We start from the raw sequence: 830,000 nt of genomic DNA on the forward strand, positions 1-830,000 counted from the left end.
GCGCTGAGTGCTGTTATGGGAGCTGCAGGACATACTCAGGAGCTTCAGCTATGCTAATGACAAAATCAGGATGCCTTTAACTCGGTTTTGACAATTCCCTGTTTCTAATTTCCCATCTTTAAGAAATTGATCAAAATGTCACTAAAATAACTACAGCAATCAACATGGTAAATGGACTTGCTCTTATATACTGCTTTCTGCTTAAAGACCTTCATACAACATGTCATTCATCCACTCACACACATTCATACAGGCACTTTTTTGACATCTAAATGCTTCCTCACATTCATTCCTTATCGAGTCGTGGTCAATCAACAGTATGTTGCACTCTTGTGTAATACTCACTCTGTGCCACAAGATGGTGTTGTGACCAAAGTTATTATAGTTAACTAAACCTGAACTAAAAATAGGAATTAAAAGCGTTTGAGTTAAGTAAAATAAAACTGTAAAATTTATTTTTTAACAATGTAAAGTGAACTTAAAATATTTTTGAACTTGGAGCACTGAAATCAAAAATTCTGGGGGGAAATAGCCTTAGTTTTAGCATCTGTTGGTTTGGTAGAAAATTGTACCACAAGTTGTCTGATCAGGGTGTAGATGTGGAGTCTTGCAATAAAAATCCAATCTGGAAATGAACTTAAAGCAAATTGAAAAAAGTCAAAACAAAGTAAAAGTAAATGCTAAAACATAACTCTGGGACTGAGCTGATGTAAGCTTTATTTAACCAGGCGAGTCATTAGGAGCAAACACTGATTTAGCACTGTCATCTTGCAAGAGGTAAAACCTGTATAAGGAAATGGGGGGTAGGACAATAAAAAGTAAAAAACATAAAAGAAAACATTTCAACACACCCACTAGTAAAATTAAAGCTTAGTTACAATGTTACATCCATTAAAAAAAAAAAAGCTTATTAAACGTACACCCTGGACAGATGCCAGGGTAACAGAGGGTAGCTACATTTTGCAGAAAGTGATTAAAGAAAGTAGCTTTTTGTTCACCGACTCCTAAAATCTTCCTGTCAGTACTTTAAATCTCCAAACAAAGCGTCCGATGCTGTTTTAAACAGCCAAGCTGTCGACTGTCGGCACTAAGTGAGAGTCCGTCATGCTATGGATGAGACGAGCGAGAAAATGAGCTGATCCCAGCTTGAGTCACATCTCCACAGTGTCCACAGGGAGCCCGCTTGTCAACAGGCTGCCTGGAGAGCAGGGCAGCAGGGACACCTGGGTGTGAGGGGTCCCGCTGTGGCTGATGGAGCTGTGGCGCTGGCTGCGTCTGGTGGGCAGGTGCTGAGTCAGCCTCCATCTCCTCCACCGCCTTAGAAATTCATGCTGCACCTGAATACACACATGCACGTTGGTCCGCACGTTCCAAACTTTCCTCTGAATCTGTTTATTGTAAAAGCGGAAGACCTCTCACCTCTCCGTTCACAAAGCAGTAGAGGACAGCGACCACAAAGCCCTTCAAGAGACAAAAGTCAGCTGATCATGTGGTTACATTTGTCATTGAATTGAGTGAAATAGTCAGGGTATCACCTGGTTTACCTGAGTGGATGACAGAGCCAGCTCTACAAAGGTCCAGATCTTAAACATAGAGCTGCTGACTTCAACGGGCAAGAACACGAACAAGATGTAATGCACGCCGAACAGAGCAACCAGAAAAAACGTGGATTTGATCAGCCTCCTGGGTGAGGAGAAATCAGCATTTTTGTTTAAGTGACAGTAAAAACAACCTATTAAAACTATTAAAAACTAACTTTTTAATAGTCAAAATATGTACTACATGCTATAGGTTTCCCTGGATACAGTCACCCATCTGTGTTTGGACTGCACAAGTGTCTGGATCTGTTCTTGTGGGATTGAGTTCAGTGTCCGGCTGGTCATTGGTTGTGGCTGCCTCTGGGACATTGACCCAGCCTGTCCCAGGCTCATGTTCAGTAGCAAACATACCAGGACTAATTGCTAGCTAAGGAAGTGTCTGGATGTGCTCTGAGTCCTGATCCAGAAAGGCCTACTTTGCTCTGGCAGCGTGGAGATGGGCGTTGTTGTGCTGAAACACGAGAACAAGGAGGGGAAGGGGTAGTGCTGCATCTCTACTCCACAGTTTGTCTGTGTCCTCTCTTCCTCCCCTCAACCCCAGATGATGGCAGATGGCTGCTTCTCCCTGTGCCTAGTTCTGCTGGCAGTTTCTTCCTGTTAAAAGGTAGTTTTTCTTCCCAATTTCGCCAAGCACTTGCTCATAGAGCACTGTGTGATTAGCCTTAAAGGTACTTTTTGTAACGACCCTCCACAAACTGGAACACTCAAAATGTTTAACAGGGGGCAGCAGTTTCATTGTTAAGTCTATGGAAATGTTTTTGGATGTGCATTGCTGTGTAACTTTTTTCTTTTTAGCCCTACCACTATTCCTCAGGAGGAATCACATTTAAGAGTCTCTTAGATGTATGAAACATAAGGCCCAGGAGGCTAAAATTGACCAAGCAAAGACTCCAGTCCTGACCACAGCTATATATATATATATATATATATAAAACACCCAGCACGCCCCTGCGGGCGGTTTATCCTTCAAGCTCGGGTCCTCTACCAGAGGCCTGGGAGCTTGAGGGTCCTGCGCAGTATCCCAGGACTGCGCTCTTCTGGACAGAGATCTCCGATGTTGTTCCCGGGATCTGCTGGAGCCACTCGCCTAGCTTGGGAGTCACCGCACCTAGTGCTCCGATTAACACGGGGACCACCGTTACCTTCACCCTCCACATCCTCTCGAGCTCTTCTCTGAGCCCTTGGTATTTCTCCAGCTTCTCGTGTTCCTTCTTCCTGATATTGCTGTCATTCGGAACCGCTACATCGATCACTACGGCCGTCTTCTTCTGTTTGTCTACCACCACTATGTCCGGTTGGTTAGCCACCACCATTTTGTCCGTCTGTATCTGGAAGTCCCACAGGATCTTAGCTCGGTCATTCTCCACCTTGGGGGCATCTCCCATTTTGACCTCGGGACTTCCAGGTTGTACTCGGCACAGATGTTCCTGTACACTATGCCGGCCACTTGGTTATGGCGTTCCATGTATGCCTTGCCTGCTAGCATCTTGCACCCTGCTGTTATGTGCTGGATTGTCTCTGGGGCATCTTTACACAGCCTGCACCTGGGGTCTTGCCTGGTGTGATAGACCCCAGCCTCTATGGATCTTGTACTCAGAGCTTGTTCTTGTGCTGCCATGATTAGTGCCTCTGTGCTGTCTTTCAGTCCAGCTTTGTCCAGCCACTGGTAGGATTTCTGGATATCAGCCACCTCCTCTATCTGCCGGTGGTACATACCGTGCAGGGGCCTGTCCTTCCATGATGGTTCCTCGTTTCCCTCCTCTTTCTTGGGTTTCTGCTGCCTGAGGTATTCACTGAGCACTCGGTCAGTTGGGGCCATCTTCCCAATGTATTCTTGGATGTTCGTTGTCTCATCCTGGACTGTGGTGCTGACACTCACCAGTCCCCGGCCCCCTTCCTTCCGCTTAGCGTACAGCCTCAGGGTGCTGGACTTGGGGTGAAACCCTCCATGCATGGTAAGGAGCTTTCTTGTCTTGATGTCAGTGGCTTCTATCTCCTCCTTTGGCCAGCCTATTACCCCAGCAGGGTACCTGATCACGGGCAGGGCGTACGTGTTGATGGCCCGGATCTTGTTCTTACCATTCAGCTGACTCCTCAGGACTTGCCTGATCCTCTGCAGGTACTTGGTGGTTGCAGCTTTTCTAGCGGCCTCTTCATGGTTCCCATTTGCCTGCGGGATCCCCAAGTACTTGTAATTGTCCTCTATGTCTGCAATGTTGCATTGCATGGCACATCCAACATACTGTTTTACTTTAGTCCATGACTCGCTTACCTTCAGGGTCATACGTCACATGAAAACCAAAATAATTCCAAACGCCAGATCTGAATGAGGTTCAATTTGCCTGTTGCAAGTAGAGCTTAACTTCTGTCTCGCTAGCTTGCCCTGCGCTCTTCCTTCTGACTATGCTGTCTGTGTTGAGCGCTCAGTGGATCTGCGCTCGACAGTGCAGCCTAGGCGGAGTAGTCGAACACAGATTCACTGAGCGCTCAACACAGACAGCATCGTCAGAAGGAAAATTGATAAAAGAAATTACAAATGTTGTATTGTTCGATACATATGCGTACCGAACCGAAAGCACTGTATCGAACGGTTCAATATCGATACGAATATCGTTGCACCCCTAATATATATATATATGGCCCCAACTGACCGAGTGCTCAGTGAATACCTCAGGCAGCAGAAACCCAAGAAAGAGGAGGGAGACGAGGAACCATCATGGAAGGACAGGCCCCTGCACGGAGATCTCTGTCCAGAAGAGCGCAGTCCTGGGAACAGCTAGGATACTGCGCAGGACCCTCAAGCTCCCAGGCCTCTGGTAGAGGACCCGAGCTTGAAGCATAAACCGCCCGCAGGGGCGTGCTGGGTGTTAAAAAAAAACACCCAGCACGCCCCTGCATATGTATATATATATATATATATATATATATTTTTTTTTTTTTTTACTGTTGATGTATATTCAGAATGATATGTTTTTTAAACCCCAGACACCTTAGGGGGACTTATTATGCTGAATATGTTAATCTACATCAAGGGTGTCAAACATAAGGCCTGGGGCCAGAAACAGCCTGGCAAAGGCTCCAATCAGGCCTGCTGGACAGCTTTGAAAAATATGATTGAAGGCATACAATTTTAGACTTTTAACTGTATTTTTTGATGATGACTGATAAAGACCTCCCCCATCGTCATCCGTTATACACCAACATGATTACGTAACAGACATAACATGTTTTTTTACAATGGGTCCACCGTTTAAAAAAAGCATTTTCTGTGAATTAACAAAAACTTCCACTTTTATACTTACAGGGCAGTCTTTGTGGCCAATGAGCTGCCAGAAAATTTTCTGTAATTTTACATATTTATTCCTTACATTTTAAGCCCAAAGAACCGTGCTGACAGATTTCTTTTGTTTGCAAAGCATGCAGAGCATGCAGACACACTTCTTTTTCTTATATTGAAATATTTCAGGATTTAAACGTGTAGGTAAAGTTCTTTGCACTTACAGAACAGGGAGTTTCACAGGTTAAACCATGCAAAATGAGTTTGACATCCCTGACTTGCCTGGCTGAATAGAGTTTGCATTGACTTGCCGCATGTTATGTCACAGAGCAGTGTGACTGAGCTCTAGTTAAACTTCAGTTGATAACTCTTCAACACAATGAAACTGTTGTTTTATCACATTCTATTGACAGCTATATATTTTAGGGTTTTAAACTCTTTTTGAACTTGTGAATTTACAAATTTACCTTTAGGTGAACATATTAGTATAAGTATAGGTCCATCAGTATGAATATATCATAGAAGTATAACAGCAAACATTACCCTGTATGCACTACTCACTTATACTGGCTTAATTCGTTTCTCTGTGCATCTGGCATTCTGAGTTTGCTCACCAGTATCCTCAAAATCCCCATGAAAAAGATGAGGTTCATCTGAAATGATAAAAGCAGTGCAAATGATTGTTTCTCCTTCTGTGCTTCTAGTCCCTTCTCAGGTAGACATTGCGTCAGAGTTGTCCGCCATATTGGACATGATACAATCAATGATTTCTAGAAAAAAATGCGTATTTTCCTGGGTGGCAGTGGTTCATGGAGGTTGTGGGTTCTCGCTGGGTGAAATTGGATTCTAAGAAGGTGCTACTAAAAAAAACACTCCCAGTAATTGCTTTTGTTGCCACCAGTGTTGGGGAGTAATGGAATACATGTACCGCCGTTATGTATTTAAAATAGAAAATATGAGTAACTGTATTCCATTACAGTTACTGTTTAAAAAGGTGGTATTCAGAATACATTTACTTTGTTGAAATAAATAATAATGGCAGACATTTTCACTTCATGTGGTTAGCTAAGTTGTTAGCTAAGTTAACTTGCTGTTAGCTTCAGATTTAGCTTACACATGATACGTACATCTGTCAATCTAAAAAGTATGTTCAAAATGTAGAATGTTTAAAAATAATCTTTCAAATAAGAATGAAATGTAAGTACAACAGAAAACCAAAGTTTTACAGATATAGTTAGAAGAACTGGCACTCGAAGTATCCACCAAATCCATTCATGCCTCCTGGTTTCCCAACATCTTTGAAAAGAGAATGAGAAAAAACTGTCAAATAATAATACATGACATGATAATATCATAACTGCAAGGCTGAGAGAAACAGACCTTACCCTTCATCTTCATAAAAATATTTTGCACACCCCCAGGAGATGATCACAATCAGTGGCAAACCTGTGTGATGAAATAAATCAGTGTCTATAGATCTGAGGTTGAGTTTTAGGAAAGGAGACACCACAAGGTGAAGACAGTTCTTCCCACCCCAGCTGAGGACGATGTACCAGGCCAGATGTTTCTTCAGGGAGAAGAAGGAGCGGTTAACAAGGGTGTATAGGAAGTGGCCCTCCACCAGCAGCCAGCTGTAGTTTGCAAGGATGGAGTAGTTGGAAAACATCAGCACGACCTTACACGGCGCCTGCCCCACCACAATTACACAAAAGAACTTGAGTTAGGCTTATTGTTATTCCAAGTTATCAAAAATAGTTTTAGTTCTAGAACAAAACGACTCCGCTAAAATGATGCCTATGCTAGATTTCAGTGAGTCCATGCAGTTTACATCACAACCTCAGTACCAAAATAACGCCTGAAGATTTCTACTCGCTGCCAAAAGAGCATATTACTACATTCTTTCTTTTGCCTTTACTGCCAACATTTATGCTAAGCTAAGATAAGCCAAGAACTTCTTGGATCAGTTTAACTGAGAAGAAATGACAAAACAGTAACACATTTTTAATCCTATTAAGCCTCAGAACTTGGGTTTCATCAAACAATCGCTGGTCCATCGCTACCGGATAGTAGTCACAGTGATAAATCTCTTCATCTGTAAAGAGCAGAGCATCTCGGATGAAGATGAAGATGGCTCTCAGGCTGAAGGAAATGAACAGTTGAATGTGAATGTAGTTCCTGGTACAATGAAGTTTCCTGAAGGAATATAAACACGGACAATTCGAGGTTAGGAACTATTCATCATCTTTAAGCACAGGGTTGACAGTTATTCAGGCCAAGATGTTGCTCACCTAAACACACAGAATATGGTGATGGCAATGATGAGAGAGATGAGGGAAATTGTGTATCCAACTGTGTACATTGTCTTCACATAGGAGAAATACAAGTGGCTGTCTGAGGACTGAATCAAGAATAGACGATATTCAATTATTTTCCTAAGCAGCAGGATATGAGAATGCAGTATGATATAATATAATGACGGAAACTAAGAATACACTGATAATTTGTCTTATTTAACTGCATGTATTCTGTGCAAAGGTTCATGTCTTTATATTTGGCTAGTTAAATGGAAATAACCACAGTGATTTATTGAAATGTACTACAATGCACGGAAATGCAGTATGCAAGGCAAAAACGAATTATACGATTCTAGCGAGCTTGAAAGTCAAAATTTGATATGACCGCCATTATTCTTCAAAAGAGCCTGAACTCTCTTAGGCAAGCTTTCTTGTAATTTCTTTAAGTGGTCAGATACTGTTCATCTACTGTAGGTACTTTTGTTTGTCTGATACGCCAGTCTTTTTTTTATAGATTTAACACTCGAAGTGGGAATAAATGATGTGCTTCTGTGACAGACGGTAACAAAGTGTCTAAAGATACAATTTTAAATGGGTTCTTTGCTAAATTATTAGTTATGTGTAGACACAAAACTAGTTTATCCCTTGAGTTAGGTGGCTTTTTTATGTTTGAATAATTAATAAATCAGCGTTCAGTGGTTTAAAATACAAAAACAAAAAGACATAATATCAAGGAGTCCATGAAAAGGCAGATTTACATGTTTGAGCAGAATTAGAAGTTAGCGGTAAATTAGCTAGCTAGAATGTACTGTAGCTAGCATTTCTAAATAAACCAAAAATGTACAGCAATGCTCTGACTTTGAACATAAGCAAAATGGAAAAGTAAAACTAAGTACTGTTTTAAGGGTCAGTTCATTTGGGCTAGTTGGCATTGGCAATGGCCTGCTATCATGAGCTAGCTTTAGACTATATCAGCATATTACCACAGGAGCAGCTGGGTTAGGTTCAGCGGTTAGCAAAGACAAACACCATCATATATCAGGAAGAAGACACTAAATATGGGTATCACCTTAGTTATGAGAATACCTGCATAACTCCATCCACAACACGAGCTTAGTCGTTAATGTTTGTGCATGGTCTCTATTAAAGTTGTGGCCCTCATGCTCATAAAAGTGTCGAAAATGACAATGAAGGAGCCTCATCCAAAGCAGTAAATGCGTGGGTCTGGAAGCAGAGCTGTTTATATCATCACTTAGCAAGTGAGATAAGCATTGGCTTTTAGAAGAGTTCCCATGAGGCACTGTTTTTTCCCTTCAGACTTGAGCCTATCTATCTATCTATCTATCTATCTATCTATCTATCTATCTATCTATCTATCTATCTATCTATCTATCTATCTATCTATCTATCTATCTATCTATCTATCTATCTATCTATCTATCTATCTATCTAAACACCAACCTCTCCAAGAAATAAGAGACTTTCATTGAAAGAGTAGCCACAAGCATCTTCGTGTGGAATCAGCAGGTCTGTCCAGCCATTGTTTGTGCAGTTGCGATGCACTTTACCTGTAAAAAGCAATAAAATAACACTTGACTTTTTGTCTTGGTGTGCAAACTGCACTGCTATGTACACACACACACACACACACACACACACACACACACACACACACACTATATATATATATATATATATATATATATATATATATATATATATATATATATATATATATATATATATATATATATATATATATATATACGGCCGTAGTGATCGATGTAGCGGTTCCGAATGACACCAATATCAGGAAGAGGGAACACGAGAAGTTGGAGAAATACCAAGGGCTCAGAGAAGAGCTCGAGAGGATGTGGAGGGTGAAGGTAACGGTGGTCCCCGTGGTAATCGGAGCACTAGGTGTGGTGACTCCCAAGCTAGGCGAGTGGCTCCAGCAGATCCCGGGAACAACATCGGAGATCTCTGTCCAGAAAAGCGCAGTCCCGGGAACAGCTAAGATACTGTGCAGGACCCTCAAGCTCCCAGGCCTCTGGTAGAGGACCCGAGCTTGAAGGACAAACCGCCCGCAGGGGCGTGCTGGGTGTTTTTTTTTATATATATATATATGTATGCTACTTTGGGAACCTGTGTGTACAAAGAAAGAAAAAAAAGAACCTGACATCTGTGTTTATTGTATAATGGTAAATAATCTACCAAAAGAAATGCAGAACTTTTTATTTCCCTCTTCAGGCACTTCAGAATTTATCAAAGTTATCTCCCAGAGTAAACCTACCACTAAAATGTTACCCGGTGTCTTATGTACACATGTATTTTATGGCGTAGTGTTTGGATAGAGACCCTGAGAGGGAGTAGGTGTTTAATTTCCTTATGAAAACAAATTAGGTTACTGGCAAATATTTAACAGGTGCAATGTAGTATAAATAATAGGTGCAAGTGAGTGCTGGTGTGTGTGTGTTTGCATAGTACCTCCTGAATTAAAAAACTCTGGACAAGGTTGTGAAACAGTTTCCCCAAGAAAAGCCGGTGGCCAGCAGTTCAAGTCGTCCCACATTCCCTTGCAGTGCATGCTGTTATTTTCTTAGTAGATCAAAAACAAATATATATTTCAATTTTATAGTAGGTTTTGTTTCCATACAAACAATGGAGCCACATTTTAAAATGTGAAAAGCAATCCACTTCAGGATTAATATTTGTTGCAGTATGTTATGTAACCAGCAGGTGTCGATAAAATACCGTTAAGTTAAAAAAAAGTTTAAAAATGTCATTAATTTCAGATATGACTAGTATTCCCTCTTGGCACTTTCCACCAAGCAGCGGTCCTTGACATGTCACGACAGAGCGGAAAGAGACAATTTAGAAACCGTATTGACTTACCAGCTGTTTTGTGTGATGTTGAAAGTAGCAAATCTTTCATGCACTTTTCTTCCTCTCTCATAAGGCGAACATTAGGATGACAGACTGGTGACGATTTTGCCTGTTTTTAAGGAAAGATTACATCGGGCTCTGCTGATTTTTCATAGATTAAAAAAAAAAACTAAACAAGCATGCCTCTTTTTTCTCACCTGTGGGAAAAGTAAAACCCAAATAAGTCCGAGTTTTATCATTAGGTCAAAAACTGTGATTTTCTCCATTAAAATGTGTACTTGCGTCCAAATCCCAGGGTGTTTAAATGATTAGAATGAAAAATTAGCATGGCTGCTATACAGCAAATGCGTGAAGTCGGAAAATCAAACATGCGCCTCTTTGGCTTGATAATCACGCAGGGTATGCCTCAGGACAGTGTGATAGGGGTTTTTATCAAGGTCGCGCTAATACAATGAAAACGTCCTTTACGACTTTCAAAGTGTTTATTTATTTACTGTTAAACGTAGTGATAGGACATCTGCGAATATATTTAGCAACATATCCATAGAAAATCTAAGTTTTAATTAATTTATATATATTGATTTACTGTGTAGTAAACGTATTCAAACAAATAACAACACGTAAGCTTGAAGCTTGACTTTTATTTTGAAAGTAAAATGTTTAGCTTCCCGCCTAACATCGGATTGTTTACGTGTGTAACAACACAGGCAGCCGACGAATCAGGATATTTGTCCCACCCCTTCAGAGTTTGGTGGTCACCACGGTAACGGCCGCGTTTGACAACAGCAGTAAAAGGTGTTGAAGCGAAAATACACGAAACACGACTGCTGTATTTGAATAAATAAACGCACCGCCTGTCTGTTACATAAGTAAGTCCTGTTTTTTAAGAGGCTTTAATAAAACTATTTATATGAAGCTTTTAAAGTTATTTCGAATTATTCATATTAATAGTCAACAGTACATGGGTCATTTGCAATTTTTAGCATTCCTAGCGTCGCACATGAGTTTGTAATTTCTCACTTTTATAGTGAATGCGTCAATGAGTCTAACAGAAAGTGACTTTATTAAATTAACTCTATTTTCCTTACATAAAAAAAGAAAAGAGAAAATAATCGCCGTGTTTCTTTCATAACCCTTCCTCTGATGATGCCTTCAGATGTCGCAGTGACTGTCCTCCGACCGTCTGTCGTCCCTCTCGTGAGGAGCAAGGGCTCATCTTTTGCCAGGATGGAGGTGGCTCTGTCTGGGCCACAGACGCTCTCAGAGCCCCTGAGGAGGAGGGCATCTCTACCTCTGAGCCAGCTGGTGGAGGCGACCCAGAGCAGAGGCAACATCCCCAATCATCTGCTGGAGTCAAGTACATATTAACCATGACCTCTGAAATCCTCGATAGAATTCATAATTGTAGTTTTCTGGAAGCAGTGATACTAAGTACTTGATTTTACAATGACAACTTAGGTTGAGATTTCTGTTTATTTATTTATGTATTTCTTGTAGAAATCTATGCTAACCTGAAAAGCAACAGCCTGATCCAAGCAGAGCCCTCTGAGCTTCACTTCAGTGGCTTTGAGCTCGGCAAGGATTATGTAAAAATCCTGGTGAGGAAAGTCCTGCTGTTTTCCTTTACTACTTTCCAAAAAGCAAATGATGTAGCTAAATCACAGGGCAGGTGTTATGTGGTTTTTGTCTCTTTATTTTGGAGTTATTGTAATAGGAATGTACTTGATAAATGTGACATGTGACACCTCATTTGAGCAGGTAGCTTAATATTAATGGTTGTGAAGACACTATATAGATATGATTGAGAAGATAGTGCTCAGATCTCCTCTGTGGATAATTACCACAGCTGTGTCAGGCAGACAATAGAGATGGTGTTGGGTCAAGGCCTCTGGTTGTTTTTGTTGAATTTTGCAGTCAGCACTAACCAGACCTCAGTTTTGGCACCCACCAGAGATGTGGAGTTGCTTTGTGTCTTATTATGCAGTCAAACACAAATGTTTTACTGTAGCTAAAATAAGACTGTTATTATAATGTGAATCATGAGTGGGGACCTACAATGAAATATATGAAGTATATGAGATTTATCATTACCAGTTTCAGTAATAGCAAGCATGTTGCGTCCAAATGAATGCAGACTGTATTTGTTTGACAGTCTGTTATATTTAAATAGGCCAAAATACGTCTAGCAGCTAAAGGATGACAAATACTCTATTTGAAACACTAGTTCAAAAAAGGCATTCTGGCTATTACTGAAGTAGCGATTAAGTGTAAATATGCCTGCAGTGCTTTTCTGTTTTCACCAACCCCCGTTTGTATTTTCCATCAAATTTCTCCCACTTATTGGATGTCACCAAGCTGCCAGCTCAGGGACAAATACAAGTTTGTGATTCATCAATAAAACTTTTTGATTTAAACGCAAACAAAGATTTCAAAGACATTTTTTGGATTTGCAAAGAAAATTTGCAAATCCAAATTTGATTTCAAAGGAAAATGTTTGAATTAATTGGATCCACAAGCAAAAACAAAACTTTAGACTACAAAAAAAATTCTGGGGTTTCTAGTTAAGCTTTTGGATTCACACACAAACATTTATGGCAAACAGAACCTTTGGATTTGTAAACAACAGATTTGCATTAATTAACTTTTTTTTTAATTCAGAGACAACAATGTTTTATTTGAAAACAAAAACTTGGAAGGTTTGGTTTCTTATAAAACCAACTCATTCAAAAACATTTTGAAACATTTTGTTTGCTAATAAAGTTTTTATTTCAAAGGAAAACTTGCAAACAAAACTTTTTTGGATTCACAGACAAATATTTTTGGTTTGAAAACAAAAACATTAGATTTGATTTTGATTACGAAACAAAATATATAGCATCTAATTAAATCTTTGGATTTGAATCAACTTTTTTTCTACAAATAAAACATTTTTAAAACATCGTCAGTACTTTTGCTCTAAAGTTTCTTTTTGATTACAGACATTTTGTGCTTGATTGCATTTTAAAGAAACAGTAACTTCAAACTCAAACAGATTCAATTTGTATTTTCTTTACAAAACATTAAAATAATTTTAAGAATCCTATCGCATCATCAAGTCCTCTCATTTGGTTTCCATTAGGGTAATTTAAAGTGAATGGGGGACTGATTTTACACACTGTGAGCATGGTTGAGCACTGTAAGCACCAGGAATATGGAAATGGCTTTCTCAAGTGCACATTTTAAGTGGAATGAATGATTTTTTTCCTCTCCTCTTCCTCTCCATCAGAAATTAATCAACATCTCATCTGAAGTTATGAATATTCATGTAATTCCCACCCAAACCAAGTACTTCCAAACAACTTATACCAAAAAGGTATTTTTTTTTCATCGTTCCAACTTGCTGACCTGAATATAAGATTATAACTCCACTTGGCCATGAGTGCAATCAGTGTTGTTTCTGATGATTCAGTCTTGTTCCATCTGTTTTCCTTCCAGTATCGACTCATCCCAGGCCTCGCCTACACGCTGAAGGTCGGATTCTGTCCTGATGAGTGGCGTTACTTCTATGACTGCATTCGAGTTCACTGTAAGGTTAGGTTCCAACAGTTTCTGTGCCATTGTGGGCACTCTGTTACTGTTTGGCAGGGAGTCAGCTGCAGTGTGCTAATGCTGTTTGTTTTGTGCTTAAATCGTTCCACCAAAGGCATTAAAGACAAGTTGATTTTTGCAGAATTTACACTGTGACTCCCTGCAGGAGCTAGCTGGTGTAACATGCATCTTATCTTACTTATGGAGTTTAGCAAACATTTAAACAAGCAGGATTTACTCTCTGCTTTAACTTATCTACCTTGATCTTTACTCTGAGAACTGTTTTCATTTTTCTCTGTGCTTCTTTCACACTTCATATCCTCTCTCTTATGTTTTCTCTTGATTTTGTTCATTCAACCTGCCTACACCCTTTCTCAGGGGGAAGATAACCTGTTAATTCCAGTTCATGCTTACCCTGTCATCGATGACCTGCACATCCCTACTCATATCGACCTACCAGCTGTAGCACTCAGACAAAGGTGTGTGTGTGTGTGTGCTTCATGTTAGTCTCTATGATGGACTGGTTTATTTTGACCTCACGTCTGCCTGAGGTCTTGCCTGTCTCCTTGTATTCTTCCATGCAGCCAGCCATGATTTCATTCACCCATTGATGTCAAGTCATAAAAAAATAATATCATCTCTGTCTTTCTTTCCTTGTCGCTAGTGTTTGCCATGCTATTCCTCTGAGATGTAGCTGTCCCATTGGCTTTGAGTTTCAAGTGCATATTATTCAACCCCATGAGTCCTTCTCCATCCACCCCCTCACAGGTAACCATTCACTGAATGTTTTCTGTTGTTGACTGGGTTTTTTAACAATACAAAAATCTGAATGTTCAGATTAGAACATATAAGCAGTCTAATCTATTGAACAATTACTAATGGGCTGTAAAGCACCACATCTTGGGCACAGAAGGAGCAAGTCTGCGGGACTGGCTCTCAGTGACGCAAGCTCTTGCAGGTTCTGAAAATTCTGTGTTTAGACAGTCATGCTGACTTCAGATAAAATGTTTCCCAACTTTAAAGCTCTGGCTAAGGAGTTGCAGGTAATTCAGCCTTCTGAGCCTTCAGAAGAAAATCAAGCCAGACTTGTGAAGTTATCAGTCCCAGTTTGGTCTCTCCAATGTAGAGGTCTGGGCATTCCTTGTTGCACTGTACAGCATACACCACGTTGTTAAGTTTGTGTTTTGGAGTTTTGTCTTTCGGGTGAACCAGATTCTGTCTGAGTGTGTTGCTGGGTCTGAAATGAACCGGGATGTCGTGCTTAGAGAAAACTCTCCTGAGTTTTTCTGATACACCGGCTACATAGGGGATGACAATGTTGTTGCGTCTGTCTTTCTTATCCTCCCTCGCTGGTGTCTGATCTCCTTTTCTGTGCCTCTTTGCTGACTTTATAAACGCCCAATTAGGATAACCACATGTTTTAAGTGCTTCCTTTACATGTGTGTGTTCCTTCTTTTTCCCTTCAGGCTTAGAGGGAACATGTTCTGCCCGGTGGTGTAGGGTCCTAATTACTCCAAGTTTGTGTTCCAGAGGGTGATGGGAGTCAAAGAGGAGGTACTGGTCCGTGTGTGTGGGCTTCCGGTAAACTGTTGAGGTTGCCATTCTCTTCAATGTGCACAGCGCAGTCCAGGAAAGGCAAACAGTCGTCCTTTGTGTCTTCCCTGGTGAACTTGATGTTTTTATCCACAGCGTTAATGTGAGCAGTGAAGGATTCCACTTCTTGTGTTTTGATTTTGACCCAGGTGTCGTCTACATATCTGTACCAGTGGCTGGGTACTCTTCCTTTGAAAGAGCCAAGAGCCTTTCTTTCCACTTCCATCCATCCCATCCCATCCCGTCCTTTTCAAGGTCTTGAAGGCAACCTATAACTTTCTTTTTGTAGCTGCTTGTGGGGTCTCGCTTTAGGGCTTTGTAGGTATCATTGTCACTGAGGAGGGCGGTGATCTTTGTGTGGTAATCCGTTGTGTTTAGGACCACGGTGCACCTTCCCTTATCAGCTGGTAATATAGTGATGTTGTGGTCCTTGCTCAGGGAAGCGACGGCCTTCTTTTCTTGTATTGTGAGGTTAGACGGAGGGACTTTGGCACTGGAGAGGGTGGTTGAGACTTTCATCCTGATTTGCTCTGCTTCTGTCTGTCATAATTTATTAATCCGTATGGCGGTTTCTGTGGCTGTGATGAGGTTTTTTTACATTTATGAAAACAAATGTAAACAATAATGATAAAAACAATCAAAAATGAACACGGTTAAAGGTACTAATAAAAGTTACGGGTAACAGTATGATTATAAATCACATTAGCTAGGCTAACACTTGCAGCTTGTGTCTCAAACAAACATTGAAGATTCAAAGTTCCATAATTCTGTATCCTAGATGAGTTCAACTAGGCGTCAGATATTCACCATTTTGATAATAATGGTAGACTTTTCAAAGAGACGTTCATACTGAAATAAATGTACAACTAGGCTGGCTTTTGTTTAATTTTTCTCCTCTTGTGGATGCAACCCATAATGTGGGTTTCTTCTGGATAATTTATCAAACATGGTTTTGTGTAAATAACATGAGAATGAACTATGTAAATATTTCTTTTGTTAGATTTTTTCTACATTGCCCTGTGAAAAGTGTCCCTAATTAATGAACAGCGGTAAATGTCTGAGTTTTACCGGGAAATAAAAGTGTAGGGAATTACAGTATCATATTTAGGCTAATAGATTAAGGATAAGCCTCAGCAGAAAAAAGCAAGTGTCCTGCACTTCCTCAAAACCTCAGCCCAACGTTGTGCATGCAGTAAGTCACTGCAGGACTTGAAAGATTTCTTCTGCTTCCACACGCTCAGAATGATCAGCATTCATGGTCTGGGAAGCTTCATAACGCAGGGTGAAAAAGCACTTGGATCTCAATCGCAGCTGAGAGAAACAAATGAGTTTCTCATTTTGGAAATACTTTTGTGTATTTTCTCCTTTACGTTTACGCAAGAAACAGGTCCACTTCTCAACAGAGCTCAGCATTTGTAGTATAACACAACAGCATCTTTTTGGTCATTTGTTATTCTTTTATAGTAAAGTCATTACCGAAGCCTTCTTTGATCAGCCCAGTAGTCAGTCAGACACATTCATTATGTTTCAGAATGTTCATTTGAACTGATGGTAGCATGGATGGTAATGCACTGCAATCACTGTGACATTAAATAGTAGGTCAGCGCAGGTGTTACCAGTGACACAAATGAAAGTTGATTAAGTGATGTGACTGGAACTGTAGTTAGCTTACAGTATTGATTGTTTATTGAGAACTTTTAAAGTAATTTATTGTTTTCACTGCTAATTAACAACAATAATAATACATAATACAATAACCTTAATTCATAATTTCTTCCCTTATGATGGATTGTTTATTCATAAATTTTTAACTCTCAATCCTAAAAAACTACTGGACTATTATTATTATCAGTTTATTGTAAAAGCTCCCTGAAAAGCAGAGAAGACCATGTTTGTCACTATATTTGTCACCAACGAGACAATATTTGTCCTGTGTTGGCTTCATTTTATTGCATCCTTGTTGGAATCCTGCTCCTCACATTCACACACACTCTTGTATCTTTTAAGATTAGACTCAAAACGTTATTTTTTTGATAAAGCTGATAGTTAGGGCTGGATCAGGGTAACTGGAACCAATCCTTAGATGTACTGCTATGGACTCGCACTGCCTGTGGGACTTCGTGTGATGAACTGAGCATTTATTTTCCACTCACCTCCTTTGACATCCCACGTGTTTATATACCACTGCAGCACGTCACTAAATTTTAGCCATCACTCTCCCTTAGTCTGTGTTTTGTCCTGTCTCCCTATGCTCTTTTTTTCCCCCTCACCCCCCACCAGAATGCTGCCCCTCCGTGAGCCTGATTCTGCTAGAGGTTTCTTCCTGTTAAAAGGGTTATTTTCCTTCCCACTCTCATCAAGTGCTTGCTCATAGGGAGTCTTTGATTGTCGGGGTTTTGCCTTGTCATATTGAAGTAACTAATATTGTGATTTGGAGCTATATAAAGAAATCTCGCACCTGTCCTTTTGTCCAATAGAAAAGTAATGCCCATATCCACGCTGGAGACGACGTCATTATTTTCCTCCTCCGGCACACGAACTGAAATCAGCTGATTGTAGTGCAAGTGCGTAGGAAGAGAAAATGCATGTTTGTTTGATTGTTTTTTTTTTCTTTCTATCCATCTGGTGGGCAGATAACTGAAGAACCTTTGTAACACATTACACCCTATTTGGGCTCAAGGTGGGATTAAATCAGGGATCAGCTCTGAGCTCCTTCTTGTTTGCAGTAGTGATGGACAGATTGACAGATGAGGTCAGGCAGGAGTCTTCATGAACTAAGATGTTTGCAGACAACATTCTGATCTTTAGTGAGAGAAGGGAGCAGGTGGAAGAGAACCTGGAGAGATCGAGGTATGCTCTGGAGAGAAGAGGAATGAAAGTCATTAGAAGCGAGACAGTCTAGATGTGTGGGAATGAGATGGAGACAGGTGTAACAGTGAACCTGCAGAGATCAGAGGTATAGTGAATGTAGACGAGTTTAAATATCTGGGGTCAGTCATCCAAGCAAGCGCACAAGAGAGATAAAGAAGAGAGTGCAGGCTTGGTGGAGTGGGTGGAGACAGATATTGGGGGTTATTAACAGCAAGAGTAAAAGGAGAGATTTACAAGTTGGTTGTGAGACCTGCTGTGATGTATGATTTAGAGAAGGTAGCACTGAGAAAAAGGCAAGAGGGTGAACTGGAGGTGGCAGAGTTAAAGATGTTTCATGAAAGATTTTCACTGGGAGTGACCAGACTGGACAGGAAAAGAAATGAGAGCATGAGAGGGACAGCTAAGGTTGAGCGTTTTTTGGAGACACAGTTGGAGAGGCAAGGCTCAGATGGTTTGGACATGTGCGGATAGTGGACAAAAGATACTGAACATGGAACAACAAAGCAGGAGGAAAAGAGGAAGACCACAGAGAAGATCATGGACGTAGCGAAGAAGAACGCGAGGACAGGGTGAGATGGAGGCAGATGATCTGCTATGGCGAGCCCTGAGAAGAAGCTGAAAGAAGAAGATTCAAATTTTAACTATTTATTCAGAAGCTATGGAAACACTTAAAAAAAAATAATTTAACTGTCCAGTGCTCTTAGCTAAAAAATCAACAAGTGCAAGTGTTAAGTTCACTTATTTTGTTTGTAAGACCTGTCTAATGTTATGTAGCTGGCTTTCTGCAGTAGAAAGCCTTAATGCAGTCACCTGTGGTTGTAAATCACTGACCTAGGTTAGCCAAACACATAGCTCCATTATTAATATTTGTTTTCTCCCTCTTCCAGGTGTGATACCAGCCAAAGGTGAGGCAAAGATAACTGTGACCTTTTGTCCACTCCAGTTTGAGACTTCTCAAATCACCTTTCAGCTGGTCATTTCACAGTTCAACACCAAGCCTTACCTGTGTACCATCACTGGGAGCTGTGCACCGCACATAGCTCTCAGGTAAAATTTCACAACTGAGTAGAAATACAGTGTTGTGTTAGAATGTTTTTACAGATGAACAGTTTGACTAATCAAAATGTCAGTTTTACTTAGCTGTTGGTGTTTTGTTCCTTTCACAGTCATGTTTTACTCTATTACTCTCAGTTGCTGTCTTACTGTCCTATCATGTGCTTTTGCTCATAACAGCTGTGATCCTCAGCCTAAGTACAACCTCAAATTCAAAAACACCGGGATCTCATTTATGCTATCAATGTACACTATGTAACAAATTGAAGTCTTTCCACCAGTGCTTTATTGTTTTCACGAGCATCCGGCATCCTGAATGATAGCTTGGTGAAGTTTGCTGTTTTATGGTAAAAAACAGTTCTCAGCTTGTGGGAGTAAGTTTACCGCTGAACCACATGGGAGTGAAAACATCCCCCAAAATATCTGGGGACAATAACTAACTGGGTTCAGAGAAAATGGGCACATGTGCAGATCAGAGGTTTTTCAGCTGATATTAATTTGGTTCCCATGAGAAAGAGGGTGCTATCCATCACACAGCAGTAGCTCCTGACTCCATCCCCTGCACTGTCTGGTGTTATCTTGGCCAAAAGTTAATAATTCATGAAAATAGCTTGGTAGCTGCTGCAGTGATATAAGGATGGATACAGCTCCCAATGGATGTTTAGCATATAAAACACTCTCCCTCTGTTTGTTGTTCCTCACGGTGGAACCAAATAAAAGATGATAGATATGCAATGGAAAGATTAAGGAATATATGCTAGAGCCAATGTTTATCCAGCTCGAACCAATGTCTGACATGTGCTTGTTACTGTGTTCTCTGCCTGACTTCTCTGACATAGAGGCTGCTCATAATACAAACAGTGACTTGAGTGATTTTGCTTCTGTGTTGCAGAACGTCATCAGTCTGATGTGATGCTTGGTAATAAATCTAGTGCTTCTTTGTGACCGAATGTTCAACTCTTGTTAACTCCTTTTTAGCCGAAGGTTGCAGAGTCAACTCAACTGTGATTTAAAGCTGTAGTTGGCTAGTTCTCTGTCTTGGACTGCATTGCTAAATTAATAGCCATTTTGAATGAACTGTTTTTAATTGTAATTATTAGGCCCTGACTCCCAGCTACCCTGACACCGTGTATTCTCTCTCTGTTCATATATCATTTGATAAATACTCAGAGTCTAGAGCCATTCCTACTCTTCTGAAATAACTATTTCTGGAACATTCGTAAAGGGATACCTTGACAGCTAGCTTCTTCTGATTGAAACCCATCTGTTTAGAAATGATCCAAACAACAACTTCAATGTTTCATCCACTACTTGGGGGCTAGGTTTGCAAAGTTTGCTTTTCTATCCACTAATTAGCCATTTTAGCAGTTCATAGATTGCTTTTAGCTAACCATTTATCCACTGTTTTAAACAGTTTCAGTTTTAGTCAATTCGTTACTATTTCAACACTTTCCCATGTTTTTTGTTTTGTTAATTATTTCAAAAAATGATATGAAATTTTTTCACTATTTCAGCTAATTATTTCAACAATAACACCATTACTGTGTTAAACACAGCTCATTTTCTGCTTAATTTGAAATCGTTCTCTTTTACTAGGGGTGACCTTTTAGTGTGAGATTATTACAAAAATGTAAGTTGTGCTTACTTTAGCAGTGAGCTAATTAGCAAGTATTGAATCAGTTTTGGTATACTAATATATATACATTTTTTCACTTTTTTCCCTTCCATCTTTCTGTTAGTGAACTGGAAAAAAAGTTCAGTTATGAAAGTGCAGTGACTGTGAAACACAAAGGAGCCTCACCTTCTACCCTAGTGCTTCCTCGAAGTAAATCCAAATACAGGGCAAATAAGGAGGCTGACAAGTCAAAGGTATGGCCAACCGATGGTCTGACTGATTAACTCACTAAACTTTCATAATCCTGTTTAGTTATATTTCGACAGGTTAATTTCCCTGACTCAAAAGCAATGAAATATTTTAATAGTTTTTTTTTTACATAAAAATTATCTTTTCTGTAAAACTGTATCTGCAGTACCTCTGTTTTGGGAACTCTGCTGGGAAAACAGTAGCAAGTAGTAGCAAGACCCTAGCATAGACACACCAGGCATCAATAAGAGCAAATATGATAAGACAGACAGAGCTTGAATAGGAAACACATGGGTTGGAGGTGGGTTGCAAAGTGGTTTGCAGAGTTAGGATGTTTAGAAGGGCATCAGATGGGATTAAGATCAGCTGATTTTCTGGGATGGCATCTTGACTTTATGACTTTTCTTAACTAATGCTACTCTTTTTCCTGTCCTATAGGCAATCAGGGATCCAACTAATGTGAAGTTTAAATTGCCAGTAGATGTCTGTACTCCTGCAGGGGTGGCAAAGATGCTGATCAAAGACTCTAATAAACTCAGCTCTAAAGACTTGAAGCAAGGTAGATGCAACCGAGTGTTTTTACTCTTGACGCTGATATGCATGTCAACATTGTTGGCATATCAAATCAATCACCTCTGTTCAGTTTTTGTTGAATTACATGCATGCATGTCTCTTTTCTGTTTGTGCAACCTTCACTTCAGCCATGTCCTCTGGCAGCATGATAGCACGGCAAAATAAGCAGATAAAAGAAGCCCTGTTCATGAAAAAGGTTCAACAAGACATGAAGGAGGAGCAAACAAATCACCTCAAATGGTAGGTTTGATTAAATATTAAAACTCAACCAAAGTTACTGAATGTTTAATAGATGTGTTTACTTTATGCACCCCCTTTGACTCAGGCAAGTCCATCTGGGTATGGACCCCATGTCAGAGCATGCAACAAGACAGATACTGGAGGAGAGAGAGATTGCTCAGCATGAATATATGGTAAGTTATTTCAGCTCGTGTGGATGTAAAGAAACACTGTGCTCATTGATACTCATTGAAACCAGAGGGCTTGGCTAATACACATTTTCCACCAACACAGTGGAAATAACCTCTAAAAAGTTCTAAAAAGGTATCAGGGTACAGCGGCACCAGGTGTAAAGCCATCAACACTGTGTTGATGGACAAGAGGTCAAAGTCTGACACTTACATGTCCCTTTGCTAGACTAAACTGTCACATTTGGGGGGCCCCACAACAATGTGTGGGTACTATACTTTGTTATTCTGAGACATGAGAAATTTGTGGGGGGAGAAATGTAAACAAAGAGTGTTGTATTAGGCTGTTGCGTAATGTTTCCTGAGAATTATGGACATCTTGACCAACCATAAACAAAAAGTGAATCAGAAAAATGTTGAACAGAAGAAGACATAAAAGTGTAGGCCCTGAGTTGTTTGAGTTCTTTTCCTGTGTTTTCTGAGAGGTGTTGGAGATGGTGACAGTTTGCTGTGTCTGCATTCGAAAGGGAAGATTAAAAAAAAAACTTTATAAAGAATTCAGAAAGTGTATTTAATCATTCCTTATCTGACCATCTTTGATTTCTTAACTTTATATACACCGTGTAAACTGGAAAGTTCTTTATATCTACAGCCCTTACTGATAAAAGTTTGACCTTCCATTAAATGGAGTTTTAATGCATGAAAAATATTTCTTGCTGAAATAACTGATGGGAGCCCAACTCACAGGATCATAGAAGCTACTGAGTCTTTGCCCCATGGGCTTGATGATGGCGGTACATAATTCATGGGAGGCTGTAAAGCGGTGAACTACATAGTGGTGCGTATAGATTTTCAGATATCCCCATAATAAAGCCAAACTCTTTTCATCACACCAACACACCAGCATGTACATGTAATTCCTATCATACATAGTGAATATAATAACATATTGAAAGAAAAAAATACGCAGGACACAGGAGGACACAGACCTTGGGAGGATGGAAATGAGTCCTAGTTGGACAGTACTATCTTGCAGGGTAATTTTGATTCACCAAGTCCTCTCTTCTTGGTCAAGGTATTGGTTTTAGTAGAACACATTTTTTCTGTTTTCATGTAAGACCTTGGAGACATACTCAAATGTGCTGATAGCTCATCAGTGCGTTCCATATTCATACCGTTCACAGTACCTTATTCAGATGTAGAATTATTGGATCCACAGTGGGGTTTTGACCCTTTACATAAAAACCCTCTTGACTGTATGATTGATTTTTATTAAGTCGCCATGGAAATAGTGCAGAGTCAGCCAAACTAATGTCAGTTTTGAAATATGAGTCTCTCTATGTCCTCAGAAAGGTTGTTTGAATAGTTATCAGATCTCTCACAGACACTTAACAGCACTTCCTCCCCATCTCCTTTCCACCTGCACACTTTATAATGCAAATACACACATGCACACAAACACACAAAGTGTCCTCTGCCATACTCTTTCTGTTTTACAGCCTTGTATCACCACACTTTGTGATTTTATGGGAACTCTGTTGTTTTTATTATACTGCCACCTGTCATCATCTAATGTTGGCCCTCTGTGGAGTCTTGACTGGAGGCCAAAGAAATCTGTTTGTCTATTTGCTTCAGAGTTATGTAGTTTTATAGCTTTGCAACATTAATTTTTGCAACGTTATTTTTTCCTCAGCCAGGCTGTGATGGTTAAGTTTACGATTCTGAGAATTAAGCCATCAACCTTTTTTTCCTCTTTAGCCAAAGAGGTTCCAAGTTTTCCTTACAGAGGATATAGATGTTGGAATGTTTGTTTTCCAGTGGCCCTGCAACAGCTATCACTGCCACAGCTTTCCAAAAATAGATAAAATATATTTTTATTCCTTTTTATTCCAGTCAAATTGCAAATCATTTAAAGCCTTATTCACAGCTGTTCACTGAGCATCTCAGAGAGGCCAGATCTTTCACCACTGTAACAGAGTGGGTGTGATCAAATAGTGCAAAAATTAGGAATAATGTCTCAGTGCAAAGTTGTACTGAGATTGCATAGATTTTTTTTTTAATTTTGTCATCTACGCTACATAATATCATTAACCAGTATTAAATGGCTTTAATCTACACGCCTTGAGGCAGCATTATAAATAGACATGATTCTGAAGAGGAGCACCTCTGAAGAGCACTGACAGTGAACACAGTTCACAAATACAAACTCAAACTCTGCCAACTTCACTGGACTTCCCACCTCATTTAGGATGGACACAGCAGTTCTTTTGAAATTTGTTTTTCACATGCGCCAAGTTAGCTGGGTTAAGAGGACCATGCAGCATTAACCTATGCTGCCATCCACGTCGTGTCGTAGTGAATTAAGCCCCTGCTTGTTTCAGAAAAACCAAGCCAAATTTTCCACATCCGAGTTCAAAATTGGCCCGATTGCTGTCCAGAGCTTCCACTAAACATTTGGAGTTTTATGAAATACTCCAAAGAGCACAAAGGAAGTTTCCAAAACTGGACCAGTTTTTCTTTTATTTTCCAAACCACTTAAAGTGTTGCTGTGAACACAAAAGAAAACAAAAGAATTTGTGAATGATTTGCAAATGATTGCATTATGTATTTTATTTATATTTGAAATGGCATCAAATTGTTTTGGGAGGGGGGTGGATTCATACGATCTTTTACTGTACAGTAATTGACTGTTTTATAGGTGAAAAGGGGAGCTGTAGGGCAAGAAGAAACCTTTGCTGCTGGACCACCTAAAATGTTTTCAAGACGAGTGCTTTGTGAAGTAGGACAGGTATGTCGTTAACTTAGTTTTTTTCAATTCAATTCAATTCAATTCAATTTTATTTATATAGCGCCAAATCACAACAAAAGTCGCCTCAAGGCGCTTCATAGATACAGAGAAAAACCCAACAATCATATGACCCCCTATGAGCAAGCACTTTTTTTTGCTAAGATCCCCACAAGGAGCTCACCTCAATGGGAAAAGGCGCCGGCATGGTTTTTCCTTATGGTAAATGGTAAATGGACTGGTTCTTTTATAGCGCTTTTTACTCTGAGCACTCAAACCACTTTACACAACTAATTCATTCACCCAATCACACCCATTCACTCAAGCACTTTTTCTAAACTGTTTAGTGCTTACTGTCTAACATTCACACTCACACTCCGATGAACATATCGTAGAGCAACATGGGGTTAGTATCTTGGCCAAGGATATTTAGCATGGAGACTGGTGGAGCCTGGGATCGAACCACCAACCTTCCGGTTAGTAGCTGACCTGCTCTACCTTATGTGGGTGAACTTCTGGAACTTTTTCAACACGACTCAGTAAAGTCTCAGGCAGCACAATGTGCCTCCACAGAAAATTCTGAAGCTTAAGTCGCTGAATTGAAAAACTGCTGCATGATGATCTTTAATTAATACTAAGTATATTCTGTCTTAGTGAATGTGTGGATATGCTTCTACCAAGTACCAGAAGATCTTTTATTCTTTGTACAAGAGCAGTTTCACGCACAAAAGAAAAAAAAGAATCAGTTGCTCATAGCTCATTTCCAGTTTAATCCAATCTAATATTGACTTATTAGTATTCCACTTTCTTTTGTCATTTAAATACTCCTAGCAGAGGCCTAATAAAATTAAACTTTATGCTTTTTTCATGTACACTAAATGTGCAGTTAACTGTCGAACACGAGCAAGTGAGATTTAACAATGAATGTGTTTCTAACCTGTTCCAGGCCCCTGAGGGAGTCCCGGCTTTCCAGTTTTACACCACTTTTCAGTGGGAACTGAGACGAAGAGTTCTCAGACTGTTCCAGCAGGCAGCTCACAAGGTACAGTCATCCATATACTGCAAAGTCTCTGAGGTACATGAGCAAGTACACACATCCATGAGCATTTGCTCAATGCATCGTTCACATACACATCCCTCAGGGGAGGGCTGTTACACCAGCGCCTGTCCCTTTTGTTTAGCTATGTGTAGCTCAAATGTATCTTCTTTACAGTATAGTCAGTTTTCCTGTGTGAGGTGCGTCACAGTAAAAGTAAAGAAATGTAGTATTGTCCACTCTATGACCTTGATGTTCTTCTTTAGCTACTGCTATGCTGACTTGGTGGTATGTTTTGGGTCGTCATGCTGGAAGAACAATCCAAGGGCCATCGTTCAGTTTCTGGGCCAAATCCTGACTGATGGCAACCCATTCTTTCATAATCAGTGCTTGGAGTTTGTCACAATTAGAGGGTTTTTGTTTGTCCACCTGCCTCTTGAGGATTGACCACAAGTTCTCAATCTGATTAAGGCCTGGGGAGTTTCCTGGCCCTGGACCCAACATTTCAATGTTTTGTTCCCCAAGTCTTCACTTTGACCTTATGGCATGGTGCTCCGTCATGCTGTTCTTCAACAAAATGTTCTTGGATGGTTGAAAGAAGCTGCTGTTGGAGGATGTTTTGGTGCCATTCTTTATTCATGGCTGTGTTCTTTGGCAAAATTGTGATTGAGTCCACTCTTTTGGATTAGCAGCAGCACCCCACATGAATGGTCTCAGGATGCTGTTGGCATGAGACAGGACTGATGGTAGCGCTCACCTTTTCTTCTCCGGACAATCCTTTTTCCAAATGCCCCAAACAATCGGAAAGGGGCTTCATCAGAGAAAATGACTTTACCCCGGTCCTTAGCAGTCCACTCACTGTACCTTTTGCACAATATCAGTCTGTCCCTAATATTTTTTTGGGAAAGAAGTGGCTTCTTTGCTGCCCTTCTTGAACCCTGGTCATCTTCCAAAAGTCTTCACCTCACTGTGTTTGCAGATGCACTCAAACCTGCATGCTGCCATTCTTGAGCAAGCTTCGATCCCACAACTGAATCATCTTTAGGAGACCGTTCTGGCCCTTTCTGGACTCTCTTGAGCACCCTGATGCCTTCTTCACAGCAATTGAACCTCTATCTTGATGATCCGATAAATGGTTGATGTAGCTGAAATCTTAGTAGCAACAACATCCTTGCCTGTGAAGCCCTTTTTATGCAGCGCAATGATGGCTGCACGTGTTTTCTTGCAGGTAACCATGGTTAACAGGAAGAACAATGATTTCAAGCATCACCTTCATTTTAACGATTCCAGTCTGCTATTCTAACTCAATCACCACGACATAATAATCTCCAGCCTTGTTCTCGCCAACATTTTCACCTGTGTTAACGAGAAGATTATTGAAATGATCTCAGCAGGTCCTTTTATGGCAGCGATGAAATGCAGTGGAAATGGGTTTTATGGGATTAAGTTCCTTTTCATGGCAGGGAAGGACTTTGCAATTCATCTGATCACTCTTCATAACATTCTGGAGTATATGCAAATTGCCATCATAAAAACTGAAGCAGGAAACTTTCTCAAAACCAATATTTGTGTCATTCTGAAAACCTTTGGCCACGACTGTAGGGGCTCAAATACTTATTTCACTCATTGACATTTAATTCAATTTCTGACTTTTAATGTGTTTTTTCTGGACTTTTGTTGATATTCTGTCACTCCCCATTAAAATGAAACTACCAAAATCAGGTTCATTCGTTGGAAGTGTTGATACTTACAAATTCAGCAGGGAGTCAAATAATTATCTCCTCCAATGTACCCACTGCTCCTTCTTTGTCCTCTTCCCAATGCTCCCCCTCCAGGGCTCATTATTGAATAAGAGAAAAACCAAAGGGCTTAAATGTCAAAAAATAATTAGAATTGGAGTGAACCTGAAATCTCTGTCTGACATGTCTCCTGAAATCACAAGTGTGAGTGAGAAGCTTTAGCAAAGCAGTAGCACCCTGCACCACCCTCGTCTCTCCCTTCCAGGTTGTGATTCGACGTCGCATGAACCGGAGACTGGCTTCTTTGAAGAAACTGGCAGACAGTATGAAGAACCTGCCCTTGGCACAGAAAGGTTTTCATTATCCTATGATCTCCTCATTCAGAAATAATCTCATTATCCGATGGCAGTAAGGCACGCTTTATTGAATTTATTCCTTGAGGAAAAAATGAAATGATTATGAGGCTCATAACACATATGCAAGTGTCTGGAACAGAGTTCTGAATGTGAACACTGAAAATTGCAACAAGTCTGGAGAAATTAACTTTTATTTATTCTTTTTTTACATGTCACCTCCTCACGTTTGCTTTAGCTGATAAAGAGAAGACATGCGACCTAAAAGTGTCTGCAGACAAAGTCTTTCCATCTTCATCCCCCTTTTTCTCTAATGAAGATGACCCCCTGGTGAGTACCGTGCACAACTGGTAGTGGAAAATAAAGACTTAACACAGATTTTGAACTGTTCTTGTCCAGTGTTGTGTAAATTAATGTAATCATTAGCAAAAAGTGTGTGGTAATTTATTTCGAATCAGTTTACCTTTCAACCTAACTGGGAGATGACACCCAAAAGACAAGAAACCACTGACAAGTGGGCACTAGCTAGTGTCCTGCACTCGAAACAATTTTCATCCATTATTTCCTGTGAAAGACGTCCTTGATCAAACCGTGGAAATCAATGAGGACGCTCACTTTCCCGTACTTTGATTAAATCTTTCATTTCCTACATGCCCCACAGAGAGAGAGAGAGAGATGGGGTAGCCTCTGTGTTCACTGGAACAAATAATGCCATTTGGTCTCCTTCATATTTCTAGGCTAACATTAATTTGCCTGAACTACCGGTGGATACTCTTGATGTGACTGTGACATCGCACATTCCTTTCTTCAAGCTACAGGTAGTTATTTACATCATACACAGCACTTTCAGATCAACAAATTTCACCCAGCAGCAGTGTTGATAAGGAGTAACATAACCATAAACCAGTATAGACCGTATATATAGATTAAACTGGAGCTCTTTCTAACCTTTCTAGCTTTTGAACAAATGTGTTTGGTGACCCTGTGGAGGGCTCAGACACCTAATTTTCACCTTCACCACCGTCAGCGATGCCAAATGCCTCATACAAAGTGTCAAATTACTATTAGTCAAGTCAAGTCAAGTCAACTTTATTTGTCAATTCTGCCACATGTACAGGACATACAGAGAATAGAAATTTCGTTACTCTCAAACCTCTCTATTAATACTGTCATGTATGAGAGCATTTGCCTGTAAAACAGTGCTTTACTTTTCAAACTGGGATATATTTTTCTGAATACTCCTAGAATTATGAATGTAAAATTTTGACCTATAATTATTTTTATTGTTGTTGTACTATTTTATAGTGAAGCGAACATGTAAAGTGCATAAAGTGCAAAAGTCTTATTTGTTCGCTAGAAAGATGGGAAATAAGTGCAACAATTTATTGAAACACGCAAACATAAATTAAAATGTAAATACATGTAATATGAACACCTGTTGTCTTCAGCAAAGTCTGAGCTTTCTAAGGAAATTTCTTCAAGTGTTAACAAGCAAACCAAAAACATTGCTCTGAAAATGGTCGGGTACAGGGACTGTACTGAAAACAAGTGAAAAAGCAGCCAGTTTCCAAAGAAAAATTCAGAAAGAGCTTCAAAAAGCCCAAAGAACTATTGATCAAGACCACTTAATAAAAGACAAGTGCTCACCTAGAGTAGCTTGTACCACGCTTCAAAATAATGCACTTCCTCTGACACAGGTGACGAGTACTGTTAACACAAAATGTGACAGTGTAAAAAACTACATTTTATGTTATCTGGGTCATATTCTGCTTACCTTATAAAAAATCTCATCCTTTGAGTGTTTGACTTTTGAAGCTAGAGTGGATTAACAACCACTGTAGCATCATAAAAATTAAAATTAATCGACCTAGGTAGTGATAGAAGTATGATTTCCAGCGGAAACCATATTTTGGAGCAAATTTTACAACTGTTTTGTCTCAATAACCGCTGAGATTAGAGTTCATTGACAAAATGCTTCATTAACTAGGATGGCTATAGAGAGACAGCGCCTCTAAATGGATTGTGATGGTAATAATGGGGTCATAGGGACTCCTTGTCCTTGTTGATGTTATGTTGTAACCATGCTTTCTGTTGATATTATGCAGGTCCCTCTGCACTATAAGCTTATGGGCTACCAGGCTGTGTCAGCTTGGGAGGCATTTAACTCTTATATTCCCATGACTTTGGCTAGGCCACTGCGTACTGGAGCTCCGGTAACTAAGCACCACATGTTTATTTATAATATATCAGCTATGTATTTATCCACTTATTTGCTTTAAAAATTCTCCTTTTTTTAGGACAAGCTGGAACCCAACAGAGCTCATTTTCCCATGACAGAGGACACCACAGCAGGAGAGCAGCATGATGAACAAGACAAAGATGCAGAAACAAAGGATGATTCCAGTCTCTCTTTCTGCGCCCCTGAAAATCTGCTCAGACCTTTTCCAGCAAACCCACTGAGAATCTTTGTAAGGCAGTATTAATCAGGTGCAAAATAGAGGTGCTTTTCTATTTATGATGAATGTTATTATTATTATGTTTCAGAACCCAGCTCCGGGACTTCAGACCTTTAAAACACCCCCTAAATATTTGGAGAGTGATTTGGAGTTTCATCTCTGCCCTCTGCCCAGGTAAGTTATTCTCACCTTTATGATCAATTTGTTTCTACGAAACGTCAAACAGCTCATTCTGCTTTCAGGTATATGGTCCCTGAGAGCACATTGTGTGGCATAAGGACCCAAACGCCACACACTCAGAAGAAGTTTCTCAAATGCAAGGTAATTTCCCCCTCATTGTGCAGTTCACGAGTTTCTTTCAGATAATTTTTGTGTCCCATATAGAACATGTCTTCGGAGATTTTTGGTAAAGCATGTTAAATAAACTTGTTCTTACATATTGAGCTTTATACACCATGTCTCATTCACAAACCACTATTTTCTATGTCTAAGTAGAAAAGTATCTTGCCCAAAGATATGTTTGCATGCAGAATGGAGCAGCTAGGGCTCAAACCACCAACCTTCCAATTAGTAGATGCACTGCTTTCCCTACTGAGCCATAGCCATCCCACAAAACATAGAAAGTGCTTTTCACTTGTAGTTGATCTATCAAAAACGGCTCCCGTTTTCTGTCTGAAAATTGACATGTCCAGTGTAGCTCAGTGTGATCCCACCAAATCAGCTGATGACTCAGCTCTTACCCTTCCTTCTACTCATCCAAGTGGAGGATTTTACGTAGGCAACACTGTTTAAGCTGCTGTAGCCATGAGCAACAGTTGCTGTAAATCTGCAAGCCACTTTGCAACCCATCTACATCGCAGCTCCTACTGTCACGCTGGATCTGACCTAATCAATATCATATCTGCTGTCAGTGATGCCTGATCTGCTGTGTACTGGGCCTGGCTCCTGCTCTCTCCACCTCTGGCTTTACACATATGCACACTGAAGGGCGGACAGGTCCCAGCACAGAGCCATGCCACCAAAAATAAATTACTGCAAATGGGAAAATCAATCATCTTCTGACTATAGTGGTCCTGACCGAAATGTTTCTTTTTTTCATGATTTATAACAGGAAGTGATCCCTGGGGTTATGAAGTGGAAAAATTTGGATTCTATCACCTTGAAAAGTCTTTCAAACCAGGCCGCACTCACCAGTGACTGTGCTCCACGCAGGTTGGTCAGAAATATTTTGTCCTCTTTGCTTTACAACGTGAGCTGTGTGTTGAGAAGAGTTCAATCTGGCCGCTGACACGAGTGAATCAAAACCTGCAGATGAACTTTTCCACTACATCACTGTTTATGAGATGTGTCGGGTCACATTTTTCTTCTTATCTGCTAAACTAGGCGGCAAAAAATGACTTCATACCAAGAGCAGATACCCAAAAGTTAAAGAGAAGGTTCTCATGTTCTCAATAAGAGTGTCCAACTAGAACAGTGTCGGTTCATAAGTTTGTTTATGGTACTTGTTTACAGAGGAGAAAGTGGCTCTTGTCCATTTCCTATGTGAAAGAATTTGAACTTTTGACCCACTCGCTGCCAGACCACTTGAAAGACAGCGTTTTCACAAACTACATCAATATATTTTTAAAAAAGACAAGTTACATAAGCCACAGACTCATATTGGTAGTTAATAGTTACCTACTCGGATATAATCCTCTTTCTGCAGTTTGGGATTCACTCTATCATCTCAGTATTCCAGAAACACGACTTCTCACTATCTTCCAAAATAAATATGTCATGTCACATCCACACTGCTTCCAGCTCCTGCCAGGATGCAGGATGTCAAACTCTCCACTTGTAATCGAGATAGCGGAGTTCCTTTTACACGCAAAGAGTTGGAGAAGATGGTTGTACAGTATGTAGGTATTGAAGCACTTATGATTTTGGAGTTAAAATGCTGGGCGCCATTTCCAGCTTTATAAAACAAAGTGCTGTTATTTTAAAACTGTCCATTTAACCAGATAGTTGAGAATAGTGTTTTGATCAAATCAGAGGTTCTAAACGCTGGTGGGGAGAAAAGCCCCACTCAAATCTTCTTTTTCACTTAGCTCTAGTGTAAATAGCCAGATTTAGGGGTTTTTACAGCTGCGGTTATCCATTATTTTTACTTATTTTGAGGTAAAATCTGAGTGTCTATCTGTAAAGATAGAAAGCTTCTTCTGATTCTAAATGTTTTCTCCTTTGCTATGTATATCTGTGTGCGCATGGAATCTAGGTCATACAGTATGGAGGCTTCCCTCACGCTGCAAAATAATGATTTATTCAATCCTCAGTCTAAATGGGCAGTGAATAAATGATGATATTTTTCATGTAGTGTATTAGTGAACACAGCATTGGGCTGTCCTGTTCTATTTGTGGTGGGCTGTGTGCTTCTGTCTGCGCCCTGTCATAACTGATACCAATCAGGTGTGCAAAACACTCTGTGTGTCTGACCTTTCTCAAGCCTATACCGCCATGTGCATTGTAATTTGTCTAGCATGAGAGAGTTTCTTGTTTAAAACCAATTTAAGTACCAAAGTGAACATTGGAAAGCTAATGAAGCAGCACTCCTCAAGAGATCCGAAGTCATCTCAAGTCTTTGTTTGACAAGATGCCTGCATAATCTGGGCAACCACAGTTCACGTGGTGCATTTGGGAATGTGTGGGTTTGAATCTCTGCTGCAACTCTGTCTTTTTACCTTTCTGCCTGCTATCCTTTTTTTCCCTCACATGCCTTGTGCTGCGCAATTAGAGCCAAAGGAAAATATTCACTTCATACTTGTCAGTACCTACCTACCTGAAAAGTGTAGATATATAATTGTCTGTGAAGGTTCTCAGTCATCCAGGTCATCGTAGTCAAAGGAGCTTGCAAAGAAAAGCGTCTGGACTTCTTTAAGTTGCTTGAAGACGTTTCACCTCTCATCCGAGAAGCTTCTTCAGTTCTAAGGTCAAATGGTGGAGAGTCCCAGATATAAACCTAGTGGGAGTATCCCCCCACAGAGGGACAAAAGGACCCCCTGATGATCCTCTAATCGCCTGAGCCAAGGTATGAAACTGGGCATGGGTCCCAATCAGCCAGAGTTTCGGGTGAGCTCATTGTGAAACCTGGCCCCACCTTATCATGCGAATTCCTGAGGTCAGATGGCCCAGGATGTGAGTGGGCGTTAAGGCGTCTGGGAAGGGATCTCAAAACTGGATTATAGATGGCAGAGAGTTGGTGTTGTAAACCCCCGCCTCTGTTCAAAGATGGTCGCTCACAGTGGACATAGATGGCTTCTTTCACTCCTCTTTCAAACCATCTGTCCTTTCTGTCCAAAATGTGAACATTGGCATCCTCGAAAGAGTGTCCTTTATCCTTAAGATGCAGATGGACTGCTGAGTCTTGTCCTGTGGAGGTGGCTCTTCTGTGTTGTGCCATGCGCTTGTGAAGTGGCTGTTTGGTCTCTCCAATGTAGAGGTCTGGGCATTCCTCGCTGCACTGTACAGCATACACCACATTGTTAAGTCTGTGTTTTGGCGTTTTGTCTTTCGGGTGAACCAGTTTCAATAATGCATGAGAGTAACTACCTCTTACAAAGTGTAGTATTAAGTATTTATACAGAGTAAGTGCCAGGTTAACACACATTACAGTTAGCTAATTATCCTACGCTCGATAATGTTAACATATGTAACATGAACAGTAATAGGAACACAAAAAATGCAGATACAGTCCACAACTACTGGGTGTAAATATGTAGTACTAATCATATATTTATATGCATTCAGTACTAGATGTAACACATTTTACATCTAGCTAAAAAGGCTATCTAACTAGCCTTGGCTTGCTAATCTTTAACCAAAATCTTATTTCACAAAAACATAAATGCAACCCAGGCCAGGTCACAGAGTCTTTATTTGTACATCCTTTGCCCCATCATTACAAAGTTGCTCTTTAATATTTTTAAGGAATCCCTTGTTATTCTGTGGTATCACTAACATTTGGCTTATCAGTGTTCTTTTTTTTTGCCCCTAAGTGGTTTCAGCTTTCACTAAGGAGCACCTTTATCAAACATGTTTGAACTGAGATATGAAACCACCTTAAGCACTCCTTTCATCTCAGTGAGACTGAGGAGCTATCTGAAAATTATCTCAATTCATCTGATGCACGGTGGTCCAGCTCTTCAGGGGAAAAAGCGCTGTATGTGTGTGTTTCCTGTATAGATCTGTCAACTACAACACAGAGATACTTCCACTCACCGCAGCTTCTCCTCTCGCCAACCTCCCTGATGATGATGTGGCCCCGCTAATGGACACACTGTAAGTAGATGAGGAACTATATTGATCTTTGTGCTGGGAGCTTCTTTTTTTATGGGTCTCATGGGAAAGTGCTCCTTTGATTATTTCACTGTGTGTGTGTAACCTCATGCAGGTGTGAAGGCTCAGGAGTCCAACTGACACCCGAGATGATCAGAGCAGAATTCTTGTGTGGAGAAGTTCTCGTCTCCATTAGCAACCTCGACGCAGGAAAGACAACCGTGTAAGTGTAGGGATCGTGAGCGTGCAGCAAAGCTAAAAGATTACTCATACATACAGTCTGGAAGAGATTCAAGAGATAGTTTATGGCATGATGAATGGATGTTTACATGAAGGAAGCCCTTCACAAGCAATAAAAGGGATGAATGCTCCTTTGCACACACATAGATATTTTGGAAAAGACAAAACACATGTTTAGTTTGAAGAGGGGAAGTTGTCAGGATATACCAACCATTAAGTTAATAGATTGAATCAGTTCGTGTACCTAAAGTTTGTTCCAGCAAAAGCTTCCTGGGAGCTGGGAGTTTTTTTTAAGTGTTGTCATAGCAACGAAACTGATCTTTAATCTATTCAGCTTATAATCACATTAGATGTAATATATTGTAGCAAATATGTTCTTATATCACTGGTCTATGCTGATAGCGCCATTTCTCAAAATTTAATTTAGAGGCCAAAAAATATTTGTTTAGGTTTTCAGGATTTTATGAAAAACATAAACACATTAAATAAAATAAAATATATATATATTTTAAATAGTGATGATTAATGAGGTAATAATGATACTGTTAATACTACTGAGTAGGGCCCAACTAATATAGGAATAGGATTAGCCCAGTAGCGATACTGATATTTGATTATATGAGAATAGCAAATATAAACAAAAGCCAACCTACTAGTGAACAGCTTTTTTTTTTTTTAATCATACAATTAAAATGAATGGTAATGCTTGAGTTGTTTAAACATTACAATATTAAACATTTTAACACCTGTAGATTTTGGAAACTTATTAGCATATGCTAGAAATCATATGGGTTTTCTTTTTTGGGTTTCACCAGTTGTAAAAGAAATTTAACAATTTGCTCAGTACCATTTGCCTCAGTCTTATAATGGATTTATTCGTGCTATCTCTCCTTTTGTTAATCTTTTTACAGATTTACTCAGTGCAAAATTGATGTGACATAATTGATAACTATTCACATTTTAAAAAGGCAGCTGATATGTTTTTGTTTTTTAAGCTTTAATTTAGTTTTTATCATTTCTCATCATTTTTAAGGTTTTTTCTAAATTGTCGTTGAGAAATTAGGAACGATACGTGTTGTACTCGCTACTACAGCTGCTCTTCTTCCATCTGTAAAGTTAAATTGTTCTGTCCCAGGCACCAGAGGCAGCATCACATTGAGGCGACCTACAGGTCTGAGTTTAACCAGATGGGAAAAAGAGTGATGACTAGACTGAAGCAACTTGGAGTCACTGACAGAACTTCTCATTTACCTGAAGAAGACCGTGAAAAGCCGAAGCCTGTGCACACACATCCTATACACTCACATGAGTAAACACCACTGCAAGACTACAGATAAGCATTATACCCATCCTACTCACTCATACAACACTCTCCTTTGTTGGCCCTGACATGTCTTTGAAATAAAACCTGGTTACTTTCCCACCCACTCATAAGCCTCCTTTCTACCCACTCAAAATTACCAGTGAGCTCCCCTACTGTGCTTTTACAAAGCCTGAAAATTTGTTATCCCTCCACCTACTCAGATTCATATATAAGCATGGCTGCATTTTACACACCATTACCTACATTAAATGAAATATGATCGTTCTGCATTTTATATTTGAATTCTTTTGTAAAAGTTTATTACAATTAAATCTTATTATGTTATCCACCAACATATAATGCTTGATGTTTGACCACTGACTCTGACTCTGTGTATTTTCCATGTTCCTGCTGTAACATGACATTTAGATTGAGCCTGCACTGATTAGAGTCAGCTATTTGTCTGATGTGTAGCTACCTGAAGAAGAGATATTATTTCTGTATTTATTAGGAACATCAGTTCAACATTTATATTTTTGTGGCTCTTAAAGAATAGATGCTTAGGTCAGTAATTAGTTACCAAAACAGCTGACTGGCTGTGAACTCACTGGGTTGGAGTCCAGTTCATACGTGTTCTCCGACCCCTAGAGGGAGCTCCAACTCTATGAGTGTTATAAGGGTCTCCACATTTATTTGTCCTTCAGTGAGTATGCTCGCTTGTAATGACTCTGCTGTAGAGAAATACAGTAGAAGTGCAGTATATGAACTTGTTTTACAGACATGCAAAAAAAGGGTCAGATTTTTTTGACATGGGGTTAGGTGCAGTGTACTAAAGCCCTTAGCCATGATCCTTCACTGTCAGAATGCATTGAGGTGACAGTGAAGCGTGGTCCTGATTTCGCCTCAGCTTAAAAAGGAGAATTCGACTCAGAGATTAAGTGAATTATTATCACTCGTGTTATTATAGTCCTATTTCACTCTATAGCTTAAACCGAGATATGAGCCGTCTGCCTCAAAAGAAGCCTATAGCCACAGATTAAATGCATGTCTGTCTCAAATGAAATATGTAATAGACAGCATAATAATAGTAACAGGCATCATGATGTGTGTGTCTGCGAGTAGGAAATAAGGAGTTGCAGTACACCCACATATTACAGTTTGTATCAATTTTTCACCCAGCAGTCTGCATCTACCAATTCCACAGAAAACACATCTACCACAGTGCCTTTTATGGCTCACGTTACACTAAAGCTTTCACCCCGTGAATACAGGTGCTTTTATTCGTGTCTCCATTCCAATTGAAAAATGGGACAAAACACTCAAAGACTCAACAGTGAAAATGGGAACTCTAGCTTCAGCAAGCTCAATTTGTGCAGCACCCCGTCGTAAGAAAACAGCTTCACCCCATTGACACGCTGGTCACGATGACCCGATCATCCCCTACAATCTCCCAAAGAGGACAGAATCAAAGCAAGAGGTCCTTTCGGGGGTAGAATCTCCCTCTCTCTGTAACTCCATCAATCACAGTTTACAACCTGCAGCAACAGCCTTGTTCTCTGGTTTCTAGAACATTCCCCTTCATTTGTGCATACTTGTAGCTGCTCTTCTTGTGGAGGCGTTTCACCTGACATGTTTCACTGAGTAATTTGCCAACACTTAGGTGAGAAATTGTGCTGGGTTTTTGCCTCAGAGTAGTGGCTCCTCAGAGGTACAACATTCTCCCTCAAATTCTTTGACAGGGCAACCGCAGCAGCTTCTGTGAAAAGCTGAACAGTCCTTGTCTGTTGCTTGGAATGGCTTCGAGGACCTGAGCTGTGCAATATTTATTTTACCTCATACTGTAGTGTGCAAAAGAATCTCGAGTCACACCTCATTTCTTTGTATTTTTCTTGGAAAAGACAACATGGGTCGTTTATTGAAATGTGTGCAAAGTCACGGAAGTAGTGTTCTTCTTTCAGCTGCTCTCACAGCAGGTCATGCGCCTCCATCTTCCTCCTTAACTACATCCATGAACCTCCACCAAGAGCCTCCTCTTTCCCTCCTGCCTGGAAGCTCCATATTCAACATCCTTTTTTCAGTGTATTCACTATCCCACATGCCCAAGCAATCTCAGCCTTGCCTCCCTAACTTTGTTTTAACCACCCAACATGAACTGTCCCTAATATATCATTTCTAATCTAGTCCAACCTGGTCAAATCTCCACACACGCAAAAATAGTTTGTACAAGTCTGGTATGACCACCTTTATTCTATTTGTTATTATTTATTCTAACACAGCCTAAACTCAGATAGGCAAGCTTTCTTGGAATTTCTTTAAGTAGCTGAAAGGCATTCAAAGCTTTTCTTTGGATGTTTCTGCTTTTTGTTCTGTTCTCTGTCATGATGATCACACACTGCTTCAACAGTGTTGATGTTGGGGTCTGGGGAGGCCAGTCCATGACTCATTGTGTGTTTTTCTATCCAGCTATGCTTTTACTGCACTGGCAATGTATTTGGCATCATTATCATGCTGAAACATGACATCATTACTATCAAGCACCTTCCAGATGGTATTGTATGCTGGGTCCTTTGTTGCAATCATAATTCCATCAGTTTTGCCAAGAGCATCATTGGCTGAAACGCAGCCCCAAACCACGATAGAGCCTCCACTGTGTTTTTGCAGCACTCACTGTTGTACTGCTTACATGAACACTCATACATACTAATGATGACCTGAACCAAACATTTGGCATTTTTGTCTGTGAAGGTTCTCAGTCATCCAGGTCATCGTAGTCAAAGGAGCTTGCAAAGAAAAGCGTCTGGACTTCTTTAAGCTGCTTGAAGACGTTTCACCTCTCATCCGAGAAGCTTCTTCAGTTCTAAGGTCAAATGGTGGAGAGTCCCAGATATAAACCTAGTGGGAGTAACCCCCCACAGAGGGACAAAAGGACCCCCTGATGATCCTCTAATCGCCTGAGCCAAGGTGTGAAACTGGGTGTGGGTCCCAATCAGCCAGAGTTTCGGGTGTGTTCATTGTGAAACCTGGCCCCACCTTATCATGCGAATTCCTGAGATCAGATGGCCCAGGATGTGAGTGGGCGTTAAGGCGTCTGGGAAGGGATCTCAAAACTGGATTATAGATGGTAGAGAGTTGGTGTCGTAAACCACCGCCTCTGTTCAAAGATGGTCGCTCACAGTGGACATAGATGGCTTCTTTCACTCCTCTTTCAAACCATCTGTCCTCTCTGTCCAAAATGTGAACATTGGCATCCTCGAAAGAGTGTCCTTTATCCTTAAGATGCAGATGGACTGCTGAGTCTTGTCCTGTGGAGGTGGCTCTTCTGTGTTGTGCCATGCGCTTGTGAAGTGGCTGTTTGGTCTCTCCAATGTAGAGGTCTGGGCATTCCTCGCTGCACTGTACAGCATGCATCACATTGTTAAGTATGTGTTTTGGCGTTTTGTCTTTCGGGTGAACCAGTTTTTGCCTGAGCGTGTTGCTGGGTCTGAAATACACTGGGTTGTCGTGCTTGGAGAAAACTCTCCTGAGTTTCTCTGATACACCGGCTACATAGAGGATGACAATGTTGTTGCGTCTGTCTTTCTTATCCTCCCTCGCTGGTGTCTGATCTTCTTTTCTGTGCCTCTTTGCTGACTTTAAGAACGCCCATTTAGGATAGCCGCACGTTTTGAGTGCTTCCTTTACATGTGTGTGTTCCTTCTTTTTTCCTTCAGGCTTAGAGGGAACATGTTCTGCCCGGTGGTGTAGGGTCCTAATTACTCCAAGTTTGTGTTCCAGAGGATGATGGGAGTCGAACAGTCTCCACGGCCTCCGTGATGGGTATGTAAGTGAAGAGAGAGACTACATCAAAGGACACCATGGTTTCATCTCGCTTTAAGGCTTCGTAGGTATTGTACCCCTGTTACGTCTGTTATTGTACCCCTGTTATTGTACCCCTGTTACGTCTGTTAGGAGGGGATAACACAACAACTCCGGAAACTCAGTACAGGTGTTATGAAAAAAATGTTTAATGGCAGCGCTCTCCCAAAATAAACAACCCAGACTCAAACAACAAATGTGGGGGGAAAAGGGACAGTTAGGTTGTGCCAAAAAAAAAAAAAACACCAAAAAGACAAAACCAAAGCTTAGCTGAGCTGAACTACTATCCTAGAAAAGCAACAAACAGGAGAGAAAGATCCTAAACCTCAACTTAAAACAAGCTCAAAATTACATGGGTGGCACCAACCTACTTACCTAGTGTTTCTAACACAAAGACTCTACGTGAGTAAGTGTATGGGGTCCCCAAACTTACCTAGTCCACTTTACTCCCACCACAATCATCAAACAAAAGAAAGACAGCAGGAAAACGTCACACATGTGTCAAACAATTCAAGGAGGGAAGAGAGCCGCCCCCAGCCACAGGTGAGTCTCCTTATCAAGGGTTTCACTCCTGGTTTGTCCAATCAGGGCCTCCCTCCTCTAATTAGTTGGACGTCCCCAGATTGACATCAGCCTGCAGTCTGCGACCTAAGGGAATGGCAAACAAAAGGGGAGGGAAAGAAAACATGCAGCCTGCAGACACGTAACAACCCCCCACAAGCAGCTACAAAAAGAAAGTTATAGCTTGCCTTCAAGACTTTGAAAAGGACAAAATTATTGACCGCCTTACATATCACTGCCTTTACCCAGGGGATGCCATACCCTGCATTTACGGACTTCCTAAAATCCACAAGGAAGCTGTCCCACTCAGACCCATAGTCAGTAGCATAAACTCAGCCACTTATAACATTGCTAAACACCTTGCTACCATCCTTGCTCCTCTCGTGGGAAACACCCCACACCACATCAAGAACTCCACCGACTTCACCGACAAGGTCCAGAAACGTACCCTGGATCCAGATGAAACCATGGTGTCCTTTGATGTAGTCTCTCTCTTCACTTGCATACCCACCACGGAGGCCGTGGAGACTGTCAGAAAACGACTACAAGAAGACAGCTCCTTGGAGGACAGGACCAACTTCACAACCCGATCAGATTTGCACACTGTTAGACCTCTGCCTCACCACTACATATTTCAAGTACAACGAAGGCTTTTACAGACAAAAACGTGGCTGTGCCATGGGCTCCCCCGTGTCACCTATTGTAGCCAACCTTTACATGGAGGAAGTGGAAAGGAAGGCTCTTGGCTCTTTCAAAGGAAGAGTACCCAGCCACTGGTACAGATATGTAGACGACACCTGGGTCAAAATCAAGACACAAGAAGTGGAATCCTTCACTGCGCACATTAACTCTGTGGATAAAAACATCAAGTTCACCAGGGAAGACACAAAGGACAACTGTTTGCCTTTCCTGGACTGCGCTGTGCACATTGAAGAGAACGGCAACCTCAACATCGAAGTTTACCGGAAGCCCACACACACGGACCAGTACCTCCTGTTCGACTCCCATCACCCTCTGGAACACAAACTTGGAGTAATTAGGACCCTACACCACCGGGCAGAACATGTTCCCTCTAAGCCTGAAGGGAAAAAGAAGGAACACACACATGTAAAGGAAGCACTCAAAACGTGTGGCTATCCTAAATGGGCGTTCTTAAAGTCAGCAAAGAGGCACAGAAAAGAAGATCAGACACCAGCGAGGGAGGATAAGAAAGACAGACGCAACAACATTGTCATCCTCTATGTAGCCGGTGTATCAGAGAAACTCAGGAGAGTTTTCTCCAAGCACGACAACCCAGTGTATTTCAGACCCAGCAACACGCTCAGGCAAAAACTGGTTCACCCGAAAGACAAAACGCCAAAACACATACTTAACAATGTGGTGTATGCTGTACAGTGCAGCGAGGAATGCCCAGACCTCTACATTGGAGAGACCAAACAGCCACTTCACAAGCGCATGGCACAACACAGAAGAGCCACCTCCACAGGACAAGACTCAGCAGTCCATCTGCATCTTAAGGATAAAGGACACTCTTTCGAACATTTTGCCAATGTTCACATTTTGGACAGAGAGGACAGATGGTTTGAAAGAGGAGTGAAAGAAACCATCTATGTCCACTGTGAGCGACCATCTTTGAACAGAGGCGGGGGTTTACGACACCAACTCTCTGCCCTCTATAATCCAGTTTTGAGATCCCTTCCCAGACGCCTTAACGCCCACTCACATCCTGGGCTATCTGATCTCAGGAATTCGCATGATAAGGTGGGGTCAGGTTTCACAATGAACACACCCGAAACTCTGGCTGATTGGGACCCACACCCAGTTTCACACCTTGGCTCAGGCGATTAGAGGATCATCAGGGGGTCCTTTTGTCCCTCTGTGGGGGGTTACTCCCACTAGGTTTATATCTGGGACTCTCCACCATTTGACCTTAGAACTGAAGAAGCTTCTCGGATGAGAGGTGAAACGTCTTCAAGCAGCTTAAAGAAGTCCAGACGCTTTTCTTTGCAAGCTCCTTTGATTTGGCATTTTTCTTATATTTAGTTAAATCTCTCCCTTAATATTGGATTCTTGACAGCCACCCTTCCGCTGAGACTACTTCTGAGGAGACTTCAGTGAGTAGTGCATCTCTCGTGTCCTATGTCAGGTCCACCATTTGTCCAAAATCCAAAAACACCATGCTGAGATATGGTAAGTTTTTAGTCAATACTTCTTTGAGGGTACTTTTTTATGCCTGTCAAACTGAGTTACCTTTGTACTTTTTTCAGATTAAAAAGAAAGGGAACAAATTTTGTGTTTGGCTAGCAAGTGCCAAAAATATCATGTACAAATGCTTCTTTGCTTAGTTATCTGTTATATGTAGCCAGGAAAGTGGCTTAATAAACAAAAAAAACATTTGAAAGTCGCCAGGTACAAACGAATGAATGACAAATGAAAAGGCGTTCGGAAACCCTGAAGAACTACTGCTCAAGACCACTTTAAAAATAAATTACAAGGAAGTCCGTCTCCTTGGAAGTACAATAGAAAGGAATGAGGGGTGACTCAAGACTTTTACACAGTGCTGTATATAAAGCCCTAACTGAAGTCTGTTTGAGACTAAAGCTTATTTTATAATTGTTTCTGACTTTGAATGGAAATGACTTCATTCATGTCCGTGTCTTCAACTAGAGAGAACAGGAGGCAGAAGGCAGTGCTAAAAATGTGGAGGATGGTCAGGTCACTTTGTCTGACAGACTGTGAGCCAGAGATAACAAATTAGAAAAAGTTTTTGCTAATGCTATGTCAGCTGTTTTTCTGACATAAACAACTTGCTGCGACATCTTCACCAACTATTTCTGAACATAAACTCAGGCTCCTGCTAATATCACTTAATGTCTTGTCCTTGATGACAGAGAGCTTTAATGGCAGTGGCAGTGGCAAGATGCCCTGAACAATTTGCTGAGTGAAGTCACTGAAAGGTCTGTCTAAATTAAGGGATGTTGTACTTCTACCTCTGTCAAAATTGAGTGCATTTAAGTGGGAGGAACAGCCAAGCTGGCAAAACACGGCATGTCTCTGAGTCGCCCTCTGAAGCGGGCTTCCAATGGAAAAACTAACAACAGGTAATTTGTGGTCATACAGTTATTGCTGCTTTTACATCAGAGCAAAACTAGAGTTCCATTTACCTTTAGTGGTACATAGAGAGCCTGACATTTTATCATATTTGCACTTTTGTTTTTTCCAAATGACAATTCATTCTTTCTACCGGCTCAATGTTGTTTGATGCTGTTTTTTTAAAAAAGACATAAAAAAAAACATGGTTACCAAATGGTTCATCTTTTGGTTCAGTGATTTCATATTTGAATACCAAAAACAAACAATAGACATACATGTAGCAAAAGAGATGCTGAATTCTGTCAAAGTTCTTTAGTAACAAAGATAAAGTTTGATTTTTCAAACAAAATGGATAAAAAACTGAAAGAATGCAGTTTATTCCAAAAGAATATCCAACCACAGATCAAAGCCATTGCTTATTGTGAATATTGTACATTTTATAGCCAATATTTAGGGCCTGAAATAACCACGATGATCTTAGTTTTTTAGACTAACATTGCCACATGAGTAAAAGATGCTATCTATTTTCCCAAAAAGCCAGCTTCATGACTTTTGACTAGAAAATGGAGCCAGATTTGGATGACTCCTTTAAAATTGATGGGTTAAGGAATTATTTGCTGCTATTGCTGGGTAGATGTATAGAGAAATGGAAGATCAAGGAAAGCCAAAGTGGAACCTTAAACTGTGATTTAACAACTTCTACTTTTGTTAAAATTGGTTCTATGGCATCTGAAAAAGAAAAAAGTGCTACAGATTGGGTGCTTTCATTGTATCGATTGGTTGCTCAATTTAAATTGCTGCTCACATTTTCCAGTCTCCAAACCTGGGGTGATTTTTGTCATGCCTGGGAAATTAACTGTAGTTAATTTAATTTAATTTAATGTAAATATGTAACAAAAAATTGTGTATGTTTCTGTTCTGTGTCCTGTGTACTGTTTGTTTGGCTGACAACCAAATTTCCCCTTGTGGGACAATTAAAGGACTATTCTATTGTATTCTTATTCTAAAAAGCTAGAATCTCAGGATTGTAACTTTGAGCCAGAGTGCTGTGTGATTTTTAAAATTGGAGTCTTCCTCGCTTGCACACTTATCATTGTGGTGCGAAAAGCATTTTATTTATTTATTTTTTTAAATGCCAGACTTGTCATCTCTCTATAGCCAGCAGCTTTTATTCATATTCTTGCGAAAATTATGAATCATCTCTTAAGTGAGCTATACGGAGCATCAGTGTTTTCCACGTTTGACGCACTTAATCTCAAATTATTATTTATTGAATGAAATGACAGAAATGTGAATGCCATTCTGCTGTCTCATAAGTGGGCATAATTACCTTTCCTTTAAATGTCATTTATGTACTTTTTGTCGAATGTACGGAAGCTTTATGAGCCTTTTTGTCTTACTCAACAATATCAGAACTTCCACTGCAAAATAAATTACTTCTTTCTTCTGCAGTGGCTCAGTTTTGATTAATGCACATTCTCTACCTTAACAAGAGAGAATTTTCTCTAAATAACCTTTATCACTGACTCACTTGTGTTGGCAGTGTTAATATGTTGTGTTTTGAAATGTCACTGGTCTGCAACCCCTGACACAGCCTCAAGCAATGCAAAGTTGCTGCTGGATTCTCTGAGTCATCTCTGAGTGGTGTGGTTGCACTGTTTCTGCTGCTATCAGTCTCTGCAGTTTGTTAAACAATTACTTCTCACTTTTCAAAGCGGCTACACATAACTTTTAAAGTTACTGCAACCGGATAAGAGATAGTTTTTTCAACTTTTAGTTGCATCATTGAAGTGGCTGCCAGTTAGATGCAGACAAGCAAACTGATGCCTCCATGGACGTCCCTGAAGATGCCTGGTCTCTAGGGTACAATCAGGGCTCCGATTGTCTGGTAACCCTTTCCAGGTAAAACCAGTTTTATTTACATTATACATGCTTCCCTTAGGCAGATCATAAATCTTCATTGCAGTTGAGGCCCAGCTCTATCTATGGCACACACCAATTAGTTAAACTGAAGGAATGATCTCTAATTTCCTGCTTCCGTGTGTGGTGGGGCGTGGTCTGCTGTGCCATGCAGGGAATCTGGGTTTGGGGACAGTCGAAAAATATTGTTTTGCCCTGTGTTTTAACATGGCGGGCATGATTGAGGATGCTGTGCAAGTGCGTCTGCCTTCCCTGCATGTCACTGCAGACCACGCCTGTCCCCACCGTGTTTGCAATGTTTGCAGCAGTATTTGTAAAACCAACTGTGGTTTAAACAGTTCGCTGCTTACTAATTTGCATTTTCACACACACACACACCGTCTAAAAATAGCAAGCAGTCAGTGCATTGCTGACTCGACACACAGCCTCCTCTCACACCAAACTCTTATTTTATATTACAAAGACGTCTTATATTTACAACCACTGTCAGATCTGTCAGCTTTAGCGCCTAACCAATTTCGACAAATTTAAGTTAACGGTCCAACCGATAAAGTCCAACTTTTTTGTGATCAATTAACCAGTATCAGACTCTAACTGTTTCTGGCCTCATCTCTAAAATCCCTAAGTTAATTTAAAAGCGTCAACCAACCCAAACTTTGCCTGAAGCTCTATTTTTTGGCGTTTCACAGCCAAGGCTTACCCCGAAGTTTTAAGTTAAAGTTACGCACCCGAAGTCCAACTTCTGCTTGCCAAAAAAGCGCAGACTACCGTTCCAAACGGTAAGGAGACTCTAACTCCTAGTTATTCTGGAGTGCCCCAAGCTCCACAGTGACCAACTGACTATCCCTCTTCGAGGACAATGCCTAACCGTCCTTGGCATTGGCAAGCGTTACCTCTGAGCACTGCGCTTCCTAGCAAATCAAATTCAAATTCTAATTCTAATTTTATTTGTCACGTACACAGTCATACACAGTACGATATGTAGTGAAATGCTTGGACAACTGCTCGTGACCTAAAGAAAACAAAAAAGGAAAAGGCTATGAATAAGATAGGAAATAAATATGAAAAATTAAAAAGGGTAAATTTAACTAGGAAGGAATAAAATATAAATTAAGGTTAAAAATGAAATAACTGTACAACACAAATTAGAATGAAGGGTAAATTTAACTGGGAAAGAATAAGATAAAATATATAAATTAAAGTTGAAAATAAAATAACTGTACAACAAAATACACAATATAGAACTATTTAAGAATGTATGAAGAAATATAAATAAATATATACACAATAACAGCAGCTGTACAAGTATTAACTGGAAATGAAGAATGTAGTGACCAGTGTTGTGCAATCCACATTATGTCTTGTGCAGTGCAAATATGCTTACAGTGATTTAAGTGATTTAGCAGACTCTAACTGCCGTCCTATAATAATTTATAACACTTTAAAACAACAGTTAACCCCCCAAAACAAGGGTCTGACTGAGGCAGGTGAAACCTAGTGGTCAATGGAGACTCAAACTCACAAAATGACCACTCAGGTCCACTCTTATTACCAATTTGGACTCTAACCAACAAAATGACCAATTTCCTACCAAACTACTTGAGACTCTAACTCAATTTCTTTGGGACTTCAACCCAGTATTTAAACTTTTCTTAGCAGACTCTAACTGCTTTAGCAGACTCTAACTGCTCTAACTCATGAGATTTTCATCAAAATCAAAACAGACATCCACCAGTAATTTCAGTGAGTAGACTTAAATTTTATCATGTCCAATTTGGCACACTTTGGAAATAATTCAACAGGTAGTGCCTTACCTTTGGATAAGCCGGCTTATGCCCACTCACTTCGACCACTGGCACTCATGTCTGCCCGTCCGACCACCTTAGACCACCGAATTTCTCCGTCTACACCTCCAACTCTCTCCCTCCTCAACCACCGGACGAGCCCCCAAATGTTAAGGTTCACATATTGAGGAAGGAGAGTACAAACAACCATTGGTCCAGAAGATCTTGGTCAAACAATTGATTTTTAATGAATACACGCGTGGGAAGACCACTCTGTACGCAGACAGGGATTGATCTTCGACTTAATCAAAGCATGCACAGATTTTTATAGCATCAGGGTTTGAATTAATGACGCCCCTTCATACGTCACAGACAGAATATATACATACGTCAAATCAAAACCACAATGACTTTTAACACGGTTTAAAAGAACATTGTCTTCTATCTCGTCTGGAACACGAGCCCCACATCCTGCCAGACGCTGTTCCTCTTTCCAGGTGTGTGTGCGTGTGTATATGTCAGCCTCAAATGCTCTCTCAATTCACCCGTTGCACTTCTGACCTTTCACCAGAACAGAGGCTCATCCTTATGTGTAATAACCGAACTGAAACTGTATGTACTATGTTGAATAAATGTTTTAATCAAGAACCTCTACTAAAAGTTTAATAAAAGAATATAAAAGTATAATAGACAATTTGAATAACCTAGTAATTCAAATAGCCTCGTCTAACCTGCTCCTCAGAATAACCTGTGCTTAGATTCTGCTTTCGGTTTCAGTTCTGCAAAGCCTGCAACTTCCTGTCAGCCTGCAACTTAGTCTTTCTGAAAGACACACACACTGTTTAAACCTCTGAATGCAATATCAATACTGTAAATTATATTATTAATGCAATAGTAATGTTGATGATTATTAACAATAAATTAACATTAAATAATAAATAAATAATTAACAGTAAAATAATTTCCCTGATCTCCACACTATACTTGGCCCTAAAAATCTTAGAAACATGGTATCTAACCATATACTGTACTTGCTTTGGATGGCATTACCTTGGCCTAGAGTAACACGGTGAGGAATCTTGGAGTCATTTATGACCAGGAAATGTGATTTTATGTGCATATTAAACAAACATGTAGCACTGCTTTCTTGTATTTGCACAATATCTCTAAAATTAGAAACACCCTATATCACCCTAACCTGTGGTGATATTCAATTCAATCTTATTTAAACAGCGCCAAATCACAACAGCAGTTACCTCAAAGCGCTTTATATTGTAAGGTAGACCCCAGAATAATACTTACAGAGAAAAACCCAACAATCATATGACCCCTTATGAGCAAACACTTTGGCGACAGTAGGAAGGAAAAACTCCCTTTTAACAGGAAGAAACCTCCAGCAGAACCAAGCTGAGGGAGGGGCGGGGCCATCTGCTGCGACCGGTTGGGGTGAGAGAAGGAAAACAGGATAAAGACATGCTGTGGAGATATCAGAGTTCTTTCCTGTTATGATGTTTGGAGATGACATTGTGATCTATGGAGAGAGTACGGATCAGAGCCTAGAGAGATGGAGGTATGCTCTAGAGAGAAGCAGAATGAAAGTTATTAGATACAAGACGAAGTACAACAGGTGGAAAGATGAAGATGCAAAGAGTAGAGGTGGTGAAGATAGATGAGCTTAAATGCCTTGGGTCAACTATCCAAAGCAACAGAAAGCGCACAAGAGAGGTGAAAAAGAGACTACAGACAGGGTGGAGACGAGTATCGGGGTGATATGTGATAGAAACATAGCACCAAGAGTGAAAGAAAAGGTTTACAAGACAAAAGTGAGATCTGCTATGATGTGTGGTTTGAAAATGATGCCACTGACAAAAAGACAGGAGACCAAGCTGGAGGTGACAGAGCTGAGGATGCAAACATTTTCAGTGGGAGTGACCAGAATGAAGAGGATTGAAAATGAGTATATCGGAGGACAGCTCAGGTTGAGATGATTTGGACATGTGCAGAAGAGGAAGAGCAAATATCCTGGACCTCTGATCCTCTGTGGCGACCCCTGAAGGGAGAGGATGAAAAAAGAAGATGCTGATACTGTATTTTTTTTTTTTCTTTTTTTTTTTCTTTTTGTTGCCTGTCCCGTTTGGCTCTTTTGCCATCAGAATTGTTGTCTAAAGGCAAAGAAAGATGCCCAACGGATTTACTTTACCAAATTGACCATCCCAGCCTTGCCGTAATGGTCCATTTGATTCACCTTTTATTGTTCATTTTATTTTCACTTACTGAATACGGGACAGACTTGACTGGGGGAAAGAAGGGGAGAAAGAAAGAGGGAAAGAGAAACAGCTGAGAAGAGGGACGGGGGAGAAGGGCAAAAGACAAAAACCAACAGAATGAGCAGAAAAAAAAAGAAGAAAAAAAAATGCATATATCAATCACCTGGGTGACCTGCTGAGAAAGAAAAAAGAAAACAAGCAGAAGAGAACAAGAGTAATAGAATAAACAACATCACAATGATATATGGGAATATGACAGTAAATACTAAATATTAAACATTATTGTGCAGCACATAAGATCAACAGAACACAGTGTGCTTTGAGGTAGGAGCCAAAAAGGGTGTAGTTTGTGGGTGTGATCACCCGTGTGTACACCTGTGAGCATGGACGTGCTTGTTTTTTTTTTTTTTAAAAGGTTCCTTCATGTAATGATCTGCTAGAGGGTGTGTGTGTGTGTGGGGGGGGGGGGGGGGGGCACAGCCCCGTCCTCCAGGGCATGAAGCAGGTATGGAGGAGATCAAAACTCCAGACATCCAGAGGCCCTCAGAACACAAGAGACCAAGAAAGACCAACAGAGGGGCAGCTGCGCCACTGTCCCAGAAAGAGCTGAGGAGAGTCCCAGATGAGGGCTCACTCAGCAGCCGCGGAGCAGAAGCCAGGGGGAGTTGCAGTGACGCGCCCGTGAGCTCCGCCGGCAGCCAGCCGTGCCTGAGTGACCGAGCCCCAGGCCGAGAGGCCGGGGGCACCCCACCTCCGAAGTGGCCCGAGCAAGCCCCAGGCTCCAGGCCCCGATAAGCGGCCGCCAAGGAGTGAGCCGGTGTGTACCTGGACGCCCATCCCCGGACACAAAGAACCACCAACGCACCGATGTCTGAGGGAGTCCGCCACTGGCAGGGGAAGTGGTGGTAGGGGCCTCCAAACCTTGGAGGGCCTGAGATGTCCCCAGAGAGGTGGCGCCTGACACCCAACCTGACATATAGACACAGACATACAGGCACACACATATACAAACATCCATTCCCACCCTCATGCTCTCATATGCACTTACTCCACACTCAACCAACGTGGAGACAGACATAAAGAGACGCTGTACACATGATCACACTCCCCAAGCGTACTCTACAAACCGGGTCTAGGTACCCTTGCCCCTGGAGGGGGTAACTGCACCCAGACCCAGGTGGTGTTACCCTTTTCCCTGCGGTGGGGGGAGGCAGACCGCCCCGACTCCGCAGCAGCAGGGAGGCCCCACACTCCAGACCGCAGTCGGACGGCCAACTCCTCCTCCTAGCTGATACTGTATTTCCATGTATGTTTACACATTTCAATACATCGCTACAAACATTTATCCAGTTTCCTTTAAAATATAAAGAATTAAGGGAGGCTCAAGACTTTTACACAATACTATACTTTTAAGGTGGAATGTTTTTTTTTTTACATGAGTAGACACTGTGGCTCTCCTTTAATATCATTATATCAATACAGCAGTACACGGCCATTTTCTCCTCTGCTAAAGAAAATCTTAAGCCTCTTAAAATACCTCTAACCCACTCCTAACATTTCTTTACCTTAGAAACTCTAAGATGCTTTATCATTCGTATCTCTAATGGGAGATTCTTAGAAAATTCGAAGGAATTTTTTAGAGTTTCGTCACTAGGATCAGGACTTAGTATTGTGAAGCTTTGTGAATATGGGCCCAGAGCTTTAGCTGGCTGAATTTGAGCTGAAACAGGTCAGTGCCGGTAAGTTCCATATCCACAATGGATTTGTCACATTAGCAAATCTTCATCCTCTGATAGGGGAATATTTTCCTCTGCTTGCACATTAAAATGCTGCTCGTATCCCAGAGAGAGAGATGGAATAGATCTTCTGGTTATACTTCTAGATGTCCATCCAATGTTTAATTCAGGTCCCTGAAAAAATGGACTCAATCAATTCAAGCAAGCTTGGGTGGGTCGACCAGTGCAGCTTTAATAAAAGCATTATTTAGGAAGCTGATGGATGGAGTTCATTCTGAGAACCTGAAATTCCGATTTTGAGGGGGAGTTCTTTAGGCTTTGCAAGAAGAAGGCATTTGAAGGAAGATATGATCAAATGGTAGGTGTCCAAATAGGAAGAGCAAAAAGCAGATATCACACAGGGATTATCTCTCCGGATTCTCAGAAAAAAAGACTAAACGTAATCTGGGTATATGATTTTTAACAAGCTCGTGTCAGTTTTGTTTTTTGGTCAGTGTACTTGTGCATGAACTACTTGTGCCTCGTCCACATATAGGAAAAATGACGCTGCTGTAGTTTTACAGGGGGGACTTTCAACTGCTCCCTTATTTCCCATGGGCTCGCGGTGTGTCACGAAGGGCATCCAGCAAAATCATGTGGATAGGGAAGCAGCTGAAAGTAGCTTTGGTGTAATCAGGGTACAGCAGCTTCTGATTCAGTGTCTCCTCTCAGTCTTGGTCCAGGGCTCTGTAAGCATTCAGAGCATATTTGTCATGCTTACATGTATCAGATAGTCAAACAATGTTTAATACTGGACAAAGAGCCTGAGTAAATACAAAATGCTTTAAATGATTATTTCATTAATGAAATAATCATTTAATAATTTAAGGGAAAAGAGCTGTCCAAGGTTACCTGGTTTTGTGTGAAAAAGCCTGTCCTTGTGAAATTATGAAGTTGCTGTGATTAATCACAATTTTTGGAAAGCTGAGTTAAGTTTCACACCGAGGCTTGATTACTTCCAGGCCTGCTGAATCAAGAAGTCACTTAAATACACTCGTCTCAACACATCATCCCAGGATCTAAAGAAAGAGCTGAGAAACAAAGTCACTGACATTTATCAGCCTCGAAAGATCAACAAAGCCATTTCTAAGGACTCCAGTGAACTGCAGTGAGAGCCATTATTCACAAATGGAGAAAACAGTTTGTGGCAGGCCTACCGAAATTACTCCAAGAGTGCATCACCGACTCATCCAGGAGGTGACATGAGAACCCAGAATAACATCTAAAGAACTGCAGACCTCACTTGCATAAGCCTGGTTCTTTTATACATATCTACATATACACTCAAAGCATTTTATACAACTAGATGCTTTCAATCCAACATTCACATACATAGACACACCTATGGGTGCATCAGAAAGCATTTTGGTATTAGTATGTTGCCCAAGGATATTTGGCATGCAGGCTGGAGCAACCAGGGATCAAATCTCCAACCACCTGAGCTACAGTCAGTTCATTATTCAACAATAAAAAACACTCTGGGTAAAAATGTAATCCATGGGAGAGTTCCAATATTAAAACCATTGCTAGCCAAAAAGAAACAAAGTCTCACCTCATGTTTGCCAACTTCTTGCTGATCAAGAAGACTTTACGAAAAATAACTGTCTATAGAGTATGGAAGCCCGTTTCCACCACTAAAAAAAAAAAGTATCCATGACTCGAAATTTCGACTTATCAACTCAAAATTTCGTGTTACTTTTCTCAAACTTTCGAGTTAGCACTGCCAATCTGCGTGAATTACATCATTTCCTTGTTACCTGGAAGCTGAAGCCCTCAGCTACAAATGCTACAGCTAAGCTACCACTATTACAGCCAGTCATGAATACACAAATTGCTGAGTATTTTCAGCATGGCTTCACAAATGATGAAATCCTTCTGTCATTAGCTGAATCACATGGCATTACTATCAATAAACGCTCTCTCGAAAGCGCCAATTTGTTGCGATCCGGTTTTGAGTGTGCTTTCCTCTGCACTATAGCTTTCCAGGTAACAAGAAAATGACATCCTTCACGTAGATTACTGATTGGCAGAGCTAACTCAAATTTCAAATTACTTTTCTCAAAATTTCAAGTTAATAAGTTGAAATTCTGAGAAAAGTAATTCCACCTCTGAATGATGGAAAAATGAAACAAAAAGAAGGGTCGTGACTGGCCTTGTCAAAGTCCAGAATTAAACCAGATGGAGATGCTTTGCCATGACCTTAAACGGACTGTTCATGCTTGAAAACCTTCCAGTGTTGCTGGATTAAAACAATTCTTTCACGATGTGAAAGACTCATCGCAGTTGCTTGATTTAAGTTGTTGCTGCCAAGGGTGGCACAACCAGTTACTAGATTTAGGGCACAATCTTACCTCTTACTGGAGAACTTTACAGTTGTGCTTGAAAATACTAACATGATGAAGGTGTAATTGCAGACAGTCATGTCCACTGTGTGGCGCTGCTGCGCCCCAGAACTACTTCTGTCACACAGGTGAGGCCCGCATCCCCACTTCTTGAAACATTTATATCACTTTATCTATTCTTCTTCTTTAGTGGGTCTAATTCAGTGTGTGAAATTAACATCTTACCCATATCTGGGAGTGCATTTAAAAAGTTGGTCAATCCAAGAATTTAAACTTGGTATATTTGTCAGTTTGATAGGCACTTAATATGACCGGCTACATAAAGAGACACGCTTTCATTTCACATACTGAGGGGTGTGCACTGTAGCATTAAATAGGCCACCAACACAAAACGGGGACCTCATAAATCCCCCTGACATTTCGGCGAAGGGAAACATAAATGTTTCTTTTTGATGTTTGGGAAAAAACAAGCTGGAAAACAACCAATTTTTGAGGAGGAACGTGCAGGCCTCACCTCGCGCTGGAAAAGAAAAAATGTCAAGAACGAACAGAGGTCACTGCAAGTCCAACAGTGTTCAAGGAAGTAGAATTTGTGGTTCATTTTATTCAGTTCATTTAATATTTCTGAACATTTAACAGTCTGCCTCTCATCCTTGATCCCCGTTGTGAATATTTATCAAAAATAATTTAACGAAGACATAATTTCGAGAAATTTTTAGCTGAATGTACTCTTCAAGCTGGAGCTGTACAACATGTCGAGGTCAAGACCCAAATCCCCGTTGCTTGTGGGCTGTGGAGCGGCGCCTTGTTTGTTCTCTGTGCATCATACAGTATGTATCTGCACTCCTGCAAAATTGCCGGTTTTTGTAAATATAGCTGGCTGTTATGCCCCTGAGACCGTTAACTGCTTTCACTTGGCAAATACAGCCATTCAAAAACTGAGAATACCACAGTTCTAGCATGAACTACTTCAGTAAGAAACTCTGTTTATGCAGTACTTTTGAAAGCAAAGTTTACAAAGTGCTTTTTACCAGATGGTTAAAGTTGACTTAAAATGTCTTGGTTATCTCCAGTTTGCAAGTGGACACTTTGCAGAGCTTTCAAAGCACCGTGGTGTCAGCAGAAACTTCTCTGTTCAGACTTCAGTACACAGCCAGTCAAAAGAAAACGGGATCTGCTGTGCAGCTTGTCTAAGATGTCAGTATGAAAGCCTGCAGGGTATTTTCTTTTCTTTAAAAAAATCCAGCTGACCAGTATGAGGATCGGGATTCATTATCCCCGTGTATTATAATGTGTTGATCCTGAAAACTTGGAGCTGTTCTGATACAATCTATCAAAAGAAATAAAACAAACATGTAAATTCACATGGGAAAAAATGAAGTGTGCAAAGAATCAGACAAAGTCAATAAAGCAGAAAAAATGGAAAAGATTACACAAGAATCAAATGAAATGAACTGAAATGTGTGTTGACTTTGAATCATTAGAGAGCACAAGGTGCAAATGCTTGTAAACCTTAATGGAGGAATCGGGGATTAAATGGTAAATGGCCTGTATTTGTATAGCGCTTTACTAGTCCCTAAGGACTCCAAAACGCTTTACATATCCAGTCATCCACCCATTCACACACTGGTGATGGCAGCTACATTGTAGCCACAGCCACCCTGGGGCGCACTGACAGATTAAAGCAGTTGGTTATCAGTTTAACTCATCAATGGGGCTAATGGGGTCCAGGTCGCTCTGTCACAGGTTCAGTCCCTGTTTCCACAGATTTGTGCAACATTGAACATTTCCAGGGTCAGTGTAGATGGCACCACAGTAATGGATGTGGCAGGACATGCCTAGGTGTTAGAGTCTGAGGATTTCCCCTTGGATGAGCAGAGCCTCGTGACTGGCCTTGTCAAAGTCCACAATTTGACAAGGCTGGTCAAATTCATGAGTGCATCTCATCCAGGTCAGATATGAGTCAAGAAGAAGCTGTTTTTCGCTTCTTACGTCTCTGGCACAGCAAACTTAGCTCCTTGGGGTCTGAAAAATAGCAAAACCTGAGCTTGGTATGAAAAAATACGTGCCACTGATTCCATGATTGGTATTTGCACGAGTTTTATGCGTCCGGTGTTGAAAGGCTTTTATTCACAGTGGGGTCACCACATAGTTGATTTAGCTGGTGTTTACACCAGATGGTCTTCCGGTACAACCCTCTTGGGCTATGTCTCCTTCCAAGCTCAAACCTGGAATCTTTTACTTATTAGTCAAACATGTAAACCACTACCCTAATGGGAAAAATAAAAACAAAACCCAAAACAACTAATATTTGATTATTTAGTCTCTGTTAGAAAATTGAATATATCCAGATATCTGTGACTTCTTGAGTTCTTTTGCAGTATATCAATGGAAACTAGTTTAAATTCTATTTTACTGAGGTTTTGGATCAATGGCTCTCAGCCTCATATTTCTGTATTAAAACATATGTTGGCATCTTCACCTTGTGATAGCTGGGACAGGCTCCAGCCCCTCCCAGCAACCCTGAATCACACACATGGTTAACGATGGATGGTGCCCTGTATCACTTACTGTTTAGTTTTAGCTTTAGGAAAAGATGACAGATTGGGTTAAAATACAACAAATTCAGAGTGAGATGTTACTGCTATAAGATGTGCATCACAGGACCAGCTCTGACAGACAGCGTAAGCTCATCATCATCAGAGTCCTTGCAAGTGTTGATGTGTGCCAACAATGACATCACTGCCGCCGTGGAGTAGTGCTCTTCACTTCAGCTCCTGATTTTTGTAACCTGGCTCTGCAACACAGGCTGGACGGGAGGCACGGCTGTGGGAGTGTGTCTTCTCCACAGGCATTTTAATGACGGATCACTGTGGGAGCATACTGCTGGCTTTGACTAAACAGCAGTAGCTGATTTCTGGGAATAAGAATGGCCTCGCTGATCTGCCGTAAAGTCTTTATAACAAAAATCCAACATTTGGTACTTCTTACAAAAACATATTATTTAGTATATAAAATGTTACCTGCTTCCTTTTTGATAAAGCATATAATTAGAGCCGATAAGGTGACCCTGAACCCTCCCTTAGGAGGAGACCTAGGCTGCTGGGGGTTTCCCATGATGCAGCATTTCTTCTTCACTCACCTCTTTTTACTCTGTATTAGTTATTAATAATGACTACAGCATGTGGTTTTGTCTTGTCTCCATTACCCCCATCGCAGTAGAGATGGGGGTAATGGAGAACCAGGGTTCCTGTTAAAAGGGAGTTCTTCCTTCCCACTGTCACCAAGTTCTTGCTCATAGGCGGTTATATGAGTGTTGGAACTTTCTCTGTATTATTGTGGGATCTCTTTACCTTACAATATAAAGTGCCTTGAGATGACTGTTGGTGGGATTTGGCGCTAAACTGAATTGAACTGATGTAACTGTTTTAGTCTCATATTAGCTGTGAGACAATACCATATCATTCAAGTGCCAGATATCACACAATTAATGGTTAATAGAATGTAAAGAATATCAATTCATTTAACAGTAACATTAAAGTTTATTAGTGACAGTTATCATTAAATGTTACCAGAAGTTAAACAAAAACAATATTAATTATAACAGAAATAATCACAGTTTCAGACAGCTTTTCTGAAGGCATGAGGACTAATTAGTTCCAGGACATTCCTCAATGGAGCAATTTCACTGTCATGTTTCTGTAACATCCTTGATAACTATTTTTAATCGGCTTAATTGGAGACACGAACCTGCCATTCTCGGGACAAACCCTGCACCACTGGATGGTTTAATCCTTTCAATAGACCAGGAGGCTGGAAAAAAAGGGAACACCGCTCTCTCATCACACTGGCGTGAAAACTCTGCTTTCAGTGCCATTGTGGTGTAAGATAATTAGAAACCCTAAGTGGTCCTAACATTGCTGAAGCTCATAGAATTAAAAGCCAACAACAGTAAAAGAAGTTGTCTGTGTACTATGTCCCACCATATAACTCGTATACTCAGACATGCTCAGAATGATGCACAAGAGAATAACGTCACTTAAGTACTCAGATTGCCCTGTTGAAGAGCCTCGGGAGGAGCGCCGCTTTCAACAGCAGTTACCAATGCATGAGCGCTGTAATGGAAGCTGTTGTTTATGTAAGACACAGACCAACATGAGAGAATCAGAAAGGTGGTTACCAGCTGCTTGTTTACCGCTAATTAGCTTAGTAACCACAGCACAAACACAGTGAAGTAAGCTTTACGGGCTCCGAGCTATCTATCCAATTACTGAGCTAGAAAAGCCCATTGCAGCCAGTGCAGTCCCCAGCGAGTGTTTGTTTGAAGCAGTACAACACTTGCTGGGAGAACTTCACTTTTCGTTTTTTTTTCTGAGAAACCTTTTTCTTCTCTTTGGTGAGGTCATTCTGTTGAGTCTAGGCTTGCTTTCAGGGAGACCTGGTCAAAACAAAAAGATGAGAGAAAACAGAGGAGTCGGTCGTTTAAGCTCGGCTCTTTTCAAGCTGATTCTGAGCTTTGAGAGAAAAATAGTAATTGTACTTACTTTGTGATAGCCCTCCAATTAGAGAACACGAAGCATCTGTCTCGGTCTTTTTGTCCTGGTAGGTCACAACTCATAACTACTTTGTACTTAAATAGCACTGCCTGGGGGATACCACATAGAATCCTTTTAATTAACTAAGTGTAACATTCACTCACCTCCGTATTTCACCTCTGTTTGTGTTTCAGACATATGAACAGCATTTGCATGAGACCACCCGCATTTTAGTCTCTCCTTTCAGGACTCAGTTAATCATCTGTGTCGTCCTGTTGTTTGCTATTTTGTCCTGTTCTCTTGTTGCACTACTGGGCAGAGAACAATGCTGCTTCCAAGTACTTACATATGTAGAAGCGCTGCATGTAGCGGTGGTATAACAGTGCAAATGTATGCTGTTGCTGCCAGATGTTGCTGCTCCTAGCAGCTGCTGAGAGAGTCCATGTTGACAAGATTGATTACGTTTCTCGACATAAGCAGATGACTCTCATCAAATTTTCAACCAAAGTAAAATAAAGAGAGACATTTCATCCCACTAATAAGTCATGAAATCTGCGTGTCAGCCCATCTGTTGTTTGAGGCTATTTGACTGAGCTGTTCTCAATTTTTTCCCTTTTTTTGCCTAAAAGTTGTTCTCTGTTTCTAAAAGTGTGTCGCGAAACTGCATATTTTGGTATCGAAGTAAATACCAAAGTGCCGATACCGATACCAAAGCCAACATTTTAACCTATAAAGGCAGCTTATGCAGGGGAGAGCAGTGTGTCATGATTTATGAGCTAAATCATCATCAGTTTGTAAATTCTGAACACATTTTAATGACCAGTAAATCATTGTGATTTTTACTTTCTAGAATCATTAATTATACAACAAAAACAATCAAAACAACAAAATGCACCTCAGGTTTCCATTGCAGTGACTGCTGCCTGCTCCACTCTCTGTGTAATGAAGCACGAGTACTGTACATACACACAGTGATGTTTGGGAATCTTTCTAAGGCTACTGATTTATTCCCAAGTGCTAACCTGTAAAAAAAAAACAAAAGTTGTTATTGCTAAACCAATGGACTAATGGACTTGTGCTCTGGTGGACTAATTCACAAGAGAAAAAGAAATCATGATAACAGCAATGTAGTTATGACACTGTTAAAAAGACCAAGTTTACAGAGCTTTGGCAAACAAGCACAGGGAAATAAAGTGCTGTGCAAAAGTATCAAGCCTTCCCTTTCATTGTATTTTGCTAAGGGAATGCAAAATAGGTGGTGCCATTTATTTGAAATGTGCAAACATACAGGGAAACACAGTATTTTTTGCACAATTCTAGTGAGCTTGAAAGTCAATATTTTATTCTTCAACACAAAACGAGATCTCTTGTAATTCCTTTAAGTAGAAATAGATTTCCAGGCTTCTTGGAAGTCACACAAACAATAATGTGTAGGTCTGGGCTTTAGGGGGGCCATGACTGATAGTGTTCAGCTGTGTGTTTGTGATGATTGTCATGCTGTAAATCATGTTATTTCCAGACACTTTCCAGATTGCATTCCCTGTTGGATCAAAATCTGATGGTACTATTCTGTGTTCAGAATTTCATTAATCTTTTCAAGCTCCTCAACACAACCGCCTGAAATACAGTCTTAAACCATGACAGAGCCTTCAGTGTGTTTTACAGACAGCTGTAGACACTGTTGCACTGACCTGACTTTAAACAAAAAATTTCAATTTTGGATTCATCATTCCATAAGACCTGCTGCCACTCATTTTCATTTTACATAGTCGATAATGGCTTCTTGACCACCATCCTTCTTCTGGGTCCAGACTCAATAGAAGTTAAACTTCAGGTCCAGATCCATCTTGCAGATCCTGTGCCAGGTCTTTGCTATTTTTTTTCCTAATTCTTCAAGTCATAACAGATCTGATGTTGTTCATCTGACGTAGACAGATTCTTTTGGGCTGCACAAAGTGAGCAAAGTGGAGACAGCTGGAGAACACAGCTGAACAGAATCCAACTAATGAACCAAGGGAAGCAAAACTGGTGAAAAAAAATGGGGCGAGAGACTATGAAAGTAAGACAGGAAACATAATCACAAAGATAGAAAGGCTCAAGACATACACACTTGACGCATGTAAACAAACACAAAGACTTGACTGACAGAGGAGACAAGACTGACTTGACACAATTAATAGAGAGACAGAAAACCACAGAGACAGAGCCCTAAACCACTAAGAAACAGACGTGGACCACAAATGATGATAATTAAATTATGCAAAACCCAAAAGACCAAAAAATAAACTACAAAAGGAGATAATAAATGCTCTAGGAAATCCACTCATCGCATTAATATAAGGAGCCAGAGAAACACAAGAGACCCTTTAAACTAACATGAATCACAAAAAACTCTAGAAGAACACAAAGCCCCGAGTCCACGACCCAGAGACCCCGACAAAATTAGCATTTCATTTTCTCTGTTTTCTCTGTGTTGTGGTTAAATTAATCTCCCACTGCTAATATAACTTATGTGGTCCACTAAAGCACACATGTACAATGTGAGAAATGCACAGAATGTCAATGAAGATTACACAGCGTAGCATACATTCATTAAGATATTGTAATGGCAGTATGTTCCACCAACCTGTTGAAAACAGGCAGCTATTAATGTCATGTACCATTCGCTGATGATCATCGCGAATACACGAGGTCAGTCACCTGCAGTGAGTATTGTCACTGCGACCAGTGAACCTTAAAATCACGTGAAAGATAAACCTTTGTCAGCTCAGGCATCTTGATTGCGTGCCTGCTGTTAAAATGATTATTTCAGGGATTTTTTTTTCTGTTTGGCTCCATTCCTCTCTTTTCTATTTTTCGAGTATTTAGTTTAACCACTGCCAAATATCTGGATCCTGCTATGCACCAGGCATCCTGCCGTAATCAGAGATCACAGTGCGTTCAGAGAACCTCGGGGCTTTTTTGTAACTACATTCTACCTGCGAGAGAACAGCTTCAGGGTTTTGATTTTAATCAGGCAGAAACTGGTTGGGAAGTCATTAGAGACTCATGCTCTCTGGTGTCAAATAATCAGCGTGACCTCCAGAATACTTTTTTTTAATAATTATCCTAAACTCACATTTACTAAATCTATTTTTTCGTACGCAAACCAATTTAATTAATGTACCTCAGTAATGAAAAAACATTAAAACTGCCACAAATCAGAGTTAATGAGAACACAAATTGTTGGTAATGTCCATCTGTGTAATTGTTTGGCTGTCTGCTTTCACAAAATGGAAGGTGTGCGAGCTGTGTGGGTCCAGAGGAGGGCGCATAGTCAGAATTTGAGGTTTAATGTTTTATTTGTACAGAAGTGTTAGTCTCGTATGGCTGTGCTCCCACACAACATCACTAAAAATTTACTTACTTGGAAATCTAAAACTGAAAGCAGCAAATGAGACTCTGGCACATAACTGTGCTGCCATATGTCACGTACTGAATTATTCAACAGAATTTCATTTTTTACTACATTTTTTAAAGTAATTGTTCGCCTACAACCCTAACTCCAGTAAAGTTGGGAGACTTTATATAAATATAAAAACAAAATACAGTGAATACAGTGAGTACAGTAAACCCACGGTATTCACAAAAGGTCTCAAATGTTTGACACAAGAAAATGTATCACTGTGAGAAAAATATTAGCTCATTTCATGGCAGCGACATGTTTCAGAAAAGTTAGGACAGGGGCAACAAAAGGCTAGAAAAGTAAGTGATACTAAAAGAAACATATGGAGGAACAGTTTGGAACTAATGAAGTTAATTGGCAGCAGGTCAGTAATATGAATAAAATAAAATAAAAAAAATGAATAAAATAAAAATATCTTTGAGAGGCCACCTGAGAGAAGTAAAGCTATGCAGAGGTTCATGCACTGTCAAATAAAACAAACAAATATTGGGAAAAAATGTTCCTCAGTGTAAAATTGTAAGACTTTTATGGTCTATTGTGAAAATGTGGATTTATGAGATTTACTAAAAATCCAGCTTTTGGGGATTGGGTTTCTAAAAAGTGCCATAAAACACTCTGTATTAGACCCTTTCTTAGAATAAGCAAGGCAACATTTTGATTATATCTCAAATTTGACATTAATGTGAGGGGGAAAAAAACTGTGCCTCTGAGGTATCCTCTGTGAAAGACAAATAATAGTTTCACCACTGATTTCATCACCAAGGCCAATTATGCCTGTGAGTTGTCATGTTAAGATACCATCAGGCCATCAGGTCTAGCTAGCAGCCTCCCTCTCCTGGGCTGCAGGATTTAACTTACAGTATGCTGTCACATCACAGCCTTTCTGGCTCAGTGTCCATTACATCTTTGCAGAAATATCTGCTTCCATGATCAGTAATAATCAAGAAATCTTTATAAAACAATTTTAAAAATATTTAATAATTGAGAACGATAATGAGCTGACGGGATGAAGGACAAAGCAATATAATAACTCAAAGTTTTTAGCAATTATTCTTCAATTCAGAGAGCTGAGAAGAAACCAAAGACATTAGCCAGAGAGAATGAAATAAGTGCAGATCCAATCATATGAAGGTCAGTATGAATAAACTAAATTAAAATGGATAATATAGAATGTTGATGTTCTGCCAGCCTAGAAAAGGTCTTATAACAATTCAAGACAGTTATAAAATGTGCAATATCTATGCAAATGATATAGTTTAATTACCTAAAGATAGCCTATAGCATCCAACAACAATAATTCGGCTTGTTGTTGCCTTTTTTTGTGTATCTGTAAGACACAAAAACAGTTGACTTAGTTGTTTGACTTAGATTGACTGATGAGTACAGCTGGGTGTCATCAACATACGGGATAAGTGACAATATACAAACTAGCTAATTCACTCCAAGCAGAGCACATATGGGAGATTTTTATTTTAGTTTTTTTTTTTTTCAAATCATGCGGTTTTCCTATTAGTCTATATCACTGTTTCCCAACCACTGTGCCGTGAGAAACGATCAGGTGTGCTGTGATTATCTGGTTGCACCTGATTGGTACTCTAAGCGATCGGCGTGAGTAACGGGCAGAATAATTGCATTCTCTTCCACCATCCACTTGGTGGTGGGTGGGCCGTGTGGTTTTTCAAATGTGAAAAATGTGCCGTGGCTCCAAAAGGTTGGGAAACGCTGGTCTACAGGATTATTCCATAACTTACAAATGCTTAATTTTATCAATTTTGGGGGCACTTAATGGTTTAGGCTTTACGGGCTAATATATTTGTTCCTTCAAATGGCAACCGTTTTTTCAAGCAAGAGCTTGAGATTCAGATAAACAGTGTATGTGTAAAATTATGTAAATTACGGTGGCATGATGGTGACACACAATGTGATGGTAAACAGCCAGTTATCATTTACCATATCAGAAGAAGACAAAAATATATTTTTAATGCACATTTATACACTGAATGTCAGAATGAGCCTTCATTCACTACAATATTTTCAATATTCTGTCCACTCAGACGAAAAGTTTCCACAGCCATGGCTGCTGTTTGCTTTGTTTTGTTAACTGACACAAGACCAGAAGCCATTTCTGAAAAATGAGTCGACCACCTCCCTACAACTAGGAAAACACTTTGCATGTGGAAACCATTTGCAAGTAGTTTTGATGACCATCTGGTCACCCAGAGGTTGAGGGAATCAACTCCCTCAACCCGTCTTCAAATAATCACGGTCTGACTCAGAGTGAATGCAATCACTCTCAGACAGCTTGGCAAAGGTTCGCAGACAAAGGCCATCTAATTTAATTTAAATACACACAGATAACAAGACGCTGCAATCCATCTAAGGCTGTTATCACACCTGTGTGTAAATTAAACCCTGGTTCATTTCCCCCCTTGGTGCACTTCGTTTGTGCAGGTGTAAACACAGTAAATGCACTCCAGTGTGCACCAAACTAATCGCACCGAGCCCCTTTTTGGAGGAGGTGGTTTTGTTACGGTTCTAAACAAACTACTTTGTAGTGAAGCATTTTGGTTCACTTGGGTTTACTTGGATTTTTCTGCGTGTGAAAACAAACCAAATGATGGGGAAAAGCTTTACAAACTCAGAGCAACCAGAGTAAAGAAACTATAGATGTGAAAATGCCATGAGTCAGTCTGCACCAGTGGGTGCAACTCATCTAAAATGCATTTCTTTGCAGTAGGAGACTAGACTCAGCTGCCACTCAAATGGATGTATTCTATTTATATTTCTATATAAAACCAAAGTTACTAAGCATTTATGTCACTTTGCAGTTAAATGCCATCCTATAGCAACAACGTCACTTTATGTGGAAGAATTTCAGTGTCAACTCTTTGAGGTTCTGCCTGGACTCTGGATGTAATTAATGTCAATTTCTATGTATGTAGATGGCAACAAATTTGCAATTGTCAATGCTTTATCCCAGATATGATCACAAACAGATTATATGTAGCTGCCAACTTGACCCAAGCTGACTTACTACATACAGGTATGTAGTAAATCATGCAGCATGTTGAGTTTAAGTCTTTTGCAAGCAATATTTACAACATCTCTGTTTACACTCTGTGGGATCAACTGACAGCAAGAATGCACTAAACCCCAAGTCACTTGTGTCCTGTGATAGTTCAAAGTTTAAAACTAGGTGAAATTACTTACAGTATAATTTGTGTCCTTACCTCTAAAATACCTAGAAATTAGGTAAGGTTAATATGGTCCATATCCCAAAAAGTACAGTGTACTTATGATGTAAGATTGGGAAATATTGTTTGTTTTTTTTCACTAAATTACCAAGAAATTACACAGTACTTACAGTATAGTTATTTCTTTGTTTCCTCTAAAGACCTGATTTGTTATCCCCTCTTCTAGTACTACATTTATGTATTTTTATGTAATTTTAATTGGGGTTTTTTCTCTATTATTGTAGGGTCTTTACAGTATAGTGTCAGAAGTAAAAAGGCAAATTACTCCTTTTTTCAGTAAGAATCAATAACATAACGGAGATGGACAGTATTCATAAAAACTGGCAACTCAGTGTTTTTGCAGTGCCCCTATAAGACATATGCAGCTTTAAACGAAATCACAATAACTGGATAGACTGCCATTACGCTTTGTTCAGCCATTGCAGTTAGACATTAAAAATACAACAGCTTTGGGTCTGTTCTTACTGAGAGTATACTGTATCAGAGCGAATAAAGAATCACACTCAGCTTGACACACTCAGATATTTCATTTGTTTTTTCAAAAGTAAGCTTGAGAAAATCTTTCCCCGTTGTGCCAAAAGCGATGAGAAGGTATAACACCTGAATGACTGTACCCTAGACACAAAACTGCAGCTGAGTGTGGTGAGAATGAATTCTGAAGATATGTGATAAAAATCCACACCGTTAACGAGACTGACAAGAGTATAATTGGCTAACAGGAAAAGGAGAACAGTGGGTGAGGTATTCACTGTAACACCGATGGTTTTGGTAAGTAAAAGTCAGCGGTATTTGGTAACCTCACCCCTAATAATGATTTACAGCCCATCAGAAGGTACTGGCTGCAATCATTCAGATGCAAACAGATTTTTTAAACTACTTTGACAAAGTCAATCATGGTTATATGTAACTAACGGTGATTTTTTCACCACTTTACAATAGAAATTAGGATTTTTGCATAAAATGATACAAATATTTTTGCAATTATGCTTTTATATCCAGGTTGTAACCACACATTTATTCCCCGTCCGCTTTGTTTTAAATCCCATTCTGCACTCAGGGCTCTTCTGATTTATTTCATGATACAGTGGGTGTTACTCAAGAGCTCCATCTCCCTGGCCCGAGGCGGACGTCACTCAGCTATAAACGAGCCAAGCCCTGCCTACAACTTGATTAGACACTGGCACTCAATTTCACTATTGTCTAATCTGTGGAGTCAGGTGATGATGGGGAGTTCAATCTTGTGAAGCAACACACTTAATGGTGCATTTCACTGGAGGCCCACGTGCTAAAGGTGCAGCAAGAGAAGTCGTGAAAAGGTCAAGAAAGACAACATGTTGAAGGGAATAAAGAATAGAACCAAAAAGAATAGAATAGATCTTTATTCTCATTGCACATTTACAACAAATTGTGGGGATAAAATATAAATAGTAGACACCAAGAATAAATACAAAACAACAGCAATGTATACAAAAATAAGAGAAAGGCACAAATTAGAGAACAAAATGCTTGGAAGTAGTGCAAAGAGACTTGGTCTGAATAGAGTCTGAGTCTGAGTGATGGACTTACTCAAACCATGGCTCAGATTAGTGAAGTGGGTGGTAAGGGCTAGGTTGTTGGGGGTTAGCGTTCATTGCTTGGGAGTCTGGAGGTATGGGACCTGATTGACCTGAGGCGCCGACCAGAGGGCAGCGGGTCAAACAGGTGTAAGGGGTCACCTGTGATGGCCAAAAGGCAACCAGTGATTTTTTTTTTGGGCAGTGTTAGGAGACTAGAAGGCCAGCAGCAGCTTCTGGTTTGGGAGGAAGTGCAGCCGCTGTTGGGCCTACTTTACCAGGGTGATGGTGTTGTGGGTCCAGGTGATATTGGTGGAGATTTGGGTGCCCAGTAGCCTGAACGTGGAGACAGATTCCACCTGTTCTCCATTTATAAAGAAAGGGGAGTGGACCTGTCTGTGCCTCCTGAAGTTCATCATGAGTTCTTTTGTTTTAATGACGTTAAGCTTCAGGTTATTTTCTGAAAACCAGCGGGACAATTTCTCTACCTCCGCCCTGCATGCTGTCTCATCTCCATCAGAGATGAGCCCAACCAGGGGTGGTCTCAAACTGAGCAAAATAGGTGTTGAACTCCTCTGCGAGTTTGAGGCTCCTGTCAGGCGTTGGGGTCTCCGGCCTTTCTAGCTGGTGAGGGCTTGGACGCCTCTCTACACCTGACGGAGGTTGTTGTCAGTGAGGAAGCCCTCTGTCCTCCTCCTGTAGGCCTCCTTAGCTTGTTTGATGCCCCTCCTCAGGTTGTCTCTGGCAGTGCTGTACAGAGAACTGTCGCACAGGTTCTGATGAACACAGCACTTAATGTAGAAAAGGACAGACTGAGTGAAGTTCTCCATGTCCTGTTGTTCAAAGATGGAAAAAAGGGCAGAGAAACAAGATTTTAGAGTGAATTTTGTCCTGCATGCAGGCTGTAGTGGAAAGTAAAGAGATAAATATGCAAAATGTAACTGAGCATGCTCACCGTTGTACCAGTATGCTAAATATGGCTGCCAGTTGTGTTTTTACTCAGCTTGGACTCCTGATTGCAGATAAAAGCTCCGCTGACTGTGGCTGCAGGATGACAGCCACCTTTTAAATAAGTGGAATGCTTTCAATTAAAGCATGCTTTCAAGCTGCGTACAGGAAGTGTGATTTATGCTGCCGGGCTTCATCAGCGTGGATGTGTGCGCTCCAGGAAGGATTAAGGCCCATTGCACAGTTTTAATCTTAGACACAGATTACTTCTTGGCTTTCTACGAAAGGCTTCGCTGTCAGATACAGTATCAGTGCTTCTGTTTGTTTAACTTCAATATATTCTCGGTTCTTTTAACATGTAAAAAAATCAAAGTAAATCATTTCAGATTTCTTGGAAAATCTTCCAAGTTTTCTGTCACCAAACACCTGTATGTGAAAAACACAGGAGAAGCGTGGAAGTAACAGAGAAGAGACATCATCAGCATCTCATCAACACGTTGTTGTTGATGTGCTCTTTAGTACTTCAGGCAGGATTTTCACACTTTCACACAATCATAACTGGAAGCTGTGCTCAATTACTAACCACTTGCCTGCAAAAGCTGGAAATGTTGGAACAACTTTCTGTCTCTTCTGTGTTCTCATGCCGTAGACATGCAGTGTAATTGTATATTATTCAGTTAGAACTACGTTTCATCAGTGTTTTGCCTTTTTCACAGACTTTTCACTGGACGTTGTTAAAGCTGCACAGACAGTTATGCCTTTACTCCACCTGCCCAGCCTTTCTTTTCCAACCCAGGGCTTGAGGCAAGCAGTTATCAAGTCACAAGTTCTCCCAAGCCATGCTCTATTGCGGGACTGCTTATAAAGCTTTACTGGTTGTCGCGTGGTTCATCGTAATTTTCATATATACATTACATGTTATTAGTGTGTTATCACTTTATAGAGTTGTTCTGTGGAACACTGGCTGTGTAATTTTTTTATCATTTATTTTCTGCTTCTTGTGTTAAAGTTGCTGAAATTTTTGAAGCGATGATTCAAAATTGATGATGGCAAAATTTACTGTAGATTCAGCCTGGTCAGCGTAATAAACCTTACTGATATTTACATGTGTCTGCCACTTAGGTCAGGATGTGAATATCTCAATAACTATTGAATGGACTACCTCAAAATCAAAAGGTTTTTTTCAGTGGGTGTAGGGGTGTACTCCACCTCTCACCTTATGGCAGCTGGGATAAGATTTTGACTCTGAACTGGGTAAGTGGAAGAAACTGGATGGATGCCATTTGGTCGAGACATTCATGCTTTTGGGTTAGAAACTGGAATTACATGCAGTAGTACTTTTCTTCTCCCACCATCACATCGTATTCATGACATTTCTGTCTGTACAAAGGCTGCATGCTAACTAAGATGGCACATATAGCAAACAATGCACCTGCAGACGTGATGGTAGGTGTTGTTATTGTGAAAACTCCAGCAGTGTGTTTGTTTAGTGTTAAGGTCGAAATTCGTAGGGGCACAAAACTGAAGCTGACAGAGAGATAGTAAAAATAAAGAAAGTGTAATTCAGATTTAGGTCTAAACAAAGTGCGTTGCACATACAATGCAGAGAAATCCAGCAAACAACAAAAGCAGTAGATACAGGGAACAAGAAAAGTTGGAATAAACACACAGGCACCAAATTTGAAGTAACCTTTAAGAAGTAAGTTTATAGTATTTATCATTTCAGAGTGCTGACACGGTTTAACTAACCTGTCCCTTAAATGTCTTTCCCTGTTGAAAGTTATCATAGGCCAGTCTCTGAATGTCTCCTGTAAAGATGGGTCACTTTGTAGAACCTACAAGTGTTTTAGGTCAACTTCATTTGCTGCAAACACAAGCCAATCTGAATTCAGCAAACATTTCTATTTTGCTTTCATTCTGTACTCCTGGATCTTCACATATTCTTTTTAATCTAGTAAGCATGCTTTTCTTAAGCAGGATATCACGGAAACTTTAAGCAAAAGTTGTGGGCTTAGTATAAAGGGAGGAAGAACAGACACCAACTTTTTTTCTTGTTTTAATATCAAGAAAATTCACAGCTAAAATCAAGTGCAGTCCTGCAAAATTACGGCACAAAAATGTTACGAACTCAAATAAGGTACAAACTGATCCTCTCCGAAGAAAAAACATCATCTGTGTAACATTTCAAGAGACTATGGTCAAGTAAAAAGCTGTTCTTCTGAAACATTTAACAAGGCTGAAACTACAAACATTTTAATTAAATATTTGTCCAAAAGGGAAAAAATACTGAACTAGAATTTTGCAAGTTAGGTTGTATTTCAAAGAGTTATTTAAAATATAAATACATGAGCTGTATGCATGTAAATGCATGTAGACCAAGTGTGAATGTGCTTGCAGCAGAGATCTGAACACACTGGGCTCAGCGAGAATGAGTTTTAACCCTCCCCGGCAGTCTGAGGCAACTCTCCATATCTGGAACGTAAATGCATGCAGAGGGTTCCTTTCACCTGTATGCACATGCTATAAAAGCATAAACAGCTTGTAGTAATATATGATCATTACTGTCAGTTATGCTGCTGCCTTTGTGTGTGATCCCAGCACATGTGCACACACACACACGCACAGAGACAAGGGATGAAGGATACAGCTGCTAATCGGAGAAGACTTGAGGTTAACTAGCACCATCCATCCATCCATCCATTTGCTTCCGCTTATCCTTTTCAGGGTCGTGGGGGGCGCTGGAGCCTATCCCAGCTGTCATAGGGCGAGAGGCGTGGTACACCCTGGACAGGTCGCCTGTCTGTCGCAGGGCCAACACACAGGGACAGACAACCATTTGCACTCACATTCACTCGCACATTCACACCTAGTAACAATTTGGATTATCCAATTAACCTATCCCCACAAGCTGCATGTCTTTGGACGGTGGGAGGAAGCCGGAGTACCCGGAGGGAACCCACGCAAACACGGGGAGAACATGCAAACTCCACACAGAAAGAGTGGAGTTTGCATGTGGAATTGAACTCAGGACCTTCTTGCTGTGCGGCAACAGTGCTAACCACTGTGCCTAACTAGCACCATACTATTATTAATTGTGGTTGTGTATTTTCTCCATATCTCTCAGAGGAAAGGAAAGAACAGATTGTTTTGATGATCCTCCTTTTTCGCTCTTCTGTGTGTGAGAAACTCCTTGACCTGTTAGCGTTATGCGCACTGTTCCAGCACATCTCTAACAATCCATCATGATATTTACTGCACGGACCTTCAGATAAACACCTGATAAGATGAAATATTGATTTTCCCTGCTTTTTTCCTCTCTCACACACACACACACGTGCACACACGTGCACGCCTTCTTCCACATAATAAAAATCTAACCTCACAGCCTATGTTGCCACCTCTGTATGCTTAAGAGTCATGGAGGGGTCAGTTAAAATGATATGTGTGCAGTTGCTGCTGTGATATATCACCAGTTGATTTTTGTTTTCCATCTCTCTCGTAGAGCAAACAGGAAGCGATCCTCTGCCAGATACATTTTACTTGATCAGTGCCGTACTGGGAGAACAACAAAAAGAAAACAGTTGGAGGTAATTCTTTTTTATATTTGCCTTATACCTTCATAGATTCTGTCCTGCTGAATGAAAGGACTCACTGAGTTGTTGCTATGTCTACATGTGCTTTTGTGTATCTGGAAAAGGTTTTGACAGTACAGCCTGACACATCCTGTGGGAGTATAGACTGCCAGCATTGCTGGTGGAAGCCATTTGGTCCCTCTATGCTCCAAGTGAGCATTGTGTCCTTGGCGTGCAGGCAAGAGCAGTCAACAGAGTCACTTTGTGTGTGTGTGTGTGGGGGGGGGGGTTGTGTTTTCTTTTTGCAGCATTTGATTCTGAGGTGCTGGTAGGATGTGGAGTGGGTTCAAATCTGTGACATACAGGTGACATCTGCTCTTTGCCGATGACACCATCCTTCTTGCTTCAGTGAACCGTATTTTGCTGATGTGGGCTGGAGCACTTTGCTGGCTGAAAGCGATGTGGATCAACACCTCTAAGTCGGCAGTAGTTCAGCTGTCTTCGGGTCCAACTCATATTGGGGAGCAGCTGCAACAGTGTAGATGCTGCACTGCACTGGACTGGACCTCCCTTTGCTCTCTGCACACTGATCTTGGACCTGCTGCTCGATCTTCCAGATGGCCTTTTGGCATCTGCGACCACCCCCTCCTCTCTAGGAGAAGCTGGAGTAAATTTCTGGGGAAAATCTGTCCTACTAACCTTTTGTTGTATCAGCATAGTTTTCTAGTTAAATGGACTGACATATAATTTCTTTCCCAGACAGTTATTACCCAAAGAGAATGCAACCTAATTTTGGCAATCCCTCACTTTGCCTGCAAAGCTACCACACGAATGAAGGCGATTTTTGTGAAATAGTTCCTCGACAATTTGGCGAATTAGTCCAAAATCTGGCACAATTAGGTTGACAATGTTCGGGTTGGTATTGGAGCAGTTTGCAGGCCTGAACTAAGAGACTTGCTAACTTTCTTTTGCAAGGATACTGTATATGTGTATGTGTTAACAATGTGACACAACAGAAAAAAAAATGGCTGTAGTGCAACCTACCCATTTATTTCTATTTTGCTTTGTTGACAGGTGAAATATGAGAGTGCTGTCTAAGTCCCACCCTCTCTCAGACCTGCTGCTTGGGACACTTTTCCCATTTTCCCTAAAAACATACTGAAATAAACTGGACCACATAGCAGAGGAATACATTAGATTTCTAAGTGAACCCACCACAAATATAAAAACCTACTCTATCAAATCATCACAGTCTCCAAAGGACAACATCATCTACTGCACATCTGATGGGTGCCCAGGAGAGCCAGACAATAATATCTGAATATACACAATATAATATTTTTTAAGTAATGCTTTTAGCATAGTAGCATTAGGTTCACTGCATAGTAGGCCTAAATGCCCACTGTGCACATTAGCCTGCTGTTATTCGGTGATAAAGTACCGGTGCTTTGTCCATGAATATTAAGTGGTCAGTGGTCAGTGGTCAGTGTTGATGTTCTTATCATCAGCCTATTTATTTTATAAATCTTATTTAAATAACAGCAAGTGCATAGCTGCTGGTGTAGATTGTGTTTGTGTTTTGTGTATGCTTGCTATCAGATGAACAAGTGGGTGTTATGGTACAGAGGAAAGCCCCTGCAGGTACAGTCTTTATGTGTCAGCTTTACCAGTAAATAACAGCAGAGGTGGGATAAATCTGCCTTTCTTCTGAGCCACTTCCCAGCTACAGTATTTGTTATTCTGCTTTATAAAAATATTATATTTTAATGAGATATTTAACATCTTTAAATTGACAAATTATGTAGGAAAACATGCATAACCAATCTATTGTACATTTATATATACCCCCACAGCACCCCCTAGATGTTGCTATAGCTCTGGAGGCAAGATCTAGTCAATGGCTACAACTGCCTTCATTCAGTTGAAGCTGCCACAAGGTTGAATCGTATTGGAAAGGTTAAAAAATGAACTCACCACATAATTGTTCTGTGTGGTGGGTGCAGCCTATCCCCAGAGGCCCAAATCACTTTTTTGGTCTCAGCGTATAAAGATGACTTTAACCCTCTGTACCACACAACAGCCACAGCTGGCCAATGTGCTTCTACTAAAGTGTTTTTCAGGAATAAAAAAAAAAAAAAAAAATATATATATATATATATATATATATATATATATATACACACACACACGCACACACACATATGTTTTCACCCCCAAGGAAATCCCAGTCCATGGTTATTTACTCTGAAAGAGCCTGTAAAACTTAGTGTAAGACATCCGATGCCGATCGATGAGTCAGTTCACGACTACTTATGTTGGATGACAGCGATAATTACTGTCGGTAAGCACTGATGTTTTTTCCGCTGCTGTTAGCCTTTGTTAGCTGGAGTTAGACAAACTTTTTCTGAAGTGGGTCTAACATTGTCAGACCCTTAGTGAATTAAACTCTCATCCAACGTGAGAATGTAATCAAAGTGTTTATTAGAGGGAAAGTGTGAATCTTCAGACATTCAAGGCTAACATTACCTGACATAATGTTAGCTTAAAACCTGCACACACTTGCTGTGCACACACTAGCTAACTTGTGTAATGTGTTCTGTTGGTTGGTACATCCGCTAAGTTTATCCCTCAGTTTTTCTGCGTCTAGTATAGTCATATAGTTTAGAGTGTATGAATATGATGTTATTACCAAACTTGCTAGCCTTAGTTGTTAGCTGCTAGCTTCAAAATCTAGAGTCGAAAAGCAATCGATGACTACGAAGAAATGTTTCAATATACAGCCTATGAGTCATACACATAGATACACACAGTACACACTGACACCATATAAAATGCATGGCTTAGATCGAGCCAACATCGACAGCAAAAATACACATTGCCTACCACACGCTGCTCATATGATACCTCTCACCCCCGTATCTCATGCTCTATCCGCAGATCACAGCATGTTGTTAATGTTAAAATGACTCATTCAACTGTATTCTAACTACATTCATTCACAACTCTGCGCACGTTAAACAAACGGGAGACTGCACAAACCCAGTGCACCTTTATGGTGCCAGTGCTTGTCATGCTTTTCAGAGACCCACTGAGACCTTAGAGACTGTGGGTGTATGTCACATGCTGGCTGCAAAATTAATTGCCATAAACTCAATGTTCTCGGTTTGACTTGAAAAAATAACAGAAAAAAAATACTGGCAAAAGATTCATGTATACAAATATTAAATTGAGCAGCTGCAGGGATTTTTCAAATCCATATAAATATGGTTTTTTAGGTAGAAGTTCCCTAATAAAAGCAATTTTGCCATTTAACATGGAATCAGTGTATAACAGACATACAGCAGACCACAGACCATTATTTACCATCTGCTCATAAAGGTATCAAATATGAACTATTTACATTAATATCAAAATCAAAAGAAAGCGTCACACACAGCCAGCTGTGGGCATAAACACACCAGCAACATGTAACTGACATCACGCGAGCTTCAGACACTGAGATCAGCCTGAGCCACATTAATGACTGCATTTTGACAGACCTTACAAATGTTATGTAATAGATGGGATATGAGAGAGAAATAGCCTGAAAATAGAAAAATACTTAAAAGTTGATTTTTGATGTCGGAGAGCTCTGCGTGAGCACACACCTCTGCTTTTGAACTCGCTGCAAATTTCATTATGGACCAGTCTCAGTGGAGAGAAACAAAGAAAATAACCCTGAAATGCTGGAAACCCCTCCACTTATGGACAAAAATACACTGAGGATGATAGGTTGTGTTTAACAAATTGGAAAATCTGAGATCTGAGCATTTGTGGAAAGACATGAAAGTAGGCAATATTTAACACATTTTCTTCTTTCCATGGGGGTGGGAGGTGGGGGGTGGGGGTGGTCTTGCCTCATTATATGGGTGGGGCAGAATACCGGGGTGCTGGTGATGGAGATTCCTACTTATACCCTGACTGTTGCTGCTTTCATCTGACCATTTTAAGATTTCTTTTTCTTTTTTGTTTGCTCAATCACTTAACATTGACCTATGCAGCATTCAGTGATACAAAAGAGTATCTAACTCAAGGGATGAACCAAAGTTGTGTCTGTACACAGACAAATTGGCAAACAACCAATAATTAATTGCAGCTTTAGGCGCTTTTTTTTTTAGTCTATTAAAACAGTATGGGATTTGAACAGTGCTATCACCTGAAAACAGTGTGACCTTAAAAAAAAGTATGGAAAATGGACAAGCGGAAGACAAAAGAAGAAGCAGATGAAAAGCATCTAAGAGCTGTGCCATTAAGAAATAGGAAAAAGTCTAGCAAAGAGTTAACACATGACCTAAGAAATACATGTAGCCCTTTAGTTTCATTAAATTCATCTACAGGTATGCTTTTACTGCCAATACAGTAAAAGCATACCTGGACAGAAAAACACACAGTTGAACACTATCAGTCATGATTGGGCCCCAACCCTGAAGCAGTGTGGGATCACCTTGACAGAGATCAGTACATAAGGCAGCAAACATCCAAAGAAGAGCCTGTCCAAAGACAGATCAGACTGTGTTGGAGAACCAAATCTTGACTTTCAAGTCATTTCTCAAGTTAGAGTTGTAAAAACTCTGCATTTGCCTTCATATTGTATTTCTATGTGTGTTTGCAAATTTCAGTTAATTGCTATGCCTACACCGATCAGGCATAACATTATGATCACCTGCCCAATATTATCTTGGTCCTCCTTTTGCTGCAGAGTCTTAGACTCCACTAGGCTCCTAAAGGTATGCGGTGGTATCTGCACCAGGATCTTACCAACAGGTCCTTTAAGTCCTGTAAGTTGTGAGGTGGGGCCTCCATGGATTGGACTTCTTATAGATGCTTGAATGGATTGAGAGGAATTGAAGGTCATGTCAACACCTCAGAATTGTTCTGCAACATCCACATAGATGTCAAGACTCAAGGTTTCCCAGTGGAGCATTTCCCAAAGTATTACACTGCCCCCAGTGGCTTGATATCTTCCAATAGTGCATCCTGGTGTCAGGTGTTCCCCAGATAATGGAACACCTGACCCCCATCCAACGGTGGATGGGGGTCAGCATGGGCCTTGTGGCTGGCCTGCAGATAGGGAGCCACATACGCAACAAATTATAATGCTCTGTGTATTCTAGCCTGTTTGCTTGATTGGAATACACAGGCCAGCCTTTGGTCCCCACATCGATCAGTGACCCTTGGCCATCCATGACCCTGTCACTGGTTCACCAGTTTTCCTTCCTTGGAAAATGCGCACATCCTTGCTCACCAGGAACACCCCACAGCAGCTGCAGTTTTGAAGATGCTCTGATGCTCAGTCATCTAGCCATCAAAATGCTGTCTTAGTCCTTACATTTGCCCATGTTTCCTGCTTCTAAAATGTTGGCTTTGAGAACAAAATGCTCACTTGCTCCTTAATGCATCCCATCCACTAACAGGTGCCATGATGAAGAGATAATCAGTGTTATTCACTTCACCTGTCAGTGGTCAGAATGTTATGCCTGATTGGCAAATTTCCCATTTTCCAAGCAAAATACAAAGAAATGAGGGGAGCTCGACACTTTTGCCCAGTACTGTAACTCACTAGTTAATAACACTTACATAATTGAGCTGAACCCTGAACTCTGGTGCAGCTAGTTAGAAGCGAGCAGCCATAATTGGTTTTCCTCCTCTGAATACAAACATAAATACTGAACGCACAAGTGCTGCCTTTTATCTGATGAATCCATTGAAACGGCTCTACCACCATCACGGAGTGAGCGACCCTCGGTTTTATCTCAACAACCGTGTCCATGAAAACTGTGATCACGGTTGTCGAGGTCACCGGCATTCTGCCGAATTTCTGTTGCAACAGAAAAGTAACTACCAAACTTTTCTGGATAAATATAACATTGAAATGAATGCATGTACTCGGAGAGGAGGATGGTATTTTGGTGTGAGCTCTCCCAAGGTGTTGCTTTGTGACACCAATAAGGCAGACTGTAGCTCTGTAATGAGCTGAGAAATGGCATCCCACTCCTTGGCTCTCTGGTGGCCGGAGTGAAACAGGCCTCATGCTATTTTTTGACAAGAACTGACAATACGTGTCCATCGTTCTCGGGGAGCGAGAAAGAAAAAGAAAAAGCAGAGCGACTGGACTTTGTGCACTGGCACCATGTCATCGCCGGGGTTAGTGTTTTCTCACACAGCACTGTCTGCGAACACTGTATTTATTTCCACACAGATGTTCTGGAGATGACAAATCGAGTCCCCCGCTGTTTACTGCGTTGTATTTTCAATAACACATTATTGTTTAGAGCATTCAGTGGCACCTACTCACTTATCTTTAAGTGGACTTAAAAGCAAGCCTTTGTGTTTATAGCATGCTTGGCACTTTATATGTACCCCATTACTTTTGTTGCCCAAGAAGAGAACATTTATTGTGATTGTAAATGTCGTCCATGTCCATTCAATTGCTCTTCAATAGAGTGGTTTATTTGGGAAGATTATTTCCTGGTTGCCAACAAGGAGGTTTATTTACTCTCCTTTTGGACATCTGTGCTTTTTTTATACTTTGGCACACTTTCAGGGTTGCACAGTCCAGTGCTGTCTGCGCAGCGTCAACTTTAGAGGGATTCGTTTCTGGAGAAGCAAGGCTCTGTGCGTAAGTGATGGCTGCAATCTGTCTTTTCAGTGTTGTTCTCCGGCTACAGATCAGCAGCTCGTGGCGGCTGGCGGAATTTGGTGGGCGAGTGGAATGCAACAGCTGATGTTTTTCATGATGCAATCCTAGCATGAAGCGGGCAAGCACATCATCGGCAGCTCGGCAGCCTCTTTTATTCAGCCGTTATTTACTCAGCACTTCAGCCCGCGGGCACATGACTCCACAGATGGTTAAGGTGGGGAAACACGATCGTTGTAGGGCCATTGTTGGAGCTCAGACCTTTGTAAAATAGTATACAAACATGGAGAAATGAATGCAAAGAGGTAAAAGATAAAAATTCATGTGAACCTGAAACAAATGGCCACTTTTTGTCTATTGATGTTGCCCTTCCATTTAATTCTCTTCTTTATTTATTTCTGAAAACCTGTAAATGTACAATGCATCACTTCCTGTAAACTCGAGTGCCATCCTAGTGGGGGAAACAAAACAACAAAAACCAACCAGTCCAGTTGCAGAGAGCTTTTAACACTCACCGCAGAAGCTTTTATGAACTAGATATAGCCTCTGTCATTATTGTTTTATATCAGTGTGTAGAGATAGACGTCAGTGAAATGAAAAGCTTTTATTGCAAACGTTAAAGCTGCACATTAGTGGGGGTTTTATTAACAGTGGTTCAAATCAAAATAAGTGATATGAAAGCAATCTTTGTTATTACATCACGTTTTCTCTCATCCTTTTAATGTTTTTACCTTCTCACTGCCTCCTGTGCTCCCTCTGGTTTTACCTAACTCTTAGTTATGGTGCCAGGAATCAGTCTGTACATGCTGTTAGCTTAGCATTGTGCAGTATCATAAAAGCTGGTGACTTCTATGTTTTATTCTCAGGTATGTGAGTTAATTGGGATATGAGTCTGGATGATGCAACAGCAGCTCCTATACATGCACATACTGCTGTCTGATTATGATCCTTCCCTTCCTTCTGAATATTCCCTCAGTCTTTGTCAGACTGTGAAGTAATCCAACAGAAAATTCAGAAAATGTTGGGATGCTGTGGAAAATAAATAAAAGCAGACTGCGATGACTTGCAGATGTTATAAACTCATGTTTTCTTCACAACAGAGAACAAATCAAACATATCACACGTTTATACTGAGACTTTTTACCATTTTATTTTCATGAAATAGCAAAATGAAATCCTTCAGTGTGCAAAAGAGAAATTTCAGAGGTCTTTCCTTCCAGCTGCTGTCAGACTCTACATTATACAACAGCAGTGAATGTACCCATGTGAAAAACACCACACATGCACAAACTGGGGTCTGTACAGCTCTCCATGTGCAATACTCAATACCTAAATCCAACCACGCCACTATGAAGCATTGAGCTTTGCTGCTGCCAATCTACTAATGATACCAAGGTGCTACCTGCAAAATAAAACCCAACAACAAAACAAAAAAGGTGGCTATAAATTATGGAACAATTTTGGAATAATGTTCCTCAACATGAAAGTCTGAATATTTTTGTCATCTGCAGTATAAGAATCAAATCAAAATATTAATAAATGTGAAGGAATCTCTGTGCGCAATGGACAAGGGCAAACTTCCCGCCCTCCGGTGGCACTGTGTTAAAAACAGGCATGCAACCAGTTTGCCATGCCATCCGCAAAAAGTGGTTAAACTTCAGTCACGCAAAACAGAAGCTATACATGAACATAAAACTCAAAACTTTTAAACATGGACTGAGGCAAAGTGCAAAGCTGGAATTGGCAGCTTTCACATGTTAAAAGGGACTATTAGTGCTAAAAGGTTTACACAGGTTTTAGAGCAACATACGCTCCAGATGATCTTTTTCAGAGAAGGTCTTACATATTTAAGCAAGACCATTCTAAACACTGCATATATTACAACAGCATGGCCTCGTAGAGATTTGTAAATCACTGCATTCTGTCTTTATTCACAGTTACACACTGTCCCGACTTATTTATTTGAACGTATTTGAAGTTTTGACACTGGCTCATTGAATCTTGTATATTTTGCCTCTGCAGCCTCTGCCTCATGCGTTGTATGGTACTAAGAACATGGCCATGCAACACAACAGCTGCTAAATTTATATTAAATATTGGAAACAGTTTCACCAGAAACATTAACCCTTAAATGTCAGTGTTCTGTTACTACTTGACAAGATTCGTATCTTAAGCATTTTTAGCTAAAAATGAGTAAATAAGAAACAGAACTCAGACTATATTCTCGGTCAGTTCTGGAAAAATACAAAGACAGGCTAAGCCAAGCGGATGCACACTGCAAACTAAATTAATTGGCCTTTACTTTTCCCCACGCACCAAAGCAGCATATGACAAAAACATGGAGTCCACCCAGTCATAGCACCACATTCCAAAGGTTTCCAAATGGCTTTTTGTTTGGATTTGCATGTTTGCTCCTGCCAAAAAGAATGAGCAATTAAAGCATGTTGCACTCAAGTAAGACAGGCGGTGCTTGGCAAAAATCACACTCTTCGGCTCAACCCTTCAGAAAATAAGCAATTAACACCTGCTCTTCTAACCTCACTCACTCCTGATGACACTCACAATCACACTGCCTCATTAAATCCAAAAATACATCCACATGTATGTGCATGTATACGGCTGCTGTCCTAACTTTACTTCTTTTTTTTTTTTTTCCTTTTGCCTGTCCCATTTGGTTCTTTAGCCGTCAGAATTGTTGTCTGAAGACCAACAAGGATACCCAATGGATTTATTTTGCCAAATGGATCATCATGGCATTGCCGTATTGGTCCATTTGATTGACCTTTGTTTTTATTATTTATTTTATTTTATTTTCAATTGTTACAAACGGGACAGACATGAGTGAGGGATAGGAAAGGGAGAAAGAAAGGGAAAGGAAAAGAAAAACAGAAGGGGAGAGGGACAGTGAGAAAGGGAAAAAAAAGAATAAAAAAATCTCCTGGATCACCTGTTGAGAGAAGAAGAATAGAAAACAAGCAAAAAAAACCAAAGCAACATACTAAACACAACACCATCGCATTAATCTAGCTAAGTGTAAACAGCAGTAAATACTAAATATTGAATGTTGTGTGCAGCACGCAGGACAGACAGCGCACAATGTGCTTTGAAGTAGCAGCCAAGAAAGGTGTGATTTAAGTCTACGAACAGTGAACATCCATGTGCACACCTGTGTGGATCAGCGCGCTTGTATTCAAATGGTTTCCCCATGTAATGGTCCGCAAGAGGATGTAGAGAGCCATAGCCCTGTCCCCCAGGGCATGAAGCAGGCATGGAGGAGATCCAGGCCCCAGACATCCAGAGGCCCCAGAGTGCGAGAGCTCAAGGAGGGCCACCGGAGGGGCATCCATGCCACCCTCACGGGAAGGGCTGAGGATCCCCAGACGAGGGGTCACCCAGTAGCCACTGAGCAGAAGCTAGAGGGGCCTGCACCGGCGCGCCCGCCGGCTCCGCTGGCAGCCAGCTGTGCCAGAGTGGACCGAGCCGCAGGCCCAGAGGCATACCTGAGCGCCCAGCCCCGGACACCAAGAACCACCAATGCACTGACCCCTGAGGGCATCAGTCACTGGCAGGGAGTGTGGTGAGGGGAGATAGGCCTCCACACTTTGGAGGGCCTGGGAGTTCCCAGAGAGGTGGAGTCTAAGACCCGACCTGACATATAGACACAGACAAACAGGCACACACAGACACAAACATGCATTCCCACCCTCATGGACACATATAAAAAAACTCAGCACTCACCCAACGTAAGGATTGACATAAATGGACATGTACACACAATCACACTCCCCAAACATACTCTATACCCAGGTCCAGGTACCCTCGCCCCCAGAGGGGGAAACGGCACCCAGACCTAAGAGATGTTACCCTTCCCCCCGGGGTGGAGGCAAGCAGACTGTCCCAGGCTCCGCAGCAGCAGGGAGGCCAATCGGAAAGCGAACATCTCCTCCCAGCCCCCCCGCCCCGATGGCTAGTAGAGAACGGGGGTGTGTGAAGACCCCATACCTCCCTCCTCCCGCTCATGTGTAGTGTTGCTGCGTGTTGCTCTAAAGTGCATCTAAAACAAGGGAGAGCATGGTGCTGCTGCCAGAGAGCAGCAGGTATTAGCACGGCCCCTCCCGAGAACCCTCAATGTCTACATGGATTTAAAATTGAGAGGTGGGCACCGGCGCCAGAGGTAGGTTTGAATACAAAGACCGTCCACTGGACGCCGTTAATGAACCCACCCTCAAGGCCCTATATGTATGTGTTATGAGAGTGTAAGTAATGTGGATGTCTAAGTTGTGAGATAAAATTGAGGCACAGGTGGCCAGAAGAGGACAGAAGGGGGGGGGGGGGGGGGGATGTCTCCCCTGCACCCTGGTGACACATCCGCACCCCAAGGCCCTACCTGTGTGGGTGGGTGTGGTGGAGCGGGAAGAGGGAGGTAGCCAGGGATGGGGAGGAAAAGAAGGGAGGGGAGGATGCCCCTCCCTAGGGCCAGCTCCCCCGCTGACCCCAGTAGGCTAACTTTACTTCTTAATCGCAAACACACAACAAAGGGAAGAATTTTTTCTGCTCGTGTTCTGGCAGTTTCAGCACTATTGATAGTCCCCTATTTCATTTATTCTTTTTATAGTCTTGGACACATATATACACACACACATTTATGTGTACAATGACAGAGTATAGTAAGGTCTCTTTGCTATTCCTCAAGATCAGGAACATAGTGTACTTGCTGATACACTACACATTGTACCCGACATTCTTTCAAGACGGTTGATAGAGACACAAAATTGGAGTCCACAGCAAGAACAGCCTAGATTGGTGCTCTGTGTGTGTGAAGACGGGGCACCGGACATTACAAACCCTAATGACCCATCAGCTCCCTGAATATAATCTACTGTACTCCGCCATTGCTTCCTAAAATGAGCCTCTTTTATGCACTTCCTGACTTTCTGTAATAACACATGGGATAAATTGTAGTCAGGGTTACTGTTAAAACCTGCCCATACTAGATGGCAATATCTACATGACAATGAAACCTCTGTCTATTAGTCAAAAGTTATTATCATTTTAAGTTATATAATTTGTTCTGACACACTCCTGTTACGTTCCCCTGAGGGGTCTAGGCGGGGAGGGGGAAGTAACAAAAGTGACCGGGTCAGAAAAAGGAGTCAGGGAGGCAAAACAGTTAAATAAAACAGTTTTATTGAAGTAATTCAACTAAAGGAGACGGACAAGCCGTTATCACCATAAAACACCAACAAACAAAACTCAGGCGTCGGTCAGTAAGGCAAAAAGTCAAAAGGAAAGCGCAGCTCACTAGCTGGGAACCACAATACACAGCTCACTAGCTGGGAACCACAATACACAGCTCACTAGCTGGGAACCACAATACACAGCTCACTAGCTGGGAACCACAATACACAGCTCACTAGCTGGGAACCACAATACACAGCTCACTAGCTGGGAACCACAATACACAGCTCACTAGCTGGGAACCACAATACACAGCTCACTAGCTGGGAACACCACAAGACACTCAGCTCACTAGCTGGGCCCACACAAAATGGCACTCTGGCCCAGAGCTCACCCTGCTCTGGGCTTAAATACCCTTAATTGCTGATGGGAGTCAGCTGTACAGGAGGGAAAGGTGGCACCTCAGGCAGGAGGTAGTGGGACACGCCCACACAGGCACCCTCAGGAGAGAGAGAGGCCCTGCTAGGGCCGTAACAACTCCTAACATTGTTTCAGTCTTCTACTTGGTTGTCAGGCCTTATTTTGAAGCTTCTCTGTTGGGTCTTTGAGTGCCAGAGGTTACCATTTGAATGGGAAGATGAGGTTGTTACAAGGTTGGATCTAAAGGGGGCTTGTGGAGGCCCTGGCCACCACCAAAATTTGGTCAATTTTGTGTTAAAAACAATGTTCTCAATGCATCATTTTAAATATATTTATATATTTTAAATATTAAACAATACTAGCAAACCCCACACCACCCACAAGTCTTTGTTTTGGTTAATAAAAAAATAATTTATCGTGAAAATACAACTTCCTTTTTCTTTATTGTGATTACATAACACATTTACGGATTTTCATTATGTTTATATATTCATACAAGCAGGTCTTACATTAACTGTCATCACCTAATCCTGTTGAACAACATCAGCACAGACATACATAGCACTAAGCACGTGGTTTAATATTTTAATGAAGGAAGGTCTATACAGCATAGTGGTAAATTTACCAGATCAGTACTGTTACAAATTTACGACAAATTTGTTAGATGTGATATTTTGAATGACATAAATATGTCAAATGAAGTATATCTTAAAACAATATATTATATGTATTGTAACATTAATGATGAATTATAGATTTTACATTTATAGATTTTGTAGACTTTAAGAGCTTTTATAGTGGCATATTTCAATAACTTGATTAATAATCAGCAGCACTGATTAGATGAAAAACCCCACAGGGAGCCCCTCATTCATTACAGTTATGTCAGGCAGAGTTGGCTTCACTTGATGAAATAGAATTGACTTATTGACCAACCAGGTGGGACTATAACCCATACCACTACCACACTGCCATTATCCACAAGTGGAAGCCACTTACTATTTGGCTTCACACCTATTAATGTAGAGCACTATTAGCAATTAAAGTAGGACATGTGCACTTTCAGAGTTTCTAGTAAGTAATTATTTTACTAAACTAAAAGCAACCCAGAAGACATCCTGGAATATTCATTACGTCTGTAGTTTTGGAAGACTAAGTAGGAAAGCCCAAATTAGTTCTGGCCATTCAGCTGCTATCCAATTGTTCAGTCTGACGTCACTAGCCGTGTCTGGACCTAAACTCCGCTGCAGGTCCATATATCAAACGATCACTATGGCATTACTGAGAGTTGATAAACTGTCTAAAGTCTTTCATCTTTAATAAAATGATCAGCGTTCTGCTCTACCAGGTGTAACAATTGAGTTTAACATCCAGGCATCCATGAAAACGGAATTTATGACATTTAACGGAGTTAAAAGGTAGCAGGGAGTTAGCTTGCTAGCTTCTATCTAAATACAATATAGCATGTCCTGACTGCGGAGTTTTGGAAACAAATTAAAACGTACAGCTCTGTTATCACTTCCAGCATAAATGAAGACAGAAAACTAAACAGCAGTGACGTTTGTAGGGTTACTGAAGTTGGCCTAGCTGGTATATATTGATGTGCTACGTGACCGCTAGCGACACAGCTATGTTAGCATAATATAAACAAGCTAACTTTTTTTCAACTCGATAAAAGTTTACGTGAGTGTTCTCGGTGGTCAGGAACAAATGTAATCGCATGGCAGGATGCTGTAAAAGGACCAAACTTCAGCCAGGAGAACAACTGAGATAATCCATCCACAATAGGAGGTTAGTCATTCATATACTGCTGCATTAGCTGGGCTGTAGTTACATCCTAAGGTTTTAAAAACTGATCTTAAATCACACTCTCATTACACATACATATAGGATCTTGGGGGTGGGCACGATACACGGAATCCAAATTACCATCAGGGTGTACACCTCACCCCTGGCGTCGTTGCCCACCTCTCAATTTTAAATACATGTAGACATTGAGGGCTAGCAGGAGGGACCATGCGCTTACCTGCTGCTCTCTGGCAGGTAGCTCCATGCCCTCCTGGGTTTTAAATGCACCTTAGAACACACATGCATCAACACTACAATGAGCGGGTGGAGGGAGGTTTGGAGTCTTCTCTCACCCCCATTATCTGCGGCCTGCTGGAGCAGGGGGGCTAGGAGGAGGAGTTGGCCGTCCGACTGCGGTCTGGAGTGTGGGGCCTCCCTGCTGCTGCGGAGTCGGGGCGGTCTGCCTCTCCCCACCGCAGGGAAAGGGGTAACACCACCTGGGTCTGGGTGCAGTTCCCCCCTCCAGGGGCAAGGGTACCTAGACCCGGTTCGTAGAGTACGCTTGGGGAGTGTGATCGTGTGTACAGCGTCTCTTTATGTCTGTCTCCACGTTGGTTGAGTGTGGAGTAAGTGCATATGAGAGCATGAGGGTGGGAATGGATGTTTGTGTCTGTGTGTGCCTGTATGTCTGTGTCTATATGTCAGGTTGGGTGTCAGACGCCACCTCTCTGGGGACATCTCAGGCCCTCCAAGGTTTGGAGGCCTATCTCCCCCTACCACCACTTCCCCTGCCAGTGGCGGGGGAAGTGGTGACATCGGTGCGTTGGTGGTTCTTTGTGTCCGGGGATGGGCGTCCAGGTACACACCGGCTCACTCCTTGGCGGCCGCTTATCGGGGCCTGGAGCCTGGGGCTCGCTCGGGCCACTTCGGAGGTGGGGTGCCCCCGGCCTCTCGGCCTGGGGCTCGGTCACTCAGGCACGGCTGGCTGCCGGCGGAGCTCACGGGCGCGTCACTGCAACTCCCCCTGGCTTCTGCTCCGCAGCTGCTGGGACTCTCCTCAGCTCTTTCTGGGACAGTGGCGCGGTCTCTTGTGTTCTGGGGGCCTCTGGATGTCTGGAGTTTTGATCTCCTCCATACCTGCTTCATGCCCTGGAGGACGGGGCTGTGGCCCCCCCACACCCTCTAGCAGATCATTACATGAAGGAACCTTTTAAAAAAAACAAGCTCGTCCATGCTCACAGGTGTACACACGGGTACACACCCACAAACTACACCCTTTTTGGCTCCTACCTCAAAGCACATTGTGTTCTGTTGATCTTATGTGCTGCACAATAATGTTTAATATTTAGTATTTACTGTCATATTCCCATATATCATTGTGATGTTGTTTATTCTATTACTCTTGTTCTCTTCTGCTTGTTTTCTTTTTTCTTTCTCAACAGGTGATCCAGGTGATTGATATATGCATTTTTTTTTCTGGCCGTTCTGTTGGTTTTTGTCTTTTGCGTTTCTCCCCCGTCCCTCTTCTCAGCTGTTTCTTTTTCCCTCTTTCTTTCTCCCCTTCTTTCCCCCAGTCAAGTCTGTCCCGTATTCAGTAAGTGAAAGTACAATAAACAATAAAAGGTGAATCAAATGGACCATTACGGCAAGGCTGGGAAGGTCAATTTGGTAAAGTAAATCCGTTGGGCATCTTTCTTTGCCTTTAGACAACAATTCTGATGGCAAAAGAGCCAAACGGGACAGGCCAAAAAAACCAAAAAAAACCAAAAAAACAAAAACAAAACCCTGATCTTAAATAAATGATTACCGGTAATAAAAGCCGAGGGAGGTCAACAGTGATCACTGACTGTTTTAGGAGCTTTTTGAGATTAAATAGAAGAAAATACATAACATTAAACATGTTAACAACACAAAAGCCATATTAAACGCAGACTACTTTAGGCCCAAAAGTAGGATTCGTCACGTCATCACTGAACAATCGGATTGACTACATTTGGGAACCTCTTTAGATGGACATTTCCAAATATAGGCCTTAAGTTGTCAAAGTTTTCAGTTCTGTTAGGATAGGTACACAGGTAATTCTTGGTAATTCTGGACAGAGGCAGCCTGTGTTTTCTACCCGGCTTCTTTAGGGTCTGTAAACACATTAGGAATGTCACCAGAACTGATATTTACAACACCTTTTGATAGCAAAAATGTGCTGCTTCTGCAAAATCTCAACCCCCTCTGATTGATAGGAAAGGCAGTAAGAGTCGGGCACAGGAGTATCAGTATGAAAAAATCCAATATGCAAACAATGCTATCATTCTTTTCAGACAGAGGGAAGGAGTTCTTCTTATTTAGCGAGGCATCTAAAAGTCTGGGATGTACATGTGTTAAAATAATTTAAGGTCACTCAGCTTTACTTTGATATCTATGGTATGTTTGTTAACACAGTCACCTTGTACACTAAAGATCCTTAGTTTGAGACCAGGAGGAGACACAAACCCAGCCTCAGGAGACCGAAACTAGTGTCAGTTCCAAGCCCGTGTGGCGAGACGAGGATGGGGTATAAAGTAAATACTCTTTGCAGTTTTAAAAAGACAACGCCACCCTGGGAATTTCACCCAGAGAATACTGAAAGTAACACTAAATCACCAGAAAGGCACTTAGGTTCGCTATACTCAGTCCAGAGACGAGGTTCAATGATCAACAAATTCACAATTTATTAATAATTATTTAAAACACCATATAAAAGCACAATCATAAATATTCAAGTACAAATATGCTTAAAAAGGTATTCAGAGCTGAGGCTTACCAGTGGAGGGGCAGGGATGCCACACACAAACTAAAGAAAGAAAACACACCCAAAACACAAGTGCAACACACTATCACACACACTCACACTAATAAACTAAACAAGGCAGGTGTGTACACTCAAGGGATCCCACCACCAAGGCACCCTAGTCTCCTCCACGTCGGCACTCCGCATCTGAATAAAAAAAAACAAAGAAAATTTTAATATATTACAACAAACTAATGTGTAGCACCGGGGGATAACCCAACTGCAGGACCACACTGGTGATCCACAGCTAGAAAAAGGGCCTCCCACCAGTGGTGTAACAGAGAATCCAAACTACAAATCAAAAAGCAATAAAACAACATACAATCTGGATAAAACTCTAAAATCTGGAGCAAACGGAATCGCCGTACTGCTCCAACTTGCCGTCCACACGACGATAAGTTAACAGTCAATCAATATGCACGCCAGCTGACTCCGATAACCGGCATGCATATGGCCGTTGTCCACGCCGACGTCCACTGTAAAAGCTGACAGCAGCAGGGAAAGAATTCTCACAACGGGAACAGACGGTAAAAGCACAGCAAGGCAAAACAGCAGCACTTCAGTTCACGTAGCTTGGCGCAAAACTAAGGCCCATACTTCCTGCGAAACATAATAAATAATTACTATAAAAGAACAATAGAAGGCAGAGAGCGTAACAAAAGTTGATTACGTACCAAGTAAGCCGGGTCACAGAACGTAAGCAGAATAGCTCAGAGGAGGCTTCTATAGCTACGACCAGCCGTGACGGAGACTTTAGAGGAGTAACCCACAAACGATCTCTACCACACCGAGGAAGTCAGGTGACCAAAAAGGAGATCACAGGCAAGCGATGCAGAGACACTCAAATGGCCACTATTTATACCAGCGCCCCCTAATGGGCCAGGCTGAAAGTGGGTTGGACCGAGGGATAACATTCATCCTGCCACACCCGGATAAACAGAACATTTGGTACACGTGTACCACAACTGTACCAAATGTGGTGAACCCACCTGTTATAAAGGAGCAATGTTATGTTTAAATTTATGGAACAACCATTTTTTCTTACAAATTATTCACAGCAGTCAATTCAATTCATATTAAATTATAAAGTATCACATCACTACAGCAGTTGCCACAAGGCTCTTCATATAGTACAATAAAGACTCTACGATAATCCAGTAAACAATAATTAGTCACCTTCTACCACCACAGCACACATGGAAGATTCTGTTGTTTAACTCTGCTTCTAACATACAGTTATTGTTTGGTAATGAGCGGCATCAGGGGAGAGCGTTCAGTCGTAATAGTTAACTGATTATTCAGCATGCATTAGCATCTAATGCTAACTATGATTTTAGGTTTTCTTATTTTTTCATTTAACAAGACTTGATATTTATTTTATTATCGTTACTGGAATTGCAAAACAGGGCGAGAGGCAGGGTACACCCTGGACAGGTCACCAGTCTGTCACACATAGACAGACAACCATTCACGCTCTCATTCATACCTATGGACAACTTGGATTATCCAATCAACCTATCCCCACAAGTTGCATGTCTTTGGACGGTGGGAGGAAGCCGGAGTACCCGGAGGGAACCCACGCAAACACAGGGAGAACATGCAAACTCCACACAGAAAGACCCTGGCCTGATGGAGGAATTGAACTCAGGACCTTCGTGCTGTGCAGCAACAGTGCTAACCACTGTGCCACCGTGCTGCTATTTGTAAGATAAATAAATAAATTTGCACCTCTTTAGCTTTCTGACACTCTGGATTGCCCTCTGCTGCACCCCTGGCTGTATTGCACCCAGTTTGCATGCAGCTGGAATAACAGGAGGTGGAACACCTCTCCTTAGTTGGCTCTATCCACAGTTTCTCTGCTAGCATCATTCACAGCGTGAATATCATAAATCCCGCCTTGCTGTTATTTTGATTGGTTTATCCAAAAGCTGAACCATTTTGAAATGACAGTGCTGTATAGCGAAAAAAATAAAGAGTCTGTGCTGAGGGTGCTGTTTTGAGCTATGGACTTTGAGAGAGCTGTCAGAGCTGAGATTCATAAATGCTCAGCTAAGCTAAGCTAACCACCTGCTGGCTTTAGCTTTTTTTATTGAACAACAGACTGCTGTCCTCATCTCATCTAACTGCTGCCAAGAAAAAAAGCTAATTTGCGTGTTTCCCAAAATGTCAAACTGTTCTTTTAACTTGTACTCCGCCGCTGTAAACCTTTTACAGAGTTCCAGTTATAGACACGCAACTTAGGCAATCATTTGTGGATCTGTGGTCTGAAAGCTGCCATGTTTTAACTAGTTCTACAACATCTTTTAACACAGCAGACTTGAGTGTCTGTTATGAAACTTTCAAAAGCAACATAAAAACTGTCCTCTAGTCAGCCTCGGCTAATAAGCTGCCTTTGACTTTATTTCACAGGCCACTCTATCAGCTTGGTTTCTGTGATGTTTTGGGCAGCTTGTTTGCTGGTGCTCTGCTGAAGGATTACCTTCTCTTTTTTTTCTTTCCCTCCGCTGGGAGAGTAAACAGAGATGGGCAAAAGAGACAGAAAAGTAAGGAGGGGGCGGAGGAATTATCCCATACTTTTGTCTCTGCTGTGAGGCATTGAACAGCAATAATGACTTGATGTGGAGGCAGATAAATGCATTTGATAGATCCATATATCGGGAGAAAGACAGACAGACGGGGCAAGAAAGAGAATTAGAAAGCCTTCTTTTCTGGGCCCAGCTGAAGCCTGGGAAATAGCTCAGAGCCTTTCAGAAGGGACATGATTTATTTAAACTAGTTTACATGAGGGAGCAACATCACGCAGCTCACCACTCTTCTAATTCGGCCTTAAAAAAAGAAAAAAAAGGGGGAAGATGGGCAGTAGGGAAACCTTTTTTTCTCAATTGCTCAAAATAAAGATGTACAATCCCCACTTTTTAAGTCTGCAGCTCCAGCGTCACGTCGTTCTCCCCCAAAATGATTTCCTTTACACTTGTCAAGCATGATCGAATTAAGCCGGACTACCAGGAGAATACAATGAAAACAACAAGAATGCAGAGATTACAGAAGGAACTGCTAAAACATGACAGGCTAACAGATACGAGAGGAGTGAAGGAAACGTGAATGAAAAAACGGTTTGAAACTGCCTGAGGTTTTGGTGTGAGTGGCTGCTAAAGTAAAATCTCATCATCCAGTATAGATTTAGCTTCTTGCAAATTCCAAAACAAACATATATAGTAGCAGATGCCAGCCATAAATGTGGCAAATGTGCATCCATCTGTTAATAGATTACTTTTTCACATTCTGATTGCTCTCCAGCATCAATTTTTATACAGATTTAAGAAAAGATCCACCCTTAAAACACTATATGGAGGATTTTCTGTCATAGTGGTGGATATGCATATTAGGCTTCGAATAGTGTGGTTCGTGTATGTATAGGTAATGCTTATACTGCCTCTTTGATGCCTTGTGTACAAGTCTAGTACTATGAAGCCAGTTATCAGCTCACAAAGTTAATCCAAGGTTTCTGATGTAGGTATAGTTGAGTCATCAAAGGGGTGGAGCTGAAAACACCTCACCAATCACAAAGATCAGTGTAGCTGATTTAGAAAAATATGAAAGGATTACACACATCTGATGGATCTGATGGATTTTAAGTGAGTATTCTAATCAATTATTTTTAAAAGTAAAGTAAGTTAAATATAAAAACTGATTTAAAACTAGTCACCATGTAAATTGGATGTAAAGTCCATAAGTACAAGTAGGTGCTCTATTTTTAAGATCATATATTAATCTTATGAAAGAGTAAAACTGCTGTGAACGTTTTGCAGCCAACAGGAAAAAAAATTATAAGGTTGCCTCTAAAAATATCTTATTGATCATCAGGGAAATGTGAATATGCTAGATGCTGTTGGCAAACTCTGTTCTGAAGGATCTTTCTGGAAAGGTGATGCTAATTTTCAGAAATGTGATTGGTCGGTAGGCAACAGTTTTATAGCTTGCCTTCAAGACCTTGAAAAGGACAAAATCATTGACCGCCTTACATATCACCGCCTTTACCCAGGGGATGCCATACCCTGCATTTACAGACTTCCTAAGATCCACAAAGAAGGTGTCCCACTCAGACCCATTGTCAGTAGCATAAACTCAACAACTTACAACATCATCAATACCTTGCTACCATCCTAGCACCTCTTGTGGGGAACACCCCACATCACATCAAGAACTCCACCGGCTTCATCGACAAGGTCCAGAAACTTACCCTGGATCCAGATGAAACCATGGTGTCCTTTGATGTAGTCTCTCTCTTCACTTGCATACCCACCACGGAGGCCATGGAGACTGTCAGAAAACGACTACAAGAAGACAGCTCCTTGGAGGACAGGACCAACTTCACACCCGATCAGATCTGCACACTGTTAGACCTCTGCCTCACCACTACATATTTCAAATACAACGAAGGCTTTTACAGACAAAAACATGGCTGTCCCATGGGCTCCCCCGTGTCATCTATTGTAGCCAACCTTTACATGGAGGAAGTGGAAAGGAAGGCTCTTGGCTCTTTCAAAGGAAGAGTACCCAGCCACTGGTACAGATATGTAGACGACACCTGGGTCAAAATCAAGACACAAGAAGTGGAATCCTTCACTGCTCACATTAACGCTGTGGATAAAAACATCAAGTTCACCAGGGAAGACACAAAGGACGACTGTTTGCCTTTCCTGGACTGCGCTGTGCACATTGAAGAGAATGGCAACCTCAACACTGAAGTTTACCGGAAGCCCACACACACAGACCAGTACCTCCTCTTTGACTCCCATCACCCCCTGGAACACAAACTTGGAGTAATTAGGACCCTACACCACTGGGCAGAACATGTTCCCTCTAAGCCTGAAGGGAAAAAGAAGGACACACGCATGTAAAGGAAGCACTTAAAACATGCGGCTATCCTAATTGGGCGTTTATAAAGTCAGCAAAGAGGCACAGAAAAGGAGATGAGACATCAGCGAGGGAGGATAAGAAAGACAGGCGCAACAACATTGTCATCCCCTATGTAGCCGGTGTATCAGAGAAACTCAGGAGGGTTTTCTCCAAGCACGACATCCCAGTGCATTACAGACCCAGCAACACACTCAGACAGAATCTGGTTCACCCGAAAGACAAAACGCCAAAACACAGACTTAACAATGTGGTGTATGCTGTACAGTGCAGCGAGGAATGCCCAGACCTCTACATTGGAGAGACCAAACAGCCACTTCACAAGTGCATGGCACAACATAGAAGAGCCACCTCCACGGGAGAAGACTCAGCAGTCCATCTGCATCTTAAGGATAAAGGACACTCTTTCGAGGATGCCAATGTTCACATTTTGGACAGAGAGGACAGATGGTTTGAAAGAGGAGTGAAAGAAGCCATCTATGTGCACTGTGAGCGAACGTCTTTGAACAGAGGCGGTGGTTTACGACACCAACTCTCTGCCATCTATAATCCAGTTTGGAGATCCCTTCCCAGACGCCTTAACACCCACTCACACCTTGGGCCATCTGACCTCAGGAAATCACATGATAGGGTGGGGCCAGGTTTCACAATGAGCTCACCCGAAAACCTGGCTGATTGTGATCCACACCCGTTTTCACACCTTGGCTCATGTGATTAGGTAGAGGATCATCAGGGGGTCCTTTGTCCCTCTTTGGGGGGAAACTCCTACTGGGTTTAAATCTGGGACTTTCCACCAATTGACCCTTAGAACTGAAGAAGCTTCTCGGATGAGAGGTGAAACGTCTTCAAGCAACTTAAAGAAGTCCAGACGCTTTTCTTTCCAAGCACCTTAGACCATACCTCTGGATCTCTAATCCGGAACCTAACATGCTGTGGGGTGGGTTAGTCTGACAGCATAAGTTACTATAGCGATGTACACTTGGTCAACCCAACGTTATCTGAACAAGTTGAAATCCTGCTTTGTAGTGCATGCCTCTGGGCGCTGCAGCAAGCCCAAGAATAGTTAATTAGGGATTATTATTAGCTGTGAGTCAGGTTAAAAGTCCAAGAATAAATCTATGGAGATGGAAAGAAGAATATTAGGTTTCCTTTAAACTACCACAAGATGAGAGATTATGGCCATAAAATAGTTTTATATATATTTTAAGGGGTTTAAGAGAACATGAAAAGAACATAGGATTAGGATTACTGGTTAAATTAGTATACTCTCTGTATTGATTGCATTTTGGGAACATTTGAGCCAAAAGATTCCAAAATAGAAACAAAAACTTAATTTTTTTAAATTTTGCAATATAACAACAGTCATGCCCATTGTTATTATACATCATAGCCAATTTACAATGGTACCTCTCTCAGAGGTAAGAAAGAAAGAAAGAACTGGAGCGGCAGACGGGTAACTCAGATTAATCCAGATTTGTGGTTGTAGATATCCCCGTCACACAATTTTTAAAAAATTTACATAACTGTAAGTTTACATGTCATTCACAGTATTATCCAACCCAATAACTGTGTAATGTTTCTGTTGCTCTGTAGTTTTCAAAGTTTAAAGTCTGAACAAAATATCTCCTGTATTATAAAGCTCCAAGAGCTTTTCCCCAGCCACAGCCAGTGCCCCAGTGAGCTGGAAGCCATACACATTTTCTCTAGGTTTTTCATCTTTGTAGGATCTTATGTAACCTTGAAACACTGATAATATAATATAAACTTAGGTAGTGCATTGCCTCATGGGAATCGCATTATCCTTGATTTGTGAATAATTATGGCAGTCTTAGCCTTTGCTGTATCTCAATGGGAGCATGGTTTTTAATTGCTGGAATAGCCCTTTAATGATTTTAAGGGCACTGTTTGGTGCTTGTGAGCTCCTGTTGTTTTCTAGTTCATTTTGTTCCTGCGTGGTGTTAAGTTATTTCTCACACAGGTAGAAACATCTGCAGTAAAAGTGTCAGCTTTCGGCGTCAGTCCTCGGAGCAGGCAGGGGTTCCAATTTCTCAAACGTCAGTTTCAATTCACCAGATTGCACAGCACAGAGCTGCACAGCCACAATACATGTACCTGTTTCCTGTCGGGGCTTGACTCGTGCTTTTTTCCCCCACTAATCCAGCTGCTGTTGTAATCCGTCTCTCCATCCAAATGTAAAATGCGTGATTTGTGAAACTGCAGATGGATGCAGAGGCGATTCCACTCAAAGGGAAGATAACCGAACAGGCAGACAATGCTTGCAAAGGAATAATGACACACTGGTGATATGGTGTGCTGTGCTGTTGACACCACTGTCTTTCACTCCGACAAGCCCACAACCAGCAGACAGACACATGTGTAAACACACACAACAGGCTTTCCCACTAATTATCCTCTTTTTTGTATCAGTGCGACTAAGCCTGATTGCACCTCTGCATGATAAATGCTCCTGTCTAAACTGCTCTTCTCTTAACTCGAGTCTTAACTGGGTACTTCTGTCAGCTGGTTTAATTAGTGGACTGGGTGTTTGCTTGTGGATACAACTACAAAGAGAGTCCTCACTAAGACGGGAGGTGATTTGGGATGACCACGGTGAGGACATCGACAGCCTTACTACATGCATTACTGACTATATAAACTTCTGTGTGGATAACACTGTACCTACCAGGACTGTACGGTGTTTCTCCAACAACAAACCTTGGATTACCCCAGAAATTAAAACCGTCCTCAAGCAGAAGAGGAGGGCCTTCAAATCCAGAGACAAAGAGGAGTTGAAAAGGGTGCAGAGAGAGCTGAGGGGACTGATAAGGAATGGGAAGAAGAGCTACAGGCAGAAGATGGAGAACCAGCTTCAACAAAACAACGTTGGTGAAGTCTGGAAAGGCCTCAGAACCATCTCGGGCCACAAACAGCAGAACTCTCTGCCTGGGAGGGATGTGAGATGGGCAAATGAACTGAATCATTTCTTCAACAGATTTGACTCAGCCATGAGGCAGTCTGCAACATCGGCTGCAGACTCACCCACCCCCACTGCTGCTGTTCCACCTCAGACACTTCACACCTCCTCTATTCACCCTGCTCACTCCCCCCCACCCCCAACAACAGCATCCAATACACACTCAACACAAGGCTCCAGCCTGTCTCTCTCAACCACCCAGGTTAGGAGGGAACTGAGGAGGATTAATGGCAAGAAGGCAGCGGGTCCAGATGGCATCAGCTCGAGGGTCGTCAGGTCCTGTGCGGACCAACTGTGTGGGGTGATGGAGCACCTCTTCAACCTGAGCCTGAGGTTGGGAAGAGTCCCACAGCTCTGGAAAACCTCCTGTGTTGTACCAGTGCCAAAGACTTCACGCCCCAAGGACCTCAACAGCTACAGGCCGGTGGCTCTGACATCCCACCTGATGAAGACCCTGGAGCGGTTGGTCCTGGCTCAGCTTCGGCGCCTAATAAGCTCATCACTGGACCCACTTCAGTTTGCCTACCAGCCTGGCATTGGAGCGGATGATGCCGTCATTCACCTCCTACATCCAGTGGCGGCTCCTGAAAAAAATCTCAGGGGGGGCAATTTTTATGATATCGACTAAAATGACCCATTTAATGAGTACATCAAACAACACAATTTTAATTTAAATTTAAAATGAACAACCATATTCTGGCCATTTGTATAGATTTGTAAAAATGAACAACCATATTCTGGCCATTTGTATAGATTTGTAAAAATGAACATGAACAGATTTTTTTTTTTTTTTTGAATGAATGAAAAATAACTATTGAAAACAACAACTGTAAACTGATTGGGGGGGTGGGCTAAAGAGTGAAAGAGAGAGGGATGGAGAAAGAGAGTAAATATGGTTAAGGGTTCTTATTTGTACAAGAACTTTGCTCGTCTGTCTTTCTGAGTGGCAAATTTCTCGATGACCCTGGTGTTGAAATCAGGAAGTTCTTGTGTGAGTTTTTTCTCTATGGACAGCATAGCCAGAGCGTTGAGCCGATCCTGAGCCATATTGTTTCTCAGGAAAGTTTTTATCCTCTTTAAAGTAGAGAAACACCTCTCCGATTCTGATGTTGTCATTGGTGTGGTGATGAGGATGTTAAGAAGACTTACAGTTTCGGTGAATGTGTCTTGAAGGTTGTTTTCCATCAGAACCTGATAGAGCGCCAGCGCACCACTACAACTCTGAAACTCCTCGTTGTCGTAGATCAGGGACAGTTCTGTTTTAAGTCTGGCTTTGTCCAATGAGGGATAGGCTTCCACTGTGGTTTGTAGTGCTGCATCTGGAAAATTTTTGCTGTGTTGTTGGAACAAGTCTCCTTGCAACAGAGTGGCGCTGACAAGGTGCTTGGTGAAAGAAAACCTCTCCTTGGCATGGCTCATAATGGTGTCGCACACCTATCCAATAATATATAATTGGTAAGAGTTAGATTCAGTGGTAAGACTTTGGCACATGTCTCATGTTAATCATTATTCTGAAAAAAAAAATCTGTCCATAACAAAACAAAACAGTCATGACCACTATATCAAATGACATCTGACAGCATCGTCATTAGATTTTATCTGATGATCCGATTTAAATCAGACCAAGCAGCTAGTGCTTACCTCCAGTGCCAAATGGTGTTGCCTGTCTTCCCCCAATGTTCTCCGTCTCTTTGTGGGTGGGTCTTGAACAGGTCCCCTGTACTCCTCATCCACAACCAGATTAGGAAGTGCCTCCCTGATCCAATACATAAGTTTCATTAATGGCTTCTGAAAACTGAATAGGGATATATTAACCAAACACAAACCAAACAAAGGTTGTGTTCTAATTACCGGGAATTACCGGATTTAATTAATAACCGGACCTGGTTTAATGGCTGGGGGAAAACCAGTGCAAGTAAATAAAGGCCCTGGCCATAATTTCAGGAAATAGCCTATGGTATAGGCTACATCAAATCATTACTGGGAATATACTTCATCAAATATACTTAATCAAATATTTTTCATAAAATTACTTCAAAGGCTGATATAAATCAAAATTATCTGAATTCCATTAAACATTTAAGTCACAGAACACAGAATATATGCAGAGAATTTGATAGAATCTATGCATAGATAATTAACATTTATTCTAGGTTACATATTTATGCTTTTATGCCCACTGATAGCCTGCATGCGGCTGATGAATGTCTGGGTGATCCCTGCGATGGTGACAGAATCGATGTTTCTCTTCTGTAGGTGGTTATACAGCATGTCTACATGTGGCATTATCTTGTGAAACAAGGCCAGGAAAAAACAGAAAGCTTCGTCTTCCAGCATTCTCACGAAACCACCGGCATCTCTCTTTGTAGGGGCATCAAATCCTTCACTGTTACGGATGGTCTGAAAACACCTCACCAGATCGTCTTTATGTTCATACACTGTATTCACAGCACGACTGTTGAAGTTCCAACGGGTTGCCGATGCACTTGGAAGTCGGTGCGCCACCACCTCGTCAAGCACTGCAGTCCTCTTGCTCGATTTAGTAAAAAAAGAAGCGAATCCTGCTATGTCGGAAAAAAAGTGACTGATTTGAGGGATGTGGGAGGTTGCTTGTTGCATTACCAGGTTTAACTGATGGGCATAACAATGTACGTAGTGAGCGTTAGCATAAATGTCCTGTATCTTACGCTGCACTCCTCCAGTGGTACCCCTCATTACAGCGGCCCCATCGTAGGCCTGGGCGATCAACTTTCTCTCTTGTCCCTGGGGGAGGATGAAGCGCAGCCTCTCCGATAAGGCACTGGCTATTGCATCTGCACAAGCATTGGGTAGCTTGATGAATTCAAAAAAACGCTCTTGAATACGGTTTCGTTGGTCAATGTATCTTAGCACCATGACTAACTGACAGTGTGTAGAAATGTCAGTGGTTTCATCAGCTTGAATGGCTAAAAACTTCGCTGCCTTTACTTCTTCCACGATCCTTTCTCTCAGAACTGCCAACATGCAATCCAGGATCTCGTTCTGGACTGTTTTCGAGGTGCCTTTAAATACAGTAGCATTTTCAAGGTGTTGCCTCAAGTCGTGATCAATTGATGCCATCAAGTCGACTAAACCTCTAAAAATCCCTGGATTGTCTGAGGAATCACTTTCATCATGTCCCCGCATTGCTAGCTCAAAAGCACCACAAAACTTAATACAATCGATGATTTTAGATAAAATATGACGGTTTTTATCTACCTCTTCGTTGTGCCTTCTTAAAGCAATCCGATGTCCATCATCTAGCTGCGCCGCTATGCTAGTTTTCCCTAGCACAGCTAGCTTTACACTGTTGTCCATATGAACTCGTGAGCTTTCATGTTTCTTGATTCGTTCGGAGAGGTGCTTTAAGTCGGTTTGTCCAGATTGTGTCCACGTCAAATCACACTTGTCACTTTTGAACAGTATGCACGGGAAACAAAAAAGTGCATTAGCTGTTCCACAGCCTGTCAGCCACGACTTGCGCTGGAACCAACTCCGACAAAAAGTCCTATTGTATGCTTTTGACTTCTCCTTCGTTGCCTGGGTTAGTTGAATTTCGGGCTTGTCAGGTCCCAACTCTTTAACTTGCAGTTTTTCTGCCATTGTCCTTCTGGAAAAAGGGTAGGTTAGAAGCGATCTAACCGAATTTGGGGGAGGCTGTGCCTCAACCGTTAACAATACCGCTGCCATCGTCTCTCTCTGACCTTATAGCTCACTTAGGCTACTGACTGAGGTAAAATTCTAGAACAGCAAATCTTCGCGCGTTTTCTGCAGGGGCGCAATTTTAAGCGCCCCCAAACCATTTAATTCAGCGACGCTGATAGGTCAAATATTTATTATTTTCCCCTGGCAACCATTTAATGATAGGCTATTTCGCTGCATATCAAGGGCGCTTTGACGAGCGCCCCAGAAGAAGAAAAACACCGTTTGTTGGTTGAACTTTAATGAGTCAGCTGGTGAAAATGTTAAAATACGCCTGGCTGTATATGGGCACACACATAGTAAAACTATCATTGATGAATTTTTTAAAAATATATATTTTTACTCCTCCACATTTGGGGGGGCGGAGCCCGAGCGCCCCCTATGGGCCAGCCGCCACTGCCTACATCGTTCCCTCGCTCACCTGGAGACCGCTGGAAGCACTGTGAGAATCATGTTCTTTGATTTCTCCAGTGCCTTCAACACCATTCTTCCCTCGGTTCTAAAGGACAAGCTGGTGAACTCTGGAGTGGACCATCACCTCACTACCTGGATCCTGGACTACCTCACCGACCGACCACAGTATGTGAGGACTCAGGGCTGTGTGTCGGACAGGGTCGTCTGCAGTACGGGGGCCCCACAGGGAACGGTTCTGGCTCCGTTCCTCTTCACCATCTACACTGCAGACTTCTCCCACAATTCCACCCAGTGCTTCCTGCAGAAGTTCTCTGATGACTCTGCAATAGTCGGCCTCATCACTGATGGGGACGACAAGGAGTACAGAGGTCTGACCCAAGACTTTGTGGACTGGTGCCAGCTGAACTACCTCCAGATCAACGCCAGTAAAACCAAGGAACTGGTGGTAGACTTCCGCAGGCACAAGCATTCTCCACTGCAACCACTGAACATCCAAGGTATGGACATTGAGGCTGTGGACAGCTACTGGTACCTTGGTGTTCATCTGAACAATAGACTGGACTGGACTCATAACTCAGACGTCCTCTACAGGAAAGGGCAGAGCAGGCTGTACCTGCTGCGGAGACTCAGGTCGTTTGGAGTGGAGGGCCCACTCCTGAAGACCTTCTATGACTCTGTTGTGGCTTCTGCTATCTTTTATGGCGTGGTCTGCTGGGGCGGCAGCATCTCTGCTGGGGACAGGAAGAGACTGAACAGGGTGATCCGAAGGGCCAGCTCTGTTCTAGGATGCCCTCTGGACCCAGTGGAGGTGGTGAGTGACAGGAGAACGGCGGCTAAGCTGTCATCCCTGTTGGACAACGTCTCCCACCCCATGCAGCAGACTGTGACAGCACTGAGCAGCTCCTTCAGTGGGAGACTGCGGCACCCACGGTGTGGGACGGAGAGATTTCGCAGGTCTTTCCTCCCCACTGCTGTCAGACTCCATAATAAAGACTTTAACTGATCAAGCACACACATCCATACATATGCAATAATACTAAGTGCAATAATCCTTTCTGTCATCGTTGTATTTTTACTCAGTTGTATATAGTATTTGTATTCTATTTTTATCTTATTGTATATTTATTTTATTTTATTCTACTGTATATAGTATTTTATTTTATTCTATTCTGTACAGTTGTGTACTGTATTTATTCTTATTGTATTCTAATTTTTGCCTCATAACTTTTGCACTGTCCACTTCCTGCTGTGACAAAACAAATTTCCCACGTGTGGGACTAATAAAGGTTATCTTATCTTATCTTATCTTATCTTATCTTATCTTATCTTATCTTAAGACGGATCTGACCAGTCTTAAAGCTGCCATAACTGGCAGTTTTGGAATGATAGAGATTGACATGACTGTGAAATGCGTAGGTGTTGCCACAGCTTGATGGGTTATTTATTTTAGAAATAAATTTACTTACTAAATTTACTTTTCTGGTTAAATATTATGGCGCTATTAATAGTGCAGTAATAGTGAGCCATATCTTAATGATCTTTTGGGCTTCATAGTTGAGTTCGCGGATGACACCACAGTGGTTGGACTCATCTCAAGGGGGGATGAGTCGGACTACAGAGATGAGGTCAACAGACTGACTGAGTGGTGTTCAGTTAACAACCTCCAACTGAACACCACGGAAACTAAAGAACTTATCTTGGACTTCAGGAAGGGCAGAGCAGACCCGGCCCCACTTTACATTCATGGGAACTGTGTGGAGAGGGTACACTCCATGAGGTTTCTGGGCGTGCAGATCTCTGATGACCTCTCCTGGACTGCAAATACTAGAGCGGTGGTTAAAAAGGCCCAGCAGCGTCTCCACTTTCTGAGAGTGCTCAGGAGGAACAACCTGGAGGAGAGGCTGCTGGTGACATTTTACAGAGCCACCATAGAGAGCATCCTAACGTACGGCATAACAACATGGTATGCAGGGTGCTCAGCTGCGGACAGGAAAGTACTGCAGAGGGTCATCAACACAGCCCAGAAGATCACTGGCTGCTCTTTGCCCAGCCTGGAGGTCACTGCAAACTCTCGGTACCTCAGCAGAGCTGGCAATATCATCAAGGACCACTCTCACCCCAGCAATCAACTGTTTGAACTATTACCGTCAGGCCGACGGTACAGGTCACATAAAACCAGGACAAACAGATTCAGGGATAGCTTCTTTCCCAGAGCTACCACCGTAGTAAATGAGCACAAAAACAATTGAACCTATTCCATACTGTCACTGTCATTATATTAATGCTGCTATCCTGTATATATTGTACATACTATTGTTTGAGTACTTACGATTGTTTTTTTGTACTTTTTATATTTTACATTTATATTTATTATTGAAACTTCCACCAAGGGAGTGGCACTCCAATTTCGTTGTACTCTGTACAATGACAATAAAGGCTATTCTATTCATAAAGGCTATTCTATTGAGAGGACAACAGAAAACAGTGGGATGGTCTGCCGTTTGGTACAATGTTTGCCCGCCGAAACAGGTAAGCTATAGCAGTGCCTCACTAGCCCACACTTTCATGCCTTGATCTTTTCAGTGGGTGCTTCACACAGAGCCTGCACTATGATGACCAGTGACCTCCTGACCCAGTATGAACCTTCCAGATCCCTCAGGTCATCTGGATCTGGTCTTTTATCAGTTCCCAGAGTCAGAACCAGACACGGAGAAGCTGCATTCAGCTTTTATGCTCCTTATATCTGGAACAAACTCCCAGAAAGCCTAAGATCAGCTGAAACACTCAGTTTATTTAAATCCAGGTTGAAGACTCACCTGTTCTCAGCTGCATTTGAATAAAGCACCAAATCCGCACTTTTAAGCTTAAATTTCAAAACTAGCATTTTAACTACTGATTTTATCTACTGTTCTGATTTTATCTGTTTTGATTTTATATACTGTTTTGTTTGTTTGTTTGTTAATTAGTTAGTTTTTTTGTTTGCTTGTTTTAATCAATTTTAAATCATGCTTTTCATTTGTTTTTGTTTCTAATGTCTCTGTAAAGCACTTTGAATCACCTTGTTGTTGAATTGTGCTATACAAATAAACCTGCCTTGCCTTGCCTTGCCTATATCTTGTTGTTGTGATAATACCAATATAACTTTTACATGATATAAAAGTGTACTCATTGATATAGCCATGCTTTATTATTCCCTAGCACACACAACCCCATAAGCCCAGACAGACAGTTTTTATTTTTCTATTTCCCTAACCTTTGTTGTGGGAAGTTATTTATTAATTTTTTTCATGCTCTACCCCACTCTGCTTGGATCAGCAGGGAAGTGTCTCCTGGAGGACGAGCTATGAAGGGTGTTTCTCTTGTCCGCCCCCCTGACTAGATGAAGATTTTTAAAGGTTTAAAATTTTGTGCCTCTTTTCTAATTTTTAAAAAAATATTTTCTATTAAAGATTTAAAAAACATAAGAACAGAGACGTATTAACACGGTGTATTGAAATTAGTGAACCCAGTCACTGGAGGGCTACAAGTTAGTGTACAAGTCAGTCCACTCCTAGTTGCTGTCCCAAGCCTGGATAAATGGAGAAGGTTGATTGATTAGATAGGCAAAGGTTGAAATGGAAAGGATGTGCAGCAGCTTAGGGTGATTAAGGTTAGAGAGCCATGAGAGTGTTGATGGAGAAGTACAGAGAAGGTTAGAATGAGTTTAACTGTGTTTTGTGGATCTAGAGAACGCACATGATACTGTCCAAAGGAAGAAACTGTTGTACTGCATTAGGAAGTGGCAGTGAGGGCTGTGCAGGAGTGACAGATGGGTTCAAGGAGCCTGGAGAGGTGGAGGTATACTCTGTGGGGAAGAGGAATGAAAATCTGTAGAAGCAAGACAGAATAGATGTCTGTGAATAAGAGGGAGACAGATGTAATGGTGATGCTACAAGGAGTAGATGTAGAAGTAGTACAGTTTAAATACCTGGGGTCAACCATCCAAAGCAATGGACAATAGAGAAGAGAGGTGAAGAGGAGAGTGCAAGAGAGTGCAAGCAGGGTGGAGATGAGTATCGGGGGTGATTTAAGACTGAATGATAGCAGCAAGAGTGAAAGGGAAGATTTACAAGATGGTAGTGAGACTTGCTGTGATGTATGGTTCAGAGATGGTGGCACTGACAAGAAGACACGAGTCAGATATGGAAGTGGATAGTTGAAGATATTAAGATTTTCACTGGCAGTGACCAGGATAGACAAGATTAGAAATAACGACATCAGCTCAGGTTCTGCTGATGCAGGTTGGAGACAAAGTTGGTAAGGAACGGCTGAGAAGGTTTGGACATGTGCAGTAGAGGGATAGTGGATATAGAGGATAGTGGATATAAAGGGAGTTTTTCCTTCCCACTGTCACTTACTCATAGGGGGTCATATGATTGTTGAGTTTTCATCTTTATGTATTATTGTAGGGTTGTAGGGTACCTTGTGGTGACTGTTGTTGTGATTTGGCACTGTGTAAATAAAATTGCCCTCCAGGCAGGAGGGTCGGTGTGACGGAGAAGAATGCTAAGGATAGGATGAGATGGAGGCAAAAGAACCACTGTGGTGCCCCCTAAAGGGGGAAACTAGAAGAAGAAGAAGTGTAAAGTTGAAATTAGCTCTTTGTTTCTTTAAATGTTCAAGCTACCCTAAAAAGTATAGAAAACTTTTATGCTTGTTCCACGAGTTCACCAATCAGTCCCACACCAGAAAACAGTAAAAAGATCAAGACACAGTAGAGCTCTACCTTTGCAGGTCCCACAGGCAATGAGTCAAATTGAATTTAAAAAGCAATTATAAGACATCTAAGGGAAAAGCACCTCTTTTCCTTCTGAGTGCTTCGACCCTCTGATCTTATTTATTCCCTATTGTTTTTCTCTAATTCTGATTTTTCACATTTTTCCACCCCAGTAAAGCGCAAGATTTGATTATTTTCCATTAATTATCAAGGCTCTTTTGTATGTTTTTTTTTTTTGTTTTTTTTTTAAATTCTTGAAATATCTTCTTCTGTTCGCTTTTTGTCCTTTTAGTTTAGGCTACTTTATGCGCAAATTCCCAATAATTACAAGCACAGAAACCTTTTTCATGTCAGGTCTTCACAAATGGGTTCCCGCTGGGTTAAAGAGGTAATCAAGATGGCTCGAGTGCATTAATCTGTCAACTTCTGTGACAAACAGCTACAAGGATAGTATATTTTATCTTTCAGTGACTGGATTTGAAATTGCATGAAGTGGGGGAAAAAGCCGTGCCTGAAAGTCTTTCATTGATTGCTGAATGTATTTTGAAAAAATAAACTGTCACTTTTTTGTACCCCCATTTTTTTCTCTCCCATTGCTACCTTTTGAAGGATAGATGAGGTTTTTTGGAAATAATTCCCCCAAGCAGGGGAGCTGCTGTGTTTAGACATCCTTTTCCCCAAGCTATCCACATCAGCCCCTGTTAACTGCCAGTCCTTATCTCTCATTCTGTCCTGCCTTCTCTCTCCATCTCTCACCCACCCTGCCTCCCTCCCACTCTGCCTCCTCCTCCCTTATCTCCCGCTTGGACCATTCTTTCCACTCTCATCCGCTCTATTTCTGTTTCCTTGCTCGTCTAGCTCCCTCCGGTTTGCCCGGCTTCTCGCTTTAACCCCAATCTCGATGCACCTATGCATTTAACCCCCACTTTTCTCTCTGCATCCCACCCACAATATAGGTATCTCTGGGGAAACTCTTCACACATGAACCCTGAAAAGCATTTGGAGAATGTAGTTGAGACATTGTCTGTAGCTGTCCGGTTGAACCTGTAGCACAGGCATCAAACTGACTTCATGCTATGGAGCTGACAGGTTAAAGACTTTTTAACATTCTGGCATACGTGACTCAAATATCAGGGTTGCAGTGCATGGGTGAAAAACGAGCCAGTCATTGCTATCACAGCAGGAAATATTCCATCCGTCTCTTCATTATTCACTGCAAAACCTTCTGATATTCAGATATCAGTGATGGAGTAGGAATCCTCCAATTTTTGAGATATAATGGAAGATTTTCATTGTCTATGAAAATAACTCTCTACTATCAGTAATCAATCAATCAAACGGAAAACAGATTTACTTCTTAGTCTTTTGGAGTTTGAAGAAGAAAATTAATAATACTGGAAATCACTGATAGCTTTGTAGAGTTGAGATTTACTTTTTATTAAAGGAAAGGACTGAACAGAAGGCAACAGAGGGAACGTAAAAGATCGATCCATTCATTCTCTTCCACTTATCAGACTGTGGAGCGTACCCCAGTTACTGTAGGGGATGAGGCAACAGTGATTTTAGTTCAGCAAAGAAAAATATCTAAGATGACAAAGGTAAGAGTTCCCACACCATTTACACAACGTTATTGGCACTAATAACATTCCTCCTCCCTTCAGTCCCAACCAGTCATGGCAGATGGCTGCCCCTTCCTCTGGTTCTGTCAGGAATTTTTCCTTCCCACTGTCACCAAATGCTTTCTGATTGACTGGGTTTTTTCTGTATTACGGTAGGGTCTTTACCTTACAGTATAAAGTGCCTTGAGGTGACTGTTGTTGTGATTTGGCGCTATATAAATAAATCTGAAGAAAAATGTTAGATCATTTAAAAGAACGTCATAAACTGTCAAGTGTGACATAGGTTGCTATGGTTGCAACAAGTTGGTCAAGTTTCACTATGTAAAGTTACAGAAAGGTTCAAACCTCATCTGGCATTAAAATCAGCACAACAACTGTATTCTGGGGGCTTCACAGCATGAGCAGTTCCTGTAGGTAGCCCACTACTTTTGTCCTTATTGCAGATTTAGGTGAAGCAGATAAACGCTGTGGCTTTTTGATGAAAGAAAGTAAGTAGGACATACACAACCCTCTCAGACTCTAGTTGTGGAGCAGATGGAGACTCGAGACTTGAGCAGCTCAGGTGAGATAGGGAGGATGGATGATATATGAAAGGCAGATTGACAGAAGAGCTAAGAGTTTTTAAGCACAGGGAACAGAGACCGTTAGGCCTGGAAAAGATTGGCAGGAAGGCTATCGGATCAGAGTGAGTGGAGAATGGAATGGAAATTTTATTTATGTTGCACTTTCCATTACCCATAAACTCAATGTGCCTTAAATAATGGTGTCAATCTATTTTCTTAAATGCTTATCCAGCCAAGAGGGTCTGAAGCCAGCCCTAACTGATACTGTGCTAGAGGGCCACTAGGTCACCAGAGCATCACACGGGCAAGCAGAGAGGCACACAACCATTCACGCGTTCACATCCACACCTAAGACCAGTTTAGAATCACTAATTGTATACCTGTCTGTGGATGTTAGGAGTGAAAACAAACACAGACATGCACAGACAGTATTTAACCACTGACCTAGGGGGATATGAAGATTAAAAGTTTGTTTCTGATTATAGAAACAGTTGTGATTGAACTCAAGTCAGCAGGAAACTTGTTCCAGAGAGTAGAATCATTGTAGCTCAGAGAAATCTCAACAGATTTGGATCTAATTCTGGGTACGGCTGAAAGACTTTTGCTTGAAGAGCTGAGAGGCCTAATCGTGATTTATAGACCATTAAAAAGATTTTAAAGGAAATTTTTCGAGCTGTCCTACTGATTTATTTATTAGACAATCCTTAAAAGAAGAAGTTGCAGTGGTCTAACTCTTTGTGGAGATGATTCATATACATTTTTACATTAGTAAAAGGCTCTGATGATGTGATTTTGCAAAATAATATCAAAGTTCCTGAGTTGCAAACTTTTATTTTAATAGAATAATACTAATTTATATCTAGGTTCTTAAACCAATTAGAAGAAAATCTCAGTCTTGTCTCCTTTAAGCTCTCAAAAAGCTCATCCCTACAGTAAACAGTTTGTTTACTGAGATTATCAGAAGCATAAAGAATAAAAATGGGAAGAAATGGCTAGACTCAATGCAATATATCTCTGCCAACCATCATATATTGTGTTTTTGCAAATTTGACAATAGAGCCAACAATAATGCCTTCAAATAGTGCTTTAGCTTAGCATAAAGACAGTAAATGGGTTGAATTTTATTTATGTATCTCCAAAAACAGTTGCCTCAATGCACTTCATATTGTAAGGTAAAGCTCCTACAAGAATTGTAGGGAAAACTACATCAGATGACACAACCCCCCCCCCCCCCCCCACCACCACCACCACCACCACCACCACCACCACCACCAAGAATGTGGCGACAGTGGGAATGAAAAACTCCTATTTAAAGGAAAGAAACCAGGCTTAGGGAGGATTCAGCCAAATGCAATGACAAGTTGTGGGTGAGAGGAGGAAGACAGGACAAACACCACTGTGTGGAACAGAAACAAATATTAATTATAACTAATGATGTAATGCTGAGTGGCGTGTAAATACATAGTGAGTGAAAAAGATGAGCGAAAAAGAAAAACTCATCATGGAAAGTCCATCCTTTCGATGATAGTCGCAGGGGGCGCTGGAGCCTATCCCAGCTGTCATAGGGCGAGAGGTGGGGTACACCGTGGACAGGTCACCAGTCTGTTCTGTCGCAGGGCTAACACATAGAGACATAGGCTGTATCCTAATTCAGGGTCTGCAGCCTTAAAGTATGCAGCCTTAACGGTCCACAAGGGCCGCGTACTCAAAGACAACTAAGGCCGGAAGTGTGAGGCTTGTGAAATGGGACGGTCTAGTCTCCGTCGCGCTGCCCAGGTTGCCTAGCAACCATGATACTAACAGCTGGAAACGTTTCATACAGCATTATTTGACAGAAATGAAGGAGAAAATCTTTTGTTCATTTGTTTGTTTGTTTCTACATGAGCTTCGATTTGATAAGTATCTGAGGCTGAGACCACAGGACTGAAATCATGATTATTGGGCTTCATTTCTGTACTGAACTATCATTTTAAGATTAGCTAGTAAATAACAAATAGCTAATGTTGTTCATGAGACTAAAGTCATCTCACTTTGGTAATGTAAATATAATATGGCCAATATTAAAGTTATTATTTCAATCATTATTAGTTATTACAGCAGTGAATGACTCTGTTTCAATTACTGAGCTTCAGTAAGGATTCAAGCTGCATTTATTTATATTTCCTGTCACCTTAAATCTTCACTCAAAGACATGTTCCTTCGACACTGTATATATAAATGTATTATATATAAGAGACAAATATTGTTCTTTTAATATGTTGGCATTACTAAATTTCTCTCAGTGCTTACTTTAAATATCCATGAAATCATCACATTCTCTGTAAGATTAAGGTCAACTATTGAACGGCGTATATTTTAAAGTAAAGGCTTTAAAACCAAGTTAGTACTAACATCACTAATGTCACATAACTTTGCCGACATGTGGCCAACAGTAATGTTTTAATGTTCTTCGTTATTAAACATTTGCACATAAATAAGTGACATAATATTCAGTACTTACTTTTAAAAGTTTACTCTTTGGGCGCCCCTCTTCCGCCTTTTTTTTTTTGGCAAAATTATCCACACCCACTGCCGGGCTATGCATTCTGGGATATGTTGGGCCACGAAGTATCTACCACCACATCCTTAAAATTTAGGGAAATGAAGGATACATTTGAGGGCTGCATTTCGAGCGGCCTTTGAATTGGGACAGCCTTCGCCGCGTCGCTGTGACGTAATCGGCCTTAAAATGCGGCCTTTAAGGCTGCAGACCCTGAATTGGGATACAGCCATAGACAACCATTCGCACTCACATTCACTCACAGATTCACACCTATGGGCAATTTAGATTAATCTATCCCCACTAACTGCATGTCTTTGGACTGTGGGAGGAAGCTGGAGTACCCGGGGAAAACCCATGCAAACACGGGGAGAACATGCAAACTCCACACAGAAAGACCCCGCCTGATGGTGGAATTGAACTCAGGACCTTCTGGCTGTGCAGCAACAGTGCTAACCACCATGCTGCCCTCCTCCCCCCCCCCCAGCAGAATTCAACTTCTTGTCTAAGAATATATACTTATTGGCTGCTTCGTTAGTTACAAGTTGCTAGTGTACAGTTGCACCACTTTCTCCTTAATTCTTCATGGTATTGATTCAACAAGGGCTGGAAACATTTCTCTGCTATTTTTGTCTGTATTGACACGATAGCATCTTGCAGTTGCTGTAGATATGTCAGCTGCACATCCGTGGTAAGAATCTCTGTTTCCAAAACATCCCAAAAATGTTTCATTGGAACTGGTTTGACATGATGTGAGCTATGTGACATGGAGTGTCCTGCTAGAAGCAGACATCAGAAGATGGATACACTGTGGTCAAAAATGGATGGACAGCAACAATTCTCAGGTTGTGACTCAAGCACTAAGGGGCCCAAAGAGTGCCAAGAAAATAACCTCCACACCATTAGGCCACCAGCAGGCTGAACCATTGATACCAGATGGGATGGATGCTTGTTGCTTATCCCACATTTTTATCCCACCATCCAAATGTTGCAGCAGAATTTCATCAAACTTATCAGATCAGGCAACAATTTTTTAATCTTCTGTTTTCCAGTTTTGGTGAATTGTAGTCTCGGTTTCAGCACCAGGTGTGGTCTTCTACTGCTACACAGCCTTCTGCTTCAATTTTGGTCATGTTAAACATTCAGACAAAGTCTTCTGCACACTCTGGTTGTAGTGAGTAGTTACTTAAGTTATTGTGGCATTCCCATTAGCTTGAAGCAGTCTGGCCATTCTCACCTAGAGAACTCTGAGAAATACAGCTCGTTGGATATTTACTCCTTTTCTGACAATTCCCTTTAAGCTCGAGAAACGGTTGGGTAGGAAAATCCCAGTACATCAGCAGTTTCTGAAATACAGAGCAGCCCAATTGGTAAGAAACAACCAATATTACATTTAAAGCCTTCAATCACTTTTCTTCCCCATTAATGCTTGGTTTGAGCTCAAGAAGGTCGCCTTGACCCACATGCCTGAATGCACTCAGTTCAACATGTGATTTGCATATCAGATATTTATGTTAAAGAGTACTTGAACATGTGTACCTAATAAAGTGGTTCTTGGGTGTATATCTAAACAAGTTATCAAACTATCTGCTATTTATGGGGGTTAAACACATTCATACAAACATATTTGTACTCTTGCTGCTGAAAGCAGTAGCAAAACAGTTCTTCAGCGGCTGGATTCCTGACGATAGTTACCTGTCAGGTATAGCTATGCCAAGTGTAGATGTAGCCTTATTTGGCAAGAAAGCAAAGCTTAGACTACAACTGTGAACAAATTCCTATGTCTGGGAATCCTTGAAAGAATGTGTCGCAATACCATGACTACAATCAAAACTCATGTCAAAAGCCAGCTATGGGGATACAGGGGCTCATTTTCAGTAAATCTCTCTGTGAAGACTCATTTAACTGCAGTTGTTCCCATATGGCAGAGAATCTCTCTAAAACTGACTACTTATTCGTCTCCACACAGCTGAACAATCATTGTGAGAAATGTGTATAGGTCAGGTTGTGAATTTTAGAAAGTTATTGAAAATCTTCAGAACCTATTCAACCCTCTGACAAGCAGGTTGTAGCATAGTGACACCTTGCACTCGAGAACTCGATGTCTTGCTTGTCGGCCTTGGGGAAGTTTGTTTGCAACTGACATACTGTAAGGGTACCACTCATACATCTTCCAATCTTTATTTTCAAGTGAATTTCAGAAACATGGCTGTCTTTGCACAAGACATGCCTCTGCAGCAGTTTTTCCCAATCAAGGACACTCTGCATTGCAAGTTAGTACATCCAAATGCGTGCATAGTCCTGTTTCAGACTAAATAGAGTAAGTTTGAGAATCAAAAAACCTTTTCTTGAGTTAAACCCTTCACACCTTTTCATGTTTGTCACTAAAAGTCACATCTACAGCGTCCAACAGCGTCCATCTATCTTACCTTTTCTGTAAAAACAGGTGTCCTCTCGGAGGTTGGGGAAAATCACATAAGTTCTTAGACAAAATGGTAGCTATTAACTAAAAGAGTGAGGGAACATTCTGATTGCTTGCTTTAGGGATGGTGGCTCATGTTATCATATACTTGCTTCATTTTGAAGCCAACCTTGAATCCAGCAAACTGTTTTACCAAGGTGATCCCGGCTAACCATAAAGAAACTTCTTCACTAAAAGGCCGCTTTTTTTGTTTTCACAGCTGGTAGTCAGTCTAATCAACCAAGAAAAATGAGACGACAGTGAAGAGAAGACATTACAGATTAAACTGCAGGTCCTGTGAGGGTAATCAATCTTTAGAAGGGATACATTTTTAGAGCTACATTGTTAAAAGTTAGCTCCTGAGGCCTTGACGCAAAAGAAAACTTGGATATAGGGTCTACATTTAGCCTGAATATTGTATACAGATAATCAATAAGCATCAGTGTCCAAAAGGTGGGTCGAGCCTTTTGATGTAATCCCCTTATTAAATGACTGTTGGACTATCATTAGTTCCAGCAGTGAGTATCTCTTGTGTTTTACAAAATGACACTAATTAGCCAGTGGTAAGTGAAGCTTTTCCTGCCAACAAAATAATGGTTTCACTATGGATTTTTTTTAGCTGCATGCATCAGGGCTGATGGCGAATTATTGATCTGTAGTTTGAGAAAAACCAACCAACACCTACTTAAATAACCAATAAATTGCTTAATTACATTTTAAATTTCCAGCTGCTCCAGTATGACGATTGACTTTTTTCTATGTTAAATTAATGATATACCAAAGATCTTTATGTGTTGAACTGCAAAGCAGACAGAACAAACTATTTAAAAACAGCAGTTGGAGATTGCAGCATAAATAAAATTTTTGTAAATGTGTGCAATGAATGTTTTTTCCTTTGCGATTGGTTGCAGACCAGATCCCTGGCTTTAACGCAACCATTTCAGTAAATTGCCATCTTCAAATCAACTTTGGAGAATAAAGATGTGGATAAAACAGCAATAAGAAAAACGACAATCAAAAAGTGGTTGGACAACACCCTTAACCTCTAGGTTACCAGTGGATCGTCACAACTACAAGATAATCCATGGAATCACCAGGCAATTCTAATGAGAATTTTAATCTTTTGAAACACGCCTACCTGACATTTCAGAGCATTTCAGAAGACAGTCCATGTATCGTCAAAGTATTCAACGTCTTCAAGACAAGCGGGTAGGCAGCGACTGGAGTTTACAAATTATATGAATTATGCATAGAAGAGTCTGATGGAAACAAGGATGTGTGTTGTTCTTTGCTTGCCAATAGTTCTGTCAGGGTGTGCAGAGGTGAATTACTCACAGCAGGAGGCCTACATAAATCCTGCGTACTGCTTTAGAAAATGATTGTTCCTATATTGGCTCTTTGTGGCTTTCATGTTTAATAACAGGAGTTTCCAAGAAAAGGTTTTAGTCACAGCATTTAATTTTGACATAACATTTGCTTTTTGTTGTACTTTACTGCAAAAAATAGCTGATGCACAGCGGTTAACAAAAAGCGGCAATTGAAGGGATAAAGGTAAATGCTTAACATAGTAGATGCACTTTGGTTTTAGCAAAAATATAGCATATCATAATATTTAAGTGAAGTGAATAACATTCATGGCACTGCACAAAATACTTTTATTTTGGCATTTAGCTTAACTGGAATATACTATAATTATTAAATAAGAGAATATAATGCAAATCCTTTAACATTTACCTAAATTTACTTAAAATGTTACATTTAGATAGCGGCATAGGAGAGAGTTAAGTATATTAATAATATATTAAAAATAGAAGCTACTATGAAACTTTCCGTTGGTTTCTGAACTCCTTGCTCAACAGTTTTCACCATTGGTGTCTTGGTTTCAAAAACCCGGATATTATGAGAGTTAAAAGGTTTAACTATAAAATGGTTAGCTATGAATGAATATGCCATGGAAAATCTCTTCTTTTGAAGAATAGTAGTAGTAGTAAGACTTTAGCTTTTATTCAATATCAAACAATATCAAACAAATTGAAAGAGTGAACTCATAAACTCTTCAGGAAGGTTTTTACAGAGGATAAGTCAGAAAGCCGTTTTTCTCAAAGGCCAGAAGTATCACGTTCACTCAACTTTTGCGACCATAGCTATTGTCATCTTCTGGTCTTCAGACAGAATCCAGGTTTTAAGCATTTTTGTACTGGCTTCATTTTTGTGACCTGGAAACCATGTCCATCTTTTACACAGTCTATGGTTGGATTATAGCATTAACGCTAACTTACTGTGTAAAACGTTTTCAAATGGAGGAAAAGTCTACAAACTTTGAAAGTGTTCATCAGATCTAACTGGTGATTCTGAGCATGCAGTTATTATATTCTGGTGAACAGTAAACATGAACTTAATGCTCCAAATATTCTGCCCGGATTTTTCACGATGGCTGCCGAGCGATATGGCTTTGAGTTAACTAAAATGTACATACCAAAACACAGGGATACGTAAACATTCATTGACTTAAGTAAAATACTACCATTCACATAACAAACAAAACTATTATATATTACAATCACCAAAGTCATGAAGACAGCAAATTGAGTTAGCTAGTATATAGCTAAAATAGGCTCCCAGGGCTTTTGTCCAACATTGCTTTTAGTTTTTGTAAAACAAAGTAGTGATAATGTGTAACCTTTGATAAAAGAATGATCTGTTCAGTTATTTAAATTAATATGAATACAGTAGTTCAATTAACTGAAAAATAAAAATAAAAACCCTTGCAGCAGTGTTTGCAATGCTATATGAGCATTTCTAATGGAATTTGCTGTAATCGTGACCGTTGTGGGCCGTTAAGCACTGATTGAATGGAAACTGCTGTTCCTGACCCAGCAGAAATTTTTGACCTTTGCCATTACCATTTCCTTTCAGCTCCCACCTTGTTGAGCACCATCAAACATGCAATGACTATTAAAATATTCATTCATTCAAGTGCCTTCGAGAAATCATTCTATTGGTTTTGAATACAAAGTAGGTAGGGTAAGAGATCTCCTACCAGTGTTTTTAATTTTTAATTTTCATAATTGATTTTCTTTTCCAATCACTGCTACAGTTTTATAGATTGGCCCTCATACAGTACAACCTATTTCAGATGGTGCTTGGTTTTCCTGCATGTTGTTCTCTCAATATTCCTGTCTCATTCAATTTTAATTGTAGCTCTTAGGATTTATACCAGGCTCCATCTCTCAGATCGGCTGTTTACAGCCGTGTTTACAGCTACGTTTATGTTGAAGACAATGCAAGGCCCAAATGGCATTTTGGCATGTAATTTGAAAGATTTAATGGTACAAAATGAGAACTCGCTCTCGTATACAACAAGGTGTGTCCAAGATTAATCGTGTTAATCGTGAGCACAGATGCACAAGTACAACATCCCATTTTGCATGCAATGTTCCAGCACATTCTCCACAGGGTTATCTACATAATATGAAATGTATAAATCAGTGTGTGATTGATGCAGAGTTTGTATATGCAGGAACTAAAGTGCATGATTGATATACCGGGCCAAAGAGGGAACAGCAGGGTGTTGATGAGGTGTGTCAACAACACTGAATTTTGTTGTCATTAAATAGAATAGATGGTTTTCCATCTTAGGCAGGAGTGCCTGAACTTCTTTTTTCCTTTAGTTTAGATCCTCGAGAGAAACTGACTGAAATTAGAAACTCTTCTGACACCACATGCCATTTTTCGTCCCTGCCATTCTTCACACCCTTTACAGCTGTGTTAACATGTAATCATAAGGCCATTAGGCACTGCTGATGACGCTGGTCAGCTGTGATGCATGGCTCACATACCCATTTTTCTCCCCGTCTCTTACATACATTTGCTTTCTCTCCGTACTCCTGCTATCAATCTATCGAGCTGGGGTGCGGCAGGTTCTGAGGAGAGGTGATCCACTTTCTGAGCTATTTGTAATTTTCCAATGAGCACAGCTCTTGAGTGGAGAAGGCTGTATCTCATGACGCAGGTGCACACTTGACGGGCAGCAGCCGCAGCCAGCTCTTGTTACTGGTGGGCAACTAAAGTAAAAACTCATTTGCAAGGTACTTACAATTCCCTATTTCGAAATGTGTCTCGGCTAAAATAATTTATTTCTGCACCTAACAGATAAATCTTTTTAAAAAACCAAATTTACAACTTCTGAACACTTAAATTCCCATGATAGATAAGATAAGATAAGATAACTCTTTATTGTCATTGCACAGTCATACATAGTACAGTAGTACAATGAAATTGGAATAGGCGACTGGTTTGAAATCGCTAATAACCCGAAGTCTGGCGAGCAGCTGTTTTTTACTTGCTTAGCAGATTAATCATTGCACTTTTAAATCTGATCTATTCTGCTTATTTTCTACTCCAAATCCTAAACTCTACTAAAGTAGCTCTGTATAGGTCAACATAATCTTTATTGTGTTTGAAGTGGGGCTATTAATATCAGAATTTCACTACAGGTTGATAGAATTCATGACAATAATAATTTTGTGAGACACAAAAACAAATTCTGTAAACCAAAGTCTTTCCTAACTTTATTAATTGGTGTATTTCGTGAATCAACACAAATACAATATAGTAATACGTGACATTCTTGTTAATTGCTTTCATTCTTTCCTTTTATCCAGTAGCTTGAGTTTTAGGAAATGATGGCAGTAAACCATAACCCACGTCTTTAAAATCTGGAGCACGGATTCTTATTATTCAGCACAATAATATAAAGAAAAGTTGGCAATAGTGGGAAGGAAAAACTCCCTTTTAACAGGAAAAAGAACCCTTCAGCAGTACCAGGGAAGGGCAGCCATCTGCTGTGACCAGTAAAAATCTGTTTGTATTCCACTACTGCATTTAAACTAACGTTTGTTATTATGTCCATGACATTGGCTCTGCTGCAGGTTACTTCCTGATAAAAGGGAGTTCTTCATCCTCACTGCTGTTAAATGCCTGCTCATCAGATTGTTGGGTTTTCTCTCTCATAATGTAGGGTTTTATTGTAGCTTACAGCTACTTGAGACAACTATTTTTGTGACGTGGAGTCATATAATTAAGCCATTTACTATTGGAAGGTCTCTGAAAACTTGTTACTTGTCCTTATATAATGATGCTTTGCTGGAGCAACCGTTTTTTATTTTTGTACACTGGCAATATTCATCATTTATGCATTGGGTACTCTATTTCCTGAGTCACTCATCTGTCTTTTTACATAAAGCACTTTCTTTCTTTTCTTTCTGTTCTTGCCTTCCAGTTAGTGTCATTTAGTTTTGTCAATTTAATACAAAACACCAATGTACTGTATATACATATATCCTTGGGACACATCCACCCACATCTGAGGATGAAAGCCACCGAGACACGACTGTGTCACCAGCCAATTTTCACGAATGCAGCAACACAAACAAAATCTGAGAATATTCCTAGCCCCTCCGTCCTCATGCGCTCGTTTCCACTTCTCAGATCCGCAGCAGCTTAGGAATATGACTTGTCATTCCTGGCAAGATTTCACCACAGGTTGTGATTCTAACATCACTGATCACACAGACACACCCGCTTGTTCCAGTCACCTAGGACTGACAAAATAAATGGCAACATGGCAGCACAGCTCCCCGGGAAATGACATGCAACTAACAAGATTTCACCTCAAAGTCTGCGTTCTGGAGTTATAACATTTTGACCTGACAACTGTGATTACTTGCTGGAAGAGCTGTAGAAAGGAATACAGACAGCTTTGTCATGTATGCACAGCTGTGCGTAAGTGAGAAGTTAGTTCTTGTATAAGCTATATTGATTTAATTAAAATTCCTTTAAGGGGCAGGGAAGTTCACATGCTAGGTTAGTGGGGTTGTCACACGGATACATATGTTGAATTAGATGCTTTAATATTCACATAGAAGCAAGGGCAGAAACAGTGGAAAGAGAAGAAAAGGCTGAATACCCATCTGATTGGGTTATAAATACTCTCAATGGGGCCTCTGCCTCGTAAAGATTATCAGTAACACACAGAGCACAGAGGCAAACAGTGCATGTTTGTAGCATTGGAGGGGGCGGTGAGTGCATGTGGATGTGTGTGCGTGTGTGACAGAGATACAGAGAGACACAGAGAGAGAGAGAGACAGAAAAGCAGAGCGTGCATTCAGAAAATTCCATCCGGAGTGGCTTCTGCTTGCAGGGATGAAGCTTGAATATTTTATTTGACTTGAGCAAGCTCAAAAGGAGACACGGAAAGAAAAAATAGAAAAGAAAAAAAGAGGCTCCAGCTTCTAAAAGAGTCGGTGTGTCTTAAAGGTTCTCCACTTCACATGATTGCACCCTTCACACGTCTCATATATGGGGTTTTTGTGGCATCAGTCCAATTATGCAATCATGTGCCTGGAATGAAGGCTTTTAAAGGGCACTCCAATCAATATGGTGGGACATTTCAACCCAAATTCCAATGTGGGAGTTGTGTGTCTCTAAGATCGCTTACAGAAAAGTTGGCTTACACAAATATACACAGTACAGTGCAGCATACAAACCACTGCATTGGACACATCCATAACATTCTGGTTTCCTGTTGATGTAGATGTTTCTAGTGCATGAAACTGTTACCTTTGACTAGGTTGCTGGCAGGGTAGAGTCTGGGTTATGTTAACATCCAGCCTTTTATAAAGAATTTTCTCCTCCTCTTTTAACTTCTAGTTTCTGGAGATGTGCCTGTTGACCGTGTGGGGAAAACAACAAACCCAAAAGAGGCATCCACACAGAAGAAGGTTAAAGTAACACTTTTTAATCAGTTGTTTCAGTAATCAGCAGTTCTTGGAGGATGAAAGAAGAAGAAATTCAAAATAGAAACTATAATAATTTTGAAAACTGTTTTGGTCCATGTATATGAATTTATTTTACTTGTATTAATCACATTATTTTATTGTATAATGCCTTGGTGCCACTGAATTTTAACAAGTCTCACACTCATACATTAAGACAAATGGTGGGGGTTCTAGTAAGGAAGTTAGGGGAAGCAGACAACTCCACAGGAAGAATCTTTTGTCTATTTGAGGACTCTGGGAGGTAGCAAGGGAGTGCAGGGCTCGCAAAATTTCAAAATCCCTGGTAGCCCTTCGGGCAGGGACTCTTCAGTTTTTGGTAGCCCAAAATAAATTTAAGTAGCCCGAATAAAAAAAGAGAGCAATTTTTTGATTGATGTTTTGTTTCCTGTTTTGTTTCCTTTACAATATTATACATTAAAGTATAATATTGTAACGGAAACAAAACATTAATCAAAGAATTGTTGAAACACAAATTACAACATTGTATAAAAATTACAATCATCAACTCAAATACTTGGTTCTAATTGAACAGAAATTTCTATGAACTTGTAAGAACTGTGTAGAACATGAATCAGTCTGTGTCAGATCCTGAATTTGAAAGTGGAACCAAGATCTAGGCCATTTGCCTTTTGAAGTTTGCAAAGACTGCTAAATTTTGCCACTCTTTGCAACATAGTACCTGTTCTAAACTGATTTTCAGGTTTATTTTTAGTATGTTATTTGCAATTGGTGTTTGTTCTGGGAAAGATATTGCAGACTGAGCAATAATGCATTTCTTGCATTTCTCATGGGTTCTAATGGGGGCCTTTCTTAAAATGACTGGTCCCAGTAACAAAGGCGCTTGTCGACTCAGAAATCGAGGGAAAACCAACAACACACCCGGCAGAACATTATGTTGCATACGGGTGCACATAAGTGGTCCGCATGTGCTCATTTGCTGTCAAAATAAAAGACGCGCACCAGATAAGAAGTTGCAACGCGCGTTTGCGTCCATATAAAAAGCACTGTTTTTGTCCGCTAGAGTGGGATTTTCACGGCACATTCCGCACCACATCTCTGTGCGTTCATCATTTGTTTGAAGCCAGCTCACCTCCTGCAACCACTTTTCCGAGAATACGCGCTTCTTTTGTGGTTCGGACTCCTTCTGACATTTCTTTGGAGGTGGAGGAACACCAAAGTAATTGCTTAAAGGAGCTTCTTCGACATCTTTAAGAGTTCTAAACAAATGTCTGTCCTCCTCCAGAAAATCTTATGTACGCAAACATGCGTTGCAACTTCTTATCTTGTGCGCGTTTTTTATTTTGACAGCAAATGCGCACCTGCGGACCACTTATGTGCAGCCCTGGTTATATAGCTCGTCATATTGCAGCCACAGAAATTATTTTGTCCATGAAACCATAAAGCTGCACTTTCTTTTTGCCTTATAGTCTGATTTGTCATAACTTCTCCGTTTTGTGGTAAGCTTTTCTTTGGCTGTCACTTCTTCACCCTGACCTGTCTTATTTGGCTCAGCAGAACTGAAATATATATCCTGCTGCTTTTACACACGGACTCACATAACGCTCAGCGATTCTCTGCGCGATCAACCTCTCACATGTTTAAGCTTGCTGCGGGAGATTTCACTTGTCATGTTTGCATAGTAAGCTAACGATTAATAAGACGATGTCAGAGGAATTGGTGCACAAATTATCATCACTCACCAATCAGTGCTGTCGCTCTCTATACACAGGTTGCGCGATTGCAAAGTGTAAGCAAAAAACAAGCACAAATTCAAACGCGATTTCAATATGTCACATATTGACAGTGGCTCACCGATGCCAATGACATAATTACCCAGCTACATTTCTGAAAGAATGCAAAAGCATTGACATATATTTTTCCTTCCTATGACAGCCCGACGTCCCGGGGCTAGCGATTTTTCCAGTCGGGCTACTAAAATCTATCTCAGCCCTGCCCGTCGGGCTAGCAATTTTGCGAGCCCTGGAGTGTGAACCTTAAGGTGTGAAACAGTGCTGTCACTGTGTACTGCCTTTTGTTCCTGAAGAAGGTATTTAACTGAGAGCCATGTTAGACTCAGAGAGACTCTGCTGACCGTCTGCCCCGCGGTCATGTAGGCTCTCCTCAAGCTTGGTTGTCTGTTCTTTGTGTGTTTTGATTAAAGAATGTTAGCTACCGCTCACCGCTCGTCTGCAGGCTTTATTTAAACGGAAAACTTCCACAACAGTCCACAAGGGATATTCTTTGTCGGTAATTTGCAATAATTAGTTCTGCAAACAACCAATTGGAAAAATTTGGCTGAAGTATTTAGCATTTGACCTGTAGCTGAGCTTAAAAGAAAAAAAAAATAGCTCAGGTCACACAAGCCAGTCACTTTGAAGAAGTTGTTAGACACTATTCTTAAACTTTGTCGGACAATTCCACCTTAATGCAGGCAGATAAATCCTGATATTTCAGCCTACAAACTTTAAACGATTAATAAGCTTCAATTTGCCACCATACTCAACAAGTGCTCCAAGGGGAAAAGGGGCGTAGAAGAAGTTCAGCTGTCCGATCATGGGTGTAATGACCCTGCACATGTCCAAAGGTATGGATTTAGTCCTCTGTAGGTGGTAACATGAATGAAAGTCTGTGTCTGGCATGTACCCTTCCACTGGTCCACTTTCTTATTTGTTGGTTTTGCCCTTAAGCATTATTTTCAAGTGTGTCCTGCTGAGAATGTGATATAAGTTCAGAATGCGTGCTTTGCCCCATATACACCTCATCTTTGGCTGGCTGAGGTTTTCCACTGGGTGCTAGGTAATGTATTCAGGCCCCCTAACAGCCCTGCAAATGATAAAGTGTAAAGGTATTGCTGTGGTTCTCTAGAGGTGTCAACTTGTGAGTTCCACAATATCAAGTCTCTCTATGTCAAATCCAAAACTGTGACCATATTTTAAAGCATCAGCAGATCTTTTTTCTATCAAAATTATTTAAATATACTGCTAGGATATGAAAAACTTATAGAGGATAGAAGCTTCCTAATATCAAGTTTAAAGGGGTAATTTTCTAGTTGCTGCTCTGCTGAAGGTTTCACACCTGTGAAGTGTTTTGCTTAATATGACATCCAGTATTGTCCTGAATCTAGAGAGAGCAATTAGCAAAGTAGTAACTGGCATAAGGCTGGAGTTGATTCTACCTCAGGTTTATTAATTTGTGCTATATTGACTTGAAGACATTGGCGTTCCACGCGGTTAGGCATGTGTAACTTTTAATAGAGACCAGGCACCACTAAGACACCCACTGTACCAACTTGTCTGATTTAGATAAAAGCAAAACAACATTTAAAATCCTTTGATTCCAGTTGCATAAAGAAATATATATGTGAATAGAATACAGGGTAAGATAAAGTAGGACAGTTTTTTTTCTCTTTTTGGCTGAGCTGCTTTTAAATCCGCCTGAATGGCCAATTGGAACGTCCCCCCTTCAAATTCCGACTTTGTGAAAGCCTATAAGCTTGTATTTTTTATTATTCTACAAGACAGTAGCAATCCTGCCAGTATGGAGCCTTTTTAAACTTGGAGCCAGATGCATCAATATTTGAAAGTAAATTAGAAACCATCCAAGTAGATAATACAATGCTTAAAATACAAAGTGTTCATGTGACACAGTAAAAATATCCCGATCGGAAACCTCAGGGGAGTTTGTGCCCGCTGGTGACAGCTGGTGTTCGTGATGACTTTGACTCAGGTTCCCCCTCATAGGATCCAAAAAGGCTAACAGAGCTGTCACAGATGTTTGGAGGACGCCTGCTCATTTCTCTTAATCACTCCCCTGTAATGAGTGGGATGGTCAGTGGATTTCCCCTGAGCGCTGGCTTTTGTGCACAACAATGAGCAGGAGATCAAACTGAGGAAATACCAACTTAATACAGAGTATCTGGGAAATGGGAGATCATCATTTGTCCAGGAAGCTTCCAATGATTTATAGCTGCATTCGGGAAAGTGGAAGCACTTGTAGCGCTGTTTACATGATAACATTGTAACACTGACTTTTATATTTTGCATCTTTTTGTATCTCACAGAGATGCCTGTGGGTGCGTATCGATGAGGAAAGATTAGTGTAACTATGATAACATTATGTGTGCCTTGTAAGGCAGCTGGGTTCTTGTAAGACTCACAATCAGTTATTTTCCAAGGCTGCTTTGAAACTGAAAGCACTGGGTCAACGACCCAGGAACCCTGACAATCAGTCAGGATCTAGTGCACGTTGTGCAGCAATTTGCAGCTAGTATTAGAATTTCCCCTCAGGAGCTGGTAAGACCAAACTGGAGATAAACAGAGAATAAATGTTTAGGTGATCATGACTATGAATCTTGTTTTGTATCTCCTGGAACTGTTGCTAGCAGTAAAAAAATGACCAATACATCCAAGAACTAAAATTTAACCGCACTGTTGTTGTACCATGAAATGTTTGTTTTACTCAAAGAATTATGTTGAAGAAATTGATTGCAATAAATGTTTGTGGTCTTTATCAGCAGTGGGTTAACAGATGATCTCAACAGATTAATGTTTTGATCAGAAACTGAGATATACAGTAACTTTATGCAACAACAACTGGAGCTATTTCGGTGAGACATCCCCATGTTCAGATTCGTAACTGCGAGAAGCCAGACAAAAACAGGGTGCATTAAGGTAGCCATCGGTACTCTGCTTTATAAGCTGAAGCCCAAAACTCCTAACCCTTCCTCAATCTCCCACCCTCTTCTTTCTCCACCGCTGAGTTATAAACACTTCTGAAAGTCAGACAAACCTAGCCAAAAAACTGATTTCCCTCGAGTTTCCATTAATGAAAACCCTCAGATGAGGCCCAAATGTTTTGCAGGTTTCCAGAGATACATTTGTTTGTGCACTGCATGCTTTTATCCCACTATCCAATTTGCAAGTGCAGTGAGACCATGCTTAGTCTCAATTTTTAATACCAGACAGCTTTATTTGAGGAAACAAGATTTTTTAATCTCAAAATCACAAACATGAGACCTGCCCAGAGTGATGATTGAACTGCCACTTGTTTGCAAGGGGTTAATAGCCTTGATCAAACCAAAATTAATGGTGATGGTGTAAAGTGTTGCCTTTCACTTTGACTTTCACATACCCTCTATTAATGATTAAATATTCTGTGACAAGTTCAAACTAGTCTGAGTCTTTGAAGCAACAATTTTCTGTCTGTAGCCTTTAGGCAGTTGCCACCCAACCATCCAGCTTTAATTGTTTTTTACAACAATTTTTTGCTGCATAAATGATTCACAATAAGTTGGCCAGGTGCCTTTGCCGATGCAGAGAAGTCAGTTTAATAAGTGACCACATCCCCACATAATGATTAGAGATGGACCGATCCGGTATCGGTCCGATACTGACCTAAATTACTGGATCGGATATCGGAGAAAAATAAAAAATGTAATCCGATCCATTAAATATCACGAAAGCACCTCACAAAACTTGCAACATGCTGTAACTCACCTCAGAACGTTAGCACGTCGGAGCAGTATGCATCACGTGATAGAGCGGCTGTGGCATGCGGGACCTGTCGGTGGTCTGGATAGCATTTGGAGCTTCGCTAGCAACCATAGCTGGACTGGCTATCGGGCGTACCGGGCATTTGCCCGGTGGGCCGCTGGCGATTTTTTGTTTTTATGGGCCGATCGATTTTTTTTTTTTTAGGAAGGGTATATATAATGAAAGGTGTTGGATTGGCCAATTGGTCATGATCGACTCTGGGCTGGACCAATTACAGCCGAGGAGGCTGGATGCACCCTCCCCCTTGTTTAGCAATCACGTGATTTTCGCGCATTGCATGCCGGGAACTCATGGCAAAACAATCCAAGTACCACATCAAATGCAAGCATTTGCAGCACCGCAAAACGTTCATTCTCCAGTTCCAATACCTTCTTATTTTTTCTTTGCAGCACAAAAAAGGTATGTACAAAACAAAAGGAGAACAATGCCGGTCCGTACAAAGACAGACTCGACGAAAAGACAAAGAAAAATACGAGGAAAAAATCAAAGGAGTGAAAGGGTCAGACCCTTACGAGTGGACAAAAGACGTCAGCGTGCTGCCCAACTTTCACCACGCTCAGATTTATAATTATACGGTTCTTGGAGTGAGTGCATACACTCATGAAGTTTAGTAACTTCAGGTCACTGCAACAAGCCCAGGTACAGTTTACTGACGGATGGGTACAGGACCTTGAAATGCACCGTGTAGAACGAAAGACCATCGTACGAACAAAGGTAAGTTTACCAGTCTCACAAATCGTCGTCATAAATACACATTTGTTAACCGTTTATTAATATAACCTTTGAGCTCAACGGTAATAAATTAGTAGTGGAAATAATTTCTGGTTCATTACAGAAATGTAGCAGTGACAATAATATTGTATGTTGTAATCGCACTGGACAATTAGTGATACAAAACAACTGTTTTATCCTGTGAATAAAAGTATATGTTTTTGTCAATGTACCATAATAACAGAAGCGAAACGCAATGCACAATAAATAAAGGAGCATAGCATGACAATTTCTGTTCAGCACCAGACTTGCTTGTAACCTATATCACCAATTATGTTAAGAAAAATGACGTATTAACTACTACAAAACTCTGACCTTTGTGGGAATGTTTGGAGCAGACTAACATGTGAGCTGGAGTGTTCTGAGACGTTATATTTGGTATATCCAGACCATGCGTCGGCTTACTTCGGAAACATGGCTTAAAAAATTTCTCTTCAACGACGTAATCCGATTAAAAAAAAAAAGATCTCTTTACCCGTCGGCTTCCCGTGGCTGTCATGCGACCAGCTATTGCAGTTAATAATACAACAGCTTCTTGCCATTTTTTGGGTTTCTTTTTATTGCTGTGTAACTGAGTTCAATTGAACGCCTGCGTGCGCTAGTACCCCTTGCCACAAGTTCCCAGAATCCTTTGCGGTTTTACCCCTGAATGACGTCACATTTTCAATCTTTATCCTGGTGGGCCGGTCTCTAGTCAAAATGCCCGGGCCGATTTTTTGTCCCAGTCCAGCCCTGCTAGCAACCCGGCATTTCATCTCCGACAAAGTTATCCCCGAGAGAAGTACAGCAAGTGTGTAAGTCCATCTCTGAATGTTTGTAAAGCATTCCTGCGTTAAGCTTAACAAACGATATATGGAGCGACCGCCTCTTCTCTCTCCCTCCCTCTCTTGCTGCTACTTCAATCATGAAACTGCTTTTCTGTCGCGAGTCCGTCTCTCTTGTTTGTTTTTGGCCCACTTTGCACCAGAAAGAGGAAACCAGTGGCTGAACAACAGCAGCACGTTTAAGCTTGATAAGCTGTTGTTAGAATTTATTTAATATTACTTTCTACACCAGGATCTTTTTCTACGTAGCTGACAGCTGGTAACTGTGCAGGGGCGGATCTAGCAAAGTTTAGCCAGGGGGGCCGATAGGGCATTAACAGGGAAAAGGGGGCACAAAGACATACTTTTCTTTCTTATTCTCATTTAAAATGTCGAGCTTTTAATAAATAATTATCTGACACCCAAAGTTTTAATTTGATGTAAAAGGAATAGAAGTCAATTACTGTATATAGTAACTATTAAGTCTAATATATATACCCTAGTAAGCTATAGTACTTTTTCCTTTGGGAAGGTACCATCTGTGCAGTCTGCAATTTTGTTGAAGAAAGATCCATCCATCCATCCATCCATCCATGAAAAATAATTGATTTCTGTGCATTTTTTTTCACACTGCATCAAATTAAGGTTGATTACGTCGATTAAGCATCATGAGGTGGAGCGTGAGGGGTGGTTCCCTATTTTTTATTTATTTATTTTTGTTGTTGCTGGGAGTTGGAACCCTATTAGTTAGGTTGCTTAATATTTACACTAAGTACTCTTTAAAATACCAGAATAGGGAGGATGGTGTAGGTTTAAGTTTATTAGATTGATCAGTATTGTTGAACTATGAAATATTTTTTTTGCATACAGGTATAACAGAATAGCTTTAGTGTAGTTGTTGTTTTAAACTTGAGTATGAACTTATACAAAATGCAGCAAGATATTTAAAAAAACAGTTTTGTTGATTAAAAAACACTATATCGGATTCATATCGGTATAGGCAGATATCGAAATGTATGATATCGGTATCGGTATCGGACATAAAAAAGTGGTATCGTGCCATCTCTAATAATGATATGAACTCAACCATCCGGTGATTCAGGAAACAGATCCCATGTTGAAATACTTTCGTCGCGAAGCCACATATTATTTTTAAAAAAAGGTAAAGAGTCCATTAACTCTTTACTTTCAAAATAACTAGTTACTAGTGAAAGTAACTTTGGTTTTTCTCAGAATTCTCTTGTTCTCTTGTACTTCCGGCGCCCCCCGTGTGCGGCAGCCTGTTACAGCAGCTCTGCTCATTCTAAGTTTCTTTCTTTCTTATCTTTTTTCTCGTAATTTTTTTATAACTAACGTATTAGTAATTAGACTCTGCAACCATGTTCTACCGTTTTGTGCTAGTCCTGGTCGTTTTTCTCAGTTTATTTCTACTTTTTTCACCCGTGTCTGGGGACCCAGAGCAGAGATCCTTTGTTTACAGTAAGGATCAGCTGTTAGCGCTGAGTCCTGCAGCGGTACTGCCGGCGGACAGACCCGATATTCCCAGCGAGCTGAGGAGGAAAAGACGGGGGTGTCGTGCTGGGAAGGAGCGCCGTCGCCCGAGAAGGAGACGTTATCGACCATCTCTTCCTTCTGTAATTATTGGAAACGTAAGATCTTTGCCCAATAAGATGGATGAGCTCATGTCGCTAACCTGGTCACAGAGGGAGTACCGGCAATGTAGCATCATGATGCTAACGGAGTCGTGGCTAACATCGCTAACTCCGGACACAAGCGTGACACTACCGGGATTCCAGCTGCTGCGAGCGGACAGGACCAGAGACAGCGGTAAGAGGAAAGGAGGGGGACTGGCAGTTTTTGTGAACGACAGATGGTGTAACCCTGGGCACATCACTGTAAAAGAGCAACTCTGCAGCAGAGACATTGAGCTGTTAGCCGTTAGCATGCGTCCGTACTACCTGCCCCGGGAGTTCTCGCATGTTATCGCGATAACAGCGTATGTCCCCCCCTCGGCCAACGCGGATGCAGCCTGTGACTCTCTCCACTCTGTGGTCAGCAGACTGCAAACACAATCACCGAGAGCCCTTCTCATAATATCAGGGGACTTCAATCATGCCTCACTGGACTCCACACTGCCCACCTTCACCCAGTATGTGACCTGCCCAACCAGAGTCAATAAAACACTGGACTTACTGTATGCCAATGCAGAAGAGGCATACAGTTCATCACCTCTCCCTCCCCTGGGCAGATCTGATCACAACCTGGTGCACCTTGTCCCTGTGTATGAGCCCTTAGTGCGCAGGGAGCCACCAGCCACCCGCACAGTACAGAGATGGTCAGAGGAGAGCGAGGAGGCTCTTAAGGATTGTTTTGAGTCGACTGTGTGGGAGGTGATTTGTGATGACCACGGTGAGGACATCGACAGCCTTACTACATGCATTACTGACTATATAAACTTCTGTGTGGATAACACTGTACCTACCAGGACTGTACGGTGTTTCTCCAACAACAAACCTTGGATTACCCCAGAAATTAAAACCGTCCTCAAGCAGAAGAGGAGGGCCTTCAAATCCAGAGACAAAGAGGAGTTGAAAAGGGTGCAGAGAGAGCTGAGGGGACTGATAAGGAATGGGAAGGAGAGCTACAGGCAGAAGATGGAGAACCAGCTTCAACAAAACAACGTTGGTGAAGTCTGGAGAGGCCTCAGAACCATCTCGGGCCACAAACAGCAGAACTCTCTGCCTGGGAGGGATGTGAGATGGGCAAATGAACTGAATCATTTCTTCAACAGATTTGATTCAGCCATGAGGCAGTCTGCAACATCGGCTGCAGACTCACCCACCCCCACTGCTGCTGTTCCACCTCAGACACTTCACACCTCCTCTATTCACCCTGCTCACTCCCCCCCACCCCCAACAACAGCATCCAATACACACTTAACACAAGGCTCCAGCCTGTCTCTCTCAACCACCCAGGTTAGGAGGGAACTGAGGAGGATTAATGGCAAGAAGGCAGCGGGTCCAGATGGCATCAGCTCGAGGGTCGTGTGGGGTGATGGAGCACCTCTTCAACCTGAGCCTGAGGTTGGGAAGAGTCCCACAGCTCTGGAAAACCTCCTGTGTTGTACCAGTGCCAAAGACTTCACGCCCCAAGGACCTCAACAGCTACAGGCCGGTGGCTCTGACATCCCACCTGATGAAGACCCTGGAGCGGTTGGTCCTGGCTCAGCTTCGGCGCCTAATAAGCTCATCACTGGACCCACTTCAGTTTGCCTACCAGCCTGGCATTGGAGCGGATGATGCCGTCATTCACCTCCTACATCGTTCCCTCGCTCACCTGGAGACCGCTGGAAGCACTGTGAGAATCATGTTCTTTGATTTCTCCAGTACCTTCAACACCATTCTTCCCTCGGTTCTAAAGGACAAGCTGGTGAACTCTGGAGTGGACCATCACCTCACTACCTGGATCCTGGACTACCTCACCGACCGACCACAGTATGTGAGGACTCAGGGCTGTGTGTCGGACAGGGTCGTCTGCAGTACGGGGGCCCCACAGGGAACGGTTCTGGCTCCGTTCCTCTTCACCATCTACACTGCAGACTTCTCCCACAATTCCACCCAGTGCTTCCTGCAGAAGTTCTCTGATGACTCTGCAATAGTCGGCCTCATCACTGATGGGGACGACAAGGAGTACAGAGGTCTGACCCAAGACTTTGTGGACTGGTGCCAGCTGAACTACCTCCAGATCAACGCCAGTAAAACCAAGGAACTGGTGGTAGACTTCCGCAGGCACAAGCATTCTCCACTGCAACCACTGAACATCCAAGGTATGGACATTGAGGCTGTGGACAGCTACAGGTACCTTGGTGTTCATCTGAACAATAGACTGGACTGGACTCATAACTCAGACGCCCTCTACAGGAAAGGGCAGAGCAGGCTGTACCTGCTGCGGAGACTCAGGTCGTTTGGAGTGGAGGGCCCACTCCTGAAGACCTTCTATGACTCTGTTGTGGCTTCTGCTATCTTTTATGGCGTGGTCTGCTGGGGCGGCAGCATCTCTGCTGGGGACAGGAAGAGACTGAACAGGGTGATCCGAAGGGCCAGCTCTGTTCTAGGATGCCCTCTGGACCCAGTGGAGGTGATGAGTGACAGGAGAACGGCGGCTAAGCTGTCATCCCTGATGGACAACATCTCCCACCCCATGCAGCAGACTGTGACAGCACTGAGCAGCTCCTTCAGTGGGAGACTGTGGCACCCACGGTGCAGGTCTTTCCTCCCCACTGCTGTCAGACTCCATAATAAAGACTTTAACTGATCAAGCACACACATCCATACATATGCAATAATACTAAGTGCAATAATCCTTTCTGTCATCGTTGTATTTTTACTCAGTTGTATATAGTATTTGTATTTGTATTCTATTTTTATCTTATTGTATATTTATTTTATTTTATTCTACTGTATATAGTATTTTATTTTATTCTATTATGTACAGTTGTGTACTGTATTTATTCTTATTGTATTCTAATTTTTGCCTCATAACTTTTGCACTGTCCACTTCCTGCTGTGACAAAACAAATTTCCCACGTGTGGGACTAATAAAGGTTATCTTATCTTATCTTATCTTATCTTATCTTATCTTATCTTATCTTATCTTATCTTATCTTATCTTATCTTAATGTGTTGCTTCCGTAGCTGGATACCCAGCAAGATTGACATTCTAGCTTGCTTACTTGCCCCAAGTGCACTGTGCCACCTACCAATAGAAAGAAAAAAATAATGTGCATATTTCCACGAGAGAAATCCCACGCCTGGACCGTCGTTGACCACCGCCATGATTCTAGCCTACGTCACAGCGTCATGTGCGCTTTTTACATCCAACACAAAAACTGTAGTCGTGGTGCTTTCGATTGTACTCAGAACTCGGAAATTCTGCCTTCCGAATAGGAAGATGTAGGCAACACCAGACTGAAGATGAGCTGCTTACAGGGCTGGACTGGGACAGAAAATTGGCCCGGGCATTTTGACTAGAGACCAGCCCACCATTATAGGAAAAATCATAAAGCCTTTGAATGCAAACAAACGCTGTTGTGACAGTGATGTACACTGTTCTGATGGTATATATGTATCAATCTATCAATCGTTTGTTGTAAGATTCAGATAATAATTTTTTAAAAGCTAGACATTTTAAATGAGAATAAGAAAGAAAAGTATTTCCTTGTGCCCTCCTTTCCCTGTTAATGCCCTACCCGGCCCCCTGGCAAAACTTTGCTAGATCCGCCCCTGCACAGTTACCAGCTGTCAGCTACATAGAAAAAGGATCCTGGTATTATTTGTCTCTCAGAAACAGTTCATAACTTCCCTTCAACTCATTCATGTCACCTAAAAGGTAAACCTGTTTCTCCATCACCTGTTCAGCTCTGATGATTCAGTAAGGACATCTCCTGGTTTCATCTTCATGTTTCCCTCTCATCACATATTCAAACCGATATCATGACCAGCAGCTTTACAGCTGTGGCTCCAGCAAACATCAGCTGATACTAGAAATTAATATTAAATAAATTCTAACAACAGCTGATCAAGCTTAAACGTAGTGCTGTTGTTTAGCGCGACATCCGCTGGTTTCCTCTTTCTGGGGCAAAGTGGGCGATAAACAAACAAAGGAGAAAAGCCGATCAGCTGATCATTGATTAGTTTCATGATTGAAGTAGAAACAGGAGAGGGAGGGGGAGAGAAGAAGAGGCAGCTGTGCAGCTCCAGCTTTATGTTTTTTTCCATTCTAGCGGAACTCCTATAAAGTCCGGGACAAACTGCTTCCTTTTCACCTCAATACGAAACACGTAATATTTTCTCTGAATACGAGACGATTCAGTTTTTTATGGGACGGTTGGCAACTCTACTAACCTTATGAACAAAATAAAGTTCAACATCATAGCATCCACCCAGCTTTATAGAAACTCCATCATGCTAGCTAGTACGCAGTACGGAAAAAGTCAACATAACGAAAATAAACTCCATCTAAACTTGGTTTATATCTGACCCAGATAGACTGCAGGTCATAACTTCTTACCTGAAGTTCAGTTCACCTGACACTCGGACCAGAGGCCGCCTCGGGTCTCTCCTCCTCCTGCCTCCCCTTTCCCTCATCCACTTGCTGGTCTCCACCACTTGCTAATGTTACTGAATCTGTGGAAGCTCCGCGATAGCCACCATACAAAGTAACGAGTAATGACCCTATCTAAATCCCAGTAACGAGTAACGCGTTTCTGATTTTGGCATAATAACTAGTTACCGTGCTCGTTACCACAATAATAACGTAGTTACTGTAACGTGTTACTTAATAACGCGTTAGTCCCAACACTGATTGCAACAATAAAAAAAAATTAAAGCTGAGGATGGGTACACTGTTAAGTTAGAAGACTAACTCAAGACTGAATTAGTTTTTTGACGTACATTAAACATAATACTATACATGATGTATAAAGGGAAGTACATATGACTTTATGACTTGTGTTTCCTTCAGTTTCAAGGCAGGTTTATATATAGTCAGAAAACAAGGAATCTGTCTCCCAGAAGAAAGACACATGAGGTGACGCTTAAGTCTGAAAACACTGCATGGTTCATTCACTGACTAGTTTGACTCTCTGATTGCGGACGATCAGAGAGTCAAATAATACGAAGATCATGGTGGAAAATCTATAAATGAAAAAAAAAAAACAACAACAAAGAGACTTAGCTAGCAAAGTCCTCCTATCAGCACCTTGAAAGTACACAAATTAATGCACTTTTCAAAAATGACATTTTTCAGGGAGCTGCATGGCAATAAGTCTAGCAATAACTTAGCTAGCTCTGCTAGCTACTCTTTGACCTTAAGTTCCTGTCATCATGGTTAAAACAAGGATGCCATGATGCCACAGCATCAAGACGGCTAAGCTAACGAAACCTACATCTACATCTAAACCTGCTTCTTGACGGTATGGCCCTATAACTCTAAGCAAGAACTGGGGAAGACTAAACGAGGATTACTGGGGCGGTGCCAGCAAATGTTGTAGCTGTTACCAAACTGCATTTTGCTAGCTACATTACACTGGACCTAAATGTTGTGCTTTAGAACAGCAGCCATTTTTTTTACAGGGCAGCGAATTTTCCTAATACATGTTGATAGAATCAGGAGGACTGTCTAACATTACATCTTCCAGTTTCAATCATTCATTGATTGATTTTTCTTATGGAACTCCTTAACTGTGTCTTGGTTCCCTGCATGCCATCCCATTAAAGAAAAATCCAGGAAAAGCAAGAACCATTAGCAAGAAATAACATAACCCATGTAAATGGTGAACTTCTCCTGATGTGCTCTCTTGCAAACACGGAATAATTTACAAATAATGCTCATTCATACTTGATATTCTACTTGTACCACTTTCACATACATATTACAGGTTGCTCTGCTCTCCAAAGTGCGACTGAAGCCTTGTTCTTTTTCTGTTCTGCTAAGCAGCTCTTATTGCAGCCCGTAGTACAGCCTTTTCCATGCTGCAGCTGATGAATGAATATCTTGTTGAATTCATTTGATACTGTCACTGATCAGGACTCAATCAAAATTTAGTGTTGCATGACTGTAATGATGAATTCCCTCTAGACACTGACAAAGGAGATTGCTGACACAGATTTGTGATTCCCTTTGCTTTGATCATAAGTCATCTTCAGCATGAAAAACACAGATTTGATTCATCACAGATTCATCATCAAAAATGAGCAGCAGCAGCAGCCTTATTACTGACCATAAGAATTTCACATGCTGCTCCCTAAAATCAGCTAATGGCATCGCTGTTATTACCCCACAGAAATATGTTATCCACCCCATCTGGCTTATCCTGCATTTCCTGCTGCTGGGGCAGTAAAATCAGATGGTTAAGGCAGAATGAAAATTGATAATCTTCCATGTCCAGATTTTTCCATTATCACTAGAAAGGATCACCCCATCATAAATTTGCAGCAGTGCTATTCCAACCAGCTGTCACTGTAATCAATTTTTCCACTTTCCTCTTTTCTTAACTGAAAATAAAACTTTAAAGTACCACCAAGAAGGGGATGCAAAGGCTGTAACAATAATACTTTAAGCATAATAAATATGACTTTGACCTGAGACAGAAAATTGGAGCTGTCTGTCCGTGTCGTGATGAAGAGTACTTATTGGTGGAGTTTTGCTCTGTAAATTCTTTTGAACTCTAAGAAAGGTAATGTCTAACAAGGTAAAGGATAAAAGAGTGAAGACAGGTCACAGGCAGTCTGCTAGCAGATGTGGTTAAGTAATAGTTTAAGTTATCTTAAAAAAAACTTTACAGTCTTGAAACATAAACAGCAGATATCCAGCAAAACCTGTGACAGAAAAACAGAAAAAAGGAAGTCAAGACACAAGTAATGAACTTTCAAGTTTATAGAAGGTGAACTAAAAGAATTTAGTTTGGATTGCATAAAATTTTAGTCAAACTTGATAAACTTGCCAGTCTTCTGCAATTTGAGCTACAGTAGCTTGTCTAATGGATCACACCGCACAGCCATCCTCCGCTCCTCACGTGCATCAATAAGCCATGATCCCATTCGTAGTGCCGTACATCCATTTTTAATTCAGAAAAATCGCTGTTCCTCCCAGAGTATTGGCCAGATTTTACTGAAATTTACACACAACAATCACCTTCACCCAAATTCTGCTCAAGGTCAGGGAGACATTTATTGTGTTATGGGCAACAACTTGAAATAACATAATCTTTGTGTCTTTGAGTACAGCTGGGTACAGTTGCAGTTTTTGGTTCAAGATCAGAGGGATCTTAAACTAGAAGCACGCCTTTAATTGAATGCAAATTTTACTGTGTATTTACTGTATACCTTTTTAGAAGAGTGATTATGTTTCAGCATCCTGTCTGAAATATGATTATTGGAGCTATAGTGGTTCTAATAGAAGGATCCCTGGTTGAAAGGAGACACAAATCGCTGGAAAGGTTACGTCAGGAAGGACATCTTTTGTCATAATGTCTACCATCTGATATGGCAACCCCCTGTGAATAAGGGAGCAGCCAAAAGAAACTTTATATGTGCCTTGCACAGCTGAATCAGAGACATGCAGCAAACCATAATGTTATAGACCCGTTTTTGTAGCCACAAGGTAAGCATTTAGCCTAAAGTTGTGTTTATAGTTTGCAGTGTAGCTAAACTCATTCACAGTGAAGACAGGTCGAGACTATGTGACAAAAACAATAGTCCCTGATTGACTTTTGTATGTTTGACTCAACAGGTCTCTTATCTTGAATATTCGTATGTTTTCTTTTACGACAGCTGTTGGGTTTGCAAGACAATCATAATAATCATATTTATTGGCTAGCATTTGATAAACAATCAGTTTATTTTTGCAGAGTTTTCCAGACTTCACAAGCCTCAGTCATAACACTCCTTAAAACCTTTCAGCTAACCAAACCAGCCATTTTTTGTGGCTTTAATAGTAAACGCTTTAACATAATTCAAATTCACGTTGGGTCCTAATGCTTGTAAATAATGACATTAAACCAAAAAATACTCCACACTCGTTGGAGATGAAGATTTGGAAAAGCAGTCGGCTTTTAATAGACCTTGTTTTCGAGATGTGGCACTGTCAGTCCATCTGTCAGTCCGTCACGTTGCCTGAAACAGGCACTGGAAATGCTACAAGATGCATCCAAGAATTCCCACAAGTGTGTGCTTCCAGCAACTGATGTTTTTTACCAGGCAACAAAATTATTAATCTTCATTTAATATGACATTGTTATATTGGTAGAAATTGACCAGGCAGTCCAGGCTGCCAAGTCACTTGCAGATACTCCCTTTTCATGGACCATGAGAGCAATATGTGTGAAGGCTCCACACACACACACACACACACACACACACACACACACACGGAGTATTTATTCATACCGGTATATCTGTCAGCCCTGCTCAGATCTGCTCAAGATAGAGTCATTGCTATGATCCCAAGTTATTATAGCCATCTACTCTACATACCGGTACCATACCAGTGCCATCGTAAAATGGGATACCTGAAAAACATGCTCTGTATCTGTTTAATATGATGTTGTAGAAGGGTTAGCGGGAGGGGGTGGGTTTGACTTGGCGCACTACCCTCAGGATCGTTGATCGCTCCCTCCGTGAACCACCTCACGGCATGTGAAAACTGTAGTAAAAGTGGGACCTAGGCAATGTTTCTGTGTGTGTGATGGAGAGAGATCAAAAGTTTAATTGGTTTAAATTATTTGCAGACTGCACTACCCTGAGCTTTACCTCTCAGGCAACATCCGGGCTGCCCTGTGCACACAGTTGATGTTGTTAGTGGTTCATACAGCCTGGGGGAAAGATCTGAAAACATCGCTCAGAGCTGAATAATACTAAAAGCTCCTCTTTATTTTCAAGTCATGGTTTAAGGAGTCATGTGGTGTGGCTTGTCTTTATGAGTCGGCTCAGTGCTAGTTAGCCTGTGAAAACTGACTGCTGATAGTGCAGTTTCCTACATTCAGAGTTAAATAATATTCCCAGGTCTTAAAGCAAGGTGATTTCTCAGATTTTGTCTTGATATTATGGCACAGATCAAATGTCCATTGTAGTTATTAAATTTCATTGTTAATAATTTGCTAAATGTGTCTGTGTCGTTATCCTGGTTATGGTAGTCTGTGAAAAAAGGCAGAAGAAAAGAGGAGTAAAGGAAGCCATCTAGACATCAAGACATCATAAGCCACGCCCTCTGTTCAACGATGGTCGGTCACAGTGGACATAGGCTGTGTCCCAATTCCTAAGCCGCATCCTTCGGAGGCCGCATTGAAGGCTGATTACGTCACAGCCAGGCAACGAAGGCTGTCCCAATTCAAGGGCTGCTCCAAATGCATCCTTCGCTTCCCCCGATGGGTTGGGTCTATCTTTCGTGGCCATATCCCAGTATTCATAGTGCATTGCCCCAGCCAATTCCAGTTTCCAGCAATAGTGGCAGCTACTATTTTTAATATTATTAGTTTTAATATTACTCTTATTGCTCTTTCTGGGTCACAAAATAAGCAGATATTTGAAGTTTACACAGGTTGAAAATATCTTAAAAGTTTGATTTATCAAGATAGCACATATTTGCAAAAGTACGCTGACGTGTCTGATGTGAAGTGTCTGTTACCCACCAGCTCGATAGCTGACTGGGAGGTCGAGGCTCACTAGAGCCAGTGAGAACAGCAAACTCCCGACACATCGTTTTCAGACCTCCCGTGGTCTTTCACTGCTCAGGTTAAACGTGATATAAAAGTCACTTGAATAAGCAAAGGACCCGGTCTTTGCAGTCTACATGGGCGGCCTAGGATGTGGCCGAGGAACTGGGACACAGCTTATGTCCACTGTGACCGACCATTGTTGAACAGAGGGCGTGGCTTATGACAACCAACTATGATCCCTTACCAGGGATTATCGCATCTTGTGTCGGGTGACCCCAATAGGTCACATGATAGGATGAGGCAAGGTCTCAAGATGGTTTTAATCAAAACCTCTGCTGATAATGGCCCATGCCTTTTTTCAAACTTTGGCTCATGCCAAGAGGCACACGATTAGTTGTGGGTCAAAGACCCTCTTAAAGGACAACCCCCACTAGGGTTTAAATACCTACAATTTGGTTTTAGAACTGAGGAAGCCTCTTGGATGAGAGGTGAAATGTCCTCATGAAACTTGAAGACTTTCCTTCCAATCTTAGCACCAGTTATCAGATGCTCTGCAGTAAAGGACATGTGCAATGCTCCCACTGCACAGTCTGTCTTTACAGACTTTTTAAAGACTTAAAGAGGCTAAAATCTATTTTTGCTTTGTTCTCCAGCTCTTTCAATTCAGAGTACTTTGTTTTGGGTTTTACTTGTTTGAAAAGGGCTTTTAAAAAAAGATTGATGTGTGTGATAAACCAAGAAACAAAAGAAAAACATCTACAGCGCTTGTTTTAGAAATTCTTTTAGCAAATTGTGGAAATATTTTAGCTTCACCACATTATTCTTCATGCTAGAAATGACAACAAAAAAAAATAAGAAAGGTAGCAATTTCCCCCCTCTGCAGATATGCTGAGGGTTATTAGCATTCTCATTTGAGCAATGGTAAGAAAGGTGTGATGCGCATTCAACCTGTTGTCATGCAAACTGGTTGGGTGTGCTCAGGAAAATAAAGACTGGGGGTTGAATTACACTTTAATGTAGCATAAAATATTTCTGATTGGTCGTTGTGGACATCTGCTCTGCCAGCTGATTGCAGCGCTCAGCCCTCTCCTCGCAGAGCACTATGAGCAGGTGGGTGGGATGGTCTGTATACAAGACTAGGGAAAAAATCAAACACAGAGGGGGACGACATCATACCTTAACTTGTTGTTTTCGAACACCCTCTCCTCCACAATGTGAGCACAAGAAAATAATTATTATAATATGATGTGTTAAATTTGTTTAGATCAGAGGAATAAGGAAGGATTTGTCTGTGTTTCAGTTTGGCTTAGCTGTAGGCCTGAGTGTGTGTGTAATTGTTTAGAGGGAAAGGAATTTATTGACACTGGGGGTCTGCTGTCATAAAAGGAGACAGGAAGCTACAGTTGGGGGATACTGATGCTTTAACTTGAATCTAATAAACGGCCATAATTGTTATAACTTAGAAGTAGGTTTGCAGGAGACTCTCCGCCAAGAGACCAATGGCCTAGTGGATGCAGAGGTGGGGTCTCAGTGTTTGTAATATGTTAACTGTTTTTTGTATGTTGTCTAAACGAATTTGGTGTAGCTTGGGTGAGGAGATTACTTTTATGGCCGGCAGGAAGTCACATACACAGAGACATACACACACAGTGCTTTGACTGTTACGACGCACCCACACCTACATGCACACTCACTCACATGCACTCACACATGCACACAGGTACGCGCATACAGTCACTCACGTGCACTCACATAGACATACGGGTACGCGCACATACAGGCACTCACGTGCTCGTGCATATACACACACAAACACAGAGTTTGCAGCACACCATGGGGGTTTTATGATGGGGTCACTTCTGACTGTAACAAACAAAGAAGTGGAAGATCTGCAGAGGGACACCGGCCTTGCACGTCTTCCCTTCTAGAAGATGCAGGCTTAAATAAAGACGAATAAAGGTTTTGTGAAATGACTACTGGGTCCGGTGCCGTCTCTGGATGCCCGAGGAATAAAAAGAACGGGGTGAAACTGATTTCGTAACAATAAAGTCATTTATAAAATGCTCAACAAACCCTAACATTATGGCGAACTGCTGTGTTTAGTGTAGCCAACCAACAATGATCCGCCACTTAGTGGAAGGAGTGAAATTTGAATAGCTTGCTATAAAAACTGTAACTTAAAACACTTAATTTTTTAAATGTAGCTCCACAGACATGGTGACACTGTCTCTGTGACTTAACTGATTAATAATAACACACAAAGAGCCAAGTTGACAGTATTGTATTAATAACCAAATAGTTTGTATAGTGTTATTTTCCTTTGTCCTTACCTACTTGCTGTACAATCCTTACTCCTCAGATTACTCCCTGTCACATGAGATTGGTTCCTCATGTGGATTTGTTTTTTGCCCCCCCCCCCCCCCCATTACGTTTCTGTGACAAAAATGGTAACTTGCATCAGCGTGTTTGGTGATTTGTACTGCTATCAGATGGATGTACTGGGATCATGTCCATCCCTTGCTACACAGGATTCATATTCTGAAAAAATGCTTAATATTTTAAAAAACCTTTTTAAAACCCTTTTCATTTTATTTTTTAAACAATGCTAAAATAATTACACAGAACTTTGGTAAACGTATTTAGCTAGCGTTAGCAGTGCCAAAAGTTCCTTCTGTTTCCGAGTCCTGCATTGTGTTTACTTTAGGTTCCTCTGGTTATCTTCAAGATTTGGTTAAGTTTACCTACCTCCTCTTTATGGCACTTTCTGTTTCTGTGGCAGACCCAGTTTTTTATCCGTGTTTTGTTGTTGTTCCTTTAGCATAACCTGACCAGTCACATTGAGCATTCAGTTAGCATTAGCCATTCGAGTTAGCTTGTGTTATTAGCAAACCAACATGAGTAATAGGGGTGGGCAAAAAAATCGATACTGTGTAGTATCGTGATATTTTGTTTGCTAATAATGTATCGATACAGGGACAGCAGAAATTGATATTTTGTTACAAAAAAGGTTTTTGTGGACTGGAACTCTGACTTCAGAGCATGTTGATCCTTTTTCTGAGCAAGAATCCTGACATTCCTTCACTGTCCAAATGTGTTTAACTTGTTTTTTGGCAGCAATAAATATGACAGTTTACCTATTTTAATTTAAGACATGTTTTTTTTTAATTAAGTTTAAAACTTTTTTTATTTAATGTAAAATTATATTTTGTTTTAATTTACTTTCAAATTCTTCAGTTGCTGAATGGGCTGCATAGTTTTCAGAAATTGCATAGTTCAGAATAGCTATAATTGTACCAGATGGTTGCATTCAGTTAAGTTGGACTAGACTGTAATACAAACCGTTCAGTTTGTCAACAATAAAACTGACTGAAATGAGAGAAAGACTGAGTGTGAGACTTTGATATTAGATATGAATATTGATAAAGTTTACCTTTATGTACAGAATCTGAATATCGCAAAATATTTTTAAAAATTGCAATAATATCGTATCGTGCGTTAAGTATTGTGATAATATCGTATCGTGGGATGTATGGTGATTCCCACCTCTAATGAGTAACCTAAATTTGTAGGATCTAGTAGGAAATCTAACTAGATAATATATTATATTATACAAACTAATAAAGAAAATGTTTTTAATGTTTACCATTTTTTCCAGAAGAGAATTTTATACAAATAAAAGCATTTCTTTTTTTTCTTTACACATTACAAAGCTAAACATCACAACAATGTGATTGGTCAGACGCAATGTTGACAAACATAATTACGATGATGTAGGAAAAACACCCACAGCCACGAATCCTACATCTGTGCACCACAAATACTGGTTTATTTTCCTGTGACGAACACACTCTCATATCATATCACAGACACACACACACAAATACACAAACACAGTAGTGACATTAATGCACACACGCTAAACTGCTAAAAGGACTCCCTCCTCACTTAGGCAGCCATGTGGTCACGCATGAACATTTTACCTTATGAAAGTAAAAGTACAGTATGCGAACATGCACATATTCCCTACAGTAGGTTTTCTCACAGGCATGTCAGCTCCTCTTTCAAGCAAAGCTGTCATTTCACAGGCATGAACAAATTCATGAGTTAAATTCACACACACGTTCTCTGACAGCTCAGTTTTACACTGTGCTGGGGTTTTCTTTCTCCGCTTTCACTGCAGCGCAAGCATGCCATCCTGCTTTTTGCACCGCGTAGGTGGCAGGAGCTTCTTCCAGTTTTTGCGGTGGTGGAGCTACGCTGGAACAGCCACCCTTTGACTCCACTTATTTGTCTGTCTCTCGCTTGTACTCTGTTCATGCCGCTTGCTTCAAACTAGGTCACCAAACCCGGGGTAAAGCAATGACATGCTCATGCATCTGTCACTGGATATCAGTGGTATCATTGTTATTAGGCAAGCAGACTGCCTCAGGACAGTTGTAAATCATTCTTTGTACGGAGATGTCCTAATTTGTGAATTTACCAATCAGAACATTGGATTAAAAGTCTATAAAACCAATAAATGTGCACTAGCCAAATACATTTTCTGTAAATTTGGAACTTAGTAGTCATTTCAAGGTTAAAGATAATACCACCAAGAGCTTAATCAAATGAAACCTTCTTGGGTCACTTAGGTGAATCTTCTCTTTAATCATATTTGTGGATAAGAAATTTCTTCATCAGAGGACTCAAAGGATTTATTATTAAGAATTCTTCGTATTGTTTCCTGCTTTTAACACATCAACTCTGAGGACAAAATGTTCACTTGCTCCCTATCCCACCCAATAACAGGTGTGATGGTGACGAGCAGAGATGGGCAGTAACGCGTTACTTGTAACGCGTTACTGTAATCTGATTACTTTTTTCAAGTAACGAGTAAAGTAAGGGATTACTATTGCAAAATCGGTAATTAGATTACCGTTACTTTCCCGTAGGAACGCTGCGTTACTGCGTTACTAAAACCGTGATTTTTTTTGCGAGAATGTCTCATGACAGTGACGTAAGCAAGTGCGACGTTGGTGACAGCAGCTGTGTGCAGATCAACAATGGATAATATATCGAGTGCGGGAGAGAGTATGAGCGTGCAGCGTTTAAAGTGTGGAAGTACTGACCTTACTTTGAGTTTGATTCCATAAAAAGTGACAAAAACATTAGCGTCCATCGTGCGTGGGAAGAAAACTTCTTTTTACAGCGAAAAAAACCCCTAAACTTCCGAGCAAGCACCGAGTAGCTACGACGTGATGGGAAACTCACAGAGACACTCGCGCGGATTCTTCAACTGACCGCAGCACACCTGCACCAGGGTAACCCTCCGCCTACCCTGCTCCTGCTTTACAGGTGAAAATAGAGCAAAAGGACCGCTGAGTCTTTGACTTTATTTATTTTCTGCTGTGTTTTACTTCCATCTGTTTGAAAGAGTGAGTGAAAACACAAAAAATATTTTATTTTATGTGCTGGAATGTGTAGAAAATAGATTTAAATGTTAAACTAATTTATTCAAGTCAGAGAATGTTGCATATAATTAAATGTTTTGCTTGATGCATAAAGTTAAAAGATTAAAAATGATAAAACAAGTTTTAAAAAGAGACTTTTCCATTTGATTACATTTTGTATGATGGATTATGTAGAAAAAGTAGAATTGGGCTGAAAGATCTATCACTTTATCACCTCTTCAGGTTGTAAATCGTGTTTTTTAAAAGTAACTAAGTAACTAAGTAACTAAGTAATTAATTACTTTTGAAAATAAGTAATCAGTAAAGTAACGGGATTACTTTTTGGGGGGAGTAATCAGTAATTAGTTACTGATTACTTTTTTCAAGTAACTTGACCAACACTGGTGACGAGATAATCAGTTGTATTCATTGTCACTGTCAGTGGTCATAATGTTAAGTCTGATTGCTATATTTTACCCCTTTAGAAAGGAACTCATAGAAATACATATGCAGCAGGATCAGTCACAAAACTCTCTGAGTTCTTAGCTCTTACTTGTCACTGTGTGCACGCAGAACATGTAATTAAATCAGGTCCTTTGTCTTGATTGAGCCTACAGACTGCAGCCTCAGAAAACAACGAGTCTAATGATTTGCTGCTGTCTTCAACAGTTTTGGTAGACTTGTGTCCACTGCAGCCTCAACCTTGATGTTCTAGACTGACAGGACTGGAACCTAACATGGTCTTTCCCCCTTAGGGTTGGAGGAGCCATAAAGACTTGGTTGTCAGTCCGCAGGGCAAATGATTTATCCTTTTTGTCAAAACCGCTGGCATCTCACAGGTGTCTTTTGGCGTGGGTGGCATGATGTGCCAGGTCATGACAATAGTATGATCTGAGCCTCAATATGAGAGCTTTTAAAGGACCACTTGAAATGCCCTTAGTGAGTGTCATGTTACATGTTGAAGGTTAGTGTAGTGAATGGGTGCATTTTAACCCAGAGCACAGTCTTTTCCTAAACCAAAGTGTTTTTGGAGCCTAAACTCAGCCAGTGATTGAAACTGAAAGTAAAGAGCCAGTGCTGGTGACACCAATTAAAGAGTTAAAACAAGGTGTTAGTGAGACACAGTCATGTCTTCTGGTTGACAAACCTCTTCCTCCAACGCCAACTTTGCAAGCCTCACATATGAACCATTGTCCCTAAAGTACTTTCTTTCAATATTGCTATTAAAATACTATTGCTATTATAACACAATTTTACAGTAACTTTCCAGTTAGCTTGGAGCGGCTGCACATTCTCCTCCTAACCTTTTTATCGACAAGTTATTTCCATTTGCAAATTGTTATCACCAGCAGATTTTTTGCACCTTTCTGCATAAACTCTAGAGGTTGTATATGACACTCTAGGAAGGTCAGGAGTGTTGAAATCACTCAGACCAGCCTGTCTGACACTAGCAGTCATGCCTCGGTCAAAGTCACCGAGGTTGTGATCACGGGGTGAGGCTTATTTGGAGCTCTACAAATAAAGCAAATTTGAACTGACATTTTTTGGCAAATTCGGGTCAAAAGAGTTATGCATCTGTAGCTTTTATGACCTCAATCTTAGTGTATTGTGGCATTATGGTCCTCTACAGTCTCTGAATTGGCTTTGACACATGGTCAAACATTTGATAATGGTATCAATAATCCATCTTCTTCAGACCTTTGGGAACTGGGAGCAAAGTGACATGGCATTGAAATCCAGTGAAAGGATAGTAGGAAGCATATAGAGTAGATCCCCTTTTGCGTACAAAAGTAAACCCCCAGTGATGGAAATTCACCTAGGAAAAATTGCAGTTGTTGTCTTTTTACAGTTCCAAACCCTCTCAACTGTTTTGCTTGACACCTTCCAGCAAAGCAGTTGAAGCACTTTACCAGAGGCTTGCTGTAACACACAACTTTTTTTCCTGACTAACCACTAAGCAACACTCTTAAAGACTTTCACACAAAAAGACATCACAGTAGCACTTGACCAAAACGTTATTTATTAATATAAGCAATGTACCACGCACTAGAAAAAAGATATCTATTTCACTCCAGAGTCAGTTTTCATAAAATATTTCCCCTTGGAGTGCTGATCCAAGAGCAGAGTGGCTTTTTAGAAAATCCTACAGCCCCGCCCCACTCCTCAGAGATCTCACTGACAATCACAACAAACTTGGTGAGCAGGGCAAAAAGGGAAGTGATTTCTTTGACACCTTTTCTGTGCCAATGACTCTCCACTTTTCACACGAGCTGGGAAATTTTAATGGGGGTGATGAGGTCTCTGGGAGAGGCTCATGAGCGACTTTATTATGCTCGCCAGTGCTGATCCTGGGTTAGTACTCTGATTGCAAAGAGGCTTTATAAACACAGGTCCCAGTCAACTGAAACACACAGGTGGTTTTTGTTAAGACGTAGAAAATAGTGATATTTGATTTTATTGAAGTATCTACATGGACTAAGACACTTATAAAGTGTAGTAGAAATATCAGAGGTGAGGAGAGTTTACTGCGGTGTTGCCCCAACTCTGGTCAATTCAGTCAGTTCTTACACAGTTAGTTACATAAATTGTTGTCTGTGAAGGTTCTCAGTCATGCAGGTCATCGTAGTCAAAGGAGCTTCTAAGGTTAAATGGTGGGAAATCCCAGATTTAAGCCCAGTGGGAGTGTCCACCCAAGAGGGTCCATGTGCCTCTTGGGGGGACACTCCCATTGGGCTTAAATCTGGGATTTTCCACCACCATTTGACTTTAGAACTGAAGAAGTTTCTCGGATGAGAGGTGAAACGACTTCAAGCTACTTAAAGAAGTCCAGACGCTTTTCTTTCCAAGCTCCTCAGACTACATAGATCCATCAACTACTAATGCTGTGTCACCATTTCTTTTGAGCTAATGTATTAACCACTTAATACTGACCTGGTTACCTGTGAGCCTTAGGGGTAGGGATAATGTCCACCCCCTTGTATGCTCTAGTTCTGAAAAATGTACCTATTTAGTGTGCTGCTACAGGAAAATGTAACTATAACCCTAACCCTAGACCATTTGATGGTAAATGGTAGTTCCAATAGGAAAAAATTCTATGGAAATTATCCCATGAGATTTAATTTGAAAGATGGTAGAGGTTAAGGGTTTAACTATCGCAAGGTCACTGGCGTTCCTTCTAGGGTTAGGGTTACAGTTCCTTTTTGTAGAAAGTTGAACTGTTTGAAAATCCAAATGATAAATCTTTTATAAGGAAAAGTGTAATGCCTCTATATATGAGACGTCATTTGAAATATAACATCTCCTAGTTTTTGAAAATGTCCATACATTTTTTTCATGGGCTAAAATCAAAATTCCAAAGCCTCGATGGGTTGCCAATGACCTGGTGGACATTAAAGAAGTTAAATAAACAGAATAAGATGTGGCCCACAACTAATTGGGTGTTCTGTTTTTTTGTCCAGCAACCTTGAGGCTATTTGATTTTTACCTAAAAACCTCTGGACAGGAAACAAATGGCTCTTGGAGGCCTCATAAATAAAATATGTGGGATCCTTAAATATAAACTCATCTAAGCTGCTCGAACTGACTGAACTGAAACCAGATTGACTCTGGCCTTGCTACTGGCCTAACATACATTCCATATATACCTGTATGAAAATAGAAACATTAATTAGATACAACTTACATAAAAGCTTTTCTCTGAACATACAAATACTAGGGAAAAAGTGTGTGTGTTGGGAAGGAGAGAGGAAAAGGGCTGATTGTTCTACAAAGCCAAACAACTGCAAAAAACACCTTACAGTAAACAAAAGCATGTCTGAAATGCCACTGGCCCAGTCCAGCGTGTGTGTCTGCACGCCTCCACATATGGCATCAATTTTAAATGTTTGAGGAGGGCATGTGGGACTCCATTTAGAGTCCATGAAAAAGAATCTTGTATCATCCATTTTTCAACACTGTCCAATGTAGCATCTGTGTGTGTGTTTTGTGTGTGTGCATTTGTGTATGTGATATCACAATATGTAGAACCTATTTTACAGTACCTGGGATCATTTCCACCTGGGCACAGGACGATGTGCCTTAAGGGCCTGGCAGGACATCAGAGATTACTTTCATTTTTCGACTGAAAATAAAAAGTAAGCAAAACTGAAGCTTTCATCAGGGCTTCAATTTAATACACTCAAGCTATACTTCTGAAACTGAATGGGCCAGGTGCAGCATTTATGCATTTCTTCAGGGTTTAAGTGGCTTGTGGCCAAATCGAAAATGTACCCGTTTAACTATTTTCATTTTGGCACAACAATTTGTCTTTACTCAGGCCTATATCATTTGTAGCTTATAATTCTTCGGGGGGAGAACTGTGTTCAACATTGAACTTGAACCAATCATAGTGGCCCTTGGCTAGCTTTTATATACAGTGTATATTCTCATTTCGGTATGCCAAATGTTAAACTGTATTTAACAACTGTCAACTCAGAAAAAAACAAAAAGACTAAAGTTTGTTTAATAGCTCTATGTAAAACTCGCTAACTAGTTACTGTTTAACCTAAAGAGTAAAAGTGCTAACTTATGTCTTTAGTTGCCGAAGAATTTACAAGTCCAAAAACTGTAAGTTTTACAGGTCCTGGCAGATATCCCTTTAGGCAGATCTGGATGCTTCTCCCAAGTTTCAGTGTTTGCATCAGGCTTGCTAGCTACTGGCTGCTAATTTCACATTCAGACATTAATTAGTCTCCTCAATGAACTCTTGGCAAAGAAAGTCATGCTATTCATTCTCTAAAGTAAGTGTTCCTGAAAGAAGCACAAGTAAATTGTTGGATCATAAAAAATAAGGAGGGATAATGTCATTCAGGGAAAAAGGCCAGTTAATATTTTGTTACTCTATTTCAGTTATAAATTATATACATAGAACCAATATAGACAAAAGGTAAATGCATTAAATTCATTTTGCTTTTACTAGAATAACGATACATTTGGAATTGAAACTTCTCTCTAAAATAAACCTACAAGCCCCAAAAGTCTTCTACCAGTAAACTAAATAAAGAGCTAAATAAAGACCATTATTTGAGAATATAAAGTACAATTTTGGAAATATCCAATTTTTCCTTTAAGCCTAAGTAATGCATAAATTATATTAAAAACTCAAAGTCTATTTAAGTAAGAAAAAAAAAACCTTTTTTTAAACTGGTGTGTTCTTGGAAAAAAGCAGCAGTACTCCAACCCCAATCTGTTTACTGCAACATACAAAATATGCCCAGGTAGTTTTAGATCAGTCTGCAGACATTATGCAGTTTTTATATAGTTGTTGTGTGCGAATATAGCCCAGCATTCATTAAAAACTCCCAAATCTTCTTGGCATGTACTGTAAACGGCATGTTCAAACAAAATAGTCATGTTCAACAAAACAGTCACTGACTCAATAAATAAGATTTTACCATACAACCACTGCCCCTGGCTGGAACCCATATTTAACAAGTAACAGCTGATGTGACCTGCTGTGAAAGAACAACTAGTTCCAATAAGAAGAAGAACAAGAAAACAACTATTCTCAAAAAGGGAACTAATTCTAGGGTACAACTAAAACTAATGTGCTACGAAATGAATGGTGAGCGTTGGTTTTTAAACATCTCCAGTGGTGAGAACTGTGTTCTGGGTTTGTTTCATCAAAGACTAAACAGCTCAGCATGCGGCGGTGTGATGGATGAGGTAATAAAGATAATGAAGGGAACTCTGAAGCTGCTTCTCTCGGTGCCGCACCCTTTCTAAAGAAGGCACTATGGGTGCTTCGCCATCTCCACGACCAAGAGTCAGCTCTGCAACCCCTGTTCCCAAATGTCTCTGAAGTCACAGCTGTCTGTTGTTTGGTTTCTGAGAGAGTCATAAGTGGGACTCATCCATTCAAGTTAATGCTGGCGGCTTGTTATTCTACTGCTGAGCGATTTATTCACGGTGGAGTGGCACTGCTCAAAGTATCATGGCCTTTACACTGTGCACCCGAGCACACGTGTATTTTTGAATACGTCATATCACTCCAGAGGCAGCATGTCCCTCACAAGTCCCACACAGCAGATCCACCTCATTTCTTCCCCTATGTTTAGCACTGACCTCAAATCACAAGCCGTGGTGCAAAGTGCCGCGGGCTGTTTCAGCAGTGCCCACACATCACGGCTTGAGACAGACTAGAGGTAGAGGTAGCTGACCCAGTACACAATGTTAAAGAGCAAGAACGAGGTGGGGAAGAAAACCCGGGAGTAGGCATCCAGCTCACGGATGTTGACGTGGATCCGTCCTTTCCTCCAGCCGCCTTCTTTACACTCCTCATAGCAGCAGAAGAAGCTCTTGCAGTCCTTTCCATCCAGGCACTCGTGCAGACAACTGTCATCATAGTCATGCCAGAACAAGGAGTTGCCCATGGGCATCATAGGCCGAGGGGTGGGACCCATGTTGAAAGACGAGTAGGCCTAGGATAAAAACGGAGAGAGAGAATAGGTGAATTAATTAAGACTTACGTAATCTATTCCCGAAGCAATGACTGTCACATCAAAATTACAAGCCACAGCTAGGCATAGAAAGTCCAGATCGTCAATGCGGCTAGCAATCTTAGGCTTTAGTTAGTCAACAAGTGTACCTGATGTTTGGCTTCTAATCTCAGTGCTAGTCCAGGTCCAACATCAACAGCCAATTTGTGATCTAGCTAACATCATTTTTGGGGGGCGGGGTCACACAACTCCATAATTCAGAGACATTTTAGAGGTACTTGAAGACATTTTTTGACACTAATATAAAAGTAGGATGGCAGTGTCCTTGCAATAAGCAAAACTGATGGTTACCTAGTGATTACAATTTTTCACATTCAGTGACCAACTGCAAGTAGTTGCGGCAGCCAAATTTTAATCGAAATGCAATTGCACAGGTTGCCTGGTGGGAGACAACCTGTCTCTACACAATCACAGTCAGACTAAGACTGACAGAATGGCAAAAGTTTGCATATAATTGACTACTAATGTATAAACATATACAGATTGTCAACATGCTGCAATCAGTTGGTCAGTCTGTGCTGATGAATGTTAACTGCATTAATAGACTGTGGTTAGCCCAGTCCATGGGCAAACTCTTTGCTATGTCAAAATGCAAGGTTGCCAAGCCCCTGTGTTATTTTTCTGTTAAAATTGTGTCCAGTAGCAACTATGTCACTATATGTGGAGAGATTTCTGAATGTCTTTTTCAAATCTATGAGGTTCAGGCTGGACTCTGAAGAAGTAGTAAATGTGACTTTCTGTTTAATGTTGATTTCTGAGAATACAGACAGCAACAAATTTGTGATAAACATATACTTTCTTGTAACTGCCAACTTGACCTTATTGCCATTTTATCATTGTCTTGAGGCACCAAACATACTTAGAAGACAATAGCTAACTGCAAGTATTTGCAAACCTTGTCACCCAAGATTATAAGTTCATTGCATACAGTTACAATAATTGTGGTTGGGCTGTGGGCTCCAACCACCTATAACTGTAGCATTACACATATCCTGGCTATGTTGCAAGCCTTTCTTTTTCTTTTAGGTGGTTAGTGAATGTTAGTAATTTTATGTCTTTATGCTAAAAATTGCAAAAACAAATGCTAAAATTACATTCTTCTTTCCACTTAAATACTTTAGGTTCAAAACTATTTCACATTTTGCCACGAGCCTGGGCTACTTCTTTGTAGGTCACCAACTATAGTAAAACGATGCAGATACTGACGTATATTATCATCATTAGCCTAATAAGCTAGTTGCACGACATAACAAGAAGTCTCGAGCACTGCCACTTCATAAAAAGCTCCATTGTTCAGATGATTGCTAATATTTTCAAGCAGTGCCCTTTTTGTTGTATTGCACTATATTTCATTAAAGTATTAAAGGAGAAATTGTGCCTTCAGTAAATTACCACACTCTGTATGATTTATCATTTCTCCAAAATAGAGAGATTATAAAGACACAAAGCCATGGCATATATTTATTGATGTATTTGAGTGCTTAAAAACTCCAACTTTCAGCACACAATTGATAAGCTGAATAGATTTTTGAGCGATGTGCCATTCTCATAGTTCTGCTGTTATTAGTTATAACAAAAAAAACAAAAAAACAGTACCAACAATAACATTTTGTGTAATCAATTTCTAACAGCACAAGGATTTCTGTGATGTTGAAATTAATGACAGTGTTCAATCATATTGTAAACCAAACAAGCTGATTTACAAAAGTACAAATGGCTAAGGAATATGTTTTGTTATTTTTTCTTTCACATAATGCAGCTTTAGAAAGAATTTTTGAGACCCCATTGCCAAATAAGTACCTCCTGAGAAAATTTGTTACATGACTCCCTCCCTGATGTTTATGAAATCATGCGAGGCCAACTAATTGGGTTAAAATCTTTTTTAAAAGGTTTCCCGTCCTCCACTACTCTGTTGAAGGAAGGGTGGTAGGCGAGAGAGAGGAATCGTTAGATGTGTCGTGTGGAGTAAGAGATTTGACGGAGTGGGCAGTACAAGGGAACGACACGAATGGTGGTGATTTGGGAGGGGGGGGGCTTCCCCACAGACAGAGCGGGCCAGAATACAGTGAAGAGTCAGAGATGCAGAGGAGGGGACTGTATGTAACACAACTTAATTATTCAGCCTGAGCTGGCAGTCTGTTTTAGCCCTGAGACACATTCAGCAGAACTCCTCTACACTGGGAGAAAATAATGAATAGGGAGGGGATCTGGAGAGAGGGAAATGACAGCAACAGTGGCTGACTCAGTCTTAGTAGATGTGCGCCGACGCCATTAAAGCATTCGCGGCAGGTGCAGCCTTGAGAACGCCCACACAGAGTGGTAGGCTCTCATACAGGAGTGGCGGGTTGAAAAGAAATGCATTCAGCTGCACACATGTGCTAATACAGACATGTCAAACTCCTGGGTAGATATTGTGTATTTCCCATATATATATATATATATATATATATATATATATATATATATATATATATATATATATATATATATATATAGGCACCCTATGGATCAAATCAATATCAGTTTTTGAAGGTTGGTGTGATTACAGCGAAGACAGTGAAAGAAAGTATTCAGTCGCGTTCTTTCCTCTTCAGACACCTTAACCACTTTACACCCACCGGGTCATCAGCAACCTGCTAGGGTTTCGTGTTTCATGCATGAATTTGGCATTACAGTTTTGTTTTTCAAAGCTTTTCCATTCGGGTGTTCCAAATAGGCAACAACTTTGTAAAAGGGCTAGACCGTAATCTGTCATTCCTAAACAGGTAACTGGAAATGTGGTTACAATGAAAACACAGATCTAAAAGGGAAACAAACTGATAAAAATATAGTCTGGTCACCTTTTTTCTACTTATGACAAGATGGAAACTGTGGAGATGTGCAGGAGTCCTAACAACAGAGTGAGGAAGAGGTGGAGAAAGGTGACAAGTAGAAGTAGAAGAAGAAGGCTGTAAGAAAATATATGGAGGGACATAATTAGGAAGGGAGAGATTCAATGATTCAGGTAAAGTAAATAGCTACTTTGACATTGAGCCACTGCAATAGCTAAACTTCAGCTTTTAATTATCACATGCTGTAGTGCAAACCAACTATTCTAACTCAACAACGACTGTACCAACCTGATTAAAACCTGTTTTAATACCAATAATCAAACAAAATGAAATATATACATAATGTGTATGTAAGAGCGATCATGGTGGGCTGTCTGGACTTAAACTGCCAGGGCTGAATTTATTGTTGCAGTCCAGCTCTGGTCCGTAGTCTGTCTTTATTTGTTTGTGGGTTTCTGTTCTTCTCGGCATCCCTTCTTCTCTTGCTATTGTTCATATGAAGGCTGGACCTAGCCTCTTTGGCTTCAGGTACCATTTTATAGTCTTAAGCAGTGTTTCCCAACCCTGTGGAACCACGGCACATAATTCACATTAGAAAAATGACACGGCACACCACCAAAAAAAAATGTCACAAAAAGCTTATTGATATTTTTTCCCCGCGCACCAGGTATAGTGGAATTGGCTCGGTTTGTCCCCAGTATACCTTGTTGCTTTCTTCTGACCGCTACTCATGCTAGGGCCTTCATCTGGGTTGGAGTTTTCTCCAGGACCCAGATCAGATTGACTACTTTTTTCTTTTCAAATATTTAGTTATTGCTATTGCGCACTGTGTCGTTTCACAGCATGACTATTATGTCATTTCTTCTTCATCTTCGTCTGTTTTAATGGCAATTGGCTACCCAGTCCTTGTAGGAAGTGTAGTTCAACTGCCCTCTAGTGGAAGAGAATGTAATTGTTCTGCCGGTTGCTTAGACCAGCGGTCCCCAACCTTTTTTTGCGCCACGGACCGGTTTATGTCCGAAAATATTTTCACGGACCGGCCTTTAAGGTGTTGCGGGTAAAAACAACAAAATAAAACCAGTGCCAGTACCATAAAAAATAAGATTTATTCATAACACAGGAAAAGACCCAGGGAAACCAAGTTAACGATAAAAAAGATGAAAAAAAAAATCACAATAAAAAACTATAAAAACCCTAAAAACAACAAATTTCACATCCACCTCAACTCTCATGGCCCGGTACCAAACGACTCACGGACCGGTACTGGTCCGTGGTCCGGGGGTTGGGGATCGCTTGTTTAGAGTACTAATCAGGTGGAACCAGGTAATCTTCCACGGCACACATGATCATTTCTTCGGCAAATACAGTGGTTGGGAAACAGTGGTCTTAAATTTGGGATTTTGGCTGCTACCACACAAAGAGCACTGCATTCTCATACAGTAGTATATATTTTGTTACCCTGTATTTATACATGTGCAATGACAATACAGTTAAATCCTAATCCTAATCCTAGTGACAAGCAGTGTTGGTCAAGTTACTTGAAAAAAGTAATCAGTAACTAATTACTGATTACTTCCCCAAAAAAGTAATCCCGTTACTTTACTGATTACTTATTTTCAAAAGTAATTAATTACTTAGTTACTTAGTTACTTTTTAAAAACACGATTTACAACCTGAATAGGTGATAAAGCGATAGCTCTTTCAGCCCAATTCTACTTTTTCAACATAATCCATCATACAAAATGTAATCAAATGGAAAAGTCTCTTTTTAAAACTTGTTTTGTTAGTTTTAATCTTTTAATTTTATGTATCAAGCAAAAATTTAATTATATGCAACATTCACTGACTTGAATAAATTAGTTTAACGTTTAAACCCATTTTCTGCACATTCCAGCACATAATTTTTTTTTGTGTGTTTACACTCACTCTTTCAAATAGATGCACGTAAAACACAGCAGAAAATAAATAAAGTCAAAGACTAGCAGTCCTGTTGCTCTATTTTCACCTGTAAAGCAGGAGTAGGGCAGGCGGAGGTTTACCCTGGTGCAGGTGTGCGCGGCGGTCAGTGGAAGAATCCGCGAGTTTCTCTGTGAATTTCCCATTACGTCGTCGCGCACTCGGAGCTTGCTCGGAAGTTTAGGGGGTTTTTTCGCTGTAAAAAGAAGTTTTCTTCCCACGCACAACGGACGCTAATGTTTTTGTCACTTTTTATGGAATCTAACTCAAAGTAAGGTCAGTACTTCCACGCTTTAAACGCTGCACGCTCACACTCTCTCCCACAATCGATATATTATCCGTTGTTGATCTGCACACAGCTGTTGCCACGAACGGCGCACTCGCTTACGTCACTGTCATGAGACATTCTCGCAAAAAATCACGGTTTTAGTAACGCAGTAACGCAGCGTTCCTACGGGAAAGTAACGGTAATCTAATTACCATTTTTGCAATAGTAATCCCTTACTTTAGTCGTTACTTGAAAAAAGTAATCAGATTACAGTAACGCGTTACCACCCATCTCTGGTGACAAGTCCATCACAATATAGCTGTCCCCTAACATACCCTGGTTTATTGTCTGTTTTACTCTAAATGGGACCATAATTTACAAAATGAACCTCAGGTTGGATTGAATAAGACTTCAAGCGAGTGATTGAGACCATAAACCTACTGAAAAACTGCTTACAGAGCTCATAAATCAAGTGAAACATAGGCCTGTTTTCTCATAGCCTTCTATATAATCACACTCCTTTTTGCAAACAATAAGTCTGGTGGTTGTTAGAAAGAATGCAAGTTTGATGCACGCGGTCCTCCTTTTTGCTACTCATTACTCATACACTCACCACAGGCTTACCATTCTCTTCTTTGGGGGAGGTCTGCGTATACTGTAGGAGTAGTAGTTGAGCATGGCGTACTCAATCATGGCAGCGAAGACAAACATGAAGCAGACGGTGACAAACAGGTCCATGGCGGTTACGTAGGACACTCTAGGAATAGAGTTTCTGGCCACTGTGCTCAGCGTGGTCATGGTCAGCACTGTGGTGATTCCTGCAAAAGTAACAGAAGCATGAGGATAGGAAGGAGAGTCACTTCACAAAGCATGCACGATGAATTGCTGGTCAGCAGTAGGATGACCCATGTGGATGTCAGTGATTATGTAACATGTGAGCAGCACTTTATTAATCGCTATTAATAATGCACATGGGGTATTCTGGGTAGATGTCCCCAGTCTTGCATCAATCCTTTCTATTAAACACCCACAGCGGGATACGTTTTGAGGGTGGTGCAGCAGAGTGGTCGTAATTATCAAATGATTCAATGTAATTTTTCTTTTTATTCTCTCTCGTTCCACTTACGATCAAAATGATGTTTCAAAAAGAGATCTGTGGGTTAAGCACTTCTATTACACAGAGGCTTATGAGGCGGATCCTGAGTTGTCTCTGGAGTGGTGCAAGTAGTGCAGCCACAACTCAGCAAGCACATTCCTGTTTTTGTTATTTCTGTATATCTGCAAAGGAATGTGATTTGGGACCAATCGGATAAATAGTTGTTAAGATGGCCAAAAAAGAGTGACACACATGGAGATTCCTTGCAAATACCTTGTTTGCATGGGGAATACAGTATATTTAAGAAAACAACTACGAAAAATAAAAAGAATCCTGTTTTTTTAGTAAAAAAAACAAAAAAAAACAGCAAAAAGTACAGTTTATTTAAATTCTACATTTTTTTAAACATTTCTTTCTATCCTGTTTACCTTTTGTACCAAAATGACTCATCACTATTCTGATATTTTATTTTTATGCTTTTTTATTGGTCATATCCAATAATTCACTCATTCAGCCAAAGTTGAACTGTCCTGATGTAGTCCTGTCTCTTTATAAACAACCAAATATCAGTTTTCGGCTTCAACAGCAAACACCGAATATGCTCTCAAATACATTATCATTGATTATATCAGTGATGTGTTCACTGACAATGTTTTCCCATCAAAAACTCTGCACTTTTCACAGTTGTGTTCAGACACTGGAAACACTTTACTTCAGGTCAGGAAAAAAAAAACAGCTTCTCCGACCTAAACCTAAACCTGAAGTTGCATCTGAACTTAATCCAGAGCGTAAACCCAAGTCTAAAAAGCTTTGTAGTTGCATATAATCATCATTTTGATGACTGTGTTGAGGTCAGTGAAGTGAATGATTTAATTAGCCATGGTTGCTACTTCCTTTTGGACTTTTCTCTCTGACATGATCTTAGTTCGGGCCTCGTGTTCAGCCAGTGATGATGGTGATAATGGTTTTGTTCTCTTGCTTTCATTGCAGGGTCTCCTGCAGATGCAAAGTCTTCTTTGCCTCTTCTTTTGAAAGCTCATCCGCGATGTTGCTGCTTTCCTGTTTTTGCTCCTCCATGACTTTATGTAAACCAAAGCCTCATGCTTAAAAGTATGAGGCTTTGGTTCTTGGTCCAAATTCAGTGGCGTTTAATTTTTTTTTTTCAAAGAAGGGTCTCATTGGTGCAGAGCTTAACTTTTAAGCTCAGTAACTTCACAGCTGGACCTCTGCTGCTCTTTCAGGTGTCGCTGTTCCTTCCCTGGATGAGCAGATCAGCCTGTCTGTGTGTGAAGTCTCAGTGGTTTAGGTTGAAGACTGCACACACAGCTCTGCAGCACTTCTTTCTTCCTGCAGGTCTTGGATAATCTTGTCTGGTTTAGCAGTTGTATGATTATTATCTGTGTTAGCTGTGTTGTTCTCTTCAGTACCCACATTTGAGGTTCTCCACTGTTTTAGACTTGGACTTATGACTGAAAGCCTCTTCCAGCTGCTCCTGGCTGCATGTAAAGCCAATCCAGCTGAGTCTTGGAGTCTGAAGTTCTGCTGTTTGCAGATACCAGTCTGGTATAACTGGTATCTGCGGATGTCCTACATTAGGTATCTGAGAGCACTGACCTCTCTTGTATCATATGGGACTCTGTCCTGATTGGGTCTCAAAGTGGGATTGGCCTGGTGATACCAAGTCCCCGTATTAAGCACAGGGTTACCTCTTATTGTCACGGCGAGTGAGAGGAGCCGTGCGGAGGAGGAAAAGGAGGATCCACACGCAGGCAGTCGTGAAGGTGTAAAGGGTGATTTATCGAACACAAAAGGAGAGGCAAACGGCAACACGGAGAACTAAACTATACTGGGAAACAACTAAAACTACAAAGCACAAACCTGAATGAGAACGAGCAGAGGAGAATGACGATGGACAGCAGGGAGAGCACACGGATGTGACATGGTAGATACACAAATGACGCAGGGTGGAATACACAGACGGACCAGCAACAACAATGACGGAAGACATGACTTAAATACACAGAGAACCACAGGGGAATTACACACAGGTGGTGGACACAGCTGGGAATAATCAACAAGACTAGACAAAGGTAAAACTGAACACACTCACATGAGACGCAGACCTTCACAATAAAACAGGAAACAAAACACACTTTACTAAGACACAGACTAGACAGAGACAGACTTGAAATGACATATGAAACTAAACCCACATCTTAAACCCAGATAAACAGAACATGGAACTCTAATAATAGACAAACATTACCATAACACGACAAGAGAACAAGAACACAATCCCTGATGCAAACTTAAATCAAAACACAATAAACTCAAAATACTGGGTCCAACGGACCCAGAACCGTGACACTTATGACCCCTGCATTTTCCTCCATATGCGTTTGCACTTTGGCTATTGTAGCATCTCCGTATATTATGTTTTTTGGAAGAATTGCATTTTTCTTTTAAAACAAAAGACCAACTAAAAATAAAGTCTTTTATTTTGAAGTATATGCTAAATTAGCGATATGAGGGCCAACTCTGTCAGATAACAGCAGTAAACACTATATAAAAACAGCTCATTAAATATTTAAAATTTAAGGTTTATTAAAACAATAACAACCTTCTTCTGGAAATGTAATTATTCATTTATTTTTGGCCAATTTGTTAATGCAGTTAAAATAGAAAAATCTGTCCCCCCACAACCTTACCTACTTTGGGAATTTGAACCCATATCTAGGGAGACTAAGATTAGCCCTTTTTCTGTATACATCAATGCTAACACAATAAGGCACAAGGGGACATAGGCTATGACTAACATGGTGTAGTTGCTTCATATTTTTATGACTGGACAATTTGAAAACTCACTTTTATCCATCCATCCATCTTCTGCTTACTGTATCTGCTAGTGTATCTAGAGGCAGGGCACACCCTGGACAGGTCGCCAGCCTGTCACATGTGTCATGGTCCTGGGTCGTGCGACCCAGTGTTTTGTGTTTAGTCTATTTTGATGTTTATTGTTTGTTTAGGTTCATTAAGTTATTCCAGCTCATTTGTAATTATATTACCCTTGTATTAAGCCTCCCCTGCCCTTCATGTGTTTATGTCTGTGTGTCTTGTGTTGTCAAGTTCATGCTGTCACTTCTGTCATCTTCCCCTGTACTCCGTCTACCTGCTTCGTGCGTCTACCTGTCAAAAGTCATGTTTGCATGGTTATGTTTAGTTCATGTCATGTCTAATCTTCATGTTTCCTGTTTTACTTTGAAAGTCTGTATTCAATGTCAGTGTATTTAGTTTCACCTCTCCTGTCCTGTCGTTAGGTTCATGTGTGTCAGCTGTGCTCCCATGTGTGGCCACTTCCCTTGATCATCCCTCATGTGTATTTAGTCTCTGTGTTTCATGTAGTCTGTGTCGCGTCGTCTGTGTTCCCACCCTCCGTGTTTCCATGCCCAGTCTTTTGTATTCCAAGCCATAGCCTTACCATAGTTATGTTTCTGTTTAGTTACATCTCTTGTGCTGCCCTCATTCTTGTTTGTTTCTTTTGTGTTCATCAGCCACAATAAAAGGCTCGCTTTTGTTTAAAGTTCACTCCCGTATCCTCACTTGTGTCTGCACCTGAGTCCTCCTCACACTCTCCACACGGTCTGCCACTGCGGACCGTGACAACATGGCTGTAAATGTTGTGTAAATGTTAAAAATAATAGCTGCTCTTCGTTTCCAAATTCCTCAAATTAACAAGAAACTACTAGAGATGGGGAAAGTAGTGGGACCTGAACATTCACAAAGAGAAGTTTTGGAAATATGGAATAAGATTTTTAAAAAGCTTTCTTTGATTTTGTTGTGATAAATATACGATAGGTTTTAGGCCATACAACCTTGGGGGTTCTATAAAGTGTTAACTATTGACTGGTAAAAAATTTTTTTATAAACCTGTCAAAAGCAGGCATTTTTTTCAACAGTCTGTTATACTGTTTTCCCCCTGAAATTCAAATTCGTTTTTGAGCTATTGACCCACTCAACCACAAAATATAAAAATAGCTGCCACTTTCAGTTATATAACAGCAGCAGTGGCAGAGAACATAATGCTGCTGTTGAGTGAAAACATCGGCATAGTTGTGCAATGCTGAGCATAATGAGTGCCTGTCTTTGTGTAGCCTGACCAGAGCGTGCTAATCTTTGCTAGCACAGGTCCACAGTGGCACCACGTGTCTCATGCAGGTCTGAAATGTAAACTGTAATTCTACAAATTCTAATAATAATATACTGTTGTGTGGTCACTACAGCCATAACACATTAATAATGCCTGAGATCAGATTACCAGAGATCAGAGAACTGACAGACACTCTCTGTTATGTAAAGACATCAAAGACACACCTGCGCAGATATACAGCAACATGGATAATGAATCATAAATGGACATAAATAATTAGGCTCTCTTCTATATTATATAAAAACATGGTTACAACCGGGATATTACTTAACAGCCACAGTGTCTGTCAAATAAATAAATAGGTTACTGAACAAAAATAATGACTATTCACAAGATACTTATGCGTTAATAATTAAGTAGTAGCAAAACGTGATGGCATTGATCTCAATCAATATTACTGCTGCAATGTTGACATCAGTCAGTGTCTAAGGAGATAAGACCTATGAGTCAAAATAATTATGAAGAAGTCAAAATTTAAACACAAAGTCTGTATGGTTAAATAAAAAAGTTAATTTGGAGAAAACAAAGTAGTGAAAAAACCTCAGTCTTTAGATTGGGGACATTTTAGACTCTGGTTTCTGGATTTAATCAAATGTAGTAATACAAAAACTATGACCTCCTTTTTCTAAACCAAATTAAAACAGACAATAGTTAATAACATGCTACTTTAAAATTCAATTAGGAGATAAAGATTTCCTCTTTAAATTTTAACATGCCATCTACTACTTTAGCCTTCTATCATGTCACATGTCTAGTTAACTGTGTCTAACAATTAATTTTTCTTTAGAAGAAATTGGACTCTGTGATTATGTAATAGCGAAATGTTAAAGCGGCATTCTCCACTGCGATTTATTCCTGACTGTTATAGTGAGAGGCCGCGTCATGCTGACAGTTAACATCCTGACTGATGTACAGGATGTGGTCATTAGTCGGCCTCTGGAGAGGCAGAGCTCTCATCAGTCCACTTTTCTTTTAATGACAGTGATGAGTGATGGAAATGAGGCTAGAACGCTTGCATTAGCTTGACCCCTACAGCAAAAAAAACCTCACACTGAATTGAAGATGTGTAATAGCCATGCTTGTGCATAATCACCGTAACTGGAGAGCACGTTACTTTGGGAGGTAACCAAGCTCTTAAAAAATAGTAATAACAGCCATGTTCAGAATTGTATAATGGTTGTATTTAACTAATTGTGTTGATTTATTTTACGTAATAATATTCCTCACAGTAAAAATGTCAAAAAGTCCATCCAATTAAAAAAATGGGCAATTAGAGCAATCATTAAAAAAAAAAAAAAACTACAGCAAAACAAAAAGCCTATTCTATCTGACCTTCCAAGAGATTAACATCCACCATGGAATTCCAAAAACCTTCCTAACACCCTTTATTTGTCTTTCAGTCCTGTTAGCTATTTGCTATTTAAAAGACTACGAGGCCAACGTAATGTCTGTTCATTTCTATTACATTTGAGTTCTTCTGTCTACAAAGTAGATCTCAGTAAAATGCTGTGATTGTTGTCATTTTCGCAGTTACTGAAATACTCAGACAAGTCTCCAACCAACAATCTATTGGGATCTTCCCATACAACCATCTTTAGGGTTTTGCAGAAAATATCCAATGAGCTGCAGGCTTATTCATTCTCTGGCATCAGCATGTTTGTTGCTCAAACAGCTTTGAGCTGCATACAAAGCAGAAGTAACTAAAATAGTAAATGGACTAGTGCTTTTATAGCTCTTTTCTACTCTGAGCTGTCAGAACGGTTTTTACTTTATTCACCCAATCATGCTGATGCGAGTAACTCATCAAAACTCCACAGTGGGTGAAACCCACTGATGAGTGAAACCCACTGATCAAAGTCCACTGATCAATTATGTGGCACTGAATGCACATGTGCTGTATCAAGCATGCACCGGGACGAAGGAAAGACGGGTGGACTTCCTGGTGGAGCTTGCAAGACTGGGGAGAAAACACTGACTGGTCTGATGATTCTTTATTTCTGTTGTGACATTTTAAAGTAGGGTCCTAACATGAAGCATGGTTTCATCTGGAGTGTTGTTGCCAATCACGTCAATTCCTTCTCATATGTGCATTTTCTATTGGCTGCTTGCAACCTCACTAAAAATAATTTTCTCTCAGATTGGCTTCTGGAACATGACAATGAGTTCATCATACACAAATTACCACCACAGTTACCAGGTCTTAATCCCAAACAGCCGTTTTGAGATGTGGCGGAACCAAAGATTTGTGCCGGATCTGACAAACTGCAAACCCATCATGTCATATGGGTATAAATCTGCTTTGTAAGTCTATGCCATGAAGACTTAAGGCATTTAAGATGGCAAAAAGGGTTCTAGCAAGGTGTACCTAATAACAAAAAGAGCTCTGAGTATATTTTCATTACAACAATTTAACTTTGCAGGAGTTACGTTTGCATTGATCAGTTACAGTGTTTCCAGTTCTCTGCTGAGATTTCCAGATCTTCATTCTTGTTGTGAAGGCTGATGAGCAGGATGCAAGAAGATTCTGAAATTCTGATAGGATGCCCTTTGTCATCATTATTTCCACAGCTGTTTGTGTGGATCTGTCTGGAGGTAACTTTTAACTGTGTGTTATTGTGTCATTAATGGCACCGTGGAGTAATTACTCCCCATGGTGTCTTAAGGGAGACCGCTGTGTTCGCTTGGCGACATGAAATCAATTCTTTTTAAGAGAGATGAGCCCAGTGACAGTAATGCCCACCGGGGGCATCGATATCGACTGCTGTGACACATACACATCATTGTCATGGGCTCGCCATTTTTCCCTCTCCCTCCCCTCTTTTCTTTCCACACCGCACCTCACCCTTCCTCTCCCCTCTCTCTTCTCGGTCTCTTTCATCCTCTTCTCTCCTACATGTCTTTTGTGGTGGTGGTGGTGGTGGTGGTGTGTGTGTGTGTGTGTGTGTGTGTGTGTGTGCCACTGTTTTTGCCTGTGGTTTCCATAGAGACGAGTTGCTCCCATCTATTTCCAGCTACCTCCTCTGGTCTAGTGCTCGTCTAGACTTTCCCTTCATCGCTGCTCATTAGATTTAAGTGCTCAACTAGGTAAATGAAAAACTCTTCTCCTCATACCTTAGATCCCACTATCTGATCAGATGCTGAAAACAGTACGATCTCAATAAAACGGCACGCGCTCTGGCAGTGCCTTTCCTCCCTTTCTTTTTTATTTGGCTGCTATTTCAAATCAAGGTCGCGGGTTGTCTTTGCATAGATTAATTCATTCTGGGGAAATTGGCGCTACATGATGCCATAGCAACTGGGTGATTCCTGAACCACACGGTGTCTCGCATCTACAAACGGAAAACAAAGTGCCACCGCAAAGAAGTGAGAAAGCTCCAGTGCATATGCCTGTAGAAAGCAAATATGCCACTGACACATCAATGCGAGTGCAAAATAATCTCGGCGGTGTGATCACAGCAGCAAGAAAGAACAGATTTTCTGGTTTTGTTCATGAGGTTTCAAACACATGACAGCTGGTATAAAACTGTCATACATGTCTGGTTGGTACTGGCTGTTGCCACAATATGTTAACAAATACCAGACACTGACCTTTGTTTTGTGTCCAGGGGTAAGCCAGGTGGAACAGACCACAGCTTGGTGTGTCTATAAATAGTACAGAGAAGTACCAGTGGAGGATCAGTGGCCGGGTCACAGGACTGCATGAGTTTTCACTGTGACTGAGACTATAGAGCTTTCTCTCTTTGAACTGAAAAACTAAAAGATACTGAATTTTATTTGTTTTCTGGAAATAAACCTCAGCATTGTATTTATGAATCTTTCTTGATCAAAAGTTGTAAATGAAAGATGGATGTAGCCTCTCCTATTGGAATGCACACTTTGTCAGCGTTATGATTGCAGCCATGTGGTTTTTGTTGTTATTGGTTCTTGTTTCTTTGCTTACATTTAGTGCAACTGCATGATAGAATGGAGTGCAAATTTATCAGGTAATGCTAGGTTGGTTAGTGAGCTGAATTCATATAGTGTGCAATGCACTGCAAAAACTCAAAATCTTACCAAGTATATTTGTCTTATTTCTAGTCATAAATATCTCATTGCACTTAAAATGCGCAAAGAACCACTTGGCGATAATTGAGGCAGTAGAAGAAATTACTGATACACTGGATAAAAATAAATATGCAGTTGGTATTTTTGTTGATCTCAAAAAGGCCTTCGACACAATCAATCACTCAATATTATTGGATAAATTGGAAAGATATGGTATTCGAGGGAAAGCTGGTAACTGGTTAAAAAGTTACCTAACGGGTCGGGAACAATATGTTAGCATAGGGCATTACCACTCAGAGAAACTTGGTATTACATGTGGTGTTCCCCAAGGGTCAGTGTTGGGACCAAAACTTTTCAATGTATACATAAATGATATTTTTGATGTTTCTCAAGTACTTAAACTCATACTGTTCGCAGATGACACCAACATATTTTTCAGTAGCGATGATTATACTGATCTTGTAATGACCGTAAACAGGGAGCTAAAATTAATTAAAAAATGGATGGACATAAATAAATTATCATTAAATATAAATAAAACTAAAGCAATGTTTTTTGGTAATTTAAAATATAATGTAGAATTACCAATTATCATTGAAGGTGTACCAATTGATAATGTGAGTGAAAACAAATTTTTGGGAGTCGTAATTGATAACAAAATTTCATGGAAACCCCACGTCAGACACATAAAAACCAAAATTTCCAGAAGCCTCGCAGTTTTGAACAAAGTGAAACAATTCCTTGATAAAGATGCACTTCGTACTCTGTACTGTACTCTGGTTCTTCCATATCTTACATATTGTGTGGAAGTGTGGGGAAACACATATAAAAATACAACTAATCCATTAGTCACAGTACAGAAACGAGCACTGCGTATTATTCACAAGGCTGGTTATCTAGATCATACTCACAAATTCTTTCTTCAGGCAAAGTTACTTAAATTTCAGGATCTGGTTAATTACAATACATCCATAATTTTGTATAAAGCTTTTACTAAACTTTTACCGGCAAATTTACAAACTAGATTTGAAATTCGAGAAAAGGTTTATAATGTGAGAGGCTTTGGAGAATTCAAATTACCCAGAACTCGAACAACCCGTAAAGGCTTTTGTGTGTCTGTATGTGGTGTGAAAATCTGGAACAGTCTGAGTTTACAATTGAAACAATGCAAAAATATTCATAGATTTAAATTTCTCTACAAACAGTTGGTCTGGTCACAGTATACTCAATGATGCTTTTAGTGTGCTCTGTAATGTCTGTCCTCTTACCATTGCTGGTATGGATTCCAAAAAAAAAAAAAAAAGTGTGCGTATATATGTACATATATGTACATGTGTGTGTAGATATATATGTATGTATATGTATGTGTGTTTGTTACTTGTAGTTATTACTACCAGTTACCTGTGGTAATGCAATTTATAATTTATATATTCTGTATTCAGTTATGAAGGCTCTAATTGTTGTTTGCGAGCTGCCGTTTAGATGCTTGTATGTGCCCGGGGCTGTTGATGGGTCTGTATGCAATGATGGGCGTAGCTGCGGGAAGTTTGTTTTTTTTGTTGATGAGTGAGTATAGGGGTGGGATTTAATAAGTTTTCTTCGTCCCACTCCTTTTTCAGGCAATTTTTGTTTTTTGTTTTGTGCATTTTATGTTCAATATAGGTATTTGTTGTGCCTGAAAATGAACAAATAAATGAAATGAAAATAAGACACAATCAGCTAAAGAGTAATATTTCATTAAGATATATGAACTTGTTTTAAGACAGTGAATCTTGAAAGTAGAAAGTTTTCACTTGTTCCATTGTCAGATTTTTCACTTATTTCAAGCAAAAATATCTTGTATTTAGAGAAAAAATCTGCCAACGGAACAAGTGAAAATTTTCTAGGTTCAAGATTAAAAGATTGATAAAAGATTTTGAGTTTTTGCAGTGTGCTAGTGTTAAATAAATGACTTGCACTGACCAAACTGAACCTATGCATACAGGTCCAGTTCAAAGACTCAAATTAACCAACGTGATGGCTAGCAGCCAGCTATGGGCTACAGCTGCCTGTCTTATCACACCTAATCTTAAGGCTAAACAAACTCCAAATGGATCAGTTGCAAAAATGTATATATGCTGAGGCTGTAAGCTTGATATTTATCTGACTGAAGCACTTAAGGCCCCCGATCAGCCTCTATGCCTCTGTGACTGAGACCTAAGCTTGTGAATTTATTGATCGAATCACTTTTGGAGCCAGCCTCAATTGTCCATCAGGGCTACTGCAGAGTCTCGACAGTTCTACCTTGGCTCAGTCTTTCAGCCCTTGAGGCTGTAGCTTGTATAACAGGCAATTTTGTTTTCCAGGATGATGGTGTTGTTGTTACTGAAGTCTTGAACTTGGCTTTTTCGTGATTGCCATCTCGTTGCTCTTCAACTGATAATCAAATTTGTGAAACAAATGATAACTCTTTCTGATATTTTTGCCTCAAAACCAGATTTGCATCCCATCATAAAGGCTGTTTGTATTCTATCGGTATATTTTCTTTTAAATAGCCAGAAATGCTACAAAAAGATTAGAGATCAAAGCCACCCCCCAAAAAACATATATGTGTTCTGACAAGTGAAATTGAAATTATGCAGTTGAAATAGTTGAAACGGATTAAAAGTTGGTATTGTTTACAAAATTCAGGGTGTTCATGATTTGAGCTATGCAGCACTCTGGCAGGCTTTCCACCGCATCAACACAAAGTACAATACAGTATATATAAGAGCTGACAGTCTGCTCGGTGAGAGCCTTGTTTGTTTATGGTAATTATGCTGATGTGTTCAAATTAATGTGCTGGTGATTGAGGTTAAAATGCTACACGCAGCAACTTCAATCTAATGTGATTAAAGGTGTTTCCCGCAGACTGAAGAGGCCTGACTTAAAGCCCCGACCCAGACGTGTAATCAGTCAAATGGCCCTACATGCCCTCTGACCAAGGAGACACTTGGGAGTAAATAGCCTGATGGGAGTCTACTCTCTACAATATATTTACTCAGCTGCGTATCTTCTGATGGTCAGATGACATTTAAGCAACTTTGGACACAAATAACTTCTTTAAATTTGTGTTACAATTACAATATAAGAATTAGCACAATCGTTATCTTATGGCTAACATTTTGGCACTGTTGAAAAGGGAGCGTTTAAGAGTGCTTTTCAAAATTGAATATTGGAGATAAAGTAACTCAGAGTTTTAGAATATTTCCATTTGGATTTGAGTAAATTACTATTTGAACATTATACATCATGTGTACTAACCAAACACTTTGTTGTTTGGGTTTGAAGAGCATTTCTTGGGAAGAAAATGACAAGTGTCCAGAGTGGAGCTGTGGGTGCTAGAGACTGTCAAACTGAGAAAAACAATCAGTATCAGCTGGTTTAGCAAATGCCCCCAAATGACAAATGCTCCTCTTCAAGTGATAAGTTCTCTAGTGGCGTTATAAATTAAAAATCTTTTCTTTTGGAAGCAAAGGAGAAGTGACAGTCCTCAGATGGAGGAGATTGAGGTGGATGGATGATCCAACAAAACATTGGCAACACAAGAAATGTGCAATTCCAGTTTTTGATTCACAGACAGCACTTGAAAAATTTGGTAGTTTTTGTGTTTAAATGGGCCCTACCATAGTCACTGGGTCATCAGATCAGAAAACAGATTTACTTCAGTTACTGGATGACGAGCCTGTATTATATGCTCTACAGGGAGTGCTTAGCTGTACCCTTGTGGTTTGTGCCTTAAAGTGATCAGTACTGAACTTCTGTTACCGGAATGGACCTTAATGGACTGATTAGGATCTGGGGGAGTTAAAAATGACACGTTCTAGCTTTAAATTCAGAGGACTTATTGGGATAATGGTCACAACAGCCTTTATAAAAGCCACAGTTGAATTCCTAGAGAGTCTAACCCCCTCTGACAAAAGGGAAGCAATCACAATATTGCTTTTCTTTCTCATTAAAAAGCTACGAAAGTCTTGAATCAATGAATAAATGCCACTGTACCACCAGCTAGTGGTTGCATCTTCATCAATTTCCCAGCACCATCTAGTTTTTCTTCCATTTGAAGAGTCTTATTCAGACCACACTTGAACAATTCAATACAAAGTCTCTCATTGGCGTTTAGGCATGAACATGTGGGGATTGCAAAATGGTCCAAAAACCCTTGCAAGTAATGTGAGGCTTCATGGCTTTATTTACACTGAACAAAAATATAAACGCAACACTTTTGTTTTTGCTCCCATTCCCCATGGGATGGACGTAGAGACCTAAAATTCATTCCAGATACACAATATAACCATCCCTCCCAAACAGTGGTCACAAATCAGTCCAAATGTGTGGTAGTGGGCACATCTGCTATATTGAAATAATCCATCCCACCTCACAGGTGTGCCACATCAGGATGCTGATCTGACATCATGAGTAGTGCACAGGTGTACCTCAGACTGCCCACAACAAAAGGCCACCCTGGAATGTGCAGTTTTGTCTCACAGCAAAATGCCACAGATGCCACAAGCAATGAGGGAGCGTGCAACTGGCATGCTGACAGCAGGAATGTCAACCAGATCTGTCGCCCGTGCATTGAATGTTCATTTCTCAACCATAAGCCGTCTCCACAGGCGTTTCAGAGAATATGGCAGCACATCCAACCGGCCTCACAACCGCAGACCTCGTGTAACCACACCAGCCCAGGACCTCCACATCCAGCAGGTTCACCTCCAAGATCGTCTGAGACCAGCCACCCAGACAGCTGCTGGAACAATTGGTTTGCACAACCAAACAATTTCTGCACAAACTGTCAGAAACCGTCTCAGGGACGCTCAACTGCATGCCCGTCGTCCTCATCGGGGTCTTGACCTGACTCCAGCTCGTCGCTGTAACAAACTTGTGTGGGCAAATGCTCACATTCGATGGCGTCTGGCACGTTGGAGAGGTGTGCGCTTCACGGATGAATCATGGTTCACATTGTTCAGGGCAGATGGCAGCTGAGAATGTCCCAGTTCTTGCATGGCCAGCATACTCACCGGACATGTCACCCATTGAGCATGTTCGGGATGTGCTTGACCGGCGTATACGACAGCGTGTACCAGTTCCCACGAATATCCAACAACCTCGCACAGCCATTGAAGTGGAGTGGACCAACATTCCACAGGCCACAATTGACAATCTGATAGACTCCATGCGACGATGTGTTGCACTGCATGAGGCAAATGGTGGTCACACCAGATACTGACCGGTTCTGGGTCCCCAGACCCCCAATAGCGCAAAAAACTGCACATTCCAGGGTGGCCTTTTGTTGTGGGCAGTCTGAGGTACACCTGTGCACTACTCATGATGTCAGATCAGCATCCTGATGTGGCACACCTGTGAGGTGGGATGGATTATCTCAATATAGCAGACGTGCCCACTACCACACATTTGGACTGATTTGTGACCACTGTTTGGGAGGGATGGTTATATTGTGTATCTGGAATGAATTTTAGGTCTCTACGTCCATCCCATGGGGAATGGGAGCAAAAACAAAAGTGTTGCGTTTATATTTTTGTTCAGTGTAAAAAGCAGTAAAGCAATTTATAGCATGGCATTCATCCAAAACCATCATACTGTTAGCTTAAAAAATGAGTAAAATGCATTCAGGAGAAACAAAGAAACATAGTTTCTTCACCAAGTTAAAGTGTTCTTGCTAACAGGTCAGAGATTCAGCTCTGTTATGCTTGTAGTAGCTAATATAGCCTCGAGCAGAGATGAGGAGGCTACAGGAGGGCTGGTAGCTCACTTCTTTCTTATCCCCTCCAGACTGTTTTCATTCTCAGTTTTGTTGTCTCCAGTCACAACTGATGCTTAAGGCAATTTATTAGGTTTTGCACAGTTTCCTCTGGAGACACGGGTCTTGTGTGTTCTACAAAAATGTTGCAAATCCTTTCTGAGACTTGGTGGTGAAGCGTCTCTTCAAAAGTACCTTACAATTCGGGCTATTATTTCTTTTGCTTTTAAATACTTATTTTCACTGAGCTGCCCCCTATGGGTTAATGGCAGAAATCTTAAAACCTACGTACATACAATTAAAAGCAAAAATGGTAGAGTTTGGGGAAGACTCTGTTCTCTGTGGATCTCCTTGAAGTAAATTGGTGACACTAAGTGATACTCTGTATTTCTCTGGATAATGCTATGAAGCATGATGATGGATGTTACCAGTAGATTCAATTAATTCCAGCACCATGGTTCTTCTTCACACCCCCAAAGCTCTACAGTCTCAGCTTCTGCCTTGGGGTGGTTTTATTTCCCATCACCAACCCCCTGTATCTATGTCAAGATCCATTTGCGCTACAAAGATTGAGGTCTAATGGGAATCAGCCTGAGCTCAGCTCACTTACTTTTAGCTCGCTGGTGTCCACATATCCTGCTGAAGCAGTAATGTATGACTGAGAGCTCTTTGGAAAATCCACCTGGAACATGTTAACGGTTTGTCGAGGCACTTTCCCTTTAGCGGTTGGGTGGAGGGTCAGCAGGGGCAGTGGCATCCTCTGTATTTTTCTTGGACTCGAGTTTCTCTTCAATCCGACTTGATCCCACTCCGTCCAGCTGACATTTCTCCCTGCCTTTAAGTACCAAAGGCCATCACTTTGCTTTACACTTTTTTTCTGTTCCTCCCTTGTGTCCAGCTTTTCCTGCGCTTATCTCTCCTCTCCCCTTTCAGCTTTGGGATCAGGTCTCAGGCTGACTCTAAAACGGGGGCGTTGTACTAGAGGAGGAAGGCTAAATGACTTTCTGTTGTTGACCCGAAACTGGATGTTTATCAGGACTGGGGCTGCCTGCTTTTTCGCGCTACCTGTTGTGAGAGGGAGATCACAAGTCTGTCACTGCCTTTGGTCATGTAATACACTGCCACCCACACACTGTAAGCATTAAGTGACTTAGTTATGTCCTATGCAGGCTTAAAAAGGCAGGCTGACACAGGAGTGGAGAGTCAGACTGGCACACATACACTGTGAGGTGTGTGATTCACATTACAAAGCAGCTGTCATTGCAAAGTAGAAAAACCATAGTAGCTTTAGTCTTTATATGCTGGTTAAAAAAGGGGGAGGAATTAGTATAGAATAAAACCTGTCTAATATATCTCAGTTTAATAGATCTGAGGCTTATGGAAGATAAGAGAATTTGCTTTTGGAAGGAGCAACTCCTTTAGTGCTATAAACAAACTCAAAATAAACCTTCGAGTTGTTGTGTCTCTCTTGATCTCTTCACACTGTTTTGATGTTAAACTGTCATCGTGTCAACTTGCATCAGCCTACGAGCAAGAAGCAAGCTGGGCCGAACACATACTCTTGTCATCATCTGCTTTCATTAACAGCACAAGAAAAGAGCTTTAATTTGGCCCAGTGAAGCCAAAGCAATGATATTATATTATTGGTGGCGGCCTCATTGTTCAGAGAATTGTTTTCTTTGAGCTTGATAATGAATAGGGCGGGACAAAACTCCAGTAAAACTTTGATATTAACGCAGAGACCATCCAGATGACCTTCTGTAATATTGGCAGGCTGATGAAGGGCAGGAGGGACTGAGAGGAATTAAAGAACTTCAGAGTGGCGTGGATTGTCTCAACCCAAGTGACAGCTGGGGTGAAGGTGGCTAGAGGTTGGAGAAATAATCTTAAGTGTAGTTCTTGGGTCAAGCGAGAACATTTGTGTGAAAGAGGTTAATTAGAGTCTAGCTACCATCAAGTGTCACCAAAGTGCCATAAAGCAAGGCATTTGAAGCCAGCTGCTGCAGTGGAGATAACAGTATGATTTAGATATTTGGGGGTCTTACCTGGGGAAATTTGGGATAATTTGAGTGACCAACCAAAGTAAATCACGTAACAAAAGGCTTTATTTTCAACAGATGTCAACTAGATTGGAAGTGAATTGTTCCCCATGAATACCAGGATGACTTTCATGTAACCTTATAATAATGACGTTTTTTTTCTTTTTTAAATAAAACTGAATCTCATGACATTTCCATTATCCCTTTTTGAAAGACTATATTATCATTGGCATCAAGATTTAAGGGCTAATGAGGAAAGTGCTAAGGACATGTTGCACTGAAGCTATGTGCTAAACAAATAAAGTAGCAGAAACTAGAAGATGTTACCTTTTATAATTCCATTTATGTATTGCTTATGCATTTGGATTTCTGTTAAAAGATTTCCTTTAAGGTCATAGGTAAAAATTCTATACAACAGGATAAATGTGACCCTAGCTCAGGGGTCGGCAACCCGCGGCTCTGGAGCCGCATGGCTCTTTAGTCTTTATTTTGCGGCTCCGGGTGGTTTGGGAAAATAAATTAGAAGTATTTAGCTGAAGTGCATTTTATTTGTGTTTAGTTCTTTTTTTTTTTAACTTGCAGTTCTAAATTGGAAGATTATTGTGATTTTGAAATATAAAAATAAAATTATATCTTATTATTTTTTCATCGCTCAAAATAAGCATCACACTCGCGGAAGCCGGTGTACCCGCCGAAACGCCGTGTATTTATCGAGACTTTCAACCCCAGTTAGGCCAATTATGGATCTTCGGATCCACATTACTGTATGTCAGCAGCTGTTCTCCACCGTGAACTATGTTACAAACAAACACCGCTCACGCCTCACAGATGACAGTTTACAGTCTTGCATAAAGATGAAAGCCCCGATTTACAGACGCTGTGCGCAGAGGTTCGGGACCAGAAGTCTCATTGTAAACATATCACGGCAGACCCGACGATGTTTAGATGAAAATGCTTTTCAGCATCTCTTTATTGACCACTTTTCATAAATGGTTGCTGTACGCATACAGCCGGCTGTAGCTTTTCAGCTCACAGCCCGACACACACCAACACAACAGCAGAGAGAGCACAGACTTTAAGGCAGCGAGGCGTGATTGTGGGTGCCGCTCAGGTGCATCCGACTCCCATGCTTCGGCACTGCAGACCACGCCCCGCCACACACATTAACCAGGTAAAATACATATTTAGGCAGAATTTTGTAAATATCTATTTTTCCTTTTTCAGCAGAATAGTGCAATTTTTTCCAATTACTTTTTAAAAGCCAGGCCAAGGCTCCAAAAGCCCAAAGGTGATATAAGGGTGGCGGCTCACAACAGTTTTTGTTTGCTACATGGATCATTTTAGTTCAGCTGGGTGTCTTTCCTTTTGTTATACTTCTTTAAGAGTTCAAAATGTGTTAATTACATAAATAAAATGTAATTTTCTCTGTAGCACTTCATGGATTTCATAAGCAACACACCTTAGTTGCTCTGTGGATTCTTTTAAAAAGCAGTTAAAAACGTTTCTGTTCAAACAAGCCTTTTGTTGATCTACGTATTTTATATTCTTTACATTATTTACATTTGATCTTTTACATTGTGTATAATTCTATTGATTGTATGGTTTATTTTAATATTTGTGTACAGCGCTTTGTGACTGCCTGTCTGTGAAAAGCGCTTAATAAATAAACTTTACTTACTTACTTTAGTTGTTCACACAAAGCACAAAGGTAAAAAAAACAATATATACAGCGTTATCTTCATTTTAGATGTCAAAAAGTATTTGCGGCTCCCAGTGTTTTTTTTTGCGTGGAAACTGTGTCCAAGTGGCTCTTTGGGTGTTAAAGGTTGCTGACCCCTGCCCTAGCTCCTCAACCCTATGCCTAAACCCCCGAGGACTAAATCACCATAGATAATAATTCCTAACCCTGATGCCATATTAAGGCAAAGTGTTTGATGTGTGTCAGTGGAATCATTATTTACTATATTCCATGCCAAAACCAATGCCAGAACTTGTGGGGAAACAAGTTAATTACAATTTTTACTAAGTGACATATTCTAACTTAGGGTTAGAGGGTCAACTGCAAAGATGAGTTGGACTTCAAAGTGTTAACCAGTTAATTTGGTACCGGGGGCACTGGCGCTTAATTGGATTTTCAGTGAGAAAATATAATACATGTAATGTATTTGTTTGTTGCTGGTGTCTGCTTTAACCAGTTATCTCTGTATGCTTATCTGTGTGCCATATATCATCTAGTATGCACCTAATATCAAATTGTTCCCTACTCTACATCAACATTTTAGGTGTTTATACTGTGATCAGCATTCAGACGCCACAATCATTATTTTTAAGCCAGTACGAGATGTCACGGACAGTTTAAATACATTTCTATGTCCCCAAAATTCAGCTTTTGCTATCTCTTTAAAAAGTCAGGACCTCAAAGAGAATTTAATCAAAGCTCAGTGAATATGAACATTGTTTGTCCGCGCAGCATGAGCTTGTAATGAGGCACCCACAGGGGGGAAATAGAAGTCCTAACTAAATAAAATTATGAAGCTATGACTGGATGGGGTGGTCATGAACTCATCAAACACTTACCTCGAGTTCCATCTTAAATCAGCAGCACCTTGCACAACATCATCATCCACAGGAAAGCAAATGAACTAATGATAGGCATGCAGCAGAGAGGAAAATAATTCAAAACAGTTGTCAAGTCATGCAAGGAGAAAGAATAACACTACAACAAAGTACAAAACGGAAACAAGCAAGCTGATGGGACATGAATTTTCATGATGGTTTAATGCACCTCTAAATTCCCACTGTCACGTACATATTCATTTGCAAATGACTAATATATTATGCCCATGCACACGTACTCAACAGTTTTGACTCCAAACGAATGCTAGGTGAATATATTCCGGTAATTTGAAAGATTTTACAGGTAACAACTGCAGTGACATAGATGAAGTGGCAATGGAGTTGGTATTTCATTCAAAAATAGATCCTTGGTATTGCTACCTAACTCAGATTGCAGAGAAATTGTGTAGCTTACCTAAAGCCGTCCTTGCAGGCGTGGCATCACTCTTGATCCAGAAGGAGACCCAGGAGAGAACCACAGTCAGGATGCAGGGGATGTAGGTCTGGATGGTGAAGTAGCCCATCCTCCTGCTGAGGTCGAAGTAAACGGTCATTAACACGTAGTCACCTGTTGAGGAAGGGAAAATGGAATGTGGAAACAACTGGCAAAAAAGTACAAATAATATAAGAAAGTCAGAAAAGATACTATCATGAAGTAATAATGCTGTCAAATCGAATAACACACAATAAATTTAAACTTTGCGTGTCAATACTTATGCAGAAAAATGATGTATATTGTGAGAAAATGTCAACAAATTCTTTTGGAAACCACAGAATAAAGATCCATCTACAACTTCAGAATGTGGCTGAAAACTTCTACATTTTAAACGTTACTGTGATGTCAAAGAAAATTTATATTATAACCAGAAACTTCTAAAAGCTTGCTCTTTCTGCTTATTACTGCTTCCCAAAGTGTAGAAATGCAAAAAAGACTAAACAAGCTGCACAATAACTAAATCCATGACATTCTTTTGGGGATTTAACTTACTGTTAAATGAACAACATTGTGGAAATTGTGGTTAAATTGATAATACCAGTCAATAGAGACCGACACACAATGTAAGTACTTGTGGAAACTATTGCAAAGATAATAAAAGGGAAGCTTTGGAAGCTAGCCTGCACTGTGTGGCATGATTGCTGTAGAGTATTTTCATTGCTCTCAAAAGAAAGAAACCTTTGCTCATTTTTGCAGTTCTAAAATCCTCTTCAAGTTTTATAATACTGTAAGGTGACCCTGCTATTTTTTAGTTACACTTATATCCACTCACAAACTACCGATCTTCATCCCTGAGGATCCCGAGCAGCACACTGGCTCATATGTAATTAAAAAAGTCTGATGTCTAGCTGGAGGCTACATCATGCTGAGCTCTTAACTTCATCTCTGTCATCAAAACAAAGGATGGAAAAAGAATCTGAACATTAGACGGTATACTTTTTTCTGAACTTCATCAGAGCAGCAGTGACACTCACTAGATATTAAACAAAAGCAGAATTGTGCATGATGTGACAGAATGTAGGTGAAGCACTAACAAAAACAGCTACGGGTCAGTGAATGAAAACACCTCCCCAAAAAAGAGGAAAAAGAGATCTAAAGCATCTAAGGCTGTAAAGACCTACCACATATCTACAGACATAGGGATTGGGGCTCAGGATACAGATATATCCAGCCTGTATGTTGAAGTGTCTTTGGACAACATATTAAACCCCAGGTTGTCCTTAATCTATTCATTGAAATATGAATGTATGGTAAAGCACTTTGGCACAGAATAATGTGTTTGACTTGGCAAATGAGACTTGTACTGAAAGTCCTATATAGGTACCGTTCCACTTATCATTGTCTCTGGGCCAAATCTGGTTGGTCAGTCGTAACCTTTTTAGCCTAAAACCCTATACCCTTAATGATGAGTTATGACACACAATCTAATATCTCCATGTTTTTGTTGTTTCTACATTGTCAAAATCATGTTGGTCAAGGATCAGCATGGCAACTAACCAATGATGTTGTCTGAGGATTCAGTTATCATTAACCATGAAGATCAGTTAATGCTACTAAAAACTGTTGCTAGCAACCCGATATGAGTAACCTATGTTTGACTAACAGCAAAGCTAACTTGACAATGCATTTATTATATGCTATAAATTAATAAAGAAGACACTTGAAATGCTTACCAGTAAAGAGTTTTATATATAAAAAGGGCATATTTAAATTTTTCCTGCCACATTGCAAAGCTATGACATTCGATGATTGGTCGGTTGCAATGTTAATCCTGGACCAACATTATGATGATGATGCACGTACAACACCAACACGAGGATATCACATACACCCGTTTGGACACCTCAGTATGAATCAGTAAAGATGTAGTTTGATGTTTTTCCATGGTTCTAATGGTTTTTCCAAGGGTACAGGTAGGGATCGCCCTCACAGACCTTTAATGCACATCTGTTTTGTTTTGTCATTTTGTTCTGGAAGCATGCCAAAATATGTTAGACACTGCTTAGATCAGAAAAGACAAACAAAGGTTACCTGCAGGAGGGTAAAGAGTTAACACGTTTTTTGCTCGCTGGAAATATCTTCAGTATGTTTAATTAAGACCATTTTTGTGCATCAAAGTGAAGTAAAACTTCACTGAAATTCATCAAAATTGGAATTTTTGAAGACATCGTTTAGGACATAAAAAAAATCCTTTTTAATTGGTTATAAAATTGCTCTCCACAAATTAATTCAGCACCTTTTTCCAGCTTTCTCCTGTCCTTGTCTTTTTTTTCCCACCCCGCTCTGTCTGTCCTTCATATTTAATCCAGCAAAGGACTCAAAGAGAGGAGCATAGAGAAGCTTAATGGAGCCCAGAAAATAGTAGGAAAAACTTCTCTCTCACGAACAAGTGTATAATGGCACTGTCATCGTGAAAAGAAGATAAATGAGAAGAGTGGCAGAATTTACTCCGCTACCTTTCTAATGGTCCCACTACTGTAGGATGCTTGTTTAGCAGCCAATAATTGACAGGAGTGGGGAGATATTGAGCTACAACTCTTGCTGAACAAAAGCCATTGTTCGGAAACTTTGACAAAGGTCTACATATCACCCGAGTATTATTTTGAATATTTCTGAAGACTGCCTTTTGATAATAGGAGCTATTCAGATGATGTCATTTTGAATAAAACATCTGAATAAGGCAACCTTTTGTCCTCTAACAGCTGAATTCATGCTTTAGATTCAACTGAAATGATCACTTTTACTGGGTGTTCAGTGAAGTAGGAGTGCGGTGATGCTGGTGGTACTGAGTAGGGGGGGATCGCTTACGTGATTACGAATGTGCTCAGGGGCAGAGAGATTGGCACAGCCGTGGCAAGGTTTTGCATTTTGTGATTTTTTTTTTAAGGCATACCAAATATGACCCCGAGGACCCCTCAGACATTGGAATACACCATTTACTGTCCAAGTGATATTTGTTGAAGCTAGGAATCTAAAATGCCCTTGAAAAGTGTTCAGTACTGGCACCACATTACTTATGCTGCATTCATTTTCTGGGGTCAGAAATTTACAAGTGGAAACTCCAGAGCTTGAAAAATAAAAAAATCCAAAACTCAGCAGCAATATGTGTTTCCATAAGTCATGACCTTAAAAATTACATCGCACTGTCTGATGTAGATACGGTTGCCTCTTGCAGTTCATCTTATATTCAAGATAACACAGACATCCATACGACCTTTATTTCAGGTCTTATTACATGACACTGACATCAGAATGTCAGTAAGAGATTTTTCAGTTTTCAGTCAGACACACTCCTCTGATATGCTGAGACACCCTGTGGAATTTTATTTCCCACTGTATCTCTTATAAGTCTGAAATTCCCAAATTCAGACATCCAAATGATGTTCTTTAGAAACACCCCATGTCAGAGTGATCTAGCCGTCCTAAAAGTTCCCTGGAAGGCCTTCAGTTGATTGAATATGCTGCAGCAAGAGTTCTGATGAGGACTAAAAAAAGAAAGGAAAATCCAAAGTCAAATTTAAAAGGTTTCACCTCTCATACAAGATCTTGTCTGATCAGGCCCATGTTATCTTAAAGACTTCATCGTTCCTTGTTATCCTAACAGAGCTCTTTACTTTAGACTGCAGGCTCACAGTGCTACTGGTTACTAGAGTTGGGAGGCAAAGCCTTCAGCTCTGGTGTTCCGTTGAACCAGCTCCCAGTTTGCATTCAGAAAACAGGACACTCTCCTATAAGATTAGGCTTAAAACTTTCCCTTTTGATAAATCTTATAGTTAGTGCTGGATCAAGAGTACCTGAACCCTTTCTTAGTTGTGTTGCAACAGGCCTAGGCTGCTGGGGGCTTCCCATGATGCTCTGAGTGTTTCTTCTTCATTCCCCTCTTTACACTCTCTAAGTATTGATGCACCACTCTGTATTTAATCTTTAGTTATTATTAATCTGGATCTCTTCCACAGTGTCACAACAGATGGCAGCCTGCTTCTGTAGGGGGTTTCTTCCTGTTGAGTTGAAGTTTCTCCTTTCCATTGTTGCCAAGTGCTTGCTCATAGGGGATTGTTTGATTGGTGGGATTTTTTATGTATTGCTGTAGGGTCTTTACCTTACAATATAATGCACCTTTAAGTGACTTCTGTTGTGATTTGGCACTATAAAAAAATTAATTGAATTTTTATATAATATATAGTTGAAGTAGATATCAATTGTTCTGCTCATTGACAGCCTTGGATATGTTTCACCTATTTCAAGTGAACATGCCTTCCCATCCAAAGTGTCCCTGACTGACATTAAAGAACAATTCACCACTCTACATGTAGGTCTTTTAAACATTGTGAATAAACCTCTGGTCTTTGATGAGAGAATGACGGGGGACAAGCACGTGAGGAACGCCATTGCTGGCTCTGCTCTCAGTGCCTTGAGATCAGTTACCATTTGCGTTTTGTGGGAAACCTAGCTAGCATTAGCACGTAAACAAGAACTCTCATTTATCATCTGCGCATGAGTTTTATCTCGCTAATCACCCCGAACCACATTTGCTAAAGACAAAACTTTTAATAACTCGTTTAACACTTCAGTAATGAAAGCTTTGATGACTGAGACCTAATGCAAATCATTTTGTGTTTTCAGTATTTTATTGCTACTTTTCCTAAAGCACCAGTTGTAAAAATAAATAAATAATTAAAAAATCCTTCCCTACTTGTCATTGTCAGCTAATAGTTAATAGATAACTATGCTAGTATAGCTGCACTTAGTCAGACAAGAGCGCAGAGAGGTAAAGACATCCAGGAAGATCGTAGCAAGAGGCACAGCGGTATGTTTCAGTCTGGTCCAATTTGTCTTTTTAAAGACTAAAAGAAGTTTATATAAAACTTGTCAACTTTGTTAAGGAAAAAATCATGGTGCAACAAAGGAGTCAGAAAAGGCTCTCTTGGGGAAGCAGAAGGAAAGGTATCAAGCACATACTCAGCCTTATTGTTAAAATAGATACCTACTCCTACACCAGTTTCTGCTCAACTATTGTCATTGTCAAAGAGTAATGACATCTATGTGACCACTCAGCTGCCAAGTGAGCCGTTTTTCTTCAAGCTTACACTTAGAAAATCAATGTGAAAATTTCAAGAAGGGGCAGGAACCCTCCTTTTTTATGCGGGCGGTACCGATCGTCACTTGACTGGATCAAACACTTCTGTTGACAAGTTATTAATACAAGCTGGTGGCAGCACACAATGTGGATGACGCTGGATATGAAGTGCTTGTACAGCAGCGGAAGAGGTGACAGCACTCATCCAGAATCTTTCCATCATTTGTTCAGTGCTCCGTACACACACGTGTGACAAATTTCCTCAAATTAATCATTTTGCCAACGTGCTGAAAGACTTTAAAATATCATCTCCTGCTTTACTCATCAAAAGTAACCTGTATGCATGTGTATAGTAATGTGTGGTGGTTGTGCCGGGCAGTGTGTAATTTTTGAGTAGACCGACTGATACCTCTAGCCACGGGCTTGATTCATCATGCTGATTCTAGTAGAAATAGGAAAGTGTTATACTTTGTAGTAGCTGTGGATTGAGGTGCAAATGAAACTGTATTTTAGAGTAAAATCACTGAATTCTTTATTATAATTATACATGCTGTTTATAAGTCCCTGTGGCCACGTAAGTGACACTAAATAGGCTTGCTCCCTATTCCTTTAGTCAGGAACTTCAAAATAACCAGTCAAATGACTTCCAGGAGGAGTCGCCCGAACATTTCAAACTCCAATTAACATGAATGTCTAATAGGATAAAATCAAGACATGTTCTCATGGATAGATGTTGATGAAAACTGCAACTTTGGTAGAACCACAAAGCCCTGACCGAGTAATTCTAATGTTTAAAAGACAGACATATTTTCCTTAAACATGTCTTCTTTTTTATGGCCACTAGATGACTACAACTGTCTCAAAAAAACAAGCTTTTGCACAAAAATAAGGCTCCCCAATATGTTTGAACTGTTCACTTTTGAAATGGAAGGCAAATTATGATTGTTAAAGGGCACTATAGAAACGACCACCTTTGTCTGAACATATGACCCAAGTCAAATGTCATAGAGTTTAGAGACGCTCTGTTCCTAATCAGCATTTAGTTATTAAAGTTGTTCAGATCTCAGTGAGATTTTAAAAGAGGTTTGTTTTCTTTCCATCTTTAATTGAGCTCTCCAGTTAGGACTAGTTATTTTTTAAAACTGCCAAATACTGCTTACTTTGTGACTGCATGGATCATGCGTGATCCAGATCACTGATATGTTGCATTTAACATTTAACATGATCGTAAAGTGTAGAAAGCCAGTTAATCAGTTCTGAAACATTGTAAAAATTAAGCTTAATCTAGTGTAAAGGTTCATTAGTGAGGCTAATCAAGAATATTTTTTGTTAGGTATTAGCTTTAAATCATGATAGCTGTGATAAGAATGCCCCACTTTAATCATTTAAAATAAATTAAAAAAAAACTAAAAAGCTAAGAGGTTGTATGAGTGCAGACTGCAGAAGCAATAAATATAGATAATGCCGTTTCAGTTTCACGTTGAAGGTTAGAGCAGACTTTTGGGAGAGGAATGTTGTCCCATTTTTGTCTGATACAGGACTCTCAATGGTCCCGGATCTTCTTTGTAGTATTGCACCAGATGATCTGGACTACAGGTTCATCCCCCAGACTCTTGATGTCACTTTTCCAGATGTGCAAACTGCCAATTCCATAAGCACTAATACATTTCGATCATTGCCACAATCAGAGATGGTGGTGACAAACTGGATGTCTTTAGTCCAGATTTAAAAAAAAAAGAAGAAAAAAGACATTTGGCCTTTTCCCTTGCATACAGAGATTTCTCCACATTCCCAGATTCTTTTCATGATATTATGTTTTATAGATGATGCAATATTCATGGTTTTTATAATTTAATGTTTAATGTTAATTTAATGGGACATTATTCTAAAATTGTTACACAATTTATAGATTTTTTTTTTCTTTTTAGAGTTTAGTGAAACTCATCAGATAGTTGTTCAGGCTCACATTGACAAGAGTTGGCATAATAGAGACAAAATGTGCAGTGTATCTACCATAAATCCCAGACTACAGAGCGCACCTGATTAAAAGCCGCATGCTCTAATTGTAGAAAGAAAACCAATTTTGTACTTGTACAGGCCGCACCGTATTTTAAGCCGTATGCGTTTCACCTGTAATATGAGATATTTACAGAGAAATACTACACGTGAGGATTTTTAACGTTTAATTTAATCCGTAAGGTAACATAAATGTTATGGTAACATACAAAAATACATTCTGCAAATGCTTTTTTTTCCTCGAACAGCGTCTGTAACACGGCTACCTTTAAGTATACGTACGTATCGGTAACACACAAATTACGTTGCTTATGGGTTTTTTACGGAGCAGTGCACAAACAACATTACAACGTCTCTTAACAACCGATAAAAATATATACCGTATATATACACTACTTATCATTTTGATTGGTCTACTGTTACCAGGCAAAATGTTTTTGGCCGCATGGAAAAAAAAATGCATTAACCGCACGTCAGTATAAGCCACAGTGTTCACAGTGTGGGGAAAAGGTAGCAGCTTATGACCCGAAAACTACGGTAATTAGTTTTTTATGAGTATAACTCCTTGTACCTTCGTTTTTGGAGTCTGCCAAGCCCTGCTGGCTGTCAATATAAAAATGTCATATTAAAAAGGGATTCTTGCAATCAGATTGTGTAATAAAGGGAATCTGATTCTTTTTCTCTGCAGCGACAATCTTAATCACAGCACAGTCAGTCCAACATAAAACTACTTGGTTTTTCTTCCATTTCACCTTATAAAACTATTTCATTATACTTAATGTTCCCATTAATGTCTAGGATGATATATGTTGTACTACTAAAGCAGATTAAAGGCCTATTAGAAGTGGAACAACAGGAGTAAATAAAACAACTGTTTATTGTAGCTTGAATTGTTCTCCGTATTTGCACTCCACAAGTTATTGTTGCAAATACCATAATGCCATCTACCTTATGTAATATTAATGCATACTATAATATGAATGAATATGTGGAGGCTGGAGCATTGTACCTTCCCAGATAGACGGCCACCAGGTGCAGCATGGTGACTTTTGGGCTCTAAATGTGTATCGTAACAAGCAAACCCTGTGTTTACATTTTGCTTGGACAGTAATAACCCCTCTGTTTATACTCTTCTGCAGAATAATTATTAGCCTGAGTGGGCTGTCCTACAGTTGTCTACAGACTCTGCATGCCATACTACTTTCCGTTTGGGAAGCTGCAAGGAAAATTCATGGGAAAGCTGTTTTATTAATGAGCTCAGCACAAGTCAGCTTGCCCCTGCTTTCAACATGTATCAGAGTCTTCCTGTCCTAAGTTTTAAAAGTTTTCTACACTTTTGTAAATATAATTTGAGTAAACTATGCCATCACAGTGCAAAAACTATTAATAATTTATTGAAGGGCTGCTTTGAAACTACTCATTGGGCTATCCACCCGCTCACAATGAACTATTTTCTGGTGTTTGCCATGTAAAATGCTAGTTTAAGCAACATTTGGGATGCTTTAAGTTATTTTTCGATAGCTGAACCACTGCCTAAGGATTGGTAACAAACTAATTGTTGGGATGAGATTCTGCTGATGCAATTTGTTCATTTTGTAAAGAAAACGCCTCTAAATGTTACTTTTCTTACTCATTTTTTAATTTGTTGGCTATCCTGCAGGAGGACGGAGGACTCACTTTTGGAGAAGCCTGCATATATGTCGACACCAGCGACATGCCAGTGATGGTAAATTAGAGACCAACTCCAGTTATTTGAAGAGCCAAGTGATTCGTATGGTTTTGGTTAGTCAGTAGCATCGCTTGGCTAGTGATGAGTGGCCTGGTCTGGTTTTTAACTGCCTGGAGATAAGTCCATAGCTAAATCACTTACTCACTCAAACACAGAAATAAGCTTCTCTGACCTCACAGCAATATTATTTTTGGGGGGGATTAAGGGACCTTGAGTAGGTCTTAATGAGTGAACTGAAGGTTTCCCCAGCCAGGTTTATCCTGACCTATGGGCTCTCTGATCCTCAGGCTGCATAACGATAATGAGAATGTTCTCTGAAAAGTTCCAAGACTGAACTATAATATTTAATTTTAACATGTGTGCAGCAAATTGTCTGATTTAATTGTCTGATTTGCTGATTTAGAAGAAGAGCTGAAATGAAACCACATGGGTTTTAATGGTAGAAACCATCATTTTTATTCACAGGTATTAGTAACTGTAGTTATCAAACTAAGTTAGCTCTAAACATTATTTGTTTAGCTCAAGGAAACCTGTAAAGGATAAATCTAAAAGATAAGTCAAACCTTATCTGTAAAAGATAAGACAAATGTTCCGGCGCCCCCCGCGTGTGGCAGCCTGTTACAGCAGCTCTGCTCATTCTGAGCTTCTTTCTTATCTTCTCTTTATTTTCTCGCAATCTTTTGTAACTAAAGTTTTAGCAATTTTTTAAAAACAAATTTCCCACGAGTGGGACTAATAAAGGTTATCTTATCTAAACTATAGACCATACATAAAAGGTGGACATCATAGGTTTGTAGAGGTACTAAGTAACTATAAAGATAATAGAAAATGTAACACACCAGATTGATGTGCTTGGAGAAAAGCTTCCTAGGCTGCGTTTGGTAGAGTGTAAACCTTCCCAAATCCACTTAAGACCGGAGCAGAGCTGTTAAGTTGATATGATCCAGGTCCAGCTTTCACACAGTAGTAAAATCCTAAAAAATGAATGTGTCAGTCTTCAAAATACTATTTTCAGCATAACCTGTAAGCCCACAGACTAATGTAAACCTGTTAACAACAGCACCTTAAATTGGAGTGTTAAGCTTTAATCCATTTGTTACAGTTTTGCTCTTGTGTTATTGCTTTAATAAACATCACTGCTTCTGCTTCAACTAAATCGACTCATCTGCTGTTAAGCGGATTGTTAAGCTACGAGTGGGCAATCACTGTTCAAGGGAAGGGAAAGGATCAGAGACCGCACAATTAAATTTTGTAATGTCTGTTTGCCTGCTGGTAGTGGTCATGTCCGGGTTAATGGCCAATATTGAATGACTATGAGAAGGAACATCATATGGAAAATGCGAATCGTGAGGAGAGTGAGGGCTTGGGATTTTCACCTTTCTCTCAACAGAAGAAGTCTTTGTAAAAAGATCTTTGAAATTTTTCTGCATAAAAGGGCATCATAAATGCTTTTGGAGAACTTGAAGTGGGATGGTTAAATAAAAAGCTGAAGTGTTTGGGATTCCACATCGGGGCCTTTTGAAGAGGACACTGCTGAATTGATAACGATGGTGGATTTGCAGCGGGGTGTCCCCAGTGGCGCTGTGGCCAGGGATCTGTCCACTCCGTCCTCATTAAAACAGCCCCATACCCATGTGTTTATGAGGGATGAAGGGTAAAGCACAAAGAGGGAGACAGAGGGAGAGGAAAAGAAGGATAAGAAGAAGCGAAACGCAGCACTTTCGAGGTTTGTCATGATGTAAATTAATGATAGGTATTTTTAGCTGGGGATCTAATCATCATGTGTGTGGAGACAGCACTCCAGCAAAGTGAAACAGGAAAAAGAAACGAGGTAATAAATGAGAAAATGGCTAATTTTCTTGAACAGCATGAGGTAGATGTGTAGGTTTGCCATTGCTTTTGAGCAGCTCAGCAGAAAATTAGCTTGGATGTGTTTTGACGATACAGCAGGAGTCCAGGAAAACGTATAATCTATAAGGCCGTCACTGTTGGAATGAGAGTGTTCATCAGTCACTTTGATTTTTCATTTTGTATTGTGATCAGAAACACAAAGATGAAACACTATTTTTTTCTTATATATAAACAGGGGATTTCATCAGTATTCACAGTGGGTAATCAATCAATCAAAAAACCACAAGGTATAAACCTTTAAAAAAAATATTATAATTATATATATATATTCCAGATACAGACGGACAAAATGGTGGTGGCTAACCAACCGGACATAGTGGTGGTAGACAAACAGAAGAAGACGGCCGTAGTGATCGATGTAGCGGTTCCGAATGACAGCAATATCAGGAAGAAGGAACACGAGAAGCTGGAGAAATACCAAGGGCTCAGAGAAGAGCTCGAGAGGATGTGGAGGGTGAAGGTAACGGTGGTCCCCGTGGTAATCGGAGCACTAGGTGCGGTGACTCCCAAGCTAGGCGAGTGGCTCCAGCAGATCCCGGGAACAACATCGGAGATCTCTGTCCAGAAGAGCGCAGTCCTGGGAACAGCTAAGATACTGCGCAGGACCCTCAAGCTCCCAGGCCTCTGGTAGAGGACCCGAGCTTGAAGGACAAACCGCCTGCAGGGGCGTGCTGGGTGTTTTTTATATATATATATATATTAAATAAGAAAAAAATAGTGTTTCTGATCACAATACAAAATGAAAAATCAAAGTGACTGATGAACACTATATATATATATATATAAAAAAAAACCACCCAGCACGCCCCTGTGGGCAGTTTATCCTTCAAGCTCGGGTCCTCTACCAGAGGCCTGGGAGCTTGAGGGTCCTACGCAGTATCTTAGCTGTTCCCAGGACTGCGCTCTTCTGGACAGAGATCTCCGATGTTATTCCCGGGATCTGCTGGAGCCACTCGCCTAGCTTGGGAGTCACCGCACCTAGTGCTCCGATTACCACGGGGACCACTGTTACCTTCACCCTCCACATCCTCTCGAGCTCTTCTCTGAGCCCTTGGTACTTCTCCAGCTTCTCGTGTTCCTTCTTCCTTCGACTGTTGGAACACTGAGCTACTAGTTGTTTCGACGTCATTGTGGATGTTGGGTATCGAAGAATCCATAGGTCCCTCATCCTATTCATGTAGCCCCTTCCGCCGGGGTTACTTGCGTAGTAGCATTCCAACAACGCCCTGTTTTCGTCTCTTGCCCACCGAAGCCTTCTTGTTCCAGTAGCCCACTTTTCGTCAGGGTGCCCTGGTTCCTCAACACCTGACACGGACCTTGTTGATCCGGGCGACGTCCGAGCCGGCATGCCTTCATATTTATCTGTCTCGCTCATGTCTGCGGTAGGCTTGCTTAGCATAGGCTTGCTTAGCATATATATATATATACCTGAGGCCTTGGAAACTGCCAAGCAAAGACTCACAGCCTTGGCCAGCCGCTTGAGGAGGTACACCAGAGAGATAGAAGGCAGGAGAATAAACCAGCTGTTCTCCACAGAACCAGCAAAGGTGTACTCTCAGTGGCAAGGGAACAATAATAATAAGAGAACAGCACCACCAAGGCTGGAGACGGAGCAATACTGGAAGAGCATATGGGAGAAGGACGCAACCCATAACGGCAATGCTCAGTGGCTAGTGGATCTGAGGGCAGACCAAAGTTACCTCCCTGAACAGGGTCCAGTAACCATCACAGTGGCAGATATCCAAGAAAGGGTCTCCAGTATGAAGAGTTGGACAGCACCAGGGCCCGACATGGTTCACGCCTACTGGCTAAAGAAGCTGACTGCACTCCACGAGCGTCTGGCAGCACAAATGAACCAGCTGCTAGTTAACGAGAGACACCCGGAATGGCTAACCGAAGGTCGGACGGTCCCAAGGACCCCAAGAAGGGACCGGTCCCCTCCAACTACCGACCAATAACCTGCCTCAGTACTACATGGAAGCTCCTGTCAGGCATCATATCGGCTAAGATGAACAGGCACATGGGTCAATACATGAGCGGGACACAGAAAGGAATTGGCAAGAATACCAGAGGCGCAAAACACCAGCTACTGGTAGACAGAACAGTCAGTCGAGACTGCAAGACCAGACTGACCAACCTGTGCACTGCCTGGATTGATTACAAGAAGGCCTATGACTCAATGCCCCACAGCTGGATACTGGAATGCCTAGAATTGTACAAGATCAATGGGACCCTAAGAGCCTTCATCAGGAACTCAATGGGGATGTGGCGTACAAAACTAGAGGCCAACTCCAAGCCCATAGCACAAGTCACCATCAAGTGCGGGATCTACCAAGGAGATGCTCTGTCCCCACTGCTGTTCTGCATAGGCCTGAACCCCCTCAGTGAGATCATTAACAAGACTGGCTACGGATACCGACTACAGAACGGAGCAGTTGTCAGCCACCTCCTGTACATGGATGACATCAAGCTGTATGCCAAGAGTGAACGAGACATCGATTCACTGATCCACACTACCAGGCTATACAGCAATGACATTGGAATGTTGTTCGGACTGGAGAAGTGTAGTCGGATGGTAACAAAGAGAGGGAAGGTAGTCAGAACTGAGGGGATTGAACTACCAGAAGGCAACATTGCAGACATAGAGGACAGTTACAAGTACCTGGGGATCCCGCAGGCGAATGGGAACCATGAAGAGGCCGCTAGAAAGGCTGCAACCACCAAGTACCTGCAGAAGGTCAGGCAAGTCCTGAGGAGTCAGCTGAATGGTAAGAACAAGATCCGGGCCATCAACACATACGCCCTGCCCGTGATCAGGTACCCTGCTGGGGTAATAGGCTGGCCAAAGGAGGAGATAGAAGCCACTGACATAAAGACAAGAAAGCTCCTTACCATGCAAGGAGGGTTTCACCCCAAGTCCAGCACCCTGAGGCTGTACGCTAAGCGGAAGGAAGGGGGCCGGGGACTGGTGAGTGTCAGCACCACAGTCCAGGATGAGACAACGAACATCCAAGAATACATTGGGAAGATGGCCCCAACTGACCGAGTGCTCAGTGAATACCTCAGGCAGCAGAAACCCAAGAAAGAGGAGGGAGACAAGGAACCATCATGGAAGGACAGGCCCCTGCACGGTATGTACCACCGGCAGATAGAGGAGGTGGCTGATATCCAGAAATCCTACCAGTGGCTGGACAAAGCTGGACTGAAAGACAGCACAGAGGCACTAATCATGGCAGCACAAGAACAAGCTCTGAGTACAAGATCCATAGAGGCTGGGGTCTATCACACCAGGCAAGACCCCAGGTGCAGGCTGTGTAAAGATGCCCCAGAGACAATCCAGCACATAACAGCAGGGTGCAAGATGCTAGCAGGGAAGGCATACATGGAACGCCATAACCAAGTGGCCGGCATAGTGTACAGGAACATCTGTGCCGAGTATAACCTGGAAGTCCCGAGGTCAAAATGGGAGATGCCCCCAGGGGTGGTGGAGAATGACCGAGCTAAGATCCTGTGGGACTTCCAGATACAGACGGACAAAATGGTGGTGGCTAACCAACCGGACATAGTGGTGGTAGACAAACAGAAGAAGATGGCCGTAGTGATCGATGTAGCGGTTCCGAATGACAGCAATATCAGGAAGAAGGAACACGAGAAGCTGGAGAAATACCAAGGGCTCAGAGAAGAGCTCGAGAGGATGTGGAGGGTGAAGGTAACAGTGGTCCCCGTGGTAATCGGAGCACTAGGTGCGGTGACTCCCAAGCTAGGCGAGTGGCTCCAGCAGATCCCGGGAATAACATCAGAGATCTCTGTCCAGAAGAGCGCAGTCCTGGGAACAGCTAAGATACTGCGCAGGACCCTCAAGCTCCCAGGCCTCTGGTAGAGGACCCGAGCTTGAAGGATAAACCGCCCACAGGGGCGTGCTGGGTGTTTTTTTTTTTTTTTATATATATATATATACATATACATATATATACACATATACATAAATGGATTCCCAAGGTATATGGTCTGACACAGTTACCTCGTACCTAATAGTCATGTTTGCTAAAGCTGCATGTCCATCAGCTGTACAGATACAGTGGTCCAGCCATGATGTACTATGCCAGGCTTCACTTATGTATGTATAGCTATCTGCAGGCAGTAACACTTTGGTAGACAAAAATTATATTAGATATTATATTAGAATTATCCTAATATAATATCTAATATAATTTTAATATAGTTCAACAAATAAAGTTCCAAACAAAATCTAGGTAAATTCATACTTTTATTTATTTATTTTTTACCATACTGATAAAGTTTATAGTTAAGGTTGGACCAGGTGTCCCCAAATCCTCCCTTAGTTATGCTGCAGTAGGCCTAGGCTGCTGGTGAAGTTTTCCATGATCTTTGTGTTTCTTTGCGCCACTTTATATTTAATCATTAGTTATTATTAGGCTTTTGTGAAGGACTGTGGTTGTCCCCTCCCTAAGCCTGGTTCTGATTTCTTCCTGTTAAAAGGGAGTTTTTCCTCCCCACAGTTGTAGAGTGCTTTCTCACAGGAGGTCATTTGATTGCTGGGGTTTTCATTGTATTAATAGAGCTGACTGTTTTATGATTTGGTGCTATATGAAGAAAAAAATAATTATTTAACTGTTTGAACTATCATTTTAAGAAAAAAAACAGTAGCTCATTTTAAATTTAATGGCAGCAACATGCCAACTGCTTTGCAACTAGGTTTGTTAAAGCATGTATCCCATCCGTGTATGCCAATCAAGCAGTAGTGTAGAAAAGGTCACAATAGCAAGTCTTTTCCAAAAGGTGTGAAACATCCACAAATTGTATGGGTACAATGCACAGACACACATATCTACTAATTACTGATAAGTAACAATCTGAAAAAAAAAACACTAGGAATTCACAAACCAAAACTGAATCACAAACTTCTTGCATGGCTGGAAATTACCGAGGTTATGTTCAATTACTCCAGTTAGTGGAAATGAGATCTAACAGACCCTGAAGCTATAAAAACCTGTATCAGAGCAGTCAAAGCAAAAATGACCTAAAAGAAAATTAACTACCATACAGATGTTATAAAGGGGGAAACTATACATAGAAGTTAAAAGTTGGGCCTCTATCTTTAAGAGTCTGTAGGGACTGACTTGATTATGAAATCAGCTTCCCAGTTGGCTTCATTTGGTTTTTTAAATATATCATTGTACTTGATGAACTCTCACCTTTGTTCTTTGCTGAGGCAAAGCTTTGGTTGCACTTTCAGAACATAATATAGCAAAATTTCATTTTTTTTTAATTGTACATCAGCCCTCCCCACTAAAAAGCATAAAAATAGATCTGAAACAAATAAACTAAACCAGCACCAGCAAAGAAATTTCTGTTAGGTCGAATATTTCTTTGTTGTAACAATGATTCTTGGCAATAAATCTTATGCTGTTGGAAAGCCTGTTTATTTCCCCTTAGATGATACAACATTAAACCCTTGACATTTCTCTGTCAATGCCAAACAGTTTATTTTGCCATTGACTGCTGTTTGGTGTGATTTACTGGATTGGGTGATTGAAGTCTGAAGAAACAAATCAAATTATCCAAATCAGTCAAGGGTAGTATGTTTACAGCAGACACCAACTGAACACTATAGCAAGGTCCATGTTCACAGATGCCGCTATTTGTAGGTACACACCTGATTTCACCTGAAGTTCAAAACAAGAATCAGTAGCACAATAAGCTGTTTGGCACTCACAGAGACAATTTGGTTGGTTTTTCAAGGGCACAACCCACATACTCAACTCTGCATTGTATTTTTCTTACAAATGTGGCAAAATTTAATGGGAAATAAATATGCTTATCAAACTATATAAGATTTATTGCCAAGAAGCATTGTTCCAACAAAGAAATAACCGGCCAAACATACGCTTCCTTACTTTTTATACAGTTTATACGCTGTATTTAAGCACTGGAAAGAAAATGACTACAAAAAGGGACAATGCTTCTACATTTTGCAAAACAAGAATAAAGCAGTACAACTTATTATCACCTTAATTTGATGCCACTCCCTGTTATCACTCTCCTAATCATACTCTACTTCCTCAAATATTAATGAATGAAGGTTCAGCTCTTAGAAAGCTGAATCCGGTCACATTATGCAGATCTGAGCACGTCTCTCCGAAGACAAAAGAGCACATGGCTGAAACCACGGGGAACATGCAACTCATAAACAAGGTTAAAAGGGGTTAACAATTGGTGTGAAGTGTTCTTCGAGATAGATCCGTCGTTCATTATGCCTCATTTTTAAGCCAGTCAGTATCAGTTTTTATCTCCAAGGGTCATGTGGAAGAATGAATATACATTAAGAGCTTGTCCCAAATGTGCATGTAGTTATAGGAACTTGTTGGGGCAACAGTACTTTTTTCTTTCCTAAACTTACATTAAATTGTCAAAGTATACAAGGTCTAACAGCATGGGAAGGGAGATGGAAAGAAGTGAATAATTAAACTTCCTTTTTAATGTTTAATCTTGGTGATTAATGTCAGTGGAAAAACCTATTTGGCCTTACACCCGAGGGGAATACTTATGAGCTTTGAACTTGTAGTTATATGATTACATTTATGGGCATGGTGCTAATCTTAACGTGTGCGAAGCTTGAGGCGCCAAGGTAGTGAAGCAGCACGAGAGGCTGAACAGTTCTTCAGCTTAACTGTGAACCCCTGACAACTCCAGTTGCCCTGTGACCTCCACTATTGCCTATTTTCTTTAGTTTCTTACTATTATTTGTCAAAAATGAATGAAATGCTATAGTTCAGCACGTTCTCTCTCACTGAAGTGAAGAGTTCTCAACCTTTCCTTGAACTTTTCTCAGCACTTTACTTACCAGCCGTAGTCGTGAGGACATCCGTAGTGTTTCTGAGCCCCATGAAGTCAAACTGGTAAAGCCTCCAGTATTTCTGATCAGATGTCTCCACTGAGTTTCGCTTCCATTTGTACACAATCTCATCTCGTGGGTAGCCGTCTAGAAACCACATGGAGAATTTGGTGTAAATGAAAGAATATGAAAGGGAGAGAAAGGTAGAAATAAAAGTTGAAATAAAGAATACAGAAAAGATTGTTGCAACAATGCAGTTTTTATTTTATGCCTAAATTATATATGTTATATACAGCCAGTTTTTGTTAGTAGTTGAGTGGACTGCAGACCAACTGAACAACTTGTTTCCTTGAAATCTATTATGTACAACCATAGTGAACAAATTCTCTTGAATTATTTACTGTAGTTTTCATCTTAACCTCTTAAAGTAACATACATCCGATGGCAGTGTTGGGAAGGTTACTTTTAAAATGTATTCCACTACAGATTACAGAATACATGCCCCAAAATGTATTTTGTAACGTATTCCGTTAGTAACGTATTCTGAATACTTTGGATTACCTATTATATTATCATGCTTTTTACAACTACATGAATGTGAATTATTACTTTTACTGAAGGTTACTCGCCATACCAATACCGACTAGATTTTTAAATCTTAATATAAAATGAGTAACAGTAGGGTGGACATTAGGTAAGGCTGCATTTTTTGCAGCGATCTCATATAGAAAACTGTTTCATGCGTATATAAAACAGGTCTGCGGCTCCGAACCGTAGTAAAGGGACCTCTGGCTAATACGTCGGGTTCTGTGTTGGGCTCGTAGCTGAAAACTAGCTTTAATTTGTTATCTGGGTCAGCTTTGCTAGCGAGAGACAGAGAGAGGCGTTGAAAGGCTGTTTCAACAGAACTTATTGTTTCGGAGAAAAACACGAAAAAACTGTACAGTCGAGTCTTAATAGCTTACTTACAACTGGGCTCGTCAGGCACTCTTTTTGGCTGCAGTGGTTATTATTATATTTACATGCTTCCAGCTCCCGTTTCTGCTCGGTGACAGCTCGTACTTTTCCACTCTCCTTTTTCTCCCTCCCTCGCTCACAGACACATAACGGGTAAGGCAGTCCATTCTCCCTGCAGCACGGACTACACTGCCCATGAGGCTACATTCTTAGGGCGATGCCTATAACACTCTGCCTATTGCCTTCATATTAAATCATTTTTGTGAATAATTTTTTAAAAATATTTCTTCACGTCATTATGCAGCCGCAAGTATATGGCGTTATTTTTGTGAATATTACAAAAATACATTTTTTTGCATGCAGCAATGAGTTTTGTTCACTCAAATTTAGCTTTTCTTCGCTCAAAATAAATTTCTCCTCATAACGCACCTGCAAATCTGTTTTTACGTGTGCTCAAATTTTTTTTTACGTGCGCTCAGAATAGTGGCACAAAAATAACGCCATACAAGTAGGGGTGACATGGCCGCGAGATTGAGATACAGGCATTAGAGCCTCTTAATGCGCGTTTTGTTTGGGGCATGGAAACCAAAAATAGAGAGGGCATAGCCGAACATATGAAACAGGAAAAAACCACCATGTAATCCCTTTATTTCAGCAAAGTAACTGTTTTCTGAATACCACCTTTTTAAATGGTAACTGTAATGGAATACAGTTACGCATATTTTGTATTTTAAATACGTAACGGTGTTCTGACAAACCATCCTACTTTGGCAAAACGTCCTACCATAAGTAGTTTATGCACATTTCTGCTGTCACAGAGTAACTCCAGCACCAATTTAAGTAGGTATGACGGTTTGCCACTTAACTTTGCCCATTAAAGTATGCTTGTAGGTAACATTCACAAAGATAGCATGGTTTGGCACTTAATCTTACCCGTCAGAGTATGTTTCTAGCTCTTATTAAGAAAGGCAGGATGATTTGCCACTTAATTTTAGCTGTTAAAGTATGCTTCTAGCTCAGATTAACAAAAGTAGGACGATTTGCCACTTAATTTTAGCTGTTTAAGTATGCTTGTAGGTGACATTCACAAAGGTAGGATGGTTTGGCAGTTAATTTAACCCATCAGAGTATTTTTCTAGCTAATATTCACAAAGGTAGGACGGTTCGCCACTTAATTTCGTGTTGTGCGCATGCGCAGAAACAACAGGTAGGATGGTTTGCCAGGTAGGATGGATTCCCAGAACAACAGCGGTACATGTAATCCGTTACTCCCCAACACTGTCTGATGGCCAGTAAACGGTTTACTGGTAGGGCTAGGGTGTTGTTGAGTCTCATGGTAAACAACACAGTTCCAGAAAACAGAAGTCATCTATCAAATCATCTCTCTAAGATGCAATTTGGGCATTATAAGATAGTCATTTGGGAATACCAAATAGGTAAAAATTACATATTATGGGTAGAAATGAACCTAGCCCAAGCCTAACTTTACATGGGTCACAGGCAACCTAGCAGATGATGAGGTTAGCGCATGCTTTGAGTCACGAACCCGGTATTTTTTAGGGTACCAAACAAATTCCATTGTTATTATAATAGCGAGAAATTGATTCAAATTAAATAAGTTGCTGCCAAACTTTGCTATTGGAGCATATTTGGGTTGAGCTGCTGTTGCCTAAAGAGTAGTGCTGTTACGTTACAAGAAAAGAAAATTTGGTTACATTAGAAAACTTACTACTGTTGCAGCTCTTGTTTTGTTACAGCTGTTCGCGCACCTATCATGGCGTTGGCAGTATGGCTGTGTTTCTACAATAATTTCAATGATACATCCATACAGTGGCTCAGAGGTATAGCGGTTCAGAGTTTGGTTTTTTTTTTTTTTTTTCAAACTATTGAAAACATGTGACTTTCTGAAGAAAACTTTAAAAAGAAGGTTTTTTATTTCCTGTTTAAATTCTACTGCTTATACCGGCACTGATGTGGAGGTTTTGAATTTGTGGGGACACTAGTCGTTCAAGAGAATGCTAAAGTGAGTCTGCCTCTCAGAAAGTGTTTTTTGGGGGAAGTGTTTTCCAAAATGCAAACTGTCCAAGTGAATACATTTTATAATCTAAGGGAAACACCTTGTCCAAAGAAAAATGTTTTATATTGTGAGTTGTTTAAAATAATTAAGAAGTGTGGCATTATTTTGTTAGAGACCATTATAAATTCTGTTCTATGCCCTCACCAATAGGTGGCCAGCAGTCTGGATCTGGACCCAGACACCATTCTTTATGTAGCCACACATCTTACTAGATTTTGACTGACTGTTTCTATCTATTAGTTTCTTTCAAAACTCAAAAGAGGCAACTGGGGACCTGGTACATGTTAAAGGGTAATGGTAAAAAGACAGCCTCTAGGCTACTTTTAAAGAAAAAGATAATAGAAGTGGCTTGCCTTTTTCTTAATAAAAATCGATTTTTCTTTTAATGTAGCGTGTTGTCAGATATGTGTTTCTGTTACAAGCCCATTGTTCCACTTCAGTGACATGTAAAAGTGCTTTTTCCATGGAGTGCTTACAAGGAGAATGGCCTGCTCAAAAGGCTTTAAAGCTGGAGCAACTATGTTCTGTACTAATTCTGGAGATGTTCAACCTTAAAATGGCACAGTTTCACATGCAGGGTATTGCTCGGGGGTAGACATTAGACACAAGCACTAGCAAGCACATTGGGAATTGAATTTTCTTGAAAGCTAATACATCAACAACACTGGTGTCTCCTTGTAAGTAAAAGAAAAAAAGCTGAGCTCAATTGACAAGTTGAACCAGTTTGACATGCAAAAATGAGTGACAGCAGTAATGAGCAAGTGGCAAGGCTTGTCGTGCCCTGTACTGGCAACCAGACTAATTATGTAAATGGTCTAATTTAGAGGATAGCCATCTATAACCAAGAGGAGCAATCACCATGATGCAAGAGGGATGTAGTTGGCAAATATTATTGCCATCATATTTCTCTTGGTGTGTGTTTTACAGTTATCTTTTCTGCAGACAGGCATTGTGTTGCCAGTGTATCTCCATAGCTACAAGAGCCTTCATGCTTTTAAAAGCCCCCTGAAGCCACATGTTCTTTCACAATCTTATAAATTACAGCTGTCTCTGGCCTTGATTCTAATATTCTCCCTTCCAACTCTCCAAACAAAGAAGACAAGAGAGGCCTTCTTCTGCCACATCCCTCTAAACAAAGCCAGTTAATTAAATTTGATTTCTTCTAGCTTTTTTATATAATGCAAGCTAATAGAAGACATTATTCCTCTTTTTCAACAAGCCCGTGGTCCTGAATCACAACCACTTAAAGGATTAAGAAGTTCAGTATACACATATATACATATAAATAGACTAAGTTATTTTAAGAAGAAAGGACTTTCTGTCCAAAAGTAAGAGTTTACTGTGCTTAGTAACGATTAGCTGACTGAAAAAGCGAAGGAAAAGAAAAGAAAGAGCCTGCAAGCACATTGTACAGAAGGTCAGTCGAGGTTCATTTCCAGCGTCAGCTGCTTTGGGAATATGCTTAAACTCTAAGCACTGGATTGCATCCCTTGTTCGTCACAGTGACACCCAAAGGTTTGACATTTTAGATGAGCTTTTCAAAATGAAAACAAGAACACAAAACCTGAGCGACATGAATGCTCAGCCACGACTGAACATGAACCTTTGTGGGGGTTTCAAGTACTGTAAAAACCCCTGTGGCAGCCATGATGGAGGTCTTGTGCTTTCTTTTTTTGAGCATGATGGAGTGAGGACTGCTGATTGCATCTTTTAATGCATGACTAGTCTGTTTCAACAGCACTGAGATACACTGATGTTTCTTGATTGTTACACACTAGCAGGACAGCTTTAGGGATGGCAATGTCAGTTTGTTGGTCAGTGAAGGTCCTACAACCCTTGTCAGGACTGAAATATCTCGAAAAAACTGGAACCCAGAGGATAAATGCTTTGGAATTTGGAAAGTTTCTTGACTTTATATGTAACACCACTGTCAGATTGACACTTTTTGGCTTTTACCAAAATATCTGAACAATTAGTGGATGAAATACTCGAGCCAAGAGGAATTCACAGCTCTTCTGCCATGCCAATGTAAGTTCAACATTTTATGGAATCAAAGGGTTCTGTTAGAAGTGAAGCATGCAATCATTGTCCACAGAATCAAAATGATTTGAAGCTTTACTCTTTTTTCTCTTCCACTATGCAGCTGACCTTTGTGTTTTTGAACAAAATGCCCTCAAAAATACTGGATTTCATACAGCTTATTACAGACAGTCATGTTCTCCTCAATTCACAATAACAATCATCTCAACGTTCTTCTTATTGTAAGGTAAAGACCCCACGATAATGGAGACAAAAACCAACAATCAGCCCAAGCAAGTACTTGGTGACAGTGACAGTGGGAAGGAAAAAACTCCCTTTTAGCAGGAAAGAACCTCTCAGGCAGAACCAGGCTCCGCCGGTCAATGGCAATAGCAATAAATGGTAGTAACTTCAGTGACTGGCCTCTTAAATATGTTAAAGTTGTGCCACGACAAATGCCCGCAAACTAATTAAATCCCCATCATTTCTTTGAAGTGCTGATTGTCAAATGTTACAGCGATAACACAGCTATAGAAAATGCATTACCATTTAGCCTGAAGCACTATGTGGCCTCTCACAGGAGGTCTTGTTTTAATTTACAGTGCAGACTTTGTAAGGTTACTTAAACCTGGCACTGAATATGTAACATGTTTTTTCTGACTCTTATTCATGGCCAGCATTTTGTGACACATATTCCATTTCTCATATTTAATGATGCATGCTTTTGAAATGTAAATATCCTCCATATGTTGCACCACACTAGGTATTTTTAAAGAAAATGATTGAAGCACAGCTCTGATGTGGAGAGCTGCATGAGTGCAAAGTGCCTGTAATGATGGCTTGTTAGTTTTATCGTTTGCTACCTTTTATACTGAGATCGCCATTTAACAGAAATCACTACCATAAAGAGACTAGAGTAACAAAGAAAGATAGAGCAGCTTAAAAGCATCTTTGAAACAAGGTGAAGCCACTAATTCAAAACATGTTTTCACGGTGTCGGATTGCTTGCATAATGCCTGTCAGGAATACAGCTGCTATCGAAAAATACTCTGAATTAATAAGTGAAATTAGTGAGGCCATGAACGCATCCATCAAGAATATTATGTTCCATCTCAATATATGAAACTGATTGCAGCCGTAATGGGGAGGTTTCTAATTTGCTTCATGATGAAGAGAGAACATTTTAAAAGCCTTGAACATTAGACTTTGACGGTATTATAACACATCAGCCTTGAGTGGTAACACAGAAATGTAGTTGGATGTTACTGCACACTAGAAGGCTGCACGTGATTGGACAGAGCTGAAAAATGAGGGACAATTATGGCTTCATTTTCAGATGTCATTCTAGTGTTCAATGACTGGTTCTGGCCCTCTCTCTCTCTGTCTATCCTCCTGCTCCCCTACAGCAGCGCTTCATATCGTGGACCATCTGCCGTGGAATATGCCACTTATAGGCTGGCAACTCATCTATGCGTAACAGAAGGAGACGACCTGAGAGAAACACTTGCTGCTCAGTTGTACTGCACCGTTAAGACTGATGGAAATTGGCTTTTTTGGAGCCTTGAAATGGATAAACAGGTTATCAAAAACACATGTGCAGAGATGGATGCTGTCTCCAGAATAGGGGACATTCAAATAAATAAATATAAAATGAGAATTTCTTGAAATTCATTCTATGACAGATACAAATGTAGTTTCTGTTGCTCCATAAAGGGAACCTATCGTGCTAATTCCCAGCCACAAATTTTTATTCTAGAGGTGAGTCACAGATAAACTGTAAGAAATGAACAGGAGATTCATAGTTCAAAATAACCTTTATCTTACACTATTCTATTCCCCCTCCCTTTAAGCCAATGTTCCATTTGTTTACACAGGGGTTGTGCAGGGGTAATTCAGCTTCAGTGGCTAAATTAAAACTGTTTTTCCTTCCCACCTTTGCCAAATTGCCTGGTCATAGAGGGTTGTCTCATTGTACGTTTTTCTCTGTATTGTTGTATTATTGTCTTTACCTTACAATATTAAGCACCTGACTGTTGTTGTAAATTGGTCCTATATACACTACCAGTCAAAGGTTTGGGCACACTTTCTCATTTCATGTTTTTTCATTGTTATTACTACTTTCTATATTGTAGTTACATACTGAAGGCATCAAATATATGAAACAAGATACATGGAATTATGTAGCAAAGAAAGAAATGATAAATAACTCTGAATGTGTCTTATATTTTAGATTCCTCAAAGTAGCCACCCTTTGCTTTGTTGACAGGGCTGCAAACCCTTGGCCTTCTCTCATTGAGTTTCATGATGCAGTCACCTGAAATGGTTTTCACTTCACAGGTGTGTCTTGTCAGGGTTTATTTGTGGAGTTTCCTGCCGTCTTAATGGGGTTGGGACCATCAGTTGTGTTGTGCAGAAGTCAGGTTGGTACACAGCTGACAGCCCTATTTGAAAACTGTTAGAATTCATATTATGGCAAGAACCAATCTGCTAAGTATAGAGAAACAACAGTCCATCGATACTTTAAGAGCTGAAGGTCAGTCAGTCAGTTCTGAAAATTACTAAAACTTTGACTGTGTCCTCAAGTGCAGACCCCAAAACCATAAAGCATTGTGACAAAACTGGCTCACATGAGGACCGCCCCAGGAAAGGAAGACCAAGAGTCACCTCTGCTGCTGAAACATCTCTACATCAACTGTTTTGAGAAGACTGCGCGAATCAGGCCTTTATGGTCAAATAGCTGCTAAGAAATCACGACCAAGGAAAAGCAACAAGCAGAAGAGTGTTTGGGCCAAGGACATTAGACCAGTGGAAATCTGTGCTTTGGTCTGATGAGTCCAGATTTTAGATTGTTGGTCTTCCACTCGCCGTGTCTTTTTGAGACACAGAAAAGGTGAACGGATGGTCTCTCTACATGCATGGTTCCCACCGTGAAGCATGGCGGAGGAGGTGTGATGGTGTGGGGGTGCTTTGCTGGTGACACTGTTGGGGACACTACCACAGCATCCTTTAGTCGAGGTTTACCTGTTCACCAAATTTCCTGAAATTCAACTCAGATGGGTTTGCCTGATGTTGCTGACAGATGTCGTTCTCTTTGATGGAGGATAAATGTCCAACCACATGGACCTTGGAAAAAAGGGTTATTTACTGTGAAACCTTTCACTAAGAGAAGAGACATAATGGAAGCCAATTTACGGTCAATAGCTCTTTCAGTAACTGCAGTACTGTTTCATCACACACTGAACAAATTCTATATATGTTGGAAAATGGAATTGGATTATCTGAACTCAATGCTGGGTGGAGGTTTAATAATGGGCGCTGACAAATACTGCCATTTGTAGCTGCACTGGGTAATGATTATTATGTAAAATAAATCAGAGAAAGATTTCTGGGCCAACAGAATGACCTGTCAAACATAATCGAATGTGATTTTTATCTTTTCGATGATGGGCTTGCTAATGAGATGCAGGGGAGACTAATTTCATGGCAGCAAAAGAGCTTCTTGCATTGCTTTTATTGACTTGATTTTCTTTTATGATATTTGGGGAGTTTCTGACTATGTAAAGGAACAGTCAAAAAATCTGGAAAAAGTGTTCCTTCGCTCGATTGAGATAAAAAAAAAAGATTTAGTATTTTTACCTAATTAATTCTAAATCTTGTTTCAAAGGTTTCCTTCCAAAATAATGACTTTTGTGATTCAAAATAACAAACACCTGCATGGACTGCATGGAGATATTGTGCCAGAAAATTACATAACTATGATGTTTTTGAGCTGATGTTAATGCCACAGGATGGCAGAACTCTGCAATTACTGAGTCAGCAGAGTGTTGGCAACTTTTACGTTACTTTCATGGCTGTGTCTTTGTGGTTTGCTTTGCAGTAATACAATGCTTCCACTTTGTAATAGGCGAATAATTTTGTCCATATGGAATACGTAGAGCTCTGGTCAATATCCACTTCAAGGTCTCCTGCACATCTCGACTGCTTCCAACATCCTGAGTAGTTTTTGATTTTGTACTGGTCTAGTCCGGGAGCTGTGTTTCACTGCCCCACCGATTAATTTAAGTCAACAGCTGTACTTATACTGCTACACTATCATCATTGCATTCATTTCATCCAATTACTAATTGGTACGTTATTTTTATGTGTATATATCTATACACGTGTATAGATATATACACGTGTATAGACATACATAGACATACACAGACATACACACACAGACAGACAGACAGACAGACAGACAGACAGATAGAGCGATAGATAGAGCGATAGATAGAGCGATAGAGCTTATGGCAATATTCTGGGATTTTAAACAGCTTTATAACATTACTGAAGACTCTTGTTTTACTTTGAATTATGGTTCAAATTGTATATAATTTAAAAAAATACTTTTAAAAATAACATACTCTAGAAATAATGCAACCCTGGAAGACTGTAACTCGAGCAGCAGAGCAGCTTCACTGCAAACAGACCACTGAATTAAAAAAGAGGATATTTGCTGAGGATTAGCAGCCCCCCTTTTTCAGCCACTAAACAATAAAACTGGGTTTGTCCTTGTTTACTAAGGGACTGCATGGAGATATTGTGCCAGAAAATCTGCACCTCCTCCCTTGCATTTGCATTTTCAGGTGTTTAGTGCTTTTCAGCTTGGCGGGTGGGCAGGGTGGTAGGGACACGAGGTGCTTTTGTCTGTGAGGGGTATTGTGAGAGAAACGCAAATAAAAAATTGTTTTACATGTTACAACTGTGGACCACTGGATACTACTATCACATTTTCTTTTCTTTTATCTGGTTTCTGATGGTCAGTTGTATATTTCCAGATTTTAAATGGCGTACAGCAGGTCCAGTGCCATGTGGCTGAAGCTGCCAACAATGATAATTTTTTTCATGACGTTGTAAGACACTTTGAAACCCTGAAAAGCAACCTTGAACATATGATTTGTACAAGCCTGTGCTCAATAATCCATTTCAGACATGTTTTCCCTTATTTGATACCACTGAAAACCGATATCCCTAATATGATCATCTCATGAAAACATCCACTACACTGTAAAAAGTAATCACTCACTGTCCAAATCAATGAATTCAGGTGTTCCAGTCACTTGCACAGGTGTATAAAATAAAGCACCTAGGCATGCAAACTACTTCTACAAACATCTGTTAAAGAATGGGTCACTCTCAGGCATTTAGTGTTTTCCAGCGTGGTACCGTGATAGGATGCCATTTATCCAACAAATCCAGTATTGTAATTTCCTTGCTACTAAATATTCAGCAATCAACTGCTATTTGTATTCTAACAATGTGGAAGCAACAGCTCACTTTCAAATACTGGACCACATCAAGATTTGAGCTGGCTGGCCAACAAGTTTTCATCGTGATGGGTAAAAAAAATGCTGTTTTTTTTGCCAGATGCATCTTTTGTCTCCATATTACACACAAGGTGTTCTTTGGCAACGTCGCTCTGACACACCAGATGCAGTAATATCGACTGCTGAGAGATAACAGTTTCCAAGGCAGGATATCCTCTTTGCATCTTGCAGACACCACTGTATTTTGTCACTTTCTAACAATTTTACACTTTCTAACAATTTTCTCATTTGTCTTCTACTTTCACTTGCTGTTAAGCTTAGTTATTAAAAACTACTTGGTTGGGTTTAGACACAAGGATATTTTGAGGGTCAGGACTTTAACGTTTTACATTCTATCATCCACTTTGTACTTTTCCTGCATCAGTTTATGGTGGAGATACAAATAATGCATGAAGTTCTTAGGTGTCAACTTTAATTTAATATTATCCCTGTTGAATCAACATACAGACACTCAGGATCTACTCTGCTGTTCTTTTGGTTACTTGATTCCAGATAAGATTCAGTCTAACAACCTAACACCTTTAGTTTGTTTGGGGCGGCTATGGCTCAGGTGATAGTGCGGGTCATCTACCAGTTGGAAGGTTGGTGGAGCGACCCCCAGTGCTTCTTGTCCTTGTGTGAAAGTATCCTTGAATAAGATATTTAAACCTGAATTGCTGATACATTGATTTGAGTGTGAAAGTTAGATATAAAAGTGCTTAGATAAAAGCACTGCATGTGTGTGACTGGGTGAATGAGACTCTCTTTGAGCTTTTTGAGTGCTCAAAATTGAGTAGAAAGATACTTTGGGTGTACCCATCCATTTGCTGAAGTAACTTGCTTAAGTGTGGATGTAGGACTTCTAAATCCATTTATGTATTTTATAACTCCTAGACTTCAGTAACTAAGGTGACTTTCACTATGATTTGACTGTGGAAACTTTTTGCACATTCAAACAATGTTGTACATGGTTTCATAGTGTGGTGGTTTACACATTCACCTAACAAGCAAAAAATCCCTGGTTTGATCCTGGAAAGAGACACAAAACCCTTTAGGGTTGTGTAAGGGGATCTGCCAAATCAAACACATGGAACTACCCACTGTGAATCAATTCAATTTTATTTATACAGTCGCCTCAAGGCCCTTTATATTGCAAGGTAAAGGCTCTACAATAACACAGAAAAAACTCCAACAATCCCTCATGACAGGGGTGTCCAACTCCAGGCCTGGTAATGAACTAATCATTTGATTCAGGTGTGTTGACCAAGGGTCATATCGAAATCTTGCAGGTCACCAGCCCTTGAGGCCTGGAGTTGGACACTCCTGCCTTATGAGCAAACACTTAGCAACAGTGGGAAGGAAAAACTCCTCTTTAACAGTAAGAAACCTCTTTATAATAAAGTGGGGCCTCGTTACTTAAGACCTTGTATGTGAAGTGTAACCCAGTGTTAAAAACGGGATTAAAAGTATAAATAAATATTGATAAAAACAAAGTTAATTATAATAAATACTGATAAAAAGCATGTAAACATAAGTTTAATTAATATGTACATATGTATATGTAATGTATAAATGGTGTGGGGGCAGGACTTAGTCCTTTAGAGTGTGTTTGTCAGATCCACTGAGTGACCAATCATTGGCCGGTCTGACCCTCCCCCAGTCTGTGCGCTGCTCAGACACCTGTGTGTGCCTTCATGTGCCAGTCAGATACGCCAGAGACACAGACGGTGAAAGATCAGTTTACCCGTGTGGCGAAGAAGCTAGCTGGATAGAGAAAGTCCTTTTTTCGGCAAGAATAATAAGAGTGATACTGTATTCCAGAGGCCGTGAGCCAACGTGAGCACTGTGAAGCCCCGTGTAGCATTTGTTGCTTCGCATGGTCAGGTTTTTTCCTTTGCTTATTTGGATTGGATTGGTTTTGAGGACCTGAGAAGAATCGAGGATCCCTTTTCCAGTACTGGATGGCGAGCCCAGCCCAAAGAGCCGGATGAACTGGTAGATTGTAACCCGACTGGTTACAAACACACTGAGTGACTATTGAACATTGAAAGACTGAAATTGACTTTAGAAAAGACACAAAAGACAATATATCCTTGGGTCAACCATTTGTGGGGTTTATTTTATTTTATTTTGTTTTCAAGAAGAGCGCTCTACTTTTGTTAAATGTGCACAACTTTAATAATTGCTAATAAATGCAATTGTGTTTTCTACACCTACTGTGTACAAGTCTTCTGTTGTCATACACCCTTGGCTCCTACGAATCTAGAACCTGTCTGATCTGGTCCATATTTCCCTTCTGTCCTCGTACTGTGGTTAAAGGTAACTATACTGCCTGCACTACATGCAAAGAAGGCAAGAAGTGGCACTAACAGGTCTAGTATTGCACCACCAGTGTTACAGAGGGTAATGATTTTAAATTAGATTCTGGATTTAACAATGTAAAGAAGCCATATGCGGTGACACTCATAAATAAGGGGGTAGCTGAAAGTAGTTGCTTTCACCCAAAAAGTTTATTTTGTTCATCTGGAAGTAGCGTTTTCAGTGGGACATACGTTTCACTCATCCAAGTGACTTCTTAGGTCTCAGCTGACTGCAGGTCTCCCCAACCTTATAAACAGTACATTTGCACAATGACTGAAACTAGCGTCACTGAATGAACAATGGGCTGTTAGGTAGAGGTGGGAATTACCATACAACTCACGATACGATATTATCACAATACTTAACGCACGATACGATATTATTGCAATTTTTTAAAATATTTTGCAATATTCAAATTCTGTACATAAAGGTAAACTTTATCAATATTCATTTTATCTAATATCAAAGTCTCACACTCAGTCTTTCTCTCATTTCAGTCAGTTTTATTGTTGACAAACTGAACGGTTTGTATTACAGTCTAGTCCAACTTACGTAACTGGAATGTTAAGTTCAGTGTGTGAATGGGTGAATGACTGAATGTAGTGTGAAGCGCTTTGGGGTCCTTAGGGACTAGAAAAGCGCTATACAAATGCAGGCCATTTACCATTTACCATTTTAACTGAATACAACCATCCAGTCCACGAAAAAATTGTTTGTAACAAAATATCGATTTCTGCTGTCCCTGTATCGATACATTATTAGCAAACAAAATATCACGATACTACACAGTATTGATTTTTTCTCCCACCCCTACTGTAAGGTCAGTTCCTTGATGATTAATATGCAAAGTGTATTGTCCAAAAAGCTGCTTTCTCTTTTCTCACTTCTTAGTTATTGTGTGTGGGGGATTATCATTACATGAACTCAAATTCATAGTTTGGGAGGGAAAAAAAGACCCAGCCCTGACACTCATCACTGAATGATGCTCAAATGCTCCAGTGATTTTAATACCTAAATAAGTCCTTAATATGTTTCTTTACTGTTTTCATACTTTCAGTCATCTGTAAGGCACTTTGAACTGCACTAGCCCACACAAAAAGATGCTATACAAATAAAGTTTGATTGACTGATAGCACTTTTTCACTTAGCCTTTAGTTCACTTTCTATTTGGTTTCCATTTTTTCTCCAGGACGTTTCCCGCCTGCTTTCAAAGTCTTGCCCTAGAGGTGTATAGGCACGAGTATCTGCATATTTATGTGTGTTTTCCGTGTCTGTGTGCATGCTAATCCCAATACTCACAGCTAGAGAAGACGAGAGGACAGGAGTGTTCATCCATTGGGAAATTATGGAGCTGCAGCTGGCACTCTGCGTTGATGGTCATCCTGAAGAGTAAGACAAGTGCAGAGGGACAGAAGCACTTAGACAAAGATATTCAAGGCAGTAAACTGCTTTGGATGCTTCATTTCTCGGCCCATGAAGCACATGGTCTGAGTGCACTGGATTCATCACTGCTTATATCACATTATGCACTACAGCATAAGAGCACTGGCTTCCACCCAGATAGTACAGGTTCACACTTGGTTGCTTGGTTGATGTGTAAAATTTCTGAAAATGGCACAAATGTTTCATCATCAGTATCAGGTCTGGTTTTTCACACATGTCAGGACTCCAAGGCATGTCAGCTTCTAAAAACAGCAGTTCTCAGCTAAGATCACTGGACAAGTCAATACACAGGCTGTTAAGGAAAAGCAGCAGTGATTAAAAAGACACATCATACAAGTAAGGTAAAAACTTAAATCCAATTCAAGTTATATGCTCTACGTGTCACTTTAATAAATCAAAATGATAAGGGCTGTAAAAATGACAGTCATGAAAATGGGCTTTTTCTTTGACTTGTGTTGTTGTGTCTTTGTCGCTGCTACAATTCCTCATTAAACGCCTGACGTGGAGCACAAAAGAGGAGCCTTTGTCAAAGCAGGAAGGGGGCTGCCTCGCTCGTCTTGTTCCGAGGTGAACAAAGTGCAGATGATGTACAGTTTCAATTTGCATTTTTGCTTCCATCCTTGTCGGGAGTCGGAAAAGCCAAATTGTGAGAGTGGAGCTGAGGTGAAAAAGAACAAGCAGCAACGAACACGGCGGAGATGAGAGAGATGTGTCAGTCAAGGCGAATATGGCCTAAATATATGTCTCTTTGACACTTAATAACCTGCTAACGAAGCAAGACTTTTCAAATTCATCACAGAAAGAAATGCTAGAAATAATAAAATGAGCTCTTAAAAGCAAAAACTTTTAGGCCAAGTGTGTTTGTGTGAATGAGGCATGTTGTATAAAGCGCTATGAGTGCTCAAGAAAAATAGAAAAGCCCTACATTACAACTGACCAATTTACCACAAGCCCCACCCACCTGCTTTTCAAACCTGTTTTGGAGATGCAGCCAATCAGAAAATTTTAGTTCAGTTCCCTCTTCTACTGAAGACAGCTTTCTTCTGTTTTAAGATCCAGTATCAGATTACAAAATGATTTTTTGAACTCCCCTTTAACTGCTACTGAAATACTTTGTAGAGTTGATGGAAACAGCCACATCGGCTGCTAATTCCTGTGGGTGTGTCACCACAAGTGACCTCTTTCACATTAGAGATAATCATTAAGTCTTTTGTTGATATTAAAATATTGATTAGTGCAGGTATAAACTTGGTGTTTCACAGCAGTGCATTTTAATCTTGAACCCCTGTTGATAACAGGCATATTTATGGCTCAATTTAGAAGTTCATGATCACACTGTTATTAACCTCTACAACATCCAAAATCATCCTGCTACAATTATTCCTCCCATAAATTAAAAATGGAAGTGGGCTGTCTGAAAAGTGGCTCCCTTCTGAGTATTTGCACAAGCAGACATCACAGCATACCCAGGGAACTAACCGAAATTTGCCAGTCAAGACAAAGGAATGAAATGCCAGAGTCTTACACCCTAGTCATTTTGGGAAATGCTGTTTATTGAATTTATTTGCCTCCATGACGGGACCTGAACTGTCCTGAAATAGCAGCAGCTGTGCATCAGCTCCACAAAATGTCTGAAAACAAACACTCAAGGTGGTTCCTTGCCATTAGGCCAGCTCTAGCTCGAAATACTAGATGCACAGGTGAAATTTGATCTTCAAGACAGAAAAAAAGCTCATGTCAGAGCTTGAGGACTCATAAACCCAGATGCCACTCCAATTTAAAAGGAACCCGTCCACTTGAATCCTGAGTGTTTTCTGTTGTAGGTGCAGTCACACAGTTGGGTGGGTGGGGGTGGGGGGGTTGTCATAAGGCCATCACCTTCACCTGTGTGTCATTACTCAGCCACTGAAAGGCTGTCAGAGCGAAAGCAACAAAATGAAAAGAAACACAAGGGTTTTATCTTACTGCACCAAAGGTAAAGAATGCTATGTGGTACAGAAACTCATGTAAAGGGTGAAAGATGCAGTTAGAATTTAAAAAGATACAAATCAAAATCGCATTGCTGTGTGTTCTGTATGTTTGGGAGGTGCTGCTTTCTACAACAACCAATATCAGATTATTTGCTGTTACTAAAATGATTTATACAACTGTAATGTTCCTGAGATTTTATTTTACTCTTTATTGTTCTGGATCTGCCTTCTGTTTTTCTCTGTCTGTGTCTTCCTGTTTGTCTATGTGACTCACCAACTGCAGTCAAATAGTGAATTTTATTCCTGAAGGTGTTTTTGCATGGCAGCTAGAGCAGGGCGATATGGCCAAAAATATATATCACGATATATATTTGAAAATTTGCGATAACGATATAACTGACGATATAATTTCTGCGAGACAAAATACAACTCCACAACTTCACTAGCGCAAAAAAAAAAAAAAAAAACACCATCCATTTATTTCACTTAAACAAGCAGCTGTTTTTTTATGTGCATTAAAGCTATATAAACATTTAACAGTGCAAATGCAAATTCCTTGCTGAAAGTTTAACCAAAAGGCATTTCCAGTAGAAATGGGCTGACATATCCTGAGCATAACCATGTATAATATCCACTGAAGTTAAAAAGAGGTGCTTTGCTACATTTAACTGCAGTGTGCCAAATAAAAAAGTCAAATATGTATTTTTCGGACCACAAGGTGCACGGGATTATTAGGCACATTAAGCGAAACAAAGCAGTCAGATAAATCAAACTTTATTCAACTCATTCTTCTTGCTTCCTCCACTTCTGTACCATTGATTCGTTAATGCTGTATTCTATCACAGCTGCTCTATTCCCATGTTGTTGCAGTATATTAATGACTAACCTCATATTGTGGATGGATTATCTCAGTTGTTCTCCTGACTGAAGTTTGGCCTGTTTACAGCATCCTAGCATTCGATTGCATTTCGTTAGCTTCATAGCATAAGTGCCTAAGTCATTGGACTAAGTCAATGACTTAGGCACTTATGCTATGAAGCTAACGATTTGTCTCTAACCATCAGGAACCTTCACGTTAACTTTTATCGAGTGGAAAAGTGTTAGCGTTCATCCTCCAGCTTTTCTGTTTATGTTATGCTAACATAGCTATGTCGCTAGCAGTCACGTAGCACATCATTATATACCAGCTAGCCCTACTTCAGTAACCCTACAAACGTCACTGCTGTGTAGCTTCCTGTCTTCATTTATGTTGGAAGTGATAGCAGAGCTGTACGTTAGATTTTTTCAGAAATCTCTCAGTCAGAACATGCTATATCATGCTTAGGTAACTAGCGAAACTAGCGAGCTAACTTCCGCTAACTTCTAACTCTGTTAAATGTAATGAATTCTGTTTTCATGGATGCCTGGGTGTTAAACATCATAGTTACACCTGGTAAAGCAGCAACGCTGATCGTTTTATTAAAGATGGAAGAATTTAGACAGTTTCTGATGTTCGTTTGACTTCGGGACCTTAAAGGACGGAGTCTAGGACCCAGATTACTCCCAGATTTACGAGCACCTTAGTCCGACAAATAGGCCTACGGCAATAACGACGGCCGCTTGCATGTTCTACAAAAAAATGTGCTTTGTTGTGTATCTGACGGACAAACACCAAACCAGTTAAGTTGCACCATTTTTACAGTCTAATTCTGGTTCATCCGTTTCACTCAACAATCTGCTTTCCCCATTCTCATTCTCCGTTACGCCGTGCTTTTTCATCAATGCGCATGCGCGTTCTACCCATATTCTATCGCGATAATTCATTTTCTTATCATTGCCTAGCACTGTACCGGTATTACCGTGAGCGGTATAATATGGCGCAGCTATAATAATGGCTGGTCTTTGAATGCTAAAGGAAAGCACCCTGTTGTTCCTTTTGTTACCTCCTCAAACATAGCATACACTGGCCCGTTCTGCATGAATGGAAAGGAAGATAACGCCATCTAACAAACAATAATATATATTAAACAGTTTCATTTATATGCCGCTTATTCACAAGGTCAAGACCCTAAAGTATTCCAAAGAAACCCCCAAAATCGCATGAGCCCCTATAAGCAAGCACTTAGTGACAGTGGGAAGGAAAAACTCCCTTTTAACAGGAAGAAACCTCTGGCAGAACCAGCCTGAAGGAGGGGTAGCCTTACGCAGTGATCAGTTGACTGTTCATAGTTCTATCAATGCAGTCTATTGGTATTAATTATTAGACTTCAGTCACAGAACACCTTAAGAAAGGCAAGTCTCATCTCTTTAACAGAAAGACAAGATACAAATGGATAGCAATCTGCATGTTCAGGTTGATTCTACTTTCAAAGATTTACTTTTGGCAGCCGACAGCCAATGCTCCAGTTTTAGCTCTTTCCTGCTAAGGACAAAGTATCAGAGAAATTAGGGTTTGGATTTTCAAATGTGATGATTTCTTTCTTTTTTATTTCTTTGTGAATATAAACAATTGATTTTAGACAAAGCTACAAAATGAAACTTTTTTTTCCTTTAACAAAAACATATATTTATTGTAAAAGACCCACTTGCAATACCTTCACATCCCACCAGGGGGCAACAAGAAACATTTAAAGAGTTATAACACTAAATTACAGACGGAGCTACAGTGACATCACCCATAGCTTCAAATGTTTTCTTTTGTTGCCATCTTGGTCTTTCGAAATCAAACATGATAACGAGGGGCACATTTGACTGTGAGATTGCAGCCTGATTGGCTAATGACTTGTCAGTCACAAGTTGTTGGCCAATAATATCACAGGTAAATCCTGTTTTCTGGTACTGTTTTTGGACTTAATTTAAAATGTATGAAAAAACAGTGAATCTGCCAGTAAAGCCAACAGAAGTCTTTCCTCATTGACTTCTTTCTTCTTTTGTCTTTTTTGCAGCCACAAATCTGGATTGCTATGGTCCCATACAGATAGGTTCATCCATCTGGCTCTTTAGACAGACTAAAGTCCAAATGTCTTTTATTGTCTGTACTCAATGTCAACACTGGTGGCAGAATTTTGTTTAGCCACAATATACAGTTGGCATTAAGAATCAGAATAGAGGGAGTATTTCTCATGAAAAGATTTTTTTTACCAGCAGTCATTGGCTGTGATATGTCTGCTCTCGATTTTTGTTCTTTTATCTTCCTGTTCTGTGTGTTTCCATGTGTTTTGAAGGGTTTTACCTCAGAGTATAAAGTATTTTCCCATTGTTCCAGATCCGGAGCAGCTGATTGGGCGTCGTTATCCAGTGAGAATCGGCGTTCTTGGAATTTCTAAAGATGGTGTCGGGCAGCCAGATCAGACCGACCATATTGCTGGTTGAAAAAGAGGGAAATTGATACAGAGAGAGAGAGAGGAAAGGAGGTAAGACTGATTCCCTCAGATTTCTTTGAAATGCACGAGGCTGCACTCATTCCCAATAAGAGCATAATAAAATACTCGGGCAACTAGGGGAAAACAAAGCACATCAATCAATTTGTTCCATTAATTACAGACCTCTTCCAAAGAGAGAGAGACAGAGGGAGTGAAGAATATTGCTTTATCATATGAAAATGTTCAAATAGTAGATGCTAAAGTGGTGAAAAATAGCCACAGCAGTAGTTCATTTTAAAAAAGAGATCTAGTATAATTATCACTACATTGGTATTGATTCACCCACAAAGCTGATATATTTAGGAGTTTTTTTAATAAACGTTCCTGTATATTTGCAGTATGTCTTTGCTAAACTTTATAGTATGTCTTTACTTAATCTAATATACCTGTTGAGGGTTAGAATCCGCATGCTGCTGCTGTTATACCTCAGACGGGTGTCCACCCAAGTCTGGGCGAAGATAATATCGATCTGGTACTCCTGGGAAGAGAAAAGTAGAGTCAATATAAAGATCTGACAACCCGTGTTAGAGAAGAATAAAGGCAGAAAGAGACGTGCAGCCAGAAGTCTGTGTGCTAAGCAGCCAGTCGAATCCTTCGAGAAGAGCCAAGAATGTGTTTGTCTGAACACAAATGTGTCCACATCAAAGAAAAATACAAAAGCATTGCAGCCCTCGCTGCAAACATTCAATACATATTATGCTTTTGATATGGAAATTAAATTACACCATCTCACAAACTGTTTGCTTCAGCACATTTCCTTCACCTCAGCCCAACCCTGCGTCTAATTGTGAGGTTTTTAAAAAAATACTGAATCCAATGTTGTGTTTTTGGCAACCCGTTCTCACTCCCAAAGCGTAACATTTTACGCTAGGTGACAAATCGTCACCATATTACGTTTTCGGCTACCCACCACGTTCCTAAATGACGACCTAGGAAAAAGAGGAAATATGAGAACCGTCTGGACTGAACCTACACATGTTCGCTCTTTTTCTTCAAATCGCTTAGAAACACGCTATTTAACATCATTAAAGTCCTGGTTAAGGTCAGGAATAAGGTTATGGTCAGGGCTAGGGATAAGGTTAGGTTTAGGGCTGGAATACAGGTCTGGAACGTCTACTACCACGGGAGCGTCATTGCACTGGATTCCAGCCATAACCCGCCGCGTACCATAAGAACGCCGAAGGTCTCCTTTCGCGTTCCTCAGGAACGCCGCGGGACGTGACAAAACGTCCACATGTTACGCCTCGGGAGTGAGAACGCTCTGGTTTTTGGGAATGTTAATATTATCTCTGTCTTAGAAGAGTGGATTTGAATCCACCTTTTCTTTGCTGCTTTTTTCCCACAGGTATGTTTATAATCCACCAACCTCGACCCATAACACACTTCAAGTATTTGGAATTTGTAAAACAGCAGAATTAGCTCTCGGAGATTTTAGCACACACATGAAACTTCGATTGAAGCCTGTAGATTCCTCCCGAGAACTTGCATCAAAATAACGGCTAAATATAACCAGGCAAATTAGAGCTGACAAAGAATGTCAGTCATTGATCTTCACTCTCCTTCGGGCAGCAATTAAAAGCATTTATCTTGCAGATACATGTGGGTTCTGCAAGACAGTTGGCTACACACTCTTCATAGTTTACACATCTTAATGGCTGCTATTATTGCTTTATTAATACAGTGAAACACCTGCTTTGTGTGCAGTTTTGGCTGTGATCAAATTTACAGATACTCTAGAAGATAGTTTAGGCAGTCAATTTAACTGTTCTCACATAGTGCATCCTGCTACTGAAACTCGTTTGCACTTATATCATTAGTGCTTTGCTCACTTATTTTCTAAATTTGCTTGTTTCCCACTAAAATCTATGCTTGCTGCTGTTCATGCATCACTTCTTTGGCACCACCTCCACCCCCACATCTGAGTATAGCCTCTGAGTATACATTCCTCTTCAAAGAAGAGTTGTTATTGTCACTCCCCACTCACTGTCTTCATGTACATTTGGAGGATGGCAGACTAGGAGAATAAGTGTGGGCCAGGCACTGTCATTTGTACATGGAAGTAACAACAGTGTGTGGGCAAGGATGGTGGTAAAACTCCAATGTCAGAGCCTAAATTCATCCCTCACTCTTTCACTTCCCATAGAGACATTATGATGGCGCACTCTGACATCTTAATCTTTTACTCCCCACTTGGAAGTGAAATCAGGAAGTCACGATTGCTTAAGATTTGCTCCTTAATGTTTTACTCACATCCCAAAACGAAGTAAGCACAGGAAATAATCATGTTAAACTACACGATCGACTGGCGACTATAAACTACAATGTCATATACATATATATATATATATATATATATATATATATATTTATTTATTTTTTATTTATTTTTTAACAATGCGAAATCATTTTGAATTAAGCAGAAAAAGCCAAGAGTTCAAGTGCATCGTTGTATTATTAAGTCAGATGGTTGAGAACTACTGATACCACTGGCAGGAGATGAGGACCTCCAATTTGGCTAGCAGAAGGTCAGTACAGCAGCTGGAAGGAGTTGCTGTACTGATAAGACGTAAACTATGCCAGTACCGCAGAGATTCAATTTTATTTATACAGCGCCAGATCACAACAACAGTCGCCTCAAGGCGCTCTGTATGTATTATTGTAGGGTCTACCTTGCAATATAGAGAAAAACACAGCAAACACTTTGGTGATAGTGGGAAGGAAAAACTCCCTTTTAACAGGAAGAAACCTCCAGCACAAACAGGCTCAGGGAGGGGCAGCCAGTTGGAGTGAGAGAAGGAAGACAGGATGAAGGACATGCTGTGGAAGAGAGCCAGAGATTAATAACAAGTATGATTCAGTGCAGAGAGGTCTGTTAACACACAGTGAGTGAAAAATACTCAGGGCTGGATCAGGTGACGCTGTAGGCTGCTGGGGGATTCCCATGATGCACTATCTGTATGCTTTAGCAAAAAGGAAAGTTTTAAGCGTTATCTTAAAAGTAGAGATAGTGTCTGTCTCCCAAATCCAAACTGGAATCTGTTTCTGCAGAAGAGGGGCCTGAAAACTGAAGGCTCTCCCTCCCATTCTACTTTTAAATAGAATGGGAGGGAGAGAAATCTTCCATACTGGACAGTTTTGTCTTTACCCAAATGGTGACTCAACAGATAACCTCACAAAGGCTGTTTTTAGGGCACAGTACTGTACACAAGAACACAATTTCACATTCTAAATGTTTTTTACCTTTTACTAAAACAGACAAGCCAGACTTGACCTGCCTAAAACAGCTGTTACAAAATCTATTACTGCTGCCCTACTGTTGATCATTTGGAGATGATGATGGGGAGAGCCCACACTGACTATGGCATGCAATAATTCAGTCAAGTGAAGCGCCGAGTGTTACGTGCTCTACGCGGTGCAGGTGAACTCACAGCAATGCTCAAATGGGATTTTCTGCTAAAACTAGGTTGTATTTGGGACTGTACCTCCAAGATGGGTCCATTATTCATGGACATTATGCAAAACACTGAAGCCACACTGAGTGTCGGGAGATATGACTGAAACTAACAACGGAGGCTTTCATTATTTCTCCTGGGATCCATTTCAAAGTCAGAAAACAAAGGCATGAAGGGAGTCTGTTACTTATAGCCATTGTGAAGAAGCAAATGAATGATGCAAAGACCTAGGCGAGCTGAACAAAGGTGTCTTGTTTTGTATATTCTCTAATGTAAAGTCAGAGAATAGAGGTTGTAAGTTCATTATTTAGAGCATAAATGTTTCATTTTAGGCTTTAAAATATTCAGAATGTGACACACTATTTCTCTCCTGTCCCCGACTATGTTTTTTAGACAGCAGACAGCAGGCACATGAAGTGCTAGGAAACCCTCACATGATTAAAAATGCATTACTCCTTATGTGAGTTGGAGTTGGACCCACAATCATGAAACCAAAAGGTGTAGGTGGAGATGACAGTTGTTCATGAGAAACCTCTGCTTATGAAATCCTGTATAGTGATACCTACATTTTGCGATATAAAATGAAAGCGCGCTCTCACAATGTCATTTACTTTGCACACACAAACACAATATTATTGGCAAATGAAGGATGGTAGGAAAAATCAACAAATACGTCCCCACTCTTTCAGAATGCAAATACCAGTCAGAATCAGATAATATGAAATCCATTAATAAAGCCAAAGGATGTTGACAGCAAAGCACGTCTGACTGAAATTAATTAGCCTGACTTTAGTGGCATCAGAACAAATAGCTTCCTCCTTATCCGGCCTCATCTTTTTTGCATGGAGGCAGCTTCGCTCCTCGCCCCTTACAGATGTCTTTCATCCACATTTTCCACATTCAGGTACCAAAACATGTTTGCTGAGAGAGCCGATATCCTATCTTTATGGCTGTGTGTTCAGTCAAAGCTTCACTGAGAACTCCCAGAGCCAGAAATGTTTAAAAAAAAATAAAGTGTCTAGATTGGCAGTGACAGGGCTCTAAGGATTAACAGTTTTTTCATGCCTGTAATTACAACGAGTTTTCCATTGTTTTTCTGCCATGTGGAGGGCCTCATCGGAGGTGTCTGTCAGCGGGATTACACAAAAACTACTGAGCCAGATTTCATGAAACTTGATAAAGAGGTGAAGCACGAGCAAAGAAAGAACCCACTAGGTTTTGGTGTGGATTTTGATTGCTTCCTTTAAACTCAGTAGATTGTGCCTTTCTATTGTAACACTTCTTCCTTCAATCAATCATGATGTCAATTTACAGTGAGAATGACAAAAAGTAGAAAAAAATATTTCATTTACAAAAAATCATTTCATTAATGAATATGACTTTTGCCCCTTTAGTAATTCAGATTTTCCAGGTCCAGAAACCCCAACTATGGTATAGCATTAACAGAAATATGCTGCTCATTCAGGTGATAGTTTCACTTTACTTCAATTTATTCAAAACAACAGAGGCTGTCGTTGTCACTTGTGATATGTAGAAAATATTTATTGAAGTTTTTCAAGCTAAGCCCATTCAGTATAGTAGAACAACGTGCATCCCAGAGTTCTCTGTGGATAAATAAGGCAAACAAAGGCCTTTCACCCAGGAGACTGTGGTATTCTCACTTAGATCAAATTTGACCTTAAAACTTTAAATTACTGGATTTAGACTTATTTTTTCTGTTGACATTTGATCTCATTTCAGAAGCAATGTTTGTTGTTGTATTGTTTTATATATATATATATATATATATATATATATATATATATATATATATATATATATATATATATATATATGTATGTGTGTGTATATATATATATATATATATATATATATATATATATATATATATATATATATATATAAAACTGCATATCTATAATATTCCAAAGTAATGTAAAGCACCCTGACATGATTGCTGGCGTTATATAAATCTAATCGATCTTGTTAGCTTTATGAAAAAGTTTTAGATCATCGCAACATTGTGATTGATGATTTGCATTGATGATCCTGGAGAAACATTAATTATGTTATCTAGTATGAACAACAGGTTGCCCGTGACTTGCTGGAAGACATCCCTTTTTTTATGAGTTAACAGTGGAAGCAGCATGGTGACTTCACCAAAATACATGCAGGAGGTAGGTAGGTGACTGATGACTCTGAATTGCCCATAGGTGTAAATTACTGTGTTAGGCCCTGCAACAGACTGGTAACCTATCCAGGGTGTACCCCACATCTTTGTCTATGGTAGCTGTGATGGGCTCCAGCTATCCCCCCATGACCCTGAATTGAATAAGTGGATGAAAATGGAAAGATGGATGCTGTGACAAGGAAGGCTTATAAGCTATATAATTTTCCTTTTGTACTTATTTAACCATTTAAGCGAATATGAACTCTAAGTAAAACTACTGATTACCCTTATTTACCTCCAGCCTTTACATGATCCCAGCCACCTCCAGTCAAATCTTACTGTCCTGCTCTTAAAAAGAATTCCACCAAGCAATCTCTGCTTGGCACTTGCAGTAAGTGCACAGTATTAACTGAAGCCATCAATATTATATTAACCGGTTGGAAGAGATTGATTTCAAAGCAAAATGTAATTGTTTCACTGGTGTGACCTTCAAGCTGACGTCAGTGCAACTCACCGCTTCCTGCTTAGAAGCGGTGAGAATATTACGAGCCTTCCAGCAGCTCGGTGGCAACTCTGTCCCCGATTGAATCACCGATATTGGATTCTGCCAAAATTCTGATTATGTTAAGTTTGTCTTCATTTTATCACTTTGCACAATATTTGTGCATGCTAACCAAACTCTGGTTGAATGCTGCTTACAAATGAATGCATCGATAATAATTACCCAGCACTAAAATGCACACTAACTCCTTTTTAATTTTCACAATTTGGTATGTCTAATTTTCCTTAAATAAGGCTCTGAGCGCTTACAGCAATGATTATATGCTTGTTTCTCTTAGACTGGTTTTCCTACCGGTCATCCCTCAAACTGGGACCTAAGTACAGATACATATATCCTTTTTTCCTGACTACTTCAAACACCTTGCACTATTAAAACAGCACTTAAAAAAAGGAAGAATATAATTTTTTACAAACATCTTGCTATCCCTGAGAATTCAATTCTCTGAGTTAAAATTTGTGTTCTGTGTTCTGACTTTAAATACCACCCATCAGGGAAAGGGTCATGATTGTGTTAAACATCATTGTCCAGTATTTAAAAAACGAATTCTGAGTTCTGCTGATGTTATTATCTCTCTTTATTTTTAAGCAGTGTCTTGGTTTGATGTTCTTTGACCGTTCCATTAATGCCAGTAATCTTTTATCTGTTAAAAAAAGGGACCTTTCACTGGGTATCATCAGAGTAAACTTTCATTTTTTAAACCTGTCCCATGAAGTGTGTGACCTGATTATTAAACAAAATTACAGTTATTTAGCCATTATTATCCAGTATATTAATCATGCTCATATCATTTATAATGTTTTGTTCATGCATGCATGAGAGCACAATCTGATATTGCTGTGTTTGTTAAATAACTACAACAATGTGATAATTGATCCAAAGTGAATGTGTCATGTAGCGCTGTGATTCAAGGCATGGTAGGGAGGTGCATGTTAGTCAGTTTCAGCTGCTTTGCACAGGTGGAGCAGGTGCAATAGAGGGGCAACAACGAGGAAACCCTCCAAAAACAGGAAATGAAATCTTTTCTGTCTATTTTTTTCCATCCCATCGGGAGGACCGATACCTGCTCCATTGTGCAAGGAAGAACAGGATGAGCAGTGCCAGAGTCCTCCAGCAGGCCACTGGTATAAATGTCTCTCATTAAACAATCATAAACAGACTTAGGGCTCAACATCCTGTAGTGTGCCCTGTGCTCACTCTTCATCACCGTGGAGCCCGATTGCCAATGGCCATCGAATATCAGAACTGGCAGATCCACCACTGGCCCTGTGCTTTTGACAGATGAGAGCAGGTTCACCTTCAGCACATGTGACTGATGTGACAGGGTCTGGAGACACCGTGAAGAACATTATGCTGTCTGTAATGTCGTTCAGCATAAACGTGGTGGGTCAGTGATGGCTGGAGAGGCATATCCATGGGGGTACTCACAGAACTCTACAGTTACGACACCCTGACTTTCATTAGGTATAAGGATGAAAATCTTGGACCCAGTGTCAGACTTTACACTGGTATAGTGGATCCTGGGTTCCTTCTGGTACTTGACAATGCATCCTCTCATGTGGAGAGAGTATGCAGGTAAGTGTTCCTTTATCTTTATTTTTATTTTTTTTAGCTGTATAAAAGGCATCACATATATTATATATTATAGCAGCCATCCAAATTATGATGAATGCACTACATTTTTTGTTTTTTAGCATTTACATAAACATGAGTTCCAACGCTGCAATAATCATTCAGTTCGAAATTTATGTTTAATTAACATAACATCAGTTTACACATAATATAATTGATTTCAGCAAATCTAGCACTGATAATGGGTTACACATTTATAGCAATCTAATTATGTTTGCACTGGTGCAGAATGCAGGATAACTGGCCTGAAGCACTGAAGCAGAGGTGGACCAGCATAGAGTATGGACAATACCTGGCATCCCTTCTCTAGAACAAGCATACAGGTAGAAGGAAATGACGGAGAACTCCATCACTTTTTAAACCAAAAATTTAAAACCCTGGTGTTAGTTCTTGAAAGTCTTCCTTACTGTAGTTTGTTCTTGGGGTCTGCAGGAAGCTCACTCAGTAGCAGCAGTTCTTGTTAAGTTTGTTGGTGTTATCAGGGTTAATTACGAGCAAGTCAACAAAAGAAAATCAATTCAGGCTTCCGTGAATATGCCACCATTACAGCCTGCACATAATGAACTCTACTTCATTACTGCTTCTACTTCATTGCTGATCAAGTAGAATCCTGCGAGCTCTGAAATATTGTCTTGCACTTTATTATAATGCTTTGCCAAAAAAAACAAATCTCAAACTTAAACACATATCACTGACTAATGTACTTCCTCAGGCAAAACCAATGCATCATAATTGTTATAAATATTTATAAGTGAAATATTTATATCTCTCAGACTCTGGAAATTGGTCGCTGGGCTACATCTTCAATCCTTCAAGAAGAAAAATGATTGTTTTTTTTTTAAATCTCCAAGTAATGTGTCCACTTCTGGAGTGGTTCTAATGCTACTTCATTACCACAAATGATGTTTAGTTATTTCCTTTTCACTCTAAAAAGTAATTCAAAGACTTAGTAAATATCACTATAAGTTAGATGAGTCTGATAAAATCTATGAATATCCTTTTAGTAATTATTTGAGTTTGATAAATTGCAATAGATGTCTGAAATTTTAACTTATGTGTTTGTGTTAAATTAAGGTATTTATTTACATTTATCTCAGACAAAAAAAATCAGTATGTGGTTCACAGAATACCTTCTTTGCATGTACTTAATATTTTTGTTTAAAATTGAATCAAAATATTTGAGAAACGGGTATCTATACTCATCAGTATCTTGCACTAAAATCATTAGTTATTCAAATCAATATTATTTATTGTCAGCAACTACAACTGAAAAGTGTAAGTAAAGCAGGATAACATAGAGTAATTGAGTATTAGCGAGTGGCAAGAACACATAGCCTCACAGGAAATTTTCCATCATCACAATGGCAGTCAACAGACACAAACTCACGGGAGAGCCACCTGGAAAATTTGCCGGTTATGTGGCCTGGGTGCAAACTGTTAATGTAACGTTAAGGCTGTTTTACTGTAAACCTTCTCAAATGGGGCGATTGTGGCTCAAGAGTTGGCAGTTTGTCTTGTAATCGGAAGGTTGCCGGTTTGAGCCCCAGCTCCGACACTCTTGGTCGTTATGTCCTTGGGCAAGACACTTTACCCGTTGCCTACTGTTGGTGGTCAGAGGGCCCAGTGGCGCCAGTGTCTGGTAGTCTCGCCTCTGTCAGCTGTGGCTACAATGTAACTTGCCATCACTATTGTGTGAATGGGTGGATGACTGAATGTAGTGTAAAGCGCTTTGGGGTCCACAGGGACTAAATACAGGCCCTTTACCATATTTAATTTTAGGTACAATTTTGATTAAGTTCAGTTTACAAAATTAAGTAAATGGAACAAAATTTTGGATTAACTGACCATCTATATTTCAGTTACATTGACCAAGCATGTCAGTGTTATTGACTCAATTTTTTTGTGTGGTTTTCACTTAACCTTACATTTGTTTTTAACTCATGATATCTGTTATATTTACATAATTTTTCATGTTTGTGTAACAATTACGATTACTCATTTCAACTTGATTTGTTTAAGCTTTACTTATTCAATTGATCAAGTATATTGAACAGATTTGACTGGTTTCCAATCTACTCAATATTTTTCAGTGCCTTAAAAATTTTAAGTAAATGTCAGTTTTAGTTTTTAGAGTGATACTCTCCTCATCTGCACTACTGCTCCCCACCCCAACCCACCTTGTCCCCAAATAAACACAATGACCCAGAATGCAATGGTGTAGCATTATCCTGCCAGCAGCCCTCGCGGTGATGCTCCTTGTGTGTGTGACGGGCTGAAAAAAACGGTAAACACGATCATTCATCCGCTGCTTAGGGGTGATGATGAACTTCTGTCATACGTGTAATAAACAAAACTGTCCTGTACCTGAGGATATGAGTGGTATTTTGAAGATTGCTTTTGTGTATGTGTGCGTGTGTGTGTGTATGGAGCTAATATCATGAACATGCTTTTGTATTGTTCATTCCTAGGAATCAAATAGAAGGACCTTTTGAAAGAAACAAAAGAAATCCATTTGCATACCTGGCTGTTTACTCGAACACAATTTGTGAGGGTGTAGGAGGCAAAAATGAAAAATGACGCAGACTGCCGGCTGTGCTTCGCTGAACATCTATCCTAAGGTCCAATCAGCACCTGTGATTCTTTGTCTAAGATAAATGATGTACTTGTTGTTTGGCCTGTTTAATATTGATACCAGTAGTAGGGTATGCTGGCAGCAGCAGCAGAAACAGCTGTAGCGCTCATTTATCTGCCACCAGTAGACCCTGTATGTTAGACATCATGTTTCAGAAATGTATTTACTCATCACTTTTTTCAGCTGGAGCTGAGTCAGTGAATGTGAAGTCATATATTGATAAATACCCAGGAACATAATGTGGAACAAATAGGGATAAATGTGAAGATCTGCCATCCATCAATCCATTTTCTAGCATTGTCCCCAAGCAAGCAAAGAGACAGAGATAGTTTGCACTCCAGAGTCTCCTTCAGAGTGGACATGCACAAAGACACCTCACCTTGGAGGAACTCAGGAGGCATCCTAATGTCCAAACCATCTCAAGTCATTCTTTTTGTTGTGGAGGAGCAGTAGCTCTACTTGGAGTCCCTTCTGAATAACTGACATCCTCATTCTATCTCTAAAGCTGTGTCAACATATAAAGCAATTAGCACATCACTTCATGGCTCAGTCTAACCTGATTGTGACTAGGAAAAATCCATGTTTTGGTGTTTCTTGTATTAGGCAACTGATTGCAACTAGTCCCCCCAAGGTTGAGCGTTTATGACCTTCAATCTATGGGTAACCAACAGATTAAGCTTTTGACCAGGTGGGAGTCAACCTATTTCTAAACAATCACAGTCTGATTTGGACAGAGTGCAATCAGACAGTTTGCATGTATATAGTGTTCTCCCTGCCTCTGCATCGGTTCTCTCCGGGTATTCCAGCTTCCTCCCACAGTGCAGAGACATGCAGTTCGTCGGGTTAGGTTAACTGTTGATTGAAAATTGGCTGTATGTGTGAATGTGAGTGTGAATCATTGTCTGTCTCTCTGTTTTAGCCCTGCCACAGACTGGCAGCCTGTCCAGGGTGTACCCTGCCTTCTCGCTCCATGGCAGCTGGGATGGATGGATGGATGGATGGGTAATTTATAAACACAGACAGATTATTATGAACATGTTGTAACAAATCGTAGTCATTCTGTGCCGATGAGCATAACTTGGCTGCGACACACCTCTTTGCAATAGGAGACTTGACTCAGCTGCTTGTCGACTGCTTGTATTCTGGTTATATTCCTTTATAAAAGCAAGCAGGACACACAACGACATCACTCTTTCTCGAAGAATTTCAGATTTATTTTTTCAACTAGTTCCCGTCGCGAGTCTGAATGTAAGTGGTTAATGTGGATTTCTGTTTCATGTCACTTCCTGTGTATGTAGATGGCAGTTTGCCTCCATATTATTATAAATAAACCCTACTTTAAAAAGCTGGGGTTTATTGCTAAGTCCATCTTTTTTTGCCTAGAGTAAGTGGTGATATTTATGTCACACAATCGTTGCTACATTTCCACTTGTTCTTTTTTATTGATTTCTTACACTTATTAAACCATATTGTTTAGACAGCTGGATACAATCATTCAGTGGTCCAATTGCTTTACCTTTGACAATGAGCCAGGCATGACTCTGCACACTTCAACCTATGGTTGTTTTTATTGATCATTGCTCATTGTTTCACTTTGAGCAGATCATTTTTACATTAGGTTCTGCATAAAAACAAAGAGACAGCCAGCATAAAGCGAATGGTTCCAAACTCATCTCTTCAGGGGTATTCAACCCACATACTGAACATATACTGTACAAGAATGACTCACCATACATTCCTTTGCCACCATAACACTTACGTTTCTTCAAAGTAAGTCAAAACAAATTCGTGAACATCCAGTATCAGCAGCTGGATCATTTTAAGTTCTTTGCTTTAAAGTGCAAAATGATCTTTCTCTTGTTTATTTATCTCAAACAGCCAGCATGTATAGAACAATGTTGATACCTCGAGGCTTTTCACAGTCTGCTTGAGAAGGTAGTCCTTTTTTAGCCAGCTTTAGGAATAGGCCTTCAAACACAAACAGCTCATAATTAATGTATATACCGATTAAAGAGTTTTGCTTCAAATTCTAGATTTCTGTATACAATGATTCCTAGGGGAAAACAAGCAGAGGGAATGAAGAAAACAGAAGAGGAATTAAATTAGAGAGGAAACAGCAGAAGGTAATGAAATCTAATAGGGGTCAGGGAAGCGATGAGGGGAAATGACATGAATGGAAAGTCTTAAATTGAAAGAAAGATATGATGGAGAAGAAGGGGGTTACAGGGGATGATTTAAGGGTCCTGGAGCTATTACCATGTCAGCTAATCAATATGTGCTGACCCTCAAAAATTATATCCAAGCCAGTCCCTGCAGTCCTGTTTAATCAAGATACTGAGAAAGTCTTTAGTTTTCATGCTCGCATAATGCAGCAGCTGCTTGTACATGTCATGCTACAGGCTTTGATGACTGCTGTCTACCTCCTCAAACACAGAGCTCCTCCTGTTCTGCTTATTATTACCATACTTGGCGAGGCTTGCTGCATCTTGTGTATCTCTTCTTTAAAAACCCCTTTTTTTGTGCTTTCACAGCTCCCCGTTGTTTGAATCCATTAGATGCATCCTCAAAAGTACACATATTCCTCCACTATACTGTCACATAGGAGCTCCTTTATTCGGCAGTTGTGCACAACTCTGACTGTGAGCAATCATTTAAGCCCTAAAAACATCATATTTGGAAATAAAGCGTATTTAAGCGTGTCTATCACGGTCTGGAGTGTGTTCACACTAGGAATTCATTGCTAGGTTTCGGCTCCACTGACCTGTATTCACCACACTAAGAGAACAGGTTTGCATGAGATGGTGGAGAGGTGTTGAGCTACCTCTGCATGTGCAGTGTAAAGCATCTGCCCCTCCTCCTTTTTAGGAACACGAAACTGCTGCTGTTAGTTGTTTCAGCAGTGCCTCAAAATGCTGCAGTTTTAAGTCCCAGATTATATGTAAAATAGGGTGAAGTGTGGACTTACAACATAAAAACAGTAGCTACTTGTAACATACACAGATCAGGCATAAGATTATGACCAATGGCATTGATATCAGTGAGCAAGTGAATATTTTGTCCTCAAAGACAAATCTGCAGTAAAAATTAGTTTGACAAAGGCCCAATAGTGACAGCTAGATGACTGGATCAGAGCTTCTCATAAACTGGAGCTCTTGTGGGGTATTCCCAGTCCACAGTGGTCGGTATCTATTAAAAGTGGTCCGAGGAAGGAACTGTGGTGAACCAGTGGCAGGGTCAAGGCTCGTTAATACGTTAATGGGTGTGAAGGCTGGCTCATGCGGTCAGATCCATCAGACGAGCTACTGTAGCTCAAATTGTTGAAAAAGTTCATTCTGGTTCTGATAGAAAAGTGTTGGAATACACAGAGCATCACCGTTTTTTACATATGGTTCTGGATAGCTGCAGCTCGGTCAGGGTGGCCCTGCTCACCCTTGCCCACCACCAAAAGCCCCAACAATGGGCACTTGAACTGAACCACGAAGTAAGGGAAGAAGGTGTGCAGGACAAATAATCTGATCCATGGAGCCCCACCTCACAGCTTACAGGACATAAAGCAGGAGTGTCCAACTCCAGGCCTCAAGTGCCGGTGTCCTGCAGGTTTTAGATATCACCCTGGGTCAACACACCTGAATCAAATGATTAGTTCATTACCAGGCCTCTGGAGAACTTCAAGACATGTTGAGGAGGTAATTTAGGCATTTAAATAAGCTATGTTGGATCAAGGACACATCTAAAACCTGCAGTACACCGGCCCTTGAAGCCTGGAGTTGGACACCCCTGACTTAAAGGTGCTGTTGCTAACCACAGCACGCCTTCAGGGCTCTGTTGGAGTCCATGCCTCCATGGATCAGGGCCACTTCGGCAGCAAAAGCGGGACCAACAGAAAAGAGTTTTCATATAAATTTTAGGAATCCTTACATGGTTCATTTTGAATGAGAGGGACAACCACCTGATATGATATCACCAACTTTGACATTGATATCCAGGCAGAGGAGCCCCACCTTCTGCTTAAGTCTTTCGGTTAAGAGGGGCAGCCAATCAGAAAACAGTTACCTTGCTTCGGCTAGTTATCTACCACTACCAAGGTGCAGTATAAGACAAATAAGTTTGTCTTTTTTAAACTGTGGAAAATGCAAAACATTTTGATTTTAGAAGTGGTGAAACTAATGTTCTCCCTTCACATAAAAGTAAATTTGATGTTTTTTATAACGAGATAAAAAATAGATGTAAATCAAAAGTTTCCATACTTGAAAGGTGGATGTAGAGTGCAAATGCCAAATGTTTACCTTGCGTGTCCTCTGGAATCAACAGGTGCCACCCATTTAAAAAGGTCACAAATGACAGTTATGTAAGACAGAAAGGATTTTATTACTAATGTCGCCAGGAAACGGCGGATTCTCAACTATGAGAGACTGCAATTAAGGACAGTGAATGCCATTTACTTTCCTGAATTAACTCATGAAGCTGTTTTGGCGTAAAAGGAGAAGAACGGTGACCTTCTGCGCTGCAATCAGATAACCTTTTTCTTATGACTTTTTTCTTGCTTCACTCTCTGGGTACCCAAAATGAGTCACATCATTGAAGGTCAAACGCGGAACATTTACAAAAAAGCACGAACCGACGTGCACAAGATTGCACTCATGCTCCCACGCGCAGAGACTACATTAAAAGGCTCTTTAAAGTAACGTTTGACATCTGAAAAAAAAAAAAAGAAGAAGTAAAGATTCCCTGTCACACGCGAGAACAAAGAATTTTCTGCCTGAGCAGTTATTTTCTCTAAATCATGAGTGCTTAACACTGCTCACACTCTTGTCAACTTCTGCCCTCTGAAATCTAGTCATACAGAAAGACGGGAGCAAAAGGCACCTTTTCTGTGAGGTCTGGAGGAAATGAAAGCAATGTCTTGTTGCCCAACATTGTGAATTAAAGTCTAGATCATGCGAATGAGATTAGCTCCATAAACAATGGCGGGGACGGCTTTAGAAACACTGAAATCAAGAAAATTGAGGATCTCACAAATGAGCCTTGAGTGTGTCCTATTTTAGTTTTCACTTGTGTTGTGTGTCGTCAACAAATACAGAGGCCTCGTGCTGATTTTTTTTTAAACTCGTCGTCATTGTGTGCAGAATTGATTTACATTCTCTGTGATGTTAAAATGATTGCAGCGCCAGGGATCTTGAGGTGTACTGATGAGAGTTCAGAGCAGGTTGTTCTGACTTTATTTTTTGACAACTTGTTGCAGTGCTTGCCACCGGTAAATTTTAAGGTGACAGTCCTTCAGCACTCTGAAGGACTGTCACGGTGTGTCAGTCCAGGTTTATTTTTATCATTTAATTAGCTGGCTCCTGTCAGGTTCATTGGACTTTCTTCCTCCTCCTTCTCACCTTTATCTCATCCTTTTAGTTAGCCAGCCCATGCTTGCCATATCAACCAACTTTTGTCAGACTGTCTTACAGTTCTTGTCCGTGATGCATTTTTTTCTTACCATTTGGTGTGCTGTTTTTGCTGGCTACACTGACTGATCATTTAAGTTGGTACACCTCTGCAGCTTCTGGCTAGTGCAAATGTCTAATCAGCCAGTCAAATGGCAGCAACTCAATGGACTTAGTCATGTGGACATAGTCAATAAGACCTGCTGAAGTTTAAACTGAGCATCAGAATGGGAACCAAAAGGGCACCAAAGGTGATTTAAGTGACTTTGAACTGTTGTTGGTGCCAGACAGGCTGCTGATGTACTGGGATTCTCCCACAAAACCAGAGAATGGTCTGAAAATAAGTTCCAGTGAGTGGCACTTGCCTGAACAGAAAATGCCTAGTTGATGACAGAAATCAGTTTGGCAGATTGTGTTGAGCTGGTAGGAAGACAACAGAAACTGAAATGAACACTCGTTACAACCAACGTAAACATATGGAGAAGAGCATCTCTGATTGCACATGTCAAACTTTGACGCAGACTGGCTACATCAGCAGAAGACTGCACCGAATGGCGCTCCTGTCAGCTCCGAACTTAGGTTACAGTTCTCACATTCTCACCAAATTTGAACAATTGCACAAATCAAATCTCAAACTTTTTTCTTGAACATGACAATGAGTTGAGTGTATTCGAATGCCCTCCACAGTCACTAGATCTCAATCTGGTGAGATCTTTTGTGGTGGAATTCACTGATGGACAGCCAACAAATCTGCAGCACTGTGGTGTTGTCATGTCAGTAAAGACCAACATTTCTAAGGAAGGTATTCAGCACTTTGCTGAATCTGGGCCATGAGGAAATCAAGGCAGGTCTGAAGGCCCAAAGGGGGGCCAGCAATGTGCCCGTTTTGCCATTTAGGCTTTATTTCTCAAAGCTCATGGTAGACCTTTAATATTTGATTGACCAATGGTCTAACTTTGTAAGTCAGACATACTCAAACTCAAATATATCTCACTGCATCAGTAAGGTTCTTTAGTTTTGATGTGCCCAATAAATACACATAAATATGCATGACATCAAGTGAAATACTTCTTAACTATGCGACTGAAAACCACCATATGATCACAAAGTTTGTTTTTGCTTTTCACTCCAATATTTGTGTGATTTTCTTTGAGGCACTTGAATGACTTAAATTAAGAAGAGTATACTCAATTTTGAATGCTAGATATTTATTTTACACGGCCAGCTCACCGAGAAGCTAAATCGTGGTTAAATCCAGTGAAATAACATTGCTGCAGCTGTAAATGCATCTCCACTCTAGAATCAAACTTTTTAACATGGAGATATTGCCAAGTAACCCGTAACAGATTTACAAACATTCTCAACAGTGCATAAAGCAAAAATGAGCAGTGGATATTTAACAGAAATGAAATGAGAAGCAGAGGGAGGGAAACACAATGTTCCCTTTTTGAGTCTAAGAGTCTCTTCTGAAGAGGGTTGGAGCCTTTGATGTTTTTTCCCTGCATGTGTGTATTAATCATGGACAGATGAATAGCTAGATATGTATGTGTGTGCATCCGTGTTAGTGAATCTCTGTGTGTGCTTGTTTGTGTTCCTCGTAAGTAAGTGGCCCTGCCACAAAAATAGGTGTTTCTGTCTGTTTGGAGTGGGGCTTCAGGAAGTCCTTCAATCTCTGTGGACTCAATTATTCAGTGAGTCCGTCCCCGGCTGCCGTTGCGCTGAGGGTGTACACTTTCTTTCCATTCTGACGATGTTTAAGTGCATGCATGGGGTTGTTGGAAAACCAAAGTCACGGAGGATGAATAAAACAGGAATAAACATGAGAATCCCCGAGTCCAGTGTGGACTCCTAATCCCTGCTGATATTCACAGCCATGATTCAAAAGGGAAAATCAAGCTTTTCGGACGATTTACGGTTAACTTGCACAAAGAAAGCTTTTATACAAAAGCATACCTGTTTTTGTCAGCCTTGATCACATAAGTGGAGCTGCTATGGATACGGAATATCCCATCACCACTAATTGAGGTGTCGGGAATTTAAAAAAATAGAAATAGAAATAGATAGAAATAGGAAAGTCTTATTTTGAAGAAGAGGTGAACTTTAAAGGGGCTATATTGTGCTTTTCCTCATTTGTAAAATATATTCTATTATAATGGTGGATGCTCCTGTTGAACATGGCCTTATGTACAAAGAGACTACTACCTACCGTCTATCTGACAGGGCCATAGAAGATCCCTAGCCCATGAGCAACACAGGTATCTGCTGCTTTGTGCAAGCAGGAGCAGTATAAGCACTGCCAGCACTCTACAAAATGACCTCCAGCAGGTCACTGCTGTGAATGTCTCTGATCAAATAATCAGAAATAGACTTCATGAGGTGGCCTGTGAGCCCGACGTCCTGTAGTGGTCCCTGTGCTCACTCCCCGGCACAGTGAAGCCGACTTGCATTTGCCATAGAATACCAGATCTCGCAGGTCCATCACCGGTGCCCTTTTCACAGATGAAAGCACAGCCTGAGGGGAAACCCTATCATGTGATTTCCTGAGGTCAAAAGGCCCAGGACATGAGTAGGGGTTAAGGCGTCTGGGAAGGGATCTCAAAACTGGATTATAGATGGCAGACAGTTGGTGTCATAAACCACCGCCTCTGTTCAAAGATGGTCGCTCACAGTGGACGTAGATTGCTTCTTTCACTATTCTTTCAAACCATCTTCTCTGTCCAAAATGTGAACATTGGTGTCCTCAAAGGAGTGACCTTGCCACTTCATAAACGCATGGCACAACATAGAAGAGCCACCTTGACGGGACAAGACTCGGTGGTCCATCTGCATCTAAAGGACAAAGGTCAATCCATAGGGCTTAAATCTGGGACTCTCCACCATTTGAGTAAGTATCAAGTAACTTCTGGTCTGGGGAGGCATATTAATGGAGGGACGTACAGACCTCTACAGGCTAGGCAACAACAGGATAAAATCCTTGGATCCTCGGGTTCCTCCTGGTGGGATCATGTGGCAAAAGTAGGCAGGCATTTCCTGGAGGATGAACAAAATGATATTTGATTTGATGGAAGATGTATTATCTACAATGTGGCCTTACTGTCCTTGTATTTCCATTTGTGTATGCTATATAAAAAATAAAAAGAGAGAGAGAAATCAGTATAGAGGTTTAAATATGCACCTAACTGCCAGTAACTTGAGGTTTCATTCTGTCAGAGCTTCTCATGACTGTTGATAAATCACATATTTCTATACCTCATCTTACCTTATAATACTATTCAAGTTAAAATATTCACTTCTTTATCCTTATAATCTCATTCTAATTCATGATGTATTTGGCTGACTCATCCACTCATCCAGCCGTGTGCTTATTTCAATTTCTGGGAGCAAGGGGGAAAAAAATAAAAAAGATTGCTGCGTTACATTAAGGAAAATAAATAAAATTTAAAACCTTAAAACTAAATAAAAAGCATCGTTTTTCCATTATCTCCTATAATCCCCAACTCAGGCACACACTAGACTATCAAAATAATTACAGTGCTGATTGCCGGCTCCCTGTTTGCAGAAAACTGTGAACAAAATCAAATGAATTGACAGCACCCAATCAAAACAAATTAAAAGCACGGCTGCGTTGTATTGCCGTGACCTGTTTTGTGTTTTGGGTCAGTAATAGCATCTTGGAAATGCACATACTGACTAATAGATGCAGCATCTCTGTGCCAAGAAGACTGAGGGCTGTGCTAGATTGATAGCGTGCCAGTGAGAATAATAATCGGTCCTCTTCATCTGAATCACTGTCCCTCTCTTTGTCTCTTTTTTTCCCTTTAAATTAAGAAATGATAAATGTGTTCACTGTCTATATCTCTGGGACTCAAGTATCAGCTAATTTGCTTAGCTCAACTTTGCAAAGGACGACCGTGATCTCAAACCTGGATGAGAAAGGATTTGTGAAAAGAGGCGAAAAAATGAAAATAACCTCTGAAGCCTCTACCAATGAAAGAAGAACAGAAAGTGAAAGGACTCAATAAGCAGAAGTGATCAAAGCAAAGGGAAAAGAAGCAGAAAAAGTCTGGATTCACTCACACTGAACTTGTTCTTCAGTGGGTTTATCAGTCCAAATAATAAAAAAGCACAAAGAAAAGATGTTCACACTCACACTGTCTGGGAGACAACATACACACTGCTTTTCCCCCTTTGTCTTAGAGACTGTGTACACACACATACACATAGCAGCTTTGAAAAATGGCATCTTTCAAACGGGGACATTTTTTCTCGGCTCTGAACGACATGTCTTCAAAGATTAGTCATGTAAGCAGATTTATTGGCGCTAATATAAATGGCCGTCTGTAGTGGGAGTATCAATCCCTCTCCACTCACTACAGATGTGTTTGAAATGGCATGTGACAAGAGAGACAAGAGTTACAAAAACTTAAAGAATCAAAATAGAAAATGTTAATTGTCGTCTTTGTAGTGGACGTTTGATTTTAATGTGCTATCAGTTAAAGGAGCTGTGTTTAACAGTTGATATTAATGACACATTCTGCAGCTCACATTGGATATTTTAACAGCTGTATATATTGTATGCAGTGTATGTTACGATGACAATAAAGCTGACTTGGACATAAAAGAACAACCAATGCAAGATATATGTTCCATCGCTAAGTCACAGGTAGCTGACTAGCCATTCCCTGGTTAATTATTAGTGTAGACAGCAGATGTAAAACGTCTTTGCTTTGTGTTTTGATAGGAGTTACTAATAGCTAAAAACAATGCCATTTGATACTGTATATAACTTTGGAGGAGGCCACCCACAATGCCTCGATAGTTCTCCTCTATTTATTTTAGATCTTTTGAAAACTCTAACATTGGCTTTATTAGTTAAATGATTTTGATGGTCTTTTTGACATATCTGTCTGCTGTCTTTGTGCCATTTTCCAACAATGCGTTTCCTATACTTCCACAACTGGAGCCTTTCACCTTCACATTACTCTGCCATTAATCCTTTTCATTCACTATTGAAGTGAAACACTGCATAAGGCGCTGGCATAGGTAACGTAGTATGATCATGACTAATTAAGCACTGAATAATTTGCAGTATCAGTATAGAGATACAGTATGTTTCTTTTTCAGTGACTGTGATTAAAAAGCCGAGCTGTGACACAAACCGTTGCATGGCCCCAAATAGCAGCCTATCACTTCCACACAGGTGAAAATTATCTGCTTTGACACTGAGTGGTGAAGAGCTTTCACTGGCGGTTAAAGGATTCGTGTTTGGATGAAAGTAACAATTGATATTCAGCAACTGCAGATGTTACAGTACAACATTGTCTCGTAATAGCTGTGAAATTGCAAAAATGCATAATGTCAAGAGGAAACTTTTATGTTGAACACAGAATCTATTTTTTAGAGGGTTTTTGCATTTTATTTCTTGCCTAGAGAACTGTTCTGAAAAACCTGGTTATAAAATTGCACCAAATATAGATAAAAGCCTAAGTATGTACAGTTAACTTGTTAATCTAATGAATATCACTATGTTTTAAACATTTAAAAGTATCTTTTTTTCACTGTTTTAGAGCACACTTCACACATTATATACTTTTTAAAGTTAATTAGTAATCAGTGCAGGTTGTCATCATCTTTAGTAATCCCTAAAAAGCAAACAGGCAGACTCAAGTAAAATCCCCAGTAGAAAATTGTTAGTAAAGGCTGTAGCTTTGTAACACATGCTGTAAAATTGTGCATATACAACCCAAACTGTGTAACCTAAGTAACCTAAGTAACTATGTGGGGTACCTGAGTAGCCAAATTTTGATACCTAAACCTAACCAAATGTCTAACTGACCAAGTATATTTTTCATTTGTTCTTTAAAATGATATTATCTAATCAGCAAATCACAAGGCAGTAAATCAGTGCATTTAGGCATGTACACATGCTGAAATTCAAACTCAACTCAATCCCCCCAAAACCCAAAATGTTATAACTAAAGTAAGCAGAAGAGCATCTCTGAACCTTGAAGCAGATGGACAACAGCAGCAGAAGACCACACCAGGTGACATAACAAAACATTGCCTGCCCTGATAAGATTTCTGCTGTGACATTTGGATGGTCGGAAGGTATGGATCCATTCCTGCCTCACATCAAAGGTTCGGCTGATGGTGTAATTTAGGAGAAATTTGTCTGGCAGATGTTGGGCCCCTTTGCACCAGCTGAGCATCATTTAAGTTTCTCAGTTTCTTTCTTGAGTATTGTGTCATGGTCCTGGGTCGTGTGACCCAGTGTGTTATGCTTAGTCTATTTTGATGTTTATTATTTGTTTAGGTTCTCTAAGCTAGTCCAGCCATTTGTATATATCACCCCTGCATTACGTCTCCCTTGCCCTTCGTGTGTTTATGTCTGTGTGTCTTGTACTGTCAAGTTCATGCTGTCAGTTATGTCACCTCCCCCTGTACTACGTCTCCCCGGTTCATGTCTCATGTTTCCTGTTTTACTTTGAAGGCCTGCATTCACTGTCAGTGTATTCAGTTTTACTCCTCCTGTCCTGTCGTTAAGTTCATGTGTGTCAGCTGCGTTCCCATGTGTGGTCACTTCCCCTGATCATCCCTCATGTGTATTTAGTCTCTGTGTTTCATACAGTCTGCGTCGCGTCGTCTGTGTTCCCACCCTCCGTGTTTCCATGCCTGGTCTGTTGTCTTCCAAGCCATAGCCTCACCATCGTTTGTTCCCAGTTTAGGTTTCTGTTTAGCCACGTTATCCCTGCTGTATTTGTACACCTTGTTTTCAGCCATATTAAAGGCTCGCCTTCTGTTATAGCTCACTCCCGTCTGCTCACTCGTGTACGCACCTGGGTCCATTACACGCATTCTCCACTCGGTCCGTCACAGCGGACCGTGACAGTACGACGCGACCATGCCGGACCCAGCGACGCATGAGAGGGAGATCATCCAGACGGTGGAGTCGCTCTGTGGTAAATGGCTGCGGTGCTCCGAAGAGGAGGAACGGGAGGAGTTAGCCCGCCAAGTGGGAGTATGCATGTCTGTGTTTCCCTGGCTATGGGAGGCACTACACCCGCTGATCACTGACCTTCTCGTCACCGCTCTCAGACTCCGTCCGCAGCCACGGCTGCCTAGTGTGCGGGCTGTGCCGCCAGAGCCCTGCTGTTGTCCCGTTTCCCCGCTGCTTCGCGAGCCGGAAGCAGTTAGAATAGAATAGAATAGAATAGCCTTTATTGTCATTGTACAGAGTACAACGAAATTGGAGTGCCACTCCCTTGGTGCAAGTTTCAATAATAAATATAAATGTAAAATATAAAAAGTACAAAAAAAACAATCGTAAGTACTCAAACAATAGTATGTACAATATATACAGGATAGCAGCATTAATATAATGACAGTATGAATAGCAGCATAATATAATGACAGTGACGGTATGGAATAGGTTCAATTGTTTTTGTGCTTATTTACTACGGTGATAGCTCTGGGAAAGAAGCTATCCCTGAATCTGTTTGTCCTGGTTTTATGTGACCTGTACCGTCGGCCTGACGGTAATAGTTCAAACAGTTGGTTGCTGGGGTGAGAGTGGTCCTTGATGATATTGCCAGCTCTGCTGAGGTACCGAGAGTTTGCAGTGACCTCCAGGCTGGGCAGAGAGCAGCCAGTGATCTTCTGGGCTGTGTTGATGACCCTCTGCAGTACTTTCCTGTCTGCAGCTGAGCACCCTGCATACCATGTTGTTATGCCGTACGTTAGGATGCTCTCTATGGTGGCTCTGTAAAATGTCACCAGCAGCCTCTCCTCCAGGTTGTTCCTCCTGAGCACTCTCAGAAAGTGGAGACGCTGCTGGGCCTTTTTAACCACCGCTGTAGTATTTGCAGTCCAGGAGAGGTCATCAGATATCTGCACGCCCAGAAACCTCATGGAGTGTACCCTCTCCACACAGCTCCCGTGAATGTAAAGTGGGGCCGGGTCTGCTCTGCCCTTCCTGAAGTCCAAGATAAGTTCTTTAGTTTTCGTGGTGTTCAGTTGGAGGTTGTTAACTGAACACCACTCAGTCAGTCTGTTGACCTCATCTCTGTAGTCCGACTCATCCCCCCTTGAGATGAGTCCAACCACTGTGGTGTCATCCGCGAACTTTATGATGGTGTTTGAGAGATGGGTAGGGGAGCAGTCGGATGTGTAGAGCGTAAACAGGAGGGGACTCAAAACACATCCTTGTGGAGACCCGGTGCTGAGTGTGATGGTGCTGGACCGGTGGGGGCCGAGTCTGACAGACTGTGGTCTATTTGTCAGGAAGTCCTTGATCCAGAGGCAGATGGGGGTGGAGAGTCCCAGGTGAGACAGTTTCTGGACCAGGATCTCCGGGATGATATGATTGAATGCTGAGCTGAAGTCCAGAAAGAGCATTCTCACATAGCTTCCTCGGTGCTCCAGGTGACTCAGCGCAGTGTGGAGCGCTATGGTGATAGCGTCCTCGGTGGAACGATTTGTCCTGTAGGCAAATTGGTGGGGGTCCAGAGTGGGAGGCAGACCGGCCCTGATGTGCTGACAGACCAGTCTCTCAAAGCACTTCATCACTACAGGCGTAAGTGCAACAGGCCTGTAGTCATTTGGGCTGGCCACAGCTGTCTTCTTGGCGATGGGGATGATGGTGGAGGTTTTGAGGCAGGGCGGGACGGTGTTTGATGACAAGGAAAGGTTGAAGATTTTAGTGAAGACTCCGGTCAGTTCGTCAGCACATGCTCTGAGAACCTTTCCATGTATTCCATCAGGACCTGCCGCCTTCCTGGGATTCACTGACCTTAGAACACACCTCACTTGGTGCTCCCTAAGTGTTAGTGTGCCAGTGCTGGGGGTGGGTGGAAGTGGTGTGGCAGCTGAGGGCTTGGTCGTCTCAAAGCGGGCGAAGAAACGGTTTAGATCCTCAGCCAGTGAGGCATCAGTCCTAGATGTTGCCTGGTTGTTGCTTCTGTAGTTGGTAATGTGATTGATCCCCTGCCACATTTTTCTGGGGTCGTTGTCAGCAAAGTGATTTTCAATCCTCCTCCTATAGGCAGCCTTAGCTTTCCTGATGCCTCTACTCAGGTCTGCCCTGGCCGCCCTATACGCAGCCCTGTCCCCTGACTTGAAGGCAGTGTTGCGGCTTTTTAGGAGGGATTGCACTTCGCTATTCATCCAGGGTTTTTGATTTGGAAACACCCTGACCCTTTTGTTGACGGTGACATTGTCAACACAGTTCCTGATGTACGAGAGTACAGTGTCCGTGTACTCCTGGAGGTTGTGGCTGGAGAATAAATCACATACAGTTGTTGAGAAGCAGTCCTGCAGTTGAGAAAGGGCTCCTTCAGGCCAGGTTTTTATTGTCTTTGTCTGGGGCTTTGTTTTTCTCAGCAGGGGGGTGTAGGTGGGGGAGAGGGACATGCAGAGGTGGTCAGATCCAGCCAGGTGGGGGAGGGGTGTCGCTCTGAAAGCATGCCTGATGTTTGAATAGACATGGTCCAAAGTGTGTTCTCCTCTCGTAGCAAAGTCCACGAACTGGACAAATTTAGGAAGCACAGTCTTTAGGCACGCTTTGTTAAAGTCGCCGGCGACAATAAAAACCCCATCGGGGTGGGCAAGCTGTTGTTTGTTTATGGTGTTGAGCAAGAGGCTGAGAGCCGTGCTAACGTTAGCATCCGGTGGTATATAAACAGCTATCACAATAACTACTGTAAACTCCCTCGGGATGTAAAAAGGTCTGCACGAGACTGCCAGAACCTCCAAATCAGGAGAACAGTGTGTGTGAATGATCCTGCTGTTACAACACCACTCGTTATGCACGTAAACACATAGCCACCCTCCTCTGCTTTTACCTGAGTTGCTGTTTCTGTCATGCCGGTGTAGCGTGCGGCCTGCTAACTCGACTGCAGCGTCGGGAATCAGCGGGTGAAGCCACGTCTCCGTAATAAGAATAATGCTGCAGTTACGTGCAAAGCTTGTGTTGGCTATCTGTAGCTCCAATTCGTCAAGTTTGTGGGTGATGGATCTGGCGTTCAATAGGAAAAGGCTCGGAAGTGCTGGCCGGTGTGGATGTTTGCGTAGCCTAGCGTCTGAGCCCAACCGGCATCCCCTCTTCTGCTTTCTTTCCCTCCGTCGCCTTCTACGCTTGCTGGGCGGGCAGACCATCCACGGTGACCCTGGCGGTCTCGCTATCTCCACCAGGATGTTGTGTGTTCGCTGATAGTCGCCAGAAACAGACAAACTATATTTAAAACCTAGATCAATTAGGTTCTGGCGACTGTAAGAGATGGCGGCGTTGCAAACATTCAAAAATATCCACATTAAAAGTAAAAACGAGCACCAAACTGGAGAGCTAAGAGCCGCTGCACCCGTGCGCGCCGCCATCTTGTTGCAGTCGGAACGGTGAGGCTCGACACCGACACACCTTCCGCTCGCGCCCCGTCGGCGTCCGCGTCTTCACCATGGTCTGGCCGCACGGCGTGGCGCACGGAGACGACGGAGGCCATAGCAGGTGTTACGGGCTTATCGGGGTTCACGAGACAGCGAAAGGGGACCACACGTCGGCTGTACAGGCTGCTTCTCAGCCTGCTAGGAATGGCGTGAGCTTTCTCTCCGCCTCAGACTGCCTTCTGCTTCAGCCGTCTCTTCCAGCTGGAGGGCCCGAGGAGCCCGTTCAGCCTCATGCCTCGTCAGCTGGAGGGCCCGAGGAGCCCGTTCAGCTTCCTTCCACGTCAGCTGTACAGGCTGCTTCTCAGCCTGCTAGGAATGGCGTGAGCTTTCTCTCCGCCTCAGACTGCCTTCTGCTTCAGCCGTCTCTTCCAGCTGGAGGGCCCGAGGAGCCCGTTCAGCCTCATGCCTCGTCAGCTGGAGGGCCCGAGGAGCCCGTTCAGCTTCCTTCCACGTCAGCTGTACAGGCTGCTTCTCAGCCTGCTAGGAATGGCGTGAGCTTTCTCTCTGCCTCAGACTGCCTTCTGCTTCAGCCGTCTCTTCCAGCCGGAGGGTCCGAGGAGCCTGTACAGCCTCAAGCCATGTCAGCTGGAGGGCCCGAGGAGCCCGTTCAGCCTCAAGCCATGTCAGCTGGAGGGCCCGAGGAGCCCATCCGGCCTCACGCCACGTCGGCTGGAGGGCCCGAGGAGCCCATCCGGCCTCAAGCCACGTCGGCTGGAGGGCCCGAGGAGCCCATCCGGCCTCAAGCCACGTCAGCTGGAGGGCCCGAGGAGCCCATCCGGCCGCCTGTCTCCGCTGGAGGGTCCGAGGGGCCCGTCCGGCTGCCTGTCTCCGCTGGAGGGTCCGAGGGGCCCGTTCAGCAACCTTCCATGTCAGCTGGTGGTTCAGGAGAACCACACCAGCCTCATGCCTCGTCAGCTGGAGGGTCCGAGGGGCCCGTCCGGCCGCCTGTCTCTGCTGGAGGGTCCGAGGGGCCCGTCCAGCAGCCTTCCTCGTCAGCTGGTGGTTCAGGAGAACCACACCAGCCTCATGCCTCGTCAGCTGGAGGGCCCGAGGAGCCCGTCCAGCCTCATGCCACGTCAGCTGGAGGGCCCGAGGAGCCCGTCCAGCCTCATGCCACGTCAGCTGGAGGGCCCGAGGAGCCCGTCCAGCCTCAAGCCATGTCAGCTGGAGGGCCCGAGGAGCCCATTCAGCCTCAAGCCACGTCGGCTGGAGGGCCCGAGGAGCCCATCCGGCCGCCTGTCTCCGCTGGAGGGTCCGAGGGGCCCGTCCGGCCGCCTGTCTCTGCTGGAGGGTCCGAGGGGCCCGTTCAGCAACCTTCCATGTCAGCTGGAGAGCCCGAGGAGCCCGTCCGGCCTCACGCCTCGTCAGCTGGAGGGCCCGAGGAACCCGTCCAGCAGCCTTCCTCGTCAGCTGGTAGTTCAGGAGAACCACACCAGCCTCATGCCTCGTCAGCTAGAGGGCCCGAGGAGCCCGTCCAGCCTCATGCCACGTCTGCCGGGGGGCCCGAGCCGCCCGTCCAGCACTATGCCACGTCTGCTGGGGGGCCCGAGCCGCCCATCCAGCCATCTTCTGCTTCTGCTATGCCTGGTCCGGCCTCTGCTTCTGCCTCTGATGAACCTGGTCCAGCTTCATCAGAGTCTTCATCCTCGCCTAGTCCAGCTTCTGCCTGTGCTTCGCCTGGTCCTGCCTCGCCTGGTCCTGCCTCGCCATCGCCTGGTCCGGCCCCGCCATCGCCTGGTCCGGCCCCGCCATCGCCTGGTCCAGCCTCAGCGCCTGCTTCGCCGTCGCCTGGTCCAGCCTCGGCTTCTGCTTCGCCTGATCCGGCTTCGGCTTCTTCTTCTGCTTCGCCTGATCCGGCTTCGGCTTCTGCTTCTGCTTCGCCTGGTCCGGCTTCGGCTTCTGCTCCTGCTTCGCCTGGTCCGGCTTCGGCTCCTGCTTCGCCTGCTTCGCCTGGCCCAGCCTCGGCTCCTGCTTCGCCTGGCCCAGCCTCAGCGCCTGCTTCGCCGTCGCCTGATCCAACCTCTGCGTCAGCTCCTGCTTCGCCATCGCCTGGTCCAACCTCTGCGTCAGCTCCTGCTTCGCCGTCGCCTGGTCCGGCTCCGTTGCCTGTGGCTGCCACGCCACCGCCTGGTCCGGCTCCGTCGCCTGTGGGTGGCACGCCGCCGTCTGGTCCTGCCTCGACTGGTCCTGTGCCCACCGGGCCTCGGCCAGTGCGCCTGACACTGGAGAGCCACCGCTGCCTTCCGCGCGGTCGGCCCCCTGAGCTGCTTCGCCGTCCCCTTCGCCGCCGCCGTTGCCTTCCGCACGGCTGGCCTCCTGACCGGCTCTGTCACCTGTGGCGCCCGCCTGGTCGCCCCCCCGACCGTGTGACCCTTGAACTCTTGTGCCTGTGGGCTCCGGGTCGGCCTCCTGAACTGCACCGCCACTGCCTCCCGCATGGACGGCCTCCTGATGGGAGATGGCGTGGCCTGTTGGGTTGCCAACCCCCGGGTCGGCCGCCTGAACTCATAAACTGTGGGCTGGTGTGTTGCCGCCCTCCGGGCCGGCCCCCTGAGCTATGTTTGGACTGTTGTCACGTGCTCCAGTGTTTTTTGTTGGCTGTTTTTTCTTTCTTGTTCTGGTCCCTCCGTCCTGGTCCCCCGCCGCCCGCCCGGGCTTGGTGGTCTGTTTCTTTTGGTTTAGGGCTGTCTGGAGCCAGCCCTTTGCGGGGGGGGGTGGTGTCATGGTCCTGGGTCGTGTGACCCAGTGTGTTATGCTTAGCCTATTTTGATGTTTATTATTTGTTTAGGTTCTCTAAGCTAGTCCAGCCATTTGTATATATCACCCCTGCATTACGTCTCCCTTGCCCTTCGTGTGTTTATGTCTGTGTGTCTTGTACTGTCAAGTTCATGCTGTCAGTTATGTCACCTCCCCCTGTACTACGTCTCCCCGGTTCATGTCTCATGTTTCCTGTTTTACTTTGAAGGCCTGCATTCACTGTCAGTGTATTCAGTTTTACTCCTCCTGTCCTGTCGTTAAGTTCATGTGTGTCAGCTGCGTTCCCATGTGTGGTCACTTCCCCTGATCATCCCTCATGTGTATTTAGTCTCTGTGTTTCATACAGTCTGCGTCGCGTCGTCTGTGTTCCCACCCTCCGTGTTTCCATGCCTGGTCTGTTGTCTTCCAAGCCATAGCCTCACCATCGTTTGTTCCCAGTTTAGGTTTCTGTTTAGCCACGTTATCCCTGCTGTATTTGTACACCTTGTTTTCAGCCATATTAAAGGCTCGCCTTCTGTTAAAGCTCACTCCCGTCTGCTCACTCGTGTACGCACCTGGGTCCATTACACGCATTCTCCACTCGGTCCGTCACAGCGGACCGTGACATATTGTCTCTTGTCCAGCCCTTTATGACCACAGTGTGCCCATCTTTTGTGTCATGTGAAGCTATGTGGCAGGCAGGATTGGACCCAAAATGCAGGACTCAAACAGGGATATATAACTTACAACGGCAGCTTTTTTTCTGGGAAAACTTCTCCATAAACGTAAACTCACATGAAATAAACAAGCCAAAAACCTTGAGAAGAACTAAGAAAAGAACACTAGAAACTTGGAACTGGAATTAACACCAAAACCAGAAACACAGGGAGACTTAAAACACATGAGGAGGTATGACGCAACAAAGGGCAAAGGAAAGCACAGGGCTTAACCCTTTAAGACCTACCATAGAACCAAGTCCACCAGAGCTTATATTATTTTTTTACATGTTGTAGTGCCATTTTTGGGAGCATTTCAAGTTGCTATACATCAATGCAACCATTACAGCCCAAATTTTAATAATATCTCTGCATTAAGTGCATAGTAATTACATAAATTGCAAAAAAATGCAATAAACTGCAAAAATATTGAAAATCGTTTTTGTTTTTTAAACATATATTTCTAGTTAGAGACATTTAAGAGGCTTATCCCTCAAAACTGTAAATACAAAAAGGTTGCACAAAATAGTTTCCCACCACAGGAAATTTATTTTGAGTGTTTTCATAGTTTTATTTTTGAAATACACCAATTTTTATATACTGCAGGAAAAACGAAAATAAATATTTTAGTGCAAATTTGCAAAAAAGCAGCATATGCATCAAAATAAAATATTTCCAGCAGTGCAATATGAGTTCTAAGTATCCCAGAAACGACACAGAAAGTCATAAAGTCAAAGATAACTTTTAAAAACACCATAATAGGCTCATGAGGCCCTGATGGTTAAAAAAAACTACATTTCCGTGAAAATGACGTCACTTCCGGTTTCGGGCAGGTAATGGCAAACATGGGAAAGTTCACGCTGACGTCTATTCCAACATAGGATGTGTTATGAACAGCTGATCGAATTGGCAAAGCGAGTTTCTGGAATATTATGTTTTTGTTGCTGCAAGCGCTTTTTATGCAGTTTTTGCAAAGCTATATGTGGAAGGAAACTGTGACCGAGGGCAAGCTGATGGCATAAGATGTAAGTACAACTTCTCCGGTTTCATATGCAAAAAAAATTATTGTGTTAGCTTACGTGGTTGCAGTTCTACCGGGATTTAAAAATAGTAACGCAAAACAGAGCGTGCCCGCTCCAACCGGTTTTAAAGGGTTAAATATACAGAGGAGTAATGAGGGAATGGAAACAGGAGGGAGACAGCGGGTGTTAATTAGACATAACGAGACAAGGGGAAGCAAAACTAGACTCACTGCACGCAGGACTGGGACTATCAAAATAAAACGGGAAACAAGAGACAATGCAAAAAGAGGCAGACTTGACACTGAAAGACAGACTAAAAGAATATGACACATGGAACACAAGGAAGACAGAACAACAAATAACATCAAGAGAACAAAACCATGAATAACCAATAATCAAGAAGTAGAACTTAAACACAAAACACTGGGTAACACCCAGCACCATAACATTTTGATGCCTGTTATCAGTATGGTACTATAGCTTACACTTGGTTTTAGTATGTTTCAATGACAGAACAGATGGTCCTAATAAATTCGACTGCAAACTTATACATACTGGTGTTGTGCAAATGCAGAGGAACAAATTCAAAATGCTACCCACTCACTGGCAAGCATAGACATCGACAGCATCGTGTAGATGTCAGTGTCCATCTTTGTCAGTTAATTTACGGGCTCTGTTATCTGCCTCTCCCAGCACCAGCTATAAAAGCCCCACACTTTCAGTTGACTTTAATGCCCCTAATGCCGTTTAATCACTCAACTATTCATCACAGTATGTCCTAAATTACTATCAGCTTCATTTGGCGTTGCATCATCCCGGCCTGTGCCCATTACCGCGAGTGCAAAATGAGGAGAGATAATATGTTTTGTTCAAAGGCAGATGAGAAGCATCCTTGAGTTGGTTGCTGAATATGTTGTCATTTTGCTTCTGTGTGATCAATACGATTACGAGTTGATGGCACACTGAGGATTTGACCTGTTTTTTGGTTTTTTTGTTTTTCACACATATACACACACAGGACACATGATGGATTGAACTCAAGAAACACGACGAGTGCAGTGGAAATGTGGAGCTTTGACAAAAAAGCCAAGCCAAGCTGAAGAAATTAGTTGTTTTCCCTCTCTCTCTGTTTAGCTTTGTGATATTTTCAGAGAAGTGGATGAAAAAAAGGGGGAGAGGTGAAGATGCAGAGGTGGACAGGGAGAGATAAAAGAGTTGTGACTTGGCACTAATTCCAGTCCAGAGAACTCCGGAGGCGGCTGGGGATTCACATTTCACTGACCAGCATCCATCGGCCCTGACGGGGTGAAGCCAATCAGCGCTTACGCAGAGGAAAATCACTGGACGGTCGCAGCGGGATCCTGTTCTCCGCTGAGACGAAGTTTGGACTCCCACAGCGAGCTGAGCTCAGCCATGCCCCAGTGACCCACTACAGGCTGCTGAGTTTTTAATTCACAACAACTCTATTACTCTCAAGTGTGTGTGCACATGTGTGCGTGTGTTGTTGCTCTTTTTTGAAGAGGCTGTTCTGTCTTCCTGTCAGTTAAAATTGAGGAAAAAAGAAGGAATTCACACATTTGAATGGCTACTTGATTTTTATCAGTTTATTGTTGAAAGAATGTGAAAAAAACATAAAACCATAAAGGATATACATGTATATTTCTTGTTTGTAAATGCTTTAAGAACACATGTCAAATTCATCATATCACTTTATGTCTTCCATAAATTATGACCTGCTGTGGTAGCTGTGGTGCGTGCTGATCCGACCACAAAGGTAAACCTTAACAACATACCCAAGATGGAAAAGTTGATGCAAAAATTGGGGAATTTCAACCCTGAGTGGGTGACTGAGTCGTCTATGTTTTTACCGAGCGTAAAGGGAGGCCTGTTTATCCATTTTTCCATGACATGATTTCTGTCTTCAAAGAACATAATTTGTGCTGTCATTTTGATGTTTGAATTCGCACAGAGAGAGATGGGGGGAGCAGAGGCTTCAGAAAGTTGCTGAACTGAAAAGAGGCATAAAACTCAAGTAAAATGTGGTTCTCTGGCTCCAAAGTGATGGAGCTGTAAAGGCAGTTTTCATTCTAGAGGCAGCTGTGTGATACAGGTACAGCAAACTGCGTGATCAAAGATATTTAACTTTTCCAAATTTTGGTGAAATTGGATTGTGAAACAAGCAAAGTAAGACTTTTTCATTTATTTACAAGGACAAAATGAAACATTCACTACTTTGTCTTTTATACAAGACATATTCTAATGTCCCATACTATCAGTATCTGACATAATTTAAGCTGTCAAACAATGAGTTTGCCATATGGTAGCGATCTATCCAATCTATCGGATAGATCCATCTATCATAATGTGAGAGATGGGCTATGGCGTGTACAGGTCACCAGTCTATCACAGGGCTAAGCTGTTTTTGACCTTGAAGAAGTCCGAGGTCCAAAGTTACGTAACATTTCAACACTTTCTCATCCCAACGCATAACATACCGACGACTGTGACAAATCGTTGGTATGTTACGCGTTGGGAGGCATGAGAGTCTATACACATGAATCTACACGTGTTTTACGTCTGACATGAAAATCAACCTAACAAAGCATTATGTACATTAAATCTGTTCACTTTCAGATACTGACTCACTTTGGAAAACAGTATGTGATAGAGATAAGTTTATGGTTAAGGTTAGGGTTATATGGGCTCAAATTGTGGTCATAAATATCTTGTAAATCAGGATTTGTATATGTAAAAAGAATTTGTGTGTGCGTAAAAAAGATTTGTGTGTGGATTTAGCCAAAAAATACATGTGAAACAAAGTTACAAGTACGAATTTTGACCTTATTTTTCTTCCTTTCATCTGATTGGTCAATGTCATGTCAATCACAAATTTAACTATCCAATCAGAGAACAGATGGGTTTGGCTGTCGGAGGGGCACTTTTTTAAACTGCAGGTCCTTGAAGGGTAATACAGTTTGAAGCTGGAGGATCTCTATATAAATATCCGATAGAAGCTAGGTCACGTAACTTTCAGCAGTTGTTGAAAGGATAAAGTTGTGTTATATCAGTGGTTAGAAATACCATTATTACTTTAGGATTAGTTTAACACAAAGTCAGGGCTGACCTGGGACCATGGCTGTGAGTCACAGTGGGCAGCATAAAGGTCCTTTCACATCGGACGCAGGATGTGCTGCTAATGCTAACTAAAAGCAAAGGATCCAGAATTTGTTGCGCTGGCTGCTGAGCTCTGTGGGTTTTTGCAGCATAGGCAGCAGTCCACACACAAATCTTTTTTACACACACACAAATTATTTTTACACATACAAATCTTTTTTACACACACACAAATTATTGTAGTACAAATCAGTACAAAACTGATTTACAGGTACAAAATATTTATGACCACAATTAGGGTTAGGGCTGGAATAGACGGCTGGAGCCTCTGCTCTAATTGTGTCCTGACGCCACTAGGCTTTCTGTTGGATTCAACTGACAACCCAAAGCATTTCATAAGGACCTGGAAGGGTACCTTTCGCTTTACTATTAGAGATGGCACAATACCACTTTTTTATGTCCAGTACCGATACCGAATCATAAATTTGGATATCTGCCAATACCGTGCATCCCGTATAATGTATAATAGATTTTTTTTATATCTTGCTGCATTTTGTAGGAGTTGATACTCAAGTTTTAAAAAACAAAATACTAAAGCTATTCTGTTATACCTGTATGCAAAAAATACACTGCACCCAAAATATTTCATTTCATATTTCTTCAACGGAATTACACACTGCACAGATGGTACCTTCCCAAAGGAAAAACTACTATAGCTTACTAGTTTATATATTAGACTTAATAGTTAGTATATACAGTAATGGACTTATATGCATTTTACATCAGATGAAAACTTTGGTTGTAATAATCAGATAATTATTTATTAAAAGCTAGACATGAGAATAAGAAAGAAAAGTATTTCTTTGTGCCCCCCTTTCTCCTGTTAATTTCTCTGTTTGCACTGTTCATATATTTATATTATTTACTGTATGTATTGGTTAAAAAAGACTTTGTTGTAAAAAAAAAACTTCATCTAGAAATTAGAATTGTTGTGCCTTAATTTGTTTTTACATACATTCTATTTGAAATAACTAAAATTTGTATATTTATTTATTTTTGTTTGTCTGATAGCATTCATTTAAAAAAATAAATCGGACATTACAACCAGTTACTCACTACTTGAGTAGTTTTTTCACAAACTACTTTTTTACTCTTACTTGAGTAACTTTTTGGCCGACTACTTTTCACTTTTACTTGAGTAATAATATTTTAAAGTAATGCTACTCTCACTTGAGTACAATTTTTGGATACTCAACCCATCTCTGCTTGATTGCTTGTGGTCATAGCAACATAACAAGGACTGATTTATTTCCACTAGCTTTCTGGTGAAGCATTCCTGTTATCTGGGCTAACTGAAAACTTCCTTTTTTTCTTCTGGCCACTGCTTCCTGTCTAGGAGAGTGCAAGATCTATTCAGGTTACTACATTTTAAATCAACATCAGTGGAAGTTCAGGGTACTTGGATGGTGACCCTTAAGCAACATGCCATTTGGAGCTCGTACCATTCGAATTACCTCCAGCATATTCTCACTCTTGTCTTGTCATATTGTCATATTTGAATCAAAGCAGCACCTCCTCAGTATTGTTTTCTCAGGCACAGGTGTAACTCTTTAGCTTTAACTAGGACAAAGCACAGGTAACAGGCAGTACAGTCACAGTAGTTTTAGGAGAAAAATGATAGATTCTGTTCAAATGCACCCTTCATCAAAATAAACTTTAAAAAATATGTTATATGCTAGATTTCTTCTGTCTCTCTGATTACCATAATTAAGCATCATTAATGAGTTTTCTCATTGGGCCTATTTCAGAAATGAATTACTCCTTTGGATGTTGGATTGCCTACATGCTTAAAATGATACTAAATGCAAATCGAGTCCATTACAATGTGAAGCTGATCGCTGGGAGAGCTGTCATTTAGAGCTTCCATAAAAAGGTTCCAAAAATGAGTGAGACTACCATGCACAACTGGTTACGCCCAAAAAGTAATATATTACACATTACTTTTTTTTTTTTTAAGTAATGCAGTATCTCATTGAATTACTTGACGAAGAAATCCCTTCGGTACTCATTGACAGTGTTGGCTGTAACACGTTGCAAAGTAAAGCGTTTACACAGTTTCAATAAGAGTAATTTACCGTATTACTGTACATTAAATTCAGTAATAAGATTACAGTTACAATTATATAGTTTCTTGCATTACAAATGTGCTTACTGGATTATTCACACAGTAATGTTATTTCAATAACACGTTACTTTGTTACCATTACAAAGTATAACTGTGTTTACAGCCTGATACAAAAAGAGTTTTGAGGCCACTGGATATTTGGATATTTTACCCCTTTAAAACAAATGTACAATAAGATTTTCTTTTAATATTTCACATATTTTTGTTAAGTCATAAAGTTAGGGCTATGAAAATCTTCACCCTATTCTGACACATGGAGTTTTAGACGACTGCTATATGCTAGGACTTGCCTCTGCAAATTAGCATCACTAGACTTTCTGAGTAAGCAATAATTAACATAATTAATTAGTAATGCACAATCTGTGGCTGGTAAGCGAGCTTACTACCAAGTTAGAACTTAACCCTTTTGTTGTAATATAGCCCCTAAAAAGAAACATGGCAATGGCTAAAATGTTAATATTAAGATTTCAAAAAGTGAAGTTCAAAGTAAAACCAATGGCTCTATGTAGCCTATGCTTACATCCAGATTTATTTTTTTTACTTTTTAACTCATTCACTGCCATTGACGTCTAGCCGTCAATGGCAGTGAATGAGTCAATGGGTTTAACTCATTCACTGCCAATGGCTGGCAGTGAATGAGTTAAATAAACTTTTAAAAAAAATGATTAAGGACGAATACCATGATGCTGACATTTAAAATAAACAAGTGGCTGTTTTGCAACTGCAGGCCAAGAGAAAGGTACTACATTTTTCAGGTTAGGGTTACTTTTTCTTTTTTAAGTGAGAGCTGTTTTAGAAATGCTGATTACTGTGTGCCCTGTTATTGTGCTGATATTTTTCAATATTTTGTAAAAGAAGTCTTTCAAGGATACAGCCACATAATACCAGCAAAGACCCGAGAATGCACTCGTGTTCAGAGCAAAAGCCTATTAAGAAGATCTCAGGATAAAGCCCTCTCTGAGGACAACTTTGGCTCAAAGGGTGTTCTGGCTTTCGTGTTGTATCAGGGATATTTCTTTTATACAACACACAGGATGCAAGGGAAATTAAAAGCATTACACAGGCAGCTTCTCTGCAGTGGCTAGCTGTTAAATACAAGGTCCATTTATTTCTCTGTATAGGTATGCTTCGTTTAGCACTCGAGTACATTGCAGAACATGTATACTCCTGCTCTTCCTCTTAACGACTGCTTTTACACATTCCATGATTAAAGCTAACCACTGCAGATCCATAGCTTTACAACACCCCTCCTCTGACTATCAAATTGAGAAAATTTCAAGATCCACAAATTATTTATTAATGCATACTTGATCCTACTGCTTTTTCTGTTTAATTTATTTATTTCATGTTGTTGTTGTTTTTTTATCATGTAATGTGCTATTTTTTTTTTACAATATAAGGTTTTTATATTCTTGTATTTATTTCATCTCTTTATTATTACACATTTTTATATTGAGCTACTGATTTATGTATTTATCTTTTATGTTACATGTTCTATTTATGGACAGATTTTTTAAATTAAGTATGCTAAAAACTCACTGGCACATTGCTAGTAACAAGTTTGACCCAATGGACATGTTGACCATTCAGAAATGCTCTTCTGCATACCTTGGTTGTAACACGTGAATATTTGAGGTACTGTTGTCTTCATATCTGCTTGAAAGCAGTCTCTCCATTCTCCTCAAACACTAACAAGGCACTTTCACCGAGAGAACTGTGTCTCACTAACTATCTACTCTGTTGTCAGACGACCATTCTCTGTAAACCCTAGAGATGGTTGTGTGGGAAAACTCCAATAGATCAGTCGTTTATGAAACACTTCGATCAATCAGTCTGGCACCAATGACCGCATTATATTCAAAGACACTTAAATCAACCTGTTCTGATGCTTGGACCTGAACTTCAACATGCCTACACACCACTGTTCATGTGCCATGTGACAGGCTGCTTAGATGTTTGCTAGAACAAGCAGTTGAACAGGTGTCCCCAAACAAGTGACCAGTGGGTGGATAATTAAATTCTGTTTTTTCCTGTCTTCATCCACTCACCACCAACCGGTCGCAGCATATGGCCAGCCCTCTCTGAGGTTGGATCTGCTGGAGGTTTCTTCCTTTTAAAAGGGAGTTTTTCCTTCCCACTGCTGCCAAAACTCTTGCTCATAGGGGTCATATGGTTACTGAGGTTTTCTCTGTTTTCAATGTATTATTGTAGGGTCATTACCGTACAATCTAAAGCACTTTGAGGCAACTGTTGTTGTGATTTGGTGCTGTATAAATACAATTTTTTTTTAAAAAGTATCTGATGTGTTCGGGCTTAGCAACCAGTTAACAAATTATACCGCAATTAGGGACATCAAATTCATTTTCTCATACAGCTTATTTCCTCTTTCTAGCAGTATAAAGAATTTTAACTACACATTTCATTTTAACATAAGAAAAAGAACAAAAAACAAAAACAAAAACTGGGATGTATTTAACAGTATACTAAAAATATTGGGGTGACACACCAAAACAGAATTTCTAGTTTTATTATGCTCTTGTTAGATTTAGGTTACTAGAAGAAAAAAAAGAATTATATGCGCCATTAATTTCAAATTAAAATTGATATCATGTAAAATAGGCACATATGAAAAACAAATAATATTTATAATTTTGAAATCCATAATAATCTGTTTTTTAAAAAAAAACATTGCTTTACTGATTCTTATGATTATTACATTATTACCAACTTACAACAATCTTGTCAGAGGGGGCCACTAGGGGGCTGCAAACTTGGGGGCGTGGCCAGTGCCACAATTTTTTTTTTCCAGACTTTACATTTAGGGTGTCTCATCTCTTCTTTCACCACAGAGATTTTTCTCACTCCTTTTTCTTCCTACTTTGGTTTAATTTAGTTTGTAACAAAAGCATTTTTTAGTTTTTTTTGTTGACTTGTTTTAAGTAGTGTCACTTGATTGATGCATTTTGTACTCATGTCGCCCCTTCAGTGTTATCAAGAATCTCTGATTTAACTGCTGAATCACCCTGAAGGGGCTTCTGTTAGAATAATGATCAGTTTGCCATACATTAGCTTCTATTATGCTAATTACAACATGTAGGTGGGTGGATACTTGTAAAGGAACAGCGCTGTACAGTCCAGAACAGGATTCTCATGAGATGTTTAACACAAAGTTACAATTATTAAGATTTCACTTTATGTTTTTTGTTTCCTCTGATATACATTAGATGCATTCAGTGCATTTAAAACTCTTGTTCTATTGCATTTTTAAGTGCCAGTCTCATGCTTGATTATAATTACTTACAAGAAATTATTTATAACATCCATCTCAATAGAGTGATCGCTTTTCACAGAGTGAAAAGTAGAGCTGTCAGAGCGGACTTCCTCAGTTACCTCACGCTGCTCTGGCCCTTCATCAATGAAACCTATGGTATCAAAAGACGTCAGGTTTGACTGCTAAAAGATGTTCTCCAAAGTCCTGGTAACTAGGGTATGGTAGGCCCGAGACCCAAAATCACAACACAAAGAAAAAACAACAACAACAATTCAGAAGCCATTCTAGGATGTTTCTGTGGATTGTAGTGTCTAAAGTCTGTGTGCCCCCACTTAGGATCAATATGAATTTGTTTTTCATTGTTGGCTTCAATCAATTGTATTGTTATGCGCGTCTGAATACAGTGAAACAATCCAAAGACTGAGCACCCAAGTAAGCCTGCTTGCCGCTGTGAACTTACTTCTCTTCTTTGCTTCCTCTTAGCTTGTTGAACACCACCGGGGCTGCAGCTGAAAGAATAAGGCTCAGATTGCTCATGCACATCTAATCAATGTAGCCAGTTCATTTATTGGAATACACAATTGTAATTATAAGTCAGGACTTCACACATCTTAATGATAGAGCTGTGATACTGATTAGTTTATTAACTGACACAGTCAGTGTTTTGGTCAGCTTTCCTTATATTTTATTTATAATTTATTTTTATTCTCTAATACTGTAGTTTTGTCTTTCAATAAAAATATACTAATGCTACTAGTCCTGTCAGCATTTGCAAACACTTCCTCATTCATATAAATACACTCATAGATAGGGAAATGGTTGTTTTCCTCCAACTCAATCCATTCAAAACTGTGTGCTCCGGACAGATTAGTATCCCAGATAGTGAAAGCCCTTGGTCCTCTTTCTGTTTATGTTAAATCCTCTATCAGGAATTTAGGTGTCACTTTTGACTCAACTCTCACATTGGATGGGCATGTGAAACCTCTGGTTCGCTCTTGTTTTTATCATTTAAGAAATGTGGCTAAGTTAAGCCCTATTTTATCTCACCCTGAACTGGAGATTGCTATACATGCATTTATTTCCTCATGCTTGGACTATTGTAACTCTTTGTTTATGTGTCTAAGCAAAGGTCCTCTGGATCATCTGCAGGTTGTGCAAAACGCTGCAGCTAGGCTGTTGACAAAATCCTCCAAGTATTCACATGTGACACCATTGCTATTTCAGCTACACTGGCTTCCTGTTGAATTTAGAGTACATTTTAAGATCCTGGTCTTGACATTTAGAGCCTTGCATGGACTGACACCTCCCTACATCTCCGATCTGCTACAGCCCTTTGTCCCTAGCAGGTCCCTGAGGTCATCTGATCAGGGCTTACTTGCTATAAAACAGACTAAGATGAGAACTAAGGGTGACAGAGCTTTTGCCACTGTGGCCCCGAGACCGTGGAACTCTCTCCCTCATACATTAAGAGCTGTGGACTCGGTAGTTATTTTTAAAAAACAACTCAAAACTCACCTTTTTAAAACTGTTTTTGGTTAAATTTCTGCCTGTTTTATATTGTCTGATAGCCACCATCAACATCAGCCTGACTGGTGATAATATGTAAGGTTAGAGAAGCAGGGTAAGGAAAAGATATCTGGGGTATGTTGAAGTCCTTTTGTAGCACAGGTCCCAGAATACAAGCCATCCATAAACGTTGGGTTACCGGGGCGCTGGAGCGTTGGGGCGCATCTTTACTGTTATAGGGTGTGAGCGAGGCAGGGTACACCCTCGCCAGGTGTTATTTCATTACAGAAACACAGGGATACAGCCAACCACCACACAGTCTCACATCCATACATACAACCAATTTAGAATCAACAACTGACCTGATATGAATGTCTTTGGATTGTGAAAAGATGCCAGAGGAAATCCATGGAATTAGGACACAGCAACATTGAAAGCACAACATATACAAGGAAGAATTGTAAATGCTGGCCTTGCATTTCATGGGTGGAGTTTGCATGTTGTTTATTTGGGTTATTCTGAATGGCTGTCTGCCTCTCTGTGGTAGCACAGCAACAGACTGGATAAGCTCCACCCCCAATCCCAATTGGATAAGTGGAAGAAAATGGATAAATGGACAACATTTAGAAACTTGGAGACTTGGATTCTACTAAAGTCAAAAGCCAAAAATGTCGTCTCTTAGTTTTAGTCAATTAAAATCTGCTGCACAAATAAATAGTCTGACACACATCAAAACGTACTTAATGGTCCTTCTCTCCAAACACTAATACCTGATTTAGACTTCTGCAAGAAATCTACAGCATAACCAGAAACTCATTTTAACCTTCCATGCCATTCACTCATTGCAGGCTTGGTCGACCCAACATGTAGTTAGATTTTTCAGTTACTGGCCATCATCTGGGGTTGGAAATTACCAATAGCTATAAACTCTACAGGCAGCCCATCAGTTTAACGCTCTATATTGGAGCTATATTTAACTGAATTGTGCCTTTTAAAAAGGGAACTTCAGAGGGTTATATATTAAAAGAGTTCATCTGCTGAAATACAGGTTGGCTTTTACTGTGAAGAAGGCAGAGGAAAATAACATAGCTATGGATTATACAATGACAAAAAAGGCTTACTGTAGACTAACCTCTTTGTCAAAACAGTGGGCATGTGTTTGGCTGAGCCGTAATATGTTGCATTAGGTGCTTCTCTGTACTGTTCGTGACAAATTAGGCGCTCTTGTTTCCTCCCCATTTCAGTTGCATTAACACACCAAGCAGAAGTGTTAGCAAATCAACCGGGACAAGAAGTGTCAAACACTGGCCCTAGCTGGCATTTGGTTTAGTCACAGTTTGGTAACCTTAGTAATAGTTCCAAAGACTATCTTTCAAAATGACTGTGCGAGTCCTGCCGGCTCCTTGGAGTACAAAGTAGAAAATCAACTTAATGAACTGTGAGTTCAGCAACACCATTTTGCATCCCAAATTGAATTTATCCGCTTTCACTTTCAGAGAAAACCTAAACATCCTCTGCTGTGGGAGTCCACAGTGAAAGTGTAATAGGTAGACTTAAAACAACTTTGTACAGTGCAGTCTTTTAAAATGTAGTCCATTGGGCTTGAATACAAAAAGGCTGCATCTGTTTTATAATTGGGAATATTTTACACCGCCAGTCAACTGCTCCAGGTAAGCATATTGTGACTGAGCAGGTTCAGATGAAGTACTTTCATCATTTAGTCTGTTTGTAAACCAATACATTTTTTATATTGGAAGACAGAAATTAAAGGAGAAAAATATGCATATCTGACTCTATTGACAGCGGCAGAACAGACCCTTTGGATTCAAAATAATAGGAGGTTGCTTCCATTTAGTCTGCTGCACTCCACTGAAGGCCAAATAACAGACTGCTTATGCGTTTAGTTGTCTGAAAAGTAGCTATTTTCTCATTACTGCTCATCAACCTTTCAGCTTCAGCTCTTCATATGTTTTATTGAATCTGATCAGACCCTCCATTATGAAAAAGCCATTGATCCATGTCCTGGTCTTTCTCCAAACCCATTTTTCCCCCTCACAGTTGAACTTTGTTCTTGTGATTTTCATGCCAGTCAAAAAGATGCAGTAACTAAATGAAGAAAACTGGAATAAAATGAGGCTCATCTCTACTGAGACCCAAACTGCTGTCTAATTGAATAGCAGAATACTTTCATAGCAGCAATTTTAAACTCACCAACTTGATGAATTCAAGCTTATTCATAGGACATAGGGAAACAAAAAGAGTGTCCACACCTGTCTTTCTTGGCTTCTGCCGCAACACAAACAGCTGTGATGGGCCACGTGGCCTCCAAATACAGCATGAGGAATGACAGCTTTCGTGTCTGATGATGCTAATATCGGGCAGTGGACAAATGTGTTTGTGTGCAGATGGGGCAGACGATGGAGATAAAGCCATAACTCACCATATCAATGGATGACACAGGGCCGATGCTGTTGATATAGATGCCCACATCTATGACTGTTGGTTTCTCTGCAAAAGCCAGAAGGAATAAAAGTGAGCACATATTGTAGATGAATGTAACATTTGTCAAGTTTTTTCATCCTGAAGTGTAAACCTGCAACATAGTCAGACCCCAGAATCAAATATATAGTCAAGTTGCAAACAACAGTCGTCATCATTCACTTCATCGTTCACCTAGAAGAGAAAGACTAACACCCTTAAAGTCAGAACAGCTCCACAGTGTTTCCTGGAGCAGCTCTGGTTACCATGGCAATTAATAGCATTTCCAGGTGGTACATAGGATCTTGGGTTATTTTGCTTGGCAACAACATTTGAAACGATTGCACAAAGCAAAAACTGGTTGCGTGTGTGTTTGGTGGTTGTAGAAATGGTTTATATGAGGTTTAGGTGAGATTCAGAGGTTTCTATGGATACGACTTCAAGTTACAGCCTATTACGGAATCTCGCCCCTTGTGCCCCCTCCCCTCCCGATACCGGGGTTGCTGGGGCTCAAATCTCCAAAACAGTTGGCAGTCAAGGCGCTTTACATTCTATGGTAAACGCTACAATAATAGAGGAAAAATCCCAACAATGAGGAAGTGCTTGGCAACAGTGAGAAGGAAAAGCTCCCTTTTAACCTCAAGAAACATCTGGCAGAACCAGGCTCAGGGAGGGGCAGCCATCTGCCGTGACCGGTTGGAGTGATGGGGGTAAGACAGGACAAAAGATGCATTGTAGAATGATTAAAAAAAACCAAAAAAACAGAAGACAATCTCTGATTGTTTGACAGCAGAGCCATTGCGATGACTAATGGTAGACCAGGACTGCCTCATCTGACCCAGAAGTGTCTTGAGGATACTCCAAGAGAAACTGTAAAGGATTGCTGGGGAATAGGATGTTTCTTCAACCAGGATGCAACTTTGAATAAGCAGAAGTAAAATACATGGATGGATGGTTCATGTTAGTGAACAAATGTTAAATTAAAAATTAATCTTGTGTTTCATTCAATATTCTCTATGGATTTTCGTCTTAACTCCATACGTGGTGACCTGGTTTCAACATAAAGTGAATTTTAAAAAAAATTTATTTTCCATGGGGCTTCCACTGCTATCCGCTTTTTCTAACTTGATATAACTGGGAATTTATGGGCCCAAATGCTGCTTCTATTCTCATGAACAAAGAAGGACCAAAGCACCAGTGGGAGCTAAAAGTAGTCCACATTCTTTCAGCTCCAATGAAGTGATCAGTGTTGTTTTCTCAGCTTTGCAGCATTCAGGAATCCATTAAACAGGCCATTTATGACGTTGAGACAAGCTGAAATTTTGAAGGAAAATAACACTATGATATGTGTTCAAAACAAAAATAAAGCATTCATATAACTTTGGATGTGAAATTATTTTAGGGTTAACATTTACTGATTTGCCAGTTAGCTAAGTTGTATAGTCTGACGTATAGTCTGACAAAGTGACCCAATGTTTTAGTTTAGACTAGTTATCAGAGATGTGGACTCGAGTCACATGACTTGGACTCGAGTCAGACTTGAGTCATTAATTTTATGACTTTAGACTTGACTTGAAAAAATGTTCTAAGACTTGTGACTTGACTTGGACTTTTACACCAATGACCTGGGACTTGAATTGGACTTGAACCGGTTTACTTGAAAAGACTTGATATTTCACCCCAAATATAAAATTTAACATACATATTATATAGAAAGTGTGCACCATTAATTCAATTCATTGATTCATTTATTCAAACCACACTCCGTACGTATGTGTGCGTGAGCTGTAGCACAGTCAATCAAATTAACCAGATTTTTAAAAAAAAAACGCTCAAAAATGCTGCAAGGAGTTATTTTTTTCAGGTACATAAACTATGAAGTAGTCAACAAAAAACTGAAATGCAATATGCAAAAGATGCAAGAAGAGAATCACAGACAGAGATGGAACAACTTCCAACTTTCTCCGACAGTTGAAGTTGCATAAAGAACGGTAGGTGGTGCTTCTCTCTTGCTACGATGAGATCATGACTTCATCTAACAAGCAAATCTTGTCCAGGCTACGTTGGTGATACAGTTTTTTTTTAATGTGTATGATATTTTTGTCATGCGATTTTAAAGCTGGCCCTACAAGCGCATCCAAGAATACCATGCAGCTTATCTCAGAACTGTCGGTGAAAATTATTCTTGGAGCTAAGTTTAATTGAGCTGCATTTTATAGAGGTGCAATTTCACAATTTGCGTATATTTTCTAAGTTCACTATTTCGTCATGTGTTGAGAAAAAACACAGATTTAAAAATGACATGGTCTAATATTTACATTTAGCATATAACTGCAACATTCTTCGTTTTTTTTTTTTTTTTTTTTAAAGACTCGAAAGGACTTGAAATTCAAAGTTTCAGACTTGTGACTTTACTCGGACTCGGATTTTTTGTCTAAAAAATATTTACTTCCCCTTGTTTTTCCTGGTCCTTCCAGGATACAATGCAGCACCTCAGCTAATGGCCAACAAGAATTAAACAGCATTAATCTCGTTGAAATGACAGCAAACTAACAATCTGTCTCTCTGTGTCAGCCCTGTGTTAGATTCGCGACCATACCAGGTTGTACCCCACCTTTTGCCCTATGGAAGCTAGGTTAGGGTCCAGCACACCCGTGACCCTTCTAAAGATAAGCAGAAGGGAATGGATGGATGACACTAACAATGAGATAAAGTCTGTCCAATACAGTGAGATCATAAAAAAGAGTATTAAGAGTATTAGAAGTACCAGCTCTCAATGAAAACTGAGTAGTATTTTTTGCCTGTAATGCACAATGATAATAGAAGTGGCTCCTGCAGTATAAATGTGAAAATTTCTCTCTGGGTGCTCGGGCTTCCTCCCACAGTCTAAAGATATGCTTGTTAGGTTAAGTGGTAATTCTAAATTGGCCAAAGGTGTGAATGATTTTCTTTATCTCTTTTTTAGGCCTGTGACCACTGGCAGCCTGTCGAGAGTGTACCCTGCCTGTTGACCATTGTCCCCTGAGATAGACTCCAGCCCCCACTGACCCTGAAGTGGATAAGTGTTTAAAGACATTAAGAGACATTAATGAATGGATGGACGTCTCATGTGGTACTTAGACTCTGAGTGAGTAGAATCATTTTTTAAGTAAAGTATCTCAGCTGTTACATGGCTCGCTGATTTGCTTCAGATTTTAAGATCCTACTCCGGACAAACTATGCTACTTTGGCAAACCTCTACCTTGTCACTTATTGGCATCAACAGCTCAAATCTTCAGTTTGTACAATACTTTGATTTCCCATGTGTGCTTTGAAAAATGCCCGAATGCTAATTAGCAAAATCTTGAGTAACCCTAGAGCATTATTAAGGGTTTCATTCAATTATGAGTGAGGTTGAAATGCTGAGTTAATTAAAAAGTTTTATTAAGTAAAATTATTTTGGTGAGATATAATCTATATACTTCACAAACCTGATGATCTGTGAAATATATAAAGTGGGAGCCCCAAGAGAGAAACGTGTTTGCCTTCTTTTGTTGGATTTTGCTGAGGAAGCTAAGGAAACAAACTTTCAGGCAACCGTTGTTTAGTTGGAGGAGAGTTTTCTAACTGCTGGGACTCTTCTGGGTGAGTTAACTTCTCAACATTCTTGTTCAGAAACAAGCTAAGCCATCAACAATGATGTGCTAATGGCTATAGCAGCTATTGCTGTTGCTAGTATGTATGAAGAAAAGATAAGAAAGAACGTATGTATGAATGTCTAAACAGCAGATTCTTTTTTTAATGTTACTCTAACAAGTTTTGAACATTTTTTTGATGAATGACTCATTGCTGACCCGGTCCAAAGATGGCAAGCCACCCCTCCAGGATTCGTTAACATGTATGATCTCAAAATAAATTGAAATTCTTTGGATGGACTTTGAAATGTACAAATTCTACTTAAGTGGTTGGAGAGAACTGCATTTCATTGTTCCTCTGCACATCCTGCAAGGAGAGACTTTACTGCTGGACTCACTCAAATAAGAGGTGTCAGCTGACACTAGAGACACTGAGTCAAATCCCCCGGAGGTATGTTTTGTTTATTGTTTTCCATTATTTGGGCCCATTTTTCCTTTTATGTAATGCTATTGTTTTTTATTGTATATGTAAGTTATTATTCATATTATCCAAATGAATAAAAGTTCCTCAAACTCATTCATCCACTTTGCTCCAGTAGTCGAACCTTAGCAATTGGTACTCATGTAATTATTAAAATCTGTATCCCAACTATTGAAAAGGGTGTTACACTTGGCTTGCTAATGTGCTTCAACAGTGAGTAGAAATTAGCACGTTAGCATTCCAGCATGAACCTTTAGCTTTCGAATCGGTAGAATCTTAGTCTAGTTTTGGCAAAATACTCATCAATGCCAAATAAAAGTTTACTTAAATGATCCCTTGACCAAATGACTGACGATAATTAAATTGCTAAATACTGGTTTGAACCAGAATTGATTTTTTAATTTTTGAAGTACTGTGATGATTGCATTCATCACATTCAGCTCTTTGCCAATAGAGCCTCTTCTGCTAATGCTGGCTATAAAGAGATCACTTCTGTTATTTCTGTTTAAGGGACAGGAAACAAAATCTATTCATTTCACTCGTCGTTATCTGAAATGTTTTTTTCTTTAAGACAGACTTGTAAAAATGTCAGCACACCCTTTAATGTGTCTAAAAATAAAAACAGATTAATCTCTTTCATGGCTTAATTCAATCCACTCAAAGAAGCTTGTACATGTTTCCCATGCTTCTCTCTGCCAAACTGTAGCAATTCACTTGTGTGCTGGCGTATAGACGGGACACACAAACTTCACACTTCACTGCATCGCACAAAAAAATAATGTTCTACCTTTTGAGGGCCACTGAATGCAACAACTGCACAGCCTCTTTTAGACAATAGTGTGAGTGCCGTTTGAGCTGTTTTGGTTACAGCACATATTGCAAGGTTAAGCACAGAGCACGTGTGAGAGCTCTTGTACCTCTAGCCATGTGAGATGGTGTAATAGTGGGTTTGAGTTTGTTTTTTTTTGCAGGATTGTGACCAACATGTTATAAGGATTTGGAACCTTTTTATTGTATTTTGAGATATTAACAAAGATAGATAGATAGATAGATAGATAGATAGATAGATGTAGGCACCAGTGTTGGTCAAGTTACTTGAAAAAAGTAATCAGTAACTAATTACCGATTACTTCCCCAAAAAAGTAATCCCGTTACTTTACTAATTACTTATTTTCAAAAGTAATTAACTCATTCACTGCCATTGACGTCTATAGCCATCAATTGCAGTGCATGAGTCAATGGGTTTAACTCATTCACTGCCAATGGCTGGCAGTGAATGAGTTAATTACTTAGTTACTTTTTAAAAACATGATTTACAACCTGAATAGGTGATAAAGCGATAGATCTTTCAGCCCAATTCTACTTTTTCTGCATAATCCATCATACAAAATGTAATCAAATGGAAAAGTCTCTTTTTAAAACTTGTTTTATTAGTTTTAACCTTTTAACTTTATGCACCAAGCAAAAATGTAATTATATGCAACATTCTCTGACTGGAAGAAATTTGTTTAACATTTAAACCTATTTTCTGCACATTCCAGCACATAAAATATTTGGGTTTTTTTGTGTTTACACTCACTCTTTCAAATAGATGCAAGTAAAACACAGCAGAAAATAAATAACATCAAAGACTAGCGGTCCTGTTGGTCTATTTTCACCTGTAAAGCAGGAGTAAGGTAGGCGGAGGTTTACCCTGGTGCTGATGTGCCGCAGCAGTCAGTTGAAGAATCCGCGAGTTTCTCTGTGAGTTTCCCATTACGTCATAGCGCACTCGGTGCTTGCTTGGAAGTTTAAGGGGGTTTTTTCGCTGTAAAAATACGTTTTCTTCCCACACACAACGTACACTAATGTTTTTGTCACTTTTTATGGAATCAAAGTCGAAGTAAGGTTAGTACTTCCACGCTTTAAACGCTGCACGCTCATACTCTCTCCCTCATTGATATATGATCCATTGTTGATCTGCACACAGCTGTTGTCACTAACGGCGCACTCGCTTACGTCACTGTCATGAGACACTGACATGTCATCACAGTTTTAGTAACGCAGCGTTCCTACGGGAAAGTAACGGTAATCGAATTACCATTTTTGCAATAGTAATCCCTTACTTTACTCATTACCTGAAAAAAGTAATCAGATTACAGTAACGCGTTACTGCCCATCTCTGGTAGGCACGGTGGTTAGCACTGTTGCCGCACAGCAAGAAGGTCCTGAGTTCAATTTCACCATCAGGCCAGGGTCTTTCTGTGTGGAGTTTGCATGTTCTCCCCGTGTTTGCATGGGTTCTCCCCGGGTACTCCGGCTTCCTCCCGCAGTCCAAAGACATGCAGTTAGTGGGGATAGGTTAATTGGTCAATATAAATTGCCCATAGGTGTGAATTTGGGAGTGAATGTGAGTGCGAATGGTTGTCTGTCTCTATTTCTTAGCCCTGAGACAGACTGGTGACCTGTCCACGGTGTACCCCGCTTCTTGCCCTATGACAGCTGGGATAGGCTCCAGCCCCTGAAAAGGATAAGCAGAAGCGAATCGATGGATGGATGGAGATATATATATATATATATATATATATATATATATATATATATATATATATATATATATATATATATATATATATATATATATATATATATATATCTCCATAGGTCCCTCATCCTATTCATGTAACCCACCAGGGTTTGATCTGTGGAGGATTCATATTGTACATACTGTCTGTATATATAGAAGAGCTCACTGGATATTTTCTCCTTTGTTGGTCCATTAACTGTAAATCCTAGAGAGGCTATTCAGGAAAGTACCAATCAGCTCTCTGAACCATGCCACATAAGTCACTTAAATCATATTACTTCCTCAGTCTGATACTCGATTTGAACTTGAGCAGATGAACGTGCCTACATGCCTAAATGTGCTGAGTTGCTGCCACGTAATTGGCTGAGAAATACCAAGGGCTCAGAGACGAGCTCGAGAAAATGTGGAGGGTGAAGGTAACAGTGGTCCAAGTGGTACTTGGAGCACTAGGTGCGGTGACTCCCAAACTGGGCGAGTGGCTTCAGCAGATCCCAGAAACAACATTGGAGATCTCTGTCCAGAAGAGCGCAGTCCTAGGAACAGCTAAGACACCGCAGCTGGACCCTCAAGCTCCCAGGCCTCTGGTAGAGGACCCGAGCTTGAAGAATAGACCGCCCACAGGGGCGAGTGGGGAATTTATATATATATACAGTGGGGCAAAAAGTATTTAGTCAGCCACCGATTGTGCAAGTTCCCCCACTTAAAATGATGACAGAGGTCAGTAATTTGCACCAGAGGTACACTTCAACTGTGAGAGACAGAATGTGAAAAAAAAATCCATGAATCCACATGGTAGGATTTGTAAAGAATTTATTCGTAAATCAGGGTGGAAAATAAGTATTTGGTCAATAACAAAAATACAACTCAATACTTTGTAACATAACCTTTGTTGGCAATAACAGAGGTCAAACGTTTACTATAGGTCTTTACCAGGTTTGCACACACAGTAGCTGGTATTTTGGCCCATTCCTCCATGCAGACCTTCTCGAGAGCAGTGATGTTTTGGGGCTGTCGCAGAGCAACACGGACTTTCAACTCCCGCCACAGATTTTCTATGGGGTTGAGGTCTGGAGACTGGCTAGGCCACTCCAGGACTTTCAAATGCTTCTTACGGAGCCTCTCCTTTGTTGCCCGGGCGGTGTGTTTTGGACCATTGTCACGTTGGAAGACCCAGCCTCGTTTCATCTTCAAAGTTCTCAATGATGGAAGGAGGTTTTGGCTCAAAATCTCACGATACATGGCCCCATTCATTCTGTCCTTAACACGGATCAGTCGTCCTGTCCCCTTGAAAGAAAAACAGCCCTATAGCATGATGTTTCCACCCCCATGCTTCACAGTAGGTATGGTGTTCTTGGGATGCAACTCAGTATTCTTCGTCCTCCAAACACGACGAGTTGAGTTTATACCAAAAAGTTCTACTTTGGTTTCATCTGACCACATGACATTCTCCCAATCCTCTGCTGTATCATCCATGTGCTCTCTGGCAAACTTCAGACGGGCCTGGACATGCACTGTCTTCAGCAGCGGAACACGTCTGGCACTGCGGGATTTGATTCCTTGCCGTTGTAGTGTGTTACTGATGGTGACCTTTGTTACTTTGGTCCCAGCTCTCTGCAGGTCATTCACCAGGTCCCCCCGTGTGGTTCTGGGATCTTTGCTCACCGTTCTCATGATCATTTTGACCCCACGGGATGAGATCTTGCGTGGAGCCCCAGATCGAGGGAGATTATCAGTGGTCTTGTATGTCTTCCATTTTCTGATGATTGCTCCCACAGTTGATTTTTTCACACCAAGCTGCTTGCCTATTGTAGATTCACTCTTCCCAGTCTGGTGCAGGTCTACAATACTTTTCCTGGTGTCCTTCGAAAGCTCTTTGGTCTTGGCCATGGCGGAGTTTGGAGTCTGACTGTTTGAGGCTGTGGACAGGTGTCTTTTATACAGATGATGAGTTCAAACAGGTTCCATTCATACAGGTAACGAGTGGGGGACAGAAAAGCTTCTTACAGAAGACGTTACAGGTCTGTGAGAGCCAGAGATTTTCCTTGTTTGAGGTGACCAAATACTTATTTTCCACCCTAATTTACGAATAAATTCTTTACAAATCCTACCATGTGAATTCATGGATTTTTTTTTCACATTCTGTCTCTCACAGTTGAAGTGTACCTCTGGTGCAAATTACTGACCTCTGTCATCATTTTAAGTGGGGGAACTTGCACAATCGGTGGCTGACTAAATACTTTTTTGCCCCACTGTATATATATATATATATATATATATATATATATATATATATATAAAAAACACCCAGCACGCCCCTGCGGGCGGTTTATCCTTCAAGCTCGGGTCCTCTACCAGAGGCCTGGGAGCTTGAGGGTCCTGCGCAGTATCTTAGCTGTTCCCAGGACTGCGCTCTTCTGGACAGAGATCTCCGATGTTGTTCCCGGGATCTGCTGGAGCCACTCGCCTAGCTTGGGAGTCACCGCACCTAGTGCTCCGATTACCACGGGGACCACCGTTACCTTCACCCTCCACATCCTCTCGAGCTCTTCTCTGAGCCCTTGGTATTTCTCCAGCTTCTCGTGTTCCTTCTTCCTGATATTGCTGTCATTCGGAACCGCTACATCGATCACTACGGCCGTCTTCTTCTGTTTGTCTACCACCACTATGTCCGGTTGGTTAGCCACCACCATTTTGTCCGTCTGTATCTGGAAGTCCCACAGGATCTTAGCTCGGTCATTCTCCACCACCCTTGGGGGCATCTCCCATTTTGACCTCGGGACTTCCAGGTTATACTCCGCACAGATGTTCCTGTACACTATGCCGGCCACTTGGTTATGGCGTTCCATGTATGCCTTGCCTGCTAGCATCTTGCACCCTGCTGTTATGTGCTGGATTGTCTCTGGGGCATCTTTACACAGCCTGCACCTGGGGTCTTGCCTGGTGTGATAGACCCCAGCCTCTATGGATCTTGTGCTCAGAGCTTGTTCTTGTGCTGCCATGATTAGTGCCTCTGTGCTGTCTTTCAGTCCAGCTTTGTCCAGCCACTGGTAGGATTTCTGGATATCAGCCACCTCCTCTATCTGCCGGTGGTACATACCGTGCAGGGGCCTGTCCTTCCATGATGGTTCCTCGTCTCCCTCCTCTTTCTTGGGTTTCTGCTGCCTGAGGTATTCACTGAGCACTCGGTCAGTTGGGGCCATCTTCCCAATGTATTCTTGGATGTTCCTTGTCTCATCCTGGACTGTGGTGCTGACACTCACCAGTCCCCGGCCCCCTTCCTTCCGCTTAGCGTACAGCCTCAGGGTGCTGGACTTGGGGTGAAACCCTCCATGCATGGTAAGGAGCTTTCTTGTCTTTATGTCAGTGGCTTCTATCTCCTCCTTTGGCCAGCCTATTACCCCAGCAGGGTACCTGATCACGGGCAGGGCGTACGTGTTGATGGCCCGGATCTTGTTCTTACCATTCAGCTGACTCCTCAGGACTTGCCTGACCCTCTGCAGGTACTTGGTGGTTGCAGCTTTTCTAGCGGCCTCTTCATGGTTCCCATTCGCCTGCGGGATCCCCAAGTACTTGTAACTGTCCTCTATGTCTGCAATGTTGCCTTCTGGTAGTTCAATCCCCTCAGTTCTGACTACCTTCCCTCTCTTTGTTACCATCCGACTACACTTCTCCAGTCCGAACGACATTCCAATGTCATTGCTGTATAGCCTGGTAGTGTGGATCAGTGAATCGATGTCTCGTTCACTCTTGGCATACAGCTTGATGTCATCCATGTACAGGAGGTGGCTGACAACTGCTCCGTTCCGTAGTCGGTATCCGTAGCCAGTCTTGTTAATGATCTCACTGAGGGGGTTCAGGCCTATGCAGAACAGCAGTGGGGACAGAGCATCTCCTTGGTAGATCCCGCACTTGATGGTGACTTGTGCTATGGGCTTGGAGTTGGCCTCTAGTGTTGTACGCCACATCCCCATTGAGTTCCTGATGAAGGCTCTTAGGGTCCCATTGATCTTGTACAATTCTAGGCATTCCAGTATCCAGCTGTGGGGCATTGAGTCATAGGCCTTCTTGTAATCAATCCAGGCAGTGCACAGGTTGGTCAGTCTGGTCTTGCAGTCTCGGCTGATTGTTCTGTCTACCAGTAGCTGGTGTTTTGCGCCTCTGGTATTCTTGCCAATTCCTTTCTGTGTCCCGCTCATGTATTGACCCATGTGCCTGTTCATCTTAGCCGATATGATGCCTGACAGGAGCTTCCATGTAGTACTGAGGCAGGTTATTGGTCGGTAGTTGGAGGGGACCGGTCCCTTCTTGGGGTCCTTGGGGATCAGGACCGTCCGGCCTTCAGTTAGCCATTCCGGGTGTCTCTCGTTAACTAGCAGCCCCTAATATATATATATATATATATATATATATATATTAGGGGTGCAACGATACTCGTATCGATATTGAACCGTTCGATACAGTGCTTTCGGTTCGGTACGCATATGTATCGAACAATACAAAATTTTTAATTTATTTTATCAACTTTCCTTCTGACGATGCTGTCTGTGTTGAGCACTCAGTGGATCTGCGCTCGACAGTGCAGCCTAGGCGGAGTAGTCGAACGCAGATTCACTGAGCGCATGGCAAGTTAGCGAGACAGAAGTTAAGCTCTCCTTGCAACATGGCAAATTGAACCTCCCCCACCCTCATTCAGATGTGGCGTTTGGAACTATTTTGGTTTTCATGTGACGTATGACCCTGAAGGTAAGCGCGTCATGGACTAAAGTAAAACAGTATGTTGGATGTGCCACACAATGCTCAGTTACATTGGTGCGAACTAGTGTGTTAGCGCAGTTAGCTCGTTAACGTGTTGGCCATCCAGCCCCACGCACGGGGCGATCCGCGGTAGCTCGATAACGGAGATTTCTCCGTGTTGTGGCGTTAACGTCATTTCAACGAGATTAACGCTGACAGCACTAGTGGGAACACAACGAATATGACTGCACATTTACTCCGACATCATCCTAGTGCAAAGACAAGTGGAAGCAGACAAAAACAACAAGTACGCATGCTACAAACTTTACCCGAGTCATTTAGACAGCCGTTAGCACATGATTCTCCTTATGGGGACCTGATATGTTTAATATGCTACTGAGAATATAGCCCAGAAGAAGCGTATAGTATAGCTTTTATTTTGGAAAGAGCCATTTCTCTGTAATAAACTCTCTTTTCCAAAGATGAGTGATTTCTCAATCAGATAGATTTATTATTTTATCCCTTTGTTGTTTCAGCAACATTAAATTTAAAAACTGTACTTTTGAGTTAAAATATATATTTCTAATTGTAATAAATGACAAATTAAAAAGGGATGAACATTTTTTTTTGTATCGAAAAAATATCGAACCGTGACACCAAAGTATCGAACCAAATCGTGAATTTTGTGTACCGTTGCACCCCTAATTAATATATTAATATATATATTAGAGGTGGGAATCACCATACATCCCACAATACGATATTATCACAATACTTAACGCACGATATGATATTATTGCAATTTTTTAAAATATTTTGCGATATTCAGATTCTGTACATAAAGGTAAACTTTATCAGTATTCGTTTTATCTAATATCAAAGTCTCGCACTCAGTCTCTCATTTCAGTCAGTTTTATTGTTGACAAACTGAATGGTTTGTATTACAGTCTAGTCCAACTTAACTGAATGCAACCATCTGGTACAATTATAGCTATTCTGAACTATAACATATATAAAAACTATGCAGCCCATTCAGCAACTGAAGAATTTGAAAGTAAATTAAAACAAAATATAATTTTACATTAAATAAAAAAGTTTTAAACTTAATTAAAATAAAACATGTCTTAAAGTAAACTGTCATGTTTATTGCTACCAAAAAAAAGTTAAACACATTTGGACAGTGAAGGAATGTCAGGGTTCTTGCTCAGAAAAAGGATCAACATTGTCAGGGTCCTGGGACTGGGCGACCCAGGATCCCTGAGCAGTCATGTATTATATTATTATTATTATTATTGTTGTGTATTTTGGTGTTGCTCCCCCTTCCCTGTGCTTGTGTATATGTGTGTGTGGGTGGCTGAGCACTTGTTTATAGGCGGCGTCAGGCCTGGAGGGTGTGGCCCTGCAAGGGGACTGGCCACACCCGAAGCCACACACCTGCTGCTGATCAGGCCTCGTCGGGGGAGCTACTTAAGAGAGTCTTGGAGCTCCCACCGACGCGGGATCATTGCTTGGGACTCCACGTTAGTTACCCAGTTTAGGTTTTGGTCGTGTAGTGTATGCCTGCCATTGTTCAGTGTCCTGACTGCTGCCGTTATTGTTTCCCGCAGGAGGAGCGTGGAAGGCTTAAGGAGCAGCGAGCACCGGGAGTGCAGACACGGGAGCAGAGAGCACTTGGAGGACACGACACGGGAGTCTGGGGAGAAACACGGGGATTTATTGTTGTTTGATATCACCCTCTGTAAATAAACACTGTCTATACGTAGAGCACTGCGCCTGGGTCCTCCTTCCCCACTCCTTCCACGGTGTGCCATGCCGCACCGTGACAGAATGATCCCGCCACGTATGGACCCAGCGGTCTCTGAGGAGAGGCTCAGGAGGGAGGTTATGGACAGGGTTTACAGACTCTGTGAGTTATGGTGGGAGAAGCCCGCGGAAGGCTTGCGTCGCGCCGTGGAGAGGCGGCTGCAGGAGACGCTTTTTAAATTTCCCTGGCTGGTTGACGACCTTAATCCTGTCGTCTTGGACTTCTTACTTTCCACCCTCCACCCCTACTCTCCTCCTCAGGCTGCTCACCGGCCCGGACAGCTGGTGGATTCACAGCCTGAGACGCCAGCCCCGACGTCTACACGAAAACGACGTTCGCGCCGCCGGCGTTCCTCACCGCAGCCACATCCATGGACATCTCAAGAGCCGGCTGTGGTGAGTAGTACGGACAATTTTCCATTTCCCTCACCATCTGTGTTTGTGTCTGCAGTGGACGAGCTAACGACACAGGTAACGTCACCTTGGTCTGAGGTCGCTACACCACCCGCTGCTTCACCATCTGCAGCTGTACCTCCACCACCGTTTCATCTGCCTGCAGCCACCATCCTGATTTCTTTTTCACTGCCAGCTGCGGAGCCCTGCGAGCCGGAGCAGGAGCTCGGAGAGCCGGAGGAGCTCAGCGAGCTGGAGGAGCCCGCACCGCCAGCTGAGGAGCTCAGCGAGCTGGAGGAGCCCGCACCGCCAGCTGAGGAGCTCAGCGAGCTGGTGGAGCTCAGTGAGCCGGAGGGGCTCAGCGAGCCGGAGGAGCCCGCACCACCAGCTGAGGGGCTCAGCGAGCCGGAGCGGGAGCAGTTCGGCGTGCCGGAGGAGCTCGGCGAGCCTGTGGAGCCCGCGCTGCCACCGGAGGAGCTCGGAGGTCCGGAGAGACCCGCTCAGCCTGAACTGGAGGTCAGCAAGTCAGACGGATCATCGCGTCTAGCGCGCCCTCCACGCCAGCTACGCCCAGCGCGTCTGCGTCAGCGACCGGCGCGTCAGCGACCGGCGTGTCATCGGCCTTGTACCATACCTCGCCGTTGTTCACCGGAGCTGCGCCGCCGCCACTGGATTCGGGGTAGGCCGCCTGGGGAGCAGCGCCGCCGTCGTCGGACCCGGGACAGGCCGCCGGAGGGGCAGCAGCGCCGCCACCGCCACTGGATCCCGGGCAGGCCGCCTGGGGAGCAGCGCCGCCGCCGTTGGACCCGGGGCAGGCCGCCGGAGGAGCAGCAGCGCCGCCACCGCCACTGGATCCCGGGCAGGCCGCCTGGGGAGCAGCGCCGCCGTTACTGGACCCGGGACTCGCCACCGGAGGGGCAGCAGTGCCGCCGCCACTGGAGCTGTGGCAGGCCCCCGGAACTGTTTTGCTGCTGCTGCCGGACCCGTGGCCGTCCGCCGGAGCGGCAATGTCGCCGCCTTTGGACTCGAGGTAGGCCCCCTGAACTCTTTTGTTATGTTGATGGGCCGCCTGAGACTGTTTTGTGGCGTTTTTTTCTTTTTGTTGCTCCGCTGCTGGATGCGCGGTCGGTCTCTGGGACTGTGACCTTGGGGGGGTTGTTTCCTTTGGTTGTTTTTGCTTGTTTTGATTCTGGCCCTCCGTCCTGGTTCCCCCCCGCCGCCCGCCCTGGGTTGGTTGTGCTGTTTTTTTTGTTTTGGTTTTGGGGTCGTCGGGAGCCGACCTTTAGAGGGGGGGTACTGTCAGGGTCCTGGGACTGGGCGACCCAGGATCCCTGAGCAGTCATGTGTTATATTATTATTATTATTATTGTTGTGTATTTTGGTGTTGCTCCCCCTTCCCTGTGCTTGTGTATATGTGTGTGTCGGTGGCTGAGCACTTGTTTATAGGCGGCGTCAGGCCTGGAGGGTGTGGCCCTGCAAGGGGACTGGCCACACCCGAAGCCACACACCTGCTGCTGATCAGGCCTCGTCGGGGGAGCTACTTAAGAGAGTCTTGGAGCTCCCACCGACGCGGGATCATTGCTTGGGACTCCACGTTAGTTACCCAGTTTAGGTTTTGGTCGTGTAGTGTATGCCTGCCATTGTTCAGTGTCCTGACTGCTGCCGCTATTGTTTCCCGCAGGAGGAGCGTGGAAGGCTTAAGGAGCAGCGAGCACCGGGAGTGCAGACACGGGAGCAGAGAGCACTTGGAGGACACGACACGGGAGTCTGGGGAGAAACACGGGGATTGATCAGGAAAGTGAGACGTTGATCAGGAAAGTGAGACGTTGATCAGGAAAGTGAGACGTCGAAAGAGAGGTAAGCGAGCCGGCGTACTCGTGCGTTTGAGGAAACGCGGACTGAGAACGGCCCTTCCTGGGATCTTCCTTTCTAATGTACGCTCACTCTGGAATAAGATAAACGAACTGGCCCTGATGAGAAGCATGAACAAAGACTTTGCCTCCTCCTGTGTCTTATGTTTTACGGAGTCGTGGCTCAGTGAGGACATCCCGGACTGCGCGCTCAAGCTGGAGGGCTTTCATCTGCTGCGCGCGGACCGGCAGGCCGCTCTCTCCGGTAAAACCAAAGGTGGAGGTGTCTGCTTCTACATCAATAGTGGCTGGTGCACAGATGTAACAGTGATTGCTCAGCACTGCTCTCCCTCTCTGGAATATCTTTTTATTCACTGCAAACCGTTTTATTCTCCGCGGGAGTTTGCTTCATTCATCCTGGCCGCTGTTTACATCCCGCCAGACGCGGATGCGCAGGCAGCTCAGTGCGCACTCGCGGAGCAGATTCTCCACACAGAGCGGACATTCCCGGACTCTCTCATCATTGCTCTTGGGGACTTTAACAAAGCCAATCTGAGCCATGAGCTTCCAAAATATAAGCAGCATATTAAATGCCCGACCAGAGAGGAGAGAACATTAGACCACTGTTACAGTACGATCAGCGGGGCCTATCGCGCGGTGCCCCGCGCTTCACTCGGACTTTCTGACCACGTCATGATCCACCTAATCCCCGCGTACAGACAGAGGCTGAAGCTCTCCAAACCTGTCGTGAGGACTAAAAAACTGTGGAGCAACGAGGCTGTGGAGGAGCTTCGCACGTGTTGGGAGTCTACAGACTGGGACACAATGAAGGCTGCTTCTAACAGCTTGGACGAGTTTACGGACACTGTCACCTCCTATATCCACTTCTGTGAGGACAGCATTGTGCCATCACGCACCAGGGTGAGTTATAACAATGACAAACCCTGGTTTACTCCTAAACTCAAAAAGCTGTGGCTGGAAAAGAGTAAGGCGTTCAGAAGCGGAGACAGGGACTGCTACAGAGAGGCCAAGTACAGGTTCACTAAAGAAGTGGACATTGCCAAACATCAGCACTCTGAGAAGATGCAGCAGCAGATCTCAGAGAATGACTCGGCCTCTGTGTGGAAAGGTTTTAGGAATATAACAAACTACAAGCCTAAAACCCCCCACTCCACTGATGACTTGCTCTTAGCCAACACCCTTAACAACTTCTACTGCCGTTTTGACGAGCCATCAGGCAGCCTTCACACCTTCAACGACCCCAACAATAGAGGCACTTTGGACACTCATTCCCCCACCTCTCCCCCCTCCATAGAGCCATCACCACCTTCAAACTGTTCACCTGCAACACCCGCCCCCTCACCCCACACAAAAGAGGATTTCACACCACCTCCTCCGACCACAACTCTTCATATTCATGAAGAAGGTGTGAGGAAGCAGTTTAGGAGTCTGAATGCTCGGAAAGCTCCCGGCCCAGACGGTGTGTCTCCTGCCACCCTCAGACACTGTGCAAACGAGCTGGCCCCAGTGTTTTCTGGCATCTTCAACTCCTCACTGCAGGCATGCCATGTGCCTGCCTGCTTCAAGTCCTCTACCATAATCCCTGTCCCCAAGAAACCTAGGATCACTGGACTAAATGACTACAGACCCGTGGCTCTGACATCTGTGGTCATGAAGTCATTTGAGCGCCTAGTTCTCTCCCATCTCAAGACCCTCACGGCCCCCCTCCTGGACCCCCTGCAGTTTGCATATAGAGCCAACAGGTCTGTAGACGACGCCATCAACATGGCCCTACAGTTCATCCTGCAGCATCTGGACTCCCCAGGAACCTACGCCAGGATCCTGTTTGTGGACTTCAGCTCTGCCTTCAACACCATGCTTCCAGACCATCTCCGAGGCAAGCTTTCCCAGATGAATGTGCCTGATCCCATCTGCCGGTGGATCACTGACTTCCTGACGGACAGGAAGCAGCACGTGAGGCTGGGAAAGAATGTCTCGGACTCCCGGACCATCAGCACCGGCTCCCCTCAGGGCTGTGTTCTTTCTCCTCTGCTCTTCTCCCTGTACACCAACTGCTGCACCTCCACCCACCAGTCTGTCAAGCTAATCAAGTTCGCAGACGACACCACCGTCATTGGGCTCATCTCGGACGGGGACGAGTCTGCCTACAGGAGGGAGGTTGAACGTCTGGTGTCCTGGTGCAGCCACAACAACCTGGTGCTGAATGCCCAGAAGACAGTGGAGATTATTGTGGACTTCAGGAAGCACACAGCCCCACTCCCCCCCATCATCCTGACTGACACCCCCATCACCTCTGTGGACTCATTCCGCTTCCTGGGTACCACCATCACCCAGGACCTGAAGTGGGAGCCCACCATCACCTCCGTCATCAAGAAAGCCCAGCAGAGGATGTACTTCCTGAGGCAGCTGAAGAAATTCAACCTGCCAACACGGACGATGATGCAATTCTACACTGCAATCATCGAGTCCATCCTCACCTCCTCCATCACCGTGTGGTACGCTGGAGCCACTATCACGGACAAACAGAGACTGCAGCGTGTTGTGCGCTCTGCTGAGAAGGTGATTGGCTGCAGACTCCCATCTCTGCAGGACCTGTACACCTCCAGGACACTGCGGCGTGCAGCCCGGATCTCAGCTGACCCTTCTCACCCTGGACACAGTCTGTTTGACCTGCTCCCCTCAGGCAGGAGGCTCCGGTCCATTCGCACCAGAACCTCTCGCCATAAGAACAGTTTCTTCCCCTCTGCTGTTGGACACATGAACAATAACCACATGATTGTCCCCGCCACTAACACATGACCCTACGCTGTGTCACTGCATCATTTCATGTTTGGCACTGATCACCACCTGCACTCATGTATATATCTTTCTACGTAGCACTCATAATTCTTATTCTCATGTATATATCTCATGTATATCTCATGCACATATCTTTCTTTCTACATAGCACTTTAATTCTTATTGTCTGCACTGAAGCACCGCAGCAATTTCCTAATGTTGTAAACCTCAACATCTGGCAATAAACCCATTCTGATTCTGATTCTGATTCTGATTTATTGTTGTTTGATATCACCCTCTGTAAATAAACACTGTCTATACGTAGAGCACCGCGCCTGGGTCCTCCTTCCCCACTCCTTCCACGGTGTGCCATGCCGCACCGTGACAAACATGCTCTGAAGTCAGAGCACAAAAACTTTTTTTGTAACAAAATATCGATTTCTGCTGTCCCTGTATTGATACATTATTAGCAAACAAAATATCACGATACTACACAGTATCGATTTTTCCCCCACCCCTAATATATATATATATATATATATATATATATATATATATATATATATATATATATATATATATATATGTGTGTGTGTGTGTGTGTGTGTGTGTGTGTGTGTGTGTGTGTGTGTGTGTGTGTGTGTGTGTGTGTATTGTGAATATTTTAAATTAGCTTCTTCTCATTTCATCTACCCTTCCTCCAGATCTATATTTTTGTTTTTTTAAGGGGTGGGAAGAGGGATATTTAATCCCTTAACAGGGTTGCTTACCCACTATAGTGGGACCTGGAACTGTCCACCATTTGGTCTTGGAACTGAAAAAGCTTCTCAGATGAGAGCAGAAATGCCTTAAAGAAGTCCGGTCACTTTCTTTCCAAGCTCCTTAGATTAAAGGTTTGATCTGTGGAGGATTCATATTGTACATCCGGACCTACATGCCTAAATGCGCTGAGTTGCTGCCATTTAATTGGCTGATTTATTTGCACTAATAAGCAGTTGAATAGGTGCACCTAAAGAGGGCCCAGTGAATGCAGTTAAAGTACTCTATTGTATATATTTCATTATTAAAGTCTAATTAGTAATTTATTAATGTATATATAACTTTTAATGTTGCAGATAAGGATGACTAAGTTACCTTTTTACTGCTAGGTAGCTTTGCCCATAATAATACAGAATCATTATATATTAGTTGATTTATATTTTAAAATCAGAAAATAAAGTTTTTTTTAATAGTGTTATATTACAAAAATACAATATTCACATCAATTAGAAAGCAGTATAACATAGAAATGTTTAAATAATGAAAAAGTACATTAAAACTGTACTTTAGGTGCTTGAGTAAATTAGGTTCCATCACTGGTCCTATCCATTCTTACTGGGTATTATAAGATTATCAGTGCTGTAGCCCAGTAACATTAAGTGTGGCAGTCATACGAAAGAGGGGCAGAGGGTGGGAAAATCATTTTGAAAGTCTTTTTATGCATATTTCACTCACACCAAAAGTAAAAAGGTTTGCATACCACAATTTAGTAAATCATAAACCCAACCGTGCGCGACATTTGCACTGCTGAATAAACACACAAACTGTGAGGAATCCTTCATCTCTTTTGTCTTTTCTGTTTGGAAGATCATGATCATGATTTATCTTTAAGAATGTATCAGTGCTTTTTAATTAAAACATTATTGAAATGTTCCAGGGAATTTAACATATGAAATCGTCACTATCATGGAGGTCGGAGAAGCTAGCAAAAAAAAACATAATGAGTTATCAAAATTGTTCACAAATGATTATCAGTTGATTAATGGACCAACAAATCATCATTTGACATGTGCAGTAGTGGGTTTCTTGCCATTTGACAAAAAAAGGAAACGTGTTTAGTGTTGTGAGGTATCCAATAGTAGCTTCATATTTTGGAATCACTGGCAGATTAATCTGGCTCTGGCATATACTGATTTACAGCCTATAAAACAGCTGTTAATGGCCACAAATCAGGGGTTTGTGAGTGTTCACAAGGCAGTGTAGAGAGGGGAGTTATTAGCTGGGAACAAAAAAGCAAGCAGAGCAATGATTCATGTGTCGATACATTAAGGAGCTATTATTGTAAAGATGAGCAGTGCTTGTGGTTTCAGTATGAAAAAGGTAGTAAAAAGGTTAGCCTTCACATCGTCACTGATATAATGCACTTTAATGCTGTAAACATATTAAGCGAACCAAAGGAAATCAGTTCATAATAAGCATGTATCAGGTGCTTAATGCTCACAGCTGTGACTTGTACTTTCACCTGTGGCCCAAACAATATAGTAGCTGCAAAGTGCTCATTCAGCTCAATGTTTGGCTTTGAGTATTTTACACTGAATGCATGAGCAGGATATCTGAAAGGTATCGTAACACAGTCCAGCATCAATCACTGGTACGGTTTATCACTGTTAATTAATGCCTTATACATATTTGTACTCCTTTTACTCACATTTATTATTTATATCCATTTTGCGCTCGGTCTGCTGGCACTGTGTTATCTTACAGCAGCCATTTCCCTGGTGAGAGTAGAATAATGGCTAAAGTTGCAGTGTTTCACATTATCAGACCGCAGCATTGAAGTGCAGCGAGAGAACAAGGGAAAGCTGTTCTGAGGTCAGTACATTAGAGAACTGAACTGACAGAGCAAAGTGTGCCTGTTCTATTAAAGCTGACGTTTAATTGTCCATATGCACAGATTGTGGCTTCAAGCAGATAATCACGCAATGTTGGACACCAGTTTAGTACACTGGTTGAACCATATGGCTATATGCCTAAAACAGAGCTTACCCTCAGCCCTTTGCTGCTGTCTTCCAGTGCTCTTTCGTCGCTTTCCTGTATAATCTTCACTAATCCACTATCCAATAACGAAAAAGAAAAAAAACCATCATGCAATTCCTTTAGTAGGTCTTAAGGAAACTAACATTTCCTTGAATAGTCCATCTCGACTCCCAACTAGTCACAGCAGATGGCTGCCCCTCCCTGAGCCTGGCTCTAAAGCAGGTTTCTTCCTGCAACAAAGGAGTTTTTCCTTCCCACTTGACAGTGGGAAGGAAAAACTCCTTTGTTGTGATTTGGCACTATATAAATAAAACTGAATTGAACTGTAAACTTAAAAAATGTCAGACAAACTCTTTCAGCCATATTTAGTATCCTGTACCTGAACCTATAAATGGGTATCACGTTGTTTTTATGATGAATCGTGTGGTTGTCAGAATCTCAGTCGTGCATCTGTTGAAACGTGGGACAGTTTGAAATGCGTCTGTACTCTTACTTTAGACGCTTCTTGAATTCTATGTTTGGCACAGATGTTGTCCTCATCATATTCTCACATAGTTCAAACATTTCTGAATATAAAGAATATAAAATATGAAACAATCAAAACATGCTTTTAATGCCTACTACTTCATTTTCAGCAGTACACAAACTAATCTCTTAATATCCACAGTTGGGTACCTAAATATTTGAATAAATGCACAATTTTAAAAAAAAAATCTATTTATTTTAAACACCATAACAGTGGAGATTTTCAGCTTTAAATACAGTGGGTTTAAATAAATTATTGCATTCACCATTTAGGAATTACTGTAGTTTTTATACACCGCCTCCCAATTTTTAGAGGCTCAACCATAATTTGAGAAGCAGTTTCATGTTTTACTCATATTTTTTTAAAAGTTTGTTTTCCTTTTGTTCGGGAATTCTCTCTGTTAAATAATTCACACATTTGCCTCAATCTATTGTGCAATTTAACATCTTGTCATCACTGCCATATTTGGTACACAAGAAAGGTCACCCCCTTTATATAGCTGTGGTAAACATCCATGCCCAGGACTGCAGTGCTTTCAGCTGCTCTCTTATTTCCCACAGGGTCACCGCTGTGGATGGATCCGCATATTTGATTTGGCACAGATGGATAATGAAGTCAGTGTTTACTACTGTAGAAACTGACTTTGAATTTAAATCAGGAAAGTTAAAATATATATATATTTGAAACTTTATAAGAAATAAATATTTTTGACTTTATTCTAAATACCAGACTTTAGTAACTGTAAAACATAAAAGTGCTGACAGCTGTTATGGATTCAAGTCATTTTGGGTTTGCTGGAGCTAAGCTCATGGAAACTGCAACTTTGACATGAGTCAAAGCATCTGCTTGTTTAGTTTTTGGTTATGTAAACAGCATGCTTCATAAATATATTTGAAGCATTTGACATTAACTATAAGCAAGAAAAAACATTATATTGCAACCCATATTTTCACTGTGGTACACAGGTATTGAACGTTTCCAGTGTTACACTGAACCACTGCTGCTGTGAATATTAGAAGTCAGGTTCAGTGTGTTGTTGACTGTAAAAGTCCAAAAATGATATTTGATCTTTCCACATTTATACCAGTTCTTTCCATAAGAAAAAGTGCCTTTAAGCACACTGCTTAACCCCCATCCCTGATTAGCTATACTGCTCACTATCCAAGAATATCTTTTTTTTTTTCAGTGAGCAGCTTCAAGGTGTGATTGTCTGAGACAGAAAGAAAATGAAGCAGGCTGATGCTGACAAAGAAAATATATTTCAGGCTAAATCTCCCCAGCTGATTAAAAAGACAAGTGAGGAGAAAGTCTTAAGTTAAAGCAGTGGGCAGTAATTGGAAGCTTTTCTTTTCACTCTTTTTTATATATCCACAGACAGCCACACTATCAATTAAGAGCACTAAGCGGATGACAGTTTGCATGTAATCTAATAATGTAAGTTGTCACATGTTGCAGAACGAACCACTTAATGAACCCGCGGCCTACATTACTTTCAGCTCTTTTCTCCATTATGGTTCATTGATGCTTAAGACTTTCTCTGTTGTTAAATCATCAGCCTCTTCACAGTCATATGGTTTTGGTGTGCTCCGTGATGCTGATATGAGTAGCAGAGATTCAAGTACATGTGGGTGTGTAAATATGTGCACATCTGTGTGTTTTGTCCCCGGGGGACCTGCTGCACCGTCCCGCTGACGCAAACAGTTTGAGCCGGCGAAGGTCTGCCGAGAGGCGTTGATTCAAGTCCAAGAGCATGTTCTGCTCCACCAACTGGACAATGCGGGACAACAAGCCAGTTGCACTTTTTGAAATTAGCAAGATTTCGGTGAGGTCTGCAATTCAGCTTACTACACCAAGGAAAATGTTTTCTGCGATTATATCTTGACTCTATTTATCTACAGGAGTGCTCAGTTTCACCACTGTATTATAGTGCTGAAGCGTTTGATATATATACAAATTTTATACAGATGATGCATCAACTCATCTTTTGTTATACCCTTGTTTTGTATCTAGTAGGATTTCAAACTGTTCATTTGCAGAGGAAATACCTCACCACCTATTAGATAGATTGGCAGTTTTTTAATGGAGGCATTCATGGTTTCCAGTGGGTACACCTAAATGAATCTGATTTCCTGACCTTCAGCATAACTAACCATGTTAACGAATGTCTGCGACAACTGTCACCTGCTGTCCTCAACAATTAAGTAAGATTTTGTTTCAGAGGTTTTATGTTCTTCATTTATTGCCCCTACTTTCATTTTGTGTGAGCTTTAACCAAGGACATTCCAATAGGTCTCAGCTAGAGTGCATCTTTACTGCTGCTTTTCAGATAAGCAGATGGTGATAGTATCTCACGCTAAGCCAAGATGATGAGCGTGATTAACATTTGCTCTGCTGAATTTTAAGGGCGTCATTATGAGCACGTTAGGCCTAAGTCACAAAGGGCTAAAGACCAGTCCAAGATCTGCTGGCACCCTCTTGTTGCCAAAATGTGTATTTTTTGTGTAAAAACATGTGTTCTCTAATCAGTTGGCAAGTGGGTGCTTTTAATTGCTAGGTGACAAAGAGAGGGAGCTGCACCAAACATCTCATTGTGATTGCTTTGGTCACTGGCAGCTTGTTGCCACAGTCACCCATAGTTTGGATGAAAGTCACCAATGTGTCTGCAAATACTTGTCATTTACTCTCTGAATGTCATGATCCTGGGCTGGTCAAGGGTTCCTCTGTTTTCTTTCCCTCTGTAATGTTTTTGTTTTCAGCTGCGGATGGGCAGGTTCTGCCATGGGCTCCACCTGCTGGTGGAAAGTTCTGCTTTCCGGTCCTTTAGCCAATGCATCTGATTATAATCAGAAATTTGGTGACCATTTAGCGATTAGTTCAAGCTCCACTTTCCACCAGACTGTTTGCAGTTATCCGGTTTTCATTTGAGTCCTGTGTTTCTTTGTGATTTGCCGGTTTCTCTGTCTCTGAAAAGCATTCCTTCAATGGACCACTGACCATTGATCAGTGGTCACTGAAAGGTTGACCTCACTCCTCACTGTTCATCAGTGGTGCTAGTTTCAGTCATTACACAAGTGTACTGTTCATAAGATCAGGGAAATTTGCATTCAGCTGAGACTGAAAAAGTCACTTGGAAGAGTGATGAAACATTTCTCCCACTGTAAATGCTACTTCCAGATGAACGAAATCAACTTTTTGGGACCAGGAACACCTGTTACCTCCTAGCTGGTCCACGTCCACTGAAAAAACACCTTTCCACCCCTTTTGTTCTAGAAAATCTAATGGACCCATTAAGGCTTCTATTCCTCAAACCACACAGAGTAATTCCCCTCTCTTTTCTGATAGACAGTGGCCCCTGAGTCATGACCCTTGGGGAGGCTGTAGGTCAGGAGGTAGAGCAGGTCATCTATTGGACGGTTAGTGGTTCGATCCCTGGTCCCCCAGCTCCCCCAGTCTAGGCAAGATACTAACCCCAAGTTGCTGTCCAATGCATCCATTCAAGTATGAATGTGTGTGAATGTTAGCTTGAGAAGCACTGAAAAACCATAGAAGAAAGTGGTTGTGTGAATGTGACATGTTGTATAAAGTGCTTTGAGTGTTCCAGGAGAGGAGAATAGTGCTATATAAGAATCAGTCCGTTTGCCTATTTACATGACCCCCGAATCCCTGTTGGTAAGGCTCTAGGTATACCTTGAGTTTCCTGTTAATAGATCCTTTAAGCTGCGTACTGTCAGTTCTTGGTCTTACTTTAGAGAGCTCTCCATTACTGCCTTACTTGGCTATGACAGAACAATCTGGCCATATGGACTTTGCACAGCTCTGTCTGAACAAGGCACGCTGCATGGCCAACATGATCAGGCTCTGCTTTCTGTGTGAGCAGCAGGAGTGTTACCAATCAGTGCCTTAAGCAAATGTTTAACATGATTCACTCTATCCATGCTACGTTGATTTCTGCTCCCTCATCTGAAACTTCCACACCTGCTCTTGCATCTGCTCCAAAAAACACCACCTACCACATCTCCGGTGTTTCAGGATCTGACCTCTCCAACCCGGCAGCCTTTTGGGAGGGAGTTGGATCACTGTGGGGGATTTCTGTTCCAGTGCTCCATGGTATGCGGCCATAATATTTTTTCCAAAACATCCTGTTTGGTAGTATTTCTCCATAGTAATTCAGTAGAAACCTACAGATTTGATCATTTCACTGATGAGCTTATGAAAACTTTGATCACCCACTCCAAGTGTCAGATCCTGAGCACTTGTTGAATTTAAAACAACTTGTTAAGTGCTGGAGAAGGGGGAAAAATGGAAGAAAGAAAGTGCCAAGGTTATTTTCTCTAATATTATTTTCTCTAATATTTTTTCATAGCACCATGACCTCAGCCACCACTGGTACCCTTTAACCTCCGAAAACAATGATTTTCCAGATTTAGTTGTTTTGTTTTTTTTACCTGTTTTTTGTTTCTGAGAAAAATTAGATTGACATATGAGGACGTGTTTAAAATTTCGATAGAACAGTGGCAGTATGATGTCCTCGTAAGTATATATCAGGACCTTGTAGAACAGAATTTATTATTTTGGTCTAGACATCCCAAAATGTGATATCCACATATGTGGACGCCAGGTCATAGGAGGTTAAAATTTCATTCAGTGACATCATCACTCAGCTTCGTCCATTTATGCTCGCTGCTACGGTGCAGGTACCCATTGCAGCTCTGAGCTTCATTACTGATATATCATTAAAATGGTGGTAAGAACTATTAATTTTGTTATCCCCCCCAGTTATAATCAGGCTGCTGTTGTTGCCATTTAAATTAAAAAACAGTTGTCTCTAAAACCAGAGCTTCATCATGAGTTTTTTCCTACCATCTAGCGTTGTTTACAGCCAATGTAAACATCTTAAAAGGGCCAAAGGACTGCTTGGAGGCAAACCTACTCAAGCCCACCCACCTTTTGTTTGACTTTTTAAATCCTTTTTTTTTTTTATATACTGTTACTGAAAACGTGTAATGTTCATGATAAATATTTCGAACCCTAGCATGAAAGGGATTCTCTTAAGATATATCTCCTGTGTACTGCATCTTTGATATATTTGCTCAGTTCAAAGGAAAAATTCAAATACCCCTTTAGCCAAAAGGAGTCCAGAAGTTGAAGATGTCCAGGAAAATCGCAGTAAGACACAGGAGCCTTTCACCACACAAAATCATGAAATGACATGTTTTTTGCCTGGTCCATGTGCCTCTTTCCTGTTAACAAAGAGCTGATTTGCTCATTAAGATGCTTAGTCGGGCTCTCTTTTCTGTAAAACTCACAGCATGCTCTGTACACAATAAGTCAATAAGGTACCATCCCTCAGTGGCTTACCACACACATTTACAGCTGCTGGGTTCAATAGAAAGTAACTGGAAGCGGTGCTAGATGGCATTATCTCTTTGGTGGAAGACAATATTTTGGCCACATAGATACGTGTGCTTCGAGGAGAAGTATTTATGTTAATCTTTTGCTTTTAATCATTTTCAAGTCCCCAGAGGGCTTCTTTTGAATTTTTTTTTTTTGGCACCTTTACTGGGCATCGAGCCCAAGTTCAGGCTTAGAATCAAATCTTTATTGTCCATTTGGAGGAAGCTGGCACTGAAGGTGTACAAGACAATACATAACCACAATGTATTCATTGTTAATTCAGAGTAACAAGAGAGTACTCCAGCATATAGTGGGAAAGCCCTTCAGGAGATGCTGCCAGTGTGCCACCAGCAGACAAAAACAGAAATAAAAACGTTTAAACCTCTGGGCCATGTACTGTACCCTGCAGCCGGAGTGATCTGCATGTCTTTGGACTGTGAGGGAGAAACACCTGGAGGTAATCAAGGTGTTGGTGAGCATCACTGTCCCTCCTGTGAGATCCATTTACAGAGGAAACGGGGGAAGGGGAGCACTGGGTGGGAAGCTGATCTATTACAACTAAGCAAGTGTGACAACCTCACGGGAATTGTCCTTAATTTACACCACAGTGGCTGATCATGGCAGACAGCAACACTGAGACTCTCCATAAGATATGCTTGACATAGACAAGTAAAGTATTCTTTATCACTGGAAAAAGGAAAGAGCTACATTACAGTGCTTCCAGCCCCCCCCCCCCCCCCCCCCTTCAATCATTTATTTTTCCTCCCTTTGAAAGTGAGAGTGAGCCTTCGAACAAGCACAGCCTCGCAAAACATGAGCTGACCTGACGTATGACCAAATAACGCACGGCAGATTTATGTGCGATGGTGCATTTATAATCATGACGCTGTTCTTTTTTCTATAGTCAGAGCTTCTTTGCCCTCTTTAATCCCCCCACAGAGAAAAATGAAGTTCAGAAGAACCATGTTCTTATTAATATGGAAAGAAAGTACAACAGCTACCTATCTATTCGAATCTACCAACCCAGTTTTCTCCTCTTAATCGAGAAACGTGATCCACACAGGCCAGATGATTTCTTCTTCCACTTCATGTTGCTCATCCTCCTCCTTGTGTTGCTTTTTAGAAGAGCATGACAGGCCCCATCTGTATTACCCAGTTACCCTGTGGGGCTCGATTAAGAAGAAAGGGCTTTTATGCCTGCTTGGCCTGGCTGGCATGACAAATGCATCGCGGATTGTCAACCACAGCAAACACTCTTGTGTGTACATGCAAGCGTGCATATCCCAGCTGACCATTCAACTCCCATATGTTCAGTATCCAAGGAGCACTGCAATGGAAATATGACAGGCCTCCGTGGGCTGTCAAATGCATTTCCAAGGAGCCTCATCATCATCTGACCTTGAAAATGTGCTTTTAAATAACTGAGTGTGTCCTTTCTCCTAAAAGTGATCCACAATATTTTCTAGCTATTCGCTTGAGGTAACATTTGATGATTTAATTGTCACAGTGCCCTCTGGTGGCTGGAGCAACAACTACAGGAGAAACAAAGCATATGTAGGGAGGTGGTCAGGGTGGATCGGAAGGTCAGCAAAACTTGAAATGTTTCTTATTTTAAGCCAGTGTGTGTGTTATTTTAAATTATTACAATTATTGTCATTATCATTTCCTTTTAAGTATAAGCTGCAAGAAAAGCTTGCATTGATAATCATTTTAAATGAGGTTTAAAATTTCAAAGTAGTCCAGAAACCACGTAAGACCAACAGTTAATTAATCAGTTATAGGTCACCCAGTAAATGCCAATTACAGAGTAGTATGCACACACTGTAATCCATCACTCAATACTCGATGCTGCACTGGAACAGCCCGTGTCATCCATGCCGATCACAGATCATTTCATGCATGACCTCTGTTTCACCATTACTGTGTGAAGCTTTACTGCTAACATTACCTTTAGCTTGGGTTCAAATGGGCAATTTATGTCAGTGAAACAACAAAAAAATAAACTGAATATATTTCCAGCAAAGTTTTTACTTTTTACTGCATACCGTGAAGATAGTTTTCTAAAACTTAACTAGTTTTAATAAATAGAATCTCAATTATTAGTTGTTCAAATTTGAAAGGCTTCAGCTAATTATCTAGTCCAGATGTAATATGGAAATCATTAATGCTCTTATTTAGAGTAAAGATTAGTAACTGTCAAATCAACCTGTCTTGCATTTTCTACTCTGTGCCCCTATCATTTTTAAAACTACACATGAGTGTTCTTTAAAAAAAACAAAAAACTAATACGTGTAATTTGAATATAAAAATAAATCGCTGTTTGTACATTTCTGCTTTGACGTTTGTAATGATCTTTTATTGTTAGTGTAATATATAGCCACACTCGTCATAATGGAACTCATGTAAATAAGAGGTGACAAGAGGAGTATTTGTGTCAGCCCTGTGGTGTCAGCTCCTTTGTGGTAATCATAACTAGGCCACGTAGTCCTTGTTGGTAGAATCTCAAAACACCCTTTTGGCATTACAGATTGACTGAAGCGTGTCAACACAAGGGCAGACCTTGCAGAGGTTACCTTTTGCTTTTTCTTTCTCCACTTTGGAGCAAAGCATGTTGATTAGAAAACAAAGTGTAATCAGCAGAAAAGAACACTTTACCTTTTGAGGTACATCTTGGAAGATTAACAAGCTTACACGAGAATCTATCCTGTAAGTATACGCTGTAGCGAAACAGTAGTTCTAGTGAAACAAAACCCTGTTAAGAACAGTGGCCAAGGTGGTTGTTTTTACATGTGACATTAGAGGAATGGAATCTAATCAATTCTAATCAGTTTAGTTCATATTTATTTATATAGCACTAAATCACAAAAACAATATAAAGTTGCCTTGGTTTGCCCTGAATGCTTGCTAACTTTTACAGTACTTCAGCCTGCAAATTTTAGAGCCATGTTTAATAACTACTTGTTATAAAAAAAATAATGGTCACTTAATTCAGATGGGGTGGCTACAGTGTAAATAACCCCACTGGAAACTTGGAAGCCAAGGTTAATGTTAAGTTTAACTTTTTAACTATTTATGTTTATGTTCACTGTACTTTTACTGTGGTTAGTTGTTTGGCTAGGTTCAGGCACAAAACTACTTTGTTAGGTCTGGGAAACGATAGCAGATTGGGTTAAAATACAACAGCAGTGAGGCTGTTCTCAGAATTGCTGTAACACATTAGTGATGGGATTTCCGGCTCTTTTTAGAGAACTGGCTCTTTCGACTCCCAACTGGCTCTTCAGGTTGATTTGTTGCTTTAATTAACTTATTATTAACAATAATATACAATTATGCACAAAAGGAATTACTAATGTAGAAAAAAACCAAACCTGTGGTTTTATTTATATATGTTTATATATAAATATATATGGTGGCCCCTAGAGACAAAGCACTACAAACTCCAAAATGCACATTTCTAGCATTAACTGAACTTCCAAAACAGCTACCTAGATCACTTAAATTACATAATTGAAAGCATATGTGTATTGTTTGTGTATTTATACACAGGCACTCATATATATTCAAATAATTTAAACAAATGTTAATTTACCTGTTACTACCTCACACCAAATCCGGTCATTGGTACTTCCTGGCTTGTGTAGCCACTAGGTAACAAAAGCCTAACACTGCCCCTAGCATCCTGGAGCACTTCTGTTGTGTTTTGTACGTTCTATGGAGTTTTTAATTGTTTTGGAGTTTGTACGTCCTTTGTCTCTACGGGCCACCGTCAATATACTTTTATTTATTCACTCCACATAAAATGTAATAAATAAATCATATAATACAAAAACCAACTATTTACATTTTAACTTTTAACTATTTAAATTTTCAGCTTTTTCCTTACAAATTTAAAGTGAAACAACACAAAACACTGCAAATCACAACACAATTAAATATAAATATGAAAAAATATGAAAACAAAAAGAAGATGCACATTCTCTGTCATATGGGCCTGCATGAATAAATCCTTTATCATCCGCAACTGAAAATAGTTGTGGATGATTACTATACTTTTCTAATGTGACGTTGAGTCCCTGGCTCTCTTTCTCTCTCTCTCCCTCCCGCTCTGGTCCTGTGCTACTGCAAGTGTAACTACCGCCCCTCCCCCCTCTTCCCAGCGTAAAGCACAAGGCTCGCGTGCGGAGTGAAGCGGAAAAATAGTGCGAGAGAGGGTGAGAGAAAGAAAACAAAAACAAAAGCTCACGGCTCGCGTTGTTCACTTCAAAGATCCGGCTCTACGAGTCGTTTCGTTCGTGACCGACACATCACTATAACACATGTATTACCAATACTAATCAAACCCTTGTGGGTATCTTTCAGATCCCAGCAGCTTTGAAACAACAAACTGGGATTGAGGACTGGCTCTGAGAACAATCAAAAAATACAAACTAAAATATAATAAAAAATAAAACCATATAAATGTCATCAAAATGAAACCTTATCTATTGTTGTTAGAATTAAAAAAATGACACAAACTGTTAGTGTTCTTCCCACTGCTTTTTATTAGTAAACTATTTAGTAAAGTTTAGTCCTCAGTTTTCAGTTTATTAGTGTATGAGTAATGGTTATTACAAAGGGTTACAGACAGATGGTTCATCTGATCATGTGTGGTGTGTTTTTTTGAAACCGTATGCCCTTTTTACAAACAGTTTCCAAGGACATCTTTCCAGATGGTACTGGACTGAACCATCTGGGAAGATGATGCTGTCAGAGGAGGACTGAAGTAACAATTTTTGGAGTTTGACTCCCAGTATGTGTTGATTATGGCTATCACGACATCATATTTTGTGTTTACTGTAACAAAAAGAATTCTCTTAAATGCTAATGAATGTCTGATAACATTTTTTAATGCACTAATGTTGTCAGTCAGCTCTTTTCGGCAAATTAACTCTAAATGGAGTGAAGGGAGGTAGAGAGTCTATATTCATAATTTTACAAAAACTATAACATAAACAAATTTAAAGGGCACACAAGTTAATAGGCATAGCTTTTAAAAAAAAGATTTTACAGTTAATAGACTCTAAGTTTGGTTTGGACATTTCTCAGCAGGAACCCACAATTAAATAACATGTAATGTGCATGTAGTATTAAATCTCAAACTCTCACAGCACCACCTAATATTTGTGTATATAACAGCTGCAGCTCCGATGGAGAAAAAACTTCTTTGGTCTGTCTTTTCCAGCGCTTCTCAGCACCCACACAGCACCGCACCACTCACTGCAAAACAGCAAATCTCCATAACACATACAAAAGCACGCAAAAAAATCTCGATGACCAAAAAATGTCAAACAGGAGCATCAGAAAACAAAAACAGAGCTAAAGGAATTAAGTCATATCGATTTTTTTTTTTTTAAAAAAGCTCTCTAAACCGAGTCTTAATGAAATGAGTCGAGTCAATTTGTTAGATAATGGATTTATTTACTTAGCACTTGAGCCAAATGTCAGGGCCAACCCCAGCTCTCTCCATTTCAAGTTTTCCTCTGTCTGGATGAGAACAGTTGCGTAACTTGAGAACTAGGAAAAACACACGCGTGCACACCTGTAGGTCTTATTTTTTCAAAAATTATTTGAAATGAAGATTTGCAGTTTTGCTTTTAATTACATCAAGACACATATGCCCAATGACAAACCCAGGTATAGCTTTCCTAACAAGTCAAGTGTCTTAAAAAATATTGTTGACGTAAGTGTGTGGTACCTCTTCTTTTGCATATAGAACAAAGCCCTTCGTCATCAGCCTTTATTCTGAAGCTATATGTCTAGCAACAATCCTAAAGCCAATCCTTGGAGCTCAGCTTAAATAAAGGTGTTTTTAGAGAGGCAGAACATGAAGTTGGAGTCCAGAGGAAAATAAGATTGTCATGATTTTGTTTTAACCCTAACCTCCGATGCTTAGTTTCTCATTTACTGCCAAGTGACGTATTCAACAAAGGTGCCAGGCGTTGAAATGTGCTCACTGGGTGAAAGTAACACCTGTGAGCAGTGGTCAAGATTTTGTGAAGAAATGTGACTAAAGGTGACAATGCCTCAGGGTTTTCATCCTATAACCTATTTATTTACATTTTGGCAAATTTTTAACATGATGCCTCCTCTTACTGGCTGTTCCTGCTGTAACCATGGAAACAGACAGCAGAAACACCTGGATTAAGGTTACAGAGAAGGAAGAGTTTGATTTTTCCCAGCCGGTTAAAATGGCCTGTAAATGGCCTGTATTTGTATAGCGCTTTACTTAGTCCCTAAGGACCCCAAAGCGCTTTACACTACATTCAGTCATTCACCCATTCACACACACATTCACACACTGGTGATGGCAGGCTACATTGTAGCCACAGCTGCCCTGGGGCACAGTGATTGGCTAGTAAAATGAGCACTGAATGGTTGACTCTTTTAATTTATATCAACACAGACGCGTTGGCCACACCCTGAAACCACTCACCACAGTTTTTAGCTTTGAAATCTGAAAACAGATATCATCAAACTGGTTGTTCCTGATGGGGTTTAAACTCCACCAGTGAGACCATTTTTTGCCTTAAAGAAATTTTTAAATGACTAAAGCGGCTTGCTGCACATGATGAACAGCAGCCATCTGGTTCTTGCAAGCAGGAAGAAGTAGAGTCTAAAAATGATTGCCAAATGCTATTTGACCCACATCTGTAACATTTCAGCAGCTCCCCACTCCAAGGACAAGCTGCAGCGAGCCATCTGCACTGCTGAGAGGGACAGCAGCTGCAATCACCCGACTACTGGGAAACGGTTGTCCTTCATGCACAGGCTTTGTTTATGTTTATGGCTAAATTCTACCATTCAAATAAAAAAAGAAGGGGAAAAAAGCATCAGTTGACAGTTTCACCTCTGGCAGATACTGTAAGTTCAGAGCAGCTGAGTTATCAAAGATGATGTATAGGATGTGAGTCCTGCCTAATTTGACAGATTTGATGCTCCTTAGAAAGAAGTCTTGTGGGAGATCTGGTTTCTGTGTGTAAATCTGCAAGATACAGATTTAAGCACAGCACTTTTATTGAGTTGGAACCATGTTTTATATGAAAACCTGTCAACACACATAGTTTGACAAATCATTGCAATACCCTATTGAAATAACTTTAATAAAAAAAATTAAGTTCAGTATATTCCACCTCCTACCTTCCTTTATCTTCACTAAAAAGAAAAAGCTGTACTGATTCGTAGAATTTTAAGAGGAAAAAAAACCCTTGCCCAAAAAAACCAAACAAGCTAACAAACCAAAACTGATGTATCGCACTTAGCTAGTCCTGAAAAATAGCTTCAAAAACTCACTAATGTATTGGACTGTTAGGGTCAGATATGCTATGCGGGGTAAAACAGAGTGTAAACATAATCCTCAAATAGCACTCATATGTGTGGTTAGTTTTACAGGTTATTACACAAGTTGCTGTTTTCTAAACACAGCTGCAGTCAGTTCATTTTAATATCGAGCCCAAACAATAAGACCTGCTTTTCTTCTATGCGCAATTAGCAGTAAATTGCATGTCGCAAACATTAGTTAATCAGTTTGCATGCTTGATTTAAATATTCTCCTCCCTGCATTTTGTATCATGAGAAAAAAAACCCTTTAAGCACTTATTGAACATGGCAAGTTCAATAACCTCTTACATGCAATCTTGTCACAAAGAGTGATTCAGTACTTTTTTAATGCCAAAGCCAGTTTGTGTTACTGTAAATTTGACCATTTGTTGGCTATCTGAACTTCCTAGGCAAAAAGCAAGCACTGGACCAAAGAAGAAAGCATTACATAAATCTGTTATGTGTTGTTTTATGTTTTACATGGACTACATAAGTGAGTCATGATTTAAACGTTGGAAGTGCTGAATTTTGTTAAACCTATGCTGTTTTAATCGTTTTTTACTCAACGGCCATAAAAGTGGAATGGGATATTGTTGTAACCCTGCTAGGCAACATGGACAGCCACTTTCGTGAATGAGATAACAGGACTTCGATATTGATACCTTCGGTGTATCTACTGAAAATCTCGGGTAAGTCCAAATCTCAGTGACCTAAACCTCAAGGTCAGAGGTCAAGTTTTCCGAAAATCTTGTGAATGCAATAGCTTGCGAACAAGGCAGTGTAGAATTTTCAAATTGATACCATGTGTCTACTAGAAAGCTGAGTGGTACCATTGGTGCCCTGGGCTAAGCTAAGCTACTTATAACTAGTGGTGGAATCTTCATTTTCTGCATTTGGAGATAAAAGTGTTATCAATCTCCTTAGTTCGAGGTGAAATGTGTACTTCCAAAATACGTTTACCTTAAATAAGCAAGAATTATATATAATGGCTAGAAATATAACAAATACAGCGTATAGCCAGTATCGAAATAAGCAGTAGGAGCCAGTATTAAAACATAATGCTTTTTTGCGAATCAGCACAAAAAATAAAAAATAAAAATATAAAGCCGCAGGCATTGTATTCAAGCCAGCTACCAGACTCGGAGTAAGACCTTGATGTACAAGTAAAGAGAGAGAAGAAAGTCAAAAGACCATTAGAGTTTAAGCAGGCAGAGAATTGATAAAGTGTCCACATGCAAATAACGCTTAGATTTTCTCACTGAATCTGTTTCATAAACTCAGAAACAACTACCTTTAACAAAAAGTGCAAAACCATGCGGCAGACCATTAAACAATGCCTAAATGAGCTATTGTCTTCATATTGTACTGTACTACATTTCTGTGTTTTTCTTTTTGTAAATATGTGACAGAACACAGAAACACAGCCAAAGATGCAACAAAAGTAGGCAAACAATGATGCAATCAAGAACAACCAGAGTTTCCAATATTTCTAGCATTTATCTTACCTTCATTGTCTGCACTATCTCTCAAGACTAAGCCCAGAGAAAGGTAGTTTGAATGTATTTCTGATGTATAACCAGCAATTTAACAACCAACACTCTGTTCTGCCCCAAAATTGTCAAGTAAACCTTCTCAGCAAGCCTCTCTCATCGCAGCCACAACCCTCAGGGGGTGAAGCCTGGCCGGTCAACCTGCGAAATTTGCCCCCATGGAGATGCTGGCAACTTTTCCAACTTTTCCAACTTTTCTTTAGCCTGTGATGGTAATGCTGTGTGAATTGTGACTGATTCACCTGTGTTTTTATTTGAAAGCTCATGTTATTTATGAACATGCTACTTTTTTTTATCTGTTTGCATTGTTATTAAACATAACATTTAAAGAAGAAGTCTGATATTTTTAAGTTAAAAATTCACAGAAAATAAAGGTAGAGAAATGAAATCTGTTAATCTAGAAGGTCTAAAATTTTAGGAAACATAAACAAGTTAAAAAAAAGTTAAACTTCGCATGCCTCATGCTGTTAAATAAAAGCAAAGCTCCTACACCTCCTTTCTCTTGTCTGATCTCCTATTTACCTTTGTCATCCAGCAGAACTGGAGCTGCACTGGACTCCTAGCTATAAGTACACATTAATGGGGTGATTGTGGCTCAAGAGTTGGGAGTTCGCCTTGTAATCGGAAGGTTGCTGGTTCGAGCGCCGGCTTGGACAGTCTTGGCTGTTGTGTCCTTAGGCAAGACACTTCACCCGTTGCCTACTGGTGGTGGCCAGAGGGCCCGGTGGCGCCAGTGTCCGGCAGCCTCGCCTCTGTCAGTGCGCCCCAGGGTGGCTGTGGCTACAATGTAGCTTGCCATCACCAGTGTGTGAATGTGTGTGTGAATGGGTGGATGACTGGATATGTAAAGTGCTTTGGGGTCCTTAGGGACTAGTAAAGCGCTATATAAATACAGGCCATTTACCATTTAATGAATTTAAAGCAGGGTATTGCTGACACAAATCTTCCAAATATAATTTAAATTGAAGTGTGCAGCTTCATCGACTGACCCTTGGAGAGGCTTGGCTAGCAAACGTCTTACATAAACTCGTTCATTTCAGCAGACAGAGATAAAAGATGACATCAGGTGTTTTGTGGATTGGTAAAAACTCATATATTCCCTTTATGAATGCATAAATAAGGGGTGGGAAAAAAACCTCATTTACTCCCTAATAAAAAGACTTTCCCCTTAGACAGATATCGCCCAGCTTTGTAGGTGTGTGTGCAAGTCCAGTGTAATTGTGTGTGGGTGTATGGGAGACTGAGCGAGCACACACTGTACTGTGGAGATTGTACTCAGCTCCCTGAACCAAATATTATAGATCTTGGAAGGAAGTGCGGGTGGGGGAAGGGTTCTTCTTTCAGCTTCCTTCAGTTTAATGAGAACCAAGCAAAGGGTAAGATTTTACTGTTTATGAATCGCCACCAGGCAATAGAAAGAAGCATCATACAAAGAAGCGGGTGTTTCGTGAATTAACCCCCAAATTACATTTCTACGAATACCTAAATAATAAAATTCATCTCCTGTTGCTTGTAAATGAGTAGTCTATCATTCATCTATTGCCTTAATTATTTAGTGAATTGAGGTGACTCATAAGCTAGAGTCATTATGACTTTGTTCACACAATTTGAAGATTATGGTGCAAATAGATGCAAATGGAGGGCTTTGTGTCCCCACTCAGGTTAATCCCACGACACACAGAATAAATTTAGAATTATGCTAATAGGCCTTGGACGACAGCCAAAACAGTCTAATGCTATAATCTCCCCTCTTTTTTTTGGGGGGGGGGGGGGGGGGGGTAAGAACACTGGAATATCAGATGTAGTCACAAGTGTACACGCTGTCTTGCTAAACTGACATGAGATCGGTCAAAGAGTTCAGTTCTCAGTAAGCGCCAGCGCAACTTTCCCACGACCAACTTTGTTACTTTAACACGAAGAAGCAAAAACCAGAGATGCTCGTCACAGCTGGAGACACTGTACTGATTTAATTAGACTTTGTGTCCATCAGGTAAACAATGAATTATGCATTACTCGGCTCCCCGCGTGAAAGCACAACAATGGAACATACCGGGAACCAAACAAAAGGAGTGTATGGGATGTGTTTAGCACTTTCAGACTTCCAGAAAAGACAGCGCATGTGTCTCTGGTGAGGTTAAGTGTTTAAAAACATCCAGCTTATTCCTTTAGCTTTACTGAAATCTCATGGAAGATTTAAAATGCCTATATTAAACTGTATCTGTTATATTAACTTACTGTCATAATTAAATGATCATTGTTTAAGTCTTTTGCCTTTCATGATTAAATGCATAACAAATGCAGGTTTTGTGAGGTGGTGCAAACAGCCCTTAACTTTTAGAGGAGACACATTGTGAATTTAGAGAGTTTGAGGTCCCTGTGGTGAGGATGGTTAATGTTATTGATGGCAGCCATGCCGGGCAGCCTTTCACATTAAAACTTTACTGTGCAGCTGTTTTCAGGGAAATTATACGTAACATGGTTGCTTCAAAATAATGAAAGTCTATCACTGAGTCTCAACTTTCCAGATGGCTAGGTTTTGCTGGGTATTTTGATATTTATAGCCTTTTCCTCTATGTTGTCATGGGAATCTATCCTCGTAAAATCTCGATAAAAGGACTAAATAACTATTAAGCTGTAAACTTTACAAACAAGGCCCCACATCTCTCAAGTGAAGAGGACATGTCCACAGTGCTGTTAGATCACATTGTGATGTATAATTTAGAAATGCCCTATATAGACGAAAGTATTGGACCACATAACTTAATTATTTCCCCCTTTGACGTCTGTTAGTTGTTGTCAAATTTAGGTGAGTTTGAATTCAGGTGTTTTCAGTTTCAGTGTCACTGGTGTTTAAATCAAGTACCTAACCATGCATCATTCTAAAGACCTCACTGAATTCGAGCGTAGCACTGTAACAAGTCAGTTTGTAAAATCTCATCTCTTCTAGATATTCCATGATCACTTGGAAGTTGTACACCTTAACCCTAAGTGGAAGTATTTAGCAATCACAGGAACTCAGCCACAAAGTGGCAGATCGAGTAAAGTTACAGAGTGGAATCATTGAGTGTTCAGGCGCATAGTGCATAAAAGTCTCCACCACTCTGCTGACTCAGTCATTACAGAGATCCAAACCACCTCTGGTATTAAGATCGACATTAAAACTGTGCACCAGAAGCTTCGTAGCACAGATTTACTTTCCGAGCAGCTCCTGTAAGGGGGACTGCGTAAGCGTATCAGTACTCGTGTCCATATAGCGTATGATATACAAGAAAAAACATGCAACCCCCCTACATCGGAGACTCTCATTGATGGATGGATTCATTATATAGGCTACCTGATGTTGGATGTAAGTAATGAACTCAGAAGAAAGACTTCTGAAAAGCCAGCCATGTGTTTAAACTTTAGTATAAGCTTCTATTTTGATTACTGTGAAAAATACAGCCATTCTGTGTCATTATTCTCTATTATTATTATAATTTTTTTTCTTTCTTTGTTACATATAGGCATTTTAAGGCTTTTATGGGTATTTGATTGAACTGCTGTGGAGAACAAATGACAAATAATTTTGTAAAAATTTGAACAGTGGAAATAAAAGTTAGTATATAACCTGTTCTATTATTTTAAAGTTGCATTTTAAATACTCCATAAACTCTTTTAAAACTAACAAAGGCATTTGACCAGAGTAAATTTAAAAAGGCTACTTTTGGCTTGTCTCTTGCCACAAAGAGTTACTCTGCATGTTTGACTTTACAACGTTTTATACTAAATCCCCTTCAGGATGCAACCCCAAAGGGGATTACTGCTAGTAGCTGGAATCAGACCAGCAACCTTTTGCTTCGCATGGAAAAGTGCTAACCACAATAATATTGGAGGCCCTAGAAAGGCTTTAGAAACAAAGTACTTTTATTTTTTCAGTGGTCAACCTTACAGGTATTTCAATAAAGAGAGCTCATTAGAAGGAATAACCGGTCGCGTCAGACGGTTGTCCCTCCCTGAACCTGATTCTGCTGGAGGTTTCTTCCCGTTAAAAGGGACTTTTTCCTTCCCACTGTTGCCAAAACGATTGCAAAACGGGTCATATGATTGTTGGGGTTTTCTCTGCTTTCTTTGTATTATTGGAGGGTTTTTACTTTACAGTATGAAGCACCCTGAGGCAATTGTTGTTGAATTGAACTGAATTTAAAGGAACTGAACAAGATTTATTGATATACAAAATTGAATTAAGCTGTTTTGCTTAATTCTATCTTCTCATAACAGCAAAACAGAATTCCAGTGGTGATAGGAATCAGGGCAGGACCCTGTGGAGTCTAGATGCTGATGGTGGAGATGAAGATGGAGGCTTGGATTGAGCCTGAGTAACATAGGAGAGGTGAAGATGGGGAGGAGTGGGTTGCACAAAGACATCTGCATGGGAAAATGACAGATGAGCAGTGAGTTTTAAGTGAAGAAGGCAGACAAAAAGATGATTGGACTAGACCTGTGATGTCAGCAAAAGGCTTGATAGTGCGGGAAAGTGAAAGTGTTTGCCAAACACCTGGGAAGCAGACAGATGTGAGACTATAGATCTTCCTTATTGAACTTATGCATAAGCTTCATTACAGTTGTGTTTTTCCTGATTGATTCATTTTTTTGAAGATTTATTTTCATCACAGTTCAGAGTGGGATCATTCATTTTAGATTAGTCATTAGTTTTAGTGTCAGTTTTCTAACAGGGATGTTGGAATAAGGAAATAAAAACAACAACAACATAGTTTTTCAGGGACAAAATGTAAGAACATCAGAATGGGGATTACAATATGAACACTTCATGAAGACATCCTCATGTCTCTATAAAATAATGTACCAAAGCCCAATTAGACAGGTTAGATCATCAAATGTGACCAGATACATAAATATGAAAACTTTATATTTATTTTTAATTTTTGTGAGTACACAATATTGTTACTTGATACTTCCATTCTTTTTTCCACCAAAGTCTAGTTTTTATTTTTATTTCTGTGAATTAAAATGTTTTGTTTTTCCTCACCTAGTTTAAGTTATACCAATACTTTGCATACATAGCAGTTCTGCTAAATAAACTGGCCTTAACTGGAAGTACAGACCGCACAGGTTCAAGCTCCCCCTCTTGTCTCTTTCTATGTTTTAAAAGTCTGTCCACACCTCCCAAATCCCTGGCTAACCGGCGGAGCTTTGGCTGGAGTGGAGTGGACATGGGAGACTCAGATGGAAATCGATTTAATGGTTGGAGCTCACAGGGATGGGAAATGTGTCAGCCATGATCCAAGCCTAGCTTGGTCTTATTACCACCTAATGCACTTCACTTTGGTATCAGTCCAGCGCTTTAAAGCTCTACATGATTGCTTGGCCATTCCTTTGTGGTTTCTCATTAACTCTGGAACGCTGAAGGAATGAAAGGCAAGGTTTCACCAAGTTCCACTACCTTTCTTTGCACAAGAATTAAATATTTTAAGTTAAATTCCTGGTCAAGGTCTTATGCTTTCCACCTCGGACAGTGTGTGTTTACCAAACAAAAGAAAAAAAAGCACAAGTAACTGCATTAATTTGCAAATATTTCTGTCAGTGCACTTGTGTTCGCTTGGAAAGTAGCTCTGTATTTTGATCCATTAAAGACGTACAGATTTTGAAACAAATATATTAATTTGTTCATTTAATCTTTAAAATGCAACAAAATCGAAGAGATCATTTTATCTGTAAGTAGAACTTATAATGATCACAATGCCTGTCAACACACTGGTAGACATCACCATGGCGACACAATGTCCCACTCACAATATTCCACGGCAGATGACAATACATGTCATGATATGGATATCAATATTAATAAAATATGCTCAGCATTTAATTAGCAGCTCAGTCAAAAAGAGCAAAAATGGAGCACAGCAATAGATTTCATTGGATGAGAGTGGATATTGTTGATGCATCCACCCTGGATGCTCATTGCACATCTTTTTGAAGCTGATAGCTGGTCGCTTGGCTTGCAGACTCTGTGTTCCTGAGCAGCCTTCTGATGTATTTACTACCAGGTCATCACCATGTCACTCAAAGAAATTCTTCACTGCCATTGGTAGTTGCTTCAGTTGTTCACTTTGAAATTCAGCATACCTAGACAGTACCTAGACAGAACCTTGGGTCAATTTTCAAAGAGAAAACGACCAATTTAGGGCGTTTCTGACTAAACTGACCCAAATGTCCTTTGGTTTGTAACTTTGCTGCCAAAATATTAACACTCCAGCAGCTACTGTGAGGCTTTAAATGGTGAAACCAAAGTCAGTGGGTGACATCATGACAGCTAGGTCCTTTTTTAATACACATGGAGCTCATCTGCTTGAAGCTATTTTAAATATAAAATCGAAAAAAAAATTCAGAATTGGAAAATACAACAACCGTCCTCCGACAGCTTTCGTCCCTTCCAGTCTAAGCCCTTCCAACCAATCACGAGACAGGATGGAGATTTAGCATAGACTGGATATAAAATACTTGACTACTGTGATATCATTGAGTCCGGTAATGAAGCCTTCAGCTTGTCCTAATGTTTGGAAACCAAGGTGTGATGATGAAAGGTGGTAGGGGGTTGTGAATCATAAGCTAGGTCCACCCTAATGCAAACTCTGCATCTTCTATTTTGACTTAATAGGTACAATAAGTTATGAAACAAACAGCACCTTCTATTCAGTAGAAATTAAACGTAGAAGAGAGATCATGAATTCATAGTTTCCTCATAAAACTTTTCTTTGTAACCAGAGAGGTCGCCCCCTACTGATCATTAGAAAGAATGCAGGTTTAAACTTTTGGCTTCACTTTTCAGACCCAGAAGTCCATCTTTGGCATATGCATATGCTTATTGCGTGCTGATTTTTTGGTGTTATGTGGGATTCTTAAGCCACTGCGCCAGCACATCATAATCCCCCCAAAACAGATGAGGGAGTCTGTTTCTGGATATTTACCACATGACTGGGGCAATGATGAAAAGATTTGTCTTTTTGGTGAGCAGGTGTTACAGACCTTTCACCCAAGTGTACCTCAAAGATTCAGCTTGAGAACCACCTTCCTTGTCCCAAAGAATAACAAGTCGAGTACTCTTTAAAAAGACACTGCAAACAAACTGGAGTGCAAAACTCAAGAAAAGAATGATTTATACTCAGATATTAAGCCTCCCAAACACACACACACACAGGGCAAGAGACATTTGCATTACAGAGCCCATAAAAGGTTACATCCACCAGCTTGTGTGTGAGTCTGCAAGTGTGTACACATTCGCATCTGCCATTTCCACACGTGTGCGACTCGGGCTCACACTGGCATGTCTGTGAAACTGGCGTACCACCCTCCCATAGATTACTGTCGGTTCGACTAGCCTGGCTACCTGAGATGTGAGGAGAAGCATTTGCCAGGACTCTAAACTCCTCTTCATCTAATGAAATGTCACTGGACTTGAAATAGCCCATCGAGGAGGCTTGTGTGAGAATTGTCCTTTCAGCTGGTGAGGTGTTACCGCTGTGCCAAATGTCAGCTCTGTGAAGATCAAGCAGAAGAGGCCTGCAAGGGCCAAGTTGGCCTCAAAGCCAACAAAGATCTGAGCCAGGGGTGCAAAGAGTAACTATTAGAAACGCTGCAATTTTGTGCGGGAATTCAATAAAGCAGCTGTTAAAATGTTACATACGATTAAGCCACTGACAAAGCAGGGCTACAGTTATCACCCTGTTTTCCCAAAGGCCCTCTGGATAGCACAACCCTTCTAGCATTCAAAGATTAAAAGTGTTACACAACCCTTTGTCTCCTGCTGGTGACAGCTCACATTGCTGTTTTTTTGTTTTGTTTTTTGTTTTGCCTCCCTTGCATGCTTTATAAAACTGGATTTTAAGGATACTGCAGTTCTAAACTTATTTGCATCGGCTGTTTGCCAAGGCACGCTAGCAGCTGTGACGCCGCGGGTACAGCTGTGCTTTGAGATTAATCCTAACATCAGCATACCAATATGCTCACAATCATAACTCTGGCATGGTACAACACAACACTAACTTCATCACTACGACATCTGATTTGCTGGTGACAAGGTTAGGGGAAATGTCAACTTCGTCCTGATGGCTTTGCAATATGAAGGCAGTAAATTGTGATATCACCCACTGGTTGTTATGGTAGCCCCAGAAATTCCTAGAGTTCATGCATATCGTGGGCTCCACCTTTTCCAAGGCCTTCCCCTTGCTGTCTCCCTCATTTCATTCCACAGCAAGAAGCACTCAAAGAGCACCAACCTCAAACCAAGGCAGCTCACTCTCCAGGCAGTATTTACTTTTACTTTTAAGGGAATACTATTTTGTATATGAACAGTATGTCAGAGTAGACGATGGATAATCGATATTGACTTAATAACCAGCCTGGTACCAAATGACTCACGGACCGGTACCATGGCCCAGGGGTTGGGGACTGCTGTTTTAATACAATTAATGGTAGCAAAACAGTTTTAAATAGCTCTATATGACAGTATTATCACTTTGATCTTCAGATCAATCCACTGACCTGTAAGGAGAGATCAGGGGTCAGATGTGAAATGATATTTAAAATCTTTATACAGTACCTTATAAATGTTAACAATACACACCACACTTGTAAGAATAAGAGTTTCTAAAAGGTTTTTGTCAATTTTCGACCAATAAATCATCAGACCATGGTGAATGTAAGCCAAAATATAATGTTAAAATGACCCCACTCTACAACACTACAAAGGTTTTATGAGTACTTGTGCTACCAAAAACATTATCTCTATGGCAGGGTGAAACAAACTGAAGTGATTAACTTGTGCTTAGACATGCCAGCAATCCAAAAATCAGATATTGTTATGTAATAATGGAAGAGTACACCACTCGCTATCACGCCACCACTCATTACACCAGTGCAAAACAACCCAATGATCATAACAAAGTGAAAAAGTCATGATCTATGGAGGTCCCACCTTATAAGACATCCATCTGCAAATCATAACAGAAAACCCCCAGAAGTTCTCCATCCATGTCCCATGTCAGGACTTTTTAGTTAACACCATGAGGTACAGTGGGGCAAAAAAGTATTTAGTCAGCCACCGATTGTGCAAGTTCCCCCACTTAAAATGATGACAGAGGTCAGTGATTTGCACCAGAGGTACACTGCAACAGTGAGAGACAGAATGTGAAAAAAAAAAATCCATGAATTCACATGGTAGGATTTGTAAAGAATTTATTCGTAAATTAGGGTGGAAAATAAGTATTTGGTCACCTCAAACAAGGAAAATCTCTGGCTCTCACTGACCTGTAACGTCTTCTGTAAGAAGCTTTTCTGTCCCCCACTCGTTACCTGTATGAATGGCACCTGTTTGAACTCATCATCTGTATAAAAGACACCTGTCCACAGCCTCAAACAGTCAGACTCCAAACGCCGCCATGGCCAAGACCAAAGAGCTTTCGAAGGACACCAGGAAAAGTATTGTAGACCTGCACCAGATGGGGAAGAGTGAATCTACAATAGGCAATGGCGCCTGTGTTTGGCTTTGCCGCTGCTGCTACAGCTCGTTGGAGGCGACAGTGTAGTTTTTCACTGCCGTCACTTGTCGTTTGCAATATACTTTTTGCTCTTTTGTATTCTGACGTTTCTTCTGCTGCTTTAATTTATGATCGGGATACACTGTTAAACATCAAAGACTCAATGGAGATCTACTGTGACAGCTGGGACAGCTACAGAAAAACTTTTCCTCCTCCTCTGGAGTGTTCCGCACCTGACTGCGTGCTACTGTGCACAACCCGCGGCATTTCCACCCTCAAGAGACGAAAAAGGGGAACGAGGGCCGGCGTCCAGGTGAAACGGAGAAGGTACCGGAGGCTAGCTGCTTTGCTGTGGGGTGACTCTCGGTGTCTGCGACCAGTTCCTCTCCTGTCGTTTGCTGGGGATGTTACGCTGCCGCCTGGGACCCGAGCCCCATGGCTCGAAAGCAGTTTGCTCACTCTGTGTCCGTCATCCATTTCCCGTTTTGTTGGTGACAGCTACGTCTGCTCATCGATCAAGGTTTTTTCCAACTCTGGAGTCGCTGCCCTGTCCGGCAGGTCCACAGGTTTGCACAGGTGTTTAATTCAAGTACCGCTGCAGTCAGCTGTAGATTCCGCAGATAAACCGTCATCAATTCGGTTCGCCCTGCTTAACGTTCGCTCTATAACGAACAAATCATTTATTTTAAATGATCTTTTTATCAAAGAGTCTCTAGGTTTTATGTGTCTGACTGAGACGTGGCAGCAAAATAAGGATTATGTCCACCTGAATGAAATCTGCCCGTCTGGCTGTTCTGTCATTGGAACTCCGCGTCTTTTAGGACGTGGTGGAGGACTTGCTGCTGTTTACCAGGACAGACTCATATGCAAACTGGTGACTTCGGACTTCTTCTCTTCATTTGAGTCACAGATGATGAAGGTCGGTTCTCTGAAAACCTTTTATTGTATTTTAATCTATCGACCTCCTGGACCTGCTGGGGTCTTTCTAACTGAATTTAACGACCTTCTGACATCGATCATTAAACTGGAGAAGGTTGTAATATTGGGAGACTTAAACCTTCATATTGATGACGCTTCCTGTAACACTGCTGCTGAGCTCATCACTATCACTGAGTCTTTTAACTTTAAGCAGCATGTTTCTGGCCCCACACATACGAAGGGCCACACTCTTGATCTTGTTTTCTCCCTGGGTTTAAATATATATGATGTATGTGTGGAAGATGTCCATGTGAGTGACCATAGTTGTATATTCTTTAATTTGTCATTTTACGTGGATCCTTCACCTCCTAAATTGATGATCCAAAGGCGGATTATAAACCAGGATGCTGCTAGAAGGTTTTCTGCCATGTTTGTCCCTCGCATGGCTCAAAATGATATGGATTCACTTATTTTGTCTTTTAACAATCAATGTAAATCTATTTTAGATACGGTGGCACCTCTGAAACTAAATGTTGTCCATTCTTCAAATTTCTGTCCTTGGATAAATGAAAGTATTCGAAATTTTAGGAGATATTGTCGCAAATTAGAACGTTTATGGAAGGCTTCCAAGCTTGAGGTCCATAGGGTACATCTCGAGGAATCAATTTTCTCACTTAACAACATGATAAAAAATGCCAGAACGGAATATTTTGCTAATTTAATAGCTTCAAAAAAGAAAAATCCCAGAGTATTGTTTGATACAATTAAAAACATTGTCTCTCCTGATATTCCTCATGTACCAGTCTATACTAAATCTGACTGTAATGACTTTTTAAACTATTTTGTTAATAAGGTCGCTGCTGTCAGGTCTAATATTTCTCCATCATCCTCTCAGTATCACATTGACACGTTGCTTACCTCTGATACCTGGTCCTCTTTTACTCCTGTTACCTTACAGGACATCAGTGCTCTGCTTGGTCGAATGAAACTGACTTCAAGCCACCTTGATGTACTTCCTCCATCATTTTTCATTAGTGTGTTTGATTCTATTGGCCCCTGTATTCTGGAAATAATTAATACTTCTCTTTATACTGGCTCAGTTCCCAGCTATTTTAAACAAGCTATTGTTGAACCAATATTAAAGAAACCAAATTTGGACCCATCTCTTCTAAGCAGTTACAGGCCAATATCAAAACTTCCATTGGTGTCAAAGATTTTGGAAAAAACAGTTGCAGAACAACTTATAAACTTTTTGGAAAAGAACAATGTTCTGGACATTTTCCAGTCTGGTTTCCGCAAATTGCACTCCACTGAAACCGCTTTGCTTAAAGTGTCTAGTGACATTCTGATGGCAGCAGACTCTGGAGAGTACACTGTTCTGGTTATGTTGGATCTCAGCTCTGCTTTTGATACTGTTGATCACAGCATCATGATAAATAGGCTGAAGGACTTGTTTGGGATTACTGGCGTTGTTTTAAAATGGTTTATGTCATATCTATCTGAGAGATCCTTTACTGTCTGTATAAATCATGTGCTGTCGGAAACATCAGTTCTGTCTTCTGGGGTACCTCAAGGATCTGTTTTAGGTCCTATTCTCTTTTTGCTGTATATCCTCCCTCTAGGCCACATTATAAGACGGTACAATAATATTTCTTATCATCTCTATGCTGATGACATTCAGTTGTACTGTTCTTTCAAAGCTTCTGAGTTGTATAAATTGTCTTGTTTAAATAATTGTCTGTCAGAAATCAAACAATGGTTAAATGACAATTTCCTTCAGTTAAATGCAGATAAAACAGAAACTTTGATTATTGCACCTGATCACATGCTCTCAGAAATTAGGCAGCATATCAGTTTTTTAGACCCTTCATTTCAGTCGAGTCTCAGAAACTTAGGTGTTATATTTGACAGTTCAATGTCTCTTGAGAAACACTCTAAACGACTTGTCCGGAACTGTTTTTATCATCTAAGAAACATTTCTAAACTCAGGCTACTGGTGTCAAAGGCAGAACTTGAGATGATTATTCATGCTTTTATCTCTTCTCGTTTGGATTATTGTAACGGTCTTTTTACGTGTCTTAACAAATCAGCTCTGGATCGCCTTCAGTCTGTACAGAATGCAGCGGCAAGACTTTTAACTGGTACAAACAAGAGGTCACACATTACTCCAGTTTTGGCTTCTCTTCATTGGTTGCCTGTACATTTTAGGGTTCATTTTAAAATTTTAGTTGTAACTTTTAGAGCTCTGCATGGTGAAGCTCCCCAGTATATCTCTGACCTGTTGAAACCTCATGCTTCATCCCGAGCACTTAGGTCTTCAGGTCAGAGGCTACTGGTGGTCCCACGTACTAGATTTAAAACACGTGGGGATCGGGCTTTTCAGGCACTGGCACCTAGGCTGTGGAACTCTCTGCCGTTGTCTTTACGCTGTCTAGACTCTACTGACTCCTTTAAAAAGCAGCTGTATGTCTGATCTTACTGTAAAGCACTTTGTGATTTTTATCTGTGAAATGTGCTATATAAATAAATTTTACTTACTGACTTACTTACAAGCAGCTTGGTGTGAAAAAATCAACTGTGGGAGCAATCATCAGAAAATGGAAGACATACAAGACCACTGATAATCTCCCTCGATCTGGGGCTCCACGCAAGATCTCATCCCGTGGGGTCAAAATGATCATGAGAACGGTGAGCAAAGATCCCAGAACCACACGGGGGGACCTGGTGAATGACCTGCAGAGAGCTGGGACCAAAGTAACAAAGGTCACCATCAGTAACACACTACAACGGCAGGGAATCAAATCCCGCAGTGCCAGACGTGTTCCGCTGCTGAAGCCAGTGCATGTCCAGGCCCGTCTGAAGTTTGCCAGAGAGCACATGGATGATACAGCAGAGGATTGGGAGAATGTCATGTGGTCAGATGAAACCAAAGTAGAACTTTTTGGTATAAACTCAACTCGTCGTGTTTGGAGGAAGAAGAATACTGAGTTGCATCCCAAGAACACCATACCTACTGTGAAGCATGGGGGTGGAAACATCATGCTATGGGGCTGTTTTTCTGCCAAGGGGATAGGACGACTGATCCGTGTTAAGGACAGAATGAATGGGGCCATGTATCGTGAGATTTCGAGCCAAAACCTCCTTCCATCAGTGAGAACTTTGAAGATGAAACGAGGCTGGGTCTTCCAACATGACAATGATCCAAAATACACCGCCCGGGCAACAAAGGAGTGGCTCCGTAAGAAGCATTTGAAAGTCCTGGAGTGGCCTAGCCAGTCTCCAGACCTCAACCCCATAGAAAATCTGTGGCGGGAGTTGAAAGTCCGTGGTGCAAATTACTGACCTCTGTCATCATTTTAGGTGGGGGAACTTGCACAATCGGTGGCTGACTAAATACTTTTTTGCCCCATTGTAAGTAATGTAAGGCAAGTTTATTTATATAGCACAATTCAACAACAAGGTGATTCAAAGTGCTTTACAGAGACATTAAAAAAACAAATAAAAAGCATGATTTAAAATTGATTAAAAAACAGTAGATAAAATCAGTAGTTAAAATGTAAGTTTTGAAATTTAAGCATAAAAGTGTGGATTTGGTGTTTTATTCAAATGCAGCTGAGAACAGGTGAGTCTTCAACCTGGATTTAAATAAACTGAGTGTTTCAGCTGATCTGAGACTTTCTGGGAGTTTCTGGGAGATATGTGGAGCATAAAAGCTGAATGCAGCTTCTCCGTGTCTGGTTCTGACTCTGGGAACTGATAAAAAAACGGATCCAGATGACCTGAGGGATCTGGAAGGTTCATACTGGGTCAGGAGGTCACTGATGTATTTTGGTCCTAAACAATTCAGAGCACGGTGGCACGGTGGTTAGCACTGTTGCCGCACAGCAAGAAGGTCCTGAGTTCAATTCCAACATCAGGCCGGGGTCTTTCTGTGTGGAGTTTGCATGTTCTTCCCGTGTTTGCGTGGGTTCCCTCCGGGTACTCCGGCTTCCTCCCACCGTCCAAAGACATGCAGCTTGTGGGATAGGTTAATTGGATAACCCAAATTGTCACTAGGTGTGAATGTGCAAATGAATGTGAGTGCGAATGGTTGTTTGTCCCTGTGTGTTAGCCTTGCGACAGACTGGCGACCTGTCCAGGGTGTACCCCGCCTCTTGCCCTATGACAGCTGGGATAGGCTCCAGCACCCCCCGCGACCCTGAAAAGGATAAGCGGAAGTGAATGGATGGATGGATGGACAATTCAGAGCTTTATAGACCAGCATCAGAACTTTAAAGTCTACCCTCTGATGGACAGGCAGCCAGTGTAAAGACCTCAGAGCTGGACTGATGTGGTCCACTTTTTTGGTCTCACTACTATTAACTTTGGTAGTGAAGTATTATTGCTAACGTAATTTATTGCTTTCTACCCTGATGTTGCCTTCTACAGCAAACCCAAGAGTTATGTTGTAGACTTTTTACTACAAGTCATGTTCCGCTGTCGACAGGTGGAGTGGGGATCAAACCACCAACCTCTAACTGGTAGACGACCCACTCTTACTCCTGAGCCCCACTGATGCAAGGTTAAACTGGTGCTCCTGCTGTTTAACCTCTTAACCTTAAGCAGCTCACTGGTAAGACTGAAGATTATTAGGGTTAGGATCTATTTGTGTTTCATGCAACAAGCATACTTTCAGAAACTACACTGAGAAAGATGTTATCTTTCAAATCAATTCTCTTGCAATTTGACCTTACAGTATGCTTGGTGTATGATTTACCCTCGAGTATGTTAAATAAGTAAAAATTCATTACAAATGTATTGATGTGAACTGAACCTTGCGCCCCTGCTAAATCTATCCATGTAACTGCTGACCTGGTGGATGTTGAGGTTCAAGCAGCAGTTTCATTTAATTGTAATTGGTAAACCTATTAGTACATTTTCCATTTCTCTCCATATTTTCCAGATTAGTTTGTTCCAACAGAGTAGCTACAGTGATGAAAATTATAGCCTGTTAGGAAAATATTAAGCAAATTCATCAACTGTATCTAATGATTTGAATGTAATGATGTTAAAAAGCATTTCAATAGGAAAATTGGCAATTACCAAATAGGACCACATAGAGTTTTTCAGAACATTATGTCACTGTTTCCAAGATCTGAAACAGTCAGTCACAAAAACACTTCGAGTGCTGAGACTCATATAATGTCAAACTGACACAAAGCTAAAAAAAAAATAAAATAAAAAAACATTTAAAGGGATGTAATAAGTCGTGTATATGCTGTTATAGAGAGTCTATGTAAAGGGTCAGAGCTTGTTGGTGGATTGTTGCCATGGTCTGCTCATATATGTTTAGATCAGGCTGTTCAGATATATTTGAGATGTTAATGTTTTGGACAAAAATTGAGAAACTTGTGAATTTCCAATATTTTTGAATATATATTTTAGCCATAATAAACAAAAGCACATCCTCTTTTGGTTCTCACGGTTTCCCATATCAGGTCATGATAAAAGTCATCTTGTCGCTAGCAGGCACTAAAATATTTTGAACCTGAGATATTACAGCATGTCATTTTTATTAAACTAAGCCAAAATGTAGAAACTGTGTTTGAAAAACTAAGTACACCCCGTGATTCAGTAGCTTGTAGAACCACCTTTAAAAGCCATAACTTAGAGTAACTTCTTTCTGTTCGACTTTATCAGTCTCTCATATTCTTGTGGAGGAATCATAAATGACATTTCTTCAGGTCATGTACACACAGCTCTCATAAGCCCTCCCACAGTGTTTTAGTCAGTTGAAGTCTAAACTTTGGCTGGGTCTTTGAGTCTTTTCATGTTCAGCCATTCTGTCGTAGATTTCCTGCTGAACTTGGGATCATTGTCTTGTTCTGGGACCCAATGACAGCCAAGTGTTAGCTATGGGACAGATAGCCTCACATTTGACTCTAGAACACTTTAATATACAAAGAAATTCATGGTCAACTCAATGACTGCAATGTGCCCAGGTCCTGTTACTGCAAAACAAGTCCAAGCATCTTCTTTCCACCACTGCTCTTCATAGTTGGTATGAAGTGTTTGTGCTGATATACAGTGTTTGGTTTTCATCAAACATGGTGATGTCCATTATGGCCAAACATCTCCAATTTTGTTTTCTCTGTCCAGTAGTCTTACTGTTTAGATGCAACTTTGCAAACCAAAGCTGTACTGACATGTTCTTTTTAGAGAGAAGATTCCTTCTTTTGGCAGCCCTTTGGTCTTTTCGTAATTGTACTGTTATAAACTTTAGCATTTACCATGCTAACGGGCTAACTGAATCCTGTAGCATCTGAGATGCATAAAGATGCATTTTTTTTGCAGTTTCTCTCAGCATTGCATGACCTTTAGCTTCCTACTTTAAAGGTTCACTCGTTCATTCCTCCTACTGCAACCGACAAGTATACATGTTTTAGTGCCTGAAAGATTGATGTTGTCCTAGTTAGAATGAAGAGTAACCAAAAATCAATAGGTCATAATGTCCACAAGGATTGTAGTGAAGAAACAGGGCTTTGGTTTGTCTACCGGAGAGCTCAAGTCAGCGTCAATACATTAAAAAAAAAAAAGATTTTTCTTTCATTCATTTTTTTAGCGTTTAAGTGAAACAGGGACAGTGCTCATTTATCCTCTATGTAATTGGATAGATATAATTTATAGGTGTAATATAGTGCTTTGTCGATCATTATTGACTTTCTTTCTTCTACTGCCACTGTCGCTTCACTCAAAGTCACTTCTAAATAGTGCCAGCTGAAGGTGTTAGCATATATGATGTTTACCATGATCTTAGTCTAGTACTCATGTCAGAAAAAGGCCTGTAGACCAGGTAAGATCTTTACCAAGTATAAAGTAGCTTTGTATTCATTGGTCATTTGACCATTTCTGCTTTACGTCGCACAACAGAAAAGATGTGAAGTTCTAACTAAGGAACAGAGAGTCTATAAACTGAAAATAGATTAACGAGCAACAATATTCTGTATTCTGTCATATTCAAATAGTTCAATGATCATCCCATGTTGTTCAGTTCAGTTGCTCAGGTTGTTTTCGTTTCATCATTACTTACTTATGGTTGTTATTGTTAATGATTATCACTGTTTTATCGCCAATAGTACAGATTGCAGCTCGACTCACTGTAAAAGAAGAAAGCTGTCATCTTGCTGATGCTGACTAAGAGCGTAGTCACTTGCCATTAGTTATGCAAGAGAAAAGTAATGAGTAATGACATTGTTTAAAGATGCTAATTACAATATTCACCTTGAGATTGTATAGTAACAGTACTCACTGCTACCTAACGTAACGCAATTACACTGACTGATAGGTGGCTGTCATATTACTGGAAACATTTGAGTTGTCTTATAAAAACACACAAAAAAGGCTAAATCTTATAAAGGCTTTTTAAAACCTATATATGGAAGAAGTTGTACAAGAAAAGGTGGTTTAGGATGAACTAAATTAAAGCACTTCAATAAACTACATGTGTCTGGCCCCTGGTGTGATTCACAGTTTTGCATGAGAATCACAATAAGTGTGGCCTTAGTGCTACAGCCACACAGGGGTGACACAGGAGAAAACGGCGGAGGGAGATTATGACACGAATTATTGTGAATGTATGCAATTAACTTGTTGCCTGAAATCGTGGCTTTAAAGACAGGGACCAGGTCTGTGAACATTTGCAGTCAGTTATTGTCTTCAAAGCAACAAGATGGTGATAAAACGGCAACAAGATGAAATCAGTGCTGTCAATTTGCTTTCAGTTTGCAGATGAGGTAAAACTGGCAAATACACACAATCAGTTTGTGACAATATGCTGATTATTGTCACAAAGTCGTCAAAAGTCACAAATCAATTGCAAATCTGCGTACACAGAAATTAGTCCAGCCAGAATAGTTTCAGCAGGAAGGCCATTTAAGTGCAAAATGAGAAAGTTATTAAAACATTATTTTTATTTAGGAATATAACCAGGATTCATCCATTTGGCAGTCAGCTGAGTTGTGTGTTCTATTGCAAAGAGATGCATCACAGTAAAGTTTGACTCATCATCACAGACTAACCAGACCGATTGCAACTTGAGGGCATCTGTCTGTCTTTATAAATTATAAGGGGTGTCTTTATAAATTAGGGTGATTGAGGTCAGTCTGAGTTGGACTTTGACTGTTTGGAGACAGGTTTCCTCCTACCTACCTGGGGACCTGTGCAGTCACCTTGCAATTGCTGCAACTATATGCAATTGCTCAAAGTAATGCTTGGGCAATGATCAATTTTTGTAGTTAATGCTAGCATCCTAACATGCCGGCCCAGTTTCACTAATAACATCAGACTAAGGCTGTACCAATGGATGCACTCAGTTATTATCGTTAATATTATTATTCTCAGTACATAACCAAGCCATGCCAAACAGATGCACATACAGTTTCATGCCAACTTTTCTGCCCTATGTTTCAGTCTGCTGGTTTGATTTTAAATTAGAGCTTAATGCCACTGTGTGTTTGCAAAGACATTAGTTTATTTCCTCAACTTTTTGTTTCAGGCGCATATGTTAGGGATGGGCACAGTGAAGACTGGAGGAGAGACAGATGAGCTGTGTTATGCATATAAAAACACATTGAACAATTTAGTAGAAGTACACAGCCTGAGGGGAAAAGTAAAAATGAGTCAGGCAACTGTAATGACTAAATAACTGTGCAGATGATATACATCCACTAATGGCCACTAATTACAGTCGGCTCAACCATTTATCATTTGATATCAAAGAGTCTCTAGCCTACGTTCTTCCTTGCAATACTGGAAGTGGCAAAGAAAAGGAGGCAGCTCGCTCTGTGTTTGGGCCACACACTATATATTATAGAGTTTCAATGGCACTACCTTAATGAGTGCACTCCTGCTGAGACATTTCAGTCCCAACAGAAAGTGGACGGGTCGATTCATCTTCTCAACATTTAGCTCTTTTCTTACTTGAGCACCTGGATTACTTGTGAAGTAGTGCTAGCACATCCCTTTGTATCCTTTCTGAGCCAGAAAGCGCCCCTTTCATCACAGATAGTTAACAACACTTTCTTTCTACTCACTTTTTCCCCCCTCAGTTAAAGCTGCACATCAATGTGAAATCACAGCGCTTGGGAACAAAACAAACACCTCCTTGCTATTTTGGGCCCAGTGGTACAGAAAAGAATATATAAACACAGTCTGAACTTCCTTTGCAAATAATGTTAAGTTTTCTCAAATTTGATTTCCACTCGTTTCATGCTTTAATAACGGAAACTGGATACACCTAAATCATTCATCAAACAAGGCAAAAATGCAGGCCTGCTTGCGTATAATGCACAAGAATATGAGTAGAATTGAGCAAATGTCGCAGCGCCTACATCCCATCCTCTGCTCTGCATGCTTTGCCCTGAAGTGATTGAAATGGGTCTATGACATTTTTAATACACATGTAAAGCAGGTTAAACTTTTGCCTGAATTTTGACAACTCTGAAATTTTGAGCGTCATTATTGATACACATAGGTAGCAGTGGAAAAAGGAGTGTGTGTGTGTGTGGTGGTGATGGTGGTGGGGGGGGGGGGGGGGGGCTGAATGAAGACGAAGAAAAACAGATGGAAATAGAAGTAAAAGAGACAGGAAACAGCTGCAAACCAACAATATCTGAGCAGCTTCAGTTTCTATTTCTGACACACCTGCCTTTTATCTGAATCCTTCTGAAGTGTCTCTCTCTGTAGACTTCAGAAGAACGTGCACAAACACAGACACATACATGTTTAGCTCATGTGCATAATATTTCTGTGTAGGGAAAGCCATATCAGTGGCCACAAATGAGTGTAGATGAATAAAACTACACACACATGCACAGCACCTTCCCATTCATATGCACAGGCAGTCTTTCACTTTCCACCGCCACCCACTGACTTAATTGTAAGCACCAAACATATTCGGGGAGGCAATAATGGCAGATATGATTGCAGCGACCTGGTCAGTCAGTGTAGATCAATAGCTTGTTAGCTATAGACAATTACAGCCTTCAGTCACAGTTACTGCCTGCGATCACACACAAGCTGAAACTGAATTAGCTACCTGGCAATATTCAGCTGCATCCAGGCTGAAACTGAACTGTACATTTTATGTAAGCGAGACAAACAGCATGATAGCATGAGGTTATTTTATTGTTTCTGAAAAGAAAAAAAAATCAAGGAACTTGCAGAAACTGTCTTCATTTTGTGCTGATCAAATCAGACATTTTGTGTTTGTATGATTTGGAGGACAGCACAATCAATGGTTGCTCGAACACCCGTTCATGATGTTGACTTTTGATTGAAAAATGGTTCCAATTTGTTTGATGCCCAGTGTGAATTTACGCTGGACATCGTTACTGGACTTGCTAATACCATGTTCAGACTACATCAATATCAACCCCGTTGACAACGGGTTATTGGTCTTCTCGGGGACTGTTTTATCTCGTCATAACACAAGAGACATTTCAGTGTTGAACACCTGGCTTAATGTCTGTCTTTGGTTGAAAAATTGTTACAAAATGAAATGTGCCGACATCGAAGACATTTCATAAGTCTGCACATCACCCCCAACACCCAACCTGTCACAACATACGCGTCCACCCACCCCATCGCCCATCTTCAGTTTGTTTCCATGACCTTTTGCTTAAAAGTGCCACTGCTGGTTCAGACAAGCAATTGCACAATGCAACACATGACACAGAAATTGTAAGAAACAGTCTGATTGGCCCAAATCAGACTGCCATATCAAAAACTGTCTATAGTGCAGTTTGTGGTATCATATTGCACCCAGGTTTGACCGGGGAGACAGTGCTGCTGTTCGTTGGGAATAGGTGAAAAAAGATGCTTCACCTCTGACATGTCTTGTCAGTCCAACAGAAAGACTGATTTATGGGGGTCTTTCATGATGACCATTCGACCCATCTGTTATTGCAGGTGAACGAGTAGGAGAACGCAGCACTGTTTTTTACCAGCTCCCTATCAGCTGTGTGAAAATGGTAAAGAGAAAGAGGATAATTTCCATCCATCCATCTATCCATCCATCTTCTTCCCCTTATTCGGGGCTGAGTTATGGGTGGCAGCAACCTAAACAGGGAAGTCTATACTTCCCTGTCCAGCTTTTCTGTGGCGAAACTAAGAGGTTTTCAAGCCAACCAAGAGATGCAATCTCTCCAACGTGTCCTGGGTCTGCCCTGGAGCCTCCTCCCATAGCGACCAGGAGGGATCCTAGTTAGATGGATAGGAAAGAAGATAATGTGGTCGGTCTAATTAGTTGGAACTGTGAAAGGACAACAGGCAACCAGTATCATACATACTGCTTCTTGCATTCTTCACCAGGCAGTTGCTAGCTAGTGCCTCCAAATGACATAATATATGTTGCCAAAGACAGCAAGCCTGACTAGTTAGAACAGTAGTTTTGTAGGCAAGAAAAGGCAAGATTTTCTAACTCTGTAATGTTATGAAGGAAAAAAATTATATATAGTCAAAGTGTGGCATAAGAGGAGTCTTTTCTTAATAATAACTTTTATACCTCAGTCAAGTTGAATTGCAAAAACCACCAAGCACGGTACATTTTCTTACTCTTAAATCCCCTAAATTATTGTCTAAAATATACAGAACACTTTCTAAAATAGATGAATCAATATCCCTTCCTATTGCAAAGTGGGAAGCAGATTTGTCAGTCAGCTTAGACCAAAACCTCTGGTCTCAGATATGCTTAAAAACCTTTAAATTGATTAGAAATCCAAGTCTGCAATTAATACAATACAAAATACTACACAGAGTGCACTATACAGGTCATCGGATGTTCCAGATGGGCTTTACATCTTCCAACAACTGCTCACACTGTCAAGGCAATACACCAGATAATTACATCGACGCTCTTTGGTTCTGTCCACCAGTGCAGAAGCCTTGGTGCGGGATATGTGAAGACTTATCAAAGTGTCTCAAATGTAAAATTCCATTTAACAACATTTAATTTGTTGGGCAAATTGGATGATGTCACTACAGAAACTAATACAGTCCACATGGTTTTACTGCCCTATGCATTGCCAAGAAAACGGTCCTCAGCCCTGGCGCAGGGGGCCTCTGGCGCATCGGCCTAACTAGGGGGCTCTTCAACTGACAGGGAGTTTGTTCCATCCTTGCAGAAGTCCACTCTGCAGGTGGGGGAGAGTCATAGGAGAGGTGGAGAATAAACTTAACCTGGGTGTCTACTGTCTTGTGCAGTCTGGGAGATAATGGAATGTTAGGGTGGGTACAGTTTCAATTCAATTCAATTCAATTTTATTTATATAGCGCCAAATTACAACAAAAGTCGCCTCTGCGGTGGGGTCGGGTGGGCTGCCCCGGGTCCTGTGGGGCTGGGTGGTTCTGCTGCCATAGGCCCCGGTCTGGATGGGCCTGGGCTCCCTTGCCTTGGTGGGTGCCGAAGGACCGGGGTGCCTACTGGGGTCAGCGGGGGAGCTGGCCCCAGGGAGGGGCATCTTGCTCCTCCCTTCTTTTCAGCGGAAAAAGCAGGCAGCGGGAAAAGCAGGGGTGGGGGACTCATTGTCTACGTTAACAACAGATACTGCAACCCCGGACACTTCTCCGTTAAAGATTCGGTATGCCGTCCGGAACTGGAGCTGCTAGCTTTTAGCTTGCGAGATGCATACAGAGCCACCCCCCTCCCCCCACTAGGGAAGTCAGACCACAACCTGGTTTACCTACAGCCACAGTACACACCCCTCATCCAAAGGCAGCCTGTCACAACACGCTCCATCAGGAGATGGACCCCAGAAAACTGAACAGGACGGAGGTGGACCCCTGCCTGGTCGCTTGGATCTCCGACTACCTCACCGACAGGCCACAGTACGTCAGGCTGAAGGACATCACGTCTGACACTGTGGTCAGCAGCACAAGAGCACCACAGGGAACTGTGCTGTCCCCTCTTCTCTTCACCCGGTACACCTCTGACTTCTGCTACAACTCTGAATTATGCCACATTCAGAGGTTTGCAGACGACACAGACATCATGGGGTGTATCTGGGATGATCAGGAAGAGGAGTACAGAAGTCTGGTGAGGAACTTTGTCGCATGGAGTCACACAAACCACCTGCAACTCAACACCTCAAAGACTAAGGAACTGGTTGTGGACTTTGGGAGGTCCAGAGCAGGTCCACTGCCGGTTCAGATAGAGGGGGAGGAGGTGGAGGTGGTCAACAAGTACAAGTACCTCGGGCTGTGGGTGGACAACCACTGGACTGGTCATGCAACACAGAGCGCCTGTATAAAAAAGCCCAAAGCCGACTGTACTTCCTCAGGAGGCTGAGGTCTTTTAACATCTGCAGGAAGCTCCTGAGGATGTTTTACCAGTCAGTGGTTGCTGGAGTACTTTTCTATGCTGTGGTGTGCTGGGGGAGCAGCACAGCAAAGAAGGACTCATCCAGGCTGGAAAAACTGATCAGGAAGGCTAGCTCTGTGGTCGGCATGAAGCTGGACACTCTGGTGACAGTGGCAGAGAAAAGGACACTAAAGAAACTGCTGGACATTATGGACAATGCTGGGCATCCTCTGCACACGGCCATAAACAACCAGAAGAGTCTGTTCAGTGACAGGTTGCGTCTCCCAAAGACAAGAACCAACAGACTTAAAAACTCCTTTGTCCCACACGCCATCAGACTGTTTAACTCCTCTCTGGAGGGGAGAGGGAGGGGAGACAGGAGGACAAAGGAGGGGGGAACAACTAAGCCGTAGTGCCTCTTCACTTCACCGTGCAATTACCTTTTCGTGCAATACTTTTTGTTAATAGTCAACGGTGCAATAGACTCCATACTTGAAATGTGCAATTCACTTGTATTTTTATTTTATTCCTATTTATTCTATTTATCCCCTTTGTATATTTTATCTATATATGTCCTTGTATTTATATGTGTGTGTGTGTGTGTGTGTGTGTGTGTGTGTGTGTGTGTGTGTATATATATATATATATATATATATATATATATATATATATATATATATATATATATATATATATATATATACATACACATACACACAGTGTTGGGAAGGTTACTTTTAAAATGTATTCCAATACAGAATACATGCCCCAAAATGTATTCTGTAACGTATTCCGTTACGTTACTCAATGACAGTAACGTATTCTGAATACTTTGGATTACTTAATATATTATCATGCTGTTTACAACAACGTGAATGTACTATTGCTGTGTGATTTATTACTATTACTGAAGGTCCGCGACTCCGAACTGTAGTAAAGGGACCTCTGACTAATACGGCGGGGTCCCTGTCGGCTCGTAGCCGAAAAATAGCTTTACTTTGTTGTGTGGGTCAACTTTTCTTGCGAGAGACAGAGAGAGGCGTTGAAAGACTGCTCCTTCCATCCATCCATCCATTTTCATCCGCTTTGTCCGGGGCCGGGTCGCGGGGGCAGCAGCCTAAGCAAAGAGGCCCAGACCTCCCTCTCCCCAGCCACCTCCTCCAGCTTATCCGGGGGAATACCAAGGCGTTCCCAGGCCAGCCAAGAGATATAATCTCTCCAGCGTGTCCTGGGTCTGCCCCGGGGCCTCCTCCCGGTGGGACATGCCTGGAACACCTCACCCAGGAGGCGCCCAGGGGGCATCCTTGTCAGATGCCCGAACCACCTCAGCTGGCTCCTTTCGATGTGGAGCAGCAGCTGCTCTACTCTGAGCCCCTCCCGGATGGCCGAACTTCTCACCCTATCTCTAAGGGAGAGGCCAGCCACCCTTCGGAGGAAGCTCATTTCTGCTGCTTGTATCCGCGATCTCGTTCTTTCGGTCACTACCCACAGCTCGTGGCCATAGGTGAGGGTAGGGACGTAGATCGACCGGTAAATTGAGAGCTTCGCTTTTACACTCAGCTCCCTCTTCACCACGACGGACCGGTGCAGCGTCCGCATTACTGCAGCTGCAGCCCCAATCCGTCTGTCGATCTCCGGCTCCCTTCTCCCATCACTCGCGAACAAGACCCCGAGATACTTGAACTCCTCCACTTGGGGCAGGAACTCATCCCCGACCCGAAGTGGGCACTCCACCCTTTTCCGGCTGAGAACCATGGCCTCAGATTTGGAGGTGCTGATCCTCATTCCCGCTGCTTCACACTCGGCTGCGAACCGCTCCAGTGCGAGCTGGAGGCCCTCACCCGATGAAGCCAACAGAACCACATCATCTGCAAAAATCAGAGATGAGATTCTGAGGCCACCAAAGCGAAAGCCCTCCGCCACTTGGCTGCGCCTAGAAATCCTGTCCATAAAAATTATGAACAGAACCGGAGACAAAGGGCAGCCCTGGCGGAGCCCATCACCCACCGGGAACGAGTCCGACTTATTGCCGGCAATGCGAACCAAGCTCTTGCAACGGTTGTATAGGGATCGAATGGCCCGTAGCAATGGGCCAGACACCCCATACTCCCGCAACACCTCCCACAGGACACCCCGAGGGACACGGTCGAATGCCTTCTCCAAGTCCACAAAACACATGTAGACTGGTTGGGCAAACTCCCATGCACCCTCAAGTATCCTGGAGAGGATAAAGAGCTGGTCCAGTGTTCCGCGACCAGGACGAAAACCGCATTGTTCCTCCTGTATCCGAGGTTCGACTAACGGACAAACTCTCCTTTCCAGCACCCTGGCATAGACTTTCCCAGGGAGGCTGAGGAGTGTGATCCCCCTGTAGTTGGAACACACCCTCCGGTCCCCTTTCTTGAAGATGGGGACCACCACCCCGGTCTGCCAGTCCACAGGTACTGCCCCTGATCTCCACGCAACATTGCAGAGGCGTGTCAACCAGGACAGCCCTACAACGTCCAGAGCCTTCAGGAACTCGGGGCGGACCTCATCAACACCAGGGGCTCTGCCACCAAGGAGTTGTTTAACTGCCTCAGTGACCTCGCCCCCGGAAATTGGCGGGTCATTCCCCTCATCCCCAGACTCTGCTTCCTCCTCGGAAGACATGTCAGTGGGATTAAGGAGGTCCTCGAAGTATTCCTTCCACCGCCTGACAATTTTCTCAGTCGACGTCAGTAGCGCTCCGCCAGCACTATACACAGTGCAGGTAGAGCACCGCTTTCCCCTCCTGAGACGTCTGACGGTTTGCCAGAATCTCTTCGAGGCAGCCCGAAAGTCTTTTTCCATGGCCTCTCCGAACTCCTCCCACACCCGAGTTTTTGCTTCAGCCACTGCCCGAGCCGCATTCCGCTTGGCCTGTCGATACCTGTCGGCTGCCTCCGGAGTCCCACAGGCTAACCAAGCCCGATAGGACTCCTTCTTCAGCCTGGTGGCTCCCTTCACCTCTGGTGTCCACCATTTGGTTCGGGGATTACCACCACGGCAGGCACCAACCACAATGCAGCAGCTTCGGCAATGGAGACGCTGAACATGGTCCATTCGGACTCAATGTCCCCAGTCTCCCTCGGAATGCTGTTGAAGCTCTGCCGGAGGTGTGCTTTGAAGATCTCGCGGACTGGGGCCTCTGCTAGACGTTCCCAGCACACCCTCACTACGCGTTTAGGTGCACCAGGTCTGTCCAGCGTCTTCCCCCGCCACCTGATCCAACTCACCACCAGGTGGTGATCAGTTGACAGCTCAGCCCCTCTCTTTACCCGAGTGTCCAGAACTCCTTATTAAACTTATTGTTTTCGGAGGAAAACACGAACACGGTGTACAGTCGAGTCTTAATAGCTTACTTACAACTGGGCTCGTCAGGCACTCTTCTTGGCTGAAGTGGTTATTATTATATTTACATGTTTCCAGCTCCCATTTTTCCTCGATGACAACTCGTACCTTTCCACTCCCCTTTTTCTCCCTCCTCGCTCACAGACACATAACGTGTATGGCAGTCCATTCTCCCTGCAGCACGGACTACACTGCCCATGATGCTACATTCTTTAGAGCTATGCTTGTAGCATTCTGCCTGTTAGCTTAGCACAACAACAACAACAACAAAAAGGCGCTCTCTCACCCAGGAAACACACAGTCGCAGAGAGAGAGAGAGAGCGTCGCCCTGTAACCATGGCAACCGTAACGCTGCCGCCTGGAACAACAGAACGTAGCTGTCAAACAAAACCCAAACAGTCCTGACCCGCGACAATATGAAACAGGAAAGTACCTTAGTGTAATCCATTTATTTCAACAAAGTAACTGTATTCTGAATACCACCTTTAAACGGTAACTGTAACGGAATACAGTTACTCATATTTTGTATTTTAAATACGTAACGGCGGTACATGTATTCCGTTACTCCCCAACACTGTGTGTGTATGTATGTATGTATGTATATATATATATATATATATATATATATATATATATATATATATATATATATATATATATATATATATATATATATATATATGCGAGAGGAACTGACCTGAAAAATAGGATCATGGCCAAGCTTGAAACCTGGATCCCCCGTAGCCGGTTACCAAGATTACGTGAAGTACCCTCAGAAGGTCTGCTAGATGATGTTAATGCAGCACTACGGGCAATACCTACAACCACGATTACCGACACTAACAAGCTGATCTACAATACGGCAGCAGTGATCAGTGAGATGCTTGGCTACAAGTTGAACAGCCACAAGGGGCAGTACCCTCCATGGAGAAGGAGGCTAGAGGGCAAGATCAAAGTAGCACGGAGGGAGGTTAGCCAACTAACGGAGTTGCAGAAAGGTGCGACAAAGAAGGTGCCTAAGAAATACAGCAAGTTGTCCATACCTGAGGCCTTGGAAACTGCCAAGCAAAGACTCACAGCCTTGGCCAGCCGCTTGAGGAGGTACACCAGAGAGATAGAAGGCAGGAGAATAAACCAGCTGTTCTCCACAGAACCAGCAAAGGTGTACTCTCAGTGGCAAGGGAACAATAAGAGAACAGCACCACCAAGGTTGGAGACGGAGCAATACTGGAAGAGCATATGGGAGAAGGATGCAACCCATAACGGCAATGCTCAGTGGCTAGAGGATCTGAGGGCAGACCACAGCGACCTCCCTGAACAGGGTCCAGTAACCATCACAGTGGCAGATATCCAAGAAAGGGTCTCCAGTATGAAGAGTTGGACAGCACCAGGGCCCGACATGGTTCACGCCTACTGGCTGAAGAAGCTGACTGCACTCCACGAGCGTCTGGCAGCACAAATGAACCAGCTGCTAGTTAACGAAAGACACCCGGAATGGCTAACTGAAGGCCGGACGGTCCTGATCCCCAAGGACCCCAAGAAGGGACCGGTCCCCTCCAACTACCGACCAATAACCTGCCTCAGTACTACATGGAAGCTCCTGTCAGGCATCATATCGGCTAAGATGAACAGGCACATGGGTCAATACATGAGCGGGACACAGAAAGGAATTGGCAAGAATACCAGAGGTGCAAAACACCAGCTACTGGTAGACAGAACAATCAGCCGAGACTGCAAGACCAGACTGACCAACCTGTGCACTGCCTGGATTGATTACAAGAAGGCCTATGACTCAATGCCCCACAGCTGGATACTGGAATGCCTAGAATTGTACAAGATCAATGGGACCCTAAGAGCCTTCATCAGGAACTCAATGGGGATGTGGCGTACAACACTAGAGGCCAACTCCAAGCCCATAGCACAAGTTACCATCAAGTGCGGGATCTACCAAGGAGATGCTCTGTCCCCACTGCTGTTCTGCATAGGCCTGAACCCCCTCAGTGAGATCATTAACAAGACTGGCTACGGATACCGACTACGGAACGGAGCAGTTGTTAGCCACCTCCTGTACATGGATGACATCAAGCTGTATGCCAAGAGTGAACGAGACATCGATTCACTGATCCACACTACCAGGCTATACAGCAATGACATTGGAATGTCGTTCGGACTGGAGAAGTGTAGTCGGATGGTAACAAAGAGAGGGAAGGTAGTCAGAACTGAGGGGATTGAACTACCAGAAGGCAACATTGCAGACATAGAGGACAGTTACAAGTACCTGGGGATCCCGCAGGCAAATGGGAACCATGAAGAGGCCGCTAGAAAGGCGGCAACCACCAAGTACCTGCAGAGGGTCAGGCAAGTCCTGAGGAGTCAGCTGAATGGTAAGAACAAGATCCGGGCCATCAACACATACGCCCTGCCCGTGATCAGGTACCCTGCTGGGGTAATAGGCTGGCCAAAGGAGGAGATAGAAGCCACTGACATAAAGACAAGAAAGCTCCTTACCATGCAAGGAGGGTTTCACCCCAAGTCCAGCACCCTGAGGCTGTACGCTAAGCGGAAGGAAGGGGGCCGGGGACTGGTGAGTGTCAGCACCACAGTCCAGGATGAGACAACGAACATCCAAGAATACATTGGGAAGATGGCCCCAACTGACCGAGTGCTCAGTGAATACCTCAGGCAGCAGAAACCCAAGAAAGAGGAGGGAGACGAGGAACCATCATGGAAGGACAGGCCCCTGCACGGTATGTACCACCGGCAGATAGAGGAGGTGGCTGATATCCAGAAATCCTACCAGTGGCTGGACAAAGCTGGACTGAAAGACAGCACAGAGGCACTAATCATGGCAGCACAAGAACAAGCTCTGAGTACAAGATCCATAGAGGCTGGGGTCTATCACACCAGGCAAGACCCCAGGTGCAGGCTGTGTAAAGATGCCCCAGAGACTATCCAGCACATAACAGCAGGGTGCAAGATGCTAGCAGGCAAGGCATACATGGAACGCCATAACCAAGTGGCCGGCATAGTGTACAGGAACATCTGTGCCGAGTATAACCTAGAAGTCCCGAGGTCAAAATGGGAGATGCCCCCAAGGGTGGTGGAGAATGACCGAGCTAAGATCCTGTGGGACTTCCAGATACAGACGGACAAAATGGTGGTGGCTAACCAACCGGACATAGTGGTGGTAGACAAACAGAAGAAGACGGCCGTAGTGATCGATGTAGCGGTTCCGAATGACAGCAATATCAGGAAGAAGGAACACGAGAAGCTGGAGAAATACCAAGGGCTCAGAGAAGAGCTCGAGAGGATGTGGAGGGTGAAGGTAACGGTGGTCCCCGTGGTAATCGGAGCACTAGGTGCGGTGACTCCCAAGCTAGGCGAGTGGCTCCAGCAGATCCCGGGAAAAACATCGGAGATCTCTGTCCAGAAGAGCGCAGTCCTGGGAACAGCTAAGATACTGCGCAGGACCCTCAAGCTCCCAGGCCTCTGGTAGAGGACCCGAGCTTGAAGGATAAACCGCCCGCAGGGGCGTGCTGGGTGTTTGTTTTTTATATATATATATATATATATACATACATACATATATATATATATATATATATATATATATATATATATATATATATATATATATATATATATACATACATATATATATATATATGTATGTATGTATAATATTCTGTAACTCGTAACTTCTGTCGGTGCTGTGCTTTTTTGGAAACCGAATTTCCCAGAGGAACCCACCCGAGGGATTAATAAAGTTTTATCTTATCTTATCTTATCTTATCTTTTCCTCCCCATCCCCGGCTGCCTCCCTCTTCCCGCTCCAACACACCCACCCACACGAGTAGGGCCTAGGGGTGCGGGTGTGTCACCAGGGTGCAGGGGAGGCATTCCCCCCCTCTGTCCCCTTCTGGCCACCTGTGCCTCAATTTTATTCCACAACTTAGACATCCACATTACTCACACTCTCATAACACATACATATAGGGTCTTGAGGGTGGGCATGTTAACGGCGTCCAGTGGACGGTCTGTGTATTTAACCCCACCTCTGGCGCTGGTGCCCACCTCTCAATTTTAAATCCATGTAGACATTGAGGGTTCTGGGGAGGGGCCGTGCTAACACCCGCTGCTCTCTGGCAGCAGCACCATGCTCTCCCGTGTTTTAAATGCACCTTAGAACAACACGCAGCAACACTACACATTCATTCATTCATTCATTCATTTCATTCATTTATTTGTTCATTTTCGGGCACAACAAATACCTATATTGAACATAAAATGCACAAAACAAAAAACAAAAATTGCCTGAAAAAGGAGTGGGACGAAGAAAACTTATTAAATCCCACCCCATATACTCACTCATCAACAAAAAAAACAATAAACTTCCCGCAGCTACGCCCATCATTGCATACCCATCAACACATGAGCGAGAGGAGGGAGGTTTGGGGTCCTCACACACCCCTGTTCTCTGCTGGCCATCGGGGCGGGGGGGCTGGAAGGAGGTGTTGGCCGTCCAATTGGAATCTGGGATATGGGGCCTCCCTGCTGCTGCGGATCCTGGGGCGATCTGCTTGCCTCCACCCCAGGTGAAAGGGTAACATCTCCTGAGTCTAGGTGCAATTTCCCCCTCTAGGCGCGAGGGTACCTGGACCCGGGGTATAGAGTTTGTTTGGGGAGTGCGATTGTGTGTACAGTGTCCATGTATGTCTATCCCTACATTGGGTGAGTGCTGAGTGTTTGTATATGTGTGCATGAGGGTGGGAATGCTTGTTTGTGTCTGTGTGTGCCTGTTTGTCTGTGTCTATATGTCAGGTCGGGTCTAACACTCCACCTCTCTGGGAACTCCCAGGCCCTCCAAAGGCCTATCTCCCCTCACCACACTTCCTGCCGGTAACTGATGCCCTCAGGGGTCGGTACGTTGGTGGTTCTTGGTGTCCGGGGCTAGGCGCTCAGGTATGTACCAGCTCACTCCTGGTGATTACTTAGCAGGGCCTGGTGCCTGTTGCTCGGTCAGGCCTCTTCGGGGGCAAAGGGGGCCCTCGGGCCTACGGCCTCTGGGCCTGCGGCTCGGTTCACTGTGGCACAGCTGGCTGCTGGCAGAACTGGCGGGCACGCCACTGCAGCCCCCTCTGGCTTCTGCTCCATGGCTACCGGGTGACCCCTCATCTGGGTCTCTTCTCAGCTCTTCCCAGGAGGGTGGCACGGATGTCCCTCCGGTTGTCCTCCTTGGGCTCTCGCATTCTGGGGCCTCTGGATGTCTGGAGGCTGGATCTCCTCCATGCCTGCTTCATGCCCTGGGGGACAGGGCTATGGCTCTCTACATCCTCTAGCAGACCATTACATGGGGAAACCTTTTGAATACAAGCACGCTGATCCACACAGGTGTGCACACAGGTGTTTACTGTTCATAGACATAAACTACACCTCTATTGGCTGCTATTTCCAAGCACATTGTGCGCTGTCGGTCCTGCTTGCTACACAACAACATTGAATATTTAGTACTTACTGCTGTTTACACATAGCTAGATTAACGTGATTGTGTTGTGTTTAGTATGTTGCTCTGTGTTTTTTTTTTTTTGCTTGTTTTCTCTTCTTTTTCTCTCAGCAGGTGATCCAGGAGATTTTTTTTTTCTTCTTTCTCTTTTTAATTGCCCTTTCTCACTGTCCCTCTTCTATTCTGTTTTTCTTTTCCTTCATCTTTCTTTCTCCCTTTCCTATCCCTAAGTCATGTCTGTCCCGTCTGTAACAACTGAAAATAAAATAAAATAAATAATAACAACAAAGGTTGATCAAATGGACCAATATGGCAAGGCCATGATGATCCATTTGGCAAAGTAAATCCATTGGGTATCTTTGTTGGTCTTCAGACAACAGTTCTGACGGGTAAAGAACCAAATGGGACAGGCAAAATAAAAAAATAATAATAATAAAAAATAATAATAATAATAACTTTTATATATATTCTTAAAGCAAAATATTATATAGTAAAGCTTTCGGTTTAGTCAATTTACTTCCCTGCGCTCACCTACTGTCACGAACTCTGAGTAGTGACCGAAAGAATGAGATCGCAGATACAAGTGAGCTTTCTCCAAAGGGTGTCTCTTCCTTTGAGATGGGGTGAGGGGTTCAGCCATTCAGGAAAGGCTCAGAGCAGCTCCACTACTCAACCACATTGAAAGGAGACAGCTGAGGTGGTTCGGCCATCTAACGGGATGGCTCTTGAGTCCCTCCTGGGTGAAGGTGTTCTGGGCATATACCACCAGGAAGAGGCCCCAGGGTAGATCCAGGACACACTGGAGAAATCTCTCAGTGGGCCTGGTGTTCAAGTGGGTGAACTGGAGGAGGTGGTTGGTGAGAGGGAGGCATGGGCTTCTCTGCCTATGCAGAGAAGCAGAAAAAAGACTGCACAGAAGAAGAGAATGGATGAACATTAATATCATTAAAACAAAACAAAAGATATGCCCCCTTTCTTCTGTAGCTTGTTGGTGGTCGTTGTTGTTATTTGTGATTTCACTATGCATGTATCTCTCTTTTCTGTTTTTTTTCCTTTCACCCTGCAATAGATGTCTGTCCATCCATGAGCCTGTTTCTGCTGTGAGTTCTTTATCCCCACTGTCTCCGAGTGCTTACTAATAGAGATCATCAGATTACTGGGACTGTCTTTCTGTAGTGTATTTACTTTGCAATATATAGACTGTTGTGTTGAACTGGTGTCACATAAATCAAACTAATGCACTGTAGTTTTTAGGAGAAGGAAGTGATGCATCAGTTAAGAGGTATTTTCAGTCCCATTTGGTGATCTGCTGAGTATTAATGACAGCAGGGTGATATTTGTTGGAGTCAAAATAAAACTTGAATCTGTCTTAAATGAAGATTTTAATTTGTTGGCCCTTTGTATTTTTAGAATGCGCCTCAGACCCAAGTTTAATTGAGTTCCTTGAATCATCCTGGCTTCCAAACTTTAAATGTGAGTGGCTGAAGAGCCCTCGCAGCATACAAAGCCTTCCACTCCAGCCCTCTTTGTCCTCGATTCCACAGACGCAAACACTGACACATACACCAATGCATCTTTGCACAGTACATGAGGATCACCCAGATCTCACACAGTGATCACACTCTGAATCCAAAAGGAAAGTGACACAATAGGGACACAAAAGCATCTCATCTTCATCTAAGGGGAACTGCTTCTTATCGCTTAAGGTGAGGCTCAACACTTGCTCTGCTTGGAGGATATGTGGGTAGCTTTTCCCTTCTCAAGTGGACCAGTCACCCACTTTATATGAAGATTAGACTCGCTGCTCACTTCACAAGACTGGATGTGACAGGAGGAAAACAAACAGAGACACTAAGTTAACAACCCTGTTATACTGTAGTCTCTTGGATTTTTTGGATTTTCACTGTGTTGAAACCTTTTTATCCATTCTAAAGTAAAATATCTCAAAGGTCTTTGAATTTCAGAGAATTTATAGAAAATAGATTAGTTAAAATCTGAAGCATAAGGGACAAAAGCTTGATTAGTTAAAGCCTGACTGAAAGCACTGAGCATTTCACATAGTTTTAGGATTATAATACACACACACAAACACACATGTTGGGTATTCATATCTTATGGGGACCTCTAATTGAAGTAATCCTTTCCCTTGCCCCTAACCATGAAAAATGAATGCCTAACCCTTACCCTAAACCTAACCAAAACCTACACGAAAATCAAAGTTTGAGTCTCAAAATTGCCTTCAAACTTGTGGGGACCAGGATTTTGGTCCCCATAAGGGCTGTTGGTCCTTATGTATAGTAAATTTTAAATGTCTGGTCCCCACAAAGATATAAATACACACTCAACTACACACAGACATACAAACACACACACACACAAACTCCTGTCTGATGTGAATTTTGAGGCTATTTGTATTTATTTAATTCAACATAATAAAACTTAAGATCTAATTAGGGCAAAGGTATTGTTACATTTTTATGTTTCATTGTATTTGACTATTTTTTGTCATACCATATAATAATAAAATATTGTTCTACGTGCCTTTGTATGGTCTTTACTGTACCCATAGTGTATCAATTTAAAAAGCTGTTTTCTGTCAATGAAAAAAATAAACAGAATAACGTTATTAATAACTTTGTGCTGTGCTTCAATTGGCATACTGCTGTAAAAAGTAACCAGGTGGTGAATTTCTTTGCACTTCTCTCTGTCAGTGCTGATAATGCCAATGTTAGTTAGCTAATAGTAGCAGATTTTCTTTCAGGCGAGGAAAATTGTTGTCTTCACTGTCGAAGAATTTAGTATTATGCAGATTTTCTGTGCTGAAGAAGTGAACCTTGCTTTGAGACACAAATGTTCAACTTAGAAATTAGCAGCCAATTAATAGTAAAATTTCACATTTTCTTAAAACAACAGTATGTGCTCTGGTTCCACAGCCAGCGGCTTATAAACAAGCACAACTACAGACGAGAAGAGGCAAACAGAAATACAGTGTTTTTATATGTGTGTGTGTGTGTGTGTGTGTGTGTGTGTGTGTGTGTGTGTGTGTGTGTGTGTGTGTGTGTGTGAGGATGACTTTGATTTAGTCAAAATCAAGGTGTGTCTTAGAAATGAGCCTCACAGTGCTGACTTCAGTGGCTTCTATCCGTGTGAATTTACTTTCTTTGCTGTGTGTGTGTGTGTTTTCTCAGAGATTCATTGCAGCGGATCTCAACAGAACCCACTCTCTTTTACAATGACTTAAATGTCCCAGATCTGTCTTTGACTCAGCGTCATCTCCAAGTATGTTTGTAAGTGTGTTGTCTGTGCACGTTTTCCCATGCACACACACACACACACACGCACACACAAACACACACATGCACACGTGCTTCCACTGCTTCACATAATCCTGCTAAGAAATTAACATTTCATGGACGACACTGAGGTTTGTCAACTGGATCTCATCAAAATTTCATCCCTAATTATGGAAGCAGAGCCGTAGGGTGATCCCCCACATGCCCACCCCCTCTTCCCGCAAGGTGAACTACCAGGCTGAACCGATCCGAGCAAGCTGCTGGTGAACGCGCGAGAGAGGGAGGAAAATAATTGTTGATGATATCTGGGAATCATTTCAAGCATTCCGAGAAAGACAAATAAACATTATTAATGATTGGAAGATACAGTGTTTCCCACCAGAGCCTGAAAATTCATGAGCAAGGCTTTTTAGTATAAACCTGAGGGTGAAGAGTGTAGCATCTGACTGAGGCTTAATAAGATGAAGTTTTAAAAAAAATTCTCAGAATTATGATGTTTACTAAGAATTCACTCTTAAAGTCAGGACCAAATCCTGGCATAGGTAAGTGATTCACCAAGTATCTTAGCCCTTAAAAGAGCTCCTAAGGTGATAAAGTGTTCAGAGTGGGGAAGATGACATTTAGAGGATTAAGAGTTTTTTGAGCAGGGAAAAAATGGCAGAAAGACAAAGTTTAGAGGAACTGGAATACGGCAAAAAGGTGAAGGAAGCCGAATATATGAAATTCATATAATCTGGTTCATCTTTTGAAAGGTGCTTCTGTGATAACAAAAAATTGCAGATTTTCATGGAAATGCATCACTGTCTCTTACATTTTGATTAGAGTGAAGATTTAGGGGTTGGCTCCCTGGGGTTTTCTGGTTTTTGGGAATTTGGGAATTATTGCTCCAAAGTGTACCCTGCATTACTCTCCTTTTTATTTACAGTGTTTCTGTGATTTACTTAATCAGTGTTGAAAATATTAGTTAAGACCACAAACCCAACAGTAATGTGTTCACTGAAGTCATAAATGAAGCAAAACTTTCTCTTTGGCTGCAAAATAATTCAAATTGTATAGAAGTCTAAGGAGTCGCCCTCTGCTGGACATTGGACATAAAGCAGGGTTTATTTGATTTTAACATTGTCTTTGGTTTTTTATTGCATGGCTAGATCTATATTTTATTGCACAGTTTACGCATGAAATTTATGCAAAAATAACTGCCAGTAGCTGTCGAGTTGCAGTCAAATGGTGCAAACATCTTTCCGGATACTTCACAAGTTGGACTTCAGTTGTCGTACAGCACAAGTGTACCAATAAATGTAGCTCAACAGAGACACACTGACTATTTGTTCACTTTGAAATCACTACCATTTCAATAAGTAATCCATTCTTAGGTCTCATCCCAGCGAGACCTGCATTTGCACACCCCCCCTCCCGTGTTGACTGTGGATATGTCCTTGAGTTCTGCATAAGCAGGACTTTGTATGCAGCTTCTGAAAACTTTTTGAATGGCTGTTGGTACAAAATGTCTTTCATCCTAATGTAGGCTGAACTAATAGAAAAATACAGAATATTTCAGACAAAAATTACCTCTGTATAGGAAGCTTGTCAAAAATGCTTGCATTTTATTTCAACATTTAAGTGAAGTGGAAGTGGAAAATATCACAGTGAGCTGCGGGAAGCAAAACAAAATTAGAGTAGAGCAGCTCCCAAATGGCCTACACATATCAGATTGTATTGCTGATTGTAAATGCAAACTCTGAATCAAGGGAAAAGAAACACAAGGAGAATGTTACCAAATGTCGAGCGTAAATTGGAATATGAGAGAAATAAAAATAAGGTCACAGCAGAAACAGTTGGAGTAATGTCTGCCTTCACATTCAGAATAGTGCCACTAATATAGTAAAGGCAGTCAGTCTAATGACATTGAGCCACTGTGCTAAACCCCGGTGAAAATCGCCTCACTGGAAACCACCACACCTCTGACTCCTCTACCACATGTCCATAAAGACAGGCTGCCTTGATTTCTCCAAATGACTTCTAAAATGCTGCAGCAACAGAAGCCGGGATTGCACGTTCATCACAGAAAAGCCTTCCAGCCAGCAGCCCACCAATGAGAGGACTCCGGGGAACAAACCGGTAACCATTTGATTAGAGACCTCACTGAAGAGGAATGTTCTCCTCCAAGGAGCTCAGGGCTTTGATTGCACCACAGCAGCGAGAACATGGGTGCAATCAAGGGAGGATTTGGACTCGCGTTCCTGTCATCACCCTCGCTCTCTCACACACACACAGCACAAACTGGGCATGGCCTGCCAGCTGTGGGTAACTCATTCTATTACATGTGTGAAAGCGATAAATGTCTTTGTGGTTTGGGAGTGACAGCCAGATAAGCTAGCACGGTGTGCTCGTATTTACATTCTTAGTTTTTTGATTTATTTAATGACCTTTTGATTCAAACTGAAGTGGTTAAAGCCAACCGGTGCGCTACGTTTTGCTAAATGCTACTGTCACTGCTACTATGCTAACAATGCTAATGCCAACATGCTGGTGTTAAGCAAGATTTTTTTTGTTTGTTAAGCATAAAAAAGGCACCAAACTCAAAAGATCAATGGATGAGCCAGTGTTATGTCTACACATAGCAGACAATTTAGCAAAGGACCAATTTCTTACTTGCAGCCTGTCGCAAAAACACACTATTTGTTTCCATTGCTTTACTCGCATCTACAAACAAAAAAAACCCCAAACCCTCCAAAAAGACACTTAACTGAAAAACTGGCATATCTGGGCTTGGTGTACAATGTTTCCTTAAAAAAATGAGGAAGCTGGACAAGTAGGCTTAAAAACCTATCTACAGCATACATTTGAACAGTAGCTGAAAGTCACATTCTTAAAAAAAGCTAGAAAAACATTCAGCAAAGATCTGACACAGGACTTGAGAGCCAGTGATGTTGCCTTGTCAAAACTGATGGAATTACAAACATGAAAAGCACTGTAAGATTTTGATATACCAAGAAATATGATCTGGAAAGTATCTGGGTGGAAATATTTCACCATGACAATGATCCCAAACACACTGACAATGCAATAAAAGCATACCTGAATAGTAGAAACACAATGGAACAATAGTGATCATGGATTGGCCTCCCCAAAGCCCAGGCCTCAACAGTACTGATAGAGAGGGAAACAAAAGGCAAAACATCCAAAGAAGAGCTTTGAATGTCCTTCGAGAAGCCTGGAGAACTACTCCTGAAGAGAGTTCAGCCTGTATGATTCTAACAAGATTAAAAGTCAATATTTAGTTTGACTGCCATTATTGTTTAAACAAACTCTTTTTGCCTTTTATGTTGTGTTTCCATGCATGTTTGCCCACATTTCTCTGCAGCTATTTCCCATGCTCTTAACAAAATATAGAGAAATGACGGGTGGCTTAATAATTTTGCACAGCACTGTACGTCTTTGTAAATTTGGCTTATGTAGAGCCAACATAAGAACATGGTCCTATTTGCATTTTGAATTAAACTGCATTTAAGTGAATTAGCTTTGCAGATAATTTGCCAGAAACCCAAGAAGTGGACACATTTTATTTCCTCTCCATTTACTGTTAATTTATTGATAGAAACACAAATAACCATTAGTCATGTAAATGATGTAAATACTGAAAAATTCAGATGCCCCTGTAGTTTTTATCTCCCACTAGATAAATAAAGTTCTCAACACTTAAAAAGGACTTTATCCCTAATTCTTGCTGAGATCTCAGCAAACCCAAATCCACCAAATCTGTCCCAGCATAACTGAAGAAACCTAATTTTAAAATGATTGAGAGAGAGGGGAAGGGGATGTCATCTCCCCACCCTCACAGCAGCACTACTAGTTTCAGCACCATGGACAGCTCAGGCACAGAGCCATTCCCTGGACAACATCACCAAAGTTTCTCCTCCAACCAAAAAAGCCTCCAACTCCTCTCCACCACTTCTGATCCTTACCTCCGATGTCTGGGCGTAGAGTCTTGTCGTACTCCTTGAGCAAATTGTTCAGAATGAGCGTTGCGTCCTCCTGGTGCGACCTGGGCACCAGCATTTGATTGACAGTTGTGTCCTGATGATCCTCATCGTCGTCGCCATATTCCCGTAAATCAGAGCTGTTTGTGTGTGTGAGAAAGAGAAGGGGTGGAGGAGGGGGCGAGGAGAAAAGGAGAGGAGGGGAACGAGAGGTCTTAATCATGTTTAAAACAGAAACACATTGTCATGAAAACTTTGACGCAGAGAAAAAAGAGGAAAAAAAAGAACATGTTTGATTCATGGTGACTTGGAGCCTGCTGTAAATGACAGTGAGACCCCCAGACTGTGGATTTGGGCGCAGCAGTAAATGGTGCTGTCATTTATCCCCCCCCCCTTTTCTTTCTGTTGGAGTGCGTGTGTGTGAGGGAACCCCTTAGGAAAAAAAGAAAAGAAAAACGAACCATGCATTACCACACAGGCTCTTTCACACATGTATGGGATTTCATTCACAGCAGTCGAACTTTTGAAGCTTTAACGCTGCTCTCAGCTGTTGATCGTAGAGAGGGAGAGAGAGAGAGAAAAGGTGCAAATGACACTCACCGAGCACCTCCAGCGAACAAAAGTGTGAGGAGGGTGACCACAAACTTGATTGTCATTTTCCCACGCGCGGATCACCTCTGATCGCAGGAACCGGTGGACTGCTGCTGCTGCTGCCGCTGCTGCTGCTGCGTTGCTGCCGCGATCAAGTGCCAGCGCAGTGAAAAGGTGTGGAACCATCAATCCCAGCTCTCAACTTCCTCATCCGCCCACGCACTTTTTTCTCCTGCGCGTCATGTGCACCGAACAGCCACCACCACCTCCAACACCACCACCAACAACAACAGCACCAGCACTACCACAGCAGCGGATCGCGAGCTCTCTCCCGCCCCCCACCTCCCTCCACCACACTTCCTCCTGGTCCTCTTCGCTCCTTCGTGGGGAGGGTTTCCTCCGGGAAAGGCACCCGACGATAAATCAGTGAGATCCAGCCCAACACAAGCGGTGGTAGCCGAAACAAGAGGAGGATGGTGTGTGCGTGTGTGTGTGGGAGGGGAAGGGAGGCGGGGGTAAGGGGCGGATGGTGTGTGTGTGTGTGGGGGGGGGGGTGCTGGGAGTCTAGTTGACGGGATCCAGCGACGGTGCCTCCCTCCACCTTCTCCCTGTGTGGGCACCAGAGTGGCAGGGTGGCGCTTTCTGCTGCTGGTGGAGGTGGTGAACCTTAGGAGATGAGCATCTTGCGTGACTCATACACTACCTGGATCACAACTGCACACGGAAACACCCCCCTCTTTTGTTGCTCTGACTCTGGCATGATGATGATGATGATGGTGATTATTATTATCATTATTACCATCAGATGTTTTTATTATCATTATTATCAATATTATCTTGTTTTAGTTAATTAGTCTTAAAAGAAGAACCGGAACTTCTCAAAACTCAGTTACTTCCTTTCATTCAAAGAAAAAGTCTCAGAAATAAGCATCAATTCATAAGTAAACAGCATAATATGTAGTTTGACTCAGTGCGAACTGATATCTGCAGTTTGCCTGATGATGATGATCGCCCTTGGAAGTCATGTTCAGACTTTACACGTCCGTTTACGTGCCACAGAGTCACCGCGAGCTCTCCTCCTCACAGTATTTTTTTCTGAATAGGCCCACAGCTCAGCAGGGCAGCCCTGCGTTCAGCTTACAAACCTGCCAGACTTTTTTCCTTTCTGAACTAGTGAGTGCCACTCGAGAGGCTTCGCTGCCCCCTGGCGGCGAGAAAGAGAAAGTCTTTCCCGCAGTGTTGCAGCCGAAAAGAAATAACCTGCTGACCAAGCGTGGACCAGCAGGAGTGATTCATTAATAATTCTCATGAAATGAATTAAGAAGCATGTACATGTAGTTATTTTTGCCTATCCACACTAGTGACAGTATTAGGAGACCTGCAGGAATAATTGATTGATAATGATGACATAATTAATTGAAAATCGTGTTGCCATAGTTATTTTACCAACTCACAGAAGTAACAGTGTTGTCAGCAAAACACACTTTAAGAATAAAAAAAATAAATGTGCAAGTTCTGTCCTCTTTGTTACTTTGTGTGATAAGACTGTTTGCCCAATCTTAATTTGAAAAGTGAATGGACTGACATGGTTTCTCCTTTTATGAGTGATGAAATTACATGATGTTCTTGTCATAGCTTTGCAATCGTTTAGATATTCAGAAGAATTAGCAGCTTGTGATTATCTTTGTGGATAAAAGTATGATGTGTACAGTGAAAGTCCTAGGTTTTGTTCATCAAATATTAAATTGATTCAGTGTAAATGACCATTTATAAGGAACTGAATCATTCCTTAAGTAGTAAAGTGTGTGGTGAGTGCATTTTGTCAGTAGGCTCACTCCTCTACGTTCTAGCAGGCTCACAAAACAGTTGTCCATTATAATCAGTGATGAGCAGATTTGTCGACATCTATGTGTGACAAAGGTCATGTAATGTGTTTGCTAATATTGCAAGGCATGCTTTCAAATGTAACTTTGCAATAGAGATGGCACGATACCACTTTTTTATGTCCGATACCGATACCGATATCATGAATTTGGATATCTGCCGATACCGATATGAATCCGATATAGTGTGTTTTTTAATCAATAAAACTGTTTTTTAATATCTTGCTGCATTTTGTATAAGTTCATAGTCAAGTTTAAATAAACAACAGCACTAAAGCTATTCTGTTATACCTGTGTGTAAAAAGTACACTGCGCCCAAAATATTTCATAGTTCAGCAACACTGATCAATCTAATAAACTTAAACCTGCTCCATCCTTCCTATTCTGGTATTTTAAAGAGTACTTAGCAGAAATATTAAGCAACCTAACTAATAGGGTTGCAAACTACCAGCAAAAAAAAATAAAAAATAGGGAACCACCCTCCATCCTCCACCTCATGATGCTTAATCGATGTAATCAACTTTAATTTGATGCAGTGTGAAAAAAAAATGCACAGAAATAAATTATTTTTTCAAGAATAATTAAATAGATTCAACATCTTTCTTCAACAGAATTGCAGACTGCACAGATGGTACTTTCCCAAAGGAAAAAGTACTATAGCTTACTAGGGTATATTAGACTTAACAGTTACTATATACAGTAATGGACTTCTATACATTTTACATCAGATTAAAACTTTGGGTGTAAGATTCATATAATTATTTATTAAAAGCTAGACATTTTAAATGAGAATAAGAAAGAAAAGTATGTCTTTGTGCCCCCTTTTCCCTGTTAATGCCCTATCGGCCCCCTTGGCTAAACTTTGCTAGATCCGCCCCTGCACAGTTACCAGCCGTCAGCTGAGTAGAAAAAGATCCTGGTGTAGAAAGTAATATTAAATAAATTCTAACAACAGCTTATCAAGCTTAAACGTGCTGCTGTTGTTCAGCCGCTGGTTTCCTCTTTCTGGTGCAAAGTGGGCCAAAAACAAACAAGAGAGACAGAGTCGCGACAGAAAAGCCGATCAGCTGATCATTAAGCAGTTTCATGAAGTAGCGGCAGGAGAGAGAGAGAGAGAGAGAGAGGCACTTGCTCCATATATCAGTTGTTAAGCTTAACGTGGGAATGCTTTACAAACATTCAGAGAGGAACTTACACACTTGCTTTACTTCTCTCTGGGATAACTTCCTCGGAGATGAAATGCTGGTTTGGTAGCGAGACTACAAATACACGCAGCCGCTGTATCACGTGACCACACTGCTCCAACGTGCTACGGTTATGAGACGAGTTACGCCATGTCGCAAGTTTTGTGAGGTGCTTTTTTGATATTTAATGGATCGGATTACATTATTTATTTCTCGCCGATATCCGATCCAGTAATTTAGGTCAGTATCGGACCGATACCGATACGTAATATCGGATCGGTCCATCTCTACTTTGCAATGTGTGATGTATATTTGAAAAGTGTGCATTTTATCCCAAACCAGGACCTTTTTGTTTGTACACATACCAAAAGGACTTTTAGTTCCAACACTCAAAATATTTTATGCCCATATGCTGACTTATTTAACTACATGTACATGTATATTTTCGATGTAATTTTGAAATATCAGAAGAATATAAAATTCAGTGGAATCTGGTCAAATGAAATGTACTTGATCAGTTTATACAGAGCACAATCTTTTTTCTGGTGTAAACATAAAAAGGTTGTTTTTTTAAATGATGTAAGTTTTGTCCAAAAGGCAAATTTGCTTGACAGTTCCTCGTTATTACTTAAATTTAGACGGGCAAAACAGTCTCCACCTTGTAGGTGGATGACACCACCTGTTGTTGATATGTGCAGGACTGATAACAAGTGATAAAAGCTATTGCCTAGGCTGATAACTGTCTGTTGCAAAAGACCGACTGATCATTAGGAAAACCATTTCCCAAAGATTTTATCTCAGATGAAATATGTCATCATTACACACAGCAATCCATTTGGCTTACTGTGTGTAAGGCTGTATGGGAAAACAATGACGTGCGCCCTAATAAATGAAGGTTATTCAGTGCATGAAACTGAAAAGCTGAGGGGTTAACATAAAGGTGTGTACTGCTCCGCTAATAGAGCAGTACAAGCTGACTTTTGCTTAGCAGGTCCCATTTAATTAAGCTATAAAGAGTTTATTTGTCAAACTAAAACCTCTGACAGCTTCATTAACTGGGAAAATATAAACACATGTCATCATCTACCATATCATTATGAAAACAATACCACAGCATATCATATGCCACTGAAACACAGTGACAATGGGCCTCTGTATGCCCTCTTAGATACTAGGCAGATCAAACTAAAAAAAAATGGAAAAGAAAAAGTTTTCTGATGAATTTCACATTATATCAAATTAAAGCAAATTTGCATTACTTGTAAAAATAATGTTTCTAAGTGACCCAAATTGCATTAAGTAGTTCATCAAAGCATTTAATATCAATAGACAATCAAACATGATTCAGACATACCAGTGTCAGATTTCCTTTTATATGTGCAGCTTTAATCAGGATTCAACAAAGCAACATTTGAGCTACAGTAGTGTTTGCAATGTACTATATAGCATCTTTGCTAATCCTTTTTATTTGATCATTATCAGTATAATACACAAAACAAATACAGTACATAAAACAAAGAATGAGTGACACAAATACGTTTTTAAGCCCAGCTACAATGGCTTTGCTGCATTTTTGCAAAATTAAGCAAAAGTCTGTTTGATGGGTTCTTCGTAAATATTCTTGTAAAAAGTTCTTGAAAAAAAAAAAACATGAGCAACTTTATGCATTTTATTGGTCACCTTTAGCCTTACTTGAACAGGCAACTGTTGCTATCGTAGCTCCGCAAGTGTCCTTTAAACCAGCTGCTGGATGTGCAATAAATTCCCCAGCCAAGAGTTCAAAGCGTCAGTCAGCTTCACTGCCCATGAGCTAGCTTGGGATAAAGGGCATATAATCAACCCTAAGTTTGTTCCTAACATGCATCAGCCACAGCTGTCCAGACAACACACTGAGAAAAACAAGTGTTTGTCATGAGGGCTGGGCCAGTCAGGGCTTAAATTGGACAGAAGCCCTTTGCTGTAAGGGGCTTCCTTGAATGGGTGAAAGCAACTTAAGCAGAACTAAATCCCTTATTCTAACAGATGTATGGCAGATGAGTCTGTCACAGTGGCTGAAGGAAGGCGGGTGGGGTTGTTTCTTGGCCAGAAAGAGAGATAGTTAAATGGATGGGTGCATTGGTTTACGCCAAGAAAGATGTGCACAGACATGAGGAAGTCTACCAGGTTTCAGCACTATGGGGATCCTCTGACCTGACAGCTCACGTGAATGAGCTGATATACGTGAGTTACTTGTCTTCTTTCAGCCCCTAGCATATTAACATAATATTAGCTTTGCCGAATTTTTGGAAATGACAGAATTACAATGTGGGTAGTATTAAATATATGATGTCCTATAGTTAATATGATTGAGTTTTCTACAGCAGAAAAAATAAAATCCTATATTTGTCTGTTTGCCAAATATTGTCAACGTTCTATATGTAGCTAATATGTAGCTATCAAGTACAGTATGCTAACACCGACAGAGCTAAAAGGTTGATGCTAATAAGTGTAATATTAATAGGCAGATAAATCATGTTAGTTGTATTAATTTAGCTGGCTAGCATTAAAAACCTATTATGATATTAGCATTGTTTTATTCAGATGATTAATAATATGGTATAATATGCTTATACATAGATTTATTAATTCATTCTTCAATTCATTAATTTTTCAGAAGGTCACTGTTTGCTATTTGCCTATCACTGTTTTACATGCAGTAAAATGCTAATGCCAGCATGCTACTAATAGTAGAAATTGATAAAAAGATGACAAATATTATCAAACATAACACATAAATGCTGAGTATAACAAAGGCCACTTTACATATATGTTATTTTAGCTTGTTATCAGTCAGAAATATTTATTAAATTACTGAGAACATCAGAGGATTTATAATGTATTGAATTTAAGTGTTCATCCATCTGTCTGCCTACTATTATTCTACATGCAGCTAAATGCTAATATCCACATGCTAACAACGATGACGCCAATATGCTGGCATTTAGCAGCGGGTACAGATATTTATAATCTGGTATAACATCATGTAAGCTGTATTTGTTTAGCCTGTAAACAGTCAAAATAATTTCTTTTTGAAAATTTTTGAACTTTCATGTTATTTTTAGTTTATAGACTGGAGGATTATTTTTATTTTTTCCATATATTACCCACCAGCCACAGTAATTTTGATCTGATGACAGCACTAGAAAAAGTCAGAGGATCACCAAAGTTATTGTAAATTTTCCATGAATATTACCATATTAGCCAAATTTATGGACAAGCTAATAGTTGTAGAGATACACTATTTGCACAAACGTACTGGGCTACCTACAGGAGCTGCGCTGCATGGAAACCTATTGCACGAAGCTCCTGCTATACAGTTTTTTGTGCTGATGGTAATGTTGGAGGAGGTTCAGAACTCTGCACTTCAGCAGAGTGTTGATTACACTTATGCACTATATGCCCCAGCTCTTGGCAACCTCACTCTCTAACTTTACGTGGCCTGCCAGTTGGTGTCTCAGTTGCTGTGGTCCCTAAAAACTTCCACTTTTGCAAAAATGCCACTTACAGCTTACTGAGGAATTTCTGAAAGGTACAAAAAATTAGATGAAGGGACTTGCTGCAATGTCTCATTCTATTACAGTAGCACTCTTAAATTAGTGATCTCTTTAGAAAGACCCATTCTTTCCCAAATAAAAGCACAAAAGAGTACAGGCCTAGATTCTTTAGATTTTACACAGCTGAAGCAATGGGACTGAAAATACAAGCATTCAAAGAATAACAGGTGAGACCCAGTACCTTTGTCCATACAGTGAACTTCTGTCAGACTGAAGCTGCTGTCCACAGAAAAAATAATGAAGGCTATATGTGTTTGTCAGGGACATTATCAGTGACTTTTTACAGTAATAGTTCCTTTGGTTATATGTTAGAAAACAAGGCTTAAATAAAGCTCAATAAAAACAACTGTTTAGTTTAAAAAACACACTTGTTGAAGAACTCAACTACTGCAGACCTAATCAGAAATACACAGACAGAAAGTGTGTACTGTTACTTGATAATGTGTCAGATACAAACAGGAAGTCGAGGAACAGACAGATTACAGATTGGTGGGGGGGAGATGTCTCGTCTGTATCCTGTACTTGGCTGCCATTGCACTGAAACTGAAACATTGTCTGATCTGACAGAAAGCTGGATCTTAGATTTCCATAAATGACAGCTTCATCAGTTAAACAGCACGAAAATACCACAGCATATCCTGGCACACAAAGTCAAAATAAAATCACTTAAGTCCACCTTAAGTACACAATGCAAAGCAGATAGCAGCTTATGTCACCCTTATTTACATGGTTTCTTACCAAGCCAGTGTATAAATATCTGCTTAGCGGCCTAAAGTTTTTGAGGACAATGTTCCCAGCAGCAGGTGAGAGAGGTTGGTGTTCAAAATCCATATGATAGATATGAACAACTGATATTTCTGTTGGGAGCATGGGGTCCTCTTATTCCTGAGTTTGTCTCACCACAAACCAACACATGCTGTGCAACAGGTAGGCTTGAGCTGTAATGACAAAATGTGTGCTCGTCACTTTAATTAAGTCACTGTAGATATAAAATACAAATCAGTCCAAAGATCACGTTTGATCAGCTCTTCTACAAGCCACAAGAACGAAACAAACTCACACATGTACACAGAAGAAAAAAGATATTGAAGACAATAACATCATTAACATCAACATTGGGCTTTTTTTTTCTACTAAGGGCTTCAGAACACAAATGTGACAATCTGTCTTTTTGTTTACGTTGAAAACGAAAAAGGCTATTTACATGATTCTCTCATGACACTCGGCCTTATTTCCCCAAATTCTTTGCAGCTTAAAGGCCTCGTCGAACCAAGCTTTCAAAACAGAGAAACATTCTGAGAAAAAAAACCAATGCAGTCCAGTGACATTGGATTAGCTCGCGGAGGTGAAGTAAATTAATGCAAATCAGGGTGCAATTTTGATAAACTTGAGCCCATCGATTGAACCCAATAGTAAGTAATTCTGAGAGGACAGAGCTCTGCTGTGTTGCTCACTTTTGTGGACCGTTATGAGTCAGTTCATGGTACAATCAATCTTTGGTCACCTGTTAGCTGCTGAGCTGTTGAATTTCTGTCTCCTGTTGCTGATATATGCGTGAGGTTTTCTTTCTAGTATAGCTCTGCTGGAATCCAGAAACATGACACAATAATCATCTTTTCCCCCCCCAGCACTTCACTTTCACAAACACACTGTAGACTGGAGTTAACATTTTCCAACAGCCTCAGAAGATGCTTAAATGACCCAGAATACTTTGACTTTGTGCAAAGCATGAACTGAGCTCTGCAGGTTCTGCAGGTAATCTACTAAAAAGGTCAATGATTAGTCTTGCGTCAGAAACTGTCGTCTTAAAGGCTGACGCAGCCCAAGACTGCTTTATTACTTTACTACAACCAGCTCTGCCTTATAAACCTAAAATATTTGTTTAACAGCCCATGTGCAGGATGTGTCGCACAACACAAAACATTATTAACTGTCAAATCCCAACCGACTTGCAAACCCAGGACGGTACTGTGACCGTGCAATGTGTTGTTTTGCATAAGGGTCTGCAGGTATTTATTAAAGTCAAAAGAAAGAATCTGACTCACAGCCACCTGCACAATCCTGATATTTAGGAACACCTCCAACACCTTCGTCACAGTTAAAGTGACATTTTGACAAACATTACAGTTTTTCTTAAAATACTTTTGGGACAGAACTTAAAAAGTAGACAAAATGTATGAAGTCGATTTGTGATGTTACAGAGCTCAATGTGTATTTTTTGAGTTTGTTTATTTTTTGAGCTCTCTGCTATTTTCACTATGACCCGCTGCCTATTTGATGAAACACGATGAAAAAACCTACAAACAGCTCTGCACACTGCAAAAAAACTAACCTTGCTACCAGCTATACAGCCATGGCTTGTATACATCTTGTAATTCTCTCCTTGCCCCCGATGCTCTGCGGCATGTTCTGCTTTGTTATATCAAAATACACTAAATATGTGGGGCTTGGCTCGAACTGTTCAGCGTGAGCAGCTGACAGGGCAGATCCAAAGATTTGTCACAGCCATATACCCGAACCAATTACATGCTCATTCTGATAACGTCTCCCCTTGGCATTCCACATAAATTAATGCTCCTTGCGACAACTATCGCATCCAGGTGCAATATAAGGCATGCTCTTTTCGGTGTTAAATAACGGCACAGTGTGGAGCAAATTACCTGTCGCAAGCCTTAGAAAACCACATTCATATGATTACGTTACATACTTTCCTCCCCACATTTGGAAATGGAACACTTACAAATACATAGCAGCTGTGTCAGTGCCTTACAAAATTGTCACAGTACTCATTTAGTAAATTTCACCAGCAGTTTTTAAAAAAACCAAAACAGGGTTATGAACTGTACATGAGTCTGGTTTTCTCTGTGGACACATTAGCAGGGTGCGTGTCTGGACATCTCTGAACGACAGTCCCAAAACTGTCCACATCGCTGTCCTGATTTGTATGTGACTTGCTCTCCATTTGGTATCTCAACTGTGCATATTGGTTTCCCAACTGAGTGACCCAGGCTCAAAATTCTGTTAAATCACATATATCCAATCCTTAATTTGTGTTAACACATCTGCCACAGCCGTCCAGTCACCCTCGTGTAAGTAGGCCAGAAAAAAAACCCACTTTTTTCAAACATTCTTGCTGGCCCTAAATGATGACTTTTTAATTCAAAACTTCTTTTCCTCTCACATTTTACTTTGAGACTCTTACTGCCAGTGCTTTTGGGAAACCAGGCCTGCAGCAACAGTTCTTGAATCTTCAAGTAAAGATGTACAACAAGAGACACAAGCACCCTCTGCGTTAGGCAGAGGAAAAGAATTGGCAAGATTTTTTTTTTTTTTTTTAAAAAGGAGACATAAAACGACATTATTAATGCACTTGCAGCATCAATCTCGAGAGATGCGTCTTTCTCATAGCGCGGAATTAGGTACATTTTAAAATCATGTTTTAAAATTCAAATGCGAGTTAGATTGCAGAGTTTATGAGCCCAGTGCAGTAAGAACATGAAGCATTAAATTACTTTGTTAAATTCTACAGGTAGCAGTGACCAAGTGTGCTCCCATAGTTTAAGCAATGACTGACATATACATGGTCGGTGTTCAAGACAAAGAGGAGTCCATGTTCCCTTTTTGGGGGTGAGAATCATGCAAACTGCAGCAGAACAGATGAGAAAGAAGCAAAGCACCCTCTCTCCTGTTAATGCAGTCTTAAAATGCAGTTTTTTAGGCCATGAAAAATAGGAAAGGGAATCGTGAAGCCTTGCATCCATTCAAAGTGCTTGATCTAAATAGGTGAGTATAGTTTTTGTTCTTTGTTTTCACATTTGTTTAGTCTGGAGGGAGAGATGTAGCAATGGCTGCTTTCATTATGGATCACCCCTCTTCTATTAGGCTCAACCTTCCCTTCTCCCTGACACAAACTGCCCCCCCCTCCCCCCCCACGCCCCTGAAAAAAAGGAACAATAAGAAGAGCGATTACGTTGAGATGACAACTCCTTTCGACAACGGTTCTCTGTTGAGGTACGTGGCCCAGTAGACGAGGTTGAAGGTTCCGAAGAGGACAGGGAACACTATCCGCGACATCTTGTCGATCTTGCTGACACTGTTGTAGGTCTTCTTGGGGTCCATCGTCTTGGTCTCAGCAGAACGCAGGTGTACCGACGTCGTGTTGGAGATGGTGGAGATGGACGTGTCCTTGGTGAGGTTGGGGGTGTAGTTGACACCTGCCGAGCACACGTTGTTGGGCTTCTTGGACAGAACCATCGGGTCTCGTTTCTATGGCAGGACAGAGCACGTTGAGTAGAATGTTAGTTACAAGCCTCATTTTGCTCTACTGTTACAGTTTTTTTTTCTGGCTTGAGAAGAATCTGTGTTTTTCGTTCTGTCTGGAGTGATTAGTGACCTTACTGAGGTGAAATATTTCTGGCAGAACATTCTGGTAAAATGTGGGCTGCTGAGTTATTGAATTTCAATCAGTTAGCAGCATGATTTCCACTGGTGTTCTGTCAGTTTGAGTTTTATTTATGATGACTGCACTGTGCATATATGTTTTAGTGCAGCTGTTAACAGATGCCTGGCGGTTGTCCTAGACATCACTGGGATTACTAAACCAAGCAGAATTTATAGTAATCCATGCTGTGAAGTGACTTTCAACATCCTGATGACTCACAGTGCATTTATGTACTTAACTGTTTTTTTCAACACTTATACTGAAGTTCACTTGCTTCAGTGCCACGTAAATGCAACACTGCTCTAATATCTGTTTGCTAACTGTGTAGCTAAAGGCAGAAAATGATTAGTTTGGCATGAAGGCCTTGACACACCGGATGTGATTTTGCTGGACAAAACTGCGGCATTTATTTTTTTGAACCAAGCTTGCTTTTTCTGATCCAAAAGCAGAAATCTGACCAATCAGATTATGTTTGGCACACCAGTACGGTACATACAATCAGCTCTCTGTAATTATTTCTTTGCCTCCTCAGATGTGGTCTCAACTCTGCCAACAACAGCTCAAACTACTCCGCTGTCATCCCGAGATATGTATGAAAGTGGTCGTCATACAGCTTCAACTCCTGGATCAAACCATGAAATTCTTCCTGGTGTTGCCTGATGAGAATTAGAGGAACCCAGAATCTCAGTTTCTTCCTTTTCTTGTTCAGAAACATCAGGAACAGCTTATCATTGCTTTATAATGATTTAATTTTTTTCACAGTGCATGTGAAATGTGATCTGCCTGTTTATACAATACACAACGAGTTTGGATCCGAAGAACTGGGAATTTCACTTTGGTGTTTTTGCAGTGTGTTCGGTGTGTAATGACCTTAAGACTGTTTAAAACCCTATAGTACCACAGAGTAAGTAGTACTGTTTCTCAGATAAGCCTAGAGGCCTAGAGTAGAGTCACTGAATTTCTTCTGGATTTTTTTTATGGTATGATCTGACAAATAATCAAATAAATAACTGTGCTTCAGTTTTTTTGTCAGTGAAATTGTGTGGGCTCAAATTGTGGTCATAAATATTTTGTACTTGTAAATCAGTTTTGTACTTGTAAATTAGGATTCGTATGTGTAAAAAGAATGTGTGTGTGTGTGTGTGTGTGTGTGTGTGTGTGTGTGTGTGTGTGTGTGTGTGTGTGTGTGTGTGTGTGTGTGTGTGTGTGTGTGAAACAGATTTGTATGTGTAAAAAGAATTTGTGTGTGTGTGGACTTAGCCAAAAAATACGTGTGAAACTCTGCACTCAAGTTTTAAGTACAAGTACGATTCGATAGAAGCTAGGTCCCCTAACTTTCAGTAGCTGTTGAAAGGATAAAGTTTTGGTATATCAGTGGTTAGAAATACTTTAGGATTCGTTTAACACAAAGTCGGGGCTGACCCGGGATCATGGCTGTGAGTCACAGTGCGCAGCATAAAGGTACTTTCACATCGGACGCAGCATGTGCTGCTAATGCTAACTGCTAACTAAAAGCCAAGGATCCAGAATTTGTTGCGCTGGCTGCTGAGCTCTGTGGGTTTTTGCAGCAGCTCTACCTGTGCTAGATGCACCTGCTCCTTGTTGTTTCTATCTCTGACTTTATGTCCTCTACAAGAGATTCTGTTTTTTTTGCTGGTTCTTCAAATATTCAATAAAAAGATGTGTGCTCATTCATAATGAAGAAAGCTTTGTAACTATCCCCACTAGTGAAGACTGTCATTTCCACAATAAGGTTAGATAACCATTTGCACCAGTCAGATAACAAAACATAACACAACAATATTGTTATTTCACATAATCAATCATTTGCAACACTTCCTTTGTTTCTTGTGGAATATGATACAAACCGGATTCCAAAAAAGTTGGGACACTAAACAAATTGTGAATAAAAACTGAATGCAACGATGTGGAGATGGCAAATGTCAATATTTTATTCAGAATAGAACATAAATCACAGAACAAAAGTTGAAACTGAGAAAATTTATCATTTTAAGGTTAAAATATGTTGATTCAAAATGTCATGGTGTCAACAAATCCCAAAAAAGTTGGGACAAGGCCATTTTCACCACTGTGTGGCATCTCCCCTTCTTCTTACAACACTCAACAGATGTCTGGGGACTGAGGAGACCAGTTTCTCAAGTTTAGAAATAGGAATGCTCTCCCATTCTTGTCTAATACAGGCCTCTAACTGTTCAATCGTCTTGGGCCTTCTTTGTCGCACCTTCCTCTTTATGATGCGCCAAATGTTCTCTATAGGTGAAAGATCTGGACTGCAGACTGGCCATTTCAGTACCCGGATCCTTCTCCTACGCAGCCATGATGTTGTGATTGATGCAGAATGTAGTCTGGCATTATCTTGTTGAAAAATGCAGGGTCTCCCTGAAAGAGATGACGTCTGGATGGGAGCATATGTTGTTCTAGAACTTGAATATATTTTTCTGCATTGACGGTGCCTTTCCAGACATGCAAGCTGCCCATGCCACACGCACTCATGCAACCCCATACCATCAGAGATGCAGGCTTCTGAACTGAGCGTTGATAACAACTTGGGTTGTCCTAGACCTCTTTGGTCCGGATGACATGGCATCCCACATTTCCAAAAAGAACTTCGAATCGTGACTCGTCTGACAACAGAACAGTCTTCCATTTGCCACACTCCATTTTAAATTATCCCTGGCCCAGTGAAAACGCCTGAGCTTGTGGATCTTGCTTAGATATGGCTTCTTCTTTGCACTGTAGAGTTTCAGCTGGAAATGGCGGATGGCACGGTGGATTGTGTTCACTGACAATGGTTTCTGGAAGTATTCCTGAGCCCATTCTGTGATTTCCTTTACAGTAGCATTCTTGTTTGTGGTGCAGTGTCGTTTAAGGGCCCGGAGATCACGGGCATCCAGTATGGGTTTACGCCCTTGACCCTTACGCACAGAGATTGTTCCAGATTCTCTGAATCTTTGGATGATGTTATGCACAGTTGATGATGATAACTCCAAAGTCTTTGCAATTTTTTGGTGGGTAACACCTTTCTGATATTGCTCCACTATCTTTCTGCGCAACATTGTGGGAATTGGTGATCCTCTACCCATCTTGGCTTCTGAGAGACACTGCCACTCTGAGAAGCTCTTTTTATGCCCAATCATGTTGCCAATTAACCTAATTAGTGTTAATTGGTCTTCCAGCTCTTCGTTATGCTCAAATTTACTTTTTCCAGCCTCTTATTGCTACTTGTCCCAACTTTTTTGGGATTTGTTGACACCATGTAATTTTGAATCAACATATTTTTCCTTTGAAATGATACATTTTCTCGGATTAAACTTTTGATCTGTCATCTACGTTCTATTCTGAATAAAATATTGACATTTGCCATCTCCACATCATTGCATTCAATTTTTATTCACAATTTGTTTAGTGTCCCAACTTTTTTGCAATCTGGTTTGTAATAACTTAGCTGATGTCTCAAATACACTGCCGCACTTGTAGGCCCTGCAACCAACTGCTAATATTTCATAACCACAGGTCATAGCCAAGTTTGCGATTTTGGTATTTCTGGATGATCTGAGGATAAACTCTTAAATGTGTATCAAAGTACCCACAAATTGTACCTTAGGGTGTTGTGCTTCCATAGCCTTCTTGCCATCCCAAGCCCAGCTCCTCTTGGTGAAGTAGTTCACTGTTGCGAACTCAATGAGGGCAGAAAAGACAAAAGCATAGCAGACGGCAATGAACCAGTCCATGGCTGTAGCATAGGCCACTTTGGGGAGCGAGTTCCTCGCACTGATGCTAAGGGTGGTCATGGTCAGCACAGTGGTCACCCCTGGGTGCAAACAAAGTTAGACATGACGATTTTAAATTTAGTTTTTATGAGCCAGCTGGAAACAAATGACAGACTGGCCTCACTCAGTGAAGGTGGGCACTTTAATAACTCCTAACTGTCAGCTTGTGCAGTGCTGCTGCTCAGTGAGCGACTGTTATTATTCTCCCTGGTATGAATGCGCATGATGGAAATATTACCCAGTTAAATAAGAAGTTTTTTTACTTTTTTTTTTTTAAGGATTAGTACGTAAGCAGCTTCACTCACCAAAAACAGTTCTGGCAGGAACTGACTCTCTGTTCAGCCAAAATGACACCTGGGACAGGATTACAGTCATGAAACATGGCATATACGTCTGGATGACAAAATATCCAATCTTCCTCTTCAGGAAGAAATGGGCCATCATCACTGTATACTGTCCTGAGGGGAAAGAAGCAAATAAAAAGGATATAAGGTTAGATAAGGACAACAAACTACAGCGTCCTAATAACAGAAATATCTACTTAAAGATGCACTTTGAGAATAGAGGAATTATTAATGTGCGACTTGACCTCCTTACTGAACAAAAGATGTTTAGTCTACCGCATTGGGCATGTCTTTATTTTAGAACAAACTACCAGCTGTGTGATCAAAAAAACAAGTAAACTGGCTGCAATGGTGCTTAGTCACTGGATAAAAGGAATGAAAAGTGTCATTTGAGAAGCTCCCCTTCTTTCCACTATTCTACCATTAGACTAATGAAATAATCAGAGGTGTTGGAGACTGGTGAAAATGTGTAAAGAGAACATTTCAGTTAAACATAACAGCAAAATGAACCTGACTTCAGGTCTGTTATTAAAAGGAAAAATTAGCGTAAGTGGTGTTAATTACTGTGAGAACACGAGAATAGATTATTATGCAGTTAATGTCTGGGTTCAACAATGGGCCATGACAGTGGGAGGTAAAAAGTGTGTTGAGAGGTGGGAAGTGGGAGGACAGAATACTCTGCTAAACAACAGAAGATTGCATTTGAGGGTTTTAAATAAAAATCTCCATTGCCAGCAGCAGTTTGTGACTGCAGGTGCTGGTAAACTATGAAAAACCTAATGACTGTATTCCATACACTGGGGCACACGTACACAAGCCGCTCTCTCTCTCCCTCACAAACACACACACACACACACGCACGCACGCACGCACGCACGCACGCACGCACACACACACACACACACACACAAACAGAGTAATACATGAGGCTTTCTCCAGGCACAATCGGATTTTTGAACCTCCCTAATCCCTGGTTACAATCTGCATCCTGCCATCAGTGAGCGCAAAGAGAGGGAGTTAAAAAGCAGGGGGGGGGGGGGGGGGGGGTTGAGGGGGGTGCTGAGGCTTCCTGTCTTGGGATCCATTGCTGAGCTCCAAACCCCGCCCCTTTCCACCCTGCCAATCCAGGCTCTAACACACGTAGACACAGTCAAACACACATGAAGGATGATCTCTAGCTGTTGACACACACCTCAGCGCACGCTCTAAGCCACGGAGACGGACACTCATTGCTTCTAATCACTGGTGGGATGGAGGGGGGATAGCCGTGTAGATATATCTGCATACCTCTTTTTTTCTTTTTATGTTGTTTTTCTTTCTTTTTATTTTTCTGGTACCTCCAACGCTCTTCATGGAACTGACTGGCTTGGGGAGGACAGAAAAAGCAATTCAGAAAGCGCGCTGAACTCATCAGCTGACATCAGCTTAAAACCGGGGGAAATTTCTCTATTTTGCAGCTGCCCTGTGTTGAGGACGAACGGCCACTACGCACACTTATCAACGTCACTGTCACTGCCATGCCTCGATCTGGAGTTCCCCAGCATGCTTAGTTCTCTCTTCTACCTAATCGCTCGGGCCTTCTGATGCCTTCATGACTCCAGGCCACCTGGTTCACAACTACCCAGTCCACTTCTACACCTGCTGGAATCATCCAGACACATCCCTTGCAAAGGGTTACCTTTGCACTTGATGCATGGATCCTGAAAGGACCGGGGGCAAAGGAAAGAGGAAGACCATGCTCCTCTGGTGGATTTTACTTTTCTCCCAAGGATCTGTATTTCACAGTGTTTGTGGGGAACTCCCTTTTGTGTCAAGCAACAATGCAGCCATGCTGGTAAACTGGTGAGTTGGAGGGAAACTGTTTTGCCCTGTTTTGCCAAAGCTGTGTGCACAGCATTTAAAATGATTTATTATTCTCTGGAAAATGTCCTTCTAGATCATTTAACTTCTTAACACCCGGTAAGTCAGTGTCAATGCATCAAGTGTCAGGGTTAGACATAATGGGAGGGGTAGTGGTAGTGTTTTTATAGTACCTTAAAAGAAAAGTATTAAGATACAAACTAAAAAAAACTGTTCATTAGATATTTGCTAGACATTAAGGCTAACACCAAGCCCATTCCTAACCCTAAATGGGTTACTGGTGACCAGATGGGTCTTCAGAGGTTCACAGGATATGGCGTTTTGTCCCAACACTGACGTCGCAAAGGTTCCTGACAAGCCCTGAGGTCCCTGCAAACTGTAGACGTAACTGTTGCTAGAGTAAGCCTTATCTGCTTTTAGAGTCAGGGAGTTATTTAAGGAAAGTATCTGAGACGGAAGAAGCCGTGACCCTAAAGATGTCAGGTCTTTAAAGAAAAACTCCCTCACTTATCTCCACTTTCACATCCTCAAGGGGGAGTGCCTCAGATTAGTGTTGTAATTAAAGTCAAACACCATCCAGCATCTGACACACAAAATGTCATGAATACTGTTCATTAGCTACTTTTAGCTAGTCCCGTATTCACAAGGGGTCACAACATGTAGCGCCACACACTTGCTTTCGCAGATCTGTACACCAGATATCCTTCCTGACACAACCGAGAGACGTGTTTCCTCTCAGACTCAAACCAGGAATATCTGGCTTGCTAGGCAAATGTATAAGCCACTGTATTATGGAGCCACTCATTATCAATGTTCATTGTCAAGAAATAGCTAATATTACTAAATGTAACTGCTTAGCAACCACCAGGTGGTCCCATCTGGAGTTATGGTTAGAGATCAAATTTGTTAAAGTTTTTTCTTGTCTGGAAAGGCCCAGTTGAAAAGCTTTTCACTGAAAAACTGTAATGCCAAAGTGTATTCTTCTCTGAAAGTGTGTCCTTTTGCTTGTGGCTAAAAAACCCCCCAAACCGTAACCCTAGGTGGACATGGCAAACGAGGTTAATCTTAAATCTCAAACTGTATCCCTGCATACAGTTAGACATAAAGGTTTTGACAGATGCAATGTTACAGGTTAGGACTGCATCTATAAAATTATTTGTTAACAAGACTGAAATGTTTTCCTCCACTATTACTCTACATACTAACATGTTGGACTAAAGCCATTCAGTTGAGGCGATCAGATTTACTTGTATTACTGTGGTCTTCAAACTTTTAGGACCATGTAACAGAACAACTGCTATATATATTTAAGAAAAGAAAATTTCAGAAAGTAGAACCTCTAATTCCCATCTGTCACTGCACCCTCGGTAACACCTGTTCACTGCATTCAATATTTCATTTAACACAATAGGGAAAAGTGCAAGATCAAAAACCAGAGCTCAGATCTGGCACATCTTAGAGTGTCATATTTGGTCTGTCAAAGTTATTAGTGAGAGAGTCAAAGATATAAACAGTAAATTAACCTTCTGGGCTGAATGTGACCCCAGAGCTCAAGCTCATCAGCAATCTCCACCACTGATTTGGGCAGTTTCCAGACAGAAGCTTTGAGCTGCATGAATGATTTACCGCCTTTGGTCCTGGAGATAAATGGAATTCTCGGATAATGTTTAGCTTTTTGTGGTAGCAGGCACGACACCAGATGGTGGCTCGATGATTTGGGTAATATCATTAGTACTATCAAATACAACATATGAACATAAATACTGTATCATAGTTATTATACTTAGAGTATATATTGTTTATATCTGATCAGCCATATGAGAAGGAATCGGTTGGATTAATTTATCTCCAAAGGGTTGGATGATGCGACATTCTTACAACTTCATTTGACAAGAAATTTAGATACTGTGCTATTTTGGTTTGCTCTGACTTTTTGCACACCCATGTGCACAGCCACATGGTCTACATCCAGCCTCAGCCCTCTATATGTTAAGTTGGGGGCTGGGTGGCTATATTTTAGAACAATTTTTGTGCAAGTACAAGTGATTTGTTTATATTTGTTCAAAAACTCAAATCACTTACACCTGCTTTAGGGTTTTCTGGGTGGTGTTAGTGGCAGAAATATGCAACTAAGCAAACAAAAAATGATCCAAATGGAGATGCTTTAAACAAATTTTAATAGTTTGAAGTAGACCATTTACTAATTTTTGAAAATCACATAATTTAGCATGTGGCTAAACCTACACTAAACTCTAAGTCAAAAACAGGTTGCTAGCGACCTGGTGGATATTAACAGGTTAAGCACATAACTCAGTAATTGGCCCTAAATGTAAACACAGGTTTGTAAAGATCAGTGAAACAGCTTCCATGTACAGTGGATGAATTTCTCACCATTTTTTTCCTTTTACTGTAACTACATTACTGTGTCTTTAAACCAGGTTTCTAGAATCAACTACACCGTAAAAAAAAAAAAAATCCTAAAAAAAACAGTAATATTCTGGCAGCTGGGGCGCCAAAATAATAACAGAAAATAACAGAAAATAACTTTCTCATGAAAATACAGTTATTTTCAGTAATGACAATACAGTTTGTTGCCCTAATTTTACATGGGATTTTGCCTTTTTCAAGTGCTTTTAAACATTAAATTAGGTACATTTTAATGTGATCAACCAATGAAATTACCTATAAACAAGGTCAATGAATGCGGCAATATGAATAATAATACTTAAATGTACAGAAATATACAGTTAACAGTTGGTTTAAATAATAATAATGCATTGCATTCATATAGCGCTTTTTGAGACCCTCAAAGTGCTTTACAATTCCACTTTATAATTCCCCTCTGGCCATCACCAGTAGGTGGTAGGTGAAGTGTCTTGCCCAAGGACACAACGAGTGTCCGAGCCGGGGATCGAACCGGCAATCTTCTGATTACAAGGCGAACTGCCAACTCTTGAGCCACAATTGCCCTAAATAACAATAATAATTATTATTATTTGATGTAAAAAAAGTTAAGAATCATTTTATTTTTTCCATAGCATTACATTTGAATTAAACAGTTCAATCTTTCAAATAACGGACAAATATTTGTGAAATTATGATACATTTGTGAATGTATTTTAACAATCTAAATATGCATATGTACAGACAGATACATTTAAAAAACAAGAAAATTATGTTTTATTACATTTACAGTGATTTTACGTTGATTTACATTTGAAATGTAAAATCACAACCTATTTATGTGTATTTAATGATATTCTAGAAGAACAGTACAAAACTGTAAAATATACAGTAACATACTTTTATATTACATTTTTTTTACAGTGTAGTCAACTAAATGCTTTTCAGTGCAGCAGTTAGAAACTAGACTTATGTAACTCTTGGCTTCTTGCAAAAGTATTCACATTTGCAAGAAGCCACCATTTAACCTCTTCACATCCACCTGTCATAGGGTTAGAGCTGGGTTTGTTTTAACCAAATGCTAAGCTGTTGAAATTTTAAGATCTTACCTTTCAAATTAAGTGTCATCTACACTTTTGGGCTAAAATTGACCCTCAACCTAGTAGATCCTAGAAATAAACATGCAGTTACTCTGTGAGCTACTAGCTTCTACCATTAACTAGCACATTAATTAACATGTCAAACCATTCAGTGTTATAACCTACTAGCCAGGCAGTCATCAGTCCTTTAACCAACAAGAGCTTTAGCCTTTCACTTAAACCATTGAGTCACCAAGCAAATATTTAAAGAGCTGTGGTACGCAAATAAAAAAAGGAGGGGAAATCCACACTTTTAATAACGGTTCTACTAGATACTAGAGGAAAGTGTATTACAGTTTGGTTTTACATAAGAGTATTAAGCAGATGACTTTCAACACCCACACCACACCCTACCAGCCCCACGTGTCAAAGTGAGGCCGTCCAATCCCAGGCCACACACAAACACACACACTTTTTTTTTTACTCTAGCTTGGCAAAGACCTAAATTGTTATTATCATGATTATTTTTTCACTTAAATCGTTTCCTGTATAATCACCTTAAAGTAAAATGTCTCCTGTAAAAGCAACCCGGTTTAACGCTTCACCTTAAAGCCTAAAAACTTTAAAGTCCTAACCCCCACAATAAAGAAGTAACTTCTGGTCCTCCAGCTTATTGTCACAATGACCCTGCTGTGTGACTGTCACAGTGACGACATTTGATACAAAGATAAATATACAAATGCACACACCAGCAAACACACAGACACACCCAGCCAATCCCTCACTGAGCTGTGATGTCATCTTCTTATGCAAAAGCTGATGGGTGGTTGGATGGGGGATTAACCCTAGGACTCAGGTCTCTCTCGATTTGTGTATGTGTGCATGTGCGCGCATGCTTCTATGTGTGTGCGTGTGTGCAGGGATAAGTGTTGTTTGACAGGGCTGTCCGAGCCTGTAGACAGCTGGTTGTGAGAGGGATAGGCTACTCTGCACTAGCCTCCACTCATTGACTCTTAACTACTGATAATGTTTCCCACATTTCCTCTCCACCTCGCAGCACATCCATTTCTCCCTACAGTGTTTATCTTCCCTAATCTAGAATTAGTTACATCACCTTAACTAATTCGTACCGTGCAACATAATTCACCTCAGTGCTAATGAAAAATACACAATGCAATGCTTGCACTATGTTCTGATTGAGGTTTCTTTATTTAATGAAAATAATAAATAATTAACAATTTTTTAAAAATTTTATAACTTAAAAAAAGTTTTGAACAGTGGCACAGTTTTCATAATGTTTGTACACAACACAACATATTTGAAGTTGAACAATCAATGTTAAATTAACCCAAAGTTGAATTTAACCTCTTAAATCCAGATGTTAAGGGGTTAAGAAAAAATATAGATTTGACTAATGAACTAATTACATTCTTATGTACCGTCCCTTTTTTAGAGAATTAAATGTAGTGCAATAATTTAATATAATCGTAATAAAATCTTTTTTAAACTTTGTCAGTGATCCTTTGATGATGACTTCCTGAAGTCTGGAATCCGTGGCCAATCAGCAGAGAAAAGGTTTCCCGCCGAGGCTTTTACTGTAGCAGTGTTTAGTTGCTGCCTGCACAATAGTCCACCTTTTTTTTATATTTTTCAAAATCTCCTGGGTTACTTTTGTCAGCATGGTCTGGCTCATTGTTCATCTGTTCGCTGAGATGACATCCAGTTAACTTGACTGCAAGTCGCTCAGTGTGTACACACACTGCTCAGTACACTTTTGTGTTGTCAAATCACCAACAAACACCTGTGACCTAGTGTCATAGGAAGCTATGTGTACCCCTGCATCAAATTGTCTCTACTTTATTCAGATTATGAGTCATTTTAGATCTTTTTTCCTTTTGTTTCTTCCCAGCTCTGCTGTATTTTCATCTGTCCAGCAAGCTAGCGTGGCTAGCTAAACATAAATGTTTTGCATCTTGCAATCAATGCAGTGACTTCCAAACTTGGTGCATCCTGTGGGGGTTTTTTTGTCTTTCCCGTGGAAATGATCTTGCCAACATCCACCACTTTTGTCTTTTATGGATTTAAGGACCTGTTTCTGTTGACGAGCTCTCCAATGCTTTCTTTTTTTCTCAGCAAGAGCCGAACTGCTGATTTGACAAGTTTCTGCTCCCTTTCAGATATGTTTGTTTTCCAGTCTAAGGATAGAATATTCTCTTTGCCTTAAGAGGTCCTTCAACCTTTGCTTCAGTTCACAGAAACAACTTCCAAATGCAAATGCCACACTTGGAATCATCTCTGGACCTTTAACCTGCTTAACTTGTGAAAAAATACAGAAATAAGCCAGAGTCAACTCCCCAATAATATTTTAGCTCCAGAAAATAGGGCAGTTTGTATATAAATACAGCTGATGCAATATTTTTGTCCGAATCCTTAAATTAAAGCTAAACGTCGGCATTTCAGTTGCATCTGTCTCATTAAATCTGCTCTGATGGTAAACAAATATGCTGACAAAGGTCTCTACACCTGTAAAAAAGAGCTAACTCAGAATTATTACTTAAATAACAGATGGTACAAGTAGTTTATAACATCATATGGTTTTAATTGTTTTTGTACAGTAGTTGAGGTTTATGGACGAAGAGTGAATCCCGATAAATAAAAAACAACTAACACAAATAGAAACAGATGGGTCATCAATGAACTCATTTTAAATGGTATGTTTGGGCTCTTTGTAAAAAGATGCTTTTCAAACACAAAGTGTTTGAAAATGCCAAATGTTACATCACGTACACTCGTACACTCGTACACTGTGTTTTAAGGAAACTAGACAAGTGTAGGACAAAAGAAGATGAACAGGACATGAATACCATCTTAATGTCCTCACAGAATCAACATGGAAATTGGCCCATTTGCTGTTTGCCAGTGTCAAGGATAGCCTCAAGCCATTTTTGAGGAAAAGAAGGGCCAAACTTTACAAAAACTGGACCCAAAATTATTTCAACGTGTCTTATGCTGTGATGAATCCAAGCAAATTTAAAGGTTTCAGTTGAACTTGTCATTATTATGTGTAATCAACATAATAGTGTAAGTGTAAGTGCCTACAGTCATCGATAAAACACACCGGACAAAAAAGCCTGAACAAAAAGCAGCCACTTGCTCCAAAGCAAGCAAGTGATATTGGGGATCTTCTCAATGATAGAATGATGAGCGCAGCAAAGTATTGTCAGATTTTCATCGACCAAACAATACATTTAAAAAACATCTGATTGGCAACAGCTTTAATAAACACACAATGGAACATGATCGGTGATGGATTGGCCTCCCCAGAGCCCCTATCTTAACATTAAGCAGAGTGGCGTCATGACAGAGAACAAACCAAAAACAGCCAACATCCAAAGATAAGCTTTGAATGTTCTTCAAGAGACCTATTCCTGAAGACTACATAAAGAAAGCTAGCTTAAAATAGTTCAGGCTATGTTGAAGAATAAAGGCGCTCATACCAAATATTTGACATTTTCAACTTGTTGTTTTATGCATACTCTGTTTTTGCCTTATTCTGTATTTTCATTTATGTTTGCTAATATTTCAGTAAATCACTCTACTTATTTTTCCATTTTCCTGCCAAAAGATAAATTTTATAGGTTGTTCAAAACAACCTAGTTCATAGGTACAGTTTTGATGCCACTGAATATTTACAGTTTTGTTGTGATGCTAGCTGAAGCGATGAAGCTAACATTAGCTTGCCATTGTATCACCACAGTTATGATGAAGAAATAAAGTTCCCATATTAAATGTGGACATGTAGACAATGTTGTAATACTATGTTTGTATGAATACAATCTTCCACTAATAACCAGTACTCGAGTTAGAAACAGTAACTGCTAGCTTGTTGCGTAGCTAAACTGCATTAACACCAGCAACATATGTAAGTATCCTTACATGCCTACACAAATGGGCTAAACTAAGTTAAACTAAACTATTGGTTAAACTAAGCTTTACAAAACTCCTGTAATTTGTAGCATGATCAAGTAAGCAGTATTGGATTTGTTGTGTGTGTTAATAATTAGAAAATTATTGAATATTTCTATCCTTATTAATGAGTGGTGTAGTGTTTGTCCCATTGACAGCTTGTATTTGTGTTCAACGGTAATAGTTAAGTCATCCTATTTTTGTTTTTATTGTACTATGTATCCTATACAGTAACTGTCTACTGGGGCTCCAGTTCTTATATTGCTGTGTTACCTAATCTCTATTTTTTCCCCTAATATCACAAAATATTCCATCATTTAGGATTAAGTATATTACTTTTATCTCTGCCACAACTTATTTCACTAATCCATCCATTCTTAATACTTTGCTACTAGCAATAGAAGCACACTGCTGTTAATATTATTACTACAGAGTTATTAAAATAGCACATACCCCTGCTTGTGTGTATATCCTCTGTGTTAGCACTTTGTCCAACAAGATGATACTGATTGAGTCTGGAGCCATCCTCTGCCACCACCACAGATTCTTTAGCTCCCTCAGTCCAAGTGTAGACGACTTCTGACACAGGATAGGCATCTGAGAGACAGACAGGAAAGATTATTCTGATTTAAGTGTTTTGCTCTTAATATGATGACATTCAAAGTGGAAGTGAAACCCTGTTTGTTTACAGCAGAGTAGATTATTAACATATTAGAGTGAGTTACAACCCTGTCATCACTCATTATGTGTAGCTCCCCGTGTGTGGAGCTGATGCAGAGCCTCTCTAGCACTTTTTGATTAGACTGCAGGCTTGAGGCCAAGAGCAGAATTTGTCTAGTATGTCTGTAAAATGTGTGTGTGTGCGTGTGTGCTGGAGGGGGGGATTTTTTTAGTCTATTTTTGTTTAAACCACACTTCTGGGTCAGGGGTGAGCTTCCCTGTCAGCAGCCGGACCCAGACGGAGTCAGATTAACCAAAATGTGTTGCATCACACTTGTGATGAAAACAGAGAGAAAACCGTGTAACATCTCTGGCTATTACACTGATTCATGTTGAATACTGCAGCATAGCTGAACATTGATCTATCATGGCCCTCTTTTAACACCCCCCCCCCCCCCCCACCCCAAAAAAAAAAAAACCCCACAAAACAAAAAAAACTAACAACAACTTTGAGGAGGAGAAAATGGTGAAAGGAAAAGAGAGAAAACAAAAACTTAATCATGGTCATGTCAAGATTTGGAAAAGATTGGCGAATACTATGGAAAGCATTTGAGAAGCAGAAAGTTTAAGGTGGGAGACAAGGAGAGGAATTATCTGCAGAGAGGAAAAATAATGAGGGAGGAGGGCCCAATTACACTAGACACCTTCATTTTGCATTTATTCTTTACTTTTGATGCTTTCCAAAGGCTGCATATTTCATACTGGGGACAGAAAACAGTGATTAGTTCTTTGGCAGTGATAAACAACTTTTAAAGAGGCGTGCACGGTGAAATTGGTGCAGCCAAGTGTTGTTCCCTCATCAAGAGATTTCTGGAGGCATGAAAAAGACAATTATGCACATTAAATCTATTAATACAACACAAGAAGAGCTGAAATTCCATTAAAACAACTTATTATGCTGACTATCACAAACACAACTGAAAGCCTGGGTTGTTCTTGCGTAACAGTAGGCCGGCAGATCACATCTTGACCTGAGTATTTCCATTCTAGGTGTTCACTTGGCAGATGGGTAGTGCTCCAGACTGTATGTAGTGTTTAAAATTGGGCATGGTCAGGCCAAAGGCCGAGACCTTTAATTGGAGGGTAGTTAGATTGCGATAAGGGATTACTGGTGAATTTCATTAGGCAGAGGAAAAGCTAAACACTTTGGCAGGAAACACAGTGCACCTCTGCCAACTTCTAAACACTTTACGCTTAACGCTTTGCTGCTCTTTCCTTATGGGTGAAGCAAAAGCAGCTACAGCTCAGTCGGAGTCATAAATTACTGCAGTTCCACACACTCTAAGTGCAGCTGTCTGAATTATTAAAGAAAGTAAAAGCAGACAATTTCAAAAGGCAAAGTGTGTTTTCCCTTACAAGTTACTGACAAATCAATATTCAGTAGGGCATACACGTCAAATAAAAGCAATACTTGCCGCATACTGTAGTAACTGAGCATTTAAAGGTTGAGGAGCATGTTAATTCCATCAATTATGTTACTTAAGTTTATTTCTGGTGAAAACTAGTTGAAAATTCTCTGTAGCTGGATGCACAGGCTAGGCAGATATTAGCAGCTCAGGCGTGGTGAGTTATCATACATGTAGGCTTTCTGTCTCATAAAGAGCTCCTTTATGGTTGTTTTAAAAAGATACTTGAATTGTTATGGAGTTAGCTAGCTAGATGTTTAACCTATTGGTTCTCACTGTCAGCTAGCCCATTTGTGCTGTCGTTGACTGTTTCAGCTATCACCTGCAGTACATATAAGGTATATAAGCAATACTATGCAAGAGCCTTGAGCAACCCGTTGTTCTGCATATTTAGCTAAGGAAATGGGAAATAGGTGCAGCAATTTCTTGAAATGTACAGTATACAGCTTATAAGGTCTAAACAAGTTTGAAAGTCCACAGCTGACATCACCACCTTTATTCTTCAATATAGCCTAAAGTTCCTTAGACAAGATTTCTTGTAATTTCTTCAGGTAGTCTTCAGAAATAGTTCTCCAGGCTTCTCTGCTGCCTTTTCTTCTGTACTCTGTCATGACGATTTCTGGGGAGGCCAATCCATCCTGATAGTGTTGTATTGTGTGTTCATCTATCCAATTATGCTGTTACTGCATTGACAGTGTGTTTGCGATCATTGTCATGCTGAAAACTGAAGCTGCTGCCAAACAGAAGCTTTCCAGGTGGTATAGCATGGTGGATCAAAATCTGATGGAACTGTTCTGTTCGCAATTGCATCAATTTTGGAAACATCCCCAACACCACTGCCTGAAATACAGCTCCAAACCATGAAAGAGACTCCACCATGTTTTACAGATGATTGTAGACATGCACTGAGGTTAACTCTATCCTGTCAGAGTATAGCATCAAGTCAGTTAAACTTATGGGGATAAAGATCTGGTCAGTTAAGAGGGAGAGGGGGGGTGTTAATCAGTTTAAATTGCTTTGGTGTTAATGAAATGAACCACTGGTGCACCAAAGCGGCAACAATGACACAACCCCCAAACAGGAATGATTTTACAGCTCGAGGCTACTGGCATTTTTTCCCTCCTCCTTCTTTCTGACTGTTCACTAGTTTTTGATTTGACTAGGGTCACTTTCTCTATTGGTAGCATGAGATGATACCTGGACCCTACAGAGGTTGCACAGGTAGACAGGAAAGAACAATCCTAGTCATGAACGACCTTCACCATCAAACGACCACCCAATTACCTACTTTTTCTAAACATGAACGTTCCTCTCTGGCATTGTAGCCACCAAGCTGAGTAGGCACATGAGCCAACACATACAGTGGGGCAAAAAAGTATTTAGTCAGCCACCGATTGTGCAAGTTCCCCCACCTAAAATGATGACAGAGGTCAGTAATTTGCACCAGAGGTACACTTCAACTGTGAGAGACAGAATGTGAAAAAAAAATCCATGAATCCACATGGTAGGATTTGCAAAGAATTTATTCGTAAATCAGGGTGGAAAATAAGTATTTGGTCAATAACAAAAATACAACTCAATACTTTGTAACATAACCTTTGTTGGCAATAACAGAGGTCAAACGTTTACTATAGGTCTTTACCAGGTTTGCACACACAGTATCTGGTATTTTGGCCCATTCCTCCATGCAGATCTTCTCGAGAGCAGTGATGTTTTGGGGCTGTCGCCGAGCAACACGGACTCCCGCCACAGATTTTCTATGGGGTTGAGGTCTGGAGACTGGCTAGGCCACTCCAGGACTTTCAAATGCTTCTTACGGAGCCACTCCTTTGTTGCCCGGGCGGTGTGTTTTGGATCATTGTCATGTTGGAAGACCCAGCCTCGTTTCATCTTCAAAGTTCTCACTGATGGAAGGAGGTTTTGGCTCAAAATCTCACGATACATGGCCCCATTCATTCTGTCCTTAACACGGATCAGTCGTCCTGTCCCCTTGGCAGAAAAACAGCCCCATAGCATGATGTTTCCACCCCCATGCTTCACAGTAGGTATGGTGTTCTTGGGATGCAACTCAGTATTCTTCTTCCTCCAAACACGACGAGTTGAGTTTATACCAAAAAGTTCTACTTTGGTTTCATCTGACCACATGACATTCTCCCAATCCTCTGCTGTATCATCCATGTGCTCTCTGGCAAACTTCACACAGGCCTGGACATGCACTGGCTTCAGCAGCGGAACACGTCTGGCACTGCGGGATTTGATTCCCTGCCGTTGTAGTGTGTTACTGATGGTGACCTTTGTTACTTTGGTCCCAGCTCTCTGCAGGTCATTCACCAGGTCCCCCCGTGTGGTTCTGGGATCTTTGCTCACCGTTCTCATGATCATTTTGACCCCACGGGATGAGATCTTGCGTGGAGCCCCAGATCGAGGGAGATTATCAGTGGTCTTGTATGTCTTCCATTTTCTGATGATTGCTCCCACAGTTGATTTTTTCACACCAAGCTGCTTGCCTATTGTAGATTCACTCTTCCCAGTCTGGTGCAGGTCTACAAAACTTTTCCTGGTGTCCTTCGAAAGCTCTTTGGTCTTGGCCATGGCGGAGTTTGGAGTCTGACTGTTTGAGGCTGTGGACAGGTGTATTTTATACAGATGATGAGTTCAAACAGGTGCCATTCATACAGGTAACGAGTGGGGGACAGAAAAGCTTCTTACAGAAGACGTTACAGGTCTGTGAGAGCCAGAGATTTTCCTTGTTTGAGGTGACCAAATACTTATTTTCCACCCTAATTTACGAATAAATTCTTTACAAATCCTACCATGTGAATTCATGGATTTTTTTTTCACATTCTGTCTCTCACAGTTGAAGTGTACCTCTGGTGCAAATTACTGACCTCTGTCATCATTTTAAGTGGGGGAACTTGCACAATCGGTGGCTGACTAAATACTTTTTTGCCCCACTGTAAGCACAAGTCAGAAAGGCATTAGAAATACAAACAGAGGGCAAAAAGCACCAGCTCCTTGTTGATAGAGCAGTACAACTGGCCTCTAATATGAGGCAGACCAACTTGAGCATCAACTTGAATCTCATCTCTCCAGAATATTTTCATCTCGTTTATTTGCTGATGAAAGGGTCAGTACTTTTCATCATAGGTTTTTTTTCTCGTGCATTAGTTTTTAGTTAGTTATTGCCTTGTTTTGGTCTGAAAAAAGGTCCTTGATGAAAACTATACCGGAAATTATTGGTTAATAAGATTATCACTGCTCGTGTAAATCATCTCTCTTTGTATTTGTTGCAACAATAAAAAAAGACTTTGATTTGCCATTAGGACCTGGCTGATCCTATTTCCATGTCTAACATAATTGATTGAATAATGAATTAAGTCGCCAATGTGTAAATGCAGTTTGGCAGCACACCCATGGATCCTGAGATCTGCATGCTTTACTTTACTTTGAGTGCTCTGATTTACATTGCTGAAATGTGGAACAAGGCTGATATTTAGCCTAGTCGATTTTTCCAATTTGATGCCTCCCCTTATTTGGTGTGAGATTTATTTGCACCATATGGGCTTATGTGAGACCTGGCACCAACAAAAAGGAAGGAATTGTTTTACTGCCTATATCTAGACAAGTATAGCAACATGTAGTCAGAAACTGCCGTGACTACAAAATATTGCTTGCGAAGTGTAATTATAGGTGTTTGAGTAAATGACAAGTAACATCATATGAATGGTGGTGGCAGTCCAGAGGTCAGGGTCAAACTTTGGCTCAACAGGCTGTCATTACAGAGTAGGCGAAGTTGAGCTCTGATTGGTGGGATTACAGAAATAATTCAGAGATTCATATCTTAGAATATATAAAGGCTCAAAGAAGGAGAACAATCATAAAATGATTCACTGCCATTCAGTGGGATCATTGTGGGTTGAAGGGAAGGCAGGCTAAGTCGTTAGACCACGCTTGATTGTTTTTCCCACCGCTCTGGGGCTCAGGTTTTGTGCACCTCACATCATCATCTGCATTTTTATGCCCCGTTTCATGGAACGAGGAATTTCTAAACACCCGCCTATCCATAAACACCAGCTTTGCAAAGTTCCAAATGACTGGCCTTTTTTTCTATCACAGAGCCGTCAATTATGGTAATCACACAGCAATTTTGCAGAAAGTAGTTTTCTTTGGCAATTGTTCTTCTGTCTCTGTTGCCCTTGGTGCAGATGCTATATGACTGTCAGAACTGTCTTGTTTTTTTAGTCAGTTCATCATGTATCTTTTTATAGCTCTATTGTCTTTAATGGTCTCCAGTATATAATTCTGCAGACTTGTTTAAACTGTTTTGAAGTCATATAGTGCTGGTGAACTTAACTGAATTGAGAAGTACTACATAAAAAAATAGACTATAAGCCCACTGATTACTGATTAGTATTACTCCTCTTAGTGTATATCCTTAGTGTATACTTGAGAACTGTAGAGCTTAAGGCCGTACAGAAGCTAAATTAGTAGGTCAGAGTAAGGGATTAGTTACCCTTTACCCAGGACGACTTAGTGTACAGTAAACCTCCATGCTTTAATAGCATGACAAATCATTACAATGTTACAAAGGGAGAGGATATAGAGGCCTATCGAAAATAGGTTTAAGTCTTTCATGACTATGACCCAGGACTGTGCTTGTCATGCATTAATCCAATTGGAAAATAGTGATTGAAGTTGTTGCTATTTGCTTTACAAAGCAAAATACTTACAGGTTTTATCAGGTAAAAATGACTCAGTTGAAATCTAGACTTTTTACGACAAGCAAATGTAAAGCTTTAGGTTACTGAGATATCTAATATCCACCTACTGCACTCTGTTACAGATAAAACCAGACAGCAAGATGACAAGATCAAGTGAAAGCTAGTTTGCGAGCTGGTGATGGCTTTAACTAAAGCTTCTGGTAGCTGCAACTGAAAACAAACCGAGAGAACATTGGTTCGTTGATGATTAGCTCATTAAAATGAATGTGATGGTAAAAACAGGAAACATCAGAAACTTTCTTTTTTTAGATCTAGCAATGCATTGTGTAGTTATAATGACATGGAATGATGAAAGAGCACCTTTGCCTGTTGTTATTGCACACTGACACCGTTTACCTGTGGGGTAGTGCAGGGGGAGAGGTTAGATTTTGCCATGGGAAAGCCCAGCAGCTTCCATAATTGGATTGCAATCCGTTGTGCTTCTTTTACGTGGTGAATGTGGGCGGGCTGCATCTCACTGAAAATCCAGGAGTCTCATCCCTTTAGTACAACAGGCTCCTTAGGTGTGGCATTTGGCCAGCTCTGTCTTTAAATACCCACAGGGCCACTCAAGTTTCTATATGCGTCCTTGCTGGGAGGGCACACAGACAAGGCGTCAAGTTAAGAGGGCATTGGGGACAACCCTTCCAGTCATTAACCTAATTAAGCGTAGGAGGACTTCGGTAATCTCTTCCCTTCTGAAGTTTTTAATAGTCGATACAGAGCCATAAATATAGACTCAGAAAGCTAAAACATAAAGTTTAGGTACATCTTTAGTAGGTCTTCAGCTATGTAACTGATATGCTTGAGTCTTTTCACTGACTTTGAGTTTTCTTGATTTGATGTTCTAACAAACTGCTAAACAGCTGTAGTATAGCATTTAGCTTATTATAGCTAAATAATAATTACATATAGGCAGTGTTGGGTAAGTTACTTTAAAATAGTAACTTAGTTACATTACTAGTTACTTCTCTCAAAAGTAACTCAGTTACTTCAAGTTACTCGTTACTTTCAAAGTAACTAGTTACTAGGAAAAGTAACTTTGGTTTTACTCAGAATTCTCTTGTTAATGTGTTTCTTCCATAACTTTGCCAGTCTTCTAGCTTGCTTACTTGCCACAAGTGCACTGTGCCACCTACCAATAGAAAGGATATGATAACGTGCATATTTCCACGAGAGAAATCCCACGCCTGGACCGTCATTGACTGCTGCCATGATTCTAGCCTACGTCACAGAGTCATGTGCGCCTTTTACATCCAACACAAAAACTGCAGTCGTGGTGCTTTCGATTGTACTCAGAACTCAGAAATTCTGCCTTCTGAATAGGAAGATGTAGGTAACACCAGACTGCAGATGAGCTGCATACAGAGCTGGACTGGGAAAGAAAATTGGCCCGGGCATTTTGACTAGAAACTGGCCCACCATTATAGGAAAAATCATAAAGCCTTTGAATGAAAACAAACACAGTTGTGACAGTGATGTACACTGTTCTGATGGTATATATGCATCAATCTATCAATCGTTTGTTGTAAGATTCAGATAATTATTTTTTAAAAGCTAGATATTTTAAATGAGAATAAGAAAGAAAAGTATTTCTTTGTGCCCCCCATTCCCTGTTAATGCCCTACATGCCCCCTTGGCCACACTTTGCTAGATCCGCACCTGCACAGTTACCAGCTGTCAGCTACCTAAAAAAGGATCCTGGTGTTATTTGTCTCTCAGAAACAGTTCATAACTTCCCTTCAACTCATTCATGTCACCTAAAAGGTAAACCTGTTTCTCCATCACCTGTTCAGCTCTGATGATCCAGTAAGGACATCTCCTGGTTTCATCTTCATGTTTCCCTCTCACCAGATAACCAAACCATATCATGACCAGCAGCTTTACAGCTGTGGCTCCAGCAAACATCAGCTGATACTAGAAATTAATATTAAATAAATTCTAACAACAGCTGATCAAACGTGCTGCTGTTGTTTAGCGCGACATCCGCTGGTTTCCTCTTTCGGCGCAAAGTGGGCGATAAACAAACAAGAGAGCCGATCAGCTGATCATTGATCAGTTTCATGATTGAAGTAGAGGGAGGGGGGAGAATGAAAGAAGAAGAGGCAGCTGTGCAGCAAAGACACAGAATAACTCCAGCTTTGTGCCTTTTTCATTGTAGCTGAATTACGGGACAAACTGTTCCTTTTCACCTCAATAAGAAACGCGTAATATTTTCTCTGAATACCAGACGGGACGGTTGGCAACTCTAATAACTTATGAACAAAATAAGGTTCAACATCATTAACTTCATAGCACCCACCCAGCTGTATAGAAACTCCGTCATGCTAGCTAGCACGCAGTACGGAAAAAGTCAGAATAACGAAAATAAACTCCACCTAAACTTGGTTCATATCTGACCCAGAGAGACTGCAGGTCATAACTTCTTACCTGAAGTTCAGTTCACACTTGGACCGGCGGCCGCCTCGGGTCTCTTTTCCTTCTGCGTCCCTTTTCCTTCATCCACCTGCTGCCTCCACCACTTGCTAATGTTACTGAATCTGTGGAAACTCCGCGATGCCACCACACGAAGTAACGAGTAACGACCCTATCTAAATCCCAGTAACGAGTAACGCGTTCCTGATTTTGGCATAATAACTAGTTACTGTGCTCGTTACCACAATAATAACGTAGTTACTGTAACGCGTTACTTAATAACGCGTTAGTCCCAACACTGCATATAGGGTGCAGTGCAAATGTATGTCTAGAGCCATCCCTCATTTCTTTACACACACACACACACATATATATATATATATATATTAGGGGTGCAACGATACACAAAATTCACGGTTCGGTTCAGTTTGATACTTTGGTGTCACGGTTCGATATTTTTTCGATACAAAAATAAATGTTCATGCCTTTTTAATTTGTCATTTATTAAAATTATAAATATATATTTCAACTCAAAAGTACAGTTTTTAAATTTAATGTTGCTGAAACAACAAAGTAATTTTGTAATTTCATCTTTGGAAAAGAGAGTTTATTACAGAGAAATGGCTCTTTCCAAACTAAAAGCTATACTATCCGCTTCTTCTGGGCTATATTCTCAGCAGCACATTAAACATATCAGGTCCCCATAAGGAGAATCATGTGCTAACGGCTGTCTAAATGACTCGGGTAAAGTTTGTAGCATGCGTGTTTGTTGTTTTTGTCTGCTTCCACTTGTCTTTGCACTAGGATGCTGTCGGAGTAAATGTGCAGTCATATTCGTTGTGTTCCCACTAGTGCTGTCAGCGTTAATCTCGTTGAAATGACGTTAACGCCACAACACGGAGAAATCTCCGTTATCGAGCTACCGCGGATCGCCCCGTGCGTGGGGCTGGATGGCCAACACGTTAACGAGCTAACTGCGCTAACACACTAGTTCCCACCCATGTAATTGAGCATTGCGTGCCACATCCAACATAGTGTTTTACTTTTACCATGACGCGCTTACCTTCAGGGTCATACGTCACATGAAAACAAAAATAGCTCCAAACGCCAGATCTGAATGAGGGTGGGGGAGGTTCAATTTGCCATGTTGCAAGGAGAGCTTAACTTCTGGTCGTGTCCAAATTCATGGGCTGCATCCTCCTGAGGACCCGGTCCACGTACCGCAAAGGCCGGGTCCTCAGGGTAGGCCGGAAGTAAACAGCTGGGGAAAATGGACGGTCTAGCCTTCTGATTAGCGTCACCTTCTGATTAGCGTCACCGCTGTCTTGGTGGAGTTTAATAAACTGCTCCTTGCTATCTAAAATATAACAGGACACTGGCGTAAATTCTCGACTGTCTCATACTTCTGTTTAATCAGTTTTCTGTTTGACAATTATTCAGCTGTGTGAAAACCACCCGAGGGATTAATAAAGTTTTATTTTATCTAATCTAATCTAATAACTTTAATCTCAGCCAAACCGATTCACTCACGAACAAACAAAACACCGAAAAAGCCAAACAATAACATTTTTAGGTTGTCTAAGTGGTTTATATATTACGTTTAACCTGAGTAGCGAAAGTCTGCGGTGATCTGTAAATGATGTACCGGGAGTTGTGCCGTTCTCGGTGGCTTCAGTGACCCTCGAGCTCCCGACTAGCTATTGAGCTGGTGGGTAGCAGACGTCTCCGAAAACGTCGAAGCACTTTTGCAAATATGCGATATCTCGATAAACCGAGCACATATTTCATGTTTACACAGGTACTTTCTCACCTGAAAATATGTTAAAAGTTTATTTTGTGACCCAGAAAGATTAGTAAGAGTAATTTTACAACTTCTTAGTGGCCACCATTGTTGGAAACTGGAGTTTGGCTGGGCCGCGCTATGAATTCTGGGATATGGTAGGCCACAAAGGACACACCTGACCCATCCTTCAAATTCGGGGAAAAGGAGGAAGCATTTGTCGGCTGCATTCGAAGGAGTCTACGGCTGTTTCCCAATTCAGGGTCTGCACGCTTGAAGTACGCGCACTACGCGTACTACATACGGTGCGTACGAGAAGTGCGGAAGTGAGAGGCTTGTGAAAGGGAACGGTCTAGCCTTCGTCGCGCTGTTCAGGTTGCCTAGCAACCATGATACTAACTGCGAGAAACGTGACATACATGAAGGAGAAAGGAGATGTGACATAAATGAAGAAGAAAAATGTTTTGTTGGTCATTCATTTTTGTCATGACATCACTTTGATTAGTTGAGTATCTGAGGCTGAGACCACAGGACTGTAAAACATGATTGTTGGGCTTCATTTCTGTACTGAACAGTCATTTAAGATTAGTTAGTAAATAACAATTAGCTGATGTTATTCATGAGACTAAAATCATCTCACTGTGGTAATGTAAATATAATATGGCCAATATTATAGTATTGTCAGATTATTATTTTATATATATATATATTTTATATATATATATATATATATATATATATATATATATATATATATATATATATATATATATATATATATATATATATATATATATATATATATATATATATATATATATATACACATATATACGGCAGCGCGGTGGCACGGTGGTTAGCACTGTTGCCGCACAGCAAGAAGGTCCTGAGTTCAATTCAGACTGGCGACCTGTCCAGGGTGTACCCCGCCTTTCGCCCTATGACAGCTGGGATAGGCTCCCCGCGACCCTGAAAAGGATAAGCGGAAGCGAATGGATGGATGGATGGATATATATATATATATATATATATATATATATATATGTAGAGAGAGAGAGAGGGGGGGGCTTTAAAACAAAGTTAAGGCTGAAAGTACAAGCATCACTAATGTCACACAACTTTGCCGACATGTGGCCAACAGCAATGTTTTGCAATGTCTTCATTATTAAACATTCACACATAAATAAGTGACATCATATATAATTACTTTTGACAGTTCATTCTTCGGCCGCTCCCTTCTGCCGTATTTTTTTGCCGTGTTAATTATCCACACCCACCGCCGCGCTATGAATTGTGGGATATAAGGGACCACGAAGCGTGCACTGGACCACGCTTGATATTTGGGGGAATCGACGGCGCATTTGGGATATGCATTTGAAGTACACTTCGAATTGAGACAGCCGTCGTCACGTGGCGGTGACGTAACCGCACTTAAAATGCGGACTTCAAGCGTGCAGACCCTGAATTGGGACACAGCCTACGAATTTGGACAGCCTTCGGCGCGTCGCTGTGATGTAATCGGTCTACAAATGCGGCCTCAGGAGGATGCAGCCCATGAATTTGGTCTGTCTCGCTAGCTTGCCCTGCGCTCAGTGAATCTGCATTCGACTACTCTGCCAAGGCTGCACTGTCGAGCGCAGATCCACTGAGCGCTCAGCACAGACAGCATCGTCAGAAGAAAAGTTGATAAAATAAATTAAAAATTTTGTATTGTTCGATACATATGCGTACCGAACTGAAAGCACTGTATCGAACGGTTCAATATTGATACGAATAAATAGATATATATCAAAGTCAATATTTGGAGAGACCATTATTATTTTTAAACATATCCTGAGCTTTCTTAAGAACGTCTTCTTCTAATGTCTTTGAGGACATCCTTAAGAATAGCTCTCCAGGCTTCTTGAGGGACATTCAAAGCTCATCTTAAGATGTTAGTTGCCTTATGTTACATTTTCTGTCAATTGATCCTGCAATGCTTCCACAATGCTCAGGTGCGGACTCTGAGGAGGCCAATCAATGACTGCTAGTGTTCCACTGAGTGATTTTCTATCTCGGTACGCTTTTACTGCCTCACTGCAGCCCCAAACTATGACAGAGGCACCAGTATGTTTTACAGATGGCTGTAGACACTGACTATTGTAGCTTAATCCTGAACACCTCTGTACATACGGACAACAACTTGAAGCAAACATATTAAATTAGGGATTCGTGACTCTACAAAACTGTTTGTATGCTGCTGACTTTTCCTTCCAGTTTTTCTTGTTCCTCCATTTGTCCAGTTTCCTCAAATGTGTTAAGGACACATTGCACACCATGCTGAGATATACCACATTTTTGCTTTATAGTCTTTTAGGAATCACCTTATTGAATCAAAAATGGTCTTTTATACATCAAACTGTGTTACCTTTTGCATTTTCTATTGATTAAACTAAAGAAATGGAAACAAATTATTTATTAGGGCGCCTCTGTCAGTGTGCCCCAGGGCAGCTGTGGCTACAATGTAGCTTGTGTGTGTAGTGTGTGTGAATGGGTGAATGACTGAATGTAGTGTAAAGCGCTTTGGGGTCCTTAGGGACTAAGTAAAGCGCTATACAAATACAGGCCATTTACCATTCTCAAGAAAGTATAAAAAAGTCAAGATACAACTGGTTCTTTGCTAAGATGTCTAGTATGCCAAAACTTACTTTCCATGTACTGTGGAAGTTCAGCATTTAGCTCTACATTGCACCTAAAGATAATACTTAATACATCTAAAAGTTTTGCATTTAGTTTCTTTTTGCAGACAAAAAACTTTGCAGACAAAAGTGACAAGTATGGTATAATGGAAAATGCCAAAGTCTTGTGCTCAATAAAAGTCTTACAGTCTTGCTTTAAGAAAAGAAAATCGTGGATTGCAAACTCAGCAATCTTGATAATCTCGATAATGAGTGAATTAATTATCCCCAAAATAAACAGAGCCTCTTTTTGTTTTTTTAAATTGAGATTAAACTTTAGCATAAAACGCTGCATTGGACTGGAAAATCTCCACTGTGTATCATAGTAGCTGGGATTAGCAGACAGGAAAATAAATATAGGGATCGACATTCACAGGAGGGCTTTTTTGTTTTTGTTTTTTTACTCACAGCTGCCAAATTTGAGAGGGCAGGCGTGGGCATCCATGGGAAAATCCTCCAGCTGCATGGGGCATTCTGCTGATATGGTCAATCTAAGACAAAACATATATAACACAGTAAGTCACTTATAGTGTAACATGGGGTGCATCACATCTTTTACTCAGCTATCTATCATAAAGGGAGAGATACAGAATAGAAGGGACCTGAAAACACACATTGTTTGAGATATTTATTGTTTTTTAATCAGTGCTATCAGTAGGTGAAATTGCCAGGAAATTAATCACATAACAGTAAAATGGTGGTGTACTCTCATCACTTGCAAATCCAGCAACTCTCCCTTAGCACACAAGTGACAATACTGCCACCTGGTGGTCAGAGGGCTTGGTTGTTCCCCCACCAAAAGAAAAAAAAAACTGAGGTTGCTTCAGTTTTGTTTTCTTCTGAACTGACCTTAAGGCAAACACATTTTTATTATAAACAAATGAGAGCATTAGCATGATTTGATGATGTTCATCAGTCACCTTCCACTCATTTTAAATCCTCAATTAACATAACGACAGTTTTTTTTTTAATGTTTTATTTGTTATTGGGTATTCACAGTCATCCGAGACATGGCGTTATCACTTCAACCGCTGTGACGACACCTCTCTGTGCCCTGAAAGAGCAGCCAGATTAATTAAATCAGGCATAAAAACCAACAACACACAAAACATAATTATCTGTCCCAGATTAAATCAAATCCCTCTGGGTAGTTCCACTCTTTGCGTGATGACAAATAATAACAGCACAGCGGTGATGTGACTACAATGAGGTTAATGAGCTGAATGAAGGATAAACTAAGTGCACACAAACATACGTTTAGATGAAATGACTCGTTTTACTTGTTTTCTGCTTTAGCCGCTCATGCATACCTCAACATTAGTCACAGAGTAGCAGCTATTTTTCCTCTTAACTGAACTCTATTATAATCTTTCTGACAAATGTGTCACTGAGGATGGCGCGCAATCCACACGGGACGTGTTTTTGTTTTACGCTCCAGTACCCCCTGCCTGTACAGTATGCGGCGACTGCAGGAGGTTTCCCAATTATATCATTAAGGTGAACAAAGCAGAACAAAGTGGGACAGGAGGCCACTTCTGCACTTCTGGGCCTAGCGAAGGCGAATGTTTCGTGGCGGTGGGGGTGGGGGCTCGGTTTGCTTTCCACATCAGTGCAGTACCATCCAACTGTGTCGACACAGCTCGAGGGTTCTCTGCGCGGAAGAGGAAAGAGTGTCTTTGGGATAAATAAATGAGAACATGGCTGTCGGCTATTATACCATGTTCTAATTATTCATGTAGCCTCATTAGCCAGGATGGCTGTAAAGAGAACAGAGTCTAACTCGGTGCCTTTAAAAGTCAAAAGCCAGGCATCTCATTGCGGATCTAGTTTAAATAACGGATTAGACTGACTCCTGCATGCCTTAAAGGCAGGCATGGGGTTGAACTTAAAGCCACGCGTCGCACAGAAGCAGACCAACACATGGCCGCTCACACAGCGATGGGAAATCTAAAGTTTCTGGTACGCCTGAGCTTGCAGAAAAGTTGGAGAAGTCGGACAACAGAGCCAGAGAGTCCAGGAGCTTTATGCTGTATTAACCACCAAGGCACAATGCCACACCAACTGTCTTGTCACACTAAAAGGCACATTTTGAAAACTTCTTGTATATCCTACAAGGGGGGGTAACCCGAAGAACCTGCTAACTCTCCTGAAACCTCTCCAGCAACTGTCGGATGTTTGTGGGCTAGTCTGCTTTTGTACTGGGAACAGAAAAATCTTGTTCGGCTAAAAGTTTTTCTTGATAGAAGGAGTAAAAACTCAGAATTTGACACTGAAAGAGGCTATCTGAACTATTTTAACCATAGAAGCTAATGAAATACTTTAATATACGTTGTCCGACTTCTCCAACTTTTCTGCAAGCTCAGGCATACCAGAAACGTTCGATTTCCCATCGCCGTGTGAGCGGCCATGTGTTGGTCTGCTTCTGTGCGACGCGTGGCTTTAAGTGGCCATCGTACAATGCTGTGATTGCAGCCATTCCCCAACTGTCTCCGAACAGTACTCATGGCCATTAATCATTGGTCTGTGATCAGTGGGTTTTGGTCAGTGGTTGTTGATCAATGGTCATGAGAATTTGCAGAATTAAGATTAAGGAACTGACCTCCCAGCCCATTGTTCCTTCAGTGGGCTGGTTTCAGTCATTATGCAAATGTACTGTTTATAAGATTGGGGAAACCTGCAGTCAGCTGAGACTGAAGAAGTCACTTGGATGAGTGACAAAACGTTTCTCCCACAAAACGCTACGTCCAGATGAACAGAATCAACTTTTTGGAGATTTAATATAGTCCCTCACTCTAGTACCACAGTACTAGTTTATTTACTGGCAAAATTATGTAAGTCAGATTTATTTATACATAAACCACTGGGGAGGGTACCCTCTAAGGTACTGTCATCATACCCTTGGCAGGGGGTACTTATTGTGCCCTGTTTTATATATGACAGAGACCAGTTTTAAACAGCTGGTGACAATTTAGTAGAAACAATAAAATCATTACATTTTTAAACTATGCCCCTTCATAAACGTGTGACCTCAGCCATAACCCTAAGTGCCTCAGCACTCTGGTGGATGTTAAACGCCAGAGGAAATGGTAGAAATATTTCAATTTTACAGTTTGGGACCACATATTTACTTTCTGGCCATCAGAAAAGTACATATAGATACTTTGAGGTCCACTAATTAGCCCTGCGGGTAACATCAATGTGGACGGATGGACAGGGACTTTCACTGTACCCATAATTCTGAGAGTGTTTCATAGTTATATAATCAATATAAGGTGTGAAAAATAACAAAGGAAGAACAGTTGAAAGTGTTAAAACGTAAAAAATACAGTTTGATAAGAACCTGCCATTACAATTCATATAACATATTAGTGAGTGTGGTGTTATGTTCAAATGATTAGTCAGAGAGTCTATAGGCAATAGCAGCACATCAGCACAAATGATAATGGCAACTGAGCTGTACCTAATGACAATGGTGTGCAATGCACTCCCTGCGTGAGTAATACAGAGCTTCCATACAGCTGATGTAGCAGCCTATCTGGTATCTGGCTATAATGATAATAATGCATTAAGTTTGCGGTGTGCTGACAGACGTGGCATTTTAAGAATTATCCATGGAGACAAATGCATTGAAATTTGCTCTGTAAACCCGGCCGCTTCTCCGCTGAGTAATGCTTTTCAAATGATGCGGTGCGCAATTGCATTTAGAGGAGAAAACTGATGAGCTTCCATTGACACCCATGCATGTTGCTGAAGAAAAAATGCGGGGCGTGTGTAAATGTCTTATAATGTGCAGTTATGTGAACGGCAGTATGTCTGCACCTCTGTTTATTGAGTGTATTAATCTGCTGTATACATGGGGACTGACATGTTCAATACACTGAGAGTGCAAGAAGATGTGAATAACTCATAACTCCACATACTGTGTACAATATTCAATATTATTTATGTTATAATTGGCCTTGGTGCAGGCCATGACTTCAAAAGCAAACAGTCTGAAACTGAGTGCTATCTAATTATCTGAATCCTGAGCTACTTGTACACACTCTGACCTCCGTTTATATTTTGGGCATGTTTAGCAAGAGGATTTTCATGATTTTGTAATGTTCCAATAGAGACTAAAGCTCTTAAACAATTGACTAGTTTCTGTGACTATATATATATTTATTTTCCTTGTTGGCTCCAAGTGCTTGCTGATATGCAATGACAAAAGAGCCACAAGAAAATGAGGGCAATCTACTTATTGTAGAAGCTGTTTGTCAACCACCATCAAAAAACATATTTAAAGTTAATAGAGGCCAGAACAATCTATCTATCTAGATAGATAGAGAGCTAGATAGATAGGTGTCCAGCTAGCTAGCTATTGCAGTTAGCTGTTACCTTAAAGTACCCTGATCCTGATGTTTTCGTGTGTGTGTGTGTGTGTGTGTGTGTGTGTGTGTGTGTGTGTGTGTGTGTAATATGGAAACCTGCACATGGTTAAGCACTGCTGGTAACGACAACTGTTCAGTTACAATCACACGATTAAAAGCAGGCCTACTGCTGCTTCTTTTCTACTGTGACAGAGGATCTGATGCCATTTTTAGATTCAACAACACACTTGCACAGTTACATTTTTTTCCATTTGAACATAAATGTACGTGTCCATACATTTCCATCACTTCACACTTACAGAGATGAACCAGTCACACAACCCTTTACTTATTAAGCTCTGAGGTCAAAGGTTAGCATCATGTTAGATCTTACAACCTGCTTCACACCCGCAGTGTGTGTGTGCTCTTGAGTTGGTTCATGTGTGTTACGTGTGAATGTGTCCTCTTTTGGAAACGTATATATGTCACCGGCGGCTGCATACAGATAATCTGCCCTCCGTGCTGCGTTACTCCCCCTGCGGGTGTTGCTGCTATCAGATGAAGTGCTCTCATCCGTGATGGAGTCTCTGTTTAAGACCTGCAGCTGCAGTGACTTCTGAGAATGAGCACAGAATTATTTTAATGTACTGGTCGAAAGGTCACTCTGTGACCTGCTAACAGGAACATGATAATTTCTCTGTCGTAGGGGTGCTTTCACTACGCTTTCTTTCCTCATTTTTAAAGCTTAGACTACACTGGTGTTTATCCATATCTGCTAGTGGTTTAGCGCATAGCGATCACCCTTTTGGAGGTCTCTGTTGGCCTACTTTTCCTTCCTTTCTGGCTCCAACTTACCAGTAAATTACTGCCAAAAACGAGTTCACAACAAGGACGCTTTTTCATAATGAATGATTTCCCTGAAAAGAGATTTGGTCTGTGACTCTCAGCATTAGCAAAAGGGAAAAAAATTAAAGGAATAAAAGTGTTTAAATAGGCTTACTGCTGGTATGAACGATCTCTATGAGGAATCGTACCTCTCATTGTCCACTGGATGTCAGTATTCTCCTGCAGGCTGAGTCGCATATCAATTTTTCTACATTCAAAGCTTTATTGTGTAATATTGGCCTTGCTGCTGTTGTCTGGTCTAGTATTCAGTAAATGATGAAGGACAGATAACTATGAGGTTCACTTCAGAATCCCGAGAAACCTTGAGCCTCTGTACGGCTCTGTACGGTTTTTTGATCATTTGTTCTTAGTCACGGCTCGTTATACAGGGAATCCATCATACCTCATTGTGTAAAGCAAGGTGCCGTCATCCTTGAGCCTCAGCAGCTTGTTGGGCGTGGTCATGTTGTGAGCTATAGACTTCTTGCCGTTAAGAAAGAAAGTATCTGGGGTCCAGATGTTGCTGGCCAGCAGGTTGTTTAATGGCAGCATCTCCATGGGCCCTTTGAAGCACAGGCGCTCATCCTTCCAGCTCTGACGGAAGAACACGTCTATGGTGTACTCCTAAGGCGAACAGCAAAGGGGAAAAAGATCCTGGTTGGGTTTTAAGTGAAGAAGCGCCCAAACGAAACATGTAGAAAATATAAAATCAACCTTCTTAACCTCAAAACATCCACCAGCTACTAAACCACTTGTCTTGGGTTAGGTTAGTATCATGCATGTTTGACACTGCATGTGAAATCCGCCTGTTTGGTATGTGAGTCAAACGAAACCCAATCACAAGTGACCTGGTGGATGTCAACCTGAGATTAACGTCATCGTCGCCAATGACCTCAAACCTAGCTTGGAAGTCTAACCCTGGATTTTGTAGAAAAGCAAAAAGTCCTTTTTTGGAAATTTTTAAAAAAAATAGTTTCAGATGCATGTCTGTTAAAACGGTTACATTCTTTATCCCCTGATTACAAACCTGTGGGGAGCAATTTAAAAAAAGAAACATCACAGTGTTAACAGGTGCAGTTTGCATTATTAAACGGGATTAAAAAGGAAAAAAATATGAGAAGATATAGCCGTGCGCTGTGCTGTGAGTAATCACGTGCAACTGGCTTGTGTACTAGTGTGTCAGCTCAATGATTACTTTATCACTGAGGATGCTAAAGGGAACAGATCTTCCTCTGGCTGTGTGTTTTTAACCTCTCAAAGCAAAGTATCATATTTAATACACCCATTTTGTCAGTTTTTCAGATTCTACGTCATCAGTGTGATTTTTTTTTTCCCCTGCACAAAACCTAAATAAACTGAATAAAGATTTTTTTTCTCACGTTCAAAATGTGACATAAAGGACAAGCTAAAGGGAAAACAGATCCTCCTGTATGTCCTCATAAATCGATGAAGACTTTTCAGCGATTGTGATTAAACACGGCGGCGTTTAAATCCATCTTGAGTTTGCTCATGTGTGAAATATCAACTCGCTTTGAGCTCGGAAAACCAAACGAGCAAGACACTAAAACAACATGCCAGCCCGCTGAATGATAACGGCGTTATCGGGCTCACATATAAGCTTTTATGGACTGTAGAAACATTCAGGTCTCCTGCCGCAATTAATCAATCAATCATGCTCCTCTGACAAAGTAGCAAGTCTGATCACTGCTGTGTCAAAAGCGTGCCAGGGATGGAGCAGGGTGTAACGGGAGATTTAATGAAAGGGGAGATTTAATGCTTTCTACTATCCAGGTAGAGCCTTATAGTTCGTAGGATTAATAAAGAGATGATTCATTTCAGACAAGTTGGAATAAGTCTATGGACCGACAAGAGTGCCAAAAGGAAATAAAAGAATACATCATTAAAGAGCCTAAAACTTGGTATAGTTATAGCTGAGAATTGTAAAGAAATCATACTTAATCACTAACATTAGAAATGCAATAGGAATTTCTAACTAATAAGAAAAGACGTCCCCATCCTGCACATGGTACGGCTAATATCATCCATCTATCAGCTAGTTACACTGATTCTTATACATGTCTTTGGCATTATTTCTAAATGCCGATCTACCAATAAATCACAAGCATAAATAGAGTAATTTCTTGTAAATTACTTCTAAATATGATTTTGAACAGTGGTTAAAACTACACCTTTAAACAGCCACTAAAAGAGGAATGGGCACAACCTTAACCTTCACATTAATATTAATAATGGGGACTTTTAATAGTAAACATAGAAAGAAATGAAACACAGAAATGACTACAAAGGTAAAGCAGTACTTTATCTCAAAAGAACGGCCACACCGTTCTGTTCTGTTCACTGCGACTTGCGCCCTTTTATGCTGCTCATGGTTCTTTGCTTGTAAATGTCTCAAAAGATTCTCCAATCTCCACTGTGCGCTGTGACGTCTTTCACCCATATTAATGGTGCAGAATATTAAAGGCACGGCACATACAAAACTAAAAACATCCCAGTTCTTAAAAGTGAAACCCACTGGTGACCGTTAAAATGTTCGTCTGACGTGCTTTTGAACGTGCAAGCTTTCCATTCGATTTGGATGCATAAAAGTGAAGTCCATTCACGCCTCGATCACACAGTTTCTATATTTAAATACACAGAAAAAAATTGTAGTCTTTATTCGGAGTAAATAGTTTAATGACCTTTTCATCAAAACCGAAGCCAGATCAATCCCAGATAATGACTGATGCAATGGACTCGGAACAGCTAGGTATCCCAGAATCCATTTCGAATGAAAACAAAAGCAGCAGATGTTACAGTCTGCTGACAAGCTGCAGTAACAGTTTCAATTATTTGGTGACGCACTGCAGCACTACAGCCATGAAATAATTAAATATGTTTTTCTTTTTCTTAAATAAAGTGAATCAATATTTTGATTATTTATGTATTCAATAAATTATTTATGCAGTTAATAAATTATTGATTGATTGATTTCCCATTTGAATGAGTTAACGACACATTTCATTCATTATTTAATGATGTAGTTATTCACTTCATTTTGGCACTCTTTGTGCTCCATACAGGCCAGTCACGCTGCATTAAAAGTTTAAATCACCCACATGAATTTTGCCTTGTGTCCAAGTAGCCAAAAGGAGCCAATCTTCAAAGACACAACTAGGACATGAGCTCACTTCCAGAGAACAGCAGGAGCCAGAAAGCGGTAGTCGTCTCATAAAATGTAAATATATGTTTCCATCTAAAAATACCGACAGTTGCCTGGATGGGCTTTGGAGACGCTTGTATGTGTGTTTGTCCACCTTAGCCAATCTCTCTCTGTAGTGTTTGCTGTGGATGAACTCACCATCTCCGTGTCAGACACGGGGCCAAAGCTGGTGACAAAAATGTTTGTCTTGATCTCTGTGACATTCTCTGTTGAGAGAGAACAGATGGAAACAGGGTTTGGAGGTTAAAGAGAGACACTGAAGAGGCAGCTCTTCACTAAAAGGGACACAAGTGAACAACCCATCAGGAAGGACGTCATAATTAATGAGCTGCTCATTATTATTTCTTCATAACTCCTAATGCGGGACTTTCTAGCATTTATTAACTACTCAAACAAGACAGGAAGTCTATGGCATCACTGCTGATAACAATCTTTACAACAGCAAATTATCCATTAGTTAATATGATTTTCTTTTTCTGCTTGTTTATGACACGTGACTTTTTGCTTATTATTTATTTCTTATTGGCAGTTATCATATTATTTGCCAATAGGTTGATGCCTACCATTACCAGATGATATATTTCCCAGATTTGGCACACCCAAGTGAAAATCTTATAATAAATGCGTGTAATTTGATTGCACAGAATGTGGCTAAAGTGCAGCCTAACCCTAACCCTATATAGGTGGACTTGGTGGATGTTATGAGGTTAATCAATTACTGATCAAATCAGTTCTTCCTATTCTTGTGTAATTCAGCATATATACTATTTTGTCCAACCACTGTCCAGTTTCTATATCATAACGGACATAAATTCATTTAGATGCCCTGATTACAAAAATAATTTTCTATGGATATACAAATCACTAGTTTTACATCTTAAAGGTATAACATTGTGAAGCAAATAATGCTCAGATTTAATGTTAATATATGCAAATGGTTAGGATCAATTAAATCAATATTTAACAATAGTGTCAGCATTTGAACCCACCTCCCTATGCCCCTCTCAATGGCTTCAGTGTGGTCACTCAACACAAACCACACAAAGCAACCTGGATTCATGATTTCTCTGTCAGCGGATTCCTTCTAAAGATGTTGAGGAAAAACAGGCAACTTGTTTCTTTCATTTGTTCCAAAATCACAAAACTCTCTGAATACCAATGTGGACCAGGGGAAGCTGGGCTTGGTCACTCTGTGCAGAGTAGCTTGTTGAATGAAAGCCTGAATATATATTTATAGGCCCTCTTGTCAAAGGTAGCAACCGTTACCAGGATGTGAGAGAGGACGGGCTTTTGCAATGACACATCAGGCATGTGGCATGAAAACAAAAATACAAAAAAGCCCTTCTTTCCTTCTCACGTGGAACAAGTAGTGTATATACGTGACCAACAAGCCTAACCAGACCAGTGTCAGGAGCTTGCAGAAATTCAACGGGAAACAGCACGACTGCAGAAAGGAAAAATCAAAAGCTTTCATTTCAAGCATCTCCATCTCTGAATGGCAATTTGTTGCCTCTCAAGGTTATCTCCTGTTGCCAGGGTGAGAAGTGAATAAAAACACCTCAGCACACAGAATCGAGGCCGTGTTGAGGATGGCTTGATTGATTTGCTTGAAAAAGAGACAGCCATATGCATTCGCGGGGAACACAGGAAACAAAAGCACCTGACAACTGCATGCGTGCACCTTCACCTCGGCTGACACGGGAGCAAATTCCACATCTGCTCGCACAGTTTCAACCCCCGTGTACCTGCCAGTCTCCCAGCGTTCTCCAATGAATCAGAGCATGAAATCACAGCAGGAAACCAGGCTTCCCCTGGCCAAAGTAGGGTTAGAAGGTTAGCACAGTGGGAGGTTCAAATGTGGCACTATTGTACTAAGACTACTAAATGTTCCTTTCAAAAAGAAAAAAAAAGAAAAACACAAAATAGCTGGAAGCAAACCTCCGAGCCCTGGCCGAAGCCTGTTGTCGTAACCGTCCAGGAGCCCATCCAGGATTCTGGTGAAGACTGTGCTGTTGTCGTTGGTGCCCACCTCCTTCTCAGCTTCTGGGGATGACTGGCAGAGACTGAGAGAGGAAGGAAACAAAAGGAAGCAGACCTCAGAAACACAACACAACACAATTGTTGTGATTAATTGGCTTGCCGCATTAACGGCAGGCTTGTTGCGATTAATTATTGAACACAAGCGCTGCCTCAAATCTACCAGTAGAGGTAATTAAGGGTTTGACATGTGATCCAAATACAAACAAATGAGTTCTTCCTTTAAATACAGCGGGGGAGCGAGGCAGCATGGAGGATCTTTTTACAAAGAACGGCAAGCGGCGAAGAGAGGGAAACGCACAAAAGGTCATAAACGGGGTTTGATCGACTTGGATGACAGTGGACTGCTGACAGATCTTCCTGCTTAAGCGGCATTAGAGCACAGAACAGCTCGGATATGCAATCAGTCAAAGGGAGCGGGATCTAAAAATTCGAAGTTGCTTTGAGTCACCTGCAAATAGAGGCGTAAAAATCTGTCACAATGCTTTTGACCGCAAAGCTAAACTGAATTTAGCCTTTTAAAAAAGTTCAAAACCTTCCAAAATGAACACAATGTCGAAAAAATGTGAAGTAACAACTGCTATAGCGTTGTGTTCAAAATATGTATTTCGTTATAAAGAAAAAAAGTTGTACTTGGGTTTAATACCAACTTCTACCATACGATAGTGTAGTGAGTCACTTAGCATCAGATTCTGTTCTGATTCTGAATTCAATAGTTGTTTACTTGGTAAATACAGGGCCAGTATTGCCAAAGCCGATACCAATAGCAATACTTTTAGCATATAAAAGCAGCTTATGTAGGGGATACTAGTAAATCTTGATTTATGAGATAGATAATCAATTTGTAAATTCTAACACATTTTAATGACCACTAGAGCAGTGTGATTTTTACTTTCCAAAATAAAGAGTTAACACAGAAAAACACACTTTTCAGCTTTTCATGTATTTTAAAACCGGGTTTTTTGGAGACCGGGAACATAAATGTGCCTGTCCCTGATGCACTTTCAGTAAACTTCTGTTCTATAGATCATAAAAACTAGACATGACAGTCAATTCGCAATAAGAGATGGTTGAGGTATATTTTTCCATTTCCAAAAAGTAATTAATTTGACACAATTCAGTGGGTTAGATACTGAACTTAGAGAACAGAAGCAAAGTATCGATCCTATCCCACTACTATCGATCAGATACCAATACATGCGTTGGTATCATTCTATCGGTCTGCACATTGGTATTTACAAATGGCACAACCGGAAACATCTCAGCATGCTGGAAGGTGTTGAGTAATTAGAAAAAGTACCTTTAGTGTCATGAATCCATTTACTTTTTGGGAAAAAAAGCTATATATAACTGTTAAACTTTATTATTATTATTATTATTATTAAATCTCTTTACCTGTTTTGACATCTGCAAAGAAGCAGGAGAGAAACGAGGAGCCTTGCCGTCACTTTACTGTTGAGAGCTACCACACACACACCTAGAAGGAGACAAAGAACAGAATAAAAAGGGCATCACAGAATCAATAAATAACACAGAAACAACACTGAGGTCAAGGATTCCCCATAAGGCCAGACACGGGAAAAGTCTTCACCTCACTGCATACAGAGAGCATTACAGCAAACACTAAATCAAGCAGCGGGACAATCTCTGGTTCATTTGGCGGGGGGTGAGGGGGGTGCAAGGTGCAACTATTTAATATTAAACAAGAATAACTAATTAATTTTTTGGTAAAAATTCCAATAAGGAAAGAAAGAAAAAAACAACTCGGCATGCTCAAAAACACCACATAGGCTGGTAAATAAAAGAGGCTCAGAGAGGCATGTTTCCTGCAGTATCAGTCCCATTGTGTAAAAGCTTCCACTGCGTTCCAATCCAGCCTATTACAATAAACGGGCCACCCCCTATTATCCCATCCCTCTTCTCCACCTTTCCCTCACTCTCCCCATCACCGAAAAAAACCCATGAAACTCACACTTATTTGTCTCATCAGAAGGAAAAAACAGAGAGGTAACGGGAGGAAAAATAGGGGCTAACCTGCACGAGGATCCATGACCAGCAAGGTTTGGTTTTTGTTGCTTTCTTTCCAAACAGCGACAGGAGGCTTTGGGGTCTCCAGTCGGCGAAACTGGAAGATCGCGGGTCCAATCACTAAATTCCCGTGCTGGTCGGCTCTCTCTCCCCTCCTCCTTCTCTTTAGCTTCTTTCTGCTCTCTCTCTCTCTCTCTCTCTCTCTCTTTCAATCAGCGCTTCCCCATCAGCAGCTGTTGTAGTAGTCTGTCTGCTCTGCTCCTCCTATAGGCTTGACCGCCTCGCTTATTCTTTAGTGCCTGCTGCGCCGCGTTTCCCGCATCGCCTCCAGAGGTGTTGCAGCAGCAGCATCACACTGGGTGCCTCTTCGCTGGTGTCCACCGACCTCGGAGGAGACCGGATTCGCTCCACATTTTTCTTGTCTCTGTGACCTTTCCTGTACCGCCTACTGCCGGTGCGAGAGAATGAAGTGCCGCAACAGAGGCTAATAATTACCAAATAGGTGCTCCCCATTGGTGGGCTGGAAGGAGGATGCGCAGAATTCCACATCATCCATTAATGAGGATGTGAAAGAAGCATGCAATATATGGGAGCTCAAACTACTTCCACGGACTTTTGCACCTGAAACGTCACACAGTAGCAGCACACTAATGAAATCCTTTAACCAGGATTTTAATTTGGCCTCTTTAGCTTTTGCTATTTCTTATGAAGTAGTTTAGTCAATCTTTCTAAAATAGCCTATTTGTTTGAACTACTATATGTAGCCATTAGCTAACAGCTGATCCTTCTAGCTAATAGTAACAATTTTATACATGTATTTTTAGACTGCAATTTGGACTCTTAGCCTATTTTTGTTATGCTAGCTGTGTGTTATCAATACTTACAAATATTTCACTAAAACAGCTTAATTAATAACTTGTTACTATTGCAGAGATTGTTTTGGGGATTTTTATTATCTGTATTTAAAAAGAATTTGTTTGTTGGTTGGATTTGTGCTACCTCCACTGTCCACTCTTTTAACCCTTTCATTTCATCCACCTATATGACTATTTAACAGTTTAAGTTGTGCCTTATAGTTAGTTCTCTTGCTATCCCAACATATTTGTATTTATAGTTGCTGTAGCTATTCTGTTTATTATAGATAAAGCAAAAGAGACAAAGTTCTACTGGGTTTTGAAATAAAGTCAGGTTTTGAAAAATCAATAATTGGTTTATTAGGTTGGCCGGACAAGTAAAACAACATGATAAATGTGTATAATTACAGAAAGAGCTTTCATTGCTCATACTGTCCTGTAATTGTAAACTGTACAACTTTCATTACAGGGAGTGCAGAATTATTAGGCAAATGAGTATTTTGTCCACATCATCCTCTTCATGCATGTTGTCTTACTCCAAGCTATATAGGCTCGAAAGCCTACTACCAATTAAGCATATTAGGTGATGTGCATCTCTGTAATGAGAAGGGGTGTGGTCTAATGACATCAACACCCTATATCAGGTGTGCATAATTATTAGGCAACGTCCTTTCCTTTGGCAAAATGGGTCAAAAGAAGGACTTGACAGGCTCAGAAAAGTCAAAAATAGTGAGATATCTTGCAGAGGGATGCAGCAGTCTCAAAATTGCAAAGCTTCTGAAGCGTGATCATTGAACAATCAAGCGTTTCATTCAAAATAGTCAACAGGGTCGCAAGAAGCGTGTGGAAAAACCAAGGCGCAAAATAACTGCCCATGAACTGAGAAAAGTCAAGCGTGCAGCTGCTAAGATGCCACTTGCCACCAGTTTGGCCATATTTCAGAGCTGCAACATCACTGGAGTGCCCAAAAGCACAAGGTGTGCAATACTCAGAGACATGGACAAGGTAAGAAAGGCTGAAAGACGACCACCACTGAACAAGACACACAAGCTGAAACGTCAAGACTGGTTTTTCTAAGGTTTTATGGACTGATGAAATGAGAGTGAGTCTTGATGGGCCAGATGGATGGGCCCGTGGCTGGATTGGTAAAGGGCAGAGAGCTCCAGTCTGACTCAGACGGCAGCAAGGTGGAGGTGGAGTACTGGTTTGAGCTGGTATCATCAAAGATGAGCTTGTGGGGCCTTTTCGGGTTGAGGATGGAGTCAAGCTCAACTCCCAGTCCTACTGCCAGTTTCTGGAAGACACCTTCTTCAAGCAGTGGTACAGGAAGAAGTCTGCATCCTTCAAGAAAAACATGATTTTCATGCAGGACAATGCTCCATCACACGCGTCCAAGTACTCCACAGCGTGGCTGGCAAGAAAGGGTATAAAAGAAGTAAAACTAATGACATGGCCTCCTTGTTCACCTGATCTGAACCCCATTGAGAACCTGTGGTCCATCATCAAATGTGAGATTTACAGGAAGGAAAACAGTACACCTCTCTGAACAGTGTCTGGGAGGCTGTGGTTGCTGCTGCACGCAATGTTGATGGTGAACAGATCAAAACACTGACAGAATCCATGGATGGCAGGCTTTTGAGTGTCCTTGCAAAGAAAGGTGGCTATATTGGTCGCTGATTTGTTTTTGTTTTGTTTTTGAATGTCAGAAATGTATATTTGTGAATGTGGAGATGTTATATTGGTGTCACTGGTAAAAATAAATAATTGGAATGGGTATATATTTGTTTTTTGTTAAGTTGCCTAATAATTATGCACACAGATATCCCCCTAAAATAGCTAAAACTAAAAACAAACTAAAAATTACTTCCAAAAATATTCAGCTTTTATATTAATGAGTTTTTTGGGTTCATTGAGAACATGGTTGTTGTTCAATAATAAAATTATTCCTCAAAAATACAACTTGCCTAATAATGCTGCACTCCCTGTAGACACTTCTTCACATTTGAGCTGTCCAGTTGACCGGACTGGAGTCTTTGCCTGGCCGATTCTGGCCCCCTGGCCTTATGTTTGACACTGTTTCCACTGTTCACCCATTCCAAGTTATAAAATGTGTCATTATTCGTGACAGTAACTATGAGTAACGAAGTGAAATGACTTGTGTGTCCATATGTGTGAAGAGTCTGCGACCCGCATGACAACACAGACTGGGGGCAAATCACTGTGAGAGAAACAGCATTCGGTCGGCTTGTTTAACCCTGAGCCACTAAAACAAGCGCTCGCACGAAACACGTCAGAGTAGTTATCATCCTGACGATTGCCATAAGAGGGTAGCCGAGTTCCATGTTTCGTAGACGATAATTAGCTGGTAAACTTAACCTCCCTCTACTTTCTTGAATCCGTCTGGCGGTGCAGTCTGCGGACGGGAGCTGCAGCCAGAATACCCTCGGAGGGTGATTTCAGCACCGCGACTGGTGCGAACAAGCTCGCGGAGTGTTGACCGTTTGGACGAGTGTGAATGAAAGTGATGGCGAAAAAGCCCCCCCCAAACTCACCACCACCTCTCTCTGTGGTAGGAAGATAAGGGTTGGGGGAGGTGTTGTGAGATGTTTTTTATCCTGGAGGGGGCTCCAGGGGGAAATCGACTGGCTTTCAATATTTTGCCCTGCAGGCATCCCACTGTTTCAGACCTCTGCGTTACTGCAGGCAATACTGGGTGGAATACGAGGCTATGCAGAGCACAGTCACACAACACATCAGACAGGCTCAAACACGCATAAGACACCAGTGATGATAATAATAATAATGAATAATAAACTTATAACCACAGTTAAATTCGGGGAAACATGAAGCTGCAAACGGGAGGAAAGAAGTTCATTTTCAGTGTCTTCCTGTTATTTTCTAATTAATGATGTCATCAACTTTCTTCTTTCAGGAATGCTGTTAACGGAAACAAGAAGCTGATCGCCATCTATGACACCAGGTATGAACTATCACAGCACGCGCATTCCTCATCCAGGCTCCTCCACTGGGTCTTGTGCAAGCGCGTCCGCGTGTGCAGGCGGTCCTAATTAGCCTGTTCACGAATTTTTGACCCCGACTCTCTAAATAATTTATGGTGCAGTCCACACATTTTAAATCAGACACAAAAGGGCCATCAACAGATAACAGGCCAATAAATCAACAGCTTCGATTAATGGTTTGATAAATGCTGCCTGTCCCCACTCCATATTGTTCAGGTCCCGCCATTTTTACAGGAAACCCAAGGGAAGGATGAAGATGGTGTGGGGTGCACTGTAAAAAATGAGAATTTTAATAAGAGAGTTTGGCTTAGTGCTTTGTAATGTGGGTGTTTTTGAGAGTGGGAGAAGGGGTGGGGCAACGGCTTAATTAGTGTTCTAAAAATCAAGTCCACTGATTACTGAGGTAATCGAGGAAGTGAAGATAAGTAATCAGTGGAAACAAGCTTAACTAAACAACATGTGTATTTTTACTTCAGTTCAATGTCTTTCAAATAGCCCAAATCACAACAAAAGTCACCTCAGTGTCCTTTATATTGTAAAGTAAAGACCCTATGTAATAGAGAGAAACCCCGACAAACCCCTCTTTGAGCAAGCACTTGGGGACAGTGAGAAGAAAAACTCCTTTCTAACAGGAAGAAACCTGTTAAAAAGGCAGATCCATTTAAAGTAGGCACAGCCATGACAAAATGGAATCCCCACATTCTGTAGCAGAATCAACCATAATTTTTTTTTATCATTACTCAATGACTCTGAGTAAGTGCGACTGCCATATGGTTACAAGTCAGCCACTTTATTTATTGCTGAATGCATACATTAACATGTAAACATAAAGTTGAATTATAACTTGCTCAACTGCCCCCCTGGCCCCCAGTTTTCAAGCAACTTGATGTTTATTTGTTAAATTAAAAAAAATATATATCTTTACCGTCCTCAAAAAACAAACAAACAAAAATACAAACAAAAAAGAAACCGCAAATGCGCCCCTGCTGATAAATTCTAGGGCCAAAAATAGACACAAGGTTTATTAGCAGAAATAAGTGGACTTTAACAAAAGTCTGGTTTAAAATGATTCCCTAAAAAGAAAAGAAAAAGAGTTTAACAGCTCACCAAATATATAAGATGAAAAGCTTGAATTTGCAGATTCTACCTCAGCATTTTTTTTTACAGTGTTTTAAGTGTTGGGGCTTCGCTTCTAATTTGAACAAGCCGAGTGCCTTCACCACCAGCGCCGCCACCAGCAGCAGCAGCAGCAGCAGCATCGCCCCCCTGTATGTTCTCTCCTCATCAATATGCGCTTCAGCTCCTGAATGTAAGAGCCACTCGCACAGTCAGAGACGGCAAAAAGGAAAGCGAAGCCAATATTTATGACAGGGAGGCGATGTCAGCCCATATTTCACATCTGACTCCATCCACAGCGAGCTGCTGACTTTTCCGCGGCTCAGTCTACTTTCTTGCTTTTTGGGGGGGGGCAATCGATGGATTTACTCTGGATTTGAAGAGTGTCCGTCTCGGCTGTTGATTGCAGGGGGGTGAGCTCTCTGCTGTTGCTGCCTTCGTGCTTTACAATTACAAAAAGGAAAAGGGGGGATGTTTGCTTTGCACAAGCTTCGTCAATTTCGCGTCTTGTCCGCACTGGTTATCGGTTCGATTGTGTGTTGCGCAAAAAGGTCAGTGATCTTCTCATTATTTTCTTCTTCTTTCTTTTCTGAGAAGCCAAGGTTATTGCCTGGGCTGATTGATACGGGAGTCAAGGTGATGTTTTCTTTTCTTTGCTTCTGCTGTCATTTCAGCGTCAATGAACCGGGCAACATGTCTTTTGTGAAGGAGACGGTGGATAAACTACTTAAAGGATACGACATCCGACTGAGGCCGGACTTTGGAGGTATGCTCCGCATTTATCCCCCAGCTTTATTTTTGGCGCCATTTACAGTGTTGTGGTCAGACGTAGAGGTGGAGGTCTGTAATCATGACATAATTACTCTGTTCTAGGGCCCCCTGTCGCTGTTGGCATGAGCATAGACGTGGCCAGCATAGACATGGTGTCAGAAGTCAACATGGTGAGTGGAGTCGCACTTCATGAACCCTTAATCCACAGCAGTCCTGCCTCTGCCTCAGTGCCAGGGGCATATACAGAAGGGGGTCATGGGGTGGTACCTGTACCCCCCAAATGTTCCTGCCTCCCAACAAAGCTGCTGAGCGAGAGTACTGCTGTGTTGCATGTAATATAGTGCATTTTACCAAGTACTTTACTGTAAAACTTAACAGTTTTAATGTACTTTAAGTATTTCTCTTATGCTGCTTTGTTGTCCACTATATTTTGGATTCAAATATTGTACCTTTTACTCTATAGTATTTATTTCAATGCTTTTGTTAAAACAAAAAAACAACAAAAAAACCCAACCGTGTACTTTTTCTATGTATTTTTTCTGAATTTAGGGTGTGATTTTCAATGCATGTTTTTGCTTCTTGGTTCATATGGTAGAACAATGCAGTAACAACTGATCGTTTTAACAGACAAACCAAATTATACCACAAGTACTTCTTGTAAGAAGTATACAACGTGTTTGCACTTTTGTCTAAAATACCTTAACAGTAAATAAAGAATTGCATTGTAAGTTTGGGGAACCTGCATCATAAGACAGGCTGCACTATTTACTAAGTGTAACCCATAAATCTAAGAGCTTAAAAACTTATTTCACCATTCAGTATTTTATACACTCTATATAATGGCACAGGACTGCACATGATCATTTTGATCAAATATCCTTAGTTCCTGTAGCCCCCCCCCTTCAAGTCCATTATGCGATGGTCAGATGGATGGGTTGGATTTCCTGTAAGCACTAAAACAGCTTTATCTCACACACTGCCAGCACCCCACATACACAGAAGCCTGGGTGTGAAAAAAGAAAACCCTCCAACATAATACAGCTTCCTGCTCCTGTTTCCAACAATCCTCATCCTCAGACACTGACTCACTTAGAGGATGGATTAAAGCAGCAGCCATGAGTTTCCAGTCAATAGTCCAGATACTGTACAATCCAGGCACGGTAAAGGAAATACATTTTTCCATTGAAGCCCTCTTTTATCTGCAAAAAGAAACCCTTTCTCATTGTGCTTGTTAACCACAGAAGCCACAGTTAGCAGTGTCCTCCCATGAGGGCCCCTCTGAGCAGACAGCTATCACGAAACTCTGATTGGATTTGCTAATTCATGGGCTGATGCCATTTTTTTTGACACGTGCACATGCCGGGAAGTCACTTCAGGCTATTGTATCTTAAAATATCAGCCAACGCTGACCCAAATTGTACTGCAAAATGAGTGGCACCGTGTCACCCGGCTGCCGGCGACAGATTTTAAGGACTCCGGCATCGAACTGAATGGCGGACATTGTGTTTCCAGACCAACACCTCTCCTCAGCTGCATTTCACAGCCCACCGCATGTGCAGGTGCAACCATTAGGATCTTTATTAGAGCTGATGGCTCCTGAGCCCATGTGCTTTCTTTCTTTATAACAACACAGACAAGTGCAGCAGTCAGAGTCAGGTCAGGCAGGGACTGCTGTACATGTACAGCATCAACACAGATGTCATAATGACATAATGGTGATCTTGATTGAGTCTACTGAGAAGGACAAGAAAGTGTTTCATTTCACTGTATAGTATTAGAAAACTGTCACTATTTATCTGGAGAGAGGAGGGTGTATAAGTGTGAGCGGGTGCTGATCAATACCAGTGACTCAGTGATTACTTTGACAATTGACTTTTCTGCCACTAGACTGAGGCAAGAAAAGTGGTGTTTCTTTCCAGATGTTGCAAGAATCTCACAGATGAACTATTTCTGCTAGAAGCTATGTACAACAAATACATCATAGGATTATGGATTATGTTTAATTTTTGCTTGAGTTTATGCAACAAGAGGTAATTTCTCTTTTTTTGTTAAATGTCTGAGAGTACAAATCTCTTTGAGTAAAGCTAACTAAGCTATTTGTAATAACACGGTCAAACAAAAGAGGCTTAAGCAGAAATACTATTAAATGTTCATTGCATCAGCTGAAAATTATAAAATAATGTTCTTAAAACAGTCTATATTATTCAGAAGTGTGAATGCTCGAGTAATTTTGTTCTGTTGTTGCATCTTGAAGATCTTCCATATTCATATGACTCATAGCCAACTTCTACCAGTATTATTTGTCCAGGTTGGAAAATGATGTGTCTGGATGCAAATAACCTTCTAGCTTGTTGTCTGCTTAACGTGACTGAAAGGAAGTGCTGTTGGTGTTTGAATAAGGTTTTTTCCGAGTTATTGATCCCAGAAGTTCAAATACAACAATTCGTCTTCCAGTTAACCCCTGAAAGCAAAGTAAAATACATCACATTTTAGTTACCTTGGGAGTCAGATGTTGGAACAAGGGAGCAACTCCAGGGTTAATGTGTTCCGATAGGAAAGTCGGAAAAGTGTGTGTTTGGGTTTTTATATATTTTGAAAAATATCCTAGTCCAGCAAACATTGCAGTATTGGATAAGCATCAGCTGATGGTTTTTTCTTGACATCTAGTCAGTTCGAAGTATATCTTCAACGAGACCTAGAAGTCCGTCTTGAGAACATTTGTGTTCAAGATTTATTTTATATCTTTTTATTAATTAGAATAAAAAATAAACGAAATGTAAACAATTTCTCAATAGACAAAACAGGATGAAAAAAACATTCTAACTTGAGATTAACTCAAACCCTGCGACCTTTTGCTTCTAAATCCTGTGCTTATCCTACTGAGTTAATTCACAAAACTGTAAATAGCTTCATAGTATTAATTTGCTTATTTTTTAAAACAGTCTCCAGTAACACTAATTTGTTCATAATCATGTACCGGCAATATTAGTTGTCACCGTGTCAAAAAAAGCAGAACAAAGATAATTTCATTTAATTCATTCTTTGAAATAATCTGAGTTGTATTATTTGCTTCTTAAGAGACGGTCTGACTTCTAGTCTAGTGACATTGCCAGCACATGTCAGTTTCGACCAGGCAGATGACTTTTGGGCTTCAACCATATTTACCAGGAAGGTCACTACTCCATGTCCTTGGGAATAATTCTGGAGATGTTTTATTTTCATTGAGTGGTTGTTGCCAATATAGCCATTCTGAAATGGGGTTTGGGTTTGTGACAAGTTGTTTCTAGGGTTTGTAAAAGACTTCAAATGGAACTCAGATGGTCATAGTGGAGCGTCCAACTCTTAGAGGCCATCAAGGTTCAACTCATTGAGTTCTGTGTGTGTAAAGTTTGAAGGCAGAGACTTTCAGAGTAGAGCAGATGGTGGATGAATGCATGGAGGCCAAAGCTGACACAATGACATCAAGATAGGAGGGAAACAGTGCAATACAGTATCATTTCATATTGCATCAACTCAACTTAAAAGAAAGAATATTTTTCTGGTTGTGTCATTTTTTGATATGCAAGGTCACGAACTTGCATTAATGAAGAAGAAACTCACAGAAGAACAAGAAACAGGGGATAATGGCAAACAGCAGGAAAAAGCCAATCAGGGAGCTAATTAATTGAACTGACATGTTAAAAGTGCATAATAATGAAATGCCCACATACTGACACCCGATAATTCCCGATTTTTCTTCTTCAGTTACACAGATTGCAGATGATTGTCTTGAGCTATATATGCTTTGTATAAGCAATAGAACATCACTGTTGTTGTAAAAGTATCATACTGTGATTCCCATCCCTGTATATAACTGCTGCATTTGGCAGATGCTACTAAGATCCACAGGTTCTATTCCAGTTCACTGGTAGTGGAAAAAAGTCAGCACAAGAGGAACTACGCCCTGTAGTAATGGAGCACTTAAGAGATTTTCAAACAGAGAGGAAGAGAAGGTGGACTAGTAATCACAGCCTGGTGTAGTGAAGCCAGTCTTCTTCTGTGTTATTTATAACTTAGCTGGAATTCTGCTTTGTCAGCTTACACAGTTTAGTGTCACCAGAATCTCTTCGCACATTAATTGTAGCCTTTCGTCTACCTTACTACGGCTAGAGAGGGACATGGCATGTGTTTAAACAAAGTATTACTAAGTAGTAGGTACAGTGTGCTTGATGCTTCAGTGACAAAGGCTGGTCTGTTGGGCTGGCTCTCTCATCTCATTATTTCAAAATATCTGCATAAGATCATCAAACCACACACACCCCAAAATATCAAAAGCTAGCAATGAACTGTACATCGAGTGCATGCATGAAGTATTTTGTTTTCACTGAGAGTATTATATAGCACTTATATAGCACTTTTCTAATCTAACAGTGCACTCAAAGTGCTTTTCAATAGCACCATTTCTACTATACAGTGTATCAGCTGCTATAGGTGTTAACAAGGGAGAATGACTCTTCTGGTACTGATACTTTACAAGGTCATAAAAAAAACAATAAAAAAACCAAAACAAAAAACCAAAGCAATAATTGCTTGTTTACTGACTGAGTGTGGTCATGCAGAATATGGACTTATTGTGACTATATGCCTACTATGCAATCTTAATATTGATGAATATGTGCACCTTCATATTCAGTTTTTATGTATTTAAGTAGGCCATGACCTGGAGATGCTACAAATACATTAAACTTACTTCTAAATTTTCACATGATACGACCACTCCCACTGAATATTTTATAATACCACCACCTTTCTCTTTCACCTTTTCTAATCTCATGTTTACTCTGAGTACGTTTGAAATTACTTACTTTTAATTACTTGCTTAATCCAGTCCTGACTTTTTAAACCCTGACTAGCTGCTCTCACGACAGGGGCACCGTTTAATCTCAATGAGGAACTCTTAATAAACAGGGTTAGGGGATAGGGCTAGAACAATTAAAAAATAACAGATTAACCAATACATATTATAAAATAACTAGGGTTATAAAAGTTGCAAACCTAGTTTTCACTATTAGGTTTTAACTGAGACCATGAAATTGTACCAATCGTAACTACTTGCTATGATAGCTTACACAAAAATATAAAATATACAAAAAGGCTATTCTCTAAAACCCCAAATTAAAAAAAAACAGTGATGCAAAAGACTTGGATTAGTTGGGAGACAGCAGTTTAAAAATCAGGAATCATGCACAGACATAATGTGCAAAAAACCACCCTAAAATCTATCAAATTTGTTCCTACACATGTGAAAACATTTTGGTCTTGTCATTGATTTTCACAATAAAATGACAGACATCTACACTGTGACTGCTGATGTTTCCTTGTTTTTGTCTTATGATTTTTTTGTAACATTAAGACTAATATCTGTGTTTGCTAAATTATGACTATGAAACAAATGTTGTTATTTATGTACAAAACAGCTAGTAAACGAAAGCTGCATTTAAGTTGGGAGGAAATTGACTTTATGAACCTGTATTTAGATGTAAGATTAGCTAGAATTACAAAAAAAAAGCTTTTTTTTTGTAGACTGTTGTACAGTACAACGCAAACACACGACAAGTGCCTAAGGTTTGGAGAGATTGAGAGTAAGGCTGTTTTTGCAGCTTGAAGCTTTATTACCCATCACCAAATGCCTTTTTGCTGGAGGTTTCTTCCTGTTAAAAGGGAGTTCTTCTTCACTACTGCCTCCAAGTGTTTGCGCAGGGATTTTTGCTAATGTGATTGATGGGTTATTCTCTCCATTATTGTGGGATCTTTACCTTACAATAAGAAACACATTGAGATGATTGTTGTTGTGAATTGAGGGAAACATGAGTGTCTGTAACACGCTGTGCGAAATCCAGTATTTTTCAAGGTATTTCATTATGCAGAAGGATCTTTACCGTACAATATACAGCACTCTTAAAATGTGCACTCATATGATTAGGATGAAATTGTTGCTGTTTCTTATCATCTGTGATTTGGTGTCGAATAATTAAGTCTGTGTTTTTTAATAGAACTGTAAGAGTATTCTAAAAATAGTAAAAATTCACCTTTTGATGATAATGGCTGTTATAAAATTTTACCCTGAAGAGTGACTTCTTACCTTTAGTTTCTGAGGAATGCTGTCATGCAGGGGTACAAGGTGAAAAAGCTAAAAGCTTTCCTTCTTAACAGTTTAGTTGCTAACATTAGCTCGCTAACCTAGCAAACTATTCTCCACAGAGCAGAGGAAGAGTAGCTGAACAGCCAGGGAGTCAGACAGCTGAGATCATACTTAAACTGATAATTAATTTGCTCCATGTCTCATTGCCACCCATTCCCAAGGGACCGTGCATCTGCGCTCGTTAAATGGGCTGTTTGTGGCTGTTAGCCAGTGTTGAAGCCAAAACATTACTGGTGGAGCTGTTTATTACTTTCAGCGTTTGACATTTGGTGAATGATATTCATCCAATGCGGGGACCGTCTGTGGTTTTAGCACAGGGACGCGTGCTCTGCAGGGAAATAGATAATGAGCGCTTTTGTCCAGGCCATTGATCAACACTAAACAGCACAGCCCAGATAAATGTTGCTGTCTGTGTTGTGTGGAACAAAAAGACAATTTTCTATCCTGCATTCATTTCAATAACAATTCCCCTTCACCAGCCCACTGGAACAGCCCCGCAGGCATAATTGGGAAAATTTGTCTTAAAAGTTGAGGGTTTATTGAGACAAGCACTCCTTGCTACGCTGAAATGAGTCTTGGATCCTTCTCAGCTTGTTCTACAAGGAGCACAGATTTGAACATATTCCTGCCAGATTTCAGGCTTGTGACGTTCTTTCTCAAGTAAACACAAAAACAGACTGTTGTACAGTACAACGCAAACACACGACAAGTGCCTAAGGTTTGGAGAGATTGAGAGTAAAGCTGTTTTTGCAGCTTGAGTGCAGGTCAAAAATCCAAATAGAGATCCAAAATTTTCGCACTGTTATAGAAAACTAGGACAACCTAAAGCATCTAAAGGTCCCCGCTCAGAAAAGGGTGAAGTTTAGGCCAAAGGTCAAAAAGCAATAGTGGCAGAGAGATCAGGTGAAAAAGGGTTCAGGTCAGTCATGGAAGGTACAAGTTATAGTTTGAGGTGAAGGAGATGTCAAACGGTGTGAGCTAACAGAAAACTGGCATCAATGTTACAGGGTGACGGATGTGCAAATCTGGTTCAAAGAGAAGACTAATTGATCTTGTAACGGACTGGAAACTGACACATAGGCTATGTTCAAACTGCAGGCGAAAGTGCATCAAATCCGACTGTTTTGACCCTATGCGACCCATATCCGATCATGGTATGACAGTGTGAACAGCAGAAATCCAATATTTTCAAATCCGATCTGGGTCACTTTCGTATGTGGTACTGAATCCGATACATATCTGATGTTTTAGAAAGCGACTGCTGTGTGAACGGTCATGTCGCATTAAATCTGTCTTTTACGTCACTGACACAAGACAGACGCCAATTATCAGCGCCGGAGAAGACATCGTGAACGCTTCCTGGCCATCCAGTGAAACCGTTTGGAAGACAACGTTGGAGAAACGTGAACATTTAATTTGTACTGTATAATCTGCAGATTCTGACAGAAATCTGCAACTATCCTTTGAAGCACCGCTCCTCTCCTAAACAGCAATAAGGATAATTATTAGGCCATATGTAAATAACAAAATAACTTAAAGCAAAATTGGGAAACGTAAAGTCCAAAGTCTTTATATTAAGGGCCATCAGTCAAACAATATTGTTTGCTCTGGGTCTAAACAGAGCGCGTTGTGTGTGACGTCTTCTTTTGCGCACGCGGGCCGCTTTGAGGGTTCACACTAGAGCGCGTTTGCTGTAACATTTTATTTGTAGTGTGAACAAGCAGACAAAAAAATTGGAATTGAGCATTAAGACTTGCAGTGTGAACGTAGCGATAGACATCTTGAGATAATCGGACTCATTAATGTTATTCAACTATTTAGTTTGGGGAAATAATTTCAGCACTGTGAAAAAATACTTGGGAATTCACAACATTTCAATGAGTATCATTATTTTTTTTAACTTAACGGAATTAAGTAGGGAAAAAATATGCATATTAGATACTGGCAATTGCATAATTTTCTCCTACATTTAAATCTGGATTCTTTGACATTGTTGGTTATACTTAGTTTCAAAGTAGAATAATAGGGACAGTCCACAAATTACTTGTAGTTTAGAAATTGGAAATTGTGACTTTAAAAAAAACAACAACTACCTAGCAAACATTGTTGAACCCTTTCCTGGGTTGAACAATGGATGATTGCAGTTGACATGTTTCCATGTAGATTAGAGGTCGGGTCAAACCATCTTTCAGAACATGAGGAATACAGATCTGATTATTGCAAAGAAGGACTTAATTTAATTTGACTTAATTTTGACAAAACCCTTTTTTAAGAAACCTCTACATTTAAATGCAATTTTAGTCTTGCATGGTGAACTTAATGCATTGGACTCTCACAGTTAACCCTCCCTGTCCATGATGTCAGCATCCAAGTCAGTTTAGTAAGTGATGAATTTTAAAGCATGAGATTGCGTATTGCGGAAGTCTATTTCTTCTCCTTCTATCGGGGAATTTTTAAAAAATATGTTTGCTTTGTTTTATTCATGAACATAATCTTTTGCTTTCTAGAAAGTCTAAGACTTTGACGTTGAAGATGTACCTCAAACTGATGTCATAGAAACTAACTTTACTGAACTTTAACTTTATACTGAATTTGAAACTATTTTTCTACAATGACTATAAGTCAAGAAAAGACCACCAGTCTACAGATATTCGACATCGCAATGTTGAATGATGGGGTATTGTGTGTGGAATTTTGGAGTGAAAAACTAATTTAATCAATTTTGGAAAAAGGCTGTAACGTGACAGCATGTGGAACAAGTGAATTCTCTGAGTTCTTTCTGTTTCTGATTTCTAAATTTAATATTTTAAACTTGGAAAGCTTGCTTCTCTAACTTCTAATAATGGTGAAGCCATTTCATTCAAAGGATAATGCTTAAGATTTGACCCCCACAATCCAGGTAATGTACACAATCCTTTAGTCGTTTTGGTTCGCTTTGAGTTCACTTGGATTTTTCGCTGTGTTAAAACAAACATGGGCAAAAGCTACAAGTTTACAAAGTCATCAACTGATTCGGACCAGAGTAAACGAACTATAGGTGTGAAAAATGCTCTTAATAATGCTGGACACTTGGAAAGTGAACCTGCTGTTTGTTGTTTGTAGTTTGCTGTTTACCTCAGTGATTCACCTGGCTCCTATGCATATCGCAACACTGGTTCTATTTGATGTGGGGTGGGTTTTATATTTCATCAGCCTCTGCCAGAGTCCAAGATGGTCTGTGCAGGGCTTTTAGCCTTGGGAATCTTACTGGACACAGCACACGGGCAATCAGCGCATCAGGAGATCTGAGAAATAAAAGCAAGAGGAGAGCTGGAAGAGCTAAAGATTTATTGAGTGGCTGAGGGAAAGAGGAGAGCGGAGAAAGCAAAAGATCAAAGATGTGCGGAAAGCAGGGAGAGGAGGGGGTAGCTGTGGGAAATACCCCGCAAACTTGTGAGGCAGGAAATGTGAATATGGCATCTGGTTGGACCAGAAATCCACCTGGTGGGGCAGGTTGATTCTACCAGTAGCTGCCACTCAGTCGGCGCGAGCTGCTGCACTAGCAGATGCTGCAGAGTCTGAGAAAGGCGCACTAATTACCTCTGAGGTTTGTTTGCGGTGTGCCGAGGGCCTTCGGCTGATGAGAAAGGCATACTAGGACAAGATCAGAGCAAGGCAAAACAGATTATGTGTGTGCCAAGGCAGAGGAAACTAGTTGTACACTTAAGAAGGACTTACTTGAAAATGTGTCATTTATTTGGTTTGCTGTCACAGAGAGAGGACTTTTTACTTTTCAGATATACGCAGGACTGTCAGATTAATGTGAGGTTTGGAGGTTGAAATATAACGTAAACACTGTTATTAAGAAAGTTTATTTGCCAAATAAGAGTGCCATGTGTGGGAGTGTTTTTCATTTCCACGACCTTCTCTTGCAACAGTGGACCAACAGGCGCAAATCTCTGTTGCAGTAAGAGCTATCAAGGTCTTTATATCCAAACCCATTACGTGTACCTTATGAAAGTCATCACAGGAAATTAAATTACAGCTCAATGAAGGTGCAGGTCCCTGCACGCACAAATGGTCAGAGTCTGCACTGTGAATGTAGTTTCAGTAACAGGCTGAACAACCTAGTCATCCGTACACCCACGCTTGCGTGTGGGTGTCGAAAAGTAGAAAAAAACCCTGTCATTATGGAGAGGTGAAAAGATCTCCAGCTCCATTGCTGTTTCTCCAAATGTTCCTGCTGCCTGCTCGGTTTGTTTTTTTCATTTTTTTTTTTTAAACAGCAACAGCAACACAACGAGCCTTTTTGATTTGTTTGCCTTGACAAGTGCCTTCACATTTCACAGGTTTCTCTGGTTGTCAATTGTGGAGTTCCTGTTTGCTTAACATTAATTAAGTCACACAAACGGTCTAAGGTCTAATTGTTGTGCCAAGCACATCTGTCTTATTGCATAAAATACATCTTGGAGTCAGATGTTGCCAATGCATTAACTATGTCATCCTCATTATCTTATGTAGGTCTAGCTATGCAGCAACAGCGTATCTTTTCTCTGTGCTTCGAGTGTGGCTTAATATACCCCCATGTCTTTTATCCGGCATCCGGCTTCCTGCCTGATGGAATGTAATTGGCCTCGGGAGAGAGCGCACTGTAGGATGAAGTGATGATCACTAAGATTTAGAATAAGCAGAGTGGGCATTTCCTGGTCTTATGTGTGATTTCAGGGGTGGCTGTCCCTTCCGGAGAACATTGAGACTTGCATACACCTTTAAGACAGACACTTCAATGCACGGGCTTGGGGAATTCAAATCTGACAGGCGCCAGCTTCATTTCCTTTCTCTTTGCCAGTCAACCAGACATTATGTTGTAGCAAATGAGAAAGGGCAGGTAAACTATAAGCTGGATTTATGATGTTGATTATTGCAAAGGTCATCAGTCAAAAGCCTAAGTATGGTCACTGTAATTGACATAGCAAAGGCTATATAAGATTTAAAGCAGGCAGGATAGAGTTTTTGCTGATATCACTACACTTTGTTTTTTATTGAATTAAAAACTACAAACCAGACTGATGAAAAGTCACACTTGTCTTAAGCTCTGTTAGTCAAAACAATATATTCAACAGCATCATTTAATGTTAAGACCTTTATAGCCTATAAAGGTTCCTGCCCTCAGTCTAGCTCCAGTAAAACCCAGCATACCTTGCTTTCATCCAAAGAAATTAAAAGCCTCTGCTAACTCGCCTCTAGTAACAGTGGCAGTTGTGTTGATGATTAAGTTGTGAAAATATCTCTGAGTTGCTGTCTGGCAGCTACATGATTTGGCTAGCTGTCAGTGCCTCATGCTAATGCTAAACTTTTAATAGAAGACAAGCAGATAGCAAGAAGCAAGTATTTCATTTTCATTTCAGAGTCTTATTAATTCACTTGATTGAAAATGGACTATCAACCTCCACTCACTTGCCACTAGTAATGGTTGGCTGAGCAGATCAGTTGTTTGCCAGTAGCACGGTTTGGCTTACTATCTGAGCCCAATGCTATTGTAAACTGCTATTTTCATTAGTTATCACAGGAGATGATAGAATAGAGAGCTGCTGCATTGCATCAATGTATTTTCACTTAAACAAGCAGCTTTTTTAAGTTATATAAAAAATTAACAGTGCAAATGCAAATTCCTTGCTGACAGTTTAACCAAAGGGCATTTCCCGTGGAAATTGGCAGACATATCCTCAGCATAACCATGTATAATATCCACAAAACTTAAAAAGAGGTTATACACACACAATACGGTAATATTATGTTGAAGCACAGCACGTATCACTCCGCGAGGCTCCTGCCTAGGATAGCCGTAATGCTCCAATAATCCATCAAGCGGTGCGGCTTCGTAGCTTAGCAAAGTCGTACTGAAACATTTGACAAATTTTCGATTGCCATGTACCACATAAAATCATTTCAAGGTCAGTAAACACAAGCTGACTTCATACATAAGGCACACGGGATCATAAGGGGCACTGTCGATTTTCAGAAAAATCAAAGGATTGATTTTAAGTGTGCCGTATTTTCTAAAAAACACGGTAATAACGACAGCCTGTTAGCATGCTCTACCAAAAATATCTGACGGTTGTGTATCTGACGGATGAAAGCCAAACCAATTCCACACCACTGAAGTTGCAGCATTTTTACAAACCAATTCTGGTTCATCCGTTTCATTCAATGACCCGCTTTCGCTCTTCTCATTCTGCGTCGCCGCCATGTGCGTATGAAAACAAAGGCACTGCGCTTGCGCTTTTTACCCATATTCTATCGCGATATTTCATTTTCTTATCGTTGCCCAACATTACACCGGTATTACCGTGAACGGTACGATATAGCCCAGCCCTACTCATGCTAATGCTGTCTGAGCTCATCCAGTTATCAGTTGTCTACTTTGTTTTTTATTAGCTCACTATTGATTAACACAGTTTGCTATTTGTTAGCCAGAATTATTTACAATTTTATCTCTTTAGTTTTGTATGATTCGATTGCATGACTTGGAAAGTTGTGTTTTTAATAGCTCGTTTTTTTTCCAGCTTGTTAATGAAGGCATGAATAAAGCCTAATTTCTAAAATGCCATTCTAAAGGGTAGAAGTCCATTGTGGGACTCAGTGAAGGGGATGTGACAGTCAATCAGAAGCTTTATGGACAAATATAGTATGTGCGGGAGGTCAGTGAAGAAGAAGGTGTTCCCTTTGACTGGAGCCTAATGATTTATGGTTGGGCTGATCAATATAGTGGTCGGAAAATACTAGACTTTAACGGATACATGAGTGCTAGCATAATTGTCTTCCAATTAATGTTTTTAATAAAATAAAGTGTTACAAAAATAAAGAATAAAGTTTTATTTAATTCTTGGTTTTGATATATTAAAAATAATGCCAGTCCTGGTTGTGGTGCATGTAGCATTTTATTATTTAGAGATCTGCTGGTGCTCTAATTTTGAAAGTTCAGATACTGCCAGATGGGTAGCCTTGGCCCTGTCGTGTGTTGTGTCTCCCCTTCTAGTCATTGACGGCCCTCTGTGGTGTCCATCAATGATCTACTAGCTAATTTTTCAGAATCTTGTGGTTGGACAGTCCAAGTGCAAAATCGTGGACTGCAGCTTGCTGGATGTGCTCTGGAGATCGTCTGCGAGCTGATATCTGGTGGAAAACAGGTTCAGGTCCTACTACATATAGCCCAGGTGACTACACACACAGACAAAATGCAAAATACAAGAAAATGTAAAAGTTTGCACATTTGCAGCACTGTGATGCTTCTTAAGCTACAAAAAGAAGAAAGTTTCTTAATCATTCCTTCATGTGTCCTTTTTTCTTTCTTTTTATGCATAGATTATTTAGACTGAACCAGGAGATAACAAGCTAATGTTTATATCCTGTCTATTCAGGCCTAACATGTAATGCCTAATCTCTGGCAGATAATAACTGGTTTTGCCCTTGAGTGCTGCCTTCTTTAACCACATCTGTTATTTAAGCATACAGCAAACTTGTAGGACCCTGTTTAGTAAAACAAAAGGAAAAAGCTAAATTACGATGCTGGGAAGGGCAGAAATGGATCAAATAGTGTCTAAAGTAACAGATTCCATTGAATTGTTCATCAATTTAAGAGAAACAATTTGCTAGACCAATCTGTACGCAGGTACATTATGTGGCGCAGAGTCATAATGGCTGTTCATAAGGGAGAAAAATGTTTGTACATTATTTGTTCTCCATCGTTCTTCCCTTTGTCCTTCCCCTCTTTTTTTGTTATGAGGCAATGCATCATATGATATTAGACAGTGAGGAAATTATCCTATAAATTGCAGGGCAAAATTGTCATTTAGAGGATAAAGTCCAATTCAGTCACCTCCCTGTGTTTGAGCTAGAGACAGCGCTATTTTTACCATTCTATGGCAGTTGAAGGAGGAGGGGGATAGGAACTCGCTGAGGGATTCCCCCGCACTGCAGTGGTACGGTGCCTCAGGGCCGTCCCCCAGGGGAGCTCGAAAAAAATACATCAAATGGACTCAAATTGCTTTACCATACGGGGGTTCATATGGAGTACACAGTGATTACATATCATGCCAACGTTTTTCCTCTCGTGCACCGAAATGGGAAGTTAAGTCAGGGGGAAAACTTGAGTAATTTATTTTTCAATGGGGAAGTCTGACACTTTCGATAAGTGTCAGATGGAACAATGATCCGTCTTCTCTTTTTCAGTTTATTAGCATGTTTGTTTTTTCCTTTTGTTCTATTGTGGTGCACTCTGTGATGTGCTAATTGGAGCATATGCAAGTGACTGTAAGTAGGGCTGCTCAATTAATCGAATTTTAATCACGATTACGATCTGGGCTTTCAACGATCATTAAAAATGACTGAGCCGATTATTAGCCCCTCCCTCATGCTTTACTCTCGCGCTGCTCCATGTGGCAAATCAAGTGCACTGCTCTGCATTTCGAACACGCGTCACAACAATTAAGAGGACCCGAGGGAAGCTCGGAAAGCTAAGCAGAAGTTATTTGGAGAGGAGTGGACTGCCGTTGGTTGAAAAGAGAGGTAAAAAAAAAAAACTTAAGTGGTGTGGAAACATTATGGCTTCGCGGAGTCAGACGTGGATCAAGTAGACACAGTGTGTAAACTTTGCTATGGTGTCGTAGCTGCACCACAGAGCAGCACTGCAAAGTTCACATTTTTCATTTATTTCTTATATTGCAAACATTTGCACTGTTATCAGTATTTGCACACTATTTTATATTATTTTTTAAAGTCATTATTCAATACATTGTTATTGTTAAACCTTTAAAGCCGGTCAGAGCAGCATGCTCGTTTTGTGTAACTATTTTTAAATCCCTGTAGAACCTGAACGCTAAGCTAGCACAATAAATTTTTTTCCATATGAAACCAGAGGAGTTGTACTTACATCTTATGCCATCATTTGTCCTCGGTCACGGTTTCCTTCCACATATAGCTTTGCAAAAATTGCATAAAAAGAGCTTGCAGGAACAAAAACATAATATTCCAGAAACACGCTTTGCCGATCCGATCAGCTATTCTTAACACTTCCCACATTGAAAAAGACGTCAACGTGAACTATCGCAAGTGACGTCATTTTTGCGGAAAATGTAGTTTTTTACTTGTAGGCCTTAGAACTCGAATTGCACTGCTGGAAATAGTTTATTTTGATGCACATGCACATTCTTTGCAAATTTGCATCATAGGATTGTTTTTTTGTTTTTCCTGCAGTATATAAAAATTGCTGTATCTCCAAAAATAAAACTATGAAGACACTCAAAAAAAATTTCCTGTTGTTGTAAACTATTTTTTGCAACTTTTTTGTATTTAAAGTTTTGAGGGATAAACCTCTTAAATTTCTCCAAGTAGAAATATATGTAAAAACAAAAACGATTTTCAATTTTTTTGTAGTTTATTGCACTTTTTTGCAATTAATGTAGTTACTATGGACTTAATGCATACACATTTTTAAAATATGGGCTATAACAGTTGTATTGATGTATAGCAACTTGAAATGCTCCCACAAATGGCACTACAGCATGTAAAAAAAAATAATATAAGCTCTGGCGGACGAAATAAATATCGTCAAATAATCGTGATCTCAATTTCAGTGAAAATAATCGTGATTATCATTTTTGCCATAATCGAGCAGCCCTAACTGTAAGTGACATGTGACAAACAGCATATTTCCTAGATGCTATAAAAGTTCAGATGCTAGTGCTGTAGAGAGAGAGAGAGAGAGCAAGAAAGACAGATTACGCTGAATCTGGGTCATTTCACAGCCAAAATGTTGCTTATCTGAATTCTCACACAGCCTGAATTGGGAGTGATTATCCAGTCGAGCTAATTGAATAATTGAGGCTCGCTGGAAATCATTTCCACTGGTCACTGTCATTATCTCTGTGGAAAACATGCGCGAATAATCAAACAACAGTGGTAAAGCACGGCATTGTGGGAATTGAAGTGTCGTGAGACATGCCAATAATTCATAATCTGTAGTCCCAGTACAAAATAAAAAAAAATCACATTTAAAAAAAAAACTGAAAATATTGTTCCAGAGCAGGTAACGCAAAGCTGTAGTCATCCTCATATGATATTCATTTTGATTGTCTCCATGCAAGATTGATGAGGATCCCTTGGCCGCGTGTTTGCACAGGCTACACGATGGATGTGAATCATTCATGTCTTACGAGGTGCTCACTGGGCTGCCCACCTGCTGACACTCCGCCAGGAGATAGAAACCTCATGCATGATACTACTCCCAGGGAGGCGGGGAGGAGATAGGGCGTCATTTACTGGGAGTGATGGAGGCTAAAGTTACGGCGGTAATGGAGCAGACGGAGGGGGACCGTCTATGGTACTGATTCATACAGCAAATTTAATTTCCACCACCTGCTGGGATCAGGCTGTGTAGACTACTTTAATGGGACTTTGACTGATAACACTTATTGCCCTCTATGTCACAAGTTCCTAAAAAATGACAGGAATTTATTTTCCTGTCATTTAAAGAACTGAAAAAGGATTAAATGCAAATATAGCAGCATAGCACTGACAGCATATTTAACTGCCAGTGCTGTGTGCGTCTCTGGAATAAGAGAAAGTAGTCACAGATACCGACATCATATTTCTGAGACCCTGTTGTCACCTCCTCCTCGTGCCACCATCAGTTCCGAGAACAAAGGAGGAGCATTTTAGTGGTAGATCATCTAAATGGCTGTAACGGCATCAAATGGCAACTTCTGGAGGCCAAAGAAATCAAGCTAAAGTGAAAGTGTTTAAAACTGGAGAAAAATGCAGTTTTAGCTTCTATGTATAGTTCGCTCTTTTGTAAGAACTGGACCACTGGTGATTTGTTTTATATGATGTATTTGGGGACTGGTAAGGCTTAAAATTAGAGGCTTGGCTGCTTTGAAATGTCTCCTGGTATTCAGTGTAAAATGGCACAGCCCAGATTATACAGAGTATTTACTATAGTTTTTTTAAGGTTCTGTTCTTTAGTGTGTTCGATTTAACTGAGAAAAATACTACTAACCACTTATAGGCAGGGTCGTGGCTTTGTTCCAGTTTACAGACCTGCTATAATTTCAGGTATAATTTCAGAAATTATAAGACTTTAGAGTTCAGTTCCATTATGTGTTAACAGGTGAAGACTTTGTCATGCTTTTGAAATCTACAAATCTAAATTGCTTAGTGAAAGATGCCTTTTACACAGTTGTTTAGCAGTTCCAAAATTAGGGAGCTGATTTAAAGCAACTTATTTTTGCAGTCATTGCTTTTATATGACTGTTGCTTGATCTTCAATCTGGAATACAGACTTCAAGCAAACATAAAATGTGCTGCATTTTAAAAAGGCGTCTTTGTTCTCCTTACTCCTATTACACTGGTGGGCGTTGATGTTAAACAAGGAACTTGGGCTTCAGACTTTTCTAGGCTTTCAGTTTGCACTGGTTTCTTCTGCTCATGGCTGATACCAGTGAGAGACACTATGGTCATTTCAGGCACACAGCTCTGGCTGTGAGCACAGGTGCCCCATGCACCCACTGTTCTTATGTTTGAACCAATCAGGAGAAAGCTAGCTTAATGGAGAGGAAGGGGAAATAAAACAGCTTGCTTCAGGCAGAGGATAAACTGAAGGGCTTCACCACAGATCAGTATGAGATCAACAAGGATTATTTTGAACTGTGAAACAGCAAAGCTACACTAGTATAGTCCAATGATACAAATGTGAAATTGTGAATGAGCATACCAGAGCTCCCTCACAGACGCTAGAAAGAATGTGGTGGTAAACATACACAAAGATTAATCCTTTTTTAACAATATTTCTGCATGATAAATAAGTAAAGCAATTCTCAGATCTGTTCCAACTTTTGATACAGTTATATTTTAAAGATATAACTACCATACTTTAAACAGAATCACCGAATCCTGTGCTTGGCAATGGCTTGTTTTTAAGATGGTAATACCGCAAAAAGTCATTGCTACCTGATTATGCCGCATAATTTGTAAAAACCATCATATGGCAATATTGAGAGGAGAGACTACCAAAGAGGCCTTGGTTCCACCACTATACATTTATGGCTCAGAGCCATGAGCTTTCCTTGTCATGCTGTGGGCCCAATCTGTATCCTGTGCTGACTAAGCCCTTCACTTTTACATCTCTGTGTTCTAACCAAACCTGGAAACCATATTTACTGACTGTGAAGAGCAAGTGAAAAGAAAGCAATTATTTAACACAAAGTCAGTCGCCTCAATTTGCATAAATGTATGATCCCCCCTCGTCATGAAAATGCAAAACCTCGAGCATTTTGTATGCATTAGTAACACAGTGTTTCAGGCGCTTGCAAAGAGACAAACAACTACTTGGGTTATGTAACAGTTCTGTCACACATGAACATTTTGGAAAGCTGTGCTCATCACACTGGACGGTTATAATCGTGTTTTGCTTTTTTGTTTTTTGTTTTTTTGTTTTTTTTGGGGGGGGGGGGGGGGGGGTTCTTGTTGTTGCCATTCGGTAAACCTGAAAACTGCAGCACCACACGGACATGTGTGCCTCTACCAGTGCCAGATTGGTGCTGGCTGGTTTCATTACAACGTCACAGCAGGTAAAGAGGGAAGATCATGGCATTGCCCCGAGAAAGAGAGAGTGAGAGAGACCGAGAGAAAGGGGGGAGAGGTGCAGAAACACAGAAATAGAGGAGAGGGACTGTTAGCTTGGTTAAGTGGATTATGTGATGTGGAGGGAGGGAGGGGCTCTGTCCTCTATCGTTGCTGCTGCTTCTGCACTGGTCAAATACGGCTCGAATCAAAGCAAAACAAAAGTATTTACTTACACAACAGTATTTAAATGTTGGATTTTCGCAGGGCTATGAGTGTACCCATGGCTGGGCTTTAAGTACTTCTTGCCAGTAATTGTTTGACTTGTGTGCCAGATGGTGAGCTTTATACAGAAAGACACAAGAACTACTATTACATAAACACTTCAGTATATGCAAATGCTGCAAAACGTAGTCACAGAGTGAGATTTCGTTTGAGTTTGTGGCTTTTTTTTTTTTCAGAGAACAGAGAACTGTTTTTCGTTTGTTTTTTTTTAACATGATTGCTCATAAACTTGAGAAACAATGTGTATTTATTGAACATGCACTTAATGCTGATTTATATTATATGACATTTTCTTCTGACAATAATCATAGATTAATACTGACAGTGGTTAAAAAAATAATTTCCCAGTATTTATCCAGACAAAGACGTTTGTTATGTTAGCAACTTTTTTAAGGCTGTCCGTAGCTAGCCTACCTTGCACTTTAGGCTAATTAGCAAAAAACAGCAGCATGCTAGCACATTAATCTTGACAGTGCTATAAATGCTAATGCTGGATACTTGGTTCACCATATTGGTGTACTGGCATTAGAGCAGGGCGATTTGAACAAAAATATTTATCACGATATACATTTCAAAATTTGCAATAACGATAAAACTGACGATATAATTGACACTAGACAAAATACTTTACAACTCCACAACTTTATTAGTGCAAAAAAAACCAAAACCCATCAATGTATTTTCACTTAAACAAGCAGCTTTTTTAAGTGCATTAAAGTTATATAAAAAATTAACAGTGCAAATGCAAATTCCTTGCTGACAGTTTAACCAAAGGGCATTTCCAGTGGAAATTGGCAGACATATCCACAGCATAACCATGTATAATATCCACAAAATGTAAGAGGTTATACACACACAACACGGTAATATTATGTTGAAGCACAGTACGTATCACTCCGCGAGGCTCCTGCCTACGATAGCCGTAATGCTCCAACAATCCATCAAGCGGTGCGGCTTCGTAGCTTAGCAAAGTCGTACTGAAACATTTGACAGATTTTCGAGCGCCGTGTACGACATAAAATCGTTTCGAGGTCAGTAAACACAAGCTGACTTCATACATAAGGCACACGGGATCATAAGGGGCACTGTCGATTTTCAGAAAAATCAAAGGATTGATTTTAAGTGTGCCGTATTTTCCAAAAAACACGGTAATAACAACGGCCCGTTAGCACTATTTTTGGTAGAGCATCCAAAAATAGTGTTTTGTTGTGTATCTGACGGATGAAAGCCAAACCAATTCCACACCACTGAAGTTGCAGCATTTTTACAAACCAATTATGGTTCTTTCGTTTCATTTAATGATCCGCTTTCGCTCTTCTCATTCTGCATCGCCGCCTTGTGATTATGTAAACAAAGGCACTGCGCATGCGCGTTTTAACCATATTCTATTGCGATATTTCATTTTCCTATCGTTGCCCAACATTATTACCGTGAACGGTATGATATAGCCCAGCCCTAACTGGCATACTGACATTTTCTACTTAGCTTAAACTAGAGCTTATTCCAGTTGTTAAAACTAGCCTATAGTTATGAGTACAGTGTCTAGGGTTGCCAACCGTCCCTTAAAAAACGGAATCGTCCCGTATTTAGAAACAAAAGTTCACGTCCCGTATTGAGCTAATAAGGGATGCACTTTATCCCGTAATACAGTGAGAATCAAAAGTAGTCTATAACTTTTAATGGAATTAACACTTTGTTTGAAAACATAATTCCCAGCCTCTCTCCTGCTTTGTGACCAATGCGCTGACAGCACACTTATGACAATTCGAGTATGACAAGTCAGATTATCGCTTATCTCATTGGTCGAGGAAAGGTCGCTTACGAAGAAAATACCGGCCAACAGGGAAACAAACGCTGACACTGCGGTGCAAGTCTCGGACGGCACACTGTGCCTCCATAAAATGAAGGTTATAACAGAAAATCTGTCGCTCTCTCTCTCTGTCTGTCTTTCACTCACACAGACACGCACACCGCCACCATCAACTTTGCTAAATTGCTAATGAAAAACATTAATAAGGCAGCTGTGATTGAGCAACAGTGTAAATCCAACTATTTTCACGGTTGTTATGGTCGTGATAATTTTGTGATGCCACATCGAAAAGGCTCGGATGAGCTTTCCAAAGTTCTACAAGTTGTGCCTCCATCGCTTGTGTCCAGATCACACGCTGCACAGCCGTGCTGCTCCATCTTTTTCACCGACGTTTATGTGTTTGCGCGTGAGCAATGTGAGCGCCTGTGGTGACACCCTCACGAGCGATTGATGATCGGGAGCTGCTCGAGGTGTTAATCGCTTCTCGTTACCCCACGTATACTACACGATGCACGATGAAGGCCAAAATCGGGCCGATCACCAAATCGGTCGCACGACTCAAAAATCGGCTCAAAATGGGCCAAAAATCGCACAGTGTAAGCCCAGCATTAGAGCAGCAATGTTTGTTCGCTCAGAGAAAGAAAAAAAAAGGCTGCAAAAGTACAGGGAGGAATGGGAAAAGGAAAACACCTGGCTGGAAAAGTGCACTATAAAGCGCACTGCACTGTGTGCTGGCGCACTTTTTCCATAGGCATGCTTCTAATGGGCACATGAAGAACACGAGGGGCGTGAAAGCTCGGGGAACCCTTAACCAATTTCTTGTCCACCAGGCATGGCAGAAGCAGATATGGTATGTAAACACTGGTTTGTTTTTTTAAACCCTCTGGTTAAGGTTAATATGGGCATGTGCAGTGAATATCAGCGCTATGTGGCCAGAAGTGTGATAATATAACTTATTTTGTGTAATAAACAACTGCAAGGATAGATGATTACAACAAATAGATCACTAATACATAAAAGTAATACATAGATGAATAATGATGATGAGTTATGATGCGTAATCATGGGAACAAGCGGGTTTACAAACAGGAGCAGCTAATTAGCATTAGAAAAGCTGAAATAATACCTCAGCTGAAGCCAATTGTACTAAATGCACTATATGTGCACTGTTACAGGAATATTTTTGTTCTATTGCTTTCTATTAATTTATATAATTTTAAGTTAAGCAGGACAGAGTTCTTTTAAAGAAAGATTTACTTATATTCTCAAAAGTTAAGCATGACAGGCTTCTGTTTAAGAAAGAGACCTGTTTTACTGTGTTAATGTTGTCATTTTGAGCTAAAAATACATGGCTAAATGATCATTTGTTTCACATATAGTCATACCACAAAGAATATGCATCTGCTTAAATCAAGTTCAAGTCAAATGGTTAAAAAATAATTTCACACACAAAAAAAAGAGCTACCACACTGGGAAGGGTGAAGACAACTGGGTTGCCCAGCCCTGGCCACGAGGTGTCCCTTATTTATTTTTCAGGGAGTTGGCAACCCTAACAGTGTCTGATTTGGGCTAAACTCAAAATTGGACTAAAAGTAGATAAATCACAGAAAACAAAACTCAGAAAACAATAAGGGTTTACTAGTACTAATATAGGCCTAGCAAATGGACCTCCAGTTCAAATAAAATTAAGACTAAATTTACTCAACACCAATCATGCAGCAGGAAATGTTGACATACAGTGCACCTACAAAAGGAGGAGTAAAAGCTAGTGAAATATAATCACTGTACCACCAAAATCTAGTGATCATGCCAGACTGTGTATGCTGAAACAAACACAAACTTAGATTGTATTTGATTGAACAAGTATGCATTATAAATTCATCTTATTTGTAAGACAGAGTATGTGATATATTTTAACAGCAAACTTGATCTACTAATATAGTTAAAGAACTTCAAAAACTTTGCATACTGCAGTGCAATCCTAGAGATAAAGTTCTTTTTGATTGCATTTGGGTAATTGCAAAATGCCTGTTAGACTAACAAATAAGCACTGACCTTAGAGGATAGAACAATAAAGTGTTACTTAAAGCATGTGTTTCCATTTCCTTCGCCTATGGAGGATAACAGAAGAGCTGCATTCAACTACAGCACGTTGAGAGAAAACAGCCACTGGAACAGAGCTGACATTAATTCACTGTGTTTTAACAGCCTAAGTGTCACCCCATTGGAATTTAATGAAAAGGAACGTATGTTTAAAAAGCTTCTGGGCTGTTGTTATAGGTCAACTTGGAGGTTTTGTGAATCACTGTGCCTATATGAGGAATGCTCAACCACGGGAGAAAAATTAGTTGAAGATCAGGTGAAATTTTCTTAGATTTTTTTTCAATAAAGCTGCAGCTACATGAGTCAGCCTTCCCACACACTGTTGTACAATGGCACATTACTGTGTTGGTTACTGTACTGCAAAAGACAGGGCAAAGGCACTTGAGAGAATTTGGCTAGAGTGTGTGTGTGAACCAGTTGGCCCACACTCCTTCAAAAGCTGTTCATGTTGCTTTTTAATGTCTGCTGTTTCCTGTGAAAGAAAACCTGAAGTGATTGCCTGTATAACATGTAACAATAAGCTGTACCCACCTTTTATTGTGTTTTTTCTCTTTCTATCTGCAGGACTACACATTGACTATGTATTTCCAGCAGTATTGGAGGGACAAGCGCCTGGCCTATGTGGGAATCCCTCTCAACCTGACACTTGACAACAGGGTTGCTGACCAGCTCTGGGTCCCCGACACCTACTTTCTCAATGACAAGAAGTCTTTCGTCCATGGAGTCACAGTCAAAAACCGCATGATCCGCCTGCATCCAGATGGGACTGTCCTCTATGGACTCAGGTGTGTTCTGCTTGTCAGGTCTTCTTCTTAATGAGACAGTGGGACTTTTGACTGGGCTACATGTTAGCATTCTCAGGATTCCATGTTGTACATTATCTTATGACTCAGTCACACTAGAGTAAAAGTAGGACGCCAACCTCCTTGCAACTACAAAAAGAAATGGTGGTTCATTTTGCCAAAATTTCCTTGTTGCAACTCAAAAAGGTTCTCAGTAGTTTGTATGGACCCACATGCTTGTATGCATACCAGACAATGTTGGGCATGTTTCTAATAAGATGATGGATGATGTTCTGGGAGATCTCCAACCAGATCTGGACCAGGGCTCACTGAGTTCCTGGACAATCTGAGGTGCATTTTAGCAGTGTTGGATGGACTGAAACACAATGTCACAGAGTTGTTCCATTGAATTTAGGTTGTATGAACATGAGAGTCAGTGGTAATCTTGAGTCCCTGCCTACTCTCACCATTGTTGTGCACCTGGAGTAACCCAGGACCCACTGCACAGGCACATGGTCTAACAGTCAGTCCAAGGGTTTCATCCTGATACCTAATTGCAGTCAGGGTGTTGTGACATCAGCCTGGTGTTCAGGTTGAAACTGCTCTCATTGGTGACAATTGGCCAGAATCTGCCAATTATACTATTCTATGGCAAATGCCAATCTGGCACCACAGTGCTGGGCAGTGAGAATAAGGCCCACTAAAGGACGTTGGTCCCTCGGGCCACCTTCATGAAGTCTGTTTCTGATTGCTTAGTCAGCGATATTAACACCAGTGGCCTGCTGAAGGTCATTTTGTAGGGTTCTAGAACTGCTCATCCTGTCCATCTTTGCACAAAGAAGAAGATACCAGTCCGGGTGATGGGTTAAGGACCTTCTACAGCCATTATGAAATCTCCAGTCTCCTCCTGAGACTGTGCTTTGAGACATAGTAAGTCTTCTGAAAACGACAAGTAATGATGTGCCATCCTCCAGGAGTTGGACTACCTGTGCAAACTCTGTAGGGTCCAGGTATCATGCTACCAGCAGAGAGACTGACCCTAGCTAAATGCAAAACTAATGAAAAAACAGTCAGAAAAGATGAGGAGCGGAAAAATGTCAGTGGCTGTAAAACCATTCCGGTGTTCAGGGTTGTGTCATTGTTGCCCCTTTGGTGCACCTGTTGTTAATTTAATCAACGGCAGTACAGTTGTAACTAATTAACAACCCCCTCTGCTTCTTAACTGACCAGATCGATATTCCAGAAGTTTAACTGAGTTGATGTTATGAATAAAAAAGGGCTCCCTCTAGTTTTGTTAGCAGTGGATATTCCCCTTATGCACCCGCCTCAGTTTCTTGCTCTAACAACAATGTCATTTTCCTGTTGTTATCAAATCCACAGCTTATGCAAACTTGATCCCACTTGACTTGCTATATAGCTAAAGTTTCATATAGCTTAATCTTTGGTGCCATTAAGTGTCATTGAGACCCCAAACAATTAAAAACATATCAGAGAACCACGGTGTTGCACTGCATGACACCTGCCTTGATTACCATAGATGTGCACTGCAGTTTATTTTGAATCCCACATACATCATTATGCTGCAGTAAACACTCAGAAGAACACCAAGTGTGTATTAATCCTCCACTTAAAAATAGTCCCTTGCAAATACTACTATTTTAGAGTTTAAGGAGATTATTGAGGTTTTTGTATATATAATTTAAAAATTCTACTAATTTTTTGTGACACATACTTTCATCAAAAGTAGAGCTTAGAGTTTCAAAGACAAAGTTAAGCAGTCTAAAAGTAATACAATACACTCGAAAGCATTGTTGATTTTGGTCATTTTATTTCATAGAGGAAAATACAGAGTGACAGCAACCTCATCCTTCAAAATATTTTTTCTTAAAATGAGCCTCTATATTTAGATAAATGAAATGATGAAAAGTTCCTATGATTATATATAGTCAGAAAAATAATAACAAAAGAACTGCATAAGGCAGGTTTATTAAAAATCCCAAATCCAAAAATAGAGAAGACCTGAAAACAAGACTGAGAAGAGAGCACAACCTGACAAGCGGAGAAAAGGGTAATAAGGAACAGGTGAACGTAATCAGACCCTACCAAGGGAAAGAACAAATGATAGTGCAATCACAGAAAATCACATGGGTTCTAACCTTCAAAATAAAACAGGAAGTAAACTGAGTCAAAATCAAACTCACAAAGTCAACAGTAACCATGAAAGCTGTTCTGGACAATTCTGGGCCCTGCAAATAAGCAACACTTATCACGCAAAAAGCAACAAAAGGATGATCAGGGTCAAGAATATTCCCTAATGTTTTTCAGAGCCAAGTTAATTCTTTGTGTTCAAAGCCTTGTTTTGGCACAGTCCTGCAGCAGCTGAGAGGGTTTTGTGTCATGCTGAAGGGCATGTCAGAGTTAGCATTTTTATTATTTTATTTTTAAAGAGGGCTGCCGTTAGAGTTCATCTACGGCAAGAAGTGCAGACAGGTTAGACATGATCCACAATGCAAAGTTCAGCCTTCAGCTATTGTTTGATGTTTGTTTCATAAAGCCCTTGTTTTGAATTTCCATTGATCTTTTCGACAAGCAGGTTCAGAAGAGCTAGTGTGACCTATTATTATGGATGCAAGCTTTGAATTATTAGAGCAAAGCAAAAACATGTGTGTGTCTGTGTGTGTGTGTGCACTTGCACACTTGCATTTGCATGTGTCAGTGTTCATACTTTATAGTCAAGCAGCTATGCTTGATTATGCAAGTGGAGTTCATAGCATTTAGCCCTGTGGACTACTTATAGACCTCTCAGTGCTTTAAGAGATCAAAAGGAGAGGGAGACGTGTGACGTGGTGTTTGTGATATGAACTGTCACATAAATGAATGCCAGGTAGAGCTGAGTGATATGTTGAATGCAGATTTTTATCGTGGTTTCAAGGCAGCCACTCTGTATTTGTGTGTTTGCTGTTTATTAGGGAAAGCAGTAAAAAATACAATTTTAAGCTCTCAAAAGCAGTTTGTATTTACATTGTAAGTTGCATTTTGCCACAATGCTGTTTGTCATTTTTGCAAATATGGTCTATTAATTGCATTTTACAGAAACTGTCTGTAATTTAAAGAAAGATTAAATGAAAGGTAAAAAATGTGCAACTACCAGTCGTTTAAAACCAATCACACACTCAGCCCTCCTGATAGCAGCTTGTGGTGCCCCAAATGCAGAATACAGATTCGTATTGTACTACAGTCAAAACCTGGAACGGTTTTGGTAAAATGATAAAAACGGAACTGTACAATTTCGGGCTTTAGTTTCACAGGATCCCATTCACTCTGACACAAGATACAGTCAAAGAGTTATTCACTTTTCAGAAGATCTTTTCTACAAGTTAATGTTAGCTTCCTTACTAACGTCTTTGGGATACTGTAGTAGTAAGATAATAGGCTAGCAATTGAATTTGCATTGAATACAGACTACTCGAGGGCACAAGAGTACTGTTAGCCTAACATTATTTGTTACTCAAATAGATGGTATTAAGGATTGACCCAGTTATACCTTGAAGTTATAAACTGGTTTCTGAAGTATCATTTTGAAACCTTGAAATGAGGGTTCTGTTGTTGCTGTCTTGGTTTAAAAAATCCAGTGTGACAAGGAGGGGCAGGTCTGACCATGATACCGAACACTCAGAGTACCAGGGATAATCCTGCTGTTTGAAACACAGCGTGACTGAGATTTAAATACAGATTTAATGTTTTATTCTGTATGACCCAAAATGAGTGAATGAGCCCATAACTTCCTAATGAAAGTGTTTACATAGGTCAGCAGTGATCTGGTAAAGTTCTGCATTGGTTTATTTTTCCAACCCAAAAGCTATACCAATGTCTTATAGCTTGTATGACTTCTCCTGTACCTTTACATGAATTTTTGATGGGGTTAAATTGTGCATTGAGTCTTTGTTGGCTGAATTTAGCTGCATGTGTTAGTTTGTCCAGCTGAAGCAATAGTTTCCTTGCGGCTGTTCACATGCTACTGTAGAGTCTTTTGAAAATTTGGTCAAATCAGCAATTGGACTCTCTTTTGCTCAATACAAGCCCACAGCTAAGACTAGCTAGTTAGCTAGCTAGGTAGTTAGCTGTATGCCAAATAAAAAGAGATACTTCAACAATTTTTGTGTTTTTGATAAATGCAGTAATGAATAATAATTAAGTAAAAAGCCGTAACACAGGCATTTGGTTATTTCAGAATGGACTTCATGTCACTGGGTTATATTAGCTAACACGCGCAAACTGGTACAGTGTACGATATTTGTTTCTGACCTGGCTTTTGTTAGACAGAGTGGCATGGAAAAAAAAAGATTAAAACTGACCCACAACCAAATGCAATTATTTCAGGTTTAATTTATCAAATGACATTTTCTGATAATCAGTTGGATTTTGAGGCTGTAATTTATATTCCAATTTATGCCATTTAGATATCATCTTTTATTCATATGAATTTTTTTTTTTTGATTAAACACCTTCGACTCCAGTGTCCCCAAATCCATGGATTTTCAATATGTTCTAATTTAAAAACTGTTACTTTAATGATTTAATGTAAATCAACAAAATTTTTTTAACTGCTAATCAATACAGTGTAGGTAGTTTTTTTTTCTTGTTGTTACCATAATGAAATGAAGAGATAAGGTAGCAGAGAAGCTTCAGTGATATTGATAATCTGTGTCATGTATTGGAAAATGTGTTGGAAGTCCATATAATCTATAATATGTGTGGTAATGCTTACTGTTAATGTTACTGTTGAAGACCTCTTATTATGTTGCTGTAATTTTTGCTGCATAATAATATCACATAATGGAGCCTCATCTCAGTCTTTGCTCAGTGAATACATCCAGTGGCTAACTGCCAAGCAGCCAGCTTTTAATCAGGCCAGACTTAGCCTAAATCATTTTGAATTTGCATTTCACTTTGCTGCTTTTTTTAACTGTCTGATTATCAGTCGTTTGAGCTCGCACATCTGATAAACAAAAGGCACAGATACCTCCTCATGACCCAGTTCAGTTGAACAGGGAAGGATGCATTTCCTTAATATCATTTTTATTTTTACAAATTTTTACTTGATCGCAGGATGGAGGGATGGACAGTTTTGGTGAAGGGGGAGCACAAAATGTTTCAAAAGCAAACATGTTCGTTGCTTGTCTTGTATGATCTATAGTCTTATTAGGTATACAGTTACACAGTCAGCATTTTAACTAGGAGGTGGTGCTATAATCTTATTTTAAGATGACAATGCCAGTAGTCTCCAGTAATATGAAACCAGCTGAGGGACAGGTTGAAAAGGCAAATGGACATTTGGTTTCCTTTAAAGATGATAGGTGCTTTCACCTTAATGCTGTAATCTAATTGTATTCCCGCAGTCCCTTATTCTGTTAGGTAACTGCTTACCTGCATTGCTATTTTTAAAACACCTCAAATCCCTTGCATCTTCACTCTCCTTCTGATCCGTCTTTCAGAACAATTTTAGTAAATCACATGTGTTAACTAAAATATACCCTCTCCCCCCATGCCTTCTTTTTCAGGATAACTACAACAGCAGCATGTATGATGGATCTCAGGAGGTATCCTCTGGATGAACAGAACTGCACTCTGGAGATAGAGAGCTGTGAGTAGACAGGCCTAATGCCTTGTGGGCTTGACAGATCAACAGCGGCGCACAGGCAGAGTGTCTCATGTGTGAAATGTTACAGATGCATGAAAGAATGTGCAACCTGAGGTACAGCAGCGGTTGTGTGTGTGTTTCTCTTCTGTGTTCTGTAGCCTTTCTTTTAAATCTGTACCAGATGGATGAGGGTAGTATATATGACTATGACAAATACTTAGCTAATTTCATTCAATATTATACTTCTATAAAGATTTGGGAAAGTTTAAAAGACCAATCTAGTGCAGTTATTTAGTTAGAAGTCATGCTTTCTTTTGCAAATGTTTGCACCTCATTTAACCTCGTAAAGATCCACTAGGTTGCCATGTGCTACTTAGGGTAGGAATAGTTTTAGACTCAATTCTACCTCTATAAATGGAATCTTATACCAGAAGTACTGTAAGGTTAAAATGCATGTAGGAAAGTAGTTTTGAAAAGTAACAGCGTCAAGTTTCTGAAACCTGCTGCTAAAATTCAACCCTAATACAACTCCTTAGTAGTTCGTCAGTAACCTGGTGGGTGTAATGAAGTAACATTGATGACAAAATAACAATTACTTTTGGAGACTATAAAAGAAAACCTCAAAAAAAAAGGAGTCTGTGCAAGACTTTACCCTCTGTCATGCATTTTCCTCTGGTTGCTTGCTGGTTCTATTGTAGCAAATATAATATTGAACTACGTCTACATAATCTGTGTCAATTATGCAGAACAACACAGGGGTTATTGTTCTGCATGCAGAGATATTTTTTTTAAACAAGCAATAAAAAGAGCTATAAATGCAAAACAGGAATATAGACAAACAGCAGGCCAAGGCATCAACCTGAGGGCAAGTCATTTAAAAATAAAAGTGATAAGTATATGGTAAGCATTCATTTATTGGTCACCTAACCAATGTAAGTCTAGTATTCGCTCTATTTTTAGCTCATTTAAGCCATTGGCCTATTTAATAGGTACACCTAGCTAGTTTCAGGCTGAACCCTATTTTGCTTTCAGAGCTGCCTTTCTTGTGGCACAAATTCAGCAAAGTCCTGGAAACATTCCATATTGACATGATAGTGAAAAACCCTTAGCCCTCAGTCGATGTTTTCTCTTTTTTTGATCATTCATCACTGTGTAGAAAAATCTCAGCAGTTTCTGAAGTACTGAGATCAGTCGGTGAGACACCAACAGCCATGCAAAATTCAAAGTCACTTAAATTGATCTCTCTTCTTCAATCTGTGCTCACAATCAGCTCAGCTCTTGACTATGTCTACATGCCTAAATGTGTTGAGTTGCTGTCATGCGATTGGCCGATTGGATATATTTTGTTAACAATCAGTTTACTTATCCATTTCAGGATCCAGTGTGCCGGAGCCTATCCAGCCTATACAGGGCGAGCATGTAGAGTTGGAGGGAAATTCACATTCACACCTACAGCCAATTAGGAATCACCAACTGACTTAGAGTAACAAGGTTAGGTTAGATTAGGTTATATGTGGCCATTTAGCTGCTAAATGCTGCAAATGACTTTGGCCCTGTTCTGTTTTGTGCTGATAGCGAGCAGGCCATCGCGGCTTTAAACAGGGCTGATAAGAAACAGTGACACGAAACCGTGATGGCGTGGGCCAAAACAATGAGCTGAAAGACACCAAAGGGCTCGTTACAGACAGGGCATCCCATCTCTCTGTAGGGTGTGTTATTACGAATAACTGGGATGCCATTACACGTGTTATGTCGATATAAAAATATTGATTCAAGCAGATTTAAGTTAGACATTTCACATATTTATTTGTGAGAACTCCTCAGCGTTTGAATGCTGTATCACTTAGCAGCAGTGAGTGTCTCTGCTCGTCCTTTACAGACATCCTCAGGGCACCACTTGGTTTCATGTCAGCCTTCTGATTGGGCACTGATTTACACCTGGCATGCCAACAATACGGCAGGATAGGATTAGGCTTATCAGGAACACATAGAGTTTAAGGCTAGTTAGAGCCAATGTCTCGGCTAGAGTAAGAACAAAGCACATTGTAGATGTTTGTATTTATATTGTTTTTGGTATCATCCCCACAAAAATACTAAAGCAAGATCTGCTAATGGCACTGGACATGTCTATTTTATAATTCTTCTGACATTTTCCAAACCCCAAGTAAAGCTATTAAGAAAAGCGCCTGGTACTTGGAAACAACTTCAAAAGTGTTTTTTTATTTCCTTCCCAAATGACAGCCCAGTTGGATGATCAGCAACACTGCATGTCTTGGTCTCCAGTGATGGTTAGACAGATGGTTACACCTTGGTGTGCATGTGTGTGTGTCTGCGCACGTCTTCTTCTACAGATGGCTACACCACAGACGACATCGAGTTCTACTGGAAGGGAGGCGAGTCGGCTGTGACGGGGGTGACACGGATCGAGTTGCCTCAGTTCTCCATTGTCGATTACAAGCTGGTGTCCAAGAACGTAGTCTTTTCCACAGGTAAATGCTTCATCAGCTGGATTACCTCTGGGAATAATGCCCGGTGAGGCTAACTAGGGGATGTGACATTTTAGATCATATTGTCCATTTCATGCACTGGCCTGTTTTCGGGAGCTGATTATTCCATCAGTTTCTGCAGCAAACATGCCAAAATGTCTGTTGATCTTATATCAACAGATATAATATATATATTGGTGCTTTTAATTGGATTGAAATGAGGAAATGCGCCGTCTTTGAAGTATCCCTCATGCAGCAGTAGGCAACGCAAGCTTGTTGGAATGGTGCTTAAGCGGGACATGTGGTAAATTAGAAAGTATATCATGCCCACTTCTGGCAGTTCTTGACCCAGAGAGGTGAAGTTTAATGGATGTAATGGTTCAGTTATTGTGCTATCAGTAGGAAATGTAGCTGAAGACTCTTATCAAGTCAGTGTGATTGCAGCAGTCTGATTGAGAAGCCCCTGAAAAATTGGTTTCAAATACAATAATAATAAATAGTCATAATTAAAGACATGAATGTCTAAGTTTGTAGTTATTATTTATGAAAACCTCAGTTTCAATTCAGTTTTATATAGATAATACGATATGATTTATATAGCCCCAAACCACAACAGCTATCCTTTCAAGATGCTTCATAGTGTAAGGTAAAGACCCTAAAATAATGGGGAGAGAGCCCAAGCAACTAGGCAACCCCTATGAGTGACCACTTGGCGACAGTGGGAAGAAAAAACTCCCTTTTAACAGGAAACAAACCTCCGGCAGAACCAGACTCTGGCAAGGCAGCCTGCTGAACAGCTGGGATTGAGGGGAGGAAGATGGGACAAAAAATGATATTAAACAGTCACACAGCTGTTTGCAGATCTGATCTGAAATGTTGTTCCTTTCAGAAATCGCTCATGTTGAAACAACTAAATTGATGTAGGTTTGAAAGAAAATTGTATCTTAACATAAAAGTTGTATCAACATTTTTTGAATTATTTGTATAGCTTCATTCACTGTCATCACAATACAGTGACAAACACTTGAGGATGAGGATGTTACTTTAATACTGTTACACCCTACTATATTCACTCTCTGTGGGCTAAAATCTCCCGCTGCACTACAAAGCATCCTGCTGCTAGAGCCCAGCCGATATTCAGTGATTCAAATATTGTGATAGTCCGATATGTGGGCAGATTTTTTTCCCTTTCAGAAACACGAAGCATAAACAGATTGTCACGAGCCAGCAGATCTCAGACCTTATTTATCATCAAATGACCTTTAACCTCTAATGAAATGTGGATGACAAGAAACACTGAGGAAGAGTTTCAGTATAGTTAGAAGGCAAAATGACAGGTTAAGGCAACTTGTAAAGTCAATGTATATGAAGGATTTACCGTATCACATTTCATGTTCTAATTCATGTGTGTCAGATCGCTGTAGAGGAGCTATTTTAACAAGTAATCCTCATTTCAATCATATTCCATGAACTTTGATTTGACACGTCGCCCATCCACTGAGGTCCAAAATGAATCTGTTACTGAATGTGTACATTTACGCCGGAACGCAGAGTGTTTATGAACATTTCGAAACCAGCGACCATATAATCTGGTCAGAGGGGACACATCGAGAAAGGCGGCTTCTCCGGAGCCTCGGAAATAAAAGCTGTGTGACATTTAGTAATAATGTAATTTCTCACAGAAGTTATGCTCATGAGGAAGTGCCACGCTGGGTCTGAAAAGGACATGCACAGTAAATCACTCTTTGTTTGCCTTCTCGGGCGTGCGTAACATTTCTGTTGTGGCCGTTCTGTGTTATTTTCTGTTTTTTCATGCTGAGATGCTGTTGAAGCACGCGTGCACCTTTCTCTGTCTGTACTGCACGTGCGGCTGCTTTCCATTTACCATCATACGCGGGTGTCTCTGCCCTTCATGTGAATCACATGTAAGTGTGCCGATGCAAGCGCGTCTCTTGTTTATGAGAGGCGGCTTGTCCCTTGTGGGTGGTGGCTATTATTTTAATGTCCGGTGGTCTGCTCGCCCGCTCAGGATGTGTGAAGCACATCAAAGGCTCCCTGCCAGGCTGCCTAATGATCAGGTCTTGTCCATGTCATGTGCCACTAGCAAGCCTTTAGTTCCCTTCCCTTTTTTTCCTTTCCTGCTATCCCTCCAATCTGTCACTATCTCTCTCCCTCTTTTCTCTTCCTCCTGTTTTCCCTCCGGGCTTTCTTTAATATAACTTTTCTTAGTGCTTTTAAAAGGTGTGCTTGGATGCCAACTACCCTGCTCGCTGCAAGAAAAAAAACCCGGGTTTCAGGGCATCATAAATTCATGTGAAATGAGCCCCTCAACACATCAGTGTTTCTCATTTAAACACACACAAACTGTCTGTTTGGATGCGAGGGTAATATCTGCATGTCCGTATGGAAATGCTTGTATGGCCACTAGGGCAACATTTCTGAGTTAGGTAATATTTAATAGACTGTATAGAAAAGATGGATGTTGCTACCATGGTTTCAAAAGTCTGCTCAGGAACAACTCAAGGAACACAACAAAGCTCGCTTAGTCCCAAACCAATCAAGCATCAGAACAAGCTTGATTCACTGATGTTACCTAATGGATCCAAAGTCCGGCACCCCCAGAGATCCTCTGTGTGTGCATCAGGAGGTCAGAGCTCTTTTTGGCAGAACAGAGAAGCAACAAAATACTAAGCGGGTGGCTTTAATTCTGTGACTCGTTGTTCTTTAAGCCTCGAATATACCTTCGAGTTTGTGTGTTTTAGAAAACAAGAAATGCTTCGTTAACAGCTTTAGAAAAAAAAGCCCTGAAAGTACTCATTTTTAATTAATGTAGGACTGAAATTCATTAAGAAGCTTTTGCAGACTGCGCACAAGGACAAATCTGGCTCACTTTTGCCGAGCAACGGTATTAGAAAAAAAGACTTCACTAAGACTTCTGCTGCATACTTGCGATACACTTTTAAAAGCCAGTAATGCAAACAGTTATATCATGCAGTGCTTCATCTGAGCTGCAGGTAGTCAGCCCAACATAAAAACACGGAAAGCTAAAAAAACAACCTTCATAAAGAAAGCTTGAGCAGCAGGATCCAGTGCAAGATTGGCGCGTATGGGGTCAGTGGATCCCTTAAAGATGCGTCTCATTGCCAGAATCAAACTGTCAGTGGATACAACACAGCCTCTCATTGCTTCTAAACCTTGACAGTAACACTCCTGCGATCAGCGTGTCAAAGCAGACAAAAAAAGTCACCACCTTCAGCCTTACCCAGACTCCACTATATGACTGCCATCATCACCTTAACTCTTTGCCTTTTCTGTTTTTTTCCCCCTCTTCTCCGTCCTCCCTCTCCTCCCTCTCCTCCCCGCCCTCGCACATGGTGTTCCTCCCACTTGCCGATGTTGTTTGGTATAGCAGTTACAGCCAGTACTGCTCTACACCCACACACAAGTGAACCTCAGCCTCCTCTTTTTCTGAGCCACTTCTGCATCTGCTACTGCGGAGATACTCTGCTCCGATTTAGGCTGGAGGAGTTGCCATTAAAGCTGCATCTAAAAGAGTGAATGGGATATTGCCACAGTCTGTTCCTATATTCACACTGCAGTGAAGTGTAGGTTCAGCATGTGTGGAGTTTATTCACTGCTGCCAAAACTGTAAATATTGGAGAATCATTGAATGTGATAAACAACGCATACTTTGTGTATTTATATGAACGCTAACATATGCTCGACTGTGAGATGAAGCTTTGGTTAAAGTTGCACAAAGAATTAAACACAGAAGCTTATGGAATTAGCTAGTTGAGACAATTAATTGATCAGTGAATCATTTAAGCAACTAATCAGTTGATTAGTGAAAGTCAAACGGAGTCAAATTCTTCGTTTTGGCCAAATAAGGTGTTTTGTAACTCATTTTAATCAATACATCCAGGTAAAATTTCACAATCACACAGTATTGGGGCAATGTGTCAGCTAGTGAGCACACCCTAGATATGCCTCCTATAGAAATCGAATGATTTTTTTTCTTTTATTCAGTATAACCCAAAATGATTGACTGAACCCATAAACTAATCAGTAAAGTCTTTACAGGATTAGAGAGCCTTTCCAGTTCTGACAAACCTGCCTACATAAACGTTCTTGCCGATATTGACAAGGGTTAGACTCTCAAACCAACAACTTGTGTCTCTAACCCTAAGATGTAGCTTTTACTTTAGATTTGATTGTTGTTAAGCTGACTGGAAAACCAAATATACCAAACAACATCCATGGATGTCTGGTGCTTGGTGAGGTAACTTTGGAACAACCAATCAAATTGGCACGAGGATCTGTTAACACCAAAATCCCTACTTTAGGCTTACATGCTTTACTTGTATTTATTTGTAAGTGGAAGTGATGGGATAATTTGGGATATTTTATTACACCTAGTTAGGTGTAATATTACTTTAGCATGTGTTCATGTTTCTAATTAGTCGAGTCATTCGTAATGAGTCATTTGGCACCGGGCCCCGAGAGTTGAGGCTCGGGTGTGAAATTTATGGTTTTCAGGGTTTTTATCGTTAGCTCGGTTTCCCTGGGTGTTTTCCCATGTTGTAGTTGTTTTATTTTGAAAGAAATATTTACGCGTTACCATAGCGATCAGAGAGCATTAAGAGGCAGCGAGGAGGATGTTACTCTGTGTTGTTGGCACATTTCTGGAGGAATAAGTTACACAATTACACAGTGAATTTGCGTTTATTATTATATTTACAAAATACCACAGTTTTTGTCTTGGTCGTATCATTTTATTTTGTTGTATTTATCCGCGACACCGCAAAGGCTGGTCCGTAAAATTATTCTGACATTAAACCGGTCCGTGGTGCAAAAAAGGTTGGAGACCTCTGGACTAGATGGACAAAACTATCAGGCCACACCTCATAATCTGAATTTTGTCAAAAAGTGGGTCATTCGAAAGAGCTCACTGAATTTTAGTGCGGTAAACAAATAGGTTGCTAAGTCAACTGATGAAAATTCTACCCTCTTAGATATTCCACGATAAGCTGGTTTTAATGCAAAGTGCAAATGCTTTAGGAGCCACAGGAATTCAGCCATGAAGTGGCTGTGTAAAGTCCCAAAGCAGGGTTACCAAGTGCTCAGGTGCAAAGTGTGTAAAAGTTGCCAACACTCTGCTGAGTTGGCATTAAGATCAGCACTAAAACTGTGCGCCAGGAGCTTCATGGCATGGCAGTTCCTGCAGGGGTAATGTGTAGGTGGCCTAGTCCTTTTGTCTATATACTTCTGTATTTCTACATGGTTTTTATCTTGAAGGACGCAGTTATAGAAATAAAAAGAAATAAAAGTGGCATTAAAACTGAACAAATGTTATCTACTTGATAAATAAATTAAATGAAAACCAAAAGACAAGCAAAAATCATTATGTTTCAGGGACCTTTTTAAAAAATATTTCAGAACTCATGAAGGCACGAAGGTCAAGGGAAAAACGTCTTTTTTGCATCAATAAAGAATATTTTTCTTCATGTTGACTTCAGTGTACATGTATATTGTCTGGTATGTGTTTGTGGTACATGTATAGACTTTGTTGTTCATTTGTTTGTTGGTGATAAAAATTTGATAGGTAGGTGGAAAAATAATGAATTTAAGCCTAGTAGGATTCACTTTCTGGGAACTATGAATATCTTCAGTATAATAAACAAATCCCATATAGACCAGTTGGGCCAACACTGCATTATAGCCTGCTGGTGCGAGACTGTTTTGGGAGTATAATGAGTTAATGTGGGCTTTGTGCATGACATACTAAATAATTCCACTGATCCATCATGATATAAAATGGGGTTTGTGGGTGCTGAATGCTTTAAAAAGTCAAATCAGTCAATAGCACTTAGAGTACATAATAACATTTGATGTATGGCCTGTTTTTGAAATTATATGTTGCCATTTTTATTGCTATCTAACATACAGCTGGTGCTGAATCTTAATGAGATTGGGTGTGGGGGGTTTTTTTTTGGGGTTTTTTTAAGTGACTCTATGAAACTCCACACAAGTGTGTAGTCGATTGGACCCACGCTCACCATAAGTAGCTTTGGCTGACACCCACGGATTGGCAATTACAGCATAATGGGCCCCACTTCTCCTCCAATATAAAACAAAAATGGAAAAATGTCTAAGAATAGTGGGAGTAACAAGCCATAGATAAAATCTATATAGAGACATTATGCTAGGAGATTGATGAGAAACCGTGCCACGCCATTTATATCAGCGCTTCATGCACAGTCATGCACAGACTCTGTTTATATTTCAGGTCATGGAAAAAAAATTAATGGCAAAAATGCTCTCTCAAAAGCAGCGCTATAATTTGAAATTCCTGACTTATGAAGCCTCTGAAGCACCGCTACATGCATTTATAAAGCTCAGCATTCTTGTAATGCCGAATCCTTCAGAATCCACCCATGAATTATGGAGGTGGATGATGTGGAGAATTGATAAATCAAAACATGGTGAAATTTTTATCACCGTCCTGAATATTGTGTCACATCTCTCTGATGCATGACTGCAGTTTTGTGTGCGCGTGTGAGAGCGAGTCAGTGTGCGTTTGCGCGTTTGAAGGGGATGCTTGTTACCATGGCGACCCATGCTGCTGGGGTTGCTGTGGAAACTGAAACAAAAACACGAGGTGTCCCTGCATGCTTCTCAGAAGAACAAAGTTAAAACATTATCAAGTGAATGCAAAAATAACGTCTAAGGGATGTTAATATGTTTCATTTTACCAGTTTTTATATTACACGCCATGAACCTTCAGAGGTTCTTGCCTACTTTATCTCTCAACCACTCGTCTCTGTCTCGCTTATGTTAAGGTGCCTACCCTCGACTGTCTCTGAGCTTCAAGCTGAAGAGGAACATCGGCTACTTTATTTTGCAGACGTACATGCCATCAATCCTAATTACCATCCTCTCCTGGGTGTCCTTCTGGATAAACTATGATGCGTCAGCAGCCAGAGTGGCTCTAGGTAAGTAGTGGTGACTGTTTAAGAGCAAGTATTTTTCTTTCTCAGATGAGGTCGGGGACTGGTAGAAATCAGAAGCTGCCTTTCTTCCTTCAGCTTGATTCCCAAAATAGTCTGAACTTCTCCTGTTATTGTGTCTGAGCTTTGGGAACTGGCCTGTAAATGGATGGACTAAATGGTGATAGATTTGAGGAAAAGTGCCATCCTGTATGTCTTAATGGACTGTTTTTATCCATTGTGACAGTTTCTGTAGGGCAAAAGTACAAATTCACTGAGAAGCCTTCACGAGCTACAAATTCATCACATATCTAATGGGCATTATTTAACCTCTACTTGAGTGGTGCAGTTTAGTAGCACTCAACAATGCAGAGATCAAGTAAACAAGTCAGTGGTATGTAATTATGGAGATTTCAAGCTGGAGGCTGAAGCATAGTTTTGCCTTTGTGTAAAGCTGAGCCGACCACACATCAGGCAAGTGCAATGGTCAGGATATGAAGGCAGCCAAGGTAATATCTCAGGTGCAATTTATACATAGTGCTTTCCACAACACTCATACTTGACATGCTAAATAGGTAATTAAGTGTTCATTAAGCTACACCTCTAAATAACAGAGGTCCAGTTCAAGCGTAAGGAGTAAGGAAACGGCTCTACTGCCTATTTCTGAGAGAGGGTGGTCTCTTCCTTTAGTTTTTATAAACCCCAAAACAAGATGAAACTCAAAAGAAGTATATGTGATATAGCTTTTGTTAGCGCTAATATTATGCAAGGTAGCCATAAACCATGTTTAGCCGTAAGTACTAGCTGTGAATACTGCTGTAAAAACAGCATACTGTCTGTACTAAGATTGTGTTGAACATTTATTAGCAGCAACATGGCAACCAGAGATCACTTCAAGTGACGACAGGCAAAATAACCACTGGTGACTTGAAGTGGGCGAGTCCCGAGTTACACTGTTCTCAACTTTGTAATTGCTAATGCTAACTTCAATGTTGCTTTGCAGTTAGCAAAATAACGTTTTGGTTACTTTGAGCAAATCACTACTTTATGGAGTTTAACTACCTAGCAAACATAGTGAAAACTGTGACATTATTCGATGGATCAAAGCGGTTTGTGGTAAGATTACGCCACAAATGAACAGATGTTGATATTTCCTCAAATTTTTGTGTTTCAGCAATGTCTACTCTTACGAAGCAAGAAATGTCAGTCATACATACAACAAAGAAAGAAAATGGATGTGTGGTTTTTTTTTTACAGCATTGGAGTGATAAATAATTTAGATATGAAATAGATGCAATCAGACAGCCACTCTGCATAAATCCAGATAAGTTCAACATGTAATACACAATCAGTTGTGTGTTGCTTACTTGCTTATCTGGATAGTCACCACCATTTACACTCTGTCCCCCAGTATTAGTATAACCTTTTAGAGCAGTCTGATCTAAGTCTTTATTAGTTATCTAATCATTTTTGTTCTAACAATATGTCAGAAAGTGTGTTACATAATATAACAATTGTGTGAAATATCATTGTTTAACGCTACTGGTTAAACTAAGTAACACATTTTTAACCAAACAGATGATGAGATGGTGAGCCTTTCGTTAGTAAGATTTCCCATTGTTAGAGATGCTGTAGGTGGTTGGAGAGAACTAACATTGTCAGATACCCTTCAGGGACTATTTTGGAGCCATTTCACAGTGAAAAGAGAAGGCTCTCTCTGAACTGGCAACAAGCCACGGATTCATGCAGCAAAGCCTCCGCAACCGGCAAACTTTTCCAAAAAAAAAAAAGAAATTCCAAGTTGTGCTAAATAAATGATGCCATGGAAAATGAAAGCACAGCTTTATGTGCTAATCTTGAATTAGGAATATTTGTAGTTGTTTTCCTTTATTGACTTTTCATAAAATGCTTTCATAACACTTAACTATCCCAACTAGGCAAATTAAGGCAGAAGGGGCCAGACCTTTAAAATCCCAGACTGTAATCAGTTGGCAGTAGTAGCCAACAAGTAGTCAAGTTTGGCTGCAACTAAAGATTTAAACGAATCAGTTGATGACTGATTGGGTAATTATTCAGCTTCTAAAAGTGTAAGGTGACCTTTTGAGGTTGGTTGTCCAAAATCCAAAGACAGGCAATAAATCTGCAGTGCTGCTCTGCCGTTGTGGACAAACTTGACGGAAACTTTCAGGTGTGGCTGGAGATGGGTGAGCAGTAAATGTTTGCCCAGGGGCCAAATAGTTCAATCTGGCCATGCCAATTGATTGCTGCTTCAGTCCTTCAGTTCAGTTTGTAAGGATAGATAATGGACCAGTAATGACCTTAACACATCATAATGCTTTTTGGAAAACATGTTTTGATCCATTACCTTTCAGCAGCATCCATCTGTTCCCCTGCTACCCTGGAGGGAATCTGTGTGTGTGTGTGTGTGTGTGTGTGTGTGTGTGTGTGTGTGTGTGTGTGTGTGTGTGTGTGTGTGTGTGTGTGTGTGTGTGTGTGTGTGCATATACTTCTCTTTTACTGCACGGTTTCTTTACGTATCTTTTCGTCAAGGCATGTATGCAATATCCGGTCATTATCGTATGCCTTGGAGTGTATGTCTGCTTTTTTTGTATGTGTGATAGCTGCAATATCCGGCATGTAGCTCGACAGGCGAAAGGCAACCAGAGGTCCATTCTCTACTCCTGATGGACCTTTTTGAGCTTTCAGCAGATATCTTGATTGTGGAAGAGGCTGTGTGTGTGTGCATGGATTGCTCTTTGTGTCTATGTGTGTGCACACACCTGCCGGTAAAAGCAGTGTAATGATCAGGAGGAAATCAATTCCAGGAGGCAGCAGGCAAACAATTGAATTGTTTGAAGGAGAATCTCATTTTCCTGAGCAATTCCAAAGGATTGCAAAGTTACAAATTACCTGCTTGCACCTTAATCTGGTTGCAAGCTTTTTTCCACAGTCAGGACCTTTATTCATACTTGTATTATGTGTACAGTTAGGGTACAGTTAGCTGTACAAGAACACTTTTAGAGTAACATAAGACACATAAGTTTGAAATCAGTATATGTTTGTTCAAACTTTTGAAATTTTCATATGGAATTTTTACCTATTAAGAGATGGAGATCTTTTAGCAAAAGGCCGACTACATGTAAGAGAGTTGATTTGAAAGGTCAATTTTATACTTCCTGATGATGGCTGTGTTTAGCATCTAACCTCATCTAACATCTAACCAGTTTAATGTTGACCTGGTGAATGTTGAGAGGTTAAAGTTTATAGACAGTGTGCTACAATTCCAATGTCAGGCTGTTTTAGATTAGATAATACACATCATAACCATCTATCCATTTGGATAGGTGGGATACACCATTGGCAGGTTACCAGTCAGTCACAGGGCTAAAACCGACAGGTAACCATTCATTCTCAGATTCACACCTCAAGCCACTTTAGAATCGTGAGTTAATCTAACATTCATGTCTTTGGACTGTGAAAGAAGAAGCAATACCCTGAGAAAACCCACACGCAGAGGGGAAAGCATGCTCAGCACAGAGAGGCCACTGATGTGTGGATCACCAGTGAGAACTTAGAAGGTCTGATAAATCTTTAACTCTTACCCCTTGGACATCTACTGGGAGTAGCCCCCCAAAAAACACATCTTTATTGATATATACTGAGGCGTCAAAACTTGTCATTAAGGGTACAAAATAACTCTACAAGCTACTGAGTGACCTCTTAAGTTACAAAGGCACATAAGGGGTAGTTTCCAAAGTTTGAGATAGAGACCTATTTGCTCCAAAATCATCTGTTCATGTTCATCAGTCACTTAGCTCCAGTGCCCTCAACAGCCATGCTAGTTACCACTTTTGTTGCGCATGCACTAAAATAACTTAATTTTAATGTCAGAAAAAGTAGAAGTATGTCAGTAGAGTTCTGCTTTCTGCCCCAGAACTTCAAATGCCAAAGCTGAAACTCTACAGACTGCTGCCAAGTTTTCTTAGCTTTCCAAGATGTAAGTATATCTGTTTAGTTTAGTTTGCAGTCCTACTAGACTGCCTGTACCCCTTGAAGAACAAAGACATTTTTCTAATGATTGTCAAACCACATCTTTATGGACGTATTACTACATTTTTATGTGCTTTAAGCCCCGCGTGCAGTCCTATCAGACTGACAGTTTGCGCTGTCTGCAAGTGATGAATTGAAGTGTTCAATTAACACTGCTTTGATTTACCTCCTGTGCCTGTCATTTTACAGGCATAACGGGATTCTGTATAATATATCTTTTTCTCTTTTCATAATGTGGAGCTGTGTTCCTAATGGCCTATTGGCACATGATTAGAGGAGATTTGATTGCCGTGCGCCTTTGTTCCAGCTGTTTGGGTGGAAAAGAGATTTGGGGACATATAACAAGAGAAAGGTGGGGGAGGGGACTCTTAAAAAAATGTGCTGCGTGAGCAAAGAGGGAAATCACCACAAAATGATGGCAAGATTAAGAAGCGGGGAACAATGAGACAAGACAAGGTGGGGGGAAGGAGGAGGGGAGAGACCAGAAGGAAAGGGAGCAAGAGAAACCCCATCAAACTATATTTCTCCCCAAAGAGTGTAACACCGTGATGAAAGAGGAGGGAGGCCCACATGCGCGTGGCCCCTTGATTAAATTGTCCGAACAGGGAGCGAGGGAGGGGGCAAATGAAAGGAAGTGAGGACTGGAAGAAGAGAGGGAGCGAAGGACAGAGATTAATGGTACAGCTCAGCGAACACCTATAAAGAACAAGACTGTCATTATGTGGAGGGAAAAAAAAGAAAACCAGATTGCACCATCCAGTACGGGTGGTGGCACTGAGCACGTGCACGTGCGAGCAAGCTCATGCGCATTCAGACCTGCAGTGCACACACGCGAGTGCTGTTTAGCCTTGTAATGTGCCAATAAATCACACGAAGGCTTGGACAGACCTTAGCTCTCCTGCACCCTCCTCCGCGACCCCCCTCTGACTGCTCCATGTCTCGTTGCTCTACTTTATGGCACATGAACCAAAAACCTTTGTGTGAGTTAAAGAGAATTCAGTGTTCATGCTGTTTGCCCATCCTTTCTTACAGTGGGTGCTCAGGGGTCATCGTAAAATGCATTGACCCTCATCCAGTTCTATATGTGGCTATAATTTTACGAGGCTCACCTCATGCTGTCGTTCTGCCATGTGTGAAGGTGCTCTTACTGTCAATGGTGTGTTTTATCCCTAGTAGTTAAGGTTACCAGGAGCTGGGGGCTAGATACATGCAACACTATTCTGATGAGTTATTTCTGCTTGGTAACCAAGGGGGCAGTTGGATGTTACAAGGCAGACCTTTGAATTTCAATGAGGCAGACTTTGTGCACCTACCTAGCAGCTTGTGCCTGCTGATCGCTTTTATATTTAATCCTGTTTACAACGGGCAAATTGTTTTAGGATTTTCAAATCAAATACATGCCCTCACCCTTGCTGCTATTTCTTGCTGTTTCTCTGGTTCTTGATGATAGCAAGCACCATAATCTTTTTTTTTCTCTGCCAGGTCAGTTGTGCTCGTAACTAGCAATGGAAACAGCCACAGTACAAACATGTTTTTTGTAAAAATAGCCTTGTTACTGTAGTAACGACAAAGACATCTGCTGGAGTTTTCAGTGTGACCTTAAGGTTTCGGTCGAGACAGCAGCATCTGTTTAAAGACAGTCTCGGACTAATTAAGCGTCAGATATACCATCCAGGATTGATTATGAAGATTGGTCATGAGGAAGCCTCGGAGAAAAAAAAAAACAGACTTCCTCCACAGTTTGTCTTTGAAACATTTTGCTGAGTGATCTAAATCCAGTAATGTTACTGTGATTAGTTTAAAAGCCTCAATTAAAAGGATAACAGTCCGAGAGGTGAGGGTTTTTTGTTTGTTTGTTTTAATGAGGTAAGCCAAGATATGCGATTATATAGGGCAGCAATGGCATACTACATGCAAGTGGGTTTTTAAATATTTCGTGTGTAAGATACACCCAACAAGTAAGCCAGATGTTAGGTTCAGCTTCTTTGCAGTCTAACATGTTTTGAGCTTTTCTTTTGATTCTTATTGTCTATTTAGTCAGACCCAGAAGACCTACCTGCATTTTTGTTATTTTCAACAAGGTACAATAGCATAAAAACACTACAATGCATCCATATAAATCAAAAACCTCATCACTTCTTCATGAGCATGTCAAGACATGGCTTCTATTTTTGATCGTCGTGCTGACCTCCTACTCTGTGCCTTCTTTCATGGTTCTCAAACTGGTGGAAAGAGCTAACGTGAATTGTTGTTTCAGGATTCTAGTAGACTTCAAGAGTAACATCCTAATAGAGAAAATTCATTAGAGATGATGGGGCTGTGCCAGCAAATGGTACAAAAGTACACAGGAAGATGATTTTGAATATAAAACCAACTAAACTTAAGTCATGTTTTATAAGCCCAGTCCATCACCTCATTAGATAAACAGTCCAACCAATTGTTATCCCTTTGGTTCAGCTACCTAGTCTTTCTAAAGTAGACATGTTCGTCCTTAACAAGACTTGGATTTCTTAAAGTTGGCACCATATTTTCCATAGCTAACATCTCCTGAGGGCTACTGACATCTCTGTTCTATATAGTGCGTTGCCTTGAGGATCGTTTCTGGCAATTTCATTTTCTCTCTTTTTTCTATTTAAGAAGAAGTGTTTTAGTGCTTGCCGAGAATCTGTAGACCAGTTGTTGTCTCTGCTGTAGGCATTTGCTGTAAATATATAGATCAAAAATACAATGTTTTTTCTTCTATTTGAAGGGATCACCACTGTGCTAACCATGACCACTATCAACACCCATTTGAGGGAGACACTCCCAAAGATCCCCTACGTTAAGGCTATCGACATGTACCTGATGGGCTGCTTCGTCATGGTTTTTCTGGCCCTGCTTGAGTACGCCTTCGTCAACTACATCTTCTTCGGGAGGGGCCCACAAATGCAAAAGAAACTGGCAGAGAAGGCAGAAAAGGCCAACAACGAGAGGGCGGCTAAGTACGACGCGGCAAGGGTAGGTTTGAATTTGATTATTGATCACTGGATACCTGGGTGTGTATTATCACAACAGCAGCAGAGAAAATCAAGGAATCTGGGAAGTTTGTTACATATTTGTGAATATTTCAAATCTGCCACCAAAGCCAGCAGTGAAAATGCTTTGCCTTTAAAATCAAAAGCCAAACATGAAAACTTTCGAGTCTTCTTCATTCTAATTTCAAATGCCATCGTTATTGTTATTTAAAAATTAACTATTTATTGTTTTAAGATATTTTTTTTGTTACCAGCACCTGAATACTACTGACAGTAAACATGTAGGTAAGAGTTTTCTAAGCTTAATGTAGCCATAGTGTAGCTGGTGTTGCTGACGTTACACTGTTTGCGTAACTTCAAAAAGTTAATAGACAGGCCCAAATAGGAGGCTTTGTATATACTATAAGTTTGAAGTGAGAAGTTGCAGGATTTAGCTCGGCAGGAAGGCTGATAAAATGTGGCGTGGGTGATAATACGTTGTAGATACTGAATAAAATTTGAACACTGTCTATTTAGCTTTAAAGGCAAACCCTGCTAGCATGCTATATAGCCGACAGCACGGCTGGACGGCAGCTGGTGCGCTGCCAAAACGTTCTGGGAGTGTGAGTACACTGAAGAGAAATGTCTTGCCAAATGAAATGGTGTGATGCTGGACTTGTATGTGATATATGTAGCTGCTTTCAGAAGTTTGTTTTTTCTTTTTGGCAGTGCATGCTAGTAAAAGTGGACCAGATCATTCAGAACTTGTACCTGCTCAACTCTAGCTGTATGTGAGTACCAGCGCCATTGCTGGTCAATATGGCCATTCTTTAGCACCAAGAAAATAGGAGAAAAGAAGGGCTAATATGTGCTGTTCTATAACTCCATTGATGGCTTTTGTGATTTGTCGACATTAATGTGGAATAAGTTTGTCCAAATGCATTTTGTTAATACTCAAAATTAAAAGGATTCTTTTCTTTTCAACAGTTAAGAGTGAGGTACTACATTAGGGATTGTTGCCTGTTAGACACTTTTGAAAATGAGTGAAAAATGTGAATGACATGACATTTTTTGTTGTACTGAAAAAATATGAATGTCCACAGTCCTAGCAGGATAACTAAACCTGTCAATGGAGCTGTATGTTAGTTATTCTCAAGAATAATTATCAGTTTCTTTACTTTCATATTCACATATCAGGATATGTATAACAAAAGGGGAACGTTGTATGCTGTTTACCTGCTTTACTTTATTCATAGTGTTCAGTCACAAAATATATTGGTTAAATGGAGAAAAAAAAGTTTCAGACATTTGTTCCCAACATGTGGCTGAAAATCTTCATCTCCTCAGGAGGCAGGTAGTAGGACCGCGTCCCTAAAACGGTCCAATCAGGTTAAAGGTCTTCGCCACTCACGCTCGGTGAGTTGTTTTGTTCAGTGAGACCCTTCAATTCGCCGTCATCATCAGCAGACATGGATGCGTTTTCTTTTGCCTTGATGCAAAAATATTTCTCCATCCATGTGATAAACTGAGCAATCGCAGACATCTCCATGACATCGCAGATTTGCCACATTGGTGTTTCTGATATGACTTGTTTCCTCCTTTCAGAGTTCATTATGAATGCATGCTGTCTGTATATCTTTCCTCATCGAAGTCATCAGTGAAGCCATTTCTTTCACAGTGCATGTAAGAATGTGGTGAAGCAGTCCACCTGCCAGTGGGTAGTCACTGCAGAGGTCCCCCACCATGCACAGTGGTATACAAAACAAATGAATTAATCTGAATATAGGGAACGAGTGCAGCATATTTACAAAGAAAGATACTAAAGTGACTGTTTTATTTGATTTAATAACATAAGACTTGAAAAACAGTTCATATTTAACCTCAGGTTTATTACACTCCAAAAAGTTGTATTGAGTCTAGTGATGATTGGTAGCCACCATAAGCTTTTTTATTATGTGGTAATTCTTGATAACTGGAGCCCGACTGATATATGATATTTAAGACTGATACCCATATTTGGTGATTTAAAAATCTGATATTGCGCTGTATCAGATAGTATATTTTTTCTTTTAGACACACAAAAGAAACAGATTTGCCTAACCTTTTTCCATAACCATTAATTTATTTACTCCTTCGGTTATTGTGTTTGTGGCATCCCAGACACATTTGACAACAGGGAAATTGCATAATCTCTATGTAACCATCAAATTGTTCAAATAGCTAATAATGTCATTTACTGGCATGACCATAAATCAGTCAGACTCTGGTGAAAGCAGTACATGCACTAAAATCAGAAATGTAGCTGTACTACATGTTAAATATAAGTACAAAGATAGATTTCTACCTATTTCCACAAGATTTGGAATGTTGTGTAAAATAAAAATAGAAATGAGTGATTTACTAATTAATTAAAGCCTGTGTTAAATTAAAAATAGTACAAAGACAATTTATCAAATGTTAAACCCATAATGTTTTTTTTTAAGAATATATGCTAATCTAGCACATTTTTCATTAAATTTGCAATAAAAATATGTTTACCACTCTACAAGGCATTCTTTGACAGAGCTTTTCTTAAATGATATAACTGAGAGAGAGTAGGAATTTGTAAAGAGCCATGATGTGGGCATATCTCTAGAATGCATTTTGGCATTATCTTTCTGAAACAATTAAGGCCATCCCTGGAAATAGTGTCGTCTGGATTGTAGCATGTGATGCTCTAAAATCTGTAGTTGCTGTACAGCATTAACGTTGCCTTCACATACGGGCAAGTTGCCGTATGCTTCCCAATTAAAAATATGTCTTAAATGATTTGAAAATCAGTGTATATTGACATTTTAAACAGTATAACCTGTTTCCAAAAAAGCCTGTATGCTAAGTGCTTCACATCACCAGGTAAGCAGACTAGAGATAGATCACAGTGCTTTAAAAAAAACAATAAAATATTCTGAAATATAATATAGTGTATAGCACATGAAAAATAAAACTTCTGGATGGGGTAGTGCATAGGCTAATAATTAGTAAATCAAACACCTCACAATAACAAGCTTCTTGCAGCAGTTTTAATTCTAACTCAAACAAAAAGGAACGATGGGACTTCCACAGTTGCTACATTTGCATGAGCAATCACTACTTTTCATTAATGTTGATTTGTCTATAATCATAAGCATGGATTATGATGTATTGTATCTTGTGTTGAATTTAACTGTTGAATATGACAATGAATGAACTGAAATAACATCTATTCAACTGATGTATCAGGTTAGCAATTTAATGTGTTATCATGGACTATATTGGCATATTAATGTGCAGCAGCAATGCAACATGATTACAGTTATAGTCACAATGTTTTAAAAAAAAGTCAATTCTGTGAATATTTGCATGTTAAAATGTGACAAATATGTTTTTGTTTGTTTTTTTTCTCATTTTTGATTTTAGCAAACTGAAGACCTAATTCCATATAGTAAATGCGTTCAACGTGCTATTCAGCCAAAACGTGTTGTAGCTTCTCCAAACCATTGCTACAATGGAGTGAATAAGGAGTAGAGGGAGTAATCCTGATTAACTCCACAGAGACAAAACTCTATGGAAAATGACTCTTCACTTGTCTCTTATCTGTGACCTCAGGAAATACTTTTCAGTTGAGTTTATGGTCTCAATCAGAATGGTGTTCGTGCATTAATGAAACTCAACAAGGTTAACGGACATGCAACTAAGTTAGCTAGCTAGCCATCGAAAATTACTCAAAAATGGGTTTGTTTTTTTTAAAAAAAAGAGGGCATCTCATACTGTGAATTTAAAGTTGAAAGTTACAATAATTTGCCTTTTACAACTTGAAAAATAAAGACCAGTGTCCTCCGAATGTCAGGTGGTGCTACATATTTCCAGTCTGGATTATTGGTTAGCCTTGTTTTGGACAGCCGATGTTCCATTACTGCCACCTGATAGAACAAGCTCACTTTGATTGCATAGAACAATTGTGTGGGCTTTATGCAGAAAAGGTCAACAATGCCTGACAGATACATTTGTTTATGTAAGCTGCCAAAATCAACATTAATATGAAGTCTACGGTAGCTCCTATTTATTTTTATATGATGTGATGCAGAGTTTGAGTAAAACTAAGCCATCCATCCTTTGAAGAAATACAATAATCCTCGAAACTTTTTCAACACTTTGTTTTGAAAGTGTTTGAACCACAAGGGCTCAGATAAAAGAAAAAAACAATGTTTGATATGTAATCTCATGGGGGAATTCAGATGAGGTCGGGCATGAGAAAAGAAAAGAAAATGCGTAACAGTGCTTTAAAAGGAGCCTCCCATTTTTGCATCCTAATAGATGCAATGTCATACTGGTGGAAACAAAGTAGCAATGAGCCTAACAAGGCCCATTTGTTACTTCAGTATTTGTATTGCAATGTATGTTTTCCTGTTTTCCTAGTGTTAGTTCCGTTTTTCAATGCAAGATATTTTAACCGTTTGAGGGCTAGGTTGCAAAGGTGATGGGACCCAACCCTAACAATAATGCTAATACTCACTCAAGGGGCAATCAGAAAATGCTTTTTTTTTTTTTTTTTAAATTATATTCTTCTCCCAAGAAACAAAAAAATAATCATTCCAACAAATGGAGCTAGGGTTCGGGTGGTACGGACTTTAAACCCCAGACAGCCATGAAAATCTTTCTTTCAGGATTCCTTCAATTCTTGGTCTTGGAGGGAAGGTTCCTAAAGTGCTGATATTCATAACTGTTTTCTTTCTCCATTCAGGCAGAGCCACATGGTCATGGGAACATTCTGCTGACCACCCTGGAAATCCATAATGAAGTGGCAGGAAGTGAGATCACCACCAGCGTGGCAGACATTAGGAACTCTCAGTCCATGGTGCAGCTGGACAGCACTGCCTCATCGCACATCCAGTATCGCAAGCAGAGTGGCGGAGTCGGTCCATGTTCTGCTAGCCGTCACTCCCTGGACCGCTCCGCTCAGATGAAACGCAGCCGCCTGCGGAGGCGGTCCTCGCAGTTAAAAATCAAAATCCCCGACCTGACGGATGTAAATGCCATTGATCGCTGGTCACGGATCATTTTCCCTTCTGTGTTCTCAATCTTCAACCTCATCTACTGGCTCTACTATGTCTGATTGGACTGTTTTGTTGAGGTGTTTTATTCTGGTTTGTTTTTTTGTTGTTGTTTTTTTTTTGTGACTTTTTTCATTTCATTTGTTTTTCTTCCTTTTCTCTGTTGCTTTTATACATGATGGAATCTGCCACGTTGAAGACTGTAACACAATAAGACAAAAGTGAAAAAGAGACTGAGAAAAGACTACCGAGTTTTGGACCAAGTTCTCATTTAAGTTGTTTTTATATTTGCAGTGTTTGAACCCTTAGTACCGAGTTCTTTTTATTTTTGAAAGTATGTACTGTAATTGGGATTTGTGACGGTCATTTCCCAACACATTTGCCCTCTCAGTAATGTGTAAATAGCAAGATACAAAGCCAGCAATTGAATAAATATTACAGTATTTGCAAAAAAGAAAAAGAAACAAGAACCAGTTAAGTTAAAGATTTTTCTAATCAAAAAAGTAAGAAATCTTTATACTACACAGGTGATCAGATAAGTGCAGGCAACTCCTAGAAATCATTTACCCTATGCACTATTAATGCATGTAATGATCAGCCGTAGAAGAAAAAAAAATGAGTACTTTTTGCCTTCGGTAATAGCACAACTTCACAGCAACAAACCAATGTGTGTTTGTTTATAGCATTAATAATATACTTCCTACTAAATACAATTTATCATGCATTGAACTGGTAAACCTTTACCCAAACACAATATCTTCAAACTCTTAACATCCCCCAGGTCACTGGCAACCCATTTAGGGATAGGTTTAGGCTAACATCTACCCTTTTTTAAAGACTTTATCACCTACTTGGAACATCCAGAAAAAAAACTGTACGGCCAAAATGAATGTACTTCATTTGAAAGGTAACATAGTTTCTTCAAATGTGCCCGTTTCCTATGTTAATTAAACAGAACCCTAGAACTGACCCTAGACTGACCACCGATGACCAGCTGGAGGTTAGGAGTTTGAAGCGGAGGTTTTTGTCCTCTGTTCAGAATGATTATGACTCAGGTTCTGAATTTTTTGGGTGTCTTTTTCTTAAAAACCAAACAAAAAAAATGTCGCTGAAATAACTTTTTTGGTCATTTGATAAGGGGAATAGAAAATAATAAGCACAACTATGACAACTGCCATTTCTTTCCTCTTCTACCTTCAACCAACAACACTTTTCAAGTGATAGCATGACAGAATTGCACTTAAATTTCTCCAACATTCTAGAAAAACTGTTTAAGAAAACTGCCAAGGGCCTTTTGGGCAATACAGTTATTACTTATCTCATGAAATATTATGATATTTTTGTACTCTGCGTCTTAAGGTCTTCATTTGAGTTCCTAATCTATTCTTGTTTTCTTTTGCGCCATCTCCGTTGTGGTAATAGAATAAAAGACCCATTTTTTGTACATAAGTTCATAGGTGTGTATATATATAAATGTGTATATGTATATATACATGTGTATATATATATCTATATATAGCTATGAGAGGTGGGATCAAAAAGTTCCAGGGATGGGCCTCTGAAAATTTAAAATTTGGCTCAGTAGACTTTAGTTCAAGGTTATCTTCTCACGTACCATTCACTGTTAACAGTGCATTTTAAGGTCACTTAACAGAAGTCCTGTGTTTCTCTATTGCTCACTGGATCCACTCAAGTATCTCAACATTTCAGATTGATTTCCTTTTACATAATCTGGATGAAGCAAATCTAGCAAACAGATTTGTGTTGATGTTGTCAAGAAAACATGCATTTTGAATGCACTTAGTGCTGACACACCACAGTTTTTGTAGTTCCGTGCTAAATGTTCTGCATTGATCCCTCAAGACATTACCATAGAGGTCTGCATTGACTGGCTGATCCCTGGACAAATTCCTGTTGCAAAAACCAGTGAATTCCAACAAAATGTATGACAGTAACCCTGTCACCAGTGATGACAATTCCAATACTTACTCCACAATAAGTGTTTCGATGAAAATCACTGTGTTGGGTAATTAACAAATCTACAAGGCATGTGAGATGACAGTATGTCACCAGTTGTGTAAGACAACAATCACGCTCAGTCATGGTACAGGCAATTGTACGTAGTGTACACCTAAGGACAGAATTTCTAGGCATAGCCAGGTGGCAGAAAGCTTCCACTTTGGTGCCCTCAGAATCTCATCACTGCTTTTTGCAGATGATGTGGTTCTGTTGGTTCTATGAGGTGGGGATCTCGTGCTCGCACTGGAGCAGTTCGCCAGTTGATCTATGTCCCTACCCTCACTTGTGATCACAAGCTGTGGATGCAAGCGGCAGGAATGAGTCTATTCTGAACTACTGTGTTAATGCAGCCAGGGATATAACCACCAACCTAAATTGTGAGTTAGTGGAAGGCCTACTCTACAGCCACCCCTAAATAAATTGCCCAACTTTAATAAATTAAAAACCACAAATCGGCAGTACAAAAAAGTCTTTTGGTCTCTATGAATAGTTTGCCACTTCATCAGCAACACTAAATGGGGCTAATTTTCTTATAATTCACCTACCTGGATAATTGTTTTGGGCTCAAACCAATGATCACATTGTCTGTCAGTTCTTGTGATTGGACTCTGTGGGGCCTCATCTACTTCTTTCAGTCGTTAAATTGGACTGCTTCACTGTAGGTTTCTTCATGGTGCCTTTTTGAGGCATTTTAATTGGTTATCTGATGCTTTGCTGTGAGGTAGAGACCTTTCAAGTAGTTCAACCAATATAATTTATGAACACAACCAGCTAGCTGGCATTAGCTGCTAACTTAGGACTCCATCTTTTTATTCATTCATTTCTGGCTCCAGAAACAAACATGGCAACCGCTAAAACATTAACATTAAAGCTCCATATTTGACACCCATAACCAGTGGTGACAAAAATGATCATCCATGGTGCCATGTTTTAGTCCTTTGAGATATATATATATATATATATATATATACACACACACGTACGTTTAAGATGTGCTGTGAAAATGACCTTGAACAGTAGCTCAGCCAAATTAAACTCTGGTATGGATTTTGATTTTCTTCGGGAGCCTGTTCCCAGAAGTTTTTGTTCACATCTCATATATCCCTGCGTGTACAACCCCAAAATGAAAATGATCTTTTTGTGATTGTCATACTGGCAATTAACATAATTTAGTAGAAAGAATTAAACTAACAGATCTGTTTCACGCCTCCGTTTAGTTTTGAGCATTTGTGGGGCACTCTGAAGACATTCCTACCCAATAACTCCACTCAAGACACTGTATGTATGTTCAGCTGTACTGAGTGATGCAAATGGATTCCATAGAGCCCGAAGATGGACCAAGATAACTGATCTGTCGTGTAAACAAAAGCACATACTAGTATTGAATGTATCAGATCCATTCTTCAGGGAGAGGATAATGAGCCATGATCATAATTTTTCCATCAGAATGTAACACCCATTCCTACATTGTGAGTGACAAATAGAATAGAGTGAGAAAGTAAAAAGATGGTGCTTTACTAGTGTGTGCATGTGCATGTGTGATGGAAAGTGGATATGGAGCCACTGAAAGGAATGGCATTGGTAGATTATTTGTTTTCTTGCTGCTTGCTCAACTATGGACAAATGTCAACATATAATAGTTTTCTGGATTAAAAATAGCTCTACTGTCAGACTCTTTTGACAAACTGTGTGCCATTCCACCTAAGGTTGCAGAGCCATCAACCAGTTATAACTTGAGGATGTACATTTGAAGCATTCTTGATCAATTGCAGATACATGGAATACATCCACTATTTGTGCATGTACAAGAATACATGTAGAGAAAAAAAAAGGTTATTGATAACTGAGTTTGTTGACAGAATACAATCAGTCAAGTTTTCTTTGTACAGGTTGATATATGACTAAGAACTGAATGTATTGTACTTGGATTGTTTCTGCACAATTTCAGTTTGCTTACTGGAAAAAGGATTGACCTCAGTACTGATTAATATAGAGCTCTTGTGACCCCAAATCACATTTTCTGCTGTGTATACAGGCCTGGAGGCAAATAAGATCAGGGTACAAGAAAGAAATGGCAGCGAAATAATACATAAGTCTGCTTAGGCATAAAGTTAAGAAAAATGTACGCTTTTATGCAACCTCACAAGCATCTAGCCCTACAAAGTTGCCCCAGAGATGACCTGAAACAGACATTCTGCTTCACATTATAATAATAACAACAATAATAATGGTATTATACTAAAATTATCAGCAGTCCAGTCAGAAGCACAACAGAGGGTGTGTGTAATATGGTCTCCAATAGGAATTGTAACTAATGGCGCTAAATGGTTTTAATAGTTGCATATGCTTATGCTTCAAGAGAAATAAACCCAGATATTTATTTATTACATTTTGCAAATACAGTATCTGTAATATTTTGCTGAAATCTGTGAAAAAAATAAAAAATGGAAATATTATGTTTTTGTCATAAGCCAGTCAAAAAGAACAAACAAAATTTGCACTTTTGGGCCCTGTTCATTCTGGACCATTACCTGATCGTAATATAATTCCAGCTAGCAAAAGCTTTTAAATATATTAGAAGTTCTACGGTAACTCTGTGAAGTAGTTCATCTGGTATTGGACATGTCATCCCCTTGAAGGCGAAATCTTTCCAAAAAAACTTTACCCAACGGTGTGTTACCAGCACAAATGGAGACTACAAAATATTTTTGGAAATCTAGAAAATATTGCTCAATCATCAAGTGATTTCCAGTAATGTGGAAACAATTTTATTTCACTCAGATACAAATTTGTCTCCACATCGTCATCGACTAGACTTTGTATGTAATTGCGCTACATGTTGTTTTGCAATGAACACACAGTAAAAGAAAATGTCTTTGACTTTGGTCTTGGTCACAGAGCATTGTTTGGGAATATCTTGCATGAATGCAAAAAAGTAATGAAATAAGTCTGTCCAAAGAAGATTCAAACTGCTTTGTGTAGTTTGAAGGACAATATTTGTACCCATATAATGTTGATGAAGCTTCAGTCTAGTGTAAATAAGACTGAACATGGAAGCTAAAGAAAAAACCTTTTACAACACGTGTCTAAAAAGATCTTCCTAGCTAACTGGTTTGCTTTGAATTACTTTTGGATGATGTGCTGGCATTACAACTGGTCAATGTGTGAATCATTTTTTTTTTTTAAATTACTGAACTACAAAGCGCAGTTTACGAGTAAAAGAAGGCAAGTGTTATAAACTCTAGATACCTGTTTATCATGCATGCAACTACAATTCGTAACTTTGGAGAATTAAAAAGAAAAAAAAGATTTATTGCAAACTCATTTATAAGAGCTGTCAGCTGCTCATTTTAGAAATGACACAATGCCGTGTGAGCCTACATCTAATAAATAAATAAATATTAAAAAATAAAATAAAAAAATAAAAAAAAGTCATTAAATACTTCAGGTGTTGTATGGCCTTGGTCCCATAATGGAATGTGAAATGTTCTGTGCTGCCACAAAATGTATTTAGGCTTAGATTTATACTGTATATCTCTGTATGTTTCTCTTCCTTTTTCGGTAGATTTCCATGTTAAAACATCAAATAAATGATATACATTGTACTTGTGTACTTGGTATTGTATACATCATACAGCAAGAAAATGCACCTTCCTAAAGTTAGGGAAATCCTTACAGAAACTTGGGAAACTAGTGAAACAAGTCCAGAGATTGGTGGGGATGACATCTCGTTTTGAAGCAGACAATTTTGCTCCAACAAGGTACTTGTTTCCTGTCTTTTTCCATTTTCAGTTCAAATCTATATTGTAATTGACCACTTACACTAGGATACATCATATGGTCAAATGAACTTGCTGAATGCATGCCAGAGTGATAATCTACAAGAGTACCGTAGGTTCCTGGATATAGGAAGAATTGGCAAGCAGACTTGAAGTGTATAGTAGCATCTTTAGTAGATTAGCTAGCTACCTTAAAAATGCTAAAATAAGGTTCTCTCCAAGCTAAATTAAGTTGTTAATCCTGCAGGTCAGAGTGTTCAAAGCACAGATTGCATGTTTTCTTATAATGCTGAAAGACAAACTTGTACTGTCAGTCCGAGTTTAAGTTTTTCTGGCATAGATTCAGCATCAAATCTTAATGCTCCAAAGGCTCTCAAAACTTGATCACAGCTCAGACAGACCTGCTGGCACAACATTTCTTCAAAGACCATAAACCTAGGTTGAACACCATGTATAAATAATACATTGCATTTAAATAACTTTTATGTGCCATCTGGGTGTTTAAAGGTAATCTGAGCAATGTAACTCATCAAGGGTTAGTCTATCTATTTCATAATATAGTTTCTTTGGAGCAAGTTGTAAAAAGATACCTCTGAGACATACTGTTATGTGCTTACCCTTAACTAAGCAGTGAATCATTTTTCACTGACTTAAGTCTAATACCTATGGAACAGGCAGCTCAAAGGAAGAGCAGGAAAACACAAAGCTGGATTCCAGTTTCCATGGCCCACTACTGTTTATGCATACATAGTTCTAAAGTTTGTTGAATGAGGTAATGTGAAAACATGCCAAATTTTAGGGATGCAAAACTTTTTTAAAATGGCACTGCACCAATATTTCTGAGAAAACAGATGGGGAAGTCTTCTCAATTTAATTATTTTGTTCAACTAAAATTGGAAGCTAAAAATAGGCATGGATGTTAGCTGTCGTCAAGGAGAACGGGTTTTCCCTAGGTGCTTGTAGTTATATCTGAATATAATATGTTTGTATGCCCTAACATTTCTGTCTGCGGCAAAATAAAAATGTTCTCAGTGTTGCAGGATGTGTTCAGTTGAACTGAATTGACTTTCATTTATATTCCAACAGCAGTCTCCTTAAGGAGCTTTTGTATACAATAAGGTAAAGATTAAGGGAGAAGCAGTGATGCAAGTGTGCTGGAATAATGTTTAAGCAGGACTTGCAGTTAATTAGAGAGGAAATCATGCCCCCTTCCAGCAGTTTCTGACCTGGAGAGGTGAAGGTTAATGGGCATAATAGTTCAGTTATTGTGCTAATACTATGAAATGTAGCTGGAGACTCTAATCAAGTCAGTGTGACTGCAGCAGTTTGATTGTGAAAACCCAAAAAACTCGGTTTCAAGTATGATAACAGTAAAGTCTCATAATTAAAGAAGTGAATGTCTAAATCTTTAGTTATTATTCATAAAGAATTGGGTTGATTCGATTCATAGCACCAAACTGCAACAGCAGTCCCTTCAAGACACTTGTACTGTAAGGTGAAGACTCTAAAATAATGGGGAGAAAACCCCAACAATCAGATGACCCCTGATGATCAAGCACTTGGCAACAGTGAGAAGGAAAAACTCCATTTTAACAGGAAGGAATAACTGGCAGAAACAGGCTCATGGAGTGGCGGCCATCTGCTGCGACTGGTTGGAGGTGAGAGGAGGGAGACAGGCCAAAGACAAACTGTGGACAAGAGCTAGAGATTAATGATAACTAAAGTGTCATAAAATGCTGTGTGAGTCAAGGCAGGATAGGACCTTAATATGCAGGACTCAAATGCAAAACTGAAATCAAAGCATATACACATGAGGAAATCAGGACCGAGAGGACTTTAGGCCTCTTTAGTATATTGGATAAGACCTTCCTTTTGTCTCAGGTAAAGAAAATACACATTGGCTATATCATAACGTACAATAACTTGAGAAAAAGCTGAGGTTGGCTTTCTTTGCTCCAAACGCTCTACAGTATAAGTCCCTTGGGGTATGTGTGAGAAATTAGAATTTTTCTTTTTCCTCTGGTGTCTTTATAATATATATAAGGGTTCTGACCCCAAGATATACTGCAGTTTATCATAAAAGAAATTACTGTTCAGCAGTTTGTGGGAGGCATGTGAGTGGGACTGCTTGTTGATAGCAATACATATATTTTTCCTCAAAGAGAGCTGGCCTTTTGAACAAGCTTCCAACTATGTGTTGCAGCAGGGTTTTGGAAGCGTTGGTAGGTATAAATAGCAAATCCAGTCGATTTGTTTATCCAGATGTGACTACCTGGCTAACTTCCTACTCGCAGTGGTGCAGGTCTTGCCTTGCCTCAAAGAAACTGAAGTTGAGATTTGTAAGAGTCTTCTCCTCTTGTGAAATTGTTTCTAGCATATCAGGCCCCCAGGTCATCCCTGCACTCAGTTTTGAAAGGACAAAAATAAACTTTTTACTCTTCAACTTTGTCAGATTCTTTCACAGCCCTATGGTTTTTTTTTTCTAAAAGCATCCAAACAGATCAGGGATTGCTGTTCTTACTCTGGAATCTGACAGGGATATTGTGATAGATGACCTCGGGCAAACAAGATGCCAAAATTGCTAATAAAAAGCACTCTAGAGGGCCATCAAGCAAAAGTCAACTAAAGGTTATCGGAACAAAAGAAAACAGAGGCATCATCCGTTCTCCCTTCTGCTATCACTCACTCTGATCTTATTGACCGGATACTTCAGAAATAAATAAAGAAGCAGTTCAAATGTGAAAAAAATGACTAATAGGACCATTAAACTTCATCAAATGGGAACAAAAAAGGATCTGGATCCCTTGCTGAACAATGTAGTCCAGGTTTTCAGGGCACGTGTTGTTGAATGTTGTCAAACTCTTGTGGAACTTAAGTCCTTCATTTAGGCAATAAGTCTCCAAAGGTTTGCTGATTTTCAGGTGGGGATGGGGTATGACCTGAAGCAAAGATTTATGTGTGAGCTGCTCTGAAGCTCTGCACTGAGAGACTTATTACTTTCATAAATGCAGTGAAAAGAATATGAATATTTAATTACTTTTTTTTTCCTTGTCAAGAATTAGACAGAAGATACAAGTTTTATAACCCCAGTGGGGAAATGGGGTTGCAACAGCACCAAATTATACAACAAAAGAAGCATGTACTAAAAAATAATGCAGGAAAGAAATGTGCTAGTTATGTAAAAAAAAAACAAGATGTGATGCCACAGCATACTTACCGTGCTTGGAGATATATCATATTTTTAAGTAGATACAGCTTACCATACTTAACACTATAGTTCAATGCATAAGCATTCTGGCTTGTCAATAATTGGAAATCTAATTATTGGGTAATTTTAAAATTTTGACCGAATGATGATGCTAAAGAAATACATTTATTAAGTTTATTTTGATTAGCAATCAATTGCTCCCTAATTGATATACTGCAGCTACTGTATATAGAGTGCCATAGTGACTACCCACTTTTTTAAGGGCTCTGCATAAAGCCCAGTAATATAGGAATTGACCATTTTTAAAAAAAAAAAATAGAAGTCCAAGTCCAACTTGAGTTTCACACACTTTGTTTATTAGAAATTTATTCAAAAGTGTGTTACTTGCTTAAATTGTCATGAACAAATTTGTGTATTTTTCACCAAAAACGTAAAGCTAATTTTTCTTGATTTATTGGGTTAATAGCACTTATATTTATGCCACTTCCAGAATGTAATAATCAATAATCAGAATGTAATAATCAATAATCAGAAATGCCTGTGGTGTTGAGTTAAGATGCACTCTGGATTAGGACTCGGCGATATGTCGAGTTTTTAAATATATCGATATATTTTTATACGAGATATGAGATGTGACAATATCGTTTATATCGATATAGTCTATGGTACGTTATAACTAGAGATGGCACGATACCACTTCTTTATGTCCGATACCGATATCATAAATTTGGATATCTGCCGATACCGATATGAATCCGATATAGTGTTTTTTAATCAACAAAACTGTTTTTTTAAATATCTTGCTGCATTTTGTATAAGTTCATACTCAAGTTTAAAACAACAACTACACTAAAGCTATTCTGTTATACCTGTATGCAAAAAAAAAAATTTCATAGTTCAGCAATACTGAACAATCTAATAAACTTAAACCTACACCATCCTCCCTATTCTGGTATTTTAAAGAGTACTTAGTGTAAATATTAAGCAACCTAACTAATAGGGTTCCAACTCCCAGCAACAACAAAAATAAATAAATAAAAAATAGGGAACCACCCCTCACGCTCCACCTCATGATTCTTAATCGACGTAATCAACCTTAATTTGATGCAGTGTGAAAAAAAAATGCACAGAAATCAATTATTTTTCAAGAAATATTAAATAGATTCAACATCTTTTTTCAACAAAATTGCAGACTGCACAGATGGTACCTTCCCAAAGGAAAAAGTACTATAGCTTACTAGGGTATATATATTAGACTTAATAGTTACTATATACAGTAATTGACTTCTATTCATTTTACATCAAATTAAAACTTTGGGTGTCAGATAATTATTTATTAAAAGCTCGACATTTTATATGAGAATAAGAAAGAAAAGTATGTCTTTGTGCCCCCTTTTCCCTGTTAATGCCCTATCGGCCCCCCTGGCTAAACTTTGCTAGATCCGCCCCTGCACAGTTACCAGCCGTCAGCTACGTAGAAAAAGATCCTGGAGTAGAAAGTAATATAAAATAAATTCTAACAACAGCTTATCAAGCTTAAACGTGCTGCTGTTGTTCAGCCGCTGGTTTCCTCTTTCTGGTGCAAAGTGGGCCAAAAACAAACAAGAGAGACGAACTCGCGACAGAGGATCAGCTGATCATTAAGCAGTTTCATGATTGAAGTAGCAGCAAGAAAAGGCAGTCGCTCTATATATCGTTTGTTAAGCTTAAAGCAGGAATGCTTTACAAACATTCAGAGATGGACTTACACACTTGCTTTACTTCTCTCGGGATAACTTTGTCGGAGATGCTAGTGAAGCTCCAAATGCTATCCAGACCACCGACAGGTCCCGACAGATCGGATTACATTTTTTATTTTTCTCCGATATCCGATCCAGTAATTTAGGTCAGTATCGGACCGATACCGATACGTAATATTGGATCGGTCCATCTCTAGTTATAACTATACTTGTGGAGCTGCAAGTTTGCCTCTCTTTAGTACACTTTTGTCTCTACGCTGCCTCGCCTCTCTCCTTCACTGAACACAACTCCCCCATCGCTTCACCTGCAGGCAACAACAAGATGGACACGGCAGCTATCAAAGAGGAGCTGGTCGGTAAAAAGAAAACATTTGAAGATTACTATTTTAGTGCTGTCAGCGTGACGTTAACGCCATAACTGCATTAACGGGGCAAATCTCTGTTAACGAGTTACCACGGATCACCCCGTGCATGGGGCTGGACGGCATCAATGCATTAATGAGCTAACCGCGCTAACGCATTGATGCCTAAAATCCTATCATTTTCTCAAAAATCGACAGTGTGCCTTATGTATGAATTCAGGTTGTGCTTACTGACCGCAAACTGATTTTATGTGGTACACAGCGCTCAGAAACCTTTCAAAAAATGTTTTGGTACGACTTTGGTAAGCTACGAAGCTGCACTGCTTGATGGATTGTTGGAGCATCACGGCTACCGAGGAGCCACGTGCTCTGCTTCAAGGTAATATTACTGTACTGTGTGCATATAAGGACCACAAATGGCACCTGTTAAGAGACATGGTTACAAAGAGGATTTCAAACTCCAGGCTGTCAGTCACAGAGGCAAGGCAAGGCAAGTTTATTTGTATAGCACAATTCAACAACAAGGTGGTTCAAAGTGCTTTACAGAGACATTAGAAACAAAAACAAATAAAAAGCATGATTTAAAATTGATTAAAACAAGCAAGCAAACAAACAAACTAACTAACTAAATAACAAACAAACAAACAAACAAACAAAACAGTATGTAAAATCAAAACAGATAAAATCAGAACAGTAGATAAAATCAGTAGTTAAAATGTAAGTTTTGAAGTTTAAGCTTAAAAGTGTGGATTTGGTGCTTTATTCAAATGCAGCTGAGAACAGGTGAGTCTTCAACCTGGATTTAAATAAACTGAGTGTTTCAGCTGATCTGAGGCTTTCTGGGAGTTTGTTCCAGATATAAGGAGCATAAAAGCTGAATGCAGCTTCTCCGTGTCTGGTTCTGACTCTGGGAACTGATAAAAGACCGGATCCAGATGACCTGAGGGATCTGGAAGGTTCATACTGGGTCAGGAGGTCACTGATGTATTTTGGTCCTAAACCATTCAGAGCTTTATAGACCAGCATCAGAACTTTAAAGTCTATCCTCTGACGGACAGGCAGCCAGTGTAAAGACCTCAGAGCTGGACTGATGTGGTCCACTTTTTTGGTCTTAGTGAGGACTCGAGCAGCAGAGTTCTGAATGAGCTGTAGTTGTCTGACTGATTTTTTAGGTAGACCTGTAAAGATGCTGTTACAGTAATCAAGCCTACTAAAGATGAATGCATGGACTAGTTTTTCCAGGTCCTGTTGAGACATCAGATCTTTTATCCTCAAAATATTTTTGAGGTGATAGTAAGCTGATTTTGTTATTGTCTTAATGTGTTTTTCTAAGTTTAGGTCTGCATCCATCACTACACCCAAATTTCTCGCCTGGTTTGTGGTTTTTAGGTGTATAGATTGAAGTTCTCTGGTGACCTGTAATCGTTTTTCTTTGGCACCAAAGACTATTACCTCAGTTTTGTTTTTGTTTAGCTGGAGAAAATTTTGGCACAACCAGTCATTAATTTCCTCAATGCATTTACCAAGAGCCTGTACAGGGCCTTGGTCTCCTGGTGACATTGTGATATATATTTGTGTGTCATCTGCATAGCTATGATAGTTTATTTTGTTGTTCTTTATAATCTGTGCCAGTGGGAGCATGTAAATGTTAAACAGAGGGGGTCCCAAGATGGAACCTTGGGGAACTCCACAGAGTAGAACTTGGGAACAGAGCAGATGCTCAGCGTCTTTTAGTTTACATTTTGACTGCACAATTGTGAGCTTTTTGTTATGCACAAAAACAACATTGTTTTGTTTTATTCATGGAGCATTATTATTTAATAAATGCTAATAATTTATTTCTGAGTAATTTTTTCTTGTACATCCACACTTTATGTTAGTAAAAGTGCCTGTGTGAGATTTGGGACACAGCTTTGACTAAGAACTCTCTTTTTGTTCTTACTTTATGACTTTAAAAAATATCGAGATATATATCGTATATTGCCATCTAGCTAAAGAATATCGAGATATGAATTTTGGGTCATATCGCCCGGTCCTACTCTGGATCATAGACATCGGTTGGTATTGACAACAAGAACAGATGCTGTGGGCTTTTTCCATTAAGGAACCAACCAAACAAAAAAGTTTATTGCATGAATAAATCTTTAATAGACACTGTATATGAGATTTAAAGGAGCTTTACCACATTAATCTCCACTAGCGTCAGATAAAGTTAGATCACAGTTATTGTTACTCTCCTGATTCGGCTAATTAGCATTTGGCATGGCTCACTTTTCTCTGAATGGTGATTTGGTTTTACTTACTTTTTTTTAATGCTGTTTTTTTTCCTCCATATGAAAATATTTGAAGGGTAAAGGGTAGGTAGCATTTTAGCCACATGCTAAATAGGTATACTTGTAGAATGTATTTCTTTCTTTCAGATCAACTCTCTTAGGAACATTTTTGCATTATATTTCTTCTGTTTTAAGTATGTCAAATTGGGAAAAATTCCATAAAAGGTTTTAAATGAGTTTAACCCTAACTTTCATCAATGTGCAGCTAAGAAAAAAGTTGCTTTAAAACATGTAGAAGTTATTTTATTCAGACTTTGAGCAGGCTGTTTGGGAAGCTACCATTACCTAATTTTCACTATTCAAAAATTTAATGAATTTTTAAACCTGGTATTTTAAATGGTAAATGGTAAATGGCCTGTATTTATATAGCGCTTTATTAGTCCCTAAGGACCCCAAAGCGCTTTACATATCCAGTCATCCACCCATTCACACACACATTCACACATATTTTAATAAGAGCTTGTTGTGCTGTTGCACTCACAAAGACATTTCAACATTTAGCAATGCTGCATTGTACTCTTGTACAAGCCTTCAGCAGTCACATAGCAACAGCTAGACCTTTCTGCTTCCAGTAGATGCGTTTTCAGCTGTTTGCTAAAAACGAGCCAGGCCATGAACGGAGGCCAAGTTGTTCCGATGTAAAAATGAAATATCCTGATACATTTGTGTCAGCCCAAACGGAAAGTGCAAAGTGTACAGATTCAGGTGAGTTCTTAGCCCTGACAGCTGACCCAAATAACTCCCTTCAGACCTTAAAAACTTGTGAGGCACTGAGCAGTCAGACCCTGTGTTTATGTTGGAAAAACTAACTCAATGAATGAATTCTTTCTGATGTCTTCTTTCTCGTCTCCCCTCCCTGCCTGCCAACTGACATACTTTCTTTTAATTCATCAGCAGCATGGTGAGCGATGGAGGGAGCGTGGGAGAGAGTAGGAGGGAGAAAGGATGGATGGAGAGAGAAAGAAAGTCTGTTTCAGCATCAAAAGACTTTCTTGGAGACTAGGGGGAATACATTGACTCTTCTATGTGCTTTTTGATGATGCCTTTCTGTTTTATGAGCTCAATGATACACAACAGCAGCAGAAATGTATTAGCCTACTTCTCTGTCTCCCGTTCTTGCCCTCTGTCTCGCTCTCTTCTTTTAGTCGTCTTAATTCTCTTCTGTTGCTCATTATATGTTCTCTTCCATGCATCTTACCTTCTCTTTTATGTCTGGTCAGGACAAACCGGCCAGGATGTACTATGCAATACAGTATTTTAATGGCTCATCCTTCCTATGTTCTATTTGATAAAAAAAAAAAACCCAACCTTTTCTTAAAGCGCGTAATACATATCTCCAGATCATTAAACATTTAAAGGGTTGTTCCCTAAACATTCAATACTATAAAGAAGAACATCCTAATATATATGACCCAGAAAAAACCTCAGTCATATCTCCAATCACATCTGCTCACTGCAAAAAAGTATTACAAAAAAAAAAAGTCTCTTTAGAGACAGATTAAAGAGAATACTGACTTGTTATGACTATGACGATCATAAGTCTGGTTTGGCTTTGTGAAAAAAGAGAGAGCAGGGTTTTGCACAGCATAGCTTTGCATCAGTGAAAATGATATAATTCTGATTAATGCTAGATTTAATTCAACATGACTGCAGCTGTGCATCAGAACTTGTTCTGCTAATTAAATCAAACATAATATGTTAGAAAATAAGACATACAAGCACTGCAGCAGCTGTCTTTGAGGAATGATTTAAATAAATGTGATGTAACTGAGAAAGAGCTATTGTCACAAAGCTAAATGTTTTATCATGTTATCTGTCTTTTTTAAACTGTATGAGCACAGACTGATCATGTTTGTAATTTGGTTTGAAGTCATTTGATTGTTTCCAGTTGTTAAACTGCTACAATCAACATTTTTATATCATCCATCAAATAACTACTTCATGTATAATGTGAAAAGGAAATAAATTTTAACCTGACTTTACCAAAATTATCAAAAGAATTGGAGGAATTAACCTCTTAACATCCACCAAGTCACAGGTAAATCACTTAGGCTACATCTACACTAATCCGGATACATTTGAAAATGGCGTTTTCGTCTAAAAACACTCCGCGTCCTCACTATCATTTTCAAGCATTTCCGAACAGTTTTTCATCCACACTGAAATGATCAAAACGCTTACGTTCCTGTATTTCACATGGGTGAAAAGTAAGACAATTTGACCTGCGTCATTATTTACTTTCCGGCTCTTTGGAACGTCGCGGAAAAATGTCGAGGAAAAGCACCGAGTGAGGTGGAGTTGTTGATGCCAGTAACACAAAAGTACAAAATTGCAAAAGCGAGTGAGAGTTAAAGAATTTGACGAAAAGCTATCTGGAGCATGTACAAACTGATATTAATCTTCAATAGGGCTATTAAAATTGAGAGGAAAAAAACAACTGCTGTATAATGCCCTCCTCTATCTTAGTTTAGTTGGTCACATGACTGCAACACATGACTAAAATATGTCATCGTTTTCAAAAAGGCTCCGGGTTCGCTGTCCACACTGCGACGTGAAAACTGCGTTTTCAAATGTATCTGCTTTGGAGAGCGTTTTCAAAAAGCTCAGTTTTCCTTGACCAAAAACACCGTCTGAGTGTGGACAGAAGGCCAAAACGGAGAGAAAAAGATGTGTTTTCAAACGAAAACGTATTAGTGTGGACATGGTCTTAGGGGCAGGGTTAGATTGCATTTTAGCAACATGCTAAGCAAGCATGGTTTCATGAACTACAATTTATCTTTCAAAATGTGTATATGTATTTTGTAGTTACTTAATCTAAGATTTCCTTTTAGATATGCCAAGTAGATGAAAACTGCATCGCTGTGTGAACTCATAAAGGTTGCTGGTACTAACTTCTAAGCTAACAGCTAAGGCGTTTTATCAAAGTCATCTTCTCTTGTGTGTTGAGGTGAAAATATCTGCTGAAGTTACAGGGAGTCCAGTTACCTGACATTCACTCAGGCTGGCACTGAGTTGAGGGTAGAACGAAGAGCAGACGAAGTTTTGGGTCAAGTGCAGTCCCAGCATTGTTGCAAAGCTCTAATGAGGTCCATGATAGCTTTTCCAGCTCAGCTCTGAATTCCCTATGGACCAGGTGTGTTGTAAGGGGTTGCTGGATTGCTATGTGCAAACTGAACAGTTGACAACGTGGTAATCAGAGATGGATATTAAAGTAATAAAAAAGCTGTATCCATCTACACTAAGTTGATCATCCACTCTGTACATAATGTTCCTCCTAGTCTACGTACTCTAATCTCTTCTATTGAGACAAGACCAAGAAAAATGCCATTTCTGCTAAGAAAGAGGAAGACTGGAGCACATCCTAGTAGCTATTCAAAAGCAGTGAGGGAAGGCTATTTTTGTTGCTGCAGCAGCCATATGCTAAAGGTAATATCCATCAAGAGTCCTTCAGCCACACCATTGTCAAGTACCTTCCACCACCAAAACAGACAATTAGATTTGTCAGAACACCCAAATCCCCAAGCAAAGGCCCAAGCCTTAGAATATGTGTGTGGACCTGGGGAAGCAATTTGGATTCCTTGAAGACTCATTATTATCGCTTAAATGTCTAAGCAAGTAGTTGTGATGGAGCTGACAGTGCCCTGAGAGAAGCAGATGGAGGAAGCCAGAAAAAGGAAAAAAGGGTGATGGAGGAGTGCTGCTGATGGAGGTGGCAGTGCAAACCTATAGCCTGTTACTGGGGCATGTGAAAGAACAGTTCTCCTCAGCTGGTCAAAGGCTGCTAAACAGAGCACTTGCAGTTGAAAGACCTAAAACACCTAATGACTCCAGCTACTGAATTTGTGTCCACGTTCATCACTACATATATATATATATATATATAATCGCCAAGTTAGCACACTACCCAGGTAGGTTATTGTCTCACCATACAATATATGTTCAAGGTGGGGTGATGGGTCAGTGTAGTATTAAGTTTGTTGAAGACCAATAAGTCATCAGAGCTCTCCTTCCAAACGTATATTTTCTTGCAAATGGCTTAAAATGTCCACCAGCATTTCATAAAAAGACAAAAGTAGTTTCAGTAGTTTCTCCAGTGGTTGGCTGGTGGATCATTTCTAGGTCAATCTCAATAGAAATATTCCATCACTCAATCAGTTAGCCATGCTACAGTAACTGAATCTAAGGACTTTTAAGTAAAGTTTAGCAAAGGCCAACAAACCTCTGCCAATTACTCCAGTTCTACCAGCAATAGCAAGAAATACGCTACTCACTTCTACTACACTTTCAGAAAGAGGGCTTGTGAGTTAACCCTATCAGCAGAGAGCATTAAAGATGATACCTTGTATAGTTCAGTTTCACGAGGATTTGAACACAGACATAAAATATGGTTTGGGCAATAATTTATTCAAAAACAACCCAGAGGCAGATAGACAGATAGATAAGCCTGAAAGAGAACATGTAAAAGGCTGCTCCAAAGAGTTCGTGCTACACAGCTTATAAAAATAGGACTGTCTAGTCTTTCTGGATACAGCCTGATGCTAAGACCCATTCATGTAAAATAGTCTGTGAAGACAGTTTTTTTTCTTACTGAGAGGCTAACTTGTCATTAACAGATTTGACCTTTTAGTATAAAACATATGTAAATAAATCTGAATTTAATTTAATTACTGTGGTAAGGATGACTTCACAACGACTAGGTCTATACATTATATTCATTTTAATGTGTTTAAGAGATTTCAATTTAAACACGCTGCAGCAGAACTGTGACGTTAAAGCCCTGCAGTTTGGATACTTTCTGCTTAGCTATAAAAAAAAAAACTTGATCTCTTGGTTGAGACAGCTTCATTTATTCAAAATATTCAAGTGTAAGTGAAGTTTTCTCACAGCAAGCCTAATTAGTGCAGTCAGTTTCAACCATTATAGGAAGTTCTCACACTGCCAAAAATGACCAGCCCACATTCATCTCTGCCAGATGCAGTGGAATAATTTAAATCTTCCTACAGCACTCTCTCTCTCTCTCTTTCAATTCATCCCTACAGTGATAAGAGTACTTCTATTCCTCGGACTCATTATGATCAGGACAAAGTGAGCGGTGGCTGCCAGGGAGAAGATCAGTGTAGACTGAAAAGTATCTTTTAAATGTCACCATACATCTCTGAAAGGTTAACAAGTCCTTGTTATCGTCCTGGTTTGGTTGCAGTCTCTCTGCATGAGGAAACGACAACCGACTGAATTTATTAAAGTTTGTTCCACTCAGTGATTCACTCAGCACGCTCTTTTCTGTGAACAATTTCCAAAGACAAAGCAAAACTCTGCAAAAACGCTGCAGTGTATACATTTCTGGACAAAGCCTTGTATTTTGAGACAACTATAATGCTAATTTTGACTCTTTCTAAACCGTCAAAACATCTTTTTATTCATCTTAACAAAAAAGCACATTTGGATTACAAAATAAAGTCGACTTATATTAACAAAAGACTGAGACATGGCATGTTTTAAAATAATGGTGACGTTGAACCTGGCGCCTCGAACGATAACTTTGTCTCTTCTGCACTCTGCTGGCCACTTTAAGTACCTGCAGTGCACACACTGTATTTACTCCACCACCCCTCTCTTTGTCAAACACACATTTATACGCCCACACGCTCATCTGCAGACACAGGGAGAGGCGTGCACATGTGATTAATGCTCTCTCTTTTCACATTTTGCACTAATTAGCTGCTCGTAGCTCCCAGTTACTATTATTGAAAAGACATTTTATTCTGCCTGTGTTGACTGTGGCATACATACTAAAATTACTGTTGGTTTATATTTAAAGATATGTCTTTTTAGCATTTAATTTTTTCATGTTCAATAAATCTACATAGTGTGTATCAGATAAATACATGCCTTGTGAACTCTTTTTCTGAACATTATACATCACTAATTCAGGTCATTATACAATGAGCAAAACATTTTCTATTTATTGTGTTTACTAAACACTTAATATCCTGTTGTTGTTGTTGTAGTAGTCAGAATCATTTTCCTAATCGTTTTCTGCAAGCTTCCCAGAGAGAACTGTGTAATTTTGGTACTATTTATGGAGAAAAATGAGATGCGTTCAATAGCACGTCAAGTAAATGGCTAGCATTTCCATGAGGGTCTTTCAGTCAGTGCACAGCAGGTGAGCTGAACATGCGAAAAAGCAACAATGTAGCTACAGGCACACTGGAAGAAATGTGTCTGTTGCACTAGAAACACAAACAACCTCCATCCATCCATTTTTCTAAATGCTTTCCGGTTCAGGGTTGCAGGGCCTATCTCAGCTGGAAGGGTACACCCTGTACAAGGTTTCCTGTCAATTACGGTGTCCTTACCTAAATGATGCTAGTGTTTTTGTCTGAATTTACAGTAGTGTAAGTTTACTTAATTACATGGATATTTGTTGCAATCAATAGTGTCTCAAGAACTCTTCTGCCATGTCAAGTGCAAATGCTGTTAGTGTTTACCTTCATATCCTCCTTTATTATTGTTTTGTCCATTGTCTCGGCTGTTTTGTATTTCGATTTTGAATTTAGTTGAAATGTAAATCAGTCATGATGATTTGTGACGGAAATGGAAGGTTTACAAGATGTTAGTTGGATCTGCTATGGTTTAGACATGGTGGCGCTAATAAAAGAGACCTGTCCAGTCAGCTTATTCATAGTGACACTGCCTAAATTTAATATAACCATGTTGCAAAACTAACATACTGTAAGGTTCACATTCTTTGTATGTACCACACACTCAAAATAAAAAACTTAGCATAACTTTTCCATTGAGGTTGCAGTGACTTTAGTTGAGTTTACAGTTTTTTAAGTGAAGCTACATTATAACATTTTACAGTGTTTATTAGCCAGCATTAAATAGCTATTTTGCAGAGTTGAAGTATATTTTACAGTATAATACTGTTAAAGTTTTGACTACATTTCTACTAAAATTAAAATATTATCATCCTAATATTCTAATATTACTCTGATCTCTAAATGAATAAACAAATAAACAAATACCTACAGTAAATAGCTTATTACTGTGTAAATGCTGCTTAAATGTATCTATCTATATATATATATATATATATATATATATATATATATATATATATATATATATATATATGTTTAGCTAATAAAAGGTCACCATCTTTCAGACTCCATGCAACAATCAATCTACTTTGTTCTAAATTCCCTGGTCATACATAAGTTTGCTGCTGTATTCAACAACTAAAGCGCCCTGTTGATAAATGATTATCACTACAAGAGCTTCAGTCTCTGCGGTCCACCCTTATCAAAGCCTTGACAATGTTCTTGGCCATTATGAAACTTCTAAATAAATGATTTTAAATAAAACATTTACATTCCTTCGGATCTTGAAAGAAACAAAGATATAGTGTATTAGACCAAAAAAAAAAAAAAAAATAATAATACATTATTCCCAAAAGGAAGATTTTGTATTTTTAAAACCTGAGCTCCAGCCTGAAGTGGCATCAAGCTGTGTCCAGGTTTTTGCAGGGCCAGTTGGCAAAGTCCAACTAGACAGCACCCAGGGCACCGGCAGGCAGAGGGGTGCCAAGAAGTGTGTGTGTGTGTGTGTGTGTGGGGGGGGGGTGCAATGTGGTTTTGACAAAAGAAGAGGAGCTGATGAGCTGTTTGCTTACAGCTGTTTGTAGGAGTCTTTCCTCTAAGGATCTCCCACAGCAAAAGAGTTGTGTGTGTTTATACATGTGGCACAACAGCAGGAAGCGTATGAATTATTGGTAATTACGATTCATTGTCTGAAGTAAGGAGACAATAATAAACAATGTTGGTCATTGCCACAGTCAGCACCAAAGAAATGCATGTTTCTTTTAGACTGGTGAGTTCATGCAAATACCAGGTAGGAGCAATGGCTTCTCAGCTGTCATCAAGTTTAGGGGGACAGGTCGCCAGTCCTTCCCTGTTATCCTCAATTAACTTACTCATGTCTCTGCAGGAAGCATGTAAAAAAAAATTAGGGCCACTAAAAGAAAATAACAGGGTGACCGGAACTGGTTTTTTTTTTCATAGTTCTTAGATCGAACCATTTTCTTCTGCTTCTTACAGTCAAAATTCTCTACAAACTCAGGTGCCAGCCCACTAGGAGGTTGAAATTCAGTACTTTCAGTCAGTGAAGCAACACTGAGCCAAGAGCACTAACCACTGCACCGTCACCCCCCTTACTCTCACGTGTTTTACAACCAGAATGGGCAAAAAATACTAGAAATTTCTGGTCAAACACTGCCCCCAGGTGGTGAAATTTTAAAACAGCATTACCTCTATACCTTTAAAGTAAGTCAAATAAGTCAAATACCAGCCCGGGCTCACTTTCTAGAGCTGGTCATCCACTAATCCGAAGGTTGGTGGTTCAACCCCTGCCTGGGCCAGTCTGGATACCAAGATACTGAATCCCAAGTTGCTCCTAGTAAGCATCAGAGTGTGATTATTAGACAGATGGAACTTAGGTGCAGAAAATGGTGCTTGGGTGAATGAGGGAAGTTGTATACAGCTCTCTGAGTATTCAGGTAAAAAAAAGCTTTATATCAAAACCAAAACTGTTCTGTCATTATTCTCAAAGTTAGCGCCACATGTCAGAGCAGTGAATTGCCAAAGTGTGGAGCGGTGCAAAGGTACTGCACACAATACTAGAAGAGCTACAGTATTAACAGAAATTCACATTGAAATTACTTACAATTATCTGCAGTTACATATTTCTATAAATGTATTTATTTCTATAAAAATGAATTCAGTCTAGTAATAAGAGGTGGTTAGTTTGTGATATTACTCATTACTGTGACCCAAATTTACTCCTATTGTATTGAACTTTATATACAAGTGCAGGTAGGTCACACATCAGTCTTTACAAATTAAGGCCTATAATTTGGCCTTAGCAAGTTACAGTCAACAGCCTGTGTTATTCATGTTTTTTGAATCACATTTTCAAGGAAATACATCACTCTCTCTTGTTTGTTGGTTAAATTGAAGATTTATGATTGGGTGGGCCCTAAAGATGAGCAAATCAATCCAAATGGTATCAATACCAACGTTGGTATTGGTATCGGAATGATAGTAGCACGATAGGACTGATACTTTGTTTCTATCCTCTGAGTTTAGTAAATAGCCCACCAAATTGTCTGAATATCTTTGTTTTCACTGTCATGTCTATTTTATTAATAACCTATTGCACATTTTAAAACACAGAAGTTTAATGGAGAGTCCTTGCTTAAATGCACCTTGGGAGTTTTAGCTGTGGCTTTAACAGTGGTTTTACACCTACAGGAATGTATCTTCTCTCCTACTTGGCAAGTTTAGATAACACAATTTAAAATTGTTGTTTGAGTCGCCTTTTAGATTCCCTCCCACACAAACACACCCCACAACCCTGTAAATAACTTTCATTGTGTTCCTCAGATGAAATATGCTCAAGAATTATGAACAATTCTTCTCACAGTGCATACATCGTATTTGGAAGTATATTAAAACCTTCCTGTATTGCCACTTCTCCACACATAAAATGCAAATTCAGCCCCAAATGCACGGCAGCTTGGCAATTAAATTGCTGCTTGTATCCTCGCGAAACTAAACAGATGTCTTCCCCTTGTGATGCACGATTCTATCAGCATCTAACAAAGTGCTCACCTCCAGTGAAACAGCAAAGCTTTCAGGGGCATGAGAGGGACTCTGCCACGCTGAAAAGCTGCAGTATCTGACAGAGATGCCCACTGTTTCTTTATATAACACCTTTTTATAGCACCTATTTACCTTGAAATGATGTTGCCAAGTAACAACATCCCAACTGTGCAGCCGCGGTGGGGATGGTGGTGTGTGTGTGTGGGTAGGTGTGGGTGTGTGTCAGTGATGGATGTCCTGAAGGGCTGTTATTGACTCTAAAAGGGGGGTTCTAACAGCGAGCTGGGCGAATGAATTCCAGTGTTTTTCACTCTCATGCAGGTCTGCTGCTGCAGTAAAGGTGTAGACAAGAACTCATCCATCACTGCTGCAAGTTCCATCCTTAACGCTGCTAATCGCCTTGCACGGGGCCCAAACCTCTATGATGCTTCTACACCACCCCTCCTTTTTTTTTTTCCTTTTTCACAAGTTTCTCCAACCTCTCCCACTCCCTCCATCCTCTTTCTCTCTCAGCATGAGTCACTTAACTGATACATGTACTACAATAATCCCTCTTCTTAGTGAATGGGATTAATATTCAATTCAAGAAGAGCCTTTCATCAATACCCCTCCATGCCTTCTTTGTTCGCTCTGTTTAACCTTTTTTTGCTTTTTTATTTTGGCAAATCCAGCAATGATGTAATAATGCAACAGATCAGGGCAGATGTAGTGATGTGTAGTTAAGTGCAGCAGAGCCAGTCACTTTGGTTAAAAATGATACGTGTGGAGGGAAAATGCACGTACAGCAGTTTGGAGAGGGGAAAAAAAATCTATTAACAATGCATCAAAAGAGGATTTGGACTCAAATTGTCCTCAGTGCTCTGTTTTAATGATGCCTTCTGGTCTGTTAGGCTTCTACGAGAGACCAAGCTACTGCTTTTAAGTCACCCTGCAACAGTATCTGAAGCTGTTTGTGCTTTATCCTTGAAACTCCAGCACTTGCATTGATAGAAGTATCAACCAGAGCCTGTTATGCACTGATCCAATCCAATGCTGATCCAGGATTAGCTGGGGAGGCGAGACCACATGACGGAGTAAACTTGAGAACGGACGTAAAGAGTTTACCCCGCCTCCCCTCTGCTCATATCCACACACATATATTTTAACATGATTTTTGATGGTGGGGATAGAGGAATGTTTCTTTTAGACAGTGAGCTGTCTAAATGCACTCCCAGCCTGGAGCAAAGAGGGTCAAATCTATCTGAGGTTGCTCTCTGCGTGTGTTTGATAGTGTTTTGCAGTACTGCAAATTTTGGTATCGATCCAAAAGTACAGAGTCAGTAATGCCAATACCAATACCGATATTTATGTAGTCTATGTAAGGGAGACCAGTGTGTCATGATTGATGAGATGACTCACCAATAACAACAATTTATTTAACAGAATTCAGTGTATTAAACGTAGAGGATTGAAACAAAGTATCGCTCCTATTGCTCCAGTGTCGATGCAATACCAATACCAGAGATGATATCTATATTATTGATAAGGGTGTTTGATAGCTCAGGGCCTGCTTATTTGTGTTAAACAAGGAGGGGTCTCACTTCTTAAACTGCAGCAATAAGGTTTCCAGGGTTTTTGGTGAAAATGAATAACGATCTTATTTTATGTTCACCTTGCTTTTAGTCATGCAACAGGATGGTGTTAAAGTTTTGGTGTTTTTTATGGATGGAAATGGGTCGTTGTGGTTCAGAGATAAAAGAGGAATTTGGCTCCACCTAGTGGTTTCTCTCGTCAAATTTATTTATTTATTTTTGTATTTGCGTCATCACCCTTTCTCAATCCTTGGAAATCTGAGATCAAGCTACCGAGGAAGGAGTCAATTGGTCGAACGACAATTGGAACAAGAGGTAGTCGCCTTCAAAATAAAGCGTCTAGCGAGCGTTGACGGCCATCTGAAATGGTACAGAAAAAGTAAAACAGACAGTAGAACAGCCATCTTAAAACGTTATGAACTGAATAATATTAAAAGACAGTAACATATCACATTCCCAGGAATTTCTAACAGATTAACTGCCTAACAATTCAGCTGAAAGCAAGCGCGGATAGAAGCCAAGTGCATTAGATATTGATATTATATTAATTGTACCTTTTTTATACTTACAATGAAAATATAATGCTAATATATGGTTGTTATCAAAAATAGTAATAATAATAACTCTTAAAGCTTAGGTGTAAACGTAAGGTAAATTAGATAAGTAGAAGATCACATATGCATTAATGAATACAACAACGATAATAGTAATAATAACATTAATGCGCAATACAGATTATATACATTTTAGTTTGAAATATTTAACCGGAAGTGTGACATCTTTAGACTAGCTTGAAAGTGGGTGAAGGTTTTTACACAGAACGGTATTTTTCTGTGAATGCATTGTAGGTTGTAGCCATTTCTTTCATCGCTCAGAATCCGGTTCTTCAGCGTTGTGTCTGGAATCAACATCTCTTGCCCGTGACTCACACATCGGAGTAAACCCAAGTCTTATTTTTTTTTGATAGTTCTCACCGGCTGGCTCGTTTAGCCAGCTGAACCTAGTCGAAGATGGACCCAGCGAGCCGATACCAAGTGGTGAGTGGAAGCTGATCAAAACACCGTTTGATAGCTCGGCTTGCCACTCGTCACAGGCACCAGGCCCTTGCCAAAAAAATTAATGCTTATTGTTTGTATTGACTATTTAAAATGCGTTATGTGGGACAGACAAAAGCCGTAAAAAAATCAAACTTTCACAAGTGTTGTGTTTTTCCCCTAAATTGGTTTTGCTATGGTACCCAGCCTTTGATTAGCCACCTCCGTTAGCTGGCCAGCCAAGAGTAGTCACGAAGGCCGTTTAAGTGAAAATGCTTTTAATAGCGCTACACACATAAAATACACTCTAACTTGTCGTTACATGTGTACATTAAAACATGTAAATTAATCAGATTGTTTTTTTGTATGTAATTTGTATAGTATATTTTTTTTCTCTCATTTCTTTTCTAAATGTACTTGTATATTGTTCACATGTTGAAATAAATTACCAATCAATCAATCAATCAGGTGTAGTTACACGGTTTTTGGCAGCATAAATTCTGAGAAGCTTAGCTCTAAGTTAAGTGGTTAGCATAGGGATTTAGTAGCTGGCTCATATTAAATGTGGTAAGAGGGCCTTTTTTCCCTCTGGTTGTATTTTTTTAAAGCTGTATTTCCGGCTTAAACCGCAGCTTAAAGGGCTGGTACGAATCAAGAGAAAGGAATGACGGTGACAAATAAGTGTTAACGAACTAATTGTTCAGAAATATGACTTATATTATGTCTTCGCAGAATCATAAAATTCTATAGTAATGCAGGGAAAAGCTAATGCTACTACTGTTAGTCAAAAACATTAATGGATGCCAGCCTCAGAGTATGGCTTCTTTGGTTGAACTGGCCTAAGCATGTGGAGTTTGTTCCTTCTGTTAATGTATTGTAACAGCAGTGTTGGTAAAACTTTGGAGTCAGCTATGAACCTTGGGACATAAAGTATGCTTTGTGCCTTGTATTCTGGTATTATGGCTGATAATCCCACAGCATATTCGGTATGAGCCAAGGCAAATCAGCAATGTCCTTTTTAACTTTTCAGCCCTGAACAAAGCAGCGATTCACACCAAGTTCTTTTTTTTGGTTTTTTTTGAAACTCCAGCACAATACAGTGGATTCTCAAGGATGGCTTGGATGTGGCCAAACGGATAAGTTATCTGATATTGTGGTTTGTGAAAGCAAACAAAAAATATACTAATAAAAACCCAGTGTTCATCACAGTATGCCTACACTGTCATCTCTTGCTCTGTTTCCTTTCTAAATAATACTACAGGTATGGGGCACTGCTGCTGTGAGGTTCGGGTGTATTTGGACACATGAGGAGGCTTGTGGCTATGTTGTTAAGATCTTATGTAATCCCCTGTGCTTGCGTGGGGGTGCAGTTATGCTTTGTCCTTGATTCTGAGCCAGTCGTCGGCCGCTCATTCACTTCCCTGCCTTGTTTGCTGACCCAGCGCTGGTGGAGGTTCAAAAGTCGGTTGGGACGGCCAAGATCTTAGTTTTTTAGAAGTCTATCGGTGTGGTAAACCAACAGATTTCACTGTGACTGTGCTTATTAAAGAAGCTATTTAGGTTTGTTAGTCACCTCTGGCTTTTCAACTTGCGTGATATCATTACTTATCACAAAGGGTGTTTCCCCTGTTTGTCGCGGTGTTTTACCACTGTTCGAAAACCACCATTACTTCATGGAAAAGGTTTCAAATGGTAGATTCGCCTTTCAAAAACATCATTTTAAGCAGATTATCAGAATTGTGGAATTCAGTCCTGCTGACGCAGAGTCAAAATGAGTTTCAAATGAAAACTTGCATAGCTTCAAGCTATGCAACTGAAGTTTGCCGCCTTTTTTTTTTTCTTCCAACTTTTTACATATAAAGCAATCATTTTGTTAATCAGGATTTTTTTTTTTCAGTACAATAATCATGAAGTGAAAATCATGACATGCTGCGTTTGTAATTTTTTTTTTTTAAACCTTTTCAATCCTAAAGTAAAAATCTGATATCGGCACATGCTTAGTCAATATTTCTAATTGATAAATCCGACATGTAATGAAGCTGAATGTCAAACCCAAACTGCCTCAAGCTTTGCAGTGACATCAAATCAATCTGCTCTTGCTAACTGTAAACTTGGTGAATGTATCTGGCTCAAACATTAGAGGCAAGCGTGTTCTATTGCCTATTAGATCAACACAAGTCAGCAGAACAGCATACCAATTCACCCAACTAAAGGTATCACTGTAACTGTTTACTGACGATTGTGATCATTTAAAATTAAATTCATTGATTGTGTCAATCACACAGATCATAATCTCATCAATAATTGTACTTTTTGTAAGCTTAGTCTTCAACATCATACTTTTGTATGTTGAGTTCAATTTAAGTTGCTTTCTTTGTTTTTTGCATGGCTGTCCCACCTAATATTCATATGTGACAAATGAGGTTCCAACTGACTTTTGGCAAATTGCAGTTCCATTTACACATTATGAAGGTTCAACAAGAGGATTGGACCTAAACATTAGTGGGCCATGGGAGTTTTGGGCTCTCACCCTAGTGAATGGCACCATACAACAAAACTATCATTAAATCTGCTGGTGCATGGTGTTGTTTCAGGCGGGTGATGTGCTTCTTGAGTTTGTTTGCAGGTTGAAGACACGAGTTGACCATTGTGGTGATTTTTACCACCATTTAAATGATCTATCAGTACAGAAGCATATACAGAGAAATGTTGCAAGTTTGTCTTTCTGAGGAAAATCTTTAAAAAAAAAAGCCTGCAATTTCTTCACTTCTTGGTTTTCACTTCTCTTATATTATCGCTGGTATAAAAGATACAGAACTGTGGTGACGTCACCACTGACGTGCAAAGTGACCAGTGGAAATATATTGGATCCTTCGATTGCTCTGCTGTTTTTAATATAAACACGGTCCTGTAGAACAGCGGTATAGTGATCCACCCAAACTATTGCTATTACAATAATTATATTGATGATGAAAATCAAGAACTGAGGATTATTGTGAAAGTTGTCAGCTCAACTTAGATCAGTGTTTTTCCTGTGGTTCTGCCTCTTTGATTACAGGCACTTTACTGTGCTCTTGGGGAATTTGTTCTTGGACTTTAAACAAGCTAAACTTGCTTAACCACCTTGAGACAGCTTTTGTTATTCTTTGGGTTATCAGCATTCTGACGCACAATGAGTCTGTCAGGTTATCCTGCCAATCCTGGGTCACGTAGCACTGTCCTTAAAGTTACATGTAGTTTACTTAATTCTAAAACTACAATCTTATGCCTTTGGCCAGGAGCTGACTAGATTGAACTTTCTAATGGATGCCCTTTTGGAACAGAGGGGCGGAGGTGATTCCCTCTCGGTTATACTGTAACCATCATCTGTAATTTCAGAAAGTGTTTGGCTCTAAGACCTGACAAAAAAAATCTGCTTAGGCTTGTAGATGACCCTCTCAGATGTTGCGTGGTCTGTCATTAACTTATTACATGTCGATCACTTTTCCAGAAACCTTCCTCTGTTGACATATTGATGTGGCTTTATGTATCTGTGCTTGCTGTGTCAAACATTCTGTTTAGGGCAAACCGTACTGCTCTTACTCATTTTACTCCTCCTTACATGCAGGCTAAGGATATCACTGTAATTGAACATTTCTTAAGCTTCTACATACTGTAGCAGTTCATTTCTTTAGGGTTCAGATTGTGTTAGCTTTCATTGAGTACAGCTCTGACAGATGCCAAAGGGTAAAGACCAAGGATTAGTCTGTAATGCTTAGCTAAGGAATTAGAACTAAGCAAGAATAATGGAACCTGCCACCACTAAGAAAGTCTCCTATAGAGTGGTAATCACCTTTCACTGGGGTAATACAGTATTTAACTTTATCTGTGTTTTTGAAAGGGCTAAAGGCATAACTAATTATTAATGTCAGCACCCATCATGTTCCGAAGCAGTGGTGTGGGTGCCCTGGCAATGCTTCCCAGTGCTAACAGACATAAATGTGAAGTGGTAAGCAAGATGGAACATACAGTTAGCATAGTATAGCTGTTTTTGGATTGTTTGTATGTATGCAGTGTCAGAACTAACTCACATGTGCCCAATATTAAATTTGTAGTGCTATCAGAGCTAATGTTAGCCACACACTCTGGGTGTTTTCTTACTTTTACACTAGTTGATTACTCTAAATTTTCATTTTAGTTAGAAAACTAGTAGCTATTAGGGCTGAACGATTATGGAAAATAATCTAATTGCGATTTTTTTTTTTGCCCCAATATTGCGATTGCGATGCGATATGCGATTATTTTTTAAGGTCTTTGTCTTCTGTATTATTAAACAAAGACAAGCAATACATCATATAGTATGGCCAATACTATATTACATTAATTTTAAACTGTTCTTTCCTGGAAGACAGACCTCTGTTATGATGACATGAGGTGATGCATGAATTGATGACTGACATTTTTATTTAACTTCTTCAATCACAACAGTATATTTGAACATACACAATAGTTTATTTTTAGCTTACAAACATCTGAGCATAAAGTGCTGACAAGGAACCCTGGTGTAAACATTAAAATGAAAGTCAGTACAATGTGCAGATTGCAGAAATATACATAAAAAAAATCAGTGGCTTTACCACACTCAGTTTTTCGACATCTGTGAACTACTAGACAGTCATTCAATTAAAAAATAATATTAAATAAATAAAACTAATAAATAAAAAATACACACATCTTACTGATCTCTGCAGTCAGTAACATTACACATAAAGTGCAAACATAATAGCAATTGTATAAACACACACACAAACACGCCTTTAAAATTTAAAGGCGTGAAATTGGACGGTCTAGCCAATCAGAAGGCTAGTTCTGATTAGCGTCACCGCTGTCTCGGTGGAGTTTAATAAACTCGGCCGTCTGCTTCTTGCTATCTAAAATATAACCAGACACTGGTGTAAATTCTCGACTGTCTCATACTTCTGTTTAATAAGTTTTCTGTTTGACGTTTAGTCAGCTGTGTGAAAACCAAGGAGGAACCCACCCGGGGGATTAATAAAGTTTTATTTTATCTAATCTAATAACTTTAATCTCAGCCAAACCGATTTACTCACGAACAAACAAAACACTGAAAAAAGCCCAACGATAACATTTTTAGGTTGTCTAAGTGACTTATATATTACGTTTAACCCGAGCAGCGAAACTCCGCGGTGATCTGAAAATGATGTGCCGGGAGTTGTGCCGTTCTCGGCCGCATCAGTAACCCTCGAGCTCCCGGCTAGCTGTCGAGCTGGTGGGTAGCAGACGCCTCTGAAAACGTCGAAGCACTTTTGCAAATATGGGATATCTTGATAAACCGAGCAGATATTTGATGTTTACACAACTACTTTCTCGCCTGAAAATATGTTAAAAGTTTATTTTGTGACCCAGAAAGATTAGTATGAGTAATTTTAAAACTTAGTAGCGGCCGCCATTGCTGGAAACTGGAGTTTGGCTGGGCCGCGCTATGAATTCTGGGATATGGTAGTAATTTGGACAGCCTTCGGCGCGTCGCTGTGACGTAATCGGTCTACAAATGCGGCCTCAGGAGGATGCAGCCCATGAATTTGGACATGTCCAGAGTATAATCGCAGCCTTTGCGGTTAGAAAATTGCACTTGATCATGTCGCGATATTATCGCAAATGCGATATATCGTTCAGCCCTAGTAGCTATGCACGGATTTAACATCCTGACTCCATACATTTTCTCTGGAGGACTGGCATTTGCTGCTTTTTTGAGGTCACCAAAAAGTAAAAAAAAAATTCCACTTTGAAGTGTTGCCCCCTTTAGCCACAACTTTTCAGCAAATAGTCCATACCGCCTCACCTTTATTAGTGAGACGGAATCCAAAAAACATGTCATTTTTACACTTTGTTTACCCCTGTTGTTTCACAGCTCGCTGAGCTTTGATTTTTCTACAAGTACTCTGGTGTTACACTGACAACTTCTTCTGTCAGACGCTTATATTTGAAAACAACCTAAAGCACTCAAAATGAGACTGAAACATACATGTTCAGATTGTTTGTTTATGTTTACCTGACTGATACAACAACTAACTTGTCCGTACATTGCTATAGGTGCGTGTTTTTTGTTTAGACTGGCCATAGCTTCCCAACTTTGGGCCTCCCTTTGAGAGCGAAACCAGAGTTTGATTTATATATATTTTTTTGATTCATATATATATATACACATACATATACATGAATGAAAATATTGAAATCTTTTGCTTTCTGGTTTGTTATTTCAGTCGACTGGCAGCTGTTTTTATGCAGTCAGAAGAATTGGAGTTTTCAAACTTTGAAACTGCCAACACTCTGGTGCTTTCTTCTCAAGTCTTTCAGAGATGTAGGACGAGAGTGTGTGCATGTGTGCATTCCCCTTGAGCAGCAGCATTGGTTTTGGCTGATGATCTGCTTCTTGTTATATTCAGTTGCACAATGAGGACGACTCTTCGGAGGCCGGCGCCAGCGAGCCACAGCCGTGCACTTCTGCCACAGCCCAGCCCGGCACATCCGGCCAGGACCAGAGTCAGACTCAGGTGAGCCCGACCCCAGTCCCCGCGGCAGGGGAAGCGTCGGGCGTGAGGACTCAGGGGGAGGCAGTGGACACGGCACCACCTCCATACGCTTCCATCGACTTGGGAGCAAATGCTGCAGCACCACCTGGTACTAATTTGACTTTAATTGCACACAGAGTTTGGTCTGATTGCAGCTCTGTGGTGACTATTTGGAGTGTTTGTAGCTTTGAGTCACTTTAGTTTCCAGGACGGTCTCAGAGCGTTATAGGAAGTGCACAGCTCCGCTTTGATCCTGCGTGCTTTCTGTCCTTTTCTTACTTTTTTCCTCCTCTCTCTCAACAGAGACTAGTTTCCGAGGTGACTTCCCTGTGCCGCCACCCTACAGCGTTGCCACCTCATTGCCCACATACGATGAAGCAGAGAAGGCCAAAGCAGCTGCCATGGCTGCCTCAGCAGTGGAGGTGATGCCACGGGTAAGGAGCCCTGCTCACACACGGTCGCCCTCTCAGATCCCCTCTTATTATTCTTGGGTTAAAGTTCTTCCACTGAAACATTCTTGTGGTTACTGGTCTTTGGTCTGGGTGTGGTTCACCTCAAAGTAGGGCTGGGCGATATGGCCTAAAATTCATATCGTGATATAATCTGAAGCACGTGCGGTAACGATATATATCGTGATATATTCTTTTCTTCTGTATAACGTATTTTCCACACTATAAGGCACACTTAAAATCCTTTAATTTTCTCAAAAATCGAGAGTGCGCCTTATGTATGAATTCTGGTTGTGCTTACTGACTTCGAACTGATTTCTGCGTGCAGAAATCTGTTAAAAAATGTTTTAGTACAACTTTGGTAAGCCGCACTGCTTGATGGATTGTCAGAGCATTACGGCTGCCGTAGTGAGGAGCTTCGCGGCGTAATCTGGGTCCAAAGCGCCGTCTTCTTCAGGTCCCAAAGTCAAACGAACACTGAGAGTTAAAGAGTTAAAAACATGACATACCATGTTCTGACTGAGAGATTTTGAAACAAATTAAAACGTACAGCTCTGCTTCCACTTCCGACATAAATGAAGACAGAAAACTAAACAGCAGTGGCGTTTGCAGGGTTACTGAAGTTGGACTACCTGGTATATAATGTTGTACCATGTATGTTAGCATAACATTAGCACAGTGAAGCTGGAGGATGAACCCCAACTTTTTTCCCACTTATTAAAAGTTAACGTGAGGGATTCTGGTGGTCAGGGACAAATGCAGTCGCATAGCAAGATGCTATACACGGGCCAAACTTCAGTCAGGAGAACAACTGAGATTATTCATCCACAATATGAGGTTGGTTATTAATATAGTGCAACAACATGGGAATAGAACAGCTGCGAGAGAATTCAACATTAATGAATCAACGTTACGGAAGTGGAGGAAGCGCAGTTTTTGGCTTTCCCCATATTTCACAAGTGCTTCATCTCTTTGCTATGACTGTCGGCATAATTTGCAGATGATAATGGTTTTAGCTGCTGCGATGCTTTCGACCAAAACAGGCGCAGCTTGATGACATCATCAACATGCACTGTCACGATAGAGCGGTATAGTCAAAATCTCTATCGTTGGCCAAATTTATATCGTTTCTATCGTATATCGTTTATATCGCCCACCCCTACCTCAAAGCATGCCAGAAAATTTTTGTCTTGACTACCCCACGCTTGTGACACTCCGGACCAAAGTAAATGCTGAAAGGCTTTATTTCTACCAGCTCTGAGTCTTCCCATTCAGAACAAGTAAAACTGCATTTCAGTTAACTTGAATTTATGCTCTGAGCACGTTATATCAGCACTTTAAAGGTTATTGTTAAGGTGACTTACTAATTCCAAAATACATTATGACTTTTAAAATAATATAACATTTGTATGTCTGTGTGTGTCCGTGTAAGGATGATGACTTCCCTCCCAGAGACGACTTCAGTGACGCCGATCAGCTCAGAGTGGGTAACGACGGGATCTTCATGTTGGCCTTTTTTAGTGAGTCTCGTGTTTTCTTTTGTTTGCTTATTTATGTGCAAAGTAAAGAGACCTGGTAGCAGCTCTGTTTGCTTTGCCCAGATTGCAACACACTCGTAAAACAGCATGTGACTCCCTGATAACAGATGAATTAACCCTCGAGTCTCACTCATAATTCAGTGGATAAACATTTAGAGAGACGCTCAAATCCACTGAGACTGTTGTTACTTTTAGATTTTTAACATATAATTTTTAAAAAATCCACTGCTGATTTCAAAGTGAAAGTCACTTAGATGCCCAAATAAAAACAAGTCTTCCTGATGTTCCTTCAGTGGCCTTCCTGTTCAACTGGATCGGGTTCTGCCTGTCGTTCTGTCTGACCAACACCATTGCGGGGCGCTATGGGGCCATCTGCGGCTTCGGCCTTTCCCTCATCAAGTGGATTCTCATTGTCAGGGTATGTTTTTCCACTGTTTGTTTGTTGTGTTTGAACGATGGAGGTCAGTGTTACACACGAGGATCAGGGTTTAACGAAAAGTTGAGCAACTCAACAGCAATCTTGGAAAGAATCTGTGCAGTTTGTTTGTTTTTTTTTAAAACTTATATCTAAGTGAATGAGAATGCAGCCATTACTGAACATTTGAATATTATTCTCCTACAGCTACACCATGTTGTGGATGTTTTCCATTAAATAAAGCCTGCAGACAAGCGGTGAGCGGTAGCTAACATTCTTTAATCACAAACAAAGAACAGAAAACCAAGCTTGGTGGAGAGCCTGCATGATCGTGGGGCAGACGGTCAGCAGAGTCTCACTGAGCCTAGCATGGCTCTCAGTTAAATACCTTCTCCAGGAACAAAAGGCAGTACACAGCTGTTTCACACCTTAAGGTTCACACTCCCTTGCTACCTCCCAGAGTCCTCAAAGAGAGAAAAGATTCTTCCTGTGGACTTGTCTGCTTCCCCCAACTTCCTTACCAGACCCCCACCATCTGTCTAACTGTATGAGTGTGAGACATGTTAAAATCTAGTGGCGCTAAGGCATTATACAATAAAATAATGTGATCAATACATAAATAAAAGAAATTCCTATACAACCACGTGAACCTCTGAGCAGTGCTACAGGATTAGCTTTTTGGGGACGAGTCTCAGTGTCGTAGACCCAAAGACTTTGACCTTGAGGGCTTTGGACCGTACTGCTGCCAAGCCGTGAACTAAATGAGGTTTCTCTGTCAGACACTCTGAGTCCTTTACGCACTCTCTCCAAATCACCATTCCCGCATAGTTTGTCTAAGGGTGTTACCCAGAGTTCATAGCCCTTTTATGTTAAACACAAGGTTGGTAGGTAATGGGGGGAAAATGGCAATGTCATACGCTCTGCTCCTCTGTGCACAACTACTACTGCAGAGGCTCATACAGTGTTCATACCATTACCAGCCTCTGGCAAACAATCAGCTCGTGCTACTGAGCAGACGACCTGCTGATCTGCATCCTCAGTCATTCTGGTGTTCTGGCTTTGAAACGCGAAAGATTGACATAAATCTGTAATATTCTTTGTTGTTTGGAAGTTTCATCAGTTGGGTTGACAAAGACTAAGTCTAATGTGGTCTACAGGCGAGAGTTTAATTGTGCTCGCAGTAGAAGGAGCATTATTATATCAGTTGGGAGCTGCAGCTGAAAAGCTCTCAAGCTGGTGGTGGTATTTGTGATGTTTCATTTCCTTTGCACATGTCTTTGAAGTTTGCAGAGTGTTGTTGCTATTATTATATCTTTTCATTTGTGAAGGTCAAAAGTCTCACTGGGATTAAAAAACCTCCCCCAGGAATGACGTGGCCAAGAGGCCAGCAGAGCCCTGAGAGCTGTTCAGAGTAAGCTCAGGACCTGCGACGCCCGTGCTTCCTGTCTCATTGTTGTAGGTTGAGATATCGAGAGAGAGTCTGATTTGGGCGTCTGATAGAACTGCAGCTGCTGCTGCGGAAGAACTCACAGGGGGACATTAAACACACTTAAAAACAATGCTAACTGCATCCTGTGTTAATGTCTGCACACTCATGCCCTTACCCGTGTGTGTGTGTGTGTGTGTGTGTGTGTGTGTGTGTGTGTGTGTTAGGGTGACCTTGAGGTTTGACTTTTTTTTTTTTTTTTTTTTTTTTTTAAATGTCATATTTCTGTTTTCAGAGATTGCCCTGTTTATACACAGCTGTCATTTTCCACACAACACATTTAGCAATATTTTCATTCATGCACTAGTCAAAGTAAGCAGATTTCATACCATCCCCGGTCCTCATATAACTGTTTTTTTTTTTTTTTTTAATCTATAGTGTGAGAGCACATGACTGCTGGTCAGGCTTCATCGATGTGGGATTTGTATTTTTTAATGGACTTTATGAGAGAGCGTCACTTTGTATAAAGAGCAAATTAGACACAGCAATTGTTTCCTTCTGATAACACTAAAGCCAAACTCTCTCTTCCTGTGTGTGTCCAGTTCTCAGACTACTTCACTGGCTACTTCAACGGTCAGTACTGGCTGTGGTGGATCTTCCTGCTGCTCGGTGAGTGCGCTGCAGTCAGTAATCGTCCCTAAAAGCCAAAAAGCCTCCGTGTCAGAGTGACTTCATGATTCTCTCTCCCACAGGTCTCCTGCTGTTCTTCAGAGGTTTTGTGAACTATCTAAAAGTTCGCAATATGTCAGAGAACATGGCCACATCTCATAGAACACGCCTCTTCTTCCTCTACTAAAGGTATCAAAATCTTTGTATTGAGCTGGCTGTGTTCAACTGGATCAGAGTTTTTCAGTATGTGAAGTATTCAGATCTGCATTTGTTTTCTAGGTGTTTGGTTTACAGCTCCAGCTTAAACTGGGGAGGTTTGATGAGATGAAGTCAGGACTAGAGTCTTTCAGGGTCTCGTTCGTGAATGTGGTAGGCGCAGAGCTGACAGGTGGCTGTGGTAAAGACATGGCATGTCAGCGGAACTGTTGGTCGACCTACATGCAGAGTTTTTTTTCCCCTGTGGCTGTGAGCTGTGGGAGCTGTGGGAACTGAGTGAACGAATAACCCAGCCAAGACTCGTGACATGTGTCTCAGCACCTCGCTGCTGCTGATAGACCCTGTGCATGAGAAAATGCTAACTTCCTGGTTTGAGACCAGATGTAGGGTTGTACATTTCCGGTAGCTTTACTTTGCGGTCAATCGCTACTACGAAGATATACTCCAAAATCATGTCCAAAACTCGAAAACGGAAAGATCGCGTTAAGTTACAAAGAGCAGAAGGTGGGAACACTCACCACTGTTGTGTCATAAAAAATCTAATGATCAATTTTGACGTTTAAAGAGTTTAGATCAATCAGTTGTTTACATCACTCAACACAAGCAGAACTGCATCACTGCAGCAGAAGACACATCGTCCACATTCAGAAGCACATCTCTGTATAGTGACAGTTATTATGATTTAAACAGGCAAATGTTCAGCATTCAAACTACAGGTGAAGAATAGTCAAACCAGATGTTTCCCTGTTATGTCGATATCAGCTAGTCAAGTACACACCACACCTACACAGCATGTTAACAAACCGTGAAAAAAAGCCACACAAAAAATGAACGATTGCTGGTAAGGGTTTCTATGCATTAGTATTTACGAAGGGTATGTTGTGACTTACCTTCACAATTACAGTGGTCCCTCGCTATAACGCGGTTCACCTTTCACCTCGCTGTTTCGCAGATTTTTTAGTGCAAGTTTGCATGTTTGTTTATTTTTTTTTACATCACATTGTGTCCTGATCGCTGCAGACGATCTCCTCCGTGCCGTCTCTCCTGTACAGTACAGAATCGCTGCATCGATCGCTAGCAGTGTGACTCTGAAGTGCAGTACGTTATGTCCACGATGTCCACGAAACGTTTTGCATCGTCAAAAAATAAAATTGGCTACTTGATTTCACCTATCACAGGTTATTTTTTAGAACATAACACCCGCGATAAACAAGGGACCGCTGTTTACAGATACTGAGAAATATAACATTTGAATCCCTTTTCTCTTTTGCTCTGAGGCACGGGGAAAAAATATCGACAAGTCGATGAACATCATTTACATATATATTGGGTAAATGCCCAAGACATCTATTGAAATGTAAATCGCCGCTTGATTCATTCATTTGCTTAACTTGTTTTGGACCGTAAACAAGGCGCGAATAGGACACCGGAAGCAAAGCTCCCCACAGGAGTTTCCGCACCGGAAGTAGCATATGCTAACGTGCACACAGTCTACTGGCCACTTTGCAGAATTAAAGCCTGGTGAGCAGCTGCACCTGTACAGAGGATCTGTACCTGGAAGAGAACGAGACAGGAGAGTTGCTTTCCAAGTTAAACGCAGCTTAAAGCAGCACATAGCTATTATCTTCAGCTCAGGTGATCTTTGTCAGTTCTAAAATTAGACACAGCCCCATTCATGGTAATCCTTTCATGATGTAATTACAGATGATCGTCATTTAAAAACAGAAAAACGCACCATTCTCCAAAAAGCCAGCAGCACACAGCTCCTGCTGATAGATTGAAAAGTGTGCTGAACAGTGGACACTTCTGTGTGTTCCTGGGTTCACTTCAGCCGGTTATGTTAGAACCTCTGTCTGCTCTGTGGCTGGTTCAAGGGCCAACAACAACACAAGTAAGAGTAGCCCACAAACTGGTTGGTCCATATATGTTTGGCACCGCCTAAACAGTAAACAGCTGCAGCGTGTAGACAACTTGGAGTAAAGCACAGGCTCTACACGGGACCAGTACAGGGTTACTGCACCACGCCACAGTGAGTTTCAGTGATCATTTTACACCATGTGCTGAAATCTAGAGCCAACGTCACAACATCTCTTATCTTTGGAAGTGTCACAATTTAGTCAGCGGAAGTCATAGTCACACGAGCCCTGAGGTTCTTTGTTCAAGGTCGTGAATGCTGAAGCTTCACGACTCATGTTTAGTGTAGAAATGTTTACAGTGTCCACCTGACAGTGGACAGTGCCAGTTTGTACAGTGTGTGAGAAACATAGTGTCCAGATAAAGGTCATCAGAACGGATGTGCAGTTTAAAGGTGGTACTGATGCACTTACAGACAGGAAGTTGCAGATCAGATATGTTCTCATGTTTAATAACTGTCACTGTTCGCCCCTAATGTGTGGAATTCATTCCCTCCAGGTTCTCCGTGCCGTCACCGCTCCATTCCAATGTGAACGTCCTTCCCTCCCCCTTGAATGACCTGACTAAAGAGCCTTGCAGTGAAGAGAGGAGATGGGGAAGGAATGGAGGAAAAGATGTAGGGAGAAAGAGTTACCAGTTTCATTAAAAGTAAAACACGGCTCAGCTCTGAAGCAGCTGCTTCAGAGCTGAGCCGAAAAATCCGACTTTGATGATCACGTCTCATCCCTGGCCCTTTTTGCCCCCCCCCCCCCCCACCCCACCCCACCCCACCCCCACTTCATTTTCCTTTGATTCAAAGCTTTTCACACTGTCTTCTCTTGGATCATGTGACGGAAACACCAGACCAGCTCATGTGTCACACAAACCTGGCCTGAGGCGAATTTAAGAGTTAACATTTATTCACAAAGCACAACAAAACAGTGTAGGATGTACATAAAAATAGCTTTGGCAGTTCTAAGCTAGCTTATGTGATGCCATGCGGTGACAGCAGTGTTAACAGCTTAAAGCTGAATCACAAAACCTTCATGACTATAAAGTAACATTTGGAATTTTAAAATAGAAACCGTGTAGGAGGTGAAAACCCATTATGAGACTTTGATATTCAGATTTCCCCTCCAACAGCCTTGTTTGTCTCACTTGAAACAAACAGGAATTAAGGATTCAAACTGACAGACCTTTTAGTTACTCGTGGAATTTTAAAACACACCACTGTTTACTTTATATGGTTTTATTATAAAATGAATAGAATTCATGGCACATTAATGTTAAAAATAATGTAGTTAAAAGTAGCATGAAATACATTAATTATTTAACAAAAACATTAAAATAATACTAGCGGTGTGTTTAAAAATTCCCTGATGATTGTTTCATGAACTTCTCTTGAGCTTGAACTAAGCACTAGTTTTGCCGTATTATTTAAGCTTAGGGTGTTATAATGAAGTCTTAATTTAACGCTGGTGTAGCAGTTTGACAGCGCCAGTCCTTTTTCGTCATCTCAGATTTTCTTCAAATCAAATTTATGCAACAGTTTCCATTATAAGGGCACTCAGAACCGAACACCGAAGCTCTGCTTAGCTAGAATTGGCTCAAAATATAATAAATAATATAACTTTTTTCCCCCCTTTTTTTCAGTCGGTTAAGTTGGGGCTCTGAGCCAATGGAAGGTGTTTGAAATTGCAAACTGGAATCTTCTATTATAATAATTTAAGATAATACAGGTGCCAAAAATTAGCATCAGCAATAACGGCACTCTGGACTGATATCAGTCACTGGCAAATATTTACTGATGATGTCACATTGGATGTGTGATGAAGAGCTTGAAACCTTTAATGACAAACCAGAAGCTTTTCTTAAAACGATATCAGATAACATGTGCTGGCAGAAACTTAGCATTGGCTAATATTGGCTCTATTGACTGATATCAGGAATGACAGCCACAGATATTTATGCATTATCCACCAATTAATTACAGTATGAAAACCTAAATAATTCAACTATAAAACAGTGAAGGGGGAAAGGAATGAGAACAAAAGCAAATTTAAAATGCAAAAAAAGTGGTTGTTTTTAAAAAATAAATAAATTGACGAGTCATACTGATGCTGTTTCCCTCTGTGTTCTGTGTCATAAACAGAGCTTCCTTGTTTAAAAAACAAAAACAGAAAAACTTTGAAGTTTTCCATGGTTGAGTCATGTGACCGACTGAATATCTGCTGATATTCCTGGTATCAGTCAGTAAAGCCAATATCAGCCGATACGGGTTACCTGCTGATATCGGTGCATCTGATATTACTCGAATAAAAGCTTCTTGTTTATCTTGTTTTTCATTGCAGCGACTTTCCCTTAGAAACGATGGAAACATTTGCACCAGCAGATTTCCTGAATTGATTTTTTTTTTTAATCTCCTTTCCCTTCAATAACAATCATTAATCAGCCTTTTTTTTTTTTTTTTTGGTAACATTTTTGAATCAAAGAAAAATGAACAGCTTTCATTAATTAATTAATTTATTATTTTTGGGTTAAACAAAAAAACCCAACCCTCACTATTTCACAGCACAAGTTCACCTCATCTCGGTCGGCAGTGAAACGGCTGCCTTTTCATTTTCAAAACTGTCTGTTTTCTACAGAGGCACTAACCAACGAGAGCTCGGTGGGAAAAGTTTGTTTTCAGGCTGCTACGGTCAGATCAGTAGAAAGTGACCCTAAAGCGGGCCTCGTATGCATCTCCTGCTTCGGTGCTGTTGAAGTTTAAAACGATAATAAGCATTTTTACATAGAGGGCAGCGACATGCCAGGCTCGAGGAGAAACTCCTTGAAATACACGAGTCTTATGCAATTTACTCAATTGTAATGACCTACGATTATTGTGGCTTTAAGGTCCTGTGATAATGAAGTAGACGTAGTTGAGTAGTTTAATCAGAGACTGAGATCCAGTTGTGACATCAGGGAGTGAAATGGCTGTTATTGGACAAGCTGGTTCTGCATGACCTGCATGACTCGGACAAAAGCCAACACACGGATCTCTCTGAGGTTTCAGCTTTTCTGATTACATTTAGGATTTCTTCCTCTTTCTTTTCATGGCGTGAGAAGCTTTCAGTGATGTGACTCCTTTTTTTTTTTTTTTTTTTTTTTTTTTTTTTTTTTAATAAATCAATGTTAGCTGACGTTGTGACTTCCAGTGAGTGCGATGACGGCGATGAAGTCTGGGGACACGCTGTTGCGTCTTGAATATGGAGCCTGACTGGACAAAGAAAAATAAACTTTTTTTTTGTTTTGTTTAATTAATTATTATTTTTGTCATTAAGAAAAGAGAAGTGTATATACCAGATTATGCCAATTCAGAATATTTGCACTTTGAAGAACTTCTGTACAGTATGATTTATGAATCTGCAAAACTGGATCTGGGTTTAGAAAAAGGTTTTCTTCAGCCATCATTGAATTCTTAAATCATCCCAAGTGGAGAATTTGCCTTTTGCACTTTTTATTTTTGAAAATAATATTTGTGTGTGTGTGTGTGTGTGTGTGTGTGTGTGTGTGTGTGTGTGTGTGTGTGTGTGTGTGTGTGTGTGTGTGTGTGTGTGTGTGTGTGTGTGTGTGTGTGTGTGTCTCATCGCTTTTAGCCTAAACTGTGACAGCTTGAGAATTGCCAAACTTTTTTTATTATCTTTTCGACTCTCATCATATCCCACTAAAGCCTCTTTCAGCAATATTCTGATCTTTTGGTGAATTGATGCTCTGCTGCATGATTTTCCCTCCCAAATGAGTGGGTAATGTTAGGATTAATCTAGTGCAAAATATTTCTCTTTGTATATAAATGAGGAGGGGAAAAACGAGGCAGCAGCCACACTGTTTCTCTTGTCCAAAATATGTCCAAGTAACATGTTCTGAAGCGGTTGTTATGCATTTATTATAACTGGAATAATGATGACAAATAAATGTGTTTCAAAAATAAGAATAAAGTTCAAAAGTCTGCCACTTACATTTTATGTTGGCGTCTGCTTAAACTCATTTGGCAGTATTACTTACACTGTTCCACTTACAGGTTACGGGGTTAACATGCTACTGTCCTGTCAGATACTTGAGTTTCTGTGATCTCGACATCATCAGCGTCATTTTGTTTTTCTCCCGCTGACTTCTTTGGTATAATTTCCTGGTTCTGGCGTCACAGGGATAAAGCTTTCCCAAGTAAATTATAAAAATCTGAGAGCTAATCTGCCAGGTAAAGCCTGTGTATCATCTTTATTGCTTATCACCACACAAAGCTTTACCCAGAATGAAAGCTGACACAGGATATCTGCTCAAGATGAGTCGCACACAGAAAGTGAAAACACCCACAGGTGCTGATTCAGCTTTAAAAATCAAGAAGGTCGCTTGAAGATCATTTGAGGTCACCGGTCCAAAGGTGAAGCACGATTCGCACCTTTCATCAGGATAATGATTGCAAGCTACCGAGCAACGTCTCACAATAAAGGGCGATGCAAATCTAAAGTTAAAGCCAATGAAGGGATCATGAATAGATGCCTAAAGTTGTAACACAATCTAAAATATATTTAAAAACAATCCTGAAATGACACAAATTAATATTAGGAAGTAAAAAGTGCCAGAAAAGCTGAGGTATTAAACCTGGAGGGGATTTTAATCCTCTCTAACGCTGAATGGGATTGCAGGTTGAAGTCTTTCTTCAAATAATGACATTCAAACAGTTGTTATATAATACACCTACATATATCTATTAATACATTCATGTATTAATACATTCAAGTTCATTTTCATGTAGCTTGGAATACCAATTTTAAGTTACAGATGTATTCAATTTTTCATTATCTCTAAAGCTGAAAGCAAAGGTTAAAAATAAATGAATGTTTTCACCAACTCCACTAGATGGAGCCAAAGATTTATAGTTTATGTAGGTCAACGCGTCCCATCAGGAGAGAACCTCAACTGCCTTTTTTATGTCTGCAGCTAAGTTCCTATTAACATAATTTAAACCTCATGCCCATAAAAATTAAAATTAAAAAAACCCTTCATATATCACTGCCTCTGGATTTTTTTTATTTTTTTTAGCTCTTGTCATCAAAATGCAACAAGTTAGAAATTGAATTTTACAATGATGTTTGTGCTTTCTTGGAAAGAAACATGTTTTTTCCCCCCTATTTTTATTTTAGTTGTGAATCTAGTCAGATTCAAATTTGTTTTATAGTCAGACATGGGCTTCGACCTTTATTTCCTGTGGTTGAATAAAAACGCTGAAGTGGTGACAGCAGCTGTGGATGAGCGGAGGATCATTTCCACAGTGAACGAAAAACTCATTCATCCATCCAAGTGCAGAACACTCCAGGTGTAGTGGGAGTTTTTGAAGGTAAAGAAGTGAAATTTTCTGCAATTTGGTGGACATCAATGCAACTGAGGATGTATTTCACTAAAGGCATAAAGATCCACGGCAGGATCACAATAAATCCATAATATAATGTGTCGGTGGCCATAATGATATGAGCCTAACTGGAGGGGGTTGTTTGCTAATCGGAAGGTCAGTGGCTTGTCGAAGTATCCTTGGGTAAGATACTGAAATCTCAATTTCCCCTGATTAGTCCACTGGAGTTTGAATGCCGTACTACATATTGACCCTTTCATGCATTGAATTATGACATGGAGTGACACATCAGTGTCCAATGTAGTGGTTTATATGCAAGTATACCATCAACACTGACACAAATAAAAGAAAATAGCCTCTGTCTACTGTAGTGACCACCATGTGTGAAAGGGTTAAACAGAGCAGAAAAGTACTATGTAAGTACCATGCTGTATCTTATCTGGCTTCGTAATGCAGTATTGCTGTTCTTTTCATCTGAGAACCTCCTTAAACTCAGTTTTGCGCGACTTCCATGACATCCTGGATAAATGTTGTCAAATGCTAAATACTCAAACCTTTCAAAGAATTTGGGACTTGCTGTGTCTGTATGTCTTCTTCTGGGTAAACTTCCCCGTTTTAACCTTCAGCCAAAACTTCAGCCATCTCATCTAGCAGCACTTATAAATAGTCTTTGGCCATCTGTTAAAAAATCCCCAAAACAAACCGATGCCAAAAAAAGAAAGATCAATTGAAGTTGACATGAAATGTAAATATATCCCTTTTACCACACAATATGTAATCAGTTCAGCTGCATGGGGGAAAGGGGAGGCTGCATAGGTGTGCAGTATCAGAGTGTGACCAATAAAGATGAAGAGCTTGTGTGTTTTTATTAGCCCTCAAATCTAAGAGTGAAGCTGATCTAAAACAATGATTTCCTTGTTTATGAGATGCTCACTGATGTTCTGATCTCTTGTTTTTATGTTCTACGTTCTGTGAAAGTCAGCTATGCTACAGCCGGGATCTGGAACCCATTTTAGTCTCGCAGCTTTATTGAAGTTTTAATGGTGGCGTAACTTAACCACTGATCCGAGTTCAGCGGTCCCTGTCGAAGGGACTTGATAAATATAAGCCAGAGGCTCTTTAGAACTGCTCTGGGGGTACGTTTTGCTCTGTGCTAGATCAATGTGTTCTCACACACCAGCGCCTCAGGCTATTAACTACACTCTCTGTTCTTACACAGCTGTCTGTGTTATCATCTAAAAGCCTAGTTTCATGTGATAAGGCACCACGAGTCTGAAGCAGAAAAATGTGTTGGTCATTAATTATCATCGTGATAATAAAGATAAGTGGCTCGCTGTCAGTTCACAGAAGCAGGGACAAACTGTATTAACACACAGTTTAAGTTAAAGCCACAAAAAAGTCCCAAGGCTTGAATGAGGTTTCAGTCTAAGAAGCAGGAGGTTGTGGTACAGTGATTATTTTCCAATTGCTTTATATTTGTGATGCTAGCAGTTTTGTACTGTATTATATATACTGAATGCTAAAATCAGGACATTATGAAATTTGCAATGTGAATGCTAATATGTCAGGCAGATATGTTGATCAGGTGCATCTTTTTTCTTCTGCTTAAGCTTGACAACAGTTGTTATTAGCAGCAATCTCAGGGAAAGTTTGACAGCTGTTTGCAACTTTTTAAATAAACACAAATCTCACAAATATAGCTTGCTCTGTGATACAGACTGTCCAATGAATTTTATTACTTAGCATTAATTAGCACTTGCTAACCAAGCTTGCTAACTTTGGCTTATAATTTGGTGTTCTTGATGACTCATTGCTCCGAAACAAATTAAAATGGTGCGAGCAAATGCAAATGTTGAGGCTTCAAAATGCGAGTCCAAAAAAAGGAAGAAAGAAAAAAGTGACATCACAGTGGCTACTTCCATCTTTTGGATACAGTCCATGCCATGAACACGTTTTCTTTTGATAACATATATAAATTACAGTAAAACTTTTGCTTTTTGTTGAAATACCATTTAGAAAATGACAAAAAAGTTATTAAAAACAATTGGGTAACATAAATACCTGCACTAAATTTCAAGGCAATCCGTCATAAATACTTATATAGACGTTAAACTACTTAGGATTGTTCCTCTGGGGAATACATGTACATACAATGGAAACAGATCAATTTAGTATTTATTAATATGTTTCAGTATGGATGTACAGGATAGCAAAATCTAGAGATCCCAAGAGCCACAGCACTATGATCATTTCTGTCACCACACAGATCCATTGGGATTTTTATATATGTGACGTGGCAGCTTCAATACACATTAAATAAACAAACTAACACACAGATCTCATCATCAGACAACCCTCATTCTCAGAATTCTCCAAATTGACTTGTGGATCATAGTGGGTGGTTATGTTCATTCATGGTGGGAATAATTTCATTTTTTTTTTTTACCACAAGGAGGCGCTGTCTACATATGTTCTCATCGCCTGTGGAAACTAGGAAGTAAAAGCACTTCATGGTGAAGTTTGACTTCAGTAAAGCAGTTACAGGTCCTTGTGAACTACTGCTTCTGCATACTTTATGTATGAAAAATAAATCCTGGGTACAATTAATATTATTTGGCTCTGAGTCTGACCATGTTGGACTACAGTGACATATTGTGGAAATTTAATTACAGTGGAAACTAGTAGCCTACTGTAGTATTAATCATACTTCATCACTTTTCTTGTATCATTCAGAGCAGAAAAGGGTATTTTAAAAAATGATAGTGGGCGATGACTAAGACGTTGGTAGTACCCTTGTATGTGTGTGCGTGTGTGTCACCTCGCTTATCTGTGAACTGTGAAATGCTTGGAGCTACAAGCTGTTTCTTGCCTCCTGACAGACAGGGCTCAGGGGTTGCTCTTCCTTCCTGTGTAAATTATACACTGAGTTTTGATAGGTGTCACATTAGACACAGCACGTTGTTCCCCCTCGGTCTCTCTCTACCGCTGCCTTTTTCATGTCGCTGACAACAGCTATGTGTGCCAGAACCGGTTTCCACAAAGCAGCATTCTGATTTTTTAAAACACTGCTTTGTTTAACCATTTCTTCCTTTTAATATTCAATTAAATTACCTTCCTGTTTTAAAGAAGCGAGTACTTCAACAAAATCACTTTTGGAAAATACCTGCATCTACCTCAGTGTATACTGAATAGGCATATTCGATATACAGTGTGGTCACCAGTGAACACACACAAACGTGTCCGAAAAGTCTTTTCAGAATTCTTTGGATGAAATGTCCCCTTCTTTGTGTATTAGTAATACAGTAAAGATAGTGGCTATTTAAGACCTAGAACTCCAGTATTGGGATCTCCTTGAGGCCCTACTTGTGGGTAGGCACTCAACAGAAAAGGAGATCTTTATGTGAGAGATGGAGATCTGAAATACAGTGTTTATTAGGCGTTTCACTGTGTTGGACAAAGTAGAGCAATATCTAACAGTATGACAACCTCAATCAGGATTTTTTTTTCTTAAGTATTTTTATTCATCTTTAGGCATGAAAAAAATATTTTTGAACTTCATTTTTATAAACATGTACTTTTCAAAGAGTTTGTTACATGTCCACTTAGGTGGACAGCATACCGGTACGTTTTGAGTTATGGATTTGGTATGGAGTGACACATCAGTGTCCAGTGTAGTGGTTTATGTGCAAGTATACCATCAACAAAGACACAAATACAAGAAAACAGCCAGTCCTGTCACAATGGTTGTTGCTGTTGTTACATCCACAGTGTCAACATGGCTCTTACATGGCATCTTGATGGCATTCCTTTTAGCAAAAAAAGAAAGTCTTTAAGCTTAGCAGTGGAGCTGGTGCAGTTGGCAGGACGTGACTAGTGGACATGTAGCCGCTGGAGAACACAGAAAGTCTATGATATTTTGCAATTTCAAGCAACAACCAGAAAAATAAGAGCAGGTCAAGAATTAAATAGTTGTGACTACGATTGGGAGTGGAGATGCTGATAAATGATACATGAGAAGGGTGATAAATACACCAAGGCAACCTGAGCTTATATCATAGTTTGTAGAGATTTAGGACCCAAAGGCAATATATAAGCTGACTAAAGGTGAGAAAATTTATTAAGCCTGATAATTAACTCCAAACATTAACAAGGCCTAGAAGGCAAAAACAGAACCAAAAACTAAATAGATGCAAAGGGGGAACAGAGATGGAACACAAGTGGGAAGTACAACAGATGATCTGAAGAGGACAAAGGGGAAGCTAGGACAATTTATACACCGAGGGCTGAATAATAATCAGACATAAAGACAATCAGGACAATCAGACAGAGAAAAAGTAAAACTAACACAGGACATGAAAGGAAAGCAAAAAGACTGATACAGACATGATCGCTTATCAATTTTGAAACACACTGAACATAGAAATAAGAAGACACGCTAAATATGAAGACAGAGACAAAGACACACTGGAAGGAAAAAGACAGAAAGATGAGTCACAGGGAGGGACCGATGCAGTGGAATTCATGGTTCAGCAAGAGTTGCACATTGGCAGTCTGGGGATGGCCCATCCGTCTGCAGACAGCTCTGCTGTCAATGGAGCCAGTGTACAAAGTATGTGGTACAACCGGTCTGTTGGCCACTCTTGATTGGGCTTGTTGGTGCATCAGCCAGCAATGGAGAAAAGCAAAGATCTGATACAAAGATCTGAAGAGAGTGTTAAAAACAATGAAAAGTGTCTACCCCAGCCACTGCCTGTGCTTTTCATGCTGTATTCTTTTATCTTTGATGTTTTTTAACCGATCCTGTGTGAACTGGTTGGCATTTGGCAGTCAGCTGCTGCCAGTGATGGCCAGTTGGGATTTTGGAGAGCTGCGCGTGAGCATATCTGGTGTGGGTGAAAACCCCCTCTTTGCTCACTATAGGAACAGAAACGTGTACAGATTTGCGGGATTATAAATCACACTTAATGACACACCTAGGGAACTAAAATGCTACTATTAGAACTCAAGATATGTACTATAACACAGGAGACAATGCTGGAACTTATCACTAGAATAACAGTGAGGTAAAAAGGCAAAGTTAAGGCTCTCCATAATAGGGCCCGTGCCTTGAAAAGTACAGCGTACTTACAATGTAAAATGGGGACATACCGTCTGTTTTTCCACTAAATTGTCAAGAAATTCCTTAGTGTTCCTGTAAAACGAAGGTGTACCTACATTTAAGTACTTTAAGTATTTGGAGTGAAATATAATTATATTGTAATTTCAAATAAAATATGTTGAAATTCCATTTAATTACAGGGGAATTGTGCCCTTAGTGGTGGATCGTATTGTAAAGTGTTGCTATTTAAAGAGTGACTCTGCATGAGTTTTAGCCCTGTGCATTTATTTTGAAAGCGTACAGTGTTAATGTAACACAGAATTACACTGAGAATAGCAATCATTGTCTACCAGGGGAAGCTCCACTGAAAGGATGAGGCAAATAATAGCCTCACTGCTACATGAAATAATGACTGCTTGAAGCTTTGGTCGATATTCTGGGTATTCTTAAATTAATATTTTAGTAAAGACTATAACCTGAAAACAAAATCGAATCTTTAAAAGAAAGTGGGGCTTACTCTTAACAGAGAGGCCTATTCATATAATGGGTTTATGTTCCCTAGTTGCCTACCCGCCTGCCCCTGGCCCCAATCTGGCCTCCTCTTTTTTGGAGGCTTTAATGACTAACCCATTTACATAACTCCCTTTCGGTTTGCAAATGTTTCCCTTTACGAGGCCCTTGCCTCCCCTTGAAAAGCATTCTCTTCCTCCCTCCCTTCTTCCCTCCGTTGCTCTATCTGAACGTCTCTTGCCTTCGGTGTGACCAGGTGAAGCCTGGCCCGGCCCCGATCCCAAAGTAAACCTCTCACATGCAGAGAGAAAAAGGCAGACGGAGAACTGTGCCGACAAACCCTGTCAGCATCTGATGCCCACCTACTGCCAAGCGTGTGTGTATTTGGCGCGCAAGCTTTCCGGTGTGTGGGTGTCCCTACTGATAGATAGCAAAAAGCTTGCCTTAGCCAAAAAGAATTTGCTAATATTTTTCCTAACATGGTGTAAAATGCACTAATTTTACAGCAACCAGTCTCATTAATTGACTTAGAACATGACATTTCGGCAGTCAATATGACAAATTAAGTTATATTATTACAGTCTCTGCAAGTGTCTTGAGCTACCACTGATTTCTTTATATTTTGCTAGGAAAACAGGTAGATACAGTTGATTGAAATATACATGCATCATCATATAGTATATAGGGCAAAAACACAGTTTTACATTTTTAATGGACTTGAAAGTCAATATTTGGTATGACCACCTTCAATTTTCTTGTCATTTCTTAAAGTAGTTTTCAAGAAGAGATCCCCAGGCTTCTTGAACAACTCTTTAAAACTCTTCTCTAGATGTCGGATGCCTCTTTTTTTCTGTTCTCTGTTGAGATGATCCCACACTGCTTCAGAAATGAGGCCTTGGGAGGTCAATCCATGACTGATAGTGTTGCATTGTGTGTTTTCCTATCTAGGCATATCTCAGTCTTTGCTTCCAATTTCCCTTCCTTATGGAAGGCTTCTTGACAGCCACCCTTCCACTGAGACCATTTCAAACCACATCAGCTCAGGTTTTCAACAAACAGTAGACGGATAAACTGAAGGACCAGATTCCTCTCAGGTCCTGCATCAGTTTTTTGCTGGATATTTTTAAGAGCGTGACTTTCATCTACTGAACATTTGGGTTCTTGCACTGTAAGTCTAAAGCATGAAGATAAAAATACTCAAACTACACTTGTTCAAATTCTTACTATGAGCTGGACAAGAAGATTGAGATCACTTTCTTATCTTTTCCCAAAGTACTGAGCTAGCACCAGAGCTTCAACATGTTATTTACTGTTATATTTTATTTTTATTCTTATCTTTATATTGTTTTAGTGTACATTAAGGGCCATGTGTATATGATTTTTGACAGTAAAGCTGTCTTTGACTTTCACTTATATAGCAGTGTCTTGTGGAAACATTTCTGAGTGACTCGGAAAAAAAAGTTTGTACTGTGGTAGCGATCTGATCACACTGACGATACGTTCATGAAGGAAATAAACCACATATAAATATAGACAACCTAAATGTAGAACTTCATCTGGTGTCAGCGCTTTGATCTTATCAAACCACAAACATGAAACTTTCTTCTTTTATTTGCTGTTGTTTGTTTGTTTTTAAATTGCATGACTTCAATTTAAAGTGCATTTTCTTGCAGAGAGGTGGACGCGAAGACTAAACTAACTTCGTATCTGTGAGATAGCTTAGCCTAGCAACAAGATGGGAAACAGCTATCAGAAATCAGATATTTCTTACTTGTTTATGTACTATGTTTATCATGGTGTGAAAATAAGAAGTCATGTTTTTCACATCAAGACATGTGCTGGAAACATTTAGTGGTGACTTTCAGAAAATAACTTGTGGCTTAATAACAGTCAAATCATGTTTGCGATAAGCTCAAACTGGAAATAAGCCGAGTGTAAATATAGAAGACCACTGCAGAGACTCTGGGGATGTTTCACAAGTGTTGAATCACCAGCCTTATCGGACCGCAGATTTGGCTGCTATTTTCCATTAGGTGGTAAATTATGTGTTTGAGCTGAAAATGATTTGAACAGTGGGGTTAAAGATTTCTTCTGGAAATTACTGTCAGTGTGATAGAATAGAATGCCTATTTTTTAAATCTCTGTTCCTAATTTTGCAATTATTATTATTATTATTACTATTATTATGCAACTGGTTAAAATTTAGAACATCCCATCTCAGAGTAATGCTGAAAAACCAGCCCAAGCATATCTTACTTCTGGACCAGACTACTGTAATTCCACACTAACCTTCCCTGAAAAGCATTCAGCTTTTCTAAAATGCTGTGGTGAAAGTATATCAAAAATATAAATCATATTTCTTCCATATTAGCTTGTCTTTATAGGCTCCCTGTTAAATTCTGAATTTAATCTAAATTGTAATCCTTCTCCCCACAAACAAATAATCTCACAAAAGGAAGGTTTGTTTGAATGATACAATGGGTTTATAGCGAGAACTTAAACCACCAACGCTTGCATGTGTGAGTTAACATGTTTACAGTACCAAAACCACTATTAAAATACAACACAAGTCACCCACACAAAGTTATTTAACCCTGTAGCTGTGAGGAAACACGCAATCTCGTTGGCACAAGGCAGCATGGCTTTCAAGTGGGCATGAAACACAGAGTTGCGGGATTACAAAATAGCTGCGTGTTCCGCTTTCGGCGCTCGCATGTACACACATGTCTCCTTTATTCAGGAGTCAAGACAAACAGCAGGGCCTCGAGGCATCTTTCACTGGAAGAATGGGTTTGGAATGGCTTCCAGGACATATGCCTGTCTGTTGTCGAATGTCAAACACAGAGCTGTGACATTTCGCAAGACTGCACGTACACACAACATGCAGAGAGAGGTTTTCAGAGCATTTTCACAGCTCTAATGTGGCTCCAAAGGTTATTCCTTTAGGAGAACAAAGAATTTATCAATGAGATGTGAAGATCTCTTCCAAGTCTTTGGCCAGACTTTGTGTCATGAATGTGTCCTGTCGTGGGACAATTGTGGGGAAAAGAAAGTTTACTTTAATCCTTTCCTGGAATTTTCTAAATTGTTTTTGTATTGTCCTGCGCTGCAATTGACGCCCAAGATAGTTGCAAAAAAAAATGACTGAATAAGGATGTGACCTTTGTCATTTAGGAAACAGTTGCAGTTCTAATGCCATTTCCCTATGTTTGTGATGACTTCAATTTGCGACTTATATGCATTTGCCATATTCAAGGCAACTAGAGTGACAGCAGAGGCCTGTCAGAACACCTGTAGTTGAGCAGCTAGTGTAGCCAGACAGAAATCTTACACCAATTTTGCAAGCTAAGGTCATGCGTCGTTGCTTCAAGACTGAGGTTAATGCTGGATATTTACTTTTTAAAATGCTTTTGTTTGCATCATTTCTCTCCACGCGTTATTTTGGACCGCCACTTGAACTTATTGACATTTTAATGTGCCTGAGGGGTGTACAGTATGACATGAAATAAGATTAATCGTCAACGAGGTATTTTGAGCCTAAAGCCACATGAAACTGTTCCCTTTAACCGTGGTGACACAACCATCTGGGCTGAAAAACAAACCCAACTTCCTCTAAGTTGAGGCTGGCTCGATTGATACAGTGGGGCAAAAAAGTATTTAGTCAGCCACCGATTGTGCAAGTTCCCCCGCCTAAAATGATGACAGAGGTCAGTAATTTGCACCAGAGGTACACTTCAACTGTGAGAGACAGAATGTGAAAAAAAAATCCATGAATCCACATGGTAGGATTTGTAAAGAATTTATTCGTAAATCAGGGTGGAAAATAAGTATTTGGTCAATAACAAAAATACAACTCAATACTTTGTAACATAACCTTTGTTGCCAATAACAGAGGTCAAACGTTTACTATAGGTCTTTACCAGGTTTGCACACACAGTAGCTGGTATTTTGGCCCATTCCTCCATGCAGATCTTCTCGAGAGCAGTGATGTTTTGGGGCTGTCGCCGAGCAACACGGACTTTCAACTCCCGCCACAGATTTTCTATGGGGTTGAGGTCTGGAGACTGGCTAGGCCACTCCAGGACTTTCAAATGCTTCTTACGGAGCCACTCCTTTGTTGCCCGGGCGGTGTGTTTTGGATCATTGTCATGTTGGAAGACCCAGCCTCGTTTCATCTTCAAAGTTCTCACTGATGGAAGGAGGTTTTGGCTCAAAATCTCACGATACATGGCCCCATTCATTCTGTCCTTAACACGGATCAGTCGTCCTGTCCCCTTGGCAGAAAAACAGCCCCATAGCATGATGTTTCCACCCCCATGCTTCACAGTAGGTATGGTGTTCTTGGGATGCAACTCAGTATTCTTCTTCCTCCAAACACGACGAGCTGAGTTTATACCAAAAAGTTCTACTTTGGTTTCATCTGACCACATGACATTCTCCCAATCCTCTGCTGTATCATCCATGTGCTCTCTGGCAAACTTCAGACGGGCCTGGACATGCACTGGCTTCAGCAGCGGAACACGTCTGGCACTGCGGGATTTGATTCCCTGCCGTTGTAGTGTGTTACTGATGGTGACCTTTGTTACTTTGGTCCCAGCTCTCTGCAGGTCATTCACCAGGTCCCCCCGTGTGGTTCTGGGATCTTTGCTCACCGTTCTCATGATCATTTTGACCCCACGGGATGAGATCTTGCGTGGAGCCCCAGATGGAGGGAGATTATCAGTGGTCTTGTATGTCTTCCATTTTCTGATGATTGCTCCCACAGTTGATTTTTTCACACCAAGCTGCTTGCCTATTGTAGATTCACTCTTCCCAGTCTGGTGCAGGTCTACAATACTTTTCCTGGTGTCCTTCGAAAGCTCTTTGGTCTTGGCCATGGCGGAGTTTGGAGTCTGACTGTTTGAGGCTGTGGACAGGTGTCTTTTATACAGATGATGAGTTCAAACAGGTGCCATTCATACAGGTAACGAGTGGGGGACAGAAAAGCTTCTTACAGAAGACGTTACAGGTCTGTGAGAGCCAGAGATTTTCCTTGTTTGAGGTGACCAAATACCGTAAATGTCGGGCTATAAGCCGCTACTTTTTGCACAAGCTTTGAACCCTGCGGCTTTTAGTCAGGTGCGGCTTTTCTATGGATTGTCCGTGATTTTTGTCATATCGTAAGACGATTTGTTTTGTGTGTTCCGCTGTTGTACGGCACTACGTTGCCTGGCGGAAGGATCGGGGTTCAAGAGTGGTATGTTAGTCACATGTCCGTCCGCCAGGCAACGTAGTGCCGTACGAAGTAGCGCGAAAAACAAACTTCAAAGTAGCGCTACGCATTCAGCGGGAGGCGTGGATGATGAGCGGCGATAAACTTGCAAGTTATGCCCAAAAAGCAAGTTATGCCCAACTCCACCGGTGGATTCTGACAGCGTGGAAAAGTGTGAAAACATCCACGATCACCAACGGATTTTGAAGGGCTGGACTGCTGCATGATGGAGAGGAGGACACCGCCACGGCCCTTCTGAGGGTGTTCGACTCTGACACTGACAATGAGGATTTCTTTGGTTTTGAAAGTGACAACGAAGGAGAGAAGAAGAGTGGATGACGAAGCCATCCTGAGCCTGTTTGTATCCGACACTGGAGAAGAGGACTTTGGTGGTTTTAGTGCGCAGGAAGAAGAGAAAGATGGTGGTGAATGACTGACTTTTCTTCTTGTTAAAGCTGTGTCACTGCACCTGAGCCTAAAAGGTAGTCCGAATCTATTTTTCTGGTGTGCTGTAGGCTACTGTTATGTACTACATGTGCAAATATGTACCCATAACTTGTTTTTCAAAATATTAATAAAAGGGGTGTGTCTCCAAACAGCCATCTCTTTCCTGACAATTCCCTTTGTGCATATTCTCTTACATATGATAAGTCAACATTGAAACACCTGCGGCTTTTGGTCAGGTGCGGCTAATGTATGTACAAAACAGGATTTTCCCCTGATTTTAGCTTGTGCGGCTAATATTTAGGTGCGCTTTGTAGTCCGGGAAATACGGTACTTATTTTCCACCCTAATTTACGAATAAATTCTTTACAAATCCTACCATGTGGATTCATGGATTTTTTTTTTTTCACATTCTGTCTCTAACAGTTGAAGTGTACCTCTGGTGCAAATTACTGACCTCTGTCATCATTTTAAGTGGGGGAACTTGCACAATCGGTGGCTGACTAAATACTTTTTTGCCCCACTGTATGTGGACTCAGGGGTCCACATATCAGGGAGTAGGGTGACCATATCTGGATTTCCAAGAAAAAGGACACTTGGCCCAGTCATGTAGAACTTTAATAATACTGTTTGCTTAAAGAAACCTTTAACATATTTAAATGATGCCTTCTCTGTGTGGTTAATGAATGGTGAAATAAAAAACGTCATATAGACTTTTAAAAGTCAACAAGTGCAAATAAGAGGCCCTTTGGTCCCTTGTATCTCGCACCTAATGTCTATGATAAATGTAAGTGCTTATGTGGACATATTAACTCTTCTAAACTGTAATAAAAGTGTGATGAAAGTAAAATTTTTGTTTCTTTTTGTGGTTAAGACAGTCCACCACCCACTTCTGTAGATAGATATTAATGGATAGGTGGGTGCTTTTCCCCAAGCACCCACACTGTTGATTTCTGAAGACATAAACATAAACAATATCAGTATGTTCATGGATTAATTGGGTAGAGAAACAGGAACTGAAAGGCTGTAGCCTATGTGCTTGAAAACATGCTAACACGAGCGCCTCCTAAAACCATAGGTGGCTTGGCGTGTTGACATAAATCAGTCTTCCATTTAGTGTCTGTAGAGCAGCTCACTTTATACCTGATGACATTTCAAGTCTTTAGCGTGAGTTCTCTGGTTTCCGGAGGGCCTCCGTTCCCTTTAACTCCTTCATGTGTGGAAAGCCTTGACACGTGGAACTCCTGGAGAGTGACCTCTTCATATTTTCACAGTAAACAGCCCCTCCAAAGGCACTCGCTCCTTCTCCTCCATCTCTGAACAGTGGCCTCCTTTCAGGGCCATCACTTAAGGGCCCTATTAATAATTTGACAAGTTTTCTCAAAGATTAATTACAGCCAGCTTCTAGGCTGCAATTATGCAGGGTGGAGAGACTCTGTAAACCTTCTTCAACGCCATTTCCAGGCCCAATTTTCCACTTATCAAGATGTCAACGCAGAGGAGAGCAGTCTTCTGATGCATTGATCCCAGTTAGGTGGAAGGAATGAACAGCTCTCACTGGCAAATGCTCTCTGATTCCCTGGCAGATGGCTGAAATTGAATGCCAGATTGAAGTCATTAAGAGCAATCTTTTAAGGCCAAGAACAAATAAATCTGCACCCATCAGAATCAGGGAGTTGTAAATCTGAAATTCTCTGAATGCTTAGGTGGGTATTTCTTCTTGACTGGACTGCAATGCAGGTTAAGTCCAAGGGGGTTATCACTGAAAAAAAGGCTCTCCCTTGTCTGAAGAAAACTTGTCCATTAAATGCCAGCAGTGCACACAACCAACAAATTTTTGTGTAACAATCGAGAGAAATAAAATAACTTGTTAAAAAATTTGTCAGGTAAAGTATATTCATTCAATTTAAGTTGCAATTTTGTGTTTTTGAAAAAGTTTGATACAAGTATTTATTTCTAGCATTATTATGGTCATTTAAACGGCCTCTCACAGTACTTCCACAGCTCCTCAGGAGACAGTGGTCCACAGTTCAATGCTTCATTAATCCATTATCCCCAGTTGGATTGGACATGGATCGGCTTTTGCAGTTTGTGCAAAATTCATGTACACAGAAATTTGATGTAAAATCCGACTTACAGCGAAGCTAGTGACTCTTCAGGCTATAATAAATGCTAATGCTAGCATGGCAACACTGTTTATATTTCAAGTTGTTTATTGAGCCATGAATATTTGGCTAATATTAATATTGTGCCAGTGGACACCCTGTCAGATTTAATGAAAATAACTTACCCAACTAAGCAGCGTGTCTATAGGCTATGAAAATCAATCCACATTCAGGGGGCACGTCACTGACGGCCAATCAGTGGCTCTAATGTGGACCTAGAGGTCCAAGTGATTAAGGCCTGGAGAGACTATAAGTAGCACAAGAAGAAAGGAGCACAGAGGTCACCAGAAGTGACGCTAGAGTGCGACACTAGTGGAGGAACTGTGCCACTATGGCTCCATCACTGCTACTACTTCTGGACACCAAAAGGAGACCCTGTACTCTTTTCAGAGTCAAACCCACCACCCTAAATCCATCAGTACAGATGCGGCAGAGTAACATCTTCTGTTTCTTCTTCTTGTGCAATAACTAGTATCATAGTGTCATGTGGCAGCTTTAGAGTTTTGTAGCCATACTGGCTTTGTGAAGAAGTAATGCTCAGGAAGAAGTATCCTGAGAGAGCTGCTGCATTGAAGAAGGATCGCTCAGATGCAGATTCAATGCTGGACTTTAAGTCAAGCTTTGGGACAAACAGTGATCTCTCTGCATTGAATCATACTTGTTTTTAATCAGGACAACATGCTGTGTCCTGTCTTCTTCCTCGCATCCCAACCCGTTGCGGTAGATGGCTGCCCCTCCATGAGCCTGGTTCTGGTGAAGGTTTCTTCCTGTTAAAAGGGAGTTTTTCCTTTTAACCAGCTGAGAGTGTCTTTGCTGTGGATTTCAATCCACTCAGAATTCAGAGGAGTTGCGCCCTGCTGAAAATGACAGAGAATGCAAAGGTATAGCACTTCAGTATTGCTTGAAATGCCTTACCACCTTTTGTGACTCAGTCATTGTTTAAATATCTATGGCTGCCATTGCTGCCACCCACAGACTCAGACTGCTGCAAATTTAAATCAAGAGACAAAACAAAGTAGATGACTTTTTTTTTAAAGACAAAACATTTTTCCATTTTCCATTTCAAATACTCATTTTCAGTTCAGTATCAACAAGCCATGAATGTCGTACAACAAAGCACTCAAAGCAATTAGCGCTCGAGTCTGACCGACTTCCACCTTTATATGATGAAGTGGTTGAACTTGTGACTGCAGGGTGAGGTGGCAAGTAGCAGCCAGACTCCATACATCACCTCTGAAAAGTGGAAGGCTCCTGTCGTCCAAAGCAGATGGTTCGTCCTGAGCCAGCCAGCCGGCCTCTGGATGAATGTGTTCAAGAGTGTGTGTGTGTGTGTGTGTGTGTGTGTGTGTGTGTGTGTGTGTGTGTGTGTGTGTGTGTGTGTGTGTGTGAGAGAGAGAGAGAGAGAGAAGTGGCGAATACAATGCAGTGAGTGTCCCCATGCTGTTGTCTGTCAGAGATAAGAGCCACCTGCCTATCCCATTCAACCAGAGCCCTCAGTGTCACTATAACCCATATACATCAGTTTAAAACTACAATGTGTATGTTTTATTGTGTAGTAGCAGTGCAATTCATTTGGGGTGTACATAGTAATACAGTTGAAGTGTATAAATGGTGCTTTTTAAGTGAAAAATTAAACAAATATAGCTTTCATTCATTAAGCCCCGCTGGAATAAATAATGGCCAACTGCTGCTTCCTGCTCTGACTACTATCTCATTTGCCTCATGTGAAAAGTGTGTTTGGGTTTTTGTTTGTCATTCCAAGCTAATGCATTACCATCTATCTGTGCACCCGGAAAGAAAATGAGAAAGAAAGGGGGGACGGAGAGGTGAACTCGGAGCACAAAGCTCAGATTGTTCCTCCTCGCTGTCTGTCCATGATAACAATGAGCCATTCATTTGCGCTGCCATGGGCCCTAATTAATTCCAACTTTACATTCTGACCTACAATCTCCCTTTGCTCATCCCGTTTTCCTCCAGATCCATCAGTTATTCCACACGCCCAGATGACTTCACCCTGTGTCTTTATCTCCTTCACTTCCCTCCTTTTTTTGACCAAAACATGTTAGCCTCATTGGGCAAATCTGAATTCCCATATAAAGCTATTTTCTTTTGCACAACTACACATAAAACTTTAGTACTGAATATATCTGCATTTTAGAAGGTTTTCCTTGTTTTTATGCATGGACTAGTGCCTTCCCCATGCTGAAAGTTGAACGTAGTGGAGGCCTTTTGATTTTGAACAGTATTTTTAAGCCTAAATGTTAGCATTTTGGCTGATGCCAATTCAGATTTTTATTGCCAGAATTGACCATATTTGGACAATAGGTTAGAGTGTGACAATATCTGCTAAATATACAATAAGACTTCAGATATGCTAAAATTTCACTCATTCAAAACTGAAGCACAAACTTGTTGGATTGTCTGTACCACAGACTCTATTCATAGAGACCAAAACTGTATCTTGAACCAGGCAGTGAACATGTTTTGTAATACTGGAGGTCTGGGGATTTCATCACGAAAGTCCGAGGGGATTGACTGCCCTTTGGAGTTAAGTGGCTAACAGAGAAAAGGCTTTTTTTAAATATATTTTTGCATTAGCCTAATTTTTCAGACTGGGAGGTTGCGATGTATCTCCACAACCACCCCTGAGAAAGATATTTGACTCTTGAGCGGCTAAATGATACTTAGCTAGCTAGCTAAGTAGCTAGCTAGCTAAGTATCATGTTATTTAAGAGTCTAATGGTTTTCTGTTATGTAACTAAAAGTAAAGGTAGCTAGATAGCCTGTGAGCACAGCGGAACATCTAGCCACTAACTGGAGATTTACGCTTCAGCGGGAAATCTGCACCATAACTAGATTGTAACGGCAAACTCCTCTGAAACCCTATGACATAACCTAACATGCAGCTTCCCAGAAATTTAACTGCACATTGGTCAACACATCCCCCAACTACTGTGATTGGTCTGTTCAGTAGTGCTAATTTCCGAATGGTTTGTGGCAGCAGTTTTTGAACTGAAAGACATCAACAAAACAAGCTTTAGGCTTGAAAAACAAAAACAACAAACTAAAAGAACCTAAAATATTCCATTGGACTACAAAGATCCCTTTCACATTCCCAACAACTGTGCACTAACATACTGAGTAGTAGATTTAATTTTAAAAGAAAAATACACAGCCCACCTTCCACCAACCTGCTAAGCCTTTAGTAGGTCACCTCCACCTCCTACATTATCCTTTAGAGAGTTACAGTCAGTTGTGGTCAGTAAATGTAGGTGGACAGCTTATTATTTCAGTCTCGCAGAGAACGCTGCTATTGATGTCAATCAGTTATACCACTGAAAGCACATTGTAATTGCAGTATTCCTCTGCTTCTGATTTGAGGTGAATTCACAATTGACCTTTTTTTTCTTCTGCAGTTGTCTTTTCCACAATGGATGAATGCTGCTGTAAAAACAAGTCTGCTTCTTAGAAACTGGCATCAAAGGCTGACATTTACCATTTCATGTTTCACATCACATACAGAAGTAGAGGTTTGCAGCGTTATTTCTTTAACACTCTCACCACAGAATTTCAAAATAATAGATATGTTGAATGCAACAACTCAGATCTTTTAATAGAAGCGTCCGTGCATACATGAATCAAGCCAGGACACGAAGCTTTTCAGCCATCGTTGCTTCTCCTTTTATCTGCCTTTTTCTCATTCATAATTTTTATTAAAATACCCTGCCAGCATCTTTGCCCACAATTTACATCCTGCATCAGCCCACACAAGCTGTGTAAGCAGAATTTCCTTCTTTTTGACCCTCCGTCTTCTGCTTCCCCTCCCTTCTCACTCAGCTCCTTCCTCTACTAACCAGGCACTGAACACCCCCCCCCCCCCCACACACACACACAAACCCTTCAAAAATAATCCCTTTGCTTCAGTCCCTGCTCTCCCCATGTCAAACAGAGCTTGGCGCTGTTTCCTTTTTCCTGCCCTACATCCGAAATGTGAGGAGAGAAGAATTAAGAGAACGGGGTTGGGGGCGTGGCGGGGTGATGACGAAGAATAGGAGACAGAAAATAGGTGGGATATAGAAAGGAGAAGCCATGAAATATCCAAGAGAGAAAAGTGGGAGGGTAGGAAGGAGGGGTGGTTGTGTTAGGGGCACAACATGAAGAACAGAGGCTGCTTTGTCGATAGCAACAGCAAACTTTTACAGCGATCGCTTGGTGCTCTCACTGCGTGTGCTCAAAGTGAAGCAACCCGTGTGTGTCTGAATATGTGCGGCAACATGTGAGTCTAAACACGAAGGATTCTCCTTCCAAGAAGGATGTAACGTATGGAAAACACACAGAGTCACACAGGGTACTGGGTTGGTTAAAGCAGCAGTAACATGACACTTAGCTTGGACCACGATGACCAGATCCTTGATTGTATCCTCTTTAGCATAGGGGCGAGTATTCGGAGCCCAGCAAAACCAAGCTTACAGATAGTATTTCTCTTGCTGTGAAGCAATGGCCAGAAACCAATTCTTTGACTAAAAGCTACTATGAATAGATAACGTTTGGACAACACAGACGTGTGTTAAGTGGATGATATTTATGCATTTTGCTGTGTTCATTTATGTGAATATCTCATTTAGAATGAGACAGGTACTTAGTTTACACACACTTTGACGATATATCAGCCCATTCTCTTTCCAGGGACAGAAATTGCTGATCTTTGTCAAGTTTGGCAATATATGAACCACTCCAGTGGCTTTGACAAAAGTCATTTTTTGTGCCTAAACCTGACCGAGTTATTTCTGGTGTCTAAAAATGAACAAATAACCAACTAGCTTTTAGTTCTTAAATTATAGCCAGTCATTGTATTGGTGATTGATGCCTCTAAACTTTCCCAGGCCAATTTATATGTCTAGTTTCAAAATTACTTAAAATACAATTTCTCTATTTTAACATCAATATATAATTGATTAATTATTAAATTAGGGCTAACTATATTCTCTACTAATACTGATCCTCCATAAAGTTCAATTTATGAGAGGCAAATCCAAAAAAACAATGATCAAATCAGAGCAAGAAATGATGTGTGTCATTTATTAGCCAAGCCTAAATTAAGCACAAATTAATTAGGCCTTCGGGTACTTGTTAAATGGCCCCAAGTTTCAGTTTCCTGCCTATTGTCTCTTATTAGGTTTTGTTCAAAATTTGATGTGTCATACCCAATTATCTGTGGCGAAGAGCCCACAGATAATTGGGTAGTCTATTGTAACTTTCAGAATCCTGACACTGAATATTATTAGTCAAACTGTGCTGGCCTGTGGAAAAAATGATGCTTTTCTTGTAGAAAAGTACCTTGCAGTCTGCAATGGTTGTTTGTTTTTAAGAACAAAAAAAAAAGGATTGTCCTTGTCTTTCTGACAAGAAAAAATGATACTACTACTACTTTCCCAAAGAGAGGGAAGAATAAATAAAGATTAATTTATTTGTCAGTGGTAGGAGTTTAATTTTCTGCTGCTGTTTTCAAAATCAAGGTAAGAACTCTGGGCTTCAAAGGATGTTCCCAAATCTTTCAAAAGGATGACTTTGTGGAAAACGCTATATTGGAATGTCCTTATGTTCTTGTAATAATCTTTATTGTGATTGTAGTTGTTTGAGGTTGATGCCAATGCTGGAGGGTTAGCCACCTCATTTTAACATAATTGGGCAACACTTTTCACAAAGTGCTTAGTTCCAAATACTGTCCAGTCATTAGTGTCCACACTCACCACTGCCAAGGGGCCGATGGTGCAATATGGCAGCCTCGCTTCTGTCAGTCTGCCCCAGGGCAGCTGTGGCTACAACTGTAGCTTACCTTCACCAGTGTATGAATGTGAGAGTGAATGAATAGTGGAATTGTAAAGCGCTTTTAGGGGTCCCAAAATGCGCTATATAAATGCAATCCATTATTATTATTATTAAAAATCACACGCTGTAACCACATATTGGAGATGCTACAATGACAAGTCTACATGGCAAGTGCTTGACCTACTCTTGGCTGTATCCCCCCTTGTACCCCAGAACAGCACTTTTCATTGCTGACAGCGTGTGATAACCAAACTGCTGCTGAAGCTGTTTTTAAAAAAAAAAAAGATAACATAACTTGGAAACAATTTGATGGCAAAACATCTTTTTAGCTTACATTGGTGTGATAAAGCACGTACCCCCTACCTGATTCCCTGTTTTTTTGTATATTTGTCACACACATTTAAACACATTTAAATATAAGAAGAAGATAACACAAGTCAACACAAAATGCAGTTTCTAAATGAAGGTGTTTATTTTTAAGGCCCCCCCCCCCCCCAAAAAAAACAACTTTAGCAACTGGGGTAGAAGGACCTTAGTCAGGGAGGTGACCACCAGAGATGGGCATTACTTTTTTTGAGTAACGAGCAAAGTAAGGGATTACTATTGCAAAAAAGGTAATTAGATTACTGTTACTTTCCCGTAAGCACGCTGCGTTACTGCTTTACTAAAACTGTGATTTTTTTATGAGAGTGTCTCATGACAATGACGTAAGCGAGTGCGACGTTCGTGGCAACAGCTGTGTGCAGATCAAAAATGGATAATATAACGTGTGCGGGAGAGAGTATGAGCGTGCAGCGTTTAAAGCGTGGAAGCACTGACCTTATTTTGAGTTTGATTCCGTAAAAAGTGACAAAAACATTAGCGTCTGCTGCTCACTGCGTGGGAAGTAAACTTCTTTTTACAGCGAAAAAAAACCCTAAACGTCTGAGCAAGCACCAAATACGCTGCTGCTGGAATGTGACATTCACAGAGAAACTGCTGTATCCTTCCACTGACCGCTGCGGCACACCTGCACCAGGGCAAACCTCCGCCTGCCCCACTCCTGCTATACAGGTGAAAATAGAGCAACAGGACCGCTGAGTCTTTCATTTTATTTATTTTCTGCTGTGTTTTACGTGCATCTATTTGAAAGAGTGAGTGTAAACACACACAAAAAACGATTTTATTTTATGTGCTGAAATGTGCAGAAAATAGGTTTAAATGTTAAACAAATTTCTTCCAGTCAGAATGTTGCATATAATTTAATGTTTGCTTGATGCATAAAGTTAAACGATTGAAACGAATAAAACAAGTTTTAAAAAGAGACTTTTCCATTTGATTACATTTTATATGATGGATTATGCAGAAAAAGTAAAATTGGGCTGAACGATCTATTGCTTTATTACCTATTTAGGGGATAAATCATGTTTTAAAAAGTAATTAAGTAACTAATTACTTTTGAAAATAAGTAATCAGTAAAGTAACAGGACAACCATTTCTGCACTGTGCCACCAGTCTGCCCTTTATGGTAGAGTGGCGAGATGGAAGTCACTCCTTATTTGCCTGAAGTTTGGAAAAGGCACCTAAAGGCCTCTCAGGCCATGAAAAACAAAAGTGTGATGAAACAAAGGCTGAACTCTTTGGCCTGAATGCTTAATATCAGGATTAGAGGAATCACCACGCCAAAACCATCCTCACTGTGAAGCATGGTGGAGGCAGCATCATGCTGTTGGGATGTTTTATTTGGCAGCAGGAGCTGTGAGACTATTCGGGGTTGAGTGAATGCAAAAATGTACAGAGACATCCTTCATGATAACCTGCTCCAGGGCACTCTGGACCTCGGACTGGGGCGAAGGTTCATTTTCCAAGAGGAAAATGACCCTAAGGACACAACCAAGATAACAAAGGAGTGGCTTTGGGACCACTGTGTGAATGTCCAGATACCAGAATGTCAGAGACTCGATTGAACATCACTGGAGAGATCTGACAATGGCTGTGCACTAACACTCTCCATATCAGGCTGGATAAGCATACATTTTTTAAATATATTCAATGTTTCTGTAGGCTCTGTTCATCCACCAAAGCCTGTATGCCACAGCTGAAGAGTGGCTATAACCAAGTGGACAGTTTGGGTAGTACAGGCCCTTATGAGAGAGAGAGACAGTGAAATTTGGGCTGTAAGGGTCTCTTTCTTCAGGGTTATTGAGCACGGATGACCACAGGAAGCCGTTTCCAGAGCTTTTCCACTGGTGTGTGTGTGTTCAGCTTAGGACCGTCTCACCACAGGAACTTCCTCTTTGGGTAAACACACATATACACACAAACACAAGATTCCCACATACATGCATCACCTGTATACACACTAAATTCCAAAAGGACAAGCACACCCGTGTGTCCAGTGATGGTGTCAGCTTGCACAGAGGGAAACTGCTGTTTATACAAGTGCTTTAATGAAAACTGACTTTTGATTTTTCCTTTGATTAACAAATGACAAAAAGCCGATAAAAGCTTGGCTTCTTATTTCAGAGTTTGGTGCCAAAACATTTATAGATGTTAAAATAAAGCCAAAACTAAAAGCTGATTATACTGATTCAGTCGACTTGGCAGACATGCCTTGTTATTTTGATAGGCAACTTAACTAGCAAGAAAAGTGACACAATTCTGCACCAAAATGAGCTCAAGCCATACTTTGTTTTCTATATTAATCCAGCAGGCATTCCAGGCTGAAGGAATTCTGTTGCTTTTGGCGACAGTTCAACTGCAGTGCTGCTTCTTAAGATGCCTCGCTGTGAAATGACATGTTAAGTGTGCGTCTTGTTTTCTCTAACTTCAGGGTCCCGGCAATGAGGCAATCTCTGTCTAGTGGTCTACAGCGGCCCTACAGACATGGAACGTATACAGAAAGCTTTAGCCACATTTTAAACTGTAAGACATGCGGGGCTATCAGAGACAAACATAGGTGCAGTAAATCAGAACAGAGCATTTTGTTTTCATATTTAGTGTCACTCCTATTTATTCATTTATTTATTTAATGGCAACAATTTTCTAAAAACTCATGATGTACACAACAGCCCATGGACTGACGGTGTCCTGGACACTAAATATCTGATTTTTGTCAAGGTTTTATTGTGAACATTTAGCTTAGACTTAGCAAGTACTCTAAACCATGAAGCAACATAATAATAATGATAATCTCAGAGACTCTCTTGCCTGAAGTTTAGTCCCCTTTCTGCATCTTTTTCCTGTCATAGGAGGGTAGTTGTCTCTGCTTATCACAAATGCTCAACATGAACTTTTATTGAGAAGAATCTTCTTTGTCCTATAGTGTTTAAGCTCCTAGGACCTGGCGTCCACATATGTGGACATCATTTTTTGGGATGTCTAGATGAAAACACTTAATTTTTCTCTACAAGGGCCTGATATCCACTTACGAGGACATTATACTGCCACTGTTCTATCAAAATTTAAAACCAATGTCCTCATATGTGGATCTCATTTGTCTCAGAAACAAAAATTAAGTAAAAAAAAAAAAAAAATCTGGTAATTCTTTGGTTTTACATTCCTCAGGTCCCAATCAAGGATAGCAAAGAAAAATTTAAAATGCATGCCATGAAAGAGTTCGGGTGTTAGGAGGTTAAATTAGCCTAAACATAGATTCTTAGCTAGCCACCACATCATTATGAGCCCAAATACTATTGGATACACAACTGGTGATTTAGCACGTTAATCTCTCTTTTTTTTCTTCTTTTTTTTTAACCTCAGATCTGTGAATATTTAAGGACCTTTCTATTCTGTCATAACACCCAGCAGTTCTTTCTTGTCTTCTGCGATGGAAATGAATCTGAGACATCTACATCAAGAAAAAATGAATTTAATCTGTATGATTATTGCTGTACTGTAAAGAGGGCATCCTGAGCTTTATACTGATACCACATTTTTGGGGGTTTGACAAACAACATGGACTTTCTTCTCAAGAAGATAAGCATTGCAAATTCTTCGTTTTATGGCAAATTAAAGGCACAGTCTGTAAAATGTCACCACTACATGTCAGTAGATTGCACATCGCAGTGAACTGAATTATCTTTTCTTACAGCTCTACATTTAAGCAGCTACACTGGCTGCTGAAAACACACACCCGTAAATGTAGAATGCATAATCAGCCAAAAGTTTGGTTTCTTAACCCTTAGATGCACACGTGGGATCAAAAATGACCCCACGGGTTGTTTTTCTTCAAAATCTTTAAAATGCAAAGTTGTAATATATTCATATTCCAGGTATTCCTCATAAAACATGTTTGTAACATGAGGCCATTTGCATTTTTATTTATTTTGTCATTAATTTAAAAAGGGTGAGAAGTTCGGCCATCCGGGAGGGGCTCAGAGTAGAGCTGCTGCTGCTCCACATCGAAATGAGCCAGCTGAGGTGGTTCGGGGATCTGACAAGGATGCCTCCTGGGCGCCTCCTAGGTGAGGTGTTCCGGGCATGTCCCACCGGAAGGAGGCCCCGGGGCAGACCCAGGACACGCTGGAGAGATTATATCTCTCGGCTGGCCTGGGAATGCCTTGGTATTCCCCCGGATAAGCTGGAGGAGGTGGCTGGGTAGAGGGAGGTCTGGGCCTCTCTGGGCTGCTGCCCCCGCGACCCGGCGTCGGATAAAGCAGATGAAGATGGATGGATGGATAATTTTAAAAAAATGCAGTTTTTGTATCATTACCCCACTCTTCCATAAGTGGGGTCAAAAATGACCCCAAGCAGTTCCTGTGGAATCTTCTATGAAACTTTCATTCTTGGCAACTCTGACTGACCCACTTACACTTCTGATGGATCAAGAATTAATTTTTACACAGTAACATACATGATTTATAGTCAGGGCTGCACATAAGTGGTCCGCAGGTGTGAATTCGCTGTCAAAATAAAAGTATTCCTGGAAATACAGAGAATACGCGCTTCTTTTGTGGTGGAGGAACACCAAAGTAATTGCTTACAGAGCTTGCTTCTTTGACATCTTTAAGAGTTCTGAACAAATGTCTGTCCTCCTCCAGCACATCTAATGTACACACACGAGCATTCCAACTTCTTATCTGGTATGTCTTTTATTGTGACAGCAAATGTGCACCTGCAGACCATTTATGTGCAGCCCTGTTTATAGTTTCCTGTGCATTTCAAACATTGTCCTTTCTGATGTTTTTTTTTAATATTTAAAGTAACATGGCTGCTATGAGGCCAGCTAGGATCCCTGTGGATCTTGCCCTACAAATGATCCAGGATGGATGGGATGAAGAGCCCATCGGAGGCACTGACTCAGAATCTGACATCTAAGATATAGAGGACCCAGACTATTGTCTCCCCCACTGAACAAGGCCAGTCAGACACAGAGGAGTCCTCTGATGAGTCCTCTGAAGAGGAAATGGATATTGAGTCTAACAGAATGAGCCCCTCTTACTGCTCTAGCCACAATATTCTGAATTAGTCAGCCAGGGCTTGCACCTGGGTTTAGTACTGTCTCCCCTAATAGATGCATGGAAGATGTTCATGTCTGATAATATAATAGAAGAGGTTCTTACATGCACAAACATGAAGACACAAAGAGAAGCCACATACAGGGGAAAAGAGTGGAAAAATGTAATCAAACATAAACTCCAAGCCTTCATTTGATTGACCATTCTTGCAGGAAGTGAGAAGAACTGGGATGTACCAGTCGGTGTGTTCTTTGGGAGTCCTCTGCATAACCCATTGTACAAGGCCACTATGTCAATTCAAAGATTTAAAGATATTCGCCATTTCTTGCACTTTGATGACAAGAGGACCAGAGCCTACCGACTGAAAACAAACAGCATGGCAGCTTTCCGCTACATATGGGGCCTGTTCCTGGTCAACTGCAGGCAGAAATTCATCCTCAGTGATTGTGTTACAGTGGATGAACAACTTGTGCCTTTCAGAGGGAAGACCCAGCTTCTGCAGTACTGGCAGAGCAAGCATACAAAAGTGATACAAGTGATACAAAAACTGCAATTTCTTAAAATTAATGAAAAAATAAATAAAAATGCAAAGGGCCTCATGTCACAAACATGTTTTATGAGCAATACCTCAAATATGAAAATATAACAACTCTTCGTTTTAAAGATTTTGAAGAATAACAACCGAGTTTATAGCAAAATGCATTGTTTCTATTTGGGGTCATTTTTGACCCCACTCGTGGAAGAGTGTAGGTATTGGTAGGTTGTGCATCCAAGGGTTAAACTATTTACTCTGTTGATTTATATAATGAATATTTTCTAGAAGTATAATAAGCTGTAACTCTCTTTTATCAATTCAAAATTTCAGCACTACTGAAATTGGGTTAAAAGAGTTTTTAACATTAAACATGAAAACTCAATGCCCACAAAAACCACTGCATTAAAACAGTAATTAGGCAACCGTATTTTTAAAAATGTCAAAGCACACAAACCAGACCAAGGTCCGCAACTCTGAAGGTGCCCTTAAACGATTCTTCAGCATATCTGTGTACGTTGTATGACTCATATCCTAGAATCTAGATATATAAATCAAAAGAGTAATGAGTATAACTAATAAAATATTACTAAAAGTAAATTAAACTGTACCTCTTCTTTATCAGTTTAACCCCAATGAAATCGGGTTAAAATTGTTTTTAATGTGAAACATGAGAACAAGACAATGCTGCCCACAACCACCAAAACTGGTGATTGAATTAAATAGTAATTAGACAACCTGGTTTTTAAAAATGTCAAAGAACACAAACCAGAGGGAGTTGCTCATCTGTAAAGGCAACGTTAAAGCTGAAAACTTTCTTCAGCACGTCTATATTCATGGCTGTGGCTGTAGAGCAGGTCGCCTACTAATCGTAAAGTTGGTGGTTTGATCCCTGTCTGCTCTAGTTTACATGCCAAATGTCCTTGGGGAAGATGCATCAGAGAGCCAACTTGCTTTCTGATGCATCCATCGGTGTGTGGATGTTAGATAGGAAGCACTTCCATGGGAAAAGCATATAAAAAAGTGCACTGAATGCTAAGTCAGGGTGGAAAAGCACTGTATAACAACCAGTCCATTTACCATATCGATATGGTAATATATTGTCATATCGATGGCATGATGACCAGAACACCATCAATAAAACTATATTGTAGTGTTCAAATGTGTTTCCTTCATCTGGATTTGTTTTTACCGGATTTCCACATTAAAGTCCCGTGCTTAGCAAGTGAAAATAAAATAAAATAAACAATAAAAGGTGAATCAAATAGACCATTACGGCAAGGCTGGGATGGTCCATTTGGTAAAGTAAATCCGTTGGGCATCTTTGATGGCAAAAAAGCCAAACGGGACAGGCAAAAAAACCCCAAACAAACAAACAAAAAATTACATGTTTCGGTTTTCAAGCAAGACCCAATGTCCGCAACAAGGGGCTAAAGATAAAAAAGAAATAAATAACAGTTTTGACAAGAAGTTTTGTTGTAACGTTTCTTTGAACCACAACACATGCTACAAACTTCGAACTTTATTAGATGTTGGAAATATTTTTTATGGATATCTGGATGTGAAACTTTATTTTAACGTCTTCTAGAATAGCCACACTGATCATTTTATTAGATCTAGAAGAACTTGGACTTTCAGTAGTACCTCAGTGTTTGATTTTGGGATCCAAAAGACCATTCATACTGAAAAATGGCTAATGACATCAGACTTAACAAGGAAACTTTCCAAACTTATCCCAAAACTGTCTGAAATTCATTTCTGAAAATGCCTCCTATACACTCCTCTGGAACTATGTGGATCACATGTTATTTGCTTTTCCAAAAAGCCCCAACAGTAGTGGATAGTTGAGCACACCCATCCCTTTTTACCTTAAATATCTGGGAATATTCAGGGAGATTTGTCATAGGGCAGCACAGTGACACAGGGTTAAGACTATTGACTCACAGCAAGACTGTCTATTGTACATTTATTCAAAGTGTTATGCATTTAAAATTGTTGTAATGTGTTGCTGTAATGTACATAACAAAGTCATAAAATGAAATCAACTACACTCAAAGACTATCCCATGCCAAATGTCTGTCTCAAAACATAAAAATAACCACATTGGCAGAGGTTAAAAAAAAAGGCCAGAAACAGACAAACATACAAAATGCAAGATAAGCTGAGTATAGCTAAAGGAAAGTACAGAGTGGGCCATTTATATGGATACACCATAATAAAATGGGAATGGTTGGTGATATTAAAGTCCTGTTTGTGGCACATTAGTATATGTGAGGGGGCAAACTCCTCAAGATGGGTGGCGACCATGGTGGCCATTTAGAAGTCGGCCATCTTGGATACAACTTTTGTTGTTTTCAATAGGAAGAGGGCCATGTGACACATCAAACTTATTGGTAATGTCACAAGAAAAACAATGGTGTGCTTGGTTTCAACGTAACTTTATTCTTTCATGAGTTATTTACACGTTTCTGATCACTTATAAAATGTGTTCAATGTGCTGCCCATTGTGTTGGATTGTCAATGCAACCCTCTTCTCCCACTCTTCTCACACTGATAGCAACACCACAGGAGAAATGCCAGCACAGGCATTCAGTATCTGTAGTTTCAGGTGCTGCACATCTCGTATCTTCACACCATAGACAATTGCCTTCAGATGACCCCAAAGATAAAAGTCTAAGGGGGTCAGATCGGGAGACCTTGGCAACTGGCCCACGACGACCAATCCACTTTCCAGGAAACTGTTCATCTAGGAATGCTCGGACCTGGCACCCATAATGTGGTGGTGCACCATCTTGCTGGAAAAAGTCAGGGAACGTGCCAGCTTCAGTGCATAAAGAGGGAAACACATCATCATGTAGCAATTTCAAATATCCAGTGGCCTTGAGGTTTCCATTGATGAAGAATGGACCCACTATCGTTGTACCCCATATACCACACCAAACCATCACTTTTGTTGTTCCAACAGTCTTGGAGGGATCCATCCAATGTGGGTCAGTGTCAGACCAATAGCGGTGGTTTTGTTTGTTAACTTCACCATTCACATAAAAGTGAAGCCTCATCACTGAACAAAATCTTCTGCGTGAACTGAGGGTCCTGTTCCAATTTTTGTTTTGCCCATTCTGCAAATTCTGTGCGCCGATCTGGGTCATCCTCATTGAGATGCTGCAGTAGCTGGAGTTTGTAAGGGTGCCATTTGTGAGTAGCTAATATCAACCGAAGGGATGTTCGACTAATGCCACTCTCCAGTGACATGCGGCAAGTGCTACGCTTTGGGCTCTTGCTGAATGAAGCTAGGACAGCCACTGATGTTTCTTCATTAGTGACAGTTTTCTTGCGTCCGCATTTTGGCAAATCCAACACTAAACCAGTTTCACAAAACTTAGCAAGCAGTTTGCTAACTGTAGCATGGGAGATGGGTGGTCTCGTAGGGTGTCTTGCATTGAAATCTGCTGCAATGACCCGGTTACTGCATTCACCAGATATCAACACAATTTCGATCTGCTCCTCATGTGTTAATCTCTTCGACATGTCGATGGCTGTGAACAAAGAGAAACTTGTAAATAACTCATGAAAGAATAAAGTTACGTTGAAACCAAGCACACCATTGTTTTTCTTGTGACATTACCAATAAGTTTGATGTGTCACATGGCCCTCTTCTTATTGCAAAAACAAAAGTTGTATCCAAGATGGCCGACTTCTAAATAGCCACCATGATCACCACCCATCTTGAGGAGTTTGCCCCCTCACATATACTAATGTGCCACAAACAGGACTTTAATATCACCAACCATTCCCATGTTATTACGGTGTATCCATATAAATGGTCCACCCCTATATACACCAGTTAGCCTAATTTAAAACTATTAGCACTGCTTTCTAAAATGTGCAAAAAGTGGCAAACTTGTTTGTTTATGGATACTGGGGATACTGGACACCACCAACACGTGGAAGTGCTGGAACAATTGCAGACATGAAAACCAAGAGGTCTGCTGTTTGTTCTACCAAAACGTGTTAGGTTTTGGGAAAGATTGTGGTGTAGATGAAAATATACGTTTTAGCAATGCTAAACATGTGTTAGAAAGCTCAGTTTTCTATCTGGAATTTCAATGGCAATGGTAAAGGTGTTGTCTACCAGACATTTTTGTTCCCCTAAGTAACAATGTCAGCCTTGTAGCTGGCTAACAGCTTTTGCAGCTGCCTGAACTGAAATTACTTAAACAAAGTTTGGTTTAATATTTGCATAGCTTTGAAACTCAGTCACATTGCCAGCATTAGCACATATTATGTCACATTACAGCTTGAGAACTGAACTGAATCCTATCTTCTCGTTATACACATTCTTTACATTATTTGTGATAGTGCTTCTTAAATAAACCACATAATGCACCTTATGACAAATGGACCAGACATCTTTCTTCGAGCTATTTCAAGCAATTGAACTTAAATGTGATCATGAAGTAAGTTTTGCTATATTTTTGTTCTTTTCCCCATCAGCATTCCAAAGGTGTACTCTACCCCTCTCTCTAAAGGACTCCATATGTCACGGCTATAAAGCAATGTGTTCCTCTAAACAGAGGAGGCTTTATCTTGTGAAATATTGCACCTGCACTCACTGCAGAGTGGATGCTTTTGGCACAAAGCCTCTCTCTTTGTCTTATATACCTCCTGTTTTGTTGTTGGGAATCTAAAGGAATCTCAGGTATGTCGACAATCTCTACAGTCATTGACAAATCTCTGTCTGCAGGCCGGGGAAACACGCATACATATACACGTTTTCATGTGCACACAATAAAAACCCAAAGTTTGGCCGGGATTGGCTGTCATCATCAGCTTGTCAGCGTGCTGCACCTGTGAATGGTAACATGACCCTGTGGCTTGCAGTGCTCTCATAGCTGCCTGACAGACACAAGAGATCAATTTCCTCCAGCGCAGAGCGTGTTAGAGGAGGAGGAAGTTTCCTTCAGACTTTAAGAATTTAGCAATCAGCTTAGATGTGTTTTTTTTTAAATAAAAAAATACATTAGTGTAAAATGTGATAAACATCCACTGTGCTGTTAGCTAGAGTGCTTAAAATAGGACAGAGGTTGCCTGTATGTTAAGCACTAGCCCATTTCCTTTGCAGCATGTACATGCATGCATTCTGTGGTTAAGATTCGAAAATACTGAGTCAGTCAGACTTGTCTAAAGAAAGAGTATAAAGCCGCAGGACACTTTAAGACAGTGAAATCGGATTGCAGTTCTTATGTAGCATCAGACACGCTGATTTAACACACTGTTTCTATATATGATTAATAGCTCCTGGTTTAGCATCATTCTGGCCTTAATAAATGACTATCTCTACAAATAACTAACCCTAAAATTATCTTCTCTATTAACAATTTATCCAATTGTATTTTCAGTTTTTTTTTTTTGGAATCAGTAAAGAGCTTCCATGAAATGTTATTCATTAGAAGTTCTGCTAAACTTACTATGCACAAGTAGCGCTTTGAGCTAAATGCCAATGCTAGGATGCTAACACGTGACACTAATAAAAAGTAGACAAACAATGCATTGGATGCATGACCGTAGAAAACAAGAAACCTCAGATAAGTAGAGATAACATTTCACTGACACAAGAGAGCTTTTAGGCCTACAGCTAAAACTTGTTTTTTTGGACTGGTATGATATATTGTTTCCCCAAAATCTGGCATGCTAGCATTTGACAAAAAAAAATTTCTGTACATAGTGACATAATCTCTCTTTTTTATTACGCCACAAAGATGTAGCATAAAATTAAGTTAGATTAGGTCTGAAAATACCAAAAAACAAGCAATGTAAGCTTTTTAAGGTAGCATTCACAACTCTCCAGTTTAGAAGGTAAAGTACAATTAAGTGCAAACACATGCCCATAAGCCTCCAGTGTATTTCTCACACAATAGCGCATTTTTAGTGCAGTGGGGCCTGTTTTAGTTACAGTCTTTTAACCTCCAAGACATCCTAAGCGCATCATTGAGTTTGAGGCATAAGAAAGGAAAATCTGTTTTTAATGGAGCTGAATGACACACAGGTTGATAATATCTTTTCCTTTCACAGCTTTGTTCCACATGGTTTCACCCTCTGCTTTCCCCAATCTCTCGCTTAAATCAGAAGGATGACAGTGGAGGCATATACAGTAATATAACCGTAGAATTACTTTGAACTCTTCACTGTCACGATGGTCCGCTCCAGATAGGAGGAAGGACGTTAGCTCTTACATCTATCTCGTTCACAGTTGAGCAGATTTCAGAGCGATAGCATGCATGTGCCTGTGTCCTGTAGTGTGCACGCACGCACTTATATAAATATATGTTTCCATGACAGTTACATATTTGACTTGCAGATGCCCTCACCTTCCTTCCTTGTGCTGTAATTTGAATAACTAGGGCCTGGTCTCCATGTGAATGCTCAGGTTACATGATGTCACCTGAAAAAGGAGAAGTTTTCTTTCAAATTGTGACCAGAGAAAGCAGAAGCCACAATACAATGATAAGATATTTGCCTGGAACCTACACATGAGAGCCAGGCTTCTACGGTAAACAATGATGTTGCTTCCTGTATGAAGAAAACCAACCCTTGAAGCTTGCATAATAAAACACCTTACTCAACGATTTGTCACACTGGTATAGAGCAATGTTCTAGCGATGGACTGTTTTAGTTCAGTTTTTAATTTGTGTTGTTTCAAATCTGGATTAGATAACTATGTACAGTACTATACAGAAGTCTTGACCCGACTATCGTTCGTTCTCATTTTCCTAGTAAAATATGAGTTGCTGTAAAATATGAAAAGGCAAAAACTGAGATTTACAGTTCCAACAAACTTCAAAGTCAGTATTTCTTCAATAGTTTGAACATTTCTTTACGTAGTCTTTAGGAATAATTCTCGAGGCTTCTGAAGGACATTCAGAGTACTTCTTAAATAAACCACATAATGCACCTTATGACAAATGGACCAGACATCTTTCTTCAAGCTATTTCAAGCAATTGAACTTAAATGTGATCATGAAGTAAGTTTTGCTATATTTTTGTTCTTTTCCCCATCAGCATTCCAAAGGTGTACTCTACCCCTCTCTCTAAAGGACTCCATATGTCACGGCTATAAAGGAATGTGTTCCTCTAAACAGAGGAGGCTTTATCTTGTGAAACATTCAGAGTACTTCTTGGGATGTCGGCTGCCTTTTGTTTTGTTTTCTGTGTATCTTCCCTCAAGTTAGGTGACTTTAATACTTTAATAGGCTAGTGTTAAGTGGACTAGACTACATATAAATAGAGAAAACCTTTAAAAGATCTTCAGAAAGTCTGGAAAACTACTGATAAAAGTCAAAAATGAACTCACTAACAATGTTAATTATGTTTATTTCTGCGTTCCTGGACTTTGAAGGGGAACGTCACTCGAGTTTTCATTGAGTGACGGCAGTTTTCAAGCATGACAATTGGCTTCATTCATTAATTCTTTCACTCTGCCACGTCTGTTTGTACTTTTACAGCATTACCAAATTCATACTACGACAGCTTTATAAATGATTTTAGTTCAAAACAATTTGGTTTTTAGTTTTAACCATACGGGCTACATGGAACAAACAGAGTTCAAAAACTGTGGCAGTTTCCACAGATTCGCTTGTTCTGAATTAGCAGCTGTGATGCAGCAGCTCTCGTTACTGAAGATATTTCATCATATCAGTCCATCATTAAAGATATACAGAGGAAACAACTTTTTTTAAACAGCATTTTAAGAGACTTGACGCAATTTATTTTCCTCTCGAGTTTTTCTTCAGTTCTTGGAGAAAGTTGCTATCAGAGTGGTAACAACTTGGTGTCCAACTGATGCAGCTGACCTACTTATTTCCTTCTCTGTGTGCAAACAGTGTTTGGCTAAAGCTGTATGAGCACTAAATGTCTGCTATTCTCCTCACAGAATGTAAACTGTTACTGTATAATTCTAAGTCTGTTAGCGGTTACACGCATGCACCCACAAGCCCACGCACCTTCCCAAAACACACACATAATTGCCACCATTGCGCACATCCACACACTAAATGTGATGTGGTATAGTGAGCTGTCAGACCGCACTAATTCCTCTTTTTATGTGTGTCTGTCCTACTGTGTAGCAGAGGGATCAGGATTGCCTTTCAGGATAACAACTGAAGCTCTAAGCTCTTTGTGTGTGTGTGTGTGCGTGTGTGTATCTAGGTGAACAACAATTGGCCGCTAAGCTGCAAAGAACCTTGCAGCCATGGTGTCGCCAACAAATATCCACTGGCTGTCAGCAACGGACCAACTCTGAGTGTGTGTGTGTGTATAGCCAACTTCCTGTGGTGGATTGAAGTTAAGTGCCGCTATTAGACTTAGGCCTCCAGTTGGGGCTTCATTATCTGGGTGAAAGACTTGATTATGCTGACAGATACACACACGTGTGCAAGAATACACATGCATACATGAACTCTAGCACACACGCACGCCTGCAGGTCCGGCTTTTACCATTTCCAACATATGCAAAGACTTGTCTGCAGCTTTTTCTGCACAAAGACACACACGCACACTCACACGCCCTTCATCTCCTTCACACCCACTAAACTGTTATGACAGATGCATTCTCCAGTGTCTCCTTTGCTCTCTCTATTTGCCTTCCTGGCTTCTATAATCTCTCTCCTTAAGGCATAACAGTAGTTCAGCTGTCACCGGGATGGAAACGAGTTACATAAGATTTCGTTTTTTTAACCACAGGCACGCCCCGTAATTCACCTTGTAAAGCTTCGCATGTATCCTAGTTAGTGAATATGAGAATGCAACACCAAACAAACAAAAAAACAGGCCAAAGTTCTCGTACAATAGGAGATCATTTTGGAAATATTCACACCAGTGATGAGTAACATAGGAGAGAGCGATGATGCGGCCTCCGAAGGCATCACATAATCCCTATTCATACCAAAAATGCCACTAGTTACTTCCTGTACCTCGAACTGCACAAAGTGACGTATGACAGTAGCAAGAGGACAAACTCAGTGGAAAGTAAAACCACAGTCAGGTGGGGGGATGCGCTTCAGCTCTGAGCTCTAGATGTGCCTCTGCCGCCCACATCGGAAAACAATTAAGAAAAGTTCAGCTTCTGAGAAAACATTTTCACTGGTAGAGAAAAGAAAGGTGTGGTGATTTTTTTCTTCTTTTACACCTACATTCTGTGGGGTTGAAGCCTCACAGCCTCTCTTTAACACCGCCAGTTGAATTTATTCAACTGATTTTCCTCCCAAAGTAAAGTGAGCACATTATAGGTGTATATACATCGTATTACAACAGATAACATTTTATTTTAAATCTAAAATGGATGGTTTTGGATTTAAAAGCATTGTGTTGTGTGTGTTTTTTTTTTAATTCAAATGATTTTTATTTATATAGCGCTAAACCACAATAACAGTTGCCTCAAGGCCCTTTATATTATGAGGTAAAGACTCTACAATAACACAAAGAGAACAGAGAGACCTCCAACAATCATGCCCCCCTCTGAGCAAGTGCTTTGGTAACAGTGGGAAGGAAAAACTCCTTTTAAACAGGAAGAAATATATCCAAGGGATTTTAAAAGAAATTCACTGTACTTTTCTGCTGGGACAAAGAATATGTAAATACATTGTCCAGTCCAACAGATCCACATAATCCCATGTTTAAAAAAACAGAGATTTCAAGTGATGGAAAAATGTGAAATCTACAGAGCCCCTGAAGTCTCTTCATGTGCATTTGTAAAAACTGTCAAGTTTTAAGTTTGATCAATTTTAATTAAAACTTAAGCACACATTACATTTTCTGTCAAGCCTCAACTTCTGTGGTTCTTTATGTTATTCTAAGGATAGTACTTTGTACCTTAACACAAGGTAAGAGCTAAAACTTGTTGGAAACACAAGGGTAATTTACACTTACTGGACAATTTGTTAGGTACAGGTCTTCAGCTGCTTGCTAACACGAGTATCTAATCAGCAGTTCAATGCATTTATTTCATTGACAAAGATGAAGCCTGCCCTGTATTGAATGTTCATGTTGGTGGAGATGTAATGGTAGGGGATACTTTCCTGGCAAACTTTGGGCCTCCTTAGTACCAGCTCAGCACTCAAGAATTATTGCTTCCAGCAAAAAAAAAACACATCACGAAGCCCATTTAAATATCTATGTACATATATATATTTAAACATGTAGAGACCTGGTGAATTGAAACTGAAAATACAACTTATCACTAGGATTAACAACCCCTCTTTTTAACAGCTTTCCCCCTCTCATTGAACCAAACCAAATGCTCTCCCCTGACCCCCAACATAAAGTTATAGTCAAATCCAATACAAGCAAGCTGTACTTGATAGTGTCTAGCGAATGCACGTGTGTCATTAACATTAAACTTTTCTCAGAACCGATCCCGTTAAAACTGTAGTGGAAGTGGAGAGCAGGAAACCTCAGTTTTCATTAGTGATAGCATTTATGCAAGCTACAACATTTTCTTTAAACTATGAAAATGTAATTTCCTGGAGTGCAACTAACCGTGTTAGATTTCAGAGAAACAATATCTTGTCCTGTATCTTTTTTTAAAATTAGTGCAGATAGTGTGCTACATAAAAGTGTATCAATACAAAAATCCAAATGGAGACATACTAATCACCAGGGTGAAAAATTCACAGGCTTTTGACAGCCAAATTACACTTACATTACTCTTACATAAGCCCTGTAAAGCCTTAAGCATGACATAATTGCCAAAAAATGTTGTTTTTTGAATGTCGAGTGCTTTTTTCAACCTTCTGACAAATTCAAAAAAGAGAAATTAAATATCACTTTGTATATATGAGTTTTAACTAGTGTTATATTTGCCATCTGGCATCTGTGTGCCAATCGACAAATTGCACAATACATAAAAATGTGTTGTGTAATTTGTTTAGGTTTTCAGGGGTGGGCAGAATAGTATAGCAAAGTGCAAGTAATCATTATTTACATATGGCCCTGCAACAATTCCGGGGCCAGGGCCATATGTCTTTGTGATCTTAATATGTTTGACAGTTTTCACAGGGTGGTGCCCGTCTCCCTCAATTTCCTCTTCTGCTCGTTCTCGTTCCCTCACAGTGGTGTTTGATTGCTTATGCCTGGCCGACCTTCAGACAGACAGACAATGCATCCATGAAGAATAGCCTCGCTTCCTTCCTGTCTTCCTGTGCTGCGTTCTGCCTTGGTGAGCAGGGTGAATAGGCTGCTCTGCCCCACAGCCGCCATGAACCGCAGGGGCCACTGCGGCTAAAACCAACAAAGAGAGCCGTTCTGGGACCTTTTTTTTCCCCTCTCTCTTCCTCCGACCCCCCCTCAGTCCTCTCCGCTGCCAAATCACTGCGACAAGCTTTCCCTTTCTCCTGCATTTATTCTTTTGTGCACCAACTTTTACTCTTTTTGTTTTTCGTCCTCCTGGTCACATGCATCAGTGGCTTACCTTCCCTCTCAAGTAATGTGAAACCCTTAAAAACCCAAAGAAATGACTGAGTGAGACAAATGAGATACATCTTCTGAAGATGCCTTTAATCTAAACGTGACTTCTGCTAATGCAGAGCAAACATGCAATAAAAGGGATTTAAAAAAAAAGTATGTATTAAAAAGAAAGACCTGGTGAATTTGAGCTGAAAATAATACTTCTCAGTAGCATTAACAAACATACTCTTCTTTTTAACTGACCCCCCCTCCCTTATTGAACCCAACCAACTGCTCTCCCCCTACCCCCAACAAGAAAGCCATCTCCCTATGGGAATACAAAGTAGGAGCAGGTAGCAGAGAAGAGCGCTGGGGAGCCAAAATAACCCCCCCTCCCTTCAACTATTGAAAACAGGATGAATGCATGCCGGGCTGAATACAGGGGTAAACTGTTAGGTCTTTGTCATTCAAAGTGATGGTTTTAACCCTTTGCAGTCCCCTCTTCCTAACAACCCACTCCTTCTGCCTCACCCACCCTTCCCTCCTTCATTCACAGCTGAGATAATGGAGGGGTAGAGGCCTGTGGCTGCAAAGATGAAGCCTAAACACGAGATCAACTCTCTTTTCTGTCTCTAATAGGATTCTACCCGTTATGTTTCCATCTCCTCTGCCACCGCTGTAAAATAGGTGAAAGTTGATAATTATGTAAAACACCCCCTTTCCCCAATCAGTCAAAGGCTTTGGATGAATAACAAACAAGTGAGTGCAGGTTGGGCCTCGGCATGTCAATCACTTCCCTGAATGCATACCGCACTGCAAACACGTCCGTATGCTGTCAACAAGTGTCAGGGGCTTTATGTTTCAGGCTTATGTTTCCCCTGCAGGGACACTCAAAACCAAGGAATTCCTGAACAAACCTTTGATTAAAGGAAAAATAAAATAAAATAGGGGACTGAGTATCTGCAGGCTCCTGTGGATCTTGCATGAAACAAACCTGAAGCCCGGCCAGAACGTAATAGCAGGCTTACATGAATGCATATTTGCAAAAACACAGGTGGAGCGTTCGACTTTAGAAGATGAAAAAGAGGCGACGATCGCATTCCTGCACACACGGGCTTTACCGGAGGCTTTGTCTAATGAGGTGAACGTTAATGTGTTCCCATTTCCGGTTTTGATCTCTCTAAACAATTTAAGCGATTGCGTTGTGGGGAAAATTCCAAAGCACCGGTTAATGACCGCCCTGCTTCGGATTTCGTGCCGAGGCTCAGTTAAAAATGTTGAGAATGTGCACCTTAAATTATATGAAGGAAAGTGTAAATCTAGATGAAACGGAGCTGCTCTTATGCCACAGTAAAGAGAAGCATATTCAGACAGTGAGAAACACACCAACAAACAGGAACAATACACACAAAAACAGGAACAACTACCGTCAGACTTCAGGGTTGTTTAATGTCAAACGTTAATATATTTGTCTCCTAATCCATAGTGAAATATTCATCCAGCTTTGACACTCGTACAGGGTCATCTCTGATCTTGCAGTGACTACAGAGTGACCCCTTCTCCCACAAAGAGGCGAAACATTGATGCCTTCTCAAAATAAATATTTTATCATTATAAAATAATAAACCTTCAAATAAATATATAGTTTTAACTTTATATTTAAAGTTATATGAAAATAGAATTTTCATATAAGGTCACTGTACAATTTACAAGTAGAAGGGATAAGATCTTTCTTTTGTAAATTACATAAACGTGATTAAGAAACATTCCAGTGAATGTAAAACAAAATTTCAAGCAAACAAAAGGTCAATTATCTGATTCATATACACCCATTAGCCAAAAACATTAAAACCACCAGTCTCCCTTTTCTTAAAAAACACTGATTAATGTTGTGTCTGGCAGTGGGGACACTGTCATAGGTTGTGGGTTGGTGACTTTGTTTCTGATCAGTTTGGGATATTTTAACGTGTTCTTTCAAATCGTTCCTGAGCAGTTTATGAAGTGTGATGGGAACACTGTCCCCTGTCCCGGGTGGGGCTTTGCGTAAACAACGTTTAAATGGGCGGTACGTTTCCCGGGCAAACCTTATACTGCAATGACATCATTGCTTCGCTTGTCAGTGGTTTTAATGTTGTGGCTGATTAGTTTAGGTATGGATTCATCAAGGTGCCTCTGGCATGGCAGAAAACTTTTCCCAGTTGAAGTATTATGTACAAAAATAAAACATCTGTTCAACTCGTTTTCTGACGTACGCACACCATTTGCAATTAAAACTTTACAGTCAGTAACAGGAATCTGTTCTTAGCATACAAGTTGTATTAAATGTTAAAACAACAAAAAGAGAGAAGACACTATCTGCTAGCCTCTCATAACAATAAAACAACGAGGGCACTTGAGTGAACAAATTTTTCAGGACATTAAGAAAAAAGGAGGAAAAAAAGACAGTAGTTGAATATGTCTTCATACCTTTAAATGTCGAGCGCTTCTTTTGGTTTACCTTTCAAGTGAAACTCCTAATGCTAGGGTGAGTGAATGCACCTCCCATGCCTTTAGTACAGAGATTTTTCTGAGCCCACTTTAAAAAGGCAGCATATTAAGGCCATTTTTCAGCAGATATTGTAATAACCTAGATGAAAAATACAAAACCTTAAGCACAACAGCATTATTAGATCTCTATTAAAACCTTTCATCTACACAACTACATGCCTATCGAGTTGAGTGAGCGTAGAGCCATTCCATCCATCTCCATTTCAACACACACACTACGTTGGTTTCCGGACATCCTCATAGTGGACTGAATTTGAGTTCTTGCACCGACAGCCGGGTCGTTTGGCTCTGTCATAGCAGCACTGACACACTGCCACGCATCCTTTAACCGGGAGGTAGCACAGGATACAGGGCAAGAACAAGGAGAGGAGCGACACGGTGACCCAGCGGACGCAGCAGTGGGACTGCGTGCACGAGAATGGCTTGTCCGTGCACGTGTCCTCGTCGTCGCTGGAGCAGTGGTAGAAAAGGCCTTTTATGCAGCAGACGCATGTCCCGTACTCCACTGCACTATCTGCTGAGCACACGCACCGCCGGCCGCACATCCAACAGGAAGGGAGCACCCGTGGGCGACGGCAATCTGAACACTGACATCGGCCGCAGTCCTCACACCTAACCGAGTGTTTACCTTGATTTCTATTGACACTGCTGCTCGTCATCACCACTACTGGCCTGGACTCCTCATTCAGGGGTTTCAGCTCCTCTGAGTTCAGTTCGGAACGCTTGGGCTGTGTTCTGATTATCTGTTCGCCGTTCTCTGGGCTGCCGATAAGCCTCTGGTCTGAAGAAACGCTTCCCACGCTGGTCCTGATGCTGCTATGGGAGTCGTCTACACTGGAAGACTGCATAGCACCCGGCGTGGAAGAGTTTCCGTGCAGGTTGCGGAGATTATAAGGCCTCTCTTTTTGAGTCTCCTGCTGTCCACTGCCTCCTAAGCCCTGTGATGTATCCTGAGTACCTGAAGACTTTTGGGCAACAGTAGGCCCTTCTGTGTACTCATTGCTACTCCCAGTTATCCTAATCTGATCCAGAGATAGCACTGGTTCAGTATGGGGCAGCTGTCCTTTGTTCAACCCGGGATTTGAAGGACCGTCATCAGTCTGCCGAGTCCGTGGTTCAGAGCTCCCTTCGTCATTCAGTGTACCCGCTGGCCGGTTCAATGATGACCCCCGCTGCCCTCCTCCCCCGTCGCTGTCGTTCTGACTTCTGGAAAACATCTCGTGACTGAAGGGCCACTGTGGCTGGCAGGGGACACATCTGAAGTCCTGTCAAAGAAACACACAGTTTATATCCGTATGGAGTGGCACGTCATGCAAATTATGCCATGCAAATCCTAACCGATGTCAGTACGAGCACCACTATGGAAATTAGGTCTAACAAACACATCAGTGTGGCAGAAAAGATCTGTTAGATCGCACAGTCGATGTAATGTTTTAAGTCACTAGCTGCTGTCTGCTGGGGCCTGCAGAATCAATTTTATGAAGGCTTCCTTTGAATCACAAGCGAGTCTTTGTCTGCTCTCAAAAGGCAGGATAACCAAAGGTTGTTTGCTCAAAGCTGAATCTAAATCCACTCCCAGACCTTACGTTTATGCCTCTGATATTTGAATTTAGGTGCTTTCCGGCTGCTATTTTGTGAAAACTTCCTGTTTTCTCGCATGTATGACAATAACTCACCATATCTGAAGAGAGAAAATTTGCTTAAAACAACAAAAGAACAACACTATCCTGAAGGTCTGACTTACAAGGACTCACAATTTGTTATTTTGCGACACACTCATCTAAAATGATTCTTTTAAACAAGTTGTCAAACAGGCATTTGGATGCGTGTGAAAAACGCCCAGACTGCAATGGGGACTGAGACACACGAGGTGAAGTTAATACCAGCTATGCAATGCTGGTAATGAATTGATGCTGTGAGGTCATGCTGCTGAACATGAAGAATCTTGCCCTTGGTACAAGTCCTACCACAGACCCTTGCTGCAGCGCTCACGCTTCCTGTCATCGATCTGGCATGTAACAAGGCTTAAAATGGCTGAAACTTCAGTTTCTCAAATGATGACTCTTTTGGTTGGCCATTTTAGTTTGCGTACTATATGCATGGGAAAAATTCACTATATTGTGGTATCTATTTAAAAACACAACCCCCACCCACCAAAAAACCCCAATAAAAACAAAGCTCGCAGACAAATTCAACGACAGCTTTGTTAACTTCGTTAAACTCAATGTACCAATGCAGGCGGCAAGAAGGTCTAAACACTCCTATAGAAAATTACACAATTATTCATGAGATTATAAAATTGTACATTTTATAATGTATCAGTTATCATTAATACACTGCTTTTGGGACACCCCTTATAAGCTTTATAATTAGTAACGCACCTACTAATTATAGTAGGTGCGTAATTACCTTTTAAATGCAATCTTTTTCCAGGTAAATCGTGATCTTAAAAAATATATTTATACTAAAATATAGATTTCCCTCCCATCCTCTTCTATTGGACATGAAGAAACATTTCAGGTCATCATTCATCACAGCAGCTTTGTTGCTTATGTCAGTCAAAAGGCTGATAAAATTAGGCCTATTATAAGTGCATCACTAATCTGTCAGATTGAGCTTCGGGGCATGGCGATGTGCAATTTCTACCTTTAAACTTTATTTTAGAAGGCAAAACGTTAAAATAACCAGATTATAGCAGCATCAATACATCAATTAATGCTATGACGGTTGTTTACCTTATACTCAGAAAAGCCAATCGGTTGCTTGGTAGTCAACTGTCAGATCTGAAATTGTCGTTCTATCATAAGATGTTAGAAGACATCACCACTGGCTGAGGAAAAGTAAAAAATATTTTTCACTTTATTAACCTTCCAATAACCAACACGATCAGCCAACAGTCAAAATATCGTCTGACACAGCAAAAACATCAGAGGTAAATTACGTGTCAAATGACATGTTTCACATTTTCTACGCCCGTCTCTCACAGGGTCAACATTTCCATCGTTAGAGGTTGCATACTCTGATGATCAAAGTTCATTTCTTTTTAAACACTGAAGACTGATGTGGGTCAAACTGATAACTCAAACGAGGAGTTGAAGCGCATGAAAGAATGCATGTAAGAGGAGAGGAAACCAACTTCATTTCTATTAAACAAAAAAACCAAACAAAAACAAAGCAAAGAGCACCAGTGTCTAATAAGAGTTTAAGATGAAGCAAACCAATACAACAGCTTCGACTTCCCAACTACTGGATACTCACCCCAGATCAGCCATAGTTTCCCTTTGAATGTATTAACAAAAGTGCTCTGTACACAGGCTCATTTAAACCACTGCCTCACACCAAAGTGATAGGGTGGTGAAAACGAAAAAAAAAAAAGGTCTTGATTCTTGTGCTCGTGCTAATTACCTTTTAAATGCAATCTTTTTCGAGAAGTGGAGGGACCAAGGCCACCCCTCTTTTCAGTTACAATACAGGAACGGCTTTTGTTTGTTCCTGTGGCAAGTGGCAAATGGCCTGCAGCAACCTTCCCCATTCGAGCACATTTTTACATTGTTAGACAGCTGAAAAGATGATGAGTGACAAGATTTGAAGAAGAAGTTTGGAGCAAAGAAAGAGGCCATGTTAAGTGGGAGTACACTCAGAGGCTTTGTGTATGGTGGGACATCTTTGGGAATATCTTGGGTTCTTTTGGTTTTATAAGCCTGGTTAAAACAGACGCCTCCACACAGGAGTCTGTGACAGTGGGAGGGAAGCTGGAGCTCTGTGACAGGATCGAGCTTCCTAAAACTAAACAGAGCATCAGCCAAAAAGAAAAGAAAAAAGACATTAAAAGAATTGAATGCTGAGTAAAACCAGAAAGCCCAATAACTCGCGCGGATTCTGATACGCAACCGATAAGCGCCTTGCCACTGTGTGCATGAGATTTATAATGCAAACATGCAAGCGTGCGGCACGGAAAACACGTTTAAAAGAAAGAAAAGCTAAGCGGACAGCTCGCAGCAGCGGACGGAAACAGTGCAAACTGTGGGTGCACGTATGAGCAAACACGTGCCAACTTGGACACTGCTACTTCCTAATAACCAGACACCAGCGGTCAGGTGAACAATTAAGCTAAATGAGTCATTAGTCAAAGGGAAGGCGGTGGCTAATTTTAGAAGTTAAGAGGGAAAGAGGGACCTTATAAACTTAAGAGGGGAAGGGTGACTAAGATAATGAGCTCAAAACTAAGCCAGCAGCTATGTTAAAATCATAACAGTGCACGTATGAGCCAAGTGCAACCCTAAAGGACGGGAGTGACAAAACCACAGCTAAGAAAACTGTGAGGGGGAACAAAGTTTGTTAGTCCAAAGCTTCAACCAAGAGCATGCGTATTGTTAAAAAAAAGAGAAAAAAAAAAGAAAGAATAAAAACTACACAGGTCACACTTACCGTGCTCGCGACACTTTTAGACCCCCGTTTAGGTGAAACAAATCCAAGTTGAGGGGGCGAGTATTCCCTGCGGCAACACTTCAGTCGGGAAAACCGTCGGTAAAATCCATTGACAAAGCTTCCAGCCGGAGCGCTCCTTCGGGAGAAGCGGCGCTAAGATGTAAATCCCATGTTTTTGCGCAACAGCACGAGGCGTTAAAGCACGCGATAACTTCAAACAGCCGCCGCACGATAAAGTTTATTAGCAAACTTAAAAAAGGAAAGAAGAAAAAGACTGGAACTAGAGAAGAGAAGCAGGCGACAAACCTCCCATTTACAGGTAGTTTTCACTCCGTGTGTTTTATCCGCGACGTTCAGAACGTCTTGCAAGTACTTTTTTTTTTCCTCGCGTGTGAGTGTGATTTTTTTTTCTCTCTCTCTTTCCGGAGAGGTCGGGATTTGCGCTGTATGTGGCGTCAACCTGAAGGGGGGGGCGGCAGAGCACTTGTTGTGACGGCGGATATATCGCATCCGGTGCTCAACCATTGAATGCCAGAGAGTAGCCATTCACACCCAGTCTGATCAAGCCGATTAACCTCTTTGGAAATATGTGTGCTTGGGCCCGTAAAGTCTTCAGTTTCTTATAGCTGACACATTTTTTTTAATAAAAGAAGCACGTTACAGAGCAGTCCCCTGAAAATAATGTGTCATATGCTTACCATGTGAGGGTGTTTATAGGTTGCAAATAAACAGAATGTCAGTCCATTCGATTTGTTTTTAGCTAACTTTACAGGGTACATGGGTAGCACAGTATTAGTATTTTCTACTTAATGCAGTTTGTGTACTTTGTGAAAGTGAAAAAATGTAACGGTTACATTACATTGCATTATGAGAGAAGCTGGGTAATTGAGCACATCTTGTGAAGTACAGTATAACTGCTAGGTAGTGGTTTTGTACATTTGTGTAACATTATGTTGATGAATATTGAATTAACCTATATTAGGATTTATCACCCCTTTCCAAGTGTAAATTATGGCCTCAGAGTTAAAAATTTGTCAATATTGATTTTGTCCAATAAGATAAAGTTATCCCTCTTCAGTTATTGTTTTTGCTGGAAAATGAGAAAATGAGCGTACCAACACTAAAACCTGCCGTAAATGTTGCAATAAGATAGAGTTTGTAGTTGCAAGCATCTTGCCGCCCTGCTTTTACTCGTGTGATTGAGCTGTTAACTTGCTCAGAGTTAGGAGCTTGGGTTGTCGAGTAAGTGTGTCCAGTGTTCGATGGTTTTTCAGTTGAGGCAGTTAAATGTAAGTCTACTTCACTGACATGGTCTCAGGGTGGTGGTGTGTACAGATGACCTCTCTTGTTTGTAATATTCCCACAGTATTTACATTTTATTTGAGAAAATCTTGATATTTGGTGTTCCTGTACAACATTGCCATGTAAAATATCACGATGCTATGCCGTATCGATTTTTCCTTTTACCCTTACTGCTTAGGTAGCCTTTTTCTACTGCTGTCTTTTTTGGTGCTACTTCTCACTGTTTATGTAACAGCTAAATTCATTTTATACATGATTACATTTTCAAAATTTGACTATAATATAACAACAAAAACATATAATATAATATAGAGTACATTTACTCAAGTACAGCACAAGTTCACTTCAATTCCACTTCCTTTCTCAGGGAGATTGTGTACTCTTTAATTCCAAGTTTAATTCCAATTAACAACTACGGCTAGATGCCAAACTGTTATACAGCCTGCAAATTGTGACTGTTTATAAAGGATGGTGTGGCTTTATTTATCGAAGTGCTTGCTAGTAACTGACAGGGATGCTTTTAATTTAAAGTAAAGTAATTTTACTTTGAAACACAACATCACTTCTTTTCTTTTTTTTCCACACTCCCAAGTCTTTAATGGAAAACTACTGTCTCCCTCTAAAATCAAGGTAAGCTGAAGACAAACTGCGAGATGCAGTGCCAGATGGAGTAGTTTCACACACTCATATTGACTTTCCTTTGACGTACAGGGCACTGAGTTAATCTTACTGAACACCTTAGGACACTTTTCTTATTTCACACCTTTTTAAGCTCTGCTACCAGGCTGCTATGGATTTAAATCCAAAAGCAATCAATGAGAATTGATACAACTAATTAGCAAGTCAATACTGTAGTTACCCCAGAGCTCTTGTGAATAATTATAAAGTGGCGCCACTGTGTGGCCATCTCCATATACTACAGGCTACAATCAATAGCATGTGGATTTTCTAATATAATAATAGACTTAAACTAGCTTCAAAATCAGTCACATTCCTTTAAATGACTATGATAAACACATGGGCACCAATAAAGAAAAGCAGAACGGCATAAAGATGAAAATAGGATGCGGATCAGTGAGTCTGGATTTAGATTCAAGGATGAAAGATTGAATGGTTGTTATTTAGTAGTCAAGTCCTACACTTATATCATCTTACAAAAAGGCCCGGACAGACTGTTACCCGCCTTGTGTCCCTGCAAAATAATAAAAAGAGCAATTAGCTTGTGTTCAGCGAGCCTGAACTCAAGCAGAAGAGATTCAGTGAAAACAATGGACTTGGACATCTCCATTCCCCCGTTTTCCTCTAATTTAGTAATAGAGTGTCTGATCAATTTCAGACAGAATAATTATGAAGTTGTGAGAAGCACACTGCTGAGAGAGGTCACTTTAATCAGCTCAGTGTATGACTTGGCAAATTAACTTGGATCAGGGTCAGCAGGCTCTCAAGACTTCCCACTTTCTTTCTACAATTTGTCTTCCTTTGTTCCTCCCTGGCTGCTCTTCATTTACCCTTAAAGCTTTGTTGTTCTTGATAACATGTTACATGTCTCCAGCAGCACACACATACACAAAATGAGCCAAGGCACAATCAAGACTTGCAAAATAATTCTGTTTATTTAGGTGCTACATATGTAATGTCCCCCTTTTTGGTAATAAACACTTTACGTCACTTACATTTGATAATTTAGACACATTCTGTTGTTGTTTGTTAACTATCAAACATCACATTTTCAGTTAAGCTCTGAAACAACCAGATCTGTTTTTTCACTTTAATCTGGTCAGACTTGATTTTTGTCCTTTTGTGTGAGTATTATTATTATTATTATTATTAATTATTATTATTATTATTGTGTTGTAATTAGTGTGTGAATTCTTGTGTTACGGCTGAAAGTTTGTTTCTTTCTTGTCATAGTGGCCTTTGAAACAGTCTACTCAGCTAATTCTTGATGTTTGTGGCAGTTTGTTAATATGAGTTGTGCAGTTGTGTCAGTTTCGGTAGGCATTTGCTTACGGAGAAGGGTTATCAACCTACGCAAACATGCTCCCATGCAGTTCTTCCTAAAGCTCAACAGCACTTAGTTTGTCTGTATAATGGCATGAGAGATCACATCACTTCTTCACTTCCTCCCACCATCGACTCACTTCAGTTTGCTTACCGGACTAATCGTTCCACAGACGATGCCATATCTCACCTGCTCCACACATCCCTGAGTCACCTGGACACTGGCAGAGGGAATTATGTTAGGATGCTGTTCGTGGACTACAGTTCAGCATTCAACACAATAATTCCCTCTAAGCTTTTCACCAAGTTGACGGATCTAGGACTCAGCTCATCACTGTGTCAGTGGATCCTCAACTTCCTCACAGACAGACCCCAATCAGTGAGGGTAGGAAAACAAGTCTCCCCCTCCATCTCACTCAGGACTGGAGTGCCTCAGGGCTGTGTTTTAAGCCCCCTGCTGTACTCACTGTACACTTATGACTGTGTAGCCACATCCGACACCACCTCCATTGTCAAGTTTGCTGACGACACTGCTGTTGTGGGCCTGATCTCCGACAACATCGAGACGGCCTACCTGGAGGAGATTAGGAACCTGGAGACCTGGTGCCAGGAGAATAACCTCCTCCTAAACATCAGCAAGACTAAGGAGCTGATCGTGGACTTCACTACAAAGCAGGCGAGGAATTACAAACCCCTCATCATCAGTGGCACGCCAGTGGAGAGAGTGGACAGTTTCCGATACCTGGGTGTCCACATCACTCAGGACCTGTCATGGTCCTGTCACATCAACACCCTGGTTAAGAAAGCCCGTCAGCGTCTCTTCTTCCTCAGAAGACTTAGAGACTTCCATCTGCCACTGAAGGTGCTCAAGAACTTCTACTCCTGCACCTGATCTTATGTGCTGCACAATAATGTTTAACATTTAGTATTTACTGTCATATTCCCATATATCATTGTGATGTTGTTTATTCTATTACTCTTGTTCTCTTCTGCTTGCTTTCTTTTTTCTTTCTCAGCAGGTGATCCAGGTGATTGATATATGCATTTTTTTTTCTCTGCCCGTTCTGTTGGTTTTTGTCTTTTGCCCTTCTCCCCCGTCCCTCTTCTCAGCTTTTTCTCTTTCCCTCTTTCTTTCTCCCCTTCTTTCCCCCAGTCAAGTCTGTCCCGTATTCAGTAAGTGAAAATAAAATAAACAATAAAAGGTGAATCAAATGGACCATTACGGCAAGGCTGGGATGGTCAGTTTGGTAAAGTAAATCCATTGGGCATCTTTCTTTGCCTTTAGACAACAATTCTGATGGCAAAAGAGCCAAACGGGACAGGCCAAAAAAACAAAACAAAACAAAAAAAACAAACATCTGCACCTGGTTTGGGAACAGCACCAAGCAGGACAGACGAGATCTGCAAAGGGTGGTGCGCTCGGCAGAACGCATCATTCAATCAGAGCTCCCTGACCTGCTGTCCATCTACACCAAGCGGTGCAAGTCCAAAGCTAGGAAGATTATGATGGACCTCTCCCATCCCAACAATGGACTCTTCTCACTGTTGAGGTCTGGGAAGCGCTTCCGCTCCCTTAAGGCCAAAACAGAGAGAATGAGGAGGAGCTTCTTCCCCCAGGCTATTCGGGCCCTGAACCAGGTGTAGGACTGGACTCTCCCAAACACGTCACTATAAGACTGGACTCTCACACACTTCACCACACGCACCACCACACATTTCCTATAATCCTATAATTCCTATAATTTATAATCCTTATCTTTATAATCTCTTCTGCTATTTGCACATTCTTTACTGTAAATTCCTAAGTTAATTTGTAAATTTTTGTAGTAAATTGTAAATATTGTAAAACTTTTCTTCTGTCATTTAATGGTCGGGCATTGTACAGCTACAAGCATTTCACCCCCATGTCATACTGTGTATGGTTGTGTGTGTGTGACAAATAAAATTTGAATTTGAATTTGAATGAAAAAGTATTTGCCTCCTCTTTGACTTCTTGTTCTTTTCTTTTCTTTTCTTTCTTCTTTCTTTCTTTCTTTCTTTTTTTTTTTTTACATATTTCTCACCTTTAAATGTTTGTTTCACCTCATCAAACAACTTTTAATACTACACAAAGTTAACCTGAGTAAATATAAAAATGCAGTTTTCAAATGATGGGGAAAAGTCTCTGCCAGCCTACAAGGCCCTATGTGAAACTGGTTTCACTCATACTCTGATGGAAGCAATGGGGAGCAACAGTCAACCGAATTTTTCACCTAAAATTCTTTTGGATTATCAAGATGTTTTTTTGGCACTTTGGTTTCATTTCGATCAGTAGTGGTTTTCGCCTTTGAACTTTCCTATGGAGGCTGTTTTTGCCCAGTCTCTTTCTTATTGTTGAATCATGAACACTGACCTCAACTGAGCCAAGTGAGGCCTGCAGTTTGTTGCATGTTGTTCTAGGTTCTTTTGTGATGTTTTGATTGAGTTGTTGATGCACTCTTGGGATTTATTTGATAGGCTGGCCACTCCTGTGAAGGTTTACCATTGTTTCATGTTTGATCCACTTGTGGATAATGGCTCTCAACATGGTTTGTTGGAGTAGCAAAGTCTTAGAAATGTCTTTGTAACTCTGTCCTGGCTGATAGATGTCAGCGACTTTGTTTCTTGTCTGTTTCTTGTGTTGTGTTGCTGGTGATCTGGTGGAAATTAAGAGGTTAAGCTATTCAAGTTTTGGCCAAACCTGCATTGAGAACTACACATTTCAAGTTCAGGAAACGCATACCAAAACTACTCCAAAAAACAAAAGCACAATTTCTGCCATCTTTTGTTTATTTTTTTTGTTTTCAATATGAGTTAAATTATTTAATGAACGGGTAACACACATAATACACAGTCTTAATTAAGAGCAAAGTTACCATCTGTTATGGCCTATCTCCTGCCTTTATTTGGGACTATAGGCCACATGAAGATGATAGTCTAATCATGGAAACTGTAATAGATTGAAGATTTGCTGGGCTTGTTGAATTAAAAGCATTCACAGTTGTGGAACAAAAAGGTGGTTTTAAAGTTAGAAGTCTGACCTTTGCCTTACATAAAATAAGGTCAAGCACACAATGTTTCCTTGCATTTTTGTCTCATCGATATTCTATTTCCTTTTGTGTCAGCGATTTCCTCCTCACACTCTCATGAATTTCTGTGTCAACAGATGAGTTTTCGCATCTGTGGCACAATGATGCAATGGTAGCAGATCCTTAGCAGACACACTTGTGCCGATGAGCCAGGCATGAGCGAAAGGGTAAAGATTTCAGGGTATGACTAATTTTCCTCTCAACTCCCACCTCGCTCATTATGTAAACACAAAAAACTTGTGCTCAACTGGACAGACACCCCTCATTTCCCTTCCACCGTGCATTTTCACTCAGAACTGTGTTTCCTTAAGGGAATTACTGCAATCAAGAATAGATGTATAACACTGAGGCTCTTTACTGGCTACATTCCTGCCCCTAGAATCAAGCAGAGCAAAGACTGCTAAATTAAAGAAGCTTTTAGTATTTCTATTCAAAATGTAAGTGCTAGAAAGTGAAAATTAACCTTTGCAACCCTATCTAGAACCCCTCAGTTTAATAGCTTGATACCATTGTTTCCCCAGATTTATTTTTTTGGGTCCTACCTAACAGTAAAAAGCCTATTAATTGAATTTAGTCATTCCAGTGTTGGAGGGCTTTACATCTGTCCCATACACTCAGGCTGCTGAATAAAGTGTGAAAAATGACCATCTACCCTGGAGCCAGTAAAGTCTGGAAATTGAGTATTTAATGACGGCTGAGTTATTGCAGTTCCAAAAGTTTTTGTCCTGCGCTACAAGCGATAGAATTTCTTTTCTTTTCCCAAAATACTTGAATGGTGATTCTCACTTCCCCCGCTGAGCTGCTCAGAATGCTGTGCACATAAAATAAAAGTAGAGAAAATTGAAATGAAACCTAAAACCCCTGCTGCTGTGGGAGATGAACTGTGTCTGGGTTGTCAAGCAGACACTGCAAACTGTTTGAAATAGCTTTGTAAAAGGACCGAGACTCCCAAGTCCATCACCTTTCCTCCCTCGCTGGCACACGCTGAGATGGAGCTGCTGTATTGCTGGGCCGTGATCCTGTAGCCAGATGAGTGGGCCATTACAGCTGCCAGGTTTAGTACTGTGCAACTACATTTATTAAGAAACATGGTGAATCCAGAAGTCATTCACTTTCCAAGATGCATCTTTATGAATACCCACGTAGAGGGCACATGCATTTACGGTGATGGTTTGTGTGGTAAAGCACACTCTCTCGTTTCCAATTCATTTTCAGTCAGGACCTGGTGGGTTGGGGCAGATTAGGCAGATTGGGTGGTGCTATGGTGGGGAGCTTTAGGAGTCTTATACTTATTAATCAAGAACAACTCAGCCTACCTTCCAGATAGAAAAATATTAAACATCTAAGGTGGCAGCCAAGCCAACTTTCAGGCCAGAAAAATGAACAGTGCTCCCTGTATTACAAGTGTGTGTATAGAGCTAAAGATTATCAGCTATAGTTTAAAATGCAGTTACTGTCATCTTATTAAAACTTTATGTCCAAGTTTTAATGTGGGCACTTGGCTTTTTAGCAGGCACGATCACGAACTGTTCATTTGACATCTTTTACGAGGAAAAAAGGGTTTTAAAATTTGCATTTTCTAAAAACCTTCTTGGACATCAAGATTTTCTTTGATTTTGAATCTTAGCAACAACAACCATATCCCTTAGAGTTGATATATGTTTTTTAAGCACAGGTTACTGTTTTTTTCCTGGTCTTGGAAGTATTACGTATTACACACTGTTGTGTGTCAGTTAACAATCTAAGCCTAAGACTACAGTCCCATTTACGGGCAAATCTCAGTCCTAATCTATAAACATAAGGGAAGTCAAAAACCAGCCAACATAGTAGACTGAAATCATTGTGACGCAGGTGTTGGAGTCCAGCTAAAGTTACCCAATGCCGTGAACGGATGAATCTGGCGTTTTGCAGTGCACATGCCCTATAGCAGGCTCATAGTATAGGATCCAGTGCATAGGGTAACTTTTATTATGACTTGGGTAACTTGGGTGTTTCGCTTTTAGCTTTCTGGCTTGATGGGACCTTAACAGAAAATCGCTTTGGCTATTGATTGGCTGGTAGTGCTTGAGTTTAAAGCTAGAGCTGACTGGCTGATATTAGAGACACTATTGCCTACAGCCACAGAATAAAATCTGACAGGCTCAGATCAGGAGAGTGTGATATTGAAGTAGACTCTGGAGGAATGACCTAAATAAAAATGAACTGGATTTTTCATTGTTATTACTTCATATGTCAGAAGTAAAATCCACAGAAATGGGATTGTCACATCTACCCGTTTCATTTAATGGATAAATCTCACATTGTGACCTTGAGCACATAATCAATAAAATGTTAAGACAGTTTCTTTCTACAGCTAGTCCCACTTTACATTGATGTGCCAATCTTCCATTATTCTGTATTCTGTGTTTTACTGTGTGCACTAAAACGAAGAGCACAACACCATGGAGTTCTTTGAATACAGAATCTGTTCCAAGTCTTGTTGACTTCTCTGCTGCCTCCCTTTTCATTACAATACAGACAATACATGCAGCATAGAAAGGCTGTGCTGAAGCATCTCAGTGGATGCTTATAGCAAGCTCGGCCAGGGCAGGACTGGAAAGGAGAAAAGGGAATCACAGAATAGTTGCTATTGGCGCTACGAGTCGTGATATGAGTACTGAGTGAGTCTCAGCTAGCCTTGCTTTTTGTGTGGGTGGTGAGAACCTGGTTATTCACTGGGTAAAAATTCAACAGCAATAGCAATCTTGACAAATAATTCAATATAGTGAATTTTATACTTATTTAAAGGTCTTCCTTGAAATAGGCTTAAATTTGCAGCACATTTCAGTCTTTTTTACAATCGAAAACTCTAATTGTCTTATTGTAAGACTGTAAAAACAATATTAAATGACTTTGCAGATTTTTTATGCTTTTCACTGCCAAAAATAGCAATGATATAATAATATCATTATTCACTTTAATTAAGGACAGCACAAAAAAACAAAGAATGGAAAGGGGATGAATCCTAAATTACATTTAGAGAAAAGCAAGCTGCTCAAACTCATTTATTGTTCATTTTCTACTGACTTTGATGCAAACTATTAAATATGTGATATATAGTAACTACATCAAATCACACATTGCCTTGTCCCATTAGGAAAGGATTCATTTCTGCTGTGGAAGTAGGTCGATTTTAATATTACATGCCCCGGTCAGAGATTTAATCCGGTCTGCAGTGTATGGGAGTAATTTTTCACCCCTCTGCTGTAATTTTTCAGTAAATTTTACTGGTCCTCTCTGTAATTAAAATACTGTCCAGAGCCTAATGAATCTCAGACTGTTTAGCTCCTTCTCCTGCAAAATATCAGGTTAGTGTAACGTTCTGGATTTATGTGAGATGATTAAAAGATTTTAATGCCATCATAAAGGTCTATATATAGATTAACAGAAGAGAATTATAGCTGAGAGTTGAGCTATAGCTATAAATTGCTGCAAGATCAGCTACACCTGGGTAAAGCTGTTCTGTTTTAAGCACTATTTATAGCATTTATAAAATATTTATGTAACTAAAATCTCTTGTATTGTACTTCTGTTTTTTTTTTTAATTTTTAGTTTAGTTAAGCTAGTTTAATTTCTTTAGTTATTATCAGGATTGTTTAGTTAACTTGTGACTAGTGCTTGTTATTTTTCTGGCTAAATGTATTACTTAGTTCTTCACCAGTAAACATAAAAACTTCACACACATAAACCCTAAACGATTCAATTCAATTCAATAATAATATTCAATTCAATAATTGATTCATCTAGCATTATCTTCATGATCATGTTGATCATTGCTAATGTACTCTGCTTTTGCTGGAAATTATTTGGTGGTCCCTTTCTTTCCATTAAATAGCTTAAATGTGAGCTGTTGAGGGAAGTAATTATACTTTGGTCCCATATAACACTTTGACCATTATGACTACACCACCCTGATTCTCGTAGTCAAGCTTAATGTATTTATGCAATCAAAATCAATTAAATAATGACTAACATGTAATTACTCAGCCTTTCTAACATACATTCATGTTGGCTAAGCGTCGTTTTGACTGAGCATCATTTTTCCATTCATCTAGTATCATTGTTAGATGACTGTTTGGCTCATTCATTTTATAGAAACATTTTGACAGCTAATGATAGTAACAGGAAAATAGCACTTACAAATTAGCCAGTTTTCACCAAGTCTCTTATACTTACATTTTTTTTCTTAAATATCATTTACACACACAACTACAATAAAAATGACTCGTTGACATTACACGGGGTCTATGCCAGTATGCTACAAGCCTAAACATGTCTTCTTTGTCTTTTTCAGAACCTAGAATAGTACATTAGCAGGGGCTAAACCAAGGTGAAAATAAAACATATTTATTGATATGGACCTGGAAGATCTACCTGATACTTTTGAGAGAGGCTGATAGAGAAAAAATGGAACAAGTGGTCAAGACATTTATAGATGTACAACTGAAAGGTGAGTATTTGGGGTTCAGATAAATTATCTTCAAATCTTAAGTTAGCTAATATAACAGGTTAGTATATGCTTTCTATCAGCTATTTTACACATATATAAAATGTACACATATAAAAATAGATTGAAAAAGTAATAAAGAACCAGGCAAATGTTGTTGCTGTTGGGTTTGTTAAAATAACATTTTTAGCTTATTTCTACCCACTCATCTCTACTACATAGATTTGTTTTATGTATATAAACAGGATTAGCTTCAGTTAAAGTGGGAAATAAGCTCTGGTGTGTCTCATTCTCTGTGTGTGTGTGCAAACGTTCAGCTAAGCCAGCACGGCTCCCCTGTTCTGTCTGTGCATTACAATTAGCATTATAGCAGATTGATAATGCTAAATTGAGTGTAACATTTAACCTATGGGACATTGCAAACCATCAGAAGAAGAAGTAAAATACACAGGCATACTAGAATTATTTATACATTTGTGGAAAGGCAGGTTGGTGGAAAAATGAGAACTTTTATAATCTCAGTAACTGTGATTAAAAGTGCTGTATAAAGAAGGTAGTATGAAAACACAAACTAATTCAAAAAGCATCAAAAATCTAACTGGGAACAAGGGGTTGAGGTGACTTGATACAGATGGCAGATGCAGCCTGAATACACGCCAGTGTACAAAAGAACAGGAGAGCTTCATTAGACACTAATGAACACTAATGAAAAAATATGTCTAACCAGGGGCGAGCTGCCCAGCCAGGCAAGATAAACCTGTCTCTGTCAGTCCTTAAATGTTGTCCCGAGTTCTCTCTGACTGTCACTTTGGTGCATTTAAACCCCTGTTCCTCCCTGTCCTCATTGTCTGTTGCAGTGTTGGTCAAGTTACTTGAAAAAAGTAATCAGTAACTAATTACTGATTACTTCCCCCAAAAAGTAATCCAGCTACTTTACTGATTACTTATTTGCAAAAGTAATTAATTACTTAGTTACTTAGTTACTTTTTAAAAACACGATTTACAACCTGAATAGGTGATAAAGCGATAGATCTTTCAGCCCAATTCTACTTTTTCTGCATAATCCATCATACAAAATGTAATCAAATGGAAAAGTCTCTTTTTAAAACTTGTTTTATTAGTTTTAATCTTTTAACTTTATGCATCAAGCAAAAATTTAATTACATGCAACATTCTCTGACTGGAAGACATTTGCTTAATATTTAAACCTATTTTCTGCACATTCCAGCACATAAAATATATTTTTTGTGTTTACACTCACTCTTTCAAATAGATGCAAGTAAAACACAGCAGAAAATAAATAAAGTCAAAGACTAGCAGTCCTGTTGCTCCATTTTCACCTGTAAAGCAGGACTGAGGGTAGGCGGAGGTGTGCTCTGGTGCAGGTGTGCGCGGCGGTCAGTGGAAGAATCCGCGAGTTTCTCTGTGAGTTTCCCATTACGTGGTAGCGCACTCGGTGCTTGCTTGGAAGTTTAGGGGTTTTTTTGCTGTAAAAAGAAGTTTTCTTCCCACGCACAACGGACACTAATGTTTTTGTCACTTTTTATAGAATCAAACTCAAAGTAAGGTCAGTACTTCCACGCTTTAAACGCTGCACGCTCACACTCTCTCCTGCACTCGATATATGATCCATTGTTGATCTGCACACAGCTGTTGTCACCAAAGTTGCACTTGCTTACGTCACTGTCATGCGACATTCTCGCAAAAAATCACGGTTTTAGTAACGCAGTAACGCAGCGTTCCTAAAATCTAAAAATCTAATTAGTTCCCAGAAAAAATATGGAAAATCGATGTCTCAAAAAAACAATTAAATCTTACTTAAAATGACTACGTTAGGCTAACTTATTCATTGTGAGTAACTTTATAGCTTGTACACTAAGAAAATCTGGAGCTCACATTGAAACTATTGTGAGCTGATTGTATTTCCCCCACACTGAGACACAAATCTCTTTGGGGGTGTTTCAGGAAAGGCATGTGGCATTAAAGAAAAAAAAATCCACCAAGTCAAACATCCGATGCTACCCCTTGTGGCGAGCAGCTGAAAGTAACTTCTCCTTCATCTAATTTTCATCCAGTATGATGAGCTAAATTAGCAGGGACCTCTGGGAATATCGCTTGCCCCTGTAATGTTAATCATCGTACACTGGCGTCCCTTCAGCAAAATGAAAAACCCACCCTTAGCAGACATACAAATTAGCATACATGCCTCATTTCTCCGCAGTCAATTGTCTGGTTGCTCTGACCTCAGCAACGCTCAGCGCTTGGCTCCTATGCAGTGGACCCTCATATGTTTTGAGCTCGTTAGCAACTGCAAATGAGAAATATAGAGAGAAAGAAATGTAAAGCCCTCCCCTGAAAACAAAAAGGTTTCTAACAATGTCAGCCTTTAGGAAAAGCTTGAGTGTGTAAAAATACATTCTGCTTTTGCAAAGAAGCTTCTGCATTCTAGGAAATGTCACAGATTAGCAGAAGCGGAAACCTCATGGGCCTTCAGGCTGACATGTCTGCATTCCCTGTCTGTAAACAGCCGCATGTCGGTGAGTATATAGAAGTTTGTGTTCAATGGCAGGGTAAAAAAAGAGGCTTCATAGAGAGAAAGAGACATATTGTGTTCATCCAACACATTTCAGGACTGCGGACCTATGAAAATGACTCAAGTGGGAACAAACTCAACAGGACCAGCTGTCCTGGAGAAAAGAACAAAATAAGTGTCAGTGTAGCTATAAAACCAGCCAGAGACGCTGTAGATGCTCTCTCTGACACTCTACCCAATCCTTCACGCTGGGATTCTCCTATGCTGTGGCACAGCAAAAGCCTCAAGATGCGGATGAATTTAAGCTCTTTTTTTTTTTTTTTTTTTTTTTAACCTCTGTTGGTTTAAAGGGCTACTCTCAGAAAGATTAAGGTTCTTAAATGGTTCTTCAAATGTCTTCATGGTTCTTTAAAGAACCATCATACGTTAAAGAACCTTTTTATTTTGTGGATGGTTCTTCAGCTATTACAAATGGTTCTTTAAAGAACAAAAGGTTCTTCATCCTTAGCTATCTAAGTTTGATGGTGTAAAATGGCATAAATATTTATTCACAAAAATGAGGGTGTGAATTATACTGTGTGTTTTGTTTGTGTGCGTGTGTGTGTGAAAGGGGAAGGCGGGTTAACTGCTGATTACCCTTTAAGAGCAGATGGTAGGAAACTGAATATTCAAATAAAAGTTAGAAATACTTGCTTAAAAATATACTGGGGGCAGGGGTGGGCCAAAGCCTAAAGACCCCCCCAGAGAGTGACGTTAGAACACGTCATACTATGACAGGGGACGGAGGGGGGTCAATCATTGGGGTGCGCATGCACAGAAAGATGGCGCGAGCAGCAGGCCTTGAACTTTTTAATGGAAAAAAAAAACATTTTCTCACGGACAGTGACAGCGAAACGGATAACGGTCTTCAGTACCTGCTGGTCTTGAAGCTCTGGATTCTGGGGACTGTTGGAAAAGGTAAAACATTTTCATTAAAACATTTTTACTGTTTTGTTTTTGTTACTCGTCATTGTAGCTTGCTGTTAATGTTGTGCTAACAGTAATGGTTAGCTATGCTAGGTACATTAGCCACTGACGTTAATGCAATTTAGTATCCGGTATACAGAACTGTTTTCCTAACAAAACTACTGTTATAAATAAGTGAAGGTGCTCCCAACTAATTTGAACCTTTGGCTGGTTCTTCAAAGAACCATTGTTTGAAAGATTCTTCGTGGCACCAAAAAAGGTTCTTCTATGGCATCAGTCTAAAGAACCACTTTTGGCTCCAGTTGGCACCTTTATTTTTCTGAGTGTAAAGCTGTGACCTCTTCAGAAGGTATACTGAGACAAGGAGCCAAACAAACTCAGATATGCCACCATCTCAGGTTTTTGGCTGTCCAGCTGGGGTCACTGTTGTGATATGTTAAATAAATCTGTGTGCATGTGTCTCATAGTGTCTGGCCACCTATCACATTAAGAGGTACTGGAGAAGAAGGGCGCAAGGTGAGGGAGTGTGAGAGGAAGCTAACATGTTTTCAACCTTTAGCGACACTTGTGACATATGTGCACTCAAGCTTGAAGTGTTTGAGAAGTGTCTGTAAGCAAGCAATGAGGTCAAATATTCATTCATTGAGATAGACATATTGTACTCATCCAAGCATCAGCAGTGGTTGATATTGGCCTTGTGGGCTGATAACGTTCTATATGCAAACAGCATAGTTTTGAATAGCTTCCCACTTCATATTAACTGTATGGTGGGTGATTTTCTTTCTTTTCTTGTTTTTGTTTTTGTCACGTCCATGGGGATCCTGGAGTTAGACTCTAACTGGCCCCTACTGTTCCAGGGGCCATTCCTCTAATTGTTAGAGGAATGGCCCCTGGAACAGTAGGGGCAGCAGCAGTACTGAGGAGACATGTATCTGTGCATTGTCCCCTATGATTTATGGATTTAGCTAATGCTAACCATGCTTGTTAGCTTTAGCTTTTACTTTTACAGTACACCTTTAACTCCAAATACGGTCACTTCTGCCTTCAAACACAGAGACTTAAAAATGCAGCATCTCAAATCATGTGCAATGAGGGATTGCACCATGGCTACATCTGTTATATACAGTCTTTCCTCTCATTTAACTCCTTTACACACGAATGCTCCTTTTAATAAGACAAAGGTAGTTTCCTCCTTTTATTCATAGATACTGTGACCCGTGTGTGCTCAGCATGGTAGAAACAAAGTGCCCCAGCTTGGCTAAAACCAAATCTCTGTCCTTAACAGTGAGAGACACCAGTGCATACTAGTGGCATGAGCTTTTAGGGACTACTTCAGTACAGAGGTGCAAAATGCTGCACATTGACTCCATTTTACAAACTATTTTAAAAACTGGAAAACAGTGTCCTTGAAATAAATTGCAGCGGATGAAATTACATCCTTAGACAACCATGTTACAATGGTAATATTTTAATAATTGGACATGAAGAAGTAGAAATGAATATACTGAAACTGAAGAGGAAAAAAAGGAGTGAAATTACATCGTCATGGCAACCTTTTGGCAGAATGAGCCTTGCAACGACATATTTCCTTGCTCTCCAGGGAGCTGGGTAAACTGTGAATATAATAATGTGTTAATGCATCTGACAAATGCAGGAGGTGTGATGTGATGGTGTGTTTTGTAGGTTCTCTCAGCTGCCATGATAGTAATGTGTTTCCCTAATTTCCTGTTCAAAGGAAGGAGGTGTCACTCCACAACACAAGTTATCAGCTTTACTTTGCGAATGCTACGTCTAAAGTGTGGTCTCTGATCTGCATAATTTGGGAAGGTGCAACAAAATGCACTTTTTTTGGTCTTTCTGCCTCTGGTTTTGTAGTAAAATGATCCAAATAGTGCTTAAATGGGCTACACGAATATTGCTTCTTTTAATCATTCAGGCACAGAAGTCTGGCACTGTGTGCTGAATGTCCTCCCCATTGTCATTCCTGGGCTGCCAAATGCTGTCATTTTGTCAAAAATGCTGGATTCTCACAGAAAGTCGCTGGTTGCATTGCCACATACTGGTCATGGCAAAAGTGAAGTGGTTCACACTGCCAAAGCATCACATGTGGACAGTTGTAAAGAAGCATGTGGTGTCACATTTAAATTCACTGATTCAACTTCACACCTTCCAAGGAGGGTTAATGTTGTGAACCAAAGACACAGACATTTCCAAAATGGAAATATGCCATTTTCGATGCGTCTGGACTTCTTTAAGTCAGCTGAGCGCACCATCCGCTCCGAGCTCCCTGACCTGCACTCAATCTACAGCAGGCGGTGCTGGACCAAGGCCAGGAAGATCGTGAAGGACCTCAGCCATCCCAACAACAGACTGTTCTCTCTGTTGAGGTCAGGAAAGCGATTCCGCTCCCTGAAGACCAACACAGAGAGACTGAGGAGGAACTTCTTCCCGCAGGCGATACGGTCTCTCAATCACACCACCACACAGTACTGACCCACACATATGGTTCTTACACACACACTGGACTTTCTGGACATTGTTTTTGCACACATTGTTTTTTGCACAACACTGGTCACTATATTCTTCATTTCCGGTTAATACTTGTACAGCTGCTGTTATTGTGTATATATTTATTTAGATTTAGATTTCTTCATACATTCTTATATACTTCTATATTGTGTATTTTGTTGTACAGTTATTTTATTTTCAACTTTAATTTATATATTTTATCTTATTCCTTCCCAGTTAAATTTACCCTTCATTCTAATTTGTGTTGTACAGTTATTTCATTTTTAACCTTAATTTATATTTTATTCCTTCTTAGTTAAATTTACCCTTTTTAATTTTTCATATTTATTTCCTATCTTATTCATAGCCTTTTCCTTTTTTGTTTTCTTTAGGTCACGAGCAGTTGTCCAAGCATTTCACTACATATCGTACTGTGTATGACTGTGTACGTGACAAATAAAATTTGAATTTGAATTTGAATTTGAAGTTCCTTCTTTAAGTACCATTTTCGATGTGTGAACCTAATCAGTGAGTGAACAAAACAAATAAAACGTTAGCCCATCATCCAACTTTAAATTTGGTCACTATTTGTTGCAAACAGTTTTGTTTTTAAAATTACACTGTGTATAAGTTTCATTGCTAAATGTCAGTAGATTGCAGATTAGAGTCAAATGATTCAGGTGCATAATCCTGGCTATGGTGACAGTGATGCTGAGGTGAGTTGAGGATACAGTGGGGCAAAAAAGTATTTAGTCAGCCACCGATTGTGCAAGTTCCCCCACTTAAAATGATGACAGAGGTCAGTAATTTGCACCAGAGGTTTACTTCAACTGTGAGAGACAGAATGTGAAAAACAAATCCATGAATTCACATGGTAGGATTTGTAAAGAATTTATTCGTAAATCAGGGTGGAAAATAAGTATTTGGTCACCTCAAACAAGGAAAATCTCTGGCTCTCACAGACCTGTAACGTCTTCTGTAAGAAGCTTTTCTGTCCCCCACTCGTTACCTGTATGAATGGCACCTGTTTGAACTCATCATCTGTATAAAAGACACCTGTCCACAGCCTCAAACAGTCAGACTCCAAACTCCGCCATGGCCAAGACCAAAGAGCTTTGGAAGGACACCAGGAAAAGTATTGTAGACCTGCACCAGACTGGGAAGAGTGAATCTACAATAGGCAAGCAGCTTGGTGTGAAAAAATCAACTGTGGGAGCAATCATCAGAAAATGGAAGACATACAAGACCACTGATAATCTCCCTCGATCTGGGGCTCCACGCAAGATCTCATCCCGTGGGGTCAAAATGATCATGAGAACGGTGAGCAAAGATCCCAGAACCACACGGGGGGACCTGGTGAATGACCTGCAGAGAGCTGGGACCAAAGTAACAAAGGTCACCATCAGTAACACACTACAACGGCAGGGAATCAAATCCCGCAGTGCCAGACGTGTTCCGCTGCTGAAGCCAGTGCATGTCCAGGCCCGTCTGAGGTTTGCCAGAGAGCACATGGATGATACAGCAGAGGATTGGGAGAATGTCATGTGGGTCAGATGAAACCAAAGTAGAACTTTTTGGTATAAACTCAACTCGTCGTGTTTGGAGGAAGACGAATACTGAGTTGCATCCCAAGAACACCATACCTACTGTGAAGCATGGGGGTGGAAACATCATGCTATGGGGCTGTTTTTCTGCCAAGGGGACAGGACGACTGATCCGTGTTAAGGACAGAATGAATGGGGCCATGTATCGTGAGATTTTGAGCCAAAACCTCCTTCCATCAGTGAGAACTTTGAAGATGAAACGAGGCTGGGTCTTCCAACATGACAATGATCCAAAACACACCGCCCGGGCAACAAAGGAGTGGCTCCGTAAGAAGCATTTGAAAGTCCTGGAGTGGCCTAGCCAGTCTCCAGACCTCAACCCCATAGAAAATCTGTGGCGGGAGTTGAAAGTCCGTGTTGCTCGGCGACAGCCCCAAAACATCACTGCTCTCGAGAAGATCTGCATGGAGGAATGGGCCAAAATACCAGCTACTGTGTGTGCAAACCTGGTAAAGACCTATAGTAAACGTTTGACCTCTGTTATTGCCAACAAAGGTTATGTTACAAAGTATTGAGTTGTATTTTTGTTATTGACCAAATACTTATTTTCCACCCTGATTTACGAATAAATTCTTTACAAATCCTACCATGTGGATTCATGGATTTTTTTTACATTCTGTCTCTCACAGTTGAAGTGTACCTCTGGTGCAAATTACTGACCTCTGTCATCATTTTAAGTGGGGGAACTTGCACAATCGGTGGCTGACTAAATACTTTTTTGCCCCACTGTATGTTGAACTTTTCTCTTTATAAGTGGTGCTGCTTTTATTGCTGTTAGCCTATGTTAGATGCTGTTAGCCAGCATTAGTTAAACTATGCAGGTCCCCTGCTGATCAGAGGGTTAGTGGTTCGATCCCTGGCTCCTCCCATATGGAAAAGAAATAGTAAAAACTTATATGTGATTACTCATGAAAGTGGCCACTTTCATGAGTAAATCATATAAGGCTTACATGTAGGGCTGGGCGATAGGCTATATCAAGTTTTTAAAAAATATCGATATATTTTCATACGAGATATAAGATGTGACAATATCCTTTATATCGATATAGTCTACGTTACGTTATAATTATACTTGTGGAGCCACAAGTTTGCCTCTCTTTCATCCACTTTTGTCTCTACGCCATTCAGTGACAAGTCCTAAGACCCGGGCGTCTGCATTTTGTTTTTGTTATTTTTCATTTTATTTTGTTTTATATTTTGAACAGTGCACTGATTTTTGTTTGTGAATCTTTTCTTTAAGCAGATCTGCACAACGGAAATTACAAGCATTACACGTCGGCGAGAAAATTGTTGTAAGTGAGTTTCTCCGCATTGAAATGGGTTCTGGAGGAAACACTTGTGGGGACAATTAGAAACGAGAGTCCCTGTTTAAAAAAGGATTCAGCGAGGTAATCCAAATTCAAGTTCTTGTTTTCTTTTTGAGATGACGTCATTTTGCTGAGTGTGGAAACTAAATGCGACGACAGGTTTCACTATCAGCAAAGAAAGAAAGAATGGATGAATGGATGAAAGACTGGGAATAAAAACAAACGGACTGACTGGTAAAAGATGACAAGACTTGACCATGACTCAAGGTTAACCACCTCCACCTAGATAGGATAAAAGGGTGGATGAATTTATGTGTGTTTCTTTTTACAGGAGTAGAAGGATGACAAAATATTCGAGGAAGAGTGAACCTGTAAATGCCATTTTTGTGTCTTGTGTTGTTTACAGAGGTAACTGCGCAGCGTTACCATTTACATTTTCTTCCCTACAGGGTTACAGTTTTAATGTTTTTCTATTACAGGATTTCTGGGCGGATGTGTGAAGAAACGGTGTTTATGGGTTAGGAGTGGGGGATGCTATTACACTGTATTCTGGTGAGAGTGTTGGGGGAGACACACCCTGTCTTGAAAACTGTGATTCTTTTACAGGAAATGTTTTATAGCACCTATGGAATGAGGATGCCTGACTACGGTCAATGTGCTGCTAATGTTTGCTTTGCTTTGGTGAGAAGGGTGCAGTAGAAAACAGACAAGTGACATGAAAACAAGTAATAATAACAAATAACAAATTTGGGGACAGTTTGACCTAGAGCCCACTAACTGGCCATTAGGGGCTCTCGCTCTCTCTCTCTCTCTCTTGGAATAACATTGCCCAAAGGGTGAATAAAGCAAATTCCGGCAATAATAGTGATTTAATGATTGGAGAAACCTGAACATGATACTTGTCTGTTGTGCTGAACCGTTTATTACTCTTATGATTTGCAGGTGGTTGTAAATAAGCTGTTTACTTTAACAGGTTTGCTTTTTAGCTGAATTGCAAAATACAACTAGAACGATTGATTGAGACTAATCGCTACTAACCTGAAACTGAGGAGGTTCTATATAAGGAGGGATTAAAACAGGTATAAAATGCATCTGATCTTTAATTGCAGGTGGGACCATGAAGATTTTTTGGTACAGATTGCAGGTTGTTGCTCATTATTGAAGTGTGCTCATAAAGGTAAAAGCTATATAGGGGGTATATCATTTGGTCTGTGTTTTAATAATTTAGGTATGGCAAAATTAAAAGGTTTCTAGACAATTTAGGGAACGAGTGAGAAGCATAATTAGATGATCAGAAACTGAGTACTACACTCATGTTAGAATTGAGAATGCCCAATTTGTTTGAGGTCTGTTGTTCGTTTTTATACACACCTTGCAAATGTGCTTATAAGGAGCTGGCACGTAGTCTGGGAAGGTCAAAAGCTTCATCCGACAACGGATCGGATTGATATATTGGTGCTATTGACTTCACGTGCAGAGGGTTAAATGCATGCACGCTTACACACATAAGCATGGCATAGGATTGGAATAAACAAAGTCAACGACATTAGGTTAGGAGAGCCAGCGCAGGAGAGGTGTTGGCTTTCTGTCTCTTGCAGAGAAGGGAACAAACACCAGACGGGGACACGGAGATATGGGGACCCTTCACAGCAACTGGGGTTAAGTGTCATGGCCTTGGGGCTCCTTGATAAGATGGATCCCATAACCACAAGCGATAACCAGGAAGGGGTTGGCGAAACCTAGGAACACCAGAGACCAACGTGGTTCGAGAGGCTTTTGGCAAAAAGGGGGACACGGCGGTCACAACGGACAACAAACACACAGATTTGTGTAGCGACTGAAGGGTGGTCTAACCCCGGAAGTCGAAGAAAGAAGAATCCGAGGGCGTTTCGTCACTCCAAGAGGAGGTGGCAAAGGGGCCTGAAGCGTGTCAGGCTGAAACTCGAGTCCGAAGCTAAAAGAACAGCTGGGTTGTGGGAAAATTGGAAAACAACGGAGGCGTTGGGATTGATAAGTGTCATAACGTGTTTGTTTGGTTTGGAAATAAATCCTGGTGTGAGTTGGGCTGGCAAGCCAGCCCAAAGAGGAGGAATGTGACCAGGAGATATTTTATTTTGTATTCTTATGATCACAGTTATAATCAGAAGTATCAATCATTAATCATTTACCATTGTTGAACCAGTTGACAGAATAATCTTTGAACCATATCTAGGTTAACATTAATCTACACAGATTATCAGTACTCTAATCAGTCTATTGTTGTTCTGTACTATTCATGTTATTTGCTTAAAGCTGTTTCACAGTTCTGTAATCACTCAGAAGCCTGTGGGGCCTGCTGGACCCTGCCTTGGTTCTATGTTCCGTTCTGCACGTACACAGGCCTTGAAAGTACATGCACGCTCTTATACAACACATGAATGTGTACACACACCCTTAGTAAGAATAGGAGGGTTGTCTGAGGACAGTTTTCTGACAGATATACTTTCACAAAAGGCACGAATGTAATACACACTTGTTTTCTCTAACAACTAGCAGTTGATGTCCATATTAGGTAAACTCTCTGAACAGGCCCAAAACTGTTATCATTTCCAGTAAGGTCTGACTGTGTTACGTCATCATGGGATCATGGGTTATATAAGGATGGGGAGCGGTCCACTCTTTGGAGATCTGTGGCTGTACGCTTGTCTTCCCATGCTTCTGTCTTAGAAGTGTGCAATAAAATCACTATGTTTGTCACCTACACGGACTCGGCTGTTTTTCCGTCTTACCCAAACCGAACCAGACGTAACAAACGTTACTCGGCCTTGCCTCTCCTTCACTGAGCATAACTCCCCCTCCTCCCCCATAGCTTCACCTGCAGGCAGCGACAAGATGGACACGGCAAATCTCCGTTAGCGAGATGTGGAGCTGGCTAGCTTAGCTAGCGAACTAACTGCGCTAACGAGCTAACCACGCTAACGACATGCAGCCCACAGGGGCTGCACAGCCTAAAATTCTTTCATTTTCTCAAAAGTTGACAGCACGCCTTATGTATGAATTCTGGTTGTGCTTACTGACGCGAACCGATTTTAGGTGGTACACGGCGCTCCGCAATCTGTAAAAAAATGTTTTAGTACGACTTTAGTAAGCTACGGAGCTGCACCGCTTGATGGATTGTCAGAGCATTACGGCTACCGTAGTCTGGAGCCTCGCGGAGTGATATGTACTGTGCTTCAACGTAATATTACCGTATTGTGTGTGTATAAGGGCCATAAATGGCACATGTTCAGAGACATGGTTACAAAGAGGATTTCAAACTCAAGGCTGTCAGTCACGCGGTAGAAGTTGGGAACAGAGCAGCTGTGAAATCTGTCTTTGTTATTATGCTCAGCGTCTGTTAGTTTACATTTTGACTGCACAATTATGAGCTTTTTGTTATGCACAAAAACAACATTGTTTTCTTTTATTTATGGAGCATGATTATTTAATAAATGCTGATAATTTATTTTTGAGTAATTTCTTCTTCATCAGTAATTTTCTTCTATGCTGTATGTAAATAAAAATGCCTGTGTGACATCTGGGACAAAATGTGTGACTAAGAACTCTTTTTGTTCTTAACTTATGGCTTTAAAAAAATATCGAGATATATATCTTATATTGCCACCCAGCTAAAAAATATTGAGATATGAATTTTGGGTCATATCGCCCAGCCCTACTTACATGATTTACTCATGAAAGTGGCCACTTTCTCATTACTTTCATACATTGTTTTAGTAAGTATCCAAAACATACAAGTTTCATTATATAATTTTTCAAGGGATCTTATATCTGTTTTCACTCTTATATGCTTTTCATACATGCAAGTTTCACACAAGACGGATACAAACTTTATAAGATTTATATATATCTTTTCCATATGGGCTCCAGTCTGCGTGTCAAGAGTCTGAATGTAGTTAGGAAGCACTCAGTTTAGACAAAGTGTGTCAATGTGGCATGTTATATAGAGCACTTTGAGTTATCTGGGAGAGTAGAAAAGAATCAGAATACAGAAGAATACAAGAACAAGAATCAGTCCATTGACTGCCTGAACAGTCTGACTTTTGTCATGTTACTTTCACACTATGTTCCGGCACATGTTGCTATTACATGACTTGATTAAATTCCACACTAGGCTGACATCTGGGGCCAGCAGTGTGTCTGCAACTGGTCTTGTGTTGGCCAGATCTGGGCCACCAAACGGCCGTCATTCTTTGCGGTATGTGGGCCATGTATAAGCACATTGTCTGGGCCAGATCCGGGCCACACCAATTTTGCTATATGGGTTATTTTTCCATGTTTGGGAATGATCGCATTCTGTTTAACTTGTTACTTTTTTGAAGAAGTGGTGCAGACTAATGAAGTATTCTAGTGACAAAAGTTACAAATAATTGTTTGAAATGAATATTGTTTGTTTAAATCAAAAATTACTGAAGGATTCATTGTGAATGAGTTTATTGTCTAAATAAAGTTGCAGCTAGGCTTTTCTGTCATTGTTTTGTTTAGATGGGGCATGAAATATTTCTTCCTGCCATGTGAGGAATGATTTGAGAACCACTGATTCAGACACCAATAGCTCACATCCAAAAACATTTCAATACACCTACTGGTAAAACACTGCCCCCTAGTGTTAAAAGTGGTCCAAAAAGTACCTTCAAAAGAGGGCTGGCATCACTAGGTGGACATTTTCCTTCAGCTGCTTAGTAGCAAAAAGAAACATTTTTAAGACATTTACCACATAAATAACATCTGGATAAAAATAATATTTGACCCCTGGGATAAGAGGCAAGAGGCTCTTGGTAATTCATGTTGAATAATACTACAAAGAAATAAAACTAAAAAGCACATTTATAGTGATTATCAGGGATATCCTCATAACAGAAGCACACATTGCATGTGAAGTACTGTCCATATGATGAAGTGCATATGGACAGCAAGTCTCATTGCAAGTGCAAGTCTCATATGAGATTTACCAATTGGATCTGTGGAGGGTAATCACCTGAGTCATCAGCTTATTTGGTCTGGTGAAGAAATCAACTGATCTGCTGGGATTGTGGGTGAGCTTGATTTAGTGGCATACATAAGCTAACACAAACCTCAGCGTATTTCACTCTTGTGACCAGAATTCTTTATTCAAATTGTATCAGACACCTAACAGCTTAAAAATCTATTCATCAGGATTAATGGAGATAAACTTAAATTAAGAGTAAGTAACATTTTGAGGTTATTTAATAAAAAAAAAAAGTACTCATAAATATACAATGATTAGTGTGTAATTATATCTTCCAACAAACTGATGCATTGTCATAAACTTAGAGTTAATCTATTAAAAGTATCATCTTGAACAAAGTGGCTGAGATGGACATTGCTGTTCCGCCTAATCATGTTTTTTACTTGTGGTCACCGCCTTATATGACTTACAGTATATCATAATGGATTTAAGGTGTCAGCTTATTGGGCATGCATATATTATATTCCTTCTAAGTTAGTTTTAGTTTAAAGATCAGAAATAGCTCTTTCAAATTATACAGTATACACATATAAATGCACATATATTCGTCTTTCTCCTCCTCAACTGCTACTCTCTCTCCCTTCCCTCATTTCCACCTCATCATTATCCTCCTCACCTCAAGGCTCATCTCCTCACAGGCTGTTTGTCATTGTTTGGTCAGGGACATTCATACCAGTGACCTGCTAGAGATGATTTTGTAGGACTCTGGCAGTTCTCATCCTTTTCTTCCATGCAGATACAGTCCTGGTGATGGGCTAAGGACCTTCTGAAGCCGTGTCCAGCTCTCCTAGAGAAACAACCTGTGTCTTTGCATCTCCTCCATGCTCTGGGAACTTTACTGGGATGCAGAAGAAACTGTCTGGCAATGACATGCATCAATGTGCCATCCTAGAGAAGTAGGACTACCTGTGTAACCTCTGTAGGATCCGGGAATCACCGCATGAGGTGATAACACAAGGTGATTAACAACACCCTCTGCTACTTAAATGACCAGATCAATGTGTTCCTTTAACTTTTTTGAGAAGTGCATGACAGCCTACCCTTGCTGCAGACGGACAGCAAGTTATTTCCTAGCTACTGTAGCTGTAAATTTCCACTTTAGATGGAAGGGGCAAGCAAACAATATTTAGTTGACTACATTCTGGAAACACTGACATGTTCAATTCAATTCAATTTTATTTATAAAGCGCCAAGTCACAACAACAGTTGCCTCAAGACACTTTGCATGTATTATTGTAGGGTCTACCTTACAATATAGAGAAAAACCCGACAATCATGTGACTCCCTATGAGCAAGCACTTTGGTGACAGTGGGAAGGAAAAACTCACTTTTAACAGGAAGAAACCTCCAGCAGAGCCAGGCTCAGGGAGGGGCAACTGGTTGTGGTGAGAGAAGGAAGACAGGTTAAAAGACCACTTTATCTCCACAAAGTTACCCGTTCATAATTAGAACTGAGCATTGTTTCAGTCACATGCTTAACAAGCTAATTTTAAGAAACTAGATGAAGTTAGATTGCAAGTAAATTCTCCTATATTCAGGCTCTACAGACATTCTCTAAAAATATTTGCCATTTAGGTTTTCCACACAGGTGAACCAAATCTTACCTCTAACCCTAAACCTACGCGGGACACCAATGACCTGGTGGCTGAAAAACAAACAATCTAACAAGCTCTGTGGTTGCCACAACACAACCTACAAATCCCAGCTAGTGCTTCTGAGACTTATTAGCTGGACATAACATATCCGTCAAGCAGCTTGTCTGAAAGTTCCCACTGAGAAATGCTTTCATGTACAATATATGCCTGCAGTATGGACGAAGCAATTCGAAAAAAAAAAGGCACTTTTCACTCTAGTGAAATTGCAGGCCAGACTGTATCGAATAGAATACATGCAAACAGACACCCGTGCACACACACATCTTGCTTACACAAACACACAACAATTTCTACCATATCATTACTGTGCAGTCCCATACACCTTTCATCCTCCCTCTCCTCAGAGTCACTGGGAGCAAAATTTGATTTCCGCCTCATAACTCTCTCCATAATGCGATATTGCCAGCACTAAATTGCCAAGATAACCTTTATCAGAGTAGAGGTGAAAGCCCTGGATCGTTGAACGGTTATTCCTCTGCCAGGCAAGAAAAACAAGGAAGAGGGGTGTGGTGTGTGTGTGTGGAGGGGGATAATAGATATTTTCCCCCGGGCAAAGCCACGGACACCTCAGCAGTGTCACTGAGCTATTTGGATCAATGCCAGGTGGTATAGAAAGGTTCTTGAAATGGACAGATGCGGTGGAAAATCAGAATAATCCTTCTGCCAGGTGCCTCTCGTAGAACCTTATTTTCATTTGCCGCTTCTGATGGGATCACAACATTTGCCTAGTGTGTCAATGTATAAGAGTTTATGCATAATGCGTGGGCTGCAAAATATGGTATTTCAATAAAGCTTTGTTTACTCAGCCTTAGAGTAAGTATCAGAAAGCTGGACCTCTTGGGGCTCACCGTGATGGTGTGAGTACATCTCTGAATGTACGTCAACCAAAGACCTTGTTTAGTATAATATGTTTTTGTTTCCACTTCAGGAATTATTCTTTCTTGTAGGACTAAAAATATGTATTTGATTTGATGATGCAATGCTTCCATCTTCTGCTCCCTGTATTTCAGAGGGATGTATTCACTTCCTATCCATTATTTTTATTTAGCCGCCTTAGCCATACGATAAGCTCAACTTGTACTGTTTAACATTAAACCAGAGGCCCCCAAAGTTCTGATGTATTACAATGAATGGATGTATTCTAATGATGTCAAATTTAATATTAATATAATCACATACTCGGGCAATTATCTGCAGGTAGTTGTCTCAACTTTATATCCAAAAATGTTTGGACTAGTGCCAAAACTGAAATTTAATTTGAATTATTTGTTGCTTTAGTACCACACGTATGTGTTCTTAATGTTTTTTTTTTTTTTTTTTGTAATTTATGGAGTTCTGCATAACTTCCGGAAAAGCATTGCTATTAATGACATATATGGCCATAAATAAACTGTGTGAGCATTCTGCTGTCCGAGTTTGTGTCCAGCTCATGCTCAGTACAATTCCAGATACATACATGTGAAACACGTCTTCACAAGACGACATGATTCAATAGGTTGTAGAGCCACCTTTAGCATCAGTAACTTAAAGTAATCTTTTTGCATATGACTGTATCAGCTTCTCCCTGTAGAATGACTTCTATTTGTTTGAAAATGGCCTTATAACCCTTCAGAGATTGATAGGCAGCAATAAGTGCTTCTCTAAGATAATTGTTGATGTCTTTTCTCCTTAGCATTGTGTTAGGACATACCTGAATGTTCCAGACCAGCAAACTGGCAGAACTTCTGCTTCCATAGATGTGCTCACGCTTGCTAACGATCAATTCTTGATCACCAGTCCTCTTAATTATTACAGAAGCAGTAAGAGTGTCGTGAGTTGTCCACACAGTGCTTCTGCATTTTGACTTAATTCTTGATATCTTAATGACATATTATAATATGCTAAGTATTGTTGTTTAATCTAAATTTAAGACCTGCTAAGAATCTGATACTTTTTATTGCGTAATATGTAACAAGTGAAAGAGGGCGTGCTTTCTTTTTACCATCACTGTATCTGAATGGGACAAATCTGGTGATGGCTAGCGTTAGCAAAGCCAGCTAATATACCAGAGCAGCCCCAGGAGTTTGGCTAAATTAATGATCCTTATTAACTGAACACTAGAGGTAGGCAGATCAATCCAAATAATGATAGTGTCGATGCCAACACTGGTATCAGTATTAGTTCCATACTAACGCAACTGGAGCGATACTTTGTTTCTATCCTTAAAGTCTACTATGTCGGGGTGCGTGGGGGAGTTGTCTTAGGGCGAGAGGCCAGGCACACCCTGGACAGGTCGCCAGTTTATCATAGGGCTAACACAGAGAGACAGACGATTATTCACACTCACATTCACACCTATGGGCAATTTAGAACCACCAGTTAACCTCAATCCACTGTATCCACCTGAGTTGTGTTAAATACATGTTTTTTGTTTTAAAAAAGGAAAACATACTATTCTTTATAGCCTATAGGACATTTAAGCAACAGGAGCTGACCCAAAGTCTTGTAAAGACAGCCACATTTACATCCCAGCTCTCTAAAAAAAAACTCATTCTCAATATATAAGACAGCTGTGTTAATTAATTACTGTGGCAGTTAAAACCACAACACTGTTGTGTTGGTGTTCATTAAAATGTGTTCAGAATCTGGCAAATGTACAATGATTCAAACACTGCTCTCCCCTACATCAACTTCCTTTATAGGTTAGTAGTTTCAGTATCGGTATCGGATCGATACCAAAATTTGCAGTACTGCACATCACTACTCAACATAGTAATTTACTATACATTAAATCTTGTATCTAACATTATCCAGACAAAGATAATTTTGTCAGTTTCTTGATGTGTGGATTGCATTGTTGAAGTTGACCCTAGTTTTTCCCCAGTGGTGAAATGGAAAAATCAGACCACTGTAAAAAGATAAAATATTTTCTATCTACTCTTGGCTTACCAGTCAATTCAGACAAACTGATCTGAAGTAACATCCCTTTTTTTGTATGTTTGTATTGGACCCTGTTTTGTGCTGTGAGGTGTTTTGTTGGCGTGACTGATTAGTGGACTGTAATTCTAAGCTACCCCAGCTAATTTTGCTCACCGTTGATAATCACTGAAGGATGCTGACACAAATGCCACACCCTTTGGATTTTTACTTAAAATTCAAGCTGCATGTGCCTCCATAAATTCAGTCTTCATCCTGTTATAGTCAAGCCAGGGATAGTCTAACTTTTAAGATAAATTCTAATCAGTTTTGATACTGACAATAAAAAAAAAAACATAAATACACGAGGAAGAGTTGCATGCAGCAAATATATATAGGCTGTTGAATCAAGTTGTCACTGGTAATTGGATATTTTTAGCTTGTTTTAACGGTACATTTACTTGAGTAGATTCTCCATCCACCACTCACAGAGCTGAGACTGAAATCAAGTTAAACTTAATTCATTAAGAATGATTGGATTTCAGAGAACTCCCAAATGAAATTGCTGTAATATATGGAACAGTTCCCGAGTAACATACTAATATTTTCTTCATTAGTAACAAATACGAATGACAAGTGCCAGATTTATTGTATTTAGCTATTTGTATTTAGTGAAAGAACAATTCTTTGTTCTTCAAATTAATAGCAAAAAATTCACAAGCTGAAAAAACAAACAAGCAAAAAGAAGCTGCCAGCTGCTGATTATGTTCATCAGTAAATGACAAAAAAAAAAAAAAAAAAAAAAAACACCCAAAAAACAAAAGGCAACAGTATTTGTGTACAAAAACATGTGCAGCAACAGTTTTCTGTTGCCAGGCAAGTCTGAGCAAAATTTCATTTTGGTGAATAGCCTGTGGAGGCAAGTGCTGGTGAGTCATGGCATTACAGGTATTCACCCGTGCTAACTCTACATCCTGCTCTGCTAGAGATGTTGGGGGTTAAGTGCTTTTCTCATGCCACTTTCTCATGATGTGTGCTGGTCAGTGTGTGTGGGCTGCTTTTTCCCACTATTATTTTCTATGCTAGTCTGAGGGTGTGAGCCATTACAGCAGAATTCTGTTTTTATTTCAACACTGACAGATTTCCCATTAATGTGGTTTTGGAACATAACTGCATAACTGCACTCTTCAATATTGTGGAGGTTTTCCGGAAACGGGGAAATAGGAGTGACAGAAAACAGTGCATAAAAGGTGTTTACGGGGGTGATTAGAGTCAGCCAGATTTCTAAGATATGAATCATTTTCCCTGTAAAAACTGAATCTTGGAAATGCAATAACTTAAGTGCTGATACTGTGACGCTCAGTCTCTAAATGCTGTAAAGAAAGAGTACTGAGGGGCATTTTGAGATGAAATGACCCCAAAGTGATTTTTGAAACTTAGCATGCAACAATAAAACATTTAACAGCTCTGTCACAGTAAAGTAAAAACAACAGGGCTACTTCCTGGCAACTAGGACTAATTTGTGCTTATCTCTCTGTGATTATATTCTCTTTTTTTGCTTTTGGAGACCAATTGAAAGTGGTTGTGGCAACCAGTGGGACCAGAGGCAACCAAATAACTGCATTCTGGTTCAGAATGACTGCAGTCACTCTCAGACAGATTGCAAACAGTTGAAATTAATCTGAGCAAGTCTGCGCAGAGAAGAGCAACTTGTCTCTTTACAGTAGGGGACTGGACTCAACTGGTTGCCAACTGGTTGTGTTCTAATTATACCCCTATATAAAAGCAAGCATGCTGAGTGCCTATGCCATTTTGTACTTACCTGCATCAGTTACACTGGTTCATATCTATAATAGTCGAGTCTAAATGTAAAGAGTTAATGTGAGTTTCTGTTTAATATGAATTTCTGGGTATGCAGATGGCAATAGATTTGTAGTTTTTGCCAAATTATCAGAGTTATTTAACATGCAGATTGCATGTAGTTGCTAACTTAACCACGAACAAGTGCAGACTGTCACTGTCTTACCATTTTATTGTCATCTTGATGTACCAAATTCACTTTGAAGATGGCAACAGATTGCAAGTGTCTGCTGACATGGTTTCCCATCTTTGAAGAAACTTAATTAAGTTGCAATAATTTGTGGTTGTGCAGCAGTCTCCAGCCATTGCTTTCCGTAATATGATAGTAGCATAAGATGGGCACAGGGTTTACTTAATGGTGGCTCTCATGACCACTTGAGGAAACAGCTTCTTCCCTTTCCCCTTTTGTTGCAACTTTATACGTTTTGACTTGTTCAGTGTTTGGTTGTACTCAGTGCTGGGGTTGTTACTCAAAAGAAGTAATGCGGTATGTTGGGAGAAAGTAATTCTTTTACACTGTTAGATTATTTCTGCTTTACTCCATAAAATGACCTGAAATTCATTGTTGTATAATTAGCAGTTAACAATATAAACACTAGACTACAGTTCCAGAGATGTATCCTGACAAGAACTCGCATACCAGCTTTCTTTTAGTTTTTACTTCTGAACACAAAATGCGACAAAACAAAGCAAAGATGAAAAGCAGCCCAAAGAGATTCCCAAACAACCCACGCCAAAGTAACTCTACCCAAGGAGTATGCACAGGTGGAAATGGAGGCTACAGTGTTGCAAACCCGAGTGCTCACTGCCTTTGTTACCTGTTTAAGTTTAGACTCTGAACACAAATACAAATCTGCTGAAAACAATATAATTTACAGCTAAGAGCATCACAGGCCCTTTATAATAATGGCCTCTCTATTGCTGAGCCTCAGTCACAATTACTTGTATTAACACTGTTCATATTCTAAATAGGGTGAAACAAGGGCCAAATTCAATTAAGCAATGGAAACAAGCACTCCGAGTATATGTGCAAGTGAGCATGCAGCACTGTGAGCAAAGTTCCCCTTCCAAATCCCAGACCTGCTTTATGCTTCATTCATGCAAATTATCAATAATGCCTTTATCTCCTGTGATTAAGAATTACATAATTATTTTTGAGCAAAACGTTCAACAGCGGTTCCAACAGTTAATTATGAACTGGGACTTGAAAGCTTTTAGACGCGTATGGACAGAAAGTAGACGTGACTTTTACATTAAAAGGCAGGAGATATTCCAGAGTGCTTTTGTTTTAGGCAGCGAAGTGGGCTCGGTACCTGAGATAATAAGCGTTTTGATTATCCCTGTTCGGAAATGTGGAAAACAGATAGTCCCTCACTGAGCTCAGCATGGAGTTAATGGGCTCATAGCAAAAGAAAAACAGGGAAATTTATTATCCTCTACTTGTTAAATCTGGTTAACAGTGTTTCAAACACTCCGGTGATGGATGAGGCGCAGCTCAGAGCCAGTACTCCTGTTTGTTTGGCAGGATGAGGTACCAGCAGGTAAGGCACATCGTTTCGACTCAGCCAAAGCAATCTGACAACTCTTCCAGGTAATCCACAGTCGTCTAGATAAAAAAAGTCATACTTTTTAAATGCTAAAGTTTAACACCATAAATATCAGTAATGGATTTTTCAATAGTCTTTGGGCACAACGAGTTGTTTTGCAGCTTTATTCTGAATCTGGTCACGACTCAACACTTAAATCACAAGCCATCAGTTCTGGAGTGCTGTCTTTGTTGAATAGAGTCCCAATACTTCAGAGTTTAGAAAAGATTAAGTCATTGCCAAAGCTATGCAGCAATGGAATAGGATTTTAGGTCACAGGAGGAACAAGATCTTATTTTGAGGCTCTGTTTGTCTGTACAGGAAAAGACAAGTTGATTTTTAGCCTAATGCTTCCCCGATCGCATCTCTTCTCTGTTTCAAAAAACTATTAGTTCTGGGTCATATCAGGTTAAAGATGTGATTTTCTTTTCCTCGATGTGAATAAAGCTATGGTGCATATAAATCCCAGTGAGGAGAAGAAAAAAAAGAAAAGCTTTGTCTCAGACTACATATCAGTGAGCACCAGTTCTTCCTCCATTGACACGTCAATCTCTTTCCCTCCTCTCCCTCCATTTAAATCCTTCCCCATTCTTTTTCCTTCGTGGCACAAAAGGTTCTATAGTGGACCATCTGAGCAGTAGAAAAGACCTTAATGTTTTCAGGAAGCCAATGATGCCTGAGCCATACCCAATGTGCCATGAGCCAATAGTGGTGCTGCGTTAGAGCAGGCAGGGCGATCTGCTGTTGGGCCCAACGTGAGCAGACTTGAGAGCAGTGGTCTCGAACAGTGTTTAACAGCCAGGCTTGGCTGCAGAGTCCAGAGTCAGTGGGGACTGTGAGACAATTCCCTCTGGTTATGGATTATTATTGGAATAGTCTGTCCCGCTGGATAACAGCACAGCTGAACTCTCAGAAATACACCAAGTTGGCATTTTCGCTGTGCAAAGTATTCTATGGTGGCTTGAATGATTCTAACTTCACACTGTTAATGGAATATCCTTGAGTAGTTAGACTACATCGAAATAATTTTGTTTGCCATGTGAGTAGTACAGAATGATGCTCAATTACTATATAGTGGTCCCAAAAGATTTTAGCTTATTCATTTGTAAAGTAAAATTAGTTTAATATCAACTGCAGCATTTACATAATGTTTGTACTTTCTGGATAGTTTTGAATAGTTTTTTCAAATACATGTACAGTGGGTGAAATATTTACAAGTTATAAATTGATTTGCACATCAATGAGTGAAATAAGTATTTGATCCAAAAGCAAAACATGACCGAGAACTTGGTGGAGAAACCCTTATTAGCAAGCACAACCACCAGCTTTGCAGACATCTCAGGAGGAATTGTGGTTCACTCCTCTTTCCATAAACTCTCCAAATCTTCCAGGTTTCTTGGCTGCCACTTGGATACTGAAAGCTTCTTCTCCATCCAATCTCAGTACTGAGATTGGCTGGCCCACTCCAAGACCTTAATGTGCATTTTTAGCTACTCCATTGTTGCCTTCGTTGCCTGTTTTGGGTTACTGTTATGCTGGAAGACACATTCATCTTCAGTTCTCAGTGGCCTCTCAGTGCGGGGAAGCTGTCCTGTACACTTAGCAAAAAAATTTGGTGTTCTTTGGGTCATACTCAGCATCAACTCAAGCACGGTTTAGTTAATGGTAAGGAGCTCAATTTTACTTTCATCTGAAAGAACGCTTTCTTCCAGGCCTTCTCTCAATCATTTAGATGTTCACTGCCAAACTTAAGATGGACCTGTACAGTGCTTTGTTGGGCAGGGGGACCTCACAGATGCTACCAGGTTTCAGTCCATTACAGCATGAGCAAACTTACAACTTCAGCAGGGGATGAAATCATTATTTCCCCCACTGAAAACCCTGTAACTAAAACCGAGATAAAAACAATTGAACACTGACAGGTGAGAAAATGCAGATGCAATATGTATGCCAGGTTGATTGATAATGCACAGGTCAACTCACTCAAGACAATAACCAAGATATAAAAAGAACAAAAAAAGAAAGGAAGCTTAGCATTGGCTTTCTGAATCAAACAACTGAAAGCCAATGCTAAGCTGACCTTCATAATAAAGGAGGAAAAGCAGGCTCTTGGTTACATTTAGGAAAATATTGTTATGTTACTGTCAGCAGGATGAAGCAACCTGTCAAGAACAGGTTATTGAAAAAGCATTGCATAAGACAAAGACATGCATTATCGCTCCGTCCAACCGCTTTCTTATTCTTATCTGGAGTTGCGTCAGACTGGCAGCAGGCTACCCATTTCCCCAGAAGTTCCTTCTAAGATCCCCAAATCCAAGATTAGAGAGACGTACTATTTCTCCTAGGATTGCAGATTCACCTCCAAGAAGAACATTTGTAACACGAGTAACAACATAATTGTAACTAATGGAATTACTGAATTTCAAACACTAATATGTTACCTTACTGTAATCACATTGCAATTTTCAGTTATGCAGTAACACATTACTCCTAATCAGATACCCAAACTACCCAAAGCTTCCTGCTTTTTTCCACCAAGGAGCAGTGACTCCACTTCAAGCTTCCTCCATATGTGTCTGAACGCCTCTAAACATCTCTCAAGAATCTCTCAACCGTCTTTTGGTTGAAATTGAAACCACTTGCATCTGTAACCTCATTCCTTAGGTAATTACCCATTACCAAATCTGTCAATTTGCCATTTGATAGCAATGTCTTCAAGCAAACACGCAGTTTACATTCCAAAGGACGAAATGATAGTGAAGTCCACTGTATCCAATGTACATTAAAATACTCATAACAAAGTGTATGATTGTTTTTTTTTTCACTTTCAATCACTGTTAATATCCTCATTGTCCTGTGTTGTGACAGTTCGCTGAGGTGGTATCCCATGTGGTACATGTAACTTATTATGTCAGTTTGCATGTCTGTGGAAAGGTGGAAAGAACTGACCCAGAAACCATTTGCAGTTAAATCTTTCATAAAAAAGATCTAGTGGCTTTCCCCACAGAGAAACTGTGAAGTCAGAGAGATTTTAACAGCTGGCAAGAGACGTCATCATGGACCCAAAGTCTGGTGATGAACACCTGCTATCCATGTGGCACAAATACAAGAGGCTAATGGGAGGTAAAAGGCCAAGGGAGATGGGCCCCTTGATCAACTGGAAGCTGTTGTTGATACTTGACCTTGCTGCAAGCTCATCACAAAAGAAGACAGAAAATTGCATTACCTTTATCCCAGCAATCTTTATGTTTCCTTTTATGGGACAGAAAAAAGGTTTTGTCCTCTCACCACATTGTAAATCTGCACTTTGAAATCTGCTGTTCAACTATAACCCTTTTTTTTTCAGTTGAACAGTAAACACAAAAACTCCCACACGAGCTCTTAACATGCACATTTAATTTTACAGATTTGATATGCACCAATTTCGCTCAGAACCTTCATTAACCCTTGTGGGTGGTTTTTCTTTTTTAATTTATGAGGACACCATGACCATGCTTTCTCTTGCCCATGTGACAGTTGTTTTCATTTTCACCCCCCCCCCCCCAAACAAAAACAACAAAAAAACAAAAAACGCTGCCTTTTTGTCCAAATGCACATAAATATGGATCTGCAGGTGCTTCTCTGTTTTATAATGCTCTCAGAACACCCAGAAACCTGCAAGTGGAAGGAGTGAATACATGCATCACACTTAAGAGTTGGATTCTGGCTTTGAACTGAAAAGAGAAGCACCGTCTTTGAAATGCAGCGAAGCCAAATTAAAGGCTTCCTGAAGTGGAATTATTTAAGATTAGCTGAAGTGTCAGAAAACTTCCAGGCTGCCTTTCATACAGAAATCTAAAGGTTGATGGACTGAGCAGCAGACAGAGAAGCGGGTTGTATGTACTGGTGTTTTGGTGGCTGTTTCAGGAAAGGCTCCATTTCCTCGCAATTTTCAAAATCCCAGTTTGGCAGTACACGGGTATGGTCGTTGGGTTGGCATACAGCCTGAAGGACAGACTTCAGACACTGCACAGTGCTGATGAAAGCACTTCCACCTCCTCTTATTCTCGTCCCACAAGAAATTTGAATATAACATCAAAGATAGAAAAGTAGTCCAGGTCTTTTAAAAGATGGTTTCTTCCTTTTTTGACAGCTGATTCTTTCAGTGCTTCATCAGCCCTCTAATATTTCTTCTGTCATGTCAAAATTACAGTATTTTATAGATATACTGAGATGTATTTGATTTATTTATCTTAATAGTACTACTGGATGCTTTAATTTAACTATTAAAACTCTGGCTGTCAGATTATCACATTTTCACAACAGAAATATGGGCAAAATAATTTAACATAAGAAAACCTAATGTTTAAAAATGCTATTAATAAAATTATATTTGTTTATTATGTGTTTTGTCTATAGGATATACCTAAAAGAGGGGTCTAGACACTGTGATATTATGCAAATCAAATTTAGTGCTTTGAAGCCTTGATGGAAACGATCTATAGAGGCCAGATAAACAGAGTTTATAACCCTGACTGCATATGAAGATACCTCATTATATAAAGATACTCTCTTCTGACATCAATTTGCACAGTAAAGTAGCTGCACACTGTGGTAACAGTTAGCTACCTAGACTTTATTGACAAGGTGACTGTAGCCACTGTGATGTCACCCATTGGTTACTGTCCGGAGAGTGCTTTGGCATTTGCCACCATGTTTGAAACCTAACCTGATGAGCAAGAGGGAGATCTGAATGTAATCTAACATATGCTAGATGCTCATAGGTTAGCAATTTACCAATCTGGACCATCCTATTTACACTTTGCCCATAGTTGCCAAGATTGTCAGATTGTCAGTGTTGTCAAGAAAATCTACACGCTTTGGAAGAATCCATGGATACATGGCATGAAGTGATTTCAGCTAAATTACATAATATTTATGTAATTACAAAATAATATTAGTAGATAGAAATACAAACATTATTTCAGTCTTAATATTAATTCTAATAAATGTACTCAGCCAGAATCAGTTAAGTAGAACCGACTGTGTACAGTCAGGGTTTAAAGTGGGATTCAGGAGGTGAGATAACCTTAAAATCAGTTATAGTGGCTCAGCGTGGGGAAAGGAATCACAACTCACAATACTTTCTATTAAGAGCTCCAGCAGATTTTCTTAATGTCCAGGCTGTGATCATCTGATCTGTGCTACTGTTACTCTGCGGTTCATTGCTCTTTGTGGATATACACAACTAAATTCAACAAGATGTCAGCAGATGTTATATGAGCAGTCCTGGCTGATTTCCATCCTCTACACTGACAGTATGATGTTTATGCTGTCTTTATATTATGCCCTATACAGTTGGTATGAAGGTGGAATTCAATGAATTAATGTAATCATTATCAGTTAAAACTCTCTGCTACCCTTTAAGTAACCCAACTCTGACCATAAACACCAAGCCACTGTGCAACAGTAACAGACTAAATCCATCACAGTGCAGCAAACTAACCTGTTAATTCTGCACTAACCTGCAGAGATTTTTCATGCAACCTTTAAATATCACAGTTAGTCTGGATTCGTTTGTTTTGTATTATATGAAAAAAATACCCCAAAAAACAATCCCCCAAAAAGCCCACTTTAACCCCTGACTGTGGCACATGTTTTCTTGGCCTCTTTCATCTCTTTTTATACAACATCCTGTGGTGATTAATACATGGGCAGGATTGCATTTCATGTGTTACGTTTTAGGCTCAAACCTGTTTGATGTTTGAAGGCTTGCAGTGAGGTGAAATAAAAACCCATCAAATGCGTTAAACCCAAAGTAACAAGTCTGTTTCGAAAGTATAAAGAGCAGAAAGTACAGAGATTTGTTTTAAAAGTAAAAGTTTTCATGAAAAAACAAGCAAAGCACAGATACGTGAAAATCCTACTTAAGTATGGTAACAAAGTATTTGTTCTTCATTACTTCCCACATTTACTTCTGTATATATTCCATGCATGTAACATGTCTTAAAGTAAATGTAATATCAGAGCCTCCGTTCCCACCTGTACAACCAAATCTATACTTTATGTTTCGGCAGGTATGCTTCTTGTCAATGGCGCAGAAATGTTGTAAGGACGTACCTACTCTGCTGTAGATTGATTTATATGGCGTTCTTTTTGTGCCACTATTCTGAGCCAACGTAAAAATAATTTGAGCGCATGTAAAAAAAGTTTGCAGGTGCAAGTGTTGTATTTTGAGGAGAAATTTATTTTGAGCGAAGAAAAGCTGAATTTGAGTGAACAAAATTCATTCCTGCGTGCAAAAAATGTATTTCAGTGTTTGCTATTATCCACACACACACAATAACAGCCAATCTCGCTCAGTTTTTGCAATTGCGCGTGAGCAACACTCTCAACATTTCTGCCCGTGCGCGCTCAACTCTTTCTCTACACCGTTATATAGGGCCGCAATGTATTGTGGGAGCGTGGAGCCATCTTCCGGGTCCACAAATCAAAACAAACGCACTGTGTTGGAACGACGACCACAAGAAACATGCTTAAAATCAGCTCAAAAGAAAACGGACGGTATAGAGACCGATTGCGTCCAGAGGCGAAGCGGCGGTACTTGGAAAAAAAAAAAAAAAAAATAGCGTGCATCGGTAATGTGGACCTGTATGAAATACAGCCGTGAAGTGGAAACCCAGACGACCTACCACCGTTGTCCTACCCCGATATCTTTACGTATCTTGTTTGCGGAGTAAGCGCTTAAACTGCGAACCAGTCTCGTAATTACAAGTCGCTGGAGGTGGACATCCAATTTACTAACGGCTGGGTGCAAGATTTGGCTATTTTCAAGCCGCCAAACTTGTGAGTACGTCGTCATTCAAACCAAGGTAAGTCAGCTGGAGTGCATCGAGTGTAATAGCCATGGTTCACCCCCTACCACAATTAAGATTGTACATTTTTCAATGAACTGCTAAAATCTCGTTGCCATATTATGTGTCCATAATTGTAAAGTTGATGCAAACTCCCACATTGATAATCGGGCAAGATATTACATCCATTTCATAGGCTGGCTTCCCTACAGTTGTATGAAAGAATTAGCGAATCGTTACATAGCACGTATGTCTGCAAAGTCACTCCATTTGATGTTTGTTCGCAATTTCTATAACCTCCGAGACCACCAACGATAATATTATTAAGCTATAAAGAGTGATATGAACATATATAGAACCTACCGGAATGAAAATGCCTGGAGCACACCGACAGATATCTGGAGATGGAAGAGAACTGTCTCACGGCTGCTATCCTGGCCATCCTGGCTTTAAGAATATAAGCTACAATCGTACTCTGATGGGCAACATTAAGTGGCAAACCATCATACCTACTTAAATTTGTGCTGGAATGACTCTGTGACTGCAGAAATGTGCATAAACCACCTACGGTAGGACGTTTTGCCAAAGAAGGATGGTTTGTCAGAACAGGTACGATCGAACATTGCAGTACGAACCATATGTGTGCCTTCGCTCCTTTTTCGCTTTGTTTGGACCCGAAAATGGCGCAGTTATGCAAATATGTGATGTCTTGATGAATCGAGTAGATATTAGAAGTTTACACAGCACCATTCTAGCATAAAAATATCTTAAAGGTTTATTTTTTGACCCAGAAAGAGTAATATTTCAAACTCCGCCACTGCCTCGTTCGAGTTTTGGACGAAATGGATTCTGGGATATTGCATTTCGTCATTTCGAGCTGATTGGAGACCAGAATAGCCAATCAGATTTTTTTTGCATCCAAGTCTGTGATTTTCTGGTTTTGTGGCACAAATATAATGGTGTAGAGAAAGAGTTGAGCGCGAGTAACACATTGCGAGCGAGCGCAAATGCAAAAACTGAGCGAGAGGGGCTGCTATTGTGTGTGTATATGGATAATAGCAAACACTGAAATAAATTTTTTGCACACAGGAATGAATTTTGTTCACTTAAATTCAGCTTTTCTTCGCTCAAAATAAATTTCTCCTCATAATACAACACTTGCACCTGCAAATTTTTTTTACGTGCGCTCAGAATAGTGGCGCAAAAATAACGCCATAGATTTAGAGTGCAATTCATCCAAACACACATGCTAATTCTGTTTAATCACTGACAGTGTGAAGCGATGCTGCCTGAACAGACAGCAGAGGGAGCCACGGCATGGTGGTTCCATCTGCAGGAGCTAAAGAGCATATTTTCAGCCCTGCACTAATGCGTGTCCACCCACACACTACAAGAGAGAGGGAGCAGCAATTAAAACAAAATGACATATGATAGATCAGCCTTTTGTTGCGTTTGATTTTTCACGTCTTAAAAGAGCAGGAATGAGCCCACTCCCCTCCTCCTCCTTCTCCTCACTCTCAGTTTGTTATTGACCCAGTTTGCAGCGGCCGTGTGAAGTCTTGCTGCCTGTCATCTTCACATGAGGAAAGGAAGGGGAGGGTGTGGTTGGGGGGAAAATGACGAGGTGGAAAGAAAAGTTCTGTTCTACAAAGGAGACATGGAGTTCATTGGTGGCGCCGTGCTCCTTCCACACAGTCTTTTGATTTGAGTGGTAATGAGTTTAGAGCCAAAGGCTGCCATCCTGCTCCAGAAATGGTCAGGCCCTCCCCTTCCCTCTCGCATCTGTTGTTCCTCATAAACTACCATTTAAATGCCAGCATCTGCTCTGATCATCTTTGCCATCCTCCACACTTATCTTGTCATTTTACATCTGTAAATGAGGAGGGCGAATGGGCTGCACGGGAAACGGGATGGATATTTGGAACAGGACCAGGAGAGATGCTGGAATCTATCTATAGAGTACAAGAGACCAAAGATCAGAGAGACCAAGACCTGCTTTGAAGAAAACAGAAGAACTGTATCATAGCAACTGTTGTCGCTACCTGGCCTTGGGCTACATACAGTGTTGAAAATTATTTGCCTTAAAATACAGCATCAAAGATCTTATATTGTACTACCAGCAACTGCACAGCAATGTTCCTTTTACAGGTTGAATGCCATAGAAGCAGATTTAGTGTAAATAACAGGGTTAGCTTAGATTTCATTCTCACAATAAGAGAAAATTTAAATGAGCTTATTCATATAATCTATTTATTCCTGTTTGATGTAACATAACACTAGCATTTAGGCAAAAAAAAAAAGATACATTATGATTATTAAGACATGAACAGCTCTTTACACAGTATTTTGAAAAACTAAGTACACCTGATAAATTAGTAGCTTGTTGAACCACCTTTAGTAGCAATAACTAAATTATTTTCTGTATGTCTTTATCAGTGTCTCACATCATTGTGGATTTATTTTCAACCACTTTTGTTTTCAACATTGCTTCTATTGATTACATTTTTTTCCTCTTATATACAACTCTCATATGATACGACCACAATCTTAAACGTTACAGCCTGAACTTTGACCGGCCCATTTCAAAACTCTTATTCTTATCGTTTTCAGACTTTCTGTTGTAGATTTGTTGGTGTGCTTGGGATAACTGTCCTGTTCCATGACCTATTTTTGGCTGTTGGACAGAAGGTCTCACATTTGACTCTACAGTACTTTGGCATATGGAAGAGTTTATAGTTGACTCAATAACTATAAAGTGCTGAGGTCCTGTTGCTGCAACAAAAATCCAAATCATTACCCCTCCACCCTGCTTGACAGTTGTTATGAGGTGTTTTTCCTGATATGCTCTTCTTGGTCTTCACCAAAGGTAGTGCTGATTTTATGGTTAGACATCTCCACTTTAGTCTTGTCTGTTTAAAGGACATTTTTCTAGAAGTCTTGCGGTCTATTCCGGTGTAACTTTGCAAACCCACATGGTGCTGCCATGTTCCAGTTAGAGACTAGGTTTTCTCCAGGAGAGGGTTTGAACTGGCCAGATAGGAAACAGTGCATAATTAATTAGCTTAAAAGTAGATTTGGAACATCTGAAATACAAAATTGTGGCAATTACGATCTGATTCCACCACAGACGCATCTTTCAAAGAGTAAGCGACGCAGATAAACATTATTTATTTCATGACAATCTACAGCTTTCAGCTGATGCCAGAGTGCCCCCCCTGCTGATACTTTGGCAGCACAGTTTGATGTTAGCCAATTTGCTCTCTCTCTCTCGCTGGAGTTTATTTACTTTCAACACATTAATTCAACTGAAAATTTCAGAAACAGCCCCTTGTCTTCTGTCTTATTCAGCAAATCCATCCAGCGTAATTGCATTTGAAGATTCTTGAAATGAGTTTTTCTGTAAGATACTCCATGCTTCCTATCACAGTCCTCAAATAAATACAATTAATGCCGTTTTCATTTCTTCGAGAAACTGGCAGAGCGATGCGCGATAAGAGAAGGAAGTCATGTAAAGTTCAGCCTCTTGAGTTCTGCAGCTGTGTGTGTGTAGATGCGTTTCAGTGTGTGTGTGTGTGTGTGTGTGTGTGTGTGTGTGTGGGGGGGGGGGGGGGTCGGGATTTCAGTGCATCCGACTCTAAACTGTCATTTACAATGTTGTTGCCTCTCACTGCAGGCATTGATCAGTGGCAGAGAATTAGCTATCATACTCCGCAGCAAACACGAGTCTGTGTCAGCCCATCCTCTCTAAAGTTTATCTCCACTGTCAAGGCGTTCGCTTGTTTAATCAAAACTGTCTGCCTGTCTGCTGTAATTGTTTCCACCCAGGAGGGGGTTTCAGAGGTTTAGGAAATTGGCTTTTTATGCTGCATTAGTTCTCTTGCCATTTATTTGTCTTTCTCTATTTCTTTCTCTGTCTCTCGCGTTCGGTTTTGATATGGTTATCTTTCCAGATTCACCCCCCGCCACATCCATCCACAGGCACCTTCCCCACCCTCTTCCACCTTCTCCCATTTCCTCTCGCTCTCATTTTTCTCCACCGTCTAATCAGCTGCATTTATTTCACAAACAGCTCGTCTGCCTGTTTGCGCTAATGAACATGATTCCTCAGTTAAATTTCCCTTCCCAGAAGCAATGGAAACCTTATTAGCAGAGCAACAACTCAACATCGGTCTTGTCCCTGAAAATGGAGGTGATTGTCCTCGACTGGGATGCAGTAAAAAGGACAGAGAATGTAAAATGTGACGTCAAAGTTAATCTAGGCATTCTTCAGCGACAAAGCTGGGGATTGATTCAGCGACACCCTCTTTGCTTGACCTTTTGCGCACAAAAGGGGTTTTATTTTATTGTGGACCAACTGAGCTCGATTCCGGGACCCAAAAAATAAATAAATAAAAATCAACAGAAATTTCAGCCTTTCTAGAGTGAAAAAGCTACATTTCTCTTCTTGTAGCCTCTACTGATGACAGTCTCATCTCCATGTTAGCTGAAGTAGAAATTTTCTCCAATCCTAATAACACCACATTATACAGTAACGGAAAGGTGACATTATCCTCTCTCTCCTTCTCCGCATTTTAACCTCTTGTAAAGGGGACCTATTATATTCATTCCCAGTGACATATTTCATTCTATTAAAGAGGCTTTGCATGAATCACTGTTATATGTTATACATGTGCCTTCCAGTGTCTATTTTAACATTCTTGCCCTTCTATATAAGATAACCTTCTTCTGATTGTCTACCCTTTAATAGTCATATTAGGAATATCCTTCCTAGCAGGGTTTATTTCTATGCACAGTGACCTCATTATTTGAAACCTTTTGCCATGTTGACAGAAAATCCTGGCTTTGAGTGCAGTGTATTCATTGCCATGCTTAATTCACTTAAATTTTCTTTCTTTCCCATTCTAATCCTCCCTTGAACCTCAGCAGGTCATCTTGACGATCTCTATATGCCTAAATGGAAGGAGTTGCTGCCAACTTGTGATTGGCTGATTAGATATTTTTGTTAAGAAGCAGTTGATCAGGTGTACATACTAAGGGGGCATGTAAGTGTCTCTCCATATAAAGCTTGTCATAGCCCAGCAAAGTCACCTAAGATTTCTGGATTCCCCATCTCGATGCTCAGTGAATATATATCACGTCAACTTTTAGTTGTGTTATTTTGAAGGAAAGTGTTTTTTAGAGTGTTTCTGCAAAAACATGTTTCACTGGGCACCAATAAGACTTTTAGGAACTTGAAATCTATGGCAGGGATACCTCAATAGGTACAGTGATGGCCCCATGATTGGAAGGCTGGGGGTTCGATTCCCCTGAGCAGCTACCCTGAGGTACCCCTGAGTAAGATACCATCCCTACACCCTGCTCCCGATGGCTGCCCACTGCTTCAGTGAGTGAATGGGTCAAATGCCGAGAGGAATTTCCCCACGGGGATCAATAAAGTAGACATTATTATTTCAACAGCTCTCATGTGTTATATACTAAATATATAATTTTTCTAATTGATCAGTTATTACTTTAAGATCTCTGACGGGGTTTAGCACATCCTCCTCATCATCACACAACAATACCCTCTATCCCCCTTCACATGTCTGACTTTTCACGCTCCTGCTTTCATTTAAATATCAGACTTTAGCCGAGGAAGCCAGAGCCCTTTAAAGCTGGTTAGCGATTAGTGTTAGTAGAAGATTGACAGACGGCAGGGTCTTTTCATACAGCTATTTAAACTCCAGAGGGAAATATCATCTGTTGCAAACTCATGTCTTCTAAAAACATTACATGTACACTTGATTATTACTATGATTTATAATTATGTTTTCAGGCTAATTGCTGGCAAAATGTTTTTTCTACTAAACAAGCAATATTTGCTTTCCAGACATTAAGTGCATCTGCCTACACAATTATATAGAAAAGGGGAAACCTAGATAAAAAAAACAATCTTTGCCTCTCTCTCAATTTTATCTATTCATAACGTTGTTTATGTTATTTCCAGTTAATGAAAACATTTTCCTGAAAAGCCTGGAATTCATCCTGATGCACAATCAGTATCATCGGCTTGATCGACATGTCCAGCTTTTGCCAGTCTTTTGCTAATGAACACTCTAACCCTTAACAGGTTATAGTGGAGCTCCACTAGCTAAATGCCATGGCGAGAAAGTACTGAAGAGGTGCAGCAGGATTTTAAATTATTCCACAGCACTCCGCACTTTGAACCTGAGATACCAACGGACACCTGTGACCTCGTCTTCTCCAGCCTGAGGCAAATTAACCCCACGGAGGTCAGACCAAAAAAGCCTCTGTATCAGACTCTGTACTTCTGTATCGGTGTTTGAGTGTGTGTCTGTGTGTGCGTTTTGTCTCGGATTCTGCAGCTGCTTCTTAATGCTGCTTTCCGCGACCGGCGCAGGCTCTCCTTCAGGGCAATTAGCAATAATTAAGATTTCCATTAGGCCAAAGGCTTAACATCTTTACTATCTAATGGGATCAATTTATTTGTTCACCTGACCCGATCTTCATGTAAATGAGGCAACTTTTTATTCGATTCTTCCCTCTAAACTAATGGAGCTAATTTGATCTTTCTGTGGGAATCAAGTTGAGTAGAACAGCAGCCAACTGTAGCTCTGTGAGAACCATTCACAAGCTTATGTTGGGTATTGACCAGGGGTTAGGCTGGTATTAGTGTGATGATGGAATGAAAGCATAAGTAGCCCCTGTGACTGAGATAAGCGGTAGAAAAACGGATGGATGGTTTTGGCTTCTCTCCCCCATAAAACTAACTTTCTTCTGATTGGCTGCCCCTCGTGTAAATACGGTTTTACTAGCATGTTCATTCGACTTCTGTACTGAAAGCCTGAGATCACCATATTAGGAAAATCCTTCCCCATCCTTCTGTGCCATACATTTATTTTTTTGTGGCTCACAGCTGTTTTGTGATTGTGTTGGATGAAGGTTACCCAGTACATTTGTGCTGACATTCACAGCTCCCACTCATCACTACTCCTACGCAGGGTCTAATCATTGACCTCCCTAACTTGCTCCCCATTAAGAGTTTATGTTATAAGAGTTAAAACACTTTCCACTCACCTCACACTTATGCACATCCTCAATAGACTAGTATTTGTGATATAAAAAACTTATATCTGGCCTTCCTTCCACGAGCTTCCATTCGTTTACCTAAATGTTTTAAAACTGGGTGATAGACACGTTTTCTTCACATTTACCATCTGTCAGTCTGGGTCCATGGGAAACTTGTGGAGTGATTCATCCCACTACATTCATGTTTCAGATGTGTTATTCCTCGCACGTTGCATTCACTTTACTAAGGTTCCTTTCTCGCCTAATAACCTGTGCCATTTAGAGTGCAGAGGTGAAATTTTCCCCCCATGAAAGGAAACAACATTGAAGATTGAAGGTGCATTCTATTGAGAAAGTAATTTCAATAGTTCAGCTGGGTAAGAAGGTCATTACGGAGCCTCGATGTAGAAATGATGGTGCACCATAGGCGGCATACATGTTCGGCACCGCTTCTTTCTGTCTTGCTCACACACCCCTGACGTTTATTAGATTTGAGGAAAAACGGGCTAAGAGAGACAAATGGAAGCTGAGGACGTAAAATATTAATGCTCAGTATGTCCAGGCGCCTCATTTCTCCTCCTCGCTCCCCATCTCCAATGAGTTCGCTCTCTTTTCTTTCTCATTGTACTGTGGCAGGATGGTGGCCCTATCCCCCACAGGTCTTTCAGTGTCTATATGGAGAAGAAGTTAGTCACCAAGGTACATCGAACTCCTATAATTGCTTTTTAAGGGCGAAATGTGGGTCACTCAGTGGCACGTCTGCCTGCCACTGTACGCGTTTGTCTTGACACTTTAGCAATTGTCTTGCACGTTAAGTCGGTTTTATGTGCTGGAATCAAACAGCAGGCTGTCCACCGAGACAGAAAAGCTTTCTTTCTTAGCAAAAGACAATGGGGCGCACCTCCCCACCCCTTTCCTATGAGGATAACTTCTATTTATATTGCAGAAAATGAGCAGTCGCACAATGCATTCCTAGTGCCCAGCATCCCTCGGGTGTTTGAGTGCAGCAGTGATAAGGCACATTTTGTTATTCTGCTAAGCTTGACAAAAAAAGAGAAAAGAAAAGGCTGCACGCTGCTGTGGCAGGTTAACATCTGAAGCCAGTAAATGTATTTTTATTCAACTCATGTTGAACTCATGTATTTTGAGTCATTAGAGCAAGAAAAAGTTCGCCACAACTTTGATTCCATTAAATTGGACCATGACTGCCAAATGCTTCACCCCCCTGTGAATCAAGACGTAACAGATGGCAGGGTGATGTTGAGAAATATTCACCTTCATTTCTTCTGAGTAGAAATCTGGAGATGACCAATCCAACATAAATAATTCTAACAGCTCTGCTTATGTTGTCACAGTTTTTTAAAAAACTAAATGCCAGCAACTATGCTAATAATAGACTGTAAAAAGGATCACATCAGCTCCCAAGATATTGCTTACTGGTCTGTTGACTACATATCTGAAGCCCATAGATTGGTATTTTGGCACTTTTCTGTCATTGTTTTTAACCTGGTGTGAGCATACAGCATACATAAGAGGGTAGAGCTCGAACGCTGTCCGGGCTTTAAGTCTGACGTCATTAGCTGTGACTGGGCCAAAACTCCGCTGCAGGTCCCAAAGTCAAATGATCACTGCGGCATCACTGAGAGTTGAAAAACTGTCCAAATTATTTCATCTGTAATAAAATGATCAGTGTTGCTGCTCTACCAGGTGTAACAATTAAGTTTAACATCCAGTCATCCATAGAAACAGAATTTATGAAATTTAACTGAGTTAGAAGTTAGTAGGGAGTTAGCTCGCTAGTTTCCATCTAAAAATAATGTACCATGTTCTGACTGAGGGATTTCTGAAAAATTAAGACATACAGCTTTAAAATGAATAGAGGTAATAAAAACCGAGAGAAACCCAGTGATCACTGACTGTTTTTAGGGGCTTGTCCAGATTAAATAGAACAAGATACAAAGCATCAAAACATGTTAAAAACACGACAGCCTTATTAAACGCAGAGTAGTTTGGGCCTGGAAGCAGGATTCATCACGTCATCATTTAAAGACTGAATTAGCTAATGTTAGCGTTGGGTAACTAACTTTATAGGATGAAACATGATGAAATAAAAGAGTTATCTGATAAATTCAATGGACAGCTGCTTACAGTGTCTTTTAATACAACTGAATCGTCAACAAGATGAAATAACACCCCGGACAAATATATTTATCACATTCATCATCTTTAAAGTGTACAGCAATGTTAGTCATTTTTAATTAGCATCAAACACAAAGCAGAACTGGAACGACTTCTACAAATTTTCTAAAGTTTAAAATGACGATTGATTTAATACAGATATACCACATTGTAACAGTTTGGTTCATTAATGTATCATCTGAATGCAAAGAGCTGTCCATGTGAAACATGTCAGAAGCTCAATAAAGGTCCATTCCCAGTTACTGGATAAATATGAGGGCTACAGGTTTATATTGCCCTTTGGAAAACCATAACATATGATTAGTTGGGAACCTATATATGTGAGATTCCTCTCTTTGATGGGACTCTACTTTGCCAGAATACTTGTCTGAATGTTTCTTAATATTCTTGCTTCAGTTCCTACTAAAATATTCAGACATATTCATAAGTCAAAAAGAAACTGTCTTCATTGTGTGCTTAATTCAAGCCCATGCCCTCCTCTCCATCTGTCGGTTCTCTCCATCCCATCCTTCCGTTTTCCATCCTGCCATCCGCACTGTGGTCTTTGATCATCGGAGTCTGCAGAAAGTATGAGCCTAGAGGCATGGGAACCATGTGTTCTGCCTTCAGATTTGATGTTGTGCCTATAAACACTTCCATGTTTTTGAGTTTGATCAAAATGTAAAAGCCATCTTTAACCTCCTAAGACCTGAAGTCTTCCACGGCATGCATTTTTAATTTCTCATTGATATTTGGGCATATTGGGACCCGATGAATGTAAAAACAAAGAATTACCAGATTTTGTTTTTTACCAGATTTTTGTTTTTAGGAAAAATAAGAGCCACATATGAAGATATTCATTTAAAATTTTGATAGAACAGTAGCAGCATAATGTCCTCATAAGTGGATATCAGGCCCTTGTGGAGCAAAATTGAGTATTTTGGTCTAAATAACCCAAAATGTGATGTCCACATATGTGGACGCCAGGTCCTAGGAGGTTAAAATCCATAGAAACAGAGAGAGAGGATATTTAAAAAGAAAAAAAAAGCCCAGCATCTTCAGACCTGAAGAGCATTGTGTCTGAGAGGGGTTTTGGTTAATACGACAGACGAGTGTGGGTGAGACGCTGACCTCTGCACAGCCGTTGGCCTATAAGAGCTTTCATCTCAAAGACACGGAAGAGAGGTGGAGGACGGCGGCCCAGGTGTGCGTCACGTCGATAAGCCTTCCCCCCACTTCAGCCACCCGCTGCCCTCCCCCTTCCTCACCTCCATCTGATCCCATCTTTATCCTTGTCCTTTGTCTGGCTCCTCTCACTCCTTCTACCTTCTTTCTGAAGCCCAAGTATAATCCCAGATAGGAAGGAGCGATATGAGTTGAATAGACCCCGGGAATTAATTTTCTCATCTTTCTGAAATATTTCTCCCCACTAACCCTCCTTCCCCCGTAGTGGCTTGCTCACTATCTCTCTATTTTCTCTCTTTTTCTCCATGAACAGTTCAATTGGGTCAGCTAAAAAGAAAAAAAAGACCTTTTTTGTAATAGAATTTTTAATTCACCAAGCAAAACATTGTGAAATTAGAAGCGTAGTCTCATACATGGCACAGTGATCTTCACTCAGTTTTTTTTTTTTTTAAGTTTCTACCACCCTCTCTCTTTCTTGTGCTCCTGACTGTAAATGCAAGGCCTGTCTATATTGACTACCATGCAAATAGCAGATTTTCTCAAGCTGTATTGCCGGGCACCGGTGAGAGTCTAGAATCCATCAGCTTGAACAGAACTTAGTGCAGAGGCATCTTTCTTTTCTAATAATGAGTCATGATTGGCAGCGGGCCTTCTCGCCACTATCCACGAGTTTCAAAAGACATACAAATGAGGCAGTGCTTGAACTGATATCAGATTTACCTAAACTTCAACTTGCTCAGGTGACTTCTGAGGGATCAGCTATAAGGAAGACTTGAACCAGAGCATCATCTTTTGCATCCTGTGGAAAGTTGCATAAGAATATGTCTCATCGACTGTTAGGATGAGAGAGAAATGAAGACACTCTGAAAACTTTCTTCAAAACTCAAACCTATATATTAACATCATCTTGTATGATTTGCATAATGAAAAGAAAAGGTCTCCATGTTAATTTAATGCATGTGTATATGCGAATAGCAGCAATTTTAATAAGTTATGCTGCATTTCAAGAGGGACAAGACTGCCTGTAGCCATGCTAGCAGCCCTGTAAGACTGTACTTAGTGCAAGACTTTCAGCTGAATGCACATTATGGCAGATTCCAAATGCATGGACTCATGGACTTAACAACTACATTCCCAAGAGGTCCATAAATGTGTACTGGGACACACTGAAGTGCATTGGAAATTTCACTTAATCTACATGGAAGGAGGCCTCGTAGAGATTTTCAGTCCCCTGTGGTGTAGAGCACTTCCAAACTTTATGTATACCTGCATATATGTATAGACTGTATATAAAAGATGGACGATTTCTGGACTCAGGGTTTTAAACCATCAAAATTAGTGTTTTTGCCGGCACCATATTGCTTTTTAGGAGCCCACAGTGGCTATATTCCGACAAGGAAAGTGGAATGCTAAGTTATCAGCTAACACTAACATATTTGGTTAGCATGCAGCATCCATAATAGTAGAACCAACAGAATCAAAATCCTGCTCCTCACATGCAAAGTCTTGAATAATCAGGACCCATCTGATCTTAATGATGTTATAGTACCATATCACCCCATAAGCGAACTTAGCTCTCAGACTACAGGTTTACTTGTTGTTCCTACACAGCAAATTCAAAAGTGTTAAATTTTTTGGTGTTAATAGTCTCCTTGCAAAAGTAGAGTTAATTTTACTCTAAGCAGAGTCACATTCTTTTAATGTAACTCTGAGGTGTAAAATGATAGTAGTTAAAATAGAGTGTTAAAAATGAGTGTTTCTCTGTCAAATCTGGAGGTGTTACAATGGAAACATTAACTCTTGACCTCTTAACTCTGAACTCCTACAGGGGCTATGACACCAACAGAGTAAATTCACAGACTCCGCCCTCAGCACGGCTCCAATCGAAGCTGAAGTGAAGCCGTTTCAGAACATTTTGCTCTACATATTTGAGTTGTTTGCCATGCTTGGTAAGTCATTTTTTCAAAGATTGTTTCAATTATTATTATGAGCTTTTACTTCTGTGGCTCTTTGGAGTTGAGACAAAGCTGTGTGAAAGGCATTAGCCATGTTGCTCGCTGATAGCATAATATTCTGTTTTAGCTAGCTGAAAGGTATTGTTTGCGGGCAAATACCACAGCCTTGAAAAAAGCTTGCATGTGAATTTTCAGTCAAACTTTTGGTCAAATACACCTAAAACAATGTCTAGAATGTGAAATGTTGGTATAATGGTGCTACTTGAAGCATGAAAACGATCGCCCATAAAAAAAAAAAAACCAAGCAAACAGCAGTAGCAGACGTCCTGACTGGATTCTACGTTAGCATAGATCCCTCCAGAGTTTTGGTAAAAATGAAAAAGGTTGCGGTTTTACATTTAGTTCAGTATTACCTGTTGCCTGTGTCTTTGTCTTTTGGGAAAATACTTTACACAAGTAATGGCTCAAAGAGGATTCCTTTTTTTTTTTTTTACTGTGCTGCAATTGTTTACTGGATTATTTGTGCCATTAATTAGTGTCAACTAATTTTTATTCAATCTCCACACAGGATATGCTTGTGAAGATGGAATATGGGGGAGAGCAGAAGTGCGTTGAAGTTCCACAAAGGGATGAATGAAGGACATGCATATTGTATTGAAGAAATAAGTGATGCGAATGCTGTTATTTGCATTTACCAGCTCACCTACGTCAGACCTGTTGATAAACAAAATTCTAATGAAAGTGAGAACATGTACACTGTTACATCTTTCAGAAAATGTTTTGAAATTGTGGTGCACAGTTCAGAATAGATGTTTTTCAAAAACCATTGCGTCTTTTTAGTAAATGTTTATTTCCAAAAGAAATTTCTAGAAGTTCAGAACAGTAAAATTCCCGCTCTTTAGAATGAATTAGAAGATAACTCTTACGTAGTTAAACTAAAATACTCTTTGAGAGTTAATATATAAACTCTTAACACCAAGTGTTAAATTATCAACTCCAGACAGATTTGGTGTTTAACACTAAATCAGAGTTAACGTACCAACTCTCCAAAAAGAGTTAAATTAACACTCTCTGGTGTGGACCCATATAGACACTTTAATAGTGTTGAAATCAAATCTGACAGTGTTAATTTGGACATGCTGGATTTGCTGTGTAGAGGATTTAAAAGTAGAATGGGAGGCAGAGCCTTCAGTTTTCAGGCCCTTCTTATATGGAACCAGCTTCCAGTTTGGATTCAGAAAACAGACACCATCTCCACTTTTAAGATTAGGCTTCAAACTTTCCTTTTTGCTAAACCATATAGTTAGGGCTGGATCAGATGACCCTGAATCCTCCTTTAGTAATGCAGCAATAGGTGTAGGCTGCTGGGGGATTCCCATGATGCATTAAGTGCTTTTTCTTCAGTCACCTTGCTCACTCACTATGTATTTATACACCTCTCTGCATTGAATCATTACTTATTATTAATCTCTGGCTCTCTTACACACCATGTCTTTTGTCCTGTCTTCCTCCCCTCACCCCAACCAGTCACGGCAGATGTTTTTTCTATTATTTCTATTATTGTAGGGTCTACCTTACAATATAAATTGCCCTGAGGTGACTGTTGTTGTGATTTGGCGCTGTATGAATAAAATTGAATTGAACTGAATGGTATTCTAAACCTCTTAGAACTGCTAGTCCCACAATAACAGCAGCAATGGCAAAGAAGTGATTTCTTGAAGAAGTTAACTTGTTAATTTTTGTCTAATTTTAAAGTAAAATTTAACAAAATAAGAATTTAAAATGAAGTTTTATGTGTTTTTTATTGGTTTAAAAAAGATTATTATTTTATTATAATTGTACAGTTTAAATATAAGAATTTAATTATAAACAAGGCGTAAAACGAACAACACAGCAGCTAAAACGTTTTAATAATTTAATTATTGTAGAAGAAAAACTTAATGGAAAATGTAAAAATGTGTAAAAATGTAATTTTGGATGAAGAATGGTGTTAAAAAAAAGGCAGAGAACTCACTGTGAAACAGGTCATTGCATTGCATGCATTTAAAAACAGACCTCACAGTTGACTACAACAAATTAGGTGACCGACTTTAGTAAAGTAATTACTGTAAGAGTACAACAGTGAAAGTTGAACCACATCTGCCTCTCCTCACTGGACCTGCAGCGTCTCGTCAACTTTTCACACTGCTCTGCCTCAATCTCTAGCCCTTCACCTCCTCAGCTATGCTCTTCAGGCCTGAAACCTGTCAGATTCAGCTGCTCTGCTCTTTATTTGCTCAGATCATCACACAGTTCTCCGCTCTGCCCCGCTCTGCCCCAACTCAACATCCTATCTGCCACACGTTCAGCCTCTTGGTAGTTCTAGAGATAAACTTACAAGTACACTGGAAAACAAGCATACCTGCTAAACAGAAATAAAATTCTACATTTTCTCTCACCACAACTGAAGTAAACTTCTCTGTATTTGGTGTGTGTGTATTTGTATTTGGTCTTTATGTCTGACGTCATTAGCCGTTTCCGGGTCCAAACTCTGCTTCAGGTCCCAAAGTCAAACGAAGACTGCAGCAGAGTTATGAGAGTTATAAACTGTCTTAATTCTTTCATCTTTAATAAAATGTTCAGTGTTGCTGCTATACCAGCTGTAACAATTAAGTTTAACATCCAGGCATCCATGAAAGCAGCATTTATGAAATTTAAAGAAGTTAGAAGTTAGCAGGGAGTTAGCTCGCTAGTTTCCATCTAAAAATAATGTACCATGTTCTGACTGAGGGATTTCTGAAAAATTAAGACATACAGCTTCTGCCATAAATGAAGACAGAAAACTAAACAGGAGTGATGTTTGTAGGGTTACTGAAGTTGGGCTAGCTGGTATAGGGACAAATACAATCTCATGGCAAGATGCTGTAAAGGGACCAAACTTCAGTCAGGAGAACAACTGAGATAATCCATCCACAACACGAGGTTAGTCATTAATTTACTGCTGCATGGGCTGGGCTGTAGTTACATTGTAAAGTTTTAAAAACTGAGCTTTAAAATGAACAGTGGTAATGAAAACCGAGAGAGGCCAACGGTGATCACTGATTTAATTTTTTAGGGGCTTGTTCAGATTAAGTAGAAAAACAATACAAAGCATTAAAATATGTTAAAAACACAACAGCCTTAGTAAATAAAGAGTAGTTTGGACCAGGAAGCAGGGTTCATACATCATCATTTAAAGACCGGATAGCAAGTGCTTTAGTCAGATAATTGCATTTAAATCATGAATACCACCATGAACTGAATAAGCACTGGTGACAACAGCTGCCAGCTACGCCTGACTGACCTCTAGCTTTATGCCTTACCACTACTCAAATATCAAATGTAACATTTTATATAGCTGGCTGTAAACTTGTAAATTTCATTGTTTATTATTGACATTTTAACATGAGAGTCTCTGGTGATTGACTCACTTTTAGAGCTGGCCCCAGGTGCCCACTAGAGGAACTGCAGGTTTGGGCAACCTACGTTGGCTTCATTTTTCGTTTTGCTCTGCAATCACATGAATCACAGTCACTCTATTCTCTGACATACTTCTCTTGACGTTAACAAGTGGTGGCTTTAAGTTTGCACTCAGGTGAGTCACAGTCAAATGTGAAGGGGTAGGAATTAGAATTAGCACCTCTAAAGCTCCAAGGTTGTCAGCTGGAAAACTGTGGAGTGCCCACTCTAGGTCAGGGATGAGTTGTTGCCCCAAATGGAGGAGGCCCCTCAGCACACCCATGATGTGCTGGAGAGATTATGTCTCTCGGCTGCCCTTGTAACCTGGACTTGTTTAAGTGGCAGAAAAAGAATGGGTAGATGGATGGATTTGGAAGATAATCATTATGACCTTATGAAAGTGCTAATTAAGGTCAGTACTATCTCTTTTTTAGTAAACAACCAAGTGGGCAAATCACCAATTTCAGCAGAACAAAAAAGTTCAGCGGAAACACGAAAGGAAAAGTCAGCAGAAAATTTCACAAATCTGTTTTGGATCCACGTTCTGGGTTTCAATGGGAACCTTAAATGTATGTACTTAATTCAATGCCAATCCATGTAATAGAAACCTCAGCAATCATTTTTATGTTGAACAACAGTTTGAATAAGGTTCAAAGTTTCCAATGGTTGTGCCAACGTCCTGGACAACACTTAATACTCAGTCAAGATAGCAATACAGTTTGCATTTAAATAAAGATAAATGGCACTAAAGTCGATTGCATATTTTTAAAAAAATAGTTAATATTAGTTCTTCAATAGATGGTCTCTAATTTACCTTTAGATTGACAGAAGCAACTTCCCCTCGAGCTGCCCACCTCATAACAATTGCTCCATCTGACCATGACCTTTTTTCTTCGCCAGGGACACAGCGTCACTTTCCCAATGATGTTCGCTGGGACAGATAAAAAAGTCATGAATTTTAAATCTCTATCCACATGCCTCATTCATAACTCATCGACCTGAAACAACACACACACACACACACACACACACACACACACACACACACACACACACACACACACACACACACACACACACACACACACACATAAAAACAATCCAAAGTCTTCCAAGTGTTGGTGGAGAGGGGCTTAGTTGTGACAACTTAAAGGGCTCAGTGAAAATTCATGTCGGAAAACAGCATTGAGCAGAGTTCAGCTTCCAGTCATCTTTGCTGGTGAAATGCAGAAAAGACAAACATAGCAGTATATTTTTAGCTTATATTTTCGCAAGCGAGCTAAGAAAGGCTCCTTTTATTCACCGAAATGTTTAAGGACACATCCACAGAAGTAGAGGACAGACAAATATTATATCAGCAGCAAGAAAATTCAGGTTTTTTCTACAACGTAGCACAGCCAACGATAATACTGAGCAGCAAAGTATGTTGTACTGGAGATTGTGTAATTCAGTGTCAGGAACCAAAGAGCAACACTATAATTCATCGATGAACATGTGCCACAGCTTATAAAACCAGTTAAATTGCAATTCTTCAGCAAGCTGGTTGACAAATGGGTGTCATTCAAGAGCTCACCCAGAGATGATTGTCCACTTGTCCACTGAGCATGCAGTTTCTTCACCTCGGTGAAGTCCTGATCAGCACTTACTGCTCGCAACTTACTTTTAGCACATACTGCTTAACTTGGCACAACTCTAACAGAGAACAAATTCTCTTTGAACTATGGCACAGGCAGTTAACTTGACAAATGGCAATTTGCAACCATTACTTGATCATTTGCAAGTTTTCTAACCTACTGAAAATCCTATATAGAGAATCCAACAGTGATTCACATAGAAGCAGTAACCCACAGAGCTGCTGCACTTACAAAAGAACACTGCAATTAAGGGTCAAAGGAGGGATTGTCACAACAAAAGTAATGTAATGGACAAGAAACAGAAAAGCTGGTTTTCTCATTGTGAACATGTGGTTTTTAATGCCCTGCTATGGTGGTAGTGGAGTGTAAAGCTAATGGTAGGTGTTCTATCTTTGTATTTATAATCAGTGTTTGCATGATAAGAGCTAGAAGAAGGATCCAAGTACAGACACAGTGAGACGGGGAGGCACAGTTCAGTGGCTTATGAAACTGCAATAGGAGGCAGTTAAATTGTTTTTTTTTGTTTTGTTTTTTTAATCAGAGAAGCCAACCAAAGAAAAAATCTGAGGATACTTGGAAAAGGGTAGTATTAATTTTAAATTCAAAGGGAAAAAGCTAAATGTCTTTCATCACTGCAGGTTTCACAGAAAGCTACTTTTTGCCGTACACCATCAAATCCAAGTCTTTTTGCAGTTGCTGAATTCCTGCTCAGCAGGATATGTTGTTGGGGAAGCAAGAAACCTACCACTGGATGTCACAAGATGCTGCTGGGAAATAGTTGGCATTAAGTCACATCTGCCTGATAGGGCAGCTGTTCCAGCTGCACAGGAACACAGAGGGCAAAGAGGTCCCTGAAGTGGACCATGTCAGATTTAACAATGGCAAGATGAGGAACAGCCACTGTGCACGGGGGTGACAGTAATGGAGGACCACTCCAGATTATAAACAGGAGGCAGGAAGCAGCTACAGCTGAACTCCTTTGGAGGTTGTTTCGTAACAGAGGTAGGACTTTATAGGGTGACGAGGAGGCTGGGAGAGAAGGAGCAACCTCCATGAAAGGTAAGAAAACCCAGCATGACAGAACCTCCCTGGGCGATGAACTGAAGGTGATTATTGAAGATGAGGCTACTCTGGAGGAATACTGCAAGGTCAGTAATGAAAACAGAATAGGTGTAAGCATGGAACCAGCAGCAAAGGTGGGTCTGAAAGAGAGTGCACACTACCCAGTATGGAGGAGCATTTATAGTTTTTCACTCGACTTCAAATACAGGTAAGTAACAGAAAAAGGACTAAAAAAGTATCCGGTAAATGTTAGGAGCTAACAAACAATTTGCAACCCACTAATGATTAGGTTGTGTTTTAGAAGCAAGACTATTTCCAGAAACAACAAGATACAACCTTTATCTGATATGCGGATGATTTGGCTTCAGACTTCTATTTGGGTGTGCCAAGTAGGTGGTAGTGATGTGCGGATCGATACTGAAATATTGATTCCTCCGATACCGGTCATTTATGTTCTAGAATCGATTCTCATATTAAAATATTGATATTTTAGTGATTTAGGGTAAATTTGTAGTTTATCCTTAACAGGAACACAGTGGAAAGAAACTATATCATTCAGATTGTTTACATTGGAAGGAACTACTTCCTCTTTCATAGTCATGTGCAAAATACGGCTGTATAAATGTGTTGCAGCCCCTGACGTGCGCACTCACAACAATGGATGAGCGTAAATGGAGTCATGTGTGGACGTATTTACCTCCACAAAGAGCCGGGACGTGGTTTGCGATACATGTGGAAAGTCAGTGAGGTGTTGTGGCAACACCACTAACCTTGTCAAACACCTCAGAGTAAATCATATCACAGAATATGACGAGCGTATGTTGAGGTAAACTGAAGAGGAGGAGAGGGACAGGGACAGGTGCTGCTGGGGTGAGACAGACAGTCCTTTAGTGCTGCAGGCAGGCAACTTGTACAAATAGTGCACAACTTCAGGTTTTTAATTTCTATATGATGAATTCTGCATTATTAAGCGATAAGAACAAGTAATCTGATGTCCAGTAATCATTATGACGCTATAATTTGAGATACAATAAAACATACAATAAATAAAATGTTTTTGTACAAAGTCTCGGTATCGGATCAGTATCATCGATACCACCCTGAATTTTACTTGGTATCGGATTGGAAAGGAAATCAGTGGTATCGCACATCACTAGTAGGTGGAAATTCCATGAAAAAGAAAGAATACTTTAATTAGACATAACACCAGTCGACTGGCTAATTAAGGGGAAGCAGCAAAAAAAAATTTACGCAAAATTTGTAGTTGTCTTTTCAGAGAACATCATCTGTGGTAATCTGGAACTTTTTCCTCACATCCACCCAATAGAGCACTTCACTCTTAGACTGCTGGTTTTCTTGTGGTTCCTAGGATATGTAAAAGTGGGAGGCAGAGTCTTCAGCTTTCAGGCCCCTCTTCTGTGGAGCCAGCTCCCAGTTTGAGACAAACACTCTCTTGACTATTAGGATTACACTTAAAACTTTTTAAGCTCAGTTAGGGCTGCATCGGGTCACCCCAAATCAGTTAAATAGGCCTAGGCTGCTCGCCCTCTTACCATGATGAGTGTTTGTTCTTTACTGACCTCCAATGTATTTATACACGACTCTGCATTTAACCATTAGTTACTATTAAGCTTACACCCAAATGGTGGAGGTTTCTTCCTGTTAAAAGTGAGTTCTTCTTTCCCACTGTTGCCAAGGTTTTCCTTATAGGAAATCATTTGATTGTTGAGATTTTTTAAATATTATTATAAGGTCTTTAAAATATATAATTTCCTTAAAATATAAAGTGCCTTGAGGCGACTGTTGCTGTAATTTGGTGGTATATAAATAAAACAGAATTTTAGCACAGATACTCTCCAAAGAAGATGCATTTACATGTTTGATTTGGCACAGATTTTACACAAGAGGCCCATAAATTGACGCAACTGTCAATTTATCCAGGACTGGGACAGGCACTAGAAGTACAGTATCTTATGACCCCCCGAGGCTAGGTTTATGTCTCCTCCTGGTTTCAAACAAGGACTATTTACCTGTAAGACTAGTGTTAATCACTCCACACGGAGCCATAGTAGATAATAATAACGCAATTCTATGAATTTCTCACCTAGTGATGTCACCAAAAATTAGTTAGTGTTTTTATCTGGTCTCTACCTGTTCTTTCTACCTGCAAACATAAATGACAAAATTGTGAGAGTGGAAGGTGTTAGGGTTAGGATTTCACTGTTTCTTGCTAGGGTCTGAGTTGAAGGTTGAAAAAAATCAGTCGCTGATTGCTTCTGTCTGTGGTTTGGATGACCGGGTCCTCAAAGTATTTTGGGTAAAAGAAGACTTGGGCAGATTTAGCTCCCGTAGCAGAACTGTGACTGATGTTGGGGCTGAAGATCAAAGGTTTGGAAGCAAACTGCTGAGCTCACTTCAATGACAACAGCTGTACAGCTGCAGCTTTCTTGCACTCTATGTAATGCCCAGTCTCCTTTCGCTGAGTCTGTGGAAAAGTACTTCACACTTGTTGACCTCAGTCAGACTATATGGCAATGAAAAGGTTAAGTTCTTCAACAGAGGGGGTGACATCACTGCCTTTTTGCACAGAGCGGAGGCTATTTGGATTTATACACTGGACACACTGGCACCAAAGGGGCTTAATGAGGTCTTTGACATTTGTCCTCTTTTCTAATAATTATAATGTTAGGGAATGTTTGGCTTGGCTATAACCTTTCTCTAATTGAACTGTATGCTCATCTGTCAGTGACCTTATGGGCCACAGTTTCTACAGACAAGTTCATAAATGCTATCATGCCTTTTGGCATAAAGAGTTTCTTTTTTCTCCCCTTCAAAACAAGATTTCTGTGACCCGGAAGGTTCTTGTAACGGTTATGACACAGACCTGATAAGGCCCATTATTACTCCCATTTGCCATTCTTTTGGTTATACAGCAAAATAATCCATAACAAAGACTAAGTGGAGGGAACAGCTAGCCTTTCCAATAGGGACAAACAATGATTTAGTAGATCTTTTAATGCCTTTAGAGACATACCAAGGTAGGTGTCTTAACTTTCAACTTCAGATTTTAACAAATCCATGCCCAGATTTAACTGTTATATAATAATTTTAAAAAAGTAGTGTCGTTAAAGACACAAACAAATACAAATCACTCGAATACAAACAAATCTTACAAGAGCTAGAGAGGAAGGAAAAGTTCCAAAAGGGCTAGAGACCAATGAAATACATCCGTGCTGTCACAAAACAGTGTGCTCAGGACCATATGCAGCTTGCTGCCATGTGTAACGGCCCAAACTGTCACTGTAATCTTATTTATCAAAATGTTGCTGCATCAGTGTCCTCGAGACAAACCCGGGCCCATTTATTTCTTCTGGGCAAATAAAGTTATTCGAGTCTGCACAAAGGATGACAAATTCCCGTGTGTCTCGAATAACAACAATTCACTCGTTTAACACTTCAAGTACAAAAACCCCCCCATGATAGAGTCTGGAACACGGTCCTTATGAAGTCATAATTAAATAACTATTTGTATTTGCTTTTTATATGTGTAAAAAATAAAATTTGAGGACAGAAGGCTTTAAAATTTTCAAGCTGCTTTAATATAAGTGAAAACAGAAAGACAAGTAGGCTAAAATGATACGTCAGCTAACAGATAGCAGCTAAAATGGTTACAAAGTTGCTATTAAGTTGCAACCTTTGCCAAGTTCCTTATTTGTTTCATTTATTCATTGTTTTGGACCACAGATCAGTGATACATTAGTTAAGGGATTCCAGAGGAACAGGTTATTAAGTTAGCATAAAGTCATACAATTTACCATTTATTCCGTCAAGATTTCCTGTGGGGTTTTTAAACGCCACAAAGGTGAACACAAAGATATCTGTTAAATGTGTCTTTAAGTTGATATTAGGTTCTTTATTCTTCTTTTTCTTCCCAATAGTTTTTTTAAAAGCTGTTTCATATAACTTTTTAATATGCACAAGATGAGCAGGCACATAAGATACGTAAGCAAACAGATTATAAAATCAGTTTTAAATTGGGATCAAGTTATAACATTTGCCTGACTTTCTTTTTCAACTGGACTTTTTATAATACAATTTTAAACAGTTAAAGTGAAAAGTAGGTTTACCAAAAACATAATCTAATGGATACCAGTCAGTCAGCATTGAATCCAATTTAAGTGTTTACTTCTGGTTTTTTTTTTTGGTTTTTTTTTCAAACTACATTTATGTGTTTTGTCTGTCGTGTCTGTGTTTTACAGGAACTGTCGGTTAAAAAGCTAAATCAGCTAACAGATACCAGTTGAACAGTTAATTAAGTCAATATTAGGTCGTAACACTTGCCTGGATGCCTGTTTTTTAATTTCTTTATTTCATCTGCAAGAAATATTAACAGTAACATTAGGTTACAGAGTTAAAGAGTTGTTTTAAGAAAGCAATTGTTGGTCTTTAGACAAGCAGGTGGTCGACTTACCTTTCGAGTGAAAACTGTGGAGACATAGATTTAAAATATCACGACTAAAACCCTTTCTGAACACACACATGCACACACATCCTTGGAGCTGGACCACAGATCAATGATATAATGCAGACTCCCGTGGAAAACAAATCATCATACATACTAAGTCTGCATGTGCAAGAGAAACAATGTGGAATTTATTCATGAGGAACATCACAAAGTGCTCAACAGGGAAACCAAGGACACCACAATTAAAAAGCACAGACACAATTTGGAAATTTCAAGTCAGAGTGTGCCTGTTTTGTTATGTGGGTGGTTGCATGCAGTACAGAGGAGTTGCGTTTGTGTCTGTATCACTGGGCTTGTTACATTCCAACACCCCCCCCCCCCCCCCCCCCCCTCACTACCACCACACCTCCTGCCCCCCATTTCTTTCAAACTAATGTACATAAACAACACAAGACAAATCACCAGAGAGGCTGAAAGAAAACTCATGCAGCAGTTCTTGCACTAATGTTGCCTGGCAACCAAACCAAGGTGATTTTGTAATTGAATAGGTTCTCAGGATATTTGTCTCGAAAGTGGCATGTCCAGTTGTGCGGACGGTAAATGTCGGACAAAAAGCTTCAGGCACGACTGTTTCGAATTGCTGAAAAGCTTGGACACAGACATAGGTTTGTGAATGGAGAACTGCAATTTCAAATCCTCAGGCTGAAAAACTTGGGGTAAAAAAAGCGTACCCTTTAACACAGCATTTAACCACTGACAGTCACAGTGGAGCCAGTGAATGGCCACTAGCACAAAACTGCACTTGTACTGGGCACGTCTCAGAAATGAAAGTCAGCCGTAGCAGATAGAGAACATACAGTTTTATCAAATCTTGCTGTGGTTTGTTAAATCCTCCCAATTCTTTTGATCTTTGGGCTGAAGGAAGGACAATACTCGGTGTATAAATACTCAATCAACAATCTTTTATTTCATACAATTCAACACTTTATGAGCATAAACCATCCGGAGGGGAGATGAGCGCGGGAGGGTGTCCGCCTGATCTCGAAGTGTCTGAGCGTTCCTCACATTCTTATAGCTTCTGCTCCCCCTCCACCTAGTCATAAAACCTAAACATCCACATTCTTTCTCTCTCTCAGTGAGCCTAAGCTATGACTTCCTGTGCAGTATGTTCTGTTCTTTTCTAATCAGACAAATAAGGTGTTGACTCTCTGAAAACAGTATTTCTTATACCTCAGCAGTATAATGCATCATAAAACAATATCATTCAGTCACAATAAATCAGCAGTCTAATGTAATACAAATCAGTTTAATAACTGTAATAGTTATCACCTTCTTCTAAGTCAGGAGAATAATGCAAACTAAAACTACATAATGTGTCACGGTTCTGGGTCCGTTGGACCCAGTATTTTGAGTTTATTGTGTTTTGATTTAAGTTTGCATCAGGGATTGTGTTCTTGTTCTCTTGTCATGTTATGGTAATGTTTATGATGTCTATTATTAGAGTTCCATGTTTCTGTTTATCTGGGTTTAAGATGTGGGTTTAGTTTCATATGTCATTTCCTGTCTGTCTCTCTATGTCGAGCCTGCGTGTGATGTTTTATTGTGAAGGTCTGCGTCTTATGTGAGTGTGTTCAGTTTTACCTCTGTCTCGTCTTACGGATTATTCCCAGCTGTGTCCACCACCTGTGTGTAATTCCCGTGTTTCTCTGTGTGTATTTAAGTCATGTCCTCCGTCATTGTAGTTGCTGGTCCGTCTGTGTATTCCACCCTGCCTCATCTGCGTGTTCTCCCTGCTGTCCGCCGTTAGTCTCTTCTGGTTGTTCTCGTTAAGGTTTGTGCTCTGTAGTTTAGTTGATCCCAGTATAGTTTAGTTCCAGCTCCATTTGCCGTTTGTATTTACTTTCATGTTCAATAAACCACCTTTACACCTTCACGACTGCCTGCACTTGGATCCTCCTTTTCCTTTTCTACACGTCTCTCCTCACCCGCCGTGACATAATGATTTCACAATCTTTAATTAGGGGTCTAACGTGGCATGAGATAATATAATAATCTCACAGGTTAAAGGAAAAAGAAGCAAGATTTGATGCTGTATGTGGGATGAACTCTAAAGGAAGTTCATTAATGGCTGAAAGACTTCAAAATCAAACTTAAATTAATGCGCTGAAGAAAATTTATCTTGTTTTTTGTCTTAAAATCTTAAAACCATATCTGTCTTATCACGTGCTAGACTCGAGGGATAATTTTTTTGAGCTAACAAGTTTTTGGAAGTGTAGCTCATAACAAGTGCAATATGTGCAAAGACATGTACGAAATAAAAGGTTTGGAGGCTAATACTTTGGTGACAAATTTTCAACATATTACACCATTCTTCAATCACAAGGCAGCTTTTAACTCAGTATCTGTCAGCTACAGCAGTCCTTTGAGGAATGGTGGCAAAAAAACATGGTATAACAATTTCTCCTCACGTCTTCCTCGTTTGTTTATTGGCTTTTACACAACACAACCTATTAATATTGTTCCTGCGTTTCAGCAATTAACATTTACACATTTGAAAGCACTTACAGTTCTACACCTTGTTACAAAAATGTGATGGCATTTCAAATGCCTGAAGGTGGATTTCTACCCAACAGTTTATCTGTGGCATTTTCACATTGAACATAAAAGAGTGGTAGCACCAGATGGGAAAATATCTCAAAACATTTTCATGCTTGGCAGAGGTGGAGAGGTGGTGTCTCAATAAAAGCAAAGTTCAGCTGAAAGGGACATGAAACATTTTGCTAGAAAATCCACTGGAGTTGAAAAATACAGAGTAGAGCAAAAAGAACAGTTTTCAACAAAGCTTTTACCATTTTACTTTTTTCACGTTTTCCTCATGAACTTTTCTTTGAGCTTTGTTTTAATTAGGCAGCTAAATAAAGCTAGTTTTAAGCACATGAAATGGAGGCAACTGGACTACCGAAAAGAAATCAGTTTAACTTCAACTTCACACTATGCTGAAAACAGGATGGCAACTCTCTTGAGACTAGCAAAAATCAGTGTTTGCTCAAAGACTGCAATTATTTTTTTGGTTGTAAAAGACTGATGGAAGTAGCTTTGGTGACAACTTTTGATTGCAAGGAAACTGCACAGATCACCTGGTGGAAACCTATCTCTTTGCAGTAGGGGACTTGACTTAACTGGTTGTATTCCTATATAAAAGGAAGGTTGTGGAACGCCTGTGTCATTATGCAGGTTAACCACTGTCCAGCTTTTATTATTTGATAAGTTTCTGAAGGTTCTTCCTGACTCTGAATATAAGTATTAAGTGTGAATTTCTGTGTATGTGTCAGCAACAGATATGTGATTTTCATCTATGATCTATCGCAAGCAGATTGCGTGCAATTGCCAACTTGACTCAAACTGGTAGCAGACTGAATCCCCCTCATTACCACTGTACTTATCACTGTTTTGATACACCAAAGTCTGAAGATGCCAAATGACTGTGAGTGGTCACAGACAGACCTGATCCCCATCTTTGCTAAATGACCTGTATTTGTATAGCACTTTACTTAGTCCCTAAGGACCCCAAAGCGCTTTACACTACATTCAGTCATCTACACATTCACACACTGGTGATGGCAAGCCACATTGTAGCCACAGCTGCCCTGGGGTGCACAGACAGAGGCGAGGCTGCCGGACACTGGCGCCACCGGGCCCTCTGACCACCACCAGTAGGCAACGGGTGAAGTGTCTTGCCCAAGGAGCCGGGGCTCAAACCGGCAACCTTCCAATTACAAGACGAACTGCCAACTCTTGAGCCACGATCGCCCCTTTGAAGCAACCATTTCAAAGGCAATAACATCACAAGATCTTCGCACACAGTTGCAATAATTTGGGTCTCGTTGATGTTTCTCCTAACAGTACTGTAGCATTAGGATAACCATGGTATGGATTACTGAAAACTTATACAGACCTACATAAAGCTATATTTAAACCTAGCATAAGTAAGTAACCAAGATAAAATAATAAATAAATCTGGTAACAAGTATAAAGGATAATCCCAAAATCACTACCTCTCAAATTCATTATCCATAAAAATTAATAACACATATGCCCAAAAGACCTAGACCAGGGGTCAGCGACCTTTAACACCAAAAGAGCCATTTGGACCCGGTTTCCACGCAAAAGAAAACACTGGGAGCCGCAAAGACTTTTTGACATCTAAAATGAAGATAACACTGTATATATTGTTTTTTACCTTTATGCTTTGTGTGAACAACTAAGGTGTGTTGCTTATGAAATCCATGAAGTACTACAGAGAAAACTACATTATGTTTATGTAATTAACACATTTTGAACTCTTAAAGAAATATAACAAAAGGAAAGACACCCAGCTGAACTAAAATGATCCATGTACCAACCAAACACTGTGAGCCGCCACCCTTATATCGCCTTTGGGCTTTTGGAGCCTTGACCTGACTTTTAAAAAAGTAATTGGGAAAAAAAGCACTATACTGCTAAAAAAAAGAAAAAGAAAAATAGATATTTACAAAATTCTGACTAAATATGTATTTCACCTGGTTAATGTGTGTGGCGGGGCGTGGTCTGCAGCCGCTGCAGGGGAGGCGGACGCACCTGAGTGGCACTCACAATCACACCTCGCCGCCTTAACGTCTGTGCTCTCGCTGTTGTGTTTCGGGCTGTGAGCTGAAAAGCTGCAGCCGTCTGTATGCGTACAGCAACCGTTTGTGAAAAGTGGACAATAAAGAGATGCTGAAAAGCATGTTCATGCAAACATCGTCGGGTCTGCCGTGATATGTTTACAATGGGACTTCTGCTCCTGAACCTCTGCGCACAGCGTCTGCAAATCGGGGCTGTACGAAGTCACTTCATCTTTACGCAGGACTGTAAGCTGTCATCTGTGAGGTGTGAGCGGTGTTTGTTTTAACATAGTTCACGGTGAAGAATAGCTGCTGACATAATGTGGATCCGAAGATCCATAATTGACCTACCTGGGGTTGAAAGTCTCGATAAAGGCATGGCATTTCGGTGGGTACACCGGCTTCCGCGAGTGTGACGCTTATTTTGAGCGATGAAGAAATAATAGAATATAATTGTATTTTTATATTTCAAAATCACAATAATCTAACAATTTAGAACTACAAGTTAAAAAAGAACTAACATAAATAAAATGCAGGCAGTGCAGAATTATTAGGCAAATGAGTATTTTGTCCACATCATCCTCTTCATGCATGTTGTCTTACTCCAAGCTGTATAGGCTCGAAAGCCTACTACCAATTAAGCATATTAGGTGATGTGCATCTCTGTAATGAGAAGGGGTGTGGTCTAATGACATCAACACCCTATATCAGGTGTGCATAATTATTAGGCAACGTCCTTTCCTTTGGCAAAATGGGTCAAAAGAAGGACTTGACAGGCTCAGAAAAGTCAAAAACAGTGAGATATCTTGCAGAGGGATGCAGCAGTCTCAAAATTGCAAAGCTTCTGAAGCGTGATCATCGAACAATCAAGCGTTTCATTCAAAATAGTCAACAGGGTCGCAAGAAGCGTGTGGAAAAACCAAGGCGCCAAATAACTGCCCATGAACCGAGAAAAGTCAAGCATGCAGCTGCCAAGATGCCACTTGCCACCAGTTTGGCCATATTTCAGAGCTGCAACATCACTGGAGTGCCCAAAAGCACAAGGTGTGCAATACTCAGAGACATGGCCAAGGTAAGAAAGGCTGAAAGACGACCACCACTGAACAAGACACACAAGCTGCAACGTCAAGACTGGGCCAAGAAATATCTCAAGACTGGTTTTTCTAAGGTTTTATGGACTGATGAAATGAGAGTGAGTCTTGATGGGCTAGATGGATGGGCCCGTGGCTGGACTGGTAAAGGGCAGAGAGCTCCAGTCCGACTCAGACGGCAGCAAGGTGGAGGTGGAGTACTGGTTTGGGCTGGTATCATCAAAGCTGAGCTTGTGGGGCCTTTTCGGGTTGAGGATGGAGTCAAGCTCAACTCCCAGTCCTACTGCCAGTTTCTGGAAGACACCTTCTTCAAGCAGTGGTACAGGAAGAAGTCTGCATCCTTCAAGAAAAACATGATTTTCATGCAGGACAATGCTCCATCACACGCGTCCAAGTACTCCACAGCGTGGCTGGCAAGAAAGGGTATAAAAGAAGAAAAACTAATGACATGGCCTCCTTGTTCACCTGATCTGAACCCCATTGAGAACCTGTGGTCCATCATCAAATGTGAGATTTACAGGAAGGAAAACAGTACACCTCTCTGAACAGTGTCTGGGAGGCTGTGGTTGCTGCTGCATGCAATGTTGATGGTGAACAGAACCAAACGCTGACAGAATCCATGGATGGCAGGCTTTTGAGTGTCCTTGCAAAGAAAGGTGGCTATATTGGTCGCTGATTTGTTTTTGTTTTGTTTTTGAATGTCAGAAATGTATATTTGTGAATGTGGAGATGTTATATTGGTTTCACTGGTAAAAATAAATAATTGAAATGGGTATATATTTGTTTTTTGTTAAGTTGCCTAATAATTATGCACAGTAATAGTAACCTGCACACACAGATATCCCCCTAAAATAGCTAAAACTAAAAACAAACTAAAAACTACTTCCACAAACATTCAGCTTTGATATTAATGAGTTTTTTGGGTTCATTGAGAACATGGTTGTTGTTCAATAATAAAATTATTCCTCAAAAATACAACTTGCCTAATAATTCTGCACTCCCTGTACACTTCAGCTAAATACTTGTAATTTATTTTCCCAAACCACGCGGAGCGGCACTATAAGGACTAAAGAGCCGCATGCGGCTCCGGAGCAATACAATATTATTTTTATATCGCTGTCTTAGAAGACAGCTAATGTAATGTTTATGAGCTCTTTTAAAAATCCACAATCTGTAAGTTTGTGTCAACTTTCTAGTTACGAAAATAAGTCAGTAAGATAGTAACATGAGTTTAGTACAAATGTTGCGCTAACATTAGCTTGCAAAATGTTTAATGCTGGACAGATTACATGCTGCACTCAATCACTGCTCTGTTACATTCTATCTCTTTTTAGAAGGTCTTAAACTCTTTAAAAAACATTTTTATTCAAATAATACCTTCAAACAACTCCCAAGGCCTTGTTATTCCATCCTTGTTCATTGTCTCTTATTCATACAAAGCAGGATACATGAGTCACTGAATGAGATTTGTGAGGAAAAATGAAGCACAGGGATTCACTGAGAAGTGAAAGGTGATGGGTCATTAATTAAGACTTTATCTTCATAATAAGGTTCAAAACTCATCACTGATGAAGCCACAGAGTAGAAAGCTGACTCATTCTCTAATGCATCGCACTGTGTATTCTGACAGTTTCCACAAAAACGTCCTATCATGTCTGACCATCCATAAAGTCCTGTCTTTATCACAGAGATGAGTAACAAGCATAAATGAGTCGTGGCTTAACAGGTTTAAGAATTAACTAAGTAAAATATTCAGATTTTTTTTTTTTTTTTTACCAATTTGACATACCTAGATACAAGCTTTGCACATGACTGACTTAATCTGAAAGGTAACATATTCAGCTTTTTCAAAACTAGAAGAAGAAGAAGAACACTGCTTGTTTAGCATGTGGCTAAAATACATTTCCGCCTCAAAATGGCTCAGTGATGACATGACTGATTAAAATAAATTTGTACTCCTTTTCATTTAAAAAAATCTTCTTAGCCATCATGTTACCACATTAACTTTTGCAAGACATGTAGAAACAACGAGCAAGATTGTGATTTTAGCCTAATTTGGGCATTATTAATTTGCTGTTAACAACAGCTATATGCAGAATTTCGCTGTTAGTAATGAGAGGGCGCTTGATACATGATTTGTAAGTCTTTGCTTGCTAGTTACTATAATGTTAGCAAGATACTGTCAATGTGAGGGAACATTATAGTTATAAGCATTGATGGTGTTGCTGCTTGAGTCTATTTGTGTCTTCATGAAGGCAAAATGTAGTGACTTACTTTACAGCTCCTTGGGATCAAAATAAGGGGTTGCGTTCCTTATAATGCCCCATATTGACTATCTTTATTTCCACAGTGGATAGGGTTTGACAACTCACTGCTGTTGTGGATGGTTTACAAGATATACTTGTAAGTCATGACTTCTAAAAACATTTATGTCATCAGTTTGAACATCTACCAGGTTATTGATTTTCTGAGACAGGCGTAACTTGTGTTTTATTCACTTGAGCAGGAAAGCAAGCAAGAAAATAGAAGATGCTACCTTTTGTATGAAGTTTTATTCATGCATTTTGTGCATTATGGTCCTTCTGTTACATGCTTTTCGATGCAGAGTCAGCTAAACAGCTTTAGCTGGCAGAATAGTCAAGACGTTAGCAGCAACATCCTATTTTCTGCAGTCCAGCTGAGCTTATGAGCAATTTGGACATAGAAGCTAGAGTCAGTTGTCTAAATCTGAAAGTGTACAATTAGTAAGATGTCAAATGTAATTAATTCAAGAGTGCAATACTGATCAATCAAGCATATCTAAGTAGCACCTTTAAGACTACTGGAACAGAGGTTAAAAATCAATATAAAATCAATAAAAGTCCTCAAGGGTAGAAAGAACTGCATGCATATACAGAACATCTGGGTCATTAACTTTGCTGCTAATCATAGAATACAGAATAGGAGGAACAAAACAAAAGGGGTGACATGACCAGTCAGAGGTAAGAATAAGACACAAAAACACTACCTCCTTCCATTTTCTTGAGTCATATTCCATAAAAAGTTATTAAGTTGACCACCAGGTGCCACTGTTAACTCATAGCAGCCTGCCAGATCCCTCCCCATTCTGTTTCTGTCTCTCCCCCCCTGCACTCCATTTCTTTCTTTCCCTCCCCCCCTCCATCTTTTCCTCTAAAACAAAGTAATTGCCTGCAGCACAGTTCAGAGTCTCCTACTCTGTCTGACGCAGATCAGGCTCCAGCCAGTCAATCATTATTCTCCACCACAACAGTGAATACCTCGTGTGGTTCAAGAAGTCGCCGCAACCTGCTGTTGACACTAGTATGTGTGGGTGCCTCTGCACCCTTGTGTGGTTGTGTTGTGTTGTGTGTGTAAGTCTATATGTGTGCGGACTTTCGTGACCACGGTGCTGAGGTCTGGCTGCTCCGTTTTGGTTCTTGGGAATCATATTTATGCATGACGGTGTGTGCATGTGTCACGCACACGATTAGCGACAGACATTAATCTCCTCCCTCCCATTCATCTGTCACTCAGACATCTATAATTCAAAGGCAGCCAGTCAGAGGTCTTGGCTGGGTCTGCCTGAACAGAGAGCTGAATCTTTATTAATATCGATTCATATTCTTCTAATTTGCTTTGTGTCTCTGTCTTGTGTTTGTATTTATGGGCAATCTGTTAGCATGTGTTTAACAGGAATGTGTATGTGCTTGTCCTCAATGCGTAGGTGTAGTGGAAGCACAGAAGGTCCATGTTAAGCGCCCAGCCTCTACATCAGGATTTTGCTCTCCTGATTTTCTAATAAATGCGGGTCTGACCAAAGTGCAACGAGAATGTCATTGCTCTCCAATTTGATATCCACATCACTTTCTGCTGACAGAGAGAAAATGCGGCAGAGCAGGATAGAGACGGAAAAATGAAAGGTTGCGAAAGCGAACGCGTTAGAAGTCAGTTAAGCCATTTATTCAACCAAGAGAGGAAGACAATCTCTTTTTCAAGGTAAGTCCCAAGCAAGAAGGCAGCAAACGAAAACCAAGGTGCTAAATCCTCAGAGCATCCTGAAGGGAGCGTTTGTGCGTTTGCTGGAGAACACCGACGAGCGTAAATCCAAGTGAAAGCTATGATCTCGTATGGATTTCCTCCATTTAATCTCTTGAATCACAGCAGGAAGGGGAGATGTAAATAAAAGTGGAAGGGCTCCCACGTTATCAATGGCACCTCACCTGCGAGTGGCTGAGAAGAGACAAAGCCGGAGTGCAGCAAGGACTGACAGCTTTACAACTTCAAACAGCTGCACAACCACAATCTTATGTGTCAGAACAGCAAAGCAGTAGATATAGAAGAAGTTTCCAGTTGAATTGCTGTCAGATGAGCTGGAGTAAATCTCTATCACTTGTACTTTTCATGTTCAATTAGAGATCCAAAAATAACAAAAGGCTGATACCTTTCTATTATTCATTTATGAAGTTACTGACGTGTTTGCCTGTGTTGCACCATCAGTTCCCCAGTGGCCTTTATTTCTTTTATTTATTTAATTTTTTAAATAATAGACTATTTGCTATGTTTTGGCTTTTTTTTTTTATTGAATTGCAAAAATCTTAAAAAGTCACTTATGAGACAGCGGATGATTTCCTGGGGGATCTCCACCCAGATCTGGTCCAACACATCACCTCCTGATTAGTCTGAAGGTCAACCTGGCGGTCTTGGAAGGACTGAAACATCTGTCCTTGAAGGTCTTCTATTGGATTTAGGTCAGGCGAATGTGGGGACAAGTCAGTGCTGTAAATTCCTTCATCCTCCAGGAACTGCCTACATGAGAAATGGATTAATGGTTATTAATCCATATCTCATGGCCCTCATGCCTGAGGGCCCATTTGAGGACGCCAGGTCCTCAGGCCACCCTCTCTTTATGAAGTCTGTTTATGATTGTTTTGTCAGAGATATTCACACCAGTGGCCTGCTGGAGGTCATTTTGTAGGGTTCTAGCAGTGCTCATCCTGTTCCTCCTTGCACAAAGTAGAAAATACTGGTCCTGCTGATGGGTTACTGTCCTAGAGCAACTGCCTGTCTCTTGGAATCTCCTCCATGCTTTTAGGACTGTGGTGAGATTAGGCAAATACCCATTTGTAATAAAGATTTAAGACATAATTCAAATTTTTAATCAAATTAATTCCAGTGTCAAGACAGCCTCCATCCCAAAGCACTCCAAACCCAAGATGTGAACCCAGAAAAGAGTCTCCTATGTCAAATGGTGACGAGACTAACTGGCTCCTCTCAAACACACCGACGATTCTCACAATACTGTGTTCCAGTTACCGATCAGAGTACACCAAATTTTAATGCAAAGCAAAGAAACCTATCTGAGATACTGGAAAGAACTAAAAGCCAGAGCAGATGAGAACGTTGTTCTGCAGTAAACAGAGATCATGAATTGGCAGAATATGTATTAACTGCCAGAACACAGAGATAGATCCTAACCAAAGTGTCGGCTCAGTGAGCACAAACTGGAATCTAACAAGGAAAACATTAAAAGTCATGGGAACCAAAAAACAACAGGACATGTGATGGGTGCTCACATTTCCTCCTAAAATGTAAATCCTTCAGTCATCAATTCATGCATGAAAGGTTAAATAACAATAACTACAATGAAACACGTCATACATCTATAGTAACATTAAACGAATAGTGAGTGGCAGGGTATGGAGTGACACATCAGTGTCCGATGTAGTGGTTTATGTGCAAGTATACCATCAACACTGACACAAATACAAGGAAACAGCCTTTGAATAGCTGTCCACTGTAGTTACCACTATGTGTGAAATGGTTAAAAACCCTGTTTTATCTCCACAGTAAAGGGGTCAGCAACCTTTAACACCAAAAGAGCCATTTGGACCCGGTTTCCACGCAAAAGAAAACACAAAATCAAACTTAAATTAATGCGCTGAAGAAAATTTATCTTGTTTTTTGTCTTAAAATCTTAAAACCATATCTGTCTTATCACGTGCTAGACTCGAGGGATAATTTTTTTGAGCTAACAAGTTTTTGGAAGTGTAGCTCATAACAAGTGCAATATGTGCAAAGACATGTACGAAATAAAAGGTTTGGAGGCTAATACTTTGGTGACAAATTTTCAACATATTACACCATTCTTCAATCACAAGGCAGCTTTTAACTCAGTATCTGTCAGCTACAGCAGTCCTTTGAGGAATGGTGGCAAAAAAAACATGGTATAACAATTTCTCCTCACGTCTTCCTCGTTTGTTTATTGGCTTTTACACAACACAACCTATTAATATTGTTCCTGCGTTTCAGCAATTAACATTTACACATTTGAAAGCACTTACAGTTCTACACCTTGTTACAAAAATGTGATGGCATTTCAAATGCCTGAAGGTGGATTTCTACCCAACAGTTTATCTGTGGCATTTTCACATTGAACATAAAAGAGTGGTAGCACCAGATGGGAAAATATCTCAAAACATTTTCATGCTTGGCAGAGGTGGAGAGGTGGTGTCTCAATAAAAGCAAAGTTCAGCTGAAAGGGACATGAAACATTTTGCTAGAAAATCCACTGGAGTTGAAAAATACAGAGTAGAGCAAAAAGAACAGTTTTCAACAAAGCTTTTACCATTTTACTTTTTTCACGTTTTCCTCATGAACTTTTCTTTGAGCTTTGTTTTAATTAGGCAGCTAAATAAAGCTAGTTTTAAGCACATGAAATGGAGGCAACTGGACTACCGAAAAGAAATCAGTTTAACTTCAACTTCACACTATGCTGAAAACAGGATGGCAACTCTCTTGAGACTAGCAAAAATCAGTGTTTGCTCAAAGACTGCAATTATTTTTTTGGTTGTAAAAGACTGATGGAAGTAGCTTTGGTGACAACTTTTGATTGCAAGGAAACTGCACAGATCACCTGGTGGAAACCTATCTCTTTGCAGTAGGGGACTTGACTTAACTGGTTGTATTCCTATATAAAAGGAAGGTTGTGGAACGCCTGTGTCATTATGCAGGTTAACCACTGTCCAGCTTTTATTATTTGATAAGTTTCTGAAGGTTCTTCCTGACTCTGAATATAAGTATTAAGTGTGAATTTCTGTGTATGTGTCAGCAACAGATATGTGATTTTCATCTATGATCTATCGCAAGCAGATTGCGTGCAATTGCCAACTTGACTCAAACTGGTAGCAGACTGAATCCCCCTCATTACCACTGTACTTATCACTGTTTTGATACACCAAAGTCTGAAGATGCCAAATGACTGTGAGTGGTCACAGACAGACCTGATCCCCATCTTTGCTAAATGACCTGTATTTGTATAGCACTTTACTAGTCCCTAAGGACCCCAAAGCGCTTTACACTACATTCAGTCATCTACACATTCACACACTGGTGATGGCAAGCCACATTGTAGCCACAGCTGCCCTGGGGTGCACAGACAGAGGCGAGGCTGCCGGACACTGGCGCCACCGGGCCCTCTGACCACCACCAGTAGGAAACGGGTGAAGTGTCTTGCCCAAGGAGCCGGGGCTCAAACCGGCAACCTTCCAATTACAAGACGAACTGCCAACTCTTGAGCCACGATCGCCCCTTTGAAGCAACCATTTCAAAGGCAATAACATCACAAGATCTTCGCACACAGTTGCAATAATTTGGGTCTCGTTGATGTTTCTCCTAACAGTACTGTAGCATTAGGATAACCATGGTATGGATTACTGAAAACTTATACAGACCTACATAAAGCTATATTTAAACCTAGCATAAGTAAGTAACCAAGATAAAATAATAAATAAATCTGGTAACAAGTATAAAGGATAATCCCAAAATCACTACCTCTCAAATTCATTATCCATAAAAATTAATAACACATATGCCCAAAAGACCTAGACCAGGGGTCAGCGACCTTTAACACCAAAAGAGCCATTTGGACCCGGTTTCCACGCAAAAGAAAACACTGGGAGCCGCAAAGACTTTTTGACATCTAAAATGAAGATAGCACTGTATATATTGTTTTTTACCTTTATGCTTTGTGTGAACAACTAAGGTGTGTTGCTTATGAAATCCATGAAGTGCTACAGAGAAAACTACATTATGTTTGTGTAATTAACACATTTTGAACTCTTAAAGAAATATAACAAAAGGAAAGACGCCCAGCTGAACTAAAATGATCCATGTAGCAAACAAAAACTGCTGTGAGCCGCCCCCCTTTGGGCCATGACCTGGCTTTTAACAAAATAATTGGGAAAAAAAGCACTATGCTGCTAAAAAAAAATGAAAAATAGGTATTTGCAAAATTCTGCCTAAATATGTATTTTACCTGGTTAATGTGTGTGGCGGGGTGTGGCCTGCAGCGGAGGCGGATGCAACTGAGTGGCACCCGCAATCAGGCCTCACCACCTTAACGTCTGTGCATATTCTCTGTCATATGGGCCTGCATAAATAAGCTTTCTGAATCCTTTATCATCTGCAACTGAAAATAGTTGTGGATGATTACTATACCTTTCTATACCTTCCGATAAGAAGCCGGCTCGCGTCAAAGATCCGGCTCTAAGAGCCATTTCGTTCGCGACCGACACATCACTAGTCTGTGCCATCTATGCTGTTGTTGGTGTGTGTCGGGCTGTGAGCTGAAAAGCTGCAGCCAGTTGTATGCGTACAGCAACCGTGTGTGAAAAGTGGTAGATGCTGAAAAGCATGTTCATGGAAACATCGTCGGGTCTGCCGTGATATGTTTACAATGGGACTTCTGCTCCTGAACCTCTGCGCACAGCGTCTGCAAATCGGGGCTGTACGAAGTCACTTCAATTTTAAGCAAGACTGTAAGCTGTCATCTGTGAGGCGTGAGCGGTGTTTGTTTTTAACATAGTTCACGGTGGAGAATAGCTGCTGACATAATGTGGATCCGAAGATCCATAATTGGCCTACCTGGGGTTGAAAGTCTTGATAAAGGCACGGCGTTTCGGCGGGTACACTGGCTTCCGTGAGTGTGACGCTTATTTTGAGCAATGAAGAAATAATAGAATATAATTTTATATTTCAGTATCACAATACTCTTCCAATTTAGAACTACAAGTTAAAAAGAACATAAATAAACATAAATAAAATACACTTCAGCTAAATACTTAAAAAAACAAATTTATTTTCCCAAACCACGCGGAGCCGCACTATAAGGAAGTGCTGCATGCGGCTCCGGAGCCGCAGGTTGCCGACCCCTGCCACAGTAGATATGCAAAAATTACCCACATTATGGCTTCAACCAAAACTCCAGAGTGTAGACACACTTAATATTTTTAAATCACACCAAGAAAGGACCATAATGTACGCTTGACATTCAAGTTCAAGTTCAAATTTTATTCGCCACATGCAGTGGCAGGTTGCCCTGCAGTGGAATGAACCCGCCCCCGACCATACACGCACAACACAGACATCACATGGGGATACAAGTCAGAGAACGGTTCATTCATTGACTTGTCTATGGTTTTTAGCTATTTCAGCCATTTCTTTAACACATTTAGCTCTAATTATTAAGCTAGCCTGTGGCTTAACTTACTAGCTACACTTATCAATGCAAACATATAAAACAATATATGCATTAGCTTGCTTTTGAAACATTTATGTATTAATTGTAGCTACTCATTACCACTTACTTTTAATATACTGTGCATTAAGCAATTTTAGCAAACCTTTTTGGTTTAAGTTGGCAGAAACTCAAAAGCGAGTTATCTACCAATCAGAAAGTTGGAGGTTTGGTCCCCTGCTCCTTCAACCCAAAAGCTGAAGTGCCCCAGAATAACATATTGAACCCAAAATTGCTCCTGACTCATTCACTGGAGCATGAATGCATACGTCATACTTCACAAACACTCAGAGGGATAAAATGAAGTGTTTTATGTGTGTGAATAGGTGAATGTGCCTTGCAGTAAGCACTTTGAGTGTTTAGTTAGAGCAGAAAAGCGCTACATAAGTGCCAATTTATTTTGCCATTTACAACTGCTAGCTTGATATCTGGTTGTCACAGACACTCAGTCAAAACATGGAGAGCTGAGGTTTTTATCTATTTTTTTCCCCAAATTAGCCGAGTTAAAATTTCTGCATACTCCCTCAGACAAATGCAGAAATATCCCATGAGATTTGAGTAACCGTAGTAAGGAACTTATGTAATAAAGCAACCAGGTGAAATGTGGAGAAGAAAAGAGCGATTGAAAGAATGACGTACGAGGATGACAGGAGGAGACAGAGTGTTGTTTTCAGATATACAGACCTTGCTGCCGAATGCAGCTTGCACGCGGAGTAGCAGAGAGAGGCCTAATTAACACAGAGAGCACCCGCATCCTCAAACAGGGTGAGTGATTCAGATCCAGCTGTATTATCACCCTGCCATAACAGTGCCAATCCAACCTGAAACCAGCTCCGCTGAGCTGATTTGCCTTTTCCTCGCATCATCTGAGGTCATGACGTACTATCCACTCCTTCTGAATGCACAAACACATTTTCTGAGTAGCAGTAGCCACAGAAGCCACAGTATCATTCCAGTTATTCATGCCAAATATGTCATATCCACAGAGGTTTCACTTCCACAACCACACAATCTAGTGAGGTGTCACTTGTGCTTCATTTGTGCATCCTTAAACATGTCACAATTAACAAAAGCTATCAACACAACCAGTGTTAATTTTATTGACCAATCATTTTCTTCATTGTTTTCATCACACTACCTATTTTTCTGTGATGACAATAACTATGATGAAATGTATCGACACCTACGGTGACGAATAAAAACGAGATATTCTGGAGAGACAAAATGTTTGGAAGTGATCCAATAGGAACTAATCTCCATGTGCAGTAAGGTCAGATGAACACATTTGATCTGCCCCTCGGGAAGCAGTGCAGCTATCTGCCACCTTCCTTGTTTCTCATGAAATTGCGACAAAATGTGAATATTTGGGAGGAAGAGAAGAGTAAGCGAGCTACGCTCTTTACTGAAAGCTCATTCAAGCAATTTCCAAGTAAAAGGAAAGACAATACAAGTAACTGGTCAAGCTACCTATTCTTTTTCTGCTTTTCAACAGATCCAATCCAGTCAAACAAAAGTGAAACACAATCAAGAACATGCTAAAAATGAAAGCTGGCTTAGTTTGCTGCAGCTCTTTAGATATGACAGATTTTTGTAAACCTAGCAGCAGGTTGACAACATCTGCCCCATCTGTATCTGAGATACCTGTAGTGGCATCTCGAAAGAAAGTATTTAAATGCATTTAAAGAATGAATTTAAATATAGATAACACAGGGCTCATTTAGATTGTAGACTATTGTAAATTCACTAATTGCTTATGCTGGGTCATTATAGATCAGCCTAGCCATGTTACATTAGATGGTGATATGGCAGCAAGCGTCAGATGACCTCCTTCAGACTGTCTTTCCACAGTGATTACTGTGACTGACAAAATCGACAAGAACATTCAAGATCATCCTGCTGCAGAGTTGTGTGCGGAGTTTTCAAATTACTGAGGCTTCACACGTAGACTGTGCACAGGCTGAGTCGCTGTTCCCATCCAGAAAGCAACAGGAGTAGATCGAGCAGCTCCAGCAGCAGCTGAAAGCTCAGTGACACTATGGTAAAGCTCTTACGCTTTCTTACACATACTTACACTTTCTCTTCTGCTTAGTTATCTTTCGGCCTGCTAGCGCCAGCAAAGGTAGATATCTGCTCTGTGGTGACTCTGATGTTAACACAAACAGATACACCTGTTACTTTAGTAAAAGTCTGGGTCTGTCTGGGTGTTCTCTTGTAAAACCTTGGTTGGATCTCATATCCTGCACCATGCACCTGCTCATTACTTGAGAACTGGCACTCATCAGATGTGTTACCATGGTAACCAGATCATTTCAGATTAGCCAAGTATTGATTTAAAAACACAAAAAACAAATATTGTGTCTGGCAGAGTAAAAACTTTTCTATTTGAATTCCTAATTGAACAGTTTGCATTGTGGGACATTTACTCCATGCCGATGTAGTGTCCTGCTCTCGCAGCCGCCAGTAATCATCTGTTTTAATGTCTGTTAACTGTAAACGTAACAATTAGCCAAAGTGTAATCAACCAATCAATCAATTTACCTCATAAACAAACAAAAACATGCAGTAATTTGCATGAAGACAACTCGTTCAGGCTGAGTGGAGCAAATCTTCACATTCTCTGAGAACAAGTGCGTGTGATCAGCGTTTTTATAATGCCACCATCTTGTAAACAGACCCCGCTTTTTTTGTGGCGAGATTATTAACTTCCTTTTTCTATAAGACACCTGTGCAGGATTCCTAAATGTCAGCAGAAGTGTGAGTACTATCCTAAGTAAATACGGTTGGTAATGTGTGTTACAGTTGCTTTTGTTCCAAACCACTCATCTCTTACGCAGAGCTTTTGAAGAGGACTTAATGTACTTCTTAACTAGTTTGAGTGGAATGTTGTCAATAATGGGGCATAATGAAGCAGCTGGACATTCAGGGCAGCAGGCAAGGTCTTAAAATGACCATATGGTGTTATGAATTAATTAATTTACTGACTCAGATCTTGTTCACCTACTTTGTTAACTTTAAAGCGCTATACAAATACCATTTTAGTTGAAATACCTATGAAACAAGATGCAAAATAATAGTTTCCTAATGCTGCAGCAGGTTAAACTTTGGATTCTTGGCATGAGTCAGTAATGTTTTGATTTCATCTTTATCTGTCAAGAATAACAAGACTAAATAAATACATAAATAAAGCAAATTTCCCTTTGTAGTCCTTTTATAGTGTGCACACAAGTCCAACACACAAGGGTCAAATAGAGCAATATAGGTAAATATGGACAGAGAGAAAAACCCTCCACCCCATCACAAAAAGCATTATCCAATTCAATTCAGTTTTATTTATAAAGCATCAAATATAGATATAAATACACAGTGCTATATACCCTACTATAACGCAATGCCTATTGCACAGTAATCCCATCAATTTAAGAATGGAATAAGAAATGATGGGTGACTGTCGCAAAGGTTAGGGCTTTGTGTAAAATTCTTTCTTACACACTCAAAAAAGTGAAATTGTGTGGTTGTTACTGACAGCTTGGTGGCGCAGTGGTTAGCACTGTTGCCTCAGAGCAAGAAGGATCTAGTCGGGGACTTTCTCCATGGAGTTTGCATGTTCTTCCCATGTTTGCGTGGGCTCTCTGGCTTCCTCCCACAGTCCAAAAACATGAAGTTAGCGTGGTTTGGTTAATTGGTGATTCTACAACATCTCCCACCCCATGCAGCAGACTGTGACAGCACTGAGCAGCTCCTTCAGTGGGAGACTGCGGCACCCACGGTGTGGGACGGAGAGATTTCGCAGGTCTTTCCTCCCCACTGCTGTCAGACTCCATAATAAAGACTTTAACTGATCAAGCACACACATCCATACATATGCAATAATACTAAGTGCAATAATCCTTTCTGCCATCGTTGTATTTTTACTCAGTTGTATATAGTATTTGTATTTGTATTCTATTTTTATCTTATTGTATATTTATTTTATTTTATTCTACTGTATATAGTATTTTATTTTATTCTATTCTGTACAGTTGTGTACTGTATTTATTCTTATTGTATTCTAATTTTTGCCTCATAACTTTTGCACTGTCCACTTCCTGCTGTGACAAAACAAATTTCCCACGTGTGGGACTAATAAAGGTTATCTTATCTTATCTTATCTTAAATTACCCATAAGTATGAATGTGAGTGCCTCTCTGTGTTAGCCCCGTGGTAGACTGACAACCTGTCCAGGGTCTACCCCACCTCTCACACAGGTTTATTGAATATGAATAACTTGTGTTAATTTAAGTCAATTGTCTAAGTTGCTGCCAAAGCAAAACATCTGTGTGCAACCAATGTCCACTATTGAATTAAATAAATCCATCATGTTCTTTTTTTCAGTGCATGTAGCACACAGCAGGTGATAATCTGCTATGTATGCATTTGCAAATGCATACAAGCAAGAAGGATCTAATCAGGGACAAACAAAAAAACCCTGTATGCATTTGCAAATGCATACAAGGCAGATTATCACTCCACTTTCATTTAGTCATTTGTGCTACCTAGACACAGTGTGCAGAAAGCAGGACACATGATATAAATCCTCCATGTGCTTAGATATATTGTTCTCACACTGAATCAGTTGGATATCTTGCAAACTCTGTACGATGGCGCTTCAAGGCCTTTTAATATTGATCTGGCTACATCAGCCATGGAAGTTCTTAAATGCACCTCTCTCAGGTAATTTGGAGGAAGCTCAGGGCTGTGTTCCTATGTGAAATTGCTTTAAAATCATAGACATTTCTAGTTTTGAAAGGATACCATCCTCATCAAAAATCCTGATGTACAGCAACTTACAAAAAAAACCTGATTTTTGGGAAACTGATATATTTGGTGCGCATTTCTTCACTATAGATGACACCTATTTTTTGATTCAAATGAGCCGAAGCGTGTATTTACTGTACAAGAGTTGGAAAAAGAATGATCCAGTCTTCTGGGTTTCAATAACTTGGAGAATGCCACATGCAGATTCACTAAGCCAGCAAAGGAATCATGCCGTTACGATCAATAAACAGGAGCGAACTCCAGTCAACATACAAATACCATGCGCATGGGCTGAAATGTAGGAAAGGGTAAGGCCCTGACTGGTGCTGTAAGATATGCAAGGAGTCAAGCGCATGAGCCAAATAAAGGAAATTTGGCTTTCCTCTCGGATAACCTATTGCCATAATTATGTCAGTCAACACTGTCAAAATGAATGCTTCACCTGGCTTTGTAACAGAGTTATTGGCGGCACTGCAGCAGCTATCAGGTCCTTGTGGATTGGAATGGATAGATGATACTCTGGATATACTGCAAATGAGCGAATTTCCATATGTATTAGATGTCCACAACAGGACCAGGGATTGTAGGCGGGAGCAAGTACCACTAGTGAGCAGATAGTTAAAGTAGCTATTGATGTGCTCTTGAGATTTAATATTCCAGTTTCAGGCTTATGAGGTCTCAGGTATGATGGTGATTACTGTATGGCAGGGACATGCCAGTGGGAGAACAGCCTTTTGCTCTGTATGTGTAATTACTATGTGGGGGTAGTATTTCTGGCCTAGTACATGACAAACTGCAGAGAACTTTGAATTTCCCTAACTGATTCATAAGATTTTAAAAGTCTGTTGTCTGGACAGGCAGTATCACAGCGAAGTCTGTTCAGGGCTGCATTGCAGTACAGTTCTTCAGGACAAAGATTCATTCTCCAGTTTTGAGGAATTGGCTTCCTTTGCTTCAAAGAGTAGTGATTTCGTAGACCTCTGGAGGCAGAAAACTAGGTTTGTACTAACCCAAACTCTGGACTTGTTCAAAGAATGGTTTAACAAGCAAGTTATTGCCAATTCCTATTGCCAAGTTAAGAGATTTTTCATGATCAACTGGAAGTGGTATTACTGCAAATTGGAAACATTTAGGAACCACAGCAAGTTGACTCACTAACAGCAGAATTCCAAATCTCCTCATCAGCACAAGAGCTGTGTTCTCTGAGTTTCATGGTTTTTCATAACCAAGCAGCTCCTGTACCTTACTGTGCCGCTATTGATTGTAGTGTATTGAAATATGATGGAAGGCACAACATTTTAAAGTCATCTAAGAGGGCTAGCTCTAAAGCCTGGTCATAGTTTGTGGGTTTGTGAGGGATATGGTCAAATATGGTCAAACTGCAGGATATGCAGAAAGAAAATAACACACTAAATTTTTACAGTTAATGGTGGATAAATTAACTCTGAGCTTAATGAGTGATGCATGATGGCATTTTGAACAAGGGGAAATGTCATGGGTTTTCTTTTCAACTTGCTCACAAAAGCTTGGCAGTAATAAAAACTGAATTGTTCGGATCTTTGTCTTTTTAAGACTTGTTATGTAACTTGTGCATGGAGATATTGCCTGTACTCAGATGTAACCCATATGGAAAGGAAACCTATACAGTATACTTTAAAGGCTTAAAGTGCTTTCTGCACAAAAAGCAATAAGCATTTAATATCTGCAAATATGAGCCAAAGTTTCCAACAGAATGTGAAAAAAAGAATTAAAGAAAAAATAAGCTAGTTAGCTCATCAACTCTTACAGTTACAAAAGAAACCTCTGTTTGCCTCTGAATTCCTTCTACACAATCAGTTGAGCACCCAGACCTAGCACACAGGTAAATCTTAGGTCCCTGAAGGTTCTTATCTACATCAGATATTATGATGTCATTCTGTTGTCTAGCAACCACCTACCAGCTCGCGAAAGCAGCGGTCCCCAACCTTTTTTGCGCCATGGACCGGTTTATGCCCGACATTATTTTCATGGACCGGCCTTTAAGGTGTCGCGGATAAATACAACAAAATAAAACTAGTACCGGTACCGAAAAAAAGAAGATTTATTCATAACACATGTGAAAAGACCCAGGAAAACCGAGTTAACGATAAAAACGATAAAAACGATAACAAAATAACGCTGAAAACCGATAAAAACCCTGAAAACCATACATTTCACACCTGAGCCTCAACTCTTGCGGCCCGGTACCAAACGACTCATGGACCGGTACCGGTCCGAGGCCCGGGGGTTGGGGACCGCTGGGCTAAAGCATATCATCACTTTAATTTCACCATAATAACTAATTAATTTATATCCACAAAACTTGATATGAACAGTATTGTATGATCTCAGCCATGTGACAGATACCAGTCGCCCATGAAAATGAATGGATGGATGGATATGGGCTTTAATAGAGATAGAGCCGAGAATTTCATGTCTACTCAAGTGTGGAGACCAAAGCTCGAGGAATGTCCGTGAAAAAAAGCTACCATTGCTCAGCTGTAGATAAATGATAATTAAGACTGTGACACATTGTGACATCTACGATAACACTGGTATAAATTTTTGCAAGATGTGATAATATCATATCACACTGTCACTGCTCTAGTAACACCATTCAGTTATGGTTCCCAGTGGGTGCTACAACAGGACAAGCGTGGAATGACTGAAAACAAGAACTCTATCCCCAAAAAGGGAGATACCTTAAAAACCTCTAAGAAAAACACAATACTTTCCCAAATATGCAAGAAAATAGTATTGTGCGTAAGATGGAAATAACAAGCTTGTTTCACCACTTGAGGCAAAAACACACGGTCAAGAACTACTGGGCTACGAAGGAGAAGATGCTAGCAGCTAGTGATGCACGACCCAAATTTAAACAAATGGCTCAACCATGCATTGCTGGGGCACTTGTTAACTGCACTTCATGTAAGTGGAAAAGCAAACGGTGGGTGTAATTTAGGTAAATGACAGAAGCTCCCTGGACAAACAGAAGGATGGAAAATTCCCATTTACTTACAGCTATAAATGCTGCTGCCAGCAAGCATCAATAAAATGTTCAGGTTTTTCACCAGAAATATCATTATCAGAAATTTTCTTGAAATATGAGGCTATATCTAAAAATCAGTTATATATAAAATTATAATGGATTCTTATTTGTTTAATAAAAATGAAAATGGAAGAAAATTCAGTGGGAGCCTTTAGAAGCTTTTGACACACAGTGCACACGCACAAACATGGACAAACACTTTAATTACCATTTGATTAGTATTTCCAAGTACTTAAAAAGGTCAAAGCCAGAAACATTTCAGAAGAACAAAAAAAAAAAGCAGACAAAGAAAAAATGGTACTGGCTAAAGTCTGAATCCCATTTATTAATGTAACCCAAAAAGGGCTCCAATTGAGAGGTGACCACTGTGAGGGACCTAAGAAATAAAAGCGCTGTGACTAAAAGAATGTCAGGGTGGATGAAAGCTGATAAATATGCCATTTGGTAGGTGTTTTTGCTGAAGGTCCAGAGGACAGCATGCTGAGTGCATATTTCACTTCTGGCTCTTGGAGACGTATACCTCCTGAGGCTGTTGCCTAAAAAAAAAAAAGCACCTTAATGTTTGCTTACCACTGCTCCTTCTGCCCTGGCTATTTCACTCTGCTGTTGGATCTCTATACCTCACCACCACCATGCCTAAAACAATAAAAACCGATGAAACAGTGGATATTGTGCTAACTTTATTTACCTGAAATTGCACCGTTCTATACTTCTGACTGCTTTTTTCTTCTTCTTTTACTTCTGCTACACTACACTGTCTTCTGCCTATCAAAAATAACATTCTGGACAGATTATTTATTTTTTTCACCAGACTGCAGGTCTAGGATTAACACCATGTTGTGGCATTTGGTTTTACAACTGGCCCTCCACAGGTACAGGCTACAAAGTAAAAATGTTCAATATCTGCACATGCTAGCCAGGAGTTGTAGTGATGGCAGAGAAGAACAGCAGGTCCAACCAGCAGCTGGAACACCAAGACTCAAACAGCGACAAGTCCCGCTCTCTGCCACCCCGTTCCTGGCACCGCCGTCACCTCCGACACCATGCTGGCCAAGCATATGAGTCAATCCCCCCTGTTTTTATGTGATTGCGCCCTGCCGTGAATGCTCATTAGCATTTTTTTTGCTGCACAATTACTGGCCTGTCGTGTACCCATCTGTTGACTGAATTTGTGCAGCCAGGTGTGCTTGTTCGCATTTGTTTGCTCTTTTTATTTGGAATCAAATAGTGTTATTAATGCTAATTTGCACTGCAGTGTTGGCTGGAGCCACCGCTTGTAATCTGTCAGACACACGTGCGTGTAGATGGTGAACAGCCTGAGCTTTGCTTTCATGTTGGCGATCATTTTCTAAGGAGTAGGTGTCAATATTTTTAAAGTGCTGGGTATCTCATTTTTAGATGGTGGCTTTTTACGGCCTGTCTCCTATAAACTTGACTACATGGGAGCCCTCCGGCAGACTGGGCTTACGTCTCAGGTGCAGCTGCTTTTATGGGCTCTTTGACTATAAACTTTAACAGGTCGTGTCATAGCTGTGGAGTAGGAGGAAAAGAGCACTTATTTTTGGATTTTCAGGGTCTTAGAAGGTAGAGATCAGAGATCAGAAATACTCAATTGCACTTTAAAGGTTGCATTCATTGAGTAATTCATTTCATCAGTTGCGCCACAACAATGCCACACCTGCATGTAGAATTTACCTTATTATTGGGTCACAGTGCGCACTGCTTAGATTGTAAAAGGTAGCTGGCTGTAGATGAATTGCACAAATTCTATAATACATGGCCAATTTCTGCTTTTATAACAATGTAATCCCATGGAGACACTCCCCTTCCACCCAACCTTCGTGCTTCTACAGCAAATCGGCCTGTGTACAGGAGCAATGACTCGAAATCAATGCTCTCTTTGTTCTAGATGGCAACTTCCACCTGCCTGAGCAGTGGCTTTCATTTCCCCCTTTTAGAAGAAAAGCAGCATTTGCTTTGCCATTTGCACTTGTGTTTGAGAGAAGCAAGTTGATTTCATATATACATGGAGATCTAAAGAAGTCTACACCAAGACAGAAGAAAAAAAAAGCATAGTCAGAGACACTCGGGCTCCGGTGTTTGAGGGAGATAGTGTATCAACAAATAGAAGCAACGACAAGGACTCAGCCGGGAGAGTAAATGCACCCTTTTAGCTTTGTTACAAATAGCCCTATTAGCATTTTAACCATGGATTTATTATAGGAACTATACACTGAACTCAAAGATAGGGGCCACTCACTTGATTGAAAATTGCTCTCCTGGCACATGAGCCAAAAACTGTCCTAGCTTGCTTCTACATTTTGCATCCCAGTAGACTGTATGCTAAAAATGGGCGAAGCCTTTGTGAGGTCACCCATTGGTATTCTGGCAAGCTTGGGATGTTTCTTTTCTTTTTCCTCTCTCTTTCTGAAGGCTCAGGTGGAGTTGTGAGCTGGGGTCTCCTTGCTGGTCCACCTATGGTGGTAATCAGGCCCTCTTAGGAAGCTGCTGCTTTGCTTTTTGTCCTGTAATCCTATTCTATCATGTTTTTTTAACAATAGATGTCTTTAGCATTGGCTTGAACCAGAGCAATGAAAAGACAACACTGTGTGACGTTTACTCTGTGAGCATCCCATTTTATTAAATATGACTGAAAATTAGTAACTTCGCTCATAAATCTATCAGGACTATACTACACTCTAAAAATATGAAGTAATTATTCTTTTTGGGGGTTATCACAGCTTGTCAATTGAGTGGTACCTGCCAGTGTACACTTGATGGTAGAAGGTCTTTTTGATATAATAAAAAGGTCAAAAAGCACCCATTCATTTCTGTATTTTTATCTATCCTTACACTTGAAAGTGGATTGGATACATTCAGTAATTAACACGCATGACTGTAGCAGGGAGTTGGTAACTTAGAAGGCAAAAAAGAAGGTTGGTATCCATTTTCTTGTTTCTTTTTGCAACTAAGGGGAGCTCATGCAGAAAGTCAGAAAGGAGAAAGGAGTGCAGAAAGGAGATTTTAACCCAGAACCAACTGTCTACCGGGCATTTGCCCTGACAGAGCGCACCCTGAACAGCTCACCAGTCTATCACAGGGCCTTTCCAGTGTAACCACAGGCCAGAAAGCAAACATGACAATATAGTCACATGATGCTAACGAGTGAATCATCATTATGCTGTGCATTATGCATACATGGGTCTTCAGGCTACATTATTTTTTTTCTTTTTTTGTCCGATCACATCACTGTCACTGTGTGAGAATGACTGTGAGACAGGACAGAATATACATTGGTCAGCTTGCTGTGTTTCACAGCATGCACAATGCCACTGGGAAGGAGGGCCAAGGGTCGAACTACTGGAAACAACAGTGTGAATGATACTGGCTGACTTGCATCTGGAAAAAGCCTAAAAAGGAGGGCCAGGAACAAGACTGAATACGCTAAGTTGTCCTTGATTGTCAGTCTTTCACTTAGTCGTGAAGCGTCTCCACATAATGAAGGTAAAAGTAGTATATACACAGGCTTTGAGAAACAACACCCAGAAGAAATCCATTCAAAATAAAGCCTTCTCTCTTCTTCAATTATGTGTTCCATTGTGAAAACAACCAGAAACCACGTCTGAGTACAGTATACTCTGCTGATTAGCTTAGTAATGCACTAATAAGAAACCCCATAAACCAGCTTCAAACCACAAGGGGAAAAGTTTAGCCCAGACAGAAGTTTTACAATTATCCCTTTTTGGGTGTTAGCAGCAACCCAAGTGCATTCCAGACAGCACCACGAGAAAGCAACTCAAAGTGCATGAACTCAGCTTTCAGGATAATGAATACAGAGCAATTCAACTGCATGAAAGCAAAATGAGCAGCCAGCAGCACAAAATCAGATTCAAGCACCAGTGAATCATATTTCTCACAAAAAAACCCCAAACAATAGCAATGAAGCTAAGTGAAAACTAGCCATGACATGAATGAACCTTCAGTCCAATGACATAACAGTGGTTTGGGTGACAGTATGCTCCTTCACAGCACTGACCCTGCATATTAAAGACAAAATAACATGAGAGTACCTGGTACTTTTAAATGTGACAATAATGGGTCCTGACCAAATGGTCTGTAGACCTTGTGCGCTAATGTCTGGTCACAGCTGCTTTGACAAATTTGTATTTATAGCTCGCCTTGTCTACTTTCTGGGGTAACAGAGATATAATGTTTCTCATCATAAGGAATTTTCACTTTGATCAACCTCTTAAAATCATAGTAAAATGCTTGTTTTCATTCCTAAACTCTGACACAAACCCAGTGTTTTTCAGTGCCTAAAGCTGATCAAGTTTTAAATGCCCTAACTCAACAAATCAAAGTGAAAGAAGCTAAAAGCTAAAGAGTAAAACAAAAAACTAAAAAGCTCCTCAAATGGACATGAACCAGCCTCTCCTGACTAACAAACCTATGTTAAATGTAACTGCCACCCCTCCAACTGTCCTAATATAGACTTTGTGGGTCTTTAGACTGGGACTGTTAGCTTTCAGCAGGAAACTATGCATATAATCTGGAGATGGAGGAGACAAGAACAAATGGGATGCAAACATATTGGTTGGTTATTTTTGACTCTTGTGAGTGGTTTGTTGGAAATTAAATTAAGTTAGTTAGAAATGAACAAACTGACTATTTAGTCTGATATCAGGTAATCAGTTTTACACAGTAAAGAAAAGCCACAAGCAGCAAACCAGGAGATACTTAGCTCTAACGTTGGTGTGACAACAGCACAAAAATCCAGCATACTGCACCAAGTGAGGCCCACCCAAAAAGCATAGGACAATGTGTCATCCATCTGATTGGCATGCGAACTGGCAGGCTGACCTGACAACCATCTGACCACCATGGAAAAATTGAGAAAACACTGATGCTGTTGGCATTTTTCTGAAAGCAACAGTGATGGATGTCAGGATGTAATATTGTCTATGCTGTATAACTGAGTGAAGTACAATGTCAGTGACAGCGTGACTCTCCTAATCGATGATCTGCTGTTTCCAGGTTTAAGCTGAAACAGTAACCTTAATGGCTAGACTCCTATTTTCTCTTTCCTCTATCCTGTTTATATTTACTGAGGTTCAGATTTACAGAAAACGCCAGCTTATTATGTAGTTTTATTTTTAACCATCATTTTATCCCACAGGTTCTGGAACATTGAGCTTCGGGCCAAAAAAAGTCTCTCTCCCATTCACAAACATGTACTCTGGGCTTTTATCAGTGACGTTTTTTTATGTGTAAAAATAATGATGCACAAATGAAATATAGATGTTGGGCTCATTTGAAGGTATTACAGGATTTGAAAGTATCTGATTTTTTTTTTTTAAATCAGGCTGATTTCATAGTCTATCAGTGATCCATTTTTAATGACAAAGTAGTCAGGCATCATAGACTGACAATAAGAAAAACTCAGCTGAGGTGCATTTCTGCAGATGGGTTAAATTCAGTTTTTAACCCTAAAATAAATCTTTTCCCTTCTTTCCTGTCACCCAGTTCACTCCTCGGATGTGCCATGGATTTTCAAACTTAAAAATACACAGCACACTGACAGGCATTCACAACCCCTCCAACAGCCTCACGCACACAAACGCACACACACGCACACAGTCACATAAGAAGAGACTCTATCTCCAAGCTACAGCCTTGACTGCATCACAAGTTCGTAACCTCACACACGCACACGGCAACACCAAAATTTGAGCATGTGCAAATACAACTGCAGAGTCCCATGAGAAAGTGCACAAATGGACAGATGTACATACACACTCATGCTCTCTCCATCAAACACGCGTGCGCACACACACACACACACACACACACACACACACACACACACACACACACACACAGTCATCATCCCACTGCTCATCTCTATTCCCCTTGCTGTCCAGTCCAGTTCAGGTTGGTCGTCTGGAGAGTGGAGGCAGGCTGAACCTGTCCACTCTACTTTCTATCATTGTCTGGCAGCAAACCTACAGGGTCAAACACAACTTCACTTCCCCTCAAATGTCTCAGCAGGCCTTGATTGATCCTGCCTGGCACCACAGAGGCCAGTGGAATGGAGAAGGGAAACTGCAATCCTCTGCAGATCTGGCACCAGACTATAAGGTCAGATTGCTAAAGGAAAGGAGTCTGATGGGTTGCTGGATGTTTTAGGATTTGGGGAATGTAACATTTATGAGCACCTGTTTGCCCTCTAAGGGCTGAAGCACTGTAAACACAGAGAGTGGAACAAATTGCTGTAAAAATACAATATTTTGTACAGCAATGTACAGTTCTTTGTGAGTACATATAAATACTGTAAATGCTGAGACGAACAGCAAGTTACAGTACAATTCTGTGATTTTTTTTCTTTTATGACTGTAATGACAGACGGGAAGGTTAGTGAAAGCTTACAGTGCTTTACTCTAAAGCTTATATTGTACACAAAACATGATTTTAAATTTACAGTAAGGCATATTAGAGTCAGTAAATAAGAACATACCTGCTTCCTATATCAGGGTCTACAAAATGATGCATACTTCTCATGAAAAAAAGTTTGAAAATCTAACTTTTTTCCATACTTTTATTTATTGAAGGTCTGATGATGTATCATTCTACTGTAAATTTATAGTAGAATGTAAATAGCATCATAGCATTTCAACTCTAAATTTAACTCTATTCCAAAAATCGTCTGCTATTCTTCCTAGGGTTAGCATTGTAGTTATGGTTATTTATCACCCATTAACATGAACCAGGTTACTGCTGCCTCCTCTAGGGTTAGGATTCATTTCATATTTTTATTATTTATTTTGAAATGGAACACAAAACCTCATTTATGAGATGTCTTTCTAATGTAGCAACATTTTGTAGTTTATGAATAGTCAAACTGTGCATTAAAAGGAGATCTAATTCAGCTGCTGCATGAAACATGAAATACCTTCCATACTGCTACATTGTGTAGCAAACCCATGTTGCCACAGGATTATTTATTTATTAATCACAGCCAAAATAAGAAAAAATAAAAACCCCAAAACAAAGAGAAATGGTTTCTCTCATGATACAGTGATAGATGGCGAACATCATTCAGGCATCTTGGGAAGTAAAATTTTGGAAAAGAAAGCATTTTCCAGTATTCAAATTCACTAACCTCCTCCCTTTGTGCCTGTGATTAGCCTGGCAGCAGCCGCCGCAATCCATCGCTGCATGTCTCAGAGAGATGCTTAATGAATGAGATCAGTCAACAGAGACTGGCAGCTAGTCACACACACTCGGAAGAATGGCATTTGTTAGTATTTTTTATATATATATTAACAGCATGTCCTTAGAAACAATGTGTGCAGTTTCTATAAGAATAGATCGGTGAGCTTTAGTTTTGGATTGCTTTCTTAACAGATGAAACTGATTAGCTTTAATGTATTGAAGGTATTGGGATATTTTCAAAATGATTGCTGATAAATGAGCACAAGACCTCCTCCAAAAAGCCACGCCTTACAAAAAAATCCATTACTCCAACCTTGTGTTTGTCCTGTGTGTGTCTGGTTTCAGCTGTTCCTGAAAAAATGAATCCAAGTGAAAATGACAGGGACAGACAGGGAAATGGATTCACTAAGTGTGAAGAAGTCCTTGATGCCTACCTGCACTGAGGCAGATTCCAGTTTATATCAGCACTACAGACATCATGGGACATTTCCAGGTGTTACTAGATCCTTCTCTAGTGGACTGAGACTCCACATGACTGGTTGACATTTGACAAAAGCCTTGGAGACTTTTTATGACGAGACAGAGACTCGCAGAGACGTCCAGATGATGAAATAGTCTTCACCAACAAAAACTGGCTTTACAGTGCTTTACAGCAATTATAGAAGCCTGAGAATCACCACGTGATTACCAATCACTTTTTGGAAAATCTTCTTAAAAAAATACCCAGATAGCATATTAGCCCAGCTTGCTTGTAATTCTTGAGTGACTGATAAGTGCCTCATCATTCCTCACACTTTCCCAGCCTGAAAGAAGTCTATAACAGCATCACAAACAATGTGAATGTGGGGAAAAGTAACAGTGCATCATTATCACGCTGTTACCATGGATTCTATTGTTAAAAGTAGTACATCCACCGCTGTATCCAGAAGAGAACTGGTGAAATAATAAGGTATTACTTTTTTGGCTCTGGTGTGGCAATCAGGGCATGCTAGAGCAAAATCTCAAAAAAAAAAATAAACATAGGAGGCATAACTTATTCCCTTTCTGTGCTGTTTCAATATCCCTTATCCACCCCTGTAAAATATCCATTAGGGGTATCTTTCTGTCTCCTTATTAACCTCCTTATTATTTTAATTTTTTATTTGGGGCAGCCTCTTTGAATCCACCAGTGACAGGATGGTTTGTGAGCTATTGTGCTGTCACAGCTTTTTGCTTATGGCTGTATGTAAACAAAGGCCAACAGCATCCAGACCACAAATTAGCAAATCTGTTCACAGCGTTTGATGCCTGTGTGCTCAAATTGACATAAACCACTGAAACCACTGCCAGATCTCTGAATCATACAATTGGAGGCATCGTGTGGGAAATGAATGAAAATGTGGGAGTAATTTGTGAAGACGACTGCTGTTACGCTGTTACTCAATCCCAAATAAAGAAAATGCTGTGTTAATGCATGGGGGTTGTGCACAGGTTAAAGGACAGAGTCATAGATACAGCACTCAGCTGCAGTAATGAAGCCAATAATGCAATAAAGTCTAAGACAGTAATTACAATTATCACATCAGCCAACCATTTCCTAGTTTACTATTTCTTGATAGAGATGTGTTTGTCAAGCCTCGCTAGAAGCAAGGCTGTGTTATTGATTCCAGTTAATTGGTCAGAGGCCAGATGGACATATGTCCAAACACAAAATGTGGGATATTTCATGATATTGGCATAGTAACAAGTAAGGATGACGAAGATTATGTCTTTGAAACACTACTATGCTAATGCTATTACTGTAAGCATGTCAAGTAGTACTGTGTTAACTTTGACAGACCTTGAAATAAAGAATTCTTCTGTTTGCTAAAAGCATCAAATGCCCCATTGCTCAATCTAATAATCTCTGGGCTCTTTGGTCGTACATCCCTCTGTGTGATTAGTCAGTCAGATCTGGTTAATGCTATTAAACTTTAGATGGATTTAGCTGAATTGTTTTCTTTCAGGGCAAGTAAGGCAGCAGTGCTTGCCCTTTGAAATTTAAAATAGACAGTAATTAATGAAATGAAAAATTAAAGTAAATTCTGTGCTTACATCTTCAGCAGTGTTCTTGTGGACAAACTGTCGTCGATCTGGAGACCAACAGAAGGCCAGTGTGCTTGATTGAACTTCCACTGCTTAGAGATCAGTTATGTCCATTAAGTTAAGACACACAGAGACATGTGTGGTAAGATAAATAAAACATCAGTCTGTGACTAAAATCTTAATACAGTTCTGTGGAATAATCAGAATTTAATCATTTAAAAATATGCTAAACCTTAAACACTGATCCATGTAACACTGAAAGGGAACATCTTACAGCAGAATAATTACTTTTCCATGTGATACTTTAATTACAATTTGCCAATAATACAAAATCATGGGTGGTTTGGTATTTTCATGGTGTGGTACTGCTGCTTTAACAAAAGCAAACGTTCTATAAAGTTCCTCTACTGCTCATTATTGTCAGCTAATGGTAAATATTTTGATGGTAACTAGAATAAAAATATTTAACAATTCTTCAGCCCAGAAGGAACATGAAACAACAGACAGTAAGAAAGAAGTGGTATGTTTAAATCTGATCCAATTTGTGGAGCAACAGTTGTGAAAGATTTATTTTTCTTTTCTCTCGACTTTCCTGTTTTTTTTTTGTTGTTGTTTTTTTGCTTTGATAGACCTTCTGGTTATCCTGCTTTGACTGTCTGTCAAGGCCAGAGTCAATTATGAACCATTGTCCAATCACCCATCCACACTGAGCTATAACCTCTACTAAAACATCTGTGGAGTATAAGAACATTACACTACCTCGATATATTTCTAACTTGCTAACTCTCTATAGCACTGGATCTCAAATTTACTCTGTCATGGCTCACTTTAGAAGCTCTCAAAAAAGATCAGAACCCTCAATTTTTGTGATAAAAATAATAAATTTAAGTTGAATTTGATCCTGGAAAGAGACATAAACCCTCTGGTGTGTGATAGCGAGGGCATTTGGCATAAATACTTGGAGGTACTTGTGAATAAGGTAGATCTTTTAAAAGTGAGCTCTAAGATTTGTGCTAGTATCATTTGTTGCGCCTGCATTTTGCTTTCTTATTTTGAGGTCCTGACCTATGGCTCCTCCAGTCTCAAATAGGAAATAATTTCAACTGCATGGCAATAACCAAATGTAGTTTTTGGTTAATAGCAAGAATTGACAGATTTTTCCCCAGTGATAATTGTTGTTGTGTTGTTGTTGTTTGAAACCCAGGCATAGCAAAATTCATGCAATAGTATCTGCAAACTCTTGCTTATTTTTTTCCCAATAAAAAGTCTTGTAGAAGTTTAAGTTTCGATTCTCCTTAATACAGCTTTTTTCTTTTTGTGTGTTTTTTGTGTTGTATTTTCTCTTTTTTTTTTTTTTTTTTGCCTGTCCCGTTTGGCTCTTTTGCCATCAGAATTGTTGTCTAAAGGCAAAGAAAGATGCCCAACGGATTTACTTTACCAAATTGACCATCCCAGCCTTGTCGTAATGGTCCATTTGATTCACCTTTTAGTGTTTATTTTATTTTCACTTACTGAATACGGGACAGACTTGACTGGGGGAAAGAAGGGGAGAAAGAAAGAGGGAAAGAGAAACAGCTGAGAAGAGGGACGGGGGAGAAGGGCAAAAAACAAAAACCAACAGAACGGGGAGAAAAAAAAAGAAAAAGAAAAAAAAATGCATATATCGATCACCTGGATCACCTGCTGAGAAAGAAAAAAGAAAACAAGCAGAAGAGAACAAGAGTAATAGAATAAACAACATCACAATGATATATGGGAATATGACAGTAAATACTAAATATTAAACATTATTGTGCAGGACATAAGATCAACAGAACACAGTGTGCTTTGAGGTAGGAGCCAAAAAGGGTGTAGTCTGTGGGTGTGATCACCCGTGTGTTCACCTGTGAGCATGGACGTGCTTGTTTTTTTTTTTAAAAAGGTTCCTTCATGTAATGATCTGCTAGAGGGTGTGGGGGGGCCACAGCCCCGTCCTCCAGGGCATGAAGCAGGTATGGAGGAGATCAAAACTCCAGATATCCAGAGGCCCCCAGAACACAAGAGACCAAGGAAGACTAACAGAGGGGCAGCCGCGCCACTGTCCCAGAAAGAGCTGAGGAGAGTCCCAGATGAGGGCTCACTCAGCAGCCGCAGAGCAGAAGCCAGGGGGAGTTGCAGTGACGCGCCCGTGAGCTCCGCCGGCAGCCAGCCGTGCCTGAGTGACCGAGCCCCAGGCCGAGAGGCCAGGGGCACCCCACCCCTGAAGTGGCCTGAGCGAGCCCCAGGCTCCAGGCCCCGATAAGCGGCCGCCAAGGAGTGAGCCGGTGTGTACCTGGACGCCCATCCCCGGACACAAAGAACCACCAACGCACTGATGTCTGAGGGAGTCCACCACTGGCAGGGGAAGTGGTGGTGGGGGGAGATAGGCCTCCAAACCTTGGAGGGCCTGAGATGTCCCCAGAGAGGTGGCGTCTGACACCCAACCTGACATATAGACACAGACATACAGGCACACACAGATACAAACATCCATTCCCACCCTCATGCTCTCATATGCACTTACTCCACACTCAACCAACGTGGAGACAGACATAAAGAGACGCTGTACACACGATCACACTCCCCAAGCGTACTCTACGAACCGGGTCTAGGTACCCTTGCCCCTGGAAGGGGGAACTGCACCCAGACCCAGGTGGTGTTACCCTTTTCCCTGCGGTGGGGGGAGGCAGACCGCCCCGACTCCGCAGCAGCAGGGAGGCCCCACACTCCAGACCGCAGTCGGACGGCCAACTCCTCCTCCTAGCCCCCCGCTCCAGCAGGCCGCAGAGAATGGGGGTGAGAGAAGACTCCAAACCTCCCTCCACCCGCTCATTGTAGTGTTGATGCATGTGTGTTCTAAGGTGCATTTAAAACCCAGGAGGGCATGGAGCTACCTGCCAGAGAGCAGCAGGTAAGCGCATGGTCTCTCCTGATAGCCCTCAATGTCTACGTGTATTTAAAATTGAGAGGTGGGCAACGACACCAGGGGTGGGGTGTACACCCTGATGGTAATTTGGATTCCGTGTATCGTGCCCACCCCCAAGATCCTATATGTATGTGTAATGAGAGTGTGAGTAATGTGAATGTCTAAGTTGTGGGATAAAATTGAGGCAGAGGCAGTCAGAAGGGGACAGGGGGGGGGGGGGGGTAGCCTCCTCTGCACCCTGGTGACATACCCCTACTCCAAGGTCCTGCATGTGTGGGTGGTTGTGGTGGAGCGGGAAGAGGGAGGCAGCTGGTGATGGGGAGGGAAGGAAGGGAGGGGCAAGTGACCCCTCCCTGGGGCCAGCTCCCCCGCTTACCCCAGTAGGCACCCCCATACTCCGCGACCCGCCAGGGAAAGGGGGCCCAGGCCCATCCAGACCGGGGCCCAGTGCAGCAGCGCCTCCCAGCCCCACAGAGCCCGGGACATGCCACCCAACCCCACCACAGAGAAAACTGCACCCACCCCACCATCCACTCATCTTCCAGACTACATAAGACAATAAACGCCCAGGCTGAGATCTTCCTCCACCTCTCCTGTATCTCCCCCTCCTGCAGAGAGAGTTCCTGAAGAGAGGAAAGTTCCTGCAAGATGTGACAATCTCCGCCACCAGTTGAAGAGCCCCCCAGGTGGCTCGATGCACCAGCGGCACCCAGCGCCAGGGCTGGGCCCCCATGCACCCACCTGCCCACAACCCCGGCAACACACCAACCAGGACCCAAGCCCCCGAGGCCCGGCCCAGGCCCCAGCCCAGAGACGGAGCGCCCCCAGAACCTCACGCCCATCCCGGACCCACCCAGGGGCAGCCAGGCTACCAGGTCAGTAACCCACGTCCGTCAGCACAGACCCTCCCCTAGCCCCGCTGCACGCAGCCGCGAGGAAACAGTCACCTGAGAGCCAACAGAGCCCCTAACCGGACATGACTGCTACCCCGGGTTGAGCCCCCGAAGGAAGATGCCTCCAGGGAACCCCCTGACGCCCTAAGCCTGTCCCTACCCCCACACCAATCACAACAGTGAAGGAGGGACCAAACTATGACCCCCCACCCCCACTAGGTGATGGAGCTGATCAAAGGAGCCCAGAGCAATTGATCTGATGTGGTGGCAGAGGCTGTATCAAGACTAATGTAATCTAATAGATAATTTCTATATTGGTTAGAATTAAGATTATTTTTATTTTTCCAGTTCATGAGGACTGTTTTCTTGGCTATGCATAGGGCAGTGAAAACCATATGGGCGATATTCTTTTCTGAAGTGACATTAGCTAAGCTGCCCAACAAACACACTAAGGGGGAAGTTGGAATGTTACATTTCAGACACTTCGATAAGTCTTCACATATCTCGCGCCAAAACTTCTGAACTGGTGGACAGAACCAAAGAGTGTGGATATAATTGTCCGGTGAATTGGTTTGGCAGTGTGAGCAGTTGTTGGTAGACGTAAAGCCCATCTTGAACATCCGATGACCTGTATAGTGCACTCTATGAAATATTTTGTATTGAATTAATTGAAGACTGGGATTTCTAATTAGATGAAAGGTTTTTAAGCAAATCTGAGACCAGAAGTTTAGGTCTAAGTTAACTGATAAATCCGCTTCCCATTTTGCAATAGGAAGTGATATTGATTCATCTGTTTTAGAAAGCATTCTGTATATTTTGGATAGTAATTTGGGGGTTTTAAGAGTAAGAAATTGAACCACACTTGGTGGTGTTTGTAGTTCAACTTGACCCGGTTTAAATTTCTTTTTTACTATGGATTTAATTTGTTGATATTCTAAAAATCTTTTCTTGTTGATCCCATATTGTGTAACTAGTCTGTCAAATGAAATAAATTCTGTTCCTTCTAGTATATGTTCTAAATATTTGATTTTTGTTGTATTTTCCATGGTTATCCATGCCAGAGCTCCAGTGGTTTCTCACTTCAACAGCGTGACCCAGTCTACATTTAAAAGAAAAAGCTGCTATACACATTTAATTAGATAGTTACATACAGTATTTCCTGTGCATGCTTTATAATGCATATGCATGAATTACATTATGTACAGCAAGTCCCCGCTGATGTCAAAGTCTTCATAGTGAACGTAATTAATAAAACATGTACAAACTTTGCTAAGGAAAAGAACACTTGTTCTGTTAATTAACCCTTGCACTTAATGCACTCATGCATTTCATGGAAAAATCTTGAGTTTCCTGAGTTTTTGATAACTGGCTTGCTCCTTCACAGAATACCTGAATTATGAAAAAAGTATGGTGTTGATGATACATATGGACTGTGAACAACTTGTCAGAGCACACTCTTTGCAGTGACATAGTCAAATGGGCTGTGCACTGCAGCCAACTCTTTCCCAAACACCCACATCCTTTGAAGAGGAGCTTCAGCTCTGTGAAATGACTTCAGATAGACACAGGGTGCAAAGGAGATTACACCAAAAGAACATTTCATTCTCTTTCTTTACATAAGGCTCTTAAAAAAAGGCAAGATTCCACCATTTATTTGACATAACTGGTGAAAGTGCTAAAAAGCTACAAAAACAGCGAGTCGTGTTGATATGGCCTAAATTTTCAATCTTGTACTTGGTGATTGTAATAATGCTAGCTTGAGAATAGGAAGTTGTAAAAAAATAAATAAATACATTAAATACAGTACAGTTACCCGTACCATGAAAGACACAAACTAATTAAGTCACAGGTGACATTTTAAGGACAACAGTCAAATGATTGCAGGAGTGGCAACTTTGAACCAGATTGACACCAATCTTCATTATGATTTCTGAAGACTTTCTGAAGAGCTTTCAAAGGTTTTTTTTGGGACGTTGGCTGCTTTTTGTCACTCATTTGCAGTCCAGTCCTTGTACTTGTTTTTAAATTGTTTAAACTGTTTCAGATTGTTTAAGGTTTAAACTGTTTAAATCTTTAAACAGTTGTTGGTAACATCAGGTTTTTGCTGAAGTTGCATCAGAAATGGCGTCAATGGAATCGTGGCTGTCAAAAAGCCATTCTTGAGGAAGAGAAACAGGAAGAAACTGCTGAGGTATGACACATTACACAACAACTGGACTTTAAAGCAGTGGCCTCAGGGGTCGTGGGGTGATGAATCTAAACTTAAAATTTGTGGTTTAACTTGCTGGGGCTTTGTCAAGGTTTAGTGCTGCTTTTCTGCCAGCACATTCTATTAATTGGTGGAATTACGAATGTAGACAAGCACCAAGAGATCTTAAACCACCATGCAACACTGGCTGGATAGCATCTGATTGGGAACAACTTCTATGTTCAAAATGATAATGATCCTAAACACTGTTGGATACACAGTGGAACAATATCAGTCATGGATTGACCTCCCCAGACCACACCTGACCTTAAACAGTGTAGAATAATCTTAATAGACAGCAGTGTTGGCCAAGTTACTTGAAAAAAGTAATCAGTAACTAATTACTGATTACTTCCTGAAACAGGTAATCCTGTTACTTTACTGATTACTTATTTTCAAAAGTAATTAGTTACTTAGTTACTTTTTAAAACATGATTTATCCCCTAAATAGGTAATAAAGCAATAGATCTTTTAGCCCAATTCTACTTTTTCTACATAATCCATCATACAAAATGTAATCAAATGGAAAAGTCTCTTTTTTTTTAACTTGTTTTATCAGTTTTAATCTTTTAACTTTATGCAACAAGCAAAAATTTAATTATATGCAACATTCTCTGACTGGAAGAAATTTGTTTAACATTTAAACCTATTTTCTGCACATTCCAGCATATAAAATAAAATAGTTTTTTGTGTTTACACTCACTCTTTCAAATAGATGCAAGTAAAACACAGCAGAAAATAAATAAAATCAAAGACTCAGCGGTCCTGTTGCTCTATTTTCACCTGTATAGAGATTGACAGACCACGTGACTTTCGTGCATTGCATGCCGGTAACTCGTGGCAAAACAATCCAAGTACCGCATCAAATGCAAGCATTTGCAGCACCGCAAAACGTTCATTCTTCGGTTCCAATAAATTCTTGCTTTTTCTTTGCCCCCCAAAAAGGTATGTACAAAACGAAGGAGAACAATGCCGGTCCGTACAAAGACAGACTTAATGAAAAGTCAAAGAAAAGATACGAGGAAAAAAATCAAACCAGTGAAAGTGTTAGATCCTTACGAGCACACAGAGGGACAAAATACGTTAGCGTGCTGCCCAACTTCACCACGCTCATATTTATAATTATACGGTTCTTGGAGTGAGTGCATACACTCGTGAAGTTTAGTAACTTCAGGTCACTGCAACAAGCCCAGGTACAGTTTACCGACGGATGGGTACAGGACCTTGAAATGCACCGTGTAGAAAGTAAAGACCATCATACGAACAAAGGTAAGTTTACCAGTCTCACAAATTGTCTTCATAAATACACATTCGTTGACCGTTTATTAATAGGACCTTTGAGCTCAATGGTAATTAATTAGTAGTAGAAATAATTTCTGGTACCCATCACAGAAATGTAGCAGTGACAATAATATTGTATGCTGTAATCGTACTGGGCAATTAGTGATACAAAACAACTGTTTTATCCTGTGAATGAAAGTATATGTTTTTGTCAGTGTACCATGGTAATAACAGAAGCGAAACACAATATTGTGTCAGGACAATTTACTATTTATGCACAATAAATAAAGGAGCATAGTGCGACAATTTCTGTTCAGCGCCAGACTTGCTTGTAACCTATATCACCAATTATGTTATGAAAAATGACGCATTAACTACAACAGCAGACTGACCTTTGTGGAAATGCTTGGAGCAGACTAACCTGTGAGCTGGAGTGTTCTAGGACGTTATATTTTATCTTTGAATGGCTGCAATCCAGTTGCCTCTTTGTTACTTCGGAAACATGGCTCGAACAATTTCTCTTCAACGACGTAATCCGATAAAAACGATCTCTTTACCCGTCGGCTTCCCGTGGCTGTCATGCGACCGGCTATTGCAGTTAATAATACAACAGCTTCTTGCCATTTTTTGTGTTTCTTTTTATCGCTGTATAACTGATTTCAATTCAAAGCCTGCGTGCGCTAGTACCTCTTGCCACGAGTTCCCAGAATTCTTTGCGGTTTTACCCCTGAGTGACGTCACATTTTCAATCTCAATTTCAGGACTGGGCAGGGCAGGCGGAGGTTTGCCCTGGTGCAGGTGTGCTGCAGCGGTCAGTGGAAGGATACGGCAGTTTCTCTGTGAATTTCACATTCCAGCTGCAGCATATTTGGTGCTTGTGTAACAGACTTAGAAAATAGCTTAATGAATTTCCTCAAAATTGATGTGCTTTGTGAATAGTTGGAGCCACCTGGTGGACAACCACAGCAACTGCAACTGTTAAGGTTCCAAATTGCTGCACAGCGCATGCCTCAGCAAAGGAAAAAAAACTCCCAAGCTGGTGGTAGGTGCTAGTGAGCGATACTGTTGTCAATTTTGTATGTGTATTAATGAAAACATTCTTACAGTGGTAATTGTCAACGTGTATTTTGATTGTAAGCAGTACTAGCATGTATCCTGAAAGTTACAGGCATTTTGATGCATGGGTAGTAACTTTATTCACGAGTAGCATTTTTGTTAGCATGCTAAGCTAATACTCGTTAGCTAGTCGGGTGCTTTTTGACTTGCACTCAGCTCTAATGTTTCTCTATGAGATTGTAATTGTTCTAATTCTTTTTAACAGAACTGAATGTTGCAGTTGCTTTGCACACTGTTAATTAGTGATGGGATTTCTGGCTCTTTTTAGAGATCCGGCTCTTTCGGTTCGGCTCACTAAAAAGAGCCGGTGTTCCAGATCAACTGGCGTTTAGATCAACTGGCGTTGGTCGAACAGATGTGTGGCAGTCTTGCGTTTCAGGAGCTCCTACCGACAAACCAGCAAAAAAACGCCAAATGTGTCATCTGTGACACTTGTGAGGTTGTCTCAAACACACTCCGTCAGTCTTGATGCTGTTGAACAACAAAATGTTTAAAAATGTGGCGAGTTTACCTGGTGATATCCTCATGCGCGACGCGATCGCGAAAACAGCAAACAAGTAACACCACGCCGTTGTTGTTCACAGGACAGCAAGAGTAAACGATCGGGAGACCCTTGTCGTCGTTATCGTTCCACTCGCACGGTTTATTTCACCGAATTCAGCGTTTCTGCTCCACAAATAAAGCGAGCAGTTTGCTCTGTGCACCAACATGGAGTCGAGTCAACCAGCGCCACCTCTGGCCAAGTGCCACAGCCTACAGCCAGATCAACTGGTGACACACATCTGCAGCACGTTTGAATTCGTGTCATGCACATTTGTACCTTTCAATTGTGTGTTTGTGCGTCATGCAAATAAACCTTTGAAATGAATGAAATGATATCATGTATTTATTATCAGCCTACATTTGTACAAAATGCCAAATGACATACACATAGTCATAAGAATCACCATCCTGATATCAACACTTTTGCCCATAAGAAAAATGTCGTGAACAAATATATGACACACCAATATTTCACCAGTGTTGTAACTCACATGTCGCCAGCATAGTCTGCCTGTGTCTCCCCTCTGCAAACGCACATTTCAGAGTTGGATGTGATATACAGTCTGCATAAGTGTGGTCAATCCCATAACGATCCGTAAGGGGATGGCAGCTACGCTGAATGTACAGCAGTCACACAGTGATCAGCAATAAACAGTCCCCAAAACTTGCATATAATCCCCAATGTGGAGCCCATCTACTGACTACCACATAGCAGCTGGACCAGTCCCCAATGCAGGTCAGTCCACTGCTGCCACCTGTGGCCAAGTACCATAGCCTACCACTAGATTAACTTGTGACACACATCTGCACCTGCTGCTATGATCACATTGAGTAAAGGCTGAGTGGCTGCACTCACACGTGGTGCATCTAAATCTACCCACAAATATGTTGAAACATGCAATGCCAGCAATGTGGATTGTCAACACTACAAACAATCAGTAAGCAAAGACTACACGGGTCAATTCCTTCTGTGTTCATTCAACACCCGCTACATTTGTAGTCGCCTACTGCAGAGGGGAAGTCGACACACACTGTGTGGTACCACTTCCCACAGAAGGTGCATTCAATCTGCAAGGAAAAGTAGATTGTCAGTGTCATTCAGCTGGAGTCAGGCTCTTGAGTAAAGCAACTAAACATGTCACAGTGTACAGATACTGCATATTTCTGTGCAACAGTCTCATCTGTGCATCACTTGCTGTTTCCATGCGTCCTGTAGGTGCTCTAGTGTCTTTGAAGTGCAGAGGCATGCAGGTCACCTGAACTAGAATTCCACTGTTGGTGCATCAAAGTGACATGTCACCCAGTGATGTTGAAGTAACCCAGTCAAGGTGCGTCCATCTTAGGTATTGATTCTGTTATCTTACCCAGTCATCGGTTTCTGCACCTGAGCTTGCCTCACCACAGGCACGACATAGCTGGGAAATGTCATCTATAAATACATATGTCACAATGTGGATACACACATAACTGTCACAAATGGAGGTCCAAATGCCGTTTCCCGGGTATACCTGAGTTTTGGAGCAGAGAGAGCGCTAGCTCCGGTCTGAGCCTGGCAACCCCCTCCTCGTCAACAGGGAAAGATATATTGGTCCCCGAAAGTATTTGTTCTGCAAGCTGAACATTGTCTACTCATCAGAATCTGTCCATTTAGGTACAATACACCATGAGCATTGTACTGACCTTGCATACAAAGACGCCACAGGATGTTAGGTCCTGCTGTTTTGGATGGGCAACAGTTGAGCATGTCCATTTGCCGATGGCTGGACATTTCCGTCTAACCAGAGCTCTTTCAAATGTTAAAAAAAAGAAAAAACAGATGGGTACAAAAAACAAGAAAAGGAACAGGTACTGAATGTCATCCAGTGCAGCAGCCTTATGTGATCCACATGTACAAGTTAGAAATATGACTGCTGTGGTTAACATTAGCCTGTCGTGCGTACCTTGTCACATCCCTGCACCTATCGAGTTGTGCTTGTGTTGCCCCAAATGGGTCAACAAAGACAGCCCGCATTTCTTTCAGATACATTATCTTGAAAAACAAATGGAGATCATGTTAAACCTAGTTGGTTCACGTCAAATTCTGATGGTTGTGTGGCATCTTACAATGAGTGTCCAGTGTCTGTTGTCACAGACTGCCCCAGCTGCCACGTCATAATTCAGCAGATCCAGCTACAAAGTGAAGATCGTGGCATTACATCATGAATAGTCGTGAATGAGGATGGTTACATGTCAAAGCCAACTCACCTTCCTGACACCTTTCATGGACCCCTGCCAAACTGATGTCACGAAATAGGAGTCCATAATCAATACAGCGTGTTGGCGCCCCACCAGTGTCAAATATGCATTTATGATCTAGGGGCACACACGGTACATTGTCATTCCCGTCCAATGAGGTGACCACTCATGTGGAAAACATCTACATACCTCACTTTCCAACTCTTTCCCAGGGGCCAAATCTGCAATGTTCTCCGCAAATAGCTTGTAAGGCCCAATTCTGGACCACAGCACCTTTCCCCTTTCACCAGCCCAGATTCTGGTTATTACTGTGAAGACAACATTGTCAGGAACTTGTCAGACATATCATTTGTACATTGTCTGCTTACTCACCATTTTCGGGGTCACAGCGAGACTGCACCAGTGCTGGCCCCTGGCAGGGTGGCGGTGACAGTGGGGGTGCTGATGGCCCCTGGCAGGGTGGCGGTGACAGGTTCTTCAGCTTTGCTGGGACCCTCTCCTCAGGCTGGAAGTAGTGCGTCAGTTGGTCAACGTTGACCTTCACAGTCCGCTTGCCCTTCCCTGACACCAAGTCAGCACTTTTGCCTTCCAGCTTCACAATCCTCAAGGGTCCCAGCATATCAGCATCCAGTTTGCCACCTTTTCTCTGTTCCTGCCTCACATTTTTCCGCAAAACCATGTCTCCCACCTGGAAGCCATCCTCCTCTCCCCTTTCTGCCTTCCCCCTGCGGATCTTGTCTTGGGTGGTTTTGACATTTTTGGTTACGTCAGCGTAAACCACCTCCTGGGATTTTAGGCCCTCACACACGTCTTCATTTGAAATGAGTTTAGTGACCATGCCCTCTGTAACCTGCCAAAATACAATGACTGAGTAACTGGATTAGGATTGAGACATCTTCTCTCTTGTACATTACACCATTTTACCTTGTATGCCTTTGGGATCTCCGATGGATACCTTGCCTCTCTGCCGAACATGAGGTAATATGGGCTGTATTGTGTTGTCAGCTGCTTTTTTGTCCTCAGTCCAAACATGGTTGACTGCAGGAATTTGTCCCAGTTCTTGGGCTCGTCACTCACCAGTTTATTGAGGGATCTGAAATGTCAATGCATGAATACAATATACTAAATGGCCATCGTTGTGACATAGTTACAGCACAATATATAAATGACAGTATTGTACCTCTGGATTGTGCCATTTAATCTCTCCACCAAGCCATTGGTTTGGGGATGGTATGGTGAGCAGAGGCTTCTTCGGATGCCCAGGGTTTTACACAGGCCATAGTTGACCTTGAAAAGGTGATCACATTGGTCATCCAAGCTGACATTACATATGTGCTTGAGCTACTAATACCCCACCTTGTTGCAGAACTCTGAGCCCTGGTCTGTTAGCAGTCTTTTAGGTGCACCAAATTTGTAGAAAAAATCCAGAATACAACTGGTGACCTCATCTGCAGTTTTGTTTTTCAGTGGGTAGGCCTCTGCCCATTTGGTGAAATAGTCAACCATCACACAAATGTACTGATTACCACCATCCGTTAAGGTCAGTTTACCCACAAGATCCATTCCAACGAGCTCAAAGGGCTCTGTGACCTGTGAGGGGGTTAAAGAAGAACATGTCACATTTGATGTATTTGGACAGTAACAAATATGCTGTCTGTGTTACTGTACCTCGATTGGAATGTATCCTTTCTTTTCCTTAATATTGGCCCGCTTACACTGGCATTGTGGGCACTGAGCAACCTATTGCCAAATTAAGTAACATTACATGTTAATGATCAGCAAAGTGCCTTGGAGCTGTAGGTTATATGGGTTAGTTAGGAGCAACAGGGTACGAACACAAGACATACGAACAACAGAGAAACAAACAAATGTAGAAAAAAACAAAGGGGGGGGGGGGGGTTCTTGGGTTTCCACAATGCGTTTGAGGCTCATTCTGACAGAATGTGCTCACCCATTTTTTAATGTCACCCTCCATGCCAGGCCAGTAATAGCGTGCCATGATGGCACAGTGGGTCTTCTCCCATCCACAGTGTCCACCAAAGTGGCTGGAATGAAATTCCTCAAAAATGTCATTTGCCTCCTTGGCAGTGCAGACCACTTTTGCCAGGTTCTCCGTTCTGTTCTTCTTCTGCCTGCATACATAGTACAGGTCTCCATCTCCATTGGGCATGTGGGGCGAGACAAGAACAAACAGACAAGAGGGAATGTTCACATTGACGCACAATGCTACACTCTGATGGTTTACATGACATTATCCATTGTACTCACCATTTATCCTGAAGGTCTCAGCTCTTCTTTTGATTGTATATCTTTCCCTGCTGGTTGATCCTTCAGGATAGCGATCGTGGAGCTTGAACTCCAGAAGCTCCCTCACAATTCTGGGATCCATTTCCCTCACCTACACCTGTCCACCTATCTACCTACTCCACTGTACCACAAACACACAGACTAACAGACACACCACACAAACCAACTAGCACACCTCAGTCACTCACTTTCAGGAGTCCACTCTCTCACAAGCTCTTCCCAACCACACTGGCTATAGTTGCCTTCTAATCACTATCTAACTGCTGTAAATTCACTGACTGCTACCACCTCACGAAACCCACAGATGTTGGTTGTACTCACTGGGCTTATATAGACTGCATATGACTACCAATTCCTTCCAGCTGTGCTGCTTAATCACCTATATTGGCTACCAGTGTTCCTAGCAAACACCACACGGTTGCCTCATGTGACTCCAGTTGCACAATTGAAATATACAGAATCACAGTAGAGACATAGGCAGCCTATTCTGACAAGGTGTGTTGTGAGCACACTGATGACATATTTCTATGTGATCTATGTGTGGAATGCATATTGTTGTTGGGTAATAACATGAACAGAAGGAGTTGTGATGTCTACAACTTCATGTATATGATGGGATTTAAATGGATACACAATTGTGTTTCATGTGGTTGCATGGTTTATGGGACAGCAAAGACAACATTGACAATTACAAATGTGTTGTGCAGGTAACATATTCAAACGTGGTGATGGGACCAGCTGCAGATGTGTGTCATACGTATATCTGGCTGGATGATGGACAGAAGGAATTGACCCGTGTAGTCTTTGCTTACTGATTGTTTGTAGTGTTGACAATCCACATTGCTGGCATTGCATGTTTCAACATATTTGTGGGTAGATTTAGATGCACCACGTGTGAGTGCAGCCACTCAGCCTTTACTCAATGTGATCATAGCAGCAGGTGCAGATGTGTGTCACAAGTTAATCTAGTGGTAGGCTATGGTACTTGGCCACAGGTGGCAGCAGTGGACTGACCTGCATTGGGGACTGGTCCAGCTGCTATGTGGTAGTCAGTAGATGGGCTCCACATTGGGGATTATATGCAAGTTTTGGGGACTGTTTATTGCTGATCACTGTGTGACTGCTGTACATTCAGCGTAGCTGCCATCCCCTTACGGATCGTTATGGGATTGACCACACTTATGCAGACTGTATATCACATCCAACTCTGAAATGTGCGTTTGCAGAGGGGAGACACAGGCAGACTATGCTGGCGACATGTGAGTTACAACACTGGTGAAATATTGGTGTGTCATATATTTGTTCACGACATTTTTCTTATGGGCAAAAGTGTTGATATCAGGATGGTGATTCTTATGACTATGTGTATGTCATTTGGCATTTTGTACAAATGTAGGCTGATAATAAATACATGATATCATTTCATTCATTTCAAAGGTTTATTTGCATGACGCACAAACACACAATTGAAAGGTACAAATGTGCATGACACGAATTCAAACGTGCTGCAGATGTGTGTCACCAGTTGATCTGGCTGTAGGCTGTGGCACTTGGCCAGAGGTGGCGCTGGTTGACTCGACTCCATGTTGGTGCACAGAGCAAACTGCTCGCTTTAGTTGTGGAGCAAAAACGCTGAATTCGGTGAAATAAACCGTGCGAGTGGAACGATAACGACGACAAGGGTCTCCCGATCGTTTACTCTTGCTGTCCTGTGAACAACAACGGCGTGGTGTTACTTGTTTGCTGTTTTCGCGATCGCGTCGCGCATGAGGATATCACCAGGTAAACTCGCCACATTTTTAAACATTTTGTTGTTCAACAGCATCAAGACTGACGGAGTGTGTTTGAGACAACCTCACAAGTGTCACAGATGACACATTTGGCGTTTTTTTGCTGGTTTGTCGGTAGGAGCTCCTGAAACGCAAGACTGCCACACATCTGTTCGACCAACGCCAGTTGATCTAAACGCCAGTTGATCTGGAACACCGGCTCTTTCGGCTCCGAACCGGCTCTTCAGGTTGTTTTGTTGCTTTAATTAATTTATTATTAACAATAATATAAAATTATGCACAAAAGGAATTACTAACGTAAAAACAAGTGGTTTTATTTATATATGTTTATATATAAATATATGCGGTGGCCCCTAGAGACAAAACACGTACAAACTCCAAAACACATTTCTAGCATGAACTGAACTTCCAAAGCAGAGCTACTAGATCACTTAAATGACACAATTGAAAGCATGTGTGTATTGTTTGTGTATTTATACACAGGCACTCATATATATATTCAAATAATTTAAAAAAAAGTTCATTTACCTGTTATTACCACACACCAAATCCGGTCGTTGGTACTTGCTGGCTTGTGTAGCCACAAGATAACAAAGGCTCAACACTGCGCCCAGCATCCTGGAGCACTTCTGTTGTCTTTTGTACGTGTTTTGAGTTTTTATGTGCTTCTGAGTTTTTATATGCTTCTGAGTTTTTACGTGCTTCGGAGTTTGTACGTGTTTTTACGTGTTTTGGAGTTTGTACGTTTTTACGTGTTTTGGAGTTTGTACATGCTTCAGAGTTCGTACGTGATTTGAAGTTTGTATGTGCTTTGTCTCTAGGGGCCACCGTAAATATACTTTTATTTATTCACTCCACATAAAATGTAATAAATAAATCATATAATACAAAAATCAACTATTCACATTTCAAGTTTTAACTATTTAAATTTTCAGCTTTTTCCTTTCACAAATTTAAAGTGAAAAGAACACAAAACACTGCAAACCACAACACAATTAAATATAAATTATAATATGAAAACTAAAAGAACATGCATATTCTCTGTCATATGGACCTGCATAAATAAACTTTCTCAATCCTTTATCATCTGCAACCGAAAATAGTTGTGGATGATTACTATACCTTTCTAATGTTGTTGTCCCTCCCTCTCTTTCTCTCTCTCTGGCTCTGTTCCTGTGCTACTGAGTGTAACTACCGCCCCTCCCCCTTCTGCCCAGCGTAAAGCACAAGGCTCGCGTGCAGAGTGAAGCGGGAAAAAAAGTGCGAGAGAGAGGCTGAGAGAAAGAAAAAAAAAAAACCCCACGTGACGGCTCGCGATAAGGAGCCGGCTCGCGTCGTTCACGTCAAAGAGCCGGCTCTAAGAGCCATTTCGTTCGCGAACGACCCATCACTACTGTTAATGAAGACTGTGTGCTGTTTTCTTTGTACAAGTTGCCAGAATAAAGAGGGAGCCCAGAGTAAGGGCAAGTCCAGCGTTGCAGTGCCGACCTTTCTACATGGGCATATCACACCACTTGCACAATAGACTCACAGAACAGCAACAGCTACACTTGCTCGGGCGTTTAGGGGTTTTTTTCGCTGTAAAAAGAAGTTTACTTCCCACACAGTGAGCAGCGGACGCTAATGTTTTTGTCACTTTTTACGGAATCAAACTCAAAGTAAGGTCAGTACTTCCACGCTTTAAACGCTGCATGGTCATACTCTCTCCTGCACTCGTTATACTATCCATTTTTGATCTGCACACAGCTGTTGCCACGAACGTCGCATTCGCTTACGTCATTGTTATGAGACACTCTCGCAAAAAAATCACGGTTTTAGTAACACAGAAACGCAGCCTTCCTATGGGAAAGTAACAGTAATCTAATTACCTTTTTTGCAATAGTAATCCCTTACTTTACTCGTTACTCGAAAAAAGTAATCGGATTTGCCCATCTCTGATAGACAGTGGAACAAAAGACAGCCAACATCCAAAGTAAGATATAAAGAAGCACAAGATTGAAAGATTGCACAATCTAAAATGTACTGAGTGAATTGTTACTTTTTTGACTCTGATAATAAACCAGAGTAGTGTAGAATAGCTGTGACCAAATCCAAACACCTGTCAAATTACTGGCAGTCAGCCTCACCTGTGTGTTTAGTTCTTCCAGGAAAAAAATCTGTGAATGGTTATCAACGGATCCCCTGAGAATCACTCGAATTCTTCTCTGTATGAGCTTAAGCGTATTTACAAAGCCATGAAAAGTTTTACTTCCATACTATGAATATTTTTGAATTTACGGACTTCAAAGTACTTGGGGGTGGTTTAACTGCTCTAATACAAGAGTGAACATTTACCAGACTGAGAAACACATTTATTTGATTTTTGATATACCTTTATTAGTCCCACAAGGGGAAATTTCATAATTTCATATGCTCAAGCTATTAACTCTAATCATTTTTTTAAATGGCCAACTTTAACCATTAATATCATATGGATATTTAACAATTTTAGTAGAAAGACTTCACAAATGTAATATCTGTGATTTCACAGGGGAAAACTTCAAAAATGTTATTTTGGGTTTCCTTTCAAGTGTTAGGTTACTGGCCAACATAATCTCTGATCTGAAAAATCTCCAATTTATCTACATTTTAACATCCATTAAATGAATTGGTACTTCTATAGCACCTTTCTACTCAATTTTGAGTACTCAAAGTCTCATTCACCCAGTCACACGTGCATTCATACAGTGCTTTTATCAATTTATCTCTTTCAGTATCTTGCTCAATGATGCTTTAACACATACAGTACATACACAAACTAGGGATTGATCCATCCCCATCCGGTCGTAGCAGGTGGCTACTCCTTCCTGAGCCTGGTTCTGCTGGATGTTTTCACTGTTGCCAAGAGTTTCTAATAGGTGATAGCTGATTGTTGGCATTTTCTCTCTATTATTGTGGGTCTTTACAATATAAAATAAATATAACAATATAAAGCACCTTGAGTTGACTGTCGTGATCTGGTGCTATATAAATAAAACTGAAGTGAACTGAATCTACCGACCTTTCGACTGTTTTTTTTTTTTCCGCCTGTCCCATTTGGTTCTTTAGCCATCAGAATTGTTGTCTGAAGACCAACAAGGATACCCAATGGATTTACTTTGCCAAATGGATCATCGTGGCATTGCCGTATTGGTCCATTTGGTCGATCTTTGTTTTTATTATTTATTATATTTTATTTTCAGATGTTACAGACGGGACAGACATGAGTGAGAGATAGGAAAGGGAGAAAGAAAGAGGAAGGAAAGGAAAAACTGAAGGGGAGAGGGACAGTGAGAAAGGGGGGGAGAAAAAAAAATAAAAATCTCCTGGATCACCTGTTGAGAGAAGAATAGAAAACAAGCAAAAAAAGACAAAAAAAGAAAGAAACAAAGCAACATACTAAACACAACACCATCGCATTAATGCATTAAAGTGTAAACAGCAGTAAATACTAAATATTCAATGTTGTTGTGCAGCACGCAGGACAGATGTGCTTCGAAGTAGCAGCCAAGAAAGGTGTAATTTGGGTCTACGAGCAGTGAACACCCGTGTGCATACCTGTGTGGATCAGCGCGCTTGTATTCCAAAGGTTTCTCCATGTAACGATCTGCTAGGGAGTGTGGGGGGGGCCACAGCCCCGTCCTCCAGGGTGTGAAGCAGGTATGGAGGAGATCAAAACTCCAGACATCCAGAGGCCCCCAGAACACAAGAAACCATGGAAGACCAACAGAGGGGCAGCCGCGCCACTGTTCCAGTAAGAGCTGAGGAGAGTCCCAGATGAGGGTTCACTCAACAGCCGCGGAGCAGAAGCCAGGGGGAGTTGCAGTGACGCGCCCGTGAGCTCCGCCGGCCGCCAGCTGTGCCTGAGTGACCGAGCCCCAGGCCGAGAGGCCGGGGGCACCCCACCCCCAAAGGGGCCCGAGCGAGCCCCAGGCTCCAGGCCCCGATAAGCGGCCGCCAAGGAGTGAGGCGGTGTGTACCTGGACGCCCACCCCCAGACACAAAGAACCACCAACGCACCGACACCTGAGGGAGTCCGCCACCGGCAGGGGAAGTGGTGGTAGGTGGAGATAGGCCTCCAAACCTTGGAGGGCCTGAGGTGTCCCCAGAGAGGTGGCGTCTGATACCCAACCTGACATATAGACACAGACATACAGGCACACACAGACACAAACATCCATTCCCCCCCTCATGCTCTCATATGCACTCACTCCACACTCAACCAACGTGGAGACAGACATAAAGAGACGCTGTACACACGATCACACTCCCCAAGCGTACTCTACAAACCGGGTCTAGGTACCCTTGCCCCTGGAGGGGGGAACTGCACCCAGACCCAGGTGGTGTTACCCTTTTCCCTGCGGTGGGGAGAGGCAGACCACCCCGACTCCGTAGCAGCAGGGAGGCCCCACACTCCAGACCGCAGTCGGACGGCCAACTCCACCTAGCCCTCCCGCTCCAGCAGGCCGCAGAGAATGGGGGTGGGAGAAGACTCCAAACCTCCCTCCACCCGCTCATTGTAGTGTTGATGCATGTGTGTTCTAAGGTGCAATTAAAACCCAGGAGGGCATGGAGCTACCTGCCAAGGAGCAGCAGGTAAGCGCATAGTCCCTCCTGATAGCCCTCAATGTCTAAGTGTATTTAAAATTGAGAGGTGGGCAACGACGCCAGGGGTGAGGTGTACACCCTGATGGTAATTTGGACTCCGTGATTGTGCCCACCCCCAAGATCCTATATGTATGTGTAATGAGAGTGTGAATAATGTGAATGTCTAAGTTGTGGGATAAAATTGAGGCAGAGGCAGCCAGAAGGGGACAGAGGGGGGGTAGCCTCCTCTGCACCCTGGTGACATACCCCTACTCCAAGGCCCTGCATGTGTGGGTGGTTGTGGTGGAGCGGGAAGAGAGAGGCAGCTGGAGATGGGGAGGGAAGGAAGGGAGGGGCAGGTAACCCCTCCCTGGGGCCAGCTCCCCCGCTGACCCCAGTAGGCACTCCCACACTCCGCGACCCGCCAGGGAAAGGGGGCCCAGGCCCATCCAGACCGGGGATGGGCCTGGGCCCAGTGCAGCAGCGCCTCCCGGCCCCACAGAGCCCGGGACAGTCCACCCAACCCCACCACAGAGAAAACTGCACCCACCCCACCATCCACTCATCTTCCAGACTACATAAGACAGTAAACGCCCAGGCTGAGATCTTCCTCCACCTCTCCTGTATCTCCCCCTCCTGCAGAGAGAGTTCCTGAAGAGAGGAAAGCTCCTGCAAGATGTGACCATCTCCCCCACCAGTTGAAGAGCCCCCCAGGTGGTTCGACGCACCGGCGGCACCCTGCTCCAGGGCCGGGCCCCCATGCACCCACCCGCCCACAACCCCGGCAACACACCAACCAGGATCCAAGCCCCCGAGGCCCGGCCCGGGCCCCAGCCCAGAGACGGAGCGCCCCCAGAACCTCACGCCCATCCCGGACCCACCCAGGGCCAGCCAGGCTACCAGGTCAGTAACCCACGTCCGTCAGCACAGACCCTCCCCTAGCCCCGCTGCACGCAGCCGTGAGGAAACAGTCACCTGAGAGCCAACAGAGCCCCCAACCGGACATGACCGCTACCCCGGGTTGAGCCCCCGAAGGAAGATGCCTTACCTTTCGACTGTTAGTTGACCAACTCTACCACAGTCGCCCCAAGCAGCCAATCCCATGCTTTAAATCCATCTGTGTAAAAACTGTTTTCCATTATAGTCATATTTTAGAAAAAACAAACACTGACATAATTCTACCTAGTAAACAGACTATTACCCCTGACATTAGCAATATGATTAAAGAAGTTTCACACAGCCATTAGCGCAGACTCTTAGTCATTTTGAAAATCTCATGTAAATAAATATTTCACTCATCTCTGTCTTTTAACTGAACATGCGTTAATTGCTCTAAATTACACCTGCTTCTGAGTTTATTCCAAAGCAGAGGGAAGTACTAATATTTTTATGAAAACGTATTTGGTAGCTCTGAATATTTATGCAACCCCAGAGTGTTTAAAATAGCATAAAGTTCAGCAAGACGACTTGTCCTTTCGCTGTGGCAGACTTAACTACAAATACATGTTTTTTTTAACAGCGCGCAGCCAGCCAGGTTGCATGAATGCACTCTGGCTGACTGTGAATCACTGTGCCTTGTTGCTTTATGAACAGCTCTAGATAAACTCTGACATATTTACACACATCGCGGCACGACTCTCTTACAGAACACGGGAGGGTTTTGTCAGCTTTCGAGGCATTGTGTGCGCGCAATAAAGCCAGGATTTTTTCTTTCTTAGATGCTGCGAGGTTCTAGATAAAGAAGGAAACAAAACAAAGCCTCTTTCCCCCTTCTGTGTATATGTGCACATGCATGCATATGTCCTATACGTCCACATTTATCTATCTTCATCGTCAAGCTTTTGCAACAGCGCAAATGCACCTTCGTCTGTATGAGTGTGAATGTGTTTATGCACAGTCGTGTACGTGTGTGTGTGTGTGTGTGTGAGGCCTGTTGCTGGCCATCCAAGCGGACAGGTGTCAGGTCGTATCAGAGCATCGCTCCAGTGACCAGGTGGAAACCTGGAGGAGAAAAGGTGAATCACCGAGCCACACTGGGGCAGAAAAACTGCTCGGCTTAGTCTACTATTACTGAAACACACACATACACTGATGGGGACACATCTGCAACCAAATACTCTGCCCCCGCCCAACACAGACACACAGACACAGACAGTGGTATCACAGAGTGAGAAAAGAAAGGAAAGAAGAGTAGCGACACGCAGGGACACTAAGGAATGACTACAAACTGAGGGAGGCTACTACTACTACTACTGCTGGCACAACATGCGCATGCACCCACATACACAGACACACATGTTCAGACTGAGTCAGAAAAAGTCACATACAAAGTGAGAAACACACCCACTCACACATATGATTGCGTGACTGAATCCAGCGTGAGGCATGGAGCTGCAGAGAGGAGGACACTCACAGAAACATGCAGCAAATGGACACATCAAATAATTAGCAGCTTGATTGAATTGAACACACACACACACAGCCTGTCTCCACAGGGGCTGTCTGTCTGTGTGTGTCTTGCCTGCATTTTGTCTGTGCTTGATGAAGAGAATGATCACTCTTCCCTGCATCCCTCATTTTCTCACTCCTAATTAATTTACACACACGCGCGAGGCCGCTCGCACACACTGTTGTGAGGATAATTGGCGCGGCAGTGATGCCAGCTAATGACAGGAGAGAGGAGCAGAAAAAACAGCGGATGGGACACCGGCGTCGATGTTCCCTTCAACCACTCTGTCGCCAGTCCTCTTCCTTTCCTCACACTTTCAAGCCTGTGTTCCTGATTCACCCACTGCCTTCTTCTTGTCGCTTCCGTCACCACTCTCCTCCTCCTCCTCCTCTGCCACCGTGTTTGTTCCTCTCCTGCTGCCTATTCTCCCTCTCCAACACTCACATATATAAACCCACATTCCATTCTATTTCCTCTCCTTCCTTCTTCTTATTTCCCTGTACTACCTCCCACTCTCCTTTCTTTCACCCCGTCTCCCCTCACAATCTCTTGTTCTCTACCCCTCCTTCGCCTTTGGGTGCTGAAGCAACAGAAAAGTGTCGGGGAGCCTCTGATCACAGCAGCGTTAACCACAATTGAGGGTGACGTGTGGCGGGATGAGACCCGTGTACCGGAAAACCTTGGCTGGCCTGCCCGCATTCCGCCTGCCACTCGCCTCGCCTTCTCTTTTCTTCTCTGCCTGTGTGAGTGAGTGTGCGTACATGTGTGTGTGAATGCATGTGCATAGCTAGCCATCCTAATGGGAAGGAAATGTTACCAGCCCACTGGGCTGTGAAGGGCTTAACTCACCTTGAGCTCTGAGACAGAGAGGAAAAAGACTAAGAGAGACAGACAGGCATACAAGGGATAACAAGGTACATATACATTATATAGCAAAGAGAACTGGATAGAGTGACTCCATACTTTCTTGGAAAGTAGTGGTTTAATGTTGGATAAGATTTTGTCTGGGCCCTAAGTTTAGACATATTTAGACAAGAGCTTGAGGTGCTAAGAGTGCTAAGCGAAGTACTGAGGATGGAATGAGCTAAGTGATCAGCTAAGGCTAGCAAGCATGGTTAGCATCCTATATTCTTAGTCCATATGGTTTCATCCTACTGACACACTTACCTGGCACATTTACAACTGTTAGGTGATAGATTCATACAACACAAGAAGTTAACCAAAACTGAAGCACAACCATTCAGGACAAGCTGTACCACACACTAGCTCACTTTTGAATATCCTCAAAAGGACATTAGCGGAAGCTAGCTAATATTGAGAAGTTTTCAGCCTGTGACCGATTTAGGATGCTGCTGAGTCTCCGTTTCAACTTGTGTTGAAAGTGTGGCCTCTAAACTCTATATTTTAAATTGCATTGTTTGGCCAAGTAAAACCAGAGTTATGATAAATCATTTACACTATACTTTTCCCTGAATATTGTTCCCATGTTTAGTGCAGGAAGAAAGGATAAAAAATATGATTTTCTGAGGGCAGCGAGTGTATGGCTAGTGTGTAGTTTAGTTGTTTGTTTGACCTGACTGTTTAAATGTCACAGTTACTAGCCAAAAAGCTACCAAAGACAGATTACAATGTAAATGCCTTCTCCAGGTGGAAAACGGGAGGAGTGATACACCTCATTGTTGCTAGGCCTCTGATGTGCTCCTCTGTCTTGTTGTGAACAGGAGCTATTTTTGAAATAGCGCAAATAATTTGTGTGACATCTTATTGTGACACCTGATTGACATGTAGCAGTTAAAGTCTATTTAAAGTCTATTTTTGTGAAGAGCTATTATAAAATCTAATAATGAAAAGAGGTTTTGGACGAAAACATATTGATGGAGTTAAAGTGAATTGCTAATTACATAATCAGAACTTTACTTTTGTCAGGGTTCCTGGGTCGGTGACCCAGTGTTTTCAGTTCACACTCACTGTTTATCTACTCCCTGTTCCACTTCCTGTTTTATTGTGTTAGCCTTGGTCTGTGTGTATTATGTTCAATCCTCTTCCCATTATCATTAGTTCATTATGTTCAGCTGTGTACTCACCGGTCCCTCATTATCATCATTATCACCAGTCTGTGTATTTAAGCCCTCTGTTCTACCCATTCAGTGTCGGGTCATTGATGATGTTGTTTCTGTCGTGTGTTCCGTCCAGTCAGTCAGTCAGTTAGCCAGCCAGTCTACCAGTCCGCTAAGTCCAGCCAGCCATCCATCCATCCTATCATCTGTTGTCTACATATTCAATAAACCTCGTTCTGCACCACGAGTCCTGCATGTGGGTCATCCCTTCCTCGCCTCCGCACACGAGCCCTGACAGAATGACCCGACCCGTGCCAAGAAGACACGCTTTTGACCCAGCGGACTCGGACCTCTACGAGCGGCAGGAGGTAGTGCTCTCCTTGTGGGCTGAAAAACTCAAGGAGAGACAGCGGCTCTTCGCGGAGCGAGAGCACGTCTTCGAGGGCACTCGCTTGGCTCTGGGCGGGCCTCGGAGACGCCGCGTTCCCCCACCTGCTGCCTCACCTGCACCGGAGCATCTGTCGCGGAGAGTGGACGTTTCACGCCGCGCTTCGGCCGCTCCCTCTCTTGCCACTCCGCTCCACGCTCACACATCACCTGCCTCATTCACCGGACCTTCAACCTCGCCACGGCACAGCGGCTCCGTCTTCCACCAGAGGCTCCCGTGCCAGAGGCTCGGACGTGTACCCCGCCCGCTTCCTCCTCCCGGAGAAATCGGCGCACACGCCGCCATAAAACGGACCACTTTCAGCCACTCCCGATGGTGAGCTCCAGTGACTGTTTTTCGCACTCACCATCTGATTATTCACTCAAAACGCACAATAACCCCATCTCTGATTCGTGGGATGTTTCCCTCCTGGAAGATTCTGTGGACTGGGAAGATTTGTTCTGCTCTGCTCTCCCAAAGACTGTAAATAGTGGTGGCAGGAAAACCAGAACAATCCCCAATAAACCTGCTAACATCACACACCCAGTCATTATCTCCACTCCCGTCAGTCAGTCTACCCCCACACCAGTGCCAGCTCCCAGGAGGAGGGCAGCTGCGACCCAGTCTACCGCCACACCCGCTTCGGTTTCTCGAGTGGGGGTGACTGGTGTCCAGCCACCTCCCGTGCCTGTCCCAGCACCTAGGCTGAGGACGGCCAGGATCCAGCCTGACCCCCCTAGAGACTCAGCTGAGGCTCTCCAGCCAGTGCCCTCACGCTCTGGAGGCACGGAAGAGCTAATCAGTCCACCACTTCATCCACCTCCTGACCCAGCCTTTCACGCACTAGCTTTATCCCTGGTTAGGCTGGCTGAAGTGTCCCCTGCTCAGGCACCGGCCTTACTAGCTCAGGCTGTAGCTTTATCTCCCTCATTAGCTCAGTCTGTAGCCCAGCCATTAGCCACACCAACCTCAGCTCCGTCGTCAGCCTCACCTGCTGTTCAGCTTCCAGCCCCGTCAGTTCACTCACCTGCTCTCCAGTCCGCTCCTGTCCAGTCACCCGTAGCTCAGTCTCCTCCTGTCCAGTCACCCGTAGCTCAGTCTCCTCCTGTCCAGTCACCCGTAGCTCAGTCGCCTCCTGTCCAGTCACCAGTAGCTCAGTCGCCTCCTGTCCAGTCACCAGTAGCCCAGTCGCCTCCTGTCCAGTCACCAGTAGTCCAGTCGCCCGTCCACCAACCTGTTCAGTACCCAGAGCCTGCTGTGAGCTACCCTGCTGCCCAGCCAGGGGTTTCCGCACCCGCTGGCCCGGCCGCTCCTCAGCCAGGGGTTTCCGCACCCGCTGGCCCGGCCGCTCCTCAGCCAGGGGTTTCCGCACCCGCTGGCCCTGTCCTGTGTGTGCCAGGGGCTCCAGTGCCCACTGGTTCTGAGACCGTTTTCGCTGGAGGGCCCGAGGAGCCCGTCCGGCAACCTTCCTCGTCAGCTGGGGGTTCAGGAGAACCGCACCAGCCTCATGCCTCGTCGGCTGGAGGGCCCGAGGAGCCTGTCCGGCAACCTTCCTCGTCAGCTGGGGGTTCAGGAGAACCGCACCAGCCTCATGCCTCGTCAGCTGGAGGGCCCGAGGAGCCCGTCCGGCAACCTTCCTCGTCAGCTGGGGGTTCAGGAGAACCGCACCAGCCTCATGCCTCGTCGGCTGGAGGGCCCGAGGAGCCCGTCCGGCAACCTTCTTCGTCAACTGGGGGTTCAGGGGAACCGCACCAGCCTCATGCCTCGCTGTCACCTAGCTCTGCTTCTGCCTCGCCTGGCCCGGCCTCAGACCCTGCCTCTGCCTCGCCTGGTCCGGCCTCAGAGCCTTCGTCCTCGTCTGGCCCGGCCTCGGAGCCTTCGTCCTCGTCTGGCCCAGCCTCGACTTTGGCTTTTATTTCGCCTGCTGCAGCTCCGGCCTGTGCTTCGCCTGATCCTGCCTCGTCTGGTCCTGTGCCCATCGGGCCATGGCCAGCACGCCTAAAACTGGAGGGCCACCGTTGCCTTCCGCACGGCCGGCCCCCGGACCGCCTTCGCCTGAGTGGCCGCCGTTGCCTTCCGCACGGCCGGCCTCCGGACCGCCTTCGCCTGGGTGGCCGCCATTGCCTTCCGCACTGCCGGCCTCCCGAACTGTGTCCACGTCACCGCCGTTGCCTTCCGCACGGCCGGCCTCCGGACCGCCTTCGCCTGACTGGCCGCCGTTGCCTTCCACACTGCCGGCCTCCCGAACTGTGTCCACGTCACCGCCGTTGCCTTCCGCACGGTCGGTCCACCGGAACAGTCTCGCCTCGGGCCACGTGGCCGCCCACCCGAACTGTCTCTGTGTGGCCTCCGTCCCTCCGTCCTGGGCCCCCTCCGCCCGCCCTGTTCTGGTTCTTTTTCGTTTGGCCGTCGGGTGCCGGCCTTTGAAGGGGGGGGGGTCCTGTCAGGGTTCCTGGGTCGGTGACCCAGTGTTTTCAGTTCACACTCACTGTTTATCTACTGCCTGTTCCACTTCCTGTTTTATTGTGTTAGCCTTGGTCTGTGTGTATTATGTTCAATCCTCTTCCCATTATCATTAGTTCATTATGTTCAGCTGTGTACTCACCGGTCCCTCATTATCATCATTATCACCAGTCTGTGTATTTAAGCCCTCTGTTCTACCCATTCAGTGTCGGGTCATTGATGATGTTGTTTCTGTCGTGTGTTCCGTCCAGTCAGTCAGTTAGCCAGCCAGTCTACCAGTCCGCTAAGTCCAGCCAGCCAGCCATCCATCCTATCATCTGTTGTCTACATATTCAATAAACCTCGTTCTGCACCACGAGTCCTGCATGTGGGTCATCCCTTCCTCGCCTCCGCACACGAGCCCTGACAACTTTGCTCAGATTTTAAGTATGACACTTTGTTCAGATTTTTTTTTTTGCTTCCTTCTTATTGGTTTTGGAAAAGCAAAATTTGAAAAATATGTCAGTCCATCTTCTCTTTACTTCTTAAATATTTTCATACTTGGAGGGCACTAAATCCTTTAGCTTTTGAAGATGATTTGTATTTTTTTTGCTATTTAATATCATATGTGGACATGCGAAAATATGTAACGGTTGAATTTATCCTTTTTCAGTACCATTCAAGGCTGACTAAACAAAACGATGCTTTTGGAGGTTCCAAAAACAGGTCCAAAGTAGCTTTTGTAGAGGCTTTAACAGCAAACCATTATCCTTGGACTCAAAGGCATATTTATTATTGATGGGGTTAACTTTCAGGTATTACCACAATTTTGGTCACATAATGTATTTCTACCACTTTGCGTTCTTCCATTTTTCTTTTTTTCGTTTTCTTGACAAAATAGTGTATGCTGCCAAGCAAATATTAGACATATTTATTGAGCATCTCAAAAGTTTCTTTTGATTAAAAAAATACCAAAAGCAGCCACAGGTTTTTCTGCATGATAAGCGAGACTTAATCACATCAGGTGATAATAGAGCCATAAATTCTTGCCTTGACCTAGTCGATGCAAGTTTGGTTCACCAACCAGTCGTAATTTGGTGTTTTTCACAAACTGCATATTGTCCACTTTGTTAGATTGCTTTGAGCTCCTATCAGTTAACTGTTAACATTGTGGATTGAAAAAGACAAAAAACAAATATAAAATCTTTTTTCTTTTGCTTTTTTCTAGTGTTTTTACACTGGGCATCTTGAGGTGTCCCAGATGCAGCATTGTCTGTTGTGTGCCATTATAGAATACGGGTATAAAATAATCAATTTCTCATGCCTGATGCTCACTTTGCAGTCCCAGGCACCAACATCTCTTAGGTTGGAGTAATTTGGTGCCAAAGTAAATCTAATAAATTATTGTATTTCATTGTTGTCTCCTTACAATGTTGATACTGTATTGAATTATTGCTGGTCCTCTGTTTTCTTTGGTATCATTTCAGGCTCTATTTTCTAGACTGAACTGTTAACAAATAGTTGTCAAAACTTGCCAAGAAATATTAGAGCAACCTTATGCTACCTAAAATTTGAGAACATTATGCGTTTTACATTTTAAGCGTATGTTATACTGCAGTGCCCTTGGCAGTGCCCACATCCTTGCATTTTGAATAGCCACATATTTGGCCTTTGCTGGCTATTCTGTATAGCTTCCCTGCTGTATAGATGCATGGTGTTAGGCAATAACGTTTGCAGGCGGCACAGAGTGTGAGAGACAATAGTACCCTTGGCTGTGTTCGGCCAGAGCTAATGCGCATACACTAACAAACAAATATGCACCAGTGCACACAGAAACACTCTCACCAGGCTCCAAATCGACATAGCGCCTTTTGCTAATTACCTTTACATTTTTACACTTTTGCTTACTCAAGCTCTGTTTCAGGCAACAGCAGGTAATTGATTTCTGGGTGTGTATGTGTGTGTGTGTGTGTGTATGTGTGCGCAGGAGTGTGTGAAGTAATAGTCGATCTGTCGGCTGGTCGCTTTGTTGCCTGATCCCTATTGAAATCCAGTGCATCTGAAGCATACATGCCAAGCGGCACTCAGTGGACAGGAAATGTGTTCACATTAGCAATGTTGTCCCCGCTTGTCAAATTCATAGCACTGGTGAGTCATAAGGAACGTTTTGACTGCAGGAAAAATAGGACAGAATGAGCCGGAAAGAGAGTTGTGGACAGTGTTGTGGCAGCAGGGAAGTGTGCAAGGCGAGCATCAAGTCTATTATCACTTAAAACTTGACTACAAGCCACATCCAGTGAGCAAACGGGCTACAGACTGTCCGCAGCAATCTGTGTTTTCAAGGCAACTGGATATTTTGCTTCAAAATAAGAGATATAACAGCTTATTGTGATGACGTTTTGGTCAACATCAAAACGCAGAGAATTTCATTCTCAAGCGACCACACTTGCCCACATAAAGGTCAAGTAAAGAGAGTCCTGTAGTAACAAACAATTGCCTGCTAAATAAGCTACTAAGAAATCAACATCCAGAAAATTCACTGCTAACATCAGCTAATACAGCACTAGTGTTGTGCCTTTTGAAACCTTGAGGTAGTGAAACTTTTTCAAGTTTCAAGCAAGTTTGGAGACAACCAATTGTGTTTCATGCAAACTACAAGTAGTAAATGGAGGTTTATGGTGCAGCAAGCTCTTTTCAAAAGATTTATTTACCAATGAGTCTAGGGATACACATTTTTCCTTTGCGATTGGTGGCTGTATGTTGCATCCAGGAAATCTGGATGTCTGGCAATTCTTGAGCAATGTGAGAACATCATGCAAGAAATCTCTTAAAATCGGCGTGCATCAAGACTAAGTATGCCTGGGTCCTTTAGTCGCCAGCAGTGTTGGTCAAGTTACTTGAAAAAAGTAATCAGTAACTAATTACTGATTACTTCCCCAAAAAAGTAATCCCGTTACTTTACTGATTACTTATTTTCAAAAGTAATTAATTACTTAGTTACTTTTTAAAAACACGATTTACAACCTGAAGAGGTGATAAAGCGATAGATCTTTCAGCCCAATTCTACTTTTTCTACATAATCCATCATACAAAATGTAATCAAATGGAAAAGTCTCTTTTTTTTTACTTGTTTTATCAGTTTTAATCTTTTAACTTTATGCATCAAGCAAAAATTTAATTATATGCAACATTCTCTGACTTGAATAAATTACCGTATTTCTCGGACTACAAAGCGCACCTGAATATTAGCCGCACAAGCTAAAATCAGGGGAAAATCCTGTTTTGTACATACATTAGCCGCACCTGACCAAAAGCCGCAGGTGTTTCAATGTTGACTTATCATATGTAAGAGAATTGTCAGGAAAGAGATGGCTGTTTGGAGACACACCCCTTTTGTTAATATTTTGAAAAACAAGTTATGGGTACATATTTGCATAACTTTTTAGGTATATGTACAAGTAGTGGTAATTACAAGTACGAAACATGTACTGTGCTTCATAAATGAGTAAAAAATGTAGTACATAACAATAACCTACAGCACACCAGAAAAATAGATTCAGACTACCTTTTAGGCTCAGGTGCAGTGACACGGCTTTAACAAGAAGAAAAGTCAGTCATTCACCACCATCTTCCTGCACACTAAAACCACCAAAGTCCTCTTCTCCAGTGTCGGATACGAACAGGGTCAGGATGGCTACGTCATCCACTCTCAGCTTCTTTCCTTCGTCGTCACTTTCAAAACCAAAGAAATCCTCGTTGTCAAGTGTCAGAGTCGAACACCCTCTGAAGGGCCGTGGCGGTGTCCTCCTCTCCATCATGCAGCAGTCCAGCCCTTCGAAATCCGTTGGTGATAATGGATGTTTTCACACTTTTCCACGCTGTCAGATTCCACCGGTGGAGTTGAGCATAACTTGCTTTTCGCAAGTTTATCGCCGCTCGTCATCCACGACTCCCGCTGAACGCGTAGCGTTAATTTGAAGTTTGTTTTTTGCGCTACTTGTACGGCACTATGTTGCCTGGCGGATGGACACGTGACCAACATACCACTCTTGAACCCCGATACTGTGTGTCTGATCACATGCCCTTCCGCCAGGCAACGTAGTGCCGTACAACAGCGGAACAAACAAAACAAATCGTCTTACGATATGACAAAAATCATGGACAATCCATAGAAAAGCCGCACCTGACTAAAAGCCGCAGGGTTCAAAAGCTTGTGCAAAAAGTAGCGGCTTATAGCCCGACAATTACGGTAGTTTAACATTTAAACCTATTTTCTACACATTCCAGCACATAAAATAAAATGTTTTTTTGTGTTTACACTCACTCTTTCAAATAGATGCAAGTAAAACACAGCAGAAAATAAATAAAGTCAAAGACTCAGCGGTCCTGTTGCTCTATTTTCACCTGTAAAGCAGGACGGCGGTAGGCGGAGGTTTACCCTGGTGCAGGTGTGCCGCGGTCAGTTGAAGAATCCGCGAGTTTCTTTGTGAATTTCCCATTACGTTGTTTCGCACTCGGTGCTTGCTTGGAAGTTTAGGGGTTTTTTTCGCTGTAAAAAGAAGTTTTCTTCCCACGCACGATGGACGCTAATGTTTTTGTCACTTTTTATGGAATCAAACTCAAAGTAAGGTCAGTACTTCCACGCTTTAAACGCTCCACGCTCATACTCTCTCCCACAATCGATATGTGATCCATTGTTGATCTGCACACAGCTGTTGTCACTAACGGCGCACTCGCTTACGTCACTGTCGTGAGACATTCTCGCAAAAAATCATGGTTTTAGTAACGCAGTAACGCAGCGTTCCTACGGGAAAGTAACGGTAATCTAATTACCGTTTTTGCAATAGTAATCCCTTACTTTACTCGTTACTTGAAAAAAGTAATCATGGCCACCCATCTCTGATTGCCAGTAATATCACTACACAGCCACTTGTATTTTTTCTTGTTATTAAGTCATGGGTAATGACTGCAGTATTTTCTTGAAGAGACATCAGCGCTCACATGTGCCGAAAACAAGTAAAGAAAGTGGAATCAAATATATTGCAGAGAGTTTTTTTCAGCATTTCTGTAACGATATAAAATTAAAATGTTGGTAAAAATGGACATGATTGCACACTGATCTCTTCAACCCAACTGCGTCGTTGATGGCACAATGCAACATATTACAAAAATCACGAGGTTCACAATCAGCCAAAGCGATCCCAAAATGGCAATTGTGTTTTTCACCAGGTGATGGGGTGAACAGCGAGCATAAAAGCAATATAGGGTTATTATGGTTAATTACAAATAAATGAAAATTTACAACTAATTGTGGTAAAATATTTTATTTAAAGGAAATAAATCAAAAAGTAGACTTTCAGAAAAGAATGCCACCTAAATTTATCAAACTTACAAAACTAATAAACACTAAAATAGACAGCAGATTTGCCATTTCGGTCAAATTTGTTACCGTGTCTGATGATACTGTGGTGGTCATTTATCAACTGCCTTCACAAAGTATGTTAGAAGTGACCATACTTTTAGAAAGTTTGAATTTTCCTAAGTCTTGCCTCTGACAAATATCGTGCGTGTGATTATTAAGAAGATTAAAAGTAACACTAAAGCTAATAAAAAGTAAACTAACATTACACATTTTCAAACAACAAAAATGAAGTTGAAATGAGCAAACAGGCAATGGAAGATTACTGTTTGATCTGAATTGAAAATGAAAAATGAAGGGGAAAACTTTTTTATTTTTTTGGTACCAATCTATGAAGATCTGTTCCAATGCTGTAAATTTGGACATTTTAAAATGAGAATTGATGGAGAATGACATGGGTTTTGGTTTCAACCTATGTCAGTCTCAATCTAACCTCAAGTGAACTATTTGGAAATTCTTCCTTGGCTTCAATTTTCAGCCCAGAAGGCTGCTGCCTGCTCCTTTTAATTGGAAAAAAAAAATTGGTATGCCCAAAAGCTGCTCTGTAGTTGCTAAAGTTACATCGCATCTTTTCTGTTTGAACATATAATTTGTCGCCCAGTTTTGGAAGGGGTGGTGGTGGTGGAGGGATGGGGTGGAGCTGTTGCATTAATTTGTCACAAAAGGGAACAGACACTTAGAAGCTTTAATGACAAGGTTCTGTGCAACACGGCCTCTTTATTGTTTTGTTCTGACATTCAGTGAGAGCTTTCACTGACGAATATTGGACAAGAGTAAACCGCAGTTTAATTACATGTTCTCTGACAGTTCAGCTTAGACTTTAATCACAAAAGTAACAATTTCATCACTGATCATAAAGGTGCATGTGCTGCTTAGAATCAGATTTTTTTTCCTTCCCCTAGTAAGAGCACTAACAAAGCAGCCTGATTGCTGTTTGAAGTCTGTGCCTCTGGATGTGAACTGTGTTTGCTTAATTCTGCCCCCAATTTCAGGGACCTCAAATCAATAGTCAGTTTGATTAAAAGTTTTTGTCAAATAAGTACATAATTGCTGTCAGGTTAAGTCAATTGTTTCACTGAGAAGGAGACAACAGCAGAATTTAACTTGGCAGTCAGTGGAACATTTGATCACATTTAAATCCAAATAATTGGATTTCAATCCAGCCATACGTTGGCTATTACTTGTCTTCTAAAGTGGCAGAAAACAAACTGTAGCACACTCTATCTAGCAGTATCATATGCCCTCTCAATCCCCATCCTTTATGCCTCTTTCATGCTGCATTATCCTATTTGCTTCCCAGTGGCATCAGTTGAGGAAAATGAGAGCATGCCTGATTTTTCTCCATCTTTGTAGCATATGACAGGGAGACGAAATTGTGAGGTTGTAAGAAAACAGGGGCCTTCTTTGGCCTCATCCAGATAACAACACATCATTATTTACTTGTCACTGAGTACAGCGTTGCATTTGAGATAAAGTTGGTCCTTTTTTTATTCCCTCCCCCCACCCCAGAAGTAAATTTATGTTTAGATAGACAGTCCAGTTTTTAAAATTTTGCTGTGCATTATATATATATATATATATATGTGTGTGTGTGTATATGTTAACTCCAGAGAGTGTCAGGTCCTGACACTCTCTGGAGTTAACACGCAGTGGAGCTTCAAAGATGTGTCTTTCATGAGTTGGAAGATGTAAGCCGCAATGGTGTCTCTACCGTTTGGTGTCAAGGAGGTGATGTATTATGCAGCAGCAGCGCAGTGGGTCATGTTGTGTAAAGAACCAGTATGTGGCCCTGACAGGATATGTGGCACAGCCTCGAGGAGGGTTGAAGATAGCACCGGCTGCTTAAATCCTTTGTCCAAAATCTATTCAAGCTGGAGTGGGTACTCGGTGCTTGACAGGGAGGTGTGCTTTTTTCCCCAATTTTCCCCTATACTTTACAGCCACAAGGGACACTCCAAATAACAATCACTCTTGTATAACGCTGAAAGTGATAAATCTATAGTGGGGTATCTACCCAAGATATTATTTGAATTTAAAGGGTAGGAAGTTTTGTTGACCTTTTGACTTCCTCTGGGTTACCAGCAAACAATTTAAAATCAGGGTTGGAGTGAAGATTGCGCGTAAGTGATACCTTACCCATTACATGCATTTTTGCCTGTCATAAAACTTCCTGAAATGTCATTTTATTAGCAATCTAAGGCTTTGGTTTGAGCTGAGCTTTTTGCCTTAGTCACATTATGCACAGGCATTTTTTTAAGAAACTGAAAGATGCCTCATTCATTTCAGCATTACAGATTTTCTTTTAAATAGTCATTTCCATCTAGACCTAGAAATCACTGAATATTTTATGAAAATGGAGTAGATGTGGACTGACCCAAAACTCCCCCTATCCCTAACCTGAACCTCTGTGGCTTAATAAATACATGGGACAACAAGGAGTTTAGGAAATTTCTCTTTCCCATTAACTCTGTGGAAAGGTTTAACCTCAGTCACATACATTGCACTGATTTACAGCATCTTCTTAAAAATGAAATGCAGTAATGGCTAGGAGTTTTGGTATTAAACTGCAATACTAGCAAAAATACAAATTCTCTTTAGTTCTTTTTATCCTTAAATGTTGAAGAAAAGAAACAAAAGGAAAGGCTCCAGGTTTGATCATGAATGGAGAAAAAGAGGGAGTTAAATTATTGAAAATATCAAACATGTTTTATAAGAAATAGTTACAACTGATGACTGTAGATTACATTGCTTTACTCATTACACAATGCGAATTTATTAACCACTACTGATCCAGAATAAAGAGTTTATATAAAACAGATGCCATGATATCTATTCGGTACTACAGATTTTGCACTACGGCTGTCATTTATGCATTGCATACAATATTTGATGTGGAATCTGAGGATATCCTCACATGATAATCAATGATAAGGTATGCCAGACCATAAACCATATCTTGCTTTAACCTCCATTTGACTACAGAATTTATAAAGGGAACACTCTGCAGTATTCAATAATACTAGCAATGGAGACCTATGATGTATCTTCTGTTGCAACTTTTGTTGAGTTGTGCTTGTTTGTACCTCATGTAGAATGCAGGTTTAAGTCAATTTCACTTTTCTTTACTGTACTTTTCACATCCAGAAGCTATCCCTCTAGCCATAGCCATCAGTCTTTTATATTATTGTGCTCTCTGAGAATATAGTCATGAACCAGAGGGGTATACAGTATGGTATAACGCGGGGTATAACGCGGTTCACCTTTCGCAGCCTTGCTGTTTCGCAGATTTTTTTTTGTGCAATTTTGTATGCTTTTTTTTTGCTGTACTATATGTTTGTAAGTTTTCTCCCCAACAAACACAACAGTGTCGACGAAACGTTTTGCACCATCAAAGGCACCTGTGGTAGCACCCAAAAAGCAGAGGAAGATGCTAACCATTGCACAAAAAGTTGGACTTCTGGAAATGCCAAAGGAAGGTAGAAGTTACCGTATTTTTCAGATTATAAGGGTTCAGAAACTGGTGATTTAGCACAAAAAATGAAGATTTTAATTCAAGTTAAGTATTTTGACGAGGAGTGCACTCTTGGTGCTGGCATGTAAGGCAATTACTGCAAATCAGAGTTCTGAAATTTTAAAATGTATAGATTTAAATAATGAATATTACTTTCTCAAATTACACTTTCATAACACAAAAGATGTGGAAATTGCTTGTTGGCAAATCAAACTGAAATGAATGTTAATGATTGTATAGGTAAAAAAATATAAGTATAAGAATCTTTACATATATTCTGAATAACGAAATGATTACATGCCCATTCCACTGATGATGCAATGCACAGTTTGCATTGCTGTAACTTTACAGCCGAGCTTCATTCATGGAAATGGGAACCGAAATACTATTCCCAGTAGTTCAGTTCCTTGGAATGCTTGCCTATTGATCCCACTCATTGGTTCCATTTGCCAATGAGTGCATGCCACAGTCAGCTGATTTCAGTTTGTGTGGAAAAAAGTGGAAAAAAGGAGCGCACTCCTTTTGTGTCCAGTGCTAACTGGACCCAGAACATAAACAGCTGCATTATGTTGCTAAAACAACTTTGACTCTTTGTAAGAATGCTAACACTAAGCTAGCCAGTAGTGACAATGCTCAAGCTGAATTAAGCCCAGCAGCCAGACCCTGATCTACAATGGATAGCAGATGGATGAGCAGTCAGGCTGCAGCCTCCGTTTCTACATGTTCATGTTTCTACTGTAGAATCACTGTGGCAATCGCTTTGGAGTCTCTTTGTGCTGGCTTTTATATTTGCTTTGTGCTGCTAGCTTTGTGTTCATACCTACTGACACAGTAGGTATTGACACTGGGTGTCTTCATTAGGATAGGGATTTTTGTTGGTCTGTGGGACTGCAGCCTATAGGTTTATATTGTTAAATGGTAATTATGAGGCAGTGCATATGAGATGGTAATTATACGGAGAAAGGCAGAGTGATGTAATGAGGAGCATAAAAAAACTTTTTTCTCGTGGAAGTAAGAAAGTAACATCGTGCAATACTTTTAAGAAACGTCTTCTGTGTAATTTGTATAATACATTACTACTGAGTAATGACACCAACACTGATCATAACAAAGAGGTGATCAGTGCACAAACATTTGACCACACAGCATGCAACTAATTTGCATGAATGTAATGTCTTTGATACTGTAAGGGTCCTGGGTTTTTTGACTAGGTGTTTTGAGTTTCCTGTGTTTTTTGTCACTCTGTATTGTGAATTGTGTTCTCATTGTTGGTCTTTGGTTACTCCCTTGAGTCTAGTTTCTTGTGTTCCACACAACAAAATACAGTATTTCCTTCTGTGTATTATTTATCATCTCTAGTCTTTTGGTTTTGGTTCTGCCTTATGGTTATGTCTCTGTGTTTCTTAGTTGCTCTGTCTCCACCATGTCAAGTTCACGTCTCAGTGTTATACTTCCTGTTATACTTTGAATGTCTGTGTCTCATGTGAGTGTATCCTGCTTTGCTTCCTTGTCTCGTCAGTTCTGATTTCTCCCAGCTGTGCCCTCCTTCTGTGTCTCATTCCCTCGTTATTCCCAAGTGTATTTAAGCCCTGTGTTTCGCTGTATCAGTGTTGCGTTGTCCCTCAAGGTGTGTGCTCCCTTGTGTGCCTCTCTTTAAAGTTTAGGTTGTATTTTCCCAGTTTAGCTTTGTATTGTTATTTGTGTCCCACCATGCCAGCAATAAAGCTGTGATTTTGTGTCCAACTCCTGCCTGCCACACAGCGATTCTTGACAGAACGATGCGACCAGACATGGACCCAGCGGCACTCAACCCGTCAGAAGACCTTCGCCAGGACATTATTTACTCCGTGGAGAAACTCCTTGAACTGTGGCTTGAACATGAGGGGAGGGAGTTTCATCGCGCTGTGGAAGCAAAGCTACAGCGGTTAATTTCCGGTCTTCCTTGGTACTAGGTGCGCTCCACCCGCTTGAACAGGATCTTATCCTAAACGAACTCCCCCCTCATCCCCCAGCTGCTACTGCTCACCTGCCCGACTCGCCAGATGTGGAGCAGGCCGGCCCATCGGAGCCGTCATCAAAAGGGAAGCGGTGATCACCGCCGACGCCCATTGCCACAGCTGGACCCCAAGACTTTTGAGTTGCCGGCTGTGGTGAGTGAAAGAGAAAATAACCAAGAATTTTCTGACTTAGGAACTGTTTATTCCGGGGCCGTGTTTTTGAGTCAGCTGCCCAGCCACAAGCTCAGTTAGCTGCCCAGCCACAAGCTCCATTTTCACCTCAGCTATCGCTTCAGCCATTAACTCAGCCTGCTATTCAGCCTCCTGTATTGCCATTAGCCCAGTCTGCTAATCAGTGTTCTGCTCATCCTTTAGTTCGGCCACTTGTGCAATACTTTTCTCATTTGCCTGTTCAGTTCCGAGTTCGGTCAGCCTGCACCTGAACCATTAGCTGCGCAGTCCCCTGGTCAGCTACAGATTCAGCCAGGGGTCCCAATACAATGTGGCCCTGCTTGACTTTGGCTCTCGGAGGAGGCGGACGCACTTTTTCTCCTCTCCCTTATCTTCCCTGCTCATGTCCTTGTCTAGTCTCGTGTTTTTTGTATTACTTTCCCTGGAACACTCTCTCACAGTCTGTTTCTAAAACCTAAAGAGAATTATGGATTTGATCAACTGGTCTCTGAATGCTATTGACACCCTTTTCTCAACGAGAAGTCTGGGCTCGGGAGAGCCCGAGTGCCCTGGAGGGACTTTCCCTGCCGGATACACGATGGACAGGTGGCAGAAATGGAGGGTCGTGTGCCTGGCGGGACTGTCGATTGAAGACGCTGAAGATATCTACCTATTCGGAACCATGATAACAGGGTTCTTGCCGATCGGAGCTGGCTTGGCCCTGGCTTATCGGAGAATTAAGACAGCGGAACCGGCTGTTCAACCCCCACTGGAATTGAAACGATGGGACGAGGCGCGACTTCTCAGAACGGGCTCATTGAAAGCAGCATGGTTAAGACCTTGGAGACGCTTACAGCTGCAGTGAATACTCAGAATAACACCTCTGAACGTATATTGGGATACATCAGGGAGAGGCCTGCTCAAAATAAACCCTTTGAGCGAAAGTTGGATTACATCGTAGAACAGCTCACTGCAGTCGTGAGGTCTCAGAATCAGCTATCTGAGCTAAAGAATGACAACACCAGCAAGTTTGATACCATCATGGGGAAGCTCGCAGTTCTCCAACGGGAGATTGAGAGACCAGTGTCGGAGTGTTAAAGAACAGCTTTGAAATTCTCATGAGTTGTTGCAAAAGAAAAATTACCATCATAATCCGGCTACCCCTTCGGCGCCAGCTGTGGGCTCAAGGCTGGAGCCGAACAAAAACACCCTGATAACGACTGTGTTGAGTCTGTTCCTTCCCATTCCATGCAAGGCCACCTGGGTTGGCGTGAAGACTGTTTACTTAGCCTGGCAGGGCGAAGGACACTGTCTCAGCTGAACTATGGACACGCACACACATACATATACTGATACTGATAAGCACTCACTGACGCATCACCCTCCCTACCCCGGATCCAACGCCACCTCCAACGCTTACCTCCCCTTTGATGTGGACATCGGGTCAGCTGGAGGCGCAGTCGAAGATTGCAGCGGTCCCAGATCAGATGTACACACTGGAACACTTTCCCATGTTGCTTGTCTGTGTTTATTGTGCTATGGTGTATTGATATCTGTGCATTCCTGTATTGTCCTTTGGTGTTACACATTTCGATGTTTCTTTTTCCTCGCTACCTGACCTGTCTCCCCAATGTGATGTTTGTGTATTGTATGTACGGTCGGCAAGGTCTGTGATCTCGGTTGTGGGCAAAAGACCTGCAACTGACAAATAAAGGCTATCTTGTCTCTCATCAGCTCCTGCTGGAAGCTCGGGTGAGCCCATCCAGCACTCCACGGCTCCCATGCTGCCGCCTGCCTCATCCGCTGGGGGTTCTGGAGAGCCCGGCCAGCACTTCTTCGTGTCCGCTGGAGGGTCCGAGGGGCCCACTCAGCGGATCTATCCAGCCTGCAGCGCCTCCGCCTCTGGCTTCCATGCCGTCGCCTGCCTCGCCTGGTCCTGCGGTTGCTATGCCACTCTCCAAGGTACATCCAGCGCCTCAACATCACTGGCCACTTTCCAGGCCACTGGCTGGGCATCATCACCTCCTGCTCAGTCGCCACAGCTGCCTTCCGTGCGGCCGGCCTCCGGATCTCCTTTGCCTGCGACACTGTCTTCTCTGGACCAGCTCTGTCACCTATGCCACCACCTGCCGGGTCGACCTCCGGACCTTTTGAATTATGAACTGTTGTGCCATCGCCCGCCGGGCCAGCCCCCTGAACTGCCCTGTTTTGAACTTTTGTGCCATCCCCTGGGGCGACTTCCTGAACTGAACTGCTTTAGACCTCTGTCTTCCTGTCCTCCGGGTCGGTCTCCTGAACTGTTTTCAAACTGTGACACAAGCTCCTGTGTTTCTTGTGGACTTCTCATTTTTGATCTCTTGGTGCTCCTGTTTTGTTCCGAACAAAGACACTGACACTCTCTGTGTCAGTGTCGCGTCGTCCCTCAAGCTGTGTGTTCCCTTGTGTGCCTCTCTGTAAAGTTTAGTTTATATTTTCCTAGTTTAGTTTTTGTATTGTTATTTGTGTCCCACCACGCCAGCAATAAAGCTGTGATTTTGTGTTCACCCCTCGTGTCTGAGAGCCTGCATTTTAGGTCCAACTCCTGCCTGCCACACAGCAATTCTTGACAGATACGCTGTGTAGCGATGATGGTGACTCTCAAATCGGATAAAGAACACACTCAGAATCAATAAGAGAATAGATAAGGAATCAAATTGTTAATTGATAAAGATAAAGGAATCAGATTCGTTACATTCGTATCAATTCCCATCCCTATTAATTCATGACATCAGTAGGGTGTGGTTTAACAAGTTTCTCATATAAAACAAACTCCCCCCCAGCAGAAAATGTATATTGCACTTAAAACTTGCTGTAAATAAAAGATGTCTTGAAAAGAAAGCACTTACACTGAAGACATAACGTTTTTGGGAGCAGCTTGTTTCTGGAATCACCACAGTCACACAATACTCTGTCTTAAGCGATGATGGTGAATCTCAAATCGGATAAAGAACACACTCAGAATCAATAAGAGAATAGATAAGGAATCAAATTGTTAATTGATAAATGAATGTATGAAACTTAATCTGAGATCAGTATCTTCCATTTCCTGAATATTTGCCAGTTCAGCATATAGCCAAAACAAAAAGCGACTTTAACCCTAGATGATCCGATGGTGACTGGGTGGTTAACGATGACTCAGTCTGGTAATATTATCAAATCAACCTCTACTGTTCTTGATTAAAATTATTTTACGATCTGACTTTGATGAGCAAACTAAAGGCTGCTTGTAACTGTGATCAATATTGCTTTTTTCATGCAACATACCACTACAGATTCGTTTGCAAATGCAACAACATTTTCCTAATTGTCCACCTCATTATGTATCAGCAAAATCATAGTTGTGTCCTTGTGCAGTCAGATATATCAAATGATGTCACTTTCAAGGTCCATGGTTATTTTTATAGCCATTACATCCCACCGGTAGAAGATGCCTAAACATTTTGGATCATGTCTTACCTCATAAAGTATTCACAACCTAATGAAGCAAGAATTCATAGATAACCCATTTCAAGTTGTGAAAGGCTCAGAAGAACTTTTAGAGAAAGGTTTTATGTCACACAGACACGCTTTGGAAAGAAAAAAAGAAAGATATTTTCTTCAGAAAATTCAAAGAAAAGTTGAAATACCGTTAATATTTGATGAGCAAGATCAAACATACACTGACATCATCAAACTCAGGTTTCAGAGGGTCTGGGAGTGGAATGAGCTGTACAGATGACCTGACATCAGATCTGCAAGATACAGTCATAGTATGGAGGGGCTCAAGGAAATCTCTGAGGGTACAAGTCAAAAAGTATAAGAAAAAGGAGTATCAAATTCGTATTACGATAAAACTCAGAAAGTTCCTTAAAAACTACAAATATGTGAACTGTTTTAAATCCATCCGTCCATCTATCACTTTTTAATGAGGTCAGTTTATGTGGAAGTAATCTTTGTGATCCAAGTACTCAGGCTTGAGACTGGTCTACACACTCTATTGAGACAGGTCTACACACTCTATTTCAGACAGATTTTTTTCTACTGTTGGCTCTGCATGATGTCAATAAGGATACAACCACCTCAGGCACACGGCAGGGGCTGTATATTCACAAACCCTACCCACCTGCTGGTAAAACCCGTTCTGTGTGATATAAGAACGGGACTTAAATGAAAGAAGAGAGGAAATAAATGAGAAGTTTCAGGCAGTGGATAGGATGGACTAAAATTTACATAGTGTTTTTCTAGACTTTACAAATTTCAAGGTGAAGCCTTTGCTCCCCCCCTCTCAGTAATTGCTTCTTATATAAGAGTGAAAGTTGCTAGCTATTTTGATTTTAGCTGTGTTCAGATTATGTTCTTAAAAATAAACTACAACCAGCTTTTTTTTTTTTTCATGTGCCCTGCTTTCTAGTCTACAAGTCTCATCGTCAGGCTATTTTTATATAAGTTACTTTTTCTTCTTTTCTTTATATCATGAACAATTTACACCCCATATGACATAGAGGAGTGCACATTATACTATGCAAACTTGGAATGTGTTATTTTCAGCCCCTGCAATTAATGTGTGGGAGGATAGGAGAAGAGCGGTAGAGTTTTATTCAACCGAAGCTGTAAAGCAGGAACAAACTGTTAAACAAATGTTACGTAAAAATAACGTATAATTTTTTATAATTACTTAACCTTGGCCGTAGGTATTACAAGTTACTGTATGTAATGATAATTTCCACCTTTATTTCGTGCCCCATTAAACCTGCCCCTGTATATATCCTGTTTACATTCCGCCTGTTAGCTACAGCTCCAAGGGTGGGTTTGTCTTTAAGTACCGTGTGGCATGAGTGGGTTGTTCGTTGTTAGTCATTCTGTGTTAACAGGATTCAATAGTTGTGACATGGGAAAGGTTTACACAGACAACAAAACAAAAATCTTGGACTTTGGAATGGAAACAGAGTGGGAGTCTAGTTTTAGTGCGCCAGCAGATATAAAGACTATGTAGACCGAGGGTGCTTTAGAAAGGTGTTTACTACGTTTTGATTGCAACAAACTGAGGGTGCATACAAGACGTTATTTTTTAGCTGGCACAATCTGTAACTACACTATTATTACAGAAAAAAATGGTCAGCAATAAAAGGCTGTAATTTAAAGCAAAAACATCATCACAATCTGATTTTAGAGCTGTTGCTAAGAACGCACACCTTTCAAAATTAAACTAGAATTACCACTTTTAAAGTCCCAGGCATAAAAGTAGTAATATTGTCTTTTTACACAACTTATATGATTGTGATTTATATGATGACAATTTATACTATATATAAAAACCTTGCTGAAATTTGACTGGTCCCAACAAAATATTGTGTCATCACAACATCAAGGATCGGTGGAAGCCTGAATCCCCCCTTTCAAGGAAAAAACAAAGTGGTTCCTTTTTGCAGTGTATTGTAAATGCAAGAATTTGTAGTGATGTGAAAAAGGAAGTTTTTTTAAAAATACTATGAATACTATGTAGAGTACAGCCTTACTGCTTCCACAGAAATTAAGAGGGTAAGTAGCAGCCAGCTACTGCTAATCAAATACATGTGATTAACTGATTATCACCAATAATTTGGGGTCTTGGGGGGGGGGGGGGAGTATTATAGAATACAAAACCCAACAACAGTAAAGCAGGGTTGTTTGGAAGGGTAACCAGGAGAAAACATCTTCTCTCTAAAAAGAACATAGCAGGGTGATTTAAGCTTTCAAAGTGGCTTATGGACAAAATCTTTTTTCTGAAAGAAGTACCTTTTGGGACACAAAATATTATATTCTGCTTAATCCTAACCTATTCATACAAATTCATGATTCTCTTTGGATTTTCCTGTATTTCGAATGACAGCTAACATGGTGGGAGTTGCGTAGGAAGCGTGTGTTACACGAAGACAGACCCATATTTGGGATCTTCCCACTGAAGTCCTGCCACAGTCTTGTGCTACGGGCCAGACCTTGACAGTAACTGTTGAGCAGAGGCCAGAGTGTGTCTCCTTTACTCACCCTCAGCCAGAATTTCCTAACCAGGTTTGACCAGGTGACATTTTAATCACAAACCTAGTTCTTGAAATGTTAGCAACCTCTGTTGCAGCTCTAGCTAAAGAGGGAAAGACTGCTGGGATGAAGGAAAAAAAAAAGAAAAAAGAAGGAAGGTAAATTAAAGCAGGAATTCAACCATAGCATAGAGTCAAGTGGTTCATTTTAGTTTCACAAGAAGAAGAAACATCATCATCACGCAAGAGTGCACATCATCATCATTGTTCTCTATCTGCAACAACAAGCACCATTTGGATTATAATATCAGCCATTGTCATTCTGATTCCAACCATCTGCGGTTTCCATGGTGAAAACTGTGAGAAGCAGAGCCCACACACAGGGACTTGTCAGCAGTCATGAATATTTTTCATTGAACTCTGCTTGTAAAACAGTGGAAGAAAAAAAAGCACGGCATGTCCAGCAGGCATTTCCATAGAATTAGCCAGAGATCCACTTCAATGTCAATTTGAATTTATATTGCAGACTTTCATTTTTATGAATGTCAAAATATTTCACATTTGAATGCAAATATTCTGCAAACAACAACAAAAAAAGTGGCTTGAACTACTGTTTCCCTTTTAAATCCCAGCTGTCTGTTCTAATGTGACAACGCTGTCACCGCAAACGCCGCGCTGAAAACAAACAGTGCACAACAAGATTAGTGCGGCGTGAATTTCCAACAGGCTGGAAAATCCGATCGGAAAGTGGTCGACCCTTGCCAACACAAATGGGATCTGTGTTCACTCTAATTAGTTTTTAGAAGCAACCTTCATCGGTTGAACTGCAGTCATCTCACTCGCTGGAGAGACTATTGTTAACAGTCTGATGCTGTAAAATCAGTTGCAATGTGGTCCAGGGGGGTTGTTTATATGTCAGGAATTATTCTGTATATATTTTATTTTATTAGTCATATTATGTGAATTAATATTGTGATCATTTGGTGTTAAATAATGGACAAATTGTAAAACTAGATAAAAAAAAAAAGCCAAAGAAAAGGATTATAGGTCAGTAGAATTAGATTCTTTAAGTGTGGTAAATACTTCAGAATGATCTTTAGTTAATTTTGTTTTGTTTATTGTTTATTGAAAAATGAGGTGCTATGTAAAATATTAAATAAAAATAAAATGTAATCATTGGCTAGTAACTTAATGAAAAAAGTACAAAGACAACATGTCAACAAAGCTTAAAATGCAACAACACACTTGATGTGATTTTGAATTTGCCAACATCTTGATTGTCTTTTTATTTAAAAACACTGTGTTTGAGAACTGCGGAGACAAGTTCAGGTCCTACATTGTCAAATGGACATAAGGATCATATGATCTGCCAGCTGAGGATGAGGAAATACTTCAGCAAAATCAATCAATCAATCAATCAATTAACCTCCTAGGACCTGGCGTCCACATATGTGGACATCATATTTTGGGATGTCTAGACGAAAATACTTAATTTTTCTCTACAAGGGCCTGATATCCACTTACAAGGACATTATACTGCCACTGTTCTATCAAAATTTGTCCTCATATGTGGATCTCATTTGTCTCAGAAACAAAAATTAGGTAAAAAAAAATCTGGTAATTCTTTGGTTTTACATTCCTCAGGTCCCAATCAACCCAAATAGCAAAGAAAAATTTAAAATGCATGCCATGAAAGAGTTCGGGTCTTAGGAGGTTAAATCATGTGTGAGACATGGTTAAGAAAAAAAACATTTAAGAGATGGAATTTAATGTTAAAACTAAAAAAAATAAAAAATAAAAAATCATGAATATTTGAGCTTCTTTACTATTTTTGCTATGAATACAGTTTATCTTCTCATTTCCCGATTCATCATCTGCCTGCAAATGCTGTGTTACTTTCTCCATTCATGTTTGTTTTATGTTGTAATTAAATGTTGACCAAAATTTGGGTTCATGATTGACAGGAATTATGTTTGACTCATTATTAAAAATGCAATGAAGAATTGGAAAAACATCACAGGTTTGACATTGTTTCTTGCGGAAATAATGGGTTAATCTCAAAGCACAAGTCATGTTCTTTTAGTTGACATGGATTTTACCTCATTATTTTTTAGTAGTTTTCCAGTGAATTATTTTCCTTTAACTTGAATTCAAACTTTATTTTAAAATATTTACAGTAGTAAATATTCAGTTTAAAGTTGTAACAAGAACAATTGTGCTTCACGTGGTCTAAGTGGGTTCATCTGGGTTCTTTTTTTTTTCTCTAAGAAACTAGAAATACCCCCAAAATAGCATCACAAAGAATACTTACAGTCCAGTGGACAAGAACAGCACACTTCATAACTTGTTATTATGCCTTTTATGTGGAATCAATAGGCTGCCAAAGCTGCTGACCCATTTCAGTATAAAATAATCACTGGCACCCATGACCTCAGCAAACTGCTGCACACTATCAGCACTAATCAATACAAACAACTGAAATACATTTTGTTTGGGGTCATCAGTTTTTGAAAGTTAAAGTCCTGAGTTTGTTGCAATTGTTGCAATTAACCTTCAATTAACCTTTAATTGTAAATACTGTAAATAAACTTAGTGAGACATTTTAAGAGAAAGATACTATACAGTACTGAGCAAAAGTCTTGAGCCACCCCTCATATTTTGAATTCAATGAGCTGGATTTTCTTGAAATTTCTCAAAGCAGTATTGAGCACATCTTTCACTGTCAATGATTTTTCTTTCATTTTCACTGCAATCGTGTATGACCATTTTCAAAGCATTTTTCTTTGGGTTGTTAAGCCATGTAAGACTGACCTATGACTCAATGACGTGTAGTTGAATCTATGAAAAGAAGAAATCCAACAAAGACATGACCAGTGATGGGAATACCGGCGTTACTAACGGCGTTACTTTTTTCAGCAACGAGTAATCTAACTAATTACTATTTCTATCGTTACAACGCCGATACCGTTACTAACAAGAAAATGCGGTGCGGTCGCGTTACTATTTTTCAACAAACAGACGGTTGAAGCTGTCTTCAGCTTACCGCAGCTTATCAGTTGCATGGAAGTAGCTGTCTATGTAAGTAATCTGGGTGCTACAGCTTCAAGCAGCTGCACGCGGACGGCAATCGCTTTCTGCCCGACGATCACTTTTTTGGCACAACACCTGGAGCTAGGGGGCAAAACAATCGCATGAGCACTGCTGTTTGACTGAGGAAGAATAAAGTAGTCGTGGTAAGCCAATCACATGACCACTTCAAGATGACAAAGCAACAAGTTTTTAAATTGTGTTGATAGGCCACGTAAAACCAGAGTCAGGATAAACAATATATACGCGGCGTTTTTTCCTCAATAGTTTTGTCACATTTACTGTCTAAGGACAGCGCTAGCAAGCACTCTCTGCTTATGACAAAAAACCCCAAAACAAAACAAAAAACTGCCATTTCGTGTTGGTGGAAAAATGCACCATGTCGACCAATCAAAAATGATATGGCAACATGACATTTGGCTGTTTAGGAAGAGGGGGGAAGTTTTAGGAGTGATAGCGAGAGAGAGAGAAAGAAAGAGCAGAAAAAGAGAGAGCGAGTTTTGAGATGTGAGAGATTTGTGACATTTAGCATGTTTGTAGTGTGTAGTTAATGTGTTGTCTTGTGTAGTTAGTGTGTAGTGTTGTGGATAGTTTTGTGTTGTGTGTCAGAACAATGAGGTGACTGCTGTCTCCAGGTAGAGAACAGGAGTGATACACCTGCTGCTGTCAGTCCTGCAGGTATCAGGCTGTGATGTTCTCCTTTAGTGCGCACGCGCCAACCAGCGTGCAGCCTGTTACAGTCGCTCCTGCTTTTCTCTTAGTTTAGCTTTTTTTTTTTCTTACGTATTCTTTTTTTTCCTGACTTGTATTTTCCTCCGTTTTCTATCTCTTACTCAATCATTTGGATTGAGAGAGTTTTTGTTCTTCTGGTGGCCGTGGAACTGTTACTTTTATCAAGGAACGGGACCGCGGCACATCTCCTACACGCACGGACTGTTTACTCCAGAGATCAGCTGATCGCCCTGATGCCGGCCGGTTCGCTGGCCAGGCCCGCAGAAGTACCAGCTGAAATTTGGAGGAAAACACATCGGGGATGCAGAGGTCAAGGACAGAAGAGAAGAAAAAATGTGACGGTGAGACAGCGGAGGCTCGAAGCGAGGAGGTGGTTTAAACCGTGTCTGCCGTCTATCGTGATGGGTAATGTGCGATCGTTGGCAATTAAAATCGACGAGCTCTCAGCACTGGTACGGAGTCAGAGGGAATACCGAGAGTGTAGCCTGATGTGTTTCACCGAATCATGGCTGCACCAGGACATTCCCGATGAGAATGCTTCCGTGGAAGGCTTCCACACTGTTCGGGCGGACAGGGACAGCATCGCTAGCGGTAAGCGGAAAGGAGGTGGGCTTGCTGTTTTAGTTAACAACCGGTAGTGTAACCCTGCCAACATAACAATCAAAGAAAGGATTTGTTGCCCGGACACTGAACTGTGTGCTGTTGGACTCAGGCCGTATTATTTACCCAGGGAATTCTCTCACGTCATCTTGGTGGCTGTTTATGTACCCCCCTCTGCTAACCCCACAGCTGCATGTGACACTATCCACTCTGCCATAGCTCGGCTACAGACTCAGCACCCGAGTGCCTTTATTGTGATCTCGGGTGACTTCAACCATGTATCACTGGACAATACACTACCAACATTCAAACAATATGTGGACTGTCCCACCAGGGGAGAGAAAACTTTAGACTTACTGTATGCTAACGTCAAGGATGCATACAGCTCTTCCTCCCTCCCCCCACTTGGTAGGTCAGATCATAACCTGATTCACCTCACCCCCCGCTATGTGCCAATTGTGAGGAGGGAACCTGTGACCACCAGGACTGTCAGGAGGTGGTCAGAGGAGGCCTTAGCAGAACTACAGGGCTGTTTCGAGGTGACCGACTGGGAAACACTCTGTGAGCCTCACGCCGAGGACATCAATGGGCTTACTGAGTGTATCACAGACTACATAACTTTCTGCACCGACTCCATTGTTCCAGCTCAGACTGTTCATTGTTACCCAAATAACAAGCCGTGGGTGACTAAGGACATCAAAGCCCTCCTCAACAACAAGAAGAGGGCTTTCAGAGGGGGCAACAAAGAGGAGGTGAGGAAGATCCAGGTGTTACTAAAGGACAAGATCAGAGAGGCTAAGGACAATTACAGGAGGAAGCTGGAGTGGAAACTCCAGCAGAACAGCATGAGAGAGGTGTGGAGGGGCATGAAGACCATCACTGGATTCAGGCCAACCAACAGCAGGGGAACTGAGGGAGGTGAGAATAGAGCCAATGAGTTGAATCTGTTTTTCAATAGATTCGACACCACAGTGTCTGCTCCCACCCCCACAACCTCACCTGCAGTCAGCCTGGAATCCAGAGCCACACCACTGTGCCAGCCTCTCTCTTCACATGGCGCTGTTGCCTTCTGTGAGATTCCTGACACCCCTCCCCCACCCATCACCTTCACTCAATACCAGGTTGAGATGCAAATGAGGAGACTTCACTCAGGCTAGTCTGCTGGACCAGACGGAGTGAGTCCCCTTGTCCTCAAGACCTGTGCCCCCCAGCTGTGTGGAGTCTGTTTATGCTGAGTCTGAGTCTGCAGAGGGTCCCGGTGATGTGGAAGACATCATGCCTCGTCCCTGTACCAAAGACGCCACGTCCCAGTGGCCCCCAGGATTACAGGCCCGTGGCATTGACCTCCCACATCATGAAGACCCTGGAAAGGCTCATCCTGGACCAGCTGCGACCCATAGTAAGACCACACCTGGATCCCCTTCAGTTCGCTTATCAGCCTCGTCTCGGAACTGAGGACGCCATCATCTACCTGCTCAATCGTGTCTACATCCATCTGGACCAGCCAGCGAGCACTGTGAGGGTCATGTTTTTTGACTTTTCCAGTGCTTTCAACACCGACAGGCCGACCCTCCTGGGTGATAAGTTAGCAGCGATGCAGGTGGATGCTTCTCTGGTGTCCTGGATTGTTTATTACCTGACAGGAAGACCACAATATGTACGTCTCCCACAGTGTGTGTCTGACAAGGTGATCAGCAACACAGGGGCACCACAGGGGACTGTCCTCTCCCCCTTCCTCTTCACCCTCTACACCATAGACTTCAGCCACTGCACAGAGACATGCCATCTTCAGAAGTTTTCTGATGACTCTGCGGTGGTTGGATGCATCAGCAGGGATGATGAGACAGAGTACCGGGCTGTGGTCGACTCCTTTGTCACGTGGTGTGAGCAGAATCATCTGCAGCTCAACGTGGCAAAGACCAAGGAACTGATCGTGGACTTCAGGAAGACCAGGAAACACTTGACCCCTGTTTCAATCCAGGGGGTCAGTGTTGACATTGTGGAGGACTATAAATACCTTGGAGTACACATTGACAATAAACTGGACTGGGCTAAAAACACCACAGCACTTTACAGGAAGGGCCAGAGTCGTCTCTATTTTTTGAGGCGACTGAGGTCCTTCAACATCTGCCAGAAAATGCTGAGGATTTTCTATGAGTCTGTGGTGGCCAGTGCGATCCTCTATGCTGTTGCATGCTGGGGGAGCAGGCTGAGGGTTGCAGATGCCAACAGACTTAATAAACTAATCCGTAAGGCCAGCAATGTTGTGGGGATGGAGCTGGACTCCCTCAAGGTGGTGTCGGAGAGGCGGATGCTGTCCAAGATAAAGACAATGTTGGATAACACCTCCCACCCACTCCATGACATGCTGGTCAGTCACAGGAGCTCGTTCAGTGAGAGACTGAGATTACCGAAAAGCACCACTGAACGACACAGGAAATCATTCCTGCCTGTGGCCATCTCCCTGTACAACGCATCCACTTAACACACTGGTTACTGCTACAACTACACATGTTTCTTTTCCAACTATTTATTTATGAGTGACTTATGTATGTATGTATGTATGTATATATATGTATATATTGTACTATTCTTAGTTAGTGTATTGTCTGTCTTGTCTTAATGTTGGTTTAAAATGGAGCACTGTAACAAAAAATAATTTCCCCCAGGGATCAATAAAGTATTCTGATTCTGATTGATTCTGATTTATAGTGGACCGAAATTTTTGGAGTGGCCCAAATAATTTGTGTGGCATCTTATTGAATGCAAAACACCTGATTATTGTGTAAATAGTTTGAAATGGTTATTAAAAAAGGCGTAAAAGGTAAATGGCTGCAAATAACGTTGTTTGCAAAACTTGTGTGTAGGATTTTAAAATTGACAATTTATATTTGAATTAATGAAATATGATTCATTAAACATGTTTGTGGTTGTTACGGTAAAAAAAATATAACTTTTTCTACTCTGATTTTATGTTTTCTGTCTGATTTTAGATCAATTGTGTTAACAACATGTGAGGTTGTGCTGAAAAGAATGATACCAAACAAGGCAAAATAAATAGTTTTTAAAGGTGAAATGTAGAGGGAAAATCAAAAGTAGTTAAAAATGGCCAATTATAGAGGGTTAAACTTTTTTTTAAGTAACGCAATAGTTACTTTTCAAGTAATTAATTACTTTTAGAATCTACTTTTTTGAAGAAGTAACTAAAAACGATAACTAATTACTTTTTCAAAGTAACATGGCCAACACTGTACATGACTGAGGCTCTGGGAAATGCATTTGATAGGTCTACTGAGGCTTTATCAGAAATTAAGTAATTCTTAAGGAGAGATCGGGCTGAGGTATGTCAAATTACAGAATAACTATTTTGGTTTATCTTCAGTATGTCAAAATTGATGGCGTTATCACTGGAATGACATACTTTGAGCCAAAATGCAATACCATCAGAAAAATTTCCTATTGGCAAAAGGTTAATAGCAGGACAGTTATCCCAAGCACACTGCCAATGCACTAAAAACATACATGGATAGAAAAACACACAAACAAAGACTCTGAGTCATGGATTGGCCTACCCGGAGCCCAAACCTCAAAATCATTGAAGAAGTGTGGGATAATGTTGACACAGAATGGAACAAAAGGCAGCCAACATCTGAAGAAGAGCTTAGAATGTCTTTCAAGAAGCCTGAAGAACTATTCTTGAAGATAACTGTGCTGAGGAATAGGTCACAGCAAATATTGACGCTCCAAGCTCATTAGAATTGTACAAACTTGGCTTTTGCCTTATATATTGTATTTTCATTTTTGTTTGCACGTTTCATTGAACAATGTACCCTTTTCTCATTTTCTTAGAAAATATAAAGAAATGACCCATATGGAAAAGAGATAGTAAAAACTTATATGTGATTACTCATGAAAGTGGCCACTTTCATGAGTAAATCATATAAGGCTTACATGATTTACTCATGAAAGTGGCCACTTTCTCATTACTTTCATACATTGTTTTAGTAAGTATCCAAAACATACAAGTTTCCTTATATAAATTTTCAAGGGATCTTATATCTGTTTTCACTCTTATATTCTTTTCATACAAGTCTCACACAAGACAGATACAAACTTTATAAGATTTATATATATCTTTTCCATATGGGGAGGTTGGCTCAAAACATTTGCACACTACTGTATATTGGTCAGTATTGTCACTATCCCTCTTTCGAGCATCATAACCAGCTATGAGGTAAGGGTGAGGGTGAGGCATTGAGTAACTTTCCGCCTCATGCTAATTTAATTTTAAGAGAAATAATAATTCTGTATTTTGTTCAATTTAATTCAATTCAGTTTTATTTATACAGCACCAAATCACAACAACAGTCGCCTTAAGGCACTTTATATTATAAAGTACACCCCACAATAATACATACAGAGAAAAACCCAACAATCATATGACCCCTTATGAGCAAACACTTTGGCGTCAGTGGGAAGGAAAAACTCCCTTTTAACAGGAAGAAACCTGCGGCAGAACCAGGCTCAGGGAGGGGCAGCAATCTGCCGTGACCGGTTGTTATTCTGTTTCAGTGTTTTATACACACAAAGATCATCTTCCAGATTTCTATATATACAGTTGTGAAAGATGGTACCTGTATAAAATAAAGTCCTGGCAGTTTTCAAGATTTTCATTGTATTGTATTGTGACTTTCTTCACATCTGTGGGCTTTTCTACTTGTTATCAAAAACCCAATCCAGACAGCACTAAGTTCTAAAACATGTTTATTGGTCCCCTTTTAGGTTTTAAGAACTAGGTTTAGAACCAGCTGGAAACATTCTCAACAGCCAGATCAACATAAGTTTTTTTTAACATTAAAACCATTTTTTTCTGTTCAGGAATGCAAGTAAATAACTGCAATTTGGCGACTTAATCAAAAAATAATCATTTGCTTTTACTGTTTTATCTGCTTTTTTTTTTGGAAAACTGTCATTTTGAAAATTAATGGACAAGAATGATAAATATATATTACCATGAAAACCATAATCTTGATTGAAGTGCTTGCACATACTAGAGGATTAATCAGTACAGAAACATAAAAGGGTTTCTCTCTCTATCTATCTATCTATCTATCTATCTATCTATCTATCTATCTATCTATCTATCTATCTATCTATCTATCTGTGGCAGGATGAATGTTATCCCGCGGTCCAACCCACTTTCAGCCTGGCCCATTAGGGGGCGCTAGTATAAATAGTGGCCATTTGAGTGTCTCTGCATCGCTTGCCTGTGATCTCCTTTTTGGTCACCTGACTTCCTCGGTGTGGTAGAGATCGTTTGTGGGTTACTCCTCTAAAGTCTCCATCGCGGCTGGTCGTAGCTATAGAAGCCTCCTCTGAGCTATTCTGCTTACGTTCTGTGACCCGGCTTACTTGGTACGTAATCAACTTTTGTTACGCTCTCTGCCTTCTATTGTTCTTTTATAGTAATTATTTATTATGTTTTGCAGGAAGTGTGGACCGTAGTTTTGCGCCAAGCTACGCGAACTGAAGTGCTGCTGTTTTGCCTTGCTGTGCTTTTACCGTCTGTTCCCGTTGTGAGATTTCTTTCCCTGCTGCTGTCAGCTTTTACAGTGGACGTCGGCGTGGACAACGGCCATATGCATGCCAGTTATCGGAGTCAGCTGGCGTGCATATTGATCGACTGTTAACTTATCGTCGTGTGGACGGCAAGTTGGAGCAGTACGGCGATTCCGTTTGCTCCAGATTTTAGAGTTTTATTCAGATTGTATGTTGTTTTATTGCTTTTTCATTTGTAGTTTGGATTCTCTGTTACACCACTGGTGGGAGGCCCTTTTTCTAGCTGTAGATCACCAGTGTGGTCCTGCAGTTGGGTTATCCCCCGGTGCTACACATTAGTTTGTTGTAATATATTAAAATTTTCTTTGTTTCTTTTATTCAGATGCGGAGTGCCGACGTGGAGGAGACTAGGGTGCCTTGGTGGTGGGATCCCTTGAGTGTACACACCTGCCTTGTTTAGTTTATTAGTGTGAGTGTGTGTGATAGTGTGTTGCACTTGTGTTTTGGGTGTGTTTTCTTTCTTTAGTTTGTGTGTGGCATCCCTGCCCCTCCACTGGTAAGCCTCAGCTCTGAATACCTTTTTAAGCATATTTGTATTTGAATATTTATGATCATATTTTTATTCGGTGTTTTAAATAATTACTAATAAATTGTCAATTTGTTTATTATTGAACCTCGTCTCTGGACTGAGTATAGCGAACCTAAGTGCCTTTTTGGTGATTTAGTGTTATTTCCAGTATTCTCTGGGTGAAATTCCCAGGGTGGCGTTGTCGTTCTTTAAAACTGAAGAGTATTTACTTTATATCCCAACCTCGTCTCGCCACATATCTATCTATCTATCTATCTATCTATCTATCTATCTATCTATCTATCTATCTATCTATCTATCTATCTATCTATCTATCTATCTATCTATCTATCTATCTATCTATACAGTGAATTTCCTTACTGTAAATGCATGCTAGATGTTTAATTCAAATGAAGTACAACACATTTTGGCATTTAAGTTTTTTATTAAAATCTTTTCCAGTCTTTTCCATTGTTAAAAAGTGGTGGACAGGAACTAAACCCACAGCCTAGATGGGCTGCCAATGACCTGTTAGATTTCAAGTATTTAAGACAGAAGTTTTCTGCCTACAGCTTTCATTCATATCATCCACACTTGAAGACAAATGACTAAATAAAAGAGAAGGGCACAACGAGATCTCTCTTATGAAAATTAATGTTCACTGAAATGAACATCCCCGCCTAAATTAGCTCTGCCCTGAAACCTCTAAGATCCCTTGAGCTTCCCATCATTTTGCATACTCATTGCACAAAAACTCAGACTAAGCACAATACATTACAAGGCCTTCACATGCAAAGCAGATGTATACGGCTGCGTTTTGTTTCCAGCTCCATACAAATTGCTTACATCGCTTGAGCATATTCAGCACGAGATCATAATTAATGGCGGTGTGGCATCTAAAAAAAAATGTAAGATGGAGATAAGGCTGTAAAAGATTCTTGACCTGACAGCAGGCCAGCTATAGCTTTCACAGTTTGAACTGTACGGCTGCACAGATACAGTGCTGCCTACTGGGCATGGCTCACGGTCTCTTGGCCGTTGATTGACTGGAGAGTCACTGAACTACGAAAAAATTTGACATTATGTCTGAGAACATGGCACAGATTGATAATAAGCCTGTCTGTTCGTGTATCGTTCATGCAATATGGACACTTGAGTTTCATGAGAAAGGACATATTTTACATTTACACTGCTTTATATTCTTAACTACTTGGGAAGGTCCAGTTTTTCAAAAGGAAGTCAGCCAAACCATGGTTGCAAAATTGTCAGGACCAAGTGGATGCTTACTGCGTTAAACACTTTTTTGATGTCACTTTGATTTTGGGTTATCAGAAAAAAAATGCTTTTGGTAGCAGCTGACCTGTTGTTGTTTGAAACATTTGTTTTTAAGCACTTTGATATAAATGGAACCCTGCAAAGAAAAGGCAGGGCCTCCAATAATTCACGGAGACAAGTGCAAAGTGAAGACAGCCCCAGGGAGAAAACAGGGATTACTAGTTAGCTCAGCTTTGTGTGAGTTAAATTGGTCGGAAGAGAGCAGTTGTGTGTATGATTGTGTGCAGATACAGTACACACAATTTCTAGCATGCCTGTGCAGACATGCAGAAAATAATCTCACTGTGTTTGAGTTTAAGGTCAAATGGAGGTCAAAAGATGTTATATGTTTAAATTTGTGCCAATAACAAAACTTTTTTTTCCCTCACAAAAAAAAAGAAAAGGAAAAGCTTTGTTTGTGCATCCCTCAAGCCAAGATTTTTTTTTTTTTTGTCTATCTCCTTGAGAGACTCGCTGTGTAACTGGAGACCAACTGAAGAGATCAGCTGTGGAATTTAGGAAATTAGCATCACTTGGGTAGCCAAGTTCAACAACAATAGTTGAATTTTGATCATTTCACACTGTTTTCAACCTTTTGTAATAAGCCTCTAAGCACCTCTGTCAAAAACCATAAGATTACAAAATTATGAGCATCCAAAAATTGTCACATTGCTATAGATGAACTTCCAAGCAATGACTTTACTGAGAAGTGGAGTACGGGGGCCAGGAAACGGGTGGGTGCATTAACATTGAAAGTTTTTTCCAAAGGTGTGAAAATAACAAGTGGAAAATTCTTATTATCTTAAGAGTGATAGCTTAATAGCTGAAACTGATGAATGAACTATTAGCTCTAGTGGCCTGGTCTCATGGCTTTGCCTGAAAAATTAATGATTTTATAAGACTCAAAGGTTTTCAAAAAGAAAAGCAAATATGTAACCCTTTTTTTTTATTAAAGTGAATAACCCTGTCTCCTATAAAATATGTTTCCATACAATTAAACATATGCGAGCAGGAAACCTCGTTAATAATCTTTTTTGGCAAGTTGTAAATACATTGGTAGGGATTTATCATTTATATAGTCAACTTTTCCTATAAAACTATCAAGTTACATTATTTACTTGATGATGACAGTGCTCAACCTTTCAATGGTTGAGCACTGCCAGTCTTTCAACACTCACAGCGCTTGGTGAAGATAGACTGTACATAAAAGATGGACATAGCTGACATGACCCATTAGTTTTGGACTCCACATTCTCAACCTCAGTACTAGTGTTTTAGCTTCCAGGATGTTACTATTTAAGTTATTAGCAAATGCTAGCAAGCTTTGTTAGCGATGTTAGAGATACATATGTGGTATAAAATAATTCATAGTAGTGATGCGCGAATCATGAACGAATCGTTCAATACTCGAGAATCACTTTACTGACTCATGAATCATGATTCACAAGCCCAACTGACTCACTGACTCATCCCTGTTGCTGTTAGCAGCAATGTATCTAGCTTATAATTAAAATTGTGGAGAAAAACACAACATCCAGTATCTTAACAAAAAAATTTCTGCTCTGAACTGGAAGAAAAAACCCTGGGTAGAAGCTCACATCAAGACAATAGCTCCTCGGTTCACAGTAGCATCGCTTTGCTAACATGCTAACAGCACATTTGAGCTACTCACCCCCTCCCTCCTGTGCTGAATCGTAAGCATAAGCGAATCACTCAGGACTCGCTAACCCCCTCCCTCCTGGCTCACAGCTTCTTCTTCTTCTTCTTGGTTGGCTACGAATGTTAAGGCGCATTACCGCCCCTGGCTCACAGCTCAGTGGACATTTAGATGAGAAAATATATATTTGACACATTTAAGGAAAATACTAATAATAAAAAAAAATTAATAAATGTTTATTAAGCAATTTTGATAGGAAATTGCTTAATTTTAGAAATGTTTTTGCTCTTTTTTGCTCTATAAAATAGTTTTTTTCTTTTAGAATCTCTCATCTTAGCAGTAGGATTTACATGAAAAGAGAAACAAATTAAGTTTGAGTGAAAATGTAAATTTTTTGCACTCTCTGGTCAACTGACTCAGTGAATCAAATGACTCAAAAAATCCGATTCACTTTGGTGAGTGACTCATTAAAACTCGGTTCAGTAAAAAGAATCAAATTTACCATCACTAATTCATAATGTGGCACCAGACTTTTTTTTTCTGAGTCACTCTAAAAACGATACAGTTGCTCCAAATGGCTGACCAGGGAGCGGATTTGGTTGATTTCCAGCATTCTCTGCACTGACCGGTGACCTGTCAGCCCCATTATGTTTGATCATTCAATCATCAGCTTCATTCATGCACAACACACGCACAGCTACATGGGCAAATAGTTGCACTCTCATCCATATGCTAACATGGAAGCTTGGCAACTCCTCTCTGAGAGTGAAGACACAAAGTTCTGCAAACCAAACCGTGAATGGACCACCACAAACACATCTGTAACAATGAAACCTACACGGATACTTAAATCACCCTACACCAGCCGAATAGGAATATTTTAAAGAAGCTAAGAAAGGCAAAGGTTTGGTACTTCTTAAAAAGAAAATCTGAGTCAGTAGAAACTGGCACGAACAGGTCACACTTTGAGAAAACCGTAAATCTTAAAGGAGAAAACTGCAATTGGTGCAGCTCTAATAAATTGTTTTTTAACTGCTATAAAGTTGTGCAACAACCTCAACGGGCCATTAGAAAAACTGTAGTGTTTATGCTACCTCACTATTTCATTTTTCTTGAGGTTAGAAAAAGATCTTTTTAATCCTAGTGCTTTTTGAAGCTTTGTATGCCCTCCATCCAATCTCCTCTGATACAGTTAGTAAATGTAATGGTTGACTGTAGATCATCCAGCGACTGCTACATTCAGTGACACAATTTTAATACTTTTTTCTCCTTATGAAGCTACAATGTATTTGGAATATCACAATAAATGTGTTACTTAAGATTTACTGTTTTAATTCAACAATATTATGAAAAAAAGTTTACTTTTAATACATTTTCACATAGTCCCTTCATTTTCAGAATTCAACAGTAACTGGACAAACTTACATGATGAAAGGATTGTTTCTTAGATGCAAATCATTTCACTGCCTAAAGTCAGAAACCCATGGACATTAAAATAGACTGAAAATATCTCCAGTATGACATCACATAATCTAACTGGAAATGTATATCCCATAAGCTAAACAGAGGCATGTGCTAAAAAGGTTTGAAACGGCAGGTGATACATTCAAATCTCCATTTAAAGGCCATCATGACTTTGTGGTAAAACAATTTGTAGCATTTCCAGCATCACTGATTGCAGAGCTTAAAAAACTAAAACAAAGGGTGTTTCCAAAATCTTTTTATTTAAGGAATAAATTAAATCAAAGGGCAGCTCAATGCTGGTTACTTTAAAGTAGCAACTGTGATCTTCACTTAAAAAAAAAAATCATTGTTTTGGCATGCTGCCTGTCATACTCTCCTTTTGCTTTGTGGCAGGGACACAGACTGGGATGGTAAGTGTGGTGAAAACACAGTCTTTTTATTAAATAATGAGTCAGGCAGCAGTTGGAAGGGGCCTGGGGACACACATAAGGAGGGAGAGACAGCTTGGGTTACGCAAATCAATCTGTTTATCCACAGAGCTAACTCAGTAACACTAACAGTGGGACAGTCTCTGAGACAGGAAAGTTATTCTTTCCTTTAACACAACATTATCAATCTGTTCAGTCCACAACAACACTAAAAAGAGCTGCAAACACATTCTCACAAGAAAACCAGGAGACAAAATCAAATGAAGGACACGATGCTGGATTTAATGAATAATTTGTGCTGCTGTGTCAGCACACAGAAGTATAAAGTCTTTCATACTTTTACAGCAAATGTGTTCTCTTAAAAAACGCAGCAGACCTACCATTAGCTTTTTTTAGTGACAGAAACAACACTGAATCCCAGTGAACTTTATGTATCACCGATTCTTTTTCTTCCACCGCTTTAGGTGTAAAGAGGCAGAAGAAGTCAGCTAACGTTAAATATCATACAAAATGCTGTAACAACAAAATGCAACAAATAATATACTTAAATACTAGCAAACTGTATCACTTACCACTACAGCATGTTTTTCTTATAGTCACATAACTGAATTTTCAATGTGCAAGACCAAGATAGCGTTCAGCAAGGTAGGTTAATCTATGCTAAGTATCATGTATCATGAAACAGACCAATTATTTGAAATTATTTAGAAATTATTTTCATGCTGTAATCAGAATGCAATTTTTGTTTCCACTGGCAATTAGTGCCATATATGAATTGCTAATTAACAAAACTCTAGACTTAACATATCAGAAATGTAATTTTAATGTAATTTACTTCTCACAGAAAGTGTGTCAGAAGTGATGTGCTATTTTTGTGCAAGAGGGACATTTGGAAACAAAAAGAGAAACAAAAATAGCATGTTAAAAACATTAATCTTGAAACAATATGTAATTTTCAGCTATTGCAGGAGTAACTGGTTATATGATCTACTATTGCTTGTTATTTACATTTATTTAAAGGTGTTATGAAAATGAAACCGTAGCTCTGATGTATTTCAAATATTACAGCTTTACGATTATATTAGTATCTAGGACAGCCTAGATACTGACACAGGGATGTGCCTGAATTGTTGTCATTATTTATTTATTTATTCTGCCAAGGTCATTTTACCAACCAAGCCAGGTACAAATTACAATTTATTTACTCCTATTTGTAAGCTTACTAGCAATTAGTTTGGCTCTAATTTAGATTCAGGCATGCCATTAGATGCATATCAACTACAGTCGGGAACCCTTTACATTTTACATTGTAATTATAGTTTTCGTTCCTTATCAGACCATCCATATACATTTCTATATCCTAATTATTAACTGAAATGTAAAATTCTACTTTATACTTGTTTAACAATAAAAAAAAAAAGTTAATTTACCATTTATTAACAATAATTATTAACCCTTACCAGTAGTTTCTTTTCTGCAGAGGCACACTAGTACCTACACTGTCATCCTCCTCTTGTACAAATACTTCAGTGGGTCAGTCATATTAATGTCTTTAAGTTTGAGGATTAGACCAGCCTCTCAGCTATGCAAACTGCTTCCCAAACATCAGAAATGCTAAACTGCAACTGGCACAAATGTGAGCAGTTTGAAACTACATGCTATGTAAGATTTATGAAAGCTCATTAAATATTAAAAATGAAAACAATGCGTTTTATACAAATTTTGGCACTTAAATCCAAACTGTCTGCATGGAATATTCCCTATGCAGCACACACAATAAAAGAGGCTTTGAACATACCACGATGATATGAAACAGACTTCTATATCAAAGTTGCACATTTTATAAAAACATATTTTCATTAAAAAAGCCTCACTTTTATTCATCAAATTCGAAGGGCATCTTTCTATTACAACAGTTCTATAAAGCAAACATCAGCTTATGCCAGAGTGGGACATGAAGAAGTGGCGTAAGATAACTTTGGCCATTTAAGACAGTGCCTGGCAGGGTTCCTCAGCAGGCAAGCTGCCTCTGCTCGAGGGTCAATCACACTGTGACTGGGCACAGAGATTGGCCAGCATAAGCAGAGCAGGGATTACTTTGCCCAAGCTGAGTCTCTGTGTGAGGTCCATTGGGAGGACTGTTAGATGGAGAGTGACCATAGTTCTGTTGAGACGGGACCATCTGTTTCTGTCAATCTCTGCTTACTTATATCCTTCCCCCCTTCCTCTTACTACAAAGAAAAGGAAGTGAATAAGGAGATGGATGAGGATGGTAATGGGATCCTGCCTATACCTGACAGTGGTTACACTACCTCTGGAGAGAAGCCTTCGCTGCTCTTCTGTCACTGGGAGCTGACTTCAACTTTGGTTGTCACAGTTGCTGTACAGTCTGTATCACCATGCTGGCGGTTTCAGTGGTAATGCAACCTTGGGATGACAGCCAAACAAGTGTTCACTGTACCTGTAGAAAGTTTTCTTTTTTTATGTCAAGATTTTTCTGATCCCCACTGGAGTTGAGGGCTCCATGTTTATGAGTTTATGGTTGGTTGCACGTTCAGTCTTGAGTGGGGTCACAGGAAAAGAGCCTTACACAGGTAAAAGGCGAAGAGGTGGTTGAACTCAACAAAAAAAGAAATGGAAAAAAACAAACAAACCAGCAGTTACCGTTTGGACAACAGTTTAATAAGGTACTATAATTTCCAGTGTACAATTGCAATGAAAGTGCAAACTATCCATAGCAGCCAAGAACTTTTTTGTACTAGGCTGTAAAAATGCTTTTTAATGCTATTAAACTGGGTATGTTACCATGGGAATCTTTGGAAATTGACTTGCTTTTCTGAGCCATCCTCAAGTAGCCATTAGAGGAATTGTAATTTTTGGCATTTCCATATTGGGCCAATTGTTCACCCTTGGAGCTTGCAAACTGGTTTAGATGCAAATATCGGTTTAGATAACTGATGTGCAAAAGAAAGGTAAAGCCCCCAGTGCCCAGTTTAGCAGAAGGAGCAGGTCGAGTATTATGAAATGGCATATTAACAACAGCAATTTCCGTAACACATTTTGCACTTACATCATAATGCATTTTTTTTTCTCCATTGACATTTAGCACTGGTAAGATTGCCCTATCCCTTAACCACTTGCTTAAGATGCACTGAAGATATTTGAAGCTCTTTTTAGTGCAACACTTGGATGTTTCTGTGTTCCATCTCTCAGGAGTGAAAGAACAGGAAAGCCAAATAGTCTTGTAAATGCCATCATGCATTGCATGGAATTTGCTACTGTGCTATGACTCACGCACCACCTTTTTGTCAGAAAATGTCTACTTTAATCCCTGTATTTGAATGATCATTTCCTCTTGCTCCTCATGATGCCCACCTGTTTTAGTGTTCCCATAAGGAACAAATAAATACTTTTCTAAAAACTGTCCATCTCAGGTTTTATTTTATACTCTTGTCTTGGGTCTCTACTAGCCGAACTGTAGGTAAGTGGGAGAAGGTGGATGGATGGTCTGTACATACAATACAAGGCTCTTCTTTCGCATTGCAAATTTGGATAATTGAGGTTAAAGTTTAATTTATACTCATGCCTGAAATATATGTAGTGTTTACATTGTAGCCTACTCAGTGGCAAAGGCCACTGCAAGCATTTGTGCCTGTGTGTGGTATGCCAGTAGCAGGAAACATATAGGAGGAAATGGCAGTTGCTGCGGAGGTGCATGTCAGGTTACGGTGTAAGATATGGAATACCTACACTGAAGATTTAACACAGAAGTATGATGTCTGTGTAGATTCTCAGTCATCCAGGTCATGGTAGTCTAAGGAGCGTGGAAAGAAAGCGACTGGACTTCTGCTTCTTCACCTCTCATCCAAGAAGCTTCTTCAGTTCTAAGACCATATGGTGGAGAGTCCCAGGTATTTAATCCCTAGTGGGAGTTGTCCCTCAATAGGTCAGTTGAACCACTATTGATCATGTGGCTCATCACATGTGCCAAGGTGTGAAGAAACGTGTGGGTCATTAACAGTAGAGGTTTCGAGTGAAACCATTGTGAGACAGCCTCACCCTATAATGGGAGATCACCTGAAACAAGATGTGCATGGGCAATAAGGCACCTAGGAAGGGATCTCAAACTACATTGTAGGTAGGTGGCACACAGTTGGTGTCATAAGCCACACCCTCTGTTCAAAGATGGTCATTCACAGTGGACATAGATGGTTTGAAGGAGTGAAAGATGCCATTTGTCTTCTCTGTCCAAAATGTGAGCAGTGCTATCCTTGACAGAGTGACCTTTATCCTTTAGATGTAGATGTACAGCCCCCCCCCCCCCCCACGCCCCCTCTGTTTTTTGTTTTTTTTTAATTTTTGTCACCCTTAAATGTTTCAGACCATCAAACACATTTAAATATTAAACTAAGATAACGTAGATAAGCAAACACAAAATGCAGTTTCCAAACTAAGGTGTTTATCATTAAGGGGGAAAAAAATATACATGGACTTGTGTGAAAAAGTGATTGGCCCACCCATCTTTGGTCATTGTAATTCATCCACATGTGCAGGGGGGGGGGGGGGGGGGGGGTGTTGAGCATGAATCGCCTTTTGAAGGTCACACCACAGCATCTTGATTGGATTCAGGTCAGGACTAGTAAGTCTTCATTTTGTATTTCTCAGGCCATTTAGCTGTGGACTTGTGTTTTGGTTCATTGTCCTGTTGCAGAACCCAAGTGTGCTTCAGCTTGAGGTCACGAATGTCTGGACTTCTCCTTCAGGATATTTTGGTAGACCGAAGAATTCAAGGTTCCATTTACCACAGCAAGTCTTCCAATGTCATGAGGCAACAAAATCACACTACCACCACCATATTTTATTCTTGGTAAGATGATAGATGTTCCAAAAAGTTCAACTTTTGTCTCATCAGCCCACAAAGTATTTTCCCAAAAGTCATCAAGATGTTTTCTGGCAAAACTGAGACGAGCCTTTGTGTTGTTTTTGCTCAGCAGTGGTTTTCACCTTGGTACTTGTGTTATATTTGTCCAAAATGTAAATGTGTTTGATGATCTTAAACATTTAAATTTGACAAACATACAAAAAAATAAGAAATCAGGAAGAGGGCAAACATCTTTTCACACCACCGAATGTTTTCCATGCATTTATGAAGTTGCTTTTTGGTTTCTCCAACGTAGAGGTCTGAGTACTCCTTGGTGCACTGCACAGCATACACTGCGTTGTTTAGTTTGTGTTCGGGAGTTTTGCCCGTGGAATGAACCAGTTTTTGTCTGAGGGTGTAGATAGGTCTAAAGTGTACTGGGATCTCATGCTTCAAGAAAATTGTCCTTAGTTTTTAACCTGCTACATAAGGGATGACAATGTTGGGTTTTTTCATCATTCTGTTTCTCCCTAGTTGGTGTCTGACCTTCTTTCTTGTGTGTCTTTGCCAAATTGATCAAGACCCAGTTGGGATAACAAAATGTTTTAAGAGCTTTCTTTAAATGCGTGTTCCTTTTCTTTCCCTTCTGCCTTACAGGAAACATTTTCTTCCCAGGTTAGTGCAGCCCTTTTTTGGATGCCTTTGCAATGTAGTCAGTGTCTGGGTTATGGAGTAAAAGCTAAAAATCAAGAAGCGCTTCTCCTATATTCACTTAATTGGAATATTAATGGAAAAATCAGCATTTATCTTACAGTGGGGCATTTTTCTCCATGTTATTTCCTGGTCTTTCTAGCAGTTACATCATAAATTTAACAATATACATCAAAATACATTGCTATAACAGTGGTAGTAAGATTTTTTTTTCAACAAATCCAAGAATTTGACAGCAGAGCTACTCACTGGATGAGAAAAATCTCATGAGCAGGAAGACAGCAGTAAAGTCCCAAAAGTCAAAGAAACTTAGGGTGTAAAAAAAAAACTAAGCGTGACAGCAGACAAAACATTGCCTATGGAGCTTCATCTCTGCTCTTAGATGCACATATAACCCCGAGGACACGACTTCTTCTCTGTCACCCAGGGTCCGACCAGACAGTGGCAGTCACATGGGTGTGACTTGAGAGTTTTAATGTGAACTTATCAAGAGGGTGACAGTGAATGTGTCTGCTCTTGCTGGATTGTGTTTTTTCTTTTTGTTGCGGAAGCAGCAGTATTTTTGGTAGGTTTATAGCTATTATTTTACTGTGAAGTGTGCAGAATTAGTGTATGTAGGGATGGCGATATCATCCACGGGTTTCTATACTCTGTATTTTGAATCCTCAACATTATTGTTCTAGCTGCCTCAGTGTTACTTTATTTGTGCCAAAGGTTAGCATATTTTGACCATAGAGTGGTCTTACTACGGTTCCAAAAGAAGTCCACATGGGTTTTTCTATGGTTAGAAAATGAGCAAATGTCCATCAACCAACTACTAGGGGTACATTGTAAGTTTGAGGTAAATACAATGAGTACTATAGATGTGGAGAGCATGCAAAGTAAAGTATGGCTCAAATAAATATGAGTTAGGTGTAATTTGTCCACTAAAAGTTATCCGGCAGTACAGAATACAGCACCTTATTCTTGTATTAATTTTGTTGCCTGATAAGCCTGTGTGCTGTGAACATTCTCACATGGCTTATAGTGAGTTTTTTTTTTGGGTTTTCTCTGTATGAAAATAAAATACAAAAACAACAAGTTAAAAAAAACACCCTTTAACTGATTTGGACCAGAAAAAAACAAACTGTAGGTGTTGGAGTCAAATTGTTAAATGTTGCCATTATTGTACTTAAATTTGTAAGTCGTGGTTCAAACTATATGATCAAAGACATTCCTTTTGTTTCTGAGCCATCTCACATTGTTGTGAAGCAGAAGATCATCAGCATGTGCATCAACTTCTCTAAGAAATTCCCTGAGCATGCGATGCTAACAAGAAGAAGATGCCCTGAGAAAATTTATCATTTTCATCATTGTTTTCATCACCTCAGCATACTCGTCTGACAGGGTGGAGCATAACACTGACTGATGAATAATGCAATGATAAGAGATTAGCTCGGGATTGTCCTCTTTCATTCTTGCTACAGCTCCTTTCTCTCTCCCCATCATAGCAGGGGCTCCATCTGTGGTTATTGAAACCACTTGGTTTGGCTCTATTCCTCGCTTTGTTAACATTTCCTTAATGGCCAGGCAAATATCCTCTCCTCTTGTAGTGCTCTGAAGGGAAGTTACCCCTTGCAGATCTTCACAGAACTCTTTCTTATCGTTGTTGAAGAACCTTACATAAACTAACAGCTGAGCATTGTCAGACACATCAGTGGACTCATCTACAGCCAAGCCTACACATGGTGTCTTATGTATAGCTTCTTCCAGCTGGGACAGCACATCCTGAGCTAATATTTCACTTCTCTTTGTGGCTGTTGATGCTGACATAGGTATTTGCTTTATTTTATCACAAAGCTCTTCTTTTTGTTTACCCTCAAGTAATGTTTCTTTGACAACACCTGCATCTGTAAAAGGCTTTTTGTGTGGACCTAAAATCCAAGCAACTCTGAGGGAACATTTGTGAGCACGTTGTTGGGCGGTGAAAGAACTGGTTAAGATCCTTGTGGATTGATCATATTGGGCTCTGAGACTGCTAATTTTCTGGGACCTGAGTTCAGACTTCGGTTGGTATGATTATTCAAAGGCTTTGTGCTTTGCCTCATAGTGGCGTTTGACATTGCCACTTTTAATCAGACAAGCTACTTGAGTGATTTATGATATAAACGACCCGTCGCTCATAACAATCACACCTGAGAGCCCGTACAATCTTAAAAGCTGACTCTAAGAAATGCTTTTGGCAGAAGAGTGAAATATGTGAAACGAGGACAAGCATTTTCAGGCTTTTTTCATCCACAATCCAGTGCACTCCATTCTTACAAGCAAGGGATGTTTTGCAAGTTTTCAAGACTTTCACAGGTTTTTTTTTTCTCCTTTTACAAACGCCTAAATACCCCTGAGCAGATGTGCCCATCTGTGATTTGTTTCATTTCTCACACATTGAAACTGGGGAGAACAGCTTGCTGAGGCTGAAGACATATCCAGGGTACACACAGCATGTTAACACAGTTAAATGAAAAGGTTGTGTAAGGTGTGTGAATGTGATACTTTTAAACTCACATAAGAAGAAGATAAAGATGTGCCTGTCGACAGACGATCATTGTTAGTACAGTAGCTCATAATAAAGTTTTGCCGTGCATCATATTGGATTTAATTTAGAATTTGTACAATTCTGATGAGCTTGGAAATTAATATTTTGTATTACTGGCTGCCTTTTGTTTTGTTCTCATTCAAAATGATCCTACACTGGCTCTGGGGAAGCAAATCCATGACTGACCCGCTGGTGGCAAGTCATAACAACGCCAAAAGGTGAGCGGACTCGAAATCAAGACCCAAGTGTACAATAAGTCTTTATTGTACACAATGAGTTAATTACACATGGGGGTCTTAAAAAAGGGCTTCTCCTTAAGTACTGGTGGGGTTATGAAGTGAATGAGCAACAGGTGTGGGACACCATCAGACACAGTAACAATGTGGTTCTAAATGAATGGCTGAAGTATTTATTTTCTCAATATTCAACTGCAGAGAGAGACTGTGAACATGGGAACCACTTAAAACAAGGACCTTGGCCAGAACACATACAGGATTTATTATTTTTTGCCCTACAACCTAATACATTCAGATGGTCTTTATAGCAGGGCCCTGGAGCTGTACAACATAGCTGACTGTCTTTCATTTGGAGTTCAAAAGTATCCCTTTATGTATTTATTTTACAATTTTAAAAAAAACAACATTTTTTTAAAAGAAGAATCATGTTTGTCGTGTACAAATCATTTCTCACTGGGTGGTGATTTATTGGATATCAGAAGTTGTTACTTTTGTGATCTCGCTGCAGATGTTCATGCCTGCTACAAAACCTCCTGAACCAATTAATTAGTGCACTAAATTTGAACTCCTCTCATGTAATCAAGCTCATGAAACTTGCAGAATTCCTTTTTGAAATGCTGTGATGTGAAGCTTTTCCGCACCAATAATCAGCATGATTGGGACCTTGCATTTATTTATTGAGCCTTTTAACAGCAAAGTAACATAATTTTCTACCTTTGTAAAACAAGTGTAAGGCAGCAGATTCCCACCCTTAAACACTTTACAGATTCCAGGTCTGGGGGAAGTGTTTTTGAAGCCCCTGCAGCTCTGCGGATTTAAACTGCGCTGAAGAATAACAAGCCTCTGAGAATGCTCGGCTGAGTTGGCAGGAGCAAGAGACAGGGGAATCATCTAAGAGGAAGGGAGCCCTGGGGTATTGAGGAGAAAGAGGCGAGCGAATACGTTTTCTCTGCAAAAACCAATTAGCAAATGACTCCCTGCACCCTGCTCTTGGAAACTGAAAAGAGAGAACAGAGAGATATAAAGGGAATGAGAAATGGTAAAACAGCAATGCTACATGTGTGTGTGTGTATGTGTGTGTAGGTGGGTGGTGATGGACAGATTCTAAGTATACTGTGCATACTGTCTGGTTTGTAGATGCTTCACCTCGAGCCTTCAAGAGCATCTACCACCCGTAAGACATTGAAATGCATCCATAATGTTTAGAATAAATCTGCTCCGGTTTGGCACAAAGAAAACAAAACAGGCTTTTTGTTTTGACAGCTCCACTTATTATTAACATTGAATTAACTTCATTCTTTCATAAAAACATGTGCTGTCATGTCAGCAGACACCCAGGTCAGTGTGATGCCTGAAATCTGACTGCTGTTGTGGGTAGATGAAGGAAAGATTCATTTTGAGAACCCAACAGACCAACCTGCTGATAGACTGAGAGGTGCTGATGCCAATCCATCTAATGGATGTTTCTAATATTTCACAAGGTTGGACTCCTATGCAGTCCAATACAAAACGGTTTGAGGGCTGTTTGTGAAACAGCCAGAGTTTCTCTTTAGTTATGGTCATGTGCAGAAATTCAAGGGCTTTCATTCTGATGGAGATACAAAGTCTGATTCAGGTTGTGTAGGAGGATGCGACACAGCCACAAGTCTCTAATCATTTAGTGAAGATGGTATTGTTTGAATTTCCACACTGAAACAGTTTGTTTGTTGGCTTTTTACTTTTACACTTAACCTTGCATTCTCATTGGCTGACTCATTTACATTTTGAAAAGGCAAACAGTTTGACAGTCAAAAGAGCGTAAAAATGGTCACGCCTTAGCTAAGAGCAGCTTTGAGCAAATACATCTTTCTGGCATGAAACCCAGCTGAGACGAGCTAACATGTATCTCTAATATGGTGATTATGTGGACACGGAAGCTGGTTTAGATGAGCAGCCAATCAGAAGAGAGCTGGCTTAAAGGGCAAGGTTGCCAAATTGGCTTGTTTCAAGTGGATGTCATGATGACCATTTTTTAATAACTTCAATTTAATTTAATTTCTTTGAAAAAATGTGTAATTGTTCTTTTTCTATTGTTTTGTAAAATAGTAATAATCAAGGATTCTCTTGGAACCTCAATGCACTTGCATTATAAGCGTAATAATCTGGTCAACTCGACATGTCTCTACGGTGCATTGTTTTTTAAGGAGGCTTTGTCTCCTAGGCTCCGCCTGAGGGCTAGATTCCTAGATCCTGCCCTACAGCCTGGTTCTCATCAGCATCATCAGTAGCAGCAGTACTTAAGGACCAGCTGCAGCACCCAGTTTTTGCCGGACTGTTGTGAGCCTCCGAGTTGAGCTTTGTGTACATCTGAAGAGTGGTTCTGACTCTAATCCTGTTGCTGTTCTTGGACTGGTCCACTACTTCTTGAGGGACTTGGATGGGCACTCAACTCTCATACTCACCTGCCTGCTCACCCTCCTTTGGCTTTGAGTTGCCCCTGAAAACAGAGTAGTGGCTACCTTCCCTGCACTCGTCCTGTTGACCCAGCTGAGCCCTCCCTGTTGTATAATTTGCTAGTTAAACTCTCTGTTGTGTTAATAAAGTTTCTGAACTGCCAATTGCTGTTTCCTGTGTACTGCTTAAGACCCCACTTGGTAACTTTGCTATTTAAAGCCATGAGCTAGACAAATTACACAAATCATTTCCTTTGAAAAAAAAATCTATTGATGTAGCAACAATGTCATTATCATGAATGTTTTTTGAGCATGCTATTTGCTGAAGTGAAACAGTGATATTGCACATATGGAAAAGAAATAGAAAAAATTTATAAATGAGTTGCATCAGATGTTGCCAACTTCATATAGTGAATCATATAAGGCTTATATGATTTACTCATGAAAGTGGCCACTTTCATATATTGTTTTAGTAAGTATCCAAAACATACAAGTTTTATTTATATATTTTTTCCAGGGATCTTATATCTGTTTTCACTCTTATATGCTTTTCATACAAGTTTCACACAAGACAGATACAAACTTTATAAGATTTATATATTTTTTTTCCATATGGGTGTGACAGTCCCATTTCAGACAGAGGATGAACTGAGGGGCTGCACTAAGAGACAGTGTAAGATTAACAGGGATTATACTGAACTGTAAATTATGCAGAGCTACTCCACTAGAGTCCACCAGTAAAATGAGAATCACTCCTGCTGTAAGTTGCTCTAACATATTTCTGTATATCATTTTATTTAATTGTTTATCCGCAAGCTATTTCAAGACTACTGCAGTCATTTAGTGCAGTTGCTAGGGCTTTTATTGTGAAAGGTACGGATAGAAAGAAGTCTACTTGGCATACGTGTCAAACAAATTGAGTTTCAGGTATGGACCGGGGACAATCGTATCCATTTAAATGAAATTATGTCAAAGAAATTCTGCTAAAAGCTAAGAATATCATCCTGGTGCTAAATCAATTAATTATTTGACCGTCAAATACTACAGCCATGCCACTAACATGACTAAAAAAACCTGCTAAAAGACATGGATGAAATTTCACTGAAGCCACGATGGAATTTCCCTCAATACCTATCAGACAGTCGTACTCGTCTGGTCTTTACCTGACATACCCTGATGATTCTTCCGCCTCACCGAGCTGAGCTCTTCCTCCAGGCTTTCAGAGTGAATCTGTCAAGTGAAACTGTCTCTGGGACGAATAACACGGCTGTGCAGTTTGCCTCGAGATCAGATGACTGACAAGCACAGCGGCAATCAAAAATGGATAGGAAGTGGCTCTGAGTCTAAACCTCGGCAAAGAACAGACGCCGCATCCTGTGAAGTAGTCGGGCTGTAGATGTGAGGCGCAGGCAGCAAGCATTCCCACACGTGCTGCATACGAACACACGCACACACACACACACATCCATCATCCATATAACATATGGTGTTGGACTCGGCTGTCTCTAGGCCTTTGGATAATTTACGCAACAGGTACAGTCACTGAAGCCATCTGATTGGTCAAAGATGTATCCCAGGCCTGCTGATGATTCCCAGGGCTGAGCTGTCCATGCTTTATTGATTGCTACACCAACTGTTGCAGTGGCAAGGGATCTAGTTAGTGAGCATTCTCGCTCTCTCCTGTTCCTTTTACTATAAAGGAAACACGACACAGGCACTGTAAGTGTTTTATTTACAATCAGCAACCTCACATCACAAACATGTTTTAGAAAAGTCACTCCAAAAAAAAAAGAAAAAAGAAAAAAAAGGTGTTGTATTATGTCATTCCTTTCTTCTGTGTGATAATAGCATAATGGGGGAACTGGGTGGGGGGCAGGTTTACATACATGAAAAGGTGCAATGGATGTTTCGCAGTGCCTTTCATGGACGCGTGCATTTGCAATCTGTGTGAAATTAATGTCTGATTTACTAAGGCAGCAGCTAGTGTAATTACGTAGTCAGCAACCGGGACTGCCTACTAATCGTATTTTGGGAGTGAAGGAGAGCCTAATGCACACTTGGGCTTGGAATTCCTCAAGGGTGGAGCCATTAACAAGCTCGGGAAAGAATAGACAGTTCAATGATGCTGAAATTTTCGAAGTAAGTAGATAGTGGCATTTTTTTTTATATGGACGCAATTCAAAAATCAAGAACACAACAAAGGAAGAGCTTGCCTTGTTGCAAAGCAATCAAGCTTATTTTAATTCTTGGACCGCATGCATCTAAATTTGGTCTCATTAAAACATATTAAAGCATAAAAAACCCCAACACCTTTATATTTACTGTTTTAAGTGACCTAATGCAGTGTATTTCTTCAGAGAGACACAACAAGATTACTTCCTTTCAGAAAACAGATGAAAAGCAAATCCATGTTTATATCTACAGCCTAGTGCTATTATATGGATATTGCTATTTACACATCACAGGCACAAAATCTTCACCCAGACAACTTGTCACAATCTCTAAATACTTTTAAAATGGCCTGGTACTTATGTAGTACTTTTCTACTCTTACAGAGCACTCGCTGCACTTTTTATTACAAGCTGTTGTCACCCATTCAAACCATGTTTTATTCTTTGCCTTTAGATGTTTTTACCTCTTACAAATATATTCACACAATTTGGGTTTGCTGCCTTGTTCACATGTGTGCTGGAGAAAGTAGGGCTCGAATTACTGCATTGCTTTATTTCCTGAGCCCTTTGATGAACTGTGGTGATTAACTGTGTTATCCATTGATTTTTTAACCATAATGGGGGAGTTGTGGGAGGGATGGAGCTTCTTCAAGATGTGACAGTCATATTAGCTAGTTACTACATACTTGTTTCCAAAAAGCTGTTATTTTTGGTCTTTGAACTAATTTAGGGCAGCTAACACAGAGATAGCAGTGTTATTGAAAAGTTGTTCACTGGGTTCTTAATAAACTAATAGCCATTTTCCACTAGTACCTACTCGGGTCAGCTCGGTTTTTAGGACTTTCCATTTAAAGGTAGTACCTGCCACTTTTTTAGTACCTATTTAGCTGGGTTTCCAAGCAATCTGAGGCAATCCAAAAAATGTGATTTCAGCAGAGTGCATGCTACCAATTGGTTAGTCAGTAGAATCATGATTGAAATGGCTACACAAAAAAACAACACCAGGATTCCAGACTCTGACGAAAAGCCATACACTTAGCAGCAGGTTTACCTTCACCTCAACATGCTTCTGTGCTGTGCCTAACATGTGTAACAAAGCCACACGCATTCAGTGGTGCTCGATTTTAATTGAAAAATGACCCAAACCGAGTCAAATCGAGCCAAATAGCTAATAGCAGAAAAGGGGTTAATAATGACTCTGTATCGTCATGGTTAACATGTTCATCTAGTCTCAGGGTGTCACAATGCTAGTGTACTCACAGTGCCAATTCTAAGCCTAGATAAACAGGAGGGTTGTGCCAATTGAAACATGTGAATCCATCCGCTGAAGTGACTCCATGTAAAATAAGGCAACAGCTGAGAGTTTCTTCTTCTTTTCTTTACAAACATGCAGTTCAGTTAAATTTAATTTTATTTATATTGCCTTTTTTAAAACTTAAATCACCCACAACAGCTGCCGCAAGATGCTTGACATTGTACGTTAAATACATTTTAGTAATAGAGAAAGAACCCCAACAATCAGATGAACCTTTATGAGCAAGCACTTGGCAGCAGTGGAAAGGAAAAACTCCCTTTTAACATGAAGAAACCTCTAGCAGAATCAGGCTCAGGGAGCGGCGGCGATCGAGTCGGGGTGAGGAAAGGGAGGCAGGAAAAAAGCAGCTCTCCTTCACCAGTCAACGATGGAGGTACCCACTGTGACGTCACCATTTCTTTTGGACTCTTCATTTAAAATGTTGCCGTTAGCCGCCTGATAAAATACTAGAATTCCACCCACCAGAACTGAAGCACAAATTTCTTGGATAATTTGTAACCCCCAGCAGGTCTTTGTTAGATAATTCCATTAAAAATGCCCAAAAAATACCAACAGCACAAAAGTGGAGGAGAGGTCTAGTTCAGCCTGCAAACATCCTTTGTGATGCTGGAAAGTTGAGCACTTTCTAAGACACTGACTCCCTTTTGCAGCCTCAACTGACACCTAGCAGCACTGCAGTTTATGTCACTTCTGCATTGACTTCATTTTCAACTCTCGTTGCTTTTGGCCATGGAGCAAGCTCCAAAGATGCACATCAGTCTGGTATCACTTCATCTAGACAGGATTCTGACTTGGTGGCATTCAGGTAGTAGCTTTGCACCACTGGCTCATCAGCCAGGCACATAAATCAAATGTGTGAACCTGCAGTTCCTCTCATACTGAACAGTATTGCTATAGCAACAAGACATCATCAGTAGGGTCGAACTAACCTGTCAGGAAACATGGGTTTAATCTCTTGTCATTTAGTATGTGAACAATCCAGCATTAGATTCTGCTTCACAATGACAGGAGAAGGATCAAAAAACATTAATTTCATCACATCTGGGATCGACACAAATGGAACAGCAGTGCATTCTTTTGAAATTAATGTGTAATTAAATTAATTTTTCACACTTTGAAAGGCCATCCTGTGGACTTTGCAATGCTTCCTTAGGTCCACTTCTAGATGGCTGTACAATGAGTTAAAAGCAAGGGCACTGCAGTAAAAAAAAGAAAAGAGATGAGTATCCCATGCCATTATATGGAACTGAATAATAAATACAGTATGTCATTTATCACACTGACAGTCATATTAGCTAGTTACTACATACTTATTTCCAAAAAGCTTCTATTTTTGGTCTTTGAACTAATTTAGAGCAGCTTTCTCTGCACACTTTTTTTCTGCTTTTGGTGTCTGGGCCTGGCAAATTGCATGAATAGTAATGCATCCAAATCAGAATCAAATACACTCGCTGGATACCTTCCTGCTTAACTTTCTCTCTCCCATGGGTAAAAAGGAAAAAAAAAAGGTTATTAAAGGAACCGGTTTAAAGAGTGATTTAATTCCAAATTCATGGGTAAGTGTAATAAAATGACTTTACATGTAATGTGTTGAATTTATTTTATGGTGTTTGCTCCAATAAAAGGTATTTTCCTTTATCTAGAGCAGTGGCTTCCAAATGGTGCGCCATGGGATTTTGTGACATTCAGACATTATTGCTGCAATGCAGAACAGCTCAGGAAGTTCTGAGTGAATTGTTAGAGGTTTTATGACAGAAAAGTCAGACATGTTCATATGTGGAGCAGCTAACCACATATAACCACCATAGCAGATGACTATATCCAGTAGCGGTTTTTGATAGGGGCAACACGGGCAGTTGCCCGTGGCGGCATCGTGGTGGGGGGGGCGGCATCATGGACATCTCCAAAAGAAAAGTTGCTCGTACTCATGCTGCCCCAACATCAGCCAGCGCATTTTGGAGATGGAAAAGGCACTGATTGGTTTTCTGCCACCCATTTCCTGGGAGCGAGGGCGCCCTCCATTTGCGAGGTGCGACTGCTGCTTGCGACACAGGGAGGAGAGGGCAGGGCGGCAGGGGATTCTCTGGCTGGCTGGACCAGCATCTAATAACCAACTCACAAAATAAAACAAAATAAGACATTATGATACAGACATTTGTAATTTGTACCAATGTTTTTTCAAAATTCTATAAAGTGAGCGCAAGAGCCCTCGGTGCACCTGCTTGCTGCTGTGCTGAAGTCAAAGCAAACTTCATTGTCATCTTCGCTATATACAGTACAGTATATAGAGAGATGAGATGATGAGGCACCAGTTACAGCAGTGCAAGTAAACAAACAATAAATATAAGAAGAGTGAGAAAATAAATATACACTTTAGGACTAGGGGTAAAGGGATCAAAAACAATTTAAAATGTATAATTTACAGTTTGATGATTTAAAGTCTCACACACAACCCGTTGAAAGGGGAGGAGGGCCGGCTGCTTCCAATTAGAGCACATTTCATTCGTAATGTTGTAAATCCAAGCCCATTTTGTATTCCTCATCTGAGTCCTGAGTTGTGCGAAATCCCAGAAATAAACCCTAGACAAAGCTAATCTGTAAACTAAGGTTGTAGCACCCTCAAGGATTGACGTACGCTCGATGTAGTTATAAAACAGGGTTTATTCTGGTCTTGGCAACCCGTGAGAACTGCTCACAGACAAAACAATAAAACAAAAACATCACATCAAAATGCGCTCTTGTACGTAGTGTCAATCAATCAAAAAATCCTTAATTACAGAAAATAAACCATTTAAAATACACAAACCTCGTGAGCTGACATCCAGGAGGTGCTAAATAGTCCTTTATGGCCTTATTGCCTTATCTTCCATCTTCTTTGTCAATTATTTCCACTCTTTAAACGATATTTTCTCCATGTGTGGAGCTAACTGTGAGTTGCAGCATGCGGACACCATGTGCGCTAGCAAAAGAAAAGTGGCTGGGTGGAGACCCAAACAGCAAAGCTGTACCCTACACAGTTCACCACCAGAGGGCGCAAAGGAACAAAATCCAGACATACAGCTTAACAAATATTAAATGCAACAAACATCAAATGCAACAAACATCAAATGCAAAAGACCGTTACAAAGGTGTAGGTCCATTAGGTTATGTTGTGGTGATCCTCGGGTTGGGGGATGGGTGATCTGGAGTGCAAAATTAAACACTCCCCCTGCCAGAGGGGTGTTCGCCCAGGGCACCAAATAGGCTAAGACCACCACTGACTATATCACCTAAAGAAAAGCCTGATATCTTCCTTATGGCTTGAGATGGATTGGCAATAGACATCAGCCTCACAGGTATCAGCTGTTATAGGACAGTATTGGAGCCAGTCCTTCATTATTTTTCTAAAAGGTAACTTACTTATGTGTCTGTAGTTACTCACCAGAACATATAGTTTTTTTACACTACTCATTACATTACTTTTGGGTTACTCTGCAAAATTACCCGAAATGCACTGTCTCATATTTACCAGTTAACAACATAAACCTGAGGCTATAGTCCAGCACACTTATATTATACAAATCCCTTTGCTAAAGAGGACACACATAGGATATTTTTTTCAGTATTTATGTATGAACACAAAGCCCACAACACAAAGCAATGATGAAAATCAACCCAAAGAGCATTCAGTGATGACCACAGTGATTTTACTGTAGGTTCCAAACTTGACTACTCATCACTGCTGTTGTTATCTGTTGGAGATCAGGCTCTGATTTCTGGGTTAGGGTCAGCATACACTTAGCTTTAAGATCACTCTTGTGATGTTGCCTTTGTAGATGTTTGCAAAGAGCAAACTAAAATTCAGTCATTTCTGTCCTAGAGGCAGTTTGAACTCCATATCTCTGCTTTAGATTGCGCCACCCCACACTAGCAGTTGGCTTATGTTAACATGGAAGCTAAAGATGCACCGTGGTTCAGATTGGTGGCCTTTGGAGGTAGGCCCAGTTTCTCTCTGAAGAGATGAGACTTCAGAAGCAGCAGTATAGTTTGCTGGATTGTGTGAAAGAGCTTATTAAGTCAGCGGAGTCAAGGCATAGGCTAGTGAACTGCTGTAATTAGCCAGTATCTGCATCTGTGCAGCACACCCCAAATCCTACGCAACAGTGATATAAAATGCTAGAATTCTGCTAAATAATACTGATGCCCCAAATTCCTGGATACCCTGTACTTTACATCAAAGCAAACAGCACAAACAAGCTTGGCAGGTCTAGTTCAAACAGCTATTGGCTATAGCTGTTTGCCACACCTGTCAGTGAAAGCACCCACACTCCTAACTTCAGTAACATGCTAGAGCTGTAAAAAAAGTAACCTCTTAGAATTGTTATGAAGGGGGAAATTATCCACACATGCCAAAATTACATTTGGCCATATCTTTACTTTGAGATACAGAGACCGCTCGCTTCTGTAGTTCTGTCGTCAAGAAGAAAAAAAAAAAATTGTTGAAAAATCTGTAATGTTTTGTGGTACTATAGACTATGTGCACGTTAGCATATGCTACTTCCGGTGCGGAAACTCCTGTGGGGAGCTTTGTTTCCGGTGTCCTATTCACGCCTTGTTTACGGTCCAAAACAAGTTTAGCAAATGAATGACTCAAGCGGCGATTTACATTTCTGTAGATGTTTTGGGCATTTATCCAATATATCTGTAAATGATGTTCATCGACTTGTCGATATTTTTCCCCCGCGTCTCAGAGCAAAAGAGAAAAGGGATTCAAATTTTATATTTCTCAGTATCTGTAAACAGCGGTCCCTCGTTTATCGCGGGTGTTATGTTCTAAAAATAACCAGCGATAGGTGAAATCAAGTAGCCAATTTTATTTTTTAAAAACGTTTCATCGACATCGTAGACATACAGTACTGCACTTCAGAGTCACACTGCTAGCGATCGATGCAGCGATTCTGTACTGTACAGGAGAGACATCACGGAGGAGATCGTCTGCAGCGATCAGGACACAATGTGATGTAAAAAAAAATAAATAAACATGCAAACTTGCACTAAAAAATCTGCGAAACAGCGAGGTGAAAGGTGAACCGCGTTATAGCGAGGGACCACTGTAATTTTGAAGGTAAGTCACAACATACCCTTCGTAAATACTAATGCATAGAAAACGTTACCAGCAATCGTTCATTTTTTGTGTGGCTTTTTTTCACGGTTTGTTAACATGCTGTGTAGGTGTGTACTTGACTAGCTGATCTCGACATAACAGGGAAACATCTGGTTTGACTATTCTTCACCTGTGGTTTGAATGCTGAACATTTGCCTGTTTAAATCATAATAACTGTCACTATACAGAGATGTGCTTCTGAATGTGGATGATGTGTCTTCTGCTGCAGTAATGCAGTTCTGCCTGTGTTGAGTGATGTAAACAACTGATTGATCTAAACTCTTTAAACGTCAAAATTGATCATTAGATTTTTTATGACACAACAGTGGTGAGTGTTCCCACCTTCTGCTCTTTGTAACTTAACGCGATCTTTCCGTTTTCGAGTTTTGGACATGATTTTGGAGTATATCTTCGCAGTAGCGATTGACCGCAAAGTAAAGCTACCGGAAATGTACAACCCTACATCTGGTCTCAAACCAGGAAGTTAGCATTTTCTCGTGCTAACTTCTCGTATAGGCCCTCAAATTATGAAACAAAGCTCAAACTCAGGGATAACATGCTTCAAGTCATACAAGAGAATCCAAGCTGTTTGTAATAATTCTATTAATTCTGATTGACTGTCAGGTGTAATATCAATCTATGCGTTGGAGTGGGTGTTAAAATGCTCTTTAAGTCATTAGTGATTACAGTGTACTATAAGCAAACTGTGCCTTCACACAGCAGAACTGGTTGCTTTGATATCATGGTGCAGTGTCTGCGTTACCACTCAAACAGTGCAGACGCCAGCTTTGAGTCATATGGAGCCGTGCCTGTTACTAGCTGCTATAGCTCTCTACATTAACACTGCTAGTATCAAAACCATTAAAATACACAAAGTTCACCAAATTAAATCCCTGCTTCCTGCTCTTGCCAAGAAACGCTTGCTAATATTTTGGAATATGCCAAGTATTTGGATACAGGGATGAAAGTCTGGTGGGAGTGAGCTGTTGGTTTTACTAATGAACAAATGTTCCTCACCAAAAACTGGTAAGGGGAAAGTTAGCTGGCAAGGGTGTATATGAGGGCCGCTGGTTAGATTCTGAACTTTAATCAGCTGCTGTTAAATGATGGAGTACATGGTAGATCAAAAACAAGGCACTGTTGAAATATCAGGTACAATACGCACAGCATGTGCTAAAGGAACGGGCCTGTAGCAGGAAGGCAAGGCAAGGCAAGGCAAGTTTATTTGTATAGCACAATTCAACAACAAGGCGATTCAAAGTGCTTTACAGAGACATTAGAAACAAGAACAAATAAAAAGCATGATTTAAAATTGATTAAAACAAGCAAATAAACTAACTAACTAATTAACAAACAAACAAACAAAACAGTATATAAAATCAAAACAGATAAAATCAGAACAGTAGATAAAATCAGTAGTTAAATGTAAGTTTTGAATTTTAAGCTTAAAGTGGATTTGGTGCTTTATTCAAATGCAGCTGAGAACAGGTGAGTCTTCAACCTGGATTTAAATAAACTGAGTGTTTCAGCTGATCTGAGGCTTTCTGGGAGTTTGTTCCAGATATAAGGAGCATAAAAGCTGAATGCAGCTTCTCCGTGTCTGGTTCTGACTCTGGGAACTGATAAAAGATCGGATGCAGATGACCTGAGGGATCTGGATGGTTCATACTGGGTCAGGAGGTCATTGATGTATTTTGGTCCTAAACCATTCAGAGCTTTATAGGCCAGCATCAGAACTTTAAAGTCTATCCTCTGACGGACAGGCAGCCAGTGTAAAGACCTCAGAGCTGGACTGATGTGGTCCACTTTTTTGGTCTTAGTGAGGACTCGAGCAGCAGAGTTCTGAATGAGCTGTAGTTGTCTGACTGATTTTTTAGGTAGACCTGTAAAGATGCTGTTACAGTAATCAAGCCTACTAAAGATGAATGCATGGACTAGTTTTTCCAGGTCCTGTTGAGACATCAGATCTTTTATCCTTGATATATTCTTGAGGTGATAGTAAGCTGACTTTGTTATTGTCTTAATGTGTTTTTCTAAGTTTAGGTCTGCATCCATCACTACACCCAAATTTCTCGCCTGGTTTGTGGTTTTTAGATGTATAGATTGAAGTTCTCTGGTGACCTGTAATCGTTTTTCTTTGGCGCCAAAGACTATTACCTCAGTTTTGTTTTTGTTTAGCTGGAGAAAATTGTGGCACAACCAGTCATTGATTTCCTCAATGCATTTACCAAGAGCCTGTACAGGGCCTCGGTCTCCTGGTGACATTGTGATATATATTTGTGTGTCATCTGCATAGCTGTGATAGTTTATTTTGTTGTTGTTTATAATCTGTGCCAGTGGGAGCATGTAGATGTTAAACAGAAGGGGTCCCAAGATGGAACCTTGGGGAACTCCACATGTGATACTTGTCTGCTCAGATGTGAAGTTACCTATTGATACAAAGTATTTCCTGTTTTCTACGTATGTTTTGAACCAGTTTAGTACAGTTCCTGAAAGACCTGTCCAGTTCTCCAGTCGTTTGAGTAATATGTTGTGGTCAACTGTATCAAATGCTGCACTGAGATCCAGTAAAACTAGGACTGACATTTTTCCACTGTCTGTATTCAGACATATGTCATTAAACACTTTGGTCAGAGCGGTTTCAGTGCTGTGGTTCTGTCTAAAACCTGACTGGAAGGCATCGTAGCAATTATTCTGTTTTAAGAAGTAACTGAGCTGTTGAGAAACTGCTTTTTCAATGATCTTACTTAAAAACGGGAGATTTGAGATCGGCCTGTAGTTGTTCATTTGTGTCTTGTCAAGATTGTCCTTTTTCAGTATAGGTTTGATTACAGCAGTTTTTAGTGATTCTGGAAACACACCTGATAATAAAGAAAAGTTGACGATCTGTAACAGGTCTGACTCTAAAGTCTTTGAGACCTTTTTGAAAAAACTTGTTGGCAGGACATCTAAACAGCAGGAGGAGAAGTTCAGTTGACCTAAGATGTCCTCCAGGTCTTTGCTGTTAATAGGTTGAAACTGTTTCATGGTGTTTAAACAGTTTTTTGGTGGACACAGTACATATCCTGGATCTGCTGTTGATGTACCAATTGCTTGTCTAATTTTTTGGATTTTTTCAGTGAAGAATTTGGCAAAGTCATTGCAGGCCATGGTCGAATGAAGTTCAGCTGCCACTGACACAGGAGGGTTTGTTAGCCTGTCAACTGTAGAAAATAAGGCTGAATTATGGTATGTTATAGATTCAGATGTTTGTTTTGCCAGACTACAGTTGAAAAAGTATTTATTAAATATACATTTCATTACATGTTTCATGTCCAAACATAAAAATTGGATTACAGGAGTGAAACTGGATAAAATACTACAGAGAGTCAACAAATCCTCCAAAAATATATGATAAACTAGGCTTCCCAAAGCTGTATCAAGCCTTTAAATCTTTCTTTTGATAGTGTTGAGCTGCTGTTTCTACAATTAAAACTGGTCAGGGCTGGATGCAAAAACTCAGTGGTCAAGGTTTTAACCTAAATGCATTCTAGAGTCACATATTAATCCTCTCCATAGTAGTTGGCTGACTGATATGACTCAGTAACCAGAAAGCAAACTATTTACAAGTACATTTGGGGATTTTTGGGACAATAAACATATTTAATCAAATGCTTGAAATGGCAAAGTATAGAAATAATCTATATGTAGTGACTTGGTAACCTACTTTGCACCATAAGCTGTATTTAAGAAATGCAAGTAGCCACTGTGATGACACATTGCTCTTCAAACTTCCACTTTAAATTCAACAACATATGGTAAACGGTAATAAATCAGCTAATAAATGTGTATAGCAGGCTGTAGCTCACCAAAACCAGAGCAGCGACTTCTAGGGTGGGCTGTTAGTAAGATTAACCACACAGCCCCTTTTACTTATCGGATAAACGCATTAAAATGCTCCAAATGCACCAACATTACTACTGTAGCACAGTCAAGTGGTCCAGATTATAAGTCAGCACTCAGTGAACCCCAATCTGTGCCTTTGCGACTTCATAACTGAGCTGTGGTGGTTCCTATATATTTCCATTTTGCAATTATACCGTCGGTGAAATTTCACCGCCACTGACTACCAACGGTGACACTATTACACTATCATGCTTGGATACGTGCTTGAATTTAGACACCTGTAGTAACAGGATTGAAAACACCTGAATTCAAAGATCAAGACGTGCGGCCCAATACAATGTCTGACTGTTAGACTTAAATGGTGTAGACTACAGAATTGTACACAAATTCTCCCCGTACAAAGGAAGACAAAGGAAGAAATTAGCTGTAGTCACCAAAAGCATTTTTGTTCTGCTGTCAATTTGTGCATTTTAACGTGCGAGTCTATGAGGACTTACTCACTTTTGGTGCCAGGCTCAAGTGGCCATTACAGGAAGTGCAGTTTTTAGCATTTGACTTTTCACTCTTTTTCTTTGGGTCCAGTTTTAGACTCATTTGTAAATATATCTTGGCATGAATTCTATAAACAAAACTGCTTTTGGTAGTTTTTTGCCCACAAACATAAAATAAAGTACCAGTGTTTCCATGTGAGAGGATTTACACTGATTGTAAAATTCTGAAATAATACCATTGCTTAAAGCAATATGACCAGCAGCAACTAATTATATTTCAGTCTTTTTATTTTGTTCTTACTTTTATTCATATTCTAAGGTAACACATCATATGTCATATTATATTTGACTTTATGCGAATATTATCTACGGTGGCCCCTAGAGACAAAGCACGTACAAACTCCAAACACTTGCAAACTCCAAAACACTTGCAAACTCCAAAACACTTGCAAAATCCAAAACACTTGCAAACTCCAAAACACATGCAAATTCCAAAACACTTGCAAATTCCAAAACACAACGGAAGTGCTCCAGGACGCTAGGGGCAGTGTTGAGCTCGATTTGCAAAATAAACGGCAAGTTTGTCTGTATGGGACGGTCTAGTCTCCGTCGCGCTTCCCAGGTTGCCTAGCAACCATGATACTAACCGCTGGAAACGTGTCATACAACTTTGTTTGACAGAAATGAAGGAGAACATATTTTGTTAATTTGTTTGTTTGTTTCTACAAGAGCTTTGTGTGATTTGATAAGTATCTGAGGCTGAGACCACAGGACAGTAAAACATGATTTTTGGGCTTCATTTCTGTACTGAACAGTCATTTAAGATTAGCTAGTAAATAAGAATTAGCTAATGTTGTTCATGAGACTAAAGTCATATCACTTTGGTAATGTAAATATAATATGGCCAATATTATGGTTATTATATTAATCATTATTAGCTATTACAGCAGTGAACATGAACTCTGTGTCAAATACTGAGCTTCAGTACAGATTCAAGTTGCAGTTATTTATATGTCTTATCACCTTAAATCTTCACTCAAAGACAAGTGTCTTTGACAGTGTATATATAGGTGTATCATATATAAGAGACAAATGTTGTTCCTTCAGTATGTTGGCATTACTAAATTTGGCTCATTGCTTACATATATTTATAAAAAGAAAATGTACAAGCTGTGATAAATGTTTCTGATAAAATGAAGAGTAGACTGATATATTGAATATTCCTTTATTGGGTGAGAAAATCAGACCATGTCATAACTGCTTTAAGTCATACAGAATAGATATCAGAGCCTTAAACAGGCTGACTTCTGCTAAATGGGTCAAACTGGGCAGAAAGTATACAAACACATAACATCCTTATAGAATATGATGTAACCCTATAGATCAACTTACCTCAGAATATATAAAGCATATAAACAATTACAGCAATATGATGCAACAAACACAGCAGTACTACTAATCCAAAATACTCAAAGCTTCATAGAACTGAAACAAACATTTATTTTTAGGTCCATTCTGCTGCTGATACATACTTTAGGTTTCTGAATGTTAAACTTGTTGCTGCCTTTCATAGTGTGTAACTTGAAGGCCCTGAGTACTTTCTCCCACACTGAAAACACTGGGAGGATAAAATTATTTGAACATTACTTAATAAGACTGATTCAGGACAGACAATTAGTTATGTTAAACTTTTTCTAGCAGTCCTTCACAAACAGGGAACAGTCTGTCTATTCTCTCCGTCTGTCAGCTGCTGCTGGCTCTTCCTCCTCCTCTTCCTCACACACTGATGAGTTTGTCCTGGTGGATCATCAGGGGTACAAAGCCTCACAGATGATGTGCAGCAGTGGGTCCCTCAGTCTGTCCTCACTCTGGACACTTGCAGTTGTCACACATGGAAATCAAATGTGTGATAAGCTGCAGGATTCAAACACAAGTGTAACTTATAAATGAATGTTCATACTTTTATTACACAATCAGAGAGAAAGAAACAGAGAGAGAGAGTGAAGGACAGACAGACAGGTGACAGTCTCAGGTGTATACACTGCTGCAAAACAGCACAAAAGAAGGAGGATTTAGTGTTTGTGTCATTACGAAACAAAAAGAGTTCCCAGATGGTACAGTGGACACATGTGTGACTCCTGTGATTAAAGCATCTTTCTTTCAGCTTAACGAGTGAACCGTCAGCTCGTTCAAACACACGTTAAAGTCCGTTTGGCTCGACACCACCGAATAGAGGCAACAATTTAACATAGCTAACATTAACAGTGCAGTGAATCCTGCTTGTGCCGTGATACTCAGGACTGCAAACCGAGCAGCATCACTGACTTTCAGCCTGTTGTGTTTGTGGATATATGACTGACTTTAATTATCCATAAAATCATCACATTCTCAGTAAGATTAAAGTCAACTATTGAACGGCGTATATTTTGAAGTAAAGGCTTTAAAACCAAGTTAGTACAAACATCGCTAATGTCACATAACTTTCCCGATATGTGGCCAACAGTAATGTTTTAATGTTCTTCATTATAACAACATTTGTGCATAAATAAGTGACATAATATTCAGTACTTACTTCTGAAAGTTTACTCTTCGGCGGCTCTGCTTCCGCCGTTTTTTTCGGTAAAATTATCCACACCACCGCCGCGCTGTGAAATCTGGGATATGTTTGGCCCATCCTTAAAATTCAGGGAAATTAAGGAAGCATTTGAGGGCCGCATTTCGAGCAGCCTTTGAATTGGGACAGCCTTCGTCGTGTTGCTGTGCCGTAATCGGCCTTAAAATGCGGCCTTTAAGGCTGCAGACCCTGAATTGGGATACAGCCCAAATCCGGTCATTGGTACTTCCTGGCTTGTGTAGTTACTAGGTAACAAAAGCTCAACACTGCCCCTAGCGTCCTGGAGCACTTCCATTGTGTTTTGGAAATTTGCATGTGTTTTGGATTTTGCAAGTGTTTTGGAGTTTGCAAGTGTTTTTGAGTTTGCAAGTGATTTGGATTTTGCAAGTGTTTTGGAGTTTGCAAGTGTTTTGGAGTTTGTACGTGCTTTGTCTCTAGGGGCCACCGTAATTATCCAGTACCATATCAGTATATTCCTTCTAGTGTCATTAAAATATCAATATTTAACAGTTGTAAAATGGGAATATTGGCTGCTTTATTTATTTTGTAAATACATATTGAACCAAAGCCACAACCCTCTTATTTAATTTGCTCTTGAGCCACCTTAAATATAGCCTTTTACGGCACAGCCATTTTCATTGCAGTTAATTGCAGGTTTCATGCACAATGAGGGAAAACCCTACCTGGCTGATTGATAACATTTCATAAAAGGTTGGCATGAGCTCTGTGTGTCAACATAAAAGCATTAGCTAGCAGGGAACACGCCGCCCTGCATCAGCAACTACTGTCAAGATGTTTTCGAGTCAAGCACCTAACCCTCCAGCCGCTCCAGTGGAACAGCTCAGTGACCATCTCTACAAGGCTGTGGTTGTACTCTGCAGATCCCAAGTGAAAATCTGTGATTGAGTGTAAAGCTCTGGTTGCCTTGTGGAAGAGTGTATTTTACAACAGAACAATGTTCATTTGGATGATTTTTTTGTGTGGACAAAATAAAAAATAATACCATATCACAGCACAGGCAGGTGGGAAAGTAGGTTACGTTTGCGTAATAGCAAACATGGACCTGAGCCATATCATTTCCTTTTGTCTGATTTAAGCTTTGATAACATCATCTCGCTATGACCTATATTCTGAGTTCATCATTTTCCAGCTGTGCTACATCATCCCCTCCCCTCCCAATCCTGTGTAATTCTGTTTTGTTTTGTTTTTTCCAGAGGACACTGATGATTCATACTCTAATTCACCAGTTTGGGGTATTTGTGTGGAAGATGTGGAGAGAGGGAATAGTGAGAGACAAATTAAGAGAAAAGGAGAAGCGGAGAGCGGGTAAAGAGATAAGAGGGAGAGATTGTGAGCCAAGGAAGGAGACTTATAAGCTATTTTTAGTCGCCAGCTGTGTGAGTCATTCTGTAACAGTGATGAGGAGACCTGCTGGTAGATGTTGGCGTAGAGGGGATTGCGACGCGTCCTTGTGACACACTTTGAAGCGTGTGGGGGCTCCTATAGACGAACATGTATTAAATATGTGCTCCAGTCTGGGTTGTGACAGGCTGGATTAGCATAAAACTCTATGGGAAAATATTCTTTAGCCATGATTTTGTGCCCTAAATTAATAGCACATGGTTTGAACACGAGTATCCAACAGACTAGTGATGGGATTTCCGGCTCTTTCAGCTCGGTTCACTAAAAAGAGCCGGCTCTTTCGGCTCCCAACTTGCTCTTCAGGTTGTTTTGTTGCTTTAATTAATTAATTATCAACAACAATATAAAATTATGCACAAAAGGAATTAGTAATGTAAAAAAACACGCTTTTCTTTATGTCTGTTTATATATAAATATTTATGGGGCCCCTAAAGACGAAACACGTACAAACTCCAAAGCACTTAGAAACTCCAAAGCACGTACAAACTCCAAAACACATTTCTAGCGTTAACTGAACTTCCAAAACAGAGCTACATAGATCACTTAAATTACACAATCGAATTCATATGTCTATAGTTTTTGTATTAATACACAAACACTCATATATATATATATATTCAAATAATTAAAAAAACAAAACTTCATTTACCTGTTACTACCACACAGCCAATCCGATTGTTGGTACTTCCTGGCTTGTGTAGCCACTAGGTAACAAAAGCTCAACACGGCCCCTAGCATCCTGGAGCACTTCCGTTGTGTTTTGGAGTTCGTACGTGCTCCGGAGTTTGTACGTGCTTTGTCTCTAGGGGCCACTGTAAATATCCATCCATCCATCCATCCATCCATCCATTCGCTTATCCTTTTCAGGGTCGCGGGGGGCGCTGGAGCCTATCCCAGCTGTCACAGGGCGAGAGGCAGGGTACACCCTGGACAGGTCGCCAGTCTGTCGCAGGGCTAACACACAGGGACAGACAACCATTCACACTCACATTCATTCACACATTCACACCTAGTGGCAATTTGGATTATCCAATTAACCTATCCCCACAAGCTGCATGTCTTTGGACGGTGGGAGGAAGCCGGAGTACCCGGAGAGAACCCACGCAAACACGGGGAGAACATGCAAACTCCACACAGAAAGACCCCGGCCTGATGGTGGAATTGAACTCAGGACCTTCTTGCTGTGCGGCAACAGTGCTAACCACCGTGCCACCGTGCTGCCACTGTAAATATACTTTTATTTATTCACTCCACATAAAATGTAATAAATAAAGTATAAAATACAGAAACCAACTATTTACATTTCAACTTTTAACTACTTAAATTTTCAGCTTTTTCCTTTTAAACAAATTTAAAGTGAAACAACACAAAACACTGCAAACCACAACACAATAAAATATAAATGAAAATATGGAAAAAAAGGGGGGGGAAAAGAACGCCCAGATCTTTAATTAAGGGAAAGGTTGGCATTTAGAACTATTAATATCACACTCAACTGACTGCGTTTTATCTTCCCATTGCACTGATGGGTGGACAGTTCTTAGGTGCCTGTGCATGTTGTTTGTGGAGCCGGCTCTATATGATATCCTTTTCTTGTAGACTCTACACTCTGCCTTTGTTTTGTCAATAAGATTGAAATGGCTCCAGACTTTGCTTCTTTTCTTGGTGTCACTCATTTTCTTTACTGTACCTTTCCAATGTGACGGTGTTGTCTCTTGTTGTTGCTCCTGGCTCTCTTTCTTTCCCTCTCTCTCCTGCTCTTGTTGTGTGCTACTGCTGTTTGAGTGTAACTACCGCCCCACCCCCTCAGCTCAGCGCTGAGCAGAGGGGGAGGGGCGCAAACGCAAGGGTGACTTGCAGCGTGAAGCGAAAAAAAGTGAAAGAGAGGGCAGGAGAAAGAAGAAAAAAAAAACACGGCTCCTTCGCATCGTTCACTTCAAAGATCCGGCTCTAAGAGCCATTTCGTTTGCGACCGACCCATCACTACAACAGACATGATATGTTGGTTTTAATTCACTTACCACTCTAATACGTGCCATTCTTTATGGCGTTGAGGTACAGTTTGATATCTTCCCTGCACTCTAACTCTCACAGAAATGTGAAGTGGGTTAAGTCTGTAGGTCCTGCAAAAAAAACCACCACCAACAACAAAAAACCAAAAAACTAGGTGAAGGTCTCTCAGCAGATGTGAACTGTGCTTAAAAAGAAAACCCATAGCAGCAAAGTTTTGCAGCTAGGGAGTAGATACTGTCAAGAGAGGATAAACTTGAGGCAGAGAACTCTCTCCCAGCTTACCTTCAGTCACAGAGTTATCTTTTTTTAGATTGTAGGTCAGAATTGTATAACTTTAAACTACAGCAAGCTGAGGTATGTATAAAATCAGTTTTGTATTGCCACTTCTTCTCTGTTCTCAAAATAGCATAAGAGAAAGGCCGTTGATAAAGAAAACGCGTGCGTCAAATGTTTGCCTGACTGTTCCCTGTAAAAATAGATGAAATATAGTATTTTGGAAAGACTAAACTAGAAAAATGTAATTGTTAGAAAAAACTTTACCTCTTATTCTGCTTTTAAATTTTTTTTATAGTTTTTAAACTGTCTGTTATAAGCTGCTGAAGATTAGAGCAGCGGAATGTGAAAATCAGTAAACTACTTGAGGACTCCTACACAGGAACCATGTATTTACATGGTTTCCATTCATGTTCCTATATAAGAGCAAGGTTGCCAAGCACCTATGCCATTTTGCAGTCACCAGTTTGTGAGGAAATTTTAGAACTTCTGATTCAAAGTCACTTTGAAGACAGCGACTGCAACCTGGTCCAGTTCTTCAAGCAACCATTTCAAATGCAATAAAATAACAGGTTCATTGCACATGGTCACATTAATTTTGGTCACACCATAGTCTTTAACTATTGTTTTCACTAACCTGATTGTAACATTAGTGTAATCCTGTTATGAAGCCGCGAGCTGGGTGCTTCTGCCATTACCATTTCACTGTTTTGAAATCTGACAATGAAGTGAAAGGATCACACACTGTAGTGATTTGTCAATCAATAGTTAACAATAGTTTATCCTTCCTTTTTTACGCTGATGGGGCTATGTTTACAAAATCAAAATCATTGTATTATAAGCCTTGGTACTAGAACATTAAATCCTCAGGAAAGCATTTATAGCTGTCCTCCAGCAGGTTTCCAAACAATAAAACTTCTTTGTACCACCAGTCACATGCTGCTGACAATTACAAAGAATGTTAGTTTAAAGAATTCCCATGTTGGCTTCACTTTTCAGACATGCAAGCCAGTTAATCTTTGATAGACATTTGATGGCATAAATACATGTCATCATTTGAAATAACTGAAATGACTTTTTTTCCCTTCCTCTGCACACAAAGCCTCTTTTTTCGGCTGCTCCCATATTCCCAGTGGGTTGCCACAGCAGACAGCTCCATGTATTTGATTTGCTAGATCTTAACACCGGACACCCATTCATGACACAACCCCAAATATATTTGCATCTCCCCATGGTTCTGAACGAGGGATCTTTTGTGTAATAGACCAGCAGTCCCAAACCCCCGGGCCTCGGCCCGGTACAGGTCCGTGAGTCGTTTGGTACCGGGCCGCGAGAGTTGAGGCTCAGGTGTGAAATGTATGGTTTTCAGGGTTTTTATCGGTTTTCAGCGTTATTTTGTTATCGTTTTTATCGTTTACTCGGTTTTCCTGGGTCTTTTCACGTGTGTTATGAATAAATCTTCTTTTTTTCGGTACCGGTACTAGTTTTATTTTGTTGTATTTTTCCGCGACTCCTTAAAGGCCGGTCTGTGAAAATATTGTCGGGCATAAACCGGTCCGTGGCGCAAATAAGGTTGGGGACCGCTGTAATAGACAACAGCCTTACGGTGTGTTCACACCGAACGCGATGGGCGCGTGAAAAAAGCCCCAAACGCCCCTAACTTGACGCGTGCACATTCGCACCTCTACGCGTGTGCAAGAAAAATCCATCGCGCCCCAAAATATCATATTTTAACGCGCGTGAACCGGAAATGTGGGAGGGATGTGGGAGGAAGTTTTGCAAGACCGGTATCTTTGCAAGATGGCAGCTGTCAAGCTAGCACTTGAAGAGAGAGTCTCCCTTCTCTATTTACTGTGGAGAGCAGAGTAGCGGCGTAAAGGACATCCTTGCCGTACCTGGGTCCATCAGGTCCTCCAGAGGCGTGAGCAGTTTGGTGAGTTTCACCACTTGCTCCAGGAGCTGCGCCTGGATGACGGCCGATTCCAGCGCTATCACCGTCATTCACTCGGCCAGTTTGAGGACCTGCTGTCCCGCGTCGGTCCCAGAATCGCCCGCCTAGACACCAACTACAGACGCTCAATCCCACCTGCAGAGCGCCTGTCCGTCTGCCTGAGGTTAGTAAAAGTGTTTAATACGGTAGTCCTTTATTGATACCTGTGCTAATATGCTAAACCATCCATTTATACACTGCTAACATGGATGTGCTATGCTAACAGTGAATGCTCTCGGTGTTTACTGAAAGCAACCTGTGGTACAAAGACGACTGTTTATAATATTTCTAGTGATACTCAGAAGCTCTCATCAAGTCCGATTTAATTCGATTTATGCTGTTATCAGTGTTTGCGATGATAGCATGGCTGTGGTGTCACATCAATGTATGCGCTCGGTGTTTGCTGATATCAAACTGTAGCATTAGCACCACTGAGTTAACCTTGTAGTGATACTCACTCCTTTTTATTTAGACCTGGTTTAATTCTGGGATAGTTGAATGTTTGTATATAATCCCTGCAGCTGTCAGACTCTATAGCAGGCGTCACCAGCCTTTATTAAAACAGAGTTAGATAAAACTGTGAACAGTTTGGTTCATCTCTAGTTACATGGTTCTATCTTGATAAGCTGTCTTATCACAGATTAATTTTTCAAAAATATTAATGATTTAAGCAAGGAAAGGGCTACATGTCAACATACAACTCTTTATTTCTATTAATGTCTCACTTCATTCCTACCTGATTGACATGTTTAGGAATTATGAGTGATTGGCTCACTGTAGTTGTGAAAGTTGCTACCAATCAAATTATGATATGTTAAAGTTAAAATAAAACACAACTGTTTTAGATATTATCTAATATACATTTTGTAATTATCCTTATAATTACAAAATGTTTTATGTAAGATTTAAGTTTTGTGATTAAATCTGACATCACAAAAGTGTTTTGGAATTTGAATAATGTATTTTGTAACTGCAGTACACATAATACTGATTTTGAACAATTTTGTCCAGGTTCCTTGTCACCGCGGACTGCTTCAGCACCAAGCGTTCAGTTACAGAGTCGGTGTGTCAGATCACCCCCCAGGCAGCGACGGCCATCTGGGACTGTCTAGTGGACGACTTCATGGCTGTGCCTTCACCTGGAGACTGGCGGTCCATCACAGAGGGACTCCAGGAGCGCTGGAACTTCCCTCTGTGCTGTGCAGCTCTGGATGGGAAGCACGTCCAGACAAAGGCACCCCATATATCATATAGGAGACACACACATTGATATACACTAAATATTTATTTCATTTCTTTTTTGTGGTGCCCAAATTTATGCACCTGCTTGATTTTGTTTAAATAATTATTGCACACTTTTTGTAAATCCAGTAAACTTCTTTTCACTTCTCAAATATCACTGTGTGTGTCTCCTGTATGATATTTAACTGACATTTTTTTATTGTAACAACCAACGATTTATACAGGAAAATGATGTCTATTAACAAGGTTGCCCAAGCTTCTGCATCCCACTGTATCAGTATATTTTGTCATTAGTATAATATGAAATAAATTCTACATGTGTCAAGTCGTGTGCCAACATTTGCTGTGTAGTAGAACTGAGACATTAGTCATTATAAAAATTTATTTGAAATAATATTAAAATTCTCACACAGAAATACATTAAACATAAATATATAAAATATAAGTATTTACTAGTGATGGGATTTCCGGCTCTTTTTAGAGATCCGGCTCTTTCGGTTCGGCTCACTAAAAAGAGCCGGCTCTTTCGGCTCCGAACCGGCTCTTCAGGTTGTTTTGTTGCTTTAATTAATTTATTATTAACAATAATATAAAATTATGCACAAAAGCAATTACTAACGTAAAAACAAGTGGTTTTATTTATATATGTTTATATATAAATATATGCGGTGGCCCCTAGAGACAAAACACGTACAAACTCCAAAACACATTTCTAGCATGAACTGAACTTCCAAAGCAGAGCTACTAGATCACTTAAATGACACAATTGAAAGCATGTGTGTATTGTTTGTGTATTTATACACAGGCACTCATATATATATTCAAATAATTTAAAAAAAAGTTCATTTACCTGTTATTACCACACACCAAATCCGGTCGTTGGTACTTGCTGGCTTGTGTAGCCACAAGATAACAAAGGCTCAACACTGCGCCCAGCATCCTGGAGCACTTCTGTTGTCTTTTGTACGTGTTTTGAGTTTTTATGTGCTTCTGAGTTTTTATATGCTTCTGAGTTTTTACGTGCTTCGGAGTTTGTACGTGTTTTTACGTGTTTTTGGAGTTTGTACGTGTTTTGGAGTTTGTACATGCTTCAGAGTTCGTACGTGATTTGAAGTTTGTATGTGCTTTGTCTCTAGGGGCCACCGTAAATATACTTTTATTTATGCACTCCACATAAAATGTAATAAATAAATCATATAATACAAAAATCAACTATTCACATTTCAAGTTTTAACTATTTAAATTTTCAGCTTTTTCCTTTCACAAATTTAAAGTGAAAAGAACACAAAACACTGCAAACCACAACACAATTAAATATAAATTATAATATGAAAACTAAAAGAACATGCACATTCTCTGTCATATGGACCTGCATGAATAAACTTTCTCAATCCTTTATCATCTGCAACCGAAAATAGTTGTGGATGATTACTATACCTTTCTAATGTTGTTGTCCCTGCCTCTCTTTCTCTCTCTCTGGCTCTGTTCCTGTGCTACTGAGTGTAACTACCGCCCCTCCCCCCTCTGCCCAGCGTAAAGCACAAGGCTCGCGTGCAGAGTGAAGCGGAAAAAAGGTGCGAGAGAGAGGCTGAGAGAAAGAAAGAAAAAAAAAAAACCCACGTGACGGCTCGCGTCGTTCACGTCAAAGAGCCGGCTCTAAGAGCCATTTCGTTCGCGAACGACCCATCACTAGTATTTACAGAGAGACAGGAATAAAAAGGACCCAGCTGCTCTCCAGAGCAGGAACCAGGCTGAGGAGGAAATGCTCCATTGGAGACTGGTGTGGCTCCAGCTCCACCACCGATGGACCGTCCTGGGACCCGTCCCTCATCTGCCTCGGAGCCGTCCTCCCCTGTGGGCCTGTAAAACAGCACAAAACACAAAGAAATGAGAAGGCTGCTACTAGATTTTAATTTCAACATTGAAAAAAACAAACAAACCAAAAACAGGATATAATCAGATTGGTTGTAGATCTTTAGTAAAGGTGATCACAGGCAATCCCACCGACTAAAAAGGTATCAGTGCTTGCTGTACATAACTGTGGGTGCAGCAGCAGGAGCTCAGGGACTGGGCAGCCAGGAGAAGCAACAGGGGATGCTCTGCTTCAGAATCAGTTGGTTCTATCAATACAGTATTAAATGTTAACAGGTTGAATATAATAATCATAGAGTAGACAGTGGTCCCTCATTTATTGCAGCAGGGGTTCTCAGAATAACTATCCCCTGGCCACACACTTTATACACTGTTTTCCACACACACACATGACCAATGGTCACAGTTCTCACAATTGATTCTCAAAGTGGAAACCTTTGTAGATTGCAAAACGTAAAAGTATTAATATGCCGCGGTTTGTCTTCATCTGCCTGCCACTTTCGTGCGCCTTTTTCCCTCGCGGTGCAGGTGTCTATTTCCAAATGAGGCTCATAGTTATGGGTGTTTTTGTGCTGTTTTTTCTATTGGACGTGATGGTTATCAAAACCAAACATGATAAATTTGGCAAGCGCAGGAGATTTGTCAATCAGGCTGCAGAATGCAATGCTGTCCGGTGCAAAAAAAAGAAAATCAAAATAAATAAAAAAGAGGCAGTGACGGATGAACAGCGGGACCACTGTGTGCTGTTTATTAATAAACAATAAAATATATTCTTAAATGACAACATGCCTAAAAGCAGAACGGTATTTGTACATCAGTGGGAAAATAGCGGTGGCTTGCTAGCTTTTGTGCGGCTTCCCCGGGTCAGTGAAAACTTTAGAGAAAACTTAAGAGAAATGAATGGACTTACCAGGTTGCCCGATGTCTTTACATATCTTCCTCCAAGCTCGGTCCTTTATATTCCTGTCTCGGTCCAGAAAGCAGCTGGTGTCGTACGGCTCCGGGTTGTTTGCTACGGCATTGATTAGCCTTCCTTCTATTGAAGAATAAAGGGCTTTGGCTGGATCTGCCCCTTTGAACTAGGTAACAGCCACGTCACCAGGCTCCTGATTGGTTGTCGCGGCGCGATTTGACGCTGGAGTTCAGATTTTTCCAACTCGAGCGGGGGACGCGAAACGCGTGTATGCACAAAATGCAACACATAAACTCACGCGCGTGGTTTTTTTTCGCGAGTCAAACGCCTGAAACGCGCTACACTCACGCGCGTTTCAGGCGTTTTCGCGATGCAAATCTGCTTCCGAATTTTCGCGGGAGCCGCAATCGCGGGTCAGCGCGCCTTTCCATTGACTTTACATGTAAGCCTGACGCTCCGCCTGCTTCTATCGCGTTCGGTGTGAACACACCGTTAGTCACAGAGAAGATATACGATCAAAAAGTTTCAGGATTTAAATTTGCCCATGTTCCATTCAAGGTTGTCTTCTAATGCATTTGCTTTTGGATTTCAAAACACTCGCCATTTTAGATGTCATTTTGGGGAAGAGGGAAAAGTGTCATAAAGACACTAAGGAGCCAATATTTTCACTCCCAACTTGTTAATTTTCAACAGTCACTTGTATGAATGAAGTGTCTTTTACTCCAAACAATCGTTTTTCCATATAATTCAAATCTTACTTTCAGATTTTTTTTACAGCAGTTACATTCTATTTTTTTTCTTTTCCCGCCTGTCCTGTTTGGTTCTTTTGCCATCAGAATTATTGTCTAAAGGCAAAGAAAGATGCCCAATGGATTTACTTTACCAAATGGACCATCCCAGCCTTGCCGTATTGGTCTATTTGATTCACCTTTGTTTTTATTGTTTATTTTATTTTATTTTCACTTGCTACACATGGGACAGACTTGACAGGGGGAAAGAAGAGGGAGGAAGGGAAAGAAAAACAGTGGGGAAGAGGATTGGTGATAAAGGGCAAAAAACAAAAACCAACAAAACAAACAGACAAAAAATACATATATCAATCATTTGGCTCACCTGTTGAGAAAGAAAAAAGAGAAAACAAGCAAAAAGAGCAATATAATAAACAACATCATCGATAATCTATGTGAATATAACAGTAAATACTAAATATTGAATATTATTGTGTAGGATCGACAGCGCACAGTGTGCTTTGAGGTAGGAGCCAAAAAAAAGGGTGTAGTTTGTGTGTGTGAGCACCCGTGTGTACACCTGTGAGCATGAGCACGCTTGTATTTAAAAGGTTCCTTCATGTAATGATCTGCTAAAGGGTGTGGGGAGCCACAGCCCCGTCCTCCAGGGCATGAAGCAGGTATGAAGGAGATTCAGGCTCCAGACATCCAGAAGCCCTCAGAGCACAAGAGACCAAGGAAGACTAACAGAGGGGCAGCCGCGCCACTGTCCCAGAAAGAGCTGAGGAGAGTCCCAGATGAGGGGTCACTCAGCAGCCGCAGAGCAGAAGCCGGGGGGTTGCAGTGACGTGCCCGTGAGCCAGCTGTGTTAGAGTGACCGAGCCCCAGGCCGAGGGCACCTCATCCCCCGAAGGGGCCCGAGCGAGCCCCAGGATTCAGGCCCCGACAAGCAGCCACCAGGAGTGACCCGGTACGTACCTGGACGCCCATCCCTGGACACCAAGTACCACCAATGCACCGATGTCTGAGGGCGTCTGCCACTGGCAGGGGGAGTGGTGGGGGGAGATAGGCCTCCATACCTTGGAGGTCCTGAGATGTCCCTAGAGAGGTGGCGTCTGATATCCGACCTGACATATGGACACAGACAAACAGGCACACACAGATAAAATCATCCAGTCCCACCCTTATGGTCTCATATGCAATTACTCAGCACTCACCCAACTAGTGATGGGTCGTTCGCGAACGAAATGGCTCTTAGAGCCGGCTCTTTGACGTGAACGACGCGAGCCGGCTCCTTATCGCGAGCCGTCACGTGGGTTTTTTTTTTTTTTCTTTCTCTCAGCCTCTCTCTCGCACTTTTTTTCCGCTTCACTCTGCACGCGAGCCTTGTGCTTTACGCTGGGCAGAGGGGGGAGGGGCGGTAGTTACACTCAGTAGCACAGGAACAGAGCCAGAGAGAGAGAAAGAGAGGCAGGGACAACAACATTAGAAAGGTATAGTAATCATCCACAACTATTTTCGGTTGCAGATGATAAAGGATTGAGAAAGTTTATTCATGCAGGTCCATATGACAGAGAATGTGCATGTTCTTTTAGTTTTCATATTATAATTTATATTTAATTGTGTTGTGGTTTGCAGTGTTTTGTGTTCTTTTCACTTTAAATTTGTGAAAGGAAAAAGCTGAAAATTTAAATAGTTAAAACTTGAAATGTGAATAGTTGATTTTTGTATTATATGATTTATTTATTACATTTTATGTGGAGTGCATAAATAAAAGTATATTTACGGTGGCCCCTAGAGACAAAGCACATACAAACTTCAAATCACGTACGAACTCTGAAGCATGTACAAACTCCAAAACACGTACAAACTCCAAAACACGTAAAAACACGTACAAACTCCGAAGCACGTAAAAACTCAGAAGCATATAAAAACTCAGAAGCACATAAAAACTCAAAACACGTACAAAAGACAACAGAAGTGCTCCAGGATGCTGGGCGCAGTGTTGAGCCTTTGTTATCTTGTGGCTACACAAGCCAGCAAGTACCAACGACCGGATTTGGTGTGTGGTAATAACAGGTAAATGAACTTTTTTTTAAATTATTTGAATATATATATGAGTGCCTGTGTATAAATACACAAACAATACACACATGCTTTCAATTGTGTCATTTAAGTGATCTAGTAGCTCTGCTTTGGAAGTTCAGTTCATGCTAGAAATGTGTTTTGGAGTTTGTACGTGTTTTGTCTCTAGGGGCCACCGCATATATTTATATATAAACATATATAAATAAAACCACTTGTTTTTACGTTAGTAATTGCTTTTGTGCATAATTTTATATTATTGTTAATAATAAATTAATTAAAGCAACAAAACAACCTGAAGAGCCGGTTCGGAGCCGAAAGAGCCGGCTCTTTTTAGTGAGCCGAACCGAAAGAGCCGGATCTCTAAAAAGAGCCGGAAATCCCATCACTACACCCAACGTGGAGACAGACATAAATAGACACTGTACACACAATCACACTCCCCAAGCGTACTCTATACCCCAGGTCTTGGTACCCTTGCGCCTGGAGGGGGAAACTGCACCTAGACCCAGGTAATGTTACCCTCTTCACTGGGGTGGAGAGAAGCAGACCGCCCCGACTCTGCAGCAGCAGGGAGGTCCCACATTCCAGACCCCAATCGGATGGCCAACTCCTCCTCCCAGCCCCCGCCCCAACAGGCAACAGAGAACGGGGGTGTGTGAAGACTCCAAACCTCCCTCCGCCCGCTCATATGTAGTGTTGATGCATGTGTGTTCTAAGGTGCATTTACAGCAGCTGCAGCTACATTCTAAAGAAAAGAAAATGCTCACACCTCCACTTTCTCACCTTATATTCACTTATTGTGGTAGGCTAAACCTTTCATTGATGCATATACAGTAAGCACTGCTCTTATGCAGTACAGACTGTGCTTGTGACAGTCTGTACATCTATCTTGACTGTCTGCTTTTACCTTTGTAAAAGGCATCATGGTGTTTATCATAGAGGCTGGTTAGTTCTACATTAGGCATCAGTCTAACAGGTCTAGAGACCAGTCAAAAACCCACTGATAACCACCAGTCACTAGGGAAAAATGTGTAATCTTCAGGTAGCTGACAAGTGGTTGCTGGAGTTTGCTGAATGTGGCAAGGTGAAACTGGTCACATAGAGGTGCTGCACCAAAACCTCTTTGAGATTACTTTGGTTGCTGAGAGGCCAAAACACTGATATGCCAGCAAACACTCAGCAGTAGACAGATACCTTAAGAAATCTGTTTGTTGTAGTGGTATGGCATAACCTTTACTTTGAAACTGAACATTCTCCATTTCTGATTTGTGTTGGACTAATTAAGTGCAGTAGTGAACCTTTAAACTGTTTGAGACAAACATAACCTTCAAAGTACAAATGGTCCACCTATCGCCTCTGTCAGTGCTCCCCAGGGTGGCTGTGGCTACAATGTAGCATGCCATCACCAGTGTGTGAATGTGTGTGTGAATGGGTGGATGACAGGTCGTGTAAAGCGCTTTGGGGTCCTTAGGGACTAGAAAAGCGCTATACAAATACAGGCCATTTGCCATTTACCATTGAAATACCTCCACTGCAGTGAAAAGTCACAACTTTAATTTTGAATGCAAATGTTCATTTCCAGTATTAGAATTGTGCAATTGTATTAAACTTTGTCAAGTGCCACTGCTGCTAGTTTGCAAATGGTTGCAGAGAAGTTGGTTAGTGTCTTCTATGCAAACTATGGGTAACCGTGGCAACCTATTACTGACACAAAGAAGTTTTTGGTACAGCACTGTCTATCTTTGTGAGCACTTCCACCTAGTGACTAGCAGCAGCTTGCCAACTGGTCTGAAACATTTCCCCTTAGCGACGAGTGGTTGCCAGAGGTTGCAGACTGGTCTCTAGGCCTGTGCTACTGAGCCTTAGGTTAGTGCTAACCACTCTTCATAATGCATATTGTGGGTTCCAAAAACAAAGGCAGAGCAGTAATATAGCAGTATAGACTATAGACCACACCAACAAAGGAGCATTGCTTGTATATGTAATAATGTAATAATTTGTAATACTGTAATAATTTGGCCTAACAGAATTAGTTACTTACATTTACAGATATCACCTGAACAGCTAAAACATTTCTTAGTAGTAAAATGAAAAAAGCCTAAAGAAAGAAAATTGTTTTTACCTGTTCTACCTGACTCACTCCTCGCTCTTCACCATGCCCTTTGCTTTGTTTTCATCTCATATGTTTGTTAGTGAAAGACTGTATGTGCAAACAAAAAAAAAACATAAAACAAACTAAAAACCCCACAGTTAAACTCTAATTTAAAAATCCAAAACACCCTCCAACTGTTTTTCCTCCTGAGATGGATCGATGTAGCCACTCACCGCACAAACGCTCATTTAAAAGTGGGCAGAGCTGCAAGCATGACCACTTCAAATTCGCTAGTGTTATTATATGTACAGATGCTGATATGAAACTAAAGTGGGGCTTATTAAATTTAATGAGAATTTTATAGTGAAGGTAATCTTGACTGCAAACATTAATGGAAAAAAACAAGCTTTGAAAAAGGACATTATCTACTGGCATGACCTAGTTCACACCATAAATACATTTTATGCAATTAGTTGAAAAGAACAGCGTCTCACACATGATTCATTTTGAGTTCACCTCTGCAAAATTAATCATTTAACGAATGGTAGAAAACCATTGTGAGACACAGTAATGTTCACACTGAAGAATTGTGGAGAGCATACATGTTCCAGGAAATTGAGATCCGGAGCCCCTCATGCCCCTTGTAATTTACACCCATGGTTAAAGGGGTAGTGGGGGTAAAATAAATTAATTGCTCATCCTTATATCATCACACATAGTGCACCGATACACAGATCAACTTGATAAAAACTGCTTAATAAAGCAATACTGACACATTAATTTCATTAGGTCCCAGTCACATAGTCAGAGACCAGCCAGGAACTGCTCAGAAACCACCGTCCGTTGGTTGGCAGGTTGGTACTGTGGTGGTTGGAGGCTGAGTGCTGTCTCTGGGTGAAATCAGTTGCAAAAAGGGTGTTGCATCAAAAGCCTTCAATTGCCCCAGTCACTAACAATCTCAGAGAACATGTATTTTTCTCTAGTGACCAGATGTTGGATCATGGGTCATTGACCCAGTGTTTTGAGTTTGTACGGGTTCATGATGTATTCCTGAATTTATGTGTTTTACTTTGCTTAGACTGAGAGCTTTGTATTATTTCCCTGCACTCCTTAGTTTATTTATCCATGATTCTAGTTCTTATTTCTTTTTCTGATTTAGTAAGTTCCCTTTTTCGTGTCCAGTCTTGTCAAGCTTAATTTGTTCCTGTTGTGTTCCTCAGGTGTTTCCACTACCCTTATGGCCCTCCTGTGTACTCTATATATGTCTCAGTCTTCTTTTGTCATTTGTTGGGATCTCCCTTATCCCTCCTGCTGTGCGTCCCGTTGTGTGTGTGTGTGTTTCTCATATAATTTCCCAGTTTAACACATTCTTCTACAACTCTGCCTGCCACAAGGTGTATCATAACAGGTCAAGGGGTTACCAGCGGCCCTGATGCCTACGTGACTGAGGCCCTAAGATCTCCTGTACTTTTCAACCAAACCAGCACAATTTGGATTTGACAGCTATCTTCACATTTCTGTAGCTGTTTTTAGTGTTGCTTTAAAGTTCTTTGACACAACACCTCTTATCTTAGTAACACCCATTAGTTTGTCCTCAAAGCTTTTCTTCAGAACGCACAACCTTTTAATTCTTCATCATTTGACTCCGATGTTTTGTATCAAGCTGACGCCTTTTACTATTTTTAAGAGTTTTCAAAACTGCCAGCGCCAATCCAGTCCCACCAGTAACAGGAATAAAGGCTTAAAATTGAAATAAAAACTATGAAACACCTTTAAATGGGTAAAATAGCCTTCAGAATGATTTAGTACAACTGCCATTTTTGTTTTTCATCAGTCGTGTATCTGAGTCATAGTAAAGTGCTGCCAGGACCAGGAAAAAGATGCTATTTTCTTTTCCATTTTGATTATTATTTTCTTTACATGCACTGTTAAAAAAACATCAAAAAAAACCCCCAGTAATATTCCGGCAGCTGGGGCACCAAAAATAATACCGTGAAATAACAGAAAATAACTTTCTCATAAAAATACGGTTATTGTCAGTAATGAAAATACAATTTGTTGCCCTAATTTTACATGGGATTTTGCCGTTTTCAAGTGCTTCTAAACATTAAATTAGGAACATTTTAACATGATTAAAAAATGAAATTACCTACAAACAAGGTCAATGAATGTGGCAATATGAATACTAATGCTTAAATTTACAGAAATATACAGTTAACAGTTGGGTTAAATAACATCATTTGATGTAAGAAAAAAAGGTTGTATATTCAGTTATATTTGATGTAATACTACATTATTGTTAGAAAGCCCACTGTTTACATGTTATTTGCTTGGTTGAAGTGTTGTGGTTTGTTTATAGATAGTGCATGCGCTGTGGAAATTGATATGTCCTACGTCATTGAACTCACCATATCTTTTTTTTTTTTTTTTTTTTAAATGACATCAGAAACAGCAGTATGCGACATTACGTGATGGCAGAGCTTCAGTTCATCCTTTGTCATTTTTTTTTTTTTTTTTAATAAATAGGACAGGGGGAATGAATGAGAGAAAGAGGGGGAGAGAAAGAAAGAAAACCAAAGGGGAGAAGAGACGGTGAGAAGGGGGGGGAAGAGAGAGAAAAGAAAAAAAAGAACTCCTGGGTCACCTGTATGGAGAAAAAAAAACAAACAAACAAAAAAAACAAACAGAGGAGACAGCAAACAACAAAGAGCAACATAATAATAGAGAAAACAAAGCACCATCACAATAAACTAGCTAGTCATAGATATCAATATTTACTAAATAATAAACGATATTGTGCAGCACGCAAGATAGACAGCGCACAGTGTGCTTTGAGGCAGCAGCCAAGAAAGCTTTAGTCCGCGTCTGTGAATACCCATGTGTGCATACCTGTGTGGATCAGCATGCTTGCATTCCAAAGGTTTCTCCATGTAATGATCTGCTAGGGAGTGTGGGGGGGCCACAGCCCCGTCCTCCAGGGTGTGAAGCGGGTATGGAGGAGATCAAAACTCCAGACATCCAGAGGCCCCCAGAACACAAGAGACCATGGAAGACCAACAGAGGGGCAGCCGCGCCACTGTTCCAGTGAGAGTCCCAGATGAGGGCTCGCCCAGCAGCCGCGGAGCAGAAGTCAGGGGGAGTTGCAGTGACGCGCCCGTGAGCTCCGCCAGCCCCCAGCTGTGCCTGAGTGACCGAGCCCCAGGCCGAGAGGCCGGGGGCACCCCACCTCCAAAGGGGCCCGAGCGAGCCCCAGGCCCCGACAAGCGGCCGCCAAGGAGTGAGCCGGTGTGTACCCGGACGCCCACCCCCAGACACAAAGAACCACCAACACACCGACACCTGAGGGAGTCCGCCACCGGCAGGGGAAGTGGTGGTGGGTGGAGATAGGCCTCCAAACCTTGGAGGGCCTGAGGTGTCCCCAGAGAGGTGGCGTCTGATACCCAACCTGACATATAGACACAGACATACAGGCACACACAGACACAAACATCCATTCCCACCCTCATGCTCTCATATGCACTCACTCCACACTCAACCAACGTGGAGACAGACATAAAGAGACGCTGTACACACAATCACACTCCCCAAGCGTACTCTACAAACCGGGTCTAGGTACCCTTGCCCCTGGAGGGGGGAATTGCACCCAGACCCAGGTGGTGTTACCCTTTTCCCTGCGGTGGGGAGAGGCAGACCACCCCGACTCCGCAGCAGCAGGGAGGCCCCACACCCCAGACCGCAGTCGGACGGCCAACTCCTCCTACTAGCCCTCCCGCTCCAGCAGGCCGCAGAGAATGGGGGTGGGAGAAGACTCCAAACCTCCCTCCACCCGCTCATTGTAGTGTTGATGCATATGTGTTCTAAGGTGCAATTAAAACCCAGGAGGGCATGGAGCTACCTGCCAAGGAGCAGCAGGTAAGCGCATAGTCCCTCCTGCTAGCCCTCAATGACTAAGTGTATTTAAAATTGAGAGGTGGGCAACGACGTCAGGGGTGAGGTATACACCCTGATGGTAATTTGGACTCCGTGATTGTGCCCACCCCCAAGATCCTATATGTATGTGTAATGAGAGTGTGAATAATGTGAATGTCTAAGTTGTGGGATAAAATTGAGGCAGAGGCAGCCAGAAGGGGACGGGGGGGGGGGGGGGGGGGTAGCCTCCTCTGCACCCTGGTGACATACCCCCACTCCAAGGCCCTGCATGTGTGGGTGGTTGTGGAGGAGCGGGAAGAGGGAGGCAGCTGGAGATGGGGAGGGAAGGAACTCACCATATCTATGTTGACGCTCCTTGAATGCACCACTCTGTGCCATGTGCTGCTAGTCTGCCCTTATAGCTGCTGATAGCCAGCATTGTTATGGTAAATGGCCTGTATTTATATAGCGCTTTACTAGCCCCTAAGGACCCCAAAGCGCTTTACATATCCAGTCATCCACCCATTCACACACACATTGGTGATGGCAAGCTACATTGTAGCCACAGCCACCCTGGGGCGCACTGACAGAGGCGAGGCTGCCGGACACTGGCGCCACCGGGCCCTCTGACCACCACCAGTAGGCAATGGGTGAAGTGTCGTGCCCAAGGACACAACGACCGAGACTTTCCCAGCCGGGGCTCGAACCGGCAACCTTCCGATTACAAGGCGAACTCCCAACTCTTGAGCCACGATCGCCCCATTGTTCCTTGTGTCCTCTCATCAGCATCTCGTGGGTTTTGGTTTATTGCTGTGTGTGAATGCCAGAAGGTGGGTTCTGTTTACATGATGTTGTGTATTTCAGATGCTATTGTGTGTATTTGTTCCCTCGCGACTATGCTAATATTATCCTATGCTAATACGCTATGAAAGCTACTAAGCTAGTTAATGCTAATTATAAATCTTGTGTAATTGTTGAAGTTGTTATAGATGTGAGTGTTGAATACAGTTCCTTTTTGCTATCTCTGTGCTAGAATAATGTCTGGGCATTTTGAATGTTTTATGTGTGCTGTACTGATAGCTGCTTTATGTATCGTTACTGCAGACCACAGCTGAATAAATCTCCTAAACTTGGAAGCTGCCTTTGTGTTCTTTAACCGGAACACACCCACCATACCTTGCCGCTCTAAATCAAATCAGCTAAACTCCCGGAGACAACATTCTCTCCATTTTAATTATACAGCACAAAATAATTTGATTTATCTTTCAAAACATCTGAAAGCCATCTGAAAGCGGTTGTAGAACAGTTCTTTATGGGTTGAATAGACAATACCGGAGGAGTAGGTGAAGACGATGGCTGAACAGGTGGCTGAGCTGAGGGCGAGTGAAGAAAAGGTTGGGAAAATAATGGTGGTGAAGTTGGAGACTGAGCTGACGATAAGGCTGATGATTCCTCTACCAACTGAGCTATTGACTGGGCAATGGACTGTAACATAGTTTGTAATAAGTCTGGCTGTGACTGTAACTGGGCTATGGGTAGTGAGGCTGAATGTGATGGAGGTGAAGGCTGGGCTACTGGCTGGGCAGCTAACTGAGCTATTGGCTGGGCAGCTAACTGAGCTACTGGCTGGGCAGCTGACTCAAAAAACACAGCCCCGGTATAAATAGTCACAAGGTCTGGCGAAACAGAAAGAGTGTCTTTTCCACGCACCACAACCGGCAACTCAGAACTCTTGGGGCCCGGCTGTGGCGATGGGCGTCGGCGGGGTGAACGTCGCTTCCTTCTCGGAGATAGCTCCAACCGGCCGGGTAATTCCACATCCGGCGGGCCGGGCCGCAGATTCCCCAGCAGGCAGTGCAAAACATTCACCACTGGGCTGGGTCGGGAAACGGTAGCGGCTGGAGGGTGGAGGTGAATTTCGTTAAGAATCAAATTCTGTGCAAGCGGGTGAAGAGAGTCCAGTAGCCAGGAGTGAGCAGAGATTAATTGTTGTAGCCTGGCTTCTACAGCGCGGTGAAATTCCTCTCCCTCACGTTCGAGCCACAGGTTAGAAACGGAGTCAATCAATTCCTCCCGAAACTCCTGGGAAGGTGCGGAAGCTGCTGGGTCCATGTTTGGTCGGCTCGTACTGTCACGGCTGGGGCAGCAGTCGTGTTGTGGAATGAAAGGAGGACCCAAAATGCAGGCAGCCGACTGATGATATGAGTGAGGGTTTATTTACAGGTGACAGTGGCAGAAACAGACAACGAAGCATGAGAAATACTAACGGAAATCTAAACTGGGAAAACTAAATAACAAACCGGAGATTATACGAACGGGGGAGGCAGAGAGACACAGACAAGGAACAGGACACCATGAAACACAGACGAGCCGACACCCACTAAATATACACACACAAGGTAATTGGGTAATCACACACAGGAGGGAAGAACAGCTGAACCCAATACACATGATGACCGGAGGAGACAAGCTGAACCCAATGACAACAGACAGAGACCTTCAGAACAAAACAGGAAATCTAGAACCCGAACCGGACACAAGGGGGGGAGACACAGAATAACTAGAACAGAGGAAAATAATCATAAAATACAAAATGCTGGGTCAACGACCCAGCACCATGACAGTGTGTTATCAAATAGATGGATTTCTAAACCTTTTATTGTGCAATTAAAAGCTCGGCAGGTTTGAATGCTATGTAATTAGATTTTATAAGCCTCAAGAAGAAAACCTCAGTGTTTTGCGACAGGTTGCGTTTATTCTCACTGATAGCTGAGATGGTTTTTCATTTATTTATTTTTTCACTCTGGCATGACCCTGATGTGAAATGAATTCTTTCCCTGGCAATATGCTAAAACTACCACTTCATATTTTACTGTATATTACACATTGGTTGCCATACAAAGTGCGATATTTTCACACGTTATACAGTCATGTCTGCACGGCATCTTCCCACAGTGATATAAAGCTGTTCTGATCTCCATTCCTCAGTTTTATATGCAGGAATCATCCTTTGCTCCTGCAGAGGTTTTGGCACACCATAAGAGGCTATACACGGTGGGAATGATTAAGGCGCTGTTTGAAAGCTCAGCCCATTTGAACTCTGTTCCCCACCGTTCCTTTTCTGAATCATCATCTTATGAGCACAGCTAACGTTCCTTATCTCTCTTACACCTGCCCTCATTTCAGCTTCCTTCCCTCTGCCGACGTCTCTCGCTCTCCCCCTTTTCATTTTTCTTTACAGTCCCAGATTATATTTCAAGAGTAGATGAGGTAATTGTGTTGCTAACCCCATTGAAGTTAAAACTGCACAAGGGAGGAGGCAGTCTCTGAAAAGGTGATTTGTGCCAGAGCGGATGATCAACTGCATGTGTGTATGATGTGGGTGGTTGGTTTTGGAGAAGAAAGGGGGGGAGGGGGGGGGGGGGGGTTGCATTCAAGAAAAGATGAGAAAAGATTCAGACTCCTGTTGAGGTAAATCTGCAAACATATGTTTGATCTTTGGAAAAGTCAAAGTTAAGAAAAAAATCATCAGGTGATGCAACTTACATGACACGCTAATGCTTTCTTGTGTGGGTGGAAATCAGCCTGATATTAGAACGATGACTGAAACCTTTTCTTTTGTCACAACACCACCAGTGGCGTGTCTAGAAAATTTTTGTTGGGGGGGGCAGGTAGGGGCACAGATTTGGAGAAGGGTGGCAGATGTAATTGGCAGATAATGTTAAAAACAATTCTACCAACCGTTAACCATAATTCAATAACCCTGTAAACCTAATAACCGAATGTGCTTTTAACTCTTATTAGAATGAGATTTTAACCTCTACGGTGCAAAGTTTTTAGATACTGCGTTGATAAAGTACAAGAGATACAATCAGTCAGTGTTTATTCAGCAGTCAAGGACATCAATATTTGCATAGTATTTTTACTCACTTTATGTAGTGCACATGTTTTGGGCAAAAACATTTTTGAATATTAAAATACGAACATTTTTAACATACAATTGGCAAATTAGCCAATGCCAATGCAAAACCAATGCCTGTTAAAAAAAAAGAAGATAATCTTCTCACAAACTGGTGTTTGATTTTGAAACAGGAAAAAAGTGGGGAAACAAATGAAAAGACTAAAATTTGAATAAAACCTGAAAGCAAGTAAATACTTTATATGCTGCCTTATGGTAAACTTTGGTAATATTGATGTATAAAGAACAACACTGGCTGATGATGAAATCCAGTCAGCTGGCATGGTGACACTGCCAGTATTAACCTGCAGGGCTGGACTGGGACAAAAAATCGGGCATTTTGACTACAGACCGGCCCACCAGATATTAAAGCCATAAAGCCTTTGAATGAAAACAAATGCTGTTGTGATGTACACTGTCTTTTTGGTATATGTATGATTTCTATACATTTTACATCAGATAAAAACTTTGTTAGCAAGATTCAGATAATTATTTAATAAAAGCTAAATATTTGAATTGAGAATAAAAAAGAAAAGTATTTCTTTGTGCCCCCCTCTCCCTGTTAATGCCCTACCTGGCCCCCTGGCAACACTTTGCTAGACCCGCCCCTGCACAGTTACCAGCTGTCAGCTACTTAGAAAAGGATCCTGGTGTTATTTGTCTCTCAGAAACAGTTCATAACTTCCCTTCAACTCATTCATGTCACCTTAAAGGTAAACCTGTTTCTCCATCACAGCTCTGATGATTCAGTAAGGACATCTCCTGGTTTCATCTTCATGTTTCCCTCTCACCACATATCCAAACCGACATCATGACCAGCAGCTTTACAGCTGTGGCTCCAGCAAACATCGGCTGATACTAGAAATTAATATTAAATAAATTCTAACAACAGCTGATCAAGCTTAAAAGTGCTGCTGTTGTTTAAACATCCGCTGGTTTCCTGTTTCTGGCGCAAAGTGGGCGATAAACAAACAAGAGAGACGATCAGCTGATCATTGATCAGTTTCATGATTGAAGTAGCAATAGAAGAGGGAGGGGAGATAAGAGAAGAGGCAGCTGTAAAGACAGAATAAATCCAGCTTTGTGTCTTGTTCCATTCTAGCTAAAGTACGGGACAAACTGCGTCTCTTCTCAGCTCAATACGAAATGCGTAATATTTTCTCTGAATGAGGGACCATTCCATTTTTTAAGGAGCTGTTGGCAACTCTACTAACTAACCTTATGAATAAAATAAAGTTCACTATCAGTAACATCATAGCAACCGAACAGCTGTATAGAAACTCGTCATGCTAGCTCACGCAGTATGAGGTATTGTAACTGACTGTAAAAAGTCAGCACAACGAAAATAAACTCAACCTAAACTTGGTTTATGTCTGACCCAGATAGACTGCAGGTCATAACTTCTTACCTGAAGTTCAGTTCACCTGACACTCGGACCGGCGGCCACCTCGGGTCTCTCCTCCTGCCTCACCTTCCCTCATCCACCTGTTGCCTCTGTGGAAGCTCCGCCATAGCCACCACCAAACAACTGAGTTATTTTTACACATCGGCCAGCATCTGGCCAATCCACCACCTCTCATTGTTCATGCCGTTACAAAAAAGAAATAAATAAGTCATCAGCCCACCATGCAAATGTCCGATGGCTAGTCCAGCTATGTTAACTTGTTAACCTTTCGCCGAAAAAATGTTTTCTGCGGTGCCGTCTTTCGTGCTTGGCTCTCCTACCTTTGCTAACATGATGCAGAAGCCGGTGCTGCATTCACTTACCCTCGGATATCTGAGCTTCACTGTGAAACCATAATCGTACATTTGATATTTCATTAAATTTTATTGTTTTAGCTTCGGGGTGGCGCCTGGGGTGGCCAGTCTGGTTGGGGGGGTGGCCTGTGCCCCCCCAGGCCACCCCGCTGGACACGCCACTGAACACCACACAATAGGAATGCCAATTTATATTCAACCGAGCACCAATATAAAACCTCTACAAAACAAATTATCTTTATACTTTTGTGAACTGACTTCTCTTCAGATCAGGCATCGTTAGAAAAGGGAAATTCCACCCACTTGAACTCCACCTAAATAAGGCATCAAAAGCCACTTGGTTAAAACTATGTATCTTGTAGGACTTGTTTGGTCTCATAAACTGGACCATGAAAGAAGTATATTTCAAACAGTCACCAGCTGATAACATAAAGCAAACATGTTGACAGTTTTCTGGTCTGTGGCTTTCAGGTGTGTGTTACATAATGCTAAGGAATAAAACCATTACCAATGATCTTAGAGAAGCAATTGTTACTAACCATCAAATCTATGAAGGGTTCAAAGGCCATTTCCAAGCAATCTGAAGTCTATCGTTCTACACTGAGAGATTATTCGCAAGTACAAAGTGTTCAAGACAATTGCCAATCCTCCCAGGAGTGCATGTCCCTGCAAATTCACCTCAAGGTCAGAACATCCAGTCCTCAGAGAAACTGCAAAATAATACAAATTCTGCATTTCAGACTCCATAAACCGAACAAGTATGGATTGTTTGGAAGAGTCACCAGGAGAAAGCCTCTTCTAATAAAAAGAATATGGCAGCACAGATTAGATTTACAAAGTTGACTCTGAACAAACAACATCTGTCCTTTGGATGAGAACAAAACAGAGATGTTTGGTTTTCTCCAAACGTTGTGCTGTGCATCATGAGCAAACACAGCATATCAGCACAAACACTTTAAACTAACTATCAAGCATGGTGGTGGAGGGGCTATGATTTTGGGTTTTTATTTTGCAGCCACATGATCTGGGCACCTTGCAGTCACCGAATCAATCACAAACTCTGCTGTATACCAAAGTATTCCAGAGTCAGATGTGGTGCCATCTGTCTGACAACTATACCTTGGCCCAAATTGCTTCATGGACCAGAACAATCATCCCAAGCACCGCAGCAAATCTACAACAAAGTTGGCTGAAATAGAAAAGTGTTGCAGTGACTCTATCAAAGTCCAGACCTCAGCTCAACTGAAATGCTGTGGTAGGATCTTAAGAAAGCAGCGGTACAGCATTTACCTACTCAGGTTCTAAATGGCTCTTTAGATAGATTTAAACCGATTCAGATTGACAGACATAGCCTTTGTATTTATTTTACACTTAAATTCAAGACAAATTTAGGAATATCTGTTTGCATTCTATCACTGAATAGTTTGTTTAACAAAGCCCAGGTTGAATCCCCAAAAAATCAAATTTAAACCAAAGAACAAAACTGATGTATTGAGTAGGGTTAAGACAAGACGGAGTATTTGTTTCAGATCATCAAGTAGGTGAGACTCTTAGTACGAAAAGCAAAAAGGAGAAGAAAAAAAATGAATCATGACTACCACTGTCGGCCAGATTACTCAGACTCGCTCATTTCACTTAGACCTGACCATGAATAATTCATAAAGTCATTAACCTAAGCAATTTGCCCATAGCCCTCTCCTCAAGCCTATGCAAAAGAGCTCTATTTGTGGAGCTCTAACCCAGAACATGTCCGACTAAATTTCAGAGGTTTCAAAGTTTTCTCTGGGGCGGCAGCAGCCTGCCATGATGATGATGATGACGATGACAACAAAGATTTGTTATATAATTCAGTCACGTGAATGTCTTTCGGGGGAGATGTTACACACAGGATATAACTGGGAGGGTACTGTGTCATAATATCTCTGAGATTAAATAAAGAGAACCAAAAATAATATTCCTGCCTTTGAAGTGTCACTCCGGTGCTGCGGAGGGGTTTTTGAATAGTCTGGATCCAAAGATTGAAATTCCTTAACCTTCATTCATCCTCCAAAGAAAACCATCATCCCTGCATCCATGTAAATGTGGCAAATACCATTTAGATCATATGACATCACTTCTACATGCTTAAGGTGCATACTGAAATAAAAAATGCGGTGCTGTGTCAGATCTTTCCTCAGAATTTTGCTGTCACAAAGCAAATATCACCAGCTCACCAGCTCACAGGCAAAAAATATACGCACGACATGAATGTTTTATGACTTTGAATAATCTGCTCCTTCATCTGCTCTCTGTTGTAAAAAATGTGTGCATCTAATCTATAGACTCTAACAGAAAATGACATGTGATACGTCAATAAATGTCTAAAATGGATAAAAATCAATACATCGCATCTAAAATTATGCTTCACCCAGGCCTAAAATATACTTTGTGTGCAGAGTCAAGATAATAACCAAGGATGCAAGAAACTGGCTGAAAAAAAGTGATTTACTGTTAATATGACTTTGTATACATACACTCACGTCTAAAGGTTTTGAGCCAGCCCTAATTTCTTTAGGTTTTGCTAAGAAAATTGAATACAGGCACAGTGATGTATTGAAACATATGAAAACATATGTGCAAGTACAATATATAAGTGACCGTCTTTATTCTTCATCATGACCTGAACTTTCTGAGGCAAAAATTCTTGTCATTTCTTTAAGTCAGGTGTGTCCAACTCCAGGCCTCAAGGGCCGGTGTCCTGCAGGTTTTAGATATCACCCTGGGTCAACACGTGAATCAAATGATTAGTTCATTACCAGGCCTCTGGAGGACTTCAAGACATTTTGAGGAGGTCATTTAGCTATTTAAATCAGCTGTGTTGGATCAGGAACACATCAAAACCTGCAGGATACCAGCCCTTGATGCCTGGAGTTGGACACCCCTGCTTTAAGTGGTCTTCAAGAATAGTTCTCCAAGCTTTTTGATGGACATCATAGACATCTCTGGAGTGTCCAGTGTCTTGCAGTATTTGCTTGATTTTTTTCCTGCTTCTTAAAAGAACATGAGTATCAGATACTTTTTATTTGCTGTAAATAGTATTTTTTAGTTCAGTTTTTTTTAAGAACACAATACACACCGTGCGAATATGTGAAGTTTAGTATTTAAAAATATGCTTGTCAAACTATGTTATCTTTAGAATTTTCCATTGTTTTTAACTAAACAAGAGAACAGGTGATGTTTTTCCGACAGATATTAAAAATTAGTTTATATTTTAAAAAACGAGGGATGGCTCCTGATTTGCACACTAGTTTTTTCTTAAACTGATCATCTTCCCTCAGATGTAGTAAAAGATGACTGTACAAGGTGCACACACTGACACATAAACTATTTGAACTTGCTCTCTGACGGGTTTAAAGCTGATTTAAAAAAGCTGCCATGTCCATGGTGCTGATTCTTACTTCACCTGCAATTTTATGCAGTGGAAATTCTGCAGGCAGTGCTCATAAAAAAAAAAGAAAAGAAAAAAGACAGGGACGGTGCGAGGTGAAATGGTGAGAATTATGTAAAACTTATTTAAATTCCCAGATCAAAAGCTGTTTGGGGCTAATCTCAAAACATTCAGGGCTTAAGCCCTGACAGAAAACACTTAGCAAGACCACTGGGGAGGTGAGAATTACTCACGCTTTCACTTTTTTCCTGCAGATTTTTTTTCTTCTCCCAAAGCTGCTTCAGGGATTTGAACTGCTGACCTTGTGGGCACAGACCTGCTTACCCAACCTTTACGGAAGTAAAATGCAGATCTGAAAGTAAAGTTACCAAAAGATCTTTAATCAGCAAAACAACAAGAAAACAGACAAAAAGGAATGCAAGATCCTCTAAGCTCTTAAGACCTGTGATGCTCTTTTCTCCATTGGCCATGGTTTCATCTTCACTGCTTCTTTCCAGATCATAGACTTTATATAAACAATGGACCGAACAAACAGTGAGTGAGCAATAAGCTTCTAAACTTTATTTTAGCTTTATGGCTTAAGGGGTGTTGCCATTTGAGTTTAACGTCGCAAGTGAATATGTTTAAGTGAGAGGGTGACGTTATCGGCTAATATAATGCTAGCATCTCACACACCCAAAACACACCACAGACCTTCTGGGACAGCCTGTCCTGAAGTTAAAACCTTCTTTGCCTTGTTTGATAGATTCTGCTAAAAAAATCGGAGCAAATGATATGTTTCTGTGACAGGCTGCAAAATAACTTAAAACTGGTTCTTTGCTAAGCTAGCTGTTATTTGTAAAACACCACAGTGTTTCATCCTTTGAGTTGGGCCTTTGCTGGATCAGTGGATGGCTTTAAATATGACCGAGTGCAGAGATCTTGAACTTTTAACTGTATTTTGACAGTTTGACAATTTTCTATTGATAAATACCTCCCCACAGCTGTTCATACTACACCAAAAGATAAAGAATTAAAAGACAGAAAAGTCAGACATTTTCTGTGAATTGACAAAAACTTTCTATTTCATTATTACAGGAAAGTCAATGAGCTAGTTACATGGTTATTTCTTGCACTCTCAGCCCAAAGACTTGGGCTGCAGCAGCATTACTATTGAAATTGAACTATTTTTAACATTAAAATACTGATTTTTAATGTTCTGGCCCACTTAAGGTCAAAGTGTCCCTCGATATTTAAAAATGAGTTTGACATCCTTGTCTTAAATAATTCATAGGTCAGTGTTAAGTGGCTTAAAAAACAAAAAAATATTTCTCTGGAAATGTTCAGGTAGGACTGAATTGTAAATTAAATAAAAAAACAGCCAAATGTCCAAGAACTTCAGAATGATTGCTCAAGACTATCAACAAAAATTCAGAATTTTGGTACAAAACTGTACATGAGGCACAGAAACCATGAATATGAAAGTGTGAAAGCCCAAATTATTGTTGCTATGAGATATATAAATCAAGTTATGTTGCCATAAATAAAAAATGCTCTGTGAAGAAGAAAATCAGCTCTGCAACGACTGACAAGGAAATGTTTTTATATATATACTTTCAAAACAGAGACATAGGAATTGAGATGGGATTAAAGAAGCAGAGAAGTAGATGGATGTATAAATAAAAAATCAATCCAAAGGCATGGATTGTCCCATGACGATTATACATCATCCAGCTCATGGTTCTACAGTATTTTCTGTTAATATCGGGTCTTATTAAAAGCCAAAGGAGATCAACAGAGAGCTGTGCTTAACTTTAAAACATAAACACAGCAGTAAAACCCATGATATGCAATGACGTCTGCTTGAAAAGACACCAGAAAATGAAAATTTCATGCTGGATATACGATAACATAAATGTAGATGGCAAGAAAAAAACAAAACAACAAAAGAAATTGATGGAGTTTGCTTTGCTGACCCAGTAAGTGACTTGTTCTGTCAGTAGGATCAAACTGCAGTGGATACTGCAAATGTAATGGGGTGCACTGTGGAAAACTATACCCAAGCCCACAAATCCATTTTCTAATGTTGATTCAGAAACACATGACCTTTAGCTTCCTGGGAGTCTCCGGATAAACAAATGCACTGCTAGAGCGATGCTGTGAAGCTGGTCTGTGCCTCGCAGGAGGTCCAACAGCGTTGATGTTTCAATTTGTGCTGTCTGAGAAATGTCAAGTTCACTTTTCCTTTTACCAGTGATAGAATTGTTGAAATGGTGGCATTGTCATAAAAGCATCCTTACTCTTTTTCTGTGCTTTATTCTTTCCAGCCAATGTTTTGGTCCCTCCATTTCCTGCTTTTCCTTTGCTTTTACCCAAATGATCTAAAAACACTTCACTATTGATCTTGAATTATAACTGAGTCCGATGTCTGAATTGTAGGAAACAATGGAAAATATGTTTGAACAAACTACAGTTGTGCTACGATAGCAATACAGAACATATTTTTATCCTTTTAAGGAAAAATAACATCCACATTTAAATGGATTTTATTGGTTGATTGTAACGTTGCCAGTTACCTTAGGCAGTTTTAACAACTGAGTGTGTGTCCATACAGTTTTCTCTTTAATTCTAAAGTCCTGCTGTGAAAATCTGACAAAACATCATCAAAATAAGTTTAAAAGACTTATTATGCAGTTATTTTAGTAAAAAAGTCCACAAAATGACAACTAATATTTTAATAGTTTTCATGCATAAGACCCCCTATACCCCTACACCCACCTTCACCCCAGCCTCCTATTTCCATTTTGTTTCATGTTACTTATCCAGTGTCGTGTCTGTTGTGACTGATGGCTGTTCTGCTTTGTATGGGGTAAACACTGCCTCCACTTTCAAATGAATGTGCCAAGTGGAAACCTCTAGGACTGAAAAATGAAGCAAACATAGAAGTGCCAAAATTGCAGTTCCTCTAATGGCCACTTCAGCCTGGCTTCAAAGAAAGAGTCAGTCCCTTAGACTCCCGTGTTAAAAGGCTCAATTTTAGAGCTTCAAAAAGACAGTTTACAGCCTTGTATGAAAAAGTTTGTTTTGTCCTATAATAATAGTGAATGTTTTTCCCATTGATAAAAAAAATACAGTGGGTGAAGTTTGCAGCAACTCATCAATTCAAATCCTGGTAAAGCTTCAATTTTTTGATATGCCAACTTTGGCTGACAGATGTCACTTACATAGCTGTCTGCTGTTGATAGCTGTCTGCCAGGCTTTACCTCTACTAAATTAAGTCATGAAATGTTTGGGGCAGTAGTTTCTTTTGGATCATATTTAATAGAAGCCTCTGCTTCAGTTTTGGAGACTGGAATTCAGTGGCTTTATTAATCTAATACTTAATATTAATTAGCAGATATGTCTGTTTGGCTACTGCACTGCACTACAATTATTAAACCAAGCCTGCTAGCATGACTTGACTTAGCATTGGCTTCTGCCATGTTGATATCTTTTGTGCCTGAAGTTACTTACTTGGATGATAGAGTAGCATGCTAACAATGAGGTTTCAAATAGTCGTGTCATCGTGTTTCACCAATATAGTTTAAAAATACAGTCTGCCAACAAAGCTTGTTAGCGTTAGCTGATCACTTGTTCCCCTCATCCAAATACAGTAACTTCTGGCTTTAAATGACATGGCTTAAATGACTGGCTTTAAATGACATGACAGCTGATAATACAAAATCTTGAGGCTTTAAATACATACATGTCAGTGTGTTTCAACCATACAGTTTAAAAATACAGTTAGTTAACACTAGCAAGCTTTGTTAGCAATCTTTCACTTATTTCTCTCTGGCTCCAGAAAACCAACATGGCAGCAGCCAAAACATTAATGCTAATATGTCAAAATACAAAGTCCAAAACCAACTGATGGTGTCATTGTAGTTATGTGGATCTTTTCTATAGGCTACAGTCGCACGAAGGGAGGTCCCAGAATGGAGACAAAACCACCAACTGGACATTACTGCAAATAGAAATAAATCTTGTTTTAACTACTGTGGTCCTGACTTTTTGCATTTTGGATGTTCTATTATTTTCACTGTATGGGCACATAGGACTCCCACATCTGATGCCAATTTCCAATTCACGCATACGCACATTTTAAAGTCCTGTTTAATGTGAGCACAGCAAAACTTTCCCCTTCTGCTGATGACTTTGAACACAGCCATCCACGGTACATAAATTATTCTACACAGTGCATATATGACATCCAACTGAGGTAGAAGCAGGAAAAAGATATTTTGAGAGGAGAGAGACTTGGATTATGTTGTAAAATTTGTGTTGCTGAAAGTACCTGTTCGGTGCAAAGTGATGGAACCAGCTAGTGAATGTATACATTACCGAAGAGAAAAACAAGAATATATAAATCATAGCAGCCTAGAAAAGCTTCTGGTCGAGATCTGGCTGAAGTAAGGGTGAACAGTAGTGCTACAATTTGAAGGCTGTGAAAACCGGGGTGAGTTAGAGCAATATTTGATCATTGTGTACCTGGAAAGTCTCGGGAAGAAATAGTACCTTTTCCCCCTTATCGGACTTGGTAGCAGGGATGAAAAAATACAAATAAAAACCATGAATGATGGTGGTAGTGAATTCCAAGACGAGATCACGTTACAGTGATTGCTAAAAATATGATGCACCTGCTTAAAAACCACAACATGTGGAAAGTCAAACAACACAATAACCGTCATCAGTATTCAGCAGGTGGCCACTCGAGTGGAGCGGCTCATTTGCAGTAAAGTGCCAAAGTGCGGCCTCACTTTGCACTCCCTCGGGCCACTGTTAAGAGTGATGAATTCCACTTTTCAGTCAAATTTGAAACATTTTTTAATGTGTTTGAATGAAACCTCCACCAAAGTTGAGATCAGTTCTTTGTCATTTAACAGTCTTGTTTTTACTATAGATTTCTCTGAAAATATGCCTTACTCTATAACACCGGTTGTGCTTTCCTCTTTGTTTCTTCAGTTCAATTCACCTGAAAATGAAAGTGCCTCACGGGTGTTTGATCTTAAAAATGGTTTAGTCTTCAAAGGATCATTCAAAAATGTTCTCTTACCAAAATGAATTCCACTCAGGTCAAAGACAGTGAAAAGGAGACTGTTGATCTTCAATTCAATAAGGAGAACTCATTTGGGAGAATTGAACATGATTTATTTAGGTAGAATGATTATTTAATCTATTTGGCAATTACACTCCGATGACCCATTGTGGCAGAACAGAATCCCAGCAGTGATAGGAGTCTAGACGGTGGTGGTGGTGAAGATGAAAATGGATGCTTGGACGGAGTTCTGAGTGACTCAGGTGAAGCAGAGATGGAGAGGAGGTGGGCTGAGCGGAGGCTGATTGGTTTAAATGGATAAATGTTGTCAGCCCTGAGTTTGACAGGGTGGAAAAGTGGAAGTGATGTAAAGAACGCACTAGCAGACAAATGCCCAGGAAAGCAGGCAGATGAGTGATTACAGATTTTCCTTACTGAATTTAGGCATAAGCTTCATTAAATCTGTTGAACTTACACATATGTGTATTAGTTGGTAGCATGTTCTAGAATCTCCCTACCATTACAAGTTAAAAGCTAGAAGCAAGACCAGCAGCATCAAGACCAGCACAGAACAGAGCAGATATCAATAACAACGAGGATAAGAATGATTGTTACCCTGAAAGGTGGAGCTGGGGTAGAGGTGGGTTGCTAAGCAGCTTGCAGATGTATGCAGCTTTATTATTTTTTTTACATCATTATTTACTAATTATTATGTTCATGTGGATGATGGTATTTGATTATACTATTATTCTTTTTAACTTACACTGTACTTACAACTTTTTAAAGTATAACGTGAGTCTCCGTTCCCACAAAATACTCCGAAGTTGGGGAAGGTTAAGTCATTCTATTCCAATATATCTGTGAAGTTTCTCAGTCATCCAGGTCATCGTAGTCAAAGGAGCTTGCAAAGAAAAGCATCTGGACTTCTTTAAGTTGCTTGAAGACGTTTCATCTCTCATCCGAGAAGCTTCTTCCATTCCACACCCCAAAAAGTACAGCACACTTTTTTCTTCTTCTGCAAAATTACCAGGTCGTTTTTACACTACTTAAAATTAAATAAACTGCACTACTCATTTACAGTAAAATTACAGTATAACTGTTTCTGTTTCCTGACTTGTTACTTCCTTATTCTTGTATCTACATTAAGTATTTATATGTACATATAATTACATTTTAATTTCAAATAAAAAAAATTGAAATTCCTTTTAATCACAAGGAAATTACACCCCTACTCACAGATCATACTACAAAGCATTTCCAAATAGTGTGCACTATATGAGGTTTACTTTAATAGTTAGCAAACTGCATTCATAAATTATACAGAACAAAGCACAGAGCCATCTGCTGATTAGTGCTTATTAAGATACTAAAAAAAAAAAGAATTTCATTCACAAAAACTAAAGCACAAACTTTCTGAAGGTTAGTATTTGTCAGATGATTCTAATAAATCTTCCAAAAAGCACCAACACCACAAACACAGCAGAGAATTAAAATTAGAGGAGCTTTTCATTACAGCAATAGAGTTGTTAAAAATTCTGAAAAATTTCAATCCACCTTGCAGCTTCATGTGAAACTATTCATATGTAAAAGAAGCTGTAAAAAAGCTGGGGTCAAAAAAGCTGTAAATCTTTTTAATACTGTTGAACTGGACATTTAAAGCAAAATTGGGAAACGTAAAGTCCGAAACAAGTCTTTATATTAAGGGCCATCAGTCAAACAATACTGTTTGGTCTGGGTCTAAACAGAGTGCGCATGCGGGCCGCTTTGAGGGTTCACACTACAGCACGTTTGATGTCACATTTTATTTGTAGTGTTAACAAGCAGACAAAAAAATCGGATTTGATTAAAAAATCGGAATTGAGCATTAAGACCTGCAGTGTGAACGTAGCCTTAGCTGCATGTTGAGTACAGCCCTACAACACTATTGGTGAGGCCTGCTTAAGAAAAGGAATGATGCTGGTGCTACGGCAATGAAATTACAATTAGCTTTTGGCTAATACTGTCACTTTGTGACACTGCATAAAAAGTTACACCTCTTAACCAGCCACTAGCTTGTTCAATTCCCCCAAAGTCAAAAGCTAGTATATAGCTAAATATACAGTAAGCTACACACGTTTTAGCCACATACCCAGCATGCACAAGCTGTTTATTTGTGGTCCTGTTAAAGTATTTCAACCCTTTTCTTAGTAGAAGCCTGTGGTCAACTATTTCCTGCTGTGTGCTCCATATAAGGAAGGACAACTGTGGAAAATATCCTCACCCGAATCTCCAGAAACTGTCTGAAGTCCATGGCTGTATCCCAATTCAGGGTCTGCAGCCTTAAAGTACGCAGCCTCAACGATCCTCAAGGGCCGCGTACTCAAAGACCGCTAAGGCCGGAAGTGCGAGGCTTGTGAAACAGGACGGTCTAGCCTCCGTTGCGCTGCCCAGGTTGCCTAGCAACCATGATACTGACAACTGGAAACGTGTCATACAGCTTTGTTTGACAGAAATGAAGGAGAAAATCTTTTGTTCATTTGTTTGTTTGTTTCTACATGAGCTTTGATCATTCTCTGTAAGATTAAACTCAGCTATTGAACGGCGTATATTTTAAAGTAAAAGCTTTAAAACCAAGTTAGTACAAACATCACTAATGTCACATAACTTTGCCGACATGTGGCCAACAGTAATGTTTAATGTTCTTCGTTATTAAACATTTGCACATAAATAAGTGACATTATATTCAGTACTTACTTAAAGTTTACTCTTCGGGCACCCCTCATCCACCATTTTTTTTCGGCAAAATTATCCACACCCACCGCTGCGCTATGCATTCTGGGATATGTTGGGCCACGAAGTCTACACTGCCACAGCCTTAAAATTCTGGGAAATGAAGGACGCATTTCAGGGCCGCATTTCGAGCAGCCTTTGAATTGGGACAGCCTTTGGCGCGCCGCTGTGACGTAATCGGCCTTGAAATGCGTACTTTAAGGCTGCAGACCCTGAATTGGGATACAGCCTACGTGTGTTTTAGAAGCAACACTAAAATCATGGGACAGAGGCTGCTCAATTCAAAGAAACTGCTGTTTTCTTGGTGGATTATGTGTCCCATTACACACCATTTGCTCCAGTTTTTATGATTCCCATTCAACAGCCAATTTTGGGATTGCTTATTTTCCTTCCCTTCCCTGATGTCACACTCTGTCAGTGAGACCTTGGACCACCTGGGCACTGTTCAGCATAGTAGCTGCTGGTCAAGGAGCAGGCCAGGGAAACAGTGGTGATTTTATTTACGTGGAAGCCCTAAGAATAGGTATATGTATACGTACTAATAGGTAGTGATGTGACGTTCTGTATCGAGGCTTCGGAGCGTGTGTCGAGTAATGGAGGGGGCGTTTCCGCGAAGCGCGTATCGAGGCTTGCTTCATTTATGGGAGGAGCTGAAAATGATGACGTCCGAAGCCTCGCTGCCCGGCTGTACCACGTGACTGGTTCATGAAGCGGTTCGAACTTTGCCGCAAATAATCATTTTCCCTACTGCCAGCATAAATATACACAGTATACTGCCATCACTACACTATAGGTGTTTTACACACTCCTTTTGTTGTTGACATTTACAGGCTGTGTGCAAAATGCCACACTCTTCAAATTCATGCCAGCTATTATTTTTACGTCCAGTAGGTGTCCTGCTAGAGCAAATGAAGCTTCATGAAGCTTCGCGTTGGGGTGAACCAATTGGATGAAAAGCTTCAGTGCTTCATGGGGCTTCATCTGCCCATCACTACTAATAGGTACCAAAATGTGTTACGTTCCCTTAAAAAGGTCCATGGGATGAGGGAAAGTAACAAATGCTATCCAGGTCAAAAAGTAGACAAGGAGGCAATGAGACAAGGAGGAACAAACCAAAACTCAAGTGTTGGTCAGTAAACTAAAAAGTAAGTGCAAAAAGGATTAGTCACCAAACACACTCCTCTCCACTGAGCAGGAGCAAACAATCACCAAACACACCACTCACTAGCTGCAACCACCAACATGGCCCGCTGACACTAGAGCTCACCTTTCTCTGGCCTTAAATACTTCTAATTGCTGATGGGAGTCAGCTGTATAAAAAATGTGGCACCTAAGGCAAGAGATATGACAGGACACACCTACACAAGGGCAACTTCAGGAGGAGGCCCTGCTAGAGCCGTAACAAATGGAAAATAACTAAAGCAAATTAAATCAAACCAGTCCTCAAGGGTTAGATGGTGCTGAAGTCAGAACAGCAAGTGGCCGTCCTCATTACATAGGATTCATCCATTTTCCCACCAAGAATTAAAGAGGTCTATTTAATTGATAGAGATGTCAATTATTTGATTTACCTTGTCTTATTTTTAGAAGGGACCAGTCATTCTTCCTTATGTTTCCTGATGACAGAAAAAGACAGGTTGGCATATACAAAAGCAACTAATTGTGGCATGTTCTTGCATGAGGCAAAGACATAAAGTCTAAGGCAAACACGCATCGCATCTAATTAAATTCGCTGAAATGAAATGGAGGCATTGTGGCGTACTGACACATTCATTCCTCCTAATATATGTGTCCTAATTTGTGAGGATACAGACAGCGTCTCTGCTTGCATCAAACAGCAACCAGAGCTAGTGTCAAATCAAAGGAAGAAGTTTGAACACAAAGGCACATATTGCTCTATTTATAGACGGCCTCTATTGCCCTGTATTCTAATATATCTGTATTTCTGCCGATTTTTCTTCTATAAAAGGGCAAGAATGTGTTAAAAAAAATTTGGTAGTTATGATGACAGCAATGATAAATCTTGTCACGCTCTGGTCATCCAACTATTCCAATCCACTTCTGATGGTATCAAATAGGTGTTCAACTTTGCTTTCTTTTTTTTAAGCTGGATGTCTCAAGGATACACAAGGTGTCCTTTTCCATTTGTTCTTTTGTCATAAAAAGGACCTGAGGTAATTGAAAGGGAGGAAGTCCACTCAAAAGATCCAGTTTAATGAAAATACAATTTATTAAAAGACACTAAAGAAACCCGACATCAAGGAGATGAATGTGGAAACACACCAGCCAGCTTTTTAATGCCCAGGTGGGCTGACTTATATTTTAACTTTCAGTTTAGCTTTAACTTACATTTGGTTATGTTTTAGTTTGATTTTTTGTTATATTAGGGTTTAAAATATGTTGGTTGAGTATGTGTATATTACACTATGCATTAAGAAGCCTCAACAGTAGCATTTGAGATACTGCCATGCTGGCTGTATGGAGCCAGAGGAGATGATATTGGGATGAGTCTGTTAATCAATGTTCTAGCAACCTGCTTGTAAGTTGAATGAGTACAATGCTAACTGCAGTAACAGATAAATAAAGTCTGATACTGTAAAGACTTTGCCTCAACAAATACCAAGTACAAACCTTCTGGAACGTCTGTATCGTAAAAAAAGGTATTCATTGTAAGATAAGTCCATTAGAATGCCACAAAGAGAGCCAAGAAGTCCGGTTCAGTAGCTGGAATTCGTGGAGGTGAGGCCTAGAAGAAGTTGCAGGTTACCCACTTCTATCAGAGAGCACAACAACTCAAACAAATTAAATATGGAATGATTTTGGAACACTGGATGTCACAAGTATGACTTCTGAGACAAAAAGCTTCATGCACTCTCAAAATATGTGTCCTGAGGAGTTTTCCTTTCTAGAAACACTAGAGTTTAAAATCTAGTGTGTCTAAAATCACCTTTATGTACCAAGCTGAATTTGGACTTTTTAAAATGAGACTACTTTGATTGATTGAGTTATGTTGGAGCTAGTATCAAATGGAACTGAAGTTTTAGGAACTTCAGAATTGAATTTTTTGAATCTGGAAGATGTTACTTGTTAAAACACACACCCTTTCCGAACATCAACTCTATGGGAGAATGTAATGCCAAGAGGTTCTGACAAAATGCCCGTGTTGGAAGAGTTAGGTAGAAAAACCGGGCTTCGCCTTCCGATTTCAAGCAGCTCTGTAAAGGCAGTAAAAATGAAATGGTACAACATGCCATGTTTATCATTGCTGTGGTTTTTAAAAGCTTTAAAGTGTCTCAGCAATCCCCCGTGACATGCCGGAGACACTGTTACAATTAATCCAAGCTAAATAGTGCTTTTGGAGATCACACTTCTCTCAAAGAAGGCTTTCAAGGAAATTTAAACCACAAGCACACGAGGATCAGACCAGAAAGGTGAGATGGAATCTCCCCTTCACTTTTAAAAGGAATCACTTTTGCAGCACAGATTCCTGTTGGCTTGTGCTCAAAGAGACTGAGACTCCCAACAGTCCCCAGACTGCGACTGCAGTTTTCTTGCTGTGCTCTACCTTGTCTTTTCCCCTCTCTTTCCACTCTATTTCTGTGACTCTTTCCATTCCTCTTCCTGCCTTACTTTTCTTCCCGTCTCTCGCTTTTACATTCTTTTGATTGTACTGCACTTTTGAGACACAGTTGTCATGCTGATAGAATTTCAGAAGCCAGAATATAATAGGAACCGCAGAGAATTCATAAGTGTGGTTTCATTTGTCTGCCACATCCTGTTTTGGAGTTGTATCTTATAACTTTTCAAAAGAAACAATTAGATTTATTTGCATTGCATTTTGACACAAATACCTTCAAAAACACCATCACTGGCAGTTTCTGCTCTACACTTGACCTGCTCACTTATGGCACTTGAGGAAGATTGGTTTATAGTACAAAACGAGTAGATGGCATTGGTTTAGTTTTTTTTTTGCTATGTATTAAATATTAAATATTTCACGTTTTACAGAGTCAATGCATTATAGGGGGTCCTTGACAAATCAATGCTACTATGCAAATAAAGGTATCTAGGTAGCACCTGGGTAATTTTTTTTAAAATCGTTGCAACTGCTCATTTTCAGTCTTAAAATTAAGATTGATTTAGTAATAAAAATGCTTTGTTTCTTGTCTCTACTGTTTTTCAAAAGTCTGTTTTAACAATATATCGAAAAGCAATCATGTTTGCTTTGCTTTGTGATCCAGAATCCAGACCACAAGGATTTTGTCCAGTCAGGTGCAGCTTGAATAGCTGCATTGTATTGTGCTTTGGGGAAAGCCCAATAAACACAATAAACACCCTTACTAAAATTTGCTCATGAAATGAAATGCTCATTGTGTTGACTTAAGCTAGTGTCCATGAATTTTGTAGAAATGATAGATCTGGGTCTTTTCTTTAAAAAACAAAACAAAAACTCAGGCTTAAAACTTTTGATAAAGTTTATATTTAGGGTTGAATCAGGTGACCCTGAACCCTCACTTAGCTACCCTGCAATAGGCCTAGGCTGCTGGATGCTTCCCATGATGCAATGAGATTTTCTTCTTTGCTCACCATTATTGCATTTAATTATTAGCAATTTATTTTACACTCTGGCTCTCTTCCACAGTGTGTCTTTTGTGTTGTCGCCTTTCCCTCACCCCCAACCGACCACAGCACATAACTGCACCTACCTGAGCCTGGTTCTTCCAGAGGTTTCTTCCTGTTAAAAGGGAGTTTTTCATTCCTGCTGTCACCAAGCCCTTGCTTATATGGCTGGGTCATCTGATTGTTGGGTTTTCTCTGTAATATGTATGGTCTTAGCCTTACAATATATCGCACTATGAGGCGACTATTGTGATTTGGTGCAATATAAATAAAAATTGACTGAGTTGAATCTGTATAGGGATTGAACTGAATTCAACAATCTGTAAGCAGATGCTACATTAGTTACCAATACTGCTTTCCAACTTCAGGCACGTATTATTATTTTTTATTATTATTATTGTTATTATTATTATTATTATTATTATTACTACTACTAATTTGTTTTTCAAATATTTAGATATAGGAAAAAACAGAAATGACACACAGCGACACACGAGAAATTAACTTGATTAATATTAAACAGCCTCTCAGATTTAATTAGTCCTTAAGTGAAGGTGCTGGAATGCTGTTCCACCTCAAACCTGAATTAAATTCCCAGCAAAGAAGGCTGCTGCCCTGTGGCCACAGACCCTCACAGGCTACAAAGGCTTCAAGTTCTGCACAAGACAGCTTGTAGTAATATATTTAACTGGAAAGTCCCTATATGCACAATGAATGTACAATATGCATAAAAATTAAGGGTTGGCTCAAGGGGACACGGCAATATTACATAATGTTGACGCCCTGGGTTAAAATCTAATCTTTTAGCAATGCACTTCATTACACCTTTAGCTGAAGTCATATTCCTAAATGAATTTGTCTTTTTAACAAAATGAAGTGAAACAAAACTGAACACTGGGCATGTATTATTTATCAGAGTGGGAGAGACAGTTTTGCCCCAGGTTCCCATAGAGGGTTAATCAATGCTAAAGAAACAAATCTCAGACTGATGCTGAGAAAGTACAATTTGATTTCTCATAAACTTGATTTCTTGATTTTTATTTCCTAACAATTCTAAAATTCTTGCTGAAAATATGAACATAAAGGTAAAGGTTACACATGCCAGATTCTACTTTTACTCTCTGGGGAAAACTGGACACCAGTGGCTATAATTTGGTATTTAACCTGACGTCCACCAAGTTAACAGAAAAGCACTTAGGGCTAGGGTTATGGTTGGCCATATACTAAACAAGCATAGGTGTACATAAAGTGGCAAATATGAGCCCTACCCCCAAACAGGTTGCTAGCAAGCTGATTAAATAGTATCGTATGGATCATCTTTGTGTTTATTCAGAAACAAAGACACAAAGATTATTGCTATAATGCTTGTTTTGCTAATGTGGTTGTGTCCATAAGTATTTGCATAGGCATACTACTTTTTTTTACAGTCAAAATGTGATTGAAGTGCAGACTTTCAGTTTTAATTGAAGGGGTTTCATTAAAATATTGCATTAACTGTTTAGGAAGTACAGCCATTTTTAGCCCTCTGTACTGAAATACTGATGGGGTATTGTCATCAAACCACTGGGAGTGAGCCTGGGTGGGTAAAAGGTGGTGTTGACACTCACTTTGTGAAAATGATAACTCAAGAACGAGCCAGCCTAAGACTTTCGAATACCATACAAGCTGCTACAAATCATGGACTAGTTTGAATCTCAGAAACTTTAAACTCGATGTTTTAAGGTCAGAGGTCACATTTACTGAAAATGTTGTTAATGCAATTGCACACGAAGGAGGTCAAGTGGGATTTTTTTTAACCATGTCATAGGTGTCTTTACTCAGTAATTGCTGAGGTACACATCATTGCTGTCATGAATCGGCTGTGGCACGCAGGATCCAAAATGCAGGACACTCAGACGGAAGAGTAAACTCAAAGAGACTGCTTTTACTGCAGTAGCAGAAAAAACTTCATAAACCATAAACTTGCAAAAACCAAAACTAAACTAGAAACTAATACTAAACACTAAGAAACCTGGAGACGAGAGCCGAGGAGCACAGCATGAGGGGACGACACAACACTGACTGAGAGAAACACAGGGCTAAAATACACTGAGGGATAACGAGGGAATGGGATACAGGAGAAGAGACCATCTAGGAGTAATCAAACACAGCAAGACCAGAGGAAGCCAAACTAGACACACTGACATGAGACACAGACTAACAAAGTAAAACAGAAAACACAACACGTAGACACGGATTTGACATGGGGAGACAGCTGACAGGAGAGACAGAGCAACCATGGAACACAAAGACAAAAACCAGAATGCTGAGAACGCTAACACATCGCATAAAGATTCTTCTGCCAGGAGGCTGAGGGTAACCAGTATTTTTATACATTGTTCCCCATTTTCGGGAGCTCAGAAGTAACTGAACAAAGCATTATTTTTAAAACTTGTACTTTGTTTATATGTGTCTCCTTTGCTGAGAATTTGCAACAGACCTTTTGGTGAATTATTATTGGTGGAGTATTTTTGTAAGGTGAGAAGCGTCTCAGTAACGTGTCCACGATATTAAAATATATATTTGGTGGAAAATGGCTCTAGAAGTGTTTCATGATGAAGGAAACACATTCAGCACATTTGTCAGGCCTCAAGGACACACATGAGGCTCTTTAGTGTGTAACACTGAATGTAAACACAACTTTGTTTACAAGGAAAACCCCACAGGGCGGCTTTAAATATAAAGTTCAAGTTGTTCTGCTTTCATTATCGGTTCAGTAGCAGTGCTGCAGTGTGAAAGGGTTTAAGCTGAAGAAAAAACAGCCCGAAACATCTTTTATTTATTTGTTTATTTGTTTATTTTAGGTGATGTTTACCTCCTAATCAATACTTACTTTACGTGAAGGTCACTCAAAGTGAACTTGAGATGATCCCTCTCTGGAGAACTGAGCCACTCACTTCTTGGATGTAACAAATTTCATCACTAGGGGGCTCACTCGAGGGAAGACATCAAAGGAAGACAATGTGCTAATGTGGAACTGAATGCACCCCCTGACTCTGCAGTTGGTGGTTTGAGAGTCAAGATAAGGAGTGGGAGTGTGGGCACAGAGAAAGGAGAGCAATACATAACAACCTGGGTATCAAGGACATTCCACACAGCTTTCGAGTCACCCTGACAAACAGAACAGCACGAAGAAACAGTTCTGAGAAACAGTGCACAATGGACTTATTCTTAGGGCTCTGTGAACTGGTGAATGTACAGTGAGCAAAACCTTCTTCAAGGATTGTTTCAAATAAATGGTAAATGGCCTGTATTTGTATAGCGCTTTACTTGGTCCTAAGGACCCCAAAGCGCTTTACACTATAGACAATCATCCACCCATTCACACACTGGTGATTGCAAGCTACAGTGTAGCCACAGCCGCCCTGGGGCGCACTGACAGAGGCGAGGCTGCCGGACACTGGTGCCACCGGGCCCTCTGACCACCACCAGTAGGCACTGGTGGTGGTCAGAGGTTTTGCTCACTGTACATTCACCAGTTCACGTAATGGGTGAAGTGTCTTGCCCAAGGACACAACGACCGAGACTATCGGAGCCGGGGCTCGAACCAGCAACCTTCCAATTACAAGACGAACGCCCAACTCTTGAGCCACGATCGTAAAAGAAGAGGGCTTTAAGGCTGCGGCCTTCCATTTGATCCACAGGAGCCAAACCGGGATCACATGCTGATTTGTTTCACTGCTACCATCTAATTAATAACAGTTAATTACCCTCAAATGAGTTGTGAGAGTTTTTTTCTGAAGTTGCTGGTAAAATACGTTTAAAAAAAGGTGTCAAAATAAATATAATCATTCAACTGGGTTTTTATTTTGAAAATTGAATATAGATCTGAGCAAGAAAATCATAGTCTGTAACTAAAACAAGATCCTTATTTTGGTAGCGCATGGTCAGAGTAATAAAAATGAGTTTTATTTTTGACACTGACAATTTGACACATCTAGATCACGTAGGCTTTTATTTTATGTATCTAACATAATTCTGTTCGAGCCAGTAATATTCTACAACTAACGCTGGGCTCTTATTTTGGAAATCTGACAACTTTTATCAAAAAAAAAATCTGACATGTAAAATCTGACTTCTTGCACATTTTGTTATCTTCCAATAAAGCTTGGCCTATTAAATAAATAAATAGATTTATTGTAATTATAAAACACTCTGGTGAATAAATGAACTAAGCAGGAGGTTTTATACTAAATATCTGATTTTATATCTGATATGAACCTTTGTTTCAAAGTCAGACATCAAAGCATCTCAATAGGCGCCTATAAATATATTTAGTCTTTTATTTTGAAAAACTGTGGACACTAACTGAGTGAGTTTGTGTCCATCACTGATGTCTGAGAGGCAGACAGATGCACAACTGGTTAATCCTGAGGTGACGGTTAAGACCTTTACCATATTCACTTAAACCCTGAGTAAGTCACCGGGGTAATCGGCTATCTGAACCTAACTTCATCAGTTCCAGATTTTTTGAACCAATTCTGAGTTTCTCTACCATTTCCCACCTCCTGCTGCACCTTGATATCATGTTCACATTGATAAAGTCCCCGTCAAAGCTCAGAGCAGAGCACATTATTTACATTCTAATCAGCTCAGGAAAAAATCTGCAGGCACGTCGGTTTGACACTGCAACTCTTAGGACAGCTGGACAACTGTCAGCTTGTCAGATCCCATGTGCATGTCCCATACACTGAAACTTTTGTATGTCACAGACTCTTACATGCAAAACACACTGATTACATGATGACAAATGATTGACTATTGATCAGTCAAGGACTGTCTGCAGCAGCATCTTGTTGTAGATAATGTGAGTGTTTTGGTGAATATGAGACTGAAATGACATTAAAACAAACCGAAGTAAGTGACTTGAAACCTGAAAGTTTAAAGTGACTTTTCTTAAACGCAGGCTGCAGACACTCTAATTATACTGTGACTGTATTTTACATTGAGCATGTTGAAATACAGTCATCTGTAGAATGACTCAAAATGCAAACTTTAATGATTTTTTAACTGAAAGTTCCCTAGATCAGTCATAGAGGTTTTAACTAATATCACAAGCAATTGCAAAATTATATGCACGATTTCAGCTCCTGTTAAAATGAGTTCTTCCTTGCCACTGTCACCAAGTGTTTGCTCATAGGAAATTTTCTGACTGCTGAGTTTCTGATTGTTGATTGTAAACTGGCTCTCTCTATATGTAGATAAAATTGAACTGGATCAGCTCTACATATAAAGCATTCACATTTAAATTTTTCCCTTTTAATGATAATTTAATGATATATAAACCTAATTTTAATTACGACCTATCGAAAAGTAATCCAATGCAGAGGAGAGAAATGCAAAATAAACCTGAAGCTGCAATCACAGGCACAAACATAAGGAGCCATAATTTATGCATACCCTCTCACACACACACACACACACACACACACACACACACACACACACACACACACACACACACACACACACACACACACACACACACACACACACACACACACACACATACCCTCAGGCCTACACTGAAGCGTTAAATGGAAGGAAAGGGTGCAGTGAGCTTCTTGAAGTAAATTAGCGTTACGCCGTACGTAAGTCTATCAACAGTCAGCGCTGATATGCAGCAGTACAATTGGATCATTGGTGCAGTTATGTCACCGACTGTCAGCTGTGTGTTGTGTTCACACTTCTTCAAACTGAAAGGCAGCATGTTTCTGTTTAGATACACAAAACAAGTAAGACACATAACCACCAGCTGCATTCATCACTAAACTCCCAGCGGTGATAACCTTCAAATTCCTACTTAGATTCAGAAGATTATAATAGTTCATATCATCTTTAACTGGTTGTATAAGGGCAAATTTTATTATGTTACCCGTTTTTATTTCTTGATAACAACCAAGGATCTTAAACAAAAGCAAAGAAGAGAGATGTAGGTTAAAAAATTCTGGGAAAATACATTTATCCCCTATAATGGCCGTAAAAATTCACCAGTACTCTGTGTTATATTCTCACAATTACAGTACAAATATGGTAATGGTTTACAGGTATTGTGTGTAATATACACACACACACACACACACACACACACATATATATATATATATATATATATATATATATATATATATATATATATACATACATAAAACAACACATAAAACAACACCCAGCACGCCCCTGCGGGCGGTTTATCCTTCAAGCTCGGGTCCTCTACCAGATGCCTGGGAGCTTGAGGGTCCTGCGCAGTATCTTAGCTGTTCCCAGGACTGCGCTCTTCTGGACAGAGATCTCCGATGTTATTCCCGGGATCTGCTGGAGCCACTCGCCTAGCTTGGGAGTCACCGCACCTAGTGCTCCGATTACCACGGGGACCACCGTTACCTTCACCCTCCACATCATCTCGAGCTCTTCTCTGAGCCCTTGGTATTTCTCCAGCTTCTCGTGTTCCTTCTTCCTGATATTGCTGTCATTCGGAACCGCTACATCGATCACTACGGCCGTCTTCTTCTGTTTGTCTACCACCACTATGTCCGGTTGGTTAGCCACCACCATTTTGTCCGTCTGTATCTGGAAGTCCCACAGGATCTTAGCTCGGTCATTCTCCACCACCCTTGGGGGCATCTCCCATTTTGACCTCGGGACTTCCAGGTTGTACTCGGCACAGATGTTCCTGTACACTATGCCGGCCACTTGGTTATGGCGTTCCATGTATGCCTTGCCTGCTAGCATCTTGCACCCTGCTGTTATGTGCTGGATTGTCTCTGGGGCATCTTTACACAGCCTGCACCTGGGGTCTTGCCTGGTGTGATAGACCCCAGCCTCTATGGATCTTGTGCTCAGAGCTTGTTCTTGTGCTGCCATGATTAGTGCCTCTGTGTTGTCTTTCAGTCCAGCTTTGTCCAGCCACTGGTAGGATTTCTGGATATCAGCCACCTCCTCTATCTGCCGGTGGTACATACCGTGCAGGGGCCTGTCCTTCCATGATGGTTCCTCGTCTCCCTCCTCTTTCTTGGGTTTCTGCTGCCTGAGGTATTCACTGAGCACTCGGTCAGTTGGGGCCATCTTCCCAATGTATTCTTGGATGTTCGTTGTCTCATCCTGGACTGTGGTGCTGACACTCACCAGTCCCCGGCCCACTTCCTTCCGCTTAGCGTACAGCCTCAGGGTGCTGGACTTGGGGTGAAACCCTCCATGCATGTTAAGGAGCTTTCTTGTCTTTATGTCAGTGGCTTCTATCTCCTCCTTTGGCCAGCCTATTACCCCAGCAGGGTACCTGATCACGGGCAGGGCGTACGTGTTGATGGCCCGGATCTTGTTCTTACCATTCAGCTGACTCCTCAGGACTTGCCTGACCCTCTGCAGGTACTTGGTGGTTGCAGCTTTTCTAGCGGCCTCTTCATGGTTCCCATTCGCCTGTGGGATCCCCAGGTACTTGTAACTGTCCTCTATGTCTGCAATGTTGCCTTCTGGTAGCTCGATCCCCTCAGTTCTGACTACCTTCCCTCTCTTTGTTACCATCCGACTACACTTCTCCAGTCCGAACGACATTCCAATGTCATTGCTGTATAGCCTGGTAGTGTGGATCAGTGAATCGATGTCTCGTTCACTCTTGGCATACAGCTTGATGTCATCCATGTACAGGAGGTGGCTGACAACTGCTCCGTTCCGTAGTCGGTATCCGTAGCCAGCCTTGTTAATGATCTCACTGAGGGGGTTCAGGCCTATGCAGAACAGCAGTGGGATATATATATATATATATATATATATATATATATATATATATATATCATTGCCCAATATCTGTTAGGGCTCAGAGGCCCGTGGCGTGGAATGGACTCAGGCGCAGAACCAAAGACCGGAAGCTCGAAGTGATTTGCAAAAACAAAAACTTTTATTTACAAGTGTTCCTAACATAAATATTCAAGACAAAAAACAAGATTAAGCTTTGTGCAAAAGCGTGGTGTCTGTGAGGTGCGGGGCTAGGGCGAGCATGGAACAGTCAGGTCACTAAACTGCTGAGACTGGAGTGGGGCTGTGGAAACTGTGGCAGACCAGGGCACTGAAACGTAGGAGAGGAAAATCAGAACAGTCCAAGGAGTTGTGAGTGTTTCCCCATTTGACAAGCTGGGATGGCTTACATGTTTGCAGGTGGATATTAGCTGGAGGTGGAGGCGAGGTCCAGGTGAGTGCTGAGTCCAATACAGGTGTGCAGGGAGGCAGGCAGGTGAGAATGGCCGTTTGTCTGAAAAGGATTAAGCAGCAGCTGACCAGAATCCAGAAGCAAGGCTATGGCAGGGTTTGGAATGACGAGTCCAGGTACTGACTAGGAGACAGGAAGAGAGAGGTAAGTAATGCACACTGATAAATACACAGGAACATGAGGCTGTGAACTAACTGAGGTTAGCAGACGATCTGGCGAAGACTCATTGTGTGCGCTGCTCCTAAATACTGCCAGAATAATTGCCTGCAGCTGAGGAACGGGGAGGGGCAGGAAGGGCTCCACCCAGAGGAGGAGAGCTGATGCTGTGGAAAGTTACTCAGGCTCGCCCAGACCATGACAGTATCCTGATTTAGCATGGTCTACCATAACAAAAGTCACCAATCACATGGAGTCCCGTAAGAAGCTGTGAATGTGCAGCTAAGTATCAATCAATTTTTAATTCAGGGCTGTTAATGAAAACGGGACATTGTTTGCCTTCAAACACAAATGATAGAAAAAAGGTCAAAGATCTTTCTTTCACAAGTTATATTTTTCTTCACAAGGACATCCTGCCTCATGTTAATATTATTTTTTTAAACTAAAATGATGGATTTGAAGTATTTGTAAATCCTATGGTACTGCTATATCACATCAACTAATGATAGAATAATCAAACTCATAGATTGTATATAAAAGATGAACCAGGCCTCTGGGACATGAGGGCCTTTGAAGCCAGAAGTGACCAAATTTGAATGAGATGGAGGTATGAGGTAATGCTTCATTCACTATCAGATAGATTATAATTGATACTAAGTAACAGACTAATAAAATAATTTCTCTCACTAAAAATGAAGCAAAAATATCTTGCTCATCAGATAATTCTATAAAAATGAAGCCATTCACTTCCTTTTGAAGTCAACTTCAAGTGACCATTAGGTGAGCTACATATAGGCAAATGAGTTATCACTGCTATAGAGCACCTACAATAGCACATATGAAGGACTTCACCTTTCATTTATAATATGTTATGGCAGTAGAGCTTAAAATTCCATATAGAAGAGTTTTAAGAACATAGAATAGGTTGACTGGTTGTTAGTTAGACACAAGCTATTAGTATTTTCTTTTCAAGCTGGACACTACCAGTTATTATCCAGATGGAAATAAATGACTACCTAGGATTTACATCAGGCGTTAGTTGACCACCCAAACCACTGGCATTAATTGCGATTAGGTAACACTTTTCTCTATGAGTTGATATTTTCCCCCCCCATTTCATTTATGGTCTTTGTGTTTTTCCACAGAAAACTGGACAGTTTATTATAATTTCTCCTCTGCCTTTTAATTGAAGTCCGTTTTACGGCCACATTCCAAACTGGTACCTATTCCTTTTCCCTATGCACTTATTCCTTTCGTGTAGATGGTGCTACACAGTAGGAGCTGCTCTAAATCAACGAGCCTTAGCTGAAAGTGGGTTACAAAGCCCCTCAACACTGAGCCTGAACTGAATAATGGAAGAAAATAGGATCCTATCAACAGCTATTAGTTTCCAACAATAGCCTAATCAGTATGTGATCATAGTTAATTTAATCTGATTAGACATCTGCCAAAACAGAAATGTCCAAACGAGTATCAATCCTTGACCCCAAAAAACAGATTGGCTATGATGCATCTTGTTTTCAGTACAGGCCACGATTATAGCAGTTTAGTTTATTTTCTAGACTATGTTGACTACAGATCTTGACTATAAGGAGGGCTGTACCACTGAATACCCTAACATTCTCTCAGTTGTCGAATTGAGTGAGACTGAGATTTCTTTAAAGCTAATTTTCATTTACCAATTTCCTGATCAGAATAGGAAAATTAAGTAGGAGAATTCCTTGGCTAGCTTAAATGCTATATCACTGACACACAACATGGGGTTGATGCGAAAGTCCTGGAATTCTTGCTTGAGCCAAGAAAAGGTTTGTGTTGAACTGAAGCAACTAGAAAAATCCAGGAAAGCCTAAAAACTGATCCTCACAGTCTTTCTTTCTTTCCACACCCAAGAGAAGACTATATTCAGCAAAAAAGACCAGTCTTAGCCTTTTAGTGCATATCCTCCTATTGCTGGACTTGTTATAACTGATTCGTAATGCATGCTCTTTTGTGTCTGTCTAATTTTGCTCCTTCGCACCTTTATTTCATCTTGCTCTTTGGGTGAGATGTGCATCAGCTAACCTGCTGTGCCTCTGCATGGTTTCCACTGATGAGAAGGTTCTTGCCAATCGATTTCCCACTTTTGCTTTAAGACTCTGATCAGCCAAGGCACCAACACCATTAACAACCTTTTCAATTGTAACTCCTAATTTTACCTTTAACAAGCAGCTGAATCACAAAAACAAGTTTTGGAGGCTGAGAGATTGAAGCTAAAGTTGGTTATGTTTCTTTCTCTGTCCCTTTAAATTAAGGCTAACAATTAACCTTTTCAGTTTGATTTGATTTGTAGCTGGTTTGACAATAATCAATCTGCCGCACAGACAACAACGCAAGTCTAAGCCCAAACTGCCGTCAGTAACTCATTAAAGCTTAAAACAAGGCCTCAGCGTCTCACAGATGAGACTTCAGTAGTGATGTCGCATTATGGGAATGTGTTTTGACTGAAATAACATCTTTATGAAAGCTGCTGCTGTCATGACTGTGAATTGGTAATGACTCATGAGGTTACAGAAGAAAAGAAAAATGTGCTAAAGCAAAACTTTAAAAAAAATTGTGTTTACTGGATAATATCTCCGGGATCTCGCTTTTTCTTCTGTTTGCTTTTGCTAATTTAAGCAGGCAGTCGCTGCCATGTCTCTCATCTGATTGCTATACTTCAGGACTCCCTCTGGATAATGTTGACCCCACAGTTTTTTTAAGCATTCCCCTCATTGCATGTAGTGATTTCTAGTATACATCTCACATTATGTACTTGTTTGTCAGTTCTGAGGCTTCAAAGACTTACATTTACATTTACTTACATTACATTTAGTTTAATAACCTCTGAATACAGTGCTATGAAAAAGCATTCTATTTAAGCGATTTCTTGATTCAACTGATCTGGCAGTAATCAGGCTGGGGTTTGGTTCATTCAGTTAAGCTCAGCTTCGTGAACTTAACAGACTACAGCGGACTATTTTCAGATTTAAAGACTGCATTTTGTATTTTCTTGGGTTATCTTTGTTTAATTTAAAAATGTATTGGTTGATCTGAAACATGTAAGTGTCGCAACTATGCAGCAGGATAACGTTTATAAGATTGGGGAAACCTGCAGTCAGCTGAGACTGAAGAAGTCACTTGGATGAGTGACGAAATGTTTCCTCAGCAAACCTCTACGTCCAGATGAACAGAATCAACTTTTGGAGATAACGCACCATGTTACAAAACTTCATCAACTCTTTTTTTCTTGAACATGACACAGAGTTCAGTGTACCCGCATGCCCTCTACAGCCACCAGATCTCAGCTGTCATCTCTGCAGCAACTTTGTGAGATTATCATATGTATATGGACCAAACTCTTTGGGGAATCTTGTCTAATCTGTTCCATGAACAATTAAGGCATTTCAGAAGACAAAAGCAGGTCCAACGTGGTACCAGCAAGTGGCCAGTAAGGGTAGGATAGTATCACCAGTATTCTATTCAGCCAATCTCCTCAGTAGATACACAGATATAGATATATTATCAGATTGGCTCCATATGAAAGATCTTTTCCTATTCCTACTCATAGATTGTCTGAACTCGTAGTCAGGCTTATCAGTATGGTTTTCTAGTTTTTTCCTCATGCATGACCTTTTTACCTCATGGAATTCACCATACACCTGCCCCTTGCCTCCATGCTTCACTTTCGCTGACTGACCAGTGTGCATGACCTCTGCATGAAAAAAAAGTCTTGGATTAAAGTTTTGAATTTTACTCAGCTTCTGGGTGTACCTCCTTCTCTGTGGACCATTACAAGTGCTATAGCTCAGTCTTGACCTTAAGGAAGTTCAGACCAGCAGAGAGAATCTGCATTGGATGGTGGGAGTAGTAAACAAGTACTGCTTAAGATTGATGCGCAACCCCTGAGCTACCCCAGTGGAGCTGCTCTGTGCAAGGCTGTCGTGGTAATGGGCGGCTCCCAGAGGGGAATCTGTGTTTGTTTGTTCTTCCTTCCTCTCTGCAGCTGAAAGCCAAAGCTGTCATAGATGCTTTGAGTTGGTTAAATAAAGATTACATTTTATTATTACATAATAAGGATTATGCAGTAATGACCTGAGTGGAGAGTGTGCTGTAATTTATAGTGCATATGGTATTTGTACTGTATTTAGCAGAGACTGTTTGGTCTCTACAATTTGACAAATCGTGCGGGGTTATTTCCCTCTGTAATTTAATGATATTACAAGTAAGCTCACACACACACATGCAGAAATTTAAATCCTCTGAATGTATTCATGTGCACATGGCCATTTAAGGGCAGGGTCAACTCCGGCACAGCACCCGTGGGTTAAATGCTTCACTTCAAGTGCACATCAGCAGCCCGCACTCCAAACCTCCTGGCTCTCCAGCTCCAGCTGAGAGCCTCCCATTGGTATTTGGGTATCAAACCAATGACCTTTTCAGCTTGATTCCAATGGTTAGACCTTGAGTTCAGCTGGTTTACCCCTGCCAATGCCCGGTAGACGTTTACATGAGCAGCACTCTTAGCCTGGACTATTATCTAAATGTGAACACACTTGACTTAATATGCTTCAATAAATCTCAATCAGGAAACCTACCGTCATGACCTGTGATTAAGTAGTAAAATCACCCAAGTGTCATAAACAAGTTTTTCTCAACTAATTTCTATAAATGTGGCTAGAGTACATATGTCTGATAGTCACATTCAATTTTTTTTATTGTACTCTCAAGTGAGAAAATGAAAGAAACACAATTTACTTTCAGGGGGTTGCAGGTGTTCACTTTTTTTTTAAAGCACTTCAGTTGGACTAGAACACCCTTGGGTTTGCAAGCTTATTAGACACAAGTACAATGTGATTCATTATACTTTAGTCAAGTCTCTAAACACATTTAGCAAAATATGCAATGGTTTGAAATTGAATTTCCTCCAGAAAACAACAACACTAATAGGAAAGTGGTGTTGCTAAATACGATCAACCAACCAGTCAACTGTCAATTAATGGAACACTGTGAATGCTGATGTCATATGTCAGATTTATAGGACACGAGTAATGTATATGAACAGTATAGCGTTAAAATCATGGGCTTTTTTCAGAAAAAAACACTCAAAGCTTCTTATGTGACAGCACAAGCCTAAAGCTAAAACGCCACTCACATAATTAAAGACTTACTTCTGTATTGTATTAACTGGCAGCAGATTAACTTTGTTTAATAATGTACTACCAGTGAAAAATAGTACACTTGACATCAGACAGATTCACCACTCATTGGTGACATTGATTACAAAAAACCAAGCTGGTCATTGCCAGAATGCTTAAATTGAAAAGCAAAATAAGACTTTAAAAATGTGGGTATGCACATATTTGTGTGTGTGTGTGTAAACTATGTTATATATTTAATTCAAATTTCTACCAGTTGTGCTCATACTAGCCTAGATGCATAAAACCAGTTTGAAGAAAATTTGGTAAATGTGTTATCTACTTCTGGATAGTTATGGGTGCAGTTATTGTGACTTGTTAAAGTTGTGTCCTCAGATGATATGCATTGCCATATAGAGAAAACTTAACCATCTTTTTTTTCTTTTCATTTCTTCTTTTTTGTTTTGTTTGCAGATCAACCTTTGCTTCCCATGCTACTTCTGCACTGGCCTGCACCCATCGTAGTAAAAGTTTTACACTTAGAAACAACAAAGCTTTATAAAAGTGATATGCAAATCCTTTTAGTGTCATTAAAAAAAAAACTCCATTAGTGCTATTTTTGGGGGGCACAGATTACCTCTAAAAGTCTCTGGTTAATCATCGTCTCTGGGGCATTTGTTTTCCTCTGATGGTGCCCACAATAATAATGGCTGCCATTATGATTTACAAGTGCTTTGTTTTGCAATGCATGGGTTTATTTAATGTTTACACACAGCCACCCACACTTGTAGCAGGTATCCTGAATGAATGCAATGATAGTTGCAAATAGGAGCTGAATTTGGTTAAAGAAAAGGGACGAAAATGACAATCTCAAGTATTTCTTGAGATTGTATGTTGCAAGTTGGTATTTTGAATGGAAGTGGTTATACTTTTTAATATCAGGTAGAAATTTGATTTTGTTAAAGTCCCCCCCCCCCCCTTTTTTTTTTAAAGGAAAAATAAAAAGGAATTTTGATTATCCGGTACAACTAAACAGAAATTTGTGGAAAGTCAGAATGCATGAATAAGACAATATGAGCATGATTATGTCCAAGTCTGGACATTGTCTACCGTCAGACTCCACTGTTTTATCCATCTCTTCTGTGATTGGTTGATCAATAAAGAGGGTTTTTTTGGTCCTTTTTAGGTGTGTGAAACTGGAAAAAAGCCAGACTGATGTTACCAGTAGAAATGCACTAATTGACCAGCCAGGAACTGGAATTAACCAATTTCCAGTCTTCTTAGCTCTGACCAATAACCAGCAAGTCAACCTACCATATGTCTGTTCATTTACATACAGTATGTCCTCACATATTTTTGCTAAAGTAAGCCACAGGGAAGAAAAAATGTTCAACAATAAAAAACAAATCTGATCAGATACGTACATCACCATTAAGTCACCAAGCTGGGCATGGGCACTTTAGAGAAGCTAACAAAGGTAATGTAGCTAAACCTAAAGCTGCTCAGAGCTCAGAGCCAGCCTTAAACGGTTGTGGGCAAAAGACCTGCAACTGACAAATAAAGGCTATCTCATCATCATCATCTCATCATCATCAAACCAGCAGCCAGCGTGAACCTTGAAGCTCAAAGGATCAAAGCAGTTTGGAGAAAAACTGCAGAGACGAGTGAAAAAGAGAAAAGGGTTGGTGTCCTGTTACTTGGTGAAAGGATAAATGTACTGGACAATGATGTGAGTTTTTAACATTTGCTTTTGTTTGGTAATGTAAAATATGCCACGTAGAGGTGGAAGTACAGCAACTCCTTTTCAGTTAGGCATGTATGTGGCACTGAATGGCGAAGGAGTTAAACTTTTTATTTAAGAAAATAATCCTACCTAATTAATTAAGTACCTAAAATAGTACTCATTACACAGAATCCCCCTGCAGACTCATACATTACATTACTGGATCATAATTAATGAATAATTACTGCATAAATCACTCTAATGTTGTACCTAAAGATGATTTTAATTACAACCTACTGCTGGGTAAGTTGTAATCCATTTGAATATAGTACATTAAAACTGTACTTGAGTAAATTTACTATGTTAAAACCTACCGTTGATCCTAACCGTGCTATCATGCAATGCCGCTTTGCCATTCATATTTCATGGGAAGACATTTGGAGACAACCCTGTCGAAAAGCTGCAAGACACAAAACTTTTATACACCATTAGAACAAGTCTTTGTTGCAACACATCTTCTCAGCTCTCTTTATTTCCACCTCTTTATGGTTCAGCTATCAAGCAATGGAAGTGATGCTGAAGTCATTAGCTTTATTACATTTAAGGAAAATTTTAACACATGGAGCCACATTTAGCAACCAGTGTGGTGGCAAGTTATTATTCTAAATCAGCTACCGAACTGATAATGAAAAAAATTGTGCTTTCTGAGGGAATCTGAGGGAAATGAAAATGAAGCATGTAATAAAACTGAATATTCCTCAGATAAACCTGTTTGTTTGTTGTGTGTATTTGTGTAGTTATGTGTGTGTGTGTTCCTCTATCTCTTTGCAATGTGAACAAAAAGAGCTGCTTTCTGGCATGATTATTGTTTGCATGTGTGTGTGTGAGAGTGAAAGAGAGAAAGACAAAGAGCGTGTGAGAGAAAGTGCTACTGCCTGCAGGTGTGCACCATGACACTGCTAAACTGCAGCGGTCTTCGTGTTAGGCCCACAACTTTACACTTTCACAAGAGCCGGCAGGTGGTGAAATTTTGTAAGGGGAACTTGGAAGTCATCTGACACTCTGTGCTGTAGTCATGCTTTTCTAAGTGAAATTGAATTAAAGCCAAGGCCAGGAAAAAAGGGGAGCACAAACAAGTCATACTTATATAATTATTGTCTATACAACACAAATGTAGTTACTGCTGTTTGTTGATAAGAAGCCACCGAGGGCTTTATAACTGCACCTGTCCTGTAGGTTACATAAGTAACTGGGTCAAGCTAAATGGCAGTGATACAAGTTGTAGAGGATTTGTCTTTTGCAACAGACAGAAAAAAAAGTATTGTGACGATGTTTAGTGATGACACTAAAGATCACAAATTATTTATTAAAAAAGCTAGAGATACATAATATTGGCAGATACTAAATAATAATTTGTGGGGTTTCACAAGGTTCTGAACTGGACCCCAAACCATTCATATAAATTATATCCACAAAGCAAATATTAAAATTGACTTTATTCATTGACGAGATAAATTTATCTTGCTTTTGGAAAAGTCTAGAACAGGTGCTGAAAACAGTGGATAAGAAATTGAAAGTTCAAATAAGACTTATTTAAAGAGAAACAGTGTATAAAACTGATTTTTTTTGTTTGATAATTGACCATAAATTATGTTGAAATGTCATATAAAATATAAAAGAAGAAATATACATAGAAATGAACAAAAATCTAAAAGCAAATATAAAAGATACCTTCTTGAAAGAGGTCAGATTGTTTAGCACCTTTTTGCGATGTACATAGCAAACAACAGTACTATAAAACAAAGATGTGACTGTCATTGTTCATTTTTGTCTTTAATGTCTGATTTCTTTACATGTTTCTTAAATATGTTTTTTTCTTTGGTGGTTGATTTGGCTAAAAATGGCGCCATTTAGATTGTGCTATTTAAAAAGAGCAGGTATAATCAGCTGAAGCTTTCAGTCAAAAGTGAATATAATTATTTTCATCTTGGGAATGAAATAAAAACTTTAAATAACGGTAAAAAATGACCAAAATATGAATAATTATAATTATCATCAGAACCTTGTATTTCTCTAAAAATCCAATTAATCTTTTTTCCAAAATCTTGTTGGATTTCTTTTTTTTTATTACATATGCTCGGGGTTTTCACAGTCTGCCACTGTCATTAGTTTAAATGTTCTCATACTGTCAAAATTATAAGTCTGCCATATGGGCAATTAATAGTCCTAGTTTATCCTGTATTAACTATGGATGTGTAGACACCTGTGATTTGATTACTGAAGAAAACATTCTAATATTTTATTGAAAGTATTCCCGTGTTATTTATTAACATTTTCATCATTTGTTGTGGACAATAGAAATGTGAAAGTCTTGAATTGTGTACATTACACAATTAAATTTAAGTATACTTTGTATTAACAGCTAGTTTGGAACCGAATGACTTGTAACCACCAGAGGAGATACAAATTTCATCACATATCATAGTAACTGTAACCTGTTGAACACTGCCATTCAGATTTTAGTCTTTTGATAAATAAAAGTGGTAAATAAAAATGAAAGCTCAGTCAGTCTTTAATGTTGCCTTAGATAGATAGACACTTGGTTAGAAAAACATCTCAGAAAAGTAATAAATATCATCTTAAGTCTTTGAGACTTTTGGACAGATGTCTCTGTGTCAAGACAAAACTGCATCCACCTTGATCCTAAATTTATACTCTTAAGTGGCTTGTGTGGGTGGGGGTAAAAGAAAAGAAGCACTTCGTGACAGCTTGAGTCATCCTTGGCTTATCATGAGTGCTCTCGCAGTTTGTTAGAAGAAAGGCTTCTGTTTTGCTGAGTCTTAATTCGTGACTCCCTCAACGATGTATTTTTAAAACAGAAATCTGCTGCCGGTTCCTTTATACACTCAAGGTTTTAATATCACTAAGCTGCTTTTGTCATCCAGCGTTAGACAGGCGCTCTGTGACAGACACTATGTGACGTCGCAACACGTGACCCTCTTACTTTCTGTCCTCTTCGTCATTGTGCTGACACAGCTCTGATTCCTTCCCGCATTGGCGCGGGAGGAGGGGGCAGCCACTCGGGGGTCTCGGTGACCAGTGTGCTGTGATCACTTTGGGCCAGCTGGCTGTGTTTGTATTTGCATCTTTAATTTATAACCAGTGAAACCTTTTCAGAGGCTGTGGCCCCATTATTGCTGCAGTGTCTCACAATCTGAGATGTCATGTAAGGGCAAAAGAGCTGTGGCCTTGTGACCCATGTGTAAGGTACAGTCTTCTAGATTTGCACCTTGTTGTTAAATTTCTCTACATGCCACTTTCCTATGTTGCTATGTGTAGATTAATATTCCTTTTCATGTCATCTAGTCTTAGAAATGTACACAATAAACAACCCAAAGCACTGTACAGTTCACGCAAGTCTTTGAACCAACTAAACACCCTGTGCGGAGAAAAACCACCCAAACACATCTGGGTTGGCCATATGTATGTGACACAGTCTCAGGTACATTGTATACTAATAACAATTTTATTGGCTTAACAAATTAAAATTCATAACACCATCTGCCTACCTTTGTTTGTCATTAACATTAATTAAAAATGGGATTGTCATGCAATGAATAAGATTTTTTAACACAGTGACTCATGAATAAAAGCTTTGGCACCAATTTCCCCATCATGTTGCTAGCCATAAGACACCATATGGTTCATTCAATCCATCCTTCTTTCACCACTTATCTGTGTTCAGGTCACATGGGCAGCAGTCTAAGGCTACGTTCACACTGCAGGTCTTAATGCTCAATTCTGATTTTTTTTTTTTATCAAATCCGATTTTTTTGTCTGCTCGTTCACACTACAAATAAAATGTGACAGCAAACACGCTCTAGTGTGAACACTCAAAGCGGCCCGCGTGCGCAAAAGAAGACGTCACACACAACGCCCTCTGTTTAGACCCAGACCAAACAGTATTGTTTGACTGATGGTTCTTAATATAAAGACTTGTTTCGGACTTTACGTTTCCCAATTTTGCTTTAAGTTATTTTGTTATTTACATATGGCCTAATAATTATCCTTATTGCTGTTTTAGAGAGGAGCGGTGCTTCAAAGGATAGTTGCCGATTTCTGTCAGAATCTGCAAATTATACAGTATAAATAAAATGTTCACGTTTCTCCAACGTTGTCTTCCCAACAGTTTCACTGGATGGCCAGGAAGCATTCACGATGGGGTGGCTGTAGCTCAAGTGGCAGAGCAGGTCAGCCACTAATCAGAAGGTCGGTGGTTCGATCGGTGGTTCGATCCCAGGCTGCCTCCTGGCTGCATGCCAAATATCCTTGGGCAAGATACTAACCCCATGTTTGCCTACTGGTGGTGGTCAGAGGGCCCGGTGGCGCCAGTGTCCAGCAGCACAGTGCGCCCCAGGGCAGCTGTGACTACAATGTAGCTTGCCATTGCCAGTGTGTGAATGGGTGAATGACTGAATGTAGTGTAAAGCGCTTTGAGGTCCTTAGGGACTGAGTAAAGCGCTATACAAATGCAGGCCATTTACCATGTCTTCTCAGGCGCTTGTCCGGCGCTGATAATTGGCGTCTGTTTTGTGTCAGTAACGTAAAAGACGGATTTAATGCAACATGACCATTCAAACAACAGTCGCTTTCTTAAACATCAGATATGTATCGGATTCAGTACCACATACGAAAGTGACACGGATCGGATTTGAAAATATCGGATTTGTGCCGTTCACACTGTCATACCATGATCGGATATGGGTCGCATAGGGTCAAAACAGTCGGATTTGATGCGCTTTTGCCTGCAGTGTGAACGTAGCCTAAGCAGAGAAGCCCAGACTGTCACAGCGGGACTGAACGGACTCACGCACAGGCTCTAGGTCTTGAAAGCACAAGAGTCTTTATTACGATACACCAGGTGATTATTTACAAAGGTGAGGGGAAAGCTGGGCTCCGGGGGTCCACACACGAACGGGAAAGACGCCGAAAGTCACACACACACTCCGTCCACTCCTCACGCTCCCCTTCACACTCCAATCACTCAGGTAACACAGGGGTTGGTCCAGGGAATCTGTACACAGAGACACGAAGGGATTGTAAGGCAAATCGCTGAGAAAACACTCTAGAGGTAACTGAGCTGGGGTTACACTGACGAGGGTCAGCAACGGTCCAGCGACGAGAAACACAGAGCTGCCATCTTATAAAGGAGCTGGAACACTCGTGTTGAACCACAGGTGCGTGATTGCGACCAGGTGCGTGGGCCAAGGGCAGGAACCCACAGGTGAGCTCCACCCAGGCAGAGGGAGGAGGGAAAGAGGGGAAGGGAGAGAGCAGTAACAAAAAAATAAAATAAATAAACACATACGTAGCCATACTGAGCCACAGGGACCCTGACACAGACACCAACCATGTTAGGTTTAGACACCAAAACTACTTGGTTCTGTTTAGGTACTAATAACTAGAGATGAGAACCACTTAATACCCAAAGACATATCACCCCAACATGTCACTCATAAGACAATATTGTTGTGATTTTTGCAATACAGACAATTCACACCATACTTACAGAATCACAGCGTTACGTTAGAAGGCTTTTTTCAGTTTTCGACCAATAAGCCATTAAGCTGACCTTGAAGACCTTGGTGGATGCCAGTTTTTAATGGATTTTAGTACAACCCCACTCTACACCTACAAAGTTTAATCAGAGCTATTGTGTTTACAGAAAGAAAAAACAAAAACATAACCTTCCTGGTGAAGGTAACTACTCTACTACAGCTATTCTGAGTTGTTAGAGTCATACATGAATCCACAGAGGTGAGGCATTCATCACAAGCTAATGTAACCCTTTCTGTTGTCCTTAAACATTCCTCAACTTTATGCTTCACTTCACTTAAAGGTTGGGTATGGCTGTGTGTGTGTGTGTGTGTGTGTGTGTGTTGGACATTTAACAAACCCCTTGCTTTCCATAATGTTGTATGGATGGAGGTCTTTGCACATAAAGTAGGTGATGGATATTGTTATTTTCTTTGCTTGGTCCAGTGTTGGTTGTCCGTTTTTCTTTGTTTGTTTTGTTTTTGGTTGAGGTGATTTAATGTTAGCTTTGCTGTCCTCTGCACACACGACTTTCTCTTCTTACTAATATCGTGTACATATCCATCACATCCATCGCCCTTGTTTCTGCATTTGTACATTAGAATACCACTAAAGTTCAATTTCTATTTGCAGTTTATATAATGAGATATTAATATTTCATGTCCTGGTGCAAAATTGCAATTTTTCTTTAACCCAACCGATACTAAAAACTACTTGGTTAAATTTAGGCCTTAAAACTACTAATTTAGGTTTCAGAAAAGATTGTGATTTTGCCTTCACAACAGTGATGCATCATATTGAAAAATGACCACTTGTGACTAAGAGATCAGTCATTTAATGTCACACACTGGCGTGTCAAGCTTCTCTGCCAAAGTACACCTAACAAAAAGAGCCATATAGGCAGCTGTGACAAAACAGCGAAGGAGAGTGGGCTGGATGATCAGACAGGCAGCGATGGAGGCTGGAATCTATTCATAAAGTCAATGTAGTGTGTCAGTTATAGTTGACAAATGTATGCAGACTTGTCACTGTGATTACATAGCCTCAAAAACAAGCCTGGCTCAACAGTTGTGCTCGGTACTTATACACATTACACCGCTTCTTCTTATTTTAGCAGTGAAGTGAGCAGAGTTTACATCCCTCTCATTTCCTCCTCAAACACTAGCTGTTGTTACGTTCCATAATTTGACTTTTATTTTTTGTTCTGGCATGAATTAAATGCTTTTTTTTTTGGTGATGTCCTGTATTCTGTTGGGACTTCCAAAGAGTTACAAGATTTTATTTATCCACTCCTCAACTAATGTCATCCCCCCTCAACAGAAACGCGTAAATAAAAGACATTTTACACTAGAAAAGACTTCCATGTGAGAAAATGGAAGGTCTGATCAAACTGTGGTGATTTTTAAAAAAAAGTTATTTGTTTTTTATTTTTCCCCTCAGGGATAAAAAGATGAAAAATTAAAAGAGGGTGTGGAGAGAAGGCCATCACAATTAGACAATGAGTGAGATGCAGACAGAGAGGATCCAACCTGTCAGCAACCAGATGCCACAATGGAGCAATTATAAATTAGCGAGCTCAGGTATTAATCCAGCAGACAGCACTTTGGGATTGGCTATTTGGCAGGAAGCGTTTTGGCTCAAATCAAGGGTTGTGCTGAAAGAGCTGACGCTAGGGGAGAGTGATGTAAAGAACGACAGGCATAAAACGAGAGTGCAGAATAGGGGGGGGGGGTAATTGTCCCAGGCATCAGATCAGAGAGGCTGTAGTGAAAGGCTGACGGCTGGTATTTCTGGCTAATGAGACACTTGGCTGTTGGTGGCCATGGTTTGGTCAAACCTGCATGCTGGTAATAGCCATGTAAACAGTCACAGACACAAAAGGGATGCAAATAGCAAAACAGCATTTAAGCAAATAGAATATCCTTCATAAAGTCCGAACAGATGGGTTAACGAGCCATTCTGAAAAGAAAGCAGTTCATTAGTTGTTGAAAGACAACAAAATTAAGTGCTTTAGCTTCAACTGGCTATCGTGTTTGGCTAAGTAAGAAAATGCAATGGATAACACTGGTTCGATGCAGAATGTTCACTCTTTAATTCCCGGAATGAAGTTTACAAAAGCTGTTTTGAGTGATCTAATGTGGGTGGACTTGAGTGGACAATGATTTGAATTTTAAGTATAAGCTGAACAGCTTTGTAAAAATCTTTGGTGCTTAAATGAGAAATTTCACAACAATAAATGTATTTAATGTAAGAATAAAAAGGGACAAATTCAGATTTTTATTATTGTCTATTTTATGCTTTATGTACTAGAATGGGCCTTTGGTGGTGACTAAATGTCGCTTAACCTCAAAAACGTATAGAGATCTGTGGGAAACAACCGGTTGGCACATGGTTGGTTCAGCTTCTGGCTGTCACTAGATGAAATCGGTCACAAATGCACTGATTACATTGTTTTAATTTGGTCACTAGCAGAGTCCAGATTGCTGTGACATAACTGTGGAACAATGTCTAGGAGAGAGGGCAGTGGACTTTTTGACCAGACTGTTTAACACAATCTCCGAAAGATAGGATGCCTGACAATGAAGAAAAAGACAGCTGGTAAAGATTTTCAAGAACAAGGGTGATGGGCAAAACTGTAGTAACTACAGAGGGTTAAAATTAATGAGTCATATCATAACGCCGGGTAAGAGAGAGAGATGATGATCAATGAGCGGCAGTTTGGCTTCACGTGGTGAAAGAGCACCACAAATGCAATGTTTCCTGTGAGGGTGTTGATAGAGAAGTACAGAGAAGGTCAGTATGTTTTTGTGACTCTAGAGAAAGCATATGTTAGGGTGCAGAATAGAAGTCAGGAGTAGGAGAGTAGTATGCGAGGTTGGTGCAGGTGCATGGTGGTGAGGTGGTGAGGTGTGCAGCTGTAGCGACAGATGGGTTCAAGGTGGGGTTGGGATTGCATCAGGATCGGGATTGCATCAGGATCGAGTCTTGTTTGCAGCAGTGATGGACAGGTTGACAGATGAGGTCAAGCAGGAGTCTCCATGGACTATCATGTTCACACATGGCATTGTAATCTATAGTGAGAGTGGGGAGCAGGTGGAATAGAAGCTGGAGAGGTGGAGGTATGATCTGGAGAGAAGAGCAATGAAAGTCAGTAGAAGGAAGACCGAATAGATGTGTGTGAATGACAGGGAGACAGATTTCATGGGGAAGTTACAAGGAGAGGAAGTAGCGAAGCTAGATGAGTTTAAATATTTGGGGACATCCATCCAAAGCAACAGAAAGAGCACAAGAGAGGTGAAGAAGAGAGTGTAGGCAGGGCAAGCAGGTGGAGATGTGTGCAGAGGGTAGGTGTGACAGAGGAGGAAGTTAGTGGTGGATGAAATGGAGGCAGAGGATCCACTGTGACTTTGCAACTGGAAGAAGAAGAAAGAAGTCACCCCAATATTGGCTTTGTTGTCGTTAAGCAGTCAGGAAAGCAAAAGGAAAAAGAAGCATATTTAAGCCTGAAAATAGATTTTGCATTTATATTGTATTATACTGACTAACAACAACAAAAAATAACAACAGAAGTTTTTTAGTCTGAGCAACTGTCTGCAAGTTTTTATAGTTGATTTCTTTCCCCTCCATTAGTTTTCCACAGCCTTCATCAAAGTTGTTTTCTGTAATTAGAAATGGGTCACCATATTAAATCAGCCACATTTAAAAAAAGAAATCCACACTCACAGATGGCAAGGCGCTCACATTGTTGGCAAGTTCATTCTGGCAAATGAAGTAAATCGCTATGTGAGGAACATTAGACTGTTGTGAGGTGAGCTGAGGAAAGAGGACCAAAACACTCGACTCAATGGATTGAATAACTGAGAAAACACCACATTTTTATTCTTGAACTGCAATGGAGTAGCTTTTAATAATTAAGAATTCAAAATTAACATATTTAACTTATAAGCTTAGGTCACAGCCAGAGTTGTGTGTGTGACATGACCATATTAGAGATATCCTCTATCTATGACATCATACTGAGTCAAGAGTATGCAAAACTGCATGGAATAGAGCAATTCAGAATCCTTTATTAACCCTTTAAGACCTACCACAGAACCAAGTCCGCCAGAGCTTATATTATATTTTTACATGGTGTGGTGCCATTTTTGGGAGCATTTCAAGTTGCTATACATCAATACAACAATTATAGCCCAGATTTTAATAATATGTATTCATTAAGTACATAGTAATTACATAAATTGGAAAAAAGTACAATAAACTACAAAAGTATTGAAAATCGTTTTTGTTTTTTTAACATATATTTCTAGTTAGAGAAATACAAAAAGGTTGCACAAAATAGTTTCCCACCACAGGAAATTTATTTTGAGTGTTTTCATAGTTTTATTTTTGAAATACACCAATTTTTATATACTGCAGGAAAAACGAAAATAAATATTATGGTGCAAATTTGCAAAAAAGCAGCATATGCATCAAAAGAAACTATTTCCAGCAGTGCAATATGAGACCTAAGCATCTCAGAAACGACACAGAAAGTCATAAAGTCAAAGATAACTTTTAAAAACACCAGTATAGGCTCATAAGTCTCTGATTTAAAAAAAAACTACATTTCCGCGAAAATGACGTCACTTCCGGTTTCGGGCAGGTAATGGCGGACATGCAAAAGTTCGCGCTGAAGTCTATTCCAATGTAGGAAGTGTTATGAACAGCTGATCCGATCAGCAAAGCGTGTTTCTGGAATATTATGTTTTTGTTGCTGCAAGTGCTTTTTATGCAGTTTTTGCAAAGCTATATGTGGAAGGAAACTGTGACCGAGGGCAAGCTGATGGCATAAGATGTAAGTACAACTCCTCCGGTTTCATATGCAAAAAAAATTATTGAGCTAGCTTACGTGGTTGCAGAGCTACCGGGATTTAAAAATAGTTACGCAAAACAGAGCGTGCCCGCTCCGACCGGCTATAAAGGGTTAATCCATAAGGAAATTATGTGGAAGCCTATTACAGACAGATACTATGCCAAAGTCTTGATCCAGCCCTCATTTCTTTGAATTCTTTTCCCAATGTTCCCATTTTATTTAGTTTTTTGGATATCTTGCACATTTTTTCAGGTCCTTGTACCTGACTATTTCCAAAGGATTGTTGCTTTTTTCTTGTTAAACACATCAACATTGACCTACAACTCATTCAAGTTCAAAAAGGCCCCATATTCAGGAGATGAACCAGTGTTGTGTCTTCATATAACAGGCAGTTCAAATCAAAAAAAGAAAAAAAAAATACCTCTCTGACCTGTCTTCCCCATGTGATGTTTTGTGTATTGTATGTATCGTCAGAGGGTAAGATGGTGCCGCCATTGCGTGCAATAGGTCAGCAGCCTTATGAAATTTCCCCTTGTGGGACTAATAAAGGTATATCAAATCAACTTAGCAAAGAACCAATTTTAAAATTGTATTTTTAGGCACTCTTACCAGCACCATGTCATATAAACACATATTTTTCCCATCTCTTTAGATAAATCTACTAAAACACGCAAAAGGTAACAGAGTTTGACAGGCATAAAATTGTATTTCTGCACCAACACTGTAATTTCCAAATAGTTATTAGCTGAAAACCTGGCTTGTCTCAGCATGGTGTGCAGTGAGAAACTGGACAAGTTGAGTACGAAAGAAGAGGCAGATCAAAAGAACTGTCTGCAGCAGATGACCAATATCCTCCAGAAATAAAAAGGCCTTAAACAGAAAGTGAGAGTTGCATCTGGCCCTTCGGTTGATCCATTTACTGTTTGAGGAGGTCTCATCAAAAAGGTCTCAGTTGAAAGGTGGCTGTAAAGAAGTCATTCTAAAGGTGTGTTATGCCTGCTGCACCAGTTATGTTTTGTGCAAACCTTTTCATTACCACAGCCTATATCAGTGCTAAGGGTACGAGTACTTGCTGTAGTGTTCTCCTTACATTAGTAAACACCTAATGTTTACTTAGCCTGGCAGGGCGAAGGACACTGTCTCAGCTGAACTATGGACACGCACACACATACATATACTGATACTGATAAGCACTCACTGACACATCACCCTCCCTAGCCCGGATCCAACGCCACCTCCAACGCTTACCTCCCCTCTGATGTGGACATCAGGTCAGCTGGAGGCGCAGTCGAAGATTGCAGCGGTCCCAGATCAGATGTACACACTGGAACACTTTCCCATGTTGCTTGTCTGTGTTTATTGTGCTATGGTGTGTTGATATCTGTGCATTCCTGTATTATCCTTTTGTGTTACACATTTCAATGTTTTTTTCCTTGCTACGTAGCCTGACCTGTCTCCCCAATGTGATGTTTGTGTATTGTATGTACGGTCGGCAAGGTCTGTCATCTCGGTTGTGGGCAAAAGACCTGCAACTGACAAATAAAGGCTATCTCTCATCTCTCAACTTCAACATTACCACTCAGAGAAAACTTCCTCATGAGTGCTGGTATAGCAGAAACTGAAAGAAAAGTCTCAAAAGATCTCAAAAAGTTTCAAAATGTCTCTCACTCAGCAACGTCTCTTTATATGTTCTTTGAATATTGTGCTTGTGCACGCTGTACCATCAAGGCAGTAAAAACCAGCCTGTCTTCAACCTGGCAGCACCAGCTGTGGCGCCTGTGCAAGGTTAGAAAAACTGAGGGGCACACTACTCGATCTTATGATCTTATGAAGAGTTGAATCCAAATTTTAAAATTTGGGTTCAAAATAGCAATAATATACAGTTAATAATATACAGTTTACAGAGTTTCTACAGCCATCTGTAAAACACGGTGGAGGCTCTCTCATAGTTTGGGGCTTTATTTCAGCCAGTGGTGTTGGAGAGTCCTTTTTTGTTTCTTCACATGGTTGAAATGTCCGTTAAACAAGCTAAAGGCAGTGGAAAAGAAACTACCCCATCTGCCTGGTGCAAGCGTTATCTATCAACAACCTATCAAGACTATCATGGACGTGTTGCAGGCTGAATTAGAAAATGAACCGCCTTTTATTTGGCTGAAAATGTGAATATACTTAATAGAAAATACTTTAATAAAGCATGCCAATCACATGTTTTTATCTTCACAATAGAACACAATCAGTCATGGATTGGCCTCTCCAGAGTGCGGATCTCAACGTTGTTGAAGCAGTGTGGGATCATCTTGGCAGAGAACAGAACAAAAGGCAGTCATTGTCCAAAGAACAGCCTTTCTATTCCTGAAAGCTATTTGAAGAAATTATAAGAATCCTTGGCTACGAGAGTTCAGGCTATGTTGAAGAATAAAGGTGTTCATACTGAATATTCAATTTCAATCTCATTAGAACTGTAGAGTTCTAATGCATGTTTGTAAATGTTTCAATAAATCTCTGCACCTAGTTTCTATTTCCCTGTCAAAGTTGGACAGTACTAGTAGTATACTATTTGTTGTTATATAGAAAATAACACAGCTGATAATTAAGAGCCTTCCTGATGTTGTTGCATGCTACAAGTTGATTTGTGTTGTGGTAGTGCAGAAAATTACTAGACAGAGAGAGAGAGAGAGAAAAAAAAATGCAATATTATTATATTAGGATGAACCAAAAATGTTGCCTCTGGCATTCTGCCTTAAAAATTAGTAGCATGTCAATTTAACAATGGCAGTTCCTGATTTCCTACTTTTGCTTCAATCCAGCTTTAAAGTGTAGTTAATAACACAGCCGTAATGGAAAGCTTAATGACTTGTATGGCAGGAGTCCATTTAATCCATCTATTAAAAACCTGCCCACCAGTGAATCAATTCTCCACATATATCTGCTGGCATTTAAATAGCAATTTTACACTGTAAGGATATGTGGTACCTTGCAAAACTTTGGTGCAACAAGAGGTGAAAAAGGGAAACAGTTTCCTCCAGAGGAAAATAATTTCATACAGCAAATCCATGGAATCCCTCAGCAGATGGCCTGGCCGGAGCTAGTTAACAACCCCTTCTTTTTTTTTCTTGCTGTCAAAAACCTCTCGAGTGGCAGCTGCTCCCTCGTAGCTGATGACATCAAATAGCTCACCATTCACTCCTGACCTTATTTCACGAGCCACAATGACAGTGTACCTGAGCACAGCTGTGCATCGCTATCACTTATAAGCCATTCGGGCTTATCCAGGTTTCCAAGGATTTTCATTCGGGGGAACGTTGCCCACATGAAAGGGAATTTTGTCTGAGGGCCTCCGTGAATTATGCAGCGTTGGAATGGATTTGCAGATTTTGCTGAAATTAATATGATATGGACTACAGAACGGAGACGGAACCGGCGGTTTTATCCAACAGGGATGAAGAAAGGAAAGAAAGATAATAAAAAAAAGTGTGAATCAGGATTTGGAATGCAGTGAAGTCAGTGATGCGTAAAGGACATACATGCCTGGATGCAAATGTTAAAATGCTGTTAACACAACAGACAGCTACATTTAGGAGATTTGGGGCAGGTTTTGATTCAGAAAGTTGCTGCTGAGTCAGATCTGGCGATGCTAAAAATACTGGGCAGTAAGTGAAAAGAAGCACCCATTATTTGACCAGAAAAAAAAAATAGTAGAATGGTGTTTGTTGTATAATGGGGCCATGAATCTATTTTTTTTTTCACTCGCACTATTTCTGTTAATCCAAGAGGGCAGCTGCTGCCAAATCTCCGTCATAATCTACGCCCTTGTCTTCCTCGGGATACTGTTGACCCTACACTTTTAAGCGCTGCCGTGTTTTGTAACTCCAGTGACAGCCAGACAGGCACTCAGACCGACAGACAGAGGGACAGATGGACTGGTGAGGTGCGTGTCCATGGTGTCAGCGTGCGTCAGCTCTCCTCCGAAGGCCCTGTCAGTAATTATCTTCATACTGTAGGTGTTAATGTGTGCTATAGTCTTCTAGCAGGGTGGCAAAGTGCTGTATGAATGCTAATCCTAGTTATCTCAATTATCTGCTCTGTCAGGATGATTTGTGTAAGAAAAAAAAAAAAGCACGACACTCTGCCAACCTGAGGTTATTTGATAATAAGTGTGGATTGGGAACCCACTGAGCAAATGCTATGACAATTTATCTAATTGACAGACTATGACTCATTCTGTGTGGCAATTCATTTCATTTACCAACTCAGAGTCAGGGAGTGCTAGGTGATGCTAAAGGGTATGTTTAAGACTCCTTAATCCTATTTGACCATAAACAAATGTCCTTTTTTATGCTATATCTGTAAGACATTTTTTTTTATCTTAGTTTTTATCTCTTTGGTTTAGTGGAAGCCAGAAGGGCAGAAAAGCAGTGCTCTCAAAGACAAACGCAGACCTTTTCATCCATTTCTGCTTCCTAAACAGTGGTGGAGGTGTACTGATTGATTTTTTACACACACAGAGAGACTCAGACACAACAAACTGCTCCCTAAAGTTTTTCTACTGAAATGTAAATATGTTCTCACAAAGAGGGGAACCAGAGGAAGAATACGCAACCCAAACAAGCACGATCCCAAAGTTGGAATAGCGCCACAAGTGCAATAACCTGGGTAATGTATTGGATTAATGGGAACCCATTATATTTTTCTTAATTTCTATTATCTGTTTAATGTTACAATGATGGATTCTTGGAGTAAACCAGAGTATTAAATAATCAGGTCAGAGTGTATAATCCCTATTATCCGAAATAGGGATAGGGAATAGCCCTTTTAGGCTTTAAGTGCCCCAAACTGCAGTTTCTTTAGTGTCCACTTGAGGTTGTCTCCAACAAATCAAATCCCATAGACTCCCATATTAAATGCCTTAATTTGCAGACAAATTCATAGCAACAAGGTACATACTTGTTTCTTTTTTTTAATTTTAATAACCAGCCCATTTTTGTCAAGGCTTAAAAACTGTCTGCTTGGATAGGTGTGGTAGGCAGCTATAGCCAATAGCTGTGTGTTGTGGCTCAACTCTGTATATTCAAGTTACTGAAACTTGACCTCCCTGCGCTGTTTGTGATACTCATGCCTTTGGGAGCATTTTTAATTGTCATTAATTCTTAAATGACCTGATGTCCTGCTGTGAGTTACAAACCATTCAAGTAGTTGCTTTAGTTTTGATAAGTGAAATTCTAGAAATGTGTCAGTCTTTTACTTATCCCTAATTAGCTAAATTACAATGCACTTATATTTAGTGTTCTAATTTTACCTAGCACTTTTGACTCTCATTCAAACATGGCAATCTCTGTTTGCTCCAAAAAAGTTATACAGTCCAACCAAAACACTTGAAAATGCAGAGCCCAAAACCAATGGGTGGCATCAAAATAATGGTATCCATCTTTTATATACATTCTATGTTTTAAATGATCAGCTTCAACATGTTTTTAAATAATTATTTCCTTAATCTTGACTCTGTAATGTCAGCAAGTCCCTATTCCCTAATAGTGCCTTCTCAGGCACTATGGATTACATAATAAAGCCCCATCCATCCCACCGTTCAAATCCTTTGTTTGTGAGGGGTATTGAGACAGCAGTTCTGATTTATAATAATTCATGTCTACTATAAGCATTGACTCAAAATATGATCAGCACTCTTTGTTCCCAGCAGATAAACACTGAAGATAAAATCTTAAAGGGATAGTCCACCCCATATACATCTTTCCAGTCTGGTCCTGGTGACTCATCTACTGTGTCTAGTTCAGTTGAAAGAATTGTTTAGAAGAACCAGGTCGTGATTTCTGTAAAGAGATGCTGTGTGCTGTTGATGCTTTTTGGCTGCTTTGAGGACTACAAGGCAAGTAGCTTTTGTTTTTATTAAATTCAAGAGGATGTAGACATCTCTACAGTCAATATTGCCAGAGGCAACCTACACCAAAAATAATCTAGATGGACAAATGAATAAAATATTCACATAATTTTGGGATAGATAACTGTAGCTTGTGTTGAGATGGCAACATCGTCAGAACATTCATTTCTATCAATTCCATCCTATTTACTCAGTCAGTCAGTCAGTCAGTTAATTATGACTCTTCCAACATTTTTATATCTTGTCTGCTTTACTTTTAGTAATTTTGCCTTTGCCTCATCAGCTTCTTAGTCACATTTGCAGAACTAATCTGTATAAAAGGTACAGATAAAGTTTTGAATGCCCAAATGTGGTAACCCTATGATGTGCTTTCATTTGCTTTATTTTCTTCCGCCTCGCTCCGACGTTTTATTGCTCAATGATTAATTTTTATTAATTCCATCTGGTCACTTTTAGTTTTCTCTGTAGAGTCTTTGGAGACACACTTGAAAGCTTCTGCAGAACACAACTGCAACGGTTTATTGATGATCATAATTTATCATCAGAGGAGAAAAGTGTTCTAATCATTTTCGTAGTTATATTATTTATAATGTTTAATCCAGATGTCTTTAAGCTAAGAGCCTGGTTATGATTTCCGGGATGTTACGGTCTTTATTCCTCATGGGGGCCACAATCGTTGAGGCAGTCTTATTGGATATTATGTTTTGCGTTTGTCTTTTTCAAATCACTCTCTCCTCTCTCGATACAAAAATAAATCAGATGAAATTAAATTTGCATTCCCAGTGAGTGTCTGGAAGATAATGTAGCTGTGTCCTTACATTCTGCTCCAACACAGTGACTACAGAGGCCACTTATTTCTCTGGGATGCCTTGTTGGACGTGTGCCCAGGCAATGGTCATTGGCCCACTGGTTTGGCATAGAGTTCCCGTGGGCAGCAGCTCAGCTTGAAAATGTGAGTCTATGGATCACAGTCAAAAAAAAAAAGGAGAAGAAAAAAGCACAAGGCTGCCATAGCCTGCAGGGAATGTCAAATTACAGGATGGAATACGAGATGAAACAAAAAGCACAGATGATCTATGTGGTATAACACTTTTGCTTATTTTTTTATTTATTTTTTAACCATTCAAGCAAAGAATTTTTAAATAAATCTGGACTGCTCGTGACATCACAGTCTATAGGTTTTCTTTGATATATGTGCATTCATTTTTTTGTGTACACATATTTTTGCAGTATTGATTATGTGGTTCATTTATCAGGAGTAATGAGGGAAAAAAAACACACATGCAAAATTAAAAGGAACCTTTTAAGCTTATTTCCTACGCTATATTTTTATTTTGTAGCTTTGCATGACGGACAGATCAAAATAACACTCACTTACTTTGATGGTTAATTTGTTCTCTTTACGTTCCCAAGTGTTGTTTTAGTGACTCCAAGGCTACTTTAGCAACCCCCAAAGAAAAAAAAATAGTGCCAAAAGTTTGCAAAATGCATCTGATCAAAACCAATATTTCTGAAACAATGTCCTTTGAATAATCAATACCAAAGTGGAAATGTTTGAGTGCTATGCACATTGTCAGGTTTGAAAAAAATCCAACACAACATATCAGTACAAACATTTCATACCAACTCTCAAGCACGTTGGTGGAGGGGTGATGATTTGGGCTTGTTTTGGAACCACATGACCTGGACAATGACTTGTGGTCATTGACTCGCCCATGAACTCCTCTTTATGCCTAAATATTCTAGACTTGAGTGTGAGGCCATCTAACAGCTAAAGTTTGACACAAACTGAGTCATTTAGCAAGACAAGCACAGCAGCAGTTCTACAACAGAATGGCTTAAAAAGAAAAGAATCAAAGTGTTGCATTGTCAACATCCACACCTCAACTTTAATTGTGAATTTGAGGACTGTGCCTAAACAAATGCCCCATGTTGCACAATGACGTGAGAGATTGATAAAGTCATGCAGAAAATACTAGCCTCTACAAGCTACTAAATCATGCCGTTTTCTTAGTTTTTCACACACAGTTTCTGTCGCATGGCTTCATTTTCATTAAATTAAATATTGTCACAGTGTAACATTTGTTCACCTGAAACTGTATTTACTTAATACAGACCTGATAAGGGCAAGATAATTTTTTGTGTTCTGTTGGTTAAAACCATAGAACTAACAAAGGCTGTACTTGTTCTTGCTCTTGACGAAGGCGGTCGCACTTTTTTCCTCTCCTCCTCTCCCTTAGCTTCCCTGCTTAGCCTCTTATGTCCTTGTCTAGTCTCGTTGTTTTTTGTATTACTTTTCCCTGGAACACTCTCTCACAGTCTGTTCTCTAAAACCTAAAAGAGGAATTATGGATTGGATCATCTGGTCCCTAAATGCAATTGACACCCCTTTCTCAACGAGAAGTTTGGGCTTGGGTGAGCCTGAGTGCTGAAGATATCTACCTATTTGGAACCATGGTAACAGGGTTCTGGCTGATCGGAGCTGGCTTGGCCCTGACTTATCAAAGAATTTAGGAAGCAGAACTGGCTCTTCAAACCCCCACAAGGCTGCCCGCTGGGATTGAAACGATGGGAAGAGGCGTGAGTTTCTCAAAATGGGCTCATTGAGTGCAGCACGGATAAGATCTTGGAAAGGCTACGGCTGCTGTGAATACTCAGAATAAGATCTCTGAGTGCAGACTGGATTACATCTCTGAAGGGCTAGCTCGGAATAACATCTCTGAGCGCAAATTGGATGACATCAGGCACACTGTCTTGAGTTCCCAGAATCGGCTCCTTGAGCACAAGAAATGACAACATCACAGAACGCAAGTATGGCGAAGCTCTCCAACGGGAGATTGAGAGACCAGTGTTGGACTGTAGAACTGCTTTGAAATTCATATGAGCTGTTCGCACTAAAGTAAAAAGCACCATCACTTCATGCGGATACCCTCTCGGCGCCAGCTGCGGTCGCAAGGCTGGAGCCGAACAAAAACACCCTGATAATGACTGTTCCTTCCCATTCCATGGAAGACCACCTGGGTTGGATGGAGGACTGTTTACTTAGCCTAGCAGGGTGAAGGACACTGTCTCAGCTGAACTCTGGACACGCACACACATACATATACACTGATATGCACACACTCATCCCCCTCCCTTTCCAAACGCCTTCGACGCTTATTCGCCTTCCGATGCTGACAGTGGATCAAGGAGACCAGCACACAGGCTGCAGGCCCGGATGTACTGTCTAAATCGGCCGTCTCTCAAACTTTACCCACCCCTGTTTCTTGTCATGTGTTTCTTTGATGTATTAGGAGTTTTTTTCATGTGCTATGTTGCAGAGGTGTTTTTTTCTGTTCTCCCTGTTGGAGCTCAGTCTGGGGGGAGTTATTTATCTTATCTTTCCTCATGTGGTGCATTTTCCATTGTTATACCTCTCTGACCTGTCTTCCCCATGTGATGTTTTGTTTTTTTCATTTCTATTTCCTTTATTATTCTTACAGTACGGGAACTTTCAGTGTTGTGAACTCACTGCCAGAAAATATAGAATCATGACCGAGGTGAGTCTTAACTGCTGTGTATGTATTTTTTTCTAACCTCCTGGTTGGAAGGAAAACCCACTACTGTGAGAGGCAAGTCTCCTCTGCCCACTCGAGGTCTGGCAGCTCATTAAGGCCTATTCTTGATCATGTGTGAGAAATTGCCCGCAGGTAACCGAGCCTTTCCAATTTTTTTTTCAGGACAGAAATGTGCACAGAAAAAAGAGAATTCTTCAGCCGCTGTATGAACTGGTTAAATCTGGGATGGCTGTGTCTCCAGCGTTACAATATTTGTAGGAGCGTGTCCCTCCATTATATGCAGCTCAGCTTGCATCATTCACCAGCACCCCTGCTTCTACCTGCCTCCCAGCTCCCATTTTCTCACTCCTAACTTCATTTTTGTGTGTGAGACATTTGAATTTTCTAGGGGACATACAATGAGGGTCTACAATATGGATTATTGCTTCATGCTCTCTTTGACGTGCTGTATTAAATTTTGCTGTCAGGATAGTGTGAATCAAAATTTTTTTTAGCTCTTTTTACTTGAGAGACATGGCAAAGTCATTCACAAATAGGTTTTAATGTTTTATTTCAGCTGTCCAGAGTGCCAGCTGTGTCTAATGCAATATGAGGCACAAAATAAAGTTTTAGAAAACACTCAAATGTTATATGTGTATTTTTTATTTATTTATTTTGTTTACAGAGAAAAAAAATACTGCTACCCAGGGATAGCAGACCCCCATAGATAACAGAGTAGCCAATAATGACAACTGCCATTACATTGAATTATTTGCACAAAGCATGAAAATGTAGAGCTGGAGCGGTGCTGGGTTGCAAAGCAATTTTCAGATGCCCAGCTGTAGACAGGCTATAATCAAATAACCTGCCTTATATGCGATCTGCTAATATGGAAACATAAAAGGGTATCAGCTCAGCCATAAGTTGATGTGGGCCAGCTGATCTGTTGGGATAGTAGCTAAGCTTCCCTTTGTGGCCTGTCTGAGCAAACTAATGGCTCACTTACACAAGACTGAAAATAGCATCCTCCATGTGACTAGAGAAGGGGGGAAAAAAGGGAAAAAAAATCAGTGGTTGCCCAGTGATTGCATTGAATTTTTGGTCATCGAAGGATTGCCCAAAAAATCAAACTAAGGCATTTGCACAGGTAGCCTGATGAGAGGCAACCTGTCTCTAAACATTCACACTTGGACTGTCTGCAGTCACTTTCAGATTTGCAAATAATTGTTGTTTAAATTATAAATGCAGACAGATTGCCAACACTCTAAATGGGTTAGAGTCAGTCTGAGTGCAACTAGCCTGCTATGTACACATTGATTCAACTGGTTACCAGTGGGTTATATTCTGATTATATTTCAATATAAAAACAAAGTTGCCGAGCGCCTATGTGCACAAAATGAACAATCTTACTGTTCATTGTGTAAGCTGTGGCTCGCATTAGTATTAACTGTTACAAGTCACTAGTCTATGAACATGCAGTGTTCCTCAATTTCAGATCCACCCCTGGTTTCAAAGGACCAAGAAAATGCTCAAGTTGAACCATCACAATAGGACCTTGCTTACAAGTGGGTAATATCAAGGTGGCTATGTCTGTCTGTCTTTTATGTAGAGTCTGTTCTAATCTGGAATTCTAAAGTGTAAAGTCTTCAGAGAAACAGTCAACCCATGTAGGGCGGTTTTTGTTGTTTTTTTTTTTGGCATTGATATAAATTAAAAAGTGGACATGAAAAGAAAAAAGATCAGTATTAGAAAAAGAAAACATTCTTAAGTAACAGCAAAACCTTTGTGCTCGAGCACGGCAGAGATATTTCACAGCAGTCAGCTTCATCCTCTGCTGCTCTGAGATTTACCACGTCTGGCAAAGAGACTTTCAGTCTTCAAATGTCCCCCGTTCTACATTCAGGCATGTTCTGTTTTTGTGAAGAAATCTCAGATTCAAAGATATTGGATATTTTTTTGCGGCGTTTCCACTCTAAAAATATTAATATCTTCAAGAACAAATACCCCTAATCAGCCTTACCCCACTGTGAAGGGGAAAAGAGAAGCCCGCAACAGATATAAACTGACATAAACATGTCTCTCACAAAGCAACCAATTGACTTACATGAAAATGGCTTTGCCCTTGGTGCTCTTCAGACTTGCATTTAGGATGATTGGCCATAATTTAATCAAACTAAGAATCGATGGTATGCTTAAACTATTAACCAGCATTCTCAAATTGCTTGAGACAGCAACAACAAAAAAGCACTGCGCTTGTCTCTGATTTGCTTGAATGTTTATTACCTTATTCTTTAAAAGACAGAGAGATCATTTTTTCCTTGAGTGTAAAAGGAAAGCCGCTAGGGACGCTGGCTTGAGAAGACAAACAAAGGAATATTGGTTTTGATGCGAGGCCAGAAGGGCTGCATGTGGTTGCAGAAGTTGGGAGATTTAAGCACAACTTTATCTTTATCTCTGCAGCACAGTTATCTCTTTGAGAGTTATCCAAGCAGCACGCATCATTCATCGGTGCAGCACGGAGGAATGCATCATACAATCATTGAGTGATTGTATCCCCTGTGTAGTGAAGCAAAGGGACTGATTTTCCTGGCGGGCAGACAGACAGACGGATGGACCTATGCGCAGAGATAATAAAGGAAAAAAAAACAGAATTGGAAAAATTTAATCACTTGCAGCCTTCCGTTTGTGTGTTATTATTGTGGCAGATATGTGTGGGCCCAGTTTACAGGGAGCATCTAGAGAATTATCTCGCTCAGCTGGAGTCTCATACATACAGCTTCAATGCAGTCCCGGCAAATAGATCAAAACCTTGCTGAGCTTTACAAAGGCTTTTCCAGCCCCTCTTCCCTCTCTGATATTCAGAATAAACCCACTATAGACAAACAAAGCACCTAACTGCACGCCTGTCTTGCTAGCATGTGTGCTTTCATGCATAGGCAAGGTAAATGTACATAGACTTATATCCCTGCCCCCTCATTCGGTGCAATAACAATCATGCTGCAGCGAGGTGAGAAAATTCACTACTACCTAGACCTGTCTGAGTGTCTGAAAACTAAAACAATTCATGAGATTCTGTAATCCTTGGGTGAATTATTGACCCTTGCTTTAGTGGAGGTACGTCAGAGACTGCACTGTTTTCCTTCCATCACACCCAAACACAGAGTCAGACACAAACACAGACAAATGTATACACCCAGTCAGTGCTGCACAGGGTAGGTGGACCGGATATCACACTCCTCTGCACTTTGCTACTTTATGAAACATTACCCTGCACAGCAATATGGTAATACACTGCATAATGCACGCACACTGAACAACCCACACAAGCAAATTACCTAGGAGTGCAGCGGGCTGCCATTGTACTTTGCCACTGTGCTGTATAGTGCAGATAGCAGCAGCCAGCCAGCTAGCAGGAGCGGTTGGTGCGAGGTTAGGTAAGGTGGCTTTGGCCACAGTACGCCACCGATCAGCTGGGGAATAGCCAGAGGCAGCGGCATGATGGGTACTGGAACAAATGCGAAGGGAAAAGAGGCTCACGGTCCCGCAGTCCCAACTCGAGCTGACTCCACATCGGCCTGACACATGGAGCCTGCATGCCGAGAAAGAAATGAGACACATGAAGAGTTACAACAAAAGGGAAGAGCGGGTGAAAGGACTGAAGGTGACTGAGGGAGAAAAAAGGGAGTGGGGTGTTATTGAGTGTGCACATGAGGTCAACAAGAGTGGCCAGAAAGGCAGGAAACAGGCAGGAAACAAGCAGACTTCAGCTGCAATGCTACTTTAGAGTTTCTGACAGATGCTCACAGACAAACACTCCAAATATAGCAGCTTGTACACTCACGCACACATTCACAAGGTGCCTGTGCATGTTTGTATACGATGGTAAATTATCCATAAAGATTGGATTCATTCATTGTACCGTGCTAGCACAAATATAGAGCGCTGGAGGGAAAACAGTTTTTGGAAGACAGCCCTAGAAGTTGGCACCATCGTGGTTCTCTCAGTGGAAAGCACTCATTTATGATACTTGATATGTGTGTTGTTCAGCAAAATAATCTCTATAAATCTTATAAACTTTGAAGTGTAAATGCAAGAAGTCATAGTGTCATAGTAGTTTATCTAAAGCTGAGCTATAAAAAAGCATCACAGTGGCATCACATTAATGCCACCACCATCAAAGTCCTGTGTTCGGCATGAGGATTGGAGTAGTCTTCAGTGTATTTAACACAGCGTATTTTGATTTATAAGACAAAATCAGAAATTGTCCAAATCTGGTCATAACCACAGACGTTTAGGTAATTTTAGATAAATTACTAAAACCCATTAAAACATGGGTTATACAGTCAGACTCACACTATGTAACATAGTTCTGAAATGATAATAAAAATAGCTTTTGCTGTTTTTTTTCTACCCTTCCTTCATCGAATTAGTAGTTCGAAAGCTATTGCTAGCTATGTACTAGAACGCTATTGCTAGCTACTTCAGTCAGGCACTTGCTAATATAATATTCTTTATAGCTTTCTGAGTTATATACGTTCCACTAAGACACAAGATCACATGATCTATATGACTTATTAGCGGTAGTTTGCAACTGTACATGACAGATATGTTTCACTCTTTTAGCGAGCTAAATTTATTTTTTATTAGTCTATGTCAGTGCACCCTATGTACAGTTAGCAATTACACAAATTAACTGAAAGCAGCCTTAAAGTGACATTTTGATTTTTTTATTTCAAGGGATTTCTTTAGATTGATCAACCAAACATCTGGCCTTGTGACTTTGCTTCAAGATAGAATTTCTGTAATTTCTTCTACTCCCCAAGCACCCTCAGGTTGACCCCCCCCCCCCCCCCCCCAATTGGCGTGCTCTTTGTTTTCTACCCTCCCTTTTTCATTGTCAGGATTAGAAGAGATTAAAACATAAAGCTGTCAAAAGTAAAAGATCATTAGATCAGACTTATCTTTAGCACACATACAGCGTTTAATACTTTTATCATGTGACGGTACGTCAGTTTAATGTCTGCCATGAGTGCGTATTTATCGCATTTGTCTGAATTTCAATACATTAAACAGCCAAAAGGAAATTAATTATGAAACATATTCAAATGAATAAAAGGAAGATACAATGCCCCTGTAGGGTTCTTGTTGCTTTTTTAGGCTTAATTACGGCTTGTAATGCAATATGTTAATAATATGTGGCCTGTGCGAATGTTCCCTGATTAAAAATCCTCCCACGCTGCCTTTTGAACTGGTGGAGATTTGAAAAGCCGCTCTTAAAAATGGTTCTTCACGTTGGAAATGTTTTGGAATATTTGCCCCTGTGGCTTGATCAAACAGCTCGTAGTGAATTATCAAAGTAAAAGCCCCTTCAGTCAGACGCTGCTTTAGCAATAGGGAGGCGTTATAATGGAGAGGGCCCTCTTGAAATGCAGGCTTTCCAAAGATATAGAAAGAATGGCAGTGGACGCGTGAGGGCGGTAAAGAAAATTAGGCTGGACCTAACGGGAAAGAAGAACAGTGACAGGATTCGAGGAGGAAGTCAGTGCTTGAGTTTTTAGAGTTAAAAAGACAGGCCTTATCTACCTTGTGGGAATTTTATTACGGTAATAAAGTGCTTTAAGACAAACAGAACAAGGCTGAACACTGAAGAACACCTTCATTTCCTCACTGTCCTCACTATGGGAGCCCTATTTAAATCACTATTCTAAACATAGCTGCAGTACCCTTACTCATTCTGGTCACATTTGAAAACTTCACCTTTTCCTGAACTCCAGTTTGACTCTGATTGTTTACACACATTAAATAAAGCCCAACTTTCAACCTCTCCAGGCTCATTTTTCATGCCATTTTGCATCCTCCCAGTCTGCACTGTATCCTGAAAAAATAAATAAATAGGGGAGACATTCACTGTAATGAGAGCTCCGGGTTGGATGAATTCAATCGTAAAGGCTCCCACATTTGGGATTTTTTTTTCTTTCCTTTTTTTTAAAGAGTAGCCTCCTGCTATTTTAATTTGAATAATGCAACCATCAAATGGTTTGGCTTGGAGCCATCACATTAGTTCCTCTAGTCCTCTTCTCTCTTATATGTAGCTCTATTCCCCGTTCCGCCTCACATCTAACCGTCTATCCACAAGAGATGACAAACAAAACAGAAAGATCTCAACAAGTGAACATCAAAAACCTACATACTGACTAATATAAATAAATAAAAGAGAAAACCTGGATATTTCCGCTATCCACTCATCCCATCCGTTCAGGGTGAAATACTGATGGTTGTAGCTGCACTTAGATTGACATCTCTAACAAGACTGTAGCACAGCAGTTATTTCTTCAGTATCGTATATGTTTCCCATAAATTAGATAGCAAGCATTTACAGCAAGCACAGAAGATTTACAACAAAAGAGGCTACTGCTGGTATTTTTAACAGTGCTGCATTTCTCCTCAGAGCTACATACAAGACTCCCTCATGACGAAAAGGTTAAGATCCTCACGGTCTGCTCATAAGACAGTGATATTTGAACAGCCAGTACCATCCAATCACTATTCAGTTATTCAGTGATTTGAAACTCTGCCTGTATCTCCCACAGACCCCAAAAGGAACCAGCATTAGACTGCCTACATTCTTCACCAGGGTTGCCAATAAGCTCTGCTCCAAGGGCACAGCTGGACTAAAAGACTAGTTCTTTTCTACATTTATTCTCTAAGCACAGCCAGAAAAAGCAGTCTGTTGTATTTCAACTGATGTACTCTATACTCTTTGGATTCCCTCCAGCCATAAAAAACCAGTAGGTTACTTTTCTGAAAAAGCTTGACCAATAACATCTATTTAATGATAAGCCCTATTTCCAAATACCCTGTTTCATGAAACGTTTAAGGGAAAAGTACTACCCTCAATGTCAAACCTCTTTTAGAAATAGCCATCACATACGAGAAGCTTAAATTGGATTTCCCTCCACTTCACAACACTCAAACCGCTATTCGTCAAAGTATTATAATATTTATTGAAAGCTCATGTTCATGATTGTTTATTTTATATTCATCTTGATCTCAGCTCAGCGTTTAATACTTTTGATCAGCTATTTTGTTAGACTGCTTTAAGAATTGGCTTTTATTATTTGTGTACAAACTGACACTAGCAGATTTGATGTGAAGACTATATTAGAAGCAGCACGCACACACAGAGCTCTGCAACATCACAAAATAAATTCTATGTATTTAGCTTTTTTAAAATTTCAGTTGTGTCTTGTATCTCTTCCATAACACTGAGAAAAAAAATGTTTTAGAGTAACGTTTAATTGTCACAACAATGCATTTTTCCCCCTGTATATCCATGCAGTATCGTTTATGCAGAACTGTGGTAACTTCATTTAATCCAAGACTCTGGTTCATACACCAAACAAACTTCAAAGTGTATAATGAAACCTACTTCATCTTTGTGAGTCCTGAGATGCAATTAAAACTGTCAAGATTCATCCAATGACCTACACTCTATATATGTAGATATAGATAAAAGCTTAGCTTGCAATGCCATATTTTTGTCCAATCACAGAGAAGTTACACCTCTGCTGTAAGTAAATTACTCACACTCTGCTAATTATCCCTGCTCTTGGCAGATTAGATTGGTCAATATTAAAATGAACTGGTGCTCTGATAGTAAATTAACACAAAATTGCCCATTCTTGGACACTTTTACACATAGCAACATCATGCTAATTTGTTCTGCTTTGTAGAAGTAGTCATGATCTGCAGCTTAAAATATGCTCACTACATGGTGATGAAACTCTCATTCTCTGCATTTTCACATCTGTTTGTTTTTTCAGATGTTTTTTTTTCTGTTTTTACATATTTTCGGGACATTACTGAGGGGATGAAACTTTTAGATATATTTTAAAGTATTTGAACACCTGCTTTTTCCTTCCACTTCATGATCCTGAGACTAATTAAGGTTCCTCCACTAACCCGTAGGAAATAGGTTAACACATAAATAAATAAATAAATAAGAGAAGGAAAAAGCATGAGCTGAATGTTAACAGTCTGTTGTGCCATCTTGATTAATTATAGCAGAGATGAAAGAATTTTCTCCAACAAAGGTTCATGACCAACATGAATCATAGGAAGATCACGATGAACTCTGACAGTTCCATCATCATAGAGCTGAGCTTCATCTGACATGTCTGTGTACTCCAGGTATTGTACACACACGAACAGATAGATAGATAGATAGATAGATAGATAGATAGATAGATAGATAGATAGATAGATAGATAGATAGATAGATAGATAGATAGATAGATAGATAGATAGATAGAGTGGGGCAAAAAAGTATTTAGTCAGCCACCGATTGTGCAAGTTCCCCCACTTAAAATGATGACAGAGGTCAGTAATTTGCACCAGAGGTACACTTCAACTGTGAGAGACAGAATGTGAAAAAAAAATCCATGAATTCACGTGGTAGGATTTGTAAAGAATTTATTCGTAAATCAGGGTGGAAAATAAGTATTTGGTCACCTCAAACAAGGAAAATCTCTGGCTCTCACAGACCTGTAACGTCTTCTGTAAGAAGCTTTTCTGTCCCCCACTCGTTACCTGTATGAATGGCACCTGTTTGAACTCATCATCTGTATAAAAGACACCTGTCCACAGCCTCAAACAGTCAGACTCCAAACGCTGCCATGGCCAAGACCAAAGAGCTTTCGAAGGACACCAGGAAAAGTATTGTAGACCTGCACCAGACTGGGAAGAGTGAATCTACAATAGGCAAGCAGCTTGGTGTGAAAAAATCAACTGTGGGAGCAATCATCAGAAAATGGAAGACATACAAGACCACTGATAATCTCCCTCTCATCCCCGTGGGGTCAAAATGATCATGAGAAGGGTGAGCAAAGATCCCAGAACCACACGGGGGGACCTGGTGAATGACCTGCAGAGAGCTGGGACCAAAGTAACAAAGGTCACCATCAGTAACACACTACAACGGCAGGGAATCAAATCCCGCAGTGCCAGACGTGTTCCGCTGCTGAAGCCAGTGCATGTCCAGGCCCGTCTGAAGTTTGCCAGAGAGCACATGGATGATGCAGCAGAGGATTGGGAGAATGTCATGTGGTCAGATGAAACCAAAGTAGAACTTTTTGGTATAAACTCAACTCGTCGTGTTTGGAGGAAGAAGAATACTGAGTTGCATCCCAAGAACACCATACCTACTGTGAAGCATGGGGGTGGAAACATCATGCTATGGGGCTGTTTTTCTGCCAAGGGGACAGGACGACTGATCCGTGTTAAGGACAGAATGAATGGGGCCATGTATCGTGAGATTTTGAGCCAAAACCTCCTTCCATCAGTGAGAACTTTGAAGATGAAACGAGGCTGGGTCTTCCAACATGACAATGATCCAAAACACACCGCCCGGGCAACAAAGGAGTGGCTCCGTAAGAAGCATTTGAAAGTCCTGGAGTGGCCTAGCCAGTATCCAGACCTCAACCCCATAGAAAATCTGTGGCGGGAGTTGAAAGTCCGTGTTACTCTGCGACAGCCCCAAAACATCACTGCTCTCGAGAAGATCTGCATGGAGGAATGGGCCAAAATACCAGCTACTGTGTGTGCAAACCTGGTAAAGACCTATAGTAAACGTTTGACCTCTGTTATTGCCAACAAAGGTTATGTTACAAAGTATTGAGTTGTATTTTTGTTATTGACCAAATACTTATTTTCCACCCTGATTTACGAATAAATTCTTTACAAATCCTACCATGTGGATTCATGGATTTTTTTTTCACATTCTGTCTCTCACAGTTGAAGTGTACCTCTGGTGCAAATTACTGACCTCTGTCATCATTTTAGGTGGGGGAACTTGCACAATCGGTGGCTGACTAAATACTTTTTTGCCCCACTGTAGATAGATAGATAGAGAACCCAATGACAAATGAAAGCACCAATCAATGTGAAGGTCTTTAAGATATTGAGTGAAACAGTTGATTGGAGGCAGAGAGCTAACTGCATGTGTGGTATTTGAGGTGTTTCAGATTTTGCCTGAAATCTCTTCACTGTCTGATGACATGGGGAGTCACATACTGTAATGAGTGACACAAAGGTTAATTAGGTGCCTCCTTCAACAACCAGCTTTTCAGCGAAACTCTCACCACTACCAGATTCATAGTGTTCATAGACATAGAAAATAACCTTGACACACATTGAAATTTGGTTTACAGAGAAAAATTGGCAAATCCCAACCTGATTCCCTTAACATACACATATAATCTCCTGTGTCACCTCTTCCGGGGCCTCCTAAGGGCAGATAGAAATTACTAGTTGAAAAATTCTCCTCATTTAATTCATTATTTGGCTTGGCCTAATTCTGTACAATCTGAATCTAAAACACTGAATAATTTAAATTTAAAAGGGATTTCAGTTTTTACTGAAAGCTGCACAAAAATGGACTCTTCTGTGAAAAAATAAATCTCTGTAACCCTGAAGTAACCTCAGCTATGATTCACCCAATTGGACCAAATTAAAAGCGTATGAGCACTGGTGGGGAATTCCTGGTGCACAAATCTAGTAATAGATCAAAAATGTAAGAAGTCATTGCTGCACACTGTGTTCTAAAAAGTTACTACATAAATTTTTCACTCAAAATTCTCAAGTTCCGCTGAAGTTCAGATGATATGTAACTTTTGACAGTGTACTTTATCTATAAGTACTTTAGGAATGCTGAACACAGCCAATTGTTGTGTTCTATTTAGATTTACTGTTTCAATTGTTGAAAGTATACCCTCTGTCAATTCTATAGTTTTACATTTAGGACATAATAAAAAAAATACAGTCCTCACCAGGTCTGAAAATTAGGTACATAGAGCATCTGATCAACAAAAACTTGACTTACTTTACACTGTGTCATTTTTGGTTTTCATGGAACTCAAATTAAACCAACGTACCGAAGCAGTGTGTGAAAAACTAAGTACACCCCATGACGCAGTAGGTTGCAGAACAGCTTTTAGAAGCTCGAATTAATCATTTTCTGTGTAACTTTATCAGTGTCTTACATTGTTGTGGAAGAAAATTGGCTGACTCTTCTTTAGAACATTGCTTCATTTATACATGTCTCACTTAATGTCTCAACTTTCTTTTCTTTTTCAGCCATAATGTTGGAGACTTCTTGGTGTGTATACAGAGGAGTTACACTAAATGACTGTAAGGTTCTCAGGCCTTGAGGCTGCAGACAAGCGAAAATAATCACACTTCCACCAGCGTGCTGGATAATTGGTGTGATGTGTTTGTGCCGGTATGCTGTGTCAGGTTTTTGCCAAACGTGGCGCTGTGCGTTAGAGCGAAATATCTCCACTTTGGTCGTGTATCCAAAGGACATTGTTTTAGAAATCTTGTGACGTTTACACGGAACTTTGCAAACCTTAGCAGTGTGCCATATTCTTTTTAGACTGAAGAGGCTTGTCCAATCTTTTTTTTTTTATTGTGTCATCATCAGTGTTGGGTAAGTTACTTTAAATTAGTAACTTAGTTACATTACTAGTTACTTCTATCAAAAGTAACTCAGTTATTTCAAGTTACTTGTTACTTTCAAGGTAACAGTTTTATTTACTGTTATATTGTTTTTATATTCCCATTTTCTGTGTTGTAAAGCACTTTGTGATTTTTATCTGTGAAAAGCGCTATATAAATAAATTTTACTTACTTACTTACTTACTTACTTACTAGTTACTAGGGAAGGTAACTTTGGTTTTACTGAGAATTCTCTTGTTAATGTGTTGCTTCTGTAACTGGATACCCAGCAAGATTGCCAGTCTTCTAGCTTGCTTACTTGCCACAAATGCACTGTGCCACCTACCAATAGAAAGGAAAAGATAATGTGCATATTTCCACGAGAGAAATCCCACACCTGGACTGTCGTTGACCGCCGCCATGATTCTAGCCTACGTCACAGCGTCATGTGCGCTTTTTACATCCAACACAAAAACTGCAGTCGTGGTGCTTTCAATTGTACTCAGAACTCGGAAATTCTGCCTTCCGAATAGGAAGATGTAGGCAACACCAGACTGCAGATGAGCTGCATACAGAGCGGGACTGGGACAAAAAAATCGGCCCGGGCATTTTGACTAGAGAACGGCCCACCATTATAGGAAAAATCATAAAGCCTTTGAATGAAAACAAATGCTGTTGTGACAGTGATGTACACTGTTCTGATGGTATATATGTATCTGTATATGTATATGGTCAGAGGGCCCGGTGGCGCCAGTGTTCGGCAGCCTCGCCTCTGTCAGTGCGCCCCAGGGTGGCTGTGGCTACAATGTAGCTTGCCATCACCAGTGTGTGAATGTGTGTGTGAATGGGTGGATGACAGGTTGTGTAAAGCGCTTTGGGGTCCTTAGGGACTAGAAAAGCGCTATACAAATACAGGCCATTTACCATATGTATCAATCTATCAATCGTTTGTTGTAAAATTCAGATAATTATTTTTTAAAAGCCAGAAATTTCGGAAGCTGGTCATAGACATTATTAACACAATTCATCATATGGAACTGATTACCCTCTCACTGCGGCTACAGAAGGAGAAAGGAGAGAGACTTTGGGAACGATGGGATCGTTATATGTCAAGAGACTAGAAACTGATACCTCTGTGATGCAGAGGGACAGCTGCGAATTTGTTTGAATCGAACATGCACCTGTGTAATATGTAATATGTGTAAGTAAAACAAGGCGTTGTGTATTTTGGAATATGCGAACATATGTGACTGTGTTGGTTTCCCTTGCCCTCTTTAGTTCTGTTTGTAAAATAAGATGAAAATCAATAAAGAGAAAGTATTAAAAATTAAAAAAAAAAAAAAAAAGCCAGACATTTTAAATGAGAATAAGAAAGAAAAGTATTTCTTTGTGCCCCCATCTCCCTGTTAATGCCCTATCTGGCCCCCTGGCAAAACTTTGCAAGACCCACCCCTGCACAGTTACCAGCTGTCAGCTACTTAGAAAAGGATCCTGGTGTTATTTGTCTCTCAGAAACAGTTCATAACTTCCCTTCAACTCATTCATGTCACCTTAAAGGTAAACCTGTTTCTCCATCACCTGTTCAGCTCTGATGATTCAGTAAGGACATCTCCTGGTTTCATCCTCATGCTTCCTTCTCACCAGATAACCAAACCGATATCATGACCAGCAGCTTTTACGGCTGTGGCTCCAGCAAACATCAGCTGATACTAGAAATTAATATTAAATAAATTCTAACAACAGCTGATCAAGCTTAAACGTGCTGCTGTTATTTAACTCGACCTCCACTGGTTTCTTCTTTCTGGCGCAAAGTGGTCGATAAACAAACAAGAGAGAAAAGCCGATCAGCTGATCATTGATCAGTTTCATGATTAAAGTAGAAACAGGGGAGGAAGGAGAGAATGAGAGAAGAAGAGGCAGCTGTGCAGCAAAGACACAAAATAACTCCAGCTTTGTGTCTTTTTCATCGTAGCAGAAGTCCGGGACAAACTGTTCCTTTTCACCTAAATACGAAACGCGTAATAATTTCTCTGAATATGAGACGATTCTGTTTTTTAGGGAACGGTTGGCAACTCTAATAACTAACCTTATGAATAAAATAAAGTTCAACATCAGTAACATAGCACCACCCAGCTGTATAGAAACTCCTTCATGCTAGCTAGCACGCAGTACGAAAAAGTCAGCACAACGAAAATAAACTCCACCTAAACTTGGTTTATATCTGACCCAGATAGACTGCAGGTCATAACTTCTTACCTGAAGTTCAGTTCACCTGACACTCGGACCGGCGGCCACTTCAGGTCTGTCCTCTTGCCTCCCCTTTTCCTCATCCACCTGCTGGCCTCCACCACTTGCTAATGTTACTGAATCTGTGGAAGCTCCGCGAAAGCCACCACACGAAGTAATGAATAACGACCCTATCTAAATCCCAGTAACGATTAACGAGTTCCTGACTTTGGCACAATAACCAGTTACTGTGCTCGTTACCACAATAATAACATAGTTAATGTAACAAGTTACTTAATAACGCATTAGTCCCAACACTGGTCATCATTAACTTTAACAGTAAACTTGCTAACTGAGGCCTGTTGTGAAATAATACAGCCAAATCCTAAGTAAAACTAGGGGGTTACTGTGCCATCCCTTCAGAGTCAAAGTTATAGAGTACATTATGATCATGATTAATTCCCAAAGTCTGGTATCTATTACAGTTTGCTGCATTTTGTTGTTTTTTTCCCAGTAGGCCTACCTTTCCACCTCAGCCACTCTGTCTTTTCAGGCAAACATTGATAGTGCCCTGTGTACAGGTTTTTAATAGCTATTTTGTGGACAAAGAAAGATTACAATACAGTATCTGTCTTGGAGGCTGATGCATTTTGACATTTGTTGCTTTCCACAACGAGATTTTGATCAACCCCAAATGCTTTTTGAACACATTAACACTTTTACAATATCCAGTAGCAATCTGTTAAATTCAGTTGCAGTGTATTAGTTGTAAATGGCATATAAATGGCAACATGTAGACTGTTTGATGCAAACAGCAGTCTTAGGTGTCAAATATATTTTGTATGCCAAGGTATCCACCCTGTAGCACCACTGCATCACTTTACCTCCAATTCCGAGAGAAAACAATCATTCACACGGTCACGATAGATCACTTGTCAGGAAAACAAACATTAAACATTTGAACAAATGACTGGTGTTGCTGTTTTCTTTGGAGGACAGTCCTTCTAACCAGCTAGCCATCATATTCAGCTATTTCTTTTTGATTTTCAAGTTTAAGCAGTTACTTCTGAATAGAGCTGCCAGTAAGTAGCATTCAGATGTGACACTTGAAAATTAAAATAGAATAAAGAAGAAGAAATGTCATTATTCTTTTTTTCGGCTTTTGGTAAGACGGACAGCCAAAAGATTGAATCATCGAGCACCTTGAAGTGTACTTTAGTTTGTTTCTGCATGTAGAACTGTCAAACTATTCCATGAAAAAGATCTTCCAGCACTGAAACTGTGTTATTTGTATAATTCTTCTCCACACAAGTCTGTCGTTTAGAACAAAGAATGAAGCACTAAAGAAAAAAGACAATATTATTCACAAACTTGAGTTGATGGAAACATCATCATGTTCATGAAGGACATGTGCAGTGCTTTAAACTACATACATACAGGGAGTGCAGAATTATTAGGCAAGTTGTATTTTTGAGGAATAATTTTATTATTGAACAACAACCATGTTCTCAATGAACCCAAAAAACTCATTAATATCAAAGCTGAATGTTTTTGGAAGTAGTTTTTAGTTTGTTTTTAGTTTTAGCTATTTTAGGAGGATATCTGTGTGTGCAGGTGACTATTACTGTGCATAATTATTAGGCAACTTAACAAAAAACAAATATATACCCATTTCAATTATTTATTTTTACCAGTGAAACCAATATAACATCTCCACATTCACAAATATACATTTCTGACATTCAAAAACAAAACAAAAACAAATCAGCGACCAATATAGCGACCTTTCTGTGCAAGGACACTCAAAAGCCTGCCATCCATGGATTCTGTCAGTGTTTTGATCTGTTCACCATCAACATTGTGTGCAGCAGCAACCACAGCCTCCCAGACACTGTTCAGAGAGGTGTACTGTTTTCCCTCCTTGTAAATCTCACATTTGATGATGGACCACAGGTTCTCAATGGGGTCCAGATCAGGTGAACAAGGTGGCCATGTCATTAGTTTTTCTTCTTTTATACCCTTTCTTGCCAGCCACGCTGTGGAGTACTTGGACGCGTGTGATGGAGCATTGTCCTGCATGAAAATCATGTTTTTCTTGAAGGATGCAGACTTCTTCCTGTACCACTGCTTGAAGAAGGTGTCTTCCAGAAACTGGCAGTAGGACTGGGAGTTGAGCTTGACTCCATCCTCAACCCGAAAAGGCCCCACAAGCTCATCTTTGATGATACCAGCCCAAACCAGTACTCCACCTCCACCTTGCTGGCGTCTGAGTCGGACTGGAGCTCTCTGCCCTTTACCAATCCAGCCACGGGCCCATCCATCTGGCCCATCAAGACTCACTCTCATTTCATCAGTCCATAAAACCTTAGAAAAACCAGTCTTGAGATATTTCTTGGCCCAGTCTTGACGTTTCAGCTTGTGTGTCTTGTTCAGTGGTGGTCGTCTTTCAGCCTTTCTTACCTTGGCCATGTCTCTGAGTATTGCACACCTTGTGCTTTTGGGCACTCCAGTGATGTTGCAGCTCTGAAATATGGCCAAACTGGTGGCAAGTGGCATCTTGGCAGCTGCACGCTTGACTTTTCTCAGTTCATGGGCAGTTATTTTGCGCCTTGGTTTTTCCACACGCTTCTTGCGACCCTGTTGACTATTTTGAATGAAACGCTTGATTGTTCGATGATCACACTTCAGAAGCTTTACAATTTTGAGACTGCTGCATCCCTCTGCAAGATATCTCACTATTTTTGACTTTTCTGAGCCTGTCAAGTCCTTCTTTTGACCCATTTTGCCAAAGGAAAGGACGTTGCCTAATAATTATGCACACCTGATATAGGGTGTTGATGTCATTAGACCACACCCCTTCTCATTACAGAGATGCACATCACCTAATATGCTTAATTGGTAGTAGGCTTTCGAGCCTATACAGCTTGGAGTAAGACAACATGCATGAAGAGGATGATGTGGACAAAATACTCATTTGCCTAATAATTCTGCACTCCCTGTATATGTACAAATGCAGGATTGGCACATGCCTTCTTATCTACCAAACACTGCCTAAATAGCTTTCTCTCTCTAGCTTTGATTATCAGTATTCTACATGCAATAAACTCTACTGTATATCCTTGATATACAAATACTGTGCACCCTTCCTTATGGTTTATAATTCAACCAAATGTTCATTGCTCAACATAAAAAAAACCCTATAGCTCTGCAGCACCAGGCCTGCAGAGCTATAAGCGGACACCTGTGCCTACTACTTCTGTCCACATTCCTCATTTTGATCCAGTTTTGAGTTCCCTCCCCAGACGCCTTAACGCCCACTCACATCCTGGGCCATCTGACCTCAGGAATTCGCACGATAAGGTGGGGCCAGGTTTCACAATGAGCTCACCCGAAACCCTGGCTGATTGGGACCCACACCCATTTTCACACCTTGGCTCAGGCGATTAGAGAATCATCAGGGGTCCTTTTGTCTCTCTTTGGGGGGATACTCCCACTAGGTTTAAATCTGGGACTCCCCACCATTTGACCTTAGAACTGAAGAAGCTTCTCGGATAAGAGGTGAAACGTCTTCAAGCAACTTAAAGAAGTCCAGACGCTTTTCTTGGCAAGCTCCTTTGACAAGGGGGTTGTTTATTTTCCTCAACCCGTTTGAAGCAGATTTTTTGAAGGATTTTTCCTCTCTTTTAAGGTGATAAAGTTTTTAATAGACATGTTGCGGAAGTCCTCCAAAGTACACATTTCGGCTGTTTTATTCAGTGGCTGCAGTGGCTTAGTGAGCTCAAATAACCTGTCCAAAAGTCATTGCCAGAAAAAGAGCTGCTGAAGTTAGCTAGCCGTTGTGCCTAGCATACAATATTGTTCACATTTAAAGTCCTCATTTTTTTATATCTTCATTTGAAGCTTGACTTTCTTACATTGGCCAGTGATCTTAGACTTGCTGCTGCTTAAATTGCTTTTGCTTTACTTTTTTCTAAACTTCACCAACCCTTTTTGATTTGCTAATGTTGTTTTAACTTATTGATATGGATAGCATGCTATGGTGAAACTGCTGTGAAAGCAAAACCAAGCTGGCTTCCATTAGCACACTCGTTGGTAAACATGGTGGTTCGCTGAGTTATAACTGTGGCATAATTTTAGTGTTCAGTCAATCAGTTCTTTTTTGTTAGGGAAAGCCAACATGGCCTGACCTTCTGTGGACATGTGGAGATGCAATACCATGTTTCCCCACTATGTCTAATGCATGACATTCAGAGTCACACGTTTCTGTATCTTCACACACACACACAAATGTACTGTATAAAAGACTGAATGATTATAAATTTCAATAATAAATTCCCCTCTCACTCCTACAGGCGGTCTATCCTTCCGGCCCAGTTCCTCTACCAGAGGCCTGGGAGCTTGAGGTTCCTGTGCAGTATCTTAGCTTTTCCTAGGACTGCACTCTTCTGGACAGAGATCTCCAATGTTGTTCCCGGGATCTGCTGGAACCACTTGTCTAGCTTGGGAGTCACCGCACCTAGTGCTCCGATTACCACGGGGACCACTGTTACCTTCACCCTCCACATCTTCTCAAGCTCTTCTCTGAGCCCTTGGTATTTTTCAAGGTTCTCATGTTCCTTCTTCCTGATGTTGCTGTCATTACAATCACTTCCGGCGCTGCTCCGAGCTGGCAGCCAGTATCAGCAGCTCAAACCTGATCAAGTTATTTTTTCTCTTTTTTTTGTTGTTGTTGTGTTTCTTGTTCTTGTGTTTTTTTATTGTGGACTGTACTACTCCACAATGGAGCTCAGAATTTTATGGACAATCGTGCTTTTTATCACATTTTTTACAGCATCTGTGCCCGGAGAGCGCGTGGAAGTTCGACCGCCCATTGTTTACAGCAGGGATCAGCTGTTAGCCCTCGGGGCCTCCGCTGTTCTGCCTACCGCCGAGTGAGCCAACATCCCCCGCGAGGTGAGGAGGAAGAGACGCGGCACTCGGGCCAGGATCGGGCATCGCAGTAAGGTTAGTAGGTATCGGGCCAGCGATTCTATGGGGAACGTGAGATCGCTCCCTAAAAAAGTTGAAGAACTGGCGCCTCTAACCCGACATCAGAGGAGCTACAGGGAATGCAGCGTAATGTGCTTTACAGAGTTGTGGCTAACCGCGCTAACTCCGGACTCACACATAAACATAGACGGTTTCCATCTGATCCAGGCAGACAGAACAACGGAGAGATGTAAGAAGAGAGGAGGGGGTTTGGCTGTGTTTGTGAACGATAGATGGTGTAACTCTTGGCATTTATCTATCAAAGAGACGCTATGCTGTAAGGACATTGAGCTGCTAGCGGTTAGCATGAGACTGTACTATTTACCGCAAGAGGTTACACACATCATCATGATAGCTGTGTATGTCCTGCCCTCTGCTAACGCTGCAGCAACCTGTGAGGTCCTGCACACTGTAACCAGCAGACACCAAACACAGCACCCTCAGGCCCTTTTCCTGATCTCTGGAGACTTTAATCACATCTCCCTGTCCTCCATTCTCCCCACCTTCACCCAGTATGTCACCTGCCACACCAGAGAAAATAAAACATTGGACTTATTGTATGCTAACACCAAGGAGGCATACAGCTCATCACCTCTCCATCCCCTGGGGGGCTCAGATCACAACCTGGTTCATCTCCAGCCTGTGTATAAAACTCTAGCACACAGAGAATCAGTTGTGAAACGCACAGTTTGGAAATAGTCCCTCAGGGCCTCTTCAGTCTCTACCGACCATTTCCTTTCTACTGTGTGGGATAACCTCTGCAGCCCTTTGAAGGATGACCTAAACAGCATCACAGACTGCATTACGGATTATATGAACTTCTGTGTGGACAACACCGTACCCAGCATAAAGGTACGGTATTTTTCTAACAACAAGCCATGGATAAATCCTGAAATTAAGGCTCTCCTCAAGGAGAAGAAGAGAGTCTTTATATCTGGAGACAAACAGGAGCTGTGAGCTGTCCAGAAGAAGCTGAAGTGGAAGATAAGGCAAGGAAAGGAAAACTACAGGAGGAAGATGGAAGAGCAGCTGCTACAGGACAACATCAGACGGGTTTGGAACAGCCTGAAGACAATCTCAGGACAAAAACCAACTCCCCCAGGCTGCAGGAGACTTGGGGTGGGTGACCTAAATAAATATTTTAATAGGTTTGATCAACCACCCACCTCTCCCCCAGCATCGTCCCCCCTGCTGCAATCACCCTCATCTTCAGGGACTGCTTGTCTTTCATCTCAGGACTTCACACCTCTCAGCTCCCAGCCATCACACCCACCCCCGGCTTCTGTGAACTCCAATGTACATCCCCTCTCTCCATCTCAGCACTTCAAGTGAGGAATGAGCTTCGCAAGATCAAGGTGCGGAAGGCTGCAGGTCCAGATGGCATCAGCTCCAGGCTCCTGAGGTGCTGTGCAGATGAACTGTGTGGCATCCTAGGATATCTGTTCAACCTGAGCCTGTCGCTGGGGAAAGTTCCACAGCTGTGGAAGACCTCCTGCATGGTACTGGTACCAAAGACCTCCCATCCCAAGGACCTCAGGAGTTACAGGCCGGTAGCCCTGGCATCACATCTGATGAAGACCCTCAAGAGGTTGGTTCTAAACCATCTGCACCCTCTGGTGAAGTCTTCATTGAATCCGTTGCAGTTTGCTTACCAGCCTGGCATCGGGGTGGAGGACGCCATCATCTACCTCCAGCACCGAGCTCTGACTCACCTGGAGAAGCCTGGAAGCACTGTGAGGATCATGTTCTTTGATTTCTCCAGTGCTTTCAACACCATTCAGCCAGACCTCTGAGGGACAAGCTGGAACTATTGGGAGTGGACCACCACATGTCCCAGTGGATTCTGGACAACCTCACAGAACGCTCACAGCATGTGAGGTCACAGGGCTGTGTCTCTGATACACTGGTCTGCAGTACAGGGGCCCCACAGGGAACTGTGCTGGCACTGTTCCTCTTCACCCTCTACACTGCAGACTTCTCCATCAACCCCCCTTGCTGCCACCTACAGAAGTTCTCTGACGACTCTGCTATAGCTGACCTCATCTCAGGTGAGGACAACTCAGAGTACAGACAGTTGACTCTGGACTTTGTGGACTGGTGCCAGCAGAACCACCTGCTGATCAATGCCAGGAAAACCAAGGAGTTGGTGGTGGACTTCCAGAGATGCAGACCTACCACACTGACACCGGTGAACATCCAGGGAGTGGACATTGAGATAGTGGACTCGTATAGGTATCTGGGTGTTCACCTGAATAATAAATTAGACTGGAGCCACAACACTGATGCGCTTTACAGGAAGGGTCACAGGAGACTCTACCTGCTGAGGCGGCGGAGGCCATTTGGAGTCCAGGGAGCACTTTTAAAGACCTTCTATGACTCTGTGGTGGCATCTGTCATTTTTTACAGTGTTGTATGTTGGAGCAGCAGTTTATCGGCAGCTGAGAGGAAGAGGTTGGATAAACTCATTAGGAAGGCCAGCTCTGTTTTGGGATGCAGTGCAGGTGGTGGGAGACAGAAGGACTCTGGCCAAAATAACATCTCTGATGGACAGAGTCTCCCACCCCATGTATGTAAATGTTGTTGAACTGCAGAGCTCCTTCAGTGACAGACTGCTGCATCCTTGATGCATGAAGGAGCGTTTCCACAGGTCCTTCCTCCCTGCAGCTGTCAGACTGTACAATCAAAACTACTCCCAACAAACATAGAGGTTTACATCAGCACTGTAACTTGCACTATTTTATCATCCGATTCGCACTACAACCAGGGTTTGCCTCTTATCTGTAGTTAATTTTATTTAATTTAATAATGGTACAGTACTTCTTTTTTTGGTAACCATTGTCCTTTATGTAAATATGTAAAAATTGTCTATGTTTCTGTTCTGTGTCTTGTGTACTGTTTGTGTCATGTTTCGGCTGTGTGGCAGGCAGGGATTGGACCCAAACGCAAACTCACGGGGACAGAACTTGAACTCAAAAGCACAGCTTTATAGCTAGAAAATAGAACACAAGCAATACAAAACTAAACTGGGAAAAGCTAATTAAAATGCATACCAGAAGACACAGGGAGAATCACACACAGCATGAGGGAGACTACGACACTGACAAAGAGAAACACAGGGCTTAAATACACAGAGGGATAACGAGGGAATGAGACACAGAAGGAGAGCATAGCTGGGAGTAATCAGGCTGGACGAGACAAGGGAAGCAAAACTAGAAACACTCACATGAGACATGGACCTTCAAAGTAAAACAGGAAACACACTGACTGAACTCTAAACATGCAAACTTAACAGCAACTGAGAAGACAGACTATAGGGACCAGAAACATGGTACAAAGAGGTCACAGTAGACACAACATTGAACACAGGGAAGCCATATTACAAAGCCAAAGAACTAAACCTATGATAACCATAACTGAAATCTAGAGAAACAAGAAACAGTACAACAAAGGACTCAAAACATAATCCATAATATAAAAACACGAGATCTCTTCAAAATAAAACAGGAAACATGAGAGGCAGACATGACAAGACAACAGACATGAAACACACGAAGGGCAAGGGAGACTTCACAGGGGTTGAAAACACAAGGGGGAGCTAATAAGCAAATGAACATAGGAAACCTAATAAGCTTAAACATACACTATAAACATTAAAAGAACTAAAACTCAAAACACTGGGTCATAAGACCCAGGATCGTGACAGTTTGTCTGTGTATGTGTCTTTCTTGCTGCTATTACACCCAAATTTCCCCTTGTGGGACAATTAAAGGATTATTCTATTCTATTCTTCTTCTATTTGGAACCGCTACATCTATCACTACGGCCTTCTTCTTCTATTTGTCTATGTCTGGTTGGTTAGCCACCACCATTTTGTTCGTCTGTATCTGGAAGTCCCACAGGATCTTAGCTCGGTCATTCTCCACCACCCTTGGGGGCGTGTCCCACTTTGACCTTGGGACTTCCAAGGCCATATTCAGCACAGATGTTTGTATACTATGCCGGCCACTTGGTTATGGTGTTCCATGTATGCCCTGCCTGCTACCACCTTGCACCCTGCTGTTAGGTGCTGGATTGTCTCAGGGGCATCTTTACACAGCCTGTACCTGGGGTCTTGACTGGTGTGATAGACCCCAGCCTCTATGGATCTTGTGCTCAGAGCTTGTTCCTGTGCTTCCATGATCAGCGCATATGTGCTCTGTTTCAGTCCAGCTTTGTCCAGCCACTGGTAGGATTTCTGGATGTGAGCCACCTCCTCTATCTGCCGGTGGTACATACCGTGCAGGGGCCTGTCCTTCCATGATGGTTCCTCCTCTTCCTCCTCTTTCTTTGGTTTGTCAGTGGCTTCTATCTCCTCCTTTGGCCAGCTTTTTATCCCTAAGGGATACCTGATCACAGGCAGGGTGTAGGTGATAGCCTGGATCTTGTTCTTACCGTTCAGCTGACTCCTGAGGACTTGCCTGACCCTCTGCAGGTACTTGGTGGTTGCAGCTTTCCTAGCAACCTTTTCATGGTTCCCATTTGCCTGTGAGACCCCCAGGTACTTGTAACTGTCCTCAATGTCTGCCATGTTGCCTTCCGGTAGTTCGATCCCCTCAGTTCTGATTACCTTCCCTCTCTTTGTTATCATCTGACTACACTTCTCCAGTCCGAACAACATTCCAATGTCATTGCTGCATATCCTGGTGGTGTGGATCAGTGAATCGATGTCTTGCTCACTCTTGGCCAGTGTTGGGACTAACGCGTTATTAAGTAATGCGTTACAGTAACTACGTTATTATTGTGGTAACGAGCACGGTAACTAGTTATTATGCCAAAATCAGGAACGCGTTACTCGTTACTGGGATTTAGATAGGGTCGTTATTCGTTACTTCGTGTGGTGGCTATCGCGGAGCTTCCACAGATTCAGTAACATTAGCAAGTGGTGGAGGCCAGCAGGTGGATGAGAGAAAGGGGAGACAGGAGGAGAGACCCGAAGCGGCTGCTCGTCCGAGTGTCAGGTGAACTGAACTTCAGGTAAGAAGTTATGACCTGCAGTCTATCTGGGTCAGATATAAACCAAGTTTAGGTGGAGTTTATTTTCGTTGTGCTGACTTTTTCGTACTGCGTGCTAGCTAGCATGACGGGGTTTCTATACAGCTGGGTGGTGCTATGTTACTGATGTTGAACTTTATTTTATTCATAAGGTTAGTTATTAGAGTTGCCAACCGTTCCCTAAAAAACAGAATCGTCTCATATTCAGAGAAATTATTACGCGTTTCGTATTTAGGTGAAAAGGAACAGTTTGTCCCGGACTTCTGCTACGATGAAAAAGACACAAAGCTGGAGTTATTTTGTGTCTTTGCTGCACAGCTGCCTCTTCTTCTCTCATTCTCTCCTTCCTCCCCTGTTTCTACTTTAATCATGAAACTGATCAATGATCAGATGATCGGCTTTTCCCTCTTGTTTATTTATCGTCTGCTTTGCGCCAGAAAGAGGAAACCACCGGATGTCACGTTAAACAACAGCAGCACGTTTGATCAGCTGTTGTTAGAATTTATTTAATATTACTTTCTAGTATCAGCTGAGGTTTGCTGGAGCCACAGCTGTAAAGCTGCTGGTCATGATATCGGTTTGGATATGTGGTGAGAGGGAAACATGAGGATGAAACCAGGAGATGTCCTTACTGAATCATCAGAGCTGAACAGGTGATGGAGAAACAGGTTTACCTTTTAGGTCACATGAATGAGTTGAAGGGAAGTTATGAACTGTTTCTGAGAGACAAATAACACCAGGATCCTTTTCTATGTAGCGGACAGCTGGTAACTGTGCAGGGGCGGATCTAGCAAAGTTTTGCCAGGGGGCCAGATAGGGCATTAACAGGGAAAGGGGGGCACAAAGAAACACTTTCTTATTCTCATTTAAAATGTCTAGCTTTTAATAAATAATTATCTGAGTCTTACAATAAACGCTTGATAGATTGATACATATATATACCATCAAGACAGTGTACATCACTGTCACAACAGTGTTTGTTTTCATTCAAAGGCTTTATGATTTTTCCTATAATGGTGGGCCGGTCTATAGTCAAAATGCTCGGGCTGATTTTTTGTCCCAGTCCAGCCCTGTATGCAGCTCATCTGCAGTCTGGTGTTGCCTACATCTTCCTATTCGGAAGGCAGAATTTCTGAGTTCTGAGTACAATCGAAAGCCCCACGACTGCAGTTTTTGTGTTGGATGTAAAAAGCGCACATGACTCTGTGACGTAGGCTAGAATCATGGCGGTGGTCAACGACGGTCCAGGCGTGGGATTTCTCTCGTGGAAATATGCACATTATTTTTTTCTTTGGTAGGTGGCACAGTGCAGCTAGAAGACTGGCACTCTTGCTGGATATCCAGTTAGCAACACATTAACAAGAGAAGTCTGAGTAAAACCAAAGTTACTTTCCCTAGTAACTAGTTACTTTGAAAGTAACGAGTAACTTGAAGTAACTGAGTTACTTTTGATGGAAGTAACTAGTAATGTAACTAAGTTACTAATTTAAAGTAACTTACCCAACATTGCTCTTGGCATACAGCTTGATGTCATCCATGTACAGGAGGTAGCTGCTCCATTCTGTAGTCCAAATCCGTAGCCAGTCTTGTCAATGAGCTCATTGAGGGGGTTCAGACCTATGCAGAAAAGTAGTAGATCTTGCACTTTATTGTGACTTGTGCTATGGGCTTGAAGTTGGTCTCTAGTGTTGTCTGCCACATCCCCATTGAGTTCCTAATGAAGGCTCTTAGGGTCCAGTTGATCTTGTATAGGTCTAGGTATTCCAGGATTCAGGTGTGGGGCATTGAGTCATAGGCCTTTTTTTAATCAATCCAGGCAGTACACAGGTTGGTCAGTCTAGTCTTGCAGTCTCAGGCGACTGCTTGGTCTACCAGTAGCTGACGTTTAGCACCTCTGGTATTCTTGCCAATCCCTTTCTATGCCCCACTCATGTATTGACCCATGTGCATGCTCATCTTAGTCACTATAATACCTGACAGGAGCTTCCACACTTTCATTCCACTGAGGCAGGTTATAGGCTGGTAGTTGGATCGGACTAGTCCCATCTGGGGGTCCTTGAGGATCAGGACTGTCCGGCATTTGGTTAGCCATTCTGGGTGTCTCTCGTCAACTAGCAGCTGGTTCATGTGCTGCCAGACACTCATGGAGTGCAGTCCTACTTACGAAATACAGGCTACCATACCTTCCACCATGTAAGCATACAGAATGTCCTGAATTTCATGTGTGTATAATATGGAATACATTAGTTCTCCCCTAGTTTCTCCCAGAGCTACAGAAGCAGTCCACCTCCCCGCCTTTATATATTGTTAGCTATGTGTACAAAATTGTGTTTACAATCTGTATATGGTCTCCAATCTCCAAGCGATCTTGAAGTGAGCAGAAATTGTGTTGTGAGAAAGTTTCCTCCGAAACACATTTTCCTCTGTAATAGAGGAGCTCTACAGTAACACTATCTCAGAGGAACAGGTGTGTTTGGAGCCAACTGTTTTGATTGTCATCTATTATAGAGAAGCCAAAAAGCCCAAAGTTTGCAAGCACTGTTCCAGAATAGAGGAAACTTGTAGTGGGACATACACACACATAAAAACAGGAGAGACGTACGTGTATTCATATGCACACTTCCAGTTTGGGTTTGCATTCATTTTTTACATCGCAATCTGTTGAGCTATGTCTACAGGGTCTGATCTTTAAATAATAGATGTATTAGAAAATGGGAGCGTTTCACTCACTGTAAAAAAGCCCATGAATAAATCACGATTATGAACGTACACCCGTGTGCGAGTATGAGTGTCGACATCAATTGACTGTTTGTGCAGTGTTTTAAAGACACCTCAACCCTCCACCCATATTTTTTATTTATTTTTTAACAAGCTCTTTGTGTCGTCACCCAACCACTCCTCTGCACTGAAATCAATTTTTTCCCCCCATCCATCATCTGTTATATTTAATTCTGGTGCGGCTCATTTCAAAATAAATCTTTTACTCTCGAACAATTAGTGCTGTCGCACTGAAAAACTGCCAGAAGTATGAAGCACTGAAATCAATGCCGTTGGATTATTCCAGCTGAGCCCCAAAGTGTCATTACTTCACTTTATAGATCTATAAAGAATATACTGATGCTAAATTGAATCGCTTTCCTCTCCTGAGTTTTCGTTATAAAATTGGTGTCTCACATTCATTCCAATTATCATTTTCTCCAGAAACACAACTCCGTGTAACCAAAACTGCGATAACACATTATAGCTCTGTGGGCACTTATTAAACTTTTCCATTCGGGAAAGAATTTGCATTCACAATTTTACAACACTGTTCAAGATATAATCACCTGTCAGTTTTAAATATTTTAAAATAAACATATTTTTATTTCTCATACCCCCAGCTTGGGTTTATCCTTTATAGATTGTTTCACATTTAAATTAATTTGCTGCTACCTGACCATAACATCACCCAGCAATCCATCTTCATTCATGTGGCCACATTGGAGGTCAAAGGTGAAATGCCATTTAGGCTGACATTTTTCCAGCGATTGGTAGGCTGCCAATGTGACGATTAATCACCATGGCAACCTACCAGTTGTTACTGAACGGCAGCGAAGACAGATGAGAGGGATGGGTGGCTATGTACGACTGACTGAGCAGCACTGGGTAACATGATATATCTGCGTGTCTGCGTCTGCGTCTGCGTTCTGCAGTGGTGTGTTTGTGCTGCATTGATTTTGCTCATGACATAAAAATTTCCACTAATCCAATCTTCTGTGCAATTATTTATTATTATTATTATTATTATTATTATTATTATTATTATTATATTTAAAAAATAAATAACTAAATAAATACGCCTTTCATTACAATAACAGATTCCTGGGAGAGCTTCTGATGTTCGAAGATGCTACATCTTTACATCTTAAAATTTACAGCGCACGCACACAATGGCCATAACGACCAGATTCTGGAGGGAAGCAAACTAATATGTACAATTATGATTTTTTTTTTCTTTTTGGAAAAAAAATGTAATACCTGAGGTGATGGAGACCAAATGAAGAACATCACTTAAATCAAAACACCAGTGACTCACATTTGAATTTCAATGATATAGTCTACAGGGATTCTTTTTCAAAGATTAAACATCATTTGCCTTTGAGATTCAGATTATTGCTTCCCTAAATTCTATTATTTTAACTGACTATTCACCACTTTACGTAGTTCAGTTAAATCAACTTTAGGAGATGAAGCATTTAAATGCTACCCAAAGATTTACTACAAAGTGACCCTGGAGACTAAGTTGTAATAGACTGGGTGTGAAATTACAGATTCTAAAACAAATTTCCCACCTGTGGGACTAATAAAGGTCATCTTATCTTATCTTATTGTAACAATGGGGCACTTTCACAGGTTGGTAAGATCCAATAAACAATTGCACTGGATCCGGCATTTCTGAAACCTTGATTCATTTAGAGGCTAAAGCTGAACGATATCTTGGTTTAGTTTTGACTATTCTTACTTACTTACTTCCTTGTGAGTCTTTGAAGTTTATGAAACGGTACACCCGAGTTTTACCCATGTAATGATACTTTTTTAAATGATTTTCTAAAAATGTAACCCTATCTCAAATAATAAGCCTAGTTTCCTTATATGCATACCAATGTAAAATACAGTATGTAATCTCAGTCTCACCTGCCATATACTATTAACAACCAACTGGGTTTATGTGCTTCCTCACTACTTTATTTCCACTTTTACTTTGTGTGTATGCATCATCTGAAGATATTTCTTAAAAATCTATGCTTCACCTTTGACTTAAAGATGTGACGCAGTCAAGTTCATGAAATAACATTTATCGTATGAGCTTTAAAATAGTCAAATTCTCGCCTATGAAGTCAAAAGCAGGGGGAAAAATTGGTTCTGGAAGTCAGGGTCCTACCCTAGCCACCTCCAAATGCATGACATACAGTGGGGCAAAAAAGTATTTAGTCAGCCACCGATTGTGCAAGTTCCCCCACTTAAAATGATGACAGAGGTCAGTAATTTGCACCAGAGGTACACTTCAACTGTGAGAGACAGAATGTGAAATAAAAATCCATGAATTCACATGGTAGGATTTGTAAAGAATTTATTCGTAAATCAGGGTGGAAAATAAGTATTTGGTCAATAACAAAAATACAACTCAATACATTGTAACATAACTTTTGTTGGCAATAACAGAGGTCAAACGTTTACTATAGGTCTTTACCAGGTTTGCACACACAGTAGCTGGTATTTTGGCCCATTCCTCCATGCAGATCTTCTCGAGAGCAGTGATGTTTTGGGGCTGTCGCCGAGCAACACGGACTTTCAACTCCCGCCACAGATTTTCTATGGGGTTGAGGTCTGGAGACTGGCTAGGCCACTCCAGGACTTTCAAATGCTTCTTACGGAGCCACTCCTTTGTTGCCCGGGCGGTGTGTTTTGGATCATTGTCATGTTGGAAGACCCAGCCTCGTTTCATCTTCAAAGTTCTCACTGATGGAAGGAGGTTTTGGCTCAAAATCTCACGATACATGGCCCCATTCATTCTGTCCTTAACACGGATCAGTCGTCCTGTCCCCTTGGCAGACAAACAGCCCCATAGCATGATGTTTCCACCCCCATGCTTCACAGTAGGTATGGTGTTCTTGGGATGCAACTCAGTATTCTTCTTCCTCCAAACACGACGAGTTGAGTTTATACCAAAAAGTTCTACTTTGGTTCCATCTGACCACATGACATTCTCCCAATCCTCTGCTGTATCATCCATGTGCTCTCTGGCAAACTTCAGACGGGCCTGGACATGCACTGGCTTCAGCAGCGGAACACGTCTGGCACTGCGGGATTTGATTCCCTGCCGTTGTAGTGTGTTACTGATGGTGACCTTTGTTACTTTGGTCCCAGCTCTCTGCAGGTCATTCACCAGGTCCCCCCGTGTGGTTCTGGGATCTTTGCTCACCGTTCTCATGATCATTTTGACCCCACGGGATGAGATCTTGCGTGGAGCCCCAGATCGAGGGAGATTATCAGTGGTCTTGTATGTCTTCCATTTTCTGATGATTGCTCCCACAGTTGATTTTTTCACACCAAGCTGCTTGCCTATTGTAGATTCACTCTTCCCAGTCTGGTGCAGGTCTACAATACTTTTCCTGGTGTCCTTCGAAAGCTCTTTGGTCTTGGCCATGGCGGAGTTTGGAGTCTGACTGTTTGAGGCTGTGGACAGGTGTCTTTTATACAGATGATGAGTTCAAACAGGTGCCATTCATACAGGTAACAAGTGGGGGACAGAAAAGCTTCTTACAGAAGACGTTACAGGTCTGTGAGAGCCAGAGATTTTCCATGTTTGAGGTGACCAAACACTTATTTTCCACCCTAATTTATGAATAAATTCTTTACAAATCCTACCATGTGGATTCATGGATTTTTTTTTCACATTCTGTCTCTCACAGTTGAAGTGTACCTCTGGTGCAAATTACTGACCTCTGTCATCATTTTAAGTGGGGGAACTTGCACAATCGGTGGCTGACTAAATACTTTTTTGCCCCACTGTAGATGCAGATGTGAAATGAAAAAAAAGTATGATCATTGTTGTTCAGTGTTGTATGCTGTTAAAGCTGCTTTATCCCAAAACCTACCTCCATCCCACCTCCCTTTTAATGCAGTTTACCCTAATCAATGTCATGTCTGCTGTCACTGAAGCCTCCTCTGTCCTCTGTCTTTGCTGCTGCTCTCCATGCCAGAGGCTGTCCATGTATGCACACTGAAGGGCAGACATATCCCCGAACAGAGCAGTAACGTAAATTACTGCCAATGCAACATAAGTCATCTTTAAGTAAGGTGGCTCTCACTCGCTGTTCTGTGTGTACTCAATAGAAATTACAATAAATGAAAATAACAGCTGTCTGTATGATGATAGCTAAATCTAGTGATTATTGATTTATTATTAATCACACACAGTCATTCATGAATGTCAGGCTAAAGGGAAGTGTGAGCTGCATTCCAGAACCACTGGAAATAGTAGAGGTATAATGAATCACCTCTCCCTTCCCTGGTGTACAGTTGTAGATATATTCTAATTATAACCATAGAAAACATAGCACAGTTAAGTTTAACGAACATTTAGATAGGCGAATCAACTGTTTAGTCACAGGAACAATTAGTAAAGACAGATATGCTTCCCTTTTCACATTTTCTCAGTTTAACAGGTTTGCTCTTTAGTTAACGCAGTGAAACAACAGAAGAAGACTTGTGAGAATACTCCTCGAATAGAGAAAGAAATTAAAAGCCTATGGGAGACCGAAATTACTGCCAATCTTTGTAATTGTTATAATAGATTTAAATATACAGCAAACAACTGCTTACCTCATAAACAGAGGGAAGTACTGACAACAGACAAAATGAAGTCACACTCGTTGTAATCTGAGCTTCGCTTTCTCTGACTGAGAGTAAAAACAAGGAAGCTGGGTAGAGTTCAGTGCATTTGACAAAAAATTCAAACATTCACATTCATATTATCTTCATTTATATCGTTCTGCTCTCTTTTTCACCACATTAACTTGTCTTGTGCTTCATGTAACAGTCATATAAGCAGAGGAGAAACACATGGTGAAACAGAGAGCAGTGGAGGATAGCAAAACTCGATCACCTAGCTGATGGATTAGTGGTCAACTGAATTATAGCACGTGACAGCTGGTCAACAAATTGCAGAGCACTAAGCATAGGTTAATTATTCAAGTTCTCTAATATTCTGTGACCTTTGCAAATTTGCTACTTTTGTTTTTTATAAATAAATTGATTGATTTGTTGTGTGAACTGTTAGCAGAAATGCATTGCTTCCTGCAATATGAAAGCACTTGGCTCTCACGGTTGCACACCCACAGGTAGCGGCATGTTCTTTTATTAAGAACAATTTAACTGATACTGTATTTCTTTCAAAGGGAAATTCCCATGCTACTGTATTTACATTAGCCTAATGATTCTAGCTGGGCAGAGGATGAGAGATCATTATATGTCAACTAACCTAACTTCACTTACCCTCCCCAACCCCTTGCATCACACCTTGATGTTTTTGACCTTTAATCTTTTATTAAATTTATAGGGGATATGTACATGATCTTTTTTTGTATTTATTTTTAGAAATATTTCAGCCAAGATGTTTTGATGTTAGCTAGCCAGCTAGCTTGCTGCTAACTTTTAAGTTAGCTAATGTCTAATTCTATTTAACCTCATAAATCTTCTTCATGGATTCTCAGATGCTTTGCTTGGTTGCAACACCTGTGAGAACCGCTACACTGATCACTTTACTTGAAGTTTAAAGAACGTGGATTTTTTTTTATCTCACCATGATGCTTTTGGAAACTTAAAGGACATTTGGCTTCTTACATCAGACTTAACAAGCATATTACATTAAGTAAACCAAAGAAGGTGGCTGCCTAGTATAATGCTTTACAATATAATAGCTCGGCTGTGCAATAGCGAAATGGAAAACTCCCAAACGGAAGACTGCAAAACAACACTAAATGTCCCGAGTTTTGTAGCTGCACACTATGTGAAACTGTGAGCTCTCACACAGCCCACATAAGGTCATCACAGGGTGACACACCAACAAAGATGCCTGCAGTGTGACTGTCTCAGCAGCACAACATAAGGCAACACTGTGCAATCACAACAATAAAGAAGAGAGCTGAGCCACAAAGAGATGGCAACAAAGACATGACAAACATGGGAGGATTTATTTATTATTTTTTTACTGCGTGGAGACAAACGAGCGAGGCCTGTGAAGTACGCTGTTCCAGTTTAAAAGGTTTCCTGTACACATGACACCTGAGGTGGAAGGCTACATACTCTGTGCTGGCTTCAAGGTGAACTCTATGGTCCATCGCTTCGATTTATACCTGAGCTGCACGGGGGGCATTCATGCAAAGCTCCATGCACACTCGTACACACAAAGAGAGTTGTGTGGATCAAACACAAGCAAAGTCAATAATTTGACAGGTGTCAAACCCAGCTTTAGTCTGCCTCCTCCCTTCTCCTTTGCTCTCGTCTTTTTAAAAAAATAATTATTTATTTATTTTTTAGCTCAGCATTCCTTCAGTGCCAGAGCTCCAGTGCCCCTGAGTATTAATTATTTGTATTGCTTGTGCTCTGATCTATGGTCTTCTGTTACGATTTGCATGGATGGTGCAAGGGAGGCATGTCTAATCCTATGCCACCGAGAATTCAGCATCTTTATATAAAATGGAACATGAGAAAAAGTTCTTTAAAAAAAATAATAATAATAATATATAAAAATTAAAAAAAAGTTCTGTAGTATATTAGTTTTTTTTTTTTTTCTCAGATTTTCTCCTAACAGTTAAAGATGAATAACTCTGCTGTTCCAGTAAAAGATTTGCGTCAGATTTCGGGTTTTCTTACCCTATATTTGAAATTTTAGGGTTTGGAAGTGGATCACTCAGAGAGAACAAAAAGATTTACTGAATAACTTACATTATTCACACACTCGGGGACACTCGGAGGGCATAAGGAAATGCACGAGTACCCGCCTAGAGTGATGCCTCAATTTGATTTGAAATTTAATTACCACAACTGAATCCCAAGGTCAGCGCAGCACCCAACAGAGGGATTTCAAGACCCACTTTCTCTGCGGATCTTTGAGATCTGTCATTTGAAAGTTAATAGATGACGCTGGGATTCACAGGGTAGGTGTAATTAAAGGCTCCCAGACTAGTGATAACTGTTGCCATGCTTGAATGCTCGTATTGAACTCTGACTGGAAATCGTTAGCAGAAAATTTCATTGATGCTACTGGCTTTATGTGTATTGCAAGAAAAAAAAAGCTTAAAAAAAGCCTTCTGTGTTTTTAATTCTTGTTTCAGCTTTGAAAAATACAAAACAACGCTCTGCTGGATTCATTATTTAGGCTAGGCGGGGGAAAAGATGGCAATTGTTGTATACCATGGAATAAAGAGGAAACAAAGCAGAGTTTAAGGGATATTTTATCTCAAACTGTTCATCTGGCCCAACTGTAATGAAACTCTAATTCAACCTGTGGTGTATAATAAATTCATAAATCAATTATCATCTGGATTTCTCCTCAGTCTCTGAGTTATCCTGCTGCGCTTTGCTATCTGTAGCCGAAGGACAGGCTTTGCACAGCGTGGGGCCTAGTCAAGTGAATGCACAACACAATGGAAAGCTTGCTTTTGAATGTTGTAAATCCCACCTCGTGCGACAAGGTCACTGTAGAGGATAGGAATTGCTCCCTTTGCTCTCTCTGCTTGTCCTTTTAAACATGTTAGTTTGTATTAGTCTCTGCAGAAACAGGGCTGGAAGACCTGGAAATTTATCTTAGTACATGTTTATATATCAAAACTCCCCTTAGTCTCGTTTTGATTAGAATTTTTACATTTCATGAGATCTCTTTAGCATGTTTTCCGACCCTCAAGAACTGTAATATTGTAGTTAGGAAACTTGCTACCCAGATGTGCTTCTGCTTGCCTGAAATCAAAGCCCACCAGGCCCGCTCAATATATTCTCCCCACTCTTAGGCTGTCTCAATTAGGAGGTACTACAGCTACTCCCTAGGTGTCTCAGTTAATGAGAAAGTTCTCCCAATCTTAGCTCTAGTATTACTTGTGTGCTTAAATAGAGGGTAAACAAAAAGAACAAGGGGAAATTTCAATTACAGTCTTTCAATATTTCAAAGGAGGCTTTGTCTCAGTAGTTGAACTTGCCCAGCTTGTGAACAAATCCCATCTGAATGCCCTTATTGGTATCAGGGTTCTCTGTGCCCTCCTTAGGATGTTATCTGTTCTTACAGATGGTGTGTGGTTGATTTTATACACAACTAATGAAAGATATTACACATAAAAATAGAACACATTTATTGTTGGTGCTGTTAAATCTAGAATCTGAATTTTAAAATTCAAACAATTGTGTCTCCTGTCTTTCATCAGGATTTCGTCATCACTGTTCCTGAGAGGGAATCTAGAGACGACTCACTGTCCATGGTGCTGAAACAAAGATTTGTGGGTCACTGTTTCTCGTGTTGAATGAAGGATCTTGGGTAGTCCTATGACAGGCTGGCAATCTCTCTGGGCTGTATCCTACCTCTCACCGTACGGTAGCAAGGACCCAGCCCCTATTTTCAATGCGTTAAATAAAGATTTGCATTTACCTGTCTATATCATGAAATTTGTGTCATTGTTCTGCGCTTTAGCAGACTCGCTAGTTCAGAGACTCATCACTCATGAAGAAAGCAAGACAACGACGGAACCAAGTTTTACTTGCTAGCAAGAGAAGGCTTGTCAGAACCAGGCTCTTGGACCTGAGCGCTCCTCACCTGTCTCCTAGCCAGCATCCAATAAACAGCCTTCCTTGCCGCCTTTTATTGAAAACAGTTACAGTACACACAAGCACCTCCCGTTGTAAACCCCCCTCTATGGTTACAAAAGATAAGGCACTATGTGTGTGTGTGTGCGAGAATGTGTGCATGTGTGTGTGTGTGTATGCATGTGAGTGTGTGTATTTGTGTTTTGGGGTGCGTTTGTGTGATCTCCTGCTCACCAAAGGGATCATAAAAGCAGGAAGTTTACTAAACAACAAACAGATCCCTCACATAGATGTCCCTACAATAAAACACTACAGCCTCCCCCACCAACAAACTGGCTGGAGAGGTGGTCAGAGACAAAAGAAGGTCTTTGATTGTACAGCTTGAACTAAGACTTACAAATTTAAGCAACACAATGACAACATTTAATAATTTGACTCCAACAGTAATCACCCATGACAATGAATTGAGAATCAAATTTTTATTATGAATGAAGACGCTGTGTCTCTGTTCATAACATAGACTCTGGAATTATGTCATTGTCCGTGGTGCTGAGAGATTTGAGGATCACTGTTCCTAGTGTTAAATGTAGGATCTTGGGTAGCTCTGCGACAGGCTGACACTTGTCCAGGGAATGCCCTGCCTCTCGCTCTATGGTAGCCGTGATATGCTCCAGCATCCTGAATTAGATAGGCAAAAGAGGATGGATGGATGGATGGATAATTGGATAAACTTTTTTTAATGACTACTTCACAATTAATACTGAATTCTGAACCAAACTTTTACTATGAATAAAGACATTGTATAACTGTTCATGACATAGAATCTGGAACGGAGTCACTCCCTGTAGTGCTGAATAAAGTGTCTTTGGTCACTGTCCATGGGGCTGGATCTGCAATAGGGCTTCACTATCCATTGACCATGGTCCTGAATCTGGAGATGTGTTGCGCTGTCCATGGTCCTGATTAACAAATCTCTCCATAGTTCAAAATGGAGCGTGACATGTTATTTTATCGCTGGTCACAAGTCTGCATAATGATTTTCTGCACTGTCTGCAGGGTTTTATCTAAAGTGCAACTTCCAAAGTACTTTTGCCACTTTAACTGTAACACAATAAATGACCTGAGCTACACCACTCACTGCAACATTAAATATTTTCCCTTCCCTGAAGAAACTGTCTAATTCTGCTGAAGAAATTCTGAAGAAACAGTGACATTTCCTGGGGCACCATGTCTGTAATCCACACAGCTATGTCCCATTCACCCCAAACTGGCCACCGTGTCACTGTGCCCGGCTCTGCATCGAAGACAATACATTGTTGCAGGGCCAGGATTGTGTGTAACTGTCTGTGCTTTCGATTTCAAAATATTGTCTATCTGTATCTCTATTGTGTGTCACTTCCTATTGTTCTGCATGATTTTTCATTTTGCCACGGTGCTCCATCAAAGATATGTGTCACTATGCCCCGGTCTGATAAAAGGGTTACTTGGTGCTGAATCAAAGAAGCAGTCAGTATGTTTTCAATCACTGTCTGCGGTTGACATAGTTGTTGGTTGTCATTCATACTGAATAACAGATTGTCACAAAAAATGTTTTGCATGGACTCACAAAGCTGCTGAATAAAGAAAGCAGCTTTTTCAAAGATGGTTGTGAAACAAAGGAAGTGTGTTACTGTCGTTGATTCTGAATGAACTCTGATGGTAAATGGCCTGTATTTGTATAGCGCTTTACTAGTCCCTAAGGACCCCAAAGCACTTTACACTACATTCAGTCATCCACACATTCACACACTGGCGATGGCAAGCTACATTGTAGCCACAGCTGCCCTAGGGCGCACTGACAGAGGCGAGGCTGTCGGACACTGGCGCCAACGGGCCCTCTGACCACCACCAGTAGGCAACCGCTGAAGTGTCTTACCCAAGGACACAACGACCGAGACTGTCGGAGCCGGGGCTCGAACTGGCAACCTTCCGATTACAAGACGAACTGCCAACTCTTGAGCCACGATTGCCCTACTGATGACTTACTCTGTTAATAGTATAATTTTTCAAGGTGCAAGACAAAAGTAAAAAAAGAAATCTTTCTTTTTCTGTCCAAAACAGACAAGAAAAAAGTCTCTTAGCTCCATGTGGTTAATTTGACTTTTTTGTAGATATTAGTTCCCAGTTAATTTGAAAGGGACCAAGCAGAAACACACTGATGTCCACATCCACTAAAGGTAATTTCCAATCAACTGTGAGTTCAACTGGAGCATCAAACCCCGAGGTCTCCAAACATAGCTGTGGCTTTTTCATGACATCAGCGCTAGTCAGCATTTGCTAATGAGCCTATTCTGAATGGCTTGGTTTAACAGGGTGCCTGCTGCTGATTGGTCCATTTGACTTTTAGAATCAGTCAGCCCAGTCTCGCAGCACCATCTCAGTTTTGGCCATTTGCCCCAAATCTCTCTCCTGATGTTTTGTGAGCTGTGAGATGCTTTAAGGCCTCACTCTGCAGTGTCTAAACATAAATTGTTTATATTTCATATAAAGAATAAAAGTGATTTTCTAAATAGTAAGCTAGTAGACTTAAGCTATCATTTTTATACACTTTTATGTTTTTTCCCTTTTACTTTGTGTCACATAATGTTAGTCAGCACTTTCCGAGGAGATAGATTCTTTTGTTTGCTGTGTTGGCCTTGCTTCGCCCTGAATTACATTGCTTTAGTCGCTACTTCACCTTAGACAGTGACACAAATCCTTGGGTCAGAACTGGGTCAGACACACTTAGTACTTGTGGATAAAAAAAAAGGACTGTGTGTCATTGTCCATGAGTCTGATAAAGGAACTCTTAAACCTTAGGCAGCTACATGAGTCTTGAATCTTGCATCATCCTAGGTGAATGCTATATAACGTAAAACCTTTGACAGAAAAGTTGTTAATATTATTATTTTTTTTGTTATGACTTGTTCACTTGTGTTCAAGCTAAAAAAAGTACAAAGTATAATTCAGTTCAATTAATTTCATTTATGTAGCACCAAATTACAAAAAATGTGCTTTGTATTGTAAGGTAAAGATGCTACACCAATACAGAAGAAACCCAAACAAACCCCTATGAGCAAGCACTAGGAAAAATTACCTTTTAACAGGAAGAAATCTCCATGTAGGAGGGGCAGCCATCAGCCATGACCAGGATGTTGGAGATGAGGGAGGGGAACAAAAGACACATTGTGGAAGAACTAGAGATTAATACTAACTAATGAAAAGTATAAGAGTTGTAATTAGTCCAAACTGTAATTAAGTATTTATCAAGAAGTGTTGGTCAAGTTACTTGAAAAAAGTAATCAGTAACTAATGACTGATTACTTCCCCCCAAAAAGTAATCCCGTTACTTTACTGATTACTTATTTTCAAAAGTAATTAATTACTTAGTTACTTTTTAAAAACACGATTTACAACCTGAATAGGTGATAAAGCGATAGATCTTTCAGCCCAATTCTACTTTTTCTACATAATCCATCATACAAAATGTAATCAAATGGAAAAGTCTCTTTTTAAAACTTGTTTTATTAGTTTTAACCTTTTAACTTTATGCATCAAGCAAATATTTAATTATATGCAACATTCTCTGACTGGAAGAAATTTGTTTAACATTTAAACCTATTTTCTGCACATTCCGGCACATAATTATTATTATTTTTTTGTGTTTACACTCACTCTTTCAAATAGATGCAAGTAAAACACAGCCAGGGCCGTGCAGAGACGTTTAAAGGGGCAGGTGCTCAAAGTTAAAAAGGGGCACATTGAACCAGGCTGAATAACAACAACACACATTCATCAAGAATCTAATATGTAATCACATCATACTATATCACTGTTGTGAGGTGGCAACAAGGCAAAGCAAACGTAGCCTATGTTTTACCTGATGGGTACAATGTTGCTGTTGAGGGGTTTCTGCTGCTCCTGCTGCTGATAGTGCTGGAGGGCAGGGCTGTGGTGATCTGAGACTGTAGACATTAGAAAGTCCATAGGAGAGATGGTAGCTGGTTAAACAAGTGTCATGAGATAATAACAAAATGCAAAGATTGGTGACAGCGCTTGGAACCATAAGGCAACAAAAAACTGTGAGAAATAATTTAGGCTCTGCCTGTGAATCACTCTTTGCTTCTCTTCTTCCTTCCATCCCATCATTTCATATATCACTCTCCACTTGCTGTCTATCTGAGAACAAGGCACAACTTGCTATTGCAATAAACTATAATCTAATCATCCACACCTAACAACTCTTGCACTTAATCTATAATAAAATGATGACAAAAAAATGTTATAGCACTGCCTTTAGTAGCCTCACACAGCTCCTACTGTTTCCTCCTCATGTCCTTACCAGGCATGTGTGGACAATGTTATATCATGAGTAATAATTTAAAATAATCCATATACATAAAACAAACACATGCACGCACACACAGTGACATTTTAGACCTTCTTCAGAATACTGTATATACTATGGGCATCACTGTGCTGATTCAGAATCCTTACATTATTATTTATTACTAGAGCTACAATAATAAAGCAATGAGGAGGGGGAAGTAATAAATATGAAATAATGTCATTATGATGATTCCATTTGTTTCACTATCCACTCTGTGCAGGGGCAAAGCTTATTACATTTTTAAACTGTAGAGATACAATCATTTTACTGCTGTAAAATCCAAATTTTGTCTTATTTAAAATACAAATCTAATATAATCTGCTTCTTAATGTATGTTCTTTAAAATACAGCAGGTGTTTTTAAAAATATTATAATAATGCATAATTATGTGGACATGCATATTAGATCGTTTTTTAGTGAAATATAATCCCTCCAGACAGGCAGGAAAAGCTCTGTAACTTACTTTAAAACTAAATATGTTCCCTAAAACGGTGGACAGAGCTACAGACCCATGACAGCCTTACCCAGTGAGCCAGCAGCTATGACCAGCACTACTTGTGCAGTTAATAAAAGGACAGGTAATGTTCGTCGCGCTGTTGCAAACACAGCACGCTCATTTGTTTCATTTCGTCAGTTGCAACAAGACAGCTTACCAACGTGTACGTAATAAGCCAATACTCTTGGGTGCTACACACTACAGTTTACACTGTACACCGACTTACTGGTTTTGTCGCATCAGTCTGTGTCCCTGAGTTAACTTGTGTCTCTCCTACAGCTCCAGACCGCAAAAAATGCGCGTGCTCTTTGTGAGCTCGTTCCCGTCTCATAACCAGCGCGTTCTGCCGTCAAGGGCGATCATTGGTTAAATGTGATCATGTGACTGATGCAAGCCAGATCCTTTTATTTAGCAAAACTGTGATTAATAGTATATATTATTGTTGAGGGGCACAGACAGGACTCCGCACGCACACACACATAAAAAAATTAAAATAAATAAAAAATTTTTTTAAAGTTTCCTCAACAAATGGGTACATTGGGCACCCATCAGGAAAGGGGCGGGTGCTCAAGCCCCTCCAGCCCCCCGCTGTGCACTTGCCTGAACACAGCAGAAAATAAATAACATCAAAGACTCAGCGGTCCTGTTGCTCTATTTTCACCTGTAAAGCAGGAGTGGCGTAGGCGGAGGTTTACCCTGGTGCAGGTGTGCCGCAGTGGTCAGTTGAAGAATCCGCGAGTTTCTCTGTGAGTTTCCCATTACGTGGTAGCGCACTCGGTGCTTGCTTGGAAGTTTAGGAGGGTTTTTTCGCTGTAAAAAGAAGTTTTCTTCGCACGCACAACGGACACTAATTTTTTTGTCACTTTTTATGGAATCAAACTCAAAGTGAGATCAGTACTTCCACGCTTTAAACGCTGCATGCTCACACTCTCTCCCGCACTCGATATATTATCAAGTTGATCTGCACACAGCTGTTGTCACGAACGTCGCACTCACTTAAGTCACTGTCACATGAGACGTTCTTGCAAAAAAAAATCATGGTTTTAGTAACGCAGTAACGCAGCGTTCCTACGGGAAAGTAACAGTAATCTAATTGCCGTTTTTGCAATAGTAATCCCTTACTTTACTCGTTACAAGTAACGCGTTACTGCCCATCTCTGTTATCAAGCATAGCATTAGGTCAGGTTGGCCACAGAGTCAAGCTCAGCCACAATCCTGGAGGATCAGCTTATACACATACACATCCAACTGGCATATACCAAATAAAGGGTGTTATTTAAACTGCTTTAACCTAAACTATAGTTGCAGCAGACCTGCAACCTGCTTTGCAACCCTAAATGTCCAAGAATCTTTACCCACTTGTTTAGGTAGGGGCTTCAAAATAGCTTCTGGCATAAGACTTGAATTGTGCGCTTTGATACTGCACTCCCTGCTTCCAGTTCTCCACGTGCTTGTTCATGGAAGGGTGGACAGGTTTCGGGACAGCTTCATCCCCAAATATAAATTGCTGCAGATAGAGATAACAATCGTTTTTTGAGTATAGTGGTCCTGGATGATCATATTTATGATGGTACTGTAGTATTCGGCAGCATGTGGAGTCGACCGTGTCGTAAGAATAACCTTTCCTTGATTATTTAGACATATTCATTTATTCTTCCAATTATTGTGTTGTAGCCATGGGGGCGTCTGGAATGTCAGTATTTTTGTCTCGACCCTGTAACTTCTCCTTAACCTTATTCATTAAATATCAATAAAACTGAGGTCATTACAAACTTCCATGGACAAGATAAGACAGAATATTTTAACATGTTATCAGATCTCCTAATTTCATTACCTTTGGTTGAAATCATACTGTAACTTATTAAGACATAAACACCAAACTCTCTATCAATTCCCCCCACACCCCACCCTTTTTTTTGTCTTTTTCTTGTTCACTTATTTGCTCCATCAGTTTTTCTCCTATTTCTGTCTCTTCACTTGTGGTTAGAGGCCTGTGTAATCTGGTGTTGCATTGACCTCTTTTGGGACTTGTGTTGCTGGTAGATTCTGCATTATTATTATTTTCTATTCTGTGGCAGAAAATGCTGAGTAGCGCTTTGTTGTCTTTTCTTTTTCTAATTTTCCTTCTCTTATTCTGTGTTTCTTTCAGTGCTAACACAGTTTAATTTAAACCTTAGCTTAATTCCTATATTATCAATAAATTACTTGTATCTGATCACTGACACTGCTTGAGTAAAGTAGAATTCTTAAAAAATGTTAAAAATTGCATAAAATGTGCCTTTTTTTAAGATAAAAATAATCTACAGTTTACATACAACAGTAGGAGATATATGGTGCCTAGAGCAGCCCTTCAGGTACCTAACCAGCTATACAACAGAGTTCACATGAAACCCAAAAGACTGGCCACAGAACAGCACGCCTGCATTAGTTTTGGTAGACTGAGTGCACAATGAAATGAGGATTAAAAACCTTGGATATAAGCCCAGAAACCGTTCAAACGAGAAACAACCTGCTTTTCTACTGTCATATACTAGATGACCAATAGGAAATTAACTGAATGTCTTTTCCGTGTAAAGCAGCTAATTTTATGAGATTGCTGAAACCCAAAAGAGATCGAGCCTTTTCTATTGCATACCTGGGGGCTTACTAAACACAAAACGCTCTGATTGAGATTTACCACTTTAATAATGCTGCATTAGTGGCATAGTTTGGGATATAAATGGAAAAATGGAAAGCAGTGCATGCAACAGTGATGTATTTGTTGGTGTTGTGGAGCACAAATTAAAGCGACAATATACACACACACACACACACACACACACACACACACATATATATATATATATATATATACACCCAGCATGCCCCATGCGGGCAGTTTATCCATCAAGCTCGGGTCCCCTACCAGGGGAGCTTGAGGGTCCTGCGCAGTATCTTAGCTGTTCTTAGGACTGCGCTCTTCTGGACAGAGATCTCCGATGTTGTTCCCGGGATCTGCTGGAGCCACTCGCCTAGATTGGGAGTCACCGCACCTAGTGCTCCGATTACCACGGGGACCACTGTTACCTTCACCCTCCACATCATCTCGAGCTCTTCTCTGAGCCCTTGGTACTTCTCCAGCTTCTTGTGTTCCTTCTTTCTGATGTTGCTGTCATTCGGAACTGCTACATCGATCACTACGGCCGTCTTCTTCTGTTTGTCTACCACCACTTTGTCCGTCTGTATCTGGAAGTCCCACAGGATCTTAGCTCGGTCATATATATATATATATATATATATATATATATATATATATATATATATATATATATATATATATATATATATATATATATATATATATATATATATATATATATGTTTATTCATAAACTAGGGAATTTTGGGATGTGTGGGATCAGAGGGGGGAAGATATGATAGCTTTTAACTAGAACCACCAAGGATGTCATTTTGATGTCATAGAAATGAAAAACACTGTGCTCAACATGCCTGGTTACCCAGCAATACTTATTGTTTACACAAATTTTGATATGAAACACAACACGAGGCATATCTAGCAAGCCAGAGCTAGCTAGATGTGATTGATGAATACATATCTCGGGAATTGTATGCATATGAAAGAGGAGTAATTACTGCAGGGCTGAATGGCTCACAGATGGGATGCTGAGTTGAGACAGACCAAGTCAGAGCGGGGAAGTAAATGGTGCAACACACAGAGAACAGGGGCAGTTGCTACCTGTGCAGAGCAGCAGGGGAACCTTAGCTGAACAGAGCAGAAAGTCCAGAATGTGGAGAACTAATCCGAGCAAATAACGAGTGAAATCCAGAACAGACCAGCCAATTAGATGTGTTTCAGGCCTGAACATCAGCACTGTGGAGGGCTGCAGACTGAGGCAGAGGAAGGTGGAAGGCAGATGAGAGTGAGGGTGAAAGTTTATACCTTCTTCATTTTTCTGTAACTGATACTGCCCATTATCCAAAATGTACTTTTAACATTAATTCCATAACACACACACAAAAGCTTCAACGTGAATCCTTATTTTAATTAGAAATCAACTTTTTTTGCTGTAAAGATGTGCATTTTGAAATAGGAGTGTATGGGGAGGAAGCAGCCTCAAGTGGTTATTTGAGGAACTGCAGTTTTTGGCATTTATGGATTGCCAGTGGACCTCATTTGTTTTGAATAGTCTTCACATGTGAAGAAAAAAATACATAAATGAGCTTTTTATTTTGCAGAAACATTTCCATCTTTAAAAAAATCTCTACATTCAAACAAAAACGTTTAATCAATATTCCAAAAGCAATCTTCCTTTGTGGAGAATGAATAGAGAAAATAATTTTGTCTTTCCAAACATGCAATACACTAGAAAGAGGCCTGGAATATAGAAGGGGTCAACGGTTATGACAGATACATGTGTGGCTGCCATTTCTCTGACCCAGTGATTACTCGTCTTAACTGGTCAAATAAATGTCAACATGAGAGAGGGAGAGAGACCGTCAAGCTGTCACAGTAATCCACAGCATTTATACATATCTTTGTAGGGGAGTGTTATGTGTATCATAAATCAATAAAATCCTTTGAGCTAACAGTGTTTGCTCGCAGGTTTTTTGTTATTGCAATTTAGTACTTACATTCAACCTGACTTGTTTAGTGTGTATTGATTTTACAGAATGATGATGCTGTCTGATGAAAACAGAAGTCTAACTGAATGCTCATACACTTGAGATTCAATTAGGCATCCTGCATGGATTACTAATAGTTATGAGAATAAATGAAGAAATAATAGCTATAAATAAAATTCTAGTGAGAAGCAGGACTTCTAGTAACTGCAACTGTCCGCCAAAATGGAATTGACACTTTTTTAGTGGATGCAAAGCAAGCATACCTGTCATTGACCTGTGAAAGAACATACAAACTCGACATAGAAAGGTCCACACCAACTAGGGGGTTCAAACCTAGAACCTTCTGGTTAGCCAATGCTTTCCCACAGTTCTTTGCCAATTACAGTAAATTACTGTATAAACCGGTACTGTAGCATTACAGTATAGTACTGTTAAAGAAATTGGTTGCAGTGCTACACTATACACTACATTTTAAGGTGAAAAACAGACAAACAAACCCTCCAAGAACTCTTATGGGAAAGTTGCAGCTTTAAAACTTATCTTACTCTAACTTAAACTCTGACATTGCATCAGGCTTGCACATGACATTTCAAAGACTGTCCTTCCTTTCAGGTGTGGCCAGAAAAATAAAGTCTATTGCCACTTACAGAAATCATCAATGAAAAATAGTAGGTGGGCTTACTGTATGCCACTACCACAGCAAAGACAATACTTTGAGGGTGTAACAAAGTACATTTTAAGACTCCAAAGCATGATCAAAGAGCTCTGATCGCTACATTGGAGCCCAGATCTGTCAAGCTAATCAAAACGAGGGCTCTGATCATGGAGGGAAGAAGGAAGACGGGTGAACAGAGTTGTCAGTAAATGACACAGGACCCCAAAAAACAGGAAGTATGTCTTTTTTGACTTTACAATCACCTGAACAAGCTTGAGGTATGTGCAGGGCTGTAGTCAAGGTAACACGTCGAGTCAAAGACCTTGAACTATGTTAAGGAAAATTTGAGCCAAAAATCAACTCAATGCTTCATGATATATTTCAGATGTAACTAAATTCCTCTTTCTAGTTCTGTGTTTAATTAATAATATAATCCATATTTATCTTACAATGAATCTTTATACAGCCTCTCAATTCACGATCTGTCTGAAACAAGCATTTTTATCATCCTTTGCCTTTCCTTTAAGCTTTTTTCTGATTGGCTGCCTGTCACAGAAGGTCCGAGCAGCAAGTGGGTGGGGCTTCAGTGGTCAGAGTGTGTCTGAGTTAAATATATTACAAATATCATCTCTTTTTGAAATAACACAGATGCCAAAAAAGAAAACTGTGAAAACTAGTGTTTACAAAATTATACGGAATTGGGAATCTTTCTTGGTGTCTGCCATTTTAGCTTCTCTTCATTGGTCCCTGTTTTTCTTCTTCTCATACACAAAATCCCAAATAATGGGTCCCATTATATCTTAAAGATCTCATAGTACTGCAGCCTACATGTGGTTTCTAGAGTTTTCATGAATAGGAGGCAGAGCTCTCAGCTCTCAGGCCTCTGCTGGAGGTTTCTTCCTGTTAAAAATGAGTTTTTCCTTCCCACTGCCATCAAGTGCTTACTTATAGAGTGTAACCTGATTGTTGGGGTTTTCTCTCTATTATTGTAGGGTCTTTACCTTACAATATAAAGGACTTTGAGGTGTCTGTGAACTGGCGCTATTTAAGTAACACTGAAAACTGACTAACACTGACTTGAACAGAACTGAAT

The 830,000-nt window shown here is 40.7% G+C and overlaps 9 protein-coding genes, 2 long non-coding RNA genes and 1 pseudogene across 20 annotated transcripts; 5 read left to right on the forward strand and 7 right to left on the reverse strand.

Moving 5' to 3' along the window:
• Positions 1-699: 699 nt before the first annotated feature.
• LOC113016759 (secretin receptor-like) lies at positions 700-10,449 on the reverse strand. Its single transcript, XM_026159852.2, has 13 exons — positions 10,253-10,449; positions 10,065-10,164; positions 9,657-9,767; positions 8,631-8,737; positions 7,164-7,273; positions 6,936-7,068; positions 6,409-6,562; positions 6,261-6,321; positions 6,102-6,171; positions 5,437-5,528; positions 1,545-1,683; positions 1,420-1,461; positions 700-1,337 (listed from the first exon to the last, which is right to left on the reverse strand). The coding sequence occupies exons 1-13, from the start codon at positions 10,319-10,321 to the stop codon at positions 1,152-1,154; spliced, it is 1,374 nt and encodes a 457-aa protein (XP_026015637.2). The 5' UTR covers positions 10,322-10,449; the 3' UTR covers positions 700-1,151.
• Positions 10,450-10,798: 349 nt separating this feature from the next.
• Positions 10,799-36,561, forward strand: cfap221 (cilia and flagella associated protein 221). Of its 3 annotated transcripts, XM_026160063.2 has the most exons (25): positions 10,799-10,924; positions 11,212-11,412; positions 11,553-11,653; positions 13,321-13,407; positions 13,530-13,625; positions 14,001-14,101; positions 14,287-14,390; positions 18,974-19,133; positions 20,879-21,008; positions 21,442-21,562; positions 21,705-21,816; positions 21,902-21,989; positions 24,682-24,771; positions 25,715-25,810; positions 27,809-27,896; positions 28,135-28,226; positions 28,634-28,714; positions 30,002-30,109; positions 30,194-30,364; positions 30,441-30,526; positions 30,595-30,673; positions 31,464-31,564; positions 34,571-34,666; positions 34,779-34,886; positions 36,039-36,561. In XM_026160063.2, the coding sequence occupies exons 2-25, from the start codon at positions 11,283-11,285 to the stop codon at positions 36,214-36,216; spliced, it is 2,604 nt and encodes an 867-aa protein (XP_026015848.2). In that variant the 5' UTR covers positions 10,799-10,924; positions 11,212-11,282; the 3' UTR covers positions 36,217-36,561. The 3 variants fall into 3 exon arrangements, with proteins under 3 accessions (XP_026015848.2, XP_026015849.2, XP_080153469.1); XM_026160064.2 differs by lacking the exon at positions 24,682-24,771; XM_080297343.1 differs by lacking the exons at positions 10,799-10,924; positions 11,553-11,653 and having other exon boundaries at positions 11,275-11,412.
• Positions 36,562-87,852: 51,291 nt separating this feature from the next.
• LOC145424225 (uncharacterized) lies at positions 87,853-89,676 on the reverse strand. The gene is made up of 2 exons (XR_013905245.1): positions 88,671-89,676; positions 87,853-88,596 (listed from the first exon to the last, which is right to left on the reverse strand). It is a non-coding gene; the product is annotated as an uncharacterized LOC145424225 (long non-coding RNA).
• A 7,023-nt stretch (positions 89,677-96,699) lies between these two features.
• Positions 96,700-99,431, reverse strand: LOC113016590 (zinc finger MYM-type protein 1-like). The gene is made up of 2 exons (XM_026159509.2): positions 97,529-99,431; positions 96,700-97,321 (listed from the first exon to the last, which is right to left on the reverse strand). The coding sequence occupies exon 1, from the start codon at positions 99,221-99,223 to the stop codon at positions 98,042-98,044; it is 1,182 nt and encodes a 393-aa protein (XP_026015294.2). The 5' UTR covers positions 99,224-99,431; the 3' UTR covers positions 96,700-97,321; positions 97,529-98,041.
• Positions 99,432-144,571: 45,140 nt separating this feature from the next.
• Positions 144,572-331,820, reverse strand: LOC113016850 (gamma-aminobutyric acid receptor subunit gamma-3-like; annotated as a pseudogene). Its single transcript, XR_013905246.1, has 10 exons — positions 331,341-331,820; positions 330,726-330,880; positions 254,906-254,973; positions 211,988-212,079; positions 211,412-211,543; positions 206,087-206,169; positions 192,035-192,172; positions 174,356-174,508; positions 154,784-154,977; positions 144,572-149,026 (listed from the first exon to the last, which is right to left on the reverse strand). The product of XR_013905246.1 is annotated as a gamma-aminobutyric acid receptor subunit gamma-3-like (transcript).
• Positions 268,148-270,511, forward strand: LOC145424143 (uncharacterized). The gene is made up of 4 exons (XM_080297047.1): positions 268,148-268,544; positions 268,593-268,781; positions 268,848-270,128; positions 270,216-270,511. The coding sequence occupies exons 1-3, from the start codon at positions 268,148-268,150 to the stop codon at positions 269,867-269,869; spliced, it is 1,608 nt and encodes a 535-aa protein (XP_080153173.1). The 3' UTR covers positions 269,870-270,128; positions 270,216-270,511.
• LOC145424226 (uncharacterized) lies at positions 281,474-756,216 on the reverse strand. The gene is made up of 2 exons (XM_080297346.1): positions 754,667-756,216; positions 281,474-281,489 (listed from the first exon to the last, which is right to left on the reverse strand). The coding sequence occupies exon 1, from the start codon at positions 756,138-756,140 to the stop codon at positions 754,716-754,718; it is 1,425 nt and encodes a 474-aa protein (XP_080153472.1). The 5' UTR covers positions 756,141-756,216; the 3' UTR covers positions 281,474-281,489; positions 754,667-754,715.
• Positions 335,763-382,668, reverse strand: LOC113016987 (gamma-aminobutyric acid receptor subunit alpha-5-like). Its single transcript, XM_026160236.2, has 10 exons — positions 382,199-382,668; positions 381,560-381,641; positions 380,066-380,190; positions 378,266-378,333; positions 375,311-375,531; positions 370,082-370,164; positions 356,329-356,472; positions 346,529-346,681; positions 346,053-346,264; positions 335,763-342,257 (listed from the first exon to the last, which is right to left on the reverse strand). The coding sequence occupies exons 1-10, from the start codon at positions 382,212-382,214 to the stop codon at positions 341,958-341,960; spliced, it is 1,404 nt and encodes a 467-aa protein (XP_026016021.1). The 5' UTR covers positions 382,215-382,668; the 3' UTR covers positions 335,763-341,957.
• On the forward strand, positions 347,460-444,560 carry LOC113016986 (gamma-aminobutyric acid receptor subunit beta-3-like). 4 transcript variants are annotated; one of them, XM_026160232.2, is made up of 11 exons: positions 347,460-348,409; positions 385,979-386,026; positions 387,857-387,948; positions 388,056-388,123; positions 411,494-411,714; positions 417,273-417,355; positions 419,704-419,841; positions 426,678-426,830; positions 433,624-433,871; positions 435,215-435,283; positions 438,627-444,560. In XM_026160232.2, the coding sequence occupies exons 1-11, from the start codon at positions 348,261-348,263 to the stop codon at positions 438,996-438,998; spliced, it is 1,641 nt and encodes a 546-aa protein (XP_026016017.1). In that variant the 5' UTR covers positions 347,460-348,260; the 3' UTR covers positions 438,999-444,560. The 4 variants fall into 4 exon arrangements, with proteins under 4 accessions (XP_026016017.1, XP_026016018.1, XP_026016019.1 ...); XM_026160233.2 differs by lacking the exon at positions 435,215-435,283 and having other exon boundaries at positions 347,473-348,409; XM_026160234.2 differs by lacking the exons at positions 347,460-348,409; positions 385,979-386,026 and adding an exon at positions 386,397-387,733.
• On the forward strand, positions 464,423-480,159 carry ndfip2 (Nedd4 family interacting protein 2). The gene is made up of 8 exons (XM_026158607.2): positions 464,423-464,646; positions 471,090-471,324; positions 471,519-471,649; positions 473,097-473,184; positions 473,496-473,620; positions 475,646-475,712; positions 475,796-475,901; positions 478,341-480,159. The coding sequence occupies exons 1-7, from the start codon at positions 464,620-464,622 to the stop codon at positions 475,897-475,899; spliced, it is 777 nt and encodes a 258-aa protein (XP_026014392.1). The 5' UTR covers positions 464,423-464,619; the 3' UTR covers positions 475,900-475,901; positions 478,341-480,159.
• Positions 521,346-527,371, reverse strand: spry2 (sprouty RTK signaling antagonist 2). 4 transcript variants are annotated; one of them, XM_026159910.2, is made up of 3 exons: positions 526,892-527,371; positions 525,199-525,293; positions 521,346-523,728 (listed from the first exon to the last, which is right to left on the reverse strand). In XM_026159910.2, the coding sequence occupies exon 3, from the start codon at positions 523,678-523,680 to the stop codon at positions 522,679-522,681; it is 1,002 nt and encodes a 333-aa protein (XP_026015695.1). In that variant the 5' UTR covers positions 523,681-523,728; positions 525,199-525,293; positions 526,892-527,371; the 3' UTR covers positions 521,346-522,678. The 4 variants fall into 4 exon arrangements, with proteins under 4 accessions (XP_026015695.1, XP_080153209.1, XP_026015693.1 ...); XM_080297083.1 differs by lacking the exon at positions 526,892-527,371 and adding an exon at positions 525,722-525,921; XM_026159908.2 differs by lacking the exon at positions 525,199-525,293 and having other exon boundaries at positions 526,892-527,365.
• LOC145424340 (uncharacterized) lies at positions 578,818-579,772 on the forward strand. The gene is made up of 2 exons (XR_013905390.1): positions 578,818-578,940; positions 579,515-579,772. It is a non-coding gene; the product is annotated as an uncharacterized LOC145424340 (long non-coding RNA).
• Positions 756,217-830,000: the final 73,784 nt, after the last annotated feature.

This window comes from Astatotilapia calliptera, chromosome 23, assembly GCF_964374335.1.
Source record: "Astatotilapia calliptera chromosome 23, fAstCal68.1, whole genome shotgun sequence".
NCBI lineage: Eukaryota > Metazoa > Chordata > Actinopteri > Cichliformes > Cichlidae > Astatotilapia > Astatotilapia calliptera.

What these genes read in the sequence shown, in the direction of transcription:
- LOC145424143 (XM_080297047.1), top strand. Translation starts at nt 268,148, where the DNA reads ATGCCGCACCGTGACAGAATGATCCCGCCACGTATGGACCCAGCGGTC. An exon ending in AGAGCCGGCTGTGGTGAGTA is followed by an intron (nt 268,545 to 268,592) that starts GTACGGACAATT and finishes TTGTGTCTGCAG; the next exon opens with TGGACGAGCTAACGACACAG. An exon ending in CGGAGAGCCGGAGGAGCTCA is followed by an intron (nt 268,782 to 268,847) that starts GCGAGCTGGAGG and finishes CCGCACCGCCAG; the next exon opens with CTGAGGAGCTCAGCGAGCTG.
- cfap221 (XM_026160063.2), top strand. Translation starts at nt 11,283, where the DNA reads ATGGAGGTGGCTCTGTCTGGGCCACAGACGCTCTCAGAGCCCCTGAGG. An exon ending in GCCCCGCTAATGGACACACT is followed by an intron (nt 34,667 to 34,778) that starts GTAAGTAGATGA and finishes AACCTCATGCAG; the next exon opens with GTGTGAAGGCTCAGGAGTCC. An exon ending in GACGCAGGAAAGACAACCGT is followed by an intron (nt 34,887 to 36,038) that starts GTAAGTGTAGGG and finishes GTTCTGTCCCAG; the next exon opens with GCACCAGAGGCAGCATCACA.
- LOC113016759 (XM_026159852.2), bottom strand. Translation starts at nt 10,321, where the DNA reads ATGGAGAAAATCACAGTTTTTGACCTAATGATAAAACTCGGACTTATT. An exon ending in AACGAATTAAGCCAGTATAA is followed by an intron (nt 1,684 to 5,436) that starts GTGAGTAGTGCA and finishes CTCCTCACCCAG; the next exon opens with GAGGCTGATCAAATCCACGT. An exon ending in ACTGCTTTGTGAACGGAGAG is followed by an intron (nt 1,338 to 1,419) that starts GTGAGAGGTCTT and finishes GTGTGTATTCAG; the next exon opens with GTGCAGCATGAATTTCTAAG.
- spry2 (XM_026159910.2), bottom strand. Translation starts at nt 523,680, where the DNA reads ATGTTTTCCAGAAGTCAGAACGACAGCGACGGGGGAGGAGGGCAGCGG.
- LOC113016590 (XM_026159509.2), bottom strand. Translation starts at nt 99,223, where the DNA reads ATGGACAACAGTGTAAAGCTAGCTGTGCTAGGGAAAACTAGCATAGCG.
- LOC113016987 (XM_026160236.2), bottom strand. An exon ending in ACCTTGCTTTACACAATGAG is followed by an intron (nt 370,165 to 375,310) that starts GTATGATGGATT and finishes GTTTTGTCTTAG; the next exon opens with ATTGACCATATCAGCAGAAT. An exon ending in GGATATACACACAAGCAGGG is followed by an intron (nt 346,682 to 356,328) that starts GTATGTGCTATT and finishes CTTTCCCCTCAG; the next exon opens with GACAGTATACAGTGATGATG.
- ndfip2 (XM_026158607.2), top strand. Translation starts at nt 464,620, where the DNA reads ATGGACCCAGCGAGCCGATACCAAGTG. An exon ending in CAGTGGAGGTGATGCCACGG is followed by an intron (nt 471,650 to 473,096) that starts GTAAGGAGCCCT and finishes TGTCCGTGTAAG; the next exon opens with GATGATGACTTCCCTCCCAG. An exon ending in AGTGGATTCTCATTGTCAGG is followed by an intron (nt 473,621 to 475,645) that starts GTATGTTTTTCC and finishes GTGTGTGTCCAG; the next exon opens with TTCTCAGACTACTTCACTGG.
- LOC145424226 (XM_080297346.1), bottom strand. Translation starts at nt 756,140, where the DNA reads ATGGATGACATCAAGCTGTATGCCAAGAGTGAACGAGACATCGATTCA.
- LOC113016986 (XM_026160232.2), top strand. Translation starts at nt 348,261, where the DNA reads ATGGATCCTGAAAGGACCGGGGGCAAAGGAAAGAGGAAGACCATGCTC. An exon ending in TGGTGTCAGAAGTCAACATG is followed by an intron (nt 388,124 to 411,493) that starts GTGAGTGGAGTC and finishes TTCTATCTGCAG; the next exon opens with GACTACACATTGACTATGTA. An exon ending in AGCAGCCAGAGTGGCTCTAG is followed by an intron (nt 426,831 to 433,623) that starts GTAAGTAGTGGT and finishes TTCTATTTGAAG; the next exon opens with GGATCACCACTGTGCTAACC.